This window comes from Crocodylus siamensis, chromosome 1 (genome assembly GCF_052110815.1).
Source record: "Crocodylus siamensis isolate JL-2025a chromosome 1, ASM5211081v1, whole genome shotgun sequence".
In the NCBI taxonomy this organism is placed as follows: Eukaryota; Metazoa; Chordata; order Crocodylia; family Crocodylidae; genus Crocodylus; species Crocodylus siamensis.
In genome coordinates, this window is record NC_143395.1 from 310,254,909 (window position 1) to 311,408,341 (window position 1,153,433).

Consider the following 1,153,433-nt stretch of genomic DNA (forward strand, 5'->3'; position numbering starts at 1 on the left):
AGGCATTCCCAGGGGACAAGTAGCAGTGACGCAAGACATGCTGCTGCTAGTTGTCCCTGGGAAACCAAACACCCACACTCATGTGGACATGGCCTGAAATGTCTCAGTGTAACATCACTTCAGGTGAGGGTTAACTTTGGGCTGAGCTACCTAGCCTTTTTAAAACCACCTAAAAGCCAGACATAGGAAGTTATTTAGTTGCCTATTGATTCAGATTGGTGCCTAGTAGGATTACCTAAGTCCTTAAGGCCACATCTACCTGGTAATTTACTGTGCCCAGGTGGGTAACTTCAGTCTCCTCCAGACAGATAAAATGAGTAATTTGCAGCCCTTACAGCATCCTAGGATACACTGGTCCCAGCTCCTCCCTCCCCACCTCAGAGCAGGAAAAGAACCTAGGTGTCCTGACTCCTAGTCATGCCCCTTCTTATCAGCCCTTTAGTAGCAAGTCAGAACTGTGCAGGCATGAAATGGTATTAACCTGTCATGTGTGATGGTTCACAGCACATTCTAACCTTAATATTACTTAGCATTCAACAGACTTAATGAGGTTTAAGTGAAACATGTAACTTCACCTTATTTTGAAGTTTGCTGGACTCACTTTTGATCTCACTTTTTGATCTAAGTTCCAATATCCATTAAAATTAAACCATTGTTTCTTGCACTTCCACTGGAAAAAAAATCAGGTCCCTCTCATTGATTTTGCTTGATTCAACAATATCTATATATATAAAAAAAACTAACAAAAACTGATCTTTTAGAGGTTTATGTGTCTGGGATCTGTAACACCTGGCACAATTATTCTTTTTGTTAAAGTTAAAATAGAGCTTTCCAAATGCAGCACAGCCTTTGGAGCCGTGTTGTCTTTTACATTTGCTACATGCCAACCTTTTTGCTTTCTGTCTTAGCATTTTTCTTGCCAACGGAAAACACTACTTTATGAGCAGGCTTCTTACTAATGGAAAATTCTACCCTGTGAGGCACATTCCTTCCTGCCTAGTGCATGGACAACCTCTTTTCATGCATTCAGCTATGAATGGGCCTTCATAGTCTCTGCTGCCCTGCATGTTCAGACGGTCTTTTTTATGAACAAGTGTCTCTCTCACAATAGCGTTTACTTCAATGTAGTTTCTGTGATGCCACAAATAACCCTTTCTCTAATCAGAGATTCTGTCAAATTCCCAAAAGCATAGTTCTTACTCAGCCTCTTTAGTTCAGTAACTATGCTTTTTCCTGTTGTTTGTTTGTTCATTCTTTTTTGGCATGCAGTACTTCTCAAATGTGGACATCATTGCACTTAACTGTATATTTTGGCCTTCTTCAAATAGAAACAGCCAGGGCAACCTCCCCACCACAATATGCAAGAGAATGTAAGATTTGACTTTTATTTTTCTCTTCTGCCCCATGGCTGCTGGGTACCATTCAAACTTTTGTCTGCAGCTCTCTGCTTTATTGTCTGACATCAGAAGAGCAGATGGAGGTTGCACAATGTCTATGACTAACTCCATTTACATAGACTATAACTGTGCAGGCAGATCACTTACAGAGACTCTAGTCCTTCCATGTGGCTGTGTTGTTCCACTAGCTCTCAGTTTTCAACTTCTTCAGTTTCACATACTTTGTCATTTGGCACTTCTGGCACCACAAAGTAATCATGGGGTTCAACAAACACAGGCATACATAAATGAGACAAATTAAACAAATAACCTTTATAATGAACCAGTAGGCAACCTTTGTAGACCCTTTGTCTCTCTCTGACTAATTGCCATAACTGAGGGTCAATCTCTCAATTCCTCTGTAGGCTTTAACATAAGGGAGCATCTCCAAATTATAACTTCTATCATTACATGTACCATACAGATAGTTTGGAATAATAGAAATTGGATGAAAGTTTATAAGACAAAATGCAGGATCACATCTTGTGACAGTTAATAACAAAAACTTCTGTTGTAAGCTGGGAGCTTATGCCCCAGTTGATCACAAGGGAAGTAGAAGAGCTACTTAAGTTAAGGGACAATTTTGGCACTAGAACACTTCAATATAAACTGGCCATGAATAATTTTATACTGGAAATGGGAAATGGGCTTCAAACCATTAGAGCACTGTGGTTCTGGAAACAGTCTTACAGTTGGGATGTTGGAAGCAAGAAACCTAACTAGTTTTAAAATGGAACTGAGGAATTTTATGAAGGATATTACATTATATAATGGCTTTCAGGATAGGTCTACGAACTTAGTGTCTGAAGAGGTCCCTTTGTTATTTTTAAAGTCACTGTAGAAATGGCAGTTATACTCGTGGTTCAGAGCCAGGGCCTCCATCTCCCAGGCTTAGGAGGATTAATGCATGGGCCAGCTGGGCCTGGGCCCAGGGGGCCCTGCCAGACAGGGCCCCCCAGAAGCCTGGAGGGCAGGAAGGAGGAGGAAGGAGGGGCAGCTCAGCATGGACAAAACCAGTGGCCATGCCAAGCCAGGCATGCATGACAGAGAGGGCTGTGGCTGCTGGGCCCTGGGTGGGGCATGGGCTGAGACCACACCAGGGCCCTGAGAGTGGCTGGAGCCACTGGGACCAGAGAGCAGAGCCAGGCACAGTGCATGGCTGGGACCTCCCAGAAGCAGGGTGGCCCCAGCACAGCCAGGTGCTGGCCTGGCTTAGCCCTGATGCTGTATGTTTGCCAGGTGCCACTGTAGCCAGACTGAGCAATGGCAGAATGAAGAGCCACCCCTGGAGCTCAGTCTATGCCACATGCATCTGGCAGGCAATAGCTCCAAATCCCTGGCACTGCCCAGCCCCAGGGTGATGTTGCGTGGGGTCCTGCAGGACCGGCCCTAGGCTTTGGCTCCAGTGCAAACCTGCAGGCAGTGGCAGCCATGACTCCCAGGCCTGGGCTGCTGCTGCTACTGCTGGGATGAAGCCCATGGCTGCAGGGCAGGGTGCAAGTTGGGGTGGGGGAGAGGGAAGGGAGGGCTGGGCCATATGTGGGGGGTCCCCAATGAATCTTAGTCCACCTCTGCTCCCAGGCCTGTATTTATTTCTGAAATAGTTTACAACATTCACTTATCACAGTTACTGTGCAATAATAGCCACAGTTGTGATATCCAGAACGCTACCAGGATACAAGAATTATTTTCTTGTATGATCTCAGGTACCATTGTGAGGTAATTGTTGACAGCATCTGACTACTTGATGGTGAATTTTGTACAAAATATTAATAGGTTTATCATAAGACAGGATTTGTAAAGTGTTTTGTAATCCTTTGCTGTAAATTGCTAGATGTAACTGTTAATATTACAATGCATCTGGAACAGGTTAGGAGTTGTGGATAACTAACCATTCTATCTTTCTAAATATAAATTTAGAGAGGATTGAGATTAAATACACATCTGATAGGAAGGAATAGTTTCCTGTTTGGCCAACTGTGTTTACTTGTACTCAGGTGACATACATTCAAACATGATCACTCAGTGCCAGACCTCAGAAAACATATATACTTACACAAAAATTTATGGAAAATGAATATTAAGACTTCATGCTTGAACATCTCCAGAACAAATAAGATAAGCTATCCAGCAATGTAAAATATGAAAACTTGGCTCTGGAGCACTAGCATGAAGACAAATAAATGAGCAAGACAAGAATGGTGGGGGTTCAGCAGAGATGTGGACGACTGGGCCTAATGTAGGTCACTAGGAGCAGCTAGGGCGTCAGCAAGGCAGAAGTACAGATTACCAGTGCATCAGGTCAGGGCCTGGGTCAGAGGGACTGAGAATGCAGGGACCAAGTACCAAGAGAACTGAGAGGGGAAATCTGAGAAATGTAGTCACGGAAGTGAGCAAAAATCAGAAACCAGGTGTCAGAGAGCCAATGCTAAGTTCCAGAGGAGATTCAAAATCAAGTCAGGAGCCAGGAGAACTAGAGACAGCAGTGAACGTGAGGCTTGCCAGAACAGACTGAGGCTGTGCCAAGGCATGCCTGCAGCCTAAGTCTGCAGGTGGGCTTAAAAGGGTCGAGAAGCACCTTCAGCAGCCAATCCAGTTGCAGACAACTGGGGCAATTCCATTTGCCTGGGATCAGGGTCAGGTGTTATAATAGCCCAAGGACATTGCTACTGGTGTCAACTTCTAGAAGGCCTTCTTTCTTGTGGATCTGTGCATGTCAAAAATGAATATAGGCATTATACTTAATTTATATGTACTTAAATTGTGTATGCAGTATACTTAAACTATACCAACTATGTTTATTTTACTGGCCTGTGTTATTTCTTGTTAAAATTCCACAGTGATAGTTTTCAAGATGGAAAATGGCAAAATTGACTTTTTCTTTTTTTTTAAAAAATGTCTTTTTTGGCTCTTGGTAAAAAGAAAACAAGAAAAGAAATGAAATTTTAACAAAAATAACAAAAGCATTTAATGGGAGGGAAAACAAGTGTAAACACTTTATAACAAGCTCTAGTGTAGGCTGTAGATTATACTAATTTATAGACAAGAATTGCAAAACCTCATTGCAGGGTGAGCCAAAGAAGGGTGTGAATACTTTTCTTGCCTGCAGGACTTTGATGGAAAATGAAGAGGAAACATAGACTCTAAACTGTACCCAGTCAATAAATCTTGTGGCAACCTGCATTTGTTAGAAATAATGCTCCAGGTAAGGCCTGAGGGACTCCAAAACCAAAGAGACAATTTTTTATAGAAGTTCTTAATCAGTCTCTTCTGACTTCCTCCCTGTTATGTAGAAATTTAGTGAGACATCAAAATAAATATCATGTGATTCATGTTGCATGTTTCATATGTCCTGAAAGGCTTGCTAAATCCTCATATCAAGGGACTGCACAATGACTATCAAATATTATTATCAGATATCATATCGAATCAGAGACCTGTTCTTGATCATTCCATTCGCAAAAAAAAATAAAACAAAATATTTTTTTTGTGCTTACAGTAGCAATAAACTATGCCAGGAGAACAGATTTACCACATGTCCACTTAATCATCAAAATAAATGTGGATGTGATTAATCTCTTTACAGATGAACCAAGTATTAGATATATTGTAGGTGCAACTTAGTGTACGTTACCTGCAGAAACTCTACATTATGCTCTATTCATCTGAAGAGAAACTCTTTGGAATGCTGTGGAAATCTAAGCCAATTCCTGCAACTGCAAAGGAGTTAGTATTGACGTGGGAGTTTTAGATGACTCTGTTGTATCCTTATCATTAGTGTTCCCAAATAATGTTTCCTATATAAAAGATGACTAATACAGCTTCACACACTATGTAGCACAGTAAACATTCAACCAGATTATATGACATCCAGGCATTTCTGCTGATACTGTAAACAATGATTCACTGTAACGTGAAATTCATGACCTGCCCTGAATCTTTCTTTTGGACTACTTAGCATCTGGGGGTGCATAAACAGTTTAAAATGTAGAATCAAAACATGGCAAAATAAAAGCATATTTCAAATATTCATAGTAGTGTAAGAAAGAGTAAGCAGGGTTTGGGGTGGGAAATCAGTGCCATATTTAAAAGAGGGCCTTGAATCTCAGTCACTCCTTTCCAACAAGCTCTCTACCTGCTGGGTTATGGAATATTTAAGGGTAGAGCTCTCCTAGTCTTGTATCAAATATGTTCTCATTTTCCTCAATCATTAAATATTAACTGGGTTACAAAGAAAGAATGTGAGATTAACACTGTAGCACTATGGCTTGGTCACCTAGCTAAGACGTAAGAGAGTTTGGGCCAAGTTCCCTTCTCCTCTGGGAATTATTTTGGGTGAAAAATTAATGAACTAGCTTAAGTATCTATCACAAGAGATGACATTTATGAGGTTGTGCATCCTGAGTAGAGAGAGGTACCTTTCCCTCAGGCCTCAAACTATTTAGGGACGTATGGCACTCTCAACCTCTCTACAAGTTGCAAAGAAACATAAAATCTTAAGCACGGAAGGAGTGTTCATTTTTTTTCTGTTAGAACTGGACTTAAACTGAAGCTGAATCAAAAATTCATAGCATGAGCCAATCACTACTTGCTATGGAAGTTTTGTAATAAGATCTGCAGCCGCTACATGAATATGCATGATTCAAGTGTTGAATCAGCTTCCTTATTAAGCTCCATTGCCAAAAGCAGATCATCCAACCAAAACAAAAAATCCTCCAGCTTCTATGCCAATTCAGCACTAAAGGCAGCTCTAGATGTACCAAAACCTTACCCTCAAAAGAAAAAGTTCATGACAAAATTGGCTAACATTTTAAAAAGTAACTAAAGCTTTTGTGCGCTTCAGTTTTATCACATCCCTGTGAGGGTGTAGTTTTAAAGAACTGATTATTACCCACCTTCATAAAAATTTAAGATGTCTCTAGCTGAGTATTCAAAAATTGAGACAGGAAAAACACTATCCACTCTTGAAAAACTTGGCTCCACCAAGAGGTGGCTCAATGGTTGTTTTAGAAAGGGGATAATTTCCCTTTCAGTTGGACTGCATAGACAACTTTCATGAGGAAGCATTGCAAATTACTCCCAGCAATGTACCAGTGGACTTTTAGTGGCCATTTCAAAAATAGTCACTAAGTATCAGATGCAAGGGACTGTTCTCATAAGCAGGGATCTTGGTTTTCTTTGATAAAAACAATCCTCAATTTTCAGATTAAAAACATACCCTGATATCCACATTTTTTACTTTTTAAAACTGAAGGGCGCAGATTATTAGAGAAAGCCAGGATACCTGCTCATAAGGGGTAAGCATATCTTGATGTTCTGTTCTAAGGATTCAGGAAACCTGTATTCGGTAACTGTCCACCTTGTAGCAGAAAATATACAAGAAAAAAGAAAGTTATTGTATTAGGCAGAAAACATGTAATTTGCTGTTGGAGCTCTGACCTCTCATCCTCTGACACTTTATCTACTTCAAGTGTGTGAAAGAGATCTGTAAAAACAATGTGGAGGTGGTGATGCCTGAGAACAACTGTCAGCAATGGTCAATAAAACAACTCAACATGGTCTAGAAATCCAGAGAGTCCACTGACTCCAAAGGTGGAATGAGATGAGAAACGTGAATGTTTCAGCACAGAAGAGTTATGCTGTCATTATGGCAAAGGTACATTATAGTGTGATATCTAACCACATGTGTAAGATTGGGTTCAATGTCTGCCATCTGTTATGAACTGAGCCCAGCTTTGCAATTGGATTCCTCTTATATATGAGGTCAGGAGTTCATTTTATATACAGCAATGACTTTAATTGTGAAGGACTCCAAAGCAGTTAATACTGTTAAAATGATAACCAAACAGCATAATGGGATCATTTCACCTACCAATAAAATGAAAATAGCATTTGAAAATGAGCACAAAAATGCTATACAGATTTGTAGAAACTGAGAAAAAGAAATGATTACTGTATTTTCTCATATTCAACGTTCACCTTTTCCCCAAAATTCATCTGTTGGAAATTGAGAGGTACATTATAAAACCGGTAACAGCAGTTTCTACCTCTACCGAGGGAATGTGAAACACTAATGTGCTGAAGCTGGGACTTACTAGCTGCCATCTGAGGACACTTTCTCCTTCTTGCCCCCCCACCCCCAGACCCTCACCCCCTCACCCCAGCAGAGGCTCCTGCTGCAGAAACTACTACTTATTGCATACATCTGTTCATTTCTACTGAAAAAAATTCCCTCTGGTAGAAAAATAACTCAGAAGCTAAACTGTACAGATGCTCCTGCAGCCCTAGGGCTGGAGAGCTTCACAGGCACTAGAGGAATGCTCCCCAGGCCACCCCCACTCTTAAGTGAGCACATTCATTGACCATCTTCTCTCATACTTGGGAATGGGGAAGGCTGTCAAATGGCAGGTAGTAGCTATGGGAAAGCAGCAGCTGCTACAGACAGCCCTGGGAGGATACCTCCTAATCCAACCAACCAGCTAATGGCAGGAGGGGCATGCTGGGAATTCTCCTGGTTTTCTGCTGCAGGAGAATAGCCCTGCTCTTTGCACTTCTTGGGCTAATCTGTAAGGTGGCGGGGGGAAACAGCAACTGCTGCAAGACTCTGAAAGGGATATGACAGTCTGCATTTCTCTGGACTGACCCAAGCCTTCCCCAAGGCCAGCTCCTAGCCTTTCTAGATTTCAAATTGCTACACCCACCACTCAACTGAGTGGCAGGAGGGTACAGAAGGAAGCAGGTAGGAGGCACTCAGCCCATGCCCAGGAGCTAAGAAGAGAGAGCTGTATAGCAAAATCCCCTGCTTGCTGAGCACACTGGGAACTCTGAAGTGAGAAACCAGAAGGGAGCAGCTGGGGCTGCTTTCCTCATCTCCATAGGACAGGGGAGCAGCTGCCCTCTGCACTCTCAGGACCACAGTGACCCTGGTCTCAGCCTTTCTCCTAGCTCCATTCCTCCAGGTCCCGAGGAGGTGTTAAGCCAGGGGAAAATAAGTCTCCTGTGAGAAACGTGCCCAAGTAAGATTTAACCTTGGTTGTCCTCAGGTTATTTTTCTCCTAGAACGGCCATTTCTGGTCTGGGAGGAAAAGCCTGAACATCTATATACTTTTGTTTTCTACTGGGAGAACAGCAATTCTCAAGGTAGAAATGAACTGTCTATACATGGCCTCAGTTACCTCCTGCTAGTTACCATATTTTCAATGAATGATTTTTTTTCGTGATGCTGCCTTTCAAAAACAAGGTATATATGGGACATGTAGTAAGGGGCATGTAGTAAGATCATACAGTACGTCCAAATGAAATTTCAGGAGAAATGAATAGCAAATAGGTACAGTATAATTGTTCTGGACATTGTTTAGATTAATAAACCTGTTTTTCTAGATATTGTTGTAAGACAAAGGAAATAGTCAGGACTTTGATATTAAATTGTATATAAAAATGGCATCTCCAACAGTTCATTAATCTTTAACTTCATTCTGGTACAGTGATTTTTCAGAAGGATTTAGGTATTCATTGGAAGTATCTGATCTGAGTATAAATACAGCCTAACCTGGCTCTACTTGCAAGATCTGACAGGATCTTGGCATGAGATGTTGTCTAAAGGCAATTTTTCTTTTCAGATATTGAAATCAAGTGCAGATAATTCTGTCAGAATAGTTTTGGCACCCCAGGAAATGGTTCTAAAATAAAAATGACAACAAATAGCCAAGAAAAAACAAATGATAAAAAATTGTTTAAGCATGTCAGCACTAAGCGGCTTACCATCACCTGAGATTCAGTTATTCCCTAGCCTTCCACAGGGGGCAGTCTAAAAGGATGTGACAATTGCAGGGAATCAAACGTGGGCAGGGGTGTTTGTTTTTTTGCACTGGTCTACACCAAATATTATTGTGGGATTGCCTACCCTAAGTGTAACGTGAGTAACTATGAAAATATAGCTTTGTCAGAAGCATTGGTAGGGAATAAAAGCTCAATAATGTTAAGTATTATAAATGACCAATACCAAATTGACTTTATTCAGGACTTAAATGAATAATGGAAGGAAATAATAGACTTTCTGTCACACATACATAGTTTATAAGTAGAAGCAGCACCTGGGGTAGTTCATGAGTAGAAGTAACCTGGGGAATGCAGAATTGTCCCAATATATCAACAAAGAACGAAGAGTGATCTTTTAAATGCTTACTATACTCAGAGTAAAATTTTCAGGTGTCGCAAAGTTACTGAGGAGCCTAAATCTCATTCAAAGTTGATGAGATTTAGAAACCTGGGTAGGGCCAGGTTTAGGAAGGTATTTAGGTATCTATTGACATAAAAGCAGTTAGGTACCTAATTCATTGAAGTCATATCTACATGATAGACTTAATGTGCTCCACAGAGGGATTCCCTCAAACTTGCCACAGTATGCTCGAGGTGGGCTGCCACCCAAACCAGAAGTGTATGTTGTGACTATAAAGGGTTGCAGATGAGCTAATTACCAGGGGTAAGCTAATTAGTACTGTCACTCTTTAATACTTATTAGCCTGACTAAAATGCCAGCTGCACTACACAATGCCAGCTATAAATGCAATATACTGCTTCTGGTTTACCTTCAGACCAGCACAATGAGCTTGAAGGCATTGAAGCTGGGCACAGTAAATTACCAGGTAGATGTGGCCTTAAGGACTTAAGTAATCCTACTAGGCACCAATCTGAATCAATAGGCAACTAAATAACTTCCTATGTCTGGCTTTTAGGTGGTTTTAAAAATGTGACCCAAGAGCTTTTATTAATTAACTGGAAAAACTGAGGCAAATCGCCTCAGCTGTACTAATTTACACCAGCAGAGTTTGCCGAATTAACTATATGACATGAAAAACAAGTGTTAGAAGAATTTTCATGAAATGAAAAAAACCCCAAGTTTAACATAACAGATAGTGCTTGACTGATTCACATTAAAATCTCCATTAAAATTCTCCCCTGGCAAAAGATAGCACATGCAACATTAAAGCATAGAGAATCAAGTTTAAAATTGAAGGATAACTGAACCTTAACTCCCTCCCAAAAAATCTATTGTTTGTTCATGATACTGAGGCATTTGGCATCGTATGTTCTTTTCAACTCACATGTATTATTAATAGGGACCTACTGAATTCACAGTGGAAAGGGGCAGTGAGGCAGCTCCTTTAATCTTGCAGGTTCCCCCATGCACTGCCCCCCATTACTGATTGACTGAGGGGCCCTGGTGGCCCTGCTGCTTGCTGCTGACCAGCCAGGAGGCAACAATGGCATCATATTTAAAACCATGGCTTTTGCCTTCCTGCCAGCAGATCAGGAGCAAGCAGCAGGACCCCTCCGCCAATCAACAGGGGAAGCAAATGGGGGAAGCTGCAAGATAAAGGAGATGCCATGCAGCCCACTTCTGTTGTGAATTTGGTAGGTCCCTAATTATTAATGCTAAAAAAGCTTTTGGCAGCTCTCTGAAGTAGCAGCACATGCCTTTCAGTCAAGCCCTGATAACATGATTGGTGGTTACCATCTGTTGTAAGGAGTAAAAAAAAGAATTAGTTATCACACCAAGCAAAAATTGCATTCATTTGTAATCCTAATCCCCCTGTCCCATAGTAGAATCTAAATACATTGTACATGGGGGAAATAGAAACTTGTATAAACATTAGGTGTGCTCATTATATGCAAGTATGAAATACCTTGTGTTACATTTGCTGTCTTTGGGCATGATTGTGTGCTGCTACTCACACAAATATTTCCTCTAAACCTTGTGAACGACAGGTTGCAATTCTGGGCATCTAGTAAGGTATGACAAAGCATGAAAAAGCATAACTGTATTTCTGTCAAAGGAGATGCATTGATCTATAAAAAGTGAAGATTGCTGATACTTAGTTTTCTCATTCAGAATAATGTGAAAGGCCCAGGGGGTTCAAATCAGATACAATTCCTGTAAATCAGTGCACAAAAGCTTGACACTTCTGACTGCAGAGTTAGTGTTAAATATTATGCCGTTTTAACTGGTAGGCAATTGCAAGGTGTGCGACCATGGGAAACAGATTTTAGAGATTTAATCACTGTGTTTACATTCCATGTGGTGAAATATTTAGGAATTATTGGAATGACAAGGCTTGACAGCTTGTATGAATTGTAAGTATCGTATTAAAGTTGAAAATGACAAAAACAACATGGCCAAGCTTACTCCAAAAGAAGTCAAAGTAGTCAGACTTCTGTCTGAGGTCTTGCTGCTAGAGAGTCTAAAACAACTTCTTGTGGGTCATTGCATGAAGGCTACTTGGATTATAACCAGTGCTAAAGGTTGAAACTATTCACTTCCTCAGGAATGGACTTTCTTTGCAAAGGAACTTTAGACTTATCACCTCAACTAATTAATAGCTAGTGACTTCTGGACTGTTTTCAGAGTAAAAATTAAAATGCAAGCCTCAAGTCTGAGAAGAGGTGTCTTATTGAAAATGTCAAGTCTAACAGAATGTAAGAATTTAGAAAATGCATTCATTTCCCCTGGAATGTGAAATTATATTTGGACTCCCCTTAAAGACAACCTGCGCCTCTTTCCATCAAAGCATTACTTAATAAGAATTGAAATGTGATCATTCTTACTCCTATTAATTATATTGATTATATTGTTTTGATTACTATTATTGTTCTCTAATTATTTTTCTGTAGCTGTTATGGACATTTATCATTGCACGAGGAAAAAATAAAGACACGAGGAAAGATTTTAAACTTAAAACTAACAAACATTTAACTACTATTGACTTGCAATGGGACATGACTATAAAAGTAGTTAGAAGCCTTTGAAAATCTCCCCTTTGACCTAGTACCTCAGAAAATAAGGCCAAGAGTCTTTCCTCTTAGAAATTTCCCCATAAAATCATTCATTTGAACTATAACCACTGACAGAAATTGTAGTAGTGTTGAAGTGATGTTATAGTGATGATAGTTCAGGAAGTATATGAAAGGTAATATTTCTGGTGATATTTCTTATTGAACCAACAGTATAATTGGGAGGGGTACAGGCAAGCTTTTGGTCACAGAGCTTTTTCTCCAATCCTTTTTTCCTGATAAAGGGCATTATATGCCCCAAACCTTGTCTGCCATCTTTCCAAACTTGAATAGAATTAAGCATTTCAGTTTACTGCTCCACATCAGGAAGAGTTGGGATTTGAGAACCAGTCTTTCATCTCCCAGGCAAGTATCCAAAGTACAGGGTTAGGGATGCCTTAAGCATGGGTCTTTGAACTAAGAGCTTCCTGTTGTTTATGCAATGCTGAATCCAGTAGGTGAGCTCAAAAAGTGTGGAGTGGACCTGGCCTTGTAGCCTGGCCTGATAAGGTTTAATCTTTAATTCTGGCTCTGGATAGCTTTTCAATGTCAGAACATAGGCAGTTTCAGACACACACACTGACAGAAATGTAGGGTATGGCCTTTATTCCCAAAATAGGTATCAAAGGGAATAGAAGGTTACTATTGAAGAGAACAGCATGGCATGGGTTAAGCACTCTCAATATGTAAAGCATTAGCGTGACCATTTTGGGTACCAGGGACTCCCTTGGTTCTCGTCTGCCATGACTTCGATTCTGTTAAGAAAATGGGGAGGAAAGTGATGATATGACAATTAGTACCTACGGAAGGACCACACTCAGTCTACTTTATAACTTCAGTGCTTTATTCTTTCTTATCTTACAGAAAACCAATTGGGAGGCAGCACCTTATCCAGATTGTCTCTGGAGTCATCCTCCCACTCTGCAGAGGACTCCCAACCCCTCAACAAAGAAGGTAAGGGGACAGTGTGCTTCACTAGTTAAAACGCTGTTGACTATTCAGTGTTGGCAGGGTCCCCTCCACGTCTTCGGCCCTGCAAAAGGGGATCTCCGGGCTTCTCAGTCCTATCTGAGTCCTAGCCCACTTATCTTGGTCAAAGAATGAAACAGGAAAGAAAAGAAAAGGTTTTCCTTTGTTCTGCTCCTGCTGGGAGCATCTCACTGTTAATTGTTCAATTAGTGGCTTGTTACAGTTGCCGCCTGTGGCTTTCTCCAGCAGAGCTGGTGTGCAGGCTTCGCAGCTCTCCCGCGGTCAGGGCTTGCCTTCTTGATCCTCAGTGTCCCTCTCCCCTCAGGGTCCTGGAGTCACCTGGACTCTTCAGGGGTCTGGGCAGGGGTCATCCCTACCTCTGTCCCTTTAGACACACTGTAGCCTCCCTGATCCTTAATGCTGGCCGTGGCTCCAGCCGCAGCGAGGCTCAGCTTCTCCCCGCACTCACCGCTGTTCCCGTGGTCTCAAGGTAAGCCGGGGTCTGGGTTCCAGGATCCCTCTGCTCCCTCTGATCCTGCATCGGGGTCCCTCTTCCCAAATTCTTCTCTCTCGCAGTTTCTCTCTTTCTTTTTCGCTGTGGTGTCCAAAGGCAATCAGTCTGTGCCTCACCACTCTTATTATGTCCGTTTTGGTGGGCTAATCACCTAAGCTTGCCTTAGGTGTGTAATTTCCCCACCTGGCAAGGGTTGTCATCGGGTCAGTCTAGCCCCATCTTACCTAAGTAACAGGGCTCCTGTCAGAGTCCCTGTTACATAAAGCATATGCATATATCTTTGCAGGCCTACAGACTTAATTGTCCTGCTGATTCATTAGTTTTGGTGGTGATTTGTTCAGAAGAAAAAAAATCAACATGATTTTTCTTATCTCAGAATTAGTTTTGTGATCCTGGCAGTTAATGTTAGACAGATTGGATATTATTATTCATGTTGAGCAGTACCTTGCTTCTCACTGACTTTAATGTGACTAAATCACATTTGAAAGATTATTAAGACATTAAGTATAATGAGTCCACAATGTAATTTATTTTTTTCAGAGATTTTGATAGTAGAGGTATATCTTTTTTAAATCTTTCATGCATTTTAGAAATCCATAATTTTGATGACAATTTTAATTGAAATTTTGACAAAATTAATGGGAGATAAAGTTTCAAGAAAAAAATTGAGAAATGTCATCTCTTTTTTGATCATCCCTATCAGACCATCTTTTTTCTCTCTTAGAGAATTCTGGTTTGGAAACCAGTTTTATATGGAGGGTACATGGAATGGAAGAATTTGGAGTTGCCAATCAAAGATAATAACAACATTGTCGCTGCCGGGACTCAACTAGCTGCTCTTGTGCTGCTCTTGTTCAGGTGATTGATGTTATGCACCTCTTGGGCTCGCGCCTCTGCCTGAGCTGGTGGCTTCTGCCCGAATCCTTGATCCCATGCTCACCTGCCACGACTTGATGACCTCAGTGTCCAGGGCCATTCATCAGGCGTGCTCGTTGGTCCTAAGGTTCCTCCTGGAGGTTATTCTCGGGGCTCTACCACCCCTACACCATGGCATCATGTCTCCTGTGTAGCAGAAACAAGCTGGTCGTTGTCTCACTCCTGGGACCCTCGACTGCGTCCTGCTTGGGCCCTTCCCAACACTATCTGGCCCACAATGCGGGTCGGCTACCCTCCTATACCCCTCGGCCCTGGGGTAGAACCAAAATCAACCAGAAAGGAAAAGGAAGCCTGAAACACAAAACTGGGCATACTGCCCCTCTAACTACCCCGCCCCCTGTACTTCACCGGGACACTGGCTGCCTCATCCCCTTAGGCACCCAGTTCCCTGCCTAATCTCAGGCACCTCCCGATCCAGCGGTGATGTTCCCTCCAGTGGCAATTCTCCCTGGACTCCTCGCCATCTCTCTCCCTTGGGTTGGATCTCTCTCAGAGTGCCTTCGCTGTCCCTCCGCAGTGCTCCCGGCATCCTCCTGCCACCTTGTCCGCAGCATCGCCAAAATGCTCCTCTTCCTCCTCCTCACTTCTGTCCTGGCCGGTCCTGCTCTCCGGGTCCTGTGCCTCCGCTCGTCTCTGCTCCAGGGACCTCGGCAGCAGCACTCTCCCTCCTGCTGGCTCTGCAGCGTGCGCTGCCATTTTTAGCTGAGCCAGCCGGCTTTCAGCACTGACGTCACCAGCTGGCTGCAGCTGTATAAACATGTAGCTGACTAGCCACACGGGTTCTGTGTTCCACCCTCCACGTGCTGTTTTCCTAGTTGCCGGTGAGTATTCTTGTGTCCCGGGACACACATAGTTCATGTCAGTTGTGAAATATCTTTTGCAAATTGTCGGTCAATATGGCTGGAGGTAATTTTGGGAGGTAAAAAAACCCCCTTATATAGTGCAAAAGGGACCTTTTAAAAAAATCTATAGGTAATATTTTTGAGAGAATCATGAAAACCTTTAATCCTTGTTATCTACATTAGAGACTGGGGTAACATTTTCAAAAACCTCCAATTAAAACATGAGTCCTTCTTTAATTTACTACTACTTTGGTTCTTTTCAAATTATTTTTTCCTTTTAACAACTTATTTTATCCTTCAGTGGCTGACTGCCTTCATTTCACCATCCTTCTCCCACTCCCATTTCTTTGCCACCTCCCATTTCATTACCCACCCTCATCCCATTAAGTCTTTGCTTTCCAGCTTTTCCACTCCCCCCCACCAACTCCCCCCAGTCCATCTCCCACCCCCACCTAGATCAGGGATAGAAGCCTGTCCTGGATCACCAGGCCTCTAGTGGCAAGTCACATCTGAGCAGGTGGGGGACAGTCTAAGAAGATTTTTTGCCATAATGTGTGACTGCTCCAGACTCAAGCTTGAGTGTTGACACGGATCAACATCTGAGCCGTTCAAAATGCAACATCTAAGAAGGCCCTAAAATACTTTGGAAATTTTACTTTGGGATGGATCAATGGTCTGATCTGTTATGACAGTTTTTGTGTTACTGTGAAAAGGTAATCAGTTTGCTATCAAGAAATCTCGCTTAAACAGTCTCTCGGGTTAAAGAAAAAATTGTCAGGTCACCAGTAGTCTTGATAGTAGGATCATTCAAGCATTTAGCAGCAATCCACATCTAACATTGTCTCAGTTATCCTCAATTAGTTTACATTACTGTCCTGTAATTTTCATTAATCTTGTTAATTCTCTTCAAGTCAGACCAATGTATGTTGTAAAAATGGACTGGTGTCCTTTAAGACATTTAAGTTCTTTAATATAAGAAAGTATTTTTAAGCAAACATATCAAAAATATTGTTTGCTGAAAATTCAGTGTTATTCCCATGCCCCCCTGTCCCAATTTCATTCAAAGTTACACTAGACTTGCTCATTATTAAAGGTATTTTGTAACATAACCCAAGTACATTGTATTCCTTTTCCAATGCTAAGAACCTTTAGCCAAGATCTTCTTAGTATTATTTAATTCTTGTTGATAATGTACTTGACAAATTTGAAAAAGTGCAATAAGCATATAATATACCTAATTTAATGAAGCTGCTTTTGGTCATTTTCTTTTTTTTCCACATTCCATTAACCAGTATGTTACCAGCCTAATTGTTTACACAGTCAAATGCTAATTAATCTGTTGCTCTTTTGGTTACCTCTGGCCACAAACTCCCATTAAAACCACAATTACGAAAAACAATTGAATTCTATGGATGGTGATGTGTGTAGATTGAGCACATATTTTTCTTACTGATTTGCTAAAAATGAAATATTATTCCATTTTTTGTTCATTGATACCATTATACCATGAGCCATATACTGTTATAATACACAAATGCAAAGGAACAAGTTGTATAGTCGTTAATTAAACAAAATCCCACCTGACTTCAAAGAGACTTTGGTTCCATTGAGTACCAAAGATATTGAAATATGATGTAAGCTTTATTTCTCTTTAAAAAAAAAAAAGAGGAGTCCTAATGGAGATAAAGAATTCCAAAGTCCTCCAAAGTAATCTCTGCATCAACCTTATCAGAGTAAACTTATAATGGAGCAAATCTCATTGGGGTCCTGATCTTTGACTAGTCTGTTGAAAAATTAGAAGCAGCAATCAATTATTTAAAATAAATATTGTACACTTACCACATTTGATACAACTAGAGTGCTACATTTGCTTAGATTTAGATATCTAATTGGAAAATAAAGGAATAATCCTGCTTGCATGTATTTTTTAGTATGTAAGATTTCAAAACTCCAAACAGGTACATTTTTTTCTAGATATACTGTACAGAAGATAACACTTCATGGGGAAAAAAAGACATAATTCTTAAACAAGGGCCCCCCTTTACACATTATACTTAAGACACGATTAACCAGTTAATCATGCCTTAAGTTGTGACCCAGCTGCATGGTCAACCAATTAATGGCGTGATAAACAAGCGTGACCAAAAAACGTGTAATAGCTTCCTAGCCTTTTCTAATCATGTCATTAACTGAATATGTGGCATGGGGAACACCAACTGAGGGGCTCCCAGCCACAGGGGTGCACCACCTGCCGCCAGCCCTGCAGCTGACCAGGCTCACAATAGGGGCAGCATTACCAGAGCTGCCTTTACTGTAAGCCTCACCAGCTGCAGGGCTTGCAGTGGGGAGAGCGCTGCCCCCTTGCAAGACTTCTGAGGTGCGAGGCTTGCAGCGGGAGCAAGTGCTGGGAATGTCGGCTGTGGGGCTTATGGTGGAGGTACTGCAGGCAATGCTGCCGCCACTGCAGGATCCATCAGCTGTGGGACTTACAGGCATGAGAGCTGGTGCAGGGGGAGTCCAGGTTTGTGATCCCAGACTCCTCATGTACCAGAAATAAGGTGCGGTGGGATCTAAGGTGAGATCACTCAACAGTATCTCCTGTCATGTGTCTGTGGCATGGCTGGAGGTGTGATTGTGTGGATTGCACATTAGATCCATTGCACCTTTACCTGCAAGTGTAGAGGGGCCCAGGGATATTAATAATAAAGGTTGCTTAAGCATAGTAACCACCAACCCAAGCATTTGAAAAATGAAAAAAATCCAACCTGAAATATTGGTAAATATGCTATTTAGCAACCGGGTGACAGCAGTTTATAGAAAGTACAATCTTCATTCAGTCTCATTTAACACATGTGCATCATCCATCAAATTTATAAGGAAATGCCTCAACCAATCAAGCTTAATTAACACAAACAAATGTAGCCACCACCTCACTTTTCCCTTGGTGGTCTTGTGAATTATTTTTAAAGTGTCTGGAATCTTATGTTGGTTTAACTGTTCTATATATTCCTCTACCGGTTTCAGAATTACAAAACTCATTTCTTAATAGTCTGTCTTCTTTTTTATTTTATTTTCACAGTATGGCTTACTATTGCTTCATAAAAAATAATATCTGTGACATAATAGTTCTTTCACTCTTCATTTTTAAGCAGATTGATAACTGTAGCTGTGGCCCCCTCATACATGCAGGCATTATAGGATCTAACATATGATCTACACAATCACACTTCTTGCTATGCCACATGTGCATGGCAAGAGGCATGACTGTGGGATCTAACATAACATCCTGTCATACCTTATTGCCAGCTTCTCCTGCACCAGCAAATAGGGTACTCACAACCCTGGGTGCTCCCCACATGTAGCCAGGGCTCCAAGTTTCACAGCTATGGGACTGCAATCTCTCAGCTGTACAGTGTGTAGAGTGCCCCTGAGGCTGGGAGATTACAGCTGCTGTGGTCTCCCAGCTGTGGGGGCATACCACAAACCCCCAGTTCTGGGAGATTACAGCTGTACCCCACAGCTGCTGGGCACTTCAGGGAGCTCAGAGTGCCCTCAGCTGTAGGACTCCCAACCCTGGCTGGGTATGGTACACCCCTGCAGCTGCAAGGGGTCCCAGCCACAGGAGAGACCCTGTTATATGAGCAAATTAAAGCTGGATAGGAACCAGCTATAAAGTTAATAAACATTTTAGAGGTCTAACTTTATAACTAGTTGGACCATTTCATGGTGTCATAGGTACTTTGCATGTGTAGCTTGTCTCACTTTAATTGTTAACAGTTAACCAGTTAATTTCACAATAGCTGTAATGTGTTGAGGGCGCCTGCTTTTATGCAGGCAAGTGACATAATAGTGAACAGTCACAAGTGCCAATTTTCTTTAGTTGTTTCCATTCAAAAAACTCTTCCGCCAAAAACAGAAAATTTTGACTTTTGCAAAATTTTAATAGATTCAGTAGAATAGGAAATATTTTTAAAGTGACTGACAAAATTATTTGAAGATATTAAGGCATTAAGTTAAACTAAATCAAAATACAAATTTAAATTGGCTAAATACATGACAGCCAGGGAAGCTGCATGTACTCAGAAGAATTAGGTGTGCAAAAAAGGATTAAATCAATTGCTTTGCTAATGGCCTGGTTAGGGAGAATGTAAAAAAGTTACAAGATGTTTGGAGGAAGCTTATATTACAGAGCGATCATGTGGTTCAGATAATGATGGCGTTAATGGCTCTTTAAAAGAATGTTACTCTCACTGATATGACTGACTATGACTGGAACAAATCAATAAAAAAAGATGTAGAACAATTCTTGAGGGTATTATATTTTTCAAGCTTATCTAACGAGGAAGTAGTAGGCATCTGTCTTTCTCGCGAGACAACAGAATTATGCCAAGTGGGACATTGTGTAATCCTTGCTTGAAAGATAAAGTGAAGCTGGATTGACCTCTCCAAGGCACAAAAGCCTGGACAGTGTATATGGAGACTCTGAGCTGCCCACACACCAGTGTTCCCCTCTCAGCTTTGCTGGTAAGGCAAGATTTCAAGTAGGGGACTGAATCTACAATTTTGTCCTCTGAGGGCACATCCAGATAGGTGTGGATGTTTGGTTCCCCAGGGACAACTACCAGCAGCACACCTTGCACAGCAGCTACTTGTTCCTGGGGAATGCTCATGCCACATGCACTTTGGGACCCAGCAAGTTACCCTAGGGGTAGTAGGGGAGGCTGGGACCAGCACTGTGCCATCCTCAGTAGCCTTACCTGGGGTCCTGGGGGCCTCCCGGGGCTGCAGCAGTGGTGAAAACGTGTTTTACATTTTTTTGCTTGCAGGGGGGCTTCTGCAGCATGGTTCCAGATGGTTCAGCTCTGCTTTTCAGCAGTGTGCACTGCCTGAGTGTGTGCTTCTGGTTAGTTTTTTTCCCCACAGGTTATCCAGGGGTCCAAAAAAACTGCAGAAGTAAAAAGGGAGTTGAACATGCATGGGCACTGCACCCTTGCATTGTGAAGAACACCTGACTGTGCAGTATGTAGTGTTGAAAATGTGTTTGCAGCATCACATACCTCATGACCATGCTCATTTGGACATCCCCTGATAGGCCAGAGCACTAGTGGAAATAAGAAATTCCCCTCCCACCTCTGTTCCCCTTCCACCTCCTCCACCCAATGAGGAAGCAGTAGGACAAAGTCAACAGTCAGTAGCATAAGCTGGACAGAGGACATTGTAACCTACTTAATATAGGGAGGAAAGTGTTTTACTGTTAGGATGATAGGAACGGCCACTAGGATTGCATGATTGTCACACTTATCCTGGTATATAACAAGGATGCTGTGAATAGCCTGGAAAGACTGGACTGGGGGAGTCTTAAGTGGTTCTCCTTAGTCAAAGTGTAACTTTCTGAGTGATTTGGAAATTGGCAAACAATCAAGGAATGTGGAAAATGTATTGAAAAGGTAATGCTCTGCTTTCAGGGATACAGGTTGTAGCCATATTGATCTACAGGCAAAAGGAATCAGAACTCATAGCAGAGGTGATGTCTTTTATTAGACCAGTTAGATATTTGCAAAAAAAATCTTTCTTTGCAAGCTTTTGGGAGCACACACTCTTCCTCAGGCATAGGAGAATGCAAAGATTATAAAATTTCTCCTAGGTGAAAATGAAAATTCACATTTCACAGGAGAGCTGAAGGTGTTGTAAGATCTTCTAGTTGGGATAGTTCATTTTGTGCAAATTAGTTTCAGATTAGAGTTAGAACAGTCTATTTACCTTGAAGTTGCCTGGTATCAAGCAGGATGTTGAATTATGGTTCCTTCTAGCCATATTCTTCTGTGTGTGAGCCTTTGATTGGATGGTTCAAAGGAAAATAAATGTATAAAGATACATATTTTCAAGAGAGTTTTGGATTTGTATATACTGCCATTTTCTCCTGTGTCTGTCTTTTATTTAGTGGTGAACCTGCAGCAGTGGGACTGGAAGTTGCAACACAATGACCATAACACATACACTGTTCTTACCTAGAACGGTTTAGAAGAGCCATCTAATATAAGGACTTAAGTACCATGACTCTGAAGATGCATGGTTTGCTTTGTAGTTTATATAGCTAGTGCTCCTTCATAGATTTCATAGACATTAGAGCTGGAAGGGACCTCGGGAGATCATCGAGTCCAGCCCCCTGCCCAAAGGGCAGGAAGTCAGCTGGGGTCATAGGATCCCAGCAAGATAAGCATCCAATTTACTCTTGAAGGTGTTCAATGTAGGTGCTTGAACCACCTCTGCTGGCCTTGTTAAAGCAGAATCAAAATGAGCCCAATTGCCCACCCCAAGATATTCAGAATGTGAAATCTTTAATGTAGAACAGCCATTTGTCTTTTTGTCTTTATAAGTAATACATATAGGGAATAATGCTAGAGTAGTTAAGATATATCAGAGGTTTGAGTATGAGCCTTATCCAGATTTGTGCTAAAGACTCTCCCCAGCTGTGAGTGGGTTCCTTAGCAACAGCTGGAGACCTATAGGCACAGACAGAAGTGACAATTTTCATCCAGTTTGGCCACTGAAAGCACTCTACAGCTGTGACCAAATACAAGTGCATGGCTACAGAGCACTTTAAAAGGGCCCAATCCTGTGGATTACAAGAGGGTTCAGATGAAAGCCCTCTAAAGCAGAGTGCCTTCATTAACTTCTGTCTGCACATGCTGGGTGTAAAGTTCAGCTGATGCAGCTCAGCTGTGCTCCTGGCACTGTTTTCAGAATGGGAGATGAGGTAAGGGAGAAAAAGGATCTCATTCTGTGTGTTGCCCAGCCAGCACTGGCAGAGGCTGGTGGGGATGGAATTGGAAGTCCCCAAGGAGTGGAACACCAATACACCCACCACCCCACTCCAGCATGGCTTTGGAAATCCCAGAACAGACCTCCCTCCCCTGCCTTCTCCTCTCCTATCCTGAGACAGAAAAGGAAATGGGGGAGGCAGGGGTGGAGCTAGGAGAAGAGGCTACAGAGACACAGCCTTCCTTCCTTGATCAGCTCTAAATGGGAGCTCAATCACCCACCCTCCTGACCCAACAGCTAATGCCTGTTGGCTCTGGAGGATCAGTTTAACTAATGGTGCTTTTTGTGAAGCACCATTAATTAGACCTAGGAGCTGCACTTCTGTCTCCACTCCATATGTGGCAGGACACAATGCTGGTCTCATAATTCCCTTGTATGCCATTTCTGTTGTTATTGATGTGTCCATACTTTACCCATGTAGTATAAAGACCAAAGACATGGACTGATATTTTGACGGTTATGATGATAGGAAAGCCCGCTAGGGATTGCCTGATTGTCACACCTCCCCTGGGATATCACAAGGATATGATGCCTAGAGACTTGAGACTGACCTTGGGATAATATAGAACAATTTATGTGATTAATATTTCTGCTCAGGCAATATTTCTGATTTGAACTCATCTCCCCAAATGTATTTATTATTCACATTTATTCAACAAATACCTTTCAAATGTGTTGTCTTGTTTATGAATATGTATACTACTGAGTTGTGATCAGATAAGACACATGATGTTGTTTCTGTTCCCTGGTTACACAGGTTTGGAAGCATTTTCAGTGAATATTTCTTTGTAATTCATATTTCATAATTCATTTTCTGTGAATGTTTGTGCTAGCAAACTGAATCATTTAAGAGTTTGTAGAAAAAGGTGTGTGAGCATAGCCAAAGCAATATAATTTAAAAATTCAAATGAATATTCACAGATTTTTCTTTTCTTTTTTGAGTTGTGCGTCTAGCCCTTGGTGGAATGGAATTTGGTATTCAATAAAAAATGAGGGGAACAAGTCCTAACAGATTCTGCTGCAGTGATTCAGTCAATTTGCTTCTAGTGTAAACCAAAGTATTATTGCTACAAAGTAAACAAGCTGCTTCAAAATTTTATTTGGAAGTGAGGCAAGAAGCCCAGAATCTTGGTCAGAAATCTCCCAGGCAGTAAAAAAATGCAGGATTTAGCTTTTCACAACATTTAAAATCCTTGTCTGTTCTGTCGCTTGGAATAGTCTTTCACTTCTTCTGCACCATTCATGTATCCCCTTCTTACATCCCCATTTACAACAAATGTCTTCTAGAAATGATTTCCAAGATGAGATACGCAAGGTAGCTATTTTAATGACATACTTTTAGGTTTTAAAATGTAGCTCTGTTCATAGCTAGTTAAAAAGAAATACATGAAGCAAATCAATATTCTATTCTCAATGGGAAAAAAATTGTATGTTTCCTAGGATTTTCTATTATGTGCATCACAGTACTAAGAAAGCTATGGTCCCAAGAACCCACTGTTTTCTTCTTCCTTGCCACTCTTATTAAATGACAAAAACTATGTCCTACATATCCTACTCTACTGAACACTACTATTTTAAGAAACTTTTCTCAGTCCAATGCACATTGGGTTAATTATATTATTTTGGCCACAAATATAACACATCAATTTTATTGTTAATATTTCTTTGTTTATGTCTGTTGGGAGGCAGGGAGACACATATTTTAATGGAAAATCTATGTCAAACTTAATTATAAAGTGACTTTTACCATTCCATAATTTACCAATCAACTGCAGGTTTTTCCATAGTTTCAATTAAGGTAAAGTCTGATCCTAGCTAATGTAAATCTGTGATCTCCATTGATCTCAGTGAAGCCATGCCTGTTTACATGAACAAGGTATACATATAAGTGATTGTACTGTGTGATGTTTGCCTATATATTACATTTGTGATCAATCTTTTCTTAGAGAACAATATATTAACATAGAGTGAGAAAAAAATAAGGAAAATTAGTTGAATCTATTACAGGAAAGGAAAACAGATTATGAATTACAAAATTTAAGGTAGGCAGTGACAATAATGTTTTGTAAATTCATGCAGATGATAGCTTTAATTACTATCAAATCCTACATATGGTCTGCCTGCTGGGTTGGATTTAAAGGAAAGCTTTAAGAAATATTTACCTGGACAGATGTCACATTGAGACGTTTCTTAACAAATTACTGCAAAGAATTGCGAAACTGTTAGCAACTAATTTTATTTTATTTTGAAATTAAGAAACAGAATTAAATGAAAAATATATGATATAGGGCTCTAGGGGTTTTCTTTCCTTAATAGAGGGATGTATAACCTACACACAGCCCACCATTTTAATAATACATCTGTCACCTAGATAATCCACATTGGACTAATCTAATGCACAGTAAACCATCACCATATACACATGCACAGCAATTATTGCACAGTAAATTAGCCTAAAGCGTGGTTTGCTAGTACCTGTAGATACAGGTTCTAGATTAACCGTGCATTAGGTACTGCACAGTAGTGCACATTTAGACAGCTGACCAGTAGAAAATTGTTCCTGGTTACCCCAGGCAGCAGGGGGCAGGAGAGTTGACCCACCTTTTGGGCACCTGCCTGCCAGTGCTGCACCTCGGTCTGCATGGGGCATGGGGTGGGGAAATATCCCTGTCAGGACAACTCCTCACTCCTCATCCCATGAAGATTGGAGCACGGGGCTAAGAGACCAGGCAGCTGCCTCCACCCCTGAGAAACCAGGCATGACTCCCATTCACCCTCCTTACCCAGGACTGGAGCTTCCCCTTGCTGCTGGGGGGGTGAGGGAGGGGGACAGGGCAAAGCAAGGCAGGCAGGAGCAGCCCTTCACTGAACTGCTCCCATTGGGAGTAAACTTGTTCCTGGTGGGCACATGTGTAGGCATATGCCTGAGGAAAGTTTACTCAGCCTTATTTTACTGCACAGTAACCCAAAGGTAAGCATGACTGTCTCTACTTTCACACACTTACTGGTCAGTAAAATCACTTAATCTCTAGTAATTTTGCTACCTGCAAATGCAGGTGGCAAATTTACATGCAATTAGCTACTGTGCAGTTGCACATGTGTAGACGTGACCTGGGAGCAAGTTTGCTTCAGGGTCAGCCCTGCCGCTAGGGCACCAGCTTGAGGCTAGCCCCAGGACTTCAGGCTGGGAGCATCTCCTGCCCCAGGGCTGGGTTGCCTTGATGACAACCCCTGCCTCAAGCCTTTAAAAACCTGCAGGCATGCAGAGCCCTGAGACACACCAGCTGGGAACATGAGGCCATGCCAGGATCCTGTGTCCCCCTGGGCAGGCCACAGGCCATTTCCCCTAGCCTTCCTGCACTCAGGTGCTGCATGTGGATGCCAGGCTTACACTATCCAGACCTGCAGGATGCTCCAAGCTGCTGCAAGCTCCAGTCAGGCCTGCCAGCTGTCAGGTGCAGCTCTAGGCAGTTTCTGGATGCAGAGGCCAATTCCACCTGCCCATAGCCCACCCCCAGCAGCCTGCTCTGAGCTCACAGGTGCTGTAGGTCATTGCTTCTTCCATGCAGCTGCCAGTACCATGCAGGCCCCTGTGCTGTGTGCTGCAGGCAGCTGTTCAGGCATGGCAGCACAGAGAGAGCCATACAGGCACCCAGGGAGCCAGTGTGGGACCCACAATGGTGTCCTTCTTCTCCGTGGCCATGCTCACGCATGTTCCTGCCACCTGGGACTCCAAATGGTTAATGGAGGAGACTGGTGACCTCATGGCACTGTGGGATGAGACAGAGGTGCAGGGCCAGTTCAAGTGAGGCAGGTTCTCCCATGCCCATTTCTATGAGAAGCTATCAGCCCAGATGCAGGAACATGGGCATGACTGATCAGCCTGGCAGTGCTGCATAAAGGTCAAGGCCTTGCAGGCACAGTGGGTTTCCATCACTGACCACAAGCGTAGGTCAGGGAGTACCTGTTAGTCCATGCCTTTTATGCAGCAACTCATAGATGTAGATAAATATAGATTGTAAGGCCAGAAGGGACCTCAGAAGATCATTGGGTCCAGCCTCCTGCACCAAGCAGGAAAGATAATTCAGAATCAGGTGACCCCAGCAAAGTAACTGCCTAGTCTCCTGTCATACAGACAGAGAGCTGGTGTTGGAGCAATGGGAGACCAGGCAGGGATGGCGAGAGGACGGCAGGAAGCCGCATTTCCAAAGCAGCTGCTCGATACAGCTGGAATGCTGCTGGAAGTGTAACGAAGGGAGGGAAGACCCAGATGCAGGGTGGAGGGAGCATGTGGCGAAGGGAGGCAATCAGGAGAAGGAGTGGGCCGTCAGCAGCAGAGAGGCAGTGTTGCAGAGTGAGTTGAAAGGAACCAGAGACAGCATCTGCCTGGAGGAGGCAGAACATGAAAAAAAAAGGAAAGAGAATTTTTTCATAGTGTAGTCCCAAGGACTGTTCAGCATTGAGGAGCAGAGGAGTGGACAGGAGAAATCTACAGAGAACAATAATAACAAGAAAAATTTTCTCAAATCTTTAAAAATATAAATAATAAAAAAAATTAAAAGAAAAAAGGAAGAAAGTTGAAAGATACAACAGGTCCAGCTAGCTTTTAAGTATTTAAAGATATCATCAACCTGTTTTCTTGTGATGGTGCTATAAAAAAGACAAGAAAAACCTTATTCGTCTCTTAAGCCATTTAAGTTTACGTTTAATGTTAAAATCTTACAAGAGACTTACCTTTACTGGAGAAATCATCAAGTGGTTGCCAAATGAATAAATAAACAAACAAACAGAACTTGGATTCCATTGACCCAGCCAGCTAAGAAGAAGCTGAGACTTAAAAATATAAAAAAACCCAGATGGATAACTAATAAAGAATCTTAGCTTAAAGAACACCCTGTGAGTTGTTATTTTTAAAGAAAAAAATTAATAAGTAAAGTTCCCCAGGTTGTGAGCAAAGATACAAAACCTTGAAAAAAATAGATTGCTATTTTATTATTTGGTGGTATTTACGTTACACCCTCTTGAACTAAATATTTTTCCAACAAGACATGGCAGGTGGGACTCGGGGTCACCACTGAAAATACAAAACGAGGAACAATCAGGTTACTAGTTACCTATGTTGTTCAACTGAGGTTTACAGACTCCACAGGATTAGTGTGTATTCTCCACATCACCTCTTGAAGATTTCCAGGGTAGGTGATTGCACCTTTTCTGGAGGGAGCTTATTCAACAGTCTGGACACCCTGACTGTGAAGAAGTTTTTCCTAATGTTGAGTCTGAATATAATCTTCCAGGAGTTTGTGGCCATTACTTCTGGTTTTCCCCTCAGGTGGCCTGGTGAACAGTTGCTCACTGAGCCCTTGATGTACTCTCCTAGCGTAGCAGTAAGCTGCTTCCAGGTCCCCACTCAGCCTCCTTTTCCTCAGGCTGAAGAGTTCCAGATCCCTCACACGTCACCAGGGGAGGACCGTACCAGCATCCAGCAGCCCATCCCACTGAGCTCACTGGCCTCACCCTCCACCAGCAGCTTGACGAGCCTGGACCAATGCCTACCTTGACAGTTCCACAGCCCCAGACCCAGCCAAGAGGCACGGTCAGCCATAACACTGCCAGCCACCAGCAGTATGAGCTCTTCCTGCGGAGGGGGGGACCCCTGCTGGGTGCCCACCCTCCATGCCTCGCGATCTGAGGACACCACCTGGAGCTGCATGCCATTGCTGAGAGTTGTGACCACACAGAGCAGACAGTCACGCCAGCCCCAGCCATGTAGTAAATCCTACACTGGGGGCAGAGCCCTCTCTGCCCCTGGCCCTTCCCTTTCCCCCAATCCCAGTCCAGCCCACCTGTACTACCCTGACCCTGGGTTCCCCCCTTACAGCATGCAGGGAGGTGGGAGACAGTGTCACAACTTTATTGAGCAGCTTGTGGACATGGGCCTCTCATGTCGAGGAATGTATTCATGTTCATATGCAATCATCGCTTCTCAGCCTCTTGAAGGCTCAGATGGAGCGAAAACATTTATTCTTCTATCTATATATTAGTGATGTTTCATTTTAATCATGGAAAAATGTGGATTTGGGGTTACTTTTCTAACAGAAAGTGGGGATTTTTTTATTAGAGAACATCAGTATACCTGCTCATATCTAATCAAAGGCTATTTGGACAGAAGAGTTTTCCGTCCTAACCCTTTTCTTTGAAATGCAAGTTTATCTTTACCTGTGAGGACAGGTCTAGAACCATGAATCCAGTCCACTTGGCAGGCTTATCTTCAGAACCATACATACCATATGAATTCTTTATGTTTATTTCTCTAGTCACTTCAGCTTTGATCCCAGACATGAACCTCATTGTTTACAGAGTAACACCTAAAAGTTGGTATCTTACTATGCAATCCTGTTGGTCCACTTTGCTGCCTGCTGGCTGGCCCATGGCCATTTAGGCCCTCCTGGATCCCCAATGTGCAGGCAGCTGTGTACCAGTGCAAGAGCCACCCTTGCCCTCCTGACCCTCTAGCCCCATCACCTCTGGGACCACTGGGCCAGCCAGGACTGGTGGCTGCAAGTTATCCAGCACACCTGGGAAAATAAGCAGTGTCTGGAGGCATTCCAGATAACCCGGGCCACCTTCCAGGACCTCCTGGGGAAGCTCCAGCCACACTTGGAGCAGCAGGACATCAATATCTGGTCACCCTCCCCGCAGACACCCAGCTGGCCCTTGCCCTTCTCAAGCTGGCCATTTACACCAGCCTCTGCTATGTGGACCATCTCTTTGACATGGGCAAGGGAGTCATCCATGGAGGTATACAATGCCCTCCAGAATGTGCTGGGGCCCACCATGCTATGGGTGTATGACCCCCTGGCAGTGGTGGAAGGGTTCTGTGCCCTGGATGGAACCCACATGGCCATCACCTGCCTGCCCCACACTGACCACCTCTACTATAACTGGAGTGGCTTTCACTCCATCATGCTCCAGGCCATTGTGGACCACCATGGCATCTTCATTAATGTGACTGTCAGCTGGGCAGGCAGTGCCCACAACATCTGCATCTTCCAGAACTCTACCCTGCCGAGCTTGTTGCAGAGCAGACACCTTGTGCTGGGGGTGCCAGAACTGTAGCTGGGCATGTGGTGGGAACCCATGCTCATCAAGAACCCCACGTACCCACTCTTGCCTTAGCTCATGCAGCCCTACAACAGCCAGGTGGACCCTCACCAGGCCCACTTCAACTGGTTTTTGGGCCAGACCCACACCCTGGTGAAGTGTCCCTTCAGCCACCTCAAGGGACACTGGTGCGCCTTCACTGCCTGCCTCAAGTGCTGAGGACAACCTCCCCTGTGTCATCATCAGAGCCTGCATGCTGCATAACATCTGCGAGCAGTGAGGCCCAGGGGGAGCTCTTCTGTGACGCCTGGGTGGAGAAGGCATGGTGGGCAGAGGGTGCCTGGCAGTGGGAGTACCACCTGCAGTGGCAGCAACAGTGGCAGTGTTGGGTTCCCCCTGTAGAGGCCCTAGGAGAGTTGCACACCTGCCCCTAGGGGCCAGGGCACACCAAGTGTGAGAGGCACTGGCTGACTACCTCCTGTACTCCCCATTGTAGCCTGCCTGGACAGCTACCCATGGGCTGGGATGGTGTCCAGTACCTGGCATTCATCCTCTGTGAGCTGCACTGCCCTTCCCAGGACCACAGTTTGCTCCAGCAAGGCCTCTACCCACTTACACTCCAGGGGCAGGAGCTGTGCCTGGAACTCCAGGTCCACCCAGTCCTGTGTGTCCTTGCAGGCCACATTCTCTGTCCACCAGGCCCGTGAGTCCACCAGCTGGTCCTCCAATGCCACCACCAGCTGGTTCAGGGGGATGGTGCAGTCCTGGGTCCACCTCTGGTGGAGTCGGCACATTCTCAGGGCCCTGTCTGTGAGAGGTGGCAACCCTGAGCCTGCATCCTGGCTGTCAATTGTGGTCCCTCTTTTGTGCAAAACTTCAGGGCATGAAGAGCTGTGAGAAAGAAGCTGTTTGTGAGAAAGAAGCTGTTCATGAGAGTTTGCAACATCTATCAGATAAGATGGTCTGTACCAGGAGCCACGCACTGCTTAGCCTTATATTGGGGGTTGGGGTTGCATGGGTGCCCAGGAATCATGGTAAGTTGGCTGGGCAGACCTGGGCCCAGGCAACCACAGACTGAGTCCCCTATTCCTGCTTACTCACCTGGGGCAGGTGGCCTGCTAGGTGCTGTTCACGGGCACTGTCTTGCCCACCCTGTTCCCAGGACTATGGCTCCCACGCCCCCCCCCCACCTTTTGCAGGCCATCTACTCTCCTGTGCTGCCACCCAGCCCACAGTGCCAAGGCTTAGGGGGCACAGAGCTCCCAGACACCTGGGAATGGATCTGGCCACTCCCCTGTCCTCCCTGCAGGGGGTCTCTCTGGGGGGGTGCCCAAGGGCCAGCATCCCTTGGGGTGGTGCTGCCACCCAAGCATGCCCCTGCTGCATGTGTCGATGGCAGTGCGTGAGGAGCTGTTTGCATGTACCAAGGGGTGCCCTACCCATTATGCCCCGCTTCTGCTGATTATCATGGTGCCCTGAGCACACTTGCACAAAGCACTGGACCCCAAGCTTCAGTGGTATGGGAGGCAAGCCCAGGCTGCCACCTGGAGTGCTACTTGTGGCTGCACTACATGTAGCTGAGGAAGACATCACCACCAGCATCAAGACATTCCTCTGTGTGTGAGAAGCCCATGCCTGCCTAGCTTTGGGAGCACAGGCTGCTCAATAAAGTTTGGCAACGGCTCCTGCCTCCCTGTGTGTTGTGGGGGAGGGAGCCCCAGGGCCAGGTGAGTGCAGGCAGGGCAGGCTGGGTGGGCAGGGCAAGGCCAAGGCCTGGGGCAGGGGCTGGGTGGGGAGAACCCTCCTCCTACTGTGGGGATTATCACATGGCTGTGGCTGGCATGACCAGCTGTTCTGCTCACTCCTGGATGTTGCTGCTAGGATCCAGCTCTGGGCAGTATCCTTGGATAGTAGGGTACAGCATGTTGGAGCCTGACAACCCCTCCCCTTCACCAGCCCCCCTGGGAGGAGCTGGTGCTGCTGGTGATATGGCCAGTCACACCTCATGGCTAGGGATGAGACTGAAGAGCTGTTGGGGCAGGTGCTGCCCTGGGCTCCCCAAGCTGCTGCTAGAGTCTGAAGGTGGGAAGCTCTTCAGGACAGGCTGCTGGATGCCCAAGGGGCCCTCCCCAGGTGACATATCACCAGGCAGGCTGCTGGAGGTGGGCTGTGGGGAGCTGGAGCTTGACCTGGTGTCCAGGAGCTGCCTGCAGCTGGGCCTGGGTACAGGCAGGCCTGGCAAGAGTCTAGAGCACCCTAAAGGCCTAGATGGTACAGGCCTGGCAGGCATGTACCACTGCAGTGAAAGGCAGCAGTGCCAGGGTGCAGGCAGGCTGGTGTGTTTAGCCTGTAGGCTGCCCAGGGGGACATAGGGGCCTGGAGTGGCCTTAGGCTGCCTGCACGTGTGCCCCAGGGCTCAAAATACCTGCAGGCATTTAAGAGCCTGAAGCTGTGGCTGGCATAGAGGTGGTCCAGCCCTGGGGCATGAGGCTTCCAGACCCAGAGCTCTGGGGCTGAGTTCAGACTGACCCTAGTGGCAGGGCTGACCAGGAGAAAATCTGCTCCCAGTTGGTACCTACACATGCGTTACTGCACAGTAACTACTCATAAGTAAATTTGCTACTTGCATCTGAAGGTACTAAATTTACTCATGAGTAGCTTCATTTACAGCACAGTAAGCATATGCACATGTAGATGAATGTACTTACTGTGCAGTAAACTATGCTACTGAGCAGTTAAGCATCTTGTGTTGATGCACCCACTATGTCAAAAATGCAGAGATAAATAGTGTGAACTTTGAAACAAGAACCCTGTCACAGTCACAAGTGTCTTTTAGTGTCTTTACCAAGGTTATCTCTATCTGCTGGGTTTGAGCCTGAAGTCTGATTATGAAACATATTGTTTGAGCATGGTTATTATGCTTCACAATAAGGTTTATTAACAATGTTTAAAAATAGATAGCTCCCCTCATTAGAGTCATGGTTTCCAAAATGGTGTTCTAGGAAAGAAGGTGATGTCTTACAGAGCTGCATATTTTACTTTTTTGAATTATATTTTCAAAAATATATAAATTGACTAGGAGTCTAATTTCCATTTTCAAAAATGATTTAGCTACTTACGAGCCTAGGGACAGACGCAAAACAGTAGTCACCTAAGTAGAATTTAAACAGAATTTAGTAGTCTAAATTCCAAATAGTACTTGGGTTCCACTCTGTGCTGCTAGACTTATTCCTGTGGTTTTTCCAACAACTGTCTCGTGTAAATTAAATAAGTAGTCCTGGGATCAAAGTCTAGAAATTCCCTTTCCCAAATGCATACCCTCATCACTAGAGTATAGGGTCAGGCACTTGTCTGCATTATTTTTAGTACCATGAATCTTACATTCTTGAATGCCTGGTGGCTTGGCTTCAACAGAAGAAATGAAGCAGACTCCCCAGTATTCTATAACTTGAGGATTAGAGCACTTTTTAAGGAGACAGCAGGTATGGATTTAAATCCCTTTAGGCTGAAAAGATCTTAGCTCCTAGCTCTTCCACTGCTTGTGTAATTATCCAGTAAGTTATTAGACATCACTTAGGGCAAGATAAGTCTCGAACATTCCTATTTGTAATGCCATATACTGAAATGGCTAGCTTCTTGTATTCTTGTAAATTCACTTTTCTGTAAAGACAGATTATTAGCTAAAACATCAGTCAGGCAGAGTAGTAGACTGCCTTTCATCCCATCCCCCTCTTTGACCTGCCCTGCTTAAAATGGCCCTACAAAAATTAAAATTTCCAACAGAACAGGTCTTTTGTCAGGCACAAGCTTTCCCATTTTGTCAAGGTATAGTCCCTAAAGAAAAAAAATTCATGTTCATTAAAAGTTATTTGATTTTCACTGGAGCTGCTCAAAGAACATCATATTTCATTTTGTTAATAAAAAGTACATTTTTTTTAATTCACAAAAATAATCCCATTTTGTTTTACTGGTTCTAGTACTTATTCTTGTCTACTACTTTCAAATTAGGCATGTGCTATTGCCTAGTGTCTAGCCTTGGCTAGGTCCTTGATGTTACATGGCTCTTCTCGGAACACACAAAACAAGTGTGCCCTCGTCTATGTTCCCCATGTATCAAAAAGAATAGCCACATTTCCACAAGCTATTTTATTTTGCTAACTCATTCAGTGATGATTCAAACGTCTCCAGGTTAGTTAGTCTTTTTCCACCCCTGCAGGAATGTATTCAACAATATCAATGTTCATTTTCCTTCACTGAGTATGCTGAGCCATGAGTGCCACATTTCCACTTGTTTAGCTGCCACTGTTTTATTTAGCAGGTCAGATGTGGCAAGAAAACTTTTATGTGATATCACTCTACCAGAGCTGTAGCTCATCTAGGTAGTGGGTGCCAGCAGGCTCAATGTGTTGGGTGCTTTCTGTCTTGCTTGCAACCACCCTTCTAATACCATGGGAGGCAATCCTGGCAAGCTTCCTTATAGTATGTTCACTTTAGTTGTACACCCTGTATTGCATCAGCAGAAAGTCGTTTCTGGACCACTTCTAATGAAAACCTTTTTACTCCCACTGGCATCAATGTGGATTGTATTTAGTTCACCAGCAACTGTTTGTGTAGGCATCTTTCTTTACTGCTGTTTCTGACCATTTCTCATCCTATACAGATGTATATCCATCTTTTATATCTTTTCATAATCATGGACATTCAGGTGTCTGGGGCAGAGACTTTTTCTTTTACTTTTCTTCTTTGTAAAGAATAATGGTCCTTGATCACTGTTTTGGGTTTCTATGTGCTTCTGCAATATCAATAATTAATAAAAAAAAGAGAAGAAAGTAAAATGTAATGACACAATAAAATTGGTTTCCTTTCCTCTAAGAAATGTTAGCAAGTATCAGAATATCATTGCCCTTCCAAAGTGGTTTTCTTTTAATGTTTCATGAAGCCCATATGCAGCAGAGCCAGCCAATGTCCCATAAAATGATGATTTGTGAACTATGAAGGTGTGCTCTCACCTCAGTAGCACTCAGTGCACTTTCAGCAACTAAAGTGCAAGTACATTTGTAGCTTGGAACAGATTATGCCTGTAACAGTGACACTTAGGAAGTAGTGGCTGTCTGCTTATCCAGGCAACATAGTGAATGTGCTAAAAAGGAGAATGAAACCAGTATTTGCTTTGATGCTGTAGAATGGACAAAGGCATTCACAGTTAAAGCCTCTCAAAACTGGTCTTAAGACAAGAGAAGAAAAGTTGAGAAACAAAACCCAATGAAGCACAAAAAGAAACAAAAAGGAGATGTTCTTAACTAACATGCAGGAGTTAAATAATGCAATTGCGTAAAGATAATTGGAGAGTAAGGAAATTAACACAATTAAATTTTCTGTTTAAAAAAGAAAGGAAATTAAATTCTGCATTTCTAATAACATGAATAGTGAAGAAATTGCAATAATCATATGACTTTCTCAACATGTGACTTAATATCAAATTAACATTTATTAACCACAAAATAAGCAATGTTGTTAAGGGTATTCCCTGATGATAGGATAGCTAAGAAACAAAGTCTTCTTCACAGAGAATCATATTTTTCCCTATAGAATCTTATGGATTCTAGAAGGGAAGAATTATTGGTTCAGACTAGCCATCAACATAGTAGAAATATGATATGCTTACCAAACTAACAGCTGAATGGGAAATATATTGCTGATTTTAATTTTTAAATATTGCTGTAACAGTCAGAAAGTTTGAAGATAGTTAATCCTCACATTTTCATTGGTAAATAATTATAAGTATGATTAAAGAAGAGAGCACAACACATCCATGTCAGAGCTACAATAAGAACTGAAGGTCTCTAGGCTCTCCCCTTGTGTTCAGTTCTGTGGACCATGCAAACAAAAATTATAACAACAGCAATATAGAAGAAAGTCATGCATCTACTCAATACTCACCTAGTAAAGAATCTTGCTAACCTAAAGCCATCACAGTCTTCCTGTGCAAGAAAATCTCAGTGCACTCAGAGCTCATGTAGTTTTTTGGTCACAAGGGCAAGATGTGGTAATATGACTTGTTTACAGCAAGTTGGTTCAAGTCTATCTGAAACTGCTGGACTCAATCCACTTCAGTATTCTGGTTCAATACTGTATATATTTATTTCAGTCTATTTTCTGTTATGTTTAATCAGTGGGGCCCATATTTTACACACATACATTCACATAAACAACATCACAGAACAATTCTAGGTATTTGCCCCATAAAAGATAATATTTGTTGGGATTTCAGTGAGCATGTTACATACCTGCCATACCTAGCTAATTTATATAAGTGGTAGTCATAGATCCTATTCACTATTATCTACTGCTACCTTTAGTTATCACACAAACAAACCACTGAAGATGCATTGCATATCATGTAGCAAGGATGCACAGATGTTTTCATTGACTAACGAGCAAAATATTGACATTCCTATTCACATGTCAAAATATTGGCATCCCCATCCAAACACACACAGAAGTTTTATTTTATTTGTTCAGAGGCTTCCTTTTAATCAAGAACTAGCCTCCATCACCTCTAAGCCTCTTTGTAATGTCTTGGGCTCACAGTTCCTCAATATTATGAAAAAGATCATCTAAAGCTATTTGGAGAGAACTCTAAGCCTTAAGCATTGAAGTGTTAAAATTATGGATTTACATAGCTGCCCTCTCTGTCCCTCAGGTAGATGATTTTAAAGAACAAACATGTATTCTTATTTTCTTACTGAAAAAGACATAAGGCTATAGAGTAAGCCTGTCTAAGATAATTCAGTCAACCTAAACCATATTATTATCTCCAGGTATGTACCAAAAAGGGTTCTATAAATTCTAATCTGTCACATTTTACAGTGTCATAATATGGTATCCAGGCCTGTAATATTCCAAAGCATTTTGAAAAATGCAAGCTGAGAAGACAAGGGTAAAAAAAAAAGGCCGAAAGGGGCGGTGGGGGGAGAGAAAAGCAACAAAGAACAAGAAGACAAGAATGAAACAGACTGCAGGAACCTATTGATCAAAAATAGATATGTATGAGCTTGAATTTACCAACCTGGGACCCGATTCAAAGTCCACTGAAGTCAAAGAAACATCCTGAATTTGTGAGCCTAATGAAAATTAAATCCAAATGTAATTCAAATAAAAAGAAGAATCTCTACAAGTGGAAATGTCAAAAAATACTCTTGTATTCCAGATCTCTACTATTTATTCTTAATGCAAACTTCTGGATCTATCTATAGGCTATGTATGAAAATATGTACAACCCTGGTCATATAAAGGTTGAATAAAATTATTATAATTAAAAAACTATAGAATACATTGAATATACTGAACTAAGTCATAAGTAAGCCTGTTAAGGACATAGCTGCAGTAGAATGATCTACAGATAAAAATCTATCCAAATCACTACATCTAAAAATAAATGTAATATATAGGAAAAACTATCAAATGGTTTGATCATGTTGTGTTTATATATGTTTATATAAGGAAGGTTGTATTGCACTGTAAATGCAAGGAAATTGAATGTTTCTAATTTTAATTGCCACAACATTAAGAGTACCAATACAGCCAGTTTATTCAGTAATAAAACAAGATTTACCATATAACAAAATAACCTGCATCAGGATTTTACCTCAGGCAGTACTGAAACAATTAGAGACACTTTTAATGGAAACCCTGAGGTATAAAAACACATATGTGAAGCAATCCAGGCCAATAATCACAAAATCATTATAAATCACCTGAGAGACCTGAACAATTAAGTCACTGGCAGTCTTATTCAAAACAGTTTCCTTCAGAACTCACAATACTATATCAACACTAAAGCAGAGAAATAGCATACCATCAGAATATTATGGTTTATTATATTTACATAAGGCAGAATTTAAAGAGGAGTGTTTTTAAATGTTCAAGCCTTCTTTTATATGACTTTAACTCTTATGCATTAAAACACCCTGTAAGCAAATCTTTTTCCCTGTTAAGTTTTGTTAAAATATGTGCGCTAAGAAAACTCATACTGGTTAAGTTAAGCAATTACTTAAATGTTGTGCATATCTCATTCTGTTAGACTTCTCCCTGAGACAGAGCATTAAATAAATTAGTTATATTGCATATTGTGAGTCAAAGAATTAAAAGAACATCAACTCTAATTGCATTGCTAGAACACTACATGGCACAGTTAACTTAAACCACAACTAAGTTGCATTAAAGAGATCAATCTGTAGAACATCTGTTGACCCTGCCTGCTGGGGAGGCAGACTTATACGAGTTCTTCACACTCACCAAGCCTTGGCACACCAAGAGTAATAAATATTTCCAATAAGAAGTGTCAATCCAGAGTGGAGTCAGTATCAGATTCCACCAGCATTTTATTTATTTATTTTCTAAAAGCCTTTAGGGGTAATGCTGAATGTAAGGGCATACTTTTAGCATGCTACTTGTGAGCAGTATCTCACATTGTTCTATTCTCTTATATAGTGTAATGAAATCAAACAGCAATTATTCATGTCAAGTCTATAGTAGAATATGTTTAATGGAGCTGTAAAGAAAGATCAATCAATTGCTTTCTATAGTGGAGGTATTTTCCTTCCACTTGTATTTAGTGTCCTGATTTTCCCAGTGAATCTCTGTCTTTTTATCCCCCAGAGCTCCAAGACCTAACACTAAGGGGCACCAGAGAACTGAACTGCAGCTGTTCATATCCAGCAGGAACCAGCTGCTGCAGAAGTCTGTGAAACCAGCATCATAACTTCCTTGGAGGGGGAAAGGAAGAGGGAATTAGAGAGAAATACAAAAAGGGGGAGAGGAAATAAGGTATCAGCCTGACACGTTCCTTGGAATGGAAAACTGGATCCAAGAGGAAAGCAAGGAAACACAAATTTCAGGGAGTACTCCATCATTTCCCCTTTACATGTTATTATTCAGGATGTAAGAAATCACATTGTATTTTCAACACAAATTGTAGAGAAAAGTGTTACCTGCGATCATAAAAATAAAAGTGCCTCAACAAAATCCAGCAGAATGATTATGAACTTGGGTAAATCAGATATAAGTGTTAATAGAAAAATAATACACACACAAGCCAGTCAATCCTTTTTGCCAGTTGACTCTTCCATTAAAATGTATAGGGAGTCTGAATAAAGCATACCGTAGATCCTTCTGGATTTCAACAGGTTTTAACAGTTCTCCAATTTCCACTGCATAATCCAGAGCAATTCTAGGTATAGCATATTTTTCAGAAAAATAGCCAGCCTTTAAGACTTAAAGTAATGGAATATCCAGCAAATTCAACTGGGAATTGTTCTTGTGGTTAATAACCATCACTACTAAAAATGTGCACCCTTTTTTTTGTCTGAATTTGTCTAGTTTCAACTTCCAATCCTTGAATTTCATTCAGCCTTTTGGTGCTGAATCAAAGAGCCATCAGCTGTCAGAAACCTCCCCACCACATAGGACATGATCACAGTATATTATAAGTTCCATTTCTAGGGGATAAATAAAATGCTGCTTTAACTCATGTATTTTTTTATCAATAAATAAATGATAAATTGTATTTTATAAGGTAAAATGTGTGTACCTAATAAATTCAGCCTGGTTTTGTAGATATTACCAGTTCTAGATATACTGTATATTTAAAATGAGGTCCACTGGAACTTTTGAAAGGAATTTGGTATAAATCCAGTTTAGTTGTCATCAGTGCTGAAACTCTACTGTACCTGAATAACTTCAATGGCTAGATCCTAGACTCAAGCTTTTAGGGCACCAGTTCACTGAAAGGCATCAAGTTAAGATACTGAAGGTATATTAGGAGAGACTTAACTTATTGGAGCAGGCAATATGCTGCACAAGGACTGAGGTTAAAGAACTTAATCCCCACCACCAACTTCCGCTCCTCAGGATGGCAGCCGCCCTGCATGGCCTGGACTGCTCTTAGCTGTCCGTGATAGTTTAAGGAGAGCATCCATTCTTAGGGCATCTCCAGTGACTCTGGCTGTATCTGTGCTGCTCAAGCTCAGGTGACTGACCACATCATTTATGAATGCCCTTATGGCCCTCCTTTGGGTGCCCAAAGTCTTATTGGCATTGACCATCTCCCTGTTGCTGGCTTTCTGGCAGGGCTGGACACAGGCATGAGTAAATTGAGAGACTGCCCAGGACCTGGAGAGAAAGGGAGCCTGAAAATGGTAATTTAAAAATTATTATTATCATTATCTCTGGCAAAGGGGTGCCTGATACTAAAAGTTTGCCCAGGGCCACCGGGAGTCTAGGTACGGTACTGCTTTCTAGCCCTCACACTTCCAACTTATGAGTGTGGGGACACTTGCTTTATCATCATATAACCTGTTGTATATTTAAGCAATGAAATTCTGGGGTTGGGGCAAAAGGCTGGCAGGATCTGTTGCCCAGTCTTAAGTTTTGGTGGCTGAGTTGCACTGGGGTACATTGATTTTATTTGTTTGGTAATAGGAATAGCTATTAGATCTGTGCCTAGTCTCTGTTTAGGCAGTAGAATCTAGAAGAATAGACCTAAAAATTGGCAGGATTTGGCTGGAGCTTTGCAGCCTTGGATACACTGGAGGTCAGGTCTTTTTGTTTGCTCCCTTGTTTGTTTGGTGAAACCGCTAGACACAGCATGTATTGAGGCCATGGGCTTGGGGAGGGCGTGCAAGAAGGGGTCAAAAAAGAAAAGAAAACAAAACCTGGCGGGATCCACAGCTTCTACTCAGAGCCTGACATTTCCTCTGCCACGAGCCATTTGTTATTTGGCACTTGCTATTTGGCACAACAACACACACACACCCACACACCCTCTAGCCACATACACGCACATAAACACGTATGCACATAAATATATATACATACACAGCCCCCAGCAACACATGCACACAAACACCCCCCCCCTGCAGCTACACAAATATAAACACACTCACACACGCACATTCTCTAGCCACATACAGCCCTCCTCTAGCCACACACACACAAGCACACATGCACATAAACCCAAACACACCCACCCTCCAGCTACACACCTCCTCCTGCTACACACAGACAAAATCACACACACATTCTCCAGCCACACACACCCCCCCCCGCTTCAGCCACCACACATATAAACACACACACCTTCCAGCCACACACAAATACGTAACTACATACACCCCCCACACACAAACACAATCACACACGTTCTCCAGCCACACACACATAAACACACATGCATGCACATAAACACATATACACATACCTTTCAGCCACACACACAACAGCACACAAACACCCACCCACCCTCCAGCTACCCAAACGTAAACACAATCACACACACACATTCTCCAGCTACACACTCTGTCCAGCTACACACACATACACCCCCAGCCACACACCCACCCCCCTCCAGCCATACACACACAGACACAATCACATACACATTCTCCAGCCACGCACACCCTCCAGCCACACACATATAAATACACCCCCCCTCCAGCCACGCACACATCTAAACACCCCCCACACATAAACACACACCCTCGCACCCGCTAGCCACGCATGCACACCCCCCTCCAGTTACACACACATAAACAACCCTCACCCTCCAGCTACTACACACACCTCCAGCCACACACAAACGCATACATGCACACACCCCCTCCAGCCGCACACGGACATCGAAACACCTCCTCGCCCTTCAGCCACGCACCCCCCTTCCAGTTACACAGGCATATAAACACCCCCTCGCCCTCCAGCTACACCTGCCGCTCCAGTTCCCCCCTCACCCTCGGGGCGGTGCTCCGGCCCCGGCGAGGGCGCGGCGCAGCGTGGCGAGGGGCAGGGCCGAGGGCCGAGGCCGCCGCGGCACGTGCCCCCCCGCCCCCCGCGCCCGGGCAGGAGGAGGCAGAGCCGCCGCCGCCGCCGCCGCCGCCACTGCGCCAGGAGAGCGCGAGCGGCGGGCGCCGGAGGAGATGACGCACGAGCCAGCAGCGCTCCCCCCAAAAAAGTGTTTCTCCCGGACGAAGATGGCGGCAACTTAGCCCAGGGACCGAAGATGCCTGTGGCCATCGGGAGGCAGGAGCCAGGCAATCCCGCCCCGCAGCAGCAGCAGCAGCAGCCGCCCCCAGTCCCCCGCCGCCGCAGCTCGCGCGCCCTCCTCCTCCTCCCGCTCCTGCTCGGCATCGCCGGCGGCGCCCCGGGCGCGCGGCTGCAGCAGCGCCGCTCCCCGTAGAGCCGCGCGGGGCCGGGGCCGGGGCCGGGGCCGGGGCCGGCGGGAGGACGGCGGCGGCCGGAGCCCGCGGGGCAGCACCTGCCCCCGGGCAGCCGCATGCAGCGGGCGGCGCGGCCATGGGGACCTGCCATCTGACCATGCCTGGCTGAGAGGAGGGGGGGGAAGCCCAGGCAGGCACCACCAGCCGGCACCGCCGCCGCCGCCGCCGCCTCCTCCTCCTCCTCCTCCTCCTCTCCGCACTAGTGCTCCCATCTCCTCCGGAGCCGGCTGCTCGGGGTGGGGAGCCCGACCCCCCCCCCCGCAAGGAAGCAAGACAGAGAGAGGGGGGGAGTGGGAGAGAGGGGGGAGAGAGAGGCTAGGAGGGAAGACAAGAGCATCCCCCCATCTCCCAAGTCAATGCATGTTGCGGTGAGCCCGGCAGAGCAGCCCTCACGGTGGAGTCGGCCGGGGCTGCGCGCTCCCAAAATATGACCAGGGGCGCCGGGACGTGCAGCCGGCACTACGACCACGGCTCCGACCTCTGCTTCGCGCCCCGGGAGCACGACAAACCCTTCGCCGACTCGGAGAGGGCTCAGAAATGGCGCCTGTCCCTGGCCTCGCTCCTCTTCTTCACCGTCCTGCTCTCTGATCACTTGTGGGTCTGCGCCGAGGCCAAGCTGGCCAGGACCCGGGACAAGGGGCGGCCGCGGCGCGGAGCCGCGCCGGAGCCCCTGGCTGGCATGGGGGAGCCCTCGCCCGCAGCCCGGAGCCTCCTCTCGCCCAGCCTCCCTCCCTCCCCCAGCAGCAGCAGCAGCAGCAGCAGCAGAGGCCAGAGCCGCCACCCCCCCCGCAGCGACCAGGCTATTTTTCTAGGAAACTCCACCAACCCCTTGTGGCGCCTGGAGACCTGCTACCCTCGGAGCTCCCCGCCTGCCCAGTGCTTCAGCGTGGGGGACGCGGAGGCCGCGTGCAGGAGGCCGCCGGGTCCGGGCCAGCAGCAGCAGCAGCAGGTGCCTCGGGCTGGCAAAGCTCCGGGCTGGAACTTGACGGATTTTTACCTTTCCTTTTGTAATGCTTACACCCTCTGGGACTTGTTCGCCGGGCCGTCCAACCCGGACACTTTGAACTGCAGCCTGGACGCGGTGCTGGAGGAGGAGGGCTCCTGCAGCCAGTGCGTCCAGGCTTACCAACGCTACGACCAGCACGCTCAGGAGAAATACGAAGAGTTTGAGGTTATGCTCCAGAAATATTTGCAATCGGATGAATACTCGGTGAAATCGTGTCCTGAGGATTGTAAGGTAGGAGCCCTGCTATGCTTGACTGCCTCTTTCCTGCCTGGTTTCCCCTTTGTGGCTATTCTTCTTGTTGGGCTTGGATCTGGTTTTATTCCTCACTCCGGTGGCTCTGCTTGGGGCAGGAGTGAATCCGCTGGTGATTGACCAGGGCAGGAGTGGATCTGGTGTCGACTGACAGGGGCAGGAGTGGATTTAGTGTCGATTGACCAGGGCAGGAGTGGATCTGGTGGCGATTGCCCAGGACAGGAGTGCATCTGGTGGCGATTGACCAGGGATCCTTATTCACGCCTGGCTAAAGAGGAACAAGAGAAGCGATCCGTGAGTCCTCTGGGAGTGCAGAGAGCTGGATTTCCCCCTAGTCATAAATATGCGATTGGCTCAAACTCGGAGGCTCGCTTCCTTAGGCTTGGATGCGGTTTGACAAGAGAGGCTGCCAGGGGCTGCATGCCAATGAGCAGGGTAGTGGAAAGAAGTGGTGTGGAAAGGTGCTGCCCCTGCCCCTTCAGGGGGCTGAAGTGGACGTGGGAAGTTGGTTGTCCCAGCGGGCTGGTGGCTGGCGCCTGTGTAAGCACTCGGTGGGAAACGTGCCTATTCCCGTGAGGACAGTTTGTGACTGCCCCGTGAGCCACAAGGGTCTCCTTCACTCGGAAAGCAAGTTTGCTCTTGTCTTGGGGTGCTGTGCCCAAGCAGAGCGTGTACATCTATGCGGAGGGGGTGGGAATTGCGTCTAGCAGCAGTTGCCATGCGAAGCCTCTTGCAAGAGCCAGCTATGGCAGGCTCCGCTCCAGATTTCTGAAGGACAGATGTTCCGGTTATTTGTCGTATGGCAATATCCGAAGTTACCTGTTGGTCGTTGCAGCTTGTAAGCTTTCAGTGAGAACGAAGGCTTGGGTATTTCCTAACGTACAGACAGAAGATGTGGTAATGCGATCATTAGCACAAGGAAGAAGGGCATGATGACCGGTATATGTGTCTGCGTCTGCAGTCTGCTCTACAAAATCTGTGGAGTTGGAGAGAGCTCAAGGACTAGAGTGGATGTAAATAGATGCTGCAGTGACCTTTGGTTGGGAAGTAGTGATGACAGAATTTCAATAAGCCTCATCGTTATTCTTTGTGTATCACCAATACCCATTCAGTGCAATCTAAAGATTATTTTTCTTCGTAAGAAAACAGTGCCCCATGTTGGCTCTTCGGTAGCTGTCACCTCTCCACTTTTGCATACCACGGTTCATCCAGCTCTCGATGCAGGGAAGCACTGAGTAAGGGGCTGTATATGGTGCTTAAAATACCCGGTCTGTTTTGTAAGTATAATTTTTGGACCCTCTGACCCAGCTGAATGGCTTCTGCTCTGAACTTACTTGACTCATATTTTATCAAGTACTATATTATATTGGTAGCTTAACACACCTACACCATAAACTGCTGTAGGAGTCAACCGAACACAGCACTGCATACAAATTACTGCTCTGAACAGATGGCCTATAATGCTGATACTATTCACACTGGGAACCGGAGCCCCACTTCATTTTTTAATTCAAGGAAGGCCTTTCGAAATTTTACCGGGGTAACAGCGAATGCCTCAAAGAATCCCACTATGTTGAATATGGGCACTAACTTGCAAACGCTGCCTTAAAAGTCAATCATGTATTTCTTCAGAAGTCAAATAACTTTACTCATTATGGAGTAATGGGGAAATTATCAGTCGTTATCAGCAAGGGGAAAGATATCAATCCAATTTTTTTTCATGTAGTTGAATAGGAATCAGCTCCTAAAGCAAGTTTTGGACTTGCAGGTCCCAGAGCATAAACTCTGTGCATGTGCAAACACAGACCATCTATACTTCATGTATTCTTTAGCCTACTATCTTTTTATCTGGACATTTACACTTTAGAAGTAAAAGAAAAAAATACCCAGAAGTTATATGTCTGGAGACCAAAAATGTGAGGCCATCACTGCCATTTCAGTAACTTCTTCACTTGGAAACTGATCTACTGCTTTGTGCTGGCAAAGAATCACATTTATTTTCTTAATATCAGTTTTAAAGTCATGGGCTGATATTATGAACTTTTCCCCATCTGTACACATTCAGGTTCTTTACTGCACACCATTCCATGGAAGAAAAAGGAACCTGCAGTGAATAGTAACTATATAGTGTGGTTTATATTTTTTCTACTCGTTTCTAATATTTATGTTGGTGAAGAGAGAGAAACATTAAAAATAAAATTATTCCATCAATCTTTTACTTCTTTAGAAAGCAAGAGGGGTGTGTATACATGCCGTACACATTACTCACGTTTTGTAGGTCTCAAACACCAGATCTGTTGTATTCAGTTTGTATTCAAACGTGGTTTGAGAGTTTGGTCAACCAGCGTATGTGAAAATGGAGGGAAATAAAAGCACCAAAAGCGAATGGTAGTTAGCATTCATCCTTTTAGAAGTCATCTCGGAATAAGTGTTTTGGCTGAGCATATCATTATGTGTAGCTGTACTGTGAGAACTGCAGATCAGAGACAAAGCTCCGCTGCGGTGAGACTCGTTGCTTGTTTCAAGGAAGTGTTTGCTGTCCAAGGTGCTGAAAAGGCGGCGCAGTGCTCACTGTTTATATACGAGTGCATTGCAGAACTAGCCCCATCTTAAATGTAATGGCTGCATGTACGTTTCCACATCTTATAAGACATTTTAATTCCTTCAAATCTGATGTCATTCTGATAAATGTAATCATTTGGCTGTCTTCGGCATTCTGTACATGATGAATATTAATGTTCTAGTATGTACTGTATGTTCAACTGTGTAATATGAAGTTATAAAGTCTTGCAGAAATTTGGAACTATGGTTATTATGGAGGAAAAACCTGCGGAAAAAGAGAATAAACTGAAAATGTCATTTTTGCTGAATTGCTTTGGGATATATATATATATATGAATATATATATATTCATACACACATACATGTTTGACACATTAAACTGAGTTATGGCTTCATTCATAGAAATATAAATATTGAATATATGGACATAAAGTGTCTAGGTATTTAAGTTACAAGTTAAATCATCAACATTTAATAGGAAATAGTAATCTGGCATCTAAGCATGTACTGTAGTTATGTCCCATTTGACTAGTTAACATGGTATACTACTATTTTCTGTATTTTAAAAGAAAAGGCTACACAATTTGATTTTATTCATAGTCATATACATGGACATAGACCAGGGGAACAATGAAACAACTCTTAAAGTAGACTATTTGCCTTTGGGATAGTTTTAATATCTAGAAGGGTAACTGCATTCTGAGCAGAAGGGAGGTTTCATCCATTTAACCATTTGTAGTTTATAGAATCAATACACTTAGTGTGAATAGCAAGTAGTGTAACATCTGTGTTATATTATATTCCTCTTCTGCTCCCTTTCCAAGCCCCCTCAAGAAACTTAGGTTATAAAGTGGAAATCATACCATTACTATTTCCTCACCTGTTAATTGTCATATTGTTCAGTAATACAAATAATGGCTATAATCAATAGCTAAGAGGAATTATAGTACTTTAATGTACTACTATAGAATGAAAACTTTAAATTTTCACTCCCTTTCTTGAAAGCAGTATTTTTACAGGCTGGCAGATTTTTCTTTCTACAAGTCCTAAGGTTTATTGCATGCCTCATAGTCTCTAGGGAATGATGTAGACAAGTTGCTTTGTGTTAGAGAAAGATCTCTGTAGTCAGAAGTTGTTGTGCTTATTATAAACTCACTTGTAGGTATTATATTAAGTTGAACTATGTATTTAGTTTAACTAGACATATATTAAGTATTACTTATTGATGAATTAGAAGGAAACTTCTCCCTCTTAATTTTAGTTGATCTAGATTTAAATGTTTACATATATCTCTGCATTTAAATGTAAGGGAGATTGGAACAGATACTGACAATTCTCAGAGCTTAGAGTATTTATGCATGACAATGTCACAGAAATTGGATATGCAGTTTATATTGGTTGGGATAGGTAGACTCTCTCATACAGTGCCAGTGCCAGTGCCAGTGCCAGTGCCAGTGCCAGTGCCAGTAGATTGACACAGGAAATACTGTTTTAGAAGTGACTCTTCTTATTACATCATTGTAATTCAATTTTGATTAGTTTTGCTAAAAGTGATTGTTTGGTATTGTACTTTAATAATCATGTAGGAATATACTAACTAGTAGGCACCACAATGACAAGGATTTATTGCATTTAAATATAGGACCAGAGTTTCAGCTAATGTAAAATTGATGTAGTTTCCTTGACTTTCATTGATGGAATTAACAAGAGCTGAGAATCTGAGCAATTATTTCTATTTTAATCATACATAATTTATTTATTGCAAACTTTTGATTTTGTTGTGTAAATAACACACATTATGCAGTAATAGTTACAACCTGTAAAATCATGGTGACTGCGATTGGTAATATCTTGTTGTCTTGCTGTCCAGAATCTGATTTTTGTATTTGATTCTTGTTGTCCAGATTCTGATTTTTGTACTGAGTCTACCATTGAATCCTGCACACATAAATAATGTATTAGGTTGAAGACAGAAGACACAGTTCCTCATAACAAGTTGTCCACTTTCTATCAGGGGAAATAAGTTCTTATTCTTAAGTCAGCAAACTATTGCTTTTCTGGAAAAAAAAAGGAAGATTCTGGCTGCTTCTGAGCATGAACTGGGTCAAATCACTAAGTAGGACATACAAATGTGAAGGTTTTTAAAATGAGGGTTTTAGAGATACTTCCCACAGAAAATATAATCTGTATTTGAATTTGAGAATTATGTGTGCAGACACATTTATTAAAGTTGGACCTTTCAATGTGAAACATCAGTTAGCATCCTCAGCCAGCTATTTTACATTGTTAACAGTTAAGAGTGTTTAATATACATGGATATCGTCCTTCAAGGTTATCTTAAATACCATCATGTGTTACTTATGTCTGTTTGTATATTACTAAAAAAACCCTCATGTCATTATTTTGTTTTAATGCTAGGGTATTAAATTAGAAAAAAGGAAACATACCATTATTTTATGTGGGCTTTTGATCAGGCCCTGAATATAAATGAGAAAGCACATGGAATTAACATATAATTAAGATTACATAATATTTAATCAGTTCCGATTTGTGATTTTACATGGTAGAAAACATGCACAAAAATAAGGCTACTTATAGTTAGAAAGAATGAGTTAATGAGTTACTGTCGCAAGTGATTCAGTTGATCAATTGACAACTGATACATTTCTGCCCCTGGATTTTATTTGATCAAAGAACTGTATGAACTCCTATTATGATTATGATTTAGCACCGAAGGAGTTTCAAATACAAAAAAGTAAAGCTAAAAATTAAACATGCTGTTGATATTGCAACAACAACCCTCTGAAAATTTACTAATTTATAAAAATTACTTTAAAAATAAGTAACACATACTGAAGGAACCATGGCCATTTGTACATTTTGAATTAAATATTTTTATATTTGTCAATCCCTCGCAGTCAAGGATGATTGTATTCCAAGATTGCTTTATTTGTGGGTCTAAAGATGGCTGATGAGGCCAATCCAGGATTGGCAAACTCTACTGTAATTCAGGCATGCGTTTCTGGGCAGGGTGGGCGCCTCTGAGTACTTTTGTTTTGGTCTGTGATGTGCTGTTTCTGCCACTCCCGCTTTTCCGTCTCCTGTTGTTATTGTACATTGCAAAAAATATTTTATACAGCACTGTTAAAAACACATCATGCAGTTTGAATGCTTGCACAACCTGATGTTTGTGCCTTTTTTGTTTGCTGCAGTGAATATAAAATGAGAAATTGAAAGTTGAACTGTTTCTTGAGTAGGTCTTTGGATTTGACATGCAGTTGTAGTCAATGCATCTTATTTTAGCAATAGTGAATTGCAACTGCAGTATAATTAAAGGCCTGTTCCTGCCTCTAATAAACAACATGCCCAGTGGTACCAATGAGTTTTTACATGGAACCCCAATATACTGATTCAGCAAGAAGCAATACCTGCAAATTCCCTATGGCCATCCTTCAGTCTGAAGATTGGATCAGTAACAGCTGCCACTCTATATATAAAGTTCTTAATGCCACACAGATCTTATAGTTCTGACCTCAGGTCTGTCTTATATACTGGTTCACTTGGGGCCAACAAAGGTGATCTCTGAATAGTTTGCAGGGAATTCACTTTCATCTCTCTTTCTAGGAAAAAAGTAATCAGAAATGTAATGATTCTATCATTTGTCACACCTGAAATACTTGCTTTTTAATTGATCTGTCAACACTCAGATATGGCCTTGAGACCAGGTACTAAGCATTATTAAGAACTACATAACAGATAAAAATCAGCTTGAAAGCTGTATTCTTACATTTGCTTTTTTTTTCTTTGAGCATTACTTTTAACACTCCAGAAAATGGAATATGGCATTAGAATAAAAATTGGGTTTATGGGAAGCTATATTCACATGCCAACTCTAAGGCATGCAAAGAGGGTTTGTTGCTGTCTTGCATTAGTATGATGGCACTGGGCTCAAGCACTGTTCATGGAGTTACAGTATGTTTATGGGTGAATGCCTGGGGAGATCAATGTGTATGTTTGAGATGTTAATGGAAGTAAAAGTATTTCATTATATGGCTACCGATGTCAAGTGATATTGGTGGGGGAGAAGAAGAGTAAAGTATGAGACCTCCCTGACTTTTGTATTTTTAACTCCATCATTTGTTGATGAACTCTGAAATAGCATTTGCTTCTCACTCTCACAAGAGCAAATTTTGTAGGCGTAAAACTGCAACAGGAAAGCTGACTGATTCTCCCCTCCTTATGAAATATTCTGAGGTGTGTATATTTATGTGGGAATAGAATGGGTCTTCTTATTTTCTTCTTCATTTTATTTTCCTCTCTCAAACATTGTGAGAAGGGAACTCAAAGCCCAAATGCAATCCATCACAATCCTGTTATACAAAAGACTTACTCCATGTGAATATTCAGAGACCTAACTGCTAATTTTAGCATGGCCTCACTACATTTTACTTTTGTAAGTGATGTAGAGCCAATAAATCTAGGTGACAGAGAACTTACTTTACTACGTTTCAGTTACAAGGTCAATCACCAAAATATATACAAACACAATAAACAAAATAGGTTTGCACTAGTGATACAGAATGTGATATTACATGTTGGGAAAATGTGAAATAGGGACTACCAAACCTGACTTTTGGGTTCATGACTGAGTTTGCAGAACTAGTTGTAGGGAGAATTTTTTTTTAACTTGTAAAAAGACATACAGAATACGTCAATCATTCCTGAGAACTGTCCATGAAAGGGCATTTCCCCAAAATCTCCCCTCAATTTATACACAGATTTTGGGTTTAGCTCCATTGACAGAGCCCATAAAACTCTGCCTGTATGCAGAGTCTGTACTGTGAAAGTGGGTGACGACTCAGTAGCAAGGTAAGATGGCAGCTAGCCAGTGATGAAGCTGAAGAGGACTCACATTATCTTCCTCTGTTCTACTTGTCCCAAGTCTCATGGAAAAGATAATGAAGCTGTATTACCATTTGTACTAAACTGTATACTTGGAAGCTGTAGAGGATATTGGTAGTGTTGATCCAATGAAACCATACTACAAGGTGATGGGAGAGTACTGGTGAGACACCTTGATTTCTTAGATTCATGAAGATCTTTTGGAATCCACCTGGCTTCAGGAAGTCACAGCAGGAGAGCAATAAACCCTTTGCCCTCTTATTTTATGATACAGAGGGGTTACTGAGCAGGGTCTAAATGGAAATTTCCTCACCAGGTCCTACTGTGGAGGGGATGACCTGGATGGAAGTTTCAAGCAAACAATATACATGGTGCAGAAACATTTTGGACATCTCTCAACTTCTGATGTCAATGAGAGGGTTTTTACCCCTCTTTGACTTAATTGGGATTAGAGGGAGACCAAATTCTGCTAAAAATCCTACCTTTGGAGTATCACAATGCCATTTTCAAGGAACAAATCCACTTTAGATAATCTGTTTAGAAAAAATAGGCACATTTCCAAATTGATCTTGAACACAATTGAAAGACGTTACAATTCAAGAAATATAGATTATTTTAGAATTGCCTGAATAAGTAGTATCACAGATTCAGAGAAATGTATGGCTGGAAGGGACCTCATGTGATCATCAGGTCCAGCCCCCCTGCTCTGGGCAGGAAAGACTGCTGGGATCAAATAACCTCAGCAAGGTGTGCATTCAAATGTGTGCCATATCATAAAGTCCTAAGAACAAAAACATTTTTTTCACGAAATAAGTGTTAGAAAGATATTTAGGATGATTCTTGAATATCTATTTGATCCCAGCTGGACCTCAGTTCTGCACTAAATTGGACTACTTTTGCCTGAATAGAATATCCAAGCAGAATCTTGAGCATACTGAGACACTTCAACTTTGCAGAAAACATCAGTGAATCCTCTCATTATTCTTTCAACCTATTAGCTATCAAAAGCATACAGAAGTTTTTTATTACAGACAAGGAAAAAAAGTAGTCTGTGATAAGTACCTCATAATATTTCTCATGATTCTGATCATTCCCTTAGGAAAAATAAATAGGAGTTTCAGAATATATCTTGCATTTCTGATCATTATTCTGTTGTGCTTACCTTGCTCTTCATTTGTGAGCAGTTATGCTTATGAGAGATACTCACCCCTTTCAGCAAAATTTAAGTTGTATCAGGTATATGTCCACTTACAGATTTAAAGATCTTTTATCTAACAAATTCTTTGATACATATATTAAATACAACCCTGTTATGTATTCAAGCAAATCAAAAAAGTTAATTACATCATCTCTTATATGAACATGATATAGTAATGTTCTAAGTATGAAGTCATAAACAACTAATGCTTAGAAATGTGTTATTACAAATTATTTTTTATTAGATAAGCACTCTCCCAGGGTATATTAATATATTAATACAAGCAATGGATTGAAAAACGCTTCTTTAAAGTAAAGCTCAATTATGGCTATAACAAAGTAAAAAACACAGAGTAAATAAAACAGTTGTAGTTAGTCCTGTTTCCATAGTTATAGTCCAGCTTTTATTGACTTTGTACTACTATAAAATAAAAAAAAATGTATATATTTTGGATATTTATTTAAGAAAAAGAAACCAGTGAGCCCCAAATTAAATGAAATTAGTCTTAAGCACCCTTAATATTTTTATTAGATATGATATTTAGTGAAAATAAGATTATCTACAGAAATGTTCTGTGAATAATAAGAACACCTTATTTATTCACAGTTTCAGTAAAATAGGTTTGTATATTTACAGATTTACCACTGAATTGCAAAAGGAAATCACACTTAAATTTTACAAAATAAGAATATTTTTTTAAATACTTAGAATTTACATAAGGAAAACAGAAATAATGTAAATTAAACAGCTGCTTTCATAAAGTTGGAAATGTGCAGAAAGCTAGGTTATTGTGTCTGAGTCACACTGAACAACAGTGGAGCAGCCCCAGGTGGCACCGAGCTGCAGAGATAAGCCTGCCAGCCCCAGGCTGCTCTGACCCAGCTCAACATGCTGCAGAGGGGATGGCCAGGGCACAAGGGTGCTCCAGTGTGGGGCTAGCCAACAGGGTATTACTTGTATTTACAAGTACTATCATGCTATGGAGTTTATTTGTTTATTCTGGCCTAATGATTCTGCAGGTGTAGGTGCAAGAAGTTTACCATGGAGCTAATTAGTCTACTTGGCAGTAAATATCTCATGTAGATACTCCGAGTATGAAGTAAAACCATTTAAGGGGAAATGACTATTGTAAGTAGAGAAAAAAGTGTCAAATTGTCTGCATACATCTGTTACATTTTTAGTATCTAAATCTGTATTCTTTCTACACTCAAAAGATGCATATTTTGTCATATTTTGCATGATGAGAATATTATAAAATTGAAAATACTGTGAGCTGATAATTTTGCCAGTAACTTCCAAGGGAGCTGATAGTTTTGTCAGTAACTTCCAAGGGCCTGTACTTGTGGCAAATTCTTTCCATAAGTTATTCAATGAAGTTGTGGGTTTGTGATCACTGTATGGAATTGCTATTAGATGGTTGCTGAGTCGTATATGTAAAGACTCATTATTCTGCAACTCGTTACTAAAGACCACATCATCAGCAGGCACATTTTATGCCTTTTGTTTCTTTACAGTATACCAGAGGCTGGCAACCCGTGGCCCACAGAGGGCCCATGAATCTGGAATGACAGCGATGGTTCTGTGGCAGGGTGATGAGCGGGTCATCAGTATTTGGTGGTGGGGAAATCCCTGGCACAGGGAAGACGACAATGGCAGTGGTCAGGTCACAGGCAGTGGCCCTCTTTAGACTGAGCTCTATTAATTTGGGTTACTGCTGTTCAAAAGTTGCACTCCCCCCCCACATCACACTGTTAATGTATCATGTATTAACATGATGACAAAGCTAATGTTTTTAGTTTCATACTGGGGATTCCTGTAATTATTTTGTCTACCCTAACATTCTTTAATTTTCCATTTAAAAAAAAAACTCTAGTAGTATATGTAGCCATGAGACCTTTTATTAATTTATTCTCTCTTTTTGTTTAATGATTTTTAAAATTTCAAACATGAAAAAATAATAAAGTTTTTTGAAACTAGAAAATGAAAATCACGATAAAAAAATCCCCTGCATTTAGTTACTGAAATTAATGATCAAAGGTTCCCACTCTGTTTGTTTAATTACAGTTAAGGTTATTTTTTGTGTACTGACAACCATCTAATTGCTAATCTCAGGTCTGTGTAACAACAAAAAACACTATTTTCAGCATGTGCCTATTGAGTTCTAACAGTTGTAATTGTCATTAGGTAAAACAGGGAAAGAAAAGGGTGTCAAAAAATGTGCATGTATTCTGTAAAAGTACTATTCATATACAATAGGAAACCCCAACACATTGCTTTCCTTTTCTGCTAGAAACACGTCTGTGTGGCTGTGCTGATGGATCAGTGCCTGACTAGAGAAATTATGTGGATCCCATCCAATAACCTTAGGTCCTGCATTAGAAAATCACTATGAAGGTCCCTTTGTAGCAGCTCCTTTACACATTCAGACAGGACAGAGGTGACTTATGGGATGAAAAAGTTCTTGTAAGTGTCCCTGATTAGTGCCTGCCAGAATGTGGCCTAGTATTGTAAAGAAATAGAAATTAATGAATAAAATGCACTTGAAAACACTGGACCAACTTACTTTCTTAACATTACTACTTTGAATAGAATTCCACAAGTGCAGCTGAAAATATTATTTAGCTCTCTCTATAGCTACTTTGTATCTAGAAATGGGTTTGTGAGATGGGCCACATTAAAATCTAAATTTAGCTAACTTGGTGTAGTGTAGGGGTCAAGGAATGGTGCTTACCGTTTCATATCCCATTTTAGTTAGAAGTGCATTATAGGTTTTTTGTCTATGCTTGAATCTGATAAATTCTAAAACTGAGGCCTATAAGTGTATACATTTGCAACCTCATTGTACTTACAATATTAAATCAGAACTATAACAACAGCTTTGTGAATTTCAAAAGTTGAAATTCATTTAATCAACATGCTATGCAGGGGCTGGCTGGGGCATAGGTGTTCTAGTGTGGGGCTAGCAGGCAACCCTTGTACTGAAGCACCCTCATACTCCAGCCAGTCATATCAACATGTACACATGCGCTGCTGCTGCTGCAGTGTAAAAAAAACTCCGCAGTAGGAGCAGGGTAATACTTGTATTTACAAGTACTAAGCTCTTGTGGAGTTTATTAGTTTACTCCAGCCTAATAGCCCTGAACATGTAGACATGAGATGTTTACTGTGGAGCTCATTGGTCTACTCTGTTAGTCCCGTGTAGACACACCCATTATGGATTAAAACCTTACTATGTAAAATTCAAAAGGCAAATTTCACTCAGTTACTGAATTTGCTTTATGGACTTTGTTGCAAAGGGGATGAAACAATGATGATGAAACAATGTTTTAAATGCCCAGTTTCTTACCTTGACTGATTATATTAATTTGCTACAGTTGTTAGCTGTAATACTGTTTCTATTCTTTGTTAGTCAATTTGGTCTTTATCCCATTCTCTTAGTCTGTTGATCTTTCAGACATAGTATGGCAAAATGTGATGCATCTAATTTGTTAAAGCTATGAATGGAAAAAAAAATTCCCCAAAGACAGATGAGCAGAATTAAAGTGCCACTTCCAAAAAAAGAGCATGGGTCATTCACTGATGTTATAAGGCCAGATACTGATCACAGTCTTTATATCTTAAAGCTAGAATAACCTCACTGACTTCTGTGGAGTTACTCTGGCTTTACAGTTTTGCTTCTGAAGATGCCCTGTTTGGACCAGTATCAGCTATTCTGGGATGTGTCTTGGCACTGCTGATCTGCTTCACTGCTTTCTACAGATATCATTACACCATTTTCCTGCAGGGTGATTCCCCTTCTGCTCCCAGGACTTCAGCACCTGGATTCTGCAGGAAAATGGCTAAAAGTGTTGGAGTCTGATAAATACTCCTTGGGAATCTCCTTCTGGAGGACCTCTAAGGTGTGTGCTGTAAATGAAGAAGGGAGAACCCTCCTTGCATGGGAATTTCCAGGGTGAACAAAATAAGGTCCCTGAAGCCCTGGGAGCACCTGCCCAGGGCAGCTGGAGAGCATGGGCAGCCTGGGACTGCCTGAGCTCTTTTCCCATAAATGAACAGACATTGGCTGTGAAAAGGTAGCAAAAACTGTGACTAGGGATTCTCATGCACATAAGGAGTAAAACATTTATTTGCTTGGGTTTTGTGCATCTAACCCCGCTCCACTCCTCCCAAAAAACCCCCAACAAACTTTACTTGGTTGGTGCAATATAATTCTGCCCTAAAAGTTTTGATTTTGACAACTGCATTTCTGAATAGGCTACTCATGAGGAAATCTGGGACAGTTTCCCACTTCCCTGCTCTCCCAAGTCAGCAGCACTGCTAGAGGCAGGGGCAGGGGCAGGGCAGCATGGTGCAGTGGACAGGTGCCTATCTACCTGCCTGTCTAGTGCACCATGCCACTCTGCTGCTTTACCTCCCTGTAAGGTTACCTCTGTTTCTGGTAAGCTCATTTTAATTCTCACCAGCTGACTCCGAAATGTGGGACTGTCCCCATTAAACCAGGATGTATGGTCACCGCATCTCTGAAGCAAAAATGTTCAGTTGAACTATTTTTCAACTAGCTCTCATAAATCTTATTTGAGTATTATAGGCAGAACAGCCTAAAAGGGTTAAACTGGTGTTAATAATTCAGAGACTGGATGGATGATTGATGAGGTGTTTTCTTCTTTTTTAAAAACAGAGTAAGTGGTTATAGGTTAATTTTGATCCTGTTACAATAAAAATGATGGCTCTAAAATAATTATTTTAATGAGTTAACTTAAGAACCTTCATTCCTAATGAAAGGTCAGCCAAGCCATTTTCTGTTTTCTTTTCATCTATTTTGTAGCCTGATAACTCAAGTTATTATAAGATTTTTTTTCAGAAACAGCCTTTGATGATAGACAGTCTTGCTGACAAATTAGTGCAGGACTGGTATACAAAAGCAGTGTTTTAAGATTAAATTCAAGATAAAAAATTGTGTTGTGGCTATAAAGGGTAGAGGCTATAAATCAGTTACTTAAACAGAAAAATCTTTATTAAAGAAATTTGCAGTTAGCTAAATCAGGTAGAAAGAAGCCAATAAAATTCAGTTAAGAAAAAACCTATGTAAATCCCATGTTTTGAGAGTAGAGAATATTATGGTTAAGGCATCCAAACTACCTCAACTCTGCCTCTTAACTATTTACATTCCTTTCATTATTCCTTCAATAGTTACTTTGTACAGTAAGGTTTTGATCCAGAAAATCATTCTCTAAGGACTTAAAAAAGTTTCCACCCTACAAGGGAAACTTTGAACACCCATTCAATGTACAGGTGGAGTAGCAATGATATGTGCCAGAAAATGCTTTCATATATGTAATTGAACTTACCTCTCCATTGTAGACATGTTGGCATGCATATGGAAATTTAGATCATTATTGGAAAACGAAATCACAGGGCCAAAGCATATAAAATTCTATGCATATATATGGCACTCAACATGATTATATCTATTAATGGAAAGGGGGAGGAAGAGTTGGCTCCAACGTGGGCTTTGTCTAATCAGGAATCTGTAAATAAGATTTTCCTTATGTTCCACTCTCCCCCCGCCCAACCCTCTATGGATGTATTCGATAAGAAGGCCAGTATCAGTACAAGCAATGAGATTTAAGACATGTTACTTTCTGTGAGCATTTAAAAGATAAAATTCTTTGTGGGTGGATTTTGTTATTAAAAGCGTTAAGTTAGGCTGGATACCTTAGGTGTGATTTTCTAGATGTTAAAATGTCTGGGTTTTATCTCCATTTGTAAATTTCCTGCTTCTTTCTGGCTGCTTTTTGATAAGTGAAAGAATGTTCACCAAATTTAAATAACTAAATATAAATTACATACCTTAAATTTCACTTTTCTTAGTTTATCCTATAGTCCTACCCTGCAAAGAACAGCAGGGTGGGGGTTATGTTCTCCTCTTCCCTCATGGACTCATCCCTCCTGCTGCTTATAAATAGCTTTTAGAATTCCTCATTGAACCATATTACCAGGGGCAGATCCAGGGGTTGGCAAAAGCAGGGTGCAGAAGCAGATATCCATGCTGCAGGGGTGGCTGCATCCCCACTCCTAGTCTCCTCTCACCTCCCCTCTCCCATCCCCCAAGCCACTGGTATGAACAGACAGTGCTGTGGGACATTTTTTAAGTCACCAAAGCAGATGAGAATCCCCAACTCTTTCCATTCTCAAAGGCATATTCCCTCCCCTCTCTACCCCTCGCCTGCATGCCACTGCTGCTTTCCATGCTGTCCCAAGGGTAAGGGAAGCTTCAAAGCTGCTCCTGCCAGACCCAGCCAGGCTGAGTGGGGGCTGGGGTCAGAGAATGGGTGGGTAGGCAAGGGTTCTCCCACCCTGTCTGTTCCCCTGGGGGCAGGCACCAGGGCGAGGGGGACCACCCTCCCACCCATCGATAATGCTGCTGTTGCTGTTCTCACCTGAGACCATCCACCAAACAGTGGGGGAGTGGGAAGCGAGGGGACATGTCTTTCAGCACAGAGAATGGAGAATTCCTTACCTGCTTTGGGGACTTCAAAAAGAAGTCCCCAGAGGCTTCTGTGGTACAGTCCAGTCCAAAAGGGCATATAGCCTATGGATTGGCCCCTGCATATCACAGATATGCTTGTTAGCTCCAAGATAACACTAATTAGTTCACTGGGTTGTTCCTTTAAGATCTCACCACTGTCCAGCTCTTGTAAATGACAGGGGACTTGTTGGGACACTCTTGTTCTCTGCCCTTTCTTCTCCCCTTTGATGAGCCACAAGGTGAAATATGCAGTTCAGATGTTACGGTTTCATTCCACACAGACACACATTTATGCACATACCATGCAATACCCAGGTTCATGAGTTTCATGTAGGAAACTGCAGAAAGTCAGAGATAAAAAACCCATTCTCAACCTCCAGGTCAGCTCAGCAGTTTTTCAGGACTACCATTTCAGCCTCTGCAGTAGAGCAGATCCTCAGTATAAGAATTTAGGGTGCTTGTATCTGTGTAGCTATAAGCCTAGTGACCATGTCATTGTTTATTATTTTTCTCTTAGTCCTTCAAAAGTCTCCTGGTGTGGCCTAAATACAGCAAGGGTGCCGAGTCCTTCTATACACCTACTCTGCAACTGCCAGTCTTCCATGCAGCAGAACCACTGCAGTTATGCTGCATTTAGGGTTTTCTCCACTGCCCACACCCTTGTATGAATTTGACCTATGCATAGCAAAACATATTATCACACTTTCCCAATATGTGAATTTATCACTAAATGGAGTTTTTATTTTATCAATAAGTGATGTTTGAGTGTCTATTCTTAGCTTTGAAATTGCAAGGGAAAAAAACCTAACAAAGTAATAGTGAAAAAAATTACTCAACAACATTATGAGAGATTGGACCTTCTTTCATAAAATACTACTCTATATTACAACTTATTTTCTGGTCTTCAGAAAAAAATAGAGAGGACTATGAAGTACTGTGCAATCTGGATTGTAGGTGGCAATATAGCTGATAACGAGATACTCAGGAAAACCTAAGTGACTTATTTTCTTTTTTGAATGTTGCCATTTTCTGTTTATCTGTGAAGATATAATTTTATTTAGATTTTCATCAGCCTGAACAATACTATACTTTTGGCTCTATATACTTTAGATTAAGGCCTGTTCCTTTGCATATTAAAGCTGGTTACTTACAGGACTTCATTGATTAAAGTATTTCTAGGTTATTCTCTGGGAAAAATTCAAAAAACTACAGTACCATCACTGTAAGTTTCATTATTGTAAAGAATTCTTCTAGAATATTTTATTCCCTTTTTTAAATAAGGGGAGCTAAGCTCCTTGTTATATTTAAACAGTTAAACATTTTTATATAAATACTTTCAGGGTTTAGAAGCAAAGAATATTACTGGAATTATACCCTGTATAGAAATGTTCTTTGCCATACTTTTTGAAGGAAGAACAAGCAATTTTTAATACTCTTGTTGGAAACTAATACCCTTAGTTTTCAACAAGAGTGGAGGATTAAGTTTCAAGACTCCTAATTATAGATTGTTGAAGATCTAGTAGGTTAAGTTTTCTAACCACCCTCCCACCCCACTTTTTAGCCCCTTTTTAAAAGCCCATAGTGTTACAGGGAAGTCTTCTTACCTTGGCACCATTGGCAATTTATATTACAGGAACATGAAAGAGGAAGAGTGATTCATTAGTTTCGTAGAAAGAGAAAAACAAATCATTTATTGAAATGATATCAATGTTCTTGATTGATTGAAACATCAGGGGGAGACCTGCAGGTGATCTGAACTTACTTCACAAGCAGATGCTACTAAGCTAACAGCAATTATTGGTGAGGATATTAAAGGTATGAGATCATTCTGCCAGCTGGAAAAGCAATTGGCACAGAAGAGAAGCAAAAATGAAGATGTATAATTTGCATAAGTAAAATTAAACTATAAATACCTATGCCTTATTAAGAACATATAGAAAATATGTTTGTATAATGCATTTGTTTGATCTCTCTGAGGTAATATGATACTTTAAGCTGAGAAGCTAGTCTAAAGAATCCAGCTTCTGTGATAAGAAAGCTAGAAGGAAAGCTTTGATCTTCTAGATATTTTCTATGTTCAGAAATATAAGCACTGACATACTAGACCAGTTCAGTCATCTGTCTAGTCCAGCATCTTGTCTTTGAGAGTAAAGAGCCGTAGATAATTGAAAGAAGGTAACAGAAATTGAAAGTGGGTAGTTATGAAAACCTCTGATGAGGTGGAAGGCATTTTCCTAGCTCACCTTGGTTAGAAGTGGCATATATGCTCTTTTACTTCAGGAAGAAAACAAATATATGTCTTTTTATTCTATTAGATTAACTGTGAAAATTGTCATTGTTGTGGCAATGGTTTGGCACACTTTAAATTGAAGTTAAACTGAAAGAAATGAAGGAAACCTTAGAAAAGTGGTTTTGAAGTGATCTCCAGAGGTCATTTAGTCCAACCCCCTGACTGAGTAGGTTTATCCCTATCCAAACCATCCTAACCTATTAGCAAAACAAAAGTCAGCACTGGCCCACAATGGAAAACAACACCCTCTTTTACTGTAGAAGGGAAAATCCACAATGTTTTCATGCTCCTTAAATTTCCCATGCAGCTTTAGTTCTGTTTCTCATTGTATTTGTCAATCTAGCTCTGCCTGAAATTGTTCCTTGGTAGTCTGTTTCTCCATTCTTTCCTGCAATCTGACAAAAAGACTTTGTATTTTCAAAGTCTATACAAAATATGGTAGTGAAATATATGTTCTTAAATAATTTAAAATAGATTTGGAGTATTTTTGTCATAATTCAGCCTAAGTAAAACATTACCATATTTACTTGAATCCAAGATGAGGTTGTCTTAGATTCAAGTACAAGTGTGTGTGGGGGGGGGCAGGGCTCTGGCTTTAACCCCCAATGCTTTTCCTCTGAGCTTCTGCATCTGCTGCTTGCCATTCAACACCACTCTGACCCCATTCCGGCCCAGAGCCATGAAGCGCAGGGTAGCTCTGATCCAACCACATGGCAGTGACAGCAGTAGTGGCAGCTTTGGCATCTTGGGGCTGGATCTGCCACTGCTGCAATCATTGGTCTATGACTGAGCTGTGGCTGGAGCTACCCTGTGCCCCATGCCAGAGGATAAGCAGTGGAAGGAAGAATCTGTGGGGGCAGAGGCTTCAAGAGGCAGGCAAGGGGGGGAGGAGGCAGAGGCTTTTGGGGGCAGAGATGGAGGGGGTCGGGTGGAGGAGGTCCGGGCAGTAGGGGGCACAGGCACCTGAGGGAGAACAGGCAGGGGGGAGAAGCAGCGAGGTATCCAGGCAGGAGGGCAAGCGACAGGGGTAGACAGCAGTAAGTGCAAGCATTGTGGTGTGGGGGGCAGGCGAGAGGGAGCACAGGCACTGTGGTGGGGCACTAGGGTTTGCAGGAACCAGTAGGACAGGCAGAGGGGCAAGAAGAGGGAAAACAGGGAAGAGGGGTCAGGCAGCTTGCTCTCCAACCTCTTGTCTCCCCACCACTGCCCTCTTGCTGCCATTTTTCCTGCTGTAGCAGTGGAGGACATGAATTCAAGATGATCCTCCAATAATTCTATACATGGAAAGCCGCAACAAAAATTAAAGTTGTTATGGATTCAGTACGGTATCTCCCAACACTTAGCAATGAGCATAGCTGCTATTTATGTGCCACTACAAATGCATTTTGTGTGCTGATCCTGGATAGCACAAGGATTTAAGTGCAGCTTCTGTTTAGATCAGAGAAGAACTTTATTTGCTGCTTCAGTGCATGACTGGGAAGTGGCTTATGTACAGCTGCTGGCACATGAGAGTCTATTTCTAGCTTCTGCACATTACAGAGCTAGCTTTTATGTATCACTTCTGGTGTATAAGGGTACAATCTGCATACTTAACCAATTGAACAAATTTAAATACAACAATTTGTATTTAAAATACAATATAAATTGCAAAATGTAAAATATATCATTATGCAATTACACAAATAAATTCAGTCTATACATTTAATTACCATACATTCAATATAAAACATTTGCAGAAAATATAAATTGGACAATTGTAAGTACAATATAGGAACTACAAGTGCATTAGCCATCTCCATTAGTAGTTGCACTTATACACAGCCTTCATAACCCACTTGCCCATCTACATTTACACACCATTCACCCACTTGAGTACCCAGCACAGTTGCAATCAATTAAACTCAGGAGAGGAGGCTAAAACAGGCTCTCCAAGCAAATAGGGAAATACAAACAGTGCAGTTTGCTAGGAGTTTGCTGGGGGTGAGAGGAGGGAGAGAATCAGACAGCAAGGCCAGATCTAGCCCTGGGAAATGGAGTTAACCATGTGAGTTGCTGTGTGCCTTTCTGACTGTGTATCTGTGTTTATGTGGCAGTGGAACATAGTGTGTGATGTGAAGCCTCATTGTTAGCTGAAGTGCTGGCTGACTGGCAGTGATTGGTGCTGGGTGGGGGGGATTCAAGTCCTAAGGAGTTGATCTAGTTAGTTGCAGTCAGTTCAGCCCAGAAGAGGAGCCTAAAAGCAACCAGGGAACAAGCAAACAGGGCAGTTTGATAGCTGTTTGCAAGTTAGTTTGCCACCCTAATCTTTGAAATGGGGCCTTAAGCTTTCTCAGAGGAAAGCAGAGTGCAAGGAAGGAATTAGATATGGTGGGGTCACATCATGCAGTCAGACCTCCCACTAGTGCTATGTCCTGTACCTATGGCTCCTCTGAAGCTTCTACCCAGAGGCAGCTCTCAGTGGTGGAGGCCTCAGCCCAGGTCCTGGGCTGCAGGGGGTGCCTAGCACTGCTCCCAATGGCTGGGAGTAGGGATAGGGACAGCCCCTTTATTAGGGCATGTGGACTCCACTCTGGTGGAGTCTCTAGAGAGTCTGGTGAAGGAGCTTCAGGCGGAGGTGAGTAGCCTGCATAACATCAGGGCTGTCAAGTTGAAAAGCAGGGCTCTGTAGCAGAAGAACAAGGACAAGAAGATGAAGTGGGAGGACCTGAATAGAGCTGAGTAGAAGGTAGTCACTTCAGGCTCCAGGCAGTGTGCTACAAGGGAAACTTCTCCAATTCAGCTGTGCAACAGGTATGAGACCCTTGCACCACTGGTGGAGGAAGGACTGGAGGCACTTGCTTCAGAGGAGGAAAGGAGACACGCTCATATCCAGAAGAGATTTTGGGTGGTGGTAATGGGTGACTCAGTCCTGAGGGGGACAGATGGTGCCCTCCTTTGCACAGGAGGTCTGCTCCTTCCGGGGGCCCATATCCAGGATGTGATGGAGAGGATAACAAAACTCATACAGCCCTCTGACCACTACCTTATGCTGCTCATTTATGTGGGCATGAATGACATGACCAGGAGCAACCCTGGGTGGGTCATGAGTGACTACAGGGCTCAGGGGGCTGGGCTCAAGGGGTTGGGGCACAGGTGGTTTTCTTTTCCATCCTCCCAGTCAGGACCCATGGAGGAACAGATGTACAGTACTGAGGAGGTCAATTGGAGGCTCAGGAAATGGTGCCACGGTGAGGGTTTTGGATTTTATGATCATGGAACACTGTTCCAGGATAGAAGCTTGTTGGGAGGAGATGGTATCCACCTCAGGCCAAGGGGGAAGAAACTGTTTTCTTCCAGAATGGTTGACTTGCTGGAGAGGACTTTAAACTAGGTGTGTTGGGAGATGGGTATTCAGACAGGAATGAAAACCAAGGGACGGCCAAGCAGGAAGGATGTAGAGACTGCAGTCAGGGAGGTGTTGAGAGACTAGAATGATGTCATGGCAGCAGGAAACTGGGGGTTACCAATGGGGGACTTAAGGATCTATACACAAATGCTAGGAGTATGGGGGGGAAAAAGGAGGAACTGGTATTCCTGCTAGCAAATGGAGAATATGATCTTGTTGGAATAATGGAGACCTGGTGGGATGCCACATATGACTGGGCTATATGCATAGAGGGCTATAGGCTGCACAGAAGGGATCAGGTAGGGAAGAAGGGAGGAGGTGTAACTCTCTATGTAAAGGAGCAGTATGCCTCCTTGGAGACCCAAATTGGTTTGAGAGAAGGGCGACTTGAGACCCTGTGGGTCAAGATATAGGGGGAAACACAAGGAAAAAGGGACATGAGGAGGAGGAGCTGGATCTGGAATTTTTCAGAGAACTAATAGAGGCTGCACATTCAAGGGACATGGTTGTCATGGGTGACCTCATTTACCTTGACATCTGCTGGGAGGAGTCTCGGCCAGATCTAACTGGTCACGTAGGTTTTTGACCTGCATGGAAGAACTTTATTTAGTACAGGAGGTGAATGGGCTGACCGGCAGAAGGCTTTGCTGGATTTGGTTCTAGCCAAAGGGGATGACCTCATGGGGCATCTGAGGATTGAGGGTAATCTGGGAGAGAGTGAACACAAGATGACAGAATTCCCTATCCATTGTGGGGCAGGGAAGTCAGCCAGTAGGGCAGAGGTGCTTGACTTCAGGAAGGCTGACTTTGGCTTTCCTATGGGAAGAGGGACTGGAGGGGAAGGGAGTTCAGGAAGGGTGGTTGTTCCTCAAAGGCACGATCCTTAGAGTGCAGAAAAGGTCCATTTCTGTATGCAGGAAAGGTGGTAAAGGGTCCAGGAAGCCCTCTTAGCTTACCAGACGAGTCAAGGAGTGCTTAAAAAAGAAAAAGGAGGCTTACAGACAGGGGAAACAAGAGGTAGTTACCAAGGAAAAATACATAAGTATAACCCGTATTTGTAGGGTGAGGATAAGGAAGGCAAGGGCAGTGACCGAAACCAAGGACAATAAGACCACCTTCTTTAGGTATATATGTACGTGGTTTGATCAAAAAGTTCTAAGACTTGATGTTCGGGGTATTGTTCATCAGGAATTTGTACTGAGTGGTCCAACAATCAATCGGGCCTTTTATAAGGAGGTTTTGATTCGACTAGAGGGATAAAGTTAGAGGAAACTGCCGCAAGCTGTGAAAATGGTCGATGGTTTCTGCACCATGATAACACATCTTCACACACTGCTGTCTTCGTTCAGGAATTTCTGGCTGAAAAAAACATTCCTGTGATACCACACCCTCCATATTCACCTGACCTTGCCCCATGTGATTTTTTTTTTTTTCTATTCCCAAAAATCAAAATGAAGCTGAAAGGAAGGAGATTTGATGACATTCCAACCATCCATAAGAATGTGAAAGCAGAACTCCAAAAACTTACAGTTGAAGACTTCCAGCATTGCTTCTGAAAGTGGCAGGAATGTTGGGACAAGTGCATATCATCTGGGGGAGATTACTTTGAAGGGAACAGCTCATAAAAATGTTGTTTGTACACTATTCTTTAAAATAAAGACTAAGTCTTAGAACTTTTTGATCACCCCTTTGTATATAGGGAGCAGAAGAAAGACCGAGGGAAATGTGGGGCCCTTGCAGAATGGGATGGGACAGCTGATAATAGACAGGCAGGAGAAAGTTGAATTCTTCAATGAATACTTTGTGTTGGTGTTACTGCATACACATGGTGGTAGCCTAACTGATCACATACTGGATGGATGGGGGAGGGGTATTGCCAACCACTGGTTAGTGTTGAACTGGTAAGGGAGCATTTAGAGTGGCTGAATGTCTTCAAGTTGGCAGGACTGGATGGACTACACCTGAAAGCGCTGAGGGACTTGGCTGGAGTCATTGTGGTGTTTGACTGTTGTCGAAGGTATTTGAAGACTTGTGGTGCTTGGGAGAAGTCCCAGAAGACTGGAAAAGAGCCAATCTGATGCCAATCTTTGTGAAGGGGAGGAGGAAGGATCCAGGAAACTATAGGCTGGTCAGTTTGAACTCAATACCAGGTAAAATTTTGCAAAAAAAAAATCAAGAGGTCCATTTGTGAGGGACTGGCAGAAAGCATGATGCTGCAGGCAGGTTGTGTCTGACCAACCTTGTCTCCTTCTGTGATCAAGTAACAAATCACTTTGATGTGGGAGACAAGGCTGATGTCATATACTTAGATTTTAAAAAGGCCTTTGATGTGGTCTCCCATGATGCTCTTATAACCCCCCCCCCCCAAAACTGGGGGGGTTGTGGGCTGGCAGAGTCCACAGTCTGGTGGTTTGAGAATTGGCTAAGGGGTTGAACCCAGACAGTGTTAGTGGATGGGTCTGTATCATCTTGGATGATGGTGGCCAGTGGTATCTCACAGGGTTCAGTTCTTGGTCCTGTGCTGTTCAACATCTTTATCAATTATTTAGATAAGGATATGGAAAGCATGCTGGCCAAATTTGTGGACAATACCAATTTATGGGGAAAAGCGGTCATTCTAGGGGATAGGATGTGGATCCAAGTGAACCTAGACAAGCTCGAAAGGTGGGCAGACTGGAACTGGATGCAGTTCAATAAGGATAAATGCAGAGCGCTTCATCTGGGGAGAAGTAACCAGCAACATGAATATAGGTTAGGAGGAGATGTCCTGGCCAGCACAATGGCTGAAAGGGACCTTGGGGTTATGATTGATCACAGGATGAACATAAGCTGCCAGTGTGTTGCTGTAGTCAACAGAGCTAACAGCATACTGGGATGCATTAGCCAATGCATCCCAAGCAGGACTAAGGAAGTGATACTTCCTCTCTACTCAGCACTGGTGAGACCCAGACTGGAGTACTGAGTCTGGTTCTGGGCATCACACTTCAAAAAAGACATGTAGAATCTGGAAAGGGTCCAGAGAAGGGCCACAGAAATGATTACGGGCCTGAAGGACAAACCTTATGAGGAAAGACTAAGGGATCTGGGACTGTTCAGTTTGGGGTAGAGAAGACTTGAGAGGTGACTTGGTGGTTGTCTTTTAGTATGTAAAGGGGAAATATTGGGAGCTGGGAGAAAAACTATTCACTAGGCTGCCTCAGGGGAGGACAAGGAGCAATCAACAATACTAAACTGTTAGAGCAGGGGTCCTGGGTTATACTTGTGGTGGAGTTGGGGGGGGGGCAGTGGCAGCCAGACACAGAGTGGGGCAGGGGGGAAGGTAGCAGTGGCCAGATGCAGACCGGGGCGGGGGGGGGGGGGGGCCTTGCAGGCAGTGGTGGTGTGGGGTGGTGCAAGTATCCCCCATCCCCTGTGTCCAGCTGGCCAGGCAGCACCTGTGTGGCCTACAGAGGGGAGCTGCTGCCCTTGCTCCGCCCTCAGCCCTGCTCCTAGGAGGTGGTGGCGCAGGGTGGTGGGCAGCACTCTGTCCCCACCCACCCACCCACGCATACCCTCGGTTGACAACCCCTGTGTTAAAGGATGATTTCAGGTTGAATGTAAGGAAGAACTTATTTATGGTAAGGGTAACCAGGATCTGGAATAGATTTCCCAAGGAGGTGGTGTAATCCCCAACCTTGGAAGTCTTCTTTAGGAGACTGAACATACACCTTGCTGGGATCATTTGATCTCAGCAATATTCCTGCCCAGAGCAGGGTGGGGGGCAGGGTGTTGGGTTCAATGATCTTTCAAGGTCTCTTCCAGCCCTTAATTTCTATGATTCTACAGTAACACCCATAGCAAATTCATATGCAGAAATCCAAGGTAGCTAAGTCACACATGACTTACTTGAAACAGACCTGGGAAGGCAAAGAAATTAAAACTTAAACTTCTCCTTTACCTACAGCCATATACCACAGTTTCACCATGCAACTCCATTAAAACTGAGGTTCCTATATTGTCGTGTGCATTAGTTGTGGTAATGATGTGTGATTATGGGTGAAGGGTTATAGGATATATATTGTTAAGTGTCTTAACTTTTCATTTCCTTGCTTGTGTATGTTTGAATCAGGTATGTGATGGGTGTAATAACCCAGACTATTCAGTGAGGATGAAGTTTTTTTTGTTTGTTGTTGTTTGTGTCTTTTTAAATATTAAGATGAATAAATGCTGAATACTTTTTTAGACTACATTGAATGTTAATCTCAGGGATGGCTTCTAACATTGCGTTCCATAGGTTAATTATTTATTCTGTATAAATGCTTTTCCTTTTTAAATTTATAATTTTTCAGTTTCATAGAAAATACTCCTAATTCTGCTATGAGATAAGAAAGTGGATTGCCCAATTGACTTTAGGTTTTCTTCATTATTTTCATACTTTTGTCCCCGTTTATTTGTTTTCTTAACCTGGAATTAACTTGGAATTTACTTGAGTAGCTTCCAGTCGCACAAACCTGCTTTTTTGTATTTTAGTTCTAAAGCTAATCTGTAAGATATCTCTTCACATGGAAAACTTTTCAACCTTTTATATTTTCACATTGCTGCTGCACTGTGAGCAGAGATTTCTTCAGTGGTCATAGTTAGTTAATGTTTAACCTGGCAATTTGTCTGAGTCATTCATATTATTTCTATGTACTTTCCTTGCATCTGTCAACACCGAAGTTCTATGCTGTTGTACTTCCTATACACCTTGCTTTATTGGGTCCTTTAGAAATTCCTTATTCTGTTCTGGCCTTCATTAACCTCAGCAGTGTTATGTCATCTGTACATTTTACCATCTCATTTTTTTATCTTCTTTTTCAGACAATTAATACATAGATTAAACTTTCCATCCTTTGTCCAGAACCTTGGGGATCTCCACTATTACCCTTTAGCCACCCTGAATATTGACCATTCATTCCAACTCTGTTTTCTTTCTCTGTCAGTGACCTCACTTTAACGCTCATGCCATGATTACTAAGGGCATTTTTACACATGCTTGATGGGGTCAGGGGGCAGAATGTTTTAATTAGCAGGGATCCTGGTTTTCTCTAATAATAAAAAAAAGAAAATCCCCAATTTTTGGATTAAAAATAGTAACCCAAAATCCACACTTTCCCATGATTGATTACAGTGCAACCTCTCTTTCTAGAGAGTCTGCTGTAGTGTGACAATTACCACCCTCCAGCAGTCTCTGCTTCTCGCGTATCAACATCCCCAAACTCAAAAATGGTGGCGGGTGTGCTTGAACTAAAGTTTGCTGAATGAACTTTAGTTCAAGCACCCCTGCTGACATTTTTAAACATGCAGCCATTGGTACACGAGACATGGCAGCACTTTAATTAGAGCAACTCTTGGAGCTGCTCTGATTAAAGCACCACCTCCCTTGGGCTTTGGTGTGGTAGCTGACTTTAATGAGAGATTGAGTGGCTTTATTTTGTTCCTATTCTGAAATTGCTTTAGAACTCTTGGACAAACAGTATCTTGTCTTGGGAATGTGCTGATCTTTTATTAATCAACTTTGTTCTAGAAGTTCCTGTTTTGATACTGAAATCTTTGAAAATACCTTTCTTTTGTTTGGTTTGGTTTGGTTTTGTTTACTTGAAGAGACTAGGGATATCCACAGCATCCCCCATGGCTGAGTGATGCAAAAAAATCATTTAGCTTTTCTGCAGTATCCTTATCTTCCTCAGCTGTTCGTTTACTTCCTGAAGTCTAGCAATCCTTATAGGGTTCATTTTCTAATGAACTTTAAGAGTTTCATTAAGGCTTTCCTTCCCTTTCTATACTATATCTTAGGTTCCCATTGCTAAAGGCCATACACTTTTTGCAACAAGTGCATGGATAGTTTGCTTGTTTATTCATTAGGCATATTCGTTAGCTGAACATGCTTACTTCTGGAAGTAACCTGAATTGCTTCCAGTCACACACACCTGCTTTTTAGTACTCTAGTTCTAAAGGTAAACTTTTATTCTATGTCCTACAAATGTTTTCTATTAAGCTTTAAGTTAGAAACTAAGGGTTAAAATCCAATAAAAAGACTTGGGGCATGTCTGTCCATTTCCTTTGAAGCAATGATCTTGAGGTTGCTCTACCCACTTGCAAGAAGCAAACACAGAAATGCAGAAGCAAAGTTCATCGTGAGTTGTCTCCTGTGGCTTCTTTCAAGCACACCACAGACAGAGATCTCTCTTACATCCAAACTCCTATCCACCCTGCAGAGCTTAGGTTGCTAGTCTGGGCAGGGTAGCTGCTGGTATGGGCAAGGAAGCCAAGAAATAGCAGAAAGAACTGCAAGATTCATGGGAACAGGTAGAAAGAGTACAAAAATGAATTTGATTCTGTTGCACTCAGTTAGGAGGGGGACTTCTGGAGTCCAGTCCCTTTCCCTACAGTTATTTCTGTGTTTTTACACAATATCAGCTTAAAGTAGAATGCATATACAGCCCTGGGAACAGACACTGGAACCAAGGACACCAGTACTCCCAGGTGAGTATGCCTGGATCAGTAGGCTACACTACCAGGCCTAGTGAACAAACTGCTACTTAGAGTTGTATCCTATATCTCTTAGAATTCCTGTAGCCATTCCATTTAACAATCCTTGTAAGATGTGGGTAGCTTTAGTTAATTATCTGAGGGTACTTAATGTTTTTACCCTAGAGAATGTTTCAAACTTTTTAACCTCTAAGTGTTTTAAAACTTTATGAAATGTGTACGTAAATGTTAGCAAAAGACCCCCGGGGAATTCTGGGTTACTCAGTAATAGGTTCTTCTGGGGGTGCCAATAATGTGCTTATTGCAGCTCTGACACATGTTAGAGTGGTACTTCTCTTTTGCAGGGGTGTTGCACAAGGCATGGTAATAGTCTCCGTTCTATTCCACTCTCAGAAGCATCGAAGTCGCAAGCACTGCTAGAGATAACCTCAAGGAACAGTGCTCCTCTCCAACTTATTTACCCAGTTGTGTAAATATAAACTTGAAAGAAGGGTTCCTTGCATGTGCTCCCATCTTTGGTAACCATCACCAGGGTTGTACATCTTCTGGATATTCAACTTACAACAGTTGCTTTAAAATAAAACCCTTTGCTCTTCTTCACATATACAGGCTTCTCTTGCTTTATGCTGTACATATATTCCTGGAAAACAGAGCATAACTCGAATTTGCATAAAGGGAATCCACTTTACAACGTAACAAACAGGGATATGTTCCAAGACCTTGACTGTACTGACCCCCAGACTCATTTCTATCACTTTTACAAGACAATGTCAGTACTCTCCAACAGCAGACAGTACACACAAGCACAAAGCACTATCATAATGGGGATGGCAACTACAGAAACACATGTTGTAGACAAGAAGCAAGGAGTACAGATCTACACAGGAGACTGTATTTTGGTGCATGTCACTCCCACAATGCACTGCACACAGCAGCTGACAGCAAGTTTCCACCACACCAATCGCGTAAGAGTGAATTTACCTCATATATAACGAATTTTAGTATAAAAAGGGTCATTTCATAAGAGTGAATTCACAGGTACAAAACCCACATAAAATGAGGGAAGCTGTAGTGTAATTGTCCTTTGTTAAACATTTCATTAGAATGGGTAACATCACTTCTAATCCAAATGCTCCTTATCCAGTAACACCTCTAGAAATGTAAAATAATAGATTATGATGGTAATATGGTGATAGAATTAGTTCAAAAAGTCTTCCACGGTCCATAGGAAATGAAGCAATAGTGTTTTGACAAAGTCATAGTTTTAAGTTTATACGCAAAAAAAAAATGTCGTGTAAACAGGTGCCGCTATATGAATTTCAGCGGAAATGCATCTCCTTCACTCGGAATTAAATTTGGCCAGGCTGTTTCCCTTAGACCTATTTTGAACAGAAATATGGGGACTAGAATCTCAAAAGTTGATAACTGACCACTGAAGTTAATAAATTCGTGAAGATCAGATCCTAGGGTTTTTGTTTTGTTTTGTTTGTATTTTAATAAAGTCTGAAGGCCAAATTCTTTTTAGTTGTACTTGTACATGTGTGGCCTGTGTTGCCGTCATGGATGATTCATGGAAACACCTGAGGACAGCACTTAGATCTAAATATCCTGAAAGAAATCTGTTTTAAATCTACACAGGAAAATTATTTTGGAATATTTATCTCAAAAGCAGGGCAATTCTACAACAATAGGGCCTTTTAGATTTAAACAATTTTTTACGGTTGCAGGTTTCTGTTAAAAAACCATGTCCTAAATCAGGGGTAGGCAACTCCCAGTATGGGTGCTGAAGCGTAGCATGCAAAGGCATTTTGCTTGGCACATGCACTTCAGGATGGATGGCAGGGAAGGGGTCAGGGCTGTGCTGCCACAAGAAGCAGGCCTCTTGCCCCGGCACCCCAACATCTTACAAGTCGAGATTATGGGTGTTTTTGGCGTACTGCCCAAAAAGGTTGCTGATCCCTGTTCTAAATGCTGTCTCAGGGAAAATTTGTACATGTGAACATCAAATTAAGATATTTAAAAATTTCAGACACTGCATTTTTTATTCAAAGAGTAAGCTGAAAGGCTGACATATTCATAGTAAGATATCGAAATTTCGGCATTCAAATCTGTATTTACTAAGCAAATAACCCAATTTTTAGAGGTGCTGAACAGCTGCAACTCCTATTAACATTAGTAATCAACATTTGATGTAAAGGAAATAATAACATAAGGAGAAGTCTTTTGATATATTTCAACTCATTGTAGTTAATGGAAGTGTACTTCCCCAACATCTCTGAAAATCGAGCCATTTTTACTGAAGTGCCTAAATGAAGATGAGATGCTTATCGTTAGGGACTGAAAACTGACAGTTTTAACCAAAGTTTCATGGGTCTCAGTAATAACTTTTGCAAGAGGTACAGTCCATGCTAAATTGCCCAAAAATCTATACCAACCCCTTTTCATTTTACACTGGGTTTCTGAAATGATGAAGACACCTGGAAGTTAATATCATTATCACTACTGGTTATAACCCACCTATCTGTGTCACTGATATACTGTACTGAGATACAATTCAGTAATGCAGTCTGTGAAAAGAAGCACTCTTTTTGGGTGTATACAATACCTTCATTTGCTAACTGTTAAGAGATGCAGAATTCAACTGACATAAACCTAAGGACACCTACTACAGACGGTACAACTTCCAGGTATATGTCACAAGCTATAAGAATGGCATATACTCTGAAAACATAAGTTTAAGCTACTTGAAGTGGCTCTTCAATAATTATAAGTAGCATTAAATAAATGCTTGATAGCTGGTAACTAAAGGTTGACATCACAAATATTTTAACAGTTTTAATATTCTGTCAATTGAGTTCAGTGATACATGTATAGAGATGCAAGCCAGAATGTTATGTAGTACATCCACTTGCTGCTTAATAAGAGAGAGGGGATGTTGTTTGATGATGTGCAGCATTTTAGGACATGTTTGTGCCCAATGGCAGAAATGAGAAGTAGTGGATAAATGCAAATCACAATACTGGCCTGTTATTATTGAATTGGTCTGTATGCAAGTAAAATACATTGCAATCAGGAACAGACACGTATACACTTCTCCTAAGGCAGCTATTACAGCCTGTCACAAGTAAGTAGTGGGGAAAGAAGTAGTGTTCTGCTTGCATTTAGGAAGCAGCTACCATGGGAGGGATTAATATGGACAAATCTTGAAAGTGTTGTAACTGACATCGATAACCCCCAGCTTCCTTCAGGGGTACTTCTTTATGAACCTGGGCAAAATACCCCGTTTAAGGATTTGCGACATGTGTCTGCTGGTTGGTTTACAACAGAGGAATGGCAATTATCCTGGTGTAAACCTTGTATCTTCAGCTTTTATTTTGCTTCTAATGTTTTTCAGAGACTGAAAACCAGCTGCAAACCAGGAAAATGTTTTTATTCTGTGACCTCATTTTCTTTCTCTTTTCACAAAACCAGTTCCTTGCTTTTTTCTTATTTTTTTCTTAATGAGAGAGCCTAACATTTACTACCTATATGAAAATGCTGTATTACTGATAACACAACTCTTATTTATTATTACTCTCTTTCAAATGGCTTTGTATTTGTAAGAAGTACAGCACTGAACACCAATGCGTTCATATTGTGTCTTCAGATTACAGAAATCTATATTTCAAAAAGCATCAATGAAAGTAACTTTTACCTGATAATCAGCATCATCAAAGCACTATCCCTCTCTCTTCTAACAGGAGTTGGAGCCTACAAATAATGATAGACAATAGATAAACATAAACAATCCTTCCCTTAACATTTTATCTTTATTTATCATATGAATTTCTTAACATACCATATTATTTAGTCTATGAATAGGGATGATACTTGTGTACAGCAACCCTGTGATGATACCATTATAGATGAGAGCCTTTGGAGCCTTACAAATGATGGGATATATCTTCTAATCTTCTAAGTGTTCTTTGGGGTCTGCCACAAGCCAGAATTAAGACTCGTTTAAACAATCCCTTGTGGATTTCCTTTGTAGCAGGAAACGTACAAGTGTAGTCTGGATAAACACAAGTATCCTCTCCTTCCAGCCTCAGGCTGGCAAAAAAGATATTATGGCCAGGATGAAATTTCTATGCACTGGCAACCTGCTGTTTCAGCAGCCATTGTGACAACAGTCAGCTAGGGTAAAGTAGGGTACCCTTCATAAAGCTTGAATTGTTATGCTACTGGATGCTACAGGAATCAAGCATGCAAAGAGAGCATCTCTACTGCTCTCTCCTATGCTGTCTTGCATGCAGCTTGGCTGTGTGTATGAGTTCGAGATGTAGGATTTAGCCCTTGTGCAGAGGTGCAGCTTTAAAATTTGGCACTCAGGGCAGCGCAAAGGGAAGCATCTGCTTTGCACTTTGCAGTGATGGCACAGGCTACTGATGTCTTGGTATAAGCTCCCCTACCCCAGGCTACGGTGGTATTACAGAATCCCTTGGAGGTACTATTCTGGCCCCTGCTCTGAACAGGCATCTGGGCCTGGTGTCCCAGTTGCCCCCTCCAAGTTATACTACTGCTCATACATCTTAATCAGGGGCTGGCTTCTATGCCTACCTGATCCCATACCGAAGAGCACTCCTCTTACAAAACTCAGTTAATCAGGTGGTCTGTGAAGATGGGGGAAGGAGAGGTAGGTCTCACTTTTTCATAGATTTAACAGATTTCATAGGCATTAGGGCTGGAAGGGACCTCGTGAGGTCATTGGGTCTAGCCCCCTGCCCAAGGGGCAGGAAGTCAGCTGGGGTCAGATGACCTCAGCAAGATAAGCATCTGTTTCTGGGCACATCCAAGCATGTGATTAATGCACATGACTAATAGCATATTGCTCCGGAGTTTTTGGTCATGGGCATGCTGTTTGAACATATGCTTGGGAGCAAAAAACTCTGGGGCATATTGCTCTGGAGTTTATTCATGTGCAACACATGGAGCTTGGTAAGAGCATCCCAGGCTGGCAGGAGCCCTGGTGGGGGGGGGTCTTCTTGCCAGCCCAGGGTTGCTCTGGCCGGGCTCCATGTGCTGCAGAGGGGCTGGCTGAGGCACAAGGGTGCTTCAGTGCAAGGCTACCTGGCAGCCTCATGCTGAATCATCCTCATGCCCCAGCCTCTCCACAGCTTGTGGAGTTCTGCTGGAGTAGCCCAGGCGGGCAGGCTAACTTCCTTCCCCCTTCTGCCCCAGGTTCCCTGCCAGCCTGGGCTCCATATGCTGCAGAGGTGATGGCTGGGGCACAAGGGTGCTTCAACAAGGTTTCCTGCTAGCTAGCCCACACTGAAGCATTTTTGTGCCCCAGCTAGCCCTGTGGGCTGCAACACATGAAACAACACCGTCACAGAGTAGTACTTGTGTTTAGTTAGACTACCCTGTGGAGGCATTTATTAGTCTACTGCAACCTAATAGGCCCCCCTGTGTAGACAGTGACATCTTACTACAGAGCTAATTAGTCAGCTCCACACTAAACATCTTATGTAGATGTGCCCATCAATCTGTCATGCAAAGTAATCATCATACTTTATGTGCAGCAGCTCCTTTTGCAATTTTGGTTTTTCTGTTACACAGCTGTTATTAAATTACAGGATGAACTATATGTACCCATAGGGTAAAATAATTATGTATCCTTGAGAAATAGCTGCTTTAAAAATACTATCTTTTAGAACCCACCTATTTTTACTAGGTGATTTTTATTTTTAATCTGGGAGATGCTTGTGTTTCTATTTGTCGCATCTCCAAAAATACATAAACTGCTTTGCATTAAGAACATTAAAATTGCATGTGGGTTGAGCACCTGCATGAAGATTTGCAATCCACTGAAATTAAAATAGGGATGTTATATAGCTCTCAACATTCTTAAATGGAAAACTTGACAGGCCATTACAGGAAATGTAGGGCTGCTACAACAGGGTGCTTCTTATCTGTGATACCTATAATATTCTTTTTGTGAAACAGCTCCTGACTGTTTCTTAAATAAATAGGCTACATGGCTTAAATGAAATTAAGCAAAATGTTTGCATGTAGAAGATATACTACAAGCTAAAATTGCTTGTTAATTTTTGAGAATCAAATATGTCATGGGCTTCTCATAGTAGCCCAGCTATGAGGATTTATGGGTTTATTTCTTCTCCTTGAAATATTTTTAGGGTATATGTTAAATTTCTTGTATGGAATTGTTTCTTAAACCAATAATCTGAAAACGAAAGAAAAGCTTCCTCTGTTATTAATTCCCAAGTCATATAGGCCACATTTGTAAGTATACTGGATCTTTAAAAAGTTTGTATTGATATAACCAAGTTGGATGAATAGAACGACTGTGAGCAGTTAGTCAGGAGCAAGGGCTCCAAGAAGTTACACTATAGAGTTGCCCCTCTACTTTTTATTGTAGTTTATTGTAGTAGTAAAGTCTAACCTGTTCCTGAAAGTTTAGTCTGGCTCCTTTGGCAAACTCACAAATAACACAAAGTCTGCATGCTAAACTGAGTCTGCATGCTAAACTCTAGTGCTGTTCTAGAGAAGTTGCTTTCTAAATCAGAAATAGTATAGTAGTAAGCAGTGCTTGGAAACTACTGATTAGTACTGCTAATAGTAGTGCCTGTCACCCATTAACGAGACCTCCTGTTAAGAGACCACCAGGTGCAGCACCTTGAAAAGGCTGCCTAGGAATGCAGTAGGTTTATTGTGTAGGTACACCCTTATTCTTTGAGGCAGCAATTTTACACTGACAAGAATTGCTGACAGGCTATTTCCATCCTGAAGGCTAAATCTGCCAGCTCATTTTCAGGCAAAGTAGCATCTGAGGAGATTTGCCTGGACTGGTTTGGAAGGACTAGTCTCTAATCTGTACAGTTCAGTAGTTTTACAGATTAACTACAACTGGACAATCATTCAGTTAAGGGAAACATGAAATGACTTTGTATTCTCTCACACATAAAATGGGCAATGTAGATGTGTCCATAAGAAAACACTGGAATACAAATATGGCCAGTTAAAACACTTTTAGAAAGCCACCTGTTGCTGTATTATGTGTAAGTGTGGTCCACAAAACAATTCCGTAGTTAGTACTTCACCCAGAAAAGATTTGAGGCTTTATAACTTTTGTTAAAGTCACTTGATATGGTTATGTAAAAGTGGGTTGAAATATTGGTCCCTTAGGAAGTAATCTGGTTTAGGGAGCCAGCATTAAACATCATTTTTAGCCAAACATACAGAAGCTGTCACAGGGAAGACAAAACTGTGACCAAACTGACCCCTGTGCCAAGTATGCATTAACTTAGAAGATGAGCAACCACATTAGATGTTATCATTGGGAAGTCTACATTTGTTTTGAGGAAATATAATCACCAGCAATGTCTAAATTACACTTGGCTTGCAGTCAGGCTGTCTTAAATCTTGCACAAAGTCTGAGTAAACAAACTTTGTGCAAGGATTTTAAGAAGTTTGGAAATATTTTTAAAAGACATTTTTCATGTTTCAAGCCAAATCAGCCAAATCAAGTCCAAATCCATGAGTCAGTCCAGAGCCACAAGTGGCCCTACACTGGCAAACATCCTCCACCCCTACCAGGGGCTTTAAATATTTCCAAAGTCTTTTGGCAGCCATCCTACATGCAGGCCCAAGCCCGGAGACTTGGGGTTTGGATGTCCCATGGTTTCACCTGCTCTCAGCCATATGGACGCAGAAGCAAGCTAGTGAGGAGCCTTCCATATGCATAAAGTAGACTTGAAGCCTCAACACCTCAGTGGGTCTTAAACCACACCAGACCAACAGTTATCCCCTAGGGGCTTGAGGAAAACTGCCTTCATGGTGTTTCCTCATAGGATGCCAGCCAGTATCATCCATGGGCATGGGCAGATCCAGGATTTACTAGAGGGAGGGCTGCAGCAAACCTGCCCTCAGCCATTAAGGGTGAAGTACCAGGTTGGTGAGGGACACTGAGGAGCTGAGCAGGGAGCAGGTTCCTGAAGGTTAGGGAGGTGGGAATCTGGGCTATGAATCTGTAATGTCATAGATTTCCTGGCTGCCTCTCTGTTGCCCGATTCTCATAGTCCTTATAGGTTGTGGAAGAGAGAGATGATGCTTGTCAATATACTGGGGGATTGGAGTCTCTCTTAATGGAGTCTCTGGACAGAGGCCTATAATCCAGTAGAATTTCAAGGCCTTCCACAACCATTCTGAAGGATTAGAATTGTAAGGGATAAGGGTTTGCTATTCAACTCACAGAAAAATATATATTTTTTTATTGGTTTTGCAGAGTACAAAGTGATACAACTTCAAATTATTTCCCATGCAAAATTAGGATCACAAAATCAAGTGAATTGAATCAGTCAAAATATGTGCTTCTTCACATTAGCAAGTATTGTTGTCCTACATAATACACTTTGTGCCTACCAATGATTCTTTCATAGATTATTTTGTAGGCATTGGTTATCAGACTTACCATTAACAGCATCATTTCAGAGAAGTGTTTACCTTCGCTGATACATTATTGCCTGTTGTAATTGTACAACAATTTGCAAACAGTAAAGTGCCACCTACATTTTCCTAAATAATCATCATCCTTTTTATATGCAAATAAATCAGAGATTGTGGGAGATATTAGGAGATGCCTTTATTATTCTTGCTTGGTGCCAGCTGAGCTAAACCTTTCACCAGAGTTGCTGTAGGGGGAAAAAATCAAAGTGGAGGCTTCTTTGAAGCCCTGTAGCTCAATGATTCATGAGGGAGCCATCTTTATAGCTGGGAAATACTTGTGCATATTTTCTGTGGCTGCACTAAGAAGAAACAAGGAAGGTGTCATGGCTTTGATGATAACCTTGAGGACTTCTGTCCTCACCATGGTAACTGAAGAAAGTAAGCTATCACCATTAGCTCGTTGTAGGAATGTGGGTTAGGTGCCTATCTTTGTGCTGGGATTGGGGCATTTTTCTTCCTCTGTCTCTCATCCTGGATATAGTATTAGGGTTCTGAGGTCTGTTATGTTTATTTTCTAAAAATGGGGCAAGTAGCAACAGCTAGTATTGCCAACCTTTAGTGTTGAAAAATAATATATGCTATTCAACATTGTTACAGTATTATTATTTGGGCTCTGAACAATCATGAGATCAATTTTCAAATTTGCTTTTTGGAGTTTGGTCTTTTAGGATTCACATTTTCCAACATTTCACAACTTTTGTTTGTCTGTTTCTTTTGAAGTGAACATGAGATTCTCTAAATTACATAGTGCTAGTATGTGAGGCTTTCAGGAAAATAATATGATGAGAGATAGCAAAATTGGACTGAGCTGGCTTCATTTTATGTTTACCTGGATTTATGTAATATAGTAGTGCATATGTGCAGCTGCATAGATAAAAAAAAAAGATTGTGAAAGAATTGTCTGAAATGTGCATAAACTGAAGCTAGCTTTCCCCTGCTTTCTTGCATTGTCAGTGCAAAAAATTGTAGCAGAACAGAAGTAGCAAAGGAATATATCTGCATATTGGACTTTGAGAGAACTGATTTTTCTCCCATGGTGATGCCTCTAATCCTTTTATTCCTTCCATTGTGTTCACAAACCATGCCACCATTTCCCCAAAATAGGAATGATATTTTATTCCCTGGGTGAAACAATTTACAATCAGAATATACTAGCTACTGAAAATATAGCTCACCCAATTATTATTTACACAGGTACTTCCATTACACATTTGCTATTATCTTGTTAAACCTTCTTTGAATTATAAGCAGTGGAAAATGTGTGAAACGCTTTTTGTATGGACAAGAATTCCTGAGAAGGGCATTTCCAATTAGACTTCAGTTTAAGTTAGAAATATGAGCATCTGATTCAGAAATGGATACCATTTGAAAGGGTTTGGCCAGGCACAGATATTCAGTTTCTACCAGAAGAATCATCATTCTCTCAGTAGAAACCAAAAGAGTACAGACATTCAGGCAGTTTCTCTCAGAGCAAAAATGGCTTCTCTGGGTGAAAAATAACCTGATAACAACCAGGTACCTTGCCTTCCCAACACCGGGGTCACCCCAGTTGTGAGAATGGATGGGGGGCAGCTGCTCCTCCCTCCCCTCCATCCTATAGATCAGGAAGTGAAGGGACCAGGAGCCACTGTTCCTTGCCTCTTTCCTAAGGTTGGCAGGTTGCCAATTAAGGATGCGGGTGGTCCAGGGAGGAACTTGCTAGTGCTCCCTGACTGGAGAGCTGGCCTGTTAAGCTCTCCGGCCAAGGAGTTGGAAGAACATCTGTACAGTACAACTTCAAGGCTGTTTTTCTACCACAATAATTTTTTTCTCCAGTAGAAATGAATGTCTGTGCACAGCCAAAGTCTATTTTGCAAATATTCCAGTATTTGCAAAATTATATATGGAACTGTCAGGAACTTCTGACTAATGTTTTTCATCAGAATCATCAAATTCATTAAAAGCAACATCTTCTGTGGGTAGAAGTGGGTAGAATAAGAAGTTGTCTTATTCAAACAAGAGAATAAAAAAATGGAGAAGCTTGAGAGAGTCCAGAGGAGAGCCACATGCTTGATCAGAGGGCAAGAGAATAGGCCTTATGAAGAGAGACTGAGAGCCATGGGACTCTTCAGCCTGGAAAAGCGCAGGCTCAGGGGTGATTTGATGGCTGCGTATAAATTTATAAGGGGTACTCACCAGGATCTGGGGGAAGGTTTGTTCACCAGAGCGCCCCAAGGGATGACAAGGTCGAACGATCACAAACTCCTCCAGGACTGTTTCAGGCTGGACATTAGGAAGAACTTTACTGTCCAAGCCCCCAAGGTCTGGAATAGACTGCCACCGGAGATGGTTACACGCTTACTTTGAACACATTCAAGAGACATTTGGCTGTTTATCTTGCTGGGATCCTATAACCCCTGCTGACTTCCTGCCCCTAGGGCAGGGGGCTGGATTCGATGACATTCTGAGGTCCCTTCCATCCCTAATGTCTATGAAATCTATGAAGAGGTTGGAGAAAGTTTTAGAAATGGCCAAGTTATAATTTTTCAGCTTTTTAAAATTATTTTTTAAATTTTTGCTTCAAAGTGGTAGTTTTATTTTGGAAATTAAGATAATTTTGGTACACTTTTTAATAAAAGGTCAGAATTTAACAAATGTTTTTTAAATGATAAAATTAAGAGAGATCTAGTGACTTGAACTGATCTTTTTAAGTTTTAATGCACATCAATTTTGAGATTTCAGCTTTTTATTCTGATTTGAGATAAAAATAATTTCTGAATAGATCTAAAATTATCACAAGACAAGAGAAACATGTTCTATCCAGCACTGGTAGGGGTCCCTAATGTACTAAGCCTATAAATATTTGCTTTCAACATTATATGCTCTTGCGTAGTTAGATGATAAAATTCTGAAACATGCATAAATATGGCTGGAAAGTATAGATTCACTATCTGCAAATAAGTGCCCCAAGTACCATTTATGTGGCTACAAAACTTCCATTTAGATGTGCAAAGGGAGCAGAATTATAAGCGTATGCATGTAAACTGAAAAATTGCAGTAGGCTGCATACTGCCCAGGCAGTGACATGACTACATGTACAAGCTGATTCTGCAGCATACTTGTGTCCAAGTAATGAAAATGTGGACAGCCAGAACTGTATGATTAACGGGTGCTGAAGAAATTGCAGAAATTGTAGTTTTCTACAGAATTCAGTATTTGAGTGTTACAGAAACCAGTGGTTTGCCAGAGAGAGAGCGTGAGTGTGAGTGTGTGTTACTATGTGTGTACGTATCAACAGATGTATACATCTAAAATATAAGGAATCAATTTCTGACTTCCAAAGGTCTCAAGAAAACCTACTTGATGACAATTCGGTGGAAATGTCCATGTAGAAGTTATGAATTCTAGTAGATATTGAATCACTGAATACCTCTGTATGCATGAAATTCACCACCCATTGTTAGTATAATTTCCCAGGCCAAGGAAAATGGAGGCTTATTAAATCATAATGATTCCCATTCGAATGGGATCATTTTAGGACAATGGTATGGTCATACGTAGATAAAAACATTTTTTACACCCCTTCATGTGGGTGTGGTATAGAAAATGGAAGATCCCTATATGGGAGAACAAAAAGATCATGCTTAGAAATTGATCTTAAAAAAAATGGAAGGAGAACATTCAGAACTCACAGAGGCAAAAAGAAAACATTAACAGGGAAAAGAAACAAAGGATTATGAATTTGTAATGGGGGGGGTCCTTTTTAGCTGAGGGACTAATTGAAGGAGAAGGCAGTTAATGGTAGAGAGGAGAAAGCAATTCTATGATGAATGGTTAACCTTTCCCTGCTGACTTCTTGGGACAAACAGTGTGGGCAGCCACAAGTAAATGGGGAGGGGGGGGGCAGTGAACAGGGATCTGGGTTGCTGTGGAACATGGTGAAGGGGGCAGAGGGCATGGGCCAGCAATGGAGGGGGATGGGTTGGGGATTTACACCCAGGTGTAGCCTAGAGTTGCTAGACCTTAATGCACAGGTAGGCAAAATACAGCCTGCAGGCTGGATCTGGCCTTCCAACTGATTGCATCCAGCTTGCAGGTGGACACCTGACAACTGCCTGTATGTGGCCAGCAGTGCTCTGCATGGGGCCTAGCCCTGCCCATTCTCATTCACCCTGGCCCCAGTCCTGGCCAGCATACAGAGCTTCCTAACAAGGCTCCTTGCAGTGCAGCTGTAGCCGCCTGGGTACTTCCCCAGCTTCCAGTGGCTCTTCTTCCTCCTGCCCTGCTGCACTGCTCCCGGCAGCAGGCAGTACAGGAAGATCATGGGGATGTATGCTGGGCAGCAGATGCCCATCTAGGCTGGAGGGAAGCTAGAGCCAGGGAGCTCCTGCCCCATTGTTCAGGGAACCAGCTCCTACTGCTAGCTGCCTTCAATTCACTCAGTCATCACGTGGTGGAGTGGGGGGAAGATGACCACGAGCTGCAGCTGGAGCTCTGCTCAGCCCCATGTGGACTGCTGTGTGGGCAGCAATAGGCCAGGTACCACATCACTTGGGCGAACTCTGCTGCACACACACCCTGCTAAAATATCTGCAAAGTTTTAATCTAACCTGCAAAGCTTGAACCTATTTGGAGGTGGATAGACATTCCTTTTTCATTCTAGAAATGCAGGCACATGCCTGCACTAGCTCAGGCTAGAAGCTGGGGGGGTGCTAGAGTACCCCTTCCTTGGCTTCCACAGGCTGAGTGGAGGTAGGGGGGAGGGGAGGGTGTGGCCAGGCCCCAGCAGGATGCTCTAATAATTCCCCCATCCTGAGCAGCTCAGCAGGGAATGTTTTTCAACACTAACTCAGTGTTTATCAACCCATTAAGAAAATAAACCCTTTGTCCAAGCTCCTCTTAAACAGTTTTTCCAAGGAAGGACATTAAGGTACCTGTTGATTAGCTCCAAAAAGCCTGTCTGCCTTTATTGTCTCCCACAGCAGGACCATAGCCAGCATGTGGTCTGCTAGCTAATGCTGAGGTGTCTGCATAAAGTAGAGTGGTAGGGGGAATAATCCCTGCTTAGCATGGAGAAGCCAGGCAGATGCTTTGTGCCTGCAAGTCTCTGCTGGAGCTCTGGCCAGGGAGTAGAGGGGAGAGGCCAGCCGGGCTGTGGAGTAGAGTGCCCTACCAGCCCAGAGAGCATGCTGGGATGCTGGGGGTGTTTGGTTTATCTTAAACCAGCAAGGGGTCTGGGATAGACATTGCATAAAGCGGTTTGAGCCAAATCAGTTAAGTCTGATACTACATTCAACCAGGTGCATCTCAAACTGGTTTCAGCCATTTTCAAACTGGTTTATGTGCACTGAGCATCTGTTCTGTTACAGGTTTAAACCAATTTCTGATCACTTTAACTGGTTTATGTGTAATTTTTGTCCCTAGCCCCTATATCCCTCCCTCCCCCTACCGTTGGCTAGCTCCTAGGACCTAATGTGGGGGCAGCTGCCCAAGACACTTGCACACCCACCTCCCATGCACACTTATCACTCTACACCTAACCCACATGCCCATCGCCCACACATTCACAAGACTACCCCTTCTAGTCCCCTACAAACACCCTCCATGCCCTCACACAATATACAAGAGTAAGACTTTATTTTTGACCTCTTATGCAGTCACCTCTATATACACTACTCAAAAAACATAAACTGGGAGAAATTTGTTTTTGAAATATACTGAAAATCAAACATCTATTATAACATTTTAATGTTATGCATTGTTTTTATCTATATATTTTTAAATCTTCTCAAAGATTTTATGTGCATGTCCCTCAACAGTTCACCAAAACTCCTTAAGCAGCCCTCCTGAGAAAATAACCGTCCACCCCTGCCTTAATGTAACACGAACTGCTTAATACAGATTTGAGATAATCCTGCCCTGGAGTAACATAACTTTGAGTCACTTAAAACTAGTTTCAGGTGTTAATGTGCAGACAAACCAGGTGTTAAGAACTCCAGGAGCTACCCAAAATGACCATGGAATAAGAGCCCGAGGGGTGTGGAAACTGAGGCAGGTGAAGGCATACAGGGTTTTTCATTATTATTAATGGTCTGGATTTGTAGACAGTACTAGCTAGAATAGAGTGATTTTTTTTTTTTGGAATTCTTGTAACGTACGTGTATGTCTCCATTATGATACATCCCTGAAGAGCTGAACTGTGAATCAAGAGGTTAGAATTGTGGTGTACTTAAGCTGCTGTGGAGTCAGCACTACTTGAAAATACATTTCTGTAGAGGAATGACAGAGAGTCATTTCCCAGGAAGCATTCCAGACAGGTTAAGGAAAGAACTAGTATTAGAGCTTACTCAGGCGAAGGGAAAATTAAAAATGCATGAACTTGTTTGTGTCCCATCACAACAGTTCATCCTGGTGATTATCCAGGTGATTTTTATGGCTGAATCATTTGCAATTAACTTTACAAATTATCAATAGTTGGAATGAAATCAAGTTAATGAGGCAGTTGTAAATTTCTTTGCAGGATTGGGGCTTAGTTTAGATTCGGACCTTAATTTCCATTGAATTAGAATCTTGACATTTAGTTTAGTCATTCATTTCAGCTGATTAAATAATACAAATTTTAAAAGATAAATGTACCTGTTAGATGGCTGCAATATATCGCTCACTTGTTTTTGTTTTTTTTTGTATTTTACTTTTGCAAGTGTTCTTAAATGTCATTTGGGTTACAGTTTACAGTTAGGTTGGGTATTAAGCTTGTCCTTGTATAGAAATGATGTTCATCTGAGTTTACTAGCTTTGGGGTTTAGTTTGTGTGTTTGTTATTATGTCTAATAACTTGTCATAAAATGATCATATATTTAGGTAGAAGTTGCTATCAAATAATATATATGAACATGCATATACTTCTCTCCACTGTTAGTGTAAGCTTGTTATAATAGTTGACATAGAATCCAATATACAGACCTGGCTTCTTGACCACTGAAGCAGAGAGGAGTTTGTTCTCATTTTAGTTGAATAGATTAGAAAAACATTATAAGCATAGAATTTTGTCCTTGTGAGCCACCAATACTTTCATCTATGTTACTTTCCAGCTAGCAATCCACAGGTGGCACTGTTATAACTAAACTCTGAATAGGATTGGCTTGTTTAAACAAAGCTGATCATTTAGAAGCTTGGCATATAGATAAGTCAGTTGATGCAGCTGTTGGCCAGCTTAATGGAGTTAGCCAAATGAAGTATGATAGAGCCCTTCCTTGTCAATTACTTTAGATTTTTATGTGAAACCTGGAACAATTCAAGGATTGGGTCTTGTTCTGTAAAGCTGTACTAGGCACTACCTGCTTGGAAGATAAAGTCTCTTTCTGTATACTGAAATAGTAGTTGAGATCAGCTGGAGGGCTTAAGCCAGCAGTGAGAACAGTTCTTATTGAAGGGCATTCAGCACCCTGTTGATTTGATTGAATCAGAGATCAATCAGTTAGATTGGCGTTCTGCACATCTCTTCTTTTAACCTAACCCATGGAGCATGTAAGATATACCTGTGTTTAGGATCTACCTCAATGTAAAGCTGTTTAAGTGGAGTAAAAGTTGAGCTTTGTTTGCTTGCTATAAAGCTGTTTGTTAAGCAGCTTAAGGATTGTAAATTGCATGTCTATCAATTATGTTCATTGTCTGAAATGTTCCTTTTATAGCCAATTAGTCTAAATATCATTATACCAAATTAAAAACACATTTACAAGATATGTGAAACTGAATTGTCTTTATTGAAATTGTCAGGACTGTATGCCACTGTATAAATCAATAATATGCCCACACCTTGAATACTTCAGGCAGAATGGTATTGAGACGGTAAAGGTTTTACTATTTACTGTTTCTCATGGTATTAGAACTAGGGGACATGCATTGAAATTATTTGGTTTAAAATAAAAAGGAAGTTCTTTCATACATTGTGGGTGTATCTACATAAGACATTTACTGCAGTTGACAAATTAGCTTTGCACTACACATCCTCACATCTACACATGCAGGGCAATTAGGCTAGAATATACTACCACTGCAGCAGGATAGTACTTGTAAATACAAGTACTAACCTGCTGTGGAATTTTTTACTCCACATGCTGACACAGCTGGCTGAGCCATGAGGGTGCTTCAGTGTGGGGACAGCATGTTGAGCCAGTGGGGGTGGGGAGCTGGGGTGACCCCCAGGACTCCCTGCCAGCTGGGGCTGCTAGACTTGGCTCAATGTGCTGCAGTCCTGGGCACAATTGAAACAGTGCACTGAGGAGCAATAAACTCTAGAGCAATAAACTCTGGAGTTTATTGCATCATATTAATTGCATGTGTAGGTGCACTGTTTGTAATTTACTTGTGGAACTGTTAGCTACAAGATACTGCAGAGTCTTGATTTCTTTATAAGCAAGATTAGATTAAGAGTAGAGAAGAACACCTTCTTACAGGAAATGGGGAAGGCATTGCACATTATTAACAACCAATGAAATCTGCGTTTTACCACTGTAAAAAATGTGTAGACCTAACATACAGCCCTACACAGGTGTAAATCTTCCTACTCCAGGGTAAACTTATCTTTTAGAAATACAGGAGTAACTGTATACTGGTGTAAGTTACAGTAATATATGTGTCAAGTATCTTGAGCTGTAGTCAAGTTTGTCCCATGGCAGCCACTTGCTCAAGGCAAAGAGATTATTTCTGGGTCTCCCTCAGTGAGGCACTGTATTAGCATTGACTTCAGGCAGATACCTCAGCAGAGCCGGTGGTCATCTGTCTGGTCAGGGTAGTGGAGTAATCCGCATCAGTATATGTAACTGATATGCTGCATTCCCATTAATGTGGCATGTGTTTTCACCCAAAGTCCTATGTCTCTCATAGTTTGAGATTTTTTGGGCCATGTTACATGTTACTCTTCAGACATGTAACATGTTACATTCCCATTGCACTTAGAGCATAAGCATTTGTGTGTTTAAGCAGTTAAACATGCTAAATGTGATCTTATCATAGTAAAGTTACAATTTGTTGCAGGAGGAATACCTCCAGATCATATGAAGTTGAGCTATTGGCGGACTTCTCCATGGATACAGTACAAGCACAGCTTGCTGATTGCTGGTCTGAGCCCCAGCACCACACAAATCTTGAACTGGCTCTGGTGTGGTGCTGGGACTGGAGCTGCTGACAATCAACTGATCATAAATCCAGCCCTTGTATTGCACTGGAGTCTTGAATTGTCCCCTGTTTGGTTCTGGGGGTTGAACTGAAATCAGCTGATTGTGGTTAACATTACAGTACAACTGCCCAGAACATGTTCTAACTTTAGTACTGCACAGTATTAACACATACTAAGTGTCCCGTGTGACAAAGCCCTTATATTCTGGTTAAGATGAGAAAAGTGTTATTTTGAGGCAGCGACATGATTCCCGTTTCATTCAGGGTAAACTGTCTTAGTTAAACATAGGATCAAGGGGGCAAATTAACTGTTAGGGCTATATCCTATTTCACTTAATACACCCACACAGCATTTACCCAGCTGCCTAAGTGCCATATTTTGGCACTTATGCATAGGTTGCAATTCTTTTTCAGGAACACTGTGAATGTACAAGCATCTACGCAGCTAATGGGCATGCTCAGCAGGCTGTGGTCTGACTGGGCAGTGATATACACGTACCCAGGTACATGTATATGTTCCAAAATTAGAGCAGGCAAACCCCAAGGTTAAGAGGCATTACACACTGAACGAGGAGGGTAGTCAAACTTTAGCCCAGAAACTTAGTAGCTGGGGAACTTACTCATCTGGTAAATAGGAAACACAGATTCTAGACCCCAGTCATCTGGAAGGGGCCTCTTGTTTCTCAGCACAGTATTTTAACCAAAAAGCCACAGGTAAGGCATTATCCAAGATCACCTTCAGAGAGCAAGGCCTCCTCCTTTGCACAGATACAGATATCTATCTCAGTGATGGAAACACCCTGTAGCTTGATCTTTTTCTTCTGAAGCTTGCTCTGGCTTCAAGAGAAGGACATATGTGAGGTTAGGAGAAAGAGGTCAGGTCAGAAGGTGATTGTCCCATTAGGGACAGACATTACACATAAACCTGTTTAAGTGATCAGAAACTGATTTAAGCCTGTAATAGAACATATGTTCAGTGTACATAAACCAATCTGAAAATGCCTGGAACCGGTTTGAGATGCATAACCTGGTTGCATATGGTGTCAGACTTAACTGATTTGGGTCAAACTGGTTTATTCAATCTCTGCCTCAGACCTCTGGCTGGTTTAAGATAAATCAGACACGCCCAGCATCTTGGCATGCTCTTGGGTTGAGCGGGGTTCTTTGCTCCACAGCAGGGCTGGCCCCTCACCTCTGCTCCCTCGCCAGAGCTCTGGCAGAGACTTGCAGGCACAGAGCATTTGCCTGGCTTCTGCCTGCTAAGCAGGGATTATTTTCCCCTATCCCCTCTGCCTTACTCAGATACCTCAGCATTAGCTAGCAGACCACATTCTGCCCATGCTGTAGGAGATGATAGGCAGACAGGCCTTTTGTAGCTAAGCAACAGGTAGCTTAATGTCCTTCCTTGGAAGAGCTGTTTAAGAACAGCTCCATTAGTTAATGGAGAGATTTCTTAATGGGCTGATAAACACTGAGTTAGGGTGATCAACATTCCCTGGTGGGCTGTTTAGGAGGTGAGGGGGGAATAATCAGAGCATTGTGCTGGGCCTGGCCATTCCCCCTTCAGGTCAGCCTTGTGGAAAGGAAAGGAGGGCTGCTCTAGTGCCCCCGCTTCTAGTCTGAGTCACTGCAGGTATGCGCCTACATCTCCGGGATTTCTGTCTGGTTACAAAACTGATTTAGCCTAGCCAGGTTAGATTAACCTGCAAAGATTGAATCAATTTGGGCTTGGGCTTTTTGAATGTCTTTGCATAGGCATTGAGGTGGATGTTGCTGTGGTACAGAGGGGCCCCTGGCTTCTAGCCAAGGTCATTATTTTCCAGTAAGGCAAAAATTTCACACTACTTTCTAGCTATTTTATCCAATGATTGTTGATTGTAAGGTGCTGTGGCTCAGCTTGAACAGAGGGTCTATGTAACCTTGAGTCTCATGATCACAACACTGTGTTGGGAAGCAGGAGGCATAGGTTTAAAATTCCTCTGGTTGATTGGGACCAAGAACTTGGGTTTCAGATGTCATGGATGAGTGACCTATTCACTAGACTATTGGACTAAAACTTCATCCTCCATTTTGTTTCTAGTAGGTATACATGCAGGTATCCAGGATAATTCTGTTTTACCAGAGGGTAAACAGAATTGCAAGCCATGTGTAAGTGCCACAAATGGCACTTATGTGACTCAGTAAGTGCCATTTGGATGTTTAAAGTGAAATAATTTGTAGACCTTCATGTACATCATTTGTCATGCAGTAAATCCCAACCCATGTTTAATTTGCTTTAGTCTGATTGTTTTTCCATACCTTCAGACTTAATAGAAAAAAAGAGATGAGATCACCAAAGGAAAAGTGTTGGCTATATCTTCTAATATAACTATTTGTTGTAAATATTCTAAATTTTCAAATGACTTTAAATGATTAATGATTTATGGGTACTTACATGTTTAAACTTGAGGCACCTTAAAGAGGAAATATTCTGATATTCAGAATTTGCACAGCATTAAAATCATCCACACATTTAAAATGGAGTCTTTCAATCTTATATGTCCCAAATGAGCACAATACCATTCTTTTTGGTAAAATTTTTTGGCTGTTCTTCACCATTATACCAATGCATCTGAGATCTGGTAAAATTAATTTTTGAGGCCTCCCATCTTCTCAATTCTTCAGATAAGTTTTTGTTCTCAGATATATCTGAGTAATCTGCTGGGATCAAAATGGCTGTAAGGTTGTAACAAAAGGTCTTGGCCCTTTGCCTATACATTGTAGGAAAATACACTAACATTTTAACACTTTAATCTTAAATTTTATACACTAAAATTTTAACAAAAATGTCATTATCATAAAGTTTTTTATAGGCTTTCCCAGGACCAGCCTCTCTCAGACACTTGGTTTGCCCTCAAGAAATCTTCTGGATGTCTTTTCAGATTGCTTCCGTAATCATTTAAGTAACCTCAGGAAGTGGAGGTTTAATTTAAGACTTCAGCCTTAGGCTATTCAGGATGTATCAGCTTTTCCTTATTCACTCTTTCCAACACTCATGCGTCAGAGCACCAAATGCTCCCTTAGTGCTTCCAGCACCAGACCAAATTTGGGAGCAGTTAGTCACAGATAAAAGATGCACGGATATGCATTCATGTGTCACTAAGGAGATGCTATGGACACCTGTCTTTAGGCTTTCTATCGTCTTACTGAGACAGAGATATATGAAAGCCTTTTGTTAAAAAGACATGGGGAGAACAGTCCCATCATCACAGGGTTTCCTTTTACTTGTATTTTGAATTTCCTTTTCCTAGAAAACTCACAGTATTACTATATTGGAAAATGGGTTGAAGATGAACAGTGAAGACAAAAGTTGAACCACATATTCATTTGAATGTATATTAAATCCATTGTCAAATTATGAGCACTTGGTGGATTTCTTTAAATCAAAGCATGATTCATATAATTACTGTATTATGATTAGCTTTGTTAAAGGAGTGAACATATATTGTAAAGGTTTGTGACAAATGAAAGGGAACTAAATGTGAAGAAATAATTTTCAGGGAGTACTGCTACATTCAATATTTAAATGAATACAGTCATTGTTGGGCATTTTCTATTTCAAGATTATCTTTGAATAGGTTACTGTATATGCTGCCTCCCTTCAGGTCCATTGAAGCATTTTATAACCCTTACCTTTAGCACAAGTTTCTTCTTTGCTTTCTATTTAGACTCTTACAGAGACAGTGGATTTCTATACTTTTTTCCTTTTTAAAAAGTAAGTTTCTTCTAACGATTAAAACACATCAATTCTCAGGGTTGTTATTCATCTATTTGTTTTTATCTTTATAGTTTTGTTATTTATATGTTTTAGTTTTATTTTCCCACTTGCTTTAGGGAAACATGCTTAATAACTTAAGGCTTTGTCAACTTAAAAAATATTTTTCATTGCTCCTATTTCATCTCTCTGATAAATTAGTATTTGTCCCATGTTTACATATTAGGCAAGGTAATTTAACATTTAGAAGCAATTCTAATAAACTATAGTAAAGCTTGTATATGAAGGAGGTTCAGGCCAACAAAAGAAATGGAGCAGAAAAAGAAAGAAGAGCTATAATTTATTAGACCAATGAATAGTAAGGCTCATATCATTAAGTATACATCACTTTCACACAGGTAATCCATATCACAGCTAATTGTGCAGAGAGATAAGAAACAGGGTAATGTTGATGTTTAGGAAAATTAATGGACAATATCACATTTATAAATTGTTTTGAACCCTGCTGTATCTCCTGAGAAATGTTATTCTTTTATACTACAAAAACGGTCAATGAACCAGAATTCTAAATACTAGTTGATGTATTAAAGACTTAACTGTGATTCTGTAGCATTTCTCTCATCCTAAGAGATGTGGACAACATGGCGAGGGTCCAGAGGAGGGCCACCCACATGATCAGGGGTCAGCAGGGCAGGCCCTACGAGGAGAGGCTAAGGGACCTGAACCTGTTCAGCCTCCACATGAGAAGGCTGAGGGGGGATCTAGTGGCCTGTTACAAACTAGTTAGAGGGGATCAGCAGGCATTGGAGGAGTCTCTGTTCCCCCGAGCACTACCAGGAGTAACTAGAAATAATAGTCACAAGCTGGCAGAGGGTAGATTCAGACTAGACATCAAGAGGCACTTCTTCACTGTCAGGGCAGCTAGGATCTGGAACCAACTTCCAAGAGAAGTGGTGCTGGCTCCTACCCTGGGGGTCTTTAAAAGGAGGCTGGATGAACACCTTGCTGTGGTCATTTGACCCCAGTACTCTTTCCTGCCATGGCAGGGGGTTGGGCTTGATGAGCTGCTCAGGTCCCTTCTGACCCTACCAAGTATGAAACTATGAAAAGTAAGATAACTAAGGGCTCAGTTGCAACATGAAGTGGCTCCTTACTCTTCAAGTACCCACATCAACGTTACTTTTACTTTTTGTACGCAGTGGAAGTAACACTGGTAAAGCTGTCCCTCAATCTGGAAAGGATCACACATTCACTGATTGGGTACAGGGAGAATGGCTTATGATGGGGCTGTCCAACTGGTGACTTGTAGGGCACATGCAACTTGCAAGGGGTTAAATTGCAGCCCCTGAGCTATTGTTGGCTGCTACTCCCCAACAGCAGCTCAAATCTTTGGGCTCCCCCCTTCCCTCCTCCAGTTGCCACTTCCTGCCCCCACACCAAGGGGCAGGGCAGTGCAGAGAGCTGAGGATGAGCCTGGGGCATGTGGTGCAGCAGGAGCTGAGTGGGAGCAGGGGAATATTGCAGGCATGTAGGGTAGCAGGGTGAGGGTCATAGGTGTGCAGTGTTGTGTGTTGGGGGGAGGGGGTGGCCAGGTGGGAATGGAGAACAGGCTGTGTGGGAGGTTCTTGGGCATGTGGTGCATCTGGGGAATGGTGGGTATGTGATGGTGGGAGAAGGTTGTGGGCACATGTTGCAATAGTGTTGAGGGGGCATCCATGGGCTGGACAGCCTAGAGTGCCATGACTTACCCTGTTATGGCTCCCACTGGAGTAGCTTGTGGGGTATGTGGCCTCTGGCTGCTGGTAAGTTGGAAAGCTTTGGCTTGTGTGAAAGAAAAAAACAATATATAATTATAATCTTAAATAGATTTCATTCTGATAGATTTTCAAGTAACCTTTCTCTGTCTAGAGGGAGAACATAGAATTATAGAGAAGTAGAGCTGAAAGAGACCTCCAGAGGTCATTTCATTCAACCCCCTGTCTGAGGCAGGATCTTCCCTATCCAAATCATCCTGTACAAACCATAATCTAAAAACACTGCATAAGACTACCATCTGTTGCAAAATGCCGGATTAGAGACTCCGACACCGCTTGGTGAGCTGCGGACTTTACGGAGCGAGCGAGTACGCGGCTTGTGGGGCGGGATAAGAGGTGGCTCATCGACCGCCCTCAAGGTTCGCCTTACTGGCACAAGTAGGTGAAATGCTATACGCTTTCAAAATTTATAGTAAAAGGGTTTATTCAACTCACCTGGCCTCACTCTCTTATGAATAAGAGGGGAGACTGGCTAGAGCGAAGTTGCAGCTAAAATATAAGCGTGGAGGTATGGTAGAAGCAGGTATGCGGTCTAAGCTATGCTGAGAGGCTGATGTTCGTTGTCGGGTTTTCGAGGCCTTTGACGGGTTTTCGCTGGGATACGCCCAGACGGGAGGCTGAGGACTGGCAACAGGGTGATCAAGCCTGAGGTTTATCCAGTCGTCGTCTCTGCTGTTTCCTGCTTCTTCGCCTCTTTATTGATGTTGGTTGGACCGCCTCTATGACACTAACTATGACATAAGCTAAGCATGCAGGGATAGGATAGTTTCTTTTACATGGGTGTTGCTAGGCAGATTTTTATATAGGTTATGTTTCTGCAAAAGTAAAACTTACAGGATAGAAAAGAAACTTACCAAGTACGCATCACAGCTTGATACAAAATTCGCGCGCGTGGCAGATACAAAATTCGCGCGCGTGGCAGATACAAAACTCACTCGTGCAAAGCGCTCGCGATAGGATTTCAGTTATAGCTATTACTAAATAAACATTTTGGTTTGGGTTGACTTAAAAGATAAGACTACAAAGTTACATAAATGTGAAAAATGCCATGCGGCAGTTATACAAAATGAAATAAAACATTTACACCATCAACCCTGACACAACACAGACCTAAAACCCAAACCTACCATAGGTAAAGAAGCAGAACCATGGCAGCCTATATTCTACTTCTATGATATGTTGTTTATATATGCTCAAGAGATCCCAGGTTGAGGGCTACAGCCTTCACAACAGAGGAAAGCAAAAAACCCCACAGCCCGTACCAATCTGACTGTGGGTAAAATTCCTTCCCAACTCCAAATATGGTGATTGGTCTGATCCTGAGCCAGGAAGACTCTCTAGCCAGGATCCTCTGACTTTGGTCCCAGCAGGAGCATTGACACACCCCAAAGTCCCCATTCTTGTCTGTAGCAAACACTGAATGTCTCTGAGGGAGGCTTAAAAACACCCTGACACATGTAGTAGAAAGGGGGGCGGGGGAAGCAACCAGCAAAGCCCTGAAGCATGGAAAATAGTAGAACATAGGCATAACTATGCCTAAATCATCCCTGACCAGGGGCTGTCCAACCTTTTCTTGAATGTCTCCAGTGATGGAGAGTCTACAACTTCCCATGACAATCTATTTCACTGGCTAACTATTCTAACAGTGAAGTTTTTTTTTCCAGATATCCAATCTAAACTTTCTGTACTGCAACTTCAAGCCATTGGTCTGTGTCATCCTCTCTGCAGCAGGAGAGAAAAGGTGCTTTCCCTTTTCTTTATGGTATCCCTTCAAGTATTTGAAGTATTTAAGATTCATTTCAGAATATAAGCTATTTGACTTACAGCCTGGTTCTAGAACAGGAATGCAGAAATAAGAAAGGAGAAACTAGAGATGATGAAACTGATCATAAGATGTACTTATTTTTAGTTTCACTGATGACTGGATGTTCAGTGACTGGTTTTATTGTGGTTTTTATTTTGTCAATCAACTATTTTTATAGGACTTTTTCTATTTAAGTTTCTTTAACTTGGTGACACAATGTCACCATACCACCTTTCACTTGTATAAAGTAAAACCAGCTTCCTCAAGAATGGTACTATGTACCTTGGATTTTTGATACCATGGTCCAAAGGCTTATCCCGAAGACTGCACACTTTTGGGAGAGGAAATCAGAAGAGCAAGAAACAGGCCACAGTAGCATTTTACCAGTCTCTTTGCAGCTGGTGGAGACCTTATAATGAGAAGTTCTGTTTTAACAAGAATGGAATTTTCTGGTTTCATTTTTGCATTTCCAGCTCCATCTCTGTTAGAGTCCAGAAGATTAAGAAGTTGAAAAATGTGTAACTCAACTATTTTTTCCCTGCATATTACATTTCCCCCCTGTATCAACCATTTTCCCCTATACTACTTTTTTTTGGTCTTTATTTTTGAGCAACTGTGACATGTCTTTTATTTAAGGGCTCAGAAGGAACGGTATAGCTTTTTGCATGCATGTGTCAATGTGGGGGCATCCTAATATTCACACTAGGGAATCGCCTGAAAGAAGCATTCAGCAAATTTGAACAGCACTACATATTGTCTCATACATGTATTTACTAAAGTGTGTTCTGTATTTTAAAAAAAACCCTAGAAAGCTTGATATTGCCATCTGTAATTTTTGGTAAACAAAGCTTCTGAACTTCTGCTTATCAAGAGTTTTGTTAAACTCTGTACTACAATATTTCTTGTCAGAGAGGTGTGAAAAAAGGGGCTAGCCATCCTATAAGAAACAAATTCAAAGAAGATAGCTTTACAGTTGGTTCTAAAGTTGTGGTGTAGATAATAATTTTGTTTAAATATTAAAATCCTTAACTATTTGGATTACAGATTTCACTGACTGGTTGAATTTTTTACTTCACCCAGCTTTTACAAACTTGAATTATTTAATATTAATTTGTTGGTTTATCTGACTTGATAATTTAACTTGAATGCAATATTGGGTCTGAGTTATTTGGCAATTTGAGTGTTCTAGTAGTAATGATGCAATTTTGTTTGAGTTTATTATTAATAACAGCTTAGTTTTGCTAATTAATGTTTATTAATAGTAGCTTAGAACTTAAAACTTAGATACATTTCTTGATTTTATTTTGGATTTGTTAAATATTTAAATACCGTGATTCTGTGATCATAATTCTTTCAGGACCTTTAAAAGATACTTTTGAGAACCTTGGGTAGCTACAAACTGATCAGTCTAAAACCTGATCCAAATGCTCTAATTATAAATTATGTAGATTAGTGACATTCACGTGTGCCTATGTTGTCTCAAAGAAAGCTGTTTTTTTCTACATGCACATTCCTCATAAATTATGCTCCAAGTGTTATGGCAGAACTTAAGAAAGTGGTTTACTGTGAAAACAAAAGCAAACTACCATGCTTTCTCTTTTAGCTTTATAATATTCACAAATAAATAGCATGATTTACCTGGGAAATAAAATTGACTTGGATTCCAAATATTTGTTTGGTCATTTAATACTGTATGAATATACATTGAAGACAACATTGATGTTTTCAATGAATTTTTGGATCTTGTACTTCTTTTAAGCCTATCAAAATATACCTGAGAAAGGTAGCTAAGTATTTTTAATCCTCACTTTACAAATGGAAATTTAAGATGCAGAGAGAAGGTGACAGTGAGTCAGTAGCATAGTCACGAGAATGCATATACCATTGTGTTGCTAGATATAGCTTAAAGAGGGAGGGAGAGAGACTTAAGATTGGTCAAAACAGCCAACATTTTTCATTAAAGGTTCGTCAGCATTTTTTGTCACTTGTCATTGAAATTTTGGGGGAAAAAATTTAGCTGACTCTAGAAATAACCTATTGTCTAAAATAGCCTTGCTTGCTACATTAGCTATGTAAATTTCTTAGATTTTTTTCTGAATAGAAATGAGTGAAAGTCTGATTTAAAACATATTTCATTGGAAATTCACTTAAATTGTTCCTGCTTCTATTAAATGCAGTAGGAAATATCTTATGATTGTTAGTGGGGCAGAGTAAGGCCTCAGTTGTGCTCATTTAGAAGGAACCTGACCTTTGTCAAGGGTATGTATTGCTGATTGCCTTGTAAGAGTGTAGGCTTTGATACTTGAAATTGCCTTGTGCGGGTGGATACTGGATATTGGTCTGTATGTGCAGCTTCCTTGAACTTGCCCACACCAAAAAATTCACATGCCTGAGGCCAAACTGAGTCAAGTTAGATAATATGATTTACAAAAAAGAAGGAAAGAGGTGGCAGAAATTGTCTGAGGATTCTTTTTTTCCCTGTGATTAATTTCCAGCAGAATTATGCTTTTAAAAAATATTTCAAATGTATGCAATGGAAAAGTAAGCAACAGAAAGAGCATTTTGCATTGTTAGTTTTGTTGGTGTTTTAAGAAAGCAGGTCATTGATCAAGATATGTAAGGGGATCAAACACAATTACAAAGATTTTTTTAAAGTGGGAAGCTGAAGTTTTAATAGGAGAGAGCCTTTTCTTCTTCCAAAGTACTAAGCATTTATTTTGTTCTGAGACAGTGTTAAATGATCTTAGGTCAAATAGAAGGTAGGGTTGATTTTCACCTTTTAGACTATTTTATATATATATAGCACAAGTTTTCCTGAGCCAGAACTCATTTAATCAGATGATGTGCACAGACCAGTGTATAAAATGGAAAGAGCCATTTGAATAAAAAGCTAGAAAGACCCACAGGAGAGGAAGAAAGGCAGGGACAATGAGGACAATGCTGGGAGAGTCAACAAGTGAATAACCTGTAGGAACAAAGTGGTCACAAGAACTAATCCAGGTAACGGGATACAAATCCAGAGTCCCTGTCTAAACCATACTTAATCCAGTCTGTGTATGATTTCTTGTTCTGCAATTTCCCTGTTCAAATGGTTTATAAAGGTTTGCTGCCTATGAACAGCTACCGATCAGTAATGGAACTACTAGCCAAGGAAATAAGATGGCAACTGATTATTTGACAAGTTTACAAGGTCCTGGGAAGTCTCTTAGATCCCATGGGCAGGTCTCTGTTACTATGGCTCAAGTACATGCTTGAGTGCTCTTGTAAGATCACTCCAGTCAACCATCTTTCTGCTAACCCCTTAGTTTGTGCCTGGTGGCATTTCTACATGTACCTGGAAGTTCCCCTAAAATTCAGAGTCTGAGTGCATAGATGTCCTCACTCCTTCTGTGTAGCTGGGTCCCCAATTCCTTCTGTGTAGCTGGGATGTAATCACCTGCTACAGAATGTGCTCACAAGAAGTCTCTAGCAGCAATGCTATACCTCCTTTTATGGCATTTCCACACCTTCCCTCTTTCTTTTTATTGTGCTGAAGCTGAGTTACCCCAATTAACCCTCTGCACACTGTTTATCCCTTCTTTTTCTTCCTGAGTATCCAAATTTTTCCTGACTAAAACATACTCCCATTTCAAACATGGCTTTGACTCCTCTTCCAGTACATTCTTCAATGTGTAGAAGGACTGAACAAAGATGTGAGACTTTTTAGCTGTAGTACGAAACATGAAGCATAATTGTCAAGAAATTTCACACGGGCTAGTGATTCTGGGTATACATTGGAGAAACCTGAGCTCACTGAGAAGCAGAATTACCTTATAAACAAGATTCTATGGTGTATTTAATTATGCTTAGTGTCGGGAGTGCAGATAAATACCCACACCAGAGATCAGAAAATAATATTCAGATGATCTCTTGAGGTCAGATAATGGATTAGGGAACAGATACCTTGAAGACTTTGCCTCAGGGAGGGAAAACTTCCTTTCTGAAAAGAAGAAGGCCCATAGCATCTAGAAATGTAATTCATATTCTGTCTTCATATAAGGAAAGGAGGCTGAGACAACAAAAATGATTGATTGTTGCACATCTGCTTGGGTTTCATATATAGCAGGTGGGTGTGAGAAGAAAGAACATAAGTCATTCAGATCTCCCTTCCTTTTCAGAAGGGCCAATGGAGTGGCAGCAAGGAGGCAGTGGAATGACTCCTACTCCTCAGACCTACCTGCATGTAGAAGAGTCTTCTGCATTTAGTGTTCCTCATGTACAATCCAGGCATAGTAGATGCTCTTTCAACCTCATCTCCACAGCCCCAGAGCCTGCATCTGCAGTCCAATTAAGCCTGCTCCACACTGAGACAGGAAGATCATTTGACAAGACAGAAAATGACCCACAGTCATCTTTGAGGTTTTTCCTAAGCCAGCTCACTTGAGCTGGTATTTCTTTAATGGCTCAGTCTGTCAAATCATTTGCATTTTTACCTATTGGGAGAAATATTACTGAAAATATGGGAAAAAGTGCTTAGAAGGAAACCAGACAATAGTGGAACTTATCAAGTAAAATTAATGTAGCAGGGTTCCCTCTGTATTATATTAGCTGTATTTAAAAAGGCTGTATAACTGCAAAAGCAAAACCTTCAGAAACTGTATTCCTGCTGTCAGCTTTCCTGCTATTTTATTGCAGCATCCACTCTAGTTAATAGTCTGTCTCAGTCTTCACTATATGTTCTGATTTTTAAAGCCTTTATGACAATAGCACAATTATTAGAGAATCTCATCCTGAGAGGTTTGGAGAAAAATGAATTGTGGCATAAATAGGTTTAGCCTTCTTAAAGGAGAAGAAATGATTTCAAGATCCTATTTGTTTTTAATATCAAGGGCCAAATTCTGTGCTGTAATCTGGCACAGTTTAATTGAAATGGATGCAATCAAGTGAGAATTTGACTCAAATTTTGTGTATTTTCTCTATGGTGCAGTGCAATGGGGGAGCCTGCAGCTGGTGAGTTGTGGGGGTGGGGGGGAATCCTGTGTGTAGGTGGGTTCATCATGTAGTGGTGGTTGGGGGCTCATGCCTACCCATCAAGTGTGAGGGAGACTGTCCACACATGTCCTGGCTGGGGAGAAGGGGCTGTTCACACATGCTGTGCAGAAGAGGGGATCCCTGGGAGGGTTCCTTTGCTCTCAATATTGAAGCCCGTATGTCTCTTGGAACCCCTCCCAGTGAGGCCTGTACATGGTGTGACCCTGGCTGCTGAGAAGTGGACAGCTTCTATAATGTATTATAGAATCTACATCTACATTTTCTATAATGTATTAAGTTTCTCTGATAAATAAATAGTAGTGTGCACTAAAAAAGTTGCACACAGAAGAGCAGCTTGGGTGTCACATGCAGGTGCTATCTTTACTTCAGAAAGATTATAAGAGTGGCTCAGATGCAGACAGGTTTGACTTCAAATAGTAACTGTTTGATAGTCACAGATGGCTGGTGACAGATGTGAAGAAAAACAAGCAAACAGCTCTTTACTGGAAGAGGGAGTATATTAGTTTGACCTAGCTCCCCAGCATCTGTATAGATAGGGTGCTTCAGCAGTGCTTTTTGGCTGGGTTTGAACCGGCTATTCTGAGGGTGAGTTCTTCCTGTTTGTTCCCCATACTACAAGCATTGGTATATAGGCATTTAAGGCCTTGCATAGCTGCGTGTGCCACCCCCCGATTTGGGAGACTGTCTGAACCCCTGTTTCTTACCAAGGCACTCCTTGCATTTGCCACCTGTCTTGCTCGGGTGGTGTCTCCTCGTCTTCCTGCGGCCCTCTCCCCTGGCAAGCCTAGTTTGAAGCTCACCATACAAGATCAGCCAACCTGGAAAAGAAGACACACTTGCCTTTAGGAGAGAGGTAGAGCTCATCCCACCCCAGCAAGTCCCCTGCCCGAAAGCATGGTCATTATCTAGGAACCCAAGGCCTGCCTGGCAGCACCAACTGTGTAAGCACCAGTTGACTTCATCAATGCAGGCCTCGTGTCACCGTCCCCGCCTACTCACTGGAAGAAGAGAGGAGAATACCACCTGCGCCCCCGTCTTCTTAAGCTTGTCCCCCAGAGCCTAAAATTCCTTCATAATGTGGTCAGGGTTGCCCCTGGAAACCCCTGGGGCAACTTCTGGTCCACTTCTGGGTCTCCCAGGGAGCATGCAGGGCCCCTCCCCCCCGCAACCTCCGCAGCTTGGTGACTGGTGCCTTCTGGGTCTGGGGGGGGGGCACCTGGGGTCCCCCTGCAGCCGATTGCCAAGCCAGGGGAACATGGGGAGGCCCCCCAGTGTGCTCAGTGGTAGACCCAGAAGTAAACTGGAAATACTTCCAGTCCACTTCTGGGTCTGCCGCTGAGCACACAGGGGAGTGGGGGAGCTGCACTCCTGTGGGACACTCCATCCACCCCAGCATCACAGCATTCATAAGGTGCACCTGGTACCTCGAGGTATGTAGAAAAAACATTTAAAGCTGTGTCTATGGCTGAATCACTGATTCTCTGAATCAGCATCAAATTGTCAGATTTGTATTCAGCCAAATCAAATTGGGGACAGTGATCTGAATCAACAAATCAAATCACAGTCCCTGATTTGGGTGACATCTGAATCTGAATTGAATATGTTTCACACACCCCTAGCTGTCATTAGTCCAGTGGGACTTCTGGAGAACTTGGGAATTTGCAACCACAGAGAATCGGGGGCAGGACCCACCAACAAATCTAAGATATGGAATCCTGTGGACTTGTTTCAGCAGTAGTGAGGCTAACAGCTCTGTTAGCTCCTGAGTCTTCCTGAGGTGCCACTCACCTCTGCAAGAGATAGGTCCAGATCTGGTGTACTGGGCAGAGCTGGCTCCCAGAGACCCCATGGTTTGCATCTGGCCTGGGGGACCAAACAGGTTTAACACTGCTGCCTTAGCTGAGTTGTGTGAAGGTGTGACTTCTGTAGCATTGATAAGATGGGCATATGTTATTCATGAAGTATTTGGGGGAAAGGAGTTAGAGATAGGCCTGCTTTACTGAGTGTTTCAGTTTTGACTGCTCACCATTATGTAGACACAAGCCTCTGCCCAACTCAAAAAATTGAACTTTTTGCCAAAACACTTTTAGGATATAATTTCCCACTGCTATTCCTTCCTAAATTTTGGTATACATCTTAACATTCATATCTGCTTTAAAAGAAACTTTGAGGTGAGCTGAGGTATCTATATTACTTTTACCCTACTTTAATGTATCCACTCCTCTTTAATACAGGCCATGCTGTGTAAGTAGCATATAACAATTCATATAGTGAAAGAAATCTGACTTTTTTGTTTTTTTCCTACTTTCTAAGTATTTGCTGGTCATGGAAAGTAAAAATCAAACAAACCAAAGAGAAAATTAAATTAAGCTTGCAAGTTTGTTTTAAATTAATAAATAGCTTGTAAACTATCTTATCTAGATATCTTATTAGATATCTTAGTAGACAGAGCTGGCCCTTAGGTCAAATAGCATTATTGATATTTATGATACAGCAATGTCCGCCACTATTGGATTGAATTTGTCATCTACCACTATTGGATTTTTGTTTTATAAAGTCAGCTTTTTGCTACAGACAATATCTGAATGCAATGATTGGTGAAAGTAAACACAAAGGGCATATCTACACATGTATTTACACATGCATAAACTTAATGCGCCTTTACTTAAGGTGCATGAAGGCAATTTAGGCACGCAACTACACGTGAATGTGCTAATGCACATTAAGGCACATTAAATTAAAGCACAAAAGGCTAAGTTGCATTAGCACACATGCATATGCACTCATGAGCATTAATGTGGTGTATATCCATTGGCATGCACCGCGTTAATGAGCATTAGGGTGTCTACACGTGGGCTAATTCAACTTAGCTGTTCGTGCCTAAATTTGATATGTGTTTTATGCAGGTACCAAATTTAGGCTTATATAGCCTTAAATCATCATTTTAAGGCACATTAAGGGCACACACATGTACACACATGCCCTTAATGCTTCTTAAACATGGCGATTTTAAGCTAAACCTGCCTAAAAGAGGCACGTAGAGATGCGTCCAGACAGAATCAAACACTCTGGTGTACACTCCACTTGATGCTATCTACTATGTTGCAAAATCAGGTTCTGGTTCCATGGGAAGCTTCTTAGGTGTCTGTTTGGCAGCTGTGAGTTTTTTAATGGAAAATGAATGACTCCTTAGCATATCTCAAAGTAAAATTCCTGATGGGTTGTCTAAGATGTTATACTTGAGTTAGTTTTCATGTAGTACTATGGCTGTGATTTCAACTGGTTCCTCAGGACCAGGATGCCAGAATAGTGGAGAGCTGTATGGCTGAGAAAAAATGGTATCCTCTTTCCAAATAGGGGGAAATAAAGCTGTCCCTTCCCTTAAGTTCAAAAAGGAATCCCCTTTTGGCAAGTTCAAGGGGGGAGTGGGGAATAGTTCTTGTTTTTTTAAGGGGAAGCAAGCATACATTTTTCTCTTAACTCAGGACCCTCTTTCTGTTTCCCATATAGAAGTGCAAATACAAACAAAATGATCCATTTTCAACAAGGTTCCAGAGAAAAGTTTGTGTTCTCCCTTATGGAGAGTATTATGGCACAGGTCACCATTACATAGCTCCAGACCACTTAGCCCTTTGCTTGCTGCATGGATAGATTCCTGGAGAGGGAACCTACCAGAGGATTTGAGCATAATTAAATATACTGTAGTAACTTGTTTATAACGTAATTCTGCTTCTCAATGAGCTCAGATTTGTTAGATCATAAAGACCAAAATAGCAGACAGCTGCTAAAACACCTACTAGTTTTCTCCACCTTCTTACTCCAACTTTCTGTCATGATTTATAAGTGAATGTTTGCAGGCAATATAATGAAGCCTTCTCATGATTTTATGCCATTCAAATTCTTGGTACATGATAGCAGGTTTCAAAAATGAGGTCAGTCTTTCAATATACAGTTCTGTTATTCTTGTATTTATTCTTTCTGTATATAATATAGTAATCCAATTTAAAATAACCTGAAGCCGCAAATGACATTTTACATCCCAATGATTTACAGTGTAATAAAGGCACTCAAAGAGTGGTAAATAAAAGGAAATTTTATTCATGAGGGAGGATCTGCTTTGTGTGGCAACCTCAGGATTTGTTCATCCTTAATACAGTGATGGTAGAGTGTTTTGTCAGCCTCAACATTATGTGGTGTCTGCTGAGCATCTACATTGAACTCAGACATCTAACTTGCTTTAAATAATAGAAGGGTTTGTTGTGTGGAAAGCTTGCAGGTCTGGAACTTGAAATGAGACTGGCAGGGCATCCGCTTGCTTAGAATCTGAAGGATAGTAAGAGAGAGGAGGAAAAATTAAATGCAAAATAGAAATTCTTATCTAACCTTGAGACTGGAGTAGTAAGAAGCAGACACTTTCCCAAAGTCCTTGAAGAGGTAAGCTGTCTTCTGGATAAGCTGAGTCTCTAAATGCCATTCCATTTTGTTAAGTACATTTCTGTTAATATCATGGAGAGTTGGAGGAAAGTTCTGTTCATTTGTGAAAGATTTCTGATTTGGAGGCTTTTAAATATTCAGTTACAAGCTGAGCAGGTATTTCTCTGTGCAGTTGCCAATCTGGGGTAGGCTCAGTGGTTTTCATGCAAAGTGGGTCTGGGTAAAGACTAGCCATTGTTTCTTTTTCTAAGACCACAGTATGCTTCTGGGTTCAGAGCTCTTGTTTAACACCTTGCAGTCCAGCTACCCTAGGACCTGAAAACAGTTCTTCATACCATTTCCTTAGTCACTTGTACAAACTTTCCTAGATAGACACCAAGGCTACGGACAGAAGTTACACATAAACCTGTTTAAGTAATCAGAAACTGGTTTAAACCTATAACAGAACAGAAGCTCAGTGCACATATACTAGTTTCAAAATGGCTGAAACTGGTTTAAGTTAAATATGGTTGAATGTAGTGTCAGACTTAACTGATTTGGGTCAAACCAGTTTATGAAACTTCTGTCCCAGACCCCTTCCTAATTCGGGTTAAATTATAGTCCCCCAGCATGTTTTCCAGCTCCTCCCCTCTGCTATCTAGCTGTAGCAGTGAAGGCTGGCTGACAAGTGGGGAGGAGAGGAAGCCCAACTGGGGATGCAGCCGAATCTGCAAGGGGGACTGCCTCCCCACCTTGCAGACCCTAGCTAGGGTTTGGGGCTAGAGAGGGGGGGTTAAACACCCCTCCCCCTGCTCAAACTCACTGCTGGCTGTGATTGTGAACTACAAAGCTCAGAGGCACCTGGAAGCAGGAAAGGGAAATGATGCACAACCCTGTAGAGTCCTGCTGCTCTGATTCTGGACTGCAAATCCCAGAGATCTTGTGGGGGGGCAGCAGGAAGAGGAAGTGAACACACAGCCAGAGAGCCTGCTCTAGTGCCCTCTGGCTTCTGGTTTGAGCCATTAAAGGCATGTGGCTGCATTTCCTGAATCAAAGGTAAATGTCTGGTCACTTCTGTTTCAATTTAATCTGTGCAGTTTAGACTAACCTGCAAAGATTGACTCAATTCAGTCTTGGGCTTTTTGACTATCTGTACCTAGCCCAAAGCTATGAATGTGGGTCTTTTAGCTGAATCACTTTGGGGACATTGTCACAAGGAGGAAGAACACAGGCTTACCAGAGGACTGTACTAATCACATTCACTCTACTATTAAAAACATTCAAGAATCACAGACTTTTTAAAATAATGAAACATCCTGAGAAGCAAACCTCCCTTCTCCTTCATGCCTTTTGTGAATGTCAGGGTTCAGGCTGAATAGAACATACAAGATCCTTATCCCTTTGCAGCTGGCATATATGAAGGAACGATTAGGCCCCTGTTTCAGAAATGACCTCTTTTTAAGTATAAGCCTCTGTATCCTTTTGCTATGTGCTCAGCTGAAAACTCTAGCCTTCAGTCTTGACCCACTTGTGTCATACTGTGGGGAGAGGGGACAAGGAATGTGACAGGACGGTTGTGAGTTGTTCAGTGCTGATAGCCTCAGATTCCGATTTTGAAGATAATTCTTAATGAGGTACAAAGCACCTTCCCTGGGCAGGGTAGCTATGTCAACTGCAATTCAACAGGTTTGCTCTCAACAAGTTTTGACACTAGCTCAGTACATAAAACAAAATGGAGCTTGCTGTTTGTTACAAACATATTCCTCACATACTAACAAGCTAACCGTCACCTGAGTCGACACAATGGAGTAATGTCTGTTTCCTAATGCTGAACAGCAGAATTTTCACTTAAAATTAGGTGAAAATACTATCATCACCAGTGAAGCTAGTAAAATGTTTCTGTACTCAGTTACATGGGTATTCTAATATAATAAAAGCCTTTGTCTTTCTGTAACGCTCCAGGCCAACTGCACCAAAAGGGTGTACACCGACTGGCTGCGAGGGCCTGGACCATTGCAGACAGAGAAGGAGAGGGAGCAAGGGAGCCACTATGCCACCCCACCTCCAACAACAGGTGGCAGGGAGGGGGAGGTAGCAGGGAAGAGGGGAGGAAGGGAGAGAGGAGAGTGGGAAGGGGAAGGAGGGGTTTCTGGTGGCAGCGCCCTGCACTGCTGCCCCCCCACCTCTGCTGCTGCCACTGCCACCACTGCCTGGCCCCAACAACAGTCGGCAGAGAAGGGGACGTGGTGGGGAGGAAGGGAGGGAGGAGAGGGGCAGAGGAAGCAGGGAGAGGGGACGTGTTGCGTGCCACCAGGTGTCAGTGGCTGTGCAAACTCTCCTCTCCCCTGTTCCTGGGAGCCAGTGGTGGCGTGGGATGGAGTGGTGGGCATGGGGGCACACAGGGTCAGACTGGGAGCGGCAGGGGGTGGATGGAGTCCCATAGGGCCAGACACAGGGATTGAGGGGGTCACAGGTCTCATCCTTCTGATTAGGGTTAGTTGACTATAGTTAAACCTTTTAATATATTCCTGACAGATCTTAGCCAAAAATATAAAATAGTATTTTTTACTTGAAAGTCACATTCTGCTATTCTTCTTTTTCTTGTTATTCATCTTCCTCCCCCTGTCATTTACTCATTTTCAATGCAAAAAATTACTCAGAGATAAATCAGATATATATATTAAAATACCATCGGAAAGGACTCCTCCCATTTTGCTGGGGTGATCACTGCACATCGTAAAGGCTAGAATTTTTAGAATAACCTCTTGTTTCTCTTTCTGTCAATGTGACTCTTTGATTCACACTAACCAGTCTTTTTTATTTCTAGGGGATTTACACGTGTTGACTAGTGCTGCTGGACCTGTAAGATCTCTTTTTCTTGGTGTGGTGAAATATTCAAAATAATAAAGAGAGCAGTCCTTTAAAACAGATAGTGTTTAAAGCCAGATTTTCTATAGTCATATTTACAGCACCTTTCTCTCTCATCTCTCCCTGTGTGGCATTCGCTGTCATATAAAACCTGATATTAGTTTGGTGTGCTTGCCTTGTTTCCTTAGAAACCTTTCTGAGTGACTTCCTGTAAAGGAAATTATCATCCCACATTTAGGAAGGTACAGTTACAACTGAATAATGTTTTGACAGAATTATCAAAATTAAATTGAACACCTTCCTTTGGCACTACATCTGAATTAGCCTAATTTATATTTCTCCTCAACGTTTCCTCTTCAGTTCTGAGCTGCAGACCAATACCTATCATGGTTAGAAGTCATAAAGTGAAGTAAGGTCAAGGCTAGTCCAGGTAATGAAACATGATATGTAGCAGGCTCTTTTGAAAAGTGTGGGGTTTTTAGTGCTTTTTTTTTAAGTGGCAACCCATAGAGTTTGAAAAGATATTTGCATTAGATTATGACAGCTACACTTTTGTCAATTTTGATAACTAAGCATAGGTTTTAGTAGCACGGTACACCAAGGTTTATAACATTTTACTAGATTTCCAACTCCAGTATTAACAATTGGTTTGAGATTTTAAGGCACTGATCTTATGATTCAGGGGTCTCTCCTCACTGCTCTGACTGCTGTTTTAGCTCCTTGCATACTGTGACTATTGCTAGGTGCTCAAACATGGAGTGGAATAATTTGTTTTATCTCTTTCATTTAGGAGAATTTGTAATAGATCCATTTGTTCTTCACATGCTGTTGCTCTGGGTACTTGAGTGAACAGAAAAACATATGTGCCTCATACAGTCATATTACTGACACCATGATGCTGCATCATTGGTAATGATTTTTATGACTATTAAAACAAAAATCAGAGGGAAAATAATGTAGTGATGCACAGATGTTGCTGGTGCTAGGGATAACATGATAAAATGAGTGCTTCTCATTGCAAGTTCTTACAACGATGAACAATTTACAGAAACCATTGTGAATCTTTTAAAAGGAAAACAGGCTTTCCTGCAAGCCAGTGAATTCAGGCACAACCCTACTGTAAAAACTTCTTAAACATAAATGTATACACAACTATAATAAAATATTTTCTGCAGTATTTCAAGTGTGCTGAACTTTGCTATTTTAAGATAGAAGGTAAAACCTTTACAAAAATTATAACTTTCTGGTAAGAATTCTTTCGTTGTATATTTTCATATATCATGGGCATGCACACATGTATATGGTAGTTGGACATTGGGAAGGCTGTCATTGATTTTTAAGTACAAAACCATCAGGTTAAAATGTAGTAGATTACATTGCTACTTGCTTATATGTGTGATTCTTAATCAGTTGTGAAATAATAGCCTTTTTATGTAATAGCTGAAATATTCTGAAGTCTAGTGAGTACACTATTGAAATCCTGGATTCCAAGAGCTATTTAAATTGAAATTAATTATTGCATGTAATACTTGCAGATGATAGCACTTGTGATGTATACAAAGGTGTCTTTTTTTTTTTTTTACAAAAAGTGCGTTATACATGTCTCAAAGACAAGGCTTTATCGGTTTATCAGGAGTTGTCTTGCAGCTGGCAGTAGGTTGATTGGCATTTCAAAATGAACAGTATTTTAGTATTTTATATCTACCAGAAAGTAATGCTCCACTATTTGCAACTGCAGAAAAAAATAAATATTAGGTAAGGCAAAGCATTGCCAGATTGGCCAAATATGTGAATAGGTTTCATGTACTGTGGAAAATGGTATACTGAAGACTTACATAGTGAAGTGGGGGTCACCTGGTTAAGTAGTTTTGGGATTGTGTGTACATAATAAAACAACAACGTGCTTGCTGTATGATAAAGAACTCCTGGGAAACAAAACTTACATGAAAGGAAGCTTTCTTTATTCAGCAACTATTTAATTGGTTTTGATATTATTTAAATCAGTATTTAGGAAGAGTAAACCTGGGCCAGGTACAGACATTACACATAAACTGGTCGAAGCGATCCGAAATTGATCTAAACCCATAACCGTACAGAAGTTCAGCGCACATGGACCAATCTAAAAATGGCAAACCTAGTTTAAGATAGACCAGGTTTGATGTCCACTCAAATCTAATTGATTTATGTTAGACTGGTAAATCAAACTCCTGTACTAGATCTCCTACCAATTCAATTTGGATTGCTGTCCTTTGGAATCCCAGCCTCCTTTGCAGCTCCCTGTATTGCCCTCCCTCTTCAGGGTGGTGGCCTAGCACTTTGCCAATGCTCAGCTGCTCCAGCCAAGCACCCAACAGATCTCACCCCCAAGCTCTCCCAGAGCCGAGCCAGCACAGACAGTTTCCGGGAGAAGGGAGTCATCTGTATCTCCTGCACAAACCCAGGGGCCTGGGCACCCATGTTCCCAGGCCATACCACTGCATTCTATGCTTCTATAAAGCAGCCTGTGATATAAACACACATCTGCCACTAAGCCCAGAAGAAACCGCACACTTGGGTACAGCTGCACGGAGCCCAACCCTGACTCCTGCACACCAGATTTCGGTGGCCAGAGTCAGGCATCCTGCCACCTGGAACTCAGCATGAATCCCTTCCTTCCCGCTGAGCATGTGGCTCACCTCTGGTAGGCGGTGGTGGCAGGGAACAAAACATTGAGATTGGGACTGCACAGAGGCAGCCCTGTGACCTCCCCAGTTTGGCCACTGCCAGCCAGGTAGCTGGACCATGGGTACCTTGGATGCTGCAAGGCTTTTTTGGCCAGCCACAAGATTCCAGAGTACTTGGAGGAGAGGCATGCTCGACAGTCAGTCAGTGGTGGCCTGGGTGCTCAGCTGTGCTTGGCAGTTTCCAGCAGCTGGGAGAACCTACAAGACATAATGGGGGGGCATGCAGAAGCTTCTCCAACCTTAGGCCTTGTCCAGTGCAGGCAGCCTGCATGCCCTGCCTCCACCACCAAAAGGCAAATGTATATGCTGTTTGCTACTTGTGTAACTGAGGCTGCTTACAGAAAACCATGCAAGTTAGATTGATTCTGCCTTGGGCGTTTTGAATGGCTGTACTTAGCCATGAGTCCTAGAGAACTATTATTTGGTTTTTATTTATATGTATTTAGCTCTCTGGCTGATGTGGAATTGTTTAAAAAAACTTTCTGGTGTACAACATTTTCTAACTCATTGTATACATATAGATGAATTAGAGAGCCAAAGACTAATAAATTATCATCCACAGAGTTACAGAGCTGAATTAATGGGCACGTGGCAAGTTAGGTGGTCAAAAGAGACTGTAGCATCACCCTGGGTAGTCTTACATCTGAAACAGCTCAAGTGTTTGCAACAGCCACATGTTGTTTTTATAGTTACCAGAGAAACTTCAAGGTTGTCAAAGAATTACCATCCAAATTACACCTGCATGCTGTGAGGCTTGTGACAAGTAAGGTTTAGTCATAGACCATAGATTTAGTCATAGACTTTTGCTTTTTGGCCATAAAGCTGACAACTTAGAAATCCAGTGGCTCAGCAGCCCTAGAACTTTGAGATTTTTGATTTCTGGCTTCCCACTGGGACCCAACAATCAACCCCAAGCCTAGAAGTTTGTGAGATATCACCCTTTAAAGTGATATTTCTAGGTATAATTGGAGCTGTTGTAAATGTATGGGTTTTACATTTTCTCTTCCTTTGACACCTGCACAACTAGATGCGTAGTAATTAGGGTATCTTTCCTAAAAGATGGTGGGGTATGAAATACAGTTTCAATAAAAATGTTAAAAATCTCTAAAATATTTAAATACATTTTTATATGGCATTTTATGTAGCATATAGAATACATGATTGTGAGGTGTGGGTATAAGATTTTTACTACTTTTCTTTAGAGACACTATATATAATTTACTGATGGCTTGGCCAGTCCCTACATAGTGTGGATATCCCACGGGCACTTTGATCAAATCTTTGCATAGCCATATGCCATCATACAACCATGCACATGTGTATTGTATTATATTACATTTAGAAGTCTTCAGTGCTTTGGGCAGTGTATACAGCCTCTGGCCCAAATCACTTAAACCTATATTTTGTGAATTACAGTAAATCAGTGTTAGAAAGTTCTACAACAGTGACAAAAAGCTTTGCATTCCAGACAAATCCCTTGAGCTATCCAACACTTTTTTTCCACAGTAGGCAGAAATAATGCTTATAAAAACAAAAACATGAGAACAGGTTTTCCGAGGAAACAAAGACTAAAAAAATGAATGAAGAGCACAAGCACAGGGTTTTCAGTATATCAAATCACCTTTCCTGTGATGTTATATAGCTGGGCTTGTCAGCATTTTGTTCTCCTTACAATTTGGTTTATGAAAAGAACTAGTTCTAAATATTACTTTTGGGTGCATCTACACAAAATGCTTACTACGCATTAGCCTAGTAACACTGTGTAGGAGTGTGGCGGTTAAAAATTGTACTAATAGCCTACTGTGCTGTGTTATTAGGTTAATGCGCAGTAAATGTCACAAACTCTAGTTATTGCACATTTAGTTAGTACTTTATTAAGTACTAAAATAAATACACAGTATCTAAGGCACGTTAATGAACGTGTAGACGAGCCCATCATGCATAATGTGGCTCAAACGTTTCATACAGAGATGACACGTTTATAGTACTTGTTTCCTGCATTGGATTTATCTACGTTTAGAACTCAGTCTTATTAGCAGTGTCTGTAGAGTAGTAGCTATGATTTAGAATACAAATGGTAGAAGAAGAGGAGGACTTCAGTTCTAATTACTTGTTAGGAATCTTTTAAAAAAAGACAGATAAGACTCTGTTTTATTAAAAGTGCTGTTGGCTTTTTAAAACTAAGCAGAAAATTGCCCAAATGAGAAAGGTTGTGAAATGGTAATTCAAATGCCCCTTTTGTTTCCATAGACACTTCAAGATCTTTATCACCTGCTGAGTGCCTGCCAGTATGAATAAACATTGGAGTGGCAGGCTACATAGCACTAAGTAGATTCTGACTGAGGGACAAAACACCTCCTGCTTCTGTCTGCTGTTCTATTGTTTAAGTAAAAATATGAAAGTTTATAGGAAAAAACGTTCCTATCTTTTGTTTTTTTTTCCTAAAAGCAATTCTTTTTTTTAAACCCACTTTCCTGAAAATAATATCGCTCTTAAAATAGTGATTATTAAAGCAGTATTATATGAATCACTTCTCTAAAGAACTTAGGAGCCTACTCACTATAAGAAACATATTGTATGCATTTGTATCTTTGGAAAATAGCACAAATCATTTTAATGATGTGGAATCTTTTCTCTAGAATGAATTTTTTGAAAGAGTTGTTTAGATATTTCTTTGGAGGGATGGGTATACAGCACAAAGAAAAGAGCCCTGAAAAATGAATTGCAACTGGGTGAATGTGGCATTCCCATGGCCATAACATGACACACTAATTTTGGGTAATAACAGTTTAGAATTGGGAGTGCATTTTTTGCTCCTTGCCCTGTTGGTCTTGGAAGCTTTCCATTAAGGCTGTTCGTGTTTTTCTATAGAGAATAGAAGGATTGCTTTCCATCACTCCCACGTCTTTCTAAGTGTCTCAGAAGTAATGTTCAGGCTTATTCAGGTAGAGGGGAAGCTATTTGCACAGCAGCAAATCCATAATGGGAACCCATTTAAAAACCAAAAAGACCAATATTTTTACAAATAAATGCCTAAAATACCATAATTGAAAGACATTAGAGAAAAGATAATGCTTTCCACTTGCATTTCAGAATCCAAAAGCACTTTACAAGTAACAAATTAATCTTATACTGCCCAGGTGAGGTAGGTAAATTGGGGCCTTGTCACATTCACTTGCAACAGTTGCCAGTCATTGGAATGTTGTGATGTAGTCACGTTTGTATGTGGTAGAAAGTTATTATACGTTCACTTGCATAGTTGGGTTGTAGTGACCTATTACAGTTAGGACATGTTAAGGAGATAATCTTTGCTTGAAAAGGAAAACTGTACTGGGTCAAAACAAACAAACAGAATGTACGTATTGGCCAGGATTTTGTGACTAAATGTTTTTACATTGAAACAAGTCATAAGAAAGTACCAGGTTTGGCTAGATGAATAAAAAAGATGGGGCAAGTGGGAGAGGGAGAGAGAGAAATTCAGAAGAAAAACTTGAATTTGGTCTCCTGTATTCCAGATCAGGTTTGCACGGAAATTTATGAGGCACAGAAGCTTTTTTTGCTTAGTTTTGTCAAACTTTTAATTGAAACAGCATGTTCCCATGGAATATTGATTCTCTCTAATCTGCAATTTGTATGGATAACAGTTCCGCTGGAAAAATATATTTTTGGACAGCTTCAGTCCCTCCTACTTTAAAAAATCTGGCCTTATTTCACATCAGCCACTTGTCTGCACACCCTTAGTGTACTACTTGATCAGAGCTCTTTTGGCCTTGGCTGATAGCTGCTTGTTCCGTGGCTTTCCATAGTTTGTACCAAAGAGCTTTTTGGTACAGCATGTCAACTTCATACTGTTTTTTTTCTTCTAAGCCAGTGATAGTCATTGTAGTGCCTTCCACTTCAGGTATTGATTACTAGGTACTGTACAGTACCTTCCCAAAGGCTGTTAGTTTTCGGTGTAATGAATTTTTAAAAAATGCTAGCAAAAATTGGACCCTGTAACAAAGGTTGGACAGCTTGGAGTGATGACTAAAGTCTGAAAGACAATATACAGGCCACGCTATCTATTTTAGTATAGGGTTTGTGGACCTTATTACCTTAGTGGCTGGTTGCCTCTCACTCTTGAAAGCATTTATTCTTAACATCCTTGTGAGATGGCAGAACTGTTACCTTCATTTTAAGGATGGAAAACTGATGTGGAGTGATCAGAGGCAAAAGTTTGACTTACACAAATAGAAAGTTTGTGGTAGAGTCTAGACTTGCATGTCTCATACCACATACAAGTCTAGACTTGCTTGTTCATAACACATTAGTGGCAGATCCTAGGGAGGATGGGACTGATCATGTACTACCAGCACCGCCCCCCCAGGACCCCCTGCCACTCTCAGTGCTCCTTGCTGCCCATGGCAGGTGGTTGGACTAGATGATCTGTCTAGGTCCCTTCTGACTCATTGATTCTATGATTCTATGATACCAATGCCCCACCTATCTCAGTCCACTTTTGCACTCCAGAATTGGAAGTTCATCAGTGAGGCCTATACCAGATTCATCTTTAGTGCCTATTAGTGATCTCCTTTGTCTCCACTAGGTTTGAGAAGTCTAGAGATAAGTCTAGAGCAGCCTCACTAGCTGGTCCATGAAGCATGCTTAGTCCTATTCTCTCTAGGGACCAGTCTTGCAGTATACACAAGTTCTAGATCTTCCAAGTAAATGGCTTATGCTATAGCCACTGGACCATTCTTATTATCTAAGCCAAGTCTTTTTTTTAATACTGGTCTAGGCACCTGAAAAATTATTCCATCTTAGGAGCGATCCTAAATATTTATATTACATCTTCCCTTGGAGTACAGAGCATGCAAGGATTAGGGAGTGTAGAAGCAATGTACTTCAGTGACTTTTGCCTCTGGGGTAACATTACAAGTCTGGAATCATATAGAGCAGGGATGGCTAACTTGCAGCATGAGTTCCACATGCGTCATAGACAGCCTCTCTGTGTGGCATGCAACAGATCAGGGAGAAGACAAGTAGCACAGCAGCATATATGGCCAGAAGCTGAAAGCAGAGCAGGAGATTAGGTAAGGAGCATAGTGCAGGAAGCATAACAGGAGGCTGGTCAGGGAGCACAGAATGTGGAGCAGAAAGCAGATCAGACAGAGGAAGAGGATGAGAGTGGCACTTGGGGAGGGTGCAGGGCTAATTTGTGGTATGCCTGCTAAAAAGATTGGCCTCTACTGGTTTAGAAAAACCACAAGTCTGCTAAAAGTTATTCTGAGGATTAAAAAAGGAAGACTATTATGATGACTGGGAAGCTGATTGTTTGTATTACTCCTCCCAAACACCTCAGCATTTATGGGGGGTGGCATCAAATTCAGCCCTTAAACTATTTCTCATCATTTGCGGATTCTAGGGGCTACTGGCACATGTTTTTTTTTTTTTTTTTTCCTGGAGGTTGTTTTCTTTGTTGCAGGAGTAAAATATAACCAGCTGTTCCAGTGTTAGTATGTACATGACTTAATTTTCTGGCAAGTTCTGTGCTAATGATGAAGATTTGTCACTGGGGCCAGGTACAGACATTACACTTTTACCAGTATGGCTAGGGACAGACATTCAGAAAGCCTGAGCCTGAATTAATTCAATCTTCACAGGTTAGTCTGACCTGGCTAGGACAAACCAGTTTTGTAACCAGGCAGGAATCCCAGAAATGCAGGCACAGGCCTGCAGTGGCTCAGGCTAGAAGCTGGGAGGGGGAGTGGTGCTACAGCAGCCCTCCTTTCTAGTTTCACAGCACTGAGCTGAGGGGAGCATGGCCAGGCCCAACAAGATGCTTTGATTAGGGGGGGGTCCCCCTACTTGATAACAGAGCATTTATCAGCTCTGTTATTAGTATTTAACACCTCATCAGAAAACACAGCCTTGCTCATTACAACCTCCTCTTAAACAGCCTTTTTCCAAAAGGAGGAATACAGGGACATTACCATCCGAGCTGCTGATTACCTTCAAAAAGCCCTAAGTGAACACTGTCCTGTCTCCCTTAAATAGCATTAGCTAGCATACCACATGCTGGTTACAGTCCATGCTGTGGAAGAGGAGGATGAAGGATCTCTGCTTAAGCAGTGAGTGGAGGGGCGGGGAGGGGGACATGGGGAAGCCAGGCAGAACCTGCTTTGCTTGCAAGTCTCTACTGGAGCTCCAGCCAGGGAGCAGAGGGGAGGGGCCAGGCCTGCTGTGAAGCAGAGAGCCCTGTCCAGGCCGGAGAGCATGCCAAGGTGCTGGGGGTGTCTGGTTTAGCTTAAACCAGCAAAGGGTCTGGGACAAACATTGCATAAACTGGTCTGACCCATTCTCACCTGACTTTCTTTGTTTTGTACTTCTGTGCACATACATGGACACTTAGTTAAGTCTGATACTACATTTGACCGATTTTATCTCAAACTGGCTTCAGCTGCTTTCAAACTGGTTTATGTGCGGTGCGGTGAACATCTGAGTGGAAACTGGTCTATATACATAACATAACAGAAGTTTTGCACAAATAGGTTGGTTTAAAAATGGTGGAACTTGGTTTGAGATTGTGCCCCGCAGCCCCCAGGATGAATGTATGTTCGCTACCTATCTAAACTATACTGCTTACAGAAAACCATGTAATTTAGATGGATTTCACCTTGGGCTTCTATACCTAGAGTTTTACTAGGCACCTAGCATTTGAAAACATTTCCTTCACTGAACCAGAAGTGGAAAAGTATTGTTCTTACTACTCTGTGGGCTAGCTGTTTCATCAGGGAAAATAATGGTACCTCGTTTCACAGTCTTAAGTGGTCTTGAGCTTTTATATTAATACAAATGAATTCCATTAGCAGTGCTACCCATCAGTCAAATGTTAATTTGTCTAAAATGTAAACACTCCTAGATGACATAGGAAAGTGCCAAAAAAAATCTTAAATGAATTGACCTGTGATACTTAGTTATTAACCTGTCACAACAAAAATGAAATAAAAATTCTTAAAATGTGTCATGTCCTTCTTCAACTCTGTCTCTCTTAAGCAATCATTTCCTCCCTTTCAGCCCTGTTCATTCTATACTAGGAGTGCTAAACAATTATGGGCTATTTGTTACAAGTTCTCAGGATTTTTGTTTAATTTTTTCCAAAAACTCTGATTTGCTGAAACTATTAAGAAAGGGTCTTCTTTAATAAATGTTATGTTTAGAAAAATTGGTGAGGGGGAAATTGAACTTATTAGATATTATTTTTAGATTTCAAAATTTAAGTTTTTCATTTTGGGGTCTTGTTTCAAAATGTTATTTTATTATAAACAAGGTTACAATAAATAAAAAGCTGAAATTTAAAGTAAATATTTCAAAATGATCAGAGTGCCCTGATCCAGTCCTCTGTATTTGTAGTGAAAGTTTTGAGTTTCTGGCTTCTGATTTCTTACCCCATTTGGACAGGAAAGAAATAACTCAAAAACATCAAAAATGCAGAAACATTTCCCCTCCCATCTCTAATAGCTAGGCCATTTATTTATTTATTTATTGGTTTATTAATTAGCTGAAATAGACAGTTACATTTAAAGAGGGGAAACCTTTCAAGAACCACATCTAGTATGATGAGCTTCTTGAGAAAACTACAGCTACAACATCCTGTGGATGATTTCACAGATGTTATTTTTTTCTCTGTTTTCATAGCCAATGGCTCTTACATGATTTTGATATTTTAAGGCTGTAATGCTGACCAAGTTATAGTTTTCACTTTGTCTTCATTTTTTAAAAACTGTTCTCATTGTTATAGTGAAATATAATGGCAAATTAAAGCAGAAACTAGAAGATAAGAGATAAATGTATGTAACTCTGGACATAGATGAATCAGCACATGACATGAATATGTTTAGGGATTAGGGTTGCTTAATACCTTTATGGAAGAGTGGTGTTTAAAATGGGCCGCTTTTGCTAGAAAAGGAAATATAAATTTTGGGTGTGCTTTTAGAGTGATTGTACATGAATAAAATTCTAGTTTACTGAATTCAGCTGATAGCTACTATAGAAGTTGTTCCTTTTGCTATTTTAAACTGTTTTCTGGGATTTTAGAAGTAGAGGATTTGGAAAAAGGAACATGAACATAGTGGTGTGGTAAAAATGCAGCTCTTAAGGACAGAAATAACAGGTTGTTTGCAGATATTACATTTAGATCAATCTAACTAGGATTGGGTCAATTTAAGTGCCAAGCTCTGTGCAAACATTTTGGGAGGTGGCACTGGGCAAAAATGGTTGGTCCAATCTATATTAGTTTATCTGAGGAGGTGAACTAAATTAGACCAGGAGAACAGGGTAGCCCAATCTACTAAACATTTGAACATATTCAGAGTGTATCCCTAGTGCTGAGCTACTTGCTGCAGCCCCAGAGCTGAGCAATTTTAGCCCCCCTGATCACCCAAACTTCCAGGTTCACCCACCAACCATGCCCACACACCCTCCAACCCCACTTTCCCGCACCACCCCACAGATATGCCAACTTTTGTGAACATTCTAGTTTAGAGACAGATATTTTTGAATTTCTGTTTCTTCAAAAATGCTGTCAATACAGCACTCTCTCACTTGAATCTTCTACTCATATTTTAAGTTTCTTTGCATCCATAGAGGCAGTGGCAGTGAAGGGAACATTGTAAGCAATGTGGGGAATGTGCACCTAGATGCTAGGCAAGGTAATGCAGAGCAAATCACATTGTAATTTGCCAATAAAGGGACTTCAGTCTGCTGAGAGATATGTTGAGGGGGGAGGGGGACATGGGAAAGCCAGGCAGAAACTGCCATGCCTGCAAGTCTCTACTGGAGCTCTGGCCAGGGAGCAGCGGGCAGGGGCCAGCCCTGCTGTGAAGCAGAGAGCCCTGCTCAGGCTGGAAAGCATGCTGGGATGCTGGGGGTATCTGGTTTAGCTTAAACCAGCAAAGGGTCTGGGACAAATATTGCATAAAACAGTTTGACCTAAATCAGTTAAGTCTGATACTACACTCAACCAAGTTTATCTCAAACTAGCTTCAGCTGCTTTCAAACTGGTTTATGTGCACTGAACATCTCTTTTGTTACAGGTTTAAACCAGTTTCTGATCACTTAAACCAGTGTATGTGTAATGTCTGTCTCTAAACTATAAGTGAGTGGAAACTGATCTATATACATAACAGAAAAAATAAAAATTAAAGACACAAGCAGTTGGGGATGGAGTGGACTCAAATCATGGTAGGGCTGTGGATCATCAACAAAGATTATTTGTAGAAACAGACTGGGAGATAGCTCAGTAGCAGCTTCTCAGCCTGCCCTGTGATCAAGAAGGAAGTGACTGGAAGGTTTTGTGTGTTGAGGTAGTATGGTAAAACCAGTAAAAGTGGAGTTGCTGGGATATTACAAGTTGTTTACCTCCAATGCTGAAAAAGAAGGGGAATTCTGCACAGTGGCCAAGATGCCAAAGTGGTACCCTGGGAGACGCTTTCAAGGAATCAGAGTTTGGGGTAAGTATTTTTTTTTTTTTGCCAAGTGAAGGGGAATAAGATAATGCAAATGTATAGTAGTATGATTACTTTTATAGCTCCTGAAAACTTGCAAGATGCTTCTTAGAGGATGAGAAAAATATGGTCTCCTAAAAGAGTTTTTAATGGAACAAGCATAGAGAAGAGCTGGTATAAGGAAAAATAAAAATTATAATGATATGATTATATGATTACTTAGGTTAGGTGTGGGTTAGATAAAAGTTTGTCTGTCTAGGAATAACATGAATGAGAAATAAGACAGTAAATATATTGCTTTGTTTACTGTGGATAATGGATACCTTAAATAATTTGCATAATCTAGTTTTCATATTACTTGAAACATCTCAAGTGGCAATGAAAAATCAATCATCCATTCTCACCTGACTTTCTTTCTTTGTTTTGTACTTCTGTGCACATACACGGACACACACAGGCACACCCATCATGACAGCTCTGTCAAATTTAATTCCCTATTCATTTTCCCCCTTCTTGTCTAGTCCTCAATTTCAGGAGCTCCCATATCACCAGCATGAAGGATAGAATCTTAGTTTTGTTGAAGTCAGCAGGAGGTTTGTCAATTGACTTCAGTAAAGCCAAGATTTCACCCATGGTGCTGTGTGAAGCCTTATACATATTTGGCACGGCTTTACAGTTCAGGTCAGTACATTTGCTAAAGGTAAAAAGAGAGCAGCATTTAAGTAAATAAAAAAAGACAACGCTTTTGCATTTTTTTCCGTTTCACTGCTTGATACTCCTCTAGCTCTGGGCAAAACGCATAATATGTTAAACACAGAGCTACTTTGGAGATAGATGCAATATACAAGCCCAGATAAGTGAACAGTTCCTGACTGGATGATTATTTTAATAATAGGAATTGCCATAATAGCTTCACCTAAGAAATGCAACCAGATATCAGGGACCAGTAGCATAAATAGGGGTGGATGAGTTGGGCATGAGCTCTTGGGGCTGATTAAAAGAGGCACAAGAATGGCAGCTGCCATCATTGGCCAAGCCACTACTGCCCAGAGTGTAACACTTCCTATATCAGTTTCTGTCAGAGGCCAAGATAGCTAGAAAGAAAGAGACCAGGCCACAAGTTAGTACTAAATATTAGAATTCATTGTGTCCGTATTTTGTGATATCACATGGTCTGCACAGAAGCATGTAGTTTACTTTTCCTGAATAATATAATGTTCTCGTTATAACACTTGATTCTGACATTTGTGATGTCAGATGACATGTCATTGTGAGAGTAGCATTAAAAATGATATTCTCTTGAGCCACATAGCATTTGTCTGTTATATGAATAGAAATGCTACATTTTTAATTTAAAATGTTCAGCTAACTAACTGTTGAGGAAAAATCTTCTAAAAGAATATTCATGTTGGCACATTAGCAATGCAGGACTTTTTCCATCTGACAATATAGGGAACACTCGAGATTGATAATTTGTTGATAGCTTTTGGATTTTGATTAATGTTGGTTTATGGGTTGGTACAATATTTTACCAAACTAGTGATTTCTTTCTTAGTATTTCTAAGCTTTAGGCTAGAAACTGCAATTGAATTGAAGCTTCTGCTACTGTGACAGAAAACCAATATTGCAGATGTTAAACAACATTCTTTATTAAAATGCGCAGACATTAAAAAGCTAAGGAAATGACCTCACAGGTGGATTTGAGGGAAACAGATTATTATAGTATTTATTTGTAAATCAGCTTGAAGGTTGTTTTTTTTTCCAGTGTGTTTTACACTGATTTATTTGAAAAGTAAGACAAGGTCAAGTTTTAGGTGTACTTCACAGATTCATAGGAGCAGGGTTGGAAGGGACCTTGCAGATCATCAGGTCCGAGCCCCTGCCCTGGGCAGGAGAGAAAACTGGGCTCAAATGACCCCAGCGAGGTAAACGTCGAGCCTCCTCTTAAAGTCCCCCAAAGTAGGAGCCAGCATCACTTCCCTTGGAAGTTGGTTCTAGATCCTAGCCGCCCTGACTGTGAAGTAGTGTCTTCTAATGTCTAGTCTGAACCTACTCTCAAACAACTTATAGCCGTTATTCCTTGTTACTCTGGGACGCGCTTGGGGGAACAAGGTCTCTCCCATTCCCCGCTGGTCCCCCCTAGTAATTTTATAGATGTCCACCAGGTCCCCTCTCAGCCTTCTCCTGTGAAGGCTGGACATGTTAATAAAATAGTTTAACTGATGCATTTTCAGTGTTCATAGAAGTACCTTCTATGTGTGCTTTGCTGAAACAAAACAAAACAACACAAATAACAATAACCCCCCCAACAAACATATATAAGTCCTAAGCATTAAAGATGATTAAGCTATATCTGGAGCGTTCTCTGGGAAAACAGGAGATAGGATTCAATTCAGCAAAACACTTAATTATGTGCTTCAATTCATCACTAAGAAGCAGCAAATTTAAACAATGTGGATTTCCATATTCAGTGAAGTACAATAAAATGAACTTGAATAAGTGCTTAAATTAAGTGTGTGTTTCAGTGTTTTACCAAATTTGGCAATAAGTTCCTAGTATTGAGGAATGAATGGATAGTTAACTAGTTTTATACTAGGTGTTGTTTCAAATATAAACCACAAAAGGTAATTCTGAGCAATCCATACTAAGGCCCCACATCTTACAAACACACTCGTGCTTAAGTTTAAGTTCATAGTCAAGATCAGTTCAGATATCATGAGCATAAGTGGTATTACTTCAGGGACATGTGCATAAGTGCATGGAAGATGTTTATCTAAGGCCTGTGGCACATGTTACTGTTAATGGTTTGATTAATGTGTTAACCACACCATAGTAATAGTACTACACACGTTCAGGTGATTTATGGTGCTGTAAAGTGGTAAACCATCCACAAACTTACTAAAAAAAAAATGGAAACATCTTTATGGCTTGTTTGTATGACGCCATAAATAGAATGCATAGTACCTTCATGCTGATACAGACATTGGGGGTGTTGGAGATGGGGTTGGCATCAGAACCAGTACAATCTTGGACCCAGGGGCAGATCCAGGCAGGGTACAGTTGAGCTCCCCTTTGATTCTTACTCCATCTGAACTTTAAAACCAACTGCCTGAGAGGGACAGCAGCACTTCTATTCAGGCAGTGCTGAGGGAGTGAGTTGTCTTCATGACTTATCATAATCAGGGTGACCATACATCCTGGATTGTCTGGGATAGTGCTGGATTTCAGAGGTCGGTCCTAGTTGGCTGGTGAAAATTAAAATAAGAATCCCAGGTGTGGGGTGAAGGGCAGGGAGGTGGAGAGTCAGGAATGGCAGAAGTTGCAAAATAAGAAGCTCTATCAGGCAGCAAAATTGCTGTAATAGGTTAGTTTGATTAGTGGAATGGATAGGGGATTGTTAATTCCTGTGAAGAAAACAATGGGTCATTAACAGGCCATTGACTCCTTAGCTGCCTGAATAGTAATATCAGTGGTGCCCTACATGTCTGTCTTCAGCAGCAAGGACAGGAGAGGATGGGAGGACAACAGTGTCCCAGATTTCAACATTGACCCATATTATCTTAATTAGAATGTACCTGATTATTGCTTATCTCAGGTATTAATGATAATCACTTCTTTTTAATGGTCTTAATGACCTGTTGATCAATTTATCCTTTCTTCTGCAGTTTTGCTGTCCATTAGCCTTTCCTGGTACTAACTCTTTTCTGTTTCAGAGCCCCAAAGACTGCTTTCAGTCCTAGCTAAAAACCTTAACTCAGCTGTGGTAACATTAACTCAGATTAAAATTAACTAACGGAAATAATTGACACTGGGTGGATCAACACATACAATTAATTCAACTGAATACATTCCAGCACAATTTGAACTGGAGTAAAAATTAAAAAGACTTATTCTGAACTGCTTGTTGCTGGGATGTGTTACTTCGGTTTGCTTTTCAATTTTATTTTACAATAAAGATGATTTTTTTTACCTTGTTCATCAATGAGAGCAAAAGATTACAAAATAGAGGGAAACAAAGTAATGATGATAAAAAAGAAATCCAGCATTAAAAATAAACATGAGACTAAGTGAAGACGAGCCAAAGATACTAAGAGTCTCTAGTCCAGTGGCTCTCAATCTTTTTAAATTCAGGGACCTCCCCCTAGTTTTTCTAAATTTAGTGGCACCCTAGTTGAGAACAGGGGTGACCACCAGGATTTGGGGGAACGTTTGTTCACCAGAGCGCCCCAAGGGATGACGAGGTCGAACGGTCACAAACTCCTGCAAGACCGTTTCAGGCTGGACATAAGGAAGAATTTCTTTACTGTCCGAGCCCCCAAGGTCTGGAACAGTCTGCCAGCGGAGGTGGTTCAAGCACCTACCTTGAACACCTTCAAGAGTAATTGGATGCTTATCTTGCTGGGATCCTATGACCCCAGCTGACTTCCTGCCCTTTGGGCAGGGGGCTGGACTCGATGATCTCCCGAGGTCCCTTCCAGCCCTGATGTCTATGAAATCTATGAAAACTAATCCTGATGTCACTGTCTCTACAGACTTTTAAGTGCAGTAATTTACTGTGCCATTGGATAGTACTTGTATCTGACTGGACTATGTGATGGCACTATAAATTAGTTTACCATGGCCCAATTGCCGTGAATGTGTAGACAATAAATTAGTCTACTGCACAGTAAAGCTCATGTGTAGATGTGCTTAGTGAAGTGTTGGATGCACTTGTTTAACAAATCTAAATAAGAGATGTACAATTAAGTATAATGACTACAGGACTAATAAAACAATATTTTTTACTATTTTTTTCTGTGTTTTCTAAACCAACATAATCTACCAAATGACTGCACATTGCAGTAAAGTTATAGTAATTTTTGCTTCAATCTTAAACTGAGTAATTTATGCTTAGGTCCCTAGCATATTAGTAAAGCTTCTAGTTTCTCTTTACTTGGAGAAAAATGTATGTTCTGTTGCATGGGGTTAGGTGTCTAAACATGCATTTAAGCACAACTAATGCGCATGAAATGATTTTTGGCAGGTGTCTACACTTGTAGGGATTTGGCACTAAAGTTAGTGAACTTGACTTTAAAGTTAGTGCCAAGTCCCTGCAGCCCTGCTATGCACTCCTACTGGCTGGGCAGACCCAGCACTTAAGTTAGTGCTGGGTCATGTCTACACATGCATTAATGTACTTTAACTAATCACGCCTAAAGGTAAGGCGTGATACGGTGCATTTGCAGGTATCAAATTTAGACATGGTTAGCCTAATTTTGCCATTTTTTATGTGCATTAAGGGCAACATGTGTAGATGTGTGCCCATAATGCGCATTAAATTAGGTTAATTCCCGTGCAGACACATCTGGGGTGTTGTACCACACCATGTCTACACTCCCTGTTTTAGAATCCTAGATCTTCCTGTGGCTGGTCCTCAAGCTGAAAATCAATTGCCAGAAGAATTGGCTCCGGCTGCTAAGAACATGGCAACCCTTAAGCCCTGAAGTCTTTTCTGTTAGGTTGTGGGGAGCTGGGCTGAACCTGCACTTTTTAGATGTCCCCACTTTATAGAGGCTCGTGGATCCCAAGGCCCCAGTGTCCCTGGGCATGTAAAAAAACCACATGTGTAGCTGAGTTCATCTGACAGTCTGCTGATAGTGAGACTCAGCCCCAACATACCTGGATCTTGAACCAACTCTGATAAGTCAGGGCTGGGTACAAAATCAGATGATTGTCAGACTGGGCCTAAACAGCTGCGAGTCAGGGATCTGGGGACAGAGCCACCCTTAGATTTGGGGGACTGGCTAGAGGAAGCTAAGCAGTTGTATGATTGGGAGCCTCTTCTCAAATATTGTGCCTGCTGCCTTATACATTTGGCAGAAGGTGCAAGTTTTGAGATGCAGTCTAACATTCCTTTGATTGTCTGAAATTTTGCCACGGGCCTACGTGACATAACTTCTTTTTTGTATGCACCCATATTTATGTGTTTAATAAGAACTGTAATGTAGAGAGTTCATGAAAAATAGAAACTGCCAAGTTCTTAACCTAAGAAGGATTAGACATATTACTAGTTCCCTGTTTCCTATGAAGATTTTGAGCCTAGTTCTAATCACATGCCCGTTTTGTATTTATGTAAGTTTCCATTAACTTCTATGGAGTTAGTCAGAGATGTGATATAGGTGTAAAATTAGACTAAGGGCCATTTTGTTTCTAATTTTTAACCATAATTGGTGTTAGGAACGTCATATGTAAAAGGCACTGAAAATTTTACTGATTATTTTTAGGATATACTTTAACAGTAGAACTCTGCAGAGAATGTTGCAGGTTTCCAAGATTATATCTAACAAGAAATATGTTATATTTTTATGAAAAATATAGAACAGCGTGTTTATTTTGTATTTCATTCAGTCTTGTCCACTAGACAATAATTCCTGGAATCCTAATAATTCTTTTAGCTATTAGCTAATATTTTTAATATTTGGAATTGCATATAAAATGTTTAATAATGGTGAATAATTGGCATCAGTGATCTACTGCAGTTACTTTATTTGTGTGGCTATATAAAATATTTGTTTCTTTTTATCTTGATTTTCCATATGTGAGACCATATAATTCAATAATTTACTCTGAGTGTTAAACTTTAAATTTTATTTCAGAAAATTGCCTATTGTACATGAGGTACTCATGATTTTCTCTCTATCAATTTTTGTGTAAGTTGTTTATGACTCAAAACATCTGCTATAACCAGCTAAAATCTTGAAAGACAACATTTTAATGAATTAAGATAAGTTAAGTAGCAAACTTAATTCTGAATTCTCAGAATGTTTGTTCTGTATTCAAAAAGTGTGTTCATTTGGAAGAGAAAATAATGTTGAATTCATACATAAAAGTTCAATCCTTGATTTAAGTGTGCTTTCGCTAATGCACATTAAAATAGACTAATGCACATTAAAGCATCACTATAACTGTGCTCTTTAGTTAATGGGCATTATGGTAGGCTAATGCACATTTTCCTAGTAGCTTACAATGGAGGGTGCCTATACATGAGCTGGGAGGCTGCTCCATGCCAATGCGCTGTAATTATAGCGGAGCAGAGTAGACTTGATAAATCAAGTCTGATGGAGCGTGGTAATTGCCGTGCTTCAGCTAGCCTCTGCATCTTATGTATCCGTGTCCCCGTGCTTCAAAAAGGTGGCAGAGATGCTTTAACTAAAGCTTGTTCAATGAGCTTTAGATAAAGCACCCCACCACCATTTTGAAGTATGGGGATGCTGATACATGAGACGATCTGGGTGCTTTAATTAGAGACACTCTCACAGTCACTCTAAATAAAACATCTCTCCTACTCCCAGCACACATGTAAAAATGCCCAGAGGTGCTAGATTTAATGCGCATTAACTAAAGTACATTAATGCACATATAGATGCATCAAGTGAACAATGCCTCCACCATACTGCATCAATTCTTTATTTTCAGTTATTCTGAAGATATTGCTTTATGTGCTTTCTGGTCAGTAGTTTAACTAGAAGCGTCTGGAAAATTAATTTAATAAAGCTTGGCTATATTTCTTTTCCTCAACAGAAATTGTATTTTCAGTATACTTAGTGCATTTCAGCTGCCTGGAAGCAAAGTAGAAAGTACTTGAAGAACTACATTAGCCCTGGGAGATCCAATCTGTTCAAAGTAGGAAGGTAGCAAGATAGATAATTGTAGTCGGGCTATATAAAGTAACATATTTGAAGTCCCCAGATGTAAAATAACTTTTTATTATCTATCAAGGAGGGAACCCCCCCCCTCAAACCCTAGTAAATTAGTGGTCAGTGAGAGAGTGTAATGTTTTTCTTGATCAGTAGACCAAGTTTTTTCCTTCCAGTTTTCATTTCACCTGCTGTTCAGGTAAAGCTGGGAAGAGGAGGAAGTAATATAATAAATGAGACAGATGAGCTTTATTATTCATAAAAATGATTTATAAGGCACAGGTAAGGTTTATTTTAACTTTATTTGCCTGTGCTTTATGCATATCAACTTCTAACAACCCTTTATCAGTTTTATGAATGACAGTAGAAAATCAGCATGGATTTCTGACATATATGTGTGAAAGCAGTAACTTCCACAAGCGTTCGCAGTTCACTCAGATTTCCTTTTGAGTTTCCAAGAGATTGAGTTTTTCATTTTGAATTCTTAATGCAGCTTTTCACAATGCAATAATTCCCCTTTTTTCCTAGTATAATCAGCATTGCCAAAAGACTGAAGACTGGATTATTGTGCTAAATTTTGGAGGAAATAGGGAAAGGATATATATACTTCTGCTGGGCTTGAATAATTTCAGAATACCTTGTGGATTTAGGGGAGGATCTTCATCTCTTGTTGATTCTCTTCCAGTAGAACTATGCCTGACTCTCAGAAAATCTTTGCACTCTTGCTGCACAGAGTTTGATTCCCTGTAGGCCACAGGAGTTCTAAAAAGCAAGAGAAGCACTAGCTACTTGCTACTGGGTAGATGATGAACTACTTATCCTGGCTTTCTTTAACCTACAACTTTCAAGGACAGCAAAACTAGTCTGGACATGATGCAGTTATTCCTAAAAATAAGAAAAGGAAAGGTGAAAAAGAGAAGAGGAGGGTATAGTTATGTAGAAAGTTCATTTATAATCCCAAATCCACCTGAACAAAAGGTGGATTTAGGGAATCCATGGGTCTGGGAAAACTTCCCAGGTTTGCCACCAGCTGATTTACTTGCGTGGGCCATATAGTGGATCCTGTTTGCAAACTTGTCTATGTTAACACTTCAGACTTTCCTGGAGAAGACTGCCAGGTTAAATCTTTTCCAGTCGTATTCCCTGCTTGTACTTTTTTATAGCCAGAATCACTTTTTTTATTTTCTAACTTTACCCTAAATAGCCCATATGTCTGTTTCATAGATTTAATAAATTTCGTAGATGTTAGGGTCGGAAGAGACCTATTAGATTGGGTCCAAACCCCTGCCCCGGGCAAGAAAGAGAGTGCTGGGGTCAGATGACCCCAATCAGGTGTTTGTCCAATCTGTTAAATACCTCCAAGGAAGGGGACAGCACCACTTCCCTTGGAAGTGTGTTCCGTATTTTGGCAACCCTCACCAGGGGTAATGTGGGGCCCCTGCAGGACACGATGGGCAACTTAGTCGTCATGCCAGATGACAAAGCTAACATATTTAACTATTTCTTTGCCTCTGTCTTCCTAAGTAGGGACCAGTTCAGCCACCTCCCTGCTGGGCCCCCCTCGGGCCCCGGAGAGACACGCCTGGGCAAGGGGTTAGCGAGGAGTTAGTTAGGGTACTTCTGGAGAGGCTGGACGTGTTCAAGTCCGCTGGTCCGGACGATCTTCACCCTAGGGTTCTACAGGAACTGGCCGAGGTCATTGTGGGACCCCGGCGCGGCTCTATGAGCACTCGTGGTGCTCTGGTGAGGTGCCGGAGGACTGGAAGAGGGCCAATGTGGTCCCTATCTTCAAAAAGGGAAAAAAAGAGGACCCGGGAAATTACAGGCCAGTTAGTCTTACCTCAATCCTGGGTAAGCTCTTTGAAAAAATTATCCTGGCACACATCCAGGAGGGCCTTGCAGGGGAATGCATGCTCAGGGGCAGCCAACATGGGTTCATCAGTGGCAGGTCTTGTCAGACCAACCTGGTGGCCTTTTACGATCAGGTCACCAAATCATTAGACGCAGGGGTTGCTGTGGATGTAGTCTTTCTGGACTTCCGGAAGGCTTTCGACACTGTCTCTCACCCTGTCCTCATCAAAAAGCTGGGAGACTGTGGTGTCGATGCCCACACGGTCAAATGGGTCGCCAACTGGTTGGAGGGCCGCACCCAGAGGGTGGTAGTGGATGGGTTCTTCTCAACCTGGAAGGACGTGGGCAGTGGGGTTCCGCAGGGCTCGGTCCTCGGGCCCGCACTGTTCAACATCTTCATCAGTGACTTGGATGAGGGGGTAGAAAGCACCCTGTTCAAGTTTGCTGATGACACTAAGATGTGGGGGGATGTGGGTGCACTAGAAGGGTGCAATAGGCTACAAGCTGACCTTGACAGGTTGCAACGGTGGGCGGATGAGAATAGGATGGGGTTTAACACTGATAAGTGCAAGGTGTTGCACATGGGGAGGAAGAACTGGCACCACACTTACAGGTTGGGGAACTCCCCTCTTGCCAGCACGGAGACGGAAAAGGATCTTGGAGTTGTCATTGACTCCACGATGAACATGGGCCGGCAGTGTGGGGAGGCAGTCAAGAAGGCCAACTGTACCCTGTCATGCATCCACAGATGCATCTCGAGCAGGTCCAGGGAGGTGATCCTCCCCCTCTATGCGGCACTGGTCAGGCCGCAGCTGGAGTACTGCGTCCAGTTCTGGGCGCCACACTTCAAGAGGGATGTGGACGATATGGAAAGAGTCCAGAGGAGGGCCACTCGTATGATCAGGGGTCAGCAGGGCAGGCCTTATGAGGAGAGGCTACGGGACCTGAACCTGTTTAGCCTCCACAAGAGAAGGTTAAGGGGGGACCTTGTGGCCTGCTACAAACTGGTCAGGGGGGATCAGCAGGTATTGGGGGAGTCCCTGTTCCCCCGTGTGCTCCCAGGAGTGACCAGGAATAATGGTCACAAGCTGGCGGAGGGTAGGTTTAGATTAGATATTAGGAGGTGCTACTTCACAGTCAGGGCGGCTAGGGCCTGGAACCGGCTTCCAGGGGAAGTGGTGCAGGCTCCTAGCCTGGGGATTTTTAAAAGGAAGTTAGATGAGCACCTTGCCGGGGTCATCTGACCCCGGTGCTCTTTCCTGCCAAGGCAGGGGGTCGGACTAGATGATCTTCCTAGGTCCCTTCCGACTCTAGCTACTATGAAACTATGAAACCATAAAGAATTTTTTCCTGATGTCCAGTCTAAATTTGCTGTCCTTAAATTTGTGGCCATTGTTTCTAGTTACCCTGATGGGCACCCTGGTAAACGTCATATCTTCTATTTCCTGCTGTTCCCCTCCCCCCCGATGAGTTTGTAGACAACCACAAGATCACCTCTCAGTCTTCTCTTGCGGAGTCTGAAGAGATCCAGGTCCCTCAGTTGGTCCTTGTAGGGCTTTTTTTGTGGGCCTTTAACCAGATGTGTGGCTCTCCTCTGAACCCTTTCCAGGTTATCTACATCCCTCCTGAAGTGCAGCGCCCAAAACTAGATGCAGTACTCCAGGTGTGGCCTGACCAGCGCCGCATAGAGCAGAAGTATCACCTCCCTAGACCTGTTTGTAATGCACCTACTTATGCAAGAAAGAGTGCGGTTAGCTTTACTTGTTACTTCATCACAGTGGTGACTTGTGTTCATTTTGGAGTCGACTATGACTCCGAGATTCCTTTCTGCAGTTGTGCTACTTAGAGTGGTACCTCCCAGGCTATAGGAGTGTTGATGGTTCTTCCTCCCTAGGTGCAACACATGGCACTTATCTTTGCTCAACTGGTCTTCCTAATTCTTTCACTTTTCCCAACTGCAGACTAACTGGGCCATGTGAATCTCAAATTCCATTCAGCAAACACCCTTTGGTGCAACTTGCTGAAGTTTTTCAAGCACTTAGCTACATCTGTTGAGAGCTTTCTACACTAAATCCAGATTCTGCCCTCTTTCACATACAGCCCTCAGCCTACCTGAAGAGTCTGTTCTGTTCCTATTCTTCTGGGAAAGTTAAGCTTTTCCCAGATCTGCAACATAATAGGCCTGCTCCTCTATAACTCTCCCAGATACAGCTGGAGATTTTTTTTGAGGGGAAGGGGTGGAGAGAAGCAGGAGGAGGGGAAACTGCCAGTACAAGTCTTTCTGCTAGAACTTGTTATTCAGTGAGGTTCTCTCAGAACAATTTAACAGAAGTTTTCACCTAGGTATATATAAAAAGAGTCCTGATCTGTAATATTCTTCTACTATTCCACAAATAGAAAAAAAGTGACTCAGTAGGGAGCTGGAAGACACAGGCAAGGTCACTGCCGATAGGGGATAGTTGTACTGGAATAGCATTGTACTAGGCTTATTGCTGCACAGTTACTTATATCCTCCTGGGGGCCAGCTCTGCCTCAGATATGTCTCTCTCTCTGGCTCTCTCAGCCTGAAGGCAGTCTCCTTCACTTGTCAAGTACCAAACTTAGCTGTATCACTGGTCAGAAAATGTTGATTTTTTTTTAAAAAATGCATTAAAAATCACCTACTTTCTCCTAAAAGGAATCTCAAGATCCTTTCCAAAAGATTTTAACCACTTCTGTTCTACTCTAAATCCTATGATTTAAACTAGAGCTGCTTTCAGTACTAGCTCTGCCTGTATTGGGTTTGCCAGTTTCTCAGTTGTACTCCATCATAGGACTGATGACTCTCTTTCAAGGGAGCTCAATGACCTGACCATCTTCAAGTGGCCCTGGATTTGTAAAGCTGTCCTTATAAATATTAATGTCCACTTTCACATTCATAAACAGGCACACACAGGTGGGTAAATGATTTGCTCCAAATGGCATAGCAAATCAGAGGCACAGGTAGCAATGGGATTGCTATCCTTTTGACTAACAGCCTTCTTAGTTTCCCTAATGGTCTTCCATTCCTCTTTGAATCACAAATCAGGCAAAAATAAACTGTCAGTAAAGAAAACATTGTAGGAGAAACCAGTGAGTTCAAGGAAAGAAAAAGGTTGCTTAACTGTGTTATAGGCATTCTGGGTTAGGGGAGACTTGCAGGCAATACCTCCCTCATGTTCCATTTACAAAAAAAGACCCACATAGATGCGAGGCCATCTGGCAGCAGATAGTTCTTGTTTTGCTAATCAAACTGATGTGGTATTTTATGGTATGGATTGTATCTAAAGATTTCAATGTTTAAGATATTGAGATACTGAACTTGAGTTGTCAGCAGAATATTTAAAGTCAAATCTATTAGAGGAGCCGGTGTGTAACCTCAGAAGTAGAAAGATATACTTGGAGGATATGCTCAGAGTTACCATAAAAAAAATAAGGATTGCACCTTGTAATTTCCCTAGTATCCAGTGTAACCCATACTTGAGATAACCTCTACATTTCTAGGTCAAACAAGTTTGCTTGGCTTGAAATTTGCAGTGGTCAATTTCTCAGAAAACATATTTTTGTCCTATTGGTTTCAATTAGATTTCACCCTTCCTTCAGTCCTAATTATTATACTACTTCTCTCCCTGTATTTGCTAAGAGTAGGATGCTATAATTCACTATTTTGTTGCAAAGGGCTTATTTAGTATGGAATCATTCCCAGCAGAAACTTGAGTTTCCTGGGTTTGGCCTTAAAAAAAGTATCTTAAAATAAACTATCAGTTGGAGTACATTAAGTATATAAGATATATTTTGTAGAAGCTGATGAAAGCAAGACTTATTTTTATCTTAAATAACTTATGTAGGAGGGGAAAACAATTCTTAAACTGGGTGAATTATGAACTCAATATACTCAATATGGGAGCAATCCAATGAATATAAATATACTTCTAATCTGTATGCCTATTATTTATTCTAAAGTCATTGTGTGCATGCTATTTCAGTATGTTTGTTGTACTGAGTATCTTTATTAATTTTTTACTAATGTTTACTGGTGGCAAAATGGAAGTGCATCCATTTCTATTGATTTTCCTTGATTCCAACAATATGTTTAAGTATCTCTGTTGCCTAGGAAACAAATGGAGGCTAGAATTTGAGTGGCTATGCACTCTAAACTGGGGTGGAGTTCTAAGCTTTGCAGTGTGTATATGTGATACAGAATAATAAGAATAACCTTTGTAAAGATACTGTTCTTAAAAAAAGAAAGCCAGATTAAATTATAAATAACAAAGGTAGCTTTATGTAAGAGATTCAAAGAAAAGAGGGAAAATAGCAGTTCTGGTGACTGAGCTCCTTTTAAGCTCATGAGGTTTTGGTTTTTTTTTTTATTTCAAGTGATTGGAAGGTAACTGAAATAACCAAAATTGCAGATGATTCCAGGGATATACAATAGATTGGTTCTTATCCTTTTTCAGGGTTCCTTTCCCCCCTTTTCCTGCCGGACTGTGCCTGCCCTGAGCTAAAGGATAACTAGTAAGCTAACCAGTTATCATTGCACTTATTAGTTAAATGATTACTCATTTAACCTTTCAGATCCCTACCCAGAAGTTCCCTGTTCCTGCCTGACATACTAGGCTTGGGTCGTAGAGGTCCAACATTGCTCCTTGGCACCAGGATTGGAGTCTGGGGGCCTGGTGTCACTCCCTCCCACACCTGAACCCCAAAATTGGGCCCTGGAGGCCTAGGATTACCACCTCACTGCTCCACACCAGGATTGGGCCATAGGGCCATATCACTACCCTTGTGTGCTAGGATTGGGCTGCCCTGCCTGGCTCTGTTTGTTGGGATCACTCACCCAATCCAGCCCACAGAGTCTGGGGCTATTCATGGGTCTGGAAATTTGTCAACAAGGGAGTGATGCTACCACTCGCCTGCCACCAAATTTCTGGACTCATGGGTAGCCATGTGTGGTGGATGACATGGCGCTGTTGGTTTTATCTGGCCCAAGGGCTGGGGGTTGAGCCCCCTGGTATTAAGGAGTATTATCCCTTTTCAACAATAGGGGAAACTGTAAAACAAAGGCTTAAGAAGAAGCTAAATTTTTTTCTGGAAGTCTGTGGGACTGAAAAGAATAGAGAAACCAGATATCCTTACTCACTGTCCTGTGAGACTTCTGCTTAGTCTAGCACCAAAGCATAGGCTTAACATTAAGCATCTTATTAGACTCATGACAATTGTTGGGACTTTAGCACATGCTCAAATGCTTAGAGTTTTTTTCAGTATCCTTGTTAAGTACAAAATTGACTTAAAGTTAATATAGCTGCAAAAGTAACAGAAAGTAACAGAAAGTTAGTTTCAGTATTTTTTGTATGGCTTTTTGATTATTCAGGTTACTTTCCAAGAGTTGCTAATGAATTTCCAGTTAATCAATCAGAATAATTAAAGTAATTTTAATACGCTCTTTTGGTAATAATCATGGACCCCCATCAATGATTTATTTTGTATTTGAATTTATATCCAGCCGCAAAATTAATGTGAAAACAATGAACTATCCTAACTATAATAAACTCTAGAGTAGCAGCTGTATAATATCTTAAATGGACATTATTTGAAAAAAACTTTGTGTTAGTAGCACATTCAATATTAAAAAAATAATTTTGGTAATAATGAACAGATGGTTGTTAAACTTATGAAGTCCTTGTTATTCATTAGTTTTAGGCAACTCCTGGAGCTCTTAATCTCTGTATTATCCACATATTAAAACCTAAAACTGGTTATAAGCATACTTTGGCTAGGAATACATATTACATATAAGCGAGTTTAAGTGATCAGAAACTGGTTTAAACCTGTAACAGGACAGATGTTCAGTGCACATAAACCAGTTTGAAAATGGCTGAAACCAGTTTGAGATAAACCTGCTTGATTGTAGTATCAGACTTCACTGATTTGGGTCAAACTGGTTTATGCAATGTCTGTCCCAGGTACCCCCAGCATCCTGGCATGATCTCTGGGCTGGGCAGGGCTCTCTGCTTCACAGCAGGAATGGCCCTTCTGCTCTGCTCCCTGGTTGCACTTCCAGCAAGACTGTGGGCTGCTTCCCACCCCCTCCCCCTCCCCACTCCCTGCTAAGCAGGAATTCTTCTCTCCCCTCTGCCCTGAAGAGAGGAGTCTGTGTATTACCTAACAGACCACATGCTGACTACAGTTGGTGCTGAATCAACAGGTAGAATTAACAGGTAGCTGGTAATGTCCCTCTGTTGTTTTCTTAATGGGGTGATAAACACTGTTATCAATACCCTGCTGGGATAAGCAGAGCATCCTGCCAGGGCCTGGCCATGCCCCCCTCAGCTCAGTACTGTGCAAGGGAAGAAGGGCTGCTGTAGTGCCCCCCGGTTTCTAGCCTGAGCCACTGCAGGCATGTGCTGGCATATCAGGGATGTCTGTATAGTTACAAAGTTATTTATCCTAGCCAAGTGAGACTAATCTGCAAAGATTAAATAAATTCAGGCTCAGGCTCTTTGAATGTCTGTCCCTAGCCTTTAGGTGGCTTCAAGTTACACCACTCCAGGGCAGGTTTATCTCTGATCAATGTTACCCAGGTTGTGTTCCATTAATATGTGGTCATTCTCCAAATATTATGTTGCAGTCCTCCAGCATCCCAGGTTGTGTCTCCTTCCTCACCCTCCTGTTCTTTGTAAAGAAACTTTCCACCCCCTGAATTCTACTGCCCAGGGGAGATTCTGGCCCCAAACCAATTCCCCCTTCCACCTCCAGGGGTGTGACCTTCCCACCTCCGTGGGTGCAACCTTCCCACCCCCATAGGTGCAACCCCATGCAAACAGCCTGCAGGTTACACGCCAGGTAGCTAAATCACAGGGCATGGATGGGTCCAGGAATGGGGACTTCGAGGATTGCAGGAGAAAGTTAAGGGACCAGATAGGGTCCTCATGAGCTGAGGCTTTCTTCCTGGTGCTGCGGCTTTCTTACCATTTCATTTTCAGTTACATAGGACAATAAGAACGGGGTTCGGTCAAGGTCAGTAAGTATGAGGTGTTGTTAGTTTCCTTCACAATGATTTACATATATTAGCACAAAACTGGTTCATTTCTGCAAACAAATGTTTGCTTAAAAGCAAAAAAGCAAGGTGTTTCTATTTATGTCCCATATAAAACATCATGAAAACAAAACTATTAATTTACATTTATTAATCTTTTTTCCAAGAAAAAACTACAATTAAGGTAGAAATTAACTATACAACAAAGTTTTTAACACATATGTCCAGGAAAGTGTTATACAAATATGTGCATATGATAAGATAAACAGTTTCATTTCACAGAACTATTATCAGTAAATAACATTAGAGAAAAGTTATGATAAAAAATATGAATTAGCTATTACAACGGCATCCTTGTATACTATATTTATTATTTTCTAATCGTATAAATATTACAGTCGTTTACAAATGAAGCAAGTTTTTTTGAATTACCAGCAGTTCAAGTTCAATTTGATATTTGTGCAACTTGAAAAATCATTACTCATGTGCTGTTTTTCTTGCTACTTTATACCTTGTCTCAGGCAATAAAAAATTCAGAATCAGAATTTTGTAGCTGATGGCACAGAAAGCAGAATAAAAAATAGCTTGCTTTTCTACAACTACACTGACTCTCCAGTAATGAAAAGCCTTCCATGAATATGAAGCATCTTGAAAAATAGCTTTATTAAAGCCACTTAAATGTTATGATGTTTAGAATTAGAAATAGAGATACATAAAGGTCCTCCTCAAGTGTTTGGGGAATTGAACAGTACAACAACTTTGCAAGTGTAGGGCTGAAGGTCTCTTCTGATGTCTCTCCAGTTCCAATGGAATTCAGAAGACATTCTGGGCTACTGCTTTCCCTGGAGCAATAGGCCTGGTTCCAATCTCACTAACACTGATTTTATTTCTACCGGCCTTACTGTGTTCTCATTCTGCTGTGCTCTTGTTTGTCCTTTTCCTAATGTTTGGTTGGCTGAAGGCCTATTGGCACTAAAAAAAATAGGCAGAGCTTAGCAGTAGGTGCTACAGGGGTTGGTGTGATGGAAGGAAATTTCCAAGTGGCAGAAGCTTTATGGCATTGTTGCAGTGCCAAAAAAGGCATAAGGGATATGGAGTATTATTGGAATATTAGTGACTTCAGTGGGGTTCCAGCTGACTTATTCTGGTGTAATCAGAAGAGAATTAGGCTCTGAGGCCTTGTGTGAAATCCTAGCTTCACTGAATTTGATAATAACACACTAATAATTTTAACAGAACAAGAATGTTATCCACAGACTCCACGTGACCTAATTATACTTGTGAGAGTAGGGAATTATTACTGTTAACTGACTGTTTTTCACTTGTGTTGCCTGATTCTGCAATGTGTAACCATGTAGCCACATGTATGATGCTTATTTTGGGGCTTTCATAGATCTGTTCCTTTTTCCCCTCTGGATTAGTACTGTATTGGTGAGTATTGTATTTATCTTTGTGGTAGACAGGTGTTACCTAGCTCAGGAGCCAATAGAGGTGTCAGCCAGAAGCAGGAAATATTTGGAGGCTATGGTATCATTTTAAGAGTAATTTTATTCTGATCAGAACCAAACTTTGACCTTTAAACTGCTACTGACACACTTATAGAGGACATTTTATAGATCCACTTATGTCTCAGCTCATTAAACACAGCTGCACTCAATAATCAGAAGAACATGAGCCAAGAGCAATGTGAAGAGTGACCCAAATGAAAGAATCAAAAGGAAATGATGGTTTTATGTCTGATGTACACTGTTCATCTAGGTCCTGAGAATGGGAAGCAGACAGTTTCCAGCACAAGAAAATAGTGTTTCTAAAGTTTACCTTGGTTACTGACCAGGAACCTTAAGATGCTCCAGATTTGCATACATATTCATATAATATTTTAACAAAGTATAAATATGTATAGTCTGATATGCACGGGTGCTAGTCTAGATCCCTTGTCTAGCACTTCTATCAGTGCTAGTTGCTGGTGTTAGTCCTCTTCCTCTTCCTCTGTTGTAGTGATTCTCAACCTGGGTGCCATAAGATCCTTTTAAGGGTAGTGTGGGATGCTGTGGAGTGCTGTACAATTTTAGCAAAAACCTGCATATGGTTCACAGGATAAACCCAGAGGTTTCAAATAGGAATCTGTAATGTCAAAAACATTCTGACCAGTTGTCGTTTTTATGAGTTATTTTCAACAGAAGAATTTTTATTCTTTTGCAGTCAGAAAATTAGGAAAAATGAAGTGGGGTGCCTTGAGTATAATGAGGGATATCTTGAGTTTAGCTAAAGTTGATAACCACTGTTCTGTTGCTCAATAACTTGTGTCATGAACATGGACCTCATTGTGTTTGGTGACACACAGTCATGTAACAGAAAGTGTTCTCTGACTTCTAATTGGAGGTTTGTCATCACCAAACTTCTTGAAACTAAAGACACAGACAGAATCCATTTTGGAACATTACAGTAGAGAAACAAAAAGTGCTTTGTCCTAGATTACCTGGTTCTGCTCTGTGCTGAGAGCTTTTGGAGTCTCAGTCAACTTTTTTCACTTTTCCAGTATTTTTTGATGCAATAGGACCAATGAAAATATTTGGGGAAGTGATCAAGAAGGTGTATGGCACAAAAGGGGAAGCATTCATGAAAATTTTCTATGTGAATACTTTTGTTTTTATGAATCACTGGTAGTTAATATATTCATGTCATATCATATCATATATTCATCCACATCTATATTCATGTTCATATGTAAATATGTTCACACCATATAATATATTTGCATTCATATTCCTATAATATTCAAATTGTGTCAATATATTGATGCAAAAATGGCTCTTCCAAAATAAATTCTATCAATATATTGCAATATAATTCAATGTCTTTGTTCAGAGACACAGCCATTATTTCAGTGTAATACACAAGGTCATACATTCATGGTTGGCTCTAGATGTATCATATTCCTCTATGGAATTTAGTATGCAGTTCCTATTAGTTTTCCTACCCAGTTCCAGAACCCTGTCAGCCAACTCTTCCATAGTGGGTGAAATCCTTCAGGCTAAGGTGACCCTCTGGTATACACAGTTACCATATTATGGCATATGAGAGAATAGAAAATAAGTGGTTGGAATGGGTGGGGTATAATTTAGTGAATTAATTCTTTTTAAATGACAGTCACTGTCAGTAGCTTACTTCTGTACAAGGACAAATTGTGGCTAAAAAGATGAAGCCCAGTGATAATGATCAGGTGTCACTTGGTTCAATGCCAATTTTATGGTATATATGATTTTTTCTACAGTTTCATAAGAAAAAGAAAAATATCTGCAGTGTCTGAGTATCCTCTGGTCAATGTTAGGGGCAATCTGATGTGGGAATTGGGTCTCTGGGGGAGAGATGAGGGTCTCAGGGCTAATTGAGTTAGACTTGTAAAATTTGACTATGAAAGGAATGGTGAAAGACAAAATATCATGTAACGCCCACACACACTTGTGCTGTGTATGGCAGAATGTGTTCCTTTGGTTGCTGTGTATTGTGCGTGGGAGTTTTTTTCTGTATTTACCTTCCTCCTCCCTGCCCCCTGCTTTTCTCTTCTGGCCTGTTGCTTTAAGAAGAAAATATGCAGTCTGTCCATGTGGGCAAGATGGCCCTAGTTGTTCTGACCATGTTCTCTGTGTGTGGAAAGCTGGGGATTTCTGTCTGGGTAAGAGATGTACAATCCTATGGTCTGGTTGGCCAAGGGTAGCAGAAGCTTCTCCAGGCAGACTGGTTAAGAGAGAGACCAAAGGATGGCAGGGCCAGAGTGCATAGGGCTAAGGTGATGTCATGCCAAAGGGTCAGCTAAGCTGGTTTGCAGGGGGAGAAAAGCTGCTGTGAGCGGCTGAAGAGAGAAGTCCCCTTCAAGGGGAGAAGGAATCTACAGTTAGAGAAAGGGGAAACTCAGGTAGACAAGAGAGAGAGAATTGTCTCAGCATCTGGGAACTCCTCTCTCCTCCTTTTCTTATCCCTCTTCTGAGGTTTTAAGGGATTATTCCTTCTTAGTTAGACAGGTTGTGGAGTCCTTGTCACTGAAATTTTTTAAATGAGTGTTCTACATTTATTCATCCAAGGTAGTTTAGACAAGGATGATCTACTTCTGAGTAGGGCCTTCAACTAAGGCTAAGAACAGATGTTCATTTGTCCCCAGTAAGTTGTGTCTGTGTGTCCCAGAACAGAAATATCCTTAGAGTAGCTTGTACACAGCCCTTTTAATCAAGTTTTAGCAAGCAGCTGAGTGCACTGCCACTTTTCTTCCATTGATTCAGTTATGCAATCCCAGGATAACAGGATTCAGTTATGCAATACCCTAGGATAAGCTGTTAGTACTTTTTACCCTGTGAATATTTTTAGTATTTATCCCAGGACAACAGACATGGATGTCTGAATAATTATGGTTTGAAACTGTTTTATCCCAGGACAAATGCAAAGCCTGTTTCTAGCTAGAAGACCTATTTATACCTGCCAGCCCTAATTTTTAGGATTCAGAGAATTTATATTGAGGGTTCCAAGAAACACTCTTAACTCTCTAGGCATATGGTGAAGAAATGTTTTGTGTTGTTTGATTCATGCTGTTCAGATCTGTTTTCTAAACACAGGGTTTTATATAGAAGTCTAAATATAATGTATTCATTCTGATGCAGCTTTTGATAACTTAAAAATAACATTGATCAAATGAGACCTTTGGCAATATTCCAAGAAAAAGCTGTTTCTTTTTAAAACATTTCCCATATTTAGAGCATTTGAATACTAAAAAAAGGTAATGATACTGATTTTACTAGCAAAACATGGGATAACATTGTGTCATCAATTTCGCACATTATGAGATTGCACCAGTATAATTGAAAGGAGAATTTCCATCATTCCTAAACTTAATTCTTTTCCTCCTAAAACTATCTAAGCAGACTAGCTGGCTCCAGGTCAGTCTTATTTAAGTGTAGTAATAGTATTACACCAACTTAATGTGACAAATGGAAAAAATACACTTTGTAGAAATTTTATTCAAGGAAAAGAATGAATTGTGAATCAAGTTGTGGAGGAAAGGAACTTGCAAGTGAGAATTTTTATATCATGTAATGTCAGATATCAGTAGTGAACTTTAAGAAGCAAAATATGCAAAGAGAAAGTCAGTAGATCTTTAAGTAAAAATATGCTGAACTTTAATATCTTTTAGTGCTAATTAGAATTTAAAGTCTCTTTCATTTTGATTCAAGTTGAATGTTTTGCTGGCAACATAGGGCAGACTTCTATTTTTCTCTAACTGAATGTTAATTGTCATCTCTAGGAAAATCTTTTGAAGAATGGCCTCTAATAAAATAATGCCCTTAATTTCTTAGTGACAGCTGCCAAGGTGCTGCCAAATCCAGCTGTTTTATTTTTCCCTTTTACTGAATTTTCATGTTATTCCTTGTACTGAAGAAACCACCATATCAAAGCATTCCTTGCAACACAGTTATAATTGCACCCTCTGTTAATAATTGCTCATTCATTCAAAAGCTTTGCTGCAATATTTTGAAACAAATTGACATCATTCTAGTGCTGCAGTTAATCTGCTATTCAGGAACACATAGCAGAGGGATGTCTTATTGCTGTACTGTCTATGCATGGATACTTCTGAAAGAAAATTAGCTTTGAGCCACTGTTTGAATATTTTAATGAAACCATTATATCTCACAAACTGTAATTTCTAGATTTCAGTCTGAAGGATGCCAAGTATACATATCTTCGAATACTCTTTTTTTAGTGCTGCCATTATACATCCTTTACTATTACCTTACATATTTTACATTTTTGTTTTAGTATAATTTGAGACTTAAGAAATTCTATTAAATGAAAATTCTTAAAGACATTTAACAGACAGGTTGACATCTTATATGGAAACATTAATAGACATACATTATGCAAATTGATTTCTTTGAAATGTGTGATGGTCCAGTTTGTGTAGGTTAGTTTCCTTTGTTGCCATAGCAAGTCAGGAAAATAATATGTATAATTCAGTTCAAAGATAGAAGGCTATATAATATCCCCTTCATAGCAGAGCATTTAAAAAAAATAAAACCCTTCCACAGAATGTATAAAAGGTTAGTTTGATATGTTATCTACAAGGCATGGCAAGCATCATTAAGAGGTAGTAAAGGTTTGCCTTCATCTTGTTACTCAGAAGCAGTAAAAGCTTTTGACAATAAAATGGCTTTGAGTTGAATTATAACATTTGACTTTTTGTCTGAATCTAAAGAGGGGGATAAGTACTGACAAATAAATATGGATGACATTTTTGTCAGGCTAAAAATATGCAGCATTTTAACAGTTTAGAAAAACTACTATTTAGAAGAGTCTGTTTGTTTTTAAACAAATATTCATTTTATGTGAAGGCAATTTGAAAATAACATTTTTCCTCAGTCAGCATGACAGTAAAAGTATAGTAAGAATTTTGGTAAGTTTTGTATTCTAACCTAATGGGATATTGACAAGGCCCGTAAAATGAAAATTAGATTCAACAAGCTTGTTTTGGCTCATAGGCAAGCATATAGGCTTAGCACCATTCCTGTGCCCTGCCTGCTTTTTCAGATTTCAGTGACACAGTTCTTCTGAGGATGGAGAATAGGGTGCAGATTAATGCTAGGGTGCTTGTAATTCCCTCCCTGACTCAATCACTTCCATTCCTTTCCCTTCTGTACCAAATATCTGTACTAAAAAGCAGAATATGGAAAAACGCAAGAGGCAAGGACTTTTGTGGGCAATATAATTTTTATTAGACCAACCGCATGGTTAAGATAAACTTAGACAAGGTTTTCAATACAGTGCATTTTTCTTCAGGTCAAGCAAGCTCACAAAGGGTACTTGAAAGTTCAACAGAAAAAAATTCTAAGCGAACCACTGCAAAAGTATATTTTGGACAGCATATGCCTTTCATGAATGAGGAAAAAATAAAAACAAACAAATTCCTATTATCAAGGTAGGATTCAACAGTTAAATACTTAATCCAGTCTACAGATTCCTGGTATTAGATCTATCTTGTTTGTGTCAGCCTTTACACAGATATATTTTGACATCCATTTCCCTAGATCCACAAAAGAATTGAGGCAGTTGGACTGGGAAAAAAAGCAAGTTTTACACTTTTTGAGCTAGATCGAGTTTGTAGAGAAAGCTAGCTAGCAGAGTTCATCTGAAGTGAGACAGAAGGCAAAGTACAGGTGCACTGTATAGACTAACTGCATCCATAAATTTTGGATGAAGTTGATTGTAATTTACTGAGCTGCATCTCTGATATTCAGTTAGTTTATAAGGTCATCTTCTACCTTGCCTTCTGCCCAGCTCCAATTCAGTCAGTATTCATTAGCTATGTTTGGAGAAGGCCTTAAAATTCTTGGAGGCACCTTTCTAACAACTATTTGGATCTGAGCTATGTGCCTGGGTTATTGAGTTGAATGACTTCCAGATGTGCTCTAAGTGTAGGTGCCTAGAGAACTTTGAACTCCACAGTGAAAGCACTACCTGCATTTTAACATCTACTGAGCTTCGTGGCTGGTGGAGCATGTACAAATTGGATTGGAACTAAATCCTACCTAAGCCCTGTTGGTGCTCATGGGATCAAAGTGGATGTGGCCCCCCAATCCAAAATTGCAGTGATACTCTGTTTAGCATCTATATTTCTTTTGATAACTGCTTTGCAGTGGTTTTTTTCACCTGACAATTGATCTGCCATATAGACCAATTTTGTTTACTGCTGCCCGTTGTCAGAAATTTTAGGTAGGTTTTTGCCTTTAACTGCCTTTTTGCCTTTGCTTTTAACTTTAAAAATTACCTAATTCTTGTAGAAAAAGTTAGTTAGTTTCTTCTTGGGTCTGCCAACCTTTGACAATATTCTTTTGAAATGGAGAGATTACTGATTTTTTTTTATTATTTATTCCTGGAACTGAGCTATTTAAATAATACTAAGATCTTAGACTTAATAGTTGGGTGCTAATAACTACTCAGGTTTTACTTTTCACTATTACAATAGCACATAAATACCTTGCTTAAAGGAAAAGCCTGAAGTCATCTTTAGACTATTCTCTTTGATATCTGACTGAGAAATCATACCTGGGCAGAGGGCTGATCTTTGACACAATCAAGAGCCAGTTATTATCTCTAAATTATGTACCTGAAGCCTTGCTGTATGCCCTTTTGTTATATTAGTCATTAGATGTTGGACTTATGAATTTTGGGGCAGACATTCAGGTGGTATAAACTGCCAGAGTTTCGTTAAAATCAAAGGAACAGTGCCAAATTATACCAGCCAGACTTCTTCAGCTGTATATTTCTGACAGTCTTGATCCTCAGGGTTACTTTTATATTGTTATCTTTTAAACACTTACTATCTCAAAGTTGCTACAGGGATATTTTAACTTTTTCCCCTTAAAAATTCAGTATATATCAAGCACAAGAATTCTGAAAAGCTAAACACTTAGAAATATAAGAGTGTATTTATTCTATGTTGGGTATTCTTAATTTTCTTTAAAACATTTGTTTCCTTTTTCTCTGAATATTTAAAGATTAGTTATCAAGAATAGCTATCTTTTAGGCATATTTATTGTCGCTCACATGATTTGTTTACCATATCAAAACTTAAATTAGAAAAGATGCATTTTTTAGTTTGTTTGAAAATTAACAAAAAAATGCTTTCTGAGATGACCTGTAAATTTTAATAGTACTCAGTGCTACATCTGATTCAGTTATTATCCTTGTTTAAAAATACACAAGTCACCCTCTTTCTCCCATTGAATGTAAGCTCCTGGAAACTTGAATTTTCTGACACGTCAAGCAATAAAATGATCCTACCAAGTCATGCTTACGCCCTACGGGAGAGCTCCGTGTTTCACATGAGACCAAGTTTACTTGGTTTAATCATTTCGTTAGCTGGGGTCTCATGATAGCTGTCCTGTCTTACGTAGGTGCTAGTTCAGGAAAGTATCCTTTCCTGGGAAACTTATTTAATCTTGGGATATTTACTTCTGTGATGATGCTTTAGTTAATGTTTGATGCCCCCTTCCCCCTTAAAAAAAAAAGAATTAAAATAATTTTAAAGTTCCTTTAATTTTAAAGAATGTGTAGCAGCTGGAAAACCCTATTAAATGAAGTTATGTTAAAATTTTAAAAATGCTCTCACAAAGCCTAGTCTGTTTGACTTGACCATGCCTGGATAGCCGCATTTATAGTTTATTGTGTAGGAACGAGTGACTTGCTAATGCAAAGTCTCAACATTGATTCAGATTAACTAGGTCTGATTCAGAGGTATTGTTAATTAGAAACTGGAGCAGTAGAGAAGGGGGGAAAGAACCCTCCAGTATTGCACTGAAATTTCAGTTTCTTTTTGTGAAACTTGTGAAAGTAGATACAGTACTTAAGACATACAAGCGGACTATGGTGAGAATACTAACTATAATAACAACTAATTTCATGTTACTAAAGTTGTACAATTAGGATTGGTTGAAATGACTCAGGATTCTACTACTTTACCTTTTTATCTTCAGTGCTTCTGGCATATTGCTTTTATTTGGGTTTCTTAGATCAGTCACAACAGTACTTTTTACCCTTGAATGAATGCAGGCTCTTCTCAAACTTTCACTATAGCACATTGCCTTTTAGCTGACCAGTATTTCACTTTGCCCATTGTAAAAGGTTGATGGAATGTCTCATAACATTTCAGTGTCAGAAAATATGGATTTATGGTACCTGAACATCTTTGGATGTAGCTTAGCCAGATCATTACTTAAAAATGATCATTGAAATGTGTTATGCCTGCAAAAAGCATGGACTGGTCCCTGTTTTTAATTTGTATATGTCTTCTTCTTTATTTTATTTCAAGTAAAGTACATGACTTCTAGGAATTTGAAAAGGGGACTGCAGATGGTGTGGTACATCATTACATGTATCACAACACGCATTGTTGAGGTAAACAGAAACTAAGGGGATTTATTAATATACTAGGTGCTTACAACAATATTATTCAGTTTAAGATCAAAGAAAACATTAATATACCTTTATTGGAATGTGCATTAATTTGCTATATTGTATATTAGGTGTAAAAATACAAGAATCTAGGCAAAAAATATCAAAGATGTTATCTCTTTAGTCCTATTGTTGTTAGAATTAAATGTATATCTCTTTCAGCTTCATAAAACAACATCTCGTCGTCTTGAGCATCTTGACAGTACATCCAACAATTCACTGAAAGTTACTCCTACACTTGAGTGCATGTTCATTTGAGTTAATGTTTTTAGCTAGAGTTAAAAACAGTCTTTAAGGCTGTGAAACAGGAGCAGAAGCAACTAACAGAAGAATTGCAGAATACTGGTGGAATATCAAGGCCACTGAAAAAGAAGATAGGGTCATTAACTCTTCATTCCTATGAAAGGAAGAGTTTAGGAGGAGTCAGGAAGATTTTAACAAGCTGTGAAGTCAAGTGACTTGTTCACTGTTGCCTGACTAGAAATGCTGCTTCCTCTGTCATCCAGCTGGTTTTAAATTTTGTATGGACCAGGACTCAAAGGAGAATGCAATTGCACTACTGCACCCCACCTGTATCCACTCCTGACTACAGCCCATTGGCATGTTGGGGAAAAAGGGTTGGACTGTTCACTAGAAGACTTTATATTATGCCAATCTATTATCCAACCCCCTTCCCCACCCCCAAAGAAATCATGACCAAAACTGCTGAGTTTAAACTCTTATTACAAAATACTTTCTGTATAGTGATTAGTGCCAAGTGGATATTTTGTTATAGAATTTTTAATTTTGGTGATGCCTTCGACATACGTTTCTATGAACAAATTTTGAACTGCAAGTAGAATTATCATGATCGTGAAATTAATTACCATAGTTAGTTAATACATTGTTACTGCTCAAATAGCCTAGATACTGATTGTCAAGGATCTCAGCTTTAAACCACTATATTCAGTATTAACTGATATTCTAAAGACTTTTTTAAATTTACCAATCACCTAATGATAGTAGAAGATGTTCTAAAATACTGAAAAATCCTATACAATGTGAAGCAGGATTATCAAACTCAACCCCCTGCCCTTGGTTGGATGCAGAAAAATGTGTTGTGCTATATGTGATGATGCATCAGCTGCACTCCCCTTTTCAAAATCCTAGATGCAAACGGGTGGTGGCAATGGGGAAGCAGTAGCTCCCCATGCCACTAATGCATGTTCCTAGTGGGTTCCTTAACCTGGATTTCAGCTATAGGCCCTGTCCCTGCTTACCTCACCATGGAAGTCCTGACCCCTCTGGGGGCCCCAAAGGTCAAATTATATGGCCCACCACTTTATGTTGACTGACCAAGTAGAAACATACTAACTGAAATGAATCTGGTTAAAATTAGAATAACTTTGTGCTACCACTGCAAATCCTCAAATACTAAAACCTCTAGATTTTTTCCTATTATAACAGGACTTACTCTTAGTTTCATTCAAAAGTATTAACATCTTTTTGTATTTTCAACTCTAAGAAGCTTTGAAAATAGTTTGGTGCAACACACATAGTGTTCTGCATTTTCAGTTTTTATTTTTTTAAAAAAATCTGGGAAATTTTCAGGGTTTATTATCCAAAAACTGGGTTGAAACTGGGATAAAAGTAAGAAAAGAAAAAAAATTTTGGCTTAAATCAGAGAAAATAATAATACATTCCTATAGTGGTGAGGGAGAGAGGGAGTAAGGCTGGGACTAGGGAAGGGGGAGGGGCATGATGCAGCCCATTGACCGCTCCCGTGACTGCAGGAGGGCGTAAAATGAAGGGAACTGTCAGTGGGTGCAGGGTGAGGAGGCATGGCTCTGGCTGCTGCATGCACCCTGGGAGGGCTGCAGGCTGGGGGACTGTACCGGGCTATTCCCGGGGGACACGTGCCCCCAGATCTGCGTGTAGGAAAAGCTCAGGCTGCCACTACAGGCTGGGCTAGCAGTGGCACTGAGCTCTTCCCAGTGCTCAGGGCAGGCAGCAGCCTGCTCTCATCTGGCATGCAGATCCAGGGTCATGCGTGCCCCAGGAAGAGCCCGGCACAGCCCCCCAACCCACAGCCCACCTGGGGTGCATGTAGCAGCAAGAGCCACACCCCCCACCCTGCACCCACTGACTTAAAGTTCCCTCTGCAGCTAGCGTTTGCCGTTCCCATAGCCGCTGCAGCAGGGGCTGGGGTAAATGGAAACAAGCAGAGCCCTGTGGGGCACAGGGCATGGTGCAGTTTGTCTCCACTCACCCCAGCCCCTGCTGCAGTGGCCCCGGAGTGACCGACACCAGCTGCCTGCAGCTGCTGGGTTGTGCCATGCTCCGAACCCCACAAGGCTCCGCTTGTCTCTACTCATTCCAGCTGCTGGGATCTGACTTGATGTGGTGCAGGCAGCTGTCATTGGCTGCTCCCGGGACCATTGCAGCAGGGGCTGGCATGAGTGGGAACAAGTGAAGCCCTGGGGGGCATGGAGTGCGGTGTAGTTTGTCCCCCTGCTCACCCCAGCCCCTGCTGCAGCAGTCCTGGGAGCGGCTGACGCTAGCTGCCAGCAGCTGCTGGGCAGTGCTGTACCCCCAGGGCAGGAACTCCCTGGGGCTCCACTTGTCCCCAGTCACCCTAACCCCTGCTGCAGCAGCCCCAGGAGCAGCTGACACCACCTGCCTGCACCACAACACAGTGCAGCCCAAGGGCTGGGGGGAGTGGCATGCAGCTGGACATGGGGGTGTGGGGGACCTCCTGATCCTGACATCAGCACCAGCACTGGCACCTCCCACCCTGCCTGGAGTCAGAACTGGGAGCCTCGCACCCCTGGACAGTGGCTCCAGGCCCATGGGCCTGTGTTGAGTGGCTGGGTACAGTGCCTGCCACATGGAATAGGGCTGAGTTCTCCCTCCTGCCCCTGCAGTGGGGCTTGCAGTTCCCAGCGCCTGGGGCAGGGCCACAGCCAGAGCCACCAGGGTGAAGCTGGGATCCACCTGCCCCAGCAGCGATTCCCGTGGCCCCTCCCATTGCACCTGGGGTCAGAGCTGGGTGTCCCATGACCGCAGGCAGCAGCTTCAGTCACCTTCCCCCACCCCCCATGTGGCCACTGCCCCACTCTCTGCATGCAGCTGCTGCAACCCCATCTCCCTCCCCACTCCTGCATCCAGCCAGAAACCAGTGCCTCAGGTAACTGGCACTTTTAGCTACTGGTACCCTGCCCCTCCAGCTATTCCCCCCCACTCATGCCAGTTAACGGGGATTTACGAAAAATTGAGTGAACTGAAAAATGGGTGTAAATTAGTAAAAATGAGTGTAAATCAGTAAAAACCGAATAACTTCAATAAAAAAATCAGGGAATTTATTGGTGAAAATCGGTAAAAACTGAAAATGCGGAACACCAAACTTGCATAATTCATATTAAATGTGTGTATTCAGTTAGGTAGATATCTATGTTGTATACATGTATGCTATGCACTATAATATCGAAGTGATTCATTTTTGAATCTTGAATATTAACATTGGATACTGTAATATTCAATAGTGTGATATGTTATTAATATTGCTTGAATGCGTATTAAGATTATATACACTGAAATTGCACAAGATGTTTTACAGGTATTATTATATTTTCATATTTCTGCCTAAAAGATTAGGATTTAAGGATGAAAAATAATAGCCTTAAAAAACTAAAACTAAATCACTTGAAGGCCAGTATACGTCTAAATTTAGTAAATCAATCAAATATTGAAGCACTTCTAATAAAACCATTGTTTTATATGAAATTAATATCTGCATACCCTGATGACTGGCACAGTACAAATGTCTAATGACTACTTAATGAGGTAGAACATTATTAAAGAAATTCCTTCACTAATGATTTGTTCCTTTATTCTGAGAAGAGTTCAATAGTGTTTGGTATATACAACAGGTTTAAGTATTGATTCTGTTAAAGTATCAAGGTTATTCAACCAGATAGAATATAGTCCTGTTATACCATCTAAGTAATAAAAAAGTTTGAATGGTAAAGCACAGTTTGGCCCAATATATTTAATTGTATGAAAATAGACTTTCATGAGTTGAGCTGGGATTCTCAACTACTGGTTATTAGTCTAAAATACTTGCATCAACTGGAATAAATAAGTTGTTTTTCTTTCAGTGGCCAAGTCCATTAATATTGGACATCACATAGAATTCTGTCAAGGAACTGACATACCTTTTAATGATTTGTCCTGTAGAATTCTTGATAAATGACCTCCAAAAGCCTTATATACTGTATTAAAAGCTTCCACAATATATGACATCTTTTAGCTCTTAACTAACTCTTTAGTGCCATCATTTCAGTAACTGCGTCCATGCCGAGCAGCATCAAAAATACAGGGAACTTTCTTGCTTTCACTTTGCTAATTGTAGCTATCCAAACATTAATACACCACAAAATGATAACAACCCATTAAATGGGAAATGATAGTGGCATTTCAGATAGCACTTTGCAGTACTTGTCAAGAAAATTCATCTTTAATAGCTGCTACTGTTGTGGCTATATAAAGCAAAATAATACCAACATATAATAAAAACTTTTGAATAGTCAGATTAATTGTTTCAGGGGGCAGTGTATAAGAACATGGTATATTTATGAGAAAACAATGGAATATTTATGAGCATACAAATGAGAGAAAGTGTAGTGGAAGATTATATCTAGGCACTGTTAGAGAGACTAAAATCTAAATTTTTAAATTAAGTACTTAAGTGGCACTTAGGAAGAATTTATCTTCTTAGTAATAAAAAGGAACCTAGAGCTCCTATTCTAGTGGCCACAAAACGCTTTTCAATTATGCACTCCTGTGCATAAAGTCTTCAAATGAAGATGGCTTACGGAACCAGAAAATATGTGGGGTGTGGTAAGGAAGAGGTCTGGAGAAATAGGCTAAGGACAGAGAGTCAAAAAGCCCAAAGCTGAATTGATTGAATCTTTGCAGGTTAGTCTAAGTTGTGTAGATTGAATTGATAAGCAAGTGAACAGATGTTCACTCTTGATTTCAGAAATACAGCCACATGCCTGCAGTGGTTCAGGACAGATGCATGGGGGCACTAGAACACGATTCTCTGCTCAGCTGGAGCAGACAGCTTGGGCTAAGACTAGCCTTCACACACTATGAGAAGGGGTTTGCAGGAAAGTACAAAGCATCCTGGGATGCTGGGAGACTGACAGTTAACTTGAATCTGGAGGGGATCTAGGACAGAAGTTCAATAAAACAATTTAACCTAAATCAGCTAAATGGGATACTATGTCCATCTAGGTTTTTCTTAAATCAGTTTTGGCCATTTTGGGGGTGCAGACAGAAGTGACAATTTTTGCCCAATTTGGCCACAGAAAGCAATTTATAGCTGTGACCAAACACAAGTGCATGGCTGTAAACAACTTAAAAAATGACTGATCAGGTGAAAATCGGATGCCTCATTGCATGAGAGGGGGGTCAGATGAAGAGGTTTCAAAATGTACCATCTTTTGTAGCTTGTGTCTGCAGAGCTCCCAGCCTGTTTCTGTTTTTAGAAAGGGACGGGGCAAAGGCAGTGGAGGGAGGTCAGTGTGGGAGTTTCCCAGTCCTCCCTGGAGGGTGGGGCAGGTGTACTGGAGCCCCCCGAGGTGGGAGCAATCCAATTCACCCACCCCATCCTTTAGCAACCACTAGAGAGCCCCAAAAATAAGCTCCCTCCACTGCCTTTCCCCCCCCCCCCGCTTCCATTCTGAAAACAGTGAGCACTGACAGAAAGCATGACCATTGCTTTGGGAGCCTGGCTGCAGACTCCCAGTGGGCAGCTAGATTTCTCTTCCCCCTGGAACCAACAGTACACTTCTGTGAGGTCTGAGGTAACATTGTTACTCAGAACGCTTTCCAGAAATCTTTTTGTTATAGTCGGGAGTTGCACTTCTCTGTCTGCACCCTTTGAAAGCAGTTTATGTGCACTAAACTTCTGTTCTGTTACAGATTTGAACCAGTTTCTGATCACTCATTGGATATGTGTAATTTCTGTCCCCAGCCATAAAGTTCAGAGGACATTAGTGAGACTCATTCGCTCTTTTTCTTGCAGGATATAAAATGTGAGCAACTCATATAGAGTTCTTGTTTGAGAGAAGATGTTAATACATGTTAGATAAATGGTGCCTTAAAGGAGTTATCAAATGATATGTAAATCTATAATGGGGGACTCTAACAGGCATATATAATTACAAAGGGCAGAACTGTATCCACAGTTACTTGGACAGAGCACCACCTCTAATAGGTGTTGTGTGCATGCATCTAAGAATATAATTTGGTCCACTGAATACCATATACCTGAAGTGAGATCTGGTCCATTCTCATTAGCAACAATGGGACAAGAATTTCACATCTGGAATTTCACTAGCATAGCAAGTAGGGTTTATGCCCTGGGCAAGCCCTGCTGGTGGGGCAGGGCATAGTTCTGTGAGTGGGAACGGGGAGGAGGAGGGTGGCTCAAGAGTTTTCCTGGCTGCTCATGCCACCACATACTTTACCCACTCCACTCTTGCTCTTGCAGCAGCGAAAGCAGTGCAGTAGTGGGAGCTGGTCCTGCTTTGAGCAGGGGGTTAGACTAGATGTCCTCCTGAAGTGCCTTCCAACCCTAATTTTCTATGGTTCTATGATGGTTCTGGTGCCCCTCCTAAATAAGTGCTTGGGAGTGGTGTCACTCTTACCCACCCCTACTGTGTAATTTGATTTAGCAGTGAATTAAATTACACTACTTATCCATTTAGTGTTTTTGTTTTGTTTATACTATTCAGATAATGAGACCGAATAAAAAAAGCGCAAGTACTTTGGAAAGGTTCAGAAACTAGCATTTTCAAAGAAAAAATGACTTGAGTTTGGGGAGTTCTGAGCATTTTCTTAGGCTATGTTGCCCTGAAAATGACAAAAATCAAGATCTAAAAAGGCATTTAGACAATGGGAGTTGGATGCCTGGACCTTATATTGCTGGACTTAAACACATTTAATTAAATGTTAATTCTTGAGCTCAGATTTCATATGCTAACAATCTAAACAAATTTGAGGGTTATATGATCCGTACCTTTTCTTCGGTATGAAAGTGACAAGGGTATAATAAACTTCCCATATGCCCCTGTACAGAAACTTAGTTCAAGAATATTGTCACAATTTGTTTTCTTTCCACATCAACTAAAAGAGGAAAGTCATTTGAAAGGATGGTAGGGGATCAGGAAAGGACAATAATTTAAGGATACAGCAGTGATTGCTACTTTATCTACTCCTGCAGTGCCCCTGGAGGAACTGTGCTCCCTTCAAGGGTGTAAACCCTTCTCACCGTCCTGTAAGTAGTCATATAGGTTTAAAGTCATGGAAAGTTGTGAAATAGAATAAATTCTGTGTATCCTGACTGAACCTTAATTGCATGTTAACTAAACTACTAGCAGGCCTTGCTGTAGGAAAGGAAAGAAAGGAATTTTTCAGAACTTCTATTTGTATGCTAAATGGGAACTTTAAATATTTTATTCCCATGGCCATAGTCCCAGCAGACTCCATTTATCTCTGGTGCATTACAAGTCATAAAGTTGTTTTTAATGGAAAATGAGCTTCTGTTTGGAGAATTTAGATTTCAAGGCAATGTTCCAAGTTTTCTACTGGGAAAATTAACAAACAAAATATTTTTACTTTAGTAGGATTGATGTTAACCTATGTCCACTTGAGAAGCTGTGATGACTCTCTATGGGCTGGCTTTCCAAAGTACATTTTTATAGTGTCCCACTGTCTCCTCTCTAATACAGTGTATCCTGGAAGTCCCATAGTTAGGATGCATCACTGATGAAGAAATGGTATGAGAACATGGCCCTAGCAGAGAATTGGATACCAAGCAATCAAACTACTGTTCCAGAGAGGCTGTACCAGACACAATTTCAGGTTAAACTGTCTGGAAATGGAATTGTCTGATGTAGGAATTTGGGGAAAAACATTTAGATATAGAACTATCAGTATATTTTTAGGACTTTTCTTTCTAAGCACAATTCTGATTATTTTATATTTTTTGTCTAAATTAGGGGGAGAAACAATTATTTAAAATACTGTAATTTCTCATGAGGTGGAAATTTTAATTTTCAATCAGCTCAACAGTAAGACATTCTGAAGAATGAGAAGGTACAAAAAGATGGTTTCCTTCCCAGATGTATAGACATGCATGCTTGGATAATATATTGGGAAGACCTTATTATTCAAACCCAATACACAATGAGAAAGGGAAGAAAATGCCAACTAAGTCTATGCGCTAAGGTTACTAATTTTGAACTACAAAATTTCCCCAATTTCTTTATCCCTCATACCTATCACAGCTCCTTCCTCTGTACATCAGTGTTCCTAGAACACTTGTAACACATTTCTAGCCCCATTTTTTTCCTGTAATCCTGTATATTTGGCTTCTTTGTACCAGTGAAAACTTCTGTTACAGGATTCATAAAACATCCCCTCAAGCTAGCATACTGGCCCTGACATTTTATTCATGCCCTTTACAATTAAAGTTGAATTGAACCCCAGAGGCATAGCAAAGGAACACCCAGAGACGTGCAGCATAACAAAGTTGAAGTTAACTCAGATTTATCAACAAAGACAGGGTATAGCTGCATTGTTGAAAGGGTCAGCGTCAGGGTACTCACAGTTTCCTATTACGTTGAAAACTAGTCTAGGCCATAACATTTTCCATAACTTGATTTTTTTAAGTAGTGAGATCAAGAAACATGCTAAGTCATAGTTCCTCAGTTTTCTAAAATAGTGAGGGATATTTATTTTTAGTTTCCTTTCTGATAATGAATCTGTACTGACACATTTTTTTGAAGTGTGGGGTGGGGAGGAGAAGGTGGAATTTAAAGCAGTTATTTGGCTGGCTGCTAAGGCAAATAATTTGTCATGTACCATATCTTCCCAGAATAGCTATGCACTTTTAATTCTAGGCACTTTCCAAATACTTCTCTCCCTTACAAATACCATGCCAGTCCATGTTCAATGTATTAACCAGTAGGCTTAAATAAACCAAAGCAGTGTTTCACAACTCGTTCAATTTGACTTGGACTTGTAAATAATGCATCCAAGACATCCTTTTCTATTTCATTAATGCAAAAAAAGGAAAAAATACTTTCCTAATAACTGACTTTAGTAGAACAACTGAGATTTCCAACTCATTTAATTCTGTTCATCTTAAAATATAGCTTCTTTTTAAATGCATACAATCAGAAACTAACTTAGCATACATTTGTTTGAGTTAGTTCATTAAGTTCTACTGCTTAGCTGGAATGAGGAGTGGATTTTACTGTTGCACCTCATTTGTTCATCCAAGGTGCTTTGCCATTCTGTCTAGTTCAGTGCACATTCTCTACATAACTAGAATATGTTAAGAGCATTCCACCTTAATCTGGTGCTAGTGTTCCAAAAATGGCTTCCTGGGGAAAACTACATGAATAAATAAACAAACAAACTGCTGCAGGGGATAGAGGGTACAGAGAACTCTCAGGGCTGCTTCAGCAGTCCAGCTGGCACAAGGGGTAGTGTCCCCAGGTATCAATTGGCTGGCCCCCAGAAGCTCCTGAGAGCTAGTAGCCCTGAGCTACTTGTCAGGGTGGCTTTTTATACTGCTGGGACCAGGTCATGGCAGCTTTTTATACTGCTGGGGACAGCACAGGTGCTGGCCTTGGGCTCTAGCTCCCCCTGGATGCAGATCCGGAAGGAGCCAGGCAGGGTTATTTTGCCCCTAGTGGCACAATTTGCTCCACAACAAAGTGCATGTCTGAGCATGTGCACTGAGGCAAAAAGCCCTGGTTCAAATTTGCACTGCTTCTGTTTGAGCTGCTGCAAGCACACGTGCTTGCATGTGTGGACACACCCCATATGGCTAGGATGCAGCAGCCTTGACTGCTGGACACGTCTCCCCTACCCCATGGAGATCAAGACTAGCTCGTGTGCTCCCTGTCCTCCCCAAGGGAGCCTGGAGCTCCCCCAGCTGCAGGTGTGGGGGCAGAGTAGGGTAGGAGCAGCCTTGGAGTGAACTCCTGTTGGGAGCAAATTTTCTCCCAATGGGTGCATGCTCACATGTGTGCAGGAGCGTGTGAAAATCTGAAGTCCATACTAGTTACTGGCAACATCTAGAAATAAGAAAAAAAAATGGTTCCATTAACCAGTTGCTAGTCTTGGATTTAAAAAAAAAGGGGGGGGGGTTAAATTCTGCTAAATATTGCTTTAGAAAACTAAATGGGTGCCCTTACTTTGAAAAGTCCCAGGCATCCAGCCACTCATTCATGATGTGAATTCCTTGGTACCTGATGCTTCTGTTTGTTTATTTAGGTGCTTAAATGAGGAATTTAAGCATCCGATTAAATAAGCAAAAATATATATATATTGGCTAGGGCCTTCATGCCATATAGCACAGTTTGAACACAATATATTGCCTACTAACTCTCATGTATTTGATTAGAATAGCTAAGTCAACTTTGACACAATTCACTCAAAGCTGTTAGTTGGAATCCCAATAGGATTCTCTTTTTTGCTTGTCTGAACTATGGTGTAATTTTTGCCTTTAGATCACTAAGTGAAGTATTTGTATCTAACCTCCAAGGCTTAATCTTACACATTGTGCCAACAATATTGTGTACAGAGGTAATGGTTTACCCCAGAGGTGGTGCTCAAACTTTTGACTATGAGGGCCAGATTATTGGCATGGGGCTGATCTATGGGTAGAACTGACATGGGGTTGGCATGCAGAGTTGGGCCCCATGCACTCATGTCTCACTTCATGGCACCCGGATCAGACCCTGCCTGGCACTGCCTGGATCAAGCTTTGTGTGCCTGGATCCCACCTTCCACTGCCTGGATAAGGCCCCATGTGCCCAGATCCTGCTTTGTGTCAGGCAGATCAGTCACTGCACTGCCTCCATCCTGACATCTGATTTAGCATGCAGGGCTATGCTATCCACCTGCAGGATTCCCCATAGGTCCAGAAATTTGGCAGCTGGGAAACAACACTTAATGCTGCTACCATGTCCCCACATCCAGATTTTTGGACCAATGGGGATCCCTACAGGCTAAATGACACTGCTTCACAATCCAGATCTGGTCTGTGGGCCGAGGGGAGATGAGCTGCTCTTTCTGTAAGTTATTTAATAATTTTATTTAATAATTGTATTCATTATTCTACTATTAATAGAACATGAAACAGGATTCACCAAAAGCTGACTGTAAAACTGTTTCAGAAGCAAAAGTAGACCTCCCAAGATGACTTTTTCAGCAGAAATTTTATAAAGATCTGAGTAAGATTCTTCCTGTTCCTGGACTTCCTTCTGTCCGATTAACTGATCAGTGGAACCACTTAAAAATTGTCTGTTCCAAACTGGGCAGAGAAATAGATTTAATAGGTTAGATTCATGCTTAGTTTAACTCTGTTACCAAGTACATCAATGGTAATGGAATAATACTACTGATTAATTTTGTTCCTGGTTTATTCATTTAGATGCCATTATGTTGTTAGAATTAAGGGTAATCACTTTCTGAATACTTTGGTTTGTATATTATAATAATTGTTATTCATTTATTATAGAAATTCAAAATGGGCTTATCATTTCCCATTCAGAAGAGTGTTTCCTAAAATGAAATATGTTGTATTAGTACCTCACGTTGGCTAGCTTCTGCCAAGCCCATGACAAGTTTCTTTAATACCTAATAATTCTTCTCTCTGGGAAGACAGAAAGCCTAAAGGTCATTCTGGCTAGTCAGATCTTTCTCTGGGGAAACACTTTCTCCCAGACAAGGAGGTTTCTCAGGTAAGATCCATTATAATAGCTACAATCAGCTCTAGATTCACCTTTTCCTTTGTGACAGCACTGATCTTCTTTTATTGTGTGAATAAGGTATGTATGCCCATGACATCCATATTAGGTTTTCCTTCCTATACAACAGTAATCTTTCCTAAATTTTCTAACATTTTTATCTATTCCTTGTTTCAGTACCTCCTATGCACCTTTACTAGCCTGTTGATTTCTCTCATTGGCTTTTATGTGTTTTCATGTTGATGACCAAGCTACAAAATTGTCCCTCTGAAAGCGCACCAAGAAAATCCCAGTTTTACTTTGCTTTCTACAACTTACTTTTATATCTGTGCAAACCTACTTCAGTGCTACCATAACTCAGTCTGCCATTATAATACTAGAAGGTTTTTTTTTTTTGGGGAAATACCTCTGTTGACTACATTACCTTTCCCTTTCACTGTCCCTTTTCTTTAGTTTCTATGTTTATTTAATTTCTGTTTTAAATGTTTCAGGGTGGGGACTATGTCTTTTTTTATTCTCTGTAAAGTGGAACATGGAGTTCTGATACTATGCAAATATTTAATGAACATTGCTAACAACATTGACCTATTCTTTTGTGAAATATTCCAATCTCAGGAAAACCTTTTCATTCCACCTTTTCATTCCCCTGCAAATGGAATGCCTTAATTTGAACAGGCCCCTCTCTGTAGGGTACTTATATGGTCATCATTGCCACACTATGTCAATGTCTCACAATCTTTAATGCAGTTATTCTCTCAGGATGCATCTACATGAGATGCTATGTTGCTGTAGCAATGCACTAAAGCAACGCAGCATTGGTAGGCACAAACCATGATGCCACAGCGTTGTCACCATAGCAATGCGCTCCCTCGCTATAGTGCATTGCTACAGTAACGTAGCAGCTAAAAGTATGGGCTGTTACTGTACCGTCATTTTGTACTTTCTTTTAGTACTAATAGCAAGAGCAGCGCTGTAGGGGCACATGTGCATGCACTCTCAATGTTCTTGTGTGATGGAGAGGTGCTCCTTATCACCATTTTAACGTTAAGAAACTAAATTACTTGCTCAAGGTTATGTAAAAGTCTATAACCGAATAGGGCACTGATGTCAGATCTCACCGACCTTAAGCTGATATCCTAACCACTATGTCACCCTTCCTTTCTACATAAAGTGTGTATTATACTCCAAGATGTCAACTATTAATTGTCTTTCCATTGAATAAAAACACTAGAGTTATTGTCACATTTAGGTTAGTCCATCTTTAGTTAGAAAGCATGATATAACAATTTTCTACTGGATTTCTTGATAAATCAGTTTGAAATTTGTAGGCTTCAAAGTATTAAAATACTAATTTACTTCAGTGCACTTAGGTACCCAAAACAGGGCTTATCTTTGGATGTACTGAATGCAATACCTATTTTTTTTAAATCAGTAGACGTAACTGTAGAATGCTAAAGGTTTACTATAGCTCCAACCATACTTTTATAAGGTTGATTTGCAAAGGGCTCAATCATGGAACTTTGTTTAGAAATGCTTTGTTCTAAAAATGTATCTATTATACAAAGGTCCTAATATAAATGATCGAGTAACCCATCACTCCTGTTTTCTGTGTATTGTATTGGTTTGTCACATGCTGATGTTTTAAAAACAATTATTATTGATTTTTTTTCTCAAGCACTTTCAAGCTCAGGATCTTTCTGCATCATTAATTTTCTGAAGTTTCTTACATTAGGACTAGCTCTGAACTTTTCATCTGGTAATTTTGTTACTAATCCAATGGATCTTCTTGTCATGGACAAACTAAATTTTGAGTCAAATGGGTAATTTAATTGAAAACAATATATTATATATGAATTCTGCAAACCTAAATGTAAATCACTAGCTTAGAGAGTCACAGATATATGCCCAATTTATACACTTCTATTGTTTGTACTGTTGTAGTGACCAGAGGTGAAACTCATAGGTTGGGAACTCATTGTCTTAAGCACCAGATACCATCTTGGACTTGCTGACAATATTGTATAGCAAAAATGAAAACTCTGAAACAGATACCTTATTGCTACTTTTTCTGCCTTTCACAATGCTGGCTGTCCAGAGGAAAGTCAATGTTTTCAAAATAATAAACAATTACAAAATGTTGAGCAAAATTTCCTTTTTATTTGGAACAGGTTTTAATATCCATTAGAAAGTAAGATATTTGATATATCCTAATAATTGCTGTCTCTTCCTATTAATCCTGTTACTTATCACTTTATTTTCCAATAGTGTTTTTAATTGTTTTAAATGCATTCATTTTATATCTAACTTAAAACATTTTTTTATTTCATTTTGTATCCTTGCTGACTTCTGTTTTGTGGCAGCAAGTATTTTTGTTACAAATAACTACCATCATCATTTTATCAGAGATTAGAGGAATATAATTATTTTAATACCTGTGAAATGGAATAAATGCTTTGAGGTCCGTTGCACCTTCCATTACGGGATCTCAAAGCACAGTAGAAACATTAATGGGGAAATGGTCATGATGCAGTACTGATTTCATGTCTTATGGACTGACAGAAGTGTAATCAGGATTGGAACTTAGCTCTCTTGATTTCTATACCTATCTTTTAACCACTGAAAGATGCTTCTGTCTTTTTAATAAGTCTTTATTTCCTAGTAATTTGCTTGCTGTGTAGTCAAAAATGGAATTGGTGTATCTTAAAATAACCAGCAATATCATTCATCATGTTTCAGCTAGCCAGGCAATTCCCACTTTCACATTTAGTTGAGTACGTATGTTAATTTCATAACTATTTAAGTATGTTGCTGTAATGAGATTCCCACAAGGTTAATTTATGTCATTTTCAGTGTAAGTACCTGTTATCTACTGGTAATCATCGTAAGAAGGCCTGAGCACCAGCGTGATATGTCTTGGGAAAGTTCATAATTATTGAGAGGAAAGTTGATCATTAACACCTTGTTCAGTATTTTCTTAAGTAAACAGAACTCACCCTTAAAAAAGAAAGAAAATAAAAAACAAGTTAGGAACATGTCTTACTGTATGATTAAAATGGAGACAGAGTGAGTTTTCATGGTCCGTTCCTTTAATAGAATAGTGTGAGCTGTCTGAGATTGCTGGCTATGAGTTTAGATTGCTCCCATATTGCTTATTAGTTTGTTCATAGCATTTTATGAAGGATAAAATCAAAAGTCTGAGGTTCAAATTCGATTCAGATTTTAGTCCACTTTCCAAAAAGAAGCCTGCAAAGAATGGACTTTCTCAGACTTGTAAATCCTATTGCCTAAATCTAGGTCAGTGCTCTGGGAAGATGTAGCTAATTGTTTACAGTAGATCTGCATACTTTATAGCCCTTGTACTGAGTTGAAAGTATTCTCTTTGGACTTGATTCTGCTCCCATTGAAGCCAGTGGAAATTCTGTCACTGATTTGAATGAGAATATTGTTTGGGTCTATAGTTCCTAAATATTTGATTTAATGCAGTTTTTCTAACTCTTTAAATGTTTTGAAATGTTATTTGATTTTTCTGTTACAAGCTTGAAAATCACGCTGCAATTTAAAGAGGGTAGCACAGACAATAACTTGTATAGCTTATTGATATAAGGCAAAAACCCTATTAAGAGATTATTATTGACATTGATGGTGATGATGGTATTGTTAGATTGTATGGCACTAGAACGCCCTATAAATTGACATGAGGTATATAAGAGTAATCAAATTCCAACACTTTTAAGAAAGCAGTCATTGGTGTATGCCTGGCAGTGTTAAGTGCCCTTTTAAAATACAAGTGGAAAGCTTTTCTTTCTGCTTCTGAAGCATGAAAATGTTGATTCTTGGTAGGAGGCCTGTTTATGGCTTTTCCACATTGGTTTTAAACAGAGGTCTCATTTGAGGCAATTCTGATTGTCTGGGGTTTTGACTAGGATCAAAACAGGAGCAGCACTGCCTTTACATAGTAGCTCTTACAAGCTGCAATGCTGCTCCTCTGCCAGTATGTGGCAAGAGGGGGTATACAACCTGAGAGTCTTGTTCCTGGAATGAACCACGATTTAGGTGAATGAGTGGCAATTAACTTAGAGACTTGCACAGTCATGTCCTCGGGGAAAAAAAAACTGTTAGCCCATCTCATTGGGCATACTTCACAGGCACTTGAAATGGGACAATGGGTGTGAATGTCTGTAGAATCCTGACAGGAGAGAATTTCTCTCAAGAGAAAGGCAGCATCTCTGTAGGAGGAAACAATTGAAAACCCTAGTGAATAATCATTTCTCAGGTTTACTACGTAGGATTGGTGACATCCATGAATGATGCATTCTTCAAGAGGGGAAAAATTCACATTATTCTGGTAAGGTAGGATGAAGCATACATGGACAAAAAGAAGTCTGGAAGGAGAGTGAGGTTTTCTTTTACTTTTGTAAAAATCTATATTTATTTAACTATGGACTAGATGTCAGAGGTTAGTCATGTCACTTAATATACTGTTGATAGACAATCAGATGCTCAAGATGACAGCACAAGAGCTGCCAGCTAAACGAGAAAATGTGAGAAAATGGTGCCTCATTGGGCTATGTGTTTTGAAAAAGTAGCACAAAACTAGTTAGCAGGCCTCTAAATGTAAGCATACAAATTAAATCACAATAGAAACTGATTTATAGATTTACAGAAATGAAAAGAAATAATTGCTCCATTTAAAGCCTGCCATTTTCAAAAGGATAAAAAAATGCCTTGTATGCCCTTTTGTTGAGTAACAAGGTGCATGTTGCCTAACAAATCATTTATTTTGAGAATGTCTTTCTGGTGATGAATACTTTCCAGGCATAGTCTGGGGTTTGTTTGTTTGTTTTTTCCATTCTTGCCACGAGCATCATTTCCTTTGTAAATGATAGGCAGTTTTATACCTGGTGATCTGGTTGAACTAGTATAGAATGCCTTCTGGGTATCCTGCTAAAATTAAAATTAATTGTAACCTGACCTGAGGGTACTCAACATCTGAGAGAAAATGCTTTGTTAATTAAATACTATAAACAAACCAGGAAACGAAGGACATAAGCAGGTAAAAGTGGGGCTGTAGTCCATTCTTGCAATAGGAGAAAAAAAATTGCTTCAGTTCTTTTCTTGATTAGACCATTATGAGACGGGACTAACAGTGGAAAGAGTAAGAACGTTTACATGAATGAAGCTGCATGGGTATAAAACTGGTGTGATGGGAAATTCATTCTCTGGGTACAATTTTCAGTCTAAATTTTCATAAAGACAATTTAAATCAATTGATTTTAAATGAAATCCCAACTCTCTTAGGCTAATTTGAACTTTGAAAATTCTTCAGTCCCTGTCCCCTCCCCCACCTACTTACCTGGAACAGAGTCTGGGTCCAGGTTGCTGCAGCCTGCATTGCTGTTTGCCCTGCATGGGCAGACAGCGTGCTGCAGCACTGGGGCAGGGGGCAGGCATAGAAGTGCTCTGGCCAGCTACGAGATCGTCTCTGCGGAGGACCCGAGCCTCCGGTTGCCTCAGATTTTTTTTCTGCATTTTTTTTTGATACCTGGATCTCCCAAATATGCAGCACAGGGAACTTTCTTTTGTTCCCAGCATGCCTCTGGCCCTGTCTCAAACTGCTTTGAGAGGTGGCAAGAGGCACGTGCAGGCTCATCTGGACATGCCCTTTATGTGGCAATGTGGAAGGGGCTCCTGATCTAGTGTAGGGGAACTCCTCATGGCACATTGGATTCTGAGAGGTAATTAGCCATGTTAGTCTGAAGTCACTGTATATTATACCAGGCCAGAAAACATTGGTGAGACAGTGTTTTTTCAAACAAGCTATTATGTCAGGTATACGTTTTTGATGGAGAGATAATTAGGCTATAAAGATAGTCTTGAGTGCTTATTTTGTTTTATTTTTGTTTGTCTAGATTAGCTTGTCAAAGCCAGTGCTGAGTTAAATGGACCACAATACAAATGTGACCATTCACTTTATATTACATAGGTACAGTATGTTTTTTATATAAATGATGTTTGAAATCAATAACTGAGTACCACTGAAACAAACTAAATGCTCCTAATATATATTTTGGCTCTTGCAATGAGTTCTACTCACTCACTTCATTGTACCTATATGGATCTTGCTGCAGGGCTAGGCTATAAATGTGAGACCACACTTGATTATGCTTTGCACAGGGAATGCCTTGCTCTCAGTTATGAGAGTGCTTACTGGCACTGGCCAAAGCCATTCTAAGATCAGCTACATTACGTTTTTGGACACTTGGCCTATAAAGGATGAAAATGAGTGGGCGGGGCATGTTTTTACAGCAATGCTCCCTAATGCTGGATATGTCTATACCTGCATATTAATGTGACACAATAATGAGTCAGGTCAGAGCAGGCCCAGGTGGCAGGGCACCAAAGCCTTTTCCCCCCTGCAACTCAGCATGCTGTGGAGGGGCTGGCTGGGGCATGAGGGTGCTCCAGGGGCCAGCTGGCAGGCAGCCCTTGCACTGAAGCACCCTTGTGCCTCATCCAGCTGGATCAGCATCTGCATGTGCACTGCTGCAGAGTTTACTCCAGCCTAATAGCTTTGCATGTGTAGATGACAAGATGCTTACAGCTCAGCTAATTAGTCTCCTCTGCAGTAAACATCTTGTGTAGACGTGCTCATGGAGTTGATGTAGATATGCCATGTGGAGTATATAAGCCCCAATTTATCTAGTCATAGGGTTGTCTTTAGCATTTTTGCCCAGCAATTTTGTTACATTGAAATATGAATCTGGCCTATTGCCTACAATTGTTGACAGAGGACTATTAGGAATTTTGAGGTCTTGTTCTAATATGAATATTGAGGGCTTAATTTTGCAAGGTGCTGAGTGCCTTTTCTGCCTCTAACACCCTTGGAGATCCAGCATCTGACACAGTTTTGTCACATCAGTCAGGAAATTACTGTTTCTTGATCTGGTAACATGTATCTTGTTAACATACCTGAATGCATGTATCACAGATGTCAATTGGAGTCATAAAAAATTAAAGTTAGAAACACTTCCTAACTTTTATTTGGATCCCTATCAGAGAAGGGAAAAAGCTGAATGGGAAGATGGAAATAGTTACAACCAAAGAACAAAGGTCAGTATTTAAAATCAACTTGATAATATTCATATACCATAGAAATAAAGCTATATTTTTTGAGTCTGTATCTAAGATTTATTTTCCTTACATTTTGTCATTTCCTGAAATCGTATCTATAGTAGGCTGATGATGACCAGGAATCCTGGTTTTCTCAGGTTTAACAAAATAAAAAAAAAAATCCCCAATTTTTAGATTAAAATGTAACCCAAAATCCACATTTTTCCATGATTAAAATGAAGCACCACTAATATAGAGATATGTATATAGTCATATTTCATTATAATCATGGAAAAAATGTAGATTTGGGTTATATTTTTAAATCTGAAAATTGGGGATTTCTTTTTTATCAGAGAAAACCAGGATCCCTGATGGTGACCCAGCTTGTTAGGAAATACATTGTTTTAGTCTACTGGGCTGCAGGGGGGAAAAGGTATTTTTTACACAGGCATATATGTTCAGAGTTAGAAAATAAACTGAAGGTATTGGCTTCTACTGAGAGAGTTTCTTTTCTTTTGCTCCTCTAATACAGAAATTATAGCAAAGGTATAACTCCATAAAGTTCCAAATTAGTCTCCTTTTTTCCCCTACAAACTCTGAAAAATGCTTATTTTCTGGTAAACAATAATGCTTCGTATTTTTAATTTCATATAAAAAAAATCATCATTGAGTTTGTGCACAAATTGTCTGTGTAGAAAATTATAAATTTAAGTCTACAAAATTTTGGGTTAGGGGAACTAAGTGGATTATATTAGGTGCATCTATATGTACAATTATCCCAACTGGATAAACTCTGGTGCAGTTCGTGCTGGTGTCAGTTGCTTCTGGGTGCAGTATTTCACACGTGCCCAGGATCACAGTAATTCGAGTTAGGGCAGAGCAGCCCTGGGCTGGTGGGAGGCCCAGGAGATCAGCTGTAGGCCCTGGGTGGCAGCATCAGGTGGTGCTGGTGCTGGCTGGGGCATAAGGATGCTACAGTGCAGGACTAGTCAGCATGCAGCACCCACACTGTAGCACCCTCATGCCCCAGCTAGCCCCAGTCACCATCTGCAGGTGCATTTCAGTTCACTAAATGACTCTGCCATAGGATAGCACTTGTCCAAGAGAGTGCAATCCTACAGTGGAGTTAATTAATTTACTGCTCCCTAATATGGGCACACATGTAGATGGTGATGATTTACTGCAGCTCAATTAGTCAGCTCCGTAGTAAAGTGCTTGTGTAGATGCACCCACCTTCAGGTTAATGAAGCTCTAAAGTACAGTATCTTTATACACTGCATACTAAAAGTCCAGTGTCTGATTAGCATGCCCTGATAATCAACGTATATTCAGTGAGCAAGCATTAAACTGGGAATGGATAGTTTTGTTATTCAAAAGTCCTGGTAAGGAAAGTGGATAAAATGTCCCTACACCAGGGGTGGGCAAAATAAAGCCTGTGAGGCCATTCTATCTGGCCTGTGGGGACCCCCAAAAAATTAGAAAATTAATATTTATCTGCCCTTAGTTTCTGTCAAAAATGACAGGAACCAAGGGCAGTAGGACCCAGGGGAAGCCCGGCAGGCTCCCACAACAGCAGGACCCACCCAGCTCTGCTCCCTCAGCTGGAAGCTCCAGCTAGGGCTTCTGACCTGGAAGCATGTGGCTTCCCCACGCTGGAACCTCAGGTAAGGAGGGGGAAAGGGCAGGGGAGACCCTGGGCAGAGAAAGAGCCCAAGGAAAAGTGGCCCAGGGAAAAGCTGAGCATGGCGGGGGAAAAGTGGCCCCATGCCCGGTGCCCTGCCCTGCAGCTGCTCGCAGCCTGCATGGGGCTGCCTGTGCCTGCTCTGGACAGCCCCATGCAGGCTGCGAGTGGCTGCAGCAGGGAGTGCCAGCCATAGCACCACTAGTGTATCCTAATCTATATGAACAAAATTGTAGAGATTTGTTTTAAGGAATCTTTGCTTGTATCATAGTCTAATCTGAGTTCTACTAAAAAAAAACAAAAAGAAAAAGAAATTTAATATTTAAAAAAGTGAGTGATTCATTTAAAAAAAATCCAAAAACATTGACACAGAGTAATTTATGATAACATAATTTTGTAATGGTTAATGGGGATGTTTTGATTGACACATGCTTTTTCTCTGTACTTATTTAGGACTGCCACTGACCTATGTTGTACCTGTGAAAATTGATATTCATAGTATGCAGACGATAAGGAATAAATTAGAGTAGTTTAACATCCCCAGAGATGGTGAATGCTCTTAAGGCATGCATTTATAACAGAAAGAGGAAATTACATATTTAATGCTACAAAAGAAACTAAGGCATATCACTGAGTGTTTGTTTACAGCTAATGCATCTAAGTCAATGAAAAACAGAATAACAACTTCATGTATGTTGGCCAGCAACAAGGATTTAACATAAAGTTGCTTCATTTAATGACTGATTTGTGCAAAATATAATGAGTAGCATGATTTTTTTTCCCCCAGTGGACAATAAACCTGCCCCAAATCCTCTTATCATTCCAATACTATCCTTTGAGAGAGATTTGTTGTTTACTTGTATTTGGAAAAAATATTTGGCAAGCATACTGGAGTTTCAGTAGATCGTGGCATTAATTCAGTCATTGGAACCAAATGACAATTGGCTTTTTATAGCTACTTCAAATGTGCTCTACTAGTATAGTAAGAGCAGAATTCTTTTTCCTATTGTGTGCAAATAAGTTCAGCCATTTTGGTGCTTACACACAAGTTATGATTTTATTATTCTTGCACTGTAGACCAGTGGTTCTCAACCTTTTTAGACCCAAGGCAACTCTCATTAGATCCAAGACTCATGTGAGAAAATCCTAGCTCTTCTTTTTCTTTTTCCTTTTTTTTAACTACAAAACCCCCAACAGCTCAAAATGTTTATAACATTCCTATTTGAAATATCTGGGTTTATCTTCTGAAACATGTTTGCATACCTCACCATACTAACATTGCATGGCATCCCGTGGCACCTTTGAAAGGTGGCTTGGTAGCATGGTTGAGTAGCACTGCTGTGGACACCTAAGCCTGCATGTACAGTAGTATGCACAGTGGGAGGTGACTTTGGTTAGAATCTTTGCACCATCAGATATCAAGTTGTTTGTTGCCTCACCTGGCCAATCTAACATTTTAACATCACATTTCCTCAGAATTTTTTCTTACAAGCCCCAAACCAAAATTTAAATTGTTTAGGCTAAATAGAGCTAGAATAAAGCAATGTTTTGGTTTGGGTTTGTTTTAGGTTTCTCAGAAAAACCCCCCAACACATTATAAATTCAGTTCAATGTGGATATTGAGTTTTGTGGGTGGGTTTCCACCTCCACCCTCACCCCTTTTTAGCTGCTGAATCAAAAGATCAATTATTTGCACAGCTGTAGCTTTATAATCCAACCTGAATGTAGCTGTATTTTTTCTAATAGCAGGACAGGAAACAAATTACAGTTAATTCTCAGAGTGGCATGTATGCACATTTTTGCACACTCTGCTCACTTTTATGTGATTTATATGGTTCCCATCACCACAGCACATAGTGCTTCACAACCATTAACAAATTTCTGCTCAGAATCCTTTTGCTGAGAGAGAACAATAGCACTGCCCTCTTTTTGTCAAAACAGGGCTGAGACGCTGAGATGATGTGCCCCGTCCAAGGTCAACTGAAGTTCTTGTGACAGAGTTAAGAATTAAGCCTACACTGAATGTTTTTCCTTAACTAAAACTGTATCATTTCCCCATCCTTTGGTGTACCTAAACAAATATAGCAAGAATGCAGTTTTAATGAATGAATGAAAATTCTCTGCCTTTCTGGACAGGCCTTCAGATGTTCAGAGCTTCAGTTTTGCTTATGATACTGACAGTATATCCAGTGTTTGCTGAGTCAGTTGAAATAGATGGAAGTCATCTAGTGGCCTCTTAAAGTACTAGGAAATCCTTCTTTTTTAATTGAATTAAATAAGAGGTGAGTCGCTGCTAAACTGTCAAACTGTTGTTTTTTCACATTTGGTTAGTTTGATTTGTTTTGTTCAGGAGCTTAGTTTGGCTCTGAGTTCTTCAATTCTTTCTTTAAAGAGTCCCAAAATATTCATAAAGGATGCTAACCAAAGGTAATATCATGTCATGCAGTAGCATACCTAAGATTTCACAAGAGTGGCACCACCAGCCTCAGGTGCTGACTGAGGGAGTGCCACAATTTCTCCCCAGTGCCCCCCCCCCCCAAAAGTTTTTACTGTGGCAGGGGAAGACTTTTATTGCCCATGCCCAGCCAAAGGATTTACCCAGTATCCAGCAGTGCATCTGCAGGGTGGGGGGCTGAGTGATTCCCCTTCCCTCCCACCTAGGGAGTTTTTCTCACAACAGGTGCAGCCAGTAGCATCCAGTAGCACATCTGGGAAGCTGGGAGTGAACTAGATCCTAGGGACAGCTCCTAGGGAGCCCATGCTATGTAGCTACTTCGCTGGATTCTCTCTGCTGCTGCTGCCTGGGCTCTCTGCCTAGGAAAGGCAGCATTTGTAGCAGTAGCAACTGTGTTCCTTGTGCAGCTAGCCCAATAAGACTTTCCTTTCCCTCACTTCCTGCCTCCCTCTATAGTGGTAGGTATAACACTCTCCCTTCACTCCCCCTCAATGAGTGCTGAAAAAGCTTGCTACACATCTGATTCCACAGTAAATTTGCTGCCAGATCTTATATTAGATGGTGTTGGTCTATGAATCATCCAAAGAACATAATAGATTTACAGTTAGAAAACTTCTTTTTATGATGAGCACCAATATAACAGCACTTGCATCCATTTTTTTAGAGTAACTAATTATCAACAGTTTTAAAATGAAGAGAAAACAGGAGTGCATGATGCCATAATAATATCACTACTGTATAATGTCAACACAGGGTATAATTCACAGAGCAGTTTTATTAGGCATAATTGGACTGAAAGCACGTATTCAGATTGATGCAGAAGGTTCATTTGTAGTATAATTAAGTGGGAACAGGCCTGCTATGCCCTGTTAAAGCAATATTCTAGTTCCCAAATTGGTAATATGTGATTGAAGGTTGAAACCTTAAATGTTGAGAAAAAGAAATTCTTTCCCAGGCTCGGCTTCTTTATATTAAACAACTGATAGTAAATGAACTTAGCTATTTAAGTTAACCAAAATATGCATGCTATACAACAAGCAGCCATGAACTTCTTAGGATTGCTCTTTGGAGACTATTGGTGATATCAGAGCAAGGTATTTTTAAACTTTGTTTATTCAGTTTTTAGTGGGTGCATCTACACGTTCATTAATATACTATAGTTACTGCATATTAAATTTAGTACTTGTATAACCAAGTACTAAATCAATGAGCAGTAGCACCAGCACATGGCTTATTAGTATTGGTAACTGCACAGTAGCCTAATATGTATTACCACAGTTTTTTTGCTGTGACATGCTACTGCACGGTTTGTTATTCAGCAGTTAGTGTCTCATGTATATGCACCCAATATCTACTTATTGTTTGGTGATTTTAGATCCTGGCTGGAATCAAATGAGCAAACTAGGGATGAAAGAGCCTATATTCCATTATCGGTCTCCTGAGCCAATAAATCCCTTAGCATGTGTGATCATTTCATTAAAATCATTCTGCCATTATCTGTTTATATAATATTCCCCAAAGAAGCTCTGGCTGGCTGTTTATAATGCAGATGCTGTTTGTTTGGTCCAAAGACTTTTAAAAACTCAGATGGTCTTATGAAAATCCCAATTGTATTAGCGTGTCTGTTCATAAAAAGCAAGGATGGTAAGTTTTCCAAAGCATATTTTCAAACAGTGTTTCTTAGTTTTTAACACTAGCAACCTTGACCTTATTATACTTTTATCCTATATAACATACTTGACCCTGCATCCTTTCATATTCTCTTACAAGAATTCTTTCATATTCTCTTACAATTCCTATTGATCAGAAACCTCACTGCTGTGATTTGTATTTTAAATGCCTTGCTCTGGATTCATCTCTGTATTTTAGAGTAGATTGAAAGAGACAGGGCGGCTGCTACAGGTCAGATCTGATGGGAGATGTGAGTTGTTGTAATAAGCCAATTTCTTGGTAACTTGTAGCAATAAAGTTCACAGGCAGCCAGATCATGAGGTTGCCGAGCAGTCTAAATATTGATTGGAAGGGAAAAATGAGACAATGACCTTCTATTCCAACCCACACAATGCATCATGGCCAGCCCAGTACTCTTGCTACCAAAGTGCCTGGCTGCCTAAGCTATGCTAGATCAGGAGACAACCTAATACCCTTGTTTCCTGATCTAATTGGCATGTTTTTTGGTGCTTGACACAAAGTAGTTCTTTCTGTTAGCTATCCCCCTTCCCCAGTGATTTCCAGAAGAAAGGGAAGGGGAAACTTTCTAAACCTTAGTTCCTATGATGGCGGAGTCATTTCAGAGGACATTTATTATCTTATCAAATGTTTTACCTATGAAAATAAACCCACGCTATACCTAAGATACATGGATGACATCTTCATCATTTGGATCAAAAACTTGAAATCTCTGATTGATTTCCATCACAAATTCAATAACCATAACCATCAGCCATCCATCAGACTGTCTCTTGAATACTCCAGCACCAACATTTCCTTTTCAGACATGATGGTCAATATCCAGAATGTTAAAATACAAACCAGCATATTCAAGAAACCCAAAGACCAACATACATATCTACACAGAACCAGCAATCACTCTAAACACACCAAGAAAGTTGTAATATACAGCCAAGCTCTCTGATACCACTGAATCTGCAATGAGAACGATACCTGTGACTGTCATTTTTTACATCAAAAGGGCTTTCACTTAAGAAGAACCTTCTTCCAGAGAGATAGATCATACCTTTGAAAGAGTCACCTGGATACCACGTGAAAAATTCCTGCAGTACAAAAAAAAAAGAATTCCCACAAATCATACACCATTAGTTATGACATACAATTCTTCACTGGAACCTATACAGAAAATCCTCAAACAATTGCAACCCATACTAGAAGAAGACCCAACTCTTAGAGAGATTTTTCCAGAACCCCTAATCCTAGCCTTTAAACAAGCACTGAACCTTGCCACTCATCACCAGAAGCAAACTTCCTGTGGCCCAAAGCACATGAAATGGATCCAGACCATGCCAGGACAAAGAATATAAAACCTGCCAACACATCTCCACCACTCCCACAATAACTACATCCCACAACAGAATCATCACCATTCCTGGATCTTACACCTGCACCTACATAAATGTAATATATCTCATCCAGTGCACTAAATGGCCTGTTGGAAAATATGTAGGAGAAACCAAACAACAGCTGTGTACCAGAATGAATGCACACCAAAAATCTACCAAAGACAAACATGCCTAGTTACCTGATAGTGCACACTTCTCACAAGACAGCTACACTTTCCAATATCTCAGTTCTAATCCTCAAAGGGAATTTACAAAACACCTTTTGTAGACAAGCCTACAAACATCACCTCATAAGTCTACTAGATATAAAAAATTATAGACTAAATGCAAACATTGGATTTATGGCACATTAAAACCTGCCTGCCTGCCATCTGATAACCCCAGGTAACCTGTCTGCACTTCACCAGCTACATTCAATTACCTTCTCCCCCTTCCCCCACAACTACCTTCTCATACCTGTTGTCTCTTTTGAGCCTCACTGCTAGGCATTTACATTTTCAGAGATCTTCAGTTTGCATATTGGCTTCTGTTCTGCCCCAGAGAGCACAGAAATACCAACAGACTCTCCCTATGCCTAAAGAAGGGTGTTTGTGCCTGATAGCTTGCAAATAACAATTTTTTCAAGTATTTAGTTGGTCAAATAAAAGATATCACATCTACCCAAAGAACCTTGTCTGCCTATAGTGAGAAACTCCACGCAGTCTACCTGAATTTCTAACTACTAATAGGAATCATGTTTACTATACAAAAGCTTGATGCTGTCTGGTATTTCTTCAGTTCAAACTCATCTGTACCCAAAGTGGTGAGTTAAATTCAGTATCTCGCAAGGACATTCAGGTGTCCTGACTCTTCTTTCCCACAATAGACTGAGCTGTGTCTTTCTGTACAAAATCTTTCATTACCTGCCAAAAAACACCACCATTGTCCAGAACAGAAATATTAAAGAGACCCTTAGGCCTAACTACACATTGATAGCCTGTCAACTTGTGACCTCCATTTATACCTCATACATTTTCAGGGCAGTTATCAAAAAGATAGTATAGGTTGAAGCCTATGAGCAAGATCTCCAGGGGAATTGCAGTACTGTTGTATAAAGGCCAATTCAACATCAATGGCCCAGAAACCTGCAAAGTATTGAGTGCCATCAAATCTCCTGGTTTTCATTTGGAATTGTCAGAATTCAGTGCATTGAAAGATTGCCCTTAGGTGACAATAATGCTTTGCACTAATATAACTTCTATTTTTCATCTGTGGATTTCAAATCTCTTTATAAAGCAAAGTATGTAGATGGGGAGACATTGTAGATGGGGAGACATGAGCCACAAAGAAAATGAAGTGACTTGCTCAGTCAAACAGCTGGCCAGAAAAGAGATTATTAGATGTTAGGATGATGTTCTACCCTTTAGAACACATATGATGTAGCTCAAAATATCATTACAGAGCTAGTTGACACTACAGGTATTTGGTGAAAGGTCGCGGGCACCAATTCTTGATAGCTGGAAGGAAGTTGTACAACCTAATGGAAAAACTGTAGGGTTTTCAGGCAACTATGTTTTTATTAGAATTATTGGGGAAAATATATTTTCATGAGAGATTTATTAGGACTTATTAGATATGAACAAAACCCTAAACCAAGATTCTAGTTGATTATAATTAATTTTTTGGAGCAAAACCTAACTTGTTGCTGTATAATCATGCTGTCTGGATGTCAGTCAGTATTTTATTAGGATTTTTAGAGGATAAATATGTTTTGTGGCTTCTGAGTATGCCAGAATCCTGTAAATTCTAATTACAGCATATTCTCTCTATTCAACTATTCTCTCTCTCTTCCCCCCCTCCTCCCTTTCCGCCTGTCTCTCTCATACACACATACCCCTTCATGCATAAGACAAAGACATCCCTAAAGTAAATAAAATATGAGTTTTGGTATTAGCCAAACAAGCCTTTGCAATATGGATGAAGCTGGGGACTAGTCAGAATTCTTGTTTCACATTGTAAGTCATATAACTCTTTCATTCTCATTGTGATATGTTTTAAATACATGTGATGCTGAGGTCTACTATTATTAAAGGTTGAAGTTTTACAGATAAACTATTTTCTCTCTTTACAAAAGGTTCTCAGAAGAAAACATGCTGGCACTGAAATTTCAATAATAATTGACAGAATTATCTATAACTCTATAATAAAAAGAAGATGGCTTGAGATCTAGCTTATAGCAATTGGTGACATTATTAAGAGTAGCCCTTGGAGTGAGAATTTCCCTCCTGGAGCCATGCTATTGTGCATAAGTGTAAGGGAGAAATGAACACTACTGTCTTGTCTTTAGAAATGATGTGGTTCATAATTATTATGTATAAGGCCAATGAGGTGCATACTAATATATCCTGACTGCAGCAGGTATTTCGATTAACTATTTTTTTCTTTTCCATAATTTAGAATTTCTGTGTGTGTGTGTGTGTGTGTGTGTGTGTGTGTGTGTACAGACACACATGCACACACCCCGTATCCACCCCCCCAACCCAAGGAAGTAGTTGATTGAAAAAAATGCATCACTGAGCATGATAAGGAAGGGGAATTGATTTACTCAAGTTATAAAAATGTTCTTAGCAAACAGAAATACTGATGTGGTATTTAATATAGTTTTGCACATTGCATGCAGATATCCACATTTGTATTAACAGCTTGAAACAGATTACAGATAAACAGGCATTGTAAAGGGAAAAAAGACATTTCATGAATCACTTTAAATTATTATTTCCTTACTGACAAAGCACACGGTGCCCCTGAGTTCAACAAAGATTATTTTGTGATTTAAAAAAAAAGGATGCTGCCTCATAATACTGGTTAGAGTGTGGATATTTTTAATGCTAGAAAATGGAGTTATCACCTTAAGAATATTTAAGAGCACATTCAGCTGAGCAGTGTGGTTCACATAGATTAAACTATTTCTGGTATGTTTTATCACTCAGTCAAGTTACTTCTTAAATTAGGCTTGACACCTGCCTGGCTTTCACCCGGACACTAATGTCAGGTTTATTTTTTAATGCCACATTTGGTGTCAGATTGAAGACTACATTTGTCAGGTTGTTTTTTATTAACTAAAAAGTAAATGGAGGTTTTGAACATCCACATAATTTGCTGCTGCTCTTTTACTCCTTTATTTGTTAGACTTTTATTTTAAATTGCTTCCTTTGTTCCCCAGTTCTTGGCTCTGCTCATTGTCAGTTCTCTTGGCATTTCCATGAGGTTGGTGGTAGGTTTTGTGTATGGAAAATTGCAATGCTTCTCTAAATCATTGGAAGTTGATGATGTTACTTGAGAGGGCCCACATACTTATTTCTTCACAGAGTCTATAAGTAAAGACCTACCTAAGTTGTGGTGAGTGAAAGGGATTTTAATAGACTGCTCGCAGCATGCAGAGCCAATTTCATGGCCTTTACTCAGCAAGCCCACCTCTCACCGCTGATTGGCTGAGAGGGCTGTCAATGGCAAGGGTTTAGGGGGATGTGGCTTCTATCTGGCATTCACTAGCACCAGGAGTCCAAATGAAGCAAGGTGTTGTGGGGGGAGGGATGGGTAGATCGGGTAGCAGTTGGCAGCTATGCAGGGGAGGTTTGGAGGTATCAGAGGGACTTTCTCTTCCCCACAACTAGAGCCTGTTTTTAGACCTCTAATCCCCACCCCCATCACCCTTCGACAAACAACCCTCCGATTTCTGCTGACCCCTTTCCTTCCCCCTCCCCTGACTTACATCAGTTGGCTTCTGGCACCAGCAAATACTGGTAAAACTGGTGCTGGGAAGGGGGTGGGTGGCTAAAAATAGCCCTGTGCTGGGGCGGGAGGGGGAGTAAGAGGGGGAAGAAGAAAAGCACAGCCCTGAGTACAGTTAAATTACATCAAGTAGGCAATTTTTTTTGAATGATCTGAACTTCCTGGAACTTCTGTACAGTTTGCATAGTTTCGCTTACAGTAAGGGCATAGACTTCAATGCTTTTGACTATATGTGTACATTACATAGAGCTCATAGGTCAGAATTTTGAAAAAAATTGATCTGTGCTGGAATTGGAAGCTTGGTATTATTAGTAGTTAGTGACTTCATTTTAGTAATATAGGGTGCATCTATGTGTCACCCTACAGAAACATAGTGATGCACTGTGTTTGCTGTATGGGGTGCTATAGCAATGTAGCAATCACGTGGGTCTACACCAGTTACATCGCTCCCTTAGCACTGCTATGGTGACATAGCAACAAAATCTAATGGTGTGCCATGTGCATGGCACAGTAACCATGCATACTGTGCCATGCTTTAGTACTTCCAAAATGAAGTACTAAAGCACAGTACTGTAGCAACATCACTGTACAGCAACATGTAGATGCACCCATATTTAAGAAAAGGCACCTTTACAAAAGCTTTAAAAAAAAAAAGGAAGTGCCCTGAAGAGGTGCTTCTAAGATAAGTATAAGTCATTCAAAATTGCTATATCCTTCCTCCTTTATAGACTTCAAATAATGTCTCTCTTGGAAAGGCAGCTAAGAATGTTTCAGCATTTAAGTGTGTGTATATGACTGAAGAGGAACTAATAAAGATGAGTCTAACATCTGGGTTCCATTTTTAGTTCTTTAGGAAATAAAAACCTATGAAAATATTAGACATGCAGCCAAACTATTTCATTGTACTGAATCTATGTGAGGTATGTGAGGAATGGCTTGATTTAATTTTGTTTGGTTTTTCATATTAATTTATAATGCTTATGCATCAGTGTATTTGTGTAAAAGTGATTTGGGATTTGGTTTTCATTAATATTTTTCACATAGTTGTCAGGTTATGGACCAGATTTGTGTTTCCACTTGCTAGATAGTTTGTCTTATTGTTATTATATCTGATACAAAATTAATATGCAGGCGTATAATAATATGACCGATTTGTCCTAACCTAGGTTGACCAGAAAAAGCTATTAGACATAGGCAGTTCCATAGGTGAGTTAATAGTGCCGCTAAATGTGTAACAGTAATGGGTTTAACATTCATTTTATAAAAATGTAATTTTTTTTTAAACAAAGAAATTGAAGCTGTGACCCTTTGTGTGGTACCCTATGAATAACATTGCATATGAACTCACAAAACAGGTTTTCAAGTAGTTTTGATGCACCTGTTTTTATATCAAATATCATAACTCAGAGGTAATAGCTCAGGTGCATGCATGTTAAATTAGACTTAAAGAAAATCACAGTGTTTCAGATACCCAACATACTTTACTTCATCATTTTGTTGTGTTGTAAATAGCTGTCTGAGAAATGGAATCTTGAAATGAAAGCCGTTCGGTTCAGCGTCTAGTTAGTGATTGCATCTGTCTTTGACACTGACACATTGACATTTCATCCTTTATGTGTTGGGCACCTGGTGAGAATAACATTTCTGAAATGAAAAAGAAAGACAGAGCATTGAGAGCATTGTCTCTGAGTGTGGCATGGGAAGTACCCGGTAGTTAGTAGGGTCATATAAGGAGAAGTTGAAAACAGGCTGCCAGACCCCATGGAAGGTATATGGCAAATGCAGATGAGAAGAGGCACAAAATTAGGGCCAATTCAGTTGGAGCCTGACAGACACAAGTGACCAAAGAAGAGAAACTAACATGATGACAATGGAAAAACAGAGCAGGTTAGTGAAGAAGAAGATGGGAACTGCCATTGTATCACCGCATTGCCCTTGTATAAGAATACGGGACATGAAACTGAAAGGGACCTTCTGGGGCATAAAGTCATATCCACTGCTGTTGCAGGCAGTTATAGCAAATGATCCTATTCCTCAACTTGTGGAGCTTCAGCTCCAAACTAGTTAAGTTGTTTGCCTTCAAATTTTTATTCAAAGGCTGTTTCACAAACTGCCTTCTCTGATGTTTAGAAAGCATATAATTTCCAGCCTTAATTTATTGAGAGGTTGTTTTTGTTTTTGCGTCATCATTATCCTTTAGCTTAAATAGCTTTTCTCCCCCCCATAGTTTTTGTCTCCCCAATCAATTTATGAGGCAGCAATCACATCTGCCCACTGCCTTCATTTTGCTACGCTAAAAAAGCTAACTTTTTGTATTTTCCTTTCTCCTGCGTCCTCTTCACGTGTTAACATTTTAATTTAATTAGCTTGAGTATGAGTGACTGGAACACTGAATAGTAAGGTTTGATGTCTTTTACAATGGCTTTAATTACCTCCCTATCCCTAACAAAAGTCCTGAGTTGATACATTCTAATGTCATATTTGCCCTCTTCACGGCCACATCATGTTGGTGGTTCAATTATCCTGTGATCATCTAATACACTAAGGGCTTTTTCCTTGTAAGTAAAAAGATCTTTTACATTGTATTATTATATTATTAAATTTATCCTATTTATATTATTCAATGATCCTATGATTCTGATATATTGAATCTCCTCTGCATTGATGATGTCTCCCAACTTGTTCCAATAGCGAATTTAATTAAGCACATTCTTACTTTTCATACAGTTTCACTAAATGGAAATCTATTATAATAATAATAATAATAATAATAATGGACTTGTTCCATCTGTCTGGAGCATTCTGGTTGTCTCAGCAGCCAATCACGATGCTTACTGAAATAATCAATTAGAGTGCTCCGGACAGACAGACAGCAGGCTCTGCTGAAGGAGGGGAGAAAAAAAAAGTGGTGAAGGGCCTTATCCTTTTCCCCTGGAGCCTGCCTTTCTCTCCTGTGGCCAGAGGGTGAGCTGCCAGTGGGCCCTGAGCTGCAGGGCCCTGGGTGCTTCCCTCTGTAGTGGCAGTGCTCCCCAGGACTGTTCGGGCCAGGTGCCAGTGGGTGGATGCTTCATGCAGGGTGCCACCACTGTGGAGGGAAGCCACCACTGGGGTCCCCTGCAGCTCAGGACCCTCTGGCAGCTTGGTCCCTGGCCATGAGAGGTACCAAGAGGCAGGCTCTGGGAGGAAAAAACAAAGTTTAGGCCCCTTGCTTCTTTTCTTTTCTTTTTTTTTCCCCCTGGCGGAGACTGCCCACGTGAGCTGCTGCCAGGTCATGCAGCCCCTGAGTTGCACGGGACCCTATGCTTCTCTCCACAGTTGTGGTGCCCCCTGGGGTGCTAGCTGTGGGTGGGGTGCTAGCTGTGCGGGTGCAGCCCCAGCTTGCAGGCAGCATCCACTGAATCCAGTGGTGCACAGGCGCTGGAAGTCTGGGCATGCTTGGGGAAGCTCAAGCCCTGGTGGCCTTCCAGTGCCCAGGACACCATCCCTGCCACCCTCCCACCTGGGATTGCCTGGGAATGGGCTGGCTGCCCTGGGAAGGCAGCAAGAGGGTGGCGGGAATAGTGCCTTTCGAGGGTGACAAGTTTTTATTCTGTTCCAGTATTTGGTCAAAGGATAACTAAAAATTCTGTATTTAAAGAAATATTTTTGGAATTAAAATTTAATCATAAATGTTTTGTGGGTTTCAGCTAGTAATAAATAAGATCAGTCCTGGATGGGAGGGCACTAATGGGACTTTATCCAACTCAGTATTTTCCCTTTTTGGCACAAACTATTGTCCTCCTTCTGTGTAGCCTTCCTCTGTGTTTCTAGTAGTATAAACAGAGCTTGAAAAATATATAAATGTTAGACCACCAGAGGGAGCCAATAATGTTCAAGAGCACAATTGTAAACTGAAGTTGAAATTTCACTGAAATTGTTAGAAAAGGGCTACAGAAAAAAGAGGTAGCATGTTTTGTATGGATATATATTTATATATATATATATATATATATATATAAAAAAAATAAAATCTTATGGCACCCTTGAAGTACAGAAAAATGTTTTCCATTTTACAAACGAGGAAACAGAGAGACTTGTTAAGGAACAAAGAAAAGAAACATGGCTTCCAGTCCTGCCACTAGAACCTACTACAACCACTAGAAAATACATGGCCATTTCAACTAGACAATTTCAAATTTGTTTTTGAGTTGATTTCTGAGACCTAGACATATGCATAGGTTCAGGGAAGCTGATTTGAATATTGCCTGCAGTTTAAAAGTTTAAACAGTTGAAAAGTATAACTGTCCTCCCTTATACCTCTCCATTTTTCTTTAGGAAGGAAGCTGCTGATATTTACTTTGTTACAGTAAGTCCACCCAAAGTGTAAATACCTGGCATTGCCAGAGCAATACCCGATTACTGATATAATTAGACAGTTTTATATGTAATTAGATAAAGTTCTTTAGATAATTGTGTGGCCAACTTTTGCAACACTATCGCAAAACTCATGTTACATAATTTAATCCAAAGCACCAGATTCAAGTGACTAAGTGAAAATATCAGCTTTCATTACAAAAATACGTTTTAGCGGTCATGCTTATGGATTAAAAGATAAATCCTTAAGAATAAGAAAGAAACTTAAAAAAAATGGTAAAGGTGTTGTTTTGAATCTCATTATTTAAATCAGTCATCTCATTTGAAGTCTGACTCATAATTTGTATATACTTTGCATGTATAGTTAGTAATGGCATTCCTTATTTTGAACCCTGGTTTTGAGTTAACTACTTGGAACCTCCAGACTAGAGCAAAACTGACTAGTTTTTTACATCACTAATAAGTCTTTACTTTCTGAACAGTAAATCAGCATCACTCACCATTCTTACTTGTGTGCAGGTCTACACATGCCCCCAACTATGTTGTTGTTACTGTGCAATCCTTTAGTACTTGTTTAAATAGTAGTGCTTGCTTAAGCAAGTACTAAATGACTGCGTAGTAGTAGTTGTTACTGCACAGTTCTAGTGGCAGCTGAGTCATTTCTGACCCTATTGCACAGTAGCAATGAGGTGCTATGCAGTATCTTGTTGCTACTGTGAAGTAGCATTGGCATCACCATTTATGCTTGCTGATGCTATGTTGCCATAGCAATGAGCTACATCACTGTAGCTCATCACTACGGCAATGTAGTGTCTCATGTAGATGCACCCTGTATTGTTCTAAATCAAGGTTTAGAGATATCACCTTGAGAGGTTCACCAGTTTTAATTCATTCCATTAATTAATTCATCACTTTTTAAATCTGTCATGACCACTAGCTTATTTCAGGTTTGTTCTAGTTCAGTACCTGTTTGCCTGTGTTGCTTGCCTTTTTACCATAGAAAATATTAGATTAATAAATAGCATGTTGAGGAACTGCCTTTTACTAATCTCCCTTTCATATTAGTATTCAAAACATGAATTGGATTTTATGAGATAAAATTGTTCTTAGAAATCTGCTGCTGATTGTATACAGAAAAACAAATCAACAATAATTAAATATTTTATCTTAAGGTTCCTTCCTTAAAATCACAGTGGGATGTCACAAACACAGTTTAAAATCCTTTGAAAACAAAAACTGTCCTAGAAGTAAAATATGTGTTTATATTAAAAATGTTATTTTAATTTGACAACAATGCCTAACAAAGGAAACTAATGGAATTTAAAAGTGAATCTTTATCTGCTGTATGTGATGCTGCTAATTGGATGGGTAGCTGGATAAACTCTCACAGGTTATGTAAGCAGACTTCTGATACATAAGGAATTTCTTTTCAATCCAATACTAAATCCAGTCATGACAACAACAGTCTATCAAGAGCACGAATTCACTCCTTCCCCCAAAGTTTGGGGATGGAGCGTAGCCCCAAAGCCTAAACTCCAGTTGTGGCAGGCCACACTGGGGAAGCAAAGTTAGAAAATCTCCACTAAGAAAGTGCTGCCTGCCGCTCCATTGTTAAGTCAAGAAGACTCACGTCACTTGCATATTTCAGCTGATTTTAATGTCAAACCATACACGTCACAGGAACAAGGAACTGTGCCCCAGGGGCCAGGATGCCATTCATTTTTTCCCCCTCCTGTTGTGACATGTGGCAAGGTTATTTTTTTTAAACCTTCCTCTGAACCATTGGGAGTTGGCTGTAGCCAAGGTGGGGATTTTGACTCAGATATACTGATGCTCTTGCTGGAACGTAAACCTGGAAGTTCCTGGCTTGTGTCTTGCCCCTCTGCCCCCCATGGTCAGACTGATCACCATATTGGCATCAGAAAGGAAATTAATGCTATGGTCAGACTGGTATGGACTGTGGGGCTTTTGCCTTCCTCTGTAGTGGGAGCGTGGCCCTCTTCCTTAGATCTCCCAGGCGTATTTTAATAATCTTTGCAACAGCAGGAGGTTGGCTGTTATGGCCCCCCTGCTTTACCTGGCAGTTCAGACTGTTATTTCTTGTAGTTGTATCAGGGCTAACTGTGTAGTTTTGCTAATAGGTTAGACAATTGAGTTGTATAGGATGATTTGAATAGGGGTGGTCCTGCCTCAGTCAGGGGATTGGATTAAATGACTTTTGGAGTTTCCTTCCAGCCCTGCTACTGTATGATTATATAATAGTATATCATTTTTTTTCAGCTCACGAGATTCTATAACATGTTAAAACATTGACATAAACATAACTTGTTTGAAAGGTTTTTTATATGAGAGGCAGTAGACTCTCACTTCAATCTGTGAATGAAAGCACCAACTGTTATAAAATGTTAAAAAGGAAGTGTTCAGATAAGGTTTTCTGAGTGCTTATTAGGTACATTAGAAAACAATTGGGAAGTTATATTACAGAGTGGTTCCTTGTCTTAGAGTATAAGTCCTTGGGAAAGTGCATCTTTTTTGCTCTGTTTGTACGGTGGGTTTCAAGTTTATGACTGAGGCTCCCAGGAATTGATTGTGATAAATGCATAATGGGAATGGGAAGACTGGAAAAAAAAAAGTGTCATTAGAGGTCGATGAAAGCTAGTATGTGGAGTTACGAACCATCAGGAGAGCTTGGTTTGCTAACATCTAGAAACTTCCAGAGGCTAGACAGCTGATACTACGGCTCTGTAGAAAGATAAGTAGTTCTTATGTTTTCATTCTTTTGCTGTTAAGTGATTATTTGTTATTCTAACTACATAGCTTGTGAAAACTGCTATTTAGTACTGCAAATGGATTGACAGGGAAGAATGACTACTAAACATCAGTATATGAACTTATGTTTAATTCAAGAGCTTTAAAGTTAAAGCATTTTTTAGAAAATAGGTGACTGAATGGATAGGCTAATGAAAACACAGAGGCAGTGTTTTGTGTTTCATTTAGTGAAGTCCATTTTTTTTTCAATTACTTTTTAAAGAAAAAAATGAGTTTTATTTTTTCCTGGGTGACTGAAAAATAACATCCAGAGATGTGATCTTTGGTGCATGCAAGATCAAAATTATTAGTGCTTTATGTATGCAAGCCCACAGCTTAACTGCATATGTAAGGGCAGGTATACTCCCTGAAGGAAATATTGCTGTGCAAGGGGGCAGCCAGATTTTGCACCACTTCCATTTTCCCATTTCTTTAGGAATATGCCTGTGTAGAGCACAATACAGCAATCCAATCTTGTAAGCAAGTAATTTGGCTGGTAGTTACAAGGTTACAATATTTTAGGGACAAATCTGCTGCTGCCCTTCATCTGGTGAACCTTCAACACCATTACTGAAGTCTGGAACTGGTGCAGTTGTAGTGCTCTTGCTTTAGTGGTTCCACATATTTTACTTAGAAATACAAATATAGCTCCTGTAAGAAAATATTTAATATACATACAATGCTCGGTCCAAGATTTATTGAGCAGGTTTTATCCCTGACACAGGAAAGTGCCATCCCATAAGGATTCTCTTAGAAGTATCCAATTTTTAGTTCTACTCAAGAGATTGTTTTATGAACCTTGCTGGAAGGAATATTGGTTCAGTGTAGGATCCATCCACTCCCTCTGTTTTTGTCTTGACTAATTTTTTCTGCTGAATTATCCCAGTCTATCAAAAGGAGCAGGGGACTTTAGCTGATTTTGCCATTGGCCCACCTTTCAGGCAGTTTCTATCACCTTGGGTTAAACCTAAGTTTCATTAACTTCTGCTAATGAAACTCAGAAATTAAATCAAATTGATTGTATGTACAAGGCTACATCATTTACAGTGGGCCCATCTACATGAGACATTTACTGTACAGTAAACTAATTAGCTCTGCAGTAAATGTCTCAGCATCTACATGTGCAGGGCTATTAGGCTGGAGTAAAGTAATAAAGTCCACAATACAAGTACTATGCTGCTACAGAGTTTTTTACTCTCACAGCAGCCCCTGTGTTGATGCTGAGCTGGCTGGATGGGGTATGAGGAGCTAGCCCTGCACTGGAGCACCCTCGTACCCCATCCAGCCCATCCAGAGCACATTGAGCCAGCTCAGAGCAGCCCCAGGCTGAAAGGCAGGCTCCCTGAGCCCCCTGCCAGCCAGGGTGCTCTGACTCAGCTCAATGTATTGCAGACCCAGAAGCACATTGAAATGGTATGCCTGGGAGTTATAAACCCTGGTGCAACAAGTGCCAGAGTTTATGGCTTCAAATGAATTGCACATGTAGATGTGTCTAGTATTTCCTGAAAATCAGTTTGCAAATATTTCTCATGTTTTGGCCCTGTACCAGTACCAAAACTCTCAACACAAACATGGCACCCTTTTTCAGCTTTTACCCACATTGTCCTAAATATTTGAGACTACACCTTGATTCCAAAGAGGGCATTTCTGTTATAATAATAAAAAACTAAATTATTATAGTCAGTATTTAAGTTGAAATCATACAGGTTTCAATTAACACCATAGTGAGATGAGTGAAAAAGATCACACCTATACAAGCTATTGTTTCCAGAAGCAGAAGACTCAGCTCAGTGCACTGCTGTGAAGTCAATGAATGTATAGAAAGTTTACTCTACAACTATAGGCCCTTGAAAGTTAATATTTTTTAATAAAAAAATGGATTCTGAAGTATAAATATGAGGTAAAAGGTGAACAGGTTAATGAATGGATGGGAAAATGAACTGGAAATGGATCGCTCTTGTGGAAGAAATCAAACTTTGCGTTGTGGTTGAATCAGAACTGGCAGAGCCAGCTTTTCTTGAATTAGAGCTATACTGTGATCACAGGGAGAATTCCATACAGCGAGGGGAACCACCCACTTGTCTGTTTCAAAGGATTTCTCAGATTCTCTACGTTTACAAGCATATTTATACTTAAGACAGAGAAAGAGAAAAAAAAATACGACCCTGGACAGTAAATCACTGATCTAACACACACAGACATACAGGCTGTTTACTTAAAGAAGAGTGAAACATTGTGCTTATAGAAATAGTTATCAGTTTCTGGTTTCTCAGAGAGAAAAATAAACTTAACATCCATACACAGGGTAATATATCAAGACAAAAACAAGGCATGCAGGATTCCTTATCTCAGATCATTTAACTGAAATAAGCAGTATCACCACTTCTGGTCTCTGTCTGTTTTTCTAGTCAAGTAGGCCAGAAGCCCAACTAAATTTACTACCACACTCTAGAGATATCCTGTTCAGTGCTGTCTTCTAAAGCAGGGGTCAGCAACCCCCAGCACACGTGCTGAGTATAGCACACAAGGCCATTTTGCTTGGCACACCACTGCTAGCCTGGGCTCTAAGAAGCTGCTGCCAGCCGCGGAGCTCAGGCTGCTTCCAGCAAATGGCTGGGAGGCTGCAAGCTCTGCTGCAAGCAGATGGGGCTCCGTGGGCTGGCTGCAGCCGGGAGGCTGCAAACAGCTGTTCTGGTCTCTGGCAACTTCCAAGGTAGACATTGCTGTTTTTTTGGCACTCCGGCCAAAAGACATTGCCTACTCCGGCTCTAAAGTATCCACGCCAGAGTATACTAGGCTAGATGAACCATTTCTCTGACTTAATAAGGTACTTTTTATATTCTTAAAAGGTGGATTTTATAACAAATTCTACAAAGAGACCTGATGGAAGAGAAAACATACAATCAAGGAAGACAACAGTAACATTTTATATTGCAAACACCTATTCTAGTTAAATAAAGCGTGTATAGCAGAGGTTTTAAAGATATGGGTCATGGGCTTCATTCAAACCCTAACATCCAACCCCCGGTGCTAGCCTTGGGTCTCAAGTTGTCCCACATGCCTGCCACACAACATACAGCAGAGAAGCACCTATGCAGAGTCTGGGGCTCGTGCTGCTTGTGGTGTCCACTTGTGGTGCCCACCCCTGGACCCATGCTGTATATGGTACCGTTGTGGGGCCCGTTGCATGCTGGATCCTGTGCCCAAAAGTCCTGCTTTGGCTGGTGCAGGACTTTGCCACGTATGGTGCCTAATCTGGCTAGTTCAGGGTGGGTGCCATATTCAGTGCTGGGTCGCAGACCAGCTGGAGTGGGTGTGGTATGCAACACACATCCCTACACCTGGACAGACAGTGGGCTTCCTACGCAGTTCCTGCCACAAGCAAATGCCTGTACATGCTGCTCCCAGTCTACAATTGTGCAGCTTAAAGCAAGCCACGTGATCATGGATCAGGTGCAGGAAACATTTGTACTCAAACTAAGCCACTACCCAGTCCTAGTTTTTGCCACAAATAACATAAGCTAAAATGACAAAACCCCTTTTTTATCAACATAGCTGTATCCATACCAAGAGTTTTGCCAGAATGCTGGGCAAGAGGTGTAACCTTTTAAAGACTCAGGCAATCATAGTTTTGCCAGCAAAACTTTATTGAGAAGACTCAGCTCTAGAGTCAAATAAAGTAATTACGCTATTCTGTTTTACAATTCTAAAAGCCGTAAAAATGTAACTTTTTTTTAGGAAGTAGCTACAATTATAACACAGGACTCCAAACCAATGTATTTTGAAATCTGCTTCAGTGTCCCCCACAACACAGTGCATGTATGCCATTTCATCTACATATGCCTCAGTATATCTTCCTATAAAGCAAGAATAATAAAACAGACAAGTACACAATTGAGTACCAAGTCGTATAAAATATTTCTAAAGACTCTTGGGTGCAAGATGACTGATGAAGTACAAAGTGTCCTTCTAATGATAATGATAGCTTATTAAGTGTGTTATCTCTAGTGGATTGCTTGATACCCAAAGTTTTAATCTGTCTCTATGTCAAGGATTAGTGTACATAGTTATGTGTAGTGGCACCTTGTGTATCTTATCTGGAATTCAGTACTCTAAAAATGTTTTAATTAAAGTATTTTGTTCAAAAGTCATAGAACAATAAACTACATATCCTTTGTCAGCTTATTAATGTATCTCTCCCCGTTTCTCATCCTATCCAAATTTATTTGCATATCCCTAGGATTTGTATATTATACAGAGCTGATTAATACACAAGCTCAAATAACTCGTGCCTTTTACTAGTCTAAATTAATTTTGTTGACCAATTTTTATCACATCCATGGGCAATGCATAAGCGCTGACAGTAGTGGTGGGAGGGCACAACTCCATGCTGCTACTGCAGTGGGAGAGAGCACAACTCTGTGCTGCTGCCACCACCCCTGCTACTGCTGGGCATTGGGTCCAGCCAGACTGTAGTCCCACGCCCCACTGTTGGCACAGAAATTGTGCTGCCACTGCCACCCCCCACTGCTGATGGGCCCTGATTCTGGCCAGATTGCAGCTCTGTGCCCCACTGTCAGCGCAGAAATCAAGGGGGGCATGCATCCTCCATGCTTTCCCTGATACATGGCCAATGATCACATCCATTAGAGAAAGAAGTGACTATAATGTTAAGAACAAGTTATTTATCCACAGATCCTAATATGGGTTAATATTACATTAGTTCGGTCTGAAACAATTTGTGCCAGTTATACCACAGAAACTGGACGTGTCTACACGAGATGCTACTGTGCAGCCGTTACTGCACATTTATTTAGTATTTGTATTAAAAAGTACTAAATAAATGTGCAGTAATAGGAGTTACTGCATAGTAGCACCAGGTGTCTTTTAGGTGATGCTACTGTGCAGTAGAATCATAGAGGTTGGAAGGGATCTCAGGAGGTCATGAGCTCAAAGCAGGACCATCCCTAACTAGATCATCCCAGCCACAACTTTGTCTAGCCAGATCTTAAAAACTTCCAAGGATGGAGATTCTGCCACTTCTCTGGATAAACTCTTCCAGTGTTTTACTGCCTTTTAAGTGAGAACGTTTTTGCTAATATCTAACCTAAACTTTCCTTGCTGCAACTTGAGACCATTGCTCCTTATTTTGTCATGAGAAACAGTCTAGCTTCATCATCTTTCGAACCACCCTTCAGCTAGTTGAAGGCTTCTATTAAATCCTCCCTCAGTCCTCTGTTTTCTAGACTAAATAAGCCCAGTTCCCTCAGCTTCTCCTCTTAAGTCATGTACCCCAGTCCCTTCACCATTTTTGTTGCCCTTCACTAGACTCTGCCCACATCTTTCCTGTAGTGGGGTGCCCAAGCTGTTGCTTCTAAGCAATGCCCAGAAGCATCCCAGTCTTGAAAAGGCTGAATGGCTTTTAAGTATGTGCCTTATTTAAACCAGAGATGTGGAGTGGAAAATTTTGTAGTGCTTTATTTTTCCACAGGACATTTTCTACTTCTAAAAATTAATTGTTTCATAAAATTCATTAGTAACAATGAATAGATGCCAATACAGTATTAGGTAAGCTTGGCAGTTTCAAAGTTGTAATGAATATTTTTCATGTGATGTGTGAGAGAGAGTACATATATGTTTTATTGATTTGTAAAGAGGAGGGTAAATACATTCACATAATAATCAAAACCAAAAATTAAGTTATGAATTCACTTAATTGGCTGTGCAGGTCAAATCAAAACCAAAACTAGAATTCTTATTTCATCTTAGACTACCCCAATTGCAAGCCTTTTTGAATTGCTTAAGAGCAGTTGAGATGCATATTCTGCCCATTCATAATTTTGTCATTAAGATATGAGAAGATAGCTAGCTTTTTCTTGAAATCATGTTACCTCAGTCAATATTATTTGTGTTGCCTTTTGTATTATATTTCTGTTTTAATAGAGTATAAGTATACCAGTCAGGACTTCTTTGTGAAGGTTAGGAATTAGGGCTCCTTTGCTGTAGTTTTTTGTATGCTTTTCTAAAGCATCTTGTACTGACAGCAGGATACTGAAATGGAGAGAGATTGATCTGATTCAGGATGGATACTTTGGCTAGGGACAGAAATTACAAATAAACCAGTATAAGTGATCCGAAACTGGTTCAAATATGTAACACAACAGAAGTTCAGTGCATGTAAACTGCTTTCAAAATAACCAAAACTTGTTTAAGGTAAACCTGGATGGATGTAGTATCAGACTTAACTGATTTAGGTTAATTCAGTATATTGAACTTCTGTCCCAGATCCCCTTCAGCTACAAGTTAAGTCACAATCCCCAGCATCCCAGGATGCTTTGCATTTCCTCCCCCATGCAGACAGGCTGGCCTTGGCCCAAGCTGCCTGCTTCAGCCGACTAGGGAGGCACGCTCTAGTACCCCACACCATCTGGCCTCAGCCACTGCAGGCATGTGGCTGTATTTCTGGGATCAAAAGTGAATGTCTCTTCACTTACTTATCAGTTCAATCTATTTAGTTTAGACTAAAATGAAAAGATTGAATTGATGCAGCCTCATGCTTTTTGACTGTCTATACTTAGCTTTTATGTTTTTCTGGTATGTAAATAAGAAGCTGTGACTATAGTTGCTTCCATTTTTTGGTTGAAAATATTTTTTTTTATTTAAAAAAGGCCTTTTCAAGACTTAAACTTCTTATAAATAGTTTTAATCTTTCTTGAAATTTTAAATCTGTTCTTTCAAAAATAATGAGAAAAATGCACCTGGTTCCTCAGTTCTTGTTTTTTCTCCCCTTTCCTTTACGATTTATTCTCCTTCTTCTCCACTTTCAACTTTCCTGATGTCAATTGCAAAATGGAAAACATGCACACACACCAAAATCTAAATAAAAGAGGAGGAAGGAGAAAAGAAGTAGGAAAGAAGAAAAATTTTTTTAAATTTGTTTTCAGTAATTTTTTTTTTTTAGGGAACAGCAGGCATAAACCCAATTTGGAAAGAACGTTGAACTGCTTGTGACAGGCATTTTCTCTTGTTATATATTAAAATTCTGGTTAGCCTTCAATTTTTAGAGTATCTTTGGGGGGTTTTTAGTAATAAATAGTAAAAAAAACGCTAAAGCCACAAAAATAAATTGGCTTCTTTTCTTTACCACATGACTGTTTGAATCCATTTTGCATGTCTCTGTGTTAGAAAAGAAATTATGGAAACATTTGTGATGAGCAGTTATATATGTGGTAAACTGACTTAGACTAAGTTTTACACTGAGTTAATTGTATTATCCCAGAATGAATAATACAGGTTAATGTGTTTTGGCTTACTGAAGTGTTCTGAACATAGAACTTATTGCTTGCAGATCTAGCTCATGTCAGTAAGAATATTCAGTGAACTCATTATCAAACAATTATATAAAACGGTAAGAAAATTAGTTAAAATTAAAAGAGAGCACAGGCATTATAAAGGTCCATTATTATGACCTTAGTCAACACTATACTTTAGGACTAGTGATGAACTTTGGAAAACTTTTGGATCACTAATGCATTGTTATACAAATGGGCAGAGTTGAGGCAGAGCGGGGTACAGTCTCTTCCTTTTTGCATAACATGGTAGAACTAACTGAGGTCAGACTATTGTGTGGGTGGAAGAAGAGATGAGGAGTGGCTGGAGGTAAGGGAGTGGCGGTGGTCAAGGAGCAGGTGCAGGAAGGGAAAAGCATAACTTAGGGACGGTGAGCAGGACACCAACCCCATGCACCAATTTAATAGGGATGCCAGGATGGTTCTCTTACCCCCATCCTGGAAACAGAAGTAGACTTATGGTGTTTCCCGGGCTGGTGGGGAACAATTGATGGTGAGGCTGGTCAAGGAGCAGGAGCAGCAAAGAGGGACCCATCTGCTGCCTTGGACACAGGGGGAGCATCAGCGCTGCTTTGGCCTTCTCCAGCAGGGAACAGCTATATGGGTGCTAGGATCTGCCAGGGATAGTGGTGGTGGATGTGTCCCTTGTTTCTGCTTCCTGTTCCCTGCTCGGTCCCCACTCTTGCCTGGGTTACTTGGTGACCTGGGGGTTTGAGCCATACCTGACTCCTATCCCTTCCATAGTCTGAGCGGTGGTTAGTAGCATCTGCTGCACCTGTCCCCTTAATCCTGGATCTGCCCCCATATACCAGTATAAAGATCAGGAGTGAATGAATTTCATTTTCAATAAGAACGACTATGCCTTCAATGAAGTGATCTGCAAGAAACTTAGGAAGTATTCTGAGAAATGTATTCCGTTGTCTGATATTTCACCTCTACTTATTCCCTACAGCGTTAGTTACTGAGGAACAGACAGGCAGGCTGTATTTTGTTGGTTAAGGACCTTAAGGACTAACGGTTAATGTCATCTTGATTTGTGAGACAATGACCAAGACTGAAGGGTTACATAAAGTTATTGTTAGGTTATTATTATGATAGCTGCCAGTTGGGTATCACATTAATAGAGCAGATCAAAATCATCTCTCTACCATTATTGAGTAAAATCCCCTTAATCGACACTGCATGCCTTTCTTAGCTATTGGCAGGAAGCTGGGAATGTATCCACAGCATGGAACTTTCCTGCTGGTTTAACCTGTTGGAAAGAAGATTTATTGGAAAGCAGGTTGTTTTTGTGCAGACTTGAGGAAGATGATTGTTCTTTCCTTTTGCTCTTGAAATCTGCCTAACTGAAGTTTCTTTTTACCCTCCCGCAATAAATATCATCACAAATTCCTCAATAGCTGATCGGTTGTACATCTTGTTCCTAACTTCTAAATGAGTTAAAACTCCACCTAAAATTGAACAAGTTTGTCAATCTCCATTGTTAATAAGTGCATCTTACAGAAAAAAGAGCAAAATATAAGTGGTTGTTAGACACACCCTTTGATTAGAATGATGATTAACCTTGAGACTTGAAATATGGTGCTGTTTTGGGATCCCAAAAATTCACAGCTAAAAGAAATTAAGGAACTTGCATTAAACCAAAATTGGTTAAACCAAGACTATATTTCTGATTCTCATCTATATATCAAAAAGAAGACATAAGTACCAACCAGCCATAACCAAAATAGGGAATGCAGTATAAAAGATCCAGAGAGAGGAACAGACAAAATATTATTACATGAAAATTCATATGCTGTGAAACTTTTCTTTAACTTAAACAGCACTTTCTGAACTTTATGTGTCTGTATTTCCAATCAAATAATTGTTGACAATGAAAGCGATATGCCATGCTGGCCTATCCATAGGTAACTTTGTGTTTAAAATGAATGCTATGTCTCAAAAATAGACATGCTTAGAAATATGTCCACCAACAGCAGGATTTCAATCAACTTTTATGTACAATGGAAAGGAAAAAAAGCACAAGGTACTCAAATAACATGTTATACTGTGGACACTTGATGGGTAAGTGAAACTTCTGAGAGCAAAAAATCTTTAAATGACCTTTACCAACTCTTTTTATATTTACTAGTATGTCTGCATTCTTCAAAACAGATTCTCAGTATGGAATTCTCTTATTAACTATTGCAGCTGTAAAATAGCTCAGTTGTGAATCCTTCATAGTAAAACTGCACTTATGACTTCCCAGAACTATACACAATATTTATAACACCTTTATCACTTGTATTACCTTCCTATCCAAATTGGCAAGATCCAGGCTCGGATGACTATAAGAATTTCAGATATATACTGCTATAATTAAAACATATATATACCATGGGACCTTCCAAATATATTGTTCCCCTGGTTCTACATAATTAGGAAAGGAAGGAATTTTGCAGTGCTTCTTGGAAAACATCTTTATCTCTAGCAATAGATGGTTTGAGATCATACACCATTTGAGTGTTGTTCTATACTAGTCATTTTTGTCTTTGTCAGGCTGGCACTGTTAGATTGCAGTCAACCGCTTGACTATATGGATGCGTCCAGAGGAGCATGGACACAGTAGTGGCCTCAGGGTTGTTGGGGTCCTGGGCAAGAGTCATTTGGAGCTCCTATGGGCATGTTGAGACAAGTGCACATGTGCCTCTTTCAGCATCTCAGACCAGTTTGAGATACCACAAAATGCACACCATGAATGAAAAAATGTTCCCCATGCTGCATATTTGCAGCGTGGGCTCACAATTTGATACCTGGAAATCCAGGTATCAAAAAACCCCAGGGGAAAATAGTAGAGCAAGGCACTGTGCTGGACTCTGCCCTGAGGTAATCTGGAAGCTGGTCTTCCAGATAGCCGCTCTGGTTTCTGGTCAGAGCATCTCTATGGTGCTTATGCTGCCCCAGCATGCAGGGCATGCATCCTTAGCATGCTGGGTCAAGCAGAAAAGCGGGAAAAGACTTCAGCATGAGCAGGACCTGGGTGCTGTCCCAGATAAGTTAGGGATGTGGGGGTGGGGGGGAGTGGCAGGGGTGTAGGAGGATGTGCAGCCTGTGGCTGGGTTTGTGGAGGAGCTTGAGCAAGGGCCAGCACATGCCTGCCCCTCCCTTGGCTCCTGCAGCAATGGCACCAGCAGCCAATGTGGCCATGGCCTGGCTGTAGGCACAGCCCACAGAGGCATGGCACTACCTGATGGGGGCTCTGTACATTCTTAATGGACCCGACTTGGCCTGGCCCAGCCCAGCATGGCCTGTTAGCACCTGGCTTTGGACAGCACCAGGAAAGTTGTGCATTAACGGCCTGGGCAGGGTTGGGTCCATTCAGCATGTACAGAGCCCACGTCACACAGTGCCACCACTGTGCTGTCATCCTGGCATTGGGTGGGGAGCAGGTGTGCGGTGGCCACCATTCAAGTCCCTTCATAAACCTACCCACAAAGTGCACATCTTCCCAAGCTGCACAGAACCGGTGCTAGCAGCCAGCGGGGGTCATGCCAGTGGCAGTGCTGCCAGACCTGCAGTCTGTGTGGGGAGAAAATGTGGGGTGAGACCCAACCTGGGGGCGAGACTCAACCCTACCCGGTATGGCCCACTAGAACCCCTTGGCACGGGACCAGGAGAAGTTGGTCCAGGACATGCAACTCCTGTGAAAATGCATGTTCTACCTGCAGGGGCTGGGCCGGCTCACATTGGGCGCTTTCTTTCCACACAGTTCATGGGTTCAGTAGCACTGCCACTGTCATGGCCTGGGTGGTTCCACAGTCTCCCACCCCACCCCACCTACACACCCCATTCCCCAGAACATCCTCCTGCAAACCCCACACCATCCCCACTGCCATCTACACATCCCACACCACCCCCACTCACATCCCCCCACACCTCTTCCCACCCCCTCCAGCAAACCTCACATCTCCCCATCACACACCAGCATGCTCAACTCCCAGACAGGAAGAAACCAGCTGGCAGGAGCTGTGGCTTCAGGGGCAGCTGTCCTCACATCCTGGTTAGTGAAGGGTTCAAGGGATCTCTAATTTTTCTATGATAAGAAAGCTAGAAGCAAACATCAAAGCATATAGGTATTTAAACTTTATTTTATTTTGATGATAGAGACAATGGTAGACTTCAGAATTGCTTTAATATTGTAAATATATCAATAAAACATTGCTCAACTCATCTCTCTCGTTTATGTGTGTGTGTGTTTGTTTGTGTGTGTATTTATAATGGTCTTTTGTTTTAATTGTGGAAGAACATGGATTTTTTTAAAACAGTGACTTTGTAAATTCTCTGATAAAAAATCCCAGTTTTAAATAGGGAACACCAGGATTCCTGCTAGTGAGGCAAGTGACAGGACCCAGGCAGAGGAGCCTGCTCCGGGCTGGCACAAATGAGATGGCTGAACTCCTGGCCATTTGGGACCAGGAGACCATGCATTGACAGTTCTAACCAGGCCACCATTCCCAGAACATGTTCCAGGCAATAGCTGCCCACATGGCAGGATCAGGGTACACATGGCAGCAGTGCTGTACAAATACCAACTGCAGAGCCATGGCCTACTGACAGCTTGCCCAGAGGTGCAGATGCTTCTGCTGCGGTTCTGCAGTCCCCATCTGGGTCTGGCAGGCATGCACCTTTGGGGCCACATGCTGTCAGATATGGGGCTGCAGGTCTAAGCGGGTGGATACTGTCACAAGTGGCGGCAGATCATATCCAGGCACCAGCCCCCACTGCCAGACTGCTGCAGTGGGTAGAGGGTGCAGGGACCACCACTCTAGGTTAGGGCTGCTTCAGAAGTCCAGCTGGCACAAGGAGCTAGTGTCCCCAGATAACAATTGGCCAGGCCTCAGAAGTTCTTGTCTATTTGTCCATTCACTGATCATGGGCTCTAAGGCCGACCCAACTAACTAGTAGCCCCTTTTCATGGGGGCTAATGGATGAATGGAACAATTGATTTCATGGTACAACTAAGGAAAAAACAGAATAGGAGTGACATGGGGGTCAAAGGGTCAAAATATGAAAATAAATTATCCAGAGGGGGCCCCAGAAGCTCCTGAGAGCAAGTAGCCCTGAACTGCTTGCCAGGGCAGCTTTTTATACCACGGGGGACAGCACAGGGCAGGTTTTTATACTACTGGGGCTGGCACAGGTGCTGGTCCCAGGCTGTAGCTTCCCCTGGCTGCAGATCTGGGAGGAGCTGGGCAGGGTCATTTTGCTCCAAGTGGCACAACTTGCCCCACACCAAAGTGCATGTCCAAGCATGTGTGCTGAGGCAAAAGTCCCTGGCACAGATGTGTGCTGTTCCTATTTGGGGTGCTGCAAGTGCACATGCCTGCGTGTGTGGATGCACCCTTAGAGGCTTAATTTTGAGGACCCATAAGCAAGTCGGATATTTTTTATTTCAATTTCGCTTTGCCCTATCCATGAAACTGCAATGAAAGTGTCTTAATGCAATATAGATAATACAAATTTTCAGTGCAATTAATTTTTATTTTTATGAAGTGTGGGGCCCCAGACAGTCGCCCAGTTTGCCCTCCCCTAAGGCTACTACTGGTGCATGTTTGGTTCTCCAGGGACAAGTAATAGTGGCACATCTTGTACCACTGCTAATTGTCTCAGGGAACTCCCATGCCAGCATGCTTTGGTAGTTACTTAGGGCTTGTGGGGGGGGCAGGGGAGCTCTTGGGGCTGAAGCAGCAGTGATTCTGCCATGTGGAGCCTAGCCAGCAGCCACAGCATGGCTTCCAGCATCCCAGCTCCACTCTTGGGTGGCATGTCCTGCCCCTGCAGGCACTGCTCTGAGTTGTTTTTTTCCTGTGGATTTTTTTTGACCACTGAATATCCAGGGGTCAGAAAAGACAGCAGGAAAAAAAAAGTGAAACAGCACATGCACAGGCAGAGCTCCCTTGCAGCACAGAGAACATCTAAATGTGTGGTATGTAGTACCGCAGACATGTTTGTGGCACCACATACTGCACAGCCACACATGTCTGGATGCATCGGAGTGCAGCAACACAAGAAATAGTCCAATTTTTTTGTTAAAGCTTCCTAAGGCTGGGGACAGAAGTTACAGGTAAATTGGTATAAGTAATCGGAAAGCAGTTGAAAACTGTAACCCATCAGAAGTTCAGTGCACATAAACCACTTTCAAAATGGCTGAGATCAGTTTAAGATAAACTTAGATGGATGTAGTATCAGATTTAACTGATTTAGGTTAAAACGCTTTATAGAACTTCTGTCCCAGATCCTCTCCAGTTTCAAGTGAGAAACTAGATTCTTTTTTTAAAGCATTAATTAAATATAATAAAATGTAACTTCATTTGGTTGTCAGGTTTCTAGAGTATGGAGTTGCATTAAAATGAGAAGTCTTAATGCATTATTATTATTCTTTTAATAATAGCCACCTATCACAATTGTAGATCAAATGATATTTATTTATGACTACAGAATAAAGCAATGTTGCTTTTTATACTACTCTCCAAATGGTACATAATCCATCATGAAGCAGTGGGTTAGATATTGATAGTTCAAGTAACTGTGTACACATATGACAACCATTATACAATATATTAGAGTTCCGGGCAGGTCCCTATGGCTTCTAGTTGAAACCAAAATAACTGAGTTGGGTGGAATGTAATTATCTACAATGAAATCTCATCAGGACGCCATGAGAAATAATCTTGCTTTTCTAAAATATCTATGTAGCTTTTAATGACTGCAAGAGTAAAGTCCTTTCTTTTAAGATATTAAGGTTTTTTCTTTTAAAATGCCTATTTCAACAGCCTAGCCGAGATGCATTAGTGTAATGACTAAGGAAGTGGAGTGAAGCTATTAGGAGAAAAAATTTAGTAGCATATCATAATTTATTTAGAAAAAGGTAATGCAAACTACAAAGCCAGACAGAGCATGAGAAAATATAATATCTGGACATGAAGTTATGAAACATTTGGAGACAGGGAACATTTGAGGTGCATCCACACATGTAGGCACATGCATTTGCAGCAGCATACATTTGTGCCAGAAATTTGTGAATGAGCTCACGTTCCTGAACATGCATTTTGGTGTGGGGCAAATTGTACCACTTAGGACAAACTGACCCTGCCCAGTTTCTTCCAGATCTTCAGCCAGGGGGTGCAAAAGGCTGGGGCCAGAACCTGTGCTAGTTGCCTAGAGGAACTTCTGAGGCCCAGCCAGCTGGTATCTGGTGACACTAGCTCCTTGTGCCAGCTGGACTGCTGAAATAGCCCTAACCTAAAATGATCTCTGCACCCTCTAGCCACTGCAGCAGTCTGGCAGTGGGGGCTGCTGCCTGGCTGTGACCTGCTGCCACTTGTGATAGTATTGACCCCTTTAGACCTGCAACCTTGTGTCTGCATTCCTGCCAGACCCAGGTGAGTACTGCATGGATGCCTGGCCTGTGGTACAGGCAGTGCACCTCTGGGCCAACTGCCAGTGGGCCATGGTTGCCCAGTTGACCTTTGGGTGGCACTTGCTGTCATGTCTTTTGGTGTCCTCACTCAGCCATCTGAGCAGCTATTGTCCAGAAGATGTGCTTGTTGCAGTGGCCCATTTCAAACTGTCAATGCATGTCCTCCTGGCCCCAAATGGCCAGGAGGTCAGCCACCTCATCTGCCCTCCAGTGCCCAGTACTGGGTCCCCAGTGGGCTCATCTGCCCAGGCTCCACACTTGCCTCACTAGCATAGATCCTGGTGTTCCCTGTTTAAAAATTGCAAATTCTCTGATAAAAAATCCCCCAAATTCTCTTATCAAAATACCCCAAAGCTGCGTTCATCTGCAATTAAAATGAAATGCCACTATATATAGAGAGAGATCAGTTGGCCAATGTTTTATTGATATATTTACCATTTTAAAGCAATTTGGTAAAGCAAGTGCCAGCCTTTACTGTTCTGCTCTCTGTCCCTGTGCCCAGGCCTCAGGAAATTCCCATGGTATCCCTGGGAAGCTTGACTGAGACTCAGGGACTGAGCTAGGCAAGCCCCTTCCCTTCCAAACCACCTTCCCCCTGCATAGGCTGCTCTAAATGGGTGGAAGGGCTCTAAGTCCAGCTCTGGTGACCTCTCTCCCCCATCCCCAACCCCCATCTCTCTCTCGTCTCATACACATCCCTGCTGCCACCACCGGGCTGGTGGTATGTCCTCTGTTCTCCTCTTGGGGATCCTTTGCTGCTCTAAAATTCCTCTTTTTTCTATCCTTTGCCGCCACTGATGACTCTTCATCTTTGGGTATCACTGATTGGTCTTTCTGTGATTGTCATATTGTCCACGTTCTGTCCTATCACCATATTCCTATGTTTCACAAACCCATCACACGCACACATCCTAATTGGTTCTTTCCATTTTCTCCTAATTTAGTCCATTTACCAAAACTGGAAATCCTAATCACTCTGTAGCTGGGCACTATGACCTGGTGCCACCTTATCTCATGTTATGGAACAGTGAGATACATGTCTTCAATTTCCCAGATGGTGTGTCTACTTGCTGCTTTTCTGTGTTAGACACAGTGGGCCGTGAAGAAACTGTCACAAATAGGCTTTTAGAAATCAATTAACCCCTGCCATTCCCCTGCACCATTATTCTAATACATATCTACTTTACCTACAAAACAATTCCAGAAAGCAAATCTCTAAATACCATTTTCTGGCTATTACTTATTGGCCTATGATTCAGGCCCAACAGGTGTGGAGACAAAATGAGACCAAAAAAGGGCAAAATCCTGAATGTAAACATTTTAACTTCAAGATAACTCTAATGACATGTTTTACAGATATAGTTTCTTGTTTTGAGACCAGTGAATCACCTTGAAGTTTGACTATTTCCTAGGATTTAAGAGAAAGATGCACACTTTCAGAAAGCAAGTAGTAGGTCCATAGCAATGAATATGTAGATTATCAAATAAGATTTCTTCTTATTTTCTATTTTTTTGTTTCACTTTTAGTTAATAAGCTTATTTATAGTAGTGGAAAAGTTTTCCAAGGGAAAACTTACATATTGAACCAGAAAAAATAAAAACAAAAAAATCCATATTTCGATTTAACCTCCAATGAGCTTAAAAAAAAACGTGAAAAAGAAAATGGTTTGAGGTTGAATAAAATATGCTGTTCAAATAAAAAAGATGCCTGTGTATCAGCATTTCTACAACTTAACAGAGCATTCTAACTATTGTATTTAGAACGCTGACGAATATATGTTTTATGTTTATGTTTGTTAGTTGCCAAACAGAGAATATACTCTCAGATTAATAAATTATTTGGGTATAGATGGCAGATCTTTGGTTTGTGCGCTACGGAAGCTTGCAGATTTTCTTCCATGTGATCAATAGAGTTTTTAAAAATATTTTTTCCTTAATATTTAGCTTTTAATTTATCCATCTGTTATAACGCACATGTTCTTAGTTTATGAAATATCTAGTATGGGGAAATCTAAAAAAAATTACCTAATGAAAAACAACCCTTATTGTTTATGAGAATTGGATATAGGGATTATCAGCCAGTACAGAATCACTTAACAATACTAAAATGTTCTCTTGTAAACAGAGAAAAACCCTTGAGCTGCTTAGATATTTCTGATCATATATAACCATGCAGTAAGATTGAGTTTATCAAATGCAAAAGGCTGTGATAGAGCATGCGTTAGAAACATGCAGCAGGATTTGAGAATGACATTTCTTTGAACTCTGAGCAGGAAGCATAATGGTGGAGAAGAGACCTGTGAAACTTGAAATTTTTTTCAAGCAAAGATTCTGTCTGCAGTTTCCTCTGGAGAGGAAATGCATGGAATGATCCCCATGTATCAGCTGCTACCTTGTTCAGTGAAAGCAGGTTTTCATCACATTTTGGTGCATGGTACTGTACTGACTCCTACACAAAACATGTACTTTAAAATATTTTCAGATATTTGCTACTTGTTTTAAACCCAAAGGATGATGTTAGGAATCTGGGGAACATTTTACATGAGATGGGTAGGAGAACTGTGCTTTGAGGACTTGGCAGAAACAGGCTGACAATATGTTTAATTATTTGTGGCAACTGAGGAATTTATGTCCAGCTCACTTTACTTGATACTGAAGACTCTCTGTATGTTACACAGACTCAAACGTCTTCAGAAAATGAGGCTTGGTTACCTTCTTTTCTGTATTTTATACCTATATTTAGACAAAGCCAACAGGACATTTCCACAGGAAATATTCTTGACCCCAACACAGGACTTGCAAGGCAAAGGCATTAAGCTTTGATGTTCACTTATTCACAAGAGCCACTCCTGAATAAGGATCACTACTAGCTAGAGGAAACCATTTTCAACACTGAAACCTAGATGTGTGTTAACTAATCTATCTGATGAAGCTACTCTAAGGGTTTTGTGTAATGAGGTTTCTCACCACCCACATAATACAGAAAAAAAAATGAGGATCAGAAGGAAGATAGCTGCATAAAATCATAGAAAATTAGGGTTGGAAGAGATCTCAGGAGGTCATCTAGCCCAAACTGCCTTGGCTGAGATGATATCGTTGGGGATTTCATAGATTTCATAGACATTAGGGCTGGAAGGGACCTCGGGAGATCATCGAGTCCAGCCCCCTGCCCAAAGGGCAGGAAGTCAGCTGGGGTCATAGGATCCCAGCAAGATAAGCATCCAATTTACTCTTGATGGTCCTGCTTCCTCACTGCCTTGCTCAAAGCAGGACCATTTGCAACTAGATCATTCCAGTCAAGGCTTTATCTAGCCAGGTCTTAAAAACCTCCGAGGATGGAGAGTCCACAGCCTCTCTGGGTAACCTGTTCCAGTGTTTTACTACCCTTTTAGTGAGAAAATATCTAACCTAAACTTTCTGTGCTGCAGCTTGAGATTGTTGCTCTTTGTTCTTTCATCTGCTACTACTGAGAACAGTCTAGCTGCATCTGCTTTTGAACCCCCCCCCTTCAGGTTCAAAGCCTACTATTAAATTCTCTCTCAGTTTTCTTTTCTCTAGACTAAATAAGCCCAGTTCCCTCGCACGCTCTTCAAAAGTCACGTGTTCCAGCCTCCTCATCATTTTCATTGCTCTCCACAAGACTCTCTCCAATTTGTCCACATCCTTTCTGTAGTGGGGGGCTGGAAACTGAGCACAGTACTCTGGTGTGGTTTCACCAGTGCTGAACAGAGGGGAATAATCACTTCCCTTGCCCTGTTGGCAACACTCCTACCAATGTTACCCCATATGCTGTTGCCTTCTTTGCAACAAGGGAACACTGCTGACTCATATTCAACTTACTGTCCACTGTAACCCCCAGGTCCTTTTCTGCAGAGCTGCTGTCCAGCCAGTCAAACCCCAGCCTGTACCAGTGGATGGGACTGTTCCATCCTAAGTGCAGGACTTTACACTCGTCTTTGTTGAACCTCATGAGATTTCATTTGGCCCAATGTCCAATTTGTCTAGGTCGCTCTGAATCCTTGCCCCACCCTCTGGCATATCTACTACTTCCTGCAACTTGCTTTCTGCAAACTTGCTGAGGGTGTACTCTATGCCATCTTCCAGGTCATTGATGAAGATATTGAACAAAACTGGTCCCAGGACCAACCCCTGGATCACTCCACTTGATATTAGCTGCCAACTAGACGTCGAGCCATTGATTACCAAAAATACTGGTTTTCTCTGATACAGAAAAAATCACCAATATTTGGATTTAAAAAAATAACCCAAAATCCACATTTTTCCATGATTAAAAGGCAACACCACTAACAGATAGAAAAATATATAGTGGTATTTTATTTTAGTCATGGAAAAATGTGGATTTTGGGTTACTTCTTAAATCCAAAAATCGGGGATTTTTTTATCAGAGAAAACCAGGATCCCTGTTGATTACTACTTTCTGAGCCTCACATGCCAGCTAGTTTTCTGTCCTCCGTAACATCCGTTCATCCAGCCCATACTTCCTTAGCTTGCCTGTGAGAATGTTGTGGGAGACCTTATCAAAAGCTTTGCTAAAATCAAGGTACACCACATCCATTGGTCTGCCTACATCCATGAAGCCAGTCATCTCATCATAAAAGACGTTCAGGTTGGTCAGGCATGACTTGCCCTTGGTGAATTCATGCTAACTGTTCCTAATCACCTCTTTTTCCTCCAAGTGCTTAGAAATTAATTGGATCAGTTTCATACTGAAGCTCTGAGCAATCATATGGCTTTTACATAAAGTGTAACTCCTCCTCCTCTTCTCCCCTGCCTGCCCTGCAGGATGTGTCCACTCCTGCCTGCTGCCTGCTCTTCTCTTCAATCCTTCCCTTTGACCAGAAGGATTGAAGAGAACACCACCTGAGACCCTGTCCCCATTTACCCTTGCACTCAGTGCCCTGTAGTCACTTTTGATCTGCTGAGGGTCTCCCCTTGCAGTATCATTGCTGCCCATGTGGATGAGCATCATAGCGTAGTAGTCAGGGTGCTGGGAGAGTCTCAGCAATCCCTCTGTGACATCTTGGATCAGGGAAAGCAACAGACTTTCTGAGATAACCAGTCTGGTCTGCAGTTGGATCCCTCCATCCCCTACAGAAAGGAGTCTCCAACCACCACCACCCATTGCTTCTTGGTGGTGGTGGTCTCAATGCTTCTCACCTTGGGGAGCCCTGGCCTGTCCTTCTGCACCAAAGAAATGTGTTCCTCACCCTCAGTTGCTAGGGCTCGATATCTATTCTCCAGATATTCTGCTGTAGGTAGAGATGAAGATTTCTGCCTGCTGCCAGAGGACCCAAGCTTCCATCTTCCTGGGAGTCCATGTCCTTTCCCTCTTCTAGCACTGCCTCTGGCAGCATTTCCTCCACCAGCCCACAGGTCTCCTCCAGCATCAAATCAATTAACTCCTCATAGCAGAGGATGGGAGAGCTATGTGTTTTGAAAGAGAAGCCATGAGATATAGGGAGGGAATCCTGGAAATTCTAGAGGACTTCACTAATTCCCAAAAGCACTACAGTGGTGTGGGAAAAGGATGTTGACATATACTTAGGTTGTCTAGGTTTTCACATTTCTTGTGCCAGCTTTTTTTCCAATAGAGTGGCAGCGTGTATTATTACATGTAGCTAGTACCTTGACATTCTCAGGAAGGAGGAATCTGAGAAGTCAGCATTTGTCCTGACAGCTCAAGGCAACTTAGATGTGGAGTCCCATTTTTATGGAGTAATGGCCCAATAGCCTGTTCTCAAGAAATGTTCTAATCATATTAAGGAAAGAATTCAACAGCCTCCTGAGGCAAAGGGATTTAACAATACCTGGGTCTAGTGTTGTGGAATCCAAACACAGCAACTTGATGAGCATGCAGGTAAGGAACTGTACTAGGGTTATATGACAGTTTGTTGATCTTTTATATCCATAAATACTGATCATATGAAGCATTTTTAGTATTCCCATTGCTTGATATGTATAGTATAATTTTTATTCACAAGACTTTCAACTAGGTGATAGAGGTATTGCGTGCTCTAAATTTATATGCAGTATGGTGAGTACAGTGATACAATCAGTCTACGATAAATAACAGGCCTGTACTGTACAGGAAAAAATGAAATTCAGTGTTAAAAATGTTTTGTATTCTTCCATGTATTTGCATGCACGCATACTTGCATGAACATAGAATGCTTCACAAGTCTGCTTTTGTAACCCACAAGTTCCCAGACAGGTTCTAGGCTCACTACTTGTAGGATAATGAGCTGTTGCCTTAAGGGCAAAATGCACGTCCCTACCTTCCCTTGATGTGCCCCGTGCTTCGCATATGTTTTACAATCTTCTCTTTATGTTGGGGTCTCAGCTGCTGTGGGCTTATCTTCTCTCTCTGTAGCTAGGCCCATCAGTCAAAAACCCACTAAGCAGGGATTGACTCTGAGGCTCTAGCTCTCTAACTCACCAGGGCTCAAGGCCCTCCGTTCCATACTGTCCATGATACCAGGCCCTTCTACACTGCCTCCCTGTGGCACCAGGCTCTTGGGGCCTTGGCCCCTCCAGCTTTGCCCCTCTTTCTGTAGTTAGGTCCGTTTGCCTAAGTCCACCCACTAGAACCTGGCTTCAAGGCTCCTATCTTCCCTTCAAGTGACTCTGGGCTCATGGCCCTAGTGCTGCACCCCTAGGGCTTCTTGAGCCCTCTATCACAGCACCCCTTGGCACTAATGAGATCTCCTTCTCCCCTACTGGCATTTAATATTAAAAGTAAACCATAGGCCCCTGTGGCTATATAATGAAAATAAAAAAATGAGAGAGGCAAAGTGCCTGCTTACATGTGCTTGTGCTTTTGTCTCACAGCATGATGCATTCTTCCCAAGGAGGCTGTCACAACTGCTCCATAGTAATCAGGAGTCTCCCTCTCTGCTGCCTCCCTGGCCTTCTCCTTTTAAGGGTCATATGATTCTGTCCTTCCCCCTCCCATCACCTGACCAGCTGGCAGGGCTTGATTCTTAATCCCTGCTCAGCTGGATGGCTGTGCCCAGATGGTTCTGGATTTAAAGGGGCCACCCTGCTTTCTGATAACAGGGCTAGGGTTCCCTGTTAGAAGAAGACAAGACAGTCCCCTTGCTGGGGTCACCTGACCCCCAGTTATCTTTCCTGCTTGTTGCAGGGAGCTGGACCTGATAATCTTCCAAGGCCTCTTCTGGTCTTGCAATCTGTGAATCTATGAAAACTTTAAGTTTTAACCTGTGACTGCTCTGAAATTTTTCTAACTTTAAGACAATCAAAACATTTAAAATGGTTTAAAGGTAATCTTTAACAGTAGCTTTAGGGCTTTTATACATATATATTGGTCCCACGATGTGCCAGAGATCCAGCGCTTCAGAGGAGACTCAATTAATCAAGTCTGCTCTGCACACAAGCTGACCTATACTGTGCTGATTCACATGCAGTTGTATAAGTGGCAAAATGCACATCAGCATGCAGAAAATGGCAGCAGTGCACTTTTGAACTAAAGTACCTCCTATGTGCTTTAGTTCAAAAGTGCACAACCACCATTTTCTCAGTGCTGATGTGCATTTCACTACTTATACAACTGTGTGTGTTGCAGTGCCAGGTGCTTTTCAGAGTGCCTGGTGCTGTGGTTCTCGCATGTGTAAAAATGTCCTTAGTCTCCAAACTCCTCCCAAGAAATGACTGTCTGGTGTCCCAGTCTTTCCTGGACACCTCTTTGATGTCACCTGCAATCCCTATCTTTTGTTGACATGTAAGCAAAGCTATTCAAATCTATCTTGATGCTGGAGCTGCATCTTGCCTCGTTCTACATGTAGATGGCTCTGGCACTTGACTCTGCATTTTCTGTTAATAGGCTAATGCACTAATTTGAGTCAGGCAGCATTATAATAGGACTGTAGTTGTCACAGAAATACTACAATAAATCCCATAGTCCATCACAGGTACCAGTATGAATATTGAAATCTACATATTATATTGAACTCCCCTTCTTTTGAAGAACTACTTCAATGTTCCTCTAGGAAATTCACGCAGGAAAAATTGTAAATAATGGGTTTCATCATCATCGCCGGCACACAACTCTTTTGGGAGACCATGGAGATTGCACCTTTGGTAGGTTATGCAGTAGCACCACAGATTCTTGAGTGGCTGAGGAGCCTGTGGTGTGAGAGGCAGACCCTCAGGCAAGTTGCACATACAAACCCAGTTAAGCTTGTACTGGCATGCTTAGTACTAAGGCTGTGCAAAACAGCACCATTTCATTTTGTCTTCTGTTTCACTGTTTCAAAGGAACAGTATTTTGTTTCATCATTTCATTTCATTTTGAAGCACTGTTCTGTTTTGTTTCATCAAAACTGTTTCACTGTTTCGACACGTTTCGACCTTTCACCCATAGGCTATAATGAGGAATCATGAAAATGCCTATAACTTTGCCATTTCATGCTTGATTCAGATGAAAATTGCAGGAATAGTAGCCCCTTCTGAGGGCATGAAGCCTGGCAAGTTTCAAGGAGATAGGTAGAGGGGTTTCTGGGGAATTCCACCTCAAACTACTAAAAGCAAAACTTGTGTCACCTGCCAGCAGCAGCAGCCTCCAGCCCATCCCACACACAGATCTGGGGCCCACACCCCCAGGAGGAGTCTGGCAGCACTGGAAGGGCAGGTTGAACTCCATGGGGCTGGTGGAGTCACTTGGAGCACAGCCCTGGCTCTCCCCACCTCCTGCTGCTGGGCTGCACTCTGAGTGGGTCCACCAGCCCCATGGAGCTCAGCCTGGTGGCAGGAGGTGGTGGGAAAGCCTGTGGTAGAGCTGACTAAACCACAACTCTGGTGAGCACAGCCCTGCAGCAGGAGGCTCTGAGGCCCCATGGAGCTGAGCCTAGCAGTGGTGGAGAGCCACTGGCCAGAGCTGTGCTCCAAGTGGGTCCGCCACTGAATCTCCACCACATCCCATTACCTCCCACTGCCAGGCTCAGCTCCTTGGTGCTGTGGAGCCTCCAGCCATCAGGCTATTCTCCCCAAGGCTGCCCTCCTAGTGGCTTCACCACTGGCTCTTCTGCCATCAGGCTGAGCTTCATGGGGCTGGCAGAGCCACTTGGAGCACAGCACTGGTGAGCACAGCTAGGTGGCTGGAGGCTCCACAGCCCCACCAAGCTGATCCTGGCAGCAGGATGCAGTGAAGAGCCAGTGGCAAAGCCACTCAGAGTGCAGCCCTGGCTCAGAGTGCAGCCCTGGCCAATGGCTCTTTCCCTGCCTCCCACCGCCAGGCTCAGCTCCATGGGGCTGGCAGAGCCACTTGGAGCACAGCTCTGGTTCTGAGCCCAGCCCTGGCCAGTGGCTCTCTCCTGCCTTTCACTGCCAGGCTCAGCTACGGAGCCTCCACCCAATGGGCTGTGCTCATGAGGGCTGTGCTCCAAGTGGCACCGCCAGCTCCATGGAGCTCAGCCTGGTGGCAGGAGGTTCTAAAGCCCCATGGAGCTGAGTCTGGTGGCAGGAGGTGGTGGAGAGCCACTGGGCAGGCTGCACTTGGAGCCAGGAAAGTGCTTAGAGCAGCTCTGCCAGTGGCTGACTCCCACCACTGGGCTGAACTCCACGGGGCTTGCAGAGCCACTTGGAGTACAGCCCTGTCTCTTCCCCACCTCCCACCACTGGTCTACTTTGAAACTCAAATCATTTTGAAACTTTTGAAACATTTCAAGTTCCCTCATTTACTTTTGAAGCTGTTTCAAAGCCTTTTGTTTTATTTTGATTTCACTGTTTTGAGCTCGAAACACATAGAAACAGCTTCGAAACTAAACAACCTGCGAAATTTTGCACTAGTGAGTACCATTTTACCTTGCCTGCCTCTGATGCATCTTGTCTATCTCTTCATTGATCCTTTCCATCTCAAGGTGATTTAAGCCCTGCTTCATGGTGGCTCTCCAATTTGCAATGGTCCAAAGTGACTGATTTCCAGATTTGGCCATTGACACACAGCTCACAAACGTTTTTCTCAATGGTCTGGACGAAAAAAAAGGGCTTAATGACAGCAATATACTAGGTTAGGGGTTGTCAACTGGGGGTATGTGGGAAGTCCCTAGGGGGTATGTGTGGGTGGGTGGGGATGGAGGGCTGCCACTCACCACCCTGCACCACCACCTCCCATGAGCAGGTCTGGGGTGGGGGGAGAAGGAGGTAGCAGCGCCCCTCTGCAGGGCACACGAGCACCACCTTGTTGGCTGGATGCAGGGAGATGGAACTATGCACACAGCCACCGCCACCCACTACCCCAAGCTGCTGCTGCTCTGCATCTGGCTGCGCACAACCCCTCCCCCCACTCCACGTCTGACTGCTGGTGGTACACTTATTTAAAAAACTTGAAAATCCCTGTACTAGGACATATGCAAACATATAGGAAGACACCAATAGCTCCACAAAGCAAAGTCAGGAGAGCTACAGATTTATTATGTTTACACTCGATTCCACAGAGAAGCCAGAGACGTTATTCAAAAAAGAAAACAAAAGACTTAAAACTTTTATTATTACAAAGATGATTATACTAATTGATGAATTTTGAAGTAGTTACTGCTGTAATATGCATTAGATCACCCAAATACTTCATTAATTTGTCATGATCACTGTGATTACAGTACATACTTAATACATTAATAATAAGTGACCAACTGCATTTATGCAATCTATTTCTAAACGTGCCTATTTATAGTCTAAAAGTGTTCCTAGACAAAAACCTGAAATACAGCAGCAAAATCAAGAGGAAAAGCACAGCTAGGCTTCTAAAATGGTAGGCAGAAAAAAAATCAAAATTCATTTCTGAAAGCTGCATTTTTATTCTGGAAATGCTGATGTATCATAAACATGCAGACGGGTATAATGCTGCCATTCCAAAGAATCTGAATCTAGAGAGAGAATTGCAGACCTTAAAGCAATTTTTATGCAGGAAAATTATTGTAATTTTTTAACCATAGCAAATATTATAGTTTTATTACTAGTGTCAGGTGATGAAGTGAGTGTGATACTAGGAAGCTGTTTTAAAAAAACATACATTGTTTTAATCTTACAGGGGTGTAGGTTGTACCTGTGTTGGTCTAAAGACATAGGAAAATAAGGTTCTTTGGGTAAATCTAATATCTTTTATTAGGCCAACTCAAATAGTTGGAACAATTCTTCTTAGCAAGCTTTCAGGCACAAACACCCTTCGTCAGGCTGAGGAAGTGCTGAGGAAAAGTCTACCCATAGTCGTTCTCTCCGGTTCAAACTCCAGAGGTCTTTCTTTAAGGTGATAAAACATTTATCATTTGTAAGAAAGTTGCTTCATATTTGTTTTATTGGTGGCAGAAGAGACCACTGAGATTTGGAATATGTGAACTCTGTTAATCTAACTATCAACACAGGCTTGGTATCCATTCACTACATCATTCTAGGAATAAGTTGATAAATTTGTTTTTATTTTCTTCAGAAATGACTATTCTTAAAATCTGCATTAGGAGAGCCACTTAGACATTGGGGATTGGATTGAATTGTCTTAAACTGGGAATAGTTAATTCTGTGTACCCAAATTTGATATTCTTTATTTTAAAAAGCCCTTTGAATGATAGTGGAGCCAAGCATCTAACCCTGTCTTGAAAGCTTAGTAGCCCAAAGATCAGATCTAGGACCTGTAGGCCACTTTAGCATGTTTCAGTGCACTAGGGAGCTGAAGTTATTTTTGCGTCTAGCAGATGTTAAGGTATCCTGCAAACCCACGTCCTGAGGGCACATGGGTTGGATAAAAAAAGGAAGCTGAAATAAAAACATTACTTTGAACAGATCTTTGTTTCTGGAACAGCTCAGCCAATTCCAAGTACTGAGGGAGAAATTCACTTATTTTGCTAAAAGACTGTAAAGCTTGTGGACTACACTAGTCTCTCTTGTGCCATATTTTGGGATATAAGAACTTAATAGGCTCTTTAAAGTACTTGTGTGGAAGACATCACCATGGTATTTGAATTACTTACAAGCATTAATGTGTTTATCCTCAAAACATCCTTGTGAAATACGGAAGTGTTATTGTCTCAATTTCACAAATGGGAAACAGGCCTATCAAGCCTAAGTGACTCACACAACTGTGCTGGAGTAGGAGCTTAAACCCAGGTCTTTTAATTTCTAGATTAGTGCTGTAACCACTAAACTCTCCTCACGTTTTAGGTCAACTAGAAGGATAACACATTAAAGCATCAGAGAATAACTGTATTTGTCTTGCTGTTAATTGTGGTATCAGTGGAGGAAGAAGCAATAGCAGAGTATTTGCCACTGTTCATGAATAATTAGATGCCTAAGGTTCAAGAACTTCTTGCTGTACTGTCATATTTCTTCCATTAAGCAACTCAGGAAGAAAGAGATTTTTCCCCTGAACTTTTGTAAAATGATTACTCCTCCCTCCGAATTAAATGTATCTGAAAGAATTAACTAGACCTGTGATTTCCAAACCAAAAGATACCCAATAAACTTACCATGTTCTTGTATAGTGTCCTCAAGATTGCTGCACTGCTTCCAGAATCAGAAAGAGCACTATTGTGTCTTATGTTGCAAGTGGGTTCATTTGTAGGGGGCTGGGCTAATTTAGACTGTCACTCAGCTGTACTAATTAGATGCTACACTGCTTCTGGTTTAGAAAGCATTTCCCTGGGGTAACACTGCATGCCTGAAGGGACTTTTATGGAGCACAGCACCTTTATTGAGCTCCTATACATGTGCTGGAAGCCTGCTCCGTTGCACTGGAAATCAAGCGTGTCGGAGCAGACTCAATTAATGGAGTCTGCTGGAGCATGGGAGTTAACAAGCTCCAGCAAATTCTGGTGTCATGTGTATCAGTGTCCCCATGCTGAAAAGTGGTGGCAGGACGCTTTGAACTAAAGTTCGTTCAATGAGCTTGAGTTCAAAGCACCCTGCCACCATTTTTCAGTGTGGTGACACTGATACGTGAAATGCCAATTAAGTTTATTTTGTAGACATAGCCTTAAACTGTTTGGATAGCAACATTTGAAAGTTTGTTTAATTTGATTTAGCCTAGGTTTCAAGAGAGCAAGTTGTTCAATAGCCACCATCTGAAATTCCAGAGAGCAGAAAAGGAAAAAGGTATGTTAAAAAGGAGCAGTGAGTTATCCAGAACATGAGAGAAAACAACTGCTGAAGGGATACTGCAGGAAGAGAATGTTTGCTAATACTGTATGTTAGGAAGAACACATTATTGTAAAAGAAATATATTTGGTCTATGTATTACTTGGCGCATCTATATGAGACACTACATTGCCAAAGTGATGAGCTACATTGCCATAGCTCTTTTCAACAATTAAGTCTTTCTTGTCTGAGCAGCTAGAGATAAAGATTTCAAATGGATTGGGGAAAGGTTCTGTTTTATTTCAGCTGCTTTCTTGACCGTGCTGGAGTCAGGATCAGATTAAACGTGACATATAATGATTATCTGCTATTGATTTTAAGCACAAGTGAATCATACAGCAGATGAATGGACATTTCAGTTAAATTTATGACTCTGCCACAACCTCTTTGTATGGTTTTGGGCAAGTTCAGTTAGGAACATGGAAATCCTTAAAGAACATGCTGAAGTTCTTTGCTGGACTTGTCCTTCATCTTTGGGGCTGCATTCCCCATATGTGGAATAGGATGTTTTCTCTCTTCACAACTTTTGGGGAAAGTAAGACCCAGTTTATAAATATAAAACCTGTGAGGAGATGGGTTGGGTGGCCTGTTGTAATGGCTAGTATCCCAATCTTTTTATTAATGTCTCTATGTGGTACTACTTTTATTATCACAGGATGTGTCTGCACAAGACACTTTACTGCATAGTAGACTAATCTACTGCTCAGTAAAGCATCACTATGTAACTGCACAGGAACTACTGCATAGTAGATTAATCTATTGTGTGGTTTTCTACTACCTGTAAATACAGGCAGTAGACTTACTGCCCAGTAACTACTGTGCAGTAGTGCATGTTTGCATAGCTGCTTGGGAGCAAATTGCAGGGGGCAGGAGAACTCTCCCTTCCTAGCAGCTGCCTGATGCTTGGTCCAGCTCCAATCACAGAGCCTGGGCTGGGACAATATTCCCTTACTCTCGCAGTAGGCAGCTCCTGGCTGCAGCTCCAAGATCAGAGTCAGGAGCTGGGGCATTGCCGCCTTCCCCGGTAGCTTGGGGCTGGAGCTGCCTGCTACAGGGGTAAGGGGACATTGTCTCACCCTGGCTCTGTGATTGGAGCTGGCCCCAGCAGCAGGCAGCTCCCAAGAAAGGGGGCAATGTCCTAGCTCCTCACTCTGATCTCAGAGCCAGGGACTAGGAGCTGCCTGCTGTGGGGACAACAGACATTGTGTTCTTGCCCCAGCTCTGTGATCAGAGCAGGGGTTGGGGCAGCAGGCAGCTTCCTGAGGCAGGAGTGAGGGTGGGAGGCAGCTGCCCCAGGGGCAGGACAGCTCCCCCTATCCCCCAGAGCCCAGGCCTGACAATGGTGTCCCCTGGCTGCCACGTAGTAGCAGAGGAGATCAGGAGTATCCCTGCCCCAAACTGCTTCCGTCAGGAGCAAATTTGTTCCCAGTGGCTGCATTTGTAAATGTGCACTCAGGGAAAGCTTACTGTGCAGTAAAAGATGCATCCTGTGATATTTTACTGCACACTAAGCTTTCTAAGCATTAATTGCAAATGTAGATGTGCCCACAGTGTAATTTATTATCACAGTATAATTATTACAGTGTAGAGCTTGAACTAAATGGGATTCTGTTACAGAAATTAATAGAACATGGGGCATATTTTATCCCTGAGATACAGTTCTGAGTGAAGGATAATAGTGTTGAAATGTTTCAGGGTAAATTGAAAGAAAAAAAAAACCATTTTAGATATATAGTCCCCCCTCAGATGTTTCAACCCATGGTATGGGAGGAAAAGAGGAACGGGTGCAAAACATTTCAGTCTACTTCTCCAATTTTCTTTGTTTCTGTGTGAGCCTGTGGATGCCCACAGATGCAGAATTCCTGGCACAGAACTTCTGAGCACTTTTAAGAACTTAATCCTTACTCCTAACATAACAAAAATAAAGGGCTGCTTATAATGGAATTTAGTGCCATTGAAGCCAAGAGAGAACTCCAACAAAATTATGGCAGATTTCACCAATTGAGGATCTGGCCTTTAAATATGCAAATCATCAAGTGTGATATGCTGAAAATGAAAACTGAACATGCTTACCAATAAAATCTGAATGAAAACAGATGTTTTCCTCCTTTTTTTCTGAAGGGACAGAGATACCAAGTCCAGTTTAATTAAATCAGGCATCTTGCATATCCATTTCAAACTTTAAAACCTAGTGTTCAACTGTTCCAATAATTTTCCTGACAAAGAGAGATGTTTAAATGCAAGCAATAGAATCAAGGACAAGCAGTGTTTCTAATCAGCTGAACTGAGCTGAGGATGCTCAGATCATAATAATATGAACTGCTTGGCTTGAGCAATGAATTGCACTTGCATCTTTTTCATTTGGTCTTGTCTTTTCCTTTGCATGAGCATACATTCTAATGAAGCATTTAGAAAGTATTGTGCATGTACAAGAACCTACTCTGATTTCCTAGAGGCCAGTTCATTCTGCCAAACACATATTTGTGATCGTTTGCATTTAATATGACGGTCTGTTTTAATGTGAATGGTTCATTACTAGCTAGATGATACAGTATGTGAAGGGAATTCTTTGTCTGGAGATTGCCCATCTTGTCTGTGTTAGCGAAGCTGAACAGCTCAGAAATTATCTGTGCTCGCATCAGATGAGGCTCAGTGAACCAATGGAAAAGACTCTAGGCAAGCCTGCTTGTCTTGCTTAGCTCCTGGATCACACATCCTGCACTAAGTCTGTCCTGAAAAATATATGAAATATTAAAAGGCTTTAAGAGGTCCCTTGAGTTCTCTAAGCCTATTTAATAGGGAGTTTTATTTTCCTTGTTGTGTATATATTGTACTGTGTATTTTTATTTCTGGGGACTTGCATCCTATAGCTCCATATATTGTTGCCTATTTGTATCCCCTATTGCAGTGTCTTAAATATGAAAAACCTGTAAAATTTAATGTCTGCTCTGGGTAAGCAGAATTTCATGGGTTAAATCTAATTGTTTAACTTAAGCTCTGAAAGTTCCTTCAGCATATTGAGACTCAGCACTTCCAGTACTATGACACTGTTTAGGGTCTTTATTGTCACAAACACACACAGTAGGTGCATTTACACATTTTCAGTTAATGTGTAGAAATAAACTCTGGCACATTTGTGCTGGAGTCAACTGCTCTCAGGCACAGTGTCTGTACATGTGCCTGGGACAGCAGCACTTTGAGCAGGAGCAGAGCAGCCCTAGGCTGGCAGGGGGCCCAAGGGGTCAGCCCCAGGCTCCAGGTGGTGTTGTTAGGCAGCAGAAGGGCTGACATGGGCATGAGGATGCTAAAGTGTGCAGCCATTCCCCTGTCACTGTCTATACATGTGTTTCAGTGGAGTGAGTAACTGTGTCCTAAAATAGTACTGTTCCTGACAGTATTATCTTACAGTTGAGTTAATTAATTTATTGTACCACAGTGAAGTGCGTGTGTAGATTCACTCAGTATGTATCAGCTGGAACATCCACTAGCTAGCTCTTGTCCCATTGCTGCAGATCTGCTGCCCAAATATAACCTTTTGCTGTGGGGAAAAAATAATTATCAAGTTTTCAGCAACAATTTTGTGTCTGAGGCATCTGTTTATTGTTCTAAATCTGTTTATTTTTCAGCGTCTGGCCTTTTCATACTTAGGAATATACAATTGTACTGCTGCTGTTCCCTACTGAAGTTGATAGCTAATTCTCCCATTTCTCACATTATAGAACTCAATTGTAAATAGATTGTTTTGTGCACTGAGACTATTTCTCCACTTTCTCCCTTCAGATGCAGCATTTAAAAAGGAGCTGTGATGGCTTGGAGCACTACAGCCCACATTGCAAATTATGAGTTTTCTTTCAATAACATGTGGCTGTTCAAATGTAGTACAGAGTGAGGAAAAACAAACGAGCTTAACATAATAAAGTACTGTAGGTAGCAAGATGAATAAAAAACTGACTAAATATGTTGGTCTATTGCATGTGAAATGAAGTGTGTTGGCTAGGGTTTATTTTATGGGTATTTTGCAATATTTTTACTAAGGCCACTGACAGATATTAAGTTAAAGGTGCGATGAGATTTGATCTCCATCCCCCAAAATTGTGCCTCCTTGCTCCATACCATATGTGCATAACAGGACGTGATTTTTGGGATCAGATCCCAATCACACCTTACTTAGTAGTGTGTGTGTGTGTGGGGGGGGGGGGGGTTGGGATCATAATCAGTTGAAAGCTGGGTGCCTGACAATCAGTTTATTGTTGTTGGTCTCCAGGACCATATCGGGGCTCAAATCTTCCCCCATGAGGTTCACGGAGTAGGCTGATAATCAGTTTATTGTCATCAGGATCAAGAGCTCTGCAGAGCTAGTTCCAGTCTCAGTGAGGTCCTGATCCTGCTGATGATCAGCTCATCATTGACTGGGACTAGGCTGGAGCTAGGTGGAGACCCCAGTGCAGTATGAACCCTGCCACATGGTCAGTTTAAGGCTCAGTGGAAACCGGGCATAAAGTGTGTATACATATTTTGTGTAATATTTTTATGGCTGGTTTCCCTTTTTATGGCATCTTAATTCCCTGAACATGTGTCCAGGTTAGTACTTAAGACATGATTTACAAACTAATTGTGTTTTAAGTGTAACATCTGCCAGGGCCAAAGTGGCTCAACTTGACATCCATTAAAACCAGTGTGAATTGGACAGTTAAAATCTTGTGCAATGATTTGGAATGTAATCTTTTCCATGTAGGAGTCCTAACAGTATTAAAAGTGTGTCCAGGCATTTGTGTATGCCTGTGCACATGTGCTGGGTATGCAGAAGTGCATTTTTACCTAAATCTTCATATAAATCACACACACACACACACACACACACACTTTATAAAAGGACAGGTAGTGTTCATGTTGTTTCTTACATTTTACCATCACTCTTATCTGAATCTCCCCCCTTCAATCCTTTTTATTATATGGTTCCCTAACAATGAAGGCTACAAAAACCCAAATTTTTTTCCTCCTTTAAATTTGGAAACTAGAAGTTTATCATCTAGTCTTGTATAACTATACATCAATTGTTGGTATCTATGATTGTTTTTCTATTAAAAGAAAATGGACAAGGAACTTGATACCTCCCTGCTGGTCATTATTTCCAAAGTACCACTTTCTTACCTTATTGCATAGACCCCTCATAACCTGTAAGTAATAATTAGTAATAACTTTAGCACCTTCAGCAGGAGCAAACAATCAGCTGTATCAGTAACATGTGTCTTGATTAGTAAAAGAAAGTGCCAGTGCTCTATTCCTCTGGGCATAGAACCATAGATCAGGGGGTTTCCATTGGAGCTATCACTGATTTTTCAGATGTAATGCAGTACAGATTTGCAGGGACTTCATGCTGAGGTTGTTCCATGAGACTGTACTCCCCAGAGCTCAGAATCTTTGTTTTCTATGCGTTTGTAGCAGGAACAACTCAAAATGGATATGCTGTAAAGGAATCTGCTAGACACCCAAATATTGTGGAGTCTGCAAAAGTTGAACAAACTCACCTCACTAAGGAAATTGCTAGATGAGAGAAACAAAAGGAAGAGCTGTAACCTGACATCACCAGGAACTACTGCTTCCTCCCAGATCTCTTTGCCATATCTACAATTGACTGTGTGGATCTCACATTGCCTCATCAGTCATTGATGGACTCACCTATGGCTTCCATATTACAGGAAGACTGTCCTCATATTGAGAAACTGCTGACAGCAAGAGTGTGCAGGCTTTCAGGCCCAAACAGTCCTTTCTAGACTCAAAGAAGTAAATGAAGCAAACCTTGTTTTTAAATGTAGATGTTTGTATGTTTCAACCTATTTGTGATCAAAGTATAAATTCTGTTGTTATATCTATATATTCACATTGTTTCAAAGTTAAATGTGTTTGTCTTATTGACCTTAATAACATTTTACTTCCCCAGAATGTCTAGTTTCAAAAAGACAAAAAGATGGTCTAAGCACAAAGTGGTGCTGCTTTAAACATGCTATGCCATAATTAAATCTCCATAGAATAGATTCAGATATAAAGCTAAAAATGTGCTTATACTAGTATAGATGACTCTGATATAAGTAAGGGTCTAAGCTATCTTTGCAGTAAGGTACCTTTGTACCAGTGTATCTAAATTTACAATAAGGGTTGGATCACTGTGCCTATGTCAGATTGGGTGTGTATTGTATCAACCTAGTTACACCAGTAAAAGAACCTGTGTCTAGACCAGGCCAAAGAAAAATACTAAAAACTTTTTTTGTATAGGAAGCACTTGTTCTGTTCTTGGCTACAGTAATCAAAATCACAGCAGCTGGAAACAAAGGAGACTGTGATAGAGAGGGGATGTTCATTTGCATAGAATTCAAGATATTTTTAAAAATATCTTGACAGCTTATGTACACTGTACATTAACAGGTGATTTTTGAGGTTTGTGAGTTTTGAAAAGTAGGCAAAGGAAAAAGAGGAAGAAGGGATTTTTCTCACTATAGTTGAATGAGAGAATGTCATTGAATAGCAGTAAGTGATGTGTGTTATTTATGGAAAGGAACCTTTCTGGTGAATTTTGGCTCTTTACTACCAGTGTTACTGAAGGCCTTGTTACGTGTTACACTGTGAGCCATGCAGCTGTAGATTGGGGCCTGGAGGACTAAAGGGTAAGAATTCCCTCATTCCCATTCAAGGCTTCCCCTTGTCCTGGTGGAGATCCCCTAGTTCTCCCTGCCCCGAGGGCTCTCCCCCTTCTCTTCAGGGTTTCCACCTCCCACACTTACTTGTGGCTGCCAGGCTGTTGCTCTTCTCTGTTCTGCTGCTCTTCTTTCTCCCAGGTGAGCCCATCTAGGCTAGGGACAGAAATTACACATACACTAGTATAAGAGATTGGGAAACTGGTTCAAATCTGTAACACAACAGAAGTTCAGTGCACATAAACCACATTGAAAATGGCCAAAACTGGTTTAATATAAACCTGGATGGACATAATACCAGACTTAACTGATTTAGGTTAATTTGGTTTATTGACCTTCTGTCCCAGATGCCCTTCAGATTCAAGTTAACTCACAGTCCCCCAGCATCCCAGGATGCTTTGCACCTCCGCGTTAACCTCTGCCCCCTTGCAGAGTGGGTGGACTAGCCTTGGCCCAAGCTGCCTACTGGAACCTAGCATGGAGGCATACTCTAGTGCCCCCCAGCTTCTGGCCTGGGCCACTGCAGGCATATAGCTGCATTTCTGGAACCAAAAGTGAATGTTTGTTCACTTGCTTCGTGGTTCAATCAGTGCAGCTTAGACTAACCTGGACAGATTGAATTGATTCAACCTTGGGCTTTGTCATTGTCTATACTTAGCCCTAGAGAGCAGCAGTGGTGGCAGCCAGGCAGCCACGTTAATCGTTCCCTGTCTGCTCCTCTGGAACAGACAGCGTGGGCAGTCACAAATAAGTAAGGGTGGAGGAGAGACAGTGAGTGGGTTCTGGGGCCCTTGGAAGGGAGTGTGGAGGGCAGTGGACCTGATCAAGACCAGCAAGGGAGTGGGGAGGAGGTCAGGTTTTCACACTGAGGTGTAGCCTAGGCTACATCTTAGTGTAACACAACCTCGGTAACAGAGTTCGGAGAAAATTCTGCCCTGGAGTGTCATAACTTTGAGCAGTCTAAAGAGCACTTAAAACTAGTTTCAGATGTTAATGTGTGGATGACTGTGGGGCTAAGAGCTCCAGGAGCTGCCCAAAATTACTGTGTAATAAGGCTCTGAGTCAGAAAGAACAAGGGAACCATAGTGATTTAAAACTAATTCTAGCTTCTCATCAAAAATGCACAATTCATCAAGTTTCTGGTGGGGATACTTCAGTGCTAAAGAATAGCTACTTTGGGAATGGTATCATAATTTGATCTGTGTTCCTTTATCCCTGATGTTTCACCAATTACAGAAGGAAAATGTAGTTTGCCTTCTCAGCCGCAAAAGATAAACTGACTGAATTTGGTGCCTGTCAGGAGTCAGCAAGTTGAATCATACTGTTGCTTTTTCAGTTATTTGTCAATATAATTTCACTTCTTTGATTAAATATCCAGTAATTGAGGCAAAACATCAGAGGGACATTTTGAGCTTCTTGTAATCCCTGTAGAAATTACAGGTTTGGCAGCTGTAATAGTTCAAATATCACGAGTCAACTTCCCACTAAAATAAACAAAATATAAGATTAAAAATATATAAATTGTGGGTTGTTTCAGTCTGCTTCGTGAATTCTTTTAGTTTTCATGAAGAAACTACCCACCATAAATTTGCATGTATTCACTGACCTCATTTGAGATATTTCAAATTTATGATGAGGCAAATGACTTTGCAATTTGTCTCAAGGTGTGTACTTAGAACAATGGCAATACATAACAGAGATATGAAAACACTTAAATTATTAAAGTTCATCTGAAATTATTTTTAAAGAGAAGTCATTTAATAAATCAAAAGACAAATTAAAAAGGGGTCTGGGTACTGTGTTTAAGTTTTGCTTCACTAATATGGTAGATATAACTCCAGTATAAACCCAGCTGATGGTATTTTATTTTTATACAGCTGTTTTTCGACAGCTAACTGATTGATTCCTATGGGCAAAGAGAGGGAAAATGACTGAGTTACCCTTCATTAGACCAAACCCCAACTGACTTGTCCCACTTTCTTTTTCTTTTCTTGGGGGAGTAGCTTAAAAGGAATAGTGCCTACTTCTTAATGGTAAAATTTCCATTTGGGAGTGAATGTCTTATTATGTTAAAGAATGGAGAAGTAAATAAAGGAATACCCCTAGTCTTATTTTGCCATGAAACAAATCACTCTTCTCTGAGGCTTTTGCATCTTATAGTAATTGAGTATTGCCTTCCACTCTTTTTCCTGTCTCCTTACCTTTCAGTCTGATGCCAGAGTGAACACCTTATTTATGAATTAGACTGCTGGTCAGAGGTGATATATTTTATTAGACCAACTAGCTATTTGCAAAAAAAATGTCTTTATTTGCAAGCTTTTGGGTGCACACACCCTTCATCAGGCATAGGAGAATGTAAAGATTGTAACATTTCTCCTAAGTAGATATTAAAATTTATATTTCACAGGAGAGCTGAAGATATTGTAAGATCTCCTGTTTGGAAAAGTTCATTTTGTGCAAATTAGGCCCAGATAAAAGAGCAGTCTATTTACCATCTTTTTTCTGATGCACTTTAGGGTTGTTAGAGAGCAGGTTAGTTGCTACATAATACAAACCTCTTAATTTGTTTGTAGGTTAAAGTATGTGTTCTTTGTATTGCAGTGAAATATTTGACACATTTGCTGATACATTTTGAGAAACTTAAAGTATTTGGACTGATATTTCTATTCTGGGTATACCCAGGTGAAATTTATTTTAAAATGTCAGCAAAAAATAATTATAATAATCTAAAGTGTAGCCTTTGTGTAAGGTTTTAATTTGTTTTAACTCGTTGTGAAGTTTGAAGTGTCTGAGAAAACAGGTCTAACACTGTTCTTCATTTCATTTCTATAAAGTGTATGGTTTTCATTTGTTTAATTTTAACTTGGAATTTCCTAGGATTATAAAGTTTGACTTTATTGATGCTTACTCCAAATGGCTGAAATGTATTCTGTAGATCTTGCCTAATAATCAATTTACAACATTCTAATGAATTTGCCATGCCTTATAAAAGATATGGTCATTAGGTATTCTCAGCTTTTATTATTTTGAATCAAGTGAATTACCTTTCTATCTGAGGCGGTTTATATTAATGAAAGTCTGGCTTTCAAGTTCTACGCTATTTGCTCATTCTTCATTGTGAAAAAGCCCATACTGTCTATCATTGACATACTAGCAATAATAAAAGGTGGGTCACTGGGACACCAGCACCAGGCTCTCACTTAGGATACATGAGGGAGGTTAGAGGGAGGTTAGATCAGGTTAAAAATGGCCACCTGATCTAAGTTTAGTTGCAATGGGGAGAGGGACTTGGGCAGATCAGGGGGGCAAGTAGGGCCTGCAGGGGAGCTTGGAGGAATTGGAGATGGCTAGCAGGGTCTGTGGAGAGTTGGTGGGTTCTGGTAGGGTTTGGCAGGATCAGAGGTGCTAATGGGATCCATAGGGAGGTTTAGGGGGATTCGGTGGGCAAGTGGGGTCTGCAGGGGGCCTTGGGAGACTGAGGCACCAAGTGGCGTATGTGGCGGTTTGGGGTCTGAGATGCTTTGGCAGGATCAGGAAGGCTGGTGGGTTCCATGAAGAGGCCCGGGGAGAGTTCTAGGATTGGAGAGGCTCTCTGATCCCAGTGATGCCCCCAGTTCCCCCCATCCCCCACATTGCCACTGAGCTACCTCCAATCCCACACACTGGTCCTGGGGCTGGTTTTACCAGCATTCACTAGTCCTGGGAGCATGATTGCAGTAAGTTGGGTGGGGGGAGGTGAGCAGATTGGGGGTCTTGTGTCTCTTTGCGGGGGAGGTTGGTTGGAAGAGGGGCTTCCTCCCCTGGGACCAGGGGCTATTTTTAGCCCCCTGACCTCCTCTGACCCCTGATGAACAATCCCCCTGCTGAATCAAGCTTCCTGATCCCTCCCTGACCCTGACTTACTTGAATTGTCTCCCTGCACCAGCAAACACCAGTAAAACTGATACCAGGAGCAGCTTGCAGAATTGAGGGTTTGGCAGATCGGTGGGGGTAGGGGGAACTGGTCCATGGGGTGAGGGTTGTCCATCTGGGGGAAGGGCCAGGGTATTAAAAAGAGTCCAAGTCTAGAGGGGGTAGGAAAAGCACAACTCTGGGGCTGGGGCCAGGGCCAGTGGCTGGATTTTCCCATTCCTAGGGCTGTTCTGGGAACTCTACCAGAAGTTCAGTTAGGGCAGTCTTGCCAGACACAATCTAATTTAGACTACTCTGAAGTACAGTTTCATAGTTTCATAGTTTCATAGTAGCTAGAGTCGGAAGGGACCTAGGTAGATCATCTAGTCCGACCCCCTGCCTTAGCAGGAAAGAGCACCGGGGTCAGATGACCCCGGCAAGGTGCTCATCTAACTTCCTTTTAAAAATCCCCAGGCTAGGAGCCTGCACCACTTCCCCTGGAAGCTGGTTCCAGGCCCTAGCCGCCCTGACTGTAAAGTAGCGCCTCCTAATAGCTAATCTAAACTTACCCTCCGCCAGTTTGTGACCGTTATTCCTGGTCACTCCTGGCAGCGCACGGGGGAACAGGGACTCCCCCAATACCTGCTGATCCCCCCTGACCAGTTTGTAGCAGGCCACAAGGTCCCCCCTTAACCTTCTCTTGTGGAGGCTAAACAGGTTCAGGTCCCGTAGCCTCTCCTCATAAGGCCTGCCCTGCTGACCCCTGATCATACCATAACTTATACCATATTATGTTGTCTGTTTTTAGATTGATCCATCTTTCCTGAACTTCTGTACACTTCACATTTATATCCTAACTAGGGCTCCTAGTGTAAGGTTTGTACATGGATGAACTAAATTAAATTGGATGACCATTTTTAAGTGAACTAACCACCCTCTACCCTCCCCAGGCATCTGTACCTAGTCTTAATGGAGGCACGAGAATGTCAGCTGCCACTGCAGCTAAGCTGGGCCTTGCTGCCAGTACCATTACTACCCAGGGTAGAAACCCTTGTTATTACACCTCTGGTAAAGAGGCCATTTAAGAGATTTATTTCTGGTGTAACAGGTGGGTCTCTTGCTTCATATGAGCAGTAGAAGCAAGGAACGTGTCATTTGTGGGAACATGTTTTTAGGATCTAAATTTTCATCACCATGCATTGGATTTGTAGAAAGGGCTATATCCCAATATATGTTCAAAAAGTTATTTAGAAATTAGCATCTCCTGCTGCTTTAGAAGTGGCTGTCCCTAGTCCTTTGAGTGTGGTATTTCAAGCCCTCTTCCCTTTGTACCTCTGTTGCCCTTGTTTGGCTTTATAGTTTCATAGTTTCATAGTTTCAGAGTTTCTAGGGTCGGAAGGGACCTGAGCAGATCATCTAGTCCGACCCCCTGCCATGGCAAGGAAGAATACTGGGGTCAAACGACCACAGCAAGATGTTCATCTAACTTCCTCTTAAACACCCCCAGGGTAGGAGCCTGCACCACTTCTCTTGGAAGTTGGTTCCAGACCCTAGCCGCCCTGACTGTGAAGTAGCGCCTCCTGATATCTAACCTAAACCTACCCTCTGCCAGCTTGTGACCATTATTCCTGGTCACTCCTGGCGGTGCTCAGGGGAACAGTGAGTCCCCCAATGCCTGCTGATCCCCCCTGACTAGTTTATAACAGGGCACAAGATCCCCCCTCAGCCTTCTCTTTTGGAGGCTGAACAGGTTCAGGTCCCGTAGCCTCTCCTCATAGGGCCTGCCCTGTTGTCCCCTGATCATACGAGTGGCCCTCCTCTGGACCCTCTCCATGCTGTCAACATCCCTCTTGAAGTGCGGCGCCCAGAACTGGACACAGTACTCCAACTGCAACCTGACCAGTGCTGCATAGAGGGAGAGGATCACCTCTTTAGACCTGCTCGAGATGCATCTGTGGATGCATGCCAAGGTGCGGTTGGCCTTCCTAACTGCCTCCCCACACTGCCAACTCATGTTCATCTTGGAGTCAATGATGACTCCAAGATCCCTTTCCGCCTCCGTGCTGACAAGAGGGGAGTTCCCTAACCTTTAGGTATGGTGCCGGTTGTTCCTCCCGAGGTGCATCACCTTGCACTTGTCTGTGTTGAAACCCATCCTATTCTTGTCCGCCCACCCTTGTAACCTGTCTAGGTCTGATTGTAGCCTGTTGCATCCTTCCAGTGTGCCCACGTCCCCCCACATCTTAGTGTCATCAGCAAATTTGAACAGGGTGCTTTTTACCCCCTCATCCAAATCACTGATGAAGATGTTGAACAGTGCGGGCCCGAGGACCGAGCCCTGTGGAACCCCACTGCCCACGTCCTTCCAGGTTGAGAAGGACCCATCCACTACCACCCTCTGGGTGTGGCCCTCCAGCCAGTTGGTGACCCATTTGACTGTGTGGGTGTCTACACCACAGCCCCCCAGTTTCTTAATGAGAATGGGGTGAGAGACAGTGTCAAAAGCCTTCCGGAAGTCCAGGAAGATTATATCCACATGCTACCCCTGCATCTAATGATCTGGTGATCTGATCGTAAAAGGCCACCAGGTTGGTCTGACAGGTCCTGCCACTGATGAACCCATGTTGGTTGCCCCTAAGCATGCAGTCCCCTGCTGGCCCCTCCTGGATGTGTGCCAGCATAATTTTGTCGAACAGCTTGCCTAGGATCGAGGTATGACTAACTGGCCTATAGTTTCCCGGGTCTTCCTTCCTGCCTTTTTTCAAGATGGGGACCACGTTGGCCCTCTTCCAGTCCTCCGGTACCTCACCAGAGCACCACGAGTGCTTGTAAAGCCATGCCAGGGGACTTGCAATGACCTCGGCCAGTTCCTTTAGAACTCTAGGGTGGAGATCATCTGGGCCAGCTGACTTGAATACGTCCAATGCCTCCAGAAGCTCCCTAACTAAATCTTCGCTAACCCATGGCCCAGGTGTGCCTCTCCCGGGGCCTGAGGGGGGCCTAGCAGGGAGGTGGCTGTTCTGGTCCCTACTTAGGAAGACGGAGGCAAAGAAATTGTTAAACATGTTAGCTTTGCCGTCTGGTGTGACGACCAAGTTTCCCAACGCGTCCTGCAAGGGCCCCACATTACCCGGGACATTCTTTTTACCCCGTACGTATTTAAAAAAGGACTTCTTATTGTCCTTAATCTGGGAAACTAGTCCCAGTTCCATCTCTGCCTTGGCCTTCCTAACTACCCCCCTACATCCCCAAGCAACTACAGAATAGTCCTCCCTGGTGATGACCCCTTCTTTCCAATGGGTGTAAGCCTCCTTTTTAGCAAGGAGACATTCCTGGATGCTTTTGGTGAGCCACGGAGGCTTGTGTGGTCTCCTGCTTCCTTTGATCCTCATTGGGATTACCTTCCTTTGGGCTTGGAGGATCATCTCCTTAAGGAGCGACCACTCTCCTTGGACACCTGGCTCCCTTACCCTCCGGGACCTCAGCGCTTCACCAACTATCCTCCTTAGCTCATTGAAGCTCCTAAAATCTAGGGCCGCTGCCTTACTGCATGCCTTTGCCACCTTGCGCTGGATGGTGAATTCCAGCAGGCGATGATCGCTGTCGCCCAGGTGGTCGCGCACCTGCAGCCCCCTCACCAGGTCCTCACCCATGGCCAGCACTAGGTCCAACAAGGCATCTCCCCTGGTGGGGCTGTGCACCTCCTGGGTTAGATGGAGGACCTGCACTCTGGGCAAGAACCTACGTAAGCATTCAGACCTGGCTGACTGTTCTTCCCAGCAGATGTCCGGGAAGTTCAGGTCCCCCATGACTACCACATCCTTAGCCTTCACTACCTCTGTGAGCTGACCCAAGATTTCTGGTCAAGCTTTTCTCCCTGTTTGGGAGGTCTGTAGTAGACTCCCACCGTTAAGTCTCTTTCCCCTCGACTGCCTTGTACTCTAACCCAAAGCACTTCAGAGTGGCCCTCCCCTGACTCCTTGCTAAATGACGAGGATGTGTATTTCTCCTTTCTATAGAGTGCCACCTCTCTTTCCTATCCTGTCCCTCCTGTACAGCCTATAGCCCTTGACATTCACCGCCTAATCATATGTTGCGTCCCACCACGTTTCTGTAATCCCCACTATGTCCGGGCTGGTGTCAGCCAGCAGGAGGGTGAGTTCCTCCTGCTTGTTACCCATACTACGAGCGTTTGTGTAGAGGCATTTGAGGCCTCCTGTGGATGTGTGTACTGACCCTCTAATCCCAGCATTACCCTCGCCCCTATCTCTTACCTGTTTATTCACTTCGCTTATTGGTCTGGGCTGGGCTGTAGTTGTGAGTGCTGTTTGGTCTGGCAGTCTGATGTTTCTTCCACCCTCATCTTCCCCTTCCCCCGACGAGCCTAGTTTAAAGCCTGCCGGAGGATCACATTTTAGAAATGTGATCTTTATTAAACTTTGTCCTTGCTTATAATGGAATGCAAAACAAATGTCCTGGCTATGGTAGCCTTACAGAGCTTCACTAGTTCTGAAATATCAGTCAACACAGACATTTCTTTTTGGTTTGATTCTGGTCAAAATTTTACTTTATTGTTTTTTCTGAATCTCTAAAGTATCTGCTCAGTGTGCACGCCACTTAATGATGTTCAATACCTTTATTTACAAATGGCCCAAAAATCAACTTCAGTCTTTTTTTCAACCCTCATCTATATCTGGACCATCTACAGAAAGTGAGGTCTCTGCACTGACATTCTTTTCACCTATTAGGCTAATTAATATTATTTGAAATGGGGACTCCAGTGGCTATTGTTGTCTCCTGGGCAACAGTGTTTATAATCTACTTCTTCTAAGAAGTCCTTTGAGAACTGATTTCCTGCTGGAGCCTGTTGATTTCTGATCTCAACCCATTTTTGTCATTTAATGGGTGCAAATTAAGGAAATGGGCAGCATGTTAGAGCAGTGTGAATAAAGGAAGTTTTACAAAATGAGGTGGGTGGTAGAACCATCTGGACATTAGAAAACTTGCCTATTTCTCAGATAATTATTTAATTTTACTATTGTTAGGGTTGGATGGATGTGCAAGGACCAAACTGTATTATATTTGCTGGTATCTTAAATACATCAAAAAGCCTGATGTTATGACATGTTAAGCCTGTTATTTTCCACAAGGTATTACTCTTTGTTTCTGATTTATTGAATACATGGTGCTGCCCTGGGTAGCGCTTTTCTGTACAAATAACTTAGCTGTATGCAGAGTTGCAACTTTTTTCATTCATTTTAACCTTGCTGAGGAAAATGTTGGATAGGGTTAAATATTACTTTTAAAGCCTTTCACAGTTACACACCTGCATTTCTACAGGATTTAAAGCTTTAAGTTGTCTGAAAATAATGGAGAATTAGCAAACAGTCTTTTATGTGATTCAATTTCTGGACCCCAGCAGAAAATATATATAAAATATAGAGAAGATGCAGATGTGAACTAGAGTGATGTGGAATATAAAGTTATTTGCAGTGCCATTTCTGTCATGAAGAATATTTTTCCTGAAATCATTCTAAAAACCTGTTTGCAACAGTTTCACATTCTCAGCCTTCAAGGCCCACTGTTTCTGAGGCTAACAGGTGTATACATTCTGGGAAATTAAAAACATCCAAAACAATGTTCCATAATAAAGATGTACATAATAAAGAGGATGCACCACTGGCCTGTCTCACCTAACCCATGGGAGCTGGGGCAGGCCTTGTCCCCCAACTTCCAAGACCACCAGCATCTGACATTCAAGAAAGAACCACAATGGGGCACTTGCATACTGGCCAGACATACTGTCCCACTGTGAAAACCCTGGAATTGGTAGGTGAGTAGAATTGGGGTGGGGTGGGGGGTGGTATCTTGTTTTCCTTGCCTGCATTACTCTTATCTGCTGTCACTGTGTATCAATAAAATTTGTCTATTATCGAATGGGAGAAGTCATGGACAGTCTAAGGGTTTGGGTCCACCTGGAATAAGGGGTCAGGACTGGGCCATAAATCCAGTGCCAACAGATACCACTATTGAGTTAATCTCCCAACACTCTGAAAGGTGATCCCTCACCAACCTTCCTATCCTAGAAGGAGACTGGCATACCATCAAGGAAACCAAGAACAAGGTTTCTGGACCGAATGGCATACCTGCTGAAATTTACAAGGCTGGTGATGAGGAACTGGTACTGAGATTTCATGAATTTATTATTTCAGTTTGGAATAATGAGGAATATGAGAAATACCAAAATTGGGACTGTCTTCAAGAAAGGGGAGTCTGTTTGTAGGAACCATTGAGGTATTGCCCTCCTTTCCACAGCAGCGAAAATCCTCTTCTGCAGCCTCCTGAACTGTCTTTTACCTCTTGCTGAGGAAGTAATGCTGGAATCTCAATGAGGTTTCAGGCCATCCCATGGGGCAATTGACATGATCTTTGTTGCCCATCAGGTCCAATAAAAGTGTCAGGAGCAACATCAGGACCTATATATGACCTTCATTGACTTAATTAATGTATTTGATTCCATCAGTTGAGAAACCTTGTGCAAATCACTGGCCAGATTTAAATGTCCTGAAAAGAAAATCAGTGGCCAGAGGCTTCTTCATGACCAAATTATTATGACTATCCTGTCTAGTGAATTAGAGGCATATCTGTTTGTCATCCAAACTGGGGTCATTGCCTCAATTTTGTTCTGTTTTTTTGAGTGTCATCTTGGTTCTCATTAAGGACTACATTCCCTCTGGAATTTATATAAAATATCAAATGAAGGAAGGACTCTTCACTCTGGAACATTCTTAGTTGAAGAACAAAGTACTCAAAACAACAATCCTTGACCTTCAGTACATCAATGACTGCTCCATCTTTGTGCACCCTGAGGAAAAGCACCAAACTACGCTGGATCTTTTTGGAGAAGCCTACTGGACTTTGGGCCTGTCTTTCAACCTCATGAAGACTAAAGTGCTCTATCAGCCTGCCTTAGACCATGAATGTGGCCTCTTCCTCCCCAAACTACAATTGAACAACAGTCCCTGGAGGTAGCAAAGCACTTCCTTTACCTTGGTAGCCACCTCTCTCAGGGCATGAACATTGAGGAAATCCAGCACAGGATCTGGTGCCCAAGTGCCTCCTTTGGGAAATTGCTTCAGTATGTCTTTATTCATTGTGATCTCCAGAAAGACACCAAGATCCAGCATTCATCATCCCCAGTCTCCTTTACAGATGTGAAATGTCAGTGATTTACTGTCATCATCTTTGGAGCCTAGAGAATTATCCCCAATGATGCATGAAGAAAATTCTCTACATCAAATGGGAAGATCACTGCACAAATGCCAGCATCCTTTCTTAAGCCAATGCTAGCAGCATTGAGTTCATGATCTTCAAGCACCAAATTTGCTGGATGTTGTGTGTAGATGCTTGACTCTTGTTTCCCAAAACAAGGTGCTCTTCTTACAGCTTAGCAATGGCCTGTGATCTCATGGTGGCCAGAGGAAATGCTACAAGGATACATTGAAGGCATACCTCAAGAAAATGGATGCCAGTGTGAAAAGCTGGAGAGGCTAGTTGCCAGCCAACCCCAATGGTGCTTCAATCTTAACCAAGCAGCAGCCCATTCTGAGATAAAGCATCTTGCCCTCAAAGTAGAGAAGATAGAATGGAGAAAGAAAAAGGATCCTATACTACTGCTTATTGTTCCCTGCAAAAAGACTACCATGGCTCATTGATGTCAGTTTGAGGTGACTTAAGAGCCATGGTAGAGATCATCCTCAAATCAAGGAATTACTGCCACTGCCAACAATGATGACAGCCCCTTCATGCCAGCATTTTCAGTGAGAGGTCACAAGCCCTTCTATGATGTTTCCATAGTTTATACACTACAGGAATCATCCCTCCATGCACATCTGGGCTTTTAAACTTCCTTTACGCCACATCTGAAATTGGGGAGAACAGCTAAGCCATCAAATACTAAAATCCATTAGGATTTTATGTAGAGAATATTAGGGAAAACCACTAGGAGTCACCAGACTATTTCCCCAGATGAGAGTTAATGATTAGAGCTGGGCGAAATGGCACCGTTCTGCTTCGACGTTTTGACGGAACAGCATTTCATTTCAAATTTTGTTTTGATCAAAACCTCTGTTCTGTTCCATTTCATCAAAACAGTTTAGCTGTTTCTATGCTGTTTTGACACTTCACCCATATGCTATAATGGGGAAGCTCAAAACAGCCTATAACTTTGTTAGTTCTGGCCTGATTTGGATGAAACTTGCAGGAAGCGTAGTTCCTTTTGAGGGCATGAAGCCTGCTAGGTTTCAAGGAGATAGGTGAAGGGGTTTTGTGCACCTCAAAGTCTTTAAAGCAAAATTCATGCCACATGTATGTGTTAAGCCACAGTGGGGTCAAAACTGCAGGCTTGTTAGCCCCTGCTGAGGCCACAAAGCTTGCTAAATTTCGAAGAGATAGGTGAAGGGGTTTTGGGGAAATTACACCTCAAGCTGCGGACAAGCAAAACTCGTGACATGGGTGACACTGCATGTGTTAAGGTGCAGCAGGGTGAAAGCCACAGGCCTGCTAGCCCCTGATGAGGCCACAAAGCCTGCCAGCTGTCAAGGAGATAGGCGCAGGGGCTTCTGGGTTCTGGGCCGCTGGACCACTGGCTGCTGACAGGCAAAACTCATGTCGTGGGTGCTTGTGCAACTGACTGTGTCCGTCTTAGGGGACAGGGGAGTGAAAACTGCAGGCCTCCTAGGCCCTGCTGTGGCCATGAAGTCCGCCAGCTGTCAAGCAGATAGGTGCAGGGGGAGTCTGGGTTCTGCACCTTTAGCTGCTGACAGGCAAAACTGGAGGCACAGCTCAGCAATTGACACCAGGGCAGGAAGCAGGGCAGTTCCAACAATGCTGCCTTTTATGCAGTTTTTTCATTCCTCCCCCAGAGCACTGCGATTGCAAGAGACCCCAGGGAAGGGTGACAGTCACTGGCCAGCTGCACAGTCAGTAATATAATAAGAGCACTCCTTCCCCCACTTTCACCCTCTTCCCCCTCCCCTCCCTCTCCTTACTTTAGTTTCTGTTTCTCTGCAGGCAAGCTGAGCTTGAGCTTTGAAACTCGTAACATTTCAGAATTTTCTAAACATTTCAACGTGTTTCATTTCATTTCGAAAGTGTTTTAAAGTTCTCAGTTTCATTTCATTTTCACTGTTTCAAGCTTGAAACGAGTCAAAACGAAGCTGCTAGTGAAATTTCGCACAGCCCTATTGATAATCAGGGAGGTATTTTTATTATTTTTTAAATTTTAAACTGATGAAATGAGTTCTTTAATTCATCATCAGGGTAACTCTGGCTTCAGTTGAGCTGCACAAAGGATAAATATGATCCAAAGTCCAGTTTAATATTGCAGAATTTAACACCTACGTGGTTACTTTTTACTGAATAACATTGATGCCCCTTATTCATCATTGATGCCCCTTATTCATTGATGCCCCTTTTCTTCCATTGCTCATTAACTGAACTGAAACATATGAGTCACAAATACTTCTCATATTCATCAGCTTTTATCTAACTGGATATGGCTTTATCTTAAGTCTTTTCTTGGACAGTGGATTTTGGATTATTTTCCCTTCTTGTTTAACTTTTTGTGAAAACATGCACATATATTTTCTTAGCAGTAAGGTCTCAGTAGCAAACCACTATGAAATGGGATTAATTCACATCCTGTTGTTGTGGTTTTTTTAAATAGTTGCACCCCCCACTATATGAATAAATGATTGACTACCAAAAAGTGAAATATGACTTAAAATGGTGATGTACAAGCAATTGACAAAATGACTGTTTAGCAGACATAAGTTATAGTAAGAAGGCAGAAATATATGGAATATTAGTCACATCAAAGTTCTGGGAAATACAGTACTCAGACTTGGTGTTCATAGTAACTTCTCTGAATCCATAAGGAGATGAGTCAGGAATTCATAAGTGTTTTCTCAGGAATGGAAGGAAAAGGGCTTATTTACAGGTGTCCTACATAAAGCAGTGGTGCTTTATGCAACTGCAGTGGTGCGGTGGCAGAGGGGAGGGTTCATGCAGGGACATTGCAGCTGGGGGCATTGTGGGCATACCCTGTGGTGTATGTGAGGGGGAGGAGGGCAGGCGTCCATGCCATGTGTAGTTCAGGTTCCTGTGACCCACACTGGTGCAGCTCACGGGCTGTCCAACCTCTACTAATACAGCCCAGAGCACCTACAGCCTCCAGACACTTAGACATTAAACAGGCCTGGACTAAATGACCTCTTGAGGTCCCTGCCAGCAGAGACCTTGTTTATGGCTTTTTTTAAAGAGCAGTGTGAGTGCTCCAGAAGCAGCACTGTTTCAAAAACAACTAATACCAATCTTCTTGACTAACAATGAATTGTTATTTCAGGGTGCTCACTGTTCACTATGATTCTATGACCATGATTTTATTTTGCTAACAAATACATATTTTATGTTTTTTATAGAACGTTTGATATATACACTATATATATAGAGAGAGAGAGTACAAAGAAGGCACTCTCTGTATTGCTCCATACTACATCAAGCTATGATGTCTATGCCTTCATTGACAAAGACCACTGCTGCACATGCAGCAGTCTGACACTCCTGAGAGCAGCATATTCATCCCTTTGGTGCTCCCAGGATCTGTGCTAGGAGCCAAATATAAGTAATTTGGGGGGAGGGAAGGGTTTCATGGGGTTGGGGAGCCAGGGGTGGGCAGAATTAGGGAAAGAGGCTGGTGGGTCTGTGGGGAGTGGGGTGTTAGTGAGCGCAGAAGTAGGTTAAAAATTAGGGCTGTGTGAAGCTTCAGCCCCTGATTTGATTTGGCGGAGATTTGCCCCAATTTGGTGGCCAAATCTCCAAATCTGAATTGAATCAGAGGACCCTTTAATCTCTCCTAATCGAATTGGAACCCTCTGAATTGATTCAAAGAGATTTGGAAAGATTTAGTGATTTGGACATAGAAATAGCTTTAGCTGTTTTTTCTGCATACCTCTACGTATTAGCACAGCTCATAAGTGCCGCAATACTGAGGCACATGGAGTACCCCACAGGCGTGTGAGGAGCACCCCAGCACACTCAGCAGCAGACTTGGAAGTGGGCCAGAAGCACTTCCAGTCCACTTCTGGGTCCACTGGGTAGCGCATAAGGAGGCCATGACTGGTGCCTCCTGGGTCTGGGGGGCACACCCGGGGTCTTTAAAAGCTGTGTCTGTGTCTGAATCGCTGATTCTCTGAATCGGCATCAAATCTTCAGATTCAGCCGGATTGAATCAGGGACAGTAATCTGAATCAACAAATCAAATCACTGTCCCTGATTCAGGGCAAATCTGAATCTGAATTGAATAGGGCCTGCTTCACACACCCCTAGTAAAAATAGCCCAGTCTATGTTGGGGGTTGGGATTATCATAGCCCTAGGCCTGGGGTGAGCAGCTGGCCCTGGGGTTGTGCTGCAAATGTGTACAGGCTTTTGGGAGATCAGGTTAACCCTTTTCTAGATTGGGTTAACCTGATCTCGATCTAAGTTAGTGCACCTCCTGTAATGAACTAACTAAGATCAAGCACACTATTTTTTGGCTGAATTATACCTCCCAAATGTCTGCATTATTTGGCATTTAGATCAACTTACCTTGGTTATGTTAATGTAAATATAATACCTATGCATATCCATAGAGACATTGTAGAAACATTCCAACCTCAGCTAAAAGTTCTGCACCTCATCTGCTAGTGCAATACCACAGGGTTTAATCAAATATACCAAAATGGAAGAACATTCGTGCATGCAGCATACACAGCTACTCTAAATCATTGATTCTCAGCCAAGGTCCTATGGCACCCCATGCGTGCCTTAAGGGTGCCGTGGCATATCTCACAATGTTAGCACTCGTAAGTATAGAAACATGATTCATAACATAAACCTAGATATTTCAAAAAGAAATCCATACTGTTAAAGTCATTCTGATTCACTGTGGTCTTTCTGAGTTCTTTGTTACAGAATTGCTCTATTCCTTTTTTCATTGTCAAAAAAAGGGAAAACTAAGAGCTGGCATTTTCTGAGGCATACCTTAACTCTAACCTGTTGAGAGCTACTGCTTTAGATATATGGAATAGTCTTACACAAATCAATGCTTCTGACTCTGGGAAGCTACTACAGGAATAATTTACTTAATAGGATAACAAGATGAAAATGAAGATGTTAACTTTGGCTTTCTTGCTATACTGTGGTCCATTTTAATACCATCCATTTATGGTAAGATTATAAAATATTCATATTCCTCTAAGATAAATGTCATGTAAAATTCATAAACCATATTGGATTAAAGATAACCAAAACAAAACACTATTATAGACTGTATATAATTGGCAATGTGAATGACAAATGTTTTAAGAAAGCATTTGCTTATTTCATTCTGTGCTTTTTCATGTCCCTCTTTCCTCCTCTGTTTGTGTACAAATTAAAATATTTCCACAAAGCTGACATTATCACATTGCAAAGACAGGGCATTTTTAACGTTCCTAATCTTTTTAGAAAATTCAGTGTCAACATTTACCAGTTCCGCCCCCCTCCCCCCTCCCCAAATCTGGACATGCACCTGTTTCATTTTCAGTCTTATGATGTTGGGGGGAATGATAATGTGATTTTAGTTTCAACATTTCACACTCCTTCATGAATAGCTGATGCACTGGTACAAAGATGATTTTGATAATTGTATTGTGTATTTCTGCAGTTTGGGATCACATATTAAAATATGTAATTGATTACAGTTATTTATTTTTCTAATGAAGTTGCAGGTGAGTCAGAGTGAATCAAGTGGAAAAGGAGAAAGGAGAAGTAGAGAATCATATGTGGGCAAATAGCAATCTGTAAAGGAGCAACAATGGCAGGAAAATTGATAGAAGGCCCAGTGGACTGTGACAGGTATAGTTATGCTGTCACAGTGGGAGATATTTGGATATAGTTGGATGCTCTGAATGAAGAACAATGAGAAGTAGTTGAAGTGTGAGGTTTACAGAAGTCTGAAGACAAAAGGTGTGTTGATTTTATTTGAACATCAATTACTAGGATAAATTAAACACAGCATTGTATTTAGACTTAGTTCAAGGTTCTTACTACTTGACTAGGAGTTTGGTTTTCAATACCAGCCATTAGTTTGTCCTAACTCTTAGGAAAAACTACATGAAGTTCCCTCTTTTTGTTGGGAATAAAATGAAATGGACTATTTGGAAATATTTACAATCTCCTAGAGCCAGTTGAAAAAAAAAAGGCAGGTTAAAATTAGGAGGTCAAATCCATTCATGATGTAATTCCCATGATTTATATGGTGTTACCTGAGGGATGAAATTGGCTTAGGGAATTGCTTAACCCCTACCAGAATTCACTTTATGATAAGCTGAGAACAGCTACTAGTAAAATAGCTCTGAAAGAGAGTTTTAATCTTAGTAATGAGCAGCTGATTCAGTATCATTTTTACTCACAATGACATTTGGTCTACACATAATAATACATTTCCTAGAAATCCCATTAACAGACATAATTAAATTATTGAGTAATTGCTAGAATTCAAATGAACACTAAGTACAACTGACTGATTTCAAAGGCTTTGAATTAGCAGCACTTTGCAGAATCAGACTGTCAATGTTTCATCAGCGCTAGAAACTCACCTTCAGGCACAACCATACACAGAGTGGTGTGTAAGCTGCTCCACCTTAGGAATTGTCCCCAGTGAAACAAGATTTAAGATGTGTACAGGTATTTGTGGGGTTAGGGGGAGGTTAGATTGAATTGGCCACCCTATTTAAAGGAAGTTGGGCTGTGGAGGGCTAGTGACAGGTGTGGTGAAAGCAGGCTCCAGAAGGGATGGGATGGCAAGCAGGCTCCAGAAGGTCTGCAAGGGAACTGGGGGGAGGGGAGCAGGTGGGGTCTGCAAGAGGGATCAGGGAGCAGGTTGGCTCCATGAGGGAAAAGGGTCCAGGAGGGTTTGGTGGGATCGGGGGGCTTGCAGGGTCCGCCGTGGGGGATGGGGAGGCTCTCTTTGCCACTCCCCAGGACCTTGGAATGTTTTTAGTCCCCTGACTCTCAGATGAACATCCCACCCTGACTTACTTGCTTGGTTCCCTACACTGGTAAACACCAGTAAAACTGGCACTGGGAGCAACTTGCAGGATGGGGTAGATGAAGGGACTGTGGGGCTAAAAATAGTCCAGTGTCAGGGAGGGGTTAGGAAAACTGCAGCCCTGGGAAACTATGGCTGCACTGGAAACTACAAATTTCAGGACAGTTAGACTGGTCTGAAAATTGCCAACCCAATCCAAGTTTGGTGTACCTTGGACATATGGTTAACTTCAGTCAGACACTTTTAGATCTAACAGTCTTAAACTTCTGTACAGTTCACACTTAGATCCACCTTACTAGTGTAAGGTCTGCATGTGGGTGAACTAAGTTAGATTCGGTGGCCATTTTTAGCCTGATCTAATCTCCCCCTAACCTCCTTGCATGTCTGTATGCAGTCTTAGAAGCATCACTCTGAGTCATGAGAAATACCTGTATCCTCCTTACCATTCACAAACTTTTGTAGAGGTCATTATGCCTCTTACATGCTTGACAAGAGTGATGGCGTGGGGGGTGGTGTAGTAGAGAAAAGTCAAGACCTCTCTCACTCCTCATCCTTTAGCATGCGACAGAGACTATTCAATGAATAGATTTCTCTCTTCATTGTGGAGACAGGCATAGTTAGCCGTATTAATTTGAACATCCCTCAGACAGAAGGCAGAGTAAATTTGTACCTTATAGACTAACTAAATTAGAGATGTATAGCATAAATTTTTGTAAGCTCACTTCATCAGATGCTATGAAAGGACATTCACAAAGCAGTATATAAAACAGTGATTTCAAAACAGAAGACAAGGAAGGGAAGGAGGGAGAGCAGTGCTGAGAGAAGCAATAAGTAATAAACCATAGAAACAAAGGGGTCACATTGCTCCTAGTTTTGTCCCTTATAGCTAGAAAGAAAAGCCCATCCCCATCCCCTCTGTAACTGCCCTTAAGGTATTTGAAGACAGTTATCAAATCTCTTCTCAGTATTTTCTTCTTCAGACTAAATAACCCTAACTCTTTCAGTCTTTCTGCATAAATTTTCCTCCCTATGTCCATGTTAATTTTTGTTGTCATGTGCTGGACTCTTTCCAATCTATTTACATTCTTCTTGAAATGTAGGGCCCAAAACTGGACACACTTTACTCCAGGTGAGGCTTCAACATGCTGAGTAGAGGGGAAGAATCACTTTCCTTGAATTGCAAGTGACAGTCCTGTTAATGCAACCTAAAATGCTGTTGGCTTTTTTGCAGAAAGAACACACCCTTGATTCATATTCATCTTACTCCTGTAACCCCCAGGTGTTTATCTGCAGTATTGAAACCTTGCCAGTCTTTATTTTTGCATGTGGTTATTCTGTACCAAGAGCAGGACTTTACACTTGTCTTATTGAATCTCATCTGATAAATTGCAGATCATTCCTCCAGTCTATTCAGGGCATTTTAGTCCTACCCTCTAGAATAGAGGTGGTTTAAATACAGTCCACAGACAAAGTCTGGTCTGTCACAGGATTTTTTCTGGCCTGTAGTATGTCCCTCAGCTCTGCTCAGTCTAGGTATGGGGGGCAGCCCAGGCCATGGCACATGTGGCCAGTCCTTCCACCCCTGGATGTGCAGTGGGGCTGGGGCAGTACAGAGTTTAGACTCTACTTCCCAGCAGCCCCAGTAGTGGTGGCTCCGTCCAGCTGCTGTTTTCAATTGCCACCCATACCGGACCTGACCTGCTGCTTGGGCACCCCAGGTCATCCATCTTGCACCCACCACCAGGGGGACAGGACAGAGTGGGCGGATGGGAAGGTTCTCTGTGGAAACTGGCCTGGGATCCCCACAGACAGGGCATGATTAGCTGGGAGATGGGATGGGGCCATGAGCAGGCAGGGAGCAGTGTCCGGCAGTGGGATGAACAAGCAGGGTTAGGGGCAGGACCTGGGTCTGGATCACAGGGCAGTGACAGCATAGGGCCAGGGCTGGGGCAGAGCTGTGATCCACTTCCTGGACCATGGATTGTGACCAGCCTGACCTGGGAGATGAGGTGGGCAGAGCGTATGCCTTTGACCCTGCCCATGCTGCCAATGCCTGCAGTGAACATATGGGCATCTCCAGTACAGCGTAGCTACAGAGCAGTGCAGCCTAGCAGGGTAGGGTAGCCCCAACAGTTCGTGTCCAGATTAGGCCACTCCATGCTGATGGACCAGGCTGCCCCACAGCTGTGCAAGGAACAGATTGTGGCTCAGCCCCAACCCTGGCATTGGCCCCAGCCCAACACGGTCACCATCTTGCAATTCTGGCACTAGTCCCATCTCCAACCCTGCCTGTCCATCCCACCCTCAGATGATGCCGCTCCCCACTCATCTGTGGCCGCATCCCCCAGCCGAGCATGTCTTGCCCTCAGAAGTCTCAGGCCACTTACAGACTTTTGGTGAGCTTTTGTAGGCCAAATCATCACCACTTCACCTCCCTTTCCCTACCTCACTCCCTCAGCCCACAACAGCTCACTAAAACTTCCTCAGTGGCCCACCAAGCCCAAATAATTGCCCACCCCTGCTCTAGAATGTGCACAATTCCAGTAACTTGATGTTATTTGCACATTTGCTAAGCATGCACTTAATCCCATCGTCCAAATCATAAATAAGAACCCATAATCCCTGTTTAGACTATACTTAACACAATCCAGGCTGTGGATAATTTCTTGTTCTGGAATTTTACTTTAAAGTTTTTCTTTAAAGTATTGTTATCTAAGAACAGATACCCTGAGGTCAGCAATGGTCTAGAAAAGTTGAAATATTCTGCCCCAGGCCTTCGTGTCTTTCTGGAGTTAATGTCAAATTAGTGTTCATATTTTCAGACAGATTGCCTTGTTTGTCTAGTGTAGACAGAAGAAGGGCACAGTAAGCAGGTGATGGTGTATATGGCTTTGGTAAAGTTTCAGGTGAATGAACCTGTTGTTATAATCCATGTTATTTGGTTCAGTGTTGATGTGGTCTGTATTGATGATGGGACACAGCTTGCATCTGCATCTCTTGCCAGGCCTGATGCCTCAGCAAGAATGGAGATTAGGTAGCCTGGTGCTTGAGACATACCACTTGAGGTTGGGGAGCTTTCTGTAAGCCAGAACAAGTTTGTTCGCTACAGTCAAAGATAAGTAGGGCCACCTAGATAGATAATTGCGCCTATAATCCTTTTCACTATCTTGTATAAACTAACCTTAAGTAGTTTGCACCTGCATACAGAGCTCATGGAAGAAAAACAAACAAACACTGATTTAATTTTTTTTCTTGACAGATAAATCTTCTCTTATTAGTTGAAATAGCCAGCATTATTAAACATCAAGTGTTTTTTATATATATATTACATGAAAATATAGCATATATTACTACATATGAAAGCAATCCAACATATTCAAGTTTGTTTACTTTCTCCAGTCAACTGGGAATATTATTAGTAAACCCAGGTTACAGTAGATCTGTAACATATATATTTATGGAAATGAAGAACTCCAATTTACCTTTTGGTAACTCTATACAGTTAGTTGGCAGGACAGCTGATTTTTCTCCCAGTTACTCCCAGTTGTTGCTTCTGGCTGCCTGGCTAGCTAACAGGTCTTTTAAAGATTGATTTAAGCAGTTGGATTAATGACTGGTATATTGCCTCATAAGCGGACTACTATTGTGCCTTCTACAATTGGGCTGTAGTCCCTGATCAGGCACTTTAAGTACTGTTACAATACAGCTGTTAAATAATAGAAGAATATGCCTTGAATCCTGCAGACAGATATTCTGATACAGATTTTTCTAGTACTTGTACAGAGTTCTGTTAAAATTATTTGCCAAGTCAGGGTCTGCATCTGAGTATCATATTGTAAGCTACATAACAGATTCCCAAAGACAATTATTCAGCAAGGTTTAGGGGGTTCATATCTGTTTTGTTATGGAATTGCAGACTAGTGAAGTGAGCTAGCCACTGACAACTATTGTAAATGCTAACGCACTTATTATGTTCATAGTATGATAGATATGTATTGAACATTGCAGATAAGTAGTTAAATAGAAGTAAGGAATTTTAGAGCCTATGGGTTTGTTTTTTTCTTTTTAGAGGCTGGCTGAAAGCGTTCAAAGTATCAAATGCAATTTTCAAACATAGGATTATTTATGGAGTCACTTATGAAGGAAGGGAATCACAAGTCTCAATAAACGTCTGAAAGTAGGTGGGGGCAGGGAAAGGCAAAATAATACATGTAAAAATGTAGGCAATGCTAGAACTCCGTAGTATCGCTGAGGTAGTATTGTCAGTAGAAATGGAAGGACATCAGAAGCCAGGTCATGAACATAAGGTTAGAATAACCTATGAAGCATTCGGGTATTTGAGCATCTTGGACATCCTTGGTTGGTGAAATAGAAGAGCCGGGGAAGGTACAAAGGAGTGGATTAAAGAAAACAAGTTAGGAGTCAGCTGGAAGAGGGAGGATTTAGAAAAATATATATATAAGGAAGAAATGGTAGAATTAATGACTCAGCCAAACTAAATTACTTCTTATATTCTTTAAAAGGGAAGTTATGTTGTTGGTTGTAGCCATGTTGGTCTAAGGACATAGGCAGACAAGGTTCTTTGGGTAGACGTGATATCTTTTATTAGACCCACTAAATAGTTGGAAAAATTGTTCCAACAATTTTTCCAGCTATTTAGTGGGTCTAATAAAAGATATTCTATCTACCGAAAGAACTTTGTCTGCCTTAAAGGGGTAGTGATTTTGAAAGTGCTCAATCTTTACCTTAATACTGTTTTTTTTCAATAATGAAATTGAGCCACTTGGATAGTTGACTTTTGTACCAGTATGCAAGGTTATTTGCCTAATAATCAGGCTCATAACAGACAGCCCAGCCCAGTCCCTTAAGCCATAGAGTTTCCTGAGGGCCATGCATATAACACTAATCAGCAATTTCTTTTCTGTTGGAATTGACAGGCAGTTCTCATACAGCTGTTTGACCCTTTCATTTACAATTAAATCAATCAGATATGCTGGTACTTAGCATTTTTTAAAAGACAAGTATGCATTTAGATTCTAAGAAAGAGTTTAATAATGTAAATCCTTGGCCCCCTAAATTAAAAATGTTGGTCTTAATTAAAACACTCAGATGGGAGGGAATGTTGTTTCAGCATTTGTAAAATATGGTAATACTGTACTTACTTGAATCCAAGATGAGTTGTACTTCTCCCAGTCACCCTGGGGGGAAAAAGCCTCATCTTGGATTCAAGTACTGGCCCAGGGCAAGCAGCACCTTGGCTGCAGCTTTGGCCTAGGCTCTGGGCTGTAGTCAGAGCTGAGCTGCTGTGTGCCTTGGGCTAAGGTGGCTCACATGGTGGGGGAGACTGCATGGTGGGTGGAGGGATTGGTGGGGAGACCCATGGCATGTGGCTTGGGGAAAAGCATGGGGGAGACCACACAACCTGCCCCTTCCCCCGTCAGCTGCTTCAGCTCTGGCTCCAGTCCCTGAAAACTGGAAGAGGGCCAATGTTGTACCCATCTTCAAGAAGGGGAGGAGAGAGGACCCAAGCAACTATAGGAGAATTAGCCTAGCTTCTATCCCAGGGAAAATCCTGGAAAAATTAATCAGGGAGTCTGCACAATACGCTTGCAGAAGGTAGGATTCTGAATGACAGCCAGCTTTGTTGCGGGCAGGTCTTGTCTTACCAATCTCATCTTCTTCTATGACCAGGTAACTCACCACCTGGATAAGGGAGGGGGGGTCAACATTGTATACTTGGACTTCCAACAGGCCTTTGATTTGATATCCCATGACATTCTCACAGGAAAATTGGAGGATTGCGGGCTTGACTGCTTGACAGTGAGGTGGGTAGGAAGTTGGCTGTGGGGTAGGACTCAGAGTGCTCTAATGAATGGATCTGTGTCGTCCTGGCGAGAAGTAGCCAGTGGTGTCCTGAAGGGGTCAGTGCTTTGCCCAGTGCTTTTCAACATCTTTATCAATGATTTGGACATGGGGGTGAAGAGGTCACTGGCCAAGTTCACAGACGACACTAAGTTGTGGGGGAACGTGGTCACGCTTGAAGATAGGCTGCAGATACAGGCAGACCTAAACAGGCTGGCAAGTTGGGCGATTGGAACCAGATAAAATTCAACACTGAGAAGTATAAAGTACTCCATCTGGGGACGAGCAACCCGTAACATACTTACAGGCTCAGCGGCACCATGACTGAAAAGAACTTAGGTGTAACAATAGTATGAACATGAGCTGTCAGTGCAATGTTGTAGCCAGCAGGACAAACAATCAATACTCCAGCATGCATCAACTGAGGCATTTCAAGTAAAACCAAGGAAGTGATACTTCCACTTTACTCAGCATTGGTGAGACCTCAGCTGGAATACTGCATCCAGTCCCAGGCATCACAACTTTAAGAAGGACATGGAAGAGCTTGAGAGATCCCAGAGAAGAGCCACCCATAAGATCAGAGACTTGCAAGGCAAGCCATAGGAGGAAAGGCTGAGAAATTTGGGCCTCTTCAGCCTAAAAAAGAGAAGGCTGAGAGAGGACTTGGTAGCAGCTTACCACTACATCAAGGGAGTACATCAAGGGTTTGGTGAACAGCTGTTCACCAGGGCACCCTTAGGGAAAACCAGGAGTAATGGCTACAAACTTCTGGATTACTGTTTCAGGCTTAACACTAGGAAACACTTCTTCACAGTTAGGGTGTCCAGACTGTGAAATAAGCCCCTTCCAGAGATGGTTCAATCATCTACCCTGGAAATCTTCAAGAGGAGACTGGACGGTCACTTTGCTGGTGTCACTTGACCCCAGTTGTCTTTCCTGCCTAGTGCAGCGGGGTTGGACCTGATGATCTTGTGAGGTCCCTTCCAGCCCCTTACAATCTATTAATCCAGCTCCATCCCCTCTGACTCCAACCTACCCAGGCCCAGAGCTGCTTCTACTGCTGCTTCTTTCTGGCCAGGTTAGGGCTGGGGCCACAGCCAACACTGCTAACTGTCCCAGAGTCAGAGCTGCTGCCCATAAGGTAAGTGGGAGGAGGGGGTCCAGGTGATGGGAACTGCAGGGTTTGATGGTGCAGGTGGAAGACAAAGGAAAGACAAGGGATAGGGGAGACAGGCAGAAGTGGGGGGCACCTTACGGGTATAGGCGTTGGGTGGGGTGGAGGTGGCCAGGTAGGAGTGGGGCAAGTGGCAGGAGGGGGCAGGCAGCAGGGGATAGACAAGCAGAGGGAGGGAATGGGGGCAGGAAGCGGGAGTAGGCATAGGCAAGGGAGACAGAGTGAGAGGGCAAAGGGCACGGTTTTAGCCTCTTGCCCCTACCACTGCCTTAGGGAGACAAATTTAAGACAACTCTCCAATAATTAGATTTCATACACAGAAAATTACAACAATTTAATTTTCCACATATAGAATCTAATTATTAGGGAGGCATCTTAAAATTCAAAGTCATCTTGGAGTTGGGTAAATGATGAGCTAATACAAACCCTCAGGACACTCAGGATTTCAGAATGTTTTCTTTTATTGCTAGATTCAAATAAATAAGTACCTAGGGACATTGTAGGGAATTATGTTTTGTATCCCACTTCAAAACTAGACAAGGAAATGCAAGAGCTACATACTATTCTTCTTTCTGATCCTTCAGTGCTTGCAGAACATATGGCTTGGAAGCATATGGATGAGACAGGGTTACTGTTCAGAACACTGCACTTTCAGAATCTAATTGCCTGGCTTCTTCTACCCTTTATGTTTCACTTCAAGTAGGAAGATCAGCAAAGGTTGTTAAGGGCTTGTGAGACTGAAGATTGGCAGCTTGCTATGTCAAACACTGGAGCTGATTGAGTGCTTGAAAAACTTTACACTGAATAAGAAAAGAAGGCTGGGGAAAAGATGTTAAAACATAGTTGGAACTTAGGCCAGTGGCACTTTTAGCAAGTAATAATTCAGAGGGGTGTTCTGATCTAAATGTCCTTTCTCTGTTTCAGCTTGCCACTGAGCTATTTATGTTTCTGATCTGTTTCCATGTAGACTGACTTCCCTTGCCATCCAACCTGCTGAATAAATTACTGTTCCCTGCTGAAGATTTTTGCTGGAGAATTATGCTGGCAAAAAAACATGTGGCATCTTTCTTTCTCAGTGCTGGGTGTAAAGCTGTTTCATGTGTTTAGTAGATATTCCTACTTGAGCCAGGTAATTAGTATTCCAAGCTCAAATTCCTAAGGAGTTGCAACGCAAATGCCACCTATAAAATAGTGATAAATTATTAATTGCTCCAATAATGAGGACCTTTGTTTTAATGCTGTTAAATGTGTTTTTGAAGCAGGTATAGAGGAATAGTGATAGGTCCTCAAAGTGTTAATTTTACTCCACAGAATGCTAAAATAGATGTTTTAAGTTAATAAAGAGGGTAAAACATATGGAGAAAAAAATTGAAGTGCTTAGCCTTGAAGAAAAAGAGGAGAGAGAAAGAGAAATGAAACAGTTATATAACCTTTGTCTTCATGTTGTTTCATTACTGAGCAAAGAGTTTAATTCTTTCCTTTGCCTTCATTTAGCCTTTAGAGTACTGAGGCAGAGATGATTTTTTTGTTCACTATCCATACCTCAGTGTAATAGGATTCTTGATCAGGGCTGGAGCTTCAAAACCAAAGTAATAACAACAATTATGATGATTAAAAAAACTCCAACAGGTAAAGATTAAGACAAGATCACTGATTGCACCAGGGTTACTGAGATGAGAGTTTGAACCTGAACTTTTAAGGTGACAAACAACTGCAGTAAAAACAGGCTGCATGGGGTTTTTTTGTATTGTACATACCAGTAGGACTTCAGTATTATTTCTACAACCCACTGAGGTCTGGATCCTTCATATTTATACTGAACTTCAAGCATTTGAGTAGTCAATTTCCATAGACTCAAAGCTAAGCACATTCATAAATGTTGGCAAAATCAGGACCCAAGGTCACCAACTGCCTTTTCTTTATTTATGAATTCTGTTCTGTAAGAGCAGTTGAACACTTCAAAGTAGTTCTCGTGCTTCTAAAACTGTCAGGGTTGTTCAGCTTTTGACATTTCACTTATAAACCATTAAATGATGAAACAACTAAACACTGGTTGCTTACAAACTAAATCCCACCCCAAAATGGTGCTTTACTTTAAACTCGATGCACTCCTGCACTGATCCCAGCATACACCCAGAAGAGGCAAAGAGGCATCACATTAGTTGGACCTGGATAGCCCAATATCTGTATAGATCAGGCACTTCAGTGGAGCTTTTTTGGGCACTTTTAACTAATTGCTGATTGAATAAGCTTTAGCTAAGTGTCAAAATCTCTGTTGAAGCACATGATCCAGACAGATGCTGCAAAGCTGGGTTGAACAAACATGTTGCTTCTTCCAGTAAAGCACTCCCTGCCCCAGCAGCCTCTCTTGTTTCGTTATTGCTAAAGATGTTCACATGTTACTTTTTCCCCCTATATTTATAGTGAACACATAATTAGCGTTCTTTTTGTTCAGATTCTATTCTTGCTTCCATTCTTCTTTTACATATGTGGGTCTTAAAACTTTATATGTAATCAATGGCAGCATAGTAAAAATGTGCACTTAAAATCTCAAAGAAAAGCTGGATCCTAAAAATGGAAAATCTAGAATATTTTGGTAACTTTAATTGAACAAGTAGACATGCTATTTTTAGAATTTAATCAACTTTATATATGATTGGCTTAGGTGCATAGAACAAAATTCACAGTAGAATTTAAATGCATATACGAACAGCGACAATGATTGAGGCAACAGATTATAAGTTAGGAGACACAAGTTCTGTATTTAATTCCTGTGGTGAAGTGTGATTCCTCTGATGAACTGCAGTATGGATAGGGCAATTTCCCATGACATAATGAGGAAAAAGGATCCTAACTTTTTTTTTTTTTGGTAAAATGCATTGAAATCTATAAGCCATTTACTAATTTTTTGGCTTTACATGTCCTTCCTCAAGGCCATGTCTACACATGCATTTTACTACAATTAGACTAATTAGCTGCAGAGTAAAGCTTTCCTGTCTACAAGCGGAACACTATTAGGTCACAGTAAACTAATTAACACCGCCATAAGATAGTATTGTCCCTGACAGTACTATCTTATAGTGGGTTAATTAACTGCGATTAAACGCATGTGTAGATGCTGCACCCATGAGTAGTTTACTCCAACACAAACTGCTATGGAGTTTATTGCTTCAAATTCATTGCACATGTAGATGCACCCCTAGGAAAATAAGGTGATCCACTGCCGCTGTTCTCACTTGGGACTGAAAGAACCTAAGGGTTCCAAAGATTCCAATTCTATCCTCTTCTTTAGATCACTCCAATGAAGTAGATTTCACATGTTAGTTTGATTACAGCTAGCAGAATCTGGCCCACAGTCTCAGGGTACGTTTGCATTCTCAGATAAAGTGTCTTTGTGACTGCACTGGATCTGGGATCAGCTTAATTATGAGTAAACTACTTGTGAATAAATGCTACTGGGCAGGTATCAACACATGCAGGGAAGCAGGGTCAGATTTGCTGCTAATGGCAGCAAACTGCTTCTGCTTCCTAGGGCCTTGCAGTGGGCCCCTGCTGGTTGCTAGCCCAGGGGCTGGCAGGCAGCAGCAGGTCAGGAGACAGCTGTCTCCTGGCTAGGGCTTGGACATTACACCCTGCTCCCACAGGGTGCCTGCTGCTGGGGCAGGAACAATGTCCCCCTTCCCCAGCAGCAGGGCCTTGGCTCCTGGATCAGAGAAGGGGACTTAGAAAGAGCTACAGGGGAATGGCAGATATCAGTCCACTTCTCAGATCTCCTAGTTGCTAGCTGCCCCACCGGCAGATTGGGGCAGGGGGCTGGGACCTGTGCCGCCCCTGCAGCTCTTTCCAAGCCCTGTGCCTTGATCACCTGATTGGGGCATGGGACTGGGTCCTGCCCCTGATCAGGACAGTTCCCAGCCCCTGCCCCACACATGCAGTGGAGGCTGGGGAGCCTGTTCCCCAGTCAGCTCCATAGGCGTGGACCTGGGTGGGGAACAGGCTGAGGAACAAGCTGGAGAGCTTGTTACCTGCTCAGCTGCATGCTTATGGAGCTGAGCGGGGAACAAGCTCCCCAGCCAGATCCTCACCCAGCTCTGTACTCACAGAGCTCTGTGAGTACAGAGCTGGGTAGGGAACAGGTTTCCCAACCCCCTGCCATGAGGGAGCTCCCAGCACTGATGCACTACAGGGCCAACTCTGGGGGACCCTTATCTCCCAGCACCAGCTCCATGGTTATGGGGCCAGTGCTTGGAGATAAGGATCTCCCAGCCCCGACTCCTTGATCATGATCTCAGAGCAGGGAACTTGAAGCTCCCTGCTGCCAGGGCAGGGGGACATAGTCCCCACCTGGGCTCTGGTGGAGGATCCCACCATAGCAGTACACAACTCCTGGGGGCAAGGAGCTGTCTCCTGGCTGCTGGTGGACACCTGACCAGGAGAAAATTTGCTCCTGGTCACGTGCCTACATGAGCTTTATTGTGTCATTATTAATTGGAAATATATTTACTACTTGCATTTGCAGGTAGCAAATGTACTTGTGATTAGCAAGGTTTACTGCATAAGCACATGCACATGTAGGCAGATATGATTACTGTGCAGTAAACTACACTCATGTGCAGCTAAGCATCTCATGTAGATGCACCCACTGAAAGTTATATAAAAGAGAACAGTGAGCCTGAATGCCTTTCTGACTGCATAAAACACACTTAGCCTTGTTCTGGCAGTCAGATTATAAAATAATATGCGAGTCAGGACTGGATCCTTTATTTTCTAGTTGATGCAGGGAAGTGTGCCCCTTATGGGAAAAATCAAAATGGTGGACAGAAAAAAACTAGAGAAAAGGCCCCTCATTTGATTGTTGCGGAAGCAAATGAGCAAACACAGCAGAACAGTAATGAGCTTTAAGGGGTATGAGATATGTAAGATATGGGAATTGGGTGAAAACAGTCTGATAGGACCTATTTTTTACCTCAGAGAATAACTTTAAACTGGGAAAGTATAATATTATACTCATCAGTATCTCCCATTACACTTCGCTTTTTTCTCCTTTATGTGTGCACTCATGCATCTCTTATCTCTGCACCCCCACAAATACACACCCCTATACCCATGCATAATCAACAGAACTAATATAGTTAAATTTGAGAATTATTGATGTAGACATCTTCTGCATAGGCACATGGATAAGTGACTCTGAAGATCAGCATATTAGAAAGTACAGCATATCAGATAATTCACAAAAACTATTTGTGCAAGTTGTTATCTTGTAATAAATGCAAGGTTCCTTATCCCTCAATTACAAGAATGTGCATGTTGACAGTCACTATGGAATAAATGTTTGGTTGCAAATTAATATCTCATTTTACCCATAACTGAGTAGGTTGTATGCTTGTAGCCTCAGTTACACCGTGTCCTATTAACTGAGTGCTTGTATGAAAAGCAAGAGTGAAGTTTTGGCACTCATAACATCCTTTGTTGTCTATCTATATGGCAACTGTCAATCCTCTGGAGCGTAGCATATGCATTAGAGGTCTAGCCAGGGGCTAGATGATTCCGCTTGTGGCTGACAAGCCCAATTCATAAGTGGCACTGCTTATTACAAGCTTCAAGTTGGAGTCCAAGTTTGCAGCATGCTGCTTCCTTCTTTCCCACTTTTCTTCCATCCTCTGGATCAAAGCCGCTTCATGTTAAGCTGCGCCCAGTGCCAGATGTTCCCTTCAGATTGGACAGGATTTTGCACTCCTGCCACCTTTCTACATTGATATTGAACAACTTCATATCATTTTGCATACATTGTGGTACCACCATACAGGGTGACACCTCTGTCTAGAGCCATCTTAAATTTCACTGTACAAAATATTCTTGGGGATACAATCTTTTCCCACTCTCCTGACACAGCTGAACACAACCTCCTTCTCTTGATAGTGGTTTCTAAGCATGTCAGCCCTGCATGCTCCAGCAGCTCTGCATTTCACATTTTGTCTTCCCATTTTATTTTCAGGAACCTGCACAGGCATCTCATGACTCAGGCTATTTAGTCTCCTGGGCTAGGGACAGACATTACACATAAACTGGTTTAAGTGATCAGAAACTGGTTTAAACCTATAACAGAACAGATGCTCATAAACCAGTTTGAGAATGGCTGAAACTGGTTTGAGATAAACCTGGTTGAATGTAGTATCAAACTTAACTAATCTGGGTCAAATCGGTTTAAGCAGTGTCTGTCCCAGACCTCTTGCTGGATTAAGATAAACCAGACACCCCCAGCATCCTGGCATGCTCTCTGGGCTGGGTGGGGCTCTCCGCTGCCCCCAACTCCCTGCAAAGCAGGAATTCTCCCCTCCCTTCTGCCTAGCTGAGAAGGTATCTATATATTAGTTAGCAGACCACATGTTGGCTATGGTTTATGCTGAATCAACAGGTAGAATCAACAAGTACCTGATAATGTCCCTCTGTTGTTTTCTTAATTAGGTGATAAACACTGTTATCAATTCCCTGCTTGGGCTAATCACAGGGTCCTGCCAGAGCCTGGCCACACCCCCCTCAGCTCCATGCTGTGGAAGGAAGGGAGGGCTGCTTTACCACCCCCCTGGCCCCCGGCTTCTAGCCTGAGACACTGCAGGCATGTGCCTGCATTTCTGGGATGTCTGTCCAGTTACAAAACTGATTTACCCTAGCCAGGTTATGCTAACCTGCAAAGATTGAATCAATTCAGGCTGAGGCTTTCTGAATGTCTTTCCCTAACTGATGTGCCTAGCCTATGAAGTCTACGTTTCTGAGCCGTAAAGCAGGGATGACAGTGCAGAAGTCTTGTAGATTTGCATGTTCAATTTCCTTAGTTGCTAATTTGTTGTTATTCCTTGCACGTTTCTGTAATAGCCCGAAATTCTTAGCTGCTTTTCCAATTCTATTAGTCATTTCAGTCTGAAGGTCAAGATTCATATGATCATAGAACTCAAGTAGCAAAAGCTGTCAATGATGCCAAGAGATTTACCCTCCAGAGTGATGTTAGGGACTGGTTCTTCCACCCCTTGGTACATAATCACAGTCTTCTTGAGACTAATTGTTACCCTGAAGCTCTTGATGATGCAGATAATCTGCCTAAGAGATTTTTTCAGGGAAGATTCACTATAGGCAACCAAGACCATGTTATCCGCAAACAGGAAATGTCTCAGATCCAGCTCTTTCACCTTGGTTTTTGCTCTAAACCTTACCATGTTGAATAAGCTTCCATCTAGTCTGGTTCAAAGATAATCTACTGAATAAGTAGATTCAGGTTAGCTATCAGGAGGCACTACTTCACTGTCAGGGCAGCTAGGAGCTGGAACCAACTTCCATGGGAAGTGTTGCTTGCCCCTACCCTGGGGGTCTTTCAAAGGAGGCTAAACGGCCACCTAGTTGGGGTCATTTGACCCCAGCATCCTTTCCTTCCCATGGCAGGGGGTCAGACTAGATGATCTGCTTAGGTCCCTTCCGACCCTACCAACTATGAAACTATAACTGCCATCATTGCTGTCATCTTATGCATGAAGAAGCAGGAATGAAAAATAGACATTAAAGAGCATGGGGGCTAACACACACTTTTGTTTAATCCCATTGTTGATGTCAAAGGCATTTGATTCTTTGTTTTCATACACTACAGTTGCCTTCATCCCTTGATGTGATATTTGAATGACGTTCAACAGTTTGGGGGGACAATCCAGAGCCATTATCATAAGTGTAACATTTTAGAATGTTTGAATTCCTGCACAATAACAACCACTTTATATGCCCAGAAAATAACTGAGAGAGACACATGTTAGAGGCACTCCAGTAGTTGTTTTAGCAACTTTAATAGAGGGGACCTATTTGAATTGATATGCAAGATATATGGCATATTTCATTATGTATTTCATTCAAATATATGCTTTTACTTACAATAAAGATACTTGTTTACCTCTTTTACTGGCTGTCTTCTAGATATACATTTAAAGCCCAGGGACCAATTTGCATCACCATTTATATTGGTTCTTGATACCATCTTCTGTATTTTCTGAAGTGTTTTGTAAAAAGTATCTCATGACAGCAAAAAAACTGCAAAAATCTTTGGCCATCACCGAAAAAATCAGAGAGAAAGGGGGAAGAATCAAATGATCTTGAGAAACACGGAAAGTGGTTGTTTTGTTGTTGTATGGAATTGCAACAATTTTGAAATATATATAGCTAGATATCTACTGTTCACCTGGTGAAGAATTTCTTCAATTTAACTTCCATCCCTGAACTTTATATAAATTAACTTTGTAAATTAACCCTTAACTTTATATAAAGGAGGGGAGTCAGGGATGAGTGGACCCAGGCCTAAGGTGGGGAAGAAGCTCGCTCCTCATCTCCTCCAGCCGCTGCCATATCGGGCTAGGCCCACTGCTCCCCCCAGCACCACAGCAGGCCAGCTTCTCTCCCTGCTCAGGCCAAGGCCCGCTCCTCTGCCACTCCCCTCCTTCACCCCTTCATCTCCAAGCCCACTGTTCCTGTTCCCCCACTGGGTCAGTCTGGGTCCACTGCTTCTCCCCACCCTTGGGCCCAGTCGTCACCCGCATCAGGCCCAGGCCCACTCCTCCCCTCCCCCCACTACTGTGACAGGGAGGGGGGAGTGGGCTCGGACCCCAAGCAGCAGGAGGTAAAGGAGGAGCGGCCTGGATGCGGGAGGGCACGGGGCTCCATCCCCGCCCATCCCTCCCATCATTCCTGATGGGCAATTGGCTAGTTCTGTATAATAACCTAGTGGCTAGAGCACTTCCCCAGGAAATGGGTGACCCAGGCTAGGTGTTGTCCTCAGCCTAAGGAGACACAAATTCATATTTTCCACCTCAGCAAAAAATTCCCCAGGAATCAGTTTACAGACTGGGCTCTGTTTCTCCTACTGAAACGGAGACTCTTTGCAAAAAGGAATTGTATGATTCAAGGGGCCATACCGAAGCTGGAATTCAGGGTTCCTCCTTCATTTCTGAGTAGAGTGCTATAGCTACTGGTTATTGTCTTGTTTCTTCTTGTGTGCCATTTGCACCTATGGACCCTTCCTGCACTTGCTCTAACTTACAGCACTGTGGTTAAAGCACTCCCTAGGGAGGTGAAGCTTTGATTCCCCACAGGTTGAAAAGGGAGTTCCATTTCTTGAGTGGGTGGTCTAGTACTATCTCTTATAAAGCAGAAAAGGGTGATACCATCTTTTCCTCTTGTGCCATCTGTCATTTGTGAGGGGCTTGATCTTATTGTTGAATGTTAAGCGTGCTCTGATTCTGCCTATTTCTGGGGTTTAGACGCTTCTATCCCTAGTTTCTGGATCCCAGTGGGACTTAGGTGGTAGAAGGGAGCCCAGCTGCTGAGGTTGGAACAGCTTCAGGTACACACAGAGAGGAAAAAAAATGGTGCCCAGAGTACTTTCAGGCTGATCAGGAAGGTGTCTAGTGAGTTTTAAATACTTTCAGGTTTAGGTGACTACAAAACAGATTTTTGGAGTGCAAATGCGGACTGAGGAAAACTTTAGGGCTCAGATTTTATAAGTTTCTACCTAGAAACTTACAGTTTTTAATCATGACTCTAATATATTTTGGCTTGGGTCCACCCACAATACTTCCCCTGAGACAGAAACTGATTTAGTTATAGTCATGTTGAAATACAATCCTTTAACCAGCCTAGGATGTCAGTGCAGATGGAATATTTGAAGCACAGAGCTAAAAAATGAATCAGAAGGGATATTTCCTCACTTCAATATGTGTTACTTCCTTTATCATCTGGAGATAGCATTATTCATTAGCAGTTGGAATGATTTAAAACCAGTGCTGTATTATGCTCTGTGGCTGGCTGTGGCCTATCATTTGTCTGAAGGTCCTTCCTTATGATTTAAGGAAAGGAATATTTTAAGACTTTCACAATAGAGATTCAGGGGGCTAGAAGAAGGCAATGGTCCATAACTGCACATTTACCCCATATACAAATATATACATGGATAGATATATAGATATATAAAAATTTTGTTGTATAAAAGTTGAAGAACCAGAGACTAGATGTACCATGTATTATTATCATTATTTGTTCAGATTTTTGGAATTTTGAGCCAACCCCCACCCAATAATGAGATGGGATGAAATGCAATAATATAAAATAATAAATGATACAATAATTATTTCTGAACCTTTAAGGTACATTTAGTCACATTGGGTATTTTTACACATGCATGTGTCGCAGTGCTGACCACTTTGAAAAGCACCTGGTGCTGTGATGCATGCAGTTGTATAAGCAGTGAAATGCATGTCTGTGCTGAGAAAATGGCAGTGCCAAACTCCTCAGAGGTACTTCAGTTCAAAAATGCACCACCGCCATTTTCTGCATGCTGACATGCATTTCGCCACTTATACAACTCCACACAGTGCAATGCAGTTCGACTCAGCTCGAATGCAGAGTGGACTGGATTAATTTGCTCTGAAGTGGCAAATATTGAGTACATCACTGGAAAAAAGTACGTGTACAAATGCCCCTTATCAAGCTTCACCTGTAAATATATGGCCTGAAATTAACTGAAAAAAATCCAGTAAAGTTTGGTTTATATATATACTCACATGACTCCAAAAGCTTGGGTATTAAGTAAACAACAGAAAATCATGACATTTGTGGTAAAATCATGAGTTATGAATAGAGAGGGTCTGAAATTTCCTAATAGAATACATTATATTCTTCCCTCTGGAAAACACTGAATTGGCCCATTTCACAGGAATTGGGCAGCTATCCCTAGAAAAACATACATCCCTAACAGCCAATCTGATGGAAGGCAGCTGCAAATCTACATACCTATTGGGATAGGGCAAGCCAACTGAAGGCAAGGCTCCCAGAGCTTATAGGCTTCCTGTTGGATCCCTGGTACTTGAGGAAGCTGTTTTTATTTCAGTATTCATAATGTGTAGGTGGAAGAATTTAAGATTCCTTTAGGTCTTTGGATACCCCCACTAGATAGTATTTATAGTCTTCTGCTCCAGGCATTTCCCCTCCCCCACCCCAATCTCATTAAGCAGGCATTCACATTGAATTTTAATTAACTGGAAAATAAATACTTTTTTTCAACTACTGGAAGTTAACATTAAAAATATAGTTGGCAATAGATGGTCACCCCTCATGCAGATTGTCTTGGAAACAGTTTCTGTCTGATGAAGAGCTGGTTTCCAAGCCATCTGTGAGTCCTCAAACCTGTACACCCACAGTAGAAAGCTGGTACAATTTTTTTTCTGTAGTTACTTATGGGATCTGACAAACTTTTTTTCTTTTTTCAGTTGCTTCTCTTTTTTATCTACAAAAGTCCTCATCCTTATTTTCTTTAGCTTTCAACCAGTAAGGAGAGGAAAGGAACACCAAATGCTCAATGGTTGGATTCTTCTGTTGTAAACCATCAGCAAATCTGACCAAAGCACAGCACTTGGTATCAGTTAATTATAACATATCTAACAGGCAAGCCCAAATGGATCAGTGTTTTATTACCAAAGTGATTATAGCATAAGTACTAGGGAGCTTTTTATTTATATTACAAATACATGACCTTGTCCTGGGGTATTGGTTGTAGCTGTGTTTTATGGTACATTATAACCTGCCTAGCGTCTGATACTGCAGGTAACCTCTCTACTATTTACCGGCTATATCTTAGCACCAGGTCTACATTTCCTTCCCCCCCCGCCTGCCCCCCGCCATGTTTCTCATCCACTAACTGCCTCAATTTGCATTTTTACTGGCTGGCAGTGTTGTGTAATGGCCTTTAGTTTCTGCTCTATTCTATTCCATTCCAGAAGAGCACAAAACAACTGCAGATGCTTCCTCAACCTGAAGAAGGGTGTTTGTGCCCAAAAGCTTCCAAAGGAGAATTTTTCCAACTGTTTTAGTTGGTCCAGTAAAAGATATTGGATTTACCCAAAGAATCTGGCCCCTGACCCAAAGAACCTGGCCCCTGAGGCAGAGGGGGCAGGGAGGGGGGTTATTCCCCCCTCTGCCCCTGGGGGACTGAATAAATCCCCTCCCTGCCCCCTTGCCTAAGGGGCCCTGCTGGCCAGCCTGTGGCTGCACCTCTGCCCCTGCTGCTGCTGGAGCAGTGAGGGGGGAGTGACCCTGATGGGCAGCACCCCCTGTCGTGGTGTCTCAGAGCATGAGCCTCTTTTTGGTGGGGGGAGCTGCACTGCGAGCAAGTTTGGGGGGGTGGGGAAAGCTGCTATGACTGTGCGGGGCAAGTGGTGGCACTGGGGTTCAGAGGGGTGGCCATAGCCCCCAGACTCCTATAGCACTAGTGTCACTTGCCTCATGTAGTCTGCAGAAGCTTTCCCTGCCCTGCCCCCAGTCCTGCCCACAGTGCTGCCCTCCCCCCCACCGCCACTGGTAAGAGGCTCACGCTCCAGACACGGGGTGCTGCCTCTGTCAGGGTCACTCCCTTCTCTCCACTCCAGAGGCAGGAGTACGGCCATCATGGCCCCCTTAGGCAATGGGGCAGGAGGGGGGTTATTCCCTCCGCTGCCTCCAGGGAACCACAGTGGGGTCTGCCAGCCCCCAACCACTGTCACTAATCTCTCCTGAGCAGGCTGAGGTGTGGAATAAGCCCTGTCCTGCCCCCTACACCAGACGCCAGAGGCAGGGAGGAATAACTCCACTCTCTGCCCCCTCTGCCTCAGGGTCCATGCTTCCACCTCTGGCACTGCAGCAGCTGGTGGGGAGCTCCCTGAAGACCTTGGCTCAGGTCTGTCAATGGACAGGAAGTGGGGAATTAAACCCCTTCTCTGGACAGTTCACTCCAGGCTACTGCCCAGATTGGCCATGGCCCACCAGCATAGCTTCCCTGAAGCCAAGGGCTTGAGCCACTACAGGCATGTGCCTGAATTTCCAGAGTTAACAGTGAATGTCTATTCATTTGCAAATTCGTTCGATCTAGACAGGTTAGAGTAACTTGCGAAGACTGAATGAATTCAGGCTCCAACTTTTTGAATGTTTTTTCCTAGCCCAGTAGGGTGAAATTTACCTCTGTGTTAAGGGACATCCCACATCCTATAGCTTGGTTCAGACAGTAAAGCAGAGTGGATGGCCTATTAATACATTCTGGTTTTCTAATCTCTGAATCTATAAAGGCCTGTGTCCAGTGTTGGGGGTCTCAGGCCTCTGTGCTGGACCATTTGCAGATCATTGAATTTTTCCCATAATGATTTACTGTTTGTTCAGATCCCCGGTGCTAATTATTTTATGCATGTTGTCCCTTACAGCAAAAGCATATTGCTGACTAATCGGTCACAAGCAATGACATGCTTGATTGTTTTTCCAAGTAGCTTAAAGTGAGTCCTGTTTTCAATACCAGGATTGTTCAATATACTATGAAATGACATTTAATTTAAAATAGGACGGGTTATTTTTGTTGTGTGTTGTTGGGCTTTCAGAGCACTTACTTCATAATCCATTTGTAATTGGCAGATATGGTGGAGGGCAAGGATATATGCTGATATTATTCACTCAAGCAATGTTTCTCAACCAGGGTCCTCTGGACCCTGGGGTGCCATAAGATCTTTTTAAGGGTGTCATGCAGTATTAGCACCACATGGTATGCAAACACATACATATGATTAACAGGATAAACCCAAAGATTTCACACAGGAATCCACAAGGTCAGAAATGCTCTGACCTATGGTAGTCTTTCTGAGTTCTTTGCGACAGAAGAATTGCTCTCTTGTTTTTCTTCAGTCAACTCTCCCCCCTCCGGCCCCCAAAAAACCCTAAAAAAACCCTAAAACCCCAGCTTATTTTCCCTTTTACCATTCTGTAGGTAGAGGCCTGTTTCCTGAATTTTCAAAATTAAAAGAATGTATGCACAGCAGATATAGCTCAGAAGAATGTGTATACAGCCAGTGTCAGCAAGAGAGGAAGTTTTTTTCTATTCTGATACTTCTTCTAAGAAGCAGATCTTTTTTGTGTGTGTCTTTTTTCAGTTCTTTCTCTTCCATTTTATTTCATTCATTATGGAACTGAAACCCCCTCTGTAATTTCTCATGGTGTTTGTGTTTTATATTCCAAATAAATTAGTGGCTGCAGGAATTTTAAGTAGTTTCCTACTCACTTTTTAGGGCAGATATTTATTTTTCAAGGTTAATTCAGAAAGTGATGAACATTGTTTTATGTTTACATTTCATCTAAGGTTTTGCTTATGAGTCAAGAAAAAGATCCAAAAAATAAGTGACTGGTAACTATTTGCATATGCAGTAGGACCCTAAATGTACACATTGTTTGTCTTTAATGAGGCAAGACAATCCAAGGCTTTTGTCATTACTCTGACTTTTCTCATCTCTTCTTTTTTTCCCTTCTGCCTGCTTAATTAATAATTAATTAATTACTGCAGACACATTCTGCTGCAGCTCAGCACTGAGTGGTTAGGATGCCAGTGAGATACAGGCAGTACACTTGAAAGTTAATGGCAAGTCACTGGTGAGACATTTACGCGGTATTTGTAGATAGGCAAAACAGTTATATAATGACAGTTGTTTTGCACTTATAGTACTACATATATATAATATTTATAATGAATTAATTTTACTTAAGGAAACAGTCTATGTTGTATCTAGCAGGGCATGAATTGAACAGATAGAATCTGCAGTACTTTAATCAACTGTATCTTTTTATGAAAAGAATGACATATTATGGGGAAGAGTGGTAACATTGCCTGTTGCTTAATGCTGATAGACATTTTGCTTTGTTTCTGTTTTCAATGTCATATTCTGAAACATTGAAAATTTGAGCTGAAATAGTCCATGCCAGTGTCTATCTTCAGCTGATGAGTTTTTTGGAGGGGAAATTAGAGACAAAACAGTTCAACTATTTCTGAATGTAATACTATGCAAAGAGGATTTTTCTTTAAAAAAAAAAATTGAAAAGATCTAGTACATCCATGCTTTAGAGGAGGGTCTTACATTTGGTAGGGGTAGTCACTTGTGTCAGGATGAGCAACTGTCCCTCTGAAAATTCATTCAAACTTGGTCAATTTTTGAGAAAATCCAAGTTTCAGATATGCTTAAAGAAACTTAGATTTTAGCACATAAATTATACATAAACAGTATAAGTGATTGGAAACTGGTTCAGATCTGTAACACAACAGAAGTTTAGTGCACATAAACCACTTTCAAAATGGCCAAAACTAGTTTAAGATAAGCCTGGATGGTTAACATCAGACTTAACTGATTTAGGTTCAAACAGTATATTGAACTTCTGCCCCAGATCACCTCCAAATTCAAGTTAACTCATAGTTCACCAGCATCTTAGTATGCTTTGCATGTCTCCTGCAACACTACTCCTTCGCCTCACAACAGGCAGGCCAGGGTAGCCTTGGCCCAAGCTGTCTGCTCCAGCTGAGCAGGGAGGCATGCTTCAGGAGCCTCAACCCCTCTTCTGGACTGGACACTGCAAGCTCATAGCTGCATTTCTAGAATCAAAAGTGAATGTCTCTTCATTTGCTGCTTGGTCAAGAGACCTTGTTTCCTCTAGTGCCCCCTGGCATAACAAGGAATAATGGCCATAAGTTGTTGGAGAGTAGGTTTAGATTAGACAGCCGTAAGAACTACTTCCAAGTTAGGGCGGCTAGGATCTGGAACCAACTTCCAAGGGAAGTGGTGCTGGCTCCTACCCTGGGGGTCTTTAAGAAGAGGCTTGATGCCTACCTGGCTGGAGTCATTTGAGCCCAGTTTTTCTCCTGCCCAGGAAGGGGGTTGGACTTGAAGATCTACAAGGTCCCTTCCCACCCTACTTCTATGATTCTATGGTTGGTTCAATCTACACAATTTAGACTAACCTGTGAAGATTGAATTGATTCACGCTTGGGCTTTTTGGGTGTCTGTACTTAGCCTCTGCCTTTGCAGGATAGAAATAGACTTGGTTTCTCAATGATTCCCTGTTTGCCCAGGCAGCTTTGAACATATAAAAACTAGTATCTAACACAAGCATACTTTGAACAACCAGGTACTGGGCATCTTAAATTAAGTAGCTAAAATTAGAAGATACTCTTGACCTTAATCCCTAATTACTAATTCTGTTCTCCAAATATATCTTGCTTCACAAGCAGTAACGTAGGCCTGGAGGCCTTGTATGAAAAGAATACACAGACATCAAATATCGTAAAGCCCAGGGGTTGGAAAACTTTCACTAACATCAGGCAGAATTAATACAGTACAAATCTCAATAGCAGTTTTATTTGTTTTGGAAGTGTTGCTCAGATGCTGGACAGGGAGCTTCACCAGTCCTGCTGGGCACTCTGGGTCCTGAGTGGCTCTAACCTGACTTGACTCCTGGATGCCCCTGCTACCAAACTGACCCACAGGCTTTGGGGGCAGGGGGCAGCAATGTGTGTGCAGAGGTAGTGGAAAGCTTTCTGTGTGGTAGCAGAAGCAGAGCAACGCTTATGAGTTGAGATGTTTTGGTTTGTTTGGGCTGGGTAAAATCTGTTTGGAATGTTCTGCTCATTAAGTGAACACTGTCCATCCTTTGCACAAAATCAGTCAGTGGTCCTGGGAAAAAATGTGATCAGGCAACTAAAGATTTTGTCATTAGGCAGATATGCAACAGGGCTAAATTAAGGTTGCATGGGCAATATTAATTTACGTGTTTCCTAACTTTTCTGGGATGTCCTAGCTTTACTTTGTAACAATTAGTGTGTTTAATATAGTTCTATCTGCAGTATTAAATAATATCTTTAAAATGGAATATCTTGATTTAACTTCAATATAATGTATTCTGCTGATTCAGAATGTATAGTATAGATTTCTATATATCCATTGGAAAATGTGTGTGTGTATGGATAATCTATGTTTAATAAATCTATCTGGAGATTACCACAGTTAGAATCATAGAATCGTAGAAAATGAGGGTTGGAAGGGACCTCAGGAGATCATCTAGTCCAACCCCCTGCTTAAAGTAGGACCATCTCCAACTAGATAATCTCAGCTAAGGCTTTATTTAGCCAGGTCTTAAAAACCTCCAAGATGGAGAGTCCACACCTCTCTGGGTAACCTGTTCCATTGTTTTACAACTCTCTTTGTGAGAAAATTCTTCCTAATATATAATCTAACTTCCCTTGCTGCAACTTGAGACTGTTGCCCCTTATTCTGTCATTTGTCACTACCGAGAACAGTCTAGCTGTGTCCTCTTTCAGACCCCACTTCAGGTAGTTGAACATTGCTGTAAAACAACTCTTAGTCTTCTCTTCTCTAGATTAAATAATCCCAGTTCCCTCAGCCTGTCCTCAGAAGTCGTGTGCCCTAGTTCCCTTGCCATTTTAGCTTCCCTCCATTGTGCTCCCTCCAATTTGTCCATATCCTTTCTGTAGTGGGGGATCCAAAACTGAACACTGTACTCCAGATGTGGCCTCACCAGTGCTGAACAGAGGGGAAAATTCAGTTTCCTTGACCTGCTGGCAACACACCTACCAATACAGCCCAGTTTACCATTTACCTTCTTGGCAACAAGGGCACAGTGTTGGCACATATTCAGTTTATTGTCCACTGTAACCCCCAGGTCCTTTTCTGCAGAGCTGCTGCCCAGCCAGTCAGCCCCCAGCCTGTACTGGTGCATGGGATTGTTCCATCCTAAGTGCAGGACCTTGCACTTGTCCTTGTTGAACCTCATGAGGATCCTTGGCCCAGTTCTCCAATTTGTCTTGGCCACTCTGAATCCTATCCCCACCTTCCACTGTATCTACTACTCCCCACAGCTTGATGTCATCTGCAAACTTGCTGAAGGTGCACTATATGCCATCTTCCAGGTCATTGATGAAGATATTGAATAAAACCAGCCCCAGGACTGACCCCACTCCACTTGATACCATTTGCTAACTAGACATTGAGCCATTGATTAATATTCTCTGAGCCTGATGCTCCATCTAGTTTTCTGTCCATCTTATAGTCCATGTATTCAGTCAGTGCTTCCTGAGCTGTCCTGCCAGAATGTTGTGGAAGACTGCATCAGAAGCCTTGTTAAAGTCAAAATATATCCCATGCACTGCTTTCCCCACATTCACAGAACCTTATCAAAAGCCTTACTAAAATCAAGGTACACCACATCTATTGGTCTCCCCACATCCACAAAGCCAGTCGTCTCATAGAAGGCAGTCATGTTGATCAGGCATGACTTGTCCTTGGTAAATGTATGCTGACTGTTGCTAGTCACCAGGAATTCCTTGCCACTTGGAGACCCATGTTGCGTTGGTGAGGTATCCCCTGCCTTCTCGCCAGCAGTGGGGGCAGTGGCATGGGGTCACACCCCTCACTGCTGCGGGCAAGTAGGGGGCATCTTGCCAGGGCAGCACAGAGCTCACAGCAGCAAGCAGCTTCCCTGCCCATCCCACTCTTCCCTGCTGTGCCAGGTCCCCCCTGCTGGGCTGTAGAAGCCGCAGGGAAAAGGCACTCTCAGGCAAAGCAAGAGTGTATGGTGCATGCATCTGTTGAGGATACAGAGAGCTTTTCAATCTCCCTCTCCGTGCTTCTTCATACAGTCTGTGAACCTGCAGGTGAAGGAGCTAGCAGGGGGCTGATAATACAGTGTTTATCAGCCCATCAAAAAAAATATCTCTCATTAGTTCAAGCTCTTCTTAAACAGCTTTTTCCAAGGAAGGAACAGAGGACCATTACCAGCTGACCTGTTGATTAGCTCCAAAAAGCCCTAAGGAGACACTGATCTGTCTGCCTGTCCCAGGTAAATTGGACACACACATACAAACACCCCTCTCAGCATTAGCTAGCCTACCACATGCCTAGGTTCTGTAGGGCTGGGGTCCATATGAAAATTACAGATGTTTCCAAGCAGGAAAGTTTAGCATTGAAGTTCCCTGAAGACTGTCAAGTGTTAAAATTTGGAAGTGTTGTTTGGATTCATCACTCGTATCCTCTAATGCCAATAATTTCTATTGGACCTGTTAGTAAAATATACCTCACAGCATTATTTCAGTATTTTGTGGAGTTCCAGCATCAGATTACATGGGCCTGACATGCTATATTTTTAATGTTGTATTTTAATCCACTTTTGCTTGTCTCCTGAATGAAAATAACACAGTGAAAGATTAAGCTTTAAGAAATGAGGGGTTACATTATTTCTGAGGAGCTTAAAATGCACCAAAAAACTGAGTTCTGACAAAAATAATTTTATTATAAATTAGGTCATTTCTCTGTACCAGTCATTGCAACTAGAAAAGACTATTGCTGTATAGTGAAAGCCAGCTGATGTCTCGTGTACACACAGAAAAGATGAAATCTAAAGAATGATATAATTACTTGTTAGCATAATGGGAAGAATTGTGAACAACAGTCAAAGCTTTGCAATCTGTTCCCTCCATCAATGAACAGGGAATACAAACTCATGATTCATACTGACACTTTTATAGTGCTACATGTATAAATCTAGTACATCAGAGAGAAAATAGTCCCTTTAGTAATCACCTGCCCTGATAAATTTCAGACTGTAAACTATTGTGTATTAAGTATCTGCCTGACTGGATTACATGTAATTAGGAAAGGCTCAGAAATCTCTCTTTGCTAAATTAGCATAATAAGACCTTGAATTCTGCTTGCCCTAGTTCCTACTACTGTGAACAGGAATCTGAGTGTTGCATTTGATTAAAATTTGTGATGGCTTCAGCAATTTCAGGGCGGACAGTGAGAATGGCCTTGTAATCCTATGTAGATTAATTATAAAACAGTGACAACTGCATGTGGTTTAGAGCACTGGTGAACTGTAGAGTGCAGAAGGCCAGCCTTCTGTGAAGTAAAGTCTTGGCTTTCTTTATTTATAGGTTAGAGACAGAAATTACACATAAATTGGTTTAAGTGATCAGAAACTGGTTTAAACCTGTAACAGAACAGAAGTTCAGTGCGCATAAATTAGTTTCAAAATGGCTAAAACTGGTTTAAGATAAACCTGGTTAATATCAGACTTAACTGATTTGGGTCAAACTGGTTTATGCAATGTCTGTCCCAGACCCCTTCCTTGTTTAAGTTAAATCAGAGTCCCCCAGCATCCCAGCATGCTTTGAAGCCTGGGCTGGGATGTGCTGTCTGCTCCAGAGAGCAGGGCTGGTCCCACCCCTCTGCTCCCTAGCTGAAGCCGTGAGGGCTGGCTCAGTGTGCTCACTGACTCCCCCAGGCAAACCCTGTCTGGGGTCTGCAGCCAGGGTCATGGGAGTTAAACTCACCTTCCCCCAAGTACAGAGCTGCCCTGCCCTGCTGGCTGCAACTGTATACTACAAATCTTAGAGGTACCTGGAAGCAGGAAGAGGAAGTGATGAGCAACCCTGCAGAGTCCTGCTTCTGTGACTGTGGACTACAAATCCAAGAACCCTCAGGGGCAGCAGGAAGAGGAAGTGAACACACAGCCCATACCAGAGAGGAGGAGGGGGAAGGGAGGCCTTATGTGCATATATACATGCACATATAAACCCTTTGGATCAGATCCAAAAGAGGGCTTGGATTCTTACACATTAGGAATTGTGGAGCCTAATTTTTAAGCATGGAATCCAAACCTCAGAAATATGCATTTGGACTATATATACAGTTCAAAAAGAGTTGTGAACATCAAAAGAGTGATAGGCAGTCACTCACAAACAAGTAAGATTGTCTTCCAAGGATCCTAATAGTGAGTCTGCAGATGGCTCTGTAGCCCAATTCTAGATCCACATGTCTTGTCAGTGAGACCAGGTGTTTCCAGGAAGGATGGGCACTGTGTTGCTGCACTGGATGTTCTGATGTTCTTTTCACCTGTTCCTCTTTTCCTCTTTTGCTTGTTGATGAGCTGTTTCAAAGTGTTGAGGTCCCTCCCAAAGAGCCTTCCTCCATTCTGGTTGGTCCTGAGCAAGGGTGTCCCAAGTGTTGTTGTCAATGTTACACCTATTCATGTTTGCCTTCAAGGTGTCTTTGAAGTGCTTTCTTTGCCCTCTGCTACTTTGCTGACCTTCTTTCAGCTTTGAGATAAAGATTCTCTCTGAAAGGCAGGAGTTAGGCATGTGAACAACGTTACCTGTCCAGCAAAGTTGGTTTGGGATGATCATGGCCTCAATGCTGTTGGATTTTGCTTTGACCAAGACACTGATTTTTTTGCATCTATCCTCCTAGTGAAGGATCTTGTGAAGGCACCAATGATGGTACTTTTCCAAGCTCTTGAGATGTCTTCTGTATGTGGTCCAAGTTTCTGAGCTGTACAGGAGGGTTGGAATGACATTGGCTTGATAAACCAAGAGCTTTGTTTCAGCAAGGATGTCATGTTTTAAGAAGACTCTCTTACTCAGATGTCCAGAGGCTGCACTTGCACATTTCAAGAGGTGTTGTATTTCCACTCCGATGTTTGCCTTTGATGAAAGATAGCTTCCATAATAGGCAAAGTGATCCACGTTCTCCAGCAATTCTCCCTTGATGTGAATGGAGGCGGGAAGGGGTGTTTCTTCATTCAGAGCAGGTTGGTAAAGGACTTGCATTTTCCTGATGTTTAGAGTTAGGTCAATATTCTTGTAGACTTCCAAGAATACATTAAGAATGATTCGTTGGTCTGTTTCAGATTGAGCACCAACAGCATTGTCGTCTGCGTACTGGAGCTCCATTATGGACATTGTCATAGTTTTTGTTTTCAACTTGAGTCTATCAAGGTTGAAGAATCTTCCATTCATACTATACACAATTTCAATTCCAGGTGGGAGTTTTCTGCCGATGAGGTACATTGTGGTAGAGATGAAGATAAAGAACAAAGTTGGAGCAATGGTGCAACCTTGATTCACTCCAGTTTTCACCTCAAATGGTGCTGTTGCTGAGAACCCTTGCTGACATGTTGTTGTGGAGAAGTGAACATCAAAAAAGTGAACAACATGCTGAGTAGTGCGACATTTAGAATCTGGATTCTAGCCCCACTTCAGATTAAGGGTATTCAAATCTCTGCCCTTTCACCTTTCATGAAATTTCTATAACCACTAGGAACAAGTCAGGGCAGGAAAGCACTCCTGTGAAGCTGAACCACTATACAGCAAAGAATGCAGAAGGAAAGCAAGCAAGAAGCATCACTCCACAGGGAAGTAGGTAAAGCACTTGATTAGCTGAGATTTGTCTAGCTCCTCTCCTAGCTGAGGGAAATCTTGGGTTCCAGTTTCCTCTGTCAGGAATATTTCTTATTTATCTAATACCAGTTTAATATTAAGTGTTCTTAAGGTGACATTGTTGTATAGAAGTGACTGTGACTAGTGTGTTTTGCACCTGAAATCAATACTGTAAATGAGTGGTTTCCTAAGTTGATCAGTTTCTCAGTCAGTTGAGATACTGCTGAGTTTCTTTTGGATCACAAGAATTTCTGCTGATGGTGCCTATGTCCTTTGGCCCTCTATAAGTCACTTACATATCTTAAAGAGTTATTTTGCTGAAGCGGTGGATTAATCTAAATATCTGAAAGGGCTGATAGAAATTGTTAAAGGTAGCATGGGAGATGCAACAATTGATTCACAGGCCTGCTCCAAACTTCTTAAGCCTGAGTCTGCTTGTTAAAACTTTCATACCTCTGAGGCTGAAATTGAGTCAACTGTTCTTCAGTCAGAAAGAGAATGTGTCACAGGTGCACTTGCAGCTGTAAGAGGAACTCCCTCCCTGCTTCAACCAATGCTAATAGGAGTGCATGGGGAATACACATAGGGAATACGACACAGCTTTTTCATCTTTATGCTTGGTAGTCTGTCCAACAGAGCAGAAAGGGAAGTACAAGGGATGCAACAAGTGTGCTGATGAACTGAACTGCAGTCCTACAGATGAAAAACACAGGCCTTTCTGCCTGATCAGTCAAACACAGGGGGCAGTAGGAGACAGAATTCCTACTCCCTCCCCCTGTCTCATCATCCCCATATGAAACTCATCCTAATACCCATGTCTGCTTGGGGAAACTCATCCTCACAAATTACACACCAGTAGTACCTGAAACATAGAAGCAAACTGTTCCTTTCCCAAGAGCATAGCTTCCATGATGCATGCAGCTCCATGAGTGATGATTTTGCAGGTTTAAGTATGAGTTTTTCTGACTCTCTCCATCGTCCTTGTCTGATGATAGTAAATGAATGCCATGTTTTCCATCCCAGAGCACATTCACCTCACAGGGAGGTAGATCAGCAGCAGTGTTATCCCTTGAGGAACTGAGGCACATAACATGAGATGACTCAAGATTACGAAGAAACAATGGGAAGAGCTGGGCATAGGGTGGCCATCGTAGAGGACAATCTGGTTGTCTTCTGACCTCTGTTGATATGCAACTGAACACCTTTCTCTGGAACAGAAAAGTAGAGAACATATAGGCGTTGGGTTTTATATCAATAGAGGACAGAGTAGCAGAAAACCAGAATGTCCTGTGATGGCCACCCTAGTTAGGCATGGAACCTGGGCATCCTGCCTTTTAAGACTCCTGTGCATTAACCACAGAGCCAGTTTTTCTCCTGTTTGTCCATGTAGTATTTCCTTTCCTACATTCAGTTTTAGTCACACTCTACTTTCTTTTACTACACTTTTCTTACTTGCTTTTTTTCTTCCCTTATACCCCCTTTTTCAGCAGACTTCTTCTGCAGGGACCTAGTATTTCCCCACCTCATTAGTACTGATATTTGACCCTGACTCTATAAACAACCCTGTATTGATTATTATAAAATAAAATAAAAATAAACTCATGGTTTTTCTGTCAGCATCATCATTTTTAAGGTTGGCAGTAGTGAGACTTCCTTTAGGTACATGCAGATGTTCTCTATAGCTAATCTATGATCATGAAGTTTATTTTAAGATGCATGATCACAGATTGGGTCTGGCATGATCAAAGATTGGGTCCAGCATTGGGTCTGGCATGGAGGTAAGCCAGGAACCTAATCTAAGTCAGGATGGGTGGGATTGGGAGGGGTGGGCTAATGGATTTTCAGGAAGATTGGCAAGTCTGAAGAGAGTAGCAGGCTAACAGGTGCTTGGAAAGATGTTATCCATCTGGGGATGGAGGAACTTGGAGGACTACAAATCACTTCGTTAGAATAGGGGATAGGAAGATCACAGCCCTTGGGCTAGGGTAAATGGCTGGACTTTCCCACTGCTACGGCTGCTCTCTGAATAGGGTGGCTGTGCATCCTGGTTTGGCTGAGACACTCCAGGATTCTGTAGCCCAGTCCCCACCTGTTGGTAAAGAGTCCTGGATCAGAGTCTGCTGCTTGTAGGTAGAAGCAAGATGGGTGGCCTGGGGCAGGTGCCACCCCACCCACACGTGTCATGTGCTTTGTGCTGCACAGGAGCAACAGAGCCTGCTGCACCATGCCACTCTGCCTCCCCAAATGACCACCGTATCTCCGAATGTGTTCAAACATCTGTTAGATTAGGTTAGCAAATCAGGAGAGCAACTTTTTTTACACATTAAGTCAAGACACAGTGGAAAAATTAAACTGATTTTATTTTTTTTCAGAAAAGCTACTGTGCAAGGGAAATGTCATCATAAGTATTGTTGACCGTGGTGGAATTCTGTGGGGAAATTCCCTTGTAATATTTCTGAAATTATATCCTTGTATGAGCCATGGGTCATTTTTAGCTTGTGCAAATCATTTGCACAAGAAAGAAAACCCTAGAATTATCAATATCTTTATAAAAGAGAGAGAGAGAGAGAGAGAGAGAGAGGCTGTGGCTTCTTGGAATGACCACTGTTTTCTAATAGTGATGTTGCATTATTATGAATGTACACAATTCTGACTGACGCCACTTAATCATACACCTCTTTTGTCTGTTTTCTTACCTACTCATTTTGTTTAGAAAAGGGGTTTTAAGGAATTTAAAAAGTTCTTATATTTGATACTAAGACAGGAATCATGACTGAGAAATCCCTTTTCTGTCCGAGTTTTAGATCTGCTCTGTCCCATACTAATGATTAAATAGTAGGAACAATGTATTTATTGGTGCTAATTGCTGTCTTTTCTTGTTGAACAGTCAAACAGTAATCAAAGGCAAATTTAAAAATATATTATATTTGAAAAATGTAAGTGGAAAAAGTAAGGAATTAAAAAAAAAGTTTTAAAATTATTTTAATAATGAAAGCTTCAGGGATAGAGTTTTGAGAGAAGCAACAGTAGGAAGGGAGTTTATGGGAAGTGTGAAAGGAAATCATAGCATGGGAAGAGAGGGCATGTCTACATGTGTGCCCCACTGTGCAGTTATTTAGTACTTGCTTTTGCTAAAGCATGTACTAAATGATTGCCAGTACCCACTGGAACTGCGCAGTCCCAGCAGCACGTGTTGTATCTGATCCTACTTCATAGTAGCAACAAGCTACTACACAATAGGAGCAGCATCACAGTTAGTGCCCACTGACACTATATCATCATAGCTGAGCACTACAGCAATGTAGAGTCTTGTGTAGACACACCCAATAAGTAGGACAAAGTCTGTCTCTTGTCTGAGGGGGAAGTGAAATGGGTAGCAGGATGCAAGAAAAACATACACAACCAAGTTCTCAATACCCACTGTAAAGCTAATATAGTAAATATAGATAATATACATACAAGATAAACTCATTTAGCTAAGTTTAAATGAGGGCATGACATAACTATGAATAAAATGCTGTTCATCTAAACACCCCTTCTTATCTAAATCTTGAGGGACAGTTCCTCAGAAGGAGTCTACAGTCTATCCTATGCCAATGACAAATTTTAAAATATACTGTATTAGCATGATAAATATATTGAAATAAGGGCTGATTTAAATGGGGGATATGACTCACAAAAGTGTCAATAAATGTGTAGCCTCTTTTAGGTCATCAAAATTTAAACAACTTAGCTGCAAGTTTCATAATTTTATGAGCAGTAATTATATTTTGTTGTTGCCACATCGGAAGTGGTTTGAGTTGTGCAGTTCAGTCATCTGTTCAGTCAGTTATAATGATTGTCTTTTAAGCTTGTTTCACAATTGCAGTGAAGTGAATATGTGATGTTAGACTTTTGTAGACTGTTCTAGTTTAGATGTACTACCTTATTTATACTCTGGGTAATGTGAATTGTGTTTGGTGTTTAAGAACTGCTTTCCCACCCCCCAAAAAATTGTTATAAATGTGTGTGGGGGGGGGGATCATAGGGAATAAGTAGCTTTTTGATCCAACGCTTAATAATAATTGATGTGCTGACTCCAGGTGGTCAAATTTTCCTGATAGAAAATGCCATGTTTGCAAAATTGAAATTTTCTGTAGGATCTCTAGCTCTGGAAGGCTCCCATTAATTTTGCTCCATTTGCATTGAAGTCAGTAAGCTAATTTTAATAGGAACTTGTGTGACATGAGACTCCATATCATTTCTCCTGAATTTTTCTGGAGTTATTTTGGAAATCATTTCATGAGAAAAATGTTGTATTTTGACTTTGTCTTGAGTTGAGGCAAATAACAATAAAATGCTATTTTTATTTTTCTATGTTATTTGGCAAAAATGGATTTCTATTTTCTGGCTACTAGTAATGACACAGTAAGTGTGAGCCATCATTTCTCCTTTCCAGTCGTTCTGTAATTGTGCACCTGACTAGAATGCTTCCCAGTTCCTGTGATCCACTAAAATGCTGCATAGTCAACTGCATGGTGTTCAAAGTGAACGCAGTGCTGCAAAACCTTTCAGAAATAAACCTGATTAAATCAACTAAGAGCTGAGCTTTACTTAGTGGCTGCTGAATAGGGTAGATGTGGGTGGTAAAATTATTCAGATTTTCAGAGAAGACACAGAGGCTTGGTATTCAGGTCACATTTACAGAAGTAAAACAAACAATTACAATATCATGACATGACGTGCAAACATGCACCCAGTAAATGATAAATACTAATACCTAAAGATTCTTAGAGTCACTATATCAATTTGTCTGAATCCAGTTTTCACTAAAGAAAATATACATTACTAGATGCAGTTTTAAAAAAAGCAACAGAAAAGTAAACACAGCTGAATTGAAATCATTGTTACAGGTGTAGCCGTCTTGTTGCTGTTACTGACAAATTCACACGGAGCCTTTTTGTCTACATGGGGTTGAAAAAGATTGTAAAGGTCCACTAGTGCATATCAGATACTAATATTACAAAACACTTTGTGAGGTGTTTTCTTTATATTGTTCTTTGAGATCTAAGAATGGTTCATAAGTCTTTCATGTCATGTCAGGGTAACAGTGAGTGCATCTACATGTGCACTACACATACAATGCTCAGTCACCTATTTTACTGCACATTGATGTGTCACAAAAAACTGTGCTATTATGCACAATAAAATAGGCTACTGCACATTGTGTAACTTTAAAACAGTGCACACTTATTACTGTGCATTAAGGCAGCCTAATGCACATTTGTTTAGTACCGTACATTGGAGGTACTAAATGTAATGCACTTTAGGAAAAGCACCTTAATGCATGTATAGATACATACATAACCATCAACAAGGTTAAGTAGCCCTGTGCACATGAAATATATTCAGTGTGAATTAAACATAAAGGAGATATTAGGCTTGGCCATCCAAACCAGGTGTCCTTTCATGACTTTCCTGCTCCTCTATTTTTACTTTAGAAGCAAAACAAATAGATTTTAATACTGTCTTATATGATCATGGTACCTAGTAGGGAGCAAGAGAAGTTGCTCTGTGGATAAGGCAGAAGCTTATCTCTTATTATTAGTTTTTAACTAATCTAATAATGGGGGAGGAAGGGCAGAAGAGGGAGCGAAGGCAGAGAGGGGATGAAGAGAGGTGGGGTCTGAGGTTGCAGGAGTCAGCAGGCAGGGGGCAGAGGTGGCATGGGGCAGGCACAAGTAGGGAGCAAGCTGTTTGACTTCCCCCCCTTCCTTGACCTCAACACTGTCTGTCCCTCTGCAGGGATGAATTAAAGGTGACTTTTCTATAATTGGATCCTATACCTGGGAAATTATAACAAATTTATACATTTCCCATATATCAAATGTATTAATTGGGGGGTTGTCTTGCATTCAACTTAGTTTTGATTAAATATGGTAAAAAATCTTTTGACATTTTTGGGGGGCAAATTTGAAATTTTCTTTTGAACTTCTGGTTGTAACAATTTTTAAAATCTTGACTCTTTTTAAGATAGGAAAAATAATCTGAGATGTCAGAAATTCCTATAGGATGTGAAGACTGGTTCTGTTCAGCTTTAATTTGTATCACACCTCCTTCAAGGATGCAATATTTCAGCAAAGAGCAGAAAGTTTTAGAGTTATATTGTCCTAAATCTTCAGAAAAGTATTATTCTAAAACTCTTTTTGCTACCTCATACTCCTAAATTACTTTAAAATAATAATAAAACAGAAATCGTGTTTTTTCTGTTCTTGTTGAGAAGCAATAAACTGTAACATTTCCCCGAAATGAAGTCAGAGACAGAATTTCAAAGAGAAATGGAGATCTATGTTTCATTAAATGAAAAGAAAAGAAACATTGACTCCTGAGCACAGAATATGTAAACACCAGCAATTGTAGATGTAAGGTTTTACCACAGATCCCTGGCTGTATTTCATTAAAAAAAAGAAAAAATAAATACATTCAGAGTTAGCCTGATATTTCCCAGTCTACACAACTTAGCTCTTTGCCTAGATCCGAGACCCATTAGTTTTCTGATTAATCTGATTATTGTGAGTTGCAGATTTTAAAGAGTTTGCTTTGAACAAAAAAAACCTTTAACTTTTAAGTAAGAAACTAATTCAGGTTTCATTATTAGACATGTTTATATCTATAACCCCCCTTTCTCTGAGTCCAGTGGTAGCGGAGGACACCAGGGATGGCGTGTGTCTAATGTGGAACTATGAATGAATAGTGCATCAAACATCAGAATCTCTACTTAGACATAATTTGTATAAAAGTTAATGAGAATGCATCCTGAATTAGACAACATTTGGGTCCAGAACAGCAGCCTGGACCCTACTAGTGCAGATTCTTATTCCATCCTGAATGACTAACTTTATATGCCTCGTCTATTATCTGTACCTGATCCTGCAAGCTCACACTATGAATAGTCTTACTAAAATCTGTGGGAGTATTTGTGTGAGAGTTTGTAGAATCAGTTGTGATATGTACCACAACTCCTAGACACATTGGTGAAAGCAAAGTGAACATGGAATGAGAAACTGTGGCTTTTTTCCATCCGATCAGACTCTTTAGCTAAGTTTTATAAAGTCTGTGTGTGTGCATGCAATTCCTCCTTCCTGTCTCAGTCATTAACAATTCTGAAATTTTCAGCTCAGATTGTGCTCTTCTCCCCCATGAAGAGCAGTACATCTTGTATCATCTAAAAGTGTCATAAATGCAGTAAAGGAGCAACAGTAAAAATAACAGTCATTTATGTCTATTTAATTGGACATGCTGTATCTGGCATGCTAAACAGCTTGATGTTGAGCAGTCACAAGCACAGATATTATATAAGCATTCAGCAGTGCATGCATAGTAAAGTGTTCAGTTTAACGTGCTGTTCCAGGGCTTGTTTGGGGGTCGGAAATAAGGATTAAAGATAATACCACAGTGTAATTGTTACAGCACTTTAAAGATATTATAAAAAAAACCTACTCTATACTAGGATATTTTCATGCATTATTCATATGCATAGATTTATGTCTTGATCCTAAAACTGAATTGTGGAGATGGACAGCTGTACCTGCATAAAACCTCGTTGAAATCAATAGGCTCTGCATAGATATATTTAATAGGGTTGTGTGAAATTTCACTGGCAGTTTCATTTCAACACTGTTTTGACTCATTTCAAGCTCGAAACCAAAATCAAAACAAAACAGAGAGCTTGAAAACAGCCTCAAAATGAAATGAGGCAAGTCAAAATGTTTCAAAATTTTTGAAAAGTTTCAAGTTTCAAAGCTCAAGCTGGGCTTCCCTGCAGGGAAACAGGAACTAAAGTAAGAAGAGGAATGGGGAAGAGGGGAGAAGGAGTCGGGGAAGGACTGATCTCATTATTGACTGTGCAGCTGGCCAGTGACTGTCACCCTTCCCTGAGGTCTCTTTCAATCCCAGTGCTCTGGGGGAAGGATGGAAAAACTGCATAAAAGGCAGCATTGTTTGAACTGCCCTGCTTTCTGCCTTGGTGTCAATTACTGAGCTGTGTATTCCAGTTTTGCCTGTCAGCAGCCAGAGGTGCAGGGCCCCAGAACCCAGACTCCCCCTGCCCCTATCTTCTTGACAGCTGGCAGGCTTTGTCGCTGAAGCAGGGCCTAGGAGGCCTGCAGTTTTCATCCCCCTGTGCCCTAAGACAGACACAGTCCCACAAGCACCCATGTCATGAGTTTTGCCTGTCAGCAGCCAGAGGTGCAGGGCCCAGAACCCAGAACCCCTGCACCTATCTCCTTGACAGCTGGCAGGCTTCGTGGCCTCATCAGGGGCTAGCAGGCCTGCAGTTTTCACCCTGCTGCACCTTAACACACACATAGTGTTACCTATGACACGAGTGTTGCTTGTCTGCAGCTTGAGGTGCAGTTTCCCCAAAACCCCTTCACCTATCTCCTCGAAACATGGCAGGCTTCATGCCCTCAAAAGGGGCTACCATTCCTGCAAATTTCATCCAAATCAGGCCAGAAATGACAAAGTTGTAGGCTGTTTTGAGCTTCCCCATTATAGCCTATGGGCACAACATTGAAACAGCGAAACTTTTGACGAAATGAAATGGAACAGAGGTTTCGAATCAAAACAAAATTCAAAACAAAACGCTGTTCTGTTGAAATGTCTAAACACAAGATCAAATGGAATGGTGCCGTTTCGCACGCCCTAATATATAAACTGTTAATAAAGACAGCAGTGTTGTCCTGTACCCAAGTTACTGGATGAATTCATGAGATCTAAGTTAATAGTCTTAGCTCTTATGCTGAGTTTCTTTTTGACTTTGGAAAGCATCAATTTTTTCAATGGTTTAATCTTGTGATGAGCAAAGCCCTACGACTATTTGAATAAAACTTCATTTAGAACACATCCTTAAAATAAAAGATATTATGGGCCTATTTCAAAAAATCTATGTAACCTTTGGAAAGAGACATTTGTTTTTTCAAGTTAAACCACATGGTTTTTCCAAGAAAAATAATGTAAGTATGATGAGGGGGGTTAAAAGTGATTTTATGTTCCTAAATGACTTCTTTATAAATTATTGTTCAGAATAGAAAACTTTCCATTTTCATTAGACTGGTGACAGTTCTAAATTAGTGTTTTGATGGGTGGTCTGAAGAAAACATCACTTTCTCTATTCAGTAGGTTGTAATGATTGTGATCCCAGAATCAATTAATTCACATCAGCAGACAATGCACTTTTTTTCTCTCCCTCTTTCTCTTTTTGCATAGCACTCTTCTGTAATATCAATAATTTTGCAGCAATTAGTTGACAACACATATACCAGCCCATTTACCAGGCCATGAACTGTACTTTGCTATGCTTATATCAAGCTGTTCACTAATAACACTTTTAAGTGCTTCTGGTAAAAAGTAATGTCTGTGGGATTTTTGTATAAATAGATGTGGTCTTCAAAATGTACAGTAGTGTTGAATTAAAGGCTTCAGTGTTCCAGGTTTTTGTTTGCTGTAACTTAATTCTTATCCCCCAGTGATCAGTGTGGTTCCATAACAAATGCTATATAAGTTTATACACTGACACCTCCATGGAGGGTGCATTAATGCTGGAATGGGAAATTGACAAATAAATACAAGAAAAATAAAAATCTAAGAAATATTAGAATGTGGAGAAGTCTGTTGTATACCAGGCAATTTCAGCTTTCTCTGTGAAAGGGTTAAGGGAGACTCCCCGGCTAGGGACAGACATTCAAAAAGCCTGAGTCTGAATTGATTCAAACTCTGCAAGTTAGTCTAACCTGTCTAGACTTAAACCAGTTTGTAAATGCACAGACGCCCTCTCTGGACTGGAGAAATGTGGACGCATGCCTGCAGTGGCTCAGGCTAGAAGCAGCCTCCCTTCCCTTTCTGAACTGAACGGAGGGGGGCATGGCCAGGCCCCAGCCAGGATGCTTTGGTTATGAAGGGGTTCCTCCCCCACTGCTCCTGATCAGCCCAGCAGGGAGTTGATAACAGAGCTTTTATCAGCCCATCAGAAAACAAAAGCCTTTCTCATTAGTTCAAGCTGTTCTAAAACAACTTTTTCCAAGGAAGGACTGGAGGGATATTATGAGATTCGCTCTGAAAAGCCCACTGTCCTGTCTGCCTTTGTCCTGTCTGCCTTATACAGGCACCTCTCAGCATTAGCTAGCATACCACATGTTAGCTACAGTCTATGCTGTGGCAGGGGGGAATCCCTACTTGAGCAGGTTGTGATGCGGGAGGATGTGGAGCAGGAGGAAGCCAGGCAGATGCTACTGTGCCTGTCATCTTTGTCAGAACTTCAGCCAGGGGGCAGAGGGGAGGGGCCAGCCCAGCTCTCTGGAGCAGAGAGCCCCACCCAGGGCTGCAAAGCATCTGGGATACTGAGGGACTCTGATTTAAGTTACAGACATTGCATAAACTAGTTTGACCCAAATCAGTTAAGTCTGATATTACGTTCAACAGGTTTAAGTCTGATATTACGTTCAACAGGTTTATCTCAGACCAGTTTCAGCCATTTTCAAACTGGTTTATGTGCACTGAATGTCTGTTCTGCTACATATTTAAATCAGTTTCTGATCACTTAAACTGGTTTATGTATAATATCTGTCCCTAGCCCTTATGGATAAGGAACAGCGATCGCACCCGAAAGCTAGCAAAGCTAGCAAAGAACTTTTTTCCACCTACTCAATTGATCTAATAACAGAAATCACATCTACCCAAAGAACTTTCCCTGCCTAAGTCCTTAGTTCAACACGGCTACAACCAAAAACCTAGCAGGGTTAAAGAATTACATCTGCCAGATAGCAAAAATGTTGCCCTAATCCATAGTTGTCCTTAAAGCTCTCTGCACAGATCCCGTTCCAAAAGTTACAATCTATGTCCTTGTCCTGACTAGGGAAAAAGAGAATGTTCTACCCTGGGTTAGCTGACATACAGTAATACAAAGTGAAATTCCACATATTAGCAAAGGTAAGCACTGGGGTTCTACATAGTCTTTGCCTTCATCTGCTAACGTATGTGAAATTGATAAACTGCTTTGTCTTCACTAATCACTAGATTTAAATGCATGAATGTATAGTTTATATCCTAAAAATCTGACTTCTCATGAAAATGAAGCTTTTGATAGTTCCCATTACTCCTTCATGTGCATGCTGAAGGAGGGAATTGATTTGTGTTTAAATATGTTACTGTGACATACCAGAACCAAAATAATCTTTTAGATATGGTTTTGCAGTTCCAGACAAGTCAGTGGGAGGTACAGGGATACAAGTAATGAAAAGTGCATTCCACTTACATAAGGTGGGACTGTGAGTAAAGTGTGATTACTATAACAGTTCACTTTGACTTTTAGAATTTTGAAGTATTTATTCTTAATTTGTATCTCTAGTTCTACACTAATTTAATTTCTTGAATTATATTTTTAAGATCACTATTGCTCCCAAGGAATAAACATCTATCCTTAAAGCCCACATCGGCATTGTATGTTAGTATGTAATATACCAACATCAAGGCTAGATTCATCCTTCAAACTTTACTGGTGCCTTTCTGATTCTCATGTTTTTGCTAATGGTATAAGACATTTGTATTTTAAATGACACTACAATGTATGGCTTGATGTAATGTTGTCATCCTGAATGTGCTGATGGGTGGACTGAAACTGTAGATCAGAATACTTCCTATGCATTGTTGTGAAATGCTGATTCTCAAAACTAAAGTGCTATCAAGAGAGTACACCTGCTTCGCTTCTCATTCTCATCTTTGGCAAATATATCTGATCTCCATCTCTTGACTCCTAAGCATGTCAGGAGATGGAGATCAGAGCTTCAATTCACTGTGCTACTTTAGCTAATAATGATCCTGTAGGTCAAGATTGCAACACTATTTGGCAAACAGAGGCACCTTGGAAGGTAAGGGAATTGCAGAAAGAAACCTGGAAAGAGAGACAGAATTGATATCTGTTAAAAATATATCTGTATCAATGGTCACTAAGTCCAGACTGTCCAGACAGTCCAGAATGCTCAATGGTAAGGGGAACCTTGATTGCAAAGGAACATTCAGTTCACATTATAGTACATCATTCTTTTGTTGGTGGCTGACAACAAAACAGTATTGCAATGTTACACGTCTGACCTGAGTTAGGCAAGCCTGGATATTTGCACATCCATTAGTTGCTGAATGTATGCTATTCAAGACTGTCCCTGTTCCAAGGACAATTCAAATGGGGTAGGATAGCTGAAGCAAGCTATCCTAAACATATTTCACTCATTTTAATTTAAAACTGTGCATATTCAGTGTTCTTGGTTAACCACAGAAACATACCCCCTTATTTCAGCTAATAATGAGCCAGATCTTTTCTCAAGTATGTAACTCTTTTGGTATGGGACTAACATTCATAATTGGTGTCTTTATATGTTGCTGTGTTTGCATCCATTTTGACTTATAAAAAATCAAAGACTACACTATTATGTCATATTATATCATGTGCTAAGATCAATTACATTGAAACTTTGTTTTCCCGATAAGCTCCAATTAATAACTAAACGAGAAACCTAGCTTATTGAAATGGATAATACACCAAGCTTATACCTTTTTAAAATTTCCACTAACCTTGAACTGTAAGTTTCCAAATCATAGTAATACATGTAGGAGATGCATAGATGAAAAACATGAGAGGTTTGGAAATTAGGAAGCAAACTCTGTTCTTAACAATCACTTTGTATAACATTGCCAGTAAACCACTTTCAATTGGTTTTACATATCTATAATGTCTTTAATGATTTTCAAACAGGGTGCTGTGGGGTTCTGTGATCACCGTTGAAGGGTGATGGAAGGTGTGAAATCAGTCAGGGGTGGGCACAATATGGCCTGTGGTCTGTATCTGGCCCACAAGGCCATTCTATCCATCCTGCAGGGCCTCTGAAAAGTTATAAAATTAATATCTATCTTCCTTTGGTTCCTGTAAAAAATGACAGGAACCAGGGGCAGTAGGACCAAGGGAATCCCAGCAGGCTCCCACAATAGCAGGGCCCGCCTGGCCCCACCCTCCCAGCCAGAAGCCCCAACTGATCTGGGAGCATGTGGCTGCCCCAGTGGCACCAGAACCTCAGGTAAGGGGGGAGGGAGGGGGAAAGGGCAGGAGAGGACTCTGGGCAGGGAAGGAGCCCAGGGAAAAGTGGTCTGGGGAAAAGCTGAGCTCATGCCGCACTGGGCAGTGTTGGCTGTTGCTGCGTGCCTGGAGCTCGTGTGCTGGGTAGCCCAGAGGCGACAGTTGCAAACACTGCCCAGTGCGGCAAGTGCGGGGGGGAGGAGGCGGAGCTGCTTTCTCCATGTGCAGCCCCGATGGGAAAGGCCAGAGCCAGCGGAGGGCCCAGGATGGCTGCGGGGCCAAGTTACAAGGTTACTAAGTGCAGGAAAGCACCCCCTTCCCCACCCTGTGGCCGGCACCCCACACTGCAGCCACTCGCAGCCCACATGGGGCTGCCTGTGCCTGCTCTGGACAGCCGTGTGTGGGCTGCGAGCAGCTGCAGCATGGCATGGGGTGGGGGAAGGGCCGCTTTTCCCTGCACTCAGCTTTTCCCTGGGCTCCTTCCCAGTGCGGAGGAAAGCAGCCCCTCCCCTGCCTCCCTGCTGTAGCCGCTCACAGCCCATGCAGGGCTGTCTAAAGCAGGCAGCCCCATGTGGGCTGTGAGTGGCTGCAGCACGGGGCGCCAGGCATGGGGCAGGAGAGCAGCTGCTCCCCCCCCCATGCTCGGCACCACCTTGTAACCTGGCTCCTCAGCCATCCTGGGCCCTTTGTCAGCTCTGGCCTTGCCCCTCAGGGCCGTGCACAGAGAAACAGCTGTGGCTCCCCCGCTTGCCACGCTGGGCAGTGTTTGCCACTGTTGCCTCTGGGCTGCCCAGCACGTGAGCTCCAGGCACACAACAGCAACCAACACTGCCCAGCACGGCATGCGGGGGAGGCCACAGCTGCTGCCGCTGATGGGTGAGCCCGGAGCTGACTTGGAGCCCAGGGTGGCAGCAGGGCCAGGTTATAGCTCCCCCATCTCCCTGCTGATGTAGCCCAGCCCGGCTCCACAGACCCCTGCCAGCCTGTGCCCCTCTTTGGGGTCCACTGCTGCTGGCCCTGGGATACTGGTCCCAAGACATTGGGACATTGGTCCCAAGATGGTGACCAGAGGGTGGGCACCTGTCAAGGGGCGGGGCTACCATGCAGCCTTTGACAGCCTGCCAAAACCAAGTAAGTGGTCCTCCACCTGAAATAATTGCCTGCCTCTGAGATAAGTAGTTATGCCCAGGCTCATCCCTCCCTTGCCTCTCCCCAACCCACACTGCTCAGTCCCTCTGCAAGGAGGTAAGCACTGTAATAAGTTAGTTTTTGAAATGGGGTGCCACTCAATTCATAAAAGCTATGGAGGGGTGCCTTGACTTTAATGGGGATTCCTTGCATCTAAAAAGTTTGAGAACCAGTGCTTTCAGGCCTCTAAGTTTTGGTCCTGTCTTGCAACAAGTACACAAGTATAGGGTAGGGTGTTCAGGAATTTAGGTTTGTTTTTTAGGCTTACTTATTTGCATAACCGTAGTTCTAAGAATATTTTTAAAATAGTCAAATACACACGTTTTATTTGGATGTAAAGATGAAGCATCATTTTCAAAGGCTCTCTTAAAATGATTAGTGCATTTTTAGTATGTTATTTATCTCTAGGAGTAAATCAAATAGCTTTACTGGAGCAGCAAGTAAGTAGTTTCAAGTGAAAGTAACATGAGCTTTCCAGATACAAAATCCTAAAAGGGATTTATGTGCAATACAGTTTATGATGAAACAACTAGGATTCATACACAGTTACCAGTATTATTCCTGCCTCAAAACTTCCAAACAAGGGCATTGGAAGCTAATTGATCAGACATACCCTCTCTTTTTTCCACCCACATAGTCATACAAGTTATCGTTTCCACAACCTTAACTCTTTCTTCTTGGGGATGTCAGCTGTGTATCACCTTCTTCTCCAAAATGTCTCTCAACTGTTCCTTCAAGACAGCCCCATCATGATGATAGCCCCTCCCAATGCTCCCAGTAGTGGGTTTGCTGTAGTAGTTTTGGTGTATTATCAGGCCCTAGTTTGGTATACAGTGGTGTTTCTAAGTGAACAGAGTTAAAGCGCATAAGCTATAGTGTATGGTATGTATGGCAGTGGTATTGCACATGGCTGTGTGTCTAAGAATAGGCTGTATTTTGCTGGGTTGTCTAACATGTTGTTACTTTCACTATTTTGCTTTGGGCCATGCCTTTAATGTTTTACAAACTATTCTTTGAAGCCCAGCTCTCCTTCTCATGGAGAAGCAATACTTACACTGCTAAAGTTAATTGAATAAGTGGCATTTTAAGCCATTTATACAGAATTTTAGATCCTATTCCTTCCATGGCTCAGTACTACTTCATGAAGGAGAAGCCACTATTTCACCCAGCATCCTAGTAGTTAGGGCACTTTCACTAGGAAGTGGGAGACCAAGGATCTAGGCCCATGCTCAAAGGGAGTATGAAGCTATTTTCTTCCACTTTGCAGTAGAGTGCCTTAACTAATGGTTTAAGAGCACCTTCCACCAATCCACTTGAGGCTGGCCCAATGGGCAGTCAAGAGGACAAAAAGAATGGACTGTGGCCAACCTATTCAAGGTCCTAGGCAGTACCTTGGAAAGAAGTTTCCCTGGGTTATGGCCCCTGTTCCTGCCTGAAATGGTGGGGTTTGGGGGTTTGTTTTTAAAGTTGCTTTCAGTAGACATTGGATAAAATTAATAGACAGCAGTAAGATAGACTTCAGTGCATATGAAGCTGTCTTGACTAATAAGGCAGAGGCATCCACTTGTCAGGGAATAATGCCTTCTCATTCCCTCTCCTGCTCCTTTAGGAGTTGTGACATTGAACAGGGTAGCGAGGTTGAAAATGTACGTAGCATTGTCAAACACAGGTATTAACAAAAATGATTCAGCCTCTCCAAAATCATGAGGTTTCAAATAATATAACAGATCATTTTTTTGTCACCTGCCTTTGAGGAGATTTTTTTAGGTCCTTCAGAAGGCTCCAAAATTATGTGTGAACATTTCAGACTGAAATGTATCTTTAAATGCAGAAACAAAATATGAGTTGTCTCTTTGTAGAACAATTTATGGCTGGTTTATATGGTAGCTTAAATTTAATGTTTGGTATATCCACATACTAGGTCTCTCTGGGGCTGTTGCCTAACAATCTGCTTATTGTTAGAATCAGGTCTGGATGGCCCTAGATATAAAATATGGTTGGCACTGGCCCTCAGGGCACCACCAGTCTCCATCTGGCAGGGGAACTCCAAGGCTGGTGCCAACAATCAGCTGATTGTCAGCACGAGCCCCGAGGGCATGCATGGGTCTCCAACTGGATCCACGGCTGCCCTGTGGGGGAAAGGGCAGAAGGGAATCAGAGGGTCCCATCAGAGGCAGCTGCAGGGCTTCCCCTGCCAGGGACTTCAAACTCTATGGCACCTTTAACTAGATGTGTACCAGGGGTAGCAGACAGGACATAGAAGTAGCATCATCAAACACAGGCATTAACAAAAATGATTCATCCTCCCTAAAATCATGGGAGCTAGTGCCAGCAGAGGAATGGGAAAGTTGGGTGGAGAGGGGGAGTTAATTACTGAAGCCCTATGGTCCCACAACTTATGCAGGTGAGGGAGAATTATTGGCATTTAAATTTGTGAAGACAAATATTCAGTTACTAGTGTCACATTTTCCTTGTGCATATAAAATAAAATAAAGGATGTGATGTTGCTAAGGCAGTGAAAATAATAGTGTTTCATGACATTACCATTCTTTGAAAAATCCATATTTAGCTAACTTCACTCATTTCCAATAGTCTTGTGTGTGATAAGTGTGCTTTTAATATACTTAATAGATATTTTCTTTAAGGTTACTGTATGCAGAACCTAAGCATGTAAGGAGATGGAGATCAGAGCTTCAATTCACTGTGCTACTTTAGCTAATAATGATCCTGTGGGTCAAGATTGCAACACTATTTGGCAAAGAGAGGCACCTTGGAAGGTAAGGGATTTGCAGAAAGAAACTTGGAAAGAGAAACAAAATTGATATCTGTTAAAAATAGGTGAAATGTAGCCTCCTTGTTCTCAAAGCTGATGTGCTGTACTTCGTGTTATATAATACCGAGCAAAGTGATTACAGCAAATTGGCTGTAAAAACACAAACCAATAACATTTTGTTCCTGTTTTCTTGTGGGAGAAAGTGAACTGGGGACTCTAAGGAGTCAAAGAATAGAAGAAGGGTGACATGCAGCAATGGGGATCAGCAGGAAGGAGTGGGTGGGAGAAGAAATGCTTCCAGCTTACAAAAGAAAATAAGCAGGACCTAACCCCCCCCTCAAAAAAAAAAAAAACCCAAAACAAACAAACAAAACCAAGAAGGGGAAAAAAGGAGAGAGATGCAGCAGAAGTGGGGAAGCAAGACAGTGAGAACAGCTTGGTGTCCTTCATAGAAGGAAAAGAATAAGGTAGTAGTGACAGATTTCAATATTTATTGAAAGTCCCCTGTCTTTTTCTCTTTCCACATATTATTTTTAGCTCCACAAAATAGCCTTTGCCAATTTTATGGTTTACTCTGAGTTTGTGTTGGAAGAGCTGAGGAAAGCCTATCAGGGGCACATCCGAAGAAGCATGCACATGCAGAGGTGCACATTTCCTAGAGGGCAAATAGCAGTGGCACATATTTGTACCACTGCTATTTGTTCCCAGGCACACCCATGCACATACATTCTAGGATATGGCAAAGTGACCCAAGTGGGATAGGGAAGACTGGAGCTAGCACCTGTGTTGGCCCCAGCAGCCATACCTGGGGTCCAGTGCCTGGATCTGGCTGGCCAGGCTCCCTTTCTGGTGGTGCATGCTGCTGCTGCATGAGTCACGCCACTTTTTTTCAGTGGCGTTTTTGGGTTTTTTTACACCAGGATCTCCTGGTGTCAAAAATAACTGCTGCACTGCGAATTAGTAGCTCACTGAATACGTGCACATGTGCTGCATGCAGTTTGCAGCACCTCAGATTGCTTTGAGGTGCTGCAAATTGCATGTGCATGCTCATCAGGTCATATCCAGAGAGTTTGTTTGTTTATATGACTTCAATAATTAGCAAGGATTTTATACAAAGCACCAAATAGTATTCTCTACTGATAGTAACCAGTAGAATTAATTTTTTTAAGTACACCTGTCAGAGAGAGAATCAATTGTCATGTCCATTTTACTCATGGAAAAATTAGACTGGACTTACACATTCAGGCACACAAATCTTTAAGTTACTAAGTGCATGGGCCCTCAAGCTTTTCTGATGCTTCAGTTCCTAGACAAATTAAATGGAGGCTATGGTGCCTGTTTTTGCCAAGAATGCTCATCTGATTTTAAAGCCCCATATCTGGAAAAGACTGTGACAACACTAGGTGAAATGTAGCCTAGATGACCCAGAGGCTGAGTGCCGCAGTCAGCAACTGATAGTAAAATACAGGTTACTGGTTTTGGATATGATCATCAGCCTCTTTCCCTCACTTCCCCAAGCCTGGTTTCAGTCAACATGTAAAACCACAATATCAAAATAAATTGTTTGTATCTTTTTTTTTTAGTTTAGCAGCTAGTTTTCTAAGGGCTGTTTAGTGAAGCGATCATTTCCCTTTCTGTGACTCCTAAAGGGAAATCCTAGGGTGTCTTTTTATTACTATTTAGTTCTATCTAATATCCCGTTGACTTCTTATGACTCATCTGTATGCTCCAATGCTCATTATAACTCACTGTCAACATTGCAAAAAATTAACTGGAAAATTTATGCATTCAAATAAATTTCTAAATTAAAGAAAAATATAGAAGGAAAAATGGCAACTCCCTTGCCTAGGCCTCATCTACAGCACAAAATATTGCTGGGAGAGCTCTCCTTCCTCCCAGCAGAACTTCAAGAACATGCATGCCAGGTCCCTCTGCAGCAGCTCCGTTCTCCACTCTGCTAATACTGCACCACTATCAAGAAGAATAAGGCTTCTGTCACAATCTTGTAACTTGCTGAAAGTATGTTAAGACATGTTTACACCTTCAGTTGACTGTCATGGGCCATTCAGTGATTGATGCTTGCCCAAAATGTACAGGAAACCCTTGCCCTTTGCAGGGAATACGTTCGCATATTCCCTGAGAATGGTGAAATCGTGAATAAGGCACTGCGTTCATGAACGCAGCGCCCCGGTGGCGGCAATGACTGCAGAAGCCCAGCAGCAGCAAGCATGGAGCTCCTCAGGAGCTTCTCTAGGTTTATAAAGTGTATTTAAAATGTGGGTTCGGCATTCATGAATATTTGAAACCGTAAATGCCGAACCTGCGAATAGCGAGGGTTTCCTGTACTTTGTATTCAGGAGGCACAAGATCTGTAGTGGAGTCACCCAGAACTACCAGCAGTGCAGGGGTATGCATGTGCCTAGTGCCTTGGCAGTGGTGCTTCTATCTGCTGCCAGAAGTTCTGGGCTAGGGATAGACATTCAAAAAGCCTGAGCGTGAATTGATTCAATTTTTGCAGGTTAGTCCAACCTGGGTAGGCTGAACTGGTTTCTAACCCAACAGAAATGCTCTCTAGACTAAGGAAATCCAGGCACATACTTGCAGTGGCTTAGGCCAGAAGTCAGAGCGGGGGAGGGAGAGAGGGTAGCTATAGCAGCCCTTCCTTCCCTTGTACAGTGCTGAGCTGAGAGGGGACATGGTCTGGCCCCGGGAGGATGTTCTGGTTAGGGAGGCCTGCCAGCACCATCCTAGGCTTTTCCCCGCTCAAGGGTGGGAGTGTTGCTAGACCCTAGACCTTTGCTAGCATTCTGAGGCAAAGTAGGAGTGTGCAGTGTATGCATTTGTTGATGATATGAGGCTTTTCAATCTCCCTCCCTGCTTCTTTAAACTGTCTGCAGCAAACTGACAGGTGACCAAGCTGATAACACTGTTTATCACCCAATCAGCAAAACAATAGCCTCTCTCCAATACTTAAAACTCTTCTTAAACAGCTTACCTGTTGATTAGCTCCAAACAGCCCTAAGTGGTCACTGTTCTTCCTGCCTGTCCCAGTGAAATTGGAGACGCGCACACACACACACACACACACACACACACACACACGTGCGCATTAACCAGTATACCACATGCCTAGGGTCTGTGAGGCTGGGGTCCCTGCTGTGGGAGATGGGAGGGAGGGAGGAGGGGGTTTCTTGCTTGAGCAGTGGGGGGTTGGGCAAGGGGAAGCCAGGCAGACCCTTTTGTGCCAAATAGGGAGCAGAGGGGAGGGGCCAGCTCTGCTGTAGAGCAGAGAGCCCTGCCCAACCCAGCCCAGAGAGCATGCCAGGATGCTGGGGGTGTCTGGTGTATCTTAAACCAGCAAGGGGTCTGTGACACACATTGCATAAACCATTTTGACCCAAATCAGTTAAGCTTGATACTTCATTGAACCATGTTTATTTCAAACTGGTTTCAGCCATTTTCAAACTGGTTTATGTGCACTGAACATCTGTTTTGTTACAGGTTTAAACCAGTTTCCGATCACTTTAAACTGGTTTATGTGTAACGTCTCTCCCTAGCCCTGGTGATAGAAGTGTACGGATGCAAACATAGATTTGTCTTCAAAATCATTATCATATTTTAATTCAAGTAGTTTGCATCTTAAATTAAGCCCACGGTTTATAGTTGGATGATTCAAAGGTAGTAGTCACCTTTTCCCCAACTCTAACAGAGAGGGGAAAAAATATGCAGTGCTTTGGTCTGAAAACTTCACAAATCCATGTTGAGTAAATGAATCTGAAGGGATAAAATGTGCATATTTATTTAATAGTAAGGAAACAGTTTGTTTTTTCTCTAACTCAATTTTCTTGCCTTGAGTGTAAGATTTTAAACTTTATTGAATTTTACAATTTTTTTTACTTGAAACAAATCTAGCTTTGCTCCAAAATATTGTTTCATCTTGCTAAGCTGTGGACAGAGTTTTGGAAGCTTTCTAATGAGTCCATTTCTCGGAAGAAGAAAAACCAGAGCCATGTACGCTGTCAAGATATTTATTCATAACATATATGCAAGTTCCTGTTTACATTGAACAAAGAGGGAGATACATTTCAGAAATCATTGCACTTGGAAACTAGCCAAAAGAATTTTGTCTCATGAGCTGCTGCTTGACTTTTTTTGGTCCACTTTCCTTTTGTCAGCCACCTCATACATTACCCTGTACCCTATATAGTTTCAGCAGTGTGGGGGAAATGAGCCAGACCTTTCATCATTACATTTTTCCCAGGGCTGTCTGGCCAACAAAGGACTAGATTCTATCATTCTTACTCACACTGAGTAAATCCTGTTCCTTCTGAACAGGAGAGATCATGAACAGTATGGATGCTTACTGGAGAAAAGAGATGAAGGTAGGTAAAATAATGCTTTCTTGCTGAAGACAAATCACATACTTGTATTTACTTTAAGCAATAACACTGATATTTTTTTAATTAAATGTGTCATTAACCCTCCATTATTATCATCTGCATATGCTTTAGTAGAATAAAAACTATAAGGGCAGTCAATCTGGGTGAAATGAGGATGAGAAGAAAGCCAAACACAATTTAAGACCATGGAAATATTCCTTACAGCATGTTGGGCATAGTAGTGCAGAGCTTTAATGTTATTATACTTCTCCTTCACCTGTCTAGCATTGGCTGCTGTTTGAGAGAGGATATTAAAAATGAAACATTTGCCTGTTCTAATAAGCTATTCCTTATTATTGATTCCTTTAGGCAGGTTATTCTTAATAACAGAATAAGCAGACTGAATAAAATTACCTCAACCTATAATTTGCAACATTTAGCCTGAACTGAAAGAAAATATTTATTTTTCTAAATTGTAATGTAGTTTTCCTAAAGTATCTATCTAAAATGTATATGCCACTCTTCATTAAAATTAATTAAGCTGGACTGTTGCACTTGTTTTATAACAAGCTCAAAAGAACCGCAGAGATTTTGAAAATGAATGATTCATACTGAGAAAGTATATGTAAATTAGGAGATTTTGTATGAGTCCTAATTTATGTATCTCATTTAATTTGAGGATATTTTATGAACAGTTTAGAAAGATTGTTTTCATATTGATATATACAGATTATACATTTTTACCTGTACTTTGAAGAATTAATAAGATGGATACTACGTAATATTTGGGTTAAGTGCCTACTTTTTACATATTTATTCATTTTATCTTGATAACCCTGCAAAATGTTCCTATATCCTTATTTGACAACTATCATTTGTGACATATGTTGCCCAGGTGACCCTCAAAAGATGCTACATCCATGGATTTCCCATGAGGTGTTCATCAGATCATTTTACCACAATCCACTGTTCATTTTGAAGTTTATTCACATAGATAAGGTAGTATTGTCACATTACTCACAACAAAAGCTGCCATTCTCAAACAGACCATGCTATTGGAAGGCTCTTCCAAAAAAGGTAGAGTTCCTTTAGAGTGCATGTGCAAAATATTGCAATTCAAGGGATATACTGTGTTGATAGTCCTTGCTGTTAGTAGAAACCTTACAACTTTAAGGAAGACCAAGGGTATGGGTTCTTTTATCTGTTCAAAATAGCTGGTTCAAAATAGCAGCTAGTGATATAGAAAGTCACAATATTTAACCACTACCTAAATGGATGTGTAGCACATGAATAGATATAAAGTGGTATAGAATAGGATTTTATCTGGAATCAGTTTACTTGATTACCATGAAAAGTCATAGCAGAACTTAAACAGTATCAGAGATCTCCAAAGAGTGAGCAAAGACATTTGGTGTGGCCAAAAACAAATGATTGCTACTTCAAAATTTTCAAAAATATGTTCCATTTACTTCTATTCTAAGAGGCCTTCTGAATGGGAAAATCATTAATGATGCCACTTCTGGCATAGAATTTATAGGAGAATTAGGGTTGGAAGGGGCCTCTAGTCCAACCCTCCGCTCAAAGAGGGACCATGCCCAATTAGATCATCCCAGCAAAAGCTTTGTCCACCTGGGTCTTAAAAACCTCCAAAGATGGAGATTCCACCACCTCTCTGGGTAACCAGTGCTTTACTACTGTCCACATGACCATTTTTGTCCTAATATCTAACCTAAACTTCCCTTGCTGCAACTTCAGACCATTGCTTCTTGTTCTGTTATCCTCCACCACTGAGAACAGTTTAGCTTCTGGAAGTTGAAGGCTGTTCTTAAATCCCCCTCAGCCTTCTCTTCTCCAGACTAAATTATCCCAGTTTCCTCAACCTCTTCTCAGAAGTGATGTGCCCCACCCCTTCACCATTTTTGTTGCCCTCCACTGGACTTTCTCCAATTTGTCCACATCCTTTCTCTAGTGGGGGGAGGGGCCAAAACTGGAGAAAGTACTCCAGATGTGACCTTACCAGTGCCAAGTAGAGGGGAATAATCACTCCCCTTGATCTGCTGGCCATGCTTCTACTAGTGCAGTCCTGTATCCTGTTAACCATCATCTTAGCAAGGGCATGCTGTTGACTCATTTCCAGCTTATTGTCCGTTATAACCCCTAGGTCCTTTTCTGCAGAGCTGCTGCTTAGCCAGTTGGTCCCCAGTCCATACCAGTACATGGGATTCTTCTGTCCTAAGTGCAAGACTTTTTGCATTTGATCTTTTTGAACCTCATGAGATTTCTTTTGGTCCAATCCTCCAATCTGTGTAGGTCTTTCCAAATCCTAGCTCTGTCTTCCAGCATATCTTCTACTCCCCTTTACAGTCCATTCATCCAACCCATACTTCCTTAGCTTGCTTGCGAGAAAGTTGTGAGAGACCATATAAAAAGCCTTGCTAAAGTCAAGGTATATCATGTCCACTGTTGTCCCTACATCCACAGAGCCTGCCATCTCATCATAGAAAGCAATCAGGTTGTTCAGGCATGACTTGCCCTTGATGAATCCATGCTGACTGTTCCTAATCACCTTCTTCTCCTCCAAGTGCTTAAAAATAGATTCCTTGAGGACCTGCTCTGTGATTTTTCCAAAGGCTGAGGCTGACTGGTCTATAGTTCCCTGGAACCTCCTTATTCCCTTTTGTCAGCATGACTACTATATTTGCCCTTTCCCAATTATCCAGGACCTCTCCAACTGCCACAGGTTTTCAAAGATAATGGCCAGTGGCTCTGCAATCACATTGGATAACTCCCTCAGCACCCTCAGGTACATCACGTCCTGCACCGTGGACTTGTACACATCCAGCTTTTCTAAATAGGCCCCAGCCTGTTATTTACTACTATTGACTATTGACCTCCTCCCCAAGCAGTCTGCACCTGGGAGCTGACCATGCCTTTGAAGACTGAGGTGAAAAAGGCATTGAGCCTTTTCTGCATCCTCTGTCACTCGGTTGCCTCCCCTATTCAGTAACGGACCTACACATTCCTTAATATTTCTCTTGTTGCTGACATAGTTACAGAAACGCTTCTTGTTACCCTTCTTGTCACCCTTACTAGCTGCAACTTCAGTTGCACTTTGGCCTTTCTGATTTCATCACTGCATGCTCAAGCAATAGTCTTATAGTCTTCCCTAGTCATGTTTCAATTTCTTGTAAGCTTCCTTTTTGTATTTAAGCTTACTGAAGAGTTTTCTGCTCTTCCAAGCTGTGTTGCCTGCTATATTTACTATTCTTCCTGCACATTGGGATGGTTTGTTCCTGTGCCCTCAGTAAGGTTTCTTTAAAATACAATGACTTCTCCTGGACTTCCTTCCTCCTCAGAGTAGCCTCCCAGGGGATCCTGCCTATCAGTTTCCTGAGTGAGCCAAAGTCTGTTTTTGTGAAGTCCAGGGTCCTTTCTTTGTTGCTGTCTTTCAATAGGCCAATCTCCTAATCCTGGAGTTCTGAGCAATCATACAACTCTTTTACATAAAGCACAATTCCTCCTCTTTTCCTCTGTCCAAAGAGATGTCTTTGAATTGAAAAAAATGTTTGACCAATATGAAGAAAGTAGATGATGCCATCAACATTTTTATGAATGATGTGAACACTTTTGCTGCTGCCTTGTTAAAAAAAATAATAATTACTAAAGAACCACAACACTGGATTTCTTCAGGAAATAAAACCTGGTTACCTGTCTTCCAGAATGTACAAGCTGGAGATGGAGAAGTCAAATCTTATAAAAGTAAGTAAAAAGAAATATCAAGAAAGAAAAGAGGAAAAAAACTAAGTGTATTTACCTCACTGCTTGGTATTTAAGGTTTCAGTAACAAACTGCTAAATGCATTACAAAAATAAGCCTTTATAAAACGTTCAGACTCCAAAAATGCTATATTGCTAGACATAGACTCTTAAAAGAATCAATCCATAGGCATAGGCAGACAAGGTTTGCATTGTTAAATAAAAAGATATTGCTGTAACCTAAATACATGCATAAGTATCATTTACTCCTGGTGGTTTTAAAGCCTAAACTCCAAAAAGAGACTGCATCTACTTAGCATGGGTGAGGACAGGTATTAGTCATCAGTTTTGCTTCTAACACCATCTTCAGCATCTACCTTGAAGATGCTCTCCCCCATCTTTGTTCTCTGAAGTAGCCAGGCAGAATGCACAAACCTGCTCCTTACTGGTGAAGACTTCTCCAGGCTCTAGAAGTAAGTTCAGTCTGTATCCAGCAAGCAGCATCTTTCTATATCTCTGTAAAAGAAAGACATGAAGAAGCTATTGGGTTATATTATCTAAATATGTGTATTTGTTTTTAATTTTCAGGTTTCTCCATCTGTCAGTTTTGTATCTACCAACAGAGATTCTCCTCTTGACAACAGAACCACAAACTGTCACTGGTGAGTCCCTGGACATTGAAGCTGCTTGAGCAGATGGAAAGAAAGAGCATGAGGAAACAGCTGTTCTCTGTAAAGTTCAGTAAAGCAGAGAGACAGCAGTGAAGCAGAAACCTCTGTTTCATCTCAAGTTCTTTTTCTTCTCCAGAATTCATCTGTTTTATCTTGACAAAGATGCCTGTTTCTCCTAGTTGCCCAAGACAAACATGTACCATATACAGCCAAACAGAGGATGTTTACAGAAGAAAATGCAGCTTAACTGGCATGATGGATTTGAGCTGGGACAGGAAGGACTTCAAATTCTGCTTGCAGAATGGGAAGGAAAGGCTTTCAGAAAGTGCCTCGTCTTGGGTACAAGAATGGCATCTCCTTCCTCAGTATTCTGGAAAATCCTTATCAGCATTTGTTCCCCAAAGAAAATGTGGAAAGGACACTGGCAGGAATGCCACAAGATGAGATTCGGATGAACAACTCAGGTCAGTGAAGGAATGGTCAAACCCAGTGAATAACATCTACTTTTAGCTATATAACCTTGTCTTACACTGTTTAGGGCAAGCCTGTAGAGTTTTAGTTAGGTGGTAGGAGCCGAAAGCACAGGCAATTGGTATATGAAAGTGTCTTCCTGGTAGAAGAGAGGCAGAAGGGAATTATCATCTCTGTTGCCCAATCCCATGAGGACTCCAGAAAGCCTGCTGTATATATAGCTCCTTAACTGACAGAATTTGGTTTGACAGAATTATTGAAAAAGTACATGCCGTTGTGATCCATGTACTTTTGAAGCATTTTATCCTGATATTTCTTTATGTAATAATGTTACTTTTAAGAAAAACGTAATAAAAGGTGTCTAAATTACAAGTTCTATGTTTTTTATTGAAAAAGTCATGATAAAAGAAAATTGTGTTTTGCCATTTGATTAATTTTTTGAAGTTTCCATTAGTTGTTCCTGCTTCATACTTTTAATTCAATTTCTTCACCAATGCGCTACAGTAATTTGTATGGTACTTATTCTGCCAATCTAGTAATAAGGCATAATGAGCAAACTGTCACTGTATAAATGTTTATATGTAAGGTGTTAAATTCTGTTGATATTTGGTATAAAAACCTCATCTGAGTTATATTCATAATGTCCTATATGTGCTAAGAGGATGAGATAAAACTAATTAGCTGGGTCCTTAGCTGGTCTTGTTAGCTCATTGTTTAAATATATACCAAAGAAGTCTAAACTCCATGAAAAAGAGAGCACAGGATTCCCAGCATTTTAGTCCTATGGAAATACACAGTCAGACCTCTGACAAATAGCCACATATGTACTAGTGTTAAACACTGGCTCTGGCTATCTTTATAGTATAAGGATCTTTTTAGATAAGGTTCGTAAATTTGTCCAAATGTTATCCCAACAAGAGGCCAGTGGGTGTTTTGGTGTTTTATTTCTCCCAAGGGTTTCCACTTCATAGGGATAGCTAACTTTTCTTGACTCTGAGTTAGTTGAATTTTATGCAAAGCTTTTGCTTTTTCCTTTCCTTTCCCTTTCCTCGCTACACTACACTAGGGAGCCACCTACTTTCTTCTCCAGTTTTATACACATCCCTAGTTTCCCCATAATGGATACACCAGGGTGCCTGCAGCCATGTGGGGTTGCTGTGTGCGTAATTACAGTGGATTAATTGAGTCTGCTGGAGCATGCTAATTAATGTATTCAACAATCTTGCCAATGTTTTGAAGCAAGGGGATGCTGATACACAAGACACTATCAGTGCTTTAGTTAGAGCAGCTCTAAAAGCCCATGTAAAAACACCCTTAGTTTTTACAATGGGCTGTAAAAATCTAGAATAAGGAGGTATACTTTCTCCTTGTCCAAACGCTTAACTCCCATTAAAAAAAGACTGTTGGGAGAGACATCATGATTTTAATTGTTACTGTACTTTAGAGAAGAAGTTCCCGAACTGTAGTATGTGTACCCCTGGGGGGTATGCAAGACATCTCTGGGGGGTACGTGGGATAAATTGTCACAGTGGATTTAATTTTCATTTTAATAATAATTGGCATTTAAGGGGTTCAAGTATAAAACATATGCTGGTAGAGGTACACAGGTGGTTCATAAATCTGGAAGGGGGTACACAATAAGAAAAAGTTTGGGAAACTCTGCTGTAGTGAGTTTCAGATGTACGTTGAGGAAAACACCAGACTTCATAAGTATTAAAGCTTTTAAGGTTTGATGAGTGAATACTTAACTGTGGATAAGTGGTGGGGAAAGGGATAGTAAGAAGCTGAGGTATAATTGTTCCGGTTGCTATAGGCTGGAAGATGGTTATTAAATCCTTGTATTTAGGGATTCATAAATGGACCAACCTGACAGATGCTTGTAGAATGGGTGTCTATGGGCACATCAACATGTGCAAATTAATGCAAAACAAAAGCTCTGGTACATATTGCATCAGAGTTTATTGCTTCTGGGCACCATGTTTACACATGTGCCCAGGACTGCAGCACAGTGAGCTGGTTCAGAGCAGCCCCAGCTTGCAACAGGCCTGGGGGGTCAGCCTGCCAGCCTGGGGCTGCTTTGCCAGGGCTCAATGTGCAAGAGAGGGGCTGGCTGGGGCACAAGGGTGCTTCAGTGTGGGGTTAGCTGGCAGGCAGTCTGGCATTGAAGCACCTTTGTGCCCCAGCCAGGTGGGTTCACATCTACACGTGCGTTTCTACACAGGAAGGAACTCCACGGCACCATGGTACTTGTACTTACAAGTACTAACCTGCTGCAGAGTTCATTAATTTCCTGTGGCCTAATAGGGCCACACATATAGATGCCGAGACATTTACTGCAGAGCTAATTAGGCAGCTCTGCAGTAAACATCTCATGTATGCCCAGCCTGTGTCATGTAGATGCACAGAAGCAGAGAACAGCATACAGTAGGGAGGCTCGAAACACAAAATGAGTCATCTGTAAACAAATACTATTCATCTACAAACTGTGATGAAGGAATCCAAAATGAGTAGTGTGGCAAAGGCAGAGGGCGGAGAAGTTTCTGAAATTGTTTTTTGAGTATGGAAAGATGCAATGTGTATGGTGAAAAAACAGAGAAGAATAGAAGAGCTGCACTAGAAAGACAGGGCTGTGGATACTGGAGAAGCAGTTTATACATGTGCTCCACAAGGTGGGGATGTGGGGGTGCTTTAATTAAAGTGCCCAGTATCACATGTATCAGCGTCCCTGCATGGAAAAATGGCAGTGGGGGCACTTTAAAGCTTGTAAGAAGAGCTTTAGTTAGGGCCCCTGCCGCCATTTTTCAGCAGAAGGATGCTGATACACATGATGCTGGAGTCTACTAGAGTGTGGTAATTTCCAGGGCTCCACCTGAATCCATTTATCAAGTCTGCTCCAATGTGTTGTAATTATAGGTGTTAGAGCAGCCTCGATACACGTGTATAGATGCCCTGTATAGGTACATGAACACCAGGGAATGAGCAGGAGTAAAGAGGGAAAGACAAACTAGGGAATTCTAGATAAGTGTGAGGGCAATGTTTCTCCTTCTTACTTAAATCAAATCCTATCTGAAGCCCTGGGGATCAAAGCTGTAGGAAAGGTCGCCATAGACTTATTCAAACTTGCTTGAACATAAAACAAAGTTTGATTAGGATTAGAGTACTGGGTGATGGTTTGAGTTAATTCTTAGTTTAATCAAGCTTGTTCTTCTGTCCCAATTACAAATAGAGATAATTTGTGAATTACAGCTAACTGTAGAGAGATTTGGACACTAAATAGGACTAATCTTAATTTTTTTAAACATTAAATAGGACAAACATTTAACACTAAATAGAACTAATCTTTTTTCTTAATTGGTGGGGGGCAGTTGCTCAGGTCTAGAACTGAAGAGTTTGCAAACTGTTTGGATTCGTGTAGCTGCAACATCTGAGAAAAAAAAAACTTGAGAACCCTGAAAAAGCTTGTTATGAGTAACCTTAGCAATTCTTCTTTCCCACAAGGACGGTTCCTGCTTGCAAAGAAGAGAATGCTCCCAATAGTGCATCTCCCCCGCATTTAAAGTTGCTTTTTGAAAGAGGAACACAAACATGCTTGGCCCCACTGCAATTTTTACTGTAGTCAGCTAGCAATCCAACCGCAGTCTCTCACTGCAGCTACGCCAGTCCAACTCTATGTTCCATGCTATGAGCCTTGTCAACTCAGTGCCAGCATTTATTGCACTTCACCTGTGTTCAGCTGGCCGCAGACAACTTGTGTACTGTATATTCTCCAGTGCATTTTGTAGTTACAGTTCACTGAACACATCTGTAGCTTAAAGGAATTATATCAAAATAAAACTGTAAGGTTCATGATTTATTATTTAATTTATTAACCTGTTATTGAAAAGAGCATCAATACTGAATTCACCACCTGAAATGAGCTTTATGGAATGGGACCATTATTTCTATTTCATCTCCCCAATAAAAATACACATTCTGACAATCACTGCTGACTAACATATGACTTATTTTTAGGGATGAAAATACTGATTAAATAAATATTTATTTAAACTGTAATTACAACAGGTTAAATGATTAATGTTTAGTGCAAGGATGGGAACAGGTACTGCAGCTAGCCCGTAGCTCTGTGAAGTCAGGAGGGAGGGGTGCTGAGCATCCAGTGTGTGCCTGCTCTGCCCCACCCTGCCATGGAGGAGGGGCTGCACCCACCCGCCAGGAGTAGCATAGGGAGTTGGGGGTCAAAGCAGGCCTGCCAGGCAGGCAGCAGAGCCCAGGAAGCCCTGGGGGGCAGCAGCCAGTAAGGGGTTGCAGCCACTAGCACACAGCTTCCTAGGCCCAGCTGCGTCAGTGCAGGGGGGAGGCAAGAGCTGCCTACCTCTCCCCCACTCTCTCCTGCACTGTTGCAGTGGCTGCAGCCTCTTGCCGGCTGCTGCTGCCCAGGGCTTCTTGGGCTGTGCTGCCTGCCTGGTGGGGCTGTGCTACCCGCCACATCCCGTGAAGTGTGCCATAGTGAGGGGTTGCAACCACTGGTGTGCAACTTCCTTGGGCCAGAGGGGAGGAGAGAGGCAGGCAGCACACCCCTGCCAGGCAATGAGCAGCAAGTGTGCCAGTCAGTGAGGGGCTTTACGAGCCCACTGCAGATGCCACAAAGAAGGAAACAGGCAACCTCTCCCTCCACTTCCCTCCTCCCTCCCTCCTGCCTTCTGGTTCCTGCTGGAGCACCACAGGGTTTCCCTTCCCAACCTTCCCACCCAGACTGCGCCTAGCCCCAGGCTAAATGATAACCCATAAGCTAGAACTAGTTATCACTGAGTTGATCAGTTAAGCGATTAATCATTTGACCATCACATCCCTCCCTACTCATTTTACATTTTTTTTAATTAGGGAGGTCAGTTGCTCAAGTCTAAAACTCCAAAGATTGCAAACAGTTTGGATTTATGCAAACAGTTTGGATTTATGCTGCTGTGACATCCAAGAAGAATATTTGAGAACCCTGTAAAAGCTTGTTATGAGTAACCTTAGCAATTCTTCTTTCCTACAAAGGTGGTTCCTACTTGCAAAACATATAACTCTCCCAACAATCCATCCACCCCACATTTAAAGTTGCTTTTTGAAAGAGGTTCACAAACAGGCTTGGCCGCACTGCAACTTTTGACTGTAGTTTGCTAGCCATCTTCTTCAAGTTTTAAAGAAAGATGGGCAAGCTGGTTTTCCACAACCCACATCTTCACTGCAGATATATTCAAGAAGAATATGAGTAGGTTCATTTTTCAGCAAAATCAGCTGGTCTAGGAAAAGTTAGCTTCTGTGTTTCTTGCTATTGCTGCCATTTCATAAGCCAGTTACAACATTCTAGGGCTGATCTATACTGGATTGCATAGATTAAAAAGGTTATAGGCAGGGTACTAAGGACCCTATCTGTGGAGAAACATGTGAGCTGGTTGTTCAAAGAGCTATATAAGATCTAGGCCCTGGAAATATTGATCTCATCTCACAATTCCATCTCCATAAAGTAACTCAGGCAATACATTTGATGATGTGATGGAGAGCAGAAAGAGTTATAGGTCATAGACACCATGCAGAGGTGATGTGATTGTGTGATCGCAACAATCAAGTTGGCTAAGCAAAGTTCAATGAAATTCCCTGAATTTTGTATTGCAGTGTGCATTTCAGTTTTCAGTAGCAACTTAATAATATTCACAGCGGTACTATAAGATTGATCTAGTAACTAAGTCGGGGCTGGGATGCTGTGGGCACTAAGGTGCAGAGGTTGCAAGTTCAAGGCCTTAGGAGAAGCACTCATGGTGTAGCCTGCTAGATTCCAACATAATTTGCGAATTCTGTTATATTAATACCGTGTTATAAGGACAAGAAAAAGGAGAGGAAGTAATAATGTGAAAATACTATCATTACAGACCTGGGCAAGGTAGCATAAGAGTGGTATTGCAGCTATGACGGTCCATAAATTATGTGGCTGACAAAGATTTCTTAGGGTGATATTTTTTATTGGACCAAATATGTAGTTGATCTGTAGTTAGATAAGCTTTTGAATGCAAGACATTCTTCCCTGGGTTACCTGAGGTATGGTGACCTGAGAAAGAATTTCTTGTATTCAAAAGCTTATCTAACTATACCCTAACAACATAGTTGGTCCAATAAAAAATATTACCCTAAGAAATCCTTGCCTTTCACTGAATCGGTCTTTGGGAAAACACATTAGTGTTGATGCTTAATGTACATCTTAACATTTTAGCTTAATTATAGGTATATAGTCAGTGTAATACTAAGGAGTGTATCCTTTTAACTCAGCAATCAAATAGAAATGCCCAGACATTAGCATTGCTGTTAAATCCAATTTATGTGAGATGAGATGCTAAATACAGAATATCTAATAGTATTTGAATAACAGGAAAATACTTGTTTTACAAAACCACCTTTTTCCCTGCATTGCACAGATTCATAATTAACATAATTATCAATGTTTTACAACAGAAAGAACTACCTAATTTATACTGACTACAGCTGATTATCCTAAGTCAATGGGACTGTACTCAGAAGATGAGGAGAAATTGCCCCTAACTGTACATTTGAAAAAGATCATGTGAAGACATTGTTACATGCTGATGACTCTGACAGAACCATCAGTCTTATAAAAATGCTTAAGATAAACATAAAATTTGCCCCAACATTGCTTTTTCATGTCATTAATCTTCCCTTTGGTGTTCTATTATTTTCTGTAATGAAACATCCTCCTGGGCTCAATGAGGCTCTGGGCTCTTTTTAGATATTAAAGGTTAAGCTGTCAAATCACATTTGTTTGCTTATTTGTGATAATAAACTAGAAGATAGTAACTCTGCAGTTGAAAAATAAAACTCAGAATGATACTGATATTTGATTCAGATATTTATGACATGGAATTTATATTAATCTATTAATGAGCTTTCAATTATATTAGCACAACCAGAGACAGATAGTGGATTGTTAAAAATCAAGTTGTATCATTCCATCTTGATTAATGCATTGTCTATACCAGTGGTCTCCAAACTTTTTTGATCGCACACCCCTATCAGTAAAAAATGTTTGAGCACACACCCCCAATATATGTATATTTATTTATTTATAAATTATATACATGTACTACTCGCATACAGTACGTGACATGTGACCGTCTGACATACGGACCGAGTGAGGGTGCCAGTGTCAATCCGTATATTAAATATTAGTAAAGCTTAATTTCTTTCTTTTTTTTTTAGATAAAAAATAAATATAAATAGAAGTTCTAATATTTTCTTCCCACACCCCAATGGATCATCTTGCGTACCCCTGGGGTGCGCGCACCCCACTTTGGAGACCACTGGACTATACGAACACTTTCTGGTTCCTGGTATTCACCATGTCATGGTAGAAACTTGAGACGAGTGAGACAGATGGAAATACACTACTGACATATACAGAATTACAACAGATTATCTATTTTTAATTTGGCACTCAACAATTTCAATAGTTATCTTTTAGCACAGGGCTATATCATCACTCTTCAACCTAAAAAGGTATTTAAAAATTATTTTAGAAGACTTTGTATAGAAATTACGTTATTTTTCCATTTATGTTCTCGGTTCTTTAATTCTAGTTAATGAAATAAATATACAGGTTCTAATTCTGCAAAACTCTTAGGACCTGATTCTCTAAGGGGTAAAAGCTACATGAAGAGACTGAATATTCTTTGCTTTCCTGATGAGTGTTGTCAAACAATCTGTAGGACAAATATTATCTACTTGTGATCCTTCTGTGATAGTGGGTGAAAATGGCAGCCTTTCAGCACCCACTATATGGACCCAACATCAAAAAAGAAGTTCAGTTATCATTTCTTGAATCTAATGACTTTTAGGTCATTGAATTAACCTTCTGTGTTTTGCTGTATCTTCATTGTATTTCTATTGCCTTTCCCGCCATAAATGAAATTATAGACTGACTCACTGTTAGGTTTCTTTTAATACAAAACAAATTAAAAATAAAAAAGAAACCATTTCTTCAAGAAAAAGAATTAAAATGTATCAAGACACTAATGAATAGCCACCTTTTTTTACTGATGAAAGAGAGTAAGCATATAGGTCTATTACTTACGTGCTTGCTTCTGGTTTCTTTTAAATTTCACCAGGAAATGTCTCTGATGATACAAGTACAAGCTAGATGCAAACATTAAAATTAAAAATATGTACATATGCATATGAGATGAATCCAATTAAAAATTAGATTAAACATAGTGTAATGATATAATGTAACATAAAAACCACAGAACAAGAAAGTGTTAAAATGAGCGGATGTACCCCCTTAGAGATATTCTGGTTGCCCTTCTCTTGATTTCAGAGATTCCATAAGAAATTGAGAACCCACTGGAGAAGAAAACAATTGAAGAACAATTAGGAGTAATGATTTATGTATCTCCTGTCCATATAGCAGTTAGCGGAAGGACTTTTTTTGCTTTGTTTTCTAATCTTGCAGTGAGACTTCTATAGGAGCAGAGTGAGAGTGTTTGGAAAATCCTCTCCCTGCTTCCATTCATCAAAATCCAACATTTTTTGAAGGGGGTTAGGTCTGGATGCCGAATAGACAATAGACTCATATATTTCCTATCTGAGTGCTTCATAACTCACTCAGTTCACGGCAGGCTGCCAAATTAAGGAGCTACTCAGCTGATTGCTACAGCTTTTACTTCAAAGGGCACCACTTGTCCAATCAGGGGGAGCTCACCAGCCATCTCCCACAGTTGACTGGGGGAGCTGCTTCTTTTGAAATAAAAGCCTCATCAAATAGCTGGTGCATTTCCATAGTTCTAGGTAACTGTTAATTATGGCTACATATACTGCTGGCAAATTCACAAACCCTTTTGCAGAAAAATTAGGAACCTAACCTTACAAAGAATTGCTGTACATACACCTGAGCTTATCTTGCTGCATATGAGTAATCCTACTGGACTCAAAAATCTGGTTAACTACAGGAAGTCAACCACCTGCCAGTGCACATGTAGGAGTGGGGTTTTAGTTTTCTATCAAGTTTATATACCTTGTCCTGTCCTATCCTTCATGTAAAAATGTTTCCATTCAGGTTTTACCTCAGGTGTGTGATATGCACAATGATTTACCTTACTATCAGTGAGGACATGTAAGGGTATATCATATACCATAGAAACTACATTGTTACTTAATATCTTTGTAAGACTATGCAATATGAAATTACTGATAGCAACCAAATGATTATATATATATATATATTTATAATGTACATACATGTGCAGAACTAGGATTTTGAAAAGGAGAATACAGATGACACAGTCCATCGTTGCAAATAATACAGCACATACTATATGTACCCAAAGCCAAGATGACCTTTAAGGTGTCCCCCCAAAATTAGTTTCTATACATGGAAAATTTATAAATTTGTTATCTTCCATATGTAGAAATTGAAGGATCATCTTAAATGCATGCCCACTACCCCTGCAGCAGGAAAAGCATTGGTAGGGGGGCAAGTGGTGAGAGACAGTATGTGGGGGGAGGGAACATGTGGTGGGGGAAGTCAATCTCAGGCCTCTGCCCTCTTCCCCTTCCATAGCTTCTACCCACCACTTGTCCTTCACCTCCTGCCAATTACCATTTGACTAACGGAACAATAGTTACTGTGCCTTCCTTCATATTATGTAATTACTAGTAGACTTCTGTATTAGAAGGCTGATTTTATTTATGGTAATCTTTTAATGTAATTAAGCCTCTGTGACTCCTTCAGTTAGCTTTTCATCGTTTGAAACTAGAAAGAAAGTGCTTCTTACTCAATGATATTACTATTTTCAATAGTGGCAAATTATGTCCACTGGGCAAATTTTTAGGTTTTACTTGTGCTCCAGTCTTTGAAAAGCAGTTATGTTGAAACTCTTCTGCCTTTAAATGAAGTGGGACTGTGAATATGACTGTCCAAGAACTAGAGTTAATGCTTCCTTTGGAAGCAGGTATAGATAATTCAAGCAGTACCTTGTCTTATCTGGATGCAGACATAGTTAAAGAACATGGTATTAGGCCAGTGGTAGGACTTTTGGGTTCTTGATTACTTGCTAACTACTAAGATAAAATAAGCTGACAGAATCAGGCACTAGAGGTTGGTGAGGCCAATGCTCTTACCACATGTTAAAATACAGAGAGAAATTAGTCATGAAACTCTAGTTCTGATGGGAATGTTTGGAACTATTTCTGTGACTTTCCCACATGACAGCCTCTGCTCTCATTGTCTACTGAGGTCTTGGGCAAAGTAGTACTTAGGATGGGAGCAAAATATCCTATAATGAAAACAGACTATTCAAATGCACAGGTTCTTTTGAACTCCTGTGTGCTGATACACCCTATTTTTCTTCTTTGACAAGTTCACTTTCCCCACTCACTACTGCTCATGTTAGTGGAAATGTACATGTTTACTTGCATTGATGAATGTGGTGCACATTTTATTTGTCTCTATGGAAGCTTCTATGCACAGAAGTTAAGCAATCATTGCATTTACAGGTAGGGCACTGTATCTCTGTATCACTGATATCACTGCTTAGTCACTTGCAGGAGAGAGCCTTCAATTAATAATGATAATGCTAAAAAAATGCACAGGCTATAAAAGGTAAGGCTTTCTTAACAATTGGCAAAGTCATGGACAATGGAAATGGTCAAAAGTCCATATTTTTGTGTGGTATTCTTGACCTCAGGATGGATGGATCTGCATCTTAAGAAGATTAACAGCAGAAGGAAACCATGTTTATTCTCAGGCAATCTAAAATGTATGTAAATGTAGTAGAGTGGGTATTGGGAATGCCATTTTAAATCAGCTTAAGTCCCCCAAAATGGAAGAAAGTGAATGAGCCTGAGGAAAGATGAAATAAGTTCAAGTCAAATTTAATTGATCATTTTAAATTTCTGTCATCTGGTAATGCAGAGAGTATGCTTGGTGGGATAAAGGGGACCAGGTATGAACTGCACCTCCTTTAAAAGCCAAATGGGGGAGGCTGGAGCCACTGTTGGTAAGGGCTGTCAACATCTCCAGTTTGGAGGGCAAGGCACAGACATTCCTAAGTCTAAGATTGTACACCTCCTACTCCAAACTACGGATTGATGCTGACTCTCTGGTCGGTTATTACCCTGTGTCCAACCTTCCCTTTTTGGTGATGGTTATTGAATGGTTGGTTGTCCAACAGCTTCAGACACATCTATATTCCGTAAGATTCATCCACCCATGTCAGTCTGGTTTTTGTTTTGAAAAAAAGAAACTGTGCTTGTGGCCTTGGTTGAAGATATTTGCCTGGAGATCAGCAGGGGAAACTGTACCCTGCTGATCTTACTAGTTCTTTTAGCAGCTTTTGATACAGTTGACTATGAGTGCTAATAAAGCATTTATATTACCTGGTTAGTATTTATGGGTCTGCTCTAAATTGGTCTGCTCTTTCTAGCAGGAAGATTCCAGAGAGCAGTGATGAGCAAGTGTTTGTCATTACCTTGGGACTTTTCCTGTGGGATCTCTTAGGGCTTCACATTATCACCTCTCCTGTTCAGATGAGAGCACTGGGCATGATTGTGTGGTGATTTGGAGTGAGATGCAATCAGTATGCTGAGGACATCCAGCTCTACCTCTCTTTCTTATCTGACCCTGATGTCTCAGTCCTTTTCCACTGGCTGCAGTTGAGGATGTGAGTGAACCAATTGAAACTGAAACCAAACAAGACATGGGTGTTGGCGGATCTCTTGACTTGAGAAGATTAGGACACATCATTAATAGGGTTTAGCCTTCTCTTTACATTCAAATTCGTAATGTGGTGGTACTTCTGATGTCTCTGCTTTGCCTGGATCTTCAGGTAGCAATGGTGGCTAAGAGTGCCTCTCACCCACATCATCTGGTGAGAAGCCTGCAACTTTTTCTTTCAAATTCAGATTTGGCTAGCATCATCCATGCCTTCATAATTTCAAGGCCAGACTACTCCAGTGTGCTTTGCATAGGGCTTCTTCTAAATACTACCCAGAAGCCATAGCTGGTGCAGAACTCCATGGCTCGCCTTTAACACGAGTAGGTCCCCAGGACCACATAACTCTAGAGTTTCAGAGTCTTTTCTGGCTCCAAATAGCTTTCTGTGCACAATTCAAGATGCTGTTTTTGACCTATAAGGCCCTAAGTGGTCTGGACCCTACATACCTAATGGACTACCTTCTCCCCACATAGAAATCCTTAAAGTCAGCCAAGAACAACCGCCACTAAGTATCATCTGTCATGCAAGTCCACTTGGCAAAAACATTTGGGAGACTATTCTCATGAGTTGCTTCTCAACTCTGGAACTCCCTCCCTCAAGGCTCACCAGAGCCCAAGCCTGGGCATCTTTTGAAGATATTCCTGTGTCAACAGGCATTTAGCAAACAAAGCTCATCTGAGTTTAGTGAGTTTGCGCTTTATGTTTTCTCCTGTTGTATAAGCATTTTTCTGGTTCTATAAGTAGGGATCCTGGTTTTCTCTGATTTAAAAAAATCCCCAATTTTTGGATTAAAAAAAAGTAACCGAAAATACACATTTTTCCATGATCAAAATGAAATACCACTAATTATCTATCTATATATTAGTGGTGTTTCATTTTGATCACAGAAAAATATGGATTTTGACTTACTTTTTTAAATCCGAAAATTGGGGATTTTTGATCAGAGAAAACCAGTATCCCTGTTTTTTAGTCATTCTTATCACCTGCTTTAAGTGACCCTAAGCCTCTGTTGGGTTGGCATATTAATCAAATAAATTAAAAAAACAAACAGAAGGGATCCTGGACTTTATGCAGGCTGTGACTTCAAATGCTATGTTCTTGTAGGTTTTAAATTTTGTTTTCTCTTGCTCAGAAGGCTTTTCAATATCATGAACAATATACTACATACTAAGCTCTTAAACTAAACTGTACTAAACTCTAGGGATGTGCAAAATGGGCTGTACTTGATTCGGATTTAGATTTGGCTCGAATCAGAGACACTAATGCAATTTGTTGATTTGAATCATTGTCCTGGTTCAATTCAGCTGTATCCAAATCTGAAAATTGAATGCTGATTCAGAGAATCAGCAATTCAGCCATAGACACAGCTTTAAATGTTTTTTCTACATACCTTGAGATTGTGAACGCTGTGATGGTGGGGCAGATGGAGCGTCCCACAGGACCATGGCAGGGCCCCTGCATGCTTGGCGGCGAGCTCAGAAGTCGACTGGAAGTACTTCCAGTTCACTTCTGGGTCCCCTGCTGAGTGTGGTGGCTCCTGCTGCACCTCCTCAGCTCAGCAATCAGCCATGGTGGGACCCTGGGTGCCCCCTCAGAACCAGGAGGCACCAGTTGCCAAAGCGTGGCGGTGTGGGGCGGTTCCCCACGTGCTCCCCAGCAGATCCAGAAGTGGACTAGGGACCAAATGCACTGGTGATCCCTCCATGCTCCTGTGGGGCGCTCCATTCGCACCAGCATCTCAGCATTCATGAACCGCTTGGTACCTTGTGATATGTAGAAAAAAAACACTTAAATTTGTCTATGTCCAAATCATTAAATCTTTCCATATCTCTCCAAATTGCTTCAGAGGGTTCCAATTTGGAGAGATTAAAGGGTCTCCTGATTCGATTTGGATTTGGAGATTCAGCCACCAAATTGGGCCAAATCTCTGCCGAATCAAATCAGTGAGCGAAGCTTTGCGTAGCCCTACTAAACTCCCTGGACCTGTTTTGAATCTCTTATCCTTATAACTTGTAATTCATTCTAGTAGAATCAATGACCTTACAACTGTGTAAAACCAAGGGGAGAGTAGCCACAATTTTTTTCTGTCTATAATTTTGACTTGTAAATAATAATTAGTGTTCTATTTATCAAACAATTTACGAATCATATGTAAGAGTATCTCTTCTCAGAGTATCTTTGTAACACAATAGTCTTTGTAACATTATAGTCAAGAGAGCACCTGATTTCCTGAAGCAGACAGGAGCTCCAAAACAGTTTGAGAACCAAGGGAAATCCTGTTTTTGTCTCAAGGGAAGCCAAAGAGCTACTACCACTGCATGACTTCTTGAGTACACATTCAGACCGGCCACATATTTGACTAGCATTAGTACTTTCTCCTAATTTCACCACAGTAAAAGTGGTGTCTCATGGATAACTATGTTGTTTCATTGAAATGTATTGGTTTACACAAAATGTTTCGTGAAGAGAAGGAAGGACTCCACCTGAAACAGGATGATTTAGAATACTGGTTGGGATATGAAAGATTCAGGTTCAAACCTCAGCTCCTGATTTGGAATGATCTGGGACAGGATGCTTTGTGGTGAATGAGGCAAAGCAGGGACTTCAACCACATTCCACAGTGCCATTCTGATTGCCGAGCTGCTGAATGACTGTAACATGCTGACACAACACTGTTTTCACAAATCTATTTGAACAGTTTTTCTTTTGTGCCAAAGTGAAATAAAAACATCATCTGAAACCTCAATGACAAAGACCCTTGAATCAGGGTCTTTGTCCCAGGGTCAGCTCTGGTGAACACTGAAAGGGACTTAATGTTGAGGCATTTGTGATACAAGCCTGCAACACTTGGTCAAAGTAATACAAGTGGAACTGATTTAAAAACAAACAACAGCAACCACAATAGTCTTATTGATATTTATAAATTAAATGTCCATCAAGTTTCAAACAAGTTCTTCCAGCAAGGTTGCAGGAACTCCCAATGTCATCTTAAGGCTGATCCATTGATTTGCTCTTGTAAATATGACTGTCAGTTTATATGAAGCTTCACAGGCTATTTAACCTGAAATTTCTCAAAGGTCTGAGCTATAGAATAATATTTGACAAATGGTGTCCTGGGACTGCAAACATTGGAAAAAGGAGATGAGTTTTGGTAGTGATAACATTTTGTCAAATGAATCTTGAATTTTGTTATATTCATCTTCCCCATTGCCTCCCAAACCTCCTAGGTGCAGGTTGTCTCACCTCGTTGATATCTTAACAAAACTATTCAGGACTCTGGGTGTGATAGGTCCATCTTGTCTTGTCCCACACATAGGCAACTCTGGCTCGTAGAAGCAACCCTTGCCTGTGTACTTTCATTACAAGTAAACCGAGTCATGCTACTTGATAACTGCATGGATACAGTTAGCACAAAAATATTACAATAAACTCTATAGCCCTTTAAAATGGGCAACTGGGGAAAAGACAAAAATTGGCAACACAAACTACCGTCATGCTGGGAACACAAGGTTTATTGCTATATAAATTGTGTGGATCCGTCAATTTCTTTGAAGTCTAACAGTGTATTTCACAGAACAAAAAAACAACAGTCAAAGAATTTTTAAAAAATGAAAAATACTAAAGAAAAATCTGCAGGTTCATGAAAATTTACAAACAAAAAAGTTTTGTTTTATCTTTTTTCAGTCACTGTTTAGGTGACATGCATTAGTAACATTTTACAAATTAACAATATAAATTTTATAAAGGTCATTTCCCCAAACAAGTTAACTTGAAGGGATAATCAGGATATTAAATAAAGCTGCCTGTCACTACTGTCTGAGATGCCTTTACATGAAAAAATTAAAATGCTGTATAAAATCCGCATTTCAAAAGAACATACAGAATGACCTCAAGTGACTGCAAAACCATATGAACTTTTGATATGCAAAAATACTTTGGTAAATTTACTCAAGCTAATTATATCTGCAATTTTTGTATTCATGCAAGCTCATTTTTATCAATACACATTTTGATCTTGTGAAACACATTTTGTGGAATATAGCGATGGTAAAGCATTACATAGTCTTTTTCTTTAATACAAAGTTAGTCAGAATAAAAGCCATCCTTGCTGGAATGAAAACCATTAGCTGTAATAAATCACCAATGGCCTAAGTTTCTAACTGAGGCTAACAAAGCAGCAAGAGATCAGTTAATGAATATGCTTGACATTCTGTTAGCAAAAAAAAAATGGAGAAAATCTCTTTCTCTCCTTCTCTCTTCCCTCATACACGTACACACATGTGCATGTACATGTACTTACACATAAACACACAGAAGAGTGGCCTTAATGAGAATAGGAGCAAAGCCTAGATAAAAATCTAGTATAGAGAAAAAATATTTAAGTTTGCCTTGAATCTTGCAGACTAAGCAGTAGAATTGCAACTGAAGCAGTTTGAAGTGTCAGATAATCTATTAACAAAAAGACCAGTGTATGAATCCTAGTGCTCCTTTTTTTTCTTTAAATAAGATGTCTTATATCAGAAATGTGTCAAGATTCTATTAAGCAGCTAATAGAGTTTCATAATTGTTATATGAGAAATAGCCATTCTGTGAAAGGAGAACAGACACTGTAAGACACAAAGTTACTGATCTTACTCTGTGTCTTCAGCAAAAAGCAATGTTGCATATTTCTAGAGTTACAGATTAAAGGCACCATTGCTAACATTATCTCTCAGTGTGTGCTTCTACATGTGCAATTACTGTGAAGCAATGCAATCCAGAGCAATAAGCTGGGCACTCTGTTTGAACGTACACTCATGATCACAGCAAGTTAAGCCAGGTCCAAGCAACCTCAGCGGGCAGGGGGACCTGCGGGTCAGCCTGCCAGACCAGGGCTGCTCTCCACCACACCTGCCCCCAGCTCAACATACTGTGGAGGGGATAGCTGAGGCAAGAGGGTGCTCCAGTGTGGTGCTACCCAGCAGGCAGCCCCTGCACTGAAGTACCCAGCCAGCCAGGGCAGCATCTATTCCACTGAAGAATAGTATTTGTATTTACAAGTTAATTAGATTACTCCAGCTTAATAAGGCCACAGATGTGGCCATACCATTACTGTGGAGTAAGGCCATAGCATTTACTGTGGAGCTCATTAGTCTTCTGTTCAGTAACTGTCTCTTGTAGATGTACCCAGTGTGTAACAGTACATATATATATAGAGAGAGAGATAATATGTGGTCTTTACCTTTAGAGTCATTTCTCCCTCTCAAAAGAAGCCTTTCTAAGTGTTCCTGGTTCTTTTCCTTGTGTCCTACCTCAGCAGCTATAGATATTTCTGATATCCGGTACACGCTTGGGCTGCGGACTGGCTCATATTAAGGCCTTCTATGGTGCTGAGTTCCATGAGGAACCAATCAGTTGTTCTTAGCCTTTTTAGACTCAAAGCACCCCTTATTATACTCAGGGTACTCATCTGGAAATGCCTGCTCTCAGTTTTCACTGATTTTTTGACAACAGAAAAATAATAGAGCACTTCTTCTGGTCCAAGAACTCAGAAAGACCACAACAGATCAGAATGTTTTTAACAATGTAGATTCCTATTTGAAATTTCTGGGTTTATCTTGGTAATCATATTTTCACACCTATAATTATGTGCTAATTTTTCATGGCACCTGATGGCACCCTTGAAAGCATCCTAAGACACCCGCAGGTGCTACAAGTCCTGATTGAGAATCACTGTAATAGATATTCTATGGTCCATGTTTCACTGAAGTCAAGTGTGTCTGGGTCATTAGGGGCTCCTATTCATGTGTGTGGAGCCTGCTCCAACACACTGGAAATCCGGCATGTCTACGGAGCATGGAACTTGATGCGCTCCAGCAGCTTTCTGTGTCGTGTGTATCAGTGTTCCAGGGTATCTCCACACTGAAAAATATGGTGGCACAGTGCTTTAAAATAAAACACGTTCAATAAGTTTTAATTCAAAGCACCCCACTACCATTTTTTTCAGTACAGGGACACATGGCAGTGCTGATACATGTGATGCACAGGGGCTTTTAATTAGCATAGGATGCTAATTAAAGGGCTCGGCGCTGTATCCCACAGCACATGTAAAAATGCTCTAGAGTATTGAAATGTAGCTAAAAGTGTGAGTCTGAAGTCAATCAGAATACAGGGTAGTTTGCACTTTATACACTAACCAAAGTGTATGTGTGTTTGTGAGTGGGTGCATCTACTCAAGACATTTATTTCAGAGCTGCCTAATTAACTCCGCAGTAAACCTCTCAGCATCTATATATGCTGCCCTATTACACTGCAGTAAAGTAATAACTCCGCCATTACAAATACTACCCTACTGCCAAGTTTTTTAACTGCTAAGCAACACACATGTAGATGCTGAGTGGAGGTTGTCTGACAACCAGCCCTGCACTGGAACACCCTTGTGTCCCAGCCAGCCCCTCTGCAGCACACTGACCCAGGTGGGAGCAGTCTGGAGCTGGCATGCTATGGCAGGCTGCCGCGCCATACACCCTGCCAGCTGAGTCTACTCCAACCCAGTTCACTGTGGTATGGTCCCAAGCACACATTCAAGCATCGTACATGATACCAGAGTTTATCGCTTCAAATAAATTGCATGCTTCATTGTAGATTGCTTGAAGAGTTTATCACTTCATTGTAGATGCACCCTGTGTGTGCTATATAATATAGCTAGAATACAGCTGAAACTCACTTGATCAGACATGGTGAAAGGATGTGCACAAAGCAGTGTATAAGGAGAGAGAAATTTGAATATAAAAGGCAAAAGGGACAGGTGAGAAAGGTAGGGAGACAGTTCTGGGAGAGGGAAGCAAGCACGTTGTAAACCCTGTCCAATGTCCAAAACCATATGACATCTGAATGTCTTTCAAGCATTTAATTCAAACTCCAGTAGGGTCCAAAGGTACCTAAGGATGCAAACAAGCATTCTCTTCACCTGATCTAGGTGTAGCCATGACATTTAAATTGACCTAATCAGGATTAATTTGATCTAAATGCCCAATCATACAAGTGTGAAAAGGGGCTAAGTCAGACAAAAAATGGCACACCCAATCTAAATTAATTCATCTGAGGAGGTGCAGATTGATATAGGGTTATTCCAGTCTGGGAAAGACCCAATCTTGTGAATGCCTGTCCACGTTTGCAGCACAACCCTGGGGCTGGAAAAGCCCAGCTGCTCACCCCACACCCAGGACTATATTAATCCCACCCCCTTGACCCTTACTGGGTTATTTTCAGCTCCAAAGACCTCCCCAACTAGCTAACCTGTACCCCTCCTTGAACCCACCAGCACCCTTTTGGACCCACCTTCCCTGGATTACTTGCTCCACTTACTCTGCACAGCTCCTAGAACTGGTTAACATACATGCACACAACTCTCAGGAGTAGTGAGCTGCTGGATGATCTGCTCCTAGTTTAGGTGTAGGCAGCTTAAAGAAAGCTTGATCAGGTGCAGAGAATGCTTGTTCACATCCTTAAGTACCTTTGGAACCCATTGGGGGTTGAATTTAAGTGTCTATACCTATGCCAGTCATCAGGGTACAGTCTGCCATAATAACATTATATGCATAGATTTTGCTGTATTATAAACTATTAGTATATGTGTTTTGTTTTGTCTAAAATAAAATGTCTTACTTCATTGACAAGTCATTGTCTTTCTTGATTGGAGAACACAATAGCATTTCTTCATCACTGTCCCAAAAAAGCAGGCACATTTCAAGTTTATTATATTAAAGTAAACATTAATCTAAATAGAGAAGACCTAATATTAAAATGTCTTTTACATTAGAAAAGACATACTTTTGCTATTTTATTCACTTCTGTTTTTGAAAAGGAACTTTTTAAAAAATCTGGTGAGAAGGGCTTTAAAACACGATTAATTACAAAACAAAGGGCTGAGCCTGTTCTGAATAGCTAGCCAGTTTTCATGTAGTGAAAATGTAGATCTTATTTGCCTAAATATTTCTAATTTACTCAGGCCATTTTTTATAATAGTAAATAATTTTTAAAATGAGTAAGTCATTGTACTACATTTTGGCCTTCATTATAAACCTTGCTAATAAGTATTATAATAATAAAAGGAATTTTCAGTATTATGCTTTTTTTTAATCAGACTGTGCCTGACATTATTGTAAAGGAATCAAGCAGGTATAATATTTAATCTTTCAAGGTGCTCACTTCCTTTCATATCTTTTCAAACTCACTGGTTAAATTTCATATGCCGGTAGAAATGATCATATACTCTCTTTGTAATTAAAACTTTCCTTGTTTGGTCATATAAAGCACAGTTATAGGCTGTGGAAATACTTCTCATATGTTGTCCTGTCTGTATTTTTTCTTCCCAAGTCTGTTTCACTAAAATGATACAATTTTTTAGGGAAAAAATAACTTTTTTAATTTCAGTAATTACCAGTTGAAAGAAAACAGGTTATGGTGATTTGGAGGATCTGTATGAGATTGTATCTAAGTTCTCTTCAAAGTGTTTATGTAAAATTGTCTCTTTGCATGCATCTACGCATGTAATTAGTATGGGGCAATAAACTACTGTGCAGTTTGCGCTGGAGTTTATTTCTCCTGGGCATAGCATTTACATGTACACCTAGAACCACAGCAGTTTGAGCTGCAGTAGCTCCAGGGTGTCAGCCCCAGGCTCTGAGTGGCAGTGTCAGGTAGCACTGGGGCTGGCTGGAGCCTGTAAAGGGCATGTGCAGATGCAGTCTTTCATATTAGTTGTTTGTTTGTTTTTCCTGAAAATCATGCCTTGTTGTTAGTGTAAGAAAAAATTCCACTAGTTACACTTTCATTATATTTATCAATTTTTGTATGTTTTCTGACTTAATATCCTCATGATGTTTTTGTCATCACTTTCTTGGAAGCTATTACATGGGGGATAAACAAAGAAGAGCTTGAGAGAGGTTTCCATAGACAACCTTTATGATATTGCAAATGACTGACCTTGGTACTATGAGAAGTGTGTTTCCCCAAATATCCACTGACATCATTGTAAGTTGACAGCACTCATCAACTACCAGAAGATGTTCAACATCCCAAAGATCAGGTCTTCATTTTCTGCAAAGAGAAACGTCTAACAGTAAAATATATTTCAATTAATTTGCTTTATAATTGGAATTACTGTAAGCTTCTGCACAGTATTTATAGGCTAGGTTAAGATGAATAGAGCCCATTAAGTAACTTAGAGCATCTGTTTTAAGTTATATTGACAAAGACCTACAAGAACATTGAAATCAGTGGGCCTTTTGCCACTAGCTTCAGTGGAATCAGGATATGCTCCTACCCTGTACAGGTATATCTCTTGCTGGATATTTTGAGGCACATAGTGGATCATATATTCAATATCAGTCAGCAATTTAAAACAAACATGGCATGTGTAGCAGAATATCATAAAATATGCAGCAATTCTTCCATCGGTAAGGCCTGAACTGGAGCACAGTTTTAGACACTGTGCTTCAAAACATTGTGAGCCAAGGACCTGAATTGAGATCTTCCACTGCCCTTACTACTAGGCTTCAACATAGGTTGGGGGACTTTCTACTTCTCCTGATGGAGTTGGATCACTGGCCAGACAGGAAGGCAAAAGTCCTGGAAAGCAAGCAGAAGGGAGATTGACTTTGTTGCCCAGACTCTCTGGTTGCATTTAGATGAGATGTTTACTGCGGAGTAGACTAATTCACTCTGCAGTAAACATTGAGCATCTACACATGTGCCCGTATTAGGCTGAGATAAACTAATTAACTCCACAACAGGATAGTACTTGCAAGTACAGTTGTATATATAAATACTATCCTGCTGTGGAGTTTTCTACTCTGCAGCAGTGCATGTGTACATACTGATGGGGCTAGTTGGGGCATGAGGAAGTTTCAGTGTGGGGACTGCCTGCTGGTTAGCCCCACACTGGAGTACCCTTGTGCCCAACCAGCCCCACCATAACATATTGAGCTGGGGGTGGGGGAGAAGCCCTGGGCTGGCAGGCTGAGCTCCCAGGCCTCCAACCAGCCAGGGCTGCTCTGACCTGGCTTAATGTGCTGTAGTCTCGGGTGCATGTTCAAACAGCATGCCCGGGAACAATAAACCGTGGAGCACTAAGCCCCAAAGTTTATTGCTATGAATTAATTGCATGTGTAGATGTACCCTCTGAGAAGCAGGAAGCCCTGGTATCTGTCTCTTGCTCCCAAAATTGTTTATGCATTTTGCTTTAAATCATCATTGGATAAGTGCTTTGGGAACATGGAACAGAACCATAGTTTGGAAGGGGAGGAGGGAGGGATTTCTCTGACAAAAGTATTTATGACACGTATGTGCTTCCTCACATGCGGCTAAATCATGATACAACTTAGATGGAGTTATATATCTAAGTTGCATCCTTCTGGATGCTTCGAAGGATCATTTCTGGGTATGTTCATTAGTTGTCTTGGGCTCTTTCCAAGCCAAGAAAGATCTAGGCATCTTTGTAGTTATATAGTTATTGGTCCATGTGGATTAGGATCACATTTAATGACAGAAATACCTGAAAGCTGTCTAATTAACATGTAAATGTCTGAGAGGCAGACTAGATATGGGCCTAAGGAAACACTTATTCCATAAGTGGTAGGAATATATATACTCACATACTTCAGATGATGGATTAAGTACATTATTATGTTAGGACAAAGACCATTTATGACTATGCAATTTTGTTTTGTCCATCCAGCGTGCGTCTACATGAGATTCTTACTGTTCATTAGCCAAATAACACTGTGCAATAATGTGGCAGTTAAAAACCGTGCTAATAGCCATTAGGGTAATGTGCAGTAAACATCACAAAATAACTGCACCAGCACTGCTGTACAGTAACTCTAGTTACTGTGCATTCAGTTAGTACTTTATTAAGGAAGTCCTAAACTAAATGAGCAGTAACTTGGGTGCATTAATGAACATTCAGACTCACCTCCAGTGTAGAATCTTTCTATATGGATAGTCAGTACTTGCTCCTGAAGTGAAATGGTCAAAAACAAATCATTATAGCAAAATAAAACATGAAGTATGCAGTGGGGGAAGAGATACATTTATATTTAATCACACTTATTAGGCTTAAGGAAAGCTGCGTTAGAATAGGCTGGAAAATATATTTGTGGAAACCATGGTGTAGTAGGTATGATATAGCAGAGTTAGTTTTTAATGAAGTTCCTGGCATGCGTATTCTCCTAAAATATTCTGGAGCAATTTCCTTGATGTGTGAGACAGAACTAATGAGAAAATTGATATAAAAATGAAATGTTGATGAAAATTGTCACTATGTCTATAGCCATTTTATTCCCTAGGTTCTTTTGGCATATATACCATATGTACCATATTTACTGACCCCCACCAACAATTAAATTCTATATATGGAAAATGTATAAAATTGTTATAATTTTCCAGGTAGAGAATCTAATTACTGGATATTTACCTTGAATTTGTCCCCCTCACACTTCTATATCAGAGAAAAGAAATCTGGGGGATCAGGGTGTCTCTTTGTTCTCTGCTTCCCCCCAACTTTTTCTCTAGAAATCCCTTTCCTTTCTCCTTACTGTCAGTTCCTGAGCATACAGAAATCAGAAGCAAATTTGAAAACAATAACCTTGAAATTAAACATGGCTGTTGCAATTTGCGTATAGTACCCATACACTTTGTTCATCCAGAAGTGATTGATGCCACCTTTTTTGAAACTGTGCTATTTTAGCATAGGTATTCCATAAACATACTTTGAGCAGCACTTTGGTACCTACTTATATGTTGTACAACCTATGCACAATACAGGGGCGTACACACATGCAAACACGTGCATTTGCAGGAGCTCAAATAGAAGTGGTACAAATTTGAGCTGGAGCTTTTTGCCTCAGTGCACGTGCTCAGACATGCACTTTGCTGTGGAGCAATTTGTGGCACTTGGGGTAAAATAACCTTGCCTGACTCCTCCCGGATCTGCAGCCAGGGGGAGCTAGAGCCTGGGGCCAGCATCTGTGCTGTCCCCTGCAGTATAAAAAATTCCCTCTCCTGGCCCCATCCATACAAAAAGCTGCCCTAGCAAGCAGCTCAAGGCTACTTGCTCTCTGGAGCTTTGCGGGCTCAGCCACTTGGTACCTGGGGACGCTACCCCTTGTGCCAGCTGGACTGGTGCAGCAGCATCCCAAATCCATTTTTAAAAATACCCCCAAATCCATGTTTTTCCACAGTTAACACAAAAGACCACGCTATACACACACATATATGCATATATATATATATCTAGAGAGAGAGAGAGCAATCAGTTGGGCAATGCTTTATTGGTATATTTACAATGTTAAAGCAATGTGGAAGCCTACCAGTGTCTCTATCATCATGATAAAATAAATTCTAAATACCTATGTGTGTTGATGTGTACTTTTGGTTTCTTTGCACATGATGGGTGTGTGATGGGAGGATGTGGTGTTTGAGGAAGGGGATAGGAAGGAGTGTGGGGGAAGGTGGGTAGGTAGGTGTGGGGCAATTGGTGGGGGGACTGTGGGTGTGGGGGACCTTGGGAGGGGTGGGGCCCCTGGTCCCCACAGGGTGCAGCCCCTTCACACAGCACATCCCCCCCACAGGCCCCAGCTCCCCCCTGGAGGGCCACAGCCCCTATCCCCCACAGGGCCCCAGCCCCCCTCACCCAGGGCCTATAACTTACCTTTAGCAGCAGCAGTGGGAGTGGGGTTTTCTAAGCAATGGCAGCAAGACCCACTGTGCCACACGAGGACTGTGCGCCAGGCCCAACCAGGTCCTGCTGGGTCTGGGGACCATCTGCCGTCCAGCCAGGCCAGGCCTTTGCTGGCATGACCCGGCGTGGCACACGGTCCCCGTGTGCTGGGCCCAACTAGGCCCTGCCACCCTCGGGGCTCCTGTGCCACTCAGCTGGGCCCAAAGCAGGACAGGGCAAAAGGTACATGTGCGCTCATCTGGACGTGCCCTTCTAGTTGAAAAGCTCATGATTTATCACATAGTTCATTGGGCTGGGCCTCACCACAGTCAACAGTATTTCAAGCCATGGTGACCGCACAGCTCAGCACTTCTCAGTATATGTGTATACTCCAGATACCCTCCACAAAGAATCTTTGTGCTAGTTAGCCCCTATTCAAGACTGAAACTGGGCATTCTTGTTATGAGTTCTGGGATGCTACAAACATTTATATGCAGATGAGGCACAGGGCAACCTGGTCCAGCTTCATCTCATGGAGAGTGGGGCCACACTAATAATCAGGGATCCTGGTTTTCTCTAATAAAAAAAAAAAAAATCCCCAATTTTCAGGTTAAAAAAGTAACCCAAAATCCACATTGTCCTATGACTAAAATGAAAGGCCACTAATATATAGATATATGTATAGTGGTGTTTCATTTTAATCGCAGAAATATGTGGATTTTGGGTTACATTTTTAATCCAAAAATTGGGAGTTTTTTTAATCATAGAAGACCAGGATCCTTGCTAATTATATGTGCCAAGGTGAGAGAGGGGATGGCAGAGGGATTTTGGGTGGACTGTTTGGGGCACCATTTGATGATGTCTGCCAGGCATTTAAGGCTAGTGAAGAAACAGGAATAATTGGAAATGGGAAAAAAGGCACAGAGAAAGTAAATTATGTGTACAATGTAATGGTTCAATATCCTAGTTCTCTGAGTCCCCATGTACACATTATGCTTAAGGTGTGATTAACCAGGTGTGATTTCCCACATCAAAATATGTGTAATAACTTTGTATCTGTCTTCTATCATGCCATTAATTAAACCTCTGGTCAGAGGCCCTTGTAGCTGGGGCCAACTGATTAGGGCTTCCAACTGGGAGGGCTTATGTGCACCTCTGACCCTCGAGCTGCCGGATGATAAGGCTCCCAGTCGTGGGGGTCCTCCATGGACCCCACAGCTGGGACACCACAGTTGATGCAACTCCCAACTGTGGGATCATCTCATGCACCTCTGCAGCTGGGAAGTCATGTGAGCTGAGGAGGCCCATAGCTTGCTTGTTGCCAGTGCAGGAGAAGTCTGAGATTGGGCTTCCCCTGCACAGGCAATAAGACATGACAGGACCCGATTTGTGATCTCACAGTCATATCTCCTGCCATGCATGGGTGGTGTGGCATGGCAGGAGGTACAATTGTGTGAATCTCACATTCGATCCCATCACACCCTTACCTGCATGTGTAGAGGGGCCCTAATGCCCATAAATACTAACCATATGTATAAGTCTACTTCAAACAACATAGCTATTAAATCTTTTTTAAAGATCACTGTTTACATTTAACACTCTTTTTAATGCTCAATATTTTTTTCTTGTTGTAGTTCCTCTAGATTTCAAGTTCCATGTTTGTGTTCAGCACATTTTAACCACATGCTGTCCACATGCTGACTCCGTATTATTTCTTACTTTATTATTCTATTTCCTTTATAAGCCAATTTTTTTCCCGTTAGACTTAATATTCAGGAGACAAAAAAAGGAATATTTTAGTCTAAATAAGGGGCTGGCTCTTTACATAGCAAGGTGTTCAATCTGTGCTTTTCCCCTTCTTTTTTATCCTTGTTTCACTTTCCTATGCACCAGGAAAAAAGAACTTCTTAAAAAAGTATGGAAACTGTCATAGCAAAGGTTGGGATAAATGTCTACATAGATGCATATATTTTGAAAATAAAACAACTTCCTCCCATGTGAGAGACATCAGAGTCTGTCCCCATGTGGTTTATCTTGGATTATACCAACAGTATTGTAGACAAAAATGCAGAACATCCAGAAAACTGTAACTAGGATGGATCACTGTCAACACTACAGAGCTCTTGTTTGCTAACCTCCTAGGTATTCACCTAGGATCCCATCTCTCTAACTCCTAGCAACCGCTTAATTGAATATAAATAAATTGAAGGTGGCCTCACTCCATAACTTTCATTATACAGAGACCCAAATATGGGACACATACTATATTAGTACAGGAAACTTAAAATGCAAGTGGAATTAATTTAACTGACAAAGCATATATTTTTATAACCTGTTTCATAAGTTTGCTGTACTTAATATCTCAGGGACTGAATAGTTAACAAAGTTTCAGTACTTGGAGTAGATCTATTCATTCAAGTCATTCATGGGAAAGAAATGGATGGATTCCATCTGAGTCTTTCTTTTTTTCCCCTTTACAATATGCTCATAGTTCCTGGGTTTTTTCCCCCCCTTGTACAGGATGGATAAAAAGAATAACAAATCTGAGACAAATATAGCACTACTTTAAGAACTCCAACAGAACAGCCGTCTGTTCATGTTCCCCAGCTAACATGTTTCTCTGTCTATTTCCTCTAAAGCAACTCTTCAAGCTCATGTGTGGAATTCTACCTTAGTAGAAACCAACATATAAAAATCTTAGGCTGTGTTTATGCCCCTAATTTACAGTCTTTAGCCTGGGTGAGTGATAGCTCTAGAAATTATTTTAACTGACACTGAAACATGACCCACAATAACCACACACTGTTTATCCCGTTTAATGGGGCTCTAGCAATGTAATTTTGGTAAAGCAGCACTTTTCCCTTACTAACTTTGGGAAAAAAATACACAATAGGATACTAAGCAATCACACTCCAATCAATCCTGCATTGTCAAACATTGCAGTACAGTTTCTTCCCTTCTCTTAAAGTTCCATAGAAAGTTCTTACCATTTTTCACTGGGAAATGTCTTCCTATTTGACAGTGCTTGAAAAAAATACCTTTAAAATGACCTAATATGTTAACAAAGTGAAACAGTGTCTGGCTATGGATAAAAGTACCTTATAACTTCTAAAGAGAACCAGAAGTTGCCACTCTCAGGGGTACTTCAGCGATTATGTGGCAACTGTAACTTCTGCATGCTCCTTATAGTTATACAATTGAGCTGAGTTGGTTTAAATAGAACCTTGACTTAAACAGTGTTAAATAGGTCATGGTTTTATTATACTTGGTTTCAGAGGCATGCAGATATTAACAATCACCTATGTTTTCATAACTACAGAAGGGTAAGTCTCCATTAGTGTGGTGATTTGTTGTTCTACTTTTTGTGTGCGTTCAGCTAAACTAAATAGCAACTGTAATCTTCTGGAAGATATGAAGAAAGTATTTTACACAAGTGTATTTGCACACATACACATCCACACACACTAAACATTTATATATTTAAAGTGTATTATGTTGATGCCTGTACAACTTAAAAACAAAGACGCAAGGGAATCTTAAGGAAAGACAGCATTTCAGCTGCATGCCAACATTTGGGGACATTCACAGGAGGTTAGATCAAATTAAAAATGGCCACCCATTTTTAATAGATTGGGGGGTAGGCAGTGTCCTTGGGAGAGATTGAGGGAGATTGAGGGGGATTGGGGGGGGGGTGGCTAGCAGGGTGTGTGGGAAGTATTTTTGGTTCAAATCTTGTTAAAACATTTTTAAACTCCCCTCCCCCCCAAAAATCCTGTTTAAACATTTTTAAATGATTTTTGGAAAAACAAAGCATAAAGAAAAAGAAAAAATGTAAGACCTTCATAAATCCAAAATAAAATGTTTCATTTCATTTTCAAGATTATCCCCTCCTCACCCTCTAAACAACAACAATAACCATCCTCCTTAAGTTAAGTGAGTTTTTGAACAAGGACATACTGTTTCAGAATAAAATGTGAAGTGCTATTTCAAAACTGAAATAGATTTGGGGGTAGGGAGGGGATTAAAATGAAGTGCTTCATTATGACATAAATGAACATTTTCAACTTTTCATAATTCTCTGTCTCTATTGTTTTGGGGTGAGGGACACCACTTCCCAACAAATTTTGTGTTGTTTGAGGAATGGGGATATAGGATGGGAAGCGCAGCTCTCTTCTGGGCAGTCAAAGAAGTCTATCTATATTCTAGATAAAACAGAGAGCTGGTTCTAAGGTTGCTAAGATTTTTCTTGTGCCAGTCCTTCAGATTTACTTTGTGCCCTTGGACAAAAGTCACTTTTAAGACCTAATGCAAAACCCATAGTGTGCATCCAGATGTGCGCAGATGTGATATGTGATGCCACAAACATGTTTGCAGCACCATAAACCACAGAGTCAGGTGTTCTCCATGCTGCAAAGGCATGCTGCCCATGCATGTGCTGCTCCGGGTTTTTTTTTCCTTCAGGTTTTTTTGACCCCTGGATATCCTGGGGGCCTCCCAGGACTGCAGCACAGGTGATCCTACTGGGCAAAGCCTGCCTCGCAACCACATCGGTGGTTCTGGATGGCCCGGCTCTGCTTTTCAGCAGTGCACACTGCCTGTGCTTGAGCTGCTTTGGGTTTTTTTCCTGAGGGTTTGTTTGACCCCTGGATGTCTGGATGCTGCCATAGAAGTCAACTGATATCCTGCTGTTGACTTCAGTAGGAATTGGCATTTTATCTATATATTAGCTGCATATTAGGGCTGTGCGAAGCTTCGGTCCCTGATTCGATTTGGGGGAGATTAGGCCCGATTCAGTGGCCGAATCTGAATTAAATCAGAGGAACCTTTAATCTCTCTGGATCAAATCAGAACCCTCTGAATTGATTCAGAAATATTCAGATATTCGGACATGGACACAGCTTTAAATGTTTTTTCTACATACCTCTGGGTAGCAGGGGTTCATGACTGCTACGATGCTGGAGCACATGGAGTGTTCCACAGAAGCATGGGGGGCTCCCCAGCATGCTCTCCGGCAGACCTGGAAGTAGATCAGAAGCACTTCCAGTCCACTTCCGGGTCCACTGGGGAGTGCGCAGGGGCCCTCCTCCCCAGCCCCCTTTCTCAGTGACTGGTGCCTCCTGGGTCTGGGAGCAGCACCTGAGGTCTCCCTGTGGCCAGTCACCAAGCTGGGAAGGTGCAGGGGGGTGGGGAGGGTCCCCAGCATGCTCCCCAGCAGACCCAGAAGTGGACTGGAAATACTTCCGGTTCATTTCGAAGTTTGCTGCTGAGCATGTGGAGGGCCCCCCCCCACACTCCTGTGGGATGCTCCATGCACCCCAGCATCGCAGTGATCATGAGCCATGCCTGCTACTACAAGGTACATAGAAAAAACTCGTAAAGCTGTGTCTATGTCCGAATCAGCATCGACTCTTCAGATTTGGATTCAGCTGAATTGAATAAGGGACAGTGATCCAAATCAACTAATCGAATCAGTGTCCCTGATTTGCACCGAATCCGAATTGAATCGGGCCCACTTTGCACACCCTTACTATATATCATAGTTCATGTTGTGTATGTGTGTGTATACACACACACACACAGAGAAAATGCTACCATTTATCAAGCTTAACAATGGATAATTTGTGAAAAGAATGAAGATGTCCAGCTGTTAATATGTGGTAGTGTGTTAAGGTGTTAACGTTATCGTAGTTCATATAGTAGCCAGAGATCTACCTTTTTAGGTACCTTTTACTCAAAAAGGTACATCTCTGGCTAGTATCCAGGTGACAGGACTGTTTATGCATTCACTGGATATACATAAAGATATTGTCGAACACATCAACTTTAACACACCACCACATGTTAACAGCTAGATATCGTCATTCTTTTCATAAATAATACAGTTTTAAGCTAGGTAAATGGTAGCAGTTTCATAGTTTCATAGTTTCTAGGGTCGGAAGGGACCTGAGCAGATCATTGAGTCCAACTCCCTGCCATGGCAGGAAAGAGTATGGGGGTCAAACGACCCCAGCAAGGTGTACATGTAGCCTCCTCTTAAAAACCCCCAGGGTAGGAGCCAGCACCATTTCTTTTGGAAGTTGGTTCCAGATCCTAGCTGCCCTGACAGTGAAGTAGCACCTTCTGATATCTAGTCTGAATCTACCCTCTGCCAGCTTGTGACTGTTATTCCTGGTCACTAGTGCATGGGGGAACAGGGACTTTCCCAGTGCCTGCTGGTCCCCTCTGACTAGTTCGTAACAGGCCACTAGATCCCCCCTCAGCCTTCTCTTGTGGAGGCTGAATAGGTTCAGGTCCCATAGCCTCTCCTCGTAGGGTCTGCCCCCATATCATGCGAGTGGCCCTTTTCTGGACCCTCTCCATGTTGTCCACATCCGTCTTGAAGTGCAACGCCCAGAACTGGCTGCAGTACTCCAGCTGTGTCCTGACCAGTGCTGCATAGAGGGGGAGTATCACTTCCATGGACCTGCTTGAGACGCATCTGTGGATGCATGACAAGGTGCGGTTGGCCTTCCTGACTGCATCTCCACCCTGCCGGTCCATGATCCAAGATTCTTTTCTGCCTTTGTACTGATGAGAAGGGAGTTCTCCAGCCTGTAGGTATGGTGCCGGTTGTTCCTCCCCAGGTGCATCACCTTGCACTTGTCAGTGTTGAATCCCATCCTATTCTCATTCACCCACTCTTGTAACCTGTCTAGGTCTGATTGCAGCCTATTCCTCCCTTCTAGTGTGCCCACATCCCCCCACATCTTAGTGTCATCAGCAAATTTGAACAAGGTGCTATTTACCTCCTCGTCCAAGTCACTGATGAAGACATTGAACAGTGCAGGCCCGAGGACCGAGCCCTGTGGAACCCCACTGCCCACATCCCTCCACACTGAAAATGACCCATCCACCATCACTCCCTGGGTGCGGTCCTCCAGCCAGTTGGCGACCCATTTGACTGTGTGGATGTCAATACCACAGTCCCCCAGTTTCTTAATGATAACGGGGTGAGACACAGTGTCGAAGGCCTTCCAAAAGTCCAGGAAGACTATGTCCACTACCCCTGCATCTAAGGATTTGGTGAGCTGGGCGTAGAAGGCACCAGGTTGGTCTGACAGGACCTGCCGCTAATGAACCCGTGTTGATTGCTCCTAAACATAATCTCCCCTGCTGGCCCCTCGTGGATATGCACCAGAATAATTTTCTCAAAAAGCTTGCCAAGGATTGAGGTAAGACTAACAGGCCTATAGTTTCCGGGTTCTCCTTCCTCCCCTTTTTGAAGATGGCAATCACATTGGCCCTCTTCCAGGCCTCTGGCACCACACCAGAGCACCACAAGTGCTCGTAAAGCTGTGCCAAGGGCCCTGCAATGACCTCAGCCAATTCCCTCAGTACTCTAGGGTGGAGACCGTCTGGACCAGCTGATTTGAATACATCCAGTCCCTCCAGAAATTCCCTAACTAGTTCCTCACTAACCCTTGGCCTGGGTGTGCCTCCTCTGGGGTCTAAGGGGTGCCCAGCGGGAGAGGTGACTGTTCCGGTCCCTGCTTAGGAAAATAGAGGCACAGAAATCATTAAATATGTTGGCTTTGTCCTCTGGTGTAACGAACAAATTTCTTAACATGTCCTGCAGGGGTCCCACATTACCTGGAACCTTCTTTTTGCCCCCTATGTTTAGGTGTATTTAGTGGTGTGTAAAATGTGGGTTTATCAAAGTTGTTGAAGCAGCTGAGAGAGTAAGAGAAAGTAGTTGAGTGCATTGCTACAATTGGTATTCAATAGTCTAATCTGCTTCTTTGTTTTAAGGTTCTTCCCACACGCTGAAAACTGTGCTGCAGATCTGTAGTAGCTATGCATGGATCCCAATTGTTTGGGGTGTTTGTTTCATAAAGGAAAGTTGAAAGAGTACCATTTTTATTCCTTTTTCATTCTCCCCCCTCTCTCTTTTTAAAGGGCATGAGCTGTCTGCTGGAGGCAGAAGTTGCTTGTTATCTGAGTTCAGCAGCAGGTCAGCTCTTTTCTCAGTAGGTTTCTTACTCCCATCAGTTTCAGCTACTACAGGGGTTTTTTTCTTTTCCTAGAGAAGTGGAAATACGTTAACCAAAAAAGGCTCTGTAAAGAAAGCAAAAATCACAACTACAGTGGAATAGGGATCAGAGGGGCAATTTTGTAATGCTGTGATTGTTTCTGGTTTTAGTTTTCTTTTAAAGTAGCAAGGAGAAAGTCTTTAAAGAAGCTTGGAACTTGCTGCCCAATATATTCTGTCTGTTTTGTGTATCTTTATGAACATGAATTATATGGCTATTTTTATTTTATGATAGGAATATTTTAATTTTTAAAAAGGCCATGTAAAACTCTGGTCTTGTTTTGTATCATTATCACCTACTTCTAACTGTAAATCTAAATTATGGTCTGATAGGTATGATCCTTGACACAACTCTGCATTCAGGGTAGGGACTGATGTAAAAGGATAGATACCTTTTTTGTATTACTTTAAAACAACAAAATTAGCTAGGAAATTTTCATAACAATTTAAAAAAACCTGAGAGGTGGGTTTTTTTTCAGAATGAAATTTTGGCCCCATTTAAACAAATAAGAACATTTTCACTGACATCAAAGAAGCTAACATTGTGCCCAGATGTCAAGCTATTTACTCATTTTATCCCTGTGGATCTGCGGTATAATAGGATGTTTTCCCTTCTTTACCCAAGCAGCTTAGTTGCACTTTGATTAGATTAAACAAATATATAACTTTGGTTTATAGTTTTGTACTGATGGTAAAATTCAGGGCTTGACTGCACCAATTGACTCAAAAAGAAATCTGTGCAAACATTCACCATGTCAATAAAAGTTAAAATAGAAACTAAATAAAAAAAAAACTTCTAAAAAGCAGGCTCCCACTGTTGCTTCCTGCCGTTAATGTAAAATATTAACACCAGAGAGGTAGCAGGGTAGCTCCTCACATGGTTCACCTCTGATCCACGGGGGAGTGCTGGGGTGCTACAGTGCCAATCATGGTGGCATGGTCAGCTGCTACTGCAGTGGCAACTATTTTTATAAGTTCAGTGCCAGGTCTGCTGCTCTAGCCATTTCCCCCTCATTTATGCTAGTGAGGGCCCCTCTACACGTGCAAGTAAAGGCACGGTGGAATCTAATGTGTGAGCCACACAATCACGCATCCAGCCATGCCACACATGCATGACAGGAGGTGTGATTTTGGGATTGAGCATTAGATCTATGGCACCAATCCTAGGCTCCCACTGCACTGGCAAGAAGCTACCTTCTGTGGCTGGGAGCCCCCTCAGGGGGGCCATGGCCCCTGGGCACTGGTGAGGGGGTGGTGGTGCCAGCCAGGCCCTTCAGAGCCAGGTGGAGACGTCGTGGCACCTCCCACATTTGGTGTGTAGCCCGCCCACCTGCCCAGTCGGTTGTAAGTTTCTTTAGCTATTCTGGCCAGAAATTACAGCCTGTACCGCTCCCCCCACATCCAGTGTGCTGTATTGTTAATTTCCCTATGGAAGTGTCATGGGAAAATAAGAAGCCAAAATAAGAAGCCTGCAATGAAGAATGCAATATTGTATGTTTCCCATTCACTCAGGAAAACAAATGTCTAACGAGTTAAAGGTTCCCCATCTCTGAAACTTAAAGGGAAAAAAAGGTGTTCTTTGTAAAGAAATATTTAAAATGAAGAAATATTTTTAAAGAGTCATAGCGAAATAGTAGGTAAGTTGATTATTAGTTTTTCATGCTCAAGCAATACATTAAAATGCTTCACACATGTATCCACAGAGAAAACAATTCACCTGTGGTTATGTAACAGGGTGGTGTGTCCCATTAAGAATGGGTAGCCGTCCTATCAAGGACATGTAGAGCCTCCTATTAACAAGGGAATGTCCCACAGGGATTTAAAAACTCAGAAGGAGAGGCCTCAGAGGAGGCAAACTGTGGGGGAACACTAGCAAGGAGAAAGGAAGCAGACTGTGAGCTGAACAGCTTGTTGCACAGAGGGCCTAGGCTGCCGGGCTAAGGTTCTCCTCCCAGCACTCAGGAAAAGGCAAAAGAGTTGAGTTTTATTATGAATTGTGCTTTATTTAGGACAACTGGCTTAGGAGTTCCTCAGAGAGCAAGTACCACCTGCAGAAACCATCAGGCTAGGTAGTCCATTTGCAGATTGAAACTAAGGATGAACACCAGACTGTGACTGTAGGGCCTTAAAAATATTCTCATGCTTTGAATGTGATTTGTAGCAATCAAGGAGGTCACCATGATGCTAGCCAAGAAAGTGTGTTCAACATTGTGTTAGTGAAATCTGGAGAGAAGAGTTATTTAGACAAAATATAATTTCTAATATATACAAGGCCTTGTGTTCTTTTCTGCGCTACTTGCCCTTAAGAACAAGGGCCAAAATCAAATAGAAGTCCCTATTTTTAAATTTTTCTTCTATACTTCTGTAGTGTTTCATTTTATGTATTATATGTAATCTTTAGCTTGACTTTTTTGATTAATAGAATGTGTAATGTTATTACAACAATGTACTTTTATTATTTATTTTACTATACTATTTTGGCAAATGCTATAAATAAACTACTAACAGTATTAATCTGCTTTTTAACCAAATATGGTAATATGTAAAGGTGTTTCTTTTGAACATAAAGTGCATACAAGTACACTAAAGCACATTTTTCATATTTCATGGACTACAGTGATGAGATTTACTTATTAGAAAATGAAGTTCTCCAGTAGTATTTTTTTGGTTTTTGGTTGACGAAACTTAAGGTATACAATTGTGCTGTTCAATTCCCTTCATGTTGACTTCTGTTCTTTTGTCTCTGGCAGCAGCAGTGGGGGAGATAGGACAAGTTATAACGAAGGAAAAGAGGCAAGCTATGACTTGAGCTTTCATTTATTAGCAGCCAATGGAAAAAGGCAGACTAGTGTGAAGTACACATATTTACAATTATAAAATATTTAGTTAAAACTAAGGAAATGCTCACTAACAGCAGAGCATTTGGACAAAATTCCTGTAATCTGAGGTGGTTAGCCCTGCAGACTTATTTTTCATAATAAACCATGACCACTGATATAGTGGTATTGTGATATGGACTTTTTATACTTTTTATTAGATTACTATGAATAAAATAAAAGAGATTCAGTAACAGTATATGTACATAGTTTATCAAAATGGCCCAAACTACATTAAATAGATTTAAAGCATTTTTCAACAATCTATTTTTAAACAAGGATATCACAAAACCAAATTGAAGGAGAAAAAATGTTCATTATGAACCTGTAACACAAGTCTGATCATTTCTGAAGTCAACTGAAGTCAGAGGATCTGTTTCCATATCTACCAGCTGAGCTTTTGGCTAATTTTATTTTAAAGCTGTAACACTGTCTCATCTAACTTTTGTTTTCCCCTCCATTTAAGAAACACGTTTCCCGCCCCATCTCTCTCCCCTCTGCAAACCTGTGTGAAATTCAGGGGTTTTGAACCATGGAAGTTCATGACTTTTGAACTCAATAGGGATGATGCTGCCCTAGGCAGGGGGTTGGACTAGATGACACCTGAAAGTCCCTTCCAGCCCTACTTCTCTATGATTTCTACGATTGGATTTTACAAGGAAAACCAAGAAATCATTTGATTTAACTCCAAAATAATAAGCACCAGGCATATGACATGATTTTCATTAAAATTCAATCAACCTAGATTTGCTAAAATGTGGATGTGTTTGTCTGGAAGAGGAGGAGGGGAGCTGGTGTTGAACATAATATTAGAGGGGCTTTTTGGCTAGATCCTTACCTGATATAAATGAGTATACTAAAGCTAAACTACTTTAGAGAAGCTGAAAATAGGAGGCTTTTAAATACAAAAAAATCCTGGATTACAGCAAGTGCTACATGCATCCAATGACTCTATGGATTTACTTTTCTCACAATCATGAAAGAAATTGTTGAATCAAAAACTCAGGTTTTCATCAAAAGTCTGTTCCACGATAATAACCCTTACATCTTCCTGAATTTGATATAGAGATAGGACCATTTTTAAACTCTGCATTCACATATTTCCAAGCTCTATGTGTGGGCAAAAACAATATTTACCTCAGATGTCACATCTTTTGCCTAGTAAAACTTTGCAAAAGTCAGTTAAACTAAATTTTCTATAACTCTGCATGAGACTGTACTCTCCTGTGTGAGCACGTGCCTGTTATGGCTATCTGTAATTGAAAGCATATTGTCTTCCTTTAAATGCCCTGAGATATCTCTGAGTAGTCAAAAACTGTAATTTTTACCTCTGGAAAATAATTGCACACTATATAATTAAACCATAAAAAACCTTTCATAACCATTCCTTTTACATTGCAAAGAAAGCCTAATCCCCTGTCAAAAATAAAAAGTGTTTTGGTAATTTCAGCAAAAATAAACTGAAGACTGATTTTTCCCTCAATTGTCTTGTAGTAGGATCTCAATATCCTGCAGTAACTGCAGACTGGTCACAACATGAGCAATGAAGGGTTTAAATAAGGAAGACAAATACCAGGAACTTCAAAGTTTAGTCCTTCAGTCCTGGCACAAACAACCCCATTGGGTAGAATGCTCAGCAGACAGAATACTAGGCTGTTAGCTAGCGCAATCTGTCTATCCATAGCTCTGCTACTGCTTTCTAACCTTGAGGAAAACATATTGCTCATCTCTTCTCCCCGTTTCTCTCTGTGTGTCTATTTTGATCGTAATTTGTTTTTGGATCACTACCTCTTTGTATTGTACACAATAGTACCTAACCTCTCAAACAAAGTGACCAATTCTACTCATTTTAAAATCAATTACAGTTTGTTATTTATTTTAATAGGAGCTATTTATGCTAGCATAAATACTAGCATAATATACTAGCATACAGTACTGTCTGTTGAAGGAATTATTTTGTAGTACTGGCTAAGGAGTTATTCTGTTGATATAGCTTAGTTCAGTGTCTTCCAACCTTTTCTGTAATTATGCCCCACCATAGCAAAGTCAACCATTCTCCAATCCTACTCATTGAATATTTCTAACTCTCCTTTTTCTTTGCCAACTTGCTGAGATTCAGTTTCACTGGCCTCCTTCCCTTCCCCAGAACCCATACTCCACAGTTTAGGAAATGCTGGTTCATATCATTTAAGGGCATATTTTAAATATACCAACATTTTGCAGATATAGCCTATGTCTTAAATAGGGGGGTTTGTTGCTACACATAGGCCAGCGGAGCCTTCAAAATATAGACAAGCTCTTACATTAAACATTTTTTAGGTCTGCAGAAAATTCAGTTTGCATTTGATGGGGTTCTGGGTGAGCACAAGGTCCCAGCTGCAGGGCAGGACTGGAACTTTAAATGAAACAAAGTTTATTTGAAAATAAAATAAAAATTAAGATAAATTAAAATTAAATATAACTAAAAAAACCAACTAATTAGATTAGAAGATATTTTGGCTTAAGAGTACAACCAACCTCAGCTAGGAAGATTAGACTATCACTGGTAGATTGAGTTAATTGGGGACTATAATACCTACCTTCTTAGATCTACCCAATGAGCTGTATTTTACTACTCAGTTTCCTTAGCATCTCATAATTCCACTCAGATCTACTGGTGTTGAGAAAATAACATTCTCTCAATATCAGTACCATGGTGGAGTTCTTTTAATAGTCTACATTGTATATGGTAGTGGTGCCTAACATTTTTGCTCTCTAGGCTGGATGGGCAGTGCACAGCAGAGACCCAATACAGCACATGGCGCAGGTGGAGCTGGGGCCAACTGTGGCTCCATGGAGATTCCCATGGACTAGATACCATGGCTCTATGGGCCAGTGGCTCATGGACTGTGGGCTAAGCACCCCAGGTGTATGGTATTTAAGATAAAAACTGACTTCTGAAACAAAAAAACCCCCACAACCCAGACAATGTGCTTCTGGGGGTAATCTGCAACATGCAACTGTTCTTGTCCCAGCCTAAAAGTTTACATTTTCCTATTCACCCATATCCTTGCATCACTGTAAATGGAAGCTCAAAGTACAAGTTTTACTTCAATACTAACATTTTCTATTTACTTATTCATCTCTAGTATATATTTCCCCTTTAGACACTGATTATGATTATTTTGGTCTCCCAAAGTTAACTTGACCATTCTGTGTGGAAAATATCAATTGAAACAGAAGTAAACTGATATTTACCTTTGATTCAGGAAATGCAGCCACATGCCTGCAATGGCTCAGGCCAGATGCCAGGGGGCACTAGAGCACAGCTCTCCAGTATGGGCTGTGTGTTCATTTCCCCTTCCTGCTGCCTTTGGGGTCTCTGGGATTTGCAGTCCAAAATCACAGCATGAGGACTCAGCAGGGTTGCTTATTACTTCTTCTTCCTGCTTCCAGGTGCCTCTGGGATTTGCAATCCAGAGTCACAACTGTCAGTAAGTTTTGAGTGGGGAAAAGGATGTGTAATCTCCCTCCCTGTCTCCATCCCCCAGCCTGGGTTTGCCTGGGGACGTGCCCCCCTGCAGACTGGGCTGTATCCCCATCCAGGCTTTTCCCCCTTCCACCTCTTTGTCAGCCAGCCCTCACTGTTCCAGCTAGAGAGCAGAGGGGTGGGGCCAGCTCTGCTCTCTGGAGCTGGCAGCACAGCCCAGCCCAAGGCTGCAAAGCATGGTGAGATGCTGGGACACTCTTATTTAATGTAAACCAGGAAAGGGTCTGGGACAGAAGTTTTATAAATCAGTTAAGTCTGATACTACATTCAAGCAGGTTTATCTTAAACAAGTTTCAGCCATTTTGAAACTGGTTTATGTGCACTGAGCTGTTCTGTTACAGAGTTAAACTAGTTTTTGATCACTTAAACCAGTTTATGTGTAACTTCCATCCCTAGCCATATTCTCAGATTGACTGGTCTGTACCTGGATTGCTTGAGATTGGACTGAACTGCTAAGTAGCCTGCCAAAATAATACCAGACTTTTCTTATGCTAGCCCTCTAACAAAAGTTAGGCTAGCCCTGTAATGGTGCCTAGGGTCTACTGTGACAGGAATTGGAGAAGGTCACTGAAGATTTCTTGTGTCCTGGGACTTCTCCCCAAACTGTTTAACTTCTCTGTCTCCGATATTTTACCTCTAAGACAAAACAAAGTTTTCTAGAGTCTAATGTGGGAATTTGTAAGATTTTCTAGTTGGAGTCATAAGTCAGAAGGCAGGGCCAGCACCATGGCCAGCAAGAGTGCGGGGCACTAGTCATCGCTGCTGGGGGTAGGGCTCAAGCAGCAGGGTACTGAGCATTGCTGGCAGGGGCAGAGACCAAAGCAGGGGCAAGGGCTGGGGATTGGGAGGTAGGTTGGGCAAGGACGAAGCTACCATGTTCTGCCCCTGTGTTGGGAAGGGGCTGGCTAGGGAAGAGAGTTTCCAAGATGGCTGCCAGGTGCTGGCAGCTGACTCTGGTTTCAGTATGGCTGCCAAGTGCTGGCAGCTATGTGGTTGGAGGTTGGTTCTTCCCCCGGTGGCCACAGGAGCACATGGCAGGGCTGCAGGGACTTGGCACTAACTTTAGAGCCCAGTGAACTAGATTTAATGCCAAGACTCTGGACATGTAGACACTTGCCAAAAATCATTTAATAAGTATTAGCTTAATGAGCATTAAATTTAGTCATGCTTAAGTGCACGTGTAGACACGCCCATAAAGAAGGGTGCAGCTGAGCCACTGTTTTTTGTATGAATACTTTATTGGCCTATAACGTGGATTTTGGAGGACTAAAACATTTTATTTGGACATTTTCTAAATATACCTATTTATTTGTTTCAAAGCAGTTTCATTTAGCTGCCATGAATAAAGTGTTTTGAAAATTTTAAAAATCCATTCTCTTTTATTTTGCCAAAAAAAAAAAATCTCTTGGATTTTTTCTGAGTCAGTTCCTGCTGCCCTTCTGCCAGTGCAGGCATCAAATGGAAAAGCTAGTTATTTACATAGTTTCAGACATGAATGATCATTGGAATGGGAGGTCTCCTTTTCTTCTAGATTCAGCATTATTTTAGGTCTTGCCATTTTTTCTCGGTTCCTTCAAAAACCTGTTCAAGTATGTCTTATAAGAGAATTGTAATCTAATTCCCATCTTCTGGGGGCTTCATTAGTCAACATTCTTCAAGGTCAGGATGAACATTTGAATGTTGTCCTCAATCAGCTTGTAGGAAAGTACTACTAGAAGAGACTTCAAAAAGTCATCTAGTCCAGTCCCTTGCTCAAGTCACAATCATCCCTGACTTAATCATCACAGCCAATTGTTTGTTCAACCCATTCTTGAGTATTTCCAGGAATGGGAATTACAGAACTTCTTTAGGTAGCTTGTTCCAATTTCATAGTTTCATAGCTGGTAAGGTTGGAAGGGACCGGACCAGTTCATCAAGTCTGATCCCCTGCCATGGGCAGGCAAGAATGCTGGGGTTAAATGAGCCCAGCAAGGTGTATATCTAGCCTTCTTTTGAAGACCCCCCAGGGTAGGAGTGAGCACCACTTCCCTTGAAAGTTGGTTCCAGATCCTAGCTGCCCTTTCTGTGAAGTACTGCCTCCTGATATCTAGCTTGAATCTACTCTCTGTCAACTTATGGCCGTTATTCCTTGTTATTCCCAGTAGTGCTCAGGGGAGCAGGGACTGCCTGCTGGTCTCCCTTGTGAGTTTATAGATGGCTACCAGATCCCCTCTCAGCCTTCTCTTGGGGATGCTGAACAGGTTCAGGTCTTATAGCCTCTCTTCATAGAGCCTGCCCTGCTGACCCTGATCATGTAAGTGGCCCTCCTCTGGACCTTCTCGATGTTGTTCACATCCCTCCTTAAGTGCGGCACCCAGAACTGGATGCAGTACTCCAACTGCGGTCTGATCAGTATCACACAGAGGGGGAGGATCACCTCCTTGGACCTGCTCATGATGCATCTGTGTATGCATGACAAGGTGCGGTTATCCTTCCTGACTGCATCCCCACATTGGTAGCCCATGTTCATCTTGGAGTCTATAATGACTCCAAGATCCTTTTCTGCCTCTGTGCTGATGAGAGAGGAGTTCCCCAACCTCTATGCTTGACCACCTCTACACATGCAGGTAAAGACACAATGAGATATAATTCATGTTTCACACAACGATGCCTCCTGCCATGCCACACGTGCATGGCAGGAGACACAATCACATATTAGATTCCATGGCACTTTATTGCTGGTGCAGGATGAGCCTGGGATTGGGATCCAAGCTCCCCCTGCACTGACTTTTGTGGCTATGAACCTTGTAACTGACGGCTTACAGAGGTGGTAGCATTCTCCTCACTGCCCCCCAAATCCCCACCCAATGAGCTTCACAGCTGACAAGGCTCACAGCAGGGGCAATGGAGGAAATGGTGTTGCCACTGTGAGCCTTGTCAGCTGCAGGGCTGGCAACAGGTGGTGTACTGCTGTGGCTGGGACCCTTTCAGTTGATGGGGTTCCAAGCCACTGGGGAGCGCCTGGCCACATATTCAATTAATGGTGTAATAAGAGCAAGCTACAAAGTTAACATATTGATTGTGGAATAACTTGCAGATTATTGCTTGTCTTGGAACTAAGAAATCACAAAAAAAAATCTTTTCAAATGAAGTTTATTTTCTATCTATGGGGACTTTTTACTTTCTTTAATTTTCCCTGAACTTAAGGAAGGGTTGTGTGCCCGAAAGATGGCAGAAAAAAGATTTTTTTTTTGCAATTTTTTAGTTGATATAATAAAAGTTATCATCTCTGAACCAAGAGTTCTAGAGTTTTGCATTTCCTTTTGTCTCAGATCAACACGGCTACCAAATACATCCCTGAAACATGGAAGATGCTGAATTTTAGCCGATTTTGGATTTAAATGTCATTGCTGATCAGCAAGAAAGATTTCTATACCTCCCTGCCTTCCTGCTGTTTGACACCACCAGGGAAGGAATCCTGCCCTACCTGCACATCAAAAAGCAACTCACAAAGACATTTTCATGGACTCAGAGGAATAGACTTCCACCTTCAGCTTCCTCTGTGGAAAAATGAAGTTTATTTTCTACCTATTGGGACTTTTTACCATTTTTAATTTTTCTTGAGCCTGAGGAATGGCAAGCATACCTGAAAGCTTGCAAAAAAGGATAACTTTTTGGAGATTTCTTAGTTGGTCTAATAAAAGGTATCAACTCTGAACCAAGAATTCTAGACAGTGGCGATGCATAGAGGGTATAAAGGGATGCATCTGCACCCCTAAGAGCTCCCCGATTAGGTGATGGGCGGGGGGGCAGGCGGGAGTGCCAGTTCCTCTGTCCCTGTGAGTGCAGGCCAGGGAGTGGGGGGTGCCAGGAAAAGTGCCACTGTCACTTCTGGGAGTGCTGCTCATGCTTCTGGGTTTCTGGGTCGGTGTAATCGGCCACGACAAGGACCCGCCCCCCCCCAGTCGCTGACTGACCTCTGGGAGGGCACGTACCTCCTCTGACTTAGGAGGCACCAGTCACCCATGGTTTTGCATTTCTAAAGTGGTTTTAAGCACTCGTTATGTGGCTCAAAATTATACCACTCCGGGGCAGGATTATCTCTGATCCATAGTACCTGGCTCCTGTTCCATTAAGATGTGGCCCCTCCCTATAGAAGTGCCATCCAAGTTGAAGTCCTCCAGTATCCCAGGATCTCTCATACCCTCGCCCATAGAACAGGGATGCCAGCTCTGTAATGGCAAGTTACAGCTATAGCACCTAGTCCTGCCCCTGCTTACCAGGCATGTCACAGCTGTGCAGTTGGGGGACAGTCAGAGAAGGTTTCTAGACTAAGGGTATGACTGCTCCAAACTCCAAGCTAGCCCTAACCCGGATCAACTTTTGTGTGGCTCACAGAGTAAGGTGTAACAAGGGCCTTATTAAATCACCCCTCAATCTTCTCTTCTCCTGACAAAATAAATTCAGTTCTCTCAGCCTCTCCTCAGAAGTCATGTGCTCCATCTCTCTAACCATTCCCATTGCCCTCTGCTGGACTCTTTCCAATTTTTCCACATCCTTTCTGTGCTGGGGGGCCCACAACTGGACACAGAACTCCACATGTGGCCTCACCAGTGTCAAATAGATGGGAATAATCACTTCCTTCCATCTGCTGGCTGCCTTAATGAATCCCTTAGCCTTCTTGACAACAAGGGCATGTTATTCATCTTCAGCTTATTGTCCACTGTAACCACCAATTCCTTTTCTGCAGAGCTGCTGCTTAGCCTGTCAGACTCCAGTGCATAAAATTGTTTATCAGCACATCTTGTCTCATGCATTTGCCAGCTCAATACTTAAAGACTGTGGTCTGGTTTGAATTTGCATATTACTGAATCATGTTATTCTCTGGTTTTTTTTTGATCTCTGATATTATTTTATATAAATCTGACTCAAATATATTAGCCATACATTTTATTCACCAAAAATATTAATCTGGATCAAGCAAAACAATTGAACATTTTTAACTTAGTCAGTGTTTGTTTTTGGTAAGGAAAAAGTATTGTCTTGGACCAACCTAAATCTAATTGTTTTTCTGGTTTTCTTTTTGTTCAATAGATTGGAAAACCAGTTATTCACACAAGTGTATTCCTAGCATCTGTAAAACCACTTCTAGTATTGCTAACAATTTATACTGTTTTTCTCTTTGGTACCAATTTATTATTCAAAGAAAACAGAGAGGGCTATCTCCAAAGCAGACATCTCCATTTGCTTAAATGGAGGTATGAGATATTTATGAGTTTGGCAATATTTAACTAAGTCTTTTAATTTAAGAGAAGCATGTACAAACTATCATTTAAAACATATAACATATTTAGTTGTTTGTCAAATTATTAAAATAATTAATCACTTCCATTTCTATTTACCCTGTAAATATTTGTTTATTCCTTAACATAGAAATCTCTTTTATGTTAGTAGTCTTTTCATGTAACCTTTTTTTCCATTTTGAAGTCTTAAAAAAAATATTTGGAAATTTTGTAATGATCATAGTTGCTTCATTCTGAAACCTCTCCAACAAGTAATGCTCTTTCTCAACAAGTAGGATTTTACCATTGATAAAAATCAACTGGAAAAGTTGGATCTATACTTGATAAATGGAGTTTTTCCATTGACTGTAATGGAAATACATCAAGGATAAATTTGATTCTAGATATTCTGAAAAAGGACAACTTTGCAATCAGCCACTATAAAAGACTGAGGAAGAGTTACAGCAATTTTACCAAGTCATTAATATTTTCTACATCTTAAATACGTATTCAGACATTCTATTTGTCTTTCTAACTTATGGAATCCCTGAATAAATATCCTCTGTGATAAATCCTAGTTTTTTCGAAGTTTTTTGTTAACTCATTGTCCATTAGTAAGCAGTGTGTATGAATTTTACATAACTTTCCTTTAATTGTAGTTCTGTAGATTTATTTCAGTATGATAAATGATCACTATCTTAATCAACTTTCTATTTTCAACCTCATTTATATAAGGACAGAAATAAAATAACTTTTTAATAAATCTGCCATTTCCATAATGATTTAAAAATTGTATGCTATCAAAGTTTCCAATTTAAATGTAAACTCTGATGCTCGTTATTTACTTCATTCTCATCTGAATATAATAGAAGTATTTTTAAACACATTCCACAACATGATACTTAAATATTTTGTTTATTTTCTTAAATTTATTTTTATGTATTTTGCACATCCAAAGTCTATTTGTTGTACCACACAATATCTAGTCATTTTAAGAATTGCCCCCTTTCTCTAACTAGCTTTTTTGTGTAGCATAGAATTTAAATGAGAGCATCTTTAAAATTAAAGACAATTTTTGTTTCTTCTGTTTACAGAGTGCCAATAGTAATGAAAGGTTAATTTGATTGTATTTGCAATTATTTGTAAGACTGTCCCTTTGGGCTTGGATACTTAAAGTTATGTATTTCCCAAGCTTCTACTAAATTTCAGTAAGAGCTGAATGTCTAAATTACTTCAAGTATCTGGGCCTTGATACCCTGAGTAGCTATCTCAGTAAGGATGTTAGTGGGGTGAAAAGGCAGGGAACAGCAAATACTGATCACTTTCTATGATGTTCAAAGCCACTATATAATAATCTAAGAATGCTGAGATGTAATAATGTTATGAGTATTGAAAGTAGTATAGTTCGAGTGCTGATTAGCTCAGTTGGTTAGAACATGGTGTTAATAACACCACAGTTGTATGGAAACCTTTGGGACACAAGGCATTTTCTGCGTCATGCAGGATATTGGACTAGGTGACCTCCTGAGGTCCCTTCCATCTCTACTTCTCTATGAAGATTTCTGTGTCTTCTTAACATATACCATATCACTTTTATCTTAAGGTAGTTACTTTGTTGGAAAAGTTACTACCTTAAGATAAAAGTGATACGGTGTATGTTAAGAAGACATAGCACCCTGGGTTATATATTCACATTTTTTAAGTATGTAAAGAGGATGGTTGGAAGAAGAAACATAAACTACTACAATGGAGCTAACTAAAAAAAGCCTAAAGAAATGGTCCCCTGAATTTGACAGATCTGTGCTGTCAATACAGAGTGGGAAGGAGGAACTTTAAACATTTACAAAATAGCTTTGGTTTGGAAAGTTGGTGAGAAGAGTGATGTAAATGACTGAATGGATTTTTCTGAAGTGTTTCATGAGTTAAGGCAGGGCTACTCAACTTCTAAGTGGCCAAGGGCCACAGGTCCTTTGGGCCACACACAAGGAGGCTGGACCAGTGAGGGTTTGGGGCCCCCAGAGCTGCATTCCCTCCACCAGTGCACCACAGCCAGGACACCCCTTCCTTTGCAACTGCATCAGGCACTTCATGCTAAGCTTCCCTGCTTCTCAAGCACCTTCAGTTGAAGGCTCCTCTAGCACTATGGGCTGTGATGCTCTTCACTGCCCCAGCTCCTAGGGCGAGGAATGGGAAGGTGGAAGGAAAAGAAGCCTGGAGACTCCAGCTGCTTCTGCAGCTGGAGCTGTGTGGGGAGTAGCAGCTGTGTGGAAGAACAGGGACTGCAGTTTAACTCCTTGTAGGCTGCATGCAGCCCCCAGCTGCCAATTGGATAGTACTGACTTATGGGACAGTTAACTTGTTTTGCAGAAGGGTGCTTAGAGAAATACGGATGCATACCTACCTGTAAGCTGGATGTATTTATAGTCTGTTAATTGTTTTAAGAACTATTTTATATTAATTGTTTTTGTTAGATGAATAACATCTTGTTTTAAGGAGGCCATTGGGTTACTGGATACCAGGGTCATGGAAGGAAATGAAAGTGAGGTTCTGCACCCTAATAATATCCTTTGAGGACATCGCAATAGATCACAGGAGACTTCAACCCCAGATCTGGATGGGATATGAGTGATTTTATCTCAAAACATAGAAGATGAATAGATGACGCTTTTGAAAAGATCAGGAAGGCCAAGAGGTAGAGAGACCCTGGTGGGCAGAGAGACCATTGGCTCCTAGATCAGTGTGAGTAAGAAACACACTGTCACTTTGTTTACTGCAGCAGACATTAGTTCATGGAGTCAGCTATGTGCATAGGCAGATCCAGGATTTTTAAAAGGGAGGTGTGAGAGCAGCAACCAGTGCTGCACAGGTGGGTGCACCCCTGCTCCCAAACATCTCCTCCCCTTCACCAGCATGGGTAGACCATGTTGTGGGAGCAGCAGTGAGGGACTTTCTTTAAGTCCCTGAATCAGGTAAAAATCCCTCCACTCAGCTACCAGCACTCACTTCCTTCCCCTCTGTGCTCAACAGCACTTGACCTCCCTTCTGTTGCCCCCCCCCCATCCCAAACCCTCTCTATGTACACTTCTGGGTACAAAGAAAAGTGCCTGTTGCTATCTGGGCTGCTCTTGTCCTGATCCAGTTGGGACTGCAGGGAATGGCCAAACAGGAGGCTTGGTTTGCTGAGGACCTTATTTTGGTCTGGTGAAGAACAACTGGGGAAACTGGGCAAGGAGGAGGAACCCACCTGCCACCATTACTGCTGTCCCTGGCCTTGCTCCCCATGCAGCCAGCTGGACTGGGGGAAGGAGCATTCCTGGAGTTCCCTAGTCTTTCAATAGATGGGGGTAGCAAGGGGCAAAGGAAAGAAGGAATAGGAGATGAGGGTATGTGCTGCTATACATGGATGGAAAGGGAGTGGATGCTGAGAGATGGGTGGGTGCGGATTCTTATTTGCTTTGGGAACTTACATTTAAGTCTTTGGCTGTTGTTCCTATGCCAAAGTCTGAAAGGGGAGCTCTTGCTCCTGAATCTGCCCTGCCCCTGTTTTGTTGGATGATTTGTCCACGGAAGAGGTTTCCTTGTCTAGTAGAGTGGTGGAAAGCAGACTCAATGTAAGTAAGAATAGAGTCTTAGGTGTTTCATATTATACATTTCTTATTGGAATTATCTGATATTTATCATACTGTTGGGGAATATTTTCATTTATTCGTTTATTTGTAAGAAGTTTTTATAGGATTATAACATCTGATGGCCTTGCTATAACAAAATATTAAAGTGGATTTGTCTGATTAGTTATATGTTAATACAAGGAGTTTATAAAGAATTGTAGTTGAGAATGGAAATCCTGGAAATGATGATAAATGATTAGAGTTTCAGCATCCCTCCTGATATATGAACAGTACAGGATTGAGGCTTGTTTTATGACTGTGTGATACTTAATTTGATGAATTCAGTTCTTATATAGTGAACCGAAGTAAAGTCCGTCTTATTTATCATGTTTCACTGACCTGTCAAAAACTTGTGGTCCAGGTGCAAGTATTATATCTGTGAAATAACCTACCTTTCTCTAAAAATGTATTTTAAAAGTGAGAGTTAATTGTACAAGAGGAAAAAGTTACTAAGGGTGTCTGGAAAGATCAAGCATTGCCAGAGTTGTTGTTCTGGAAGGTTTTGTATGGAACTATTTTGGGTTGCTTTATCCATTCTAATTGTTTTTATATAGTTGGAAAATATCCTTCTGTCCAGTTCCTGACTTTGTAAGTGTGGGGAGAAAGGAGTGTATATTCTCTCCTTTATGCCTCATAAGTGATTGGAATAATGCATACAAAAAACTAGAACTCTTGGTTCCAAAACAATACCTTTTATTAGACCAACTAATCAAAAGGTATCATTTTGGATCCAAGAGTTCTAGTTTTTTGTATGCCTTTTTGTCTCAGACCAACACAGCTACTAAGTACACCCCTGGAATAATGCATGCATTACACAGTTATAAGAATAAGGAGTGCTGGGTTTTTTCCTTACTCGACATTGAACCAAGGCACTTTATTTCCCAAGGGCAGTATTTCCCATCCTTTGTCTGATATACTTAGATTATAAACTCTTCAAGGCACAGTATGTTTATGTGCACTGCTAAACACCATAAACACTACTCTAATATTAGTAATAATAATAGTTGCCAAACGTTTCTTAGGAAAAGACATACATCATGGAGCACTAAGAAAAGCTGTAACTGCAAAATGTTGTATAGTCTTGACTTAGTCTATAGCAACATATTTTCATTTTGATTATCTCTTTTATTGAAATACTCATCTTATTACCTAAGCATCTAGACTAGCATGCTCTTTCCTCCTACATAGTGAAAGCAGTTGACGCTATCACATATTTGCTTCATAAAATCAACTGTAAGCAAAAACATGAATACTTGTTCCCTTGGCTACTTGGTGTAATCCTATATTTAGACAGTTAGAATTAAACTTTGTATTGCAGACAAAAAAATAGGGGGACAAATTGTGCAGGCACTGGCAGAGATGCTACACTAAATAAAAGATAGTCTTTAAAGATCCTTTTCTACACAGAAAACTAATTATCCAAACATATATGGCACCTTCTTACATAGCAGATCTGCTCTGTAGTTACATGGGATATATCTCCTTTTATTCTTCGGAATCAATTGAGACAAAGTGAGCTAGCTGGCTTCTGTCCCTTCTTGTCCATGAATTGTTTACTATGTCTTGACCAATTGGACATCTGCAAACCCACTGAAGGCAGAAGGTGTTTAGAGGTGTCACTCAGGCTATAATTGAAGGGTAGTGAGGTCAACACATGTAACCAGTGGTCTAATTTGGCTTGCAAAACTTATTCTTAGAAATGAGAAAAGAAAGACAAAAGACAAAGAAAACAAGAGCCCAATCTGACTGTTGGAGCCCAAGTTGAATTTACAGGCATAGGAGATGGAGGTAAATCCTATTAATTGTAGAGTTAGCACATATGATACAAGACTCATGGAGAGATATAACCTTAAAGCACCTTCATGTCATTTTTATAGTGTAAATGTTCAAACTAGAACAGCACTTTAACCTTTCTGTTTCAGCTTTCCCATGTGTTAAATGGGACTCAAAATAATTACTTCCCTACCTCACAGGGGTGTTGTGAGAATTAATTAGTTAATGTTGGTATGGAGTTTCCAAGATGCAAAGCGCTATACATGTGCTAATTAGTTTGATTATTATTAGCTGTATGTCATTAGCACTGTCAGGAAACCAATACATTAATAATCCAGCAAATCACTTCGGTGTTATGCACTGTATTTCAGCTGATGTGTTAGAAATGCCTTGCATGCAAATAACAGTGGAAGAAATAAAGGTGCACATTATATAGCTAAATAGATCTGCTGCCCCAGAGTACCATTTTCATCTTGTAAACATTAACAAATACTGCTGTAGTGGGTTTTAATTCTCAGAGCAGCCATGTAAACCATTTTACCACATAGGCGTTCCAGACTCTGGATCTTTAATTACAAGGAAAATGTAAAAGTACATAAAAGATGGCCTTTGGGTGGGAGATAGCATCACACCAAATAAGGACATACCATATAATCAGACTCTCAGATATGGTTTTAATTAAGCAGTGAGAAATAATTGGCACTGAACCTCTCTGTTACAGCATGCTTCAAGTGGCTTTACAAGGCTTGAGGCTAAAGGCAGAAATGACTTTACCTACAGGAAAAGCACAATAGTCCCCAAGGAGCTCATGTCCCAGAATATCTTTTAGTATTGTAGGAAATTAAGTTCTTAAAAGCAAAATAAGAAAAGCAACCTAACCAATTATCGTTTTCTATACATGTTTGAAAGGTAAAATTGTGCGAGAAGTTATTAGTGTCAAGGAGAATACAGTGGGAAATTAAGGGAGGCAGTATTTAGTTTGACTGGCAAGACAAATGTTATAAATTATCTGTTAACTCTGGAATAATGTCAGAAAAGAATGTTGTAGAACTTGGAAAACCCGATCCTGCTACTGTTATGTTCAATGACTGTTTACTATTGAACTTAATGAAAGCAGTACAATACAAAGCTCGAAAAACAAAAAACAAAAAAACCCAGGAAAACTTACAGATATAGGAAGGCAATGAGCAAGATGATCTAAAAGACCTTTCCTGTGTCTAATTTCTAGCTCTGTATGTAGGTACAGAAATACAGACATTTAAAGAGAACAGAGTTGGCTGGGAGTTTTCTAATGAAACTTTCCATCAAAAAATGCTGATTTGTCAAAATCAGAACTCTCCACAGAAATATACATACCAATTTCAGCAACAGTGGAATTTAGAAAGAAGGGAAGTCCTTTACCTACTCTGAAAAATTAGACATCCACAGGAAAAATACTTGACCGGGATTCATGAAACTGATTTACAGTTGCTGCCCATCCAAATTGAACCTTAGCCTTCCACATCTCTATTAAGTAGACTACCCATTGGCTTTTATAAGGCAGAATCAAATATCAGTTTCATTCCTTTTATTCATTCATCTTTCTCCTCTTGGAACTGTTCTACTCTGTATAAATAATTAAGAATTTACTTGGCCAAAGAGAGTAAAATAGAAACCTTAGAGTGGTTAGGGCACTCACGTGGAATAACAAAGTTCGGATGCATATTAATTCAAGTGGAGAGCAGAATAACCAATAACTGAGAGTCAGGGAATTCTTTTGGGTTATAACAAGCTAAGACCTGAATCTCTGGTTTGACTTACGGCAGGGACTTGAACCTTTGTATTCTGCATCCCCAGTGACTGACCTAGCCACTGGCTTATGGATCATTGTGGTGTATGTGTTGTTGCGCATCTGTTGCTTTTGTTAAAGCTTAGTTAAAAAAAAAAAAAAAAAAGGGTTTGTCTTGATGTCACTTAGGAGAAGCTTTGACATCTCTAACTTTCAATTAATAGGTTTCTCATTTCCTGACCATTTTGACATATGAGGAGTCTCCTTAGCTGTAAATGAAATATTGATATTCTTACTTATAGGCACATACTTAGATGACTTGCTGAATCAGGACCTTACTCAATATGATACATATAGGTCTTTCTCTGAAAGCTAATTAGCAAATCCCATCTGTGCCCAATGTTTTAAACTTGCAATATGTTTAGACAGCTACTGTATGCTACTGTATGATAAAAGGTAATCTGTTTTTATTTTATTTTTGCTTTTCTACTGAAGTTTTCTCACAGGGTAATTAGTATGAACCTATACTAGTACAGGCTTCTCACCCCGCTCATTCTTTGCAGATTGCAGCTCAGCCTTTTCTGAAATGCACCAGCATCTCTGCTATCAGCGACCACCATTACCCAACATTAGGTCCTAAACTGTTATTCAGAATGGGAAAAAAGCAGAATTTTCTGTAAAACTAGTTGATAAATTTGATTCACTGCCAGCTGTACAATGCTAGTACATTCAGAATTGAGGACATGCTACAATACAGTGGGTGTACAAGGAATTATCAAGCACATTTACAAGTAGGCTCTAGATTCCTATATGTAAGTGGATACAGGTTATATAGGACTTTAGAACAGAAACTGGGGGAAATGGTGAGTCAGGAAGACTCAAGGCAGGGGAAACTGGAAAGTTAAAGAAAGAAGGGATGAACCTGATCAAACAGACTTGGAATCAGCATAGGTCAGGGAATGGCAAAATATAAGTGTGAATTTAAATACTCACCTGCCCCCAAGGGCATAATTCAGTCAAGAACCAAAGATACCTACTTTGCACATATATTTGATAACCTTCACTTTTAGATTTTAAAGATTACTTACACCTTACTAAAGCTGAAGTTATAGAAAAGAGTTGTTTACACTACAGTAATAAATCCACCTTTTAAAATTTCCTACATGAATACTCATTGTTCCTTGTGCCCCTCCATTATGTGTCTTTGGAACACATTGGAGAAGAGAAGTATGAAAATGCCTTATTATGAGGCAAGTTGAAGAGTAAATTGAGAAACATGTTTTTCTTCCTATTGGCCTAACACTATGCAGAGAATTCAATCAATTCTGAGCAGTTTTTTTGTTAGGAAATAACAGGAGAGTGTTAGGGAAGTGTAGGGAAAAATAAATTACTGGACTTGGTGTTGGCTATGGGGGAGGATCTGATAGGGGAGCTGCAGATTCGTTGTCACCCTAGGGACAATGACCACCTATCAATCAAATTCACCATACAGTGTAGGGTGGGTAAGATAACTAGTAGGGTAGAAGTACTTGACTTTAGGAAGGCTAACTTCAGTGTGCTCAGGAATCTAGTCAATGATGCACTGCAGGATAAGAGTATTGCCAAGATAGGAGTCCAGGAAGGGTGGTCATTTCTAAAGGAAGCGATGCTTCAGGCACAGAGGGAAACTATCCCGGTACTAGGGAAAAGGGGAAAGGAGCCAAAAAACTTTCTTGGCTAACCAGGGAAATCCAGGGGAGCCTAAGAGCAAAAAGAAGGTGTATAGGCAATGGAAGCAGGATGAACCTACCAAGGAGGAGTATACCTAATTGGCCAGCACTTATAGGGAGGCAGCTAGAAAAGCCAAATCAACTACAGAGCTGAGGCTGGCAACACAAATTAAAGACAACAAAAAGGGTTTTTTTTAGGTATGTGGGGAGTAAAAGGAAGGCACAGAGCAGCATAGGGCCCCTACTGAACAAGAAGGAGCAATTAGTGACTGACGGGGGGACAAGGTTGAGCTATTCAGTGAGTCTTTTGCCTCGGTGTTCCTGAATAGGGGTCAAGAGAAGTCGCCTAATGGTTTCTTAGATGGGCGTCAGAGGGACACCAGCCTACCATCTGTCGATGCTGACTTGGTACAGAGTCACTTGGATGGACTGGATGTGTTCAAGTCATCAGGCCCAGATGAGCTGCATGTGAGAGTACTGAAGGAATTGGCCAGTGTCATAGCAAAACCACTGGCACAGCTGTTTGAGCACTTATGGTGCTTGGGTCAGGTCCCAGAGGACTGGAAAAGGGCCAGTGTGGTCCCTATTTTCAAGAAGGGAAGGAAGGAGGATCCGAGTAATTATAGGCCAGTCAGTCTCACCTCCATCCTTGGAAAGGTCCTTGAAACGATTATAAAGGATCATATCTGTGGGAGTCCAGAGGGAAAAATAATGCATAAAGGGAAACCAGCATGGATTTGTAGCAGGTAGGTCATGCCTGACCAATCTGGTTTCATTTTATAACAGGGTCATAAAATGCTTAGAGGCAGGAGTAGAGGTAGATGTTGTTTTCATGGATTTTAGCAAGGCCTTCGATATGGCATCTCATCCCATTCTCATAAATAAAGAGGCTGTGACATAGATGTTTACATAGTCCAGTGGGTGGCAAATTGAGTGGTCACACCTCAAGAGTGGTAGTAGACGAGTTGGTATCAACCTGGAAGGATGTGGGTAGTGGGGTCCCACAGCATTCATACCTTGGACCTGTACTCTTCAATATCTTCAGTGACTTGGATGTGGCTGTGAAGTGTACTCTGTCCAAGTTTGTGGACGATACTAAATTGTGGAGTGAAGTACACACTCTGGAGGGTAGGGAATGATTGCAGACAGACCTGGACAGGTTAGAAAAGTGGACAGAACACAATAGGCTGCAGTACAACAAAGACAAGTGCAGAGTGCTGCACCTAGAATGCACAAATATCCAGCACACCTACTGGTTGGGAAGTGACCCTCTCAGCAGCACAGAAGCAGAAAGGGATCTCAGAGTCATAGCGGACTCCAAGATGAATATGAGTTGTCAGTGTGACAAAATCATCAGCAAAGCTAACTGCACTTTATCATGCACCAGCAGATGCACAACAAATAGAACCAAGGAGGTGATACTTCCCCTCTATGTGGCATTGGTCAGAACACAGTTGGAGTACTGTGTCCAGTTTTGGGTGTTGTACTTCAAGAAGGATGTTGAGAGACTCGAGCGGATCTAGAGGAAGGTCACTTGTATAGTTAGGGGCTTACAGGACAAACCCTATGAGGAGAGACTGAGGAACTTGGACCTCTTCAGCTGTGCAAGAGAAGACTGAGAGGTGATCTTGTGCCCACCTACTAATTCTTTATGGGGACACAGCAAGGGATCAGAAATGCTTTGTTCACCAGGGAGCCTCTTGAGGTAACAAGGAACAATGGTCACAAACTGATAGAGAGCAGATTTAGACTGGATATCAGGAAAAACTTCTTCACAGTAAGGGTGGCCAAAATTTGGAATGAGCTTCCAAGGGAGGTGGTGCTCTCCCCTACCTTGGGGGTCTTTAAGAGAAGGCTGGATAGACATTGGGTTGGGGTCATCTGACCCCAGCAGTCTTTCCTGCCTAGGCAGGGGTTCAGATCCGATGATCTGTTGAGGTCCCTTCTGACTCTAGGATGTATGAAACTATGAAGATTAACATACTGCCAGAAGAGGAGGAGACAGTGGGCACATCTACACATGCTATTAATGAGCCTGAATAAATTCCAGTGCAGTATATAGAGCTTATTCCTTCCAGACACAGCATTTACATGTGTGCATGGGATTGCAACAGGTTGAGTTGGGGCAGTGCAGCCCCAACTGTTGGCACTTGATTTATAACCCAATACCTTGTTCCAGGCTGACCCAAAACCTTTAGACCCAAGACCACTCCATTTGATAATAGGCAAATTTTATTGATGGACAGTGGTATGAGATAAGAATGATGCAAACAAATCTACATTTACTAGTCCCAGGGTTCACAGTTTCAAGGTATGTCTGGCCAGTGTGCAAGCTTCACTCTGAGGTTCTCTCTTGAATGTCAGATGTCAGCAGGTGGGTGAGACAGGCTGGTGGTATGCCCTCTGTCCATGGGTTCTCCTCTCGAGGACCCTTTGCTGCTCTGAAACTCCTCCTTTTGTATCCTTTTTCTCTCCTGATGACTCTTCATTTTTCATAGAATCATAGAATCATAGAAGTAGGGTTGGAAGGGACCTTGTAGATCTTCAAGTCCAACCCCCTGCCTGGGCAAGAGAAAAAACTGGGCTTAAATGATTCCAGCCAGGTAGGCATCAAGCCTCATCTTAAAGACCTCCAAGGTAGGAGCCAGCACCACTTCTCTTGGAAGTTGATTCCAGATCCTAGCCGCCCTGACTGTGAAGTAGTTCTTACGGATATCTAATCTAAGCCTACTCTCCAACAACTTATTGTTGTTATTCCTTGTTATGCCAGGGGGCGCTAGGGGTTACAAGGTCTCTCCCAAACCCTTCTGGTCCCCCGTAGTGAGTTTATAGATGGTCACCAGGTCCCCCCTCAGCCTTCTCTTGTGAAGGCTGAACAGGTTCAGGTCCCGCAGTCTCTCATTGAAGGGTCTGCTCTGTTGTCTCCGGATCATGTGGGTGGCCCTCCTCTGGACCCTCTCAATGTTGTCCACATCCCTCCTAAAGTGGGGCGCACAGAACTGGACACAGTACTCCAGCTGTGGCTTGACCAGTGTTGCATAGAGGGGGAGGATCACCTCTTTGGCCCTGCTTGTGATGCACCTGTGGATGCACGACAAGGTCCAGTTAGCCCTGCCAACCATGACCTCGCATTGTCGGCCCATGTTCATCTTGGAGTCAATAATAACTCCAAGATCCCTTTCTGCCTCCGTGCTCTCTAGAAGGGAGTTTCCCATCTTATAAGTGTGCTGCTGGTTACTATTGCCCAAGTGCAGCACCCTGCACTTGTCAGTATTGAAACGCATCCTGTTTTTGTTAGCCCACCCTTGTAACCTATCCAGGTCTTGCTGCAGTCTTTCCCTCCCTACTAGCATGCTCACCTCACCCCAAATTTTGGTATCATCAGCAAATTTTAAAAGGTTGCTTTTCACCCCGTCATTCAAATCGCTGATAAAGAAATTTACTCCGCTGCCCACTTCTCCCCAGGTTGAATATGACCAATCCACCACCACCCTCTGAGTACGACCCTTTAGCCAATCTGCAATCCATCTGACTGTAGGCATCAATGTCACAGGCACCCAATTTTTTAATGAGGATGGGGTAGGAGACGGTGTCAAAGGCCTTGCTGAAGTCCAGAAAGACTACATCCACGGCAACACCTGCATCCAATGCTTTTGTGACCTGATCATAAAAGGCAATCAGATTGATCTGACATGATCTGCCCCTAATGAAACCGTGCTGGTTGCCCTTGAGCATCATCCCTGAGCCTGCCCATCTTTGGGCATCATTGATTGATCTTCCTGTGGTCATCATACTGTCCATATTGTCAGCATATTCCTTTGTTTCACAAACCCATCACATGCACACGTTCTAATTTGGGGTTTTCTGGTGTCTTCATAATTTGGTCCATTTACCAAAACCAGAAATCCCTAAAGATCTGCACTTGTACACTATGAGTTGGTGCCAGTGCTGCAGAGTCCCTTATTTCTGTTATGGAACAGTGTGGTACATGTCTTCAGTTTCCCAGCCTGTGAGTCTGCTTGCTGCTTGCTTGTGTCAGATACAGCGGGCCTTGAAAAAAACTGTCACAAACAGGCTTTTGGAAATCAATTAACCCTTACTGTTCCCCATGACCATTGTTCTAATGCATATCTACTTTACCTACATACCAGTTCCCAAAAGCAAACCTTTAAATACAATTTTCTAGCCATCACCAAATGTCAAGAGGTTCAGGATTGGGTTAGCTTGCCATCCTGGAGCTGCTCTGCCCCAGCTCAGTGTGCTTTGGAGGGGCTGGCTGGGGCATGAGAGTACTACAGTGCAGAGCTAGTTGGCAGGCAGCCCCCCACCCACTGTAGCACCCTTGTGCCCCAGTGAAGGTCTATGTGTGCATTGTGGTGCATTAAATAACTCCACCATAGAATAGTACTTGTATCAGGCAGTACTATCCTACAGTGGAATTAATGGGTGCGCCCAGATAAGCAAAGCCATGTGATATGTGGTGCCACAAACATGTCTGCAGTGCCACATATCAGAGAATCAAAATTATAGAAAGTTAGGGTTGGAAGAGACCTCAGGAGGTCATCTAGTCCAACCCCTGCTCAAAACAGGACCATCCCCAACTAGATCATCCCAGCCATAGCTTTGTCTATCTGAGTTTTGAAAACATCTAAGGTTGGAGCTTCCACCATCTCTCTGGGTAACCTGTTCCAGTGTTTTACCACCCTCCTACTAAGAAAATTCTTCTGAATATCTAACCTAAACTTCCCTTGTTGCAACTTGAGACCATTGCTCCTTGTTCTGTTATCTGCCACCAGTGAGAACAGTCTAGCTCCATCCTCTTACAAATCCCCCTTGAGGTAGTTGAATGCTACTATTAAACACCCCCTCAGTCTCTCATCTGTAGACTAAATAAGCCTTGTTCCCTCAGTCTTTCCCCATATGTCATGTCTTCCAGCCCCCTCACCATTTTTTTTGCCCATACCGCACAGTCAGGTGTTCTCTGTGCTGCAAGAGTGCACTGCTCATGCATATGCTGCTCTGCCTTTTTTGTCCGTGAGTTTTTTTAAACTTTTTTTGATATCCATGAGCAGCATAGTTTCATAGATGTTAGGGTCGAAAGGTACCTATTAGATCATAGAGTCCAACCCCAGCCCTGGGCAGGAATGAGTGCTGGAATCAGATGACCCCAGCCAAGTGTCTGTCCAATCTCCTTTTAAATACCTCCAAGGAAGTGGATAGCACCACCTCCCTTGGAAGCTTATTCCATATTTTGGCAACCCTCACTGTAAAGAATTTTTTCCTGATGTCCAATCTGAATTTGTTCTCTTCCAGTTTGTGGCCATTATTTCTAGTTACCCTGACAGGCGCCCTGGTAAACATTGTCTCCCCTATTTCTTGCTGCCCCCCCCCAATGAGTTTGTTGGTGGCCACAAAATCACCTTTCAGCCTCCTCTTGCAGCATGCACCACTGAAATGTGGAGCCAGGCTGCCCGAAGCCACTGTAACTTTAAATTCCAATTGCCAAATCAAGATCAAGACCTTATAAAGAGGGATTTGGCAAAATGCTGTGTTTATTGATTACATGAATTAGACATGGAGGTTTTGACACACCACTCATATAGACACACAGATCATCATGCACATCACTACACACAGGTATACAGAAACACAAAACAACCATTCCATTCAGACATAATAGTTACTGGCAGCAGTAGTTCAATAATAGCACTGGGTGGCTGGCCCAGGCCTTATTGAAAGAGAGAAAGATCCTGGAGATAGCAGCTTTGGAGTGGGGTGAACAGACGTGTCTGTGCTCCAAAGAAACAGCAAGTGAGAGGCTCACTCAACTTGGCATTTTCAAAGTCCCCTTTTATAGGGCTTTGCATCCTTTGTTTCAGTGCTTTGGGGTTTTTCCATACCCAGTTTCTGTTTTTGTAGTTGTTCTTCATTCATCTTCTGCTTATCTCAGCCCGAGTTCAGTTTGTTCGTAAAAGTTGGTATCTCAGCCTTGGAGTGTCCGTGCCTTTCTCCTCCTCATTATCTCCTTTGTGCCCTAGGCCTCAAAGGGATTCTTCAGTCATCTATTAATTAGTTTACTGACTGGTAACTTACATTTGGCACCTTGGTGCTTACATAAAACAGTTAAATCTTCTTCTCCCTGGCTGTATGCCATTCTGTCACCATTCACATACACTTATTCAAAAAAGGGCATACAGAATTCATTCACTTATGTCAAGAAAAAGAATACAAAATGGAGTTTTCAAGTTACTAACAGGACAAAACTAACATGGTTACATTTCACTACTATTACATTCTAGGTTAACATCAGCTACATTAGTTCAGTTCATGCTACACCTCGCTGTGGCTGTCAGTCTGGCTCCACCTGGTAGGATTGCTGCTGCTGCATCCCCAGGAGGCCCAGCTACTTGTCCCCACCAGCCCAGCTACTTTTCCCCACTGCAGCTACTTGTCCCCAGGGAACCAAATGTCTGGACTCATCTGGATGCAGGCAATTAGTTTAATGCAGTCTAATAGCACCACACATGTAGATAATGATGCTTTACTGAAGAGCTAATTAGTCAACTTTGCAGTAAAGCTCACATGCAGATGTGCCCAGTGATGGTGTTACACTACTATTCAATAGCTTTTATGTTAGAGCACACAAGCAACAAGTGAGACCACCAGGGTCTGGCTCCTTCTCTGCCTGCAGAGATTTGAACTTACTAATCACAAGGCTGTAGGCTGCTTGGGAGAAGGCTACTTTCAATAGCTCCTGTTGAAATATAAATAAACATAAGACATTCCTCAAAATACCTTAAAATTTGGTCGCATTTCAAATGAAAGTCCGTGTTCAATTGCCTTCCAGCAGAAACAGAAATTGAAACTGGTTCTCCCTCCTGCTGTGTGATTATTCTAACCACTGAGTGACTGGGGAAAGGACATTACCACCACAATCTAGGTCTTTATTTTTCTTCTAAATACTCAAATACTTTCTTAAATGCCAAGCAAAACTCTTTTTCCTTTATTTTTTCCCCACCTCAGAGAGAAAAACAAATACATTTGATTTTAAAAGTAATATAATATAAACCTAATGTTTATGGGCCTTGGGTGTTTTTCCCCCTGGTTTTTCTGACAAGTTGAAAAAGCAATTATTCATATAGCCTTAGAGATAATGCCTTATCATGAATACTTCTAGGCAGTCTTGTCATTCTCTTTTAAGACCTGCCTGCTTAGCTGAGGGTTTCACCATGCATATTTTTTGCTTTCTCTGGGATAAGAAGATGAAGAAGTAGCCCCCCCCCCAAATATAAATAAAAAGTGACCTCCAGTTTCTGCCTTAAATCGATTTAACATGGAACAAATCTATTTTACAGGCTCCATCCCTTGAAAGATTTAGTACAGATACAAAGAGTCCATATGGAACTAATTTGCAAGACAGCCTGCATTTTAAAATGCAGCGTTTAATTAATAAACATTGCAGTACGTGATCTAATCATTTGTTTGTTTTCTGATGGAACATTTTTAGAATGTTAGTTCTTTATGCCTCAGTCCAAAACCTGGCTACTAACAATAAGAATGAGGCACTTGGCCAGGTTTTCTGTCACTTTAAGTATAGGACTGAAGTATGAAACACTTTTTCATGTGGTTATCATAAATGTGAATCTGACTTATCTAAGGCATGTGTATCAGTAGCTACTTGTGTATGCCCATTTAGTGTTCAGTCACATGCAGTTTTTCTCTTTTTGCTTGCCTCTAAAAAAATGAAAACAAGTCAAATCAAAGCAGGTTAATAATCCAGTTTAAAGCCACGAATCTGAAATGAATGTATAGGGAACTACTGTGTAGGAACTGTTTCGAATATATTTTAGAAGTAGAAGAACTGAATAGGACTTAGCTGTCTATCTAGTTGAACATCCCACATCTTACAACAGTTACTCATATATGCTTGCAAGGAAATGTGTACGAAACTCCCGTTAACAATTCTAGAGCTATTTGTCCATAAAAAACATCTTCTAAGATTGATATACTCACCACTCCTGCATCCTGATTGCCTCAAAAATTTCAGAGGCAAAGTAATCATATACAGTTCTCAAGTGAAATCCCAAGCAGTTAACTGAAATGATATATACATTTCAGATTTTTCGCATTTTACAATTTCCTCCCTTCTTTAACTTAGTTGGAAATATGAGCTGTGCTGAGAGGTGGCTTTGTGAAACTCAATTTTTACCTTGGTCTGCATTAAATTTCATCCATCCTATTATTCCTAGTCACCTTTCTGCTTTCTGAGTTAGCACGAGCACCTGGTAGTTTATATATTGTAACACAGAGAAGGCAATCTATTCCATTTAGAGCTGCTGGCAATGAAACTCCTGCTACTTGATCAGATGCTGCTGGAAATATCATATTTGGCTAAACTGTTCCTTGGCCCACAGCAATGAAGAGTGCCATCTCTTAACTTCCAAGACTAGGTAGCCTGAAGTCAAAATTGCTTATAAACTGAATTTGCTTGCGTGACAGTACAATAGTGCTGATAGTTGAGCTAGCATTTCCCAGTGTCCATGTATTGCAAAGTTCTAAACTGCAATTTTGCACTGGCACATAACATCTTTATCTCTTAGCTGGTTTTTGCATTAGTGTTTAGGATTATTTACAATGAAATCTTCATCTTTATCGATTATTTTATTTAGCCATAGGTAGGGAAGAAAATGCCAGCAGGATGGATTTAAATTAAAACGAAAGATGGCCAAAGAAAAATAATTAAAGCACCATAGTATTCAGAGAAAATGATTAATACTGAATCTTTCATAATGGATCTTGAATTTGGTCCCTGTCCTGCCAAAGAACATCAAGAGTAATCACTATCATACGAACGGAAGTAAACTGGTACAAAACTGGTGCAAGTGAAAAAAGGTAAAACTCCTTGATATTCTTCACCAGTATAATAGAATAAGCCTTTCTTTTGGTTATGTGGGTCATAAAAAGAAGAAAAAGACATAATAAAAAGAAGAAAATTGCACTTACTTTCAAATAAGAGTGGGTTTCTAGACTTTTTCCTTGTGCCTTAGAAAGATAAATTGCTGAATTGATGCAAATGGTTGCCAAAGATGGTGGAGGCATGGGGGTGCGGGGAGGAAAGGCAGCGAAGTCCCATTTTTGAAGGAGCATAGGGAAGGAAGGAATGTATGTAATGAATGTAAACACTGAAAGTAAGTTGAGTTTGATTGTTTTCCAAGGAGTGCTTTTAGTAACCATCTCCAGATATCTTAAGAAGGCCTTGTGCATAATTGGATGATAAGACTGAAAATAATGTGTGAGGATATAATGTATGAATCATGACAAAAAGCAAGATTGTTCTGGATTACCCTGTAATATTAAGGTTTGGTTTGCCAGTTTTACTGAACTGAAATGAAGCCTAAAATTTCTTACTGCAAGATAAAGTTATGTCTTCAGTTCTAAGGACTCCAGGTTGTCTTTTACAGAGACTGGAGAGAAGTCTAGTGATTAAGAAAGGGGATTGGCGATAACCATTCACAGGTTCTACTTTTGCTTAGTCATTACAACCTTGGGCAAGTTAGCTGGATAGACAGTTCCACTAATTATTGTCTAAATTACATATTACATATATGTTAGGAAATGGATGCAAGCAGTGAAGTACACAAATTATTTTTATTTGGCAGTTATTAGATACGCAAATATGCGTTGAAAAGTTTACATTAAAATCTATGCACTTTCATCATGAACGTGATCTCCAGCAGATCATTCAAACTGGGTGCATCTACATAAGGCGCTGACTGCGCAGTAGCATCACATGGCAAAAACCATGCCGAGATGCTACTGCACAGTAGTATCAGGCTGCTCCCCAAAGCATCACTTAAAAGGCATTCGCCGGTGCTACTATGCAGTAACTCTGGTTACTTGCTTATACAAGTTAGTTATACAAGTACTAAATAAATGCACAATAACCACTATGCAGTAGTGTCTCATATAGATGTACCCACTGATTACCAGCCAAGGAGAAAAAAGCAGATTTTGAACCCTGAAGAATGGAGTTGTGCTAACACCAATATATTTCAATATCTATGCCCTAGACTTCTGACATACAACATCTAAGCAATACATATATGCTGACAATGTTGCTATAGTAGCCCAAGGAATAGAGATGACAGAACTGGAAGACACTGACTACTGACATGGAAGTTATCGCAGTCTATCTCCACAAGTGGCACTTAACATTGAGCATCAGTAAATCAGTATCTTCACTCTTTCACCTGGACAACTGTTGAATCAGGAACATGCTGAGTATCAGAGTAGGCAACCACATCCTTCTCCATGAGCATACACCAACCTACCTAGGAGTCACATTAGACTGTTCCCAAGGTAACTCGCCATCCCAGTTAGATATATAGGACATCCAGGACACTGCCTCTGCTCTGATCTTCTCTTTCCTTCCTGCTCCATCCCTCCCTTTCAAGCCAGCAGCTGCAGAGAGGCAAAGACAAAGTATGCTGCAACAGGCAGGCAGGGCAGCCATAGTGCCTGCCCAGCTGTCTTCCTAGGACACTGCTCTGCTTTCCTTCCCTGCTGAACTGCACCCCATGCCCAGGTCACGCATTTTAATCTGTGCCCCATGCTTGGGACCAGCCTCCAAAATCCAGGACTGCCCCAGGAGAAAAGGAATAGATAGTCACCCTACCATTCACTCACCTATAAACATCACATTTAGGAGGTCAGCAGTAAAGTCTCTGCACAGGTAACTACCTTAAGAACCTTAGCCAGTTTTCGCACAGCAATTGGGTCCCAGCAGTCACCAATTGATGGCACTGGATTTATGATCCAAGTACCTTATTTTAGGTGGACCCAAACCCTCAGACTGATCACAACTTCTTCTATTCGATAATAGGAAAATGTAACTGATACACAACAATTAAAGATAAGAATGATTCAGGCAAGGCAAACAAAATCCTCCCTCTCCCCCTCAGTTCTCTATCTACCAGTCCTAGAGTTCACATTGGAAAGAGACTTTTGGCCAGAACGTGAGCTTCACCCTGTGGTTCTTTCTTGAATGCCAGCAGTCTTGAAAGTCGAGGGCTGAGGTGGGTGAGACAGGCTGGTGGTATATGCCTTTATTTTCCAAACCCATCACATGTACACATCTTAATTTTGTCATTTAGTCATTTGACCTTAATTTGGTCATTTGGTCATTAAGACCATCACATGTGCACATCTTAATTTGGTCTGTCCACCAAAACTGGAAATCCCAGGGACTCCACAGCTGGTCACTGTGGCCTAGCCAACACAAGAAACTTTTCTCATGTTATGGATTATCAGGGAACAGTGTGGCACATATTCAATATCCCAGCCTGGGCCGAATAACAAACCAAAAGGTGTAATAAAAGCAATAGTAATCAATAGAAAGATATTATCCCTCCCACACCTGCAAATGCATGCATCGTACAACTCAAAACTTCTCACCCCAAATTCTGTCCTAATAGAAGGAGACAACTGTACTGACTTCAATGGACAGTGAACCTCTTTACACCAGGACTGAATTCAGTGCCCAAAGAACCACACTTCCCACAGCCTCTTTTTTTTCTGTATGGCATCAGATATCAATTTCCAAATCTGTGAGCCACTGCATGGTATTATTGCTCAATGTGCAGATTTCATCAACCCCATCTGGCCATTTGTAAAAATTGCAGCTTTTAACTAGGTGCTGTGCTGTTTGTTGTACTTGCTTTAGTAAGTACTAAATGACTATGCAGTACCCACCGGTATTGCACAGTCCCAGTGGCACATGGGTCATTTTTGACCCTACTGAGCAGTAGCAACAAGCTCGTTGCTACTGTACAGTAGGGTTGAAAACGATCCATGTGCCACTGGGACTGCACAGTACTACTGCACAGTAGCGGCGGCATCATGGTTAGTGCCCACCAATGCAACATCACGGTAATAACAAGCTACATCACTGTAACTCATTGCTATGACATCATCTTGTGTAGATGTGCCCACTAGAAACAAAAGTAGACTTTGGTATCTAAGTGTTTCTGTTTTACCTTATTCAAGTCATGATAGTCCATTAATGGATGCACTTTTGTAACTTTCTAATTTTCTTGCCTTTAAGAATAAATCATAGAAAAGCTGTGAGGAGGAGGAGGACCTAACCACCTTTTGTATTAACTGTTTGTCTGGGACCTGAGCAAGGTGAAATAGAATTAGACTTAGATGCCTAAGCCCATTTACTATCTGAGAGATGGAATCACTGGAATAGAATCTGGCCTGCATTACCACAATTTAGATTACCTATATCCTAGGGCAGTGGTTCTCAAACAGGGTGCCTTGGCACCCTGGGATGCCATGAGATCCTTTTAAGGGTGCCAAGGGGTGACCTGCATTTCCAGCACTGTTAGTTACTACACATGACTCACAAGATAAACTGAGAGATTTCAAATATGACTCCATAGTGTCAAAACCTTTCTGACTTGTTGTGGACGTCCTGAGTTCTTCACAATGGAAAAAATTGCTCTGCTATTTTTTTCTGTAATCAAGAAATGAGTAAAAAAACTAAGTACTTTCATTTTCCAAGGGGGTTGAGTTTAACAAGACTTGCTTAAAGTCTAAAAAGTCCTAGGGAGTTAGTCATTTACAGCTTTTGGCTACATCCAGATTGTTTCATCTGAAAGAGTGTGAAAGAGAATGAATAATTCATTGCTGTTATATACAACTGTATGATTACAAATCTTATTATTCTGCCTATTGTGCAGATTGCTCAGTTTACCCATGTTTACAATGGGTATAACCATAATTAAGATCTGTGGTTGAAAAGCAGTATCTAACAGCAACATATTATTAATCTGTTTCATGTTTTTCCCTACAAGTGGATCAGGAGAACTTTTAACTTTTTTAGCCCCTTTCCTACACTTACCCTTCAACCCATTATGATTGAACTTTATCTTAGAGAGTTCATGTAATGTACAATGAAATATACTCTAAAGAAATAAAAGGAAATAAAGAGCTGGAAGAAAAAAACAGTCTAAAACCATAAAGTAAAAATGTTAAAGAACGCCTGCTCAGGTTCATTAGTACACTATCCTTATTGAACCCTATTGAACCAAATGCTGTTGAACATTATCACTATTAAATACTTAGTACAGTGGAAGTTTTGCCCAGCTAAGAAATGAATAACGAATTTTGACTTTGATTAAGAATAAAGAAGTTTATATGGCTGATTTTATAACAAATAATTCAGGCTATTAGAGTTCATCAAGGTAAGAAACAAGATTTCCTGGACTTCATCTTAATACAAGTGGCAACTGTAATTTAAAGGTGGTACATATCACACATCCCATGGGTGATCAGAGATATTTTCTTGACTAAATAGATAATTATTACTTTTGAGATCTGTAAGAATGCAAAGGAGGCATGCAGTGAATCTTTTCTTCTTACTATATAAAATGGCTAAAATAATGTCTGAATGAGAAAGGCACAGCTCTTGTCATTTTACTTTTTCCTTTGATAACTACATCTCTGTATCCTAGAATGCAAGGAATACGACAATCATGTTCTACAGTCTTTCCCATTTCACTTTTTTATTTGTTTATCAAAGATTTTCCAAATTCATCCAGATCTTTTTTATGCCTATAGTCTTGCGCATTCCTCTTGCAACTCATCTTTTCTTTATGCCTCTTGCTTCAGAGACCCATACTGGAGCTACCATTTTTCCAGAAATAGAAATCTGTAGTTTCTTTTCAGGCAGCATACTTAAGTATTAAAGGGAAAATGTTTCTGAAAAAAAGCTAGGTTCTTCTTTCCAATGTTGCTCTCCTGAGAAACTATAAACAAAGACAGTGTCCCTAATATACAATGCAGAGCACTGTCAATACGAATCCAGACAGCCTATTTTTTTCTTTAAAAATGTTATAGTTACAGATATATGCATACATATATACATATCTCCATTTTTTGTTTTTGTTGATTCCTCTGGTACTTCTTAAGGATTAGTAAGTATTTGAATATCCAGATTTCCTAGCTACACATAATAATCTGTATAAATCCTGTACACCAGGGCTGTCCAACTTCTAGACAGCCAACAGTCACATGCTAAATGGGATACAGCCTGGGGGCTGCACAAGGCACAGGCTGCAGACCAAAGGCCACTTGCATGCCCCCCTCTCCCAGTTCTTTCCCACCATGTGGGCAGCCTAACGTTCCCCACACCTCTTCTATGTGCACAAAGAGGGCAAGCTGGTTCCTCTTCTTCAGACACGTGGGCAGCTCACCCCTCTGCTGCATGGTCAACCTGGTTTCCACCTGCCACACAGAGCACTTTCCTTGCCTCCTGGCCATGTTCACACCTGCACCCACTGGCAGCATGGCATCTCCCCTTGTTGTGCATATCGCAAGCAGCCAAGCCCCCTCCCACAGTGTATTTACAGCATGGGCATCCTGGCCCCTGGCACCCAGTCTGGTCCACTGCATCATCCTGCCTTCAGGAAAAGGAGCTGGAGATGGGTGGTGGAGCCTGAAGAACCTGGCTGCTGGGACAGGAGCGGTGGGGTAGGAGTGTGGGGGAAAGGAGCCTGGCTGGAAGCTCATAGGCCACATACTAACCTTTCAGGGGCCACATGCAGCCCATGGGCCACCGGTTGGACAGCCCTGTAATACACTTTTTCTGGGCAAGACAGCATTATGGGCCATAAAGTGGTATAAGTTGTTACAAATAACTCCCTGTTGTAATCAGCAAAAATAACAGGTTAAAAAGTTAATGGAACAATCTGGCTCCTTGTTTCTATGTCACACAGATATACTGCTAATAAGGTTTACACTACAATAATAGCTGTGTTTATGGATGATTGTGAAACACTTATGATTACCTATGATTTATCCAAGTTCAGGGAGAGTTTTAATCTTCCCAAATCCTTAGGTTATATTGTGGTTTCTTGATTATGGCAATAGCACATTAGGCTTTAAATGGCTATGCAGAAAAGAAAAAGAGCAAAGCTATAACATAATTTGGTCATAATCTTGGTTGTTTTTTGGTGCACATAAGGCCCAAATCCTTTATTTGTGAAAACACACAGTGTTGCTCAAGAGTAATATTGAAGAAAATGTCACTTTTAGAAGAGGTAATTAGGAAATAATTCTTTGCATCAGAAGTTGTCTGTATTTCAAGAAGGGGTACATAACTTGCAAAAAAAATGTATTTTGGGGGCGGGAAAAGAGAAATACAAATAAAAGTATTTTGAGCAACAGATGATGGGTCAGATTTCAAATCCAAAATCAGGAACTGATTCTCTGGAGCAGATTTGGTTAAACTTGATAAATGTTCAAGATTCAGCTTATTCCTTATTTCTCATTAACCATTATAGATGGCATTCCATATACCGGCAAGTATTGTTCAAATAACTAACATATTGCTCACAGCATTACAAATCCTTTTTGCCTTCAGATAATATTCAGATAGTGCAAATTATACAGTGTTCAGAGGTTTTTGAATTTGGAGTTTGAAAACCTTGGTACTTGAACACAATCCTAGCTCCGATCCAAATTAAAATACAAGTTATCTTGTTTGTTTGTTTGCGGGGGGGAGGGATCCAATTCTTTATTGACTCAGGGAAAATAATTCAAGTCATTTTGGTTCCCATCTCTATTCTCTTTTATCAGGCATTAATTAAGTTATTCCCAGTATTACTGTGTTTAAAAATACTCCCCTCATTTTTTAAGTTTAATGAAACTATCCTCTTTCTCCAGCTAAGTAAATGCTTCTCCCTCAGGAAACTTGACTATTGAATTGTTTTCCTGTAAGCATATATCACACTTATGCAAATTAATACTGTGGTGTTGATATGAATTCTATATGCTTTCAGAGTCTATAAACTCACTCAATCAGTTTTACTGCACACAAGGGTCTGATTCTGCATGCTGTTACATTGTTAATGTGCATCGGTGATTCCACTGAAATGAATGAACTTATACTAGCATCAAACCAGTATATTAAAAAGGGAGAGTCAAATCCAGGTCTGGTTCAAGTCAGTGTGGCACATCCTGAGAGTCCAACTCTATAGTAAGACTCAGTGGCTGTATCTAAATGAGATGCTGACTGTGCAGTAGCTCATTGCTACTGCGCAGTAGCGTTGTGTGACAGGAAGCATGACACAGTGCTACTGAGCAGTAGTAACAAGCTACTGCACAGTCAGCAACACCTAAAAGCCATTCAGTGATGCTACTGTGCAGTAGATACTGCACAATCATTTAGTATTTGTTTATACTAGTATGAAATGACTGCTCAGTAATGACTGCACAGTCAACATCTCGTGTAGACACGGCCAGAGCGCACCCTTCCTCACTACTTTTCTACATGTTAAAAACTCTTATGTCCTGTCATGTGCAGGGTTAAGTCATCCATGGTTATGCTCTCACTTACTAAAGCGGTAGACATTGTGTAATTAGCAGCTCAAAGGAGAACTTGTGCACTGGTAAAAAGGGAGAGAGGAGAAAAGTATAAGTTGCCTAGTTATAGTGGAGGATAGGGAGAACTTGTGACTTTCCCAGGCAGAAGTATGATGAACTGGGAATATTGTTATTCCCTACTGGTTCCTTATTGCCACCAAATTGTGTGTGGTAGCACATAACACCTCATGCTTCACTGCCCAAGTTTCACTGGGAAATGAACAGTAAACAACAGGCTATTCTTGGACTCCCCCAGTGATATGGGAGCTACCAGGAGTTTGTCAGGACTTGCTGAACTTACCACATTTAGTGTTTTGAAAGTTTTCAGAAGTATTTAGAGCAATAAGAAGGAATGGTTACCATCCTGTTTTTCTTCCAGCAAAGAGGAGCTGAAGAAAATTAAATACTATATTACGCTTGAATGGTAAATCTTATATTCCAAATTATAATTATGTTTCATGGTATCACTAATATTTCCTGGGATATGTTTAGCATATTTTTTAAAATTTCTGTTTGATGTATTTGAAGCCTTTGCACATTCAGAATTGCAGAATTATTTTTTTACTCTTGAACAGAAGGTAGTCTATTATTTTCCTGGCTTGAGATTTATACCCAAGATTTACTGAATAACTACCAGTAAAAAAACAAACCAAGGCAGAAATAAACCTATTCTGTTTTTTTCTGTTGAATATCCAAATGGCTGACATGTGGAATAAGTCTAAATCCTGTTTTCTACAGCCTGGCCAACTTTTATAGAACAAATAACTGACACCTACCTTTGTGACCCATATTAAGTGAAGGGGGGCCAAACCTTGCCTTGGACATTCATTTTCTTGGAACTTTTGTTTTTCGTAAGTAGATGTTCCATGTATTCAAGTTAGAAATGCATCAGGATGATCTTTGAGCTATGTATGAAATATGCAATCTGTCTTTGAACAATGCCTGAAAGGAGAATGGTGTTTTTAGCTCTCTGGAATAATAGAGGCAGCTAGGCCTATTTAGAAGGCAAAATGAGCTCTTGTGGTTTGAACATGTATCACAATAAACAAAAGCTGTTGACAGATATTCAGTTAGAGGCGTGATGGGATCTGATACATGATCCCAACAATTACACCTCCTGCCTTGTCACATGTGATTGTGGAATCGAGAATCAGAGCCTAGTTGCACCCCATTGCTAGTGCAGAGGGAGCCCAGGATCATGGCAAAGGGTTTTGATGCACTCCTGTGCTTGAAAGCACCAATAAACTGACTGGTGCTCCTAGCCTAGCAGAGTCTGAAAGACTCACATTTTCTCCCAAGCCTGGGAGCACCAGTCAGCAAATCAATGCTTCCAGCTGTGGGAGTGTATTAAAGCCCTTCACTCTGGTGTGCTCCCATGGCTAGAAGCACAGATCAGCTGGCTCTCCCAGCTGCAGGGGCACACCAGAATGAAGGGAATTGATGCACTCCCATGGCTAAGTGCGCTGATCACTCCCAGCCGTGGGAGGCACTGGAGCCCTTCAAAGCTCCAGTGTGCTCTGAGGCTGGGAGAGCCAGTCAGCTGATTGGCATCAGCCACACATTCAGTTTAAGTGCAATGGAAGCAGCCACAAAATTATTAACCCCGTATTATCACTCCATTAACTGCATGAACATGGGGCTGGGTTACTACTTAAAACGTGACTAATTGGTTAGTCATGTCCACGAATCCTGGTTTTCTCTGATAATAAACCCCTAATTTTTTAATTAAAAAAAGTCCACATTTTTCAATAATTAGAATGGGGGGAGAGGGGGTTAATCAAAAAATGGGGGATTTTTTTTTTAAATCAGAGAAAACCAGGATCCCTGATCCCTGATCATGTCTTGTCATGCAGTTACACATTACATTTAGACCATACTAAGGGCACTTAAAACATGCATGTCTGTACATTAAAACTCATTAACTCATGCTAAGAGTCCTCTGAGTCTCAAAGATACAAGGATTAACTCTCTATCGTACTACCTGGATAGTGTTAGGGTAACTTTAGTCTGCTCCATAGAGATAGAATGAGCAACGTGCAGTGCTCTAGCATCCCAGGATACATCACTCTCTCAGCCCACTCATCCCATGCTTCTGCCTAGTCAGAGCAGGAATAGAGCCTGGGTGTCCTAGGATAGCCACACCCCTGCTCACCAACCCTCTACTGCAGGGATTTTCAAACTTTTTAAGTCTAAGTACCCCTGGTGGCCAGATGCCAAGTGGCAGTGGGGGGAGCATGTGGCTGAGCACTGAGCAGGAGGGGCACACCAAGCTTAGCACACGACCAGACATGGGGCAGGGACAGCACGTGGGCAGGGACAGAACACCACTGCCTCCCAGGAGCAGGCCTGGGGCAGGACAGGGAAGCTCACCAGGCTGGGGTGAGGGCAGCAGCGCTCCTCTGCAGGATGGGGAAGCTGGTGTATGACAGCAGCAGCCACCGCATGCAAACTTCCCTACCCCACAGAGGGATGTTGCTGTCCTCACCCCAGCCTGGTAGGGTTCCCCACCTTACCCCAGCCCTGCTCCTGGGAGGCAGTGGCGATCTATCCCCGCCCACCCGCGCATACCCCTAGGACCAGCTCAAGTACCCTCAGAGGTATGCGTACCCCCGGATGAGGACCCCTGCTGTTCCAGAGCCATGCAGACAGGAAATGATATTAGCCGTTAACATGTGACTCCTCATAGCACATTCTACCTTTAACACTGTTTAACATGCTACAAATTTAACATGGTCTAAATGTAACGTAACTTCCCCCTTAAGTGTAACATCTACCAGAGGCCTAAGGAGATCTGGGGATCCAACCCAAATTAATGGCTGGATACCAGTTGCAGTTTGTTTAGCTCTGTCTGGTACATCACAGGCCTGTTACTCATAGAAGATGGGGAATGATGGCACAGTGCTAGACAGAAAAGGTGTTCAAAACACTACTGAATATTTACAAATTTTATGTGATTTAGGGTTCTTCAATTCTGGTTCTAATATCTTGACTTACAGATTTTTTGCCATCAAAAATACTGTAGCCAGGGGTTCATGACTAAGCACCTGCTACTTTAACTCTGAATTCCCTGAACTTTTAATAGTTTAAAAATACCAGTGCTTTACATGAATTCTTTACTTTCAACCTTGTTCCCGGTAGTATATTTCCTTGGTATTGTCAAAAAAAAAGTCAGGACGTTTAAAGTGGGCGCACTAGAAGGAAGCAACAGGCTGCAGTCAGACCTAGACAGGTTACAAAGGTGGGCGGATGAGAATAGGATGGGATTCAACACAGACAAGTGCAAGGTGATGCACCTGGGAAGGAACAACTGGCACCATACCCACAGGTTAGGGAACTCCCCTCTTGTCAGCACGGAGGCGGAAAAGGATCTTGGGGTCATCACTGACTTCAAGATGAACATGGGCCAGCAGTGTGGGGAGGCAGTTAGGAAGGCCAACCGCACCTTGTCATGCATCCACAGATGCATCTCGAGCAGGTACAAAGAGGTGATTCTCCCCCTCTATGCGGCACTGGTCAGGCCACAGTTGGAGTACTGCGTCCAGTTCTGGGCGCCGCACTTCAGGAGGGATGTGGACAGCATGGAGAGGGTCCAGAGGAGGGCCACTCGCATGATCAGGGGACAGCAGGGCAGGCCCTTCAAGGAGATGCTACGGGACCTGAACCTGTTCAGCCTCCAAAAGAGAAGGCTGAGGGGGGGATCTTGTGGCCTGTTATAAACTACTTAGGGGGGATCAGCAGGCATTGGGGGAGTCACTGTTCCCCCGAGCACCACCAGGAGTTACCAGGAATAACGATCACAAGCTGGCAGAGGGTAGATTTCAGGAGGCGCTACTTCATGGTCAGGGTGGTTAGGAGCTGGAACCAGCTTCCAAGAGAAGTGGTGCAGGCTCCTACCCTGGGGGTTTTTAAGAGGAGGTTAGATGAACACCTTGCTGGGGTCATTTGATCCCAGTACTCTTTCCTGCCATGGCAGGGGGTCGGACTAGATGATCTGCTCAGGTCCCTTCCGACCCTAGAAACTGTGAAACTATGAAAGTGCTTTGCTCTGCTCATCCATCAATAGTTCTACTACATTTAAGAATAAGCTTCATACATACCTTTACACATGCTCCAGGAGTGGGGGGCACTTTAATTAGAGTGACTCCAAGAGCCACTCTAATTAAATTGCCCTCAGCATCACGTGTATTCAGTGTCCCATACTTCAAATGGTGGTGGAGGTGACAAGGTTTAGTTAAAGCACCCCCACTGTCATTTTGAAATGCAGAGATGCTGAATACATGAGATGCAGAGGCTGGTGGAGTGTGCTAATTAGTACACTTCAGCAGACTCAATTAATTGATTCTGCTCCGACATACTGTAATTCAAGTATGTGGGAGCATTATCCCTGCACATCTACAGGCACCCCATGAGAAAAGATTTTTCAGAAAAAGAGGAAACTGACTTATCACATTACATACATAATATAAAGAAAAAAGAGGTCAGATTGAGCCTTTGAAAACAAATAATGGAGAAAGGGATGGACTGAAAGGTACAAAGATATTTCTTTTCTATTGCTTAGTACACATACAGGCCAGAGATATTTCTGGTCCCTGGTTCAGGAATGCAGAAATTACTCCTTACACCGTCCTGAAAAGGGAGCAGATGTATAGCACTGCTTCTCCCACTGACCCACAATGTGGGGTGAGAACACAAGGGAGATTATCCTGCTCTCCTTAAGAGACAAGCAGCAGTCTGTTCCCCTAACGTCAAGAGTTCCTAGTGGCATTCTGCTATGCCGCTAAGATTTCTCTGTATGCAGAATGTCTGCCAGTACTCCCTTGGCATGGTATAACTCTTTAGCTCCCACATGACCCAGCTGTGTTTTAGACCTTGCCAGCAGCTGAAAATTGAACAACTGTATTATGGCAACTGCCAGATGTATGAATGGCAGCAACAGTGTATATGTGTCTGGATGTGCACAAAGATTGTGCATCTCTATGATCATTGTGAAACTACTCCTGAGCTCTAACTCCACTAGCAGCTGATTACTGGCATATCTGAGCTATTGCTGGCTACTGTTGTAATATGGGAATTAATTTTCCTAGCATATTGGCAGAATTAAAAACTAAGACAGATGGGATGCAGGCACAGCAGGCCTCTTCCACTCCCTAGGAGGCTGGGGAATCAGCAGAAGCTATCCAGCTGTGCTGAAATGTGTGGCAGATACTTGAACAAGAACTGCAGCATTTTTTGTTGTCCAGGATTTGTAAATTAGACTCATTCCATGAGCCACTCTTGTGACTATTACTGAATTTAAGTCTTCTCCTTCTACCCTTTTTCTCAGGAAAATGAGCACTGCAAACCTCTAGATTCAAGTTAGATAACTTCCTCTGGCATCCAAGCCTGCTTTGTGGCACCACCTACACCTTCCTCATAGGAAGGCATGCTAGCACTCAGCTCACACTTAGCTGCTATGGCCAAGTACCTAACAGGCCTTACCCCCAGGCTCTCCCCATGCCAAGCAAGCAAAGCCCTTCTCCTGAGCCCTGACTGCTACATCCAACCATCTGTTGGCCACAGGCAGGCAGCAGGAGGACACACATCTGTGTTCCCTACAGAAGCCCTGGGACTTGGGCACTCAAGTCCTCAGGTCATGTCCCCACACCCCAACAATCTGCCACAAAGCACCCCATGACATACACGCAGACTCTAACAGACAACCCTCATGCTCATGCACAGCCCCACAGACTATGACCCTGGCCCCCACACACCCTTCCCCACCCCTACCCCTCTGCTGGTGTATTCAAAGCAGAACGGTGCTGAAAAGCCAAGGACAGCATAAAGCAGGACTCTTAGGAAACTAGGGTGTGGGGAACCTCTCCCTGAGTCAGGTCACAGATTTAGCATCATGTCAATAGTTGTGGTGATCATGAACTCATTTGTGGGTGTCAGCTCATTATAGTGAAGCTACAGGTAGCATGCAAGCCTGATTCCCAGGTTGAATGGCAACCTGGGTTTCCCCTGTGTGCCTGCAAAGAAGATGGCCACTTTCCAGCTGTCAAACACCTCCCAGGGCAGCAGCAGAAGTATGTTTTAGCTGGTGTTCTCCCAGGCATAGTGGTAAAGCTCATCCCTCTGGACCTGCCCAGTTTTAACCAGGGATATGTCAGGAATCAAGTACCACTCCTGCATGGACACAGTACTGAAATCCTTCTTCTATAAGGAAAGGAGGGGTGGTATAAAAGCTCCACCTGCATTCCCTAGTCCCTGCCCACTCTGGGGATGGTCTGAGTCCCAATGGGACCCTGGGTCCCTGGATGTTTTAAAGGAGGGAGTTAGGTGCCCACTGTAGTTCCTGGAGAGGGACACAGCTCCTCCCTCCCCGGTAATCTATTCCAATGCAACTGCTGGGCTTGCTGCCCACCCACAGCACAGCCAAGACCCTCTTCTCTGCTGTACTAGGTGGAGAGCAGTGGCATAGCTCCCAGCCCTAGGGGCAGAAGAAGGGCCCAGACAACTTACCATAGCTACCTTGCCATCTCTGTGTGAGCACCCAGGCAAGTGCTAGGAGGGTCTCAGACACTTGCCTTTATACTTTATTTTATTAGTAAAGTTTGTAACTTCACACAAAGGCTCTGTGTCTCCCTTGTCAAATGGCAGAAACACCACCTGTATGTGGTGGAAGACAGCATGTGGAGGATGTGATGCTGGCTCAAGGAAAAGGAGCTGCACAGATGCACAGCACAAGAGGGTTGTCTGTAGGAGGTGTCAAAGAAGTAAAGAGATGTTGCAGGCCTTGGTCACTGCCTCTGAGTGCTGGGTATGCACAGCTCACTCCTGGCCCCAAGGACTGTGGGACTGGCATGAGAAGAGACTCCAGATGTAGAACGGGGACATCCTCAGGCTGGGGGATACCTATACCTGGGCTGCCAAGTTGCAGGAATGGGTGCTGAAGTTGGCCACCAGCTGTTTTGAGGAGGCAACCCATGTTCAGTCCCTATGTTGAGTTCAGCTCCCTGACTGCAACTCTCTCCCTGTTCCATGTCCTAACAGTCCCTCAGCATTATTTCACCCCTTTCACAAACCTCCCCCATCCATGATTCTACCTCCCCCCCACCATCCAAAGGTTTCCTGATTTACATCAATAGGAAGAGGGACCAAGTTGTGACACAGGCAATGTTCAACAGGTTTTCTTTAGTAAAAACAAGAAAAGTTTGGCAACTGCAAGATTGTAAACGAGGCTCATCTCTTCCTCACGCCACATACCTGCACATCCCAGTGTGTGCCTTTGTGGGGAGTTGGGGTGGAAATGGCATCAAGGCATCCAGAGTTATGGGCAGCACACCAGGGCTAGAGGAGTTCAGCAGGGCCAGAAGAGCCCAGGGCAGGAGATACAGCACTTGGTGCCAAAATATGGGCATTTGGAAACTCAAACCTCTCTAGTCCAACTCATCCAGGGAGCTCTCCTGGTCCCTAAAGATCCAAAGGTCCTAAAGAGCCAGGGCTTTGTTGACCTGGGCTTCCTGCCAGTGTATAGGGCCGATGCCCCCCACATCAGTGCAGGGGTTCACTGTTTCTGGCTGCCTTGTAATGTGCCTGTATGGTGCACCATGCCTGGTCTGCATGCTGTCCCTCCTCTGCCTAGGTTTAATGGAAGATCTCCCCCCCAGTCTCACACATGTTGTGGAGGATGTACGTGGTGATGATGTGGAGTGGGACAGGGTATGAGTGTCTGCCAGTTTGCCTTGAGGCAGCTGTGAAGGTACACTCCACAGTTATACAGCACCTGCTCAAGCAATAGTTGAAGTGCTCCTTTTGGCGGTCCAGCTGCTGTATGTAGGACTTCATAAGCTAGTGCATGAGGGGGTAAACTGTATCCCCAATTATGACAGGAGGGATGATGACAGTACTGATGATAAAATTGGGGACTCCGGGACTATAGTGGCTTTTTTCCATTATCTTGAGGACCAAGGAGGTACAGAAGATGCAGGTGCCATGGGCTCTATGTGTCCAACTAGGAAGATGTGGGTGATATGGCCATGATGGTCTATGATACCCTGCAGGACAATTGAGAAGTTGCCCTTGTGGTTGATTAATGCCCAGTTGCCTTGGGGTTGGCAGAGCATGAGGATGTGGGTGTTGTCCAGGGCCCCCAACACAGCAAAACTCAGCAACCACCTCCTGCAGTTTAATGAGGAAGATGAAGTGGTTGACCAGGACATTCTGGATTACAAGGCACGCCTCCCAGATGGCCTCTCCAGCCATAGACTTTCCTGCCCTGAATTGGTTGGTGATGCACAGGAGACTGCTGGGAGTGTCCAGCTTCTTATGGTGATGGCCACCCAGTTGTCTGGAGTGAGGGGTGGTCACATGCTGATATCTTGGCATGTTATATTTGGGTCTAGGTCCAAACTATGTCCATGAAAGTGGTCTGCATGCGGAAGGTCTGGACCCACTGTTCATTATCCCAGGTGTCCAGGATGATCTTTCTCCAGTGGCTGCTGGTGGCATGGGCTCAGAACCAGTGCTTGACTTTCTGGAGGTGGTACCAGAGCACTTTGGTGTCCATGGAGTCCTGGGTAAGCTTGTCATTATCAGCCACATGGAGGATGCTGGCCCAGTCCAGGATGCTTGGTGGGTACAGGATGTGGTAAGTAGCCCCAGCTGCTGGTTCTGGGGTAGGAAACCATTTCCTGTGGGGACCAACTGCCAGAACATGTCCAGATGGACATATCTCACAACTTATAGCATGCAGGGTGAGAAGCAGGATGTGCTGCAGCTCCTGGGTCTGGTTATGAGTGTGGGTTGTGGGGCACCATGAAAGGATGTGAGGCAGGCCAGGACATGGAGGCAGCTGCAGTTCATGAAGGAGAGCGCATGCTCTATGGTTCCTCTTGAAGCCTCAGGGCAGGGCATGCAGGAGGGTCTGCGGTGATGTGGTGGGGTTTTGGGGGTATGCTTACTCATACCTGATAACCTATCAGGGGTGGTCCAGGTGCTCAGGGATGAGCCAGGCAGTCTCCAGCAGCCCAGGGATCCTATAGGGCATGCTGGGAGTTGTTCAGGAGCACCAAGGCCTCACCTGCAGGCTGCCTGTGTGCCCTGCCCCCTCCCCCCTAGGTGAATATGTATACTGTTCACTCCTTATCTAAACTAGGCTGCTTAGAGAAAAGTGTGTAACTTAGATCAATTCCTCCCACAGGTTTCTGAATGTCTGTATGTGGCCACTTGAACTAGAGCTGCAGCATTTTTTTGCTGTCCAGGATTTGTAAATAGTACTCATGTCACAAGCTACTTTTGTGGCTATTCCAAAATATTAAGTCTCTTCTCTGTAACCTTGTTCCTAGAAAAATGAGCACTGCAAACTTAGGAAGTATTACGTAATTCTGAAAATGCTCCCAGGTCCTGGCAGAGCTGATAAATTTTCCATCGATCATCTGTACTTTTAATTTTCTTTGGCATGAGGAAATGTGCTGGAGGAGTTGAAATGCTTGAGTAGGTTTTTGGGAAATGTAAAATTTCTACCAGATCTCAGAGTGTATGAAGTCCAGTGGGAACTCACTAACCATTCAGATTGCTTTTGATCGTTCATTTTCCTGATTTAATTTGATAAAATTATATATAAAATGAAGAAAACATAACCAGTCATATCTAACTGTATGTTAATCCCCTGATCCTACAAACATGTATGCATGAGTAGTTCCACTGGACTCCCTTGTTGCTGAAATAAAAAGCTGTTCCTGTGCAAAAATTTAATCATGCATGAAAGTGTTTACAGGACTGATGTCTAAATATGGGTCTCTCTATATATGTTTATATTATAAAGAAGCCTGGAAACAAAAGGACATATCAATGAAGGATATATCTTGTTGTTTGTTTCCCTATAGCTTTGTGGCTTCTCTGCAATTCCAAAGATGAATTATGGCTGTATCCATGTCAGCTGAAAGTTAAAAGGATTAAATACCCTCATTTGCCCTCCCAAGAGACAGTTTTTTATGTGATATGAGATTTGTAATGATGCTACACTTTAAAACAGAGGTGCAAGTAGTTACCTTGAGATGCAATTTCTTTGATAACTGAATGCCTCAGATTTCAAAGGCCATTTTAACTGTTATAAATGGGTTTTGGCCAAAGCAATAGTTGTGTTCTGTACAAAGAGACAAGGAGAGAGAGAGAGAGAGAGAGAGGGAAGAACAAGCTGGCTTGTCTGTACAATGGCAGCTTTGTGGCTTGCCAGATAATTGACCTTGGTTCAACAGTGGGCATGGATCCCTGTGTCAGTCTCTTACAGGCATTGTGCAAATAACAATGTGCTTAGTAAAGTGGCAGAAGCTACAGTTTTTAAAAAGGAAGTCCTTAAGCTAATACAGGGATAGACTTGGACTGATTCCTTTAACCGCCATTGTAATTGGCGGTAGGATAAAGTAAAGGATAGACAAATTTGACTGAAATTTGGGGTGGAACTAAGGGTAATATTATGTTATGTAGTGAACTCAATAATTGCCATTCACAACTGGATGCAAAATGGATACTATACAGGATTTTTTCACAGAGCATGCTATGAAAACATAGAACTACCAGCCAAAATGCTTGCATTTTTGCCATGGGTCTGTTTGGTTTACATTGTTAATAATATAAAGGTTGTACAGGGGCATGAAAGAAATAGAAACAGCAAATTTCATGTAGCAAAAGGATGTCCAAAATATTTTGGCAGTGACCAGTTTGTCATTCACTGCCACCAGTTTCCTTGCCAACAGTTAAACTGGGCTGGAATCAAATCAGATTTTGCCATATCTACCCATACCTTTGGTTAAGATGATCATTTGCAGCTTACTGAAATATTTAATCTATATCAAAACTGTATTATATTGTTTGCTAGGTTTCAGTGTCTGGTGTATGGAACTCTCTACAGTAGAGTTTTCTAGCATAAGGCAGAATATTAATTCTGTGGACTTGTTATGAGCCACTTGGTGCTGTCAGTTGTTTAGTGTAAAGATGCAATCTTTTTTTCTCCTGTAAAACATGATTGATTAGATTATTATATGAACAGAACGCCACCTAAATAGTACCAAATGCGTATCATTTAAGAAAAAGACAAATTTAAAAGAAATATCTTTCTCTACTACAGGAAATCTGTAAGAGTCTAAGCTCTGTATAGCTGCATTTAGTTTAATGCCAAATCCTGAATGCCACAAATAGTTCAAGAAATGCCTGTTTGTGTTACTTTGCTTTGCTCAACACTGTCGTAAATGGCATGTTTGACAATATAGGATGGCTACACTGTTTTATAGGAAAATAGCCAGGGGCCAGAAAATCAATAATCCTTGTAGTATTTCTGCATAGCAATTTATCATGTGTTCTGTTACTGACTGTAATTTCAGCTATGTCCTTAGGATATGCAATAAGTATTAGAAAAGGACTTCAGTGACTCAGTTATTTAAAAGTTAATCTAAAATGCTAGCAGTATATTCTAACTGAAATGGAAAAAAACTGGTATCTGATTCTCTATGTAATGCAATAAGAACCAGATACTTGGGCTCTATAGCAGGGAAAGCAATCATTTGGGCCAAAGGCCCACCTAGGGAGTTTTGGTGAGCTGTTATAGGCTGGGTCAGCACCCCCAGGCTACAACAGCCTGTCACAGGTACGTATGGGTAGCAGATCATGGCTCTGCCCTGCGCTGTCACTGCTTCAACATCCCAATATAAGCCCTGGCCCTGCTCCACCCACCCATCCTGCTCCCAGATGCTGCTCCCTGTCTCCCTGGAGCTCATTCCATCCACTCTGCTGAGTGGCGCCTTGCCCGTGTCTGTCCCAGGCCAGTCTCCATGAACCCACCCACTCTGTCCAGCATCTCTGATGGTGGGTGCAGGGCAGATGAGCTGAGATACCCAGGCAGCAGGTCTGGGTCCAGTGGGGCAGTGGAGACTGGCAGCAGTAGCTGGAAGGAGCCACCACTGGGCAAGTCCAGCTGCCATGCTACTCCAGCCCTGCTGTGTGCCCAGGGGCAGCAGGACCAGACACAGACACCATGGCCCAGGCTGCTCCCCACGCCTGGGCCAGATGGGGCTGAGGGACCTGCCACAGGCCAGATAAAATCCCTTGGTGGGCTGGATCTGGCCCTGGGCCATATTTTGTTCAACCCTGCTCTATACAGTCTGAAACAAAGTTCATTGTATTAGTGCTAGGAAAACTAAATCTGTATTAGTGCTAGGAAAACTAAATCTGTCAAAAGTAATAGCTATCAATAAAATCAATCACTATGTAAACTGCACTATAGGCAGTTACATGAAGCACGATTCAATGAAGTAGGATTTCCCAGTTGTCTAGTATTTCCTATTTATAAAGGAATATTCTTGGAGTATGTTTTCGGAATTATATTAAAAACATGTTTGTTCTGAAGGTAATAATCTGGGAAATTATTTGCTTTTCTTGATACACAGTAATAAAGCAGTTTGTTTTAGTAATCAGGGACCTGGGATGAGAGTCGGGATTTGAGTTCTGTAGTTGACTTCCTGTATGACCATAAACAAACGTGTTTATATATATGGATGCATAGTAACCATTGCATGCTTGAATTAGTGTTTATAATACAGCTTCAGATTCTTGGATGAAAAGAATCAAGTACAAAGCATTGTTATTATCTATTTATTTGTTAGGTATATACTTCTACTTCCTTCTTAATGAATTCTGAGCTAACTCCTTAAGAAGTGATCCTCCAGTAAAACCTTTATCATGGGAAAGACAGAAGGCAGGACAAGAGGCAGATTAAGATTTTTCAGTACGTGTGTGTGTGTGTGTGTGTGTGTGTGTGTGTGTGTGTGTGTGTGTGTGTGTGTGTTTCCTTAAAGAGGCAGTAACATTTCTTGAAAGAGGAGATATTAAAACAGCAAAAATTGAAAGTGCAACAATGTGGTACTTTCCATGATACATTACAGTCTAGAAGGCACTTGCATTGTCATTGTTTTCAGGAGGAAATGTCTATTATATTTCACTCAGAAGCATTTTCAGTCTACAGCTAATTATTGTTACCAAGTTTGCTTTATATGTATATGTAAGCCATATTTTCATTATTGGGACATATGTGTGGGGAGAATTATTTTTGGTCGGGGTAAGACATGCTTCTATTACAATATTTGCACTCAAATTATTAGAAACAATTTGTTCTTAAAATCTTTAGGTGACCCCGGATAGCTTAAACACATCTAATTTGGAAATACAAAGCGGCATGCTGTTTTTAAAACAACATTATAATTATGTGCTGTACCAAGATGTGAAAGAAAACCTTGTCACTGTTGTTCTCATCTCCCAAACTTGCTATTAGGTTAAATGCAGATCTCTGCTACCTGGTATATCAGAGAGTCTGTTTTAAACACCTGGTCATGCTGTATGGAGGATGGTTTTGCTCTAGAAACTGAATTCCTTTTTGGAAGACTAGTCAAATTATTTCCAAGCAATCTGTTTTGGACAGAGGATTGTTTCTTAATTAAACAACATTTTTCACTGAAAATATCAGCCATCAACAGAAAATTTTCAATTTTCATTGCCAGTAGAAAAAAATTACAGCATGTGCTTGTAGTCTGCCTCAGTTCTTTAGCTATTGTTCTAGCCCAATTATACCTCCTTCTTGCACTGATTAGCTGCATCCAGATAAGTGCAGACATTTGGTTCCCTGGGGGCAAGTAGCAGTAGCGCACCTTGCACCGCAGCTACTTGACCCAGGGGAATGCCCATGCCACGTGCTCTTTGGCATGTGGCAAGTTACCCCAGGGTTGGGAGGAGCTGGCGCCAGCACTATGCTGGCCCCAGCAGCCTTACCTGGGCTTCTGGGGGCCTCCTGGGGATGCAACAGTGGCAATCCTGATGAGAGGAGCCGCAGCATGGCTCTGGGTGGCCCAGCTCCGATTTTCAGCAGCCAGCACTGCCCGTGCGTGCACTGTTCTGGGTTTTTTTCTGCAGGTTTTTTGACCCCTGAATATCCAGTGGGTCAAAAAAAAACACGAAAAAAAGTGGAGCAGTGCACACATGGGCAGTGCATCCTTGCAGTGTGGAGAACACTTGACTGTGTGGTATGCAGCGCTGCAGACATGTTTGTGGTGCCACATACCATGTGGCCAGCCTCGTCTGGGCATGCCCATTATGTCTAATCCCTGTTCGAAAACCTAAGGGTTTTAGAAAAAGTCTCATGCCCTCTCTAACTTATCCTTTGCAGATCCAGCTGTATTCTGGCTCTCTAAGTAGAAACTGTCTCAGAAATTTCCTACTTACATTCCTGCATAGTGTGTTCCCATGGTAATGACTGATATAGTTAAGTTTGCAGAAGCTTTTCTATTCTAACCCTGTTTCAGAAGCTTGTATCTTTATGAAATGTTAACCTTTAGGTTAAGTTTTCCACAGTTGGTTTCTGACTAAACATATTTTTTGTTGGAAAAATATTCATAAAAATATAAAGCCATTATTGACTGTGAGGAGAATGAAAAAAAGAGTGTGACTGTATTTCCCATTATGAATAAAATATTTTTAGTATTATGTTAATAGAAGTAGTACTAAAACAGCTGGGGGCAGGAAGCACATGTCAGGATAGGAAATAGCCCTCAATGGGAATTATCTTTAGAGAGTTCTGCTCAGAACCAATTTTTGTTGGGCTGTATCGCAACTCAGTCAAGAATTAAACTTTACAAAAGATATACAGTTTTTTTTAATACATATACACATATCTGTAAAGTGGATGCAGCAGGGATTCTAGCCAGCATATTCTGCCCTTGCTGGATCAGAATGTCGGTTCTTATACTTACATAATATACCTAACTAGCAAATGGGATACAATGGGAAAATGTGAAGAAGAGTGACTGGGTACTAAATGGGTTCTGTTTTCTATTTTATTAAAAATTCTGCAGTTTTAGAAGTTTTTTGTTCAAAAAGGAGGAAGGAAATCCATTAGAAGAAATTTGGTGGAAAAAAACTTGATTGCAAAGTTTCATTTTAATAAAAAAAATCCTCTCTCACTGCTTTCTGGCCAGCCACTTCCATGCCCAGGAGAAGTGTGCCTAGTGGCACATTGTCCAGCACACCTGGGACAATAAGCAGTGGCTGGAGGCCTTCCATATGACCCAGGACACATTCCGGTACCTCATGGAGCAGGTCTGGCCCCACCTAGAGTGGCAGGACACTGGCATGCGGCTGCTTCTCCCCATGGACACCCACCTTGCTCCCGTCCTGCTCAAGCTGTCCATGCCTAGCAGCCTGCAGTACATCAGCCACTTGTTTGGCATGGACAAGGCCACTTCTGGGGAGGCTGTCCTGGAGGTGTGTGGTGCCTTCCAGGAGGCACTTGCAGACACCATGTTCTGGGTGTCTGACCCCCAGGGGATGGTGGTGAGGTTCCATTCCCTGGGAATCTTCCAGTGCATTGGGAGCCTGGACAGGGCACACATCTCTCTCACCTGCCCACCCCATGGAGACCACCCATATTTCAGCTGCAGGGGCTTTCACTCTGTGGTGCTCCAAGCCATCATGTACCACTGCGGGGCTTTCACGCACATGAGTGTCAGCTGGGCAGGCGGCATCCATAATTCCTGAATCTTCCAGAACTTTGGCCTGGTGGGCCTGGTGGAGAGCAGCTGCTTTCTTCCAGGTGTGCCAGATCTGTAGCTAGGAGTGGTGACCATCCTGCCTTTCCTCATCAGGGACCTCACCTACCTGCTCCTGCCCTGGCTTATGGGGCTCTACACCGTGCCAGGCCCACTTCAGCTGCTGCCGGGGCCAGACTCTCACCCTGGTGGAGTGTGGCTTCAGCCACCTCAAGGGCTGCTGGTGTACCCTCACCACCTGCCTCAAGGCCACCAAGAACAACCTTCCTCAAGTCATTGTTGCAGCCTGTGTGCTGCATGACATTTGTGAGGCCTGGAGGGAGCTCTTCCATGAGGCCTGGGTGGAGGAGACATGGCACACAGAGGATGCCTGGCAATGGGAGCACCACCTGTGGTGACAGCAACAGAAGTACACCCTCCCCACCCCCACTGAGGCCCCAGGAGAGCCAGGCACCCACCAGTGGGGACCAGTCTGGGTACAGGAGGCCCTGGCTGACCACCTCATCCAGCACTCCCCACTCTAGGTCACCTGCATCACTACCCAGGGGCTCGCCACCCACCCCCAGCACCACACTCACTGCACACACATCTGACAAGAATAATTTTTTATTTCTCTCATATCAACCACAGCCCTCCTCCCCACTCCTTGCATAACAAACAGAGCCCTTTCACCACCTAACCTACCCACCAACAATAAAAAAACTTCTTCCCCATGAAAACTATTTACAATGTCCTTTGTGGGCTGTTCTGGGGTGGAGAGGCTGTGGGGTGGGGGCACCTAGGGGGCAGAGCCTGTGGGCAGGCACACAACACTCTGGCCTCTGGCTGTTCCCCTGTAGATGCACATACCATGGCAAGTGTGGCAGGCAGGGTGCTTGCCAAGGGCCGCAGTGGCTGCTGTGCCCTGGTGCAGGTGGCTTCCCCTCTGGCAGCTGGTGGCCAGGGCCAGCAGGGTCAATGTGCATTCCTGGCCCTATTGCAGGCACCTCTGGCTCCTTGCCTACATGGAGACAGGGCAAACAGCAAGGCTTGCCCCAGGTGAGGGGGCTGGGTGCTGTTGGACCCAGGACGGGCTGGGGCAGCAGCTCCTGGATGCTGAAGTTTGGAGTGGGGTGGCAGACAGCTGCCAGTGGGCAGGTGGAGCTAGGGTCGGGGACCAGGAAGTGAGAGGCATGAATGCAACCACCAGGGCCAGAATGGTGTCCCAGCGGTCATTGTCCATGGCCTGCACTGCCTAGCCCAGGATGGCATTCTGCTCCTGCGACAGCTGGAGCTGCTCATGCTCCAGGGCCAGGAGCTCTGCCCAGAACTCTTAGTCTTAGACCCATGTGTCCTTGTGGGCAATGCCCTTCTCCCACCAGGCCCATGAGTCCTTTAGCTGGTTCTGAAATGTCAGCACCAGCTGCTGCAGGAGGGCAGTGCAGTTCTGCATCTGCCTTTGGCAGAGCTGGCACATCTGAGCTGTGGAGCTGGTGAACCAGGTGCTGACCAGGGCTCTCCGAGCTTCTGGTGGAGACTGCAGCTGCAGAGCTCGGTGGGACAGGGTGCTGGATGCCCAAGGAGTCCTCCTCCAGTGACGTGATGTGCATGCCAGGGTGGGGACTTGGACAGGTCGTCCATGCTGCTGTAGACAACACAGCTGTGGCCTGGGTCCTGGGTCACAAGGATGACTATCAGTTGCTACACAAAAGGCATGGACTTACAGGCACTGCCAGACCAACAACTGTGATCAGTCATGGTGACCCACTGTGCCTACAAGACCTTGATCTTTATGTGGCACTGCTGCGGTGACTAGTCATATCTATGCTCCTGCATCCGGCCTGACAGCCTCATAGATGGGGGTGTTGGAGCACCTACCACACTCAAACTGGTTCTGCATCCATCTCACCCCACAGCGCAACAAAGTCATGAGTCTTCTCCTTCTTCAGTTGGGGCCCCAGTGGATGGCACAGGCATGGGCATAGATGTGGGCATGGGCATGGGCCTGGGCAAGGAGGACAAAGCCACAGTGGGTCCTGCGCTGGCTTTCTGCATCCCCATATGACTGTCCCTGTCCTGCCAGGCCTAAGCAGCTGTATGTAGAGGCCAGCACAGGGTCATAACTGGCAGCCACACAGCAGAGGCAATGCCCTGCAGCACCTACAGGTGCAGGGCAGCCTGCTGGAGGCAGGCCAGAAGCTGCCTGCAGTTGGGCCTGTGGGCTGACAGTCCTGGCTGGAGGCTGCAGCAGCCTGAAGCACACTGTAGCTCCCTGCTAGCCTTGACAGCGCTGTCATGGTAGCTTTGTGGCACTGCAGTGCCAGGCAGTAGCACTGGGGTGCAGGCAGGCTGGCAGAACTAGGCTGCAGCCTGCTCAGTGGGGACACAGAGCCTGGAGTACCTTCAGGCTCCCTGGTTGTGTGCCCCTAGGCTCAAAATGCCTTCAGGCTTTTAAAGAGTGAAGCAGGGGCTGCCATAGAGAGACCTTTAGCAGGAGAGACTTTTAGCCCGGAGTCCTGGGACCAGCCTGAGGCCAGTGCCCTAATAGCAGGGCAGACCCAGGAGCATAAATGCTCATGGGCCATGTCAACATGTTCGTTATAGTGCAAAACTAATCCCATTTAAATTTGCTACATGCACCTGCAGGTAACAAATTTATGTGGAATTAAGGGTTTTTACTGTGCAGTAAGTGCACACTTGTGTATATGTACACACTTACGACACAGTGAACTATGCTACTGCACATGTAGGCATCTCATGTGGATGTTTGCTGACTATGTGCTATGTGAGAACAACATGAGACAGCTGTTTAGCAATTTTGGTTTTCCTTCCTTGTCTACTTTTTTTTTTCCTCTTCTCATATTTTTTTCTCTCTCTATCTATCCTTACATTCCCCATTGTTCTTCCCAGCTCTGTCCCTTGCTCCCTGTGGTTTTCTTCATTCCATTCCTCTCCCAGGTCATCACTTTCTAAAATTCATGTTAATTGATTCATTCTTAATGTTTTGGGTGCCCACTCACAAACCTCCCTCCTATGTAATATGACTATATTGTAGACTGCAATGGAATATTTTCTTGTACATCATCACTACTGGAAAATTTGTCAGTGAATACGATGTGCAAAGCAGACCTTAAAAATGTTTACTACTGTGCTTCATGACAAAAGATTTCTACTCAAGAGGAGAGTGCTTAATGAAGCAACACTCACTAAAAATGCTGTATCAAGGAACAGGAATCTTACCTGCAGACCTTCAGAATACACTTCCAAAGTATTCACCTTTACTTTGAGTTTTCCTTATTTACTTCAGATGTTCATCTCAGTATCCTTAATAATGTATAAGACATATTAAAGAATAAAGAAAAAAAATCATGTTTTCAGCTGCCAAATAGCTGCCTTTCTGCTTTCCTGAAGCAGAACAGAATTCATTTTAAACCAAAGGAGTGAAACAGTGAAGTACCACTTTAACTGTTTGGTGTAAGGAAAAACTGGGAAAAATAAGTAGAAGATGAATAAAAGTGGTCTTTGTTCTGAGGCATTAGTCGCCCTTGACTATTATCCAAGAACAGATGGCAGGATCTGACAGTGGGTTAATAGGCCCTTGAAAGCAAGAAGCAGGTGATGATAAATGATTGGTATTTTCCCATAGTGAATGGCTATGTTGAAAAGAATGGAGGGTTAGATTAAAAAAACAAAATTTGAAAAATCTTCTAAGACTTTACTATTCATTTTTTGTTGGTCCAAAGCAAAAAAGTGTAACCGTTGCCTCCATGGTACCTTTTTTCCTTTTGTGAGAAAGTAGCATTCTTCTCTTTTTCACTCTTAAGGAAAACAAAGCAAACAAGCAAACAAAAAATTGCTCTTCACTAATGAGGTGAGCTGAAGTAACCTGCCTTCTAGTTGGAATAATATTTGGGTTCTTTGTTTTAGTAGCTTGATGAAATAAATCCATTAAATGGAGTTTTCATGCTGTATATTTAAGCTGGACTATACCTAAATAGTTTTCCATAACTAGTTATGGGTTTAGCATCTGTCTTAGTTTGAATTTCAGAAAAAAAGTGGTGAAATGTTAATTACAAACCACACAGTAACTCAAGTGAATTATCCTAAATATATTCAAGTCAAGAACACGAACTGGAAAGAGTAAACAACAGTTGAATATTTGATGTTTGGAGTTTAGCCTCTCTGCTTCCTTTTGTTACAATATTTAAATCAGGAAGAACTATTTTGAATACATATTTTAAAAATATCCTTTTTTGTGCCATCGAATACAATGGTTGTCAGAAGTTCACTGACACAGAAGATCAATGTGTATAGTGTAGGTAAAGTTTGATGTTTTATTCATTAGATCAGAGTTCCTTGATGTTTTTAACTTCCCAGCTAAAATGAATTCACAAATACATTAGCTCAACCAGATGGATAATATTCATTAAGCATTAAGGACAAGATTCAAAGTAGTTCAGTAGGTGCCTGCACACAGGCATTGCAGTGACTGAGTATTAGGCTTCTTGCTCTGAATGTTGATTTAATTTGACTTGGTTAGGTGCCTAGGATCCCTAAACAGTCAAAGGCAAGGGCTTAGGGGCACCTTAGAACAATTCAGTTTTAGATGTACAATTGCCCTAGACAGAGAATGGAGAGCAGTAGGTGTCTCCAAAGGCAATTCAGAAAACATAAAGCCACCTAAATGAATCCAACAGAAAACATTTAAACTTCCACTGCTCACAGGAGCTGAAGTGCCCGACTCAAGTTTTCAAGGATATGTCTCTATTCACTTGCAGTTCACACTACTGAATCTCAACTAGAGGATAACAACTTAATGGGTATCTACTTGTAGAAACCCTGAAATCTCACTAGAGAGTTACATGGAATTAGGTTCCTTTTAGTTTCCATTATAAGGAAGAAAGGAGGAAGAAAACAGCCTAGAAGCCCTGGCTGTAGAGGGGTATAAGGACCTTAGCAGGTCAGGGCAGAAACACTTCAATAGTAGAGAAGAAGAGAGAAGGCCTGACCATAAAAGCTGGAATAGTGACTAGGTTTGAGTTAGGTTTGGTTTGAGGTACTGGGTTAGGCCTAAACATGCCAGAAGAAAGTCTGGGACTAGTCAGGGCTTAGTCAAAGAACAAAAGAAAGACTTAGAAAAAAGGCTGGAGCTGGGAAGGACCTGGCAGAGACTAAGGGGATAATTGGTGGGAAAGAGGCCTGCAAGGATGGCAAACAAAACCTGAAAGACATTACAGAGGGGAGGACCAGAGACTTTGACTCTTAGGAATGCCACCTCCTATGAGCAAAGTTCTCTCCCAACAGAGCTCCACCTCCACCCACTGATAACATTAAGGCATGGCAGGAAAGTGTAGCAGGAAAACTGGGAGTGAGAAAAGAAGACTTGATTTGTGCAGGAACCATGAAAAGTACCTTGTCAGAAAGGAAGGCAGGGAGGGACAGTCACACTGTCACCAAGTCTTGACTTGGTGTTTGCTTTTCTTTTTTTGTAAGAGTATGACATTGTTGACTCATGTTCAGTTTGTGATATAAAGTAACCCTTAACTCCTCTGCAGAACTGCTGTCTAGCCAGGCATTCACCGTTTTGTATGTGGAGCTGATTATTCTTACTTAAATTCTTACTTAAATATAGTAATTAACTAACTGAAAGTATTGAAAGGTACCACACCCAGCTAGAACCCTGCAAAAACTCACTTGAAATATCCTTCCAGTTTGATCACTGATGACAATGGATGAATCATTGATGAGAATGGTATTGCATGCCACACTTGAAACTGTCGATTTAACTACAAGCATTTAACCCAAAGCACAGAATAGTACAAGTTATTAATGGTAAACCAAAAAGGTGACGTTAAAGAGCTATCTTTTATTGTCAGTGGCCATGTTGACACGAGATGCTGTTTGTGCAGTAGGTGATTACTAGGGATCCTGGTTTTCTCTGATTAAAAAAATCCCCAATTTTCAGGTTAAGAAAAGTAACCCAAAATCTACATTGTTTCATGATTAAAATGCTTATTACTACTGCCCAGGTAGCTCATTACTACTGCACAGTACCATTTCATGGCACAAAGTGTGATGCAATGCTACTGCACAGTAGTAACAAGATATTACAGTAGTAATGAGTTACAACACAGTCAGCTCCAGTTACTGCACAGTTATTTAGTACTTGTGTGTTCAAGTACTAAATGACTGCAGTAGCAACTGTGCAATCAGTGTCTCGTATAGACATGGCCAGTAAGTAATGTGATCTAATGTTTGCAGGGGAAAACAAAATACAATCCTGAAGTTGGCAGGTAAAAAACAGTTACCTGCCAACTTTTAATGAACACCTAAAACTGCAGGTAAAATTGGCTACACTGCATAATAGCTTATTTTGTTTTTGTACAAACATGACTATCTGAATTGTTATCTTGTTTTTAAAGTTAGTTACTTAGTAGCAGAGAATTTTTACTCTGTGTGTACTTGCCAGGGTATGTTTGTTTAATAATGGTGAGAGGTTCCTTTAAAAAAAGAGTCTACATACAGTAGGTATTTTTTTCTAGCTCGCTTTAACTAGTTGCCATGACATCTTTAGACTGGTCAATCTGTTACTGTAAACCTTCAAAATATATCCCACTGACTGGATACTTCCTAGCAATATGAGTAAATATTTGCTCTTCAAAGGGAGATTGCCATTTTTCTTTTTCCCACAGGACAGAGGAAGATAAATACTGCATTATATATCATATTTAAGCAACAAGAAAAACATAAGCCTTTTATCACTTAGATAAGGACAGGCTAGGGTAGTTAAGATCCCTAGTACTTTAGACAGTTTGATCCTTATCTGTTATTGAGCTTCATGTTACTATTTCAAACTCGCATTTTTAAGGGAAAAGGTACACATTCCTCCAGTTGACTTTTCTATATAAAAAGCTACATTAAGATCATGTAAATAATAGTTTAACAAAAAAAAAAAAAAAAAGCAGTTCCTGGGTCATTGTGTGGAAAGTTAAATGTGTATGAGGCATTGGTAGAACAATTGTCTATTCTTGGAATGAAGCAGATGAAAGCACATGGGTTGTGTTGTCTGCCTTTTTAATATTACCTCCAGGACTAAAGATGAAGAAGGAAAAAAAAGCATAACTGATTTTTGTTGGCATTAGAATATACTTACCAGAGAGGTGTGAAATTAAATAATAATATGACATTCTTGCTGCCTGTGTTTCCTCATTTCGTAGTGTTTACCAATGAGCCTTACCCAGCAATAAATGGTATTTTAGTCATTCTATCTCATGAACAAAATGACTGGCCAACTGTTTTTGACTAATGATAACTATTTACGTACTAGCTCTTACATAAATTTCTGTGCTGGCTATATTGGAAACCAACATTTGTACATGTCTTTAGTAGGCAAACAGTCTGTGACTGTTAATAAAGATAAGCTGGTGAACCATCATAATCATTCAATAAGAATTTCCATATCCACACAGATCAATGTTCCATCCAGTATAGTACCTAAGCATCCAGACAACACTGGATATTTTAGAAGGAGACATAAAGCTATTATAGTGTATAAATACTACATTAATAAGGGAAAATTTGTACATTATTGATGAAAACTTATCCAGTTCCAGAAATTCAAGGAACTGTATTTGCTGTCCAGTTTCTTCTATCTATGTGGATAGGATCATAGGTTAGTAGGATTGGAAGGGGCACCACAAGGTCATCTAGTCCAGTTCCCTGCTCAAGGAAGGATCATCCCTGACTAAACCATCTCAGCTAGGTGTGTCCAACCTACTGTTGAAAATTCTCAGTGATAGAGATTTCACCACTTCTCCAGGTAGCCTGTTTCAAAGCTTAACCCATTAATTGCTTTAAGCTTAACCTAATTACACAAAGATTTACTATAAATTTAAACAAATAATCTTTAACTTTGTGTCTTCAATTAATTGTCAGTAGAAGTAGCCAAAAAGCAGTGTTTTCAGTTCCCAGAAAGTTTCAGGGTTTTTTTTTCCAACTGGGTTTCAGTCAGCATCACTGCCCACCAGATTGCTTCAAAGACAAAAACCCAGTGATTTTTAAGATACCTGACCCTGGGGTAGATCCAGCAGAGGACTACCTTAAAGTCAGGGATCATCAGTATCCATGGTGAATCCATCAGCTGTACCGTTTAAAAGTTTAGTGGGGATGCCTGCCAGCTATACAGGCAGAATTCCAAGAGAACCCTGCTTTAGATTTAGCAAAAGATCTTTTTTGAAGTTATACATCAGTTTCTAGTGAGAGGTAATTGTGTACCAATGACAAATATGCATGCTTATCCATCCATTGATTCATATGACATGTTGTTGGTTTTAATATGAAGCAGCATTTTTGCATTCTTGAAGGATGAAGAAAGTCATGATCATCCTTAAATCTGTGGAATTATTTGAAGATTTGCAAGCAAGTAACAGAGAAAACTCTGTTCTGCATATACATGCATTCCACTGTTCTTGTGGAACACAGTAGTCACTGGGGACCATGACAATGCAGAAGGAGGTACTTCTTCAGGTAATGTAGATCAAATCCATGAAGATGAGAACTGAACTTCAAAATTTCAGTAGGTAGTCAATGAGGAACTGAGAAAGAGTGGAGCACTGAGCCTATTACCCATTATTTTTAAGAAACAAAAAGGTGTAGCTATTAGCTATAGCTTCATGGTTGTGGGCCTTTTTATGTGCCTAATGAAAATGAGGACTCCCTTTGCTCTTGATCATGACATCATCCTTGGATTCAGAAAAAAAAATCTTAGACATAGTGGAGATCTGGAATTTCTGTCTGTTTCAGGGAGGAAGACATCTCATTAACTGCCTTTTTCAAGGGCCTCCTTCAAAAACTGCATTTAGAGTATAATCTTTTGGGGATAAAGGACATGCTCTTGTTATACAGTAACCTTTTTAAACTTAAACCATCCCAGGGGACTGGGGATTTCCTAACACTACTATCAGTAACCTGCTGTGGGTATAAGAGGCCAAGATGGTGTCCCTTGGATCAGATCAACTAAAGTGTTCTTTTTTTAAATTTCACTTCACTTCTTAGTAAGCACTTTTTCAGTTCAGTGTGGAACAGGAGATGGAAGGGAAGACAATACAGCTCAATATGTGGTCTTGTGAGTGAACATAGTAATGAGTTTTCTACCTGCAAGAAGTCACTGGCAAAGAGCAGAATAGTCAGTACTGCTAGTTTTGCCCCAGACACTCTGATTCTTTCAAGTTCAAAGCATTATCTTTGAAGTTTAATTCTAATACTCAGATGAGGCGAGTTGAAGACTAGGTAAAGGGAAAGCAGTATCTCTGGCTTCCTGATATTGGCTCTTCAGTGTCAGTTGGTTACAAATCCAAATGGAGACTGACAAGATGACAAGATAGTCATAAATGCACCTAAAAAAAGTGTGGTAACCAATGGACAATAAGACAAAAGGAAAGGATCAAGATTACTGAACAAAGACTGATCTTAGCAATAAGTAACTTTTTTTCTTCCAACCATTCTCTAGAACAGGGGTGGACAAAATGGGGCCCAGGAGCTGGATGCAGCCCACCAAGCCATTCTATCCAGCCCATGGGACCCCGAAAAAATTTAGAAAAAAAAAAATCAAAAAAAATCAAAAAAAAAATCAATATTTATCTGCTCTGGGCGGCCTGTCATGCAGCCCTCAATGGGTTGCTGAAACTCAGTAAGCGGCCCTTTGCCCAAAATAATTGCCCACTCCTGCTCTAGAACTTAGTCTTTCAAAAGGTTCAGCAAGTAACATACTTCTTTGTTGAAGTTCTATATAATTTAGAGAAATTACTTCAGAACTGTATTGATCCATTCTTATTACACTTTACATTTTCTCCCACCCAAAGGAGGAAAAGGCATCAGTCATGAGGAGAGAAGTGACTTAATAGGGAGTCAGCACCTTCTCCCATCCCCACTTAAATCATATAAACAAAGAAGAACAGGACAGTAAGTGCAGACCAATTTCAGCCTTCCTTCTTTTTAAGACAATTGATAAGCAGCTCTAGTGCAGACCACTGATAATATCTGGTGATGATGCAGTTTATGTGAACTCATTTCATGTCAGCTTGAGGCCCATGTGACTATTTTTGCAGGAAGCCACACTTAGTTACAGATGTTTATAGACTGTCCACATCTTTTAATGAGCTGTATGGTAATTGGTAGAAGGCTAGTAATGCACTTTACCTAGGAGGACAATCTGAAGAATGAATATGAATGTGGTTTTCAATAATATAAAATAATTTCTTAATTTTTGTCCTGTTGCTCATCTAACATGAATATAGAGTTGGCTGTTTTATTACAATTATTCTATAACAAGCTAACAAAAATTAGCAAAAAGATTTAATTATTTTTTCTAAAGAGATTATCTTTATGAAATATTCAATATGGATTAATTTATGCTTTTTATTTAGCCCAGGATGGATAAAATAAATGGAATTACAATTATACGAGTAAATGTTATTTCAAGTCCTCTACCAGCAGGAAATAGCTTTATAACTAAATTACGTAACAGCTGTTATTGCTAGTGATCAGCATGATAATGCTTTCTCTCTGTTTCTCATGCAGAAATGAGGGTTATTTAATAGCACTGTCTTCAAGGACTTGTGCAGTGAAAAGCAAGCAAAGTTAGGGGTCATGAGGGGCATGATGGTTATGCAACTCCTGTCTCTCAGTAAGTAGATATGCAATTGGCAACGCAGTATGGAATGGTCTTATCATTCTGACCTGGAAATGTCATCCTTGTGTTACTGTAAAAGCCCAGATAAGAATTTTGGTTAAATTGATTTTTCATCAGCTGATATAATTAATTGTAGTGATAGCAATTAATCACTGAGGGCTAAATGCAGTAAGACAGCTGTCCTACTCACCTAGAATGGATGCCCAGGGAAGGCGACAAAAAAGTTGTCTCCTCATGCTGGGCATCCTCTTTAGTTGAAGCCATATAATTAGGAGATATCCTACTTTCAGCACAAATGTATCTGTTGCGGCATTTATGCTGTGTGCATAGTTGTATGCCTCTATGAGTGCAGCCTGCTAAGTATGCTTACTAGTCATGTAGAATTGTAAACTCTTTAAGTGTGAAAAACGACAGTTAAATAGCCGAGTAAGTGGCATTTGGGCATGTAAAGTGAAATGGGGAATTCCCTTCTTAAAGTCTCTTAAACTGTAAACTAAAAGGGAAAGCCACTCACAACAAAGTAGAAATGTATTGATCTGTTTTGTGGTGGTGTTGATCACCCGTAAGTATACGTAACATTTTAAGACTGAATTCTAAAATTTAGGAAATAAAGGGAAAGTTAATTGAAATCAAAGTCATAGAAAAGTAGGGCTGGAATGGACCTCAGAAGGTCATTTAGTCTAGCCCCCTGCCCTGGGCAGGATTCTCCCTGGCTGAAGCATCCTAGTCTAGTGTCTATCCAACTAGCTCCTGAAAATTTCCAAGGATGGGATTTCTATAACCTTTATGGGTAGTCTACTTCAATGTTTAACCACTTTCATAGTAAGAAAGTTTTTCCTAATCTCCATCTAAAATTTCCTCTCCTGAAATTTGAGACTAGAGTTCCTATTTCTGTCTCCTGCAGCCACAGAGACTAGTTTATCTCCAGCTACTGCTATCAAATCCCCCATCAGTCTTCTCTTCTCTACACTAAGTGAAGTTTCCCAAGCTTCTAATTTTTGTTGCTTTCTGCTGGGCTCTTTTCTAATTTTCTTGAAGTGTGGGGCCCCAAACCGGACACAGTATTTCAGGTGAGGCACTAATATTGAATAGAGCAGAAAAATTACTTCCTTTGATTTGCAAGTGACACTCCAATTAATACAACCCAGGATGCCATTCATACTTACTGAAATGATCATGTAGTTTCATGTGTAACAGTGTAAGCAACCTCTACAAAGAAAAGATAAACTTGTTGCCACAAATCTGTAAGAAAATGGTATAAGTGCCAATACTAGTTAAGGACTATATAAAAGCATTACAGATTCAATGTTAATAGCATTCATTGTAGAACTATAATGTTAAATTACAGTAAAAGCTCGGTTATCTGGCATCCCCCAGGAATGGGGGACGCTGGTTAATCAAATATACCAGTTAATCAAATATGCCATGTCTGGTGCACCAGGGCTTTCACTCCCTGGTGTCAGTGTGCCAGGGGACAGGGAGGGGGGCCCCCGCTCTGGCTGCTTTGCCCTGGGCCGTGGTCCACAAGGAAGAAGTGAAGAAGAAGAACTCAGCTCACAGCGGCAAAGCTGGAAGTAGGACTTCCAGTTTCACTTTTGCCATGTTCCTTGAAAGGAAGATTTGCATTGTTAGTGGAGCTTTCTGGTTGTTAAAGTCCGGATAACATGGCTTTTGCTTTTAACAACAACTACATATTGTGACAATTACATTTTATGTATGTTATGTATAATGTAGCATGTAGCATTGTATCTAGTTTAAGGTGTGGTCAATTTCTAAACCATTCCTAGGGCTTTCTCTTGTTGGAGAGCAATTCAATGTCATGGAGTTAGGTCAGGTATAATTTATTTGCATAATGGACATACTCATATCTACACAATGTATCTGTTCAGTCTATGTGAGTCTTATGATTAAATTAAGAAAAAGTGTGGAAAGCTTAGCTGAGCCATCAGAGCCAAAATCAGGAATGTGTTCAAGTATACTCTCAATTGTCACAGAAACTTCTCCTTTGGCATGTCGTATCACTAGAACTGGGTGGAAAAATACTGCAATAAAATTTTATGACAAACATAATTGCAATTTTCAAAAAACAAAACAAAACAAAACAAAAAACCCCCAAACCTGTAAGCCACTCCCCCCCCCAAAAAATACAAAAATATTTATATTTTTGCTGAAATAGAGGGCTGATTTTTTCTCTATACCTTCTAGTCAGGAGCTAAAAGAGTATAATAAGATTTACACTTAGCAGGTTTATCATGCTGCCTCCTCCTGACTTACTGGAACTCATTAAATTAGTAAATAGAGTGTGGTCCCTCCTCTGAGCAGCAACAAATGTCCAGATCTGTGCAGGTTGGCTTTGTAGTGGAAAAGAAACCAGTAGCAGAGTCTCACTATATTCCTGATGCAATTTACACCTATAGTAGTCCAATAAGTGAGGTGACAGGGATCTTGGTTTTCGTAAAAAAATCCCAAGTTCTCTGACTGTTTTTAAAAAATTATTTTATATATATGTCACCTCACTTTTTGGACTACTGTATCTGTATAGATACATATCAGTTGAACACAATGATTTTATAATAATAATCATTATAATAAAATAAATCTTAAATACCTATATATTTTGGCATTTGATTTTTTTTTTTTATAATCATAGAAAAATCAGAGCTTCCCCTGCTTGCTTTGTGGGTCCAGTTGCAGCTGTCGGCCCCGCTGCTTTGTGATGCTGAGCAGTCCTGATATACTGGTGCCCTATCTCTGCCCATGCCATTGCTCTTCAGTCCCAAGCCATGGCCCCTACCAGACCTGTTTTGGGAGCTGGGGCCTGGTGTGGGAGAGAGTACCACCCTGCTATGGCCACCAAGGTGGGGTGCAGTGGTGGTGGTGTCAGCAGCAGCATAGACTTGTGCCCACCACTGCTGCTGGGCAGACAGGGGCACCTCACCTTGGCAGCCATGGCAGTGTGGTGCTCCCTCTCACACCATGCCTGCCTTGCTGGGCCATGGAGGCAGCTCCTACCTGCAGCTGGTCCAGCCAGGCTGCAGCCCCCAAACCCCATTGTGGGTGCAGAAACCTGGGGGGGGGACATGTACCCACATGCTCCCACTGCCCCCCTTCCCTTGCCAGGATGCAGGTCCACGCCCTTCACTCTCAAGCCATTGCCCCACAGCCCTCTTGGTGCCCCTCACCCTCCACTCACAGCTCCCTGCTCCCCCAACCCTGCTGGAGGGGTCCCCAGCTGCCAGGGCTATGGGGCCATTGACCCAAGTCTGTAGCCCCCTGCCCCTCACAGCAGCACTGGAGCCCCAGCTGCTCCCCATGGGAGGCAGCAGTTGCTGCAGCAGAGCAGAGTGTGGAGGCCAGCTCCCCCTTCCCCATGGGTGGCATGGCTGGCGTGGAGTCTCTTGGGGGCGGTGGGTGTGGGCTGCCTGCTGCGGGCTTAGGCTCCCTGCCCTGCTGCCCCCCCACTGAGGCCTCCATGGTGCAGCAGGCAAGACCTGGTGCAACAGGGCAGAGCAGGGATGGGCAGGGAGGCTCATTACCACCACTCGGAGGTCCACAACCATGGTGTGGTGCCCCCTGCCTGCCCAGCAGCAGTGAGAGGCACAACTCCATACTGCCATGCCCACACTAAGCCCTGGACACCCCACTGCTGGGCTGCAGCCCCAGCCTCAGCCCCAGCCCTGCCCAATTCCCTCCCTCTCTCCCTCACTATGGGCGCCTCAGTTCTCCCCCTGCAACTGCCAGACTTACCTGTGCCAGTTGCTCTCCAAGCTGCCTGGCAGCCATATGTGTGTGTACATGCACATGGCACCCCCTACCTGACTGCCCTCCTCCTGTTCCCCTCAGCTTCTTGCAGGCTGGACATCTGCCAGCCTGCAAGGGGAAACCCACCATATCCTGCTAGTTAAAAAGCTTTCCAGTGGAACATTTTCTATTGAAATGTTGATTCATTAAAACTACAATTTCACTATAACATTGCCACACAAATGTACTGGAAAAGTATTAAAATAAAACATGGTAAGTAAAAATGTGCTATTTTAATCTTATCAGAATTATATTTTGGTTTTCTGTCCAAATAACTTCATTTTCAGGATTACTGATGTATATACTAAGTTGTGATATGAAACATATGCCTATATTGATCACAAAATAATATGAGAAAATGAGGTGACAAATGTTTTTTTTCCTTCCTAATGTCTGAAGGAGTCCTGTTGCCTTTGATGGCAAATTCAGTATTCCATTTTCCTTTGCATTTATTGGTTCATTTTCTGATGTGTAACTATATCTTCAGTAGACTTGGGGAAACTGGAATCTGAAAACTGAAATTTTAGTCCAGTGTGCCTCCAACAGTGACAGACATAAACATATATAGTTAACAGGCTTTAGAGAATGTAGAATAATATTTTAAATTAAATCAGTTCTTATCAAGCAAGTCTTTGTGCAGGAAAATAATGGAATTTCTGTACGTTATGGATTGTTTTTGCTTAACAATGGTGCTCCTATGTTGCTTTTTAGTTTCATATTTTAGTTGAACCAGTTGTCCACTATTCATTATTCTATGCAATGTCAGATTCACACTAAATCTCTGGACCGTAACTACCCTTCATGCTTTAGCCACAGCATATCTAACTCATTGACCTTTTGCTTCCTTTTGGGTCTTTGCTTCTCTTTACTTTAACCATTATTCTACTTTTGGGTTCAGATTTAATTGTTTTTCAGTGCTTACATTAAAAGCATGTACAGCTCTTTTGCTCACCTGTCATTCTCCAAGCCTTGAGGAAAACAAACCCTTTTGCATTCACTCACTTTGACGCCGATGAGCATTATCGGAAACCTAAACAATAGGCCTGTACAAAGAGGATAGTATTCACTTCGGATTTGACCGATTCAGGGTACAGTGATTCGATTCAGTGATGCATCTCACTGTCCCAGATCAATTAGGCCAAATCTGATTTGGAGCTTCACCTGCTGCCGAATTGGCTGAATCTCCAAATCAAACAGGCCCCATTACCCACCCTGTCTCCCAGCCCTGTCAAAGTCTGCCCCACCAGGCCCCAGTGTCTCAGCACTTCAAAAAAGAAAAAAAAAAAAAAAAAAAAGAAGAAGAAGCCCTGCACTCACTGGCTCCTTCCAGGCAGCAGTGGGGGGGTAAGGGGGGGACGCGATCCCTGCTGCCCTCCACTGTCTTGTGCTGCATGAGAGGTCTCTGCCATGAACCCCCAGAGGGCCCCGATGCCCACTGCAGCATCTAGTGAGTGTGGGGCTTTTTTTTGTTGTTTTAAAGTGCCAGGATGCTAGGGGCCGGGTGGGGCAGCCATTGATGGAACTGGGAGAGTGGTGGGTCCCCCATGGTCCTCTCCCCTCTCCTCAGCCCTGGCCACCCACTATTTACCAGCATGGAGTCCGGGTCCAGCTCTCTGCAGTGTTGAGCAGGGACTTCCCAAATCTCTTAATCTCCTGCAAATCTTTTCCAAATCAATTCAGAGGCTTCGGATCAATTTGGACCTTTTTATTGGTCTCCCAATTCAATTCGGATTTGGAGATTCAGCCGCCGAATTGGGCTGAATCTCCCATGAATCAAATCAGCAACCAAAGCTTTACACAGCCCTAATCTGTAGCTCCCATTTTACAACACTATGCTCTAACCATCAGGCTATGAGAGAGGCTTTGCCCACTGCACCTTTCAACCCCCTTTGTGATGGTGGCTTACTAAGAGGTCAAATGACTAGATGAAGAGCAAGCCAAAGGGAATGTGGCTTAGTGAGATGAGCACACCTATGAAAGGGAGGGACCCAGGTTTCTGTCCTAGGCCCTTGCCCCTAAGATAGAAATTATCCTACTGTCAGTTGTCCACTGGATACTACTTCAAGACACTTAGTGTGGGAATTTCTTTTAACAGCTTCTCTGTATGACCATACCCAAATACTGTTGCAGCTTTGTCCCCAGTGGCTGCCAAATTGGATTTTGCTGTTCTGAATTGCAACCTGTTATATATAGCATAGAGCTCTCAAATACCATTCAGGATTTTAAATGCATAAACATACCAGTGGCACACTTTTATAACACCACACTTCCATGTTCAGATAGATTTGAAGTGGCTTATTCCCCAGCTTGCTTGCTTGGCTAAGGCTAACGGTTGTGTTTCCATGTTGCTTTATTCCTTTTCTAGTGATGCTGTGGCTCATAACAATTTGTGACTGTGTGGCTTTCTGTGGGAATCTGATTTAGTCTAACACCACCAAGCCATAATCTACCTCAAGCTCTCTTTACGCACAGAGCACAAATCCTGAAGACTCCAAAACCATGCAAAAGGAACTCAATCAGAAATTTAATCTGAAATTTCAAGAAATATGTTTTGATGGTATCCATCTCATCTATCCAATGCAATAAAAGAAAAGAAAGGCATCTGTTCTAATTCCATTATTCATCTTCTTCAATTAAAAACATAAGCAGTTCTGTACTGGGTGAGACCAATGGGCATCTAGCCCAATATCCCATCTATGACAGTGGCAGGAATGGATGCTTTAGAGGGAGAGCAGTGAACCAGATATATCTAAGGTGATCTGTCTCTATTCAGTACCTTCACTGGTATCAACCATTATTGGTTTAAAGATGTCAGAGGAAACTGTTTTGTTTAATAGCAATTAATAGGTCCATGAATTCATCTTTTTGAACCCAACTATATTATCTGCTCTACTGCCTTCTGTAGCAATGAATTCCATAAGTACTGGGTAAAAGAAGTACTTTCTCTTGTGTCACAGAGCGGGGAGCAGGGGCGGCCGTGATCCCTCTGGGGCCCCTACCGTGCCAAGTAGGGCGACTCAGCACCCTCTGTCTCATCTGCCACGTCTTTGATCTTAAATGGTTCTCTATGGGAGGCTGCCTAATTGTCCTCTTGGACACGGTGCCCAAGTGTCTCCCATCCCCTGTCCTGGGTGTACCGTCTTGGTGCACCCCAGCCTTATGGGCCACGCACGCCTCCGACCTCCCATTTAGCACGCCCCAAGCCTCACAACTGTACCGGACGTTCTTGTGTCGTATACTCGCCCCTCCTGGGCTTCTGTTCACCCTCTCGCCCTTCCTGGGCCTCTCTCCTATAAACTCCCTCTCTGAGTTTTTCCCAATACAAGCACCCGTCTCCCGGGGCCTCTATGATGTATGCGTCCCTCTCGGGGCTGGTCCACCATACACGCAGCCCTGCCCGGGCTCCTGCCTTCACGCTCAGCCCTGTACGGCTTCTAACCACGCCGTACAGCTTCTAACCCTGTCCGGGCTCCTAGTCACGCGCTCGTCTCTGTCGGGTCCCTATCTGCACATCCTCCCCTCTCCAGGCTTACCCTCATGTGCCTGCCCCTCTCCAGGACTTCTACTGTGCGCCCACCCTTCTCCGGGACTTTGTGCCGGTACGAGACCAATCGCTCACTCTGGAGCCTCTTGTCCTGATCTGCCTTCTCTGGGGCCTGTGCCACGCTTCCCGCTCTCCCCTGCCCTCTCTGGGGCCTGTACCATGCTTCCCGCGCTCCCCTGCCTGCACTCGGGCTTCCCAAGTTTGGGCTCAGGCGGCCTTAGCCCTGCCTGGCCCCCAGACCTGCCTTCTCAGGCCTAGCTCGCACGCCTCCTACGCTTGGGGCTCAGGGGGCCCGTGGCCGTGCCTGGTCCCTAACCCTTTTCTGGGTCATACGCCCTACTGGGCAAACACCGCCCTTACAGGCTGGGGTCTCAACACCCCCCCATACCATGCCTCTCCGGTGCTCACTTGCAGTGCCAACTCCGGCACTAATCGCTGTGCCCTCCCAGGACACCCAGGAATGCCCCCACTCCACTGGGGAGCTCCTAAAGAGGCCTCCTTGCACCCCTACGGCCTCACCCGGTCCTCCGGTCAGGGTCAACACCCCCAACACACGCCCCACTGGCGCAAATGGCTGTGCCCGCCCGGCACCACTTGCTGTGCCCTCTGGGCACCAGGAACCCCCAGATTATTGGGGAGCTCCTGTGAAGCCTCCTCACACCCCTACAGCCTCACCTGGTCCTCCGGTATTCACACAAACAGCCCTACTGCAAAGCAAAGCTACCAGCCCACCGGCTCCAACTCAAAATAAGCCTACCAGCTATAACATAAGGGTCCAGGCCCAAACTGGCCCTCTTGCAAAGGCATCTCAATCAGGGTTCTCTTCACCCTCACCATGGTGCGGTCCCTTAGGTGCTCAGGCTGCACCGCTCTGCTCTGCTCTGCTGGGCTGGGCACTTCTGCAGAGCTCCTGCACCTCAGGCTACCAGAAGGGAACTGCTGCTAGGCTTTGGCCTGGGCTGTTTATAATGTGACCAGCCTGGTTGCTCCGTCAAACAACACCTGTGCTGCCTTAGGGAACTTCAGCAGCCCTTATTCCTACTGTCAGTAGCAGGCACCCTAGTGCCCTGCTACACCTCTCCCCCTCCCGGGTTCAGCCTCCTTGGGAGCGGGGCACGGGAGTGCCCCGTGACACTCCCCTTTGAGCCTTGAGACTCACCGGGCCGATCTTCTATTCTCCATGAGATGTCTTATCCCTCCCCATGGTTCTTTCCTTGATCTTTCTGCAAGCATTCAGCTGCGCAATTACTGGAGGTGGAGGTTGAGGCACCTCCAACTCGCCTTTTACCCAAGGTGCACCGTGTGGGATTTACTGGGGTTTACCCGCCACAGGTAGCCCCCCCCACACATTAGCTAACCTTGGAAGATTGCCTACCTCGCCAGCTGCTCTTCGCGGTCTTCCTTCTCTTCCCACTCTTCTGGGTCCTTCCTTCCCGAGGGTCTGCCGGGTTCTTGATCTCTCGCGATCTGCCTGGATGTCTTGGAGTTTGCCCCATATCTCCCACTGGCACCTCCGTGCCTTTTGGGCATCTTCTCTTCTCCAAAATTCCACCCTGCCCTGGCCCATGTATCGTCCTCTAGGCCCTTTATAGATTTGCACAAAGGCCACTTTCCCTATTTTCTCCTCTATGCTCTTTCTGAGGGTCCTCCATGTAACCTGGTTAGGTATACCGTGCATGTATAAATATGGCCTTTTCTCAGGCACTACTTTCTGCCCAACTGAGTGTTCTTCTCTCTTCTTCTCATAAGCCTGGGCTCCATTCTCCTTTTGGAATGGTCTCACTCCCCTGGTCCTGACCCCAGTCTTTTGCCCATCTCGTCTTATAGGTGCATTCTCTTGTAAGCAACCCTTGTCCTTTTGACATGGGGCCTCCCTCCTTAGAAAGACCTTTTCCTTTTCCTCTGCAACCCCTCTCTTTGCTACACTCAACACCTCAGGCTGTTCTTGGCTCGGGGCTACTCCAGCTCCTTCGCCTCGCAACCGGGCTGTCTCCCCCAACTGGCCCAGACCCTGCAAGTGGAGTTTCTGCCACTGGGTCCACCTTAGCTCCCAGTATTCTAGGAGGGCTGATTGGGTCTCCTTCAGTAAGGCCTCCAGTTTCTTCTCGGTGGGGCTCTCCTCCCGAGTGTTCCTTCCCAACTGTCCTGGTCCACCCGTCCCCGGAGGATACTCTGGACCTTGTACAAGTATAGATCAGAGACCCTCAACTTGTACCTCAGTCTGTCTCAGCACCTCCATAAGCGACTCCCTTTCCTGGAGCTCCACCTGAGTGCCCCCCCCGTCATGTAGCCCATTAATTGCCTCTCCAAAGCCTCCAGCTTTCTCTCTAGGCTGTCTGGGCTCTCTAGGGTTTGTACTTCCTGAGCTATTAGGTCCTTCTCCTTTTCCTTCTCGATCTCTTGGAACTGTGGAAGTTCCTTGGTTGTTTGGCTACTCATCTTGGAGAAACCCTATTTGTTCTTCTTGATCCTCTGCAGCTCTTCCCTTAGGGTTTGCAATTCCTGTTGCAACCGCCCTTGCTCTGCAATGAGGCTTGCTACTTTAACCTGGCTCTCCGCTAGGACAGTCTCCAGTGTTTGGGTCTGTTCTCCCAGCTAGTCCTTATCAGTTTGCAAAGTCTGCACTTGAACCCTTAACTCCTCATTTTCCTTTCCTTGTTCCCCTAGTTCTTCCCGCGGGGACCGACATTGTTCCTGCAGCCCCTCGTAATTTTTCAGGAAGGTTTTTACTTTTTCCATCTCCTGCCCCACTATTGCATTCTCCTTCTCTATTTGGGCCCTGGTTTGGTTTTGCTCTTCCCAAAGTTGTCTAACCTCCCATTCGGCCTCCAGGCATCCCTCCTGCCACTTCTTTCTGGCTGCTCGTAGCTCCTCTAGCTCGTTTACCTGGCTGCGGGTTTCCTTCTGAAGGGCCTCTATTAGACTTTTTGCTACCTCTAATTTCTGTGGTAAGTGTAGCTGTTCCCATCGGGGTTATGCAGGCCTTAGGAGACTGTGTCCTCCAGGTCTCCTGCTCCTCCTGCATGTGGCACAGCCTGTCCTTCCTATCCTGGCTCTTCTTGGCCTCTTGAGCCATCGCCTTCTCCAGCTTCCTAGTCTTTTCTGCCTCAGCAGCTATAAGGCATCTAATTTCCTTTGCCGCCCCCTCCTTTTTTCCCCCGGTGACAAGTGTCACTCTAGGGCGGCTGCCTTTGCCTTGACACTTTCCCTCTGTACTTTAGCAAGTTCCAGCTCCTGTTCAAGCCAAACCACTTGCTCTTCCATCTCTCCCATTCTCAGACACCATGCCAGCTCATCCGGTCCCTGGCCTTCTCTAAACCCTTCCTGGACCATACCTACTCGAACTTTACCTTTTCGGCTCAGGGCCTCAGTCTAGCCGTGAAATTCCAAGCAATGGGTACTCTTCCTTTGTTACCAATGTCTGTCTACTAGTTTAGCCCTGGGTTCATTTCCCCTCTAAGGGGACATGGGTTTCTTGCCTGCACAAGGCCGGTTTTCCTGGCCAATGCACCAGTTGTCACAGGGCGGGACGCAGGGGCGGCCGTGATCCCTCTGGAGTCCCTACCGTGCTAAGTAGGGTGACTCAGCACCCTCTGTCTCACCCGCCACGTCTTTGATCTTAAATGGTTCTCTACGGGAGGCTGCCTAATTGTCCTCTTGGACACAGTGCCCAAGTGTCTCCCGTCCCCTGTCCTGGGTGTACCGCCTTGGTGCACCCCAGCTTTATGGGCCACGCACGCCTCCAACCTCCCGTTTAGCACGCCCCAAGCCTCACAACTGTACCAGACGTTCTTATGTCATATAGTCGTCCCTCCTGGGCTTCTGTTCACCCTCTCGCCCTTCCTGGGCCTCTCTCCTATAAACTCCCTCTCTGAGTTTTTCCCAATACAAGCACCCGTCTCCCGGGTCCTCTCCGATATATGCGTCCATCTCTGGGCCAGTCCACCGTACATGCAGCCCTGCCCAGGCTCCTGCCCGTGCGCTCAGCCCTGTACGGTTTCTAACCACGTGTTCAGCCCTGTCCGGGCTCCTAGTCATGCGTTCGTCTCTGTCGGGTACCTATCTGCACATCCGCCCTTCTCCGGGACTTCTACCATGCGCCCGCCCTTCTCCGGGACTTTGTGCCAGTAGGAGACCAATCGCTCACTCTGGAGCCTCTTGCCCTGATCTGCCCTCTCTGGGGCCTGTGCCACGCTTCCCACACAGGCCCTGCTACATCTTGTTAGTTTTAAACATGTCACCTACTAATTCCAACAAGTTCTAGTTCTAGTATTCTGGGACTTGGTGAATAACAGTCCCTTATTCACTTTTTCCACATGCTTCATGATTTTACAGGCCTCCATCATATCCTACTTCCCCCCAGCCTCCTCCTCATTTGTGCATTTACTCCTTAACCCTGATTTCCAGCCTGACCTAACATTTCTGGGAAAAATATATATTTTTTCTTTATATATAAGAAAAATATATATTTTTTTGTCTTCCTTCTTCACATTCTCCAAGTTTCCTTTGGTAAACTGTAAGCTTATGGTTAAATAAATTTTACTACTAATAAAATATACTTAGTTTCCAAAGAAGAATCACATTGTGAATGATCATTTATCTGGCAGCTGCTCTGGAACAGCAGGCTTGCCAATGCAAAAACTCACTGCCAGGATAGTAATATTGCTCATTATGTCCCATCCTTTTCAACTATGCATTTAACTCTAGGAGATTCAGGGAGATCCTTGGGGAACACTGATGTAGGAGTTTCTGCCAGCTCTTTATCACAAAGACCACAAAACACCAGAGGAGAACACAGATTTTAGAAGCAGTGGAACTACTGTAAACCTTATTAAAGATTGGTTAAAATAAGCAATTCCCAAGCAGAATATCAGAAATATTCACTGGCTTATACTATGCTGGCACTGACATGATTTCCAAGGTCACCTATGTAAAGCATAGTGAGAAACATATTCTGCCATAAAAAAGGAAAGCATGATGGCAGATAATTTGTCCTCAGGAACTGAAGTTAGAACTAGACTGCAGGGTCAAATAATTTTCTTTTATACATTCAGGGTGTTTGAGGACATAAGAACATAAGAAGTGCCAAACCAGGTCAGACCGATGGTTCATCTTAGTCCATCTCTGACAGTGGCAAAAGTAGATGCTATAGAGTGGGAGCATTAAGCCGAATATTTCTAGAATGATATGTCCCCTTATTCAATATTCTCCCTAGCTTTTACTGGGACTAAGAATTAAGAATGGAAAACCAGGACATCCAGCAACTTCAAATGCGAAAGCATCACAAATCTCACAAATGAGCATTAGTGATCTTTGCTCTGCTTTTTACAGCTTCTTCCCCCACCCACCTAACACACACACACACACACACATTTTGGCTAAGCAAATAATAATTCCTAATTGTATTTAATAACATTACTTATAAATAGGTTTTGTGATTATTTCAATATTTCCAAGAAGAAAAGAAACAAGTTCTGATGTCACAATCCAGTATTTATAAAGATTCCATTTTCTTTAACTGGACAGCAAATTGGAACTGCTGGAACTCTTGAAAGAAAACTCTAGGGTAATTTTAGTGATAAATTCCTTACATTGATACTTTCCTCCTTCAAATAACCCTAATTATTTTTTCATGTTGCCTCCAAAAAGTTGGCTAATGCCAGGTAGTGTGACTGAGGGGCAGTCACAGGAAGTATTTTTCACTTGCCTAATAAAAGACACATGGGTCTCAGGCTTGGGGGTGGTACTCAGCAAGATCTCCAATAAAAGCCAATAGGAACCAACTATACTCAGCATCAATGAATGGTAAGTCGATATGTGCAGATATATTGCTTCTATATATAGTCTTTGATTTTATCCTGACTATATCTCTTGTCCTTTTATGCAATGATAAGCACTTCTAATCTGAGGAGTACATACTGGTATCTTCAATTAGTCCCTAGAACAGTTATGTGATAGAATACTACCTTTTATATGAAAAAGGAAGGCAAATATGAAATAGATTAATTCATTTTATTCATTCATTTACTCACTGACCTCAGCATTATTCTGCCATGTAGCAAACAAAGACTTTACCAAGTTCACTTCCTCCATAAGTATATAAGCTCCCTCAAGGAAAAATAATTACAGCTATTTAAAATATCATATAATTTGCAAGATAAACATCACTGCTTATTCATCCCACAGGGTTTTTTTTCATTATTCCTTTATGTAATTTATGTAATTGTATTAAAAATGGTCTACTTCTACTGAAACACTTTGGGTCTTAGAATACAACCTCTGAATCACCAAGCACATTGTTAAAAACATTTGTTATGAATTGAGAGAAAAAGACAATATTTATTTGCAAAAATAGACAGGAGAAAAGTCACTTTGGGCTATTGAAAGGATTTATTTTGATACTTTCAAAATGTTTCATTTTGAATATGGTCATTTAAAATTTTTATATACTACATTTCTAAATAAAGGTTATTTAAAAATATTTAGAAACACATTTTGGAAAGGATATTTTGACTTTTTATTTCTAATCAGTTTCAATAAAATGCTGGCAGTGATTTGACAAACATTTTGAATTCTGTAGAAACAGTGTTTTCCAGTACACAGCGGCTTGGATGACAATTTCTGGGCCACTCTAGACGGTGTTAAATACATGCAACTTTAGTAACTACTGGTTTCTTGGACATTCCTAGCACTAGGCATCAGGGGAGGACATACCAAGAATAGCACTAGGACTAGTAAACTCAATGCCACTTAGCCTGAGCAACTGAACAGTATGAGGATTTTTTTGATAGTTTTCTTGTGATTCACTGCACTTACCTTTATGTGAGTGAGGTTGGTACAGCAAGTCATCATAGCCTTCTGGATTTATACCTTCTAGGGAGCCATGTATTTTTTCAGCTAAGCAGAATGCTTACTCATTTGTTTAGGTAAGGTATGAAGGTAATTATCTAGAGCAGGAATGTCAAACTTACCATTCCCCTACCCTAACACACACCTTTAAAGTTTCTTTTAAAGACATACAATGTCTTTTAAAGACATAACATGGAGCCATATTATCTGGCCTGGTGGGCTCATGAGTTCAACAATTTGGTGGCAGGGGTTCACTGGCAGTGTTAATTACCACTCCTCTGCTATAAAATTTCTAGACCTGTGGGAAGCCTGGGAGACTGGAGAGTATGGCCCTGCATGCTAGATTGGGCCCATGAGGTGGGTGTGGGGGCAGGTGTGGTGCAGGTCTTGACCGAAGTGTCATGAGGCCCCATCTAGGCATGTGGCACTGGGCCATGCCTCTCATCCAGCCTGTGGGGCCAAAAGGTTGAGTAATATTGTTTTAAACAATGATGTTCTTGTGTCAGATACCTTCACATCTTTCATTGTCCTGGTATGGCATAAGATTAGGGTCCAAATGATAAAATACCAGCAACATAACAAACATTTGACATAAAGAATTCCAGTATAAAACTATATATACAAGTACACACATGCATCCATGTACTCATCCCCCAACACCTATACACACATCATACATTAGATGCACCTGAACTTTCAGAGAAGAAAAAGGATAGATTTTTTTTTTCTCCTGACAAGGGATCATGTATGCATTAACGCCTCTACACCAAAGGTATTATCTGTTTATCTCAATATCTCCTTACATGAAAATTCACCCCTCATTTTCCAAGGCTGTCTTACTGTAAATGGATCAATGTTATTGCCTCAATTGGACAGAATTTACCAAACACCGGGTGTGTATACACAAGATGCTTTACTATGCATTAGACTAATCTAATGCGCAGTAAAGCATCAGCATCTACATGTATACTGCGATTAATGTGCAGTAGATAAGTCAAATGTGCCATTTTCTAATACCTGTAAATACAGGTACTAGAAATCAGTGCATTGAACTAATGCCCCAAAGTGCATGTATAGACACTGACTGGGAGCAAATTGTTCCCAGTAAGCCTAGGCAGTAGGCCTGTCCTGATCTCCATGTAGCTGGGTGAGCTGTCCCAGTTGCTGGGCAGCTGCCTCCCAATCATGTGGAGATCACAATCTGTCCCAGTCTCCACATGGCTGGGAGAGCTGTCTCAGTTGGTGGATCAGGAAGGGTCCTGATCTCCATGTGTCTGGAAGGCAGCTGTCTGGCAGCCAGGCCAGCTCTCCCTCACACCATGGAGATCTGCCAGCCCAGGGCCAGCACCCAGGGGAGCCTGGAACTCCCTCTGGCTGCTGCAGGGGGACAGAGCACAGCAGGAGCCCTGAACTCAACTGATTTGCTCCCAAAAGGGAAACATTTAGTTGTGTGTGAGGGCACAATTTAATGTACCTGAATCGTCTGCGCAGCACATGTGCACATTCATTGCACATGTAGATGCGCCCACATTTTCCATAATGAATTGGCACCATCCTCTTACCAGAGCACTATATGCCACTGCTTGGAAGGTGTGACTCATTAAATAATTATGTAATCAGCTAAATGATCAATTGACTTGTTCAGTTATTGCCAAATGAGAAAATTATAGCATAGAAAACAATCAGTCAAAATAAAATGATTCCTTTCTAAGAATATTCCCAAGCTTGTGTACCTATATTAGTAGAACAAACCTTGTTAATTATAAATATTCTGTCACTGTGCAATGTCTGCTTCAAATCTTTGCTGAATAACCATGTGCATCTGAACACTTTATGATGCATACTAGTGTCTACAGCGTTCTGAGGGAGATGCATGGCATTCCTTCTGCCTTAATACTTATTTACTTTCCTATTTATGTATTCTACACAAAGCTTCATGAGTGAATTGAAATTCTTGCCCTGCAGTCAGCCTGATTGTGCATTCTACAAGAGCAAAGACCTTCACTCCACTTTACGAATGGCAATATTTTTCATTATGCCTGAACATTGCATGCCGCCAAAAAGGAGAGAACCACACAAGTAATCTGTAAAACACTGGCAGTAATTATGACTGTGGAGTAACCACAAGAGACTATGAGATATCAAAAATCCATTTCAAAGTTTCAAATTAAATCTGAAGCAAATCTTGTGAACTGTTAACAGAGACTGTTATAGTGTTGTAGATTGCCACAAACCATGCATGCCTTCTGTGGTTTTGTGATGTAGTGAAGAAGAAAACTTTCAACTGTCCCTGCGTGTTTCATCTTTGCCTTGCAGATAACCCTTATTCTGTGCCAGTAATGATTATAGCATGTGTACTGTACAATAGGGTAAAATATGTACCTCATGGTAGAGCATTAAATATTCCCTAACAGGGATTATAACATGTACATGATGTGACAGTCAGAGAACGGGTGAAAATTCTTGCAACATGTAACATAAATATGCCTTTTGGTAGAATTTATCTTGGCATCTGTAAAACAATAGCATATATTTTGTTTTATTGTGTTTAAAATGTGTATTGTAATGCTTAGCAGTAGGAATAGATATCTAGGAATAGGGATCTTTAGATTTTCTTATTTTTTAAATGGATTTTCAACCAAAAAGAATATGTTTGTAGAGGTTTTTTATTTTGCTCATTATTTCTTTGGCTGGGAAATCCTGAAAGTAAACATATAGTTTCTTAAATCAGAAACTATTTTTGAAAACAAAACATTTTTGCTTGGTTTCACTGACTAACAGTTATTTTATTGAGCATTTTAAAACACTGACATTTTTTTTCCATTCAAATTAGTTTCTTTTGGAAAAAATAATTGGCAGAGTTCATCTCATTTTGAAGTGTGTTTAACACTTGTTTTCATTCTGCCCCCCCTTTAATATTTGCAAAGAAAAAGAAAAGTATTGTCATGTTCATAGATTATTCTGTCATTCTGTGCCTATGTATAGATACACGTACATACATAGTCCTGACTTTTGTCAACCACAGACTGGTATACTGAATGTGTGACAGTAATAACAAGACTAGGCATTGTCAAGTACTTCCCATTTAACTTGTGGTTTCTTTTGGAAATGTCAAGTTAGAGTGAAGCTTTTGTTCCTCTCTTTTAATAATCATATTGACCAGGTATGGTTTTCATGTTAGCCATATTTCAAGGAAATTGAAAGGGCAAGACACCTACACATTTCCAGGTAGGATTTCGATGTAAGCTTGTAAATATTCTACTTGATTAAAAGCTTTTGATGTTCTTCTAAGATGCAAATAATATAAAATTCTGGCTTTCCAGATATCTTTTTCCAGTTGGAGTGAAAAAAATCTTTCTCTTTTTTAATAAAGAGGATTAAATAAAAAAGGATAGAGATTGGGAGGGAAATTGGGTACAGAGAAAAGGGAAGATGGGTATAATATCTACCTATAGAGAAAAAGTAATTCATTTAGTTGCTACAGGCCAATTTTTGAGGGAGGAAAGAGGGGAAGGGGACAAAGAGAAATGACACAATGACTTAAAAACATCACCTTTCTTTCCCTAACCTCCAATTATGTTGTCTGTTGTTAGACTTCCTCTGCTGGCTTCTTGACTTTTTTCCTCATCAGTGTAAAAATCATTTTCAAAGCTCTGTATTTTGCCACAGCTTTTCTTTCCTCAGCTTTGCTCTTTTAGTACAACCCCACTTGCAATCCGTTCTCCATTACCTCACTTCACAGTTTTTTTCTCTTATCCTGCCTCTCAGTTCTCTTTTAATCTCTCTAGTATAGATGCTAAGCTTAAACTACATTATATTCTCTTTCCAATTACAACTGTTCTTTCAACTGTTTTCTCCTGTCTATGCTACACCATACTATTGCTATATCCCCTTTCTCCAGGTAAAGGCATGCATCTTTACGTTCTCAGAAATACCATAGCCAGCAAGCCACACATCACCTTTTCCTGTACCCTTCATCCTGCCTTCCCATACAGAATACTAGTTATGGGTATGTGTATTGTATTGGGGTAGAGTTTTGTGAAGGAGTGATGCAAGGCACAGTCAATGGTACAGGATAGTTGTGATAATATTAATGTGCACTTGTGGGTGAAGGAGAAGAAAACATCCAAGTGAAGTCTCTTAACTTTCCTTTTATATACTCCCATGTTTTTAAGTCAGGTCTGGTACATGCATGCAATCCTACCTTCTTCACAGCAAAGTTCTTTTTTTTATCACTTTCCACTTTATAACGTTTAATGTGGAGTGGAAGCTTTGGTAAAGTCAAAGAGAGACAGCTGTGTCACACAGACACTTGTGTGTTCACCACTGTGTGTTAAACCTTCAATGTTCTAATACAATAACGAATATTCTTAAATAACGAAAATGACATCTGCATATTGTATCCGGTTGACTCAAGTTACATCAAATCTCAAATTCTGTGCGTCTAGTCATTGTTTTCCAAAAGTGATCAGTCAGCAGTGAAAGGTCAGAATGAAAGACAAATTTTCCAGACAGCCCAATTTCAAAGATTTGCTGTTGAAATTTAATTCAGAGGAAATTAATCACTTCATACAAAATTAAATGTACATAAACATTAATACTGAAATTTTACATTGATGCATCTTCCTCTTATAAAGAGAAAACATAAAACTACCCCGCCTTTTAGGTTCACTTTAGGACACAGCTGTTATTTGTTTTAGTGTTACCAGAAGAATAGTGTGAATAATTGATTTTTCTGCTTGGCTGCTTAACTGAAAAATAAAAAATAAAAAAGAAGAACACACAACAATTGTTCTGGGTGAAAATGAACTATTTAATTGCAGGCATTTTAAAGAAAAACAAAGGAAAGGAAGAGCTGGATTCACAACACCCTGTAGAAAGAGAGGGAGATCCCTTTAACTCAATAGCTCAGTCATTAGAGCATCCATAATGTAGAAAAATAATATTCACTTATCTCCTTTGCCTGAGGGGACTTAAATGCTTTGTCCCTCACCCCTGCAATACAGGAGTCTTTGAAAAATCATGCACTATATATTCAGTACCTCCTTTTAGACCTGTTCCACTTTGGTTCTAGCCTCTGCTCCACTGAATGTTTAATTAATTTATACAAAGTAAAACAGTATAGAATAAGAGTACTTGCCTAACACAGGGGTTGTTGTCGATGTGAATTTGATTAATGCTCAGGAAGAGATGGGAATTCAGAGAAGATCTCCAATATCCTGGATAGATGCTGTAACCCAGTGGTTTAACCATAAGGTACTCCTCATTAGTCCAGGACACCCCTTGGAAATGCCAGGCTTAGCTTTCACTTATTTTTTGACTGTAGACATTTTCTGTTGCAAAGAACTGAGAAAGACCACAACAGCTCAGAATTCTTTTGAAACTATGGATTCCTACTTGAAATCTCTGGTTTATCTTGTGAATCATGTTTGTACATCAAACAATGCTAAAATTGTGTGGCACCCTGTGACACCTCTGAAGGATCTCAAGGTATCCTAGGTTTGAGAATCACTGCTCTAACCACTAACAACTTTTAATGTAGCCCTTAATTATTTTTTTAAACTATTTGACAAGATCTAGTCAAAATCATGAATATTTTTTGGATGTGGAAACAGTATAGCTTGATTATTCTTCATACCCCCTCCAGTAAAAAAAATCATGTTACTCAGTTAGTATTAGCAGCCATTTCCATAGAGTATGAGTAGTATATGTAATAACTAGTAGTATGTATTAAATATATACATGTATATTGTATTAACATACACACATATAAATGAATATACATGTAAATATAGCCTTCATTTTCAAAGCTGACTACAATTTGATGCTGTAGAATTTATTGGATGCCCAATAATAATTTAAATTTAAATTTTCAGATAGAATTGGGCTACTGTGATGAACTATGGGTTTAATTGTGACATTACTCTGTTAACCATTTTCACATTGCTATAATATTTTCATTGTTGGTAGCAATCCCTTGATTTAAGGATTATCTCTACAATGGCTCATTTATGTGTCTCAAGAGGTGACTTACAAGTCAGATCCTTGAGAAACTGACCTGTCTACAGAAGTTGCAGGTTTTTTGTAAGGGAGAGTAGGTCACAGGCTAGGGTTGCTCTCCTTTCCTTTCCTCTATTCTCTCTTCTCTGCTTCAAAGGCGAGATGCTTTACTTCAAAATAGGCTGCCACTTGGTTGTGGTTGCAGCACCATTGGAGTCAGTTGGCAGTCAGCTCCTCCCAGGTCTTGATGTCAACATCTGTTTTCTTGATGTATGCCTTTAAGGGGCACATCTTCATATGCAGGGACATGCACTTGCAGCAGCAAAAAAGTAGTGGTACAAATTTGTGCCACTATTTTTTGTTTCAGAGCATGCCCTTGCATGTGTGCTTTGGTGTGGGGCAAATTGGCTCACTCCAGGCAAACTGCCCTTTCCACACTCCTCCTGGCTCACAGCATGCTGGAGGAGCTGTGGTGCACCTAAATGAGTGGAGATGCTCTGGCCAGGAGCCAGAGTGTCTCCCTGGAGGGAGCGCACACTCCCTGTCATATATGCTGCACTGCTTTTTTTCTCACCCCCCCTTTTTTTTTTGGTACCAGGATTTCCTAGCAACAGAATTTGCCCCCTCACTATAAATTTGCAACAGACATGTTTTAACATTCCAGGCATATAGCTTGTTTGCAGTGCCACAACCCACATGTGCCTGCACATCTGTATGAAGCCAATGTGTCCTTGTAGTGTTGCCTCTGACCACTGCAAGATCTCAGGCCATTACTAAGCTGGGAATTGAATACTTGTTTTGAGAATTGAGAGTCGGGTATATTCACAAAATGGGCATGTTCAGATGAGCACACCACATATGCAAGCACTCACTACCCTGGTAATTTGTAGTACAGCATGTGTTTTTCAGCACCAGAAGATCCTGCTGGCAAAAAAAACACACGAGAAAAAAGTGGGGTGCTGCATGTGATGGCAGCATGCAACACCCAGAACCGGAGCCTGGCCAGCTGGAGCCATGCCCCAACTGCCAGCCAGGCTCCGCATGCCTAGATCACAACTGCTAAAGTCCTGGGAGGTCCTCAGGACCTCAGGTAAGGCTGCTGGGACCAGAGCACGCATGCATGGGTGTTCTCCGGGGAAACACACATGCACATTCATCTGGATGTGCCTAAAGTCACATCCAACAAAGTTGGTGCTTGAAGATCATTGACTCAGTGTTGGTAACATTGGCTTCAGCTGGCTTTTATCTAGTGAGCCTCCCATTTGGTGGGAAGAATTTTCTAGATGTATCGTTGGTGATACTTCTCCAAGCTTTTTTTGAAATGATGACAGTAGGTCACTCATGTTTCACATCCATAGAAGAGAGAGGGATAATGACTGCATTATAGACTTGGATCTTGGTTTTTTCCCAGAGATAATGATGAATAAAGACATGCCAAAGCAATTTCCCAAAGGAGGCACTTGTGCACTGTATCCTGTGCTGGATCACCTCATCAGTGTTAATGCATTGAAAGAGGTGGTTACCAAGATAGGGGAAGTGCTCAGCTATCTCCTGGGTCTTTCTTTTGATTTAATTTGGGGAGGAAGGGGTTATATTCAGGCCCAGAGCAGGGTGATGGAACATGTTAGTCTTCTCAGTGTTAAGATAAGTGCCCAAAATTTAGTAGGCTTCTCCAAAAAAGATGCAGAGCATCCAGTGTGAGTCAATACATGATCAAGGTTAGAATAAAACTGTTCTTTGATATTCTTTGATGGACTATGGGTTTTATTGTGATATTTTTCTGTTAACTGTGTTTATGTTGTTATAATATTGTGTGATTCAGTTTACCTGCTTAGCCTGTGCAAAGAGAAGTTAACTGCCAGTGCTGGTATGTAGAAGATCAGATCAGACCTTTAACATCAGCAGTCTTGAATGGCTTTGTTGACATATCAACACCCAGGCAGCGTGGATAAGAGGAAAACATGACAAAAGGAAGAGCAGGTTAGAAAAGAAGATGAGGCAGGTCTGGAGATTAAGACAAGTGGAAGAGCTTTGGGGAGCTGGAAAGACTGGAAGCAAGCAGGTGCATATCTCTGGGTTGCTCAGGCATGTTCAGGCTGGATTGAGGACAGAAGGATTGCTTAATCTGTTTGGAGGGGATAAAGCACCTTTGGCTGGCTAGACTTTGCCCCAATCAATGCATTTACTGAAGAAACTGTCTTCTGTGCTGCTTGGAACTGTGGGTTGCATTAGGTTTCCTCCACAAGAGTAAAGTCCCTGTATCAGGAGCAGAATCAGATACTTGTTCATTAAGTCAGGGCCATGCAGAGCCAGGGAAAGTGACAGATCTCAGAGCTGGGAGCTCAGCGTGGGAAGGAGCTCAGACTCCCCTCTTACTCTAGGAGCCAAACCTGGTTCATGGGAATCTCATAGAGACTAGAGAAGATCTCAGGAGTTCTGAACAAGAACACTCTGGGACTGCACTCTGACAACCCCCACCTTGTGCAAAACCACTACCCTTTAAGGTCTCTTAAACTGAGCACCCAACATCACTAACACAACAGCTGAGGTCATTGCAGGACCCCTGGCAGAGCTTTACGAGCACTTGTAGTGCTCTGGTGTGGTGCCAGATGACTGGAAGAGGGCCGTGGTTCCCATCTTCAAAAAGGGGAAGAAGGAGGACCCGGGAAACTATAGGCCACTTAGTGTTACCTCGATCCTAGGCAAGCTGTTCAAGAAAATTATTCTGGCACACTTCCACGAGGGGCCAGCAGGGTATTTCATGCTTAGGGGCAACCAACATGGGTTCATCAGTGGCAGGTCTTGTCAGACCAACCTGGTGGCCTTCTATGATCAGATCACCAAATCATTAGATGAAGGGGTAGCAGAGGACATAGTCTTCCTGGACTTTCGGAAGGCCTTCGACACTGTCTCTCACCCCATTCTCATTAAGAAACTGGGGGACTGTGGTGTGGACACCCACACAGTCAATTGGGTCACCAACTGGTTGGAGGGCCGCACCCAGAGAGTGGTGGTGGATGGGTCATTTTCAAGCTGGAAGGACGTGGGCAGCGGGGTTCCGCAGGGCTCAGTCCTCGGGGCCACACTGTTCAACATCTTCATCAGTGACTTGGACGAGGGGGTAAAAAGCACCCTGTTCAAATTTGCTGATGACACTAAGATGTGGGGGGATGTGGGCACGCTAGAAGGGAGCAATAGGCTACAATTGGACCTAGACAGGTTACAAGGGTGGGCGGATGAGAATAGGATGGGATTCAACACCGACAAGTGCAAAGTGATGCACCTGGGGAGGAACAACCGGCACCATACCTACAGGTTGGGGAACTCCCTTCTTGTCACTACAGAGGCAGAAAAGGATCTTGCAGTCATCATTGACTCCAAGATGAACATGGTCCGGCAGTGTGGGGACACAGTCAGGAAGGCCAACCATACCTTGTCATGCATCCACAGATGCATCTCAAGCAGGTCCAAGGAGGTGATCCTCCCCCTCTATGCGGCACTGGTCAGGCCGCAGCTGGAGTACTGCATCCAGTTTTGGGCGCCGCACTTCAAGAGGGATGTTGACAACATGGTCCAGAGGAGACCACTCGCATGATTGCGGACAGCAGGGCAGGCCCTATGAAGAGAGGCTGCAGGACCTGAACCTGTTCAGCCTCCAAAAGAGAAGGCTGAGGGGGGATCTTGTGGCCTATTACAAACTAGTCAGGGGGGATCAGCAGGCATTGGGGGAGTCCCTGTTCCCCTGAGCACTGCCAGGAGTGACCAGGAATAATGGTCACAAGCTGGCAGAGGGTAGATTTAGGCTAGATATCAGGAGGCGCTACTTCATGGTCAGAGCGGCTAGGATCTAGAACCAACTTCCAAGAGAAGTGGTGCTGGCTCCTACCCTTTAGGGGTCTTTAAGAGGAGGTTAGATGAACACCTTGCTGGGGTCGTTTGACCTTGGTAATCTTTCCTGCCATGGCAGGGGGTCGAACTAGATGATCTACTCAGGTCCCTTCCGACCCTAAAAACTATGAAACTAACTATTTAGGAAATGTCAGTACATTCACACTCATGTGCATATGGGGCTATGTGTGCGGGGTAGAGTGTAAGAAACATGCGCAAAGGATACAACTGATATTCACGCACGTATAGGAAACATCAGGAATGAATTAGCAGGTACTGAAGAAAGAATACCAGCCTAAGTAGAGTAGTTCCCATGTATTCTGTACTTGTTTTTCCCAACCTCTTTGCTCTCTCTATATATAGAATTTCAGTTCAATTTCAGTTCCCTCATTTGTCTATAGAGAACTAATCATACCCAGGATGTTATAGAAATAAATAATAATAGAAACATCAAGCTGTTTTTCTGCACTGATTGCCAGATTTAAACAATTATGTTAAAATGTAAACTCGGTTTAGTATTTTTTGAGAACAATAGAATTTGTGGGAATGAAAGCAGAAGCACGTTGTTCTTCTAAAAAGACAGCATTGATACTATGGAAGTGATCATGAGACTAAAAAGAGATGAGGTTTTGCACAGTAAGTGGCTTTCTCTTGTTCCTGATATTTCTTTGATTCTTGAGTTCAACAGAGCATGAATGAAATGAGGGCTGCAATGTTGTGTTTCTTGTTGCGATATGTTAAATAATAGTTTAGCTTTTTCTTATTCAAATCACTGTCTGAATTATAAACTGTATCCTGTGCTGGGGAAATACAGATTCTGCTAATTAATATATTGTTATAGATAATCCAATTTAAAAGCCAAAGGCTTTGTAACAAGAGAGGAAAGCAGTTCATCTGATGTGAAGCCTGAAAAGCAGAAAAACAGCAGTGTACATATGGTGTGCAAAGTTCAAGTTCAGAATCACCAGGGGCTTTCTGTCTGAAGATTGTCACTATGCAGAGCTGCTGTCCTGTGAACACTGGAATGAAAAAGATTTGTAGAAAAAACTCAGAGCAGGGGTTTAGCTTTTTTTACATGTCATCAAATCCATTGTGAATCTTATTCTGGAAGACAGGTAGCCTGGAAACTGAAGCAGTGAATAAATCCTATTCTGCATGAATGAGCCTTGGCAGGACTGTACCTTAGCAACCACCTGAGCAACTACCAGATGATCTAATACCAAGAGTAGTTGGCAACATTGAACAGCTTGCTAGCAACTAAGCTCTGACAGTTCATATTGTATGGGATATGATTATTAATTTGAAAATGAGGCATTGTCATGAGTTTGCTTACGATGGTAAAGAGCAAATGCTAACACCAGGCAATGTGAAATTTTCTGTCTCTTGCCTTAGGACTTTTAATCAATAGACCCAAAAAGCCTTCTCCTGTAATTAGTAACTGGATAAAGAAGCCCTCTAAAATAAGCTAAACTGTAGTCAGGCATTGTTAAATTGTAGTTATATATGTGTAGGGAGGTTGTTGGGATTTTTACTTTTACACGTATCTTTGACCTGTTCATAGGCATGCCCACCATTTTGTAAACCATTAACTGATTCATATTACACAGATCTAATCAAATTTCAATTTGAATTAAGGGTTAATAGATGATTGATGATCACTGACCATCAGGGAGGTTTTCATGTCTTTCTGCACTTCTTCAGTAGAAACGGCAGAAGGCACTGGACACTTGTGTAAGTCGTGGGACATCAGGGATTCATACCTGGCTCAAACTGCAGTTCCTGCCATATATACATGCTAATTAATATAGTTTAAATTGCCTAGGTCAGACTGCCCTAGTATTCATTAACTTTAATCCTCATTCAATAAGGATTAGTTCATTCAGCCTGGGGCCAGTTTTAATTCAAACTACAGATATGGATATAGCTGGGTATATAGTGATGGCTGTGGTCCAGATTAAACCTAGAAAAAGGTAATGTCTATGAATACCCTTGAATGGCAAGAGTCTTCATGCCTATTTGCTTTGGTCCCTACTTAAGTCAAAGATAGTTGTTAGTGTGGTACACACTTCTCTTTCTAGTGTTGGGCCATGTGTTTTTAGGCAGCTCTACACCCCCAGATCCCACCTGCACAAAGTTGCTCTGCTGCTACTCCTGGTGAGTGTGCATGGAAGGTGACATGACAAACAGACTTCCTGAAAGTTCTGCTGGTCTTGGTGGTAGTAATTGCTTTATGGGGTTTATTTGCCTCTGGGCATATCTACATGTGCCAATTTAAGTTGCTGTAGCCTGATTTAAGGTGCATCAAAGGCACACATCTGCATGAGCACACCCTTAATGCACCTTAAACATGGTGATATTAGGCTGTTCATGCCTAAACTTGATACCTGCAAGTGTGTGTGTAAAAGCACATGTAGATGTGCCCTCTGAGAATTAAATTCCTTGGTGCCTAAGTGGCCTGATTCTGATGCTGGTCTTAGCTCTCAGACATTTATGCTGCAGATTGATTATAGAAATATCTAACATTTGATTTACTACCTAATATAAATTAGCCCATGCTGGCTGCATCTACATGTGTTTTACTGTGGAGTAGACTATTTAGCTGCAGTGTAAACCATCACCATCTACACAGGTGATGGTAATAGGCTGCAGTAAACTAATTAACACCACTTTATTTCATTAGTGTTAGGGACAGTACTATCTTATGGCATAGTAATTAAGTGTGATTAAATGCACTTGTGCATGCTAACTGCAGGTATAAATTGCTCCCAGTAAGCCCAACCAGCAGGGAGTTAGATGTGTGTTTGTTATTTAGTTATGTAATTCCAGATTTTTAGCACCTTTGTGTCTCAGCCAGCCCCTGTGTCACTATCTGCCACCATCAGAGCCCAGGGCAGGGCAGGAGGGGGGCTGGTATAAGCTGTTCCACCCTGCTTCAAATTGCTTCTGTCCCAGATGCAAATGTAGATACTGTGACTGGGAGTACTTTACTCTGACTCAAACTGCTCTGGAGTTTATTGCTTTGAATTAATTGCATGTGTAGATGTACCTGCTATTGCTGTGGCTAGGCTACTTCTGGTACCAGAGTTAGCTCTTTTAGAAATAGCATAGGTTATCTCTTAATTGCACTTAAGTCTTCTGAGCAGATTTAGGTGTGGTGCTTCATTTTACTAAGCCAATATCTTCATAGGGGCTTCATGATTAACTTTTTCATCTTGTATGATTTTTTTTAATGACTTAATGGCTTTGGGAAGTCTACTCACTTTTACAATCAAAGAGTAGGGAAATCTCCATTAACCCACTCCTACATGACCAGAGGACATACTAGTCATTCTTCCTGCTTTAGTAAATATTTTAAATGTGAGAACATAACAAATCATCTCCAGGTAATGTTATTTAATGAGGTGCACTTGTTTTCAGGCAATTACTTTTTACTTTTACATGATGTTATGATAACATTTTTAGAAGAGAGATAAACATTCATGCTTCAAGGCCATTTTAAATGATTAGGGGTTCGGAGAGGACTTTCCCTGAGGACTCATTATCACATAATTGCTGGTTGCTGGGTTTCTTGAGCATCCTCTGAAGCATCTTTTACTTCCCATTGTTAGTCTCTACTGCTTCTGGTGATGTGATTGTAGCCTATACACTGCATTATTTTCCTTATAAGTGTCTACACACTTGACTTATATGCTTGACTGACCTTTGAATCTGGCCCCTGACAGACTTGACTTTGGCTATGCAATAATGTTGTTCATGCTATAAAAATACTACGTAAGGTTTTTTGGTTGGATTTTTTTTTGGGGGGTGGTATGGGAGGGGGGTTGGATTTTTATTTTAGAATGTTTAGTGCATTTGACAGCTTTGGTCTGTTCCTATTTGATTCTCCTGCAGGATTTTGTAAGGGCTTAGGAGTGGACTTTAAGGACTTTATAGTTATCCATTTATATTCAAGGGGAAAAATGTTTTTCCTAAAATTGAACATGAAAATGTGTGGTCAGCTTAAAACTGGAATAATAAGGCACTTCAGTTTCACAGTTGGGCTTGGTAATGGGTATTGAAGCCTCTATGCCTCCGCATTTTTACTGAAGTTGAATCCCAAGCTAACTAGATTAAAACTAGATCGGGTATACCTATGTTGGCCGTAGTCCTATCTCCTGAATACAGTGAAGGTCCAAATTAGATAGCATACTGGATCAGCTGAGTAGTCCAAGTCCTGATTCTAATAACTTGTTTTCAGAAGCAAGTGCCCTACTTCACAATAAGCCTGTTGGAAGAAAAATACTATGTGGAATATATTGTAATAATATAGATATTTTCAGTAGTACTTCCTCAGTTAAAATGGATCTCAGCCAGAGTTTTGACAGATTCATACATGTAATTGTTCTCCTAATGAAATGAAGATAATATGTCTGTTAATACTAAAATGATCATGGTGAAAGAAAAGCTGCAAATTAAGTACACATGATATTTGAGTAGAGCCTCTTGACTATAGCATTTTTTTTCTGCATTTGTTTTGCTATCTTTGCTAATTACCCATATACCTACATATTAAAAGAAGAGCTCTCTTTTTAGATAGCTCTCTTTCACCTTGACAGTTAGCTCGGTGTGCTGTAACAGCAAGACAATTTCATTTTCTTATATTTTCAGCGGTGAATGAAGATGCCAAGCTAGATTGGAGAATCATTAATGACCATATCCTACTTTTTCCCCATAGATACAGAAGGATCAATAGATTCAGTATGAGTTGTGTGTGTGGGAGGTGGGGTGGGGAGGGGAGAGGAACTATGCATGATGAACTTGCTATGCAATAGTACCCAGAACACGGAGTAATTATGAAGGTGAGTAATTTTACTTTGGATCCATCAGCTAATCTCTCCTTGTGTGAGGGTATGGAAGACCAGTTGTAGTAGCACTAGCACAGATTGTTCTACTGGCACTCTGTTTACAAGAGAGCGGGGAGAATTCTGGCACCTCAGACCTATGTAGCACAGTATCCATTAGTTAGGGCTCTTAAATTGGATCCATATACTTTGGAAAGATGATAAAAGATAAATGTGAATACTAAGGAGAATAGTAGCTTCTATTTTTTGAAAACAAATCTTTTCAAAGGGACGCCATAGTGTTCATTATTTTGCACATTAAAATAATGTAAGTGCTTTTTTTTATTTCATCTTCATTGTGGTGTGCACAAATTATTTGGAAAAAATCTTAATCATAATTCAAATGGAGCATGTGAATTAAAACAGTTTGTATTTCCTTTACACTAGAAATTATATATTAGTGAATCACAATAATAGAAAGGGAAAAACTGTTTTAAAGTGTCTAATCAAAGTATGAGTCATTTGATAAAATTTTTATTTGGTTTGAAATATGCCTGAAAGTTTTAATTGATTTTTCACACTTCATTACAGCCAGCTTTTACAAACAGTTTTGGTCATTTTGAATAATGTCTCCCAAATAGAAATTTAATTATGATGTAGTAAGAGTCATTGTGCTTAGAATTTCTATAAAACATTTTAAACAAGTGTTCATGTTAACTATCATATAAAATATATTGCATTTATTTCATGGGTATTAAATGTTAGCATATATGTCTAAAATGATCACTTGAGTCTTAAAAAGCCACTAAATATGAATTATTATACAGTTTATCTTCCATACCCTTAGTAGTATCACATTTTTAAGTAGTCTAATTAAAATCAATTAGCCTACTTGAGAATAAGGCCTTGATCCCTGGACACGTCTACACATGCATTAACGTGCTTTAGTTAATGTGCATTAAATCTAGTACCTCTGTTGTGAGGACACTTACACATGCTTGGGGAAGGCAGTACTTTAATTAGAGCAGCCTTGAGAGCCACTCTAATTAAAGTGCTATCACATCTTGTGTATCCATGTCCCCTCTTAAAAATGGAGGTGGGGGAGCTTGAAATTTAAAGTTCCTTTGATGAACTTTAGTTCAAGTGCCCCCACTGCCATTTGTAAATGTGGGGACACTGATACACGAGATGCAGGAGGCTACTGGGCACAGTAATTGCCACATTCCAGCAGACTCAATTAATTAGGTCTGCTAAGACAGGCTGCCTCCCTGCTCATGTATAGGTACCCTGAGGACAATGTGCAGTAGCCTGTCTTAATGTGCAGTAACTAAAGAGCATGGTTTTTAACTGACATTTAATGTGCATTAGCTTATTTTAATGTGCATTGGCTAAATAGCACTTTTTAAAGTGATGCTTTCATATGCATTAAAATAAGCTAATGTACATTAAAGCACAGGTGTAGATGCACCCCTTGTATCTGAACATGTATACTTTCATTGAAGTCAAATGGGCAACCTACATCTTTAACATTAAGCCTGCACGTAAGTATTTTTAAGATTTGGTTTAAGAAACTACTCGATGATTAAAATAGATGACAGAATCTGGTCCACAGACTGTTTAATACCATTTGAAATGTTAGGGTGATTTTAAACCCCCTGCAGGTGTTTTAGTTGGAATCTGCTGTCATTTCCTATATGGTTGGCCTTATGGTAAGTGGCATTTGCAATGGGATGTATATATCAAATGCCATAATGGATATATTAAATAAATTGATATGAATGGGATATTATATTACTATATTCCTTATGACATAGATGCTATGCCAGTTGTCACACTGTAAATGAGTAAAATAAATCCTTTTCCATGACTCTTCTTACAATTATGAATTATAATACAGTAAAAATCAGAATGTACCTATTATTTTTTCCTCCATTGCTTATTCAGGATGAAATCTCAGTGCAATTATAAGAACTGGAATTACAAGGCCGTGACATACTGAAAGGCACAACTTGATGGGCATCAGCAGGCAACATATCAAACTGGGTGTATCTACACATGCAATCAATTAATTCTGTAAGGGCTTTTTGCACAGGAAAATACTGCATAGTGAGCCTTTCCTGGGAGCATGTCTACATATGCTCCCTGTTAGAAGCAGGACAGTTCTCAGCCATCTCCTGGAAGCTGGGAGGTGAGCAGCACCATGATGGGGTGGGGCAGAGAGCTACCCCATCATAGCAGTACCTGGTTCCCAGCTCCTGGGGAGCTGAGTAATGGCAGGAACAGGGGAGTTCCCCATCCCTTGTGGCCCCCTAGTGTAGGGGCTGACTGATAGCAAACTTGCTCCTGGCCAGCATCTACACATGCACTATTATGCAGTATCTACTGTGCAGTTAGTTTACTACCTGTATTATGGGTAATAAGTAACTGCACAGCAGACTAATTTACTGCACTGTAAATGTGTGCATGTATAGACGGTGATGCTTTACTTCTTGGAAATTAGTCTTGTGCTGTATGGCATCTCATGTTGACTCACCCACTGATAACTTATGACAAGGGAGCTTCTTTTTCTTCAGGGCAACCGTATCGCTGAGAAGACACATTAATTCACTACAAAAACCTTAGAGTATACATTATTCCTCTGCTCCTTTGGATTCCCCATCCTCACCCAATGTCAAATTCTAGCATAAGCATTAATCTCAAGTGAGCATTTTGGCTCAATGGCTGTCAGACAAATACTGTGACTGTAGCTTGAAAGCTGAGAGGAAACATGGAAACATAAAGGAAAGATAGAAATGCTGCTCCCCGCTGTAACTGAGGAAGCGTACAACAATCCCTTGGAACAAACAGTCCACTGTTGGTTCCAGCGGGGAGGGAGAATCTGGCTGCTGACTGCCAGCCTGCAGATGGTTGCCCTTAGCAGTGGTCCCTGCTAGGCTGCAAAGTTTTCAGAATGGGAGTGGGGAAAGGGAGCAGAAGGAACTCATTGTAGGGTTCTCCAGTAAGCTATAGAGGGAAGGGTGGGTGAATTGGACCCCCCCCACATACACAGACACACACATAAACTGAACTCCCTTTCCTCCCTTTCCCTGCTCTCATTCTGAAAATAGTAACAGGTTGGTAGGCAGAGCAGACAGAAGTTACAGAAGATGTTCAGTTTTGAAATGTCTTCATCTGACCCCTCATGTGATTAGGGGTCAGATTTTCACCTGATAAGCCATTTTTTAAGCTGTCTGCAGCCATATGCATGTGCTTTGTCATGGCCATAAGCTTTCTGGGGCCAGATTGGGCAAAAATTGTCACTTCTTTCTGCACTCAGAGAGTACCTGGAATGATAACATAAGGATGATTCCTTCACATTTAAGTTGACAGGTAGGGCTCAGCAATCTTTCATACACATGGAATTTGGCAGTTTTAGATCAAACTAGGTAGGCAAGTTGGAGCCCATATTTCAGTATCTGAAAACTCCCTGCTGCAGAAGCTTTTCATTAAAAAATGGCCCCAGATTTTTTTTTAATTTGTTGGGGAACATCCAGATGAGCGTGCACATGTCTCTTGCCCTGTCTCAAACCCTTTTGAGATGGGGCAAAAGGCATGTGTGGGAAAGAAAAAATGTTCCCCGCACTGCAAGCTTGCAGTGTGCAAAGAAAATTAGACCCCTGTATATCCAGGGATCTAAAAAAGATGGAGTTTAAAAAAGCAGGGCAAGGCATGGTTCTGGATTGTGCCGTGAGGCAACTGGAGGCTGGGTCCTCCACAGAGATGCTCTGGCTGTGTGAGCATCTCTGTGGTTGGCCCCTCACCCTGATGCTGAAGTACATGGCCTGCCAGGCACTGTGCTTCAGCAGCAGGGCTTTAGTCCCTGTAAGCAAGGACTATGGGGGGACCCCCACTGGCCCCTCCCAATCCCCCAGGTCCCCTCAGCACTGCCCTGCCAGGCCCCATCCCCCGCCTGCCCCTCAAGCTCCCCGATCCCTGCTCTGCTCTCCCCCTGTTGGGGGGCCATAGCCCTTGTGTGGGGGCTGTAGCCCCTGTGGGAGGGCAGCAAAATATATATTCATGTATTCATGAATTGGTGAAACATGTATTTAGAATTCACTTTATTATTATGATGGAGTCACTGGTAGGCTTCCGCATTGCTTTAACACTGTAGATATATCAATAAAATATTGCCCAACTGATTGCTTTCTCTGCCTCACTCTCTCTCTCTTTATAGTGGTCTTTTGTTTTAACTGGGGAGGAACATGGATTTTGGGGTATTTTACAGAGTGACTTTGGGATTTTTTTATCAGGGATTTTTCAGTTTTCAAAAAGGGAACACCAGAATTCTTGCTAGGGAGGCCAGTGGCAGGACCCTGCCTGCTCAGAGCTGGCACCTTGGACTCAGATGAAGGTGGCTGACATCCTGGCCAAATGGGGCCAGGGGACATGGTTTGACAGTTCAAAGCAGGCCACCACACTCAGAACATCTTCCAGGTGATAGCTGCCCAGATGGCCGGGCAGGAGGCACACATGGCAGTAGTGCTGCACGGAAGCCAACGCCACAGCCACAGCCCAGTGGGCCAGGTACCTCTACTAGCTGTGCAGTCCCCATCCGGGTCTGCAGGTGTGCAGCAGACACAGCCAAACAACAGCCCCCGCTGCTAGACTGCTGCAGTGGGTAGAGGGTGCAGGGAAGTCTCAGGGCTGCTTCAGCATTCCAGCTGGCACAAGGGGTAGTATCCACAGATGCCAACTGGCTGGCCCCCAGAAACTTCTGAGAGTAAGTAGCCCTGAGCTACTTGTCAGGGCAGCTATTCGTACTTATGGGGACAGGGCAGCTTTTTATAGTGCTGGGGATAGCACAGGTGCTGGCCCCGGGCTCTAGCTCCCTGTGGCTGAAGATCTAGGAGGAGCCAGGAAGGGTTATTGTACGTGAAGTGGCACAATTTATTCCACAACAAAGTGCATATCCAAGCATGAGCACTGAGGCAAAAAGCCCAGGCTCAAATTTGCACCCCTTCTATCTGAGCTGCTGCAAGCGCATGTGCTTGCATGTGTGGACATGCCCTTGAAGTCTAGTCTGTGCGTGAATTAGTGTCTTGTTCCCAAAACAATCCTGCAAGAACCTTTGCCAAAAGTCATTAATCTGATAGCAGTCACAGGAGGTAAGGGGAGCAGAGGTCAATATGTTCTGCAACTTTGGGAAACTTTCAAGAAAAAGAACACACATGGAACTAAAACAAAAGGAAGATAGAGGATGAAGAATGATTACATATTGCATATCCTGGAACCATCTTCAAAATGTGTTTAAAATGTTATGACGAAAGTATGTTGTCTTTTCTGAAAGCTCTTCTCTATAATAAGTTTTCCATTTTGGAAAATATAATCCCTTTTTGAATACCCACTTCTGGGTCAGGTAATTTTTTACCTATATCAAAATTTGAAAATAAAAGTCTAAACCTTTAGTACTCTGAAGTTAAAATGTTGATAGTAACCTTGTTGTGTGTATGTGCATATGGCATATCAAAGACCAAGCCCATCCATCAGTGGTATCCATGCTTTTTTTGTGCCAGTTTAGAATCTGGTTCTGCATAATTTCCCCAGCTATTAGGTCACTTTCACCAAGGTTATTTGGAATAGGCTGTACCTATCTAAAAGGAGAGAGACCTAAAATAACCTATACAGATATCTAGACTAATAAACATGTTATTTGCAACTACATAACCTGAATTAATCAAATCTAAAACAATGCCATGGGGAAAAGATAAGAAGTAATACTCAGAATTTCTGGGACATCACTATTAAAGTATGTGAATGGGGATCACTATTAAAGTATGTGAAAGGGAGCCTCCATCCTTGCCTTTCTGTGCTATTTTCTGGGTTTCTCTTTGTCCCTGTTGCCATGGTTCTGTACATACTTGGTAACCTTCCTCCCACTGCATTCTCCATTGCTCAAGGAAGCAACGGAAGGGAGTAAATATTATAAGCAATATTCTAAACTCTAAACTTAGTGAAAATCACAGTCTGTTGCAGCAACATGGATCATTGAATCACTTACTGCTTTGTTTTATATTATTCCAAAGCCTTCTGACAAAGGCTTGAACAAGAGCTAGGTACTTGGAAGAGGTTAGCTTGTAAAATTGAGTAATTATTGTTTTATCCACACATGAAAAGACTGATAGACAGATATTCATAGGAGCTTAACACTCAGCAACTTCCAGGGTTTTACATAAAACGGCCAGCTTTTCAAAACTTCACTTGTCTGAGCTCTCTGGAAACTGTTCACTTTATTTAAATGTCTACTAGGGAATGGATATCTTTAAGAAAAAAATAAAAGAAATAAAAAATAAAATAAATCTAGCCCTCAAATATATTTGTACAACAAAGATATATATTTTATCATTAGTTTATAAAAGAAATAGCAAAGACACCTGAACAGATTTTTTTTTTAAACTTACCAAATCAAAAACTTGCCCTTGAGATGAAAATAAAGGATCAGGAAAAATGAATCTGAGAATTTTTCAGAAAGTAATGAACAAGAAAAAACAGGATTAGGAGAAAAGCTCTTTGAAGACAACTAAATAAACCAAACCTGAAGTTTCTAGGGCAAGCTGGTTTTTAGAGATGATGATTCAAAAAAGAAGCTAGAAGACTTTTCAAAATATAAGAATCTTTTCATTTCTCAATTCCCCCTTTTTTAATGTATTATTCAATTAACATCATTTTTATCGTAAAATATTCTTCACTGCCAAAAGTGAAATGAGATAATAATTAATATGAAAGAGAGAGGTTCTGTTTTTTATAAGGAAGATAGGTTTAAAAATAACAGCTCTAATGGTTCAAACTGATTAGTGATTTACCATTTATTTAGAGAAAATAGAAAAATGTCAATAGATTTTTTAAAACCACAAAATAAAGCAAAGATATGGGCTGATATGGACTGTTAAAACATTTTGATTAATTTCATATTATTTAATTCTTGTGCTGGTATACCTAACATACTACAACTATAGGAAGATTCTACTCTTGTCCACCAGGGAACTAGTCCCATTGCTGGGAAGAAGCCTTGGAAAAGCCAGCTGGCAGCTAGACTTGTATACATTAGCCAAAAAGTAATATATCTTGAGTGCAAATAGAGACATTAATACTGTTGATACATGGCTTGAAGTTGTGGCCAAAACAGTCTTGGCCATCTGAAATTGCATAGAGATGGAGCTTATGGATATGTAAAATATAGCTAAGTGGGCATTTATGGATTTTGGCTATGATTAAAATCAAATTGAAATAGTTGTTGAAGTCACTTTCTCATTAATGACTCAAGCGCCAATTCTGCAGGTCATACCTATTCAGCAAAGCACTTGAGACATTTCTTAATACCTTATGCTTTGCTGAAATAGAGCTGGAGTATATGTTAAAGGCATTCCCACAGACATGTACAGAATCCTTGTGTCTCTTGATATTCCTGTTGACCTGGCTTTACCTTTGATAGAATCCTGCACTTTGAGAATACTCATAAGGCTATACCTTAGAGCAGTGATTGTCAACCAGGGTGCTGCAGCCTTGAGATCCTTTCAAAGATGCTACAGGTGCCAAGCAATGTTCACACTGTTAGGTGTGCACACAATTCACACGATTTCCAATAGGCATCTGTAGTGTTAGAAGCGTTCTGACCTACTGTCTGAGTTTTTGTAATTGAAATATTGGTCTATTATTTTTCTGTAGTCAAAAAATGAGTGAAAAAGGATTTTCTGGGGGGTTCCTTACATCTATTGTTGGGTGCCTCAGATCTAAAAGTTGAGAACCACTGCCTTAGAACATTAGTTTTGATTTTTTTTTCTGTTTAAATTGCATTAGTATAATGATATCATTTTGATTCTCATGTTGTTAACACAAAGAATCAAAAGAAGCACATTTTGCAAGAACAGATTCCACTGGTGAAGTTATTGCCTCAGGAACAGAATATGCTTAGTAGCTCAAAAATGTTATTCAAGCTAGCAATGTGGTAGGCAAGTTTGCAAATAAAAATAGTTGTGGCCGCATGTAAATGCACAACTTTTCCTCCTCTCTGTTTTCATGGTTTATAACACTGAGGCCCCCTTTACATGTGCAGGTAAATGTGCAATTGGATCTAATGCATGATCCAAATAATTGTGCCTCTTGCTATGCCACACATCCATGGCAGGAGGTGTGATAGGGGGATTGTGCATTAGATCCCATTGTGCCTTACTGCTGGTGCAGAGGGAGCAAGCTCTCATGGCTGGGACCCCCTCAGTCATCTCCCAGCTCCAGGGGTTTCATGCACCCCTGGCAGGGAGATCACAGTCATACCTCATGGTTGCTGGGACCCAGCTATGTCCTGGACCAGGAAGCACACTGCAGGGACTCAGCTTCCACAGCTGTGGAGCTGGGTGGTGTTGCTGGGACCTAAAGTCAACATTGGTTGGGGATGAGAGTTCCTTCAGTTGCAGGACTCCCAGATCTAGCTGGGCATGGTGCACCTCCGCAACAGGGAGCTCCATCAGCTTCAAGTCAGAGCGGAGAATCTGCTACATGCGCAAATTACAGGTCCATAGCAACCAGCTATAAAGTTAGTACAGTTTTTTTGAGGTCTAATTTTATAGTTGGTCTGAGCTTTTTATCATGTGGTAGCTACTTTTCACATGTAGCCATTTAGCTACTTTGAACATGTAGCCATTCTCAGGGTAATTGCATAATTAACAAGTTAATTGCGATATACCTGTAATGTGTAGAGGCGGCCTGAGATACTTTTAAATGACAGTGTTGAAAGTGCATTGAAGCTAGCTAAAACAAAGTTTAAATACGTGTCATATGCCTTTTCCCTCATGACTAGACCACTTTGGATTTTGATCATCACAAGACATAGCATGCATAAACAAGTATATTTCCCTTTTAAATTCTCAAGGGACACTCTAATTAAAGGCTTTCCACTCCCTGCATGTATAAAAATGCCCTGTTTTTTCTTATTACAAAACAAGTCTATCGCTATGAGGACAAAGGTAATTTAAAACTGGTTCTGGGTCCTCCATCAAAACATATTGCCTACCACCAAAAATTAGGTTCTCAAAAGAAGACCTATAAAAATGACATCTGCAAGTATGTTCCATGGATGTCATCAGGGTGAAAAGAATGTGATAAACTCAGGATAAGTTTGTTATATTTTCCAGAGTTGAATTTTTGTACAAGGCACTGTAGTTACAATGAAACAGAAACAATATGGCTCTGGGTAGATGAAAGCTAGTTAATAATGCTGAGGCCTGATGAGAATTGGTGCAACTTTCACCAACTGCCAACCTCATATTCTGATAGAAGATTAATACAAAGAGGCTCTTTTGGAATTCAGGGTGTTGAAGTGGAATTTGCACTCCAGTGGGGCTGCTCATGTGCACATGTCTAAGTGCTTTGATGGACCAAGCCACAAAGGTTTGCCCATTGCAAGATGCCCATTAACTGCGAAGCACCAAAAGAGAGTATCTCGTGAAGCCCCAGTCTTGCAATTCACTGGGTGCTACATGATGAAACAAGCAATTTGTCTAAATGGTCAAACAGAGGTCATAATTATTCTCGTTTAGTCAGAATATAATACAAGCATTGTAAGGCTGTACAGAAGGATGAAAACCCTGCAAAAATGAGGGCTGACTGAAAAAGGGTTTTTTTAAAATTTGCTTTTGTCATCTGTCTTTTGAAAGGACCAATGGGTCTTCTGATTTAATGTTGTATGGTTACCATGCAGTTATATCTATTGATCATTTCTAATAGTTTGCAAAAACAAATGAGCTTACAAAAATAGAGACCCATTTTGTTTTATGTTATTACTCATGATTTAAGCTATTTCAATTTCTTCCCACACAGAAAGAGGTGTTTGGAAGAGAGTATGTATTCCAGTAAGGATCTGCTCTAAATTCCTGACTCTAAAGAATGTTCTTACCATTTAATGGTGTGGTAAAATATGAATGAAATGGTTTAATGCCAGAATAATGACTTTTCTAACATTTGGAAGACCTCCTTAATTATCTACAAGAGTAGACTATGTTCTAAAATTAGATTAATGATTTCACTTCTGACGTTACGCCATTTTTTTCAAAGCATATTTTCTGGCATAAATTTTCAATATCAAAATTATTCATGACCACCCATTTACAAGGAATATGGGAATGAGAGCAGTCTCTGTCAGAATACTAACATTTACCAACAACTATACATGAGGCCTCAATTTCCCTGTGTATTTACGACAAGGAAAGAAAACTGACATCAAGGTTTGACAGTGCCAACTGTGAATAAAAACTAATTAATTATGATAATTAATAATTGATTATATGTAGGAATTTGTTATCCATATTGGCCAAAATTTATCACAACTGGCAGAGGGAAAAGTCACAGGTTCTTTTGTTTGTTGCTATAGTTTTTCAGATGCAAAAGTCTTGGCAGGCTTTTCTGCCAAGGACTTGCTCTAGATGGTACACAGAAGTGTCAGAAGTCAAGAAACATTTATTTTATAGACAAAATAAGAGAAAAAAAAAGTCCCACTAACATGGGGTAACTTATTAAACCTTGCTGCTCTTTCACTTGCGTTTTCTTCCCTTTCATTCTCTCACATATTTTATATCCATTGACACAGTGATCCTACAAACACTTCAGCCTGTGTATGACTTCACTTAAGAAAGTCTGTAATGTCAATAGGCTTTAATCTCTATGACTGAATACTGAATTATTTGCAAGATCAAGAGTAAGCTATTTTGGGTCAAAGCTCTTCTCCTCTCATGTGTCTTAATTATGCAACTACATACGCATGCACACACACACATACACAACCAATAATTGAGTTACCTGCCTAGAGATCTACATTCTAAATTCATTTGATTATACTTTCGCCCTTGTGAATTCACAAATTCATTCCCACACCTTTTGCTTGTTTCTTTAATGAGGTATGTGGAGCCCTCTGCTGGTGTCTGGCTACAAAGGAGAAGGTACAGGGTGTATTTTTTGGTGTCAAATAGTACCTTGTTAGCTTGAGGTTATACCATGCATGTAGTTTCTTGACTGCTCACAGTACTGCAGTTTCTTCTTCTTCTGGTTATATAAAGAGTTTCCATGGAGCAACAGAACATAGACCCTAAAACTGATCGCTATCATAAGAAGGGGTCTGTTGGTTTACATTTGAAAGCACCAGGGAAGTGGTTTATTTCATTTCTGTAACCACCAAGGATTCCTTGAGCTTCCTGATTTTTCTGGAGCCTTTGATTTGATTGAAGCTATAGTCCCTTCTCCCTAAAAAAAAAGAAAAAAGAAAAAAGGAAAGAATATGTGAAAGGTTGGTATAAAGGAATTGCTCCAGAAAAGTGACAGTATGGGGAGAGGGAAGAAAAAAGAAGAAGAAAAGTGGTTTCCTTTCTAGAAGGCTGAAAATAAGAATCTGAGCCCAGTTAGATAAGCAGAGAAGAGAAATATGATTATGCAGCATCAGAACTGCAGTAGCCTCTGCAGAATAGAGAATAATAGAAGTAGCACAAGCAGCCAGTCTTTCCTCTTTGAAATCACCAAAGGGAGTTTCTCTGATGCAGGCATAAAGATCTTCCTCTATTTAGTCTTTGGCAGGTGAATAATTAATTACAGTGCATTGGCAAAGCTATTGGGGGGGCATAAATCTTGCATTTCATTTTTGTTTATTAAAAAGAGATGCCTGGTCTGTGGGTAATTAATTTAATATTCTTGTTATTAAAAATATCTAATTAAGAAATCCATTAGAAGTCTTTAATGTTAATTTAACAAGGTGTAAGTCCTAATGGACTGTTATTGGAATTTGGTAAAATGAATGCTACCAGCTTTTATGGATTTTCTCAGCAGATGCTTCTACTCTCTACATGTATTCATATCAAGCTGATGGAAGTAAGCATGTGCTTCTCAATTGATTTATGTTGTACGAAGTCTGGAGATCAATACAATTTGTTATTTCTACATGCAAGAAAATTGTTTATGATTTCAGTGGTTTGAAAGTTGTAAGATCCTCAGGTTATTCAATCAAAACAGTAATTCTGAGTCTAAAGATCTTGTGCTGGCGCATTTCCCTTCAGAGCCATAGGGAATTCAGAGTGACATTTCTAAAGTCAGTCAAAACATTAGTATTAAAGACAGCTATTCTAGGAAATGGTGACAGGTGGAAATTGTTCAAAGTCCTGCCCATTAATTAACTTTATGAGCTTAATTTTGTTGAATTCCCTTCCTCTCTACTGCAAACTCTCAATATAGAAATGTTTTGTTTTCTTTGCTTCTTTGTTTTGCTCATACCACCTTATGAGAGACACTGAAGCAAAAGCCTGCACAGCCAATAATTATACTGTCAATAGTTGTTCTATTTGTTTTTATCTATAAGGGGGGAATCATAACCATGCACTTTGGAAAAAAGAACGTAAGCACTAATCCTAGCTAACTGGTATATGCAATAATTTGGGGCTAGATGGTGGCTGTTCTGCAAAAGCCAGTATAAAAATTATTATAGAGCTGGCAAAGCCCTGTGGGGAGCACTGGGAGGCATTCTGCATCACAGAGGTGAAACACTTCTTTAGCATCCAGGATGTCTGCATGCATTGCAGATTCTTTGCTGAGAGTCATATTTTACCTGAAAGTTGGTCTTAGCCATTGCTGTAACCCCAGCTGTTTCCCATATCCTTTGGATTCCTTGCAAACCTTCCATCCCCAGGAACTAGTAAGGAGAAAGAAAGAAGGAGCTCTGAGAGATCATTGCTTCTCATACATCCCCACAGAATAGGGAAAAAACATAAAGCAAGACTGTCAAACATACAGCCTGTGGGCTGGATCCAACCCATGGAACTGTGCCATTTGGCCCACTGGTAGAGCACAAGTTACCAAAAGTTGGGAGTCCTGGCTCACCTCAGAATTCAGGGTCCCTAAACCCTGGCTGGCAGCAGGCCTCTGGACCCATACCACTGCCTGAATGCAATCCTTCATCACAGGCAAGGTTTTTTGAAAAGATGTGATATCTTTTATTAAGTCAACTGAGTAGTTGGAAAAAGGGTCTTAGCAAGCTTTTGGGTGCCATCACCCGTTGTCAGGCATGGGGAGTTTCTGCTGTTCTGAGACTCCAAAGAACAGCAGAAACTCCCCATGCCTGGAAAAGGGTGATTGCCCCCAAACGCTTGCTAAGAACTTTTTTTTCAACTACTCCGTTGGTCTAATAAAAGATATCTCATCTACTCAAGGAACCTTGCCTGCCGATGTCTGTAACCAAAAACCCAGCATCCTACATCACTGCATGCCCCTACACCTGCACTGCTGCATGTCCTTGGAAATGTGCCGCACCTGGCCCAAAACCCAGGCTGTCACCTGAATGTGGCTCCATGGTGCTATCCAAATGGGGCCCTACTCCAGTTGCTGTTGGGCCTGAGGATCCAGCCTGGGAGGAGCCCTGCAGTCTACATCCGGCCCAGAGCTCAGGGCCCAGAGTGATTTTGATACACTGACATACAGTAACTGGGCCTTGCTTAAGGCCTGTTTTGTTTTTTCTCTCCTAGCTTCTGTATCTCACCTGAAGTAACTGCACAGTAGGTAGCTTACATTATAGATGTTGCACAGTTACTATTGCATATAAGTAGTCGAAAATATTGTAAGGCAAGTTAGCATATGAAAGGAGGTATAAGCATTCCTTTAATAACCAGCTGCATTTAGAAAAAACTAAAACAAGATCTTTGTCTTGAAAAAACAAACACACAAAGTGCCTGCATTTGCTTTTCTCATGGAGGTCTGCAATTTTGTCAAGTTTATGGGCTCGACCAATGTTGCGCCATCCAAAAATTGGTCAGAACAGGTTTTCCTGGTAGTAAAAGAGTATATTTTTCCATTGCTTCTTTAAGTTGAGAATGACCAAGACACGTATTTTTTTCAGGCATTAAAAAGGACCTTTTAGTTAAGAATCAAGCATGAAAATTATCAGCACATGTTCCTTCCCCAGTATTTTTTGTTTTTGAGACTACATCCCATTCTCCTTAACACACTTGTCGTTTTGTTAGCTTCCCAAACATAGGGCAAAAAGATGCTCTGCTATCTTAAAAGGAAGTGTCAACATCTCACTCAGGCTTACATCCTCTCTATTCTCCAGGAGAGTATTATGTTTCTCCACAGAAAATCCTACTATCAGCTAGTGAATGTCTGTGTACAGGGGAGAAAGAGCCCCATCCTATAACCATCCTCTTTCATGCTTTCCCCCTTCTAACATCTACCTTATATACTATTTTGCTGGCATCCGTGATGTCTGTGTGAATGCTCTGCATTACTGCTGCCTCTCCATTAAAGGTCATATCTTCATTTAAATTTCTTGAAGAACCTAACAAATTCCTGTTGTGATAGTGAGTAGGAAATACTTCTCCTGCTGAGGGGTTTCCTCTACTTCTCCTGCTGAGGGTTTCCTGAGGGGCTCCATATGGTACACAATCTCTAATGCAACATATTCCTTGAGCACAAAGGCCTTCTTATTTTTCCACACATAAGTAATAGGAAGACAAAAGGCTTTGGATTAATACTGACCAACCTAAAATGTGATCATTTCTAAAGTATGACAAGTATTGTTTAGGTTACACTCCCTTTTGGAGAAGCTATATGTGAGGAAGGAGTCCAAGGAAAAAAAATAGATAAAAAAATTTAAAAAACCCCCCAACAATTACAGAGATTTGTGGTGGCCAGGGAAAGAGGAGACAAGGCAGAGATAAAGTAGAAAAATGACTGAGTATAATATTTTTTATATATATATATATATGATGGGAGGAGGAAGAAGCAAAAAACAAAACACAGAAACTGTAATACAGCTCAGTAGGTACTGTGGAATGATGGTATTTTACCCTTTATCCTTTAAACAAAAAATATCTTCACTTTGGGCTGGGGACAAATATATTTAGATCTCTTGCATCCTTTGTGACAAAAAATACCCACAAAACACATGTGCTTCTAAAGGCCCCTCTACATGTGTAGGATCTAATGCATGATCCACATAATTGTGCCACCTGCCATATCACAGGATCATATGGCAGGAGGCACAATTGTGGGATTGCACATTAGATCCCATCACGCCTTATGGTGAGGGTGTGGCGCTCTATGTCAAGGAGCAATATATATCCTCTGCCATCAAAATGGGGTCAGAGGAGAGGCAAGCTGAACCACTCTGGGTCAAGATACAAGGGGGCCATGGAGAGTTAACGGTGGGTGTCTACTACAGACCCTCCAACCAAGGGGAGGAGCTTGACCGGGAATTTTCGGGTCAGCTTGCAGAGGCACTTAAGGCAAGGGATGTAGTTGTCATGGGTGACTTCAATTACCTGGACATCTACTGGGAGGAACAGCAGCCAGGTTGGACCATTCCAGGAGGTTTCTTGCCGAGATACAGGACCTCCACTTAATTCAGGAGGTGCACAGTCCCACCAGAGGAAATGCCCTGTTGGACCTGGGCCTGGCCACAGGCGACGACCTGGTAAGGGGTCTCCAGGTCCTTGACCACCTGGATGATAGCGATCATCACTTGCTGGAGTTTACCATCCAGCACAGGGTGTCAAGGGCCAGCAGCAAGGCAGTAGCCCTAGACTTCAAGAGGGCCAACTTCAACGAGTTGAGGAGATTAGTGGGAGAGGCGCTGGGGTTCTCAAGGGCAAGGGAACTCAGTGCCCAAGATGAGTGGTCATTCCTTAAGGAGACGATACTCAGGGCCCAAGGGGTGACCATCCCAACAAAAAGCAAGGGGGGCAGGAGTGCCCGAAAGCCCCCTTGGCTCACCAAGGGCATCTGGGAATGCCTGATCACCAAAAAGGCTGTGTACACCCAGTGGAAAGGGGGTGCTATCTCCAAAGAGGAGTATACTTCCTCTGCTCAGGCCTGTAGGGGGGCTGTCAGGAAAGCTAAGGCGGACACAGAGCTAGGACTTGCGTCCAAAATCAAAGATAACAAAAAGTCCTTTTTCAAATATATAGGGAGGATGAAGAAAGCACCAGGAAATGTGGGGCCCCTGCAAGATCCTCTGGGCAATCTGGTGGTTGCGCCAGAGGAGAAAGCAGACCTCTTTAACCAATTCTTCACCTCTGTTTTCTTCGGCAGACTGGGACTTCCCCACTGACGGACTCGAGGGGAACACCTCCAGACCTCAGGTTGGGGAAGACTGGGTTAGAGAGCTTCTGGAGGGGCTGGATGTGTTCAAATCAGCGGGTCCAGATGCTCTCCACCCCAGGGTGTTGAGGGAGCTAGCAGGGCTTATTGCAGGGCCCTTGGCATGGCTTTATGAGCGGTCGTGGTGCTCAGGCCAGGTGCCGGATGATTGGAAGGTAGCCAGTGTGGTCCCCATCTTTAAAAAAGGGAGAAGGGAGGACCCAGGCAACTATAGGCCCATCAGTCTTACCTCAATCCTAGGGAAACTCTTTGAGAAGATCATCATGGAGCACATCTGTGATGGGCTGGCCTCAGAGATGGTGTTCAAGGGCAACCAGCATGGTTTCATTAGGGGGAGGTCATGTCAGACCAACCTGATTGCCTTTTATGATCCAGTCACAAAAGCCTTGGATGCAGGTGTCGCCGTGGAAGTAGTCTTTCTGGACTTCAGCAAGGCCTTTGACACCGTCTCCCACCCTATCCTCATCAAGAAATTGGGTGACTGTGGCATTGATGCCTGCACAGTCAGATGGATTGCAGATTGGCTGAAGGGTCGCACTCAGAGGGTGGTGGTGGATGGGTCATATTCAACCTGGGGAGAAGTGGGCAGCAGAGTCCCCCAGGGCTCGGTCCTTGGGCCCGCGCTGTTCAATCTCTTTATCAGAGATTTGGATGACGGGGTGAAAAGCACCCTGTTTAAATTCATTGATGATACCAAAATTTGGGGTGAGGTGAGCACGCTAGTAGGGAGGGAAAGACTGCAGCAAGACTTGGATAGGTTACAGGGGTGGGCTAGCAAATACAGGATACGCTTCAACACTGACAAGTGCAGGGTGCTGCACTTGGGCAATAGTAACCAGCAGCACACTTATAAGATGGGAAACTCCCTTCTTGAGAGCACGGAGGCAGAAAGGGATCTTGGAGTCATTATTGACTCCAAGATGAACATGGGCCGACAATGTGAGGTCACGGTTGGCAGGGCTAACTGGACCTTGTCGTGCATCCACAGGTGCATCTCTTGCAGGGCCAAGGAGGTGATCCTCCTTCTCTATGCAACACTGGTCAGGCAACAGCTGGAGTACTGTGTCCAGTTCTGTGCGCCCCACTTCAGGAGGGATGTGGACAACATTGAGAGGGTCCAGAGGAGGGCCACCGGAATGATCCGGGGACTACAGGGCAGACCCTACAATGAGAGACTGCGGGACCTGAACCTGTTCAGCCTTCACAAGAGAAGGCTGAGGGGGGACCTGGTGACCATCTATAAACTCACTAGGGGGGACCAGAAGGGCTTGGGAGGGACCTTGTTTCCCCTAGCGCCCCCTGGCATAACAAGGAATAATGGCCACAAGTTGTTGGAGAGTAGGTTGAGATTAGACATCCTTAAGAACTACTTCACAGTTAGGGCAGCTAGGATCTGGAACCAACTTCCAAGGGAAGTGGTGCTGGCTCCTACCCTGGGGGTCTTTAACAAGAGGCTTGATGCCTAACTAGCTGGGATCATTTGAACCCAGTTTTTTTTCTCCTGCCCTGGCAGGGGGTCAGACTTGAAGATCTACAAGGTCCCTTCCCACCCTACTTCTATGATTCTATGATTCTTATTACCAGTGGAGGGGCAACTTGGGACACATTTTCCCCACTGACCCTGCTGCAAGCTCTGCAGGTCATGTCACATGTGAAATTCAGTCAGGGGGAGAAGGGAGAACCCTGCTGCTGCTGTAAGCCTCATGAGGCTAACCCATTCAAGCCCTACAGCTGAGGGGGCTCAAGGAGGGAGGCAGCAATCTCCCTGCTGCAAGCCCCGCAGCTGACAACGCTGCCACCACCAGGAGCCTTGTCAGCTGCGGGGGTGCCGGCACATTGTACACTCCTGTGACTGGGAGCCCTTCAGTTGACGGGGCTCCCAGCCATAAGGGAGCACTTTGCCACATGTTCGGTTAATGGTACAATTAAAACAAGCTACAAAGTTATTCCATATTTTCTGTTAACTAACTTTGCAGCTAATTACTTGTTTTATTTATCATGTCATTAATTGGTTGAACATGTCTCTGGGTCACAACTTAAGGTGTGATTACCGGGTTAACCATACCTTAAGTGTAATTTGTAGAGGGGGCCTAGATTATAGCAAAAATATCTGAAAACTGAAGATTTTATGATCCCAAAATAGTTTTGAAAATTTTGTAAAATCTCTATTGGTAGCAGAAGTGATATATATTTTTTTTAATCTACATCTAATTTTTCACCATTGAGAACACTACTAAAAGTTCTCATTTAAAACATAAAAGTGGCAGTATTGGTTTCTAGTGCTCAAAGCTTTTCTGAAACTAGGCAATGCTTTCTTAGTTCCAAGAGACAGCCTGGAATGGAAGTAGTAAAGTCAGCAGTGAGCACAGGAGAACTGCTGCAGAAATAGTTATTTCCTGGATTACAGCCTGTAATTTAAAGAAGTCTCATTTATTATAAATCCATTTACATTCTACAGTAGAGATCCAAATAAAAATCCCTTTAGGTTAAAAAAATAAAGAGGAAAATACAGCATAGGGTATTTTATTAATTTAATCATAACATAGTGGATTATCACGACAATACAAAAGGGATTGCAATACTATGGTGATGGTGCTATGAGTCTTTTACATTCCCAAATTAATTCTTTTCCTAATATAGATTCATTGTTTATATAGGAAATGTGCTCAAACTACTTGCATACTCTTCTGCTCTTTCTCTAGATCTTTGCTTGAAGTCAAGAAGTGTTAGAATAACCCAGCACTGGGAAGCTGAGGGACTCAGCCTAATTAACGTTTTTCATTTTTATTTCTTCAAAATCAGCAAAAACATTTTTACTACTTGTTTGACATGCAATTCATATCTTTGTGCAAGAGATTTATTCAGTATAAATATGAAAAGGTATGTTCTTGAGACTATACAAAAATCTGTGGAAGATTCTGAATCTTAAGAAATGTCATGTGTTCTGTATCCAGAGGTTCTGCCTAAATCTCAATGTCTGATGTCAGTACAAATGATTAAATTAGGGCTTTTAATGGGACAGGGTGGTTGTATCAGATGTTTTAACTTAGATGCTCTGATCAATTGGTGTTGGTGAGTCTTTAGAACACTAAGAAAATTTATGATATAGTCTTGAAGTTCACCAGCTCTGTGACCTTGTACCTTTTATGTTTCACTTAACATTTTCTACTTAGCATTTCAAAGAATTCTTTGGATTAAACATTTCTTATTTTCTTTTCTCTTGGCCTCTCTTGAAGCAATGCCTCCTAGATAGTGCAATGATTTTGCTTTACAACTCGGACTTAGATAAAATCATATTGAATACGTTTTCACACACTGAATAACAGTGATAAGCAAAACAGCTAGGCAATGAAATAGTGGCTAAATGATACTCCTGTGGAAGATAACAAACTTTCCAACTTTTTAATAAAAATAAACATTGGTGGATGTTTCTGTCAACCGTTCACTATGGTAGATATTAAATAATTTTCAGGAGTATTTCAAGATTCAAAATTAAATTGTAAGCAGTTTCCACATTTCTGCAACAGTTTACCATGACAGTATTCTGCATGTAGCTTATTTTGTCTCATACACAAAGAGAATATTATTCTCATCCCAAACCTTTTATAGGACCAAGGATAGTTCTACTTGGCTTGCGGAACAATGACTCAGAAACAGTCCAGCTGCTTAGCACTGATTGCAAGGGGGTTATCTTTGTCATACTTGTTCCTTACACATTTGCTGACTTGTTTGTTTAAATTGAGTAGCAATGGAAATTCAGTAGCTACAATTCAGGGAGTTCTTCAAATAGTAATAATAAGAGATTTATTGTGCTTGTCATACTGTTCAAAGTTCTCTTTTTAGCTTTTCAGAGATACTTTGTTGTAGGAACTATATAGGACACCCCTATTTGTATATTAAACAAAAAATGGACTCGTTCAACCATTTCTAAAAGTGTTCATTAGAGTTATTCACCAGTTTTCATACAGTATTGAACTGTTTACCAAATGGAAACAGTGGTAAAAGTTGCACAGCTTATAATGATCCTCTCTATCTAACTCAGCACTTTTTGCATCTACCTAATGAGCCAAATTCGTAATCCCTACTTAGGCAAATCTCCTTTTAAAGTCCGTTTGGAACCTATCAACACTGCTGTTGACCTAAGAAAAAGGATCAGGATTGAGCAAATAATCAGCTTTAAGTCCAGAGACTATGTTGATCCTTTCTCATGTCACCCTTGCACTGAGTGACAGGATCAGAAGTCTTCCTGTCACCCATGACAATAGAAAGGGTTGCCTTATGGCTATAGTACTGGTATGGGATTCAAGTGTTGTGGGTTCACTTCCCTGCTCCACCAAAAACTTTGTATAGTTATTTGTATAAGTCAATTAAACTCCCCTTAGTTTCCCATCTAAGGAATAGTATTCTTATATACTAGAGCAGTGGTTCCCAAACCAGTTAGACTCAAGTCACCCCTTAGAAATACTAGCTGTTAGCTTTCACTCATTCCTTGACTACAGAAAATGATTAGAGCAATTCTTCTGTTGCAAAGGAGTCTGACAGATTATAACAGGTCATAATTTTTTGACACTATGGATTCCTATTTGATGTCTCTGGGTGTTCATTGTGAATCACATGTAGATATTTACACACCTGCTAATATTGCAAAGCACATGGTTCCACCGTTAAAAGGATCTCTCAGGACTATGATTGAGAATTATTGTATTAGAGGTACCATAAGAATAAATGCATTAAAATGGGGCTTTCAGATACTATGGTCCATATATATACTTTAGACAGATGATAAAGCATGCCACTTTGATACCATCATCATCTCTAATTTTATTAACAATCCATAAGGATTGAACATTGCTGGCAATGGTGATGATAAAAAGAGCTTTCCATCTGCCTGTAGTGTTCATTCACCTATTTTAACTCTTTAATACATGTTCTATTATCTTTTCATTACATTTTATATAATATAGGGAGTGATATCCATATGTAAAATAAGTATAATTAATTGTTCAAGGAGAGCCAGAAGTCATATCTCTGAAATTCTATATCTAGTTGTATCACAAATCACTTGTTTTTGCACTGAAAATAGAACTAGTTCCAATATAGTAATTAACTCTTCATTTACCACAGACTTGCCACCTGAGCAATATGTAATCTAATGTATGCAGATTTTTTTCCAGTTAAGAAATGAAAATAAGGTATTGATTTAACTGGTCCAAAGCATGTCAAATATAAAAAAGACCAAGATAAAACAAGTCTCATAAAGATGTGGGATTGAAACACTCACTTCACTGACTTCAGTATTTCATGCATGATACCTTAAAAGCAGTTACATTAAAAATCCCTCTTAACACAGTGAAATAAATTAAAACCTACAGCTATTTTTCTCTGACCAACCAGGAAAGGTATGTAATGTATAAAATGAGTGCAAATTATTTCTAAAGTCTTTTGCCTTACAACATTATTTGAAAAAAAAATTTTTTAGCATGCTACTTTCTAAAGATATTGCATCTTTATCATGCTTTACCTCTGGATCAAACAAAACTAGGGACTGATGCTACAGGATAAAGGAAAGGTTCTTTCGTGGACTGAGAACTGGTTAAAAGATAGGACGTAAAGGATAGGGTTAAATGGTCACATTTCAGGATGGAGGGGTGTTACAAGTGCAGTCTTGCAGGGATCTGTGCTGGGCCCTATTTTGTTCAACATTTCAGTGACCTGGAAATGGGGGTGAACAGTGTAGTTCCTGAATGACACCAAATTATTCCAGGTAGTTAAATCCTAAGATTATGGAGAGGAGTTGCAGAAAGATCTCACCTAGCTAAGAGAGTGGGCAAAAAAGCAAATGAACTTCAATGTGGACAAGTGCAAGTAATGCACTGGGGAAAAATAAACTCAACTATACATACAGAAGGCTGTATTCTGAACTATTAGGACTCAGAAAAGGGACCTTGGAATCATTGTAGAGAGAGTTCTCTTAAAACAAAAGCTCAGTGTTCAACAGCAACCATAAAACCCAATGAAATGTTGGGTATCATTAAGAAGGGGATTGAAACAAAATGGAGAACATCCTTATGCTACTATATAAATCTGTAGTGTACTCACATATTGAATATAGTTACAGTTCTTGTCCCCACATCTCAAAAAGGATGTAGAAGAATTTAGAAAATGTACAGAGAAGGATAACCAAAATGATCACCCAGCCTCCCCAAGTCCCATGCCCCACTGTCCAGGCTGGGCAGCTTGTCCCAGCCCCAGCCCCAGCCCCAGCTCCAATCCCTTCCTTGCTGTGGGGGTGTTGATCTGCCCCCATCTCCTCTTCCCTCCCTGCTCTGTCCACCACAACAGAGGAAGCTGGAGGCAGCTCTCTTCAACATACTTGAGGACTGCTGCCTGTTTAGTTTATGGCCAAATCACCGAATTGCCGCTGAATCTCTCTGAATTGATTCAGAGGCTTCCATTTCGATTCAAACCTTTTCATGGGTCTCCTGATTCAATTCAGATTCAGAGATTTGGCTGCCAAATCTCCTCCAAATTGAATAAGCTACTGAAGCTTTGCACAGCCCTGACAGAGGTCTATAAAATCATGAAGAGCGTGGACCAAGTAAACAGGGAACAGGATACTAGAACTAGAGGGGCATATGCTGAAATTAATAAGTGAAAGGTTAAAAAATAACAAAAGAAAGTACTTTTTTTTACCCAATACATTATTAACTTACAAAATTCTTTGCCACAGGAGGTGGTAGAAGCAGATAGTGTAGCCAGATTCAAAAGGGGACTGGAAAAATCATGAATAATAGATATATTAATGGCTATTGACTGGAAAGGTTGGAGATGTTTCCTCATGCATCTCTAATAATGATGGATGCCAGGGAAGGTATTAGATCACTCTAGACATATGGATTAGATTGCTCTAGAGCAGTGGTTTTCAACCTTTTTTGTACCAGGACCCATTTGTAAACATTGATGGCCAGGCCTGAACCAGTGCCCATCACACCCAACCCACTGCCCCCCACCCCCAGACTCCAGCCCTCCTGTGTGTGGGGCAGGGGCTGAGTATGTGGCACAGGATGGGGTGTATATGGGGCATGGGGGAGAGGGGGCAAACATCCCCAAGCCACCTCTTGACAGTCTGTGAGGGAAAAGCCACAATTTCCCACATTTTTCTCCTTTAAACGAGAATCCATTTTTAAACTTTGTTCACAGAGAGCAGAGATTTGTGCCAGGGATCTCCTCCCTGCTGCTGCCTGATCTGCACTGCACTGGATCTCTCCTCCCTGAGAAGCCAGGTCATGTGGCAGGGACCAGCACTGCCTTGCTGCGCAACCTGACTCCGCAAGGAGCAGAGATCCATGCCGGGGTCTCCCTGCCACTGCTGCCCACCCCATGCAGCCCTGCATAAGCAGGGTAGGGAGGGGGTGGGCAAGAGTAGTGAGGAGACTCCCAGCACAGATCTCTGCTCACTGCAGAGCTGAGTTGTGTGGCAGGGCAACAGTATACAGCTGTTTCCCTGCAAGCCCGGCTTTGAAACACCAAAATTTTCTGAAACTTCTACCAAAACATTTTTGAAAAGTTTTGGATGCCTCGTTTTGTTTCTGAGCCTTCCATTTCGATTCAGATTCAGTGTTTTGGGTGCCAAAATGGCCCAAAACACCTCTGAAATGAAACGACTGCCAAAATGTTGCACAGCCCTACTTGCAACCAACATTTGGGTTGCAACCCACAGGTTGAGAAATGCTGTTCTAAAGACACATGGTTCATTGCTCTGCCTCTATAGCATCTACTCTTGCTGCTGTTTGAGATAGGATACTGAATTAGATGGACCAACCAGCATGGCACTTAAGTTTTTATTCTAAAAATATTGCATATTACTATTTAAACAAAATCTTATTAAATGAGCAACATTTCGTACTAAGATTCAGTTTGTGACTTTAAGGTAATAGATTTTCCTAAACTCAGAACATTTTTAGGATTTCAAAAATTATTCCATTCTACAGTTGGGTTGAAACTGAAAGCCTATAAAGTGTTTTTCATTAAAAATATATTTTTTAAAAGCTGTGATATGTTACTCAAAACAGTTCCCAGCAACCTCATCATGCCAGCATGAAATGCATTACGATAAATCAGGGAGCTAACTAAGGTACCTCCCTCTGTGCTGTACTGATTAAACAGTATCCTTTTCTAGAGTTAAACACCTAAGCTAAGCCAGCTGTTCCTCATGAAAAACCCAAATGAGGACATAGGGATGACACTGTACTATCCCTTGCATTTTATTCCTTCATAACCAAACTATTCTCTGAGGATGCAGCAACCCATGTTCTAACCCTGCCCCTCCATAATTTGGAATAGTGACTTGAACCCCATTCTTACACTTCCTTAGTAAGTGGCTTTATGGGATTCATAGTTTCATGGTTTCATAGTTGGTAGGGTCAGAAGGGATCTGAGTGGATCATCGAGTCTGACCCCCTGCCATGGCAAGAAAGAGTACTGGGGTCAAACGACCCCAGCAAGGTGTTCTTCTAGCCTCCTCTTAAGGGCCCCCAGGGTAGGTGCCAGCACCACTTCTCTTGGAAGTTGGTTCCAGATCCTAGCTGGCCTGACCGTGAAGTAGCGCCTCCTGATGTCTAGTCCGAATTTACCCTCTGCCAGCTTGTGACCATTATTTCTAGTCACTCCTGGTCATGCTCAGGGGAACAGGGACTCCCCCAGTGCCTGTTGGTCCCCTCTGACTAGCTTGTAACAGGCCACTAGATCCCCCCTCAGCCTTCTCTTGTGGAGGCTGAACAGGTTCAGGGCCCATAGCCTCTCCTCATAAGGCCTGCCCTGCTGCCCCCTGATCATGCGAGTGGCCCTTCTCTGGACCCTCTCCATGTTGTCCACATCCCTCTTGAAGTGCAGTGCCCAGAACTGGATGCAGTACTCCAACTGCGGCCTAACCAGTGTAACATAGATGGGGAGGATCATTCTGGGGTGGGCACCACTCCATGTCTTCCATATTAAATATTTACAGGGAACTTACTGTGTAGACTGAGGTTCCAGACCTACTCATATAAATATCAGAGGTATTAGATATAAATAGGTAGAAAGATCCATAATTAAGATGGAAATGCTCTGAGAATGACTGCCAAATTGAGGCCAATTATGGACATGTGCAGGAAATGTGCAATTTGTTAAATTAATCCATACTTGGGTGCTCAGAAACTCAGGTTTTTCAAGATTTAGGCAGCATTGTGGATGGCCAGCATCAAAACTGAGGAACCAAGAAGATTCCTCAATCAGAAATTTAGCTGCCTAGGGAATTAGGTTTCTCCAGGGTTAGACAGCTGAGGGCTTTTTTGGTATGGCACCTTAATGGTGGACTTAAATTTTTTTGTCCCTCTGTGAGTTAAATCTTGAGTCCAGAGTGAATCAAATAATTTTGGCTGTAGAGTACAAAACAGATGTGAAGTATTCTTTTAAAATAGTTTTTTTTAAATAATGGAAATATCAAGGTTAGTGTAAAAATCTGATCATCTATAATGCACAATGTCATTATTGGAATGCTGAAGTAGTTCATATTTTATCAGTAAATTACATATTTTACCAATAAACACAGAGATTGGTGGATGAACTTAGAATAGTATTGCCTACTTTCTTCTAACATTTTAAAGCATTTTCTATTTATATCTGTTATCACTATAACTTCAAACCCAGTTACAGAGGAGGATTAGATTTTGCCAAACTGTTTCTTTTTGACCCTACTGATCAAGCAGAAGAGGTCACAAAGAAGACAACTGAAACCATAGCAAAATGTGTTCTCACATTTGACACCTGAATGCCAAGTTTCAGGCTAAAGCAAATTTTCACAGCTGGGACATGCTTGAAAAACTGGGTTTATAATGGAAATGCTGACACACCTTTAAGTACAACAGTGCTTGCAGGTACCTATAATTACTGTGTAAAGGCATAAAAGAATTAGACTTTCAGAATACAGCAGGTGTAATAAAAATTCAAAATCCCTTTTCTTCCATAGGATTCCTAGTTTTCTTGTTCAAAAATCTCAGCTATAATCTAAAGGATAACAAATAAAACAAAAGTTATGATTGCTATATGGGTTAATAGAAGAACTTCAGAGGAAGATGCAAACAGTTTTGTGTTACTTATACAAAATATTCCAGTCTTATTTTTAGGTGGTTCTCAGAGAGTGTCAGGAACCTCAGATTCTAGATCAATGTTGGTCCTAAGTAGGTTGGGTTACACACTAAGCAGTTTTCTAAGCTGCTATGTGTTTCTGTTGGAAGAAGTTTCTTAAGGATTTTCTGTGATATGTTCGCTATTTATTTTTCCAGTATGTTCTAGTGTTTACGTTATAAATATGATACGTTTTGTATATCAGTAATAATTATTTTTTTAACTTGGGCCCTTGCCACACATTACGCTTAATATGTGATTAACCACTTAACTTAAACAAGCCAAAAGAAGGAAACAAATACAGAAATAAAATCAAAACAAACAACACCAAAAAATGAACAACCAAGCAACCAATAAATAACTGTCATAATAGTAAAATGAAACTGGAACTGATCTGACATAGATAGCTAGTAAATACTGCAAAAATGTGTGGGCATATGGTTCAGAGAGTCCATTTGTTGTGCTCATAGGGAAGGTCCAAACTTTGAGATGTGAGAGATGCACTGACATGTTTTTACAGGTTTCTTGGTTAGCAATTAGAAATTGCTTGCTTATCTAACAAATGACAAATTTTAAAGAAATGCAGATGCTCATCTTTGTCTCCTCTTCGGTTTTGTGCAAGGGTAGATGTCAGCTGGATTGGCTTTATGGCACAATCTGTGGACATATAGGTACCAACAATGAATTAATAATAATTAATAATTTCTCTGAACATTGCTTACTGCTAACTTTTCAGAACCAAACATTGTTGAAATTTAAGGGTGAGCCATAGAAAAAAAACATTTAGAATGTGAGTCCTAGTATCACAGTTAAGTAAAATATTTTCCCAAGGAACCATAAAGAAATCCTTTGGGATTTTAAAAATCAGCTAAATCTCCCTTTGGGTACTAGAAGATCCTCTTCCTCCTTTCCTGGAGACAACTTCAGTCCTTTCCAAACCATTTTGTCCCAACCATTTCCAGTTGTGTTTTATCTAGCAGGGGCCATGTCTACATAAGTTGCTAAGCGTGCAAAGTGAGCAGTATTCAATTTGGATTCGGATTCAGCCCAATTCAGGGGACAGTGATTCAATTTGCTGATTCGAATCACTGTCCTGATTCAATTCAGCCACATCTGAATCTGAAGATTCGATTCTGATTCAGATAATCAGTGATTTGGCCATAGACACAGCTTTATATATTTTTTCTACGTACCTCGAGGTACCAGGTATGGCTTGTGAATGCAGTGATGGGGCAGATGGAGCATCCCATGGTTTAGGATGGAGCAGACCCTGCTCCCCCGTGTGTTCTGGCTCAGTGATCAGCTGCGGGGGGACCCCGGGTGCCCCCTAGGACCCAGGAGGCACCAGTTGCTGAGCCAAGGGGGCAGAGGTGTCACGTCTCAGTTTCTGCCACACAACACTACTGAGAAATAGTCTCAGGCTACTGCACATTCAGCATCTCATGTAGATGTGACTAAGCTTTGGCTATACTCATGTTTTCCAGTGGCTTCCCTTCTGCTGTGTATCAGCTGTAACCTCTGCTTTTGTCTTCAGTACCTTCCATAACTCATCTCATGCTAGCTACTGTAAATAGACTGTAAATACTAAGATTAGAGAATATGTCTTTATCTACTTTGGGGAATATTATAGTTTTGAGAGCTACATAAATAATAATGCATAATAGTTATAGGAACAGAATTGCCATCTGAAGAAGTGCAGCCTTCGTCCTATTTCTATAACGGAGGCAGAGGGGATAATGGGATCTCTCCCAAACTCAGCTGCAAGCTTCATTTTAGTTGTTTGCTTGGTAAAACAGAAGTTTTCACTAAAACTCTTAGGCCTTTGCCTAGCCAGTGTTGTAACCTGTGTATTAGTACATGTCAACACTGCACATTTTCCACTCTGGATAGCAGTACCAGTGAGTTAAGTCCTGCAACAGAATCAATGCAGCTACATTCATTCAGTGCTGTGAGTAATAAGCACTTCTGAGCGACAGCGCTAATTAGTTGCCTGCATGTTAATTAGCCTACCCCAGTGCTACTTGAATGTAACTTCCAACACAGACTAGCATAACAAATATGCACCTCTTCTCAACAGATTAAATTAGTCTCCTCTACTTTCCCTTCCACTAATAAGAAAATATGTCAGTCATTCAACCCTCAGACATATATGTATTTTGCTTATTAGAAAATAACTATAGTGTGCATCATTTTAGGATCATTAATGGATCAAGTTAGTGCAACCACTTGAGTTATTAAGATATTGCAAAATAGTTTTCAGTAATGGATATAAAAATAATCAATAGTTTTGAAGTAGGAATAAACTATAGTTTCAAAGACTTGGCTAAGGAAATAAACATATTAAGTCTTGTTAGAATATGTTAACTGTTTTTCCCATATTTAAGTGGCACACCCTTTTCTCAGATTACCTAATATTTTCCATTTAGGGTCTTGTTGCCCTTATGACATTCTAAAGGCACTTAAAACATAAGCAACTGCACATTAAAGGGGGAAAACTCATGCCAAGTATTCTTTGGATGTATCAAAGTTATACCACTTTAGGTGAGGAGTATCTCTGGGTCATGCTACCCAGCTCATGTTACAGTAACAACAGTCTGCTCCATGGAGATAAAATAAGCAATTTGCATCACAGGATGCATCACTCCTAGCCCTCCCACTCTTGTTAGGTGAACAAACTTTCTACCCTGCCAAAGTCTACTTACTGCCCAGGAGTTAGTACTGGCCCCAAGTCAACATCCCCACCCACCCCAAGCACCCACTGGTATCCTCACAGTTTGCCACTGTTGCTCAGTTGCTCCCATGTGTACAGCCATCACCTACCTTTGTGCCAAAGAATGTGCCCTGGGATTTGTCAGATGGGCCTCAAACTGGACTCAAGGTGAGATGTTGAACCTCATCATGATCTGGGGCAAGGAGAGAAGCATTGCCACCACTGCCAGTGACACAAGGGAGCAAAAGGCAACTGAAAAAACAAGGCAGACTACAATTGTATCTCAGTTCAGATGCTGGCTCAGGAGCATCAGCAAAACTGGCTGTAGATTGACACTAAAATCAAGTGCCTGAATTCCCAATATATTTAGGGTAGAGAAGCCAACAAGGTCTCAGGCATAGTGGGGACCTACCATAAGAAACTGTCCCTGATCCACAGGAGGACTACACTGTTGATCCCCGCAACACCATGAATGACACATTCATGAGCCTGGTGTGGCACAACAGAGACAATTAGGATAAAAGTCAAGTCTCCTCCCTGAAATGATGTGTTATTGAAATGGCCACAAAGCAGCATGAGGATGGCTGATGTGTGGACCTGTTCTGACCTTGACCCCACTGAGTCAAACCCTGACCCAAACTCAGATCCAAGATGACATAGTTGATGGGGCAGCATGGTTGAGATGCTCATTGAGCAGGCAGACAAAGACAATTCAGTATCAAATTCTAGTATCAGTGATTGTAGAAGAAAGAATGACTGGTGATGTGTTCAGGAGCCCAGAGATATAGTGATGTGTCATAGTTTGGAAGCAATTCAGGGCTCTATGATGGCTGATGTCTTAGGGTTGTCTTTGAGCTGTAGGTAGGGTGACATAGCTAGGTGCAGGGGTTGCTGTCAGTGCAGATTGCCCCCCACTTTTGCAATTTGCTAGGCAGATGGGGGCATTGTGTTCATCAAATGCAGAGGTTGTGTGAACTTGTGGCACACCCTTGTTTCGGCTGTGGGAATTGTTAATGGCTCAGTAATGAGAGTCAGGGCACTCAGTGGCATTATTTAAGAATAAAACTACTTCCAGCTGCCCCACCCACCACCCCCTAGCATCCACCCCTCACCCTAGAAACAGCCTCACACAACCCAGCTTCGGCCCAGCCAGCCAGCTTTGCTGACCCTTGCTGGTTGGATCCCAGCCCTCTTGTCCAGGTTCAGGCCCTTCCCAGGGTATACTCTTATCTTTCACCCAAACTGGGAAAAAGCCATGGTTCAACTTATGTGCAATTATTAGCATTTAATTCAAATTTTCCCACGCTGCCCATATGCATTTCCCCAAAGCACCTCTGGCTCTCCCTTGGCCAGGCAGCCACTATGGTTATGTGGGCCATAGTTTTTTTTCCTGGAGCTTCATGAATTCCCCTCCTGGGTTGGGGAGGAGGCTGGGAGAGGGCTGAGCTGTGCAGGGCCTTGACCCTAGCCCAGGTGGCCCTGGCTGGCCCTGTGACAGGTAGATCCACCAACTTGCCCCACCCAATCTTAACCCTTTCCCTGGGTTGTGCTTTACCTTTCATAGCTTTTATCCAGAGCTCTACCCCAACCTGATCCCAGCCTCTTCAACTGGATCCCAGACCCCAGGAGTCCCCTGGAACACCTTTTGGGGGCATTAACATACAGAAATGCACAAGAAAATGATTTTGTTCATGGGTGTTTGAGGTCCTGCATTCCCAACCCCAAAAGGCATTCTCTGCATGTCCCATGACAATCCAAGGAGGGTTCTAGCAGAAGGGAATACTGTCACCTTTTGGGGTATCGTTTTTCAGACCAGTAGCCACCTCCTTCACTGTGGAGATGTGAGGTGTAGCTTGTTCATATGTCAATGAACATTGTTGTTCTTCAGGATTTCACACTGTGCAGGGTCACTTGGGACATTCATTATTCCACAAAGGAAAACTTGGGGAAAGCAGGATGGCTGCTTCATGAGGAAGGGAAGGAAGCTTCTACTTCAGGACATTATCAAGTGCTGCTTTCACTACCAGATCATCTGCCAGAGCTAGGAAGCTGCAGTGCAGGTTCAGAAAGTTTACTATGGCATCACACATATTCCATGGGATTGCCAGCTTTAGTGGAGAGCTGCCATAACAAACATCGCTCTTCCATTCTTCTAGCACAATACCTTACAAAAGTAGCAAACTATATCTTGTGGGTTGCTACTTGCCAGCTCACAGAGGTGCATTCTGTGCTGGCTGGACACTTGCCAAAGAAATATGGGGCAGTGAAGCAGTATCCTAAGACAGGGATAGGGCAGGGAAGAAAGTAGGTTGGGAAAGCAAGTAACTGTGAGCAGGTAGCCAAGAGAACATTTGTCATGATGATGTTCCAGGACAGTCTTGCTATCCTGTGAACATTCCCAAGCAGATTGAGGAAAGTTGAGTTTCCCCTCATACTATCTTAAAAGTTGGCTACAACTTCAAGATCTGCTGTCAGTACACTACTGTCTGTGTACCTTGTCAATATTTGTGTGAGAATGAACACAAGATCCACATATGCTTTATGCCTTGGAAACAAACTCATGGCCATGTCTGCTTGTTTCAGTTCCTAGAAATTGTCCCAGCATGAGAGAGCTTGGGAGGCTTCAGAGTAGGGGAGGGGGCGCTCCTGCACAGAAGATAGCCCTTAGCTGAAATGGTCAGTGGAACCACAACAAACAGGATTTTGCCGTGGATGTTGTGGCAGAAAGCCACCTTGGTTTCTCCCCAAAATCTCTGCCCTGTGACAATGTGATAAAATCTCTGTGCTGTGACCATGTGAGTAGGGTGGGCTCAGCAGAGGAGGCACACCCTTACCCTGTCTCTTTAGGTAACTTGAGCTGGCTGCATTCCTGAGGGAGGGGGGAAACCTGCTCCCTCTGCCTACGGGACTGGTACCTGGGTGAGGGGCATCTACCTGATGAGCTGAAATCTGCCCGGTAACAGGTGATGTATTTCAAATTGGTTGGCTGACAGCCAACCGGGGCTGACCTCCACTGGACCAGGTGAATGAGGTCACAGGGGTTATACAAGTTAGGACGGGCGAGGAGGCAGTCTCTTCAGCCATGAGGTGAGGCAGCAGCCATGTGGGGGACACAGAGGAGCATGACCATCTAAAATTGGCTCTCTCCCCAAAACTCACGAGCTAGAAACTGCCTGCCTCCAGAGGGGAAACTTCACCAGCCTCTGGAAGATGCTTGTGAGTAAGCTACTCAAGATCTGATAGATACCTAGCTGGCAGTAACTTAGATGCATGATCAAAAGGCTACTTCAGTCAGACTGTTTGCTCTTTAGGATTTCTAGGATATTGCTCAATCTTGCACCCTATTTTCACCCTACCCCTGTAACCAATAAAGTCTTCCTTTGTGACTGGTGTGGGAGACTTATCAAGGGGTGGATCTAAATTATGCCTAAGAGACCCCTTAGGTCTGCGGACTAAGGGAGACTGTACTTTTTGCCCCCGGACTTGGGAAAGTGCCCCAAGTGCCTGTACTGGGTCGAGTACCCATAGGACATTAGGCCTGTGTTTCCCCAAGGACACAGGGCCGGGAGTGAGTCCATTCTTGGGGTGGTGGCAGCAACGTTACCCCCAGGCTAGCGTATGTGCTCCAGGAAGGGGTCGAGCCAGACATAAGGTGCCCCTAGGGAGGCATTCGGAGCCTGGCAGGTGGTCAGGCACAGGGAGGTGGGCGGCTTAACGCAGGACTGTCCTCTACTGGCCAGCCACAGATGTCAGAGTCATCACACTTTACCAAGAGCTGGTTTTCTGCCTATCGGTACAGGCGGGAATGGTCAGAGGAGCTGCTGAAAATATTTCACCTCACTGCTGTGGCACAGGACTGTCAGTTGATATCCTTGGTGGACATATGGAAGTCCTTCCTGGCCAGGGTGGCTACTGCCATTGAGTACAGCAAGGCAGCAGGCACCTCTAGCTATCTACCTCCCTGATGAAAGACAATGGCCTCAGCCTTATAGAAGCACTGGCTACCATGGGGACCTGCTGCTTCCTGCCTGTTTTCCCTTCCCAGACAAACCAGACTGCCCTTGATCTCTCCAACTGCAGTCCCCCATACTTCTTCTTCCCCATGCCAGACAGCGATCACCATCCCCCACTGTGGTTCTCTGTGTCTCAGCCAGCCCTTGGCTTCCTCCACTACAATTCCTGTGCCTTAGTTTCCTCATCCAACCAACCCTCACTTCCCCCCTCCACAGTTAACCATGTCTTAGTTTTCCTATCTCAGCCAGCCCTCATCATCCCCCACCATGGTTTCCTGTATCTTGGTGTCCCTGTCTCAAGGGGAATGCAGGGGCCTCCAGCAGCATGAAGCCAACTGGCCAAGGGAGAGTCTGCAGTGCTTTGGGGAAATATGGCCAGGTGTTATGGGAAAATTGCAATTAACCACTGGTAAGTGGTGGGGCAGGGTAGATGGATGGGGTTTCACATGATCTGATTAACCTTTCAATAGGCCACTGAGTGTTCATTGAGCCATACACAATTCCTGCTGCCCAGCCCTCTCCCATCCACCCCTGATCCTGAGCAGGGATTGAACTCTCCAGCCTTCTAGTGGCAAAGATGGTATTAAGCCTTAATGTGTGACTTCTCAGAGTATGCTCTAACTTTAACAACTCATAGCATTTCACAGTTTTAGCATGGCTAAAGGGTAACGTGTAACAGTACTCTTAAGCAGCCTATAAACAAACCTGCGATTCAGACATAAGGGCCAAAGAAAGTATGTTTCCCAAACCACTAAGATAGTTTTCTCATCTTTACCTTAACTATGCCAGTACAAAATAAATCTGACATTTCATCCCCCATAGAGCATACTAATGATCAGTCATTGGGGGAAAAGCCTGCCTTGACCTTGGAAAAGAATGTTTTTTACTTCACATTTGTATATGCTATGAAGTGCCCTGGGATTGGTTTAATGAAATGTTATAGCTCAAGCAGCATGAAAATGTGTCATGAGGATGAAGCACAATCAGCCATTTAAAGGATTCATCCACCTTAGCAATTTCCTTTAATTAATAGTTCAGTTTCTGGACTGTTATACTTCCACATATAACTGTGTAATTATCTAGGAATGCCATTAGAAAAGCAGGGAGATATGCCATAATCTGTAGACAAGTTGTTTTGAAGATCATTACAAATAAGGAAATGTGATGAAGTGTCGTTTGTGAATGATCTTCAAAAATTATATAATCAGTGCTATAATCCAGTGTTTTCTACATCCAATAAAGTATGGATATTTTGAATAAGGGGCTATTTTACCTGCTATACAGAATCCTCCAGGAAGTGAATAGTGGTGTTTGGGTTCCATATACTTAGCACACACTTCTGCAGCAGTGCAGTAGCTATATCAATATACACAGCTTTATTTTATTGTCTGGCTCAATAGAGTGTTAAATGGTTTAAACAGTCTCTTTTCTCAGGCAGAAACACTATCCTTTTTACAGAGATTTTGCTAGACTGTAGCCAGTCCGTTGCCTCTAGCCAGTGGTTGCATAATGTTTCCTATGATTACTAGAGCAAAATAAATCTCACAGACAGCAGGTGCAGAAAATGCCCCACCAACAGTGGTTGTTTAACATTTCAGCACTGGAAACAAAAGTAAGAATTGGTTAGTTTTTTATTTCAATCTTTCAAGGAGCTGTGCCTTCCTATATATAATTATCTTAGTGCATAATGAACACAAATCAAAACAAGAAAGTGAGATATTATTAATTATTAATAATAATGATTTCTAGTAGCCAGAAATAATTTCATTTTCACTTTCTGGTCTGATACTATGTGATAAATCACCCAATGATTTTGATCAATCTTGCCTCAGTCATTTGCTATTATGGTTATTATCAGCTGCAACAACGATGGGCCAGATTTTTCAATAGATTTTCAGAACCTAACCTCTTCCATTAAAGACAATTAATAAAATTTCAGAATATCTAAGAGCGGACTAAGTATAGACATTGGATTTATAACACATTATAGCTGCCTAACATCTGACTCCCCAGGTACCTCTCCACTGTTTACCAGCTACATTCATTCCCCTTCCTCCACCAAACCTGTCTCTCACCCACTGACTCCTCTATTTACATCTTTACTAACTGGCTTTCTTGCCTACACACCAGCCTCTGGCTTCTTTACTATTCATTCCATCTAGGAAGAGTATACACACCAACTGCAGATGCTTCCTCAGCCTAAAGAAAATACCTTCACTTACTCTAAATAAATTTGACTCCATTTTGGTAGTTTTAAAACAAGACACATTACAGGGTAATTAGTTAACATTTGTACAGAAGTTGGAAGAGAAGAAGCTCTGCATCCATGCAAAATATTATAAACCACATAGCTACAGGGACAGAGCAAAACATGAGGAACAGGCATTGGGGAGGGGACATATATGTAAAACTAGTAAACTAAAATCTTAAAAGGATTTTACGCATGGCAGGGGAGCCAACGATGGCAGGATGTTGTCAATGAGAATTGTTTATTTTAAATCCCTGTACATTTGTTAAAAAGTCCTTATGGAATTAGTTAATCCCTAACTATATGTCATCTGAGAAATGGCTGACTGCTTTAGGGTACTTTGGTAAACCTGGATCACACAGCAGACCACTGAAGTAGTGCACTGTTGGCAAAATGCCTGAAATTTTCTACAGTGACCTGCCACCCTTACATTCAGTGATGGCTCTGGCAGAGATTAGTGTTTGTTGCTTTCCAGGTTAAATTCATCATAGAGTAGACTGTTGTAAGTAACAAAGACCTAGTGTACAGCATGAAGTGTTTTGACCAAACTCCAGTTCTGCCATCACAGCTTTGAGTGTATGTGCACTCCAAGCCTCTCTATACTGACAGATCCTCCATTATGCCAGTAAAATTACTTCATGTCTGTGGAGTGTAGTAAAGCTTCTGCTGCCATCTGGCAGCTGGTTCAATGCTTATGGAGATACTCCCACACTCTCCTCTAGCTGTAATGGTCAGTTCAGCAGCTGGTACCTTTTAAAAGTGCACGGGGCCAGCACTTTATTCTGGTGGTCCAGTTGTTATACTTGAGCTACCAAAATCATAGAGGTGCACACATAATTCTAGTGGTTTAGTAGTGCTAGCTGAAGTCTGGAAGCAGAACATCTTGTAGCAGATGCCACTTAGTATAGACATAGTCACAGACTTGTCATGGGTTCTGGGAAGCATGGACAAGACAGACATTTAGAGTAAATCTTCACTGGCTCTGACACTTCTTGCTCAGAACCACATTCTCTCTCTTCTAACCAGTGGGTGCATCTACACATGCTATTAATTCAACTGAATAAGCTCCAGTGTTGTTCACACCAGAGTTTACTGTTCTAGGGCACCACATTTACATATGTGCCCAGGACCACAGCACGTTGAGTCGGGTCAGAGCAGCCCTGGCTGGCAGGGTGTATGGGGGGTCTGTTATCGAATTAACCTATTTGCTTAAATCATAAGCGAGACATTATAAAGAGGGATAAAGCAAGGTGCCACATTTATTAATCACATGAGTTAGACATAGAAGTTTGGGCACACCGTTCATACAAACATACCAATCATCATACACATCATTACGCAAAGGCATACACATCCACAAAACAACCATTTCATCCACACATACACCAGATATAGTTGCTCAGTATTGCCAGGTGTCCAAGAAGAGTAGTCGCTCCTTAAGTAAACAATCCTCCAAGCCCAAAGGGAGGTAATCCCAACATGGATCAAAGGGAGCAGGAGGGCGCAAAACCCCCCATGGCTCACCAAAAGCATCCAGGAATGTTTCCTAGCTAAGAGGGAGGTGTACAACCAGTGGAAGGGAGGGGCCATCACCAGAGAGGGCTATACTGCTGTTGCTCGGGGATGCAGGGGGACAGTCAGGAAGGTGAAGGCGGAGATGGAACTAGGACTAGCTACCCAGATCAAGGACAACAAGAAGCCCTTTTTTAAATACATAGGGGGCAAAAAGAAAGTACTGGGTAACATGGGGCCCCTGCAAGACACGCTGGGAAATTTGGTCGTCACAACAGATGACAAAGCTAACCTATTTAATGACTTTTTGGCCTCCATTTTCCTGAGAAGGGAGCGGATCAGCCCTCCCACTGGCCCCCGCTCAGGCCCCAGGGGAGGTGCACCTAGGCCAAGGGTCAGTGGGGATCTAGTCAGGGAAATTCTGGGGACTGGATGTATTTAAATCAGCTGGTCCAGATGATCTCCACCCCAGAGTGCTGAGGGAATTAGCTCAGGTCATTGCGGGACCCCTGGCACGGCTTTACGAGCACTCATGGTGCTCTGGTGTGGTGCCAGGGGACTGGAAGAGGGCCAATGTGGTTCCCATCTTCAAAAAAGGGAGGAAGGAGGACCCGGGAAACTATAGGCTAGTTAGTCTTGCCTCGATCCTGGGTAAGCTTTTGAGAGAATTATTCTGGCACATGTCCACGGGGGGCCTGCAGGGGAGATTATCCTTAGGGGCAACCAACATGGGTTCTTTAGAGGCAGGTCTTGTCAGACCAACCTGGTGGCCTTCTAAAACCAGGTCACCGAATCCTTAGATGCAGGGGTAGCAGTGGACATAGTCTTCCTGGACTTTCGGAAGGCTTCTGACACTGTCTCTCACCCTGTTCTCATTAAGAAACTGGGGGACTGTGGTGTGGACACCCACACAGTCAATTGGCTCGCCAACTGGCCGCACCCAGAGAGTGGTGGTGGATGGGTCATTTTCAACCTGGAGGGATGTGGGCAGTGGGGTTCCGCAGGGCTCGGTCCTCGGGCCCACACTGATCAACATCTTCATCAGTGACTTGGACGAGGGGGTAAAAAGCACCCTGTTCAAATTTGCTGATGACACTAAGATGTGGGGGGATGTGGGCATGCTAGAAGGGAGGAATAGGCTGCAATCAGACCTAGACAGGTTACAGGGGTGGGCGGATGAGACTAGGATGGGTTTCAACACTGACAAGTGCAAGGTGATGCACCTGGGGAGGGAGAGCCAGCACCATACCTACAGACTAGGGAACTTCCTTCTCATCAGTGCAGAGGCAGAAAAGGATCTTGGAGTCATCATTAATGCTAAGATGAACATGGGCCAGCAGTGTGGGGATGCAGTCAGGAAGGCCAACCGTACCTTGTCATGCATCCACAGATGCGTCTCAAGCAGGTTCAAGGAGGTGATACTCCCTCTCTATGCAGCATTGGTCAGGCCACATCTGGAGTACTGTGCCCAGAGGGATGTGGACAACATGGAGAAGGTCCAGAGGAGGGCCACTAGCATGATCAGGGGGCAGCAGAGCAGGACCTATGAAGAGAGGCTATGGGACCTATTCAGCCTCCACAAGAGAAGGCTGAGGGGGGATCTAGTGGCCTGTTACAAACTAGTCAGAGGGGACCAGCAGGCATTGGGGGAGTCCCTGTTCCCCTGAGCACTACCAGGAGTGACTAGAAGTAATGGTCACAAGCTGGCAGCGGGTAAATTCAGATTAGACATGAGGAGGCGCTACTTCACGGTCAGGGTGGCTAGGATCTGGAGCCAACTTCCAAGTGAAGTGGTGCTGGTTCCTGCCCATGGGGTCTTTAAGAGAAAGCTAGACAATCAACTTGCTGGGATTGTTTGACCCCATTACTCTTTCCTGCCATGGCAGGGGGTCAGACTAGATGATCTGCTCAGGTCCCTTCTGACCTTACTAACTATGAAACTATGAAATATCAGCCCAGGTCGGCCAACTTGGGCTTATGATGATGATTTGAAGATAGCAGGTTTGAAGATAATAGCTGCAGTGGGATCAACAGCTGTATCTGTGCTCAGATGAAACAGCATTAGAAAAAGAGACTCACCCAACTTAGCATTTTCAAAGTGTTCTTTTATAGGGATTGGCATCCTTTGTTTCAGTGCTTTGGGGTTTTTCCATACCCAGCTTTTGTTTTTGCGGTTGTTCTTCTTTTGTCTTCAGCTTATCTCAACCTCAGAGTGTTCTTGCTGACCCCCAAGGATCTGGAAGGACAGGTGCATTGTTTCTCCTCGTTATCTTCTTTGTGCCCTAGGCCTAAAAGGTATTCTTCAGCCATTCATTAATTAGTTTACTAACTGGTAACTTACTGGTGCCTTGTTGTTTACATAAACAGTTAAATCTTCTCCCATTTTTATGCCATTCTCTTACCATTCACCCTTTTTACACACACACATACATAAAGGCTATGCAGAGTTCATTCACTTATGTCAAGCATAAGGATACACAATGGAGTTTTCAAGTTGCTTACAGGACAAGACTAACATTTCTACATTTCTCTTCTATTACAATCTATGTTAACATCAGCTAGTTTAGTTCATGCTACAGGTCTACCTGCTAGTCTAGGGCTATTCTGACCTGGCTCAACATGCTGTGGGGCTTGTTGGGGTATAAGTGTGGGGCTTGCTTTAGTGCAGAGCTAATTGGCAAGCAGCCCCCTCACTGAAGCCACCCTTATGCCATCAGTGTCTACACATGCATGCATTACAGTAAAGTAAATAACACCACCTCAGGATAGTACTTGTGTTTACAAGATCCAAGTTATGGTGGTGTTTATTAGTAAACTGTGGCCGAATAGGGCCACATGTGTAGACTTTACTGTGGAGCTAATTAGGCAACTCCACAGTAAACATCTCATGTAGATGCATCCACTGTGTCCTACCTTCCACCACTGCCCTTTTCTTTTATCAGGAAATGAACAGCTGGAAGAAGATACAAATTTGTAACAATGGTGGAAAGAATCTGGTGTAGACCATAAGAGGATGCTAAAAGCTGTCAGGCAGTAAGTAATGCTCATCCTCAGTAATGCAGTGTAGAACAGGGGGCAGTAATGTTTTCCAGCACAGGGGCCAGAATGACTCACCTTGGGTGGAGGCAGGAAGGCATTAGAACCCATCCACTGCTACCACTTCCTCCCATCACTTAGCTGCTGCAGGCACAGAGAAAGCTTCCCCCTACTGGAACGTCAACACTGACTGGCACAGTTCAAGAAAAGTTCCTTTTCATCTGAGCCCAGGTTCCTGACTGCAGGACAGAGGGAGAGCTCCCCTATGCTGCAGCAGAACTATAGCCAGACATTTTAGTGCCTGGTGCAGGTCATGTGCAGATTGCCCCGCTTTGTGCTATTATGTAACAAAATGATGTATTATTGTTTACTTTGTTTTTTGAAAGAGAACATTTGTATGTGATAATATGGAAAAATGTTAAGTACATACAAATATGCATGTAGCATAAAACATGACCAGAATATCCCCATATGGTTGCAGTAACCTCTGCATGTCCAATGCTGTACATCAAAAGGGGTGAAGAGCAAGAACTTGTAGGAAAAAATTACAATAAAAAAGTTTTCTCCCTCATGCCCCTTCCATGCCCACATCCCCCAGCCCTAAGTATGGATACCAGCTGGAAGCAGGGGCTAGAAGTGATTGCAATATCAATAGCTATAACAAGGTGGACACTGAAAGCCTAGGAGCCTGTGCTTAAGCACCCTCGGGGTGGGTGGATTTGCTGTCTACTCCCTGCCTCCTCACACAGGCAGCCCCTCTAGGTCTAAGACAAGACAGGTATGCTTGCCACCCACAGGCTGGGCTGGGGTTGCACACCTAAGCATGGGACTAGGGTTAGGGCTGCGGCTGGGGAAAGCATATAGTCCATCCTGGTGGGAGCCATGGCAGTGGAGCAGGCAGCAACAGGCAGCAGCACTCACAGTTTCATAGTTGGTAGGGTTGGAAGGCACCTAAGCAGATCATCAAGTCCAGTTCCCTGCCGTGGGCAGGAAAGAATGCCGGGATCAAACAGCCCCTGCCAGGTGGCTGTCTAGTCTCCTTTTGAAGACCCCCAGGGTAGGGCTGAGCACTACTTCCCTTGGAAGTTGGTTCCAGCTCCTAGCCACCCTGACCGTGAAGTAGTGCCGCCTGAATCTACTCTCAGTCAACTTATGGCCATTGTTCCTGGTTACTCCCAGCAGTGCTCGGGGGGAACAGAGACTCTCCCATTGCCTGGTGGTCCCCCTTGGCAAGCTTATAGGTGGCTACCAGATCCCTTCTCAACCTTCTCTTGTGGAGGCTGAACAGGTTCAGGTCCTGTAGCCTCTCCTCATAGGGCTTACCCTGCTGCCCCATGATCATGTGAGTGGCCCTCCTCTGGCCTCTCTCGATGCGATCCACATCCCTCTGGAAGTGTGGCACCCAGAACTGGATGCAGTACTCCAACTTTGGCCTGACCAATGTCACATACAGGGGGAGGATCACCTCCTTGGACCTGCTTGTGATTCATCTATGGATGCATGACAGGGTGCAGTTAGCCTTCCTGACCGCATCCCCACATTGGTGGCCCATGTTCGTCTTGGAATCAATAGTGACTCCAAGATCCTTTTCTGCCTCTGTGCTGATGAGAAGGGAGTTCCCCAGCCTGCAGGTATGCTTCTGGTTCTTCCTCTTGGGTGCAACACCTTGCATTTGTCCATATCAAAACCCATCCTATTCTCTTCCGCCCACCTCTGTAACCTGCCTAGATCTAGTTGAACATTTTCCCTCTCTTCTAGTGTGCTCACTTCTCCCTACATCTTATTGTCATCTGCAAACTTGAGCAAGGTGCTTTTCACCCCCTTATCCAAGTTGCCGATGAAGATATTGAACAGTGAGGGCCCAAGCACCGAGCCCTGTGGAACCCCACTGCCCACATCCCTCCAGGTCAAAAATGACCTGTCCACTGCTACTCTCTGGGTGCAGCCCTCCAGGCAATTTGCGACCCATCTGACTGTGTAAGCATTGACACTACAGTCGCCTAATTTTTTTAATAAGGATGGGGTGAGAGACAGTGTCAAAGGCCTTCCTAAGGTTCAGAAAGTCTATGTCCACTGCAACACCTGCATCCAAGGCTTTTGTGACCTGGTAATAGAAGGGCACCAGGCTGGTCTGACAGGACTTGCCTCTAATGAACCTATGTTGATTGCTCCTAAGCATAATCTCCCCTGCTGGCCCCTTGAAGATGTGCTCCTCTATAATTTTCTCAAAGATCTTCCCCAGGACCAAGGTAAGACTAACAGGCCTATAGTTTCCTGAGTCCTTTTTCCTCCCTTTTTTGAAAATGGGGACCACATTGGCTCTTTTCCAGCCCTTTGGCACCTTGCCAGAGCACCACGAGTGCTCATAAAGTTGTGCCAGGGGTCACGCAATGACCTCTGAAAATTCCCTCAGCACTCTGGGGTGGAGATCATCAGGACCTGCTGATTTGAACATGTCTAGTCCCTCCAGAAGTTCCCTGACTAGGTCCTTACTGACCCTGGGCCTGGTTGTGCCTCCCCTGGGTCCATCGAGAATCCCAGTGGGGATGATGTCCCTGTCCCTGCTCAGAAAAATGGAAGCAAAGAATCTGTTAAAGAGATTAGCTTTATTGTCTGGTGCTACCACCAGGTTACCAAGCATGTCCTGCAGAGGCCCCACATTACTTGGGACCTTCTTTTTACCCCCTATGTATTTAAAAAAGGACTTGATTCATCCAATGAGGCATTACAGAGACCTAAGCCCACTAACATTCGTGCTGCTTGGTTATGAATTATTTCTACTTATCCTAACATTCTTATTTCTTCAGCAGATTTTGATTTCTAATGCTTTTTTTTGTAAATTCTTTTTTAAATACTCAGGTGGGCACTGGGAGTAATCCATCCTGCCATACAGAATGTAGCCTATGAGTTTCATGCCTGCTTGAGACCTTAACAAGGAGCAAATGGGAACAGGATCGGAAGTGAGATTATATGGGGGAAGGGGAGCTAGGCTCTGCACACTCTAACTGTTCTTAAAGTGACAGCACCCACCTTTCTTGGCCCCCATCTGCACACAGTCCTGTCACCATGTATTTGATTTGATGTCCACTTGCTAGGGTACTGTGCTGGAGTCCTAGATGCTGGAATCTGTCTTGGATCAGGGTCCACCATCACCAAATACCACCAAATGCAAGTTTCTACAGGATGTGGCCCTCAGACCATAGGTTGCCAAACCCTGGTGTATAATGTTAAGTGTATTTTACATGATTCAAAGTAACTGAAAGTTAATAGAATTTAGTCACCTCTAGGTATCAATATAGTTTATTTTTCTTTGGCTGGGGAAATAGATTTTTCTATTACTGAAGGTGAACTAACAACTAGCAATACATGTCCAAGTCATGTCAATATCAACACCTAATGAATTTGTTTCTACTGTGTACAATTACCAGGGTGAACAGTGTGACACTTGCCTGACACAGCATTATTAATGTGGAAATGAGGATATTATATATGGATATGTATATATGTATGTATGCCTATATACACACACACATATATATATGTATACAAATGCTCTGTTATCAAGGGGGTGTGTGACTGGGTGTATGTGGCATGTGGCTCTATGTGTGTGTGTGTGTGTGTGTGTGTGTGTGTGTGTGAGAGTGAGTGTGTATGTGGAGTGTGGATGGGTGTGTGGGTGGGTGTATGTGGGTGTGTGTCTGAGATGTGGGGGAGCGCACGGGTCCGGACACAGAGTGGGAGCAAAGGGGGTTGTCTGCGGCCAGATGCAGAGTGGTGGCAGTGTGGGGCGGTGGGTGGTGGCACTCTGTCCCTGCTGCCCGCCTGTCATTTTTATATCTATATCTATATATCTATACATGCACACACACACACACACATGCACACACACAAACACACACACACATATATACATACATACATATATATATACACACATATATATATGACAGCCACATGCCACACACACCCAGCCACATACCCAGCCACATGCCACACCCACCCACCCAGCCACACACCGCACACTACACCCACCCAGCCACACCCACCCAGCCACACACACACATGGACAGAGTGCAGGACCTCCATCTAACCCAGGAGGTGCACAGCCCACCAGGGGAGACGTCTTGTTGGACCTAGTCCTGGCCATGGGTGATGACCTGGTGAGGGGGCTGCGGGTGCTCGACCACCTGGGTGACAGCGATCATTTCCTGCTGGAATTCACCATCTAGTGCAAGGTGGCAAAGGCATGCAGTAAGCCAGCAGCCCTAGATTTTAGGAGGGCAGACTTCAATGAGCTAAGGAGGATAGTTGGAGAAGCACTGAGGTCCCAGAGGGGAGGAGAGCCAGGTGTCCAAGGACAGTGGTCACTCCTTAAGGAGACAATCCTCCAAGCCCAAAGGAAGGTAATCCCAATGAGGATCAAAGGGAGCAGGAGAGCACACAAGCCTCCGTGGCTCACCAAAAGCATCCGGGAATATCTTCTTGCTAAAAAGAAGGAGTCATCACCAGGGAGGACTATTCTGTAGTTGCTCGGGAATATAGGGGGGTAGTTAGGAAGGCCAAGGCAGAGATGGAACTGGGACTAGCTTCCCAGATTAAGGACAATAAGAAGTCCTTTTTCAAATACGTAGGGGGTAAAAAGAAGGTCCCGGGTAATGTGGGGCCCTTGCAGGACGCGATGGGAAACTTGGTCGTCACACCACCCAGCAAAGCTAACATGTTTAATGATTTCTTTGCCTCTGTCTTCCTAAGCAGGGACCAGAACAGCCACCTCCCTGCTGGGCCCCCCTCAGGCCCCGAGGGAGGCACACCTGGGCCACGGGTTAGCGAGGATTTAGTTAGGGAGCTTCTGGAGGGGTTGGACGTATTCAAGTCAGCCAGCCCGGATGATCTCCACCCTAGAGTTCTAAAGGAACTGGCCGAGGTCATCGCAAGTTCCCTGGCACGACTTTACGAGCACTCGTGGTGCTCTGGTGAGGTACCAGAGGACTGGAAGAGGGCCAACGTGGTCCACATCTTCAAAAAAGGCAGGAAGGAGGACCCGGGAAACTATAGGCCGGTTAGTCTTACCTTGATCCTAGGCAAGCTGTTCGACAAAATTATGCTGATACACATCCAGGAGGAGCCAGCAGGGGACTGCATGCTTAGGGGCAACCAACATGGGTTCATCAGTGGCATGTCCTGTCAGACCAACCTGGTGGCCTTTTACGATCAGATCACCAGATCATTAGATGCAGGGTTAGCAGTGGATATAGTCTTCCTGGACTTCCGGAAGGCTTTTGACACTGTCTCTCACCCCGTTCTCATTAAGAAACTGGGGGGCTGTGGTGTAGACACCCACAAAGTCAAATGGGTCGCCAACTGGCTGGTGGGCCACACCCAGAGGGTGGTCGTGGATGGGTCCTTCTCAACCTGGAAGGACGTGGGCAGTGGGGTTCCGCAGGGCTCGGTCCTCGGGCCCGCACTGTTCAACATCTTCATCAGTGATTTGGACAAGGGGGTAAAAAGCACCCTGTTCTAATTTTCTGATGACACTAAGATGTGGGGGGACGTGGGCACACTGGAAGGATGCAACAGGCTACAATCAGACCTAGACAGGTTACGAGGGTGGGCGGATGAGACTAGCATGGGTTTCAACATAGACAAGTGCAAGGTGATGCACCTCGGGAGGAACAACCGGCACCATATCTACAGGTTAGGGGACTCCCCTCTTGTCAGCACAGAGGCAGAAAGGGATCTGGGGGTCATCATTGACTCCAAGATGAACATGGGTTGGCAGTGTGGAGAGGCAGTTAGGAAGGCCAACCGCACCTTGGCATGCATTCACAGATGCATCTCGAGCAGGTCCAAAGAGGTGATCCTCCCCCTCTACGTGGGGAGGCTGCAGCTGGAGTATTGCATCCAGTTTTGGGCGCCACACTTCAAGAGGGATGTTGACAGCATGGAGAGGGCCAGAGGAGGGCCACTTGTATGATCGGGGACAACAGGGCAGGTCCTATGAGGAGAGGCTACAGGACTTGAACCTGTTCAGCCTCCAAAAGAGAAGGCTGAGGGGGGATCTTGTGGCCTGTTATAAACTAGTCAGGGGGGATCAGCAGGCATTGTGGGGGTCACTGTTCCCCCGAGCACCGCCAGGAGTGACCAGGAATAACGGTCACAAGCTGGCAGAGGGTAGGTTTCGGTTAGATATCAGGAGGCGCTACTTCACAGTCAGGGCGGCTAGGGTCTGGAACCAGCTTCCAAGAGAAGTGGTGCAGGCTCCTACCCTGGGGGTCTTTAAGAGGAGGTTAGATGAACATCTTGCTGGGGTCATTTGACCCCAGTATTCTTTCCTGCCATGGCAGTGGATCGGACTAGATGATCTGCTCAGGTCCCTTTCGACCCTAGAAACTATGAAACTATGAAACTATGAAACACATGCACACACCCACCCACTCAGCAATACACACACCGACCCACTCACCTGCACGCCCCGCACGTATCCCACCCTATCCAGCACTGGGAGCACCTGCCATCTGAAGGCAGCAGGGTGCTTGGGAGGGGCGGGGAGCATGGCTGCAGGGTGCCACACAGGGAAAGGGCATGTGAGGTTTGGGCAGCGCCCGCCATGTGTAGCATGAAGAGCGGGGTACCCCCCATGCCTGCTCCCTGTACTGCACCCTGTGTCCATGTGCCACAGCCCACCCACATGGGAAGCACCTGTCAACTGTGGGCCACGCAGTGGGCATTGTGCAGGGGAGTGGATGTACACAGGCAGCCTCAAGGCAGTGTCCGCAGGCTGCAGCACGTGGCCACGGGGGGGTATGCTCCTCATGCCCACTCCCTAGGTGGCACCCTGCAGCCACATGCCACACCCCTCCCATGTTTTGGTGCTCCCAGTGTGGTGGGGTTGGTGCATGGGGGGTGTGTGACCACAGGGTGCTGCACAGGGAGTGGGCAGGGGATTGTGCCCCACCCCATGGCTGTGTGGTGAATTTGGTGGGTGCTGCCTGCACCCCGCTTCCCGTTCCCCTCGCGTCACCCTACAGTGGTATGCCCTGCAACCCCACACAGTGTTACACCCTACACCCCCACACAGCCACACACCACGCACCCCCATGGTTGCAAGCCACACCCTCCACAGCGGTAAGCTACGTCCACACAAGGCTGGTCCCCACAGTGGGGAGCACAGCCTGGCCCTGCCCACCTCGGTCCACACCTTTGCCTCCCTGTTTGTCTGTGCTAATGCTCCAGGACGCTTATATATATATATTTGTGTGCGTGTGTGTGTGTGTGTGTACGGACAGGAAGGGAGAGCTGCTCTAGCACCCCCCAGCTTCTAGCCTAAGCTACTGCAGACATGTGCCTGCAATTCTGGCATGTCTGCTTGGTTACAAACCAGTTTAGCCTGGCCAGCTCAGACTAACCTGCAAAGATTGAATTAGTTCAGACTCAGGGTTGTATCTCTGAAAGAGAGGAGACAAATTCAAATCTCTGCCTTGTTTTATTTGAGATGTGTGCTTTAATCTTGAAGCCACTGGTTAGTTTGGAGTATGTAAAGGGCTCTCTGTCACACACACACACACGCGCGCACACACACACCCTTTGAAAAATCTTAGTTTCATCTCCTTGTTAAAAGAAAGCATTTTTTTCAACTATGCAGTTATTCACAAGATGCAAAATCTGGGCTGAGCTAAGGGGGTGTGTGGCCAGACCCCAGCAAGACACTGGTGGAGGGATGAGGGAGCCCCCGCTACCCCCCTTGATAACAGAGCATTTATCAGCTCTGTTATAAGCATTTAACACCTCATCAAAAAACAAAGCCTAACGCATTAAGCTCTTCTTAAACAGCTTTTTCCAAAGGAAGGAATGCAGGGACATTACTATCTGAGCTGTTGATTACCTCCAAAAAACCCTAAGCAGACACTGTCCTATCTGCTTTACTCAGCATTAGCTAGCATAACACATACTGGCTGTAGTCCGTGCTGTGGGAGAGAGTAGAAAGGTATCTCTACTTAAGCAATGAGTGGTGAAAGGGAGGAGGAGAGGGGCATGGGGAAGCCAGGCAGAACCTGCTGTGCCTGAAAGTCTCTGTTGGAGCTGCAGCCAGGAAGCAGAGGGAAGTGGTCAGCTCTGATGCGGAGCAGAGATCCCCACTCAGCCCAGAGAGCATGCTGGGATGCTGAGGGTGTCTGGTTCAGCTTAAATCACCAAAGGGTCTGGGACAGATGTTGTATAAACTGGTTTGACCAAAATCAGTTAAATCTGATCCTACATTCAACCAAGTTTATCTCAAACTGGTTTCAGCCATTTTCAAACTGGGTTATATGAAGTTAATTTTTATTACATTACAGGTTTAAACCAGTTTCCGATCTCTTAAACCAGTTTATGTGTAATGTCTATCCCTAGCCCTTATGACTGGGATAAGTGATGAATTATTCCACTTATTTTTTAGTTTTGAGAGAAGTTTTTTTCCAGTTGAAACAGGTTCATACATTCCTGAGAAATGCTTCTGGCTGGAGAATCTTGACATCTAACAGCACCTTGGCCAAACTTGGTATGTACATAGGATAGATACTATACCATTTAAGTAAAATGTTCAAAAATCTAAGCAAAATAGTAATATTTTTAGAGTAGATGTGAAACCCAAGCATACCATTTAAAATAATTTAATTAGAATATGATGAGATGATCATTTTTAAGGTGTGCAATTTGAAACCAATATGCCAATAACTTTATTCTTGATCAGAATCCAAGTACAATTCAAGGCTAAAATGTTTCAGAAAAGCAATTTTTACAATTATTTGATATATTAGCTCCACAAGTAGAATGATTTGTACACACAAAATATGTTCACAGACCAGATCAAAAAATGTTCCAGTGACTAGCAATGACTACTTTCCATCAAAACCAGTCTAGCAATGAGGCATAAAATTCAGCAGAAATTAAGTGAAGGTAAATAGAAAAAAGCATCCTTCACCCAGCTCTCAGGGCTCAATTAAATGTTCAATACAGTCAGTAGAAATAAGTGAATTAGTCTTCAAAGGGCTTGTCTACACAATGCCCTACATCATTATAGTGACACACTACATTGCTGTACTTGTCTGCTGTGGTGACATAACGATTACTTGGGTATACACGTGATTGGCAGTTATATTGCCGTAGTGATGCGCTCCTTCATTTTAATGTGTTGCTACAGTGATGTAACGGTAAAACCTAATTGTGTGTTATGCATACAGTGTAGTACTAGCAGTTACTGTGCCGTGCTTAAGTTAAAAGCAAGTAACAAAGCATAGTGCCATAGAATGATGTGATGTGTAGATGCACCCAAAGAAACATAGTCCTTGACATAGTTTGTGTATATTATAGTAGTTTTCTTATTTACCAGTCTTTCAGTCTTGCTTTTGCAAATGAAATCATATCCACTACTAGGTTTTATTATTAAGTATTCATGAATAAGATGTCTTCATCTTGGCATATAGACAATTCTGTGCACATTATTTTGTGCATCTGCTTTGTGCACATAGTGTTCCAGTGCAGATGATACAATGCATGAAACAACTAACAGAAACTAAAAGGTATAATACAAAGAATAGCAATTATTCATTATTCAATCCAGCAAAATGCAACAGTTAACTTAAAAGGTTAGTCAAATATGATTGTTTGTCTTACTTCTGGGTGTTTCAAGAATGGAATAGTTAAGATCAATGTAAAACAGCCATGGTCTGTGATTTTTAATGTTAATGGTCATTAACAAAACCAAATATTCATTAATAATTTCCTAATTGTAGTTTTCAATATATGCTATTATTTAGAAGTGGTCATTTTGAAAACAACTTTAATCTGAACAGAGAGTAAGTTTGGAATTATGTTGTAAAAGAGCTCTAATTACATTTATACAGAGGCCTTGAGGACTTTTAAATATATTTCTTAAAGCATTAATAATGAAAAAATAAAGAATCAAATATTCAGTTAATATACAATGATCATGTGGTAGTCTTAGAAGACATTTATCAAACTGTTGTCAAGGGAAGTCTTATTTTGAAGCATTATAAAATGATAATTTATAAACCTACATATTTTCAGTTTCAGAACTGTTCTAAATATTCAAGACACCTGTATTTTCTCAAGTGCTTGTTATGATTCAAATATGGCTAGATGGATTAAGTCATATTTTATACCTAGCATAATCAGTTCCTGTGATATACTACACAAAGATAATTATAATTTCTTAAACTTAAATTCACCAAATATTTTTGCTATCTGGAAAATGTATTAGTTGACACAATTACCATTAGAAGACCAAATGCCTGAGGTATATAATTGTATTTATTAAGATAAATTGCTTTCTAAAATACTGTGAGTAATAGTCTATATTAGTCTATAATAGTCTGTATAATTGTGATTATTTATATGACATTGAAAAATGGGAGTAATTGAGGCAGCCTCAATCTAGTTTGTTGCTTATAATCTGAAACTGCAAAACAGATATTTTATTGAAATTTTCACAAAGAATTCATGAATTTCATTTAAAATTCAAAATCCAAACATTTTCAATTATAAAATAGAAGGTAAAAATAACATTCGTTGTAATTCTTTGCAAAAAAAAAAAAATATTCAACTGTGTTTTGTTGAAAATTTTCAAACATCTCATTGTGGGCCTGGCCAGCACACTTACTCATGAGGAGTGTCTAGACGTGCAGTGAATGCACCCAAATTTTATGTGCAGAAAATTGAGGCTCATTAATGCACTTGTGGGTGGATATCTACATATGCACCCCTGTAGGGAGCAAATAGCACCTGACAGGAACAGGCCTAGGACTGCTCCTGCCCTGCTCTGCCCCCCTGCAACAGCCAGAGAAAGTTCTAGCTCCTGATCTCCATCAGGTGGGGAGAGCTCTGCCTGCTGCAGGGGCAGCTGTCTTCCTGGCCAGGATGTATTAAGCAAATTGTTCCTGGTCAGCCTCTACACATGTGCTATGGCATATTAGCTAATGCACTGTTTATCTAGTACCTGTATGTGTTGGTACTAGGAACTGATGCATTAGACTGCTTTAATGTGCAATAAGTCCTGTGCACATGTAGATGGTACCACTTTACTGTTCATTAGTCTAATTCACAGTAAAGCATCTCATATAGGCATGCCCACTATATATCACTGTTAAAACATTTAATGTAGAATATTTAGATGTACTTCAGGGGTAACAAACAGGCATTTCTTTGTACTATTGGAAATTCCTAGGAGGAGAACAACAAAGCAAAGCCCTCAGCCCCCAGAGACCCTTGTCTAGGGAACAGGTGGAGGACAAAGGAGCAGCAGGCAAACCCTCTGTCCTCTCCCCAGACCTGTCTGGGAAGGTATTGGAGAAGTCATGAACCCTGCCTGCTCCCCAGGTCAGGAGTCCCCAGTTTAGGGAATGGGGAGGGTATTTGCTCCACTGCTTCACTCCCCTCCCAGACCATGGCAAAAGGTAGTATAGAAGCATTTATTCATGTGAGAAAGCTGTCACCTGAAGATCTTTCTCCAAAAAACAGAGGGGCAAGGAAAGTGGTAACTCTCCCAATAGAAACATACCACCTGTTTGTGGTCAGTGCCTGGAAACTTAAAGTCAAAATATTGCCTATCTCTTGCAGAAAAATGCTCTTTCTGTCTTATAGTTCAGAATGTGCCATGCATTCACCACTCAAGTCCTCAGAGAGCTGATTACAAATATTTATGTTGATTTTATTGTATTGTTATGTGAGAAACATTTTGCTTTCCATTATTTGCTTTAATAAAATTAATTTATTTTTAATGAAAAGTCAGGGTACTTAAAAATGTTTCATCCTAAACCCAAACATCTCCATTTGCAAATTTCACTGTGCTGCCTCATCTGAATTGCAGTTTGTGTGTCTCAGGTCCCAGTTCTCCGCTGTGGACTGGATTCTCTAAACAGTACAGCAAGGGGGAAGATCATCATGTATCTCATAGATGCATTATCAGGGAGAAGGTTGTGGGGGAGTGCTGCTATGCAACAGAGGTGGTGGCTCAGGGGGGTGGGGGCTTAAAAAGGATGGGTGGGTGAGTGAAAAGAGGAGTTTGCCTCAAAAAAGTCCCTGGCTACTGCTGCCATGGTGCAATCTGCCTGTCCCAGTTGTTGCTGCTACAGCAGTCATGCTTTCTCCCTACGCCCAGCTGCTGCTGTCACCATCCTTGCACCCACTGTAAAGGAGTATCTGGGGCTGGTGCCCCGCTTGTCCATCTCACATTATGCTACTGCTGCTTACCTTTTGAACTATAGCTCCTGTGTGGAGTTACAGGGTCATTTCCAAAACATCAGTTATAGTTCCCAGCTCAGAATATTAGGGTTTTGACTACAATGCCAATTTAGTGCTAGAACATTGACATTTTCTCAGGAAAGCATTTTTACACAAAAAGAGCTAATTTTTTCTGTGGTGTCTATACAAAAATTCCCTCATTATTCCAAATGCTGTACTTCTGTGGCATTAATACCAGACAGGACCATGACCATATCCATCTCTGTATTGGCCATATCATCCCAACATAGACCTTTCACTTGCTTAGTTCAAGTTCTGAGGCCTGCTAAAGCAGCCAGTGCATGTGATTGATAAATATAGTCAGAAAAATCCATTTTACATCATGCAGAGTTAAGAGCTTTGCCCTGTAGCAGTCGGTTATTTAAACTATGATGTAATATTTTACAGCATCCATGTGTCTTGTAAATGTGTGCAATACAGTTTGAGAATGTACAGGGCATGAAAAATATGTTTTCTTCATTTATGGTAAGCTCTAAATAGGACCTTGTTCTCCAGCAGCCTGACAGGGAACAGCATTACACTATCTGCAGTAATATTCAGGGTTCTCCCTGACACAGACCTTGGCTGTATTACCCAGTGATTTCCTGCCTCTTAATCCATTATGCATGACTGAAATCACAAAGGAATATGTGATGCTTGAAAATCACTAAGGAGCAGGCAAAGTTACATAGCAGTGTGAGATATATAACAGCTGAGTGAAAGATGGAAACTAGTGGCACCCTAGGAAATCATCTTTAAGGGAGAGGATTATCATTAACTTTGATGGTGTGTCCAGAGGATAAATCACAAAACAAAGAAAAAAACCTCTTTAAACATTAAACTTCAGTTTCAATACTGGTATATATGTAGCAATGTTTAGGAACTAGAAGATCCACATACTTGTAGCTATGATCTCCTAGGATATGTTTTGGTTACAGATAATTGAAATAAAAAAGCATCATTCATTTTATTTTAGTCTACGTTACAAAATATAAATAAAGGTCCTGAACCTATAATATAGAGCACTGATTCTCAACCAGGGTATTGCAATACCCTGGGATGCCAGGAGATCCTTTCAGGTGTTCTGCACCAGCCCTGTTCCCAGATCAAAATAGCTTCTCTGTACCTCTCTCCCCCCAGCAGGCTAGACCTGGAAGTGTCTGGGGACAGGATTTGGCTAATTTGTGCTAGGGACAGACATTCAAAAGCCTGAGCTTGAACGGATTCAATCGTTGCAGATTAGTCTAACCTAGCTCAGCTGAATCATTTTGTCACTGCAGAGACATCTTCTCTGGACTGAAAAAAAAATCAGACACATGGCTGCAGTGTCTCAAGCTAATAGCCAGAGGGTACTAGAGCAGCCCTCCCCTCCCTTCTATAGTGCTGAGCTGAGGGGGGGCATGTCCAGGCCCCAGCAGGATGCTCTGATGTCCCCCCCCAGACTCCTGAGCAGTCCCGCAGGGAATTTTTATCATCAACCCATTAAGAAAATAAAGCCTGTCTCCATTAGTTCAAGCTCTTCTTCAGCAGCTTTTCCAAGGAAGGACATTACCAGCTACCTGTTGATTAGGTCCAAAAATCCTGTCTGCCTTTGTAATCTCCCACAGCATAGACTGTAACCAGCATGTGGTCTGCTAGTTTATGCTGAGAGGTGTAAGGCAGAAGGGCAGAGGGCCTGCTTATCAGGGAAAAGCCAGGCAGATGTGTCACAGGCCAGTTGGGCACTGTGAGTATATTAATTTAGCTATTAGGCTGTTTGGTTTGGGATTGAGCAGACAGAGTTGGGAGTAAAGCAATGGCAAGTTTATTATAACACACACACAACAGTTAATAGGAAGATAAATATGATAAGCAGATAATTTAGTATTAAAGAGCTAATAGTAAAAAATAACAACAGATAATAACAACAGATAGGTAGATTAATTTGTGACAGGCCAGTAGGGCACTGTGAGGGTATCAAACATCTTGAGTGAGATGGAATCTGACCCTTCATCTGTGCTCATAATTGCTTCAGGGATAAATGCATTAAAGATATGGGATGTCCAGACCCCATAGTGACAGGAACCATAAGAGTATCTCTAAAGAAGTCATTTTCAGTTGTCCTGCCACCAGTCTCAACTGTAGCATAAATTATAATATAGAATATTATAATATTATAAAAGCCTTAGTCTGTCTCTCCATAATGCTTTATTCGCACCCTGACTGGCTGACTGAAACAACCAATCAAAGTGCTCCAAAAGGAGACAGTGCAGCAGAATGAAATGATGATGGTGGGCACATAGGGGATGGAGCGTGGTGGGGGGCCAAGCCAGCACAGTTGGCCTGGTCCCCCCCTGCTCCCTGTAGGCTGCAGTGATGGGACACATGGGAAGGAGAAGGGAAAGAGCAGGCCCCACTCCCCAACCAGATGAGAAATGGGGGTGGGACCAGACATGGGGGGGATACAGAGCCACTTGGCCCCCAAAAAAGCTGGCATGGAGAAAGGGGCAGAGAGGGCAGTGAGAGAAGGAGGCGGGGAACAAGGGCAGCGCCCAGCTCAGCTGCCACTGCCACCACCACCACTACTGCCATGCCCCAACATTCCCAAAGGTGGGGGGGAATGGTCCTGGCCCCAAAGTGGCAGGTGTGAGGGTGGGGAGAACTGGTCTGTTCACCCCCTCCCCCAAGTAGATGAGAGGCAGGGGTGGGGATGGACATGGGGCAACACAGGGGGATGCAGAGCCATCTGGCCCCAACAAAAGCCAGCAGGAAGGAAGAGGGAGGGGAGCGGGAATGGGGGGTACAGTGGCAGTGCACCGCCGCCACCACTGCTGCCACTGCCACAACCCTACAACAGCTCCAGAGGGGGTGAGGAACAGGCCGGCCCTGAAGTGGCCCTTCAACCACCGGGCCCCGACAAAAGCTAGCAGGCAGGGGGAGGGAGGAGAAGGGAGAGGGAGGGAGGGAGGGCAGCAGTAGAGGGAGGCAGGGTACAGTGGTGAGGCCCCACCACTGCAGCCAACACCACTGCTGCTTCTCGACAATAGCCCTGAAACAGGGTGAATGAGTCCTGCCCAGAAGCAGTGGGGGTGAGGGTGGGGTGAGAAAGCCCATTCACAGCTGGACGAGAAGTGGGGGTGGAGGCAGGGCCGGATGTGAGGGGGATGCAGAGCCACTGAGCCCTAACAAAAGCTGGCAGGAAAGGGAGGGTGGAAGGACAGTAGGAGGGGGTGGGGAGCACAGTGGTAGCACTTCACCATCACCATGCCCCCAAAACAGCTCTGAAGGCAGGGGGATTAGGCCCGGCCCCAAAGCTGCAGGGACGAGGCTCATTCACCCCTCCCCCAACCGGATGAGAAGCGGGTGTGGGGCTGGATGCAGAATTCCATCCCCACCCACCTTGGCAGCAGGGTGCATACTGCCACTGCCCTGCTGCCACTGGGCTCCAACAAAAGCCGGCAAGGCGGGGGAGGAAGGAAGGGGAGTGGGAAGGGGAGGGGGAAGAGGGCCCAGTGAGTCAAGAAGTTTGAGAACTGCTCGTATAGAGATGTCACCCTAGCTTGGGACAGAAATTCTAAAAGCCTGAGTCTGAATTAATTCAATCTTTGCAGGTTAGTCTCAAAGATTCTTTTCATTCCAGAAATGCAGGTACATGCGGGAATATTTGAATGCTCGTGGCGCACGGGTCAAGTCCCGGAGGACTGGAAAAGGGCCAATGTGGTTCCCATTTTCAAGAAGGGGAGGAAGGAGGACCCGGGTAACTATAGGCCAGTCAGTCTCACCTCCATCCTTGGCAAAATCTTTGAGAAAATCATCAAGGCTCACATTTGTGAGAGCCCGGCAGGACAAATTATGCTGAGGGGAAACCAGCATGGGTTCGTGGCAGGTAGATCGTGCCTGACCAATCTAGTCTCTTTTTATGACCAGGTCACAAAACGCCTCGACGCAGGAGGAGGGGTGGATGTCGTATACTTGGACTTCAGGAAGGCCTTTGATACGGTATCCCACCCCATACTGGTGAACAAGTTAAGGGGCTGTGACTTGGATGACTGCACAGTCCGGTGGGTGGAGAATTGGCTGGAGGGTCGCACCCAGAGAGTTGTGGTGGATGGGTCGGTTTCGACCTGGAAGAGTGTGGGCAGTGGGGTCCCGCAGAGCTCGGTGCTTGGACCGATACTCTTTAATGTCTTCATCAGCGACTTGGACGAGGGGGTGAAATGTACTCTGTCCAAGTTTGCAGATGACACTAAGCTATGGGGCGAAGTGGACACGCCGGAGGGCAGGGAACAGCTGCAAGCAGACCTGGACAGGTTAGACAAGTGGGCAGAAAACAACAGAATGCAGTTCAACAAGGAGAAATGCAAAGTGCTGCATCTAGGGAGGAAAAATGTCCAGCACACCTACAGCCTAGGAAATGACCTGCTGGGTGGCACGGAAGTGGAAAGGGATCTTGGAGTCCTAGTGGACTCCAAGATGAACATGAGTCGGCAGTGTGACGAAACCATCAGAAAAGCCAATGGCACTTTATCGTGCATCAGCAGATGCATGACAAATAGGTCCAAGGAGGTGATACTTCCCCTCTATCGGGCGCTGGTCAGACCGCAGCTGGAGTACTGCGTGCAATTCTGGGCGCCGCACTTCAAGAAGGATGCGGATAACCTGGAGAGGGTCCAGAGAAGGGCCACTCGTATGGTTAAGGGCCTGCAGGCCAAGCCCTACGAGGAGAGATTAGAGAAACTGGACCTTTTCAGCCTCCGCAAGAGAAGGTTGAGAGGCGACCTGGTGGCTGCCTATAAGTTCGTCAGGGGGGCACAGAAGGGAATTGGTGAGTATTTATTCACCAAGGCGCCCCCGGGGGTTACAAGAAATAATGGCCACAAGCTAGAGGAGAACAGATTTAGATTGGATATTAGGAGGAACTTCTTCACAGTTCGAGTGGCCAAGGTCTGGAACGGGCTCCCAAGGGAGGTGGTGCTCTCCCCTACCCTGGGGGTATTCAAGAGAAGGTTGGATGTGTATCTAGCTGGGATAATGTAGGCCCAGCACTCTTTCCTGCTTATGCAGGGGGTCGGACTCGATGATCTATTGAGGTCCCTTCCGACCCTAGCATCTATGAATCTATGAATCTATGCCTGTAGTGGCTCAGGCTAGAAGCAGGGGCACTAGAGCAGCCCTCTCTTCCTTTCTATGGGGCTGAGCTGAGTGGCAGCATAGCCAGGCCCTGGCAGGATGCTCTGAGTAGGGAGGGGTGTAAACCCTGACCCTAGCCTGAACTGTCTCAGGCTTTTCCCTGCTCACTGCTCAGGAGGTGGGAGTCTCCAGGCCTGGGCTAGCAGTCTGAGGCAAATGTTGGGAGGAGCGGGGTACAGTACATGCATCTGTTGATGATACTGAGCTTTTCAATCTCCCTCTCCCTGTCTGCAAACCTGAAAGGGCTGCAAGCCAGCAGGGGGTGCTGATAAAACCACAGAGTTATTAGCCCATTAGCAAAGCGTATCTTCTCTAATTAGTTCAAGCTCTTCTTAAACAGCTTTTTCCAAGGAAGGAATGGAGGCACATTACTAGCTCCCCTGTTTATTAGCTCCAAAAAGCTCTAAGTGGACACTGTTCTGTCTGCCTGTCCCAGTAAAATTGGAGACACACACACACAGAGACACCTCTCAGCATTAGCTAGCCTACCACATGCCTAGGATCCATGGGGCTGAGGTCCATGCTGTGGTAGATGGGAGGGAGGGAGGGGTGAGCAGAGATGGAACCCAGGCAGACCCTGCTGTGCCTCCAGTTGCCCCCCTCCCCCCACCCCGAGCTCTGGCTGGGGTGGGCGCAGCCTGTTCTTTGGAGCAGAGAGCATGGTGAAGTCCAGCCTGGATACAAAGCATCTTGGATGCTGGGGTACTCTGGTTTAACTGAAACCAAGAAGGGGTCTGGGACAGACATCACATAAACCAGTTTGACCCAAATCAGTTAATTCTGATACTACATTCAATCACATTTATCTTAAACCAGTTTCAGCAGTTTCAGCTTATGTTCTGTTACAGGTTTAAACCAGTTTCTGATCATTTAAACTGGTTTGTGTGTAATGTCTGTCCCTAGCCCCTATCAACACAAGTAAGGAAAAGGATAAATTATCCCAAAATGTGACCAGTAATAAGTGCTGCATTTACTCAAATTCAGGATGAGGTTCCTTTCCCCGATTTAACATGGGGGAACATCCCCTCATCTTGGATTTGAGTACAAGCAGGCAGCGGCAGTGGAGCAGGGGCTGGAGGAGTGGAGGGTAAGCAGCTGTTCTGGATTAGATTCCAGCCCTGACCTGGGTTTGGGGACAGATCTTCAGCAGCTGCCTTTCCCCTGCCACCTATCCCCTGAAGCTTTTGGGCACTTAATGTGAAATAGGATGTTGCCCTAACTGATTTTAACTAATTGCTTGTTTCCAGTACATCCATGCAAGTCTGAGGATGTATAAAGAGTAGATGTACTGAATAAGAAAAGACCATTTTGAAGAGTTGTTTATATACAACATGTTATGCAGGTTGTCTAATGACTGATTATGTTAGCTTTACAATTTAAAATAAAATGCTTCATAAATATAGTTTATATGCTTCAGAAATCTAGGTTGAATGGGAAGTGTTGATTCAGAGGAGCTTGCCTGTTCCTGGGAAGATTACCAGAGCAGCAAATACATCAAGAAATGTATGGGAACAACACAGAAGCTCTTGTTCCTGCTTTTATTGAATGGGCATGTATGCAATGCTTTTGATAGTATTACTGCTTTCAAGAAAAGTCATAAAAACAGATTGTTAGAACCTCAAATGATGTTGCTCAAACAAATCTCTTCCATTTGTCTTCAGAAGCACACTTGAAAGGCTTAAGATGAGATTTTGTAAAGGATAGCACTACTTCTGAGAAATCTGTGGCTTTTCTATACTGTGCCAAATTTGCCTTCTAGTGAGTGGCCATCCAGGATTCAAGCATCATGATCCCAACACAAACAGAAAATAAATACAAAAATTGCTGTTCAAAGCCATCCTAAGAAGTTCAGCCTCTCAGAGAAGAAAAATCAATCAGAAATATTGTGCCTCCTCCAAAACTGTTCTTCTCCTCCTTTGCCTGTTCTTTTTCCAACTAATTCCTGCAAACTTTTCTTCTAAACTTTGCTGGTTGCTAACTACTATTTACAAGTTTTTGACAAAATCTCAGTGGGAAAGGTACTCTATTTTAATACTGCGAGATTTTTGTTTGAGCACAGCCTTTTAAAGTGACCGTAGAATACTCCAACCTGTGTTTACTGGTTTCTCCAAAAAAAATAAATCTTTTGTCTGTGACACCTTTCATAGAGGTAAGGTAAACTGCAACAGAAAAATGGAAAATGAAAATTAAGTTAGGGTCAAAATTAAGTACTGAATGAGTACTTAATACACATTCATTAATACATCGTAATTACTGCATATTAGTTTAGTCCTTCCTTAATGAAGTACTAACTGAATGCACAGTAACTACTTTTAGTGTGCAGTAGTGCCAGCTCATGGTTTTTTGTGATGTTTGCCTTGGAGCAACCTATAACACTGCTCATTAGGTTATTAGCATGCTTTTTGGCTGGCTCGCTACTGCGCTGTGTTATTAGGCTACCACACAGTAAGCATTTTGTGTAGATGCCCAGTATCTCCTCTATCCAAGTTATAAAGGGCATTTAACAGAGAGACAGATTTTATACAAATACACATTTTTTGTTTAATATTTTTCTCCTTGTTACAGTCTTGGTACTTCTTGTTTCACTTGTGCCCCGTAACATTAAAAACACAGTGACTTGTAGTGAGAATTTTACTGTTTGTGAAGTCATAATCTGATGTATTCTATAGCATCATGAATAACCCACTAAGTGCCAGGAGGCTTATGTTAGAGACAATTTTTTAAAAGGTTTGTTAAAACTTATTTTTGTGCTGAATGCCCCTTTTCTCGATTTAAGGGAACATTCAGCTCCAAACCCAGGCTCAACTCAATTTTCATTTTTGATTTTCAGGTCACCTTTAAGCTCTAGAAGCTGCCAATGTTTATTGAAGACAGATTTTCATTGCTGCTTGGAAAGCTATTACTAAGCAATGAACAGCAGTTCTGGAAGCCCATAGAATTTACAGTTGTGCCCAATTTTCAAAATATAAACCAATATACTTAGCTCATGAATCTAATTGCTGATGCCATGAAACAAATAGTATTGTACAGTTTGAACTTTCTCCCTTACTTTGAAGAGTGTTAATTATGTAGTTTAATTATGAGATCTGGAGCATGCCATTTAGGGGTTGTCTACCTGATACAGTTGTGAAAATTGTGCTAAATCAAGCTAACTATGTTTCTTGTACCCACAAAGCTGTAGGCACAACCCATAATATGGAGTGGGTGGAATTGTTACTGCTACATGATCCTTTCAGGGCATGTCTACAAGTGCAATTAATATAAAGCAATGAACTCTAGCAAGTATCATACCGGACTTTATTGCTTCCAGGTACTGTATTTTGAACATGTGCCCAGGGCCACAGCACATGATAGGATCCTGCTAACACAGGACTGCTCCAACTCAGCTCAACATGCTGCCGAGGGGCTGGCTAGGGCACAAGGATGCTTCAGTGTGGGGCCAGCAGGCATGCAGCCCTCATACTGAAGTTTCCTTGTGCCCTAGCCAGCCCCATCAATGTCTACATGTGTGTTGTTGAACATTAAAAAACCCCACCACGGGATAGTACTTGTATTTAAAAGTACTAACTTGCAACCTAATAGGTCCACATGTGTAGATGCTGAGATGTTTATTGCAGAGCTAATTAGGCAACCCCACAGTAAACTTCTCATGTAGACGCAGCCTTAGTGGTACAAGTTATTCCTACTCTCCACAAAGCTTTCCAGCTACTTCCATTCCAGCTAGTTTTCCTCCTTGCTATCTTTGACTTGTCACATACCTAAAATGTATATGCTGCAAATGCATTCTAAACTTATTCAACAAGAAGCATTTGGATGCTTATCTTGCTGGGATCCTTTGACACTAGCTGACTTCCTGCCCCTGGGTCAGGGGGCTGGACTTCAAGGTCCCTTCTAGCCCTAACGTCTATGAAATCTATGAAATTACCACTAAAGCATTTCATTGTTGCAATATACAAGGATGCAGTATTAAATATGCCCTATTCATTCTCAACTATTTGAAATATTTCATTATTTATTAGGAAAATTACTGTCAGGAAGGGTCTTTCTGGAAGAAGTGGGTGGTTTGATTTGACCAGATTATTTGCTTGTGAATATCACATACTAAGGAGGCACCACTCATGCGGTTTTCTTTTTTTTTTCTTTGCTCAAAGCATAAAAATAGGATTACTGTGTTTGTGTGCATTGCTAACTTAGCTATATTGTTATATGTCAAAGGCTGAAGAAGGGTTCCTGCAGACACTGGAAAATGAGAAGGGATTGAAGAAGCTGATTGCAAGTTGTGCAGCAGAAAGCCCAGCTCTAATGCACTCTCCATAACTCCAGAGCTCTTAATTTTCACAGGAGAGGGGCTCTCTTCTGTGTACCTCCTATGATGCTTTAGATGAAATCCAGCTCACTGATACACAGGAGCTCTGAAGCTCGAGACAGTGCTTAGCGTCAACAGAGCTTTGAAGTCTCTCAGAATGAGGGTTCTTCCTTTATATATTTTCTATTTTATCAATTTTTTCCCTTAAACTATACTCCCCTACCTTCATAAATAAGGGAATTCTACAGAAAGAGCTATTAATAGAATATCAAGACTTATTGGTTTAAACACACAAGTCCTTAAAAACGTACCTCCCCTCTATCACAGACTGTGATGAAGTTCTTGAAAAAAAGGTCTTTTGTTCATTATTCATTCTGCCGCAAAAACAAACAGGAAAATCCCTGTGAAAATATGATTAATTTGAGCTAAAACCTTTGTTGATTATGAAAAGAAATCTCATCAGTTTCTGTTTAAATTCTCTGGATTTCTATTGTCTGACAGGGAAAATTCAAAACTCTTAGAATGTAAAATATATGATTTTTTTTAATTCATGTTTTAAGTGTAGTTGTAATACATTGGTACTCAGAGGCCTTAAGAGTGAGACAGGTTCCCACTAACACTGTACAAATAAATAGTACAATATAGTCTCTTTCCCAATGAGTTTTCATTTTAAGGACAAGAACTGGCTTCAGGCAGGTACCCTGACTACATAGATGCAGTTGGAAGTTCAAGGCAAGTCAGATGAAGGACTCACCACAAGAAAAGTATTATTACTATTTCTCTTTTGTAAATGGGGATTTGAGGCACAGAGAGAGAAAGCAACATTCATAAAATAATATACAAAGTCTGTGAAAGCATGCAGATGTAACGAGTTATAGTGCATTAGCCTAACAGAAGATCAACCACCTGTATTAGTGTTTGGCAAGTATAAAATAAAATACAGTAGAGAGATGGGAGGAGACAGGATTCAGATTTAATAGCAAAACAAAATCCCCTTTTTCCCCCTAAATATATGTACACAATAGTTAGGTAGTCATATAGCAATATCATGTATACATCAAGCATGCTAAGACAATAATTTATAGGAACTATAACAGATAAGAAAGCTGCTAGTCAAAAGAATTAGTTATTAAGAAGTAAATCTCAGAATTCTCTAAGGTTACTTTTGCTCCCAAAGGTTGTCCTATCTAGACTTGCCAATTCTTTCTTTTAATTATGGCACTTCAGTTTTCAATTTGCCAGTTTCTAACATCTGATGACATTTTTTTTTCATTATTGCAACTGGTCTGAGCAGAGACTGATTTTGAACTATATCCAAATCCAAATCAGGTTGCAAGTCTTCTTTCGGTGTATCTTTACTTCCGTTTCCCCAAACTGCTCAAACTTAGGTAACTCACATTAGGAACATAAGTCCTTACATAGGCACCAAAATAGTTGGCTTGATTTTCAGAAATTCAGGGTACTTGGCAACCCTTGATAAGGTCAATGATCAGTGAAGTCAGTGCAAAGTATGAGGTTCTTGGCACTTTTGAAATTTAAGTCACTGTCCTAGCTGCCTGTACATGCCAGCTAGCCTCATTGAGGCACCTAGGTTTGGAAAAAAAAATGCCATTGTATGTTATCATAAACCATGTATAGAAAAGTCCATTCAACTTCACCCAAACCCAACACATCCCATAGATTTGACCTACCATGGCTCTTTTTCCTGCTTTGTCACTGGAGTCAATGGGACCATTCAGGTGTGTACATTCATGCAGAACATTTTTCAATATTGGAGATATAGACATTTATCACATTATCTATTAAAGTCTGTAGGTCCTTTGAAAATGATAAATCCCCAGAAATGTCTACTGGCAATTACAACAAGCCATTTATTATTATGTACTATTTATCTGTTTCTAGGATGTAATGGCAGAATGATAAGGGTACCATATTTACTTAAATTCAAGGCACAGTGTTTTTCCCCTTTTAACATTGAGGGGAAATGCCTAGCCTTGGATTTGAGTACCATGGCAGTGCCAGAGCCAGAGCTGTTGTTGCTGCTTCTGCTGCTGTCTGGTCAGGGAAAGGGCCAGGGTGGCTTTTGTGGCAGGAGATGGGGCAACACAGCAGGGGTGTGCAGGCATGGAGAGCATGGTGAAGATGGCACAGTGGCAGAGGAGCCACTGTGGCATTGGCTGTGGCATTGGCTTGAGCCAGAGGCCAGAGCTGGAAACATCACTGCCGCTGGGGTGAGGCCAGAGGTACTATTAGCTTTGTGGCCTGGAGTGGAGACAGAGCCAATGCTACTGTGTAGGTTAAGTAGTGGCAGTGAGGAGGCAAGCAGCACTGGTGGCAAGTCCTGAGTGGGAAGAGAAGCAGAAGTGGGGAAGGTACTGGACAACACTGGCACCAGAGCAGGGAAGGGGCTGGGGTCAGATTGCCTGCACCTCTGCTACGGCTTTCTCTGTCAGAGTGGTGAGTGAATTTAAGACAACCCTCACAAACTTCTAATTAGATTCTATACATGACAAATTATAACAAATTTATAATTTTACATGTATAGAATCTAATTATGGGGGGTCATCTTAAATGCAAAGCAGAGGCGATGTGTAAGGGGTGCACGTGGGTGCACATGCACCCCCTGACTGTGTCAGTGCACCCCTTACAAAAAGGTGCCGTTGGCACTCTTGGCACTGTCTGTGGGTGGTCGCCATTCCCCACCCTGCTGCTGACACAGCCAGTGGCATTTGCAGGCAGTCTGCAATCCCTGCTGGCCGCAATCCCCACCCTGCTGACAGCACTGGCTGCATCTGCAGGAGCTCTCCCACTTACTGCCGCTGTGCTCCCACTGCCGCCAGCACAATCCCACTGCCACAGTGCCCCCCCACCCCCAGCCACCTGGAGCATGCATTGTTCATGTTTCAAAGTCTTGGATTCAGGTAAATACAGGATTTTGCTGCAAATCTACAGGCTGAATTTAGAGGCTTATGTCATATTTGTGCTTGACCCAGATGTAAATTGGTGGTTTGCTTGTCTGTTGGGCTGGGAATGTTAGTCACATCATTTCCTTGTATTCCATAGTATGGGAAAGGCACAACAGATCCTATATACACTCTCAATAGACCAGTATGTTTGGATGGACCTTTGGTTCATTTATAATCCAAAAAGAGATAAGAAAAGACACACCCACACACATACACAACAGAATGTGATTAACATTATTTTGGTTAAGAATGTAATTATATGTATGGAATATATATTGTTCAATACATTTACAACATCAAGTATATTGCAACCCAGAAGACTAAATTCAGTCTTGTTTGCCAAAGGAAGACATGAAATGAACCATTATGTGTCAGCCCAAAGTAGTGGTTTTCCATCTGTGGTCCATGGACCCATGGGGGTCCACAGACCATGACTAAGGGGGGGCTACAAAAGATGACTATGCTCATTCAAAAGTATGTGAATACCCACATTTACAATTCAAAGGGTTCCACACCTACATTCACAATTTCCAAAGGGGTCCATACCTCCATTTGAAATTGTTTAGGAGTTGGAAATAAAAAACTGTTGAAAACCACTGGTCAAAACTTGTCTTTATACAGTGGGTGTTTACCCACTGTAAATGTTTTAAGGGAGGGAAGCCTAGGCCAGGGGTAGGCAACAGGTGCTATAGTTTGGCATGCAAGCCTCGGGGAGGGAAGAGTCTGGGGCTGCACGGCCACAACAAGGATTGGGCCCCTTGCAGTTTCCCTGCAGTCTGCCAACTTAAAAGTCAAGGTTGTGGGTGTTTTTGGCACTCTGCCCAAACTGTTGCTGACCTCAGCCTTAGGCTTTATTTCCTATGTCATCATCTGATATATTCAGGAGAGTTGGTTAAGCTGATGCAGTTTCTGTGGATTCTAAATTAGAAAGCAGGTCAGGACTCTCATCATAACTAGTGCAACTTTTTCATAATTCACGGAATAGTGTTTCACTGAATTAATACCAGTGTGATTAATGTATTGAGCCAGTAAAGTAGGAAAACACCACGTTAAAATGTTCCAGTGATAGAAAATCCACCCCAGTCCTTGGTAAATGGTTAATTACCCTAATTGTTAAAAACTTATTCTTGCTTTATTACTCAGCTAAATTTGTCAGTCTAAATTGTATTATTCTTTTCTTATACCTTTAGTCTACTAGATTTAAGAGCCCTCTATTATCAAATGCTTTTGCTATTTATATTCTCAGGGATTGTGATGAAGTCTCCTGGAGTAGTTTAAATTACATTTAAGGAATATTTCCAGTCTTTTAGTCATTCTTGTGGCTCTTCTCTGAACTTGCTCAATATCCCTTTTAAATTGCCACAGTATTCCAGTAGCCAGAACTCCAGTAACCAAAGGAGACCAGACAGCTTTCCATTGAAATCTACCACTGAATGTACCAAAATTTGTTGAACCCAAAACATTTACACAAAACATTTCAGTCTTTACAAATCTGGCATTATCCATTAAAACTCTTTTTCCTCTGAAATTTCCCTTCAGCTCTAGCCTTGATCCCCTGCTTCACCTGCTGTTCAGAGATTTACATCATCAAAAGCCAATGAAATCCAGGAGTGATTTTGGCCTAAGAATTAAGAGTAGAAAGAAAAGCTTAACATATTCTTGCAAATTCTAATTCGTAGACTACAAACAACTCAAAAATATTTTCCCACCCTCTGTCAGAATTGAAAGTAGTATAACATGAAGACTACTTTCCTCCAGTATTAACTCCAGGAAGTTGACAAAATAGTCTAAGATTGATGATTCCATAAATAACTCCTAATTTTCCTCCTAAATCTAGAGGTGTAGTGACAATATTTTTAACAAAAAGCTTGGAATGAAAGTTTAAGAGCCCAAAATGGATGAGGAAAGAAGATTTATTATAATTTTATTATGCATAGACTGGGAAGAAATTATTTGGCAAAATAATTATATTCTAAGTATATCTCAATATCTCAAATTTTTCTTTCACAGCACATGACATGAGAATGGAATTTAAAATACTATTGCAAAAAGAATAATACTTAAAGATTTATATATCTATATATCTATAGATATTTTCATATTTTCAATGGTGAACATAGATAGTTTTGACACAGAGCATGATTCTTCTGTTGCTGTTGATACTGATATAGTTTATGACTCCATGTACTGTCTCTGAGATTGGAGGCTACAGCTTTCAAAGACATGAAGTTCTCTGAACACAAACCCCATAGCACTGTGAAAACACTTAAAAGCCTAGACCTTTCTGACGGGGGATTATTGAGTAAAAAGCATGTGCGCAACATCCATGTGGTGTCAAACTGAAGAGTAAAGTCGAAGAACAAAGATGAAATCTGTTTTTGCTTCCTCATCACTCTTATAATTTAGGTACATATTATTGAGATGTTTCTTTTGTTAGCTGGAATTCTGATTATGGCAGCATTTAGGGAGTACTTCCCCAGAGGAGGAAAGGGAATGTTTCAAGCATTCCTGATAGATCATGCAGTAAAGGCGTGTTTTTCAAACATGATAAGCATTTCAATGGAAGCTGCTGAATCCTGAGAGCTGTCTAAAAGCAACCCTCATATAGTCAAGTATAGGCGCTGGGGATACCACAGTATCTGAAAAAGGATTGAAATAAAATGGAGCAGGACCTGAGGAGTAAGAATGATTCCGTGCAGACCAAACTATTTTTGTGTGTGTATGTTTGGCTTTTTAATTGTTGTTATTTTTATTTATTGGACATTCTGCCATTTCACTCCAGGCTGCTGGTTTACCTTTCATTTAACTGGCTGGAATTCTGTCCCTGCTTCTAGTCTCTGAAACTAATACATTTGTTCATCTTCTCCTGCTTTGATCTGTGCTTGGCAGGAATCCAGCTGAGGTTGAAGGTAAAGGTAATGCTACTCCTACACACTCTACCCATAAAATCAGGTTTGGCAGTTTGAGACTGAAGCCTGAATACCATCCAAACCAGATCATATTTGAAATAAGATCATATATGCTTGATGGGCTTGATTGCTTGCACTTGATTCCCCGGCAGTGATGTTCAAATACATTTATTAGCTTTGTTGTGTTCCTCAGCCTAGTTCTTCCTTCACTGAGGTTTTAATATCTCACCAGAATTCACAGGCTCATTTGTTTTTTGTGGGTTTTTGCTGAGTTGTTAGGCTTTCTTGAAAGTGGTCACGGTAGGGTGTGGTCATTCTCCTAAGTGATGACCAGCTACTCATGGTGTCAAATAAAGGTATTGCCTACAGTGATCTTCATTATTTAAAGCTTCCCCTCTTTTTTACATGGTTTGATCTGTATTAAAACAGTCAATTATGCTGCTATTTAAATTACAGGACAAGTCATAAGGTCACTGAGATAACCGGGCAGTTCATACTCATTAGCACTATCTGTCATACCAGGCTCTTTGCAATCTTAGCTTCCCTTGCATAGAATTATGCTCATAGAGTCGCATAATTAGGAGTGGGCAAGAGGGGCATCTGGCCTGGATTCTAAGTTAGGAGGGGTGCTGTAGTCACTCCCCACCTCCTCAAAGTCCACAGCCTGGCACCATAACCTTATTGGGAACTCCAAAACAGTCCCCAGCTTTAAAAGCAACAGCTGGGGTGGACACAGCAGGTGGCAGTTCAACCAGGACATTTTCCGAGTTCCTAGCATGGGTAAGACTATTGTACCCTGCCCCCACTTTTGAAACTGTGCCCCTGCTTTCAGAACCCATGCACCCTCACTGGTCTCAGAACTCATGTGTTCACTGTGGGAAAACGCCTCCTGCTGGAAAATAACAGCATATTCTGTAGAGTATGTGCATGGTTGCCAGAATATCTGCTGCAAGAGCAATACTGAATCAGCCACACAATGATAGCCAGTGGCCAAAGGAACCCAGAGGCAGGTTTTTGTAGGATCTGTTTTCAGTAATTGATAGATGCCAATATTTTTTGTCCCATTTAAAAAAATGCTTCCCGTGGGCTGGATTGGAAATTGATAAAGTTTATTTTATCCACTTTAAATTGATAACATTTATTTTATTTTTCCTGCAAGAAATGTCACCCCCATCCCAGACTGTGATTTGAAATACTAAGAAAGTTGAATGTTTTTCTATAGACTATATTTCTGGTTTCTTAGGGACATTTTAAATTCTTCCATCAATCAGTTGTCAAGTGAAGCATGTCTGTCTGATTTATGCCATACAAAAAACAGTTTTGAGACTCACACTAAGTGCTGCTGCTTTCAGTAGGATGCTACAGTAATGTTTTCTATTAACCATTGGTGATGCGTAGGGGGTGCATGTGGGTGCACGTGCAACCCCTGAGCGGGGCAGTGCACCCCCTGCAAAAAGTCACTGCCAACACTATCAGCAGTGCCTGCGGGCGGTCGCCGCTTGCCACCCCTGCCCTTTGCCACCGACACCACTGGCAGTGCCTGCGGGAGATCCATGATCGCCTCTGACCGCCACTGCCACTGCCAGCAGTTCATGCTATTAACTAAATAAAATATTCCCCTTCCAAAAATGTATATTCCATATGACACTAAAACTGGACCCTTCCTCATTACAAAGAAGGGAAAGAATACTTTAAAAGGGATGAAATGGACACTCATATGGGGATATAAAAGAGAGCCTGAAAGAAGTGTTTAGCAGTGAAAGAGAAGAGTTTTACAAGAGAAGACCAAGCCAAAGAAGCTGACACCATGAGTATGCGCAAGGTTTAAATAAAAATATACCTGACTAGGCTGAAGCAAGCTAAAATAGAGGCTCTGACTAGCTTATTTGAAGAATTAAAGAAAGGCTTAGGAAGAGACTGAGGCTGAGAAAGATCTGGCAAGGATTATGGGGATGTTACTGATGGGAAGGAGTCCTGTGTGGATAGACAACAAATTCTAAGGGCAATTGCAAGGGGAGGACTGATGAAAAGAAGCTGTAGGAGACTGCATGCCAGGAGATACTGATATGTCTTCATTATGAGAGGTGCTGTGCTCTGTCAGGAAGGCCCTTCTCTCCTCAGAGACCTCTTATTGATTTAACACCTAGGTGCATCAGGTAAGTCATGTAGGGAAAATTGGAAATGAGAAGATGGTTTGGATTTTATGTAGAACACAAAGACTGCACCTTGCCTGAAAAAAGAGCAGTGATGGGTGGAAATTTTGAATGTGTGGTAACAGTTACTCTGCTTTGTTATGTAAGGATAAATCCAGAGTAATCTAATAAATTAACTGGTATTTCTCTGGATTTATCAGTGAAATGAAGAAACATTTGCCCATGATGGTCAAAATTAAGAAACTGAATTCACCTTGCCACATTTCCTAGTTAAAAATAGCTGCTGAATCCAATTCTGTAGTCTAGTTAAAGCTCCCACTAGACACAAGAATATATTTTTTCTCTTCTGAATATCTCTGTAACAAACCTCTTGCAATATTCAACAGCAGTGGTGCTCAACCTCCAGCCCACAGGGCAAATCTGGCCCTTGGGGGCATGTTATCTGGCCAGGGCTCCCCATAGATCTGCAAATTTGGCATCAGGAGAACACTGACAGCAATAATTGCTACAGTTTGCAAGTCATAGCAATGAAAGCTGCCACTGTTTTAGACCCACAGGGATCCCTATGGGTTGAATAACACAGTTCCCTGTGTGGGGTTGGAGCAGCCTGTAGTTTTGCATCACAGAAAGATATGACATATGGGGCCCAGCCAACACACAGGTCCCTCCCCAGAATGAACCTGCTCTAGGTATCTGGCCAATGGACTGGTTTTTCCATCCAAAACCTGGCCTAATATAGCAGCTTATCAGTTTGTATATAGCCTGCAGAGAAGAAAAGTAAGCTGGTAGGGAACAAGATTGGTTTCCAATAATGCATTTTTACAGATCATTTCAATTGCAATCAATATACATTTTCTGAAGGAACCATGGGCTTTGTTACATGTTGGACTTCGAGCTACTCAAATGTTGACTGGTTTTAGTGCTAGCTTGAGTTTGGAGAAGTTACACCTCAAGACTAAAAGCCTTCTTTGACTGTCTCCCACCGGCATAGCTGTGACTTGCCACTAGAGAGCTGCTGACTAGGAGTTACAGCTATGAATTGTGACTAGTGTTGGTGAGACAGGACAGACTTCTATCCATGCTGCAGGTCAGAATGTGTAAGAAATGGTCGGGGGATGGGATGAAGCCAGGAGAGGGAGAGTTACTGGGATGGAAGTGGATAAGGAAATGGGAAGTGGAAAGCAAATAAGGGTGGGGGAAGTGTGATGAAATGAAGGAAGTCAGCCACTGAAGGATAAAATAAAAAGAGGTAAAAAACATAAAAAGAAACAAAGAGGAAGTAAATATTAAAAATATGGTTTTGTGCTTTCATAAACTGGAATTTGGGATTGGGGATGGGGGTGCGGGTCATGCTTCCCACAGTGGCAGGGAGGTGAGAGCAGTGAGCGAAACCACTTTAGGGGGATCTCCTGCACCTGCCCCAATGTAGCCCCCTGCTTTGTTCTATTCTTACCTCGTCAAGACTCCATTCCTGCACCAATCCATCCTGCAACAGAGCTAGCTGGCATGTGCTCTGCAGGTTGTTTGCACTGAGTTACACCCCCAGGAGTGGGAAGTGACATCTCTGTGGGTGGGAGGGAGAATTGGCTTGGTGCCAAAACCTCCTGGGCAGTAGAGTCCAGGTGATAGACAGTTTGTCCACACAGAACAGGGGAGAAGACTGCATCCTGGGATGCTAGAGGATTGCACTCATCTGTGTGGCTCATCTGTGGGGGGTGGCCACATATTAAAGGAACACAAGCTGTGAAACGCAGATCAGGGATAAACCTGCCTTGGAATGGCATAACTTTAAGCCACCTAAAATGTGCTTAAAACTAGTTTCAGGTATTAATGTGTGGACAATCCTGGTGTTAAGAATTCCAGGAGCCTCCTAAAATCGATGTATAACAAGGGCCTATGATCCCCTGCTTCTGGCTGTTTAGCCAGTTATCTATCCACCTTTTAGTGGTTTTATAGATCCCACATTTCTCATTTGTTTGCAAGAAGGTCATATGGGATTTGTCAAAAGCCTTACTGAAGTCCAGATGCACAATACACTGCATCCCCTTCATCTACCCAACAAGTCACTTTGTTGAAGAAGGAAATTTCTTGTTAGTAAATCTATACTGACTTATGTTCAGCCTTTTCTTCTTCAACTGTTTAAAAATGGATTTCCTTATAATAGGTTCCACTAACTTCTCATGTACTGATATTAAGCTAACAGTCTAGAATTCCTCAGTTCCTCCCAGGGTTGGGTGTGAAGGGACAAAAGTAGGTGTGCTTTCAAATTAGTCTTATTGAGAGAAAAAAGTGATAGACTGTTAAAGCCAATGTAGACTATAGAAGATCTAGAGCAGAAGTGACATTGTCAAATTGGGTGATGCTGGGTAGCTCCTTTATGCTGCTAAATTGACTTTGAATATGAATAATCCTGTGTCTGATCTTTACACTAGTCTAAACCTGGAGATAATCTCTGTAAAGAATTGGCACTTTTTTCCTCCTTTTTTCTTTACTGGCTTATTTTACAAAGCCTTTGCTGCCTCAGCAGCTTAGATCTCAGCAGCTGTCTTCTTGAGATGGTATGCATTAGTGATAACAAGACTGTTTAACAAAAGAGGGAAAATGAGAGACAGAGAAAGCACTGACAGGTTTAAAATGGTGCTTTCACAGTTTTTTGTAACAATAAAATATGGAAAAAATCTTTGTAGATCCTTTTAGGATGGGTTTAGGATTTTGTTGACATGAAATTGTATAGTTTTGGTATGATAAACAACAAATGAATCACATGACTCAGTCAATCCATAACCTTCTGGGTAGTGAGACTGGAGAACTGCTTTACTTTTGTATCTTTTGATCAGCACCTTGCATGGGAAAAATAAAATGAGTCTCAAGGAAGCCTTCTTTGAACAAAAGGAAGGAAAACTACATCAACATGCCAGCCACAAATAGAACAAAGAAACTGACAAAGTTGGTAAAAAAGGTTTTATATCTAAAAATGTTCTTTACTGATAGTCGTTTCATCACATAACATAGCTTAAAGAACATAAAAAATATAGCAGGTTAGAAAAAGGAACATAGTACCATTGGAGCAATTAGTAGTCAAGCCACTGTAGAACAGGCAAAATCATGGTTATATAGCTCAGGTATGCTGAATATAAGGGTAAGTGACTGGCAATTTGTAACAAGCTAAAATAGTCAGTCAGTCTTCTCTTAAAAGTTTTCTTTAGGGGAAGTGGAATAAAAAGTGACATTAATTAGCTGAACAGAATAAAAAAGGGTATATAAGTTATAGCAACATAGTTTCTACCACAGCCATGGCATCTTAAATTGTCTTAATTAGGATGTTATAAATCCTAAAACCACTTCAGAACAAAACCTACAAGTGGGTATTCATGCCACAACGATTTCTAAAGTCTGTAGTCTTCTTGAACACCATAGTGATAAGGATGTTTTAAAATATCTAGATGGATGGAAACAGAGGGTGAACTTACAACAACTCCGACTTATACTAAAAGTCAACAGAAAAATGAATACTTCTAATAATTGTTCCAAGACAAGTGAAAGTCAGTGGTTTGAACGGTTGTATATCATGACAGTTTGAATTTCAAATGTTTGTGTGGAAGGAAGGGGTCATTTCCCACGGATCAAACTAATGATGGTACTGAGAGAAGACGTCAGATTTCATATGGTTCTGATCTATGAATTGGCAGTGTTTATAGACAGAATTGCTCTTAGGGGTGTGTTGTATTTATGTACACACGTACTGTATTCAAACAGTATTTATCTTCACTAATGTGATCTGATATACTCAAAAGTTTAGGCTTTAAAATCAGGTTCCAGCATATTGCATGTCCAAAGATCTGGCTTACCACTGCACAAATTGCTAAAAGGGCATATCACATTTTAGAAGAGTTTTAGTTATGCAGCAGTGAACGTTAGCACTTTAGACTAAATGTACAATCTCTTCAGTGAGTGATGTAGATGGTTGAAGATGTTATTTTAAAATCATGACAGCTTGTAGGCAAACAATAAAATGTTGCCCTGGCAGAAGCTGTCTTTATTTCCTTACAGGTATTTCCCAGTAGAAATGATCATGAGAACTGTAAAGTTTTTGAAGTGATGCAGGAAGTCCCCATGATTATGTCCTTAAGTAGTGGGTAGTCATTGGTAGCCACTCTAGTCTGAAAACTTAATTAAATATTGATTAGTTGTCCAGTTTCACATTTCTTCACCACAAGCAGACTATCATTTTATGCAGGGCTGTGCAAACTCAACTCCTGTTGACTGTGATTGGAGTTGAAGGTATTTGGTACTCTACAATACAGCCCATTCCAAGCCCTGGTGCCAGTTTAATCTGGGAATATGTGGAAATGGGCAGCAATGAATATAGAAAAAGATGCATCAACTCAGGTTGACTTCAGTGGGCCCTGTCAGGAAACTAGGACATGGCTGGTCTTACCTAGTGGTTAGACACCCAACGAATAGGGGGAGTCCACATTGGTTCTCATTGGGGTGGTGGTACAGTGTCTAGTGTCAGAAATGGATTTGGGAGATGCAACAAAAGTGAAAACAGGCCAAGATCAGAAGCCATAGCTGGAGACAGGGTACACGTAGGGTTGACCAGGATCAAGAGATAAAAGCCAGAGCTGAAACTTAAACCAGAACCAAGAACTGACAACTGGAATCAGGGAGTGCCAAGGATCTTGTCAGAACTGGAAGTGGAAGTAGGAAGTGGGAGCCAGACCCAGCTAGGTAATACACAGGTCAGGAGCAGGATACTTCACCTTTGCCTGAATAAGAATCCTACAGGCTGGGCTTGGTTTTATGGCCTGGAGCAGGTGGGGCCTGCTGCCTGTGGCTTCAGGGGATTGAGGCTCCCAGCTTACTGCAGGTATTGCCCGTTCTGGGGATGACTTGCCCTGACTTCTGAATGGGACTGCTAGGCTCCAGATACTAATCTGGCCTCATTACAGGTCCTCACTACAGCTGTGCTCTTGTGGCTCTGGATAAAGCAGTATGTGACTCACTGAGACACCTGCTTTCCAGTCTTGCATCAACAGCAACTTCCTAGCACCTCTGTCAGTTCCTGGGTGTGTAGGAGTTTGTGTGTGTGTGCATGTATGTGCATGCATGTGCCGGCACGTGTGTATGTATATGTGTGTGTACATGCATGTATATGTGTGTGCGTGTGCAAGTCTGTGTGCCCCCACCACCAGAGATGTAGCTTTGTGAGTTGCAGAATGACATATGGAGTCTCACTATAACATATTAGAAAGGAATATTTATCTGTCTTCATAACTGACATACACATGCACAGAAATAATGCAGGCATGGGGAAAACAAAAAAACAAGGAAAGAGTGAGCAGAGGGAAAAGAGGAAGAAAATGACTCCAGCTCATCTTGTGAGGAGGTTAATAGGGTTGCAATTGACTTCAAACAGGACATTATTAATGTCACCCAGGTGTTCCCATAATGAGTGTCACCCCTCCCCAACAGAAGGGGAAGGCCAGCAGGGCACATGTGCTAGGGTGGAAACTGCAGTCACTTGTAGTTCCCTTCCCACTTTTGTGTCTCAATGGAGGTAGGAGAGAAAGCAATGTCTTAATCGGGTACAAACATTTGTGTGTGTGTGTGTGTGTGTGTGTGTGCGTGCGTGTATATATATATATATATATATATATATATATATATATATATATATAAATATATATAAAAAAAGATAGTGAATTAAAGTGAGTATTTACAGGTCATAAATACTTATAACTATAACTATATACACACCCAAATACAAACGGTAAACATAATGGTCCCAACAATATGAACAGGTAAATACAACTATATATATAGGAATGGAAGGGTAGGGATGGAGGGGTAGGGAAACAGACCCCTGTCTCCCCCTAGCCAGAATCTACACAGCACGTGGGGGAATGGAAAGCCCCTGCAGTGGGGTATTTTTGACCCTCAGCACCGCTTCTCCCTTTCCATTCCCACTTGCTGATTGCTTCAGTAGCTGTAACAGGAGGGAGGGCAAAGAAGTCCTCCAGGCTGGGTGCCTGCCCAAGCAGTCCAGCATGGGGGTACCGGGGAGCCCCTGCCTTGGAGAGTTTCTCCCCACCCCAGCCCAGGCCAGCCCCAGGGAATAGAGGGAATTTTTCCCCTCCCCAACCCAGGCTGCAGGAAACCTCCTGGGGGGAGGCTTGCCCAAGTTGGGCCTGCACCTGAACAAGGGGCTTCTTAACCCCCTGTGGTGGAACAGCAGGGGCTTGGCGATACTTGGCTGGGCTAGCAATGGCCAACAGGCTGGCAAGTGTGCACTAGCACCCCCTGCCTACTGGCTTGGGTCTGTGCAGGCCAATTGAAAACTAAATGTCAGTTCAATTGGTTATCAGTGGGGATCCTGGTTTTCTCTGATTAAAAAAAATCCCCAAATTTTGGATTAAAAAACATAACCCAAAATCCACATTCTTCCGCGATTAAAATAAATCACCACTCTGTCTCTCTCTCTCTTTGTCTCTCTCTCTCTCTCTCTATATATATATACACATATATATAGGGGGGGAGGGAACTATAAGTGACTGCAGTTTCCACCCTAGCACATGTGCTCTGCTGGCCTTCCCCTTCTGTTGGGGAGGGGTGACACTCATTTTGGGAACACCTGGGTAACATTAATAATGTCCTGTTTGCAGTCAATTGCCATCCTATTAACCTCCTCACAAGATGAGCTGGAGTCATTTTCTTCCTCTTTTCCCTCTGCTCACTCTTTCCTTGTTTTTTTGTTTTCCCCATGCCTGCATTACTTCTGTGCATGTGCATGTCAGTTATGAAGACAGATAAATATTCCTTTCTAATATGTTATAGTGAGACTCCATATGTCATTCTGCAACACACAAAGCTACATCTCTGGTGGTGGGGGCACACAGACTTGTACACGCACACACACGGAAGAATGCGGATTTTGGGTTACATCTTGTGTGTGTCTGTGTGTGTGTGTCTGTGTGGCATTTTATTTTAATAAAAAATGTAAGAAAAAATTAAGAAAAATGTGAATTTTGGGTTACTTTCTTAAGTCCAAAAATTGGTTGGAGTTTTTGTTTGCTTGTTTGTTTTTTGTTATCAGAGAAAACCAGGATCCCTGGTTAAATCTAATTCATCCTCAGGCTTTTTGACTGTCTGTACCTAGCCTTAGAGACTTGTATTCTTCAGTTCCATGGGCTTGGAAAGGACATTCCTGATTATAAGACTTAAGCATAGAGTTTGGCTAGGCAAACAGACTGAATTTGAGAATGGGATCAGGTGCACAGGGAGGGACAAGAGGGAAATATACAGGCAGAAGGGATCAGGTATTAGGGGACAGAGCAGAAAGGTGCGTGAACATTAATACACATTCCTGCCAGAGTCTGGATGGAACTCAAAACACCCGAGTCCCCCTATTCCTCTGATGGCAACCAGTACGTCAAAAAAAGTTCCAAATATTTAGAAAAAAAAAAAAATTCTTTAGAAAATGTGAATACTGTTTTGTGGAATATATCTCAAAAAAAAGTTCCAAATATTTAGAAAAAAAAATTTTTCTTTAGAAAATGTGAATACGGTTTTGTGGAATATATCAGTTTTGACAACACTTTTGCCAGGAAATGTTTTCATCCAAGATGGGATTTTTAGTGAAAGAAAGACACTCACCCCAGTGAGTGGTCAGGATACTGAGCAGGCATGTGAGGGACCCAGATTCTATCTAGTCTTTGCTTTGAATCAAGCAGTAATCAAGCTTGATTATGGGCTTCCCACATGCCAGATGAAGGCCCATGCTGTTGGCTATCCCAAGATGCATCTCTCTCAGAATTTCCAGTTGGAATCATTCTGGTTTTTCTAATTAAAACTTGAGAAAGCTAAAGGGAGACTGACTCTGTAGTCTAATGGTTTGGGATTTGGGTGCAAGAAACTGTGGATTAAGTCCCAATGCAATGAATATTTATTTTTTTTACAAAGTAGAAGAGCTCCTGAAGAAAACGTGAAAGAACCTATGTCCAGAATAGTGAATAATCTGGCAGTCAGCTGGGATATGGGAAAATGGAAGATCAGGGGCTTTGACCTGGGTATTCAACATTCCAGGTGAGTACCCTAAACTCTTAGCTATTGCCAGTATCTAGATAGCTGGGTCTTTTTTTTCTGGGGCTGTGAAAGGGGGTTAATTAATATTTTTAAACCCTTTTAAAGATCTTGAGTTAGCCTAATGTGGAATAGAAACTCTGTGAAATATCTAAAAGATTTGCAGGGTGAGAAAACTCATTTCCTGCTCTACTCTGATATGTGAAACCTACTGGAAAAGTACTAGTGCACAGAAAAGGTGACTGCTACTCTACTCAACTTCCTGCTCTCTGGACTGTTCATACATTTCACATCAATCAGTCATCGGATTAAAAAAAAAGAGTAACAAGCCTGAAGCAATATAATCCTCCTAGTAAAGCATGCTAACCACTAAGCAGTAATCGTACAGCTTGCTTACTCTTGCTTATGCTCCTTCTGGTCCCATACATCTTGCATTCATTGCTGCACAGTGACACAGCTTCAAAAGAGTGGGTAATGGGTGCTTCTCCATCTATTTAGCCTATACTGTGGTGGTTTCGGGCTCTCCTACTTGCAGGTTTCCTACTTCCTAGATATCATATAAAGGTAGGTTTGTCTGTTTCTAGATGCATTTTAAAGAAAGAGCCCTGCTAATTTTTTTCAAAGAAGACTTATTTAGAGAGTGGATTCTAGTTTCTTATTCTCAAGTGGATGGAGGTACATCCCTGTTCTATGTGCCAGAGAGGACTGGGATTGCAGAAATACCCTTACACTTAGGATTTTCTATTAGATAACTATTAGAGGCTTCCTGCTTGACATTTCAGTGTTTTGATCACCATTCTGAAATGGGTAGTTTTCCATATTTATTCTTACAAGATTAACTCTGGGTACTAGCTTTCATTCTAGGGGCCATGTGCCTAAATATAAATGTTTTCATTTAGTTTGGTGCCTGAATTTTCCACTTAATCTGACCCTGAGCCCCATTTGGATTTGGCTGTACATACTTGCCAACTTCTCAGGCATGGGAAGGGAGGTTCTACAGATAGTTTTGATATTTCCTAACTTTTGATTGCTTTGGATTTGCAATCTTAGGGCCACATAAGTGCACAGTTCCAACTTGTCTACAGGTAGGAATAGAAGTTACACATAAACCAGCTTAAGTGATCAGAAACTGGTTTAAACCTGTAACAGAGCAGAGGTTCAGTGCACACAAACCACTTTCAAAATGGCTGAAACCGGTTAGAGATAAACCTGGTTGAATGTAGTAATATCAGACTTAACTGATTTAGGTCAAACCGGTTTAAGAAATTTCTGTCCCAGACCCCTTCCTGGTTCAAGTTAAATCAGAGTCCCCCAGCATCCCAGCATGCTTTGCAACCCTGGGCTGGGCTGGATTGGGTTTGGCTGTCTGCTTGCTCCAGAGAGCAAGGCTGGCCCTGCCCCTCTGCTCCCTATTTGGCTCACTGCCCACCCCTCCAGGCAAACCTAGGCTGCGGGCTGGGGCCAGATATAGGGGTTAAACACCCCTTTCTGGGCTCATATTTACTGCTGGCTGTGACTGTGAATTACAAATCCCAGAGGCACCTGGAAGTAGGAAGAGGAAGTGATGAGCAACCCTGCAGAGTCCTGCTGCTGTGATTGTGGACTACAAATCCCAGAGACCTCAGGGGCAGCAGGAAGAGATAGTGAACACACAGCACATGTTGGCTATGTGCCAGAGAGCCATGTTCTAGTGCTCCCCGGCTTCTGGCCTGACCTACTGTAGGCATGTGGCTGCATTTCCTGAATCAAAGGTAAATATCTGTCCATTTGTTTTTCAGTTTAATCTTTGCAGTTTAGACTAAACTTCAAAGACTGGATCCATTCAGCCTTCAGCTTTTTGACTGTCTGTACTTAGCCTAGAGGGCATAGGCACTGAATACGTGGGGGCCCAAGGGCTCTGGCCCTCCCTTGGGAAGAGGGTATGGTGACCACCCATCCCTAATTGGGTGGGATTAGAGGTGCACTGATACATCAGTCCGATATTGGATCGGTACTGATATGAAGAAAATTGTCTGTGTCAGATATCAGCCCCATAGGGCTGATAATTTGGCCGATAAATGCCTGTGCTGTGTGCACCTGCAGCAGAGCACAGAGCAGAGCTGGCAGCATGTAGAGCTGCCTCAAGCTGGTAAATTGGAAGGGCAGGGGGAGGGAAGGGGTGTGGAGGGAGCAGATCAATGCCCCCTGCAGTGAGGGAAGGGGCAGAAGCAGGTGCTGCCCAGCCAGGTTGGGGTGTTCAGGACAGAGGTATAGCTGGCAAGGTGGTTCCCCTTTGCACACTTTAAGTTGTTGGCTAGGGCCTGAGTGGTATATTGACATTTTTGAATGGAGGATTTCCCGCTATAATAAGCTGTCTTCCTAGTAATACAACTTGGAGAATGAGGTCCTTAATTTGTATTTCTGATATTTGAAGCATAAAATAATTTCTAAGAAACTTTTTCAATCTTAATGAGAATATCAACTGCAGTTGGAAGTATGCATTAGCTGAGGTACAGCTGATGAATGCACCCCATTTACTACTTGTAAACAAAACGTATTCAGAAAGAGGCATCTTCACTCTGTGGATTTGCTCTATAGTGATAGGCTGATCCAGGACCTGTGTCTTTGCAGGTATTTCCTGTTTTAGTATAGTGCATGTGTGTCATACTGCAAAACATGAAATGAGCTAATAAAATCCACTTATTGAGCTTGCTGCTGCTTGAGCAGAAGTACTATTAAAATGCCTAATTAATTTTTACTAATTGACAGTCATTGGGAGGACGAATGCTGAAATGCACTATTTGCATTGCTACTAGGAAAGCAACCAGGCACAGCACAACTGATGAAGCTTTAATTTCACAAGGATGACAATTATCCATGAGACCACACTTAATAAAGCTACTAATATCATAGCTGCACATTTGGTTAAGTCTTGCAAAAAACATGTTGTTTACAGTCCCATGCTTTAGTTAACAATTATTCTGGAAATGATAACCCTTGGTAGCATATAAACTAAGGCATAATTTGGACTTTTGAATTGTGAGATTATTCACATCAGATTAGAAAAGATGCACAGGGGTATTGAAAACAGTCTACATTTGCATTTTTTCTTTTATGTTCATGTTTCTTCTATGAAACACATGTGTGCTATTTTAGTAGACTAACATAGACAACTCTTTGGAAGTTGTGTAGATTATTTTTTCTTACTGTCTGTATGGATGCCTGTGGAAACTACAGCAACTATCTGGTGCAGTTTTCATTTCTGAGTTGGATTAACTGGGACTGCTCCCAGGGTTTAATTTCCAAGCGATTGGTTCTTGCTTTCTGGCTGGCATAGTTTTTCCCCACATTGTCAGGAGGCTCAGCAGAAACCACTTAACTCAGTTTCTCTTGCGAAAGATACTATTGTTAAGCTGTTTTGTACAAACTAGACAGAAAAAAGTGTGATTTGGTTTTGTTCTTTTATAAATCAACCTAATAAAATAATGATACACCCTGGGAAGTGATTATTATTACTGTATTTTGGAAATGATTTGCTCACATTTTTGAGGCTTTAGCTACCACTGGTTTTTGATTTAGGGTTTTTTACTAAGCAGTGTAGACTCTGCAAAAGCTCAGTATGTCCTGAACTCCTCAAGGCTATTGCTTTGTTAAACCTCCTGATTTATTCAGCTGGGGAACTAATTACATTTTCTGCAATTTAATGCTACTCCTTGTTTATTCATAATGTTATTGGATAACATTGTTTCCAAAAGGTAAAAAGCCCTATTAGATGTTGTGCCCATTCAAGATGTGCAAATAATTACTCTTTTTTTTCTTTTGGTTTACAAAATGAACTGAAAAAGTCAAGAAAGTGTTTGGGGGTGGGCAAGGTTCTTGTTTGCTAAGTGAAATAAAAATATTTAAAAATCCCAAATTTGGTTATAAATGTAAGTCATGTTTTTTTAATCTGGGAAAAATGGAATTGTTGTGTTGTGAAAATGTTAATATAGTCTTTCCTTCTTTGATTGAAATTAGCCCCTGAATTTGGCACAAATTTGTAAATAATTTTGGTCACAGTGTTTCAGTAAATAAGCTCCTTTTTCATAATTATTATCTTTCTTTCTCTCCCTCCTCACCCCAGCCTATGCTGTACTTCCAGCCCAGTTCTCTGCTGTCCCTGATTTTATGTAGTCAAATATGTTATAACAAGGGAGTGCTAAGCAGATGGAAAATGGCAGCATGGTGACGGGTATAAATCAGAGATGTTCAACCCCTGGCCCATGGACAAGAACCAGCAAGCAAAGCAGTGTCATCTGGCCACGCGGTCTGAAACTATAGTGGGGATGGGAGGGAAGAAAGTGGTGGAGGTATTAATTACTGCTCCCCTGCTGCCATATTTCTGGACATGTAGGGAGCCCAGTAGGCCAGATAGCACAGCCCTGTATGTTAGACTGGGAGCACTGGGCTGGTGTGGCACAGAGGCAGATCCCAGTGCTGAGGCAGTATGAAGCCTGATCTGGGCACATAGTGAACATCAACGGGCCCAGTCCAGGTGATAACCCCACAAGGGCCAAAAGATAGGATACCACTGGCATAAAGAATAGCACAAGGTGTATGGCAATGGAGAAACACGTTCCGAGCATTTGTTACTTGATTTAAACCAACATAATCAATTTTAACATACAGGCTGTGTCTGTATGAGACACTGACTGTTCAGTAGGCAAAGTCTTGGGCTACTGCTCAGTCAGCTTCACAAGAAAGCCATTTGTTGGTGCTACTGCTCAGTAACATGGGTTACTGTGCAGTCAGCGTCTTGTGTAGATGCGGCCACATTTAAGCCCTTCTTTTAAAAAAAAATTCTGTTCAGGTACTTGTTTATATACTGAGAAAACTGACTGGCTTTCAGAGTCTGATGGCTCTGGGCAGCTCTTTATTTAAGCTTTAGCCTATGCTCGTGTCTGTATTGTTGCTTAGCTCCCATTTTCCACACACAAAATCCTCATGCACATGCTTGCTTGCACTTAGAGCTCTGTGTGAGTGGTATTTACTGCAGAGATTACACAGTAGATGTAGCCGCATTTCTATGTTTATCTGAGTGTCCTGTTAAGCTCTTTCTGGTAATAAAACAGAAAAACAGAGATCTATATAAGTACACTCACCTGCTTTGAAGACCTGTAGTATTTGTTTCCTTACATTATTATATATTAATGTCCCCTCCTCTTTTTTTACTGTTAAGGAATTTTATACTTCTAAGGCTGTTTATATAGCTAGGTACTATCACTTGCTGAAGGCTGATGGCTATAAATTAAAGGATTCCTATATATACTGTACATGGCACAAAGATCATCCATGAAAGCTGATCCTGTCTTCCATATATATAAACAAATCATTATCTGATTATTACAAATTAAAATTGTTTACTAATTATTAAATGTAATTATTACTTTCCAAAGTAGACATGATTTCAGAAATACAGTACACCTGTGGCCCATGCTAAAGCCCCATTCCTTAAATTAAGTCACAACAGGCCTTGTGTAGATGCACGACACTTTAATGTGGGCTAAATGCTTTTGCACTGCTTTAATGGTGTTGGTGTTTGCACGCCTCAGTGGTGTGTTGCACATTAATTCCAGCCACTGTAGGAAATTTGGTGGCGTAACACATCTTAAATGACTTAGGACGCATCAAATTAAAACTCCTCCAAGAAGTTTCAGTTTGCTGCCCCTACAGCCGTGGAGCAGAACACTGGGCTCTGTGCAGCTCTGCAGCTCTGCAGGAAGCCCTGCAGGAGACCTGGCAGCAGCCTAGGAAAGCACACTCTGCCTAAGAAAAGCGGTGAGCCTAATCTTTTTTTTTTTCTCCCCCTGGAACCTTCTTGCTTGCCTGAGCTGCGCGGAGGCCCGGTGCTTCCCTCTGCGGCTGCAGTGCCCACCAGGACCGACTGAGCTGGGTGCTGCCTGGGGGGTGCTGCTGCTACTGCTGAGGAAAGCACTAGCCCCCCTGCAGCCCAGGGACCGCTCTGCCTGCCAGCAGCTTGCCCTCCCCTCCCCACCACTGGAGAGGCAGGTAAGTCTGCGGGCTGTCTGCACAACAAGGGGGTTTAATTAGCCCTAAATTGAAGCTGTGTTTTTAAAAACCCACCACTTCAATTTAGGGTCCCCATTCCATCTACACATGCCCATATATCATATTTAATTGAGGCACTAAAAGTTTTTCTTTTTATTGCTCCTAATGTTTCATTGAATTCTATTTAACTTACTGTTGAATTTTTTTTTTAAATAGGAAAGTTCCCTCAAATTTCCGCTGGTGGTCAGTAGGAAAGAATAAATTTGAACCAAAGACAATACAGTTTTGATTTGCAGCCTGCTGATTGATGTTCAATATGCCATACATGGTTTGATATCATTACCCAGACCAGCATATTTAATGATACAAATAAAATATTGAATAACTTGGATTGTTGCTGTTGTTACGTATTTGTTACAACTTAAAAGAAGTAAATAAAACCTTTATATTTATGAAGGCATTTTAGATATGCTAACTGAAAAGGAGAATTACTAATAGCAAACCTTTTCAAGTTAAGTTTTTATTTTATAGAAATTTTAAGCATGGACAATTTCACAGCCTTACAAAAGGAATGATGTCATGAAATCCACTCATCTAAAAATTGAATGGACATATATTTTAGTTAGTTAGATTGTCCTTTTCTTGATGATAAAGACATTAAAATGCAATTGCAACCTAATTGTGCTCATCTTGCCTTTAGCCAGCAATCTGATGATATGTTTCACAGGCTGGTTTAAAGGTAATTAATAAAAGATATGTTACTAAGCTTCAAACTGTCAAATGTTACTTCAGAAGTCCTTCAAATGGTCATAAAGAATAGTACATGACCTTGATCTTTGTTACTAGCGTCCAAGGTGTTATTTGCTACAGAGTGATCAAAGATATTCTCTGTCTGATACACCCACAGACAGAAATTCAATACACATACATACGCATGTACACACATACTCACATATCAGATCCCTGTAACATGTCAGTGCCTTTGAATGTGAAAACTAAACCTTTAAGTAAAAATTAGGCATTAAGTTTAAAATCTACTTTTAACATAATCTTTCTTTCCCCAGTGGGCACTATAAAAGTGCTTTATGTTTATAGATGTTCTTTAATCTGTAAGATTAAGGTACAAATCTACCATGCCTTCTTCCTTACTCTGTCATTACTGCCTTATTTCATTTCCCTTGAGTAACACTAAGTCATTCTAAAGACCTCTCTGAGCATGTCCAAGTAGGAGTTATTTCACTCTAACTGAAAGAGAAACAGACTCATCAGCAAATCAATTTATACCAATTAAGGTTGTAGTTCTGCAAGAAGAAGTCATTTTAATCAATAATGCATTCTGCCGCACCTTCTCTCAAGTGTTGAAATGTTATTGTGCATAACAATTTTAAATGGAGACATAAGATTACAAATTGTCTAAAAGAGTGATTCTCAACCAGGGTGCCGTGGCACAGTGACATCCCTTGATATCCTTTCAAGGGTATCACAGGGTGTCACACAACGTTAGCATTTTTAGGTGTGCAAACATGATTCACAAGATGAACCCACAGGACATTTTTAAACATGCAAGCGCCGCAGAGATGCTTGCGGTTGTATAAGTGACAAAATGCACATCAGTACTGAGAAAATGGCAGCAGCACACTTTTGAACTAAAACACATTGGAGGTGCTTTAGTTCAAAAGTGCACCTCCACCCTTTTCTGTGCACTGACATGAATTTTGCCACTTATACAACTCCATGCAGTGCAGCACAATGTGCAGATCAGACTCAATTGAGTCTGCTCCAAAGCGTGATACAAAAGTAAGTGTATAAATGCCCAGAGATTTCAAATTGGAATTCATAGGATCAACACATTCTGACCTGTTGTGCTTTTTCTGAGTTCTTTTCAACAGAAGAATTGCTCTGTTACTTTTCTGGAGTCATACAATATGTGAAAATGTACAGCTGGCATTTTCTGAGGGGTGCCTTGAGTCTAAAACAATGAGAATCACAGGATTAAAAGATGCTGGAACCATTGGACACTCATTCATCAACATGTGGGCATGAATTGTAAACATGTGGGAACTTTGCTTCAGGCTCCATGAAAATGCACACTTGAACTTGTGTGGAGACTCAAGTCATGTCAGTGAGATCTGCATGCTAGTCAAGTCTCCAAGTGCTGGGATCCAAGACATTTTCTTAGAGGACTGTACATATGTAATTATATATTAGTGATTTCTTTTTTTTAATTCCAGTGATCAAAACTGCTAAACATAAATAATCCTCATGAAATGGATGATCATTGCAGAACCTAAGGGATTCTATGAAGTAAACTTACAATGAAGCAAGTTTCAGACATTGCTGCTGCTGCTAGAAGCTCTGGCAGCCACCTTTGCCAAACTGTCAGACTGTAGGTGTTCATGTGCTTCTGACAGCTCCATGTGGTTCCACTCAGTAGCTGAGCCACCAGAATGCAAAGGGTATCTCAGGAAGGCACAAGCTGCTGAGTAGACTGCAACAGCTGGCAGAAGACGTGGAACAATCTGTACATGCCCTCTGCCAGCTGCCAGATATGGCAGAAGCTTTACTCACACCTCAGGGTTTAACTCTACTGACAGAAAAGAGGGTTCTGCTGCCCACGAGGAATACCTAGTGTGAATTGAGCCAGCAAAACATTGTTGTATTGCCTAGAACTCAGTAAAAGTAACACAGGCTTCATACTAGTTTGAAAATTAATGGAAACACACTTTAGTTTACCCCAGAGACTTATTCCTGCCATGAAGTTTTGTCTCAGTGTGATAGTATTCTATAAATACAGGGTGTTTATAAAGTCCTTGTGCAATTTAAACTTTAATAACTTTGGATATACACATGATAGAAGCAAACTATAAGTGGTAACTGAACACATAATTCATTAAGTTTTTCAGCATAGTGTAAGCTATGAAGAGGGTAAGGACCCTCATTAAACAAATGCAATTAATTAAATCACTCAGCAGTAACTGCAAAATATTTTCTACCAGTTGGAAAATCAAATTGAACAATGTATCACGAAAGATGGCAGTTCTGTTGAAGTCTAGAAATGTGAGCTGTATTGTGTTAAAACTTAATGAATTATGGGTTCAATCGCCATTTACAGTTTGCTTCTATCATGTACATATCCAAAGTTATTAAAGTTTAAAGTTGCACAGGGACTTTATAAAACACCCTGTATAGTGCCACCTTCTCTTATATTTAGGTATATTAGTGAAACCAAAGTAGAAGCCTAAGGTACATGTGTAGCCTTATGACATTAGCTGTAAGACAAGTTTTTTAAAAGGCTAAGTAATTTTATCACTGTTTTTTCAGTTTTTGGGCAAGTAATCAGATCAAACTTTAGGGTTTTGCTTTATCACCTATAGTTAACATGAAGGGAAAGATATCCCAAAGAAGCCCTGATGCAGCACTTTTGAACTCAAGTAGAGGTTTTCAAGGAAACAGGGTTTGAAGCATATAAGACACAGATATCAACTGACTATTTTGTGATGAAGTCTAATTTATCAAAAGCATGAAATATATTGGGAGTGACTCTACTTCATATCCCAGATTTCTTATTTCCTATAAGACACAGAGATGAGTTTTTCCCCCCCGCTAGTTCAGTGTCTGAATAAAAAGTGTAGTGTTTTTTTTTCAGGTTGACTGAAAAACGTATTTCATTTTGTGTTTCTGAAACACTGATGTAATTGGTCAAATTAAACTTTCAAAGCAAATTGTTTTCCCTTTTGCTTTCCCTTGCTTTCTTGCTTTCTTTGGGGGTATTTTTCATCTTTTTTGTTTTATGTAGACTTGAAAATAAAAAGAAAAAAATAATTTGTAATCTAAATCCAATTCCGTTATTGTTGTAATTGAAAATAACATTTATAGTGCAGCTTGGCTGTGCTTTAGAAAAGAAGCCGCTATATAGACATTTTAAAAATGGTCAGAAAGATTACAGTCTACAGGACATATTTATTTATTCGTTCATTTTAGCATTCAATTTCTAATTCCAGTTGTAATTAGAGTCTTTATTTTTAACTGTGGTATATTTCTGCAAGTTTACCAGAGCAGTAGCTCTTCTTTAGGCTGATGGACTACTCAAAATGAAAGGGGATTTTTTCCTTTGCCTTTCTATATTTCTACAGTAAAAATCCCATATTTTAACTACTGTAAATAATGTTGTTTATACTCAAATCTTCTGAAATAAATAGAAAGCACTGAGGCCTGAGAACACTTTCTAAAATTTGAGGTGCTGTGGTATTGCAATTGTCAGATAATGTGGATGGCATATTGTGTCGAAAAACAATGAGGAAAGTATCATTCATCTTCATAATCTCATGCTTCAGGGAATAAATGGACTGCTGCATGGGTCAGGAAAGAATATTTTTCCTGTTTATCTAGCATTACACAGTTGGCTGGGTATGTTATGTTTCTCTTCTCTTCCGCTTAAGGTAGAGATCACTGGAAATGCTCTAATGCCATTGTATAAATCAATGGTGTATCCTCTTTGCCTTTGGTGTTTTAATGCAGAATTATCTAGCTAGATGCAGTATGGTGGACACAGGTGAATAGAACCAAAGAGAGGATTTCTGTATCATGAGAGATTTAAAAGAAAATAACCGTTCAGTTTAAGGAGGAGGGGGCTCCTGGCAAACTTGCCTAAAATGATCTAGAAACTAGCATGGAAAGAGTTAAGGAGAAACTGGTGGGACAATTATATCAAATGCAAAGGGTTAAAGTTATCTTAGTTTACTTAATTTGAAAGTTTTCACAATGACTTCTGTAACATGGGTTTGTAAAACTGGATTGATCCCTGGAATAGCCCAGCCCCAAAGAGGATAATTTGGGAATATGTGTACCAGTATTTTGGGGGGCCCAGCAGGTATCTATGCCCGTGGGCAATTTTAAATCATATTTTAAATGAAGAATAAAAATAATAGAAATAAAATATAAAAATTAAAATTAATACAACATATCCACCATATTTTGAGTCTATATTCAGTATAGTACATGTTGTTGAAAACAACTAATTTGCCAGAAATAAGGACGAATCATGGGTGGGATACCCATATGGCTTCCTGATTCATAGCAATCTGAGAGGAGGAACTCTGCACTGAATGAAGCTTTCAACTTGACTTTGGCAGTTTCACACACAGAATAGTGCTGTAACCATCAGGAAACAAAATGATAGTAACTATCAGACACATTTTCCTTCCTTGAAAAGCTTACATTTATATTTGAAAATGGACATTGGGATATAATTCCTATTAGTGAATATGTGCAAGAGGATTTGACTGAAACCTTGAAAATCACCATGAAATAGCTTAGTTATCAACTGATCAGATGTAGTAGAAATATAATAATTTACATGAAAAATATAGTAACTGAGGTACTGTAAATGCTTCTCTAATATTTGGAACTTCTGATGTTCCAAAAGCCACTAGTGGAGAGCCTTGTAGCTATTGAAAATGTAGACTTCTATTTTACTAATCAAGTTTGTGGTAGAGTACCATATTTCCTTGAATATAGGATTACTCTGAATGCAAGATGACCTAAGTAGATTCTATATATGGAAAATTGATACATTTAGAATTTTTTTCAGGTATACAATCTAATTGTTGGAGGTTTGTCTTGAATTTGCCCCCTTCCACTGCTACAGCAGGGAAAATAATTTTGAGAAGATCAAGCGGTCCCATTGCCTGCTGCCCCTTAACTTCTTCCCCCTGCATCCCCTTTCCCCCTTCCTTACTGTCAAGCCCTGCTTTCCCTGAGCACATGGAAGTGAGGGATATATTTAAAAACATGAGGCATGTCTACACAAGATGCTTTACTGTGCAGCAGACTAATTTGCTGTGCAGTAAAGCAGCACTGTGTACACATGCACAGCAATTAGCATGCAGTAGACTAATTTACTGTTCTGTCAGACAGTCCTGTCAGATACAAGTGGTATCTGGCAGTGAAGTTAATTACTGTGCTTAAAAGCATGTGTAGATGGTGACATTGGGGTTATTTTACTCCAGCTCTGGAGCCAGAGTATTTTCAGTAGCATTAACTGCACAGGCAGATGAGCCCCCACTGGGTGTATCTACACATCCATTAGATCAGGAAGCAGTTTACTCATGAGTAAACTACTTGCGAGTAAATGCTCCTGGGCAGGCTTCTACATGTGTAGGGAAATGGAAGCAGATTTGCTGCTAATGGTAACAGACTGCTCTCACTTCCTGCAATGGGCCCCTGCCATCACCAGGGGGAGCTCTAGGTGGGCAGGGAGCACTGGGCCAGGAGACGGCTGTCTCCTGGCCAGGACTGGGACATTGGTACCTGCTTCCATGGGGCTCCCTGCTGCCATGACAGGGACAATGTTCCCTTGCCCTGGCATTAGAGAGCTTCCAGTCATGGCTCCATGATCAGGGCAGGGGACTTGGAAAGTGCTGCAAGGGGGGGCAGAACCTAGCCTCCTGCTCCAATCTGCTGGTGGGGCAGGTAGCAGAAACCCCCAGCTGGATGGGGATTCTCTGCCCATCTGGGGGCTTGCTACTAGCTGCCCCACTGGTATTCCATAAGAATACCACTGGTATTGCACAGGTATTCCATAAGACACACTGTTAAGTAGCACTTACATATATATAGACCTACCAAATTCATGGCAGAAGTGGGCTGCACAGTGCCTCCTTTAATCTTGCAGGTTCCCTTGTGCACCTCTGCCCACTGCTACTGATTGGTGGAGGGGCCACTTCACTTGCTCCAGATTGGCAAGGAGGCAAAAATGAGGGCTTTAGATATGGTGCCATTTTTGCTGTTCACTGTTCGCCATTCACTCCTGATTAGCGTGGCGATGAAAACTGTGGTTTTTAAATATGGCACAGTCTCCTGCTACTGATTGCTTGAGGGGCCCTGGAGCCTCCCTCCTCCCACTCACTGCTGACCATCTGGGAGGCAAAAACGGTGCCATATTTAAAACTGTTGTTTTCGTCTGCATCCTGAGCGGGAGCGAAGAGTGAGTGCCCAGGTCCCTTTACCAATCAGCAACAGGGGCGGGGGAGGGTGCAGGGAAACCTGCAATATTAAAGGAACTGCCATGCATCCCACTTCTGCTGTGAATTCAGTAGATTCCTACTTGTATATCATACAAACTATTCATGATAATTGAAAACCAAAAGCTTCATGACTTACCCTGTAGTTCATTGGGCTAGGCCTCACCAGAGTCAACAGTATTTTAAGCCATGATGACCCCAGAGCTCAACAGTACTCAGTATGTGTATGCCCTCCAGATTCCACACAGCCCCCTCCCTGGCCACACACACAAAGGATCCATGTTTTAATTAGTGCCCTACTCATGACTGGAACTGAGTTCTTGTCAAGAGTTCTGGGATCCTCCAAAAATTTAAATGCAGATGAGGTGCAAGGCAAGTTGAGCTAGTGGATGTTGGTCATGGTGGATATGGCCACACTGTATATGCAACAGGCTTAGAGAGGGGTCAGTAGATGGATTCTTAGTGAACTGTTTGGGGTCCCATTTGAAGCTGTTTGGCTTGTATGTAAGGCTGATGAAGAAACAGAAATCACTGAAAATGGTAAATAATTGAACAGTGAAGAGGAAGTTGAAATGTATTCAGTGTATTGACTCACCATGACTAGAAAAAGAGTTATCACTGAGGGGCACTGCCCTATTTTATTCAGTAGGCTTCCCTAATCTGCAGGCTGACATGAGTTGATTTACTTTCAGGGATCATTTCTATAGTTGGTAACTATATTGAGCAGATTCTTTTTGGTGTTGGTTGGTGGAACCGGAGCGTGCTCCATCCACTCCATGCATTGACCTGGTATTGCAGTGCTTCCAGGACCAGTGCAAAAAAAAATAAAAATAAAAAAATAATTCTCAGTCTGTGGACCAAGAGTAGGATCAGATCTGGCTTGAAGGCTTAGGAAGAATTGGAGAAGCAGTGGCAGTAATGACAGCAGCAACATTTGGAATGGTTGATAGGTATGAGATGGGATGGACTACACCTGGTGTAGTCCCACATGGGTGTTTAAGGAGCGGGATTTACTTCACCCTAAAGTGGAGCGGTGTTTCTCTGGTGGAGAACAATGAATGAGAGGAGAGAGAAAGAAGCAGTTCTGTATGAGGACTTCTGAAAAGCGAGGGTTTTGTTTGCATGTTTTGAAGGTAGAGATGATGTGGCAGGCTGATACTACAGGGAAAGCTGAAGGTTTGGGTGCTTGGTATTAATTGCCTAATACAGATGCCAAGTGACATGGACTGGGAGGTAATGTTTAGGGATGGGATGGCATACCAAAAATTCTGGGAGACCTATAAGAAATGTCAGGAAGACCTTGTTCTGGCACATTTTCATTTTGGGTGTTATTGAGGATGCCCAAGATAGAGTAGTCACAATTAAGAAGTATACAGAGTTTATTGAAGAGCAGGATATAAGATTTTTGCCTATTGAGGCATAGCCAGAGAGTGGAGAATGAAGACAAAGCTCAATATCCAGACAAGATATGGACTAGGGCCTGGACAGCCCAGGCATTACTGTGGGCAGAATGAGTAGGGGCAGCTGGGATACAGCTCCTGTCTCAGGGAATCACCGTAGGGCCCTGTAAAGGACTGATGATTTACTATGGACAGCTGGATTTATGCTTGAAGTGCAAGGAGAAGTGGCATTTGTAATTGCCTGCCCATACAAGATTTGCAAGGATTGTGGACAGAATGATCATGGGATGCAAGCCTGTAAGAATGATTGGAAGTGTAATTTGTGAAGAGAATCCTAATGGTTCTTCACCTGCCCCATATCATTTGCAAATGCAGTCAAAAGTAGACAAGGTGGGGAGAATACAGTAGGGGAAGGTGGGCAGGGGGAGGTATTGCAGGGTGCATAGATGAGGGAAGAAGAAGTAGATGAGGCATGGGAAAATAATAGGCCAGAAAGCAAGGCAGAGATGGGACTCATAGAGGAGGAGTCAGGAGGAATAGAGAAGGAGATGAAAAAGGGAATGGGAATGGGGAAGAAGGGAGGACAGGGGAATATATAGAGACAAAATGGGGGATGAAAATAAGAGGTGGGGACAAGTGCAATAGAGAAAATAGAGTGAGGGAAAGGGTCAGAGGGAAGTTGGAAGGATGGAACAGAAGAAATATGGTAAGGTAGAATGGAGGTGAGAAGGGTTGATGAGTGTAGGGAGTGGGGGAAGAAAGGAAAGGAGAGGGAGAGAAAAGATAAAGATATGGAGTGGTCTGGAGGACACATGGAGCAGAAACTGGAGTGCCAGGTGTTTGAGAGAAGGTGGAGACGCAGGAGGAAAGAAATGGAGATGAATAGACACTAGGAGTTCCCCCTCAAGTCCCCTGCCTGACCCATTCCAAGTCCTGCAATGCTCAGGCTTGTTGGGACCTGCAGAGGAAAGCGAAAGACTTGCCAGGGTAGAGTTCCTACAGGAAGGCAAAAAACAAAGTTTGTTATGTTCAATGGATATGGTGAAAGGAGAAGGAAGGATTGGTTTTGAGTCTGGAATCAGAAGCGGAGTCATATCCAGACCAAGACCTCAGTGCATAGATTAGTCTTGAAGGGTTGTAAGCAATATCTTAGATAAAATGATTATTATGCTCATAATGAAAGGGGCATTCCCAGCCATGTGAAATAGCTGGGATGAGCCAGTATGTGGACTAGATGAAAGCAGATGTAATATGTAGTATGGGATATCGAGACAAGGAGAATAAAAACCTCATAGGAAGATGGGAGCATGGCCCATCCATGTGGTTCGGCAGTAATAAGCATGAGAAGTGGGCAGCAGGTATGGCAGCACTAATTAAAGATCCACAGCTGTGACAAATAAGCTGTCAGGGGATAATTGGGGAAAGAGTATTGCAGGAAGGGAGGGGAAAGGCTTAGAATACTGAACATTTATGCACCGGCACAATGGGACGTATGCTGTACCCTCTTGGAGAAACTGACAGTCTGTCTACCAGGACTATTTACCCTAATATTGGTTGGAAATTTTAATTGCATATTGGAGGTAGGAGGGGAATAGGACAGGAACTAATGCCACAGGATTAGGTAGGTCCTTACAGATGGTAGTGGAGCATAAATTACAGGACACCCAAAAGACAGTGCCTGGATTTGAAAGTAGGTTTACTGGAGTAGATGTGGTGGGCTGCTCATGGTTCTTCATAGGCTTCATTTTTAAGTTTAAGCAGCAGAGAGAATGCTGGTCATTGTCTTGAACCACCTGCTACTGAGGATGATGTTGGAACAGGAGAGCAAGGAATGTCAGGCAGAGGACAGTGGAAGTTAAATATGAGACTACTGAAAGATGAACAAGTGTGCAAATATGAAGAATGGGGGGTAATTAAAGGAGTGTATATAAGTGGAAACGTGTGAAGATGTTAAAGCAAGCAAGCAAGCATTTTTTCAGAACGTGGGAAAAAGAAAGCCTGAGAAAAGTGGAAGAGGTGTACAAGACTGCAGTGGATAATGCAGCTTCTGTGGGAAAAGGGATTTCCTGGTAGCAGAGGAAATTAGAGACACAAAGAACCTATTGAAGAAGCAGTTTAGAAGAGAAAGGACAGAGAAACATCTTTCTCAAAGGCCTCCTATGAGAGGAAAGAGAAAATGGTCCTTCTACTTTGGTTGGAGGAAAGGAGAAGAAATGATAATAGCAGTGCAGGATGAAAGGGAAATGCAGCCAACAAAGATTGAAGATATGCTGAGTGTGGTGAAGGAATTTTACCAAAATTTAAAAGTCAGGAGACAATTACATCAGAAAGCCCTTGACTGGGGAAAATAAGAGAGCAGCTGAAAAACACATGGACATTGGAAGGATTATGGGAGGCAACCCAAACCTTAAAGACAGGAAATGACCCACAGAATGATGGACTCCCAGCAGAATTTTACAGAACTTTTGTGGACATACTAAGCCTAGAGTATCTGGAGAGGGAGCAGCTAGGAGCAGTTGTGAGCATACAGGAATACAAGAGACCCTTGCCTTTCATGGAGGATACGTTCTGGAGATCCCTGCGAATGGCAAAATATGCGAATACTGCACTGCATTCATGAACATCATCTGCCTGGCAGCAGCAGCAAGCACGGAGCTCCCGCAGATGCCGCCAGCATTGTAACAAGGTGAATATTCGCGGTGCGTGGGGGTCCCACCAAAGGTTTTAAGTTGGACTGAGACTTTATGCAAAGAATCATGGTGCAGGATAGGTGTGACTGGTCATATGGAAGAAGTTAAGGTCAGATCAGGCATGAGACAGGGACACCCGTTATTGCCACTTCTATTCATCTGTGCCATCAAGCCACTGATGCAGAGGATCAGGACAGACTGCATGATTTGAGGGCATGCCAATCCCCAGAGGAAAGGGCATACAAGCAAAATGCATATTGCACGTAGTGTCTTAGCAGTGTGTCCCTAGAATGGGTGATAAGCAGAAAAAAATCCCCAATCTTAATATTAAAAAAGTAACCCAATATCCACATTTTTCCATGACTAAAATCAAACTCTCTCTAGATATAGATATACTACATTTTAATACGGAAAATAGGGATTTTTTTTAAATCAGAAAAAAACAGGATCCCTGGTGATAAGATGTACAAATGAACATGAAATATGAAATAAATATGAACAAGCATCTGGGACAAAACTAAGCTAAGTGCCTGGGAGTGTGGAAGATGGAAGGAATGGAAAAACATGGTTGTAAGTCACAATGGCTCATGTCAAGATATTGGGAGTGGAGGTGAATGAACAACTCAGAGGTGAGGTGGCTTGGAAAAAAATGAAAAGGAAGGTGAAACAAAAACTGAAGAGCTGGTACAATCACAAGCTGTCAATGGGAGTATGGGTAAATATAATTAAGGTGGTATGCCCAATCATATTGTATGTAAGTGTGGTATTTCCTCCTTGGTCCACCATGTATAGTCCCAGATCAGTTTTATGTTTGTTAAACATGTCAGCCAATGCTGCAGAGGATAAAAGGGAGCACCAAATGGGTTGGGTTTGTCCAATATTATTCAGGGAAGTTATTGCCTAAATATAATGTATATAAAAGATCACTCCCATGGCCCTGGGCCTGGACAATGTCACCAATGCATGAGACGATTGTAAAATTTGTGAATTGGTATGGAACAATTACCAAAATTAACAAAACGATTAACAATTAAAAAAACAAGAAGCAATGGGTTCAAGTTGCAGCAAGGGGAGTTTAGGTTAGATATTAGGAAGAACTTTCTCACTAGGAGTGTAGTAAAGCACTGGAACAGGTTACCCAGAGAAAAACTGGTGGAATCTCTATTCTTGGAGGTTTTTAAGACCCAGATAGACAAAACCTTGGGTGGGATGATATTGTTGGGGATAGTCCTGCTTTGAGCAGGGGGTTGGACTAGATGACAGCCTGAGGTCCCTTCCAACCCTAATTTTCTATTATTCTAATAGCTGCAACAGAGTTCATGAGCCACAAAAAAATCAACTCCTGGGTTAGGGAAAAGGAAACTGTATCCCTAGTAGGGAGGCTCAGAGTGGAAGAAGCATGAACAATTTGGAAGCGGGTGTTTAACCAAAGCTTATAGAAGCTGCATGTGTACTTTGGTTGACTGCTAGTACCTCTGATTGTTCTGATATGGGCCCTTCATTACAGCTGGGGACTGTGTAGAATAGTGAAATGCCCCAGACAAATGTGCCACAGGGAAGAAAGCATATGGCATGTGATGTGTGAGTGTCAGTTTGCTAGAACAGTCTGGGGGAAGGCAGAGAAACTCCTACAGTGGCTGGGTGCTAAAAGCCAACTTACACTAGAAGCCGTTCTGTGCAGACTATGGGCCAAGACTCAGAGGAAGCACAGACGAAGAGTATGAGAAGCTGTAGTGAGCTTTCATGTAGAATTGTGGAAGGAAAGAAGTGTACCAGTCTTGAAACAAGTAGAACTTTCTGCAGGAGATACCATGCATTTGGGCTTGAGTGATCTAAGATGGTGTTGTGGGAGAGACACAAGAGAATTAGGTAAGGTGAGGGCAATGAATTTACGGAAAAAAGAAGAATGGAAATACCTAATAGATCTAGGAGTATGAAAAAAATGATGTGATGTAAGAGACAGAACATCTAAGACAGGCTATGGCCACAAGCTGGGGGTTGGCTAGGGAAAAGGTCTGATAGGGGCTAAGACAAGACAGACGGGATAAGGGGTGACACACATTAATGGACAAGCCTGGAAGGCAATAGGGAATAACACGATATTAGGAAACAGAAATGTCCAGGCCCCTGAATTAATGAGAATTTAGGGAGGGAGGGAATCATTGGATAACGTAAAAATGTTCTATGGTTTGTTGGTCTTATTTCTTGAAGTTTTGGAAGTGGATGGAAGTATATTTTAATTTTTGATATCTTATTGTTTCACTGCTCATTTCCCTAAAACAGCATAGTGAAGTCCTGACCCTTGACTTTGAGTACTACAATGATTTATAATGTTAATAATTATTAGTTCATTGTGGGATGTATAACATGAAGCATCTGTTTTTAAAAAAAGGAAATATTTTAGTCTGAACACTCTTCCTGACATGAGGATGGCTTTTTCATCCACTTGGTAGAGACAACAAATCTTCCTTCACTTCAACAATATCCATTAGACTGATTGTTTTGGTCTTGGAATGAAAACCTGACCCAAATGAATTCAATGTCCAAACTCACTGTCTTCATTCAGACATATATTAACAATTACTAATACCTTATAGAATATTACAATAACATTGCATTATTTATATAAGTAAACACATTCATTTACCATGTCCATACAACTAATGGTTGTTATTCTAAAGTGTTATTCTGTTTAGGCTCATATATTCTCCAGGTGGCAGAAGACCTCCCTGAAAAAAATCTCAATTATCTGGCTCACAGAAACCATCATATCTCAAAGCTTAGTGAGTTGGCAGAATGATTGTAAGATTGATCAAGCATACCTCACTGTAAATTGTGTTGTATGGGCTCCCACTGAGAATACAAACACCTAGGACAAAGATATTGATAGCTATTCTAAAAAATGTTCAGAAACATGGATGAATTACAACTTCACACCTATCCCTCTATATCAGCCAGATAGTTACCAGACTGGAGCAACCTATATTTATACCAATTTAGTAGAGACCCTGGAGTTCATGTATGCACTGTGGTCACATCCACACAAGTGTGGACATTTTGTTCCTGGGTGTGTGCCACTGCTAGTTGTTCCCAGGGAATGCCTGTGCCACACACCCTATACACTGGCCCCAGCAGCCTTATCTGGAGTCCTGGGGGCCTTCTGGGGCTGAAGCAGCAGTAATCCTTGTTGTTCAGAGCCTGACCAGCTGAAGCATGGCTCCAGCCAGCCAGGTTCTGCTGGGTTTTTTTGTTTTTGTGCTGATATCCAGGAATCAACGCCCCCCCACTTCCTCGTCTCCCCTGCACTCTGCTTTCTTGCACCACAAAAATAAAATAAAAAGTAGAGTGGTGCATGTGGAGGCAGCATGGACTGCTCAAAACTGGAGCCTGGCCGGCCAGAACTACACTCTGGCTGCTGGCCAGGCTCCGAGCAGTGGGACTGCTGCATCTGCAGCCCAAGGAGGCCCCTATAGCCCTGGGTAAGGCTGCTGGGCCCAGCCCAGTACTGGCCCCAGTCTACCCTATCTCACCCAGGACAACCTGCCATGCTCAGAGGGCACATGGCACAGGCATTCCCCTGAAAGAGCTAGTGGTGGCACAATGTGAGAACCAAGTGTCCATGCTTATGTGGACATGGTCTGTGAGTGCCTAGGTAGTCTTTGCACCACACTTACTGGTATCCATCTGTAGAGCACATGCAGAGCTGATGCACGGAGCCAGTAAAAGGAACCCAAAAGATAGGGTTGTCAAGCCAATCGACTTACCTTTCAGGTGATCTCAGTTGACTTCATTGTTTCTGGATAATGTAGAAATGGAACTAGCTTCACTTTCACTTTCCTTCCACGGATCACAACCTTGACAGGGCAGAGAGACTTGTATGAAACAACGTTGCCACTTCCTGTTCCTGGCAAGTCTTTAGAAAAGTTCATCAAGTTGGTGTAAAACCTTTCTTTATGAATGTTCATTGTCCAGTGAGCATTAAAAATTAACTTGATTGTGTGTTTGCTAGAGGCATTTGTACTAGCAATGCACTGGTTCATATAGTTGACAATCCTTATGTGATAGAATTTTTTTTTAAATGGTGTCCAATTTACAAAGTTCCAGGCAGAAAACAGTTTGAGGGAAGTCTCCTAAATGTTGTCCTCTCCAGCATCTGATGATTAATATAAGGGTATTGTCAGCTTCATGGTAACAACTCCAAAGCGAGTTGTTTCAATGTACAACTGAGCATGATCACACAGCCCCAATATATTGCTGATCATTTAAAAACATAAACATAAGGTCGTTTTAATTGTGATTGGCAATACTGCTATTATGAAAGCTGCTTAGGTAGTTGATAAATGAGTATCCGCACCTTTTGTGTCCTGGATATGCTGCCCATGTGATGCAACACTTTATTTGTGATGTTCAAGATCTGTCAGTTTTTTTCATTACATGTATCAAAACTGAAAGGTATTGTCATTTTTTTTTTTTTTTATAAATAGATACCAATATTTCAGCATCTTTTAGACACACCCTTGAATCCACACTGAGTAAGTCTTGTGGTATTTGATAGGGATCCTTTATTAAAGCTCTCAAAGATCTTCAAACATGCAAAAAGGTACTTCAGTCAGCTTCTTTTGAAGGAGTAGTGTCCAGGTGTTACCCCTGAATCTGGACTGAAAGCATTGATGAGGAGGTCTTTATTTCACTACAGCTCAGTTGTTTTCATGTTCTGAATCATCTTGTCTGATACCAAGAATGAGATTCTGATCACTGAGAACCTTATTTGAAAGCATACTGAACAAAGTCTACTTAAAATTGAAGAGAAGAAAATAATAAATAAAATTATATCTCAGGAAAATCAAGCAATCTCTCCTATACCTAGAGTGGCCTTTCCAAGGCCCCATTTCCAAGGTCATAACTTTTCTGATCATGAATTCAATTCAGCTTTCAGCCTTATAATTACTGTTGCATCTTCTGAAGTATATACAACTAAACAAACATTCTAGCTGAGGTTGTGAATTACAAAGTAAGAATTAGCCCATTCAATCATAAAACAATGTGGAATGCAGTCCCAGCAGTTGAAATTAAAACGGCTTTCTCCTTCATCATGGTGGAAAAGGTTGTGTCCTACTTGTAGTCTGGCTATAGTGTCAGAATTTTTTTTACCACTTCTGTGTTACAACATACAGTAATATGGGATGCATTCCAAAACCAGAAATAGCTTCCACTGCTGGAAAGTTGGTGACCATATATTACAATTTTAAGACTAGAAAAGAAAATGGAAGTTGAAGTGTTAACTCAACATGAAGATGAAGGAATACAGATGATGATGATGTGCATAAAGCTGATGAAGCTAATACCAAATAAAATCTTGGTCTGCTACCTATTTAGCATTAAAAAACTGGTATTTGTTTTTATAGTTTCTACCTAAATTTTATTCTGTTTAGCTAAGGAGAAGAACTGTTTGGTCTTGAATATTGTCACATTGGGCATGTTTACACATGCTAATGCACAGTAGCCTATTTTACTGCACATTAAAGCATCATGTAAAAACATGCTATTACACTAATGCATAGTAAAATAGGCAACTGCACATTAAGCATCATCTAAAAAACAACATTAATTTGAGCTATTGAACATTAGGGCAGCCACCCTGGAGGTACTAAATGTAATGAACATTAGGAAAAGCCTATTAATGCACATGTAAAGGCTCCCATTTATACTTATCTAATATGGTTAGTTATAACAATTCATTAACATTTTCAGAATTTAATTTCACTGGTTGACAATGAATGACCTTTAACTAACTTTTCAAAAATTAACATAATTTTCTAACCTTTTGAGGGATAAAATCTCTCCCTACAGTTCTAAGAAAATTAATTCTTAAAATACTTGACCCTTAATTCATACTGTATGACCCATCAGTTACCGAAGTTTTGTTTTGTTTTCTGGTTGTTGTTTTTTGTGTTTTTGACCAAATTCCAAACCCTACCCAAAAAAGCTGAAAAGGAGCTGTCATATCCTTGTCACTGTTACCTTCTGCATGCACCAGTAGGTCTAAGGTCAGCAAAAAAAGGACTTCACTCTGTTATAGATATAGCAAGGACTACCACTGTGTGTACTCCATTACAGTTCCTAGAGGCATTGTGTTTGCCTGCAGCACAATACCTCTGGGACCTCCACTGGAGCAGGTGTATCACAGTATACCTCATGCAATAGATGGTTGTTTTCATAGTGTGCTCTAATCCTAAGAGCCTGGAAAAAGTAGTCCTTAAGGTGTTATTTTTCACCTGGCCCACTGTATCCCAAATGTAACAGTCCAGAAATATAAGAAAGCAGCTGTACTTTTTCCTTCTTTCTGAGCCATTGGATCTGATAGAGAATGAGGCACCAGTAATAACAATGGGAATCTGTAAATGTGTCAGTAATCTGTATATTGTTCAATGTGCATGTTCCTAAAAGTTAACTTGAAAAATTCTCTATATATTCATGCAATACTGGGTGGACGGGTGACCCACCGAGAGTGTGTGTTAGGTCCTGAAATGGGAGGACTTTGTAGATGTTTGTTATGATTAGACTACTGATAAGCAAATGTCATTTAAGCATGATTATCAAAGGTTGTTTACATTTGAAATATTATCACACTTTCACCATGAAATGGTTGTTGCTAATGTAGGTCGTTGTGTACCACGGTTAACCACGGTTGCTTTTATAAGGCTGCTTTCTTTCCATCCATAGCTGTAAAAATGAGAAACGAGCATAGTTCTCCTTAATGGAAGCATCCAGTATTTTTTTTTTCCTCAGGAAGGAGTTCAGACAGTCATCAAATGGTTCTCTGGCACACTGCAATCTGTGTAATGAAGCAAAATGCCCATTTGGAGGACTGGTAGAAAGAAAAAGGAAAAGGAAGAATTGCTTTATTCTGAGACCTTTGGCTCAGACAAGCTGGAAATGGTAACTTTGCACCTCTTTTCATTCTTAGCTGTTAGTGGGTGTTCGCATTAGGAGACCTGCTGTAGTAATAGCTTATTATTTGTCCTTTCTATTTCAAGTAGTTATATGGAGAAGCACTGCAGCAACCCATGTAAATGTGTTAGTTGCCTTGATCTTCAAGTACAACAAAACTCCCACAGGAATGAAAATAAAAACAAGGCCTAGAGAGCTCCAATATGGAGACAACTCAAGATTTTATTTCTCCTTATGCCATGTTTGCACAGTAAAGTTACAGTGCCCAGTAAAAGCACCCTCAAACACCACACACAGTCCTGGCCTTCTAGAGTGAAAGCACTGTGGCTGTTCATACAACACCATTAGTAGGCTGATGGTTAATGAACATTGCCATTTAGCTGTTCTATCTGGCATACCTGAAATGGTGTGCAGATGTGGCTGCATTGCATCTGATTTAGGAGGTCTTTAAACATGGTTTTTGTGATTGTGAAAACACTGACAGTTTAGAGCAGGGCCGTCCAATGGTGGCCCACAAGCGGTGGCAGACGGCAGAACAAGGGGTAATGTTTTCAAGTTGCAGCAAGGGAAGTTTAGGTTAGATACTAGAAAGAAACTTTCTCATGAGAAAGGTAGTAAAGCACTGGACCAGGTTACCCAGAGAAGTGGTAATAACCTCCAAGGGTGAAGATTCTAAGACCCTGAAATTTTAAAGCCTTGGCTGGGATGATCTAGTTGGGGAAGGTCCTGCTTTGAGCACGGGGGTTAGACTAGATGACCTCCTGGGGTCCCTTCAAAGCCTGATTTTCTAAGACTCTATGATTCTAAGTCACATGTGACTCATCGGGGTAAAACTGTGGCCCTTGGGTTCCTTCTGTGCTGCTACTCCCCTGCCTCTATTGCTCAGTTGCAACAGAAGGTGGGGGCTTTGGGCTCTTCCTCCTTCCTATGGCTGCTGTGTCCTGCAGCATGTAGCTGAAAGAGCAGAGGGTGAGTCCAGGCTGTGCAGGCCCATGGTGCAATTAGGGAGGAGCAAAGGCCCACACAGGTTCATACTGGTATGAGGTATGACTGAAGGGACTTCCACACAGCCCAGGGTCCTGTGGCTTACTCTGTTGTGGCCTGTGTGGTATGCAGCTCCTGGCTTCTTGGAGGATTTAATGACAATTTAGATGTCATGGTAGATGTCCTGTCCCCATTAATTCACTGGAATGAATAATAATTACCAAATTCTGGAGTTTTCCCTGAGGCAGCATTCAATTATGTCTCACAAAATCTGGCCTCATATACTTAGTGCAAAGAAGTGGTATCCTTTTTCAGGATAATCCTGTGAATGGGTTATCACCTTTATCACATTGCTATTTTGAATCTGAAATGTTTTATTAAATGCTTTGCTTTGAACCTACTGTTCAAGTAAAGAGTCAAAAGTAGCATAGTTCAGCCATTGACACAAGTGTCTTATTTTTGGATAAGTTTGGCTGAAATTAAATTTAACTGTATCCACAGTCATCTGTTTCTTGTTTTATTGACATCCTAAAGAGTGCTGACATCCAGTCAGGTCTTATAGATCCTGAAAGAGATTATCAAACCAGTTTTCCTAGCCCAGCACTACAGATAGCTTTTGAGAGAATACAGAACACCACCATCCATTCAGCATCACAAAGCTTAGATGTCCTCATCTGATTACACTTAATAACCTGCAGGCATCTCAGTTAAGCAAATTACTATCCCAATTAAGCTGCAGTTCTTGATGTTAAGTATCATTAGGTTTAATTCAGTTCCCTGGGAAATGTCCCGATTAAGGCTCTTTCCCGATTTGTTGCTGTGTAATGTAGTAGTTGAGGAGCAGAACTGAGAAGTAATAGGTTAAAGACATTTTCAATAACTTGAACATGTTCAGATTAGCTAGTGCTGATGAAATTCATTGTAGTATTGTACTTAAGAAGCTAACAGAAGTGATATCACTCATGATACCAGAAAAAGATGTACAGTAATCCTAAAAAAAAATGTAAATTAAAAAACCCCTATAATATAGTGCCTGTTTTCTAGAAGAAAATAAATTGTACCTAGTAGAATGAGAGATTCTTAGTTTATCAGAAATGAATTATTGTACAGTAACTACAATCCTAGTCTACCCTGCTTAATTTCTCTGAAGAAACTGATAATACGAAATTGTGGGTCGGGCTTCCTTCTCCTTGCTTTTTTTGGGACTGAGTCTTAAGGCTTAGCTGATGGTATGCTACAAAAGTAGGCGAATTAATGGTTTCAAGGACTTTTCCAGGGTGGATTAGAATTGCACTTACATGCCTACATTGACTTGGACACCTAATAGATGGAACAGAATCTCAAACTTAGTGGCAACCCTGACAAAGTTGCAGAAGTTTAAGTAGTCTAGCCATAATATTGAGAATTGCTATGTCTTTTTCCCCTTAAAAAGGAGATTGTAAGTGCAGGGTTTTGTATCCAGTAAAACAAGTAGTTTAAGATGAACATTTTTGCCTTTCTTGCACTCACACCATACACACTTGGGTTATTTAAACTAGTCTATTTAAGTACCTTAAATCACAAAATATCATTAAAACTTGTTTTTATCAAATGTCTTACAAAACCTGGGCCAGGATCATCCCCCAGAAATTAGTCATGTTGTTCAGGGTTCTTTTTATCTGAGCGGGTACTTTTAAGACCCTCATTTATTCATAAATTCATAGATGTTAGGGGCTGGAAGAGACCTCTTGAGATCATCAGGTCCTGCCCCCATGCATTTTGGCAGGAAAGACTGCTGGGGTCAGATGACCCTAGCTGGGTGAACGTCCAGATGTTTTTTGAAGATAGCCAGAGTAGGTGACTGTACCACCTCTGGGGGGAGTCTATTCAAGACCCTAGATACTCAAGTTGTAAAGAAGTTTTTCCTTATGTCTAATCTAAAGTGGGCTTCTAGCAATTTATGACCGTTAGTCCTAGTGTTCCCCTGGGGAACCCTGGGGAACAGATTTTCTCCCAGTCCCTGAGGTATGCCCCTTATAGGCTGCCACAAAGTCCCCTCTGAGTCTTCTCTTCTCCATGTCTCTCAGCCTCTCATTGTATGGCCTGCTCTCCAGACTTCTAACCATATGCATAACCCACCTTTGGACTATCTCAGGCCTCTCCACATCCTTCCTGAAGTGTGGTGCCCAGAACTGGATGCAGTACTCCAACTGCAGCCTCATCAAGGCTGAGTAAAGTGGGAGGATGTCATCCTTAGTCTTGTTTGACATGCATCAGTAGATGCATGCCAGTGTTTTGTTTGCTTTGTCAGCTACAGCATCGTATTTATGGCTCATGTTCATTCTATGTACCTTATGTGCAGGTCTCCCCCAGATCTCTTTTGGTTGTGGTGCTAAAAAGTGTAGCACTGCCAAGCCTGTAAGCATATTGCAGGTTGTTTCTCCCCATGTGGAGCACCTTACCCTTCTTGGTGTTGACCATCATCAGGTTTTGATCCACCTGCCTTGTGAGCCTGTCCAAGTCAGACTGTATCCCCAGCCTATCCTCCAGCATGACCACAGTCCCCCATAATTTGGTGTCATCTGCAAACTTTGCCAGTCTGCTTTTTATACTCAAATCCAAATCATTAATGAATATGTTAAAAAGCACTCATCTGAGTACTAAACCCTGAGGGACACTACTGGTCACCAAGCGATATGTTGTGGTAACTCTGGAATTACTCCAATACTCTACTAATACATTGTTTTATTTTTTTAAATATATCCATTTCTATGGCATACCATCATCTTCCTAATGGCAATAAAAACAAATTGTGAAAACTTAGGTGCCTTAGTTCCTTTTTTAAGTTAGCCTCCAGAAGATTTTTTTGTTTTCTTCTCAAATTAATTTTTAGATAAATTGAAGAGTTTGAGTTGCTTGGCCATTCTCAAAATTCACTGTCAATACCTTCAGTTATTTACACAGAAAAAGAAAAAAAAGACTGTTTATACTGACCACAAGATGCTAACTGTGCAGTAGTGTAATTTGGCATGAACTGTGATGCGACACTTTTGCGTGGTAGTAACAAGCTACTGAACAGTCAGCACCACCTAAAAGTCATTTAGTGATGCTATTGTGCAGTAACTGCAGTTACTATGCAGTCATGTAGTTGTTTGACCCCAGTACTCTTTCCTGCCATGGCAGGGGGTCGGACTAGATGATCTACTCCGGTCCCTTCCGACCCTAGAAACTATGAAACTATGAAACCTGTATATACAAGTACTACATGACTGCATAGTAACAACTGCACATTCAGCATTTTGTGTAGACACAGCCACTGTGTACTATCCAGTTAGAGACTTACTGTATCTTCAGCTTGCACATCAAAAAGGGATTTGAATATTCTAAAATAATAATGTCTGTAATAAGTCATCCTTGCTATATTTTAGTCTTCACTTTGTCTTAAGTCTTGTTGGAAAATTAGCATTCCTAGAGAATAGGCTTTACAGAGAATAATGGTACTTGAACCTGATGCTAAGATTACACAGTAAAAATGTACTTCTGTAGTACATCAATGCATGCAATGGACTAGAATGCAATAATTTATCTTACGTAACAGATGTCAGTGGTTATATAAGGAATAAACCACTTGACACTTCCAGAAACGCATTGTCCAGTACCTAAGGTATAAATTCCAATGCAATTGCTGCTAGTTATAAAAATGTGAAAAGGCTGCCTGTAAAGCTACAAACACATTCCCTGGGAAATCTAAGCAATCTTAAACAATATTCCTTCTGAGAAAGCTAGGGCCAGGAAAAAAAAACACCCTGTATTTTGACTCATCATCACAACTTTCTGTGATATGTGACATCCAAGAAAGGTCATAATGCCCATCACTATAGCCTAACATTCAGGGTTCATAGCATGTTCTGTGTTTGTGAACAGTATGCTAAGTTGGCAGTGAGAAGGGAATTGGTTGCTATGTAAACCGTTGACAGTCAAAATAACTCCTGATGCTTTATCCCCAAATATAAGTGACCAAATGTGCAAAGCTGTGCGTGTGGGATCTATAGCTCACTTGTTTAGGAAGGACTGTAGAGTAGACAGTCCCAGGTGGCATCCAGGCTTCAGCCTTTTCACTTTTCATCTTTAGTTACCTTCCCATGGTTTACTATTTTATGAATATTTACAAAATAAATGTACTTTTTTTTTTGTTCAGGATCCCTTGCTTGTCATTATCAAAACAAACAAACAACCAGAACATAGACACAGAAATACATTGTTGCATCCTATTTGTAAAATATCAATTTGGAAATACTTTTGTTCCTTTATTCATGATACATTCGTCTGAACAGGGATGGTCCCAATAATTGCTGTACTTTAAATGAGAGAGAATTTTGGGAATACTGATATAGTTTTAAGGTAATTTGTCAGTTATGGGATAAGCCACATGTGCCCAATATTAAAAATCCACCAAGAATTTAAATAATGAAGCAATTTCAGACCCTTTCAAAGGGTACTCTAAGTAAATATATGGTACAGGAATAAATATCACACATTGAAAATAGCACTATTTGAAGACCATTATTGGGTAAAATGAAGTGTTGAGAAAGTACTTAAAATTTCATGTGCATACAACTAAGGGTGAGTAATTTGAACAGTGGACATACACAATAGACATAAATTAAATGGAGACCTCCCTGATAGCTTGTATATTTTTAAACATGTTTTGCCTAGTTATGTTTTTTCATAGATTTCATAGACACTGGGGGCTGGAAAGGACCTCATGAGATCATCATATCCGGCCGTGCCGCCATAGGCAGGAAGTCAGCTGGGATCATGTGACCCCCAGCAAGGAATATATCCACCTGTGTTTTGAAAGAGTCCAGAGTAGGTTTTCACCATCTCTGGGGGGGAGTTTGTTCCAGACCCTGGGCACATGCACCATAAAGAACTTTTTCCTTATGTCTAGTCTAAATTGGCCTTCCTGGAGTTTATGGCTGTTAGACCTTGTTATCCCCTGGGGAACTCTGGGAACTCCTCCCAGGTCCTGATGTACCCCCACTTATGTAGTTGTAGGCTGCCACCAAGTCCCCCGCTGAGCCTGCACTTCTCCCGACTGAAGAGTCCCAAGTCCCTCAGTCTCTCCTTGTACAGCCTTCTCTCCTTGCCTTGGATCATACGAGTGGCTCTCCTCTGGACTCTCTCAAGCTTTTTTAAATAAACATTTTGGATTGATCCATATTTTCAGTATGGAATTGTTAACAACATTTTAACCAGTCATCCAGTCACAGACAAGCAGCAGTGCCTTCCCCTAAACAATCATGTAATATTAATACAGTGAAAGCAAACACTTTGCAAAGAAATCAGTTTAAAATCATGACCTGAAATTACTAGACAAATTCTTATAAATAGTGGGTAGATTCATAGAAATCAGGCTTGATTCCCTGCTCATATGTTAAATATCAAGAGGCTAAAGGACTAATTCCCTTGCAGGAGGAATACTGTGATTGATGTTCAACAAATTCTCCTGTCAACGAAAAGGTTGTCAAATACAATATGTACTTCCTGTCACTTAGTAGGCAAGATAGAGGTATGCTGTACAGACTAATTGAATCAGAGATGCATACGTTTCTGATTAATTGAGGTGTGGCTTATGTAATTGTTTCTGTACACTGCATCTGACTGGAGGGCCCGATAGTAATGTGGCAAGGCTACTTGTGGAGTAGCTCTGATAAAATACCACAATGTTGCAAACTCCAGAATAAGGTGAGTATAGGGTGCCTCAGATCCCTAGCTCCATTGCCTTGTATGGACTTCTTGGTTGGAGAAAGGCTAAGGACATCACCCTGGCAGAAATGCGCCTTTGCTGAGGCATTAGGCAGTCAGCAGTAGTTCTTATCTGTTGCTCTCTGGCAAAAACTAGAGCCATCAAGGCTGATTGAACATCTGGACTTGGTCAGGCCTTTGGATTCTGTCTCAATGGTCTAAATGGGGAATTGTAGGTCTTGGGCAGCCTACACTCCTCCATACTCTTGCCTAGGCATATGCATCAAAGGTCTTGTTATGATGATTGCAGGCCTCCATACAAGTGAATTCATCAGGCACCTTACTAGACCTCTTATGTGTACATCATGATCCATAGGATCAATAGATGCCTACATCTTTGATTCAGTTAGCCTATAAGGTGCACCTCTACCTTGCCTTAGTCCGTAAGGTGCACCACTACTTTGCCTTCAGCCTGACTTCAGACTATTAAGGTTAACTACCTGTTCCTCATATGATTTACGTTCCAGTATTCGCTTTAAACACATTAGTCAATTACAATTATGCATCAATATAAAAAATAAATTTACCAACAAAAAACAATGTATTTATATATTTTAAATTTAACAAATACAAATGTCTTACAATTTGTGTGTGTATGTATTAGGTTATAGATAATAATTACACTGGTATACATACCAATATAATTCAGATGGTAGCATGGGTGCAATAATTTATAAATAAAGTTGCTGTAGACAAGAGTAACCTCACCTGGGATGTAGGATAAGATACAGCATTGTATCACTTCATACTCATAAAACTGAATCCACACTTGGTTATATCATTGTAATATTTCCATTAAAAAATCACAAGCTTAAATTTTTATTTAGATTTAAAGATATAAAAAAGACATCTCTTCAAATGCCCAGACAGACTCACATCTTAATACCCAATAGAACAGCAGCAATAGTAAAAAGGAGTTATTTCTCAATAAATAAGCCATCTGGACAGACTAGAACAACTCCTTTGCATCATGTCTTCCTGGTGGACATATGCCGACAAAAAAGCCCATTAACATATTTTTATGTATAGCTGATGTAATTTTAAAAATAAATCTCTCACCAGATGAAAGTATCCAACATTATGAACATTTGCTAGCTTTCTTCATGTACAACATTTATACATCTCTGATTCAGTCCATAAGGTGCACTTCTAGTGACTGCTAATATTTATCCAAAGTACATAAAGTATAATGCCAATACTCAGCATAATAGCATGAATCCAAAGTGAAACACGAGTTGATTATGAGACAATGCTACACAAATTTACCTGTAAGATTGCATCAAAACAAAGTCAAGTCATAGAATCATAGAATCAAAGAGTCAGAAGGGACCTAGACAGATCATCTAGTCTGACCCCCTGCCATGGACAAGAAGGAGCACAGGGGGGTGGGAGGGGTCATAAGACCCCAGCCAGGTGCCTATCCAGTCTCCTCTTGAAGATCTTCAGGGAGGATGAGAGCACCACCTCTCTGGGAAGCCTAGTCCAGGTTCTGGCCACCCTTACAGTGAAGTAGTTCTTCCTGATATCTAACCTAAACCTATCCTCCCTCAGCTTGTGGCCATTGTTCCTGGTGACTCCAAAGGGGGCCCTAGTGAACAGACTTTCCCCGAGTCCCTGCTGGTGGCCCCTGATAAGGTTTTAGGCAGCCACAAGATCCCCCTCAGTCTCCTCTTACAGAAACTGAAGAGATTCAGGTCCCTCAGCCTCTACTCATAGGGCTGGCCACAAAGGCCCTCAACCATACAAGTGGTCCTCCTCTGGACCCTCTCCAGGTTCTCCACGTCCTTCTTGAAGTGTGGCACCCAGAACTGGACGCAGTACTCCAGCTGCGGCCTGACCAGCGCCACATAGAGGGGGAGCAAGACCTCTCTGGACCTGTTAGTGATGCCCCTGTTGATGCAGGACAGGGTGCAGTTGGCTCTGCCTATTGCTTCATCGCACTGGTGATTCATATTCATCCTCGAGTCAATCCTGACTCCAAGGTCCCTCTCTGCCTCTGTGCTACTGAGAGGGTCAGCCCCTAACCTATACCCATAATGCTGGTTCCCTCTCCCCAAGTGCAGCACCCTGCACTTGTCCTTGTTGAACCGCATCCTGTTCAGATCTGCCCACTTCTCCAACCTATCCAGGTCTGCCTGTATGCGGTCCCTGCCTGCCGGTGTATTCACTTTACCCCACAGCTTGATGTCATCAGCAAACTTGAACAGGCTGCTCTCCACACCCTCATCCAGGTCGCTAATGAAGATGTTGAACAGCACCGGCCCAAGGACCGAGCCCTGGGGGACTCCGCTGCCCACCCCCCACCAGGTCGACATTGACCCGTCCACCACCACCCTCTGGGTGCACCCCTGGAGCCAGTTTGCCACCCAGTCAAGCTTGCTAAAGTTGCCCATGAAATCAGTTGCAAGCTAGAACTAGTCTCATACTTCTTCTGATCACCTACCCTCATCCAACATAAGTTCCTGTCATTGAGGCCTCACTGAAGTTACTCAAACAAGGAAATAAAGCTCTATCAGGATTAGTTTCTGCTCATATCCCTTGGGATTTGTTGGGTGACTTCACTGAGAAGAGAGACTGATGATATCACAAGATGTGAGGTTACCCTCATGAGAAAATATTTCCTGTAAAAATATTGTGAAAAAATCCCAATCCTCTAATTTTCATCTTGGAGGAATTAGGGATTCTCTAGGGGAGCAAAGGCTTTGATATTTAGACGGGTTCTTTTAAACAATGAGTTATTAAACTATCCAGAATAATGAAATGCATGCTTATTTAGTTGGCATCTGACATTGAGTTATCGCAAACTTCTGGTGGAAAAAATAATAAAAGGTGACCTAGACTCCCCATATATTTAGCTGAATCACAATTAAATCAGATTCATGATGTGGTCATCCTAAAGTGTGACAAAAGTGTAATGTACAAAAATCTCAGAGTAAGCTGAACAGGTGGCTTAAATCTCTTTTTTTGCATTGCCTTGGTCTTTCTGCTGTTCTGTGTATGACTGTTCTACTTGCAGTGTGTTAGAGAAGACTGAAAACTGCTTTGATCCCCAGATGATTTAGGAGGAGAAAGCACCTGAGGAGGTTTAGACATGGTCTGGAAGCTGAACTCTTAGCTCTGTCCAGACTGAAGTATTTTTGTGCACATACACACCTATCAAATGTTTAAGAGCCTTTAGGGTTACGAACTACAGTGTCTAAGAAGAAGTTGAAGTACTTTAAGGATTAGGTGCTGCGTGAGTAGAGGCTTTCAGATTTGAAGTCAGGTGCCTAAGTCCTTTTTTGGATGCAGTCCTTAGCTGAAAAGATGTATTCTCATCAAATAAGCACCTTTGAGGCAAACTCAATTTAATCCATGCTATTTCTCCATTTTATGAAGGATGAGATTGAAGACTTGGTTTTAAACTCTGTAAAGCTGCAGCTCTTTGCATTATGCTGAATTCCTTGAACCTTCCCATATCTCACAAAGCTGCAATCACTATTCTTCTCTGCTGTAACATAACACTTGAGAGAACAGGACCCTGTAGCATAACACTTGAGAAAACAGGACCCTTTCCTGTGATTTGACTAGGCATACCAAATTTTTTTGCTTGAGAGTGGCTTTCTTGTTATCAGTCTTAGTCTTGTAGTAAATGAAAGGCACAAGGAAGTCTCACACAACTCAAACAGTAATGAAAGCATGGTTCATATCAATTTCTGCTCATTTTTCATGGGCAGTAGTATCAGTAAAATTACTACTCCTTATAAACTTTACTTTCCCATCTAATTGATTTGGTTCACCTACTTTTCTTATTTTAGCATGATTTCAGCATTAGCAAGTGTGCAATAATTCAGGGGCACTCACAGATGGAAATTTAATTTTAAGTTTAAATACTAAGAAATTAGCTCCTTGAATTTTTAATTATTCATCACTTTTGAAAAAGGAAGGCAATACCTGCTCATCTCTGTTTAACCACTGGTGTCAGTTTGTCACCCCACACCTTCCCACCCTATTTGTTCTATTGTGTTAGTGGTTTTATCCCTTGTCACTTTTATTAACACTGTGAAATGCTCTTCCTGAGATAATAGATCAGCCTACTATCTTCTCCTCATTTAAATGCGTTCTCAAGATGCATTAGTGTCTGTCTAATTAATCTATTTCGGGATTTACACTGTCATCTATTTTTATAATATCTGAACACCTTACATGTATAATTGATAGCAACAGATTTGTGATGGTTTCATTCATGTTTTGATGGCTACCAGGTATGAGAACATACAGAAATTCACTGACATATAATTTACAAATTTCTAGTGTATTCTATACTGTAGTTATTCATGCTATGCTGGATATCCCCATAATTTCACCCTACCTTAATCCTTCATACAATGTTCTTACAACCCTGTTGCATTTAAAATTCTCTAAAGATGGATTGTCAATACTTTGGATTGAAACTGTTTCCTGATTTGCATGACAACACACCTAGTTTAATTGTGGCGGTTCAAATAATAATAAAATAACAAAAGATTTAATTTTGATCTTAACTCATTCACTGAAAGTAACACATTCAGCATGGGAAAATAAATGACTCCTTGGGAACATCTACATGAGATGTTGATTGCACAGAAACCTGATACTACCGCACAGTAGCATCAGGTGGCAAAAACTGTGATACAATGCTACTGTGCAGTAGTATCAGGCTGCTTAGCAGTAGCTTCACAAAAAAGGCATTTGCTGAAGCGACTGCACAGTAACTCAAGTTACTGCACATTTATTACTTGTTTATACTTGTATAAATCTGTGATTTTTTTTAACTGAAATGTTACACTGACATAACTAAGCGTGGATTCAGTTATATGAGTATAAAGTCATATAGTGCTATATCTTATTCCCCATCCCAGATGAGGTTGCCCTTGTCTAAAGCAACTTTATTTACAAATAATTGCATCCATGGTACCATCTGAATTATACTGACATGTATACCAGTATAATATTATCTATAACCAGATACAGTTTGTGTGTATTTAAGCCACTTGTTACATTTAAAATATATAAATGCATTGTGTTTTGTTGGTAAATTTATTTTTAAACAAGTATTAAATAAATGCACAGTAACCAGCACGCAGTAGAATCTTGTATACGTGCAGCCCTTTCCTTGGAAATGTTTTGAGCTTCTTTTTCACTAGGCTGAGAGAGGAAGACAAATGTGTCCCATATGTAAATTATGAGAGTATTTTGCCTAGGCACTTGATCAATGTTTTATTTAGGCAGTAAGTTTTTGGTTATGAGTAGTAGAATCTCCAAATTGAGTTACCTGTATGTTGTTATAATTTTCTTCTCGTGTTTGTTTGGTAGGTAGAGTTTAAAACTAAGTAGACTGCATTTGGGGTAAACAGAAGGAAATAACCTTTCTGATTTTTTGAGGGCCAAACTAAGGCATCATTGATACTTTTTTCATTGATACTTTTTTTTTTTATTCAGCAAATAGAAAGTGAGTGTTTTTTAGTGAGCTTAAATTTTAAAACAGCTACCAAGAGGAACAAACTATGAAGATGAAAAGAGAGAAAACAAAGGGAAAGGCAGGCTAACAATGAAATCAATGGGAAAATAAACTCTGACCTTGATTTCTTTCCCCATCTCTTCTATTGGTACTTGCCTATACACAGTTCCTTTTCTTGCTGAATAGGCAACCTAGCTACTTAGTTAATGTTAATGAGTTTCAATTCCAGTTCAGATGGTGCCTCTAGTCCAGTTTTTTTTGGGGGGGGGTAATATTTTGGCACTGGCACCTTGCAGCCTGAGGCTTTTCTGCTGTGGCTTAGACTGCAGCCGTTCCAAACACTGTGTATGAGAGCAGCTGACTCCAGTGCAAACTGCAGCGGAGTTTGTTTCATCACACTAATAGCATGTGTAGATGTGCCTTTGAGTTTTCCTTTTACCTAGAGGCAACTATTTTTTAAAATAGTCCACTTCCTATGTCTAGAATGTCAGTGTTCCTTATATAGCAGCAATTCCTCTCCCACTTAGAAAACCAGTAAATGAAATGTAGTCTTCAGTGCACAGTGGGTTTTGAAGTATTATGTTCATTACTAACCGTCTAAGTTGCTTCATGATGTATTTAAAAAAGCCATTTACACTCCCTGATTCTTAAATGGTAACAATTTGCATCACAGAACTAGGGGTGTTACCTTTTTAATACACAATATTTGTGGCAATGTGAAATGAGTAGTGCTTGGAGCACTACTGGAGTCTATTGATATCAAACTGTCCCACATTAAATAGATGTAAGAAAAGCTCTTCTGAAGACCTAGTGCAATGAGATACTAATGTTTACTTTATATAAAAATATTGCTTCTCCCATTTTCATATGCCTCTGAAATAAACAATAGAAATCTTTGTATTGATTTCAGACAGAAAGTAGAGCCGGGTGGCACCTTAGGGCACCTATACACATGCCAGATGTCTACTCCAACATGTGCTAATTAGCATGCATCAGAGCAGACTCTATTAATCGAGTCTGCTGGAACATGCTAACTAGCACACTCCAGCATCTTCCACATCATATTTATTCAATGTTCCCATGCTTCAGAATGCAAAGTTTGCCCAATGAGTTTTAGTTAAAGTACCCTCACCACCAATTTGAAGTGCAGGATGCTGAATTCATGAGACACTGTGGGCACTTTAATTAAAGCTGCTCTCAGAGTTGCTCTAATTAAAGTGTTCCCCCCACCCCTCCACCCTGTAACACATGTCTAGACACCCTTAAAAACTAAGGCTGCACATGGGTTCATTTCAATAGCCTAAAAAATGAACTGCACAGACATTGCTCCAGCCTCATTACTAGACAGCTTCCACGACAAACTTTCCAGGCAGAGGGCACTAGAAGGCTGCTCCCTGGGCCACCTTTGGAGTCCTGCTTCTGGCCACCAGATGTTTGAATTGCTGTCCTGTTCAGCTGGGTCATGGGGGTGGCAATGGAGCCAGCAAAGCCTCCTGCCTCTTCCTGAACCTGGGGACTGCCCTGTTGGACGGAGAGGCAGGGAATGGTGACTGCTGCTCTCCTTACCTCCCAGTATACAGAAACCCCTGATGCTTTCTCAACACTGGGGTAAGCCTGCTTGGTCTTAGAAGCCTTTTGCCCAGCTCCACGCCTCCTGGTCCCTAGGCAGAAAGTGTATTCAGTCTCCTGGAAAAAAATTCCCTGCAATTTCATTCTAGTTGTTGATGATGAGTTATTCTTCTCCTGGATCAACCATTTGCTCCAGCAGAAAAAAAGCCTAAACAGCTGTACATTTTCGGTTTCTCAGGAAAATGGCAGTTCTCTTGGTAGAAAATGAATTCCTCTACCTGAAGATAATTGATTCAGAGATGCATGAGTTTTCAAAGAGAACTTCCTATTTTGTCAGATGCTCAGTGCCCTTTACATCAGGCTTATTATTTTCATGTATATTTGAATGTATATTTTCTTGTTTCCTTCTCCTAATTACAGGCATTGGCTAGGGATAGGAATTACACACAAACCAGTCTCAATGATTGAAAAATGGTTCAGATCTGTAACACAACACATGTCCAGTGTGCATAAAGTGCTTTCAAAATGGCCACACCTGGTCCAAGATAAACCTGGATGGGTATAGTATCAGACTTAACTGATTTAGGTTAAATCTGTTCATTGAACTCCTGTCCCAGATCCCCTCCAGACTCAAGTTAACTCATTGTCCCCTATCATCCCAGGATGGTTTGCACCTCCCCCACAAACCCACCTTGCAGGGTGGGCAGGCTAGCCTCAGCCCAAGCTGTCTGCTCCAGCTGAGCAGGGAGGCATGCGCTAGCACCCCTTGGCTTATGGCATAAGCCATTGCAGGCTTGTGGCTGCATTTCCAGAATTAAATGTGGATGGCTGTTTACTTGTTTCTCAGTTCAATCTACACAGCTTAGACTACCCTGCAAAGATTGAATTGACACAGCTTCAAGCTTTTTGACTGTCTGTACTTAGCCATTATCAACATGTTGGGCTATTTATGAAATAACAAGGGAATTGGCATCCACATATGTACTCTTATTCAGTAGTTTTTTGAAGAAGAAATCTTAATGGTGTTAATCTGTGTTGTATATAATGATAGGTTGAAGAAATACATTTGGTTCATCCAAATGCCTTTTCAAGAATCTCCATTCAGTATTTTTCCAGTGATATTTATTCCATCATCATTTCTTTATCAGTTTTTTGGGGCTTATCATACTATCAGCTTGAATTAAGAAATAAAAATGGTAATGAAGGGGCCTCTAGGCTCATTAAATTGCGCACCAACTGCATGCAAGTAAAATTACAAGGTATGAAATGCTTGGATTTACAAAGTTTTAAAATTAAATGATGCATTAGTGTAATAAAAAATAACACTGGAGAAGAAAAGTATTATGTTGTTATGGCAACTGAATATTTAGACTGAAATTTATGTAACCAGAACATGAAGGATTATCTTAAGCAAATATAATAAATATATTTGGAAACATTATATACTGTCACCAGATACTCTATCTTTTGCAATCATTTGTTTCTTGAAGACTTTTCTAATGTTTTGAATTCCCAGTGTCCTTTTCATTAATCTGGTCTAGTACAGTTTTATTGTATCTTTTTGGTATTTGATCAAAAAGACTTTCTGACTTATTCTCCAACAGCTCATGTTCCGCAGGAGCTGTTTTTAGATTTAATTATTTCTGTACTAAAATTTATGTTGTTTTTTCCAACTACATTCTTATTTCTACTACTACTTTTAAGTCCATGCTCCTTATTTCTCAGTGGTTTATAGACATACCAACTGTACAATTTTAATTCATTCAACCACACTGTGGTATCTCTGTTCAGCTTGGGTCCATCTACACATGCACTTAGGTTACTGCACAGTAATTTAGATTACTGTGGAGTAACTGAAAATTACTGCACAGTACAGACACACATCTACACGTGTGTGCCTACACTGTGCAGTAACTATGGTGTGCAGTAACTATGTTGACTTATGCCAAGTTGGGCATAAATTTTCTACCTGTATGATGCCTTACTGTGCAGTAACCCTGTTTGTATTAAACTGACTTGGGACTATCTTTGTCCCAAGTCAGCCCACAGACAGTGTTACTGTGCTGTAATGCCTGCATGTGTAGATGCTGGTGTAAAAGCCACTTACTGCACAGTAAATTACTGCACAGTAAATGCACGTGTAGGCATGCCCACTGACAGTAGTTTTCAAACTTTTTTGGCCCGATAGCCCTTTGCCTGCAACATATAGCTGTTCATACCCCGACATCTGACACATTTCTGTATGTTCATTCCTTAGGAAGAGTGATGATACTGACCTCAATGGATGGTAATACCATTAACATACATTAACCAGTCAATCAGAGGCTCCACTGCCATTATTAACATGTAGGCATGTAGCCCTTGGCAAAGTGCCATGTGTTCCTCCTGGGGGTATGTATACCCCAGTTTGAAAACCATTGCCTTACAACATGAATGATCTCAGTAAAGTGAATGGACTATGATAATTAAATGAACTCAATGATGAAGACAATAGTACTGAGCCTTGTTCAAGGAATTATCATGTAAACTCTACCTTATGATAGTTCATTCTTGAAATTAATTTAGGCTAGAATCCTACATTGTACAGAACTCCTTCAGCAAGCCAATGAATACCTTTTTCTCACAGATTTCAGTGGAGTCTAACTAGTGTTGAATATGCCCAGCATTTTGCAGGATCTGCTCTTTGTCATTATCTTAACTAAATTTATAGTTTAATCCAGACAAAATGCATGTTTTTTTCCTTCTTTAGGTTTCAAGTATTGATTTTATTTAGTGCTTTGTTGTTCTTGTTTTTGTTTCTTAAGGGTGGGAGGTTGGTTACTTGGCATATGCTATCTGTAATCTCAAAATTCAATTGCCTAAAATACATAAATATAAAATAATTTCAGTAGTCATTGAGTCACAAGAAAATTACAAGTCTAAGTGATTTAACAACTTTCTAAGAGAAATAGATGAGAGTTAATTCTTTGTCATTTCAATTTATATTTTTAGAGATATCATTTTTTAAACTGAAAATGTTCCAAAAAAATCTGGCCCCTGATGCACATCACTCTGCGCTACTGTTTTTCCAGGAAGGTTATTTTTGTCAGTTTCTCATTTTCAGCTTCAGTGGTGTTCCCATTTCTCTATTAACTAACTTTTCCCCAGGTTTCAAAACAAACAAACAAACAAAAAGTAGGAAAAAAACACTTGCAACAGAAACTAGGTATAGTTTGTAATGCACATCAGATTTTCCTTTGGGGAAAAGTACTCTTAATCACAATAATCCCTGCCTCCACCCCCTCCTTCTTTTGTCCCTTCCCCCACCAATCTTTCCCTTCAATAACAGCAGCAAATGCACTATATACTCTGTTGCCTCTGGATTTAGGATCCAGATACCTTGTGGTTGATCTGAGGGAGACCAACCGTTAGACCAACCATGACCTTTCCATTCAATAATAGGCAAATTTATTGATACACAGTGATAACAGAAAAGAAACAATACAAACAATTAAGCAGTTCTATATATCTACCAAATCCTAGGGCTGTCATCAGAGTCAAAGAACATCTGGCCAGGATGCCACTCTCAGGCTGTCTCTTAGGTGTATATACTCCCTTTGTTCCCAGGCTGTTTTTGTAGACTATGTGTCCTTGTTATGTTAGACAACCTGTCTGCCTTGAAGGCCGTGATCTTGTGTTATGCAGGGGTGGGCAATTATTTTGGGCGGAGGGCCGCTTACTGAGTTTTGGCAAGTCATCGAGGTCTGTATGACAGGCAGCCAAGGGCTGACAAATATTAATTTTCTACATTTTTTAGTGGCCTCATGGGCTCGATAGAATGGCCTGGTGGGCCGCATTTTGCCCACCACAGTATATGGCATGCCCCCTCAGTTCTTAGGCTATGTGTGTCTGCTGTCTGCTTCCAAGGCTGTCTGCTTCCAAGACTGGGAGAAACTGTGTGTGTAAGACCCAAATTTCTTAGAAATCAATTAACCCCAGCTGTCTATCTTAAACAATTCTAATACATATATATATACCTATAAGCCAATTCCCAAAAAACAAACCTTTTAAATACAGTTTTTAAGCCTTCATACCCTATCTTGGATCTGTGGATCTGCCATTTGGACTAGTATATATAGATACATGCTTCAAAATCCAAACAAAAGGACAACCTATGCTGAACCAATAGCTAGGACCATAGCTGGAGTAAAGTGGTTGTGTTAATTTGAGATAAAGGTTAGAATGTCTAACCACAGAATTTTTCTAGCAGTTATTATATTTGAAAGTACATTGATTAACTTCCTAAGAGGAACAATAGTTCTTTAAGGCATATTTGTGTTTATATGAAGATACACAACAATTTGTAAGATTGTTCCACAACAGATTATTATCGATAGTATTTCACACATTTATATCACAGATTGGAACCAGCAGGAAGGTTATTTACAATAATAAAATATTAAGAGTATCAAAATATTTTGCATCTGGAAATATAGGACTCTCACACTGACTTTTAGCTAGCAGGAAACTCATTTAATTTCCATTCAATAAAATATACTGGCCTTTACTTCCTATGCATTATAGTAGGTGGCATACACTTAAAGTGAGATATATCATCTTTTGGGATGTAGTAAATTGCTCCATCATGCACGCTTTGCTCGTGACCAAATTTTGCTTGTTTTATTTACATGAGTAATACCAGAAACAGCATTGTTTGTTTTCATGACTGAGGCGATTGGGATTTGATATTTTTTTACTCAAACAGTGGGCTTTTGTCTTTGTAAGGTTCTTGGGCTATGTTAATATGCAGTTAACATATGGTTTACCATAATCCAGATATATATGAATAAAGCATATGTGTAGGTCTTGTTTCACCAGCTTACAAATAACAACCTTATCTAAGGAAATTCTTCTTAAAATCTTCAGATACTGAGGAGGTAAACACGTCCTAAATATTTTTAAATTCATCCAGTGTAATATGATTCTGGATTATTCTGTGTTATATAAATATATATAAAATCTATTTTGAATCCTACTAAATTCTGTGCTCCAGTAGCGTCTTGTCACAATGAGTTTTGCATCTTTAATTAGTATTGGCATCATTCTAATAGATCCTTAATTTAATTTAGGAATCTCTTAAATGCAATTGCTTGCCATACTAAATGATATCCTGAACATCTAAGAATGTTAATAATTATTAACTATTTTAACTGTGATTGAGACAATGGTTTACGCGTGCAGGGTGATTTGTCCTACAATTAATCAGTCCCTGCCTTGAGTAACTAACAATTTAAAATGCATGAGTGATGACAATATAACATGGAACATTACTGAATATGTATAGAACTTTTCATTTTAATTAGCACTGAGTTTTTCTTTACAATTAGTCTTTGGCTTCTAATTTACTCCAATCCTCAAAGAAATTCTTGCAAACCATGTATTAAGTAATTTATATAATTAATAATGCATTTCTCATGTAAAAACTCCTATTATAAACAATGTTAGGCTATACATTTTCAAGGAAAGTTTGAGCAATCAAATCAATAACACTTGAATTACATTGAATTAGGCAACTAAAAAGTATTGGTTAGGCAAAATAATTTTCTGGACAAAAACAGGTTAGGTTTATTTTTTGAGAAACCATGTGAAATGAAAATGAAAGATTAATTTAAAACAAATTTGCAATACTTGTCTGAGGGTGGTTACTATTTCCAGGAAATCAAAATTAACTCTTTATTTTTAATATTTTATAATTTGGCTAGACTAGGGCTAAATGAAGGTGTTCAATTATCATGCCTTTCTTCTCCCAGGAGAAAAAAACGCCTGTCACTGAAGGAGCAGGAGAGGACTTTGCAGGTGTTCCAAGGGCCTGGCAGGTGCTGTATAGATATCCTGCTCTGCTGAGTGCATAAATCCCAGTTTGCTTTTCAGACTCCTGGCTGTTGAAGAATGCCAAGAGCAACCAAAACCATAGGACAAAGCTGATTGGCTGGCCACCACAGCCCCTGGATAACTCCTGGTCACAAGCCCTCTCCCCACACTGAGAGAGTAGAGCCCTACCAAGCATGTCAATTTCCATTCCAGTAGCCCACAATTCTACACCCTTCTCTCCAGACAGTGGACAGTTCCTACTCCAGCAGCTTCTTTTCCTGCTGTATTCCAGGATCATTGGGCATTCTCTGATTGAGCTCATGTGCCAGAAGCTCATGCTGGCACATAGTCTCCTGCAAATGCCTCTAGGGCCCATGGCTGCAATTTCATCTGAAATCATTTACAGGTGCTTCTGCCCACCCAGCCTCATGGATCTGGCTGACAACTTCCACGTATCTGAGAAAGAAGAGCCCCTACAGGATGCTCTACAGTCCAGGATGCTCTGGGAGCACATCTACCGATGCTACAGGTCTCACAAGATGAGTGCTGACTGATGGGAGTGCATCATCCTGGGCAGCAGAACTTCCACGTGAACTGGGCTACTTTCATGGACATCATTACCAAGTTGACTTCATACATCAAGTGACAGGGCATTGACATAAAGCCACCCTTGGTTCATCATTACCACCTTATCACCATCTGGAAGCTGGTAATCTCCAACAGCTTCTGCTCCACTGCCAACCAGTTCAGTATGGCAAAGGCCATAGCTGTGGCTAGAGATCTAATTCAATATTAAAGATAAGGCTGGAAAGTTACCTCAGTAGGTTACTCCTGAGAACATGATTACCATCTAAAGACAGGTCAGGCAACTTGAGCCCTCCCCTTCCCCAGCCCTGGACACAGACCTGCCTGCTGCAACCCAAAGATACCATGTACACTTGTAATACTTGACAGAGAATAAGAGACCTGCCCCCCTGCATCCTTCTCCTTGTTCCCAAGCTGCACAGAGCTTGGACAGAACTGTGCTGCTATTGCCATACTGTGACACACCAGAGGGAGTTGGGACATTAGAGTGGACACGGAGGCATAGGGACAGGGATGGGAGGAGGGCAAATGTATTTTCAGTGAAAGAACTGGGATTGCATATGGTTTGGGGTGTTTGAGAAATGAGTTTCTGATCTGAGTATTAGAACCGCTTGCCATCCATGGACTTTCCACAGACTTGTTAGTGCTTCCCACAAGCCACTCTGTGATTCCAAGCTCTGACCTACTCTTACCCTAGCAGTAGCCAGATGGGAATATTTGTCTTCCCTGGGTCTCTTCCCTTCCTTACAGTACCTGTGTTTTGGGGAATGGGCAAGTGTTTCAGTTTTCTGCACTAACATGCCAGTGCTTCCTAAGTCTAGTTTGCCTGGGTCCATGAGACCTTAGAGGAAGAAGGATCATGTTTTCTGTAGCCTTGGAGAGGGAGGCAGGAGAGAGGAGGAGGGGAAATTCCACTACTGGTGAAGGACTAGTTCTTTCCTCCTGGCAATATGAGATTGCTTTGAGGCTCCTTGAAATGCATGTGATTACACATGAGTTATTGCCCCTCAGTGACCAATGAAGTCTCAAATGGCACAACTGAGTGAATGCACAGGCATTATCGCTGGGGCCCTAGTGCTCTGTTCATTCACAGGTGAAGTTTAATACCACCCCCAACAGCTAGCTGTGCTCTGGAACACTCTTTTAGGGAGGAAGGAGGTCAGATGGGCAGGAGAGGCTATGAACTGCCATGAGCCAGCACCTCACCATTTGGGACAGATGGGAGGGAAGCACCCTGTAGCTGTCACCTCACACTTTAGGGCAGTGGGATACAGGTTATCTGTGCACACCACCTTCCTTGCTTTTCTGCCTCTGAGTCATAGCTTGGCATAACCCTGTCTGGGTGTGAAGGGGGACTACAAGGGTTCCTCTTTACCCATGTGCCCAGCATGCCCATGCAGTAGAGTGTGGACCGCTACTAGTGCATGCCAGGGGCTGTTTCAGATGTGTTGTCTCCCTGAGTCCTGGGAACAGGAAGAGTGGAGGCTGGTCTCTGAGTTAGTGGTAAGGCCTGTGAGTGACTTTTAAAGAAAGGGCATAGAGAAAACTCAGTCCAGAGATGGGAAAGGAGGTTTCCAGGTGCATGGCATCACCATGATTCACTGAAGTTCAGTTTACTGAGGAAACAGGTAGTCTTTCCTGGGCCACCTCTGACATGGATGGCATGGCATCAGGGTCCACATACTGCATTTGACCATAGTCTAGTGGGAGCTGTTCTTTATGTCCTGTACCTCAGTGCACAGGACTTAGCTCAAGAACAGATAAAGAGATGGCACTTCTAGTTACAGCTCCATATCCAGATCCAGATGGGGCTTGGAAATCTGGGCCCTCTTGCCTCTTCTGCTCGTAGAGGCCTGTCCCAGCTTTTTACTTGGCCTCTTTTTAATGTTAAAGGTGTCCTTGTACTCACAGCTTGGTCCTGGCCAAGGATGTAAGAATTAGCGTGCCTGATGCCTCCAGAGTGTTGTTTGTTATCAGGAAATTTTTTGTAGCAAGTATTCATCCTTCTTGTTCTAATGACTTTTGTCGAGGTCCTCGTGATTCTTCTTATCCACCCAGGAGGCAAGAGGGTCCCTACCTCTGCCTGGTTCCAGTTACTGGATTGGCTGCACACAGCAGAAGAGGAAGGACTTGGCTCTGCCATGCTGTATGGGTTCATGATCAGGGTCTGGATCTGGTCTGGTGGGCCTGAATCTGGTCATGTCTGGGCATGGTCTGGTTGGCATCAGGAATGGTTGTGGTTGGCTTGGTTCAGGTGAGGGCCAGGTTCTGGTCAAGTGTAGATTTCTCCTATCTGATTTGTGTGATGTGACTTTCTGGTTTGGTTGGATTTTCCTGCCTGTTCTGGGCACACAGCTGCCTCAGCACCCTGTGACTATCTCCATCTGTTCTGTAGGTCCCATGCCTGATTAGGGAGGTTTGACAGGCACACACATGGCTTAGGATCATATGTTTGTCCACAGCTGAGGAAAACAGTGAAGGGTATGGGCTTTTCTGGCCATGAAGCTATCAAGAGAGTAGTTTGCTCCTCGCTTAAATGGAGCAGTAGAATCCAGCCTTAGTTCCTGGAACTGTTGGTGAGGCCATGCTGGAATGCTGGGGGATAATGTGGCTTCTCTTTGAAGGGTAAGTGTTCAGGTGTTCATTCTTCCAGAAGCAACTCTCCCAGGAGCAACCTCTACCAGGTTGCAGATGGGTTATTTTTCTCCTGGAAACCCCATTGTTGCTGCAGGAAAAGTCAAGTTAACATTTGTATGCTTGCAGTTTCTACTGGGAGAGCAATGATTCTCCCAGTAGAAACATAACATCTGTATATGGCCTAGGTTTACCTAATCAGTATGTTAACCTGATACTGATTTATCAGTTTTAAACTTAAGGATAAGACATGTATTTCTGAAACCAATAGGGTTAGTCATATGGGATGAATGAATGATGATTTTCTCATTGAAATGCAATCCCAAGTAATTCTTCTTCTCAGTGCTTACTAATGTGCTTTTCTTTTAAAAGTATATGAGACCCAGCAGTTTTTACTATATCATAGTAATTTCAATACACTTCTCAGCACAGCATATGACATGAGTATCCTTAAGAAAAGGTTCAGACAATACTTAGCTTTCGTATAATTAATTTATAGAAATAGGGGAGACAGTCTGTGTAGGGATAATCTGTACTGTCAGACTGGTTATTTCAGGCTTGTACCTAGTCTTATTAAATCAAATGCAAATATTGTCACTGCCTGGGATCAGGAACAGGTTTTTACTACATGCACATTCAACATTGAAAAGCATTCAGACTGAAACCAGTCCTGTTTCCTAAATGAAATCAGAGGCAAAATTTCTAGCAATTTATTTAGTAAAACTACAGGCCTTATATAAAGCATTAAGACTGTGACCAATATTGTGATATCTTTCACTAATTCTCAGTTGTATTTTTGTTTTGTGGAGAAATTCAAATACTGTACTGCCACCATATAACATTTGCTACACAATTAGCTGTAGAAAGGAATGAGTTTGGGCATTAACTGAGTTCCATCGCTTTTTTTTTAAATAGGACCTTATTTGCCCTTTGATCATGATTTTTGTTTTACTAGTAGACCTTGAATACTGTATTTTATGATATAGCATAGTTTCCTGTGGTAATCTATTTTATTTGTCCTTTCATCTCCCCAGGGGAAAAAACTCATTCTTATATATTTCCCTTTTTTGCTTTTGAAAGAAAGAGATTGAAAATGGATTGCAGAGGTTAAGAACCTATCATTGAAGTTATATATTAATCCACCATACTCAGACAAACCATGCTTATCACTGATGTTACATTTTCTACTAGCATTCTGCAGATTGGCAAAATGTATTAAAGTTGATCTAATCTAAAAAAATATTTCAAGTTGGGATGAGCTTAGGGATTTAATATCAAACTGCTTTTCTAAGTTGATTTTTAGTGCAATAGATTCAACTTTTCTTTGGCAATGTTTGGGCACCTTACTTCAAGGAGGTCATTAATTGGAACACTGCAACATACACCAAGGGAGTAGAAATCACCACAAAATTATGAACAAGAGACTACTGCTAACCACAAGTGTACAGCATTAACAGAGAGAGAGAGAATGAAAAAAATTACTTCTCTGACAATCTGATGAAGTGAAAAACCTCAGCTAACTTTAGTTTCTTATACTAAAACTGACTTGACACAAAGTATGTGAGGGACAGATATTTTGGATGTGTCTCCTTTTTGAGGTTGAAAACACATTTTCAATCTGAAATTGGAACACAAATCGATTAAGCTTCTTTTGTTTGGCACTTGTATGCAATTTATGAAACTATAACTTAATAGTTTGTATTTACATAGTATGTTTTATCTAGAGATATGAAGAGGCTTGCATCTAGAGATATGAGGGCTTTCAATGTAATTTCATAAAGAAGTCAGTACATCTGAAAGGCTGTGGGTTTTTTGTTTTGTTTTTAAAAGAATGCATCTCTGCTTAGTTTTATTTTCTTTGCTAAGAGAGTACTTATTTAGTTTTTCCAGAGTAAAATGAATTTAAAGTTGTCTTCTGTTTGAGCTATAAAATAATTCGTTTTATTCCTGGAGAATATAGTACTGTTCCATATATTTCCACCAATCCTATTGCTTTTGCTTTCAAGATTATGAGTTTCTGTAAGGCAGAGCTGAAATTTGTTGTCAGCCTTAAAGACTGTATAGTCTATGAAATGCTTAATACCTGACAACAAAACATTATATTTAACAAGCATATACGTATCATTATTTTCTGTACTAGAAAATAAATATATCTATGTATCTGTGCCCATAGAAGGTGCCTGAGTTCTCAGCACATAACCTGCTGACATCTTGAAAGTGAAAATTAAGCAAGAGCCCCTTTGGAAAGAGAGATAATATAAATAATAATAAATATAAGCAATAAAATTAACAGGCCAAAAAGTTCAAAGAAAATAATCTTTTGGAACTGAAGACTGAGTTCTGCACTTAGAGATTTGTAGAAAACTGGTTCTGTTTGTCAAACAGCAGGCTACAAGATATGAGAGCCTGTATCACACTGCATCATACTGATTTCAATACACTTCCAAGGACAGTATATGGATATGAGTATCCTTTAGAAAAGGCTCAGATAATATTAAGATTGTCTCGAATTAACTTATAGACTAGGGGGACTATGAAGCTATAATAAACTCTGTGGTATCAGACCGGTTAGTTAATTAGTAGTATTTTGATAAAGTTTCTTCAGAACATTGGACACCTATACAAATGCAGTGTGTATAGGCTGCTCCAACACGCTGTAATTATAGCCCGTTGGAGCAGACTCAATTAATTGATTCTGCTGGAGCTTGGTAATTACCTTGCTCTAGTAGACTCCAGCATCATGTGTATCATCATCCCCATGCTGAAAAATAGGAGCAGGGGCACTTTAAGTGAAGCTCATTCAATGTTATTTTTCAGCATGTGGGTGCTGATACACATGATGCTTCAAGCACTTCAATTAACAAGTACTAAATAAATACATAGTAACAGCTGCACAGTAGCATCTTGTGTAGACTCTACAGTAAGCAACCATTCTCAGAACACGTTTATAAATGCCCATTGTCTGATTTGCTGCCAGGTCCCCTAAATGAGTCCTTGGCAGTTGACCCAAGCATCCGAAGCTCACATGTATAAGATGGCCCACTTTGTACCACCATTCTCATTCAAGAAAAAATAGAAATGTTTTGTTTGTGTTTTAAACCCACAAAGGACTGACACAAATTACTTGCTTAAGGGAGGTGAAATACAATTCTATTAATACCTTTTGCAGCATCCAGGAATGGTCACTTACTACGGAGTGTTCACAGACACTACTCTGCAGTTGTTACTTCACATTTATTTCGTACCTGTATTAGCAAGTACTAAATAAATGCACTATATAACCAGTAGCAGTAGCACCAGTGAATGTCGTTTAGGTGACACTAGTGCACAGTAGCATGTTAATACTGTCCATACCATGACACACTACTGCACAGTATTGTTTTGGTTACTGTGCAGTCAGCATCTTGTATAGATGCTCCCACAGTTGTTTAAAAATATTCTTTAGAAATTAATTCAATGTGTTTGAGAGAAACATTTTATGGTTACTAGAACCCAGAATTTCCCTTTTGCTAGAAATGATTAATTTTTCTGTTCTGAATCAGAGAGAAAAAAACTAATTTTTATTCCAGAGAAATTAAAGTAATGTTTATGATAAGGTTGCAATCATTTAATATTGAGAGAGTCAGAATGGTTTGTTTTGATTGTTCTGGGTTTGTTATGTATGTTCTTGCTGTAAAAAATGGGATTTATAATCATTTAAAAGAATATAACCTGGAGATGATTAGACAATGATTATTGGTAACTGGTATTAAAATAGCTATTTTAACTGGAAACTGGTTTGATTATTGGCTCTGTATCATAATGGCTAAAATAAAGTAAAAATTAAATTCTAAAATTATGGAATAGATTAAATATTAATATAAACAAAATCATGTCAACAAAATTGAAAAGTGATTTCTGATGTATGGGAAGGAACCTCATCCACCCTGCCAACCTGGCTGCTCAGAGACCAGTCCATCATAGGTCTGTGTAGCTGGGGAGACTGCCCTCACTTTCCTGGGATTTGGGCAGTTAGCTAGGAAGCATGCCTGCCAGATCAGGGAAGCTTATTAACCTGCCACCTGACAGCCACGTAACTCACATTCCTGCCAGCCAGATAGCCAGCAAACCATACTACTGGGGACCCAGGGAACTAGACAGTTGATGAGGCAGCAGGCAAAGTGGCAAAAAGGCATGTTGGGCAGTTAGCCAGGTAGGCCCCCTGCTAGCCTGCCTGCCCGGTTTACGTTGAACATTTTGTGGAATTGACATGGTCCTGTGGGATATTTTAATTCTATTGTCTCAGCATTTTCAGGTGGGAAAGGTTTCCTTGAACAAAAATTGCCTGAAAAAAAGTTTATTTTCAAATTATACTCCCATTGTATTGTGCTCAAAATTATGTCACTGGAGCAGGGAAGTACTGTATTTGTGGCTAGGTGATTACAGATTGACATTGCTTACTCTGGGTCCTTTGGAACCCAGAATTATTATACAGCATTACTTATTAGCACTCAGTAGCAAAATTAAATATGTATAGTCTCCGATAATAAATAACAATGCAGATAAGAATGTATTTCCCTCTATAAAGCGTGGCTTCCTGGAACTTTCATTATTTCTTTACTAATTAATTGTCACAGACTTACCTTCTAATAAGGCTATTGTGAATTATTACTGTGTCATGATTTAGGTCAGCCACAAGGATGTTATTACAAATTCTTTCAATGTTGAGTTTGCATCTTAAAATATTTCTTCTTTAGCTGAAGAGTTTCTTATCATGAAAGTAAGCCATTTACTTTCTGCAATAGCCATTTTTACCTCCCAAGTATTTTTATTTTCTGCTTTGCAAATATTTTACCAAATACAAGGTGAGTTAAGTATAACTGAACGTATCTACATGTGTGCTTTAATGTGCAGTAGCCTATTTTACTGTGCATTGAAGTATCACATAGAAACTGTGGAATTACACTAATGCACCATAAAATAAGCTACTGTGCATTAAGCATTACTTTAAAAAGCTGCACTTTTGGTACTGCGTGTTAGGGCAGCCCAATGCTTACTTATTTAGTATGTCAGATTGGAGCTACTAAATTTAATGCACATTAGGAAAAGCACCTTAATGCACATGTAGACATGCCCACTGACAACTTCTTGTTCAATGTCTTAGGCACACTGAAGTGTCATACATCATTATGTTATTCTCATTGGTGTAAAAATAAAAGATTAAAAAGAAAAAAATCATGCTTTCGTAATGTTAAATTAAGTGAGATTTTTTGGGTTTTTTAAAATGAAGTGTAGATTCCTACTACTATTGCTTTTTTCTTTGGGTTAGAATTTTATTAAAATATTCTAAATATTGTAAATTTTTTTCACTTTAAAAATCCAAGGATTTTCATATTTTATTTTTTAAAACAAGAAAGAAATCAATTGCAAGGGGAGGGACCTTTGAATTTTGCTTGAAAATATGACTTTTTAGTGAAAAGGTATAGATTTCTAAAATGTTTATAGAGTAGAATGAGTATCAAAACAAATAAACATTTGATTTTTCACATTCATGTGAAAACTACTGATTTGTGGAAATTTGGCAAAACCAGAATATTGGTTTTGTTTTGCAAAGATTCACGAAACTTTACTAATCAGTTTTTCATAGTCCCACACTCAACGTATGTTGATTTGAGCTTTCAGCATAATACTTTTGGTGACTGATGAAGCATAAAACTAAAGGCGTTTGCTTACTAGCCTGGACGTTTTTTAGTAGAGTTATGTCTAAACATTCCAAGAAAATGCAGAGTTTATAATACAGATTATTTTGGTATTTGCTTGTAGAATGATCCCAAACCTACAGAGGAGTACTGTTGGCTTATTCTATTCCCAACCAACAGATGAAGGCTCCTCCTACATCCACAAATTTAGCAGCAGGGGTGCAGTGGCACTGCTGTTGCCAAACTTACTGGGGCCTGATCCTGGCATATGAGGGCAGTACAAGGCCCCAGGGCTGAATTCTAGAATGTAGGAGTGGCATCGGGCCCAGTCTGGTCCACAGACTGGCCTCACATTGTTCATCTGGCCAACAAGGCCAGAAGATTGAGCACCACTCAACAGGAGGAAAAAGGTTCCTCCTTTCCATGTAAATATCATTCCTCACAAAGCTTTTAGTTATTAGGTCAGGAGATAAGAGAAAGCAGAAAGTTAAAAATATGCTATTAGTTTCACTGTATTATAAAATGAGTACTTGGAAAGGCAGAAAAATATATAGTATACCAGTTACCATGAGAAGTAACAACATGAGTTTATAATATTAGAATTATGAATATAAATCCTATAATACAAAGGATCAAGTTAATCTAAGCACAAAAGCATGATTCGTCCTTATAGGAAACTCATGAAGCAAAATAATTGGAAGTTTATCGTCATTCATATATCCTTTTCCTGCCAGAAAAAAGGGGAGTTTTAAGCATACCTGTCTTCATAATCAATGTGGAAAGTATGGCCTTGGGGAAAGGATTGCTTAGCAAAATTTGACAGTCAATGAATTACATGAAAACTTCAGTGGTGGCCAGGAAGGCCATATATTTTAAGTCAGTTTGCTGTTTCTCTAATCTTTGGCCACCTTGTATCAAACCAGCACAATATCAGCCTAAAGTCTAGTCTAAATTATTAGAATACCAATGGTTTCAATGGGTTGATACAAGAAGTCTAAGGGAGCCTTGCTCCTGCCCTGAGAAAGTTGCATGGTAAGAGCTGCTACAGCACATTTATACTACTAGGGATTTCCCCAGTGCCAGAGCTTAGCACATATTTTGTAGCAAGTGTAGAGAAGAGTATGCTGTTAAGGGGAATTCAAGCTATTCTTTTTATAACCAATCTATTATCATCAGAGTCTGTATCTTTGATATGATAGAAATATTGAAATGAGCACTGTTGTATTTAACTTAAGTCCATACAACTTTTGATGTATTTCCACACTGTAACAGAATGGCTGCAAAAGGCCATAGATTCTTTTTAATCAATGAAAGGAGCAAAGGTACAACTAGGCTTGGAATCTATTGCACATCAAGAATAATAATATCCACTAGAAAGTCAGGCCTTTCTCCCTACCAAGGATAAGGAAAATAAAAGCTGCATTAGTTTGGGTGTATGTGGTCCATTCCAATCCCAAGGTATATTAACAAACCTTTGCCAACACTAAGACCCAACTGAACCAGGAGCCATGATTTCAATTTTATGAAGCCTTGACTCCAACTCCCTATACCCTAAGATATTCAATCCAGTTAACAGTGAGAGTAATTTAAGACTGCAACAATTTACCATGGGCTGTAGTAGGTTGTCTATAATTTAAGTCTTTATAAAAATAGCAAGTCTCAATTTAAGAGTCAGCCATAAATCATACATTTTGTACAGAAATTACTTGGTGAAATTAAAAGACTTAGGATATAGGTAGATGTGAGGTGCTTTAAGTCCAAAACTACTATCCATACATACCCAACTTGGTAGATGACTAATCATGAAGGCATCAAAACTCATTAAGGAAGTGGAAGCACGTGATTTCCTTTTCATAATCCAGTCATCTAGGTGGCAGGTTTTTGTTGTCTAACGGTATTTTGGGCACTTGTATGCAGGTAGGCATTCTATTCTTGGATGTGTAACGACATGCATAAACAACTACTTAAATGTGTAACAAAGCATGACTCCTGGAAACAAAATGGAGGCATTTGGTGTAACCTGTGTTTTAACTCCAGGAGTTTCGTGGACAGGGCACTCACCTGGGAAGCTGAGGACTTAAGTTCTGAGCCCAGAGCAAGTTTGAAGCAACATCTCTCAAATATCCCAGCACAGAGCTCTAAACAGCAGGCTGCAGGTAAACCACTGAACAGCGAGCTGCAACTGAACCAACGCCCCTGGCATTTAATCATTGGGAAAAGTAGATAAAGAGAAGTTGAAGGGCAATGTTTTTGACACTTTGGGAGAAAAACTTTAGCTAAAATCCAGGTTACCCCCCTTCCAGGCCAACAGTTATCCTACTGATCCATATAGTCTCTGGCTTCGCCTCTTCCTCCTGTCTCTGCACACTTCCCTCTCATAACTGTTCAGGGAGGCAACTTCAGAAGCAGAACTAGAGAGGAGCCAGGCTTATGCTTAACCTGTAGCCCTGGTTGAAGGATATAGAAACTAACTGGAGAGGTGCCTAAGCCTAGGGCCTGATATGGTAGGCATTCTCAGAACACATCTGATGCATGTTGGTAAGCTAGGTCTCTCACAGAAGTTAACTGTTGCCATTTCATTTTAAAAACAGAGTTAAAGGAGCACAATGAGGTAATGACCACCAGTGCTTAAAACACTCAAACAGGAAGTGGAAGATCTACATTCTAGGCTCTCTACAGCCTGAGGAGCTGGAAAATCACTTCTCCTACCTCCCAGGACATTGCCCTGACAACCAGACTGTATGCAAGTCTGGAAGTGTACCTTGCAGTGCTCCTGCTAAATTTGCTCCACTGCATAACAAAAACAAAAGAGCTATCCAAAAGCAAACCCAAAGTTGCATGACTCAACAGCCTAATGGTTAATGCACTCACCTAGAAGAGGGAAGTCTTAGATTCTATTCCCTGCTCCCTTAACTCTTTATGCATCTTACAGTAAACAATAGATGAATTAAGTATGAAGGTAGAAAGTAGTATCCTTCCTTCTCAGTTCCCTCTGGGCTTCAGAATTTGTGATTCCGTGAACCTGCTCAACCTCTGCCTGCTGTGTCCTTTGCATTGGTGGATGTTTCACTGAAGTTGCTTGCTATTGCTATATCCCCAATGAACAATTTGCAGTGTAGGCTAGGAGCTGCAAATACTAGCCACCCACAAACACATGACTGTGATAGACAAAAGTTAGAAATAAACCAAATAAGCCCAATATTTGAAAGCAGTTTCCCCATTTAAATCAGTAGGAAGACAGTACTATATTCCTGATGCCTTGTGATGTTGTGTGAAGTTCTAAATCAGTAGCACTTGCAAATGCAAAGGATACAGCGAACGTTGGTGTTTTTCTTAAATCTGGAGAAAAACCAGAATGATCAAAATATTCTCTGGAGGTAGAGAAGAAAATCCATGTTTACTTTGTAGTCTAGGAGCAGACAGGAGGAAGAAACTAACTTTGTGGTTGGGCAATACAATTGATTTGTCTTTTCACTGAAGGGTTCACATATGTTTTCAATCAAAATAAAAAATTCCATTTTCTTGCTCAGTGTCCAGTGGTCGATTAGTCCAAAACACCAGCAAAAGTAAGGATAATAAAACCCATTTAGGTTGTCTAGATAATACAGAATAATTTATCTCTTATAAATAACAAGCACAATATAGTTTTATCGGCACACTATTGTTTTCCTTTAGGTGCTACTTGGTTATCATCAGTTGTTTTCCTGAACAAATTAAATGGCATATATTGATTATCACCATGATTGCATTGCTTGTATATTGTGCCCACTTCTTATCACTAAGTCTCTTATTTATCTTCTAAGGCTAAATGTAATATATTTTGATTAGAAGTTGATTTTCATGGGAAACTCACAGCATATAAAAATAAACACACACGATTATTTGCAGGATTACCTTTTAAATTGTTTTGAGAGCAATGATATCTCTTACTGGGCCTGTCTACAAGAGACACTAAATGCACAGTAGATTAATTCTACTAATGGTGTACTTAGGGTGCATTAATGCACATGTAGACATGCCCACTGAGCACCTGAGCATGTCTACATGTTCATTAATGCTTCTTAGTTACTACACATTTAGTTTAGTACTAAATAAAGTACTAACTAAATGCACAGTAACTGGAGTTACTGTGCAGTAGCACCGGTGCATGGTTATTTTGTGATGCCTACTGTACATTAGCCTAACAACACTGTGCAGTAGGCTATTAGCACAGTTTTTAATCACCACACTACTGTACAGTGTTATTAGGCTAATGCGCATTAAGCATCTTGTGTAGATGTGCCCACTGGGTCTCACTATGTGGGCTTGTCTACACATGTATTTATGTGCACCTAAACTTAATGCACCTTTGCTTAAGGTGTTTTAGGTGTGCATCTACATGTGAATGTGCTAATGCACATTAAGAAGCATTACATTTAGGCACAAATAGCTAAGTTGCATTAGCACACAGCAGATGCACTAATGCACATCAACATGGTGTCTATCAATTGACACACATTGTGTTAATGTGTGTTAGCATGCCTACACATTTGCTAATGCGACTTAGCTATTTGTGCATAACTTTAATACCTGCTTTATGCATTTTAAAGGTTCATTAAGGGTGTAAACGTGTAGACTACTTGCACAAAGAAGAAATAGTTAGAAGTCACTGAAAATCCTGACTGAGTTAAATGGGGCAATTGCTCTGAACTAGTTCATGAAGCTTATTTGTTTTATTCAAATTTTTGTTTATCATCTTTAGGGTTGGAGGGGTATAGCTGTGATGATGTAGAAGAGAGAAGCATTTTTTGTGATATTTTTTATTGGGCCAACTGTATAGTTGAGAGAGCTGCTGGAGGAGGGAACCAAATATCTTCCTCCAGTCTAAATAGTCTAGACTAAAGAAAGAACACATGATCTCTTAAACTTGCCTAACAACTCTCCCAAATATACAGCTGGTCCAATAAAAGGTATAACAAAAAAATCTTGCCTCTTGTTATCATCTATATATGTTTGTCACCCCAGACTAGCCCCAAACTAACATTACAATTTCTTTTATCTAGGATAAATCAATAGGAAGTAACCTTTCATTTTCAAAATGTGAAGCTGGCCATGTAAAATCTGTGTGTGCATGTCCTTCCCCATGTTCCCACAGGCAAAACTTGCATGTCAACACAAACACAATTTGCAGTACCCAATCAGTCCTGCATGTCTAATTGTCTTGGTGGGTAACAACTGATATTTTAGAGTTATAATAAAAAAATTTACTTCCTTGAAGTTCCTTGCAGTGCTGTAATAAATATTCCACATATAAAGCAGACAAGTAAATATAAATTGGGTGCAAAATATATTTTATAAATGCAACTGCCTCATCTTCTATTATTTTTCATTGAAATTGGTTATATCAGAGTTTATTATAAAAGCAAAATATAATTAATACAACAGATTAAATTAATTTTACTGACACATTATTAGATATTGGTGAATTATATTTTATATAAAAATGGTTATACTTTATTATGAATTACTTAAAAGTTTGAAGTGTAGAAACTTGATTGAAGATGCAAAATCTATTAGAACAAAGAAATAATGGCCTGCACAGTGTAATTGATTTGAATATTGTTGGTAATTTGATTAATTTACTGGATTTGTTTTAAAATTCATTGTGTTTCTATATTCAGAACAATTATAATATTGAATAGATTTAGTAGGGGTACAGTGTTGTTGTAGCTGTGATGGTTCAGGAAATATATAGCAGGCAAGGTTTTATATCTGGTATTTTTTACTGGACCAACTGCATAGTTGTGTAGGATACCGGACAATATATGGGGGTTAATTTATCATCTGAAGAAAGGCCCTTTGTGCCTGACAGCTGTTTTAATCACATCATATAGTCAGTCCATTAAACAGCAATACCATTACATAAACTAACAAATAAATATTTGATCAAACTTGCAGTTATGAGTAGTTTTGTATTTTAGAAAAAATGTAGCAAGGCCTGGCTGCTCACCCTGGTCTAGATTTAAGTGACCTGGCCTCAATTTTCAGTTCTCTTTGGGCTTGTTATTTAGAGTGGCTATATATGTCTTTAAAAGTTAGGCCGCCAACACATGGTTAAATGAACTGGGAGAATTCTGCCTAGTTTGTTTTCCTGCTAAAACAACTTACTGGGAGATGCCTGAATAAACATTTGAATGCTAAGCCCCTGAAGAGCTGAGAGTTTGTAGTGCTGATGCCATGCAGGCAGAGAGCCCCTGTGTATACATCTTGGCATAATCTGCAAGTTCCCTCAGACTATCTGGAGACAGATGGCAGCAGTGCATAGGATAACCCTCACTGACCTAGGCTGCTCATGGGCAGCCTTTGACTCCCTGCAATACAATATAGGGACTGTGAATGGGGTGTATCACTCCAATGAACAACACACGGTCTCCCAGAAGGGGGAATAGGAGCAAGGTACCCTGGGATGTTGGAGGACTGTGTTGTAGGGCTATACGAAATGGCTGTTTTGATGCCGTTTCAGAGGACAGCGATTTGTTTCGGTGTTTCAGATCACTGTCCTGTTCAGTTTCGGCCAAATCTGTTTTGAACGGCTGCAAGAGAAGCTTTGCACAGCCCTAGCCAGCTGGGCGGGGCTTGGTGCCAGGGGCTGCAGGGCTCCAGTGGGGAGCACGATGAGGCCATGGGTGGCTCATCCAAGAGAGGGAGAGGGCCACTGCCCTCCATTCAGGTGAGGAGACCCCCGTGTGGGTCTCTGATCCTTGTCATGCTGGGTTGCAGGGCAGGGAAGCAACACAGAGCAGTGAGCAAGACTGCTGGTCCCTGCCATGCAACTCGGCTCTGCAGGGAGCAGAGATCCAGCGGTCACCTACCTGCCTCTGCCCACCCCATGCAGCCCCAGATCTCTGCTCCATGCAGAGCCAGTTCATGTGGCAGGGGCCAGCACTGCCCTGCCGCACAACCTGATTCTGCAGGGAACAGAGATCTGTGCCGGGGTCTCCTCACCACTGCTGCCCACCCCATGCATCCCTGTATTGCCAGGGCAGTACAGGGTGGGCAGTGGCAGTGAGGAGACCCCCAGCACAGATCTCTGCTCCCTGCAGAGCCAAGTCATGCCACAGAGCAGCAGCGTACAGCTGTTTCCCTGAAAGCCTGGCTCCGAAACACTGCGATTTTCTGAAACATTTCAAAAATGTTTTGGGTGCCTCGTTTTGTTTTGGAGATGTTTCTGAGCCTTCCGATTCAATTTGGATTCAGTGTTTCGGGTGCTGAAATTGCTCAAAACACCTCCAAAATGATGCAACCACTGAAATTTTGCATAGCCCTACTGTGTTGTGGCTCCTTTAAGAAGAGAACATGTATAGACACTTGCTTTCCCAGGAGAAACTCTCCTATCGGCAGTTTAACCCTGGTTGTTCTCAGGTTATTTTTCTCCTGGAGTGGCCATTTATACCCTGCAAGACAAATTTTGAACATCTGTACAGTCTCTACGCAGCCCCTGTGTTGCAAAATTGGTTATTATTTATTCTCATTTTTTTTGAATTCTCCATAATAGGTCAACTGCATTTTATAAGAACTCTTATTTTAAAATGTTATTTTGAATTTTGTCATGCTAAATATTTGTCATCTTTCTCCATGATTGTAATTATTGTTCTCATTCCAAATTTCACTGTACTTATTTTAAATGGTGAATATATTGTTGTAGTAGAATTGGAGTTTTATTGTATGCATGATGGTTCAGGTGGTGTATGAGAGGCAAGAATTTTTTGTGATATCTTTTACTGGACCAATTGTATGGTTGGAAGAGCTGTTGGGGAAGCTTTTGGACCTTAAGGTAGGGACAGACATTCAAAAAGCCTGAGCCTGAATTGATTCAGTCTTTGCAGGATAGTCTAGGCTAATCAGTTTTGTAACTGGACAGACATCTCAGAAATGCAGACACATGACCACATGGGCTCAGGCTAGAAACTGCGGGGTGGGGGGCGGGCACTAGAGCAGCCTTCCCTTCTTTCCAAAGCATGGAGCTGAGGGTGCCATGGCCACGCTCCAGCAGAAGCTTTGATTAGTCCAGCAGGGAATTGATAACAGTGTTTATCACCCAATTAAGAAAACAACAGAGGGACATTACCAGCTACTTGTTGAATTTACCTGTTGATTCTACCTCTTGATTCAGCAGCGGCCATAGCAAGCATGTGGTCTGCTAGCTAATACACAGACACCATCTCAGCAAGGCCAAGGGAAGTGGGAAGTGGTATCCCTGCTTAGGAGGGAGTGGTGAGGGAAGTGGGGGAGCAGCCTGCAGTCTCTGGAGGTCTGGACAGGGAGCAGAAGGGAGGGGCCAGCCCTGCTGTAGAGCAGAGAGTCCCGCCTAGTCCCGAGAGCATGCCAGGATGCTGGGGGTGTCTGGTTTATCTTAATCCAGCAAGGGGCCTGGGGAAGACATTCCATAAACCAGTTTGAGCCAAATTAATTAAGTCTGATACTACATTCAACCAGGTTTATCGCAAACCGGTTTCAGCCATTCTTAAACTGTTTTATGTAGCAGAACAGATGTTCAGTGCACAGGTTTAAACCAGTTTCTGATCACTTAAACTGGTTTGTATGTAATGTGTGTCCCCAGCCAAAGTGCCCTTCTTCAAGTTTTCCTATTGTTGTTATTCATCTAAGTGTAAGAAGTAGCATTAGTTTGGAGTAAGCATGCAGCGTTCTTTCTCTCACACACATGAAAATTGATCTGAATGCTGATGTGTACCAGTGTTGTTCCTTCAAGGTCTAGACCTCTGTTATTACTAGAAGCTATCAATTAGGGAAATCTTTGTGGTGATAAAGGGTGCCTGTAGACATGCAGGACATCTGCTCCAATGCGCTGTAATTACAGTGTGTCAGAGAAAACTCAATTAATCGAATCTGCTCTAGAGTGCATATTAGCATGCTCCAGCAGCCTCTGCATTTCATGTATTCAGCATCTCCCAGTGCTTCAAAATAATAGCAGGGGATACTTTAATTAAAACTTATTGAACAAGCTTTAGTTAGTGTCCCCATTGCCATTTTGAAGCATGAGATTCTGGAGGTACTTAAATTCCCACCCTCACCCCTAAAGAGCCCTCACCCCCACTCCCAAAGCACATGTAAAGATGCCCAAAATGTACATGAACTGTGGCTTTGAGGAATCTACCAAAACCAAATGTGACATATTTGAATTCATGTGTTATATTTTAACGTACAGATACATACATCACTCTCTTTGTACAGACTTTGGAAATGGCTAAATAATTATGTTCTGAAGATCTATGATCCTTTTTCCACATACATTCCATGTGGGTATTGCAGTAAATTGTACTCCACTATTAGTGACTTGGCTATGCTGGAGTCCAATCTCCATCTGAAGTGATGAGTACAGTTATTTTCTGTAATTTCCCAAGATAATATGGGAACATTATTGTAGATTAGCATGAATTATTCTGGCTAATGGAAGCAGTGACTTCCAATTAATATGACCTGGTTTGAGATGGCAGGTAAATCATATGCTGCCTGCAATGAACTGTGAACATAACTCAAATCACTGATGCATAATATAAGTAGAGATAGTCTTGTATATGGTATAATCATTTACAGTTACATGACATTGTTTAAATGTTATTACTGTAGGGTCAGATCACTGCCTGATCACTGCATTGGTGCATCCCTCTTAGTCTCCAGTTATCCACACCATGGATACCAGCATGGGTAGAAGAAAGCAGACTTCACAAAACAGCAGTTTTCTGTATGGCTAATCTCTGCACAACACTCTAGGCATGTTAGGACACAAAGCTGGTATAAGACATGTCCACCACCTAAGAAAGAAGGAACTAATTTGCTTCCTGGGTTGTTTCTGAGATAGAACAACAATGGGCTGCCCAATGCATGGTGCCCAGACACCATTTAAGTTATAATTATTTATTTGTTTTAGGGTAGAGTACAGAGACCTCAGCTGAAATTGTGACCTGTGGTGCAAGTAATTATACAGAAACAAGCTAGGATGGACCTTGCCCTTAAGTGGTTGCAATCTAAAAGACAAGATCAGAAGTGCTATTTCTTAGTGTAATAAGGAAAAATTGAGGTCCAGAGATTAAGGGCCAGACTCTTTTTCACCTAATAGATAGGTTCAGGTGCTTAAGTGCCATCCTATTGTACCTTGGACAGGTCCCTTAAAAATGAGGGGTTTGACTTCTCACTGCTATTTTGTGACTCAGTCTTAAAGGTCAGATGATGAAGTGTTATAAAACTGTATGCATAAATAGATTTTCAGTGACTCAAAAAGGGTAGAATAGAGTCACACTTTGGCACCTAAGTCTACTAAGGTGCCTAATAGGTGGAACAGAATCTGACCCATAGTTTCTACTGTGCTGCCACCCAAATTCCACAGGATATCAATCCAATAAACTAAGTCAAACTCAGAAAACTTCTTCACCAGCTTTCCCCACAAAAAATATTAAGTTCATGGCAAAGGTGAGAAGATTCCATGGACCAAGCCATAGTTGCCCCCACTCTAGCAGGAAATGGTCAATCAGATTGTCCCAATCCCCTTTAAATCTCATTAAGAGCTTACTGACACTAGGAAAGAACAAACAAAAAAGATCAAACATATGTTAGGATATTACAGAGATGCCAATATTCCTTTTCTGTAGGACTATCCACACTTCTTTTTCCCAAGTTCCTTTTGGCATCAACGTAAATAGCATTGTATATAATACCATTTAAATTGATAGCCTCTTTTATTGTAAAGACCTACAGATATATCTCAAAAAGCAATGTCCTGTTAAATGACATCTTTAAGATCTCCATAAGTTTCCTAGTACTATTTTATCTGACCCTTATTTCAAGACTGATCTCTTCAAAGGAACAGATTTTGCTGGTCCCTTGGGTGCTCCCTGAAGAAAACTCTCACTCTAGGTTTTATATTTATATCTGACATCAGGCCATAAAAGACAAGACTATAAAACTCGTAATTTATTGAGAGATATGAAGTGTTCATGTATTATATGCTTATATTTCATTTAAGCAACATAAATCAACCCTTGTCCAGGATAAGCAGCAGTTGGAAGTGCATGTGCAAGGAGACCTTACACAGCAAACTATAAAAAAATCATCAGAAAAGGAACTCTGAAAATGCTTAGAAGTTCCATGGTTGTTTTGCAAGAAATTTTTCAGAATCTCTTCAGGATGTGAGCTAACAACATAGCTTTCAGTTCTTACATAACACTATACAGTCAAATGAATAAACATAACCCGTTTGTAGCTGTAATAGAGGGCTTTTCCAAATAAAAGTATGGCTATTATGTATGGCAGTTTCTGCAATACATTTCTATACACTCATAAGGAGAGTTGGTGTGGCATAACCACATTTTTCATAGATTTCATAGACACTAGGGCTGGAAGGGATCTTGGAAGATCATTGAGTCCAGCCCCCTGCCCTAGGGGCAGGAAGTCAGCTGGGGTCATAGGATCCCAGCAAGATAAGCATCCAAATTTCTCTTGAAGGCATTCAATGTAGGTGCTTAAACCACCTCCAATGGCAGGCTATTCCAGACCTTGGGGCTCAGACAGTAAAGAAAATCTTCCTTATGTCCAGCCTGAAACGGTCTTGCAGTAGTATATAACTGTTCGACCTCATCATCCCTTGGGGCGCTCTGGTGAACAATCATTCCCCCAGATCCTGGTGATATCCCTGATAAACTTATAGGTGGCCATCAGATCGCCTCTGAGCCTGCGCTTTTCCAAGATAAAGAGCCCTATAGCTCTCAGCCTGTTGTTGTAAGGTCTGTTTTCCTGAGCTCTGATCATGCGCGTGGCTCTCCTCTGGACTCTCTCAAGCTTCTCCACATCCTTTTTGAATTGTGGAGCCCAAAACTGGACGCAGTACTCCAGCTACGGCCTTACCAAGGCCAAATACAGTGGGAGAATGACTTCCCAGGATTTAATTTTGGACCAAAACGCTCAAATATTGTTGCCTAATTTAGGCTTGGAGATCTATATTTAAGGGCATTAAAGTAAAAGTGATCTGATTTTCAGAACTGCTGAGGGTCATCACATCTTGTCTAAATGAAGGGTTCTAGAAATGCTCAGTGCTTTCGAAAATCAGGCCATTTTTCTCATGTTCCCAATATGATTTTTAAGAAGAAGTTAGCATTCAAATTATTATTCAAATTTTAATTTTTATGTATTGTGCTGTTGTTGGCAATATAGTCCAAACTGAGATTGTCTCTTGTTTGACAAGATGGAGAGAGAAGCTGGTTATGTTTTTGCGTTGGATAATGTTAAGTGATACTGCTGCTATAGATACAACTTGTTACCTGGTTATAATCAGATATTTTCAAAGAGCTTTGTTCTGTCATTTACTATTCACTGCCAGTTAGTGAATATGGCATCAAAAGTTTACTGATATCTTCTGTCAGTATTGCAGATCTGTATGTTTTCTAAAAAACGTTTTTTGTTTGTTATTCTGAAGCAATAGCACGTGATTGATTTTTCTAGCATAAACTTTTCATGTATTAACACAAAGTAAAATGCTATACATCCACAAGTGTTTTTTAGAATAGTTGGTAGTATTAGAAAAAAATATTAAATGCACCAACCGCTACAAGCCCGATAGACAACCCCACCCACCCAGTGCCAATTCCTGACTTAACTTCTAACAGTACAGTGCAGCTCCCTAGGGGTGTGATTAGGACAGTCCCACCTCACTGTTGCACAACACAAATCTGTGGAGACTCCTTGACTTTTGTACAAATGTGTGTGTGGTGATAGGTTATAAGGAGTAATCACATGTGGTAGCTAGCTTGGAACAGTGTTTCTCATGGAAACTATTATCAGAGCCCCCAGTTTTCTCTGTTTAAAAAATCCCAAGTTCTCTGATTAAAAAAACCCAAATCCACCTTTTTCCATGATTAAAATGAAATGCCAATATATGTAGGTATCAGTTGAACACAATGGTTAATTGTGGGGGCTAGACTTGATGATCTTCCGAGGTCTCTTCTAGCCCTAATATCTATGAAATCTATGATATATTTACAATTTTCAAGCAAGTTGGAAGCCTACCACTGCCTGAATAATTATAATGAAATAAATTCTAAATACCTATATATTTTGGTATTGGATTTGGGTTTTTTATCATAGAAAATCAGAGTTTCCCGACCCCTCCATTCACCAGCATGTGGGTCCAGCTGTGGCTGCCACCCTCCTCCTCTGCTGCTTTGTGGCCCTTAGCGGCCTTGATGTGACAGTGCTCCACACCCAAGCCACAGCCCCTGAGCCCTGCTAGTGCCCCTCACTCACAACCTGCAGCCCTTGCCTACCCCCCACTCACTGCCTCCTGGGAGAAATTCACCTACCTGTACCAGCACAGATCCAACTGCAGCTGTCCTTCCCCCCTCACCCCCTGTTTCATGGTGCTGAGCAGCCCTGATATGCTCCCCAAGCTCTGCTGATGCCCTTCACTCCCAACCCACAGTCCCCTGCCCCCAGCCCTGGCACAGGGGGCCCTCAATTGGCCCCCCACCCCCAGGCCCCAGCCCAACTATGCCCTACTTACCCCAAATGCTTCAGGAGGCAAAGTGAATCTGAGTCAGCCCTGGCTGGTCTCAGATTCCCTGCCCCCTCCTCATCCATACAGATCTTAGCATTTTGTACCCTTTTGCAAGCAGCTCATTGCAGGCTGAAACTCGGTCAGCCTGCAGAGAGCTGTTTGCAAAATGGGGAAACCCACAATTTTCTGCTTCAAAAGGGGAAATTTATATTTTTCTCCTTTAAAAGGAAAAATCAGCATTTTTCTGCTGGAAACGGAAAACCCAGATCCATGATGATCAAGGATCCTGGTTTTCTCTGATAAGAAAAAATCCCCAATTTTCAAATTAGAAGAACTAACCTAATATCTACATTTTTCTATGATAAAACTATATTGGTGGCGTTTCATTTTAATCATGGAAAAATGTGGATTTTGGGTTACTTTTTTTTAATCTGAAAATTGGGGATTTTTTTTATCAGAGAAAACCAGGATCCCTGATGATGTTTACACACATCAGTGACTATTTCTTCTTCCATGCTGGAAATGGGAGTTCAGTGGGTATAGAGGCTACAGTAGCATTTAGGCTATAGTAATCATCCATAGAACTTCCAGAACTGACTAAAGTCCTTCGGTTAACTTCCGTGAGCCTTGAACCAGGCCCACAGAACGGTATTCTGGAGAGGATTCCCTCTTCCTTGATTCTTACTGACCATCCAAATGTGAACACTCCATGTAGAAAACAAAATCATATTCACTGATTTTGCTATGTATCATTTGCTTGGATATCTTAAGAGCCACCATACGCAATAGGTATGTATCAAATTCTCATTAAAGCTTATATATGCTTATATGTGCTTAGAGATGTTTATATATGCTTCCTTGTAGGCAAATACATGCTATTAGTAAAAGTATATGGCTAATGTATTGCTCACTCCTACATTTCTGATTCAGACAAACATTAAAATCAATAGCAGTTGAATTCTAAAGTGCACATCTGGATGGTAGGCAGCCCTTGTACTTTAGAACACTTTTTTCCCAGCCAGCCCGTCACCATCTACATGTGCGTTTCATCACACTTCATTACTCCACCACAGAACAGTACTGTCCCTGACAGTGTTATCCTATCCTATGGGGTGGTTAATTCATTTACTGAACCTCAATACCAACACAGGTATAGCCAGTGGCATTTTACTGCAGAGCTACTTAGTCAACTCCGCAGCATGCACACATGTAGACTCACTCAGAGAGTAATAAAACAGTTTAAATGCTTGCCCAGAGGCCTTCTGAATTTTGAGTATTTATAGCAATTTGGTTTTCTTTTGTTTTTATGAGTAAATCTAGATTTCCCAGGGTAGTTTGTGGTGTTGCACATATGTTTTATCTTTCAGAAACTAGTTGTGGTTTGTATAATCATCACATATTTGATTAGTTACTCAATTGAGCATTTGAATTGAATTGAACAATAAAAATATCTAGTTTTCATTTATCTGTGTATATATACATCAAATGATTGAAGCAGCAGATTCCAGGGTCAGATTTTGGATTATTTGCCTACCAAGCTGTACCTTTAATAGATCTATCTGTTGCTTATTCTGGGAAGGTCTTAGTAGGGTAAATGTCTTGCTGTGCAGAAGACAGATAAAAAGAAGGAACTGACTACTGCACTAAGCATGACATAGTAACTCTGAGCAGTGGAATCTGAGTGTGCACTATGAGAGCCATCAGCAGGACCCTAGTCATTCCCTTTCACCCTACAAAGTTTCTGCTCCTCAAAGTGGCTGCCCTGACCTGCACTTAGTTGCCTGCTCTGTGATCTGAACTGCTAAAGAAACTAGATGCTGGTGGGAATCTAGAGGGGCATTCTCCATTACTGAAAGAACTGCTGGTCAAACTAGGTTTAGGACAGGAAATATGACAAGAGATGGGAATGAAGAGATATGAGAGGGTGTAAAGATGAAGTCACAAGAATGAAGTACCCATTTAACCCACATGAATGGTACATCACTCCTGAGTTGGACCTGGAATATGGCAGAATGCCAGCACAAAAAGCTAAAAATAGGTAGTTATTTTTTGATGAAGTTACCAAGGAATAATATGAAAGATATTGGAGGAGGTGTGAAGGCAAATGGGTCTGATAGTGATTTGCACATGTGCATGCATGTAGACTATATAAACATAACGTCTCTCTCAAATGGCTGAAATCTGAGGACTTTTTTTAAAATCACATATTACTTGTGCTGGTCCAGGCCTATGGTGTCTGTCACACAGTGAGGCTAGTCTTAGAATAGACAACAATCAATAAAGATTTGTTTAATTTATTTATTTTTCATTGCAGACATATGCCAGATTTTCTTTTTTCTGGGAAAGGTAAGGCTAACCCCAGCCTCTAAACTCAGCCCTTGACATTAGGCATTTCCTGTGGATCTAGATGATTGGAACACATTTTTACAGAGGGGCCTCTTTATCTCTTTTTTCTTTGAACCAAGAATCTTCATCTGGGGAGTCTCCAAGCACTCTTTCTTCACTATCTTATCTCAAATGCTGAAGTAAGGTCACAGGGGTGCATATACATGTGCACTTAACTGCGCAATAAACTAACTTGCTGCAGTGCAAAGTGTCATAGTTTAGATGTGGGATGGTATTAGACCACAGCAAATTAATTTTTGCTGTCATAAAATAGTACTGTCTGGTACACTACTATCTTATGGCAGCAAAAATAACTGCACCTACATGCATGTGTAAATGCTAACCCAGGGATACATGGTGCTTGGCCAGCCCAGGCAGCAGGGAGCCAGACTCCTAGCCACAGGGCTCCACACACTGGGGCACTCTTGTGCCCAGCTAGCCCCTCCGCCACCTGATACCACCTCCCAGAGCCTGGGGCTGCTCGTCTGTGACTCAAACTGCTGTTGTTCTAGGTGCAGGGTCTGTACTTGCTGGACCACAGCAGTTTGAGCATCTACACATGCCATTTAGACACTGTGTTAAACTTTGGTACACAGTTTATTATATCCCCTTAATGGCACATGTAGATAAACCCAATATGTGTAAAATTCTCAGGGAAGTTTAAAAACATTGGGGACAGAGTAAAAATATATTTTAAGAACAGGGAGAAAATCAGATTAGAACAAAAGTCTAGTGGCATATCTAAGGTTGAGCTCTTCTTAAGTTCCTCAGGATAGCTACCGTTTGGATAATTAGGGGGTGCACTCAGGTTACGTTTTATCTGGTGGACTCGCAGCACAAGTGTTCACAGCCCTTTAACCATTTAAAACATGGCTGCTGCAGTGGAAATCTGTATCACATTGGGCATGGTTGACAAGCCAGTTGACTGGGGACAAGTATTTGAATGAAAGATTGCACAAAGTTGCAATCAGTTAGGGACACGGGGATGCCCTCTGGACAGTCCAAAGGTTGTGGAGCTGTCAAAACCCAACCTGTGCTGTCAGGGGAAAGCCACCTGCCAACATCAGACCCCAGGCTACTCCCACCCCAGTCATTCATGAGCCCCTTTATCCCCTGTCCCTATGCCTGAACACAGCTTGCCTCTGCTTCCCCAGAAACCCCCAGTCCCTCTATGGCCCAGATTTGGTATGCCCCCATGGTCTCCAGAGAACCTTGACCTGCCCTTTCCCCTACATGGATACCCCACCTGATTCCCCCCTTTTCCCACCCCAAAGACCCTATGTGGACACTAGGCTATGTCCATGTGGGGGAGGCAAGATCAGATCATGGCAGGGGAAGGACCCCTGCAGTTTATAGGTGGGACGTCTAGGAAATCAACCCTGCCCCCCAGCTGTGGGAATCCTGCCCCTACCAGGATTTGACTGTGTCCTCGTCCCCCACACAAACACAGCCCAGTCCTGCCTCTATCTCCATTCCTGGAGACCCTGAACTCAAACTTTTGTACATACTCTTAGAGAAATAAAACAATCTCTTTCATTCTTTGAGATTTATATTCTTTCTCTTTTTTTTCTTTTTGCAAGTAGAATATGAAGGATGTGACTGTTTTTAAAGTGACTCTTTTCACCTTCCTTCCTTGTTTCTTTGAAACTGTGGCATTTTTTGATGTTTAAGTGGTGATACAATTCACAATCAGAAGGAGTTACTTAAGGCATCTACCAGGAACCAAAAGGCTGTGTCTTAAATTCCACTTTTCCTCAATGATACTAGGAGACCCCTTCTTCCAGGAGGGTGAGATGGCAAACGGATTAACAACTTGTGTGAGCACTCTAAATTCTGAGTAACCGGCTAAAAGGGAGAATCATGTTTCTTCATGATGGCTGCTTATAAGTACATAAGGGGTGTACATCAGGACCTGGGAGAACGTCTGTTCACCAGAATGCCCCAAGGAAAAATAAGGACCAATGATCATAAACTCCTCCAAGACTGTTTTACGCTGGACATAAGAAAAAAAATTCTTTACTGTCCAATCCCCCAGGACCTGGAATAGACTGCTTCCAGAAGTGGTGCAGGCACCTACTCTGGACTCAATCAAGAAACTCTTGGATGCCTATCTTGCTGGGATCCTTTGACCCTAGCTGACTTCCTACCCCTGGGCAGGGAGCTGGACTTCCTGATCTCCAAGGTCCCTTCCAGCCCTAACATTTATGAAATCTGTGAAATCTCCTTCTTCTCCTCAGACAGTACACTGAAGGAAAACATCTGCCTCCGCATTTTTTGTGGAGATGAATGCATAAGAGAACAGCAGCTGGATCAAGCTCCTCAGCTCAGATAAACAAAGAAAACCCTAGTTTGTGATCCCCAATGAGGATTAGCCACATTAGATTTCTTATATCCCAGAAGATTATCCTTACCACTGGGCTACTGGATATGGGATATACTTTTTATTTCTTTTTGAGTTGCAAAAGGTTTTAGTTTCATAGTATAGAACGGTAACCAATACTGAAAACACAAATGTTCTTTGCAAAAGACTTGTTTCCAGGTGCATATCACAGTGAATGTATCACAAACTTGAAGACAAAGTAAGAGAATGGATGAGGAGCTTGTGTGAAAACACTAAGTATCCTTTTCTGAGAAACTTTATGAAAATAAGTACCATTTGATTAAATGTGGAATATTTAAAAGACAAATTGTTCTTTGAAGTAGCACTTCTGTAATTTACCATTTTCTTGAGCGAAAAAATATAAACTACCTCAGAAGATAAATTATTCCAGTTTAGCTCAAAATTATAACAGTGGGCTCTTTCAAGTTTCTAAGTATCCCCTCCAGCATTTCATTACTGGGGAGAGGAAGTTGAATTTGGTTAAGAAACTACTACCCAGGAGGGCTGCAGCAGAAACTGTAAAGCAAGGTTTTCTTTTCTCTTTCACCCAGCTCAAATACTGATTAAGTCTCTGTCTGGGGAAAGGATGGTTGTAGAAGTGTAGTTAATGAGCAGGAGTTGGTTGAACTATCTTTCTCTTGAGAACAAAGTAGCAGAGTTATGGCACTTAATGCATTTTCCAACACAATGCATTTCTCCAGTGCTAACAAAGCCTCAAGTGATGCTATGCTCTCTCTGCAGTGAATACTAACAGAACCTCAAGCCAGAAATTCATGGTCTGGTTTAAATGAAGTCCAGTTTCCATTCAACACTTCTCTGCCACCCCCACCCCCACCTGCCTCCCTTGTCTTTGTCTCCTCTCAATCATCCTCTTTCAAAGCATCTGATGAAATGAGCTTGGGCTCACAAAAGCATGTACCACACACACACTTCGGTTAGTCTATTAAACGAAAATCTTCCCTGCCTTCTACATTCACAGAAGCATGCAAAACAACATTTTAACTTAGCTATGATTTACTCATATACCTTTCCAAACAGAAAAAATAATCTGTACAGAATCAAAGAATCATAGAAATCAAGGGCTGGAAGAGACCTCGAAAGATCATAATCTGTCAGACAACATAACATGATCTTCTCATGCAAATTAAATTATTAGATCAGGAGTTTTCTTTAGAGCCGACAGTATGTATAATTTTTTTCTACATGTATTATACTTTTCAGTAATGTAAAAAATTGCTTCTGTTAATGATGAAGGCATGTAGTCTGTAATACAGCAATAGCCATATCTAATGATTAATGCTGGTGGACTTCAAAATGTAGAATAACAATGTCTTCACTAAAAATCAGGACATGACTAACCTACTTTCACGGACATTCTCAGAATTTGAAATATGTATGGCTTTTTGCTGTACTTAATGGAAATGTCTATGGCTTAAAAATCAACCCAGCGCAATTTATATATAGCTGTGAATATTCTTTTAAAAAAAGGTTCACATTTACAGATAATGACATCTGTTGGTATAGTGCCACCTTTGGTGTACATTAAATTCTGAGCCTCAGATGATGTTTTCATTTACAGTTGGCCCAATGCTATGATGTGCTGAGCAATTACTGTGACATGCTTTATGACCTTGATTCTCATTGATCTGAATAGGATTTAATGGTGTTCAGCACGTCTCAGGATTGGGCTCTGTATTTTACACACCCGTTTATAACAATAAGGCAGTGAGCAATAAGAAAAAAAAATTTGTAATATAGTTCACCTAGAGCACAACCCTTTACCTATACTGAATAATTTTGTGTCTGAAATCTTTAAATATGTCAGCTATTCAATACAGTAAGGATTTTACTATCCTGTTCCTAATGTGTTTAATTTCTAGTTCTAAAGAAAACTGAATTGTTAAGTCAGCAACAGTGTTGCAATAAGATTAGAGTTTTAGAAAAAGGGATATATGAGCCAATAGAAAATATATTGCTGATCATTTAAGCAGTAGCTATTGAACCATTATAATCCCTACATTTGAAATAAGTAAAGTATGAAGAATAAAAGCATATGCAGTGCTTGTTGAAGTTTAAGCCACACCATACCAGAAATTATAGTAGCTTGAATTGCACATGTTCCATTTTTATCTGAGCTTTTATGTGTAAAAGCTTAGGTGTCTTGTAGTTGTTTAAATCAATTACAATAGTGACTACTGAATTAAATTAGAATATTTAGCTTTTTTTTATACTTGCTTCCTTTTTTTTAGCTTTTTAGTGTGTGATACTTTGGAAGTATTACCATACCGAATGAAGAAAGCCCTGAATAAATGAAGAGAAGGTTTTCTTGCTTAAAATCCTTAAACACTTTAAACACAACAAAATTATATTTTATTTCACAAAAGGGATTAAAATACTGCAAAAGTTGGTCTTGAAATATTAGCTATGGTTAAACCCAAAGACAAATTATCAATAAAGTTTCAGTAATTATGTTATTCAGTAATTATGTCAAATAGGGTGGAAATGAGCATACTTAGAGGGACGACATGCCCTTTAAAAGAGGAAGAAGATCACTCAATGTATTTTTCCCTAAATTTGCAATTAATTAAACAAACAATAAATATTTGGACAATTGTGTTGAGCCAGACATTGAAATACCCTTACATTCTAAAAAAGATCGATGATCTTCCATGGCTCACTATTCAACATTATTTGTCCAGTGCAGATCCAAAAGTATGACCTTGGAAACCTCAAGAATTCCAGTGTTCAGAACTCAAGAATCAAATATTTACCTTTACATTAGTAAACAAGGACCAAGTCCTGGAAACACACAAGCAAGTAACTATATTCATGAGTAAGGTCACTGAACTCAACAGCCTTACTCATGTGAGTAAATACATTCTACTACATTTTCTGGTTTAGTACTCAGACTCAAAATTTTAAGTCACAGGTTTGCCTAAACTGTGTAAATTGGAAGGCTTCAGGCATGCACTTTAAAGGAGGTCTGTGATTTCACAGGGTAGTAGCCCTTGGCTTTTCCTTTCAAGACTATAAAATAATGATTGTACCTGGAAAAAGGACCAGTTATTTCTCAGGAATTGAGGAAGTCCCCCTCTCCCTTCCCCACTATGCTCAGAGGCATGTCCTCTGCCCTCCCATTCCCCACTTCCCTGCCTGCTGCAGCTGCTGTCCCAATGGTGAGGGGAGCACCAGTTCCGCTCCAGCCAAGCTGCACCAGGTCAGGAGCAGCGGTGGTAGCAGCAGCATCAATGGCAGTAGAAAAGGAACAGGTGGGTGGGTACCTCGGCCAAGTACCTTTGGGTGTTCCCCCCAGCCTGAGAACAGACATGGAGAGGGGTGACCTGACTACTGCTGCTGCCACTGTTCTGAACTGAGCCCAGCTCTTGTGTAGTCCAGCTGGAACAGTTCTGGAGCTCCCCTCAACACTGGGACAGCAGTGGGTGGGGAAGGTAAGTGGTGGGGACATGCCTCTGATTAGAGATAAGAATAGGGGAATTCTTACATTCCTTGGAGGTTTAAAAAGCTGCTGACTGCTGCTGTCTTGGAGCAGTCTGCCTGTGTAGGCTACCAACAAGAGCTGCAGCCACTAATAGCCTGGATCTGCTTCTGGGATGGAATGTGCACATTAAATGAGATTCTTTGATAATGCAGAAATTCCCTGTACCACTCGTATTACTTTATCCTCCTGTAAATTAACTCTTTGTAATAGCTTTCACTTTCTCTGTAGCCCTCATTTCTTCGGTATTACGAAATGATTATTTAGTACATTAGTTATCTTTCTATTCAGTTCTTCTGTCTAAGACTATTTTCCTTTTCCTCATGATTTCTTTCAGTCTGCTACACCATGTGTTAACAGGTGAACATGTAATTGTTTATTTCAGATCTTCTCGTGGTTTATCTGTAAAGGTTGTAGAGAAGAACAATTTTTTTCTTTACTTTGTACTTGGAGATACTATGTTCAAATGATGTTTTACTTAATATACTAAAAAGGACTTTAAACTGCAGGAATCATTCCCATAGGAAATGTTTTGGGTACCTGCAAAGATGTCCAGAAACCTTCAAATTAATGGATATATACACCTTTATAATTAACACTTGTATTTGCACATTCGCTCTCTGCAAATACACTGGCCACTGTCAGTAGTTACTGCCTATTACCACTACTCACAATGAGGCACTACATTAATGAGCACTAAGAAATGTGTTGTAATCCCCAAACAGTGGCTTGCAGGGCTGTTCTGCAATGTGCTATTTTACAAAATGCTGCCTCCCAAAGGAGGTGTTATTCAGGCACAAACTCAAACTTAGAACTTTGCAAAACTTCCCTAAATAAATGTGAAAATAGGTAATATTCAATGGGTTTGAAATTTTGTTACAAACCTGGATTTTAAACTGAGGGAAGAATTTAATTTACTCTTATGTGTCTAAATAGCATTTTTGTAGCTTCTTATGTAGTGTGTTTGGCACTTATGTACAGGGTGACATTCTAGTACCTCTCCACTGTAAGGATACATAAGCAGACTGAGCATGGACTGTAGGCCATACATTGGCTAGGCACATATGTGGTGATGTAAGCATCCTCATTCTGACTATGTGAGTGCATGTAACTCATGCAGATATAACTAGCCAGAAACCCACAACTAATGTATTAGATGACAGAGGAAGGGACACTTGCTTGGAAGCAGGAAACCTTCCTGGTCTTTAGTCCCCCGCCGTCCCCTTGCCTAGAAAGGATTTGAACCTATCTTTTTATGACTTCTTAGCACAGACTTCTCACCAGCCACTCCTCCAAGCTGAGCATTATCTCAGTCCTTATTCAGCACTCCTTTTGAAGCTGATCCCCTGGGCAACCAAGACAGGTTCTCTCATTTTGAAGACCAGCTCTGATACCTAACCTCTAGGGTTGTGCGATGCTTCTGGTGCTGATTCAATTTGGAGGAAATTTGGCTCAATTCAGTGGCAGAGTCTCCAAATCCGTATCAAATCAGGGGACAAATGAAAAGGTCCAAATTGATTTGAAGCTCTCTGAATTGATTCAGAAAAGATTTGGAGAGCTTTGGTGATTCAGGCAATCCCTGCCCACTGCAGCAGGGAGCTGGACCTGGACTCTGAGCTGGTAAGTAGTGGTGAGGAGAGGGTGTCTGGAGGAGGGAGTTGGGGACCCCGTCAGGCCCCATCCCCTGCCTGCTCCCTCAACCCCCCTGACCCCTGCCTGCTCCCCCAGCCCCCCCATGACTGCCCCACCCAGTCCCAGTTCCTGTCCATTTAAAAAAAAGCCCTCACTCATTGGCTGCTGCCCCCCACTGCCCTACATTGTATGGGGTGCTCTGCCACAAGTCCCCTGACCCCTGACTACTCTCTTATCCACCCCGCCATGGCTGCCTTGCCCATCTCAGCTCCTGGCCCTTTAAGAAAAGAAAAAAACCTGAACTTACCAGCTCCTGCAGTGGCCTCAGGGCTTCTGGGGGCTAATGCAGAGCCGCCCACTCAGTGCAGGGCAGTGGGGGGCAGTGGGGATTGCCCCCCTGCCAGGCAGCAGCCAGTGAGTGGGGGCTTTTTTATTCAAAAAGCCAGGACCTAAGTTGGGCAGGGCAGCCATTGCTGGGAGAGTGGGCGGGGGATGGGGTCTGTGTGATTTGGAGATTTGGCTGATTTGGCAGAGCCAAATCTCTGAATCAGATTTGGCTGAATTGATTGAGGACAGTGATTCAAATCACCAAGTCACATCACTGTCCCCTGAATCAGCCAAATCCGAATCCATAGCAAATACTAGGCGCTTCTCACAGGCCTACTAATCTTTTTATTACCTTCTTGAGAAATTCTGCTCTTGTAAATGCCTTCACTCCAGAGAAACTTGGTGGCAGGGATTGTCCTTGGCCTAAAGGACTATTTTCATAAGGGCAGCCTTTCATAAGGCTGCCTTGAAATGCAGCCATTAAGTTTTGACAAGCCTCCATTTTCCCATACAGCACATATGCTGAGAAATTCACTTAATAACCTCATTCAGAATTCCTAAGATTTATCAAATCATTATATCAGACTGTATTCTTACTGTTTAAAATCATTATGCAGATTTTTTTCATTTTCTCTTGAAAAAATTCTCAAAAACAAACAAATGAATGCCCCTAGTTATTAAAGCAAATAGTAAAAATAGGCAGCAAACATGAACATTAAAAATTGAAGGAAATTATAGTCTGAGGTTGATCCTAATTTATTCTAAAAATATTATGTATATATTTTTTGCTGACATATTTCCATACAATTGACCAGTATGTGGCAGAACTAATTATATAGTTCCAATACGGTGAATAATGATAATGATGATGTATCTAAAATATCTTCACTGAGAAACTGCTGCAGCAATAGAAGTTGAACAATAAGATTCTGCTTGTGGCTGATATATTCTGTAGATTTTGTTTTGATGACTTAAAGCAAGTGTATGGCTCACTGTCCTTCAATTCAGGTCATGATGATTGTGTATACAGACTTTAGCCTTCCTGTAGCACCACGTGGAGAAGTTGAATTTGCTCTTTGGTTTTCTGGTAAGAAAAAGTTTAAAATAAAACTAACAGATTTTTTGTTGGAATCTCTTAGCTAAGGCAGATCTCATAAGTTTGGTTTCAAGATACATAACTAAACTTTTCTGTTTTTCCATCCCAAAAATTGATTTGGACCAGATTTAAGTCTTGGTTGCATTCATGTAAATCTGAAGTAGCTCCATTTATGTTACTGTCTCCTGAAATATACATCTGTGTAAAAGAGTTTGACATTTTCCTATTTTATAATGCTTTCTGCTTAGAAATTATATCTTATATGTCAAGCTATTCTTGTTCATGTACTTGTGCACAAAAATGACCTTCCAATGAATCATCTATTTTATTTAAAGGTGCAGCATAGACTAAAATTTACTTTTGGGAGTCGGTGTCAAATACTTAGCCTTCATTAAATGACATGGATTTACTGGCCATGTTTGAACCAGTTAAGGGTCTGAGAGAGCATCTGTGCTTTTATTTATTTATTTATTGTGGTTTAATTTAGAACAACAGATCCATGGAAACAGCCAAACCTATCTATGGGTTTTAAGTAACCCTATTCATTTTTTCTGAACTTTTAGTTTTATTCTCTTATCACTCCCAACGGGCATATTCATGATGTAAATGTATTTTCACATTTCTTGTAAATGGATCTCCATGCATAAAACATAATAACAAGTGATCTTCTCCTAGCATCATATATATAGTCTTTGGTAATACGCTATCCCAATAATATTTAAGAATGTAGCCACACATGCCAGCATTTGTGCTTTCAGCAGCTCAAATAGAAGCAGTGCTAATCTGAGCTGGGGCTTGTTGCCTCAGCCCACGTGCCCAGACATGAATTTTGGTGTGGGGCAAATTGTACCACTTGGGGCAAAATAACCCTGCCTGGCTCCTCCTGGATCTGCAGCCAGGGGGAGCTAGAGCCCAGGGCCAGCCCCTGTACTGTCCTCAGCAGTAGAAAATGCTTCCCTGTCAAGTAGCTCAGAGCTACTCACTCTCAGGACCTTCTAGGGACTAGCCAATTGGTACCTGGGGACACTACCCGTTGTGCCATCTGGACTACTGAAGCAGCCTTGAGAGTTCTCTGCACCCTTTACCCACTGCAGGGGTCTGGCAGTGGAGGCTGCTGCCTAGCTGTGACCTGCTGTGCACCTGCAGACCCAGATGGGGATTGCACAGCCAGAAAAGGCATGTGTGCCTCTGGGCTAGCTACCAGTGGGCTGTGACTGCAGAGTTGGCCTTTGTGAGACACTACTGCCATGTGTGCCTCCTGGCTTGCCACCTGGGCAGCTATCACCCGGAAGATATTCCCAGTGTGGTGGCCCACTTTGAACTGTCAAAGCTTGTCCTCCTGGCCCCAGTTGGTCAGGAGGTCAGCCACCTCCAGCTGGGTCCAAGGTGCCAGGTCTGAGCAGGCTCTCTCTGCCTGGCTCCCACTACTTGTCTCCCTAACAGGATTCTGGTGTTCCCTGTTTGAAATCTGAAAAATCCCTTATAAAAAAACCCCAAAGTGACTCTGTAAAATACTCCAAAATCCATGTGGGGGATGTGGCTGAGTGGGGCAGTAATCTGGGGGGCTGAGGGAGTCTCCCCATGATCTCCTTCCTGCTTCCCTAGCCCCTCACCCCATGCTTACCAGAAGGTGCCTTGGTCCAGTTCCCTGTGGCTGGCACACTGCCTGCCCTGCATGGGCAGGTAGCATGCTTCAGCACTGGGGTGTGGGCCAGCCATAGAGACACTCTGGATGGCTGCCAGAGCATCTCCATGGAGGACCGAGACTCCAGGCCATTCCCCGCTTTTTTCCTCCGTGGTGTTTTTTTACCCCTGGATATCCAGGGGTCTAATTTTGCCCCTGTGCTGCAAATTTGCAGCACAGGGAACATTTTTTCATTCCCACATGTGCCTCTTGCAGCATCTCAAAGGGCACGTGCATGCTTGTGTGAATGCACCCTAAGGGTGCATCTGCACAACATTTTTTGCTTCATCTTTCCTAGTTTGTCCAGGTTAATTGTACATAACCCTGTTAATAAAAAGAACTCTTTGAAAGAACAGTGTATTATATTGTATTTTGTAGACATCTGACTACTGAGCATAGTGAAAGAGGACACACATAAAGGTACCTTGAGGGATCAGAAATATAATACCATTGTTCTTTCCATTACACATTCAAAGCGGTTGTTAAGACTTTCTCACCTTAGAACTCACAGATGAATAAAATAGATGCTGAGAAGAACTTAGAGGTAGTTTTGCTGTTCATGTATTTATTTGTGCATTGTTTCTTCTTTTCTCTTGAGGTTTTTTTCAAAATAATAGTGAATTTTGGTGATGATATTTAGAAATCTAGATACCCAGGGGTCCCTAACTGAAATTAAATATTTCAAGGTTCTTTTACTTGCTGTGATATGGATCTGGGGAGAAAGATTATTTTTCTCCTTGGTACCCCTGTGTGATATAAAAGCAAATTTTTAGGTGAGCAGAAAATTGTTTTTTTTACCCAAACTTTTCAAGATTTCAGAAATATTCCTGTTCTGCATTAAGAAGAAACCAAGAGTTTTAAAACACAAAAGATTCAATCTGTAAGAGAAAAAGCTAATTAGGGCATTCTCCTGGGTAGGGGAAGGCTCAGCAATCAAACCTGAGTTTCCCACATCTCAGGTAAGGTTGTGACCATTGGATTATTTTTTTTTTTTTGTCTGGAGTAAGGCTCTTTCTGATGCTGACCAAAAATTTCATCATGGAGCAACAGCCCCTTACCCAATGAAAACTGGATTGAAATATTTTTGATTCAATGATCATTTGCAATGAAAAGCATTTAGTCAAACAATTCTAAACAGCTCTAAGCAAATTATAACCAGTTGAAATGGCAGTTTTTTCACGCAACTTTATTTCATGTTTTCATCTCTAACCATATGTTCTGTAATTAAAGCATGAGCAATTTTAAGCTATTTTCTTTATACAGTAATTAGTTTGGTTAATCAGTGTATTGATACTACAACGCATTTCTGTGATTTAAAAAATAATCATTTCATACATGAATAATCAGACTCCATGTCCTACTGTAATGAAAAAGGGGAAATTCACAAAGCTAAAAGAGATTCAGGGTTAACAATACATCTGTAGTGTTATGTCTACCCAGGTGAACAATGATGATTTATTGCTTCTGAACATTTTATTTAAGAGAGTAGGCTAAGTAAGTCATGCAAAATAGATCATCTGACTTCTAATTCTGAATTATTTTTCCCTCTAATATTTTTTCATACATCGCCTATCAATGTTTACCGCTTTCCATCTTCATAATACTGCAACTGGTATTATTATACAGTGGAAATACTTGTCTGTTCACCTGCATAAGCATATGTCACTTCCTTATCCATATGTCACTTCCTTATCTGTGGTCTTCTGATTCAGAGTAGCTCTCAAAGCCAGTATAGGTTTCCTACTTAGGTGTATATTATGCTGTTGGCTCATACTTTTAACCATAGAAAATCTTTTTCTTTTTCTCACTTTTGTCATTTCTTATGAAGTCTCTAATTAGCATCAGGAAAATTACTGTACTATTTCTTTCTAATTACCATTTTACAGAAATCTGTAGCATGTTACTACCAATATGTAAAAATGCCAGATGTTTCTTTTATCAAATGGAATTCATGTATTTTGTGTTTTGGAAATATTTAACAATATTTTTTGTAGCTGAGACAAGAAAGTTATAACTAGAGAACAGGTCAGTTATTAATGAAAGATAATTTCGTTCTCCCTTATATATTCTCCCATAATATAACAAATATGTAGCCAATGAAAACAATAACATACACATTTAAAACTCATATAATTTACACATATAAACTAATAAAAATAAAACATAACCCTAATGTTCTTGCAATTCATCACACAGGAGATACATATATTACTTCTGTGTAATAAAATGCAGTACCTGGATTGCTTTAAAACAGTAATTCTCAACCAGGATGCCGTGGCACCTTGGGTTGCCTTCAGATATTTTCAAAGGTGCTGTGGCATGACACCCAATTTTAGTAGTGTTACGTTTCCAAAAAAGATAAACATGATTCACAAGATTTTGAATAGGAATTCATATAATTTCCAACCATTCTGGACTTCTGCAGTCTTTCTGAGTTCTTTACTACAGAAAAATTGCTCTATTATTTGTCTGTAGTCAAAACAAAAGTAAAAACTAAGAGCTATCATTTTTCCAAAAGGTGTGTTGAGAACCACTGATTTAAAAGGTCTGGATTATAGATTTCACAGATTTCATAAACATTAGGGCTGGAAGGGACCTCGGAAGATCATTGAGTCCAGCCCCCCACCCAAAGGGCAGGAAATCAGCTGGGGTCATAGGATCCCAGCAAGATAAGCATCCAATTTGCTCTTGAAGGTGTTCAAGGTAGGTGCTTGAACCACCTCTGCTGGCAGACTGTTCCAGACCTTGGGGGCTTGGACGGTAAAGAAATTCTTCCTTATGTCCAGCCTGAAACGGTCTTGTAGTAGTTTATGACCGTTTGACCTTGTCATCCCTTGGGGCGCTCTGGTGAACAAACATTCCCCCAGATCCTGGTGGTCACCCCTGAAAAACTTAAAGGTGGCTATCCAATCACCCCTTAGCCTTCGTTTTTCCAAGCTAAAGAGCCCCATGGCTCTCAGCCTGTCATCGTAAGGTCTGTTTTCCTGACCTCTGATCATGCGCATGGCTCTTCTCTGGACTCTCTCAAGCTTCTCCACATCCTTTTTGAATTGTGGAGCCCAAAACTGGACGCAGTACTCCAGCTGCGGCCTCACCAAGGCCGAGTACAAGGGGAGAATGATGTCCCAGGATTTGCTTGAGAACCATCTATGGATGCAAGCCAGTGTTTTGGTCACTTTACTAGCCTCAGCATTGCATTGCAGGCTCATGTTCATCTTGTGGTCATGACCCCCAAGTCACCTTCTTCCATAGTGCTAGCCAGTGTAGCACTGCCGAGCCTATAAGGATGCTGCAGGTTTTTCCTCCCAAGGTGGAGAACCTTGCATTTTTCAGTGTTAAACACCATCAGGTTCTCATCCGCCCATTTGCTGAGCCTGTCCAGGTCAGCCTGGATCACTCGCCTGTCTTCTGGTGTGGATCCTTTACCCCAAAGTTTGGTATAAAAGGCGAACTTGCCCAGTCCGCTCCTGACTCCAATGTCCACATAATGAAGATGTTAAACAATATGGGTCCAAGGACAGAGCCTTGGGGGACCCCACTGGTCACAGGACACCATGATGAGTGACTTCCATCAATTACTGCCCTCTGGGTCCAACCATGGAGCCAATATTCCAGCCAGTGGATCATGGTGGACCCAAGGCCACAATTGGCAAGTTTTGCTAAGAGGTGATCATGGGATACCAGATTGAAGGCTTTTTTGAAGTCAAGATATATGACATTAATCTCTTCTCCCTTGTCTAGGTGATAGGTCACCTGGTCATAAAAGGAAATGAGATTGGTCAAACAAGACCTACCCACAGCAAACCCATGCTGGCTATCCCTCAGGATGTTGGCGTCAGCCAGTCCATTAAGGATGGCCTCTTTAATAAACTTTTCTAAGATCTTCCCCAGGATAGAAGTCAGGCTGATGGGCCTATAGTTAGCCAGATTCACTTTCCTCCCTTTCTTGAAAATAGGCACCACATTCCAGTCTTCGGGCACTACACCAGAGTGCCAGGAGTTTTCAAAGATCCGTGCCAGCGGTTGGGCTATGATGCTCACCAGCTCCTTGAGTACCCTGGGATGTAGATTGTCAGGGCTGGCTGACTTGACAGTATCCAGCTTCTCAAGGTGTTCCTTCACAAGGTCAGCATTAATGGAGGGCAGGGAATCTCCCTCACCCAAACCTCCCTGTCCTGTGGTTGGCATGGGCGTCCCATGGGACTGATGAAAGACTGATGCAAAGTACCCATTTAATAGGTTGGCTTTTTCCTGGGCATCAGTTGTCCCATCTGGTTTAGCAGGGATCCAATGTTGCTCTTGCTTTTCCTCCAGCTCCCCACATATCTGAAAAAGGACTTTTTATTGTCCTTGATGCTCAAAGCTAGTTGGAGTTCAGTTGCAGCCTTGGCTTTCCTGGTTTGCTCCCTGCAGGACCAGACCAGAGCAGAATAATCCTCCTTGGAAGTGATTCCTATCCTCCATCCTTTGTAGGCCTTTCTTTTTAGCCTCAGGAGGTCTGCTAGGTCCCTGGAGAGCTAGGGAGGCTGCTGTGCCCTCTTGCTGTCTTTCCTCCGAGATAGAATAGAATTAGCTTGTGCATTGAGGATCGCTGCCTTGAGGAGCAACCACTCTTCCTGAACTCCCCTCCCCTTTGGGTCATGGTCCCTTAGGGCCTGACTGACAAGCCTCCTGAGCTTGTCAAAGTCGGCTTTCCTGAAGTCAAGGACTTCCGTGTGGCTGACTGACTTGCCAGCTTTACAGTGGATGGTGAAGATGATCAGCTCATGGTCGCTGTCACCCAGCTTCCCATTGACCACTAGGTCGCCGATTAGGTCATCCCCAGTAGCCAGTACCAGGTCGAGCAGCACTTTGCCTCTCATTGGCCCATAGACTTCTTGAATCAGGTAGGGGTTATCCACGCATGAGAGGAAGCTTTGAGACTGCTCGGATTTTGCTGAGTGAACCTCCCATGAGATGTCCGGGTAATTGAAGTCACCCATGACAACCATAATCCTGGAGCATGCAGCCTCATGTTCCTGGGCAAACTCCTGGTCAAACTCAGGACTTTGGGTGGGAGGTCTGTAGTAGATTCCCACCATTGTGTCCCCTGTGCCATGTTCCCCATGGATTTTAACTCAAAGGATCTTCAGTCATCCACCCTGGTTGCCAATATCAGCTTGCAGGGACATGTAGCTTTCCTTAACTAAGAGAGCTACACCCCCTCACCTTTTATCTACACGATCCCTTCTGTACAGGGTATAGCCGTCTATACCCATGGTCCAGTCATGGGTGGAGTCCCACCAGGTCTCTGTTATCCCTATGACATCATAATTATTTGCATTGAGCAGGAGGATGAGTTCCTCCTGCTTATTCCCCAAGCTCCTGGCATTTGTGTACAGGCAGGCAAGTGTCCCTTTGGGGGCTCTTGCCTTGCCCACAGATTGTACCAGGGCTGGAGCAGGGGTGGGGTCCCTTAAGTGCCTTGGCCTGCTGGCTTTGCAAGTGTTGCTCAGTGGGCCAGCAGTGGCAGTAGTTCCCCTGTCCTCCAGTGGGCTTAGTTTAAAGCCCGGTAGAGCAGGTCAACCAGTCTGGCTGAGAAGAGCCTCCTCCCCAGGGGGGAGACGTGGAGGCCATCTCTTCTCAGCAGCTCGCTGCCTCTCTTGCCAAAGAGTGGGCTGTGGTCATGGAAGCCAAAGCATTCCTGATGACACCAGTGCTGCAGTCTTTGGTTAACTACGTGGATCCTCCTCTCCCTCCTCAGCCCATACCCTGAGACTGGGAGGATAGACGAGAACACTACCTGTGCCCCCAGACCCTTTAGCCCTGCTCCCAAATTCCTATAGTGCCTCATGACCTAGCTGGGAGTGCTCCAAGCCGTGTCATTGGTTCCCACATGAATAAGGAGCATGGGATAGTGGTCTGTGGGCTGGAGGATCCTCTCCACAATGTCTCGGCTGCAGGGCCCCGGGAAGCAGCAGACTTCCCGGGCTAAGGGGTTGGTGCAGCAGATTACTCCCTCAGTCCCCCTCAGGATGGAGTCTCCCATGGCAAACAGTTTGCATTTTGTCTTGGGGAGAGTCGGGGCAGTAGCTGCAGTTGAGCCTGTGTTGTCTGCAGGAGCTAGCAACTCAGCAGGCTCTGCTGGAGCAGCAAGAGGTACGTACCACCTTGGTCCATGCCCCTGACTGCCCCTGACTTGGTCCATGCCCCTGACTGGATCATTTTAAGACAAGGAATAACTTTCTTAGGTTGCGAACTTTTTCATGTACAGTATAATAGTCTCTTCAAGCTGGGACCATATCTTTCTCCTTGCTAGGGCAGGATGAGCATGGGATGGTTGCAGTATAAATCAGGACCTCTTGGGAAAATATCCTAGCAGAAATATTAACTAATAATAGCCTTGCTATCTTATTATCTTATAATTGTTACCTTGCAAGGTAAGATAATAAAATTTCCATTTTTATGTAATAAAATAGTCAAAACAGGGATAAAGAAGAATTCTCTTTTCACTTCATACAACCTTGCAATTTCCTGTGTTGTGGGTTCCAGCAAGCAGGCAGAGTCTGTGGAATAACACACAGGCATGAGCTGGAAGAGAGAGAAGCGGTTCTCTTCCTGCTGCCCACTCAAAAGCACCTTCACCATTTCCCCGGCGAGGAAACAGAGCCCACAACTTCCTCTCAACAGATATTCCAGTCTAAAAGAGGGCTCCTTTTTGTCTGAGGGAAAACATATCCATTAGAGGTTATCTAATGTGCCACTCACCCAGATTCAGCCAGCATAATAGGTCTGTTATAGTACAGTTGGAAAGGCACATTAAGCATCTAATACATCAGTCATGCTGAGGAAATTATCTCATAGAGAAAAAAATGTCAGTAATAGAATAGTGTGTTTTCAAAGTCAAACCTTCAAAACTTAAGACACAGGAATTTAAGGGTGCCTGTACATGAGCACAGACAGCCTGCTCTGACGTGAATTAATTACAGCAAATCGGAGTAGACTCAATGAACTGAGTCTGCTGGAGCATGGTAATTACCTCGCTCCACTAGCGTCCCATGTCTCATGTATCGGTGTCCCCATGCTTCAAAATGGCAGCAGGGGCACTTGAACTAAAGCTCATCAAACAAGCTATAGTACAAGCACATCTGCTGCCATTTTGAAGCACAAGGACACTGATATGCAAGCCCATTGGTGATGCATAGGGGGTGCACATGAGTGGATGTGCACCCCCTGAGATTGGCCGTGCACCCCCTGGAAATGCCAGCCACAAAACCAGAAGTGCTGGCAGAAGTGCACTTCTGGTTTTGCCGCTGGTGATTTTGGGCTTGGCAATCAGCCGCTGGGGGACCCTCCAGACTCAGGAGGCACAAGGTCTTGTTTGACAGTATATTATCAGAAGTCACAGTACTTCTAACATGATTTGATGAGAGTAACTATTTGTAACTGAATAAATGCTAGAAATCTTTCCAGAAAAGGGTCTTAATTATCTCTTTAATTGGTATGCTACAAAATATATGGACCTGACATCCAGTCATGAAAATTGCAGCACAAGAACAATGGAAATAGTAATAATTATTATTATTATTGTTATTAGTGTTGATAATAGCTCACAGTAAATAATTCATCTGACAAATTTAAGCAATCTTTCTGCTCATGAAATATATACAAGCAAAAGGACATTTTCTTGGATTTATTTGTTATTTCACTTTCTGGGTACTCAGAGTGCTGATAGAATGTTTAGTCATAGTACAGTCATTTTCCCTTCACTGTTCAGTGTTTGTACAACCATTTCTGCCACAAACATTTAAATGCAGTGAAAACAAAATTGTTTCCATTAATATTTTTATATACAATCTGGAAAGTCACTTCTCACAGGCATCCTTGCTTTGAATATCCATAGAAGATGAAACACAAGCATGCTTGAACAATATTCAGCTAAGTATTTGTAGTGGTCTTTTCTTCCAATACTTATTCTGCTCTAATAATAATTCAACATGCTTCACATGGCAGCATTTATCACCCCTAGACTTTATAGAAATGAGCAAGCTTTAATATTCCCAATTTACTCACAGTCTTAAAAAACCATAGACGGATAAAAAGGTTTCTCAGTCTCTTCTAGAGTAGGAAATATGTTTCCCTACCTGTATCCTTGGAACAACAGCTTGCCCTTACCTCGGATTAATTTTTTTTTGGTTATGTCTGCTTATTTTGCAGTTTCAAGGCAACACAAAATGATGGCATTCATATAGGGCATTCTACACCTCGTGTTGAAGGGCTTCCTGGTGGCTTGGCGGGCAGGCATAGTAGTACACAAGTTAAATTTGTTTTGGTGTACACAGTTTTAGTTTTTTGGCTTCTTAATATACGCCCAGCTCTAATCACTCTGCAGCTCTAATCACTCCACAGAAATGAAACCTGTATTAAGTGTTACCCACATTTATGTTAGTTTTGTTAATTTAACAATGAAAATACTGCTGATGGAACATACCCTCCCTGGCAGGGTTGAAGACCATAAATTCCTCCACCTGTTCATAGAACAGGCATAGCATGGAAAGAGCCAGAAAATATTTTCTTTCAATGTAACCCTCATGGTGAAAAAAACAGCTTTATTTTCTTTTGCCCCTCCCTATCCATTACTTCTCCACCTAGCATGACTACTGATCACGGAGCATCAGCTTGCAAGTACCAGCTGCCCAGATAGAGGTGGACTGCGGAGAACAGCTGGATGATTGGTAATTTCAAAGCAAATTAGGTTTCATTAGGTCTTTCCTAGTATTTCCATGACATTACAGCAGTAATCATCAATTCCGTGACTTTCCATTAAAGTCTGTGGAAAGTCTTTCTTTTCCTGTCTGTTCCCAAAGGACTGCTGATGATAATAATCAAGGCTGCTAGGAGTGAGTAGACTCTGTTTTTCCTCACTTCAGATTTAAGTGCCTTGAACAGAGGCAGAAAACAATGCTAACTTCCTCCTTTCTCAAACCTCTTTTAGTACCACTTTCTGCTGCACAATGTTACTCAGTTCAAGGGTAAATAAATGCAAGATAAGTTGTAAACTATTGAGCTCTGTGCATTGTGGCTGCATGCTACCTGTTCTGAGCAGTAATAATAACTGCTACACCTATATATAATTCTTTGTTCGTTTCCATTATTGAATATCTCACTGCTTATCAGTAGAATCTGGCTGGCAAATTCCTTTATAATAAACTTATTTAGCAGCACTAGGTGGAAAATGTTACTTTCTGTTTTTCTACACATCAGAGAAAACATTTGTGTCTGCACCCTGTGATGACATTTGCACCAGGTGCAACAGGAAACCCACTCAGTGCTTGACAATGTATCATTTCTACATGTCAAAGATGGTTATTGTATATAGATTTTCAGTACCTCTTAACAAAGTTGAAAGAAGGTCTTACTCCAGCCTCTCTTGACATTGTACATTAGGGAAAGTTTAACTTCATGTGGAGTTTGTCATGTAAAAATGAAAAACTGCTTTCCTACATTTCACAATATTAGTGTTTGCTGACTAACCCGTTGCATTTTAGTTCCTTCTATCACTCGACTGGATTGATGGCCAAGAATCACTAATGAACTCAGGCAAGTGTTAAAGCTGAGCTCAGTTACATTATGGACTAGCCAGTATGCTTGATACAATAAATTACAAGTCAGACGCAGTGAATTTGTATAATTAACCTGTCAATGTTTTCATAAGAATACTTGTTCTGAAGTCAGACTATCAGTACATTTGTGATTTTTTTTTCACTTTGAATTTGTAATTAGATTTCACACAACTGCAATGGAAAACAATAATCTCTACAAAACGTGGGCGGTCAACTAATGCTGATATTAATGGTATCACATTTGGGCAACAGAAATAAATGCTAACTCTGGGAGGTGTATTTTAGTTTTCTCTAGATGGTTTTTGTGATGATCTTGCATGACTTTATTTTTGTTTTATTAATAAAAATAATAATGAGCTATTAGTAATTGAAACCCAATGAGTATCACGGAAACATAACATTAGGATGTGTATTCACATTTGCACACAACTGCCTTGAAGCATTTCTCCCTAGCTGTTCACCTTGAGGTTCGCTGGCTCAGTAGAACTGCATTCATATAACCAGGGTCTAAGATTATATGACTCACAAACTTAAAAAAAAAATTCTGTGAAAGGTTCATGTATTTTTGGAGATAAAATTAAAATTCATATATTGCTACAGCTTCTCTCCCAGTTTGGTCCATTTCCCTCTATCTACATATCTATGAATAAAACATTTTAAAAGGTTGAGACAGTAGGTTGTACTCTTCCTTCCTTTTCTTCCCTTCAGTTTCTAGCCAGAATCGCTAGAGTGCATTCTGTGGTTACTTATGGATGGTTAGAAAAATATGGTGCCATATCATTACTGATATCATAGTCATCGTTCATGAAATATCAAATAGGCAATTTTTTAGTAAGGTTTATTGCAACCTAGTCTGCAAACTATTTCTGGTATTTTATGAGACTTAACCTGGGAACACTAGAAAACTTGACAAGATGTTAGTAGAATTATAGTGATTTTTCAATCAACTGTGATAATCTCTACTTACCATAGGTTCTTGAATACAACATACCCCAGAATAAAATACATACCTTGATTTGAAAGGCAGAACAAACTAAAAAAGAACATCTTTCCTTGTAAGTAGCTGAGTAGCAGCAGCTAGCGACCTAAGCCTGCTCATGGTTCTACTCCCTGCGAGTTGTGCAGATTTTACTTTTGCTTTTCACCAGTAAGGTAGAATCTGCTCCTACTGTATTTCTCACATATCATGGTTACAGCGATTTCCATCAGCTGTTTTCTTGGGTTTTTTAGAAAAAGGGTGAAAACATCTGGTATGATTGTTTTAAAGATGTTGTTCTTCAGTTCAGTCTCCAGTGCTTCTAGGATAAATTCAGAACTAAGGGACAACAGGTGTCATCTTTGTCTGCAATTACTTGACCATCCAAAGTATGGATGATGGTTCCCTTCGAGAGACTTTGGGTATGTGCAAGCATTCAAGTGTGCCCATAGAAGCTTAAGCTATTTAGTTTAAGGAGTTGGAACCTCTACCAATAAAACTCTGTGCATAAATTCATGTGGACAGCTGCCTGCTCTGAAGAGAGACTGTTGCTGATGGTACCCAGCTACTTGCTGGGGTCAGAGCACACAACCCAATATTCTTTGGAGGCTTCTCAGTCTGCTTGAAAATGGTTAACAGCACTAGAGGGCATAGGTTATGGGCTGATCCACATCCCTCATTCCACCTACGCCCTCTCTGTCTCTCTAGAGACATTTGGGCCAGATACCGACATTACACTTACAGCAGCATAAGTCATCGAAAACTGTTTACACTCATAACAGACCAGAAGGTTGACACACACAGACTGGTTTAAAAATGGCAGAACCCAGTCTAAGATTTGCCCACCCCTTGCCCAACCAAAGGGCAAATGTGTGTTTTGTTTGTCAGGCACCAGACCCCAAAAGTATGTTCTGTTTTTTCAGACCTGTCAATTTCCCCTCTAGCAACTCCGAGGGTCCTTACCCCTCTGGCACCTGGCAATGAACCCAGTTCCAGCTCAGGTCTGGTAAGTTTGTTTGGGACCAGGTGCCAGGTTAGTTGCTGTCTGGATGTGGGCAGGCTGCTTGCTGATGGACGTGTGTTTTTGGTTCTGTGTTGAACTGGTTCAGTTCCTTGTGGCAGGGGGAGAGGGAGACGGGGATCTCTGGTCCCAGTTGGGTCTGAGTCAAGGCTGTCCTTGTTGGTGGGGAAGGGGACACTGTAGTCTACATCCCCTGTGGGGCCTGTGCTGTTTGAATATGGGGGGAGGATCTGGTGGGCCCACATTCTCTCATATGCAAATATCACAGCTCCGGTGGGAACAAAGCCCACTGACCCTCCCACCCGCTGCCACCAACAGAGGCCAGCCCTTCAGATTGGGTCTAGGTGTGGTGTGGGTGGGTCAGAGGGCTCTAGGAATAGGCAGAAACATGTTAGCCAGACTGCTGGGGGGATGGGTTGGTAGGCTTCCCACTCCACGCTATAAAACCTGTGCCTGCAGCTCCATCCATGGCCCCACACATAATCAAGTACCAGCTTTGTGGCCCACAGGATGCTGCCAGGTCTGGCAGGTAGGTTTCCCCCTTGCCTGTTCAATGTCAGGGACAGCAAGGAAATTTCAACTAGGAAGAAAACTGCAAGTGTTTATTACACCCTTCTCACCCAGATTGACCTAGATTTAAACCTTGTTGCATGAAGTTTAATTTTCTGCCACTCATGCCATTTTTAGGTTGGACTAGGCATTGTGAACATGTTTACACCCACTTTTTATCAGGAGAGATGTGATTTGTTTATTGAAATGTAATGCATGTACACATGCTTAATAGAGACTGAGGAATTACAGACATGCCCATAAGCCTAAAATGGAACAAGAAATTTGAAAATCACCTAAAATAAAATCTTCAGCAACCATACGCATATCTTTCTAGAGAAGGGAGATAACAATATTTCCATTTTAATGCAGTTTTAACCAGTACAATTTTAGAGTGAGGGGGTTAGGTGGTGGGGGGGAAGGTGTTTAGTTTTTTAGATTTTTAAAAAAAACTCTACTCGTAAAAGGTTATGCAACTTTGATTCAGTTAGTCTAATGTATAACTCTACCCTCTCCTTATTTCAAGTACAGTCAAGTATGGCTAAGAGAATATCTGCTTCAAAGGTTGTTTTATTTTGGTTTGCGTTTTTGTATTCGTTTTGACATTTCTGTCATCAGTCTTTTTGTTAATTAGGTGTTTCTGTCCTTTTGTGTGTTTTTTTTCCTTTAAAATAGTGTCTTTAGGAAAACCTTCTGACATGGTATACAGAAGCGATTCCTCCATCATAATCACTCTGATAACTGAAATTCCTGATCTATGCATATATGCAAAACACAACAATATGCAAAGATTATCCATGAAAAACAATGAGTGACCTATCAGTATTATAAGGACAACACGAGACTATCCTTCCTGAAATCTAATAAATGGGATGGGTCACAGCTTTAAGATCCTCACAAGTAAGCTATCCAGAAGTTATTTTAGCTTATTGCCAGAAACATATTTTTGCATCTAAATTATTCACTTTTCCCCCAGTTTCTTTTTCTTTTTTGTAGTCTTACTCTCATATTTTCCAATACTTTTTTTAAGATACAAAGATCTTAGGCCACATACAGATGTTAGACTTAGATCGACCTAACATGGTTAGGTTGATTGAAGTGCTGGTCTGTATATACATTTAGGGAGTTTACATAAGGCGAAAAATGGCTAGACTGATCTAACTTGGTTCACCTGGAGAGGTGCACTAAGGAGATCAACAGGGATCCTGGTTTTCTCTGATTAAAAAAATTCCCAATTTTTGGTTAACCTCCCCCCAAATCCATACTTCTCTGTGATTTAAATGAAATACCACCTATATATATATATAGTGGTGTTTAATTTTAGTCATGGAAAAATGTGGATTTGGGGTTACTTTTTATACCAAAAATTTAGGGATTGTTTTTTAAATCAGAGAAAACCAAGATCCCTAGAGATCAGACTAACCTGTGTCTGATAGAATGTAGCCACAAGACTGGGAAAGACCAGCCACTTGCCCACGCCCAGCTCCAGGACTTCATTTTTCCTAATCCCCTAACCCCACTGTGATTGAGCTATTTTAGGCCTTTTCCCTCATCCCCAGATGGACATCCCTGCCCCACCCCACCTTTTCCCAACCTGCAGATCCATTAATCTCCTCCTGTGGATCTGACAGAACTCACGCCACCCCCAACCCCCCCATCCCACCAAAGCCCCATGGACCTGCCAGCCCCCAGCCCAACCTACTTAGGTTGCATTCCCGTCACAGTTCTTGGCACCGGTGAATATGTGCACAAGCAGGATCCAATTTATAATCATGCAGTTCAAAGCTGTAATTATAGATTGAGTCCTGGGAATGTCTGCGCATGCCCTTCATTTCAGTTCACATAACCATCATATCTAACAGTGATAATCGTATGGGTTTATTTCCCCTGTTAAAAATCTATCATTCTAACCATGCATATACTTGAAATGGGAATTGCTGGTATGTGAGTGTATTTCCTAGCATTGTGCCTGAAATTACATTCACATTTGGGACCCCAAAAGAAATGTGGGAACCATCCAGGAATCTGAATTAATCTGTCATTAATCTAATTGTCCTGTTAAAATAATGACTGGACTTTTCAGCTGTCCTTCGTAATAAGAAATAAGGTGATTAAAAAAAATAATATCCATCTTGTCAAGTGTGGCATAGTTTCCCAAGAAGGTATATGTTATATACTCACTAGTATCTTCAATATTACTTGAATATCACAGAGTTCCTATGTCATTACCAGTGGTAAAGAGTTTCAAATAAACCAGTATTTTTAACAAGTTTCCATCTAGAAGTCAGTGTATTCTTGTGCAATCCCTAACAAGCAGCATTAGTAGGCCACACAGAGTTTTTTCTTATTTATCCCTTAAAATTCTGAGGATAAGCATCATGTATTCACACAATGTATTTTAAATATGAAGTAATACTTTAGTATCTCAGATATCAAAATAACTGTTACAACCCAAAGGCTGGTGTATGGTAACTGTTGATTTCTTAATATTTTAATATTGGCCATTGTGCCATTGCAGTATGCAATTTTCATTTTATTCTTACGTCTGAGTTTTGTATCCAAATCACTGAAGGCATCTCCACATAATGATTTTAGGTCCCGGCCTTTGTTTAAGGACACATGCATGTACACTGAATTCTAATTTTTCCTGATGCTAGTATTGCCATGTTCAGATTAATTCTTTCATCACACAACTAATTGTAATTTCTTCTGTAAGGTATAGTGATGATGTGCTAAGCAGGTAAGGAGCTTCTGAATTTTAAGTAGCCCTCATGAATGACGCAAGACTATGCTAATCTCTGGAACTGTTGTTTTCCTCAAAACATACAAGCATGTCAAGCAGCATAATTAGTAAGTAGACATAAATGAGTAAATTCAACCTTCTTAAAATTCAGTGCCACAGTTGGAGTGAGGAAGGAAAGTGTGGGCAAATTTGAAAATGTTCTCTTGGCAAAACAATACTATAAAGACTACAGCTCTTAGTCAACTTGAACAGTTGAGAAAAAGATTACATTGGATGCTAAGACTAACTCTTAAGACAAGGCCTCTGCCAGAAGCAGATAAAACAAAATAAAAGCTTTTTATGTCCTGATGGTGGCTTATCCTGCATTGTTTTCTGCTTCTTTTTCTTGTAGATGCCTCTCGGCGGCCTCCATGCTAGTGTTGGTGAGTATGATGTTCGATTCCAAAGACCTTGATAATCACTGGGTACATCAGAGCAAATCTCACTTCTCACAACCTCTTTATAAATCTCACCATGTTATTTTCGTTTAGACACCACTCCTACCATGCAGACCTGGAGGAAGAGAGCGCTATGATTTTTTTTTTCAGAATTCTAATTTTTTTTTTAGTTTAGTTTGTGTGACCTTTAATAATCTTTGCTTGTCCTGATCATATGTAGAAGTTAATAAGATAAACTCTTTAGCAAAAACTCAGTGGTAATGGGCTATATTTCTGAAAGTTTCCAGGATAAGAGCCTTTGTGAGCCATTTTCTCAAAGTACTCTCTAAGATCGAAGAACCCCAAACATTGATTAGTTGTGTAGTGTTTCTTCTTTCACAGTTTGCTTCCTCCTTACTTGTTTCTTTCCTATGTCATGGAACAACCACATTTTTGGGGGTTAATAATATTGTCCATTGCAGTGGCTGTCTCATTATTTTCCTTCATCCTAACTCATGTTTGCTCATGTTTTATTTAACCATTCATATTCTTGAAGATCTCTGATTTCTGGGGGAAATGATTGTGCTGATCATCTTGCCAGTGGTATTTTGTTTCCATTCTTGTGATGAAAGAAACGTGTCTTCTTTTAGCCTTATCTCTGACTTCAGAGCAATATTTATTGAGCTCTGTGAGCTTCTGATAGTTGATAAATTTCTCTGAAAACTGCAACACACAAATTAGTAGATAGGAATTCAGAACCAAAAGTGAGCTATGTATGGGTATTTCTGATTTTTACTCAACTCCCAGTAATGTTTGTTTGTAGTAAAAGCATTTGGTTTTAATCAGGAATGAAATAAGTTGGTATTAGCATTTGTCTATAGTAAGCCGATATTTTGTTCTGTGCAGGATGGAAAAGCCTCATGCCTCTTAAATACCTGTTTAGAATCTATTTCTTCCATTAATTTTGCAAGGGATACAGCCAACTAACACTTACATTTTATTTCTAACATACAGAAGAAAAGGTCTTTCCTGCATTATGCTCTAAACTAATATCATTAAACAACATGTACTTCTGCTGAGGATCCCTAGCTCTTCTCTCCATACTGCATCCTAATGTCTTGTTACTCTGTTGTCATGGACAAAGTAACATTTTACAAAGCTTTTTGGGCAAGGAATCTTCCCTTTTACCTTCATTGGGAAGCATCTCATTTTCCAGGGTATATGCTTCTCTCCTTGTATGCAAAACATTTAGTTCAGATACTGAATATTGGAATTGACATCTATGAGAGATCCATGCAAGGAAGGGGAAAAGAGACTTTTACAACTAATAGGAGAATCAGAGTAATGATTGGAATATGAGGGAACTCAGCCCTTTCTTGTTTGTTCTACAATATTTTCTTCTTTTCAAGTACAAATTTATCAGTGTGCAGGCAAGCACACCAACTCATCCACCCACACAGAAATTACTTGTGTAACATGGTACTGTAATGAAATTGGAGCGAGATCCTAATTCATGGCTAAATGTTGTTATATACTGAATCTGCTCTTTAATTAAAAAAAAAAGTCAAGTTTATACCTTTAGATGTAAAGGTGCATCACCCTGGGGATAATGCCAAGAGGCACAGTACCCCCCGTTCCCTCCTTGCTTCCCAGGGCTGATAATTTACTGCCAGTTTCTATCAGTAATATGTACAGCATACCTCTATTGTGAACCAGTTTGACGACAGGTGGATCAAAGGCTTCTCCCATTCCTAAACTTGTCCTTGATCACTTATTCTAGAAAGAGAGTGAGTAAATGATTTTGTCCAAGTCTGCTAGTCTGGGTCATCTACAGAGAGTTGTGTAAAAGAGGCTCTTATTCCATCCTAAATCCTACCTGGTCTGGCATTAATTAAACGATTGGACTTCCTCTTTTATACAGTATATATGGCTGTCTTCTTTGCATCTTCCATTTAAAACTTGAATAGCATCTCTCCCTCTCTTTTTTTTTTTTAGTATTTCACTAAGGTATCAAATATTGTTACAGGTGTCAAATATTGTGAAGAAGAATATAAAGAGAAATGTGTGATGGTATCAAAAGTCAAGTTGTCTTAGAATAAAGAGTTTTACAATGTTGCTTTTGAGAATATCAGCTTAGAGACACAATGGGTGTTCATATAACTGGAAAAATGATTCAGACAGTATTGACTTGTTACTACCTTAGCTTACGTGCTTTTATTTAGTTATAAAGAGTTCATGCATGTACTTTAACACTAAACCTGACGATCTTTTGTGATAGAGACAGATGCAAGAACAAGTGCTATAAAAAGTGAAAAAGCTGCTTCAGATTCTAGGTTGTTATTATAAAAAAAAATAAGAACAAAAACATTGTTTTATATAATGAAGAATAGTACACATTTTATATTTCTGTTTATGAAATTACTGCAGAATTTAGGAAACAGGCATCATCTTTCATATCCATGCCAACATTGCCAAGTAATCACTATAGAAACATCTGACTGATTTATATTTTGAAGTATTTAACCAATTTCTCTCAGGACAACTTACTTCTTGAACACTTGAAAGATCCTGTCCTTTGGCTTTGTTCCATAAATCTCCAGTGGATATAGCTCATAAATTCACTCTCTGCTACATCTTATGCTTAATTACAAAACTGTTTTATTAGTAATCCCAATAGGCGTCTGCCCCCTATTTTGGTAAGCACATATACAAATAGTGGCAGTGACACTGATCCTTTCTTAAAAGCTTACAGTTTTAGAAGATGAGTGTAGCAAAGGGCAGGGGAGAGAGAGAGATGCAATCAAAATTATATAGACATCGTGTACATTATGTTCACTCCTTTATATAGTTTTAAGCATACAAATGAATGAAATTGTCCCATTTTCTTCAGGGCTGTTACTAACAGCTATAGAAAGTAGATTTGGCAGATATTTGGGAAAATATAATTTAGAGATATATTTATATTGAAACACAATTTAGTCTGTGTGTTTTAAACAGAGAAGTGAGTTTTTATTATTTTTTGTGTGGGTTTTTTATGTTAGTTCTGTTTGTAATCACCAGGGATCCTGGTTTTCTCTGATTATAAAACATTCCCAATTTTGAGATATAAAAAGTAACCCAAAATCCACATTGTTCCACAATTAAAATGAAACTTCACTATATATGAACAACGTGGATTTTAGGTTACATTTTTATATCCAAAAATTGGGGATTTTTTTTATAATCAGAGAAAACCAGGATCCCCGGTAATCGCTATGCTGTCAATTTTTGTTTTTCTCCCTTATTTTTGTTTATTTATTACATTTCTGCTAATGAAAAAGGATTGATGGCACTGTAAAAAATATAGAAGGAATCTGTTATTTTTTATGGATGTGTCCTGTAGGATTTAATCCTTAGACAACTTCTAGGTAGCAAGTAAATAATTATATGTGGGTTTGATAGTTATGGTATTTCTGGTTACAAGGCAAAGTAAGAATTGAATACTGCCGGAACACAAAACAATGGCTGTAGGGAGCATCTAATTGACTTATACTCAATGGATGATGTCAGATGGCCACTGTATGAAGTTCAGAATCATGCCCCTAGTAAACTAGCTTGAATTAATTAGGATAGAAAAAGCAAAGGGTGAAAGAGATAAAAGTCTGTCTGTAAACTCGCAGACTGAAAGGTCCACAGAGAAGCAGGCTGAATCTCATAACTGAGGCAATTGAAATACACCTAAGTGGAGGAAGAAAAGGGTCAGGTTAGGTAATGAATTAAGGGTTTTGTTATGTGAAACTTTCCCATTTGATTGTGCCATTTCTATGGACAAATAAATAACATTTTATTTAGTTCTGTATATGTTGGCTCTTATCACTGTATTACTTACTGGTCACAGCTTCCAGAAAGGTTTCTAGATCAGGTGCCAAACTGAATTGAACCTACTGAAAGTAATGCTTTGGGAAAACAGATTTGGTGGTACAGCCAATGGTGGAATGACGCTCGAGAGAATGAGCCCACAGAGTGAAGGAGAGCAAGATGACTGGCATAACTCAACTAAGACAAGAAGCAGCAGAGATTCCTTAAGGATTCTTTCAAGAGTCCAAACCATAGTCTGTGAGTGGGCTTGGTTTCCTGCAGGCTTGCTGCCCAACTTTACACACTTGCGAATCTATACAACATAAAACACAAATCCTTAGCCCAAACAAATGAATAAAGCAAACTTGTAGCCTTTTTTTAGGTGGCACAAAAGGGCCCTCTAGCTTTAGCTCTCAGTTTGTGGCTCCATTACCTCTGCACATAATCATGTAGATCTATATTGGGCAGGTGAAATAGTCTATACACTGGCTAGATAGGTACACAACTACATAGGTATGTACCTAAATATAAAGGATCCAGAGGGGGAGAAAAAAAACAGGAGAAGGGCTCCCCTGTGTTTTAGCCCCAATTGCTTAACAGCTAGGCAACATAACTACCAAGCCAGAGACCTAGACTCCAGTCCTCCACTCACCAAGAAGGGATTTGAACCTGCGCTTCACTGATCTCCTAAACATAGTACAGAAACAACTGCACCACAAGTTAAGCATTAGCTAGATACTATCTCCGGTTCTCTTCAAGCTGAGGCACTGTATCATGTGTTTGTTCTTGGATAAAACAGATGGAGAGCAGTACAGTGGGGAAGTTTCTGCCCCATGAGGAGCAAGGGACCATTCACTTTCAGAATGACAGCCATCTCGCTGAGTCATACACCTGACTGATTCTTTACTTCCAGCTTTTACGTGCTTTTAGGTGGGGCTAAAACATGAAAGGAACTACTCCATAAACATGTGTTTTTCTTCTGGATACACTGTCATGACCTCTGTGTTTACAAAGGGCCTGCATATATGGATGCATATCTGCCTGGCCAGAGCATAGTCTACTGTGCATGTTCAGTATACGCATGTACACTTATGTATCTGCATTGCAGGGGTAAAAAGAATTGCAAATAGTGCGTAAGTGCCAAAATGGCCACTTTCCCAGCTGGAAAACTCCCAAAACGAATAGAATTCCATCCCAACTGTACAAATCTTTGGTAAACAAATACAATAGGAACAGATGTGTCCGCCTAGAAAAGAGAAGCTTAAAAACAATTTATCTTAAATAAATCATTCTGGAATTGACACCAGGTAAGCATCTCAGAAAAAATAAAAAACAGATTTCCATGAAGAAATCTAATCTTTCTGTGATCAACATGCATATTAAAATAAACAAAGTATTATGTGCTCAAGATCTTTTTTTTGAGAATATATTTTGTAAAATAAAATTTCTCCTCACTTGAATGCACTTATTGCAGTGTCTAAAAGATATGCGTCACAATTGCCTTTCAAGAGCATGCTTTAAAACTTTCATTATCCATGTGGAGGTGAAGCTTGACATTTTTGTCAAGTACAGTACAAATGGTGCCTCTTTTTCTTTTACAAGGCACAACCAAATCTCAATGTGCTGCTGCAGCAGCAGCAGCTAGGAAGTGGTTGGTAAATTAATAGATGGGCTTGCATACGGATCTGGTGACCTAACAAAGACATGGAGAACTTTCAGGCGTAGCTGCAACCCAAGGAACATCAATTCCATATTAGATCAATGGTCTATAGACTTTATGTAATCCAGTATGTTGTTCTGGATGGCAACCAGTATCAAATGGCATTAGAAGAAGAAGGCATAACATGCTCCACTATATATAGCCATGGAATTATCTCCTGATTAAGCAAATTTCTTCCTAACCCCAAACAATTAGTAGCTAGGCCTGTGCGAAGCGGCTAGTATTCACTTCAAATTTGGATTTGGCTGATTCGAAGGACAGTGATTCGATTTGGTGATTTGAATCACTGTCCCAATTAGAGTCGCCTGAATCTGATTCAGAGATTGGGCTCCTGCCAACTCTCTGAATCAGGCAGGCCCATCCCTCATCCCCCTCCCAGCCCAGCAATGGCTGTCCTGCCCATCCCAGCTGTGGCAATAAATTCAACAGTTTAATTATATGTGTGTAAAAATATTTTCTTGGTTTACTTTTTTTATTCTTGCACTTTCACTGACTGTCTCCTCTTATATAAAAGCAGGCATAGGAACACCTAATCTTTTTTCTGTTTTCAATCATGTATATTTTTTCCTCGCTAAATTAAACCTAGGAAAGGGCAAGGGATCTCTACAGGTACTGAATCCCTGTAAAATCAGGAAGTCAAGGAAATACTAACTACTATGAATTCATGTTAAAACTACTGATTCAGATTTGTAAAAGCCACAAAAATGGAAACCACCAGTTCTGCATAGCTCTTCTATGCAACCTTTACATTCAATCCTTCCCTCTTTACCTTTCATCTTTTGAACAAATACTTTCTTCAGAGGATGCTATGCAATTCTTTCCTTTTCACTACAGAGAAGCAGAAGCATAACAGTGCAGCTGGGTGCCCTGGGCAGCAGCAACAAAAATTTGGAACTAGTTGTTGTTCAGACTCCATGGGCTCTGTGGATTCTGACTATAATTGGAAGTAAACTGAAATAAAGCATTACATGGGGCTCTGAGGCAAGTCTGTGGTTAATGATAACTACATATTTGTACTCCCCTATGTTTTTAATGGGGAATGAGCCCAGAATCCAAAAGCATATGCTGCAACCGTTTGAGTTAATGAAATAACACACATTCCCATTAGTCGGTATCAAGTGATTATTCCACCAGCACATCAATGAAAGAAAACCTGATCGAATACAGTAACTAGCAATTATGTTGGCCCTCAAAGATATGTGGCGTATGTGTGTGCATGTGTGCATGCACATGGGCACACATATGAACTCGTGTATTTTCACTTGTATGTCTTTTGCCTGCTGTAAGAAAAAAGGAGGCTGGCCAGTACAGTGTCTATAGATGACCAGGGCTATAAAAGTTATGATATGGTTCTTCCACGTAAAGGCAATGTCCAGACCTGCATGGATGTTTGGTTCCCTGGGGACAAGAAGCAGTTGCACACCTTGTGCTGCAGCTACTTGTCCCTGGGGGATGCCCATGCCACATGCACTTTGGTGCGTAACAAGTTACCCCAGGGACAGTAGGGGAGGCTGTGGCCAACACTGTATTGGTTCCCAGCAGCCTTCTCTGAGGTCCTGGGGGCCTCCTGGAGCTGCAGGAGCGGCAATCCTGCCAGGCAGAGTGTGGCTGGCAGCTGCAGTGAGGCTCTGGGTGGCCCACCTCAGCTTTTCAGTAGTGCACGCTGCCCATGTGTGAACTGCTTGTGTTCTTTTTTCATGGTTTTTTTTGACCCCAATATATTCTGGTCAAAAGAACCTGCAGAAAAAAAACAGAACAGCATGTGCACAGCCAGCATTCACCACTGAAAAGTGAAGCTGGGCCACCTGGAGCTCTGCTGCAGTCCCAGAAGACCTCCAGGACCACAGGTAAGGCAGCTGGGGCCAGCTGGGCCCCAGCCTCCCCTACCACTCCCGGGCTAACTTGCCACATGCCAAAGTGTGCTTGGCACGGGTGTTTCCTGGAGACAAGTGGCAGCGGTGCAAGGTGCACTGCTGCTACTTGTCCCAGGGGAACAAAAAGTCCATGCTGATCTAGATGTAGTCTTTATGTGTAAGAACCACGTGGATGCCCAGAGGCCAAAAAAGCTTGTGGGGGGAAAAAAAAACCAGAGCAGCGCATGCATGAACAGTGAGCAGCCCTTGCAGTACAGTGAACACCTAACTGTGTGGTATATGGCACTGCAGACATGTTTGTGGTGCCACGTACCACAAGACCATGCTCATCTGGACTTGCTCAAAGAGTATAAATAAATGGTAAAAAGAAAATTAACATTTTAAAAGGAAATGTATATTTACTTGTATATGTTCTATTTTCATATACAAATAGAGTGCAATGTCCTTTTCAAAATCATAAGTATGGATGGAGGCTTTGATGCTTAGCAAACATGCAAAATAGCTTATACTGCACTTAGTCATACTTCGATGATGTGACCAACTCTGAACAGGAATTGACTGCAGAAGAAAGACTTTTCTAGCAGTCTCACACACAGACACACTCTCATCCCATATAGTGTATATGATTAAAGGTAAGGTTTAATGCTGATTGATTGGATTTTGTTTAACTGGAAAGTAGAACACTTTTTTCCATCACAGTTTCCTTTTTAAATATCTAATCCCAAACCTTCAGCTGTTCATTTCTTTTTTTACCCTTTAAATCTTTTCTTGCTCTCTAAATAATTCTGACTTTTCATATACATTATTATGGTTAATCAATCAAAGAAGGCCCCACTTGGCCTGTAGTGTTACCACCCACTTCGTGTGGGTGATGGGATAAGGAAGCATGTTACCCTGTATTTTGCTTGCTAGTTTCTTGAATGGGGTCCTAGAATAGGGTGACCACATAGTTTCTAACCTCAGATTTTCAAGGCCCAACTGATCACTTCTGAGTCTTTTACATCACTACAATTAATTTTAAAAAATTAAAAAACTGCTGTGGCAAATGTAAGATCTTGGAAGAATGGAAACTTGGGCTATTATATTGAGAGGTGATAGCTGTTATGATAGAATATTCATGACAGACTTTTGTATCGATGCTATAAGTGTTATGGATCATTTGGCATGTGTAGATGAAACAGAGGCCCTAAATTGAAGGAGTGGGTTTTAAAACACACTGCTTTGATTTAGGGATGATTAAACCCCTGTGTCATGCACACACCCCACTGACTTACTTGCCTCTCCAGTAGCGAGTGGAGGGTGAACTGCCGGTGGGCAGAGTGGTCCCTGGGCTGTGGTGAGGGCTGGTGCTTCCCTCCATGGCAGCAGCTCCCCTGCACCCCAGGTGGCACGTGTCTGCAGGCACCCGGCACAGGCAGGCTCCAGGGGAAAAAAAAAAAAGATCAGGCTTGCTGCTTTTCTTGGGAGCCTGCCCCCCCCGGGCTGCTGCCAGGCTGCCTGCAGGGCTTCCTGCAGAGCTGCATGGAGCCTGGTGCTTCACTCTGAGGCTGTAGGGGCAGCAAACTCCTCAAAGGAGTTTGAGTTTGCTGTGCCCCAAGTCATTTAAATTCAGCAGTGTAATGTGCCTTCCTACAGCGGCTGGAATTAATGCACAATACGCCACTGAGGCGTGCAAATGCCGACACCATTACAGCGGTGCAAAAGCATTTAGCCCACCTTAAAGTGTTGTGCACAGACGCCTCTCATTTTATCTGCACATGGCCATTGGGTTCCTGACTCACTGGTAGATGAATAATGCAAATCACTAAGCAGGTAAACAAGATGAGAAAGAGTCTCTCCTTCTCCTGCTCCACCAAGGGAATTTACATATTCTGGTTTGTTCTAGTTCAAAAGACTAAACAAATTAAGCTAGAAGTCATAAGGAGACAGTCCTCATGTGGGGTCAGGAAGATATATACAGAAGCATTGACTGGAACAAATACTGGATGAACTTTTGCCAGACTTATCAGGATCCCATGTAGATGATGAGTGACATCTGGTAAGCCGAGCATGCATGTAGACTATTAACTATTTCACTATGTATGTTCTTGAATGCTTTTTTTCCTAACATAATGCTGTGCTTTCTGCTAGTTCATTCTGCCACCACCTATGAGGGATAGTGTAATGCAAGTTGCTGAACTCAGTTCATACCTCCTAAGGATAATCAGAATGAATTGCAAAGGGAAGGCAGCCTTGAAAATCTGGAAAAGAGAGATGATGGTGAAAGGCTGGAAGCCTGAGACCTGACCAAGATGTTCTGGAGGAGACCACAAAAGGATCTATGATAGTGTAAGCCAAGAAACTGTAAGAGCTACAATTCTGATTTGCTAGTGTTGACTGTACATGATACAAGTCAAAAGAGAAAACAATTCTTGATTTTGTCTCTTTTGCTAAAAATGGATTGTCTTCTTTAAGGATATCTTATTTCTAGGCAATTGGTCCAATTCATTCATACCTATTCTGAAAATCCATGCATCCTTACTTACTGAACACTACTCATCCTTGCTTACTGTACTGTCTCAGCTATGGTCTGGGAAACCAAATTGTGTTCGCTTTCTTAGCTTTCTAAGCATGTAAAAATGTAATAAGCCCAGAAACTTTTTTTTCTGAATGTATTTGCAACTCACTTTCTAAGGAGCTCTAGAAAATATTTTACTGTCATTTTGTCTGCTTCTAGTTCTTGGTGTGAAACCAGTGGGATGTGTTTTGTTATGTGATAATATTAGCTGTATGTTACTATCCCATCTGATTTTGCTGATGTAGCAGAATGAATGACCTAAGACCAAACCTACTAAGGGGTACAGACCCCTATGACCAAACCCACTGTGCATATAAATGCCACTCTAGGTACCTAAATCACCAAATTTAGATGCTGAAAATCATTCCTCAGCTATTGCCCTACCCTTGAAGGGCCTAAATTCCCTTAGACACATACATTTCCACTGCTGGGCATATACATAACCATCCAAGTCCAGACAGCACTGAGCAGCTTGATATCTAAGCACTAGCAGGATTTTCAAACTAGCTATTTCTCAGCTTAACTCACCTGCAGGTGTCTCTCCTGTAAAATTGTTCCCCATTGTAACCCCCCTCCCCAAAAACAACACCACAAAAACAATACCCCCCCTCCAAAATCACTCACATTTTTAATGGACCAGTAAATGACTCTCTAACCCAGTGATTAGCAGGCCTAGGCTCCAGTCTTTATGCCAATAACTACATTTTTTTACACAGTGCAGAATAACTTTGAAAGGAAAAGAAAGAGAAGATGAGTAAATTCAAAAGAAGCTGGATCTAATATTGACAGGAGATTGAAGCCTGGTGAAGCTACATGGCTCAGACTCAGTCCAGGGAATTCTGGGATGATAACAGTAGGATTGGGCAGCCCAGGTAAAAATAAGGATTATAGGCTTTAGGCAAAGTACATTGAATTTAATGCGAGTGCAGACCTCACCTATGGTTAAAGTAGACCGATAGTGGCCTTTGCCAAGCAGGTGATTTTTCAGAAACACCACTTAACCACGCTAAAGAGGAGAGATATCAAATATCAAATAGAAATGCTAGCCACATGCAGGAGAAGCACATATAGTTTCAATGCCAAATGTATTTTTTCATAGATTTCATAGACATTAAGGCTGGAAGGGACCTCGAGAGATCATCGAGTCCAGCCCCCTACCCCAGGGGACGAAGTCAGCTAGGGTCAAATGATCCCAGCAAGATAGGCGTCCAAATGTTTCTTAAAAGAGTCTAAAGTAGGTGCCTCCACCACCACATTTTCAAGGACCCTTGGATATTTCTCCTGGGGCTTCCACTATTGGATCTTCCCCTTCATGCAAAGCCCCCATAGTACTGCGATGCTCCTGCAGTTTTAAAAGCCAGACTCCAGCTATTTTGCTTCAGATGTTTTCAGTGCAAGGTTTTTCATTTAGGATAAGCAAAGTCAAGATAAGAACTGAACATGTGTTTTCACACTTCTCACAATACCTTATTCTCTAATTTGTCAGTATACCACCATGATGAATTCATCAAGGCCATCATTTAAATGAGCTGGAATAAACATATTTTTAGATTTTTATAGATAAACATCCTGTGGAATTGGTTAGAACCATTTTTAAAGCATTTTAATGTATTTTATAAAAAATGTGGATCTGAATCCTAATGCAGATGGTTTTATTACAAAAATATGACTATTGTCTCAGAAAGAAAATTATAGCTGGCTGCTTCTGAAGAAAAGATTTATTAGAGGGATTGGCATTTCACCAGTGGGACCAATTAACCTTAGGTCTCAAGCACAAAGTTTTTTTTTATGGCATCAAATCAGTCTCAACTGAGTATTAGTGCAAATTACAAATTTTCACATCACATTTCAAAAAGTGTCACAATTTGTTTCTCCCCACTTTCCCTTCCCACACCCCCTTTCTTTGCTTCTGCTTCTAAAAGCAGAAGATGAGACTATTACCTACAAGGGAGGAACCGTTTGTGTCAAGAGTGAGCAATCTTTTATTTCATTTGGTATAATCAGAAGTGAGTATCATTAGACTTTAATGTAATGAAGATAAATGTTGTTGGCTACAAGAAGATAGTGTCGCATGAAGATGACTTCAAATTGCAAGAGCAGAACATATCCATCCATCTTCACCATATATAGTAGATCTGACTTGTGCAGGAGTAGAACATCTTTGATTTTTTAAAATACCAATAAATATATATTTTCTTCTCTTAAAACACTGAGACAAGAAAAACCTTTGTATAATAGAGGTATAGTGTCGAATAACAATGGGATTAGTACACTTACTTCAGCACATGGGACACTGCTTGTTGAATACAAATTCACAAACTCAAGTTCAATGGTTTTGTGTGTTTGTCTCTGCTAGATGACTCATTAATTCAAATGAATAAATGAAATATTTCCCCTTTGAACCACTTCCCTTTTACATGTTCCTAAATATTATGTAATCATTAAAACAGACAAATATCATGGAAAAGTGCTATTCTTTGGAGGGAAAACTCAATCAAATATAAGATGACTGGAAAACTATTCTTTATAGTGGTTTGGGGAAATGACTTGTTAATATCACTGGTAAAGTTGGGTAAGATTTTTAAAGGTATTTAGGTCTTTAATTCCCTTACTGATTTCCAGATCCACACAACTATGTAGTTACCTAATCCCTATTGAACTAGTTGCCTAAGTCATTAGGTGCCTGGACGTTTGTAAGTCTGGAGTTCTATTCAACCCAAGAAAAAAAACCCTGTTGGACTCCACTAGTAGTTTTACACTGTGCTTCCCATCCTTAGGGGTCCCCTACTCATTCTTATAACCTGATACCCCTGATTGTGGGTTGTGCATTATGCTAACCCCACAGGCCATCCCTGAGGCTTACCCCCATTGGCTTGGCTCCCTGTATCCAAGCATAGATCCCCAAAGAAACCTGCCTATGACTCAACAGTATTTTAGGCAGCTAACTGGAGGCAGCAACAGCACTGGGTAGGAGAAGAGAGGTCTACAAAGTACTGAGAGGAGGCTTCCTGTTGAGTGCTATCTTCCTGTTTGGGTATGAGGGAGCATTGCTGTGCCCTGTCTGTCCTTCACCAGTGCACCTATCTTTTTTGGATTATAAAGCTTCAACCAGCTCTGACTGCTTAGGGTTTTTATGGGTGTCTCAACTTCTTTTACATACTTTATAATCAGGTGTTTTGTTCTAATTTTACTGTCTGTCTGTAAATTTATGGACAAGAAGTAACACCATCTATGTCACAAATCATCTGGCCATCAGAGTACCTTCCCTCCTGAATTTTTTTCTTAGCTACTACACAGAAAATGTATTAAATGTACAGGCAGGTTCTAGATTCTTTGCTCCCATTGAATTTGGAGGTGTTTAGCACAAATTAGGGATGTGCCAGTTAGCATAAGTTTACATATATTAATCTGGACAGTCTCCAATTATCAGTAGTTTGCTCTACAATACAATAAAACCTTATCATCTGTAAACCTGTGCAGCAACTTTTTTTAGGGTAAAGCACAAATGTTTATCTCCTTCAATAAATGTGTAGGTACTAGCATGTACAAATGTCTTAGCCAACTCAAATCAATTGGACAGCAAACAACCTGGTTTAAAAACTCTAGTATAAAAAAATCTTGAGTACATTATCTCTTCTCCCATTTTGATGTAGGGGATATTATTTTGAATTTTCTTCTATTTTTAATCAAATAAATAACCCTCCCACACACACCTTTAATATGATCTAAAAACAGCCCCATAGTCTTTTAAGGTGAGCAACAACCTACTTCCAATGCAGTGACAACTAAGAATGACCACGTTAACTGAAGTTCCTGGAACTTCTACAAGATACTGTTTTATCAGTAAGACAATTAAATTGCTGACTAAATATATAAGGGGGGAGTTGCGATTGTTCTGTCTTTTTGTTTGCTTATTTTTGAAATATCAAATAAGCCAGTAGTATGCTTTCAAAAAATATTAAAATGGGATGTAGCTTATTAAGCCATTGTATTTTTTGTTACTATAAATTCTGGTCATCTCTTGCAGAAGTGACAAATCTGAACTTTATAATGGGTTGGGGAAATGACTTGTTTAATGTCATGGGAAAATTTTGGAAAGATTTTGAATAGAGGCAGTTTAAAACAGATTGGAGATCAATTAACCTTAATCATTTTATACATAATGGTAACAAAGAACTGTCCTGAAAATCCTTTATGTGAATTTTTAATGGAATGGATCTGGACAAAATGCCCAGAATTTCATAAACTTTACATCAAACAAAACTTGGTAGATTTGTCTAGGATCACATATTAATTATTTATCGATTTCACTGTACAGTATGTTCAGTTCAGTTGTTGAAATGAAGCATATCATCATCTGCTTTGTAATGTAGTATATATTTGGATTGGACTAATTTCTATTTACAGCAAACTTTATCTCTCTGGAAAAATGAGAAATGGGCATGTGCAAACTTGTGTTTTCAAATTTATCAGTTTTAGAAGACTGAGTTCTCCGGTTAAAATGTAAGTCGGATCTTTTCAGGGCTGAGCTTTGTCTGGGTCTACTGAAGCATGATCTAATTTAATTTCAAATGGGAGTCTTTATTGTTTCTGTCTATCAAATACTCCCATGTTCTTAAAACCTGTGGAATTAATTTCTCTTGAACTGAAAAGAGCATATTAAATTAACAAGAAAAAAACATATTCTAAATCTCAGGTTTTGTGAAACCCAGCATAAGCACAGAAGAAATTCTAGAGGTTTTTTTAAATAAAAAAAAAAGCCAGAACATGCTTCATCCCTAATTAGAAAACTCATAACTTTACAAATTAATAAATAACAGAGCTTGACTAAATCCTCGCTTAAATTATATGCTGGTACAAGTCTACTGTGGGGTATGGTGGCAGAGCATCTTGCTACATTTCTAAAGATGCTAGTTCAAGTTTTCCTTTGATCTTTTTCAAAAGGCATCCCTGGTTACAAATACATATCTGGTCATTCAGCCTGGGGAATCAAAGGTAGCTGGCTATTAAGCTAGTCATCCTGCTTTCTTATATGCTGTTTGCCAGAGAAAATGGCATATGTTAACCAATGGTTATATGAGCCTTTAGCTCGATGTTGAGCCTATATAGATTTGTGCTGTAACTTTTAAGATTTGTAGCTGCAAAAAAATTTTCTGCCAAGCAATACTGGATCTTTTTTATTTTGAGAAAATAAACCTAAATAAGCCATATATTGTGATACGGATATAAGCATATGTATGCGGGTTTGCAGGAGCATAAATTGCTTGAGTTAGGAAATATATCTTCCTAGGTATTCATAAGGTGCCTCACCTGAGTGGGGTCCTATCTTGAGCATACAGTATGGAAAATATTAATTACTATAAATATTGGCACCAATAGATTTGAAGAGAGATCTGTTGCTGTTTAAGACATCGTGGCTTAATGTTTTCCTTTGTGATTACAATTTACAATTAAAAAAAAGTGTTTCTTGAGGTGGAAACAACCAGACCATTGTCACTTATTTTAGGTTTCCATATGCTTGTGTTACAATAGATTAAAATTTTCAGCAAAATATCTGATGCCAGCTAGAGATATTTGGAGGTACTTTTTACATACATTTTGTCCACAGGATGCATTGCACAGTTTGTGTGCTTGATGTTATAGGAAGGCTGGAAGATTTTTTTTACAATAATCAGTTTTGGAAAAAAAGGTCTTTCCTTTAAACAATCACACATTCTTTCTATTTACTTTTTTGGAGATTTATACAAAAATGCTCCGTGTTGCATACTATGAGGAATATAAAGGAAGCAATATAAGCACTTTGGCCCAGTGCCCCAGAAAAGTGTTTCTTATTACAGAAGCCTCCTGAGTAAGGCAGGGATTGTATAGGTACTGGTTTAGGGGATTGTATAGGTACTATAGTGAGCCTTTGAATCCCTTATGGACTTTGGAAAGGCCTTTCTTGCCAGAGTTGATTTAAATTAACATGGCAGGGACCATTAGTGCAGTGACCATTCATGGACTTTATCATCTTATATTCTGGAGAAAATGTGGGGCCAACATGTAATCAGAACAGTATAACAGGTGTCTATGACAGTCTATGATAGTGCCTTGCAGGGTCAAATGGAATTTAGCAGAGAAATTAAATTGACACTTTTTTCTTTTTAATATATAAAATATAGACATAGATTTATTGCACCTGGCCAGATGCTCTTTGTATAGACTGCCTTGAAGTTGCAGAAGGTAAACTTTTGGAAAGGCTTGGGGCCAGATTCTGCAAGCATCAACACAAATAAGAAACTTCATGGATGTTTAAGTATTTTCGTAGACTCTACACAGTTAACAACATTTGCCTATACTTGCATATGCTTTCAACTTCAAAATCTCAGGTGAAGAATCTGTGACTAGTACTAGAAATAGACACATCAATTATGAGACCTCACATTTTCAGTCTAATCTTCAATTGTAGCACAAAAAGCAGATTCAGGCAAAAGACAAGATCATGTTGGACTCTGTAGATTTTAAGGACACAACTGCCATAATTAAAATCACTCATCTGTATAGGTGTTTGAAGAATTAGAATTGTGTGGGCTGGAGTTTACTGTTCATTTATACTTTCCAAGCTGGATTTTTACAACCACAAAAATAAAGCAAGCATATCTCCTCTGAAGAGTTCAAAGTAGACTGAGCAGCACTGGGGGAAGACGGAGTGTCAGATCCTCTGAATGCTTTTGCTTTGATGTTGTCATCTGCATTTCCATTATATTTACCCTCTTGTCCATGCAGCAATTCATGGATATATGGGAGGCTTAATGCTTCACACAGAGTAAATTCTTGAATGTTATAACATACATAAATAAGATTTCTTCATAAAACAATTCTGGCAGTGAGGATTGGCTTGCAAGAACACTCTAACGATGAGGGTAGTGTTGAAATTATGCTGTAGTCATGGTGGTCCAAGAAATATGTGAGAGAGTAAGATTCTTGTAGATGGTATCTTTTAATGGACTGACTGTTTGGTTATGAGAAACTTAGACAAGCTTGTGAATGTAATGCATTCATCTTCAGGTCTCACTGTTCTCAAGAAAAATCAATAAAACTCCAAAAGGAATGCCTGGAAATAAAAATTCACGATCCATCCTGACTCCAAGAACACAGCTGAACATGGGAAAGCTTATCTAGTCTATGCGAACCATGTGGTTTCTCCAATGGAAGATACCACCGACAAAAATACTTGCCTTTCACATAATGATGCGGGAGAATTTACTTCACTGATGATCAGAGACAAGTTCTAGTCAAAGCCGTACATCACATTACATGAAAATTTATTTTGGCAACAGTAGGGAAGAAGAAAACAAAGCAAAAAATAGGTACCTGTTCATAAGACTTATCTCTGATGTAAGTAACTACATGGATTGGACCAGCCTAGCTCAGGTTATGGGCAGGTCCTGCTAGCATAAACAAAAATGTAGTATCGCCAAAATGGAAAAGAAGTGATAAATCAAGTAGTTCAAACATAAAACTTGCTCTGCATGGCTGGGGTATGCACTGATTCAACTCCTTAGCCTTCCCTAGAGTAATAAAAGTATCTTATGCCAGGAAAATCAGGGAGTAAATATAGGTGTGCCAATATCAGTGCTTGTCCTTTTTGGGATAGAAGCCCTTGGAACAAAAAAGGAAAACAAATGAGGAATTGGAGGTGTAAGTCACCCTTTGTTCTGTCTGACAATGTGGGAGAATCTATACCATTATATGAAGAATAGCATATACAAGTGACAAAATATGAATTATGGAGCTATAATCCTAAATATTAGCTTCATCATTATTTTTATATTGTCATTAGAACATTTGGGATTATAACTTTAGAATTTACAGTTTTCTGATTATTTTAATTCTATGTGCATTTGCATGAGTTTTTAAATGTTAGATATACAATTGTGTTTATTTAAATATCTGTGCTTGTCTTCTCACCCATGTGCACCCTGAATCATCTATTGTGAAGAAGCAGTTTGACAATGTCAGTCACCCACAGAGGTAGGACTCTTTCTATTTTTATGAGCAGATTAGTGTGCTAAACAGTATGGTATGCTGCGGTGAGGTCAAGGAAGTGTTAAACTATACTTCTTCATTTTGGAGTGGCTCATTAGACATCAACACCAAGTCATCCTCCCATGACATCCAACCAAGTAGCCAGCCACTTACTTCACACAGCAATAGCACTATTGGAAAAGGGAGTGAAAAGCTGCCTCCAAAAAGAATGGAGGACTTTTCACTGAATGCACCATGTAGCAGGGCACTAGGGTGTTTGCTACTGAATAGTAGTAAATGGGCTCAGCTGCCACTCACCAGGGCAGCAGGTGGGAGTTGCTATGGCAACTGATTGGGTCAGCTGACCACCAGGGGGCAGGGCCTGGCCTTTATAAACAGAGAAGGCCGAGGCCAGAGGCAGTTCCCCTGCTGGCAGCCTAAGAGGAGGAGGAGGAGGAGGAGGAGGAGGAGGAGGAGGAGGAGGAGGAGGAGGAGGAGGAGGAGGGAGCTCTGTGGGAGCAAGCAGAGCAGAACATAGCAAAGAAGCCTGATGGCTAGAGAGTGTCTGCTTGACAGTCCTGGGTGGAGGAAACCCTGAGAAGGATATACGTAAAAAGGAGCCAGGTTGGCTTGGAAGTTGTGTTGTAACCCAGGAGGGGGAGATTTTGGTTTTGGTTATTGTTACGAACTGGAGGACCAGGCGAGGCTGTAGGGGTGGAGGAGGCCTCATTAGGAGCTCCCCAGTAAGGTGTGGGTGTTCCTAGCACTGCAGGAGGTGCTGCGTTAGTGGGGTATCCTGACCCCAGCCCAGCGGGGGCGATATTGAGACGAGCCCCAATTGGGAAGAGCCCCAGTGGGGTATAGGCCCAAGAAGGCGGGTCTGGGGGCCAGGTAAGGCTAAGGCCACCTGAGCCCCAATTCTGGGAAGCCCGAGTTGGGCATAGAAGGCCCCAGTGCGGGTGGGCCCCAGTGCGGGCGAGCGTGGGAAGCGCGAGCAAGGCCCCGGTGAGGGCAAGGAGAGTGTGAGCGCGGGAAGCATGAGTGAAGCCCCAGTGAAGGCAGGACCGTGAGAAGTGCGGGAGACAAGCCCACTGAGGCCTAGAGACTGCGGGAAGCACGAGGCACAGGCCGGAGTGTGGGTGACTGCGGGACGTACGGGAGGCAGGCCCGAGTCAGACACTGCCTGTAATTGAGGAGCCCCAAGAGGGGAGTAAGCCCATTGAGAAACCCGGGGAGGGCAAAAGGGCGCAGTCTGGGAGAGGCCCCAGGGGTGGGCGCAGTCTGGGAGAGGCCCCAGGGGTGGGCGCGTATATTGAGCAGGCCTGGGAGAGGGGGCGAGCATATCGGGTAGGCCCCGAGAGAGGACCAGCCCAGGGAATAGAACAGAACCCCAGTATAGCAAGACCAGCCCCATGCCAACGAGGACAGGAAGGCAGCCTCCCATTAATAATAATAAGATCAAAGACGTGGAGGGCGAGATAGAGGGTGCATTCATGACCCAGGTTGGCAAGGTAAGCAAGGGCGCTAGAGGAGGTCACGGCACCCCTAGGGACCACCCTGCCACACACCAGTCCAGAACCTGTCACAGTTCGTTAACTTAACAAGGTTTTGGACAGCATCAAGTCTGGCATCACCCCAGGCTATGCCAACATCTCCCCTGAGTTCCTGAAGCATCTCAGACCACTTACTCATACTTGGTTGGTTAAGTTCATTACAGGGGTCACATGTGAAGAAAAGCTGCCAATGATCTGGTGCATGTCAAAATTCACTGGCCTCCGAAAACCAGGAAAAGATCTAAACCAGGTATCAGGCTACCACCCAGTACTGCTGTCTGTCTATTTTAAACTTCTGGAGTGCCTCATTCTACAGAGTATACTCCCAGAGGTGGAGGACATCCTGAGTATTGATCAAGCATGTTTCCAACAAGGTCAAAATATGTGTGACCAAGTACTTGCACTAACAATAACAATATGGTATGAGCACATGGTTTATAGTAAGCACTGCTACTGGGCAACACTGCAGTAGGACTACAGCAAGTAGTCCCACTGACATCAGTGTATTCAGGTATAGAGCTGGTCATGGGAAATGGATTTATTTTACATCTTGGTGTCACTCTGGTTCAGAAAGAAACCAGATTTATGAAATTTTCTGCAAATTATTTTGACAGTGAAACACTGACAACGTGGTATTTCTGAAATTAAGTGGGAATATCTCCTGGAACCCTGGCACATGCTGACTGAAATTGCTATGTCTGTTGGTTTCACTGTTGATAGAAGTTTTGCCAATAAGAATGGCCTGGACTATGGATTCTAGGTTATTCTGACTTTGAATAGAGCTGGATTAACATGCCAGCACATTTCTACACAAGTAGCCCTGAGAACCATCTTCCCCAGGGCAGCACATGGTATACAGTGGAGGTATCCTAAAAGTAGAATTATTTAGATAAGTTCTCAAGCACAAAGTACTCTTCTTCAGCTCTGACAAATAAGCAGATCAAACATGAGCTAAGTAATGAATAAAACAATAACCTGTGAAAAACTTCATATATAAATAGAAAGATGGTCTGTTAAAAGGAAGGAGACATTATCAGAATTAGCTGAAAGACAAAAACGATACAGCAAGAATAACCAATAGGGTGAGATTACACATTATAATTAGACTATGTTAAGAGCACTTATAACTTGAATGATCACACATTAAGTCTCATTAACAAGTGCTAAATAGCCTTTAGCATCTTAAAGTGATGCTATTTTGAGCAAGGATTATCTTGGAGCTGTGCTACCTAGTTTGTGTTGAATTAACTTTCAGGATGTTCACCAGAAATAAAAACATCATTTTGCAGTCCCCCAGTATATCAGGAGGTACTGGTCCAAGGTGGACTAGCTATCATGCAGAACTGACAGCTGAGAACAGCTGAACAACAGATGGTTGGGGATGGAGTAAATGGGGAGGAAAGAAAAAGGGATAAGGGAAGCCATGGGAAGTGAAGCATGGGAAAGGGATGAGAAGTAGCAGGATTGGAGTGCAGAAGGAGAGGGTAGGAAGAAGGAAGGATTGGTTGAGCAAGGAGTTGCTGTTTTCCTTCCTCCTCTGCCCACTGAAATTGCCCACCTGACCTCCAAATCATCTCCTTGACCCCCAGATCACTAATCTTCCACCACAATTTCTGCCTATGCCCTACATAAACCCGTCCATCCCCAGATCATTGCCCTACTGATCAGTCCAACAGTGGCAGACATGCTGGTGGGATGGGCTGGTGGGGGATCCCCCTCCCTGCTGATGCTGGAGAGCCTGCAGACCATACCACCCCTGCACACTCAGATCCGTCCCCTGCCTGGCCCTGCAACTGAAGGGTAGGCAGGAGGAGTGGGTAAGGAGGGGTGGGGTGAAGCTTTCACACAGCTGCAGGGCCTGATGGGCGCTGGATGTGGGTGCGTGGAAGCATCATGGGTTGAAGGGAGCTCAAGAGTAGGCAGGGAGGGAAAATTATCCTCTCCCACTTCTAACACCACTGCTCTTGGGTTGATTGAGGTGGCAAGGCAGCGATCCAAGAGTGGAGGGGCTAGTTGGGATATGGGAGAAGTGATTATGGTGTGGAGAGGCTGAATGAGTGGTGGTGGAGGTGGATCTAGCAAAAAGGGTGAGAGGGGGCAGGTCATAGGTAGGGTGATTTGGGAGATGGAGAGAACCATCCAGGTGCCTCCCCCTCCTCCCTGCTTGATAATGTGACTAGAGATTCAGTGAGCAAGGCAGGCCGGAAGCAAACTTGCACCTCTAGTCACTCTCCTGCTTGCCAGCCCTCTAGCAGCAGGCCCGAGCAGTGCACATTAGAGAGGGTATTAACCCTAAATGTGTGATTGATCACTAGCACTAGTTAACTGTAACACAGATTAGCATTCCTTAGAATTAGCACTTGCTAACTCTAGCATGTAATCTCACCCATAAATGGAAGAGCAGGACTATCTAAGAAGTAAGAGTGCCCTGGAGTGTACAGATATTAGCTGGTAGATTGTAATGAGCATCTAGAGTTTAATTTTTGGTTATTGTTGACCTGCTGAGTTATGATTTTTTTGTTTTAGGGTCTTTCTTTTTAAGTGTGTTGGTAAATTTCCCTTGAGCACAAGCACTGTTAGGTCAGAATAGAAGTGGTTGTTCTGTCAAAAGTGTTCTCCTATTCACACTCATATGCCCTTGTTCTTAATCTTCTTCCTACGATAGTTCATTATAGATCATAGCTTTTATCTGGTTTCACCCACATAATTTCCATGAGGGCATGTGGTGGTGCACTGGATGATGTATACCACATTCCATACATTCTCATAGTATTGTTGTCAGGGATGTTTATTGTGGTAACAGTGAGAATCAATTGTCAGGGTTTGTTCATTTGTGATGGTGAGTTTGAAGAAGTTAGGGAGTTGTTTGAAAACCAGGCATTGGGGGATAGCAATATTTCTCTTGAGTTCTGATCCATGTTTAACATGAGTTCTAATTGTTTGACAATTCTTACTCGTTCCTGTATTGCTAAGCTGGGTGGGTGGTCAGTGGTGGCTTTCTTTTTGTGTTACAGAAGGATACCACAGGGTTTACAAAACTTTATGACCTAATATTCATGACAACCCCCACCCCCACAATCCTATACAACACCTTCCTTTTTTGCATAGTTCCAGTTCAGAATTCTCCATTCTTTATCACAGTAATTTGCTGCCTGACAGGTTACTCAGCTTGGATGACAAATGTATCTAGATAACAAAGCATTCTAATTCATAAGTAAAAAGCTTTTTCTCCTTTCAGTCTTTGTCTCCCTTTGTTGTTTTGTATTTTGTTTCTATGGATGGGGTGTGAAAGCAAGGGACTTTCACTATATGTCTCACTTCCTATCTTAAAAAAGGTCAGTGCTATCATGAAAAACTGAGCCAACAGAAAAAATAAATTATGGTAACTACAGTACCTTGCCACTCAGCGCTAATAGAATGTAAAGCATTCTCTGGAAGCCCTGAAGACCTTGTTGGGCTCAGAGTGGGACTGACTCTTTAATTTTTCTCCTCTTCTGTATAATTTTATTGACATCATGGATTTCTTCAAGTTCAGAAAGAAACCATCCAGTAAAATAACTGAGGGGGATGAGCTCCAGGCACTGAGTTATGGGATGGTGTGCAAAAATAGAAGCCACAGGCACTGGTCTCCCAGCCACTGTGCTGCTGCTGACAGCCAGACATGAGCTGCTGCCTCATGCACCAGAGCTACCCAGGATGCAGAAAGTTGTTCTCTAAGAAGAGGTGCTGGAAAACACCCCAACACTAATCACTAAATACATTTGTTCTTTATGAGTAAAGGCACCTCCTTCTATTCTTGCAAGGAAAAATGAAATGATAAAGTGAGGGAAAAAAAGAAAAACAGATTTGCAAACCCACAAATACTGTTTTTGGATAGGGTTGGTTGACACAGTGGGCTTTTATTTAAATGCCCTAGGTTTTTTCATTTTAAAATTCCATAAGGTGTTTTTTGTTTTCTTTATCTTTGAGTTGGTCGAAAGCTTTTAATGAGATTTTCCCCCTGGAAGTTAACCCCTTTCCTTTGCTTCTGCTTGTAATGAATTTGTAAAGCATGGAATCTATTTATTTCCTGCTGATCTTGTGTATTGCTTACCAATGGTTTCTTTGTTTTCTTTGCTTACCAATGATTGCTTAGGAAATCTGACAACTAAATCAATTTGAACATTGTACTGTGGGAGTTGTATGTTTTGATCTTCATATTAAAATTTTAAAGCAAAAATACCAACTAGAAATTAATATTTATTTTCAAGGAATTAAAGAAAAAGCTTTGAAATGTATTTGAAATGAAACCTGGAAAATCTAAACCACAGAACTTTGTGAGAGACATCTACAAAACAGTTATATGCACCAAGGGAACAGGCTGAACACTTTCAAACTGTCACTAGTGAAACCTGTCAACCTGCCAAATAAATTATTCTTAATGATTAGATAGATGGAAAACTCCTGGTTTCCAGGTACCATGCTGAACAGCCTTCCTTGTAGCCTATACGGTGAAACATAGCTGGCAGCATGCAATTTTTTCTATGAATCAAATTTTCATTTTACAGTAGTTGGAAGCAAAAATATATAACTTGAAAAGTGAAATCCCTGGCATCGTGCAGGGTAATTTCTGTCCTATTAATTCTTTGCCTACATGAATAAGCACCTGCAAAACAGCCATGCTCTTATTTTTTTACATCATTACAATGTAATGTGGGAATTTGCTGTAGGATTTTGAGTGTCAGATTTACGTGTATGGAGACACCCTTCTCCAATTATGTGTATGACTTTGGGGTTGTATCTTGCATTCCTGGTGCATACACAATTTTTTTCCAAGTAGAAGGTGTCTTTGGGGGCATTGAGAACACAGGAGGGTTGGTCCCAACATTAACAAACCTATCGCATTCCATGCCTATTATGTTACTACATGGAAGAACTAGAATTTATTCTTGAATCAGCTAAACCAGAGGTTACCAAACTTTTTCTTATTCCATACCTGCTTCCAGATTTAACAGCTGCCCATGTATGCCTACCAGCCTGTTTTCCATTTTAACCCCTTAAATGTCAATTATTGTTATGAAAATTAAATCCACCATTACACAATTTCTCCTCCCCAGAAATGTCTTGTATACCCCCAGGAGTACATGTATCACAGTTTGGGAAATCCTGTACTAGAAATATTCTTCTCCTCACATGAAAACACATTTTTACTTTTCAAGCATTACTAGTGAAGTATTAACTTGACCTCAGTAATCCCAAACCCATTCGTTGTTATAAAACTGGATTTATGCTGAAGAAATTGAAATCACCTTTCACACTGAACAGAAGTGTATGAAGGTGAAATCTCCACTTGTTTGGGTCTTATAGTAAGATTGGTATATAAACTTTCAAATCCTTTCATCTTTTAGTCCAGTGTCATAGGAGAAGAGCTGGTATTAGGGATAGAAACACCAAATGGTTTTCAGTGATGCACTCTCCCTGACTTCTATACAATGCTTCAGAAAAAGCTGAAGCTAAACTGCATCAGGCAACCACTTGACTGTGCTGTATAGCTCAATATAAAATGTAACCATTTCATGTCAGTTTTCTGGGGCTATAATGGAATGCCACACAAAAAAGAAAGGGGAACAGGTAACTACAACAGAGCAGAATTAACATGTCACTGCGACAATAAAAGTGATACTTCTGGTAACTTATTTATATAGGTTTATGTTGGCAGCGTGAAAATTATCAATCTCAGAATTTCTTTCTCTTTAATACAAAGTGATTCACAGTTCTTGTTGTAATTTGAATGAAGTTTTATTCAGTATCTGTAATTTTATAAATATAGCTATAGATAATTACAGATACTGAATAAAACAACATGAACTATATCATCTCATATATACTGCATGTACATACATACTGTACATTAGTGGTTTGCAAAATGAGCCATATTCAATTCAGATTCAAATTCGGCTCAAATCAGAGACAGTGATTCGATTTGTTGATTCAGATCACTGTCCCAATTCGATTTGGCTGAATCCAAATCTGAAGATTTGATACTGATTCAGAGAATCAGTGATTCAGTCATAGACACAGCTTTAAATGTTTTTTCTACATACCTCAAGCTACCAGGCGTGGCTCGTGAATGCTGCAATGGTGGGATAGATGGAGCGTCCCACAGGAGCGCAGGGAGGCCCCCTGCATGCTCGGTGGTGAACCCGGAAGTACTTCGGGTCCACTTCCAGGTCTGCTGCTGAGTGTGGGAGCCCTCCCACACCCTCTCCCAGCTCGGTGAACGGGTATGGTAGGACCCTGAGTGCCCCAAGACCCGGGAGGCACTAATCACCAAGCCAGGGAGGTATGGGGGGCCCCTTGTGTGCTCCCCAGCAGACACAGAAGTGCATTGGAGACCCCCGCCCCCCCATGCTCCTGTGGGATGCTTCATTTGCCCCAGGATCTCAGCATTCATGAGCCACCTGGTACTTTGAGATATGTAGAAAAATATTTAAAGCTGTGTCTATATCCTTATCAACAAATCTCTCGGAATTGATTCAGAGGGTTCTGATTTGATTCAGAGGGATTAAAGGGTTTCCTGACTCAATTCAGATTCAGAGATTTAGCCACCGAATCAGGCTGAATCTCTGCTGAATCGAATCAGCAACTGAAGCTTTGCACACCCCTACTGTACATATATATTCAGATTATACACACACACACACACACATATTCAGAAGTGCATAAAAAGCTATTTAAAAACTATCATCACATTGGTGATGAGGGGTTTCGTACCCTCCTCTGTTTGTTTTTATTATCCCTAATTTCTGTGCTTATTTGCTTTGCTCCTTTTTGGTTTATGATCTTTACACAGATGAAATTGTGCTATATTTTTGTAATGGGAGTGTCTGTCACTTTAGAATGACTAGAGATCCTGGTTTTTGCTGATAAAAAATATCCCCAATTTTGGATTAAAAGAAGTAACCCAAAATGCACATTTTTCCATGATTAAAAGGAAACACCACTAATGTATATATGCATGTGAAATATATGGAGATATTATATTACACACAACTAATATATATAGTTTCCATTTTAATCATGGAAAAATGTGGCTTTTGAGTTACTTTTTTAAATCCAAAAATTGATTTTTTTTTTCAGAGAAAACCAGGATCCCTGATAATTACTATTGGAAATAGTACCTAATTACTTGCACTCTTCTTTTGAAACCACAAATGAACTGTGTAAGTCATCTGAAAACTAGTGTCAATAAACCCTTATTCCATGCCATTCAGACACATAGTCTATTAACATTGCCGGTTATCCGGGACATAATTATACAGAGTTTGTAAAGTTGCATGTGAGATTTCTTTCTAAACTGCCCTAGGACTATTTTTACTTCATATTTTTGTAGTCTCACATCCACCACTGATAGAAGTCATTTGAGCTTTGAAAATGAGATTCTGGGTCCTTATTACCACTTCAGATGTGGTCCTTCTTTCAACTAATCTCAAAGGAAGAGTTCTTAATGGACAATTAATATTATAACTTTTCTTTCTGATTACATTATTCATAGCCTCAGATGCATTGAACTAAGCTCACATGTTCCCTTTCACAGATTGATTCTGGTTATAACAATAGACTATTGCATCTAACTCCTTAATTTCTCATTGAGTTTAGTGGCTATTTGGAGTCTAAATAAGATGCAGCCTGGGGCATGTGATTTGCCTGATATTTTGGGGGGAACTTAAATGTGAAGGATTGACATGGTTAAAGCTCCGTGCATGTTTCACTGTAGTAGCAGTACTGGTTGCTTGGCAACCAGCAAAAAATCACAGATTGGAGAGTGGGAGAAGTTCATATGTAACAACTAGCATCAATTTCTGATGGGTAAAGGAAGGGGAAAGCCCTTGACTAGGTTACCTAGATTTTTTATAGGTAGGAATGACATATGCAAAAACACTCTTGTATTGGATCATGCCATTTCAATGCTAGTTGTGCTCCAAACGCTGTCTTACCAAAACAGTTAAGACCATTCTTAATTAGGTTCACTTTTGGATATGAGATAAAATTGACTAAACATTTTAGAAGCTAAATTGAATTGTTCCTTTTTTATTAGCAAGAGGCATCCAGTGTTCCTTCTTAGTTATGTCTAATGGGAAACCTATTGTTTCCTGTGTTAGGGGCTAATTTTTATATTGGTTGCATGAGCAGACAACTGCATTCACACAGACACCAGATTACTTTGAATGTGCTGTGTGTTAATTCAGTCAGGTAATTCATGAAGGCAGGAGATTAGTTTGCAAAGTCCATTTCAAGACTGGAAACTTTACACTGTGAAAAAAAATGTGACTGAATGATTAAAAAAAAAATCTTCACCAGCACATCTCTTTGACTGTTACATATTTTTTCTACTCCATTCTGAACTTAAGGCCCTCTTTACACATGCAGGTAAGGCACAATTGGATCTTATGTGTGATCCACACAATTGTGACTCCTACCATTTCACATGTGCATGGCAGATGGTACAATTGTGGGATAGCACATTAAATGCAATCACACGTTATTGCTGATGTAGGGGAGCCAGATCTTGGGTTCCCACTGCACTGGCAAAAAGTAGGCCCCCAAGGCTGGGAGCCCCCATTACTGAGGGGCTTTCAGCCACAAGGTCAATGCATAGTCAGGACCGAGAGGTGTGCAACTGATGAGACTCTTGGCCCTGGCTGCACCTCATGCAACTAGGACCAAGCATCCCACAACTAGCAGAGCTCTGAGCCCTGGCTTCACCTCACACACAGCTGGTAATGAAAGTCTTGCAACTAATGGGGCTCTCAGTACTGTCTGCACCTTGTGCAGCCAGGATCGATGGTTACACAGCTGATGGGGCTCTTGGCTCTGGCTGTGCTTCATACAACTGATGGGGCTTTTGGCCCCCGGGGCACATCAGTTGTGGGACTTGGTTGTGCATGAGGTGCAGGTGGGTCCAAGAGCCCTCTGTGGATTGGGGGTTCATGCACCTCCAAACCTTGGGATCATGGAAGCCATAATCCCCAAGGCTCAATGGTTTCACACTGGACATGGTACAAACCTGAAGGCTGACAGGGCTCCCAGCTGCAGGGGATACCCTGCTACATGTGCAAATTAAAGCTCAATAGCCATCAGCTATAAAGTTAGTACAAACTTTTGAGGTCTCACTTTATAGTAAGTTGGAACTTTTTATCATGTGATAGCTACTTTGCATATGTAGCTGGTCTTAAGGTAATTGTGAAATTAATGAGTTAATTGTGCGATACCTCTACCACATAGAGAGCGGCCTAAGTAGTGTTTTTATATCTGATGTGACATTCTGGTAAAAGAATATTAAGAATGCAAAACTAAGCAATCAAAAATTAGGAAAGGGCAGAATGCTGCCTATGCATATGCTTTATGTAGGTAGTCATAGAGTCATAGAATCACTGAGTCAGGAGGGACCTAGACAGATCATCGAGTCCAACCCCCTCAGTCATGCTGACTTTTTGCACAGGACTCTGACCACAGCTACTACACAGGAAGCACAGTGCTTCTGATTGGGCATATATATGGACATATTTCTTCTTATTCCCTGAATTCATATGCAACCATGTACTATTTCTGGTACTTGAATAAAGTATTACCAGTTTCCTCATGGGTATTTCTGTGGTGCTGTCATTGTAGTACCTTTTTCTTTTCAAACTATAAATTAATGGATTTATTTTCATTGCATTCCACTCAGGAGAGGTGATATATTATACATGGACAAATAAGACAGAGATTGGAATCACAATTATCCAAAGTGCTAACTGATTTGTTGCCTTATTTGAGAATCCTAGGGCCAAATCCTGTTTCACTTTGTGCATGCAAATAACAGTTTTCCAGTCACATGAATGACATTGTTGGCACTTATACGCCATTTGCATTTCTATGATCTGCTCAGTGTGAATGTGTAAGCACCTATGTGGCTGCAGAGCATGTACAGTATGCTGTGCACTGGCTGGGCAGGTATGCAGCTGCATTGGGCTTGTATAAGTCAGCAAATTCAACCTGGCAGAAACCCATAACCAGCAGGTGTTAGGCAAAGGAAGGCTGTCTCATTTTTTTGTCCTCACAGCTGTGTGTTTAGAGCATTCACCCAGGAAGCAGGAGATCCATTCTAGGTTCCCTTCACTTAGAGGGATTTTGAAACTGAATTTCCTCAACTTCCCCACACAGACCTCTAACCATCACATCGTACATTAGCGTTATCCAGACTCCCTCTCAAGCCTTATCCTTCAAGCTGTGGAAGAAATCAAACTTCGCGTTGTGGTTGAATCAGAACTGACAGAGCCAGCTTTTCTTTATTTAAGGCTATACCGTGATCACAGGAAGAATTCCATATAGCAAGGGGAATCACCCACTTGTCTGTTTCAAAGGATTTCTCAGACTCTCTAAGGTTACAAGCGTGTTTATACTTAAGACAGAGAAAGAGATAAAAAATACACCTTGGAGAAACAAAACAATAGTAAATTACACAGAAATTTAGGAAGTTTACTTAAACAAACTATCTATGCACAGGGCAAGGTATTAAGATAACCTAAGGATAACCCAAAGATAACAAGGTGTGCAGGATTCCTTATCTCAGAATATTTAACTGAATTAAGCAGTATCAGCACTTCTGGTCTTTGTCTATTTTTCTAGTCAAGTAAGCCAATTACTTCTACAAAGCTGTACCCCTGGGCAGCCAAGACAGGGCCTTGGAGAAGAAAGGAGCTAAGGGGATGTATGGTCCTGTAAAATGGGGGCTTCTATGGAAGGAAGGAAGTCCTGGGTACCTCAGAAACTTTTGAACTGTTCTGCACCTGGTTTAGCCAGTGAACACTTAATGCAGCAGCTCAGCTTCAAAAGGAGTGCTGGTGGGGAGACTGACCTATGATTTGGTGGTTAAAGCACAGTACAAGGAAGTCAGAGACTCCTTAAACTTGGGCCTCCCACTTCTTGGGCAAGCGCCCTAATCATTCAGCTATTGAGACTAAAATATGGGAGAGTGATTCTCCTCCTTTTTCCCCTGCATAGGACTATGGCTCACGTATATGTGCACCTAGCCACATATGTACTCAGTGTGTAGCTTACTACTCATGCTTAGTTGCTTTCATGTCCACCCTGCATGAGTAATAGTTTCCTGAAAGATGATCATTTAAGGAATGATGGGATTTAATCCTTGATCTCAACAACTGCACCTCCTTACCATGCTACATGTGAATGGCAGGACATGCAATTTTGAGAATTGGGGATTACATCCCACTCACACCTTATTTGAGAGTGCAGCAAGCAAGTTTCACCAGGAATTTGAAACCCAGGTGCCCACAATCAGCCATCCAATCCCGAGCCCCAGCCAACAAGCAGCTGATTGTCAAAACCCCAGCTTGGGGACACCTGGTTTTTACAGGTCCTGGCACATGGAGACCCTGGGATCAGGCTGTGGCAGCCTGATCCGGGGTTCCTTACGTCAGGATATTGCACACCACTTGATAGGATCACACCCCAGTTCCCAGTGACTTCAGTTGCAATTGTGAGTGAATAGCACTTATACAAATGAAAGGCAAAGTTTCAAGCTGGGCACACTGAAAATGAAAAACACAATTAGGGATTGCCAGTGAAAAGTTTTATTTAAGTGACTTGCCCAGATTTCCCATAAGAACTTGTGACAAAGGCTGGGTAAGAATTCAGCTCTCCAGGTAGCATTCAACAGACTGCACCGTAAAATGTTTTCTTCTTGTAGCCCTCCCTCATTTACTATACCCCTTCTATCATATTCAATAAAGGAGACAGGGAACCTGAAAAAGTTCTACCTGGACTAGCAAAATCTGATTAATCTTCCGAGTACATTCACCAACGTTTAGTGTGATTTGAAGCAGTTCTCTCTTCTTTCTCTGTACTGTCTGAGCAGTAGCAAAATAGGCACTGAAAAAAAAGTAAAGAGAGCCTTCCCTGGAGTTCAGTTTTAAAGTAGTTACCAAGGTTCAGAAAGGAACAATTGCACAGATTTTTTTTTTTTCAGTTCCTGTAGTTCTGGGATTGAGCATGCCCCATCACTCTGTAATAGTTACACCACTCATACCTCATATGAGTTTAGGAGCTTAGAAGGAATGGGTATGCTTGTTGCAGATTAGGATCCATTCATTTAAATTAAAGTGGAAACAGAATAATTAATTTAGTCTAAATTTGACCTGACAATGTTAATGTGACAATGAGATAAATTTATTGAAAAGAAGAGGCTTTCCCCTGTCAAAGCATGATATACTTATTATTTTTCTTTTCAGAGTCAGTGGGATGGGATTGGAGCAGTCCAGGAGTTGAACATGCTTTTGTTTAGTTTCAGAAGGTATGCTGAGAGATATCACTAGAAATTACTGGTCATTTTCTTTCTGCTTCATTCATTCATTCATTCTAATAGGTTTTACTGATGATGACAGATTTGTTTGAACTGTTAGAGGGTGCACCAGCATCACCCCACCCCTTGCTCTCTGCTTCTTGAGACCTTTTCTTGCCTAAGTCTGTCTGATAACTGGGAGAAATCTGTGTATCACATATGTTACCTTTTATAGCTAGCATGCTGGATACCTTGCATAACAAATAAAATGCAAAAAACAAACAAACAGATTTTGAAAGAAACAGATTTTGGGGTTTAGTATAAAATGTGTCAGGATTAAAAATAAAGCATCTCTCCTCACTTTTACCCCTTCTATCTGGAGACAGAATTATGTGTGCGACTTCATCATTTCATTTCTTTTTATTATTTCATTTCTGTAAGCAGAATTATAGATTTATAGATTTATATCATCAAACAAGATATTTAAAGCAGAGTTCATATTGACCTGCAGAGGACTCCAAGATTTTTTCTTGCTAATTCTTTTCAGTTACAAAATAAGAAAAAGTAATTTATGTGAATTTCCAGTTTTGATGAGTTGTTTCTTGACTTATCAACAGGGAACCTGGTTGGCTAAAAAAGAAAATCCCCATTTTTTGGATTAAAAAAAAGGAATCCAAAATCCACGTTTCATGATTAAAATGAAATGCCACTATATACAAATCCATATATGTATATATTAGTGGTGTTTCATTTTAAACACAGAAAAATGTGGATTTGGGGTTCTTTTTTTTAATCCAAAAATTGGAGATTTTTTTTATTAAGCAAAACTAGAATCCCTGCTTATCAAATTCCAATGAATGCAAGTAGGAGCAAATCTAGAATTTTGAAAAGGGAGGTATATCTCACTAGCTCACCTACCTCAGTAGGTTGTGGAATTTCCCTCCTTGGAGGTTTTTAAGATTCGGCTAGACAAAGCCTTGGCTGGGGTGACCTAATTGGGATGGTCTTGCTTTGAGTAGGGGGTTGGACTAGATGACCTTCTGAGATCCCTTCCAACCCTAATTTTCTATGATTCTATATGGGGGATGCAACTGGTAATGTGGACTGGCACAGAGCTCAGTGCCCATGCCACACACTACCACACCTCTCTGGATTTACCCCTGAGTACAAAAGACAATTTGTGTAACCATCGTGACAAAGGTGTAGCTAGGAAATTTAGTGTCCTGCCAAGCAGCATCAGTGACCAAGTCAGCAGCAGTGGCAGCTGCTATTCTTGTGCCTTCTCTAAGATTTCCCTCAAAGACCTGCTTGCCCACTCCCAGTTACTCTTCTGCAGGAGTCAGCAAAATACAGTCCGTGGGCCATCCAGCCCATGGGCACGCACCAACGAATTGTACCCGGGTCAGCCCTTCTGCCCATAAGGGTGGGACTGAGGCACCCATGTATACAACCCCTCAATATACCCTATTGTGCCTCACTCCCACCCTCATGGTCGTAAGGCCCCAGCCCAGCCAGAAGCAGCTTCCAGGCAGGGCGGCTGCTGCTGCTGCGGCGGCTGCTGCTGCGGCGGCTGCTGCTGCTGCTACAGCCGACCCAGGGATACCTGCTTGGCTTCCATGGTGTCACACTTGCTCCAAGCAGCAGGTAGGAAAGCAGTACAGGTGGGGGCAGAGTTGGGCTGGGGTAGGGTGAATGGCTCTGGTGGTAGCATCAAGCCCATGCCCAGGGGGCCAGCAGGAGTGCACAGGTTGGCTAGGCAGGATGTAGGTGTGAGGGAGGGAAGGGGGGTATGGAGACCCCCCATACATTCTCCCACATGGTGCAAAGCTCCTTCTGTGGGCAGCAGCAGCAGGTGAGATTGCTCAGGGTGCTCATGCCTTGCACATGTGCTGACACCTGGTAGTGTGTGGCTCTAGACAGCACTGCACATGGGGGTGAGGAGCACAGCCAGGCTGGACCACCTCTATCACAGGGGCTCCGTGTGGCATGCATGCATTTCTCACAGTCCCACGGCACCAAGGGAAGCCCCACCAAGGAGCTGGCTGCCTTCTTCTCCCCCTGCCACCAGGTCCCAGGACTCCATGGGGAAGCAGGGGCTGGGGCTCCCCTCCAACTTCTGGTAGAGTCCTGAGACCTGCATGGCAGGGGGTGGGGAAGGCAGCTGGCTCCAGCATGGGGCTTCCCCTGGTGCCACCTAGAGCCCCCATGATAGAGGCAGGACAGGCAGGCTGCACTCCTCGCCCACATGCACAGTGCTGACTGGAGCTGCACGCCACTGGGCACCAATATCTGTGTGGAGCATGAGTGCCCCAAATGCCCACACCTGCTCTTTCTGCCAGCAGTGGGGAGGCTGCACACTATATGAAGGAGTGTGTAAGGGGTCCTCACGCTCCACAAAGCTCATACACCCACACTTTGCCCCCACAACCCTTCCACATATACATACTTCCCCAACATACCCTATGCCCTCCACATAGAGCCACACCCTCTCACAACCCCCCCATACCTCACACCCCGCCACACACACACACACCCATACTTCACCTGCACACCCCACCCCAACCACACCCTACACCTCCCACACACAATATACAAGGGTAAGCCTTTATTTTTGAGTTATTATACAATCCCCTCTATATACAGTACATGAACACAAATCATTACAAATATTTTTGGAATAAAATTAAAATATGTTATAGTAGATGTTTGACTTACTGTATACTATTTTTTTTTTTTTGTGGTTTCAAAATTGCAACCCTCCCCTCCCAAAAGAAGTATTTTTCAGGGCAAGGAGAGGGACATCTAGTGGCAAAGGCCAGGGGGTAGAGGGTAGGGGGCAGGACCTCCATTCCCAATATGGAAACAAGGGGGTGGAGCAACTGTCAAGGAGTTGGACTACCCATATGGCCCCTGACACCTCACCAAGACTCATTAAGTGGCCCTCCAGCTAAAATAATTTCTCTCCCCTGCTCTACTGCTTTCAGCATGAAGCTGAAAAAACGTAGGACTTGGAAGTGTAAAATATGTGTTTGATCACTTAGCCAAACTTTCTTAAAAGATTGTCTGTTCTCTTCACTCTACATTTTACTATTTCTCTAACTTATTTGTATTTTACTTAACTATTATGTTTATGTTTTGTCAATTACTGAGTCTTATACTAAGCCAATTACTAAGTCTTATATATTCTTTTATATAGTTGTATATTCTTTCCTTATTTTTATTATTACATTATAAAAATTCTGCAGGTGAAGAGGAAATACATTACTTTTGATTGTATTGTGACTTTCCACTACCTTATTCCAAAACTTTAACCTCAAGCCCAAGTTTCTTAAAATTTCGGAAGTGTTATACATATTGCCTAATATTACCTGTTTGGATTCAGAACAAGTAAAGAGGACATTTCTTTCACTGGATGCGTGCAAAATTTGTATGATCGGTTGTTCAGCTGAAGTTATCAGAATTCTATTGCCATATTGTTTTTATGTGAGTTCAACAACTCACAATTGCAGACAAGTTGTGAGGTTTTACCAATTTAAGGTTGAAATCCTAGATTACAAATTATTATTTTGCATTGAATTTAAAGATAACATTGGGCTCACCCTATCCTAGAAATGTGATTTGAATATTGCCTTTTTAGCCTTTCTCTGCAGACATCAAATAACTGTTTTTGACACTTAAATTCCATGTATTCATATCCATTTTACTCTTATTTTTCTTAATGTATTTAAAAAAAATCTATAAAGTAATACATTTCAGTCATTGGAAGTTTCTTGTCATACTGCCACTTAACACTAACACCTTACACTTTTATTAATGGCTTATAGCCATTGCAGCTTTGTATGCTGCTTACCTTAATTGTTTACATCACTGATTTCTCATCCACAATATTATATTAACAGATAATTTATAAATTCAAATTTTGCTTTCTATACTTACTATATTTCCACTGTTCCACTTTTCTGTCATACTTTAAAATGGCAGCTATTGCTATTTTGTTGTTGCTAAAACTCTCAGTGTCAGGGCCTTCTGAACAGAATAAAGAATAAAGATTTTCTTCTGTTCACAGAAATGTTAGTCTCATGCTATTATCTCATGTCCTTAATATTAGAATGAATTAAAAAACACAATGCCCTGATTCCTTCAATTCACAAATTTAAGGTCCAGAAGAGATCTCCTTAGACACAAGGGCTAGTGTTCCACCTAAGTTGAGCAATTTTATTCTCTAACAAATTTTATCCTCTAACAAACCTATTAGTCCCATTTTTTCAATACATTTTTTAATGATGTCCTAGAGATCCTAGTGATTTCTCAGGATAAGTTACCTACTGAACTCTTAACTAGATATCCCAAATATTTTTCTTTAAACACTTTCACTCTTTTTTGAGCTTGTTGACTGTCTTAAGCTATTCCTTGTTTTCTTTTTGTTTTTAGGGTCATTAGTTTGTAGACCATTTTGATGTCCTCCTTTGCTCCAATTCTTTGCAATTCTGTTCCAACTGTAGTTGAATAATTAGCTTCTTCCCCCCCCCTTCAGTTAGCAATTCATTTTTCACCCTTTCATTTGTGAAAAAAAATAGTATTAAAAGAGGATATAAAATAGCGTACTTTGTTTTACTTCCATTCTGGAGCAATATATTTTTATGTTAGTGAAGTAAGATGTCTGGCCATCTTGAAGTTTTCTTTCTATGGGAGATGTAGAAGATATCTAATCACAAAGTATGTATTCTCACATTGCTCTCCTAATATGCGCTCCTTTTGCCAACACACTTCACTATTGTCCAGTAGGGATCAGCTTTAGTGGTAAGATGGTAGTTTCTGTTCAATACTTGACTTTTCTCTTCAGATTGTTGGTATAGGCCATGTGTAGACAAAATGAGGGTCATGTGTGCAAGACACTATAAAACATGTTAAATGCTTTTGCACCACTTCAATGGTGTTGGTGTTTGCATGCATCAGTGGTGTATTGCACAGTAATTCCAGCCACTGTAGCAAATTTGGCAGAGTAATGTGCCTTAAATAACTTGAGGCTCAGGAAACTAAAACTCCTCCAAGGTGTTTTAGTTCGCTGCCCTACAGCCGCAGAGCAAAGCATTGGGCTCCATGCAGCTCTATGGCTCTGCAGGAAGCCCGTGCAGGCAGCCTAGCAGCAGCCTGGAAAGGCAAGCTCCGCCCAAGAAAAAAAATCTTTTTTTTTCCCCTGGAGCCTGCCTGCCTGAGCTGCGTGGGGGCCTGGTGCTTCCCTGAGTGGCTGCGCCCAAGCTCCCTACAGCCCAGGGATCACTCTGCCCACTGACAGCTCGCCCTCCTCCCCTTCCCACTGCCGGAAAGGCAGGTAAGTAGGTGTGTGCCTGACATGGGGGTTTAAAGGGCCTTAAATTAAAGCGGTATTTTTAAAAACACGCTGCTTCCATCTAGGGCCCTCATTTCATCTACACGTGCCCATAGGTTTCTGTTTTGTTAATTAGAAGATGTGGGTGTCAGGTCACTGACAATTGAAATAAGACAAAATCATTTTTATATGCCATCTGGAAGCAAAAATAGAACCAATTAAATATAGGTTATACAGCTATTCCTTACATTTTCAAATTCATACTGTTTAACTGTGATAGCATTGCACTTCTCCTAATTCAACTTCTATCAATATTCTAGCAAATTGATTTAATGTAAAGAATATTAATGGAAAATAGAATTAGTCATATATCAGAGATTATTGTTAGAAAGCAATTTTTAAATTTATAAACACTTTCCATTCCTTCCAGTTATATAAAAGAAACTTATTTTTGTTTCCAAAATTAACAAATTAATGTTATATTTCTTTTTTTCTCCACATTCATAAATTACTACAGAACAGGAATTACAAAAATTATCCTCCAAATAATTGCTTATAAATACTCTAGAAAAATAATGTAAGCTGTTTGAAAACAATTAAGAGATATTATAATTTAATCATGACTGATATATTAACTGAATATTAAAGGCTGCAATATATTTTTTAAATGTGAAACAAAGCCTATTGTTTGTTCTCACACTTTATAATAACACATTTAAAAATTCCTACCGGGTATGATGAGTGCATACAGCTCTCAAAGCAAAGAAAAAGCTCTCAAGGCAAACACACATAACTGATGCTTCTGCAAATTAATCTAACATTATTTTCCATGTGAAAGGCAAGAAATCCTGTGGCTGATATCTTTTATTGGGCCAATGGCATGGTTGGGACAGACATAGACAAGCTTTCAGATATTTCAGTACCTTTTCTTAGGCCTTTTGGAAGAGCAGCAGACAGAGCAGAGCTAAGACAGATGAAACAAAAGCTTGTGTAAAACTCCATATGTGAATAAAAACAGGATGTAAGAGAAATTATCTGGTAGTCAATAGACAAGAGGAATGCAGTTAAAAAAACTGATAATAGCAGTGCTTTCATGGTGTAGGATATTACTGTACCAACTGGTGACGTCCATGGTTACAAGTAAGACCTTCTCAGGGAGGAAGTTGATGTTCTAGAGTTTGCTGAGAAACTCAGTTGTGTCTTGCTAAAAAGTTGCTCTTTGAGAGACAAGTTCTTTCAGGATGGTTTCTATGACTCTTGATGGCTTTTCAGTGAGGATACCACAGTTACATATGATTGGTATGCCAGGGTTGCCTTCTTTGTGACTCTCTGGAAGCATATGAAATATTCCTGGGGTAGCAGAGTATGAGATTAATAGAAATAGTTTTTTCCTATAGCTAGTATGAAAAGGATTTGTTAATATTTTCCATTCACAAGTGAATACTGGTATCCTCTTTCAGTTCCTGATAGTTGGTGTCCAGGAATTGCCTCTGAGGGTGACATTAGACACTACAATTAGCTCTTGTTCATAGTGCTTAAAACTCCTGCCCTGCTGCTTCTCTGAAAAACTGCAGCTACACAGCTTACATGACTAGGGATGGACATTACACACAAACGGGTTTAAGTGATCAGAAGCTGTTTTAACCTGTAATAGAACAGACATTCAGTGCACACAAACCAGTTTGATAATGGCCAAAACCGGTTTGAGATAAACCTGGTTGACTGTATTATCAGACCTAACTGGATTTCGCTCAAACCAGTTTACACTGTCCCATACCCCTTGCTGGTTTAAGATACACCAGACACCCCCAGCATCCCAGCATGCTCTCTAGGCTGGACGTGGCTGCCTGCTCCGCAGCAGGGCTGGCCCCTCCCCTCTGCTCTCTAGCTGGAGCAGGTGTGGGGCATGGTCAGACACTGGCCTGCCATGGCCCCTGAGGCAAATTCCTCTCTCTATCCCCTCTCCCCATGACAGGCAAACCCTTTTTGCCAGCCCCAGCCACACATCCAGAGCTTTCCTGTAGCCAGGCAGAGATGGAGTTAATTTCTCCCTCTGTCCAGCTTGCCTGCAGCCAGGGAGGGGATTAATTCCACATTGGTTCCTGAGCAGGGGAGAGAGGCAAGACCTGCACCTGTGAGCCCAGAGCTAAGACCTGCAGGACAGGACTGCATGGTGGGAAGTGTTGGCAAAGACCTGCTGGAGAAGTTAAGGGAAGTTGCAGACAGCTTCTGGATGGAAGTTGCAGACCAGAGAATGCCTAGAGCTACATTTACATTATAAAGCAAAACCTGTCAAACCTAAACAAAGCCTTTCTGAATGCCTGGCTGTAAGGAGACACTCTGCCCTCAGGATTAGTAAGACTTATGCAAGGCTTTCTCTTGTCTTCCTGCTTTACATTTAAAATTAGACTAAATTGTGTATGCTGTTTTACTGGGTTGTATCTTAGCTTAGACAAAGATTTTTGGTAGTTCCCTGTTGTATGCTTTGCAAATTGCTGTGATTAATACATGCTTTTCAGAGGAAGGACTTTTTCCCCCTTCCCCACTCATCAGTCTGGCAGCAGCTCCCACCCCCCAACACCCCTCCCGGCTGTTGGATGGCATCCTGTAAGTCCTGCTAGCCTCAGGCTGGTGCCTGGCCATGGCTCCTCCACTCCAGCAGAGATGGGTGAGAGCCTTGGATGGCATCTCTCTTCCCTTCCCTTTGGCAGTGGCTGGCAGGCATGCTCTAGCACCCCCCAGCTTCTGGCTTGAGCCACTGCATTTCCTGATTTAACAGAGAATGTCTGTCCAGTTATTAATCACTTTAAGCTGTGCAGCTTAGATTAACTGCAAAGAGGAAATCAATTCAGGCTTGGGCTTTTTGAATGTCTGTCCCTAGCCTGTGAGAGAAAACGCTCTCTTTAAACTTGAAGAAGCAGCTGGGAAAAATCACAGGATGAAGGCGTTGCTGTCCTCAGCCAAGGCTTGAGGCCCATTCCGTTCATGTAGGGTCTTGGGTCACCAGCCCCAGCTCTCCCCTCCTTAGACCCCACTTGCAGGCCACTGTAAGGAGCTCCCCCAGCTTCCCTAGAGAGGACAGGGATTTTGGTGGCTGGCTGGAATAGCTGGCTGGCTTGTAGCCAGACAGTATTTTGGGTTTCCAGGGGTTCATTGTGCCAGAACCAGCCCTCCCACACCCACCAGGAGGAAACCCCATCTCCATATCTATGACACCCCCCGCCCTCCACCCAACACTGGACACCCACAGTAGCCTATTCTGGCCTCCCCCTAGCCTCAGGCCAAAGGAGTTAGCTGTGCTGGGGGCTTTGCCCAGGGCCCAGCCATCTTCCACCACCCATCATTTCTTGAAAAAAGTGAGAGTCTAGAGTATCTCTCTTTTATTTCACTTCAGTCAAATAGCTATGCTTTTAAATAATTAACTTTTCCATAAAAAACTTGCATGTGCATGTTTTTCCACCACTTGGCAGTCCAGGTGTCCTGGCTCAGACACAGCAGTCCCTTTCTGGAGAGTGTAAGCAGCACACTTTAGTATTAATTCTTAATGTGCCACTGATCATTAGTTTGTGACATCAGGTAACATTCCTTGCAATTATAACTTGCAAACTCAAATGTGTAATCTCATTCTTAGCCTCATTGGTAGTCTTCATGGTTGAGGATGGACATTCATACTCTGAGTATGTGGCAACAGTAAACTTACTGTGTACACTTCCTTGCATAAAAGATTAAGTTGCTTTCTTTACTTTATCTCCAGCTTATGTCTTGTGATATTTTGGCCACATTTTTTACAGGATAACAACCTGTTTCTCATTAGGTACCCACAAGTTTGCATCTTTTCTTCATGTTGGCATAAGAACAAATGAGTATAAACACAATTTATGTTGGAAATAAATTCTAACTGTATTAGAATACAGTTTCTAATCCACAGAAGATTGATTTTCTGAATCAGTGTTCCTATAAGAGCAATAGGCACAAAAATGGAACTGTTTACAGAGGGAGCTGTTTTTCAGAGATTATATGAGAAGTTTTTCTACAATAGCAACAGATTTGACTTCATGAGCCAGGAAGTCACTTGAAGTCATATATGTCTAATTAAAAAATTCCATTTTAATACATAAACAATTGTTGGTACAAATTATAGTATGTAACTACCTGACATCATATGCAAATACATTCCAAGAACGACAAATATGTTTGAAGAAAATCAACAGCAGATTGTGAATGATTCATCTGATTACCAAGAAATAGGCCAGAACTATTAAATATCATTTAAAATAATGATCATAACAGCTGTTTTTATATTTTTGTGAGGTATTCCACAAAAGTATTTCTCACACTTCAGAAAAAAGTTTGATTTTTTTTCTATACACTTGGTAGAGAAAAATGAAATCAAACTGATTTCTAAAGTGTGAAGTGTGAAGCTTTCTAAAGTGCTGAAGATGAAATCTTTCCTTTTGGAGAAGTAGTGGCAGAAAATGAATGGGAAGTAATAACAAAAGTAAAACTTATTATAGTACCTAGAGGAACTGTGGAATCTCCATGCTTGGAAACTTTCAGAAAAGGATTAGACACTTGGCTGGGATTGTTTAGTTAGGGATGATCCTGAAGAGGAGGCTGGACTAGATGACCTTGTGAGGCATCTTCCAGCACTACTATCCTACGGTCTCATAAAAAAAAGATGAATACAAAATTTCATTGCTTGATGACATCCTCAGAAAACATAAATCCCTTCTTTTTGCACAGTAAAAGCAGGCATGCATTCATAAACATAACATTGCAGCCACCAGTAGAAAAAAACTTCAAATTATCTAAAACAACAGGTACAGACATTACATGTTTACTGGTATAAGTGATCAGAAACTTGTCTACACCCATAACAGAAGTTCAGTACACAGAGACTGGTTTAAAAATGATGGAATCCAGTCTACATTTTATGCCCCCACCAAAGAGTGAATGTATGTTTTGTTCGCTACCGATCTAAACTATGCCACTTACAGAAAACTGTGTAATTTAGATAGATTCTGCCTCAGGTTTTTTGAATGCCTGTGCCTAGCCAAAGAGAGTTAAGGAAATAAATCTGTGACAGATATGGCAATTTTAGTGCACATGAAATATAGCCATTTTTTATCTAAAATACTTTGAACATTAGTTTCATAACTTTTATATCAGAATATGGTGTTATATATCAAAACATTGCAACAACAAACAAAAAAACTGCAGTAGGATTCTTCAGGACACAAACCAAGAGGCTGACAAAGTTTCAAAAAGGTATAGGTCAAATGTTTCATTTATTATTTCAGGAGTGTGGGGTGAGAGGGAAGTGGATGTTATAGGACTAAGAAGGAGACTCAGTTAATGTTTCTCTATTTATATTCAAACTTTTGGTATTCTGTTCAAAAAAGGGATTGTTCCAGGGTTTTCAGATGGTTGTGTCAGTAGTAATTACTAACCTTCCAAAGCAGTACAATAGTTCTTTGTTCCCAAAAAGGGTAATGCATTTTATGAATATGTATCTTAAAACTTTGGGACCTGGAACTATAGTGAGCACTGTTATTAGTCTTTGTTACATATAAACTCCCACTTGCTGAAGTTTGAGATAGAGCATAGGAATCAACAGTCTGTGGGTTCTGAATCTCTGGGAAAGGCAATATGTTTTCAGAATGTAGTTACTGGTAATAAAAAATAGTGACTCCCTTTATTAAATAGAACTTACTACAATTCTAAAGATGTAATGGGAAAAATAGTTGTATGTGGAGTAATTTATTTGTCTTAGAATTGTAGCCATTTTGAAGATTACTTACTCAAATATATTCTCAAATCGGGATTTAGGATTCTAAATTGTGAAGTTGCAGGCTGTGTTGTTTGTAGTGTTGACAGGCAGATAAAAGCCTCTTTAAAAATCATAGCCCATATCTTTTTCCATAAGGAAATGACTCTTACTATAAGCCACAGAGGCAGCAAATTCTAGATGGCCTCTATCCTTACAGTGTATGGGGAAGGGTTTAATCGCACATGTTTGCATGTCTGGGACCTGTCTACTTGTCCAGATGAAGCTGGACCACTGTGTAGCACAAAAATTAAAGGAGGAGAGCAAGAAAAGGAAGCCTGGATTTGTATCCCAGTGGCAGCCAGCTTGGAGGAAGGGATATTGGGTTCTCATTCAGATCTGTTACTGCATTTTATGGTAAACAGCCAAGGGATAAAAACCTGAAGTTTTCTTTGGAACAGGGACCAGAACTCATCCCTTCCACCTGAGGGCCCTTACCTATGTGTATAAGGGCATTTTTGCTTTTCCTTTTGAAATATGTTGTTGTTCACACAAAGCAAGGAAGAGACAGTATATACTTCAAGGGAAAAATTGCAAAACATAGAACCATTTGTGCCATGTCTTATTTAATGTTGGATGTTAGGACTGCAAAATATATATATTACGATGATTGTCTGAGGAGTTTCTTAAATTCACTTATATAACCATTGCTTAATCAAGCTTCAAGCAGTTTCTAATTATATGCAGAAAGTTAACTGAATCTTCATAATACTGAATATCCTCTTTTTTGGATAACGTAGTCTATAATCAGTACTAGATTGCAAAGCATTAAAAAAAATCTGGTGTATTTGATATAATAATTCCAAATAATTCCAGTTACATCATCATAACAGTGGGGTTACCATGGGTGTTCGAAATCCAGACAACAGCTGAAAGTAATACTATTATGATGTAATTGCAAAAGGGTTGTATGAGGAAGGCAAACAATCTATACTACACTGAATGGGTATACATTTCTGTTAGACAAAATAAAAGAAATAAGCAAACCCATATGAAGATAGAAGCTCAGTGAAGTGAAATGCTGAGCAGGAAAAAGGCAGCAATATTTCCCATATCTAACTGTAGGGAGTATTTAATGCATTTCTGCATCTGTGCCTTAACAAAAATGATGGTAAAGGAGTCCTGGGTTCTGGTACTGGGATTTTTCTGTTTGCATTCAATGACCTTTTATTGTGAAATGCATGAACCAGGGAATAAAATGCAGGGCTACTTTTTTAGGTATATGCCCCATGTAACTAGCTACAGAGCTTTGCCCCATGTAACTAGCTTACGTTTTCTCCTTCTGGGTCCATGATATTTCATTCCTTCCTATACAATAGGAGGGGTGAAGGAGCCCCCCCCCCCCGACCCTGGCCTAGTCTTTAGCCTGGGATTAAGAGTGCTCTTCTGAGAAGTAAGAGATATCAATACTAGGGCTGTGTAAAATGGCACCGTTCCATTTTGCCTTGAGTTTTGACAGCTCAACGTAACAGAGTTTTGTATCGAATTTCATTTTGAGTCAAAACAGCTGTTCCATTCCATTCCATAAAAACAGAAAGACTGTTTTGATGCTGTTTCAAGTTTCACTGGGGATGGGAAGTCAGCCCAGGTGGGATGACTTCCCATCCCCAGTGCTAGATCGTGCTGGGGGTGGGAAGCAGCCCAGCTGGGCTGTTTTCCTGTCCCCTGCACTACATCATGCAGCTGGGCTCTCTCCTGCCCCCAGCATAATGTAGTGTGGGGGATGGGGAAGCAGCTCACCTGGGCTGCCTTGCCACCCACTTCCAGATCTTGCACTGGGGATGGGAAGTCAGCCCAGCTGGACTGACTTCCCATCCCCTAGTCCCAGCTGGACTTACTTCCCATCCCCCAGCCTATGGTCAAAATGTTTCACCTTTTGTTGAAATGTTTCAACTTTTGAAACATTTTGACCAGCCTTGTTTTGTTTCAAGGCTATTTCGAGGGCCTTTGTTTCATTCCGATTTTGTTGTTTTGTCAGAATGAAACAGCTGGCAAAATTTCACACAGCCCTGATCAATATGTACTCCTGAAGTGTTAGGATACCCCAGATATGAAGTTGACCTTTTTCAGTTTGCAGGTATATATTTGACTTGGTGGCAGGTTATTAGCTTCTGAGAGTGATTCTTGTTTTTTCATGTACTTGATTCTGTAAGCAATACCTATTTTAAAAATATTACTTTGTAGGAGCAGCCAACCATCATTTTGGTGCAGAGGCAACCATTACAATATAGTTAGTGTAATATTGTGTCAAATATCTAAGTAGCCTCCTTTACATGAGTTTAATACATATGCATGTTATGTCTCTTATTGTGTCACAAACTGTACCCAATACTTTGAGGGTGTGTCACTGTCAAGGAGTTCTAAGCCTTAGGAAACTCTGAACCACTACAAAGCATCCCCCAAGCTTTGTGACAAGTGTTGTGACAAAGGTGGCTGCCAGCGAGTACAAAACACAGTAATGAAGGAATTGAACCTTTTTCTTTTCTTTCAAAGTTTTGTGGGGAAATGTTTAGCACTGAACAGAGCCTTCTATGATTCACTTTGCTTCAGCCAGACATAATAATGCCCGGCGTTATGTTTCCCTTACTTTCTCTGTATATATCTCTTTTGTGATTCAGGCAAAATAACCCTTGTTATATCAATCCTGTATCTAAACATGCTGTTTTATATGGTAATTTTGGGGACATGGAGAAACAAAAAGGAAGTACAATCAATATTTTTAGTCCCATCTCTCTCCTCTTTTCATACTACTCCAAGGACATAGAATGATTTATGTATCCCCATTTGCCTAAACAATCCACTACATTCAGAAGCGTGCTAAAAAACTCATTACTTTCTGATGGCAACAAGACTTGGTACATTGTAAGAATTAGGAAGTGGGAAAATATAGATTCCATATAGATTTAATGGATAATTCTAGGAAAATATGATCTTTGTTTTTCAGGACAGCAATCCTGCATTGATGAAAGAAGTAGTGGAATCCAAAGAAGCAGTAGAATCAATGCGAATCCTCTGCATGGGGACAAGGGAAGAGTTAGACGGTTCATATAAGTGTTTCCCGAGTGCCCCTGTGTAACTCTCACTGAAAGATACACCGGAAGTCACCTTGGTAGATCTATCAGCAATCAGTCCCCATTCTGTATTCTGCTCCCACTATACCTGTCATTGCTGAACAGCAGATTAGATAGAGCATCATATCTCATGCCTGTTTAATTACTTGTTGGCTCTGGGAGCTTAGTTTTGGGTCTAACAGCCTCTTGCTCCTGCTGCTTATTCGTCTGCGGAAATCATAAATCTCTTTAAGACATGCTGAGTGGTTGTTGTAAAAATAGTTACGATGTTATAAATGATTATGACTTTAAGTGAACAAAAACCAGCAGCTGTCAATCCTGTTTTCATGCAAATATCTTTCAACACAATGATAGAGTGAAACAATACAGATGTGGAGTGCTAAGGCTTTGTGTGTAAGGTAAAATACAATGAGCATGCGGAATGCCAGAGAAACCATGTTAATGGGAGTGATGATGCAGTGTCATTATGACCCAGATGCACAGAAAGAATTTCTGAAATTCTCATCAGTAGAGCTCCAGAGGCCATAGACATCTAAAGTTCTGCATTTGTGCAAGTCCAGGACTGCTGCTGTTTTGAGAGGGCTGAGCAGTTCATCACTTACCTCATACTTTTGTAGCAGGCTTACCTTTCAGAGCTTGGGTTGAATACCAGGCTTGAGATCCTGCTTTTTTGATTGGTGGAGCCCATCCACCAATCAGGACTCAGCAAGAGAAATAACATCAGGTCCCTTTCCTGAGGGGAGGGGAAGAAGAGCTCCCCTGCACCTGATTGAAAACTGCAAACTGTCAAGTCCAGAAGACTTCAGGGGCGGAGCCCTGGAGTGTATAAAAGGAGCTGCATGCCCAGCATGAGGGGCAGATATGTCGGGGACTGGGAAGAGCTGAGGATCCCTGCTCAGCAGGTCAAAGTATAGCCCAGGAAAAGCCCCTGAAGACTTCTATCAGTGGGGAGCGGGGGAAGGCTCCAGTGGTTAGGCTCTTGGTGTACAGTATAGTGCACAGTGTTCAGACTCTGAGAGCTGCATGAGGTGGCTCGGGTCTGCAACCTCTGGCGTGCAGCCAGAGACACGGTTCACAGGTGGGTGCACGGAGCAGGATCTTTAGAACCCATGGAGCGGCTCAGGTCCACAACCCCTGGAACAGGTTTTGTTGTGATAATAAATTTGTATATAGTTAAGTAATTGATTGACTGGACCTGACTGTATAGGGGATGGAAGTGGCCGCTGGAGTGTTGTGTCCCTCTGCAGCACACTGTCCTGCTAATAATTCCCTCAGTTGGAGAGGGAAGTACAAACTCATTTACACTAGGGCTCCACTTTATAGATTCATAGATTGTTAGGGGCTGGAAGGGACCTTGCAAATCATCAGGTCCAGCCCCACTGCTCTAGGCAGGAAGACAACTGGGGTTAGGCGACCCCAGTGAGGTGACTGTCTAGTCTCCTCTTGAAAGGCAGGGTATCAGGGATGCTGATCAAGCCTGGGCCTAGTGCTGTCAAAGTCAGGAAAGCCAGCCTGAGCCAAGTAGTGGAGCACAACTGCAGCAAGCTCCTTAAACCTTAACTGGTGTGCAGACCAAGGCCTGTAGATAATGAACTCTGCCCCCTGGATAGAAGAATCAAGCCTCCTGATTAGCTGCTGGGAGTACCACCTATCCATTTAGCACCAGCTCGGGCCCTGGGTCTGGAGGTGTGGTTACTTTGGTACTTGGCTTAGGCTGGCCTGCCTGCTCAGAGTCCCTGACACAGAGAGAACATGAGGTCAGAAAAGTCAGAACACTAGATTTCAAAAAGGCAGATTAGGCGGATCTAATCCAACTCAAGGAGTTAATAGGCATGGTGTCATAGGAGAATAGACTGAAGGATAAAAGTACCCAGGAAGACTGGGAGCTTCTAAAGGACACAGTATTGGAAGCCTAACAAGAAACTGTCAAGAATAGCAAGAGATCAATGTATCTCGACAAGGAGGTTCTAAAATTCTTCACATGCAAAAGGAAAGCATACAGGCAATGGAAGAATGAACAGGTCACCAAGGAAATAGCAAAGACCTGCAGGGACAAAAATCAGGAACACAAAGACAAAGCATGAGCTGCACCTGACAAAGGAAATTAAGGACAACAAGATGAAATTCTATAAGTATGTTATTCAGAAAAGAAGGGCTAAGGAAGCTGTGGGCTCTCTGGTAACAATTCAGGGGGAACTCCTAACGGAAAATGCAAAGGTGGTGGAGCTACTTAACAGAATGAAGTTCAATGTGGACAAATGCAAGGTGCTATACCTCAGGAGGAATAATAAAAAATACAAATATAAAACATGTGACACCTTCCTGGATGGGATGGCAGCTCTAGAGAAAGGGACTTGGGAGTCTTGGTAGACCACAGATTTGATACGAGTCTGCAATGTGATGCAGCTGCACAAAAGGCATTTGAGGTTTTGGGGCTAGGGCTGTATCAATAGAAGCATTAGGTGCAAGTCACAGAAGGTGGTAGTGCCTCTCTAGTCGGCACTGGTATGGCCTCTGGAGTATTGTGTGTAGTTCTGGGCTCCACAAAGGACATAGAGAAATTAGAGAGAGTCCAAAGTCAGGCAACAAAAATGTTCAGGGGATTGGAAGGCAAGTCAGATGAGGAGAGGCTGAAGGAGCTAAGCATGTTCAGCTTGTGGAAAAGGTGATTAAGAAGGGACATGATAGCAGTATTCAAATACTTGAAGGGCTGCCATAAAGAAGAGGGAAAGCACCTTTTTCTCCTTTTGTCTCTTGCTGCACAGAGGACATGGACCAATGGCTTCAAGTTGCAGCAAAGTAAATTTAGATTGGATATCTAGAAAAACTTCGTCACTTATGGAACAATGATACAGTGGAACAGACTGCCCAGGAATGTTGTGGATTCTCCGTCACTGGGGGTGTTCAAGAAGAGGTTGGACAGCCAGCGGTCGGGGATGATCTAGGCATAGCTATGCCTATGTTCTGCTATGGGTATTTCCTGTGCTTCCCTCAGAGATATTGGGTGTTGGCTACAGCCAAGGCTGGGGACTTTGACTGAGATGTGCCAATGCTCCTACTGAGACAAAAGCTGGAAGTTCCTGGCTGGAAGGTCTTGCCCCTCCACTCGGTGTGGATAGAATTTTACTTCATGGTCAGACTGGCATAGACTGTAGGGGTGTTTCCCTTCCTCTATAGTGGGGGCATGGCCCTCTACACAGAATCTCTTGAGCATATATTGGCAACATTTTATATAAGCAGGACATTGGCTGCCATGGCACCCCTGCTTTACCTGTGGCAGGTCAGGATGTTAGGTCTGTGTTGTGTCAGGGTTGATGGTAGGCTTATGTAGAGTTTAGATTCTGGATTGTGTAGGATAGTTCAGATCGAGATGATTCTGCTTCAGGCAGGAGGTTAAACTAGATGATGTCTGGAGGTCCCTTCCAGCCCTTCTTCAAATCCAAACCATTGCAAGGTCCCAACAGGAGTCCTCCAGTTAAGACCCTGTGCTGCCCCAATGAAGATTAAATTTCGCGCTATGAGGTAGATACATTTATTATAGGCAGATCTGTGTTAGGATGAAGTTACACATAACACTTAGACCATACTAGGGGCACTTAAAAGACAAGGGCATTTTTACACATGCTCCTGGGGTAAGAGGGGGGCCCTTTAGTTAGAGCAGTTCCAAGAGCCACTATAAAGTTCCCATTTAAGCATCCCATGCTTCAAAACGGCAGCAGGGGCACTTTAACTAAAGCTTGTTTGACGAGCTTTAATTAAAGCACCCCCACCACTGTTTTGAAGCATGGATACTCTGAATACACAAGATGCAGAGAATGCTGGACTGTGTAGTTCCAACATATTGGAGCAGCACCCCCCGACATCTGCAGGCACTCCAAGTGTCCATATGTTGAAGCTTTTTAAGTCATCCTAAGTGCCCTCTGAGCATCTCAAAGTTATGTCACTTTAGGTGGGGTTTAACTCTGGAGGGATTTAACTCTATCTAATTTATGTTTGAATAATTTCACTCTGCTCCATGGAGATAAAGCACGAAGTTTACTGTCCTCCAGCATCCTAAGCTGCACTGCTCCAAGTCCCCTCCCCACCCCCAAAGGGATAGAGCCACATGTTCTGGGAGGCACGGGGGGGCAAGGTTAATTAGTGTGACCCAAGCATCACATGTATCTGCATCCCCTGCACTGAAAAATGGTGGCATGGTGCTTTGATCTAAAGCTTATCAAATGTCCTGGCTCATAGCCGCACTCCTTCTTATGGGAACTATAGTGGCAAGTCAGAGCTGTGCAGGCCAAAAACTGTATTAACCCTAAGATGTGACTACTCACTTTTACAGCAATTTAATTCTGCCAAAAAACTTTTATCCTGTTGTCACCTTGTTGATTTGATAATTTTGCTCTTATATACAATCAGCAATTTGATATAAGATGTATGAATTGTATGGAAACTATCAAGTAGATATAAATAACACAGTGAAGTACTAAAATGATAATGAATGATATAATGACTATAAAGATTTCAATTTTTTAGCACTGGGTACCCGACAGACCACAATATCTGGCAAACCCAATCCAGTCTTTTATTGTGCTTGTGGCTTAGCTGCTGTCTTAGTTCTGTTTATTATTTAATACTAGTGTTTTAAGGGAGCTTTAGAAGTGCCAATAAAGATCAGGATGCCATTGTGCCCTAAACTGTAAATAACACTGTAGGAAATACTCCCTACTTTGACAAGGTTAAAATGTTAATAGGGAAGATGGACAAAGGGCAATAATTGAATAATATCAAGGCCTTGTTACACCTTACATTGTGAGCCACGCAAAGGTTAATGGGTTTTAGTGTTAGCTCAAGTTTAGAGTAGTCACACTTCAGGCCAGTGGGGGCTTGGAGGACTGAAAGGTAAGAATCCCCTGCCTTTCCATTTCAAGTTTCTCCGCCCTTCCCTTCCCTTCTCTTCCCCCCAGCTTATTTGTGGCTGCTCATGCTGTCTGTCCTAGGGGAGATAGAAGGGAAGGGTTAACCTGCCTGCCTGGTGACCACTACTACCACTACTGAGCTGCTGCTCTTCTTGGGACTGAGCCCACCCATGGAGTAGTAATGGTGGTGGTGGCAGGGGCCAGGCAGGCAGGTTAATCCTGGGAAGCAGAAGGGTCAGAAGGAGGCAGTAAGTGGTGATATGGGGTGTGGGAGAGGGGACTGAGGCACTGGGCCTAATCCAAGCCAGCAGGGGAGGCAGGGTGCATGCAGTGTTTACACTGAGGTGTATCCTAGAGTGGCTACACCTTAGAGTAACACAAATTGGGTAACATGGATCAGAGATAATCCTGCCCTGGAGCAGCATAACTTTGAGCCACATAATGAGTTTCAGGTGTTAATGTGTGGGCAATCAAGGTGTTAAGAGCTCCAGAATCCACCTAAAATTACTGTGTAATAAGGCCCTTATAGGAGGCTGAGACATAAAAATTAAGGCATTTACCCAACACTGCAAGGGTCTTGTATGTACCATGTGGGTAGCTGGTTTTGTAATGAATAGGACTCAGCATGTGATGCCAACCCAAATCTACTGAGCCACTCCAGAGCTAGAAGCTTATCGAAGAGGCTATTCGAGACTCATTCTCTCAATCTCTGGGCTTGGATACACAAAGTATGCTGAATCCCACAAGACTGAACAAGTGTCTGTTATAAGGATAAATGTAGGGTACAGATAATCCTAGGGAGAATTTGTACTGGAACTGAAGCTTGAACCTTGAAGTGCCAGTCAAGTGTTTCAATGACAAGACGTACCCTTCTCTGAAATAAAAGGCTAAAATTTCATAGTTCCCAGGTCTTGTTTTTATGTCTCCCTATTTGATCCAGGTCTGAAGAAAACTGAATGGCTTCCTACAAAGCTACTAAAAGTTTCCTTGTCTCTTATCTTATTTCTCCAATAGTTGAGAGCATCTCATAGGACCTGAAGGTTCCATGGCAGAATACTTCAGGGACTTCAGATTCAAGCATCAACAAAGATTTGTTTTAACCTTCCAGACCCTTTATATCAATTTCTTTAAACTTACTGCTTTAAGAATGCGATGGAACAGCTCCCAAGGAAACTGAAACTCCCCCAAATAATTCTTGCTTACTTTAAAGTATAATTGCTATGATGGTCCACTTGCATTCTGTTTCTCCCCTTCCATATTAATAAGCTTAAAAGCAACCTTATCTCTAATACTAAAGCAATGAAAACAGCAAAATGACTAATGAGGAAAAGAGCTAATGTGTGTGAATCCCATAATATGCACTGCAATCATATATCTCAGAGTCCAATGAGAAAGATAGAGACTTATATTATGTGGGGTATGTAGAATAAAAATGCATTTTGTTCCATCTGTGATTTTTGGTTGCACTCTGCCCAGATAATTTGGGGGAGTCTTGGAAAGGAAATTGATATATCAATAACAAGGTACATTCCTGACTTGTTATAAGGGCAAATGTAAATCATTGTTTGCTGTTGTTTTAATTCTGGCCACATACAAACATTATACTTCTCCAGGTAGAAATGACGAGCATGCAAGTGTTCACTCAATGTCTCCTAGGAGAAACATGCCCCTTCCAGGAGAAAGATCTTTTAGGTGTCAACCTGGGAGATCTCCCTTGTGAGAGAAATTCTTTTGCAAAAGTGAGCATTTGTACTCTTTCCTCCTGGTCTGGTCCAGAAGGAGAGTGAAAAAGCAGGACAATGCTTTTTTTCACTTTTCCAGATCAGGGGCTGTCTCATTAGACTGTTCCACTCTCCCTCTCTCCAGTTCCCTCCTGGACTGGCCTACCAAAGGTTAGTGTAGTGACCATTCCCCAGGTCTGTGTGTCTTGTCTGCAGAAACACAAGGAGTTTTCCCCATTCCATTCCCACAGGGCCTAGGAGGCATTGAGCAACTAGTGGTCCCCACACCTTCTCCAGACCAAGATCTCCCCAGGCTGGTGAAGGTGCAGAGAGCAGGGGAGAGGGGGAGCTGCAGGCTGTATATGTGTATGGTTCCTCCTCTTGAAATATTTCTACTGGTGAAAATGTCTCAGAAATTTCCATTGGTAAAAATGAAGCTCTCCATGGGCTTGGTTTGCTTGGTAGTACAGAATGTTATCATTAGATAAAAACCTGCTATTATGCTCATTTGAGTTACCATGCCTAAGGTATTTCCAAACATCAGTATAAAGCAGAAACTTCCCTTTTGCCACAGGAGGTGATCTGAGCTCAGTAAAATTTGTTATGATTTGAGAATACTCACATGCACAGAAGTCCTGGAACCCACTTTCGGTAAGAAGCAGTATGCCTGTAATAAAGATCAGGCCCATGCTGTAATTTCTGAGTTTTAATTTCACGTTTTAAGCTTTCCATGTGCATGTGTGTCCTATGCGCCTAATGATATGGGAAATATTTCTGTAATCCAGACATGAACTATTCAAGAGCTACTAAAGGCCATTCAAGAGCAACGAAACCCATCAATAATTTTTACTGGACTCCATCATCCATGGGATGTAGCCTGCATCTCCCTGTGCCCATAAAACAAATAATTAATAAATGACTTTGTATCTCTATTACACAAATCAGAATAATAGCCCATGTTTCCAAGATGCATTCAGCTTTTCCTGATTACTGGACTTCTAAGGGATCTACTGTCATAAAAGCACTGTTGTTTCATTGCCAGAAATAAGTTAAATAAAAAAAAAATCAGCATATCAGATAAATGAAAAACCTATTGCATACATTCACTGTATTTCACTTAACAGAATGTTCAAGTTATAAACCATAATATCTAATTTTTAAGTTGGAAGAGTTGGGACAGTGTTGCTGTTCAAAAAATTCTATGTTGTGTAAGTGTATTAGCCTAAGAATATTCAGCTAGTTGTTCTGGCACTAGAGGGGGTAGCTGGTGGGGAGGGAGGAGGGAAGACACATGAATGTTAAAATCTACTGTTTATTTGCTTGAGGGTGAGCATCTGAAGTATCAATTTATAGAAAACTCTAAGCTGGTCTCTTTCTCTTTTTCCCTTAGTCCTTCCAATTTAAGCTGTTCCAGGTTGTGTAAAATACCTATATGTTCAGTGAGAAAGCATGTGACACCTTAGCCTCACATCTGGGGAGTTTCTTGGTCTGGTGATGTTTAATCATGTATATGAAAAAAGAACAGGATCTATATGATCTTTTTGTTTCCTTTGGTGTTCTTACAAGTGCCCATAATGTTTTTTTATGGGGTGAATGGAATATTTTGTTCAACACAAAATGGAAATTTTCATGTTTTTTCCCCCTTTGTTTCAGAAACTGTCCAGAATAACTTTAAAACTGATTCAATCTGAATTTATTTTGTGTGGCTGCCAAATTGAAAACTAAAATTGTTCCCAGAGTCTAAATCAGACAGCAATTGCATCTGTGATAGCACTCGGGATGCCAAAAATCAGTTAATCTATCTAAGTCTATCTCCCTACCTCTGGACTGAAGAATATTTAGCCATTAAGACAGCTGTCTCCATCAGCTGCCTGAATAGTAATGCAACAGCTGTGGCACTGTGGATCAGGAATCAAATCAAGGTGCTTTTGCTCTGGGCAGAAAATCAGTTTCCCTGCTTATTATATGCACCTTAATTCTGAGGGGTGGATTTTGAAGGGAATGATGTGTGTTGTGTATGAGACAATACTGTATTTCAAGGACTACCAGCCATCACACAGGCTGCAGCTACATGTGCAAATGCTCTGGAGTGAGTTTACTTTAGAGTAAATTACCCAGGCAGGTGTCTACATGTGCAGGAAAGTGAAATCAGATCTGTTGTTCATTTCAGCAGTCTGCTCTCACCCCCACTGGCCCTGCACAGGCCCCTTGCATCTGCCATGGGGAGTTCTAAGTTCTCCCTGGTTGTTAGGCCAGGGGCTGGCAGGGAACATGAGGCCAGGAAACAGATATTTTCTGGTAGGGGCTGGGAGATTCTTGTCCCCAGGAGCTTCCTGATGCCCCCTGCCCCAGCAGCAGGGAGCTCCTGGCCCTGGCTCCCTGATCTGGGGCAGGGGGCTTGGAAAGAGCTCCAGGGGGAGACAGGTTCCAGCTCCCTGCTGTGATCTATTGGTGGGACCACTAGCAGCTAGCTGGGACCTGCCCCCCACCCCAATAGCTCTTTCCAAGGCCCATGCCTCATTAGGTAGTCACCTAATCAAGGCACAGGGCTGGGACCTGTCCCTGACTGGGACAGTTCCTGCCCAGTCCCAGGCTCCATGGGGAAGTTTGTATGTACAACCCAGAGCTGGCTGGGGACTGCCCAAAATGGGACAGTACCCATCCAGCTCCAGACTGCATGTGTAGACTTTCCCGTGCAGCCCAGGGCTAACTGGGACCTGTCCCAGTCATGGGTGGGCTCCAGGCTGGGTGGGGAACTCTCACCAGGTAGGGAGCTCCCAGCCCTTACTCTGCAATCGTGATTATGGAATGGGGGATGGGAGCTTGGTCTCAGTCCCCTCTCCACAATCATGATCATGGAGCAGGGGCTGGGAACAGGCCTGGGGCTGGGAACAATCATCTCAAAACCCCTGCTTTGCAATTTTGGAGCTGGGGCTGGGAACAAGCTCCCAGCCTATTCCCAGCCCCCGTTATGAATTGTATAAGCAATGGTACATTATCAATTCCATGGAGTGTCCATCCTCACTCTATTCATTTGTTATAACTGTAGAATTGATTATTGTTATTCTCAATTTCCCTTTTTTGTTTTTGGCTTGCTAGAAAACTGGGAACTATCATTACATCATTTTTTTAAATTCCCTCTCTGCATTTAGTAACCTCTAAAAAGTTCTCCTAACTCATAACATTTATTACCAAATTGCTAGTATGATTCAAACTCAGGAAATGTGAAAGCATCTAACTTAATTTGCAGGGCACTGTCAGTTATGTTTTTATTGCATGTATACAGTGAAAATGTTCCTTGAACTAGAACCCCAGAGATACATTACAGGAATTTATTTTAGATTATCTTCTTTTGTACTGAATTTTCTATAACAGGAAAAGGTACATGCAAGAAACTTTCTTCCCTTTTAGCCTTTTTTTACTGCTGGATTAACAAATTAAGGTTGAAAATTAATCTTCCGTAACAGGTGACAGTAAAGGATGTGGAAACACCAATATGGTGGTTAGAGGGGAGCATAGCATCTGGTTTAGCATGTTTCAAGTAATAGTGTGTCAATTTTATGGGGTCAAATTCTGATCCCTGATGGGGAACACTTCTATTTTTAACTTGTGTACAAGGTAAATAAACACATACGTTATTCAATATCTTGTTTTGAAATAAAAAGACCAGCCTCCTTTTTACAATGAAAAATAGGGATTGTATGGGGTAGGGCTTTATTTTTGGCTCTGTTGTTTTAACATCTAGTATAGCAGAGTAGCAATCTAAAACAAAAATCTATGAAGGAAAAGTGAGTTTAATTCTACAACTAACATAAGATGTAATGTCATGTAACATTCTGGCTAAAAATGTAATGTAGTCTTTGAATAAGTAGTTTAGACACATGAATAGTTAATTGGGATAAGAAAACTATAGGTGTGGTATGTTCATCAAAGTTGACATTAAGACAGGGTCAGGACACACCACCTGCTAATTTGCCTGATGTTAAGAGATAGATGCTCAGGAAAACTGAGAGGAAACATATTCAGGAAGAAAGCTTATGTAAAATGTATCAAGATTATATCAAATTTTAGACAGCAGTCTACACAAAGGATTTTTTAATAGAAAACTGTAGATGCTAATATTTAGGAAACTAAAGGGTATGAGGGGAAGCACATTTGGAAAGATTAAAGCAATTATGATAAAGGAGAGCTTCATGAGGTACAATCTTTTCCTTAGCTCCTCAGGGTGCAGTATTCACTGTCCCAGATATCACAGTGCTCAGTGTCTCAGGAGGGAAATGAGGGAAGCAATAGATTTAGGTTTCCCTTCATTACCTATTTCTAACTTTATAGATTTCATAGATTTCTAGAGTCAGAAAGGACCTGGTAGATCATTGGGTCTGACCCCCTGCTCCAGGCAGGAAAGAGTGCTGGGGTTAGGTAACCCCAGCCAGATGCCTGTCTAATCTCCTCTTGAACACCTCCAGGGTAGGGGAGAGCACCACCTCCCTTGGAAGCCCATTCCATATTTTGGCAACACTTACTGTAAAGAATTTTTTCCCTATGTCCAATCTAAATCTGTTCTTCAGTTTGCGGCCATTATTCCTGGTAACCACAAGGGGCGCCCTGGTAAAGAGAGTGTCCCCTATTCCCTGCTGGCCCCCCGATGAGTTTGTAGGCAGCCACAAGATCACCTCTCAGCCTTCTCTTGCAGAGACTGAAGAGATTCAGATCACTCACTCTGTCTTTATAGCGTCTTACCTGCAGGCCCTCAACCATACGAGTAGCCCTCCTCTGAACCCTCTCAAGGTAATCCACATCCCTCTTGAAGTGCGGTGGCCAAAACTGGATGAAGTACTCCAGCTGTGGTCTCACCACTGATGCATAGGGGGAAATTATCTCTTCCCTAGACCTGCTTGTGATACTCCTGCTGGTGCAAGAAAGGGTGTGGTTAGCCTTCCTTATTACCTCATCACACTGGTGACTCACATTCATTTTTGTGTCAATCAGGAGTCCGAGATCTCTTTGCACTGTTGTGGTGCTCAGAATGGTACCCCAAAGTCTATAGGTGTGCTGGAGATTCTTTCTCCCCTGGTGCAACACCTTTCATTTATCCTTGTTGAATTGCATCCTATTTTGATCTGCCCACTTCCCCAATCTGTCCAAATCTGCCTGAATTCGCTCCTTGCCCTCCCGTGTGTTTACTATGCCCCATAGTTTAGTGTCATCTGCGAAGTTGGAAAAGGTGCTTTCAACACCTTCATCAAAATCACTGATGAAGATATTAAACAGTACTGATCCAAGGACAGATCCTTGGGGGACACCACTGCCCACATCCCTCCAGGGAGAAACCGACCCATCCACCACCACTCTCTGGGTGCATCCCATAAGCAGTTTTTCACCCACCTTACTGTGAAAAAATCTACATCTCAGTTACTCAGTTTGCTTGTGTGTGACATTGGGTGTAACATTGTGTCAAAAGCCTTTTAAAAATCCAGGTAAATAATATCTACTTCCTTCCCTGAATCTAAGCACTTTGTGACCTGATCATAAAAAGGCCTGCCTGCTATAAACCCATGCTGGCTGCCCCTTACCATTGTGTTATCCTCTGGCCCCCTGCAAATGTGATCCTTTATGATTTTTTCTAAGGTTTTATCAAGAATAGAGGTGAGGCTAACTGGCCTATAATTACCCGGATCCTTCTTCCTCCCCTTCTTGAAGATAGGGACCACATTGGCCCTTTTCCAGCCCTCTGGGACCTGTCCCAAGTGCCAAACAGTAGTGCCAGTGGTTCTGCTATGTCATCGGCCAATTCCTTTAGTATCCTTGGGTAAAGATCGTCGGGGCCTGCTGACTTAAATACATCCAACCCTTCTAAGTGCCCCTTTACTAAGTCAGTGCTGACCTTTAGTGGATTGGTATTACTCTCACTCCAAACTAAAGACTCATTGGGAGGTGCATTTGTATCCATGTCCAGGAAAACAGCAGCAAAGAAATTATTTAAGAGCTCCGCTTTTTCCATCTGATGAGTTACCAGTTGCGGTAGTCTATTCTGTAGTGGCCCTATGTTACCCTGCGCCTTCTTCCTGCTCCCTATGTATTTAAAGAAGGACTTTTTGTTATCCTTAATCTTAGTTGCCAACTTGAGGAATATAAGAATATATATATAGGAAATAATTATTTCTAATTATTTCCTATATGTATTCTTTTCAGAGTTTGCATACTTCGTATTAAAAACTTTCTTGTAGTAGACAGGTACAATGAACAGCAGAGAAAACATAATTAAGATCTACCTGTGAAAGCTATACAGTATATTCCTTAGTGCTTTTAATCAGTGATAGGGGCCACATCTACATGAAATGCTACTGCACAGTGATTACTGCACATTTATTAGTACTTGTATAAACAAATGCTTAATAAATGTGAAGTAACTCAACTTACTGCACACTAGTGCTGGTGAATGCCTTTTTGTGACGCTACTGCACAATAGCCTAATACTACGGCACAATAGCATCATGGTTTTTGCCACATGACGCTACTGCACAGTAGTATCAAGTTACTGTGTAGTCAGCATCTTGTGTAGATGCAGCCACTGAGTATTCCAGAAGTTTGCTGAAAGCCTCATTCTGAGCCACCTGGATCCCACAACTGCATGCCTTGTGTTTCTTCCTGATTTTAGTCCTCTGTTCCTTCCCACCATGCTTCCTTACTCCTTTCCCCCTTTAATGTCTTGGCTTAAAACCATCTATATGTTAATACTTCTTTGTGTAAATCTATCAGTTTTGATTCTTATACATGCTTTTTATATACATGCTGTGTATAAATATAAAGATGTATTTATGTTGAAAAGCAGAATATGATAAGGAAGGAGTGAAGCATTCTAAAACAAAATATTGTCCATATATTCTAAAGAGAAATGTACTGTGTTTGCTCCTAGAATGGAGTAAATATATGAGGCCCGTGTTCTTTGCTGTTATAAACAATCACATCCTTCCCACTGATTATCAGTGATATCTGTCTTATATAATGAGATCAAGCAAGTTAGTAGGGGTGTCTGAAACAGGCCCTATTCAATTTGGATTTGGACTCAGCCCAAATCAAGGACAGTGATTCGATTAGTTGATTTGGATCACTGTCCCTGATTTGATTCAGCCAAATCCAAATCTGAAGATTCAGTGCTGATTTGGAGAATCAGCAATTGGCCTTAGACACAGCTTTAAATGTTTTTTATACATATCTTGAGGTACCAGGCATGGCTCATGAATGCTGCAATGCTGGGGCAGATGGAGTGTCCCACAGGAGTGCGGTGCGGCCCCCCGCATGCTTGGTGGCAAACCCGGAAGTGGACCTTAAGCATTTCCGGTCCACTTCTGGGTCCACTAGGGAGCATGCTAGGGGCCCCCCCAGGCCTTTTCAACTTGGCGAGCAGCTTTGGGGAGACCCTGGGTGCCTCCCCAGACCCAGGAGACACCAGTCGTCGAGCCAGGGGAGCACAGCCCCCCGCCCCCCAGCTAACTCCTCAGTGGACCTGGAAGTGGACTGGGAATGCTTCTGGTCCACTTCTGGGTCTGCTGCCAAGGGTGCTAGGGGCCTACCCACACTCCTATGGGACTCTCCATCCACCCCAGCATCGCAGCATTCATGAGCTGCCTGATACCTCGAGATATGTAGAAAAAACATTTAAAGCTGTGTGTAAGGCCACTGAATCTGGGTAAATCTCTGCCAGATTGAATCAGCGACTGAAGCTTTGCACACCCCTACAAGTTAGGAGGTGAAGATGAGCCCAGGCAGCTAAAGATGTGATGCCTTCCAGACCCTTCAAATTCTGAAATTCAGACCCCGAACAGATGTGCTGTTTGAAGCACTACAAACACCTTTAAGGCACTCTAAAATAGTGAATGCACACAAGTGCATGGACACAGAAGTGCTTTAAAATAGGCCAGAGTACTTCAAAATTGATCCTCAAAGCATGAAGAATGTCTTTGAAGCATTTCCTTTTGCAGTGCTTCCTGAAACACTGGAACTCCAGAGACTGGAAGCCAAGAAGCAAGGTCTACAGGTATTTCTGCTCTCTAGATAAAGGGTAGAGGGGTTAGGAATGGAGTTCCTTGCATGCCTTTCAGACATTGGAACGTCCAGAAGCTCCCGAGGACAGCCATGCTCCCTAGAAGCATGCCCCACAAACTGGCTGTCCCTATGGGAAAGGGGGATGATTGGAGTGCTTTGAGATGTTGGAAGACTAACCAATCCTAATATTGCCCCCTGGCTAGAGCAGCATTGCTACATACCATAGTGGTGATTTTAAAGTGCTCTGGTAGGAGAGTGCAAGGGTGAGCTGCACATCTGTATAGCATCTGTAGAGCAAAATGTGGAGTTCTTCACATGCATGCCTGTCCTCAGATCAGCTTTTGGATAGTTGTGAATGAACAGGATTCTGTATTTGTTTATTGGTTTGGCTTTCCAAGAGTACCAGTGCTGGCAGAGACTCAAAACAATTTAATTCACTCTGGCACCACAATCCCTCTTCTTTAAAAGCTATTCTTTGGAACAACTGAACCAAAAATACAGAGTACAATGTCCATCACAAATGGACAACATAAACAGTATCTGGACATAAGTTTGGATATTCCTGCCAGTTGTTAATCAGTAACAATGAAAAATGAATGATTAAAAAACTTGGTAGAAACTAAAATGTAACTAGGACCTTTCAAACCTTAGCAAAATGTACAACACTTCTCAAGTGTGACCTAATGCCCAAAACATTGTTTCTAATCTTATTTTCACCTTTCAAGAGCACACTTTCACAAATACATTCTTTAATCATATTCATTATAAATTTGAAAGCTGTACTTGACATTTCCACCCTACTAAGCCAATGCAGACAAAGTGAAAACCTTTATTACACCCCACTCTCCTCAAGAAGGCCACTGTGGGAACAGTTGACATGATCTGATTCACAGAAATGTTACTGGTTGTAAAAAAAGCATTTATGGTAAAGAAAGTTAAACACAGGGCACAAAATTACCATCATCTGAATAGCTTCTAATTCTGCTATTCCTCTCTCCTCCTCAATAGAACTGACACTACTCTCTCCTACATTTTGGTTGTTTACAGGCAAATCTATCTTGGGCAACAAACATTGGATGCTGGGTTTGAGGGGTAGGATTTCTCCTCAAGGAGTGAGCCATCTGGGAAGCTATTTTGTGACTACTATTGATGTTGCAATAATTTATAAAAAGGGGTGTAAAATTTTCTTTATGTTTTCAGTGTTCTTTCAGAAATTAAATAAAACCACAAATCCCACTATCTAATAGTAAAGATTATTAAGATTATGTATATATCAAATGTGTAAATTCACAGTATGCTTTATGACTTTTGCTACTTATACGACTTTTTATATCTTTTTATATATGACTTATATAAGTAAAAACAGCAAGAATGGAACGGCACATCATTCATAATAGATTGTTCAACAAATCAGTAGATTAATAGATTAATATTCTAAATATTCTAAAAACTGCAATACATGTATCAGAAATGTTACATATGGGAATGATATATACTAAGCAATAATCCATTTGGACACTAGAGATGTCTGTTCCTAGAATAAAGGAAGAGATTTGAGAAGTGTGAATTACTGGCACCTGTAACAACACTTGTGTTGGAGATACTTGTCTCTGTTTCCACAGTTCAGGAAAGCTTCCATGTAAGGAAAGGCACATATGCTAAAATGCCCTGATTAAATGTTTAAATGCTTTCCAGAATTACAGTTCATCTCTGACATTCTTTGATTCCATCTAGCTATGAGCAAGACAAATAATTAATAATTCTCAAATTGATAATTAGCAGATTCCAGATTTTGCATTTCCTCCTGAGGCTCTCTTTTGAAAGGAAGGATATCGTCCACTTAAATTTTTAAATAATGATCTTAGGCATATACCTTCAGGAGAGGATTTGCAGCTGAAAATCCTGAACAGAAGGAGGTGCTTCCCCATGGAGTCAAGTAAAAGTGTCTTATCCCTGGCATGGGGTGGGACAGCACTGTCCTCTGCATTGCTGAACTGATATCTTAGGTAGGTATATAGCAAGCTGACTGCGGTATACGCCATTTTCAGTTACCTAATTCTCCCCATGCATTGTATTGAAAGCCTAGACACACAGTTTAGGTACAGACATTCAAAAAGCCCAAAGCAGAATTGAGCTGATTTATAATTTTCTGTAATCAGTGTAGTTTAGACTGGTAGTGAACAGAACACACATTGGCCCTTTTGGGGTGGAGGGGGCAAATCTTAGACCAGGTTCTGCCATTTTTAAACCGGTTTGTGCTCTGAGCTTCTGTTCTGTTATGGGTACAGACCAGTTTCTGATCACTTATACCAGTAAAAGTGTAATGTATGTATCTGGCCCCACTCAGGGCTGTGGACTTTGCTATGGAATAGGTACAACTGTTTGTTTCCACTGGCTCAGGAATATAACTGAAAGATGGGGCCATTAAGGACATTGGATTAGCCATTAAATTAAGGATAGCAAACAACCATTCATCTTTAAGTGGCCTAAATGACTTATTTAGATTCCACAGAAAACTTTCTCATGATGGTGAAAATTACATTTCAAGTATGAACTATATATAATCAATGTAGCATACTTTTCCTGGGTATTTGCACACTTTAAGGGCATGATCATAAATTGGGTCCTGCTTGTATAAATGCTTGTTGGTGCCAGGAGCTGCACCAGGAACCTGATCTAAGTTAGTTGAGGTGGGGGGATGTCTGAGTGGGATCAGAGGAGTTGCTGCATCCAGAGGGGTGGAGAGATTGGGGCTAAAAATAGCCCAGCCAGGGCTAGGGGTTAGGGAAACCATAGGCCCAGGGCTGGGGAAGTGGCTGGGCTTTCCCAGCCCTGGGGTTGTGCTCCAAACATGTACCCATGTTTGTTAAATTGGGCTAACCCATTGCCAATGTAATTTAGTTCACTTCCTCAGTTGAACCAATTTGTATCCAACCAGCCATTTTTTGCCTGGTCTAACCTCCCTGAGCAGCTGAACAGATTGGCACTTAAATTGATCTGTGTAATGTGTGCACATACCTGCTGCATTTACAGACTACTTGTACTATGACCTTGTGTGTGCTCTCCTCTCTCTGTCCTTAATATAATGTGGTATTACTACTAAAGACCAACGACAGCGGTTTAATTGAAACATTAACTATTTAATTGCTACTTATTTTAAAAGATCCCACCCACACACTCTAAAATGCAGAAGGACTAGTAATGCATCCCTTGAAGGAAAAAGGGAAAGCAGAAGGAAAAGCAGAAGGAAGAAGAATATGCATTGGAAATCACTGACAGTCATCTTGTGGTAATTGCTCAGTGCTGAGGGGACCTCCAAGCCCTAATGCTCTTGGGTTGTTCCAGAATTGGGCCCAGGGCTAAGCTAGGAATCTGGTTTGATTTTCCATTCACTTCTACCATATTTCTCTGAATGCTTATATTATTTTTTGCATATTCTCTGAGTAAGCAACCAAGCATGTTTTACATATTTTTTTCTATCTCAGGGTCAACAGGCCTAAGAAAATAAACAAATATACCTAGTATTTCTCTTTATGCAGTGTTGTTGATAAACTTTTAGGCAGGGCTCAAAGAAAAAAAGAAAAAGGCAGCAGGTGATCCATATGAAAAAGGAAGCATATGAATCCAATTATAACCTTAGCCATTGGGTTTGGAGTGGGGCTTATATCTTCTAATCTTCAGGTGTGAGAAAAAGATAATCAATTCAGTCCTTCAGAAAGAGAAATCTAGGAGTTTGGTACCATTTCCCATCAATGAAAACAATTCCTTCCTCTTTTTGCTGGCTGGGAAAAGGAAACAGCAACAAGGAAAGAAGGAAATGTCCCTCTGTGTTTTAACAAAGAAACATTTCAAATGTAGGGAGTGAGTTTTTTCATGTCCAGAGATTAGTTCAAAAGTTTATGGAACAGTTAGAATAAAATTAAATAAAACCAACAAAAACAACCCCAATGAATTCAATAGTGGGAAACAAATAGGGGATTTATGTCATATTTATTTTCTTGTGAAAGACCTGAGCATCAGGACCTGAAATCTTTCTAAGGATTCAAATATTTGATAGATACATCAAATGCAAATTATGGTGTTGTCCTTCTGAACCAAAAATTAGAGTGCGAGCCAAGTTAAATCACTTGAGAAATCACTCTTTTCAACTCATATGCAAGAAAAGTACAAGATGCAGCTTATAGTTCACTTTTTTCCACTTACGCTAGTCATCAACGTAACAATTATTGAAGTTGCTACATGCATACATTGTCTTTTGCATGTTTCTATAAGCCATCTGTAAATTCTTGAAACTATGCAATACTTAACAAATATCTGTGGTTGTCAACTTAAAATATTTTTTCCTGTGTGCCCATAGTGACACTGATTACAGGTTATATAAATGCAAGTTTTATCATTACAGTAGAACAGAGATGATGTAGCATACTAATTTATTCATTAGAGTGTAAATGAGGAAATTATCATTTGAAGTGGTTGCATAGTTTGTTCTTGCTACTCTTACTGTGTAGAGTACATGTACATTCAAAACCCGGACTGCTAAACAGAGTCTTGCAAAGCCTTAAGCACAGCCTGGTCTGCCTTCATTATAACAGTGATTATAATGTTTCACTGAAGAGGCATCAGAATATCTCAAATTTGAAGCCCAGGCATCTGAGGATAAGATTTCACTAAGGGTTTTCAGGGGAAAAAAGAATTCATATTAAAAAAGAAAGCTGTGATGCCAGGCCCTGTTGATTTACATTTGCTGAAGTTCTTGTGAGAATAAATTTATCTAAAGTTGATAAATAATGTCCATAGAACTCACTAGAAACCTGCTTATAACATGATGGCTTGTAATAAATATGGAAAGATTTTAAGCATTAAACCTAAAACTATAGCACAGTCAGAAAATAAAATATATACTACATCCAGCAATTTGTTTTTGCTTTGAGTTGAGCAATCAGATAAAAAAATATTGTACAGATATGTTTTCTCCAACAGCAGTAGCCAGCTCCAGCATCCATTAGCGATGCAAGAAAGGTCATAGTGTATTTTGTTACTATAATGCACCCCTATAAAATCTAGCCATCAGATCTATTTGCCTCACAATGCATAGCTTAAGTCTGGAAGTGATCAAATATCTCAGCGAAGTTATTAATGAATGAGGCAGGGCGTTCCTGAATAATGACATGCTAAACAAGTGAGGTGAGCACCAGAATACACTAAATCCATTTATGTTATTGTTTCTACCACTGCCATTTCTTTTGCAACAAAGCTAGTATTAGTAGGCAACTATTAATCCTTCTACATCCTGGTGTATGCATGAGAGGTGAGCAGGACCTTTGGTGCATATGCCCAGACAGGAATATAGGCAGGCAGGAAGGAAGGAATGCAAGTATTGTCTTATTTCTATTGTGTGCCCAGATATTACTGAGCATAAAAACCTGGAATAAAATAGCGTTATTTAGACTTGCATTATTTATCATAGAAAAAGTTTCAGCGCACAGCAACATTTTTTTGTCCAACATTTAACCCCCAGAAACTTTGGCTCTGTAATAGTAAAGATGGCTAATCCAAATTATAGCTTCACAAGCAACTACTATTGAATAATTGTAACTGGCTATTGTAGGGAATCCTAATTTGCTGGTCCAGCCTTTATATTCTAAGTAGCAAAGTCTTATCTTAATGATTAAATGATTAAAGTCTCTTTTAATGTGGTATTTTGTAACAAACTCTGGTTGTATGCCTGTAATGGTCATCAGTGGCAATGAGACTGATGAAGCACAGTACTAAGAGAAACTTCTGCTAATTCAGGTAGAAGAGAAATCTTAACCCTGTGAAAGGTGACAGCATAGTTGTACAGCCCCTCTATTGAAGTAAAGATCATCCATGTTAGAGTAGTGAACTAAAAAACTTTGTACCATTGGGTTTTGGGCTTCAAGTTTTGAGTCTTCCACATACCTTTGTGTGAAAATCAGTGTAGTTCTATAATGATTTTTGGTTTTAGTATCAGAATATAACCTGAATAACAATTAAAGATTGGGTAATTCTTTATGAGTCAAAAATTCATTTCTTAAGGTGTTTGTAACAGATAAAATTAAAGGCACTGATCATATTCAGCTAAGAAAGGGCATTATTGGCACATGAGACATGTCCAACCTCTGCTTAACATTTAATGCACTGACCTGAAAAAAGTTATAATTATCAGAGGTTTTCATTAGCAAATATTAGAAACTGATATTAGAAGATGTGAAAGACTATGATGTTAAATGTAAAGGCATCTTCTGAAATGTATATCTGAGCAGGAATTCATGCTGATATTTAAAATAATATTCAGCAGATGTCTAAAAAAATAGATATCTTTTTACATGTTTATAAGAAACAAGGATAAATCAGATTTTGTAACATTCAGGCTTAGGGAGTATATAAGCAGCAACATTTCTGTCACAATAACAAAAGTTTCCTACATCTCATAGAGCAGTTTGTGCACAACTGGCAATTAAGTTTCTCAGCATAACAGCTGCAGTGGCCAGTGTTTAAAAGTGTCCTACATTTGTATTCTTAATGCATCTACAACATTTGTAACCATATATAGAAATATGAGTAGTGCTTACATGCTTTCAGATTTTTACTTGCCAGCTGCAGGGTGCATCTACACGTGCGTATTAATGTGCCACAATAAACTTTGGCGCTTATTGCAACGGATAACCCTTTAGTGAAAATAAAACCACATTTATATTACTAAGAGCCATTTTTGAGCTTTGTCCTCAAAAGCTTTGTCCTCACAAGCTTTTGTCTGTCACTAGCTCTTTCTTTCCCATGTACTTTGCAGGCCTTTTGGGTGGAGGATGAACACATCTCAGTCTGCTCTCACTTAGCTTTCCCTCTACATATATGATGTGCCCCAGTGTTTTCCTTGATGACGCCACAAATCCTCCCCTCCCCCCACCATTTTGTTCTCCATCAACTAGTCATGGCCAACTATTATTTCTTCATTGCTCAACGCTGACCCATGCAACAACACTGGTCTTCCTTCAGTCTTCTAGATGTTTCCTATCAAACAAATTGACATTTTCCTACTATTCTCTGCTCCTTATAATGTGTGCTGCTCCTATCATTTTGTCCATACCTTATTTATTCTCCTAATTTCCTCATCTATCTCTACATTGTATTGCAAAACAGGCCTACAAATACTTCAAATCAGATTGTAAGTCCCAATATTCCTCTTGCTGTCACCTGAAAATGTGCATGACAGGTGCGCATTTTTTCCCTAGTGATGCACAGACTGCACATTGCCAAGATGTACCTGTAAGATTGTTGAACCTCTATATATACACTGCACAAGTATCACAGAGTCTACTTATTTCACCAGAAGCCACCAAGTCACATCTTCTGACATGGTCATATATATTTTGCATGTCAAAGAACACTAGTGAAGACTTTTTGTGTTTTCACTGTACTTTTCCATTAGGAGTCTCACTGCAAAGTTTGCATCAATGATTGATGTACATACTTGAATGTAAACTGGCTGTCTCCAATTTTGACTTTTCTTATCAATCTTTGTTCAACCTTTTCTCCTAGTTTCATGGAGTGGTTGATGAGTTTTAAAACTAGATATTTTCTACTGTGTGCATGTTGTCATTGTCTTAAAAAAGGTATAAAAAAAGCTTTTTTTCCACACATATAATATTTTCTTACACAACACAATCTTATTCAAGAACCATCTTTCCATGTCTCTATTGTTATTCCAACCCAACTCTTAACCATTTCCATTTTATTGATGGCATCTGATACTTTTTCCTATATTACTGATTCATTTACTACCACTTTTTACATGCATGCATTAGCTTTTCTGCCCAAGACCATCTGATTCACAAAAACCTTGTAATGAGGCTGTTTGGTGGGAAGATGCAGGCAAAGCAACCGTGCAAATGGTCAGGGATGGGACTGTAGGATAGTCACTGAAAAGTTCAGGCAGATACAGAAGAAACAATAACTCAAGTCATAGACATAATTACAAACAGGATAAATTAACACTGATTTAGCATCAGAGGAAAGAATGGCTGGAAGGGACCTCACAAAGTCATTTAGTCCAACCCCCTACTCAGCGCCCCCTGGCTAAAACATCCCAGGAAGTGTTTGTCTAATCTATTCTTTAAAGTTTCCAAGGGTGGAGATTCCACAACTTCTCAAGTAATCTGTTTCAAAGCTTGACGACCTTCATAGTCAGGAAGTTCCTCCTAATCTCCAGCCTAATTTTTTCCCCTGCTGCACCTTGAGGCCATGGCTCTCACTCCTACAGCACGAATAAAAGCCCATCTCCACCTTCTCTGTCCTATGGTTTCTGGTCTTCCTATTAATTTTACATGGCTGTAGAATCCTTTTTATTGCCCTATGTTCCTTGCCAGCTACATCTCAAATAATGCCTTGCCCTTCCCATTTTTTCCTGCATGCCTATGTAATACTGCATGCCTATGTAATACTTTCATACTCTTCCCTAGTATTGTGACCCAGTTTCCACATTTTATAGGTTGCCTTTTTGAGTTTAACTCTATTGAAGGGATTGTTGTCTAGCCCTCCTTATCTCCCCTTGAACTTCCCATTCTTCCATCGAATTGGGATACCTTGCTCCTGCGCCCTTAAGAGGGCCTCCTTAAAGTACAGTGAACTCTCTGGACTATTGAACTCCTTTTCCCCTAACACTGGTCTCCCAGGTGATCCTGGCCACACATTTCCTGAGTTTGTTAAAACTGTTTTTTCTGAAGTCTTGTGTCCTCATTCTGCTGTTCTTGTTGCTTCCTTCTATTAAGATCTTGATCTCTATTATTTAATGGTCACTTACCTACCAAGTTACCTTCCACCTTCACATTCTCAACTAATACCTCTCTGTTTGTAAGCAGTAAGTCAAAGAGAGCTTCCTCCTTACCTCTCTACCATCAGCATCAAAAAGTTATCCCCAACATGCTCCATGGAACTTTCTGCACTGCTTATGCACTGATGTTTTCCTCCAAGCAAATGCCCTGATAATTAAAGCCCGCAGAGAACTAAGTCTTGGAATTTGGAAGCCTTCATCAGTTGTTTAAAGGAGGCTTCATCTACCTCCTCCTTCTGGTTTAGTGGCCTGTAGCACACTCCCACCATGACATACCCCTGCTCCTTTCCTCTCTGACCTTTAGCCAAAGGCTTTCAACAAGACCACTGCCAGGTCAAATCCCCTGCCTGCTCCCTCAGCACCCCTGAGCACCCCCCAAACCCCGCCCGCTCTCCCAGCCCCATCAATGGCTGCCCCGCCAGTTCCCAGCAACCCAGCACTTAAAAAATTAAAAAATCCCTGCACACATTGGCTGCTGCAGTCAGGGCCTTTGGGGGCTCATGGCAGAGCCCCCCCCATGTAGTGAAGGGCAGTGGGGGGCAGTGGGGATCATCCCCTGCCCTTTAGGAGCCAGTGAGTGCAGGGTAGGAGGCAGTGAGTGCAGGGCTTTTTTTTTTTTTTTTTTTTTGAAGTGCCGGTTTACTGGGGCCGGGCGAGGCAGCCATTGACAGGGGTGGGAGAGCAGGCAGGGGATGAGGTCTGTCCAAATCAGAGATTCAGCCAATTCAGCGGCAGCCAAATCTTTGAATCAAAATCATCTGAATTAATTTGGGACAGTGATTTGAATCACCAGATCAAATCACTGAATCGGCTGAATCTGAATCTAAAGCAAATACTAGTCACTTCGCACAGGCCTACTAACCATTCTGTCCTTTCCATGAGAACATTGTAAGGCTTTTGTTAGTGCTTCCCGTTACTAATTTTTTTTTCCAGGTCCTCAGGTTCTCTACATTTCTCTGGGCTTTTGTTTTCATCCCCCGGTGAACCTAGTTTAAAGGTAGATCATCTCAGTTATCAATTCCTTTTTATAGATCATATCAAACTATTTTGATAGCTATCTTTTATAAGATTATTCAATTTCAAGACAATGGAAATATAGTAGATATAAACTGTCTGGATTTCAGTAGGGCATTCCACGAAGTGCCCATGGAAAATTATTGATTACGATATAGGTTAGTCTAAGAAATGTAAGGAGCATATGGAAATAATAAAGATACAACAGCATATTGTACTGAAGGAGGAAATATCAAATTGTAAGAGAGTTCATATTGCAGCTCTTCCAGGATCAATTGTGGTGTGGAGCTCATTTAATGATTTAGTTCATGGTTGTTCATGTGGCCAGCATTTGGTTAACAACTGCCTTTGCCACTGCTAAAGAGACGGGGAGTGCCTGGAGGTGGGGTTATGGGTTGTGTGTGATCCTAGCAGGATCACCCCCACAGCATATGGCCCATGAAATATGTGCTTCCAGCTGCACCAAGGTTGCACATCCCTGTTTTAATTTATAAGCTTTGTACAACAACTGCTGACAATGTGATTTACTTTGACTTTAGCAAGGCTTTTGAGAAGGTCTCCTTTGCAAGCAAGCTAAGGAAGTATGGGTTGGAGGAATGCACTGTAAGATGGATAGAAAACTGGCTGGATTGTTGGGCACAGAGAGTAGTAGTTAATGGCTCAATGTCTAGTTGGAAGTTGGTATCAAGTGGAGTGCCCCAGAGGTCAGTCCTGGGGCCAGTTTTGTTCAATATCTTCATCAATGACCTGAAAGTTGGGATGGAGTGCACCCTTAGCAAGTTTTCAGATGACAGCAAGCTGGGTGGAGTAGTAGATAGATTGCAGGGTAGAGTTAGGATTCAGAGAGGTTACCCAGAGAGATTGTGCTGTCTGTCCTCAGATGTTTTTAAGGCCTGGCTAGACAAAGCCTTGACTGGAATGATCTGGTGGGGGATAGTGCTGCTTTGAGCAGGGGATTAGACTAAATCAGTGATTCTCAAACTTTTTCCAACAAGGACTCACTTGCAAAGGTCCACGGTCTGTCCCAATTCACCCTGCCTCCCCAGCCTTGGCAGTGACCCACTGTCCCCTGCCCCCCCGGGCCATGCTGGGGCCCCTCACTCCTGAACTGCACTGTTTGGGCCAGAGCACGGTGGTTGCCATGGCTCTGGCTCATGTGGTCAGCATTGGAGTGAGTCCAGCCTGGCATGGACTGGTGGAAGGAGGAGGGTGGCTCCAGGCAGCTTAGTCATGGCCCCTCCCACCCTCTTAGCAACATCTCCCAGCTGCATTGGCCGTGCTGCAGCCAGTCCAGCCATGAAGTTCTCTTCCTCGCCCCTTCCTCCCCTGACCCCTGCTGGAAGAGCAGGCGCCTTCCTACCACCCCTCTACCCTGATGCAGCCTCAGCACCTGGCCATGTTCCTCCAGCATTAATCACCCCAAGCAACGCTTTGCAAGGCGGAATGCTGCCAGCCTTCAAGTGGAGACCCATGCTTTTCTGTGGGATTTTTTGTGATTGTCTGTGGCCCTTTCAAATATTCTCATGACCCACTTTTGGGTCGCAACCCATGAGTTGAGAAATGCTGGACTAAATGACCTCTTCAATTCCCTTCCAACCTTAATTTTCTATGATTCTAAGAAGGATAAATTCAGACTGGAACAGGTGAAGAGAAGATTAGTAAGACAATCAGAGAAACAATGACTGTATTTTATAAAAGGAGAATAGAAGAGATTGAAATCCAGATTTTCAAAAGTTACTAAGCATCTAACTCTTAACTCTTATTTAGACCTCTAATCCTCTAATTTAGACCATCAATCATTGATTTTAATATGAGTTAGAAGGCTAAATGAAGGATCTCAGCACGGAGTCCTTAAGCTGGTGAAACAAAGGTGTAGAGGGGGCTATATTATTGCTCTTTGTAAATACAACAGGCAGATAAACCACTTGGAGGGAAAACAGATAGTCAAGCTAAATGGTAGAATGAGAAGGCTGAGAGGGGACTTGGTAGCATCTTACCGCTACCTCAGGGGAGTACATCAAGGACTTGGTGAACAACTGTTCACCAGGGTGCCCTTGGGGAAAACCGGGAGTAATGACCACAAATTCCTGGAAGACAGTTTCAGGCTCAACGTTAAGAAAAACTCTTCATAGTTAGGGTGCCCAGACTGTGGAATTAGCTCCCTCCAGAGATGGTGCAATTGCCTACCCTGGAAATCTTCAAGATGAGTCTGGATGGTCACCTTGCTGGGGTCACCTGACCCCAGTTCTCTATCCTGCCTGGTGCAATGATCTTCTGAGGTCCCTTCCAGCTTTACAATCTATGAACCTATGAATCTATGAATAGCATTGATGCAAGAGCAAATGGTTATGAGTGGTTGGTAAGTAGAGTTATCCTAGAGATAGATATTAGAAGATTTCTAACTTTCATAAGACTTGCAGTTCTTCAAAGACTTCAAATAGGTGTAATGAGAGAAAACAATTGAACTAATATTGAGATGGAGATTGATAAATTATAATAAGTAGGAGCATTTATACATGTGCTCTGGGAGGCAGGGGTGGGGGAAGTGGGGCTGCTTTAATTTGAGCAACTCTAATTAAAATGTCTGGAGTCACTCTAATTAAAATGTCTGGAGTGTCACATGTATCAGTGTCCCTGCACTAAAAAATGGCAGTGGGGGCACTTCAACTAAAACTTGTCTAAAACCAGCTTTAGTTAAAGTACCCCCACCTCCATTTTTCAGCATGGGGATGCTGATACACATGATGCTGGAGTCTGCTGGAGTGCGGTAATTTCCACACTCTAGCAGACTTGATTAATTGAGCCTGCTACAATGCTCTGTAATTACAGTGTGTCGGAGCAGCCTTGATGTATGTGTATAGGCACCCTAAGGATTCTGAGCTGCATTTGCCTGAACTGACAGGACTGGATTCAGAGATTTACAGAGTCCTTTCCAGTCCTATGTTTAACAGACCTATATAGGGTTCTGAATGACAGTAGATGCTACTTGTGAACACAGTGAGAAAGACTGGTTGTTCTAAATCCACAGTCCCTAGTCATAGCTGGCACGTGGCTGGAAGGAAATCCCACTCTTAAAATGGAACTTCTTAATCCCAAATACAAAGTCTAAATTCTCAAACTTTTTATGAAGAGGGGTAAATTTAATTTTAAATGCAGGGAGCATTGTTGGACAAATTACCAAGTGCTCTTCCTCACAACCTCTGAGGAACCTAAAGAAGAGCACTTTGTGCCTGAAAGCTTGTCCAGCAACGTTCCCAATTATACAGTTGAGTGCCTTGCCTCTTGTACATTTCCTGGACCATCCAGGCTAAAATGACACTCCAACCCAATTTATCTGAAAGGAATAGTGATTGCAAGGGTACCTACTTCCTTATTTCTTATTTGATTTAGAAAGTTATTTTTAGCTAAGAGTGGGAACTTAATCTAAAAAGGGTGCTGAATCAATAAACTAAAATATAGTGTGAATCTGGGACAACCTTCAAGCTTTCTTTTGCTCTTTCTTTTTTAAGTTCCTGAATCAGTTGTAGCATAATTTAAATAGTTTCTAAGCTGTAAGTGGAAAAAAAAATATGAAAGGAAGATTACACACATTTTTAATCCTAAATTTAGCACTCATCAACACTTCAGGTGTATTGTATAATTGTTCTGCTGAAATACATGACTATCAGACTTGGAGTTGAGAGACCTTTAAAACCATGGATCTCACTGTACAGCTCCCTCCAAATAGAGAAAAATCAAACCAGACATATACAAGACCTCATTGTTTGGGTGAGCTCTAAAGGATGAACAGGACTGTGACTTCTGTCTGGGAAGTTTTCAGACTGTTAAGGGAGGATATGCAAGGCACAGAAATAACTTCTCCACTACTTCAGATATCATCTCCCCACTTCCTTCAACTCCTACAAGAGCCACACAGTTGTCATTGCCTCATTCCTGGAGCTACCCATGGAAGCAATCCCATTGTTTTACCCTTGGTTGAAGTAACAGAATGCTCTCCTTATCCAGATCACTGTATCAGCTACTAGTTAGGATGAAAGGGATAATTCCTCTTTCTACTTCCCACCTACATTGAGAGGGTGATGTCATATGTCTAACTCAATGACACATCTCTTTTCTTAAACTGAACTTCATCACCAAGCTATGGGCCAGAGATGGAGAAGTGGATCACATGGTCTTTTACAACACTTGTCCATTACTGAACAGAAATACAGAAACACAGTCCATCACAGTGTTCTTTCTGCCTCCTTTATAGGATGGTATACCTCTCTTCCTTGAGTAAAGCAGGGTTACATATACACAGAAAATCAAAATTAACATTACACAACTTCGCTTTCCCCGCAAACCCCCCCCCAAACATTTTATAATATAGTGGTCTCTGTGGTTCTTTAGAATAGGAGATAGATCCACAGATTCTCTGCACATCAGCAGTTACAACAGTGAATTTTGGCTACCAACTTTTGTGACTTCCTAGCCCCTTTTCCCCAGGATGTATCTTCCCAAATTCATTGTGACAGCATGGAAGTGGTCAGATGAGTGTCTAGGATGCCAGAATACTTCATATAGTTTCCCTTCAACTGCTATGAATTAAAATAGAATCAGTCCTGCTGTATTAAAATAGCACCAGTTTTTCTGCATCACACGCCTCAGTGGCCACAAAAAAACGGGGTTGGGAGGGAGCAGGATTATTTCCCCTGTATTTAAAGATCCTGATGATTTTTGCTCTACTCCTTTCTATGCGGGCCATAGCTTCACTGCAGTCTGTTCCTATGTTGGGTATACACACTGCAATTGAATACACCAACTACTGCTCTTTGCTTCCAGGCATCTTGCCAAAATACACTAGTGCTGTGCTGACGGAGAAGCAGCCAGCAGCATACTTTGATCAAGATATTGTCTTTCCTCTGCACCCTCCCCCTATTTTTAAAAGACAGATCAAAGCGCAATGCTGTCTCTATCCACACATACCACAAAAATGGGAAGTTAAAGCTAATACGTTTTCTGTGACTAATGTGATTATGACAGCATGTTGCAGATAATTTTATTTCAATTTTGGATATAATGTGGCCTGCAATATTTGGGTAAGACAGCATAATTTTAAGACAGAGGACTATACAACATCCCTAAAAGAGATAGGTCTGTCTCACAAAAACCTAATATCACTTTTATTATAGTGTAAATCATACATCGCAGTATTCAGTAACATCTAGCATGGTTAATAATGAAACTGAAATTGTGAAGCTCATTCTTTACTTTAACTGAACACCAAATTATGTTAAGTTCCTTACATTATTTTGCTTGTGACCCTCATATTGGTCCTTATCATTTGACATTGGAAGCATGGTACTTTGATCAGTATAGACAAAGCCTTCGCTTTTAATTAGTACAGCCACTGAGTTCATATTTGAATCATAACTTATGACCCAGGTGGTACAGAGAATAATGTTTTAATCAAGAAAATAAGGAAGAAAATCAATGTAACTTTTTTAGACAAAATGCAAGCATGCTGCTTAATGCATATTTATTCAAAAGGTTAATGTTTTAGGACAATTACTAGACATATTTTCATAATTTTCCCCTCCAGTGAAAATAGTTATGAGACTTAAAAGAATCATTGCTTGAAAATCACATTCTCTTCATATGTGCTCCAAATTCTGCACAGGTAGCTGCAATGCAGTTCAACTGCACTGCCACTGATCTTAATCTTGATTTAAAGAGCCCTTTCTTTCTGGATCTAAAAGGCAGTTTGAGTATTAGTGCTTGCTTGCTCTAGAGCATTTCCTCTAGTCTATTATTAGAGGCTGAAGTGTTCTGCTTAGAAGCCATTAAACAGAATTCTACACCGTTGATCGGGATTTTATAAGTTGTTTTGCTTTGTTTTGAAGAAAAACAGCTGGGAACAGCAACATACAGATGCTGATTCTGAGGGGACAGGGATCTTCCAGGGTCTAAAAAGGTCGTTCCTGAAGTCAGTGCATGGAATAGGCTGACTCTACACCCCGTGTCCCCTTCCAACTCTACCCAGTAGGAAAGAGGCACTGATTAGCAGGAATCCTGGTTTTTGTCACAATCCAGCTGGACTCTGCCAGCTTTACCCAGCAACAGATGCCATCAATCACTCTCCTTACAATCTGGAAAGCCCCTGTTTGGCTTGCTGCGTGGCCCTGGCCATGTGCTGGGGAAACCCCGTCCCCTGTGGAAAAACCCTGCGAACATTTTGGCTGGAAATTGTGACCAATCGAGGACTTGAAATTGGGCTTGTTATCTAGCCTATAAAAGCTAGGGTTGAGTTTCCACCCGGAGAGAAGCCAGAGCATCCACTGCCCAGTGGGTAGGCCTGGCCAGGTTCCCACGGCTTCTCCTGCCTCCAGAACCATAGGCAATCATTTGTGCACCCGACCGTACCGGTTCGTTCATTGTTCTCTTCTCGGTCTTGGATCCATCGTTCTGTTCCAAGTGTAACTGCCTGCGCAGCCACATCCACACCAGTGGTGCGTAAGTAAGAGATCAAATAAAAATGTTCTGGAACCATTACGAGTCCACCTCTCCCTCTTGCAAACTAACATCAGGGGATAGAACCCACCGGGGCAACAGTCACAACCTGGCTCGCGCCGTGCCCCACACAGTTTTCTCTGATAAAAATAAAATCCCAATTTTGGGGTTAAAAAAGTAACCCCAAATCCACATTTATCTGTGATCAAAATGAAATGCCTCTCTCTCTCTCTCTCTCTCTATATATATATATAAAATATATATATATTTTATATATATATAAAAAAAAATCCCCAATTTTTTGGGTTAAAAAAAGTAACCGAAAATCCACATTTTTCCATGATTAAAATAAACACCATTACACACACACACACACACACACACACACACACATATACACACAGCATTTCATTTTAATCACAGAAAAATGTGGATTGTAAAAAAGTATATAATATAGTATAGTATAGGATATAGTATATACTTTTTCAAAAAGTGAAAAATATATATATGCAGTGGCATTTCATTTTGATCATAGAAATGTGGATTTGGGGTTACTTTTTTAAACCCCAAAATTGGGATTTTATTTTTATCAGAGAATATATATATATTAGCCCTATCTGCATATATATATATATATTCTGCATATATATAGCCTTATCCAAAATATATATATGCAGATAAGGCTAATCAGCAGCAATCCTGGTTTTATCTCTCTCTCTCTCTCTCTCTCTCTCTCTATATATATATATATATATATATTTATAAAATAAAATCCCAATTTTGGGGTTTAAAAAAGTAACCCCAAATCCACATTTTCTATGATCAAAATGAAATGCCACTGCATATATATATTTTTCACTTTTTGAAAAAGTATATACTATATCCTATACTATACTAAATTATATACTTTTTTATAATCCACATTTTTCTGTGATTAAAATGAAATGCTGTGTGTGTGTGTGTGTGTGTGTGTGTGTGTGTGTGTGTGTGTGTGTGTAATGGTGTTTATTTTAATCATGGAAAAATGTGGATTTTCGGTTACTTTTTTTAACCCAAAAAATTGGGGATTTTTTTTTAATCGGAGAAAACCAGGATCCCTGGTCAGGAGGCACCTGGACACAAAGCTAACACAAAGCCATAGTTCTGCTCAGTGATTCTACTGCGAACTTTTTTTTTGTTTTATGGCCTATGCTGTGAATGAACTTGAATGTGTGGAATCCTGAAAGAGATTTTCTTCCTCTAAGACCCTTAAATGAGATGGCTGGTGGGGGAGGGGAGGGGGGATGCAAAACAGTGACATTCATTTGAACATTCATGATTGAATTGTCCCTTTGCAATTTCGAGGGGTTAAAAGATCTCCTGAGAGCAGCATCTCCACTGTTTGGATCTCTGGGATCCAAGTCCTCCTACAACGCTCATCTTCTTCCTGTCCTTGTGCTAGTATCTTGTAGAAGCAGTAGATGTTTCATGAATTCCATGGGAGGTTATGCAGAATCCAGTATTCAGATCAATATTCTGTCCATCGTTTCATTTCTTTTCCTTCATGTCCATTTGTGCTCAAACATGTTTTAAAAGCCTCTTTAAAGATGATGACCAAACTCCTAAGGGTTGTTATGTGTGGAGAAAAGGATGTAATGATGCCTGCAGCACTAAATGACAACCTAAAATAGCATCAGCAAGCTATGCCAAGTATTTGGTATACAGCATGTAAAGACAGATAAGTCTTTTGAAGTGGAAAATAAATACAAGGTAAAATTTTCAAAAGTGTCCAAGAGTCAGGGTATTAAGATACAAAAAGACACAACTAGGCTGTTAGTACTTAGGCAGTTTCTCGATTGTAGTGGGGATTCAGCACTTTTGAAAATTCCTATAGGTATCTACATTAAAAATCTGGCCCTTGGGAATTTACTTAAGTTTTTAAATGCCTAAGTCTGTTAGGCTTAAACAGTAGGGCAAAGTGGGAAAAAGTCACTTTGACACTCCATCATCATATATATAGATTAGATAATTGTTCTACTCAGTGTTGTGGTCCTTTCTCATTAGTGAGTAATAACTGATGTTTCAGAAGAAAATGAGAAGTCACTTGTTATTTAGCAGATGGAAGTAAACACTTATCCATTGCTCTCACAAAAAACAGCTTATTTCCTGAACCAAAGTCTTTTGGGGGTTACTTGTTGTAGTGATGGGTTGGTGCTTTGTAGGGAAGAAAGTACTTCTCATACCTCAGGCAAGTGCGTACACATACATACACATACAAACATAATCTCAAATTATCATTACTCAGGCTTCTAGTAAGAGGCATGGAAAAAAAACATGCTCCCTCCTCCTAATATCAAAAAAGGAAATCTATGTGTATTCATATATATAATGTATTTCAATAATCAAAGTATGTGGTCCTTTTATCAGTAATAATCTATTGTTTCTCCCCCACCCCCACCCCCAAAGTAACATACACATTGCTTCACCACTTAAGCCCTTGAAAATAAGCCCTTGAGAAAAGACAGCATCAGACTAGGATGGGTCTGCATCAGCTGGAAGGACTGGAGACAATTCTGACAGCTCTAATGTATGCTGCTGTCACCTCAACTAAGGTCAAATCCTTCCCAAAGAATTATTGAATCCTCTTCCAATAACAGAAAAGAGAGTAGTTGTATTGTCTTTTAGCACCTAGGGCATTTTTCCAAAAATGATGTGCCCCACTCCTATCAATATTTTGTCCTACCTCATACTTACCCTCTAGAGTTTGCACAGGAGTCTGAGAGGGTGGAGATCAGTTTGATGGTGTACAGCCTCTTGTGTAGTTTCTGTTGTCTTGGCAATGGAAGCAAAAAGTATCTGCTTCCTTTTTGGAGCCTTACAAATCCTTATTTTGGGTGGGATTAGTTGTTTATGTGGACATTTTTCAAGTGCAGCTTCCCTTGTCAATACTGTGCATTCATTAATGGATTTTTGCAGTGTACTAAGGTCTTTAAAACTATAGCTGATTTGCAGATTTCCCTCTTTTATTTAAGGTGATTTAACTAAAAAAGAGCCAGATACTTTGTATTGAAGAGGTAGTGAATCCATGATTTGGCATTCAACACTTTGTTGTCAATCTCAGGAGATTCAGGGGTTTAAACTAAGGCTGTCAAACTAGTGGTTAACTTGCAGGCTAGAGGCTCCTATTCAGACACAACTTTTCCCATCTCTCTTCCTGTTGCCATGGCTTTGATCTGCAGGCTCCCATTCCCTCCTCTAGCTTGTGCTTCTGGGCCCATCTCAGGGACAGCCCACAGGGCAGGGGGATTTGGGGGTCATGTGTTGTTTGTGGGTCTAGGGGAGGGATGGTTCTTGTGCTTGGAGGGCCCCAGGAGACACACACCTGCTCCAGGTGTGTGGTCTCCAGTTGCTCATAAGACAGGCAGCCCTGGCCTAGATTATAACATCTGGTTGAAAAAGAAAATAGCTTAAGACATCTAGCACTGAAGTAAAGACTTCAAACATTGGAGGATCTACCATGTGTCTTGGTAAGTTGTTCCAATACACTATGCCAATTTATATTATTTTTCTATTATCTATTTGAATGTTGTGGAAGTGGTAATAATAGTTTAGTAGGCTGTGAACTGTTTACATTTTAAGCTTTGTCCTATGATTTATTGCTTATTGTTAATATTTAATTTTGAAAAGGACCCCAGAGCTTAGGATTTTTTTGATGTACAGATACTTATTGGTATTATTGTTGCTTCATCTAAGAAATGCAAATGAAAAGTCCCTCTTTGTTCTGGATAATTTAAGTGTTACAGATAATACATTGTAGTGAAGATCTGGAGATTAAAGTGATATAGACAAAAAACATAAATGTGAACCAAACAAATGGGGGAAAAAATTTGAAGATGTGAAGAATTAAAAACAGGGAAAAACAAGCTCAACAAGAAGTATAAAGTCAAAACGGAGAGAGAAATGTTTGCAGAAGCAGAAAGGAAGAAGTCAAGTTAAGTTTAAAGAAAAATATAGAAATAAGAACATAAAATAGCCGTTAAAGGAAGACTATAGGAGGATACCAGTGAACAAGAAAGGTCATAAATGAAAAAAGCAAATGTCGAAGAGCAAGAAAAAAGACTCAGGATGACATTCTAAATGAAGGCCTGTTGTTGCTAAAACAGATGCATCTGGAACTGCTTTCCCTTAGTAATGCCCCTGTATTATGTTATGTTATGTAGTTTATTTTGATTACAGCTATACTCAAGAGGCAAGCCAGGTGCTGATTTCAGGAAGCCAAGAGATAGGGTAGAGGGGATTCTTTGGTGAGAAAAGAATTATTATAGGAGTTGACAAGGCAGGGTATTTCAAATCATTTCAGTGAATTCTTGTTCAATTTTTTGTACAGATTAGCTTCAACTGTCTGTGTTCATCTTCTGTGTTTACTGGAAGAAATATTCAGAAAAGCAGCACATAATAAATAAATAACAGAAAATATTAATAGATATTACATTTTGCACTGGTAGGTGTAAGTAGCTGTTCTAGAAATCAAAGTATGAGTATTTTGTTCCTCAGCTGATAACTTGTGCCCCCTGTGGGACAGGACCACATGGATCTAGATTCTTAGAGGCATCTAAGGATAAGCTGACACCATGGGAGATGTGTGCCCTAGGCCTGTCCTGCCCTTCCACTCCCACTTGCATTTTCCAAATCTGGATATATGCCAGTGAGTCTAGTCCATGGCATCTTAAGATCTCATGGGTGCTTGAGAGTAGCAAGGACCACCACAAGATCAGCTGAACCAGGTTCATGGGCTTGGAGTAAACTAGAAAGAGTGAGGGATTGGGGTATGCTCAGGAACTCCCCAGATTGAGCATACACCCTGCATGATTCAGATATATGCCATGTTATTAAATATTATTTTATCCCATTCTGCTTAGCTGATACAAAGTTGTCAAGACACCTACATTTCTTTGTTGTTTCCATCATGACCCTAGGCAACCAGATACAGCCTATTTGGCATGCTCAGAAATGATCCAGAACCCCTAAAGTATCTGCTTCTACTTAATGCTCTGTAGTGGTCTAATTCCATCTGAAAAGTGTATGAACCCCACATAATAGCCTGATTCCTCAGACAGAAAATAACCAAACTGAGCATCTGTGGGATTAAGAATGCTTGCTATGTATTTTATCCAACTATTTAATATAAACTGTATAAACATAATTGGAAACAAAACCCAGAACTCTTTCCCTCTTGGGAAAATGCCAAACTTATGAGGATGATTTTAGGTTCCCCTCTGATGCTTATATTACTTTCCATCCAGTGGCCCAGTTTCAGCTGTGTACCCATCAAAATGTCCACATTCTGGGGGGGAAATGGAAGATGTGGGTTCTGACCCCTTCTAGCTGAGTGAAGCCTAGTTCACAGGTCTCCTGAGTAGCAAGTACAGTAACCACTAGGTTTGGGGGGAAAAAGTCACTAGGTACTTTTGTCTAGTCAATATTGCTGTCTGTCAGTTAGATGCACCGATTCAGATAGCTGTTACGGCTGTGTGATTTGAATTGAATCAGTCTCTGATTTGATTCAGCGGAGATTCGGCCTGATTCGCTTGCTGAATCTCCAGATCCGAATGGAATCAAGAGACCCTTTAATCTCTCTAAATTGATTCAGAGAGATTCAAAAAGATTTGGAGATTCAGACATAGACACAGCTTTAAATGTTTTTACTACATACCTCAAGGTACCAGGTGGCTTGCCAATGCTGGGGTGGATGGAGCATCCCACAGGAGTGCAGAGGGCTCCACGGCACGCTTGGCAGCCAACCCAGAAGTGTTTCTGGTCCACGTCCATGTTCACCAGAGAGCACGCAGGGGGCACCCCCCCATCTCTCTGGCTTGGTGACTGATGACTCCTGGGGGTGCACCTGGGGTCCCCCCACAACTGATCACCGTGCTGGGAGGGCACAGGGGGCTCCCCCAGTGCACTTGGTGGTGGGCCTGGAAGTGGACTGGAAGTAATTCTGGTCCACTTCTGGGTTCACCGTTGAGCACATGGGGGGGGCCGCCGCACTCCTATGGGACACTCCATCTGCCCCACAATCGCAGCGCTCATGAGCTGCGCTGGTACCTCAAGGTATGTAGAAAAAACATTTAAAGCTGTGTCTATAGCTGAACAGATGATTCTCCAAATCTGCACTGAATCTTCAGATTCGGCCGAATCAAATCAGGGATAGTGATTCAAATCAACTAATTGAATCACTGTCTCGATTCAGGCTGAATCCAAATCCGAATTGAATATGGCCTGATTTGCACACCCCTAATAACTGTCTTTCCTCTGAATGAACTGAATCCTGACAAAACTGATATACATAAAGCTGACCATTGAGTGAATAGGGGAAATGCGCCTCACCTGATGAAATAGGATCACATTCCTTATGCAAGATACATTTTTTTTTGCACTTGTGACGAATACTTAGAAATCTTAGCAACAGAAAAGTATTTGGGCCATGGATCTGAGACACAAAAAGACAATGATTTCCCAAGGTTGTATAGGGGTTCTCAGACAAGAGCTGGAAACTGAACACTCATCTATTAAGTCCCAGTTCTCTTAACCACAAAGGTATTTTCTATCATAGGGTTTAGTACTAGTAGATATTTAGCCTTTAAACTCTTGAAATCTTTCTGGGAGCTGTGAAGCATCTACCTCACTTTTGAAAGGTGTTATTTTGGGTTACACATTTGAGTGATAAAAACACAGAAATATATGCACTACTACTTGAAAATAATCCATGTTATTATCAACCAGCTACACTTCAGGAATGTTGTGAGTGATTTACATCTTGAACAGATACAGTAAAATCCCAGACTGTTCGCCTTGCAAAAATTACAGAATGGACTAGTTCAGTTCTGCTTATTTCACTGCACATTTTTCCATTGTACCAAGTTACGTAATACCTAAATGCCTTGCTTAGCAGTCACATTTTTCATTTGTTTTCATCAATAACTACTTATAAATTAAAAGTGGCTCTTGTTATTCAAATTTAACTATGATTTAGATTATTACAATGTAGAGAGAGTTTATTTTTTCTTGAAGGCTCTATTTGACTAATTGTAAACAATCATTCTGATTGCAGGGGGATGAGAAAAATAACTAATTTTACAAGCGGAGCATATTGTTTTATCTTCTTATTCTGTTGAGATTTCAGATATAATGTCTCTGTATGGTAATGTATGACTAACTGGATATGTTAGTCAGGGCACAATCAGGTTTGGCAGTTTTAATTTTTATGTCTTTGTTGCTATGAGAGAGAAAAATAGAAGTAAGGATGTTTTAGACAAATATGCTCAGGGAGTCTTTAGCTTTTATTGTTCTGTATGATAATACTTAGGAACAAAATCTGATGAAGAATGCCTTTCATATAAAAACTTGTCTAACTTTATTCAAACTATGCAGTTAATTCAGTAAAAGATGCTTATAAAAATACTTGACTCTAGGAACAAAACATTTTCTATTTCTAAATCATTTTCCCCCCTTCATTACCTGCTGTGATTTAAGTCTACAGCAGTCATTCTCAACCATTTTAGACTCAAGGCACCCCTCAGAAAATACCAGTTCTTCGTCTTCATTCATTTTTAAATTATGGAAATATAACAGAGCATTTTTTTCTGTTGCAAAGAACTCAGAAAGACCATAACAGATCAGAATGTTTCTAACACTGTGGATTTCTATTTGAAATTTCTAGGATTATTTCATGAATCATATGTTTGTATATCTAGCAGTGCACATTATTGCACTGCACCCTACTGTGCCCTTAAAAGGATCTCATAGCATCCCCTGATGGTGTGGTAGCCTGTTTGAGAAGCACTGGTACAGGCTCACAGGATTAATATGGGACCTGAGGACGGAGAAATCAAGGAAGCCTGAGAGAAGGCAGTCATAGTATTTAAGGATGATGATTAGGGCGTGAATGGAAACTTCTGAAAGTAGAAAAATATATATGTACAGTACACTCTTTGTATCTAAAACTGGATGAATGTTCAAAAAGAGACAGATTATGAGGAAGAAGGGAAAAAAAGAAGACATCTTGAATACTTCTCAGCATTCCTAGCTGTTTAGTTTCCTTAGGTAGACTATAATACATGAAGCTATGGGTAAATTGTCTCTGCTACTGGGTGTGTTTACACAAGACGCTAACTGTGCAGTAGCCTAATAACACTGTGCAGTAGTATACCAGGAAAAAAACTGTGCTAATATGCTACTGTGTAGTAGTAGTAGGCTACTGCACAGTAAGCAATGCATCACTAAAAACCCATGCGCTGGTGCTACCATACAGTAGTGTGAGTTACTGTGCATTGATTTAGAAGTTGGTTATCTAAGTACTAAGCTTAATGTGGACTAATTACAGCACATTAATGAATTTGTAGACATGCCCAGTGTGATGAAAAGATATAACAATGTGCAATATACTGTTAGTAAAATAGTGGACTATTCTATTGCCAGGCAGCTTGTGATTTGTCATGTTGAGGTTTTTTCTTGCTTGCTGAATTGGTTACTGTAGTTAACAGTTGTAATACTATTTAATGCAGTTTTTGTTGAGTGCATGTGTGTGTGTGTGTATTATATATATATGTATGTGTACACACACACACAGAGTGGATGGAATAAGAGGTTTTGGCATTTTTTCCTTAAGCCTCTTTGAGTAGTTATCATACCAGAATACATATAAATCCATGACCTTTTTATAGCCTGGACTATTATATATGGGTAGTAAGTGGACAACATTTTGGCAAGGTCTGAAATTCTCAGCAAAGCATGTATGTGACATGGAATTTACAGAAAAAGGTCAACGTTTTTACAACAAAAGGGGTTTCCTTTTTCCCTCCAAATGAAACTTGGATTCTCTGGTTAGAGTCTCAAACACTAAGCTCTGGGAGCTCCTTTAAGAAAGAATGGCTCTTCAGGTTGAATAATGCGTACCTACACTCTTTAGTTGTGTTTTGTTATGAGGATATTTCTGTATCCTAAGGCTCATGTTGTGTTGTGTACTTCTACCCTTACAATTGCATCTGCTGTCAGCCAGAACAGAAATATTATGAAGCAATCACTGTAGTTGTTAAGAAGGATAAAATTCAAGTCCCAAACTCAAATCCCAATTATAGTAAAGACAAGTCCTAAGGCAGAGGCTTGGAAAATGAACTTTTAATGCTAGATTGGCTATAGTTAATCAAAAGATTGGGGGCATTTTGCATTAGGGAAATCTGGGTTTGATCCCTATATCTTTAAATCTACCATGAACTTTATAGCTGAACCTTTCAAAAATTCCTGTTTGTGAAGATGTCATCTGTAGAATTATAAGTTAGTAAGTTATACTTCACCGTTTTCTTATTTACATTTTAAATTAATCTCCAACCATTATTTTCAGTGAAGTCAAGGAAAAGACCAGCATTGACTTCACGAAAGTTTTTTCAGACTCTGTGAACAGAAGTTTATATTAGGGAACAAACCAGACACAGCGTTTGTATTTGGGAAATAATTAACTTTGGTGGAAGACAAGATTCAGCTTGACCAAAGTAAATTGAGGAAAAAGTAGTTTGAGCTTCTAGCACCAGTAAGTACAAAACAACAGGGAACTGGAAAAACAGGGCTTTTAAGGCTTGGAGAGATTATGACAAAATAAATCAATCAATCTGGAAAGGTTGAAACCCAGGATACATCTACACTGGTATTAAAGACTTGGCTATAGCCCATGCAAGCATTCCCACACTGGTATTTATTTAGCAGAAATAATAAAAACTGTGAAGACATAGCAGCTCAATCTAGCTGTTTAGGTGGTTCAAGGGATGTGGGAAGGCTTGCTGAAGCCCAGCCTGCTTTACTGATATTAGCACCTGGGTCTAGCTAGGTTGTAGGAGGATTTGCACATATCCTGAGTGCTTTTTCTGTTTGAGTTAGTCATCAGCAGTCTTTCAATTTGAGGATGATCTCTACCATGGCTCATTGGTGGTTTTTCAGATGACTTAAGAATCCAATCCTTGAGCCAGTCATACATCCACAGAAGTTGCAGGTCTTTCCACAGGGGACTGAAGGCTTCAGCTTAGGATTCCTCTCCTTTTCCTTCCTTTGCTCTCTCTTCTCTGCTTCGAGGGCAAGATACTTTACCTCAAAATGGTCTGCCACTTGATGAAGGTTGCAGCACTATTGGAGTCGGTTGGCAGCCAGCTCCTCTCAAACCTTGATGACAGCATATCTTGAGGTATACAGTGTGTTCTTGTAGTATTTCCTCTGGCCACCACAAGATCTCAGGCCATTACTAAACTGGGAGTATAGCACTTCTTTTCAGAGTCAAGAATTACGCATCTATATACAGAACTGTCCCTTGGGTAGGTCGAAATGGGGTTACCGTCCTGGGCCCCACACTTTGGAGGGCCCTGTGGAGCCAGGTGGAGCGGCTGTAGACCCTCCCATGAGGCCTGCCTGGAGCTGGCAGCTCATCCCTGCTCCATGGAAGAAGTGTCCGGCCGCTCACTGCCCCCTGCCCTTCCCCCCCACCTGCTGCATGCCACCAGCTTCACATCCACTGAAGAGCAGCTTGTCTGGGATGCATGCGATCTGCTTGGCCCTGGGCATCAAATGTCATTGCTACAGCACTGCCGTGCCTTCCTTTTGTTCCACAGCCCTGTGCAGTGTTAAAGGGGCCCCACACATGTTGATTTGCCCGGGCCCCACACTTTCCCTAGGGTTGGCTCTGTCTGTACACAATATCTGGACGAATAATGTTGGTGCTTGAGGATCTCTGACTCAATGCTAATAACATTGGCTTCAGCAAGGATGCTGGCATTTGTGTGGTGACCTTCCCGTTAAAGGTGGAGGATTTCTGGAGGTATCATTGATGATACTTCTCCAGGCTCTACTGTTAAGGTAACAACAGTAGGTCATCCAGGTTTCATATCCGTAGAGGAGTGTAGGAATGATGACTGCATTGTAGACTTGGATCTTGGCATCTTTCCAGACATCACAATGAATAAAGATGCACTGAAGCAATTTCCTAAAGAAAGCACTTTTGTACAGCATCCTGTTCTTGATCTCCTCATCAATGTTCACTCTCTGAGACACTGACTACTGAGATAAGGGAAATGCTCATCTACCTCTAGGGTCTTTTCCTCAATGGTAATTTGAGAAGCAGGGTCACATTCATGGCTCAAGGTAGACTGAATCTTTTTGATGTTGAGGGAGAGGCACAAAGTTGGATAGGCTTCTCTGCAAAAATCCTGTGCAGTCTGGAGGTTTTCCTTAGAATGTGCAAAGATGGTACAGTCATCAGCATATCCAAGGTCAAGGATTGTTGTTTTGAGTGTTTTGGTCTCTGAGTGAAAATAATCCAGATTGAAGAGCTGTCCCTCCATTTAGTATTCAGTATAAATTCTGGAAGGAAAGCAGTCCTTCACAAGAACCAGGATGACTGTCAAAAAACAGAACAGAACTGGGGCAATGACACATCTATGCTTGACCCTAGTTTGGATGACAAATGGATTTGTCTCTGATCCACTACAAAGAACAGTCACAGTCATCTGATTGTAAAGTAGCCTCAGGACCTTGATGTACTTTTCAGGACATCCAAATTTGAGCAGTACTTTCCACACAACTTCCTAACTGTTGGAATCAAAGGTCTTAATAAGGTCAATGAAGGCCATATACAGGTCTTCATGTTGTTCCCAACACTTTTCTTGGACCTGGCAGACAACAAAGATCATGTCAGTTGCCACATGGAATGCTCTGAAACCACACTTAGATTCTAGAAGGACTTCCTCAGCAGAGGTAGAAGATGGTTAAGGAGGATGTGGCAGAGGATTTTCCCTACTGTGAAAAGGAGGCAAATACCTCAATATTTCCCCACACATATATCTCCTTTTTTGAAGATCGTCATGATGATGGGATTTCTCAGGTCCCCAGAAATCTCTTTGCTGTTCCAGATTTGAAGCTAATAGTGCAAAGGGGAATGTGGCATATCAAGTTACAGCAACTTATCGACTGCTAATACAATTGCTTGATGGATTTAATCGTATTGTATTGCTCCACTGTTGTTTTCCAATGTGGTTACTTTCAGTCCACTCTCACATGAAGGAAGCTATTTCAAGTAAATTCATTAAAATACACTTATTCAAGCTATCAGTTATATTGAAGAAAATGTATTTAATAGTTTATAACAAAAGTTTAAATACTAAGACCTGACTGCAAGTATAAAAAAAAAATTACAAATTTAGGGGGAAGGGAGGAGAATAGTGGAAACTCCAATATTCTCTATCAAAAAACATGCTGAGAGGTTTGGTTTTTTTAAAATGTCTATTATTTGTATTATTCATTGGTAAGATCTACCATAAGGAAAGGACATTGTTTTTATTTGTTATGTAGGATAAAATCATATGAAAAGAGAAAAAAAATACAAATCTCTTATTACTCACCATCTGTTTATAATAGCACTAGGGATCTAACCTTTCCTCAGGGCGGTGTGATTCTTACTATAAAATAATTGTATTATAAAAGCTTGTGATAAGTAGCATTTGATATTGTATCACTGTCAGGGAACCTGAAGATCCTTATTTAGAGATACTGGGAAAGACCATAGGAAAGGAGAGTTGGAAGGGACCTGACTACATCATCTCTACTCAAGGCAAAATCTTCCCTGACTACACAATCCCAGCCAAGCATTTGTTCAACCTGGTCTAGCCAATTTTCGGGTATAGAGATTCCACAACCTCTCTAGGTAGCCTGTTCCAGTGCTGGATCCCTCTTATACATGGTTCTGTCAGGAGAGTTATGTGGCAAGTGCAGGGATCCCACCTCAGTAAAACAGCTGGGTATTCATATCCCACTCTGCCACCACATGTGGCGAGCCAGTAGGGGGCGCCCCTGCATTGAGCCGCCCACCTCCCTGCGCCCGACCACCTGCCAGGCTCCGAATGTCTCCCTAGGGGTGCCTTATATCCGGCCCAACCCCTAGCACATACGCTAGCCTGGGGGTAACGTCGCCGCCACCACCCTGAGAAGAGACTGTCTCGGCCCTGTGTCCTCGGGGAAACACAGACCTAAGAGTCCTATGGGTACTCGGGGCACATCCCCAAGTCAGGGGGCAAAAAGTAAAGTCCCCCTTAGTCTGCAGACCTAAGGGATCTCTTAGGCATAATTTAGACCCACCCCTTAATAAGTCTCCCACACCAGTCACAAAGGAAGACTTTATTGGTTACAGGGGTAGGGTGAAAATAGGGTGCAAGATTGAGCAATATCCTAGAAATCCTAAAGAGCAAACAGTCTGGCTGTGGTAGCCTTTTGATCACACATCTGAGTTACTGCCAGCTAGATATCTATCAGGTCTTGAGTAGCTTACTCACACACTTCATCCAGAGGCTGGTGAGATCCTTTCTAGCATCCGGCTGTTCCTGGTTCATGCGTTTTTGGGGAAGAAGGCCCTTTCAGATGTTTATGCTCCTCTGAGTCCCCCTCTTATGGCTCCAGTCTCACCTCATGGCCGAAGAGACTGCCTTCTTGCCCGTCCTAACTTATATAGCCCCTGTGACCTCATACACCTGGTCCAGTGGAGGCCAGCCCCGGTTGGCTGTCAGCCAACCAATTTGAAATACATCACCTGTTACCTGGCAGATCCCAGCCCATCAGGTAGATGCCCCTCACCCAGGTACCAGTCCCGTAGGCAGAGGGAGCAGGTTTCCTCCCTCCCTCAGGAATGCAGCCAGCTCAAGTTACCTAAAGAGACAGGGTAAGGGTGTGGCCTCCTCTGCTGAGCCCACCCTACTCACATGGTCACAGCACAGAGATTTTATCACATTGTCACAGGGCAGAGATTTTGGGGAGAAACCAAGGTGGCTTTCTGCCACAAGTTATATTAGCTGAATATAGTTATAGCAGGCTGAAGTTCCTGAGTTATGGTATCCCATAACTCAGTAGAAAGCAAGCAACACCTATGAAGTTATTTGATGGTTTTAAATCTTCTTCTATTGCTATTATCTTGTTTAAGTCCCATTGTACACCAGTCCACTTCTCCATGGGATAACATTCATATCACTTAAGCTTTAAAGCCATCTTAACAATAACAAAAGAGAGCAAATGTGAGTCCCACTGAAGAAAAGTAAAAATGAATTCTTTGTCCTGATATTTTTAAAGTCAGTATTTGCTGTGGACTGTCTGGGAACATTATCATTTACCCTTTAGTTCTGTCACCAGTGTGAATACTATGAATGGCAGCATCAGTATTTGTATTCTGGGGAGATAGACCAATGCCCTCCAGCATTGCAGTGGGCCTTTCTTCATAATTCTATAGCTGTGAGGAATGCCATCTGCCATGGCAGGTGAAAGGGATGCCCTCTAGCCATATATTCTTTTCCTGCTGCTCTTCTGTAGAATTTGTCTCTGAACAATTTGATTTATTTCACTTCACTGTTTGTATTCCCTGAGCACATTTTTATGTGCAAAACTCTTTTCTGTGTGACTAGGGTGTCTCACTAAGTGCCCAGCCCTGAACTATAAGTTGATAGGAGATAAAGTCACTAAATACTTTGCTTATGGGGACCTTTATTTCTTAAATAAAATTATGATGCTGCCTTGTGATTCTCACTGGTTCTTTTAGAGGTCAATACAAGTTTTCCTAGGTTAGGATTCTTCTCTTGAAATGAATACTCCTTTTTTCTGTATCTTGGAACACCTTTATTTTTTCTTAACAGGAACAACCTTTTGAAAAATGTTTTTGAAAAATGCCTTCCTCCACAATTTATACATCCTTTGTATTATGTATGGGCATTATTCTGCAAAGGGAGTCATGTAAGTGAGCTCCTGTGCCCAGAAAGAGCTTTAGTGGAGTCAACAGTACTTTAGCTGGGTGCAGGTGCCCATCTGCATTATTCTTTTTGTAGATTTAGGATCTATGCTTGCCCATTGGAATACTGCTGGAAGCCAAAGTAAGAAAGGTGTTTGATAGGCCTGTGTGAATAGGGAAGTATTCAATTCAGATTTGGCCGATATGGAGGACAGTGATTCAGTTTGGAGATTTGGATCACTGTCCTGAATTGATTCAGCCAATCGGCTTTGGAAGATCTGGTGTTCAGTCGGAGAGATTTGGTGACTGGGATTGGCTGGAGAGAAGCAGGCACAGCCAGGTGGCTCCTCCAGCTGCACCTGCCTCTCCCCGAGTGAGGGGAGCTTCAGGAAAAGCTCCCATGACTGCCCTGCCTGGCCTTATCCCCTGCCTGGCCCCAGCCTAGTTCTGGCACTTAAAAAAAAAAAAAGCTCTACACTCACCAGCAGCAGCAGCGGTAATTGGAGCCTCTGGGCACTCATGGCAGAGCCCACCCATGTAGCACAGGGCAGTGGGGATCGCCCCCCCCCCCCCCCGTTTGGCACCCGCATGGCAGCTGTAGCATCACCTGGGTGCAGTGTGGCTCAGCAGGGTGCTACTTGCTGTCTAGAAGCTGGGGCATCTCCAGAGGTCACCCAGAGCCCAGCAGTGCTCAGCCCCAGCAGCCCTAGCTCCCAGACAGCACACAGAGTCCTGTGGATCATACTACATCTTAGCAAATATCAAAGAGTAAAGTGTTATGGTAAAGTCATTTGTTGCTAAATCCTCATTACTTTTACACAGAAATGATGAACATCCTTTGAAGGATGGTGTGTTGAAAAAGTTCTATTAGTTCAAACGCTGGCTTGCATCCATAGATGCTTCTCAAGCAAATCCCAGGATGTCATTCTCCCTTTGTACTCATCCTTGGTGAGGCCACAGCTGGAGTTTTGGGCCCCACAATTCAAAAAGGATGTGGAGAAACCTGAGAGAGTCCAGAGAAGAGCCATGAGCATGATCAGAGGTCAGGAAAACAGACCTTACAATGACAGGCTGAGAGCTATGGGGCTCTTTAGCCTAGAAAAGTGTAGACTCAGGGGTGACCTGATAGCCACCTATAAGTTTATCAGGGGTGACCACCAGTTTCTGGAGGAATGTTTGTTCACCAGAGCGTCCCAAGGGATGATGAGGTCAAACAGTTATAATATACTGCAAGACCGTTTCAGGCTGGACATAAGGAAGAATTTCTTTACTGTCTGAGCCCCCAAGGTCTGGAACAGCCTGCCATAGGAGGTGGTTCAAGCACCTACACTGAACACCTTTGAGGGTAAATTGGATGCTTATCTTGCTGGAATCCTATGACCCCAGCTGACTTCCTGCCCTTTGGGCGGGGGGCTGGATTCAATGATCTTCCAAGGTCCCTTCCAGCCCTAATGTCTATGAAATCTATAAAATCTATGAAAAAGCCTGTGCAGAGAATAACTAAACTCCTATTTATTTCATACAGAATATGCCACATTATATATTAGCAGTTCTTAGTAACTCTTAAATTATGTTCTTACTTCTTTCTTTCATATTATAAGCATTGTCTTTCTTGATTATTGACATGCCTACCATATTTAGGATCTTTTCTCCTCAGAAATTATGCATGGCATAGCCTTTTATTTGTTGTTTAGGGAATCAGAGTTATTTTTTTAAATGGAAAAAAGACTGCAGTCGAAACCTTATTCTATGAAGAACAGAATAATAAACATATGGCATAAAAGAGTAAGCTCTTGGTATAGTCTCTTTGTATATTTGGAAGAATTAGGTTAGCATAAATCTTCATTTTTTCCTCTTGTTTTAGACATTATATCGTGTTCCCTGTCACACGATTTGAATTCAGAATGACCTCATGTTAAATTTGAAAGATACAGTTCACCAGTCTGTATACAAATACCCAGCAATTATTCTGAAACCAAATACATTCTAGAATGCCAGTGTTACCATAGTCACAAATAATCCTAGTACTGTAGTTGGAATTATAAAGAATCACCCAGCCAAAGGAAAGCATTCCTATTATGTATTTATGAATGTCCTATAGCTTGCTGAATATTTTGAGATGATGAGGAAGTCTCATTCAGTATCAACATCATCAATTATTTTGTATATTTTGCATTTGCTAATTGGGCTGAGGTCCTATTTTCAGATTTCTTATGCCTCCCCAGTTCTCCACATATCCCTGGAATTTTCAAGACATTTCATTTGTAGCACTCCCTTCTGACAGTCAGTCACCTTGTATTTATATATATATTTTTTTATTTCAAGTGCCAATGCCAAACTCAAAATGTTTAATTTTGGATCAGTTCAGCAAAACATGAAATCATATTACTTTATGAGCATATTGCTTCATAGTTATTCTGTCTCAGGACACTATTCCTTTTAGGGGGATAGTCTACCTGGAGGATTCCATTTCCCAGAATGGCCCATAGATTTTCCTCTGGCCAAACTTCATGGTGTATGATGAGCCCATGACTGGAATGTCAGGGGAAATGTATACCTTTTATGAAGATGGGCCCTAGACAAGGAAAGGAGCATCAGGCTTGAGAATTAATAGCTTCTGCGAGGTTTGAGGCAGCATTGTAGAGAAAATGCAATTTAAAATTGAGTTTCCTTGAGTTCAGTCATTCAGGTTGTTCAGTAATGCTAACCAAACTAAAGCATTTCAGTCTGGGAATTGTCAAAAGGGTATAAAAAAACTTAGAAAATGCAATGTCAGTATTTTCGTATTGAGATTTTTTTTTAATTTCTATTTAATGAAACAAGTCAAACTTTCAAATGTTCTTCCGCATTTCAGATTATAGAACATTTTGAAGTATCAGGATTTCCCACATGGCCAAGATTCACGATTTCTCTCAGGTCTAGAGTCATATACAATATACAGGGTTTTTCTGCAATCGCAAGTATCTATCTATGTAAAGCACACATAACCATAGTATGTGAGTACTTTACAATCTTTAAGTATTTTCCCTGCAGCATCCTTGTGAGGTAAAGGAGAACTATTACCTTCATTTCACATATGAGGAACTGAAGCACAGAAAGGCTAGGTAACTTGCCTAAGGGCATACAAATGTCCAGAGTAAAGCAGAGCATTAAACCTGGCTTTTCAAAGTTCATGGTTAGTGACTTACCTACTGCTCTACCTTCTGTAAGCATCTTTTTATATATTCACCATATTTGTCCCCAGATATGCTATCAATCCTTTTTTAAGGACTTTATTTATTAATGAATTCAGCTTATAAAATAACAGATCCAACAATTCCCCCAAAATTTACACAGTAAGAGATACCAAACTTTCCAACAGCACTACCACAACCCAAGTAAATGTCCACATTGTTCTTATGCTGTTTTCCCCTTCCCCACCCAGTGTTATCACTGTTTTCAGTGGGACTTCACTATATTAATTAGGGAATTGGTAAATATTTTTTGAGTTGGGCCCATGTAGAGCCCATGTACTTTGGGCTGCATTTTCAAAAGGGTTCGTTTTTCATTTAATCATCTGAATTCAATAACCATGTGAAATACTAGGTGTTGATCACTTTGTAAAAATATTTAAATGTATATGTTCCTAAATTGTGGTATACCTTGGTATATGTGATCATTCACCTAGAAGCCTGCTCATACAAATTTGCAATTCAAATAGGGGTTAGTGAGTACTAAACTATTGTAGTCCTTTATCTGAAATGATGGACTCTGCACCCAAGTATTAAACTTTGTTCTTTTTGCAACTAAGTGTTTTCCAATTTCTAGACAGTTAAGCACTGTGTTAAAGACACCTGGAAGTGCTGAAAAACTAATGAACAATAATAGTCAATTGAAAGTAAAAGTTAGTCATAAAAACCTTACTGTGACTTGGTCTACGTGTAAAAATGTAATGATTATCCTGAGGATTGTGTTTGTAGTTTAATGTTAGTACCTGGCCTTAAATTCATAATTAAGTATTTATTTCAGTAATGGGATTCAGTTACAATGTTCGTATCAAATCAAGGTTATGTAATGATTGTAACGAGAGTTTGGAATACAGATGGCCAAATAATTAAATCTGTTCAGTTCTATATTTTTTCAACCTTTGATGCCTTTAGTTTTCAAAAACTTGTAAGTAACTTGTATCTTATTTTTGTCAGAAGAAACAAAATATTATTTTTCTATTTTATATACCACCTAAAGGCACCAACTAGATCATATCCCCTTTGTTTTGTGCTGTACAAATGCTTAAGAGATCGACTGTCCTGAGCACTTTTCACTCTAAGTACCAAGGCAGAGGATGAGAGGGAAAACAGAAGGATACGACATGCCTGAGGTCATCTATCAAGTAAGTGGCAGAACCAGGGTTATGACCTAGACCTCTTGGCTTCCAGTCCAGTCCACACTCCTTTCCTCTGTAGTTCTTCTCATCTGTTCATAGTAAGGTATCTAATTTCCTGTCACTTATACTAATGTAATTCAATTGTCTTCAATGGATTTAATTCTGGTTTATATTGGATTCAGGCTGGATACTCAGTGGCCACAGCTACATGAGACGCTGACTGTACGTTGTTACTGTGCAGTCATTTAGTACTTGCATACACAAATACTAAATGAATGTGCGGTAACCAGAGTTACTATGTAGTAGCATTCCCCAAATGGCTTTTTGGTGATGCTGATTGCACAGTAGCTCATTACTACTGCGTCATAGTGTTGTGCCATGCTTCATGCCATGTGACACTATTGCGCAGTAGTAACAAGCTACTGTGCAGTCAGCATCTCATGTAAATCTCATGTCATCTCATGGCCAAAGTATTCAATTGCCTTTAGAAATGTAAAAACATTGAGCTTGGACTTTTCAAAGTAGTTTATCTTTGCCAAATTTGACATTAGTGCATCCAGATTTTGGGATGTGCTTATTCGGCTCTCCAAACCGAAGTATTTTGCCTGAAAACTCAACTTTCAATTTTATAATATGATTAAGTGCTGTAGATAAAAGTAATGTTGCACTCTACCTTTTCCTGCAAGTAGCAAAAAAAATCTAGATTTCCCAATTTAAGTGATAAAACCTGTGGAATAACTTTAAATATTCATTTCCTGAAGGACTCCCAGGATAAATCCTAGAAGTCTTTCAAGAGCCTTAAAATATCATCATTTTGTACTCAAACTTCAATTTCTGGTTCTCTAAGCTTTGTTTTTGGCAGTCAAGGAACTTGGTTCAATGGATGTCATAATGATTTTCAGCTCTCTACAATATTAATGCCATATTATAGCATCTTCAGTTCACTTTTATTGAAGAATGCTGTTTAGTGAGTCAAGTTCAGGTAGTGTTTTCACCAGAAAAAAAGGGGAAATAAAATGTCCTATTCTTTTTTCAAACATAATGATTTTCATTAATATTCCCAGTATAATGTATTACACTGGTGAACACAAGGTACACCAGGCCAGTAAGTTGATTTAATCATTTTCCTGGAAAATGATTAAATCCACCATATTATAACTATCCATTGTCCACAGAAAGGCACCAGCCAAACTAAAGACATAGAAAAATGAAGACTGTTAAATGGAAGAAGTTGTGAAAGCAAGTTTACGTAACAAGTTTACCTATTCAGCCACTGAGGCTTGGAAAAGCTTAAAAACTAACATGTACAATGATGCTGTAACAGTGTTTGACAAAAAATGTAAGAAACATGCAGACTGGTTTGAACATGCACTCTGAAACCCTTCTACCAATGCTTAAGAACAAAATGACAGCACTAACCAACTGAAAGAAATCTAACACCATAACCCTGGAAAATCTATGAAACGCTCAAAAAATACAAAAGGAGGCTAAGAGGTATGCCCAAGATTTTTGGCTGACACTTTGTGATGTTATTCAGAAAGCAGCTGATTCAGATAATAGCCATGGGATGTATGAAGGTATCAAACCAGCAGCTGGTTCAGTCAAGAAGAAAACAGCTTCACTGAAAGATTTAAATGGAAATGTCCTTACTGATAAACAACTCAAGCATTGGATTGATTGAACACTATAGAATTATATACATCAGTGAGAATGAAATCAAACATGAAGAGCTCGAAGGACTACCGCAGTTAAAAGTTATGATGGATTTGGACAATGAGCCTACATTAGAAGATTTCAAAAAGCCATCAATCGATTTCTGGAAACAAGGCATCTGGCAATAACTGCTTGCCTGCTAAAATCCACATATGTGTCAATGATGAATTACTCTGAAAGTTTCATGAAGTTATACTCTGCTGGAAAGGGGAAGCAGTACTGCAAGATATCAAAGATGCTCAGTTTGTGCAAGTATACAAAAACAAAGGGGATAGAAGAGACTATGTCAAATATAGAGGTATTTCCCTGTTGAACATCACTGGACAAATTGTTACTTGCATCATGCTCCCAAGGTTGCAATCTCTAGGTGAAAGAATCTATCCTGAAAGCCAATGAGGTTTTTGCTCAGGACAGTCCACCATATATGAGATATTTTTAGATAAGCAACTACAAGAGAAATTTAGAGAAAAATGAATACCACTTTAAATAGCCTTCATTTGTCTGGCAAAGGTGTTCAATACAGTCAACAAATAGGCCTTTTTACTGTTCTGAAGAAATGGAGTTGTTCCCCCCAAACTGTTGAACTTCATTCACCCATTACACCAAGGTATGAAAGCAACTATACTGTATGAAAACAAAGACTCAAATACCTTTGATGTCAACAACAGGGTGAAAGGGGCGGGGGGGGCATGTTTTAGTTCCTGTGCTCTTTAACAGCTATTTTTAATTCCTGCTTCTTTGTGCATGCAAGAACAGCAATGATGACATTTATCTTTAACCAGACTAGATGGAGGCCTGTTTAACATCACAAGGTTCAGAGTGAAAATCAAGGTGAAAGAACTGGTTCTGAGAGACTTGCTGTCTGCAGATGATGCAGCTCTGGTTGCTCACAGATCCCTGCAAAATCTCTTAGACATATTTTATGAGTCATACAAGAGCTTCAGAATGAAAGTTAGTCTCAAAAAAATTGTGATCATGTACCAAGGGGTGGAAGAACCAATGCCTGACATCACTGTGGAGATAAATCTGTCAGTGTCATTAACAGTTTTTGCTACTTAGGTTCTATGATCAGCAGGAATCTTGACCTTCAGACTAACAGAATCAGAATAGCAGCTGGGAATTTTGGGATATTAAAGAAATGTGCATGGAATAATAGCCAACTCTAAGCTAAGGTGAAGATGTGAAACTTGTGTGCTATCTTCCCTGCTTTGTGGCTCAGAAATGTGGACTACATATGCTAGGCACATCAAGAGACTGAACAGCTTCCACATGAAATCTCTGGATAAGTTCCAGAAAATCAAGTGGGAAGACAAAATACCAAACACACAAATACTGGAGCATGCAGGACTGACAACTATAAACCAATATCCAGAAGAGGAGGTTGCAATGGATTGACCAGGTCAGGAGAATGGGAGGAGACTTTATCCATTAGAACATTTTGTGTGGCGAAATTCAAGACAGCTCTAGAAAGTGGGGTTGCTCTCTATGGGGGTATCACGATGTATGCAAAAATTATATGAAGTCATTTAACATCAATGTAGAAAGCTGGGAGGAGTATGCAGAGTCCTGTCCAATCTAACGGGAACATCTGGGACTGGATGTAGTTCAACATCATGTGGCTTTGATCCAGAAGATAGAAGCAAAGCAAGAAAGAAGAAAGCAGCGTGCTGTAAACTTGAAATCCAACTCAGAGAACACATGGATCAGTAGAACTTCTTCCAAGCTGGGCTGCTCTTGAATCGGGTTTGTTAGCCACAAATGGATTCATCTGGCATCTGACTAGACCTCTTACATGTACACTATGATCCAGAGGATTGCTGACTGTCTATGTAATTGGGATGTTTCAGGTTTCCTTCAGGGGACATTTCTGTATGCAAGGACTAACTCTAATCTGAGTCAGATCTCAGACTTTGGCCCCATGGGAGTATTCACATGAACATTAGAGTTCTTGACCCAGTAACACAGGAAGGAAGAATTTTCAAATACCCTCTATAACCTGGGACAAGAAAGCAAATTGTGATACACTGAAACTTTTGACCCCATAAATTATTCCAGCTAATGGATGTGGTTTGTTTCCTTGCAGAAGTAGCACAGGGTATTGAAAATCTTCTGCCTGCAAATTCCATTAACCTCTTGGCAATGCACAGTGATCACCTCTTGGATCCCCTGCAACTCTCCCATATGGCCCACAACAGTTTCCTAGAAAATGCCAACTTTTTGATGGAGTTCCCTTTAGTATATGAATCAAAGCAAAGCAAATGCTAAAAATGTGTCATAAACAGGCACTTGCTATTTTTTGTCTGGGCTTATAGCTCCTTTCTGTAAGTAGTCTGTGGGTGTGTCTGCATCAGTGGTCACCAACCAGTCAATCCCAATCAACGAGTCAACTGGGGAGCCCCTGACAGTCAATATCAGTCTGGAGGAGCTAGCCCCCCCAGACTAAGATTAACTGACACAGGTTTCAGAATTGGAAGTGGAAGGATGCACATGGGGAGCAGCTAGGACTCAGTCTGGGAGCCGCAGGACATACGAACAGCAGGATGCACTTGGCTGGGATGAGCCACGCTGCCTGCTGCTGGGGCCAGGCTGAGTGACTGGGACAAACCTGCTCCATGCACCCTGCCACCAGGTGAATGGGACCCTAGCTGGGCCGGGCCGGGACAGGGTCAGAACCCAGGTAGCTCATCCAGGCACACAGAGAGGCTCCCACCGCAGTGGAAGCCCAGGATCATGTGCCCCCCTGATCTTTGCGTAGGGTGAGGCAGCTGCTGCTGCATGCTGGGCTTTGTCTCCCAAGCCCTGCACAAAGCCCAGGGTGCAGCAACAGCCACCTCCCCCCAAACAGAGATCAGGGAGGCACATGCCCCTCGGGCCTACACCAGGGTACATGCAGCATTGGGAGCCCCCCCCATGTGCCTGGACATAATGCCTGGGCTCTGACCCTCTCCTGGCTTGGCCCAGCCTGGCCAGGTCCCCACTGACCCCAACACTGCCCCATTCTCTCTCTCACTGCGGGGCCTCAATCTGCCCCCTCCTCCCTGCCATACTGACCTGCTGGGCAAGAAGGCAGGGTGGGGCTGGGGGTGGAAGGGGCGGGGTAGGGGCAGGAGGTGGGGTGGGCATGGTATATCTGGGATTGCCTTTTACTTCAAAAAGTGATCTTCACCTCAAAAAGGTTGGAGATCACTGGTCTACACAAAAACTCTGGTGCTTAATGCCCCAGGGTTTTTGCTTCCAGCCATGCTGTTTGAACATGCACCCAGGAATAAAAAACTCTGGAGTATATAGAGAGCAGCACATTGAACCCGGTTAGAACAGCTTTGGCTGGCAGCAGCTCAGGGATTTTCTGACCCAGCTTAACATACTGTTGAGGCAGCCCCTGCACTGAAATACCCTTGTGCTCCAGCCAGCTGGGCAGCATCTACACATGTGCTACTGCACATGAAAAAAGTCTGGAGCAGGCTAGTACCTGTATTTACAAATAGTAGTTTGCTCCAGCATTGATTAGGTTTGTGCACCCTAATAGGCACGTGTAGACACGGAGACATGTACTGCAGAGCTAATTAGCAGGCAGGGACTTCTGGTTTTCTCTGTTAAAAAAAACAAAACAAAAAACCAAGCAATTTTCAAGTTAAAAAATGTAACCCCAAATGCACATTTTTCCGTGATTAAAATGAAATGCCACTGATACACACACACACACATACACACACACACACACACACACACAGAGGGCTTAGTCCATCTGTCTGAGTGTCTGTCTGTAATGCTCTTTAAGAGTGCCGGGAGCCCAGAGCGACAGGGACGGCAGAGGGAGGGGCCAACTTAGGAAAAGCAGGAGCTGGAAAAGCACGCTCCCAGCTACTGTAGGGCTACTGTGAGAAGTCAAATATATATATACACACACACACACATCCTGCTAATTAGGCAGCTCCGCAGTAAATGTCTTGTGTAAACATACCCTGTGTTAGCATTCATGAGATAAAGGAAGGGAGTTTGGCACATATGTTCTCAGACCGTCTTTGGAAAGGAGGCAAAGTAATGGGCAAAACAACAGGGAATTGATTAAATGCTTTGGCTTTGCATTCTTGTGGAGTAAATTTCAGATGAAATAATATGCCAAGTTTTGCATAACTCCATCCTTCTCCCAACTACTTGATATCTGCATGTTTGCAGGTATACAGTCAAATCTGAGTTCAAAGTTCTGTGAAAAAGTGGAAGTGTTGGAAATATTTGTATCTGCATCCTATCAGGGACTAAAAACTATACCATATGACTTACTTAACCAAACACCATTGATAAACATAGGTCAAGGAATGAAAATGGAAGTGTCACAATAAACTGCTCATGATCAGTCTGTATATATATACTTAGAGCAAAAAAAAAAGTTTCTGACTCCTTTAATAGGGAATGCATTGGAGAAAATCATCTAAACGAAAGAAAAATACACCGAAATTGTTAGGTAAATTATTATTTTAAATCGCCTTCTAATGGCCTAATCATATTATCTCTGAAATCAGTGGGAATTTTGCCATTCACTTAAGTGGAAGAAAGATCATAGCTACAGTTTCTTTAAATAAATCATTTTGTTTGATAATGCTCACTCCACCATAAAGACCTCTTGACCTGTCAGTGAAGAACCCAGAGTGTTCTGAAGTCACACATCTATAATGGAAAATAAGGAAGGGATAAGGAAAAACCAGAGGGCTTTGTTTACTAACAAGGAGCAGTTTGATGTTGATTTGATCAAACACAATTGTGTCATGACACTATATGCCATTCATAAATCTTTCTTCAGGGTTTGAATATTTTTTATTCTAAAGAAAGGGTCAAATGAAAGTTGATAAGAAAATATATATTTTTCTTTCTTTCCACTTGGTTTGGGAACATGGGGATTATTTGGCATGAACTGTTCAGTTAATTCCTTAACGCCTCTATATTTTTTAACAGGATATATAGTAATAAGAGCAATAGATATTCTGGGGTCCAGGCATAACATTTGGATCATGCCCACATATTTATAGTCTGTGTTTTTTATAACAACAAAAACTTTACCAAATAATATGTTGATCTGTTACACTGCCCCTTTGTTCCTTTTGTATTACAACCCTTCCCTTCATTCATATTATTACCCTGAAAGTATTTATAGACTATGCTCCTATCCCCTTGATCCTTTCCTTCCCTATACTGCATGCATTTAGCTCACTTTCTTTTTTAGCTTGCCTTTACCACCTAATCACTTTGTCACCTTCCTTTATAATTCAAGCCTTTTTTCCAATACATTTCCTCAATGGCAGAGAGCAGAACTGCATTAAATATTACAATTGCAGTCACATCATGTCTCTGCTTCCCTAGTTTGCCCTGTAATTTTCATATGTATCCACAGCTAAGATACAAAAATAACCTTTTTTTCCAGAACAAAACACCTATGTATTTTTTATGTTTGTCTCCTGCAAAAATATAAGTAGGCAAGTCACTTCACTCATGTAAATAAGTCTATTTGAAATACATGACAGTAACATTATCCATGAACTTGGGCATTTCCAGGACTTGGACCTAAACTTGCCCTATTCTTTAATTCACTGCTTTCTAGAAGAGGGTGAGGAAACTACCATTAATTTATGTAGATTAATAAATATGTGCATGTACTTTGAGATGCATCATTTTTGTATTTTATGAATCTTAAAAATAACTTTTGAAATATAAAGAGATCTGCGTGTATAACTGCAATTATGCAGATTGGGGAGTGATGGCATGATGCAGAAGTTGGCAAAATATTTAGTTGAAACTTGCTCCACAAGAAATGCAAAACCAATGCGTTTCATCAGTTCCGTGTGGAATGGCCCATTTTTTTTGTTTCTTCTCTAAAGATAGAGGGGGAGTGGAATGCAAAGAAGCTGTGCAACATTATGCTTGATGTCTAATACTTTCTTATTTTCAGGAACATAACATAAGTAGTTAAGCCCTGATATAGAGGGGAATAAGTAATCATGACAAATGAAAACTAACTGCTCAAAAAGTGGTCACTCGTTAGTGTAGAAATTTATATATAGTTATAAGAAATAATAAGTATGCAGTGCCTCCCTTCACTATTTTTGAGGGGTAGTCTTGGGACCAAATCCATATTCACTTTTAAACATATGAGTATTTAATGAACTACCAAAACCACAATTTTACGTTTTTTGCAGAAAATGCAAAATCCAGCAGGGTCTGCAAAAAAAATGGCAGGCTCCATGACAAATGGTAAGCTCCATGATTTTGGCAGACTCACTAAAAAAAAAATGGGAAAAAACTTACTTGCAAGCAGAGAAAAGGGTGGGAAGCCTGAAGCATTGGGGAGGGAGAGAAAAAGGGAGAGAGGGAACAAACTGGAGGCTGAGCCTGTTACATAAGCTCATTATAGTAGCTAGTCCAGTGCCCGTCAGGGAAGTGAGAGGGTTTATATGCTGGCTTTTAAACAGCCACAGACATGCTCCTGCAGTATAGTGCAGGCTGAGGAGGACTGGGCATGAACAGTGAGAAGAAATTTTTCAAGAGAGCCAAATACATTTCAGTGCTGGACCATGTAAGGCAGTATCCTGCAAGGACCTTGCATGTAGATGGAGGCAGACTGTTCTGTACTGCCTACAGTGCAACTCTGGATGTGTTGAGGAAAATCAGTATAGATTGACACTTAGAGTCTGAGGCACACATGGAACAAAAGACTGCTGCATAGGCTAAAGGTCAGAGCAAGACACAAGTGATCATGCCCTTGCTCTTTAAAGGACCACAGAAAGCAGCTTGGCAAGGCAAGATGTGGCATTTTCCCGTCATGGAGGCTTTCACAGTGGTGAACATCCCACTGGAGGAACTTGATCATCCTAAATTAAGGGACTACTTGAACCTAAACATGCCAAATGCTGGCAGTTTTCCATCCTTCACCACAAGCTTCACCAAGACTACCTCCCTTCAAGGAGTGCTTCACATGTACAGTCCACAAAGTCTGCATTGGCAGAGTATGAATCCTTCTCTACTGTGGCTGATGAAGCCACAGACCCTCAAGAGAACTATGTGCTGCACATTTTATTTGTACCTGGGAGTTGGATACACTGGGACTTGCCTGTGTTTCAAACAGCCAATCCACCTCATGTCTATCTTTTTTTCTACCATGCCTCAGGTCATAGTGAAGTCAATTGTCAACTGTGGCTTAGACTTTAACAAGATCTCAGCATTCCTGTCTGACAATGCCATGTGCATGTACAAGGCTTTCTCTGATGTGCTCCAACGAATGCTGCCCAAAGTAGTTCATGTCACCTACAAGGCACACATTCTGTCTTTAGTAGTAAGTGACACCTAGTCCATGCAGTTCCCCAAAGTGGATATCCTGGTGTCCTCCTTCAAGAAAGCCTTCAAGCACTGTCCAGGCCATAAGGCCTGATACAGGGAGTCGATTGCCAGTCAAAGTGGGACTCATATGCTACTGTGCCACTGCCACCAGAGACTGGTGCCACTAGAGCCTGGCTTAATGTGGTCTGTTACCATACTGACCATATGTAGTACTACCAGAAGTTTGTGGGTGGGGAGCTGGAAATCACAAAGGTGACATTTAAGATCAAGTGATGTTTGTGGCTGAGCATGCCATCCAGTTTGTGGAGCTTCTAACATGGTTTGAAGGCTGGAAGGCTGTGGTCCATCATGCATACAATGAACTGATGGGTTTTTTTAAGTTGGGTCAAAGACAGGGCATCACAAGACCTGTCAAGCTGTCCTCATGAAAACTAGTGGAGATGGGACATGTTCTAGGCAATAGCTGTGAAGCTGAACCAGTACTACAGGCATGACTTGTCACGGCCATAATGGTCCAAATACCCAGCTGCCTCCTTCCTTAGTGCTGTTCACATTTTGGACCCCAACCTGGTGCTTTTGTTCTGAGTTGTGACCTCAGCTACTGAAATCAATCGCTAGATGGCAGAAAGAGCATGACATGAACATGCTGCTTATGCAAATGTTGTCAAGAAGTGCCAGATGCCTGTGCCTGTGTTTTGGGACTCTCTCTGTGACTGGTTTCTATGTCTCTATGCCCTGGCATAATGCTGCCTCACCATTCCAACAAACTCAGTGAACTCTGTGTGCACCATCTCAGTTTATGGACAAGTGTTCACCATACAGAGACAGAGAGTGTCTGCAACTACTACCACTGGATGCAGCATGATAGCATTTAACAGCTAGCATGAATTGCCTGTCTCAAGGTTAGCATTTACAATGTCCTTTAATAAAATGTATAGTGATAGTCAGGGATCCTGGTTTTCTATGATTTAAAAAAATCCCCAATTTTCAGTTAAAAAAGTAACCCCAAATCCACATTTTTCCTTGATTTAAATGAAATATAATATATATATAGTGGTGTTTCATTCACATAAAAGGTGGGAAGGGCCTCTGCCTCTGGTATCCAATAGTCACTAGTCTTAATTTTTCTGCAACTAGCATTTCAGGGATTTACGTGGTGTTATAAACCTTTCTGAATACAGTAAGATCACAGTGGAGCATAGCTGGCTAGAGCATAACCCCTCTTAGCATGTTTAGAAAGTCAAAGTGAGCTGTGCAAGGGAGGAGGAGTGGCTTTAGGATAGAAAATCTGTGTATGCAACCTGAGATGGCATTTCTGTGGCTAACTTTAGTGGTATAAGTGGATTTAACTACTTACGGTAAATTAGATAACAACCCTCAAAATGTTGTTTTCATTTTATAGATTGGAGATATTTTAATTATTTTAATTTATTTAATTATTTTTTAATATGAGGCATATAAATCAATGTCATAAGTTTCACTGATATGACTCCAAGATGATTTATTAGCAACAAAAAAGGTTGTTCAACTTAAAAAGTTCAATTGTGCTTAATTACACAGAGTGGACAAATAAACCACCTTGTATTCAGTGAACCACCAATATCTGGGCCTGCAAAATGCATGATGTATATCATACAGGAAGCTGAACAAGTCTAGGCTGAAAAATATGAGTCCACTTACATGGACTCTGAAAAGAATGAAGACAACTTCTAGGAGACAGTCAATTTGCTTGGTAACTATTAACAAGTTTCTCTTAGAAACTCATAAATATGCTAATTTTTCCATGGCAATTACACTTCCAAAGTTTTAAGAAACATTTTAAAAGTGAATGACTTTTACTGCTTTGAACAATTAAAAGAGGGTTATTTTGGGGCAGAGCATTTCACATCTATGCAGAGAGAGATTGTGTCTACACATGAAGCTACATCACCATAGAAATGTGCTATGTGATGCAGAATCTGTGGGCAAAAACCATGATGCTGCAGCTATGTCGCCGTAGTGACACACTTCCTCATCATAAGGCATCGCTACAGTGACGTGGCAGCTAAAAATAGCCATGCACCATGTGCACAGCACAGTACCGTCTCTTACTGCGCCATCTTTAGTACTACCTTTTGGAAATATTAAATGACAGTGCAGTAACAACGGTGCCATAGGGGCATGTGTAGATGTACCCAGACAAAGTTAGCCATATTAGCCAGAAATTAGGCAGGAGGCAGTGCTCTCACCTACAAAAGTTATGCTTTTCTGAACAAATTAGTCTTTAAAGTGTCACCCTGCCCTGCCTTAGGTCTATGCAAATCCAGCTATGAACAGCTTAGTCTCAGTACTTCTAGACTAGCTAAATATAAATCTGATGTTTCTGATATGGTGGGATGGAAACTTAATTTAGCACTCAACCTGTGTTAGGTTGCAGAAAGTGGAAAGGAAAAGGTGGTTCTAAGATACTATTATATAGCCACATGCATACTCAGTCTTTTTTATCCTTGGTTGAATAGTAACCAAAATAGAGAACACTTGGGGCATAGTGGATACTTACCAATAATTGCTACTTAGATTGGTACAGTTAGGTACAGTAGATGCTGAGCAAACTGATTCCTAGTGATATTGAAACAGACCTATAGTGCTACTAAGTATCTATGCCCAGGTTATCTTTGTTGGGCTTAGAAGAGGATATTTACAAGTCTAAATGTTACTTAATTTATTACATTTTATTATTTTAATTAAGTATTTGAATATTTGGTGTAGATGTAGTGAATGCATATATTGGTTTGAAAACATATATTTGGTGGTAAAGGAAACTGTACCTTTAGGGGATCCAATTTTCAGATGAGACTGCAAATAGTATTCCTGAGCATTAACACTTCCATGTTTACTTTTAGAAAGAAAAATGTTAACAAGTTGACCGGTCAAATTCCAATACATGTAAATTTGTTCCGCCTCCTATAGTTTCCATTCTTATTCAGTTGAATAAGATAGTCTTTAATAACTCCACTTCAAAAGTTGCCTATAATGATGTCAGACAAAAAAGACATCTATATTCTATAATTATACACGCACATACAAACAAACATCAAAGGACCTTACCCCAAATGTGTCTGCATTTCATTGCTGAGAGAAATGAACCATGTATGTACAGTGCAATCTTTGAAGTATATTTGGAAAAGAGGGGATGCAACAAAATGAAAGGCGCTAGTATGCCCAAAGTATTTGATAAATGAACATGTTCTTATTTAAATTTGAAATACTTCAGTTTGAAACCCTTAAAACTTCAGATGTATAGGATGTGGTTTGGAAATCTTTGTTGTAAGCGGGGATGGGCTTACTTTTGTGAGATTTCCAGGTGTTCTGATCTATGCATGTTAATGAGACTAAAGTGACCGTCAAATTTTCATTTAAATTGAATTTAAAAGGATAGTTTAAGACTAGTTGAAGATTTCAGCAACAAATAAATACAATAATTTCTCATGTTTGTCTCAGTTCTACAAAAGCATGACAATTACTATAATATATTAGAAAGCCTGTGTACAGCTGCGTGAAGATATGGGATCAGAGCTTCATGTACTAATGCATTCTGGCCTTAGATGGGGATGAACTGCTTTTCCTGTAATTTCATAAAACAGCTGATCTATGTTCAACAAGCTTAACTATGGATCTGTATGGTTTATTGCCTCCAAGGATTATAACTGCAATTTCAATTGCTGAATTAGGGATTACAAACTGTTAGGACAGCTACAACATAAAGATGATTTAGAGGTAAATTTAGACAAAAGGAATAGCTATTGTTAGATTAATTACATAAACAAGAACTCTCACTTGAGCAGATCAAGCATCTAGTGCTAACATCTGATAATTTTCCCATTGTTATCTGTATTAAGGAGTATTTGAAAGAGTTCTCTAAAGAAAACCAGGTCAATTTCCATTAACCAACTGAACTGATTTATCAAACACATTTAAAACTTCTTCATTCTCTACAGCAGAAACTGCTCAGGAAATTTCTGTCATGAGTCATGTGAGTCACCCAAAATTCACAAGAAAAAAATGTTGAACTATACACAAGCCCCCTGTGACAGAGTTAGATTGTGCTCAAGACAATGCTTTAAATAAAGTATGTCACTGTGATTCACAGATACCCCTGTAAGATCCAACCTCTTTTTGTTTCCCATTCTTGGAGTGGCATAGTAACTTAGGGTGGCTGTCTGTTTGTCTTTGTGGACCTTCGTGGCAGCCATATACCTGGGCATTTTTGGCCCTGCCTCTTCACTGCTGATGCATAAGCATGACAGACTGAATATGCTCAGTAGGATACGCATTGCCTGGGCACATATGCATGTACCTGAAAGCATGTATTGGTGGGGAGGAGAAAGGGCACTTGTCCTAGCCACAATGGATGGGTGGTTAGGGCATGTCTCCAGGATGCTGAAGACCTGGGTTCCAGTGCCTGCCTTTGCCCAGAGGGTCATTGTAACCCCATCTCTCTGACTTTTCAACGCAGTGCTCTAACCACCATGCCATAGGTAGACGTTATCCAGTTCCCTCTTATACATCCCATGGGTGCATCCAGACAAGCCCAGGCATGTGATATGTGGCACTGCAAACACGTTTGCAGCACTACATACCGCACAGCCGGAGTTCTCTGCACTGCAATGGCACACTGCCTGAGTGTGTGCTGCTCGGGTTTTTTTCACCCCTGAATATCCAGGAGTGAAAAAAAAAACCGTGGGAAAAAAAAAACCTGAAGTAGCACACACTCAGGCAGCATGTGCTGCTGAAAAGCAGAGCTAGGCCACTTGGAGCTGTGCTGAGGCTGATGGCCAGGCTCCACCTGGCAGGATAGCTGTGGCTGAAGCTTCAGGAGGCCCCCCAGGACCCTAGGTAAGGCTGCTCGGGCCAGCATAGTGCTGGCCCCAGCCTCTCCTATGCCACCCGGCACAACTTGCCACACACCAAAGCACACAGGGCACAGGTGTTCCCCAGGGACATGAAGTCACAGTGCAAGGTACGCCACCACTACTTGTCCCCAGGGAATCAAACATCCATGCATGTCTGGATGCGCCCCATGGGTTTATGCTGAATAGCATTATATAACTTAGAGCCCCTCTATATGTTACCTGTATTATGCAATTAACTGCATAATTTTTTCTATGATTAAAATGAAACACTACTAATATAGAAATATATATAAAGAAAGCTGTGTGCCTGGTGATCCTGTAGGGATCTACCCATTATCATAATTTTGTGCCTGATTTCCAGTGCAATTTAAATTAAATGTGTGGCCAGTGTTGTGGGACCAACAGTCAGCCCATGAGACCACGGTGTGGTGGGACCAGCAGTACAAGCCGTCAGACCACACCGAAGTGTGGAACTCACTCTGGTGTGGTCCCAAAGCTGAGATGGGTGTGGAATTACACTGGAGTCTTGAATTGGCTTTGGTGTGGTTTCACAGCTGGTCTCATGTGTAGGGCCATACAAGATCACCACGCACACAGCTTTCTATTTGCTAGTATCCTGGGCTTCTCCTGAACTGGCAGGTAAGGTGTGATTGGGATCTGATTCCCATGTGTGGCATGGCAAGAGGAGCAATTGTTGGAATAGATCCCTTTGCACCTTTAAACAAACATCTGCCAGCAGCCTAAGGTTGTCTGTCAGCTGCATCAGACTCCTAGAGTTATTTGGTCTGGCAACATGAAGCACTGTTGCCATCCGAGAAACATTTAGAAGATAAAGGGGAAAAAGGAGGGAAGTAAAATAAATAGAAAAGTTCATGAGAGAATGAGCTTTCTGCTTGACCTGGTACAAATTACCCTTCCTGAGGGAGGAAGGAGTAAAGACCCAGGATCTGACCCCTTATCCGAAGGCACTGATACATCCCTAAGAGACTCAGAAATAGAGACCTGCCTGCCTCTGACCCTGAAGATCTTGCAGCTGTCAGTGGGCATGGGGAGCCCTGTTATTTTTCCAGTCTTATGGAATATACTCTAGGAATACTGTGGAGAAAAGTCAAATTGAATTCATAAACATAGTATCGATTTGTTTTAAATAAACTGCCTGCAGGAAAAGGATCATTTCCATTTGCCTTTGGGCAGTGTTTTGTAATTTCAAAAACTTTTCCCCTCTGCAAAATGTGGCTGTGGTTCCTTATAGCTTGCCTTGTGCAGAAATTTTTACTTGTTTGGATTTTTAAGAAAAATAGTAATTTTCATATTTAAAATACAGAGACCTCTTTATTATGTTTTCAACAACTAAATCATCAAATAGCACAGTGCAATTCATTTGTAATTTCAGAGCTTCTCTAAGGAAAGAAGTAAATAGAATTGTTGCTAAATTCATGTAATGGACATAAGTTTCACTGAAACCTTTAACAACATGGAAAACTCTTTAAATATATATTTATGAAGATTAAGCCAAAAAATAGAAGCAAAATTATAATGTGCAGCAAAATTTATTGAAACAAAGACAAGGAGAAAAGGACTATATTTCTGTTTTGAAGAAGTTGGAATCCCAACTTCTGGTCCCTGCTTGCCTGGACTAGTTATCAAAAAACTAATGTAAAATATATTACATACCATGCTATAGCACAGTCTATGAATCTATGCTCACCCATTGTGAAAAGAAAGCCACCACCACTTCATTCTATAATGAATTGGGTCTTGTCAGTGAGTGAGAGGCATGCTATGAGAACTCCTATTGAATTGAGGCCAGCTGGGGATTTAGATGGGAAAAAAAAACCTATTTTCTAGTGGAGGTAGCCTTGACTTAGCATTCTAATCACAAGGATGGACATCTGGAGTTACAATGGACACTAGCACTAAAGGATCACATTGGACGGGCAATTTGTGCTGTTTACTAGCATTGTTAAACAGCTCAGCTTTATTGTCTTGAACTTTTGGCATGTAATTCCTGTGGTAAATCAAGTACATGTGAGAGTCACATATTGTTGTTTTTAATGATGGACAATAAGGATATATCTACATCCTACAATATAGTGTGATGGAGACACCTGAGCTAGCTCTATATGGGACAGCTTGAGTACCAGAAGTATTCTCATAACACAGCATCACTTGAGTTAATTTACCCTGTTTCTTTAATGTTGTTAGATTGTTTCTGGTACTGGAGCTAGCTTATTTAAAGACAGTTTGAGAATGTCTGCATTGTGCAGTGTAGACGTAATCTAATACACCCTCCCTGACACTCAATGGCTGAAAATTGGGATAATTTAAGAAGAAAGACCCAGCTATAAAAAAGTTTTATTAAAAAAAAAAAAGCAGAAAAAGGATCAAAAAGTTCAAGAAGTTAGGAAGAATGGAACTCAATGTGACTGCCTTCAAAGTATACTTCAGTAAAAGAAATCCAGAAAAATCAGCATTTAGCCAAGGAAAATGTATACATTTAACATACATTTGGTAACAGCAAAAACATCATTTATTTTTTCCATTAATGAAAAATTCCACCAAACTGAACTGCAAGCTGATTGGTTACATCATCACATACTTTACCAAACTTAATAATACAATGAATGCTAATTAGTAGTTACAGAGAAATTAAAATATCTACAGATGAGAAAAGATTGATTTTGTGCTGCAATTTGAAAAAAAGGTAGAGAATCATTAAGATTCAACATCCAGAAATATTGACTGGCATTCAAGTACCTAGCTCAATGTGCTCTTAGCTGGGTCCTGATGGTTGGATAGTGTTTTACTGTTTTAACTAATTCAGTGTCATCAATTTGTACTGCATTGTTACATAACATCACTACAATGAAATTATGTTGTAAGTGCCAAGAAAATATCTGGGACCTTAAAACACACCAAAATCTCTCTCATACTCACGGTGTGACAGTGAACTCCTGAATTTGAAAAAAAAATAGTACTTCACTCAGTAAAACAAAGCCAGGAAGACTAGCCTGCTGAAAGAGCCTGTAGCTTATGACAAGAACCAGATGGTCAGTACATAAGATGATATCAAAGGAGAATGGATCCAGCTGCATGGAACAGTTTTACCCAGTGTGTTGTTTGTTCCTTCATCCTTTGCAACCAGACAGCAGGTCTTGGTACCAATTGATGTATTTCTGGGAAACAGTTGTGACATTCCTTGAAAGGCAATCCAAAGGAATTATATAGAAAGCAGTTTCTATTCTTGGATTTCTAGAACTAGTATGACATCGAAAGAGCACGTGGCCTTCTGAAGGCTGCTTAAAATAAACAGTATGTTACTACTGTTTGTGCTCATACTTGTCATGAGCCTCCACCATTTGGAGAAATGGTTTCCTCCATTTCCCCACAAATTGAGTCATATCAGCTAGTGGCAAATGAAGATTAAGACCCACAAGAAGAGAACAAGGAACAAGTCTTAAGGGAACTGTGGCTTAGAGATTTTCTCTAAACCAAGAGGAAGGGGTAAACTTCATTATGCCTCAGACTGAACTTTGATAATATTAGTAAATTCCTGGATTACTTTGGTTTCGTTTATTGATCTGGTTAAGAGTTTGAGACCGTAGATGCCATCACAGTTTCTTGCCAAGTATATTAGAACTTAAGGTGAGGTCCTTAATTGGTTTCTGCTTTTCCTTTTGCTTTTTAGGAGACTCTCTTTGGGCATGTATAGTAACACTTCCCTTCAGATTAATAGTCAGTTTGGAGGAACTTGGCAGTTCTACATTTTTGGCAGTTCTAGATCTAGCCCTACATTTTAGCCATTTTTTTCCTAATGAAAATGTTTCTGTGATTAACAATGTTATCTGAAATGGCTCTTGAGAAGACTACTGTGGACATGCGCATACGCACACACATACACTAACTACAACTCCCAAAATGTTAGAATCGGTTCAGTTTTAGCAAAATTACACAATGCTTTGTAATGTGGATATGTGTATTAATATAGACTTTTACTTCTGAATACCACTGCACAGCTAACCAATACTTTTATTCCCAAAGACATAATGAGATGTGCAAAGTCAGGAAGGCTTTCATATATATGCATTCACTTTGGTTTCCCCTTTCAGACTGAAATGGGGATAATATAAATGGCAACAAAGATTAAACATTATTTTCTCTTTAAAACAAGTACTGAAGTAGAAAAACTGACGGCATCACATTGTTAAGTTTACCTGGTTCAGCTCTTTTAGTCTAGAAATGCAAAGTTATACAATCATATGAAAAGGGGACATGTATTTTAGGCCATCTATTTGATTTTTCTAGATTAATCAGAATTTAGGTTAATTTTATTGCTCAGTGTTGAAGTCAAATAGGATTATTTGTACCATTAAAGAGAGCCACGCGCATGATCAGAGGTCAGGAAAACAGATCTTATGATGACAGGCTGAGAGCCATGGGACTCTTTAGCCTGGAAAAGCGCAGGCTCAGGGGTGATCTGATGGCCACCTATAAGTTTATCAGGGGTGACCACCAGGATCTGGGGGAACGTTTGTTCACCAGAGCGCCCCAAGGGATGACGAGGTCGAATGGTCACAAACTCCTGCAAGACCGTTTCAGGCTGGACATAAGGAAGAATTTCTTTACTGTCCAAGCCCCCCAAGGTCTGGAACAGTCTGCCAGCGGAGGTGGTTCAAGCACCTACATTGAACACCTTCAAGAGTAAATTGGATGCTTATCTTTCTGGGATCCTATGACCCCAGCTGACTTCCTGCCCTTTGGGCAGGGGGCTGGACCCGATGATCTCCCGAGGCCCCTTCCAGCCCTAATGTCTATGAAATCTGTGAAGATAGCATGTTATTTATATTCTCTTGACTAGTATAATTCTGCAGAATGTTTTGCATCAAAAAATGAGTTGTTTCACTTTCTTTTCAAAGGAAGAGAGAGAGAAACTGGCTTCTTATTTGCTGTCAATTTTACATAGATTCACAGATTTACAGAAGTTGAGAGCTCTTCCTTTAAATCCTAACTCTTTTCCTTTAAATCTTAATTCTATCAGATATTATTACAATACTGTTCCCATCAAAAAACCCTCACCATTAAATAAATTAATTGTAAATATTTCAAATATCCACATAACAGTTTTGATTACAAAATCTGGCAATGTTTTGTAAATAAGCATTCCCGTAAGTTTCATACAGGTGTCTCTCTGATCTACAGGTAATTTTATTGCCACTGAGCTCTGCAATTAAGTCAATATTTAGAATTGTTTGTCTTTCAGCAATGACATGAAAGAGTCTTGTCTTTGTCTGACATGGGCTGTTCTCTACTTCTGATCAAGAGATTATTTTAATTTCTACTGCATAATAGCCTTATTAATAAGAAATCTGAACAGATCTAACATACAATTAAAAATTCTGATGGTTCTTATGCAAAAGCAATGCTGTTAATCTCTTAATTTTACAGTAGCCCTTTTAAGATGGTAATGGGGATTTTAATTGAAATCCAAACTTGAATGATAAATATATGTTTGGTATGAAAGAAAATAAGTCAGAAGAAAACTTTCTTTCTGTGTTTTCTTTCCCCTCTTTTTTTTCACATCAGATATTAATACAGCTCAAAAACAGTTTTAGCTGTAGACAGATGGGGCTCCTATAGACATGCAGCGAGGCTGCTCTGCCATGCTGTAAATCCAGCACATTGGAGCAGACTCAATTAATCGAATCTGCTGGAACACAGAAATTAACAGGCTCCAGCAGCCTCCAACATCATATGTTTCAGTGTCCCCAGGCTGAAAAATGGTAGTAGGGTGCTCTGGACTAAATCTGGTTTGATGAGCTTTAGTTCAAAGCACCCCACCACAATTTTTCAGTGCAGGGACACTGATACATGATGCTTGGATGATTTTAATCACTGTGGATCACTAATTAAAACACCCTTTTCCCCACCTTCTCAAACACATCTATAAATGGCAAGGGTGAGGAGTCTGTGTGGCTGGAAAAGCTGGATCTTACTTTTCCTATAATACTCCTCCATCTGTGGCTGAAGACTTTGAGGGCTTTTAAAAATGTAATTAATTTTAGTGTGGTCACATTTGATTAATGGTCAAAAAGAATAGCTATAGCCACTGACCTAGGAACTCATGATGGTAGGTGTACCTTTGAATCAAAGATGAAGCATACGGAGAGGCAAGAGTTTGAAAGCCAAAAGCAGTATTTTTCGAGTGAAAAAATAAATCAGAAAACAGGTAAGGACTTCAGGATATGGTAGAAATGAAACCATGCATTAGATTGTGTTTGGGGTGGATAGATTTAAATTCCATGCCTCCTCCCCTAAAAGTTCCCTTGAGCATTTAAAATGTCCATTTGCTACTAACAGAATCATTACTGCTTAAGTACTGTCAGACAATGCACTATTAAGACCAAAGCAGCTATGGAAAGAACTAAAGACTGTTCTGTGGATCATAGTTTGAGCTGCATTGAACTCTTACTGTTGCCAGCAGTAAATCTGTATGAACTAAAGGGAGGGAGGGAAAAGAAGAGAATAAATGTGGGGGGAAAACATACTTTATAGGAATACATGGATCTACAGGCTGTATAATCCCTCATCGTCCATATAGCATGGAATTTCTCACATTTGTAAATGGTTTTTATTCTGCAGTACACACAGGAGGATTCCTTGTATTACTGTAACAAACAGTCTTCCGTATATGATGAAGTTTACCTGTAAAATCAAAAGGATCAAGGGCTTAATCTAAAAAGCCAAGCGTTAAAGATTTAATTTAAACGAATTGGAAAAACCAAGTGTTAGCAGACCTATTTTGAGGATCCCCTGAATCAGAAGCGTAGGCTTTGTAGGCTTTATCAGCTACCTCTACTGATAACATAATAATGCTTGGACACCTGGATGACTCTGTATAGCTCACTAGGCAAAAGTTGCTGAATGATCTATGTGAAATAAGTCTCAGCTGTTTTCCTTCAGTTAAGTAGTTACAGCTCTTGTCTAGTGACCATATCCTAGGAAACATCACTATTGCCTCTGCTTCAGAACTTTAATAGAGGTGGTCAAAGATTTTCAAATTTGATATTTTTTTCTCAGAAGTTAGAGTTAATCAGAAATAAGATTTCTTTTCCAGATCTTTTGCAGTAGCAAAGACATTGAAAGTAAGATTTTAATTTTTTAAGAATTTTTAAATGTTAATCTGACACTTAAATATGAATTCCCCCTCCTCCCCTCACCCTTATATTTTCATGCATTGCTGCTGTTTCCATAATACAAGAAAGTTAAGGCAACATGTCTTTAAATGCAAAGCTCATGGTACTGTAGTGTCTCATTTAAACTATTTGAATGTGAAGACAAGTTGCCTATAGATTTACAACATATATTCTCTTCAGCTGATTTTTGTTGCCTTAGTCTAGGTCTGTATTATTAACTTCTTTAAAAATAAAAAAAAAATGAAAAAAAAATAAAACATTGAGTTTTGGACACGTATGAATTTTCTTACTCATAAACCCCTTAGTTGTCTTCCAGAGGCATGTCCTCCTCGCTACAGAGCCAGTACTTTAATAAAACCAGACAACAAAATATACAGATCCTTTTTCAGGGTGTACATTCATGAATTTGTCCCAGGAAAAAATTTGTAATTTTTAAGCAGAAATTTCAAAGCAAAGCTAAATTGTAAGGGAAAAGGTAAAAAAAAAAATTTTAAATGTTCAAATCCCCTAGTCTGAAGGCAAAGGAATAAAAAAAAATAGGAATAAAAATAGGAATGAAAATTATAATAGGTGAAAGGAAACTATTAAGGGTCCAAACAATCCTGCCTGGAGAATCTGTAAACTAGGAAATATGCAATGTGGCAAATGTGGATAAACTTGAGCAACTGATGCTTGTATATTTGTTGTAGATAAATAAAAAAAAAATTTAACCTTCTTGCAGGTAGTGATAAATCTCGTGATAAACTTGGGGAAAAGACCCTATCAATAAGGATGTATGTGGTTTGGCTTCAGGAAAGAATTTAAACACTTACCTTGCTCCACTTCTAATCAGAACTTAAATACAGTATATGCTTAAATTTAACAAGGCATTTAAATGCCATTGGTTTCCTTAGGATTTAAACACTGGCTCAGAATAAGCATGTGTGAGTGCATCTACACAGGATGCATACTACAGAGTTGCCTAAATAGCTCTGCAGTAAAGTGTCTCTGCCTGCATGTGCAGAGCTATTATGCCAGAGTAAACTAATTAACTCAGCCATAGGTTAGTACTGCCCAGCACAAATATTATCCTATCATAGAGTTATTTACCCTGCTGCAACACACATGTAGATGCTGACCGGGGCTGGCTGGGACACAAGGATGCTACAGCGTGGGGCTGCCTGCCAGCTAGCCTTGCACGATAGCACCCTCGTGCCCTAGTCTGCCTCTCTGCAGCATGTTGAGCTGAGGGGGAGCAGTTTTGGGCTTGCAGTCTGATCCCCCAGGGCCCCTGCAAGCTGGGGCTGTGCCACCCCAGCTGAATGTGCTGCAGTCTCAGGCACACGTGTAACACTGTGCCCAGCAGCAATAGATTCCTGGGCATGAATTGCGACTGAGTTTATTGCGTCACACTAATGTCATGTGTAGACACCCTCTGTCATGCTGCTTCTCCAAATACAGATGATTTCCTGAGTCAGAGCTAATATTTAGTAACCCATGAGCAGATGTGTGTGCTCTTCTGGTAACACATAAACTTAGAGCTTCAATTGCTTCTGTATTTTCTTCAGTACCTAAACAAGGCTTACTGAAAAATGCATTTAACTAGCATTTCTGGCGGGATTATGAGATTTATTTAAGAAAACAAGAGGGAGAAATTAGTTCAGGGTTGTCCAGCTTCCAAGCTCCTGGGTACCACATGCCACAGGGGCCATGCCAATCGAGACACAGGCTACTGAGCCATGTGAGCACTCCCCCCCTCCATGCTCCTTGCTTCATCACACAGGCAAATGAATACAGCCTCACCACCCCCACACTTCAGTGCGATTCTCTCTCCCTCACCCCTGCCATTACAATACACACCCTTGTAGATGCTACCACACCATTGCACCATACAGGTCTGATTCCTTCATCTGTGACTCCATATTCACCTTCAGCTTGCCAAGCTACACTATGCCCTGTGGAAGAGACTTGGGCTGCTGCTACAGCTGTGGGAAGGGGCAGCCAGGTAGCAGCTCAGGGGCTGTAACATAACCCCTTGCAGGCTGCTTGCAGTTCATTGGTCATGATTTGTATTGCCCTGTAACAGTGTATTTTAACAGGGCTTCCATCAGTGCTTATATATTGTGTTTAATCTGTAAAGGAGTGAAAAATGTTCACTATGTTTTAAGGAAAGAGAGAGTGGCGATGGGGAATATTAGAGAGAACAGGGGAGTAAATAGGTTATTGCCTAAAGAGGAAAAATATGTTAATCATAGTTTCATAGTTTCTAGGGTCAGAAAGGACCTGAGTAGATCATCTAGTCCGACCCCCTGCCATGGCAGGAAAGATTACTGCGGTCAAACGACCCCAGCAGGGTGTCCATCCAGCCTCCTTTTAAAGACCCCCGGGGTAGGAGGCAGCACCACTTCTCTTGGAAGTTGGTTCCAGATCCTAGCCACCCTGACCGTGAAGTAGCACCTCCTGATATCTAACCTAAACCTACCCTCTGCCAGCTTGTGACCGTTATTCCTAGTCACTCCTGGTAGTGCTCAGGGGAGCAGGGACTCTCCCAGTGCCTGCTTGTCCCCTCTGACTAGTTTGTAACAGGCCACTAGATCCCCCCTCAGCCTTCTCTTGTGGAGGCTGAATAGGTTCAGGTCCCGCAGCCTGTCCTCATAGGGCCTGCCCTGTTGTCCCCTGATCATATGAGTGGTCCTCCTCTGGACCCTCTCCATGTTGTCCACATCCCTCTTGAAGTGCAGCACCCAGAGCTGGACGCAGTACTCCAGCTGTGGCCTGACCAGTGCTGCATAGAGGGGGAGGATCACCTCCTTGGACCTGCTCAAGATGCATCTGTGGATGCATGACAAGGTGCGGTTGGCCTTCCTGACTGCTTCCCCACACTGCCGGCCCATGTTCATCTTGGAGTCAATGATGACTCCAAGACCCTTTTCCGCCTCTGTAGTGACAAGAAGGGAGTTCCCCAACCTGTAGGTATGGTGCCGGTTGTTCCTCCCCAGGTGCATCACTTTGCACTTGTCAGTGTTGAATCCCATCCTGTTCTCATCCGCCCAACTTTGTAACCTGTCTAGGTCCGATTGTAGCTTATGCCTCTCTTCTAGCATGCCCACATCCCCCCACATCTTAGTGTCATCAGCAAATTTGAAGAGAGTGCTTTTTACCCCCTCATCCAAGTCACTGATAAAGATGTCGTACAGTGCGGGCCTGAGGACCGAGCCCTGCAGAACCCCACTGCCCACATCCCTCAGGTCGAAAATGACCCGTCCACCACCACTCTCTGGGTGTGACCCTCCAGCCAGTTGGCGACCCAATTGACAGTGTAGGTATAGACACCACAGTCCCCCAGTTTCTTAATGAGAACAGCGTGAGAGCCAGTGTCGAAGGCCTTCCGAAAGTCCAGGAAGACTATGTCCACTGCTGCCCCTGCATCTAACGATTTGGTGATCTGATCATAGAAGGCCACCAGGTTGGTCTGACAGGACCTGCCACTGATGAACCCGTGTTGGTTGCCCCTAAGCATGAAATCCCCTGCTGGCCCCTCATGGATATGCGCCAGAATAATTTTCTCAAACAGCTTGCCTAGGATTGAGGTAAAACTAACTGGCCTATAGTTTCCCGGGTCTTCCTTCTTCCCCTTTTTGAAGATGGGAACCATGTTGGCCCTCTTTCTGTCCTTTGGCACCACACCAGAGCACCACGAGTGCTCGTAAAGCCATGCCAGGGGTCCTGCAATTCCTTTAGTACTCTAGGGTGGAGATTGTCTGAACCAGCTGACTTGAATATGTCCAGTCCCTCCAGAAGCTCCCTGACTAGTTCCTCACTAACCCTTGGCCTAGGTGCACCTCCCCTGGGGCCTGAGGGGGGCCCAGCGGGCAGGTGACTGTTCTGGTCCCTGCTTAGGAAGATGGAGGCAAAGAAATCATTAAACATGTTGGCTTTGTTGTCTGGAGTGACGACTAAATTTCCTAATGTGTCCTGCAGGGGCCCCACATTACCCGGAACCTTCTTTTTACCCCCTATGTATTTAAAGAAGGACTTCTTGTTGTCCTTAATCAACAGGAGTTAAATCAGGTTTGACATTTTCCGAATCAATTACAATACAATGAAGAAATATCTAGGACTTGCATCAGATCAGCAACTAAATAAGGGCAATAAAGAATGGCAGGTCATGTTAGACACATCTACATCAAGTTACTGCTTTGTATCTTTTCCCAGTGGTAACTCAATATAGCTAAATCATTATTTAAGCCCATATTAAACTGTGCATGTGTGTGCATACATGCACACGTGTGTGTGTATGTGTCTCTGTATGTCCACATACCCACCCTACACCATCTCAGGTTGTCGAGGTTCCAAGGCTAACTACAACTTTGTCCTCCATCTGGTCTGAGTGTAGCCAATGAGACATCAGGTGTTGTGGCTTTACGAGTCTGAGTAGCATTTTGCAATTCCATGACTCCTAGACCAGACCTTGGGTTTCACTTTCTTCCTTCACTTCCTTATCAGTTGTTCTTACACTTCAGGTCCAGTTTAATGTGGGCACTATACTGCTCCTCTAATAAGAGAACCTTTTAAAACTAGAAGTTTACTTTAGTAGTAGAGATAAATCATTAGACCTAATTAAAAAAACAAACAAACACAAGCCAAATACAAAAACAAAATAGCAAAGCCTCTACACAGATATCTGTCATACCTAAAGCCCTACCATCTTTTGTGGGCTGGGCAAGATTAATGCATAGGCAAATTAAGCACATGCCTAGGGCCCTGACCTGGGAGGGGGGGTCAGTCCTTCCCTCTGTGACAGTGGTGCAAATGGCCTAATCCATCTCCCTTCTCCTCCACTCTGCTGGCCTCACCGCTGTGGCAGCCACTTCCTAGCGGCGGCTCTGAGTCCTGCTCCCCACCGGCGGCAGCACCTGAGTAGGTAGGTCTTGACCAGCCTAGGGCCCACTAAAGGGTTATTCCAGCCCTGTTTGTGAGGATCTAGACAGACTAGCTTCTGTAGACAGTTGTTGGTTCAACTATAGGTTGTTATATAATCAAGCTTTGCAGCAAATGACTTTCTTGAAAGAAAGTTGCTCTGTTATTCCGACTACATTTCTTTGTTCCTTTCTAATTGTGGGCCTTCAAAACTAATTTTGAAGGTTAGCAGGATATCTATGCAAAACTAATTGTTCTGGGATTGTCCCTTAACAATTCTTGAGTGTTTGCTGAGAGATGGCTATCTTCAATCATCTTTTTCTCCCTGACAGGTTCTTTCTAAAAGACAGCTCCCAGTTGAACTAAACCAATACAATAAACATCCGAGTGATCAAGATAGCATACAGTATTTATCAGTTATTACAGGGTGGCTCCATTTCCAACATGCGTGGATATGGAGCTGCCATTATGATCCACTACAACCTTCTATCATAGAATTTCACTCTGTTTTCTGCATAAGGCCTAGAATTGCTGGTTGAGCTGCAGCTTTAGAAAGCTGCCCGATTTTGATTTAAAGGATGGAGCATTCACCACATTCCCAGGGAATCTATTCCAAAGTTCAGTTGCACTCACTGGTTAAAAATGTGCATCTTCTATCTAGCATGCATTTATCTGACATTTGTTTGTTTCTGCCAGTGAGCTTGGAAATGGAAAGACTTATGTTTTGTTTCTTTTGTTCCTGACTGATTTTGAGGCATCCAAGTGTGTGGGTGAGGGACACCAGCAGCATACCTTGAATAAGTAAGTCAGTCAGGAGTATAAAATAGTTTTATTTCTGAAAATTAGCTGTATTAGCATATTGGTAGAATATGAGCTATGAAAGCTTTTCACATCAAAATCTGTAACTGGTAGTTGTTAACCTAAACCTGGAAGATGATGGGGTTTATCTCATTCTCTTTTTTGCCTTATCCCAGCAAACACTGTTATTTACCCATTACTCATTATTTACACATTATCTTTAGATGTTCTCTGTGTGTGTCCTACCATTTCCCCTTCTCTTTCAGCTTTCTTACAGAGTTTCCAGCTGGCTTACTTATATTCCCCATGGTTTTGCAAGTGGCAATCAACTAGCCTGCGGCCCTCACAACTGCCCCATAATTTTTATGGCTAAAAGCAGAACCTGGAAATTCTCTAGTATGGACTTCCTATCATACTGGGTTTTGTGATCTCCCCTGTATGCATCACTGCAATAATAATAGGCAGGAAAGTTCCCAATAATACACTATGTTGCAAAGCAGGGGTATCAAAGATTTGGCCTGTGATCTGCACCTGGCCTGTGGAGCCATGGCATCTGGCCTGTATGAATCCTGGAGGGGCTGGGAAGGGGCCAGAACATCAGATGTGGAACCCTGCTGCGGATGCATTTCAGTGGGGGATGGCTTAATTAATCCCTGTGGTAAATGGCATTAATGCCGTTTATTCTGCCACAGCCACTTACCCACTGCCTCTGCTCACCTCACTGCCAAAGGTGAGTCCAGATCTAGCCTCTGAGGAGTCCCACAGTCAAGATCTGGCCGAGGGAGCCAAACAATAGGTTGACACCTCTATTCTAGGGCTTTTCCATCCCAACAGGAGATAATTGCTTTGGTAAATACCAGCCATGGGATTCCAGCCCCAGGGCTACAAAAAGGAAAAGCAAGTAAACTGTATAATCCCCATAAAATGCAATGTGGATTTAGGAGGCTTTAGTCTACAGGACTACATATGCTAATACCTGTAAGTAAAAAGAAGTGAAAAAAAGAATAGGGAGCAAAGAGAAGTTCCAGGACCTGTTGGTAGATCAGATGGGGAAACACACTAGCTTTGTTCTTATTTCATTTAGATTACAGGTTTCAGTTTGTTCTGAATCTTCAACTGGTTGTATTTGTTCACTGACAGGTTTTATTCTGCCCTAGTTACTACTCCTTTCTTCAAAAGGAATCTTTATTGATTATAATTATAACACACTTTTCTAGCTAAATCAGTCTTCAGCTAGAAAACCTGTTTAAAACTTCTCTCAATCAGAGCCATATTATTTTAATTTCAATTAGGGGGGCGGTAGTGGTAAATGAATGCTGATTGCTAATATCAGAACATATTAATATTTTATATATATTGAGATCTGTATGACTATTCCCTAAAATAAGTTGTGGCCTTTGTGTGAAAGAACACTGAGTTTTTGCTTTTGCTGAAACATGAGTTGGCTTTCTCTGGCACAGAATCATAAGCAACGCTGGGAGTTTTCTTCCATTTCTCCCCTTTTTGTCATCAAGAGATTGGGCCCACTAAATCATTGTATTGTAAACTTGATCACTTCATTTCCACAGATTTTGTTATATCTTAGTATACGACAGGTTATATCTTGCTTTACTTTCTAAGCCAGGAAATAATTAGACTTCTCTGCTAGTGATTCTGAGTATAATACAGTAAAGCCACATGTTGTTTTCATATAGGTTCATTTAGATTAAAGAGGAAAGAATATTATCATAATTCAGGTAATCCTTTGTTTTAGAACAGCTATGCTAAATCGACAGAGCAGCTTAAAAGACAGAGATAGAAATCCCTTTTTCAGTTACTGATAATAAACAAAAGACCTGTAAATAAACAGCCATGCCTTGGAAACCTAGTGCATCATCCATGTGAATGCACATATTCAATTATACTGCTTACACCTGCATATAGAGCAGAATTATGAAGCAGCATTTATGAAACCTGCTAATATCTAACATGACTCACAGAAAGAAGTAATTTGAAAAAAGGAGAGCAGTCCCATTAGCAAAGAAGAAGTAAATGTATGTATTCAATCACCAAACACAAATTCCCTATTATTCAGAACATAATCGTACCATGTTATTCAATTTTAGTACTACCCTTTTCCATGTGTAGTAATCTTACTGAAATCAATAGGCACTTCAGTAAGAATACTACTAAGGATGAGAGAACGGGGCCACGGATTAATTAGTTTGTAAGAATTGATTCTATTATTCAAAGGACCTAGCAGTGAAAAGATGAAACTTTAGACTGAATTTAAAAGCTAGACTGGACAAATTATGAATGTTTATGAATTCAAGTGTGTGCATATCCCATATATATCTTTTTATACTTTAGCTTCTTTTCTACCTCGGAGAACACATAACAGCAGCAGTCTCCCAGTGCCTAAAGAAGGCTGTTTGTGCCAAAAGGTTTGGAAAGGACTTTTTTCCAACGATATAGTTGATCTAATAAAAGATATCACATCCACCCAAATAATCTTGCCCCTATATTATTATACACAGACAAAGCAAATGTGGAAAAACTTTTATACCAAAAAATATACTTTTTTTTTTTTTTTTACTAATATCAGTAAGGTAACTGGGGAAAGTGGGGTGAAATAGGGAGAGGAGAAGGGGAGGGGCATCAGTCCTGGGCACCTAGAGCGGGCACCAAAATTGTGTTTTTCAGCTCTCCTCCCTCCTGGTCCCCTGGTCTTTGTGGTGGTTGGAGAAGGTCTGCAGTGACCAGGTAGCTAGATAAACCAGGCAGACAGGACCTGCAGTGCCCAGGTAGAGGAGCCACATGGGGGCCCTTTAGAGCAGGTAAGACAAACTTTCTCCCCACCTCCCCCCTGCTTTCCAGTGCACAGCAGCATCCCTCATTGGCATCCACACCTGGAAGCCTTCTCCCTGGGGCACAGGGAAACTTTGACCAGGGCACAGAGGTTATTTGTTATGCCAGAGCTGTCCAACCTCTGATCTGCTGGAGGTTGCACACCTCATAGGCTGCACCAGCAGGGGTCATGGGCCACAACTGAGTAAGATATAAGTCCTCCCGGTTGCCATTGGATGGCCTCCCTACTCCACTGCACATACAGGCGAGCCCCTCCCCCCACCACCATGTGCATAGGTGACCCCTCCACCATTATGCTGTTCATGTGAGCAACATGTCCCACTGTCACAGTCCCTGTCTTTTCTCTCCCCCTCTCCCCCCACCACTGCTACATTTTGCAAACAAGTGAGACTACCCACCACTATGATGTACTCATGCAGGCAGCTCCCATACTACTACATCACTGCCCGTGAGCTCCCTTGCTCCCCCCAGGGCTCTGAGCTGGGCTGGGCTGGGTTGTGCCATGCTGGACCTTACCACATCAACCCTCAGGACAGGCACAGGAAGCAGAAGCCAAGGGGAAACCCAGAGCACTTGTTGCAGCCAGAATGATAAGGGAAGTGGCCTGCAGGCTGCTGATTAATCCTTCTTGCAGGCTGCACATTGGACAATCCTGAGTTAAGACCCTGACTAATATAACTACATAACTTGGAAATCAGTCTAATCAAAGCAATACAAATCTATCTGGAGGGATGCAGTTAAGCCAGTGTAAAGTTGTTCATACAAATACCACTTGTTCCCTGAAATCAAAGGGTATTTTTATAGTAGTATAACTGTATCCATATTTAACTGTTTTGATAAGAAAACTGCATGCCTAATTTGTTTAGGATCTCTTGACTGTCTCACTGCCTGCTGTCTACATCTTTCAGTGCCTAATACTTTAAAAAAATCAGCATCTTGGACATTTTGAAATGTTTTTCTAAGGCCTGATTTTCATGAAAACTTGCTTATATCCCTGATTGCAAACTGGATTAAACAATGTGACTATCATTCAGATATTGATTACTTTTGCTTGAAAAACGATGATTTCCCACAGCAATCTTATAGCAAATCAAAAAGGTGAAGCTTCATGTTCCAAATAATTAGCTGTATAACAGATGTCAGCATTGCACACACATACACTGAAATTCTCCCCATTATTTTTGGTCAATTACTTTTCAAGCCCAACTAACAGAATTGGGAATCCTCTTGGCTATTAATATTTAGGGAAAATTTATGTAGAACCTTTTTTGACTGCCAGTGCTGATACATCAAGAAAAAAATTGTTAATGGGAATGTACCATTTTTGACAATTCTTTGGCTGGGAGAAATTTATTATATCCAAAATAGAAACAATGGTCAAATTAGAAAAAAATGGAGAAGTATTTCAATGAGAAGAATAGAGCTTTGTGACATTCAAGAGTTTTAATCTCCAGGCGTTTGAATGAGCATCATCTTTGCTTTTGATCACCAGACAGTTACACTTATTATTTTTAAGTTTTGGTCTGTGTCTGGAAAAAACAAGAATTCCCCTCAAAATCCCTCATGATCGCTGAGTGGCACTAAGTTCTATAACCTTTCTCCTACAGGAATGTTGGAACATAAAGAAATGGGGAAAAGGCAGTTTTCAAAATGCCCAGGTTAATTTCAATAAACAACCATTAACTTTCTAAAACACACTTGTTATTTGTAATAGAATGCCTTTTTCCTAATTTCTATGCATTGTTAGAACGTGTCAATTAGCTATGGAATATTAGTCCAATACTATAAATTATTACCTGAAATGTTCTTCATTTTCTTTGAACTGACTCTTTATTCTTTCTCTAGATTTTATAAAGCTGGTTTAGATTATTGACTTGTTGAATATTGGAAGAACGGATAATCAGATTTTCTTTTAATGAGAATATACAATTTGATTAAGGTACTTTAAAGAAGACTGTTGAACAGATTAAATACAAGCCATCATGCATATGAGCATTGCTTCAAGATAAAGAGCTAAGTCATTTTGGCATTTTTCCTATGTAATAGAACATAGAAAAGTTATTAGAATCTGAGAAATGCGAATCTTCTTGTAAAAACCAATGACATTAATTTAAAAAAAAATCACAACAATTTTTTTTTTAAGTATTGAACTGGCAGTAATTATACTGTCTTCCAAGTAGGTATTTTATGCCACATAGATACAAGGGGATTTGTTATATTAATGTAGATATAAAAATATATACCAGTAATTTTGGTAAGCAGATTAGAAAATAATAGAGAAACAAATTTAAACCCACTAATCATCTTAAATAACGAATATAAAATCAGAATCAGTTCAGATTTCCTTTAAACATCAGTCATCAAAGATAAACATTATTTTTTAAATGAACCCAGGACTGCAGAAATTAACGGGTAACCTCCTACTTCCCTTTATTTCCCATTGGTTATTGGATGAATACTTTTTCAAGACCTGTGCATAAGTGGAAAGATTCACTCCTATACACAAAGAAAAGATGAAAGTCCTATTAAAGCCTGTCTTCAAGTCTTCTGAACAGCAATGAACTATAAAGGAAGTAATCCTAGGACTGCAGGGAATAGGAGCTCTGTAGGACTATGGATTTTTCATCCATAGGCCTCATAGCAGAAAAGACTTACTTTGGTGCTTAACTTCATGCACTGTGAATTGAGGTGCTGAAATAGTTCAGTAGCTTGACTGACATCCATAAGCTTTCGGTCAAGATTAGAGTCAGAGAAATTCTAGTTGCCTGGGGTAGTTATTTCATGAAAAGTGGTCTTGAAATATCTTCATGTCAGTTAGCCAACAGTTTGCTCATCTGTTGGCCCATTTACACAATAGCTGCCAAATAACTCATAAAAAAGAGCTACTCAGAGAACTACTGTGCTGTAAAATATCCACATCTGACACTCTCAATGTCATTGATAGCATTTTATCTGTGAATTCAAAGAAACATAAATATAACTTTCTAGTAAAGGAAAATAACACTGTTACCAGTTTTATAGTCCTTAAACCAGGGTTGTCAAAACAAATGAGTTGGTGGGCCAGATCCAGACCACAGGACTGCTCCCAGACCAGTTACCTAGCTTCAGATTCAGTGCACAGGGCTTCTCACTAAGGTTGCCAGAGCCTTTCTGTTGGCACCTGCACTTCATCTTCCCTCCCTCACTACAGCTGCTGGAGCCACTGTTTCAGTATGGCCAATAGCCACAGAGCTAATAACAATGCCACTCACCTCACTGCAAAATTATGCTGAACTTAGTCATCATGGGTGTCCAAAACACTTTAAATTCTGTGGCATCATTTATCCCAGTTGAAGGCTGTGCAGATAATGTATTGAGTGGCAGTGGCCTTAACTCCTTTAGTGTTGGCAGCCATAGCAAAAAAGTCTTAAGGACCTGATGACCCAGCTCAACAAGCTGGATCTGGTCTACAGGCCATGTGTTTGACACCCCAGGTTTAACCTAACTGCATTATTTAAACCTTCACATACCTATACTTATTCCTCTCTTTTTAGCAAGAGGAAGAAAATCAAATTTCAAAAGCAACAAGAATCAAGCACCTGCACTGAATGTGGCTTTCTCCTTTGATGTCATATATTCAGATCAAACACCCCTTGTATCACTGTCAGCAAATGACAAGCTCTACACAAATTTTTAAAAATGGGACACGTAAATTATTTACACACCAAGATCATTAATAAAACTGTCTGTTCTTTCTCAAATACCTTGCAAAACTTTCATGTACTTCCTTTGTGCTTTTTAGCACTTCAGAAAACCTACATAAAGCAGCTACTTTTGGCTGGGAAAACTAGTATGAAAAACTATTGCCTTGTTGATTGAGAAAGCATTCTCTAAAGAAATAATTCATTTTTTATACTTTCTGCAGTAGCACCTAAGATAGTCATTGTGGGACCTATTGTGATAGGGACTGTATACTGCAGACATTCCAATCTAATATACAGACATTTCTGAACCTATATGGGATGTAAGAGAGAGAGAACAGTCCCTTCCTCTTTCACTTTCTAGCTGTATGGTGTCAGGCAAATCACTTAATCTCAGTGTTTCAATCATTACAGATATGGCATTTTCTCACATACCACATGCGCCTTTTTCCAAAAACTCAGGCCTGTAAAATTGTGGTGCATGTTTTAAGCAGGAAAGCTAATTTTTCTGCACCAGACTGGAAGCATGGAGGTACAATTAGGTCATGGGCAGTCAGTCCAAGTGAGCACTAGGTGTGGGGCACACTCACCAATATGTAAGCCAAGGTCAATCTGGGTATCAGTTGAAGTCTGGGATTTTAAGCCAAAGCTGGGATATCAAATTGAGATGAAGAAATGGTTAGGGTAAGGAGTTAATCCAGGACAGGAGGTCCAAAAGAAGAACAGACGCAATTAGGAATAAGTAGCAGAGGGCCTGCACACACAGTCAGGTTTAGGAGTTCCAAGCAGGCCAGAGGTACAGTAAACTCTCTGTCTAGAGACCTCTCTCTGCTGTTTCATCTGATCTTATATAGCCAGTGTTGGCATCCCTAAGGGATGGCTTAGCCAGCTATGTCTTGGCATTTTTTTTCAAGAATTGGCCCAAATCAATTGCTGGGCATTATATAAACATATAATAAGAGACCTTCCTTTCCCTGAAGAGTTTGCAGCCAGAATTAAGGGAAGGCATAGCAACTAAGTATAATAAGCAAACTGGAAGAGGAATAATTACATATGTAGAATAACTATTACCATAATTTGTAGGCTTTGAGAGTTTCTTTTAGGTCATGAGGAAAAAGAAAGATGTTATTAATAATTGGGATCACTGAAGACCAGATGCGTAGCCATTATTTCTCAGCTTACCAAAATAAAGTATCCAGAGAAGGGTTGTTGGTTGTAGCCATGTTTGTCTAAGGACATAGGCAGACTTCTTTTGGGCACAAGAAAAAGAGTGTTTGAATGCCCAAAAGCTTGCAAAAAACAATTTTTCCATCTATTTATTTGGGCTAATAAAAGACATCATATTTACCCAAAAAGCCTTGTATCTAGAGGAGGTCTTCTGAAGATGTCACACTCCAGAGTAGTAAACAAGTCTTCTTTGTTTTCTAGCCTAAGTCATATAACATAGGTCAAGATTAGAAAAAACACCCATAACATGTTATGGGTCAGTATCCACTCTATCTAATAGCTAATTAGATAAGACAAATAAGTCAGGGAGGGTGTCCCATGATCTTAATGTATAGTTATAATTATCATTTCAAAGCAGCAGAGCACAGGGCCACTGAGTCATTCCAAGGTACTTCCTTGCAAGCCATTAGGAAAAATATGCACTAACAGTGTAATGTTACAGAGTTATCATGCTGGCTTAACCAGTCAGTCTATCAGCAGGTCACCCCTAGCAGCTTCAACTTCTCCAGTTGGAAAAAAAAAACCCATCTCATTAAATAATTCAGAGGAAGTTCAGGCATGTGTGAGCTTTTTTGCCACTGAGAAAAAGTAAAATTGTTTTGGGTTAGGGATTAGGAGTCGTATCACCAGCTGCAGAAAGGCAGCTATCTCTGTTCTCTCTCTTGGTCATTAATACATCTTGCTCTGTTACTTGAGCTAAGTACAGGTAGTCAAAAAGCCTGAAGCTGAATCAATTCAGTCTTTGAAGGTTAGTCTAAGATATAGAGATTGAACCGATAAGAAAATGAACACATATTCACTTTTGATTCAGGAAATGCAGCAACATGCCTACAGTGGTTTAACCCAGAAGCCAGGGGGTCACTAGAGCATGCCTGCCAGCCACTGCCAAAGAGGAGGGAAGAGAGGAGCCCTCCAAGACTTTTTCCCCCTCTCTGCTGGCGTAGAGGGGGTATGGCCCGACCCCAGCCCATGCTCTGCCTTTGGGCGGGGGGGGCGGAAGGAATGTAGTGGCATTGAACTCATAAAAGCTTGAACAAGAATAGTTTGTTCTTTGAAAGAGTATAAACTGAAGAACTATAAACACAGCATGGAATGTGTGTTTGCTTACTCTTTCTGCTGCCCCTGAGGTCTCTGGGATTTGCAGTCCAGAATCAGGGCAGCAGGACTCTGCAGGGTTGCTCATCACTGGGAATCCTGGTTTTCTCTGATACAAAAAAAATTCCCCAATTTTCAGATTAAAAAAATAACCCAAAATCCTCATTTTTCCATGATTTAAAATGAAATGCCTCTCTCTCTCTCTATCTATATATATATAAAAGTGGCATTTCATTTTAATAACAGGAACCTTGGTCATCACTTCCTCTTCCTATTCCAAGTTGCAACCAGGCGGTTGACCTGGGCCCCCCGGTGCGGCCTGGAAGTCCATATGAGGTCGTTTTTGAACGCGGGATCCGACCCTCCGATCCAGGAGGGCGGACACTTTTGGTGGTTCGCCCCAGTGGCGGGGCCGGGTGCCACCCTCTCAAAACTTCTAGGAAACATGCCAGGATGCTGGGGGACTCTGATTTAACTTAAGCCAGGAAGGAGTCTAGGACAGAAGTTTCATAAACCAGTCTTGATCTTAGCCAGATCTTAAACCAGTTTTAGCCATTTTAAAACTAGTTTATGTGCAGTGACCTTCTGTTCTGTTACAGGGTTAAACCAGTTTATGATCACTTAAATTAGTTTATGTGTAATTTCTGTCCCTAGCCTTAATGAACTCTTGCATATGCCATCATTGCAGGGACTCTACTTGCTTGTGCTAACCCACTGATAGGCAGGTTGAGCAATCATGTAGTAGTAATCATAACTATGAAAGAATATTTTTGGAACCAAATTAGCAAGCTCTGAATAGGATATACTGTGGTGATATGGATGCTGAGGTGTACTACTTTGGTAAGTGGACATTTTAGCATAACCAATGTGCAGCTCACCATTTTAATAACTTATTTTGAATGTTAGATTGCTTCCAAACAATCTAATCTATTCATAAGAGACTACATTAGAATGTAAAACACTTTATTAATGTTGTTTGTACATCCGTCCTGCATACATCATCTAAGTTTAGAGAGCTTTCAACTGAAAAAATTAAACAGTTGAAATGGACTTCTCCACTGCTAGGCTTGCCACAGTTATTGTTATCTGAATGGGTTATTTTTCCCGGATGCTTTTGCAAATATCAGATATAAAAGATATTTCTTAAAAGTAATGTAAATGAAACACACATTCATTTATGGCTGAAAAAATGATGCTGCTCCCCAATGCATCTTGTGTTAATAAGCATTCAGAATGGGCTTTTCAAAAGCATCTTAGGTAGTTAGGCACCCAACTCTCACTGACTCTGAATGAATGTTAACTGCCTCATTCAGCTGCTTTTAAAAATATCATTGTAAGAGTATGATGCGAAACATACTGGCCTTAATGGAAAGACTCCCACTGAATAACAAACAAAATGTTGATCTTAAAGGCCAAACAATTTCTGATTATCAGCTTCCAGCCAGTCTGATTTGTTAAATTGTGGTCTGCTCCAAAACACCCACTGAAGTCAGTCTGTTTAATCAGAAGAAAATAACATCAATTAGCTGAGATGTAATATCATAAGTATTATGGGATTTATAACCCTCATGGCAACACAAGAATTAAGTTTGAGATAGTGCTTTCATACTGCTGGCAAGATAGTTACTGTTTCTTCAAGGTCTCGTTGTAACATGGGAAGAATAAAAAGTAGCTCCTATTCTCTGCTGGTACTCCAAGTGTCCTAGCCTCTTAGAAGAGAGGTGAAAAGGAAGAGCCTTAGCTATGCTTTTTCCTTTTCAAGTAGAAAAATTGGCTGGGGAAACCATACACTCCATCTGTTTTAATCACAGCACTGCTGCCAAAATGAACAGTCCATTGGAGGTCCAGGTGGAATAGTGACTGATTTGGTAGACTACACCAAAGGGTGCTATACCACTTAAGAATGTGCTTAAGTCCATCTCTACCTTAAAGAAACAAGCACTTAGTAGTTCCCCCAAATGGAGGAAGAGTTACATTTGTTTTACATCCTTTCTTTTCCTGTTTACAAATGTATAGGTTAATATTTTTTTTTTATGTTTGGTCCAAAGCAAATGATTAAGTTCTTCAAGCAGTTACAAAAATAAATGTGGCCATAAGAGGAGAAAAGCAACTTTTACCATGAAAGATTTTTTCCCTAAGCATTTTAGGCAGAATTGCACTTTGCGTATCCAAGTGATAGTTACTCAGCCACATAACTACCAAAATATGTATCAGCATTAAACATGGCAATCACATGGCTGGGTAACTGCCATTTGAGAGTATTAAGTGCTATAGGCTTCTGTGTTTTTAGATATATAAATACATTAATTTACTGACATTTCAGAAGTGGCATGTATATATTTCTTCATAAAGACTAGTGCCCTTCTTGGGTGCATCCAGATGAGTATGCATGTGGAGTTTGAGGTATCTCAAAGCTGTTTGAGGCACTGTAAACTGCATGCGGCACATGTACTTAGCAGCACAGGACCAAAATTTGACACTGGGAAATCCCAGGGTCAAAACAGCTGCAGTAAACAGAAGCAGTGCGGCCTAGGTGGCAGCAGCATACACCACCAGAACCAGAGCTTAGCCATCTAGAGACATGCTCTGTGCCAGTCAGGCTCCATGTGGCTGGATTAGCACTGCTGCTACCCTAGCAGTACCCTAGGACTTAAGGTAAGGCTGCTGGGGCCAACAAAGATGCTGGACTCAGTCTCTCTTAACCCACCCAGGATAATTTGCCCTATACCAAAATTCTTGCAAATTTGTGCTGCTACTTTTTTTTTTGCCGCAGCAAATGCATGCTCCCGCATGTGAGGACGTGCCCCTTCAGGCTAAAATAGACTGATTTTGAAATAATTAGGTTATTGACATTTTGTTCCCAAGTTAGAATAAAGGAAATCTAAAATCTATAAGATGGAGAGGAGAACAATAGCACATAGATGGTTTTAATTTCACAATTCTCCCTTATTAAAAGAGCACATTTCAACTGACTTCAGAAGGAGGCAGTTAACTATAGAGTGATTTTGCAGCTGTGATTATGCGGGAATTATTTGCAGTAATGCCCTTTCTGTTCAGGAAGAGGCATAAATGAGTCTTTTATGCTGTACTACAAGAGGTACTGTAGCAATAAGTGAACCTCTATAAATACGCTCTAAATCAGAATTGTCCAACTTGCCTGGTTTCCTGGGCTGGATCTGAACCCTGGGGAAGATCTGGATCTTGAAGAGCCTTATAGACTGCATTCTGACCCACCTTCATCAGCAGGTGTGTGGTAGCCAAACTGCAAACTGCAGTGACGGCAAGGCAAGGAGCGGTGGAGTTTAATACAGCATTGTTACAGCGTTGCTGCTGAAATGCATCTCCAACAGGGTTCAATACCCTGGAATTTGGAAGTGGGACCCACCCTTGCTTACCCTGTCCCCAAATTCCTAGTTCCTCCAGGAACCCCAGGGGTCAGATGACACAGCTTCCTGAGCTGTATCAAGCCCACGGGCCATATCTTTGACACCCTTGCTCTCAGTAGTTTGAACCGGGAGGGGGTGTTCATTTCCCAACAATGCAATTTTCCTTCAACAAAACACTTTATATTATTTTTTTAGTTTTCACCTGAAAAATGGTTACAATTTGTTAAAGTTATTGCTTTATAATCAGTTCAATTCATGTTAAACATGTATAAGTGCATCCTGGGATTGATTAATTATGGAAGCCAAAGTAAATTGAAAATGACAAGGCAGAGATTGCTTGTTGAAAACTGATGGCCCCATAGCTCTGAATATATTTCATCTTATCTGTGTATAAAAACTTAGCAGGTGCTGGTTACAACCTTAGAAAACTTGGACTCTAGAGGTGTGTCCAGATGTGTGTGAACACTTGGTTCCCCGGGGACACCTTTCAAGTTGCCCCAGTTGGGGTAGGGGAGGCTGGGGCCAGTGCTGTGCTGGCTCCAGCAGCCTCACCTGGGATCCTGAGGGCCTCCTGGGGCTGCAGCCATGGCAATTCTGCTATGTGGAGCCTGGCTGGCAGTGGAATGCAGTTCTGGGAGGTCCGGCTTTGATTTTCAGCAATGTGTGCTGGCCAAGCATGTGTTGCTCCGTTTTTTTTTTTTTCCTGTGTTTTATTGGACCCCTGAATATCCAGAGGTCAAAAAAATCTGCGGGAAAAAAACCCAGTGCAGCGCACACTCAGGCAATGCACCCTTGCAGCGCAGATAACACTGGACTGTATGGTATTATCTGGACATGCCCTAGGTGTCTTGTTCTTGTGCTGCTTATAATGTATCTTATTGGGGGGGGGGTGCAAGTGCATGTGTGTGCATGTGTAGCCTTCCCCTTATTAGGAAGCCAAGCTTTTTAAATTTCTTGTCATAATCATAGAATCCTAGAAAAAAAGAGCTAGAAGGGACCTCCAGAAGTCATCTAATCCAATTCCCTACCTGAGGCAGGATCATCCTTATCAAAACTATCTCACACAAACTGTAATCTAAACTCTACATAAGACTACCCTCAACCCTGACACAATGGCACCCCAGCCAAAGTTCTGAGGCTTGGCCATAGCCAACACCCAGTGTCTCCAAGGAAGGCTTAAAAATACACTGGCACACAGGTTCTCTGTTCCTCTGATCATACCCTGTACCTCTTGCAGTTGGAATTCATTTTCTTTGAGCATGGGCAAACAGAACTGTACATAATGACCTAAATTAGATCATGAAAGTAATGTATGACTTTACTTCTTATCACTATCAGAAGTACTCTCCATGTTTCTTGTTTGCTGTTTCTCTGTGCTTCTTTGTTTACTTGTTAATCGCACACTCCGTGATACTGTCTTCCCTAGAATGAGCACTGCTATCTTGTTCTCTATAGCTTGCACTGGATAAAAACCTGAAAGAATTCCATACCTGTAAAACTAAACAAGTGTCTTATTAATAAAAGAACTTACAAGAATACGGTAAGTACAGCTAGTATTTCAGCCACGTGCAGGGAGACCGTTCCTGGAACCTCCTCCAAATTCTTTTCTTCAAACTTTCTTGGTGGTTTCTTCATCGCTAATAAAAAAGGATACAATGGATATAAGTATATGTAGGATATGAATATAATTAATGACAGCCAACAAATGTTTAGAGAAAGTTTAAACCTATTTGTCAAAGAAGCCTACTTTCAGTCTTTCATGAGATTTGTCAATTTGGTTGATTACCACAGAATTTTAAATATACTTAAATTCATGGAAAATATTTGACATAATTGCACATGATATTCTGATTTAAAAACTGACACTGTCCAGTGTGAATAGAGTGTGTGTTAAATGGCTTAGGAACAGGCTTACTGTTAGTTTTCAAAAAAGTATCTGTCAGTGGTAATCAATATTTAATGAGGCTCTTTGTAGTTGGGGTCTACAGGGATCACTTCTAGGCTGATTGCTAATCAATGTTTTCATAAATGATATGGAAGAAAATATAAAATCACTAGGATAAAATTTTGTGATTTTACAATGACTTCCACTCACCAAATTTACAAAGGAGAAAGATGAGAGAAAGTTTCCAGGCAACTCCTTGGTGAACCCCCCTTGCTTGGGACTTTAGTTAAGCAAGGGGCTTACGTATTGGTCAAACTGTTAGGTTTTAGTTACTTACACTAAATATATGTAGGTTAGCTACTTTTATTAAGGAAAGAGCTTACTTTAAAGGCTTACCTGCAAAGAGGGGGGACACCAAACTGGCCTGTGAACTGCTTGCAAACTTACCTGTTTGCTGTCCCTGGTTGCTCGCTTTATGACATGCTTGGGAATACATTTTAAAAAGGAAGGGAATCACTGGTTTTTCTGCCTCTTGATGTCTAATATCAAAACTAGATGCCTTTCTGTACAATATGCTTCATTCAAACACAAATGATTGGACTCTTACAAAAATTTCACAAAAGCCTGCAACAGAACTAAGATAACTCCAGTAAATTGTAAGGACAATTAAACGATTGCACATACAGATGAGACAACTAAATGAAGAAATGACAAGTTATATGCCTAAGTTTTCTGGTCTGCGTTATTGCCATAACACAAATGATATCTCAGATTAGATATGTTAGGCATTGAATAGACGTTTTCTTATAATAAAGTTCATATTGTCTTCTGGTTCCTGGAGACGCTGCTATGCAGTAAGACAGGATTATTTTCAGAAAAGCATAAAAACACAAAGGAGAGGGTTTCTCTGTGTAGTGGCTGCTATCGTGTGCTCATTAAGTACAATTGAAAAAATCCACTAATCAAAACATAATTTGACAAAATCTTGATTATACCAATATGACTAATAGGAAAATAATAGTCATTCTGGGAAAGGTGCAAATTTAGAATGGTGACTTTGCATATTTGATTGTATTTAATAACTAGTTCAATATATAATCAAAGTAGTATAGAAAATAGATAATTCGACTAAGCAGAGTTATGTTTTGACAAACAATGAGTATGTATTAGCCAGTACTGAGTAATCAAAAGTTTTTTTTGTGTTCTGAGATATGCATTTAAATGTCAAGTACTATAACAGAAGAATTCCTGAGACATTGTCACAGATTGATAGTTGTTTCGAAACATCTCCACCACCTTTTAAATGAAATGAAAGCCATCAATGATATAACCCCTTTTAAATGCTCCCGTGTCAATACTGATAAAAAATCATTTATCATTGAACGATCATTGATTTAATCTATGCTAATCTAATAGAGGAAATATCCTTTAGAGTACATCTTTGTTTTCACACAAAGATAAACTTTTTCAGTGTGGTGGGGAGGTAGAATCTGAAAAAACAAAAACAAAAACCACTGTCTGATAGCCTGCCAAGTATTTAAAAAATGTGTAGGTGTTGACATAAGTGAATTGTGTTAAGGAAGACTGAACTAGTGAGAGGCACTTTAAATTATAAAAAGGCTTTATGATACTGCCAGAAATCATTTTAACTGTCCAAGCTTTAAGTGAAGCAGTGGTAGTATCTTCTGCCATCTTAAATTGTCATTTTAAAAAATAAATCCCAGGGAGAAGAAATCCCATGTTTCAGTTCTGGTGAATGGTGGCCTTTGATTCTACTTTCTGTGTAGTAACAGAAGAGTCCTGAGGAAAGAAACCAGAACATAATTCCAGTCTCCAGAGGAAAAAACTCAAGTATTTTGTTCCTTTTCATCTTTTTTGCCGCAGAACATTCTTGTACAACAGGTAGCTATTGACTTTTTTCAGACACCTGAATGGGATCAATACTGAAATATTCCTAGTTATTGAGGCTGGCATATCTATCATGTTAACTTAGGCTTCAACTGTTGTTCAGCTTATTTTATGAGTTACAGAAACAATCCGTCATCATTTAGGACAGCTATAGTTTACTTTCCATCTGATAACTTTTGTAAAAGACTTGTTAATATAAATTACAACAATGATTAAGAGACATAAAATCAAACAGGTTCAAATTTGAAGATTCTGATTTGTTGCATTTTTAGGGTTTTATAAACTGAATGCAAAGGTCAGTGATTATAACTGCATGAGAAGTGATTTTTGGATGCTTTTTGCCCCCATTCCTCTGCCTGACTTGGGCCTCCCTGACCAGCCTACATCTCCAATAATGGCATTTTGTGGGAGGTGTCATCTAGTCAACCTAGGTTCATTAGAGAGAAAGGGAGCTTAAGGTATCCATACTATAACTCCAATGAAGCATTAGGTCATTACTTCCTAATCCAAAATTTTCCACTTTTGATGTTTTACCAAAAGTATCCTGCAGTTTCCTTTCTACACTCCAATATATTAAGCAGCTCTCCAGGCCAAATACCAGAAATCTTCAACAGAAAATTATAATAACTAGTTTACAATGTATTTATTTTTTACAATTTGTACTTTCTAACAGGCTATAAGAACCAGGAACAAGTTTCTTCCTGTATGTTAGGAAGAATCAGAATGCAAAACAAGGCAGTCTGAAGTCTTAGCCAGTCAGCTCTTCAGTAATTCTGCTTGAAAAATGATCACCAATTAAATTCTCTTGTATATAGTAGGAGCATGAAAAGATTTGGAGCCAGACATCATATGCAATTATCTAGGTTATATTTCAATGATCGGTACAGTCTTAGTTTTAAATTTAACTGTGTTGTCTGCCAATGGATTCTATTCAGAATGCAGCTTATTTCACGCCTTCCAGGTCATTCCCACAAGGTTTTGAAACTGTTTGCATATCATATCATATATAGTGTCACCTATTTGTGTGCGACACTCTGCCTGAATATGCATAGGTTTAAGACCTAATTAACTGAGTAATCATTTCTTTCCCCAGGACATGCTGCCTAGTACATATAAGAGAAAATCACAAGTTGGATATTCTTAATGCATGTTCCTCAGATCTGGTACTTCTTCCATTGCTTGTCAAGGATCAGATTTTTACCTTTGTAGGCCTTCTACAAAGGCCATTTGTGTTTCTTTATGCAGTAATTTAATAGCTAGGTATAAAAATGTGAATTGTATCAGAGGAAAAGATGGTTGTGTAGTTATAATGTTAACTTGCTTCACCACAGAAATCCTGTATGTCCTCGCAGTTAAGGATGATTGTCTTCCATTATTTTCTTATCTCTGTGTCCAAAGATGGCCGATGAGGCCTATCTGGGATTAACAGACTCTACTGCAGCTAGTAGACACTGTCGATCTCATCTTAAACTCTTTCAAGATAATACTTTAGTTGGCAAATAAATGCATGTTAACCATGCCAGCATAACAAGTAGGGCTATGCAAAGCTTCGGTCCCTAATTTGATTGGGCAGAGATTTGTCCCGATTCCATGGCTGAATCTCTGAATCCAAATCGCATCAGATCCTTTAATTTCTCTGAATCAAATAGGAACCCTCTGAATCAATTTGGGGAGGTTTGGAAAGATTTGGTGATTCGGACATAGACACAGCTTTAAATATTTTTTCTACATACCCTTGGTAGCAGGCAGCTCGTGTGCTGTGATGCTGGGGCACATGGAGCTTCCCACAGGAGCATGGGGGGCTCCCCAGCTTGCTCAGGAGCATACCCAGAAGTGGACCAGAAGCACTTCTGATCCTCCAGGGAGTGTGCTGGTCCTCCCCCACCCCATGCCTTCTTGGCTTGACGACTGGTGTGTCCTCAGTTGGGGGAGGCACCTGGGGTCCCCCCATGGTGATTGCCAATTCAGGGGGGCACAGGGGACCCCCAGAGCACTCCCCGGTGAACACTTCTGTAGAAGGTCCCCCCCCACCACATTCCTATGAGATGCTCCATGCACCCCATCATTGCAGTGTTCACAAGCCATGCTGGTACCTCGAGGTATGTAGAAAAAACTTTTAAAGCTGTGTTTATGTCCAAATCATTGATTCTCTGCATCAGCATCCAATCCTCAGATTTGGATTCAGCTGAATTGAATCAGGGCTAGTGATCCAAATCAATGAATCAAATCACTGTTCCTGATTTGGGCCGAATCCAAATCCAAATCAAATAGGGCCCAGTTTGCACACCCCTAATAACAAGTTTTCCCAGCTAATTTCCATAAAGGTTTGTAGATGAAAAATCTCCTGGTGCAGGTTATGCAAAGGCTACTTCAGTACCCTCTAAGAGATATTTCACTAGTTTTCATCTGGTGCCATATACAAAATAGTCTGCATATCTCCACATCAGTGAAACTCCAATTTGTATGCCCCTTCCTGGGGCTGTCATGTACCTAACCACCAATCCATAGAGATGAACAATGTTTCTCTGCGGGGCTATGCTCCACACTTCCTTTAAGTGAGAAACACTCGCATATCCCTCCAAATCCTGTTCCTAAGCATCTTTATCCTGCAAAACCATGTAAGTGTGCCTGCACATAGTGCCCTCTACATGAGAGAAGAAAGAGAAGCATTTGCTCAAGAACACTTTAATTCTGTTAGTATTTCCCTTCCTGCCTATTTTATCAGTAGGAGTTTGATTCCATATAACATTATCAATGTAACACTAATGAGAACATGACAGTAGAAATCTAACTTTAGATGCTGATAATAGCTCTTCCAGACCAGCAGATCTGTAAAAAGCAGTGGGTCCTGCGCCCCAATCAAAGCAGGCAGCTCATTTAGGTGTATCATTTTCACTAGATATTTTACAGAGCACCTTCAAAGTTACATTCTTCTGCTGTTCCACAGGAAAGAAAAAGAAAGGAATGGAAGGGAGTGATCCTGCTTAGTAACCTATGTTATTAGCCTCAGTGTTCCTTAACTGCCTATCAGCTAATGAATATGCCGATAGGTACCCAAGTGCTTGTACTGTGTGACTGGGCTGCAACACATGGAGTACTTGATTTGATTTTAAGATTTCAATCACGGTAGAAGCAAATTAATCTAGTCTATCTTAATTGGAAACTCATAGTTGCATAGGCAAAATTGTCAGACAGGTGGTATAGATTAAGCTGTTTAAGGATTTTCTTTTTGCAAAATGGAAAAAAAAAAGCCCACTGATAATTTTAGTAAGTTTCATAATAGTGTGAAATAAGAAAAAAAATCATCTGCTGGAGTCTCATTCTTGTTAGATTTTAATTCACAGTTGACATGAGCCCAGACAGTCTCATTTGTACCCATCCTCCTCCTCATTTCCGAGTGAGTGGTGTATAAAAATGAGATCCAAATTTAAACCAACCACAGGGATATGATGCAAAAGGGGATTTAAAAGGTACAGTAGGGTGCTTTGTACCACATAGGGTGTGTACAAGCATTACATTTCTACTGATGGAATCACAGTTCCAGTGGTAGATAGCCTAAGTGTACTAGCATTCAAACAGTTTCTATTGAGTCAAAAATGGTGCAGGTGTCACAGAGCAAACTTCTCCCTCTGTCAGCAAACCTCTCCCTCTGACTAGCCTCTGGATTTAAACACTACCCCTGCAACCCAAGTGGACAGCGGGGGCATTTAAGGCCTGAAGGGCTGGAAACTGGGGTGGGGATTCCATTGCCACTCATTATGCAGACAAGAGGAGAAGGTGGGAGACAGTGTCGGTGGTGCCTTTTTGCAAGGAGTGCACCACCATGCTCAGGGGGTGCACATGTACCTGCATACATCCCCTACGGGTTGCCTCTGTCCAGTGGTGCAGTCCCCACAGGATCAGTGTGGGAGGAGAGGCAAGCAGGGGGTAATGCCCCCCCCCCACCTTTTCCCAGACGAGGGATTATCTGGTGAGGGAAACAGGTTAGGGGCCTTCCCCCCACTACTTCCTCCACTTAGGGGTGCTGCAGATGTTGTCTTCTTTTATGTGCCTCTCAGGGAAGATGATTCCCTACGTGGGACTTCAGAATCCTACACCTGCAGCGCTATATGAGGCTGCTTTAAAGTGTGGAGTCAAAGGCAAGGAGGGGGAAAAAGGGGGTGGCTTCCCCTCTACTGAATGCATACAGAGTTCTGTACCGTCAGCTCAATATGTAGGCCTGCAGGTATTGCCTTTAACAGGCTGAGAGCAGGGGAACATCTCCCCTAAGGGTCGCATCAAAGCTGCAACTTGCAGCCTCACATGTGGGATTACAGGCATTGGCTTTGAAGAGTCTTCCCCATGTGGTACCTACAGAGCCCTGCACCTGCAGCCCCACACAGTGGGTGCAGGCTTTGTGAACTTCCCTGTGGGGGAAAAACTCCCTTCAGCAGCACCTGAGAGCTCCAGCTCCAGCCCCAGCTCCAGGTCCAGCTTCAGCCCCAGCCATGGTGGTGGGGCCATTCCAGCTGCACCAAAGGCAATGTTCCCTACCGACTCCTTCCTCACCAAGTGGACTGGCCTGACCTGGCCCCCACCAAGAGCTGAGCCCCCAGCCTCAACCCTCCAGATCCCAGCTGGGATCTGAAACTAGGTCCATCAGCTGGTTTGGAATCTGTTGCTGGATGCTTGAGAGGCTTGAAAAGCAGCCTGAAAAGCCTGTCTGATAGCCTGAAAGCTGAGGGGGGGCAAGGAGGTGTTTTAAGGGAAGATGGAGGGCATCGCTTGTGCCTGTGCTCTCAGTTACTGTCAGCTGTCCTCAGGTACACTGGGGAGCCTGCAAAACACACTGGGATGCATGGTCTTGCTAGGTGCTGTCTGAAGCACAGGCAGTCTGTAGAGCACACAGCTAAGTCCTTGAATGCTTGTACAGGCTTCTACTGGTAGGGTTTCTAACTGCTCTAACTGGACTGATAAACTTGCACTGGTTCATTTGAACACCTGTGCGCACCCATCCAGTGCTCTTGTGTGCCCCATCTCTTGCTATGTAAGTGGAGAAACATGGCCTGTACTTTATAGTTAAAGAATAGCAAGTCATTTCTTGTCAGTGTCAGGGAATATTAATCTTCTAGCTATCTCCTGGAAATTTTCCCTCAGTGTTACTGACACAGAAAGGTAAGCAAGTGACTGGGAACATGACTTTTTTCTGTGCCTAGAGGAAAATTAATCATAGAGGAAATGGTTGGATGACAGGAATGAGAGAAATCAACTTTATCTGGAGTTCAAGTTCATTTTGTTTGCTATTGTTTGTGTTTTATTTATGTTCCAGAGGCTCTCTGATGGATGTACTATCTAGTCTGAGAAATAAATAATTACCAAAACAAAAGACTGAATAGTAAAAATTTTAAAAGTCTGAGCAGCCAGATTTGGATATAATACAAAATCTGGGAGGATTTCTGTTTCTTTTGAAACTCATGCTGAAAATAATGCTCTAAAATTATTTTTTTCCAGTAACTGTAAAAAATATTAAAGTAGAAAATAAATTTGCAATTATTTTTGAACCTTTAGGTAGTATATCAAATGCAGAGTACCAAGATTATAAACCAAAATGATTTTTAATGGGGGGATCTGTATTTTTTTTCAAATGTTCAGAATATTGTGCTTTTAATTTTTCCTATTTGCTCCTTTTCTTCTTCCCTCTTCCCTTCTTGTTTCCTTTTCATCACTGTTTGCAATATAATGAATAATATGAAAGGTTTTTTCACAAATTTTTTTTTCATTTTTCCTTTTGTCACAAAGAAAAATCAGTGGCATAAAACAAACAAACAGACAAAACAAAACAAACAAAAAGATGCCCATTCCACTGCACTCAGTGGTAAAGAGGAGTAAAAAGGAAGGAAAAAAGCCAAAATTAAACCTTATTAGAAGTGGAAATCCAACATTATTAAATTGCAAATGTTCGTAATGTTCATTTGAAATTTTTTTTTAAATGAAAGAGAAAAAAATCATTCTTTTAAAAAATGTCCATGGCTGTTTTAGTTTAGTTTCGGGGAGGGGAGTTGGGGGGGGAGGGAGGGGATTTGAGGATGAAAAAATTGACCCCATGCTCTGTGAACAGGCTTGCATTGGGTTAAACTAAACGTTTTCATTAACTGGGCAGAATTCAGTATGCAGACAAGATTCCTCATTTCTGACTTCACTGGAATCATTTGCTTTGGATTCAATAGAAAGAGAACCCATAGTTCGTAGCATTTATCATCTAGTGCTGGAATTCTGCATTCAAAACCTGATTTACATTTAAAATAAAAAAAAAATATCCATTACTCTATACTTGGACCTAAAAATAGAGCTTCACTTATGTCTCAGTAACTGTAATAAAAAGCACTGAATCACTAACAGGCTCCTACTTGCGTTAATATAATAGATATATTTCCCAATTATGTGGCTCAGAAATCATTTGGCTTTCACTGTACATAGCTCATCGTCAATTATTACCACTTAAATTATTGCCACTATTGTAGTTACAAGTAGTTTACTAAGTATGAAATGCATTTATTTGCTCTGAGACCTTTTGCATTCTCTAAGCTTTGGAAGGGGTTTTGTGGAAGAAAAACAGGTGAACTCATATTCATCTAAAACCTTTCCACTGGGAAAGTTAGGCTATGGTAATTTTAAGGGCTAAAGTTGAATTTCAAATTAACTGACTCTATTCACATTCACACATTATGATTACATGAAGTATGTTCATGTCTGAACTTATTTGTGGATATATAGCAAAATCATTGCTATATTTGACTTACTAGGTTAATTCATATAAGCCAGTCTCTGGTAAGTGGAGTCATAGTTAAGAAGGGAACTGACACTTTTTATCTGAATCATTTAATTAGTAGTGCAAGGGTACTAACCTGGGCTTTTGAAAATACAGCTGATCCCCATATTCTTGTGCTGGCAAACACTTCATTGTGATGTGTCAAATCTACCTAGTGCATTTATTGCAAGGCTTGCCAACCTGTAGCATGGCTGGCTCAAGTGACAGAAACATTCTCCATATGTGACATGTGGAAGATGGAGAAGGGGACAGACAGCCCCGTGGCAGCTAGAGCAAGGAGCAGAAAGCATTGGATCAGGAAGGGAGTGCAGTGCAGGAAGCAGAAACAAAGGCAGCAGACTGGGCAGGAGAAAGGGATCAGTGACACTTGAAGAGGATGCAGGGCTAATTTGTTTCATGTGTCAAAAAGGTTGGGCCCCACTAATTTATTGTATTTGTTTGTGTCCATTTGTGACATCGGTGTTATGTATGCCATCCTAGGTGGGACTTGCTTTGAGCCTGTGTCTGAGCTTTGGCCAAAAGTCTGGGTAAAATTTCAACAACACTGACCAGCTGGGGTATTAATTCATCTTTGTCATATGTGTTGCTGCCTCTTGGTCATCACAAGAAGCCCACTGAAGGAGAACATTAGCTGTGAAAAGAGGAAGGAAACTGCCACAAAACACATTTAAGGTCCTGTGCAGATATAAGAGGATGATCACAGTGTAAGCTATGGAAGTATGCTTCATTACGACTATCTGACACCTCTCCTAGTATCAGACCACAGAGAACTGCTGCAAAGAACAATGCATTTCCTCCTGAAACGAATTTCATTGCACTCACTCATATGCTCAAAAACATAAACATATATCTCAAACATGGCAAAGCAAAATCCAGATTTAGTGTCAAAATGTTTCCAGATAACCTTTTTTCCTGTGCTCTGCCAAGATTTAATCTGGAACTAGATGCATCCAACTGGAGGTGATAGCTAGTAAAGTCTTACAGAAGAATTGGTGTTAGGATGGAATTAATTACTTGAAAGTGAGAATAACTAGCATATTAATAATATTTACAGATAATACTAAATTGGGAAGTGTTCCAAATACCTGGCAGGATGACATATAGTATAAAGTGATTTTGAGAGGTTAAAGTTGGACAGAAAATATGTAAGTTAGGTGTACCTAAAAGGCAAAAATCACTTAGCACTCTACATGACTGGAAAATTTTCAGTGTAGCTTTTTGTCCAAACATGCTGTTTGGTCAATAGAAAGAGTTTTTCCAAAAAATATGATCTGTTTAGGCTAGATTTTAATTAGATCATTTTTCTGATCTATGGAGGTCTAAGGAAAATTGAAAGTAAGAAAGAGATCTGAAAATACCATTTGGTTAAAATATTATTCCACGAAAAAAATATTGAAGTTGGTGTTTTGTTTGTTTTGTTTTGTTTTCAACCAATTTTAAAACTTTAAATTAGTTGTAAAATAAAATTATTCCATTAGTTCTATCAAAACAGAAAAATTCACTGGGAAGGAAAATATGAAAGTATGGTACAAATTTGAATATGAAAATATTACACATTGGGAGCAGCAGGTTACATTTTGTATTGCAATCTAATATGGAACTAATTAGGCAAGTACAGTTTCAGATTGCAAAAAAGGACCTAATCACAAAATAAAAAGGCAACAGTCCTTCTGGGCATCTTCTGAAACTGCAGCAGAGACTGAATATTATGACAGCTCTTGGCAAATCACAACAACAAAAAAGAATTGTTAGAGTTCACAGAGAAGCAAATAATTGTGCCTTTAAGAAAAGAACAGAAAATCTAAATCTATTTATCTATCTTGGATAAGTATTGACAAAATGTGTCATGATGATAATCCCATTAAAAGTATTGGAGAGATTCACAGTTTAAGGAAGGATATGAATTATTTCCAGTGATATTGCTTATTGGCCATGCAGGAACAGAGAGAGAAACACCAGAAATGTAAATTAAGTATTCCAGATCTTAAACTGAAAGCTTTTAGAGACAGTGGGTGCATTTATATGCAATGCTACTGTGCAGTGGTTACTGTGCATTTACTTAGACTTGTATAATCAGGTATTAAATGCACAGTAACCAGAGCTACTGCACAGTAGTGCTGGGAACACTTTTTAAGTGATGCTACTGTGCAGTAGACTTATAATGCTATGCAGTAGTGTATTGGCACTGTTAGTGCTGTGACACATTACTGCACAGTATTATTCAGGTACTGTGCAGTTAGCATCTCATGTGCACGTGCCTAGTGAGATATGTATTAGATTGGGGATAGTCTATGTATAAACTTCACCTCTACAAAATGAGGATAATGCTACCCTTTTCATAGAGCACAGACTATAGATAAGATTTACAATATGAGAACAGAATGTTGTCTTTTTTAACTTCAACAAAGATTAAATTAGTAAGAATTGGATATTGGAACAGATACATATTGTGATGTACATCCAGTTTAGAGCAATTTTAAATTTTTTAAATGAAGTGAGCTATTGATTATATCCTATTTGCCTTTAGGATATATCCCCCCCCCCAAGTGTAGGCTTTTAAATGTGTGTTTAAATTCCTTTTAAAAATTGTTTCTTTTTCAGTATGCTGAGTATCCAGCAGGTTTTACTGAGGTCAATTTAAGGCATTTGGTACCTCAACTTGAATACTATAGAGCAGTATTTCTCAACCTTTCAAAACTCAAAGCACCCCTCTTATCAAACTCAAGGCACCCCCCCAGATAATGCCACCTCTTAGTTTCAGTTTCACTCATTTTTTTGCCTATAGAGAAGTAATAAGCAAGTCTTCTGTTGCGATAACTCAGAAAGACCACAACTCCATTGTATTTTAGCAGCTATGAGAGATTAGGTCAAGCTTATAAATAGCAACAGGATCATAGAAAAGTAGGGCTGGAAAGGACTTTAATAATGGCTAGAGATTAATATTTCAAAATTTTCTTTTAGAAATTAGCTTATTAGAAGAGTAAACATTGTATTAGAACAATAGTCCAGGGGAACAGCAACTGTTAATTGATTCCTAAAATCTGTTTGTGGCAAAAGTCCAGGGGAGACAACAAGGAGATTTGCGTTCTCAACAGTTTAGCATCCAAGAGTCCAAGAGTAGCACACAGAGAAGCACATACATCACAATGTTCCCTTAACTCCCAAAACAGGATAGAAACACGTAGATTCAGCAGCAGGTCCTAATGACTAGCTGCAGCCTGGCAAAAAATAAAAGCCCCTAGTATCCCCATTATTGGGGGAATGACCACATTAGGAGACCGGGAATGACTAAATTAAGGTACAGACAAATGGCCAAATTAAGATGTGTGCTCGTGATATGTTTGAAAAAAAGAGGATTATGCTGACAGGGCAGAATGTGAACAGAATGACAATCACAGGGAAACCAATCAATAGTACCCAGAAAAGAAAAGTCATCAGGAGAAAGAAAATACAAAAGTCAGGATAAATGTGGAATGATTTAGCATCAGTACCAACTTCCAAGGCTGCCTCATAGAGAACCCTGAGAGATTGATTCAGGCAAGAACTGTGAGGTGGTATTCATGTATTGGCCAGATGTACCATCTCCTTGCAAAACCCTAAGTCTGGTATATAAGTAGGAGTGTGTAGTTGTTTTGCTCTCTTTACTTGCACAAGTCTTATTTGCTTTCACTGTGTAACTATAAAATTATCCTATTATCAAATGGAGATGTTGAAAAAGTTGTGCCTGCCTACATGAAAGTATCAGAACTGGTTTGTAAAGCCAGTGCCAACACTCATGAAGCCATCTAGTTCAGCCCCCTACTCAGGACAAAATCATTCCTGACTAAATCATCCTATTCAAAGTGTTTGTCTAACCTGCGCTTGGAAGTTTCCAGAAATGGAAATTCCAAAACTTCCCAAGGTGGCCTTTTTCAGTGCTTAACTACCTTCATAGATAGAAGGTTCCTCCTTATCTCCAACTTAAATTTCTGCTGCTGCATTTTGAGGCTATTACTCCAAATCCTCTCCCCTATAGCTACAGAAAAGAGTTTGTCTGCATGTTCTTTGTAATCTTGTTTCATATATTTGAAAACTGTTACCAAATCCCTGTTTAGTCTTTTCTTCTCCCGACTAAACAATCCTAGTTTTTCCTGGCTTTCCTCATAAGTGACAGAAATTTATCAACATGCATGACCTTGTCTGACACGCACTCAAAAGCAGTATGGTACTTTTTCTTCTTCCTGTAAATTTGTCACAGGGGGGAAAGCCATTCCGGTACATGTTCTTTTGATTTTAACTAATCCTTTTTTTCTCAGAGTAACCTCGATTAACCAAGATGTATATAGTATGAAAAAGAGACTACTGTAGCCATGCTCAGAGACAACAACATTTTTAGGGGCAACATTGTCTCACTAGGCCAACAAACAGAATGACTCAGTAACTGTATGATGTTCTCCTTGAGAAATGCTTGGAAGTGCTTTTACTGTTACTGGTGCTACCAATTAGCTAGGCTTTACACCATGGGTGACTGGTGCCTCCCAAGTCTGGGGGGATACCAGTGGGTCCCCCAGTGGGTAGTTGGCAACTGGGGGGGGTTCTCCCAGTGGCCAGCCAGAGACTGGGGGGGGGTCCTCCAGTGGCCAGTCCCTGTGGCAGAAGTGCTGGGACTTCCACATGCAGCAGTGTGGTGCCAATTTCTGAGGGGGCACTAGCGCTCTATGTGCCTCCCTACCAGCTGGAGTACTCACTGTCATGGGGGGCACCAGCACTCTCAAGTGGGGGTCTATGTTCCCCCCCGTCCCTCCCCTACACTTCTACTGTGATTTACATACAGCATTTTTAAGTAGGCTAAAACACTGTATTCGGTTTGTTATCTTGAGTCCTTACCTCATTCACTTCTTGTGCATTTTCTTTTGGACTGTAAAGTGTTTGAGGTGTGGATTGTCATTTTTGTATAGTTAGTTAAACAGTGTCTTACACAATGGGGCCCTGTGAGGCAACTTTAATATAAATGATAAATAGTATTACTAATGCCAAAGTAAAAGTATGAACTATCACATCTGTTATTCAAGTGTCCTCATTCTTAGGGTTGGTGGCACAACAGGCCAGATATTCTTAGAGTTGTCTGTTCCATGCTAATCTTGTTGCTTTATTAATCCCCAGTTCTGTCCATTCATTTGTATTTTAGCCATGCTCTTTTAAGTCTTTCCCTTTTTTTTTTTCCACACATCCTTGAATAACTGTTGTTTCTAGGGAGTTCCCTTTTTTATCTAACCATGTGTCTGAACACTTTAATTTTCTAGTCTTGTTTTCATTAGCTCTCTTGTCATATCAGTTGTCTCCAACACCCAGTCAGTACTCAATATTCTCAATATTTTCAATAAGCCTACATTCCAAATTCTTGCATCCTCTACATTTCTCTTTTTTCCAAGGTTCAACATTGCTGTGCTCATCACAGTGTGCTGTTATTCTGTAAATCTGCTAAAATTGCATATCTTATTATTTGGGAATTGCGTTATAAAAACATTGTGGCACTAGCAAATGTTGATTACTGCAAAATAGAAATTGCCTGAACAAGTAAATAATTCTAGACCAGATTTTTCCATACCTTGTGTGTGTGTCTGTATTTGGTAGTATGGAAAGATTTTCCTCTGATTTTGAATCCAACTCAATGAGCAGAGACAAGTTATGAGAAATGCAATGATAGCTCCTTCTTTTGACTTTTAAAATCACCTGGAAGTAGATGACATCAGGCAGACATCAGGGCTGGCTCATAGCATTAAACATCTTTAGTGAAGTGCCTTGTGGGGAACAAGCTTTGCATACATAATCCTGGGCATGAGGGAGTTTGGGAAAACATTGTGCTTCCTCAGTCTGTGAGAGCTCACCCTCTTCCCTCTACTCAAAAACGCTGCTAAATAGTACAATATAACCCATCAAATAGATAACTGACAATATTAAAACCTGAAACTGCTATCCTATTCCATTACCACTGATCCATTTATAAAGGAAGTCCTTTTTATTTCCAAAGTCTACATTTTCTTCCTTTTTTTTAGTAGATTGTAAAGCTAGAAAAAAAATGATGGTGAAAGTTCTGGCACATTGTGATGTACTGATCAGCAGCAGGAGCAAAACATTCTCAGCTGCATACAGAGGATAGCAGAATAAGCAATGTCTTACCATCTATCATAAGAGAAAACAATTTCTGATATGGTTTCTTTATTCACCCCATGCAAAAATTGACCTGACATAGAACATATGTTCTGTCTCAGCAAATTAATTTGCAATAAATCTGGCCACTGGGAAATCTTTCCTGAAAATCCTTCATAGTTGAAGTATGCAGCAGTGTCAGAAAGTTTGAGTCAGAAGAAAATAAGTTTACTGATGGGAATTTTTTCCCCATTTTCACTAATAATATATGAAGTTTGCTGAATCATACAAAATAGATCCAGATTACCACAATGGAAGAAGACTTTTGACTGACAAAAAATCCAGACAAAGTATATACAGTTGTTTTCTTTATAAATAATAAAGCTCTCAGCTAACCAGTCAAGAAATGAATTAAGCCCATGTTCAGTAAAATATGCAATTACACGTATATATGTGTAATTGGTTATTGTGACAAAAAATACAACTGTTTGAATTAACTTTGGGTCTGACCCTTTTGTCTTCATTTTCTGAAGATGGATTTAACTGAAAATAATTACAGGTTTCATTCAGATGAGTAAGGCAAGTAAAATGCTTAAACTTCGGTACATGCTTTAATGTATGGCTTAATTTATTCCTAATAAGGCATGTTCTTGATCTGGGGAAATATGATTTGTACACTGACATTACAATTTAATGTAGCCATACTTCATTTAGCATTAAACAAGCTAGATTGGATACTGGATGTAGCCTACCTGAGACAGCATGGAACTTGTGGACTATTTTTATTTACTCTGCAGAGAAGCCATGTTTTGCTTCATCATGCTGAGAATCAAAGTTAATTATTTTCATGGAGCTGCACGCCACTATAGTTGGACTGCTTCCTGTATCTAGTTCTCTTAGAAATCTCCACACTGCCTTTCAGTGAACTGTGTAGGCATCCTGCAGGTTGTGCTGATACAAGTCCCATTTTGTACTTAAGCTGTTTGTCAGCATTGGGGATATGCACAGGTATTGCTAGTCTACTTACAGGATGCAAATGTGGACAATGCAGGCCAGATCCAAAAAAATGTGATAGATGCTTAAAAGTTAGGTGCTGCATAACTGAAGTCCCTGGCCTCCAGATTAGAATTCAGAACACTATATAGAATGGAAAAACATCTTTTGCTTAACAGACGCTGACACTAGAGAAATCTTCTATGTACTCTGTATATGGCATAGAGCATACAGCATAGAGTCGGGCCCAAAAATTACAGGTACAGGGTTAGAACATTGACATTTGGGATCACAAAGAGAAAAGAGAATTTCACCTGAGTGTGCTACCTTCAAGCAGCTCTCCACTCAGCATGCCACTGTTTTGGATTTTAGTCTTTGGTGTCCATTTTCCTGCTTGCACCACACAGAAGCCTTGATAATCACTGGAACCAATGGAAGGGGTGTGACACCTTCACCTCTGCCTGAAGTGCAAGAAGTGGCAGGCACCACTGTACTTCCCACTGTTTTGGGTTAAGTGTGTCCAGATAATCCATATCTAGCCCCTCAAGTGACTTAGGTAATAAAATATCTAGTGTCTGTTCCCTGATGAAGCTTGAGCATGAGCTAGCTACTGAACCTCTTGGTTCTGTCAAGACAGAAAAGTTTTAGGACTTCTGGAAGGTGCAGAGATACAACTTCAGGAAACTTTATGGTCAAAGAGAGAGACCCTCATAAGCCCCTCTTGGGTTAGCTGGCAACTGAGCTGGAATTTTCATAACAGGGAGTTAGAGTCAGGAAGGAGGGCCAAAGAGTCCAGGAGGCAGGGAGTGGGGAGACAGACAGCAGGGGGCAGGTACAAGAGTGGGGGGACAAGGGACAGGGGAGCAAGAAGGAAAGGTCTGGCTCCTAGTAGTCTGCCACTGCTTTCCTTGCCACTGCACCGAGGGAGGGACGGGATGAATTTAAGATGACCTTTCACTAATTAGTTTCTAATTATGGGGGGTCATCTTAAATTCGAAGTCATCTTAGATTTGAGTAAATATGGTATATTTCTTTGAACTCCGTTGTACAATGAGACCCTGGGTTTTTAGTAGTTACACGGAAAAGTTCAAAGTCAGATTCTCATTTAATGCTTCTCTAAATCAGAATAACTCTAGCATGTATTTGAATTATATCAGTATCCTGTTCTGATCAGTATCTAAAGGTTGTGCTACGTATTGAAATGTATTCAAATGATTTGGACTTTCTGCCTGTCAAACGATGGCCTTGAATGAATGTAAGAGACAACTTTATCGTGACATTTTGAAAGCCTAATAAAAGTCCCACCAAAACAATATTCTTCTGTGTACATTGATTATTCCAGCTAGGACAAGAAACAAAACAAAACAACCAAAACCAAAAGACAAGCAAACATAAAATCCCCATGCCATCACTCCCCTCCCCTGAAGAAAACCTCCAAAACATACCTGATCATTACACAGCCTACCAAAATTAAGGTCATTTCTACAATGGAGCAGTGGTTCAGTTTTGGGATTAGTGCTAGTTCTTGTCTAAACATTTCTAGAGTTGATTGTCATTGCCCAGATGTTTATAGTGGTTTGCAAAGTAATTCTATGAAAGCTGACTTTCATACACATTGACTAGAGCCCACGCAAGATAATTTCATTTCAAATTGCTGCTATCTTGAAACTCTCATACACATGGTAAATTCAATATGATCCAAATCCAAGGTTTCAGGATTGGATGTGGAGAGGAAAATAATGCATTTCTTATTACTGGAGGTTATAATAATAATGAAAGTTCTAGGAAATGCTAAATTTAAGAAAGACTGCAGTAATTATGCCATCTTGATGTAAAAGGTTATCATATATAAGATTATTTTCCGAGGTGAGTTCTTTCCTTCATGACTCAGAGAATGACCTGTGAAATACAAGGTGATGTGTGAATCTGCCTTGTAATTTATGTGTCATAAGCCTTGGTGTTAATCACCAAAACTGACTCTCTTTATCTTTCAAGTTTATGCAAGCTACCGTATATTGCAAATCCTTTCCCCTGCTCCCTTAAAGGAAGTCCTCCTCATGATGTTTCAATATATTGCATTATTGATATAAATGATACTGTTGTGTGAGGAAAGAAATTCCAACATATATAGCAGATATACTGCATGGAAACTGTCTTCAGCAATAGTTAAGCCTGGGACTATTCTGCCCATGTTGTATATGAACTGTTTGATTCTGTTAAAATATATTTTGGGAATAACTCATTGGTTTGTTTTATGTTTCTGTCAATCTGAACATATGCTGCAAACACTCCTTGATAATTAACAGTAGTGAACTGTTAGAAATATTGATTAAGTTCTAGTTTGAATCAAGAGAGGTTAGCCGTTTTAGTCTAAAGTCAGGCAAAATGTAGGGTAGATTTGCATCTTGTAGACTAACCAAATCAGAGGTGCATAACTTTTTTAAGCAACATCTTACTTCATCACATGTTGAGAAAGTCTCTACTGTACCTTCTGCAATTTATTTAATATAACCCTGTCATAAAATCAAAGTAAAAGGTAAAAAAGGACTACTGAAATTTTAGCATTATTTAGGATGGAAGACCTAATATATTTTACATATTTCATATGCACCCACTTACTGCAGAGTTGGCTTGTAGTTCTTTTTTTCTCTTCTGTTCTTAACTTTTTCAGTTGCATTGTAAGAAGCAAAACAACAACAACAACAAAAGCCTTGAGGGGGAAGGAAAATGAAGCAAAGCTGGACTGAAAGTCTAAACACATGGTTTGCTTTCCATTCATATTCTGTGGGCATGTGTACTTGTGTGCATTTACTGTACAGCAACAGAAATTACTGTGCAGTATGGGTACGTGTCTACATGTGTACACCCATACTGTTCAGTAAATATGGCGACTTATGCCAAGTTGAGTGTAAGATTGATCATGCAGTTATCAAATGTATGCATGGTTAGTTACTGCACAGTAACACACATGTAGACACCTTACTACACAGTAATACTGTGTATGTGGACAGACTTGGGAGTAACTTTAGTCTGAAGTCAGTCCACACAGTTCTAATGTGCTTTAATGCCTGCACTTGTAGACAGCAGCCTACTCCCACTAACTGCTCAGTTAAACCAGTGTAAATGCACATGTAGACATGCCCTGTCAGTTTAAAAGAAACAGTGTGAATAAGAATATGACTAGTGGCATTTTAAAACTCTTCATATTATTATGATGTAATAGAGTAAAAATGTGACCTTATACTTTTACATACATGCTTCCAAGATCATACATATAATGTGTATATAATAGTTTATCCAGGTGGCTGCCCAGAACAGTATAAATAATGCATTTTCTGTCCCAAAGTACAAACCATGTGTGTATGGAGTGAGGGGAGAGGCACACAGGAGTAGCCTAAAAATATATTTTATATAAACTCAAGGCACCTTTGGTTTAACTCTTTTTTTTTTTGTGGAATAAAATTATCCCAGGAATAATGTTACATATACCTATTTTCTCTGAAAAGAAAATGGAAAACAAAGGTCAGATTCTCTTAATAAGATCCACCACAGTCTGCTGGAAGAAGAAGAAAGGAAATACATAGGGATCTGCTTAAACATCCCTGTCTCTCATGTTGTTCCAGGCTTAGCCCAAACATAGCTTAGAGCAGACAGAATTGATTGACAGATAAGATAGATTCATACAGATGGAGCAGGTACAAACAGAAATGTTTAGGCACCTAAGTCAAATATTGGAATCCAAACAGCCTGCACTCAATATCTGACAAAACTCAGTAGCCACCTCTAATAGTTTTGATCTGAAAGTTCTGTAGCTACCTGTATTTTTGCCATCTCTGTGTGCCCAGAAAAATCGTGGTCTGAGCAACTAGATACTTAGCTCCTATTTAAATCTTGCTAGGATTCAGAGTTTCATAGATTTTCATAGACATTTGGGCTGGAAGGGACTCCGGAGGATTATCGAGTCCAGCCCCCTGCCCCAGAGGCAGGAAGTCAGCAGGGATCATAGGATCCCAGCAAGATAAGCATCCAAATGTTTTTTGAATGGCTTCAAAGTGGGTGCTTGAACCGCCTCAGGTGGCAGTCTGTTCCAAACCTTGGAGGCCCGGACAGTGAAGAAGTTCTTTCTTATGTCCAGCCTGAACCAGTCACAGTGGAGTTTGTGACCGTTCGATCTTGTCATCCCTTGAGGGGCTCAGGTGAATAGTCATTCCCCCAGATCCTGATGAGCACCCCTGATAAACTTGTAGGTGGCCACCAGATCACCCCTATGCCTGCACTTTTCCAGGCTGAATAGCCCCACTGCTCTCAGCCTTTCATCATAAGGTTGGTTTTCCTGACCTCTGGTCATGCACGTGGCTCTCCTCTGCACCCTCTCAAGCTTCTCCACATCCTTTTAAATTGCAGAGCCCAAAACTGGACGCAGTACTCCAGCTGCAGCCTCACCAAGGCTGAGTACAGTGGGAGAATGATGTCCCGGGATCTGCTTGAGAAGCATCTATGGATGTAAGCCAGTGTTTTGCTCGCTTTACTAGCCACAGCATCACACTGAAGGCTCATGTTCATCTTGTGGTCAACCATGACCCCCAAGTCCCTTTCATCTGTAGTGCTAACCAGCATAGCACTACTGAGCCTATAAGCATGGTTCAGGTTTTTCCTCCCAAGGTGGAGAAACTTGCATTTTACAGCGATGAATACCATCAGGTCTCATCCATCCATTCCATGAATCTGTCCAGATCCGGCTGGATCACCCTCCTATCCTCAGGTGTGGATCGACGAACTTGGCCAGTCCGTTTCTGATACCAATGTCCATATCATTGATGAAGATGTTAAACAGTGTAGGCCCTAGGACAGAGCCTTGTGGGACCCCAATGGACACAGCGCACCAAGAGGATTGACTCCCGTCGGCAACCTGATCCTACCGCGAAGCCAGTTCCCCAGCCAGAGGATCGTGGTGACGTCAAGGCCTTAGTTAGCCAGTTTAGCCAAGAGGTGAATGTGGGATACCAGATCGAAGGCTTTTTTAAAGTCAAGGTATACGTCATCAATCTCTTCCCCCTTGTCCAGGTGATAAGTCACCTGGTCATAAAAGGAAATGTGATTGGTCAAGTAAGACCTACCCGCAACAAACCCATGCTGGGTATCCCTCAGGATATTGCCTTCAGCTAGTCTGTTAAGGGTGGCCTCCTTGATAATCTTTTACAAGACCTTCTCCAGGATAGAGGTCAGGCGGATGGGTCTGCAGTTTGCCAGATCTACTTTCCTCCCTTTCTTGAAGATAGGCATGACATTGGCCCTCTACCAATCATCCGGCACTTCACCAGAGCGCCAAGAACTCCCAAAGATCTGTGCCAGGTACTGAGCTATGATGCTCACCAGCTCCCTGAGTACCCTTGGGTGTAACTCATCAGGACCAGCTGACTTGAAGGTATCCAGCCTGTCAAGGTGTTCCTTCACGAGGTCAGCTTCAATGGAGGGCAAGGAATCTCCTTTGTCCAGGCCTCCCTGTCCCATAGTGGACAGGGCTGTCCCATGGGGCTGATGAAGAACTGACGCAAAGTACCCATTTAGCAAGTTTGCTTTCACCTGGGCAGTTGTCAGTTGCCCCATCTGGTTTAGCAGGGGTTTAATGTTGCCCTTGCTTTTCCTCTGACTCCCCACATATCTAACAAAGGTCTTTTTATTTTCCTTGATATTTGTAACTAGCTGGAGTTCCATTGCAGCCTTGGCTTTCCTGATTTGCTTTCTGCAAATCCAGACTAAAGCAGAGTATTCCTCCTTGGTGGCAGTTCCAGTCCTCCATCCTTTATAGGTCTTCCTTTTAAGAAGCAGGGGGTCCGCCAGTTTCCTGGAGAGCCAAGGGGGCTGCTGTGCCCTTTTGCTGCCTTTCCTCTGAGATGGGATGGACTTTGCTTGCGCATCCAGGATTGCTCCCTTGAGGAGCAACCACTCGTCCTGAACTCCCCTCTCCATCGGGTTTGTGAGAATAGCACCCAAGTCTCCTGAAGATCCCAGTCTAATTGGCTTACACTAAGTAGTCTTACAGTGGAGAGCAATAAATTCAGCACAAAGCATAGAAGCTATAGCCACATTCATTCAAAAACGTGGCTAGCTGAGAGACAACGCTGCTGCTAATGCTGCTGCTTCTATCTACTTTTTACATAAAAAGCAATGGTTGGAGAATTGGAAACTGTAAGTTCTAGGCCCAATTAATTCTTAGAATCATAGAAAATTAGGGTTGGAAGGGACCTCAGGAGGTCTTCCCCTGCTCAAAGCAAGACTATCCCCAACTAGATCATCCCAGCCAAGATGTCTCACTGGGTATTAAAAACATTCAAGGGATGGAAATTTCACAGCCCCAGTGGGTAACCTGTTTCAGCATTTTACTACCCTTCTCATGGAAAATGTTTTCCTTAATATCTATCCTAAACTTCCCTTGCTGCAACTTGAGACCATTGCTCCTTGTTCTATCATCTGCTGCCACTGAGAACAGTCCAGGTCCATCCTCTTTGAAACTACCCTTCAGGTAGTTGAAGGCTGCTATTAAATCCCCCCTCAGGCTTCTCTTCTCCAAATAAATAAGCCAAGTATTGCCAGCCTTATGAGATTCAAACTTGAAGCTTTAATGGAAGAGAGTACTCTTTTCTTTTTCATGATGCTAAGCCATAATGCAAGCAAAGTACATAAGAGTTGTGGGGCCAGGAAAACAGCAAACAAAACACTTTTTAAACTAAAAGCTGGAAAATATAACTTGGGGAATAAACTTGCAGTGATAAAAATAACATGACTTGCATGGCATTTTCATCCAAAATGACTTCTATTTGTGTCTCCCTTTTGTCTATGGCTATCCACTTGTATTATTATCTTTCATGATTCACCTTTGCTCAGGTCAATAGAGTCATGCATTGTATTTCATCAGTCCAACTCAGGGTTAAAGTATACCTTTTTTTGGCACTGCACTGAACAACAGATGATGTGAAACCTGCATCATCATAGAAGCATCTCCAGGAAACAGCCTTCTGAGATACAATTCCCTCCATATTCCCTGCCATGCTCTGCACTGTAGTGGTAATTTGCTGCTGGCATACATCTGCTTTAAATTATAACACCGCCCAGTGCCAACTGATTTGTTATAGGGTTCCATTCATCCACCATCCATCCTCTTTGGGGAGGAATAAGCAGGGAATGGAAAGCAAACAGTCCAAGTTACAATCCAGCCCTGTTTTTTATACTTGTCTTGAGTACATTGTGTCTGAATGAGGATTAAAATACAAATTGAATTCGTGAGAATAAGTTTAGAAGCATGTTGTCTAACAAATCTGTAGTTCATGCTGAAGCTCTATGTGACAAGATGGAGTCAATATTTATGGGAGATTATGTGTTTTCCTAGAAATCGTTGAAAAAAGAATCACTCATTGTAAATATGCCCAAACTGATCAGGTTAGGCATTTTGTCTTCCCCATCTTAACAGAAAGAATATAAAAGCATCTCACAGAAAATAAAATATGCCAGGGCAGCATCCCTGTCACAGCAGACAGCTAAGCCTAAAGTTATCACTACTTGAACTGACACTGGAAAAAATATATGGGAAATATAAATGCTATTCACTAAAACTACACTCTAAGCAGTCATTTGAGATTGCCAATTAAAATCCACATCTTAAATACTACTATGGACTTTATTTATATTTTGTGGTCATTTTTCTCTCTCAGCTTTTACATACATCATAAGATCCCCTTTATGGCTTTCAGGTCTATACACATACTGGTTGAACAGTTAATGCTATTAGAGAAAAAAAAAAACTTCTTAGGGAAAATGCATGGGATTTTCACTTCCATGGTAGTTTTAGTCAAAGATCTTGTAAAGTTCATTACAGTATCATAAAAACAAATTAATTTCCATCTAGAAATATTGATCAATGAGTAAACAGCAATTTATATTTAAGCCCAAGAAGAAAAGCATGTTTGCAATAGGGATTAAAAAATAAATTGAAAATTGAATAATAAGAGATGGGTTGTGTTTTCTAAATAATATCAGAAAATTACTAAATAATATCAGTAAATATTCAGTGTATTTGAATTGATTTACATATGGGTTTAGGCTGTGCAAATTTATATCTGATACAGTTTGCATATAAATTATCATATGCAAATAAAATATATCAAATTCATCCCTGATGCTAGCAACTTAAACGGACTTCAACAGAGTTATACCAAGTATGGATTTGCACCAGAATGTTATAGGAACAGAGAGGTCCCTGTAGCTAGAGCTGCCTACAGCTCCATGAAAAAGACCAATTTTAGCACAAGACTTTGATTTGGGAAATCAGTTTGGCTTTATATTTTTGCATTTATCTTAAATGCTTTCAAGTGAAGAACATTCTGCAAAGCTTTGGAGACACTGACTTATTGCTTTTTGGATTACATTCACATATTATCTTTCATATAACATTTACTTGTTTTCCTCTAGATCAAAATAGTTCACCACAGTCCTTTAAAAATGTTGTATATTGAAATCTCTATTACATTCTTTTTAATGGACAGTTTGGCTCCCAATTATGCTTTTATTGATTTCTATGGCACTTATGAACTCCAACCCTGCTCACTTTGTTTGGAAAGAAAAAGATTAGGAACCATGGGTGTGTTTGGGCATGCTACAAGTATCTAGTGGAGTTAGTTAATGGACAACTTCAGTTTAGGTAGAATATATTACCAAGGTGACAGCTATTGTAGATTTTTTTTCCCTTAGTGCAGGTAGAAAGGTTCTGAACCTCAATGCTAGGGTCTCTAGTTTTGGTTTGGGAAATATGTGTTGTGTTTTTTAATTCCTGCAGTTAAGAGTATTCCTACAGTGTCATTAGGATGGATTGTCTTGTATTCCATAACATGAGCTAAATCTACTTGATTAAATCCAGTAAGTACCTTTTGAGATAAAATACTTAAAAGAAACCTCATTTGCAAGATTGCAGGGTTTTTGGCTGTAGTCCAGTTGGTCTAAAGACATAGGCAGGCAAGGTTGTCGGAGTAGATGTGATATCTTTTATTAGACCAACTGAATAGTTGGAACCAAGTTCTTTGCATGTACCTTTCTTCAGGCATAGGGAGATGCTGTTGTTCTGAGATCTCCAAGGAATGAAAGAGGCTAAAAATGTGGCGGTGACAACGTAAATAAGTGGAAATTAGGAGATAATGAGTAAAGAGCAAAGAGGAGGGAAGGGGAGAGGAGGACAGAGGGAGAAATGAAGGGGGAGAAATGGGTGAAGAAATGCTAAAAGTAAGCAAGGGAGACTGAAAGTAAATAGCTGGAAATTAGGAAAACAAAGGGTAGAGAGGGATGGGAGGGGAGGAAAGTGGGGTGGGAAATGTAAATGGTGAGGTCAGGCAGGTACTTGGTGAATCAGATCTCAGGCAGGTTATAATGTGTCATAAATCCAATGTCTATATCATGTCCATGACTTTTGGTATCATGGACTCAATATAGACATTGGATTTATGACACATTACAGACTGCCTGATTTCCACTAATTTATATTCTCACTGACCTCATGTCACAGTTTTAGCTTCTTTCATTCCCTGGAGATCTCAGAACAACAGAGTCTCCCTATGCCTGAAGAAGGGTATTTGTTCCTGAAAGCTTGCAAAAAACTTTGTTCCAACTACTCAGCTGGTCTAATAAAAGATACCCAGATAACCTTGTCCATTTCATAGGTTTTAATGTACAAAGTGCATTGAGCTGTAAAGGGTAATGTTTCTTTGGATCTTTATGGATGTGTTAAGCTTCTCATATTGCTACAGATTACGTGAAAAGACTGAATTTTCACACTCCTATATACAAAAAGTAATAGATTTGCACAAGCTTATTTTTTTAAATCATATATTTTAAATACATCATTGTGTGGACAGTATCAAAAGCTACTTAAAATATGAGATTTGATAGCAATAATTCAAAATTTAATAGTAGCCACCTCAACAAATCCACTGATTTTGACCCTGACCCTATGTGTTTTCATAAACCTATTAAATACTATGAATAAGAATGTGTATAGAGTGTAAGGAGGTATTTTTAGATGATATTCTGGAGGATTTTTGTTAGTTCTTTGTATGAAGGCCATAAAATGAAGCAGGATTATTCTAGCTTGTCCAAACTGTGAACAAGATGTCCTATAATACAAAAAGTTACCCTTGAGGCAGCATATAAATTCATTATAAAGCATAAAATGAAACAGTTTTACTGAATTTAGAATTAATATACAACATCTGTTTTTCCCTTCAGTTGAATGGTAACACGGGCTGGCTCAGGAAGCTGAACAATGGTAAGGCACTTTTACCAGTATAAGTGATTGGAAACTGGTCTATAGCTGTAATAAAACAGAAGTTCAGCACACAAAACTGCTCTATTCCCATAACAGTACATGAGTTTGGTCTACACAGACTGATTTAAAATGGCAGAACCCAGTCCAAGATTGGCCCTTCCCATCAAAGGGTGAACATGTGTTTTGTTTGCTACCAATCTAAACTATGCCACTCACAGAAAACTGTATAACTTAGATCGAATCTGCCTCAGGATTTTTGAATGTCTGTACATAGCCTAAAAGGATAATGGAAGTTGACCATAAGGCCTAGTAGGCCCTAGCCTTCATCTTCCACTGAACATACTCTCACTGCTTCTCTGTCACTTAGCTTGGGTTGGTTTGTTGATTTGTTGGTTGATGTTCCTTCTCGTTCCTTTTCTCTTATGTGTCATATGGATACAATTGTGTTTTTTAAGTGCTGCAGTTTTGATAACAATTTAGTGAGATTTCCTGGCTAAATCCTATTTGTGTCTTCTTAGTTTTGGTGTAGCATTATATCAACGTCTCTATTTTTTAAGGGCATAAATTATTTAGTCTGTTTTTCTTCAGCTATATGATGTTATATGCTGATCACTGCTTTTGTTTTTACACTCCGCAAGTTTCAAAGTATATCAAGACTTGATCTGCTTTCATTGTAATTTGAGGACTTTTATTACTGCTGACTTATTTAGGCTAAAACTTACAAACCTTCATATTCCTGCCAGTAGAAAGAAATTCTTTATCATATAAAACCACTGGGAAGTTTTTTGGGAATTGCCTTTTTTTTTAAACTTTCTATCTCCAAACTTGCAAGTCTTTGTAATATCAAAGTATCACTCAAATCACTGGTAGTTGTTTATATGGAGAGTTTGTGCAATCATACAAGGATTTCTCAGGCTTTGTTATTCTTTCTTCCTGTGTTCAGGCCTTCTCCTTCATCTCCTTCTGGATTTCTGTGTCCCACATATCATAGTATATCTCCATCATGTTTTCCTTTTTTTCAAGATTACAGGCCCTATAAAAAATTTAAAGTCCTGATCTTCACTAGGTCTAAAACATTTTTTAAAATCTAACCATTGACATTGAAGTCTGTTTCTATCCGTAACTGTAGCAACTGAATCGAACAAACACATCATTGAAAAGTCTGTTCATTCTTTTTTTTTTTATTAATAATATAAGCTAGCTGGTCTCAGAAAGCAAAACAGCATCAATTTGCTTCAGCCCTCAGAAGTAGACAATAATAAGCTAAATGGAGAGAGAGTGGTTATGAAGATGCAGTATTACAAAAGATATAAAATATGTCTCAAAAACATAAGAATTTTGTTTCTTAAATGTAAATCTCCAGATCCACTGGGTCTTTTAAGAGTAATTTGCTGATTTAGTCTGATTTACCTAAAGGTAAAAGATGTATATGTAAATAGGAGATTATCTCTTCACTATATGTGAGACTGAAATTATGCTACATGCTGGCAGTCTTATGACTAACCTCTTTTCCTATTATGTACAGGACAGCTGGGATCTCAGTGGGCCCATCTACATGTGTGATTAATGCACATGAATAAATTCCAGATCTTATTGCTCTGGAGTTTTTTGCTCCTGGGAGTACTATTTCAACATGTGCCATGGAGCACATTGTTCTGGGGTTTATTCATGGGCAGCCCATAGAGCCCTAACAGAGCAGCTTCGTCTGGCGGAAGACCCAAGGAGAGTCAGCCTGCCAGCCTGACTGCTTTGATGGGTTTCGACATGCTGCAGAAGGGCTGACTGAGGCACGAGGGTGCTTCAGTGAGGGCTAGCCAGCAGGCAGCCAGGGCAGTGTCTACACATGCACTAGTGCACACAAAGCTATTCCACAGCAGCTTAGGACTTGTACTTACAAGTCCTAAGCTGCTGCAGAGTTTGTAAGTTTTGTGTGCCCTAATATGGATGTACATATAGATGCTGAGACATTTACTGCACAGTTAATTAGTCATCTGTGCAGTAAATGTCTCACGTAGATGCACCCAGTTATATTTAAATGTGCAAGATTGTAAAATGTGAGAATGCCGTTACCTGAGAGAACTCTGGTATTTTCCTTCCCAAGTTCAATGAAGACTTCATTGTCTGACGTTTCCTCTATGCACATCTTTCAAAAAGAGAATGATGATAAGACTAAATAATTACTCAGATCTTCAGACCTTCACTTCACAATTCATTTTGCTGCAACTGAGACAGCCAAAGTGCTTAACTTCTTTTCTCTGTTTTCCCCTACATGTACTACCTACACAGAAAAGAGTACAAGTCATCTGTCAGCTGTCTGTTCATTGTACCTATGGACACTGGACCTCTTCTGGCTTACCCCATCATTGCTTATGTAATACACCTTTCATCATAGCCTTCAGAGACATAAATGAGCTACTTAAAAAGCTTGTGCTTCATTTTGTGTATAACACAGTAGATTCTTTTTAAATGAAAGAAATGCTTTAAGAAATATGGAAAATGTATGAATAAAGCTAGGGAAGGACTATATCTGTCAACAAATCATATTAACTGACTTGAAACAGCAGGATCTGTGGGCTCCATTGGCATTTTCCTCCTTTTCACAGGAATTAGGTATTTATTTTTTCCTTATAATCTTCTATGGGTTTGCTTATTAGTTCAATAAAAGCAGTAATATGGTAAAGAGTCTCCTGCTCACATTTTTTGTTGACATGATAATTGGGCTGTGACAAGATCCATGACCTAAACAAGTAAATCCCTTTCAAATGTCCCTGAATTTACATCATCATTTTTCTCATTTCAATATATTATTCTTTTTAGGGCATGTTTTAAACAAGTTATATCAAATTAAAATGATATAGTCTTGCACTTTTTTTAACCTTTCAAGTGTTCAGCTGCTTACATCGGTTGCAGCCATTATATTGTGAATACATTTTGGGAAAGCCTCATGTTAGTTTGTGTTTCTTCATAATATCCATACCTATCAGGCTGTGTAAGATGTTTATTATTGTTACTATAATTTCATTTAAATAATAATGTACATAAATCTTAAGATAAAGACAAACATAAATAATATATAATTGTATAGTATATATGCCAACAGCATATAATTCCATTAATGGCACTAGTGATTAATTTACCATTATATTTTTAACAGCAGGACCCAGTGATATCAGCAGACAAGGACAAGTCTGGCCATTTAATGTAGTCTTGACAGTATTAGTCTTCTGTGTAAGGAGGGAAAAGATTTTTTTTTCTTCCCACCAGTTTATTTTTGCTGTGGAAGGAGTAGGGGCACTTTTTGTGATCCATGTAGGGTATTGCTCAAGAAGGCTACAAAAGAGCATCAGAAAAAACAAAGATACCAGCAGACACAGTGGTGAAATTAGATAACCTTTTAATCCATTTATCAAAAAGCTGGCAGTTCACATTTAAGGAAGGTAAAAGAGTGCATAGTGAACCTGGAAAATGAATATACATCCGCTGCACTATAATAACCAAGAAAGGAGAGAAGTATGTGCAGGCATGTTAGCACTTGCCAATTCTTATTAAAGGATTGGGGTGCTTAAAAAGGCACAGAGCAGCTAAATATTTTTTAAAGTTTCATCTCGCTGAGCCCCCCTGTACTATGGTGCATTACAGTGAAACAAACAGATCATCTTTTAGAGTCTTAGAAATGGGAGCATAGTATGCCCTAAATAATACATAATGCTTTTTCAGGCATGAAGAAGATTCTTTATGGAATCTACCAGTGTTGTTTCTAAAGCAATGGTGCTCGGCTTTGGAAGGATCAGCACTGTCAAGGAACTTAACTTTGTATCTGTTAGGAAATGTATGTGAATACCATCAAATTATTCTGTTTTACAGGGTAGTCCTAGAACTTCAATACCTTCTTTTGCTAGTTTCAAAGTTGGTTTCCAAAGAGTTGTTTTTATAATAATATTCCATGAAAATATCACTACTATTGTTCCCCCATCTGCAGACCTTATGAAATCAATAGAGCTAAGTACAGACATTCAAAAAGCCCAAGCCTGAATTGATTCAATCTTTGCAGGTTAGTCTAACCTGTGTAGATTGAACTGCCAAGCGAGTGAACAGACATTGACTTTTGATTCCAAAAATGATGCAGCCACATGCCTGCAGTGGATCAAGCCAGAAGCCAGGGGACACTATAGTGACCCCTCCCTTCCCTTCCACAGTGGCTGAGGAAAGCTGAGCTGAGGGAATGGGGAATGGGCAGGACCCAACATGCCTGAGTATGATTGTGGAGAGGTTTAACCACCCCCACCCCCAGCCTGCAGGGTCCCCAGCCAGAGTGTCCTTGCAGGGGGATGGGGGGAAAGCAGTCCTTGCCAGACTTTTGGGGGAGAGGAGGGAGCATGGATAGACCCTGACTCCAGCCCAGCATGGCCCCCTAAGACGGGGGAGGGAAATGGGGAAGGGAGGGGGTTTATTCCCCCCCTCCTTCTGGGGGACCTCAGCCAGGGGCTGCCTGGCCAGAGAAGAGCAGAGCAGTCCCCCCTCCTCCCTTAGCTCCAGCAGCAGGAGCAGGGGTGTGGCCAGACAGTACCCAGCATAGCCCCCTAGGGCAAGGAGCCAGACGTGGGTCAGCATGGCCCCAAAACAAAGCAAAGGTTAATTTCTCCCCTCCCTCCCCTCTCCCTCCGGGGAGCCCCAGCCAATGTCTGCCTGGCCAGGGACAAGTGGTGGAGGCTGGTGGCCAGGGCTGCCAGCCAACTGTGGTCCCCCAGTGGGATAGGGAAGGGAGCAGGGAATAAACCCTCTCCATGCCCCCTTTGCCTTTGGGTTCCATGCTGGCCAGCGTCTAGCCATGCCCCCATGACTGTTGCTGGAGCGGGGGAGAGGACCCTGACAGGGGCTGCTCTGCCTCATCCAGGTAGACCCCAGTTGGGGTCCCCTGGGGGGAGAGGGGAGGGGGGGTGGAATAAACCCCCTCCATGCCCACTTCACTTAGGGAGCCATGCCAGGCTGGTGTTTGGCCATGCTCCTAATGATGCTTCAGCTAGAGAGCAGAGGGGCAGGGCAAGCCCAGACAGCATGGCCCAGCTGAGGTGTGCAGAGCATGCTGGGATTCTGGGGGACTCTGATTTAACTTAAACCAGGAAGGTGTCTGGGACAGAATTTCCATAAACTGACCTCAATCAAGCCTGATACTATATTAAACCAGGTTTATCTTAAAGCTGTTACAGCCATTTTGAAACTGGTTTGTGCTCATTGAACTTCTCTTCTGTTACAGGTTTAAACCAGTTTCTGATCACTTAAACCAATTTGTGTGTAACTGCTGTTCCTAGGGTAGGAGTCTAGGTCCAGGATTAAGTTTTGACAGAACCTTTGGCTGAAAGTTATTCTCTTTTCCTGACGAGGTAATTTGTTTATGCAAAGCAATATCTATTTCTGTTTGTGAAGTTTAATGCTTAAAATATCTGCCCACGCTGTTCTCAATCTCTCTGTAAAACTTTCTAGACAGCCACTCTTATTTCTTTTCTTTTTTTTAACATAAAAATACATAAAACTTACATTTTCTGTTGTATGGATACAGGTTGTAGCTGTGTTCATCTACAGGCAAAAGCAATCAGAACTCTTGGTAGAGGTGATATCTTTTATTAGACCAACTGGATAGTTTCAAAAATATTTCTTTATTTGCAAGCTTTGGGCACATGCATCCTTCCTCAAGTATAGGAGAGTGCAAAGATTGTAAGATTTCTTCCAGGTAAAAATGAAAATTCATATTCGCATGCTCACAAAACAGCCTCAACACAAGGTAAACCCCTTGCCCAGGAGAGCCTTCCATCACCCATCCTCCTGTGAAATATGAAACATCATAATAAAAAAGAATCATAATTCAGGAGGGAAGTGGGGGAAGGACTGCTCTCATATTGACTGTGTAGCTGGCCAGTGACTGTGATCCTTCCCTGAGGTCCCTTCCAATCCCAGTGCTCTGGGGGAGGGATGGAAAAACAGCATAAAAGGCAGCATTGTTTTACCTGGCCTGCTTTCTGCCTTGGGTCTGACAGTTACTGAACTGTATCTTCCAGCAGTCAGGAGCATTAGACAATGAAAGCTACTGCTAGCATTGATTTGAATGATTTCCTACTTGCTAGCCTAGCCGAGCAAGTGGCATTCCACAATACCTTTTTCTTTCTTCTAGACCCTTTTATTTCATTATTATATTCATTGATTTATTCTTTCCTATTTTATAATTATAGTGAGATATTGCACTATAGAATTTAATTTATATAGAAACAGAAATACACTTATACCTTGCAGCATAGATTATACACCTTAGAGAATTTATACAGGAATGCAGATACATTTATATATTTGTATAAAAGCAAGACACTATGAAACACACCATACAGCATGTTGGAAAGGCAGCTGGCAAGCCTTCAGGGAGGGACAGAAGAGGGGATAGAGGAAGAGGTGTAAGTTCCCTACCCCCCAAACTGAGACACAGCCTCTTTCCTACAAATAGCGGGGATGAGGCTTCCAGGAGCAGCAAGGATAAGGGAGCAGTGCCAGTGCCACTGTATGTGCCTGAGACTGCCTCCTCTCAAAGAGCACCAGCTATACCCCGCCACTACCACCATGACAGTCTTCTCCACCCCCCATTTCACTTCCTATGCTGAGCCTTCCAGTGGCAGAGGAAGAGCTGGAGATGGAAATGAGCTGGAGCTGAGTGCCCTAGCAAGGGAAATTTTTGTGAAGGAGGGAAAAAATAATAAAAATAAATTAATCAGCTGAGTTTGTGCTCCACACCCTTCAAGTTTCCGCTAGAGCCAGGTCTGCTTCTCCAGAAAGGCACTTTAGAGGAGGCTGAGGTAGAAGTTGTGGAGGCAAGCAGTTCAAATGAGTCCATTCCTCCTGTTGCTGTGCCTCTGCCTGCTGAGGATGGGGAAATTACAGCATCTGCACATGCACCTGCACCCCAGAAGTGAGCCGGTATTGTGGTCTGGGTTCATTTTGATCTGGCAGATGATCTCACATATGCAATCTGCCTGCACTGCTTAGCCAGAACCAGCTGAGCACCATGGGGAAATATGAGGACCATGAGGATGCTGATGCATCTCCACAGGCACCATCCTCTTGCCCTTGCTCCTCCTCAGCCTGGCACCAGTGGGAGTGTGCACAAAGCAAAGTCCCCCTCTCACTTCAAAGCCCCTGTCCCCCCAAAGCAGAGGCAGACCACCCTGGAACAGTGGGGGAAAGGCAAACAGAAAGCGGGACATGTTGCAAGGGCAAGCAAGATCACTCAGAGCATTGGGGAGATGCTTGCTATGGATGACCAGCCCTTCTCCTTAGTTGAGTGGCTAGGGTTCAGGCAGCTCATAGCACTCATGGCCCCATCCTACCAAGCACCTGCACATGCCACCTTCAGCAGCGCAGTGGTGGCTTGTATGAGGCATACAAGGAATACTCAAGGGAGGTCCACAGGTGGCCTTACACTTCACTTCAGACATTTGTAGTAGCTGGGGTGGAGATCACACCTACCTCTCCCTCACAGGGCACTGGTGTGACCAGTCAAGCCATTGGTGTGCTTTTCTTTAAGCTGAGATGATAGACAAGTCCCAACCAGCAACTGAAATCATGAGGGCCATGAACTGCACAGTGCAGGGGTGGCTCATTGGGCAGGTCAAGCTCACCTGCAGATTCATGGTCACCAACAATGGGGCCAATATGGTCAAGGTGGTCCGTGATGTTAACTTTGTTGGCATCCGCTGTGTGGCACACAGGTTCCACCTTATTATCAGGGACACTCTGGAGGGGGGACAGGGCTGCCAGTGATGGCGCCAGCACCACGAGCAAGCTAAATGCAGGACGGTGGCAGGCTACTTCCACCAGAACATCAAGCAGGGCAAGATGCTGCAGGACAAACAAGCAGAGCTGAGCATTCCACAGCAGAAAATCATGCAGGATGTAGAGACTCAGTGGAACTACACATACCTGATGCTCGAGAGGCTGATGGAGCTACCCAAGGCCATCCTTGAGATGGCCTTGCTTGGAGACATTGGGATCAGTGGTCCCCTTAGCAAAGTTGAGTGGGATACCATCTCCCAGATCTTGGTGGTCTTCAGGCCATTCCTCGAGGTCATCAAGCCCCTCAGCTCTGGTGATGCGCTCCTTAGCCAAGTAATGCCTGTAGTGAGGGAACTTCAGAGCCAAATGGAGAGCTTCTAGGGATTCAGTGTTGCTGGCTGGGGCAAGCCACTGTCACAAGACATCAAAGCACTTGTGAGGCAGCTGAAGGAAGGCATCAAGAAATGGCTTGATCTCTTGTGATCCAGTGTGGTCCATGTGCTGGCTAACATGTGTGACCCAAGCGTGAAGGCCAACATATGCAGCAGCCAAATCCTGAACCAGTGGACAGCAGTGCTGCTGAAGAGATCAAGAGGAAAAATGCAGAAGCAGGGAAAGTGGAAGAGGGAGATGCACTGTCCCATGCTAGCACACCATCCACCAGCCAGTCTCCTCCTCCACCACAGGCACTGCCAGTGTGGGCCAAGGGCATGGATGTCATGGTGGGGTCCAGAGGCACCAGACCCCACCATCAGGCAGGTAGCATTCAGTGCTTTGTGGCTGCCTAACTTGCTGAAGATGTGGAGCTGCTGCTGTATAACCCCTTGGCCTTCTGGGCAAGCCACAGCCAGATGTGGCCAGATGTGGCCACAGTTGCCCACGATCGCCTGTCCTGTCCATGAACCAGTGTTCCAAGTGAGCAGGTGTTCAGTATTCTTGGGAATGTAGTGACCCCCACCACATCTGCTTGAATCCTGGTTTGGTGGAGGAGCTGGTGTTCCTGAAGGTGAAACTCCCACTGCTGGGGTTCCCCAAGCCCCAGGTGCAGATGGAGTGAATGCCACACTCCTCACTCCATCTACACCTATTTCCTTTTTTCATTTTTTAAAAGCCATTTAATGCCCCATTCTCAGCTGCGAGGGGCAGTCACTGCATCACCAGCCAGCAGGGGAAGAACATGTCCCTGATGAGCTTCCATGCCAGGATGAACTTGGAAGAATGAGCTGGGGCTATGGGGAAGGAGGAGGCTATATTGAATCCACTGTCTATATTGAATCCATGAGTTTTTGTACCTACTACCTAGGCGACTGATGAAGTGAAGATCATAGGTTGGGCTGTGAAAAGTGGCTTGTAAATTCCCTTTCAGGATCGGGCCCAAGAGACTGGAGACAGAGTGGGCTTTTTTGTGAGAAATGTGCCCCCACAAGTAGTTGGGTATTGTTGTCTTTGATAGATTCTGGCATGCAGTTTGTGCGGGTACTGGAGATTGTTGATAGGTTTTGTGTTTTGAACTGTAGGAAGTTGGCGTCTGTTGATGAGGTTAAGTTAGCCTCAGAAGAGGCTAGCATCCCTATAAGTTTCATCTGAATCTGGAAAAAAATAACAAAGTTATAGGAAATTTCATGCTTCCCCATTATAGCCTATGGGTGAAACACTGAGACAGCGAAAGTTTTGATGAAATGGAACAGCACTTTCGAAACAATACGCAACTCTAAACAAAACACTGTCCCATTGAAATGGAATGGTGCTGTTTTGCACAACCCTAATATGTCTCTCTCTCATTCATATATCTGTATCTATAGAGTTGCAAAAAATATATCTAGTTGGTCTAATAAAAGAAATCACCTCTACCAAGAATTCTGATTGATTTTCAGTTGCAAGCACCCAGGAGAAAGATAAAAGAATACACAGGAGAGAGCCCCAGCAGGTGTTTTATCATGCTCTTGAACCAACCTGAAACAGATGCTATGAGAGCTGATAGGAAAGTTTAGTAAAAATAAACAAACAAATGAATAAATAAAGAGAAAGAAAGAAAAAGAAATATGGGGAATAATTATAGGGGCATAAATTAGTTGTTCAGGGTGGAGGGTTTTTTGTTTGTTTTGTTGTTTTTTTTAATCAGTCCCAGAGATCATCAAACAGTAGTTTGAATCCAAAGAGTATCCCAGGGAGACAAGAACTGTAACCCAGTGTTCAAACTGATTTTGTATAGATGGGATAGAATGGAATACTGGTTCATATCTTTGCCTTCCCAAACAAAGTTTTCTCTTTGCTTCAGAGAAATCCTACAAGGGGAAGGAGTATTAATAACTTATTTTCCCCCCTGAATAATCAGTTAAAGTTGAGGGCTTCTTTAGGAAGGAAAAGGGACATATTCTGCTATAGACATAATATTTAGTGAACTACTTGTATAAATGGATGGAAAGGTAAATTCCAGGAAGAAAATTCAGTTTAACATTAGGAAGTAACCTCTGAGTGCCCACCTTTTGTGGATATGACCTACCTGAACTGCCGTCAAGTGGAGTTAGAGAGAATCTCAAGATTTGTAAATTTGTGTCCTTAGAGAAAGAGAAGGAGCTACAGATCAGATTAGGATGTAAACAAGAATGAAACAGAAGGTGCCAGTGGCCAAGAAACAATTGCTGTGGGAGAAAATTATAGCAAAGAAACCCCCAAGAGAAGCACAGCCCATAGCAAGGAAAGGAGGCAGAAAGGCTGAAAGGGATGAGAAAATTAAGAAAGAGACAAAGAAAAAATGAGTCAGGGATGGGAGAGAAAGAGGGCAGGGGTGAAGTGGGAGAAAGAGAGAGAAAGATTAATTTAGTAAAGAAAAGAAGAAAAATTGGGATTAGGACCCATAAAGCCATCAGCATTTGAAGTAAAATTTAACCTAAAATGAAAGTGGCACAAATCTTCCTTTTTAGGATAGTTTTAAAATCCAAAACTCTGTGTGGAGGTTAGCAGTCTTGATTTAGTTTTCTGTAAATTTTAGGCCCATATTTTAAGACATCTTTATGCATTTCTGTTAGTGTAAACTGGCTCCAAGGGTGAATAAATGCAATATATAAAGAAATAATTTACATACAGGACATGTCTACACATAGTTTTATGCATGCTTAAGTTTAGTGAGCATTTGTCTAATGCACATTAAGGCAACTTAGGTACCTGAGTACCTGTGAATGTACTGATGCGCATTAACACAGCGTTAGTCCTAACACAACATTAATGAGCCTTAGCTCATCTATACTATATGTTAAGGGGCTTTAGCTATTTACGCCTAAATTTCAGACCTGCAAAACCTTTTCTAGGTATTAAATTTAGGTGTGGATAGCCTAAAATCACCATTTTTAAGGTTCGTTAAAGGCATGCTCGTGTAGACCCATGCCTTTAATGGGATTAAAATGGTTACAGCACCTTAAATAGTCATGTGTAGATGCACCCACATTGTCTGAGAGATGTAAAGTGTCTCCAGTGGAAATCAGAATAAGAACTTCTTTGTCTGCTTAAGAAAAAACTACCAATCACTTTCTTGTCCTTCATTCACAGTAAGATTTCATTCCTGGATCAATGCCAACATATTGTATGAATCTAAAAGTGAAATAATGCAATATTTTGATTCCCTGGAAGGTCTTGTTCCTTACTGAAAACAAACCAATATTTTGACACAACAATAAATGGAAAATAAGGGTTAATGCAATGCAGGTTATTTATCTAAACTGCAGAAGTTTGTGGTGTATTTCTCAACATTTTCGTTCAGTTTGCATGCATTTTAATTGTTTGGTTTTTTTGTGTGCACGTCCTTGGTACTTTTGTAATTAATGGGAATCCAAACAGAAAACAGTGCTCTTTAAAAATGCTGCCTTGCATTTTTTAACTCATTTATGACGGTAAAAGCTATGATCAGCTGTTGTGCAAAATCAACTACTGTGAATGAACCAGCAACATGCACAATTTGGCACCTGTCACATTCCAGGTGGCTTAGTTGCTTGTAATACAGCTTCAAGAAAAAGATGAGACTTAGAGCTTCCTAGTTGTATTTCTTACTCTATGTGCTTAGGTTAACATTTTAAAATGCCAGGCCAGTTTAAGTATACAAATATATCAGTTTTTACTGCTTGGTAACCACCATTCCCATTAAAATTAATAGTATCTGTAATAAGTCTCTCAACTATCAAGCTATTTGTTTAGGTATCATGTTAATGTAGATGCCTCGTTACCTACATTTGGAGTTTTAATATGTGCTTTCTATATTCTTTAATTCTTTTGTCAAATATTTTACCTGCCTTAGCTTGGGGGTTTAAGAACTGTTTGTGACAGCTTTGAGAAGTATGGATTGAACATTCTGCAAAAGTACTAAGTACATGTTCTGGTCTGTAATGTACTATCAATTTTTAAACAGAACACCCCATTAATTTCATGATGGATTCCTACTAAAAATAATGACACAGTATCACTCCTTATTCTTAGCTCCAAACTCTTAGGGTACATACAGATATTTGAGGAAGTTAGGGGGAGGTTAGTTCAAATTTAAAATGGCCACCCAATCTAAGTCAGGATACAGGGGCTAGCAGGGGGTTAGGGAAATTGGAGGAGGCAAGTAAGGTCTGTGGGGGAGGGGGCTTGAGGGGATCAGAGGGGTTAGCAGGGTCTGGAGAGGAGTTGATGCAGTCTGGAAGGGTTTGGCAGGATGGGGGTTGGGGTAGCATGAGCCATAGGGGAGGGGTTGGGAGCTTTGGGGGGGGTTGTGGGGATTGGACAAGCTGTCTGCAAACTCTCCTGGTCCTTCCCATACCCAGTCCCACAAACTGCTCCTCATGCTGGTTTTTACTGATGTTCACTGATCCCAGTAGCCTGATTGAAGTAAGCAGGGTTGGGGGAGGAGTAAGTGAAATGGAGGAGTCGGGCAAGATAGGGGCACTCTCCCCACTGGGGACAGAGGGTATTTTTAACCCTCCAACCTTCCCCACTTCCAGATGAACAGCCTTCTTCCATTGAACAACCCCCCACATCCCACTTGCCCCTGCCTCCACCCTAATTTATTTCCTTGGCTCCTGTTATAATTAGCACTGGGAGTGGCTTGCAGGATGGGGGGGTGGTTGTTCATCAGAGGTGGGACAAGGGGCTGGGGGGCTAAAAAAAGACTGGAGCTAGGGTGGGGTAGAAAAAGCACAGCCCCAGGATTGGGACCAGTGGCTGGGATTTCCTAGCCACAGGGCTGCACTGGGACCTGTAGAGAAGTTCAGTTCGATTGGTCTCACCAGACCAAGTCTAAGACAACTTCCGAGGCACATGATGGGTGCTGACAGACATGCAGCTCTTTGGTCTAACTCATGGCATTTCACAGAAAGCACCATGAGCTAGATTGAACCTCCTAACCAAACAGACATTCACTGTGGGGTTGGGAGGGTGCAGGATCCAGGTCCACTTTGGATTCAATCCACTGAGAGAGGCTGTGTCTGTAGTTTCTCTTTTCTAGCCCCCCCCCCCCCCTTCAGTGCTGTCTCAAGATGGGAGGGTGAGAAGGCAGGGGAGGGAGGCCTGTTCTCGGGTTTTCCCAACTACTCTGGAGAAGGGGGCATGGGTGGATTGGGGCTCCACCCTCCAGCTCAGGTGGGGCAAACCCCAGATGGAACTCCCTCCCCTTCCTTCCCCCCTCCCATCCTGAAGACAGCAACGGGGATGCTTTGCGGCACCTTCATATAAACCCTCTTCTAATAGCCTCATCTAATAAATCCTCATCATGTGCACTTGTCACATGATCGGGCATAAGCATGGTTATACAGGGTTTTCAGAAGCTGATTACATGACAAAACAACTCTTCTGTTAGCACCCTTAGTTTATATTTGATTGGCCATTTTTAGACCAATCTAACCTCCTGTACTTCTGTATAGTTTCCACTTAGCTTGACCTAACTAGGGATCCAAATGAAAGGTCCACACATGTGCAAATTCTGTTAGATTTGGTGGCCATTTTTAACAATATCTAACCTCCCCCTAATTTCCCCAAATTCTATATCTAGCCTTAATCTCAATTGTTCTTTTCTGTTGCAACTGATCCTTTCTTTTTGCTTATGCAATATATTTAGTACATTATAAGAAGTTGTGTGTGTTTGTCTATCTGTCTCTGTTCATCTCTCATACTTCTAGGAAAAGGTATGTGGGTCAAAGATATCCCAACAGAAACATTGCTTTGAAATACCATTTATCAGTCCTGGTCTTGCAATTTTATTAAAATTCACTTATATAAAGTAAGTTACTTTAATATTAAAGTATTAATATTGAAGAGCACTGACAGATGTGGAGATAAAAACCAAAAACACATTTTACAAGAAAAAGCAACATGTTAGTTGGACCTAGCTCCTCAATGTCTGTATAGATTGTATGCTTCAGCAGGGCTTTTTGACACGTTTGACAAAAGGTGTTATAAAAAAGCCCCACTGAAATGCCTAATCTATACAGATGTTGGGTAGCTGGGTCCAACTAATGACTCTGGGCATGTACTGGGCTTGGTGAAGGGGCACAAGGAACTTAAAGTGCCATATTTTTTTGCATCTATATGCAGCCACTGTGTCCAGTACAAACACTTAATATGTTATGCCAGCACAAGTTGAAAATTCCTGAGGTCCTGTGATTAGATAGGAGTCTTACCTTTCAGTTACAAATTTCTACTCCTCTTGGTTGTGGAAAACCCTAAATTGTCACAAAGCAGAAGGGAAAAAACTCCCATTATATTGTAAAATCTCACTATTTTTAAGCCATTATTATTATTTTCGGAAGGGTTCTCCATCTCCTTTTGAGCTTAGAGTTTGCAGTGCTGTAGTTTTGAGGTTTTGGAGAAAACTGACTGTAATTAAATTTAATAAATTCAGAATCAGGATTGGTCTCTACATGTACTTTGTAGACAAAATATAAAAAAAAATGAAAAATGGGAACATTACAGTGACCTAGGAGATTGACCACCTAAGGACATCAGAGATCAACAAACAACTTAAACAAAATAAGAAGCCAAGCAACAAATGAAGATTAAAACAATAAGTCAAAGGTATCACAATATACAAAAGTAAATCTTTTCTTAGAGTGTTCCCTATATTGTTCCAGGCAATTTGTGTTTCATAGTTTCATAGTTGGTAGGGTCAGAAGGCACCTGAGGAGATCATCAAGTCCAAAACCCTGCCATAGGCAGGAAAGAATCCTGGGGTCAAATGACCCCAGCTAGGTGTGTATCTAGTCTCCTTTTGAAGACCCCCAGGGTAGGAGTGAGCACCACTTCCCTTAGAAGTTGGTTCCAGATCCTAGCCGCCCTGACTGTGAAGTAGCGCCTCCTGTTATCTAGCCTGAATCTATTCGCAATCAACTTATGGCTGTTATTCCTTGTTTCTCCCGGTAGTGCTTAAGGGAACAGGGACTCTCCCATTGCCTGCTGGTCCCCCTTGGTCAGTTTATAGATGGCCCCCAGATCCCCTTTCAACCTTCTCTTGTGGAGGCTGAACAGGTTCAGGTCCCGTAGACTCCCCTCATAGGGCCTGCCTTGCTGCCCCCTGATCATGTGACTGGCCCTCTGGATGCTCTCGATGCTGTCCACATCCCTCCTGAAGTGCAACACCTAGAATTGGATGCAGTACTCCAACTGCAGCCTGACCAGTGTTGCATACAGGGAGAGGATCACCTCCTTGGACCTGCTCATGATGCATCTATGGATGCAAGACAAGGTGCAGTTAGCCTTCTTGACTGCATCCCCACATTGGCAGCCCATATTCATCTTGGAGTCAATAATGACTCCAAGATCCTTTTCTGTCTCTGTGCTGATAAGAAGGGAGTTACTAGCCTGTAAGTATGGTGCTGGTTCTTCCTCCCCAGGTGCATCACCTTGCACTTGTCAGTATTGAATCCCATCCTGTTCTCATCTGCCCACCCCTGGAACCTGTCCTGATCTACTTGCAGCCTGTCCCTCTCCTCTAGCGTGCCCACTTCTCCCCACATCTTAGTGTCATCTGCAAATTTGAACAAGGTGCTTATTTACGCCTTATCCAAGTCAGTGATGAAGATGTTGAACAGTGTGGGCCCAAGGACTGAGCCCTGGGGAACCCCACTGCCCACATCTCTCCAGGTTGAAAATGACCCACCCACCACCACTCTCCGGGTGCAGCCCTCCAGCCAATTAGTGACCCATCTGACCATGTAGGAATCGACACCACAGTCACCTAATTTTGTAATGAGAATGGGGTGAGAGACAGTGTCGATGGCCTTCCTAAAGTGCAGAAAGACTACGTCCACCATGACACCTGCATCTAAACCTTTTGTGACCTGGTCGTAGAAGGCCACCAGCTTGGTCTGACAGGACCTGCCTCTAATAAACCCAAGTTGGTTGCCCCTAAGTATAATCTCCCCTACTGGTCCCTCACAGATATGCACCTGGAAAATTTTCTCAAAGAGCTTCCCAGGACCGAGGTAGGACTAATGGGCCTATAGTTTCCTGGGTCCTCCCTCCTCCCTTGTTTGAAAATGGGGATCACATTGGCCCTTTTCTAGTCCTCTGGCACCTCACCAGATCACCATGAGGGCTCATAAAGCTGTTCCAGGGGTCCTGCAATGACCTCTGCTAATTCCTTCAGCACTCTGAGGTGGAGATCATCAAGACCAGCTGATTTGAATATGTCTATTCCCACCAGAAGTTCCCTGACTAGGTCCTCACTGCCCCTGGGCCTGGCTATGTCTCCCCGGGACCATCGGGGATCCTGGTGGGGGGGGGGTGACTGGATCCCTGCTCAGATAAATGGAGGCAAAGAAATTCTTAAAGAGATTAGCTTTGTCATCTTGTGTGACCACCAGATTTCCTAGTGTGTCCCGCAGAGGCCCCATGTTACCTGGTACCTTCTTTTTACCCCCTATGTATTTAAAAAAGGACTTCTTGTTATCCTTGATCCAGGTTGCTAGTCCCAGTTCCATCTTCACCATAGCCTTCCTAACAGCCCCCCTACAATCTTGAGCCAAAGAGGTATAATCCTCCCTGGTGATGGCCCCTCCCTTCCATTGGGTGTATGCCTCCTTTTTAGCTTTGAGACGTTCCTGGATGCTTTTGGTGAGCCATGGGCCTTTTGAGCACTCCTGTCCCCTTTGATCCATGTTGGGATTGTTACCCTTTGGGCTTGGAGGATTGTCTCTTTAAGGAACGACCACTCTTTTTGGACTCCCAACTCCCCTCCCTTCTGGGACCTCAGAGCCTCCCTGACTAGTCTCCTTATCTCATTGAAATCTACCCTCCTGAAGTCCAAGGTTGCTGCCTTGCTGCAGGCCTGTGACACCCAGGGCTAGGTGGTGAATTACAGTAGGCAATGATCGCTATCACCCAGGTGGTTGAGCACCCACAATCCCCTCACCAGGACCAGGTCCAACAAGGCATTTCCCTTGGTGGGACTGTGCACCTCCTGGGTTAGATGGAGGTCCTGTAACCTACATGAACAGTCAGACCTGACTGACTGCTCTTCCCAGCAGAAGTCTGGATAGGTTAGGTCACCCTTGATCACATCCTTTGACTTAACTGCCTCCACAAGCTGACCTGAGAATTCCCAGTCTAGCTCTTTTCCTTGGTTGGGTGGCCTATAGTAGACCCCCACCATTATGTCCCTTTCCCCCTGACCCCCTTGTATTCTGACCCAGAGCACTTCAGTCTGTCCCTCCTCTGACCCAGTGTTTATTGAGGATGTGTATTGCTCTTTGACGTAGAGTGCCACACCCCCGCCTTTCCTCCTTGTTCTATCCCTCCTGTACAGCCTATAGCCCTTGATGTTCACTGCCCAGTCGTGTGTTGGATCCTACCAAGTTTCAGTGACCCCCACTATGTTTTGGTTTGTGTTAGCTAGCAGGAGGGAAAGTTCCTCCTGCTTGTTCCCCATACTATGAGAATTGGTGTAGAGGCATTTAAAGCCTCCTGAAGATGCATGAACCGCCCCCCTAATCCCAGGACTATCTGGGCCCCTGTCTCTTACCTGGGTATTTCCTGTGCTTTTTGCCTGTCTTGGCTGGGCTGTTCTTGTGGGTGACTCTTGGTTCGGTGTTCCCTGGCTCCCTCTGTCCTCATCCTCCCCTTCTCCGATGAGCCTAGTTTAAAGCCCGCTGGAGGAGATCAGCCAACCTGAAAGAAAACATCCACTTACCTTTGGATGAGAGGTGAAGCCCATCCCATCCCAACCTTTGTTATGTAATTATCTCCCATATATACCTCCTCCTGCTGCTTACAAACTACATCCATTGCACTGTGAATGGGAATGGGAAATTTAAGATGAATGAATGAGTCTTTCAATGGAAAGAAAAGATCTACTCATCATGTGTAATTGACATTCAAGCTTTCTTTTGCCTATCCTTCAAAAAGAAAAAAAAATGAATCAAATGTCTTCATTATACCCTTTGTCAGCATGATAGAGCTAATATTAATGCATTTGAAATTGAAAATAAATAGCAGGTTTGACATTTATATATAACATGTGAATCTGCCAGTATGCTGAATGCTGTGATGTGTGTCACTGGCTGATACAGCTTGAGCATATTACACCAGACATTCTTTCTGTGGATAAATCAATGTAATTAATTAATATTTAATTTTAGATGACTGCCACTGTGGTCTAACTGAGGCATTTTGTTGTGCAGAAATAATGCAGACAGTGGAATTATTTATCTCATTGCACAAAGAGGATGACCTAATGAAAATTATACATGGCAAATTTGGACAAAAAATTACTCTAAACATCTTGTTGCACAGTCCTTGACCTGTCTTTAACAAGTTATGTTCAATTCAAAAGGAGATTAAGTTGCCAAAAAAGGTTGATTTTGTGGCCACAGTAATTTTTTTAATTAATTAGTGTCCAATAAAATCTGGTATTGTGTAATCAGTTTTTAACTTTAAGAACACAGACCTATTTTCCTGTGGTGTATTTTAAGGTATCTATATCAATAAAATAGGAGGATTGGGCCTGATCATCTTGTGTGGTCCCTTCCAGCCCTAACATCTACGAATCTATGTATGTCTTTATGATGGCCTGTTTCTTACCATTACAATGGAACCAATTTCATGTTATGCTTGTTCCATCTTTTCTTTATTTGGAGAATTATTTCTATTAATTTGTCAAATATTTTACCTGCCAAATAGAGAATGAATGCGCTATTTTCAAAATATATGCATTTGGAGTGGGTTTAGCATTGTATACTAAATATGACCAGTATTGTAACATTTGAAGTGCCCTTTCTTCTTGTTACATAACAGAATTTGACAGATGATCAAGTTTTCATTCACAAATAGAAAAAAATTCTGTGAATTGTTTCCTTTATGCTTTTATCATCTCATTCTTCATTTCATTCATTATTATTCTCTATATTTATCTCACTGTAGTTCATGATCACCTGCTCTTTCATTCATAGATCAGTTCAAATAAGATGAAGTTTTATTACCAGCCTCCTCATATATTCTAGGCATTTGATTTATATCCTTATTAAATAGAAATCCTGGAATATAATAAATTGTCCTACATGATGTTTCAACCTTATTCAAGCAGTAATTTCCCTTATCCTGGGCACATCTGCATGTGAAATAAATTCAGCTGAATAAACTCTGGCACAGTTTGCACCAGTTTGCTCCTGGGCACTGTATTTACAGCATGTTGAGCTGGGTAGGAGTAACCTGAGCCTGGGTGGCACAGGGCCCAGGGGGTCAGCCTGCAGCCTGGGGCTGCTTCAACCTGACTCAATGTGCTGTGGAGCGGCTGACGGGGACACGAGGGTGCTTCAGTGCAGTGCTAGCCTGCAGGCACTGAAGCATCCCTGCAGCGAAGCACCCTAGTGCACCAGCCAGCCCCATCAGCATCTACATGTACATTGTGATGTACTAAGTAATGCCACTATAGGATAGTACTTGTGTTGACAAGTACTAAGCTATAGTGGTGTTTATGAGTTTACCGCAGCCTATTAGGGCTGTACATATAGACACTGAGATTGTACTGTGGAGCTAATAAGGCAACTCCATAGTAAATCTCTCATGTAGATGCATCCTTTGTCCTAAAACTACTGAAGAACATCCAGATTTTTACCATAGTGGTGCAACATTTCTTGAACTTAAAACTAGAACACTCCCTAAGAATAGGAAGTATGAAATTCATACTCTCCCTAATTGTCTGAAGTACTCTAAAGACTAGATTTAATGTTGATATGTTTTTGTCTTTATTCAAGAAGTATGTCAAGACAGACTGAATGGCTTACAACACCGATTCTCAACTAGGATGCCACAGTAGTAAAAATGCATATAAAGGAAAGAAAATTTCCATTAAGTTTTATCTGACTATTTGTATTGGCAAAAAGCTCTCCTAGGTGACTTATTTTATTTATATATTTATATTGAGAAAAAGAGAGGACAACAATATCTATATTCTCTCTCTCAATAAAATTGACCTATATGTCTATATCTATATCTGCAGCTCTCATGAACAATATAGTTTTTGTTGCCAGAAATTAAAAATTGATTTGTTGGTTTTCTGTGAAATATATAAAAAAGATTTCTAGGAATATAAATTTCCTACAAATATTTTTTAATTACTAACAACAAAAACTATATTGTTCATGAGAGCTGTAAATTTTCATTTTAAAATAATCTCAAATTAGGTAATTCCTTTAAAATGCCTAGTTTCAGGTATGTAGAGACTACTTTTTGAATGAATAGCACTTCTAAAAAAGTAGAATTTAATATAGCTGTAATTTTTTAAAAATTTGGCTCTAATATTGTCCATCCCATCCTTTAACACTGTTGTGTCTGTTACAGTAGACACAATGACAAGATAGCAGAATAGGAGTTTTGGCCTCTACCTGTGATTGTATACAAACAAGAAAAATATTTAAGATCAACAAGTGAGTAAAAAAGAAAGCAAAATGTGAAAATCGAAAAAAAATCAGTGTTATCAGCTGAAAAAACACTGGAGGGAATTGATTTAATATAAATTCCCATTAAGAGCGAAAAAGTAGGCAGGGGAGAGCTATTCAGTTTCTTAGCTAATTGATAGCATTCATGAGAGCAGATCATTAGGAATTATCATGTCACATAGTTAATTCATAGCTTAGATGAAGGGATTCTGTCAGCCAATTAAACTGTAATTACCCCAAACAGAGATGCTGAAGACTAGCTGCTGTTCACAGAGCTGGTTAACTGATTGTTGCTATAAAAGGCAGCAGAGATTTGCATCTTATAGATGAAACAACATAGATATACTGTATTTACTCAAATACAAGACAAGACAAGGTTTTTTCTCCCAACCATAAGGGAAAAGACCTATCTTACTTTTGCATACAAGAAAACTTCACTAAATACATTGTCTGTCATTAAACTACTACCAAAATCAGCACATAATGCTCAGTAATAGCAAGATTCCTGTTTCTTGACCAGCCTTATATATCTAGCAAACATCACCAACATAGGCCCCAAACAGTTCATCTGTAATCCCTCTGTTGCCCCCTCTCTCAGTCCTATGCATATGATGAGTGTGGCCTCACCTTCCATGAGATGGAGCCAGCCCAGAGAACCTTGCACACTGTCTACATATACATTTTTAGATTATCCCAGGACTTATGACAAGAACACCTGGTTGCAGTCATAAGTGGGGAGCTAATTAGCACATGACTCCTTCGCAGGTGGGGTGAGGGAGGAATGTGGAGTACACATATATACTGAGTGCTGAGCTATTTGGTCACCATGGCTTGAAACACTTGTCTCTTCTGGGGCCCAGCCCAATGAACTGTATGGTGAATCATTAATCTTTTGGCTTTGGGCTAATATCATACATGGTGGGTGCATCTACACGTGCCCTTGATTGTGGAGTAGACTTATTCACTCCGCAGTAAAGCATCACAGTCTACACATGCGCCAGTATTATGGTACAGTAAACTAATTAACTCTGTCATAGGGATAGTACCATCTTATGACAGAGTACTTTACTGTGCTGGAACACATGTGTAGATGCTGACTGAAGGCGTAAATTGTATCCAGCCATCCAGGGGTCTGCTCAGCCCCAGCTCAAATTACTACTGTCTTGGGCACACATGTAGATGCTGTGCCTGGAAGCAATTTACTCTGGCTTGAACTGCTCCAAAGTTTGTTTCACATTAATTCCCCAGTTAGACTCTGGAGCGGTGAGAGACGCACGGGTGAAAGCCTACCACGCCCCCGCTCCCCCAAAACCCCCCCGGACACCCTCCAGCAGCCACAGAGCCCCATGCCGACCCACAGCAGAACCGGAGGCAAGCAGGGCCCGTGGTGAGAGGGGGTTAGCCCCTCACTGAGTGGGAGGAGGCAGCTGTGTGGAGCCAGACCAGGTCAAGCCTCGCCCAGGCCCCTACTTGGCCCAGCCCCCCAGGGAGCCACGTTGCCGGAGCTGCATGAACAGGGTGCACAAACAGGCAAACTTGTCTGCCGGCGTGTGAGTTAGCGTGGATTTCGCGCAGGAGGGTGCACGGATGGGCCCGAGACCCTGCCTACAAACCCCCTAGGGTAGACAGTCCCAGCCGTAGCCAGCCTACAAGAGGCCTGACACAGATGGGCATGCATCACACCCTGAGGGTCCCCTTGGGCTCTGCAGCCCCTGCCCCGGGCACCTCAGAGATGGCCACCCAGACGGAGCCCATGGTCCCAGGCTCCATGCAGACGGAGCCCCTGGCTCTTGGCTGCGGGGACTGCCTGTCCCTTTTTCAGGCTGTGGGGCCCAGGAGCATGGCCACCTCCCCTTGCGGGGTCTGCTCCCTACTGGGGTCTCTGGCGCACCAGCTGGAGGAGCTCTGGGACACAGTCCAGAGACTGCATGCCATCAGGGACTGTGAGCAGGAGATCGACTCCTAGTGCCAGGCCCTTCTCCCCCAGGAGCCAGAGGGTAGACCACCATCTCCCTCCAGGACAAAGAAGGACTCTGGGACCTCCCACTCTGTCCAGTCAGAGTCATGGACCAAGGTGGTCAAGGGCCCTAAGGCCTGCCGCACCAAGGCCCCTACCCCACTGGAGCTTAGCAACAGTTATGCACCTCTTCCTGCTCCAGCAGAGCCTGCTAAGTTGCCAGCTCCCACAGGCAACACAGGCCAACTGCAGCTACCGTTCCCGCTCTCCCCAAGACAAAATGTAAGGTGTTTGTTGTGGGAGACTCCATCCTGAGGGGGACTGAGGGGGCAATCTGCCGCCCCGACCCCTTAAGCTCCTCTTGAAGAGTAAATTAGTTTACTCCAGCCTAATAGCGTGTATGTGTAGACACACAACATTTACTGCACAGCTAATTAGTCTACACCACATTAAATGTCTTGTGTAGGCCCGCCTAGTTTGTATTATATATAAGCAGGTACCAAAGTGCTGCTTAAAAATGTTTTATGGAGTACCTGTGCTATAATTTGCAGTAGTTAAAAATAAACTAGGATGCATCATTTTTGCATGAAAAAAGTCTCTATGGCAGTGGTTCTTAATCTGGAGTCCAATCAGTGCTCTGCTGTGGCCTATGTGGCATCCTGTTAAAACATTTTTTTTAATGGATTCACAGGAAGTAAGTTGTGTGGGTGTGGCCCACACACATTAAGACCTACAAGTGTGACCAACTATGGCAAATAGGTTGAGAACCACTGGTTTATGGGTACTACATTCAAATTATTACAGGTCTGTTTATTTTGAGGTTAGCATTTTCAAATTTCTTATTCACTTCCACATGATCATGGAAAGCAGGATCTGACAGTAAGGAAGTGGGGAAGGGGCAGTAGGGGGAAGCAGCTGCAGGAGTAGAGGGTAAGGTGACTAACTCTCCCCCAAGATTTATTTTTCCAATCCAATACATAGTCCCTGTTTAAACTATACTTAACAAAAGCCAGTCTGTGGATGATTCCATGTTCCACAATTTCCCGTTCAAATTGGTTTTTAACAGTTTGTCATCTGAAAACAGCCACCTTCAGGTCAGCGATGGAATGTGCATAAAGGTTGAAGCGTTGTGTTATTGGCCTGCTTGTCTTTCTGCAGCTGATGTCACCTTTGCGTTCATTCATTCTGTCCCCATAGGAATCACTCAGACTAACCACTGTAATCAACAGAAGGGCACTGTAAGCAAGTGATGGCATATATGCAAGTGAATTAACTTTGTATGTTATCATCTGTGTTATTTGGTTTAAGGATGATGTGGTCTTTACTGATGTGGGGGCACAGAAAGCATGTGAGTCCTGGTGCCCTGGTGATTCTGGGAGTTAGGTAACCTGGGCTGCCTTTTTGTCCACCATGAGTATTCTCCTTTTAAAGGAGAGGATGGAGGTCATTAATGAGATGTCTAAGGTGTTCAAGCCTGGGGCTGTAGGAGATAACTAGAAGCAGTTTGTTGTCCTTTTCCCAGGGCTGGTATTGTGGCAGCTCAGAGCAGGATCTAAGTCTGGCTTTGCTGAGTTGAGAGGCTACAGATTTGGTGTTGTATTCTCATAGTAGGAATCCTTGCTCCAGATCCTTAAGGAGTGCATCCCAGTCAGTGGGATCAGAGGAGAAATGCTTGTTACATAGATCTTGGCTGCGGACAATGTATTCAGCAATGTGTTTAGGATGAAAGTTGCTGGTGTGAAGGTAGTTGTAGAGGTCAGTTGGTTCCCAATATAATGTGATGGCAATGTAGTTATTGCAAACCTTCACGGTAATGTGTAAAAAAAAATGAATATATTGGGTGGAAAATTCCAGAGCCAGTCTGATGGAAGAATGGAAGCTGGTAAAGTCCTAGTGAGAATTCACTAGAGATTCTATCCATTGTCCGTACAATGAAGATACCAATGATGTACCTACCTTATCATCAGGGATCCTAGTTTTCTGTAATCACAAAGCTCCAATTAAAAAAGTAACCCAAAATCCCCATATTAGAGAGAGAGAGAGAGAGAGAGAGAGAGAGAGAGGTGTTTCATTTTAAATCACAGAGAAATGTGGATTTTGGGTTATTATTTTAATCTTAAAATTGGGAATTTTTTTCTTAAATCAGAGAAAAGCAAAATCCCTGTTTATCATGGGGATGAGAAGGCCACTATAAAGGACATGAACTTCAAAGTCTGCCCTAAATATGTTGGCATACTGGGGGGGCCATGTGTATATCAATGGCAGTGACACAAGTCTGTAGAAGTCCCCAAATCTGAAGCAGTTGTATGTGAGTGTGAAGTGGGATAGTATATGGAAACAGAAGCAATTTTCAAATTAGGAATAAAGTTCTTTATGGCTTGTAATCTGTCTTCATGGGGGATGTTAGAGACATGGAATTCATGATTGCTGCTGTGCCATAGTCCTCAGGCTCCTAACACAGATGACTTTCCCAAGTGGCCTTGATGTTTATAAAGAAGGCATCTTCATTAAAAAAGAATTAAAGGGCAATATAAGGAGATAATTAACTAGTTGCAAATTGGCAAAAAATGATCTTCAACTATTGTCATATTTTATAGAAAAGCTGCATTATAAACCATGCAGAAATAAAAGAGCTTCTTTAGTCAGAAAAGAGCATCACCAATGTACAGTGAAAGGAGAAATGTTGCAACTTGTTAAAAAGGCTGACAGAAGCACAGAAGTTATCTTAAGTTCACACTGAGGTAAATATTAAAAGGTGGTTTCCAATGCCCTAGGTCAGGGGTATCAAACTCTTATGGCTCCAGTGGGCCAGATGAGGGATATGGGGCCAGTCACTGGGTTAGATTGGGCCAGCAGACCAGCCTTACCCACTAAGAGCCAGCATACAGGACCAGTCTAGTACAGATCCATGCAGCACATGCCCCAGACTGGCCCTATATGCTACAAATGGTATATTCACCAGCTCCAACCTGCACACTGCATGTGGTGTGCAGGGACAGTCCAAGATGGACAGAAGTCACCACTGGCCGAATAATAGGGCTCCACAGTCAGTATCTTTGGCACCCCTGATTTAGGTAAACACATTTTTTGTCAAACAATTTTGATTTAATATTGCATAATGTTTGCTTTTTTTTTTTTTTTTTGGCATTTCTCTTTCTTCGTTCTTAGTTACTAAGGTTATTCACACGGAAAACACAATCTGTATTTCTAAAGAGATGTATCCGCTCCAGCTGTCTACTAGCTCAAATGTTAGAAAAATCAGAGCAAATGAGTCTTGAGTCCATACTTTCTCTATAAGTGACATCAAATGAACATCTGGTTCAGACCTACTGTAACCCGGGCGGCACTCCAAGAGGTACCCCCTCTCCAATTGAAGGGATCAAAGCAGGTGCACAAGTGCTGTGGGAGGTGTAGGAACTCTCCTCCCCCTATAGAGCAGAGCCAGACCACCAATGGGGACTTAACCATCTACTTTTTAATGAGAGAACAGTACTAGGAACATAACAGGCATAAATCAGGGGGTATAGCGGACACTACAATGCCCCAAAGGTTCAACAAAGGTTAGACACTTACAATCATTGACAAAAGACAGGGTTAACAAAATATAAAACACACACAGCAAAGCAAACAATACTGGTTGGTGAAATATAAAAATACAAAATGTCAAATGACAAGGAAATATAGGGCCTAGGTACCTAGAGGGGGAGAAAGCACAATGGCTCCTTTCCACTGCAAAAAGATTTGCTCCTTTTTAGCTCACTTACCCCAAGTCACCTCAGCTGAGACTTGAAACCAGACCTCTCACACGGTGAGCAAGAACACAGTCACCAGTGCTGGCACTACTCCAGCCTGCTAGGGGTCTTGACCTTCCAGGAGCCCCGGCCTCACATCAAGCTGCCTGGCCTCTGACTGGAGGAGCTGGAAGCAGAGCTGGGAACCTCTCAGTCGCTGCTCAGACCCTGGCTGGAGCGGGGGAGCCTCTCCTGCTGGCTGCATGCCATGCTGCTGAGGCTCCCACTGCTGCCTGCAGGTCCTGCTCCTGCCCTCCTAGCTCAGCTCTTTGAAGGTCCTTCCTTGTTGTCCCTCACTGGTCTCCCCTGAGTCAGCTGCGCTGGCCCTTTTATCCCCCTCCAGGTGACCCAAGGGGCCAATCAGGGGACATGGAGGGTGAGTCTCTGGAGCCTGATTGGTGAGGAAAGGGAATCCCAAGTCCTCCAATCTTCTTTTACCCCTTCAAAACCCCTGGGCCAAGTCATTACCAGATTGGTGAGGAAAGGGAATCCCAAATCCTCCAATCATCTTTTTTCCTTTAAAAACCCCTGGGCTAAGTCACTGCCACCCAGCCCATCACACCTACCTTTACTGACATCTTACTAAAGAGAATGCCTGTTTGTTCTAGTACAAAATGGAGCATCTAGTGAATCTATGGTGCAGTACCTAATTTATTTTTCTGCAGTAATTTAGTAGAGATCAAATACTGTGCATGTCTCTTATTTTATTCCTGTTCCAGTAAATAGGCAATTTTCTCATTTACTTTTGATTATTTGGATTACTGTGGAAGACTCATCAAGATAATATATAGGCATGCTGCCTAGAGTTAAATCAAGGTGACTCTAGTATATAAATGTATCTTGTCTGCTGGGTCATGCTCCTTATCTGACCTCAGTAAATTTATTTGTCATTACGTTCATGTCCTCTTTGGAGAAGACGCTGTCCTTCTAAAGTGTTTCTGAAGCATTTAGAACATGTTGGGTTCCACCATAAAATAAATAATGTACAGCAATAAAAATATTCAATTTCTTTGTCTGACCTATGGATAAATAAGTTTACTTCCACTTTAGTTACTTATTAACCAGAAAGTAAATTCAAATGAGCCAATAATGCCAGCAGCACAGATTTTCTGCACTTTTAGAAGAAGTGAAAACCTCCCATATTTAGTAGGTAAACACTGCATTTGACATGTGCATTCATGTGAGGAATTATATTAAATGGGTCTCTTTGTCCCTTCAGTACGAAACTTCATCAAATTTCATTTTGTACTTTATCATTAAAAATAAAAATTCTTTCTTTCATTTTTCAACACTAATTTACATTTCTTTTTTTGTTTGGCAGTAGTATATAAAATAATATTAAATAAATATCTTCTATTCTTTTTTTCATTGATCTTAAATGAAATCTGTGAACAGCATTAACAAACTGAAACATATTCTTCCATTGCTTGCTTTTAGAAAAATATGCTTTAAAAACTGGCACCTGTGGGAACGTTGTGTGCATCAAAGCATCATTTTTCAGTGTGTGTTTTGTGTTACTGTTTAGTTAGCAAGGGGCATGCCTATATTGCTAACTTAGCGTAGTAGATGGCTTCATATTTAAATGCACCAAATTGTTTGACATGTGCTACTTTCTGAACTAGAAATGAGGCCTAGTGGATGATTAGCTGCCCTAACTGGCAGAGTTCATAGATTTCATAGATTTCATAGACATCAGGGCTGGAAGGGACCTTGGGAGATCATCGAGTCCAGCCCCCTGCCCAAAGGGCAGGAAGTCAGCTGGGGTCATAGGATCCCAGCAAGATAAGCATTCAATTTACTCTTGAAGGTGTTCAATGTAGGTGCTTGAACCACCTCCGCTGGCAGACTGTTCCAGACCTTGGGGGGCTCGGACAATAAAGAAATTCTTCCTTATGTCCAGCCTGAGATGGTCTTGCAGGAGTTTGTGACCGTTCGACCTCGTCATCCCTTGGGGCGCTCTGGTGAACAAACATTCCCCCAGATCCTGGTGGTCACCCCGATAAACTTATAGGTGGCCATCAGATCACCCCTGAGCCTGCGCTTTTCCAGGCTAAAGAGTCCCATGGCTCTCAGCCTGTCATCGTAAGATCTGTTTTCGTGACCTCTGATCATGCACGTGGCTCTCCTCTGGACTCTCTCAAGCTTCTCCACATCCTTTTTGAATTGTGGAGCCCAAAACTGGACGCAGTACTCCAGCTGCGGCCTCACCAAGGCCGAGTACAAGGGGAGAATGACGTCCCGGGATTTGCTCGAGAACCATCTATGGATGCAAGCCAGCGTTTTGGTCGCTTTTCTAGCCGCAGCATTGCATTGCAGGCTCATGTTCATCTTGTGGTCAATGATGGCCCCCAAGTCTCTTTCTTCTGTAGTGCTATCCAACGTAGCACTGCCGAGCCTATAAGGATGCTGCAGGTTTCTCCTCCCAAGGTGGAAAACCTTGCATTTTTCGGTGTTAAACACCATCAGGTTCTCGTCTGCCCATTTGCTGAGCTTGTCCGGGCCAGCCTGGATCACCCGCCTGTCTTCTGGCGTGGATGCTTTGCCCCAAAGTTTGGTGTCATCGGCGAACTTGGCCAGTCCACTCCTGACTCCAATGTCCACATCGTTAATGAAGTTGTTGAACAGTATGGGTCCAAGGACAGAGCCTTGAGGGACCCCACTGGTCACAGGGCACCACGATGAGTGACTGCCATCAATCACAACCCTCTGGGTCCGACCACGGAGCCAATTTCCCAGCCAGTGGATCGTGGTGGAGCCAAGGCCGCAACTGGCCAGTTTGGCCAAGAGGTGATCATGGGATACCAGATCAAAAGCTTTTTTGAAATCAAGATATATGACATCAATCTCTTCTCCTTCGTCCAGGTGATAGGTCACCCTGTCTTAGAAGGAAATGAGATTGGTCAAACAAGACCTACCCGCAACAAACCCATGCTGGCTATCCCTTAGGATGTTAGCCTGGGCCAGTCCATCAAGGATGGCCTCCATAATAAACTTTTCTAAGATCTTCCCCAGGATAGAAGTCAGGCTAATGGGCCTGTAGTTAGCCGGATCCACTCTCCTCCCTGGAAGATCGGCACCATATTGGCCTTCTTCCAGTCTTCGGGCACTACACCAGAGCGCCAGGAATTTTCAAAGATCCGTGCCAGGGGCTGGGCTATGATGCTCACCAGCTCCTTGAGTACCCTGGGGTGCAGATTGTCAGGGCCGGCTGACTTGAAGGTATCCAGCTTCTCAAGGTGTTCCTTCACGAGGTCAGCATTTATGGAGGGTAGGGGATCCCCCTTACCCGGATCTCCCTGTCCCATAGCAGGCATGGGCGTCCCATGGGACTGATGAAAGACTGATGCAAAGTACCTATTTAATAGGTTGGCTTTTTCCTGGGCATCAGTTGTCAGTTGCCCCATCTGGTTTAGCAGGGGTCCAACGTTGCCCTTGCTTTTCCTCCGGCTCCCCACATATCTGAAAAAGGACTTTTTGTTGTCCTTGATGCTTGAAGCTAGTTGGAGTTCAGTTGCAGCCTTGGCTTTCCTGGGTTGCTCCCTGCAGGACCGGACCAGTGCAGAATAATCTTCCTTGGAGGTGAATCCCATCCTCCATCCTTTGTAGGCTTTCCTTTTTACCCGCAGGAGGTCCGCTAGGTCCCTGGAGAGCCAGGAGGGCTGCTGTGCCTTCTTGCTGCCTTTCCTGCATGTTGGAATAGATTTAGCTTGTGCACTGAGGATCGCTTCTTTGAGAAGCAACCACTCTTCTTGAACTCCCATCTCCCTGGGGTCACGGTCCCTGAGGGCCTGACCGACAAGCCTCTTGAGCTTGTCAAAGTTGGCTTTTCTGAAGTCAAGGACTTCTGTGTTGCTGACTGACTTGCCAGCTTTACAGCGGATGGTGAAGGTGATCAGCTCGTGGTCGCTGTCACCCAGCTTCCCATCGATCACTAGGTCGCCGATTAAGTTGTCCCCCGTAGCCAGTACCAGGTCGCGCAGCGCTTTGCCTCTCGTTGGCCCAGAGACTTCTTGAGTCAGGTAGAGGTCATCCACGCATGAGAGAAAGCTCTGAGTGATCTTCCCATGAGATGTCCAGGTAATTGAAGTCACCCATGACAACCAAGGTCCTGGAGCAAGCAGCCTTAGTCAGTTCCCGGGTGAACTCCTGGTCAAGCTCAGGACTTTGAGTGGGAGGTCTGTAGTAGACTCCCACCATTGTGTCCCCTGTGCCGTATTCCCCACAAATTTTTACCCAGAGGGTCTCTAGCTGTCCATGCTGGTTGCCAACATCAGCTTGCAGGGACATGTAGCTTTCCTTCACATAGAGAGCTACATCCCCCACCCTTTTGTCAACTCAATGCCTCCTGTACAGGGTATAGTCCTCTATACCCGTGGTCCAGTCATGGGTGGAGTCCCACCAGGTCTCCGTTATCCCAAAGACATCATAATTCTTTGCACTGAGCAGGAGGGTGAGTTCCTCCTGCTTGTTGCCCAGGCTCTTGGCATTAATTTACAGGCAGGCAAGTGTCCCCTTGGGGGCTCTTGCCTTGCCCACAGATTGTGCCAGAGCTGGGGCAGGGGTGGGTTCCCTTAAGTGCCTTGGTCTGCTGGCTTTTCAAGGGTTGCTCAGCGGGCCAGCAGTGGAGTAGTCCCCCCATCCCCCAGCAGGCTTAGTTTAAAGCCCGGTGGAGCAGGTCAGCCAGCCTGGCTGAGAAGAGCCTCCTCCCCAGGGGGGAGAGGTGGAGGCCATCTCTTCCCAGCAGCTCGCTGCCTCTCTCGCCAAAGAGTGGGCTGTGGTCATGGAAGCCAAAGCCTTTTACTTAATTAACTCTAGTGTAGTATTGCGTGAATGTGGTCATGCTACATCTGGTTCAGGTAGTCACATTTCTGATTCACAGGATAGCTTGTGACATAGCATATAGTGTTTCAACACAGCACTACCTGCCATGCTAAACTGGCATAATAGACATGTCCAAAATCTGGTAGTTAATGAGGTTCGTTGTGGCTCTATAATGAAATGGGGATCATGGTGCAATTAAACTGCCTAATGACATTAATTACTCCCCTTGCTCATTCATTTAAGAAATAACTCCCCAAAATCTAATGCATAGATTTAAGAAAACTAGAATTGTTATAAGGTACCAGACCTATTATTTATCTAGACCACTAAGGGCAGATTTATGCAGTTTCCATGGTGCATCCAAAACTGCTGCCTAGAAGTATGACTTGCCCTCCTACTTCTTTTCATACGTGCCAAATCTAAAAATGTGCCAGTGAAGCTGCCTTAAGGGCTCCCCTGCCACTACTCTTCAGATCTCCAGCATGCTTGAGTGTTGTGGTATGGAGCATTAACTTGACTAACTTGTCTCCATGTGGCCACATGTTACAGAGAAAGGAACAAGAAACCCAATTATATATCTTTTGAAATATTCTGTTCCCATATTCTCTAATAAAGATTTACTTAAACTCTTAACTATTTGGTTTTATATCCCTTTCTATACTCTTTTTATTAGCGTTAATTTTATTAACAATTAGTACAATGCTGAATCTTGTTAAATTCATGCTTTCAGTGACCTCCTGGGACAATCAGTTCATGTATATGCCTTGCATGGAAAATATATTTCCATCTATCACTTTTCAGATTTATTGAGTGTTCTCTAACTTATGATTTATGAAACAGGAAGAGAAAAAGGCTTCTAATGTCCCTTCTGTATAGTATTCATGAGTTTATATTCATTTTTCACATTCCTTCTTCATCAGTGATGGTGATCCCTCACAGTCAAGGATGATCATTCCCACAGGTCAAGTGAAGGCTTGTAGATGGGTCTGTTGATGACTAAGAAGGCTGATTCTAGAGCTGCAGACTCTTATTGCCCTCCACTGGACTCTCTCCAATTTGTCCACATCCTTTCTGTAGTAGGGGGGTCCAAAACCTGACACATACTCCAGATGTGAACTCACTAGTGTTGAATGGAAGGGAATAATCACTTCCCTCAATCTACTGGCAATGCTTCAACTAATGCAGCCCAGTATGTCATTATCATTTTTTGGCAACAAGAGCACACTGTTGACTCATATTCAGCTTATTGTCCACTGCTTTGATTTCCTTCAAATGTAAATCTACCAGTATTTCTACAAGACAGAATGAAGTAGGTATCTAAGATAGCTCTTAATGATCTGGTTTGGTCACTGGAAATAATGTAGCATCCATTCAGGCTCATATACCATGTTTCTAAGCACGGCTAATACCCTTTCCTAAATATTTGAAGTGTGGCCAGTCTGACTGTAACAAATGAAGTAACCAGAGGAAATGTAAATATGAAAATGATTAAAGATAAATCAAAATATTAATAATGTTGAGCCTAAGAATTTGGTAAAGGTTTGGAACACTCCTGAGTGCAGGCCTTACCATGTGGCCAGGGCTGGTGTGGCCAGTGGTTCTGCTTGGTCCTGGTTGGTGGTGATGGCAAGTAGCTCCATGTGGTTTCCTCAGACAGTGGGCCAGGGTGTGTGGGTGCCTGGCTGGGTGCCCCTCTCAAGAAGGAGCTGGTGCTGCTGGCGGTGACACGGCCAGCTATACCTCATGGCTGGAGCTGCAGAGCTGTCAGGGCAGGTGCTGGCCTAAGCTCCCCAAGCTGCTGGTAAAGGCTGCCACTGTGGAGTTTGGCTGAATGGGCTGCTGGAGGCCTGAGAGGCCCTCTCTTGGTGACACATCACTGCAGGTGCCAGGCTGAGGGGGGAGGCCAGGGGGCTTGGGCAGGTCACCTGTACTGCTGTACACAGCATAGTTGTGGCCTGGGTCATGGTGCATGGGGATCAGTGTCAGTTGCCACATAAAGGACATTGACTTGTAGGCATTCCCTGACCAATGATTGTGGTCAGTGATACTGACCCACTATGCCTGCAAGGCCTTGACCTTTATGTCTTGCACTCCCACGTCTGACCTGACAGCCCCTCATAGACACGGGCATTGGTGTGCCCACCCCATGGGATCTGCTGCTGTACCTCCACCCTGCCCCACAGTGCCACAATGTTGCCAGTCTCCTCCATGGACTAGTTGAGGTCCTGGCTGGTGGGAACAGGTGTGGGCGAGGGTGAGGTCACCAGCTCTTTGGGCCTCTGCATGGCTGTCCCTGTGCTTCCAAGCCTGGGCATCTGCCTGTGACACCCAGTGCAGGGGCATAGTATGGGACTGGGAGATGTATAGTGAGGCAATGCCCCACAGCACCTGCAGGCTCAGGGCAGGCTGCTGGGGGTGGGATGTGGACAGGTGGGGCTGGCCCCAGTGGCCAGGAGCTGCCTGCAGCTGGACCTGGGTGCTGACAGGCTTTGCAGGAACCTGGAGCAGCTTTCAGGCCTGGATGGCATGGGCCTAGCAGGCATGTACCACTGCTGTGGCAGACAGCAGTGTTGGGGTGCAGGCAGTCTGGCACTGCTGACCTGAGGCCTGTCCAAGGGAATACAGGGGCTTAGAGTGGCCTCAGGCTGCCTGCATGTGCCCTAGGGCTCAAAATGCCTGCAAGCTTTTTATGGCCTGAGGCTGGGGCTGCCATACAGGCAGCCCAGCCCTGGGGCAAGAAAGGCTCTCAGCCTGAACCCTGAGGCTAGCCTCAGGCTGGCTTCTTAGTGGTAGGGCTGACTAGAAGCAAATTTGCTCCCAGTTGGCATCTACACGTGCGTTACTGCACAGTGGGTGCATCTACACAAGACATTACGTCAGTGTAGCAATGAGCTACTATGCCTTGGCTTATTGCTACAGTAATGTAGCATTGCTAGGCACAAACCATGATAACGATGCTACTTCCCGGTAGCAAGGAGCTACTGCACAGTAGCAGCTAAAAATAACCATGTGGCTATGGGACTGTGCAGTAATGCTGGTTACTGCACAATCATTTAGTACCTGCTTAAGAAACAACTGCTCATTTAGATGCACCCAGTAACTACTCAGAAGTAAATGTGCTACTTGCATATGCAGGTATCAGATTTACTTGCAAGTAGCACCATGTGGCATGATTGCTACAAAACTGAGCATAATGTGTCGGGGGATAAAATAGTGTACAAGGAAAATCAGGTGCCATATATAAGGGCACAATATGACAGCTGTTAAGAAAAATTCAAAGTTTCATATTCTTCCTTGGAGAAACTGAATAGACATAAGTGGTTTTGCATTAGCAGTAACATTGGTCAAATGAAAATATACTAGTTAGAGAAATTCAGTGATTTTTACTGCTATAAACATTTGCACTTCCCCTGCTTTTGTATTGGCTAGTATGTCAGTGCAAATTTCAGCAGGAAAAACTCTTTACATAGCAGCTTGCATTGTTGTAAAAATATATCAGGAATAATGTGTATGAAATGAATGTATGTGTACATTTTTTATTACAAAAAATGAATGGAATGAATCTAAATTAATGGGTCTTAATTTCAGCACTCTGATAATTATTCAGAAATACACTTGAATTAGGAGGGCAATTTAAAAAAGTATTCTAAAGAATCACACTCTCAAAAACATTAAAAAAAATATTATGTACTTATTATGGAATAGACTTGGGTCTTAGAGTCTGATTCTTTAGCTAAAATCCTAGGGTGTTTTTGCATGTGCTCTGGGACAGTTGGGGCAGGATCACTTTAATTACAGAGGCTTTGAGAGCTGATCTCATTAAAACGCCCAGAGTGTCTCATGAATCAGTCTCCCTGTGCTTCAAAATGGTGGTGGGGTGCTTTATCTTAAGCTCATTGAACAAGCTTTAGTTCAAGCACCCCTGCCACCATTTTGACATGTGGGGATGCTGATACACAAGATACAGAGGCTGGCGGGAGCATGGTTATTACCACACTCCAGCAGACTTGATTAATTGAGTCTGCTCCAATGTGGTATGATTGCAGCCCATCAGAGCAGCATCCCAGCTGATGTACAGGCACCCCTAGACCTTTAAAAGTCAGTGAAGTTTTGACTTTGACTTCAATGGGTCAGGATTTCATACGATATCCTTAGATCTGTGATTCTCAACCAGGGTGTCAGGTGGTCATGGTCTTTCTGAGTTCTTTGCAACAGAAAAGCAGCTCTATTATTTTTCTATATTTAAAAAAAGACTTAAAGGACTGACATTTTCTGAGGAGTACCTTGAGTATGTCCAGGGATGCCTAAAGTCTAAAACAGCTGAGAACCACTGCTTTGGTTGGTTATTGCTCTTGCTGAAAAATATTAGGGGTACAAGGAAGCCAAGGGACATTTTTATGTGTATTAAGTATAAAAGATCAGGCCTTTGGTGGATTAATCTGGAAATCATAGGTATTTAATTGAAACACTTTCTATAACTATTAGCTGTTGCGGTACAAAAATTCTAAATGACCATTGGCTACAAACCTCATGGCATCCCCTGTTCTTGACATGACCCTTTAAGATGAAGAACCTGCTTGACTAACGTGGAATTCTATATTTAACTGAATCAGCTATTGGTATGGCATAATTCTTGTTAGTTGCTTGAATAATTGAGTATGACTTTAAATCTCATGACTAAATTTATTTTACTTACTCCTATACAGGAGCAAAGTTTAGTATGAAAAAGGATTTTAAAAAATCTTCAGTTCTCTCCAAGGAAAACCAAGGGTTTGGGGAGCTAATATATAAAAGCAAAGAGTTGAAAGACAGTGCAAAACTATGAGTCTACTGCTGAGGTTTAAACTTCATAGATATAATATTTTTTCATATGTCTGAATATATTGAATATATTATCTTTCATGGGATTTCTCAAAGGATATTGAGGTGAGATTAATGGAGAGAAAGTATTACATTAAAAAGATAGCATGGACTTTCTAAAGTGGCTAGAATGTTGATGTTTTGTGAAGATCTTTCATAAGGTCTGATTGATCTCTTCTGAATAATGAACAAAGCTTCAGACATGTAGACTGTAACCTTGGACCACATTCTAGTAATTTTTCACTGCCTTTCTGTTGTGAGGTGGCCCTAAATGTACTGGATTCAGACTCCATGAGATATCAGGAAGTATAAGCCTGCTGCAGTTGCAAGTTTAGAAGTTGTGGATGAGGGGAAGGTGCACAGATGGAGTTTTCTTATGGCCTGGTGATCTCCAGGCATTGTCATGGCTCTTTCACTCATTTGGGATACTAAGTATAGATAAGTTCCAAGATCTGGGAAGCAAAAAGGGAGCTTTTACATATTTCCTACCCACCTCCACTAATATATCCTTGGCCAGAGATAATTAGGATCTGACTTTCATGCTGCCTGGCCTGAAGCAGTGGAATGTAGGCATGTGAAATGAAAATGACTGTATGTACCCTTTGTTGAATAATGCTTTAGAATTACATCTTGTCCTTGGATGTGCATACACATTTCCCATTGAAGTCAGGAGCACTAACACACACATGTGAGGGCTCTTATGAAGAAATTATATCTAAAATAAGACATAACAATAATGGAATTCCAGGAGTGTAGCTTTGTGGTAGCATGCAAGGCCTTTTAAGCTTTATTCTTTGAATTAGATTTGACTTGAAATAAAAAGTGAGGTCAGTCTACTTAGTCTCATAATAGTTTCCAGAACAACTGCTAATTTTTTATTAGAAAAGACTCATGACTATGACTAAAATAGAAGTATCTGGACAAATGACACAAGTGCTGATTTCATTGCACCTAAATAATGTCAAACTCTTGCCATTATTTTGACTCTTACTCTCTCTAAGCAACTTTCATATTGTAAAGGGGCAGTCTTTTCTACAGTGCCACATACATCTGATTTCCTTTGGTTACTACAACTCCTTGAGATTTTGTCATCTATTGACAGTTGCTTACTCAGATTTATTTAGAAGAATCAAGGCTGAGTTAGGAAGCTGAAAAATTGATATGCAAGTTGCAAAAGTCTTATGATAAAGAGTTGAGAGTTCCAAAAGAAACAAGAAATGCAAAGGACTAAAAACAATGCACCCTCCACAATGTGTATGATTATTCAACCCTTGGCATCTCCATTTGCTTACCTGAGAAAAGGCTGTGACAAGCCATTTCTTAGGAGCAACATGAAGGCTGTGACTCAAGAGAGCATGAAGTATCTTACTTTTGGAGTCCCAAAGGCAGAATCATTTTCCTGCATGGGTTAGGAATTACTAAGCTGAAAGTGGAGGACATGGAAGGACTTTACCTTGGTTTTCTGTTTATGAATCCAGCATTTATTGGATGTAGCATAAATCTTCTGAAGAATTACGTGCTCAGTTGATTTATATTGGGCAGCAGTGACCAAGAGGTCGCATGCCAGTACTCTTTCCTGCCATGGCAGGGGGGCGGACTAGGTGATCTACTCAGGTCCCTTCCGACCCTAGAAACTATAAAACTATGAAGAGGTGATTGACTTCAGGATCCTGACAAAAGAGAAAGGAGAGCAGCAGAGTATGGACCATGGACTTCAGAAAAGCAGACTGACTGATGGGCAGGATTCCCTGGGAGGCTGGTCCAAGGGGGAAAGGAGCCCAGGAGAGCTGGTTGCATTTTAAAGAAAACTTATTGAGGGCACAGGAACAAATATCCTGATGTGTAGTATGAGACGAGCAATAGCAAATGTGGCAAGAGACCAGCTTGGCGTAGCAGAGAACTTTTTGGTGAGCTTAAACACAAAATGGAAGCTTACAAGAAGTGAAAGTTTCAAACAACTAGGGAGAAGCATAAGAATATTGCTCAGGCATGCAGGGATGAAGTAAATATGGCCAAAGTGCAATTGTAGTTGCAGCTAACAGGGGACATGAGGGGTAACAAGAAGGGTTTCAACAAGTGTTTTAGCAACAAGAGAAAATTCAGGGAAAGTGTGGGTGCCTTACTGAATAGGGAAGGCAACCTAGTGACAAACGATGAAGAAAAGGTTCAATGCCCTTTCTACCTCAGTCTTCACAGGCAATGTCAACTCCCAGACTGCTGCACCTGGCAGCACAGTTTGGGGAGGAGGTGAGCAGCCCTCATTGGTGAAAGAACAGGTTAGGGACTATTAAGAAAAGCTGGATGTGTCCATGGGACAAGGGACAAAATCTGGTCTGTGGGGCCAGATGCAATATATATCCAAGGGTGCTGAGGAAATTGGCTGATTTGATTGCAGAGTTGCTGGCCATTATCTTTAAAAACTTGTGTTGATTGGAGGAGGTCCCAGATGACTGGAAAAGGGCAAACATAGTGCCCATCTTTAAGAAAGGGAAGAAGGAGGATCCAAGGATACAGACAAATGAGCCTCACCTCAGTCCCCGGAAAAATCATAGATCAGGTCTTCAAAGAAACCATTTCTAAGCACTTGGAGAAGAAGGTGATCAGAAACCATCAGTATGGATTCACCAGGGGCTAGTCATGCCTGACAAACCTGATTGCCTTCTATGATGAGATAACTGGCTCTGCAGATGGAAAGCAGTGGAGGTGATACCTTGACTTTAGCAGCGCTTTTGATACTGTCTCCCATAGCATTCTTGCAAGCAAGTTAAGGAAATATGGGTTGGCTGAATGGACTTTAAGGTGGACAGAAAGCTGGCTGGATTGTTGAGCTCAACAGGTAGCAATCAATGGCTCAATGCTTAGTTGGCAGCCAGTATCAAGTGGAGTGCCCCAGGGTTTGGTCATGGGGCTGATTTTGTTTCAACATCTTCATCAATGATCTGGAAGATGGGATAGATTGTACCCTTAGCAAGTTCATAGATTATACCAAGCTGAGGGGTGTAGTATACGTTGCAGCAAGAGAGGTGTAGGTTGGATATTAGGAAAACTTTCTCACTAGGAGAATCACTGAAATAGGTTACGTGGAGAGGTGGTGGAATCTCTATCCTACGAGGTTTTTAAGGCCTGGCTTGACAAAGCTATGGCTGCAATTACAGCCATGGTCCTGCTCCAAGCAGGGAGTTGAAGTAGATGACCTCCTGAGATCCCTTCCAACTCTAATATTCTATGTTTTCTACCATTCTATGATAGAAAGGGTAATCATCAGGGATCCTGTTTTTTTCTGATTTAAAAGAATCCCCAATTTTCAGTTAAAAAAACAGTAACTCAAATCTAAATGAAATGATTAAAATGAAATGCCACTAATATATATATCTGTAATTAAAATTTTATATGTATATATGTATATATATAGTGGCATTTCATTTTAATCACAGAAAAATATGATTTTTTTTTAACTGAACATTGGGGAATGTTTTTTTTAATCAGAGAAAACCAGGATCCCCTATAATCACATGAAAGAAATTATGGGATTTTGAACATTGAATAACCACATTTAATATTGGGTTTTACAGAACCCTATGGAAACTTGGCAGCTTTCATGGGTTATGCATTTAAATGTACTTTTATACTAAAATATGAGCATTTAAATTATTCCATAGACTCTTGCTCATAGAAGTAATGTCTCAGAAATTCCATTTAGGCTAATCAAAGACTTCCCATATGGCTTTGTTTTATTTTGAAAGAATCTAATTTGATATCGTAGTTGAGATGATAATGTATATTAAGGTAACACAATTAAAGCCTATTTGGCCCCTTTCCTCATTCCACCCTGCTAGTTGCCTCTGTATTGAATTATTCAATTTAAAAATATAACCCTAAGGGATATGTATGGTTTTCAAAGGAGAGTTTATAGTAGTAATAAAGAAAAGTTAAGTTATGTGATGGAACACCCCAATGCAGATGATGAGCTATATTTTTAAAGACCTATGAAACAAGTGTTATTCTAATCATAATGGATTAATGGATTAGTCATACTGGTTAACACCAGTCCAATGGATCTTTTTTCTCCCACACAATAACTGTCCTTTACACAAGCTAATTTTAACTTGGCAGTAGGTAGTTTGTGTGATGAACACTGAAGAGCTTTCTGTGACTGTGTTTACTCTTACTTAAAGATTGCTGAAGTGACAGGAAGACACTGATACTATCTGTTCTGTGGTAATTTATCTATTTTCAAAGAAATATATTTGCATTAGTGGCTGGCATGTCTCCATTTTTCTAGATGACTTTCTATGCCGAAACAACATAGTTATAACATAGCAGTTTGCATTCTTTTCATTTATGTTTATTAGGAGAAAGTGAATTGTGTAGCATTTGAGCTGAAACAAAAGTAAATAATATGCTAGAAAATATATCTTCGGCTTGATTTAACTTCTAACCTATTTTCAGCCCAATTAGAAATACAATATTATGCATTTTTTATAAAATAAAAACTCATGAGATCATAATCCTTTGGTCCTCCATTAAAGCAGACAAATCCAGGTTATTAGAACTAATTATTTAGAAATAGGATACACTAATAGACTGTTTTGTGTCTTTTCTTACTATGTAAGAATATATTCTCTAGAATGAAGACTTCTAATTAAATATTAAAATGTTTAAATTATGATGGTCCAACATAGCAAACTGCAGTATTCTAGCTAAAGAACAGTTATGAAAAAATCATATACTGAAACTTTACAGCTGAAAAATAAGCAGAATGATTTTTTGACTAAAATACAAGATAATGCCAAACCAATTTGATGAAATATTGTATATGTATTGTTAAATATTCTATATGTATAAAGGGCTTAGTCCGGCTGTCTGTGTGTCTGCCCAGAATGCTCTTGGAGCACTCTGATTGGTTACATAAACAACCAATCAGAGTGTGCAGTGCTGGCATGATGGTGGGGATGGAGCAGGGGGTGGGGAGGGGCTAGGCCAGTGCTACTCCTTGGAGGCAGTGGTGGCATGGGGTGCTGACGGAGGGGGATGGAGGGGACAGCAGGGCAAGCTTCCCTTCCACCGCTCCTGGGAGGCAGTGGCAGCATGAGGTGGTGGGTGGTGGTGCTTCGTCCCCACCTGTCATTATTTACGGGCAATTCACTAGTATATATTACAGTGTCTTTTAATAGTTTTTCATCAAATCCACATGTTACCATTAACCATTTCAATTGAGGCAAAACTTCGTTTTCTGACAGAAACCTGCTCTGTCAAAAAAACCTTTCAACTACTACCAATGGAAATTATTTAATAAGTTCAGTCCACATTACTGACTTTTATAGGCAACACTCTCCTACAGAGGCCTGGTTCTACCATATACTCTCTTACAATATCATTGTTAAGATTGCTTGTGTGTGTGGGTACGCTCTCAAAGTCAAGTTGCAGTAAAAAGGCCCTGGGAACAGGAGTGCCCATAGCAATGTAGAGAAATAGAAATGGAAAGGCAGCCCATAGCAGCCTTTTTCATCCTACAGTATGTACACAAAATACAGTTTTCTTAAAGTCAAGAAGCCCTTAATGCTCAAAACTGACAAAGTTCCTGGGGGAGTTCATATTTGTAACAGTACCCTTGTCAGATTTAATCAGATCTTGTAGCAGTTAGCCATCTATATTTTGGTCATGTAGTCTATATAAAGTACATGTGTAAGCTATCTACAAGACATCTCTGCTGCACAATGTTATATCTCAGGTTTTGATGCACAAAGCAGACACTGTGGTTGACCCTTGTATTTCTTAAGGAAGAACCACTGTCACTCAAAACAACACATAATACCCTAGTGATTATAATGTAAAAAGCCTTCCAGAGATTATATAGCACAGACATTGGGTTGGACAGTAGGTGACAGAAACTATTGCATTTACTGTTGTGCAGCATCCATAATCACCAACAGTATTTTTACAGCAAAATATAGTTTCTGAACAAACTAGACACATTCTTTTTGGGGTCTTGCAGCTTCACCTTGAAATCCATAATTATGTGAAAATCCATAGATCTCAGATTTCCTCTCAACTATAAATCCTCCAACTCTTAATATTGGAGCCCATCCTGAAATCAGTGTATGTTTTTATGACTTTATCTGGCAAAACATGTATTTAAAGTGCTCCTTTGTAAAGTTATTAGCTGGGTTTCACTTGTTCAGTTACTAGTATAATCAGCGTTGTCTAATGATGTCAGGCTTAAACTCCACTTTGGTGAAAGGTAACTTTCTCCACAAAAGATTTGGAATGTTTTTGGCTGAACTGAGTAAAGGGTGAAAAATGAGGAAAAGACAAATAAGATGAAATAGGCATTTAAGAGACAGTTTCAATTAAGTTTTAGATGGAAACTCTAGGAGGAAAAACACTAGTAATTGAGCAAGATAACAAAATAAAGTATATGCAACAGTTTAGCAAGCCAAAATCTTAAACCAAGGTACTTAAGCAAGTATCTAATTTAACTCAATGAATAGTGCTGAAGTCACTCCCTGAACTGGGACCATAATAAACATGAAGAGCAATGAATGCAGAAGTTGCACTATGTTGCAATAACAAAGGATTTTTTAAAATATGCTTCCTGTTTCCAGTGTTTTCTGCTTACTTGTTCCACAAGGTGTTTCAGTGAACTGATAGGACTAGTCACAAATTCAGGTGCTGCTCAATTTCAATAACGGTTGCTGAATCAAACCCTAAATACTATATTTACTCAATTAGAAGATGAGATTTTCCCCCCATTTTGAACACAGATTCACAGAAGTTTAGGGCTGGAAGGGACCTCACGAGCTCAGTGGGTTCAGCCCCCCTTGCTCTGGGCAGGAAAGACTGCTAGGGTCAAATAACCCCAGCAAGGTGTGCATCCAGTCTCCTTCTGAAGCTCTCCAGGGCAGGTGCCTGCACTACTTCCACTGGGAGTCTATTCCAGGGCCTGGTCACATCAACCATGAAGAAGTTTTTCCTTATATCCAGTCTAAAACCTTCTTTTAGGAGTTTATGACCATTACTCCTGGGTTTTCCCTGGGGTGCTTTGGTGAATAGCCCCTGATGCTCACCCCTGATCATGCCTTCTGAGGTTGGGGGGACACGTGCCCCCCATCAGTCAGTCACTGACCGGGAGGGGTTCCTGACCAGGAAGCACTAGCGGCGCTCCCAGAAGTGCCAGCGGTGCTTCTCCTGGTGCTCTCATTCCCTGGCCAGTGCTCACAGGGTGTGGGGGGGTGCTGGTGCTCCCGCCTGCCCCCCTCCCCTGCCTGTCGCCTAAGTGGGGAGCACTGGCTGTCAGGGGGTACACTCTCGGGGGGTGCACATGAACCCCCCATGAACACCCTACGTGTCGCCACTGCCCCGATATATTTGTAAGCTGCCACCAAATCTCCCCAAAGTCTTCTCTTTTCTAGGCTGAACAGTCTCATATCTGTCAACCTTTCCTCGTACGGCTTGCTCTTCAGGCTTCTAATCATATGGACTCTCTCAAGCCTGTCCACATCCTTCTTAAAGTGTGGCGCCCGGAACTGAATGCAGCACTCTAGCTGTGGCCTCACCAATCCTGAGTAGAGTGGGAGAATAACTTCCTTAGTTTTGCCTGAGATGCATCAGTTGATGTATACCAGCATATTGTTTGCTAACTGTAATATCTCACTGATGGATCATATTCATTTTATGGTCAATTATGACTCCCCGTTCCCTTTTGGACATGGTGCTAGCTAATGTAGCACCACTGAGCCTGTAAATCTGTTATGGATTTTTCCTCCCCAGCTGGAGCACTTTACACTTCTCAGTGTTCAACCGCATCTGGTTCTGGTCTGTGCATCTAACTAATCTGTCTAGGTCCACCTGGATCATCAGCCTACTGTGATGCATGGCCTCACTTCCCCAGAGCTTAGTGTCATCAGCAAACTTTGCCAGTGTGCTTTTCATATGCCCACATCCAGATCATTGATGAGGATTTTGAAAAGCACCAGTCCAAGTACCAAACCCTGGGGGACATGACTGGCTACCTTGCGCCAGGTCAACACAGATCCCTCTATTAGTACTCTCTGGATCTCACCCTGCAACCAGTTTCCCACCAATTTGAATGTTGAATTGTTGAACCCATAGTCCCCTAGTTTTACCTTGTAAGCCTCATGTGACACCAAGTCAAAGGCCTTCCTAAAGCCAATATTTTCAGAATTTTATCTCAGCAATTATCTCATCATACTTTTCCCAAATGTTAAATAATAGCAGTGAACAATGCATCTCTAAAACTAACACTGCACAATCAGTATTTGATATTATACAGCAGTGTACATTATATAAGATTCAGATTCCATTTGAATCAGTATGCAGTACATTCAGTTTCCAGCAATTAACCAGTGTGTTGGTTCAGAAAATCTGCTCTTTTGGGGAAGCATTTTCAATGATTCTTTTCCCCTAACCACTCCACAGCTACACAATAATTCCAACTAAAAATCTTTATGGATCCAGTGCTGATGGTAAATTGATAACACAGCCAGTAAAGCCCAGTATTGGTCAAAAATAGAGGGAAAAAACAGGTATTTCTCTGGAAAACACCTTGGCATTTATTCACAACCTTTGGATATACAGCTAATAAGTAGTGCTGTAACATGAACAGTGTGGAAGAACAGGTAGGAAAGAGGGAAAAAAGCAAGCACTGCATTCATATCTAAAAAGTAATAAAGAATTGATGCAGCAGAGAATAAAACTGATTGTACACACTGGGGCTTTTCAATTCTGCTCTGCTGATACATCTCATGCAATGTGATTCAAATGATTCAGTCTACATCCAGAATGTGTTTTGCCAGTAGGCAGGTTATATCAGCCATTTGGTGTAGTATTTTTGTGTGTGAGAAAGACAGACAGACAGATAGGAAGGGTGTTTCTATATATAATATAGTCTTTGCCTCTGCAATCTGATTGAGTAAATGTTAGTTATATGACTAAAATACTGCTACTGAGTCACTGCTCTTCTGGTGTTATATCAGCCAACAGAAATGATTAGCCAAGATGATGTCCCAGATTTGAACCCCACACTCTGTCCTGCTATGCAGGGGGTCGGACTCGATGATCTGTTGAGGTCCCTTCTGACCCTAACATCTAGGAATCTATGAATCTATTTATGAAGACTTGCAAAATCACCTTGCTCCCTTGCACTCACTGTGGAGAAGAGCTACTCACTTTCCAGCTGTTTCTTTTCAGAGATAAACCAGCCAATATGACTGATATCTCTTGATAGATATTTAAGAGCAGAAGCAACAATAATGAACATTGAGGGGAGAATCCTACATCATTTTATGCACCCAAATGACAATTTTCCAGCTGTTCAGCTGCCAATTTGCGGCACTTACATCGAGTTTGCCACCCTGCTCCCCATACAGTGTGGACTTAAACGTGTCTATGTGGCTACTGAACGTATACGATAGTCTGCCCTCTGGCTGAGAATATATGCATCTCCTTACTTGTGAACCTGAACTTATGTCCCCTGATTCTGGCCTAGCAGAAATGAGACAGAGGAACTTCCCATATTTTGTCTCAAAAATCTGAGTTGTTAAAGCACTTTCTCAGTCCACATTAGACCCAGGTTTCCATGCCCTACACACATAAAGGGAGTTTGAACCCACATCTTAGTGGCTTCCTAACACAGTGCTGTTACCACCAGAGCATAAATTAAATATTTCCTTGGGCCTACCCCAGCCATCCTTTGCAAGCTGGGCCACTGCATCTCATATTTACTATTCAGTGGGTAGAGAGCAGTGGGGACACTCCATACCTCACTGGAATATGGGTCTAGGCAAGAAACAGTTCTCTTAGTTAGTGTAGTTATCTCACTCAGCCACAAACACTATCTCCCTCTTTCCTGTATAGGAAATGTATCTAAACCATCAGTAAAAACTTTCATGCCATTAAAGAAGAATTTTTGTGGGTTCCAAAAGACTTGCACATTGGGCACATCTACATGAGATGCTGACTGTACAGTAGCTTAATACTACTGCAGAGTAGTGTCATGTGGCAAAAACTGAGCCAAGACACTACTGCACAGTAGTATTAGGCTACTGCACAGTAGGGTTGTGTGAAGCTTCGGTCACTGATTAAATTCGGTGGAGATTCTGCCTGATTCAGCAGCCAAATCTCCAAATCAAAATCGAATCAGGAGACCCTTTAATCTCTCCAATTCGAATAGGAACCTTCGTATCGATTTGGAGAGATTCCATGATTCAGCCATAGACACAGCTTTAAATGTTTTTTCTACATACCTCAAGGTACCAGGTAGCTCATGAATGCTGAGATGGTGGGGCGGATGGAGCATCCCACAGGAATGCAGGGGGATCCCCAGTGCACTCAGTGGCAGATCCAGAAGTGGACCAGGAGCACTTTTGGTGCACTTCCAGGTCTACCCCCAGCTTGGTAACTGGGGTCCCCCTGCAGCTGATTGCTGATCCGGGTGGGGACAAGGGGCCCCCTATGTGCTTGGTGGCAGACCCAGAAGTGGACTGGATCCACCACCAAGCGCACTAGGGACCCCCCACCCCCCCAGGCTCCCAGGGGAGGCTCCATCCACCCAACCATCTCAGCATTCATGAGCCATGCCTGGTACCTTGAGGTATGTAGAAAAAATTTTAAAGGTGTGTCTATGTCCAAATAGCTGATTCTCCAAATCAGCATTGAATATTCAGATTTGGATTCAGCTGAATTGAATCAGGACAGTGATCTGAATCAACAAATCGAATCACTGTTCCCCATTTTGGGCTGAATCCAAATCCGAATTTAATACAGCCCACTTCACACACATGCAGTAGCATCACTTTAAAGGTGTTCACTGGCAGTACTGTTCAGTAGCTTAATAAATGTACATTATTAAATAGAACTATGAAATAAATGTGCAGTAACTGCTGTGCAATAGCATCACGTGTAAATGCGCCCATTGAATAGGGAACAGCCTAAAGATATAATCTAAAGTTAAATGGGGAGCTGCCTAGACTAGCCAAGAAAAAATATTGAGAGAAGGGATGTGTCTTAAACTTCACACCTCATTGGAACTTGGGCACATTATACAGCCAGGCACATCCCTCCTGTTTTGGATCCACTCCAAGATCCATAGCTAGGAACTGTCTGCTGAAGGTTGATGCCTATGCTCTTTCCTTCAAAAATGGAAGAGACATCTCCACTGTATTGAAAAGACAGATGAAGGTGGAAATAGTGTTGTTTCTACCAGTTTTTTGTAATAGCATCATGTATCTTAAATATGGGAGAAACATACCAACTTTCTTTCTCCACCTGGCTGGTTTCAGACTCACATCTTTTGCCACTTAGGGCCCTGCCCTAACAGCAAGACTATTGGCAGTTTTGCTTTGGGGGAAAAAATAAGAACAAAACAAAAAAACTCTCTTTCTTCACACTGAAGCCAGCCAGTGTACAAACATAAATAAATAAATACATTCAGAAACACCAGTCAAATGGAGGGGTAAAACAGACTAAAACAGGAGTAAGTATGACTAGCCATTGAGAACTGTGGAGCACTCACCCAGTTTTGCAGACTGCCTATAAATGGCCTTGGATAAATGAGTGGACATCAGATATTGCCTGTCTCGGGTTAGTGTCCTAGCCACTAAGGGTTACATTTCATGTCCTAGCCACACAGGCATTAGATTTAGAGAGACCTAATTCAGGTTAGATCAGTCTAAATGCCTAGATGTACAGGCATTCACAGGGCTTAAATTGCCCCAAAACTTACCTAAGCTAAGTAAGTTCACCTGAGGAGGTAAATTTAGACTGCCCTGGGTTAACTTGATTTAAAGTGAGTCAACCCACTTTAATGAATGCCTGCACATGTTCACAGCATAGCCCCATGGCACAAACCCCAGTTCCATGGCTGTGCTATTCCTACCCCTCCTAACCCAGTTTGGGGATATTTTTAGCCCCCTGACTGCCTCCACTCCCTGCCACCTCAGACTTTTTCCCTGCAGACCTGCCAGGGGCACTGCCCTGTGGACCCATCAGCCCCCAGCTACCACCCCACTCGGCCCTAGGTGACATTTACAATAAACGTAGCCCCATCTGGTAAGAACTTGTACATTCAAGGCCATCATTTTATCATTTAGGGTTTAGGGCTTTACAAGATATAGCCTGTGACCAGTACAGGATCCTACTGACTTCAATAAAACTCTGTGAAGGTAAATAACTTAGCAAGTTTATGGATACCGAGTTTTGAGATTCTAGATCAAAAATACTATGTCAATGTCATTTTTGATTAATCATGAAAAGGTCACCATAATAACAATTTTTCTTTAACTTTACTGAGTGAAGAGCTTTTTCAGTGTGCTAATATTGATAGTATGATAAAATACAAAATGATATGCAAGTATATGCTGTCTTTTTTTATGAACAACAGGTGCATCAGTGGTATTACAGGAACTAAATTTAAATTAAACTTTTGGTATGGTTAATTTTTCATTGGCTTTTCACCTACAGATGAATTGCTTTTAACTTTGTCTTTTTATTCAATGAGCAATGTATAACATTTAATAGTTTAGATTTTAAAGTGATAGCATGAATATTCACCTATATGTATATATGCACACACACACCAGTGATTCTCAGCTAAAATGCCATGAGATCTTTTTTAAGTGTGCCACAGAATGCATCTCAATATTAGCGTTATAAGGTATGCAAATACCTACTCGTGATTTACAAGATAAACCCAAATATTTCAAATGGGAATAGAACATCAAAAGCATTCTAACCTGTTGTGATCTTTCTGAGTTCTTTGCAACAGAAGAATTGCTCTATTATTTTTCTGTAATCAAATAGTGTGTGAAAGCTAAGAACTGGCATTTTACAAAGGGTGCTTTGAGTCTAAAAAAGGTTGAAAACCACTGATACAGACAAATCCTGATTATCCAAGCCTTGATTACCTGACTTCTGGTACTCTCTATAACAACTGCATAGTTGGTTGCATAAAAGATATCAACTTAAGAAATTCTTGCCTCTCACCAAATTACACAAAGAATGTTGTGTTGCTCAGGAACTATTTTTGTTCAAAGGTATAGATATCGACCAGAACAGTCAGAAATGTGCAACTTACATGCTCTCTCATATATATAAAAAGTGTGTCTATATATAATATTGCAACTCATAGAGGCACATGCATCTGTAATAATGTAAGGAAAATCTCAACCAACAGAAAAAAGAAAAGCTATAATTCAAAACTAAGATGTCCCCCAAGCTGTATTTGATGTTGGAATCATAAAATACACATAAAATAAATATTATATAAATGGTGGCTTTATTTCACAGTGTTCTATTTCATGTACAAATCACTGACGTTTTTTTCTCCAGGTTACTCTAGAATCCCTAGCTAGTTACACATCCTTACACCGTTCAGGGTAGTTTTTATATGGTTGCCTTGTTAAAGGCCAATTATTTTTAAAAAGATGTCAGGCTTCTTGAGATGGAAACCATAAAAATGGATTTTCTATACCTTCCACAGCCTTACCTCAGTTTCCATGTAACACAAGTCAAGACACATGTTTTATTGAATGGAACCCTTAGATGGTACATCATATTTTGGAGAAGCTACAATTTTGCACCTGAGACCTAGGCTCAATGTGAAATCTTTAGGATTCTCTCCCCCCTTTGATACATTTTGGGGTTTTTTATTATCACATTGCCATTTGGGTGGCTAGCTGCAGAGGAGAAGATATAAGGAAGCAGGGAACAGAAAGAAGAGAGGGAGATCCAGAGTATGATGCTGTTTTTAGAAATAAGTGAAAGTAAATCTGCCATTGTAGCACTGGGCTATTGGACTGTTGAGTAAGAACAGGCCACAAACAACCCAAAAGGATAGTGGGGGATGACAGCAGAAAGAGGCAGTTATTCAAAAAGAAGGGCCTTGTTCCTATGCCTTCCGATTTTATTTGCTAAGTTATATTACCAGCTACTTACATGTATGGAGGGGCAGAAAACAGTTTACAATCATTGCTGTACTTTGCAATGCAAACTTTATTTATGTGGACTGACTCTGGCTTTAAAAAAAGTGGGTGGGATTTAAGTGCCTAACTCCAGACTGCAGGGACCTACTGGTCCCCACTTGGGATCTTGCGCTTAAGCCAGCTAGGGCACTTTTGTCCCAAAACAAACAAACAAACCGGAGAGCAAAAGGCAGCACTTTCTATACCTATTTTACCCAACAGCCCAGTGTTTAGGACATCCATCTGCCTGTAGCAGACCAGCTTTTGAAACCCCAGACCTGATTTGTAACAGTATCTTGAACCCGGTCTCCCACTTTCTATAGTGGTGCTGTAGTCATTAAGCTCTTGAACATTCTGGTTGAGGAGCTTAATCCTTGTTCTTTTGGCTCCCTCAGCTTGGGATTCACAGTCATGGAGTTAGACAGGTAAGGCAGCACTTCTGTAACATGAAACACAAGGAAAGGGGGACAGTGGTACTGCAGTCCAACGCAGTAATACCTGTGGTCAACATAGGTACAAATTTCTCCGCTGCCTGATTTGAACAAATAGGGGAGTGTCCTGACTACTAGTTATAACTTTTCTGAGGTGGATGGCTTTCTCTAAATAGTTAAATATGCATTGGTCAAGAAGAAATGAAAGACTGATTATATAGGCCATTGGTTAGGTACTGCTGCCGAAGAGTCTGATTCAAACCCCTGATCCACTGTATGTTTGGGTTTTTTTCAGTCAATGTGGAACCCTCTAGACACACTGACACCCAGACAGCCCCAGAACATCCCACTATGCTGGTTTCTGCCTTTTGGGGGCTGCAGCTTGCAGATAAGAAAGGCTGGGGGAATGCCCTGTTTGAAAATCCTGCTAGTGTTTGAGCAACAAGCAGGTCAGTGCTGTTAGGTCCTTGGTAGTTATATGGGTGCTCACCATCAAAAACTTGGGTGCCTGAGGATTTTATATAGTTAAATTAGTCAGCCACTGAGGGAGGAAGTCATAGGTCTAAACTACAGTGAGACAGTATACTTGAATAATTCATATTCCAGATGCAATCACTTTTTGCTGAGTTTTGAAATTACTCTATGATAGCAACTTGGAAACAATGATGAAAATAAAAATAATAGGAAATCCTAGAATAAAAGGTAATGCACTTAATGTACTTTTTTGTCAGGAAATTATGAAACTTCCCTTTTATTTTTCCACAGATTTATAAGAATCAATTCAACATAAAGAGCAATATAAACAATTCAGAAGGGATTTTGAATTAGAAAATGAAAAAAGCAGGCTGGCGTACTGGGAAGCATAGGGGACAGGCAGAGAGAGGAGAGAAAATTGTCCCCAAAATGATGATAATAAATAATTTATCCTAGAATTATCAGTGAATAAAATTGTTGCAGTATTTACTGTACAAAACATGTATGAATCTGTGCATTTGCTATAGCAGTTTAATGGTTACATAACACAATTTTACCCACATATAGTATTCATCCCACAAATGCATTCCAAATGATACACTCACAAAAACTGTATGGGAAAATATTAACAATTAAGCGTAACTAATATTTTTAAGTGATTTTATTATGCAAAATAACAGTTAAAAGAAGCATTTACCGTGTATATGAATTGTTGGCTTAGTCCCAAAAGTCTCCCACCACACCAAAAAAGGCAAACAGATATCTATCGATATATAGTTACATAGATTTCATAGACATTAGGGGCTGGAAGGGACCTCATGAGATCATCAGGTCCAGCTCCCCTGCCATAGGCAGGAAGTCAGCTGGGATCAAGTGACCCCACAAGAAATATATCCACCTGTTTTTTTGAAAGAGTCCAGAGTTGGTGCTTGCACCACTTCTGGGGGGAGTTTGTTCCAGACCCTGGACCATAAAAAACCTATGTCTAGTCTAAATTGGCCTTCCTGGAGTTTATGGCCATTAGACCTTATTATTCCCTGGGGAGCTCTGGTGAACAGCTGTTCTCCCAGGTCCTGATGTACCCCACCTTATGTAGTTGTAGGCCGCCATCAAGTCCCCCCTGAACCTTCTCTTCTCCAGACTGAAGAGTCCCAAGTCCCTCAGCCTCTCCTTGTACGGCCTTCCCTCTGGGCCTTGGATCATATGAGTGGCTCTCCTCTGGACTCTCTCAACCTTCTTCACATCCTTCCTGAAGTGGGGGGGGGCAATACTGGTGTCACGGAGTCACATAGGTGCCCCGTGACTGTGAGGGTGATTGGCAGAGCGGCCAATCACCCAGGCAGCTCAGGTGCCGGTTGCCAGGGTGACCAGCTGGGTCACGTGGCCAGAAGGGGGCAGGGCCCGGCCTTTATAAACAGCTTAGGCCGGAGCCTGCCACACAGTTCCCTTCTGGCTGCCGCAGGAGCAGGAGCTCTGCGGCTGAGCTGAGCAGCCCGAGGCAAGTGGGGCAGCCTTACCAAACTTACCGGCTGCGATGATGCAGGGAACAAGATCACCTTCAAGGGCAGGTAGATTCAGAGGACCGGGCGAGGCTGTTGGGGAGCGAGGAGGCCTCAGCAAGGACCCCCCCCAACAGCGTGGGGGGTTCCGGAAGATCGTGCCAGGGAGGCACAGGCCCCAGAGGGGGCGAGGCCCCAGAGGGGGCGAGGCGCAAGGTGTGCGGTATTGGGCCCCAGAGGGGGCGAAGCCCCAGAGGGGGCGAGGCGCTGGGTGCGCGGTATTGGGCCCCAGAGGGGGCGAGGCACTGGGTGCGCGGTATTGGACCCCAGAGGGGGCGAGGCGCTGGGTGCGCGGTATTGGGCCCCAGAGGGGGCGAGGCCCCAGAGGGGGCGAGGCGCCGGGTGCGCGGTATTGGGCCCCAGAGGGGGCGAGGCGCCGGGTGCGCGGTATTCGGCCCCAGAGGGGGCGAGGCCCCAGAGGGGGCGAGGTACAGAGGCAATAGCGCCGGCCCAATGGCGCCGGGACTAGGGCGGCGGTAAGGCCGGCCCAAGGGCGCCGAGAGTTGGGTGGCGGTGGCGCTATAGGCCCTGTGGGGCACCAGGTGGCCGAGAGGCACCCGCAGTGATAGCGCCGGCCCAATGGCGCCGAGACAAGGGCGGCGGTAAGGCTGGCCCGATGGCGCCGAGAGTTGGGCGGCGGTGGCGCTATAGACCCTGTGGGGCGCCAGGTGGCCGAGAGGCACCCGATGGGCGAGGGACAAGACAAACATCCCCCGGAACAGCTGCGAGGCTTGGGGCGTGCTGAAGGGGAGGTTTGGAGGCACGCGTAGCCCTTAAGGCGGGGCGCAAGTAGACACCCCATTGGAGGAGCAGGAATAGGAACATCCGTACTGTCCACCAGGGAAACAGGCAGCCTCCATACTATATATATTAGACATCAAAGTCGTGGCGGGCGAGATTCTGAGGGTGCTACGTTCACCCTAACGTGACGGTGAGTGGCGCTAGGGAGTTTCACGGCCGCCCTTAGCGCCCGCTCCCTCACAACTGGATACAATACTCCAGCTGCAGTCTCACCAGGGCCGAGTAAAGCAGGAGGATGACTTTTCTGGTTTTGCTTGTGATGCATCAATGGATGCATGCTGGAGTTTGGTTTGCTTTGCCAGCCACAGCATCGCATTGGTGGCTTATATTCATCCTGTGGTCAAGACCCCCAAGTCCCTTTCAGGTGTGGTGCTAGTGAGTGTAGTACTGCTGATTCTGTAAGCATGTTGAGGGTTTTTCCTACCAAGGTGCAGCACCTTACAATTCTCTACACTGAAGGCCATCAGGTTTCGGTTGGCCCCCCCTTGAGAGTGTGTCCAAGTTGGCCTGTATCCCCAGCCTGTCCTGCAGTATGACCACCCTCCCCCATATTTTGGTATCATCCGTGAATTTGGCCAGTTCATATCTGATCTGACTCCTGAATCCAGATCATTGATGAAGATGTGAAAGCGTACTGGCCCAAATACTGAGTCCTGGGGGACTCCACTGATCACTCTGTGCCATGTTGATTTGCATATCCAGCATGCCGTTCAACATATTTTATTATTGATAATTTGTTATTGATAGTTTGTACGGAGGGCATGTCACAAAATAATTCTATACGGGGATATTAGAAGCTGCATTATCACAGCAACCCAACTAGTTTATATTAACCCCAATGAGAAGGAGACTATATTAGTCAAGGCAGTATACCACATTAACATACTTACAATATTTCCAACACCCTTCCTAGTTCCCCCAAGCCCACCTTAGATACCTCAGCACAGCACTCAATTATGCCACACAGATGCACTTATAAATTTGTGGCAGGCTTGCTGATGACAGTCTGGTATCCTGGGCTTGTAGAGCTTCAGTGTGATTGGCGGGGCAATTCCCACCAATCAGAAGATGCCAAGGGAAGGGCTTGCCTTGCCCCTACCTTGTTGGGGCAAGGCAGAGATGGCCCTGGCTGAGGACTGTACCTCTCCTCTTCCTGATTGGTCTGTTTCCAATATGGGGGTGGAGCCTCCAGAGGGGATAAAAGAACAGTGTGTCCAGCACAAGGGGAGTGTCATCAGCATCAAGAGATGAAGAAGAGGACAGGGTAAGAGAAGAGCTGGCTAGAGCTGGCCAGCAGGGGCCTATGCCATTGCCCTGAAGAGCCCAAAGACCCCTCGATGGGGTGAGATCAGCAGACAGCCACAACCTCCATTCAGTGCATGAGCAGTGCATGACAGCAAGACCCTGGGAACTGCACAAGGCAGCTCGGGGTCTCCAACCCCCATTCAGTGCAGGCAGCACTACATGGAGGGTCCTAGTGGGACAGAGACCCTGGGAGCCTCTTGAAGTGGCTTGGGTCTCTAACCCCGGCACAAGGCTGGGAACTTGGTGCAAGAGATGCTGCATGGCAGGTCCCCAAGGGAATGGAGCCCTGGGAGCCACTTGAGATGACTCAGGTCTCCACCCAGGGCTCAGTCCAGGCTTAGCTGCATGGTGGGTCCAAACCAGACTGATGCCCTGGGATAATGCAAGGTGGCCCAGGTCCCCCAACCTGAGTAGAAGGCAGAGCCTCTGGGAGCATGTGATGGTTCTCAGGGAAGCAGCTTGGCTGAGGAGATGCTGACCACCCATGAGGCCCTGGAGTCATGAATTACCAGGGAAAAGGGGTTCCCAAAGGGGAGGGAACACCTCAGCCAGGCCTTTTGGGTGGGCTATTTTGGGAAGCATCCTGACTAGAGCCCCCAAGGGCTGGGAGCTCTAGGGATCCTTTCTCCCCTCAAAAGTGTTGTTGGGGCCTGCATATCTAGGGGGCTCTGGGGTGCTCCATCCCCTAAGCATGAGGTACTAAATTGTGTCTGTGTGCCTTATATTGTGTAAACAGCACCTCATATTGTGTTGTTTTGAGTGCCTTGGTTTGTGGTTCATTGCCATAGTGTTTGTTGTTATATGATCTCCCTACTGTAGACCCTGGTTGGAATCTTCTGCTACTACTTGCCTGTAACTTGCCTGTATCTGGAGCCCTGGCATAAGATTATATAGCATTTATCCAGAGGTTACTGTTTATGTTATTTACCTGCATATCATATATATAAATATATATGTGTGTGCGTGTATGTTTATATCCATGTTTCTTTTCCTTGTGATAAGCTAATGTAAATAAATTTGTGTATAGTTAAGTCCCCTGACTGTCCTAGCCTGGTTCTATAGGAATGGAGGGAAACTGTGAGTGGCCTGCAGTCTCCCCCCATCCCCACAGCACACCTGCCAGGTAACAGTTCCCTTAAATTAGAGAAGAGGAGTACATACCCAAGTACACCTGGGCTACAAATTGTTATGATGTGCCTACTTCAAGACAAAACTAAATTCCTAATACTGTGATCTCTAAAGGTTTAGGAATTCATAAAATCAAGAAATACATAACTATCTGAAAACTAAACTACATGGTTGGAAGATAAAATAAACCAAGCAGAAGTTAAAATGAATCCAACCTTTTTAAACTCAAGATACCCAATGGCAGACTCAAGGCACCCTTCGGAAAATTCCAGCTCTTAGCTTTCACTCATTTTTTGACTATGGAAAGATAATAGAGTAATTCTGTTGCACAGAACTCAGAAAGACCACAACAGATCAGAAGGCTTTTGACACTATAGATTTCTATTTGAAATGTCTGAGTTTATTTCATCAATCATGTGTATGTACTTGCACACCTAATATTGTATGATACCCACACCACAGCAGCCTGGTTGAGTGTCACTGTACTAGGAGAATCACCTATATTTCAAATCCAAAAACACAGGTTTCTAATACTTTAGCTAAAGATATCCTTCACATAGTATTAATTCCATGTTGCTTAGTCCCAGTTCTTCAAATATATTTAAGTACGTTTCTATCATTTTTGGTTCATCACTCCATGATTTAAACACCACTGACATCCTCAAAGCTAAAGTAGTTTAGCTGGACCAGTTAATTGTTTGAGCTCTGAGGGAGCTGATCCTTTTTTCCTCTGGAGCCCTTTCTCCCTTCCTTCTCCCCCACCTCCGTGCTGCCACTGGCCAGGCTGGAAAGCCAGCCAGCCGCTTGCTGCCTGAGTTTCATAGAAAAAAAGGATTAGGCCTCTTGACGTTCAGATGACACCCAGGTGCCTGGCAGCCCAGCCAGAAGTGGCACGGGGTTGGGGGTGGGGCTTATTCTTTTTTTCTCCAGAGCTCAGCCCCCAACACCACCATTGATGGGTACAGGGAGCTCATCCAGGCAATGGTGGGAGGCACCATAGCTTCTGGGTGCTCCAGGGCTACACTGTGTCTGAGAACCCTGGGGAAGGAGAGGGAATGAGGTGCCATGCCCAGCCCCACTGTGCCTTGGCATCCCCCCTCACCCACTGCATCCCAGGATGTTGAAGAATAGGTTTGGGAATTGGCCACACCTTAATAGAATAAAAGCAAAATTAGGTAGATTAGAGATAACCCTGCCCTGAACTGGCATAACTTTAAGATGAACAATGAGTGCGTTAAGCCATTTAAAGGTGTTCACGTGCAGCTGATCCCAGGGCTAAGAAGGCACCTAAAATTACTATGTAACAAGCCCCTATGATTTATGTGTACGTGCATGTGTGATGTAGTACCTGCAGGTGAGCTAGATATGAGGTGCTGCCCAATTTAAGAATTTACGGCTGGGGGCCTGGGTGGACATACTGTTGGGAGTTAGAAAAAGTACCCCAACCACTGGGCTATTAGCTGTAATGGGAGGGAGAGGATGCCTTCCTCATTCTTCATAAGAGAGGGTTTAGGGTCAACAACCTCTAAGGCAGCATTTAAGTCCTTCCCTTCCCACAGGTATTTCCTACTGTGTAATTTAAACAGTTCTATTTTTTTTAATCACGTTTAGAATCTACAGTCTTTCTGAGTTTGAAATAAATTATTGTTTTTCCATTTCTAGCAGCAAAAGTAACAACAATTTTACAAGCAAACCTTAACACATGCAATTTTGTTTCCTTTTATTCGATACAAGCAGCCAGATTCTATTCAAACTATTATGCATCTAAGGATAGAAACAGACATTGGTTAACATCTCATTTGTGCCTCCATAACATTTTTTATGGAGCCACAAATGCTGAGAAAAAAATGTTCCTACTTTTTGTCATGCCACAGCAATGGGGAGATAAAAAGTACTAATAAAGTCTGCTTCTTTATTGCAGCTGACATCTATTTGCTGTGTGTTGGGAGAGTACTGGCAGTTCAGAGCTACCCGAACTCTCTTGCCATACTAGACACATGCTCCAGGGGCTTTAAGGGCCCAATCCTGCACATGCTATATACCTCATGTGGAGAGATAGTTCCTAGCAAGGTGGGGAGGCCCAAGGAAAAGGTGTGTGAGAACCAGGTAATCCCAAGTGCCCCTTGCTTTCATACAGGGACCTGCACTGACATGTATCTCTGCATGAAACATGGGTTCTGGTATGAAGGAACAGGAGACCAGGAATTACCTACCTCCTGTGCAGCACCCGGTGCCAGGACCCATGCTGACCTGTACCTTTGCATGAGTCATGGATCAGCACAGGATCCCCCATGGAAGCAGAGGACATCAGGGATTACCTGGCTCCTACATCACTCCATGCTACTCCATGCCAGGATCCACACTGACCTGAGCCTCTATGTGAAGCATGAGTCAGCATGGGTTCCAGCAAGGAGGTGCAAAGGGGTGCGGGGACCAGGGAATTCCTGGAGCTCCATGCCTCCATGCCAGAACTTGTCCATGCCTCTGGGTCAGTGTGGGACTTAGTGCAGGTCCCAGTGAGGAGGCATGAGGGGACCCATGCTGATCCATACCTCTTCCTGAAGCACAAACCAGCCTGGGTCCTGACCCAGGAACACAAGAATCTCCATCACCCTGTACCTCCTTGCCAGGAATTCAGGCAGAGGCACTGGTTAATTCAGTTCCCCATGTAAAGGCAGGGATTCTCCAGCTCCCATGCTGGGCTGAGCTACTCCACAGCATGGCCCACACAGACCCATGCTTCCTCATGAGGCACCAGTCAGCATAGGGAATCTCCCAGAATTGGGCAGGGGAGCGGTGGGATGGGGGTCATGTCCTGCCATAGCTGATCTGCTTCTGTTCAGCAACATGTTTCTACCCTAAGTGAACTTAGGCAGAAGACTGCAATCCTATTCCGTCCTGTTCAAAACCCTGAAAATCCATATTTCATCCCGTTTCATCCATTATCTGGCTCTTACGGTAGTCACAAAAAAGCAACATGGAGAAAAGGACCCACATACTTTCTTTTTCAACAGGGACTTGAGCAAAATAGAATAAAATCACACTTGTGTGCCTGCAAGGGTGGAACAGAATTTGGCGTAGGCAGTTCATGAAAAGTAAGCTTCAAATATGAAAGCAGTGCTAATAGACCAATGAAACACCCACTGAAATCAATGGAAAGTTTCCTATTATCTTTAACAGAAGTTGAACTATATCCCAAATTCTGAGTGCTACTGAACACCTGAATTATACACTGAGTTCATTGGAACTTGAAAATGCTTATCATATTTCTGGATTGGGCCCATTACTAATATATTGCTCAAATCAAGTATATCTATTTGAAGATCTGTTTCAGGTTCACCTATCCCTAATTGCTAGATTTTCTGTTTGCATTAATAATCTTGATAAGATCATCTGAGGTATTGTTACTGACATTGTAAACAGAGCAACTGAAATAATTGTCCTAAAAGTATTAGGAGCACTCTCCACTCATTTTAATGAAGTCTGATCTTTTAAACCACAATTTGACCATTTAAATGATAGTTTAAATAAACACTGAAATTACTAGTTAAGTAACAGAAACATCTAGCAAATATGTTTACTCAGTGGAACTGTCATCTATCATTCAATTGTTTCTTTCATTTAAGTGTGTTTCAGTATAACTGAAAGAATATTATCTACAGTGGCTACTTCCTTAGTTGACTTCTGTTTGCATCCCATTTACAGAATATAGTCCTCTGTGGAAGTAGCTTATGATGAGTTTTAATGAAAGATTGTCTTAAAAACAAGTGCTACGGGAGTAAGACAAATAGTAGATTACTCCCTTGAAGATTTGGAGGTTTGGTATTGTAACTAAGGGAAAGCTCTTGGATTTAGGTGTTACAATCTGTGAAGAGCTATAATATCTTGCAAGAGCTTGACAAAGGCATTTAAAGCTAGTTTCCCAAAAACTAGCTCACCCCATTCTCGTTAAAAAATTAGATGACTGTGGCGTCGATGCCTACACAGTCAGATGGGTCACAAATCGGCTGGAGGGCTGCACCCAGACAGTGGTGGTGGGCAGGTCTTTTTCAGCTTAGAGGGATGTGGGCAGTGGGGTTCTGCAGGGCTTGGTCCTCAGGCCCGCACTGTTCAACATCTTCATCAGTGACTTGGGCAAGGGGATGAAAAGCACCCTGTTCAAATTCATGGATGACACTAAGATGTGGGGAGAAGTGGGCACACTGCAGGAGAGGAACAGGCTACAGCTAGATCTAGACAGGTTACAGGGGTGGGCAGATGAGAACAGGATGGGATTCAATACTGACAAGTGCAAGGGGCTGCACCTGGGGAATAAGAACCCGCACCATACCTACAGGCTGGGGAACTCTCTTCTCATCAGCACAGAGGCCGAAAAGGATCTTGGAATCACTGTTGATTCCAAAATGAACATGGGCCGCCAATGTGGTGATGCAATCAGGAAGGCCAACCACACCCTGTCATGCATCCATAGATGCATCACGAGGACGTCCAAGGAAGTGATCATCCCCCTCTGTGCGGCACTGGTCAGGCCACAGCTGGAGTACTGCGCCTAGTTCTGGGTGCCACACTTCAGGAGGGATGTGGGCAGCATGGAGAGGGTCCAGAGGAGGTCCACCCGCATGATCAGGGGGCAGCAAAGCAGGCCCTATGAGCAGAGGCTACAGGACCTGAACCTGTTCAGCCTCCACAAGAGAAGGCTGAGAGGGGATCTGGTGGCTATCTACAAACTGGCTAAGGGGGACCAACAGGCTATGGAGGAGTCCCTGTTCCCCCGAGCATTACCAGGAGTAACGAGGAACAACAGCCATAAATTGACGGAGAGTAGATTCAGGCTAGATATCAGGAGGCGCTACTTCACAGTCAGGGTGGCTAGGATCTGGAACCAAGTTCCAAGAGAAGCGGTGCTTGCTTCTACCCTCAGGGTCTTCAGAAAGAGGCTAGAAAATCACCTAGCCCGGGTCGTTTGTTCCCAGCATCCTTTCCTGCCCATGGCAAGGGGTTGGACTTGATGATCTGTTCAGGTCCCTTTGAACCCTACCAGTTATGAAGCTATGAAACTATAAATAGTACTTTGGATGAGGCTTTTTCTCTAGTAGGGCACAGTAGTTTCAGCAGCTCACTAGAAAGTTCCACAGGTGTAAACACAAGCCTTGCTCTGGGATTTTTCCAGATGTGGTATTAGCCATTTTTATACTCTGATATACCATTGGCTATAGAAACTGGTATGTTTCAACATGCTAGTGCATGGGCCTCTAGGCTGGGGATTATCTCTGACCACAGTCTGTTTTGGTAAGTATGGCTATTTAAATGGTTTCCCCTATTAATTCTGTGGCAATTGGTATTCCTTGAGATAGGAATAATAATCAGGTATAACAATATTTGATTTTTTGTTTACATATATCACAGACCTATTGAAATTCTCAACAGTTTAGACTGTATAGAAGCAAAAGTAATATAATTTTAGATAGAACCATACCAAAAATAGGAAATCACTGACTGACAGTGCATAGTACTCATTCCTATCCTTAGGACTATATCCCTTCAAACCAGCCATCAGAGGAATCAGGCAGAATAGATGAACCTGCAGCAAGATCTGAATATCATCAAATCTGGACTTTGGTTGACTAAGAAGGGCAAAAGTACCAGAGCCAAGAGCCCAAATAAAAAGGCAATGTTCCCAACCCAAATTTACAGCAGGTAGGAGAGAAAATGTAACAAACACCAGACAGGAGATGGAATGGGAGGGTCTGAATAAAAATTACAAGAAATGAAATTTGAAAGGGATAGACACAAATTTTAAAAGCAAGGTACAACAACTTCATTGTATGGAGAAAGCCTAAAAATTGATGATGGGATATGAACTGTAGAATGACATATGTGACCTGACAACAGATACTAAAGTTGGTCATAAATTACATGTAATCACCCTGTGCAGATTAAATGTAGCTGCTCCAGCTTCTGAATACTGTTCACCTCTAATCCTTCTTAAACATAGATGGAGCATTACATGTTATTTACTGCCCAGTAGTCTATACTGCATACTTCACTGTCCAAAAACCTATATAGATATTTATAGAAGATTCACATAGCAGCTTTTATCCTGGGATTGCTCATATTTTTAATGTGTAAATGTGTCAGACACTGAGGGTATGGTGCATGTTACAGATGAGCAAGAATGAGACATAGGGAAGTAAATGATTTGTCAAAATATGCCCTTTATGAGCGCCAAGCTTCCTTTTCCAACCAACAGACTACGCTTCACCAGAAATTACAAGCAGAACCGTAATACATCATTTTATCATACCCTGGAGGGTCAATATATGGGTTTAGATCAGTCAAACCACTGAAAGCACAAGAGTACATAGTCAATATTCAATACTACACATATTCAACATTTTTTAATAATTTGATATTACATTTGTAATTTAAAAGTTTAAGAATGAATAAACACATCACTTGGTTGGCTGCCTTGTTAATCATTTTTCACAAATACTAACTGTATGCAAGAAATTAAAATTGAATTGATAAGGGAATATATTTTTCTTCACTATGCAATAGGTAAAAGCTGTGACAAAGGGGCAATCATAAAGGACAGATTAGTGATAATGTTTTCAGTTTGTCACTTAACAACCTGGGCTGTACCTGCTGCCATTGCAAATAAGCTAAAATAATGGCTTTATGGTGCTAGAACTGCTGCCCTGGAATTAATTGCATAACTTAAACTTTTCCTGACACAAATAAAAACTACAGCTGATAAAATGAAACATTCTGAAATTAAACCAACACCTTCAGTAAATTGTCCCTTTCAAATATCAGTTGTTGAATTTTCAGTGCTTTAAATTTTTAATCATTTTCTGTTTTTATTCAAAGTATGTATAACAAGAGGGAAAATAATCAGCTAACTATATTATTTTTCAGCCTATAAAAAAAGAAATGCAGTTTTAAACTTTTCATAGGATCCTAAGAAAAATATTTTGGAATGGTCTTCAAAAATTTTGGAATGAATACATGACTGGAAATTTTCATGATCAAGAATCCTAGATAATAAAAACCTTAAACAATGCACTTCAAAATAGGTTAGTGGGGGAAAATGTATTAGAAAAACAGGAAATTGCTGTTGAACTCAGTTACGTAGGTGTTTCCCCACTGTGACTGCTTAATGTTCAACAAATTCAACTTCTGCATTTTCTGAATGATCACTTGTGAAGCACTTCAATGGCAAATGGAGTTAAATTAAAATTATGAATGTCATCTTCTGTTAAGAAAGACAAAAAAAACCAGGCACAATTCATTTATTTCCTTTAAAAATATTTGCTTCTTTGATTTTTTTTAATGACATCTGTTTCTGTAGGGTGCTCCACCTCAGCTGCTAGAGTCTTTACTATGGTAAATCTGGTTCCAGATGTGAATGTTCTCTCTGACTGTTTATAGATTTAGCTCCTACTTCATGGCTATTGTTATCCAAACACCCTAATGTGCTTTCTAGTGCTATAGGCTGGACAAGGGTTTCATTTGAGAGAGAGCAGCACCATCTACTGTGACCTGAAAGCTTTGCTCCACATGGTAACAATACAAAGAGTAAACAAGTCTGATTACACTAAATAAATTTCAGCTGGAAATTCCTTACTGTGGTTTTTTTTATCTCCTGTGCTTCTTCCAGATCAGTTCTAACTGTGCATAGGATCTCACTTATCTGTCAAAGTACAATATTTCATACATGTCTAAGAGCTGCATCATAGAATACAACTCTAGAAAATTTAAGATGAAGGAATTATATTAATCCAACCATGCTGCAGTGACAGTTTATATTTTTAAACACAGTAATTTTAGATGACTTCGTTGGGGTCTTCTGATCCAAAGTGGGAGGGTAAAGATATGAGTTTATCTTACTCAGGGGATATTCTCTTAACACTTGTGTGAAGCAGCAGCATTAACATAGGTGTGTTGTATAGTATGTACTTCTAATAATGACGGTGCTATTGTCATCCATGTATACTTTTGATTCTTCTCTTTTTCTAGGCTGTCTACAAAGCCTGGCTCTGTTCCCAGTATTTTGAAGTCACACAGTTTCACTGCAGCAACAGAATTCCTTGCAAGCAATACTGTTTGGAGGTTCAGACAAGGTGTCCATTTATATTACCAGACAATGATGATGTCATCTATGGAGGACTATCAAGTTTCATCTGTACAGGTACAGTGCAGATTAGCACATCTCACTAGTTCTCATTCTAAACTTAACCTTGAAGAAGAGTTCAGCTTTTTTTTCCAATAGTTTTAACTAAGAGAGCCTGAAGGCATTCTTCATCAAATAATTGCCCAAAGGTTTTAATAGTTAAATCAATACTTTCAATGCTTCATTTTCTCTCGCTTATCTGTGACCTTAGTAATTAACTTTACAAAAGCACAGTTCTCATAGAAAAAATGCTTCTGACCATGTGTTATACTTAATAATTTGATTGAGAAAAGGTAATTCAGAGTTATACAATACTAAGTTATTTCAGAGAAAATTGTGATTAGAGCTGTGAAGCTGGTTTTTGCAACACCTGTTTTCCATATGCCCTTAAACAATGTGTCTACTGCACATTTAAAAATATGGCTGACCTACCTTTGTAATTTATTCATGCCCTAGTACCAACTTTTACAGGAACAGTGTTATGATAAAGTCCATGGGTTATTTCATACCTCCCTGTTGGGATCAAAGGGCTCAAAGGACCCAAAACACAACAAAGAACTCAAAAAGGTTTGCTGTTAGAGGGATTTGGAGGAATGTGCGCACCCTACCTTAGGGAAGTTTGGGTTTAGATGGAACTCTGCTCTCAGCACTTCAGGACCCTCCATGAGAGACTTAGGCCCTTCCTACTCACAACAAGCATCGTTCGCCCATGATATGGTCTTGATGACCTCCCCTTGCAAATGTACGATTCATGAATGGTGTGTTTGGGAATGAATGTACTTCATTCCAGCAGTAACTTCCATGGAAGATAAACAGGATCATTCCCCAAAGGACACATCCAGGCCTTCACTTCCTATAGTCCTGCCTGAACTTCAGAGCCTGGAGGGTTTGGAATAGAAGAGCTTCTACAGGCTTTGGTGCCATGGAGCAGCTCTTTCCCAATGGGCTCTTCCCCTCTGCCCAATCTGTGTCTCTTTGTCTTCAGTTACTTTATGTACGTTTTTAACAAGATTATATTACTAGAGTTACTATTGTTTTATATAGCTTACCACTTTCATCACTGAAACAATGTGTTTACCATTTTCATTTTAGTAGCTTGACAGGAACATTTCATAAATTCTGAGATGTATCAAAAAATCAGTGGGTTGAAACAGCTAAGAATGATGGCCATGAGATCTGGATGCCTAGAAGCCAGATCTTAAAAATCAGTTCCCTCTATTTTCTGATTGTAGCACATACTGCCAAGCTTTGTTATGTACCAACTTTCATACAGACCCTATGGCTCTGGATTTTTATATTTTCTATTTTTCTTATACAGTGAAACACATTCTTCCAGACAGATTTTTTTATGCCAGCCAGCTCTCTAAGAGCTCCAAGCTCTGGATCCTTCAAACTAAGCATAGTTAATATCTGTTGTTTTGTCTCTGGAAAACTAGTATTATAATCCATAAACAAATAGTATTAATAGCTTCATCCCAGTTTTGGAAAAATCTGTATTACAATGAAGGTCTACCAGTTGGATGTGGGGAAGATATACCTAAACTTTTATTTGGATAGCAAGATACTGTAAGGAAGGATTGGGAGACTTTGCAGGTTTGAACTAAATTTATCCTATACCACCATAATGGAACAAGAGTTTTATAGATGGATGTATAAACACAAAAATATAAAAGCACCAATTTGTAAAATTGTCTTTTTGGGTAGCTCATTTCCTTAATACTTATTGATGATTATCACCCAAACTTTCAGTTAAGGTCACAAAGGGATGCAGATGCTTAGCACCCGTGAATATCAAAGTATTTTTAGATGTTGGGCTCATTTTAATAAAGTGGGAAACAGTAGTTAGACATCAAAATGCTTTTGTGGCATCTGGACCAATTGTCTAAAGTTTTCCACCAAATATTGAGGGTCCCTAAATTATAATCTTCCTATGAACATTTGATCTTAAATTGTTTGACTTCATCACATGGTGATTCTATGGCACAGTGAAGAACAGGACATGGTAATCCTATGCACTACATAGAAAACATTGTCTTTTAACTGGTAGGTTGTTTTGTAAAATCTCTGGCATAATATTTGGTACATTTTAGGAATTTGGGGAATTCTGATACCAAGTTTTTTTAAATAGTATCTGGCAGAAGAGTTAGTCTTATCCCAAGAATTCAGGAACTCCCATTTCATGAAGACAGACAATGATTGCATGGAATATGTAAGGAAAAATAGCAGTTTTGTTTTCAATTGCATTTTTGCTGCAATTTAAGATAAGGAAGCCCAAATTATAGGTAAGACATTGAGCAAGTTTGAGTTTTAAAGCACTCCTTACAATCCATCCCACAATGTAGTTTGAAAATACGTATCCACTTTTCGTTTGTCCAGCACGTGCCTTTCTCAAGCCAGTCTCAAATAAATAATGATGCTTATCAACTTTTCTGAAGGTCAGGATTTTGGAGCTAGACTCACCAAACAAATTTTGACTCAACGTTGCAACACCTAACTTTTCAGTCTCCCATCTCTCATGGAAATCTGTAGCCTTGAGTTCAATATTTAGGTTTGCTATACAATGCATGGGAAGATTTACGTGTCTCAGGGTGGAATTTATAAAACCCAGCTGAGCAGGGAGCTGCTGTAGGTAGCCAGTAAAAAAGCTGAGGAGATGGTGATAGTTGGAAGGAGAGAGATTTTGCCCTGCCCATCCTAATGACAGACATATTGCTTTGGGGATACACCTATTTTTGTATTTGTTGCATTTAAGTATGTATAGTTTCCTTCTCTCATATAACTAAGGGATTAGAGCACTCACCAAGGCCTTGGGATATCTATCTTTAATTCATGCCTCTGTCTGAGAGGAAGTTTAACAATATCTTCTATGTTGTGGGATAACCACTAGACTATCAATCCATATTCTCTTCTCTGACCAGTGAATTAATTTGTATAAAGTAGAATATCTTCCCTAGGAAAGAACAGTGCCCTACCCTAAGATACTCTATTACCTGGTAGTTAAGTCAACCTTGAGACAGGTGTGGATTTAAATCTAAACAAGAGGAAGGAATTCAGCCCAGGTCTCCTACGTCTAGGGTGGGGCCCCAAACCTTTCAGCTATAAAAGAAGGCTGGCTCTTTTTCCTCCCACGTTCTATTATGAGACAGTGGATGGAGGGACACCTAATGTTCAGATCACCAGGGATCCTGGTTTTCTCTGATTAAAAAAAAATCCCCATTTTTTGGTTTTAAAGAAGTAACCGCAAATCCACATTTTTCCATGTTTAAAATGATGGATATAGATATAGTGATGTTTCGTTTTAATCACAGAAACATGTGGATTTGGGGTTACTTCTTTTTTTTTTAACTGAAAACTGGGGATTTTTTTTAGTCATAGGCATGTCTCCATGGTGTATGAGCTCGGACTGAGTTAACTTGATTACCAAAAGAGGTATAGCTGCTTTAGTTCTGCCTGGGCTAGTTGTGCCCGATCCTACTATTTAGTCAATGTGGTGCACCTGCCAACATAACTGTATTGATTCCTGCATCCAGCTAAGCTATAAACAGATGTCACCAAATGAACCGGATTAGCTGTGCTGGGATGTGTCCCAGCACAGCTGATCCAGTTCATTGGGTGACACAGACATTTCCCGTTGTCCCACAAGGTCAGGCCCCTGCTGCTCTCTAGGCTTCAGTGGCCCAATCCTTTAGGACAACTGCAAACAGACCCATATCTTTGCTTGCAGACCCCTACCTGGCAAATTCCCTGCCAGGGGATTCCTAGGGTCCAAGTTTGCAAGTGGAGAACCTGGGGTTTCCCCATTTGCAGAGGTGTTCCTCAAGTCACGTCACAGCAGCATGATATTTGCCCAGGGCATTTCTGAAGCATGCCCCTGAAAATGAGAGAAGCTGGGCAGACAGTCTGGGGGCTGCATGCCTCATGAATAGGAATTCCTAGGGTACTCAGGCTCAAGCTCCTGAAGCCCCAGGAGCACCTGCTGCTCTGGGCTGCCCGTGTTCTCCTCCCATGAAGCAGGCATCCATCACAAAAAAAGCAGCATAGTTTTATACCACCAATGTCACACCCATAAACTTTGAGCATTTGAGGTCCAACAAAGGGCATGGATGTCTGTTTGGTTGGCCTTTGCACTGCCATAAAACATCTTATGGCAATACAAAGGTGACATCTGTTTCCAGTCTTGGAACATTGTGCCTGTGGTGCAAACCTTTAGGCATAGGAAATTTTACTGTAAAAATCATATGCATCAATGAGCTTACTGTATCTCCAGGGGGTTGGGTGACAAATTCAGAGTCTCTAGGCTTCTTACTCAAGTACCTCGTGTGGCATTGAAGTGCCTAAACCAAACCTAAGTCGCTTTGTGGGATCTATTTCCTGAACTCAGAGGCACCACCAAGACAAAAGAGCGAACTCCACAAGCAAGGATTTCTCTTATCACAAACCTGCACTCTGTTAAATTTGGCTTAAATGGGTTGAGCAACTCTCCTCATCACAATAGTGATGGAATCTTACATGAGAAAAGACTGGAGGTTGTCTATCAAAATGTCGGATGTAACATTTATGGAGATCCTGAATCTAATTGTGTTAGTAATCAATTGTTAGAAAATTTGTTTTTCAGTATCCTCCCTCTACTATCCAGGATTTTGACTAACTGTGGAGCAGAGTTAATTAGACTAAATTTGTCCCAAGAAGAAAGGGATCCTTTTATTTATGGCATGATTTATCTATGAGATGTTCCAACCTTTTGGAGCTCCTAATTTTCTTTAATGAGGTTTCAAAAACAAGAGTTGCACAATCAACATTTCTCTTTTTCTTCTCCATGGTAAAAGGCTGCTTTCTCTATGGTCCATTAGAGATGTAGGTTATTGGAAAGATGGACTGATTGACTCCTGTGTTTAACTGCTGTTGTGAAAGCCAAGAAAGTGAATAAAGTATTGGTGATTACTATTTTTATATGGTGTCAAGACAGCACATAGCACAGTATGTAAATATAAATGTTAGATGCTGATTTCTAATTTCTAATTGTGCCTAGATAAGAAGCGATGGAGGGGATTTTACCACTGAAAGTGAATTGCTCTTGCTCTATGTTTTTACCCTTATTATCACATTATGCCAAGAGATTTGACTTGTGGTAGAGGAGGGGAGACATCTAGTGGAGGGAGACTGTGGGAAATTAGCTAATAAAAAGTTAGAATCACTGGTTTGAAACTAGAAGAAATAATATTTTTTCTCCCAATATGAGATGTATAAACACTAAACCCACATAAGGAGCAACATTGTCTAGAAACTATAATACAGGGTACTTTTCTTTCTTTTCTATAGCAGGATTTTCTAATGAAAAAAGCACAGAGGACTAGTAGGGAAAGATATGTCAGGTACTTGATTTTTCCTAGCAGAGCCTGACAATGAAAAGAGAGATATAGCACTGGCAATTCTAACTGAAAACAGTTTCTCAATCCAAAATAATTTCTCAGCTATTTTCTCACTCCACTTCCATCTGTGTGTATTTTAAACTGCTTCTCTCCATTCTCCAAAAATGATTAAGCAATGCAGTTCCTAGGTCATGAAAATGGATGGATTAGATCTTCATTTATGACTGAGAGCCCCATGTGTATGGAGCTCCAGATGCACTCTGTTCTATACTACCTGTATACTAAGCCCGTCTCCCAGCATAATTTAACATAACCTAAGGTTTGTGCTAAATTGCATGAGCTGCTCCTTCCTTCAAGGAGCCAGTATAATACGGAAGATTCACAAGGGCCTGGGAAACCTTTTCCTCATCTACAGTGACAGCAGGGAACAGAAGCAGCACAAAGTCTAAATACACTGGCTGTGTATTGCTGGAGCATCTTCCTACCTCAAAGTGATTTTCCCATTGTAGGTTATACTGAGTTGCACTGGGAGTAAAGTGCAAAAAAAAAAATATTACTTGGAATCTCTGGGGAAGTGAGAAACCAGTTCATGACTAGAAAACCATTTTGGTAAAGAAAGGAGAAAGGGTACCTGAGTAGTTTTGTGCATTAAACCCTGAAAACCATAGAGCTGTGACTCTTGAATGTTTTTAGCAATTGCAAAGAACATGGACCTTCAGAATATCTCATCTTTGTTATTCAATAACACTGAATTTGTGCTCACAATTCATACCCTCATAGTTTATAACAATAGTGAGTATAGATTTGTTCCCCTTTTTAAATTCTATCTAGCTTTTTTTTTTTTTTCTGGTGCAGCTAAGATATCTTGAGTTAACCATTCCATTCACTGAAAACAGAAAGCCTTTAGGGAACCAGTGTTCTATTAAAAATGCATTAACTTAAAAAAGGTAGTACCAGCCTGTTACACTGGTACTATGAAAACCATTTAAATATCATAGAATCATAGAGAAGTAGGGCTGGGAGGGTCTTCTAGAGGTCATCTAGTCCAATCTCCTACACTATAAACACACAGGGAGGACGATTGGAAAATTCTGTATCAACAACAGATGCATGTACTGCACCCTCCCCCTTTGCCTCAGAGTGCTAGCAGGGGACTGCCAACACTCCCACTCCTTGAGCAGTGAGCAGGGAAAACCCTGGGATGATGCAGCTAGGGTTCGGGTTTACACCCCTCCCTAATCAGAGTGGTCTGCTGGGGCCTGGCCACCCCCCAGCTCAGTACTGTGCAAGGGAAGGGATGGCTGCTTCTAGCCTGAGCCACTGTAGGCATGTGCCTGAATTTCCTCAGTCCAGAGCAAACGACTCTCCAGTTACAAGCCAGTTCAGCTTCACCAGGTTAGACTAACGTGCAAAGATTGAATCAATTTATCCTTGGCCATTAAGTCTGTGAGCTACTAAGACTCCCAAGTCTTTTTCCATAGTGCTGCCATCCAGCCAGTCACCCTTTTTATATTTGTGCTTTTGATTATTCCTTCCAAGGTGAAACACCTTACATTTGTCCACGTTGAACTTCATCATGTTAGCTCTAGCCCAGATTTCCAATGTGTTGAGATCCCTGAGAATTGTGTTTGTATCCTCCATGTTTACCATCCTGTTATTTCATGTTGTCTGCAATAGAGGCAAAGTTTTCTCTTCCCGATATGGTTGTCTTCTGTCTCTCATCATGTTCTGTAAATGTGGGAAGGTTGTTGACTAAGAATATTATGAACTGACTTACACTCACATGCTTCAATGTGGAAAGATATTTAAGTAAAGAATGTATGCATCTAGGTACTGTATAGTATTAAGAGTCTGTTAATATATAATTCTTTTCACATCTTAAATTATGCATCACTTGCTTTGTTTATGGCCAGATTCTCTATCCTATGTTCTCTTTTGGATGACATTTGTAGCATAAAAAGGCAGCAATCCATCAGTACTCGCCAGGCAGAAGATTCACCTATGTAAGAGAACTCCCTGATGAAGCAGCTGCACTGCTGCTGGGCCTTGTGACTCTGAGCCTTGTGACTTCTAAGCCTTGTGGCATTGGCAGTAGTAGTGGCATACCATCATTATTGTGGGTGGGACAAAGATCAACATGGAAGAGATATGTCAGAGTTCAGCTATGTAACACAAGGTATCCAGTATTATAAAGCTTAGGACCCCAAGCCAGTCATGTTCTTTGCAACTACCTGGAAGAGTTTTAATTAATGTTAAAACTGGAGTTTGTCCTCAGGATAAAGGAGACAAAGCTAAGTCTAACCTCTCCTGACCTGAGCAGAGTTCTGACACATAATTTAGTTTACTATGTATCAGCTGTTACAATCCTTGGTAAGACATTTATTTCACTGATCAGTGCAGAATGGCACTTCCTTGGAGACCCATTTTCAGACTGAAGAAAAGGAAGTGGCTGCCGTATATAAAATCATCACCAGGAGAGTTGAGGGGATTTGGATCATCTCCAAAATGAAATGACAAAAGATATTAACAGAAAGAATCAGAAAGTACATTTCTTGGATTCAAAGTTGGATAGGGGCTTGAGGCTATATCAGAGCTGGAAGTTTACGTTTGTATTTGACACCACAAAAACTTCATAAATTGTTCAGACACAATTTTACAAATAAGTTAATAAATGAGGAAAATGCAAACTATGGTCATGAATCTATTCAGCCTGAGGAGAACAGATAACTTAGGTCTCCCACTTCCTGGGAATGGCTATCATCCATAGGCTGTTATGCAAAAAGGTGCATGTTACCACATGACTATGGTGCCAATTCTGAGTTAAAGTGACCATAGGTGCTGTGTGCTTTGCTGAGCTCAATGATTTCAGTGCTTACTGGGAAATTTAAACAAGGGTATGCAATGGCTAAGTCAGTATCAATCAGCTAAATTGTTTATTTTCTTATATTCCCCCTTGGTAGTCTTATCATAGAAGTAGGGTCAGAAGCGACCCTGTAGATCTTCAAGTCCAACCCCCTGCCTGGGCAGGAGAAAAAACTGGGCTCAAAAAAAAAGTCTTGAGATTGAAGGATTTCTTCTAGGGAGTGCCATTCCCCACTGGTAGTTTTGAGTTTAGAAGATTTCTTTGAGAGGTACCATAATACAGTAAGTGTAGTATCTCCAGTTGCAAATAAATAATTCCCCAGCCATAATGACTAAGTGTCGGTCCCACTGGTATCCCTGAACCTACAAAGCAAAAGGGATGGATAGGTTGCTTATTAGGGGTGTACAAAGCTTTGGTCGATGATTCGATTCAGAGAAGACTTGGCCCTACTCAGAGGCTGAATCACTGAATCCAAATTGAATCAGGAGGAAAAAAAACCCTCTGAATTGATTTGGAACCTCCAAATCAATTTGGAAAAGATTTGGAAAGAGATTCCAAGATTCAGAAGGCAGTCTTTCAGGGGAACAGAAACTGAGAAGAGGGAGGGAGAGTCAGGGGGGAAGACTGACACCTGTAGCTGGCTGGTGACTGTAATCTTTCCCTGAGTCCCCTTCCAATCACAGTGCTCTGGGGGAGGGATACAGAAACATCATATAAGCCTCTGTCTGCAGCCTTTCTGTGCCTTTTGTAACCTGTTTCTGCCAGAGCAACAGCAGCTAAAAGGTGCTGGACTGGCTTGGCTTCCTACCTAGACAGTCTCTTGCTAGTTACTGTTCTTGGAAAGGATTGGATACAACTTAGTAACTAGAATCCCTCTACTTATCCCTATCCAATCCATTTCTTTCAACTTATTCTTCCCCCAAAAACCTATTTGTTCTCTGTTTTTTCCCCCCCTACACTTTTAAAAATAAAGTTGTGTTTTCTCTGGCAGTGTGATCCATCATTATGCAGGAAAGCACATACATTACACACATACATAGAGGAGAAGAAGATGACATATTCTATAGTTACACATACATACAGTACACAACACAAAAAAAGAAGTCAGACAGACACATACATCAGAGAAAAAGAAGAGATATTATTTTAGTTACACACACAACAGTGAACACAACACAGAAGAACAAGTCAGAAACAGTCATTCATCAGAGATGAGATATTATTTTAGTTACACATACAGGAAACACAACACAGAAGAAGTCAGACACAGTCATACATCAGAGAAGAAGAAGAAGAAGAGATATTACAGCTGCACACACACACACAGACACATTTCCCAGCACAGGAAAGATTAATATAAAATGTGCTGGAAAGGCAGGTGCCAGGTCTTCTGGCAGGGGAAGGAGAGGGGCTAGAGGGGGTAGGGGAAGAGATAGAGCTGTAAGTTCCACACCCCTCCCCCAAAACACAGACACATCCTCTTTCCTCGTAGCCATGAGTCTTCTGCTGTCAGTGGGAGTAAGGAGGTGGGAGCAGTACCTGTTCCTGAACCTGTACCACCTCCCCTAACTCCACAAATAGACACCAGCAACAGGATGACAGTCTCCTCCACTCCAATTTCATCTCCCAGTGTTAGCCTCCCAATGCCAGAGGAGGAGCTGGATCTGGAACCAGGGGACCTGAGCACCCTAGCTAAAGAAATTTTGGGGACTGAGGTGTAATCTGATTTTGTGCTCCACCCCCTTCAAAATTCCTCTAGAGGCAGGTCTCCTTATCCAGAAGGCACCTCAGAGAAGGTTGTGGGGGCAGGTGGCTCAGCTTCCCCTCTTGTTATGCCTCTGCCTGCTGGGGAAGACGATAAAGCAGGATCCACACCCTCAACCCAGAAGCAGGGTGGGTAGTGTAGTGTGAGATCATCTGGAGGTGGCAGATGATCCCAAGTATGCTATCCAGTGGCATTGATGAAGGTAGATCAGCTGGAGCAAGAAGGTGAAACACTTCACCACCATGGCGATGCTGCTGCATCTCAGGAGGCAGCACCCCCTTGCCCTTGCTCCTCCTCAGCCTGGTACAAGTGGGAGTGTGCCCAAAGGGAAGTCCCCCTGTCACTCAAAAGCCCCTATCCCCATGAAACAGAGGCAGACCACCCTGGAGCGGTGGGGGGAAGTTGCAGACAAATTGGGGTACATTCCAAAGGTGAGCGAGGTCACCCAGAGCATCAGGGAGATGCTTGCTCTGGATAGCCAGCCCTTCTTAGTTGAGCGACCAGGGTTCAGGCAGCTCATGGCACTCATGGCCCCATCCAACCAAATGCCTGCATGCACCACCTTTAGCAGGACAGTGGTGCCCTCGCTTTATGAGACATGCAGGGAGTACTTGAGGGAGGAGTTGCACAAGGCAGGGCCACAGGTAGCCTTGCACTTCACCTCAGACATCCAGAGCATCCAGGGTGGAGATCACGCCTACCTCTCCCTCACAGGGCACTGGTGCGATCAGTCAGGCCTTCGGTGGGCTCTCCTTCAAGCTGAAGTGATAGATGAGTCCCACATGGCAAGAGATATCATGGTGGCCATAAACTGCATATTGCAGGGGTGGCTCATTCATAGTCACCAACAACAGTGGTGTGTTCATGGTCACTGACAATGGAGCCAATATGGTCAATGCAGTCTGTGGTGCCAACTTTGTTCACATTCGCTGTGTGGCACACAAGTTCCACCTCATAGTCAGGGACACCCTGGAGGGGGACTGGGCTGCCAGTGATGGTGCCATCACTACCACCCACCTCATTTCAAAATGCAGGAAGGTTATGGGCTACTTTCACCACAGCATCAAGGGGGGCAAGAGACTGCGGGAGAAACAGACAGAGCTGAGCTCCTACAGCACAAAATCATGCAGGATATGGAGACTCAGTGGAACTCCACATACCTGATGTTTGAGAGGCTGGTGAAGCTACAGAAGGACATCCATGAGATGGCCTTGCTCAGGGAGATTGGGATCAGTGGCCCCCTTAACAAAGCGGAGTGGGATACCATCTTCCAGATCTTGGTGGTCCTCAAGCTGTTCCTAGAGGCCACCAAGACCCTCAGTGCTGCTGATGCCCTCCTTACCTAAGTGATCCCTGTAATGAGGGAACTTGAGAACCAAATGAAGAAGTTCCAGGGGATCAATGTTCCTGGCTGGGGCAAGCTGCTGTCACCAGAGGTGCAAGCACTGGTGAGGTGGCTGAAGGAGAGCATCAGGAAATGGCTGGATCCATTGCACTGTAGTACAATCCACATGCTGGCAGGCATGTGCAACCTGAGGGTGAAGGGGAGCATGTGCACTGGCAGCACCAAAACCCTCAATCACTGGACGGAGGTGCTGGTGAACATAGTCAGGGAGGCAGAAGGGCAGAGGTGAAGGGATGTGGAAGAGGGGGATCCATTTTCCTGTGCTAGCACTCCCAGCACCAGCCAGTGTCCTCCACCCCAGCCACTGCCAATGTGGGCCAAGGGCATGGCTTCAATGTTGGGATCCAGACACACCAGGCCCAAGCCTTCAGCATGTAGCATGGAGGCTTCAGTGGCTACCTATCTTGCTGAGGACATGGAGCTGCTGGACTACAACCTCTTGGCTTATTGGGCAACCCACAGCCAGATGTGGCAAGATCTGGTCAGAATTGCCCTGGAACACCTGTCCTGTCCACCAACTAGTGTTCCAAGTGAGAGGGTATTCAGCATTGCTGGAGATGTTGTGACACCCCACCACACCTCCTTGGATCCTGGTTTGGTGGAGCAGCTGGTGTTCCTGAAGGTGAATCTCCCACTGTTGGGATTGCCCAATCTCCATCTGTAGACAGAGTGAGTTCCACCCTCCTTACTCCATCTGCACCTATTTCCTTTTTTAAAAAAATAGTTTATGCCCCTATCCCCATAGTTATGCTCTCAGAGCTGGAGGTGGCACTTACTGCATCACCAGCCAGCAGGGGAAGAACATCTCACCACTGAGTTCCCATGCAAAGACAAACTTGAAGGTATGAGCTTGGGCTACGGGGAAGGAGGAGGCCTCAGGTCCTGGGTATGACCACTAAAACTGCACTCTGCCAGGGTGAGACCATTGATGGCACAGCAGCCCCAGGAAATGCCAGGACCGACGATCCCCCTGGTGAAAAGTGGGTAGGAAGTGCCATAACCTTCAGCCAGCACACACATGCACACAGTCCTGGCTGACAGGCCTGAGGCTTGCTGGTTGCAGTAGAGTTGTGAGGCTCCAGGTGAGTTCAGCTTAGTTGCCTGGGATGCCAGCTTTCGATGACTGGCTTCCTTGCCTGCTTTGCATGCCAGCCTCTAGCTTCTTTACTATTTCTTCCATCCAGGAAGAATACACACACATACCAACTAGATGTTTCCTCAGCCTGATGAAGGGTTTTTCAACCTGAAAGCTTGCTAAGAAGAATTGTTCCAACTATTCCCTAAAACCCTTGTCCTTAGACCAACAAAGCTACAACCTACACCCCTTAACACACACAAGTGACACAAGTTTTGTTTTCAGCAGTTTGAGGTGCAGCTTCATAGAAACCCAGGCACCACTCTGCCTGAAACCTGGCAGGCCTCCCTCATGCCTGCACAAGGGGCTATTTAGGTGGCAAGACTGGTGCTAATGAGGGTGGCCATTTAATGCCCTGCTCTCAGAGTTGGAGACAGAAGTTTCGTTTCTCACCAGCCAGCAGGGGAAGAATATCTCCCTGCTGAGCTCTCATGCCAGGAAGAACTTGGAGGTATAAGGGCTGGGGCTATATGGGGATGAAGAGGCCACACATCATCCTGGGCACGACCTAAAACTGTCCCCTGCCAGGGTAGGGAGGCCTGTATGGGACTGCTGGCAGCACAGCAGCCCCAGGAAATGCCAGGACCACACAAACCTCCTTGGTGAAAGGCGGGTAGAGCAGGAGGCACCATAACCTCCAGCCACCACACAGTCCTGGCTGGGGAAAGCCCAGACCTATAAAATCTTTGAGAGGCCTGAGGCTTACTGTTTGCCATAGTGTTGTGAGGGTGAGAACAGGGGCTACCATCCCTGAAAATTTCACCCCCAGTGCCTTAACACATACACAAAGTCACATATGTCACGAGTTTTACTTGTCAGCAGCCTAAGGTGCAGTTTCCCAGAAACCCCTGCACCTATCTCCTTGAAATTTAGCGGCCTTCATGCCATCACAAGGAGCTACCATCCCTGCAAATTTTATCTGAATGAGCCAAAAACTGACAATGTTATAGGTATTTCAGTGATTCACCATTATAGTCTATGGCCAAATCTCTCCAAATCAGCGCCAAATCTTCTGAAGCAGATTTGGCTAAATTGATTCGGGACAGTGATCCGAATCTCCAAATTAAGTCACTGTCCACTGAATCAGCCGAATCTGAATCTGAATCGAATAATTCCCTATCCGCACAGGCCTATTGCTTATGTGTGTATCCCATTTACCCTTTCTACCATATATTTAACAGCAGTTAATACCTTCCACCAAAGACCATGCATGGGCAGATTCAGGGTTTACTAAAAACGGGTGCAGAATATGGTCCCTCATATCATGGGATGATGGGGGGCAAGGCATGACTGGAACCACCTGGTCAGCAGGGGACATTGGGGAGCCACACAGGCACATCAAGTGTGGGGATAGACCATGGGCAGATCCAGGATTGCAGTTATGGGGGTGAAGCTTCATGTACATTGAAGATAGCTCATTTTGCATGTGTCATACAGCTGAAGGGAATGTTGCTGGAGCCCCTCAGTGTTGTCTTGGATGCCAGGGATCTCTCAGCAGCTCCTGCTGGAGCTCCACGTGGGCTGTGAGTTCTGAGATCACTAGCACAGGCTCTGGTCATGGTCTCTGCTTTCAAGCTCTCGAGCCTACTGCTCTTGAACCTACTCTTGCTCTCCATCTTCCACTCTCCCTTGCTGAACAGGACAAGCAGCAGCAGTGCAGAGCCTGCAGAGCTGAGTGTAAGCAGGGGCTGTGCTTTGCTGGCTGCTCTTCCCCTCCTTTTCTCTGCTGGTGAATTCAAGAGTTGGGGGAGGAGGAAGGGGAAGAATGATAAGTAGCATCTCTCTGGAGCTGCTTGAAAGCAGGTACTCTAGATAAACCCCATGCTGACCAGCAGTGAGCTCATAGAGCTCACAGTACATATGGAGCTCCTGCACTGAAGAGCCAGTAACCTCTCATTGCACATACAGGGCACAGCCAAAGGGGGCAAAGGGAAGCAGATATGTTGCCACACCACCTTTGTATCTGTTACAACTACTCAGAAGAGGCACATAGGAAAAATCCCCAAATCCCACAGCTTGATTTGGGTTAGAATCTGGCTATATACTCTTCCTATTTTTCAGCACAGAGCATAATCAAAAGAGAGAAAAAAGTGATGAAAATTAGTTTATTGTGTAGCTGTATGGGCCAGCTCCTCATCAGATATAAGTCACCATCCCTCCATTGGCATGACAGTGTTTAACACCAGCAGAGAGAAACTGCCCCCCTCTGTTTTTGTATAAAAATGGTGTAAATATTCCAGGGAACATCAATACATTTTTCTCCCTCTACTCAGAAAGAAAATTTACCCCAGAGACAACTGCTTGAACCAGCCTGCCAGACTCCAACAAGCAGTAGCAAAATAAAATTAAACAACAACAAACCTTCATCAAGCTTATAATTTGAATGCAGACTTAAGTGGGAAATTGACTCTTAAAAGAACTAAACAACAACTTTGCCAGTTTAAAAATAATCTGTCTGAATAAAGGCTAACTTGTTTTTTAAAATCTTGTTCTACAGTTCATTCTATTACATTTTATGTTATGAACCATGAAAAATGTATAGCTAAGCAGAAGCAACATCATGTACCACAGACATAACAATTTAGAAATTTAGAAAACCATCTGGATAAGATCAAAGAAAGTTGGTTTCCAGACCAACCCTTATGAAAGCACTGAGAGCTGGTCACAGCTTTTTTCCCATTCTCTCCCCTTACTTGTTAGGAAAATGCTAATATTGAAGTCACCAGGCTAAAATGATAGAGGTGTGTACAGCAGCTATTTAAGCCTATCAATTTAAATGTTGATTTGAGGCACAGATGCTCTCTGCAATAGCTTAATTTAAATGTAAGTGACCAGCACCAGTGATGGTGCTAAAAATGTTTTTGGTTTTATTGTGGAAAGAGATTTTCAAATTTCAGTTGGATCTTTGTTGTTTCATGTTAATGTTTTCCTCTTTAAATGATTTCCTGAATTACTTATTTAGACTCTACAGTCTAATATTTTACCGAGAAACTCCAGTTATACAACCGTTTTTCATCTCAGTGAGCTCCTTTTTAGTAGTTAACAGTGTAGTCCCTGAGAATAATTCTGAAAATGGGTGCTCACCAGCATAAACACTGAATAATAAGGACTCATCCATGCTTAATAAAACTTCAGACATTCTCCTTTTTATGAAGAATTAACAGAGGGAAATTGTTCACCCACTACTTGCTAGCCATAGCTAGGGCCCAATAACATAGAACTTATACATGAAACACCCAAAGTCTTGGGGGTTTATTTATAGATTTAATTAAGATCTGTAGTTCCAAGAGTTCTTTACTTTATCTTCTTGTATTTCCCAGAAATTCCTCAGAGAAGGAAATGTCATGCACAATGCTGCTACTGTCCAAGGCAGATATATCGCTCTGAATGTATCAATGGAGGAGGCATTATTTGCTTCATACTTCACAGCAAAGTTGAACAAACAAAATTCTTAGCGCACTTCATTCTAATGATCTCTTATTTTTGGATGTATCTTCTTCAGGAAGAAAACATTTTGTCTTCATCTTGGGATAAATTGGAAATCTTAAAGAGGAGTCCCAGTATAGGGCTAGACAGAAAATGTTGTTTCCAAGATTTCTGTTTAATTGCATCTCAGTTTCCAAAACATTCACAAGTAAACTTGTGATAGCCTAATCAAGATGAATGCCCACAACTCCCTTTGAAGTTAGTTGCAAAATCAAACAATGTAGAAAAGATGGCATGCAACTTTAAATTTTCTATGTGAACATGTCTTTATGTTGTTGTTGATACCCCACTAACTCCATGAAATTTACTGTGCTCAGTAATTCCTTTTTGCTTCAGTTAAACTGAGTACAGGAGACCCTCACCATTCATGGGGGATATGTTCTTGTATCCCCGGCGAATGGCGAAATCCATGAATAAGGCACTGCGTTCATCAACACCATCTGTGTTCATGAACACAGTGCCCCCAGCAGCAGGGGGTGTGTGTGGAGCATAGCTGTGCTGGCAACAGTGGGAGCATGGTGGCGGGTGCCTGGTGGCGGTGGCAGGAGCCTGGCGGCAGCAAGCACAAAACTCCTGCAGAGCTCCTTTAAGTGTATTTAAGATGTGGGTTAATCATTCATGAATATTTGAAACTGTGAATGTTGAACCCATAAATAGTGATGGTTTCCTGTATGTTTAATTTATCCCAGTATAGTCTTGATACTCAAATGTGCAAACGTAATTCTGGCACCAGCAATGATAACAGTATCCTCACTAAAATGTAGTGGACTGCTAAAACTGTAATGTGGCATTTGAAAGTGGGAGGTTATAGCTTAGGGTTTTGCATGAGTACTTCAGAGGAAGTTCTATATTCAGGCTGTCCACAGGCCCTGAAGTGAGAAGTTGTCAGTATATGTCCACAGGCCCTGAAGTGAGAAGTTGTCAGTATACGTGCCAGAACTGCAGTTTGGGTACGGCTCTAGAACCTGCTCAACTCCCCCACTTCTGTCTCCTCGCTCACTGATGAATATGGGGTCTTCAGGTACCAATAGTGACTAAAATCAGCAGCAAGGGAATGGGGCAAGTGGTGAGGGGAAAGCCAAGGTATTCACATTTGGGTTCTGGAGCCACACCAATGTAGCAACTCTGAAAGTCATGCAGATAAGCTGGTACCCTACTACTGGAGGTGGGTTATTCAGTCCATGAGAAGCTCCTTAGTCTGGATCCAGGCCATCTACAGACATTCAGTTTCTGCCCTCCCAGTAGAAACCAACAGTGTATAAATGTTCAAAAAAGTGTTTCACAAGAAAAGTAACCTGGGTATAACCAGAGTTAAACCACTCCTGGGAAGATAGTGAATGTGTGTACCTCCTCCCTTCTGGAGAAGCCACAGCATAATTCTCCAGAATCCCAGGGTGCTTTGTTACCAACCCTTCCCAAGGAGACAGTGTGTTGCTTGGGCTGAACTCTACTGCTCCAGCTGAGAAAGGAGCAGAACATGCCCCCTTCATAATTATCACATTGTGCTGCAGGGAGACACACAATGACCCTGAGCAATCTAGGTCAGCTAATCGTGTGTGTCCTGTGCACTGCTGCCATCTATATCCAGACAGACTGAGGGAACCTGCAGAGCATTCTGACATGTGTATGCAGGGGAGCCATGGCTGCACAGCATCAGAATTGCAAGTTCTCTGCTTTTCAGGGGCTCAGCACTCAAATATCTGGACAAGTTTTTCTCAGTTTGGCATCTCTGGCCAAGTTTTTCTACCAGGAGAACAAACCCAGGAGAATTCTACCAGGTCATTTGAATGTATGTATGCAACCCTAGCCTGAAACACCAAATGAGTTGGACTCTGTAGGAATGATATTGAATTCCAACAAACATCTCTATTCTATTAAAACAAATACTTCCTGTATGTTCATCAGGCTGAGACCCCTTACTAGTGAATGTTAGGAGTTATCTGGGGTTAGGTGACAAGGAAAAGGCAGTAAATGCTGAGTGAGAAGCATGTAAACTGTGCAGCCGGGGAAGTATTTTTGAAAAATGGAAGTATATTATGTTAGTTCCTAAAAGATTTATCAGCTTCTCTTAGTGAAAATATAAAATCTTACAAGGAATAAGGCAAATAAACATTTTCTGTTCTGTTTTTCAATTACATATATAATTAGACTGGAAGTGTCATGGTTTTTCACCTATGTGTAACCTTTTTAAAGTGTATCAAGTGTCAATGTTTCATTACAAGAAGCCAAAAGTTCTTCTTATAGCCCCTCCCCCCCAAAACGATGTTTAATTGTTTTACTACAAAACTTAAAGGCTATGTTATTCATGCAGTCTACAATTGTCATGTATGTAGTAGTTTTGGAATAATATAATATTTTTATTAAATATAAAATTGTAAATTTAGAGACTACCTGTAAATTCAGTTGCTAATGGAGGCACAGAGGAAATTTAATTTTGTTGTAAGAAAAAAGCTCAATGACGTCTTAACTACAGAGCTGCTACCAATTTATCTATAATTTAGTAGTGCACAGCAAATAATCAAATGTTTTTTGATTGCTAACTTGTATATATAGCCTTTGATTTCAAAGGAAGTCTGCTTTTTCATATAACAAGAAAGGCAGGAAATATAGTTGGAGCAGTAAGCAAGCTGCAGTGGGATCAAAGAATTAATAATATTTGGTGTCTTTTCAATTACAGCTCATAGTTTGAGCTACTGAAGTTACAGAAGAGTTTGTGTAATTATCTGCCTTTTAAGGTATTTCCCATACAGAAGCAGTTACTATGCTTTAAAAAATGTAATAAACTATATGCCATAGAAAATATAACGATAATAGAGGGACTGTTCTATACTATTTGAAATAACCAGCACAAACATGATCCCAAATAGTGTATTACCTACTGAAACTGAAACATAGGTGGCCCCTTTTCCTCTGCAGATGTCTATCACCCTCTAGTCATGTTTTCTTGTTCAGCTGCAGTGAATATTCTGAGCATGACATACAAACACGTGGCAGACCACTTTAACCTTCCTGGACATTACACCGTTGCCCTGAATAGCTGTTTGACAAAAAAATTTAAAAACCAAGTGCTTTTGGTACCCAGCAACGCTTTACCAGAAAAGGAATTGAATCAGGTTGAATAGCTCTCCAGTGTCTGTATAATTTGGTTGCTTCAGCAGAGCTTTTTGGTGCTTTTGTCTAACAGTTGATTGAACCAGGTTTTAGATAAAGTGCCAAAAAGCCCTGCTGAACTGTGTGAGCTATACAGATGCTGGGGGAGCCAGGTCAAACTGATGCAGTTCCTCTTCTGGTCATGCAGTGTGCTTGGTTCAGAGGCGTGTTGAAGTAAAGCATTTTTTTCCATGTCTGTAAGCACCCCCAGTGGGTTACTGCTTGTTTTTCTCTCTTCTACTCATCTTGCCTCTCTCAGCAATGCCTTCTCTTCCCCCTGCCCTTCTCCACCTCTTGTATTCTAATCACTCCTTTCTGTTCAGAAGCTCTGCTTCCTGCAGTTCCTACATAGCATCTGATTAATTAAACTACTTCTTAAGAAAGCTTATGAATCTCTGATTTATGTGGTGCAAGGTCTTTAAGGTGCAAATGTACCTTGCCATCTGCCTGACTTCAGGCTAACATAGCTAATTGTCATTCTGGGCACATATAGTTATGCACCTTGTAAGTCAGTGCATAACTTAAAACATGAAATAAAATGTTTTCATGATGGTATGGGAGAATGAACAGTTCTTAAATGTGGGTACTCAAAGGTAGGCATCAGACAGCCAGAAAACTGGTCTGAGTATTGTGGAACAGCTCCTTGGTATGAGTACTGCAAGGAATCCAGCAGCCTCTTTTAGTCTTCAAACACCATTCACAGAAGCTTTAAAATGCAAAAGGATGGAATAAAAAAGAAAATCCTTTTCTTTAAATCATGGACAGTTTATATAGTAATGCCAGTTCAGAGCCTCAGCAGATGACACATATATACCAGTGTAACAGATACCTATTTTGTACACCTATGTAACTTACACTAGAATCTAGAGCAAGCCAGTAATCTGCTCTCCCAGAGTGGCTAGCTGCACTGTTAGGCACTATTACTGCTGCACAAGTTGATAGTGTGAGAGAATGCGGGCCTTGAGCAAATTTCTACCCCAATTTACTGTAGTCTGAAGACAGGCAATGCGGGTGTGAGGATGGGGGCACGGGAGTCTAAAGGAGCACAGGGATAAACAAGTTTCTGAGCCAGAGAAAGATCCAGACCAGGCTGCACAAGAAGGCTAAGACCAGATAGTCCAAGTCAAAGTCCTAGTCAGCAAGGAATATCCATGTCAATAGTCCAGGCAGTGTCAGAAGTCAAAAGCCAGGAAATTCAAAATACAAATGGGGAAGGAGAGCTGCAAGGTTTGAAATATTAAGGAACTAATGCGAAGTGAAGGGACTGGACTTATATAGTAAGCCCAGCCAATGCCATACCTAGATTCCTGGTGGCCCTGGGTGAACTTTTAGTATCAGGCCCCGCTTCGCCACTCTGTGGCAGTTTTTTGCTGCAGAAGTCTTTATCACAGCTGTGGTATTGGTGTCTTTATATAGCTCACTGTCAGTTGATAACATTGCCAGTCCCATATGTGCGCAATATTAAAACAATTTTTTGCTATTGTAATGTATTTTTGTTCATTTTTTTTCATTGTTGGACTCCTTTTCTGTGTGGGCCCCAGGCAGCTGCCCAGTTCATTCATGCCTGTGTTCAGATCTGAACCTAGCCTACCCTGCAGCCAATGAGCGTGACCCCTGAAGTTAGTGCTGCTTTGAAGCCAGGTGCTCCTGCCAAGAGTGCAGATTCTCTATAATCCTTTCAGATGTAATTTTGCACTAGATTGGGTGACATTATCCTGGTGTGGGGTTTCCATCGTCTGTCTAATTCTTTTTTACCCTTATGCAAGGCTGATTATATCAATAGCATAAGTAAGGAGGCAGGCAACTATGGCACTAGCTCCAGGGGTACTGATTTAAGGGGCATAGGAAAACAGCAGTTATTGCCAGTGTTCTGGGCACTACACCACCAATGACAGCCTGACTGTAGCTGCTGCCCTGTGCCCCATTGTCACCCAAGACACAGAATTGTCCAGTTACACCTCTAATTTACACTGGTGTAAACCTGCCATCTTTTTAGGTCCCAAAATACAAAAATAAAATACAGCAGTCTGGGTTTCAACTATGTTTTGCCTGTAAACTGAGTAAACTTTGCTGTTTAATTGCAGATCAGTACAATGGACAATGATGAAAAGGCTCAGTTTTATCTTATTTTATGCGATACAGCTTTCCTTTGTGCCGGGTATTAATAAAATACAAGCAGTACATGATTTGGGCCTAAGATCCTTAAAGATACACCTATACCTCCCCTTTACCAGTCTGGGCAGCTACTGTGTAATTGTTAGTATATTTCAACTATAGACAGATAAAAATGACAGGCCTTTTTCTAGAAAAGAGTTCAGTTTGCAATGAATAGAAATCTTCTATTCTTATTAAAAAGCCTTGTCCAAAAATTTTAGTACAGCTTTAGGTTACTTTTTGCAATATGTATAACTTTCATAGTGTGAATTTATGATGCTATGTTGAACTGTATTTTATTTATAAAGACCATATTTCCTTAATTTACCAGTTTAAGGAAGGATTTGGGGCCATTATTTAAACTTACTGCTTTTGCAATTCCAATTCCAAATCATGTTCTCTGTAAAACACATTTATGGGAAAAAATTAATACATTGTTTCATTACTGACCCAAAATATAACAACTTGTATAGCATTTAAATTGTTGCGCAGTGTAGAAATAGATATTCCAAAATTCAGGAAGGAATTTTACCCCATGGTTAAATTGGTATGGACTGTGGAGGGTTTTGCCATCCTGTATAGCATGGTATATAACCAACTTCCTAGGATCTGTTAAGAATACAATCAAAAAATATAGAACAGCAGGACATTGGCTGCCATGTACCCCCTGCTTTACCTGTGGCAGGTTACAGTGTTATGTCTTGTGTTACATTAGAGCTGACCATGTAGCTTTGCTAAGAAGTAAGACAATGGATTTGTATAGGATGTTTTGGGTAAGGATGACCCTGCTTCAGGCAGGGGATAGGACTAGATGACCCGGAAGTCCCTTCCAACCTTACTTCCTTATGATTCAAATTACATAATCATGTAAGGTTCATTACTGCTATACAATTCAAATAGTAAGAAAATAGAGAATTGCCTGATGGCTTGCTATTTACCTGAATTTTAGACACAGTGCTGCACCAACAAAGTTTGGCACCTGGGGGAAAAACCCACAGTGGCAGCACGCCCTTGCCCTGTGCACAAATCTGGGGGGCACATGCCCCCTGCCATCCTTGCCTGGGAGTGTATGCAGTGGTAGGACCTGCCCTCCCCCCATCCCCATGCCCCCCCAAACAACCCACTCATGGCTCCATCCTGTGCACCGCCCTGGCTGGGCAGCCCCTTTTGGCATCCCTTTGCTGTCCCAGGCCAGTCACCTCTGTGAGAGGCCAGCAGGAGAGATCATGCTTAGGGGCAACCAACATTTGTTCATTCGAGGCAAGTCCTGTCAGACCAAACTGGTGGCCTTCTATAATGAGGTCACAAAATCTTTGGATGCAGGTGTCGCAGTGGACATAGTCTTTCTAGACTTTAGGAAGGCCTTCGACACTGTCTCTCACCCCATTCTCATTAAGAAATTAGGCGACTGTGGTGTCGATGCCTATACAGTCAGATGGGTCACAAATTGGCTGGAGGGCCACACCCAGAGAGTGGTGGTGGATGGGTCTTTTTTGACCTGGAGGGATGTGGGCAGTGGGGTCCCCCAGAGCTCCGTCCTCAGGCCCACAATGTTCAACATCTTCATCAGAGGCTTGGACAAGGGGGTGAAAAGCACCATATTCAAATTTGCGGATGACACTAAGATGTGGGGGGGAAGTAGGCACGCTGGAGGAGAGGGATAGGCTGCAACTAGATCTAGACAGGTTACAGAGGTGGGCGGATGAGAACAGGATGGGATTCAATACTGACAAGTGTAAGGTACTGCATGTAGGGAGAAAGAACCAGCAGCATACCTACAGGCTGGGGAACTCCCTTCTCATCAGCACAGAGACAGAAAAGGATCTTGGTGTCCTTATTGATTGCAAAATGAACATGGGCTGCCAATTTGGGGACGCTGTTAGGAAGGCTAACTGCACCTTGTCATGCATCCACAGATGGATCATGAGCAGGTCCAAGGAGGGGATCCTCCCCCTCTATGCGACACTGGTCAGGCTGCAATTGGAGTACTATGTCCAGTTCTGGGCACCACACTTCAGAAGGAATGTGGACAGCATCGAGAGGGTCCAGAGGAGGGCCACTCGCATGATCAGGGGCAGCAAGGCAGGCGCTACGAGCGGAGGCTACAGGACCTGAACCTGTTCAGCCTTCCCAAGAGAAGGCTGAAAGGGGATCTGGTGGCCATCTATAAACTGGGTAAGGGGGACCAGCAGGCTATGGGGGAGTCCTTGTTCCCCCGAGCACTACCGGAATAATGAGGAACAATGGCCATAAGTTGGCCAAGAGTAGATTCAGGATAGATATCAGGAGGCACTATTTCACAGTCAGGGCAGTTAGGATCTGGAACCAACTTCCTAGGGAAGTGGTACTTGCTCCTACCCTGGGGGTCTTCAAAAAGAGGCTAGATAATCACCTAGCCGGGGTCATTTGACCCCAGCATTCTTTCCTGCCAGGGCAGGGGGTTGGACTTGATGATCTCCTCAGGTCCCTTCTGACCCTACCTACTATGAAACTATGAAACTATGAAACCCCGCTTGCCCCACTTTGCTACAGCACTATCTAGACAACTCTAGTAATTATAGGGTTTTTATTCTGGAGTGTACACAACAAAGTAGAGAGAACTGAATCAGAGGAACTTGGTTAGAATTGAGACTCTTAAATGGATTGTGTACCATTATGAGCAGATCTTTAAAAAATATATTGCCGTAAAGTCAATGTACTTGTACTGTTTTCCACCAAATGGCGAAACATGTACTAATATCTGTCCAAATCAGAACAAAAATAGACATGAGGATATATTTATTCACCACTGACTATGGTTAGGAGGGCCATCATGAACTTACATCCTACCCAGTCAGTCATATTCTGTGTATGTCAAATGCCAAGAAAATGTCCAGACTGATAAACATGCTTGAGAATGAGTGTCTCAGGTACCAAACAGTGGCTGCATTACATTTTTTCAGCCTTTAGCAGGTTCATAGTAGGAATGAGTCAGCATGACATCCATTTTCACATTTCATGCAATTCTTCTGAAAGCTATTTTATTATCCCCCTGGGTAGACTAACTTTAACACCTCAACAGTTCCTAAAATCCACAAAGGCCAGACCTGGAACTAATAGCTGAGTCTAGAAAAGTCCATTCTGTACATGGCATTAATGTTCTGTAATGTTTATTCTACAGGGCTCTATGAAAACTATCCAACCAATGCAGAACCAGAATGCTGTGATGTCAGATGGGGACTATTATCAGATCACCAATCCAAAGGGACTATAAAATCAAGTGACTCAACGATGTGTCACAGGACATCGCTCACAGTTTCATCAGCATCAAGACTGTGTAATAGCAGACTTAAACTGTGTGTTCTTGTATTAATTCTCTTACATACAGTACTTACAGTCTCAGCAGCACAGAACTCAACGGGACTGGGCTTTGGAGGCATAACAACTATGGACGATAATTCAACTAATGAAGAATAAAAGAAAGGATTCATAAAATGTGATAGACATACAAGAGGCCCAAATGTACTACAGTCAAATATAACAGAGACTGGGTGCTTTTACCCTCAGATCACTTCTTGAAAGGCCTTCTGGGTAAAATTAAAAGGATGGGCCACAATCCAAGCAAGGACACATGAACACAGCTTTTTATTGACTAAAAGGCTGTATGGTGACTTAAATTTCTCGCACCATTTTATACACTGTGTTTTAATGTTTGGAGTTTCTTTTTGGTTTGTTTTTGCACTTGTTAATACAGGATTTTATTTTTGGGATGGTTTCTCAAAGCTAAACTAAGTCTTTTCACTGTCGATATATTTCTAGTCATTGTGTGTGTTCATCTGATAGTTCTGTCTTTTATGTCCTGTCAGTTTCTATTAGAGGAATGACTGCTATGATTCCATGACATAGCTAAAAAACAACAAAAAAAAAAAACAACAAAAAAAAACCAACAAAAAAACCACAAAAAAATAATACCTAACTGTCCTTTTACCCATGGAAACCATTCTTCTCTTCCTCCCTTTCCCATCTCCTGTTAGCAGACAACACCCACTTGCTTCTGTCTGTGTAATCACAATGAATGGGTACACCTAATTCCAGTGTACCTCTGCCACTGTTGCACAAACCAGCTGACTGAGCAAACCCAAAGGGAGCATGATGGGGGTTCCTTTTAGCTGAACAAACAAGTGCTCTCCTTATAAGGTGGGATCAGACAGTTAACAAATTTTTATGTAAAGATATATATAACAAACTGTTATTCTAAATCCCATTTCCAAAAAGTCCAGTCCTTTCTCGCTGGTCAGTTGAACAGGAGCAGCCTTTTCAGATGCAGTATGTGAAACTAGTTAAGCTCAGCGAGTTAATAGTCAGGAAACCTTCACTTTGGAGGTTAAAGATCGGCATTCATTGTGAATTACGTTTTGAGTTCCACTGAAGTCACGTAACCAGCAAATATCCACAACATATGGGAACAAAGGTTTTCAGGAAAAACAAATCTTTTTTGTTCTAATGAAGCTACAGTAGAAGCACCTGACCACAAACAATACAAAATGTGTGTACAATTTTGAATCTATTGTTTTTCTAATAGCTATATGCTGTTGAAAGCTATTCCAGTTATTAAGGGTGCAGTGTGTTATGTTAGCACAGCTAAAGAATCTGCTTTTTTAATAAATAAATCAAGCATTTTCATAAATGTGCAATAAAACAGCAAAGAATATATTAGGATATTGGTAGTCAAGGGAAAGGATTGTAAACTGATTGCCTTTTTTTTTCTTTTTTGTGTGGGAACATTTCACCTGCTGAGTGTATGAGAATTTGCTTTTTAAAAAGGCTTTTTAGAGTTTACAGTAGAATCAATGGAAGGAAAAGTTAATAAGGGCTGTTTTTAAAAACTTTACATTCCTTCCTATTCTCTAACTACACTTGGAAAGTGCACTTTAGAGATGTTTGCTGTGTAGCTGGGAGATGAAGGAAAACCATAGGAAATGTTCTCTTAGCAAATACAATTTAGTTATAACTTTCTAGCTATGAAATACCCCTTGATAAATATTTCTGTTATAAGAGTATTTAATCACTGGTGCATAGGTATGTGTTTTTATTCACATTTTACAGTCTGTAAAATACTGGAAAAAAAATCTTACTGCTTAAGCAGTTCAAACTGCATTTGTTAAGATGTAAAAGTTCAAATATTTTGCAAAAACATTTGTTTTGATAGTGTTTTACTATGACTGGGACTAAGGATCCTAAGATGATCTGTGCAAATACAAAAAAAGCACCAAAATGCGAAATTTTTCAGCTCTGGTTTGTTTCCATAACTCTCCACCTTTCCCTTCCCCAAACATATGATATTCTGTTCAATAAAACATGGTGCTTTTTTTTCTGTTAGAGGCACATGTGTTAATTACATTGAACTGATGCAAACTGTGGAAAAATGTAGAAATGTAAATGAAAAAGCCTTAATTAATGGTAGAATGTAGATTAAAAAAGGATGGGAATATTATTGAAGTAGTGGAGCAATAACTGGGCATTGTTGTGGTATTGAATGATAGAATATAAGTCACGTTACTGAGAAAGCGCCTACTAGGTGAGCTCTTGTTCAACTGACCTCTTAATTATATTAAGTGTATATGGTCAGTAAACAGTTTGTTATAACCTTTATCTACCTCTGCTGTGCAAAGGCCATTCAACATCCATTTCTGTGATGTTATTCATTTATTTTTGTTCTCACTGTTACCCCTAGTCATCTATTTTTACACTGCACCAATATAGTAGCAAGTTCTATTCATCGCAGTTAAACTGGCATATGAAGAAGAGTTACCATTTCTGTTCACTCTACCCTATTTTGCCTCATGGTGACACCTAATGTGGAAAACGATCTTTAAGGAATATTGTTTTCTCTCTCACCATGTCTCTCTTCTGCCTTCTCTCTTTCTCTTACTCTCTCACCACTTCTTCTCGACCCCAATCCTTTTGCTTTTCTTTAAAGGTATTTTCAAATGGTGTCAGCGAAAATTATGACTTCTCCACTGCTTAACTATACTCAGTAACATGTCATACTATATGGGAGAAATACAGCTGAGGAAAAAACAGTGGTAACATCATCAAATGCATAAAATAGCCAAATTAAAGTTGGACAAAATGAAGCAGGAAGCAATTACAAAATCTTAATTATTAAGTATAAAATGTAATAAAATACTCCCCCTACCCTCACCCTGAGTCAGTGCCTGCAGTTAAATGGTCTGTGAATTCTCTGACATACTTTTGGTATATTTCCTTCATTTAAGGAAAAAAAAATCATGTTCCTGGGATTACTACTGCTATGATATTTGTTACCATTCCAACCAGGTACATCAGCCCCAGGAGTGTGGTATGCAGCTTCTTTTGGGGGCAGCGAGGAAATCACAAGTAGACAAAGACTCTTTTATGAAGTTAAATAACACATAATCATGTATGATGCAAAGTTTCATTTCATCCATTCCTCATTCGTAATAGTTTTCCTGGCACAAACTTAAGCATGCTTGATATTGTGCACATATTACTTTTTTGCCAAAATAAATTTGCATCTTGCCACTGCTGTAACTGCCATCTTGTTCCATTTCTCCTTGTGCTGTATGCATATTACATACATGATGAAGAACTGGCTTAAACACAGATAATACTAAAATATTTCTGCAAGCGACAAAAAAAGAGGGAAAAAAAGAATAATATTTATTTTACAGTCATATGAAATATCTCCCATGTCTTTTACTGTCTTATTTTCCACAGTAGGGAAAACCCAGAGTTTTTGCAATATGTTAATACTACTACGCCAAATGTCATATAACATAACCACAGCTATATGTTATTCCGTATTGCATTTACATTTGGGAAACATTATACTGACTTTTTTCTTTCATTAAAGAGACAGTATCCTTTTTTTGAAAACACAGCAAGTGAAGGCTGTCCTTCTGCACGCCATAATTTAAACACAAAAACTAATGTAGAGTAAAGGTTTAGCTGCATAATTGATTAAATCGAGCCATCAGCTGCCAATGAGTCTGCAGAACAATAAAGATGCACCAAAAAGGGATTTTCAGGAAATTCTGTCTTGAGTTGCTAAAAAGAATGCTTTTCTTCTAAGCATAGGGATAAAAGAAGAGGAATAAGAGCTGTATACCAAATAGCAGAGATGGCAGGTTCCATTTGGTATGTCATGTGGTTCTCGGCCTATATCATTATATTCTTTTATTAAAAAGTGGAGAGACAAGGACATTGTCTTCTTGCTTTCTATTATGTATCTATTATGATTATCAATGTCCTTACTGGAAGTATTGTACCCATACAGTGAAGCAGAAGATATCTGCTTAACACTATATAAAGGAAGACAGCTTATACATGTAGTTTATACACACATACACACACCCCCCTACAGATGTGCACACAGTGAAACCTGTTTTAAGTGACTATGAAAAGCACAATGAAAAAGAATTTGCCTAGCAGAGGTAGTTCTTCATTGAAGGTTAAATAAAATTGTATTAAAAATCCTAGAGATAATTGTAAATGGTTACTTAAGCAAGGGGTCTTATATTAGATGTAACACTTAGTGCAGCTTTCACTGTACATCTCACAAATATCTCAGCCTTCCAAAAAAACCCAACTGTATAGGCAGACTTCTGGCTATGCTTGAAGCCAGTTTTTTGTTTAGCAAGCATCTATGTGGTCATTGAGGTGCACCCACACAAAGTTCATTGTAGGGTCTGAGCCTCAATTTCTAGACTTAAAAGTCTTTACTCAAGTAATGCCAATGAGAGTTGCCCCTAAGTAAAGGCCTATAGGAATTGCCCCTAGGAATGGTTCTATTTTTTATTATAAGCCAGATGAGTGGCAGAAGCCAGATGAGTGACACAGGCCTGATCCAGCATGAGGCAGATGCAGGGTGTCAATCTGCTGGTATGATCCAGCAAGTAGGCCTAATACCACACACAGGATTCAGCTGCAGAGAAAAATTAGGCCGCTGGAAAGCTACAATTAATCCTGCCCCTGCTCCACCACTGCAAAATTTTTGAACCCTTGGAGACCCACATATTAGATGACATGGCCTCATAGCCCAGATATGTCCCATTGACCAGAGGTTGAGCACCACTGTTATAAGCTATTATTTTATTATTTTTTATGGCAAGCTAAATTCAAAGCTAAATCAGCAGGACAGAGAACAGACTAAGAGAAATCTCCTGCTTCTGAGGAGAAATTTAAAAATAATTTTAAGGTAGTAAGAAACTGATATCTGTTAGGAGCTGGCATGGAAACCACAATATTTTGGAAAATCTTGTGAAGTTAATGTGGGTGGCATATGTCAATTAGGTATTGTGGTTATGGTGGTTATCGTGAAGAGTCTAACTTTCTAGATAGCACATGAGATAAGACCTAATTTGGGATTTTAATTGCAATAATTTCCCATAAGAACTCTGAGGAAAGATTGTAATTAAATACTGTTGAGATTTTCAGCTTTGCTGTAAATTTTTAGCAAGACTGATCTGACATGTGAAACAAACCTATTACATTTGATGGCATAAACAAAAAAATAGAGCTGAGTCAGCTTGTAAACTCACCAGGCAAACAAGCTTTCTTTAAAGTATATGTGCAGATAGATGCATAGATAGATACCACTCTACACATGAACATCTATCTCTGTTTACAGAGACAGACATTTTTATGTTTTCCAAGAATGTCAAACATACAAGCATACTGTAAGGTAAAAATGCCAAAGTTAATAAATTAAGGTATAATTCTCTTCTCTTATATATATATTCATATGATGGAGTGTGAATTGCCAAGGAGAATTTTGAGAGTATATAACATTTTTTGTCATATGAAAACTGAAAACAAAGTTTATAGAGATTTCCTTAAATTGGGCATTTTGATGCTCAAACTGTGCTCCTCCTTCTTCTTAGCTTTCCTTAAATTATTTCGAGTCTTTTACTTTAAATCATAATTCTTGTTAAATAGACTAAGTACGTCTTAATATTCCCTTGGCTTCAGTGGACTGGTGATAGCAAAGGTGGTATTAGTGAAGAATTCAGAAATGAGAAGATTCAAAGTGGTTAGTCTGAGTACGCAATTTTCTCATTCTCCTAGTGTTAAATCCCTCTCTCTGGGCACATCTACATGTTTATTAACCCACAGTACTTACTGGCAGACAAAACTCTTTATTAGACCAACTAAATATTAGCAAAAAAAAAAGTATTTCTTTGCAACCTTTTAGGCCCAAATGCCCTTGCTTAATGAAGTATTAACTAAAGGATCAGTAACAACAGTTACTGCACAGTATCTCCAACGCACAGTTTTTTAGTAATGCTTACTATGCAGTAGCCTAATACTAGTGCACAGTAGCATAATAGCATGGTTTTTGCACACAGGAATACACACAGGGTGAACTTCCTCCCTTTGTGTTAGGCATATACACAACACAAGTTTCAATGAAGGCCCTACTTAAGACTTCAGTGTGACTACCCTTGTGTTGGGTTTCACCCTCTACTCCAATGAATGTTAACAAAATTTTTATTAAGCCTTCAATCATTCAATAACAGTACCTTATTATTACAGTATTTTCTCTGTATCATAGGGAATATTTCAAATAGAGCTCAATCCTTTGAGGTTCTGAATGTGCACAACCTCCATTTACTTCACTGATGGTTGAGAGCTCATCAGATGTTGCACCATGAGGTCCATGCTACGGTAATGATGCTCACTTGTCATCTGAAACTGAAAAGCTTCTTTTCAGGAAATCTACTGTAAGGAAAGCAGTAGACCCTTAAGTATCTTGCTGAATATTCCTGCAAGTCTTAAATAAGGCTATATTAGCACACACAGCTTGTACTGACTCTCTCCACGGTGCTGGGATTTTACCAAAATCATATATCTCCTGAAGCAAGGTCTCCCAAGTAAAAGCCTGTCCAACAAAAGATATCACCAAAGTAACCTTGCTTCTTGCATATTTCCTGGACTGTCACAGCTACAGCACCACCCCAACCCTACTATATCTTCAGATATTTGTTTTCTGTCCTCATACACCTAGGCCCCACAAAGGATTTAGGTGACACAAGAGTGACTATTGCAGCACCCAAATTTTGGTGCCTTTACTAGCTAGTGGCACCCACGGCTCCAAATTAGGTATCTGTAGTCATTAAAAAATGAATGGGAGTGCTTTACAATATGATTCATAAAACTTAGCGTGTTGAGCAGAGTGTCCCTTAACTAACCAGGAGAATATGCTGAGGAGAGTACTGGCCCGTCTCAGGAACTTAGGATTCTTATTCTGGGCTACAGCGAGGTGCTAGCCTCCAACAGTTTTGAGCTGTCTCCTGAATTTACACTCCTAAGCCAGCTCTTTCTCAGTCAGAGAATGAGGTTCTGCCTGTCCTACAGTGCACCAATAGTTAGACACTCATCCAGAATGTGGATACCCTAGGTTCAAGTCCCTTCTTTACCAAAGGGGATTTGAAACTAGCTCTTCCATATGAATGCTACAACTACCAGGCCAGAACTCCAAAAGATCTGAAGCAGAAAGTCCCTCTTGTTGAAACTTCCCCACTTTACATGAAATAAATGAATAATCCTTGAGCCTGTGAGAGAGTAAGCAAGTTCGGGGGAAAGAGAGACCTGGGTTTCACTCCCTACTCCAATGAATGTTAACAAAATGTTTATTAAGCCTTTAGTCATTTAAGAACAGTACCTTATTATTACAGTATTTTCTCTGTATGATAGGGAATACTGCAAATAGAGCTCAACCCTTTGAGGTTCTGAATGTGCACAACTTCCGTTTATTTCATTGATGGTTGAGAGCTCATTGGATTTTGCACCATGCGGTCCATGCTACGGTAATGATACTCATTTGTCATCTGAAACTGAAAAACTTCTTTTCAGGATATCTACTGTAAGAAAAGCAGCACAGTTATAACTCTCCTGGAAAAATCCACTTTGTAAACAACATTTTTAAGTAGTCTCTCATTCCCTTTGTTCTTAGAAAAGAAAGGAGAAAAAATAAAAGCAAGTAAGCAAACCAATCATTTAAAGGAGTTTTAATTTTGTTTCTCCTTCTTTCTTTTTTTCTTTTTTTCAATTTTCCTTTGACACAGCCACCCGTCTGTCCTAGAACATGGTTTAGCCTCAACAGCTCACTGAAAAAATAAAAAATAACATTCTCCTACTTTATATTTGGCTATATATGCACATACAAAAAATAATTTTCAATCAGCCCAGTGACATGATTTTACCTTTTCATTTTTCTCTCCATTATTAATCCAAACCCCATTCAAGTCTACGGGACCTTTGAGTTTGACTTTAATGGTACCAAGATTGATGGCAGGGGTCAAAACTTGCTAAGTTTGCTGAGTTCAGTGTGACTCATTATCAGGGATCCTGGTGTTCTTTGGTTTAAAAAATCCCCAACTTTCAGATTTAAAAAAGTAGCCCAAAATCCACATTTTTCTGTGCTCAAAATGAAACGCCCTTCTCATTATTGACTTCAAGGGCTTTGGAGGATCCAGAGTTCCCCTGGACACGTGGAAGCTCATAATAAGAAGATAAGCAAGCACTTGAATGGCTGAAGGATTGCAATGTTTCAAAGTTGCATCCAAGTGGTTGGCCAAATAATTACCTGCAGCTCTATGCAAAAGACATGTTGAGCCAAAGCTTTGAGCTTTGATTTAGAAAATATTTTTGCCTGAAATCTAATATGTTTCATTCAGGGTTCAAATATGCAAAAAACTTATACATGAGGATAAATATAAGAGAAAAAAATGTTGACAACTTTCACTAGTACAAGCAGAAATAAAATTTAGGATTTTTTTAATTGCAATTTTTTTACCCCTTCATACTGCTATTTATGTCGTTTTCAGGAGCTGCTTGCTTTGGTTTTTTTTGTTTATTTTTTATATTTAAACTAGTTTTTTGGTCTTTTCAAGATTTATATTGAACTATGCAGCTATAAATTACATGCTTATATTAAAGGACTTGCAATTAAAATTATTCAACTCTTCTGTTATTCCAAAATTGTATGAAACTGAGAGCTCATGGTAAAAGCAGATTTAATTAACTGTTGTTTCCTGGTTCCTTTTTCCTTTTTTTTTTTTTAGTTTCTTCCCCTCACATTTTTTCCGTTGGTTAGTCGAGGACTGGGTTTTGAAATGGGCTAAACTGGCATCAGTGTTTTTTAAATCCATGAAATGTCCTTTAATTCTTAGCATTGAAAAGAGGGCTAACTGGTCCTGTCAGAAAAAATATTTAAAAATATGTAAATTGTAATAATATAGTAAATATTGTATTATTACTATAGCAAGTTTAGTTAAGTAACTAACACTATCTTTAATTTTTTACAGAGATCTTTGATGAAATAATTTATTACAATGACTCACAAAAAATCTTGTTTTCAAAATGACTTAGGGAAAACTATTAAAGAATGTGAAAAAATACTAAAATCATGCTCTATTAAGAATAAATTTAAAGATGCAAGAAGTGAGTCTGACTTTCTGGCGGCTAGGCATTTGGTAATAAAATTAATCTAAATACATGGGTACAATGATTTTTAAAATACTGATAAAATTTCCCCTCCTTCCACAATAAGAAATCTTTTCCTTTTTACCTGGATTGCAGATCAATAGCTATGTATTTTGTAAAATTGCTATGGTACAGACATAAACTCTGCGATAATTTCTTCTTGTTTTTCTTGATGTCCAGATTATATTGTCTAATACAAGAGCAACACTGTCATGGTTCACCACTTTAAATTGTTTAGAAAGGAGATAAAGCTAGAATACTTGCAGAAAAAAAGGTTTTATACTCTTGGGTCATGTATCTGTAATATTTGAGTTGTATGCAGTCTCCAAATATATAGGTATTTTTTTACATAGTGAACGTTCAATATTTCATAACAAAGACTAAATTTGTACATGGCATTTGAGTCTTTGTGTATCTAATGATCTTCTGTTTGTTTTTAATCTTTGTATTTCTCAAAGGGATTGACAGCAAAACAAGAGACCCAAGGAGATGCATTTAAGTGAGATTATGAATATATGGGGTATTATCAGGGGTGACATTAAAGATCTGATCCTGTATCCACTGAAATTAATTATAAAAACTCTCACTGAGAGAAGACAAAGGCTCAGAATAAGTTCATAAAAGTAAAACCTGCCAAATTGTAATTTTAGGCCAGCATGAGATGCCCCTTGAAGACAATGGATGAATGTCTATGATCCTTCATATGATCCAAAAATATAAGTGCTGAAAAATATTCTGAAAGATATACTTGAAACAGCAGCCTGGTTTGATTATGTTAAAGAGAAGGAAGGCAGGAAAATTGTGTTTAAATGATACTGTTATGACCTCAGGACCATATCATGAAGAAAGAAGAATTAATCAAAATTAATCTACAATTCAGTTGTTCTAAACCTTATACCCTTATTTTAGCCAGAGATAAGTCTCAGTTGGAGACATCCATTTATGGTTTTTAAAACCATTAAGGTTGTTTGTTTTTAATTTAATCTTATAATTATTAAAAATACATGTATGTTGTGTTAAGCTGAAACACCATATTAATAGTTAATTTCAAGGATATTTTTATTACTAGCCTCATTTAAAAGTTTAGTGTAGTATGAATCTGCAGATTGGATACCATATATAATCTGATAAGGAGACTCATGTCATCTGTAATTCAGGAATAAACCTGTTTAAGGCAGTAGGCTTACACTAGTGTAGAACTGGTGAGAGGTCACAGACAGGCCCATTGTTTAAAAAAATAAGGTGTAGGCAAACAGTTACACCATTTAAAAAGGAGGGTATACTATAATTTTGCTGGATTCACTGGGTTTAGCTATTTTGTCTGTCTGTTCCTATTCAATGGTAAATTGAATTCAATGGTAAATTGGCCCAGGTTATCCCTGAGTGGAACATAGCTAAATCCCAGCATTTACTATAGGATAGAAGGGGAGAGGTGAAACAGTTAAATAGATTAGCTAATTTATCCTCACAAGCAGTAACCCCACCCCCCACTCTGCTTTAAAAAGATATTATTATTCATCAATCCATGCCCCTAAAGGGATGAAATCCTGGCTGCACTGAAATCAGTGGCAAAATGTTTACTGTTTTCAATAGAAAGACATTATCTTCAAGTATTTAAATGATCATGGGATGATTTCTAAATGAGAGAATAAATGAACACAGATTTAATATCAATTCCAGGAAAACACAAAGCCTCCAGAAGAACTCTTTAACCTCCCTGGACATTCCAGCACTTACCTTAGACTAGATATTGTTTGACAACTTAACCTTTAAAAAATGACTTAAACACAGACATGCAGAATAACAAATCACTCAAAGACTCAACCGTGTTAAGTATGGCCTACAGAGATTCTGGATTCTTACCCCATTATTTGGGCTAGCTTCTATTTCCCTTATGTTTCTCAATGAGTTTACTGCTTTGTTTATCCTTTTTTTATCTTCAACCCGCTTTCAGCTCTCTCTTCAGTGCTCCTCTGTCATTATCCTTTCTTTCTCCTTTCCCTAGACTTTGTATTCAAATTACTTCATTCCTTTCTATTTAGTGTCCCTGTTCTCTGAGAGTCCATTCATAGAATCTGATAAGCAGCTGTAGCCTACAAAAGCTTATGCCTTTCTTAATAGATTCATCTTAAAGGTGCCACCCTGCCATGCCTTTGATCAGTATTCAAGCAGCAATAATGTTAGGAATCTGTCTTCTGGCTGCCCAAACAAGCCCCAGCTGATTCTGATAGCCTTGGGTGGGATTGGCTGCTGGCTGCCTGAATACCTTCAGCAGACCCCCTGAAAAGTGCCTGGGTGTAACAGCCCTTGAGTCATAGAAATCATAGAAAATGAGGGCTGGAAGGGACCTCAGGAGGTTATCTAGTCCAACCCCTCACTGCTCAAAGCAAGACTACCCTCAGCTAGATCATCCCAACCAAGGCTTTGTCTAAACGGGTCTTAAAAACCTGCAAGGATAGCGACTTCACAACCTCTTTGGGTAACCTGTGCCAGTGTTTTTCTACCCTCCTAGTGAGAAAGTTTTTGCCTAATATCTAACCTAAACCTCCCTTCCTGCAACTTGAGACCATTGAAAATTGGGAATTTTTTTTTAATAAGAGAAAACCAGGATCCCTGATAATCAGTATGATGCCTGTCGAGTGGAGCTGTGGTCCCTGACTGATGGCTGTGAATTCCACTAACAAGGCACCTCAGTCCCCTGCATAAATCTGCCCCTTAGTGACCACTGAAAAGTCCACTTAACTGACTGGTCGATCATCCTTTAAGAATTCCTTGGGAGAGAGAGAATCTGAATCTCCAGAGTGGCATTCAACTACCTGAATCACAAGACTGCTTTCCTTTTCCTAGAAGCAAGGTTTGTTTGGTGATATCTTTAAGTGGACTCTGTAACTGAGAGAGATGCTAGAAAAGCTTTTGGGTGCAAAGTGCCCTTCCTCAGATCTGAGAAAGGAGGAGACAGCCTAAACTCAGTACTAGGTGAAACAATGGCTCACGTAAAACATGCCCTTGCAGCACTCTGTGGGCTTGCAAAAAGATAGGTTTCCCTTCTGTCAAGCGGCAGTGCTCCTGATTCTTTGCTTATCATCCTGGTTGTGATCCCACTGTCTAGCTCCTGCCTGAACCTTTGCCTAGCCTGAAGTTATGTCTTGGCCCTCAGGTCTTGGACTTTGGGCATAGTTACCCTTGGTCCTTCACTTTCCAGGTTTGTGCCCTTACCCCTGAACCCTAATCACCCACATTCTGGTCATGACCATGACAACTAATTATATGTGAATGTCAGTTATATAGTTCTTGCCCTTGAAAGCAAAAGAAAGACCATAAAGTTAAATATTTTCCAGTCCTGGCTTTTACTCATGTATGGATAATAAAGAAGAAGTATGCATTAAACAAGATAAACCTCAATGAGTTTTTGCTTCTGAAAGCAGTTACGTATGAGTTTAATTTTAAGTATGGGCCTAATAAAAAGCCCACAGAAGTCAGTAGTTGTGGTATTTCTGTTACCATTAGTAAGCTTCAGATTTTAAAAAAAGAGCCCTCCTCTTTTTCTAATGTGATGTAAAGAACAGTAACTTCATTTTATCTACAAAAGTGATTTCAGGCTTTTCTTAACTTAAGGTTAACATTTTTTTTCTCAGTTAAGTTTCATTAATATGAGGCCTGTTCAAAAAATATTGAGCCTGATACTGTAGGAAACAAAATACTTTATTTACAGGGGTTTTGACTTAATCTCCTTCAAAGTATGCTTCTTCTGCAGCCACACACTTCTCCCAACTTTTCTGCCACTGTTGGAAGCATCTCTGATAAGCAATTTGTGGAATCGCTAAAAGTTGATTAGTTGCATTTTGTTTTATGGTTTCCAAATCACAAAATCTTTTTACTTTCAAGGTTTTCTTTAGTTGAGAGAAGAGAAAAAAGTCACATGGGGCCATATCAGGTGAATATGGAAGCTGCAGCACTTGTGGGATGTGGTGTCTGGCTAAAATTTGGCTAAAATTGCTTCACAAGCTGTGCTGAGTGGGCAGGCATCCAATAGTCGGACGTCCACTTTTCTGGTAATTTTTCTGGTCGTTTTATTCCCAAATCACTGGTTAAAATTGAATGGCATGAACCAACAGAATCCCAACTTCTTCTGCTATCTCTTGGGCAGTCAATTGCCTATCATTTCGAACCAAACTGCAACCCACTGCCACATTATCATCATTTCATGATGTTGAAGAGTGTCCAGAATGCCCATCACTTTCGACCGATGATTGTCTGTCTTTAAACTGAGGATAACATTCAAAAACTCTTGCACAGCTCATAGTGTCATCACCAAATGCTATTTTAAGTAATTCAAATGTTTCACTTGCCGTTTTCCAGATTTTTATGAAAAATTTAATCCACACGTGTTGTTCTGGACACTCTGACAAAACGAAAGGGGATGCGAGACACAAACAATCTTACTTCAACCGCTGGCCACAGAAAACTGGGGAAACACCGTGAGCTGAAAACCTGTCCAGAGGAGTCCCAACATGTCCAGAAATATTCACCAAAGCCATGTCCCCCAACTAATACTTTGTGCCACAAATTCACATTCAGTCTCAATACTTTTTTAACAGACCTTGTACATTTTTAGTTGAAAGAGTTAAATCCAAATCTCATAGACACCTAGGACTTAGGAGGAATTTAGGCCCGAGCCACAAAACACAATCCAGAATGATCTTTCAGCAGAACAACTTCTGCTTTTACTACTCTGTATCCATAGTAGCTTCAGGTAGGGATCCTCTCAAAACCAAACCCCACCTGTTTGCTCCTGCTTACATGCAACAAACCCAAAAATGCAGTATACAGGCATAAAACCATTCCAAAGGCACCTGACATAGCTGCTGTCAGGATGTATGCTTGAGAGTGGCCATGGAAGGCAATACACTTGGTGTGACTTCACTGATTCATTTGTGAGTTTGGTACATAAGAAGAGAAGTGGGAATGGCATTCTCAACTGACACACTGAAGATGTAATGTAGACATATCCTTGAGCACCCTTCATAATGCATAACCCTCACAACACATCTCCATTGTATCTTGAAAACACACCTAAGATCTCATGGGTTACTGTTCAGGTTCAGAAGTAATCCAGATCAGCCATCTAGGCTTACAAACTCAATTCATATCACAGCTGGAAGATAAAATCTCACCTAGTATTTGCTTTCTTTTTAGACAGCCATAGATCATTCCAAGCAAATATTCAACAGTAGCAGAATGTGAGAGGTTCATTACAAAAAACAGTTCCTGAAGGGGAAGGTGCTGCCCACTGCATAACAACCTAATATTCATACCACTTGCCCAAGAAGTAGGAGAGCTGGGTTCTAGGCCTTTTATAACTTGAAAATACTTAAATTTACAATTCCCACTTCCCAAAAGAGGCAGTGGAGCACCTTCACTCATCATGTTCAAACAAGGTCAAAGAGCAACCTAGACTTCAGGATGCATGGGATCAAAGAGAGAGAGGGAACATGATTTTTTCCAGTTATTAAGGTACACCTCTGGGAGGGGAAGGGTCCGGAATACAACCTAGAGTAGTAGAATAGATTAGAGAAGCTAAGGGCTTTCAAGTTGAGATGCCTAGATGAGATTTACCCTAGGGCTGTAAAGGAAGTAGCTGAGGTAATTTCAGAGGCATTGCCTATCCTCTTTGAGAACTTGTGGAGTTTGAGTAAGGTCCTGGGGGATTCAAAAAGGGCAAAAATAGTGCCCAGCTGTAAGAAGGGGAATAAGGAGGATCTAGGGAACTACAGACCTTATTCCCTGGCAAGCCCATGGAGCAGGTCCTCAAGGAATCTATTGTGAAGTAAGGTGATTGGGAGCAGACTATCTAGGATCACTGCTAGATACAAGTACTACTTTATGGCAGAGTTATTTACTCTACCACGTTGCACATGTAGATGCTGATGGGACTGACTGGGGCATGACAGTGCTTCAGTATGGGGCTGCCTGATGACTAGCTCTGCACTGAAGCACCCTCGTGCCCCAGCTAGCTCCTCTGCAACACGTTGAGCCAGGTCAGAGCAGCCCCAGGCTGACATGCTGACTCCCAGGGCTTGCTGCCAGCTGGAGCTGCTCTGACCAAGCTCAATGGGCTGCAGTCCTGGTTATATGTGCAGACACCACTCCCAGAAGTAATAAACTGCATGTGTAGATTTACCTAGCTAATCTGTAAGGTACTCTACCCTTCCTTCACCCTCATGGTAAGAAAATTCTTCTTAATATACACCTATTTTTCCCTTGATATAATTTAAACATTTTTATTCCTGTTCTGTCCCCTACAGCCAAAGAGAATAGTTTATCTCCATCCTCTGTACAACCAAAATTCTGGTAGGGTCATAGAATCATATGAAAGTACTGCAGTATGAAAATGAATGCCATAGCAGCATTAGAAAAGTGCATGCTGTGGGCATATCTTTATCTTAAGATCATAGGAAAGGAGGGCTGAAAGGAACCACATGAGGCCATCCAAGAGAAGTGGTGCTGGCTCCTACCCTGGGGGTCTTTAAAAGGAGGCTAGATGTACACTTGATGGGGTCGTTTGACCCCAGTACTCTTTCCTGCCATGGCAGGGGGTCGGACTAGATGATCTGCTCAGGTCCCTTCCGACCCTAGAAACTATGAAACTATCTAGTGCAGCCCTTGTTAAAGGCAGGATCATCCCTAACTGAAACATCCCAGACAAGTGTCTGTGCATCCTACTCTTGAAAATTTCCACATTTGGAGATTCCACAATTCTTCTAGGTGGTCTACTCCAATGGCTGAGCACCCTCATAGTCAGAAAGTTCCTCCTAGGACATGTCCAGACATGTGCGGATGTTTGGTTCCCCAGGGACAAGTAGCAGCAGTGCACCTTGCGCCACCGCTACTTGTCCCTGGGGCACACAGCAAGTTGTCCTGGGTGGGGTAGGAGAGGCTGGGGCCAGCACTGTGCTGGCCCCAGTAGACTTACCTGGGGTCTTCTGGGGCTGCAGCCATGATGATTCTGATAAACCGAGAGTGGTTGGCAGAAGAGCACAGTTCCGACTGGCCTGGCTTTGCTTTTCAACAGCACAGGCTGGTCAAGCGTGCATTGCTCCAGGTTTCTTTCTGTGGTTTTTGGGGGGGGGGGGGTTGACCCCAGCCTATTCACAGTTGCATGCTTGCCCAGCGTGCCCTTGCAGGACAGAGAGCATCAGACTGTGTGGTATGTGACACTGTGAATGTTTAACCCTGCCCCCGACCCCGTGCCTCTGGATGAGCCATCCATAGACTTGTCCCACGACTTTCCCTGGCCCCAGGGCCCCATTCAGCCCAGCCCCTGCCCCTTCCCAACTCCTGGTGGTGGAGTGGAGCCTGGGCATGATTAACGTGGTAACAAAATTCATGCAAGATCCAGTTAATGCGTTAATCATATTCATTAACTGTAATTAATTTAAAGCCACATTGGAGATGTAAACTGACTAGGAAGCTACATAAAGGAAACTAGAGATTGAGCTTCTATTCAGACTCAGTGATGTACTATAACAGCATTAACAAATGTAAATACTTTTTATTTACAGCTGACATTTTTCATTATTCATATTTTCACTAAAATACAAACTTTTACCACATGGAAGAAAAATTCTAAACAGCTCTGCTTTACAGTTTTAAGTGGTATAGCCATATGCTCATAAATTTAATATTCTGGTAGCTAAAACTCCATTAGCCCTATCATTTGAAACAGACCTTTGGTGGTGTCTTAGTAATGCAATTTCCTATTATTTTCCATTATGCTATGTGTAAAAGTAGATTGTATTGAACTTAACCCTAGCAAAAAAGGATTTTTTAACCTATAGTTTGACTTCTCAGTTAATTTTTACTCATTGCTTTTCTGATTTTTACTTCAGCAATAAAAATTTCCCTTTTATTTCATACTGCATATATGAATAAAAGCAACTGTGAGAAATGAAATTTGAAATTATGTTTTCAGATTTCAATGTCTGCTCCATACACTACAAAATGAAGCAATTTTCACTTTAAATAAAATTCAAATATGTTCACTGAGACAATTCATTATCAAAATACATGAATATGTTACATTGGCAAATAAGTTCTTTCTAGCTTACTGTAAAAGGAGTTTCATCCATAGTTTCATCCATAGTTACCTTCGGTAATGAATGAAAAGCTTTTAAACCATGGTACCTAAAAATAGTCACTATATAACCAAGCTAAAATCTAAGGTAGAAAAGATAATGGAAGGATAAATCTGTGTCTAAATATGAGAAATAGTTTTACAAACATGCTGTCATCAAAACACAAGCATCATCAGTGGCAATCAGTTGCAGTCATGGATGATTGTCTTCCATGATTGCCTTATCTGAGGCTCCAAAGGTGGCTGACAAGGGCAATCAGGGATTGGCAGGTTCTATTGCATCTCAGGTATGTGTTTCCTTGTGGGCTGGATGGCTCTGGAAGCCTGATTTGGTCTGCAACATGCTGTTTCTACTTTCTTATTTTTCCATCTATTGCCATTGCAAGGTTTCAAAGTACTGAGATCCTTGCAGCAAACTCTTCCTTCCTTTTGGGGCAGTCCTGGATGATACCCTCCCATGAGTTGATGTTGCATTTTTTCAAGTTGTCCTTGGGGATGTCCTTGAAGAACTTTGCCTGCCCTCCTCATAAATATACACCTTGACTGAGCTGGCGGAATAAAATTTGTTTTAGCAATTTGGAGCTGGACAACTGGATGACATGGCCAGCCCAGCAAAGTTGATGTTGAATGATAACCGCCTCAATGCTTGTAGTGTTTGCTGCAAGAGAACACTAATTTTGGTACATTTGTATTCCCACTGAATTCAAAGGATCTTCTGAAAGCAATGTTAATGGTATTTCTCCATCAACTTGAGGTGTCTCCTGCATTTTGTCCATGTTTCACCTCCATACAGTAAGATTGGGTTCCTGACTGACAAATCATGAGCTTGGTTTTGAATCTGATGTTGCAATCTTCAGACACTGTTTCTTCAGGCATCTGAAGGCTGCACTGCACATTTAAAGGTAATATTGGATTTCTTAGTTGAAGTCATCCTTCTGTGAGAGATGGCTTACAAGGTATGAGAAATACTCAACATTCTCCAGAGTCTCACTATAAATATAAATTAGTAGAGCTGAGGACTACTGATTAAGAGCTTGATGATGGAGGACCTTAGTCTTCTGAGTCCCATTTTCTTGCATGTCTTGGTAAAGACAGTGACAATCATCTGAAGATCTGCTTCTGAGTGAGCACACACTACAGCATTCTCAGTGTACTGGAGCTCAATGACTGAGGTTGGGGTAGTTTGGGTTTTGCAGTCAACTAAGATTAAACAGTTTACCATCCACTTGGTAGTTTATCTCCACTCTGATTGGAAGCTGGTTGGTGGTCAGACGTTGCCTTGCAGTATGGAATGTCAAGAAGAGTGTTGAAGTGATGATGCAGCCTTGCTTAACTCCCTTTTTAACCTCAAAGGGATCTATGATAGATTCATTACTAAGAACCACTGCTTGCATACCATCATGGAGCAGGCAAAGAATAGTGATGAATTTCAGTGTGTATCTGTACCTTAGTAGAGTCCTCCACAGTACTTCTCAGTTGACAGAGTCAGTCTTTTTTGAGGTCAAAGGAGGTCATTTGTATGTTGTTGCATTTTTCCTGCAGCTGGCAAGCAATGATGATCATGTTAGTTATACCTCTTGATTTCCTAAATCCACACTGAGATTCCAGAAGGAGTTCTTCAGCAAGTGGAAAGAAACATTGAGGAAGGTTCTTGCAATGAATTTTCCTGCGGTGGACAGCAAGGCAAGCCCTTTGTAATTTCAATAGTCAGACCTCTCTCCTTTCTTGAAGTTTGTCACAATTATGGTGTTTCTGAGGTGATCTGTGATTTTCTCATCATTCCAGATCCTAAAGATGAGGGCATGGAGCTATGATATAAGCTCCTCTTCCCCCTGCTTGAAGATTTCAGGAGGGATTCCATCTGCACCAGAATGCATCATAAGCTTGAAGGCTTTCATCACCTCATCAAGGGTTGGAGAGATTCCAAGATCATTTCTTACTGGGCGTTGCAGCATGGACTTAAGAACACGCTTGTCAACATCAGTGTTTCAACTGAGAAAGTCACCAAAATGCCCCTTCCAGTGGACACTGATGGATCTCTTTTCCTTAGTCAGGTCTCCTCCATCCTTAGCTCTCAAGGTGGTTCATCTCTGAGTGCTTGGACCATAGATGACTTTGGTGGCACTAAAAAAACCATGGCACTAAAAAATATCATGGATGTCAATGAGATGTTGAATCTCCTTCAACTTGTCTCTCCACCACCTATTCTTCATATCACAGATGATCTTCCTTTGGACCTCTGCTTTGGCTTGTTGGTGATTCAATTCTTTTGCTTGGAATTGATGTGATTCTACCAAGCACAAAAGGCCTTGAATTTATAGTTGATCGACTCTTAGACTCCCGGTCATTCTCAGCAAACCAGTCTTGATGTTTCCTGGTAGTGAATCCAAGTGTCTCTTCGCAGGTGCTGACAACAGTGGACTTGAAGGCACCCCAAGTGCTGCTGACATTCTCCCATTGTTGTTGATTGGAATTCTCCAGTTTTTCATTGAGGTACTCCTAGAAGAGATTTTGCTTGATTGGGTTTTTGAGTCCTTCAGTGTTGACCTTCTATCAGCATTGCTTCTTCTACAGACATCATTTTGGAGCCGGTTCATGACATAATCAAACAGACGAGTTGATGACTGGTCCAGCAATTGTCAGCTCCTAGCATAGATTGAGTGATGTGGGCATGTTTGTGATCCCAGGAACGAATGATGACATTTTGTCAGTCAAGTGTCAATGCTTAGATACAAGGCCATGATGTCTTGTACTTGTTTTTTCTGGTGGAACATGGTGTTGGTGATGGTGAGTCCATGTTCCATGCATTTGGTCAAGAGAAGGATGCTGCTGAAGTTGACCTTGCACACTCCCTTCCTTGTCAATGATTCCATTCTTGAGCTTTGAGCCTCTTCTGACTGGCTTTGAATGACTGGTCAGAATAAGCCTGTCTCCCTCCAGAATATCAGAGAGAACTTGGTTAAGGTTGGCATAGAATTCTTCCTTGGTTACATCTAAGATGAAGATGATTCTCATTAAGTTCAACAGGGAACTCATTGAGTTGGTTTATGAGCAGGGATCCTGATTTTCTCTGACAAAAAAAATCACTGATTTCCACAGAGGCAGGCACATGGCATTGTGCTGCTCCCAAGGCAGTGGCAGTGGGGCACAAAGCCAAGCTTGCAGCTGCAGCCTGGCTCTGCCCTGCACACAAATCCAGGGATCTCCACTGGGGTGTGCACAGCGGTGGGAGCCCCCCCACCCTGCACCCCTGGATATGCCACCTGGGGTCTGAGCATCCCACAATCCATCCCAGGGCCCCGTTCATGCCAGCCCCTGCCTCTGCCTCAGCCTTATTCCCTCCCTCACCACAGGGGCTGCACTCAGGGGGGACTGTGGCAGCAGTGGCACACCTGCTCCTAGACTGGAAGGGAACACGCAGAGGCATCAGATAGGGAAGAGGAACTGCTGCTGCATGCAGCCCCTGTACAGCCCAGCTGGAGTGGGCAGGAGCTTCCTTTGCTCCTAAGTGCAGCCCCAACATCAGTCAGTGGAAGGAAGAATGGGAAAATAAGGGAAAGGGTGGGGAGGTGCCATGCTTCTGAGCACAGAGGGGAAGAGAGAGAGGAAATGCTTACCTTTTTGAGACATAAATCCCTGGCTGCTGCTTCAGTGGCATGGTCAGAAAGCAGGGATGAGGCCACACCACTGCATCCTATCTGGATCACCCCCCTGTCCCTGACCAAGCTATCCCAATGTCTGTGCAACCTGCTCTTGAAAATTTCCAAGTATGTAGATTTCACAATTTCCTTAGGGAGTCTGTTCAACTAGTTAGCCACCCTCATAATCAAAAAGGTTTCTCCTAATGTCCATCCTGATTTACCTCTTCTGCATCTTTAAGCCATTCCGTTTAGTTCAGACTCCTTTACCCACAAAGGAGAACCCCACTGGGTGCATCTACGTTAGACACTTACTGTGGAGTTACCTAATTAGCTCTTCAGTAAAGCAACACAAGTGGTGTTGTTAAACTGGAGTAAACTAATTAACTCCACCATAGGATACTACTGCCCAGCACAAGTACTAATCTATGGTAGAGTTATTTACTCCACTGCAATGTACATGTAGATGGTAACTGGGGCTGGCTAGGTCACAAGGGTGCTACAGTGCATGGCTGCCTGCTGGCTAGTCCCGTTCTGTAGCAAATTTGTGCCCCAGTCAGCCCCTCTACAGCACGTTGAACTGGCCAGGAGAAGCCCCAGGCTGTCAAGCTGACCTCCCAGACTCCCTGCCAGCCAGGGCTATACCATCCCAGCTCAACATGCTATGGTATTGGACACATGTATAAAGGCTGCTCCCAGAAGCAATAAAGTCTGGCAAAAACTGCACTGGAATTTATTGCATTGCATTAATATTCATGTGTAGATGTACCCACTGTCTCTATAACCGCCCTTCATGTATTTGACGACTGTTCTCATATCCCCTTCAGTCTTCTCTTCTCCAGAGTAAATAACTCTAGTTTTTTCAGCCTTTCTTCATAAGACTTTCTTAATCATTTTTGTTACCCAACAGTGGACTCTTTCCAATCTGTTCACAAAGCCTTGAAGTGTGGGACCCAAAACTTGACACAGTACTCCAGGTGAGGGGGCACCAGTTCTGAATAGAACAGAAAAATCATTTCCCTTGATTTGCAAGTGGACATCCTATTATTGCTATCTACTGTGATGGTGGCCTTTTTTGCACCCATAACATACTGTTGGCTCATATTCAGCTTGTGAAACCCCCCTCAGTACTGCATGCTAGCCAATCATTTTCCAATCTGTCTTTGAATATACAATTTTTTCATCCAAAGTGCAGAACTTTGTATTTTCCCTTGTTGAATCATATCTGGTTGATTGCAGACCATTTTTCCAGTCCATCCAGTCCTATAGATCGTCTTTGACTCCACTTAATTTAGTGTTATCTACACATTTGTTAAATGTATACTCACTGCTGTCATCTAAATGATTTATGAAGATGCTAAAAAATATCAGGTCAAGGCCAGACACCTGAAGAACTCCACTTGATACCTTTTTCCAAGTAGATGTTGATCCATTGATGACTACTTGTTGAGCACAATGTATCTACCTTTGAGTATTTCCATCTAGTTTCTATTTCCTTAGCTTTTAATGTGGATGCTATGCGAGACAGTGTCAAAAGCCTTGCTAAAGTCAAGGTATATCACATCCATTGTTCTCCCCATTATCCACACTGCCTATCTCCTTATCATAGAAGGAAATCAGGTTATTCAAGCATGATTTGCTCTTGATGAATACATGATGGATACTCCCAATCACCTGGTTCACAATAGATCCCTTGAGGTCATGGTGACTGACTTACAATTCCCTGGACCTTCCTTCTTTCCCTTCTTAAAGGTGGTCATTATCTTTGCCCTTTTCCAATATTCCTGGACCTCACCGAACCTTCACAAGTCCTCAGAGAAGATAGCTAATGTCTCTGAAATTACCTCAGCCACTACCTTCACTACTTGATGGTGCATCCCACTCAGACCTGTTGACATGCAAACATCTAACTTCTCTAAATGATCCCTGTCCAATTTTTCTACTATACCAGGCTGCTTTATTCCTTTCCTATCTTTGCTATTCACTGCACTCATCATCTAGTAACTGCCCCTATTGCTGAATACTAAAGTAAAAATAGCTTTCCATAATTCAGCCTTCTCTGCATCATCTGTAACTAGATTGTGTTCTCCACTCTGTATAGGACCTATAGTTTCTTTGGTCTTCTTATTTGACCTAAATTCCATTTGTAGAAACCCCTTTTACATTACTTGTTAGTTCCATCCCTAAGCACAACATTCCTAATTTTCTCCCTACTGCTATGATCAAATTTGTGCTTCTTATAGGCATCCTTATTGAATTTCAACTCATTGAAGAGATTGGTGTTTAGTCAGACTGTCTCCTTTTGCACTTCATATTCCTCTGTCCCATTGTGATGACTATCCTCTGCTCTTAGTATAATCTGCTGAAAGGCCAGCCAGTACTCTTGCACTTTTTCTCTCCTCAGACTGTCTCCCATGGGATTCTGTACACCAGTTCCATGAATTTGCTGAAGTCTGCTTTTCTGAAGTTTACTGTCCTTACTTTACTTGCTGCTCCCCTTCCTTTCTCTCCTTAGGATCTTGATTTCTATAATTTTATGGTCTGTGTCACTCAAGTTACCTTCCACCTTCCCTCCAGGCCTGCTCCTACTGATATTTTCAACCAATTCCTCTATATTTGTGAACAGCAAGTTTAAAAAGAGATTTCCTTCCAGTTGGTCTCAGGTTTCTCTTTATCAAAAAGTTGTACCCAGCTATAACAGAGAGGTTCACCCCTGTTACTGGGGAGAGACCTGGGAAAGAAAAACAGGTTTAGGTCCCTTTAAGGTGAGGACCTTTCAGAATAGATGGGGTGAAGAGACATAGCTTGAGACAAGTCAAAGGCCCACCCTTCCTGGAAACTGCACACTGGTAATGAGGACCTCTTGTGATGGCCTGACTGGGCAGGGTCGGGTGACCAGAGAGGGGAAGGGCCCAGAAGAATATAAACTGGGCCCCAGCCAACAGTGAGGAAAAAAGGCTTGGAAGTGGAGCCAGGACCAATGGCCCTGGAGGGGGAGACATCACAGGAGCTGGCCAATTGCCCAGGGGTGCACAGGAAATGGATTGGAGTATGCATGGATTGCTGGAGTAGTAAGTTGCAGGGTTGTTTTGTTATTATCTTTTGGGGCCCAAGGAGGCAAAGGTTTATGTTTGGGACTTTGTTGGCCCAAAGGGCAGGATAGTCTGTTAAAAATCTCTTTCGTTAACAACCAGTGGAATCAGTTTGGCTAAAAGCGGTGATATGGATGTCTCATACTAGAGAACTGAGAGGAGGTGCTCTGTTGTAATTGACCTGCAGCAGCTGGGCCTGGGATCTGGCAAAGCAGCAGAGACTGAGAGCCCACAGACATGGCCCAGAAATTGCATCATTGGTCTGCAGAGGTGAAAGCTCTTGGTTTGAGACCCTAAAGGAACACAACACTGTTGGTCAGAGCAGGGCTTGTAGTCAGCAAGGCTGAGGCTCTGGAAGGGGGTTTTGATCCAGTTACTGACAGTGATGAATGAGGCAAATGCAGATTAGGCAGAGATGACTGGCTTTAAATCCACCCTACCCTCTCTGGGGTAAAACAGTCTCACCAAATTATTTAGCATCAAGGCATGGGAGGCGAATTAAAAAAGGGGAGTATACAGACAGCAGAGACGGAAATTTTGAGGTTACCTGCCAGTGGCACACTGTGACACCAGTACACTCCAAGATTTTGCTGGACTGCTTGCTCATTACTGTGTTTCCCACCCAGCAGATATCCTGATAATTAAATCTCTCATGAGAACCAGGTCCTGCAATTTGGAAGCTTCCATCAGTTGTTTAAAGAAGACAACACCTCCTCCTCCTGGTTTGGTAGCTTACTTTAGGTACCTCAATCCAATATCTCCATCATCTAAATCCTCACTCAAATGTCTGCTAGACTTGGAGGCACATAAAGTTGACAGGCACCTTAGGGCACATCTATGCAACAAACTTATCACACCAGGCAGCAGTGTTCAAACACAGTGCACTTCTCTGTGTATAATAGTCCTTGAACCTGAAGCAGTCTAGCTTCATTTATGCATTGCTGACTCCCTTTCAGCAATGCTAATTAGTCAACCAACACCACTACACAGACACGGCTTCTCTAGTGGAGTATAAAGAGAATCATGGCATTTCAACCTGCAGTTGCCAGATATTTTAAATGCATTATGTAGACATTCTCCAAGTTTCCATTAGTAGAGTTTCCTAGGATTCAGATCCACATGAGTACTTATGCACCTTAAGTGGGACTTAGACAACATTTTAAGTAGCTACAGGTGTGTTAATTTCATAGATTTCATAGACATTAGGGCTGGAAGGGACCTCGGGAGATCATCGAGTCCAGTCCCCTGCCCAAAGGGCAGGAAGTCAGCTGGGGTCATAGGATCCCAGCAAGATAAACATCCAATTTACTCTTGAAGGTGTTCAATGTAGGTGCTTGAACCACCTCCGCTGGCAGACTGTTCCAGACCTTGGGGGCTCGGATAGTAAAGAAATTCTTCCTTATGTCCAGCCTGAAACGGTCTTGCAGGAGTTTGTGACCGTTCGACCTCGTCATCCCTTGGGGCGCTCTGGTGAACAGACGTTCCCCCAGATCCTGGTGGTCACCCCTGATAAACTTATAGGTGGCCATCAGATCACCCCTGAGCCTGCGCTTTTCCAGGCTAAAGAGCCCCATGGCTCTCAGCTTGTCATCGTAAGATCTGTTTTCGTGACCTCTGATCATGCGCGTGGCTCTCCTCTGGACTCTCTCAAGCTTCTCCACATCCTTTTTGAATTGTGGAGCCCAAAACTGGATGCAGTACTTTGCATTAGCCTAATTTACTGCTCAGTGTGCATGTGTCTCTGTACATACACATCCTCACTGCACAGCAAAGATGGCTAATCATGACTAAATTTGATACCCACAAATGCAGTTATCACATTTAGGCGTGATTAGTTAAAGTGCATTAACACATGTGTAGAGGCAACCTGGTACTAACTTTAATGTTGGGTTTGCCTAGTCATTAGGAGGCTGGCCTGAGCCCAGCCCTAGTGCTCCTGGTTGGCCACCCCTCCTTCCCCAGGGCTGGGTGCCCTTTGGCAGCCCCTACCTGTAGTCTATAAAAGCCAGTAGCTATTTTGTGCCCTGGGGAACACACACCAGGAGCCTGGAGCACTGCAGGCCCTGTGTGCCCCTCTGGACAGGCCACAGGCTACCTCTGCCAGCCCTGTCCCCAAGCCAGAGCTACTGCTTAGCCACAGGTGAATGTTGAAATGGGTTGCAACCTGCTGCACCCCCTTCCCAGCCCTGACATCTCCCCAGGGCTGTTGCCTGGCTGCCTCTGGCAGCAGGGCCAGCACCTTCTCTGTGCTGCTGCTCACCCACAGAGGGTCTCCTATTCTTGCAGGTCCTGTAGCAAAGTGCCTTTGCTGTGCAGTTCCCAGTACCTGGCCATACCCCTCTGCTGAGCACTGATGACCACTGTGCAGGGCCAACCACACAGGGACAGCTGTGAGCGTGCACAGAGAACTGACACAGGACATATCACCATGTCCTCCCTGTCAAAAACTGGCCCCACCCACCCATGCATACCTGAGTCTTCCACCTGGTGCCCCACCTGAGGCCAGGAGGAGGTTGATTACCTTGTGGCTCTCAGCGGGGATGTAGAGGTCTAGGGGCAGTTCTTATGGGGTAGGCCATCAAACACCCTTATTTATGAGGCCCTATCAAGTGGGATTCATGAGTGAGGGCACTCCCAGATGGTGTGGCAGTGCTGCATAAAGATCAAGACCTTGTGGGCACAATGGGTGGCCATAACTAACCACAATTATAAGTCCGGTTGGGACCGCAAGATCATGCTCTTTATGCAGGAGCTGACCAACATTTTGGTACCCCAGGACCCAGGCCTCAACCCTGAAGTTTTCACCAGCAGGGGAAGACTGACTGAGCCCCTGACCTGCCCTGACCCCATCAGTGGTGACACCTCCTCTGGCGTGAGGCCCTCAGGTGTTGTGTGCCCTGCCCCACCGACCTCTATGCAACACTGGTCACTCTATGTGACACTGGTCAGGCTGCAATTGGAGTACTGTGTCCAGTTCTGGGCACTGCACTTCAGGAGGGATGTGGACAATATGGAGAGGGTCCAGAGGAGGGCAGGACCTATGAGGAGACGCTAAGGGACCTGAACCTGTTCAGCCTCCACAAGGGAAGGCTGAGAGGAGATCTAGTGGGCGTTTACAAACTAGTCAGGAGGGATCAGCAGACATTGGGGGAGTCCCTGTTCCACCGAGCATGACCAGGAGTGACTAGAAATAACAGTCACAAGCTGGCATAGGATAGATTCAGACTAGATCTCAGGAGGTGCTACTTCACTGTCAGGGTGGCTAGGATCTGGAACCATCTTCCAAGAGAAGTGGTGCTGGCTCCTACCTTGGGGGCCTTTAAGAGGAGGTTAGATGAACACCTTGCTGGGGTCGTTTGACTCCCAGTACTCTTTCCTGCCATGGCAGAGGGTCAGACTTGATGATCTTCTCAGGTCCCTTCTAACCCTACTAACTATGAAACTATGAAACCTCCCCAGCTGCTGCACCTACCAGCAGAATGGTGAGCTCTGGCCAGTGGCTGCTTCACCAGCTCTGTATCCCCAGACCCTGCCATGAGGAGCAGCTTGCCATGACATCACCAGCTGCTAGCAATACCAGCTAGTCAGTGTGAGGACATTGGGTGTAGCTGGATGCCATCACTGACAGGAAGGCCCACACTGAGCCACCAGCCTCACCAGCCCAAGATATGTGGTAAGTCCTGCACTGTGGGTAGGATCCTCCTAGCCCCTGCCTGCCTCTGTCCCCAGTCCCAAAACCTGCCCCTATCCCTGCTCACCACCCAGCCTGCCTGCACTCCCTCTGACCCTGGGTTCCACTCCATACAAAGTACAGAGAGGTGGGACTTGACAGAACTTTACTGAGCATCCCATGCCCCCGCAGCTGGGTGGGCACAGGCCTCTCACACCCTGAGGAAGGTGTCAATGCCAGTCATGATGTCCTCAGCAGATGGGGGTAGGGACATGTAGTGCTGCCACAGGTTTCCCTCCAGGCAGCAGCAGAGGTTGTGGGGCAGTCCAGGTGTGCTCCCCATGCCATTGTAGCTCAGGGTCCTAAACCAGGAGCATAGGTGTGCCTGGGGCACCAGGAAAATCAGAAGCAGCGAGGATCAGGTACCCCTCTGCCTGCACAGATAGCTTATTATGCTCTATTCACAGCAGGCCCCAGCATGGCCCTGGGGCCACCTGCGAGAGACTCTGGCTTGGCAACTGGCCTGGGTCCCCTGCCACCCAGACCCCCCCACCTTGGCACAGGCCCACCACTCGCCCTGGCTCCATGTGGGCATGGAGCTGGGCCAGCCAGCAGTAAAGACAGGACCCCATGCTGGCTCTACTGGCCATGGACAGCCCCTGGCTTAAGTGGAGCTGCCCGTATTAGAGGACCAGCAGCTGCCGTCACCCTGGGGAGATCCCTCCACCTGCCTTATGAACCACAGCATGTACATCAATGGGAAAATAGCCCAAGGCTGGGATGCTGGGTGACTGTCCCTGGGCTCTGCCCTCTAGGCACCTGCACCCCATGGCCCCCCAGTCTGTGACTCAGATAGAGAATGAGACTACTATAAATAGTTTGCACTTTGTGAAGCAGCATTTTTCTTATTGTTGGTGGGGTGGAGAAGCTCTTTTAGTTGAAGTGGGCAGGGGATCTGTGTGTTGGGAAGGAAGGGGGGAAAGATGGAGGTGGGTGTTGTGAGGGTAATAAAGTTTCTTTGTTTCAAACATGTACATGTCCTGAGAGTGGTGCTGGGGGTGGGCAGGTGGTACGGAGTGTGTAGGCAGTGGCACAGGTGAGCTAGAGCAGGGGGTGCAGGAGGAGGGGGTCAGACAGGGCCTCCTGCAGTTGGTACCCCGGTCTCCACTGGTGTACCAACTGGGTCCTGGGTGGGGCTGGCCTGCTGGAGCCAGTAGGGCCAGCACCATAGACAGAAGGAGCATGGGGTCCTGGTCACTGCTGGCAGGGGTGTTGGCTTGGAAATGGCATTTAAAGGTCAGTTTTGGGGGGGGATTGGCTTATAGGTATACATATATGCACTATAAGCATTCAAGATGGGCAGCAGGGGTTAATTGATTTGTAAGCTCCTGGGTTACACAGAGTTCCATATAGCCCTGGAAGCAGCAGGCTGTCTAGCACAACAAGGCCAATGGATGGACACAGCCTGAGAATTGAGGGGGCCATGCCATAACACAAGAACACAGCTTTCAAGTGATGCAGGCTGTCTAACACAACAAAGACACATAGCCTGGGAACCAAGGAAGTATGTATCATAAGGCCCATAACTTGAGATAAGTGACACGAGCTGAAAGGCCACAGAACAGTGAGGGGCCTGAATCCCACTGCTGAAGGAACAGACCAAATTAGGAGAAGATCCAGAAAGCTATGTGGACATGTGACCACAGAGAGACAGCCAATCAGAGATAGGCATGGATGAAGAGTCATTAGGAGTTATGAAAGGGGAAGGAGAATACAAAGCAGAGACTTGAGATTAACAAAGAGTTAATTTGTCTCATCCCTCCCTGTCCCTCCTCCTCCTCCCTGAGAGAGATCCCCATCCCCACCCCCATCCCCATCCCTGAGGCCACTATGGACAGAGGGCATACCAGCAGCTTGTCTCATGCACCCCACTGGAGGGGGCCTGTGGGCCTCAGCATCCTACCTCCAGACTGCTGATACCTAAGAGAGCCTCAGAGTGGAGTCTGCATCCTGACCAGATGTACCTTGACTCTAATGACAGCGCTAGGATTGGTCGATATCGAATTGCTTGATTGTTTGTATTGTTGCTTTTTTGTTTTGACTCTGCAGCAATAAACTCACCTATTACCAACTGGCAGGTGTTGTGGTTGGTCTGAGGGTTGCGCTTGCCCAGAACAAAGGTATAGGGGCTGGGTCCAAATCCAGTGCCAACAGGGTCAGGGACTAGAGCATCCATGGCAAAGGGAGGCAGGGTGGGCAAGGAAGGAAATGTTGTGTGCTGCTCCTGTTCTGGGCACACAACTCCTGGGCAGGGAAGGGGCTGACCAGGGATCAGACTGTGGTCCTGTGTTTCCAAGAGTGGAGCAAGTGCTGGCAGCAGATTTTGGCTTCAATATGGCAGCCAAGTGCTGGCAGCCATGTAGCCAGAGGCTGGAGCTCCCCTTGGTGGCCACAGGGGCACATGGCTGGGCTCAAGGGACTTGGTACTAGATTTAGTGGTACTTGTAGACACCTGCCAGAAATTGCTTACTGCACATTAGCTTAATAAGCAGTAAATTTAGTTGTGCTTAAATATATATGTAGACATACCCTAAGAGTGCTTTCCACAAAGAGCCAACCCAACTATGTAGGTGACTGAAAGTCTATGATCATATGAGTTACAGAAATTCAGGCTGGTAGTCTGATTCTTACAGCTGCATTTCAATATACAGAACTGTATTAGGGTACAGAATGGAAGATGGGAAACAGTGTGTCTTTTGGCCTTTATATAACATATGTATAAGAAACTCACAGAGAGAAAATGGGAGTCAACTGTTGTTAACAGCCAGTGGAATTGGTGTGGCTAAAAGGGGTGATGCAGATGCCTACATACAACATGTAATTCTCATTTATATATAATATATTGCTGCTCTGGTAGCTTCTGAAATGTAGGAAATAATGAAGGCCATGGAAGGACTATATATAATAGGAAATACGAGGAAATAGGAGTAGCTTTCAAGTAATCATGTATTGTTACACATGTTGATACAGCATAGGTTTATACTTTCTCTGTGTGTAGAATGAATGTAGGTTCCTGCAGTTTTCATGCTATCCAGAGTAAGCTTCTTCTCTGCCCTACATCTCCTGAATTATTATGCCTTCCTACCCCTCAGCAAGACTGGGAAAAAACTGCTGCAGAGAGATTTGTGACACTTATCCCTGAGCAGTCTTTACCTGTCAATATGAAGAGATCAGGGATGCACATCCAAAGAAACCATGATTATTTCATCCTTGACTTTCTGAGACGGCAACCAATAGAGTAAAAAATACCATTGGTGTTATATTGATGTGGCTACCAGGCTATGGGCTGAAACTATCAACTGACTGTAACTGAAATCAGTACCAATGATTACTTGATAACATAATAAGACACATTTCCCACATTTCTAAAAGCTGAGCACGACTTCAGAGGAGTAAAAACAATCTTGCCTTTTTTCACCCTACCGTGTTTTTCAAAGACCTATTTAGATTTATCAGTGAAATCCTAGTGAAGACACAACTGTTAATAGAAAAATGGTAAGCTTTATCTCAACCTACTAACACACATGAAAATTAAAACTTACTTGTCTTTATTAGTATTTTATCTTAAAGTACTGTATATCCTCACCACAAGTAACTCCAGTGATAGGTATCAGATGTGAGTACCCCCCAGCTAGCTTAGTTCAAGTAACAGTCACAAATACAAAGCTTTGTTTGAGTGTGCCCACTCAATTATATCCATACCACTGGTGCTGCATTTATGTCTGTAAGATGATAGGAGTTCTCAATATGTTTCCCATGAGTATTCATTCTTCAATTAACTGAGCCACTCTACAACTTTTTTCCCAATGAATTGTGAAATAATTTGCCTTGTTTTTGACAGAGGAGAAGTGTGGGAAGGGACAGGAGTATGATTAAACCTTGGGGTGTCTCATCTGGCATCCAGAATATGAAGTAGTTAAATGACCAGCCTGACTTTAGGCAGGACTTGAGCTTTGGTCAAGATGTGTCATCTAGTACAGGTGTAAACTAGGACCACCATGTTTAAGTGAGACATATATGGGAATTAGATTAGGGGCAATGCCTAAGTAATATCCTGCATTAACTCGGCAGGGAAGCCAGGCCTTCAAACAGACATTATTGTATCTCAATTGTGTATGCAACATTATTTTTTATACTTTGGGGCATCCTTGTCTATTGCATTCACCACTCACAAGCCATTCAGTACCACAGACTGCCTATCCATGTGCTCTGGGGGGCAAGGGGGGGGACAGCATTTTAATTAGAGGGGTTCCCAGAAAGCCACTCTAATTAAAGACTCATCACTGTCATGTGTATTGAGCCCCTGCACATTTAAAAATGGCTGTGAGCCACTTTAACTAAAGCTCATTTGAGGAGCTTTAGTTAAAGCATCCCCATGGCCATTTTAAAATGTGGGAGGCTTAATACATGTTGTGCTATGGCAATGCTGGAGCGTTCTAGTTAGAGCATGGAACAGACTCAATTAATCAAATCTCATTCACATTCGAATTAGAATGCAAAGCATGTCTATAGGCAGGCACAGTTTCCATCAACTGATTTGAATTTCCCAAGTAGCCACTAGGTGGCAATCATAAACCTTGTCTGCACACCAGACTGTAACAAAGGAGCTATTAAGATCTGCATATGTGCTAGTGGGAGCTAGCGAAGTATCTCCATGGTGACTGATATAATGTCACTTGCCATGGATGAGCTAGCCAAAAACATGTTTGTACTTATAAAATTACATACTTTACCTCATTAATCCCTGAACAGCCAACCTTAGGAAATGTGTTTAGTTAAAAGATTGGATTTCTCTCACAAACAGCCTGAAGAAAGCTTATTAACCATGTGGTATTTTCAACCCTCCAGACTCAGACAGAGATCCTGCTGAATGCTCTGTCAAAAATTGTATAGTGGCTTAAAGTTTTGTAGTAAAACATCTCATTTAATTCTAAAGTGTGTTCTTCCCTCAGACCTCTTCTGGGGCACTGGATGATCTGTCAGAGGAAGAAGAAATGCTACTTGACATTCCCGTAGGGTTTTTGCAGCCTTCTTAAAGACCTGAGAAGACTGCAACTGAAGTACAACATTAATATCAGCGTTCTACCCTTTGAAAAGTCGAGTCTAATATCATGACTCTGGCCCATACTTTTGAAGGTATATTTGTGCTGGACTGAACAATTCAAATCTGTGTTCTGAATATATTTAAGACATGATGCTTTCAACCTATGCTGGATTTTGAAAGGTTGCAGGGTAATATAACCCTGCACAAAAGACACCAGTTTGTACCAGGAAAGTAAACATGTGTCTATTCAGTTAGTTATGACATTCAGCTGCAGATGCTGGAGACCATTGTTCATTTATCTAGTTGGTCAGAGTTCATATATCTGCTTTGTCCTACCCACTTACCTAGAAAGCCACAATCAATATTTAATTATTTACACAGTCCTAAGAAGTACCCATATTCTGCTCATGTTAGAGCAGAGACTTAAGCCTCCTCAAAAGCAGACTTGAGCTTCAGAACCCTCTCAGTAGTAGACCGTTGGCTATCCTGGAACCAAAAGAGGAAGTGTAGCTCTTTGCTTTTCATGAAAAATGTCTAAAAGCATGACATGACTTAGGTACCTAGGTCCAGGTGAGAATCCAAAGTGGAGAAGGGGACAGGGGACATATCGAAGAGCCTAGAGCAACAGGTTAAGTGTCTGAGCCTCAACTGCCTCTTCTGCTTTCCACTCTTGGCTAGCTTAAATGACTCCCTGATCATTGTCCTGTAACCCCTTTCTTAACTGTTTAACTCTCGCCATTTTGGGCCCTTTTACATGTGCTTCAGGGGCTGGCGGGGCAGTGCTTTAATTAGAGCAGCTCTGAGAACAGCTCTAATTAAAGTGCCACAGTGTCTCGTGTATCAGCATCCCCATGCTTGAAAATGGCAGCAGGGGCACTTGAACTAAAGCTTTTTGTTCAAGTGCCCCCACCACCATTTTGAAGTGTGGGGATGCTGATACAAAAGATGCAGGAGGCTGCTGAAGCATGGTAAATTAAGCTACCAGGCTCCGTGCCCATGTACAGGCACCCATAGTGGCTAGGAAGGCTAGCCACCTAATTAGGTCCCAAGAATTATAGTAAATTGAAGGCTGTCTGTGAGTTAGGCTTTGCAATGATGATCAGAGTAATATCTAAGTACCAGTACCTTTGAGGATCTGCACCTATGTCACTTTAATAAATGAGACATAACCAATGCAGGCACTAAGTACCTTTACACTCCTGAACCTCTGTGGGTATGTTTTGTATGTGTTCATATAGTACTTCCTAGAACAACACTGTCCCATTCTTGATAGGGACTGCAAAATATTAGGGTAATGTAAATGAGAAATAGTAATATAAATATTCTACTTTGCTGTTGTAATGCAGTTTTGCTAATACCTTCAAGTAGATTTCAGGGAACACAAATTCCTATCTGTTAATTCACATGGCTTGATTGTATGTCTCACAATTTGGCAGTATTTTAAACTGGTGCTTATGAGTTAGGGCTAACCTGCTCTCATCCCAAATTGTTGATGAGGTGCTATTGCGGGGCACTGACGGGGAATCTGCCGCCCCGACCCCTTAGCCCGGGAAGTCTGCTGCTTCCTGGGGGCCCGCATCTGAGACATTGCGGAGAGGATCCCAGAGCTCCTCTGGTCCACAGACCACTATCCCATGCTCCTTATTCACGTGGGCACCAATGACATGGCTCAGAGCACCCCCAGCCAGGTCATCAGGTGCTACAGGGATTTGGGAGTGGGGCTTAGGGATCTGGGAGCTCAGGTGGTGTTTTTGTCAATCCTTCCAGTCTCGGGCTATGGGCTGAGGAGGGAGAGGAGGATCCACGCAGTGAACCAAAGACTGCGGAACTGGTGTCATCGGGAAGGCTTTGGCTTCCACGACAACAGCCCGCTCTTTGGCGAGAGAGGCAGTGAGCTGCTGGGAAGAGATGGCCTCCACCTCTCCCCCCTGGGGAGGAGGCTCTTCTCAGCCAGGCTGGCTGACCTGCTCCATCGGGCTTTAAACTAAGCCCACTGGGGGATGGGGGGACTACAGCCACTGCTGGCCCACTGAGCAACCCTTGCAAAGCCAGCAGACCAAGGCACTTAAGGGAGCCCACCCCTGCCCCAGCCCTGGCACAATCTGTGGGCAAGGCAAGACACTTGCCTGCCTGTACACTAATGCCAGGAGCCTGGGCAACAAGCAGGAGGAGCTCGTCCTCCTGCTCAGTGCAAAGAATTATGACATCATTGGGATAACGGAGACCTGGTGGGACTCCACCCATGACTGGACCACGGGTATAGAGGGCTATACCCTGTACAGGAGGGATCATGTTGACAAAAGGGGCGGGGGATGTAGCTCTCTATGTGAAGGAAAGCTACATGTCCTTGCAAGCTGATGTTGGCGACCAGCATGGACAGCTAGAGACCCTCTGGGTAAAAATTCGTGGGGAATATGGCACAGGGGACACAACGGTGGGAGTCTACTACAGACCTCCCACTCAAAGTCCTGAGCTTCACCAGGAGTTCACCCAGGAACTGACTGAGGCCGCTTACTCCAGGACCTTGGTTGTCGTGGGTGACTTCAATTACCCGGACATCTAGTGGGAAGATCACTCAGCAAAATCCAAGCGGTCGCAAAGCTTTGTCTCGTGCATGGATGACTTCTAGCTGACTCAAGAAGTCTATGGGCCAACGAGAGGCAAAGCGCTGCTCGACCTGGTACTGGCTATGGGGGACAACTTAATCAGTGACCTAGTGATCGATAGGAAGCTGGGTGACAGCGACCACGAGCTGATCACCTTCACCATCCGCCGTAAAGCTGGCAAGTCAGTCAGCAAAACAGAAGTCCTTGACTTCAGAAAAGCCGACTTTGACAAGCTCAAGAGGCTTGTCAGTCAGGCCCTTAGGGACCATGACTCCAGGGAGATGGGAGTTCAAGAAGAGTGGTTCCTTCTCAAGGAAGCGATCCTCAATGCATAAGCTAAATCTATTCCAACACGGAGGAAAGGCAGCAAGAAGTCACAGCAGCCCTCCTGGCTCTCCAGGGACCTAGCAGACCTCCTGCGGGTAAAAAGGAAAGCCTACAAAGGATGGAGGATGGGATTCACCTCCAAGGAGTATTATTCTGTGCTGGTCTGGTCCTGCAGGGAGCAACCCAGGAAAGCCAAGGCTGCAACTGAACTCCAACTAGCTTCAAGCATCAAGGACAACAAAAAGTCCTTTTTCAGATATGTGGGGAGCTGGAGGAAAAGCAAGGGCAACGTTGGACCCCTGCTAAACCAGATGGGGCAACTGGCAACTGACGCCCAGGAAAAAGCCAACCTATTAAATAGGTACTTTGAGTCAGTCTTTCATCAGTCCCATGGGACGCCCATGCCTGCTATGGGACAGGAAGATACGGGTGAGGGGGATCCCCTACCCTCCATAAATGCTGACCTCGTGAAGGAACACCTTGAGAAGCTGGATACCTTCAAGTCAGCCGGCCCTGACAATCTGCACCCCAGGGTACTCAAGGAGATGGCGAGCGTCATAGCCTAGCCTCTGGCATGGATCTTTGAAAACTCCTGGCGCTCTGGTGTAGTGCCCAAAGACTGGAAGAAGGCCAGTGTGGTGCCGATCTTCAAGAAAGGGAGGAGAGTGGATCCGGCTAACTACAGGCCCATTAGCCTGACTTCTATCCTGGGGAAGATCTTAGAAAAGTTTATTAAGGAGGCCATCCTTGATGGACTGGCCCAGGCTAACATCCTAAGGGATAGCCAGCATGGGTTTGTTGCAGGTAGGTCTTGTTTGACCAATCTCATTTCCTTCTATGACCGGGTGACCTATCACCTGGACGAGGGAGAAGAGATTGATGTCATATATCTTGACTTCAAAAAAGCTTTTGATCTGGTATCCCATGATCACCTCTTGGCCAAACAGGCCAGTTGTGGCCTTTGCTCCACCACGATCCGCTGGCTGGGAAATTGGTTCCGTGGTCGGACCCAGAGGCTTGACATTGATGGCAGTCACTCATCGTGGCACCCTGTGACCAATGAGGTCCCTCAAGGCTCTGTCCTTGGACCCATACTGTTCAACATCTTCATTAATGATGTGGACATTGGAGTCAGGAGTGGACTGGCCAAGTTTGCCGATGACACCAAACTTTGGGGCAAAGCATCCACACCAGAAGATAGGCGGGTGATCCAGGCTGACCTGGACAAGCTCAGCAAATGGGCGGATGAGAACCTGATGGTGTTTAACACCGAAAAATGCAAGGTTCTCCACCTTGGGAGGAAAAACCTGCAGCTTCCTTATAGGCTCGGCAGTGCTACGTTGGATAGCACTACAGAAGAAAGAGACTTGGGCGTCATCATTCACCACAAGATGAACATGAGGCTGCAATGCGATGCTGCGGCTAATAAAGCGACCAAAACGCTGGCTTGCATCCATAGATGCTTCTCGAGCAAATCCCGGGGCGTCATTCTCCCCTTGTACTCGGCCTTGGTGAGGCCACATCTGGAGTACTGCATCCAGTTTTGGGCTCCACAATTCAAAAAGGATGTGGAGAAGCTTGAGAGAGTCCAGAGGAGAGCCACGTGCATGATCAGAGGTCAGGAAAACAGAACTTACGATGATAGGCTGAGAGACATGGGACTCTTTAGCCTGGAAAAGCGTAGGCTCAGGGGTGATCTGATGGCCACCTATAAGTTTATCAGGGGTGACCACCAGGATCTGGGGGAACATTTGTTCACCAGAGCGCCCCAAGGGATGACGAGGTCGAACGGTCACAAACTCCTGCAAGACCGTTTCAGGCTGGACATAAGGAAGAATTTCTTTACTGTCTGAGCCCCCAAGGTCTGGAACAGTCTGCCAGCAGAGGTGGTTCAAGCACCTACATTGAACACCTTCAAGAGTAAATTGGATGCTTATCTTGCTGGGATCCTATGACGCCAGCTGACTTCCTGCCCTTTGGGCAGGGGGCTGGACTCGATGATCTCCCAAGGTCCCTTCCAGCCCTGATGTCTATGAAGTCTATGAAATCTATGAATAGAAAACTGCCATTTACGCCCACAGGGGAGAATGGAATTCTACCCACAGTGAGGTTCCCCCTAAGAGCTGAAGAACTTAACAACTGAACAGAAATGCAATCCTGAAGAACAAGAGGATGTTTTCCTGGACTTTTCTCTGTCTTGTATTTAATATAGGTTGCATTGATTTACATTTGGTTGTATTTCAAACCAGCCCCCATGCCAGAGGAATGGAAGAAAGCAAATACTCTTACCATTAATCAAGGTGTTAAGTGCAATGAAAGGAATTACAGATCAGCGAGCTTTTACTTCACTAATAGATAAGCTGGTAGAAAGGTCATTAAAAGAAAGATTTATGAAGAGTCTTCTTGAGTATGGCTGTGGTAAAGACAAACCTTAACAGATCCTAAAAAAACCCAAGATGTCTTCCAACTCTGCTAGAATTCACTGCTCTTGGCAATGATCAAATTGTTCAGGAACCTGTTGCTGAAAAATAGCTGTTTATACAAACAAGGCCAAAGGTTATTTGTAAAACAAATTGTTTCTGATGAAACTACTGTCAGGAAGGTTTCCTAGGTGCAAGACCAGATGATAGTGAGCCCACCATCTCCCTTGTATGTGGTTAAAGTTAGTGAAATTCACTTTCTGTAATGAGTCAAAGGGAATCCATCTTGAGTTCCCTGCAGGGCTTGACTACCTGTAAACTAGAAGCACAATTCTATTTCTTCTAATACGCCTAAACAGAAGTTTTCTAGCCTCATACCTGGCCATTTTTAGCATTCCGTCTACACTGTGGACATATACGTGGACATAGACTAAGAGAATGATCCGTCTACTATGTAATGTCCAGGCACATAGGGTGCCTATACACATGCAATGAGGCTGCTCCAATATGCTGTAATTGCAACACATCAGAGCAGACTCCATTACCCTGGTCAGACTCCAGTGTGTTGTGTATTAAGGTCCCCACACTGAAAAATGGCAGTGGGGGTGCTTTACCTAAAGTTCATTCAACGGATGTGGCCAGAAGGAATGGCCTGCTGAAGAATCCAGGGCCCTTGGCTCTGATGGATGTTACTATCAGCAGCAAGAGGGCAAGCAAGGGTGATCAGCCACAGTTGCTTTGCAGCTGCTTGGCTCTTCACCACTACCATCACTGTGCCAAGCATTTACTTGGGCCACACATTTGCCCTACTTCCTCTGCCATTGTCCCCACCACTACTGCGGATTCACAAAAGGATTTGATATCTCACTCAGTGTAATACATGATAGATATAGCCAATATGATAAAAGTTATGAAATGTAAATCCTTAAGTGTGAGAATATAGATGATCTTCTTAGTAAATCAGATACTCTATAATTGTTTACTGATGGTATTCATAAAACTCACACTGAAGTATCTGAAAGAGACAAAACTAAGGATATACACAAGGTCAGTGATATGACAGCCTGCTTTATCATTAAGTATCTTACAGAATAGTTACAAGAAATTTTTGAAAGATTTCAAGTCTGTCCAAACTTTTGATGCCTAGCCTACTGCTGCCATCCACACCTCATTCTTTGCCTCATTCTTGTACAGAGTTTCATTATATCTTTTCTTTTCTTTCATTTGTGGTTGCAGTTAGCTCATATTCATGATCCCAAACACTACCTTTTATCCTATCCCTAATTCCCTTCCAAAAGTAAAATGCATCGCCATATAGTATCCATATAGAAATCTAATTAGAGACATTTCACTGTTTCTATTTTAATTCAGAATGAATGGCTTGGGGATTTTTCTTGCAGAACCAATATCAAACTGTTGAGATTGTTCTTCACTAACAACAACATCATCCATCTTTAAACTATTGTTTATTAATTTAAGCTATTGCTCTTTACATTATTGTACATTATTGAAACACAATGTTGACCTTCTGACAGCATGTGATTCAGTGTAAAAACAAGTAGATGGCAGTACTGTTTCATGGTTCAAAGCTACTTTCCTTCCCATTCTGGATTTATCAGAAATCATCATTTCAATCCAGCACTACAAAGTCAAAGCATAATTATCAGCTAATGCTCCCACTCTCTTGAGTGATGCCATCAGGGTATATCCTGCAAATGAAAGGAAACTGTTAATTATAATTATATTAGACACACATGTTGTATGTTTCAGCAGTGCTGGTGTCATCTTGGTTTCATTGTTTATTATTACATAGTGAATATTAAAGTAGAAGAACAAAAGACAATAGTGATAAAACCCCTTTGTAGTATAAACAGTGTGTATCCATTTTAATAGCGTATCTGTGGATTATGGCACAATAACTAGAAAAATGTTTCAGTTTTGATTATCAGGGGTTTTTCCTATTGTATGTAAGGAAACAAAACACAAGAAAAAGAAATAAATGCAATCCCATTTTAATTAACCTATCTTTATTAAATTATAAGCAGTACTTTAGCTGAAAGGAAATCGGATAAGAATTTCATTTTTGAGGGAAGGTTTTTTTTTCCCATTTCCAACTTTGGATGACAATGAATTTACTTTGTGTAAAGTGCCATGAGTTTGAGCATGTCCCCTAAATGTCTGTAGGTACCCTTGGTGCCTAACTCCCGCTTATGTTGTTATATTCCACATTATAGCAGGGGAGGATGCAAGGGGTGGTTTCCATTCAAGTCTCAGAGGGGGTCAATCTTCTAAGTATCCAGAGGACATGTAACTCATACAGGCCAGATATTATACTTTTACTGGTATAAATGATTGGAATCTGGTCTATACCTATAACAGAAGAGAAGTTCAGCATACAAACCCAGTTTATACCCATAAGAGAACAGAAGTTTGGTGCACAGACTGATGTAAAAATGGTGGAACCCAAGCTAAGATTTGTGCCCCTCACCAAAGGGCAAGTGTAGATCAACTGATCTAAACTATGCTACTTACAGAAAACTGAGCAACTTAAATTGATTCTGCTTTGGGGGTTTTGGATGTCACAGAGTCCATTGAGATCAAATTAGCAGAGGAGCTGACAAAAGGGAGCCCTTGGTAACTATATTTACCAAGTCATGAGAGACAGACAGGGTACCAGAGGACTGGAAAATTGCTACCCTAGAGTCTATCTTTAAAAAAAGGCAAAAAGAAAGACCCAGGAAATTACAGATCATTTATCCTGACTCCTGACTGAGGGATCTTGATAGATTAGAAAGATGGACTGTTATTGAACTAAGTATTAGACTTTAAGTGATGGCACTGAAATTATGAGATGCTTGGACAAAAATAATCCATTTTCTGAAGAGAACACTTGTTTAGCACAACAGTTTGTAGCTTCAAGCATTAGGCCACAAAACAATAGAAAACTTCACCTAAGCTAAGACATAGCCAAATAAGATACAGCAAACAACACAGTTTAAGTGAAGGCACACAAACATTCTTGCATAAGACTTACGTAGTCCCAGTGACAGAGTACCTCTGCAACCAGGCATTCAGAAGCTCTTCTCAGAGAATCCGCTGATCTCCTTAGCTGGTAAAAGCAGGCCCAGAGGCCTCATCATCGCTTGAGTTTTTATAGGCAATCTGCATCCTCTTCACCCACTTTGGTGCTTTGACAATGACAGGTTTTCATGTCCCTCATACCCCATGTTTCCCACATCTCAAGATGTTCCCAGTTTTCACTGGATTTACCATGTATATAATAAAAGGTGACACTATATACAAAGTGTCTGCTGCTCACTTTGTAATGTAAATGTAACTCACCACACACACACACTTCATTGACTACAGAATCAGTCAAAAGACCCACGCTTGTTATGACTGTGCCAGGTCTTTGCCAAGAGGACTAGAGACAACAGGATAAAGTTCAGTTCTGACAGATGCAAAGTGCTACAACTAGGAAAGGGTAATAAAAAAACAAAAATACAAAATGGGTGATAACTGGCTGGATGGTAGCTTGGGAGAAAAGAATTGTATGAAAAGTTTTGGTGGACCATAGCCTCAATAATGAGTGCAGTGTGATACAGGTGCAAAAAGGCAAATGTGGTTTTGGACAGCACATATACAAATGTTAGATGTAATACACTGGAGGTGATATTGTCATTCTACTCAGCACTGATTTAGCATCTTCTAGAGTATTGGGCATAGTTCTGGGCCCTGCATTTCAAAGTCACAAAAAAGTTAGAGAGGGTCCAAAGGCAGGTGATAAAAATTATAAGGAACTTGGAAGGTAAGCCATACAAGGAGAGACTGAGATAAATAACCTTGTCCAAGAAAAGGCAGTTAAGAGCAGATGTGACTTCAGATATTTGAGGGCTGCCATAAAGAAGAGGAAGAACTTATTTTCTCGCTCCAAATAGTAGGATGGCTTGAACTTGCAGCAAAGTAGGTTCAGACTGGATATCAGAAAAAACGTCTTCACTGTTAAAACTGTGAGGCAGTAGAATAGACTGCCTAGGTAGGTTGTGGGATCTCTTTCATTTGATGTTTTCAAGAGGGGCTAGATAGGCATTGGTCAAGGATGATATAGGAGCAATATGCCTGGAGTTGTCTGTGAAGATCAACAGTTGGAAGCACCAGAAACCCCCATATAGGCATTACTTGGACGGCATGAGAAGTCAGAGCAGAGGAAAATTTGAGAGGATGATTCTTGGAAGCAGGAGAATGAAGTGGCTTGATTACGTAACAAAATGAAAGAATGGGGACAAATTTATTGAAGGTATAGACTAACAGAAAGGCAAGTTCTGGCTCTCCAGTTAGGTTATGTGGTGCATAGAGTTGTATTTTCAGACCCCAGGTGGCATACAGAGAGGAGGATGTTTGGTTTTCCTATGCTTTGGGGATTTGCTGGTTGACCTATAATCCAGGAAAGAATTCTTCTCCTTCTTGTTTCTATAGGTAGCAAGGTTTTTTCACTTCCTTCAGAAGCACTGGCTGCTGGCTGCAGCTAAGACTTAGGAGTTCTGGGAGTTAAAAACATAGGGATTTCTGACTAAAGAGTCTTTCTCCCTCTGCTCAAGGCCACACCAATCACCTGTTTTGGGATCAGTATGGAATTGTGATCAGATCAGTACGGACTGTGGGGAGTTTTTCCACTGTTTACAACACCAGGCATGGTTGTCTTTCTTGGATCTTTCAAGGATTTTTTAACAAACTTACTTCCTACCTTTGAAGTGGCAGGACATTGACACTTTGCCTTTATTCCCTGTTTTACCTGTGGCACGTTATGGTGGTTTCTGATGTTTTTGGGTATTCTGCCTAGTAGTTTTTCAAGAGGGTTGTTCATGTAGTTTTAAAAACAGATTAGACAAACATTTGCATAGGATAGTTTAGATTGGGATGATCCTGCCTTTAGCAGGAGCACACTACTTGACAACCTTTCATCCCTTCTTTTCTATAATTTTAACACCTATGCATTTGGTGAAACAAATGAAATCTATTTCTTTTCCATTACATAAATTTACTCTTAGCCTCTACTGTGGTTCTTAGCTGTATCAAACACAGGGCCCTGCCACACATTCAAATTAAAGTTAGATTAAAAAACAATTATTGGGTTGTTACACATTTTCAAGCACTAATTTTGTAACTAGTTGCCTCTTTCTATATCCAAATGAACATTTTTATGGTGTGATAATTACTTTGCAGATGTGGCTGGTCATACTTTGGACATGTGTATTCTCCAAATTCATTGTGCGATTAACCATTTAATGGCATAACAAACACAGTGTGTGGCAAGGGCTATATAAATAAATACAGATAAGGGGTTTTTTTTCTTTTGTAAGATGCCAAATCAAGAAATGGAAAAAGAAAATAAAGCATATTTTCAGTCCCATGTAGTCACTAGTGCCTTACATATTAAAGCTCTTAAGTCATTCCTGTAGAGAAGACAGTGGTTTTGTCATTGTATTGTGGACAAATTAGAGATATTGGAGACAGAGGGCAACAAAAATGGTTTGAGGGTTGGGGCACATTACTTATGAGCAGAAGCTGAGGGAACTGGGCTTATTTAGTCTAGAGAAGAGAAGACTGAGGGGGGATTTAATAGCAGCCTTCAACTACAGAAAGGCTAGTTCCAAAAAGGATGGTGCTAGACTGTTTTCAGTGGTGGCAGATGACAGAACAAGGTGCAGCAAGGGGAGTTTAAGTTAGATATTAGGAAGAATTTTCTTGCTAGGAGGCTAGTAAAACACTGGAACAGGTTACCCAGAGAAGTTGTGGAATCTCTGTCCTTGGAGGTTTTTAATACCCAACTAGACAAATCCTTGGCCAGGATATTCTTGGGGATGGTCCTGCTTTGAGCTTGGGTTTGGACTAGATGCCCTCCTGAGGTCCCTTCCAAACCTAATTTTCTAAGAATCTATGAACTCACTAGATCATCTCTCCCAACTAAATTGTTTCTCACCAGCATCCTTTCCCCAAAGTCATAACTCAAAGAAAGGAATAAGGAAAACAACTTTCAGAGCCTGGAAAAAAAAGATTGTCAGATACCAAACCTTCAGTCTCATTGTAAAGATTATTTTGCACAGGTGCAAAAGAAATGGTAGCACACCTCAACCTGTTAAATCAAAACAAGCTTTGTATATAATGAGCCTTTCAGCACCTGCAACATACTGCTGACAAGCTGACAAGCCTCATATCATTGCATAATTCCCTAAGATGCACTGCTCATTAAGGATAATGCTTTCTAGGCAATATTTTAAAAAATCCTGCATGCAATTTTGCCAGGGCAAGAATTTAAGAAATTTACTTTTAAAAAACTGTAGTGCCTTTTTACTTTAAGCTTCTAAAAATGAAATTGATGAGATTCCTTAAGCTACCCTGACACCACCTGGACGGAAATACATCAGAACTTTTTGGCTTTCCACTCCATGGCAGAGGACCTAGAAACTTTAGGTGGAACCAAGGCTATCTGGGTTTCCAAGACTGCCAGGTTCCCAATTCTGCAGCAGCCTGCCTGGTGGGCTGCTATGGAGAGAGCTGAACCAACAGGAAACAAAGAAGGTTTTCATTAGATGGTTCAATGACATAACATATTACTTTGGAACATCTCAGTTTGGTCAAATCTGTATTTTCCAATGGAAAAGTGTTTTGGTGTGAAATTTCTGACCAACTATTTTGGATTCAGATCAACAGGGTGTATTCTTGGAGTGGTGGGGAGTGGGGGCAGTGCTTTAATTAGAGATCATTAAACGAGCTTTAGTTCAAGTGCCCCTGCTGCCATTTTTCAACATGGGGACGATGATACCTGTGATGCTGGAGTCTACTGGAGCTTCGTAATTACCACACTCCAGCAGACTCAATTAATTAAGTCTGCTCTGATGTGCTGCAATTACATCACATTGCAGCAGCCTCTCTACACATTTATAGGTGCCCTTAATGTGCAGTAGCAACAGTGCTTTAATGAATGTGTAGATGCACCCACAGAGAACAAATGTAACCATTATATTCTCTTCATTTTAATGCTTCAAAGGGTCATTTGAAACCAAGCTGTTAAATGAATTCACTTAACCTGAATCCAGAATTAAGAAAGGCATTGACATCTTGCTAATTTGTAAATTTCCAGATACCAAAAACCTCACAGAAAATCTTCTAGAACTGCCAAATGAATTGTTGATGAATTTTTCCCAGTTTCTAGAGAGACTTTGTCATCTAGGGAGACTTCAGCAACTGTTTTCTGTTTCCCCAACTGTAATTTTGGACACCTCTATGTGCTATCAGATGCATTTTTTAAATGATATGAGGGCCTTCCCCCATCTAAGATGAAAAGCAACCTTTTAAAGCTAGAGCTGAACTCAGGCAGCCTGATGGATGACATTGAACAACCCTGCCCTAACAATCTGCAACACAGTTTCCCATTAAACATACCATTTCAGTAATCCATTCTCAGATCTGGTCTCCCGTTAGTGTCGGGATTCAGTTCTGAGTTTCTATTTGAATATTCAAAGCTGCCCCATAGGGTGGCCCTAGCAACTAAGCTATCTTCTTTTACATCGAGGATAACTTTATGTTACTGATACAATAGAAGTAGTTTTTTTAGCATGAAAAAGAGCTTTCACTTAAAAATCACTTTAGGTGAGGTTAAGAGGGGACAACAGAACCTACCTAGTTTCAGAACAAAATACGAAGTTCATTCTTTTAAATTAGTTTCCCTTGATAAGATCATACATCCAACAATGGATGCTCAAAATCACCTCCCCCCCGCAACATAAATACACTTAAAATTAATCAAGTTATTTCTTCTATAAAACATGAAGAAACCAAAAAAGGCCAAGTGCCAGTGTTGTTTCCACTACTAAATAGTAAATTGTTGCTCAGACATTAGATTAAAGCTGGAGGGAGGAAAGGGGAGTTGGACAGATGAACTTAAAAAGAAAAAAGCAAAAGAAAAGATAAAGTGAAGAAGCGACTGACAAGGATGCCAGGTTCAGAACAGCAATCAGCTGAAGGGCATGGCATATATATACTTTGGAAACAACAAGGTAGCCATTTGTTCAATACAGATATGAATTTTGTCCAGAAAATTCCTCTACGGTCTTTAAATATCCAAGGGGAAAATCAAGACGAAAAATGAAAACCTGGTATAGGTTGGAAGTCAGTGGAATTATATCTGGAAAAAATTTCTACAGCCTGTTGAAACTATTCAACAAAAATATTTTCCTGCTGAAAAATGTGGCTTAATTAGAAACATTTTTTCCCCACAGAGCAGTGTTATTTTAATTAATTTTGTTATTGTCCATTTTTCAAATTCAAATTTTTATTTCATTTTGGTTAAAAAAGTTAAAATGTTAAGATTTAGTTCCCTTTTTTTCCTTTACCCCCTAATGCTTCTCCCTAACTCTTCTACTGTTTAGTATCCAAAAGTTGATCATATGTTGAATTGCCTTTTTTCCTTTGGCTTCTCTGGATCTTGAATTGCTTCAATTTGAATCATAATGGAATTAAAATTTTGAATCAAATAAAAGTGATAATTTAATTTTATTATGATTTTTTTCTTGCAAAAATAAAGCAGTAAAAATGTTAATCAACATTTTTATTTGATTTTTTTCATGGTAAAAGTATTTTTGATTAAATCTTGTCGTATGGATAAATGATTATTTGAATTTAAGAGTCCACATTAATGAACTACCTTAATGGATTAAGGGAAGAGATCTAATGTTTCTGATCACTAGTCCAAAGATATTTTCCCCATACTAATATACATAACTAGCTGGAAATAAAAGTTTTTAATAAAAATGTTGATTGGTCAAATATAAACCTATATACACAAATGGCTTTTTTCAATATATTTGGCTGAAAGTATTTTTTAAAACAATGGCATATTATACATTATTATATTTAAGAACATAAACATTAGGATAAGATTGTTTAAATATTTATTAAAGGAGAGGCCTCAACTTAGTTTCCTCCCTTTGTCTGTGTACCGTAAAGTGTAGACCATAGAGTCTTGCTCACACTTGCATGTACATTCTCGGTCTCTTTGGTCTCAGCACATGTTAAATACATGCCATGATTAATGTGGTATATATGCCATAAATGGCAAGGTTAGGACCTGTGCACCCAATTTACGGCACCATCCAATGAAAAAAAAACCCACAGCCATAAAGTAAAAATGTTCCACATAAAATTTTATATGGAACATTTTTATGGTTGATTTCTAGAGACACCTTAAAGTGAAAGTGTGGCATGTTCATTCATGGGGCTGTTTAGGGCAGATACCCAAGAATGCACAGTAAATTCAGGTGGATTAAGCTTGGACTGGGAATGCATTGACACTGCACCTACAATGACAGACTGGGGGTGGCCTGGGGCCCAGGGCAGGTACTATCCAGTCCACTTAGCCCACTCCTTCTCCTCCATGGGGCCGGGGCCAGCAGGGCTTGCGTGTGGAGCTGACCTAGCTGTGGCCAGCATTCGCTCAGGGGCTGCATTGCAGCAGGGTTAGCAGCAGGAGGCAGCCCAGGAAGGGGACCAGACTACTGGGGGACCATGCTCAAGAACAGGGGGAGGGGATCCTGGCCAAGGCAGGTAGTGCTGCATCTTCTTCCAAGCCTGCTGGGGGCCCTGATGCTGTGCCACAGGCAGCTTCCAGGGCCCAGGTGGGCCCAGGGCTGGGGGCTGAGCATTGAGCAGCACAAAGCTGACTGCCAGGGCCAGGATGGTGTTGAGGACCCAGCAGTCCTCTTCCATTGCTTCTTCCTGAACTGGCTTCCACCTCCCTGTATACTGGAAGGGGGGGAAATTCAGGTGAGCAGGGGGGAGCTTGGCCAAGCAGGGCAGGGAAGGGAGGAGAAGGAAGGAAAGGGAGAGCCTCCACCCCTGCATGTGGAGCTGCAGGCATACAGCCTGAGAGAAGGTGGGTGAGCTGGCATGGACACAGGGGCAGTGGACGAGCATGGCAGGTGGACAAGCATAGCAGGTGCTCACGGCAGTCAGACTTGGTCCTTGCCTGTGGTGCTTGTGTTGAGCTGCTTGTGGTATCTCGGGGCACAGAGGCACAGCATCTGGTCCTCCAGGCAGTGGACCCCTCTGAGGAGGACATAGAGGTACTTGCTGCTGAAGCCATCCCTGGCCAGCTCTCCTGGCTTGGGGTACCCTGCCACAATTGATGGGGCAGGTGGTGCACAAGCTTCCAGGTGAGGCAATCATTGGAGAGCATGCTGGGACCTGGAACTGGTGCCCTGAGGGGGCCCTCCTCTGGTAAGTCCTCCTTGCTGGGCTGTGGTGCAGGCTCTGGCAGCCTGCCCATGCTGGAGTACACATGATGCTAGGGTCCCTTGGGCCCAGGATTTGATTCAGCTGCCATAAAAAGACATGGACCTCCAGGCAGCCCCAGAGCAATGATTGTGGTCCATAACTTGGACCTACTGGGTCCAAGTGCTGCCTTGGGAGCTTCCCCATGCTCACTGGGCTCACAGCACCTAGACAGCACTTTCTGCCAGAGTGCTGGTTGCCTTGGTCCTGCATATGGTCCAACATCACAGCGTAGATGTGGGCATTTGCCACAGCAGCCCAGCCAAATTGGCACTAGATCTCCATGTCACCTCCAATCGCAATGAGGTCTGGGGTATCCTACTTCATCCTGTTGGCCCAGGCCACTGTCTCTGGCATTGGGGAGGCTGGCAAGGCAGCTGCTGCCAGAGGCCTCGAGGGGTCAGACTAGAGCAGTGTGTGCCAGTGTTGTATGCCACATGCCTGCTGGACTGAGGCCCAGGAGGCAACTCTGAACCTGAGTTTTGAAGGGCAGACCTGGGGTCTGGGGCTGCAGAGCCTAGCACATATCCACACTGGTGAGGCACAGAACCCATGGGCCAGGTGGGTGGTGGCATGGGCCACAGAGTGGAAAACCTGGGTCTGTGAGGCTGCTGAAGCAGGCACATGCCCACACAGGGGTGTCACAGTGCTCAGGGGGCAGATAGAAGCTAGCACAGGCCCTGGGGGTCAGGCCAGGGGTCTGTAGATCAGCTTGGGGCAGTTAACAAGCTCTCCTTGCCACATGGATGGGGAAGCTGACAGCCACATAGCTCTGCCTCAAGCAGAAGGCTGGCCTCTGCTCTGCTGGTGTGGCTGACTGGATGCGCTCTGCACCCAACATCAGTGTCTACATGTGCACTACTGTGAATTAGATAATGCACCATTTATCTGGCACAATTATGTGCTGGTACGAGCAAACAACTCATTAGACTAATTTAATCCTCAGTAAATGTTATGCATGTGTAGATGTTGAAGTTTTACTGTGCATTAGATTAGTCTATTGTGCAGTAAAGTATCTTATGTAGATGTGCCCAATCATTGGATTAACAGAATCAGGCCAAGGAGCCCAGAGCTGCCCCAGGGCTGGTGACAACCATCAGATAATGGTCAGAAGTGGCCCCCAAGGCCAGGGCTGGGGCCACACAATGCAGGCCTCTTCTCCCCCACCTCCTGGCTGACCCAACCGAGAGCCACACAGCTCTCAGCCCTGGTTCCTGCCTGCCTCCATCAGCTGGGCTGGGAAGCAGGGGAGAGGGGAAGGAGCAGAAACCCCTACCACATGGGCCCATCCTCACCACCCTCAGACCTGAACCAGCAAAACTGGGGGGGGAATGGCATACAGCAGGGGCCTCCACTCCCCTACCTCCCCCTCTCCCCACTTCTGGCTCAGCTGACAGGGGCAGGCAGGATCCAGGACTGGGAACTGCAAAGCCATCAGCCTGGCTGGGCAGCAAGAGGGGGAAGTGGAACCCCAAAAAAGGGAACCTGGGATGCTGTCAGACTGTTACCTAACTTGAGTTGGGAGGGGATCTGGTCCAGAAGTTTAATAGATTGGTCTAACCTAAATCAGTGAAGCCTGATACTACATCTATCGAGGTCTATCTCAGACTGGGTTCTGCCATTTTTAAACTGATCTCTGTGCACTGAACTTTTGTTCAATTACAGATGTAGACCCATTTCTGAGCACTTATACCAATATAAGTATAGAGAAAAGATAGAAGTGATAACATTCACTCAGTTTGGCCACAGAAAGCAGTTTATAGCCATGACTAAACAAACACAAGCACATAGCTGCAGACAACTTGAAAAATGGCTGATCAGGTGACATTCTGGGTTTTTTTCAGCACCTCTGGAGGGTGGGGTGGGTGAATTACAGCCCAATTCACCCACCCCACTCTCCAGTGCTGGCTGAGGAACCCCTACAATGAGATCCCTGTGCTTCTTTTCCCCACTCCCATTCTGAAAACTTTGCAGCCTCAAAGGAAACAGGGGCCATTGTTAGGGGAAACCAGGTGTAGGCTGGCAGCCAGTGAACTTCTGCTTGTTCCAGAAGATTACTGTAATGCAGAACTCTTCCTGCAAAGCATTTTCAGTTACAGTGGAGAGCGTGACTTCTGTCTGTACCTAGCCTGTATTACACACCTCTTTCCTTGAAGTTTCCTAGTGATTAACCTAAGTAGCTCCCTGATCAAATCTCCTGTATTTATGAGTCTTATTCTTACATGCCAAACTGTCCTCTTATATTTCGGGTGGAACCTAGGTAATGTTAATTCTACTAGGCAGCTAGGCACACAAAAGTCAGGTGCTGCATTGCTGAACACCTCAGTGTCCAACCCACTTTTGTGGATCTAGTTCTGTAAAAATAAATAAAACAAAGATAAAGTCTTATAAGGCCAGGAAAAAAGTTGAACAGAAATTACATTCTGAAAGAGATTTCAAATGCCTCTCTTCCTCTCTTCTGACCATGGGCGACTGGTGCATCCCAAGTCGGGGAGGAGGAGGGGTGTCACCAGATCACTGGCCCCCAGTGGCCAATTGGCAACCGGCAGGGGGTGGTCTCCCAGTGGCTGATTGCCAAGCCAGCAGTGAAACTTCTGCCAGCACTTCTGGTTTTGCTGCCAGGGTTTCTCTTGGATGGCGGGGCACACCTGCGCTTCTCTTGCCACAGGGGTGGCACACTGGTGCTTCTTCTGGTGCCCCAATTCTGGCAGCCAATCTCAGCGGGTGCACATGCACCTGCATGCAGCCCCTAAGCATCACCTATGCTTCTGATTGGTCAAACCAGTCACCTAAGCATGTAATAGTGTTGAAAACTCCTTTCTAGTTAGGTGGCATTACAATCATAAACAAAAATATAGATGCCAAACAATTGTGAAATCTGCTGTCCTTAGGGCTTTCTTTCCCCCATAGGAATCTTCACCTGTTTTTCGTTCTCTCACACACTTTCTCACTGTGGTTCCTGATTTATCCACCAGCTGCTCTAGATCATCAGGAATGGCTCAGCCTCCCCAGCCCAAAATGCTGTTTCTGCTGTGGGAAATCTCATGGCACCCTGAATACATGTGTATTAAACAATTAGGTTGTCCTTTGTTCCCATATATTTATTTCAATATAAAATCATAATAACAAACTAAATGAAGACAGGATGGAGTTAGAAGCAAAACTCGCTTTGGTACTCTTAAGAAGCCAAGGTTTTAAGAAGGCAAGGTTTTTATCTTCTGTTAATTACTATCCTGTTAATTTACACAGCCCTTCCCCCTTCATCTGATCAGCTGGATGATTTAATTTAGGAGTGAAAAAAATCTATTTGGGTGCTGCTTTGTTCTCCAGATTGTATTTTTCAATGCAAAATTAAACTAACCCACTGAAGAGGCTATTGGATGAGTGCCGGCAGTCAAGCAAATGCAGAAGCAGTTGAAAGGCTGGGGGTATTTTATCCTTCCATTTGAAGCACTAAAGTACTTGTCAAGACAAGATGAAGCTGCTGAGATGGGAGAAACAAGTGAAGGAGGCATCACATGCAAGAAATTAGGTGTTAGAGAATTCAGATAAAAATTACCTCACAAGATAAGGTATAAGAATAGGGGAAATGTTGTTGTTATATGCAAGTCCCTAGACACTACCCTTCATAGGATATGAATATTTTTATACTATTAATATTTTGATTCTTTATCAATTTTTCCCCCAATGCTTTTGGGACTATGAAATAACAACAGAGAACGCAAGCAAGATAGGAGAGACTGCAACCTAATTTTGAAATTTTGCTCTAATTTAAAAACAAAACCTTATTTCCTGCAATCCTTATAGAATACTCCCAGCTCATCCAAAGGGCAAGATTCCATGTATGTCTCCCTCTCACGCAGAAGAGGTATGAGGCAAATACTACCATATTAGCCTTTGTAGCCTTAGGCAAAATTAAGAGCCAGTCCTCATCCCAGCTATATGAATGGGCAAAAACCCTGGCAGAAGAAATTCTCTCTTCAGAAGGCATATGATTGTTTGGAAAAGGTTAAATAGCTTTTAGATAGCCTCACATACAGGAGGAAAGGATATTCTGTCACACTGGCTAGGGACAGAAATTACATACAAGCCAATATAAGTGATTAGAATCTGATTAAAATCTGTAACACAACAGAAGTTGAGGACACATAAACCACTTTCAAAATGGTTGAAACTGGTTTAAGATAAACCTGGAATTAGTGTCAGACTTAATTGATTTAGGTTAAATTGGTTTATTGAACTTCTGTCCCAGATCCCCTCCAGATTCTAGTTAACTCACAGTCCCCCAGCATGCCAGGATGCTTTGCACCTCCCCCATAACTTCCCCCCACCCCTCACAGAGTGGACAGGCTAGCATTGGTCCAAGCTGTCTGCTCCAGGTGAGCAGGATGACATGCTCTAGCACCCCCGTCTTCTATCCTGAGCCACTTCAGGCATGTGGCTGCATTTTGGGAATCAAAAGTGAATGTCTGTTCACTTGCTTATTGGTTAGATCTATGCAGTTTAGACTAACGTGCAGATTCCAATGATTCAGCCTCAGGTTTTTTGACCATCTACACTTAGCCACTGTTTTCATGATCTCTTCTTTGTGCCATGTACATTTGAACTCTTTCTTTTACAGGTGCATGCACTCCCTTTCATGCATTGTATAACACCACACCCAGTGAAGTCAGCAGGTGGGGCTGAATTTACTCTGCATTTCATAAGGCCAGTTCTTATGCACATATATGGCTTTAAGCATACAACTAATTTGATTCATTAAACAGACATCATATTACTCATTGGCTTAACATTACCCGTGCATTTAAGTGCTTTGTTGAATCAGAACCAAATATTCCTTAAACTTTCTTGGAAAGCTGTATATAGAAGCATACATAGAAGCAAAAGAATTAAATGAATGCCAAGTGTAGGTTCATGGAATTCAAGGACCTGCCTGAATAAGTTGGTATTTGCCTTGCCACTGTCAAAAGACCTCTTTAAATAGTTCTTCTTACCCTTCTGTTCCGTTTTGGAAGAGGTCACTGCCCAGCAAGGAAGTTTTCTTATCCCCAAACATGTAGGTACTTGCTCTTTTGTAAAATATAATGGGTATTTGATACTTGTCACTTTGTTTGCCTGTAGCTAAATATTTTATTTCTCTGCAGCTTTTCCTAGAATCATAGAAAATTAGGGTTGGAAGGGACTTCAGAAGATCATCTAGTCCAACCTCCTGCTCAAAGCAGGACCATCCCCATCTAGTTCATCCCAACCAAGGCTTTGTCTTGCTGGGTCTTAAAAACCTTCAAGGGGTGACCTGGAGGTAAACCTCATTTCTCTGAGTAACCTGTTACAGTGTTCTACTAGCCTTCTAGTGAGAAAATTCTTCCTAATATATAACCTAAACTTCCCTTGCTGCAACTTGAGACCATTGCGCCTTGTTTTAGCATCTGCTGCCACTGAGAACAGTCTAACTCCATCCTCTTTGGACTTCCCCCCACACCCCTTCAGGTAGTTGAAGGCTGCTATTAAATCCATTCTCAGCAGGGATCCTGGTTTTCTCTTATTTAAAAAATCCCCAATTTTCAGTTAAAAAGTAACCCCAAATTCACATTTTCCATGATTAAAATGAAACCTGGCTCTCTCTCTATATATATATGTGTGTGTATGTGTGTGTATTAGTGGTGTTTCATTTCAATCATGAAAAAATGTGGATTTGGGGTTACTTTTTTAGATCAAAAATTGGGGATTTTTTTAAATCAACGAAAACCAGGATCCTTACTTCTCAATATTCTCTTCTCTATACTAAATAAGCCGAGTTCCTTCAGCCTCTCCTCGTAAGTCACGTGCCCTTGCCCCTGAACAATTTCTGTTGGCTTCCACTGGACTGTCTCTGATTTGTCTACACCTGTTCTGTAGTTGGGAACGCAAAAACTAAACACAGTACTGCAGATGTGGCATCACCAGTGCTGAATAGAGCAGAATAACCACTTCTCTTGACCTGCTGGCAACGCAATGCAGCCCAGTGTGCTGTTAGCTTTCTTGGCAACAAGGGCACACTGTTGGCTTATATTCAGCTTATGGTCCACTGTAACCCGCAGGTCCTTTTCTGCAGAGCTGCAGCCCAGTCAGCCAGCCCCCAGCCTGTACTGATTCATGGGATTCTTCCGTCCCCAGTGTAGGCCTTTTCACTTGTCCTTGTTGAAACTCATGAGAATTCTTTTGGATTTGGAAAGAGAATGGGCAATGTACCAGAAGGAGGATGATAGAAATTTGAGGATTTCCTGTTTATTTAAGAACAGAGATGGATGCTTAGCAACATACATCACTTATTAGCTCCTTGAGAAGTGTGCAATATCTAATTGATTGTCATTTATAGAGATCCAGATACATACCATAAAGTCCTCAGTTAGCTCACTCATTCTATGAAAATTAAACACCTATTTACAAGTGCAGTGTGCCCAGCTCTTAATTTTTTTCATAACACCAGGTTAGGTTTCAAGTGAAGAACTCACTATTTATCACAAAAAGTAATAGGCTTATAAATTCATTAATTCTAGATAGGACTTTTTTTCTTCTTCTAGCAAGCTAATAAACAAAATTTTCAGTTACTTTCCTGTCTTTCTTTAAGAAGATAGGAGGAAGCTGGTTCCATTACATTTCTTCGCAGTCTAATCCCTTGCTGTTACGAGAAGTGGAAAATGCAATTAAATGCACTTCTGAAACCTTTCCCCAGAGTGCTATTTACAATATTGCCTGCATTAAGCAGCCCATGTAAAGGTGATGCATCCACTTTTCTACACATCTGGTAGCTTCAAGAAACTTCAGAAAACTATTTTCAGAGTCAAAGGCAGCTGCATTTTTTAAAAGGCCGCTATTTACTATATTTTTACAAACATGAGTTAGGATATTATCTGAGTGGTAATTTACACGGTTCATTGGTTTTGCAATGGGGCCCTTGAACACAGCAGCGTGAGGCATCCCTTTCCTATTGTCCTCCTTCCTCCCTTCTAATAGGGCTGTCATCCTTCTGAGGAAGTAGGATGTGGTTATGAGTACTCCCTGTGGCAGAAAGCCATCTCTGTTTCTCCCCAAAATCTCTGCTTTGTGATAAGTTGGTTGGGATGGGCCCTGCAGAGGGTACACACTTTACCCTATCTCTTTAGGTAACCTGAGCTGCATATGCTCCTGAGGGAGGGGGGAAACCTGCTCCCTCTGCCTACATGACTGGTATCACATACCTGATTGAGGGGCTTGGGCACCCTGGTGGGGTAGAGACTGCTAGTCTCCCCAGCAACCAGTGATGCATTTCAAATTGCTTGGCTGACAGCCAACAGGTGCTGGCCTCCATTGAACCAGGTAAATGAGGTCATAAGGGCTATATAAGTGAAGGACTGCCCAGGAGGAAGGGCCAGCAGTCATGAGGAAAACTCAGAGAGAGAGAGAGGAGCTGGACCATCTGAAACTTGCTTTCTCTCTCAAAACTCATGATCAAGGAACTGCTTGCCTCCAGAGGGAATCTCCACCTGCCTCTAGATGATACTTGTAAGCTACCTGAGATCTAGCCACGCTGTTTGCTCTATGGGATTTCTCTGATACTACTCAACTCTGTACCCTATTCCAACCCCACTCTTTGTAACCAGTAAAGTTCTCCTTTGTACCTAGCATGGGAGACATATTGGGAGTGGGTCTAGATTATGCCTTGGAGTCCCCTTGGTTTGGCTGACTAAGGGAGACCACTACTTGTGCTTCTGACTGGGGGAAGCACCCCAAGTTCTTAAAGTGAGTCAAGTACCCTCGAGGGCTACTAGGCCTGTTTCCCAGGTGGTGCAGAGCCAGAATCATGCCCATCCCTGGGTGGTGGCAGCTGTACCCTCAGGCTAGCAGGTATACTCCAGAAAGAGGGGTCAGCCAGATGTGAGGCACCCCCAGGGAGGCACTTGGAGCCTGAAAGGTGGTCGGGTGCAGCGAGGTAGGTGGTTCAATGCAGGAGCACCCCCTACTGGCCTGCCACACACACCCTATTGTCAATGTATACATTTATTCAGATAACTAAGATAATACTAATGTCATATATGCCAAGCATATTTTTTCTTATACACACTATCTGGATGTGTAATATTACAGCTTACAACCCCAATTCATATAAATAGTTGCCCTTATTATGCTATGCATATTAGTAAGGGGTACCGGACAAAGAATAGTCTCTGAAACCAAGATCTCCAAATGTTGGGGTGATCAAACTGACACACAGAGATTTGATTTTCAGAAAGTAGATGCTCACTATTTTGTGAAAAATCCACCTTCTTTGAAGTATCTTGTTTTACACTCCCCCAGACACTGAGGAATCTAAAATCACAACTCACTTTTGAAAATTTTCGGTTACTAATGGAATAAAAATGTCCTGAATATGGAGTTAGGTATATCATGGAGCTTAATATCAGTTGCTCTTGTAACTTTCATAACACATGATGGGATTCAGCAAGATCGATAATAAAAGTTATAAGGAGCCAATAAAGGAAAAAAATGTAATAAGACATGTTAGGGGCTCGAAGGAACCTCTTGAGGTCATCAAGACCAGCCCCCCTGCACTTGGGAAAGAGAGACTGCTGGGGTCAGATGACCCCAGCAAGGTGAGTGTCCAGGTATTTTTTGAAGATATCCAGCGTAAGTGATTGTACCACTTATGGGAAGAGTCTATTCTAGACCCTGGACACTCAAGTTGTAAAGAATTTTTTCCTCATGTCTAATCTAAAATAGCCTTCTAGCAATTTATGACCATTAGTCCTAGTCTTCCTCTGGGGAGCTCTGGTGAATAGACAGTCTCACGGTCCCCTGATATGTGTCCTTTATATATATTCAAAAGCACTGACATTAGATATTATACATGTAAGCATCTTAGGGAGAACATCTGTTACATTATTTTTTGTATCATGAAGGGAAGGCTTTGTCAGGCAAAACAACTTACCATAGTTCACACTGTAAGTTTAGAATGAATGCATTTTTTTCAATCATAAAAGAAGGATGATGTCTTAAACATTAATTATGTGTTTATCCTGAAATGCTAACTCTTCCATTTTGGCTTGATTTTTTTCTAGGACTCTTTGATTCTTTTTGTGCGGTTGAGTGGTTGATGTCATGTTTCCTAACTTGATACTGTATCTAGAGAAAGTTTGGGAATTCAGAGTTAAATATGCTATAAACTCCATGTGCCACTAGTCCTAGGGTAAACATGACCTGAATGTTTGATGTCGTCTTTTCATAGTAGCTGATTACTTCTCAGAAGAGTTTAATTATAAGGCATAACCACAGGATGTAGATCAGTGCTCCTGGCACATTACATTCCTTCTAATACAAGCCTGAACTGATTAATATATTTTAAAATTTTAAATAAGGTCAAGCTGTACTCATCCAGCATCTTATAAGGATTCCATGGAGACTGTTAGTAGTCACTCATTTTTCTTATAGTATTGAAATACTTTTGCCCAGTCTCTCACTCATGTTATCGCTTCCTGTTTAGTCATGAAGCTTGTTGAGGCTAATCATTAGGTTGCCAAGCAACTTGTATAGTCCACCTGATAGACCATTTTATTGATTCAGGGTTACAGAGGATATTTAATCCCTTGCTGTTACAAGAAGTGGAAAAAGCTATTAAATGCACTTCTGAAACCTTCTCTATCCTCTAGGAGGGAGGCGGGGGATTTTTAAAACATGGTCAGATAGAGTAAAGTTCCTGATCTAGTAGTAGGTAGATATTAGATAATGGAAAATCAAACCATATAAAGTTTGACCTGAAGGCATAGGTGAGTACAAAATCTCTGGCTGGGAATAATTGGGTCTAGTGTAATCATTCCCCTCCCTACACAGTCTACCATGTCCTCTGAGACATGGTATAACAGGAGGTTAGGAAGAGCAATAAAGACGAAAGCACCTTTTGTGAAGCCTCTGGGTTTTTTTCTTTACAATATCACAGTCTCAAAATGTTCCATATTATAACTGTGGAAGACTATTTTGGTGGGGTCTTGTGAAACCAAAGTAAAAGTAGATTAGAAAACAGTGTCACAGCATATTGAAATTTAGATTCTTTTTGCCTGCTCTTCTGTTTCAGTTATTGTTGGCCATTGTTTCCCTTTATAAATAGGGAGAAAAAAGAGATTAAAAAAGATGAAAGAAAGCTGCATTATTTTAGGTTACTGTAAGTCTAAGATGGTAGGAAGAAAGAATGTTTAGGGGATAGAAAATGAATGTACAGAGGGGTCAACACCTTCCTGGCCTTTGATGAAAGCTTTGCAATATACTGTAGTTCAATTCCCTTCTAATTGCTATAGGGTGTCTTTATCATTAAACCCAAAGCCAAGCAAGTAAACAACCCACCAGTGCGAAGGCTGCAATTCAACGCCACTAGGAATTCAGTCCTATGTCTCTGCAATTATCTCCACCACTAAAAATTCTGAAGAGAATGTCTTATGAATCAGAGTTGCTAGGATGAGAAGGAAGTGGGCCTTGCAGTTTATACCTTATCTGACTGGGATCAGTTTATTTCCTTTGTTGGTAATTTTTGCTTCCATACTGCAGAAGTGTGGCTTTGGTTCTGTTTTGGTTTAAATTTTTACAACATTTATATTTTATATTTTTGTGTTCTGCTTTGTGTGTATGTGTTGTTTGTTTGTTTGTTTATGGGTTTCTTTTGGTCACTGGGTAGAACAATGATGTTGGTCTGTAGATCATGGGTTGCTGGAAATATCTAAAAATTCTTGTCAACAGGAACTTTTTTTTAACGATGATTGATTTAATCTGTCTCTGCCAAGAAAAGCAAACGTAAAAATGGTTCACTAAGGTCATCTTCAGTAAATGGTTACAAAGACTGGTATTTTTAGGAGCAGCGGGTTTTGTAGAAAGATACTGTGCCTCAAGGTACTTTCTCCATTTACAAGGTACAGTCTCATTGGCCCTGAAAATATATTGGGACTAGTATGTGCTTAGACACATGCAACATGTGTATAAGTCTTCATAGATTTACAACCCCACAATACCTATAAGATGATTCCTGATTTCAGTGATATGTGTGTCAATCTGGTAGTAATTTCTATACCTATGGCCCATGACATGTTCACTTAAAGGTGTGATGAGGTCTGATTCCTGACGTTCATGGCAGGAAGAGTGATTGAGGGATCAGGAACAGTTCCCAATCATGCCATATTGTCGGTACAGAGGGAACCCAGGATCATGATCTCAGGTTTGATGCTCTACAATCAGCTGATCATCAGCTGGCTCTGGGGACCCACAGGGTCCCTGTAGTCCCTGGAGCTGGCCAACAATCAGCTGACAGCTGGATGATCAGGACTGCCCTGGGGCTTGAGCAGTTCCTGCATGGCATGCCACACACAGTTACAGTGCCATACAAACCAACCACAAAGATATTACACATTTCTCAAGTAATATCCTTGTGGCTAGTTTGTGATTTTATACCACCATAATTGTATAAATGTGTGGCCAGTTGTTATTTGTGGAGCAATTAACACCCTAATCATACCAGAAACTTAACATGTGCCAGTGGCCTATTTACTTACCCTTAATAAGTCAAACTGAAGCAAGCCCTGCTTACATTAGTACTGCCTGCCTATATTCAGAATTTAGCCAGTGAACCCTTTTTTTTTTTTAATTAAAAATGATCTTTCTAAAAAAATCCTTTAACATTTCAGAGACTTTTTCCTCAGCTCAAATGTGCACAAGGCAGTAAAGTAGGAACTTAGAATCTTAGGGCATGTGTAGATGAAACGGGGCCCCAAAATTGAAGTGGTGGGTTTTAAAAAACACCGCTTCAATTTAGGGCTGATTAAACCCCCTTGTCATACACACACCCTGCTGACCTACCTGCCTTTCTGGCGGGGAGGGGAGGGTAAGCTGCCAGTGGGCAGAGTGGTCCCTGAGCTGCAGATGGGGCTGGTGCTTCCCTCTGCGGCAGCTGCAGACCCCCACCGGGTGGCACCCACCCAAAGGCACCCAGCTCATGCAGTCCCAAGGGGCACCACAGCTGCAGAGAGAAGCACCAGGCCCCCATGCAGCTCAGGCAGGCAGGAAGGCTCCGGGGTGGGGTGGGGGGGAGATCATGCTTGCTGCTTTTCATGGGCAGAGCTTCTTTCCCAGGCTGCCTGCAGGACTGACTGCAGAGTCGTGGAACTGCATGGAGCCTGGTGATTTGCTCCGCGACTTTAATGGCAGCAAACTAAAACTCCTTGAAGGAGTTTTAGTTTGCTGCACCCCCAGTCATTTAAGGGGCATTATGCTGCCACATTTCCTACAGTGGCTGGAATTAATGCACAATACTGTACACTGTCAAAGCGTGCACCAACACCATTAAAGCAGTGCAAAAGCATTAAACCCGCTTTAAAGTGCTGTGCACACACACCTCTCGTTGCATCTACACACGGCTATAGCTTTAAACTAGCTAGCTCAGGTACCAGTAATAGTCCAGATGCAGCAGCACAGAACTCATCCGGAGCTGTAAAACCTGCCAAAGAAGCTTTGTAAATACTTAGGCAGTTAGTGCACTTGGGCACTAAGTACAGCACAGCTGTGGCTAGACCAGCTAATTTAAAGCTATTTACGCTACACTGGAGTCACAGTCAAGCAGGCATACTGGGTTTTATAACAATATTTCCACTGTAAACCCTTCCATTTCTTGTTTTCTCTATTCAGGTTTTCTTTCCATCTCTCTCCCTCTTTCCCCCTTCCTTCGCTTTAAACTCTTCATCTTCCATTTTTTCATCTTCTTTCCTTTCTTCCCAGAAAACACTTTCTTTTTTACTCTCCTGTGCTTCATCTTATCTTCCTCATCTGAGTGTGTTCATACGCTGCTGTCCATCCTCCACAGAGGCTCCTAAACTGACAGTATTATTGCCAGGTGATAGAAAATTGAGGAGTGATGTGAAAAATACAGAATCTATTATTTTATACTGCCCGTGATTTTTCCAGTGACCTTGACTACAGCTCTGACTAGCAAAAATACAGCAATTACCCACACAGATGTCTTTATAGAACCAGGTTTTCTGGGTCTCTATAATATATTATTTTCTCAGCTGGCCTATCATATAGCTTCCTAAAGTAAGATAATATCTATCTGGTGTGCAGGCTAATACTCTTGGGCAACATGGGTATATTACTTAAGATGAACTAGTTAATTTGCACTGTCATACTGCATTAGCTCCAGAGGGGCGTCAAAAGTTCAGAAGCAACTTCCTATTTCAACTGTTTTCTTGGTAACTAGTTGCCAGCAACCATTTGAACTTTCTGTTATTAACAATTCATGGGTCAGAATCTAGTCTAGTTACTAAAGTAAAAGAAATCTGAAACCTACATCTTAAAACTTTCCTGAAAATATATTTTAATGAGAATCAGAATATTATAAATATACATTGTAGAGGTATAGGTATGGCAGCTAATTGATTAGTAAGGAAGAGGGGATGAAAAGGGGGAAAGGGAGGATGAGAGAGTGAGAGAAAGCTGGAGAGTGAGACCTATAAAAGAAAGAAAATTAATTTTTAAAAAAGGTTTCATTTAAATTAACTTTCCATGTTTACATATATTTGTCACTATACCAGATATTAATCTAAATTCATGTATTATGGACTGGATCTAATGAAGAATGTTGGTGTCTAAAATATGGAAATGTGAAATGCAGGAATCTAGGTCCCAAAATTGCAATCCCCTGCCCCTCCCCGCCGCAAAGCTGTAGTTAGATGCATGCATCTTCCATAGATACTTAAGTTCTCTAGATAGCTGGAGAACATTATGTATGCCTATGGAAGTTTCATGGTTGATGGTGACAGATCACCCACCACTCTCCTCACTACTTCGGATCAAATCCCTTAATGCTCAACTGCCACACCTTGATGTTGAAGGAAAGAAGAAATAAAGAGAGGAGAGGTATTTGCTTATCATTAGTGAGATGGGTGGCTAGTGATCCTCCTTCACAGGGCTCCACATTCCCTATACTTTGTCCTTACCATTCCTATGGAAGCATTGATATATAACCTGCCTCGGGTCTCGTCCTTTCATAGACAGAGAGTTGAGGTCTGGTAATTGACTGGTGCAATTATCCAGTTTACTCTGACTTTAATTAATCAAGTCTTATACCTCTCTTTGGTGCCCACTTGATGCTCACATCATCATTATTCACTTGAGCTATCAATTAATCGACGTCCCATCTCTGGCTCATATCAAGCATCTTCCCTTAAGTTCATCAGTTCATTTATATTATATCCAACTCCTGGATGCTCAGCTCAAAAATCCGGCCACATCCCATTAATCAATTTGCCCAATTGTCTAATCAACTGGTTGGCTCTCCAGCCACAAATAATTCATTTCTTTTATTAATTCTTTGAGTCCCTCTTATTTAAATCTAAATGGCCAGTCCCCATTACTCACTGGCCTATATCTTTCAGTATAGTCTTGTATATCAGGTCATAAATCCCAGTTAATTTTCACCTTACTGGTCCAGGTAGAGTTTCCTTTCCACTGTACCTTTAAGAGCTGCCTTGCTGATAGATGATTGTAGGCCCTTGGAGTCCTGCTCCACATCATGCCATCTCTGGTCTTTAAGTCTGGTTCCTATGAGCAACTCCATGCCTCAGCATAATTCACACAAGCTCCATCCCACTTGTGCTCCCACTCTCTGGGGAATCATTCTTCTGGCCAACCCAGGTTTACCTTCCAGGTGGACTCCTCCTGGTCAATAGGAGCTGGCTCCAGGATCCCTGTTTCACCCTATGCCGGGTACATGGGCTACCGTGTTCACCCTCGATGTCATCAGCATGTCTCTCTCTTCCACTCCTTCAGCCCTGCATCCCCCAGTAAGTCCTCCTGTGTGTTCAGATCTGGTGGGACGCTCTGGGCCATAACAGGGTCTGTGGCTGGTCCCCTGTTACAATACCAAATACTGGAATCTTGTCCAACTGTAATCCTGAAACTAGATATTCTTCTACTTAAGTCCCCAAGTACACTAAACACATCTACTGCTGAGATCATTTTTCCTGCAAAATGCAGTTATGGCTGCTTTCTTTTACAATATAACAATAATTTGCAGTGATATATTTATGTGATAAGCTTTATGTGGTTAAAACTTTTTCCTAGGTAAAGGCAGAGCAAGGCAGACTAAAACTTAGGTGCCATATCACTTAATCTTTATTTGCCTAAATCCCTCATTTAAATAAGCTCTTTCCTGAGACATCCACACCTCTCCCAGTATTTGCAGTGAAATAATTTATATGGCAAGATATGCCGATGAAGCAAATATCAAAGCAGTGCTCACAAAGTAAAATAAACTAAGGTTATAAAGTGTGAATAACTTGTGCTTTAGTTCTCTGAAAGTCCCTCTTTGGAGTCCTTCCTTCTTTGGAGCCCTTATATTAGTACAATCAGAGTTTCTTCTCCACTTAGAAAGGCAAGAAAAGGTGGGATTGGCTCCTTTAAAATAAGTTGTGTGACACAGGCCACATCTACACAAGATGCTTTACTGTGCAGTAGACCAATTTTCTGTGCAGTAAGCATCACCAGCTACATGTGCAGATGCTTACTGCACAATTAATTGGACTACTCTGTAGTTACTGAACAGTAACGCACATGTAGATGACCAAATGGAAGAAAATTTGCTCCAAGTCAGCTGGACAGCAGGGAGTGGGCGACTACTCCCTGCCCCCAGCAGCTGGCTGCTGCTGAGGTGGGCTGCAAGCACAGTGCCTGGCTTGGATAATGTCTCCCCTGCTCCAGAAGCAAGCAGCTCCAGGGAGCAAGGAGCAAGGTCTCCAGCCAGACTTCACGCTTGGAGCCTACTCCAGCAGCAGCCAGCTCCCAGGGACATGAAGCAATCTCCAAGCCCTCACTGTGATCATGGAGCTGAGGCTGGGAGCTCCTTGCAGGGGGAGAGTTCCCCACCCAGCCTGAAGCTGGCTGGGACCTGGCCCAGACTGAAACAGTTCCTGGCGAGCCCTGGGGTGCATACAGAAGTCTGCATGTGCAGCCCACAGCTGGCTGGAAACTGTCCCATTTCTGGGCAGGTTCCAGCCAGCTCCAGGCTACACTTGCAGACTTCCCCATGCAGTCTGGGGCTGACTAGGAACTGTCCTGGTATGGGCCATGTCCCAGCCTCACAGCTCTTTCCCAGTCCATGCCCTGATCAGATGATTGAGGCATGGAGCTTGGAAAGAGCTGTGGGGGAGGGGCAGGTCCCAGCCATCTGCCCCAATTGGCCAGTGGGACAGGTCCCAGCTGTCCCCAGCTGAGTGCGGATTCCCTGCCCAGCCAGGGGCTCACTGCTTGCTGCCCCACTAGTGGATTGGGACGGGGCTGGGACCTGCCCCTCCCCTGCAGATTTTTCCCAGCCCTGTGTCCTGATCAGCTGTAGGGGAGGGGCACAGCCCAGTGCTGCCTGGGACCTGCCTTAGATGGGGACGGGTCATGGCCAGGCACTGGAAAGCCATGCTGGTAACAGCTTATTCCCACATGCACGGGCAGGAAAGCTCTGCAACAGCAGCTCCCCCACCCCATATAAGCATCAGGGCTGCTACTGATATGTATGGAGCCAGGAGACAGCTGTCTCCTGGACCCATGCTCCCTGCCAGCCTCTGGAGCTCCCTCTGGCTGCTGCAGGGTGTCAAAGCAGGTGAGAGCAGCTCTTTTTGCATTGCTCCCATTGGAAGCAAATCTAATCCCAAAGGGAGCACGTGTAGATTTACACCCCAGTATGCTTACTGCACAGTATTTTTACTGCACAGTAAGCCCACTTTGAATTAATTGCATGTGTAGACATCCCCACAAATTTGTAGTATGGGTCTTCCTGCCAGTGCCTCTCCATTGTTGTTGAAAGTTGTTGGAAGTATACTCTTTACATTTTAATCTGTTTCCATTCCCTTGTGAATCTTCTTGTAAATGGAGAGAAACTGAAGAAATCATTTCAGCTCTACATTCTAACCATTTAAGAGCCTTCCATAATTATACAGATACAAGAATAGAAAAGTACTTACTGGAATGAAAGCTAGTGGATAATGTGGGTCTTTTCTTGTCATTCTAAACTGGGAATCCAAATAAGTTCATTTTCCTTTCATGAGTTTAGTAATATTTATGTCATAAAAGCAAAAGTATCTGGGAGGATCCTTTAGTGTGATGGGCATGGCAATGTACAGATCATGCAGATTACTGTTCCCTATCTGAGATGTTCACGTTTGTCATTCTCAGAACTGACAGGAACTGCAGATCCGATAGTTAGCATTAATGTAAGAGTCATAAGGATTTTTCCAAACACAGCCCATGATTCCTGAATCATGGCATGCTTCCATTTTAAAAAGTCTCTCTCTTTTAAAAAAAAATGTTTGATTAATTTATTAATGCACAGGGCTGTACATAGGGTCACTGTGCTTTGTTCAAACTAGATATTGTGTAAGTTCCTCATCAGATCATGATGCCACATTAAACTGTTAATGAAGAAATACACTTGTTAAATTTGAGAAAGCATATGACATATTCTATAATGTTTTTAACAGAATTAAAAAACAAAACTACCTTTTCTTGAAATCTGCCTTTATGTAGTGGGGCCAGACTACTGGTGATTGAAAACAGATGAAAATATGGCTAGTGAAAGCTAATTCAAGGAAACGTTTCAGGTAACTTTTTTGTTTTGTTTCTTTTACTCCTTGCTGTATGTTTAGAATGGATTTCAGTGAATGTCGGCCATTTTCCTGTTTTTGGCATTCACTTTGAACAGCCAGTCACAGGTCTGAGGGACAATCACATTAAAGAGCAGTGTGTGTGAAGTGTTGCCTATGAGCTATTGACTTTCAATGCTGGTTGTGCCACCTGTTGCGCGTGCTAAAGGATTAACTGTAGAAATCAACTAATTATTACAAACATCTGCCACCCAGTACATTAATACACTTCAATGTAGTATTGAAGTGTGTCCTGTGAGAGACCAACACAATTAAAATGCTACAGTGATAGTCTAACAGTTTGTTTGTGAAATGCCTTGGGATCTATTGCTATTCAGGAAAGTTACTTATAGTTTAGGATCTTTTATATTCCACCTATCTTTCAAGTGATTCCCTGACCATCCTAGTGTATCATTCAGTCAGAGTGGGTCTCAGTATAAAGAAATTCCATGAGATAGAGAGATGTCTAGATCTCCAGGGTAAAATGTTAAATATAGCATATTATTAAGTGTTCTTAATAACTACCGTCTTTCCCCATCTACTCACCTCAGATCTGCCTAGTGAACAGCTAGCAAACAAGTAAAAACACATTTTCTTTAAGAAATGTAGCACAATACTCCAGTGCTGAACTCTTTGCAATAAATACCACATGTACAAATTTAATGTATGACCTATGTGTTAATAGAAGATACTGTATAAAGGCAAAGTTTATGGAAGTTATTTTTCTCTTTCTTTACGTTCCTAAATGCTCTCTCCTGCTTCCATTATTGTCACCATAAACACTAATTATTATTATTAATGTTGTTCATAATGGGAACACTATCTGTGGTTTCCAATCAGCAGTCAGTGTCCCATTCCACTAGAGATCACTCATGCTGTTATAAACACGGTTATAACAGGAACAGAGTCTATCAATGCTGTAGGATTATCACAAACTTCACTGGTCTTTAATTTATACAAATATATATTTATAGGAAAGAGAGAGGTTCTTGGCCTTAGTACTGAAAGCTGATACCAGAGTGAGCCAGATTTTCTGCTACCAAAAATAGGTGAAATTCAATTAGCATTGCCAATATGTATATCAGCAGTCAATTTTGCCCAGTACTTGGCAAAAGCCTGAAAGTCATCTTTAAATAATGGGTCAAATTCCTCCTCTTTAAATTGCCTTTAATCCTTAGGGCCAAATGGTATCCAAAAAAGGTTGCCAGCAAACATTCCTTTTCATGAAGATGTTGACTGCAAATACCAGGTTAATTTACAAAGGCTGTCCAACAACCTTCCAGTGACAATAGCTTCAGGTTGTGTCTGACTTGGGTAAGATCAGAACAACGTGAGTGGAAAACAAGTGATTATCCTTTTCATGATAAAGCCACTCCCTTTGGTTGCACATTTCAAAACCTGCCCATCTGTAACCTTATCTTTCGCTCACAGAACATGCTGTAAGGTCTGTAATTTATTACAGTATTATTTTCTAGACACAGTAAGTTATATTAGTCATTTCACTCACCTGTGAAAGATCATTCAGAAGGTGAAAGACCTAAGAGATATGGTAAGCATTATTCTAACAAATGGTGATGAAGAGCATAGTATAAATCATGTTTTGGGGCTGGATGAAATGTTCAGTGATGAATCTAAACATCATATATCATAGGCGGAATTTGTCAAACACCATAGTTCATTCTGTGAACAAAATGTTTTCAATCAAACCCTTTGCTTGAATTCTTATAACTGCCCAATCAATTTTTGACCAAGATAGTGTCATTTTGTTAAACAAATACGTGTTTACATTATTTGTATCTTTCTGTTTACATGATTATAGTCTGATCTGCATAAGTCCTTTTTCCCTTTTTAGAGTATGTATGGCCAAAGAAAGAGGGAGAGAACCTAGAGACAATTCATTATGCTAACAAAATAGTAAAGGAGCTATTTGGGGTAGGGCTGGAACCACCATTGATTTCAAAGAATTTATGCCAGTTTATACCAACTATGAATCTGCCACTTATAAGACAAAAATATGGTTTGTTTCTTGATAGATTCTTTGATACATTCCTTGGTTTTATCTAGCACAATAGTATAATATATTAATGGAGTATTCACTTCTTACTCTGACAACAGGTATTTTGCCAGAACAAGACTTTTTGGACCTGACTCAGTTAATATTAGGGCATGTCCATACTGCTGAGTCTGGGACCAACACTTAGCATTAAAATTTACCCACTTGCTGCCACCCAGCATATATCCAACCCCAGTAATCAGCAGGGATCCTGGTTTTGTCTGTTTATATATTAATTATGTTTCATTTTGATCATGGAAAAATTGAGGATTTTTTTTATCAGAGAAAACCAGGATCCCTAGTAATCAGTCAGAGTAGACAGTTTAGAGAGGTCAGAGTACAAGCCCACTGCAGTTGTCAGGCTTTTCATCTTAATCTAAGAGAACATTAACAAAATAGTCTATGCTTTCCTAATGCTATGCATATTTTATGCTAATATGATTGTGAACTTTTATTTAAAATTAGAATATGACAAGACATATTAGAATATGACATGCAGCTCTAATGCAAATAATCACAACTGTATTAAAGTCAATGGATTGTCACAAAAGATGACTTTGCACCAATATTTATTAACTATGACCTAGCTTGGCAATCCAAATGAAGATAATACTTCACTGGGAGTTATTCATGTTCCAGGTTTGTAGGGTCAAGTCCTAATTTTCATGATAAACACTTATGAACAACTTTCAAATTATTTAACTCCCTGCTGTTTCAGTCACTTAAAGGAGCATTAACTCTTCCTAATAGTAGATGGTATAAATTAGGGGTGTCTGAAACAAGCCGTATTAGATTTCGATTAGGCCCAAATTGGGGAACAGTGATTTGATTCATTGATTCAGATCACTGTCCCGATTCCATTCGGCTGAATCTGAAGATTCGATGCTGATTCAGAGAATCAGCAATTTGGTCATAGACACAGCTTCAAATGTTTTTTTTACATACCTTGATGTACTATGCATGGCTCATGAATGTTGAGATAATGGAGCGGTTTGAGTGTTCCACAGGAGTGCGAAGGGGGGGAGGGGACTGCATGCTTGGCGGTGGACCCAGAAATAGACCAGAAATACTTCCAGTCCAGTGGGGGGGCTGTGTGCTCCCCCAGACCCAGAAGGCACCAGTTGCCAAGCCGGGGGGGCGGGGGTTAAATAGAAATAATTTAAAATGTAAATTTAAAAATAGATTATCTTAAAAAAAACAATTGAATTAGCCATAACAATATTATGGAATGCTCCTGGCTTCATTAACAACAAAATGGTTTGATGCCTTTGATATGGAGTATGAGCGCCCCATCATGCATTACACTTAAAATGCAAGCATCCATGCATTCAAGCAGTAATATGTGACCTAAGTACAGTCATATTGTAGCAGAATTATGACTTTTTATGGGAGAAATATTTCTAGATTGAATTAAGCCTACATGTGTAGCCTGTGTGATTTGCAGCACCACAAGCTGCGGCGTTGCATACCACACACTCGTCTGGACGTGCTGTGAGAGACCTAATATTGTATGTATATTCAATGCATGCATAATGATCACCTGAAATATTAAGCACAACATAAAAGCTAACAGCCATCACCATCTTCATTCCAAAATATGGCTAGTAGTAATGGTGTCACTGCCTGTCATTTGTAGAATAGCTTAATGGATAGAATACAGACCCAGGCAAGGAAAGACCTAAATTCTGAACTCTCCTGAGCTCAAGGTAACTTGCACCTACATCTTCCACTTTCCCAGAGAGAATCCAATCAATAAGTTATTCTAGGTAGGGCTACACTCTGCTGTCCTGTTTAATAAGTGCCTTTTTTGACTTCAGAAAAGCTTTTGATCTGGTATCCCATGATCACCTCTTGGCCAAACTGCCCAGTTGTGGCTTTGGCTCCACCACGATCCGCTGGCTGGGAAATTGGCTTCGTGGTCGGACCCAGAGGGTTGTGATTGATGGCAGTCACTCATCGTGGTGCCCTGTGACCAGTGGGGTCCCTCAAGGCTCTGTCCTGGGACCCATACTGTTCAACATATTCATTAACGATGTGGACATTGGAGTCAGGAGTGGACTGGCCAAGTTCGCCAATGACACCAAACTTTGGGGCAAGGCATCCACACCAGAAGACAGGCGGGTGATCCAGGCTGACCTGGACAAGCTCAGCAAATGGGCAGATGAGAACCTCATGGTGTTTAACACCAAAAAATGCAAGGTTCTCCACCTTGGGAGGAAAAACCTGCAGCACCCTTATAGGCTCGGCAGTGCTACGTCGGTTAGCACTACAGAAGAAAAAGACTTGGGGGTCATCATTGACCACAAGATGAACATAAGCCTCCAATGCGATGCTGCGGCTAGTAAAGCGACCAAAATGCTGGCGTGCATCCATAGATGCTTCTCGAGCAAATCCCGGGACGTCATTCTCCCCTTGTACTTGGCCTTAGTGAGGCCGCAGCTGGAGTTCTGCGTCCAGTTTTGGGCTCCACAATTCAAAAAGGATGTGGAGAAGCTTGAGAGAGTCCAGAGGAGAGCCGCGCGCATGATCAGAGGTCAGGAAAACAGATCTTACGAGGACAGGCTGAGAGACATGGGACTCTTTAGCCTGGAAAAGCGTAGGCTCAGGGGTGATCTGATGGCCACCTACAAGTTTATCAGGGGTGACCACCAGGATCTGGGGGAACATCTGTTCACCAGAGCGCCCCAAGGGATGACGAGGTCGAATGGTCACAAACTCCTGCAAGACCGTTTCAGGCTGGACATAAGGAAGAAATTCTTTACTGTCCGAGCCCCCAAGGTCTGGAACAGTCTGCCAGTGGAGGTGGTTCAAGCGCCTACACTGAACACCTTCAAGAGTAAATTGGATGCTTATCTTGCTGGGATCCTATGACCCCAGCTGACTTTCTGCCCTTTGGGCAGGGGGCTGGACTTGATGATCTCCCGAGGTCCCTTCCAGCCCTAATGTCTATGAAATCTATGAAATCTATGAAGGAAAGAATGCAAAATCCACTGGGTAAGAAGGAGAGACTTTCTGGTCTGCTGGCCATGACTCTCAACTAAGAGCCATCCTAGATTTGAATGTCTGTTCTCAAGATGTCTGTTTTTATCAAATGGCTGCTTAATGTAAACTGAATAATCAGCCAGAACTACCTCCTTTTCCAGATGAATGCGCTAACCACCAAGCTACAGTCATGGCCCTTCTTGTTTGGTCTTCTGATACAGCAGCACAGCTCCAAGGGGGCAAAGTGTGCCCCATTCATCATGCCTCATAGCATAGTTTTTAGGGCAGTATCCTGGGAAGTGCAAAATGTGGATTTAAAACTGGCCAGGGAGATACAAGAGCCCATATCTTCCCCATCCTGAGGAATTGCTGTAAGGCAATCCCCCGGTTACCACGTTTTAAAAAGAATGATCCCTGATCAGTTCTGTTGAAGAACACCTGTTAGTGCCTACAGTCAGACCCTGGATTCCAAGTGGATGTAGACAGTACTTTGCAACTTTGACTCAGGTAACAACATTTTATAAATGGGTGGGAGTTTATATGTTCTTCTGCATTTTGTATTGCCTAATGACTAACACAAAGTGATTTTTCTTTGATTATCCTCCAGAGATAATGGAAGGATATATTTTCTCCATATGTTATCTGAGGAACCTATCTGCTTAACTCTGGGGGACAGCTGTCTAAGAGTTAGGTATTGAGCCTAACTTGCAGGTGCCTTATAGTTTCATAGTTTGTAGGGCCAGAAGGGACCTGAGCAGATCATTAAGTCCAACCCCCTGCCCTGGCAGGAAAAAGTACTGAGGTCAAACAACCCCAGCAAGGTGTTCATCTAGTCTCCTCTTAAAGACCCCCAGGGTAGGAGCCAGCACCACTTCTCTTGGAAGTTGGTTCCAGACCCTAGCCACTCTGGCTGTGAAGTAGCACCTCTTGCTGTCTAGTCTGAATCTACCCTCTGTCAGCTTGTGACCATTATTTCTTGTCACTCCTGGTAGTGCTTGGGGGAACAGGGACTCCCCCAGTGCCTACTGGTCCCCTCTGACTAGTCTGTAACATGCCACTAGATTCCCCCCTCAGTCTTCTCTTGTGGAGGCTGAACAGGTTCAGGTCCCGTAGCCTCTCCTTGTAGGGCCTGCCCTGCTGCCCCCGATCATGCGAGTGGCCCTCCTCTGGACCCTCTCCATGCTGTCCACATCCCTCCTGAAGTGCGGTGCCCAGAACTGGATGCAGAATTCCAACTGTGGCCTGACCAGTGCCACATAGAGGGGGAGCATCACCTCCTTGGATCTGCTTGAGATGCATCTGTGGATGCATGACAAGGTGTGGTTGGCCTTCCTGACCGTGTTTCCACACTGCCGGCCCATGTTGATCTTGGAGTCAATGATGACTCCAAGATCCTTTTCTGCCTCTGTACTGACAAGAAGGGAGTTCCCCAGCCTGTAGGTATACTGCTGGTTCTTCCTTCCCCAGTGCATCACTTTGCACTTGTCAGTGTTGAATCCCATCCTATTCTCATCCGCCCACCCCAGTAACAGGTCTATGTATGATTACAGCCTATTCCTCCCTTCTAGCGTGCCCATATTCCCCCACATCTTAGTGTCACCAGCAAATTTGAACGGGGTGCTTTTTACCCCCTCATCCAAGTCACTGATGAAGATGTTGAACAGTGCGGGCCCGAGGACTGAGCCCTGCAGAACCCCACTGCCCACATCCCTCCAGGTCGAAAATGACCCATCCACCACCACTTTCTGGGTGTGGTCCTCCAGCCAGTGAGTGACCCATTTGACTGTGTAGGTGTCAACACCACAGTCCTGTAGTTTTTTAATGAGAACAGGGTGAGAGACAGTGTCGAAGGCCTTCCTAATGTCCAGGAAGACTATGTCCACTGCTACCCCTAGAATCATAGAATCATAGAAGTAGGGTTGGAAGGGACCTTGTAGATCTTCAAGTCTGACCCCCTGCCTGGGCGGGAGAAAAGACTGGACTCAAATGAGTCCAGCCAGGTAGTCATCAAACCTCTTCTTAAAGACCCCCAGGGTAGGAGCCAGCACCACTTCCCTAGGAAGTTGGTTCCAGCTCCTAGCCACCCTAACTGTGAAGTAGTTCTTGCGGATGTCTAATATAACCTACTCTATAATAATTTGTGTCCATTGTTCCTTGTCATGCCAGGGGGTGCTAGGGGAAACAGTGTCTCCCCTAAACCCTTCTGGTCCCCCCTAGTGAGTTTATAGACGGTCACCAGATCCCTCCTCAGCCTTCTCTTGTGAAGGCTGAACAGGTTTAGGTCCCACAGTCTTTCAATGTAGGGTCTGCCCTGTAGTCCCTGGATCATGCGGGTGGCCCTCCTCTGGACCTTTTCAGTGTTGTCCACATCCCTCCTGAAATGGGGCGGACAGAACTGGATGCAGTACTCCAGCTGTGGCCTGACCAGCGTTGCATAGAGGGGGAGGATCACCTCCCTGGCTCTACTTGAGATGCACCTGTGGATGCACGACAAGGTCCGGTTAGCCCTGCCAACCGTGACCTCACATTGTCGGCCCATGTTCATCTTGGAGTCAATAATGACTCCAAGATCCCTTTCTGCCTCCGTGCTCTCAAGAAGGGAGTTTCCCATTCTATAAGTGTGCTGCTGGTTACTACTGCCCAAGTGCAGCACCCTGCACTTGTCAGTATTGAAACGCATCCTGTTTATGTCAGCTCACTTCTGTAACCTATCCAGGTCTTGTTGCAGTCTTTCCCTCCCTACTAGCGTGCTCACCTCACCCCAAATTTTGGTATCATCAGTGAATTTAAATAGGTTGCATTTCACCCCGTCATCCAAATCGCTGATGAAGAAATTGAACAGCGCAGGCCCCAGGACCAAGCCCTGGGGGACTCCGCTGCCCACTTCCCCCCAGGTCAAATATGACCCTTCCACCACCACCCTCTGAGTACAACTCTTGAGCCAATCTGCAATCCATCTGACTGTGTAGGCATCAATGCCACAGTCGCCTAGTTTTTTAATGAGGATGGGGTGGGAGATGGTGTCAAAGGCCTTGCTGAAGTCTAGAAAGACTACATCCACAGCATCTAAGGATTTTGTGACTTGGTCATAGAAGGCCACCAGGTTGGTCTGACTGGTCTAATGAACCTTGCTCCATTGGACCATTGCTCCATTGGTCAAGTCCTTGCTCCATTGATCTTGCCAAAAAAGTGTTCTACAAGATCAAATTGCTGATGATGTTGTCACATGAAAAGTAGTAATGCATAGGGTGAATCTGTAGTTATGCCCTAAATTATTCTAAAACAGAATAGGTAAAGTAAAGCATTATAATATTTGTCAAACGTTGTTTTCTTTAGTCAGTTTTATTCATGATGATCCACTCCAAATAGAACTGGGTAACATATTTCCATCTTATCAGAGGTGTACATACCTATCAAAACCAGATAAACAGATAAAAAACACATAAACATAATAAATTAACTAGAATTAAGACTCTTTCATAACAATGTCCTTAGTGTTACGTCTTTTATAGACTAGAATCAAACAAGGGTAATGCCAATAGCATTCCTAGGAGCCATAACTGCTATTAAAACCTATCAATATTTGTTGTTCACTAGCCTTCAGAAATGATAAGAGTTCAAAAGGCTTTATGAGCCATATTACCTTGCTGATGAACTTGTCAAGCATTCTGTTTGTAAAGACTGATGGAGTAGTTTTGTTCTTATCTTGCTTACTCTACTTACAGAGAGCACAGTATCATTTTGGGAAAAAAGCCTTCAAAATAAACTTTATTAATATAAAATATTTTCCTATAGGGGCTTACTTTAAGAGGTTATTATACTGACTTTAGATCACATCACTATTTCATATCAGTAAAAAGTACTGTAATAGAGACAACAATAAAATATATTTTGCATGTTTATAGATATTAGACTCATACTGTTAAATCCTATAGGCCCATTTCATGAGTTGTGATATCTACTACTAATTAACTTGATTCATTTGGTTTCAAAGAAAGCCTTCCTCATGTGGGAGAGATTTTACTCTCCAAGTTTGTAACACTAGAGTAAATTATTTCCTCATAGTTCTGTTGTGCTTCAAGCATCCTAAACTCTGCTTCCATACAGTCTTGGTTCAATGAATGTCTCTTATTTGAATGAACTGAAGCTTTTGTTCTTTTTTATCATTCACACACAGACATGGAGGGTTCTCTCCCACTGAAGTAGGTTCTTCAATGCTGAGGTTTTAGCTGAGATAACCTAACCATTCAAGGCTGTGCCCTTTGGAGAAGCCCTTCAGACTGTTTAATGAAGCAAAGAACTGGGAAAGTACTTTGTTCTTGCAGCTTCTTATCCACCCTTCAGAAGCACAGTGTTTAACAACATGCTAATGAATCCAGTTTTTTGGATGGAAATATAGTATTCTTCATTACAGACATTTTAACAAATGTAATCAATTACCAGAATATTGCAGCAACTAAGAAGTGTGAGAAAATGATTTCTAATTATGAAATTGCACTTGTGTAACTGTCAATTGGGTGTTCAAAAGTGTGTTGAAAAAACCTTTTGAGAGAGATTCTACACTGGAAAATGACTAGGTTAAAATAGTGCCTTTTAACTGAACAGATTTCTTTTTCTGTGTTTAAGCACAAAGAGTACAGTACAACTTAATACAGATTGACTTTCAGCTCTTGGGCTGAGCTTTGTGAGTCTGGTAGCTAGAGGGAAAAAAATCTTCCTATTTATAAACTTAGTATATTTCATTGGAAGGTCCCTGAGTTATAGTAAGCTTTTGAAACCATAATGTCATTTTTACAGTCACTTTTCAAAATAAAATTGCAGTTTAGCATGCCAATGATAAGAAAGAATAACATGAATTTAATGACAAGGTTAGCAGTTACTGATTATTGCTTTAATTAAAATTATGTGGAATAAATAATTTTTAAAAAGCAATCTTTCACAAAGATGAGATTCAGGTGAGATATTCTAAGTGATTTTTCTCACAGCCATGATCATTTAAAATGTTGCCCTTTTACAACAACACATTTTAAAAATACCCATTCACATGATACTGCTAAGAAGCCCCAAGTGCAGAGAGATCTTGAAAATTGAGATTTTTTTTATGGTCTCAGGTGACATATTTTGGAGATGATGTTCCATTAAAGGGAAAGAGGAATACGTTCTCTCTCTTTTAAGCACCTGGTATATCAGAACATTAAGATTAGTGAAATAAATAAGCCCTCTAAACAGCTGCTTTTTATAACATATTTTAAATATGTGTAAAAGCATGTGAAGTGAAAATAAAGACAAAGAAGGAAATAAAAAAATAACTATCCAAATTAAGCAAGCACTATTAATATTTGCAAATCATTTCATGTCGTATTTGTTTATCTTGCTTGTGTATTTTCATTTGAACGTGAATATTCATTTGAAATGTTTATGATTTTAATACAGTCAAAGTTACATTGTTTTCCCATATTTTCCTCCCCATACTGTAGGCTGGTGTGACATTCTGGGAAACTAGCAACTGGATTTTTACATTAACCTGAAGTAGAAGCTGGAACCAACCTCCTTTATAAATCTCATTAGGCTCTCATTGCCTGAAGTAGGAAACTAATTCTTTCCTCAGAGATGAATGCTGTTTTAAGCAAAATTTTCCACTCCAATTCCTGATAAGGTTTCCTTTCAAAGAAACACACATATATACGCAGCTAATAAAATTTTGTCTATAGATGGCAATCTTTCATATCTATGGTAGTTGGTCACCATCTCCTTGGTTATTGTTTCTCTTTCTGCTATCTCATTGGTTTCTTATCTAGCACCAGATACACCTGATGATGGCTTTGAGGTGTTAATCAATAACGGTGACCTGATTAAGCACTATTACCCTTCCCTCTGTTGTAATTAACAACTTTTTTTTTCAGTTGCAAGCACCATAACTTAGTTGTCATGAAGGAAGGAAATAAAGAACTTCCAGTTTCTGTCCAGAACCAGTTGCAAAAGCAAAAAAAGAAAGTGCAAAGAAACCAGAATGTAACATTATAGACACAGGTGAAGTTCCTTCTTCATTTTGCCAGTGACTGGCTTATCCTCTAAACCCTATATAAATTATATATTTGCATAGCTTCATTATCCATACCTTGTTTGTTCTTTCTACAGTGTGCCCCTGTCCATGCTTCTGGGCACATCCTGCTGGCTGCCACTAGTGCTGAGCTTTGGCAGGACATACCCATCAGCCTGGGAGACTTGCACTTGGCACCACAAACAGGGGCATCCCCTAGAAGGACAGATTGGGCCCCTCAGAGGTCAGCAGCAGCAGCAGCAGCTGAAGGACCTGATCCTTCCTTCTAAGGAGTGCCCAGGCCAGCATGACTGGTTGCCAGGAGAGGCCTAGAGCTAGTCACCACAGAAAACCCAGCAGCCTGGCTGTGGTGGTGCAGGGTGGCAGGGTGCCATGGTGACACCCCCCACCCCCACCAAAAGCAAACATTCATTTTGTTTGCTCCTGATCCAACCTACACAGCTTAAAGAAACCCACATAGGTCTGACAGATTCCAACCTGGGCTTTTTGAATGTCTGTACCTAGCCCAAATATTTTGAAATTCCAGTGATTTTCAAAATGTAAACTTTTTTACTAAAACAAAAGCATGGACTTACCTATTGTGCTAATCAACAACAAAAATAATTGATGGAACTTTTTGTAAATTTGTTTCAATTTAGGTGACACAGATTTCTGTTTGGAAATAGCATATCTTATTAGAAACCCTAAATAAAAATAGATGACTACTAATTGCCTATATCTTTCATAAAGATCTGATTTGTTTTCATTTTATTATTATTAATAAGTGCACAGGTGCACTTAGCAGATCCAGTTATAAAGCAGGACTCCATTGTGTTAAGCTTTGTATAACACAAAATAAAAGAACGGTCCTGTGCCAGACAAGTTCCAACTTCCAACACAAGACAAGAGCTAATGGGTGGCTACAGGCAGAGGGTAGAAAAGGAAAAAATGAGGCAATATTTGATAATACAATAATCTGTAGTTTAAAAAATGTTTGCTACTTTCATGATACAAAAATGTGAATAGCACCACCCAATTTGCCATCGCTACTCTTTTTGTAATCTGCACCATCTCCCCATTTATTTTTCCCTTCTCTAAACAAAACAGCCCATGTCTTTTGGCTATTTTATCAATGAGAACTGTTTCTATGTCCCTTATCATTCTTCTTATCTATATGAGCCCTTTCTACTTGTGCCACATTTTCTTGAGAAATAATAATGAGCACTGGGCACATCTACATGTGCAATTAGTCATGATTAAATTTACTGCAGATTTAATGTACAGTAAGCAATTTTTGGTAGGTATCTACATGTGCAGGGACTTGGCACTAAATCTAGTGCCAAGACCCTCCAGCCCTGTCATGTGCCCCTGTGGCTACTGGGGGGAGCTCCAGCCTCTAGTCTCCAGCCCCCACACACCACTGCTGTGCCCCAAGCATGCCCCTGCTGTGTGCCCTAGGCAGTGCCTGATGAGCTGTTTGTCCAGGCTGATGGGTGCCCGAGCCACTACACCCTGCTGCTACTAATCTTCCTGGTGCCTCAGGCACAGCTGTGCTCCTAGTTTGGGATCCTGAGCTACAATAGCATGGGGAGCAAGCCTGGGGGGGCCTGCAACCTCTGCCCCTGCCTGGAAGGCTACCTGTGGCAGTGCTACATGTCCCTGCCCCCCTCTGCCAAGGAGGACATTGCTGCTAACATTGACACCCTCCTTGGGGTGTGCGAGGCCAGTCCTTGTTCAGCTGTGGGGACATAGGCTGCTCAATAAAGTTTTGAACTGTGCCCCACCACTCTGTGTGCTATAAGGGAGGGAAGAAACAGCCAGGGGGGCATGGGTGGGCGAGGCAGGGAGTGGGACCAGGGAGTGGGGGCTGGGGCATGGACTGGGAGGGCCCTCCCCAGCACAGGACTTCCTACATGTCCAGGGCTGGCAAGGCTGATAGCTCAGTGTGGGCCTCCCCGTCAATAAGGACAAGTGTGCCCAGTGTCCACATTCTATGGTGCATGGTGATCCGGGACCCAGCCAGGGCCACCCTGAGGGAGGTGCTGGTGTTCCTGTCCACCAGCACTGACATTGCTGGCTGCTCCTTGTGGTGGGGTCTGGGACTGTGCTGAGGGTGAGACAGCTACTGGTCAGGGCTCCCCAAGTTGCCAGTGGATGCAGCAGCCAGGGAGGAGAGTGAGGCAGGGTGCTGAAGGCCTGAGGTTCCCTTGTGTCACAGAAGGGGTCAGGGTGGGGTGGGGACTCAAGCAGACCACCCTTCCTGGTGACACTTGAAGGGGTGTGGCCTGGGTCCTGGGGTACCAAAATGCAGGTCAGCTCCCATGTAAAAGCCATGGACTAGTGGGCATAACCAGACTGATGATTGTACTTGATCACAGCCATCCACTGGGCATGCAAGGACTTGATCTTAACGGGCACGTCCACGCTTGCAAACACATGTGCTTGCAACAGCTCAAGTAGAAGTGGTGCAAATTTGAGCTGGGGCTTTTTTGCCTCAGCACACATGCCCGGGCATGCATTTTGGTGTGGGGCAAATTGTGCCACTTGGGGCAAAATAACCCTACCTGGCTCTTCCCAGATCTGCAGCCAGGGAGAGCTAGAGCCCAGGCTGCCACTGCTGTGGCTGGTTGCTGCAAGCTTGGTTTCAGCTTCTGGAGAAAAGATGGCCAGGCCCTTTCCTGCCTTTGGCTGCTGCTGCTGCTGCTACTGCTGTTGCTGCCCCCCCTCAGGGAGGGGTCCACTGCACTGCAACGCACCCCAGGTTCTGCATCCCTGTTCCAGCCTGCTGCCCAGCCCACTGCCAAGCCGTGGTTGGGGTACAGCCTGGGGAAGGATCCTGTGCTGCCCATGGACCCCTCCCCCACCATCACCGCTGGACCCTAAAGGAACCTTGCCTGCCCCAATTGACTTGGCAGGCCACCCCCAGCTTCACCTCCGCTTTCACCAGAAGCACACCCTGAGTGGCTGAACTGGATGGCTCCTACCAGCACTGCTGTTGCTGCCATCGTTCTGCTGCTGCCCCCTCTCAGGAGAAAGGGAGATTCCCTGCTGCACCACCTGACACCACACCTGCACTGGATTACCTCTTAATTGACTGACTGCTCCTACCCTCCCCCACAGCTACCTCACTGCATCTGATCCCGATTTGTCTTCCTGCCTACTGCTCTGCTGCTGAGCGACTGGCTGGAGGTCTGAGGGGCTTCTGGACAGATCTTCCACAAACAAAGCCCCTCCACTGCTCCAGCTATCTTTTACACCTACCTCAGCAGCCTTCCCTATGTGTTTTTTGCCCTTGTGTGGTAAGACCTGTGGTCCACTCCCCCTGACCTGGTGTTTCTTGTGTGGCTGAGTAAGCCAGCTCAAGTTTCTCCAGCCCCTCGGTTTGTGTTCCCCTTCCCCTCCCCCCATTCTCAAAGCATAGGCCTCCTTCTTCCCTATCCCCCTTCTGCCCCACAACCCCAGCCTGCCTCTACTAGATTCACCAGCCCCTCAGGATATTTTGTTTTTCTTTGTTGTCTTCTCTGCCCTCATGTGAAACAATGGCAGGGCAGGAACCTTTGGGGGGGGGCAACCAACCTCCTCTGGGGGTGAAGAAGCCTGCAACCTTCACTGCAGGGACAGTTGGGGCTCTGGTAGGGAGCCAACAGGGCCAGGGGGTCACCCCTGGCCAGGACCCCCCCCCTCCCCAAAGGGTTCCCAAGCCCCTTCTCCTGTCATTGGGGATCAAGGCATGATCTAGGGGATACAGAGGCCCTGGGGCCCCGGTGAGTCCTGAGGAGGAGGTCCCCTTTCCCAGGACCCTGAGGCAGACTCCAGAGCCACCCTGGTGCCTGGTGGGTCTCTTCCCTCCCCCTTCCAAGAAAACCTCACCTCCAGCCTGCCCCATAGTCCCACACCAGAGGGGGTCACGGTGGGGTCCCCTAATCAATTGGCTGATCTCATCAGGGACCCTACACAGACCCCCCAGGGCTCCAGCTCTACACCATTTTGTAAAGGAGCCCCACCCCCACCCTTACCCCCATCTCTGTCCCAGGGGGCTGCAGAGCTCTCCCAATCCCAACCAGAGTCATGGGTCTTAGTGGACTGGGGGCATTCAGATGGCGCCAAAGGAGCCCTCTGAGCTCCAGGACCAGGAGGAGGATGCCCAAGAATCAGTAGGCTCCTCTCAGTCCCAGTGGTCCCCAGGGATGAGCTGTCTATATTTCTTGTCCTTGACTACACCCACCAATGCGCCAGCAAGGTACAGCTAGCCTTAGACCTCTGGGGAGATCTTGACAGTGTCCTCACCACTGTGAGGGCACTGGCAGGGGAAGGCAAGGGGTCCAAAAGCTACAACACCCTGATCCATAGGCGGACCCCACACCGGGTAGATCATAGATGCCCTCTATATGTATGGGAGGGTGCTACTCAAACTGGCGGGCCCCACTCCAGGTGTTGAGATGTGCGAGGCCCCTGCTGAACCATCTACTCCAACCCCTCAGCCATGAGGTCATTTAAGATCATGACCCTGAATGTCCACAGCTGCAGGAAGGGTCTCTGGAGGTGCCAGGTACTCTCCTTCCTTCAGGAGGGAGGGTACCTGTGGCAGCACATGACCTAGGGGTGCCGTGAACTCCCCTAGCACCCCTTACCTACCGTGCCAAAATTGGGTCCAAATGCACCCTCTTCATCTTGCACGCCATGTCTTTGATGGTAATTTGTTAAAGGGAGGCTGCCTTTCTAACCCTCCTTGGCACGGTGCCTTGCTGTATCTTGGCTCTGTCTAGTTGCCCGGTGCACTCCAACCTCTGGGGCGCCCTCTCTGGTGCCAGGAACTCCCCCACACTATTGGCCTCCTATGAGGCTTCCTCCAACCCCTACAGCCTCACCTGGTCATAATTTCTAGGGTCGGAAGGGACCCGAGTAGATCATCTAGTCCGACCCCCTGCCATGGCAGGAAATAATACCGGGGTAAAACGACCCCAGCAAGATGTTCATCCAACCTCCTCTTAAAAACTCCCAGAGTAGGAGCCAGCACCACTTCTCTTGGAAGTTGGTTCCAGACCCTACCCGCCCTGACTGTGAAGTAGCACTTCCTGATATCTAGCCTAAACCTGCCCTCTGCCAGCTTGTGACCATTATTCCTGGTCACTCCTGGCAGCGCACAGGGGAATAGTGATTCCCCCAGTGCCTGCTGATCCCCCCTGACTAATTTATAACAGGCCACTAGATCCCCCCTCAGCCTTCTCTTTTGGAAGCTGAACAGGTTCAGGTCCCACAGCCTCTCCTCATAGGGCCTGCCCTGCTGTCCCCATATCATGCGAGTGGCCCTCCTCTGGACCTTCTCAATGCTGTCCACATCCCTCTTGAAGTGCGGCACCCATTGCGGTCCTCCGAAGTAATACAACAACAAAACAGAAAACTCACACTGCTGTGTTCCAACATAAATTCCAAGCGAAACTGGCTAACCTTCATACATATCCCTACTAGGGTTTCCTCCACCCAGTATCCTCATGCAGAAACCACTCAAACCATCAGACTTCTCTGCCCCGCTGGCTCCAGCAGAGCTCCACCTTCCTCACTGCCAGAGGGGAACTGACCTCCAGGCCCTGCCCCCTTCTGGTCAGCTGACCAGACTGGTTGTCTCAGCAATCCACACTTGTGCTGCCCTGGTGACTGGCAGCTGAGCCCATATTACTGTTTGTCAGTAGCAGGCACCTGCCCTGTTAGTGCCCTGCTACAGTACCCCATGGTATTCTTGCAGGAGACCCTGATGACTCTAGCTGATGAACCATATTGGCAGCTGGAGTGGGGAGGCAGGGTCTCTCAGCCACCTTGTGTGGGGTGGCTACCCTGTTCTCCCCGGGCCTACAGGACATTGAGGTGAGGCCTGGATGCCTGCTGCACCTCCAGGTCCAGGTGTGGAGGCTGGTCCTGAACCTTCTGAACACGGACACCCCTGCAAAGGACCCAGAGTTGGCAGATTTCTTCCACCAGGCAGCCACATACATCGGCACCCTTGCGAGTTCCTGGTCCTCAGCAGGGACTTTAACATCACCCTAGATGCATGAGCCCAGTCAGACAAGGAGCGGAACCAGGCCACTGTGGGTATCCTCAGGGAGATGCTGATGGACTACTCCCTGATGGACGTCTGATGTGCCTGTCATGCCACTGAACCCCCTGCCTTCACTTATGTGAGGGTGGGGGAGGAACAGGCATGCCACTCCTGGTTAGACCGGGTTTATATCTCTTTATCGCACTTTGCCTGGGCCCACTCCTGTGGCATCTGGTCTACCCCTTTCAGCAATTACCACCTTGTCTGGGCTCAGGCCACACTGGGGCCTGGGTGTCCGGGGTCAACCTACTGGCATTTCAATGCTAGCGTGCTGGAGGATGTGGGCTTCATGGAGGCTTTCCAGGAGTTCTGGCTGGCCTGGCAGGAGCAACAGGCAGCTTTCCCCTTGGCTCAGAGATGGTGGGATGTGGGGAAGGTAAGCATCTGGCTTTTTGCCGCAGCTAGGCTCAGGGGCACACCCAGGAGAGGGAGGCATTCCCGGAGCAGCTCAAGCAAGAAGTGCTAGTGCTGGAGAGGTGCCTGGCCACTGACTCAATGAAACTATTCCTCCATGGAGAGTGTTGGGAGAGGCGGGAAGAGCTTCATGCTTTGGACAACCACCATGCCTGCTATGCATTTGTCTGCTCACATGTTCAGCTCCTTCAGGAGATGGACCACAGCTCCCACTTCTTCTGTACCCTAGAGAGGAAGTGGGGGGCCAAGAAGTACATCACTTACCTCCTGGCAGATGATGGCAACCCACTCATGGATCCAGGTGAGATGCACCAGCATGCACAGTCCTTCTATGAAGAGCTCTTTTCCCTGGATCTCACCAACACTGAAGCCTGTCGGACCCTGTAGGAGGGACTTTTGCAAGTCAGCATGGGTGACCAGGACCAGCTGGAAGCTCTTCTCACTCTGGCTGAGTTTTCAGCTGCCCTCCACCTGATGACTGGCACCAAGGTGCTGGGCATCGACAGGCTGACCTCGGAGTTCTACGGGGCTTTCTGGGACATCCTTGGCCCTGACCTTGCCACAGTCTGGGCTGAATCTGAGGGAAGTGGGGAACTCCCCTGTCATGCTGGAGGGCTGTGCTGACCCTCCTGCCGAAGAAGCGGGATCCCTGTAACCTAAGGAATTGGTGTCCCATGTCCCCGCTCTGCACAGACTATAAAGTGGTAGTGAAGGCTGTCTTGCTGCACCTGTGGTCCATGCTGACGGATGTGACCCATCCTGGCCAGATGTACACAGTGCCTGGATATTCCATTTTCGACATCCTGTACATGGGTTGGGACCTCCTGGAGCCAGCACACTGGGAGGACCTGTCTTTTGCCCTCCTATCCCTGGACAAGTAGAAGGTGTTTGACAGAGAGGATCACAGGTACCTCACAGGCATGCTGCAGGCCTTTGGCTTTGGGTCCCACTTCATGCGGGCTCTCCAGGTGCTGTACGCATCTGCAGAATGTTTGGTGAAGCTCACCTGTACCCCGATAGAACCCATCCCATTCAGGAGAGGGGTGCATCAAGGCTGCTTGGTTCTGGAACACTTACCAGCTATAAGCCTTGGTTCTGGAACCCTTCCTCATTCTCCTATGGAAGTGGGTGGTGGGATTGATGCTCCAGGAGGCAGCAGTGCAGCTGGTATGCTGATGATGTACTCCTCATGGTCCAGGACTCAGGTCACCTGGTGCAGATGGGAGCCTGCCAGGCATTGTACTTGATGGCCTCCTCTGCCTGGGTCAACTGGATCAAGAACTCTGGCCTGGCAGTGGGTGATGGGTGGCAGATGGGCTCACTCCCACCCGTGCTCTGAAGAATCTGCTGGAGCATAGCCTTGCTGCTTTACTTGGGGTCCCCCACAGGCTCCTCCCCGCCAGAGAACTGGCACCAGCTGGAGGCAAGGGTGGTGGAGCAGCTCCGGGCATGGGCATGGCTCCTGAGATGTCTCTCCCTGCATGGGAGAATGCTGGTGCTGATCCAGCTGGTCCTGTCCATGCTCTGGCAATGTTTACACACCCTGCCTGTTCCCCCTTAGGTCCTGGTGGAACTCCAGAGATGGGCACTGCAGTTTTTCTGGCTGGGATGGCACTGGGTCACTGCAAAGGTCCTGAGCCTCCCTTTGAGGAAGGGCACCCAGGGCTTGGTTTGCCTGCATATCCAGGTCTTGGCATTTTGCCTTCAGGCCCTGCAGCAACTGCTATATGGTGTTGGCAGCCATGTGGCATGGGGCCACCTGAGGCGTGCTTTCCTCCGCCACTTCCAGGGGCTCCAATATGACTGGCAGCTCCTCAACCTGTGGGGTTTCTCCATGCAGGACTTGCTAGGGCTGCCAGATTTTTACCAGGACCTTCTTTGGGCCTGGAGGCTGGTCTCCACCTTCATGTCCCCCACACCAGTTGCCCAGGGTGCCAACCTGCTCATCAAGCCCCTCCTCTGGAACCCCCAGCTGGAGGTACTGATGGCAGAGGCACCCCAGTTGTGACAGAGGTTGATTCTGGCTGGTGTCACCCATATTGGAGACCTCCTGGACTATAATAGGCAGGAGTGAGTGGACCCTGCTGTGCTGGCCCAGCACATGGGTCTACCCACAACACGTGCAACCTGCCATCTGGTCCAGGAGGTTAAATCTGCCCTATCTCCTGACACCCTTGCCTTTGTTGACCAGATCCTGTGCAACGACAGTCCCTGCCTCCCCCCACCATCCTCCAGCCCACCAGAATTTGTTTTGGTGCCAGTGCCTTGCCCAGCTTCACGGTGCTCCCCACTCCACCACCTGAGCTGGCTGGAGGACACCAAACCAGTCCACTTTTCCACCGTCCATCACCATCACCTCTACATGCTCATGCGCCACACTGTCCATCATTCCACCCTTGCGTCCCACCCAGACACAAAGTGGAGGGACCTGCTCGGTGAGGGCACGGCTGGAGCATTCTGGTGGCTGAGTCTGTACTCCACCCTCATTCCATGAGCCACTGGGGACCTCAGCTGGCAGGTCCTCCATGAAGCCATTGCCACAGATGTGCACGTGGTGAGCTTCACGGACACCCCAGTCTCTTGCCCCTTCTGCAGGTAGAAGGAGAACGTGGAGCACATGACCCTCAAATGTGCCAGGCTGCAGCCCCTCCACCTTCACCTCCAGAGCCTCCTCTTGAGGTTCTGATTCCATTTCACCCCTTAACCTTTTCATTTTTGGCCACCCCATCTGTGGCCACACCAAGTCCCAGGACCTCCTGGTCAACTTCCTCCTGGCTGTGGCCAAGTGGGCCCTATATTTGACCATGAAGGAGGCTCTGGCTGGGAAGATGCCTGTGATGTCTCTGAGTGGAGCACCAGTGGGCAGCATCCACCAGCTCCTTGGATGCCTTTGAGGACTAGTGGGTGCAGCCTGGGGGGCTCTGCTTGGTGTCCCCCTCAGGAGCACTTATTTTCATGTTTTGACACTTTGACCCACATGACGTTCCTATCCTGGTTTTTTCATTAGTTGTCCCAAGTATTTTGTTGTATCCATTGAACATCCATCCATTGAACCCATACAATAGGAGCTATTAGTTAGCCATGTGGGTCTCAGGGCCCACAATAATTGGGTGGTACAAATAGTCCAATTGGTACCTGAGGACACTTCCTCTTCTACCAGCTGGACTGCTGAAGCAGCCCTGAGAGTTCCCTGCACCTTTTACCCACTTCAGCAGCCTGATAGTGGAGGCTGCTGCCTGGCTATGACCGGCTGCATACCTGCTGTGCCTTCTGGGCCAGCTGCCAGTGGGCTGTGGCTGCAGAGTTGGCCTTTGTGTGGCACTACTGCCATGTGGGCACCCTGCCCAGCTATCTGGGTAGCTATTGCCTGGAAGATGTTCTGGGTGTGGTGGCCTGCTTTGAACTGTGAAAGCATGTCCTCCTGGCCCCATTTGGGGGGTACACAAGGCCTGCACTGGTCCTAGGGAGTACATAGGCTCCAGAAGGCATTTGTTGAATGTGTCTTAAAGCAGGAAATGGCTTCAGGCTTTTATACCTTGCAGCTAGGGGTTGCCAGAGAGTAGCCCAGCCCTGGAGCAGGAGAGGCACCAGGCCCTGGGGCTGCGCTCAGGATGGACCCCTACTGACTGCACAGACTGAGCACTAAACTTAGTGCCTGGTCACATCTACATGTGAGTTACTGCGCATTAACTAATTACATCATGATTAACCATTTTTACTGTATAATAAAGGTGTGCACATGTAGACATATGCCCATACTGCATAGTAAATTAGGCTAATGTGCAATAATGCATCTCATGTAGACACACCCACAGAATACTGGATTCTGGAGGAAGGAATAATATTGTATGATGTTATAAATACTATATTTAATACTTTATTTGGCATTCTTTCCACAATGAGTTTTTTTTTGAGGATTTGACGTTGAACTCAGGTGGCATGAAAGTGATCACCAGGGCCAGAACAATACCAGCACCCAACAGTCCTCCTCTGTGGCCTCCCCTGCACTGGCCACCAGGAATGCCTGCCACTCCAGGGCCTCAATCTGCCAGTCCTTGGGCCGGGAGCCTCTCCTGGATTTCTCAGTCCACCTGGTCCCCCTCCTTCTCATGCCAATCCCATGCCTTCTCACAGGAAATGTTTTCCACCCACAACTGTTCTACCAGGTGATGTCCTCTGCCCACCAAGCATCCTGTAGGGTGACATCCTCTGCCCACCAAGCCCATGAGTCCATGAGGTGCTCCTCAGACACTATGACCAGGCACTCCAGAAGGAGGGTACAGTCCTGGGTCCTCTGCTGCCTGAGCCAGCACATCCACATGGCCCCACCTGAGGCTAGCAGGAACCCTGAGCCACCATCCTGCCTGGTAACTGGTGCCTCTCCCCTGCATGCAGCTGCAGGACCTGCAGAGCCAAGAGAAAGAGGTTGTTTGTGAGATTTTGCAATATTTTGAAGATAAGACGATCTGTACCAGCAGGCCATGCAATGCCCAGCCTCAGATTGGGAATTGTGCATGAACGAGTGCCCAGAGACCATGGTAAATTGACCAGGAAGGCCCAGGTGGCCACTGGATGCTGGCTGCAGGCAGCCTGCATCCCCCACCCTGTTCACAGGCTGCGACAGGCCTGGCTACTGGCAGCACCCGCTGCCATGACTCCAGATCCACTCCCCCACTTCTCCTCCTACAGGCCAGCCTGCCTTCTGTACTGGCACCAAGCCCACAGCATTTCAGGGAACACAGGGCTTCCAGACAACTGGGATGCAGAGCTGCTGGTGCCCCCACCCTCCCTGCAGGAATCCTCTCTGCTCTTCTGAAAGTGTCTCAGCTGCAATTCAAGGAGCTGTTTTCATGGACTGAGGGGTGCCTGGCTATGCCTTGCTGCTGCTGCTGGCCATGGTGACCTGGACACACCTGCATACCTGGCACAGGACTGCTTTGACAGTGCAGCAGATAAGCCTGCCCTGCACTGCAACCTCTGCTACCACCTGGAGGTCTACCTGTGTCTGCTGTACACATTGCTGTCCCCTGCAGCCAAGGAGAACATTACCACCAGCATCAACATGTTCCTTGGCTTGTGAGAGGCTGTGGGGACATGGGCTGCTCAATTAAGTTTTGCACTGTCTGCCATCTCCCTGTGTGTGGGCAGGGGAGGGGACCTAGGGCCAGGGAAGTGCAGCTGGGCTGGGCTGGGCTGGACAGGAAGGGGGGAGAGGGTATGGCAGGGGCAGGAGCCAGGGCATGAGTGTGGAGGGCCCTCCCCCCAGTAAGCATGGGCTGGCATGCCCAGTAGCCCAGGTTAGTCCCTGCTGGTGAGGATGTGTGGCTCCTGGTGGTGTCCTGGGGAGCAGGGGCACAGCAGCTGGCTGTCCAGGCAGGGGCTCCCTCTGGGCAGGAGCTGGAGCTGCTGTTAGCCAGGAGTGCCATGGCCAGCTCATGGGTGGGGCTGAGCCTGCAGATCTGTGGGGGCAGGTACTGGCCTAGGCTCCCAGAACTACTCAATGACACTAGGGATGGAGGCCTCAGCAGGACAGACTCCTGGAAGCCCAAGGGGCCCTCTGCCTGTGATGCATCACCATGGCTGCTAGGCCATAATAAAAGTTTGGGCAGGTCTCCCGTGCTCAAATAGATGGCACAGCTGTGGCCAGTGTCTTGGGGCATGACAGTGTTTTCCAGTTGCCACATAAAGGGCATGGACTTACCAGCAGGCCCCTGACCAGCAGTTGTGGTTAGTGACTGTGACCCACTGTGCCCACAAGGACTTGACTATTACAGGCACACTGACCGGTCATGCCGTGCTCACACATGCAACCTGACAGCCCCTCATAAATGTGGCCATTGGAGAGTCTGCCCCATGCAAACTGGCTGAAGACCTCAACCTTGACACGAGGTCTGCGGTCTCCTCCTAGCACTATTTGGGGCCCCAGGAAGCAGTGTGTGTTGTTGGAGAAGATGCCAGCATGGCTCCGTTGATGTCTTTCTGGGCCTCTACATAGCAGTCCAAGTCCTGCTGGGCCTAGGCAAATGCTTACATTGCTCAGCACAGCGGCATTACATGGGACTGGCAGGCATGCAGCAAGGCAGCAGCTGTAGGGTCCGGGGAGGCTGCTGTGGGTAGTCTTTGACCAGATAGAGCTGGACCCAGTGGCCAAAAGCTGGTTGCAGGTGGCCCTGGGTAGTGCCAGGCCTGGCAGCTGCCTGCAGCACCCTGCAGAGATGAACAGTGTGACCCTGGCAGCTGTGCAGCACTGCAGTGCCAGGGAATAGTGCTAAGGCACAGACAGACTACTGCAGCTGCCCTGTGACCTATTCTGGAGGACAAAGTGGCCAGCAGTGGCCACTGGCTGCCAGCATGTGTCCCTGGGCCTCAGTGTTGCTGCAGGCTCTCCTGTAGTATGCTGCTGTAGGGTGTGTGTGTGTGTGTGTGTGTTTGGAATCTCACGGATTAAAGAGAGCATACAGCTAGGCCATCCCTGGGGCAGGAGGGGCTCTCAGCCCTGGGGCTAGCCTGAGTCTAGCCACCGAAGTGGTGGGGATGACTGGGAACAAATTTTCTCCTGGTCAACACCTACACATACTCTACTGTGCAGTAACTACTGGTGAGTAAATTTGCTACTTGCATTTTCAGGTAGCAAATTTACTCATGAGTAAGCAATTTACTTTGCAGTAAGCATCTGCACATTTAGACGTGTCGCTTCCTGTGTAGTAATTTGCTCTACTGCACAGTGAAGCATCTCATGTAAATGCATCCTGTCAAGGAGAAAATTGGCTTCCTGGCTTAATACACACACCTCAGGTTTGGGTGATTGATTTTTGGGGGAAAGGTGCATACTGTATGCAAATAAATATGGTAATTATATTGCCCAAAAGCACACTTTTAACCTACACAGTTATTCAGGCAAAATGTTTAAGTGTATGCCAATCCCAAACATACCTCAGTATACACTCCTTTTAGCAGATCACTAATATTTTTATACACTATTGCTTCTAATATGTTAACCATTCATCCTGTTGAATATTAACCATCCATTCCTATTTCTTGTGTTCTGCTTCTTAGCTAGCTTGTGATCCACAACACAATTTTACTTCTTAGCAAATCAGCACTCAGTTTCTTAAGAGCATCTTGAGGGAAATAGTTACTGACATCTGAAAGCCCAAATAAATTATTATAATTGTGATTATATTACTGCTATTTTATGCATATGACATTTAGCAAAGACTTAAATGTTAGGTAGCTTTCTTCCTTCCACTAAGAATAGTAAAAGTGAGTAAATACCAAGGCAGTTAGCCTGCACTTACTTCCATGCTCCTGCAGCTAACATACCAGTAGTACCCAAGTGGATAGTAAAAACTAAGTTGAGTATGTCTACCAAATCATAGGCTTTTGATGTTTATACATACCAACCGGGAGAAAGGTGTGGGGTGCAGATTAAATGACTTAATAGTGTTCTTCCCATTTCCCTGGAAGCCTTCTTCTATGGGATCATTCTGATAAACTAATTCCATTTCCTGCTCTGAAGAGAAGAGAATATAGCCCTTTGCCTTTTTGAAGTGAGATTTTGAAATACTTCGTTTCTGAAACTGAAGTAAAACAAAATCTAGAATAATTATTACCCGTGATGGAAAATGAATTATGCATGTATGCAATCTACTATATGCATTATATACAGAAGAAGACATAAATAATGAAAACCTAATTTCTACAAGGGGCAGATATTCTGTTGTCACGTTCTATAATAGGTAGGTTATTACTGCTTATTTTCTGCCCTAAATCCATTTTAAAATTCATATTAACAACCATTTCAATGAAACTGGACTTCAGATGAGCCAGATTGCCAAGATTGCCAAGGATGTGTTCATCCTCCTCCTTAAATTACATTGATGTTTTACCAGAGATGTCTGATCATCCAGAAAGGCTACTGGTCCTGCTTAAAAACAAATAATTGATCTTAAATAAAGAGTGGTCATATTTTTTTGTAAATTTTATAAAGATCATCTTAGAAGAGATGTATTGTTAACCTTGGTCGGATAAACTAAGAAATAATTTGACTTCTATATTTGGGACTAAGTAGCACCAAAATTAATTCTAATAATTTTCTTTGTGTGTGTGTGTTAACTGAACATATGCCTAAGTACTTGTAGCACCAAGAACATAAATTCTAAGTTGTACAATGCAGGAACCATGATTAAAACTTTCATCCCATTAGTAAACAAGAATCCTACATTGGCCATCAATAAAAAGAGGATTCTACTTCATGTCTTTAAAAAATGTTGTTCTACCTTGGACCTGAACAAGGTCTCTGAGCACTATTTCAGAAACAAAATAACCAAAGAATGTTTTGTAATGTGTCTACAGAATGGCAATAGAGTGAAAATGGCCTCCCTGGGCTTCTATACATGTGCAGGGAGCCTGCTGCAGCACGCTGTGCAATTCCAGCACGTTGGAGCAGACTTGATTAATTACGTCTGCTGAAGTGTGGAAATGAATGTGTTCCGGTAGCCTCCAGTGTCATGTGCATCAGTGTTCCTGCACTAGAAAATGGTAACAGGGCACGTTAAAATAAAATTTGTTCAGCAATCTTTAGTCCAAAGCACCCCACCACCATTTTACAGTGTGGGGATGCTGATACACGTGACACTTTGGGCACTTTTAATAAGCACAGCCCCCAGAGCTGCACTAATTAAAGCACCTCTCCCCCCACCACCCCAAGCCTCCTGGAGCAAATGTATAAATGCCCCTTGGGTCCCATTCAATCAATGAATTCCACGTGGGTATAGGATTTCACTCACATAGAGCTCACCACCAGCATTGGAAGCATACCCGTTTCATGTCCTGACTTATGACTGTTTAATTTTGGCACTTCAATTTTCACTTAAAATGCTTTCCTGTAGGATGTATTCTACAATTTGAAAAGTTTAGTGGATCTTTTGAAGCTTCCAGCTGCACAACAAGCGTCATAAGGAGTTCAGCAAACATTAATAATCCCCCTTGTAGCTGCTTTGATGTTACCTACCTGATTGATGTGTATGGCCCATCCCACAAGTCAGCAATGATGTAACCAAGTGCTAGGTTCATCATTCCTTTTTTTTGATACTGTGTATAGCTTGAAAATTCTTTCCAGTGATGTGATGGATTTTCTGAACAACACCTAATCTATTCCGAAATACTAGACATTCTTCTCTCTAGAGAAATATACTAAGAAGTTATTGTGTGATCATTTATGTACAGATTCAAAATAGGTATCTAGTCACAGCTGTGCTGTGTTATCTCATCTAAAATTTGGGCATGTGTGTCCTTAAGTCAAATTTAAAAAATGAGTTCTTCACCCTAGGTATCTAGATCTTGAACAGAAAAGGCTTATGCACCTTTTTATTGAAATTCACAGCACCCAACCTGCTATACAGGAAAGGCATAGTCCAGCCAATAGGTACCGTTGGGGGTGTGTGTGTGTGTGTGTGTGTGTGTGTGTGTGTGTGTGTGTGTGTGTGTGTGTGTGTGTGTGTGTGTGTGTGAGATTGGAATCTCTCAGACTAAAGAAAAAAATCTGCTGTTTCCTGAAGACTCAGGCAAGGTATTTCCATTAAGATGGGGTTCACAGACTGAAACCCCTGCCTAAAATTGACTGCCTAAAATGTGGCCTTATTAAACTGTAGAAGGAAGGAGGAGAAGGAAAAAGACACATCAAGATTTAGTAAGTGGTTAGAGCAGGGGTGTCAAAGATAGAGCCAGCAGAACCACAACATACTGGTGCTGGCCTTGGGTCTTGAGTTGACTCAGATGTCACATGAGTGGGTGCTGGACGAGTTCCACATAGAATCATAGAAATTAGGGTTGGAAGGGACCTCAAGAGCTCCTTTAGTCCAACCCCCTGATCAAAACATAGATTTCATAGACATTAGGGCTGGAAGGGACCTCAGGAGATCATCAAGTCCAGTCCCCTGCCCAAAGGGCAGGAAGTCAGCTGGGGTTATAGGATCCCAGCAAGATAAGCATCCAATTTGTTCTTGAAGGTGTTCAATGTAGGTGCTTGAACCACCTCCGCTGGCAGACTGTTCCAGACCTTGGGGGCTCGGACAGTAAAGAAATTCTTCCTTATGTCCAGCCTGAAACGGTCTTGCAGGAGTTTGTGACCGTTCGACCTCGTCATCCCTTGGGGCGCTCTGGTGAACAGACGTTCCCCCAGATCCTGGTGGTCACCCCTGATAAACTTATAGGTGGCCATCAGATCACCCCTGAGCCTGCGGTTTTCCAGGCTAAAGAGTCCCATGGCTCTCAGCCTGTCATCGTAAGATCTGTTTTCCTGACCTCTGATCGTGCGCGTGGCTCTCCTCTGGACTCTCTCAAGCTTCTCCACATCCTTTTTGAATTGTGGAGCCCAAAACTGGACCATCCTGAATTAGTTCATCTCAGCCAAAGCTTTGCCCAGCCATGTCTTAAAAATTGCCAAAGATGGAAATTCCACACCCTCTCTGGGTAACCTGCTCCAGTGCTCTACTCCCCTCATGAGAAAGTTTTTCCAACCCATACTTCCCCTGCTTGCCTGAGAGAATGTTGTGGGAGACCATATCAAAAGCCTTGCTAAAATCAAGTTTTAGCACATCCACAGAGCCAGTCATCTCATCATAGAAGGCAATCAGGTTGGTCAAGCATGACTTGCCCTTGGTGAATCCCTGACTGTTCCTAATCACCTTCTTCTCCAAGTGTTTATAAATGGCTTCCTTGAGGACTTGCTTCATGATTTTTCCAGGGTCTAAAATGAGGCTGACTGTTCCCTGGTTCCATGGATCCTCTTTCTTCCCTTTCTTAAATATGAGCACTATATTTGCCTTTTTCCAACAATCTGAACTGCCATTCCACTTAATAATGCGATGCTGCGGCTAATAAAGCGACCAAAATGTTGGTGTGCATCCATAGATGCTTCTCGAGCAAATCCCGGGACGTCATTCTCCCCTTGTACTCGGCCTTGGTGAGGCCGCAGCTGGAGTACTGCGTCCAGTTTTGGGCTCCACAATTCAAAAAGGATGTGGAGAAGCTTGAGAGAGTCCAGAGGAGAGCCACGCACATGATCAGAGGTCAGGAAAACAGATCTTACGATGACAGGCTGAGAGACATGGGACTCTTTAGCCTGGAAAAGCGTAGGCTCAGGGGTGATCTGATGGCCACCTATAAGTTTATCAGGGATGACCACCAGGATCTGGGGAAGCCTTTGTTCACCAGAGCGCCCCAAGGGATGACGAGGTCGAACGGTCACAAACTCCTGCAAGACCGTTTCAGGCTGGACATAAGGAAGAATTTCTTTACTGTCCGAGCCCCCAAGGTCTGGAACAGTCTGCCAGCGGAGGTGGTTCAAGCACCTACATTGAACACCTTCAAGAGTAAACTGGATGCTTATCTTGCTGGGATCCTATAACCCCAGCTGACTTCCTGCCCTTTGGGCAGGGGGCTGGACTCAATGATCTCCTGAGGTCCCTTCCAGCCCTGATGTCTATGAAATCTATGAAATAATGGCCAGTGGCTCTGCAGTCACATTGGCCAACACACACAAGTCCCAAGACACATGCTACACACAATGCCCACTCTAGGATCCACGCTGCATGCAGCAGTCACCCAGGACCAGTCTAGGACCCCTCTCCCATATGCTGGATCCAGCACCTGCAGCAGCCACTCCAGCTTATCCAGGACTGTGCTGCCTATGGTTCCTGCTCTGGCCAGTCCAGAATGTGTGCCATAAGCAGCACCCACTCTAGCTGGTCAGGTGTGGGCACCACATATAGTGTAAGTCCCGGACAAGTCCAAGAGGACAATGGATCTGGCATGTGGGGGAAGAAGGGTATTGGTTCCCTGTATGCCATATCCAGTCCTTTCTCTGGTCAGTCTGTGGTGTCCACTCCAACCAGTCTGGGACCAACCAGCCACGTGTGGTGCCCACCCCAACCAGTCTGGGACCTGTGCTATAGGCAATACCCACTCTGGATTGGTTGTAGTGGTCACCACATGTGGCTCACATCCCAGATTAGCCAGAGGAGGCACTATGAGCACCAAATCCAGGATGTCAGGTGGGGAGGCAGGAGTCTGCGGGACCAATCCAGCCCATGGGGCCAGTCCCATGCTAGTCATTCAGCAAAATGGACTGGTCCCACACCACTCATCTGAATTCTTGGGATAGATAACTAGCTCAGGCATTAGGAGACCTAAGCCCTACGCAGCTTGAGAGGGCTTAACTGTACATCTCCCCTCCCCAGGAAAATACCAGAATAAACTAATAGCACCGTCCACCCTTTTCTGTTGAAGCTACTTCACTGAAGCAAAAAATTCAGACTCCAGAAAGCTAGCATGCAAGAAGGAGCATGACCATAGCCCAGTGATGAAGGCACTATCCTGGGAAACAGTTCTAAAGAGGAGCTAGAATGCAAGATCTCCAACTTTCTGGCCTCTTAGGCAAACTTCTAAATCTAAAATAGCTTTAGATAAGATTCAGATGCTAATACCCCAATTTCATTCAAAATGGCAGACATACTAAGCATGTTCAATAAGTGTATTTTTAAATATCTAGACCCTTTATTGCCTGAGTGCTAGAATGCATACATCTGAACCAAAACACCTAGCACTTCTCATGTATATAAATATCATATTAAAAAAATCAGAGTAGAAAAAGTGACTAGTGAGCATAAATCTCTTTTTGAATTCCAGATTTAGGCTGTTTTGTTTTCTAGTCAAATGTTATCTTGGCTGGTACTTAACTTTTCCAGTTATTCTGATTTTACTTAATTGACAGAGGGCACCTCAACACATGCACTTTCCCACTGAGTTGACTAGTGCTGAGCTAATATGAATGATGATCAGGTGCAACTTTAACAGAGCTATTTTCAGTACAAACAGAACCCAAAACACATGTTTTTCTAAAAGATGTCATGTAATAACAAAGTATGGAACAACAAAAAAGGGAGGAAGGAAGGACAATTAGGAATACAGGCACGCATGTACAGGCACACATGTAAATGGGCATAATATGGGAACACATGTAGATGGTGACACTGTGCCATGACAAGGAAGTTTGGTGCCCAGGGCAAAGCCCTCAATAGCAGCCCGCCCTTGCCCGAGGCACAGATCTGGGAGGCACATGCATAGACAGAAGAAGAAAATATGATGGGGGTGGGGCTGAGCGCATGCATACTTGTGCACATGCACCCCCTCCCCAGCATGTAACTCTGTTAGGGGAAGAGGTGGGGGGGCGCAGATCGAGGCCCTTGCAGTGAGGGCGAGAGTGAGGCAGACAGAGGCAGGGGCTCAGGTGAATGTGGCCCTGTGGCCTGGGTGGGTTGTGGGAGGGTCAGAGCCTGGGTTACATGCTAATGGTATGTGTACAGAGTCTATTGAATTTATCACTGTCATGCTACAACCCGTTTCTGTTATCATGATATGCAGTGAATTCATATTGAACTGAACTGCATTGGGTGTCTTAATATTAGAAGTATTACTATATATATGTAATTCTACTGACATTTTAACACTACTCTTTTAGTTCCATTTTACTTATTTTTTCAGGCAATTTAGTTTCACTTTTTTCCCCTCATCTGGAAATAAATGTTTAATAAACCAGTCCAAAGTTAAGGTCTACTAGGACACCTGCAAACATAAATTTTCAGCAATCAGCCAACAGTACAGGATGGCAATGCTGTTAAAAAAATACTTCGAGTTTTCAATTTTTCGTGACATTTCACAACAGTGGTGTGAACTGATTGCATCTAAAATATGTGTTTTGACAAAAGTAATTAAAGTGTGGACATTTTGAGTTATTCCAATATTTGAAACTAAAGCTTTCCTGCTTACTACTTCTCATCCATCAATTGTTTTTCACTGACAGTGACCTTAAAACTACTCTAGCATAGTCACCTTGAAGGCAAATGCTAAAAATATGATTAGCAGTACTTTCTTTCCTGCTACTTCTTTAGCCAGTGCAATTGTATGGTGAAATTATAGTTCTAGACTCTAGAGGATGAACTGAACTGTTTGGTAGAGTTTGGGGTTTTTTTTATTTAAGGCAATATCCCTCATCAGCATAATGCGAACAGACCAAAAAACCAGAAAGAACATATTTTACTGTGTATCAACGTCCAGATCTATTCTCAAGTAAAATGGATGTTTGGTTTGAAAGTTTGCCTCTCTCTCAAATTTTCATAGTTGAATACAAGCTCAGTGACATCACTATCATTTTCCATAACCTTAGTGCCCACATTCTTATTTCTCTGTGCCATATGCATATTAAATGATTGGTATTACATATATATGAATGTTGCATTTCCATATTGTCCTTCCTTACCTTTTTGTTGTTCCGCATACTTTGTTATTACATGTCATCTTTTAGGAAAACATGTGTTTTGGATTGCTTGTACTAGAAATAGCTCTGTTAAAGTTGCACCTGATCATCCAGTGTGGGAATGGGCTTTGTGACTAAGTACAGACATTTAAAAAATCCTGAGCCCGTATCAATTCGATTGTTGCAGGTTAGTCTAACCTGCATAAGCTGAACCAAGAAACAAATGAATAGACATTAACTTTTGAATCTGGAAATTCAAGCACATGCCTGAAGTGGCTCAGGCTAGAATCTATGGGGCACTAGAGCAAGCCCTCCCTTCCCTTCTGCAGTGGCCAGAAGGCTAGAGAGAAGCTGAGCTGAGGGGGGACATGGCCAGGCCCCGGCTGGTTGAGTATGACTGGGAAGGGGTTTAAACCCCCATGCTGGCCTGAGGGGGCTGCCTGGCTTTTCCCCACCCCACTCGCCATTTGAGCACCTGAGGCGGGGGAGCTTTGTGTCAGAGCTGCCAGTTGTCTTATGTAGAGTTTAGAGTATGGGTGCATACAGGATGGTCTGGACAGGGATGTTCCTTCCTCAGGCAGGGGGTGGCTTGATGTGACCCCTGCAGGTCCCTCCCAGCCCCACTCTTCTCTAGACTTCAATGACCTGATCCAGAGACGAACCCCCTGCACAGCTTCTCCAAGAACCGAACCTTTCAGGCCCCGTTCTATTGCATAAAGATGAGGGGGAAAGGCCCTGGGCCAGTCGCCTCCCATGCTGGGACATGCATAAGGGGCTTCATGAAACTGAGGGTCATACACAGTCCCCCCCATACCCATGAAATGAATCAGGGCCTGGTGCTACACAGCCCTGCTTTCTGCCTTCCCTTCCTCATGGGCTTTCCACAGCCATGAACAGGGGTCAGGGCCCTTCCCCTCAGGCCCCCCAGGTGTATTTTAAGGGACTGGAGAGGCAAGAAGGCCCTGACACGCACCCTGGATATGCATGAAGGAGGCATGGACTTGTTGAGGGTGCATGGAGTCGGGGGGAAGAGGGTGACTGCCTGATCTCTGTGATACAACAACGCAGAGAACATGGGGCATTCAGAAGTGGGTGCTGGACCTGGGGGACACTTGCCAAATGGCTTCTTCAGTGGGTGTCCCCAGGGGAGGGGAAGGCAGTGGCACTGATCAGGGGACAAGCGGGGATCCCCCTTCTCTAACCCCACTGCCAGCTCTGCCTGAGTCACCCTCACCCACCTCTGGGGAACAGCAGCTGCTGCTGGTGAATTTGCCAGAGCTCACCCAGAGAGTTACTGAGTGCTGCAGCTGCCCAAACGCAGCCTCCTCTTTCAAACCACCTACATAGGTAGCCCAGCAGCCAGGCCAGTTGCTGTGAGCAGTGGTGGAGCTCAGCGCACGTGGGAGCAGCAGCAGCAGGTTCCCCAGGAGAAGCCAGCTGGCCCCTGCAGTGCACGGGCCAGCCTGCACCTGGCCACCTGGCAGCTCTGCTGCCACTGTGGGGCTCACTGTAAAAAATGCCAGTTCATCTGCAGCCCACAGGCAGATTTACCTTGATGTTGCAAGGAGACTTGGCAAGCAGGAGAAGAACAAGATGGTGGCCAAGTGCTGGGTCAACATTCAATGTGCCACTTTCCACAGAGTTGTAGCCAAAGCACAGTGGCGGGGCCTCCCACTGTGTGACACTCAATCGCTCTGAAAACAAACAGACAGAGGTCTCCAAGCTACCTTCTGCTCCTGAGACCTCACGAACCACAGCAGCTACTCATGGTGGCTCAAGTGAATAATAAAGCAGCAGGGTCCCAGTAATGCCACCTGTGGATTCCTCCATGGAGGATAGACCACAGACCTGGACCTCCACACCCTGTATGTGAAGCCCTAGGGACCCTTTAAGTCACCTGTCACCTGAGCTACCAGCTGCAAGTAGGCTGGGCTGGGAGGTGAAGGGAAGGGATTGGTTGGCATAGGACAATAGTTTAAAGACCTGTGAGTTAGTGGGCAGTGCAGGGAGGTGCAGGGCAACACACAGCAGGGAGGCTGTGCTGGGCAATTCTTTGCAGCCACTCAGGACCTGCAACAGCCCTGGCCAGGCACCCCTTTCTCGTTCATTTTGGCCCAACTATTTCTTATCCACTTGTAAGATTAGCTGACTGCTGAGCTCTCTAAAAAGTCTGTATTTCCCACATCTCTTGATTTTTAGTCCCACTTGGTATGCCACCACCGAGCAGACACAGGCCAGATAGGTAGGATGTTGCTGATGCCTAGACAGAAAGGATAGTAAATGCTCTCCATAGCTGTGAGCTGTGGTTGAGCAAGATTGCCAGACAGATACATCTCCTAACTGGCTGATTCACATCTGGGCACCAAAGCAGGAGGTATTCCCAGACAAGGGAGAGAGAATGGCAGTCAAGCTCGAAAATCAGGAGACATTCCCAGACACAGAGGAGAGAAGGGTAGTCAGACTCAGAAACTTAGAAATGATTATTGTTTATCTGTTATAGAAGTTGTTTGTTGATTTGTCTAATTCTTGTTTATATGTGTTTTACAGATGATGGGTTCTATTCCCTTCATTCAATTGTTTACTTATTACTGGTTATTGCTTATTGCTTGTCATTATCTTATAAATGCTGTTCAGTGGATGCAAATAATGTAAATTTTGCTTCATATGTACCATATGTTTAATTATGTAAGTAAAAGTTTCTGTTTCCTTGACTTCATGTTCCCTGTGTGTATAGGGGAAAGGGAGGGACTTGCAGAAGCTTGATGGGCACGTGTTTCCTTCAATGCAGGAATTAGCAGATACTCAAGACAGGCTGAGTGGCTTTGTTCTCCTCTTGCAGAGGGGCCTGCAGAGTAGAACTGCTCTCCTGGGACTGGGCAACCAACGTGTGAGCTTAAGAGCAAATGAAACTGCTCCCAGGTGCCTATATAAGGTGGCCAAGTGTTTTTCTATTCCTTGCATTAACAAGGAGTGGATTATGGGCTGATGGGACCACTGGCAATCAGGCAGAAATGGCAAGGGACCCGATCCTGCTTTCAGCAGAGGCCATTCACCACCCCCCGTGGCTGCGGGGGGTGAGCTGCCAGCAGGCTGGACAATCCTGAGCTGCAGAGTGTGGGAGGCAAATCATGGAGGGGCAGTTTAAAAATACATGTTAAAAAGTGAAATTGAACTTAATTAATTTTTTTAATTAATGAAATCACACCAGTGTCAGTCAGCCATACATGTCAGCAACTTGTGAGCCAGATTTCACTGACTAGTCTGTAGCGGGGATTAGCAGATTTGCAGCACCCCCTGCTGTAATTCAGTACCAGAGAAATCAGCAGGGTGGATTGTTATGCAGCACCCCCTGCAGTAATTTGCTGTGAATAACATACTGAGATTTATTCAGTTTAAGACCTGTGACTTGTACGCAGTGACGGAACAAATTAAAACACACCATGTCCATTTTGGGGCCACAGAATAAAACCCTGAGGACTAAGTCCCCAGCACATATACAAGCACCTATAGACTCTGACTTAGAGAGTGCATATGCCACGGGTCTCCAGCTATCCTCATGTTTTTGAAGCAAAGCTGCTCCAATACCTTCTTTAGAAGCATCTGTTGACAATTTAATGGGTCTTTTAGGGTCATAGTATTTTAGTTCTGGAGCTGTCATTGTTTTTTCCTTCAAGTTTTTAAATTCAGCTTCATGTTCACATTCCCATATCCACTGAGCATTCTTTTGTAGGAGTGATCTAAGGTGTTTGGCCTGCTTTGCTAAGTTAGGTAGATATTTCCCTACAAAACTGATCATTCCCAGTAATCTTTGCACTCCTTCCTTATTTGTAAGGGGTAGCATGTTTGTAATGGCTTTCACACTTCCAGGATCAATTTTTACCCCTTTCTCAGAGAGCTTTTCTACCAGATATATTATTTCTTTGATTCTGAATTTACATTTTTGTTTGTTCAGTTTCAAACCTGCTCTGCAAGCTCTGTCTTGGCTTCAAGTCATGTTCTTCCATAATATTTCCCCAAACTAATATATCATCAATATAAACCATAGTTCCATCAAGACCTTCAAAAATGTTGCACCTTTCTGTCATATAGTTCAGATGCAGAACACAGTCTAAAAGGAAACCTATGAAAGCAATACCTTCTGAAGGGTGTAATGACGGTATCTAGTGCTATTCTTTTCTGCGGGAATTTCCATAGCCCAGAAGAGGCATACAAACAGGAGAAATATTTAGCTTCTGCCACGGTGCCAAAAACCTCTTCACTGGTGGGAATGGGATAATTCTTCCTTTTGATGTGTCTCTTCAGTTGCTTAGGATCTAAACACGATCTTGAGAATCCATCTTTTTTTTTCTATTATGGCCACTGAATGAACCCAAACAGCTGGGTGCTCTATTTTTTCTATTATGTCCATGTTAACTAATCTATCTAATTCCTTTTTTGCCTTCTCCCTTAGTACAAGGGGAACATTTCTTGGAGCAGGTATGGTGGAAGTATTTAGTTCTCTCAATTTTATCTTGTATTCAATTGACAGTTTCCCTATGCCTTGAAACATCATAAAACTCTTCTTTTATGTTCTTGCTTTCTAGTTCCTCAGTGGCATCTGTTCTCTTAATCAAACAGTTCTACATATTCTCAACTCAGTAATTATAAGCTCTAAGTCTCACTTCCTTATCCTCATAGTACACAAGTTTAGTTTTCATTTTTTGAATAATCTGTTTTGGTATTACATTGACCTGTGCTCCTGTGTGTAATTTAAAAGTTACTATTAGTTCACTGGTGTCCAGCATGATTGTCCAATCCTCAGAAGAAGTAACTTCTTCTTGCATTGTGCCAATGAGGAATTTTCTCTTCCTTGTTGCATACAGCCACGCACCTTCTGTTTCTCACATAGTGCATCTTGCTCCTTTCTATAAACTCTTGCAAAGTGATTAAATATTTTGCATTTGTTGCAGTACTTACCAAATGCAGGGCATTTCATGGGTTTGTGGTAACCCCCATAGCATCTGCAGCTGACCATTGTTTCTTCAAGCAATTTTCTTTTGCCTCCGCTTGCCTACTTCATAGTGAGGTCCTCCTTCCTGTATTGTTTGTGTGTTATGTTAGGCTTTTGCAGACTTGTAATCCTGTCTAGTTCATCTTGTTCTGGTTTTTCTTCAAGCTTCTGTAGCCTAGCATTTGTTATTTCAGCTGCCTTTTCCAAATTAAGCTCAGGATCCTATAGCAGTCTTTTCCTAAAGCTTGTATCCCTTATACCTTATCCCTAATACTATTTGGGCCCTGATTATCAGGGATCCTGGTTCTCTCTGATTTAAAAAGTCCTCAATTTTCCAGTTTAAAAAGTAACCCAAAATCCACTGCAAATGTATGTATATACATATAAGTGGTGCTTCATTTTAAGTATGGGGAAATGTGGATTTTGGGTTTCTTTTTTAAATTGCAAAATTGCGGATTTTTTTTTTAATCAATGAAAACCAGGATCCCTGGTAATAATTGCTTTTCTGCTGGCTGGCCTGGAAAACATATACCTAACCCTTATTCTCAGTTCAAAGAAGAGCTGTCAGTATTGGATGTCATTTTGTTCAAAGGCTCATAACTTCTTGTTCCAGCAGTGCTAAAGATAGACATGTTTAACAGAATACATGAGGGGCATCTAGGCATTGAAAAATGCAAGAGAGCAAGGGGTGCTGTATATTGGCCCAATGTAAATGACATAGAAGATGCTGTAAAAGCTTGTACAATGTGTCTAAAGTACAGATCAGCTCAAAGAAAAGAGCCCATGATGCTCACGGAGGATCCCATAGCTCCATGGTATCAAGTGGGCATTGACTTATTTGTACAGGCATACCTCATTTTATTGCGCTTTGCAGATATTGTGTTTTTTACAAATTGAAGGTTTGTGGCAACCCTGCATCGAGCAAGTCTATCGGCGCCATTTTTCCATTGGCGCCATTTTTCCAACTGCATTTGCTCACTTCGTGTCTCTGTCACATTTTGGTAATTCTCACAATATTTCAAACTTTTTCATTATTATTATATTTGTTATGGTGGTCTGTGATCTTTGATGTTACTATTGTAATTGTTTTGGGGCGCCACGAACCGCGCCCATATAAGATGGCGAACTTAATCGATAAATGTTGTGTGTGTTCTGACTGCTCTACCGACCGGCCGTTCCCCCATCTCTCTCCCTCTCCTTGGGCCTCCCTATTCCCTGAGACACAACAATATTGAAATTAGGCCAATTAATAACCCTACAATGGCCTCTAAGTGTTCAAGTGAAAGGAAGAGTTGCACATCTCTCACTTTAAATCAAAAGCTAGAAATGATTAAGCTTAGTGAGGAAGGCATGTCGAAAGCCAAGATAGGCTGAAAGCTAGCCCTTTTGCGCCAAACAGCTAGCCAAGTTGTGAATGCAAAGGAAAAGTTCTTGAAGGAAATTAAAAGTGCTACTCCAGTGAACACACGAATGATAAGAAAGCGAAACAGCCTTATTGCTGATATGGAGAAAGTTTTAGTGGTCTGGATAGAAGATCAAACTAGCCACAACATTCCCTTAAGACAAAGCCTAATCCAGAGCAAGGCCCTAACTCTCTTCAATTCTATGAAGGCTGGGAGAGGTGAGGAAGCTGCAGAAGAAAAGTTTGAAGCTAGCAGAGGTTGGTTCATGAGGTTTAAGGAAAGAAGCCATCTCCATAACATAAAAGTGCAAGGCGAAGCAGCAAGTGCCGATGTAGAAGCTGCAGCAAGTTATCCAGAAGATCTAGCTAAGATAATTGATGAAGGTGGCTACACTAAACAACAGATTTTTAATGTAGATGAAACAGCCTTATATTGGAAGAAGATGCCATCTAGGACTTTCATAGCTAGAGAGGAGAAGTCAATGCCTGGCTTCAAAGCTTCAAAGGACAGGCTGACTCTCTTGTTAGGGACTAATGCAGCTGGTGACTTTAAGTTGAAGCCAATGCTCATCTACCATTCTGAAAATCCTAGGGCCCTTAAGAATTATGCTAAATCTACTCTGCCTGTGCTCTATAAATGGAACAACAAAGCCTTGATGACAGCACATCTGTTTACAACATGGTTTACTGAATATTTTAAGCCCACTGTTGAGACCTACTGCTCAGAAAAAAAAGATTCCTTTCAAAATATTACTGCTCATTGACAATGCACCTGGTCACCCAAGAGCTCTGATGGAGATGTACAATGAGATTAATGTTGTTTTCATGCCTGCTAACACAACATCCATTCTGCAGCCCATGGATCAAGGAGTAATTTCAACTTTCAAGTCTTATTATTTAAGAATACATTTTGTAAGGCTATAGCTGCCATAGATAGTGATTCCTCTGATGGATCTGGGCAAAGTAAATTGAAAACCTTCTGGAAAGGATTCACCATTCTAGATGCCATTAAGAACATTCGTGATTCATGGGAGGAGGTCAAAATATCAACATTAACAGGAGTTTGGAAGAAGTTGATTCCAACCCTCATGGATGACTTTGAGGGGTTCAAGACTTCAGTGGAGGAAGTAACTGCAGATGTGGTGGAAATAGCAAGAGAACTAGAATTAGAAGTGGAGCCTGAAGATGTGACTGAATTGCTGCAATCTCATGATAAAACTTTAACAGATGAGGAGTTGCTTCTTATGGATGAGCAAAGAAAGTGGTTTCTTGAGATGGAATCTACTCATGGTGAAGATGCTATGAACATTGTTGAAATGACAACAAAGGATTTAGAATATTACATAAACTTAGCTGATGAAGCAGCGGCAGGGTTTGAGACGATTCACTCCAATTTTGAAAGAAATTCTACCGTGGGTAAAATGCTATCAAACAGCATCGCATGCTACAGAGAAATCTTTCATGAAAGGAAGAGTCAATCAATGCGGCAAACTTCATTGTTGTCTTATTTTAAGAAATTGCCACAGCCACCCCAACCTTCAGCAACCACCACCCTGATCAGTCAGCAGCCATCAACATCGAGGCAAGACCCTCCACCAGCAAAAAGATTACGACTCGCTGAAGGCTCAGATGATGGTTAGCATTTTTTAGCAATAAAGTATTTTTTAATTAAGGTATGTATATTTTTTTAGACATAATCCTATTGCACACTTAATAGACTACAGTGTAAACATAACTTTTATATGCACTGGGAAACCAAAAAATTCATGTGACTTGCTTTATTGCGATATTCGCTTTATTGCGGTGGTCTGGAACCGAACCCGCAAATATCTCCGAGCAGGAAAAAATATGCATTAATGCTGGATTATTTTTCTGTCCTGAAATTGTGTTTCTTGAAAGCATGACAGCAGACATGTTTGTCCTGCTCTGAGTCAAGCAGTTGATGGGACTCCCAGCGATAGGGAAGCACTTGGCCACACATTGAATTAATGGCATGATTAGAACAAGCTGCAAAGTTATTACATATTTTTTATAGAATAACTTTGTAGCTTATTTCTTATTTTATCACACCATTAATTGGTTGAATGTGTAGCTGGGTCACAACTTAAGGCATGATTACCTGGTTAATGATGCCTTAAGTGCAAAGTGTAGAGGGGGCCTTAGTATTCTAACTACTCTTTTACCTCTTAGTATTCTGTTTAAATTTATTTGCTTCAACTCAAGTTCTATCATAATATAACTGACATTTCCTTCAATGACTTATCCGAATTCTGCAAGTAAGCCTTTGAACTATAAAAGACAGAGTATTCTCAAGACCTTGCTTAGGCAACATAGATCTCTGGGAAAAATCTGTAAGACATATTTAAAAATACTTCCTATTTCTAAAGATTGTGTCTGAGTGTCTTGACACTAGCAGTGTGTGACCTTCAAATGTGCTTGTCTTATCCTCCATCATGCTATTTCTGTTCCAGGAGCCTTCCTCCAAAATGATACATTCTTTCTGAATGAAAAGTAATTGTAAGCAATTCACATTTTCAACAGGGAGTTGGTATTTTGTCATTTAGGCATGTCACACTGTTAAGCTTCATAATATAATGGATCAAAATGATTCAATGCTGGCTCCCAACATATACTATGATCTATAACCCACTGGAGATGGGCAGCTATTTTTAAAAAATATCTTCAACCAGTACCTACACTGCCTTATAATGAATATGTGCACATATAAATACCTAAACACATAATATAGCACACACACTGGCTTTGTCCTATGCAATGCTGAAGCTTCCCTATTGATGAGCAAGCTTTCTTCCCATGCTGTATTGCCACACTTGCAATCAGTGGAAACACTCAACACAGTCATATAACTTGGGGTGGGCAAGCATCCCACTAGCTCCAGGCACTGAATTTAGAGGGGCTGCTGGAATGGGGCCTCCTCAGAGAGCCTTTGCCCCAGTGGCAGCAGCAGCCGCATACCAGACAGTAGCTGCAGCATTCAGGGTAGGCAAATAGCAATGTAGAAGCAATAGCCAGAATCTTTGAGTCCTTGGAGCAGGTAAAGCTAACCTCCCTCCTGCTTCACTCCTCCCCAGCACCACCTCTCCCCCCACCACATACTCCATAGCACCTGGCCACACACATCTCATTTCCCAGACCACAGGGGGATTATCCCTGTGAGCAAAATGAGTTGAACTATGCCTCTGCACAACTTAAGGGCCCCTCAAATGTCACCATGAGAAGGCTTAACAAGGCCTTTTCACTGAGGGGCCCTGGGATTTGTAATTCACCAAGTCCACCCCATTCAGTCATTTCTAGAGAATTGTTAAAGCCAGTTTCTATTAGGGGTGTGTGAAGCTTCAGTCACCAATTGATTCAGAGAAGATTCGGCCCGATTCAGAGGCCGAATCACTGAATCTGAATCCAATCAAAAGACAAAAAACCCCGTCCGAATCGATTAAGAAAAAGATTTGGAAAAAGATTCAGAGATTTGGTGATTCAGAAGGTGGTCTTGCAGGGAAACAGAAACTAAGAAGGAGGAGGAGGAGGATGCAGGGAGGGAAAGACTAACATCTGTAGCTGACCACTGACTGTGATCTTTCCCCGAGTCCCCTTTCAGTCACAGTGCTCTGGGGGAGGGATGGAGAAACAGCATATAAGCCTCTGTCTGCAGGTTTTCTGTGCCTTTTGTGAACTGTTTTTGCCTGAGCACTGGGAAGGCCCCCTGTTACAGCCTACCATCCCTGCTGTTTTCATCCCGCTGTGCCTTAACACACACACACTAAGTAACACATCATGAGTTCTGCTTTCAGCAGTTTGTGGTACAGTTTCCCAGAAACCCCTGCACCTATCTCCTTGAAACTTGGCAGACTTCATGCCTTCAGAAAAGACTACCATTCCTGCTGCTTTCATCTAAATCTGACAAAAAATGACTAAGTTATAGGTATTTCAGTGGTTCTCCATTATAGTCTGTGGCCGAATCACTAAATCTCTCCGAATCAGGGCCAAATTGATTTGGGACAGTGATCTGAATCGAATCACTGTCCACTGAATCAGCAGAATCTGAATTGAATACTTCCCTATTTGCACAGGCCTACTTTCTATGTCGGCTAGACTAATGGGATTTTCAATGTTCAATGGAAGTTTGCCCATAGCTTGGCTATATTCCCATTGGGATTCCAACTCATATCTATGTTTCTCAACACTTGTGTGTTTTAAACCCGTGACATCACTTAATGGTGGTGCACTTCATTCTAAAAGACTCACAGAAAAAAGAAAAAGAAAAGGATACCAAGTACTTTTTCAGAAGCCCTCCTTTCCCAAGGCTTGCAAAAAAAGTGCACTTTAGGTTTGCCTCATAAGCATCAAGCATAAGATGCTTATGAGACAATAAAAGGCAATAAGATTTTTTTCTTTTTTGCCAATGCTTTAAAAAGATACAAATTACTGCTTAGAAGCAAATATAAACTTTAAAAAATAAATCAACAAATGCTAAATTTTCCTTCTTAAGCAATGAAGTATATTTTTTCCCTAAAATTAATATTAGGGAAAATTAGGGGAGGGAACAGAAAGATTTAGGAACATTAGGAAAGAAATAAAAAATTAGGAAAAAATTAAGAAAGAAACAAATGAAACATACACACACCAGAAATAGGAAACCTAACCCTGATCCTTGATTTCATCTGAGGAGAATAGAGTGCACCCAGAAATGGAAGTGTGCACAAAGGTGATTTTAACCACCTTTGTACTCCTGCATTTCCAGACTGGCTTTCTACCTAGTGTAAATTAGAACAGATGGAGATTGCCTTATAATGCACCAGCTGCCAATGGGACGACTCTGGGGTGGAGAAGCACAGGCTTCACTTTCTTTGAACTGTCTGTGCCCTTGATGCTGAATCAGGAGGTGAGGTTTACATAGGAGCTGCTAGAGTGACTGCTTGACACTGGAGGTTTGTCCCTGCTCAGTAGTGATCTACACATGCCAGGTATGCTACTCCTAGGGCTGTTTTATGCAGGTGATACAGAGGGCATAGTCTGACCATCTATAAATAGTCCTAGTCAATGTTGTTATATTGATTCAGCATAAAGTCTGCATGTGTTGGGGATATGATGTTAGTTTATTTTTCTTCCCTCTTGCCACTTCATAAACTGTGAACCATAGATTCCTGGTGCTTTTTTTCTTTCCTTCAGTTTTTGAGCTCAGCATCTAGGATCTTGTATCATTTCCAGTCAGGTCTCATGGCAAATATATAACTTGCAAGAATTTCTAAGTTGAAACATATTTCAAAATTTAAAATAATGTGATTCAGGGTCAGTATATACTTAGAATACATTTGTCCATCTTAAAAACAGTTCAGTTTCATTAAATTACAAAGACTTCAAGCAAAAAGCTCAATGCAGCTAGTAAATGCTATAGTATTTTTTTGGCCCGACTTTATACAGGATGCTGTTTTGCTGTTTTAAATATAGTATGGCTTTTATCTCCATAGCTTCTGATGCCACTAATTGCACTGGTATTTTTAAGATTATATTAACAACAATAGATCAGAGCTTTTCTGCACTTAGAAGTTTATAATATCAGATAAATTATTCCTCTCCATTAGTATTTCACAAGCAACTGCAATCATGGCACTTGCATAAAAGACAATATATCAGGAATAATATTGCACTTCGCTCATTTGTGACCAGATCTAACACATATTATAGTAGATGGGGAACTTCCCAAGATTTACTGGTAAAAAGTTGAAGCTAGAAAAATTCAGACTGGAAATAAGGCAAAAATTGTTGACAGAATAAAAACTCCTGAGATAACTGAATACTGGAACAGCTTATCAAAGAAGGTAGTAAACTCTTACTTCTCTGATGTTTTCAAAAGAAAATTAAAATATGTTTCATGTCTTCCACATTGTTGGGCTTGCTGCAGATGTTACACAACTAGAAACTATTTTTCCATCCAGTAAAAATTTACAAGATTTCATGAGACTGTTCCCATTCTTTGCTAGGACAAAATAATCACTTGTTGAAAGTTTTTAGTGAAAAAAGACAGAGATGCCAAGATAAAGACTTTTTTTTTTTCAAAGAAAGGTCTGCTCCAATGGGTAGGTCATTTACTAGGATCTGAAAAATGAAGACTTGAGTCCCTGCTCTGAATCAAGCAGTTGAACTTGGATGACCCACACTGAGAAACACTCATTATCCTTAGCTTGGTGATTAGGATATTTGTATACAATTATTCCTGTTGAAGCTGTTGCACTTTAAAATTAATAAATAAATTTACTACTCTTCATTAGCATACTCTGGCTGACAGCAGCCTGCTGTATTACACATAAATACTCTTGGCTTTCTGGGGCTGGGTAGAGGGTAGACACTGTGACATTTATGCTAGGCTTCCATGAAGACACTCCAGAAACAAACTGAAAGGGCAAGAAAAAGTGCTACATTTGTAGTGGGAAGAATACTTTTCTTCCATTAGAAACTGGAAGCATGAAAGAATTCATATATTTCTTCTGCAGGAAACATTCTGGATACAGGGGAAAGATCTTCCTCTTTCAACAAGGCAGATCTTGCCTGGCAGAGGTTCTCATGCAGGAACAAACATCTGTATACTTTGACAGCTCTACTCCCAGAAAAGTGGAATGATTAGGAGGGGCGGGGGCTAACCTGGGTCTGGGGAGGATGGGGAGAGTGACTGCTGTTTCATTCCTTCCAGTACCCAGGAGGAATGAAGGAGCAGAAAACACACACCCCTCCCCACCCATGCCATAGTGCTGGGGTAGGGGGGGTGTGCGCCAGTGCTGCAGGGGTGAACAGGGTGACTGCCCCAGGCACTGAAGCAAGGGGGCATCAACAGGCACTGCCCAGCTGGGGCAAGGCTCAGGATAGAGCCACAAGCAGCTCATCTGGGGGGCGTGGGGATGGTGGGGGTTGGCTCCCACCATTGCATGCACTCCCGGAGAAGCATGGGAGGGTGGGCATGTGCCTCCCCCCTCCCCGGATCCGTATGCAGGGTGAGGGTGGGCTGCTTCTGCGTGCTTTGCCCTGAGTGCCAAACTTCATTGGTACGGCACTACTCTCCCCCCCGTAAAACAGAGATGACTCTGGTTTCGAGAACATAGAGAGGGATAGGGAAAGGTTCCCCACACATTCCCCAGACTGGGGTTTCTGTGTAGGGCAGAGGCTGCACAACCCCTACCATTCCAAAGGAACAGATCAGCAGCTGCTCCTTCACCTTTACAACTCTGGGTTCATAGAATCATAAAAATAAGGGTTGGATGGGACCTCAGAAGGTCATTTAGTTCAACCCCCTCCTCAAAGCAGGACCACCCCCAACTAGATCAACCCAGCCAAGGCTTTGTCTACCCAGGTCTTAAAAGCCACCAAGACTGGAGATTCCACAATTTCTCAGGGTAATCTGCTTTACTACCCTCTTGGTCAGAAAGTTTTTTCCTAATATCTAACTTAACCTACCCTTGCTGGAACTTGAAACAATTACTCCTTTCATTGTCATCTGCCACCACTGAGAACAGTCCAGCTCCATCCTCTTTGGAGCCACCCTTCAGGTAGTTGAAGGCTCCTCAGCCTTCTCTTCTGCAAACTAATTAAGTCCAGTTCTCTCGGTCTCTCCTCAGAAGTCATGTGCCCTAGCCCCCAAATCATTTTCACTGCCCTCCACTGGACTCTCTCCAATTTGTCCACATCTTTTCTTCAGTGGGGGGCTCAAAACTGGACACAGTACTCCAGATGTGGCCTCACCAGTGCCAAATAGAAAGAAATAATCACTTCCTAACCCTGCTGGCAACACTCATACAAATGCAATCTAGTATGCCATTAGCCTTCTTTACAATGAGGGCACAATGTTGGCTCATATTCAGCTTATTCACCCCAGTCTAGTGTGACAGGGGGCTCGCTCAGGGTCAGGTCTCAGCATTGACCCACCAACTTATCTACAGCAGACTGCCCTGTCTTTCCTGCCATGACTTGCTGTAATAAATTAGATGTAAATATGCAGGAGGCTGCCCATTTGATGCTCCAATATCTGGGGTGTTATACATGGCTCCAACTTCCCCTACACCATGTCCAATGCTTCACAGATGGCATCATAAATTGTTCATAACTCTGGTCCAAGGCTCAGCCAAATTCTGCTCCTTGCTAAGCCTCTCACACTCTGCCCTTTTCTGGGTCTCACACATACTGCACCCTCTCACAAGGACCTCTGTCATCCAACCCATTCTTACTGGATCTCATTCATACTGCCCCTCACTGAGCCACTCACAACCCACCCTGCTCCATGAGCAGCCCCCTCAGATCATCAGGCTCATCTACGCTCACTCTGTCTGGTCCACATCCAGCCCTTCACATCACTCAAGCAACCCTATTCTACCCAGCACTGGTGTTATGCCTCACACTGGGCTGAGATCTGCTCCTAGCCCCTCACCAGGCAACTGATCCAAGTTTTCCACTCTTGTTGGGGTTGGCCCCTGTGCAACCCTTCAAATCACCCAAGCAATTCTACTCTACACCCCCGCCCCCCGCCAGTGCATCCCTTCAGGCCTGCCTATTCAGACCATACTCTACACCCCAATGCAAAGCCCTTCAAGCGCTACAGCACACCCTACTCTGTGCGAGCCTCCATACATACTGTTGCCCCCTCACTGGGGCCTCTGGGGTCTTACGCGCCATGGGCTCAGGTATCCATAGAGTTTCCTGGTTCCACTGCCTGTCCCAAATCTAAAATTACCCACTGAGTAGTGGGAGCTGGGGTTATAAGATGCTCCTACCTACCTTTCACTGGGGAGGCAACTGGCTTGGCATTTCTGGGGAATTACCCCACCACGGGCAGTCCCACCAAGCCATCCTTCCCCAGCAGGGTGTGGGGCTGCATTGAAATGGAGGCTGTTCAGCCCCCTCCTCCAATCACATAGCCCTTCTACTGTCATGTGACTGCCTCATCAGCCTGGGCTGCACCTGCCAGCTGCCTGATCTAAATCTTAAAGTGGCAGGCACTGAAAGTGCCCTGCCACACTAGGAATGTGTGGGAAGCAGGAAAGAGGGAATGGCTGTAGGTTGGAACATCTGTATGCTCCCCTCTTGCTAAGATTTCTAGTGCTACAAATTTCTTATCCATGGCCAAATTCTCATGTGTGGCTCTGAATTTTGGCTACATATGAAAAATCCAGAGACTAATGATTAGTGCACAAGAAGTGATAAGATAGTTAATTATTTTGGAAGATATATTAGCACTACTAGTTAAAAAAGATTTTTTTTTTCCTAAATAATCTTATTAGTTCAATAAAACCCAGAAAGCCAGGACAATGGCCTGATTATAAATGGCCTAAACCTATTTTAATTTCATAGATATTTCATAGACATTAGGGCTGGAAGGGACCTTGAAAGATCATTGAGTCCAGCCCCCTACCCCAGGGGCAGGAAGTCAGCAGGAATCATAGGATCCCAGCAAGAAAAACATCCAGATGTCTCTTGAAGGCGTTCAGAGTAGATGCTTGAACCATCTCTGGTGGCAATCTATTCCAAACCTTGGGGGCTCAGACAGTAAAGAAATTATTCCTTATGCCCAGCCTGAAATGGTCATGGAGGAGTTTGTAACCACTCTACCTTGTCATCCCTTGAGGCGCTCTGGTGCACAAAAGTTCCTCCAGATCCTGGTAAGCACCCATGATAAACTTATAGGTGGTCACCAGATCACCCCTAAGCCTGTGCTTTTCCAGGCTGAAGAGTCCCATAGCTCTCAGTCTCCCTTCATAAGGTCTGTTTTCCTGACATCTGATCATGTATGTGGCTGTCCTCTGCACCCTCTCAAGCTTCTCCACATCCTTTTTGAATTGTGGAGCCCAAAACTGGACGCAGTACTCCAGCTGCAGCCTTACCAAGGCCAAATACAATGGGAGAATGAAGTCCTGAGATTTGCTTGAGAAGTATCTATGGATGCAAGTCAGAGTTTTGCTAACTTTACCAACTGCAACATTACACTGGTGGCTAATATTCATCTTGTGGTGAATCATGACCCCCAAGTCCCTTTCATCCGTACTGCTAGCCACTGTGGCGCTGCCGAGCATATAATCATGCTGCAGGTTTTTATTTTCAAGGTGGAGAACTTTTTGTTGGTGTTGAACACCATCAGGTTCTCATCCACCCATTTCCTGAACCTGTCAAGGTCTGCCTGGATCACCCTCCTGTCCTCAGGTGTGGACGCTTTACCCCAAAGTCTGGTGTCATCAATGAACTTGGCCAATCCACTTCTGATACCAAGGTCCATATCATTAATGACGATGTTAAATATTATATGCCCCAGGACAGAGCTTTGGGGGACCCCACTGGTCACAGGGCACCATGACGATTGACAACCACCACACTCTGGGTCCTACCACAGAACCAATTCCCCAGCCAGCAGATCATGGTGAGGCCAAGGCCACAGTTAGCCAGTTTTACTAAGAGGTGATCATGGGATACAAGGTCGAAGGCTTTTTTAAAGTGAAGATATATGACATCAATCTCTTCTCCCTTGTCCAGGTGACAGGTCACCTGGTCGTAGAAAGAAATGAGATTGGTCAGGCAAGACCTACCCACAACAAGCCTGTGCTGGCTATCCCTCAGGATGTTGCCAGTGGCCAGTCTATTAAGAATGGCCTCTTTGATAATCTTTTTTAAGATCTTCCCTGGGATAGAGGTCAGGCTGATGGGCCAATAGTTTGCCGGATCCACTTTTCTCCTTTTCTCAAAGATAGACACTACTTGGCCTTCTTTCAATCTTCAGGCACTTCACCAGAGCACCAGGAGTTCTCGAAGATCTGTGCCAGGAGTTTAGCTATGATGCTAGCCATCTTCTTGAGTACCCTATAGTGTAAACTGTCAGGGCCAGCTGACTTGAATGTGTCCAGCCTCTCAACATATTCCTTCACAAGGTCAGCATTGATGGGGGGTAAGGAATCTCCCTCACCCAGGCCTCCCTGTCCCATAATGGGCAGGGATGTCCCATGGGACTGGTGAAAGACCAATACAAAGTACCCATTTAGCAAGTTTGCTTTTTCCTGGGCATCGGTTGTCAGTTTTTCCATCTGGTTTAGCAGGGGTCCAATGTTGCCCTTGCTTTTCCTCCAGCTCCTCACGTATCTAAAAAGGACTTTTTATTGTCCTTGATACTTGTAGCTAATTGGAGTTCCATCACAGCCTTGGCTTTCCTGGTTCGCTCCCTGCAGGTCTGGACCACTGCAGAGTATTCTGCCTTGGAGGTGGATCCAATCCTCCATCCTTTGTAGGACTTTCTTTTTAGATGCAGGAGGTCTACTAGTTCCCTGAAGAGTGAAGGGGGCTGCTGTGCCCTTTTGCTGCCTTTCCTCCAAGATGGGATAGACTTTGCTTGCACATCCAGGATTGCTCCTTTGAGGAGCAACCATTTGTCCTGAACTCCCCTTCCCTTTGGGTTGTGGTCCTTTAGGGCCTCCCTGACAAGCCTCCTAAGTCAAGGACTTCTGTATTGCTGACTTGCCAGCTTTACAGCAGATGGTGACGGTGGTCAGCTCGTGGTCACTGTCACTCAGCTTCCCTTCAATCATTAGGTAACTGATTAGGTCATCCCCCAATGCCAGAACCAGGTTGAACAGCACTTTACCTCTCATCAGCCCGTCAAATTCTTGCGTCAGATAGAGCTCATCCACACATGAGAGAAAGCTTTGTGACCACTCGGATTTGGCTAAGCGCTCTTCCCATGAGATGTCTGGGTAGTTGAAGTCTCCCATGACAACCATGCACCAGGAGCTTGTGGCCTCAGCCAATTCCCTGATGAACTCCTGGTCAAGCTCTTGATCCTGGGCAGAAGGTTTGTAGTAGACTCCTACCATTGTGTCCCCTGTGCTGTGTTCCCCAATGGATTTTAAGTCATAGGGTGTCCAGTCATCCATCCAGGGCACCAGTGTCAGCTTGCAGGGACACATAGCTTTCCTTGACATAGAGAGCTACTTTTGTCCCCTTGATCCCTCCTGTACAGGGTATAGCTATTTATACCTGTGGCCTAGTCATGGGTGGAGTCCCACCAGGTCTCCATTATCCCTATAACATCATAGTTATTTGTGTTAAGCAGGAGGACAAGTTCCTCCTGATTATTTCCCAAGCTCCTGGCATTTGTTTACAGGCATGCAATTATCCCTTTGGGGGTCCTCGTCTTGCTCACAGCTCACTCCAGGGCTGGGTTTCCTTAAGTGCCTTGGCCTGCTGGCTTTGCAAGGTTTACTCAGTGGACCACCAGTAGCAGTAGTTCCCTCCATCCCCTGATGGGCTTAGTTTAAAGCCCAGTAGAACAGATCATCCAGTCTGGCTGAGAAGAGCCTCCTCCCCAGCGGAGAGAGGTGGAGACCATCCCTTCCCAGCAGCTCACTGCCTCTCACCAAAGAGCAGACTGTGGTCATGGAAGCCAAATTCTTAAGATAGCCTTAAGATAATTCTAGTACATCAAGTCTACTAACCCCGTGAAATACAGAGAGAGCAATCATCTTCAATTAGTTTAGGTGAATAAAGAAACTTGCAAATGACTGTTTTGTTGTATTATGATTATAGCAATAATTAGACCTGGGTGAGTCAATGCCAGTCTAATGTAAAATGCATAAAGAGACCTGGAAGCACAAATCAGAACTACACCCAACCCTGCTGTGGAAGTGCTCTCACTACTGTGCTGTAGAATCAGGTCCCCTCTTGCTGGTTCTCCTTCTGGTCCAGAGTTCCCGGCTGCCCACTAGGCCAACTTCATCAAGGAGGTGACAGCATCTGAATCAGGGCTGCATGTTAAATGCTTTCATTCCTTTGGGATCCATGGCCAGATCGTAAATATGTAAGGCATCAAAAAGAAGGACTCAGGGGGTGCAACTAAATGAGACAGTTACTGCACAGTAGCTTGTCACTGTGCAGTAGCATCACTGGGCATTAACTGTGATGCAACGTTACTGCACGGTTGTAATAAACTACTGCAAAGTAAGCATCACCAGGCAACTGTTCCAGGACACTGCTTTGTAGTAATGCCAGTTACTGCACAGCCGTTTAGTACTTGGTTATGCAAGTACTGAATGACTGCGCAGTAACAACTGTGCAGTGGGTGACTCATGTAGACGTGCCCAGGCAGTACCAGGGTTATATCTGTTTTTAAACCACTGATTATTTATTGTGAAAGTCATAAACAGTTCTGGCAGGAAGGACCAGAACAAGGATTTTCCTATCCCAGGGGAATGTCTTCTATGTTGTGCCATAGATTTACAGTCTAAGCTCTGCTTTGGTCCATGGGTACCGAGTGAATGGAGGCACCTCATGTGTAGCCCTGAGACACAGGCCCAAGCTCTTGAAGGATGGAAGCCCATACACATTGGTATTTCTTATTGGCATGCTCTTGCCATTCTTCTGCTGAGCAACAATGTGGTCTCAGCAACGTTCCCTCTAAGCTGTGCACATGTGTGGCCACGCATGATTTAAAATCTTGCCGTGCACTAACTTTTTAGGCAGGAGCTGGGCATGGAGCGTGGCAGAGGCACACTGGCTGGCGCGGGACACGACCCAGAGGTAAGCTTCTCATACAGGGAAGGAACCAGCTCCTCCCCAAGGTGAGGTGGGGACGGGGACAGGGATGGGGCTAGGGCTGGGGCAGAGTTCCTCCTTGCTCCCCAAGATGAGGCAGGGGCTGAGGGATGGTGCCAGAGAACTGCTCTGCTTCCTAACCCCAACACCATGTGCCTCCTTGCTCCCAAAGGTGAGGCAGGGGTGGGGGCTAGCTAGCACTCAGGAGAGCTGCATCCTCAGCAAGGGGGATCCTTCTTAGTCTGACCCATCTCTGCACTAAGATATACTTAACTAAACTGTTTGTAAAAACAGTTTCAAAGAACATAGGTAATAGAAGCAGTGTTTGTTCACAGGTTTATGAGCCGGAGGGCTGAGGGGACATAGAACACAGGACAGCAATTGAGTTAGAATCCTGAAAATGCAAGAAATTCCCCCAGATCTTCACATGCAGCTACCAGGTAAAATGCCAAAAACACCAAGAACCTGCTGTAACCTGCCAGAAGCAAAAGCAGAAGAGGGGAGAGCACTACTAATGCCCTAATACTGCAACAGAGTATTATCTGTAGTATCTAATGTATGCTCAGCAGATCCTGAGAAAATGACAGTGCCTCATAATACAAAGGAAAGCAGTTTTCTGTCAGTGATTGATCTTTATGGAAATCAAACCATTTCACAAGGCCATTTCTATTTCATTGTTTGTTTTAATTGGGAAAAGTTAAAATTTTTTTTGAACTGATGATGCTGAAACCTCTCCATCATGTAAAAACATTTGGCTTTGGTAATTTTGTTATGATTCATTTCATTTGGACTTTTACAATCTGTTAATGGAACACTACATATTATATTTTATAAATATATTATATTTACTATTTATATGATATAGGAATGAAAAAACCCAGCATTTAATTGACTGTGTTATGTTCCTAAAAGGAATCTTCATGGTTACAAAATGCACAGTACTGGTTCTAGCATTAATTTACTGTAGGAGAAATTAAATGTAGGGAAAATTTCCTCAAAAGGGGAAATAAAACAGTGACTGCTTGGGGAGCATCAGCATAAATGAAGGGAAAGAACACACAAATAAGCAGCGAGCAAGAAGGCAATTCTGGGGTGGACCGAAGCGGTGCACACCAAAAAGAGGAGGCAGGACCAAGTCAGGAACAAACAGACACGGTGTGCTCACAAACCGACGTGGTGTGCTCATGGACCGTCGCAGTGCACTAATGAACTGCTATACCTTAGAGGGAATGTTGGCTCTCAGTTGCCACTCTGAGGTACCAGACTCATGCCATTGAGTTTATAGGGACCCTAAGTGCCTAACCCTGTCTATTCAGATTGTCCTTCTGAGGCCAGGCACCCATTTATAGACATGATGCCTTAATAGAAGCACCTAAAATTGATCCATAGCTAGAACTGTCCCTCTGTCTGCCACAGCTGTGACATCCTGGGATCACAGGAAAGTAGGGCTGGAAGTCATTTAGCCCAGTCGCTTGCTCAAGGCAGGATCATCCCTGACTAAATCATCCGAGTCAAGTGTTTGTCTAACCTCCTCTTGAAAACTTCTAAGGATGGAGTTTATATTGTTTCTTAGGTAGCCTATGCCAGTGCTTTACCACACTCATCATCCATATGCACAAAAATTTCCCTTGACAGGGTGAAATTACTCTCTTCCTTTATCTACATGTTTAAACCATAATATCCCTTACTACCAGACACTATCCCTCAATTAAAAAAAGTAAAAGCACAGAATATAATAACTGATTAAGTGGGGAATCTTGCATCACCCTCTCCACCCCTGTACTAGAAGTATGAACAACACACACAAGCACACAAGATCTCTAGGAAATTAATAACTACAAAGCAACGTGATATAGAAACAAGACTAACCATACGTACTAGTATTTTACCTTATTGAACTATTTGGCTTGATCCAAACCTAGAATATAATCCTCCCATTCTCCCTTTTGATTAATTAAAAAACTTTCCACAAGCTACATATGGGGCAGAATCTTATCAATGCAAATAGCCTTGAAAGTGGTGAAAAAGTGTCACTCAGTATACTGCATACCTTAATGTGATTCTAATTCCCTTTTCTTCCAGAATTGAACTGCAGTTCATATATGTGTATAGATGAACTACATGGCTACACTACAGCCACATAAATTGCCAAATGAAGCCACTGAGAATGGTAAAAGGAGCTCTTCACCATTTGGGGAGCATCTACAAGCCAAAGCAATTTTATTAAGCACCCTGATCCATTTACACCCTCAGGCTCTGCATAGACTAGAAAATGTAGTTGTGCTAAGAATATAACTAGTGGAAACTTGTGTTCGCTCCACATGTGGGGTCAACCCTGCCATGTGCCCAAGTTTCTTGATTCAGTTCTAGGATGCCCTCATCCCATACATCCTAGCCTTCAGCTCATTCCGTGTCAACCCCAACTCCTAACAATGCACCATGAGAGAGTTCTTCCAGATTGCCAAATTCTTACAGTGTGGACCAGACCTATGTCAACACCCTGTGAGGAAGCAGACCTTCACAGGATCCCCATGGATTCATCAACAGGCACCATACCTATGCCATGTGGTCATCTGTCCCAACTGGAGTTCCATGATGTCTCTGGATCCACCTGACACCTTCATCTGGTCCCAGTCCACTCTAAAGTTGTTCCACCATAGAGATTCCTCTCCCTCTCTCAAGCTGTCAATATGGCTGTTAGGGCCTTATGACTATGTGCCCTCAGCCACCAGAGCATTATATAGGCTAGCCTGTAGCAGGACTGGGAAGACGAAATCCAGGCTTGGTGCACAGGAAACTAGCCAGGAGCTGCATGGTGTCTGCATTAAGTAGGGGCCTTAGGCAGGGGCACCATTGCTGGGATTGGCACTGGGTATGGCTGCCCACAGGCTGAAGGCACCACACAGGCAGCTGATGTAATATGCTGCTGCATGGGAAGGGATAGTAGAGGGCAGACCCATCACTTTTTTGACATGGGGGGGCTCTGACATGGCTGCCTCAATTGTGGAAAAAAAAGAAATGAGCAAAGACAGACAGTTAGCCATGCCTGTCTGAAGTCAGGCAAAAGCCAGATATATTTGCACTTTATAGTCTAAATCAGAGATAAGTTAGCATAAGCTTTTCTGAGCCCAGGGTGACTTCATCACATGCTGTGAAAGGATATGCACAGAACAATGTATAAAATGAAAAGAGTAACCTAAATACAAAAAGAAAGAAGAGAGGAAGGGAGGGAAGAGCAGTACTAAGAGAAGCATGCAAGCAATAAATACACAGGAACATATGGGTCACAAAAGCTAATCCAGGTAATGGAATCCATAGGCCCTATTTAAACCATACTTAATTGTCTGTGGATGATTTCTTGTTCTGCAATTTAGGTGGTGGGTTTACCTTTTTTTTTTTTTCTTGTTCTGCATTTAGGTTGCTTTTTAAAGTTTTTCTCCTTAGGAACAACTTCCTTAAGGTCAGCACTAAAGTATCCAGAGAAGTTAAAGTGTTCTTCCACAGGCCTTTGTGTCTTTCTGGAGTTGATGTCAGATCTGTGTTTATTCATTCTTTCACAAAGAGATTACTCTACCTCTCTAATATAGACATAAGAAGGATACTGTAAGCAGGTGAGGCCAATATGATGTTGGCAGAGTTGCACGTGAATGAGCCTCAGATGTTGTAATCCACATTATTCAGTCCAAGGATAATGTGGTCTAAATGATGAAGGGACACAGCTGGCATCTGGGTCTGTTGCAAGGTCTGGTGCCTCAGTAAGAATGGGAGTAGGTATCCTGTTGCTTGAGAGCGACTGTTTGAAGTGGGGGGCTTCCTGTAAGACAGGACAGGCTTAGCCACCATGGCTACCTTGAGATAAATTGTCTTTTTCTGTGAGGGAAGGCAGGGAGGGAGAGGGTTGGGGGTGGAATTGAATGTTATTGCTGATGTGTTTAAGGTGTTTGACCTGTCAACTATGCTCCCTGACCAGAACAATCCCATTGTCCTTGTCCTTGTCCTGAAGTTGGTATTATAGCAGGTCAGAGCAAGGTCTGAGCCTGGCCTTGTTGATTTGAGTTTCTATGATTTGGGATAGTACTGTAATTGCAGGAATCCTTATGTGTGCTCCAGATCCATATATATGCATCCCAGTCAGTGGGAGCACAATGATATTGTCATAATGAAGAGCTTAGTTATAGACAGTGCATCTAGTAGTCTGCTTAGGAGGGTAGGGGGAAATCTAGTGGCATGAAAGTAGGGGCAGTGGTCAGTTGCTTTTTGATACAATGTGGTTTTAATGCAACCACTGGAAACTTTTCACTATAGTGTCTCAGAAATGAATTAGCTAGGAAGAATATTCCAGTGTTAGTTTGATGGAGAAATAGAAGTTATAGACGTCCTGATGAGATTTTTCTAGAGTCCTTCTCACAAGCCCATACAATGAAGATGTTATCAATGTATCTGAGGTATGCCAGGAGATTAAGAAAAGTGAGAGGCACTTGTGGAAGAAAAGAACTTCAAGGTCTGTCATAAATATTTTGGCACATGGTGGTGGGGCAAGGAGCAGATACATGTGATTATGGCAATGCTATTCATTTGTAGGCATAGGGAGTCCTGAAATCTAAAATATTTTTGCATGAGGACAAAGCAGGGGAGTGTGATGGAAACATTAACAGCATTCTAACTGGGAATAATAAATAATATTTATGGGCTGTAATCCATCCTCAGGGGAAGCTTAGTTTCTTAAAGAAACCTGTAGTGCCTTTCAAATAGCTGGCAGTTCCAGGAGCATATAGGAATAGGATAGAGTCAACGTAGTCAGAAACTTGCTCTGTGATGGCGTCAATGCCAAAGACAATGGGGCATCCTGGGTTGCCAGGTTTGTGGACCTTGGGTAATAACTTATAAGTAAAAGTTGCCTGGCCTGGGCTCCTGGGTAGTAGAAGCAGTAATCCTCTCCTGTTTTCTGAGGTAGATCCTGTAAGAGTTGATCCCATTCCTCCTGGTATTAAACTCTGCCAGAAGTCTATAAAACTCTGAGAACCAAGAAGGCATCAACTTGCACTGCAAGGAGCTGGTGGACCCTAAGCTGACAGTGACACTCTTCCAGGTGCAAATAGGACCATCTAGTGGTAATACCCTCTCCTGTCTGCAGATTCGTGCCTGGAATAGGGGACCGGCTCAGGGCTGCTTTCCCTGTGGCCTGCCCACCTGTTCCTGGGTTAACTGTCCACATTCTCTCCTGCCACACCTTGATGTTAATTAGTTAATAGATGTTAATCAAGCAGGAGGCTGCCCATTTTCTGCCTTGATGCCAGGGGGTGCCAGTTGCAGCTCCTTTCCTCCCCTGTACCACAGCCCAAGCCTCGCAGATGGCATCACGATGTTCTTATCATCACTAGCCCCATGCTCTGGGCCCCAGAATCCTCCTATTGCACCCCACCTAGATTCCTTCCCTCAGGTGGCCTCTTCCACCATCATACCGAGCACCACAGCTCCCTGAACTGATCCCCCTTTGGGTGTGATCCCACCACGGGGACCTTTGGCTCACTAGCCCTGGCCCACCTCCAGACTAGTCAAAAACCCAGGCCCTTCGCACTTGGTCGAAGGGCGAGGACCTGCTGAGGAACGCCCCTCTGGTACTTGGGAGCCAAGAGCAGCAGCGAGAGGAAGGATCTAGGCACATGTGTGTCCCACACGCATGTGCCCCCTTACCGGACCCAGAGCAGAGGTGAATGCAGCAGCAGCAGAGGCAAACACAGCAGCAGCGAGGGCAGCACCAGCTGAACCCCCCTAAGGTAAGTGGGGCAGAGGGACCGATGCAGCTGAGCTGGATCAGGAGGGGAAGCCCCCTGGATCCCTCTTAACTGAGCCGGTAGGGAGCCACGCTCCTCAGCCACATGAATAGAGCATGCAAACAGATGGTGTCGATTTGGAGTGCTGCCAGGGCCCCTGCCCAGGGGGCGCAGCCTTCCTGGGACTTGTCTGAGGCCTCGCCCCCCAGACAGAGCCCGCGGGGGGGGGCTGGCGTCCCCCCCCACCCTCTGGACTGCAGGAGTTACCCAGCAAGGCCCGGGGGGGGGCAGGGATTGGGGACCCCCACACCTGTCCTGCAGGCGCCCACCTTAGGGCCCTGGAGGTGCAAGTGAAGGAGCTCCAGGAGGCAGTTAGCGGGCTGAGGGAAATCAGGGAGGCAGAGGAAGAAATTGACAGCTATTTTCTTTTCCTGCTGGGTTATGCACCCAAGGAAGAAGCACCTTAGGACGTGGCCTCCACTGCAGAGTGGCAGATGGTCACCTCCAGAAACAGAGCTGCTCGAAACACAGCAGTACCAGTTCCCCCAGTCCAGTTGGAGAACAGGTACGAGGCCCTGTCAACTCTGAAGGAGAAGGAAAAAGAGGAGGAAACCAGGGAGGAGGCAACTCCATGCTCTCCACATTCCAAGCAGGCCAAAGGAGATAAGCAGGCCAGGAGGAAAAAGCATTGAGTGATCATCATAGGCAACTCCATCCTGAGAGGTGCCAAGGGCCCCATCTGTCACCAGGACCCCTTGACATGTGAGGTCTACTGCCTACCTGGAGCAAAGTTTCAGGACATGAAGGGGATGATCCAAGCCATGATCCAGCCCACCAATTACTACCCCATGGTCCTAATCCATGTGGGTACTAATGATGCATCCAGGAGAAGTCCTGATCTCCTGGTGGCAGACTACCATGCTCTGGGGTGTGTGCTAAAGGAGATGGGTGCACAGGTGGTTTTCTCTTCTATCCTACCAGTGAGTGGATGTGGAAGACAGCATGCAATGTGCATCGCAGAGACCAACTGGCAGCTTCAGGAATGGTGTCTCCAAGTGGGCTTTGGCTTTCTCGACAATACCGGCACATCACAACAGGAGACATGCTCGGATGGGATGGGCTCCACCTTTCCCCTAAAGGTAAGCATGTGTTTTCTTCTAGGTTGGTGGACCCCCTCCGGTGGGCTTTAAACTAGGCTCGTTGGGGGAAGGGGATGATGAGGGTGAAGGAAACATCGGATTGCCAGACCAAGCAATACCCACAAGTACGGCCCAGCCTAGACTGATGAGCGGAACATATACACAGGTAAGTGACGGGGGCCAGGGTAATGCTGAAAGTAGGGAGCCAGTGCACACATCCACAGGAGGCCTCAAATGCCTCTACACAAACGCTCGTAGTATGGGAAACAAGCAGGAGGAACTCACCCTCCTGCTAGCTGACACCAACCCGGACATGGGATCACTGAAATGTGGTGGGACTCAACACATGACTAGGTGGTGAATGTCAAGGGCTATAGGCTGTACAGGAGGGACAAGATAGGAAGGAAGGGTAGGGGCGTGGCACTCTACATTAAGGAGGAATACGCATCCTTGTCAATTAACAAAGAGTCAGAGGAGGGGCAATCCGAAGTGCTCTGGGTTAGAATACAGGGCAGTCGAGGGGAAAGAGACCAAACAAGGGGAAGAGCTCAACCAGGAATTCTTAAGTCAGCTCATGGAGGTAGTGAAGTCAAAGGACGTGGTCATCATGGGTGACCTGAACTTTCCAAACATCTGCTGGGAAGAGTAGTCAGCCAGGTCTGACCACCCACAAGTTCCTAGCCAGAATGCAGGACCTCCATCTAACCCAGGAGGTGCACAGCACCACCAGGGGAGATGCCTTGTTGAACCTGGTGTTGGCCACTGGAGATGACCTGGTGAGGGGGCTGCGGGTGCTCGACCACCTGGGTGACAGTGATCATTGCCTGCTGGAATTCACAATCCAAGTGAAAGGTGGCAAAGGCCTACAGCAAGGCAGCAGCCCTAGATTTCAGGAGGGCAACTTCAATGAGCTAAGGAGAATAGTCGGGGAAGCACTGAAGTCCCAGAGGGAAGGGGAGCCAGGTGTCCAAGGAGAGTGGTCGCTCCTTAAGGAGACGACACTCCAAGCCCAAAAGAAGGTAATCCCAACACGGATCAAAGGGAGCAGGAGGGCCCCCATGGCTCACCAAAAGCATCCGGGAATGTCTCCTAGAAAAAAGGGAGGTGTGCACCCAATGGAAGGGAGGGGCCATCACCAGGGAGGACTATAATGCAGTTGCTCAGAGATGCAGGGGGGCAGTCAGGAAGGCCAAGGCAGAAGTGGAACTGGGACTAGCTTCCTGAATTAAGGACAACAAGAAGTCCTTTTTTAAATACGTTGGGGGTAAAAAGAAGGTTCTGGGTAATGTGGGGCCCCTGCAGGACACATTAGGAAATTTGGTCCTCACACCAGATGACAAAGCCAACATATTTAACTATTTCTTTGCCTCCACTTTCCTAAGCGGGGACCGGAACAGTCACCCCACCTCTGGGCCCCACTTGGATCCCAAGGGAGGAGCACCTAGGTCAAGGGTTAGTGAGGAACTAGTTAGGGAACTTCTGGAGGGACTGGATTTATTCAAGTCAGCTGGTCCGGACGATCTCCACCCTAGAGTACTGAGGGAATTGGCCGAGGTCATTGCAGGACCCCTGGCACAGCTTTACGAGCATTCGTGGTGCTCTGGTGTGGTACCAGAAGACTGGAAGAGGGCCAATGTGGTTCCCATCTTCAAAAAGGGGAGGAATGAGGACCTGGGAAACTATAGGCCAGTCAGTCTTACTGTGATCCTGGGCAAGCTTTTTGAGAAAATTATTCTGGCGCATATCCATGAGGGACCAGCAGGGGAGATTATGCTTAGGGGCAAACAACATGGGTTCATTAGCGGCAGGTCCTGTCAGACCAAACTGGTGGCCTTCTACAACCAGGTCACCAAATCATTAGATGCAGGGGCAGCAGTGGACATAGTGTTGAAGGCCTTCCAGAAGTCCAGGAAGACTATCTCTCACCCCATTCTCATTAAGAAACTGGGGGCTGTGGTGTCAACACTCACACAGTCAATAGGGTCACCAACTGGCTGGAGGGCCACACCCAGAAAGTAGTGGTGGATGGGTCATTTTTGACTTGGAGGGATGTGAGCAGTGGGGTTCCTCAGGGCTCGGTCCTCGGGCCTGCACTGTTCAACATCTTCATCAGTGACTTGCATGAGGGGGTAAAAAGCACCCCGTTCAAATTTGCTGATGACACTAAGGTGTGTGAGGGGATGTGGGCATGCTAGAAGGGAGGAATAGGCTGCACTCGGACCTAGACAGGTTACAAGGGTGGGTGGATGAGAATAGGATGGGATTCAATACTGACAAGTGCAAAGTGATGCACCAGGGAAGAACAACCGACACCATACCTACAGGTTGGGGAACTCCCTTCTTGTCAGTACAGAGGCAGAAAAGGATCTTGGAGTCATCATTGACTCCAAGATGAACATGGGCCAGCAGTGTGGGGATACAGTCAGGAAGGCCAACCACACCTTGTCATGCATCCACAGATGCATCACAAGCAGGTCCAAAGAGGTGATACTCCTCCTCTATGCAGCACTAGTAAGGCCGCAGCAGGAGTACTATGTCCAGTTCTGGGCACCACACTTCAAGATGGATGTGGACAACATGGAGAGGGTCCAGAGGAGGGCCACTTGCATGATCAGGGGGCAGCAGGGCTGGCCTTATGAGGAGAGGCTACGGGACCTGAACCTCTTCAGCCTCATAGTTTCATAGTTTCTAGGATGAGAAGGGACCTGAGCAGATCATCTAGTCTGACCCCCTGCCATGGCAGGAAAGAATACTGGGGTCAAATGACCCCAGCAAGATGTGCATCCTCTTAAACACCCTCAGGGTAGGAGTCTGCACCACTTCTCTTGGAAGCTGGTTCCAGACCCTAGCCGCCCTGACCGTGAAGTAGCACCTCCTGATATCTAACCTAAACCTACCCTCTGCCAGCTTGTGACCATTATTCCTGGCGGTGCTCGGGGGAACAGTGACTCCCCCAATGCCTGCCAGTCCCAGTCAGGGGGAACTCAGACAGGTCCCGAGCCAATGGCCCTTACTCTTTTTCTTGGGGTCCACCTTCCCGACCCTCCAACAAGAGGTAAACCACTCAGTTGTGGGGGCTAAGTGTTAAGGTGTCCCGACTCGCCTTTCACTGGGGCAGTAACTGGCCTGGCATTTCATGGGGGCTTCTGCGCCACTGAGAACACCACCAGGCCACCCACTCCTGGCAGGGTGCAGTTTTAAGTGGTACCCAGGACCAGGAGCCTCCTATCCATCCCCTAAAGCTCCTCGCTTACCTTCAGATGATAGCAGCAGCCCTCCAGCCAGGTGATGTTGTTGCCTGGCCTCCAACAGCAGAACTTGCCATTAAAGTGGCAGACACCAAAAGTGCCCTGCTACAGTGCCCTAGGCAGCAGTGGTGTAGTTGCAGTAGGAGTGCCAGTAGTACAGGCTGGGTACTCTCAGGGACTGGGGGAGGGGGACAGAGAGAGGGGATATGGCAAAAATCTCAGATAGGGTTTGCCATATATAGGACTCCTTATCCTGCCACACCATTCTGTTCACTTCTGGAGACAAGTCTCCACTGCCTGCTGGTTCCCTCATAGCCAGGTTTGCGGGGTCCAATAGAGGAATCTCTGAAATTAATGACTCCAGCTGTGTAGGGTGCTGCAGAGAGGACAGAGCTTGGGGACCCACTCCTAGCCACAGGACATAGAGCTGGAGGTCTAGCTCCCAAAGTGTGTGCATCTTGTGACCTTTAACTGCATTGGAGCAACTGAGATAGAATAATTTCCACTCTATTTCCTTCTCTCTAAGTGAAACTGGAAGTCATCCAAGTTTAAAAGGGAATGTGTTTCCAATTTCTTTTATCTTGTAAACCCCTTTTATGGCAAAAAAGTTAAAAGCCATTTGTAGGAGGAAAATCCTACTGTGCTTCTAGTCACCATATCAGTGAAGATCCTTGAAAGCACAAGTGGAGATGGGATCAATAAACCACAGATAAAATACTGCTGTTAATATCCCATCCCCAAAGAAAGTTCCTTTCTTCATATATAAGATAGTTGCATTCACTTCCATTTCCTTTATAAGCCTCCCAAGAAAACACTGTCCCTCATATTCTTAAGTTACAAAACCTAAGCTTCTATTTAAAAATGGTTGATTCTGAAAGGAAGAAAAGTTTGTCCCTGAAAGAGCTAATTTGAATATGCGTGAGCTATTATCCATGAGTCAGCAAGTTCCTGCCATACTTTGCTGCAGGGCTATTCAAATTATAAGGGGGCCATACACCCTGCGAGTGGCACTAGCAGAGGCTGCACACCACATAGGCCACAAAAGCGTAAGCCATGGGTCCCCTGCTGCACTGCACACACAGATGCCCTGTTCTCTCTCTCAACTCCCTGCCCATGAAGTCTCCAAGTCCACTGCATCATGTCAGAGCAAAAAATTTTGAGTATCTGCTGCCAGCACAGAAGAGGTTAAGCTGACATGCATGGTTTGACTCTGTGAGTGGAAAATTCCAAGGCTCACCCAGCCCTTGCCCCCTGGGTGACCTGCGGAGCTGTCAATCATTGTTGACCTACTTTCCCCACAGACCCATGCTCAGATTGTGTCAGCTTCTGACTGAGAGCATGCTCAGTCAGAACCTGACATGAGGTAATCAAACTAGAAGTTTCTCTGCGGCGAGAACCCTGATTGGCTACTAAATTCATATAAAAGTTCTGTGAGCCCCTCCCTCGGGGGGGAAAAAATCACGTGGACTGGAGAGAGAGGCTGCTGCTGCAGGGACTGTCTCTCAGTCAGGCTCTCAGGCCTATTGATCTCTTCCCTCACTCAGCTTTCGTGTTGCTTACGGCGATCGTATTGCGGGTTTTGTATTCTCGGCTTCTGATTTACCTCGGTACTGACTTCCGGCTTACGATTTCGGATCACCCTTTGGACTTTGTTTTAACCCTGCTCCGGATCATCGACCTCGGCTTCCTTCTTCGACTACGACTCGGCTCAACCCTCTGACCTGAGGTCTCCGCTTCATCACCTCCTGGCTTCCAACCTCGGCTTTCTCATTCGACCACCCGATTGTCCATTACCTTGGACTGGCATCACATGACTCATCGGTTCACGTGTTACAGTTTTCGTTTTATTGTTTGTATTCCCATTTAATGAGCTGTTGACCAGCCCTGGGACTAGGTCTTTGGACTGAACCTCGTGGGCCAACAGACCCCTTTGTTGTTCGTTCCTAACTGTAACTGAAGACTTCTCTGCCTATGCCAAAGCGTAAGTCAAATAAATATTTGCATTTCACCCCGCTCTGGTTCCACCTCTTCCAACTCCATGCCAATAATCCCACCTGTCCGTGCCAATAGCCACCACCCGGCTAACCCACCATGACCGCGACCCTGAGCTTGGCTTGCCAGCTCTGCCGGGTCTATTGCGCGACACATCATACTGCACCGAAGGGGTGCCCTGTACTGCAGGCTCCCCCGGAACAACAGGACGCACCATCCTGCATCACACTACCCCACCTTCTAGAGCAGGGACAGGAAGTAGAAGGAGAGGATAGAGAGAGTCTGGCTGCTACTCCAGGCAGAGCAATGAAGGAACAGTGGCTGAGTGGGAGCTCGGGGGGCCACAAACTGCCCCTTCTCAGGCTGCCCCCACCAGGCCACAGGCTCAGTTGACAGCACTGCTCTGCTGCATTCTCCATTCCTTGCATAATAATTCAGAGGTGGCCCTGCCTTTCATCTTCATATCCTCTGGTTCCAGCTGTCTTCTTAAAGACTGAATTATATTTTCTCATTACATTTCTATAGGACCCTCAGGTTCACATGTTCTTCAGCTTGCTGTTGGCTAAAAAGATCACTCAAATGAGTCTTCCTTGCTAAACAACACTTAGAATTACATGTATCCAAATGTATTTAGAAAAGAGCACAGCAAAATAACAAGGCTTCACTGGGCCTAGCAATTCACCTAGATTTATAAAACTCCTGAACAGTTTCTTATTCCATAATGAGTTTGATTTCTCTAACTTTTTTTGTAGGCAAGCACATTTGTATTTTCCAACAATCATAGTCAAAAGTCACTGGCCATGCTACACGTGTTGAAATGACAAAGCAATAGTCAACAGAACTCTGGAGGCTGTTCTATATAGCATCCAATCACTCACACCCAGGACAAGTGACTACCCGAGTCCCCTGTAAAAAAAAACCCTTTTCCCCTTCTTAAATAAAGATGCTTAAAAACATCCTGAGCCTTGCTGCATCACTTCCTGCTTGTACATAATTTCACCAGCTTGTAACCCTTTAGGTTGTTTTGCTCTATTGATCACTACAGCGAAATGCTTAAAATCTCCCCTTAAAAATAACACAATAGGTGAGATACCAATCAGAGAGGAAAAACTTCTTGCCATGCCACATAGATAATTATGATGATAATTCAGAGACCAGTAAAAGAAACCAGCTATAGCCTGCTTCCTGGTTGCAGTTCTACTTACTATTGTCTTCCCAGAGACATATATACCCTATTTTAAGGGTGATATCCAAAGGACCAAAAAGATAGGCTATGCCATCAAGCCTTTTAAGCTTTCCAAAACATCATAGTGTTGTTTCCTGATCCTTGCTAGATCCAAATCACCCTCCCTGAAAAGTATAAAAGATAATCTGCTTCAGGAGCACTCAGGATGGAGTGCACTTTTCAAGTTACTGCTTTCAGCCTCAGCTAAACAAAGACCCTGAGCTGAGTATTAAAAGTACTTATGAACTTCATCTAGTTGACTACATTGCCATTTACTAGTCCCTCCCACTTACCTTTTTCACACTCTTTCTTTAGCTAATATTTTTCTTGCTTATTGATTTATAAGCTTCCTAAGCTCCAGATCCTGATCCAAATTTAATTCCTCCCCCAATATGTGTGCGTGTGCGTGTGCATGTGCGTGATGTACGCACAGGCTTCTCTCTGTGTGTCCTAGCTGAAGGTACAGGCCCTTCTCTTTGTGTCCTAGATGAAGGTGGCACCAAACACAAAGTTTTTTATGCTTTGGGAATGTAAAAATTCACCCTCAGTTACTATAAACCCAGCATTCTCCGTGGATTTTGTCTTTCTTCTTATTTCAAGAAATTCTCCAGTCCCTAAAGTTTGACACATCAGAACTTTATTCTCAGCTAGAGTTTACCAAACCCTAGTACAACAGATAGAATTAATTCTTGGATGCAAGAAGACCCACAACAATTCTATTCTGAACTTACATAAAGGAGTTACTGGAAAAATTCTGCACTACCTGGAAAACAGCTGGAAACTGGTAAGCAAACCCCTTTCCATGTAAGATCTATTTTTATTACTTGTCCTATCACTTGAGTCCTTAGCTCAGTCCCGAGGTCACCTCTCTCACTTGACATACTCTTGGTCTGGGAACAAAACACGCTAGCACTACAGGAAGAAGGAAGGCTCATAATGTTGACACATTATTTAAAAAACATGTCTGGTTCAACCAAAACTTCTGCATTGGACTACGATGTTTTGCACTAAAAAAAATTGTCAGCCTTTATTTGGAATAAAACATCTCTCTCCAAATAAATCCTGGCCTCTCCAAACAGTTCCACCATTTCACCGTGAGAACTCATGGGAAAAATAAAACCCACTCCAGACTGATCACCTAAAGATACAGCTATATTGGCAGGAAGAAGTAGTCAGAGCTTGTTCCCTCTCTCTTTAATAGCTAAAAAATGGATTGCTGAAGCAAATCTCAAACAGATTCCCAGATTGAATTCATGCAGGATTTAACACATATTCCAAAAAAGTGGGCTGTAACAGCTAACCCAGTATACCCAACCCAACCTACTGCTTGGGTCCAAACCTGTAGTAGTGCATAGGATTCTTCTATCCTGAATACAGAACTTCACTTTTCTTCTCCCTGAACCTCACGAGATTTCTTTTCACCCGATCTTTGAGTTTTTTTGAGGTCACTCTGAATCCTAGCCCTACCCTCCAGTGTATCCACTACTCTCCCCAGCTTGGTATCATCTGCAAACTTGGTGTGGGCACAATCCATGCCATCTTCCAAATCGTTAATGAAGATATTGAACAAACTGGCCACAGGATCAATCCCTGGGGCACTTGATACCAGATGCCAGCTAGACCTTGAGCCTGCTGAGCCTGATGATCCAGCCAGCTTTCTATCCACCCTACAGTCCATTCATCCAACCCTTATTTCCTTAGATTACTTGCAAGAATGCTGTGGGAGACTGCATCAAAAGCATCACTAAAGTCAAGGTCTATCACATCCACTGCTTTCCCCACATCCACAAAGCCAGTCATCTCATTATAGAAGGCAATCAGGTTGGTCAGGCATGACTTGCCCTGGATGAATCTATGCTGACTGTTCCTGATCACTTTCCTCTCTTCCAAGTGCTTAGACATGGATTCCTTCAGGATCTGCTCCATAAATTTTTCCAGAGACTGAGGTGAGGTTGATTGATCTATAGCTCCCTGGATCCTCCTACTTCCCTTTCTTAAGGACGGGCACTGTAGTTGCACTTTCAATAGTCTGGGGCCTCCCCTGATTGCTACAAATTTTCAAAGATGATGGCCAATGGCTCTGCAGTCTCATTAGCCAACTCCTTCGGCACTCTTAGACATATCCCACCCAGCCCCACAGATCTGTACACATTCAGCTTTTCTAAATAGTGCCCAACCTGTTCTTTCACCACTGAGGAATGCTCACCTTCTTCCCAGACGGTGCTGCCTGGTGCAGTAATCTGGGAACTAAAGTTGCTTGTGAAGACTGTGTGTAAGAGGTTAGAAGTCCTTCAGCTTTTTCTTCCTCATCTGTCACTGGGTTGCCTCCCCCATTCAGTAATGGACCCGCACTTTCCCTGACCATCATCTTGTCCTGATATACTTATAAAAACCCTTCTTGTTACCCTTCACATCCCTGGCTAGCTGCAACTCCAGTTGCTCTTTGGCCCTCTTGATTTCATACCTGCATGCCCAAGCAGTATTCTTAAACTCCTTCCTAGTCATCTGTCCAAGCTTCCGCTTCTTCTAATCTTCCACATTTGTGTTTAAGCTCACTGAAGAGCTATCTGCAATATTTGCTATTCTACCTGCACATTGGGATGGTTTGTTCCTGAAGCCTCAGTATGTTTTGTTTTTTTTTAAATACAACCAGCTTTCTCCCTCAGGCTGGCTTCCCAGGGGAGCCTGCCCATCAGTTTCCTGAGGGAGTCAAAGTCTGCTTTTCTAAAGTCCAGGGCCTATACCCTGCTACTTTCCTTCCTTCCATTTCTCAGGATCCTGACCTCAATCAACTTGTGGTCACTGCTGCCCAAGTTGCCATCCACTTCCACATCCCCCATCAATTCTTCCTGGTTTGTGAGCAGCAGGCAAGAAGAGCACAGCTCCTAGCTGGTCTCTCCAACTTGTTTCAGGAACTTGTCTCCAGAGCTCTCCAAAAGCTTCCTGGATTGCCTGTGCACTGCTGCTTTGCCCTCCCAGGAGAAGTCTGGGTGATGGAAGCTCCCCATAAGAACCAGGGCCTCTGATTTTGAAACCACACTATCCCTTCCCCCTGTTTCATAAGAAATTACATGCAAATTTAAACAGCTGAGCATGCAGTTCACCAGAGAATCAAATACCAGTTTTGTTTAATTTTACCCAAAGTATCTCAATTCTGGGAACTATCCATTGTGAAATGACAGCTTTAAATTATTTTTCAAACAGCATTTTAGTTAATGAATAGATGTGTGGCGGTGAGGTGAAGATGAAGGAGAGATAATTACCATTTTGTTATTCCACTGGATGTAAAGGCTAAGAAAACAGATCTGCATATAGCCATCAATCTTGAAAAGAAGCTGTTTGGGGACAAAATATTATTAACCTATCCTTATAGATTTCTGTAAGTGCACATTATTTGTTAAGCTTTTGGAAAACTGTGATGAAAGAAATGTATTTGGCAAGATGAACACATTTTTTGTTCTCGCACTGGCAAAAAATACACACCAATTGCCTTCAGAAATTCAGGTCATATGGTCAGCACCTGAATTAATTATCTGATCTTGACTGATTGGGTTTAAATCAAATAAGCACTCATTAGCATTCAGCTCCACTAGCATGCTGTATTTTGCATGCTACAGCATAGGCTGCCCTTTTTCATTTAACTCCGTCTCCTTTTTGGGTTACACTACATTGTTCTGCATGACTGGGAAATGAAATTGGAAATGGAGAAACGAAGGCTCAGAGAATAGCAAGAGACATGTCTCTATACAAAATGTGCATTGCACAGCCTTTTTCCTACTGACTGGCCTAGTCCTGTAAACTGTCTGCGTCCGGCTCACTCTGTGAAGGTAATGGGAGTTCTGTGCATATTTGCAGGATCAGGCAGCACTTTGCAAAACTCCTTCAAAATGAGTGCTCAGTGTTTAAGCACCTTGCTCTTAATCATGTAAATTGTAAAGTGATATCTCTTTCCCCTGCACACTTCTGTTACATTTTTCATACAAAGAGCCCAGAGGACTTTAAAATGCTATATTAAATTAAGCTTTATGACACCTCAGTGAAATAGGTATTATCATTAAAGACCTGTATCCCATATGGCAGGAATTTATGCAGTACTCTCTCAAAACTACATATATACTTCTGAGAAATATTCAGAAATAATAAAAAACAGGTCAACTCACCTTGCTGGTGAACGATGAATGTTCAGCATCTGTGAAATTGAGGCCACTTGTTTGATAGGTAAATAACTAGGGACTTAAGTCAATCTTTTAAAACTTCAGTGCATAAAATTAAGTCATGAAAAAGGAAAAAATACAATCTAATAAATCTCCATAAATAGTACAGTAACCAAAATTATTTTTTCCTTAACCATCTTAGTAACAATGTTCTGAACTCCATAATCGGTCATAAATGCAATAAATGAGGCACTGCTTTCTTGTCATATATTCTGGTTGTGAACCATGATTTATTTCCATATAGGTTTCAGATGAATTTTGACGTGCTGTATTTACAGGTATGTACTCTCAAAGGTCAAACAGAAATCTGTCTAGACCATGAAGTTCTTAAAATACCTCTTTCTTCATTTGAAATCTACTGCCTATGACAAAACTCACATTTAGCAGGAGCTACTGCAACAAGAATTGAAATGTCTTCATATATAACATGCATCAAAAGAATGGACTAGAAGGATAGTTAAGTCACTATAGCTATACAAGAGGGATTCTTAACAAATCGCATGGACTATGGCACAAACCAGCATACAGTCATAAGTAGCATATAATCCTCTGGACACAGGTGACAGAAGAATGGGCCATTCTCTTGAGCATGTCTATCCCACTGTTGCTGAGTCTGATAACACTCTCAAGAATTGAGCCCCATTCACTCATGCACTTAGTCACAGAAGACAGTTTACAGATTCACAGAAGTTTAGGGCTGGAAGAGATCTTGTGAGATCATCAGGTCTAGCCCCCCAAGCTGTGGGCAGGAAAGACTGCTGGGGTCAAATAACTCCAGCAAGGTTTGCATCCAGTCTCCTTGTGAAGATCTCCAGGGTAGGTGCCTGCACCACCCCCACTGGGGGTCTATTCCAGTCTGGTCACATGAACCATGAAGAAGATTTTCCTTATATCTGGTCTGAAACCTTTTTTTAGGAGTGTATGACCATTGCTCCTTGTTTTACCCTTGGGTGCACTGATGAATAGCTGTTTGCTTAGTCCCTGATACTCTCCCCCGATATATTTGTAAGTTACCACCAAATTCTCCCAAAGTCTTCTTTTTTCTAGGTTGAACAGTCCCAGATCTATCAGACTTTCCTCATATGGCTTGCTCTTCAGGCCTCTAATCATACGAGTGGCTCTTCTCTGGACTTTCTCAAACTTCTCCACCTCCTTCTAGAAGTCTGGCACGCAGAACTGGATACAGTACTTTAGTTGCACACTCACCAGTATTGAGTAGAGTGGGAGAATACCTTCCTTAGTTTTGCTTAAGATGTATCAGTTGATGCATGCCAGCGTATTGCTTTCTCTGCTAACTGGCTGCTCATATTCATTTTATGGTCAATTATGACCCCCTGGTTCCTTTTGGATGTGAAGCTAGCTAGCTACCGTGGAGCCCCTATGAGGCCTCCTCCAACCCCTAATAGCCTCACCCAAACCATCGGTTGTAAACAGTAAACCATCAACACAAACTCAAGCCCCTTAGCTGCAAAATAAATTAAGCCACCCGGCTATAACCACATTCAAGCCTGTCACAGGGTTTCTCCATCTCCCACCTGTAACAACTGCCTGTGCATCTTGGCCAAGTCTTCCTTTTCCTCACTCCAGCAGAGTTCCCACCCCTATGGCTGCTGGCAAAGAATTGCCTGCCTGGCTGCAGCCTGGGTTTATATATAGGTCAGGCCCTGCCCCCTTCCAGTCAGCTGACCCACAGTGGTTGCCCTAGCAACCAGCACTTGTGCCTCTTTATTACTACTCTGGCTGCCCTAGTAACTAGCAGCTGGGCTCCCCAGTCACTGCTAGGGCTCTCTCCCTAGCTGTCTCTCCCAAGGTGCTGTAAGGAGCCGGGCACCTGCATGCTCTGCGACACAGGCCTTGGGGGCTCAGAGAAGTAAAAAAATTTTTCCTTATGTCCAGCCTGAAACAGGCTTGGAGGATTTTGTGACCATTTGACCTTGTCATCCCTTGGGGCGCTTTGGTGAACAGGCATGGTCCCAGATCCTGATGTATACCCCTTATATACTTATAGGCCACCACCAGGTCCCCCCTGAGCCTACGCTTTTCTAGGCTGGAGAGTCCCATGGCTCTAAGCCTCTCATCATAGGGCCTGTTCTCCTGCCCTCTGATCATACTCATGGCTTTCCTCTGGAATCTCTCAAGCTTTTCCACATCTTTTTTAAATTGTGGAGCCCAGAACTGGATGCAGTACTACAGCTGCAGCCTCACCAAGGCTAAGCACAGCAGGAGGATGCAAGTCAGAATTTATTCACTTTACCAGCTGCAACATCGCATTGGTGGCTCATATTCATCTTGTGGTCAATCATGACTCCCAAGTCCCTTTTAACTGCGGTGCTACCAAACATAGTACTGCCAAGCCTATAAGTGTGCTGCAGGGTTTTTTTTCCCAACATGGAGTACTTTGCATTTTTTGGTGTTGAACACCATCAGGTTTTCATCTGCCCATTTTCTGAGCCTGTCAAGGTGAGCCTGGATCACCAGCCTATCCTCAGGTGTGGACATTTTACCCCAAAGTTTGGTGTCATTGGTGAACTTGGCCAGTCTACTTCTGACACCAATGTCTGCATCATAAATAAAGATGTTAAAAAGTATAGGCCCAAGGATGGAGCCTTGGGGGACCCCATTGGTCACGGTACATCACGATGATTTACTTCAGTCTATTACCACTCTCTGTATCATAGTATCACAGTGCTTAGGGTTGGAAGGGACCTAAACAGATATTCAGGTCCAAACCCCTGCCCTGGGCAGGAATGAGTGCTGGGGTCATAACACCCCAGCCAAATATCTATCCAGCCTCCTCTTGAAGACCCCCAAGGTAGGAACCCCTTTGGGTCCAACCTCAGTCAATTCCCCAGCCATCAGACCGTGATGTAGCTGAGGCTGCAGTTGGCCAATTTTTCCATGAAGAGATCATGAGACACCAGATAAAAGGCTTTTTTAAAGTCAAGATATATGGCGTCAATCTTTTTTCACCTATTCAGGTGATATGTCACCTGTTCATAGAAGGAGATGAGATTTGTCAGGCAAGACCCACCCACAACAAACCCGTGCTGACTATCTCTCAGGTTGTTGCCATCAGCCAATTTGCCAAGAATGGTCTCTTTGATAATTTTTTCCAAGATCCTCCCCGGGACAGAGATCAAGCTGATAGGCCTGTTGTTCCCCGGATCTACTTTCCTCCCTTTCTTGAAGACAGGCACCACATTGGCCTTCTTCCAATCTTCATTCAGTCCTACTGACCTGTAATTATCCAGCCTCTTTAGCTGTTCTTTCACCAGCTCTACATTGACTGTTGGTCTTCTTGTTCATCCTTCATGGGTGGAGATGACCAGATCCAGTGGAGGGGGGGGAGGAAAGAGAGAGAGAAAATAAATGGGAAAGAAATAGGGAGGGAATGAAGAGAAAAGGAGGGGAAATAAAGTGAAAAAGAGAAACAGAGAGGAAACAGAAAGGAAAGGGTGGAGGTTAGGTCACGTGGATATGTAGGTGACTTATAAGCCCGATCTTTGCCTAGAACAATCTGCTGCAGAAGGGGCAGAAAAGGAATGAGGACTGGGTATGAGAGGTGTTTGTTTTCCTGGCTACATAGTTCTTCATTGCCTCTGCCATGCATTGCTGTTCAAAGGCCAGTGTTCTGTTCTGGATTGATGACCTCCAGGATGGATGGTCATGAGCGATATGCTCCCATGACTCCAGGTCAATGCCAAAACACTTTAGGGTGTCTTTGTACCACTTATTTGGTGTACTGCAAGAGCATACTCCATTTGACAGTTCACCATAGAAGATTTTCTTTGGCAGGTGGCTGTCAGGCATTCTTGAAAGGTGGCTGGCCCCTCTTAGCTGCAGCAGTTTCAGTAGAGTGTGAAACCTGGGGAGAGCTGATCTTCCAAGCACCTCAGTGTCTAGAATCTTGTCCTGCCACTTGATCTTTAGTATCTTCTGCAGACAACACAGGTGGAAGTGGTGTAGTTTCTTGACATGATGCTGTTAGACGGTTCAGGTTTTGCAGGCATAAAGCGGGGTTGGGAGAATGATGGCTTTATATACCATCAGTTTCATTGACATTCCAATGCCTCTGTGGTCCCAGACCAACTTACAGAGTATGCTGAAGGCCACACTACCTTTCAATAGTCTTGCATTGACTTCATCATTGATGTGGACAGCACAGGAGAACGGGGTGCCTAGACAGACAGACTTGTCATCCATCAACAGTTGTTGGCCTTTAACTGAGACGTATGGTTCCTGGGATGCCAGGTGCAGGTTGAAACATCACTTTGGTCTTCTTCATGTTAATAGAGAGGCTGAAGATGTCGCAGGCTGATAAGAATAGGTCCATGGACCATTGCATGTCAGCCTATGAGTCTGCACATAATGCACAGTCATCAGCAAAGAGTAAGTCACAAAATGTGGCTGTCTGGACTTTGAACCTCACTTAAAGCCTGTGTAGGTTGAAGACATCTCCGTCAAAACGCTACCTGATCTCCACACCAAGGTTATCATCCTGGAAGGCTTCCAACAGCATGGCAGAGAATACCATGCTGAAGAGGGTAGGTGCAAGCACACAGCCCTGCTTGATGACATTTGTTACTGAAAAAGGGTCAGAGCATTTGCCATTCACAATGATGCATGCCATCCTGGTATTGTTGGACCATATTGGTGAATTTTTGGGAGCATCTGTACTTCTTCATGATTTCCCAGAGGTTTTCATGGTTCACTGTATTGAAGGCTTTGGTTAGGTCGATGAACGTAAGGAGAAGGTTGACATTCCTGGCTTGAAGTTGCTGGGCCACAAACACCATGTCAGTGGTTCCACATCCTTTTCTAAAGCTGCATTGGCTCTCAGGCAGTAGGTCATTTAGATGGTCAGTCAGCCTATTGAGGAGGACTCTCATGAGTATCTTGCCACAGTTGAGAGGAGGGAGATGCCCCTGTGGTCGTCACAGAGTTGGGGATTTCCCTTCCTCTTGTATGATGGAGGCATCCTTGAATTCTTGAGGGACTACCTCCTGCACACTCATATTGCAGAAGATCTTGGTTAGTTTCTCCATGAAGTTGTGACCACCTGATATGTAGACTTCCACTGGAATTGCATCAACTCCAGGAGTTTTGCCACTAGACATTTGCTGTATAGCTTTTTGGACTTCTGCAATTGTAGGTGGAGCTTCAAGAGAGGTGTTGACAGTGATTTCAGGGAGCTTGTGTAAGGTGTACATGTTGATGGTGGAGGTGCAATTGAGGACAGCGCTAAAGTGTTCACCCCATCTCTGGAGGATCTGGGCCTTGTCGGTTAGCAGCATGGTCCTACCATCAGACAGCAGAGGGGAGGACCCAAGGACCTGTAGATCACAGACAGCCTTTAGGACATAAAAGAACTGTGAACATTCTGTGTCATATTTGCATTCAGCAGGCTATCACTCTGAGACTAATGGAATACAAATGTGAAGTACACATTCAGAAGTTCAGTTTTCTCCTTGGTGTCAGTGATCACATGTCCAGATGGACTGAGCAGTGGTACCAGTGGCTTCCATATTCCTGTTACCTACGTACCTATAGAAGTACTTCTTATTTTCCTTGATTTCAATTGCTAACCTAAATTCGGTCACCACCTTTACTTTTCTAATCTGCCCACTACAGGTGTGGGACAATTTCATGTAGTTCTCCTTGGGGACTATTCCTAACTTTCATCATTGGTAAGCCTCCCTTTTCTTTTTTCAGAAGATCTGTGACTTCCCCAAGATGGTCTCCTGGCCCCTGTGCCACCTTTTTGCATACAACTTCTGTGCACCAAGGATCATGTCAAGAATTTGTACTTCACCAGCCTGTGCTCTTCCTGCAGCCATATCCCACAGCCTCTTCCAGTTCTCTAGAGAATTCCAGATCTAGCTTCTCATCTTGATTGGGAGATATGCAATATATTCCCACAGTTAGGTCCCTTTTGCAATATCCCACACGAATCTTGATCCAGAGGGTCTCAAGTCACCCTTCCTTAGTAACTATTTCAGCTTCCAAGGAAGTATACTGCTCCTTTACATATAGAACTACATCTCCACCCTTTCCCCCATGTGATCCCTCATATGCAGGGTGCAGCCCTCTATAGCTATAGTACAATCATGGGTAGAGTCCTTCTGTTATCCTTATGATATCATAGTCCTTGTTGGAAAGCAGGAAGGACAATTCTTCCTGTTTGATCCCCATGCTTCTAGCATTTGTCTACAGGTATTTGAGTGCTCCGCTGGAAGTCCTCAGTTTCCTGTCACATTGAGAAAGCTCCATTCCCTCAGGTAATGCTGTAGTGTCCTTTCTGTAGTTGCCTGTTGTAATGGTTGTTTGTTTGCTGGCCCCTAAGCTTGGCCTATTCATTGTCCCCCCCTGCCCCTGGCAATCTCAGTTTAAATCCCTGTCCAGGAGGTCTGCCATCCTGGCTGAGAAAAAGAGCCTTCCCCTTCAGCATGAGGTGGGTAACGTTCCTTCCCAGAAGACCTCTGTCTCTGAAGTGTGTGCTGTGGTCAAGCCAAAACCCTCTTGGTAGTACCATCACCAGAGCCTTTGGTTTACCTCTTCAATACATCTGTCTCTCCTAGGCCTGTAGCCCACAACCAGAAGGATGGAGGAGAAAACTACCTGAACCCCCATTTCCATAGGCCCAGCCCCCAGAACCCTGTAGTCACTCTTGACCCAGTCAGGATTGCTCCAAGCTGAGTTATTCATGCCCACATGGATGAGAAGCATGGGGTTGTGGTTGAGGGCCAGATGAGTTTAGGAATCCTCTCTGCCACGTCCTGGTTATGGGCCCCTGGGAGGCAGCACACCTCATGGGATAGGGGGTCAGGGCAGCTGATTTCTCCCTTTGTTTCTCTCAGGAGGGAGTCGCCCACCATGACCACCCTGAATCTATTCTAAGGGGTAGCACGTACCTGCCTCCCCTCATCCAGAACCAGTGTTTCTGCTGATGTCTCTGCTGGTAAGGTATGTACCTGTTGCTCTGCTACAAGGGAAGAGTGATCCTGGTACAGTGTGTCTTGGGCCCGAGACAACCATCTTCAAAGCATCTCCCTGGTGAGGGTCCCAGCTGATCTTTCTATAGTCCATCTTCATGTAGCCAGGAGTCCATGCTTTTCTCTAGGCCTGTGCCAAGTGGCAAGTATTTGATTTGGATTTGGATTTGGATTTAGCCAATTCAGAGGGACAGTGACTTCATTCAGTGATTTGAGTCACTGTCCCAATTCAATTCAGCCAATTTGGACTTGGAGAGTCAGCACCAATTTGGAGATTCATCCATAGACTATAATGGGGAATCACTAAAATACCTATAACTTTGTCATCTTTTTGTAGATTTGGATGAAAACAGCAGAGATGATAGCCCCTTTTGAGGGCATAAAGTTTGCCATGTTTCAAGGAAATAAGTGCAGAGGTTTCTGTGCAAGTGCCCCTCAAACTATTGAAAACAAAACTCATGTCACTTGTGTGTGTTAAAGCAGAGCAGGATGCATGAAGCAGAGATGGTAGCCCCTTCTGAGGGTATGAAGTCTGCCATGTTTCAAAGAGATAGGTTCAGGGGTTTCTGTGAAAGTGCACCTCAAACTGTTGAAAGAAAAACTCATATCTCTTGTGTGTTAAGGGGTGTAGGTTGTAGCCATGTTGGTAAAAGGACATAGGCAGACATTGGGTCAATCTGATATCTTTTATTAGACCAACTGAGTAGTTGAAGAAATATATCTTAGCAAGCTTTCAGGTTTAAAAAACCCTTCGTCAGTCTGAAGAAGCATCCACAGTTGGTGTGTGCACTCTTCCTGGATAGAATGCCAGTTTTTAATTTCTTGTTATTGCATGGTCTGGATACATTTGGTGTGTTTTGGGCTGTAGGAAATTTGCTTCTGGTGATGAGGTTAGTGAGGTTTGGTGCTTGTTTAAATTTACAAACCACTTTTCACAGATGAGCCTATGAACTTCACTTCATCAACTGCCTAGGTACAAAAGGTCACCTTCCCTACACTGTGGCCTATGCCTCTCAGATTGCATCCTTCACCCCCTCCAGCTGTGGTTCCCTCTCTGGGATCTTTCACTCCCCCTTAGGTCCTGGCCCTGTCTTCAGGCCAGCTGGAATCCTGAGCCTCTTGCTCTGAGCATTCCTTGTGGTGGGCCTCCATTCCTGCTCCAGATATCTGAGGTAAAGTGCGAAGCTACCTGTTGCCCTGCCTTCCATGGCTCCTCCCTCAAGTACTCTCTGCATGCCTCATACAGGGAGGGCACCGCTGTCATGCTAAAGGTGATGCTTGTGGGCACTTGGTAGGATGGGACCACAAGCACCATGAGCTTCCTGAATCCTGGCTGCTCAACAGAGGAGAAGGGCTAGCCATCCAGAGCAAACTTCTCCCCTATGCTCTGGGTGACCTCACTTGCTTTGGGAACACACCTTCTTTGTTTCTGCCTTTCCCCCAGTGTTCCGGGGTCGCCTGCCTCTGCTTCTTGGGAACGGGGGCTTTGGAGCAAGAGATGGACTTCTTTTTGGGCACGTTCCCACTTGTGCTAGGCTGAGGAGGAACAAGGGCAAGGGGATGCTGCTTTCTGAGATGCAGCAGCATTGCTGTGGTGGTGAAATGTTTCACCTCCTTACCCTGGCTGATCTGCTTTCAGCAGTGCTGGCAAGTACCATACCTGGGATCATCTGCCACCTCAAAATGATCCCACTACAGTACCCACCAACTTCTGGGTTGAGGATGTGAATCCTACCTTATCCCCCTCCTCACCAGGCAGAGGCACAACAGGAGGAGCTGAGCCACCTGCCCCCCACAACCACCTCTGAAGTGCCTTCCAGAAGAGACCTGACTCTAGGGAAATTTTGAGGGGTGTGCAGCACAAACTCAGATTTCCCCTTCTTCCCCAGAACTTCCTTAGCTATGGCACTCAGCTCCTCCGCTTCCAAATCCATCTCCTCCTTTGGCACTGGAAGGCTCATGCTGGGAACTGAAATTGGGGTGGAGACTGTCATGCTGGTGCTGGTGGTTATTACTGGTGTTAGTGGAAGTGGAACAGGTTCAAACACTGCTCCCACCTCCTTGCTCCCACTAGCAACAGAAGACTCATCACTGCCAGAAAAGAGGGTGTCTATGTTTTTTGGGGGGATTGGAACTTGCAGCTCTCCCTCTGCCCCCTCTCCCTTCCCTGCCAGAAGACCTGGCACCTGCCTTTCCAGCACACTTCATAATGTTTGGTGTGCTACAAAATGTGTCTGTAATATACATTGTGCTTTCCTACACAGTTATGACACACTGTCAGGGAAAACACAGGAGAGAGACTAGCTACCAAGAGACTAGATAGCTAGCAAGAACTTTTCAGATGCTGCTGGTCCAAGAGAGACACAGATCACTTCACACACAGTCTTATATGTTCTTTCTACATCCCTCCCCCAGAGCACTGTGATTGGAAGGGAACTCAGGGAAAATTCAGTCACTGGCCAGCTACAAATGTCAATATCAGAGCAGTCTTTTGCCCCCTCTTCCCCTTCTCAGTTTTTGTTTCCTGCAAACCTGCCTTCCGAATCGCTGATTTTTTTCTAAATATTTTCTGAATCAATTCAGAAGCTTCCAAATCAATTTGGACCTTTTAATGGGTCTCCTGATTTGATTTGGATTCAGTGATTCAGCCGCTGAATCAAGCCAAATCTCCTCTGAAGCGAATCTGATACCGAAACTTCTCACAGCTCTACTCTTCTCTCTTCATTCTGTAGGAGAAGAGCCTGATAGCAGTAGCCATCTATCTCCTGCTCATGGGCCCTAATGGCATGAAGCCTGCCTAACTGAGGCTGGATCTCAGTCACCTGACACTCCAGAGACCTCACTAAGTTGCATACTCCACAGGTGGAGGTGACCTTACTTCCATTCTCAGTTGCTGGCAGCTGTCAGACAGGCCCCACAGCCCAAAGCCAGGCTCTGTCTGGGTGGAGGCCAGAACCATGGGTTCCATCTGGTCAGAGAACTCAGTCATGCAACTGGGGGAGCACCAGCTAGGACCAAGGCAAGAAGCTACAGGGTATGATGCATCCCCATCATTGTATGGTAATAAACTATGCTACTACCCATGAATTGGCCTAGGAACTGGCCAGCAAACTACTTAGCCTGTTTGCAGTCCCTGGTCACTGCCCCACTGGTTGCTCGCAGTCTCCTTTTATGCCTTGCTGGGCCTGAACTGGATCTTCCCCCTCAATAGGATTTTTCTCAGGCCCATGCAGCAATCACTCAGCAATCACTCAGCAGTCAGCAATCACTCAGTAGTCAGCAATCACTCTCAGCTTCTCAGAGCACATGCCCCAAACACACACAAACAAATACTCAGCAAACCAAAGGCACAGGAAGCTGGATCACTTACATGGGCAGGATCTGGTGCCTGGCTTCTCTTCCCCTTCTTCCTCTTGCCGCCAGCAACTGCCTGCAAACTGCTTACCCTGTTTGTAGTCCCTGTTCACTGGCTCCCTGGTCTCCTGGGGAGTCTCCTTTTAGAGACTTATGTGCCCCAGGACCACTCTGGCTTTCTGTCATGGTAAAGCTCCAGAGCAGTGCTGGGGTACATACTTAAGCTGTCTACTTTGACCAATTACTGTGCAGAAGCAAATGGGTGGGACTTGATTCTCTGTGGCAGACCGGGGCATGTCTTGTGGCAGGCCTGGGCTTGGTATAACTATGTATTAAGTTGCCAGAGTCTGAACAGAGCACAGGAACTCTAGACACATTCTGAGGGTGCAAGCCAGGCAGATCTAGGCAGACCACCCAGCAGACTCTGACCAATAGATTGTTCAGGAATCCAGTGTCTGTGACTCTAGGACAGAGTGCCAGGCAGATTGTTCTGTATACTCTGACAGGGACCCTGAGAGTCCAAAAATTCCAGCTCTGGGTCTTCCAAGCGTGCAGAATTTCCTTTGGCCCACAGATTCTGGTAACATGTTCCAGGATTTCTGGTCTCCAAATCATGGTTTTGTGACAAGAGGCCTGGAAGCCTTGAGAATTATGGATTGAGTTGGATTTCTCAGAGCTTCTAGGCTATGTCTGCTGTAGATTTGGGAAGCATAAAAGCTTTGGGAACCCTGGCTTCACCTGGAGACGAGCAACACACCAGGACACGGGGTGACCAAGTCTGGAGCCACTTGAGGATTGAGGCAGCAACCAGGATGGGTTTGGGAAAGCAGAATCCAATCTTGAATTAGGTCAGAAAGCCAAGAGGCCAATTCAGGAGAAAAATCCAGAGGGCAAGCCAAATCAAGAAGCTAGGAGATCAAACAGAGGGCAAAGCAAAGCAGCAAGCCAGAGGGAGCAGCAAATCAGCCTTGGGTCAGGTTGTGCTGTTCCCAGACACTTCCTGTTCCAAATCAGGAGTTTATATGCAGGAAGTAAAGGGTCACGTGACCCCAGTCAACCATTTCAGTGATAGGGAGTCACTGGGTGGGTGGAAGTTAGGCTCCACTGGAGGCTTTACACCAACTCTGACAAGCCTGAGTGGCTAGCTATGAGATGGCAGGCTGAGATGAGCAGGTGTACTGTCTGGCCAAGGCATCAGGTTTCAGGCTTTTGCCTGGCATAGATCCCAGTTCCATGTGAGATCCAGAAATCCTTGAGATGTGTAGCTCAAGGCAGAGCTCTCAGGCTGCTGGATTCCTGAAGTCATGAAATAGCCTCCCACGCTCTATGGTTCCAGTGTAATCTAAATGGGAAGGCTTCTCTGAAGTCAAAGATCCTAGGACCCTGGCAGGAGCTCCATTTTGCAAGTGCTATCTGAATGTCAGGTTCACTGAGCAGAGTCAAAGTTTGTCAACATTGTATATTCTGGCAATACTTTGGCCTTGTATACACTGAAAAGTCCTGCCAGCAGTTATGTCAGTTAAAGGTGTGAAGATCACTCCCCATACCTGATATAGGTTTGCCAGCAAAACCCCGACTCTAGATGTAGTTCTGATTACAAAAGGCAACACTTGCTGGCATATGTCCAGCCAGGGTATAGCTGGCAGCAGTAAAAATCCTTCTGCTGATAGAGTGGTTCATCAGGGGGCCCGGCTGTCATAGCTCTGCCCCTATAGTTAAAGCAGCAGGAGTCCCACCATGTAGACTAAGCGCTTGTGTCAGTGCTTTCTAAATAAAAACTTCTCTGATTTTCCATTTAACAGAAAAGATATTAAGACAAAAAAAGTTGACTTTGGATTCAGATCAAAACCAACTAGAAAAAAGAAAAAAAAATTCCTACAAACCAGGAATCCTGATTTTTTTCCAACTCTGCTTTCTACTTCAATAGCCACTTATTAACTTTCAATGACCCACTGCTGTTTCTTGTGTAGGAGGGATCTGACTGAGAGCTTGTCTACAAGATGGATTCATATTTAAAGACACATTCATAATACATACATTGTCATAATAACAATTTAATCATATCAACCTTTATATGTCGGTATGTACGTACCCCAAAATAACATAAGGAAGTAATAATATCTAACAAATTATCTGACAATTGGTAGGAATAATTACCTATATTTCTTAACAATCCCAAACACAAATTTCAGCTGATACATTAAATTGCTCAAGTATATGTTTGCTCAACATTACAAAAAAAACTCCCAAAATAAAAAATCCTAACAACATTTATACCCTACGATTCCATTCTCTAAGTATTCTGTCATCATGACATAATCATTCCAACACATGAATTGTTGTGCTTTCAGTTAAACAGTGCTAACAGACTCAGTGTTTAAGAAAAAATATGGTACTCATACAGAAATTCTTACTTCAGCTTTTGAGCTCTACAAATGTTGTTCAATTACTAGCTTTTAGTGTGTTTCTGTATTTCTGAATGTTGTTCAATATTTCTGAATACTGCTCAAAACTTTAAGGGGATACAGCATCCCTTAAAGTTGCAAGAAAGAGACCTTTACAGAAAGAATGAGCTTACTCAAGGCACATGAATTCTGTTCAGAAGGCATGGCTACAAATGTGATGTGGAAGGCTAAGGATGCATACACACATGTAAATAATCTGGGAGAATCTCCCAGGTTAGTTCTAGTAGAGACATTTACCCAGTAGGCCTGTGTGAATAGGCAACTATTCGATTTGTATTTGGCCAATTAAGATTCAGGCGATTTGATTCGGAGATTCGTATTGGTTTTCAGATTCGATTCAGCCGAATCAATTCGGAAGAGATTCAGAGCCAATTTGGGGAGATTCAGCCATAGAATATAATGGGGAATCAATTAAATATCTATAACTTTGTTGTTTTTTGGCTGATCCAGAAGAAACTTGCCGGGCTGGTAGCCTATGCTGAGAGCATGAAGCCTGCCATGTGTCAAGGTGATAAATACAGGGATTCTGGGAAACTTCACCTCAAAGTTCTGAAAGCAAAACTCATGTCACGTGTGTGTGTTAAGCCACAGCAGGGTTAAAACTGCAAAAATGGTAGCTCTTGCTGAGGCCACAAAGCCTGCCAAGTTTCAAGGAGATAGTTGCCAGGGTTTGGGGGAAACTGCACCTCAAACTGCTGACAAGCAAAACTTATGACATAGGTGACACTGTGTGTGTGTTAAGGCACAGGGGGGTGAAACCTGCAGGACTGCTAGGGCCTGCTGCAGCCACAAAGCCTGCCAGCTGTCAAGGAGATAGGTGTAGGGGGAGTCTGAGTTCTGGGTCCCTGCACCTCTGGCTGCAGGCAGCCAAAACTTGTGACATGGGTGGTTGTGGGACTGTGTATGTGTTCAGGTGCACCCTTCCTGGCACTGGGGCCTCTGCACAACAGTGTGCCCCCATGAGGTCTCCTCCTCCCATACAGCCTCAGTCCAGTCCACCACTGTAAATGATAGCAGGTCAAAATAACTCAACTGGCTCAACACCAACAGCACCAGCAACATCAAAGGTACCCAGACAAAACTGTCACAAAGCCTTTATTTTTATAAAGGAATTAACAGCAAAAACTGAAGATGTTGTGTTGGATATATGTTACTTGTGGTGTGTGATGGCTTATCTTGTGTTTTTATGTTTATATGTTTATTATGAAAAAAAACAAAATAGAAAAATATATCTTGGGAAGCTTTCGGGTTGAAAAACCCAGGCTAAGGAAGTACTTGCAGTTGGTGTGTCTCCCGGTCCTGGATGGAAGGGATAGTAAAGAAGCCAGAGGCTGGCCTGGCATGCAGTGCAGGCAAGAAAACCAGTCAGTGAAAATGGAAGTAAAAGTGCAGAGGTACCTGGGGAGTCAGCTGCTCGGCAGGTCTCAGTGTGTCAGAATTCCACTGTCTAATCTATATGGAGCCCATGAGTCTGTGGGGGAGGAGGCCTCATGGGGGCACACTGCCATGTGATGCAGAGGCCCCAGTGCCAGGAAGAGCACAGCTGAACACACACACACAGTTCCACAAGCACCAATGTCACGAGTTTTGCCTGCTTGCAGCCAGAGATGCAGGGCCCCAAAACACAGCTGGCAGGATTTGTGGCTGCAGCAGGCCCTAGTAGTCCTGCAGTTTTCACCCCCCTGCCCCTTAACACACACAGTATCTTCTATGTCATGAGTTTTGCTTGTCAGCAGTTTGAGGTGCAGTTTTCTAGAAACCCATGTACCTATCTCCTTAAAACTTGGCAGACTTTGTGGCCTCAGCAAGAGATGCCATCCCTGAAGTTTTCACCCTACTATGGCTTAACATACACACATGACATGAGTTTTGCTTTCAGAACTTTGAGGTTCAGTTTTCTAGAAACACTTGCACCTATCACTTTGACACATGGCAAGCTTCATGCCCTCAGCATAGGCTACCATCCCTGCAAGTTTCATCTGAATCAGCCAAAAACAACAAAGTTATAGATATTTCATTGATTCCCCATTATATCCTACAGCCAAATCTCCAAATTGCCGAATCTTTTCCAAATTGATTCGGAAGCTCTGAATTGATTTGAAAAGCCTAACGCTTCTAGAGATTTGATTTGAATTAATCAATTTGGCCTCCATATCAGCCAAATCATCTCTCAATCCGAATTGTGATCTAAAGCTTTGCACAGCCCTATTACCCAGAGCTGTGTGTACAGACATTTAAATGCTGAGGCCCTGAAGAGTAGAGACTTTGTAATATCAGCACTTTGCAGGTAGGAGTGGGCCAGAGGTGAGGGGATGGGAGGAGGGAGCTATGCACACATTTCCGTGTGCTTTTCAAACTCGCTTAGGTTGCTTGGAGAGAGAGAGCAGCAGTGCATACGGCAGCCCTGATTGGCTGACCCAGACTGCCCAGGGTTAACCTGTGTTTCCTTGCAGAAAAATGTGAGGGGTGAAGGGGGCATGTTCTCTCCCTGCTGTAGCAACAGAATTCAACAAGCAACATATTGTGCCCCAGGGGGAGAGGGGAGATGCTGGAGGATTTTGTTCTCTTGTGAGAGAAGCCATGGCCTATCCAGGCATTCACTATCGTGATCTACTGGAAGAGGAATATGAGCCAACAGTGTAATGAGGTTGCCAGAAGGGCAAATAGAACTCTGGCATCCATCAGTCAATGTGTAGCCAATAGATCCAGGGTACTCCTGCCTCTCTACTTGGTGTTGCTGAGGCCTCAGTTGGATTACTGTGTCTAGTTCTGGGCACTATACTTCAAGAAGGAGGTGGACAACCTCAGAGGGTACAAAGAACAGCTACCCATATGGTCAAGGGCATGGAGGGTAGGTCCTATGAAGAGAGACTCTGGGAACTGGACCTGTTCAGTCTGAGTAATAGAAGGCTGAGAGGTGACTTGACAGCTGCCTACAAGTATGTCAGGGGTGAGCATCAAGAACTAAGGGGGAAACTCATCAGAAAAGCACCTGAAGGGAGGACAAGGACCAATGGGCATAAACTAATAGAGGGTAAATTCAAGCTAGATATTAGAAAAAACTTGGAAGAGTCACCAGAATCTTGAACACACTCCCAGCAAAGGTGGCACAATCACCCTTCTTGGAGGTGTTCAAGATGAGGCTGGACAGGCACCTTGTCAAGTTTGTCTGAGCCCAATAACTTCCTGCCCTTAGCAGCAGACTGTATTGGATGGTCTTACAGGTCCCTTCTGGTTCTGTGGTTCTATGATTCTATGAAACTATGATTCTATCCCAGGACAAGCTCAACTAAGAGTAATTTAACCTGAATTGTTCCCAAGATATTTCTCCTGGAATGGTCATTTTTACTCTGGGAGAAAAATCCTGAACATGTATATACTCATGGTTTCTCCTTGGATAACAGCAACTCTCCCAAGAGAATGTCAGTACAAGGCCTAAATGTATGATTTAGCCCAATTAGTACACAGAGGTAAAAAAAAAAACGTTAACAATGATGAAAAAAAGGTAGAAATGTTTATTAAATATTTCTGTATTTGATATTGAAAGAAGGTTGATATACTCACACCACATAAAGAGGAAGTACTTTCCAGTAAGTTAATAATTAAAGAGAGTATTTTGACAACACATATATGGGGTTAAACATTTTAAATAGGAAAGTTTCAATAACTTGCACCAAAGAGTCTTAAAGGGAGCTGAGGAGATCTCTAGTTTGCTAACATTTATTTTTAATATATCTGTGAATACTAAGAAATTCTAAAAACCTGGAGAGTGCTAATGTGATAGCATTCAGAAAAGTCAAGTGGAATGATTCTCATAAGTGTAGACCACCCAACCTGATGTGAAACCAGACAAAAGAATGGAAAAACTGATAAAGAATTCAAACAATAAGAAATTAATACATGGAAGTGTAATTTATTTCCATTTTTTATGGAAAATGGATGATGTGAAACAAACCCGTTTTCATCCTTTTATGAGATTTCAAGTTTGGTTACTCTATGTAACTTTGTAGATACAGTATACTTTGACTTCTGTGAACCATTTGACTTCATATCCCATGATTTTTCAGTTAGTTCTACATACTGTCAACAAGCAGTTGGCTGACAGCTTTCTTGGCAATGGAGAATCATCATCAAATGGGAGAATAGGGCTACACAGCCATGGGTACTAAACCTTTCCTCAACCTTTTTATATTCAAGATACTCAGTAGACTCAAGGTACCTTTTGGAAAATGCCAGCTCTATTGTTCACTTATTGTTTTCTCTACAGAAAAATAATTGTTTTTGAAAAACTCAGAAAGACCACAACAGGTCAGAAAGTTTTTAACACTGGATTGTAATTTGAAATTTCTGGGAGTTTGTATATGACATGGAGTTTAATCCTTGTTAATTTAACCATGCCTTAAAATTTTTAACCCAGCTTATTTTGGTGTATCATGTTTGTGTTTGCATAACATGCATTTTTGAATGACTTAAGTCCCGTGTGTCACTCCCCGCAGATTCCAGCAGGGGGAGGCATATACCAATCTACCTCCAATGATGTCTTTCCGACTGAATTACAGCAGGAGGCACATGTAAAATGGCCTCCTCACCCCAGTAGGCAACCCCATGGTGATCCTGACAAGAAGCCATGCGAATCATCCCCTCCTGTCCCTTTCCCTTCCCCCATGTTACAAAGCAATAAGAATTTACATATAGGATTTTTTTAAATGATATAACTGATATGATATCAGAAATGTACATGTTGAGAGTAGTGGGTGGGTGTTGCTGCCCCAGTTGCTTGACGATTGTGGCTGATGGGGGGCAGCAAGCTCTTACTTTTCTGGCTTTTTAGGACTACATTTCCCAGCATTCCCAAGCTACCAGGGCTTGGAACAGTTTCCATGGCAACGCGTGACTGAGGCTGCTTCCTACCCTCTTCTTCCCTGCTCTTCTTCCCTGCGAAGCTGTTTGTTTAGTGCAACATGCAGCTTTTTGGACCGTTGTTGTGAAATGTTTTTGAAATGGTGGGTTATTTTTGCACTTGGGGTGAAATATGTGCCTCCCCCCACCACATTCCTCAGCTGGAGCCCCAAGGCCTGCCCCCCCCAAGCCGGCCAAGGACAGGTATACTTAACCTTTCCACCCATGGGACATGATTGAAGCTGGCTAGGCACTGGTGTAACAAACGCCCCAACGCCCCAAACTACTGCCAGCCTCAAGGCAGCAACCCCCTACCCCAGTCCCCCACTGCCCAGCTCATCCTCCCCTCTGCTACCTTCCTCCACACACTCCTGCAGACAGACACAGATGTTTTTATGTTGTAAATTGTAAAAGAAAGTATTGTAACCTAACAAATGAAAGAATAAGCACTGCTAGCTGTTGCCAGCAATAACACTTATCAGTTGCTCAGGTGCAATAAAACTGCATGTCCCCTTGTCTCTGTCAGCCTGCCTTTTTTATTTTGCGAAGGAGTGAAAATGCCTGTCTGGGGACAGGAGGGGAAGAAACCCCTCAGCTTCTCCAAGGAGACAAGCTCAGGAAAGGTGCAAACTGTCCTCTTTGAAATGTAAAAACCTTTTCACAAAAAGCAAAACAAACCCATTCACTGGAGGGGGGGGAGCCATTCAATTGTAACCACAAGGAGGTTTGCTTCTCTTTTTGCCTTCCTACTGAACAGGAGCAAGGCAGATTATTTGAAGCATTTAAAGTCAGCAAAAAGCAAACTAATCCAGAATGGCTTTGAATCCCTGACACAGCTTCTTCCCCACTCCCTGACTGAATGGGTTTGTTTTCCTCTTTCATTGCATCCTCTCACACTTTTAATTTCTCTCAGTCCTGCTTTCCTGATCTTCAACTATTTTCTTTTTCACTGACTGTCTCTTTTCTACCTTCAATTCTATCACTGTAATGCCTCCTTTCAGCCTTTTTCTAGTCCCCTGCTCTCTTCCCCTCCTCCCTGCTTTTACTTCTCTGCTTCACCTTTTGTCTTTCTAATTTCTACCTATGTATATTTTCACTGCCATCCTGCTGATGCATAAAGCGGTTCGTTTCTCTGGAGGCCACAAAAATCACAGACACGCACTCATTAGATGGCACAAAAGGTGTATTTGCAAATAGGGTCAGAGCAGAGTCAAAAACTCAGATTACTCTGAACCCACCAAGGAATTTTGCAGGTTGTATTTATCTTTTCCCTCCTGGGCATGTGTGCAGAAACAGGAACTCTTACAGCTCACTTCCGTTTCATACAAGCATACATGTGGTTACATCACTACATACATCGCATGTATAGTATAATTAACAACTTAAGTATGCAGGGCGGAGAGGTAAATATGCATCAGCTAATTAAGCATGCTCAGAGACTACTATAGGTCACCAAGAGTTCAAACCCCCCCCCTTTCAAGGACACAGTCAGTTGAATTCCAGCTTCTGTAATCTGTATGAGAAAGGCTAGGGAGTAGCTGGGGGAGAGTCTGCGATTTAGCATAAGAAAAGCTGTGGCAAGGCTGGAAAAGGAAAAAAGTCCTTGACAGTGTTTCTTTCTTATCGGGCGCAAGATGCAAGCTGTGCATTTCTAACAATACTCCATTTCTAAGAATATTCCATTTCTAACACTGCCACACTTTTAACTTGTCCCATTTCTTGATGTGATAGATGAGCAGAGACTTCCCATGCCTGAAGAACAGTGACTGTGCCAAAAAGCTTGCCAAGAACTTTTTTTCAATTACTCAGCTGGTCTAATAAAAAATACCACATCTGCCCAAAGAACTTTGCCTGCCTTTTTGTGAAAGTTTTCAAAGAGGACGTTGATCTGTGGGTTGGTCAGGGGTCCCCTTGGAAACTGTACCAAGCCTGGACAACTGGAGCATGCTGGGAACTGTAGTTTTTGATGCAGTGGAGGGCAGCAATATGTCTTTGCCCATGGGGAGGGTGTTTTGGAGGTGATGCAAAAAAACAAAAGCCAACCATTACACAGAAGAGATGCCCTCATTCAAATGTTAAGGAAGTTTTCCCCATTCATGCCTGGCCCAGTATTGCCACTTGCTGGTTTTTCTTCTTGTCTGTCAGGTTCTGGGGTAGATGGGCAGAGGGGGTGGGGAATGACCACAGGCAACTGGTACCTCCTGAGTCAGGGGGCACTTGCCTTTCCCCAGCGGCCAGTCAGTGACCAGGGGGGCCTGCCCCGTTGCTGATCAAACTGATGGGGGGGTCCCCTGTGGCAGATCATGCTGACCGGGGGGGGTACCCTGTGGCCAATCCTACATTTCCGGGCACGCCACTGGTACTTCTGAATGGGTGCAGTTGGCCACAGGGGGACCTGAGGATCGCTTCTCCTGGTGCCCCCACTCCCTAACCTGCACTCTGGGGGGGCACCAACACTATTGTCTTCCCCCCTTCTGGGGAATGCTGGCTGTCAGCAGGTACACCAGTGCTCTCTGGGGGTACACATGCACCCCCATGCACCTCCTATACATCACCACTGGGGACGATTATTTCTTGCAAAAAGGTGCTGCAGGATTGCAAAAAACTTGTTAAGGTCACTGTACATTGGTATTGGGGTAAAGAAAGCATTGGACCTCCCATAATAGTGTTGGTGTCACTGGGCATAACCCTAGGTAACTCAGAGGGATGGAAGACCATGAGTGTTGATGAAGCCCCTCTGCTCTAGGCCCAGGTGAGCCAGGGCCCCACCCCCCCCCCCGAACTTTTTGTAACCTCCTGTAACACTGGAAAACAGGATGGGTAGCAAGCAAGCTGAAACTCCTTAAAAACTGTTATCTGTGAAATGCAAGGGCACCGCTCAGAGAGAGAAGGGAGGAGGGAAAGGGGGGGGGAGCCAGCCAGTGGAAAAATACTGCTGGAAGTGACCAGGGTATAAATATACACTGTTGCAGGGCTAGGGGCGCAGGATTTGAGACAATACAGTCTCTCTGCGCCTTTTACTTGAGCTCAAATAAACTCTGTCTGCTTCTCCCCCCAGTGTATTTATTGGCATGACGCACACCGGACAACGAACCCAATTGTTGCCTCCCTTGGGCACCTTGTACTGGCAACAGTTTTTGGCGCCCAACGTGGGGCTCGAGGCTAACATTTTGTCTTGCCTGGATCCCTCCTGGGGCCGACGACTTGCGGCAACAACCGACACCCAGTGTGCACTGGTGGTTTCATCGGGGGCCTCGGCAGAGACGTGGTTTGATCGACCCCAGAGGGCACAACGGTGCAACATGCTCAAATAGTGGAGAAGCGATTTTGGGTGACGGTGTGGAACCAGTCCCTCAGACAAGGTAGGATAAGCTCAGCAGTCTGAGCATTGCCCGTTAAGACCTGGGGATGCCCAGTGTCTCCCTGTAGGGCCTGGGGACACCCAATGTCTCCCTGGAGTATGGGCAGGGACAGAGTACAGTTGGCAGGGCACGGTGTACACCCTTAGAATGCATTCTGACTAATTGGAAACTGTTTAAGTCAGATCTAATGACTAAAAATAATCTTAAAAGGTTCTGTACAGTGGAATGGCCTCACTATCAACTGGAGGATCAGGAAAGGTGGCCTCCAGAAGGGTCAATTAACTATAATACAATCCTCCAATTACTCCTGTTTTGTCAGCGGACGGGTAAGTGGAACGAACATTTGCATGCACAATTGTTTATGGCTTTATGAAATAACACAGATATTTTGCAGAAGTGTAATTTGACTCCAACAGGATTGGTAGTTGTTAGTGTTAAGTCTCAGCATTCCCCCCCAACCACTGTAATGCCAGAGTCGGTGTCCCCTTTGGCTTTAAAACCTCCACCATATAAAGATCAGATGCCCCCAGTTCCAGAGATTCCTCCCTCAGTGGGATTTTACCGTTTACTTACTAAAACTGTAATAGCCTGGCCTGGGGCAGATGGGCGTGTAGCCCAGACCATGCAAGTATACACCCATGTACCTTTTAATCCGGTGGACATGGCGGCTTTTAAGGCACAGGCTGGAGAATTTTCAACTAACCTGAGTAAGTTTATCTCTGTCTTTGAGGGATGTTTAGCTAGTCACAAGCCTGATTGGGACGATTGTAATATACTTATGCAAACCTTATTATCTGAAGTAGAGTGAAATCAAGTTATTTCCAAAGCAAGGGAGGAAGCACAGCGGAGGCATGAAAGGGATCCCGTCAATGTTCCTGGTCCGGCAGATGTGGTTCCCCTAGCAGACCCTAGATGGGACCCTAACAACCCTGTGGATCATACCCGTCTTACCTTTTACAAAAAAAGGAAGACTTAATGGGTATGTCTGTAGCACAAATCCTGGAGACTGCAAACAGGGTGTATACCCTCAGAAAGGAAGAAGAGGAAAAGAGACAAGTTAGAATGCTAGTAGCAGCAGTACAGGCTGGAGTCAGAGAAAGGCCACAAGAAGAGGCAGAGGTATAAGGGGTCGTGGGCGCGGGCACCCTGGCCCACAAGAAAGATGCCTGGGACGGAACCAGTGTGCCTTATGCCGGCAAGAGGGACACTGGAAGAATGAATGCCCAGAGAAAGGGAGAGACTGTACTCCTGTAATGGCAGCGGAAGGACAGGGGTAGGGGTGTCAGGGGAAACGGAGCACCCCACCCCCGGAACCTCGAGTAAAAATGCAGGTGGGAAACTCAGAAATTGATTTTTTTGGTAGACTCCAGGGCAGCACGGACCACTGTAAATCAACCTCTTCAACTTCCCGTAGCGGACTCTCTCACTGTGGTGAGCACCACGGGAAAAAAGACTCAGTGCCCAGTGTATGCTCCTGCAGAATGTGCTCTGGGAAACCGAGCTCTTTCTCACAAATTGGTCTACCTTCCAGATTGCCCAACACCCCTGCTAGGACGAGACCTGCTTTGTCGATTAGGTGCATCACTGCATTTTACCCAGGATGAAATAACCCTCACATTGCCCCCTGAAAATGCATGGATAATGACCTTCGTGATTGAACCCTCAGCTATGAACGCCCCCCCGGAGTGGAACCAGTGGGAAGACCAGGTATACCCTTTGGTATGGGCAAGGGGGGTCCCCGGAAAGGCTACACATCAAACCCCCATTAATATCCAACTACTGCCAGGAAAAGGTCCAGTACGAATCAAGCAGTACCCAATCAAAAAGGAAGCCAAAGAGGGACTTCAGGAGACTACAGACCATTTCCTAAAGTACGGCATACTGCAAGAGTGTCAGTCAGCCTGGAACACTCCTATCTTGCCAGTACTGAAGCCTGATGGCACATATTGACTGGTGCAGGACCTAAGGGTGGTTAACGAACGGGTTAAAACTATTCATCCCCTCATCCCAAACCCATATACCTTGCTGGCCTCCATAGGGGGGCAGTATACTCAGTTCTCAGTTCTTAATTTGAAAGACGCTTTCTTTATGATTCCAGCTGACACCCCCTCTCAGGAGATATTCTCTTTTGAACGGGAAGACAGAAAAAGGGTTAAGAAACAACTTTGTTGGACAGTATTAGCCCGGGGATTTAAGAACTCTCCTACCCTTTTCGGCCAGTCCTTAGCTAAAGACTTGGAGGAGTGGAATAATGAGCGTGAAGTTCTTTTGTTACAATATGTGGATGATTTATTAATTGCTGCTGTAGATTTAAACTCTTGCTTTAATGCCACTGTAAGCCTCCTGAACTTTATTGGACTTTGAGGATATCAGGTGGCTCGAAATAAAGCTCAAATTGCTCTCCCCGGACTTTGAGGATATCAGATGGCTCGAAATAAAGCTCAAATTGCTCTCCCCGAACTATGATACCTGGGATTTCACATAAGACAGGGGGAGCGCCAGCTTTCAAGCGAGCGAAAGGAGGCTATATGCCAGGTTCCCGAACCCCAAGCAACTGTAAGTGGCTCAGGGCTTTTCTTGGCATGGCAGGTTTTTGCAGAATATGGATCCCTGAATTTGGACTATGGGCAAAACCACTATATGACTTTGTGAAAGAGGCAGACCATGACCTCTTTTATTGGACTCCAGAAGCCGACAAGGCATTTAAAATACTAAAAAGGAAACTAATGGAAGCCCCCGCCCTGGGTTTACTGGACCTTTCTAAACCTTTCCAATTGTATGTGTATGAACAAAAAGGGATGGCTCTGGGACTGCTTACTCAATTGTTGGGGGCGTGGAAACGTCCCGTTGCTTGTTTCTCCAAACAGCTTGATCCAGTTGCCAAGGGATGGCCAGCGTGTTTACGAGCAGTTGCGGCAACTGCCCTAATACTTGAGGCAGCTGAAAAGTTAACGCTGGGAGGAGTCGCGCAGGTGTATACCCCTCATATGGTCCAGGCTCTGCTAGACGCGAAGGGGGGTCTCTGGCTCACCCAGGCTCGGGTGGCTCGGTACCAAGCTAAGCTGTTGGAGAACCCTGAAGTGACTCTGCAAACCTGCCCCTCCCTCAACCCAGCTACTCTCTTACCTGAAACGGAAGAACAAGAGCATGATTGTTTAGACATCATAGATGCACAGTACTCCAGCCGTGCAGACCTACAGGATCAGCCACTTCTGAATGCTGATTGTGAGTGGTACACTGATGGGAGTAGCATTGTTGTAGAAGGGCAAAGGAGGGCAGGTTATGCTGTTGTGACCCTCTATGATGTTGTTGAGGCCAAGGGTTTGCCCGCCGGAACATCTGCTCAACTTGCTGAACTGGTGGCGCTGACCCGGGCGCTAGAACTGTCAAAAGGGAAATGGGTCAATATCTATACTGACTCTAGGTATGCTTTTAAAGTACTGCATGCCCATGCTGGCCTATGGAAACAAAGGGGACTGCTGACCGCCCCAGGCTCCCCAGTGAAGTATGGACCCCAAATTCTCCGACTCCTGGAAGCTGTTCAACTTCCCTCGGCAGTGGAAGTAATGCACTGTAAGGCGCATCAGAAAGAGGATCAAGACGTAGCCAGGGGTAACGCCCAGGTGGACAGAGAAGCTAAAAATGCTGCCACCCTGAGGACACCGAGACCTGCCGACACCCATATGTATGCCCTCATTCCATCAGTGGGGGAGCTCCCGGATCCCCAGTACTCATACAAATCAAACCCTCAAGCGTCATCTATCAAAGATCTGCCAGGAGGTCTCTCTGCGATGGCCCGATGCTTTGCCCCTTGCTCTGCTTCACATCCGTGCCCTCCCCAAGGGAAGATTAGGGCTTAGCCCCTTTAAGATTATGTTTGGAAAGGCATGGCCTATGAACGGGACGCCGGTTCTAGCAGGGGAGTGGGAAATAAGATGTAATATTTTGTCACAGTAATATGTGCTCTCTGTCTGCTGTTCTTTCTTCTCTCCATAGGTACACTAAAGACTTGCAGCCTCTTCCACTGGATGCTCCAGTCCACTCGTTACAGCCGGGGGATTGCGTGCTCATTCGTACCTGGAAGGATAAGCCCCTCCAAGAGAAGTGGAAAGGACCTCACACTGTCCTACTAGTTTCCCACACAGTGGCAAAGGTTGACGGACAAAAGAACTGGATTCATCACGAGACAGATTTGGCATAATCTTTCTCCCGTCGTATGGAGTGGGCCGGTTAGCCAAGCTGTATCGCCAACTTTCTGCGTTTCTTACAAAATTTGCCAATGACACTTTAGCTATCGAAAAGAGCCTTAACTCCGAGATTTATCAACTTCGTTTATTATCTCTTCAAAACCGTCAGGCTCTTGATTATGTTTTAGCATCTCGCGGGGGGGGAGGGGTGGTATGTGCTCTAATTGGGAACGAATGTTGTACTTATATTCCAGAAAATTCCCAAGATATTAACAAACACATTTTGTCGGCCAAACAGGCTTTTAAGCAGTGGAAAAGTCAGGAATGTGAACCCACTGTTTTCGATTCCCTCTGGAGCTGGTTGCCCAACCTCGGAGGCCTAGGAACGGGCATCCTTCACCTCCTGGTCACTGGTGTTGTGTTGTGTTTAATTACCCTCCTCTTATTTGCGTGCTGTAATGCCCTCCTGGTCAAAGTCTGTGTATCCCCCTTCCCGAGCGCTTCACTATACCCCTGCATTGAAGATCCTAGTTCCCAAACATTTAATCATCTTTTATCTTCAGAATATGAGAAAACTCAGCCAAAACTTTGTTGAGTATTCTCAAAGTTGGTGTCACTGGGCATAACCCTAGGTAACTCAGAAGGATGGAAGACCACGAGTGTCGATGAAGCCCCCCTGCTCTAGGCCCAGGCGAGCCAGGGCCCCCCCCCCCGAACTTTTTGTAACCTCCTGTAACACTGGAAAACAGGATGGGTAGCAAGCAAGCTGAAACTCCTTAAAAACTGTTATCTGTGGAATGCAAGGGCACCGCTCAGAGAGAGAAGGGAGGAGGGAAAGGAGGGGGTGGGAGCCAGCCAGTGGAAAAATACTGCTGGAAGTGACCAGGGTATAAATATACACTGTTGCAGGGCTAGGGGCGCGGGATTTGAGACAATACAGTCTCCCTGTGCCTTTTACTTGAGCTCAAATAAACTCTGTCTATTTCTCCCCCAAGTGTGTTTATTGGCGTGACGCACACCGGACAATGAACCCAATTGTTGCCTCCCTCGAGCAGCTTGTGCCGGCAACAAGAGTACACCTGCAACTGTTTCCAGTAATGCCATCACTCTATAAATGTCCCCAAGCAATGCCCCCAGGCGGGCGGTGGGGACACAGTGCACACTTTCTCCCAAACCGCATGCACAGATTTAATGTAACTCACTCATGGTTTTAGTATTGAAAAGAATAAAAAAGGGTAAATAAAAATCGTCATAGGATTGTTAAAAGAGAATGATTCATGTGACCTCCTGTCTTTTGTAAAACTATCTTGCCTACATGCATGCAGCTGACCCAACATGCCCAAGAGGGAGCACATGCATTACCCCTAGTGGAGGTAGGGACAAAACTTCCAGGGCGTAGTAAACAGTAACAAAAATTTGCAATTTAGTAGGTGGCTCCTCCACTTACCCTTATTAATTATTCTGTGGCCCCACACCTTGCTTTGGCGGCCTGTGGTCAGCTGTAGGAGCAGAGAGAGGGCAGATGGAGGGCAGGGGGAAAAAAGAAAATAGCAGCAGCATCTACTGGCCACTACAGAAATAGCACAGTGCCACCTGGTGGCAAGGGAAAATAATTACAAGCCAGTGAGTCATTTACTGTTTGAATGCCATGAATCCATAGATAGAGTGACATAAGCGCGAAACACCGCAAAATAAAACATCCAAGCAGGGCTAGTTTAACATGCCAAAAAAGACTTTTAAAGTGGCAGGAAATCCCATTCGTGCAAACACAAATTCAGCTGCGGCAGCATAAATGGGCAACGGCATGTTGTCTGCAAACACCTTCTATGTTTATCTTGTGAATAGTATAGGTGTTTGCTAGGGGTGTGTGGAGTGGGCAGTATTTGATTTCGATTCAGATTGGTGGGGCAGTGTTTTGATTCGATGATTTGGATCACTCTCCTGATTCAATCTGGCTGAATCTGAAGATTCGATTCTGATTCAGAGAATCAGTGATTCAGCCATAGACACAGCTTAATATGTTTTTTCTACATACCTCGAGGTACCAGGTGTGGCTTGTGAATGTGGAGATGGTGGGGTGGATGGAGCATCCCACGGGAGTGTGGGGGGGTCCCCCACATGCTCAGGGATGGACCCCCTGCAGGCCACCCTGGCTTAGCCATTCGGCCATGGGGGGATGCCAGGTGCTCCCCACAGACCCAGGAGGCACCAGTCACTGAGCCAGGGGGTGAGGGGGTGCCTCACACACTCTGCGGTGGACCCAGAAGTGGACCAGAAGTACTTCTAGTCCACTTCCAGGTCTGCCACCAAGTGCACAAGGGACTATTCTGCACTCCCGTGGGATGCTCCATCCACCCCACCATCTCAGCATTCATAAGCCACTCCTGGTACCTTGAGGTACATAAAAAAAAGCCGTGTCTGTGGCCTAATCATCAAACCCTTCCAAGCCAATTTGGAGGCTTCTGATTCGATTTGGAGAGATTAATGGGTCGCCTGTTCCAATTTGGATTCAGAGATTTGTCTGCCAAATCTCCTCCAAATCAAGTCAGTGACTGAAGCTTCACACACCCCTAGTTTTTACACCTAACAATGCTAATATTAGACCCTGTGACACCCTTAAAAGGACCTCACAGTTCTTACAGTCCTGTGGCACCCTGACTGAGAATCGCTGCATTAAACCAACATTTTCATCAACTAAGTTTAAATAGATGTAAATCCGTTGATGAAAATCATATGGATTCACAAAGATGGAGTAGTAAATAAGTTAACATTAGATGCCTTTCTGATAAATAGCCTTAAATGAAACATAACCTCAAGTTGTCAAGTTCAATACAAGGAAAAGTGGATGAAATTTAAGTGTCCATGACCCTTGAGATGAGACTAAATGTTCATCTCCAGATGAGACCAGAATGGTTCCTTCTGATCCTAAACTGTATGAATCTATGTAAAAAACAAAAATCTCAGAGTTGATAGTCCCTGGCTTGGGAGAGAAAGCAAAACAATGCCATTATCTGTATTCATGACTTGTGACATGTTTTCTTCCACAAGGTAAGCTGCAACTTTCCTATCCCTTTTGCAATAAATAATCAGGTGTTGACTGTGTTCTTCCAGCCAATGTTTTTACTGAATGAAGAAGGAAAAAGAAGTGTGGGTTTTATAGTACCAAATATATATAAAACCGTAGTCTCAGGTCCTAGCAAAGTTTAAAGGGAGAGAGGCTATATAACCTTGTCCTATATAAGAAGAGGATATGGAGGGAGCCAGAGCGATGAAAGGCTTTTCCAGGAAAAAAGACAAATAGCCCATTATTTGTGTACTTTATTTATTTGTCATACATTGGAATTTTAACGTGTATAAAAAGATTTTGAAATTACTTTCCTGGAAAGGAAATTGAACATATGCATCTTTATTCTTTGTCACATAATGAAAAAAGAAAGGTTGGAGCCAAATTTGTATCTTGCAAGATTATATTTAGTTCTTCAACACCTGCACTGAGGGTTGAACTGAAAGTGACTCTGTTAGAGAAAGTGAGTGTATATTCCAATATGTCTGCATACTATGAAAATTGTGAGCTGATACCTATAGATAAATACTGCATTAAATGTAAGGGTTGGCTTAGTTTATGATTCTGTTTCCTTTTGAATATTTCTGTTGTTTTTTAAGAACATTCTTAAACAAGTTACACTCAAATTAACAAAGTATTTTTTAGTTTTCTGTTTGTGGTGGATTCATGGGGGGGTTTATGGGGGAGGTTTCTTTTTAACGCAGGCATTCTAATTAATGGGAATTATATATAGGAGCTCAGACTATGGCTGGAGGTAAGCTGAAGGTCTGGGCAGGAGAAAATGCAGTTGGCCAAATTAGGCTGGGCTTTGTGAATTTTTTACTGCATTCCCTCCAGCTTTGACTCAATCAAAGCTTTCTTGACGAAAGACATCCATGACCAGCTTGAAATATTGTAAGTATGGGGAAGTAAGAGCTTGAATACCTGGTACAGTGTTTTTCCTTTGGATTGTAAAGATTTTAACAAACAAATTGGTTCACCTTCTCCTGTTTTTCCAACTGTGCCTCCTAGCCAACTACTCATCCGTTCCTGGTCCTAAGCAGATACCCCCTGCTCAATAGCAACTGAAGGATAACATCTGGGGCAGCAGCCCTCAGCACTAGCTTTATGAGGAAGTGGAAAAGCAGCCATTGCCACAATGGCAACTGATCACGCCACTACAACCAGCACAGCAGGAGCTGGTACTGCCCCACGCACTATGAGGTTGCCCCAGGCACAGAGCTGCACTGCCATACTTCTCCTGCTTCACCTCCACTGCCTCACATACAATTTTCCTCTTCTAAACTATGGCTCTGATACTGCAATATCTACTTAATGTAAGACACACAAGGAGTCTCATTAAACCAAACTGGATTCCCAGTGAAGGAATAAAGGACATAAAAAAAATCACTGACTCAAGTGCTTAAAGTTAAGTACGCTGTAAAAGGTTTTGCTGGATTCAGGCCTACAGAAATACATTTTTATCTTTGTACATTTTTTATATACATGCTATTTCACAGAATTTCTGACTAATCATATTATTTCCTAACAATTTGTTATGATTCTGCTGGTAGCTATATCTCTTTCCCCTTCACAAGTCTCCTGGGAAAGTACAATGAAGTTAGCCCTTTACTGTTATCTCAAGTGTTTGTTTTTTTCAAATGCTCCTATTATACTCATTTCTGAAGCAAGCATATTAAGTCAGAAGTATTAATAGAAGTGTCATACAAAATGGTATTGCCACATAGCATGCAAGTGAATTTGGGTCTTATCACAAATATCGCAGAGATAATTTAGGACTAAATAAAATGAAGTAAATCAATTATTGAGCCCTAAGGCACCCTCAGATAGTAATAGTAATAAATCAGATAGATAGCCTAAAACAGGCACTGATTCTTCTTCTTAATCAAATAATATCAGAACCAAGCCATCATTCCAGCAGAAAAAGCAAAATTTAATTAGCTTATCTAACAGTGCCATTTAGAGAATCAAAAGCTACTGAAAGGTCAATGAATCTTGCCCTTATCATCTCATTATCTTCCATCACTAACAAGATATCATTAAGTAACTTCAGAAGAGCAGTTAATGGAGCAGCATTCAGAAGCACCACCAAGTTAAAGGGAAAATTCTAGTTACCTTTTCAATATAGATTTTTTTTATATTTTCATTCAAAGAAACAATTTCAAAGCCTTTTAAAACATGATTTTTAAAGATTGATTTAATCTTTGCATATTAAGTTGTTTCCATTTTTGTTTACTGGAAAACTTAATGACTCCTTTTATCTTTCTTGTTTTCATACAAGCATCCCAAAAGCTTACTCAGGGAAAAAAACCTGAAAAGGCTGAACATACACACAATTCATTCTTGGAGTTTATGCTACAAAACTAATAGGCATTTTAAAATATTTTTGTTTCCACAAGAACACAGTAAATTAAAGCAAATTAGCAGGATTAGAGTATTAGAGGAATTAAAGGATGTTCCTGACCCTAAATAACTTAGAGGTGTCCCTTTGAGACTAGGTACAGACATTCAAAGAATTTATCTGCAATTCTAAAAATACGTACTATTAGCTGAAATACAGTCTTAGCTGGTTTTTATTGCTTGTTTTCTCTGTATTACAAGATTTAATTAATCTAGACAATTCAGGCATTTCCCATCAACTAATAGATGGAATCAGCTATTAGATAAAAGTGCTAAAAAGGTCCCACTAAAGCACGTAATCTATACAGACATTGGCCCAGCAGGGTCCAACTAATGCAATGCCTCTTCTGGGCATGCGGGCAAGCAGAGGTTAAAGAGCTATCTGGGTGGGGGGATTAACATCTGCAAGCAGCCTTAGAACCCTAAGTTTCATTGACTTTCATTAAGATGTAGGCACACATCTACCTAAGTTATTTAGATTTTGCAATGCTAAAGAAACTCTTCCATACCTTTAAAAAAACTGGGTCCTAGGTTTTCTCTGAGAGTTCTCCACCTACAAAATGGAAATAATAGTGGTTCACTATCTCATAGGTGTTTCATGAGAAAAAAAAATACAATCACATTTATGAGGAAACAGGAGCCATGAAATTAGCAGCAGAGCATATGGTATTAGTGTTTGAACACGTTCAATTTGACAGGTAGAATGTCAGCATCTCAAGTGTGTAGAATTTTCTTATTGGCTTGGGAGAATAAATCACCACTATTTATTTCAAAGTTTGAGTCCTATCTCAGACAAAGGGAAACCAAACTTTAAGGAACTGGCTCTACAGAGGTTTAAAAAAAATGTTTTCTCAGACCCTATAGTTTTCAGTGAGAAGGAGAACATCACACCATTCCAATGGCCACCATCCCCTGTAAACTCTGTGTCTTAGCCCCAGAAGCTAAGTTTTATTAACAAGCTCCGGCATCTTTCATGACAGCCCCAAAGGCACTAGACAAGAGTGAAAGGTACAGCTGTTAATGGGATGATTTTTCATTAGTGTTATTATTTGAGCAATAGTAGAATTGAAAACCATAGGCCAACAATATGAACCTTTTTAACAGCTACAAATTAAAATGGGAATATAAGGACTTTTAATGCATGGTTTAGGGTTGAAAACTAGCCATTTTAATATAAAAAGAAATTAAGTGATGTACAGTTAATTTTTTAAGTGTATGCATAAAATAAACATAACATTTATTTCACTAAACATTTTTGCTATCTGTACTACACAAAATATAACAGCAGGTAGAGTAATACAGTATATATTCAAATATTCAGAACCAGATCCCTCTTTTTGTATACATGATTCTGCATTCAAAATTAACAGATATGAAAGCTGGGCATTCATTTTATCAGCACAATTTGGACATAAAATAATTTGAACTGTATGAACTCAATACTTGAGTGTTTGCAAATATGCAATTGGCAACGTAGCTAAAGAGAAAAATGGAAACAAAACATATTGTACTGAAACCCATCCTGAGGACCCTCTAAAAATGTGATGCTTTAAAGCAGGGGTATCAATCTCACCAGGGCCTCTGAGCCAGCTCCAAACCACACTGCTTCTTTCATGAAAGACTCAGGAGCACAGCAGCTGTGGCAAGTGATGGCAGTGCAAATGTTAATGCAACGGTGGGCAGATTCAGGATTTTAAAAAGCAGGGTATGGGAACAGTAACTGGCACTGCACAAATGGCTACATCCCTGCTCCCAGCTTCCCCCCGTCCCTCCCAAGCAGATTATACTGCAGGAGCAACAGGAAGGGACTTTTTAAAGTCCCCAATCAAGTAATATTTTCCCTCCTTTCCCCATTTTCGGGACCCTACCCTTGTGGTCTATGCTTATGGCATATCCCCTCCATTCCTCCCCTAATCATCTCCATTTATTCTTCTGGGTGTAAAAACAGGCCAGGGAGTTCTGCCTGCCACCATCACCACTTTCCAAGCTGCTCCTGCCCTGCTACAGGTAGGGCTGTGTGGAGCTGCTGCATGGGGATCTGTTCCCTTTCCCTACATCTGCTACCAAGCTGTCAGGGAATATTAGTGGAGGGACCAGGCAGGGAGCAGGACCCTATCTGTCACCACCATCCCCACTGAGCTAGCTTTGCACAGCCCTGCTAGAGCAAGGCAGCAGCAGCTCTGGAACTCCCCTCTGCCCCTGAGTCAGCCAGAGACAGCAACAGTAGCAGCCAGTGGAATGGGGGAACAGGAGGGGAGGGCAAGTGGCCTTGCATACAGCAGAGGGATGCTGAGGGGAAAGGGGAGGAGCAGCAACCCCTGGCTGCCCTTTTGTGATCCAAAAAAGGATCAACATGATCCAAAAAGGAGACCCTCTGGATCTGCCCCTCAATGCAACTGTTGCCCATGCGGCCCCCCTTGCAAACTCAGACAGATCCCCAAGGGGACTCCATAGCTAGGAATTTGGTGGCAGGCCTTGTTTGCCCTACCCCTAAATTCCTGGCCCTTCTAGGAGCCCTGTAGGCCAAATGAAATGGCTCTGCGGGCCAGATCCTGCCTGCAGGCTAAATCTTTGACTCCCCCCTCCCCCCTTGCTTTAAAGGTACAAAAACAACCAGAAGACTTATATCAATTATCTCCTGATTAGTGCTCACTGACTATATTCTAATGTGATAGACCATAACAACCCTAAAGGAAGCATAATGATCAACTGTAGCAATAATCCACAAATTAAGGATCTCTAATAGTATGCATTCACTTGATAGACTGCGAGGGCTTTGAAAGAGTGTTGCATTCTATCATGCCAATGATCCATGGATTAAGGGCTCACATTTATATAGTGCACTGTAATGGCTTTGAAGGGCCATTAGGGTCTATAGTATCAATGATCCATGAATAATGAGAGTTCTTTGAGGAGTACCTTTTAGTCCATGCTGCAGGGCTTCAAGGGTGTATCAAAGTGGACTAAAGCTTAGCAAATGCAGTGTACCTCAGGCAATATCTTGCATACTTATATTTACACATGGAAAAATCATAATAATGAAATCAACCTAGGACAAAATGGAACAACTATAGATTCAAGAGAGAAATAAGTCTTTATGTCTTCTCCAACTTGGGACCTCATCCATTATTCTTCCTTACACTGAGTAATACACTGACATTTACACATGCCTTTAAGGCAATATGATAAACCACTCCTAGGTGCAGTGTCTTCAAGTGTGCTGGGGACCACAGCAGTTAGCATCTAGATAGCGCAAGCCTCTAGTTGGCTGGGCTGACTGGGCACAATTAATATTCCTGCTCAGCATCTGCATGTGCATTTCAGTGTCCCCAACAGTACTATCCTAAGGCAGAGATAATTAATTTACTGGACCCTAAAACTGGCGCATGTGTAGACTATGACACTTTACTAAACAGCTAATTAATCAACTTTGCAGTAAAGCTCATGTGGAGATATATCCACCGAGTATGATACAGGAACTGTCCTCAGAGCATGATCTGGAACCTATGCCTTCCATCTTCCCATGTGAATGCCTTAATCACTTAATATGAAACAGTCATGCTACTAAGTATGCTCTTTCTTTGCCCCAAGGGAATCTTGCATACATACATACATTCAACAGGAATTTGAAAAGTACTCTTCCCTGCCCACTGCTTAGGCTGTACCCAATTCATTACAACAAGCTTGTGGGAGGCAAAGATTGAAGCTTGAATAAGATCTGGCCAAGGGGAAAATTAAGCATTCTCCCCTTTTTTTGCATGCATTCTCCTAACCTACTATATGATTGCATAAAACATAGGCACTTCACCAGCAGAGACCACAACTGTGCAGAGGTGAAACAAGCAGTTTTTGCACCCTGGGTAGTGGCATCAAGGGCAGCAGCCAGATCAACAGCAGCAGATCCTGCCAAACTTGCATTCCACTTTAAGTCAACGCTCTGGGGTGGTGCTCCACTTGCCCACCCCTAGTTATCCTATCACTGTGTGTTGTGCAGAGCCTGATCCTGACAGTGAGTAGTAAGTATACTTAGAAAACATCAATCGATCAGAGAAGCACTTGGGCCTAGATCTTGTTTTATAATTGTGTGTGTGTGCACATGTGCGCGTGTTGAGAGAGAGAATGTAGATTTGGGGTTATTTTTTTTATATCTGAAAATTGGGATTTTTTTTTTTTATCAGAGAACATGAGGATCCCTGATTATTACCTTTTGTCCAGCAGATCCTTTCTTATGCTATTTTATCCAGTGATTGTTTAATAGAAAAGACATGAAACAGTATTTGAAGGTAGGACCAGAAGCCAGGAACCCCAGCCTTCTAAGGAAGTACTCACCTCATTGGGCTATAGATTCTTCTGGCTTGCATTCTTGGTGGTCCAGTAATTTAGCTTCAACAAAGGATCTGGCCAGCCCTCTAAGACCAGCTCACCAATACAATTGTAATAGTAAAGAAAGTGATGTTCTGTATGAACAATGTGTTTGTTTCATTCTCTAAAGCATAAAAATGAATACCAAAATTATTAGACCTTAGAATTATAATTTATTGGAAAAAGTCTGAGTATTTAGGATTAACCATATGTATATACAAGTGTGGAATATTCAATGACAGCTAAAGCATTAAAATATCTAGAAACTCACAGAGATTAAGTGCCACTGCTCTCCTACCACCAAATTTCCAGACCCATGAAGAGTCCCATGGACTAAATGACATGGGGCTGCAAGCCAAACCTGGCATGTGGGTCTAGGGTTGACTTCTCTTGAACTAGAGAAATATGAGAAATTAAGGAAGTGAACTTTGATATGTGATTGAGTCATTTAGTTAAAAGAATCATCTTTAAAATGAATAGTCACCCCAAATGTAATTGCCCCCCATGGCTGTAGCAGGGAGTCAAGTCTCGGTTCTGCTATGCTCGTCTCTTCAGGCAAACTTGTCCTGGAAGCCCAATAACAGGGGGTTGGACTAAATGACCTCCTGAGGTCCCTTCCAACACTAACTTTCTATGATTTTATGGCCCTAGGCATTTCACCTGACTTTAAAGCAGATAGTTGAATATTGAGACATATACCTTCATAAATTGAGGCTATCCACCATTCAAAACAAGATGGTTGTACCAAGCTTTACTGGTTATGTCATGCCAAATATTGTTACACTCTAAAATAAATTCCTGCAGGTCTGGCTTTATGGGGGAAAATTACAAACTAATTCAGGGAATTTTTACAAAAATCAGTCAACTAAATACTCCCATAGGAGATTTAGCTAAAAGGTAGGAGCTAAACCCACAAGCCCTTCTGCATCCTTTTTCCCCATAATCTCTCCCCTACTATTTCATTCCACACCTCTTCTCCCTCCTCACTTTGGTATCCTTTTTCTATATATAATGCTGGTTTGCTTTACTACATGTTATAATGATCTATTTGACAGGTGAAAGGAATATTGCCATTAAAATGTGGGATTCCAAGTATTGGGAAATTAACTTGAACTTTTCTCATTTCTGAAAGAATTTCTGTATTAAAGCAATATGACATCTAAAATGTATTTGGCTTGTAATAAGGAAAACTGACAATGTTTCATAAATAATAACTATAACGAAAACTTTAAAGGAATAGGCATGAAGATGCTATGTGCTCTTCTAATGAAATTCATTTTAATTCAACATCAGTTAATGTTCCATAAAAATTAAAGGTTATGCAACAACAAAAGAATTATGGTTCATTGCATAGAAAAATGAGCAGGGAGTTCAATTTCTTGATTAGTTAATAATAGCAAAACATTAACTTTCCCAAGGTCTTTGTCAGCTCTGAAGGCAGCTCCCAGTGTATGATATCAGTTTATAAAAATAATTTTTGAATATGTGCTTTGAACACACAAAATATGGGTTTCCTGTTTTAACAAAGCAGTCTAAAGTGCAGGTGTACTAGCACTAGAGAGTGAGACTCCCTTATTTTCAGATCACCAACTTCAAGAGAAATATAGACCCAACCTTACTTCACACATGTAAACTTTATTCCTTTGAGCAAGACCAATGATATTTACCATAACTTGCATGAGTGTGAGAGGAAAGGTCCCGGGAACAGCCAGAAACCCAGGGGTGATAATTCCCTTCACTTACCCCAAGTGGGAGAGGGAATGACAACCACAATGTACTTCTGGAATAAATGCTTCATCCAGGTTCGTGGTTGTGGAGCCCAGAACTGTACTTCCAGCCCTGAAGAGGTGCAGCCAGAGAGAGACTGCAGCATCTGGCTGGAAGAGACACCAGAGGACTCTCCTGCCTGCTCTGGTCTGTGGTGAAGTTCAGGATAAGAGCACAAGGCAACAGGCTCAGATGATCAGAGGACCACCAGCCAACCTAGATACTTGCGGGCAGAATGTCTGTGTGGCCTGCCTGAATAAAGAGTAGAGCTTGGACCGAAGAGGAACCAGGTAAGAGGAGGCATGGGAGCCTAAGCCCATGGTGAGCTCTGGGGAGCGGCCATGAGGGCTACTCAGTGTGGATGCCACCAAAAATTGATTTTGCTGAGAGACTGAGAGTAAATTGATAGAGGGATTAACCCTGAACACATTGATGGACTTTTGATCGACTTTTTTATGGATGGAGACATGAATTGATGGAAGTATTTGGATATTTTTGCTGTTGATTTGTCATTGAGATTCTTAATCATTCCACAGAGGCGGATGAGCCCTGAAGAAATTAAGTTGATACCCCCTCTGAGACTGTAGGAATTAAGTGGGTAGGCCTAATTTAATTCATACTTGAGTATTTATTGTTTCCTGTAGAAGAGGAAGAACCATGCAGGTGAAACAGATCGTATAGATTAGAGTGCCAGAAAGACTGCCCTACCTTCCACCAGGGTAACAACGACAAGGAAGCAACTGAGTAACATCTAGGACATGGTAAGGGTGGGTGTCACAATACAGCCACCCCAGAGATGGCTGTGTTATCCCTAGGAGACCATGACTGTGCAAGCTCCACCCTATGGGCACCTACTAATCTCACCTGCCACCTCTTGCTGCTATAAATGATGGATTGGGAGGCTGCCCTCAAGTTGCTGCTCAGTCACAGTACTAACAGTCTCCCCGAAACCCTGTAGATTGCTGGACCCTTTATTGGGTCCCACACTTGGCAGGTGTCTTATGATACCCACAAGCTGTGTGGGCTAGAAGCGTCGCTCCTAAACCACCCCTTTACCACACCCTAAGCCTTGCAGATGGTATTTACACATTGTTTCTCTGGGGTCTTGCTATTTCTCAGCCTCCTGTCATCACTGAGCTCTCCACAGCCCTGTCTCAGTGCCCACACTGGCACTGGGGTCCGCTCACCTCCTTTGTCACCCTGGCACAAGGGGCTCTCACCCCCTTTTGTCTCTGTGCCCCCTGGCTCTGGGCTCTCTGCAGCCCCATCTCAGCGCCCACACTGGCACTAGGTTTTGCTCACCCCCTTCGTCACCGTGCCCCTGGCACTGGGGTCCACTCATGCCCTTTGTCACCGTGCCTCTAGTGCTGGGGGCTGCTCACCCCCTGTCACCGTGCCCCTGGTGCTGGGGTCCCCACACTGTACTGGGCCACCCAATGAGGCCTCCTTCTTCCCCAAAAGCCTCAATCTAATCCACCAGTTTATAAACAGTAACCAAAATATGAGCACCTGGGCTATAATATAAAACTAGCAGTTTAGGGTGTGCTCTTCCCCTTTAAAAGAGTCAAACTTCTCCCCAGCACTAAATGCCTTGTAGGCCAGAGTACCTGGTGATCTCCTGGAGCCCCTTAATCCTACCAGAAGCAGAACAGGCAGTCAAACATCTCTGCTTAGCTTCCTCTCTGAGACCTCCTTCTCTCTTGGTTGCTAACAGAGAACTGACCCTCTACTCCCAGCCCTGGGGTTTAAATGTGGGCAGGGCCCTGCCTCTTCCGGTCAGCTGACTGGCTGCAGGTGCAGGCTAATTCCCTCATTATCTTGCTGCCATAGTAACCTGCACCTGTGGGGTTCCTGACCACTAGGGCCCTCTCTCTCGGCAGTTTCTGCCCTTAAAGGAGCAGGCACCTTAGTGCCCTGCAACAGTGGGGTGTAAGGGAGGTGGAGCCCTATGAAGAAATTGCTCCCACGGGCCCACATTCATTCTCAGCAGAACCAGCTCCATATTTGAAACAAGATCAAAGTAATGGCAGGTGAGAAGAATAACATCAGTGAGCAGCAGGGGAATAGTGTTGACCCCTCACCATCCTGGTGTCACTCACCAGGAAGATACCAAGCTGCAGAGGAGCCAGGTCTTACAGCACTTACCCCCAATAATGAGTATGAAATATTCACATAATTATAGGTTAAACAACAGGTCAACTACCCTTTACCTCTTCTGGATGAAAAAAAATTCTATCAATAAGTGATTTTTTTGCAATAGAAGAGTATAACGTAAGAAAAATCACAATAGAAACAATCTGAACCTGATTCTTGGTGTGGGGGAAGGGGGATGGCAGTTAAAATAATTGAAGTATTTGTGAATATGAAATCACCATGAAATTATGCTCCCCACCCTTTTTCCCTCAAGTTTAGAGTAAATTTCAAAGGAGTTTGTAGGACAGGTAGTAAAAACAGGTTAAAAACAAGAGAACTGGCAAAAATAAATAAAAGATTCATTAACATCAACAGAGCCATGATAAATTGATGCAAGTTAAGAATCTGGTCCAGAGTGCCTACTTACTTTCTGGTGTGCTGGGAGGTATCCTTGGTTTTTCCTTGGTTTGCCTTGGACTATTTACCTTGGTTTTTCATTTTTTTAATCTCTTGCTAATCATCATTGTGTATACTATCTCCTGAAAAAGTCTAGTCACACTGATGAGGCACCCCTGCATTCTTGCATATGCCTAGAAAAACAAATTAAGCAACAAACAGGGCTAAAGAATAGCCTGAACAGCTGGTGTGGGCCTAATTTTTATAAATATACACAAATTTATTTTAATATTCAATTTTAATAAATAATAAATCAGAGACATTCCAGAAGAGTAAAAAAAATTACTAAGGTTGTGGCAATATTTAATAGGATGATTTTGGTAACTTATATACTACTTAGTTGTTACATGATTCAAATAATAAAGAATAGAAGGGCAGCAATATATTTAACAGATTTTTCCCTGGGGACAGGACTAGAAGCAATGGCCTAAAGCTGCATCAGAGGAAATTTAGGTTAGAGACTGAGATTAGGAAAAACATTCTGACTATGAAGGTGGTTAAGCATTGAATAGGCTACCTAAAGAAGTTATGGAATCTCCATTCCTGGAAATTTTTAAAAGCAGATGAGACAAACGTTTGGCTAGGATGCTTTAGTCAGGGATGATCATGCCTTGAGAAAGGGATGGACTAGACAACTTCAAGTTGGACCTTTCAGCTCCACTTTTCTAGAATCCCAGAAATCACCATGATTTTAAGAAATATTTGATATATCAAAAAAAGCTCATATTTCATTTCCTGATATGAGCACAATAGTTCGGTGAGGTGTTTTCTTTTCTTTTTCTTTTTTCCCAGCCAAGTCCCCTGCCAACCGAATTGCTCAGGGGTTAGAGCACTTACACAGGATGTGGAGTTGCAACTAGCTGTGCTGCAACTGGAGCTGTAGCTAACAAGGGACATTAAGTGTAACAAGAAGGGTTTATACATGTGTGTCAGCAACAAGAGGAGGATCAGGGAAAATGTGGGTTCTTTATTAAATGGGTGAGACAACTTGTGACAAGGATTCAGAAAAAGCTGAAGTATTCAATGTCTTCTTCACCTCAGTCTACACAGGCAAGGGAAGCACAGTTTGTGGAAGAGTTATGCAGCCAGGAGTGGCAAAAGAACAGATTAGAGACTGTTTAGAAAAGCTGGATGTGTACAAGTTCATAGGGCCAGGCATGATGCACCTGAGGGTGATGAGGGAGTTGGCTAATATGATTGCAGAATCTCTGGCCATCATCTTTGAAAACTCATGTTGATTGGGAGAGGTCCCAGATGATTGAAAAGCGGCAAACATAGTGCCCATCTTTAAGAAAGGGAAGAAGGAATATCCAGGGAACTACACAGCAATCAGCCTCACCTCAGGCCCTGGAAAAATCATTGAGCAGGTCTACAAGAAATCCATTTCTAAGCACTTGAAAGAAAAGAAGGTAATTAGGAACATTCAGCATGGATTTACCAAGCACAAGTCATGCCTGACTAACCTGATTGCCTTTTATGATGAGATGACTGGTTCTGTGGATGCAGGGAAACAAGTGCATATGATACACCTTGAGTTTAGTAAAGCTCTTGATTATAGGCGCTGACTTTGTTTTTTGCTGGTGCTTGCAGACATTAAAAAACCCCAAAACAAATGGCACTTTACTTTTTACCTAGCACATTCAGCCAAGCCCACAGCTAAGCCCATGCATGCCCTGAAGAGGCAGCACATTTCTTCTACTTAGTTCAGCAGCACCTGTAAAGATCAGGCATTTTAATGGGGGATTGAATCAGCTTTAGCCAGAAGTGCTACAAAACCCCACTAAAGTGTCCAATCTTTACAGACACTGCAGAGCTGGGATGAAGACATGTGCTGTTGGATTTTTTTAACATCTTCAATCATGGCGCCATGGGTGCAGAGCACCCACTAATTTTTTTTTTTGCTGGGTGCTTGAGCCCCAGGGCACCCATGGGGTCAGTGCTTATGCTTTTGACATGGTCTCCCATAACATTATCACCAGGGATCCTGGTTTTCTCTGATTAAAAAAAAATCCCCAATTTTCAGATATAAAATTAACTAAAAAATTCTCATTTTTCCGTGATTAAAATAAAACAACATTAATATATAGATATATATCTATTTATATCCTCTCCCAATCGCCATGAGTTTTCAAAGATGATGGCCAAGGGTTCTGCAAACCAGGATGCATATACAGTGTGACGTCCAAATCCAATGTACTTCACAATGTAAGCTGTCCTTTGGAGTAGGGTGAAGCAGGAATACTATCAGTCTTTCACCTGCTGATAGTCTGTATAAAATTCTTGAATCTTAATTTGAACCTTCACTGAAATCCGAATTTTACCTCCCAGGTAAATATTCTAAACTTAATAGTATAGAGTCATTCTCACTTTCTCTCTAGCTCAATGGTTATTTAAGTATTTAAATCCATAGCAGAGCAACTCAAATAGGAATCTGAGGAAGAATCACCTATTATCTTACAAGTGCATGGTTAGGAAACCTTGTTGGAAAGTAGTTAATGAGCATTCATGAACCTTCAGGCAGGAGAAGAAATGAAATCTGGGTTTTCCGCATTCTGAACAACTATCATAAGCACTGGATATGACTATTTCCTCCATTTTTAAAATATCAAAGTAAAAATATTTTAACTAAAATTATTCAATATATTTTATCCTAATTTTGGAATCATTTCAGATGACTGAGGGGTGAAAGACTGTGATTCATAGCCCCGCTCTGAAACACACAAAAGGAGAACAAATTTTAGCACTCCTATCACCTGTGTAAGAATTTTAAATACCAGGATTTGGTGTCATTCACATTCTCAAGTGCTAAGTGAAAAGTTAAGACCTGTTTAGCATATTGAAAAAATTTTGAGAGGTCATTTAATTGCAGTGTATCATATCCTCCTAAGGAGAATATATTTGGTAATAAACGACTCTTAAATTAATGCAGAAAGGCATAAGAACAGCCAATAACTTGAAGCTGAGGCCAAAAATTCACATTAAAAATTTGACACATATTTATAAAAGTAAGATGCCTACCAGATGTGCAGATAAAGGCATGATGGGTCTGATGTGCAAGCCTCACCATCATCCTTCCTGTCATGCTACACACGAATGTCAGGAGGCATGATAGTGGAATTGAACATCAGATTTCATCATGACTTATTGCCAGTGCAGAGGGAGCCTGAGATGATGATCCTGGGCTCCCCATGCAAAAGCAAGTAGTAATCTCCCATGGCTGTGAGCCTCCACAACTGACAGGGCTCCCAGCCACAGCAGCACACCTGACCCCATATTCAATTACAGGCATGATAGGAACCAGCCACAAAGTTATTACATTTTTTTTGTGGAATAACTGTGGCTTATTCCTTGTTTTATGATTCAATTAATTGCTTTAACACGTGGCTGGATTACAATTTAAGATGTGATGAACTGGTTAATCATGTCTTGTGTGTGGCAGGGACCTAAGATTGATGGTTAACCCCCAGAAGAAGCTACCAAAAGAAATGGTGAAATCTCTTTTGTTTTGTTTTGTTATTTTCAAATTAAAGACTCGATATTTTCTGGACAATATATGTTAGACAAATACAAGTTATGATTTTATCAGGTCGGCGTTATTGGACTTAATATAGTTGTAACAGGGTACTTCTATATGAGGAGATATTTAATGAAGAGCTGACTATTTAGCTCTGCAGTAAAACATACTGTCTATGTATGCAACCCTATTAGGTCCCAGTAGACTAACGAATGCTGCCCCAGGGTAGTCCTGCTAAACACAAGTACTAGCCAGTGGCAGCATTGTTTCATGCACCACAGCACAGGTATTGATAGTAATGGGGCAAGCTGGGGCACAAAGGTGCTTCAGCAGAGGACTAACCAGCAGGCAGCCCCAGCACTGAAGCACCCTCATGCCCCAGCCAGCCCATCCACAGCAAATGGAGCCTCACTAGAGCAGCCTAGGCAGACAAGGAACCTAGGGGTCAGCCTGTCAGTCCAGGGCTGCTCTGACAGGGCTCTCTGTGCTGCAGAGTAGCTGGCTGAGGCACAAGAGGACTTTACCATAGGGGCTGCCTGCTAGCTAGCCCCACACTGAAGCACCCTTGTGCCTCAGCCAGCCCCTCCACAGCACATGGAGCCCCATCAGAGCAGCCAACCCAGGCTCCCTAGCTTAGTGTCCCTAGCCATCCAGCCCTGGGTCCCCTGCCAAACCAAGCTGCTCTGACTAGGCTTCATGTGCTGTGCACAAAAAACTCTGGAGCAATATGATCTGCAGTTCTTTGCTTCTGGGTGCACAGTCAAGTGGTGTACTCAGGAGCAAAAAACTCTGGAGCAAAAAGCTCCAAAGTTTATTTGTGCACATTAATTACATGTGTAGAAACACCCATGGGGTGCAACTTCATGGTCTGTGATATAAAGGAGGTCAAACTAAATGATGTAATTTTTTTTCCTGGTCTTGAACTCTATTAAATCAATTACTTTAGCTGATTTTTACCAGCTAAGGATCTCTTCAAATGTCTATTAACAATTCATGGAAGTAAGAACTCAACACTGAGTCTGATAGGAGCCTAAAGCAAGTTAAAATATCAGTAGTAAGATAAAATTATAATTAATAAAACAAATTGGTAAGATAAAACAAAAATATGGGTGAAAAGAAACAGGGAAAACAAAGAACCCAGTGTTAATCCACTGTTATATTTTCTTTCACTGGTAATATGTGTGCCTTTTTATTCACACATTTGTTCTTCCCTTAAGCATGAAGCTATCTTTCCTTCAGTTTATCGGCTTCCTGGGCAGCCTCATCAATGAGATATGAGATTAGTTGAAGAGTCTTTCAGCTGACAGTGAGCTAAGAAGGAATGATATAGATGGATTGTCACAAATCTGGTGCACAGTTTTCTACATTTATTATCAGAATATCGTATTATGAACACTGGGCATCATTTTTAAGAGAATGCACAGTCCTCAGCAATTCCTTTTACTGCAGTATTCCCTATATTTAGTTTGCAATATATATTGCAACTGTAGGTGGTTAATGTCCAATTTTTAGTAGGATTCAGTTTTTCCTCAATTGGGGTTCTTTTTAATATTAATCCTTAATATTACTGTTATTATAGTCTTGAATATCTTGGGCTCAGATGTAAAACACACAAGCATAAGAACACAGAGCTATAAAGTAAGTATGTGGGAGAGCAATGAGCATTCTAGGACTGAAATGTCCATTAGGGGTGTGCGAAGTGAGCTGTATTGAATTTGGATTTGGCCCAAATCAAGGCACAGTGATTCGATTTGTTGATTAAGATCACTGTCCTGATTCAATTCGGCCAAATCCAAATCTGAAGATTCAGTGCTGATTCAGAGAATCAGCGATTCAGCCATAAACACAGGTGTAAATACTTTTTCTATATACTTCGAGGTACCAGGCATGGCCTGTGAATGCTGAGATGGTAGGATGGATGAAGCATCCCACAGGAGTGTGTGAGGCCCCCGTGTGCTCAGCATCAGACCTGCAAGTGGATGAAAAGTATTTCCAGTCCACTTCTGGATCCACCGGTAAGCACATGGGGGACCCCCCGTGCCCCCTTGGCTTGTAGATTGGCCACGGGGGAACCCCATGTGCCCCCCCAGTTCCAGGACACATCAGTTGCCAAGCCAGGAGGCAGGAGGGGGTCCCCCGCGTGCTCTGCGATGGACCTGGAAGTGTACCGGATGTGCTTCTAGTCCATTTCCATGTCCACCGCTGGGGAACCCCCATGGTCCTGTGGGACACTCCATCTGCCCTATCATCTCAGTGTTCATGAGCTGCCTGATACCTTGAGGCATGTAAAAAAAAACATTTAAAGCTGTGTCTATGTCCAAATCATTGAATCTCTCTGAATCAATTTTTTGGATGCAAAACTATGCAGCTTTAGGTAAAATTTAATTTTAGGTTCTTATGGCTAGTAAGGCATGAGCAACAAGCAAGTGCAGTAATTCTTTTCTTATACTAATAGTGGGAGGGGGAGGGAGGAAGCACAATAGACCTGTAAATATAAAGCCCAGAAGTGGGTAAGGAACATATCAACCATGAAATTGTGTTACTTCAATAATTAGAGGCTTGATTCAAATATAGAGTTTGGTAATGTAGCAAAAAGATGACAAAACAATTGGAAATGGCAGCACATTACATCCATATTAAGATACAACGGAAAAGAGTTCCTGTAAATAGAATGGATTATGAACAGTATAATATATCTGGACACAGACCTGCCATCATTTCGTTAATCAAAGTAGTACTCAGCACATATGAGTTTAGTTCTGAGAAAGAGATAATGGAGGGGTGCTTTTTATGCATTCCAAGCTGCAAGAACAGAATTAGGTTTTAGTACCCTTCTCAGCAAGGAAATGAAAAGAGTGCTTTAGGAAGGAATTAATTATTTGAACAGCCATTCCAGTTGGAATCCATAAAATCCACACATCTCAAGGATTTAAGAATGCCCTACTGTTTACAATCTCCCACTCCTATATTTTAATGCATACCTATATTACATGTAAGTACATTTAAAACAGTTTGTAGTAGGCAGGCTGGAAAACAAGAATTAATTCAATTTATTCAATTGTTCAAATATTAGTGAATTTACACAGTCCATGCAAATGTATGCACTTGTATATGGATTGGTCTCTTCCTCCCCCATAACCAACGGCCCAGTGCTTTGGAGTGACCACTAAAGGGGACGCTTGCTCTGGACCACTGATGCTGAGGCTGCATCCAAACATGTGTGGACATTTGATTTCCTGGGAACAACTAGCGGCAGTGCACCTTGTGCCACTGCTAGTTGTCCGAGGGAATGCCTGTACCACACATGCACTGGTGAGTGGCAAGTTACCTTGGGTGGGGTAGGGAAGGCTGGGCCAGCATTGGGCTGGCTCCAGCAGCCATACCTGGGATCCTTGGGGCCGCCCAGGGCTGCAGCAGTGGCAATCTTGTTGTGCAGAGCCTAGCCAGCAGCTGAGTGCAGCTCCAGCTGGCCAGGCTCTGGCTTTGGGCACTGCATGTGCAGCACTCCGCTCCTTTTCTCCGTGGGTTTGTTTGACCCCTGGGGTCAAAAAACCCTTTGCACTGCTCTGTCGCAGTTCAGAGAACAACAGAACATGTGGTATATGGTTCTGCAGACATGTCTGGGGCACCACAAACCACACAGCCGTGCTCCTCTGGATGTGGCCTAAGAATCCTCTGAAACCAGTCTAGGAATAGATTCTTGAGCAAGAGAGAAGAGCCCAGGATCCTTCCCACTCTGAGACACACAGCCTTTCAGTCTCTCATCTGCCCTGGCACTCTATGGCCCTGACTCAGTGAGACATAGGTAGTCTGAAGTCAAGTAGAAGGCAGGTAGATTTGCACGTTATAGACTAAGCAAAAAAAATAAATAAATACATAAATAAATTATATATATATATATAGAGAGAGAGAGCGCTACACTACACAAAAAAACTTCTGATAGTCATTCTCTCTGTGAGAGCATGTGCAGAAAGCATAGTATAAATAGAAAAGATAAAGTGACCCATGGCTCGCGACCACTTGTGATGTATATGTGTATATAGATATAGATATATATCTATATATGAATATATATTTAATATATATCTCTACATATAGATATATATCCATATATAGATATATATCTATATATATATTTCAGTAGAAAGTGGGTCATATATATTGCATATGGGTAGTGTATGAGGATATTAAATCCAAGCTACCTACATCAGCCAGATCCAGACGTGCAGACACATGCAGTTTGTGGCACCCTAAACCTGTTTGCAGAGCCACAAACCACTCCCCCAGCCCATTAAAAGGTGTCCATCACAGGGGCGAAATTTGCTACCGGCAAATCTCAATACCAAAAAAAAAGAGCATGGAAAAAAACTGTGCAGTGCATGTAAGAGGAGTGAGCACTGGCAAACATGGAGACTGGATCTTCTGCTGCTGGGCAGAAGATCTCCGCTGCTTTAGTTGTTCTCCAGCATGGTAGGAGCTGAGTGGAGTGAGGAAACTGAAGCAGGGCAATTTGCCCCACACCAAACTGCACATGCAGGGCTGTGCACTATGGCAAAAAGGAGCAGCACAAATTTGTGCCACTACTTTTTTGATGCACCAAGCACCTACCCCTTCATGTGGGGATTGCCCATCCTGTGTACGTGTTCTAACCCCTGAGCAGTTGGGTTGGAAGGTGACTTTGCTGGGAAAAACGGAAACAAGACACCCTCCTAGATAGATAGATAAATGGCACATCTAGAGAGAGTGCCTTTGCCTCGTACTGGGGAGAACAAATGCTACACAAAGTTCCAAGTTGCAAACACACATCTCAATAAAGACATTTATTAGGGCAAAGGCCGCCCAGCCAGAGGTTCTCTGCCCTCCCTCTCCAAAGGGTTAAATAGTCCCTCTTCCCCAGTCCAGCCCAAACCACCCAGAACAATGCCAAAGATATTCAGCTGTTCCCTTTCCAGTCTCTTGACCTCCTCAAAGGTCCCATGCTGGTGTCTGATGAGCATTCCCTCTAAGCTGTCGGCATGCATGGCTGTGTAGGCACGCTCATGCCAAGCCACCAGGCATGCCTGCATGGCCGTCCATGCTGCACAGCTTAGGGGGAGCACTGTATCTGATTCTAGATTCCTTTGCAAGAAGCTGACAACCATTTTTCCACATTTCCTTCCCCATCACTAGGGCCCAGATTTCTGGGTGTGGGCCATCTTACCTTTGTTGATGTCAACAAAGTTTTCAACATTTTGTGGGCACTATAGGACCATCTTGCTCACATGTAAGCAGTCCTGGCACTTAGCAGGGATTCTATTAACCCTTCTTTCCCTATGTGCTATAAGTATAGGTAAATTCACACTCAGCAACGTGAACACAGTTAACACAGAAATTTTATAACCTCCATAATTCCATAATCCATTACACCCAGTCAATAGTCATTAGGTGATTATTCCCCTCTATTTGGTACTTGTGAGGCCATATCTGTAGCACTGTGTCCAGTTTTTGGGGCCCCCACTACAAAAAGGATGTAGATAAGTTGGAGAGAGTCCAGCAAAAATAATTAAAATGTTTAGGGGCTGGGTCACATGACTTATGAGGAGAGGCTGAGGGAACTGGGATTATTTAGTCTTGAGAAGAAAAGACTGAGGAAGACATTTAATAGCAGCCTTCAATGGCTATTACAAAGAGGATGAGGTTAAATTGTTCTCAGTGGTGACAGATAACAGAACAAGGAGCAACTGTCACAAGTTTCAGCAAGGGAAATTTAAGTTAGATACAAGGAAAAACTTTCTCACTAGGGGGGTAGTAAAGCACTGGAACAGGTTACCCAGAGAAGTCATGCAATCTCCATTCTTAAAGGTTTAAGACCCGGGCAGACAAACCTTTGACTGAGATGAACTAGTTAGGGATAGTCCTGCTTTGAGTAGGGGGTTGGACTAGATGACCTCCTGAGGTCCCATCCAACCCTAATTTTCTATGATTCTATGGATGCACATTGGAGTAGATTCAATTAATCAAGTCTGCTGGAGCAAGGTAAGTACTGTGCTCCAGCAACACTCCAGCATCTCGTGTATTAGCATCACTGCACTGAAACAAGTTTTAGGGGGTGCTTTAACTAAAGCTCATCCAACAAGCTTTAGTTAAAGCACCCCACTGCCATGTGTCAGCCCAGGGATGCTGATACACAAGATGCTCCAGGCACTTTAATGAGAGCCCCTCTAATTAAAGCCCTCTCCACCCAACTCCAGGAACACATGTATTCTACGATTCTATGATCGGTGACCCCAAGTTCAAGTCCCTGCTTGGCCCCTAATCATCAGGCTGTGGAGTCAGTGTCACTGTGCTACTGAATATTGATTTATTTACAACTCTAGCAGGAGACACTGAGAAAGATCCAGCCAGCCATAGCCAATAGCCTGGTAGATTTCCCAATCCTTTATTTCAGCCACTATGTCATACCTTGTATCCATTTTACTTGAGCACATGTTCATACATATTAGTGCTACTAATAACTGATGATTAGGGATCCTGGTAGTGATCATTTAATAGTGAGGTATATGTTTTAATGAACTAGAAATCCACTAACTAGGTAGCTGATTACTGAATTATAACTTGATTAGCAAACCTAAATCTCTGAAATACTTGTTCCCTGAAACAGATTGATAAAACTTTTACCAGGTCTATTTGCAGAGCATAAACACTTTTCTCAAGTTCTTTTCTGCATATATATGATTAATTCAGTTTCATAGCTCCTTTAAAATTAATTCTGTCTCTTAGAACTTTGATATACAGTAACTGGAAAAGTGTCACCAACAGAATGATTAAAAATAAATCAGCAACAGCTAAATTTAGATAAGTAATTAGATGAGTAATAATGCTGGAAATGCAGTTACATATTTAAATTTCCTCAAGGCTATTGAGTCTACTCTATCATCTAGTTACTTTTGGCTATTTCATGGTTAAATTATCTTTGTAGAAATTAATGGAATGTGGAAATGCAAGTATAGGCCCATTTAAACATGAGTTTCCAATTTTGGTGGGCCCTGCAGAAACATGTCTTTTTGAAAATTTTGCCTAGCAGCCAACTGTAAAATGCTTGTCTCTTACTACTGGAAACATTCACAAGATCTAACATGTATTATTTAATATATTGTACAGTTTGGGTTTTTCCAGTTACACAAAGATAAGCTTGTTTTCATTCCTCTCAGGAATAAAATCTAGTCAATTCTGGGAATCCTTAATATGTGAAATGCAGGTGACCCTCAAAACACTTGCCAGTGGCACTAGTGTCATATGGTGTTGGCTCTCCTCTTTGTTGTCTGTTGAGAGAAACTGATTTGATAGGATGTGGGAGAGACTGGAGATGAAATTAAAAGATCAATTAAACAGTTTGATTAAGGTTTCTGTAATGAAAAAAATGAGCCAGATGCTGACAAAAACAGATTTTGTGAAAATATCTGTTTTGTCAAAACAACATTTTTCATCACAAAAGTTTTGATAAAACTTTTCAATCATTGGGTATTATTATACCAAAAAGATCTCAAAAACGCACCCGTTTTTCCCAAGTAGTGTAGTTAAATGTATATTATGCCCTCTATTGCTCTACAATAGACAGCTATTTGAATTATATCAGAATGAGAGATTGGACAATTAGTAGTTTATTATTTAAAAGCTTCAAATTTTAAAATTGCCACATGTGGGAGGAATTTGATTCCAGAGCAGAGGAGTCAAAAGCACTGTGGAGGAGGGCTGGAGAGTATATTGGGAAAGGAACCTAAGGGAGGGGACTGGGAATGGAGCCTAGCTAGAAAAGGACATTGGGACTGAAGGCTAGCAGGAGAACTAAGTGGGCAAGGAATCTGAATCTGGGAAGCAGCGTGGAAAATGGGTCCAGGAGATGGGGACACAAGTGAGCTGGGGGTAGTTGAGAAAGAGATATGGGAGATACTGAGACTGAAAGGACAAAGAGATTAGGACTGTAGAAAAGAATGAACTAGGAATCTGAATTCTGTCACTTCCTAACTGCTGAGCACTTTACTTTGCAACTTTACAAGATTGCAAAGGAAGGGTATAATTAGACCCCTGGCAGATGTATGATTACAGGTGTGATAGGATCTGATGCACAACCCAACAACCGCACTTCCTGCTATGCCACAAGTGCATGGCAGGAGGCATAATTGTGCAATTGAGAATCCTACATTGCTGGTACAGAGGAAGCCCAGGATCCTCATCCTGGGCTCCCCCTGCACCAGCAAATAGCAAACTCCTGCAGTGGCTGGAAGCCCCATCTGCTATGGGACTCTCCACAGCCGGGATATACCATACATGCTTAGGCTAGGAACTGTCCACTGACCCAGGCTTCTAGAAATGGGGGGATACACCATGCACTCTGGTGGCTGGGAGTCCATCATTTGATCCATGGCGTGATGTGCCCACACAGCTAGGACCTGGATAAGCTGATAGGGTTCCCAGTCATGGGAGCACACAGTGCAGTCCTGCAGCTGGGAGCCCAGATCAGCTGACTGGAGTCCCAGCCCTGGTGAGCTGGGAATCCCATAAGAGTGAGCTCCTGGATTTGGGAGCCTGGGACAGCTAACAGGGGGTGGTGCTTCGCCATAGCTGGGAGTCCAGGTCAACTTATGGGTCCCAGTGTGGGGGGTGCATGTTGCATTACAATTTTGTGTAATAACTTTATAGCTTATTCCTTGTCTTACCACGCCATTAACAGCATTAACATATGGCCAGGCAACTACTTACTGGTTAATCATGTCTTAAGTGTAATGTGTGACAGAGGCCTTAGAGATAAAAAACAGATCCATGGGACACATGTTCTTTGTCATTACACATTGTAAAGGTGGGGAGAAAACTGATGTGCAACAGAAAAGTAGATATAACTCTTCCAAGCATGACATGCAGAGCTGAGACTACATGAACCAAGGGAATGTATCACAGATAACCACCATGAAATGACCAGTCTATACCGAATCTTTTCCTCTGTAGCATAGTTTTTCCAGCACAAATACTTAGAATTTACTGTTGATGCAAATGTTATCCGTCTATATGGAATTAAGAGAGACAGAAATTACAACCAAGTGCACAAAGTCATTGGCTCCAAGGACAGTTATGTTAGAAACAGGACAGTTCTACACAGTTTTTACACAACATTTACTGTGTTGTAATTGTACACATGATGAGTTGTGGCATCTGAGGCTTGTGTTTTACCTTCCCAATGGTTTATTTTCAGAAAGATAGCATTTGTAGTATTTTTATGTTCAACATTTTCCCATTTGTTATCAGTTAAAGAGACTGGAAACAAAGTTCCTGATTTAAAAAGCATAAGATAAAATGAGGTGACATGGGATGAAATATGAGGTTGGGTGTAAATGAAACTCCCATATCATGTCTAGAAGTAATTTTTGTGAATAGACAGTGAAATAATGAGTTCCCTAACTTTCATTCATAAGGGTCCCATAAGAAGAAGATGGTCGTACATTTTTAACCTTTTTATTTCTCTCTTCTGAGGTAAACATTTGTCCTTTAAACCAGATTGAACATTGGGTTTCTCTGGCACATTAACTTAAATAAGTATATCTGCTAAACCGATTGTACAGAAAACTACACTAAAGTAGAGACATAAACCATGTAGCAAGCTAGAAGCCCCTATACCGAATAATAATAGACCAATATTTTTGCTTTAGGAGAAAAATAACATATATTCAAATTCAAGCAGGCATGTGATGCTTTTTCTTTAAGTTCCTCACTTAATCAATATCCCGCATCTATGAAACCCAACACATACAGACAATCTGAATTTTTTTTATGACTCACTTATTTGCAAAACATTTCCTGCATTTCCTGCAATATTACCTAACAATCTCAGTGATTAGTAGCTGATAACCATATCTGGTTTCCTTCTTGTTGAGTTATTATCTCTGACCTTTATCCTATCCCAAGAGTGCTCTCAGAAATGAATTCTCTACCTATCAGCACTGAGACAATACTTACTTTGGATTACCTACTACCAGGGACCTTCACAGGACAGGCACATTAGACAATGATAGTCCAACTATATTAAACAGCAACAACAATTTGGATATAAAGTTAAATTAGGTCTAATCTCAGCAAACCATTTAGCAGACAATAAAATTCTGCATGGAAAAAAAAAAGTAAGAAACTTCTAAATTAAAAGGAAATCTTTGGTATTAATTTGAATTTTTTCAAATTTTCATCATTTTCACTTAAAAAATCTATTGAAAATGGCATTTTCCGGAAGAAAAAAATATTTTATAAAAATATTGGTCTCGCATTTTTTCCAATACAACATTTTGGTAAAAAAAAACCTCAGTCAGCACTGATGTTTAGCATTTACTGAGAGGTCATTCCAACTCAGCAAAATTAAACATAGGTATGGCAGTGCACTGGTTGTGCCAGCCACTTTGAGACCATCAGGTAGGCTGTGGAGCAGCTGGCAGGTGGGCTCAGGCCCTATTAGGTAGTCACCTAACTGCAAGTGGCCACCTGATTGGAGGAGGGCTGGGCAGGCAGAGTATAAGCCCGGACCCTGGGAGCAGAGCCAGCTGTTACATCTGGGAAGTTGGAGGAGTAACATTGTGCATCTTGAGGACTGCGGCTACTGTAACACCTGGGTGGAAGTATGGGGATGGAGGAGGTTCCTTATGGGCCTGGGTAAGGCCTGAAACTGCACCCTGCTGGGGGTTGGATGGTGTGGTGGGACTGCCTGTGGTGGGCCAGCCCCCAGGAAATGCCAAACCTGTGCCTTTCCAATGAAAGGGTGAGGGTGGGGCACTGGAAAGCCTCAGCCCCCACTGCCTTGTGGGTACCCCACAGAGGAGAAAGGCTGGGGGCCAAGGTCCACAAGGAGGGACTTGAGGCCTGAGGAGCATAAAGCCCAGAGAGGGGCCAAGGTCCTCCTGGAGGGATCTGAGGCCTACAAAGAGTAAAGTGCAGCCCAGAAAGGGGTTGGAGAGTAATGGTCCAGTGAGTGGCCAAGCGGTGAAGGCCCACCAAGTGGCGCCTGAGGACTGCATGGGCCAAAGGCCAAGTGCAACCCAGTAAGGGGCCGGAGGAGTAGTAAGGAGAACACAGGATGCCATCTGTGAGGCATGGGGCATGGTGTAGGGACACTTCAGAGCCATGTGTTTGGCCCAGTACACCAGGGCCGCAAATGGGGCAGCCTCCCATATTATAGCTATTCATTTTACATCAAAGGTGTGGCTGGCGAGGGCAGGGCAGACTGCCCTAAACGGGGAGGGGGATCAACCTCTGCAAGTGCCTTGGGACACCTGCCCCCCTCACCCACCCACCATTACAATAGGTTTAAATGAATGCCTGGATCTGGGCCTTAAAGAACTGTGGCTTTATGTCAGTATCTCTAAAAGAAGTAAACAATCTGCTATTTTTATTTATTTAGTTCTGTAAGATTTGCCATTAGTAAGGACAGTTTTGCATACAAAAAAATCCAAAATGTCACAAAAATCAGGTACAAAAAATTGACAAATTCACTATTTTTATTGTCAAGTTTAAATTCATTTTGTGCCATATAAAGTAAAAACTGTAGAGCTCACCAGACTTCAGTTGTAGAATACATTATTGCGGATCTCCATTTCCAAGTGGGTAGCTCAAACCCAAGTCTGAAATTATCACATTAGTTCATGTTAAAACATAGCCCAATAAATAGCTTATGAGAAATGGTAACACGCCACAGAAATACATTTCTGCTTCAGGAGGCATAGTAATGTGAAATGCCACTTTCAACAATTCCTGCTTCAACAGAAAAACAAGTTTTAGGGATCGTTTCAGAAGATGCAAAAGGGAAAAAAAAATCCTAATTCATGTCAGGGCAAACAAGGTTGAGCTGATCTGACCTCTGATGTACATGCCATTTTGTGTGAGATGCTTGTATGCTGTATCGTCTGCTATCTGCAGCAGCCTGCTTGTATCTCTGCTTTATATATTTAATCTTTCTTTTCAGACTTCATCTGAAAACATGTCCTTGCTCCCAAAGCTGTTTATTTTCTCTCTCTTCTGCCTTTTATTATGTAGCACCTTAGCTCCATCATTTTCCTACAGTTCTTGCAACTGTGGTTTGCATGAAAGACATTAAACATAATCACTTTACATCATTGTAAGGAAGTTTATGACTTTGAGATGTTAAAAATAAATTAACCAAATAGAAAAAAAATCAATGCAGTCAAGAAAGAACAAACGTCTATGTTTAAAATAGCATATCAAGAGACAGAACAGATTACAAAAAATGATGTGGAAGAAGCAAACATATATTAAAACTTCCTACGTTCAAAAATAATTGAGGGGTGTTTTACTGTTCAACAACTCTCGATTTGTGATTCTTCAGGCAAAATTTAAGCATAAAGTTAATAAAAATACCACTGAAGATTGTAGATTTAACTGTAAAACTGATATAACTCTATCACATCTTCATTTTCCTGCAACAGGGAATGCAGGGGCTTGACTGATGTGTGTGCCCTGGTACCTGTGATCTCTAGAGGCAGAAACACTGATTATACTTTGCACCCTCTCTCTAAACACTAATTTCAGGAATCTGTCATTAAGCAATTTTTTTCTCATGGTTTCCTGTCCTTCAGAATGGGCTCCAAAAAATACTTGCATAAAAGAGGACAAGTGAGGTCTGTGTAATTATTTTGCTTTTGAATTGCCCGAGTGGAACATAATTGAAAATGTAAAATATGAATCATATATGCAGGCAGGGAAGAAAAGTAGCAAGTCTCAAAATGACTTCTGGATATACATGAATTCATACCTCACACAAACTAAAAACAAAACAAAAAAAACCTTAGGAAAGACATGTGTTAAGTAGCCATTATATGATTTTTTTTTCCTCTACCTCTTTACATTCCTGTAGAAGTCTATAGAAGTTTCTGCCATTTTGTGAAGCAAAGGTAATGCAATATGCATTTTAAAGACTTGCATCATTGCTTGGCACAATGATAGGGTATTTAAACTACCTGTGAATCTGTTACTCTGTAATAATTACTAGTTTTTACCTCAGTACTAGACAAAGACACAGTTCAAATCAAGATCCTCACTCACTCTTACTCCCCACTCAGGTACTATATGAAGCCATAGGAAACTTCAGTCTCTAAAGCAGTTACAATGTATTTTTGCTTGTTTCTTGTCACCTTAGCTTTTATTTTAAAACAACTTTTTAAAATAAAAGTTATTTTAATCATACTGAAATTATGATTCTGGTTTGTGTGCACTAAAAAACAAAAAACATGTTTCCTCTTTGGCAATTTCTAATGATACACTAACTTAAAAAGAGCATTCTGTTTGGTTAAGAATAGAGTGTATAAAATGACATGAAAAGGTTACCCAAAAACAAAAAGGAAGAATGTTTTTCTTGACACTGAGAAGTGACAGAACTGACACGAGCTAAGTAGTAGGGGTGTGCAAAGCGGGACATATTCAATTTGGATTCAGATTTGGCCCAATTCAGGGGACAGTGATTCGATTTGCTGATTTGGATCACTGTCCCAATTTGATTTGGCTGAATCCAAATCTGAAGATTCAATTCTGATTGGGAGAATCAGTGATTCGGCCATAGACACAGTTTTATATGTTTTTTCTACATACCTCGAGGTACCAGGCTCAGCTTGTGAACCTTCAGATGGTGGGGAAGATGGAGTGTCCCACAGGTGCATGGGGGGGTCAGTACTTCTGGTTCACTTCTGGGTCCACCGCCGAGCGTGCAGGGCCCCCCCATCATACCCCCCAGCAACCAACCATGGGGGGACCCCAAGTGCCCCCCAGACCCAGGAGGCACTAATCACCTAGCCGGGGGGGATCCCCCCGTGTGCTCCGCGGTGGAGCCAGAAGTGGACTGGACATACTTTTGTTTCACTTCCAGGTCTGCTGCTGAGCACATGGGAGACCTCTCCATGCTCCCATAGGATGCTCCACTTGCTCTACCATCTCAGCTTTCACGAGCCGTACCTGGTACCTTGAGGTACATATAAAGTTTTTCTATGGCCAAATGGTTGAATCTCTCTGAATCGATTCAGAGGCTTCCAATCCGATTCATAGAGATTAATGGGTCTCCTGATTCAATTCGGATTTGGAGATACGACTGCCAAATTGGGCTAAATCTCCTCCCAATTGAATCAATGACTGAAGCTTCACACAGCCCTACTAAATAGTGCCCTATAATTTTCCACAGAACTCTGACAATACACCTCAATTTTAATTTTCCACATGCCTGCTGTTGTAGTCTTGGAACTCTCTTAAACATGGGATCTGATTTATGCCAAATGGTGCCAATACATGTTATTTAATCAAATGATAAATAAACTGCTTCATAAAACCTACTAAATTAAATTGCAGTACAGTATTGAACACACAATTTCTCCAATGTCCTTCTATGTGATGAAAGCTGTACTGATATTGCAGTTCATATTCTCTTCTACTTTCTTGTAGCCTCAGTCTGCTGAGTTATATCTGCTTTATTTTGTAAAATAGAATATAAACTCTGCAAATCTTTGAATTTATGATAAATAAGTGCTGAAATGAAAACATGTAGTAAAAACCCCTAGGCTTTCCCTCCAGGATTACACCACCATTTGATTTCACAGAAGGTAAATTCCATCAATCAGTTTGTCCTTTGCCGTCAAGAAAACAACTTCAAGTTTAATTCTGTGAAGAAAGAAATAATAATATGGGCAAATAACAGCCAAGGAGAGAAAATAAAGTAGATACGTTTTTTCCCCACCAAAAATGCCAAGAAGTTACCCTAATTGCATAGTAAGCTTACTTTAAAAGAAGAAATTTTACAGACAATGGGGCCAGGGACAATAGTTACACATAAACCAGTATAAGTGATTAGAAACCTGTTCCAGTTCAAATCTGTAACACAACAGAAGTTCAGTGCACATAAGCCACTTTCAACATGGGCAAAACCAGTTTAAGATAAACCTAGACGGATGTTGCATCAAACTGAATGAATTTAGTTTAAATTCGTTTATTGAACTTCTGTCTCATATACCCTTCAGATTCAAGTTAATTCACAGTCCCCTGCAAACCCTTCCTTGTAGGGTGGGCTAACCTTGACCCAAGCTGTCTGCTCCAGCCAAGCAGGGAGATGTGCTCTAGTGCCCCCTGGTTTCTGGCCTGAGCCACTGCAGGCATGCGGCTTCATTTTAGAATCAAGAGAATGTCTGTTCACTTGCTTATCGATTCAATTTATGCAGCTTAGACTAACCTGTGAAGATTGAATAAATTCATCCTCTGGATTTTTTACTGTACTTAGTCTGAAAGCCTAGAAATAGGTTTATTTGTGTGTACCAGCTGTACATTAGCATCACTGTGACATTTGGCCTGATACAGAAAGGTCCTAAGCATCAACTTCCCTTTAAGAACTGAAGGTTCTTTACATCTCAGGGCCAGTTAACAAATGCTTTAAAAACAAAACAAAATATCTCTAAAGTTTCCATGAATTCCTTTCCCATAAATTCAATGCAGCTTGCTGATTTCAGCTGCATCTTAGCTTGCTGTTCTGGGATGCATTTAAAACTCAAAGTGAGAGTCAGTGATCCAAATTATGATCTCAGTTTCATCTGAGTAAACTCCAGATTACTTGGATTTACACCAATGAGACTGAAAACTGACCAAGAGTGAACAAACCAGTGTCAAATAAAACAGAATAGAGATTTTGCATACACACTTCAAGAAAGAGAGAGAGACAAAAAAAGAGGGGGGGGGACAGAAAGTGCTTGATTTTGCACAGCTCTAGTTGCATTATGTTTTAACTGTTTGCATTGTTGTGACACTGAATTTTATCATTGCAACTGGAATTTCTGATTCTGTACAAATATCTGTGGTCACCATCCCATGCAAACAGTGGAGGTATGTGTGTGAAAGGACTGGACATGTTTCATATTTTTCCTAAAATGCTCTATGACATCTGCAATAAACATTGTCATAATATCTGACCTAAGACTCCATTAAAGTCAATTTAAGATTCACTTTGAAAATTTCACACAACCCATTTAATACCTGCAATTTCAAGTTGTTCTGCTTAGAAATAGGTGGCAGTCTTCTTTCAAAGCTGCAAACTGAAAAATACGCCACTCTTTTAATGATGGATAGATATATATATTTTTGCATTGAATAGAACATTTAAATACATAAAACCAAAAGATGGGCCAAAGTCACCTTTGAAGTAGGTAAGCCCTCAGCAATAGCTTCAAAATAGTTATGCTTGTTTAAACTAGCAGTGACTTTGGTTCTGTAATTGCTGTAAGACACTTTTCAGCACACACGCTGATAGTTTCTGTCTATTTTCAAGTGGGAAGAGGCACTTAGCTCACCTCACCTTGTGTCTCTTAGTGCACCTGAGGCCCACTGATCCATCACTGCACACAGTCTGTCACGTCTTATGGCTTAAGTGAACCCGTACTGAAATGTTGTAGGCACTATATTTATTGACCAGCAAAGTTCACCTAAGGCAGAATTTATCTTCCTTAAATACTTGTTATCTTTGTTACCTAACTCATCATCATTTAGACAGCTTAAGTTCATCCACATGAAGGACAGAACAGCTAATGCTGCCATGTGGACTTTGAAATCATCTATGAAAGAGGATATATTGCCGCTGCCTTATAATAAGATACTAGAAATGATTTACCTTTCAACACTTTTTACGTCTTTAAAACTTAGATGCTGACTGCACAGAATAACATATTTATTTCCTCAGGCTCCATTTAGATGCAGTATTTCATCTGCAGAAAGGGCCTTCTTTACCCACGTTTTCAGCTAGCTAAATTGAGGTCAAGTGAGTTAGTGGGGGGTCACACAATGAAAAAAAAAACCCAGAGTGATTCTGAACCTAGGCCAAGACCTTTCAAGCTCCCTGCTGTAGGCACTGGAGCACAATGTCTCCCTTGAATAATTCTGAGTATTGATGCCTGGTAAAGGTACACATTCCACAGTTCCTCATGAAATGGATGTGTGTGATCCAACAAACTGTTTCTAAGGCAGCATATTGTGGGAATATTTTATTAAGTGTCATAAATGATAATGTTTCCAATTAGCTTCCAGGATTCTCTGAAAGTCTGAATACAGGTTGGGTAAACCACGAACCTGGATCCACCTTGAAGCTGGGAGCCAGAACTAAGCTTTGAAGTTTCGTAATATCTCTAGTATGGTAAAATCCAGAATTTTTAAAACAGGTGTGCAGATGGTGATGTGCATCATCACATATATAAAAAAAAAAAAAACCACACAGTTTTCTCCAGTTAAAAACAAACTAGAAGCATTACTTAATTCACTAGGGGTCTAGGACTGCATTGCTCAGTTTAAGATTGAAGCAAAAACAAATATAGCTTCATTGAAATGAATTAAAAAACACGTATGGGGCTGTGAAATCGGAGCTTCATGACAAGGAGAAGTTAACAGGCTGCCGAATTTCAGGACACTAGCTTGGCTGATGTATTATCAAGACCATTAAATAGAAGAGAGGGCTGTTAACACCTGTGGAGTGACGAGTATAGAAGAGATCAGGTAGATTATACTGTAACATGAAGTCAAGTGAACCCTGCAGCACCGCCTAACTTTAAATGCTGCCAGTACTGCCAGGCAGTTGGTTTTAAACTTTGTGTGGTGCAGGAATCAAAGGGGGGCATAAGTGCACCAGTGCACACCCATCTCCCTGAGATCTGCCCCAATCTCACATTTACCCACTTTGAACTGGGTAAATACGTAATTTAGCCTGTCAGGGAGATCCCAGAACTGTAGTATTTTCTGATATAATCTACTCATCTTTGCTTGGGAAATGTGTTGGGGATCTTATGCCTTATAGTTCTGTAGCATGAAAACTCTTTAGGGTACAGTCCAATTCTGCTTTCTTTTCCAGTCCATCCACCAGTACAGCTCTAGTGATTCCAAAGGAAATACTTTGGATTAGCAGTAGTACGAGTAGACCAGAATCAGACCTCTTGCAAAGCAGCATACACATGAACAGCGTCGTGCAAATAGTGCATATTGAATCTAATAGAAGATATGTTTCCTCCTTAACCTTCAAGAAAAAAGCAAATGCAGAGCATATTAACTCAGCACAAACAAAATGGCGGGATCCATAATGAATGACTGCATTCTAAATACCTATTCTGTACATCATCATTGCATGTTAAAGATTTTAAACAAAAAGTAATATAATTTAGTTGTGTATGTAGGGAAAGGAGGAAACTAAGGGAGAAAACATGTTGCTATACAATGTTTGTTTGTTTTTTAATTACTACTATTATTCTACTGTTCTATTGTCAATGGTTTTGGGTGTTATCTAGAATTGGAAATAGTTCTTTAAATCCCTTCTTTAAGATCCAAATCCCTTCAAGGGATCCAATATGCATGGCTAGTTCTCCATCTATATATAGAACAAATCCATAAGTTAAAATAAGGTCAAAGAAGGAAACAATTCAGTTCTTTATACTCAGAAAGGCATTTTGTGGCAGGCCATAAATAAATACTCACCCTATATATCTCTAGCTTTATACTCAGTTTCAGGCAGATTACCATTGTTTTTCTCATCCCAATAGACTCCCTGCTTCTTTAAATGATCCTGAGGGTTTTGCTTTAGTAAACTTTCTTGTTAGGATGTTGTCTGAATTTATTTTGCTCTCTGTAGCAAAAGTATTTCCTGACATCTGCTCTGAATTTGTTTTTCTTTAATTTTTGTGCATGCTCCTCCCTCTTTCCTATCATCTGGGTTAGACTGAAAATAGCAATTCAGGGAGGGGAAAGAGATCTGTGCCATTTATAGTAATAAGAACAAGTATTTATATCTCCAGGGAACTCAGCAAGGATCACTTCACTCACCAGTGACAAAGCAGCTACCTCAGAGTCAAATACCACAACAATCTTACGCCAGCAGCACCTCACAATCATTTCTACAGGAGGAAATGAAATGTATATTTATATACAACTCAAACTACAGAGAAACCCCATTGTTGCAGAATGCAATTAGCTTTGACTTTGGTTATAAAACTGGAGCTGATAGCTTACATTTGGGGCAAAAACTTGGGATTTTTAATGACCAGGAGTCAAGGCTTCTACTTAATGTTTCATTTGAATGGCATCATGGTGGGTTGTCTGTTTAGTATTGATGCACTGGATCCAGCCCAAGCCCTTTAAAGTCCATGGGAGTATTTTCACTGATTTCATCAAGAGGTAGAGCACAATGATTCACCAACCCCTCTGCCTAAAACACCCACTTTTTATTTTATTTTTTTCCTTAGAAGTGTCCCAGCGATCAAACCCACTTCTTCTTCTGACAGGATTACAGCCGTAGGTAGCATGGCTGTGATCTTATGTGCCATAATTTAATCCACCTCAAAACTTTCTATTTATAGAGATGAATAATAGAATTGTTTAGCTTGTTCATTTAGCTTTCAGCAAAGACAGTCTGGCTCAGTTGTGCACTATTTAAAATGTATTATTTTTTTTTTCCCATGGGGATTTATTCTAAGGAAAAAAAGCAGGCTTGAGAAGTACAGTAGTTAATTTCATTGGTTTCATTTTGCCTAAAGCCATCTGCTGCTATATGCAAAAGCTTACCATTACATTTTCAAAGCAGTGACAAATAGAATTAGATATGTCACTATCTGGTGATACTTTGAAAATGTAAAAGTTTACATTTCATCCTTCTCCCACTGAAGTTAGGGGGAGTTTTGCCATTGACTTCAGTGGTAGGAGGATTGGCCGATTTTCAGCATAAATTCAAAACAAAGGCATGAAATTGGCCAAAACAAATCACTCTGCCATTAATCAAGAGAGCAAATTTCCAGATGGTAGCTTTTCAATGAGTGATGGAAACAAATTTGATGTATTCAATATAAACATATGAAAGAGATATGGAAAATAATTCTCCATAACTGTTATTGAATGGTCAAAATTGATCCATTTGAATCAGGAAGAGGCCTTTGTACTTCTGTACAAATTTAACTTGTTCTTAACTAAATAAGCAATTTAAACCAGTACTACAGCACTGATTTAATTTTATTTATAAAACATACTCCAGCAAGTATGTCAGCTCCTTTCTATACCAGTACTTGCTCCATTGTTTATTCTAGACAGCTGCATGAAGGAAGAAAAATGGGCTCTAATTTTGCTAGTGAAAGCATGTCTAAAGAACAAGGCCTACTAGGAATTTTAAGGTCATGGAGAAGATAGGCTGAAAATAACTTGTTTCACCAAATGTAATATTCATAAAAATGCTGAGGTAAACATTTTATGAAGAATGAGAAGTGTTTGTTTTTGTTTTTGGAAAGTGACTGTGGATCTACTTAGAGAAATTAATTCCAGTATTAGTGAGTAACAAAAAGGTGAAACTCTCTGCACTCAAAAAGTATTGGTTTTCCCCCTTAAACAGCCAGAATGATGTAGAGGCTAGCGTGAGAGAGGGACTCTTAAGGGGATAAAAAGCCCACAGAGTGGGGTGCCAATCTTCTTCTTAGTTATCATGTAATCTTTTAAACTTTAAGCGTTGTTGGTGTTTATGAAAAAATTAGAAAAACTTCTGTCCTCCAGTCTCACAATGAAAGGTCGGCATGTGGTAAGATAAAAGAATTGCAGTTTAGTACAGGGGTGTCAAAGATAAAGCCCACGGGCCAGATCTGGTTGATGGAGCCACATCCTCTGGGCTCAAATGGGTCTCAGACCAGCCCCATACGTTGCATGCCTCACATGCCATGCCCTATCCAAAGCCCATGCTCCATGTGGCATCCATACCAGCCTGGCCCTGCATGCTAGATCTGGGGACAGTCCAGATCAGGCCCACAGACCAGCTCCATGTATCAGATTCAGCATATAGGGCTGAAACTGGGGCCTTAGACTAACCAGCATAGCTACTTGTCCCAGCCTACCATCCTACTGCTGGTCCCTCCAGAAGGATCTAGCCCTCTCCCACTCACTGGAACTAGAGTGGCCTGTCAGGCTCAGATGACTGTCCAATTCCCCCATATAAACCGCTCACCTGAAACAGGAAGTGTCTGGGCACCAGTGCTAAACCTGATCCCAGACTGTCTTGTTATTCCCTCTGACTGATCTCTGGCTAATCTCCTGGCTTCTTGACCCAGCTTGGGCTCTGACTTTGCTCTCTGCCTGATCCCACAGCTTTGTGACTTGGCCTGTTCCTAGGCCCTGCTCTTGGATTGCCCCTGGCTTCCTGAAATCTGGACTCTTGCCCCTGGAGTCTGCTTATACTTCCCATCCCCACTTGGCCTCTTCATCTCTAAGTGGCCCCAGACCTGGCCGCCCATGAGCCAGCATGACAGGCTGGTCCAGTGTGGGTACCACTTGCAGCATGGTTCCCAGACTAGCTCCACACACTGCATGCAGCACGTAGGGCTAGGGCCCACTCATGCAACTTGCTGCATATGGTAGATGGGGGTGGAGCTGGTGCATGTACTGAATGCAGCTCATAGGTCCCGCTCAGTACATGTGCTGGATGCAGTGCATGGGGCCTGTCTGTGGCCCCAAACCAATACACAGATGGGTTCTCTGCCCCTCCTTCAGGCTGTAGGCTTGGATGAGTTTGATACCCATGGCTTGGTAAATAGTGGAACCCACACTGCAATCAGACATATGACTGGCCTTGCCACAGCAGAAGCATACTTTTAATATCTATCTTTGTCTTGTGAGTGCCACTGAACATTCCCAAGCCTATTGGCATTTTTTCCATCTCTATTTTAAGCTATTCACAAATATTAGGGACTGGGAAAATATCTGTCTCTTCTTTCTAAGGGAAAACATTCTTTAAATGAACAACTTTAAAAAAATTCAGATTGTAAAACATATATGTACTTACATGGGTATACTAATTCTAGAAAATAAAACTAACTGTCTCTATGAGGTGGGAAAATTAACCTCATCTCCCTGATATTCCTCTGCAATGATCCCACAGAAAGGGCAAAAAAACATCATCTAGGAACTGCTTGAACAAACTTGCCTGAACTCACTGAGCAATAAATTCTACAATATTTACGTGAGAAAAACTGGACTTAAAATACTTCCTATACTTAAAGCCCTGCAAAAACCTCACTAAAATGAGACTGGGTAAAGATCTAGAATTAATTCCCTGAAAATGATTTCTATAGTATGGAGTAGGGGAGAAATGCACAAGCAAGAAGGAGAGGGGATCAAAGGAGTGCAGTAAAAGAGTGGCAATAAAAACTTTAAAACTGTGCAGAAGTCTTATTTCTAAATGGATCCCTGTCTCAGCTTACATTAGGGACTGGCATATACTACAGATGGATAGGCAATGATACACATACAGCTGTAAGCTTCTGGCACATTTGGTCTAAATCTATGTTGCCAGCTGGCCGGAAGCAAGCAGGTTTGTAGGATGATTTGATTCTCCACAGCTGCTGTATAACATTAGAGGTCAGGGAAGACTGGGGGACGGGAAACATAGTTGACTAATCCTTGCCTATCACAGATAGATCTGGAGCCCTAAGCTGAGCAACAATAACAGCTGCCCAGACAGGAGCTTTCTTGATGTACAAACCTTTCATTTAAATGATGTGCTAATGTGAAGGTTGAGTTTGGATAAGGTTAGGTGACTTTGTGGAATCACTCACTGCAGCAAGTTGTGAATAATATATTAAATGAATGGTCCTAGCTTGATGCACGGGGAATATGTGTGCAGCTTGTCATACAATTCTGTGCGCCACAGACACCCTTTGTTGAGTCCAAAGAGAGCAACAACCAGGAAAAACTAATTTACCCCAAAGTGTCAACAAGTAACCTCACCGCTGAAAGCCACCTTCACTTTCAACTGATTTTTTAAAATAGTAATTTAGTAAAGGCAAGGCTTCCGAGTTTAAAACTAATGTTAAACCCGAAAAGTAATGCACTTCACACCCTTCCCAGAGACCTACATATTTTATAACAGGCTTTTGTTACAGAAATTTTATCATTTATTTTGATTACTGCTGCTAATTATAATTATGTCCCAGCATGCTTGAGGAGAAGATGCAGGTCAGCCATGGTGTAAAGAAAAAAAGAATCCTTATGGAAAACCTTCTGCAGTCATGTTGAATACTGGCGATTACTTTTAATATGATGGGGACCCAGAAATGGACAAAGAGGGAGAGAAATAATTTATATGATGAAATTAATGTTTTACCTTTTATTTTTTTTAAGTTTTGAAAACCGGGTTTTTAAAATTACTTCATTGTTTAGAATTGCCTGAGTACTTTATGTAAAATTATTACTTCAAGAACTTTTTTCCTTGGTTATTCCTGCTTTCAGTAGTGTTGCTGGTCACTCAAATTTTCTTTTTTGTTCCTCAGTGAGAGGTACAGTATTTTAAGACAACAGATTTCTAGACAAGTTTGTGATCCTTCTGTCCAGAGCCTTTATATAAACATGTTTAAGAGAGGTTTGCTTTCTGTATTTACATTTATTACATGACAAAAACCAACTCCACATGTTCATTTTCTGTGAACATTCATAAAATAGATTATGAAATACTATTACAGCCAACTCATTCAGATGAATGATTTCAATAGTTTTGTTTTTTAGTATTCTCCCTGTTTCACAGAGAATATTAAAAACGTCTGGAAAATGGCACAATTTTGACTTTCCCTGGGCCAGCAATTGACTAAAATGAAGAGTGGCTGACATTTAACAGTTAGCATTGTGCGAGCTATAAAAATCAACTTGAATAGTTATTAGATTTCCTGGGAGACCATGCAAAGTAGTTTAGAGGTGAATTAAACTGTAACTGGAAGTACCTAACTGATACTGATATCTCCATCAAAGAGACAAAAGGCAGACATCAAAACAGGCTTTTTTGTTCCTTAAAGGATGGTTACAACAGGTATTAGCAAAATGTTTTGGGAAAAAAAGGAAGAAAAGAAGAAAAAATAGATATTTGAGTTAAGGTATGGTGAGGGGAGAAGTTTTAACTGTGATATTTAGATCCTTTGAAGTTAGACTTGTAGCTAGTGGAACAACTGGTCTAAAAGATGATTGTGGAGGTTGAAGTTCTAATGTCATTTTTTCAAATTATGAATTAAAGTTTTCAAGAACAGAACGATGATCTTGTAGTAAAAGCATAGGACTTGCTACTGACTCTACCACATACTTTCACTGTGGTAAATCAATGGTTAATGATTTGGGGTGTGTCAAGTTTGCATGCAAAAATGAAAGAATTCCAAATCAGTAGTTATAAAGACATGTTTTTCTTCAACTGCCTTAATTTAGCTATCCAGTATCTTACCCTTAAGACTGAGTCAGAAAAAAGCAGTGAGGAAGAGAACCTGCTCACCTTTCTATTAACAGTTTTACAGGAACTCAGGAGGGTGAAATAAAATATATTTATGCATCTAATGGGTATAATAGAATTTGGCCCTGGAATTTTACATACTGTTTTTTTATCTTCTCCCTGCTCAGTATTTCTGGTTGTATTACTTCAAACTTGGCTTCAGAAAAGAACCTACTTCTTTTCAGGGTTTTTTTTTTAATACTGTTAAAGTAAATAGAGCAGATACAACTGGAACAAAAAATGGAGTGTTTTCTCATATCTTACCACCGGTAGCAATATGCCAAATAGATTCATGATTCAGGTCTCAGCCGAAAGATGCAGCATGGAAAATCTCTACAAGTCAATTGGGTGGAAAATTATAGCTCTCCTGTCCTAAAAAGCTTAATGTACTACAAAAACTTTATTTCTATTCACCCAAAACAGTACCCTCATATTTTGCTCTATAGCTTTTAGTCATAAACAATAGAGCCACAAGGGGTAAAAAAGAATCAAAGGTGACTATGGATGAAATTCACAAATGTTGTGATCCAATTAATCACACAAAGACTTCCACTTCGGCACTGCAACCCCTAAAAATTAGGCATTTTCTCCCAGGTCGGTGATGCAGCTAAGTGGGCAGTTACGATCCTTATACAGTGAACAGGGGGTGCTAAGTGCCTCTAAGGCTAAGGACAAACATTCAAAAAGCCTGAATCAATTCAATCTTTGCAGGTTAGTCTAACCTGGCTAGGCTGAATCAGTTTGTAAATGTACAGATATCCCAGAAATGCAGGCACATGCCTGCAGTGACTCTGGCTAGAAGTCAGGGAGTGCTAAAGTACTCCTCCCTCCCTTCCAGCTACCCTGGCAGGATGCTATGATTAGGGAGGGGTTCCCCTCCTTCTGACCAACCCAGCAGGCAGTGTTTATCATCCTTAACTCAGTGTTTATCAGCCCATTAAGAAAACAACAGAGGGACATTACCAGCTACTTGTTGATTCTGCCTTTGTCCCATCTGCCACAGCAGGGACCATGACCAACCTGTGGTCTGCAACCTAATGCTGAGAGGTGTCAGCATCTGCTAAGGCAGAGGGGATGGGGAATCCCTGCTCAACAAGGGGGGAGGGGGGTAGCCAGGCAGACTCCTGCAGTCTCTGCTGGAGCTGCAGCCAGAGAGCGGAAAGGTGGGGTGAGCTCTGTTGTGGAGCAGAAAGCCCAGCCCAGAGAGTATGCCAGGATGCTGGGAGAATCTGGTTTAACTTGAACCAACAAGGGGTCTGGGACAGACATTGCACAAACTAGTTTAACTCAAATCAGTTAAGTCTGATAGTAGATTCAACCAGGTTTATCTCAAACCAGTTTCAGCCATTTTCAAACTGGTTTATGTGCACTGAACATTTGTTCTGTTACAAGTTTAGATCAGTTTCTGATCACTTAAACCGGTTATTTGTAATGTCTGTCCCTAGCCTAAAGGACTATTGAAAGTATTTGAACCTAGATAATAGGAAATTATATCTGAACTCTTGCCTAAACCCTGGAGAGAGGCACATTAGGTTCCTCTTCATCTTAGGATCCAGAGTATGCAATGAAGACATACCTCATTTGCACTGAGTGCAAAATGTGATCAGCGTAAAGCACAGCATAGCACTCTTTTCATTTGAGAGCACCCAGGGCAATGGTGGTGGTGATTAGAACACTTGCCAAGAAAGGTGGGACCTGTGTTATATGTCCCATTTGGCCTGAGGGGATTCACACCCATTTCTCCCATGTCCCAAAAGAGTGCTCTTAAGTGTCTATAGCCACCAAACTATAGAATAGAAGGGAAAACACCCTCCCTGTTGAAACCATGCCACTGGAAGCAAGTGCAAATTCACAGAGCCAGGATGACAGCCGGTAGAGAAACCTGATTTTGTAGCCCAGCCATGGCAGCACTTCCAAGGAAGGGACGAGCCATGGATTCTGGTGCCTCTTTTCAATCCTGTGTATGCAGTTTATCCAGTACTCTTTATGCAAAAACATAAGCAGGCCTTGGAGCAGGAGAGCTCACCCCACCACAAAGTTGTTTCAGGCAGGAGCACTTTCCTGAAATACTGCTCAAATATTCCAAAACCAGCAGCAGAGAGATTTAAACTGAGTTGCCCTGAAAGAGTGAACTAACCACAGGGTTATTGCATTAAGGGATAAACTACAATGACCTCCTTCCTTGGTTTTCTTTGGTGCAGTGTTGAGTACAATGTGAGTCCTTAGGTGGCCCTGTGCATGCCCAGCAATAGAAATGTAATGTAATGAGGTCAGATCAGAGCACCGAGTAGAGGTGGTCCCAATCACAGGATCAGGACAGTTCATCTCCAGATTCTGCAGGGAAATAGGCATTACTAGCAGCAAGCCTGGATCAGTGTCCTGGTCCCAGCTGATCCTAATAGGGAAATCAGGCTAGTCAATCCCCTGAGCTCCTTAAAAGCTAGGCCCAACCTGCAGTAGTCTATCTGGGCAAAGACTCAGGTACTTGTTCTTGACCTTCTTTTCTTTACTTCTTAGATCTCTGCCCCTAACTCTTGACTCACCTTGACTTGGCTCTGGCTCCTAACTCTGGTTCAGACTCCTGGATCATCCTGACCTTGGCACTGCCTGCTGGTTCCTCCTGATTCCAGCTTCAGACTCTCCACTCCCTGGGAACCTATTTCTTACATTTCCCTGACTGCCTACAACTTGATACCTAATGTGTAGGACTAAAGAATGTTATTGAGAAATATTTGGGTCCCTTTAGACTTAGATTTAACGGTCTGAATGTCTTATCGGTCTGCCTAAAGGTATAAGCAGTTACCTAAATTACCCTTGTAAAACTAAGTTCCTAAATCATGTTTGGTCCCTAAGTCAGCAAGGTTCTTTCCATAACATTTGCCCAAGGGTCTTTAAAGGAAATTTTATCTCATTGGTAAGGTATTTTTAAAAGTTATCCCAATCCTGTTTAACAGGCATCTTCAAAAGATACTTTTTATCCATTGTGTGTGGGGGCATGGGTATGTTGTATGTGCAAACTGCCAGTACAATACATTAGACACAGAAGTTAACATCCTTTGATTCTTTTCACCCAGGTTAACAAAGCTTGCAGATCAATGACATAAGTAAACCCTCTGACAATAGCACTGATGAGTTCCAGCAATTTCTTGTGCAAGAGGCAATGGAATGAAATAGCAATGCTTATAATTCTGAATGGCCCCTTTGCCCTGGGAGGGGAAAAAATTCTCAGTGCATGCTATGAAGTTCTGTAGAAATTTAACTGCCTTTAAAAATAAAACATTTTAAGAGAGCATGCCTGGTTCAAAGACTGTATGTGGAATCTGCTCCAGAGCTCCTGTCAGTTGTTATTTCTAAAGAGAATTGTGAATGGAAAGATTTTTTAAAATTCTTCAATGAATATTTGATAGCCTGTGCCATCATAAAAAAACCCTTAGATGATGTATTAACATGGCACTGACCCAGCTAGTTGGCACACACTGCCACTCCAAAATTCCATTTATAGGGTGCCTGAGGACATGAACTCAATTTGACTTTAAAGCATCATGTGTTTCAATTAAAAGTGCATTTATTTAATTAATGTAGCTATAAGACACAGAACACATATTAAAAAAGAAAACAGAGCAGCATGGATTTGATAGCCTAACTTTACCTAATTTTCTCCAAGGTCTCCAGAAACTATATAGTATTTTTGTATGCAATACACAGGAGGGAAAAAACTGAAACCTTGCAAATGCTTAGAAGAGAGGAACTGAGGAAAACATCAAATGGTGGGGTTTGGAGGTTGACAGATTTGATTTTGCTTGCTGCTGTTGAGCCAATGCTAATTTAATTTGAAGGTGCTAGCAGCAACAGCTTTCTTTGGCCTCAACAGAATAAATGTTCACTGGCATCAGTGCAAAAAGAAGTTCAGCGTTTTATATGATATGGTAAATAAGACAAATTCTACCTTACTTACACCTGGCCAACCTCATTGGAAGAAGCAGTAGAATAATTTAGGCAGTACAAGCGGGGACTAGCCCACAATGCCACTTGAGAGCTGCTGCCACTTAAGCAGAGCTGATACTGCTACAACAGCAGCTGTAACCCTGCCCATCCCTGCCCTCCAGAATACAATAAATGGAATACGCCGCCCCCCCCCCCACATGCCCCACACCCCCGCCTTGGGTGTTCAGTGAGCTTGCTGCACCTCTGGAAAGAAGCAAGTAAATAAATGCAGGGCAAGGGGGATTTAGTTGAAGCGATGAGAGCTTGATTTGCCTCCTGGGCCTGCTTTTCATTTATACAAGGGGTCCTTCTATACGAACAGCTTTTACCTATTTCAAAGATCCTTTATAATGCACAGCAGTATTTAGAGGCCTTGGTGAAAATCAGGCACCATATTACACTGAATTTTGGAGCACTCGTTCTGCTTCTAGATGCTAAAATTTCTGGTATGCCAATTGTAAAGTTAACTTTAAGTAATGAGCTGACCTGCAGTTTGCAATCACAAATGGATACATCCTTCCTGAGACACTCTGGTATCCACTCTTATCTTCCTAGTGTAAACAGAGCTTTAGTAACCCATAGATACATCACATAGATCTTATCTAGCTGAGCAATAGCAAATTAGCAATTCACTGACTGATTCTTAGGTAGCCTTCAGCAGCTGTGGTTTTTCATAACCAGTACATCTGTTCAATAATATATGCCAGAGTTAGATCTAGGGATTTTGGCACCTTGCTCCAGTTGGGCAAGTTCTTCATGTGTGGCTAAACAATGAAAAGCTTCCATTGCATTGGCACTTAGTAATGTGAAGATTATTTATTTACTTTGGATAGAGGTACAAATGGGACAATTCTGCAGTCTGATAAAAGGAAGAGAGGTTGGACACATCTGACAGAACTACAATTAAAGCTGTCCCGATAAGCATACAACCTGTAGATACTGCCTCTCAAACTGCTGTTACAAAGCTTGATAATGCCTAACAGACTGAGAAAGTTGATGAAATGAGAGGTTATAAGCAGCTTCAAGGGAGAAATTAATAAAGATACAAGCTCTTTGAGACACTACAGTGTTATACCAAGTGGAAGCATGTTACTTTTTCATGTTTTGGCTATTATCTAATGCAGGAGCTGCTTAATGGTTGATACGTTCTGGTCCAGAATTATCTCCCTTGCAGGTGCAGACAGTAGCAGATCTGGGGTGAGGGATAAGAAGAAGGAAAGTAAGGCACTAGTTCTCCATGCCACTTTAGAGGGGGCAACGAACTGGTGGCTTCTAGGGGCTCCACACCACAGGACTGCTCTAGCCAGTGTGCACAAAGCCCATGTCTTTCCTGCAACAGCTTGGATCTGTGGCACAGCAGCAGCCACCCCTGGAGTGTGAGTAACCTGCACCATAGCAGGTAAGACTCGGCCCCTCTCACTGCCCCTTCAGTCATTTCTTCATCTCCCCTGCCCCACTCTACCCAGGGTGCTGAAGGAGCTCAATATGCCCCTAAATGCAGAACAAACCTAATAATTTATGGTAGGCACTATCATCTGATGTTCGGAATACACCTTCAACAGACCAATGATGTAACAAATACCAAATATAATGGTAATGGTACACAACATGCTTTTCAATTAGAGTACATTTTCAGTCACCTCTTCCAAATGGGGTAAACGAGTAACATGTATCCAAAGGTTTACTGAAAGGGAAAAAAGCTCTGCAACTGAACTAATTCACTTTAAGTATTTGAAAAGTAATTTAAATGAACCTCCCCTCCCAGTAGCCTATTTTTTTTCTAAAATAGTAAAAAAAAGCCACCTAGAGATTAGGGCTGTGCAAAGCTTCGACTTAATATTCGATTCAACAAATATTCAACATATTCAACCTTGAAAAGTGGAAGTCGAGTCAAATAGCAGCTGGTTGAATAGCTGTCGAATCGAATACCAGAAGTCAAATATTAAGAGCGCAAGTCAAATATTAACAGTGCAGGTCAAATATTCGAGAAGGGTCTAATATTCGACTTGCTTATACTGGATTCCCTGTGGGGGGAAAAAAAGGAAAGTAAGGGGAGGGAGGGGGAGAGGGGGAAGGAGTGCTTTCATGACTGACATGTGCGGCTGGCCAGTGACCTGTCAGCATTCTCTGAGGTCCCGTCCAATCCCAGTACCCTGGGGGAAGGCCAGAGAAAATGCATAAAAGGCAGCAGTTTTTCAGCTCCCCTGCTTGCTGCCTTGGGGTCAGTTTCTGAGCTGCTGGTGTTCTCCAGCACCTCTGTGTCAGAGCATGACGGCTGGAAGTCCTGATCTTCAACAGATTCCCTGCTTGCAACACTAGCAACAGGGATTTCTGAGAACTTGGTGCTTTAATTTTATAACTACTTTTCATATTAGTTTACACTTGTATTGGATAGGGTTAGCAGTAGCCTAGGATCTATTCTATATATAGGAATTTAGTTTATATATATATATTTTTTATACATCATTCATTCTTTCCACCACACCAACACTTCTCAATATATTATCTACACACTCACACACATTTACATAACATCCAGAAATCTAATCCATGGCGCACAGCACACTTAGAGGTTCCAGTTTACATACGAAGGACCACATTATGAAGCAGGGTGGAAAGGCAGGTGGCCACACTGGCCAGCCTGCACAAAGGGGAGCAAGAGGGGTTGCAAGCAGGAGAGCTGCAGTTTCTTCCCCCACCAAACTCAGACGCAACCTCTTTCCTCCCGCTACAAGGGATGAGGCTGCTACAAGCAGTAAAGAGAGGGGTGCAGCAGTGCCACCAGAGCCACTGCCTGTGCCCGAGACTCTCTCATGCCCAGACACAGCAGCCATGACCTCTCCCACCATACCTGCAACCAGCACAGCAGCGCGCTCCACCCCTGGGTCACTGCCAATGCTGAGCCTTCCAGTGCCAGAAGAAGAGCTGGATCTGGATCTCAGTGCCCTGGACAGGGAAGCTCTGGGGAAGGAGGGGGAATCAGTCGAGTTTGTGCTTGACACCCCTCAGGTTTTTTCCATTCAAGCCACGAGTTCTTTCCCAGAAGGCACTTCAGAAGGTGCCTCTGTACAGGTGAAGGCAAGCAGCTCAGCTGAGTCTGCTCTTTCTCTTGCTGTGCCTCTGACTGCTGAGGAGGGGGAGAGTTCAGCAGCTTCCACAGATGCACCTGCACACCAGAGGGAAAGCCTTAGTACTAGCATGGTCTGGGATCATTATAAGCTGGCAGATGATCCCATGTTTGCTATCTGTGTGCACAGCTGAGCCAAATCAGCCAGGGCAAGGGAACAAAGCGCATGACCACCTTGGGGATGCTGAATCATCTCCTCAGGTACCACCCCTTTGCCACAGGAATGGCCCCCACTCGCTCCACAGTCCCCGTCCCCCCACAGCAGAGGCAGGGCACCCTGGAACATTGAGGGCAAAAGGGACCAGTTACAAATGCAAGCAAGGTCACCCAGACCACTGGGAGGATGCTTGCTCTGGATGACCAGCCCTTTACCTTTGTTGAGCGGCCAGGGTTCAGGTGGCTCCTGACACTGCTGGCTCCATCCTACCAGGTGCCCACATGCAACATCTTCAGCAGGACAGTGGTGTCTTCTCTATACGAAGCACGCAGGGAGCACTTGAGGGAGGAGCTGCACAAGGCAGGTCCGCAGGTGACTGTACACTTCACTTCAGACATCTGGAGCAGCCAGGGTGGACATCATGCATACCTCTCCCTCACAGGGCACTGGTGTGGCCAGTCAGGCCATTGGTGGGCTCTCCTTCACACCAAGGTGATGGATGAGTCCCACACAGCAGCAGAGATAAGGGGGGCCATGAACCGCATGGTGCAGGGGTGGCTGGGCGTTGGGCAGGCTGAGCTCATCCTCGGCTTCATGGTCACTGATAATGGGGCCAATATGGTCAAGGCAGTCCGTGATGCCAACTTTGCTGGTATTCACTGTGTGGCACACAACTACATCTGATTCTGAGGGATGCCGTGGAGGGGGACAGGGCTGCCGATGATGGCACCAGCAACACCAGCAGTCTCATTTCCAGATGCAGGAAGGTGGCAGGCTACTTCCACCGGAACATCGAGGGGGGGCAAGATGCTGCAGGACAAACAAGCAGAGCTAAATGTCCAACAGCACAAAATCATGCAGGATATGGAGACTTGGGGGAGCTCCACATGCCTGATGCTTAAGAGGCTGGTGGAGCAACAGAAGGCTATCCATAAGCTGGCCTTGCTTGGGAAGATTGGGATCAGCAGCCCCCTGACCAAAGCTGAGTGGGATGCCATCTCCCAGATCTTGCTGGTCCTCAAGCCCTTCCTCGAGGCCACTGACATCCTCCGTACTGCTGATGCCTTCCTCAGCCAGGTGGTATCCATAGTGAAGGAGCTCCACAGACAAATGGAGAGCTTCCTGGGGGCCAATGTTCCTGGCTGGGGCAGGCCACTTTCACCAGACATGCAGGCACTGGTGAGGCAGCTGAAGGAGGGCCTTAGGAAAAGGCTTGAACCCTTGGGGTCCAACACAGTGCATATTCTGGCCTCCGTCTGTGACCAAAGGGTGAAGGGCACCATATGTGGCAGTGAGACACTGAGTCACTGGAGGGAGGTACTTATTAAGACAGTGACGGAGGCAGAACGGCGGAGGCGGAGGAAGTGGGACAGGGGGATCCACTGCCTAAATCCAGACTGCCATCCATGAGCCAGTCTTCCCCTCCACCACAGGCGCTGCCAATATGGGCTAAGGCCATGGCAAACAGTAGGGGGTCCAGACCCACCAGACCCCAGGATCAGGCAGACAGCCTGAGTGAGTCTGCCTATCTTGCCGAGCCTGTGGAGCTCCTGGACTGCGACCCCTTGGCCTACTGGACAACCCACAGCCCGATGTGGCTGGATCTGGCCATGGTTGCCCGGGAATACCTGTCCTGTCCACCAACCAGTGTGCCAAGCAAGAGGGTGTTCAGCATGGCTGCGGATGTTGTTACACCCCGCCGCACCTGCTTGGATCCTGGTTTGGGGGAGCAGCTGGTGTTCCTCAAGGTCAACCCCCCGCTGCTGGGGTCTCCAAGCACCAGATGCAGATGGAGTGAATGCCACCCTCCTCACTCCATCTGGATCACAAGTTTTGTCTGTCAGCAGCCTAAGGTGCAGTTTCCCCCAAACCCCTGCACCTATCACTGTGAAAGTTGGCAGGCTTTGTGGGCTCCTCAGGGGCTAGCAAGCCTGCAGTTTTGAGCTCCCTGTGGCTTTCCACACAGAACTCACGAGAGATTTTCTCTCAGGAATTTGGGGTACTGTTTCTCCAAACCCCCTGAACCTATCTTGTTGAAAGTTGGCAGGCTTTGTGGGCTCCTCAGAAGCTACCATTCCTGCAAGTTTGAGCTACTGTGGCTTTGCACATAGAAGTTACAGGTGGTTTGCTCTCAAGAATATGGGGTGCAGTTTCTCTGCACCCCCTGAACCTAAACTTGGCACGCTTTGTGGGCTCCTCAGGAGATACCATTCCTACAAGTTTCATCAAGATCAGACAAGAAATGCCAAAGTTATAGCTTGCTTCAACCTTCCCCATTATAGCCTATAGGGAAGTCGAAGCAGCTCAAATATTCAACTGAGCTTTGACCTCGACTCGAAGCGGACCTGCTTCGACTCAAAGTGGATGGCAAATCGAAGTGGGACCCGGTTTAATAATTGACAGCTGTTGAATCGAATATTACCTGCTCTGCACAGCCCTACTAAAGATGGTGAAGCCTCTTCATATCTACCTAGCTAAGCCAAATGAAGGTTTGAGTGAATGCTGTAATCAACAACAGCAAGAAGAAAATTAAATGTTTTCGCTCGGTCTGAGCCTTCAAGAGGCCGAGAAGCGATTACTACACACATTTTTTAATCTAATAAATGTGTTTTAGTATTTTTTTGGTGAATAATATAGCAATGACTTCACTGATGACAATATTCACCATGATACTGAATTTTAAGCAAATATTGAGAATCTTCAAAAAAAGTTAAATTTAGAAATATAATTGAAAGTATTTTCACTAAATCTATATTCTAAGTTATTATTTTCAAAAAGCAGAAATGTATCATGTAGTCCACTTATGCAACCAATAATCATCAAGTTTTGATAATAAACTGGTTACAAACAAACCAAAAATTATTTCTTGAAATCAGTGGTAAAGACTACGGAATAATAGATACATCTGGGAAAATTATGATCTGTCTGTTGTAAATTTATAAACAACAAATGAGCTTAGTTGTTTGAATAAATTGCTTTATATTTTTTTCTAAAATAGTAAAAAAGAGTGTTCCAGAGATGCTGAGGCCTTTCCATACCTGCTTAGCTAAACCAAATGAAGGCTTGAGAGAATGCTACCATCAACAGTAGCAAAAAGAAAGCACTACAAATGTTATTCTGAATTTACCAATGTATTTGCCCATCCATATATACACCCCTTAGAAATTTAGCAGATCTAGGAAACCCTAGTTTTCCCTGTCCTTGGAGGCCTCCTCAAGTAACAGCTGCTGCTAGACTATAAAGCAGTTGAAGACTCTGTGGCCAGAACCAATGGGCCCTTTGTATGTCCCTGAGCCTGCTCCTTCCCCTGAGAATATGTACTTAGAAAACCCACAGGTTAAATTTGCAGAGTTTCTTGCATAATTTTTCTCTCCTACATATTTTTCTATTAAAGGGATGATATGGGACATGGTTTTTATCTTTGTAAATTACAGCTCTCTCTATTTATAAAGACTTCAGTTTGAAAGCTGTTGAAAGTAATAAACTACATCTTTTTGAGGAATACAAGTCCATAATTTAATCATGCCCACAGGTAGCAAAGATACAGGCAAGTAATTGTCTTCATGTCTTTCAAGCATGAAATGCCCAACATTGTTTGAAACCTAATTCTAACAGACCTCTAATGTTCTGTCTCAGAAATCCCCTGATCATGGACAACTACAATCTAATTTTCAGTCCCCTGAAAAGAGTCTGATGAAGTATCCCAGAAGACAGAAGTTTTGTTTGCTTCTCTAAACTAATTCTTTATCCAGATCTACAAGATTTCATATTTTCCATCTGCTTATAATACCATTATATTCAGTTAATATTCTAGCATCCAAACAAGATATTGGTCATGTAGCTACTTGCTTCTAAAACTACCTTCTTTAATTCTGTGCAAAATGCAAACCACATCTGATTATAATAGAACATCAATATGTCCAAAGTGACTGTGGTTAAACATACACAGTAAAACTGCAATGATAATGAAAGCATTTTGAAATAAGGTACCTTTCTCAGACTAAGGCCAGTGTTTCTACAAAGCAGTAAGCACTTATTGAGCCTCTTCCCATACTCTTCCCAGTCATCATCAGAAGGTCTGTCAGCTTGTTCATTTCTCACAAAATCAGAAGGCATCGACAAATTGAAATCAATTAGCTGGTGAGCATTAGCTTTACATAACATAATTCAGACCGTGGAATGGACAAGTGTTCATTTTTATTTTGTGGGAAATTTGCTGCTCCCTCTCCCAAAGAGAGAGAGCATGCATGTGTTCCAGCTTGAAGACAACCATTCCCTTGCTCTCTATGCCTTCCAGGGACCCCAGTCTAGGGAAGATACAGGGAGCATGCGCTACTCCCAAACCTGGGAGGAGTGTAGTGCTGAAGAAAGGCTTCCCATACTTTACCCAGACTAGGGTCTCTCCCAATCATGGAAGGAGTAGAGTTACCAGGAAATACCTCTGTGTTTTCCCCAGACAGAGAAAACCGCAGCTGAACTCCTGCTGTTCTCAAATCTAGTGAGTTCTTTCAAGTGTCATAATGGATAATCTTTCTTGTGGGTGGGGCAGATTTCCTCTTCAAGAAACTGAATTAATGCCTGTATGCTGGTAGTTTCTGGCAGGAAAGCAGCATTTCTCCTCACAGCAATGTAATGCCTTTCCATGACTAAGCAAGTTCCTGTAAGAATAAACACATGTTAAAATGATACCATATTAGATATTAAAAGGTCAGAGTCTTCACTCTGATTCCACAAGTAGGAGCAGAGCATCAGGGGAGAATGATGTTGTGATTGGTTGACAAGAAACTAATATCTAGTGCACAGGACCTCTCTTACATAAATCAATACATAGTGGCCATGTCTACACATTCATTAATGCACTATTGCTACTGTGCATTAAGTTTAGTAGCAAAGGCACACAGTCTTTTTTGATGCTTAATATGCAGTAGACTAATTCTACTGAATATTAGTGCAATAGCACAGCTTTTGCCATGATGTGCTAATGCACAGTAAAATTAGTCTACTGTGTATTAAGCATCTTATGTAGACATACCCAGTCAGATGGAAAAATAAAGGGCTTCATCAGGCTCTCAGACATACAAACACAATTTCATTTCTTTAAGTAGAGGATCAAGGCAGTAGTTGCTCAGACATGTAATATTAAAGCTGCAGGAAAGGAGGGATATGTAGCATCTGGTGGAAATGGGGAAACTGTGATCGCTTTGAAAAGAAAATGTGAAGTTTTGCCAAAATGTGATGACATCATGTGTTCCCAGGAAAACAAAACAAAATAATGTGAAAACACTAATCATACGTACAAGCTATAAGTGTGCGTGGTTAGATCCTTACCCTTCAACTGTCATTTAATCTATATTAAGCATATATAAAGAACATTCCAAAGACTTTACCACAGTATTTCCATTTATACTTAAACCAGGGGCAGGCAATTATTTTGGGTAGGGGGCCGCTGACTGAGTTTTAGCAAGTCATCGAGGGCCACATGGCAGGCAGCCCAGGGCAGATAAATATTAATTTTCTAAAATTTTGCCCACCCCAGGAAACTCAAATAGCATAAGAAAGGTGATATTGTTTATTTTAAAGGTACTACTGTACCTTTTAAAAATAAATACACTTACACAGGTAGTCCTTGACTTACAACATTTTGAGTTACAATGTTCCACACTTAAAACATTTGTAAATTGACACCCTGTTTCAACTTTCTGGTGTCAGTTTTGACCTTACAACTTTTGATCTGACGTGATGCCACACCAGCAAACAAGTTTGCTGCATTGCCCACATCCCTGGAGAACATCTGTCCAAACTTTCTTGGACACTTTCTTTAAGAAAGCAGACAAGACTCCAGAAAAACCTACAGCCAAGGCTCCTGAGAAGATTCCAACCAAGAGCCCTTCAAAAAGTCCAACCAAGAGCCCTTCAAAAAGTCCAGCAAAGTCACCTCAAAGAAGGCCTTCCAAATCATCATTATTGCTTTTTACAATGGAAATACATTAATGTACCTATATTACTCATCTATAATTGATAGATTACAAAATTCTGGGTTATTTCTGGTGAAAATAGGGTATCAGGCTTTGGTTCAGGAATCAATCCTCTATTTATAACATTGTTTCCTATGGGAAAATTGGTTCTGAGTTATGACGTTTTGACTTAAGATGCGGCTTTCGGGAACCAATTGTGTCATAAGTCCAAGGACTGCCTGTATACTATAGCTTTAATTATTCTTTCTCTACATATAGTAAAATTTGTATCAGATGGTATCTTACAATGTATTAGTAAGTAACACAAAAGTTAAAGATGAAGGCTTTTTTCACTCATCGAACTCCTGATTAAGTCAACACACTCTGAATAAGGGTAGAAACAATATTCAAGGCCCCAGACTTCAAGTCACAGTGTTCACAATGAACCCCACTGAAGTAACTAAGACTTTGTTCAGGGGCTGACTGCATGTTGTAACAAGAAAGATAGGGCCTTATGATGTAGTAGGTAGAGTAATTTTAATACAATTTCTACCTGCCCGAAGAAAGTCAATACACTGTTCCTAAATCAAACCAGAAATGAGTCACTGACTGATGAGCATGAAGAAAAAAAGGTCATGCTAGAGAACATCAAGGAAAATCATTTAACTTAAATAAAGCAGATACAAATGTTGCTTATGCAATCAACTGAAGATAATGTAAACCCACAATTCTAATATGTGGTAGGATAAAAGCCCACAGGATTTATTTTCTGCAAGTGCCACCAATACTGTTAGCAGTTCTTGAAAGTTATTCTAAACATTCAGAGTATATTATGTGAACAAATGTGGCCTGGTCTGTCAAGGCAAGCAGCATTTCTTGCAAAGTCTGGGGTTCTCTAAACTCCAACTGAAGACAACATAGCTGAATGCATTGGATAGCTTGCAAGATTATAGTTCAAATCATTTAGTTACAAAATCAACCAAGCAAAGAAAAAATATCAACAATGCATGAAGTTACCTTATACTCTGATACATTATCCTCAGACATTGATTAAAAAATAAATCAACCAATTGAATAAATAAATAAATGAACCAACAGTAATTAACAATACATGTATTTGCTGAAGATCAAGTTATCTCTACTTACCTATATACTCTATATTCCAATTTTAATTTCCTGAATTATCTTCAAAAATATCCATCATTTCTACTTTACAAAAGGCCATGTCCTGGTATGTGTGTGCGTGTGATTCCCTCAGCAAATCTTGTTGGCATTCTGTGCTCTGGTAGATAAATATTTATGACATAAAACTGAATGTATACAATTTTAGCAAAAACTGTTCTGGTATACACAAAGAAAACAGCCTCTATTAGTATGGTACTTTACAGCATAGAAAATAGGTACTTCCACCATCCTCTTGGCATCATATTTGCTTTGCTGAATTCACAGTGATACTGTAATAAAAGAACTCAGTGAGCAGATTTTAAATTAACTGGCAATTTGAACTTTGAATGATCACTGTTTTGTGACTGTTTGAGGAACATGACTGCCAGATTTAAAGATGGATAAAGACAAAAACTATTCTGCTCTGACAAACCATTCTTCTGAGGAAATTGAATCGTTTTTTTTTTCCCCAGTAGAGAAATGATACTTAATCCATCGAGATGTAAAAACTCTATAAAAGGCACTCTTTACAGGAGCACTCAGGTCACCAGGTTAAAGAAAGTGAACAGTATTCTTAATGGAAGATAAACGGTCGCCCTGTAGGGTTTTATCAGTCATACTAATCTCAAAAAGCATCTCTCATAAAACTAAAGGTAAAAAGACTGTTAAGGCAGGCTTCACCAATCCAGTAAACTAATACCTGTGGCTTACCGCCTGTGCCCTACACATGTGAAATGTTTAAAATGTTTGGCAAGAAGCTTTTTCCCACATTTGGCTAGGCTTATTCAGTGAACCCAATGTGAGATAATCCAAAACAATTCAGGTTCAACAAAGGTTGGGAAAATATTATAGCCAGACATAAAGCTTTGATGGAAAGCTTCTTTGATTTTAAGATTATAAAATACACAATTTCTAATCTGACAAATTTTTAGCTGCAAAGCATAATAGCTAAACATTCCTCTTTTGTCATAACAGTTTAATCTCTTAAGAATGTGATTTAGACCATTGGGGAACAAAGGTTACCACAAGATTTGTATGAAAGAGGAAACCCGCCTCAGACACGTAGGTGTAAAAAAAAAAAGTGAAGGCCATTAAATTATATAACTAAATACTGTCTGCAGATTGGCACAGCCAGGTCAATCTCAGTTCAAGTTATGTCAAATATTCATTGTTTCCAAACATAGCTGTGCAGCAGATGAGCACAGAAGTAGCTGTGTTTGTTTTTAACTTTCAGTTGGAATTTAAAATAACTCAGATGGCAGTAAATGAAAAAATATTATCAATAAACTACTGATATTGTTTCCTATTAGAATACACTGATTATATCAGATGCCCTTACTCTACCAAGGTGACTGGTCAGCAAATAAAACATACAGCTATGCTGGCAATTTAACAAAACAAAGTTACTTAGTATTAAGTTGAACATTTCTATCCATGTGCCAATGAGCTCATAAAATGTGCCATGTGTTTTTCAGTTCTGCTAACCTACTACACTTTTATTTAAATAGTAATTTAATATCTTGATCACGTAAGTGATTAAGTAATCTTAATGGCTACAAACACCAACTTTGGAATCCAAAAGATTGGAATTTTTTTTTAAGTTTGTAAGAGATAAATCCTCTGATTTTCAGAATGAAAGACAATTTCAATATTTACACATGGGATGGTCTGTATTTAGGAATCTAATTCAATATTTGCTTCCTTTCCAGTAATGTCGATCACCCATGTATCTCTAACAAAACTAAAACCTGAAACTTTTGGTCTTAAACATATTTAAGCCTTTTTTTCCCACATGACATAAAATGTACTCTGTTTCATACAGATTGGTGGCAAAGCAGCAGAAGACAGAGTTCAGATTAAAGACTAGATATGCATTTTGCACCCAATTTACAAATTATTCTACATCTATACAAGTCAACCAATGAGCTAATTAAAGCAGCAGCTGCAAATTTTTGTTACAGAGGATGAATATCATACATCTACTCGCTTGTCCCCACATTAAAAATGAAAAAGAAATGTAGCTCACAAATGGTGGAATGGATGGAAAATCAGAGGAAAGGTGTCGGGTTATGCCAATGCCAGCTGCCCATGTCGGGGCCGCCTACCGGTCGCCGAATGTATCCTCACCTTCGATTGGATGTATCGCACGCGCCTGCCTTGCCTGCCACGACTTTGATGTTAACGGATTTGGTTCATATGTCCGACGCATGCCGTCCAATTATGAGTCTCCTCTGCGTCCTGTGGGTCCCGAGTTTCTGAGGGCTCCGCCACCCCTACACCCTCGCCCGTTCCACCGGGATGGTGGCCGCCAGCCTGGTTCAGCCACGTCTCCTTACGTTGCCCGAGTACTCCACAAAAGAAAGATAAAAATCAACACAAGCACTAGGACCAAGGGGCTTCTCCTGGTCAGATTGGCTGCTCCAACCAAGCTGCACTCATTCTCCAATAACAACTCGCCCTCTGTGGGTCAAACAGTCCCTTGGGAGGGCTTGATCACGTTCTCCCTCCTCCTGTTAAAGCTCACTGTGAACTGTGCCCCTATTACAGGAGCTACGGTACCCTAATTCAAACTGGGCCCTTCTAATACAGTCCTTATGTTACCCAGCTCCTACTGGGTTCTCTCCGCTCCCAGCCAGTAAATCAACAATCCTATACCCCTCAGGGGCCCGCTCTTTGGCCTCGAAACCCCGGCTGGGGCTTAGCCCTTTTCCAGAAGTTCCTACCAGCACTCAGCGTTGCTCACATCCTCTGCAGTGTACGCCGGCCTGCTCCATCAACTCCACGTCCTCCTTCCAGTTCCACTTTGCCCCCGCTTGTTGGCACCGGGCTCTCTTTTATGCCGGCGGAGGAAGTGTTGGCCCTTCCCTTCCCCGCACACCTGGTTAAGGGGGGTTTCTGCCTGTCTCCTTGGGGTTGCAGGCCTGGGGTCACTGGCCCTCCGCCCCAGATGGGAGCCAAGGAGCCCACTGGCTCTTTCTCTCCCTCACATAAGGAAATATTTTGATATTTTTGGTTTATTTTTTGTTGTCTCCTCCAAAAAAAAAAAAAAAGGAAAAGAAGAGAAGAAAAACCTACTCAGCATATACCAGCCTATCTGGGATTAAGAACTCATTGGAGAGGTACAGAAGTTACACTTATTGAGTGGTAGATACGCAGGGAATAGTCTACAACCTTAACCAAACAGATAGTCAGGACACATAGAGTGCTGTAAAAATAGTAGATCCCACTCTAAGATAACCCTGGATTGAAGTGGTATCAGACTTCAGTGCTGTAGGTCAGAGCACTATAATGAATGTCTGTACCACATCCCATCACAACTCATGGTAAATCTCATTCCACCAACATCCCATGAAGCATTGTGGCACCCCACTCACCACCCCCTCCCCAGGGTGGGTCTAGCCTAGGCCAGAGCTTGTCTCTTCTGCCCAAGCACTAGGCTGTCCCTGCTCATAGGCTATCACTGTCCTGGGAGACAGCGGTGTGGGGTGGTGGGTGATGGCACTCCATCCCTGCCCACCCACACATACCCCCTAGGGCCTTACCAAGTACAAGCCCTGCTCTAATGAGTGGAGGCCGTCAGGTTGTCCCATTTGCCAGCTCATGCCCCAGAAAGGATGACTTAGGATCACCAGGTATTTGGTACCGTGTCAATATTCCATCATTCTTTTTTAATTGCCTAATTAGCTGGCACCCTAAATTACCAGCCAATCAGAGGCATTCTGTGTTTGTAGGACAGGCAGTGGAGCCATGATCCCCAGGCCAGGAGAGTCCTCTGTCTACTAAAAAATTGTTCAAAGGTTTTAAAAGACATTGTTTACTGAACTCAGGACAATAAGCCTCCCAATGCATGTTTTCTAAAGTAGCCTAATGGATAGTGCAGTGAACTTTGGAAGGGTTTTGTTTATTTATTTATTTATTCATTCATTCAATGTTATCTCTCAGTTTTTAAGTCATATGAAAGTTATTGAAATGTAGTAACACAAATCTGAAATAGTAATCATTTTCCCTTTATTTCAACTGGAGCCAGATTGGGTCTTTGTTCTGTATTATTTACTCTATAAGGTACATCTCTAGTCTGCCCTTGCTGTTATTTTCTTGCAATGCATTAGAGAAATTGCCTGTACTGGGGAAAATCACTTCCCCAGCTGGGTAATCACTAGGAACAGTTACAAATATGCAAAAATTCTATGGTTTGGGGAAAGAGGGAGAGAGAATGTTTAGGGGTGAATAAGCCAACTCTGGCTTATCAGGGGAAGCTGTTGAGCTCTGTACACATGTACTGAACATGAGAATAAGAGCCACTTGTGCATGTGGGTAGGAAGTAAAATCTTGTCTGAAATATATTAATAGAACTCCACTTTCGCCATATAAAGGCTTTTGTGGGGGGAAATAACAAAAAAAGTAATCTATATCTTGGTTTTGGTACCTATAATCCATAATATCTACTCTCTCCATCAGGAATTCTCCAAAGTGATTTCAGATGCATTTTATGTAGTAAGTGGCTACTTACACTCAAAAGTATTTTCTAATGTCCTGATGCAAAATGTCTTGTTCAAACCAAGTTCAAACCCAAGCCTAGGTCTTAGGTTAGTTCGCAACTCTGAACCAAAAGTTCTCTGGACTTTAGGTGGGGTTCGAACTTGGTTTGAACAAGACATATATGTTGTACCTGTGTTGGTCTAAGGACATAGGCAGACAAGGTTCTTTGGGTAAATCTGATATCTTTTATTATATCAGCTCAAATAGTTGGAAACAATTCTTCTTTGCAAGCTTTTGTGCACAAACACCCTTCATCAGGCTGAGGAAGCAAGGTAGCATCTGCGATAGTCTGTGCTTTTCCTGGATGGAATGAATAGTAAAGAAGCCAAAAGCTGGTGTGCATGCAAGAAAGCCAGCTAATAACAATGTAAATAGGAGTCAATGAGTGAGCGACTGGGGGGTGGCAGAGGAGGGAAGGGAATGCATGTAGCTGGTAAATAGTGGAAAGGTACCTGGGGCATCAGTTGTTAGGCAGGTTATAATGTGTCATAAATCCAATGTCTGTATTTAGTCCATGATTTTTTGTATCCAGTAGGTTGATGAAATGAAGTTTGTAAGCTCATTTGTGAAAGGTGTTTTGTAAATTCCCTTTGAGGATTAAAACTGAGAGATTGGAGACAGTGGTTTTCTTGTGTGAAATGTGACCCCATAGGTTATTGAGTATTTCTGAACTTTCCTAGTTCATTTAAAAATCACTTTCATGTAGGAAAAGGATAAAGCCTTAAATATGAAATTCCAATTTAGGTGTGTGGGAGAGTGTTTTCATTAGAGTCTTGAATCTGAACCTGACATATGGTATTGGTTCCAGCACTAGAATAGTTCTGCTTATGTCTCTTTTTGAAGGGTTACAGCTCCAGTTGATGGAAAATGATGAGAGGAGATCATTTTTCTTTATCTCTGTCTCAGACCTCCTCCATAATCTTTTTCCTTTTAAAATCCAATGCCTTTCCATACTGAATCTGCCACCATGAGTCATCCCAACTTTCTACCTTGCTCAGGTTTATAAACTACATAGCTAGCTGTATTTGTTTCTTTCTCAAATATCAGAATTAATTCAAAATAATGCCAAAAACCCCCCACTTGACAGTTTAATGCCTTGTGCCTCCTTACTTGTGAGATCAATGTTTATATTGAAATCACCTCAAAATTGGACTTTATACAGTGCCAGTTGAGGGAATGGAAAGAAAAACTAAAAGGAAAAAAGGAAAATCTAATAAAATTTGTCAAGTACTATTTGGGGTTGAAATTCATAATAGTAATAAAATCCAGTACAGCAAAGTCCTCCATCTTACAAGGGTGTAAAATAAGGAAGAGTTGGGCCTTAAATATTTGCCCTTTTTTTCCAAAGGAAGGAAAGCTCCTGCCATGTGCTTCGTTCTCATTCAATGTAAATTGACTCCCCCTCTTCTTCCTTGCTGATCAACTACCTAGTAGATGATCAACTAGCTTGTTGAATGTGTAGAGTTTTATGGATGGGGGGAGGCACTAAACTTCTGATTCAGAGTGAGCAGAGATACCCTATGATCCTAAAGAAACACATGGGCCATGGACCTTTGAATTCTGCAGCCCAGGCATGGTATGACAGAATCACAGGGAATCAGCTGGAAGTCCTTGGACAACTCAAGGTTCTGGAGGTGACCTCATCAGCTAAGTCCAGGTAAATTGGGAGCAGGGACCCTGAGCCTCTGAAGTGAGAGCAAGAACCATATACTGGGAACTGCACCCTCACATGTCTGCCATTGCTCCCATCCATCCATTCTTCCAGGCTTCCATCCACCCACTTTCAGCAAAACCATCATGAGTCCATGGACACCAAGACCCCAACAGGCACTACTGCAGACCCTGAATGAAGCCAGCCCATTTGCTGCCACCAGCCCAGCCCAATTGTTGCCACCAGCCAAACCCAGGCACAGAACTGGCACTATGGGGAAATAAAGAATCTTATTGCCATCTGGGATGAGAAACACATCCAACACGAGATCCAGATCGGGCACTGAATCAGAGATATCTTCAAGCTCATTGTCCAGCAGGTATAGGCAAGGGGTCACAACAGACTGGGAGAAGTGTTTTGCCAAGACTATGTTGATAAGGAGGCATTTTTACCAAGTGCTTGATGCTAGATAGTGGTCTGTGGGCCAGGGACAAAGACCTGTCTCTACATGCCATTCTAGAAAGACCTGTACCATATTATCACCAAGAACAGGGCAGATGCCACCCACTATGCCTGCAACCAGGGGTGTTCCAGAGGAGTTGCCCACACGGACCCTGCCAGAGAAAAAGAAGGTGGGGGGAGGCCCCATGACACCACTCCCCATCCAGGGGCTGTGATTGTTCTGGACCAAGTCCTATCACATGTCTGCACCCCTCCCAGAGGTGTGGAGCACACATCAATTCCCCCCCCCCCAGTACCAGTGCAGTAGTCAATGCATTTGCATAACCCAAAGAACCCATGGCCACTTCTCCTGACACTTCTCTTGATGAGTCAGTCCATACATGAGGATGCCATGCAATCCATGATGCTATGGTTTGCCCTAGCTCCATACAACCATGGTAAGGACTCAGGTCCTGAAGGGAAATGCAGAGCAGTACAGGCAGTGGATAGGGCTCAGGGCACCACAGGACATAGCCCATACTGTGGTCATAGACCTCTCACAGCCCATTACAGCCAAAAAGCCCAGAAAGGGGATGGGGCTATGTGGGGATGGGAATGCGGGGGCATAAGGGGATGGTGAATCACCCACTTTCCTCCCATCCCCACCCTCCCCTACTGAAGCCTGGAGCCCAGCCAAAGCACCAATCCCACCCCCTCCAAGCTTTTCAGTGTTTAAGAGGGCAAGTCCCATTTAATGAGATTAAAAATTTGCCTAATTGACACATCCCTGCCATTTCTATCAGGACCATGCTGCACTCCATGAGAGATTTAAGCCTAAGCACAGATACCTCAGGTGCTTGAGCATAAACAGCTGCCCCTAGCCCCAAGACACTAACAGAAAGTTATTAATAACATTTATTGAGCTCAGCAAGGAAAAGGATAAACCACAGTTTTTGCAAAGAGTGCCCCCAGGTCAGGGACAGGCAATACCATGCAACTGTGTTTGGCAACCATAGCTGAAATTAGAAAAAAAATTCTCCCTTATCATAAAGACCTCAGACTTCCCTCCCTCCCAGTCCAGGAAAGGGACACATGTGGTGCAAGGATTCCTGCTCTTCCTGCCAAGGTGACTCTCGGTTCTCTACCTGGACATGTGGCCAACAGCACTTTTTCCATTCCCCTCTGACCAATCCATGGTTGAGGTGTAACGGGCACCAGTTGATTCCAATTCTCATGGTGTAGACATTCACTATACCAACTCCTCAGGGTAACCCCTTCCACAGTTGCAGGTCCATCCTGGTCCCAGACCTGCCCCCCCAGCCACTCCCCGACCCCCAATCTGTGAAAGCTAAAGAACCCCTCCCCCTTGTCCATAGACTCCAAATCTGTGCCAGCTTACAACAGCCAGCATGGTGAGTCCAGGATGGGCAGCTGAACCTCTGCTGAGAGAATGAAAGATGAGTCATTGGCAAAATGAAGAAGAGATGATACAAGCTCTGGTTACAGCCTCTGACCTCAGGCCATACACCTAAGATTCCTGTCACCAAGGGCTGTGAAACTGGAAAGGGGAATTAATCAGACCCTGAATGGAAGAAATGGACAGGCTGGGTGGGTGCTTACATCCAGGCTGCTGAGTCACATGACTGGGAGCCCCAGGTGGTCACACACTGTTTGGAGATGACACCCCATAGTGTAGCAGAGCTGAGAGAGTTGCAGTGCTGGGATAGGTACCATAGGCATAGGCCCCACAAGTGGGTCCAGGCCAGTCCTGAAGGGGGGAAGGAGTATTCAGAACAAGCAGTAGAATAGGCCTGTGCGAAGTGGCAATTTTTTGCTTCAGATTTGGATTTGGCCAATTTGGAGGGACAGTGATTCAATTCAGTGGGAAGGAACTAAGACTGCCTCTGAAAATCTCACACTTTGGCACCTATATTCAATAAAGCACCTTATATATGCAATAGGAGCAGCCCAAAAAAACAATCTTATTCCAACCTGCTAATCTATTAAAAATGGAAAAAGTGTATATATCCTCCTCCTCCTCCACGCTACTTAACATTACAGCTAAGATAATGATGACATGTCACAAAAGTAAAAACAGTTTTTCAGAAACATGAGCAGGATGAAATAGGATCACACTTAGGTGCCTGTGTCTGCTTGGGTGCATCTACGTGTGCAAATGCTCTAGGGTGGGTTTGCTGTAGAGTAATTTACTCTAGAATAAACCCACCCTGGGCAGTCATCTATCCATTCAGGGACACAGGAACAGATTTGCTGCTCATGGCAGCAGTTTGATCCCACCCCTGCTGGCCCTGCACTGGCCCCCAGCAGCAGTCAGGGAGAGTTCTAGACTCCCCATAGGTGCTAGACCAGGGGCTGGCAGAGAGCACAGGGCCAGAAGACAGCTGTCTCCCAGTGGGAGCTGGGACATTGCTCCCTGCCCTCAGGAACTGTCTGATGCTGATCTGTGCTCCACCATTGGAGCCTCTGTTCTGGCAGCAGGGAGCTCCCAGGCCTGATCCATGATTGTGGGGCCAGGGCTGGGAAATCCTTATCTCCCAGCCCAATCTCCATGGCCACAGGGCCCAGGCCAGGAGATTCTTGTAAGATTCATGAAGTGGCAGCTGGGACCTCTCTGCTGCCAAAGCAAGGAGATATTGTCCCCGCCTGGGCTCTGGCACCGGAGCCCACCCTGGCAGCAAGAAGCTCCCAGGGGCAGGGAGCAATCTCTTGCCCCCTGCTGCCTGGCTGACCAGGAGCACATTTGCTCCTGGTCAGCCATCTACATGTGCCGTACTGTGCAGTAAGTAATTGGGAGTAAATTTACTACTTACATTTACAGATAGCAAATTTACTCACAGTTACAGTAAATTACTATGCAGTGTAGATGGTGATGCTTATTGCACAGAGGTAGCTCTAATCTCAAGTAAAGTGCCTTGTGTAAATGCATGCCTTAAGTACCTAATAGGTGGAATAAGATCTGGCCTCTAATGTGCAATTATATCCTAAATTTGAAAGACATAAATAAGATCTACTTCATAGGAGAAAGAACATAAAATGAGCTCTTGATTCAAACACGCCTTATATTTCTTGGCATTACATAGTTTCATAGTTGGTAGGGTCACAAGGGACCTCAGTAGATCATCAAGTCTGACCCCCTGCCATGGGCGGGAAAAAATGCTGGTGTCAAACGACCCCAGCTAGGTGATTATCCAGCCCCCTTTTGCAGACCCTCAGGGTACGAGCAAGCACCACTTCCCTTGGAAGTTCGTTCCAGATCCTAGCCACCCTGACTGTAAAGTAGTGCCTCCTGATATCTAGCCTCAATCTACTCTCATTCAGCTTATGGCCATTATTCTTTGTTACTCCCGGTAGTGCTTGGGGGACCAGGGACTCTCCCATAGCTTGATGGTCCCCCTTGGCCAGTTTGTAGATAGCCACCAGATCCCCCCTCAGCCTTCTCTTGCGGAGGCTGAATAGGTTCAGGTCCCATAGCCTCCACTCATAGTCCGTGCCTTGCTGCCCCTTGATCATGTGAGGGGCCCTTCTCTGAACCCTCTTGATGCTGGCCACATCCTTCCTGAAGTGCAGCGCCCAGAACTGGACGCAGTACTCCAGCTGCGGCCTGACCAGTGTCACATAGAGGGGGAGTATCACCTCCTTGGACCTGCTCGTGATGCATCTGTGGATGCATGACAAGGTGCAGTTAGCCTTCCTGACTGTGTCCCCACATTGGCGGCCTATGGTCATTTTGGAAGCAATAACAACTCCAAGATCCTTTTCTGCCTCTGCACTGACAAGAAGGGAGTTCCCTAGCCTGTAGGTATGCTGCTGGTTCTTCCTCCCTAGGTGCATCACCTTGCACTTGTCGCCATTGAAACTCATCCTGTTCTCATTCGCCCACCCCTGTAACCTGTCCAGATCTAGCTGTAGCCTTTCCCTCTCCTCCAGTGTGCCCTCTTCTCCCCACATCTTAATGTCATCCACGAATTTGAACAAGGTGCTTTTCACCCCCTCGTCCAAGACACTGAGAAAGTTCTTGAACAGTGTGGGCCTGAGGACCGAGCCCTGGGGGACCCCACTGCCCACAGCCCTCCAGGTTGAAAAAGACCCGTCCACCACCACTCTCTGGGTGTGGCCCTCCAGCCAATTTGCGACCCATCTGTCTGTGTAGGCATTAACGCCACAGTCGCCTAATTTCTTAATGAGAATGGGGTGAGAGACAGTGTTGAAGGCCTTCCTACATCAGGGGACTAAACTATAAACTTCTTTGTTGATGATACCAATCCCCCACTTCAACCGTTCCTTAAAGTCTCTCACTAAATGGCGCACTGGAAAACTCCAAACCAACCTGTATTTCAAGACTAGCATACCACAGTCTCAAACCTCAATATAATTGAACAAATAATATATATGAATGAAGCAGCATGAGAAAGTATAGGAAAATATAGGCTTTGGGGGCTGTCACAATGTCCCAGCTGTAACTCCCAAAGACTGCACATTCACTGCTCTGTAGCTCAGAGCTTCCAATCCCCACCCCCATGCAGCCATGCACCAGCTAGTGTGTAGAGGAACTTATCCATGACTCACCTCTCCCAGCAGTTAGGAATGGAGTAGTCTGAATGGAGTAATCCAGAATATGGAAGAAGCAACTTTGCCTGATCCTTTTGCAGAGCCTTGTTACATCTTCACACATACATACTAAGTACCAATATAAAACCCAGGAATTATCAGGTTTTTAATAAATGCTTTTCCCCATGGATTCTCTCTATTTCCTGGCTAAATACAGTTAGGAAAATTAATTTTATAAACATATACATACGTACATATTGTTATATACGTGTGTATGTATATGTATACGTATATGTATAGATATATGTATATATGTATGAATACACAAAATACTTATTGCTATAACAGATACAATTCATTTTGATGGCAGCACATAAATCATTAAATCCTCACTACATTTGTGACCTGTATTTGTCTGGTATAATACATAAAAATGAAAGAAAAATTTGCATTTCCTAACAAAGGCTCAACTATTAACTAAAACTAAATAACACTGACAGAGGGAACCTACATCTCCAATATAAGTATGCATTTTTACACAACAGGTGTACCAAACATAATTTGTAAAGTTGAAGTATTTACATGGAACATGCATTAAAAATATTAAGGGCCAGATCCTATTCCACCTTTTGAGAGCTTAAGTGGTTTTAGGTACCTAAGTGCAATCCTATACCACTCTGCTGAAATCCAAGAAAATCCATTAATGCACCTATTTTTATAGCACACTAAGATTGAGTTCGTAAATGTCATGAAGAGGAGGACAATACACCCACCTTTTCCATTAACTGTTTTGGGGACTCAGGCAGGGTGGCATAGAATTGCACTTATGCACGTAAGTCCACTTACGTGCCTAACAGGTGGAATAGAATCTGGTCCTAAGTTTTTATAGCAATCAGAATCAAAGATTAGTCACTGGAGGAAAAAACCTTTTTGAAACAAACAGGCAGTTGAGTGAATGATTCTGCTGAAATAGCTATATATATATCCATGTGACTGACCCAGAAACATCTCTGATGTTGCCAGAACAGCTGTCTTTGAACTGAGCCAAACAACCACTTTCCTGCCAAAAGAAAGAAAAAAAGAAAGAAAGAATCTCTGTATCTTGGCATCTAGCGACTGCAATTAGTCCATCACAATTCCAGATCTGTTGTTTCAATTTTAAAGATATTCTTCTCTCCTGAACTAATTTTTAATTTCTACCTTGTCACCCCTATATTGTATCTTGAATGTTAATTATTGCCCAGGTTCCTCATTAGATCTTCTTCCATCTGTGGCTTCTGTTTTTCCCCATCCCCATTTCCCCACTGGATATTTGCTGTCAAAATAAAACCTCCCCTCTTGAAAAAGAATCCTTACTTGTCAGTGTTTTCCTGCAACCTCCTTTTCCTCAGCAAGTTGCCTTCACACCCCATCTATCTGCCTAACTTTTCTTGATACTGTCAGGCCTTGGCTCAAATAGACTATTACTATTTACTTCAAGAGTTGAAATATTCCTTTGTCAATTTTTTCTTTGCTCTAAATTCCAAATGAAAACTTCCCTCATGTTTCAAAGTCTTGGAGATATCTTTCCCCAGGATGTCTTCCCTCAACCAGAAATTTTACTTGGCAGTGGGTGTGTCTACATGTGCATTTGATGTGGGACCAGTTTACAGGTGCATAAACTACATGAGTAAACACTCCCGGACAGGCATCTACATGTGCAGGGACATGTCGCTGCTCCTAACAACAAACTGCTCCCACTTCCTGGGGCCCTAAAACAGGCCTCTGCCACCACCAGGGGGAACTTTAAAAGCCAGGCCCACACCCTGTTCCCTGACCAGCTGTGTTTCTGGGCAAGAGCAGTGTGCAGCGGACAGGGGCAGCACATGGCAGCTCTCATGCCTCAGCCCCTGCCTTCCCACGCCACAGTTGCTTCAGTCCCTGCCCCTGGCAGCAACACCCAGCATCCTGGACTCCTGATGGCCAGGATGCTGGCCTGTTGTACCACCCAGTGGCTGACACATTGCCATCAAGGCCCTGCCAGCTCCCCCATGTGCAGCGACCACCTGCCTGGCTCCACCACGCTGTCCCAGGTCTGCCGCCACCATGCAGCTGCTTCCTGAACCCCATCCTGCTGGCCAGACCCTGGCAAGGATGCCAACAATGGGCTCAGGGACACTACCACTGGGGCTGCCATTGCCCTTCTAGGCCTCTGGCTCCACCACCTCTGGGCTCACTGGGCCAGCCAGGACTAGTGGCTGCATGTCACCCAGCACACCTGGGACAGTGAGCGATGGCTGGAGGCATTCAGGATAATATGAGACACCTTCCTGGACCTCCTGGAGCAGCTCCACCCACACCTGGAGTGTGGCCATAGCCACTGGATGGTACACCTGGATGGCCATAGCCTTGCTGATGCTGCCCATGCCTTCCAGCCTCTGTTATGTGGACCACCTCTTCAGCATAGGTAAAAGCGACAGCTGAGAAGGCCATTCTGGAGGAGTGTAGTGCCCTCCAGGACATGCTGATGCACACTATGCTGCATATGCATGACCCCCTGGAAGTGGTGGTTGGGTTCCTGCCCTGAGCTTCCCCCAGTGCCTCTGACTTACATCCTCATCATCTGCCCACCCCACGGCGACCACCCCTACTACAGCTGCAGACCCATGTACTGGTGGAGAACACCTTCAGCAGCCTCAAGGGATGCTGGTGCATCCTCACTGCCTGCCTCAGGTTCACCAAGGACAACATCCCCCAGGTCATAGTTACAGCCTGTGTGCTGCATAACATCTGCAAGGCCTGCAGGGAGCTCTTCTGTGAAGCCTGGGCAGAGGAGATACAACATTCAGAGAATGCCTGGCAGCAGGAGCACCAGCTGCAGTGGCACCAACAATGGCATCCCCCTCCCCTCCCGTCAAGGCCCAGTGGCATACCATGGGTCGCCAGCACCTAGGGGCCAATGCTTACATTTGCTCTCTCCTACCCCCACCGATGTGGCTGGTTGCCAACCGGCGGGTCCCCCAGCGGCCAGTTGCTGAGCTCAGAAGTGCCAGTGGGTGAAAACAGAAGTGCCCTTGAAGGGGCCCTGGAGGGCCCAGCCGGTGCTCCCCCCTCCCCCCCTCCCAGGCACCTGGAGGTATGGTCATGTAATGAGGTGATGCCCTGTAGCAGCTGCAGGGTCCAGGCAGGCTGTGGTAGAATACCATGTCTGTCTCTCCCCAAACTCTGCTATCTGAAAATTTGGTTACCATGGTCACTGCATAGGGCAGGTTCCTCTGATCCCATCTGCTTCAGGTAACCCTGAGTTATAATGTGAGCTAGATAAATTCCTGAGGGAGGAGGAAAACCTGCTCCCTCTGCCTACATGACTGGTATCACATACCTGAGTGGGGAGCTTAAGCTCCTTATTGTTCTAAGCAATGCCAAAATGACTGGGAGGGGGGCTAAAGACCTTGCAGGTCTACCTGGCAACCAGTGATGCATTTCAAATTGGATGGCTGGCAGCCAACAGATGCTGGCCTTCATTGGATCAGGTAAATGAGGTCATAAGGGCTATATAAGCGAAGGACTGCCCAGGAGGTGGGACAGTAGCCATGATGAAAACTCAGAGAGAAGCTGGACCATCTGAAACTCTCTCTATATATATTGAAACTCATGATCAATGAACTGTTTGCCTCCAGAGGGAATCTTCACCTGCCTCTGGGTGATACTCGTAAGTAAGCTACCTGGGATCTAACAATATATAGCTTACAGTAACTCAGATGCATGATCAAAGGCTACCATGGCACTGTTTGCTCTAAGATATATCTCTGATATTGCTCTACCCTGTACCCTATTCCAAACCTACTCCTTGTAACCAATAAAATTTTCTCCTTTGTACCTAGCATGGGAGATTTATTGGGAGAGGGCCTAGATTATGTTTTGGTGTCCCCTTGGTTTGGCTGACTAAGGGAGATCACTATTTGTACTTCAGGCTAAGGGAAGAACCCCAAGGTCTTGTAGTGGGTTAAGTATCCTCAAGGGCTAATAGGTCTGTATTTCCCAGAGGGCACAGGTCCGGGATCACTCTAGACTCTGGGTGGTTGCTTTGTTACACCCAGGCTAGCGGGTGTGCTCCAGGAAGAGGGTCAGCCAAACATGAGGTGCCCCCAGGGAGACACCTGGAGCCTGGAAGGTAGAGGGGCATAGTGGGGTGGGTGGCTTGACACAGGAGCACCCGTGACTGGCCCACCACACAGGCTGCTGGGGGTTGGCTGCAGGCAGCTGGCACTGGCCCCGGTGGGCAGGAGCTGGATGAAGCTGGGTCTGGGTGCTGGCAGCCTGCAGGGCTGGATGGTGAAGGCCTGGCAGTCACGTGGCACTGCAGTGCCAGGCAGTGGTACCATGGTACAGGCAAGCTGGCACAAGGAGACCGTGATCTGTGCAGGTGCAGCAGAGGCCAAGAGTCCCCCCAGGCTCTCTGATGTTTTGCCCCAGGGCTCAAACTGCCTGCAGGCTTTTAAAGGGCCTGGGGCTGGGGCTGCCATAGAAATGGCCATAGACATGACCACAAAGGCTTCCCAGCCCTGGGACAAGAGAGGCTTTCAGCCCTGGGGCCCTGAGACTGAGCTCCCTAGTAGCAGGCTTGACCAGGAGCAAATATGCTTCTGGTTGGCATCTACACATGCATTACTGTGCCATGAGTACATCTGCTACTTGCATTTGCTGGTAGCAAATATATTAATGAGTAGTTATTTATACCTTGGCCCTACTACCCCTGAAATCACTCCTTTTGTTTTAATTACCTTCCAGATTACCTCTAGATGACCAGATCCAGAGAGGGCACAATGACATGGGCATATCCCCACCCCCTTTCAGGAAGTTAAAGGCTGCTATCAAATCCCTCCTCAGTCTTCTCATCTGCAGACTAAATAACCCCGGTTCCTTCAGCCTCTAAAGGGATCTTGTTTTTTTCTGATTAAAAAAAATCCCCAACTTTTGGTTAAAAAAAGTAACCCCAAATCCACATTTTTCTGTGATTTAAATGAAACATGACTCTATATATATGTGTGTGTGTCACATATATATGACAGCTGTGTCATTTTAAGCATAGAAAAATGTGGATTTGGGGTTACTTTTTTAACTGAAAATTGGGAAAAAATTTTTAATCAGAGAAACCAGGATCCCTGCTCATAAGTCATGTGCCCCAGCTCCCTCACCATTATTGTCACCCACTGCTGGACTCTCTCCAATTTGTCCACATCCTTTCTGTTATGGAGGTACCCAAAACTAGTAACAATACTCCAGATGTGGCCTCATCAGTGCAGAATAGAAGGGAAGAATTACTTCCCTCAACTGCTGACAACACTCCTACTAATACAGTCCAGTATGCCATTAGCCTTCTTGGTAACAAGGGCACACTGTTGGGTCATATTAGGTTATTGTCCATTGTAAGTCCCTGGTCCTTTTCTGCAGAGCTGCTGCTTAGCCAGTTGGTCCCAAGCCTATAGGGGTGCATAAGGTTGTTCCTTTCTATGTGTAAGACTTTGCACTTGTCCTTGTTGAAGCTCATGATCAGAGATCCTGGTTTTCTCTGACAAATAAATACCACTATATATTTATCTATATATTAGTGGTGTTTCGTTTTGATCTTGGAAAAATGTGGATTTTGGGTTACTTTTTTTAATCCAAAAATTGGGGATTTTTTTTTTTTATCAGAGACAACTAGGATCTCTGCTCATGAGATTTCTTGTGGCCCAATCCTCCAATTTGTCTCAGACACTCTAAATCCAAGCCCTACACTCCAGCATATCTATTATATCCCTCAACTTGGTGTCATCTGCTTAGGGTGCAATCCATCCCATCTTTCAGATTGTTAATGAAGATATTAAACAAAACTGGCCCCAGGACTGACCACTTGATACCAGCTGCCAACTAGATCTTGAGCCATTGATTGCTACCCATAGACCCCAACAATCCAGCCAGCTTTCTATCCACTTTATAGTCCATTCATTCAATACATACTTCCTCAGCTTGCTTGCAAGAATGCTGTGGGAGACCATATAAAACCTTGCTAAAATCAAGGTATATCACATCCACTGCTTTCCCCACTTCCACAGAGCCAGTCATCTCATCATAGAAAATAATCAGGTTGATCATAGATTTCATAGACATTAGGGCTGGAAGGGACCTCAGGAGATCATCGAGTCCAGCCCCCTGCCCAAAGGGCAGGAAGTCAGCTGGGGTCATAAGATCCCAGCAAGATAAGCATCCAATTTGCTCTTGAAGGTGTTCAATGTAGGTGCTTGAACCACCTCCGCTGGCAGACTGTTCCAGACCTTGGGGGCTTGGACAGTAAAGAAATTCTTCCTTATGTCCAGCCTGAGATGGTCTTGCAGGAGTTTGTGACCGTTCGACCTCGTCATCCCTTGGGGCGCTCTGGTGAACAGACGTTCCCCCAGATCCTGGTGGTCACCCCTGATAAACTTATAGGTGGCCATCAGATCAGGTATGACTTGCCCTTGGTGAATCCATGCTGACCGTTCCTAATCACTTTCTTCTCCTTCAAGTGCTTAGAAAGGGATTCTTTGAGGACGTGATCCATGATTTTTCCAGGGAGCGAGGTGAGACTGACTGGTCTGTAATTCCCTGGATCCTTTTTCTTCCCTTTCTTAAAGATGAGTACTATATTTGCCTTTTTTCAATTGTCCAGAGCCTCCCCCAGGTGCCACACGTTTTCAAAGATGATGGCCAGTGGCTGTGCAATCCCATCAGCCAACTCCCTCAGCACCATCAGATGTATCCCATCCAGCCCCATGTACTTGTACACATCCTGCTTTTCTAAGTAGTCCCTAACCTGTTATTTCAGCACTATGGGCTGCTCACTTCCTCCCAAAACTGTGCTTCCTGGTGCAGTAGTTTGGGAGCTGACCTTGCCTGTGAAGACCAAAGTTAAAAAGGCATTGAGTTTTTCAGCCTTTTCCTCTTCACCTGTCACTGAGTTGCCTCCCCCATTCAGTAAGGGACCTGCACTTTCCCTGAATTTCCTCTTGCTGCTAACATACTTGTAGAAACCCTTCTTGTTAACCTTCATATCCCTTGCTAACTGCAACTCCAGTTATGCTTTGGCCTTCCTGATTTCATCCCTGCATAAGCAAATAACATTCTTATACTCCTCCCTAGTTGTTTGTCCAACCTTCCACTCCTTGGAAGTTTCCTTTCTGTGTTTAAGCTCACTAAAAAGTTCTCTGCTAAGCCAAGCCTGTCACCTGCCATATTTGCTAATCGTCCTGCAAATTGGGATGGTTTGTTCTGTGCCCTCAGTAAAGTTTCTTCAAAATATAACCAGCTTTCCTGGACTCCTTTCTTCCTCAGATTGGCCTCCCAGGAGATCCTGCCCATCAGTTCCCTGAGGGAGTCAAAGTCTGCTTTTCTGGAGTCCAGGACCTATACTCTGCTCCTCTCCTTCCTTCCATGCCTCAGGATCCTGAACTCAATCATCTCATGGTCATTGCTGCCAAGTTGTCATCCCCTTTTACATCCCCTGCCAAGTCTTCTCTGTTTGTGAGCAAGAGGTTAAGAAAAGCACAGGCCCTAGTTGGCCTCTCCAACACTTGCACCAGGAAGTTGTCTCCAACTCTCTCCAAAAACTTCTTAAATTGCTTGTGCACTGCTGCCTTGTCCTCTCAGCAGATGTCTGGGTGATGGAAGTCCCCCATGAGAACCAGGGCACATGATCTGGAAACCTCCAGTAGTTGTTCAAAGACAGCCTCATCTACCTTATCCTCCTGGCCTGGTGGTCTAGCAGATATCCTCCACAACATCACCCTTGCTGCTTTCCCCTCTCCCCTCAACCCAGAGACTTTGAACATGTCTATATCCAGGTTCATACAGCAGCTCTGAGCAATCATATGGCTCTTTTACATAAAGTGCAACTCCTCCTCCTCTTCTCCCCTGCCTGTCCTTTCTGAACAGTTTATACCCATCCATGACAGTGCTCCAGTCATGAGAGCTATCCCACCAAGTCTCTGTTATTCCAATAATGTCATAGTTCCTTGACTGCATGAGGACTTTCAATTCTTCCTGCTCATTTCCCAGGCTCTGTGTGTTTGTGTACAGGCACCTGAGGTAACTAGGTGATTGCCCTGATTTCTCAGGAAGAATATATAAGGAAGCCTCCTGTGGTGCCCCTTCCTTCCTGTGATTCCTCCAGGTCTCCTGCTTCCCCACTTACCTCAGGGCTTTGGTCTCCATCCCCCAGTGAACTTAGTTAAAGTTTGACCATGTACATCTCCTTCTCAACTGACAAAATCCATTCTTGTTTCTTTATGTTTGTTAATGATGAGCAGGCATCCTGGTTTTCTCTGATAAAAAAAAAATCCCCAATTTAAAAAAAAAAGGAAAATCCCCAATTTTTTACAAAAGTAACCCTAAATCCACATTTTTCCATGATCAGAATGAAACACCACTACATATATATATTAATAGTGTTTCATTTTGATCATGGAAAAATGTGGATTTTGGGTTACATTTTTAAATCTGAAAACGGGATTCTTTTTTAATCGGAGAAAACCAGGATCCCTGACAATAAGAAACTGAGCTCACACTGATATTTATGAAAATGTTATCAGCATGTTTATTGCCTTGCTCCTGATCACTGGGGGTTTTTTGTCTTAAAACAAAGACACTACTCCCTCCACTCAACAGACACCCCCACCCCTTCCCTCATCCTACCCAGCCAAAATGCCTGCACAGGAATGCATCAGCTGCACCACATGTTTTTGCCATAATTATTCTGTGCAGTGACATACTACAGCAGGTTATGAATGTTGTGCATTAAAATTTGCAAACATAACAATGAATTAAAAAAAAAAGAAAAGAAAGTATAATTTTCAACTTCAAACTCCACATAATTGCACATAGTCTGCCTCCTTAACAACACAAGCAGTGCCACTGACTCCTCACAGCGCTTCAGCAAGACCAATTGTTACTTCTCAATGATAGGTGAACACATCTGTCCCCATGCTTATTAGCACTTTCACAGTGCTGTTTGGACCAAGTTAAACTGTTTCCAGTTTTGGGGACAGCTGCTCTGGAGTAACTTGCACCTAAAGATATCAACATTTACTACCGTAAGCTTAGTTATGGCCTTTATGTTATGCAATGACTCCTTAAAGCCCAGAAGATTCCTGGGATTTGGAGATGTTTTCTAATCCACCCTCTGCCTTCTGCCTGCCTTCAGCTATGACTAACATGCCTAACAACCTCTTTCACAGTCTTTCTGGCTTATTACTAAGAGGTGGCAGCTTAATGGAAGAAAGCTTCTATTTAAGCTGCCAGAGACTCATTACCACCTTGCTAGGATGTTAATCAGTAAGTGATAGTTAATGACAGGTGGTTTCATTCCAGGATACGTAGATGTGACTTACTATTATATTAGCCTTAAAATTAAGGCCTGAATGTTCCTCTAGGAAGGATTTGTGCATTAACTACACCAAAATAAGAATGCTTGTATTTGGAAGAGACATATAAAGGTATCACCTGCATTTGGCTTTCTTGCAAGTGCATAATGAAGAGCAGTGCCAGAGAGGCCTGTAACAATGAGGCTTGGTCCACATCTGTGAGGCAGAACAACAGATGTCACTTGGAGGTGGTAAAAGCCAAACTGGCTAGGACTTATGGTAAGGGCAGGGTGGGTGAGTGCAGAAGCATGGGATGAGAAAAGTTAAAAACAGGTGGCATAGAAGCTGAGCTTGAAATGCAAGAGAGGGAGTAACTATTGGAAGTTGATGAGGGACATGTGCACAATACTGGGTGAGGAAACTGGATTGTGCTACCACATCAGAATCAGGTTATAGACTCAGTTTCTTGTTCCCTCTCTGTCCCTCCTCCTCGCTCATGCTCTCTCCCTTTCTCTCGGCCAACTAAATATATAATTGACCATACAGAGTGGAAGAGCTTCAACAGGAAAGATTAAGAGATACGTCCCTCCAAAACTGTAAAGTCTGATGGTTACAGCAGAGAGGGCTGAGTTCAAAATCTTTTTGCAGCAGAGATTTCAACTGGGTCAGTGACATGCCAACTGAGCTTTTAGAAACAATGGCACCATCACCTCCTTGTTCTCCTCAAGGTTGAGCAAGACTCCCCTGAGTTACCTGGCTAGCTGTGGGAGAAAAGGAGGTTTGTGGCTGTAAATGTCAAATGAAGGGGATCATGTATTCTCCAGCTCAGATGTTAGTGCCTAAATCCCTGAGAAAGTACATCTTGTGCCTACTCCTCTCCTCAGAACTTCTTCCTAGCAAGCTTAAGCAGCTGTTCTCTCACCTGGTTTTTGTGGATCCCATTCCTAGGCACGGAAATTCTTCTCATGCATTATATATATACCAAGGGCAAGAGCCTACATCGCGTATTAGGTGCCAAAATGGACATAGGCACCAAGGAGACATTCTATTTTGCCCTAAGTTCCTGAAAAAACTTGAATACAAACTTTTCTCCTTGCTGAATTTTTGTGACTTAATCTTAAAAATGGCAACATTTTACAAAAGTAGATACATTAATGGATTTTCAAGGACTCATACACAATGGAAAAGGATTGCACCTAGGCACTTAAGGCTAGTTAGGTCCTTGTTATCCAAGACACTTAGCACATGTGTTATCTGAGATCAAAGTAAGCATTACCATGTCTTATTAAAAGTTAGAACAAGTTCTGAAAAGTTGCATGGTAATTCTTACTACAATGTCAGACCACTCTGGGCAGGACTGGATCTGGCTGTGCTCCTTTCCTGCAGATACTAAGCTCAGCACCAGACTTCCTGCCTACTGCATGCCCAGCACTCCCCGGCCTGGCCCTGGTAGTCTGGAGCAAGCCACATCTCTGCTTGTTGGCAGGTGGAGAGAGGCATGCTCCTGCCACTAGATCCACTGAGTGAGCCAGATCTCTGCCTAGCAGTCTTGAATGGGGTCAGTGCAGTTTGCAGCCAGCTGATTGTGGGGCCCAGTCCTCAAACCACACTGGAGTCTTAAACTTGTATTGTCTCTGTGAAGCAGTCCAACAATAGATGAACACATTACTCAATACAGTCTGGAGATACTTTTTTCTCCAGATACAATCTGGAGAAAAAGTTGTAACTTTGCTGCAATATGATTCAGGGGTGTGTTTGGTAGCTATGTTGGTCAGAGAAAAAAATAAATTCAAAACTCTAGAACTGTTGTTTCAGAGATGATACCTTTTATTAGACTGACTAAGAAATCACACAAAAAAATCTTTTGCTGCAAGCTTTCAGGCACACACACACCCTTCCTGAGGTTCAGGGGAAATTAAAGATGATAAAAAGTCCCATAGGTCATGGACCCAGAGGAACAGACTTCCATGTTCAGCTTCCTCTGTGCAAAAAATGAAGTTTTATTTTCTACTTATGGGGACTTTTAACTATCTTTAATTTTATCTGAGTCTGAGGAAGAGCATGTGTGCCCCAAAGCTTGCAGAAAAAGACAATTTTTTGTGATTTCTTAGTTGGTCTAATAAAAGGTATCATCTCTAAACCAAGAGTTCTGGAGTTTTTCATTTTTTCTACAGTACGATAGCACTTAGAAAATGTTTTCCAGCTGGAACGTGCAAATGCTCACATTTTAAGTATAATTAACACAAGTGTCCTATGGGACGAGGTCCTCTGGTACCTAGCAGATGGAATAAGATCTAGCCCTGAGTACCTGAGTTTGACTATAGACTCCACTAGGTGGCAGGGCACCTAAGAACTAAACATTGCAAAGCTTTGTAAGTGCCTTTTGTGAATTCAGCCTTTTTGTACTACTGATCTAAGGATTTCTAAATTGCTTTTTTAAAGTCACTTCATGAGTCAATTACATTTTATTTCAGTCTTCTGTGTATCCGGTTGGTTTACTTCGGATACAACCACCAAACATGACTCACTCCAGGATGATTATGTTTCAGCTTCAGCCAGGTGCAACTTGGAATTGGCAATGCACACGATGCTGGTGTCTGTGCTAATTCTACACTTGGTGACCTTCACAATGTGGGTGTTTCGAATGATTCTGCTGGCAGTAATACAAAATCTGTTATACAACCATCTGTTCTTTGTAGAGATGCGTTTTCAACAGGTATCTGGGATGTTTTGAACATGTCATGTAAATCTGGATGGATCTCTGAAACTTCTGGCAAGAAAATGTATAAAATATATGACAGCAATTACATGTAACAGGAGCCACTGAAATCTGTGGCTAGTGCCCCCATAAATGTGAAAAAGGTATAGTACCCTGTTAGGGTACTATATTTTAGGTAAACATGGCAAATACGAATCTAGTCTCTTGGTACAATTTCTATTCCGCACATCTTGCAAATTATCTGTTAATTTGAACATTAAGGGGACTCCTGGGTCATGTTTTGCAACTCCACTGAGCAGTATCTGTCCAAAAACCGACATGACAATGTAACCTCTCTTTTTTGTCACCTATATGAAATTAGATTAGTTTCCTACCTTAGCTTCTTGCAGTCATTAATATTTTTTTGTATATTCTTCTATGCTTTCTGGAGAGAACCAGTATAAAATGTCTATCTACCACACAAGTGTGCTATAAGGATGGAGTTACTGAAGAGAATAACATTTTGCTTAAAGGAAAAAAACACTATTCTAGAACTACTAAAACCAAAAAAGAAATGTGAACTAAAATATGTAATGCTCATCTCGAGACTGAAAAATGATACTTTGTTTTGGCTTAGATGACTGCATATATGACAGGTATACATGATAGCTAACTATGATGCATGTAATCACTCCTAAAAAATAGACATGGAATTAATGCAGGGTCACAAAATTATAGAGCAAGCATGACAATGGTTTTGAAGAGTGTAGTGGGATTTTAAGTGGTGCACGAAATAAATTTTATCTACTGTGATCATTGATGCAATTGTCCTAAGCTCCAATGTCCGACATCTAGTTTTGTTTTTTACTCTTAAGATCTTTGTTTTTTCAGAAAATAATCAAGTAGCAGGAGACAGGTTTCAGAGCAGTTCACACTAACATCTCCCATGGACTTGCTTGAGTTTAGACATATCTATTGGACACATTTTTTGTTTTAACACCCACATTCTATATACCAAGGCTTCCTTTTATACAGTAGTACAGTGTTGTTCACAGTGATATTTTGAAGATCATTCTCTAGTTAATTCACTTAAGTTTACACGGTAATTCAGCATTCACACACACATTTGTGTCACACCATTACACTACTATAAACTTTAGTTATAAACCTCTGTCCTGAATTAATTTAAAGTTATTGAAAATATTTAATGAGGAATATGGTGGTGACTTCCTTGCAGTATCAGTCCATTATCGCTGGGACAATACAACCTCTTTGTCCTTCGACTTCATCAACTCAAATTAACTTCCAGCTCTATAGCCCCCTTAGTATCAATGTTCTCCCTAGCTTTACAGTATCACTTGCTCTTTTCTACATTAGTTTCTTCTGGTTTTATACATTATTTTAGCTTTGTAAATCTGTTGAATCACATAATGTATTGTGTGCAGGAAAGAGGCTATGCAAAAGAAGGGCCTAAGTCGCTGGGGTAGCTCCCTTAAGTCAAAAGGAGCTGAAGGTAGTCAGAGGCAACGATTCACAGGATAAGACCTTACATTAGTATTGTACCATACTGATATTACATTAAACTGATGAGTGTAAGATTTATACAGAGATTTAAACCAGGATGTCTTATAAATAGACACATTTATTCTTTTAATAACACCTTTGAGGTTCCAGAAAGTGATTATTTAAGTTAAAAGTCAGAAAAACTGTAAACAGACAATCTCCTCCAGCAAATTAATGGGTCTACAGTTTCAGGTAGATTTTTATACCTTTACCTAATTTGTAAGCCAAGGATCTTGTTGTAATATACATATTTGTACAGTCAGCTTTAATCACACCTCCCTCAGACATACAATCAGACATGAACTGATACAGAAGAAACTGTTCTCATCTAAAACATGTTTAAATTAGAAACAGATTACCTGGTTTTGAGAAGCAACTTAAAAATTTACTGCAAAATCTGAGCCAAACATTTTTGATGTTCATATGATTTTTCCCCCTATTTTTCATTTTCTTGCCTGTCTATTTTCAGGTTCCACCCAGAATCTGAATCTAAAGGATGCTTTTGTGGTAACTATAGATAGAGCTGGCTAAGAATATTTTTGGCAGACCGTGAATTCACAAAAAAAAAAAATATACTCCCTTAATTAATGTCAAATAGGCAAATAGCTTCATATCAGGTGAAAAAACTGGAAAGTGAAGAATGGATGAAAAAGCTGGAAATGAAATATTTGTTTTCTGATGAAATTAAAATGCTTTATTTCACAGAAGCAAAATATTTTGATGAGGGAGTGAAATGTACTCTGTCCAAGTTTGCAGATGACACTAAGCTATGGGGCGAAGTGGACACACCGGAGGGCAGGGAACAGCTGCAAGCAGACCTGGACAGGTTAGACAAGTGGGCAGAAAACAACAGAATGCAGTTCAACAAAGAGAAATGCAAAGTGCTGCATCTAGGGAGGAAAAATGTCCAGCACACCTACAGCCTAGGAAATGACCTGCTGGGTGGCACGGAGGTGGAGAGGGATCTTGGAGTCCTAGTAGACTCCAAGATGAACATGAGTCGGCAGTGTGACGAAACCATCAGAAAAGCCAATGGCACTTTATCGTGCATCAGCAGATGCATGACAAATAGGTCCAAGGAGGTGATACTTCCCCTCTATCGGGCGCTGGTCAGACCGCAGCTGGAGTACTGCGTGCAATTCTGGGTGCCACACTTCACGAAGGATGCAGATAATCTGGAGAGGGTCCAGAGAAGGGCCACTCGCATGGTTAAGGGCCTGCAGGCCAAGCCCTACGAGGAGAGACTAGAGAAACTGGACCTTTTCAGCCTCCGCAAGAGAAGGTTGAGAGGCGACCTGATGGCTGCCTATAGGTTCATCAGGGGGGCACAGAAGGGAATTGGTGAGTATTTATTCACCAAAGCCCCCCCGGGGGTTACAAGAAATAATGGCCACAAGCTAGAAGAGAGCAGATTTAGATTGGATATTAGGAGGAACTTCTTCACAGTTCGAGTGGCCAAGGTCTGGAACGGGCTCCCAAGGGAGGTGGTGCTCTCCCCTACCCTGGGGGTCTTCAAGCGAAGGCTAGATGTGTATCTAGCTGGGGTAATGTAGGCCCAGCACTCTTTCCTGCTTATGCAGGGGGTCGGACTCGATGATCTATTGAGTTTCCTTCCGACCCTAGTATCTATGAATCTATGAATCTATGAATTTCATTTTGGGTCAATGTACAATTATTGCTTTTCATTTTGCCAACCCCCCCTCCAAAAAACATTCCCCTTTCAGGCTGGCATAAATCATTGTCAACATCACTATAATTGTGGTGTGTTTTATTGTTAGGTTTAACCAACAAACTTGCAGGTCAATTATTTATACTTTAGCAGGGTCATGAGCAGGGATCCTGATTTTTCTCTGATAAAAAAACCAAAATCCCTAATTTCATATATAAAAAAGTAGCCAAAGGCCTCATTTTTCTATCATTAAAATGAACCACCATTATATATATAAAAATATCTGAAAATTGGGGTTTTTTTATCAGAGAAAACCCAGGATCCCTGGTTATCAGCAGGGTCCTGGTTTTCTCTGATTAAAAAAATCTCCAATTTTTTATTTTAAAAAAGTAACCCAAAAATCCACATTTTTCCATTATTAAAATGAAGCACCACTAATACATACATACATACATACAGACACACACACACACACACACACACACACACTAGCTCAGGGGTGGCTAACCCATGGCTTCAGAGCCACATGTGGCTCTTCAGAAGTTAATGTGCATCTCCTTGAATCTTTGCACAAGAACATGGTAACCAGCTTCCATAGCCATTATGTCATGTCACATGATGAGACTGCTCACAGTGAGCACATTACTCAGTTTGGACTCCAAAGTTTGGACTCCAGAGCCACGGATTAGCCGCCCTTGTACTAGCTAATTGCCCATCAAGAATGATGGATTTCAGGGTGTGTTTATGTTAGAAATATTATTAAAAATGTATAGTGAATAGAGTGTTGTTAGAACTGCACAGTTTGTATCTTGTACCTGATAAGAAGAAACACCACCAAGGACATCTCGCTAATTTACTATCTCTTTGTAACACTAAATCACACATACCTTCAAACTCCTCTGCCTCTACTCTTGTAAACTACAAAGGCTGTGATTTAATTGGCTGTGTCCTTGGGAAAGAGAGGGGTTTGAACTTTTGGTAACCTGGAGAGCTTTCTAAGCATGCGTAATTAGCTAATGCATATATGCCTATCCGCCCCACATACTTAAGTAGTTAATTATAATGCACATGCGACGGATGACGTGACGTCATTTCATGTATGTTTGTATGAACCGGAAATGAGTTGTAAGAGTTCCTGCTTCTGCACACGTGCCCAGCAGGGAAGGGATAAAACCCAGCTGAGAGTTTTCCTCGGAGGCAGAGTGTGGTCTTTTGTCTTCACTCTGACCCTATTTGCAAATATATCCTTTGTGTTACTAACAATGTGTGCCTGAAGGATTATTATTCGTGAACCTCCAAAGAAATGAACCGCAATTTTTATATCATTTACATGCCCGTCCTTGCCCCCCTGCTCACCCTTTGGAGCCAGCCATGTAAAAACTTCTTGCACCACCACTGCCTCCTCCTCCAGCCTCTGGTGTGGGGGCTCCCACTCCCTGCCTGCCTGTGCCTCATGGAGGAGCTTCCCCCACCTCCCCTCTTCTCCCTGCTTCTGTCCTTCCCTCCCCACTGCCTCCCTGTCCCTCCTGGCTGTAGTCAGGGCTGGGTGGTGGGGGGGCACTGTGACCCTGCCCCTCCCCTTGCCACCCCACTTCCCTCTGTTCCTTCCCTGCTGCCCAGCCCCAACAACAGCCATCACCATGACCCCTGCCTTCACCTCCCCCCACCCTTCACCTGCCTAGGCCCACACAGCCTCTCTCCCTCCCTGCCGCCTCCCCCTCCTTGAAAGCTGTTGTTAGGACCCCCTTCTCGCTTCCCTCCCTCCTTCCCTCATTCCCTGCTGCCTGGCCCTGACAACAGCCACCACTGTGACCCCTCCCTTCACCTTCCCCCACTCTGCTTCCCTCCCTCCTTTCCTGCTTGCTGCCCCACTCCCTGCCAGCTGTTCTGGGGGTCATCCGGGATGGGCTGTGGGGGGACAATGCCACAGTGACCCCCGCCTTTCGCCCTAAGGCAGGGAGGTATGGGAAGCACCACTGCTCGGGTGGCCAGGACATATTTGCCACCACCACAAACTGCCCCGGCAGTGGCTTAAACTTGGGCCTATGATGCCTGGGCCTGTGCAGCCTATTGTCACCTGCCCTTTCAGCAACACGTGCAATTGGCCAAAAGCATTACAGACAGACAGATGTACAGACCCACAGACTAAGCCCTTTATATAGAGAGAGAGAATTCCTGGTGTTTCATTTTAATTCTGGAAAAATGTAGATTTTGTGGGGGGGGTTTAAACTGAAAATTGGGGGGTTTTTTATCAAAGAAAAAAAACAACTAGGATCCCTGGTCATCAGGTACACCAACCTGTAACACAGGTACCAAAACTGGCACAAAACAGATAAAGCAAGGAAGAGAAAGTGAAGCATCAGATCAGACACAAAGCACAGAGCCTGGAGGAGAAGGCAGAGCTGCAGAATTTCTGTCTGAAACACAGTGAATACCCACGCCTTAAATTTCTCTGAAAAATATTAAATTTATGAAAAAACTTATCCCACTGAACTAAGTGGGAATCTTTCTGATTGTTTCAATGGGTTCAGATTATACCTTTAATGGAGTGATTTTCTTTCTTCCTCAGTATATTCTTCCTCATTTATAGGGTGGGGGGGGTGTTCTGCTTTCTCACTGCATCTAGAGTGCAACAGTCAGTGTGACAGATTCAATAACAGTACATTGTACAAACAGAAATGTGACCAATTTTCTACAAATGCTTGGAATGAAATATATTTATACAATTCTGTACCAGAGGGCCAAGAGAACTAGTTGATGATTTATATTTATTCTTAAAGAAAGCATGTGATTTTTTTTGTAAGACTTTAGTCTAAGCAATTTCTTTGCCAGCTCCTTAAAAAATATTGGGTCTTACCCCTATAAATTAAGTTTGTTTCTTTGTAAGTCTAGAAGTTATTTCTAGCACAAACTTAATTTGTTCTTCATTTTTAAGAATTTTCCCAGAGGGGAAAAAAAGATCACAGAACAGCATTAATAGATACAACAGAGGAGGCAGTTAGTGAAAGCCACACTGTATAACCCTGGCCACAGAAGAAGAGATATCCCAGTAGCATAATGTCCTGGGGCTCCAGTGTAGTATGTTTCCAAGGAAGTCATTGAGGCCCTTATGGTCCAAGATTCTTCAGTTTAGTCTGCCCTTTACCAGGCTCCATTTTTGTTTCGCTCCTGAAGGGAGTTCTTCAGCCTGTAGGTATGCTGCTGCTTCTTCCTCCCCCAGAACAGTACTTTGCACTTGTCCGTATTGAAACCCATCCTATTCTCATTTGCCCACCTCTGTAACCTGCCCAGATCTAGTTGTAGCCTGTCCTTCTCTTCTAGCATGCCCGCTTCTTCCCACATCTTCGTGTCATCCATGAATTTGAACAAGGTGCTTGTCACCCCCTTGTCCAAGTCACTGATGAAGATGTTGAACAGTGCAGACCAGAGGACCAAGCCCTGGGGAACCCCACTGGCCACATCCCTCCATGTTGAAAATGACCTGTCCACCACCACTCTCTGGGTGTGGTCCTCCAGCCAGTTGGTGACCCATCTGACTGTGTAGGCATTGACACCACAGTTGCCTAATTTTTTAATGAGGATGGGATGAGAGATAGTGTCGAAGGCCTTCCTAAAGTCCAGAAAGACTATGTCCACCGTGACACCTGCATCCAAGGATTGTGTGACCTGGTCACAGAAGGCAACCTGTTTGGTCTGACAGGACCTGCCTCTTATGACCCCATGTTGATTGCCCCTAAGCATAATCTCCCCTTCTGGTCCCTTGCAGATGTGCTCCTGGATAATTTTCTCAAAGAGTTTTCCCAGAACCGAGGTAAGACTAACAGGCCTATAGTTTCCTGGGTCCTCCTTCCTCCTTTTTTTGAAAATGGGAACCACATTGGCCCTTTTCCAGTCCTCTGGCACCTTGCCAGAGCACTACTGGTGCTCATAAAGCTGTGCCAGGAACAGTAAGCAAAGCAGTTGATCAGGGTGAGAGTGTACTGAATTTTTTCATAGGCCTAAGAGCTGAACTACCATCACCAGAGCCAACATCCTGAATATTATTAGACTTACCTTTGTGCAGTGGCAGGAGGGTGGTCTGGTGGATAGGGACTGTAGGAAAATAGGAAAAGATGAAGGCCAGGTTTACTGTTCATGAATGTACAGGTCAACACTACAGGTGTAGTTAGAATGAGGGGGAGCGATGCAGTAGTGGAGAAGGAGAAAAAGGAAGTTCAAAATAATGGTGGAAAGACCAAAAAATGTGTGGTGAGGGATACAAAAGATGATGTGTTAAGCACAGGCTGGAAAAAAGGTTAATATTAACATCTGGTTGTGTTTAAAAATGGTTACATCCTTAATCTTCTCCTTTTTTAACATGCTGCTAGGCTTTAGTCTTTGTCTGCACTGGTTATTTCAAGCAGCTGTCCAGTGGTAGAAACCCCTAGGGTAAACAGGAACAGCTTCTATTTCTCATAGTACTGTCTTTCCCTGTTAGAAACTGCACCAGTAAAATCATGTCTTAGCCTGGATGAATTAGCTGTTTGCAGGGTGTAACTACTCAGTAATACCCAAGGCAAAACTGCCCTGCAAGCAAGGTCTGATTCTGCCTTCAGGGCACACCTAAAAGAATTTAAAATGAGCACAGGGAAATCATCACTAGACAACTGCAGAAAGACAATAAATTCTGAATATAGCATCTACAACAATATATTAAACATAAGGAAGGCATGTACAAAGGCAGAAGATAACTACATGAATAGAAAAGCTGAGCAACTATGAAATTTAACAACCTGTGATAACTACAGGAAGTCAGACTAAATGATCTAATAAGCTCTTATGGCCTTACATTTGTAAAGTCAGTAACAATAAAATTACTATGTATCATACTGCAGACATTCATCACTACCTTTGTCCCACATCACAATAAGTTTGGCCCTGAAAAAGGTCTTTGGCGTTGTAATCCTGATCAGGAGGCCCTTTGCGGGCATTCGATGATCGAGTTGATAACATGCATTGTTCTTTAGCATGTAACAAGGAAGGCCACAAGTCTGGGATGCCAATGTGGTGTGATTTTTTTTCAGACAGTGCAACACATTGTAAATGATTGCCCAATTAGATCATTTAATGGCAATCTAAAATCAATCCAGGCAGCTACCCCTGAAGCAGCTGAAAGGTTATCAAATTTAGATATTAATCTATGAATGTCATCCTAAAATGTCATATGAAAGAAGAAGACTGTCTTTGTTTCTTTTATTGTTATTATCAGGGATCCTGGTTTTCTCTGATTAAAAAAAATACCCAATTTTTGGATTTAAAAAATTAACCCAAAATCCACTTATATATATCACAGAAAAATGTGCGTTTTGGGTTACTTTTTTAAATCCAAAAATTGGGGATTTTTTTATCAGAGAAAACCAGGATCCCTGGTCATGGTTGTTGTTGTTGCTACTATTATTTTAGTACAGTTGTGCCTAAAAACCCCTAACTGAGATCATTATCTTGTTGTGCTAAACAGTGTCACTACAATCAGGATTATTTGATGAACAAAGGCTAGGAAAGGACTGAGAAGCAAAGAGACATGGTCATTAGCAGGTCTAAGTGGCTAAGCCAGAAACAAAATAGAGGTCTCCTGGGCCCCAGCCTAGTTAACTATCTAAGAGACCCATCCTCCAAAGAGGAAGATGATGGGGTAGAAAGAAAATAAAACTGAGATCAGCAGACAAAGAAACAGAAAGAGTACTGAAAAGATAAGTGGCTTCATTCTTAGGGATGCTTAGCAGCACTTCTGAAAATAAGGCAATTGCAAGTAGATAAGTAGAGTAGACTGAAGGTCTTGAGAGAGGTGATTCAGCTACCCCTTGGTAGATGTATTTATACACTTTTAGAAGTTCTCAGGAAGAAAATAAGTTATCCAGGTTACGCCTCCTTAAGATGCACATTTTCACTGACAAGCAATGTTTCACTGACAAGCAATGAGGCTTCCTGACATAGATAGAAACACCCCCTCATACCTGCTGCTGACCAAGTAGAAAATTATTGGATTTTGCTTTGTTTAACATACCCAGGCAAAAAAAGAAAAAAAAAAGAAAGAAACCCTAAGTATCATGTTGCTTTTTTTATGAACATGCTACCTCTGATCAACTTCTAAATGATGACTCAACTTCTTATGATGGAACAGGGAGTCATGTCCCCATATTTTTTTCACACAATGGAATTCTGTAAATATAATCCAGGAATATGTCTTGTTTTAATTTAGAAATAACTTGTACTGTACTACTATAAGCTTGAGATGGAAACTAATGCTCCATATCTCATCTCATTTAGCCATTTCAGTGAACTCTTGTCATAACCTATATAAGCCACTTAATGCTCAAGTTTTCAAAATGCGTATTTTTATTTGGTAGCCAATTTTAAAAGGGCTCTTCATCAAATTTTATAGAATTTTCTTTTAAATATTTGTGTTATTAAGACAAAACATGTTGCTTTTTAACTGGAACTCCAGTGAGGTCTCAAGGAACTATATTTTGGTGGATAAGGAAATACTTTTAGACTGCTAAAGCATGGACTCCCTTTCAAATTGGGTGTCTGGACCCTGGCAGATCATGAACCAGTTTCAGGAGGCTGTGACCACACTGTTGTGGAGGTTGTGACCACGCTTGTGCTGCTTCTGAAAATGGGAAGAAGTGACGTAACAAGGTCAGGACAATTGGGACAGCCACTCTGAGTGCCGACTTGTGGCAGAAGGCACATAAAAATACTGCTGTTGCTGCAGCAATGCAATAACAATTGCACAGCGTAACAGGAACCAGGAGCACCTTGTGTGTGGTAACTGCTCTGGGGACCCAACCATGTTGCTATGCCTCTGAGAGTAAGCCCAGCTAAATCCTAGCTGGATGAAAAAAGGCTCCTGAGGCTGAGTCCACACAAGCATGGACATTTGTATTCACAGGGACAACTAGCAGTGGGACACCTTCTGCCACCACTAGTTGTCCCTGGTGAGCACCTGTGCCATACACCCTCTGGCATGCAGTAAGTTACCCTGGGTGGGATAGGGGAGGCCGGGGCTTCCTTGGGCTGCAGCAGTGCCAATCCTACCACTCAAGCCTGGCTGGCAGCTGGAGTGTGGCTTTGGCCAGCCAGGCTCTGGTTTTGAGCAGCATGTGCTGCCATCACATGGGTCACTCTGCTTTTCTTCTGTGCAGGTTTTTTTGACCCCTGGGTATACAGGGGTCAAAAAAGAACCCCTCAGTGCTCCCTTGCAGCATGGAGAACAGCTGAATGTGCGGTATGTGGCACTGTAGATGTGTCTGCAGTGCCACATAGCACATGGCCATGCTTGTCTGAACATGGCCTAGTAGGACAAATACAGGCAAAAAGAGTTATAGTTAGAAAAGGTTAAGAATCACTGTGCTAAAATATCCAGTTTTTTTATGAGTGTTAAGAGACCCTCTTCTGATACAACTGAAGTCAATTGCCTTGAATGAATGCATGATTACACTCACATAACAAAATAGTCTAAATGACACACTTAGTCTCACAAAGGAGACTAAGTTATGCAGAAAGTCACTTTTGAAAACATTGTTTGCCATGAATACATCAGTCATGTCCAGATTTTTCACACTGAAAAAAAAAAAGATCCAGAAGCCTTAGTAGTTGCTTTAGGGCAAACTTTCTGTGATGTTCACTTCCCTTGCTCTTGTTCAGACAGCCAAAAGGAAGTAGAAACATCCCACAAGTGAGAGCAAACACAAGCAGACCCATCCAAAAATACCATGTTTTCTTACATACAATACACATCTTTTTTCCCCAAGAATCAGACACCTTTTAAATTGAGGCACGTGTCTTTAGTGGGCACGTCTTTAGCTGATATTTCTGCCTGGAATAGAAGTCCCCATTTTGATTCCTGCTCCAAAGCCAACTGTGCAGTAGCATAATTTCATTTCAGGGACTGAGGGAATCAATTTACTTATTGGTTTATTCTTCTATATTCCCCAAGTGAAACTATTATCTTTCCTTTTTAATAGTCTCAATGTTGCATTCATCAAGCTAGCCTTTCTTCTGTAATTTTTGCTGTCTACTAGCTACTCCCAGTCTCTCTCCTATTTGACAGCTTTGCAAACATCTTAGCTCTGTCCCTGATATAGACAGCCATAACACTGGGAAAAAATGTTTTTTTCATTCTGCCTTCCAAAAACAAGGTGCATACTTTATTCTGGGGTGCGCCATATGTAAGAAAATGTGGTAGCTAATAACCTAGTGGCTAGGGGAGTGCAGGATCAAGTTTCTACTGTGCCTAATTCAGATGGGAGACCTGAATGTTGGTCTTTCTCCATCTCGGTCCTTGAAGTAAAGTTGTTCTACTCTATTCAAATCATTATTGTCTGATGCACAAGGACTCAAACCCAGGTCTGCATATTTCAAGTGTTTTAACCCTTGTTTTATATGCAGTCTACATGCAACTATTTATATTGTTTTTGATCCTTTTTCTTACTCTCTGCCCTAGTGGCTGAATCTACACAAGACACTGACATTGCAGTTGTTACTGCCCAGTCATTTAGTACTTGCATACACAAGTACTTAATGACTGCGTAGTAACTGGTGTTACTGTACAGTACCATCCCTGAATGGCTTTTTTGGTGATGTTGACTGCAGAGTAGCTCATTACTAATGTGCAGTAGTTGCGTCACACTTTGTGCCAAATGATGCTACTGTGCAGTATTAACAAATTACTGCACAGGAGATGCAGCCAATGAATTATAGAATTATTTCATTCAAGATGGACCAGCTTACTTAGTACCAATATTTAGCCTATAATGTAGTTGGTAGGGTACTCATCTGGGATATAAAAGACTTGGGTTCAAGTCCCTGCACTCAATTTCCTAAATATCAAGTGCCCTAACCAACATTAATTATTTGGTGGGAGTATGTCTCTGGGTTTTGATTTTGACTAGGGATGTAGAGGGGGAATGGTTTGGGAGAATTGCCCTCTAACTACCCCAGCTGGCCTGTGACTTCTTGGGAACCTCGGAGAGCCAAGGTAAACTAAAGCAGCCTCCAAGCTGAAAAAGAAAAGCAGAGTCATCATGTATAGCGATAGGTCTGAATGTATAGCTCAATGTAAAATCACCAGTCAAAACATAGATGTCACGTATTGGGCTAAAACCTAACTTTATGCACCCATGAGACATTTATGTAGTAGAATAACTGCAATAACTGTACTTGTGTACAGTTTGAATTCAATTTCTACCTGTGGCAGAACAGGATAACCCAGATGTATGTGTATCTGCCAGCATTAAAATGAAGGTTGCTAACTTCCTACCATATAGCTCAATGTTCTGGTACTTGCAGTTGTTTCTCAGGAGGCAGAAGACACCAGTTACTGCTCCCCTTGCTATCTCCAGAGCACCCTCCAACCCTCGTCTTGAAGTTACCTCATGGGACAATCAGAAGGGGAAAGTAAGTAGGGCCCCGATGAGAAAAGAGGAAGAGTGGCTCAGTGAGGTAAATGCTGCCCTAGCTCCTAACAGCTTTTCTGCACCTTGCATTTAATTGGATAAAATGAATTAACAGCAGTGGCTATTTTTTCCCCTACTGGGAAAGAAAACAAAGTTCTGCATCAAATATGCCTGTGGCTAGGGGCAAAACAGTGGCATGGCTACACCCTCCCCCGTTCAGACTGGACCATGCTGCTCGACCTCTGGGGACTTCACAAAACTCCCCAAAGTAGCATAGAATCTCCACTTCCTTCTGAGCTTAGAGGCATGTCCCCTCCTCTGCCCTCCCCTTCCTGTGTCCCCCACCTGCCATGGCTGCTTTCCCCACTGTCCCAGAGCCAGGGGAATTTCCAGAGCTGCTCCTACGCATTTTATCTGCACTGCACAGGATGTGACACAGCTGTAGCTACGCTAGAAGCCAGCTGGACTCCTAGTGCAAGCACAGAGGCAGCAGCTTCCTATGTCTGCTCCTAGTGAGACCAGGCAGTGTGGGGGAACCCAGCCCCTTCCCATTGCTGTTGCTGCTGTTCCCAGTTAAGCCCAGCCCTTGTGCAGCCTACCTGAAACAGACAGCAGCAACTCTGAAACTTCCCTCACCCCTGGGACAGCTGGGAATGTGGCAGTGACTGGAGGAGGAGGGGAGGGGAGAGGAGGGGACATGCCTCTGAGCACAGAGGGAAAGAGGGGATGCTTACCTGCTTTGGGAACTTTAAGAAGTCCCCAGAGGTTCCCGCAGCACAGTTTCCCCCCGCCACTAGTTTACTGGGAGGAGACTGGGAATGGGGGTGCTGCCACCTGCAACAAGAGTGTCTGCTTCTGCATATCCCCTTTGCCAAATCCTGGACCTGTCCCTGGCTAGGGCTCCCCCTAACCAACTGCAATGTAGATAGCAAGGACAAAAGAAGTCCTGAGTAAAGCATAGAAGATAACGAAGAGGAGCGGTTGATCAGGAGTGTTCCCCATATAGCAATGACTCTACCAAGGTCTTGTTTCCTACTGATTCTTCTCTGAAGATGCAGTAAGTGCAGAGGCAGCTTCAAGGCAGTGAGACAGCAAAGAAGACCGCTTTCAGGCAGTCAGCAGGGTTGAGACTGACTGGGTTGAAGCTGCAGAGGGTAGCCTCCTAAACACTCGCTAGGGACTTTTCTACCCAGCAACAGAATCGTGATCATTTCAGCTGAGGTAGGTGGGAGAGTCTTGAGAGCAGTGCATTCCTGAAGGCAAGAGCAGGATCTGCCCCAAATTTCGACTAAGCCATGCCTGGGCAAATTCTGAGTGATGTATAATGAAGGAGGATAGGCCACTCATTAGCCACTCACAGCCATGACAGGAGGGCTGAGGTTAGAACGGTTGCCAGGATGCTGGGGTGTGTGAAAGTCTTTTATTGTTGATTTTCTAATTGCTGGCTTGTCCAAGTGTATTCTGTGTTCTCTTTTTCCTCTCAGTAACATTCTCTTTGCTTTCAGCCCTTGAATTCTATGCTTATTCCTGGGGAACTATTGTTCATCAAGGCCTCACAAGCTGATTTAGTTTCCCAGGCTTCTGGGTGGGGCTTAAGCTTGTGTTATTTAAAGATTTTTGATTTTTTTTTTGTTAGGAGCCCCTAGGTAATTGAACCTGGCCCTTTTCCCTGCCAACATCTAGCAGAAGCATTACAATAAAATAATTTAGTATTGCAGTTGATGCGTACAAACCATTTTAACCCCTCAAATGATGCAGTTTTGATATTTCATTCTTATCTAGCCTAACTGCATCATTTCACTAGTTTTGCTTTATGATTACTATTAGATGTCCTTGGACATGCACTCTCTCAGCAGAGGCTGGAAGTAAATGCAATACAGGCATTCGGTAAACACATGCAAAGAATGACGCAACTCCAAAAACAGAGATAAGGGTAAGATTTTCCCAGAGGTGACATGGGAGCATGTGTAGTGGGAGCAGACATGATTTGGCTACTGTCTGTGCTACAGTAGGCTCACGGAAGGAAGTCTCCAAATGGTGGATTTACCATGACTCTCAATGCAGTCACAGCACAAAGCACACAGAAGCAGCTTGTCCCTTCCAACCCTTGTGAGAATCAATCTGAGGAAGCCTGATGCCATAGAGCTGTTTCCTGTATATTGTGTGGGAAATTCGAGCAAGTGCAAACTGCTGGCAACAATGAGACAATAAATTATGATAAACAGGAAAAATAGCATTAGCTCCTAAAATCAATGGCTGGAGCTCATGAAGCATTCACAGCATTGATAAATGAATAAATAAAACAAAAAGCATTGGGCTTTTGAAAGAATAGGGAGCTTTATCTGCACTGAAGGACTCCTTTTCAGGCTACTAAATCTATGTAAAATATAAACATCAGATCCACTGAATGCTTATAGCTGGGATTTTAAAGGCTAAAAAGCTGACCTAAACAGACACAAACCTCTCACGCCTAAATCTCCTGCTTGGCCCTGAAAATTTCAGGCCAAATTGTTTGCAGCATAGATATAATATAAACTAAACAAGCAACCACTTCCAACACTCCTTTGCATTATGTATCAAGGGTGGTACTTCACCTGAAGTGAATGATCCCATATGAAACATGAGCTCTCAAATAATTCTGATTTTTTTATGGAAATATGCTAGCAACTACCAGCTTCCCATCCAAGAAGAAATGAAACACTCCAAGGATCAAACACTGCTCATCTAATGCACACATGCGATCTTATTAAATTCAAAGGAGCGAACAAAAAGAGATAAAATCAGTGGGAGATGAGTGCACTCTGCACTTCACACAAGATGCTTAGCACCTTGTTGGACTCAGGGAACTGAAGTGCATTAAGCACTTCCGAGTTTCTGTCCCTTTGATATCAGGCTCATGTTTAACATGTGTGTGTAAAGCCTAAGTGCTCTACTGGTATGCACAGCACTCAGTGGAGTGCTCAGCACCTCATGGGACTTTGCCTTCACTGGGAATACCTGTCTGAGACAGATGAGCAAGATTGGCCCATAATAAAGACTTGCTCTTCCACAGCAATGGGCTCATGACAATTTTGCTGTTATGTTGATGGTAGAAGGAGAAAGTTCTGTGTACTATAATATTATAATTATAATCATGGTTTTAAAATCCTGTTTTAAAAAATACACATGCAGTAGACTCTTTCCCAGAAACACACAATATAATTCTGAAGTAATTTGGTAACAAAAATTTCTATCAAACAAGACAGAATAATACATGATAGAATCAGGAGCAATAAACAATATACTATGAATACTTTTTGCAAGGGCAACTGCATTGCTTGTTGCCTAGTGGTTAAATAAATGCTTCAGAGATCATATATTTGGATTTAGTACATCATTTGATGCCCCATCTTATAAAGTCTTCCATGAAAAATTAATTGAAATAGGCTCGGAGAGGAATGCTGTCATGTGGACTGGAAACGGGCTAAGGAACTGTAAAGAGAAAGTAATGATAAATGGCAATGTGTTAAGCCGTGGGGAAGCATCTGGTAGGGGATGCTCCAAGGATCAGTCTTATGTCCATCTTCATTAACAATCTTAAAGAGGGAGTCAACATCATGTTAATGAAAATCAGAAGTCATATTAAATTGTGGGCATGGTGAACACATGATATAATTCAAAGGGAACTAGAAATATTAAAATGATGGTAGTGATAAAAAATAAGCCTCATCCTGGAAAACAGAAGACAATACATGGGAAGAAAAGTAATCAGAAATTCTCTTTATTACCATAATTAGCACCTATAACATAATAGCATACTATATAAACATGTATCTTTATATATGCACATAATTATATAATATATATATTACATTATAATATACTATATACTGTATCAAGAATAACTACATACTACCTAGCATATATAATGTAGAATTATGTATACTCGAATATAAAGAGAACATAATAGTGGTGTAATAAACAGAAATACTCAAGAAATAGTCTTTGAGAAAGAGAAACCTGAAATGGCATTATGTTGAAGGAGGTGATAGACAAAGTGAAATGTGAGTGTGGAATAAATGACAGCAAAAAAAGACAAAGCAGTTTAGTCCTGCATGCAAAGAAGCAACACTCATGGGAAAGGAAAATAACAGCCCTCTCTTTGTAACTCTATGTAACCTCACTTAAAATGTTGTCTCCAGCTTTGGCCATCTCATTACCAGAAAGGTATTGACAAACTGCAGGAAGTTCCAAGCAAGATATACAAATAGTTAAGAAGCTGCAAGGACTTACTTACAAGAAAAAGTATAAAGGGAGTTAAATATGCATAAGCTTGGCTACGCAATGACTAAGGGCCGTGAAACATGATAACAACCTCTAAATATTTGAACACCAAAGGAGAGAAATTATTTAATTCAGCAAAGGAAAGAATTAGATGAAACACAGAATGAAATTCAGAACAACAAACGTTCTCAAAATAAGATTCACTAATTAACAGAATAGATTCCTAAGAGGAGTGGTAAAATCCTTTGGGTGACACATTCAGAATTAGACTGCACAAAACACTAGTAAATGTATGAAAGAGAGATGGACTGGGGACCTGACATTTTCTATCTCCCTCAGTTGCAATTGCAAATTAGATTAAATGAAATGCATCATTTGTTTGGTCTTGCATAATTTGGAAGGGGAGTTACTGTATGAAATTATAACTGGTTTTCACAATTCTGAGACATTTTCCACATATCGTAATAACAACTACCCCTAAATTTCTCTGAACATATGTTTATGAGATAAAAGACACTCTTCCAGTTAAGTGGTCACCTGTTAAAGCTGTTGAATTGCCATGCTACTTTGGTATTCTCCGCTTCCCTATATTGTTATGTATCTCAAAATATTTCTTACACTAAGTAAAGAAAATGTTATGCAGATATGATCTAATTGCAAAAGTAAACCTGGAATGGTTTCAAAAGCGACTGCGGTAGCTGTAAAATCAATCAGAAGAGGGCAGCATATACCAGCACAAACTTTGGAAGAACATTATCCAGAAAAGAATGTGGTTTTGTAAGACTGGGGAGGGGGATGGTCTTCGGGTTTAAATGCATGTGGATTTCTATTACCTGTGATGCCCCAATACATATGAAACCACAGGAAGCTGTTACAGGCCCTTCATCAAAAAGCCTTCCTAACTTCTCTAATGGCTGTCCTGTGTCATGTTCATTTTCCAAGGTGACCTCACCTAACTTTGCAATTTATATTTGCACTGGAAACTAGTATAGTACTTTCTGACCCCTTCTCCCTTTCCCTCTTCCTTTCCCATCTCCTAGGCTTTAGGTGACAATATCTGAAGTTGGATTTACTGAGGCAGAAAGCCAGCTGAAAGGGGATTGAATGAAAAGTGTGTTTCCCAGGAGAAGCACTATTACAGTTTCATCCTCTTAGCTTTGTTTCCTATATCCTTCAAGTCTGTTCAGAGACTAAAGGTTTTAGAAATGGAAAGGCAGCCTCTGGAGTTGGACTAGAATACTCCCTACTGTGCCTGCCTCCTCTCCTATTGCTGTGCCTTTCATCACCCGGTTCTGAATTTGTTCCCCTCTTGTTTTTTTCTTATTCATGCTTTTAGCTCAGCTCTCAAATCTGTTGTCCTAAAGCTTCCATCTTTCTCCTCCCACTCCATCTGTCCAGAAGTTTAGGCTTCTTGCTGCTCCTTCTTTATAATGTGTTTTCTTTTTTATTATTATTCATTCTAAGTAAAAGCACCAAGGTTTTAGGTGTGCTTTCTTTTCCAGAAAAAAATGCTAAGGACCCAGATCCTATTTCACCTCTAAGGAGACTAAACTTCACTGCTGCTCACTTCAAACTTGTATAGTTCCCTTGGGAGAGTAACTTTATTCTACCTCAAAGGTGCCTATATCACCCATTCTCTCAGTGAGCAAGAACTGTGCCCCCAAAGTGTGTTCTTTTTCTATCCAGGAAGACTCACCCGTACTTCTCCCATTGTCTCGGTGGGTACTTCTATCATGCTGAGCTCTAGCTTTACCTGTCTGTGTCCTGTTGGGATCCAGCTCACAGAAACCTCAAGCGGCATACCTAATTGACAAACAGCAGCTGCATCTTCAGAGTAAATTAGTCATAGTGTACACATTTTATCCAACAGTCGTGTGGTTAGGGCAGTTACCCAAAGAGTTGGAGAACTGGTTTGAGGCTCCACCTCATCCTGAGGGAGTTTGAAATCACATCTGTCTCAGGAAAGTGTCCTAACAACAATATCATGCTTAGGCAAGACTGAGGGCCTTGCTACACCTTACACTGTGAGCCACACAAACGTTGATGGGTGTGAGTGCCAGCTTGAGTTTGGAACAGTCACACTTCAAGCCAGCAAGGGAGGAGAGAACTGAAAGGTAAGGACCCCCCACCTTCCATTCTGGGCTTGACCTCTGCCCCCTCAGGACTCCCCCAGTTCTTCCCCACCTCTCCATCCCCCTCCACTTATGTATGGCTGCCCACACTATCTGTCCTGGGAGCAGGAAGGGAAGGGTTAACCCGCCTGCCCAGCCACCATGGCCACAGGGCCACTGCTCTTCTCTGGGCTGAGACTACTCAGACAGCAGCAGGGGCCAAGCAGGCAAGAAAATTAACCCTTCCCTGACTGCTGCCCTTGGAAAGACAGCACAGGCAGCCCCAAGTAAGGGAGGGTGAGGGGCCAATGAGCAGGGTCTAGGGTGCTGGGCAGGGGGGAGAAGGGGAGGTCAGTAGGTCCACTACAACTGACCTAAGTGGCAGGGTCGGCAGATGAGGTGTTCACACTAAGGTGTAGCCTAGAGTGGCTATACCTTAGTATAACATGAGTTGGGTAACACAGATCAGAGAGAATCCTGCCCTGGAGTGGCATAATTTTGAGCTGGTAGGGAGTGCTTAAAATTAGTTTCAGGTGTTATGTGCAGACAATCAAGGTGTTAAGAGCTCCAGGAGCCACCCAAAATTACCATGTAACAAGGGCCTGATTGTATCTTGACCTTCCTGTTGAATATGAGCCACAGAACAGGAAGGAATGCAATAGTTATGTGGGGAAAAGGACAGTATACAAGAGAACAGGGACTTTTAGCCTAGTAGTTAAGCCAGTTAGCTGAGAGTGGTTTAACCTCTAGGCCTCAGAGTCATCGTACTTAATCTCAGCATCAAACGAGTGTTGTATGTCCTATTTTATTAAGGATTTGGGGATTTACACAGAATTTATGCAAGTTTCCAGAAGGAATAGGGTGGCAATAGAGCATAAGTGAAGATAAAACATTTATCTAGGCCTAGTGAATTGCTTCTGGTCATGTACAGTCGGCTACATCTAGTCATGGAACTTTTCAAAACAAGGTGGAAGCACATTAGGAATGAAGCAGAATTTTGGTCATTGTGTGAGATTGAACAAGATCATGATTAGTGATACTTAAAGACGGTGTAAATGCCATTTAGATATCTTTGGGGAAAATTAAGGTCTGACCCTATGAGAGTTTCAGCTAGTCCCTCTGCTTAAGACTCCCCAGGTGGCTATTTAAACCAGCTGTCCATCTCCTTTGTGCTGGCCCACCAGTTCAAAGGGGTCAAGGACCTGACCCAAACCTAAAATATCCTCAGAAATATGAGATTACAGACACTGAAAGTAGGAAAAATCCAGAAAATGAGGAGGATGAAAAAGACCTAAAAGGCCTCAGTCCTGGCTGAGACCTTCCCACTAACACACCATCTTTTTAGCATTATGTTTAAGAAAATTAGCATCATCCAAACCTGGATAATGGAAAAACAATCATGCAGTGCAGTGGAAGCCATTAAGAGGTCTGCAAGGAGTGATAAATACAGCCAAGAGCCATTTATCTGACAGTTGGGACGATGAACACGAGTAATTCTAACTAATATATATATAACAGAGAAACTGCATAGGTCTCAGAGCATCTCCCTGAGGGGCACCAGATGACACTGAAGACACAGGGGCTCAAAGCAATAAATTGTACAAAATAAGAAAAAGAGAGCAATTATGTCTGATGGTCAAAAGAGTCAAATGCCACACTGAGGTTCAACAGTAACAGGCAAATGCAGTAATAACCCTGCACACAGGTCAGCCTAGAGAGCATCTAGACAGTTTGGGTAGAGAGAAAAAGAAATGAAACCTAAACAGACATCCACCGTAAATGTCTTATCTCTGATGCTGCCTGCACCCACCTCTTCAATAACCTTTGACAAAACAATTCAAGATTTTCCCTGAAGGGGAAGTCACGTTTTTTTTTTTTTCTTTTGTGGTAAATGAGCTTCCTTTTTCCTACTGCAGCATTTAGTTACTGAAGGTGTCTGTCTTGAAGGAGAATACTTCTCTTACTCAACTGAGAAAGAAAGAAAAATGTGATAATCAAATAGACAATTAGAAGAAAAACACCAGCAACAAAAAATGTTGAACAGACAAGGCATATGATGTAGCTTATCTACAGTATGTTATTTTGCTAGCTGCTCCTCCACTTCCGCTACTCTTCATCTGTGTGTTGTCTTATAAGATCTTTAATGAAGGAAACTTGTTTTCATACTTGTCAAAAATGATAGCACACATTCTGAACTGCATGTATGGGTAACCTTCCACTTTACAAAGGCCTTAAGGCAAGGGTCAACAACCTACAGCCTGAAGGCCAGATCCAGACCTTAGAACCATAGGATCAGGCCCACAGAGATGAAGATTCAGCATCATTCAGAAGCAAAGGACTTTGGTTTCAGGCACTCTCCCTGGGGCTGCTGTGGAGACAAGCAGCAATAGTGGCCGGCTACCAGCTTTTGACCCAGGGTAGGTCATTCTGAATTGTAACCAGAACAGTTTGCCTACCCCTGTCTTAAGGGGTATACACCTAAGTGTTTGGGGCTTTTTCCCCATGAGGCTGGGAAACACAAAGGCATTTTAGATGTCTGAGTTTTGCAAAACTGGACTCTACTTATGTTATTAATAACTCTGTTTTACAAAGTGGTCCAAAGATGTCCTGAGAAAAATCATATCACATAAGAGCTTTGCAAGCTTTTAAATAAGAGATAGATTTATGCTTTAGGAAAATATTTTTATTCTGCATTAGAACAAAACTAAGATCTTTAGACATTTTTCATGAAAAAACACAAGACAGCCATCTGGTATGTAGGGGAATTCAGGTTCGAAGTGTCTGTTCTGTCTGCTCCAACTAGAGGCTCTATAGATCATGTTTCTTCTGTAACATTTTTAATTTCTGAAGGTAATCCTCTTTTTATAAAAGATTAAACATTCATTGGACCAAGGAAGGGCTGACCTCCCACTGTAAAGCCTCCTTCTGCCCTGGGATGTGGAAGAGCCAATTTCAAAGCTGCTTTGAATTGGGCAGAGCAGAGATTTGAATGTGCATCTCCCACATACATGCTAAGTACTTTTACCACTGCAAGTCCCCTTACACTAGAAAGTCCATCCAAAACATGAGAAATTTTGAAACATTAGGGCTAACTACAGACATTCAAAAAGCCTGAGCTTAAATTAATTTAATCTTTGCAGATTAGTCCAACCTGTGTAGATTGAACCAATTTGCAAGGGAATAGACATTTACTTTTGATTCCATAAATGCAGGCATATGCCTGCAGTAGCTCAGGCTAGAAGCCAGAGGGTGCTAGAGTGAGCCTTCAGCTGCAGGGAAGCTGTGGGGGAAGGGGCCTAGGGGGAGGGGTTGGGGGGGCAGTAAATGGAGGAGTGGCCAGCCCTGGCAGCAGCATGAAGTGAATGGAGATTGGGGTTTAATTCCCCTCTCTGTCCCCTGTCCCACCAGCACAGAACCAAGCTGGGGTCTGCTTGACCGGGGCAAAACAGCCCATGCCAGGGTTCCCCCCCACCCCATTGCTGCAGCAGGGGCAGGGGCAGGGGCATGGCCCTCTAAGGCAGAAGGGGCAGAAAGGGAATTTATCCCCTGCTCCGTCCCTTTCCCAGCCAGAGGACCGCATCTGAGGTCTGCTAGCCCCAGTCACCACCTCCACGGCTAACACCAAGCCAGGCAGACCCCTTCCCTACCTCCTTCATCTCATGGGACCATGCAGCCCCTGGTCTGGCAAGGGGGGAGTGACCCTCACAGGGCAGTAGCCACTGTCATGGTATCCCAGGAAGTGCAAGCCTCTTCCTGGTGGGGGAGCTGTGCTGCAGGCAGGAGCGGGCCAGGCAGAGTTGCTACAGCCTACACAGGACAAGTTGCGGGGGGGGAGCTCAGAGGGTTGACTATGGGGGCCAAGCCAAATTTTGGGTGGCCATAGCCCCTCACACCCACACAGCACTGCTGCCACCACTTGCCCCATGCAGTCTGCAACAGTGCAGCCCCACCACTGGAAAGAGGCTTGCCTCCCTGGGACCTCAATCAGTGAAATCTGATACTACATTCAACCAGGTTTATCTCAAACTGGTTTCGACCATTTTGAAACTGGTTTCTGTTCACTGAACTTCTGTTCTGCTGCAGCTTTAAACCAGCTTCTGATCACTTAAACTGATATATGCATCCCTAGCCTCAGTTTCCAGCAAGAAAATAAATCAGAAACATCCTCAGTACCTATAGCCAAATTATTAAAAGGATGTGGAGAAGCTTGAGAGAGTGCAGAGGAAAGCCACGTGCATGATCAGAGATCAGGATAACAGACCTTATGATGAGAGGCTGAGAGCAATGGGACTCTTCAGCCTAGGAAAGCACAGGCTCAGGGGCAATCTGGTGGCTGCCAAAAGTCTATTAGGGGTGTTCACCAGGATCTGGGGGAACATTTGTTTAACAGAGTGCCCCAAGGGATGACAAGATTGAACGGTCACAAACTCTTCTGCAACCGTTTCAGGCTGGACATAAAGAAGAACTTCTTCACTGTCTGAGCTCCCAAGGTCTGGAATAGACTGCTGCTGAAGGTGGTTCAAGCACCCATTTTGAATGCCTTCAAGACACTTTGGATGTTTATCTTGCTGGGATCCTATGATCCCTGCTGACTTCCTGCCCCTGGGCAGGGGGCTGGACTTGATGATCCTCTGGGGTCCCTTCCAGCCCGAATGTCTATGAAATCTATTCTATAGATGCTCAGTAAGCCATATTTCAGTTAAATATTAATAAGAATGCCATCACTAACTACACACTATTTAAATTTAGGAAGAAGAAAATAACAGATGGAACAGAACTAAGAAGAATTCTTAAATTTGTGTATTCATCTACTTACAAATATATTACCCTCTGACTCACAGTACAACATATTGAATATTCACAGCAGCAGAGTGTTCCAAAAAGTTGATCAGTGCAATTTTAACCTGCTACATTTTGAAAACAAAAATGTTTGTTCTTTATTTTGCATTTACAAGATAAATTAAATATTTTTCTACATAACCTGATATCACTGATATCAAGGATATTTTGGCATTCACTTCTATGGAAACAGAAGCATATACTTTTTCTGCTTTTGTGAGGAACAGTAAATAAGAATGTGACGTGCTTGATAATCATTGATGTAATTTATCAAATTGTTATATTATGTCACAATGTATGATATATCAAATATAGTATTTAGCTGAAAATAAAAGGTTTGAATTACATTAATTTTGTGTATAGATATTTGATCCTTAATATCATAGACATTGGACCCTGAAACACCCAAACCTAAGCCCTCTAAAAAATTGGGTGTGACCAAAAATTAGCTTTGAAAGACGTATAGAACTCAACTCCCATGCAAAGCCAAATGGCTTTGTCTTTAAAAAACTTATAATACTTACAGACAGTCTGGAGTTTACAAAATCAAGCTGTTTAGTTAGGTAGGAAGTTGTAAATTTCTTCCATATATGGGCAGAAATGGAAAATATAGTCTCTGCCCTTGTGTCTCTCTAAATAATGGGTTTGAAAACAGATAGAAAATTATTTGTTCTCTATAATTAAACTACATCTTTTAAAATAGCCATGTTGGTATTATCGCTCTGTTCCAACCTTCTAGAAAGCATAGCTAGTTCTCCTCTCATTACCCTAGTTGAATTCCATTTAATTCCCTGGAATTACTGATTTGCACAAACACTAAAACACAGTGGGCTCATGGTATTTTATAGAAAAGCTTTTTCTCTTGTTCCCCTTTTAAGGGGAAATATAAATTCATCACTTTAGGGGTTTATAGTCTGATCCTAGATAATGTTTGGTGCCCTGTGAACTCCCCACAGTTGATCTTTTCATCTCAACATTAGTTCACTTATCTTAAAACTGTCTCTTAACCCTTAAGAGCTCTTTAGTCTCTTACATATTCTTCCCAATATTTCCAGAATATCAAAATCTGGTGATCTCTCTCCTTAGCACTGTTCAAAAATGTAAACTGAAAAAAGAGCATTCCTTCTGCTTTCAAATATATTATTGCTAATCAACTTTCTAACATACAAATATTAGTTACATCATGGTAGGAGAGCAAACTAAGAAAAAATAGGGCATAAGAAGAAAACAACAGCAAAGTATGTTTCAGCCAAGGTCAGATAACATGTATTGTTTATATATTGTTCTTTATTAGCTTTGGTTTTGATTAATATTTCTAATAGAAAGAATGAACAAATACTTAAAGGGAATTCCAATTTCATTTGGAAAGGAAGGAATATAGTCCTATGAGGTGGGCCCACAAAAAAAAAATCAACTTTTCCAGTCTCCAGTGGATAATTATTCAGTTCCAACTAAAATCATTATATTGCTTAATATGAATCATGCTGACAGAGAAGCATGGTGATAAGAAAAGAATAAAGTAAATAACTGAATAAGTAACAAACTTTTACTGGGATTGAACAGAACCAGGATTGATCATAAAGAAATAACAACTGAACTCTACAACCAACATGCTCCTGGGTACTTTGTTTAGGTACCAAGAGAAAAGTGACAGAACCAGTATTAGAAAGTAGGTAAGAAATCAGAAATACAAAAAAAAACAAAACAGAAAAGGGAATTACAGGCTGAAATTAACTACAGTTTATATAGGTTGGGAAATGTTATTTGGATAGAGGGGAACTAGTATGGACCATCCATTAGCACATCAACCCATTAGCCTCATGCTGGTTAACTGTATTTTTTCAGCTGGGAAGGATTTAAAGCCACATGTTGAAACTATTTTTTTCACCTTCATTCTAGACTTACAATGAGGAGTAGGAGGAAATTTAAAGTAAATTAAAACTAACAGCCATTCCTATATAGGTATAAATACGCTATGTGGTAAAATTCATTAAACAGATAAGGGATGAACTCAAAGATGCCACAATGGGAAAACAAATGGGCAGTCTATTTGAAGTGCAAAATGAACTTGAAGAAAATAGAAAATAGGTACCTGGGATTTTTAACATTATCAAAATGCAACATCCTGGAAGAAATATGGGTAATCTTCTAGGCTAATTATAGGCAGGGTGCCTGTACATATGATATTAATGCACCTGAATAAACTCTGGTGCATTTTGTGCCAGAGTTTACTGCTCTTAGGCACAGCATTTACACATTTGCCCAGGACCACGGTATGTTGAGCTGGGGTGGTGTAGCATTAGCTGGCATGGGGCCCAGGGGTGTCAGCTTGACAGCCTGGAGCTCCTCCACCCTGGTTCAACATGCTGTGGAGAGGCTGGCTGGGGCACGAGAGTGCTATAGTGCAGGGCTAGCGGACAGGCAAACTGTCCAACACAGGTACTATCCTATGTCAGAGTTATTTACTCTGCTGCAATGCACATGTAGACAATGACCAGGGCTGGCTGAGGCACAAAGGTGCTACAGTACTTGTGTTGGGCAGTACTGTCCTACAGTGCCAACCTAATAGCACTGCACTTGTAGACAGAGATGCTTTAGTGAGAGTTAACTTAAATCTGCAGGGGATCTGGGACAGAAGGTCAGTAAACCAACTGAACCCTAAATCAGTTAAGTCTGACAGTACATCCATCCAGGTTCATTTTAAACTAAAGTAGGCCATTCTGAAAGCGGTTTATGCACACTGAACTTCTCGGCTAGCGACAGAAATTATACATAAGCCAGTATAAGTAATCAGAAACTGATTCAAATTTGTAACACAACAGAAGTTCAGTGTACATAAACCACTTTCAAAATGACCAAAACCAGTTTAAGATAAACCTGGATGGATGTAGTATTAGACTTCACTGATTTATGTTAAACTGGTTTATTGAACTTCTGCTCCAGATTTCCTCCAGAATCAAGTTAACTCATAGTCCCCAAGCTTCCCAGGATGCTTTGCACCTCCCCTGCAAATCCCCCATCACAAAGCCTTGGCCCAAGCAGACTCCAGCCCAGCAGGGAGGTGGGCTTTAGCATCACCCTCCACCCGCAGCTTCTGGCCTGGGCCACTACAAGCATGTGGCTGCATTTCCTGAATCAAAAATGAATGTCTGTTCACTTGCTTATCAGTTCAGTCTATGCAGCTTAGACTAACCTGCAAAGACTGAATCAATTCAAGGGAGAAGAGATTGATGTCATATATCTTGACTTCAAAAAAGCTTTTGATCTGGTATCCCATGATCACCTCTTGGCCAAACTGCCCAGTTGTGGCCTTGGCTCCACCACGATCCGCTGGCTGGGAAACTGGCTTCCTGGTCAGACCCAGAGGGTTGTGATTGATGGCAGTCACTCATCATGGTGCCCTGTAACCAGTGGGGTCCCTCAAGGCTCTGTCCTGGGACCCATACTGTTCAACATCTTCATTAATGATGTGGACATTGGAGTTAGGAGTGGACTGGCCAAGTTCGCCGATGACACCAAACTTTGGGGCAAAGCATCCACACCAGAAGATAGGCGGGTGATCCAGGCTGACCTGGACAAGCTCAGCAAATGGGCAGACGAGAACCTGATGGTGTTTAACACCAAAAAATGCAAGGTTCTCCTCCACCTTGGGAGGAAAAACCTGAAGCACCCTTATAGGCTCGGCAGTGCTACGTTGGTTAGCACTACAGAAGAAAAAGACTTGGGGGTCATCATTGACCACAAGATGAACATGAGCCTGCAATGCGATGCTGTGGCTAGTAAAGCGACCAAAATGCTGGCGTGCATCCATAGATGCTTCTCGAGCAAATCCCGGGACGTCATTCTCCCCTTGTACTCGGCCTTGGTGAGGCCGCAGCTGGAGTACTGCGTCCAGTTTTGGGCTCCACAATTCAAAAAGGATGTGGAGAAGCTTGAGAGAGTCCAGAGGAGAGCCACGTGCATGATCAGAGCTCAGGAAAACAGATCTTACGATGACAGGCTGAGAGCCATGGGACTCTTTAGCCTGGAAAAGCGTAGGCTCAGGGGTGATCTGATGGCCACCTATAAGTTTATCAGGGGTGACCACCAGGATCTGGGGGAACGTCTGTTCACCAGAGCGCCCCAAGGGATGACAAGGTCGAACGGTCACAAACTCCTGCAAGACCATTTCAGGCTGGACATAAGGAAGAATTTCTTTACTGTCCGAGCCCCCAAGGTCTGGAACAGTCTGCCAGCGGTGGTGGTTCAAGCACCTACATTGAACACCTTCAAGAGTAAATTGGATGCTTATCTTGCTGGGATCCTATGACCCCAGCTGACTTCCTGCCCTTTGGGCAGGGGGCTGGACTCGATGATCTCCCGAGGTCCCTTCCAGCCCTAATGTCTATGAAATCTATGAAATCTATGAAATTCAGACTCAGGCTTTTTGACTATCTGTACTTAGCCCTGTTGTGTTACAGATTTGAACCAATTTCCAATCACTTCTACTAGTTTATGTGGAATTTCTGTCCCTATCACTACAGAAGGATACAGAAGGCTTTGGTTCAAGTCTGGCTGAAGATTCACTTGTGTAAGCATTTGAAAGAAGAATTTTCAAAAGGAAGATTTCCTTGTATTTGTTGAGGAGCTAGTTAGAAGAGTTACTACTGGTATATTAGAAGATCTTTCAAGGCTAAGTTTGGGTAGTACTGAGAATTCAAAAAAATGTTCCCATATCTAGACACACAAGATGCCTTGGCTTCCCTACTAAATCAACGTCTCAACCCACCTGCCCACATTTCCTAGACCCTATCCTACATGTTACTATAGCACTGCAGGGGAGGATGCCTATGCTGAAAGTTGCTGACTGATGCATGCAAATATCCATCTCTTCAATATAGATTAATTCTGCATGTCCTTCTGCTGGTGTACTGCTCTACCCATTCCTACCCCCAAATCCCAACTCCAGCTATTTATGATGTGGCCAATGGTTCTGCATGCCTCCTACCCAAAAACTGAAAGATAAACTCTCCTCTTTATCCTCTGGCTTTCCTTCTGTCTTTTCCTTTGTGTTTGGATGCCTAGAAAAATAAACTGCACTATTCTTCTCAGTGGCACATATTGAAAAACTTGTCATTTAAACCAGCACAGCCAGAATATTTTGAGAGAATCCACCATATTTTGTAACTAATTAAATGGTTCTTAGTGTATTTAATATACCTAAATTTAGTTTTTGTTGATCTCAAATATGTTGTTGGCCTTTAGCTAAGGTTCCAGTTTGTACCTCCTCTTTATGAGTTTATTTTTGACCTGTCATATTGTGCACTTTCCTTGAAAAAAGTTAAAACCCTAAAAATAACTTTTTATCTTCCTATGTTCTATTTATTGTTTCAAAGCAGATTCAAATTTTAATGAAGAATGGGGAATTACAGATGGAGTTGAGCCAACACTAAAATACTCAGTGTAACTGGTATCTCTCAAGCACTTTATTCTTCAGTAAAATATTATGATATTATTTCTATGACATAACCTAAGCAACATAATTTGTGGCTAAACAGCATACAGTTGTGGAGCATCTTCACAGCAGTTCCACCCACCTAAGGTCTGTAAGATAACAGGATATGGGGCCATGGAGCTGGGAGAGTCAGGGGAAAGTGAGGAGGAAAAAAGAAAAGAACACTGCTACAGAAGGGCAAGTAGCCTAGTAAGGACTTTTTGTTTAAAATTAAACTACAACAGAATGAAGTTAACTGAGTATGGTAGCAATATTCTATTTTGCTTTTAGCATTCTCCAAAAAAATCTATAACAAAGACTATTAGTAAACTCACCATAGCTCTCCACCCCTTGTTTCTGGTATTATATACATAGGTCTGCAGGTCCACACTCTAACTCAGGGGTGGGCAAAATGTGGCCCGCCAGGCCATTCCATCTGGCCTGCGGGACCCCTAAAAAATTTAGAAAACTAATATTTATCTGCCTCTGGCTGCCTGTTATGCAGCGCTTAAAGGCTTGCCAAAACTCAGTAAGCAGCCCTCCGCCCAAAATAATTGCCCGCCCCTGCTCTAACTCATAGTGCTTTACATAAAGTGCCATGAGTCAGAGTGCCAGCACATCCTCCTGCCCACCAGATCCAAGAGACATTCACCTGTTGGGCTATGGAGGATCAAGCCTGTCTGCAGCAGCCTGAGAAGCCTAACGACAACTGAGAACCCCCCTCCCCCCCACCCATGCCCCCTGATGCAGCCTATCTCTGCCCCACCCCTGAGGCTGTCAGCAGGAAGAGAGGGGGGAGGGTGACTGAGGTGCTGGCTGGGGTGTGCTTAGCCTGAGCTGGAGGGGAGTGAGGGGGAAAGTCTGATCCATCTGCCTCCCCCCTTCCCCCTGGTTTTCCCCCTGGGAAAACCCCAGCCAGCAGCTCACTCCCCTTCTCCTAACCCCCACTCCCTTCCTGCAGACAGCCCCAATTGCACAAATTAACCCCAGGGAACACAAGTTCCCTAAGGCTTTCTAAAGTGGAGCACCTTCATCTGATCCCCCATTTGATGAGGATTAATTTGTCACATGATTGGCTACTTTAAAAGTGCTCTGCAGCTGTGCATGCATCACGGCATGACTGTAGAGCATTTTCAGAGGGCCAGTCACATGAAGAACATAACTTCTGTCAACATCCACAGATTTCATTCTTCCTCTTCGCATCAGACATACTTTCAGAGACTCCTTCTAGTAGCTGTGCAGATTCTGTCTGCCAGTGTTAGGCTTTCTTCATTAACTGTTTGTATACAATTGTTGGTGTAACTGGGGGTGGTGAGTGAGGCATTGGCCCCATGCGGTGATTTAGAAGCCGCAACTACCAGACCTGCCAGCACTACCTCCCAGAACACAGAATGCCTGTTACAGCTCTGCACACAGTTTTTGGAATAATTTAACTCTACCAGTTTAGGAACTGACATAGTTATGTTTTTGCATTCCTCCAGTGTGGACATAGTTATACTTGTATAAAGATGGATATATCATTGGAGCTTATTTCTGTAAATTTAACTGAGGAGGAGAAACTGGCCTCCATTTTGCCCATCCCAGCTGAGCATAAGCTCATAGATAAAGGAGCACTTCTCATCGTGAATGCAGTGTGATTAAAAAAAAATTGCTGAAACCAAGCTAGGCCTTCAATCACATAGTGATTTGTATAGTTTGGCTAAGTACAGACTTTCAAAAAGCCTGAGGTAAAACAATCTAAGTTACATGTTTTTCTGTAACTGGTGTAATTTAGTTGGGTAGTGAACAGACCACATATGCCCTTTGGTTGGAGGGGCAAATCTTAGACTAGGTTATGCCATTTTTAAACTAGTCTGTGTGTGCCAAACTTCTGTTTTGTTATTGGTATAGACTGGTTTCTAATCCTCACTTATACCCGTAAACGTGTAATGTCTGTACCTGGCCTTCAAGAACAGACTGTCACTAATCCTTGTGAGGATGTATGCAGATAACTCCAAGTAGTCCCTTCTCTCATGCTGCACATCTGGCACAACAGTGAACAGTAGTCACCAGGCAATCAACCCATTCATAAAGTGGTAGTTAGCTGTGTTAATCTGCAGTAAGGCAGATGGCAGGGTAGTCATGCACCTTAAAGGCTAACTAAATAAGATATCTACATAAGCATAAGCTTTTGTGAACTCAAGCTTGGTTCATTAAATGCTGAAAACATATTCCTCACCACTTGCCTGGTTGAATCCCACTCCTGTCTGTAGCTTCTCTTGCAAGACCCTCATGAAACACACCTGTTTAAGGTGGTTTATTCCCAGGTAAGGACCAATCAGAATTCAGTTACGAATTACTCTTCAGTTATGAATTACCTTTTTTCCAAAGTGAAAGTCTCTATTAGTGAGCAAGTTGAGGTCACCATCCTCATACTAGTTCTAACATGAGCAGCCCTGACTTTAGGAGGACTTTAGGTGAAATGTTATCAGGTTTATCCACTGCAAGATCTGACTCCTTGCAGTTGGACATTTGTCAAACACATGCAGATTACAGGTACTGTGCTGAGGGGGGATACTGTGGGCGGGTCACATCCTCAGCAGCTGTAGATCATTCTGCCTCTATGGTCTCCAGTGGAACTACATCAGCTTACCTGGAGGTCTTGCCTTGCTTGTGCTTTCATACTTTAGGAGGGTTTAGTTCCAGTCTCCATCAGCACTTGGATGAAAAATCTAGGGTTTCGAATGGCAATTCTGGAAATACTTTCCAGAAAAAATCCTTAAGAGTTTCACGGCTAGTTATATAATATGCAAATATTTAAGAGAATATTCAAATATTTTAATACTTGTTATTTTGAAGAAATCTTTAGTTAACGTACAAGGGCTGTTGCCAAGAAACATGGCAGTGAGCCCTTCCCCCATTCTTAAACTGACAAAAATGCCTGAGGTAATTGGTTTTAAAAAGGTGAGAAGGTACTTGAAACTCAATCTTCATGCAGACTTCAGCCCTTCAGGTAGCAAAAGGGGTTTGTGATAATGAGATCCTAGTTCAATCATTTACATTTCTTTGGTGGTTATTTTCTTATGCAAATTTTCAGACTTTTCACTACACAGAAACAGACAACTGACTGCTGAATGAATCGCCTTTCCCCTTAATGAAAACATCCAGTCTTTCTTTGCCCATGAGTCTACAGAAGGGTATTTGTATGGATGATTATAATCCAAACCACTTTGATGTTCATATCACACTGAAGTTTGGAAAACAACCCCTATTATCTGTAATTGTAACTGAGGAGTTCCTCCCTTCAGAGTAATAACACTACAACTTAATCAAAGGATGCAAAGACAAATGTGCTATAAGAAGCCATGATGAAGGTCTAAAATATCTAATTTTTTTATAAGGAAGCAAACTACAGCATTTTTTTCTTTATGGATACCCAAAATAAAAGGGTATGATGTGTCTGTCAAAGTAAAAAAAAAAAGAGGGATTTGTTTATAGAAGTTATCTATCATCCAGTTGATATATTAACCAGAGAGAACCCCCAAAGTAGTTGAATTCAAAGAGAAAGGGTTAAGGCATTTATAAGATCTGTCTTCTTTTACAAGAAGCACGACACCAACCTGGTGAGGTGGTGATGGAGGGGATAAAACAAGGAAGTAAAAACTGTGGGGAGCTTTCATCGTCTCTTCTAGAATAACTGTAGGAAAGGAAATAATAATCCTCCTAACTGCCTGGGACCTTCTCCCCCGAGATATAAGCAGAACAAAGGCAATTTTAAAAGATGGAAGGACCATTGGTAATTGTTTTATAGTAAATGCAAATGGATGGTGATCTGAATGAAAATACTGCAATTTAACTTGCTTCTGTATTTCTGTTCTTGCTTGATCTGAAGCCTGCTGCTGCTAGTAGGCTCTGGAAACATGATCCTATTTTGTTTGATGTCAGAAAAGATCAAGCTGAACTTGGTTTGGCCTAAAGCTGTGTAGAATATTGTAATGAAGGGTTAATGTCAGCAGTAGTGTAACAATGAAATTATATCTTCTCTTCTCAAATTCAGTTTGATGCAAATTCTTATGAGATAGTCTAAAAATAAATAGTCATAACTCAGATGGTATTGAATTTCAATTGTTTTTACCCTTATGAAAAGTGTCTTAGAATACTGAACATAGTTACTGGTCAAAAAAATTAAAGACAACACCTCAAGAGGGCTAATTTTTCTTCAATTAGAGGTAGGTGCATAAAGGTACCCAAAAGGATAATTTGGGTTTTTCTTCATGCTTATTATTTACTATTTTTAAAAACCATTCATATTGTAGATTGTTAAATGGCTTTAAGCACATTAAGTCCCCATTGTTTTAGGCACTAAATAAAGTAAGTGACAATCTTTGCATTTAGCTTACAACCTGAAACATTATTTCAAACACAGTATTATGAAACCTTATGCATTTTCAAAGGGCTCTTTTTGTACTTCCATAATTCAAACATATTTCTAAATGTCTTTTGTGTTTCATTATCTCCCAGCCTTTATCAGAAAGTACTAAATATGCTTTTAGCATTACTGAATGCATTATCATCAGCTCATGAGACGATGAGTGACTAAGAAGTTACAGGTCTCTCCTGACATGATGGATGTACAATGTTACACTTGACTCCATTCTCAGCTATTTAAGCTGTTAATCATTTACATGCTTAATAAAGAAGGAAAACCTCTATGCATTGTAATCAAATACAAGCAAACATCTTCTCTCAACAGAAGAGTCATTCTTCCACTCAGTATATACAAATCAACGTAAGTTTGCCCCTTGAATGAAGAGAGATGAAAATGAAGTAAATCATTGGAAAGTAGTTTTTACAACTCACAGAAAAAAAATAATCTCAGTTTAGTCTTTAAGAATTAACGTGCTATTTTAACGTGCTATTTCCTTGCAATCCTAAAGGATAATATTTCAAGAAAAGAATGTGAATATTTTGTGAATATGTCTGTTCCATTCTGCCTATGCTTAGAAGCAAGGAAATTTGCGCAATTGAAAAGAAACCCAATTTTCATTTTTTGTTTGTTACAATGGAGTAGGAGAATGGGACAGATAGAACTCCTGAGGCTATGTGTTCACTGCAATGAAGTGAAGTGTTTTTAGCTCAAGAGAGCTATATTCTTTGCATAGTTATGCCAAAGTAGCTGGCTGAAGTAAATCCTAGAAGAGGAGTGTAAAGCTGATTTCAGCTATCTACAGTGTGGTACAAATTATCTCTGTCTTGTCTTCACTAGGACTTACATTGAAATAGCTGTCTCAGTTTAACTGTCTCTCTATAAAAACACTCAGTATTGGTAATACTTGGTAAACCTTGGGAATCTTGGCATGACTTTATACAGTAATTAGCATGATAGGGTCTGATTAGAGTTGCTGCGTTCTATAGTTAAATAATAATAATGGAAAGATTCTCTTTGGATGAATATCCAGCTAAATAGGTACACACCCAATATTCATCTTGAGTTTAATAAAGTCAAATAGAAATACCACAAGAACAGGGTTTTATATGTGTGTTTTCTGCTTCTGATCAGACAAGACAGTTTATTTTAAAAAGCTCCTACAGTATTATGAAATTTCTATTTCCTATTCTGTCCATAGATTGGAACTGCATAGATGTTTTAAAACTGAAAAAAACATTGTGGGTTGGGAAAACAGAAAGAAGGAAAAAATAATAATTTTTAACACTTCGTCAAATCAGTAATTTATATAATCTTTTTGCATGTCCTTTCACAGCATCTGATGAAGTGAATGCTATATATATATATCTATATATACCAGGGGTAGGCAACATTTTTTGGCCGGAGTGCCAAAACCCCCCACAATGCCTACCTTGGAAGGTGCCGGAGTGCTGGCATGCCAGAAAAACAAAATGAGGGCAGGGGTACATGGCAGGATGCCCTGGGTGTGCCCCTTGCCCCCCACCCAAAGCCTCACGTCCCAGCCCTGCTGCCCCTGCCTCAGCACAGCTGCCTCCTAGCCCTGCTGTCCCTTGCCCCTCATCCCTGCTGCCCCTTGCCCCCACCCAAAGCACCTTGCCCCCAGCCCTGCTGACCCTCCCCCCAGTCCAAGCCCCTGTCCCCCAGCCCTGCCCCCCAGCCCCGCTGCCCTGTGCCCCCCAGTCCTGCTGCCCCTTGCCCCTCACCCAAAGTCCCTGCCCCCCAGCCCTGCTTACCCTTGCCCCCACCCAAAGCCCCTGCCCCCCCGGCCCTGCTGCCCTGTGCCCCACAGCCCAGGCTCTGTGGCTGGCAGCAGCTACCCAGAGCTGGGGCCAGCTGCAAACAGCTGTGCCAAGCTCCAGAGCCCAGTCATCAGCTCTGTACCGGTGCATGCACCAATGCATCGGAGCAGGCAGTGGGGGAGGGACCTGAGGCAGCGCAACCCCAGTCTCTCCCCCGCTTCCACCACAGAGCTGGTGACTGGGTTCTGGAGCCTGGTGCAGCTGTTTGTAGCCAGCCTGGGCTCTGGGCAGTTGCATCAAGCACTGGGCAAGCTGCAAACAGCTGCACCAGGCTCAGGAGCCCCAGCATCAGCCCCATGGTGGCAGCGACTGCACAGGCACCTCAGGGCAGACAGCAGGGCAGTGCAGCCCACCCTGAGCTGCCTGTGCAGTTGTTGCCAGAATGAAGCTGATGCCGGAGCTGTGGAGCCCAGCGCAGCTGTTTGGAGCCTCCCGGCTACAGCCAGACCTGGCTCTGGATAGCTGCTGCCAGCCACAGAGCCTGGGCTGCTCCCAGCAGGGAGCTGGGACATTACACACCCTGCTGGGAGCAGCCCGGGCTCCATCAGCTACCCAGAGCCGGGGCTGGCCATGTTGTGCTGAGCAAAATGGCCTTGCATGCCATGCTCGGCACAGGTGCCAGGGGTTGCCGACCCCTGATATATACTATACATATATATATACATACTGCCTACACACACACACACACACACACACTTTTGTGCAACTCTGACTCCTACTTTTTCAAATGTCATAAAAAAATCAGGACAACTCAAGTTTTGGTCAAAATCATGGTTAATACTTTATCCAAACTGAATCTGATATAACATTCTTAATGACTGAAAAAAATTTAAAATCTCTCTCTAGAAGGCCAATAGCTTATAGTATGAAAGAACAGAGAAAACATAGCACATGAAAATGTCTAAGGGATAAACAGAAAATCAGTTTCTTTGGCTCATGTTTCTGCTAGTCATATATTTATGTATTTAAACAAAATAGTCTATTAAGATGAACTTAGATGCTAATGTACCAGTGCATTGCCTGGTGCTTGTACATGCCCACTGCACATACTGAATTTGGGATGTACGTGTGCACATGGTATCACTGTTGTATACAGAGAAAAGACCTCTGCTTTGCACCATATTAATGAATTAGCAAGAAATTAAAATATGTCACTGTGTACTATAAAGAAGTCAGAAGTGTTTTGCTGATCTGCTGCCTCACATGGCTGAACAGATTGTAGGCCACAGTACCAAAGTATCTGTTACCTCTTAGAGCAACAGTATGGAAGAAGTTTCTTTTATCTCATAAAAAACAAGAACAATATGATTTTATTAATTATATTAACTTAGAAACATTTCCTATATTTACGTTACTGTTCTACAACTCTTAAAATCTTGTGTCATGATCCACTGTTTATGGGAAAGCCAGTTTAGTTTAACTGGCTGAATAAAATGTTCAATGAATTCTGAGTCTTTTGATGGTTACCTTTCCTAACAGAGCAGTGAGCCATCCTAGATGCTGCTACCAATTTGAGACTGGGAAACTCAGACACAGCTTGTTGATATGACTTCCTATCCACTGGCAACATGAATATTTCTTAGAAATATCAGAAGTGGGAAAAACTGTGAGGTATATCTGCTACCTAGAGAATCATATTTCTACCAAAACTAAAGAAAAATAGTCAAGAACAAATCATTTTTGTGGGGCTGCTATCCTCATATGGTTTCCAACTGAATCATAATGTGAAATAAATGGCACTTACTCTGTTGAGTAGCTGCCATTTTTGGCACTTATACACAGTTTGTGATCCTATTCCATGTGCAGTATGGACACACAACTGTCCAGACTACTATTGAGCACGCGTAGTAGGCTGTGCTCTGGCCAGTCAGGTACATGACTCCCCATGTGCACACATGAATGAACACAAGACCCAAAACTGTAGCCAGGCACCCATGGCTAACACACTGGAACCTTGCAAGTTTTATCCAGGAAGCAAGAAAAAAAAGAACATTTTAGGCATCAATAAACTTGTAGTGGAGGAGCATGACATAAGACCTTTCTACAGCAAGTTTTTGCTGAAGAGCCTTCATGTCAAAATCGAATAAAACAATGTTTGGCTATCTGTGTACTCTTCAGATAAAAAGAAGCAAAACAACTTGGTTCTAGGAAACCTGTTGCCTTTAATCCTTTTTCCAATTTAATATTAAAAGTAAAATAGAAATCACGCTCATTTTCAAAATACCTCAAAAATAGTTTTTAGCATATTTACATTCAGACCTGAAAAGAAAGTACTGCTATTCTGCACATTGCTCATATCAGACCTCCTTTAAGATGTTTACTGAATGACTCTGAGCATCTCCATTCCTCTTCTGAAATATGGGAATTAAAATTTGAGCAGGCATGGAAACCTCGCAAAAAAAAGACGTTCAAAATTCTTTTTCTTCAGTACATTATTTAAAGGATTTTTTACCCAGTGCCAACAAAAACACAGGGATCATGATATAACTTAAATAGAGAGAAAAAGTATAGTTAGCAAACATGCCTGTGTTGAAAACTACCCTCATACCAGACAATGTAGTTAGATATCTACAGCGCATACTGCTAAAATTTGAAAGGACCTGGAAATTCCATAATTCATGTACAAATCACAATTCATTGGGTCAAATGAGATTAAGTTTCATTGTGTAATATTATGTGTCATTATAGAGCCTACTGCAAATGGAAAACAAGAAAGACTGGGAACTTTAAAAGTTAAATTATAATAATTTCAAATGAGTATTTACTAGCCACACCAAAGTGACAACTGTTTTGTTGCTTTTTTTTTTGAGTAGAAATGGATTTCAAAACACATATTGTACAGAAAGGCCAACAAAATCTGACTTCACTGAATGGCAAAGTGAAACAGAAAAGGCTTATAGGCCAAATACTCCACAGATTCACCCTGATGTCTGAAATCAAATGTAGAATTAAGTCCACAAAAGCTTGAAGGCTTTTTTCCCACTTTTGCCTTCAAGCTTGCCTCACATCTTTGGCACACCAAGAAAAATATGATTAGTTTCATTTTAATTCTCAGTTGCTTGGCTGGCAGATTCAGTAGTACACAAACAAACAAAAATATTTTTAATATAATGTTTTCTCCTAGTCAATTCAGGGGGTTGGAAGGAAGGCAGCAGAATAGAAATAATATATTTGTCCAGATTCTCCTGAGGGTTATCTGATGTTTATTTTAATCTATTTGATCTTCCCTGAATTGCTGATTGCTGCCTTCCCCTCCCTAAGGTATAAAAAGGTTGATTTTAATGTATTTATATACGTATGGCTTGTACACACAAAGTATCATCCTTCATATCAGACACTCGTGTTCTTTCTATCGGTGCACCATTCTTCTTACCATAAGCTGAAAAGAAAACGAAGAGTTTGTCTCAGCATAGCTCAGGAATAATACAATATTTAACTTTTGCCAATAGGGTAAGTGTTAATATTTCATAATAAAGTTGTTGATATGTTTCCTGTAGAATTCTAGCTAGTTGGGGCTCAATTCTGCGTTTTTGATGGCACTTAAAAATACCTGTGGCAACCTGGAAACTGTTGACTTGGCTGGCAACCAAACCACTGTACCTCAAAGCATCAGAAGTCAGTGATGTTATTAGGAATCTTAGTCTAGTCTAGCCCATAAGAACATGCTAGAAACAGTGGTAAAAACCTATATTTTTCACTGGTTGCATGATTTGCCAACTGTGAAGTTGGCTAATTCTTTGCAATACAAGGAGTAAGAATGCAGAGCCTGTGATGTGATTGGCTATAAAAAAACATTATCATCAAAGTCCTCCCAAATCTTGAGGGTTAAATTACTGCTGGCTCTTGCCTCGGTATGTGAGAGACATGGAGATATAGTCAGGGACAAACGAAAATGCAAAATACAAAAATCCTCCCCATTGGCACAGGAGATATTTGGGCTAGGGACAGACAAAATCTTGAGCCTGAACTGATTTAATCATTGCAGGTTAGTCTAACCTGGCTAGGCTGAACCAGTTTGTAACCATACAGACATCCCTTCTGGACTGAAGAAATGCAAGCACATGCCTGCAATGAATCAGGCTAGAAGCTGGGGGGTGCTAGAGCAGCTCTCCCTTCTCTCCCACAATAGTGAGATGAGGGGTGCATGGCCAGGCCCCAGCAGGGCACTCTGATTAGGGAGAAATCCCCCTCCCCCCAGCTGATAACAGAGCATTTAGTTACACAGCAGAGAGTTACACAGGGAGTTGTTAGCGTTTATCAGCCCATAAACCAAAACAAAGCCTCTCCCATTAGTTCAAGCTCTTCTTAAACAACTTTTTCCAAAGAAAGAATGGAGGGACATTACCAGCTCCCCTGTTTCATAAATTTCATAGGTTTATAGGATCAGAAGGACCTTTGTAGATCATCAAGGCCAACCTCCTGCTCTAGGGCAGGAAAGAACACTAGGGTTCAATAACCCCAGCTAGGTGCCTATCTAATCTCTTCTTAAACACCTCCAAGTTAGGGGAAAGCACCACCTCCCTTGGAAGCCCATCCCATATTTTGGCAACCCTCACCATAAAGAATTTCTTCTTGATATCCAATCTAAATCTACTCTCCTTTAGTTTGTGGCTGTTATTTTGAGTAACCCCAAGGGGTGCCCTGGTAAACAAAGTATCCCCTATTCCCTGCTGCCCCCCCTCATGAGGTTGTAGACAGCCACAAGATCACCTCTCAGCCTTCTCTTGTGGAGGCTGAAGAGATTCAGGTCCCTCGGTCTGTCTTCATAGGATCTTACCTGCAAGCCCTCAACCAAATGAGTAGCCCTTCTCTGAACCCCCTCAAGGTTATTCACATCCCTCTTGAAGTGCAGCACCCAAAACTGGATGCAGTATTCCAACTGCAGCCTGACCAATACCACATAGAAGGGAAGTATCACCTCCATAGATTTACTCATGATGCACCTACTAATGCAAGAAAGGGTGCAGTTATCCTTACTTATTACCTTGTCACATTGGCGACTCATGTTCATTTTCGTCAACTAAGACTTTGAGATCCCTTCCCACTGCCATGGTACTCAGAATAGTACTTCCCAGTCTATAGGTGTATTGGAGATTCTTTCTCTCCAGGTGCAGCACCTTGCACTTGTACTAGTTAAACTGCATCCTATTCCGATCCACCCACTTCCCCAGTCTGTCCAAATGCACCTGGATTTGCTCCCTTCCCTCCAGTGTGTTAACTGTATCCCATAGTTTGGTGTTGTCTGAGAATTTGGACAGAGTGTTTTCATTCCCCCCATCTAAATCACTGATGAAGATACTGAACAGCACTAGTTCAAGGACAGAGCCCTGGGGGACACCACTGTGCACATCTCTCCAGGGAGAAACCACCCCATCCAACACCACTATCTGGGTACATCCCATAAGCCAGTTTTTCACCCACCTTACTGTGAAAAAATACACATCACAGCTACTCAGCTTGCTTGTAAGAATTGGGTGTGACACTGTGTTGAAAGCCTTTTTAAAGTCCAAGTAAATAACATCTATCTCCACCCCTGCATCTAAGCACTTTGTGACCTAGTCATAAAAAGAGACCAGGTTAGTTAGGCATGTTCATTACCTCCAAAGAGCCACTGTCCTATCTGTCTTGGTCCTGTCTCCCACAGCACAGATCATAGCCAGCATCTGGTATGCTAGATAATGCTGAGAGGTGTCTGTGTAAGGCAGAAGGAAGAGGGGGAGCTCTTCTTGAGCAGGGATTGGGGTGCAGGGGAAGCAGGAGGAAGCCAGGCAGACACAGATATGCCTGCCATCTCTACCAGAGCCACAGGCAGGGAGAAGAAGGGAGGGACCAGCCCTACTGGGCTGGAGCACAGCCCCACCCAGCAAAGTGTCTGGGATGCTGGGGGAGGCTGGTTTAACTCAAACAGGAAGGGGTCTTGGACAGATATTGCACAAACCAGTTTGACCCAAAACAGTTAAGTCTGATACTACATTCAACCAGGTTTACCTCAACCCAGTTTCAGTCATTTTCAAACAGGTTTATGTGCACTGAACATTTGTTCTGTTACAGGTCTAAACCAGTTTCTGATCATTTAAACCAGTTTATATATAATGCCTGTCCCTAGCCTTGCAGTTCCTGTGTTTCAGAGGAACTTTTGAGATGGATCTGTTTATTTACCCTGAAGCATCAAAATCACCTCAAATGGGACCCAGAGGGGCAGAAAGAGACTGGGCTGTAGCCTTTACCCACTGGCTCTTGCAACTGTCTGGGTGGAGAGTGGAGAAAATTTTACCACCCTGCCTTCTGAGAAGCTGGGAGACAGAGCTGCATTCTGAAATACAATGCCTCTCACAATTCCCTGTGGAGTGAGGCAGCACCACTTTGCTCCAGACACACCTGGACTTACAATGACAATCTGTCCCTTGATTAATTTAATATTCCTGGCTCAATTTATGAAAGCACATAGAATAATTTACAGATGCCCAAAATTAGGCTAAAATTAGAAAAAAACTTGAGTCTACCTAGTATGACTTGACAAACACATATACAAGTAATTACATTGAATCTTCCAGTGTTCTAAGAAAGTATCTAACTCTATATAGAGCTCCTATTTACCAAAGTAACCAAGCTGCCCAAGCATTTCAAAATTGAAATAAGAATCACAATTTCTTTTCCCTCTTCTCCCCATCCCTGCTTCCTCTTTCCTAGCCATTAGAAGAAATAGCTTTTAAGATTTTTGATTGGCTAGTTTACATATATGTGTGCATACACCCACACACATATATGTATGTGTGTATGCAGTATATGCACACATGTATATACACATTAGTGAGAGGGAGAATGAATATCTGGGATCTCTGTTATATCCACATGAATAATTAAGAAAAAGAATAGGCAAAGATGAAAGTTTTGTAAAAGTTAGGAAAACTGGGTGCATCTACACATCTGCTTTACTTCAGAGTTCACTAATACATAGTCTATACATGTGCTAGTATTTGGGCACAGTAAATTAATTAACCCCACTGTAGGATACTACTGTCAGAGATTAATCAAGTCTGCTAGAGCACAGCAATTGCTACACTCCAGCAGCCTCCTGCATCTCGTGCATCGGGGTCCCTGTACTTAAAAATGGTGGTGGGGGTGCTTGAACTAAGGGTGCAGACAGAAGTGACAATTTTTTCCCTATTGTGCTACAGAAAGCAGTGTATAGCTATGACCAAACACAAGTGCATGGTTGCAAACAGCTTCCAAAATGGCTGATCGGGTGAAAATTTGACTCCTCCTTGCATGAGGTATCAGATAAAGATGTTTCAAAATGTAGCATCTTTTGTAACTTGTGTCTGCAGAGCTCCCAGTCTGTCGCTGTTTTCAGAATGGAAGGGGGGAAAGGAACAAAGGGAGTTCAGTCTGTGGGGTTTTCAGACCCCCTTGGAGAGTGGGATAGGAGTATTGGAACTCCTGAGGTGGGGGGCCTCCAATTCACCCACCCCACCCTTCAGCACTAGCTGGGGAGCCCAGAGAATGAGCTTCCTCTGCTGCCTTTCCCCCATCCCATTCTAAAAACAAGGAGAACCGGCAGAGAGCCTTGGCCATTGCTATGGGAGCCTGGCTGCAGGCTCCCAGCCCACAGCTAGATTCCCCTCCCCCCAGAACCAACAGTGAACTTCTGTTTCGTCTGGGGTAACATTGTAACTCCAAACACTTTGTAAAAATTGTTCTGAGTAACAACTGGGAATGGCACATATTTCTGCACCTTAAAGGTCATTGACCATCAAGCACCCCCACTAGCATTTTCAAGCACAAGGATGATGATACAGGAGACAGAGCAGCACTTTAATTGGAGCCACTCTAATTAAAGCGCCATCCATCCCACCCCCAGAGGACATGTAAAAGTATCCTTTGCTTTTAAAACTGTAAACACTGTGGGACAAGAATGGTATTTTACAGGGTCTATATTAACAGACACCCTATACTCCTCTGGTCCTGACAGATGTTACTATTAGATAAATAAGAAAAAGTATTACACTATAACTAGGCATAAGGAGATAACATTATGAAAAAGAAAATACTTTCTGATTATTAGATGTATTATGCATTCTAACAACGAGGAATGATGAAAGCCTAAAATTTAGGAACATTCAAAACTAGACTAAATAGAGCATGGAAAAATGCCCTGAAGAGAATATTCCAATCATTTATATACTCAGTGGATTGAAGACAAATATTCTTGCTATGTATACTGACAGTCTGCCATCTGTAAGGGTTAAATCACATTTGTTTCCCCAATTCAAATGTGAATAAAAAGCTTGAAGTCCCCTGCCTTGTTCATGAGCTCAGACTTGCCTGATTCAAATGAATTCACATACATTGGGAACTGTTAGCCCAATGCATTCAAGTGTTTAAAATATATATGTATATAAAGATAAACCAAGCATCCTTTTGTGATCTAATCACTGTTTGTTTTACACTTCATGGTGAATTTAAGTAATTAAGGACTAAAATGTCAACTTTGATCATTAGTTCATATTCAATTACTAAGTAACAGACTTCCATCTGAACCTGCAACAAAGCAATTCTGATTGCACATTGTGTGGTATTTCTAATGTGTCATTGAATGCCTATTTTGTTTATCCTTTCTTTGTCAGGGGTCTGTTTTCTATGTTTAACCCTTTCTCTGAAAGATGTGTTTCAAGCCCAATCTCTTTGAGGCATTGTTGAAGCTGACCAGATAGTTATTGTAGTTACAGTTAAATCAGCATTCATGCGTTCAGAGCCTTGTTTGCTCAGTTGCAGTAATATAGATTTTCCCACACTGTTTACTTGACACTTGCAAGTCCAGTCTGTACCAAGTCCTATTGTATTAAGCAAACAGCTCTACTGCACTAAAATTCCACTCTTTGTTAACACTAAAGCAACAGGATTTTCTCCAGTTCACAGACAGCAGAACCTATTGTTATCAGAAAACTCTCTCGAGATGGAATCTGAAAAGAATCATATGACCCAGAAAGGGATTAGCCTTCAGGAAGTCTTTGGGCTTTGCCATTTTGTGAAGACATCCCTAGAGGGAGAAAAAAATAAAGTAAAACATATCTCTGGACTGAAGCCCATTCTAAAATAGAATCTATGCACTTTCAATTGTGTGAAAACAAAATAGCTAACCGTTACTAACTGAGATTATGGCGTAGGCAAAAGGAATTGGAGGTAATTTAACATGCGTGAGGTCAATGCTATTTAATAACAGCATTTCTAACTAAAAAGAGGAAGCAAAACCATCTTTGTGAATATGACTCCAGTTATTAAAAGAGAGACCAATTACATCATATACTGATATACACCAAGCAAATGGTGCTGTGGTAGTCATCAAGGACTTCTCTTTAAGAAAGATTTAAGTTGTTTCAGATTAATTTTCTACTTCCTCCAGTTTATATTTTTCTACTTTCTCCATTATTCAAGTTATCTGGATTTTATGTTTCCACTGTATTAAGTTTAAGATCCATGCAAACAGTCTGCTCATAAAACAAAATTACAGAACTCAGGATTTTTTGCCTTTCCTTTAAAAAGAATGCAGCCAATTGCTTCTCGCTGATACAAATAGATGCCTTAATCAAACTGTACTTGTTCACTATTCTGTGTGTGTGTGTGTGTGTGTGTGTGTGTGTGTGTGTGTGTGTAATTCAAAGGCCATTGAAAACTAATGAAAAATGGCATATCAAACTGACTGAAACACTAACCTACAGTCTAATCTACAGTTAACATAAAGAACATAAATCTATTCCTTGGGTAGATATAAAAAGGTGCACATCTCTGCAACACATATTCTGCAACATAATCTGTTACATCAGCTGTAGTTTTGGTTTTCTATCCATACTAGAACACTCCAGAAACATGTTAGTATGAGATTAGCATGATAAACATAAAGATCTAAATTGTAGCTTTTTGCCATAGCCCCAAATCAAAGATAGTGTGGAACCACATTGTCCCAAATTAAATGCCAGCGGCACTCTGCTGCAGAGATATAACACTTCCCACAAATCCCCATTTGCACTGAAGTTAGCACAATACAGCCTCTCAAGAGACTTTACATACTCTCCATTGGATAGTTAGCCTTTATAATGCAAGAGAAAGTGATAAAGTCATGTATTTCCTTCCTTCTCCCCACATCTTGCCTTCTTAAAAGTGGTAGCCTCTCAAACCATGTACACAAGGGTTCCACAATGCTCTCAAGACTACTGCAGAAAAATAAGTTCCCAGTTCCTCCTTCACGCTCTATGTGCTCCAAACACTGACACTCCAAAGACTGCTTTCAAGATCTCTGCCTAAGGCACGCTTGAGAGCAATGTCCCCCAAGTATCCTCAGCATCTTTGTTGCAGTTTTGGAGCATAAAGAGTGGAAGTAGGTTGACGGGGTTTATTTTTTGACAGCAGTGTTGAGGGCAGCACAGAGCCAGTGCAGCCATTCACTCACTTCTATAAGCGAAGGTCTGTAATACGGGTTCTCCTGTGTCCTGTATGGCCTAACCACTCCCTAGTTTATAGCAAATAGGTGCATTCTCATACATTCCAGAAAAAGAAAAATATCATTTAGGGAGGTAAGTGTTTCATAGTTTCTAGGGTCAGAAGGGACCTGAGTAGATCATCTAGTCCGACCCCCTGCCATGGCAGGAAAGAGTACTGGGGTCAAAGACCCCAGCAAGGTGTACATCTAGCATCCTCTTAAAGACCCCCGGGGTAGGAGCCTGCACCACTTCTCTTGGAAGCTGGTTCCAGATCCTAGCTGCCCTGACCATGAAGTAGCGCCTCCTGATATCTAACCTAAACCTACCCTCTGCCAGCTTGTGACCGTTATTCCTGGTCACTCCTGGCGGTGCTCGGGAGAACAGGGACTCCCCCAATGCCTGCTGGTCCCCTCTGACTAGTTTGTAACAGGCCACTAGATCCCCCCTCAGCCTTCTCTTGTGGAGGCTGAACAGGTTCAGGGCCCATAGCCTCTCCTCATAGGTCCTGCCCTGCTGCCCCCTGATCATGCGAGTGGCCCTTCTCTGGACCCGCTCCATGTTGTCCACATCCCTCTTGAAGTGCGGCGCCCAGAACTGGATGCAGTACTCCAACTGCGGCCTGACCAGTGCCGCATAGAGGGAGAGTATCACCTCCTTGGACTTGCTTGAGCCTCCTTGGACCTGCTGTTCACATAGGCCTCATCAATTTTGGCAAAATCCCAATAGAAGACAAGATTTTAGGGATGGAGTAAGACCATGGAAGTTTGCAGTAAAATCCTGCACTTTTCACTAAAGCAAAACTCCCACTGACATTAATAGGAGTTGTGAGTGAGAAAGTATTATAGAACTGGCTTTTGAAGAGACAGATGCAGTTCTTCCTCTTCAAGTATCTTTCAAAGATTCATTATTGTCTGAAGTAACCCTACATTAGTTATGGGCAGGAGATTTAGACTGCTAATACCTCATATTTTGGATCCAAGGTCTGAGTCAGACTCACACCTCAAAAACTAAGTTTTAAAATGCATACAATCCATAATATTAAAAATAAAACAAACAATTCCTCCCCCAAAGTTATCAGTATTCCACCCACAAAACAGCTCTGGAAGGGGTTGCAAGCCTCACTTTTATTCATATGAGTTAAATTATCTGTTCTAGGAAAAGATGGTAGGGCAGTGAAGGTGTCTGGCTTCAGTTTCAGAGGTGTGAATTCAGGCCTTTCTCTGGACTCATGCTGAAAGTCTCCATGTCCATTTGACCTAGCTATCAATGGTACCTAGTCACTCAGGGAGAGGAACCAAAGTTGCCTGGAAGAGATGCTAGCCACATTAACTTTTTATGCACTATTAGCTATGGAAGCTGGTGTGCCTTAATTGTGTCACTATAATGGTTTACTAGGCTCAGGTGAAGCTTAAGACTAGAGACAGACATTCAAAAAACCTGAGCCTGAATTGATGCACTCTTTGCAGGGTAGTCTAAGCTGCACAGCTTAAACTAATAACTAGATAGACATTATCTGTTAAATCAGGAAATCCAGCCACTTCCCTGTAGTGGCTCAAGCCAGACACCAGGGGGCACTAGAGCATCCCTGACTGCCACTGCCAAAGATGAGGGAAGAGAGATGCCCTCCAAGGTTCTCACCTCTCCTTGCTGGAGCAGAGGGGAGGTGGCAAGGCACCAGCCAGGGTTAGCATAACACACAGGATGCCAGCCAACAGCCTGGGGGTGGGGGTAGAGGGAAGCTGCTGCCAGACTGAGGAGTGGAGATGGGAGAAAAGTCCTTCCTCTGAAGCAAGTATGTATTGAACACAGAAATTTGCAAAGCATACAACAGGGAACTACCAAAAAACTCTGCCTAAGCTAAGATACAGCCCAGTAAAACACAGTGTACACAACTTAGTCTAACTTAATATGTAAACCAGGAAGACAAGAATTAGTTTTACTAATCCTGAAGGGAGAGTGTTTCCTTACAGCCAGGCATTCAGAAAGCCTTTGTTTAGGCATTCCCACCTTTTAAACGTTCTGATTTATAATGTAAATGTAGCTCTCTGCATTCTTTAGTGAAGCTATCTGCAACTTCCCTTAACTACATCTCCAGCACTGTGATGGTTGTCAGGTCTTTGCCAACACTTCCCACCTCTCACTCTGGTATTGCAGGTCTTAGCTCTGGGTTCACAGGTGCAGGGCTTGGATCTGCACCCAGGGGACTAGGTTACCTCTCTCCCCCCAACTCCACAACCCCCATTCTGGGACACACTGTGGAGTTAATCCCCTCCCTGCTTGGCTGCAGGCAAGCCACAGAGACTACAGCCAAACCTCCAGGGATTCTGGGGAAGAGAGGGGACAGAGGAAGGAATTAACTCTGTCCCTGCTTGGCTGCAGGCAAGCCATGGAGGTATGGCTGGTGCTGGCAAGCCCCAGGGTTTACCAGAGGAGGGGGTGGGGAGTGGGGATGGAGGGAGGAATTTGCTTTAGGGGCCATGGCAGGCCAGCATCTGGTCACACCCTGCTCTGGATTTGGCTAAAGAGCAGAGGGAAGGGTCCAGCCCAGCTCACTGGAGCACAGAGCAGAACTCAACCCAGCCCAGAGAGCATGCCAGAATGCTGGGGGTGTCTGGTTAAGCTTAAACCAGCAAAGAGTCTGGGATAGACATTGCATAAACTGGTTTGAGCCAAATCAGTTAAGTCTGATACTACATTTAACCAGGTTTATCTCAAACCAGTTTTGGCCATTTTCAAACTGGTTTATGTGCACTGAATGTCTGTTCTAACTGGTTTAAACCAGTTTATGATCACTTAAACCAGTTTGTGTGTAACGTTCGTCCCTAGACTAAATCCTTAAAAAACAGTTTATATGTTAATTCACAACCATTGCCATTGCTATAAAAAAGATAAATACTTGTAAACAAACATTGAAAGTCCTAAATAACCATAAAAATAAATATATAATAAATTGCAGGAAAAAAATGGGTACCTGTTTCTTAAAAACAGTGCAATATTTCAGAGTAAAACAAATAAGAGGGACGGAAAGGTTGTTTTTTTCTTTCATCATTTTTTAAATGATAAAATAAATATATCAAGTTTCACCAGAACATTTTACAATAGAAACCAATTTTAAAATGAAGTTTTACTAATGAACCAATTCTCAAAATACCAAGATCATAAAATTTTATCCTTATCTAAATTTCCTAGGTTCCCCATTTCCTTGTACCAAAACTCTACATCTGAATAATTGTTGGGAATAATCAAAATCTAGACTTGGATCTAATTTTTGATGCACTATATATTAATAATAACACCATCCTATTCACATAGTAAAGTCAAAGCAAATCAAAGTAAAGGTAATATACTAAGATAAACCTGAGAACTGTTTGTAAGTCCTCCACTCTGAGCAAGAGGCAAGAAATAAAACACTATATCTACATTTTGCCATGGTTCTAATAAATTTACAAAACCAGAGATAAAATTAACCTACTGAAATTGGAGCAAAGAAATTAGACTCCATTCTGCCACTTTAAATATCATGCCTTCTTCTACTATAGCACAAAACTTATATGCTCTCTGAAGTAGAAAAGAAAAGCTGCTTTTGAAAACAATGTTTGCATTACTTACATGAAAATATTACAAAGTACTTTTCCAAGGGAGAGTTTTGCTCATAAGCCTATGAGAAGGACCTATTTGGCTCATTAATGGTAGTTACACATTGAACAAAGAGCTGTTTTGTCCCATTTTTTGTGAAAGAAAAAAGAAAATCAGAGTTGTCTGTTTCACTGTATGCAGTTGGTCCAATAAAAGAGATCACCCACAAAAATCAGTGAGCCTTTTGCTAATAAGATAATTCTATTTGGATTTTTGAGTAATCAAGAGTACACACATGAATCAGAACATCAATAATTATTCAGCCAAATTCTACTAAAAGTTATGTTTGTGCAAACCTGTTGTATTCTGTAGCAGAGAGAAGAATTATGGGCCATTGAGAAACAGAACTGAGCTGTTCATTGGGGGCATATGCAAGGGACACAGAAGCCTCCATTTCCAACCCCATTCCTCTTCTGCTTGGCTTCAGCTGACAGATGGCTGGGGGCAGCGCTGGGGAGAAGGTTTGTGATGGCTTGAGTCTGGTACAGCTGGGGCCACGACCCATGGTCACTCAACAGAGCAGCTGAGCATGGACCTTGGGCTTATCTACACAAGATGCTACATCACCATAGTGACAAGCTATGGCATATAGCTCATGTCTTTGGTAACATAGCATCAGCAGATATGAACCGTGACGCCACTGCTACTGCGCACTAGCAATGAACTATTGCACAATAGATCATTGCTACTGCACAGTAAGGTCATAAACCACCTGTGTGGCACCAGGACTGAAGTTTCTCTTCAGGCTTTCCAAAAATACCACTATCAAAATGGATTTGGGACAACACGCTTATCCAATGAAACACAATTTCAAAGTATTCATAATTTGTGATACATAATTTGTAATTTATGTATAATATTTATAATTTATGATTTCACTGGCTTCACCTATCTTTATGCTGTCGCAGTACAAAAAGAATAAGTTCCATATTCTTGATCAAATCACTATTCCCATGTACTTCTCTAGAGTTCAGAATCTGGGCTTAAATTTAAGAGACCCCTTACTGAATTTGGGAGAGTATCCATTGCATAAATGTTGCCCCTACATCTGTTTGTCACTGAAACTGTTAGCCTTGCAAAGCCCTTTTCTGAATTATAAGAATTATAAGGGTTTTGTATTTTACTTAATAACAATGTGATTTAAAAAATGGAGGTGGTCCTTTTGATAAAAAAGTTTTTGAATTTTTTGCTCTAGAATTTAAGAATGACACTTTCCAAAATGCCTGTCTGAATTAAGGGCATTAGTTTAATTCCAAGTGAATGTGCTTCTACTAGATCAACTATAATTCTGTTGAAATTATTAATTCAAAGCCTGAAGTGCATCCAAAGCAGTGTTTTTAAAATTCAAAATATTTTTACTTTAAACAAATCACAAAAATACAAGCATCTAAACTATTGCCTAACTATTTTGGAGATATTTATTCTGGTACACTTTATAAATCTTGTTGAAGGAGACCAGCCTAGGGTGGGGCAAAGCTACACAATAGTCAGCAGAGTGAAAGGAAATGTAGCTAAAATAAGCAGATGGGCAGACAGATGGGCATGCATAGAAGAAATAATATTAATCTGAAAAACAGATAATGGTCCTATAAAGAAAAAAAGTAAAAACAAAGACAACATGGTTGGCAACACACAGAGTAAGGGAATTCACTTAGGAGATTGGAGGCATTACATCTTTCTGGTATTTCCAAATATAAAAAATCATGTTGGTTTTCAATTTAAGAGGTCACCAAATTCAAAATCTAAATTTGTTAGCATGCACCATTTTCCTTTTACAGTACACACTTGTATATAGAAAGTTCTGTGTTCATTTACTGCCTGATACATATCCAACTGAATTCAACAAAGAGTTTGGCCAGGACTTAAACTGCAGCCCTTTGAGATACTGAACCACTGAATTTAACTCAGCTACAAATGCTTGGCCTCAGGAATTACTATAATGACTAAATATGGATTTAGTTGCGTATATTTTAGCACCTACATCTGAAAAATAGGTTTTATGGGTCTCTGTCAGGAGGGCTTCCTCTTTTAGGTTTTGCAGAATTATCTGCAAACTTACAGTCTGGCTTGTACTGGGCAACAATATTGTATTATAAAAATATGTATAACATTGATTAGTATATATATTTTATATAATAAAATAGAATGTTTAATCTAAGTGAAAAGAGTGGTTTTTTATATATGAAAAATTATTACAGGGAAATTGTAGAATGCTTATTACTCACTCCAAAGTATTTTTAAAAACAGTACATCTGTGATTCTTTTTATATGTGTTTAAATGTTAGTAGAAAAAGAATGCAAAGATATTCCAAATTTAAAAATAAGTTAAACTTACCTATGCTGAGAATAAATATAAACTATATCCTGAGCTCTCCCTAACAGGATAAGGGGGATTTGAGTGAACCTACCTACTACTGCTGGGTTCTGTTGCTAAAAACAAAATCACATGGGCATGGGTAACCAAAAAATCTAAATAAATGTAAAATGATTAGTAACAGTGGATACCTGGATCATTAAGGTCAGGTACAGACATTGTACTTTTACCAGTCCAAGTGATTGGAAACTGGTCTAAACCCATAACAGAACAGAAGTTCAGCATTCATAGACTAGTCTAAATATGGCAAACCCTGTCTAAGATAGACCTAGATTGATGTGCTTAATCGATTTAGCTTAGACTAATGCAGTGAACTTCAGTATGAGTTCCCCTATCAATTTAAGTTAGGTTGGTGTCTACTGGCATCCCAGGCTACTTTGCGACTCCCTCCCAACCTCTTCCCCAGAACAGGAGGCATATTAGCACTTGGTCCATGCTCAGCTGCTCTGTTGAGTGACCATGGGTCGTGGCCCCAGCTGTACCAGACTCAAGCCATCACAAACCTTCTCCCCAGCGCTGCCCCCAGCCATCTGTCAGCTGAAGCCAAGCAGAAGGGGAATGGGGTTGGAAATGGAGGCTTCTGTGTCCCTTGCATATGCCCCCAGAACCTAGGCACCCCTATCCCCAGGCCATGCCCCTTCACATTGTCATGATGCACCCCATTATGTACAAACACACATGACACTGAGGCCAGGAGTACCTTGCAGTTGGGCACAGCCCCATGGGCCTGGGACACCACATCTCAGAGGCCAGATCTGACCTCCTGGTACCTGGAACACAGTATGGACCCTCCCCTTTAACCCCAAGCAGGAGCCAATCTAAGCAGCTCACCTCTGATGGGTCCAGATGGCAGGGGGCAGGGGGCAGGCAGAAAATCAGGACTGGGCCTGCATAGAAGCAACCCTGTGGCCTCCAAGCTTGGTCACTGCTGGCAGGTACCTGGACCATGGGCACCTGGTGTGCTGCAACATTTTTTCAGCTTCAAGGTCCCAGAATACTAGGGCAGTGGGTTTTGGGAAGCGCACTGAGAATCCAAGCCAGGGTAAGCAAGTGGATGCCCCTGGAAACCTCAGGAAAAGGTGGGGCATAGCAGCTGATTCCATGTTATGGGTACAGGCCTCTCCATGGGCACAGGGACATGACTAGGAGCTATGGCTTCAAACTGGAACAGAGAAAATTTAAGTTGGAAATTAGGAGGAACTTTCTGATTATGAGAGTGGTCAATCACTGGAACGGACTACCTAAAGAAATCATGGAATCAGTATCCTTAGAACTTTTCAAAGCTGGTTAGAGAGGTTCCTGGCTGAGATGTTTCAGCTAGCGATGATCCTGTCTTGAATGGGGTGCTGTATTCGCTGACCTTAGGAGGTCGCTTCTAGCCTTACTTTCCTATCTTCCTAATACTGAAGTTAAGCATAGCTTATTAAGTAGCTCAGCATTTGTCTATAAACAAGCTAGCTACAGCAAATGTTGTCAGTGTGTCTATTTAGAGCATATAACGAGTTGGAAGAGTCTGATCCTAGGGACCGATCTGTTTATCTGAATGGATACAGAACAAACAGCAGTGGTTTAAACATTTCCAGTTTTGCTTTATCACCAAAACATACATATAAAAAAGTAGCTAAACAATGATGTGCTCAGTTTCTGCAACACTGGGACAAACCAGAAAAAAGATTTGTCATATAGCTATACCAGACACCTTTTAGAGTAACCCTAGACACTGGTAAAGGGATAGAAGCAAAGCTATTCTATGTACAATGTCCCTAGGCCTTTGAGCACTTGCGAAACTACTGGGAGGAAAGATGGCTTGCGGTGGCTGAAGTGTGACCCAAGCAGCCCAGCTAGTAGTGTCAGGGTGGCGCTAGTCAGGCACTCCACAGAAGAAATAATTGGGCCCCTCAGAGCTCTGGTGAATGGCAGGTGGCAGTAAGAGACCAGGAAGTCCCCGCTTTCCCCACCATGTGGTATGAGCCTTTCGGGTAGCCAGGTACCTCTTGCCACCACCTGCCATTTGCCAGAACTCTAAGGGGCCCAATCCTTCCTTCTGTGGAGGTCCATCCCCTCCCACCACTGCCAGCTGGGTTGCCAGGCTGCCAGGCATGCCATGGTGACTCACTGCTGCATCATGTCCAGGAGAACATGGGCAACTGGTGCCACCTTAGTCAGGAGGGGCATGTGCCCCCCCCCCCCCCAGCCACCAGTCAGTGACCAGGGAGGTCCCTCCACAGTCAATCTTGCTGACTGGGGGGGTACCCCTCACAGCTGATCATGCCTGCCTATGATCTAAGTGGGGAGCAGGGAGCAAGGACTCTCAAGGGGTGCACTAGCGCTCTCAGGGAGTGCATGTGCACCCTCATGCACTCCCTACAAGTAGCCACTGCAAGTGGATGTGCATGATGTCCCACAATCTCTGGTAAGAATCACACAGTGACATGTAGGACACACAACAGCTCCTGGGTCTATGTGCTTGCCTGTGGGCAGCAGGACACCATGGCAGGTTGCAGGCAGTCCAGGACATGGAGAGATAAGCAGCTCACAATGGAGGGTGCTGGCTCTGTGGTTCTCCTACAAGCCTATGGCTAGGTGATGCAGCAGCAGGTTGGGGGCATGTTTCCCATGCCTGGCAGCCAATCAGGTATGGCTCAGGAGCTTGGCTACACTCAGTAGTCTCTGGCAGACCAGGAAGCCCATTGGGAAGCATGCTCAAATGCCTGCAACCTGCTGGACTCAGCCAGCGCAGGCACCCTGCATGCTCTTTCCACCAAAGGGTGAGTGAGTGCTCTATTCACTCCTGATTTAACCTATGCCATTTACAGAAAACTGCATAATTTAGATGAATTCTGCATCAGGCTTTTTGAATGTTTGTCCTTAGCCTATGTGACACCACTTTAGTCTTTATATGCATACGTAATGGATTGTGAGCTGAGCGCTCCTGGTATTATTAAAATCCCTCAGTACTATCTTCTCCTTAAAGCTCACCCCAGATATTTAGGTTATATTTATCAAGTTTATGAACACTGATACATTGTAAGCAATATCTTAATAAGAATTCAACTCACAGAAATGAGTGTCTTAACCCTAAATTATTTCCTCTAACCATGAGACCAACAGCTCCCCTGTTTGCCTTTAGAGAACCATGGTGGTACGGACCCAGCCCTGTGTTTCTTTCAGAACCTAGAATCAGGGAGTAAAGATGGCCCAAGTTCAATAATATGGTGCTTGCTCCCTCTGGATGCACACTTGTTCCCACAGTGCCAAACATTTTAGCCCCAATATGAGTGCTTTTGTCTTTTGAAATATGAGAAAAGTAATCACAAAGAAAAATATTGAATTGCTTCCAGGTAACAAGACTCTGGAATCATGAAGCTATCTGCCTCCCAGCATTGCTGGATGAGCTTTAGCAAATGTTATTGAAATAAAGAAAACAATCTCTATAGAAGCCACTGAATAATATTTTATACACTTGGGTCTTAACTATTTTCACTATCAATGCATACCTCATCCCATGTGTTTTCTCTTTCATAGGTCATCTGAATACCAAAGTTACCTGCAAGGATGACCATGGGTACAGTGTATATAGGAGCCAAAACAAGTGAGATAACCATAGTCCCTCTCCAGAGCTGAGGAAAGAAGTACCACTAACCATAAGTGAAATTGTCTCAGCCTTCTGACTGCAGACCATTAAAACAGGCTAGTTTTATCACATTGGAAAGAACTCATATGACTCCTACTTTATATTCTCATAAAAATATTTAATACATTAAATAATAACAAGTAATAAAATAGCATTAATCCTGGAAATATTCATACGACCTATCAGTATTTTTTAGGTACTTTTGGAGTAAAAATAGAATCAAAAGCTCCCCGAATTTGGGATTTGCAGGGCTAAATCCTACAATGCAACAGCGCAATCCTGCAAACACTTATCTGCATGATTAATTTGGATAGTCCCATTCAAGTCAAGGGACTGCTCATAGTGTGAAAAGTTAAATAAGTAAGCCAGAACAAAAAAACAATGTTTTTGGGCAGAGTGAACAAAACACCTGCAACCTTGACTTGTAAAATGATGGTGTGCCAGGAGCGAATAGAGGGGCAGCTGTGAAGGGCCCAATCCTTACTGTGGCAGCCCTACCCTGGCCCCCTTCCCCACTGAGGCATGCGTGCACCTGCTCCCAACAACAAGCTGTACTAGGGCTCCATGGACCCTGGTGCAGCCACCAGCAGCTCCCCAGCTGCTGGCCACAGCCAGCCCAGGCCCTGCTACCTTCCACAGAGCCTGGGCTTTTCACAGCAGGTGGCAGGGAGGATGTAAGAAGCTTCACTATGGCCCGACCTGGCTCACTGCTGGAAGCGGGTACATACATTCTTCAAAGCAAAAGGGGGAAAAGGAGCCAGGGCTGAATTGCCACAACAGCGATTGTGCCCACTGCTCCCCTGCCATTCCCCTGAGGCAGGCATGCCAAGCAAAATACTTTCACATGCCATGCTCTAGCACATGTGCTGAGGGTTGCCTACCCATAACCTGAGTCTATACTGGATCAGACACTAACTAGTAGCACACATAACTAGCTGTGCTTATTTTCCATTTGACTTAAAATTTTAAGAAGTCCTACACAGATTGCTATTTTTTTCAGAATTCTGCCTGTCTGCCATCTGTCTTGGCAGATATGCAGATCTGTCACATTTTATCTACAGACTTGGGAAGATTTTTAAAGTCCTGGAAGGAGATTGTGCATAATGGCAAAGAGACTCCCAATGTATGTTCTCTCCATTTTCTTCCTTGTCTCCTCCTTCCCGAACCCCCCACCACAACCCTGTTTGTGGAGGCTGTGCTGCATACCTCCAAGCTGCCAGATCACCCTTATCGTTCCACACAATCATCAGCACTGTCATCCATGTCTGAAACATATGGTCTGAACCTGAAACATATGGGGATATGAGCTTCTCTCGGGGGAACAATCATGTGTTAAATGGAGCAAAGATCACTTACCTGATCGGTGCTCAGGTCTCATTTGGGCCATCTTGTTTCTAAAGTGAAGAGTAAGAATAAACTAGTACAGTAGGGAAGAATGGCATAATTGTGAGGCATGTTGTCAAAAGAAAGGCTGAAATGGAAGTTAAGTGCGGCATAGGTCTGGCAAGCTATGCCAACTCTACGCCATCTCCCCAGTGCGCCAGGGAGCACTGCTGAGAAATAAGCCTGGAGGTAATACAGACATATATGTGATGACTGCCCTTCTGAACAGATATGAATATTGAGCTAAATGAATAGGAGTGCACTGGCCAGTGGAAAGAAAAGAGAGTTAAAAGACCATTAGGACCTCAATATGAGAATGCAGGATGATCTTACATCAGGTGGGAGTTTTGCTAGTTCTGCTTATGGTATAAAAAGCTTTTTCTCTTCAACTAATAACATGATTATTTTTTCAGGCTTCATAGGCAGAGGCTTGCACTTTGCAGCTTACCTACCAATATCCCCAAAGTAATATAAATATACCTCCAAGATTTATGTTTAACTGGGGGCAACCCCTAACTTTCAGGTAACTTTATATTAGTATAACTGCATCTACACCATGGCTTGTACTGCTTTCACTGAATCAGTATGATATTACACCCCTAGCTAAAATACTGAAATGGGTTTAATACCTGTGTGTGGACCAGACTTTACCCACTTTAAAGCAATTTTTCATGTCAGGCTCTCATTGCAAGGAAATATAACCAGAAAGAGGGTATGAAATCATAGCTAGTAGTTTTACTTAAATAAGGAGATCATCACTGGTGTTGACACAAATTACAATCTTTTTTAAAAAAATCCAAGAATGTATTAATTTAAATCGTGTTGTGTGACTGACACTTTACAACTCACGTCTCTGGCTTGCATGACTCCATCAGCAGAGCTATACTCATAAATGGAAGGAAAGCCTGAGAACATTCCAGCTGTAACTATGTGAGTGAGCTGTATGATTTATTTATGGGATAATAGTAGGAGAGTCTTGTGCTTATATCGTGTCACACTTCTTGCAGACTTTGTGACAAAGACCTGTTTCTGTATAACTTTCCCAAGCAGAAGTAATCTTTGCTGCTTGGCCAATTTTGCCACCCCCAAATAAATTGTTTTTTTTCTCATGTGTTCTGAGACATCAATGCAGGTGATCTCAAAATATTTAAAAATATAATAATCCTAAGATTGTCAAGGAATGTTAATCTTTTTATAAAGCTGAAACATTTCAAAGAATTTGCTGTTTTCTTATGGCCCCTGGCATTTCTTTGCTTTTGTTAGAAGCTGAATGAAAAATATCCAACTCCTTTACTTCTAATCCATCACTGGATTGCATGAAACAGCTCTGCTGTTTAGTAAGGGTCTGTTATTTAAGTTCTGTAAATCTATAAAACTACAGCAAATGTACAGACCAGAACTGCATGTTAGAGATAAGCATTCACTATCTCACACCAAAAGTAGCAACATGCCCAAGAGAGATGTCTGGATCAAATCCAGCCATCAAGATACAAGACCACTATGAACATCTCACTAATAATGTCTATAAAGCTATTGAATGATGAGCTGTAAAACAAATATACTTTTCAGTGTTTTCTGGAACATGAAAGCAATCTGTTTTTTCTGGTGGAAACAACTACGTTTCTTCTTGGAGGACATTATTTTTCATTCTGATTGCAGGTATAGTTTACGTCAATATAAAATCAAGTACAATCCTGCTTTCTGAGTCAGTTGTTTTGGTCATGGGAGGAGGGGAAAGTGAATAGCAGATAAGGTCAAGCTGTATTGTTTCTGCTACTTTTCATATGTAATTAATTGGGAAAAATTACAAAGGGCCTGGAGCAAGCTAGACATAGATAAGAATACAGTTGAAAGCAAAAAAAAATCAATCATCATGTGGAGAAAATTCCTTTTTACAGATGGGTGCTGTACAAATCTAAGAAGAATCAGCTGGAAATTGCATGGATTCAGCTGTCATTATAGAGTCATGCTTCTGTTGTAAAAGCACAGCCCTCAGTTGAAAGTGCTATTTGTCAATATGGGCAACCCAGTGACATACTCCATACCACTTAGTTGCATGCTTTTATAGTCTGATTAACTTTTTTGATTTCTTTAAGGTCTAGATGTCAAAATGATGAAACATTCCTGAAACTATTAGCAAAACTAACAACAAAAGCTGCACTAATGGATACCTTTATTAGCAAATGTTTAACAACTACTGATAAGGTTCTTTGCGTAAATATGATGACTTTTACTAGACCAACTAAACAGTTGGAGAAATTTTTCTTAGCAAGCTTTTGGATTTAAAAACCCTTCATCAGGCTGAGGAAGATATCAGATTTACTCACAGAACCTTGTCTGCCTATGTCATCAGACCAACACGGCTACAACCTACACCCCTGTAACAGCTACTGATGTGTTTTTAACCTTCTTCCTTCTGCAATCTTCAGAGTTTCCCTTCAAGACATCCAGCAGGTTTCATTCAGGTTTCAATCAAAGCAGCTCCTCCTGAAGCAACTAACTTCAGTGGGAATTTAGGACACTCAGCATTGCATAGGAAGTGCTCTGAGGCCCCAGTACCCCAAATTAATTGGACAGGTCGAACCTTTCTTTCCTTTGTTCTTAACCTTTCTTCAAATCCTATAGAAGTGGCATTCTCTCTGACTGGAGCCTTCTGCTAAAAAATTGATGGGTTTAGCCCTCTGGGATATTTATGAGGTCCCCCCACCCCACCCCATGCAAATCTCAGGCAGCAGAAATTCAGATTGGAATGGTGATGTCAGTCAGTGGCTATATAGGGAAAAAGAACACATTCCTGTGATTTCCATTCATCCAGTAGGGCACTGTGCTATGGGTTGTCTTAGTACTGTCTGAGGTTTGATCTAGCAAAAGGCAGGTCTTATGACCTTTGGTCCTACAAAGCACCTATTGACAATAATTGCATTAACCACCAAAGCTTAACACTGAAAGGTGCTGAATACTTTGGCCCACATCCAGCAAAGCATTCAAGCCTGTGCTTAGCTGATGCATTAAGTGCATCTGTGCACATACTTAAAGTTAAACACATCCTTAAAGGCTTTGCTGAACTAAGATTGGGTTGCTTATCCCCTTACAGGGTTTAGTCCCAATGGGTAACATTATTATCATTGTTACATTATAGTAATGGATAAAGAAAATATGTGATGGTAATATAGGTGATAGTAATAAGCCATGGTTATGTCACACAACTGTAAGGGTATGTCTACACCATCTCCGGGCCAGACCTCCATGCCTTAAAAAATTCAATAGTTATACAAATAAAATTAATTAATACTTTCCTTTCTGCAGCAGCTGTTGGATGGTTTATGATTAGAAATATCAGTCACAAATGTTTAATTTCAGATTTTGAAGCAAAGTTGGAGTTTGGATTGCTTCAAGTATAAGCCTGAAAAAGAATCTGCACTATAAAAACAGTGTTTTTTTAATATAGTACAATATAACGCAATTTTCTATGCAGAGTTTCAGTGTTGCATAGACATTCCTTTCAAATGTCTTCATAAGGTTGTATGTTTTGTTTAGTCCCTTGGTAGCTAACAGAGGGTAGGAGACCTGGCAGCCAAACAAAGAACTTGTTCCAAGGAAGAGGAGGATTTTCGTATGTACTGGATGCATCTACAAAAGATGCTAATTGCACAACAGACTAATAATACTGTGCAATAGCACATCACAGCACAAACATGTGTGCACAGTATTATTAGGCTACTTTGCAGTAGTGTCACTAAAAAGGCATGTGCCAATGCTACTGTGCAGTAATTCTGGTTACAGTGCATTATTTTAGTACTTGATTACACAAGTAGATATAGATATAGATATAGCTGCACCCACCATTAAGAAAATAGAACAACTGAAAGCTTTGTTTCAGAAGTTTTTCCTTTCCAGCCTCTTTGCCTCCATTCTCCACCATGCACACTTTCTGTCTAGAGCCTCACTATTCCATAATTTGAATACTGAAGTATCCTCTTCTCCGGCCTCCTTAATGAAAATATTGGCCCAGTCCAGTCAATGCAGTTTGTTGTTCTGAATATTTTTGCTTATTGCCTGGCACTAGGACCACTACTTTAGAATAGGGATAATGAATTACTTTTAGTTGATAGAGACCTAGCACTTTGTTGGCATGATTATAAATTATAATACTTTATTTAAAAAAATCACAAGGAGATATATCAGCAAATAAACTGATAAGGACAAAAATTTATGGTGATTCTATGCAGACTTTTTCATGAACAAAAACACAGAAGAAATAAAATCTTGATATACCAGACTTCCTCTTGCTGTTCTTTTTGAGGTCTAATTGACCACCATACTTAAATTAATGACTAGAACTGGTCAACATTTTCTTTCAATATTTGTTAATAGGAAGTGGTTTTGTGACAAAATGGGAGTTTTTATTTCTTCAGACACTCAGCTTTCATCCAAAAATATTTTCATTTTAAAATCAAAACACTGAACATTAAAAAAAAAAAAGGCCACCAATTTTCAAATGTTGAGGTTTTTGATTAAAACCTGAAAGAAGTTAGAGGAATGTTGGCCAAAAAGAAAAAAATATATATTATTTTCTTGGAAATTCTTGGAAGGAAGAATACTTTCCCAGCCAGCTCTGATTCTAGTTGTAATATTAACAGATTATAAAGGAGACAAAAAAGAGCAGAGACCAAAAAACCAGCCATGTTAGCATAGCTGTTCCCATATTAATGTATAGCAGGTATGTGTTGCAAAAACTAACTGGTTAGAAATAGAGCTAATATCAGCCAATTTAAGACCTGCCAATATTTGCTGTATAAAAACTATAGTTTCTCTCTCAAGCCTATGGTTCTCTTCCTCAGAGGTGAAAGGCCAGGGTCTGAGCTGTTGAGCTACCATACCCCGGTTTTAGTTTTTGAAAACATCTTAACAAAGTCTTGACAGGATTATCTGTGTTCAGTTCTGACCCTATCTGATCAAGAATCGCATTCTGCAGTGACCTCAGCAGGACTCAATGTGATGAGGCCAATGAAGCTTCCCTGGATTGTAGCTAGTTACTAAATGAGTGTTGGTTTAGCTAATAAATCAAATCTCGACATCATGCACTGGAAGCAATAGAGGTTCAGCTTCTCAGCTGGTGTAAATCAGTACAGCTACACTAACAAAACCAGTGGAGCTCCATTGTAGTGGAACTTTACTACTCCAGGTGAACATCTGACTCATTGCTTCTTTCTCTATTATTTCCAAAAATGAAAGTATAAAAATTTCCACCTTGTATCTGTAGAACCTCTTTTACAGCCATCGTGCACATGGTCCTATCTAACCAACATCTGGTTACCTCAGACAGCATGAGAAGAAACTAACCCAGCAAAAGATTCATTCATATGATTTATACAGGCTGTTATAATGTCAATTGATTTCATGTTTTATAGTCTTTTATTCCCATACTGCAAAGTCCTCAAAAATGGAATTTATCCGAAGATTTATTAAGATTCATTTTTATATATTAATACCTGATTTTTAATTTGCTCACAACAATTATAGCAAATAAGGGACAAGAGATTTATTACAGTTTCATCTCTGGAATCTTTAGGCTTGAGTTATATGAATTAGTATTTATGTAGAAATTATTAAATAGATTTCTTTGTGGTGCTGTTCGCTGTCTTCTGCATGCTTCAAGTTAACAATTTATATTGACAAGGTTATTTATTTAAATGGGCTGTTTACACTACAAGGGGAAACAACTGTCAAAGATGAAGCCCAAACAAACTGAAAAAAGCTTATAATGGATTAAATGTTGTACCATTTTGTCTGATGAAAAGAGGAGATAATAGGAGACATGGGGATAAATGTAATGAAGGGAAACAATACAGTTTCTTAGGGGTTAATCCAGGTCTACCACTGAATACAAGAGAGTTAATCTGGCTAAAAGAAGCTTTAGGCTAAATTCTAGGACAAAACTTGTTACTTTATGATCCAGTAGTACCTATGAAAGGCTCTGTTTGCAAAGAAGATTTTGGATTTGGGACCCAGTGGGGCAGAAGTTACCTCCATGATTTCTCTCTTGTTTAGCACACCAGGGGCCTTGTTGTGGCCTGATAAATGATTTTTCAAAGATCTTCATGGTTATCTTGGGGGGGGGTTTCCTAGTCTTTTGAAAAAGAGCCAACCTTACAAAAAACTTACCTAAGAAATCACACAACTTTGACCCAAGGACAAAATGTCTTTGATGACAGAGACTGAATAACAGTCAATCTGTCAAATTTTACATTGAAGAGCACTAAAAGTTTACTAGTCATTTCTATCACAAGATGAATATGAGTAGAAACCATAACTTCTGATAATTTGATAATTATTTACCAGAAATAAGCCTTACAATTTTACTGTCTCACTCTGAAATGCCAGTTCATTAAACAAGTAGATTACAAACCACATTAACTACTATAGAAAGTATAAAATAAAAAGGTGAAATGTAAAAAAATATATATGCATATGTTAAATTTTCCCTGAAATGTTATTACTTAGCTCAGCTTTAGTAATGGTGCTTTGAAAAGTACATATCTTAACATCTGAATGAGCATAACTCTTCACTAACTAGGCTTCAGAATATATAACATAAACATAGTTTGAATTATATTTTATATCAGTACATACCTTACTAGTTGAGCATAAATCTGAAGGTAGTGTTCTACAGATAGTAGTATGGTAATACAATCAAGACAGTTTTAACTAAAATTAATTGTAAATAGCTATAAGTACAAAACTCAAAAGGCCTTCACCAAAATTATATTTTTCCCTTTCTTGCGTGTCCTGTTTTAGCTATAATTTCCTTTTTTGGTCCAACTGCTTTCTATCCTTTATACAGCATCATAAAAGTAAAGGGCTGAGATTTCTTACATTGTATTGAATCACAAAACAAACAGTTTGAGACTTGACTTTCATTTAAGGTAAAGGTGGAAAAAATTAACATGATTACAAGAGACCAAGTGATATACTGTAGCATTTAATATTACATTTATCAGACATGTAAATACACTGCAGCACTTAGCCTTAGCTCTGAGGCATTTGCAGAAATGTCTTGGTAGTTATCAAGAATACAAATACACACATTTTTTGACATCCTCTTCTCAATAGTCATGTAAGTCAGAGCATGTTTGCTTACTGTAAAATCTAGCTTTGTTTTCTTCTCTGTCTACACCGTAGGCTACAGAAACTACAGGATGAAAAAGGCAGTTCCACAGTTCCCTTTCCCCCAGTTTATAAAGTTTTGTCAGATGTCTGCAGATCCAGGTTCCAATAGGGCAAAACAAGCTATTGTTTCTCATTTTTCAGTTGGACAGAAATGAAGGTCCATAAATAATTCTAATTTTTAAAAAATGCCATGTTCTATGGAAGGGTTTTTGGTTGTAGCCGTGTTGGTCTAAGGACATAGGCAGGCAAGGTTCTTTGGTTAGATGTGATATCTGTTATTATACCAACTGAGTAGTTGGAAAAAAGTTCTTAGCAAGCTTTCGGGCACAGTCACCCTTCATCAGGCAAAGGGAGTTTTCATAAATGACACACATGCAAAGGTCTGAGGCCACTACATGCTGTGAAGGAAATGCTAGTACTTCTAACTTGGCCCAACGTGCTAAATGTTATAGGTCTAACATGTTAAATAAACAAAATGAGCTTTGAAATTTATGGTAGGAAATGAAAATAGGTATTATTTGTGGAAATATCAGCATTTAAACATGTATGCCAATCTGAGTCATACTGGAAAAGCCATGCCTAGTTTTTGGATCTAAAGTAGCTCCAACTAAGAGTACCATCTCTTGGAGCAACATGAGAACCTTTATGCCTCACAGAAGGAAGGCTGAAGTCATCTGTGACATTGCTATGACAGAGTACAGCATTCTCCACTGGCTGGCACTGGGTATCCATAACACAAATGAGGGAGGGCGGCCTTCTTCTTCCTACTCCCCTGCACAACTGTGTGAGGTTCTCCACAACCCTTTGGGATGGATCCATTTATTTCTCCTTCCCCAGATAATGACTTGTGTTCCTTGGGACCCATATCATGGTGACCTTTCTTAGCCAACAAATGGTAAGAGGTTCCATGCAGAGTTCAACAAGATTGCTTCCATACTGGATGTAGTCTTTCCTCATCCAAACATGACTTTATAATTATGTGTCCTACTTTCAGCCCAGAGATGTGGCACCAGGCAGCAAACAAACCTGGATTTCAGACCTAATTAGAGATGAACCTGAACTACACCCAGTAATTCAATGAAAAAAAAAAGAAACACATTTATTTTGGTACTTTAATTTAAATTGCATTCTTTCTGATGTGCCAGGTTCCCTGCACTTTCTATGGCAACTGTATTTCGTGTCACAAACCATTTCAGTTTCTTTTGCTCTAGGTCTGGTGGCAGATGCCCAATGCTCAGATTTGGTTTGGAACACCATACTGAAGTTTGGATGGTCAAGTAAAGTCCAGAGCCAGCTAAACTGCAATGTACATTCAGAGGTAGATCCAGGATTTTTCAAAGGTGGGCTACAGGATCAGCAATTGATGGCTGCACCCCCACTCTCCACCTCTTCCTTCTCCACCCTTGGGTCAGGCAGACTACATGGCAGATGCAGCAATAAGGGATTTTTTTAACTCCAGAAGTAGATAAGAATTCTGCCCCTCCCTTCCCCTTCGTGCCCAGAGGCATATCCCTTCCTATTCTTGTACCTTCCCCCCCCACACACTTACCTCTCCTCCACCTGCCATTACTAGCGTCCCCACTGGCTGCACTGTCCTGGGGGTGAGGAGAGCTCCTGTCCTGCTCCAACTGGGTTGTGCACAGGCTAGGCTCAATGCAGCTTCTCCCAGGTGTTCTACAAACCCAGAAGCAGGCATGGGGAGGCAGAATGTGGCCTCCCACCACTGTTGCTGGTATCCCCCCAAGAAGCCTGGTTGGAACAGGAGAGGAGCTTTCTTCATCTTGGGAAAGCAGGGACAATGGTGGTAGCAGGTGGGAAGCAGAAGAAGTAGAGGAAGGGAACATGCCTCTGAGCACAGAGGGGGCAGGAGGGAGGGAATTCTAACCTTCTTTGGGAGTAAAAAAGTCCCCGGCTACTGTGTCTGCCATGTGTCCAGAAATGGGGGGTGATGCAGCACCACTACACCCCATCTGGATTTGCCCCTAGGTACATTCCATAGAAACAGTTCTTTCTAATGAAACTCCCAGTCTCTGAATGAACCTGAAAATGAAAATATTTGGTAAACTTTAAAGATATCATCTCAATGGATCAGAATCTTAAAATGTTTTAATTTTAGCTATAAGAAAGCAAATATTGGTGAGGGTGAGTGTTTTAATTTTTCTAAACTAGTTTCTTCGTCTTTAATTAGGAGAATTCTACCATAGAGAATACTATGGCAGAAGAGAAGCTATACGACTGGCTTGGGGGAAAGAATATTAACATAAAGATAGCATCCATTGAAAGGAGATGGATTTTAGGGAACAAATGCAGTGTCTTACTGTGCTGACTATTGGAAATTCTTGGGAAGAAGGGTTATCCAGTGATTAGGGCACTATTCTGAGACCTAGGGAACCTATATTTAGTTCACCATTCCATTACCACCTTTATGAGTCCCCTAAAGCAAACCATTTAGTAGATGTATAACTTATTATCTTTTATTTACAGTTATTGTAACCTGAGTCAGTGGAGCTAAGTTAACACACACACCATGGCAGCAGCAGCAATCCCTCATGGTCAAGGATGATCAGACGTTATGGGTACTGGTGATTTGTTATCATGATAGATGTTGGAACCAGTGGAAGAAGTTCTTTGTGTGACTTGTTTTACATGAGGAGGCTGTTGTGCATTGGCAACTGCATGGATCGTGGTGAAGGAGAAACCTGTGCCCACTGACAAGGAGATTCAAGACAACTGGAGTTACTCTTCCTACTCTTCCACTGCAGGCTATCAGGGGAATTTTTGCAGGGAAGGTGCAAAGCGTCCTGAGATGCTGGGGGACTGTAAGTTAACTTGAATCTGGAGGGGATCTGGGACAGAAATCACTTAACTGATTTAACCTAAAGCAGTTAAGTCTGATACTACATTCATCCAGGTCTGACCATTTTCAAAGCAGTTTATGCACACTGAACTTCTGTTGTGTTACAGATTTGAACCAGTTTCCAATCACTTATACCAGTTCATGCATAATTTCTGTCCTTAGCCTTAATGAACCCTGAGACTATGTGCTCATTCACTTGTGTCCAGACATTTTGCATCTCTGTTTTGCTTATTGAGATCCATCTTAGATCCTTCTTCATAGTCTTTGGGGCAGGCATCATCAAGATTTTAGGAGCAGCAGGCTGAAATAACCCACTTCAGTCTGAGCCAGTTGATGATTATGACCCTGCTGCCACCATTGCTTTCCCTGTCCCCTTGCTGTCACCACTGCCAATTGTCCTTACCACCCAGCCACTGTGCTGGCAAATGTACTTGTCAATGAATCCCTGCAGAAACCTCCCACTGCTGAATCACCACACAAGCCTAGGTTTTGCAGACTGGATAAAATTGATTGGCAGACAGGCTCCAAGCCATGGGCTGTAGGTTGCCGACCACTTCTCTACATGGTTTCTAATCCCCTTGCATTCTCAGGAACCAGACACATAAATGATGGCAAAGATCTGTGCCAGAAAGCACAAAATGAAACCCAGTATCCCCACCCTGTAGTGGAAAGTTATGGCTGTCATGTTGCCTCCTTTGCATGGCAATGGGCACACATCAGGAGGGATCCTGGTTTTCTCTGATGAAAAAATTTCAGATTAAAAAAGTAACCCAAAATCCACATTTTTCTGTGATCAAAATGAAACATCACTATATATCTATATATATTTTTTCCTGTGGTCAAAATGAAACACCACTAATATAGACATATAGATGTATATTTCTATATCTCTATATTTAGTGGTGTTTCATTATAATAATTGAAAATGTGGATTTTGGGTTACTTTTTTAAATCTGAAAACTGGGGATTTTTTTTTAAATCAGAGAAAACCAGGATCCCTGAACATTGGTGATGTCTTTGGCAAACTGACTCCCTATTGAGATCTTTTGGTGTAGGAATGCCCCAATGTATGGCTTTAATCCTTCCTATTAGGCCTGTAAATGCTTGCTGCCTAAAAAAGGTTGAATAAAGACCATGGCATGTTTCCGACTCATCACTGCATAGCAAATGGGAGCACATGGCACATCTCCAATGTACATCTCCATCTCCAGCTACCATTCTGTCATATATTACCTAGTTTCTTGTTGAGCCAGAATTCCAACTGGGATATACTGGGGCTGCAGCTATTATCTGATCATTCAACCCCCTCTTAGTGTAGATTGTCACCCATAGATTGTAATCAGACCCCTATGGATTTTCTGTACTGCTTCCTCAGCTCTGTGGACTGTTGAGGAGTTATGGATAGGAACTGCACAAAATGAATAAAACTGTTCTTATCTTCTTCAATGCACAGGGGCTCTTTGTCAATTCTAACAGCTTTCAGTATCCCTTAAGCAGTGATTTTCAATCAGGGTACTGCAGCACTTCGGGTTCTGTGAGGTGTTTGAAGGGTGGCACAATGTGACGTGCAATATTAGGTATGCAAACACCTACACATGACTCACAATATAAACATAGAAATGTTAAATAAGCACCATAGTGTCAGAAAAATCTGATCTGCTGTGGTCTTCCTGAGTTTTGTGCAATGGAAAAAATGCTCTTTTATTTTTCTGTTGTCAAGAAGCAAGTGAATGCTAAGAACTGGCCTTTTCTGACCCAGCTGACCTTAAATTTGATAAGGTTGAGGACCGCTCCTCTAAAATACTTAATTATAATGAAACTCTAACATTCAAGTTTTGTGCTGTTGTATACAAGCAATATAAATCCTGATTCTCCTTTTCCTTACCCCAGTGTAATGAAGATAACAACATTAGAGTTGTTCCTGATTTATACCAGCATCTAAGAATGATGAATTAAGTCCAATGGGTCTAGTATAACTATGAATCTAGCAGTAAAATAAGTAAAACAACACACAAACCAAGGGAAAGAAAGAAAGCCATGTACGCATGCATGGAGCCAAGTGCAATGAAATGTTTGATAACTCAGCACCGATACAATTTCCTTACACATCATCTGGAGGTTTTCTTTACAAAAAAGATGGATGAGTGAGTGAACAAAAAAGCTTTGATGGGCAGATAAGAATTGAAATGGGAAAGGACAGTAATGTTAAAATGAGTTAAAAGCTCTTTCTGACCCTATCCTCTAACACCATCTCCCCAACTGCTTCCCTTGTGAACTTTTTGTGTTGCTTTCAGTTTGCTGAAATAGGGGATAGAGAGGCCAAGCAAAGGATATATCCCGCTTCATTGAGTAAAGCTAGCCTATAAAGGAGTGTAATGGGTTAGAAGTTAATAAAAGTGACAGTTCGAAGACAAAGTTGGCCAGTGCCTTCCTGTAGAGCCAAGTGCTGAGAAGGGACCTCCTGCTGGTCTTACTTTACATTTCCTTCTGCTGTTCTTTCCCCTTATCTGTAGGCCCTGCTGGGCAGAGCCAAGGGATCCTTATTAAAATACAATGTGCTGTTGCTAATAGAAGTGAGCAAAACCTCATTAGCAAAAGGTTTATAAGAGGACTAGCTCTAATTACAGCCCACTTAGAAGAGATGATCAAATGAATAGATAAACACTTGAAGAGAGAAGTCATTTTTTCTCTTGCTTTCCAGTGGTTGATTCCTTCTACTTAAAGAGGGTCATGATCATTCTTAGTTTCAAGCATCCCAATTTATCTGAGCATATTTTGCTGATATTTTTCCTCCATAAAATTGTTTCCATAGAGGATTTCTGCTGGATCACATGTATTTCATATGGATGGGTGACCGAGGGGCTGTGTGCACTATTAACATTTGTATATATGTTGGTCAGCAAAAACAGGTTCAGTCTGGCTGCTGCTGGCACTTTTTAGCATCTCCCATCATTTCTGAATAGGGGCTTCATTCAGTTTGTAAAACCTGAATTCCACTCTTTCTTCTTTGTGCACACTTGTCTGATAATCAAACAACCAGTTTGAACGAGTGGAATACCACCAACAAGAGTCAGTCAGATTGTCCCTAGCCATATGCAAGTGTTCATTGTTTGCCAGGAAGAGACATGGGCAACTAGAAGCAAGTAACATAACAATTGATATTCTGAATCAAACCAATGGTCAATCTAACCCAAAACTTTTTTTCTCAGAATGGCCACTACCAGCTGCAAATTCAAGGTGCCATTACCAGACACGAGAAACTTCACTTTAGGCACTTATGAAGAAAAACGTGCTTTGTGCATCCATGTTGTATCCCTTCTCACTGGGGAATAAGGCTTTCATTACATCAGAGGATAAATGTTGGAAACAAAATTACTTTGGCTGTGCCTCTTTTTCTTTAGAGTATATCAGATGCTTGTGGGCAAGAAGTCACTATTCTAGGAATAGAGCCTTGTCTTAGTGTTCCCTTTTAAGTAGTGCAGCTCCCAACTTCTGCTCTATTCAGTGTTGTGTCAGAGACAATTCTGGCTAGAAAGGCATAGCACATGGTATTTATGCCTTATAATGTGAAGGGCTATCAAAATTTCTTTGATTTGTACATGGACAGCTTGGCCTGCTCAAGAGAGGCCTAAAAATCCCCTCCATGAAGCTCAAATATTGTGTCTGAAAAAATCCAAAGTGGGGCACTTGGCACAAAGTCAGTGAGCACTGTCTGAAACCTAAAGGTTATTCCTGAGTTTATTCTTAATCATGCCTCTCTCCTTGCCCTTCCCCTGCCCCTATCTTGCTACAAGTTAATGGGAAAAATCATACATTTTAATTATCATTATTAGTAAAAATACTGCCATCTTGGAGTGTTGCAAATTTCTTTAGGCACTCTCATCGGTAGCAGCCAAGTCTTTAGAATCATAGAATCATAGAAGTCAGGTTGGAAGGGACCTTGTAGATCCTCAAGTCTCACCCCCTGCCTGAGCTGGAGAAAAACTGGGCTCAAATGACTCTAGCCAGGTAGGCATCAAGCCTCTTCTTAAAGACCCCCAGGGTAGGAACCAGCACCACTTCCCTTAGAAGTTGGTTCCAGCTCCTAGCTGCCCTACCTGTGAAGTAGTTCTTACGGATGTCTAATCTAAACCTACTCTCCATCAACTTGTGGCCATTATTCCTTGTTATGCCAGGGGGCCCTGGGGAAACAAGATCTCTCCCAAACCCTTCTGGTCCCCCCTAGTGAGTTTATAGGTGGTCACCAGGTCCCCCCTCAGCCTTCTCTTGTGAAGGCTGAACAGGTTCAGGTCCCACAGTCTTTCATTGTAGGGTCTGCCCTGCTGTTCCTGGATCATGCAGGTGGCCCTCCTCTGGACCCTCTCAATGTTGTCCACATCCCTCCTGAAGTGGGGCGCACAGAACTGGACACACTACTCCAGCTGTGGTCTGACCAGTGTCGCGTAGAGGGGGAGGATCACCTCCTTGGCCCTACTTGACATGTACCTGTGGATGCACGACTAGGTGCGGTTAGCCCTGCCAACCGAGACCTCGAATTGTTGGCCCATGTTCATCTTGGAGTCAATAATGACTCCAAGATCCCTTTCTGCCTCCATGCTCTCAAGAAGGGAGTTTCACATCTTATACATGTGCTGCTGGTTACCACAGCCCAAGTGCAGCACCCTGCATTTGTCAGTATTGAAATGCAAACTGTTTTTGTTAGCCCACTCCTGTAACCTATCCAGGTCTTGTTGCAGTCTTTCCCTCCCTACTAGCGTGCTCACCTCACTCCAAATTTTGGTATCATCAGCAAATTTAAACAGGTTGCTTTTCACCCTGTCATCCAAATCACTGATGAAGAAATTGAACAGTGCAGGCCCAAGGACCAAGCCCTGGGGGACTCCACTGCCCACTTCCCCCCGGGTCGAATATGACCCATCCACCACCACTCATGAGTACAAACCTTCAGCCAATCTGCAATCCATCTGGCTGTGTAGGCATCAATGCCACAGTCGCCTAGTTTTTTAATGAGGATGGGGTGGGAGACGGTGTCAAAGGCCTTGCTGAAGTCCAGAAAGACTACATCCATGGCAACACCTGCATCCAATGCTTTTGTGACCTGATCATAAAAGGCAATCAGGTCAGTCTGACATGAACTACCCCTAATGAAACCGTGCTGGTTGTCCTTGAGCATCA

At 42.1% G+C, this 1,153,433-nt stretch overlaps 1 protein-coding gene and 1 long non-coding RNA gene across 2 annotated transcripts; one reads left to right on the forward strand and one right to left on the reverse strand.

Annotated features, from left to right (window-relative positions):
• The first annotated feature begins 41,314 nt into the window (after window positions 1–41,314).
• NALF1 (NALCN channel auxiliary factor 1) lies at window positions 41,315–848,277 on the forward strand. The gene is made up of 3 exons (XM_090022402.1): window positions 41,315–42,959; window positions 815,791–815,962; window positions 840,432–848,277. The coding sequence occupies exons 1-3, from the start codon at window positions 42,150–42,152 to the stop codon at window positions 840,725–840,727; spliced, it is 1,278 nt and encodes a 425-aa protein (XP_089878528.1). The 5' UTR covers window positions 41,315–42,149; the 3' UTR covers window positions 840,728–848,277.
• Window positions 848,278–1,055,139: 206,862 nt separating this feature from the next.
• Window positions 1,055,140–1,060,116, reverse strand: LOC149874765 (uncharacterized). Its single transcript, XR_016439964.1, has 3 exons — window positions 1,059,996–1,060,116; window positions 1,057,851–1,057,986; window positions 1,055,140–1,055,408 (listed from the first exon to the last, which is right to left on the reverse strand). It is a non-coding gene; the product is annotated as an uncharacterized LOC149874765 (long non-coding RNA).
• Window positions 1,060,117–1,153,433: the final 93,317 nt, after the last annotated feature.

What these genes read in the sequence shown, in the direction of transcription:
- NALF1 (XM_090022402.1), top strand. Translation starts at nt 42,150, where the DNA reads ATGACCAGGGGCGCCGGGACGTGCAGCCGGCACTACGACCACGGCTCC. An exon ending in CGTGTCCTGAGGATTGTAAG is followed by an intron (nt 42,960 to 815,790) that starts GTAGGAGCCCTG and finishes CTCTTTTTCTAG; the next exon opens with GCTGTCTACAAAGCCTGGCT. An exon ending in ATCAAGTTTCATCTGTACAG is followed by an intron (nt 815,963 to 840,431) that starts GTACAGTGCAGA and finishes TTTATTCTACAG; the next exon opens with GGCTCTATGAAAACTATCCA.